This window comes from Cervus canadensis, chromosome 2 (assembly GCF_019320065.1).
Source record: "Cervus canadensis isolate Bull #8, Minnesota chromosome 2, ASM1932006v1, whole genome shotgun sequence".
Classification (NCBI taxonomy): domain Eukaryota; kingdom Metazoa; phylum Chordata; class Mammalia; order Artiodactyla; family Cervidae; genus Cervus; species Cervus canadensis.
In genome coordinates this window covers 43,433,554-44,522,395 of record NC_057387.1, presented here as the reverse complement: position 1 = coordinate 44,522,395, position 1,088,842 = coordinate 43,433,554, and the positions used below count along the sequence as shown (strand labels likewise).

General features: G+C 36.8%; 1 protein-coding gene, 1 long non-coding RNA gene, 2 other non-coding genes and 2 pseudogenes across 5 annotated transcripts; 4 read left to right on the top strand and 2 right to left on the bottom strand.

Annotated features, from left to right (window-relative positions):
* Positions 1–30,361: 30,361 nt before the first annotated feature.
* Positions 30,362–37,917, top strand: LOC122428131. Its single transcript, XR_006265651.1, has 3 exons — positions 30,362–30,479; positions 35,287–35,405; positions 37,639–37,917. It is a non-coding gene; the product is annotated as an uncharacterized LOC122428131 (long non-coding RNA).
* A 98,764-nt stretch (positions 37,918–136,681) lies between these two features.
* Positions 136,682–1,019,126, bottom strand: DPYD (dihydropyrimidine dehydrogenase). 2 transcript variants are annotated; one of them, XM_043460572.1, is made up of 23 exons: positions 1,018,760–1,018,918; positions 980,332–980,442; positions 899,227–899,309; positions 807,479–807,566; positions 780,555–780,716; positions 764,892–765,088; positions 758,347–758,428; positions 752,147–752,234; positions 655,565–655,672; positions 653,695–653,864; positions 637,027–637,237; positions 609,741–609,925; positions 576,805–577,020; positions 511,504–511,668; positions 446,951–447,019; positions 433,196–433,279; positions 361,671–361,791; positions 360,735–360,854; positions 296,147–296,289; positions 263,127–263,306; positions 159,314–159,457; positions 141,364–141,504; positions 136,682–138,121 (listed from the first exon to the last, which is right to left on the bottom strand). In XM_043460572.1, exons 1-23 carry the CDS (start codon positions 1,018,796–1,018,798, stop codon positions 137,951–137,953), a joined length of 3,078 nt encoding a protein of 1,025 aa, XP_043316507.1. In that variant the 5' UTR covers positions 1,018,799–1,018,918; the 3' UTR covers positions 136,682–137,950. The 2 variants fall into 2 exon arrangements, with proteins under 2 accessions (XP_043316507.1, XP_043316508.1); XM_043460573.1 differs by lacking the exons at positions 136,682–138,121; positions 141,364–141,504; positions 159,314–159,457; positions 263,127–263,306; positions 296,147–296,289 and adding an exon at positions 356,499–358,516 and having other exon boundaries at positions 1,018,760–1,019,126.
* TRNAY-GUA lies at positions 617,140–617,211 on the bottom strand. Its single transcript has one exon. It is a non-coding gene; the product is annotated as a tRNA-Tyr (tRNA).
* LOC122437456 lies at positions 822,980–823,086 on the top strand. The gene has a single exon (XR_006268281.1). It is a non-coding gene; the product is annotated as a U6 spliceosomal RNA (small nuclear RNA).
* Positions 924,018–931,073, top strand: LOC122437357 (annotated as a pseudogene).
* Positions 940,226–941,463, top strand: LOC122436656 (annotated as a pseudogene).
* Positions 1,019,127–1,088,842: the final 69,716 nt, after the last annotated feature.

Sequence of the window (1,088,842 nt, the reverse complement as noted above, 5' to 3'; positions counted from 1 at the left end):
TCCATGTACCTATGGACACCTATCTTTGACAAAGGAGACAAGGATATACAATGGAAAAAAGACAACCTCTTTAACAAGTGGTGCTGGGAAAACTGGTCAACCACTTGTAAAAGAATGAAACTAGAACACTTTCTAACACCATACACAAAAATAAACTCAAAATGGGTTAAAGATCTAAATGTAAGACCAGAAACTATAAAACTCCTAGAGGTGAACATAGGCAAAACACCCTCCAACATAAATCACAGCAAGATCCTCTATGACCAACCTCCCAGAATATTGGAAATAAAAGCAAAACTAAACAAATGGACCTAATGAAACTTAAAAGCTTTTGCACTACAAAGGAAACTATAAGTAAGGTGAAAAGACAGCCCTCAGATTGGGAGAAAATAATAGCAAATGAAGAAACAGACAAAGGATTAATCTCAAAAATATACAAGCAACTCCTGCAGCTCAATTCCAGAAAATAAATGACCCAATCAAAAAATGGGCCAAAGAACTAAACAGACATTTCTCCAAAGAAGACATACAGATGGCTAACAAACACATGAAAAGATGCTCAACATCACTCATTATTAGAGAAATGCAAATCAAAACCACAATGAGGTACCATTACACGCCAGTCAGGATGGCTGCTATCCAAAAGTCTTACAAGCAATAAATGCTGGAGAGGGTGTGGAGAAAAGGGAACCCTCTTACACTGTTGGTGGGAATGCAAGCTAGTACAGCCGCTATGGAAAACAGTATGGAGATTTCTTAAAAAACTGGAAATAGAACTGCCATATGACCCAGCAATCCCACTTCTGGGCATACACACTGAGGAAACCAGATCTGAAAGAGACACGTGCACCCGCAATGTTCATCGCAGCACGTGTTGTATTAATAGCCAGGATCATGTGAAGCAACCTAGATGCGCATCAGGCAGATGAATGGATAAGGAAGCTGTTGGTACATATAGCACCATGGAAATATTACTCAGCTGTTAAAAAGATTCATTTGAACGCAGTCCTAATGAGATGGATGAAACTGGAGCCCCTTATAACAGAGTAAAGTAGCGCAGAAAGATAGAACATTACAGGCATACTAACGGGCATATATATTGTGAAATTTAGAAAGATGGTAATGATAACCCTATATGAAAAACAAAAAAAGAGACACAGAAATACAGAACAGACTATTGAACTATGTGGGAGAATGTGAGGGTGGGATATTTCAAAAGAACAGCATGTATACTATCTATGGTGAAACAGATCCCCAGCCCAGGTGGGATACATGAGACAAGTGCTCGGGCCTGGTGCACTGGGAAGACCCAGAGGAATCGGGTGGAGAGGGAGGTGGGAGGGGGGATCGGGATGGGGAATACGTGTAAATCTATTGCTGATTCATATCAATGTATGACAAAACCCACCGAAATGTTGTGAAGTAATTAGCCTTCAACTAATAAAAAATTAAAAAAAAAATAAAAGAAAAAAAAAAAAGAATTAACTTTGTGATTTGTATTTAAAAAGCTTTGTTGGGAGTTCTTGAAATCATGCTGCATTCGTTTAACGTAATTGAATTGTGTTGATCAATGCATGAAGAATTGATATTTTAATAATATTTAGTCTTAGAATCCATAAACATGGTATATTTCTCCATTTATTTGTCTTATATTTCTTTCAGAAGTGATATATAGTCTTACACAGCTTGTGTTAAATTTATTCCTAAGTATTTTATCTTTTCTGAAGCTATTTAAAATGGTATCACTTTGAATTTTATTTTCAAATTATTTGTTACTGATATATGAAAGTTTAATTGAATTTTATACATTGACTTTGTAACCTTAAAATTTACTAAATTTACTTATTAACTTAATTATTAAATTGTTAATTATTAAATTGCTTATTAACTGTTTTATAAATTTCTTATGATTTTCTATATAAATAGGTGTTATATTGTCTGTAAATAAAAGCAATTTGTAACCAGATTTTCAAAGTCTTGTTAAAAAATAAAATGTTATTGAGGTTCAAAATTACTAATAATGTGAGGATAAAAATAAGGCACAAGCCTTCACCATTTTAAAGTTATATGTTGAATCTGAGACAGTTTTTCTGTATCCTTATTAACATACACCAGTGCTGTCCATTAGAAATACATCTGAAAAGTTTTCTAATAGCCAGATTTTAAAAAATAAATAGAAATAGATATAATTAATTTAATACTATATTTCATTTTACTCAATATATCCAAAAGTATTATTTCAACATATAATCAATATAAAAATTGTAAGCTATTTTATAGTCTCGTCTTTAGTTCTCAGTCTTTGAAATCCAGGCTGTATTTTGCCCTTACAGCACATCTCAATTTGGATCAGCCACATTTCAAGTGTTCCATAGCAACATGTATCTGATAGCTTTCATATTGAACAGTACAGATCTAGAGGATAAAAGGCATGCATATAGACATATAACTTGTAATTTAACAACTGAATATTTTCTCCTTCTACAGATGCATGGAAGCTAGTAAGATAACTTGAAAATTTACTTTCTCAAGGCACATATTGCATTATTTAACACACTTATCAGTCTAAGCGCTGTTTGAGGAAGGGATAGCAATGGTTAAGAAGCCAAGCTCTGAGCTAGATGGGCTGTTTTCCTGTCTTGCCTCCATAATCTAATGTGTGACCTTGGACAAGGCTCTTTTTCTCTTATTCTCTTTGTCTTAGGTGAGTTAAATTAGATTAAACAGAGCAAGGTGCATAGCAAGCTTTTAAGAATGTTAGCTCTGAGTATTTCACTCTGTGTGTGTGTGTGTGTGTATTTGGAAGAACCATGTATACATGACCTGGAGGAAAAATGGATCCAGTGGCAAGTCATGTTCACTTATATCCCTTTTGGTTGGTACTATGTTTAAACTGAGTCACATTTATCTGATTTGATAAAGTAAATTGGAATAATCAAAAGTATTACACTTAACGAAGAAAAAGCATGAGGAAAATGTGTGTGGAGCTCAGTAAAGAGGCAGCCATATACCCTGGCCAGCCAAGAGAGGTCCTATCTAGGGATCTCAAAACTGCTCTGTATTTAGAACTGAATGGACTTTTCAGACATTTTTTTATAGATATATTTGCTCTAATTTCTATTTCTGGTCCCAGGCTGCCAGTAACCTCTGCTGGCTCAGTTGACATCTGGCAGCTCTCTGGCTCAGTAACTTAAGTCAAATTACCTTCTTCTCTTTGTTTTAATAACTATCCTTTTCTATTCTCCATGGAAGCCGGAGAGAGAGGACAGGAGGAAAAAAAGAAGTCCCTCTGAGGCAAAGTCTTAGATTTTTGAAAGAATCTATTTTAGACTTGCTTTAAAATCCATTCATTTTGATGAATATAATCTAGTATGTGTCTGGAGCCAGCCCAGTAAATTTGTGAAGATTCTCGGCTTCATCTCAGTACTCTCAGAGAGACAATAAATTTGCACTTCTGCAGCATAATGAGATTTATTTGCACAACTTCCCTGAATGTATCTATAGAATGTGCTTGTGGGGAGAAGGGTTATTCAAGTGCTACCATCTGACTTTGTGCTTTCGGTAAATGTTTGCTATTTGAGATATTTTTCTATGTATGTGTCTCAGAGTTTCTTTGCTTTGTGATGTGTTCTTCTCATGGGAGGCTGGCAGTATAAGTGGTTGACAAAAAAAGCTAATAAATCCGGGGTTAATAGGGCTCTAGACAGCAAAGTACATAGTATAAGGAGTCTCACTAGCTGCAGAGTGTGGTTGAAGGTGGAACTGTCAACAGAAGTCTGATTGTTGCTGAGGGCAGGACAAAGCTCAGAAAAATTCCAGATGAGTTTTCAATTCACTGAAGTCATGTCTCAACATATACCTCTTCCCTGGGATTTGAAGTCATCAAGGAAAGATACAACTCTCTGTGGGTTTCAGCTTTGCATGAATTTGGAGTTGGTTCAGGGGAAATACTTTGAGTGGCAAAATACACAGGAATGGAGAGCGTCCATACTCAGGCATATCATGTACCTTAAATGTTTGTGTAAAGAGCTGCAGTGTGGAACCTCCTGCTTTTTGTGACAAGACGCCTTTCACACTGCTTTTGAAGCTCCATGATACAGATTTACTCCCCACTAAGGGGAAATCAGGTACATTTAAATATTAGCTGTGGTGGTTACTTACTGGAGGTGAGGCGGGATTGTGGGCAAGGATTCAGTTCAGGCAGATGCTTAGGCAGGATCTTGGCTGAGTGTGGGTGCAGTGACCACTGACATCTGACTGTTGTGGCAGCCACCACTCTGTATTTCCTCAGAGAATTTCTCAGATAGGCTGAGGAAGTGTGTCGCTGTGGTTGTGGAGGGGACTGGCTGATGGGGCAGGACTGATTTTCTGAGATTTGAGCACCAAATCTGGAAGCAAGGTGGATAAAAGATGACTCATAGTTTCTAACATATAAAAAGAGTAAGAGGCTGAAACATTGTACACTTGAGGAGTAGGAAAGGGAAAGGCAGCTTAAGTGAACCTCTGACAAAGGGACACAATTATCAGAAAAACCCAGGCCATCTCTGATCTATAACACTGGTATTGGTTTCTGTCAAAGGCAAGGCAACCACCTCTTGAAACATACACAGTTCTCAATGAAGACAGAAAAAAAAATCTCATTTAAAAATAATTGTGTCATTTATAGAGACATGGATGGACCTAGAGTCTGTCATACAAAGTGAAGCAAATCAGAAAGAGAAAAAAAAACTATCGTATTTTAATGCATATATGTGAAATCTGAAAGATGGTACAAATGAAACTGTTTGCAGGGCAGGAATAGAGACCGAGACATAGAGAATGGACAGGTGGACATGTGGATGGGTGGGATGAATTGGGAGATTGGGATTGACATAGGTGTAATTGCCATGTGTAAAATAGCTAGCTGATGGGAAGCGGTTATATAGCACAGGGAGCTCAGCTCAGTCCTCTGTGATGACCTGGAGGATGGGGCTGTGAAGGTCCAAGAGGAACAGGATATAGCCTGGCAGAACTTCTTGTCCTTGAATTCATTGGAATACAACTGTTTTATTACATACATATATAGCTGATTCATTTCAGTGTACAGCAGAAAGTAGCACAGCATTGTAAAGCAACTATAAGTAAAAAAATACACTGGGAATGAGGATAAACTGAAACTTCCATATAAATTGTAAGTTTCACAACACGTACAGAGCAAGCAATTTGTGCCAAGTCTATTTCTAAGTCCAGCAAGGAGGTCTAAACAAGTAGGGATCTCATCCAGCAACAACTGTTTAACTCTTCCCAGAGGTCAAGCTTTGTGTGAGGCACTGCAGTTGGAGAGAGCAGAGGGAAAAATGTTCTAGAGTCCTTGGGAGTCTGCCAAGCACATGTTCACCTGTTCTGAAAACTGCCATGAAGCCTTGGGAAAGAGAGTGGGGTGGGGGGTGAGGGAAGTATCACTGAGAGCATAAACCCTCCAGTTCTTGATAGCTCTCATCTTCTCACATAGCCTCGCAGGACTTCTTGCCCTTGAATTCATTGAAATACAACTGTTTTCTCCGAATCAGTTCCATTTTCTGGCTTTTGCTAGTTTGAAGGGATATCTATTATTTTTTGAGGGAGACCAGACATACTTACAGCTAAACAAAGGAATATGAACATGTATTATTGAAGTAGAAATAATCCTTCCTATTCTAATTTCTATCTCCCCGCCTTGTATGTTTTTCCTGATTCTCATATTTTTGGAGCTGCTCAATGGAACCATATCTTTTCTCTACCCTCTTTCCGTCTACAATTTTATCTGATTTGATGTTAACAATGAGGTCAACATGAATGAATCCCAATCTTGTCTCTCATTTCTGCCTTTTATACACATTATGTTGTGATAAAATTGGACTATCCACAATATGAAAGAAAACTATTCCCCAAATGGTTAGCATATTAGTTACAACTGAACTAATACAGTGCTTTCCCATGTAAACCATAGCCTTTTCTATTTTAATCTCTATATGTCCAAGGCTTACTAATTTGCCTCAGTTTAAATGCTACATGCTTCTGATATCTTTTGCTTACCTCATTCCTCTTATCCCCTTCCCTTTCAAACTTACTCACCATGGAAAATAATGCTCTCTCCTTGAACTTCCCACACTGTTCTCTGTACTTTGCATGTGCTAACTCATTTAATACTAAGCATAACCCCATGATGTATAATATATAACCTTAAAATCACCACTATTTTACAGATGAGGAAATTAAGGCATAGCAATCATGTTCTTGATTTCATGTTCTTGTCCACACAGTTCTATGTACTTTGCATGTGCTAACTCATTCAATACTAAGCATAACCCCATGATGTATAATATATAACCTTAAAATCACCGCTATTTTACAGATGAGGAAATTAAGGCATAGCAATCATGTTCTTGATTTCATGTTCTTGTCCACACAGTTCTATGTACTTTGCATGTGCTAACTCATTCAATACTAAGCATAACCCCATTGTATAATATATAACCTTAAAATCACCGCTATTTTACAGATGAGGAAATTAAGGCATAGCAATCATGTTCTTGATTTCATGTTCTTGTCCACACAGTTCTATGTACTTTGCATGTGCTAACTCATTCAATACTAAGCATAACCCCATGATGTATAATATGCCTTAAAATCACCGCTATTTTACAGCTGAGGAAATTAAGGCATAGCAATCATGTTCTTAATTTCACGTTCTTGTCCTGTGCTCAGTTGCTCAACCATGTCCAACTTTTTGTGATCCTGTGGACCGTAGCCCACCCGATTCCTTTGTCCATAGAATTTTTCCAAGCAAGAATACTGGAGCAGGTTGCCATTTCCTACTCCAGGGGATTTTCTCAACCCAGGGACTGAGCCCATGTCTCTTGTGTCTCTTTCGTCTCCTGCATTGGAAGGCAGATTGTCTACCATTAGCTGTCTACCATTAGCTATTAAATATCAGATCCAGTATACAAACCTAGACAGTCTGGTTCTAGGGTTCATGTTTTTAACCCTTATTCTATAATGTCTAAATATGGTCTGTGCTTTATATCTAGTGTTAAAGGTGTTGATGGCAACTTCTTTTCCTACACTGATCTTCTCGAGCATAGAGCTGCTGTTTGATTTTCTTTGGTTCTTCCACATTGCCCAGCAGGGTGCCTTACACATTTAGAAACTCAATACATATTGGATGAAGGATTGATTCTCTTATTTTGTTAGTGTCACTTTCTGTGGTTTGGTTGTCTCTAAATTTAACCAAACAACATATTAGTTGATGGTCAATATGTTGATTTATCATAAACCTTATTAAGACCAGAGTAAGGCATCTCCTTCACATCTTTCATGCCACCTCTCACCTCCTCCTGGCTGAAGAAGAAAGAGGAATTGGTTTGACATGACAAATTTTGTGGGCTGCTTTTAAACAACTTAATAACCTCCAGGATTTTACAAATTGATCTTTTTCTTAATGAATTGCCCAAGAAACTTTCAGGTTTGAGAGTCAGACCAACTGCTCCATAATTCATGAGTTTTAGTCCTTCTGTTCTTCTTGTAATGCAGGATGAACTGATTAATTTTTTGGACATTTGGCAAATCTGATCTGGGTGACTAAGTCCCTGGCCTGTTTTAAATCCTATTTCTTAAGTCCTCTGGTAGGAATTATATTACGTCTCTGACAACAGTGGCCTTTGTAATGAGAACTGAAACAAAACAGGCCTTAAACATACTCATGTTAGCCAACCATTATTCAATTGTCTTCTTACTACAAAGACTATCTACTCTTTGTTTTTAACTTTATTCGAAATATATTTCCTGGTTGCTAAATGTTACATCTTTCCTGCTAAGCCGATTTTATATATCAGAAGCATATGCATAGTTAGAGGCATTGGATGATAGAATTTGGATTCATCTATTTCTGAAGGTTAAAGTTTGGGGATTATTTATTATAGCAACCCAACATACAAGCATGACCTTTACCTTGCTCATAAAGAAGGGCTGGTCACACAGACAATAATCTACTTAATCTTACTTTATAATGCCATGCAAATGCCTGGGAAAAAATTGGAAGCTAATGATGTCATCAAAATAAACTAATCTGTAACAGTTGAAGACATTTCCCTCTTGCCTGAAGGCTGTAGCTCCAACAACTTTAAAGAGATGCATTTATTTCTTCATCCATCCATTTTTTTCAACAAATATTTATTGATGTTCTAGCATGTGCCTGCTCAGGTGCTAACTCAGGAGGAGCGTTTAAAGATAAATAAGAGTTGACCCTTACAGGACTTCCCTGGTAGTCCAGCGGCTAAGACTCTGAGCTCCCAATGCAGAGGGCCCAGGATTGGACCCTGTAAGATAACTAGATCCCACATGCTGCAACTAAGCGATCGTATGCTGCAACTAAGATAGAAGATCCTGCATGTTACAACTAAGTCCCAGTACAGCCAAATAAATAAATATTTTAAAAGAGTAATTGACCCTTCCCCTTGAGGAGTTAGTTCAGCCTGGTCGGAGGACACTGCCAAGTTGTGTATCAACAAAAATACTGAGTATTTACAAATGGAAGAATGATTAACTTACAAGGGCACTAAGAGAATGTGACTTTTAAACCAGGTCTTCATGACTAGAAAGGAGTGTGCAAGATAGAGAAGAGACAGATGAAAAAGAAGTTGGAGATGGAAGAGAACTAGAAGGATGGGGATGAAAAGGAGAGCTGGGCTCTCATGGGGAAGGACTTAGTGTGATTTTTCTCAAGGGGTCATATTATATTCTAAAGGTAATAGAGTCTGAAGGTTCTGAAAGATTAGAGTGACATGCATGTATTTTTTTTTTTTGGTAGGAAGATCATTTTGGTGTCGGGTGGGGTACAATTTAGAGAGAAGATAGTCGGGAATTGCCTATAAAATACTGAGTGACATTTCTCAGAATTTGATTTTCTAAAGATGAGCATATAAAAACTCAACCCTAGTAGAGAGAAGGATTTTATTGGTAACAATCATATATTGATAATTGTTAATGATTTATTTGCCCTATAGCAAAAGAATCAGCTATGGCATGACTTTACTCTCTCAGAGTACAAAATCACTGTTATTTTCCCAACCCAGTGCACATATCTGAAATTCAACCAAACCCTTGGCATTCAAGCAAGTTCATGTTCATTTGTAAGCTGTGGCACAGCAGGATTTGGACCAACCTCTTATGCACATTTGGTGGAAAATAACCTTAAAAGTAATTGTGGATCTCAAACTTCCTCTCTTGATTAAAGCAGAATTAAATTTTATGTAAGAGGTCATGATTATGGGATACTGTAGAGCTGATGGCAATGGTGTCTGCAGGTCCATTATAGAGCCCCATGCCCAGTCAATGGCCAAAATATTAATCAAGGGTGATGATGATAACTGTGATGCTGTTATTCAAGTCACTCTTAGGACAATTAATTGTTTTGTCCATGCCCCCAGAAAGGAATGTTTTTTCTAATCTTAGAGAACTATACTTTTTTACATAAGAAGACTCAGATCCCATATTCATAACAGAAGAATCTTGCTGTTCATGTTGTGTATTTGAATAGCCTGCTGGATTCATGAGAGAATTGAGGTGTATGTATGTATGTATGTATGTATGTATGCATGTGTATCACGGGGGGAAAAAAGTAATTAAGCACACACAATAGAGTCCATCTTTAAAGTCTTATATACTAATAAGTCTTTTAAAATGTTAAAAATATAATCAACATATGCAGTAGGAACCCACGTGTGTCTACAATGAATTAAAACTTGAGAAAAATATCATGATGTCATGATGTTTGGCTTAATCAGACTCAGCCCAAGAAGAAGTGGAAGGAATTTTGCAGGGAGAGACCACGATGATTTTGTGTCTGAGTTGATGGTGAATAGCGATGACAAATCAAGGCCAAAGTTACTACCCATGTGATAGAGTAGAAGTCCATTTTCTGAGTCTTGTCCAAAGATATACGTTCAAGACCAGACTCTGCCACATCTTGGCTCTGGAATGGTGGGAAAATCATTCAGGCAATGTATGCCTTAGTTTTCTTATCTGTAAGATGAGTAGATTCAGTTGTGTGCCCCCTGAGAAGCCTCCTAGCTTTAATGTTACATGAATTCATGTCATTGCCTGAAGGCCCATGATTTCAGGGGTTTGATGCGTCTGTTAAAGCGGTTGGTTTACCAGACTCTGCAGATGGGCTGTCAGGGCCATGGTGGTAAACAGCAATGTCAATGAGGCAGTGAGGGAATGACTTTCTCTATTTCCTTCAGGGTTGGAGCTGATCTCTATCTACCTTAGTTTCCATAGACCAATTATAAATGTGAAATTGCTAATTGAAGGTTATAGCTCTTGTAGGATTGGATCCATCAAAAACACAGAAGCCTGCCAGGTTAGGATGCCCTGGCCCTCTCAATGGTGTCCATGCAGTGCTGTGTGTGCTCCCCACACACAGCCCAGTTCCTCAGTGGTGTTCAACTCTTTTCAGCCCCATGGACTGCAGCTCCCCAGACTACTTTGTCTCTGGAATTTTCCAGGCAGGAATGCTGGTGTGGGTTGCCAATTTCTTCTCCAGGGGAGCTTCCTGACTCAGGGATCAAACCTACATCTCCTTCACTGGCAGGCAGATTCTTTACCACGAGCCACCGGGCAGCCCCGTGCAGGGCCATGGTTAGAGCGCTGATTGTCTTGGCGACTGAAGTAAGTGCTTAATCTCTCCAAGCCACATTTCCTCACAAGAAAACTGGGCTAGAGACAGCATCTATCTCATTAAGTAGGCTGGAAGATTCAGATAAGTAATTTTAAAAATAGTGTTTATTGAGTGGTATAAGTCCAGCACTTTGTGTGAGTTTTAAACTCTTAACTTCACTTATTTCTCAAAAGGACTAGAGGGGATGTTGAGTGGAAAGACTGAGATGGTAGAAGGAGGAAAGAGGGACACCAGAAACAACATTTTTTGATCTTTGTAGCTTTGCCCCCCATTTGCCTCAGTTTTCTTATAGTTCATAGGCTTACTGCTCTTGTAGGAATGACCTTTGACTTTCCAGAGGAAAATAATGCAGCAAGAGAAACTTAGTGAAAGTGGATTCGTGGCAAAACATAAATGTGGCTCCTGTATTTTATGTTCACACCAGTGTCTTCTACTTTAAATTTCTCTATTTTGTCCCCACTTTTCCACTTGGTAGAAATCATTTGCTGTCCTAATGTTCAGTTAGTGGATTTCTTTTGTAGGAAAAAGGGCTTTTTAAAAATCTACTGTAATGACTGCAGTACAAGTGAATCCTTTCTACAAATTCACTTGGATTTTTACCTTGACAATTGTGAATGAAATGTAAGAATAAATTTAACATCCCTGAGAGAAGCAATGGGTTCCTTTTCTATTAATTTTAGATTCACACCTAGTATTAATTTATTTTTGGTTTCCATTGGGGGCAGACTAAGATAAATTGCATTCAAAGGGAAACAGGAGTGATTTTGAAGACAGAGGTTAGAACTGGCTCAGATGAAAATTTCTAAAACACTGTGGTGTATTATCTGGAATGACTGTGAAAATATCTTCCCTTGAGAATTTTCTTAACAGACTGGCTTCCTCTCTGTTTATATTATATTCGATGCAGTGGTAGCTGAAGTGTGGGGGTGGGGTAGGGGTGGGAGCAGTGAATCCAAAGCCCCTTCCAGTCCAATCCTTCAGAGTCTAATACCGAAGGGAAGGAAACTTCACAAACAGCCTTTATCATTAGAGCCAACTTAACGACAGAGAGCAATTAAGCATTTCTATGGTGGGTAGTATTCTGTGTCTGTTAGCTATTATTAAACTTATTGAGTTTTTGAGGGGATTTATCTCTTGTTGCCTCTCTTTGCCTTTGGCTCAATAGGGCAATGAAATCAGAATTGCATGTCTGTGACAACATGGGGGCGTAGCCACAGGATGAAAGATGTTACCAATTTAGCCTGCCGACCACTTCAAACTCGAGAGGAGGAGCAGATGGGCTGGTGCTGGAAAATTCTCCTACTTGCTAGATGAAAACAACTCATAAAATGCTAAAGATGGTAAAGTGATTTTAAAAATTAAACAAATACAAATCAATTTTTTGTGTCTCTTGGTATGTTTCCTAAACAATAATGTCATGTTTGGCCTAGAATCAATCAAGGAGCATTTGCTGAGGGCCTGCTAAATATCTGTTATGAATTACGGAGCACAAAATTAGTGAGTTTTAAAGATATGGACTGCTTCTAAGGAGAGTATATATGACTACCAGGACAAGCTGCACACACATGTGTGTATGTCTGTCTGTATCTGTTTGTCTATCTCTGTATGTATCCATTTATGCATCTATCATCTATGTATCACCTATCTGTAGAATTCTATTAGCATCAGGTCTTGACTTAATATTATATACATATTACATATAGACAAGACTAAATGTTTAATTGCGAGGTACTGGCATATAAGACTGTCAGTTATGTAATATGCAATACAGATATTGCAAAGGAGAATATTTAAGAAAAAATAATATGAATAAAGATATAAAGATAATTTGATCTGGACATTTGAGTGCATAGATGGGAGGAGCAAAGCAACTGAGTGTGACAAACAACTTGAGCCAAGATAGAGGCTAGGGTCAAGGTGACCGTGAAAGGATGTGCTTACTGGAACTAGTTTTTGGTGGATTTGAAATTACAGAAGCTAAAGCAAAGTAGGCAAATAAGCCAGGAGAATTAGGCAGAGTTGGAATTAATATTGTACCCTTTATAGGGTTCTAAATTAGAGATGGCATACAGTTTAGTGGATGGATGAATTTAGATGTGGAGGTAAGCTCTATTTCCACCACTATCTTTTAAGGTTGGAGACTTGCTTAATGAAATTATTTGGGATGATGAGAACTGGACAGTTGTGCAAAAATGCCATAGTAGAGGCAAACATTCTATAGGTGGGGAGGAATATAATCTAGAAAACAAATTTCTGCAAACTTGGTGATATCATTCATTCAAAAAACATTTGTCAATACCAACACTGTACTAGATACACCCAGTGGACAAGCTCCCTATCCTTCCAGAGTTTATAGCTGTGTTAAAAAGCAAATTTTAACTTAGTAAATTTTAAAGATCCTATTGGCTTTTTTCCAGGTGTTACTAGTGTTAAAGAACCTGCCTGCCAGTGCAGGAGACATAAGAGACAGAGGTTCAGTCCCTGGGTTGGGAAGATCCCCGGGAGGAGGGCATGGAAACCCACTCTAGTATTCTTGCCTGGAGAATCCCATGGACAGAGGAGCCTGATGGGCTACTATCCATGGGGTCGCAAGGAGTCAGACATGACTGAAGCAACTTAGCTTGCACACAAGGATTCATGAACAGAGCAGCATCGAGCAGATAGAAAGGAGCTGTACAAAATGGAAGGCTTTTATAAGCAGAGAGGGACAAGGAGAGAGCAGCTTATTGAAGGCAAGAGAAAAAGCATGCAACTGACTCTCCTTCCTTTCATGTGGCATCACTGGGCTTTCTCAGACTTCCCTACATATCTCTATAACTCCCCACATCCTGAAGACTTTAACCCTGTTTCAGTCCAAATTATTGCCCTCAGCCAAATTCCTATGTTGAAGCCCCAGCCCCCAGTTCCTCAGAATGTAAATGTATTCAGAGATAAGTTAGGGTTTAAATGAGGTCATATAGGTGGCATGACTGCTCAGTCCCTCAGTCGTGTCAGACTTTTTGAGACCCCATGGACTATAGCCCACCAGGCTCCTCTGTCCATGGACTTCTCCAGACAAGGATACCGGAATGGGTTGCCATTTCTTCCTCCAGAGGATCTTCCCATCCCAGGGATCAAACCTGTGTATCCTGCACTGGCAGGTGGATTCTTTACCATTGAGCATCTGGGAAGCCCCCTATAGGTGGACCCTAACCCAAACTGACTGGTGTCTTTATAAGACAAGCAAAGGTGGACACACACAGAACACCAGGAATATGCACACAAAGGAAAGGTCATGTGAAGACACAGCCAGAAGCTGGCCATCTGTGAGCCAGGGAGAGAGGTCTCAGAAGAAACTAAAGCTACCAACATTTGATCTTGGACTACTAGCCTCCAGAATGGTGAGAAGATAGATTTCTGTTTAAAGCACTCAGACTACATTGTCTTGTTACAGCAGCCCAAGCCAGCTAACACAACTTCCAAAGCAGAAAGTTGAAGACTTTTCTGTATGATTTCTTAGCTCTTTCTTCTCTTTCCTTTCTATGATTTACTGGAGCAGGAAAGTTGGACTTCCCCTTTCCTGTGCATAAACTTGCCTATCTAAGTCTATTTTGCCCCCAGGTACCAAGGCTCATAATATTACCCATGATGAAAGAAGTGCTGTATTTTCCTACACTAATAAAAATAAATAAATAAATCCATGATCTGAGTCTTTCAGGCATGACTGTTCTTATGGTAGCTGTGGAATAATTTGTAACAATGAAACTAGCATGAAAATGCAGTAGTTTAATATCCTTTAAGTATTATTCCTGCTACATGGCCAAGTAGAAGAGATAAGGCTTTAACACACACTCAAACAAACAAAAAAAGTAATTATGAAGAGGAATAAGTATGATGAAAACAAATATAGGATCTATTGAGATGGGGATGGGCAGAGGTAGGGAATTCCTCTCTGGGCAAGTATCGGGTTGGCATTCCTACTTGGACTTGAAGAAAGAGTAGTATTTAACTTGGGACAGGGGGAGGATATGTCAGGAGTGCAATAGCAAGAAGGAGGAAGGAAGCTCCTCTGAGGAACCACATGGAAGCTGGTGGGGATCGGTGGGGCGGCCGAATAAGGATGAACACATGATGTGGTGCGGGATATGATAGTGCCCTGCACTATTACAGAGACCTGGCTGGGGAAGGCTGGTGGGCTGCGTTAGAGGTCTGAGATTTTAACCCCAGTGCAAGGGCAGCCACCAAAGGATTTCAGCCTGTGATTGCCAATTTGTGATAATGGAAACGCCAGGGAGCACAAATATGTAATGACGATAGCCACAAATAGCATTTATGAAATGCTTCCTTGATGTCAAGAGGTATCTATGTTGTTTAATCCTTGCAACACCTGGTGAGGTAATAATTGCTACTCTTTATTGGATACTGACAGTATTCCAAGCACCATATTAAATACTTTACAAATATATCTCTAGTCTCACAACAAACCTGTCAGAAGGTATTATTATCTCCTTATTTTAAATAATATAATGGAGGCTCTGAGTGATTAAGTGGTGATTAAGGTAAGTGGCAGAGCTGATGTGAAAACCAGAGCTATATAATCCTACCTTCCATAGTCCTAGGCATGTGGTGTATTTAAAAACAATTAAAAAGAGTGAACAGTAGACAAAGCAAGATAAACAAGAAAGATGTGATTTGAGGAAGGCCTTTCAATATCCCTGAATCTCTCATTCTGGCTAAATTTAGGACAAATCCACAAAATTTATTTGTTATTGTACCTGTATACTTCACCAGCAACCCATTAAGTCATCTTGTGTTTGTGTAATGGGTATTAGTTTCCTAGGGTTTTCATAACAAATAATCACAAACTCAGAACTTCCCTAGTTGTCCAATGCTTACGACTTAGCCCTCCAATTCGGGGGGTGGGAGTTTGATCCCTAGTTGGGGAGCTAAGATCCCACATGCATCAGGGCCAAAAAAACCAATACATAAAACAGAAGCAATATTGTAACAAATTCAATAAAAATTTAAAAAATGGTTCACATAAAAAAATCTTTTAAAAAAAGAACCACAAACTCCACAGTAGAAATTTATTCTAGATTCTGGAGGTCACAAGAGATCAGGATGTCAGCAGGTCCATGTTCCCTCTGGAGGCCCTTGAGGAGAATCCTTTGCCTCTTCCACAGGTGGCTCCAAGTATTCCTTGGCTTGTGGCTGCGTGACTCCATTCTCTGCCTCCATCTTCACATGGACTTCTTTTTTCTCACTGTGTCTTTTCTCAGTGTTTCTTTTTTAGGACACTTGTCCCTGGGTTTAGGGCCCAACTTGATGAACCAGGATGATTTCACATATAGAACTTCAATTTAACAGCAAAGATCATTTTTTCAGTAAGGTCAGATTCACAGGTTCAAGAGCATGGACACATTTTTTCCCCACTTTCCCACATGTTCCATTTCAGAAAGCTCCTCCTGTGTTCTGGATGAACATACAGAGAAAACCCAGGGTATTACCAATCTCTGATCTCTTTGTTCCCCAAGGCAGAAGACCTCCATGCTTAGGGATTAGCTCTCTTGCTGTGGTTTCAATCTTCTGAGCAAATATAAACAAATTAAAAGTCTACAGAAGTTTCTGATTTTTTTTCATTTTATAATTGGAAGTTTTGTGATATTTCATAATTGACCAGAATCGTATAATTTTCCCTTCCTTCCTTGATACACAAGTCTCTTTCATATGTGTCAGTTTGTACCTAGGGCATTAGAATGTGTGTTGTTATTGTATTGAAGAGTAGAAAAGTCTTTCTGGAGTATAAATAATAGTCGTGATTTTGATTATTGCTTTTTTTCATTATAAAGTCATTAGTGTTAGTCTGACGAACCAAAGTGAAAAGATCTTCACACAGTTCCAAGTTAACAAATTCTTTCCTACTCACTCATACATCCAGGCATAAATGATAAGGCGTCATCGTATGTGTTTGGAATGGAGCCCTGCAATCTGACCTGCAGATCAAAAAAGTGCTAATAAGTGGCAATCAATCCATCAGCCAAAAATGGTTTTATTTTCACTCAGTAAGGGTTTCACGCTTAAAGGGGAGATGGATAATTAAGACTTCATGTTTCAAAATATTAAATATTGATTTGTAGACATTTAGCAGCAGGCATAAAGCTCTCCTGAGGGATGACAACAACTGTCTCAAAGATTATAAAAGATTTTATTTCTCTGGGTAGAATTTAGCATTTATTTCTTATTTAAAAGATGTGAAATGAGAGTTAGTAAAATATTATATCAAGGAGATAGCTCAGAGCTCCTCAAATTGCTGTCATGTCTGTGGTGTGTGGCTGGCCAGAGTTAAAATAAAACCCTTTTGCTAGTTGCGTATCGGCTTTTGGTTTATTGAAGTGTCAGAAGGTTTATAAGCTCTTCAACTCAAGTTTTGATTGTTTTATCCAACTACTGTCACTTCTTATCAGTATTAAAGGCAGAAATCAGAGAACAGGCCCAGGGGAGGAGGACTTCCAAATGTTGCTTTTTGCTGTCACTGTTGTAATGCTGACACTCTCCTGACAGGCCCTTTTTCTTGACACCATGGAGTAATTAGGGGCATTTTTATAATAAGCTTTACCAATTAGTTAATACATTTTCTGATTAAACACTCATTTGTCTCAGCTGTACAGAAACTGCCTAAATGAGTAGGAGCTGGAGATGGGACCTACAGCTGGGGCTACATGGAGACACCACGGTGAGTCCAAATGTCACCTGAGCTTTGACTTTCTTAAGACCTTGAATCAGGAATCCTTGTCAGTGCAGGCAATTGGGACAATATTAGGGCCAGACATAATATTCAGACCTCAGAGAGTAAAATTCCAATCAATAGACTCCATGTAATGTGTGGATTTTTAGCACCTTGATGAAATTGAGTGTCTTTCCAAAGGCTTGCTCCATAATAATCTCTTTTGTTGAGGAACTGTGCAAGACAAAGTGGAACACTGACTGGACATGGTGTGTGTGTATTAATCGCTCAGTCATATACAACTTTTTGTGACCCCATGTACTGTGGCCCACCAGGTTCCTCTGTCCATGGAATTCTCCAGGCAGGAATACTGGAGTGGGTTGCCATTTCCTTCTCTAGGGGATCTTCTTGATTCAGGGATCGAACCTGTGTCTCCTGCGTTGGCAGGCGTGTTCTTTACCATCTGAGCTGAATGGATGTGAGGGGACCTACAAAGCAGTCTAAAGGTTCTGCAAATATGTTACAGAAGATGAATTGAAAACTGTAAATTCCCCAGTGTTGCCATAGCATTCTCACAGATACAATGCAAGTTTCATCTTTATTTACACTACTTGATATGCTTCAATACGAACAAGCATACTATCAGAAATTATATGCCATTTGGTTTGTTTTATCGAGCTCTTAGCTGTTAAAAGTAAAAACTGCAATTTCAAGGCAGAATTCTTTTGGCTGCAGAGGGCTCGGTGTTGTTGGGTGGAGTAAAAGTGCAGGGCCTTGGGTCTGCTCTTCTGCTGGGGTAAGAGTGGAGTTCACTTTGAGCCCTAGAGTTCCCCACGTGGAGGACACGGGCAGTCTCTGCTGCCTTTCTCTCATCTTGCTCTAAGAGTCTCTTCCCATCTCTCAGCAGCTTCTCAAAATTTCTTCTCCTATAGTATTCACTCAGGAATCTTTTATTTCTCATTTTAATATGATGGAAAAGTGACAGCAGTTGGATTTTAAAAATTGGAATTTGGATTGCAGTTCTTATAAACTTTCCTTCCACTGGAGATCATACAATGTTTGTTCATGTTGCTATTGGCAGCTCCAGCTCCTTTCTAAGACTGAGGTCTTAGAGGTAGGTAACATCATATAGGCATAAATTGTGAAGAGAAATGAGCCAGAGCCTCAAGTTCCCAAACTGCAGCCATGATTCCCCACTGGATGAACCTTGAGTCTCCATGCCCTGTGGTCAGGTTTCTATTGATTTCTGTTTTCTAGATCAATTGCACCATGGGGCTTTAGAATTGCTCATTAAGGAGTTTGAAAAAGAAGCAAATTTGGTTCAATTTTTGTGCTGAAAATTTGCATTCTCTAACTCTGAAAGGCCTGGCACTAGAGCTCTGCAACTCTTACCTCATGCTTTGAAGGTTCCATTGCATATATCCCATGGCAGAGTGGAAAAGATTTAATGAATAGCCTTGTGGTATATGAAATTGATTTCTTTAGTAAATATTAGTTTGGGAGCTTCATGTGTGAAACTGGCATGCAGTGTCACAGTTCATTTTATTTTCTTTTTTGCACTGATATATTCAATCTTATAATAAAGTATTTTTGTATTTCCCATTAAAGTTTATGTGATGCTGTTTAAAGCTGTTTTTTTGCTTATAATGAAACACCTAGAATTAAAAATGCATTCTTTTAAAGGCGCATCTTTTTTTATTAGACATTTGAATGCATCACACTGTTTTATCAGCAGTAGTAAGTAGAGGATAGAATAGGGAAGTGACAGAAAATCTATTTGGCAGAGAAAATAGGCTCTCTTCATATGTGTATGTGATTGCATGTGTGAGTAACATTACAGTAATCGTAATACGAGGATAGACATCTTTTGGCATCATAATGGCAAATCAGAAGACAAAATACAGTTTTTAAAATGTGGTCTGTTTTGGTCACTTGATTATTTCGTACCAGCAGCAAACAGAATATAGACTAAGACAAGAGAATCTGCTACATTAGATTCTAAATTAAGTCCTACATTATAGCTCTTTTATAAGTGAAAAGGAATTTAAAAGGCAAGTCATCTATTTGGAAAAGAGAAGGAGCTAGTATAGTTAGAAATAAACAGTCATATTTGTTTTAAACATATATTTTGTAAAACAAAGAAGCAGCTGTGGTTTCCATAAGAGAACCTTAGAGAGTGCATTAAATGGAATATTTAAAGCTGTAAAGTTGAAGTGGGAATTCATACCAATTATCATTGCCTCTAATAATTTAGATAGTATTTCCTAGCATGCAAGAAAATCTCTAAAGTATATGATCATGTTCAGATTTACACATAGGTTTCAAAAAAAAATCTTTCTCTTTCTGAGAGCTTCCAGGAAATTCTTACTCGACATGCAAATCCCTTCTGATTATCAGGTGATCAAGGAAGTATTTGTCATTTCTAAAACACTAAACATTAGATTCTAAAGATAATGTGCCCCAAAGAGGGGAAAACCTGGCTCGTTTAATAATGTATACTTCATTTACAGTTCCGAGGAGCTTCGTTCTTCTGGCTGTGACATTTCCCCCAGTCATGGTTCTGATGTATGCAGATCTCTAAGTACATTTTAAACAGAACAACAACTGAACGATACACTCAACAGGATTCATGAAGAGGAAATAGACATATTTCGGCGTGGGAGAATATTTATGCATTATTTAACAGCAATAATGTTTGAATTCATACATTATGCAAATGCAGTTATAATCAGGAAAATGAAAGAACTTGGACTGCTGCAATGTCCTTAAACCCACCATTAGGTACCTATTTGTGCATAACATTTAATACTGCACAATGCCTTACGATACTACAGTGTATCACTCGAAGAGAAAAGTTATCAGAGATTAACTGGGTATAAAATGAAAAGTTGATGAACCCCTGATTGCTACCTTGATACTGACTTCTATAAATTTATCTTTAAACAAGTGCAAGGATGTTAATGATAATTAACATGATATTGGAATAAAATGCACTTTACTCAAATGCTGCCCCCCATTAAAGCTTTCTGCTATCTAGTCGGATATGAACGACTTCATCTTCTTTATCCAGAGAGCCACTGCACTTAATGCAGGCACTATTCTAAGAATTTTACATGACTTACCTCATTTAATCTCATAACAATTAGCTCATAACAATGTTATGAGGTAGATACTATTATTATTCCTATTTTACAGATGAGAAAACTGAAACACAGAGAGGATGTGTATCCTGCCTAAAGTCACTGAAGTGTTAAGTGGTAGATCCTTGACTTTGAATACAGGAACTCTGAATCCAGAGCCTACACTCAGTCTCAATGCCATGTTGTTTATATTACTATGATAGTTACTCATGTTCTACTTCTTTCTTTTAGACTGTAAGTTCTCTGCATTAGAAATGGTAATAGTTGAGTATTTGTTATATCCCAGGCAACGTGCCAGCCCAGGTGAATGTCAAGATGAGGAAACATAGCCCCTACTTTCTAGGGGCTCACAGTCTAGCAGGGCAGATAAACATGAAACTAGACTGCATTGTGGGAAGCGAGAGACAGGCATGTAGAGAGAGAATTAGGGAAGTGATTGGAAGGGCATCTAACCCATCTGGAACTATAGGAGTAGGAACTATTCAGGAGTAGGAATCTAATGGAAGTTGAAGGAAGAGATACCCCTATTTGGGACTGCATCCTATCTACTGTGGCTTTTCCTTATCCTCTAGTTCCTGGCATGGAGTTCTTCACAGAGTTGATTAAGTAGATCAGACTAATGTTTAATTGGTTGAATTAAGTCATTATTTCCCAACACCAAGGACTTCCATATTGGCAGTCTTGGGTGCAGCAGGGTCTAGGGAGAGTTTGGAGACAATATGTGCCCTGATTTTAACTGGAAGTAGTGGTTTCTGTTGATTTGTAGAGAACTTTATAATATCCATGACCTCGCCCTGTGGGAAAAAAATGTACACCTCTGTGGAATTCTGTGAAATTTCAAGGTGTTTGTGAACTCTCTAAAATCTGCTCGGGACCCAGTTAGGGACCCCTGGTCTAAAGGAGTGCAACTTGATGAGTAATAAGCCTACCAATATACAATGGCTGTAAGTGAGTACAGATCAGTGGTTCTTAAACTTTCTAGTCCTGAGGGACTTCTTTATGTCTGTAAAAACTAAGGACCACCCCCACCCAAAATTTTTTGTTTATGTGGGTTATATAAATCTATACCTATGTTAGAAATGAGAACTGAGAAATTTAAACATATTATCTATTAATTCAAAAATTACAATAACAACTTCCATTATGTGCTTGCATAAGTGCTCAATGGCTTCAGTCGTGTCCAGCTCTTTGCGACCCTATGGACTGTAGCCCACCAGGCTCCTCTGTCCACAGGATTTCCCTGGTCAGAATACAGGTGTAGGTTGCCATTTCCTTCTCCAGGAGATCTTCCCGACCCAGGGATCGAACCCACGTCTCCTGCATTGCAAGAGGATTCTTTACCTGTTGAGTCACCTGGAAAGCCCTAATATTGTTATAGAATATAACTATGTTTTCCAAATTAAAGAAATTAGTAACATGAGTGGTATTAGTTTACATTTTTGTAAATCCCTTTAATGTCTGGCTCCCACTAAAAGATAGTGGGATTCTGAAGTCTGCTGCTGCTTTTAATCTGTTGGGATATGTTATTTTGGCTGAGCTTACAAAGGAAAATTATTCTCACATAGATATGTAGTAGGAAAGGAAAGTATACTTTAATAGTCTTACGAGATCATTGTGGACATTCTTCTTTGATAGTACACCAAAACTTGGCAAACAGTTGTTTCTTAAAAGTTATTTGAAATGTCAGACCTGAAACAGTATTAATGAACTTTTTTCTGCTCTGCTACTTGAACATCCACTAGTTTTCTTTGCATTTTGAGTGAATTTTTCACTCTTGTATGAGGCTTATAAAATTTTGCAATATTTGTTTGGAAATGCAAGTTCACTGAGATATGCAGATCTTCCAAATGTTGATGCATTCCATTACATAGCATTTAAAAATTGCATTCATTAATATCACCACCAATCTCACCCCAAAATCTTTAAATATTGGGAAGTCAAACTAATCAATATGGATACAGATTTCCAAAATTTCGATTTTTATTTGAATGAAATTTAATTTTATCAATGACAGCAAAGATGGTCAGTTGCTTTTCTTGAAGTGATAGGTTCATGTCATTTGTTTTTGAGAAAATGTCTTCCAAATACACATTGAAAAAATCATAGTGTGTCAATTGTTCTTTCAAGTAAAAATGCTTTCCACAAAGTGGCTTGTTCAGCTTACAACACAAATGAGACTCTAAATACTTCTTGAGACAAAGCTTGTACTTCTATATATAACCAAAGTGCTCCATATCTACTTCCCATTTCATCTTATTAAATATTGTATTCAAGAGTAGCTTTAATAAAATTAATTTTTACTGTTTCATAAAAGACATTCTTAAGTGAAAGTAGCATTTGTTTAAACTGTAATTGCATAGCAGTTGAAAAATACGACTACATTGTACAGTTGGATGTTGCTTCCTTGATTTCACAAAGGCACCAGAAGCCCTACCCACCATTACTTTAGCACCATTAATGCAAACCATCAACGCAATGAAAAAGGCAAATCATGTGTTAGTAATTTTATGAGAATAATTTTGACCTTGCAGATGCCCTGAAAGATCTCTGAAATTCTGCATTCTACACTTTGAGAACCATCTGTGTAGAAGGTACAAAGAGAAATTAGCTTCCTCTATGGAGGAAGTTTGAAATAAATATGGAGGCAAGTTTACAGGTTTGGAAAAAACAACTTTTCAGAGAGAGAAGCTAACTCATAAAAGTGTGTGTATCTAAGTATGTTTCAAGTGCAAGGAAATGCTGTTTTATACTGTAGACTTCTTGGATGCCCAAAACACCAATTTTAACATTGGATTGTTCAGGATAAGAATGTGAGACTCCTGAGGTAGTCATTTCCTGGCTGCAATTTTTGACCTTAGTGTTTCAAGCACAGCAATATCCATTTCTCTGGGTAGAATTTAAAGGAGTCAATGGGAAATGGTAGGAGAGAATTACAGTCACCCAAGTGAAAATAGAGATTTTTAAAAACCTTACAAAACAAAGACTTTCAGGAGTGAACTTATACTGCGAACACATTAACTTCGGAGTCCAGGTTTAGAGTGGAGTGTTGACAGACACAAACTGCAAAAGCCGGAGGAGGCTGCTCTGCAGTAATTAAAACTAAACCGAAGAAGTCGAAGGATGCTTGTTATTCTGTGTTTTTATAGCAGTGTGTTCAGCTGCCATGGAGGAGACTCTATTAGCATTTACTTTACAAATCTCATTTCTTCAGAGGTCAGAGCTCAAGCTGAAAATTCACTTCTGGTGGAAATTCCTTAACTTTCTGTTGGCCCATGTCATAAATGGAATGCTTCTGAGGTTTATTTTAGTTGTCTAAATATTGTAGGGTTGCTTGGTAATAAATCAACTTTATGCAATGTTTTTCTTCTCTTTATCTCTGGTCATCTTGAAACACTAAGGGTTTCTTGCATTAAAGTAGAATCCTGTATAATACATAGATCACTGATAAAAAGATAATTTGGTGTTGTGAAACAGGTTAATAAGAAAGAATATTACTAGCCATTCATCTTTCTGCCTCCAAGGCAAAGAATATCTTCCAGAAAGATAGCAGTTGAATGTCTTTTTAAAAACGAAGTGGTAATTTTCTCACCAAGATTACTGGCATGTGGATGGAAATTTGCAGTAGAAAGTTATCCTAAGCTTCAGATTTCATTATACTTTGTGATTTCCTTGATATCACCACTTCTTCAAGCACAGTTAAGGTATATTGTATAGGATCTTTCATGTACACAGATCCTGGGATCCTGGGAGAGATTCATATATGTCCGATATGCAGTTATTTCTGGGACTAGGTTAGCATTTGGTGGTATTTCCTGCCAAAAAATTTTGCAAAGGAAATTTCTATGTTTGGGTAATGCATGAAGAATGTTTTCTGCTGGAACTCTGAGTACCTACCACATGAATAAAAATATGTTCTCTCAGCAGAGAAAAAAAAAAGCTTAGGCTAGAAAAACTTACCCTGGTCTTCTGACCTCTGCAGGTCACTGTCACAACAAAGAGGACAAGTAAGTCCACAGCTTTGGAGATAAGGATAAAGGAGATTGGGTAGTAGCCTCATGTTTCTATCCATTTGGAAGAAACTATTTCTGTGATATGGAATGTTTTAGACATTCAGACTTGACTTTGTAACTAATATAGTAATTAAGCACATTTATGTAATTCTGGACTGGGTATCAGTGTTAGATTAATGGAAGACCTTTCTGGTAGTGCAATTTGTTCAACTACTCAGAAGGCTTTCTCAGAGGACTCTTTGGAGGTGTCTTTTGGGGAAATTTACAGAAGAATACTCAGAGAATTAAAAGTCATTGCAATAAAGGGAGACTTGGAGATGGTTTATTACAAACCATCCATTTCTTAAGTGAAATATTTTCAGCTCTTCATGATCATATTAGATGAGAGCAAACCTCAAGATGGGCGACAAGACAGAACTCCTTGAATTCCTTTCAAGACCTAAGTTTTCATGATTTAATAAGAACAAATGTAAAAATACCTGCATTGAAATAAAAGCCCTCCATACATCCTAACTACCATTTTTATTATCTTAACTGTTGGTTAGATGCTAAAGAGTGAAGAAGTAATAATAGAAAACCGGTCTGGGAAAAAGGCTGAGAAAAAGACTGTCTCTCTATAGAGATTTTCAAGGCAAGTGAAACAGCATTAGCCTGCTGACAGGTTGTGATGGGGAACAGTTGAAAAGAGCTTAGAATTTCTGAATCGACACAAAAGCAGTACAGGTGTCACTTCAATCTCATGTAACCTTAAAAGAAACCCCAAATCCATGTTCCCTTTGTGAGTCAGAATCAATATAGGCAAGAAGGAGGCCACAGGAAGGAAGCATGGTATTTGCTTATTCACAATGACTACTTTTCCTGCAATATGTTTGTAATACTGGTGCTTTTGTTTTAGAGGTATAATACACGCCCCGCCAACACACACACACATTCCAAGCTGATACATGGCACCAAGAGCATAACATCACCCCACACAGTTTCATTATTAATAGTGTTATCGTGAATGCAAATGTTGACACATTATCTGCACAACTATTTTCTAGTAAGGAAATCCACAAATAACACTTGACATCTTGTTTGCATAGCAGCTACCGTGTGTATTTTTCACTGTTCTTTGTATCTTCACTGCATATTGGAGCTCTGCATCATTTTGGCCTAGTTCAGCATCTTTTAATATGCAAACCTGATTCAACATCAAAGGACAAATCAGCTCCAAAATGATTTTCCACACTAACAGTCTTGTGCATCACCACCAAATATTATCACATTGATTACCACACAGTTTTAAGATTCAATGGTTTTGTGTTGATTTTTTTCTCCATTAATTTACGTGGTCTTTCACAATATGCTTTTGAGGGCATAATTTTTTAGTTCTCATTTTCTTAAATCTATTCTTCATTAACTGTGTAATTTTCAGTACAACTCAGGGTTTTCTAGCATCATGATGTTAATGATACTTCAATTATTTTACTCTATTGTTTGCAATGCAATTAAGCAAGACACTGAATCTTTAACATTAACAATTCTTCTGTATGACTACAACCATTAAATAACTACTGCAAACTTGCTATCAATTCTGTAGGGTTTACATCAGAAACAATCTTAGAAGAGCTATGTTTCACCATAGGATGCAAACAACTTGGTTCCTAAGAAAGGCATCGTGGAGACGGTTTGCTAATTGATTTTTCCTTAAGAAAAATCTGTTTCTCTTCCAGTTTATTATAAGAAACACTGGAATTTGTCATTTTTCCAATATTTGGAGGCTGCTGCCTTAATAAATGCACATATCAGATGATGCTCCTTCCCTGTCTGATGGGCAAATGGTGTTGGGCAGAAGAAGGTCACATTGCTGTTAAATTTGCTCCTGAGCAAAGGATCAAAGTGTAAATGGAATTCTGAAAGCTGGGAAATGTGAGTGTGCCAGTGTAAATAATCTATTAATTATTGACAGCTAAGAGACTAAAAACTCCTATTTAGTCATGACATCTTCATTTTCACACTGACTGAGCCATTTCTGGCAATTTTTAAATTAAAGTTTTCTTTTACTATAGATATGAAATATTTCCCTTATACTAAATCTCTGCTGGTGCTTTCTTCTTCTTTTGACGTTTTGTCTGATTTCTGCATATTAAAGCAATATCGGATATGACAAAAGGCAAGGAATGATTCGAGCATGAGAAAGAGAACAATGATATTAGAAGTGCTTACACACTACACATTTAGAAATTTTTCTTCCTATGTAGAGGGGAAATAAATCCCCGGGAATAATGTGAGTGATGTTTGAGAAGCTTCAGGTGTGTTCACTATTTACAGAAGGCAAACAACACTGAAGGTGATGACAATTACGAGACCATTTAGCAGATATCACAGAACTGTAGGTCATTTTTCAAATATTTTAAAGTGTATCCAGGAAAAGGACAAGGCGAATGTAAAACATTTTAGCGTCCTTGCTGTAAGTTTTCAAAGTTATTATTATAAATCGTTTAATGACACAATACTTTTCATATATTCAGTTTCTTTATCTCCACTACACATCACCGGGCTTTCTTTATTTCTGGCGTGAGCTATTTGTTTAACTGAAGTAACTGGCACTCTGCTTATCAGAGTTTAACTGGAGAGAGTATAAATGGAGCCTGACGAATAGGCTGGGCCATACGAGAACATTCGGGAACTTCTGAGGCACAGTGGGTTCGTGCCCCTGACATCTAGGGGAATGGCTTTTATTAACAGTGCACTTCCATTGGCGAGGTAATGTTCAGGACTTTGATCACTATAAAGACCCTCTCTTCTGGGTTTCTTAACAAACTAAAAGGTTGAATCAGGTTCCCTGAAGTTTGCGAACCCCTTTTTGTCCATTTGGGTCAAGTTTGAAGCCCAAATGGGCCAATTTATGTTTGCAGGTTAGTGTTGCTTTGAGTTGAGGAAATATGTTTGAACTTTCTATTCAGCAGTCCAACTCAGGGGGTGTGAATAACGGGGAACTGTTCACACGAGCCCCAGCACACCTCCATGCTGGGTTTCCTACTGCTGGACTGCTGGTCCAAACTGGCCTTAAAGGATTGGACACCAGAGGAGGTCTTTCATGTTTCTCTGACTTTGATTTCCCACTCTCTGCTACTGATCATTTATGATAAACTGGAGCCTTTTGAGGTGAGCAATGTCATGGCTACTGTCTACTTTTGAAATGACACTATATTAATGCATTTTACAACTAAAACGAATATGAAATACTTGATTTTTGAAAGAAATATTTTAGGTAATAAGGCTAAGGTAGAAAGGGGGAAAATGAGAGGGAGGGGTCACCATGGAATAAATGTGTGAAGAATTTAATTACATCATTTGTTTAAGAGAAGAAAGAAAGCAGGAAAGATCAGTAAAGAAGGAATTCATCAGAGAGTAAGCTAATAGCAAACCATTATAGCAATGATTCCGAACAGAATCACATAGTAGGTATGAGTCTTTGTATTTTCAGTTTGGAAAGATATTTTTCTTTTTGGGGTGATGCTGTGCATTTAGTGTTCCACAACAGCAGTATCTGAAATGGAGGAAATACATCAATAGATCCATCCCTAACTAGCTCAGCCATATTCCCTCGTGGTGCCTGAAATGCGCATTCTGTCCAGCAGAGGGCACTGGTAACTAGTGCACACCAGTAATACGTCGTGGTGTTTCCCATGATGAATAACCATATTTTCAATACATCGCAAGCCGCAGTAATGAGAAGAACTAGTTATTATTTTTGTTCTTGTTATCATGACATATCTTTTATTTATCCCATTAGACATTTCCAGCTTCTATAGCTTCAATTAAAATATCAATACCTGGTTCAGAATACTCTCTCAACGTCAAGAACTGGGCTGTTAAAAGAAATACACACAGATGTTTTCACACTTCTAAATAAAAGGGACTTTCTTGACTTTTTCTCAAACTAACAATTCTATTCATTTAAGCAGGATTCCAAAGGAAAGGGGCAACAATTCTAAACACTGCAAATCTTTGAGTGGAGAGCAATGGTACTTTAGAACTTTTAAGAATCATGGCTCTACTTTCCCAGTAGGAACTTTTCAGTGAGGAAACTGTCAAGGTTCAACAAACCTTGATTTCACAGACAGACTCTAGAAATTTTAATTAGCCATCTCCTTACATGTTTAGACATTAATATTGTTTATGTAACCATCTTATTACATATTTAAACATCGCATTAATTTGGCAGCCTGCTGAGTGTTACTGAGGAATTCCCTGAAGAGTGACAGATATTTCCAACATTTTACCAAAACATAATTTGTGAAGTTTAACTAAAGCAATTTGGCCCTTTTCATCATCCTGGACCAGATGTGTAAAAGGAAGAAGCAATAGAGCTTTATTTACCCATTAAAAAAAAAAGAAAACAATAGCAAATATCTTCAAAAACCTGGCAAGAAAGAGTTCCTTATCCTGTTTTCGTGCTTTAGCAACGTAAATGCATTATTATGGAATGATAATTACCTAAAGTCTATGTATTGTGGTTGTTTAGTCCCTAAATCATGTCTGACTGTTTTGCAACCCCATGGACTGTAGCCTGCCAGAGTTCTCCAGGCAAGAATACTGGAGTGGGTGGCCATTTCTGTCTCCAGGGGATCTTGTTGACCCAGGGATTGAACCCATGTCTCCGGCACCGGCAGGTGGCTTCTTTACCACTGAGCCAAAGTCTATGTTGCTCAGTCGTGTCCGACTCTTTGCTACCCCGTGACTCTAGCCCGCCAGGCTCCTCTGTCCATGGCGATTCTCCAGGCAAGAATACTGGAGTGGGTTGCCATTTCCTTCTCCAGGGGATCTTCCCGACCCAGGGTTTGAACCCAGGTATCCCTCATTGCAGGTAGATTCTATACCATATAAGCCACCAGGGAAGCCCAAGTCTATGTGTATTCTTCTTAAAAAGAAATTTTATAAGACATTTTAAATTAAATCAGTGTATTTTTATATCCCTTTATATATCTATATGTTTAACTTTGGATCATTGTGCTTCTCTCTCTTTTTTTTTTTTTTTTTGATGGGAAGACCTAGACCTTATGAATATGTGCAGTAATTTTTTAAAATGTGATATACACTGCACATAATTGAAATGACACATTTTGCTATAAAATTATACCTTTTATGGCTTTCACTTAAAATACAGAATGTACAACTGGTTGATCAATTAGAGTTTTGAATTTCGTTATTCCTATTTTCTTATCACCAGTTTATAGGTAGCGTCCATTTTGTCTTTCATCACAGTTGTGCCTGGTTGAATGTCAAAAAAGTTACATTCCACAGGACTTCCCTGGCAGTCTAGTGGTTAAGTCTTTGCATTCCAATGCAGAGAAATGGTTTTTATCCCTGGTCAGGGAACTAAGATCCCACATGCCTTGCAGACAAAAAAAGAAAATATAAAACAGGAACAATGCTGTAACCAACTCAATAAAGACTTTTAAAATGATCCACATCAAAAAAAATAAAGTTACATTCTAGAATATGGTAAAACTTTAGAGGGAGATTTATGCCATTTTGAATGAATTGTTTCAGGTTGCCTGCATTTTTAATACCTCTTTCTTTTCACAGAGAAGAGAAGTTTGTTATTTTTGGCTTTCATTAGCGTTCTCACTTCAGAGTTAGTAGAGGATTCTGCTTTCAAAGCCGGCATCTCTCTTCTTTTTAGCATCTGTTACATAAACAGGGTGAAGAGCGACAGGATTCCAAGTCGGTGAAGGAAGCAGCTAACTCGCTTATTCCTCACTAGCCAGTGTAACCGGCAGCCCTTCGCTGTCTCCACCCCTGCCGCCTCAGTTTTGAAGGGAAGCACTGTTTTGCTCCTTTCCCAACACTGAGGTTCTGACAACAGGCGGGTCTGAGGCAACGAGTGTTACTGGGAAGAGAGCAGAGGAGGGAAGCCTGGTAGTGGGAGAACGAAGGTAATAAGGGAAATTATTAATACTTCTATAGTATTTTTTTGCATATTTCTTTCACTGATTCTTATACCATCCCTTTGAGAATACATAATTGTTGTGTGTGTGTGTGTGTGTGTGTGTGTGTGTGTGTGTGTGTGCTCAGTCATGTCTGACTCTTTGCAACCCCGTGGACTATAGCCTGCCTGGCTCCTCTGTCCATGGAATTCTCCAGGCAAGAATGCTGGAGTGGGTTGCCATTTCCTTCTCCAGGGTATCTTCCCAACCCAGCAATTGAACTCTTGTCTCCTGTGTTGGCAGGCAAATTCTTTACCACTGCGCCACCTGGGAAGCCTTCCCATTAAAAATTCTATATACATATTTGTATATATGTATATTTTAAGTAACGAAGAGGGGAAATTCTCTAGACAGGAAAATTTTTTTCCCTCTGCTCTCTGAGCTAACATTCAGGCAGGAATTGGTCAAATCAAAACATCTTAAACACAAAGGGAAATACTGGGTTGGTCAAAAAGTTCATTTGTGTTTTTCCAACCAGAATGAACTTTTTGGCCAACCCAATATTAGCTCTTATGACAAGAGCTTCAGTGTAGAGTGACTCCAGGGCAGAATGATGTTCTCAAGGATTGAATGTTTGCCTTGGTCTTTTGCTCTGTTGTCCTCAGAGCACACTGGATTTGTGCTTAGCTTGTCTCTTCATAGTCATAAAATGGCTGCCACAGCTCCAGCAGTCGCAGTTCACATTGTCAAACAACACATAGTCTAACACAGTTTCTTAAAGATAGCCAAGTCTGCTGCATTGAATGGTACCGTTTTACCTCTGAGCTCAGTGGGAGCTTAATTCCCAAGTTCCATAGGGAAGTAGAATGGCTGCATTTGCTCCTGCCTCTCAGGTTCAAGGACATCATAAAACAAAAACAGAAATAAAAACCTTGCACTCAGAGAGTTAAATAATTTATTCCAGGATCTAGGAGCCTATAGGGAACATAGTGCGCATTGTTCTATCTCTAAGTCTACCCTGGAAGGTTTAAGAGAAGGCAGCCCTCAGATTTCTGTTTATTTGTGTAACTTCTTTGTACACAGTAGGGACTCAGCATCAGTTGATTTGATTTTAGGTTTAAAAATGAAATTAAAACCAAGTTCCCTTGGGCTATTTGGCTTTGCTCTCACTCTCTGGCCTTTCTCTGTGATAAGTTTAATTGAATTTGAACCAGACTCAACTGTGAGAAATGTCCAGGACCCAGATATCTTTTCTCATGTGTTTAATTTGTGCTAATATTAACATAGATGGAGATAATCAGACTCAGTGAACTCATTCTGCGGCTCTAGGATGCTAGGCTCAATCTCTGTAATTAATCAGCCAATCAATCTACAACGTCTTTTGAGTACCCCCACTAGAACTCCATCCTACCTGCTCTAAAATTTGTAAAAGTGCTTTTTGTCAAGGAGCTTACAATATATTTGCAGAAACGTGAAACACATGTAAAGTGTCGGCTAACGGTTTTAAGGTGTTATATATGAATCAAATAATTAAGCTCCTTGGGAGGCTCAGTACATAAACAGACATAAGATGTGAGCTGGCCTGTGACAGGTGAACTGGCCACAGGGGAGTAGAATAATATCTCTGATGGAGAAGCTCTACTCAAATTTTATGAACATGAGTTTTCTCAGATATCTGCAGCTGCACCACCTGGAGGGATTGGAATGGAATCGACTTAGAGGCAAACCTCAGGCCTGGAAAACTGGGCCAATTGCTTAGGGCTGTGAACTCTGTGCAGTGGGACAAGGATTCAGAGAGTCAGGCTGAGGCCCAAAGGAGGATGCTTTTATTTAGGAAGATTTAACTAAGAGGCAAAGGTTGCAGGTCCATTGAGTTGGTGATGCTAGCTAACTACCTCATCCTCTGTCACCCCTTACTCCCCTTAACCTCCATCTTTCCCAGCATCAGGGTCTTTTTCCTCTCTCTTGACTTTCTACAACCAAAACTTTATTGCTCCATATCATGTGATCCAGCAATTCCACTCTTGGGTGTATATGTGAGAAAAATGAAAGTACTAAATCAAAAAGATACGTGTACTCCAGTGTACATAACAACACTATTTACAATAGCCAAGGCATGGAAGTGACCCAAGTGCCTATAAACAGACAATTGAATTAAGAAGATGTAGTATTGATAGACAATGGAATATACTGCCATTGCAGCAATGTGGATGGACCCAGAGAATATTGTGCTAAGTGAAATAAGCCAGTCAGAGAAAGACAAATATTTTATCACTTATATGTGGAATCTAAAAAATTATGCAAAACAGAGACGGACCTACAGATGTAGGAAGTGAACTAGTTACCATGAGCCCAGGGAAGTGGGGAGGGACAAATTAGGGGTATGGGATTAACAGGTACAAGCTACTATACATAAAATAAACACCAGGAATATACTGTATAGCACAGGGAATTATAGCCATCGCATTAAAATAACCTATAATGGAGTTTAATCAACAAAAGTATTGAATCACTATGCTGGACACCCTAAACTGACACAATATTGCAGATCAACGGCACTTGAATTGAAAAAAACTAACCCGTTCCATTTTAAATCCCACTAATTCTGACATGGGTGTTTGTATTATAAACAGGCAATGTCTGAATGTCTAAAGAATGTCTCTATTGCTTAGTTATGAGACATCAACAGTGGTTTCTTGATTCAGGGCTCTCTTGGGTATCCTCCTCAAAATACACTTGTAAGCAGTCACCTACTCATGTGATACCTTGAAAGCAAGAGAGGAGAAAACAAAATAAATGGAGAAGAAGTAGGCATGGAGAAATGAGCACTAACATGATGCTTTCAGACTATTTTCACAGAAACCAAGAACTGATTAAAAGAGAGAAGCAAACAAATCTGTGGTCACTTAAAACCTAAAGACACATTTGATAACATTTCTTAATTTCTTTAAATTTCTATCTTTTCCCCCCCTGTGGAGGAAATCTACTCAGTATAACATAAACTGCTAATACTGTGGTCTAGGCAGAACATGGTTCTCTGAGCCAATGCAGGCGAGTTTCAGGGAACCTAACAACATTATTGATTTTAGGCAAGCTTATTAGAATCAGTGTTAACATGCCATCTTCCTCTACCAGATTGTATTTGGACTTCATTATGAAATCTCATTACATTAAAAGGAGGCAGCAATGAGTTCTGTAAATAAAAAATTTCCAAAGATGGATTTGTTAAAATTAGTATATCTAAGAAACCTGCTTTGGGTATCAGTTTGTCAAGAAACAGGATCATGTACTTTATTTTACTGTGCATTCCCACTGCCCTTTTTATCTGGATTGAGAATAGTCACCAAATCTAGTAGCATACGGAAAATCTTCACCTGTTTCCCTGTGGGTAACTTTGTGTGACATACAGCTGGGTCAGGCACCACACCACGTGATGGCAACAGGCAGCTTGAAGGGGTGAATGCTGGTTTATCCTCTTTCCGTACAGCTTAGTCACGCAATAAACTCGTGAATCCCGAGCAAGAGCTGTGACAATGGAATTAAGTCCATAGCCCTCAGGCCCCACCTTTTAGCGCAGGAATATGAAGGACTAGCAGAGATTTGAAATCACTCCCACTTCCGCTTCAGTAGCACATGGGAAATCATCTGGATGAGGTGGCTTAAATGAATTAATGAAATTGATGGAAATGAACTGATAGTGGAAATTATTTTTCCAAAGCAAAGAGTTATAATATGTACTTTCCTCTTAGGCTTTTAGTCCAGTGGCTATTTAATCAGTACCAACACACACAGTCTTGTAAAAACTGGAAAGAATGATGAAAACTGTCTAGCCAGAAAGCTGAGTACCCTTTCAAAATTACAGGCACACACTTAACACCAAACTCTGAGTGTGGCTTCACACTCATAGTGTAGCCCTAAGGAGCATTTCTGAAAGCCACATTTGTCCAAAGCATCCCTGGAGGCACACAGCCGCAGAGCCCCGGCCGGCTTCACAGAAGGCTCCCCAGTGTCAATTTGCACTGTCTTGTCCCAGAATGCTGCTTCCTCACCCATCCAGTTGACATTTAGGATCTCGACAGATCTGGGCATTGATCTGACCTGTTGGATTAATACTGTCACGGGGACAAAGACCTCAGCACCAAGATGCTGAGTAGCATACTACAGTTTAGGGAGAACTCCCAGGACTCTAGTCTCCAAGTAAAAGGTTTCAGCTGAAGCGACTGGCTGATTTCTCCCCCCTCTGACATGATTTTCCCATCCACCATACCTTACATAGATTAAGAGTGGGGTCACACGTTTACTCAAGCCATACACAACCATGCTGGGAAAATGCAGTGTCTTTATACTCTATAATTGATCTGAGTCTTCTTTATGAGTCCCCTCTCTCTTGGATGCTTTGAGTTGCCAATTAACAAGATATCAGTCTCCCCTGCTTTAAACAGTCTCATTTCAGCCTCTGGTTCATCTGTCTGGCCTCCTCCCAGGACTGTTTCTCCTGCACTATGGGGGCTTGGCTTGGTCCCAAAGTCTAGGAATGTCTTAGAGATCTGGAGCCTGTCAAAGTGGGCAGGCACTAGTAGCAGGGTTCCTAAGTTCCCCTATAACTAAGTTTTTAATTATCATCCCCCCTTGGGCTGTGACCCCAGGATGGGTGGGACAGGGGAGGAGGATTGTATGGATATGGAAGTATACACATCTCTTCTTGGGCATTGTTTCTTCCTACCAGTTTTCAGAGTTGGCAAGATTGGGCTTTTATTTTAGTTTCTTTCTCTCTGATCTGAACTTCTTATTAATACATCCTACATTTCTCTTGCAGAGCTCATTCCCGCTGGTCATTGAGGTTTAAAGAGAGAATTCAATTCACCAATAAAGGATTACAACTCAGAAGGCATTTTGAAAGCCTTGCACTCATTGCCTACTGCTATATTTATAGAGGTAAAATTTGAGTGGAGTTATAGAATACTGTCACTTTCTCTTTCCCATACAAGGTTTCCTCACAATGTCCGTTTTCAGAGACTGACTTGAGATGTCAATTGCCTTAGCTCCCATGTTGTTTAGCTAGATATCTTGACCTTAGAATCTCCTAAAATTCTTTAAGCCAGAGGGGTATTTATTTTTAGTAACCACAGTATACTTGGAAAAGTGTGCATGATACTTGTAACATAAATGATGAAGGGTTTCATATCAGTCTGGTTGTTATCAGTCTGTATGCTTATGTACAAAACTCTCTTGCAATGATTTTCTTAGAGCACTTCAGAGCAAAGAAGTCTCTCGCTTCTAGTTTGGAGTTGTATATACAGAGGCATTAGGTTATGAAATTAGTTTTTGAAGCTTCTGCAGTGGGAGAAGTGAGCTCATCGTGCTCAACACCAGTCAACCTCCCCTGCAGTACATTATACAATTCTGGATACAAATAGTACATCTCTCGGAGAGCAACTGGGACTCAATTATTCAACGTATTTATTCAACAAATATTTATTGCACTCTCTGGGCCATCTTTTTTTTTTTCTTGGTGCTGGGGACAAAATGGTGAAGTGTTAAATAGGGTAGATAAAGTCTCTGTCCTAAGGGAGCTTGTATTCGGGAAAGTAAAATAAGAAAAAGGAAATGGGTGTGGATGAAAAATGTCACCTGCCATTTATCAGTCAAAAAAGATGTTGGAGCCATCAAGTCATCAGCCACTGCAGTTGCCCCCAACTGTGCTCCCTGAGGGGATTCAGGATGAAGAAAAGCAGGATACTGGTCCTAGACAGCTAAGGTGAATATCAAAGGAATGATTTCAATGACTGCAGACTCTTGCATCTTCCCATACATAGGAAGCGAAAAAAGCTCTAAATTCATTAACCTGCAATGTCTGGTTTTCTTTAATTAACAGTGCTATTTTGATGCTCCAACTACCTCATTTTTTGTTGTAAAAACTCCTTACACATCCGGGCCCTCTTCAGAGCTGTCCCTCAGAGCTGTCTGAGAGGCTGCTTTCTGGGCTTAAGTTCTCAGCTAAGTACCCTGAAAAAAAAAAAAAAAATCAGACATAATTCTCAACTTTTAGGTTGTGCTTTTTTTTTTTTTTTAGTTGATGTGGGTACATATGAAGAGTATTTAGGGACCTTGAAGAATTTATCCATAAGAAGAAGAGAAAGCTCAGGGAACGGAGAGTGAGGTTTGATCACTATGCATAGCAGAGGGACTGAACTTTAGAAGAGAGAGGAACTCATATTCCTACTTGGTGGTGCTGGGCAGGGCAGGACTGGGACCAAAGGGGAGGATCAGGGGGGCAGATCTTACTCAGTATAAGGAAGAACTTCCTAGCAATTCATTTTACTTCACATGTCTTTGTAAAACCTTACTGTACTGCTGGAAGGAATGTGAATTGTTCAGTTGCTTTGGAAAACAGTCTGGCAGTTACTCAAATGACTAAACATACATTTACCATATGACCCAACAATTCCACTTAGGTATATACACAAGAGAAATGAAAACCTATATGCATACAAGAAGTTGTATATGACTATTTATAGTAACACTATTCATAATAGAGAAAAGAGGGAAAGAATTCAAACGTCCATCAACTGACGATCAGTCAATGGAATATTATTGGCCATAAAAAGGATGAAGTACAGATACGTGTTACAACATGGACAAACCTTGAAAAGATTATGCTGTGTGAAATAAGCCAATCACAATGAAAGCACAGGATAGGAAAATCTATAGAGGAAAAAATACATTAGTGGTTGTCTAGAGCTGGTGAAGAGTTTAGAGGTCTAGGGGAATGAAAGTTAAAGGGTATGCAGTTTCTTTCTAAGGTGATGAAAGGGTTCTAAAATTGATGGCAATGACATCTGCACATATCTGTGAATATGCTAAAATTGTATACTTTAAATGATTAAATTGTAGGATACATGAATTATAGTTCAATAAAGTTGTTAAAAAAAAGAAGTAATATTTGAATGTGTGCTTTCAACTTTTCTAACCAGATTATGGGACACACCAAATTACGGCTTTGGTTCAAGGGAAAAGAGAGGGTCCATTTCAGACTCCTTTTGAGCCTTTTAGCATGTATGGAAATCAGACATTCTTTGATGATTTGGGGAAACCGGGTTTTCTGAAAGATAGGTCCTGCCTTTTTTTTTTTTTTTTTTTAAAGTGCTTTCTGTGTCCTTTGTCCTAGGTTCTCACTCCTAAAGATGCAACAGTAAGATGCAGAAGAAGGAAAGAGCTGAGAGAAATTCACCAATCAGTGGCTACTCTTCATCTCTCAATGAACTTTTATCAAAAAGGACAAATTTTAAAAGAAACATATAATAAAAGAAGGGTATCACTCATCAAAATATTCTTGAAATTTATAATAAGGAAAAATATTTAAAATTTCAAAAAAATTTTAGCATGTTTTAAAAATTTTTTAATCTGCTTTTTTAATTGGAAGATAATTGCTTTATAATGTTGTATTGGTTTCTGTGGTACAACAATGTTAACCCTAAAAATTTCAAAATTTTATTATCATTTGTTATAATGATAGTTATAAGTGAAAATGTTAGTTAGAAAGAAAGTGAAAATGTTAGTCATGTCCAGCTCTCTGCAACCCCATGGCCTGTAGTACACTAGCCTCCTCTGTCCATGGTATTCTCCAGGCAAGAATACTGGAGTGGGTTGCCATACCCTCCTCCATGGGATCTTCCTGACCCAGGAACTGAACCCATGTCTCCTGCATTGCAGGTGAATTCTTTACCATCTGAGCCACCAGGTCATTTGTTATGTGACATAATAAAAGTTTTACTTATTGGTACTTACTGAGTACTTGTTGTGTCCTAGTCCCTTTTATATACCTTAGACATAATTCTCTTTTGAATTAAAGAAACAGTATAGCGAGACTGTAATTTGCTTCAAATTACTATTTTTGGTTCAGTGGCAGAGCCAGGTTTAAATCTATGTCTTTCACATACCAGTATGTTGTTACAAGTTGCCTCTGAAGAAAGTGGACCAAAGCTGCAGCTTGAATATCCTTACTGCTGAGATGTACAAAACAACCTAAGAGGTAAGAAAGAAGCCTGGCTATGTAGAAGGTCCCTCCATAAAGTTGTCAAAAGTGGAACCACATCCTAAAGTGAGTGCTGCCAATTATTTCTTAAAAGGTCAGTACCATTGCTTAGTCCTGAAAATTCAAAGTTTCTTATTTCACGATTACTGGATTCAAATAACAGCACTTTCTCTCTCTTGTCTTTTTCTCTTGTTTTCACCCTACACAAATTGCTAGTTGTTGAGCTGCCAACAAACCAGAGCTCCCCTGGTGCTTCTCACACATCTCCAGAAGCGATGTCAGACTCATGTTCATATTCTCCTTGGCTGATGAAATATTTAAGCCATGCTGATAGCCTCAGATGGCATTTTAGATGCTGAATACACCACCCTGTGGGTCTCTTTCCAGAGGAACAGTGGGCTGCAGTGCCCAGCCTCCATCTCTCTCCCATGTTTATGCTAAAAATGACACTTTCTCCTAATGCTTTTTAATCAAAAGCAGCTCATCACCAACACTAAAAAAAAAAAAAACAAAACAGTCATTGCTAGTAGGCTTGACTGGCCAAGTGCACACAATTAGTAAGACCTTTTGGAGGAAGAATGTACAGAAAATGCTCCATTCGTTGACTCTCAATTAAAATGATAACAGCAGCAGATCAAGTGATAGGAAACCTGTTGCCTTTCTGTCAACCCTGAGGCTGGTGCCTGGTGGGAGAGCGAGGCTGTCTTTGCAAGCACAGGTGAGCAGGTCAAGCCAGGTGCAGCTTTAACACCCAAGCTAATTGAGGAAGACATTTTCATTTTGACCTGATCCCATAGAAAACAAACAAACGCAAAACACTTGTCAAAGAGCTGTGCTGACACAGGTAAGGTTAATAGGTGTGAGGGACTAGACTTTCCTTAATATTAATCAAAAATAATTTGAGCCTTAACACAATGTCCTTGCTCCTTAATTTTGATGGTAAAAATCAGACCATTTCCCCTCAATGCCATTAATGGGGTCAGTCTCTGAGTCTGAGCCGGTTGCCATGCCGTCAGTCCTGCGGAATCCTAAAAACCATCATCATTTGTTTTTAAACAGATCAAGAGCTATTTACCATCTCAGTGTTTTGTGTACAGCTGGGTGTCTGGCAAATGTCCAATATCCATTAACATTTAAAAATTAGTCCCATAATGCATCTTTTCTAGGGCTTGAGAAGTATACACAGTGACACATGTTGAGAACCAATTACACTTGCACTACCACTAGTCTGGCTGCATTCAACTTCCCAGTAAATGCAGGCTAATTTAGTTTCCAGAATGGTGTGTCTAAATTCATACAATGACCTTAGAGAAGGCTGAGTATCTAAAGATTTAAAGTGGAACAAACTGCTTAGCAAGAATATTACTTTTCATGGTGAAACATGAGAACACATTACGTGATGATCCGCTGAAATTCTGCATGTTCCTTTTTAATCCCTCTTTTCTAAAACTTGCAGTCAGGATGAGTCGGGAGGGCATGGACAGATTTCAGCAACTATTTTTATTCCCTTGGTCTGTAAAGCTCCCATCACTTTGTATGTTTGCAAATAATTCACAACATGTCTATTCTTTCTCAATTTTGTAGTTATAACTGAGTTACCTGATTCCATTTGTTTAACAAATGAACAAATTCTGTCTTCGGAGGACAGCACTTCAAACTCTATTTGGGAATCATATTATCATGTTGCCCAAGATCAGCAAAGCAAACTATAATGGGTGGTTTGGTAAATGCTGAAAATGGAGGTGTTCAGAAAGAAATGGACTTCCAGGTGACACTAGTGGTGAAGACTCTGCCTGCCAGGGCAGGAGACGTGGGTTCCATCCCTGGGTGGGGAAGACCCCCTGGAGAAGGAAATGGCAACCCACTCCAGTATTCCTGCCTGGGAAATCCCATGGACAGAGGAGCCTGGCGGGCTACAGTCTGTACAGTCTCAAAGAGTTGGACAGGACTGAGCATCTGAGCACACACACACATAGAAGTACTTTCTGGAAAATGTTCTTCAAATTTGCACAGTCTAGAAAAATTCCTCTAATCATATCCAAGGTGAAAGAGGGATAGGATCTATCTGGGGAGCAGCCCTCCTTCTTCCCAGCTATCCTTTCAGTTTTCAGTAATCAGGACGGAAACGGACGGGCTTCCCTGGCTGATGATTCTGGAGCACGTAGTGTACCAAGCTTATCTTAGCTCACTTAGTCTATGCCATGCTGTTTAATAAAGCTAAATTGCTCACATAAACAGAATACTGTGCCATGGGCTTTTAGGATTCAGAGGTAGTTTAAAAATATAATTTTTCACTAACATTCAACAGAACAATTTAGCAATAGCTTACAGAAAATTGCAGGAAAGCAGTAATTTTCCAAATGTGCACAAACTGATTCAGTGATTTACCAATTAGAGACTTTGGGGGTGGTTGGAGATGCGCACTGAACTAAAAAAGTTGTCCTCTCCTAAGGAAGATTTCCCATGACTCAGGCCATGCTAGGGAACCTTATTACATTTTTCTTAAGCATCTTGAAATATTTCATGATAAAGCTCCTTTTGGAGGTTTTAATTGTTAGGTTAAAATTGCATTGATTTAAATCAGAGTTGACTCTAGGAGATATCGGGCTTCCCTGGTGACTCAGATTGTGAAGAATCTGCCCACAGTGCAGGGGACCCAGGTTCGATCCCTGGGTCAGGAAGATCCCCAGGAGAAAGGAATGGTAACCCATTCTAGTATTTTTGCCTGGAAAACCCCATGGACAGAGGAGCCTGGCAGGCTATAGTCTATGGGGTCGCAAAGAGTTGGACACAACTAAGCATAAAGCTAGGAAATGTCAGGGCTTCTGTAATTTAAGAGTAATTTTTAGTGCGTTTGGAGACATTTATTAGGATCTCCTCTTATTTTGAAAAGACTATATATTTATAATATTTTGGGTTTAAGTGCTTCCAACATGATAGGAAACACAGCTGCCTCACTCGGGCTGTTGATCTGTGTTCTGACTGAATTGGGAATTTAGGGTTTACACTCTTTTCTATCATTTGGGGAGTACAAATCATAGTTACTGCTGAAAATTTGTAGGAGAGGAAGATAGACACAGTAGATTAAAATAATAAAGGGAAAATGTGCCAATTGGGGAAAACATCCAAACCTACACTTTTTCAGAGCTGTCTGGATTGTATATTTCCAGGTCACTTTTTTTTTTTTTTTTTAGTGTAGGAATTAATCCAATTGGCATAGAAGAATTTGATTTATTGAGTGAGTAGAGGTTCTTTTAGGTTGAGAATATTTCATTTCAGTAACTTGAAAGGTAAAGATTTTTACCTATAGTAGTAAATGTGTGTCCTGCTTCAAATAACTAGTTCAAAACAGGCTTGAGAAAAAGGTGTGTTAATCTTTGTATAAAATGCACGCAGGGTTATGACCTCATCACACATACAAAAAACCTTTTACAATTGCAATAGTGAACAAGAAATGTTTTTCCTCCAACTTAATTATTTAATTTCCTATGAAGAAGTTGATCTACAGAGGTCAATTATCCTTCAGGGATATCCTGGAAGAAATGAACAATTAGCTTGATTTTCTGTTGAGTTTGGAGCTTGAGACTCAGTAAGTGATCTATTAAAAAAAAGGAGATAATTCCTCTTAAACCATGTCTTAATCTACATGGGAGTCTTACACTGCAGGTAAGAAATCAGCAAAATAATCCAATCCACCACCATGCTGCCAAGATAGAACATCTCGATACACAACAATCATGGCTTCAAAACATTAAAAGAAAAGTCTCTCATGGGGAGCAATGAAGGATAACAGAATTCACTCCTCTATGAATTGTAAAACCTTATGAAAGCGAAATGCCTTTTGATTTTTTTTAACGAAAGAGAATTGCTCAAATCTGATTAAAGGGAGTAGCAGCAAACATTGTAATTTGGGGTAATCAGGAGAGTGTACGGTTTTATGGAGAGATGAAAGCCAAGAGTAAGACTTTCATAAGCTTTAGACTATCTGGGAGGCTGACTGTTACCTGTCTCTGCTCTAAAAAAAAAAAAAAAAAAAAAAAAAAAAGCTGTTTTTGCCCCAAGAAACAGAATTTAAAATGGGGACTAAACTGAGTTAAAAGCATCCTACACAGAGCTTTTCAGAAAAGCACTGAATTTTCCTACATGATGAATCTAGAAAAAAGTTATTTCCTCTCTGGAAATGTCTTTCTCTCTTTTTTGAGTTAACATGGGAGTTATAGATACAACACTGTCCCTCTCTTTCTCTTAATTTTAGGATCCTAGTTTCACCTGGGTCTATTGCCTTGGAAGCCAGGGCTATGCTTTAAGCCAAATAATATTGGATGTCTTACAAGACCAGAACCTTCATGTCACTAACTTAGCATTTCCCCCAAGGATGCATTCATTTGCTATGTCTTGGTCCTAGGAGTCTGGCTTTTAAATACACACACACACACGCACACACACACACACACACATGGGAGAGAGATGAGACTATGCAGAGGGTTTAAAGATGAAGAACTCAGAAATATATTATGGATTGGGAACTTGCTGGAGTTGTGTCATTTCAAATTTAATCCCAAGGAAATAATTTTATAGCCAGTTGCTGGTTTTCTTTACAAGAGGAAGAACAGTTTTGTCAAAAAAACCACTGTGTAGGTGGTAAAAATAAGTTTCTGCATGGAGAGGGGAGAGAGCTCTCTTGAATGGCTGCTACTTACGATACCAAAGATAATTTGTAATAATACATAAAGAAAGCACCCAGAATCCATTTAACCAATTTCAATGAGATTTAAACCCTTTTCATGCATTTTCATTGACTTCTATAGCATTCAGGTAAGGCAGAGTGGGCAGATATTATTTCTGCCTCCACAGTTGAGAGATGGCTGTGATGAAGACTAGAGCTGAGGATGTGTGGAACCGTGTCTGCTGATACAAGATTAGGTGCTTCTTGTTGAATCTCTTTTCAAGTTATTTTTCTTTTCTGATAGATTTCCTTTTCAATATTTTTCTCTGCTCAGTTGCACACTACTTCAAGTCTTACCAGGAGGAAGGGGAGAGGAAAGGGTCCCAGGACTTTGAATTAATCTGAAGGACATGTTCTTTAACCCTCATTTTCCTTTCTCAACTTGTCTAAACTTCTGCTGACAGCCTCAAGATGACCTAGTAAGCTTGAGCCTGGCATCAGACGTAGCCAGAAGAGATTTTATGAGGAGAGGTGTGGTCCTGCCACTCAGTCTGGACTTGCATGTCCAAAAGCAAAGCCCGGCCTACTGGCTGCTTAACAGGTCCTGAAGGATGGAGTAGAAGTGGCAATTATAGTTTTTGGTGTCAAGACCTACCTGGATTTAAGCCCTGGCCCTGACACTTATGGTCTGAGTCTTCCTCATCTGTAAAATGGCAGTAATATTGATAACCACTTCATAGGATTATTTATCTAGTATTGGTAAGGATTAATGAGACACTGTGAGAAACATGTCTATTATGCTGTCACTGCAGACCAATGCTGAACCAAACAACTCATGTCTCTGTGATGCATAGTAGCTGTGGACTCAGACTTGAGCTTAGTCTTTTTTGCAGTATGCTTTCTTGGTCAAAGCCCCCAAATGTTAACTTTCTCTGTTACACTGTGTCTCCACAAAGGAACTTTCCTGAGTGTAATTTTATATCAAAAATATGTTACAGAGATCATCACATCAGAAGGTTTTCTTGGCATTGATTATTTCACAGTATATACCTACATCAAATTATTATGTTGTGCATCTGAAATGTATAATGCTATTTGTCAATTATCTCAATTTAAAAAGTAAATGGAAAATAAAGATGTCTGCGAATCCTTTAACTAATCTTTGTTCTATTGAATAGTAAATTTTCTCCTGAGAAGGCCTTACATCTCATAAAACTCTCTCTGAGGGTGCAAAACGTATGTGGTGGCAGTTTTCAAAAGCATTTCTGTGCTTTGCAACCAGAATCAAACATCGGAGAATGCTAGGTCCAGCAGCACCTTGGAGAGCACCAAACTAGCTGCTCTGGCCATTTCACAGAGGAGGAAACCGAAACGCACAAAGGTCGTGCTGCTCTTCATCTGCTAAATAGGTTAAGAGCCTTGGACTCCTAACTCTTAGTGGTGTGTCTTTTCTTTCTCATAGGATAAAATATGATTTTACCAAATACTTCTGGATACAAGTCTAAAGGCAAAGACTACTTGTTCATAAAACAATTGATCCATGTAGGCAATCTACTTATTCAGTCAATTCATTCCTTGGCAGGGGAGGGAAGGGCATGTCACTGATGGAGAAGGGTCTCTTAAAATGGCTGTTTGGCTAACTTTTTGGTGAAATAATTCTCACTTCGAGCCAGTGGTCATTTCAATATCTTTGAGCTCAGAAAAAAAGTGCTTCAGTGATGTCCCTTCCACGTTGTTCTGAATGAATAGGAGGCAGTAGTTATGGCCATGGGGCATTCAATGGAATGGGAAGAGATGTTTTTCATGCCTTGGGATTTACAGGATGCACAACTGTGGCTAGTGGTCAACTCTTTCTTATTCCATGGGATGATCCGAGGTGAAACATCACACTTTTTTTTCCTTTCCACAATGATTTATTTCCTCTATTTTTTTTTCCTTCAGTGGTGCATTTATACAAGGCCTGACAAAATGTGGACACCAAACTCAAGTGCACAGTTCAATAGTTCAAAAGCATCTCTTGGAATTAAGGGGATGTTTGAGCAACCACCAGAATGACAGGTGAAGTCAATACAAGACAACTTCAATGTTTTTCTTTTCTATTTGCTCTCAGAATGATGCATTTTTGCCTGCTGAAGAACTGGTGAAGCTTCTTCTCTAATAGTAAGTCTTAAAACACCCAGAAGCATTCATACTCCATCTCCACATTCTTTTTCTCTGGTAGAAACATTTTGTTCTCATAGGTCTCTAAAAGTTAGAGAGTGTTTCAACATCTGTTCCATACATATTAGTTGTTCCCAAAAGAGCTTTGTGGAATCACCTTCACTAATGTAGAGCCAGCACTGAGCTCTCTTACATCGACTTCTGTACCCCATATCTGGATGCCTAACTACTTGTGTAACCTGACGACCCTGATCTTATAAGTGATGGCTCATAAACATTACTACCTGAACTTTACCAGCTCAGAGCCCCTAGTTGCTCGTTTGAGAATCCCAGCCGATCTCCCACTTGATTCACTAATCATGTGTGTAGGCTCACCCTGGGATACATTCACTTAGGATTCAGTCTCTCAAGTTCTTTGCAAGATGTTTCACCAGTGTTGCAGTGTCGTTAGACAGAAGACTCTTCTTGGCACATTCTAGGAATGGCCCCAAGAGCCTTTTGGGAGACTGAGCTGTACCATTGTGGGGGTATCGTGGGGCTGGAGTATGCTGGTGACTATTATCAGCAGTTCTTCATTGAAGAGCTGACATGCTTGCTCTCAAACTGTATAGTAAAGGGTTGAGGGCGGGGAGGTTGCCTGGCTTCTCACCTTCTTAGCCCATGAGAAGGGCTAAGAAAAACCTTCTCCCCATCTCTATGCTGTCCTTTGTCACCTGGATTCAGAGTAGAATAAATTGGGTCCAGAACCTTATAACATCTGTGAATTTAGCTCCATACATCCTAACTTCTTCCTTTTGGTCTAAGAAGGACCTGTCAATCAACCTGTCAAAGGACCTTTGCTGCCTGTCAATCTGGTGGTGGGGAAGAAACACGTTGGGGGAACAGAGGGATACCATGCTCTCTCCATCCTTCCTCCCACCTCAGGATCCCTCATCTGTACCCCCACAGCAACACTCCTAACCCACACAGTGCTTCCTTCAGCTGAGATGCCAGCCTCTGAAAATTCACTCATGGAAATGGACGTTCACATGTGTGATGGGGTAGGATGGAGAGGCAGTTGAATAGGAATGTTCTCATCCTGAAATCCTTGACCAGTGTAGGAATTCAGGTGGGAAGTGCTGGAGCCACTCAGGTGGTGAGCCCCTTCCTCTCCCACTGTGAGGGCGTCTGGCCCCTTCTGGCCAACCGTTGTTTCCTCCTCCGTGTGGTTGTCAGAAGCAGATCCTCTTCTCTGTGTGGCAGATGTAGTGTCTGCCTCAGAATGTTTCCAGGAGAACCGAGTATGCTGGTGACTATTATCAGCAGTTCTTCATTGAAGAGCTGACATGCTTGCTCTCAAACCGTATAGTAAAGGGTTGAGGGCGGGGAGATTGCCTGGCTTCTCACCACGTGAAGGAGCAAGACCTCCCAACCTTGGCCTTGAGTTCCAAGTGGATTCGTTCTTGCTCACTAATTCTCTCTGTTCTCTGCTCTCACCCCTTTAAAGCCTCTTCTCATGATGGTGCTTTTAATCACACCATCCCTGTTCCCTTCCTACTTCCACAAATACTCCCAGAAATTCAACACCTCAGCAGAATGATGAAGCCGCTGTATGCCTCCTTTCTCAGGAAAATTCCACAGTGTCGACCTCGGGTCTCCATTAGGTATCATGGCTTTCTTCATTTTTCCTGCTTTCAACTGGTCCTCCAGGATGTGCTCTCACCTAGAGCCTGCTGGAGCTATGGAAGTCCTGCTCCCCTTCTACCTCTTCCCAGGACACTGTCCTCTGGAAGACTGTGTGTTTAACCTTTGGCACAGGTTCCCATTTCTTGTTGTTCACAGACCATTGACTTTGCTTCTTGAGAATGATCCTGGCCTTATACGTTCCCCGTCACTACTTTCCTTACATTCATTGGCATTGTGTTGCATGCATGCTCAAGCCTCTTTGAAAATTAAGTCATGGAAATGGGTGTACAAGTTGACCCTTGAACAACATGGCAGTTAGGGGCACTGACCCTCCTGCTCAGTTAAAAATGCCTGCATTGCTTATAGTCTGCCCTCCACACCTGTGGTTCCACATCTGGGGATTCAATCAACCTCAGATGGTATAGTATTGTAGTACTTACTCTTGGGGAAAAAAAAATGGCTAAGTGGAACTGTGCAGTTCAACCTGAGTTGTTAAGGATCAACTGTCCATGTGTGTATTGGGATAAGACAACTCCCCAAATAGCTCCTTGACCACAGAGTTGGGGTGCAGAGGTGGGAAGACTTGCAGGTACCAGCACAGACTGTGCTGCTGGGGGTGGGGGGCCATGCCCTGTACACACTCAGTATGTTTTCACACACAAGTCCTTTAGTCTTTGTCTTAGGTTGGGTCCCCCAGAAACAGACCCTGAGACAAAGCTTTAAGTGTAGGAAGACTTTTACATGTGAACTTTCAAGTTGCAAACTTTCAAAGATGCGTATGTGGGTGCCAGCCCTCGTATGCAGCTGTTACACTGTGTGACTGTACTTTTCAAGGTACTGTGAGATTAAAAATGTCTTTATTTTTTGTGGCTTTTTAATATGTATTATTTGTATGAAAAACCTATTATGGTATACTACTATATAACCAGTTGTGTTAGTTGGGTACCTAGGCTGACTTTGTTTGACTTAGGAACAAATTGGACTTATGAACTTGCTCTTGGAACAGAACTCATTTGAATGTAGGGGACTCACTGTATATCAGTTTGTGGGGGAGATGATCTCAGGAAATGCCAGTAGTGGAATGCAGGTATGAGCCAGGAAAGAGAAGGGAGGAAGCTAGTGTGTGTGCAGTGGACTCCTGGGTTGCCAAACGCTGGGAGACTGTAAGGAACTTACCTCAGCAATGTCCCACCTAAGGGCAGGATTCCCTTCTATTACTAAAGAATGGGCCTTCCCAGGTGGCTCAGTGGGTAAAGAATTTGCCTGCAATGCAGGAGACGCAGGAGACACAGGTTCGATTCCTGGGTCGGGAAGATCCCTTGGATTAGGAAATGCCAGCCCACTCCAATATTCTTGCCTGGAGAATCCCATGGCCAGAGAAGCCTGGCAGGCTACAGTTCATTGGGTCACAAAGAGTCAGACACCACCGAAGTGACTGAGCATACATGCACGCCTTACTAAAGAATGCTAGTCTGAAAGGGAGTATCAGGCCCTGCTCTCTGTTAGAAACCAGAGAAAGCCCTCGTGCAGTCATAGGTGCTTGCAGTCAGCAGCCCATAATAGCTTGCACTGGGACCGTCAGAGCCAAAGGGAATGGGCAGGTCACTCACTGCCCCATCCACTACTGCTCTATTCAAGGATATCAGGAGAAACATTTTTATACTTCACTGGGCTGTGACCCAGAAATGCAGAGACCCCTCCTTCCCTTTGGTCAGAACCTGTTCCATGCTGGTGTGGTTTTTTTTAAATGAAAGTCCTCCCTACCCCCACTCCACAGAGAAGGATTTAACAAAGAAGGAGGGCTGGCTGGGATACTGGGCCATTTACAATCATCAGCCTTTGTTTCGATAGCTCCTGAGAAAGCAGCTGGTACCTGTTTAATAAAAAGAAGTATTTGTTAAATGGAATAATAAATTAAAATATTGGAATTTGAATCAAGGATGCCTGATCTCAGGAATTATGCTCTTTTCCTTTAATTCCATCAGTAAAGAAACTGCCTGCAATGCAGGAGACCTGGGTTCGATCCCTGGGTTGGGAATACGCCCTGGAGAAGGCAATGGCAACCCACTCCAGCATTCTTGCCTGGAGAATTCCATGGACAGAGAAGCCTGGCGGGCTACAGTCCATGGGGTTACAAAGAGTTGGACATGACCGAGCAACTAACAATTTCACTTTCTTTTCCGCATTAGGTAGTCTCAGAACTAAGGAGACGAAACAGTAGCTGCCACCAGAATGGTTTCCCTCACTGGGAATTCTCCACCTTGACTGATACTTGCTTTTGAGTATCTAGAACTTGGATCTGTAAATTGGCCTGCCAACCTAGCCCGAATGCTAAACCTCACTTTGTTAAGGGCCATTCAAATCAACTGAAACGTCAATATTCTTAAAAACAGATCTATTAATAATTCAAATGCTTTAGTAACAGTATAAGCATTTTCTTACACTATAGAAAATTTGACAATGTCTGCCATATTTATAATTGTACTGGCTTTATTTTTCAGAAATAGTATGATTGCTAAGCACTGACATGTCTGGTTTGATGACAGTTTTCCAAATCCCATAGCTCTTATTTCAGTAAAGGAAATTTGTCTAGGAAAACTGTGAATTCATCACAAGACAAAAGAAGTTAATTTTAGAGTAGGGTTAGTGGTGGTTAGGTGTTTTTGTTTCTTCTATTTCTTTACAATTTGTTATGGGCAATAACTTTCTAATCAGGACTCATTCTATTCCACTGATACAAAACAAGTACTAAAGTTTCAATGACATGAATTTGCACACACATTATGTACATGCACGTGAATTCACACACAATGTATTTATTCATTCATTCATCCATTGAACAAATACTTGCTTGCTGATCCGTAAATGAGTCACTAAATGTATAAACTCATTTGAAGGCCTACAATGAGGTAACTGCTTTGTTAAAAAGGAGAGCACAGAACTCTTGTTAGGAAAGACCTTAATTCAAATTCTATTAACTGCCTAATACTGAATAAGTGAGTTCTACTCTCCAATTTCAGTTTCTGAATCTGTCAGATCATGACAAATAATACTTATTTTGTGATTGATGAGGGTTAAATTAGATAAGACATGTGAGTAAATTAATACTTAATTCTACGGATGATTCTATGAGTCATTGCCATTACTTTGCACATTTTTGAAGAGGAGGCAATCAAGCTGCTCCCAGATAGGATTCTCCCAAGCTGCACAGAATGACATCTCAATAGCTAACACAGGAGGCTACGTTCTGATTTATATACCTGACATCTTGCTCTAAAGTTTACAGGCTTATGTAGAAGTAGTAGGAACCTTCCCCTTATCTCAAGTGACACTACAATTGTTCTTATCAGGTAAGAGGCATAGAATCTCTCTCTTTCTCTTTTTTTTAATCAATTAGGTACTCATTAAGGTCAGCAAACTTCTATTGATTGGTAAAGGAGTATGTGGCTAGTCAAAGCAGCAGTAACAACTTAACTGCCAAGCAGAGGACACCTAGCAACTCTCCAGAAAGTTATTTTCATTTATTTCCATTGAGTTTTATTAAATTCCCAGCATCACAGCCTAGGAATGATGTTTAAATATTTGAGTGGGGATTGATTGTGTGTTTTGACATAGTTGTGTTTTTGCAGGAGTATCAGTGATCATATAGATTGTTTGTTCATTTGATGAACTTCTTGCATGAGTGGTGTTGACACTCAGACTATTCCTTCAAGAATGTGTTTAGTTTCACCAGCATCCTTCTGTAATATAGTAGGGTAAATATTTTTCTTTGTATGTGTGGGAACAACTTTCTAAAATCACAGAGGAAGGCAGTGGGAATGTATGATTTTCATATACAAATATTTATTTTATAGACAACTTTTCAGGAGCATTTAGTTCATAAAGCTAAGTAGATCTATATATTGATTAGACTGGCTGGTTCCCACGGCAGGAGAACTTGATTCATATCCTGTAAATTCACTATTCTCTTTAGAGTTTCATGTTCTTCACTAGCAGCATTTCTTCCAGGGTTATAAGGCCTCTGCCACCTACATGGGTATGGGTTAAAAAAGAAAAAAAAAACAATAAAGGAAGACATAAGCATGTACAGAGTGTTTTGAAGATAGAATTACAAAGCATAAAAATGTTTACCTTTGATATCTTTTATATAAAAAAAATCTAGGAAAAATAATCTTTGTATTTTTCTTCATATTTTTACCTACTTTTGACAAAGGGAGAAGGATAAGGCAATAATGAGATTGGGTTTGAGCCTGGTCCACCTGAACGCTCCTTTACCCCTCAGTTTGGCTTGAAGGATGTTCCCTACACATCCTAAGTCTTAGGCTCAGCCCCTAAAGAATGAATACAATTATAAATACCATGTAGAGTTGTGAATATTTAAAGAAAATATATACAAGGTACTCAGAAAACAGTAAGTAATGAATAATTGTCAACTATTTTTATTTCTTGTCAAGGTTATTATAGCCCCTGAGAAGATAAAACATCCAGTAGTCAGAATATAGTATTAGAAGTGGGCAAGGCACAAAATTCTGTTCGTTGCTCTACTATTGACTTGTTGCATGTTTGACATGAGTAAAGTACTTTTTCATTTGTGCCATTTAATTTTAAGTTATCTGGAAAATACAATGCTGGAATTTGGTGATTTCAGTGCCATGAAACTTTTTTAGGAAGGAATCTGGAAATAATGGGGGCAGGAACAGGTCACACAGAACCCTAGGGATCATTGTGAAGATGGTGGCTTTGACTTTGCCTCATCAGGATTTTTAAGTAGAGGAGTATAGTTACTTGAATTAGGTTTGAGAGTGTTTTGTTTTGTTTTGTTTTACTGGCGTATGCTGCTGCTGCTGCTAAGTCGCTTCAGTCATGTCCGACTCTGTGCGACCCCATAGACAGCAGCCCACCAGGCTCCTCTGTCCCTGGGACCCTACAGGCAAGAATACTAGAGCGGGTTACCATTTCCTTCTCCAAGGCATGCATGCATGCTAAGTCACTTCAGTTGTGTCTGACTCTGGGCGACTCCATGGACAGCAGCCCACCAAGGCTCCTCTGTCCATGGGATTCTCCAGGCAAGAACACTGGGGTGGGTTGCCATTTCCTTCTCTGTATTGGAGAATAGTTGCTTTATAATGTTGTGTTAGTTTCTGCTCTACAGCAAAGTGAATCAGCTGTGTGTATACATATACCCCCTCTTCTTTGGATTTCCTTCCCATTTAGATCACCACAGAGCACTGAGTGGGGTTCCCAGTGCTATATAGTCAGTTCTCATCTGTTTTATAAATAATGTGCTGTGTGCTCAGTTGTGTCCGTCTCTTTGCAGTCCCATGGACTGTAGTCCATAAGGCCCCTCCATCAATTCCAGGCAAAAATATTAGAGTGGGTTGCCATTTCCTTCTCCAGGGGATCTTCCCAACCCAGGGATTGAATCTATGTCTCTTATGTCTCCTGCACTGGTGGGCAGATTCTTTACCACTAGCACCACCTGGGAACATAGGAGTGTATATATGTCAATCCCAATCTCCCAACTGAATTAAGTTTTGAATTGACTCTTGGGATTGCTCTGTTGACAGTAGCCTATAGGGGTGGGGTTTGGGGAGAAAGGAAAGGCAGGAGGTAGAAATCCTCCTCAAGTGGACATTACAGTAATCCAGATGAGAATCAATGGTGCCTTAGATCAGGATGGTTGCAGAGGAACTTTTGAGAAGTAATTGCATTCTTTATGTATATTCAAGGTAGAGACAACATCATGATAGATGAGTTGGATGTAGGGTGCAAGAGAAAGAGTTAAGAATCACTTGAAAGTTTTGACCCACGTAAGTGGAAGCATAAAGTGCTATCAGCTGCGAGGGAGAGAACTGAAATGGAACAACTTTTGGGTGGTAGACCAGGAGTCCAGTTTGTGACATGCTGAATTTTAAAATGTGTATTGACTTAGAGATACTGACTAGGCAGTCAGAGGTATGTATCTAGAGTCAGAGATATGAATCTATAGGTCAGACTGGAGATACAAATCTGGAAATCATTTGCATGGAGGTGGAATTTAAAGACATAGACTGGATAAAATCATGAAGCCAATTAATGTGATAGAGTAAAGGGGACCAGGTGTCAGGTCTCTGGACAGTTTGCTTCATTAAAAGATTTCTTCCAAAAATTAAAGGAAGAGCAATCTTATTCAAAAGAGCTCAGATCTACAACTGATCACTTTTGTGCCTTCAAACTGTGAAAAGTGTAAGTCTTCTTGCTGTTGCTGAGTTTCTGCTGAAAGAAAAGTTATAGTACACAGCAGGTAAAATTTGAATTTTTGGAATGTCTCTTAAATGCCATGGGCTTGTATCTGGAATGTATAAAGAATGGTCAAAATCCAATAATAAGAATAGCAAGCTTTGATTAAAACATAGGTGAAATATTTGAACTAACACTTTACCAGAGAAGATATAAAAATGGCGAATAAGCACACAAAAAGGTACAGTGTATAATTAGCCTTTATAAAAATGCAAATTAGAATCACAATATGAGATATCATAGCACACTAACTAAAATCACTAAAGAGCAAAAACAAAAGAAGCAAATAAAAAACATAGTACCAAATGTTAAGGAGGATACAGAGCAACTAAGACTGATGGTTAGAAATATAAAATGATAAAAAGCCACCTTGGAAAATAGAAAGTTGTATGCACTCAACATAGATCTAGCAAACATATTTACCCAAAAGAAAAAAAAAAAAGCTTGTAAACAAAAACCTGTACACGAGTGGCTTTATTCATAACTGTCCCAAACTAGAAACAATCCAAATGTCATTTAACTGGTGAATGGATAAACTGTGGTATGTTCTTACTATGGAGTTAGTTCAGTTCAGTTGCTTAGTCGTGTCCAACTCTTTGCAACCCATGGACTGTAGCACACCAGGCTTCCCTGTCCATCACCAACTCCTGGAGGCTGCTCAAACTCATGTCCATCGAGTCAGTAATGCCATCCAACCATCTCATCCTCTGTCGTCCTCTTTTCCTCCTGCCCTCAATCTTTCCCAGCATCAGGGTCTTTTCCAGTGAGTCAGTTCTTTGCATGAGGTGGCCAAAGTATTGGAGCTTCAGCTTCAGCATCAGACCTTCCAATGAATACTCAGGACTGATTTCTTTTAGGATAGACTGGTTTGATCTCTTTGCAGTCCAAGGGACTCTCAAGAGTCTTCAACACCACAGTTCAAAAGCATCAATTCTTAGGTGCTCAGCTTTTGTTATAGTTCAACTCTCATATCCATACATGACTACTGGAAAACCATACCTTTGACTAGACAGATCTTTGCTGGTAAAGTAATGTCTCTGCTTTTTAATACGCTATCTAGGTTGGTCATAACTTTTCTTCCAAGGAACAAGTGTCTTTTAATTTCATGGCTTCAGTCAACATCTGCAGTGGTTTTGTACAATGGAGTACTACTTAGCAATAAAAAAGAACAAGCTATGGATATGCATAGCAACATGGATGAATTTCAAATGCATCATGGTAAGTTTAAAGAGCCAGATTCAAAGTCCAAATATGGTCTGATTTTACCAAGACAGAACAGATCAGCTCTGTGACTGACTGGAGCTGTGGAAAGGAGTTAACCACAAAGGACACAAATATGTAATTTGGAGCTCTTTTGTATCTGGGTTTTGGTGGTGGTTACATGACTATACACATTTGTCAAAACTCATAAAACTTCTCACCCAAAGAGGTGGATTTCATTGTATAAATGAGTATATCGCAATCATCCCTGGTTAAAAATTTAGGATTTCTTTATACTCTTGAGAAGCAACTAGAAAGAAATCGGAACAAACAAATAGCCATATGGCTTCACAGTGCTGAACTCCTGGGAAACCACCTCCGAAAGTCAAGGAAAAACCAAATCCCACGCTGGAGGCTTCCTGCAGGGCTGGGCAGGGGGCAGTGGGCTGATGAGGCCCTCTTTCACTCGCTGCCTCCACAGGACTTTGAACAAAGCCAGGGATGGCCTTGCTGTGGACTGTTGGACAGTACATCGTCTCAGTGATAGATGATCCAGCCTCATGTATTACAAAGTACCAGCATACAACAAGCGTGTTGTATTTTTAGATCCCAGACTCGGAGACACCATGTATGGTATTTTCACCTGGGGTGAGGCTGACCTGAAACACCACAGGGAGACTCTCTGGAGTAAAAGATTTTTAACTGTGTGTCAGCAATGATTAGTTACAAAGGGAAAGAGAACTTGCCCCATTTGACACTAAATGACAGAACAATGTGACAAAAGCTAAAAACAGCAAAAAACAGTCTTTAAGACAAGAGGCTGATCCCCAGTAGTGTTAGGAACAAGCCTTTTGATTACATCCTTTGTCCCAAGAACAATAAATCCCTACCCTCCAAAGGCTTTCTAGGCTAGTCTCCTAGATTTTGGCCTGGTGACCTCCAAAGCACAATATGCAGAGCTGAAAGAATCCGACCTGCATTTAATATTTCATTTCTGTCTATCTCTGCAAAGTGTATTCTGGAGAGGAAGTCACAAAATCACCTTATACCCCTATAAATCAGGCATAGCACAAACCACACGTTCTCTAGCTTTTTAGAGACCTGAGTAATGGGTTAAAAACCTGATTAGTAAAAATATTCTTTTAAACCTCTTGACTTAGTTTTCTTGCCAGGCTGTTAATTATAATATTGGCTTTCTGTGAAACCTCAGCCTCAGTAATAAAGTATCCTGTAAGGCTTTGCTAGAACTAAGCATGCAGAAACACCAGACAGGTCCCTGCCGTAAGGGCCCCTGCCATAAGGGCTGGCATTAGGGGAGGAAGAAGCAAGAGTTAATAATACAATAACAGTGATGATGATGATGATGATGATGGCTATGGTAATTCAAAATAGCATATGCTAAATCACAAATGTGTACACAAAATAGTAACCGCAATAGAGAACTAGAACACTGTAAATAGAGATTTGAGACCCAAACAGTTCTGCCCTCAAGTTCAAGTTCCATTCCTTTGTGACTGTGAAACACTGAATGACTCATGGACCCTCTGTCTCAGTTTCTTTATCCAGAAAAAAAGATAACTGTAGATTCTACTGCTTAGACCTGTGAGAATTAAAGGAGATCATGGTCATACACGTTTGAGGATAGGATGTGGCATTGATGTGCTCTATTGGTACCAGAAATGAAGATGATAGAAGTCCTGGTGGGACTGAAAAGAGGCGGCTACCTCTGCAATGATATGTTAAGTGTGCTCTCAGAGGGAGGTCCTGGCTGGAAATAAACATTTGGGAGTGTGAATAATACTTAAAATCATGGGAGTGGAGTGAGATTAAGGAAAGAACATAGATTAAAAAGAAGATAAAGGGACTTCCCTGGCCATCCAACAGTTAAGACTCTGTGCTTCCGCTGCAAGGGGTGTGGGTTCAGTCCCTGGTCAAGGAACGAAGATCTCACGTATCATGCCCCATGGCCAAAAAAGAAAATTAATTAATTGAAAGATAAAGAACATTACAGCATACTAACACATATATATGGAATTTAGAAAGATGGTAATGATAACCCTATATGCAAAGCAGAAAAAGAGACACAGAAATACAGAACAGACTTTTGAACTCTGTGGGAGAAGGTGAGGGTGGGATGTTTCAAAAGAACAGCATGTATACTATCTATGGTGAAACAGATCACCAGCCCAGGTGGGATGCATGAGACAAGTGCTCGGGCCTGGTGCACTGGGAAGGCCCAGAGGAATCGGGTGGAGAGGGAGGTGGGAGGGGGGATCGGGATGGGGAATACGTGTAAATCTATGGCTGATTCATATCAATGTATGACAAAACCCACTGAAATATTGTGAAGTAATTAGCCTCCAACTAATAAAAAAAAAAAAGATAAGAAAAAAAAATAAAAATAAAAGAGGGTAAGGCCTAGTGTGGAGCCTTTTAGCATGCTGAAGTCTAGAGATTGTGCTGAAAAGGGGCTACTAAAGTTAGTTTTTTGGATTTTCTTCTTTCTATTTTTATGGGCTTCCCTGGTGGCTCAGTAGATAAAGAATCTGCCTGCTGTGTGGGAGACTGGGGTTCAATACCTGGGTCAGGAAGATCCCCTCAAGAACAAAATGGCAACCCACTCCAGTATTCTTGCCTGGAGAATCCCATGGACCAAGGAGCCTGGTAGGTTATAGTCCATGGGGTCACAAAGAGTCAGACACAACTAAGTGACTAACACTTTCACCACATTTTCTATTTATTTCAGAATTTACCTCTATAATACTTCACAAATTCCCCAAAAACATCTCAGTCATGGAATCCAGCTTCAACCTAAATCGTGATAGGTAGCTCCACTCACTTACATTTCTCTCATTATTAAGGGAATGTGAAAAAATAAGTTAAATAAACCTTTGTTGGCCTGTGTAATTGTAGTCCAAGTCTCCATTGTCAACGTAAAGGGTTGAAGTAATTATCTAGATAATTCAGGCAGAACCTACCAGGCCCCTGGGACCCCTCTCTCCTTCTGCCTCTTTTGCCTGAGTAACCAGGGAATCACTTCAATCCTTTCTCTGCTCACGTACTTCTGGTCTTACTATATCTTTGACCGTTGGACCCTGTCACTGAAATAAATATATCATACAGGACACAAATACCAGGGAGGGAAGACACTCTCATTTCACATGTGGATGTATTTTATTTCCATATGGACTATTCTGGGAGCCAGTGAGGAAGGCAGATCTAAAGTGCAAAGGATAAATGAAGGCAGACAGTCAAGAACTGAGTCCTTGTCAGTTTGAAAGGAAATCAAGCCCACTAAAGGTGCAGGAGTTGAATTTTCTCAACAAGATCCTGTATGTAGCTTTTTGGGAGAACAGCAAGAATACTTAAAAAAAAAAAAAAAAAAGGAGAACATGTTGACCCATGTCACAAAACACTGTATGAATTTATAACCTCTTCATTAGAGACATTTTTCTAATCAAGAAGTAGCTCTTTAGTCTCATGAAAAGGAATGTGAAGGGGATGAGATGTTGTTGATAACAGACTAGAAAATTGTACTTGCTTACATGCCCAGGATGGGATAAATAACAGCAGGGTAAATGAAAATCTCCCCAGCAAATGACACCCTCCCTTTTGTGTGACTGAATATAAGTCCATGGAACTTGCAGTTATGGCCAAATAAAGAGAAGCCACCAGCTCTAACTAGGCATTGACAGAGGCTGTCAGATCTTATCTTAATGAGGCACAGATCCTAGGACAGGAGAAGAACAAAACGAAGCTGTGTGATAAGGTACACAGTGCAGTAATTGGATCAAGCTGAGGCAGTGGTGGTCCTTAACAGTGGCTCTGGGTACAAATGAAAGGGCTGTCACTGGCAAATAATTTGCTGTGTTTCGGTGTTCACTTTTGTCCATAGAGTTGTGTGTCAGGAGAAGAGTCTTAGACTTGCCTTCTCCATCTGCCTTCCAGAATATTTGTCTCTCACTGCACTTCAGCCAATTTAACAAGGAAATCTTGAGATGTTAGAAATCCTTTATTTACATGAATATACTTTCTCAGCTCTTATTCTGCATCCAGTAAATTCCCCATGTTGCTAGTAAAGTGTTGCAATTTACATTGCATTGTCCACGACTTGCCAAGTGAAAGTGAATGTTGTTCAGTAGTGTCCGACTCTTTGTGACCCCATGGACTATACAGTCCATAGAATTCTCCAGACCAGAATACTGGAGTGGGTAGCTGGTTCCCTTCTCCAGGGGATCTTCCCCAACCCAGGAGTCAAACCCAGGTCTCCCACACAGAAGGCAGATTCTTGACCAGCTGAGCCACCAGGGAAACCCAAGAATATTGGAGCGAGTAACCTATTCCTTCTCCAGCAGATCTTCCCATCCCAGGAATCAAACTGGGGTCTCCTGCATTGCAGATGGATTCTTTACCAGCTGAGCTACCAGGGAAGCCCTTATGACTTTCCAAGGTTTCCCTAAAATGCTAGGTAAATACTGACATCCTGTGCAGTGAAATGAACTCTCCAGAATAAACTGAGGTCTTATCACTATTAAAGAAGCATTTAGCCCCTGAGAATCATAGCACTCTTATAGCAGTTCCACAGACATTGTTTCTGTAATACATTGCTTTGCAACAAACTACTCTAAAACTTTTTGGCTTTAAACAATAACCAACCATTTCTCATTATTCTCCAATGTGGATTGGGCTCACTGATGGGGTTCTTCTGTTCCATCTGGTGTCTGTTGTGGACCGAACATAAGAAGATGGTTTCTTTACTCACATGTCTGGGCCTCACCTGGGTTTTCTTGAACAGCTGGGGTCTGGTTGGGGATCTCTGTCCATGTGGCCTCTTCATCTGGCGAGGCTGGGCCTCCTGGTGGCACCATGGTCTCAGAGAACTCTCTCCATCTTTGTGGAGACCAGAATGGGAATGTAAACTAAACAAAATTAACAGCTCACATTAGATCACTGCTTGCTCTTCAGCTGTTACAACAGTGAGTGGTAGAGTTTTAGCTCCGGAGTCAGGACACTGGCATTCGAGTTCTGCCTCTGCCCAACAAGTCCTTCAGCCCAGTCAGTCCTCAGCAACCTCATCTGTAAAATGAGTAGATAGGATTAGATTGGTGTTTTTCAAATCACATAGGTGCAAACGAGGAATATTTTAAAAGCATTTTCTCTCTCATTACCCTACTACTGAACCATGCTTAGTATATTTATTCAAGCACAAGCGTTAATTCAAGCACTTTCAAGCAAGTCCGGAAAGCACAACCTATTCTCTGCTCTCAGGATAGTTTTTAGGTAGCTTACCTTCTTTGCAACTCTAGGATATGTCAAAGAAATAAACGTTCATAAAGTTGTAACTACTTACTAGTGCAAAGGGGGAACACTTCTGATGTCAGTGATGTGAAGAACCAGAGCAGTTTCCTGAGAGAGGTGGTGGAAATGTTTACAGGAGGTTTTGAGGAATAGGGCTGTCTTCTAGGAAGAGTTTTATTATGTTTCTGCCTGGAATCATAGATTGACTCGAAGACCTCTGGATCCACTCACCTCAGTGTAGTGGTGTGACGGGGCTGCATTAACTGATGGCCCAATTAGCTTTTCAACAATACAACCACTTATTAAGTAAACCAAACCATCTCTAAACATAGGCCTGCAGTTGACAGTGCAGAGCTGTGTAGATGTTACTTTCCTTCTTCCTGTAGCTTAATGTTCTACTACTGTACCATTCAATAGAAATATGATGTGAGTAACATAGGCAGCACTTGGAAATTCTAGAAGTCATGTTGAAAGAAACAGGTAGAACTAATTTTAAAACTTTATATTTTGAAGTAAATTTAGACATAAAACAGTTACAAAAATAGTGCAACTTCATGTTCCCAAACTTTCTTAATGTTAGCATCCTACATAACCATGGTAAGGTTATCAAAACTAAGAAATTAATATTGGTGCAATATAATTAACTAAAGTACAGACCTTATTTGGATTGATGAAGTTAACTAACCCAGTACATCCAAGATGAAATCAATAGAAAAATTATTGATATGATATTGTATGGTCTTTGTTTGGTACTAAACCTTCAAAATCTGGTGTGTATCTTACACTTGCGGCACGTCTCAGTTTGGACCAGCCACGTTTCAAGCACGCAGTTGCTCAGTGTGGCTGGGGCTCCTTCATGGAGCAGTGCGTGCTGTGCCCAGTCACTCAGCCATGTCTGTCTCTTTGTAACTCCATGGACTGTAGCTAGCAAGGCTACTCTGCCCATGGAATTTTCCAAGCAAGAATGCTGGAGCAGGTTGCCATTTCCTACTCCAGGGGATCTTCTCGACCCAGGGATTGAACCCGTGTCTCTTGAGTCTCTTACACTGGCATGCAGATTGTTTACCAGTGCACCACCGGGAAAGCCACAAAGTCCTCCTATAACAAGTTAGAGAAGAGCTGCCATCAACAGTCAACTTATTCTGGTGTGAATCCTACTGGAGGTACTTGCATCCATGCAGTACTAGTGGTAGAGAAAAATAGCTTCTTATTGAGAGCTCTGACTTAGGGGACAAGCAGAAGGGAATTCCAACTTTGTAACTTCAGTCAGTTCAGTCACTCAGTCATGTCCAACTCTTTGCAACCTCATGAATCGCAGCACGCCAGGCCTCCCTGTCCATCACCAACACCTGCAGTTTACTCAAACTCATGTCCATGGGGTGAGTGATGAAATCCAGCCATCTTATCCTCTGTCATCCCCTTTTCCTCCTGCCCCCAGTCCATCCCAGCATCAAGGTCTTTTCCAGTGAGTCAACTCTTTGCATGAGGTGGCCAAAGTACTGGAGTTTCAGCTTCAGCATCAGTTCTTCCAATGAACACCCAGGACTGATCCCTTTTATGATGGACTGGTTGGATCTCCTTGCAGTCCAAGGGACTCTCAAGAGTTTTCTCCAACACCACAGTTCAAAAGCATCAATTCTTCGGCGCTCAGCTTTCTTCACAGTCCAACTCTCACCTCCATACATGACCACTGGAAAAACCAAAGCCTTGACTAGATGGACTTTTGTTGGCAAAGTAATGTTTCTGCTTTTTAATATGCTATCTAGGTTGGTCACAGGTTCCCTTCCAAGGAGTAAGCATCTTTTAATTTCATGGCTGCAATCACCATCTGCAGTGATTTTGGGTGTTAGCTATATGACTTTGATATATAACTCAAGTTTTCTGGGCCTCCTTTTCTTCATCTATTAAAAAATGAAGAAAATAGCAACAACTCATGAGGTTACCAGATTGATGGAATGAGATCACACAGTAAAATGCTAGGACAGTGCCTTACCTGGAGTGGCTACATGGCAAATGTTAGCTTCAGTGGTCATCTGTATCACAGCCAAAAGGCCAAATAAATGTCCATCTTCCTATGAGTGATTGGAAAAGTTGTTTAAGGCTCTGGTTAATATTTCAGAAAAGCTCAACAAGTGGTTATTAAGTACCTACTATTTTCCATAAGCTTTGGAAGTTTCCTTATCCATCAAAGGGCAAACAGAATGAAAATCACAATCACAGAAAACTAACCAAACTGATCACAAGGCTGATGGATCACAGCCTTGTCTAGCTGAGTGAAACTATGAGCCATGTCATGGAGGGTCACCCAAGACAGACAGGTCATAATGGAGAGTTCTGGCAAAACGTGGTCCACTGGAGAAGGGAATGGAAAACCATTTCAGTAGTCTTGCCTTGAGACTCCCATGAACAACAGTATGAAAAGGCAAAAAAGTAAGACACTGAAAGATGAACTCCCCATGTCAGTGCGTGCCCAATATGCTCCTGGAGAAGAATGGAAAAATAAATCCAGAAAGAACTAAGAGATGGAGCTAAAGAAAAAACAACACCCAATTGTGGATGTGACTGGTGGTGAGAGTAAAGTCTGATTCTTTAAAGAACAATATTGCATAGGAACCTGGAATATTAGGTCCATGAATCAAGGCAAATTGGAAGTGATCAAACAGGAGATGGCAAGAGTCAACATAGACATTTTAGGAATCAGTGAGCTAAAATGGACTGGAATGGATGAATTTAACTCAGATGACCATTATATCTACTACTGTGGGCAAGAATCCCTTAGAAGAAATGGAGTAGCCATCATAGTCAACAACAGTCTGAAATGCAGTACTTGGATGCAATCTCAAAAATGACAGAGCGATGTCTGTTCGTTTCCAAGGCAAACCTATCAATATCACAGTAATCCAAGTCTATGCCCTGACCAGTAATGCTGAAGAAGCTGAAGTTGAATGGGTCTGTGAAGACCTACAAGACCTTCTAGAACTAACACCCCCAAAAGTTGTCTTCTTCATTATAGAGGACTAGAATGCAAAAATAGGCATTCAAGAGCTACCTGGAGTAAAAGGCAAATTTGGCTTTGGAGTACAGAATGAAAAAGGGCAAAGGCTAATAGAGTTTTGCCAAGAGAACACAATGGTCATAGCAAACAACCTCTTCTAACAACACAAGAGAAGACTACGCACAGGCATCACCAGAAATACCAAAACCATATTGATTATATTCTTTGCAGCCAAAAATGGAGAAGCTCTAAACAGTCATCAAAAACAAGACCGGGAGCTGACTGTGGCTCAGATCATGAACTCCTTATGGCCAAATTCAGACTGAAATTGAAGGAAGTAGGGAAAACCACTAGACCATTCAGGTATGACCTAAATCAAACCCCTTACGATTATACAGTGGAAGTGAGAAATAGATTTAAGGGACTAGATCTGATGGACAGAGTGCCTGAAGAACTGTGGATGGAGGTTCATGACATTGTACAGGAGGCAGGGATCAAGACCATTCCCAAGAAAAAGAAATGCAAAAAGGCAAAATGGTTGCCTGAGGAGGACTTACAAATAGCTGAGAAAAGAAGAGAAGCTAAAGGCAAAAGAGAAAAGGAAAGATATACCCATCTGAATGCAGAGTTCCAAAGAATAGCAAGGAGAGATAAGAAAGCCTTCCTCAGTGATCAATGCAAAGAAATAGAGAAAAACAATAGAATGGGAAAGACTAGAGATCTCTTCAAGAAAATTAGAGATACCAAGGGAACATTTCATGCAAAGATGAGCTCAATAAAGGAAAGAAATGGTATGAACCTAACAGAAGCAGAAGATATTAAGAAGTGGTGGCAAAAATACACAGGAGAACTATACAAAAAGATCTTCATGACCAAGGTAACCATGATGGTGTGATCACTCACCTAGAGCCAGACATCCTGGAATGCAAAGTCAAGTGGGCCTTAGGAAGCATTGCTACAACCAAAGCTAGTGGAGGTGATGGAATTCCAGTTGATCTATTTCAAATCTTAAAAGATGATACTGTGAAAGTACTGTACTCAATATGTCAGCAAATTTGGAAAACTCAGCATAGACCGCAGGACTGGAAAAGGTCAGTTTTCATTCTAATCCCAAAGAAAGGCAGTGCCAAGTAATGTTCAAACTACCGCACAATTGCACTTATCTCACACACTAGGAAAGGAATGCTCAAAATTCTCTAAGTCAGGCTTCAACAGTGCATGAACCCTGAACTTCCAGATGTTTAAGGTGGATTTAGAAAAGGCAGAGGAACCAGAGATCAAATTGCCAATATCCACTGGATCATCAAAAAAGCAAGATAGTTTGAGAAAAACATCTACTTTTGCTTTATTGACTACACCAAAGCCTTTGTCTGTGTGGATCACAACAAACTGAAAAATTCTTCAAGAGATGGGAATACCAGATCACCTTACCTGCCTCCTGAGAAATCTATATGTGGGTCAAGGAGCAACAGTTAGAACTGGATATGGAACAACAGACTGGTTCCAAATTGGGAAAGGAGTACATCAAGGCTGTGTATTGTCACTCTGCTTATTTAACTTATATGCAGAGTACATCATATGAAATACTGGGCTGGATGAAGCACAAGCTGGAATCAAGATTGCCGGGAGAAATATCAATAATGTCAGATATGCAGATAATACCACTCTTATGGCAGAAAGTGTAGAAGAACTAAAGAGCCTCTTGATGAAAGCAAAAGAAGAGAATGAGAAAGTTGGCTCAAAACTCATCATTCAAAAAAAGAAGATCATGGTATCCGGTTCCATCATTTCATGGCAAATAGATGTTTGAGAAACAATGGAAACAGTGACAGATTTTACTTTTTGGGGCTCCAAAATCACTGCAGATGGTGACTGCAGCCATGAAATTAAAAGACACTTGCTTCTTGAAAGAAAAGCCATGACCAACCTAGACAGCATATTAAAAAGCAGGACTTGACTTTACCAACAAAGGTCCGTCTAGTCAAAGCTATGGTTTTTCCAGTAGTCATATATGGATGTGAGAGTTGGACTATAAAGAAAGCTGAGTGCCAGAGGATTGATGCTTTTGAACTGTGGTGTTGGAGAAGACTCTTGAGAGTCCCTTGGACTGCAAGGATATCAAACCAGTCTATCCTAAAGGAAATCAGTCTGGAATATTCATTGGAAGGACTGATGCTGAAGCTGAAACTCCAATACTTTGTCTACCTGATGCAAAGAACTGACTCATTGGAAAAAACCTTCTTGCTGGGAAAGACTGAGGGCAGGAGGAGAAGGGGACGGCAGAGGATGAGATGGTGGGATAGCATCATCGATGTGATGGACATGAATTTGAGTAGGCTGTGGGAGTTGGTAATGGACAGGAAGGCCTGGCGTGCTACAGTCCATGGGGTTGCAAAGAGTTGGACACGACTGAATGACTAAACTGAACTGAACTGAACTATTTTCCAGGCACTGTGATGAATACTAGAGGCAAAAGGTGAATAAAAGCCCTTATGGAGTTATTGCTGCAGAGTCTGAAGGACTATTATACAAAAGGAATAGTTACCTAAGATATTTTTCAAATCAATAGGTCAGGCTGCATTAATTAGTTGGATTATATTACTCATATCCTTGTTACAGAATGAGGTGGCAAGTTCATGGAGATGGTTAGAGGTATCAAGAAAAACTATCATTGGTAATAACAGTAACAAGAGCCAACATTTCTTCTGCACCAAATCACCCAGCAATGTGACTCTAGACTATGTCTTAACTAATACCTTATATTTCTCTACTAAAGCTTTTGTTATTTATATCTCTGAGTGTAGTGCATGTCATTTTTTACATTCCTGACACATACAATCAGGAAACCACAGGAGTGCATCTTTCAAACTTGTAATTGTCTTTGGGAAGATGTCCTATGGATTAACCATCCCTTCCTCCCTCCCTCCCTCTCTCCTTCCTTCCTTCCTCTTCTCTTACTTTCCTGTATTTCTTGCATTTACTTTGTATCATGAGATCATTTGTCCAGACTGTCTAATTTTTTATGTTATCAATGCAATTTGAGGAATGAGCTAACTTGATCTTTCATAATAAGAACTAAGAGCTCTGGTACACTATAAAAGACTCTCTTGTGCAGCAATCACAAGACAGACTGAATTCTGTCTCTTGTACATAGATATATTCCTTTCTCACAACTTAAAAAATTTGAGTCTCAGTTTCCTTATTTGTAAAATGAGAGTAAGAAAAATGCTTTTCTTTAAGAATTGTTTTGAGGATTAAAAAAGATGATGTATGCAAAAATTGTATTACAACATATGCTTTGTACCCATCAACCACAAAAAGTGTGTTCAGTAACTGTTGTTTAACAGTCAGTCCAAGACATCAACCTCATTGTGCCAGGGAAGCACTGGGGAATAAACAATAGTGTAGCAGGAATGTGAAAAGAGTTGTTTAGCTTTTAATTAGCTAAATGGCATTTTTGTGCTGTGCTGATCACTTTGAAATCTAGATTTCTTAAGATAGAAAAAAAAAAAAAAAAAAAAACCTTTCCCCCCCATCCTGTTATCTACAATTATCTTTTAAAGAACCCAATATAGAGGATTTTAAGCACAATTTTTTTTTTAATTTTAATTAATTAAAGAGGAATGCCCTTCTACCTCTGGTAGCAAGGCCATGAGACTCATTGCCCTGGCACGAAAGGAGGTCGGGGGAAAAGGAAACGGGAAGCCAGAAATTGATTTCTTGTGTTCCAGGAAGAGGTGAGTGAATAGTTCTTCCAGCCCCCTGATTGGGTCCACTTCTCATTGGCACAAGGAAACTTAAGAATAATCCAAATAATTTTATGATCCCGAGTCATGAGTGCTGATGGCATTGTGTGGGGAAAGGTGACAGACTCTCTTAACAATGCCGGCTGTACAACGGATCTCTGTCCTACTTGGTTTAGAAACGATGACTCCGTCACTCTTAGGGATGAGCCTGAGGGAGCATCACTGGCAGCCCTTGGCCTTTGTAAGGCTTAGCAAAATTGGCCTGGGGTGGGGGATGGAGAGGCCTCCAGTGGCCCGAGGACTTCTGGAAGTTGTGATGAGGAGGGCATGGAGTATAAGATGCTGAGCTGGGAAGGAGGGGACTGGGTTTAAATGGTGGAGACTGCAGTCTCTGGCAAGGAACATGAGACTCTCATCCTCCAAAAAGAGAAAAAAAAAAAAAAATGATAGAAGCACTCTACCTCTGCAGCCCAAGTTTATGGAGCAGAACAGACCAGACCAGACCATTTTTAATGGAGGACTACAGACTCTGACAACATTTTTACAAAGAGCAGGGGAAGGATAGATAGTTTGAAATACTGAAAAGAGACTGTTATACCAGAAGAGACTGAACTATTTTAATGGAATAATTATACTGTTGAATCTAAAAGTTTACCATGTTATATTAGCATTTATTTTTTCCTCTATTAACAGGTAGCACAGGTGTGTATGTTTGTATGTGTAGAAAAAAATCAAAGGATGAGAACACAGGGAATATAGCCAATATTTTATAATAACTATGGAGTATAACTTTTATTTTTTTATTTTTAAAAGTATATTTTAAAATTTATTTATTTGACTGTGGCATGTGGGATCTTCCTTTGTGGTAGGCAGGTCAGTAGTTGTGGCCCATATGGGATGGCTCCACAGCATATGGAATCTTCCTGGATCATGGATCAAACCTGTGTCCCCTACATTGGCAGGCAGATTCTTAACCACTGAACCACCAGAGAAGCCTTTGGAGTATAACTTTTAAAAGTTGTGAATCACTGTATTGTATATCTGTAGCTTATATAATATTGTACATCAACTACACTTCATATAATATTTTTAATTAAAATAAAAACTGGGAGCTTATTTTTGAGGAAATGGGTAAGATTGCGAGAAGAGCATATTTTTGGAGGGAAAAATCAAATTTCCATTTGTAAGTGTTAAATTTGATATATCTATTAGATATCTAAATGGAAAGGACGGGTAGGCATTTAGGCATTCAGAAAAGAGGATTGTGCTAAAGATAAAATGTAGTCATTATCAACAAACACATGGTGTTTCTGTGCCAGGACATGGCTTGTTGTTGTTGTTCAGTATCTAAGTCATGTTGACTTTTTATTATTATTATTAATTTATTTATTTTAATTGGATGCTAATTACTTTACAATATTGTGGTAGTTTTTGCCATACATTGACATGAATCAGCCACAGGTATACATGTGTTCCCCATCCTGAACCACCGCCCCCCCCCCATCTCCCTCCCCATCCCATCCCTCTGGGTTGTACCAGTGCACCAGCTTTGAGTTCCCTATTTCATGCATCAAACTTGGGCTGGTCATCTACTTCATATATGGTAATATACATGTTTCAATGCTATTATCTCAAATCATCCCCCCTTGCCTTCTCTCACAGAGTCCAAAAGTCTGTTCTTTATATCTGTGTCTCTTTTGCTGTCTTGCATATAAGGTCATCATTACAATCTTTCTAAATTCCATACACACGTGTTAATATACTGCTTGGTGTTTTTCTCCGGACTTACTTCACTCAGTATAATAGGCTCCAGTTTCATACACCTTATTAGAACCAACTCAAATGCGTTCTTTTTAATAGGTGAGTAATATTCCCTTGTTTTAATGTACACAACCTTCTTAATCCATTTGTCTGCTGATGGACATCTCAGTAGCTTCCATATCCTAGCTATTGTAAACAGTGCTGTGATGAACATTGGGGTACACATGTCTCTTTCAACTCTAGTTTCCTTGGTGTGTATGCCAAGTAGTGGGATTGCTGGGTCATATGGCAGTTCTATTTCCAGTTTTTTCAGGAATCTCCACACTGTTCTCCATAGTGGCTGTACTAGTTTGCATTCCCACCCACAGTGTAAGAGGGTTCCCTTTTCTCCACACACTCTTCAGCATTTATTGTTTGTAGACTTTTTGATACCATTCTGACCGGCATGAGATGGTACCTCACTGTGGTTTCGACTTGCATTTCTCTGATAATGAGTGATGTTGAGCATCTTTTCATGTGTTTGTTAGCCATCTATATGTCTTCTTTGGAGAAATGTCTGTTTAGTTCTTTGGCCCATTTTTTGATTTGGTCATTTATTTTTCAGTATTGAGCTGCATGAGCTGCTTGTATATTTTTGAGATTAATTCTTTGTCAGTTGCTTTGTAAGCGATTATTTTCTTCTATTCTGAAGGCTGTCTTTTCACCTTGCTTATAGTTCTCTTCATTGCGCAAAAGCTTCTATGTTTCATTAGGTCCAATTTGTTTATTTTTGCTCTTATTTCCATTACACTGGGAGGTGAGTCATAGAGGATCTTGCCGTGATTTATGTCAGAGAGTGTTTTGCCTATGTTTTCCTCTAGGGGTTTTATAGTTTCTTGTCTTACATTTAGATCTTTAATCCATTTTGAGTTCATTTTTGTGTGTGGTGTTAGAAAGTGTTCTAGTTTCATTCTTTCACATGTGGTTAACCAGTTTTCCCAGCACCACTTGTTAAAGAGATTGTCTTTTTTCCATTGTATATTTTTGCCTCCTTTGTCAAAGATAAGGTGTCCATAGGTGTGTGGATTTATCTCTTGGCTTTCTATTTTGCTCCACTGATCTATATTTCTGTCTTTGTACCAGTACCATGGTGTCTTGGTAACTGTAGCTTTGTAGTATAGTCTAAATTCAGGTAGGTTGATTCCTACAGTTCTATTCTTCTTTCTCAAGATTGCTTTGGCTATTCAAGGTTTTTTTTGTATTTCCATACAAATTGTGAAATTATTTGTTCTAGTTCTGTGAAAAATACCATTGGTAGCCTGATAGGTATTGCATTGAATCTCTAGATTGCTTTGGGTAGTATACTCATTTTCATTATATTGATTCTTCCAATCCATGAACATGGTATATATCTCCATCTATTTATGTCCTCTGATTTCTTTCACCAGTGCTTTATAGTTTTCTATATATAGGTCTTTTGTTTCTTTAGGTAGATTTATTCTTAAGTAATTTGTTCTTTTTGTCACAATGGTGAATGGGAGTGTTTCCTTAATTTCTCCTTTTGTTTTCTAATTGTTAGTGTACAGGAATGCCAGGGATTTTTGTGCGTTAATTTTATATCCTGCAACTTTACTATATTCATTGATTAGCTCTAGTAATTTCCGGTGGAGTTTTTAGGGTTTTCTATGTAGAGGATCATGTCATCTGCAAACAATGAGAGTTTTACTTCTTCTTTGCCAATCTGGGTTCCTTTCATTTCTTTTTCTTTTCTGATTGCTATGGCTAAAATTTCCAAAACTATGTTGAATAGTAGTGGTGAGAGTGGGCACCCTTGTCTTGTTCCTGACTTTAGGGAAAATGCTTTCAATTTTTCTCCATTGAGGAGAATGTTTCCTATGGGTTAATCATATATGGTCTTTATTATGTTGGGGTATGTTCCTTGTATGCCTGCTTTCTGGAGAGTTTTTATCATAAATGGGTATTGAATTTTGTCAAATGCTTTCTCTGCATCTATTGAGAAAATCATATGGTTTTTATCTTTCAATTTGTTCAAGTGGTTCATCACATTGATTTGTGAATATTGAAGAACCCTTGCATCCCTGGGATAAAGCCTACTTGTCATGATGTATGATCTTTATAGTATATTGCTGGATTCTGTTTGCTAGAATTTTGTTAAGGATTTTTGCATCTAGGTCCATCAGTGATATTGGCCTGTAGTTTTCTTTTTTGTGGCATCTTTGTCTGATTTTGGTATTAGGGTGATGGTGACTTCATAGAATGAGTTTGGGAGTTTACCTTCCTCTGCAATTTTCTGGAAGAGTTTGAGTAGGATAGGTGTTAGCTCTTCTCTAAATTTTTGATAGAATTCACCTGTAAAGACATCTGGTCCTGGGATTTTGTTTGTTAGATTTTTTATTACAGTTTCAATTTCCATGCTTGAGATGGGTCTGTTAAGATTTTCTATTTCTTCCTGGTTCATTTTTGGAAGGTTATGCTTTTCTAAGGATTCATCCATTTCTTCCAAGTTGTCCATTTTATTGGCATATAGTTGCTGATAGTAGTCTCTTATGATCCTTTGTATTTGTGTTGTCTGTCGTGATTTCTCCATTTTCATTTCTAATTTTGTTGATTTGATTCCTCTCATTTTTCTTGACGAGTCTGGCTAAAAGTTTGTCTATTTTATTTATCTTCTCAAAGAACCAGCTTTTGGTGTTGTTGATTTTTTGCTACAGTCTCCTTTTTTTCCTTTTCATTTATTTCTGCTCTAATTTTTGTGATTTCTTTCCTTCTACTAACCCTGGGGTTCTTCAATTCTTTTTCTAGTTGCTTCAGGTGGAAAGTTAGGTTATTTGATTTTTCTCTTGTTTCTTGAGGTAAGCTTGTATTGCTATGAACCTTCCCCTTAGCACTGCTTTTACTAAATCCCATAGGTTTTGGGTTGTTGTGTTTTCATTTTCATCTGTTTCTATGCACATTTTTATTTCTTTTTTGATTTCTTCTGTGATTTGTTGGTTATTCAGAAGCATGCTGTTTAGCCTTCATATGTTGGAATTTTTAATAGCTTTTTCCTGTAGTTGACATCTAATCTTACTGCATTGTGATCAGAAAAGATGCTTAAAATGATTTCAATTTTTTTTTTTAATTTACCAAGGCTAGATTTATGACCCAGGATGTGATCTATCCTGGGGAATGTTCCATGTGCACTTGAGAAAAAGGTGAAACTCATTGTTTTGGGGTGAAATGTCCTATAGATATCAATTAGGTCTAACTGGTCCATTGGATCATTTAAAGTTTGTGTTTCCTTGCCAATTTTCTGTTTGGTTGATCTATCCATAGGTGTGAGTGGGGTGTTAAAGTCTCCCACTATTATTGTATTACAGTTAATTTCCCCTTTCATACTTGTTAGCATTTGCCTTATGTATTGAGGTGCTCCTATGTTGAGTGCTTATATATTTTTAATTGTTATATCTTCTTCTTAGATTGATCCTTTGATCATTATGTACTGTCCTTCTTTGTCTCTTTTCATGGTCTTTATTTCAAAGTCTATTTTATCTGATAAGAGTATTACTACTCATGCTTTCTTTTGGTCTCCATTTGCATGAAATATCTTTTTCCAGCCCTTCACTTTGAGCCTGTATGTGTCCCTTGGTTTGAGGTGCGTCTCTTGTAGACAACATATATGGGGATCTTGTTTTTGTATCCATTCATTGAGTCTTTGTCCTTTTGGTTGGGACATTCAACCCATTTACATTTAAGGTAGTTATTGATAAGTATGATCCCATTTCCATTTACTTTGTTGTTTTGGGTTCAAGTTTATAAACCTTTTCTATGTTTCCTGTCTAGAGAAGATCCTTTAGCATTTGTTGAAGAGCTGGTTTGGTGGTGCTGAATTCTCTCAGCTTTTGCTTATCAGTCTTTTGATTTCTCCTTCATATTTGAACGAGATCCTTGCTGGGTATAGTAATCTGGGTTGTAGGTTTTTCTCTTTCTTCACTTTGAGTGTGTTCTGCTATTCCCTTCTGGCCTGAAGAGTTCCTACTGAAAGATCAGCTGTTATCTTTATGGGGATCCCCTTGTGTGTTATTTGTTGCTTTTCCCTTGCAGCTTTTAATATTTGCGCTTTGTATTTGATCTTCATTAGTTTGATTAATATGTGTCTTGGGGTGTTTCATCTTGGGTTTATCATGTTTGGGACTCTCTGGGTTTCTCAGACTTGGGTGACTATTTCCTTCCCCATTTTAGGGAAGTTTTCAACTGTCATCTCCTCAAGTATTTTCTCATGCCCTTTCTTTTTGTCTTCTTCTGTGACTCCTATGTGATTTGAATGTTGGGGTATTTAACATTGTCCCAGAGGTCTCTGAGGTTGTCCTCATTTCTTTTAATTCTTTTTTCTTTTTTCCTCTCTGCTTCATTTATTTCCACCATTCTATCTTCTGCCTCACTTATCCTATCTTCTGCCTCACTTATCCTATCTTCTGCCTGTTATTCTACTGTTCTCTCCAGAGTGCTTTTGATCTCATTTATTGCATTATTCATTATTGATTGACTCTTCTTTATTTCTTCTAGGTTCTTGTTAAACATTTTTTGCATCTTCTCAGTCCTTGTCTCTAGTCTATTTATCTGTAACTCCATTTTGCTTTCAAGATTTTGGATCATCTGTACTGTCTATCATTCTGATTTCTTTTTCAGGTAGACTCCCTATCTCCTCCTCTTTTGTTTGGTTTGGTGGGCATTTATCATGTTCTTTTACCTGCTGAATATTTCTCTGCCTTTTCATTTTGTTTAGGTTGCTGTGTTTGGGGTACCCTTTCTGTAGGCTGGAATTTCATGGTTCCTCTTTATTGTGGAGCCTGCTCCCTGTGGGTGGGGTTGGATTAGTGGCTTGTCAAGGTTTCCTGGTTAGGGGAGCTCATGTTGTTGTTCTGGTGGGTGGAGCTGGATCTCCTCTCTCTGGAGTGCAGTGAAATGTCCAGTAGTGAGTTTTGGGGTGTCTATGGGTTTGGCATGGCTTTGGGAAGCCTATCTTTTAATGCTCACATCTGTGTTCCTGCTTTGCTGGAGAATTAGCTTGGATGTCTTGCTCTGGAACTCGTTGGCTCTTGGGATGGAGCTTGGTTTCAGTGTAGGTATGGAGGCTTTTGGGTGAGCTCTTATCTATAATGTTCCCTGGAATCAGGAGTTCTCTGATGTTCTCAAGTTTTGGAGTTAAGCCTCCTGCCTCTGGCTTTCAGTCTTATTCTTACAGTAGCCTCAAGACTTCTCCATCCATACAGCACAGTTGATAAAACATTTAGGTTCATGGTGAAACAGTTATCCACAGTGAGGGACACCCAGAGAGGTTCACAGAGTTACATGGAGAGGAGAACCGGGAGGAAAGAGATAGAGGTGACCAGAAGGAGAATAGGGGGAGTCAAAAGCGGGGAGACCAATCTAGCCAGTAACCAGTTCCCTAAGTGTTCTCCACAGCCCAGAACACCCAGATAGATTCACAGAGTTAAGTAGAGAAGCAAAGGGGGAAGGAGGAGATAGAGGGTGACCTGTGGGAGAAAAGGGAGAGTCAAAAGGGGAGAGAGCAATCAAGCCAGTAATCACATCCCTAAGTGAAAATGGATATTGAAGATTAGGCTTTTAAAGGTACAAATTGATAACAAATACCAAAAAGCAGAGATTAAAAATCTAGAGTAGAGTTTAGACTCTCAAAAAACAATATTAAAAATACAAAACAAAATCAATCACAAAAATTATAAAAAATATGTATATGAAATTTGCTTTAAAAAATAGGGTCTTTTTTTCTAGGTAATAGTACGTTATAAAAATGAAAATTAAAGGAGTAATAAAGGACTTAAATTTAAAAAGATTAAAAAGTGATAATAGTAAAAATATACCTAGAAATTTCTTTGGAGCTGTTGTGGGCAGTGTGGGGTCAGTTCAGTTTCAGATAGTTTCTTGTTCCAGCTTGTATTTGTTCTCAAGGTCTAGAGGCCCCCTCCAATACTTAGTCATTGTTAACTCCAGGGTTTTAATCTGTTGTACCTGTCACTTCCAGAGTGGTTCCCTCTTTGTTTATTTTGGCTTCCTCTGTTTCCAAGTCTCTTCAGTGTCTAATTTCCACTTGGACACAAGGGGGCGAAGGTGGTCACTTATTTAGGCACACTTGTTCAGTTGTGTTGTGGGGAGGGAGGGACACTGCAAACAAACATCACTGGCATATGTGGGGGATGCTTGCAGTGTATGGACCACACTGGGTTTGCCCCAGCTCAAGGCGGCGTGTGCTTTCAGGGTCTACACTGCTCAGGCTCCAGTGTGCTCTGCAAGGGAACTGTCCAAAGCGGACCCTGCGTTTGGTGCACTTCCCAGGTCTAAGCTGCTCAGGTTCTCGGGTACTCCGTAAGGGCACAGACAGCTGGGCGTGCGTTTTGTGCCCTTCCCAGGTCCGAACAGCTCAGGCGACCAGGGGTTTGACCAGTGCACTGTCCCCAGTGGACCGTGCGTCTTAATCACCTCCCCGCCCCGGCTGCTCGGGTCCCGAGTGCACCGGGAGAGCACTGTCTCAGCTGGGCCGTGTGTCTCCTCTGGGGAGCCGATCTCAGGCTGCGACCCTCCTGGCAGATGTCAACCATCCCAGGAAGACGTGGTTAGTAACTGGGAGCCTGCACAAACAGTTTGATGGAGGATGCCGGTCTCTGGGGCCCAGATTGGAGCAGACCCTTGCCTTCTGACTCTGGATGTCGCACGCCTGCCTGTATGTCTCCGGTGGCGTGGAGGGGCCTGAACGCAGCCAGCTAGCTCCCCTTTGGTATTCACTCAATCCTTTGCTCTGTGAGCAGGCCAGGCTGCCAGTTAGAGCCTTTCGTGGGAAAGTTCTCTCTCTCTTTTTTTCTCTCTGGTGATCCCACAGTTTGAATTGCTATCTCACCTTAGCTACCTCAGATTGTCTTCAGGGCATTCAGGCCCGGTCCTTAGCCTAAGCACCAATTATCCAGACCACACCTCCCTGTCCAGACCCCGCTTGCTGATGGCGGACTTCAGCATCTGGGCTACTCCTCTGCTGGCAGTTGCGATTAGGCACATATTCTGTGTGTTTTTTGTTTTTGTTTTTCTCCCGGTTATGTTGCCCTCTGAGGTTCCAAAACTCCCCACAGATCCCCCTGTGACAGGGTTTTCTACGGTTTGTAAACTTCTCCTCCTTCACGGCTTCCTTCCCAGAACGGAGGGTCTGTCCCTAACTCTTTTGTCTCCCTTTTTGTCTTTTATATTTTGTCCTACCTCCTTTTGAAGAGAATGGGCTTCCTTTCTGGGTGCCTGGTGTCCTCCACCAGTGTTCAGAAGTTGTTTTGTGGAAGTTGCTCAGCATTCAAATGATCTTTTGATGAATTTGTGGGGAGTAAGTGGTCTCCCTGTCCTATTCCTCCACCATCTTCCATGTCGACTCTTTGTGACCCCATGGACTGTAGCACACCAGGCTCCTCTGTCCTCCACTAACTCCTGGAGTTTGCTCAGACTCATATCCATTAAGTCAGTGATGCTATTTAACCATCTTATCCTCTGCTGCCCCCTTCTCCTGCCTTCAATCTTTCTCAGCATCAGGGTCTTTTCTAAAGAGCTGGCTCGTCACATCAGGTGGCCAAAGTATTGAAATTTCAGCCTTAGCATCAGTCCTTCCAATGAATAGTCAGAGTTGATTTCCTTTAGGATTGACTGGTTGGATCTTCTTGCAGTCCAAGGGACTTTCAAGAATCTTCTCCAGCACCACAGTTCAAAAGTATCAATTCTTCAGTGCTCCAGCCTTCTTCATGGCCCAACTTTCACATCCGTACATGACTACTGAAAAAAAAAACATGGCTTAGACTATACAAAAAAAACTATGCTTTGTTGGCAGTGATGTCTCTTCTTTTAAATACACTGTCTAGGTTTGTCATAGCTTTTCTTCCAAGGAGCAAGCATCTTTAATTTCAAGGCTACAGTTGCCATTCACAGTGATTTTTGGTCCTTGGCAATTCAAGTGTTTGAAGAATGTTTGCCTTTCACTGATTATCTTTTGGCAGCACTGTATGCACACCTGGGATGGGGAAATGGAAGACTGACCATTGCCCTTTCCTTTGCCCTTGACCATAAGCCTAAGAAAAAAGAAAAAGTAGGAGTAGATCTATATGACCTAGAGAGTATGTACTGATGCTGAGAACAAAATTCTTAGACATCTGCTTGGCTGTGATGAGGAAGGAAGGCAAACCTGTCTACACTCCCTTCAAGTTTCATGGGAGGAGTAGTGAGGACACAATTTGCATGTCACCCAGGGCAGTATTTTGAGAAGGAAAGTCCTATCCTTTCGTAGCTTCCTGGTTTAACAAAGGCATGAGCAGAGAAGACATGAAAGAGACGTCTCCAGTTGAATACTAACAAAAGCCACTTGCCTCCTACTGTTTCCATCTCTTTACCTTCTAAAAATAACATCTTTGAGAGCTGGGCCTGTGTGTACACCTGTCTGTCGGGGTTTGTACTCTCCCTGTATCATATTCACGCCTCACAATGAGGAGATATTTAAGGCGTGTAGCTCTCACTCTCCTCCTTTCATTTATACTCTCCACATTTACCTCTTCCTTCACACGTCCACCTTCCCTAAGTGTGCTCAGACATGACGGTGGAAGCAAATGCTCTATTTCATGTCGTTGGGGGTGGATGATATTGTTCCTGGTAGATGCACATAGACCGATCTCCTCTGCATCATGGACATAATATAAAACATCCCCCTCAGGTGAGGTATCCACAGGTCCAGTGTCATACCCGATGGGTTTTCAGTAGCTGATTCTTCGGAGTCTATCTTGTTCTTGAAATACGCAGACTCTCCTTTCCTGAGAGGCTTGAGCGAAGTATAGGAGAAAGGTTAATACTAATAATGGCAATGATGATATTAGGTTTGCTAACATTGACAGTTACCATTCATTAAATATCTTCTTATATTCAAGTTCACTATGTTTGGTTCTTTGCCTGTTTTACCTCAGATACATGTGAAATGGGCCTTGGGAGGCCACAAATAAGGTGATTAGGGCCAAATTTCTGGAGTGAAACAGTCTGGATTAGAATTTTGGTAGCATCACTCATTGCAGTGTGATCTGGGTCCCCTTTTGCCTTGGATTTCTTCTTCTGAGTAATATGGACAGTAGTGTGGATAATAAAAGTACCAACTGCAGAAATTGGCTTCCTGTACTAAATGTAATATAAATAAACAATTTGACATATTAAGAAATTAGAAAAATACTAGGCTCATAGTAAGTGATCCATAAATATCAGCTTTATAAATATCAGTATTATATTTGTCCTCCTGTCAAAAAGGAGAAAAACAAATCAAACATAAGTGATTCCAAACTGCACCATGGTAGGTGGTATGTCTGGACTTATAGTCAGGTTTGTTTAAGGCTATGCATTTTCCAGTGGTGCAGAGGCCAAAATGGCCCCATAACAGATTTCTGACATTTGTATATAGCTAATGAATGTTTCATTCTAACATAAGAACTACTGGTAAACACATTTTGTGCTGTATCACACGGGTACATGTTATATCACTGTAAGAGAAGACCACAGTGTTCCTGTTTCACTGGACTCTTGTATTAGTTCAGGTGGCCTTGATCTACATGCAAACTGAACAACAACAATAATAACGAACCCCCTGCAGCAGTGTGAGGTCAGTGCCCCTGACCACTACCACCTCTGATCACAGGCTGCAGAGTCCTGACTTTATCGTAGAGCCTATGCATGTATTGATACTTCGTAAACTTTAAACCTTTTACAATTATCATCCTTGAATGCCTATTGTGTGGGTACCAATACCTAGGAATATTTATGCCATCTGGGTAGAAATAAAAACCCCTGAAAGTTGATGTTATAACTCTCAATGCACTTTTCCTCTCTATTTTTCTTGTTTCTAATGTTGACAACCACCCACATGGTATTCGCTGGTTCTCAGTATAGCCCACAGAAACGCCAGCTGGCTGCATGCCGGTGTCAAGAGGATGAGATTGTTGAGAGCTTCTTCATAGCAATACCTTGTCAACCACCAGCATTGTTTCTAAATCTGAAATATTTTTCTTCTTCTGTGCCTTTGGTTTCTCTTTCCACTTGGGAATGGGACCCAGAATAGGTTACTAATTATATTGTGGTAGCTGTGATTCCTAAGAACTCCAGCTCTCATCTCTATGCAGCATCACTCACTTAGCTATTCCAGCTAATGTGTGGAGATCGGATAGGGCTGTCAGCGTGCACATGCAACATCACAGGAAGTCTGCTGTGCCTCCAAGTAGTTCCATGCTGGCTTTAAAAATACGATTTGTTTTCTCCAAACCTGTCCAGTGCACAACATCCAGAGAGAAACATGATAAAACCACAAAATCTGCCTCCTGCCTAGTTTTGACCATTAAAATCATTTTTGTCTTCAATTAATAGAAATGCTAAATCTATCTTTTTGAGAATCAATAGCTACTGAAATTCAAACAGAAGCATTTCAAAAAGCACGATGTTTCTCCTACACTAATAACAACTCCTCAGGTAGCAGCACAGATTCTAAGGAATATTCTTGAGCTTCGAATCTGGCCTTGTGTACACTAGATTGTTGATTAGAGCATTAATAAATGAAGAAAGCTTGCAGAGTGCACAGCACTTCCTAGGCTGTATAAAAATATATTATCTTCTACTCAACAGATAAAATGCTTTAAACATGGAAACTCACGGGCTCCAGGGCCTATTTTGGCTTTCAAAATCTCCCAGCCAAAAAACCTAAGGGCTTCTGACTATATGTATTTTGCACATAATGAAAATACATGGTGAGCCTTCAACCTGTGTGTGATGTGTGTGTATCAATATAGTAACTCTATGTGTTATGGTGTTTGAATTTAATCTGCCAGGAATGAGATCAGTTTACTGACTTAAATGTCTTTAGACAATGACAGTCAGGAATCATAGGCTTGTCATTAGAGGTATGTTTGGTTTATACTCAGTGCTGTTTTATTGTATTCAGGACTCTGTATTACTGCATGGGGAGTGGTGGTCACCATATTGAATTCCAAGTGGCTCAGGATTTGGGAGCAACAAAAGAAGAGAGGGATGATTGGTGCCCCTCTTCTATCACAGACTTGAGATTTCTTTCTATCTACCACAGACTTGAGGTTTCTATCTACAGTTCTTGACCCAGGGTATTCCAGTAACTTATTTAAAATGCAGCTACAGTTTGAAATATTCAAGTTGTTCTTATTCTGGGTATATTGTGCATTTCTTTGGTAGAACAACAGATGAGCTAGTATATACTGAGTAATGTAAGTACTATGTAAGCAGTTTCTAGGGACTTGACATGTGTTAGTCCACTTAACCACCACAGCAATCCCATCAAGTAGCATTATTATTTTCCCAATTTCTAGATGAGGACACTAAAACATAGTAAGGTTAAGTGATTTTTTTTCCTAGACCCACACAGTAAGTGGTGGAAGGGAAACCGGTCCAGTGTTTTTAACCACCATGGCCAAGGATTTTGAAAGACAGATTATGTAGAAGTGGTAGCAAAGAACTTTTCTAATGGCAGGTCAATACAGAGGAGAAGCCAGAAATCTTTGATTTATGATACTGAAACTTCTTGGCTTTTCAGGCTATGTTAGCAACAGCATCTAAGATTCCTTAATTTGGGGGGAAATCCTAAGTCTATGATAACTATACTTTTTCTCCTTTTGCAACAAAAATATTCTGAATAAGTAAAATACATGAAAAATTGCAACCAGTAAGAGGTATGAAGAAAAGATAGGACAAACCTAGACAGTGTATTAAAAAGCAGAGAGATCACATGTTCTAAAAAGCAGAGACATCACCTTGCTGACAAATGTCAAAGCTATGGTTTTTCCAGTAGTCATGTATGGATGTGAGAGTTGGACCATAAAGAAGGCTGAGTTTGGAAGAATTGATGCTTTCAAACGGTGGTGCTGGAGAAGGCTCTTGAAAGTCCTTGGACAGCAAGGAGATCAAACCAGTCAATTCTAAAGGAAGTCAACTCTGAATATTCATTGGAAGGACTGATGCAGAAGCTCCAATACTTTGGCCACCTGATGTGAAGAGTCAACTCACTGAAAAAGACCCTGATGCTGGAAAGATTGAAGGCAGTAGGGGAAGGGGATAACAGAGGATGAGATGGTTAGATGGCATCATCAACTCAATTGACATGAGTCTGAGCAAATTCTAGGAGATAGTGAAGGACAGGGAAGCCTGGGGCTGCAAAGAGTTAGACATTACTGAGCGACTGAACACCAACAATAGGTATGAATATAAAGTTGCTCTTACCCCATGTGGTGGTAATAGAATAGGTGTTTCCAGAACTGGTGTCATCCATAGTTTTAAGTCTTACCTAAGAAGGAGGTAGGGTTCCACTTCAAAGGAATGCAGTGTTCACTATAGTTGAATCATTTGGTTGACAACGTACGTAGAGTAAGGAACCCTTCTGTACCCTCCAATCATTTGTTAGCTTCACACAAATTTATAGGACATTTTCTGTAAATGCATTTTCTGTAGATGGTGCATGTTAGCAAGGACTAGACATTTCAAGGGATGTCCTTGAGTAGAATGTTTTGATTTGCTCTTATTAGGTCTGGCCTTACAATAAGTCTTGGGTTCCCCTGATTTCTGAGCTTTTGTAAGCATTTGAGGTAGTCTTGAGTAGGGATTCCCAAGGAACCTAGTGAAATAAGGAAAACTTGAAACCCCACCCTTGAAGACTCACATGCAGACCTTACCTTGGTCTGTGGCCAGGACACAAGAAAGGATGAGCCTTTGGTTCATTTGTTTCAATTCATTCCATATCATTCCACACCACCAATCCATTTCATTCTGGAGTAACACCAACAGTATCCTCTTTTTGGCCTTAACCAGTGAGTCATTTTTTTAATTTATTTACTTTGACTTCTCCACGTGGCTTGTAAAATCTTGGTTCCCCAAGCAGGGATTGATCCTGGATGCTTGGCAGTGAAAGCTTGGAGTCCTGACCACTGGATAGCCAGGAAATTCCCAGCCACTGAGTTCTTTACATGTCCTCTGCTCTCTCAGTATTTTCACTCTTGCCCCCTGTCCTCTTCCCACAAAAAAATCATTAGCAGCACTGTGTTTGATTTGGTTGATTCACCTGCCAATTTTGCTGCACTTGGAATTCAAGAACAGTTTTACAAATGAAAGGGTGTCTAAGTAAAGACTCTACATGTTAGGATAATTCACTAACTAATGGTTATATTGCTAATTTGATTTTGCTGCTGATCAGAGATAGGAAGAGAATTGTAATTGAAATGCATTGCACCCAATTTGTAAATGTTGGTACACATTATCCATCATTGTTATGCTATTATGCTATTAACATAAATTATCACATAAAGGTAATTTAAAACTGTTAACTGACACAGGTATATCTTCTTCCTGGTGATAATTACACATAAAGGAAAGAGGTCAGGCTAAATGTTGCATGGTATTATTGCATGGACTATTGATGGACAGTAGTGATTAAGTGATGTTAGCATTGAAAATTTATTTTGCTCCTAGTATCTCTATGAATTTTCTGTTAGACATGAATTTAAACTCTCATAATCAAATAAGCAGTAGATTTTTCTTAAAAAACACACTTTTGGGGCTAAATTTTCTAAAGTCACTATTCTGCTTCACACTAATATTGATTTTAATGAGTTTTTGTTTTATATTCTTTTAGTTGCATACTTAGTTATAGGACTTTTTCTTTAAAAAATTTTCTTTAAATTTTCTTTAAAATTTCTTTAAATTTTTCTTTAAAAAATTAGAAGACGTTAACTCACTACTAGTGAATCCTTGGTTGAGTACATAACTCACAGTTCATTTGTATATCAATTTGTATATCAATGTATATTCTTAAGCAAATTAGAATTTGCCTCAGAAGGTGAGTATTCACATTGAATGTGGATATGTGGGCATATTCTGTGTTGATGATATGATAGTGTGAAGAGAGATTTTCTGTGGAGTCTATCCGATTATGTACCATATGTAGCTTTGGGGATATAACTAATGAAAGGGAAACTAAGATCGATTATAGGATGAGAGACAAAGCCAGATGATGAGCATTGAATTTTTCAGGCTTAAGCTTTGAAAATCTTAAGTACTTGAAGCTTCTCAGCCAGAGGATAGGTTGTCAATGAAATACTAGACAAGTCATTCCTGGAAGTGTTCTATGAGATCTTACTACACTTGGATTTCAAATGTAAAATGACAAGCAGACCTCTAACAGAATAATGTGCTATAATTTCATCTCATCCCAGAGGGTTCCATCAATTCTAGGACTGCTGAGTCTATGAGAGGTATGTGTTGCAAGTATTTATGAGATGGAAATGAAACAATGTAGGTGACATTCTGAAGCTGTGAAAAGGGGGACCTAGACTGATTTCTCAGTGCTCAGGTCAGAAAATAATCACATAAACTTATAGGGAATATGCTACAATAATTCTCTGTTATTCTCAAATGTGGAGTGCTAAATGCCAAGTCAGGACATAGTGGGATGTTTCTAAGTTCTAACATAATCATGAAGGATGAAAGACATATACCGTCAGAATTACTCTTGAAAACCTTAGGAAGTTACCCTATCAAAGAGTGAGACACTCTCTCAGTTAATCCAGAGCCACCAGTTTTCTTCCAGGTTGGGTACATCAGTATTTCTGTGTGCACCAGAGGCAGTAAGTGCCATTTATTTAGGGTCATAATGCACAATAATATATATATAACAACTAGAATCTGAGTTGACAGAGTGAGGACAGTCACATGATGAGAGGCATGTAAGAACCAGGCAGGTTGAAGGAACAGATGTTCATCTTCTCACATGCCATCTACAATCTCTCTGGGATTTCCAGGCACTAAGTGAAATTGCTGGCCTAATCGCATGATAACAGCTATCTTTCCCTTCTTCTCTTTGCTCCCTCTCTTTTCTCCCCTCCTTCCCCTCCCCTCCACTACTCTCAACAGAGCTTTATTTAGCATCACCATGACAATCTCTTCAAGATAGAATAAAAACACTAAGACTTTTTAAAAACATGTGTGGTCTATTCTCAGTTCTAAGATCTCTAATTTTTCAAACCCCTATGACTTATTTTATGTTGATAGAGATTCTTAATGTTTTTGTAGGTCAGACTTTTTGAGTAGGTTCTGAAAGCTAAGGACTCTTTCCCAGAAAAAATGTACTATAGACATTCAAACTCAATATAAACAAAAACAAAGATCCATGCATGACCCTATAATTTTTAACTAAGATTCTCTAGACCACTACAGATTTCTCCTTCAACCAGCAGGTGATCCACATTTTGTAATCTAATATTCTCTCTATATTATCACTTTTGAGGGGACCTATAAGGATGACAAGGATAAAAACACTAAGATTGAATAGCTAACATTCATTAAGTTCTTAAATATGTACAGGCACTAGTCTACCTCATTTACCATTTATCACAACCTGATGACAAATGTGCTGTTATCCTTACTTTACTGTCACAGAAACTGAGATGTGGGGAAGTTAAGGAATTTGCCCAAGATCACACAACTATTAAGTAATTGAATCCTGACTGGAGGCCAGAAAGTCTGGATTGAGAGTCCAGGCTCTTAACCACTGTGCAGTACTAACTTGTGGTATAAAATTAACTGGATGTCCTTTTCACTCAGTTTGGTCTAAAGAGAAGAGAAGATGATCATGGCTACACTATACCATTAAATTGTGACTCTGTGACAGTGGTGGTTTCTACTAGTGCTTCCGTTCTTAGAAGAGGATGTGTCTCCTCTTAGTATTTGAAGATGGCTGTTGACCTACAACTACATCCAGCTAGTCTTGCAATCAATCCTCTTGGAAGCACTTGAATTGATTTCTAGCAGCCTTTAGTCTGATTCTGGGTTCCTAAAAAGGCTATACCTACTTTCCAGAACAGTTTAATTACACATCACTATTTGTTTTACAATCAGAATATAATTTCAAAGACTAAAAGATAAATTATATAATTTAGGACATATAGTTGCAAGTATCAGAAATTTAACTTGAAAAGAAAAACATATTGAATTGTCAAAGATCTACAGAACAGTGACATCATGGAAAAACACAGAGAAAACTAACAGTAATGGATAGATTTGGTTCTCATCTGCTTTTTCTTTCATTTATTTCCCTTTATTGCTAACTGGCTTTTTCCAAGTGGCAGGAAACACGAGCCACCATAGATTACACATTTTATATTTTAGATCTTATAAAAAGGGAGACAGTTTTGTCATTTTCTTCACACCCAATTCAAGAATCTAAGACAATATATTTTATGGACACAACTTGGGTTAATTTCCCAAGGGTCTGTTCACTGGAACAAATCCATTGGGACTTGAGATAGAGGGGTTGGATCATTTGAAAACATATCAGTCCCATAGAAATATGTGGATAGAATAGTAAAGGAGACGTTCCCAGGAAAAGTGACAGAGTGATAAACAGACAGCACTTACTGGATGGCTCCAAAAGAAAACTCAGCTAAATTCATTTGTTTGCAGTTAGTAATAAATTATGGAGGACTATTAGACAGAAGGCTTGAAAATGTATTTCTTGCTTTGCACAGTCAGAGGAATATATTGGGGAAAATGGTGTAACCAATCTAATATGTGTTAATTTAGCAAATAAGTGACTATTGGAAATTTTTTATTATTTCATCCTTAATTTGGACTTTTATATCAGTTTAGGGTGAGATAAAATTGTAAGGAAAAGCTGGTGGGAATAAGAAATACCTTTTTTTTTTTTAGAAGAATAGCTGTGACTGCCTGCTGAATGACTTCTGGAAGAGTCTGTGATTGTGACAAAGATAACCTAAGCTGAGAAGGAAAGTGAACATGCAAAGCTTAGAACCTGATTTGTCAGAGGTTTTTTGATAGAGTAATTGCCACCTGGTGTTTTCTAATGAAATAAGCAAAATAGCATTAATACACATAACACTTTAAGTAACATGATTCTGGGATACGGGATGGATCAACTCTTAGAGGAATCTGCAGTTTTTGAGAAGGGTCTGTCACTGGTCTGGCTACAACTGCCTTACATTGCTGTCATTCTGCCGAGTAAACGATGGTTTTACACAAGAGTGTTCTTACAAATTATGTTAGTGATAAAGACTTGTACTTTATGGAGGTCACACTTTTTCAGCACTGAACAAGAATCAGGATGTGAAAAGACAAGTTTCTTTCTCATTCTTTCTCATTCCCATTACGTGAGAAAAAGAAATTTACATGTGGGACTTCATGTATTTAAAAACACCAGGGCATCAGATTGAAGCTTTTCTTCTTGACCAGCTTGAGTGAATGCGAGAAATAGCGTGTGGTAGACGGGCACATGCAGCTCCAACTCCATCATTTAGGAAGATGAATAATAGAAAGTTTTAGATTGAATGCTTTTAAAAATGTGCTTTGTGTTTAGATCGATATTTAAAAATCTTTTCCATCTACCATTAACTCTGGGAACATGATGATGGAATACTAATATCAATTTACAGCAATATTTTTTGAGAAATGAAGGTGCATTTGCATAGGAAGTTCAAAGGACAGTTTAAGATTAAACAAATGTAACCTCTAATTTCTGGTGATAGTAGGGTGTCTCCATAGCTTGAAAGGACAAGGCGGTAGATATGGTGAGAGAAGGAACATAAGGATGAGATATGGTGGGGGAAATGCAAGAAGAGTACAAAGTTGGTAAGAAACAAAGTGTATTTAAAGAGACTGTAGCTGTACCTAAATCACAGTCACTGATTCCATATAGAAAGAGAAAGAAAACAGGATGTTAGAATATAGTTTGTGAGAAAGGAAATCCAGCATGCTTCTTGGCTATTTAATAGAATTATGACTCATTATCCATTATGTCATTGGAAAGCATTAGTATAGAGTTGGTCAAGAGTATGGGCTATAGAATCTAAGTTCAAAAAATATTCCCTGCTGGTTGTATGAACTTGGACAAGTTAATCTTCTAAATCTCAGATCTACCATCTTCAGACTGTGGATAATAATACAACCTGCTTGAAAAGGTTATTCTGATTAAAAGAGCAAATCCATGTAATGTTATTACCTCAGTGCCCGCTATACAGCAACTGCTTAGTAAAATTTCCTACTATTTATGACTCAATCATTAATTCCTCCTCCTCACTTATGGATAGAAAAATCTGTCCCATCATGTACACACCACATCCTGGTTGTATTCCTGGCTTTAGAACTCTCTAGAATGGCCTTAATGTTGTCTAATCATAGATAACTCTTTGACTAGGGAATGGTAATAGATTGCTCAAGACAGAAAGTGGCAAAGTCTTGACTACCACTCCTACTGATGAATAAACTGATTCCTAGAATGCCTACATATCTTTCATAAGGCTACCCAACTAACTGGTGTTAGACTAACAATTTTTCCATTACAACATTTCTTCTTAAGAGTCTATGGGTACCAGGAATATCTACGAGTGTCTGACAAGAGCCATAGACTTTATCCTCAACCAATGTATGTCTGCATATATAAAACATTTTGCATACAATCTCAAGGATGCCAACAACCACACACTTCCATAGGCACTTGCTTATAGACTCTAGCTGACCAACACCCTCCCAACTTTGCCACCTTGAAAATTAACTTTTGGTTAGATTCATCCTGTTTTTCTCTGCATCTATGTCCTTCATGTAAAGACTTTCAGTCTTTCTTCCCACTGTTCCCAAGATGATAGAGAACTCTCTAGAATGGTCTTAATGTTGTTTAAGGCCATGTCTAAGGCTTGAAGCATGAGATCTAGAAGCAATGACTTAATGTTATATTTTAAAGTTGATTAGAATCTGGAGGCCTTATTCCCTGCATCCTTTGGAAATGTTTCAAGAAAAACACATTTCTACCAAATACCTCAGGAACAGGGCAAAGAATGGCAAGGAAAACATAAATGTGGGGTTATGTCCTTATATGTGGCTGTTCTAATTTTTATTATACCAAGAACATGTGAGATGGGATGGTGCCTCCAGATTTGTGCTCATAATGGAGAGAAAAATTGCCCCAAATCATTGCTCTCTTTACCTCCTGCGAATGATGACTTGTGATGCAGCTGGTAACATATCCAAACTAAAGGTTTCTCATCAGTGGTGGAATGATTTATTTTTTCTTTTGGAAAATATGCAAGCAATCTCTCTGTATGCAAAAGAGTGAATGGGTGGTAGACATAAAAGAATGGAAGGAGAAGGAGTGATTAGCTTTTAAAACAACAAATGGTTATTAGAGTATTAGAGGGATAAGAGGGGGAGGTAAAGGGTCAGAGGAGAGGGAGCGGGGAGAGGAGAGGAGAGAAAAGCATAGGGAGACCAGATTGCCAGTTGTTCATCCACCCCCTACAATTCTGTTGGTGGCAGACAGAGGACCCCCACTGTCCCCTCCAACCCAGCCTAAAGCCCCCAGATAAAACAGCATATGCATTACTGTGTGAGGGGTATCATAACCAAACTCTACAGACTGGGTGGTTTACACAACAGACATTTCTTTTCTCACAGTTCTGGAGTCTGGAAGTCCAAGATCAACGTGTCAATCAGGTTGGCTTCTACTGAGCCTTCTTTCTTTGGCTTACAGATGACCACCTTCTCTTTGTGTCCTCACATGATATTTCCTCTGTATTTGCATTTCCCTGGTGTCTCTTTTCAAGGCCAAATTTCCTCTGACACCGGTCAGATTGGATTAGGGCCACCTTACTGGCCTTGTTTGAACTTGATCCCCTCCTTAAAAGCCTTAGCTTCAAGTGTAGTCACATTCTGGGGTACTGGGGGTTATAATGTCAACCTATGAACAGAAGGAGACTCAATTCAGCCCATAACAGCTGAGTAGCGTGTCAGCCTGGCAGTCTCATAAGTTGGTCATCCAGGCAGAGGTGAGCAGATGTTGCTGTGTTTTTCACCGGAGTAATATTTCTGTAAGGTAGAGTGATGTAAGGTAGGCTCACAACTGACATTTTCAGCCAGCAGGATTTGGCAGGTATAAAGTAGACAGTGATTATTTTGGCTCTTTGACCAATGTAAGTCTTGACTCCTGCACTAGCTCTCTCTGCAAAAATATGAAGTGTTTGGGACAAAGGATTTTCTGTAACCCTGAGAATGGATTTCCAAGAAGGCTGCCAACCCTGATATAAAGGCTTTGGTCCCGTCCAGCTCTCAATGCTGTGTATACTCACCATGGTGGAACATTTCCAATCCCGTCAACTTGTCTTTGATTTCACATTTTTTATAGTAACTTTCTAGCCAAATATCAATGCTGCTCACTGTCTTTTAGATGTTCAACATCAAAAATTGCACAGTGGCTATGTTTTTATTTTATTTAAGGATTATCTCTATTTTTGGCAATCTTTGACAAGTCTTTTCAGCACCAACGCTGCAATAAACCCATTGAAACCCTGGCTTTTATGGAGAACAAACAAGCCAGAGAATTATTTTACCCAACTAAGATGAGACATAGATTTTTGTTATCCTCCACCTACAAAAAATCCTATATATCTCCATTACAAGTTTACCTTAAGAATCGAATTTTGTGTCTTGCTTGCATTTTCTAAACTTTGGAGGATTTCACATAAAACAGAAAAGTACTTTTCATATCTTTTATTTAAAACCAGGACATCTTCTGGGCCAAAGAGGTGACTTTTAGAAATGGAGCTAGGACATGATCATCTCCCCCAAATGGGAGACAAATCTAAAGTGTGCTGAGCTAAGAAGCCAGGCAGGTTTCAAAAACCTCTTACCATATTTATTTTTATCTGTATACTTCCTCTTGTGTCCATTCCCATATGATCTGCCATCAATTACCCAATGTAACGGAAACCTCGAGTTTCTTACAAGGTGGAGAAACGATAACAGTAACTGGAGGCCAGTGAGGTTGCCACTTCAGCTTTTGCCCTGTTCCCTGCCCCTTGCACACCCCTGTCTCCTTCCTCTAGCTTTGCTGTTAAAAGCTTCCATTTGTATATCTCTTCTTTTTCATTTTTTTAAAGTTCACAGGAAAAATGATACTGTTGTGTTTCAAAGCACTTTGGAATCAGATTGGGAATTGAAATCCTGGCCCTATGCTTGCTGTGCTGACTTGAGCAAGTTTCTTTTTTCTGGCTTTATTTCCTCATCTCTTAATTGGTGCTATGAAAAATAAATGGGATTATAATTATAAAGCACTTGGTCTAGTGTCTGACTATAGAGTATCAGACTCCACAAAAAGAAAGCTATTTCTCTACTTTGTATTCTCTCTCTTTATTGGCCTTTTTAATTTTGGGCCCTCTCTTCTCTTATCCTTTCTCCCCTTTCCTGTCCAGTTTTCTCTCTTTCCTAGCAATAACATAGGGTACACATGTCTTTGCTTGCCATCCAATCCAATGTGTCTCAAACAAGGGCTGTATTGGAAATGCTTAAGGGTTTCTAACTATTTCAAAAGCCTGAGGGAAACCTTAAATTTATCAGTAATAGCACCTCATTATTTCTTTTCCTTTGACTCCAATTAGGTCAACTCAGTATAGAGAGACTGTCTAGTTCATGTTTATCAGCAACTCTAATGAGATATAAATGTCTTACATTTGAAAAGAGAGAGAGTGAGAAAGAAAGAATGGGGGAAAAAAGAATCAGCTTGTAAATACACTTTTTCTGGGAAATCCATCTTTCAACATATGGAGTCTATGAGGATTGGGAAAGAGAATAAACAAATCCTTTTCTTTTTCTCTTTTCTTATCTCTAAATTTAAAAGGGCATAGACTAGATGATTTTATCTGTCTTCGACACTCAACGTTATAGACTATGTCAACATGACTCTTTAACTGAAGGATATTTTGTTATCTGAGACCTGTAGCCTTTTCCTTGAGGGATACTGTAAGAAACAGGTTTATGAGTCTCACCTTTGTATTAGCTCTTCAGGATTATTATTGAGGGCATTGCCTACTACATTATTCAGTGTGGCTCCTATATGAAACCCATCTCACTATTTCATGTTGACATCTAGGAAACTTACAGAACTTCAAGTCTCAATTCTAGTCACTGAAAGGATCTTTACAGCTTACAATCTATATTCTTTTATCCCAGATCTCAGTGTTCAGAAACACTATGTATTCAGATTTTTCTATTTTATAATATTTACCTTAAGTCTTTACAAAAATTCAGAGTATACATTTATAAATAATTCTGCTCCCTCCTCTGGCTTCTCTAACTTCTTAGCCTTCATAGATGCCATTTCCTCCAGATGCCATTTTATTCATACACCTTCTTATGCTCTGTTCATCTCCAATGTAAAGTCAATGACTAATAGTTCATTCACACACACAAAAGGAGGGTAGCCTGTTTTTTCTCCTCTCATGACCTCTAATTTTTGCATGTGGATTTCTGTTTGGCTTGTAGATGTTACTCTATGCTATTTGGTAAGAAGAAATCTACAGTGATAACTGATACCCTGTATATACTCAACTTTCCCTTGTGGTCTTAATTTTGCTAGTGAAGACTGTGGTATTTTTCTCTTTGCTCTATTTCTCTTTTCTTTTGTTTGAGAATATGCCATATTTTATTTTGGAATAGTCATATTTTACCTTAAGGATATGGACTTGGGATAAAATTGTTCCTGAATTACTTAGTTTGTTCCTGACTTAAAGCATTAATTATTGCAAGCCAAATTGCCCACAGAATGTAGCTGGCTCATGCAAATCCTCAATTTAATAATTTACTATAGGTTATTGAAGGGGTTTCACATTTTAATTATGCAAATTGCTTCAAGAGCCTTTTGGTCATTTTCAGCAAAAACTTTAGTGAGCAGAATACACATGTAACATTATTTTTCACAAAAGTAGAGCTGAGACACTGAAAACTAAGAGGGCATGTAGGTTAGCACATGGTGAAAGCCAGGAATCTGGAAAAGGACTTCTTGGATTTGAATTCTAGATTCTTCATTTATTTGCCATGTTGTTTTGAAAAGATTACTTAGTCTTTCTGTGTTTCTTTTTGTTTTTTAATCTGTAAAATGGGCCCAAAATGATGCGTTTAGCTTAGCTCAGAGCCTGGTGCATGAGCAGTATTCTTGTTTCAATGATTTTAAGTTTTCAGGATAAAATTGTCAAAACTGGCCTGCAATGAACTGGCACATAAATACACCTTATTGCCTTAACTCCACATCTCTTGGCTACTTGTCATCAGGTTTCTGTTGTCCAGAGAAAGCTGTTCTATACTTCAGCATTAGATCTGGACACTGGGGAACAAAAAGGAGCTCATGTAAAATGAAGCTGAAAAAGAAGTTGATGATTTAAATAAATGAGAATTGTTTCTTATAAAACCCAGGAAGGATAAAGAGCCCCACTCAGTTCATTAACCAGTTACTAAATGGTGTTTGTGTTATCCCCATGAATACTAAATGAATTCATTATGATATGTGCTATTACAGTGAATAGCAAATGAATTCATAACGATGGGCTTCATAAAAATATTCCTAATGGAGAAGTTATGCATTATCAAGCTGGTTTCTAGAGTAACTGGGGCTTACATTTAAATGGGGGAAATAAATAATACTAGGCACGACATTGGCTAGTTGGAGTTATTTGAGTAGGTTCTACAGAACTGAGAACACAGTTTGTGTCTTGGTAATAAGTCAGGAGCCTCCAATGACTCTCAGGTTTTGGTTTCTGTCCTTGATTACTGATGCTTGATATCCATTTTTGTCTTTGACTCAAAGAAAAGGATCCAGTAATATGTAGCTGGTCAACAGTAAACCTTTGCTTTGTGATTAGAGAGATTAAGTGAGAAAGTCTTAAAATGTTTTCAACCTTTCCTGCCTAGAGGCCGTCCAATGCCTATCACACTTGACCAATCTTCAGGTCAGTTGCTGTACGTAAAATGCAGTGAACCCCCTCATCTGTCCACTTTCACACAGCATAAGAATAAAATAAATTTTAGAATGAATGGCACGAATGGTGTATCCTTGAAGTAATATTTGAATTTTATTGACCGTCATAAATAGATTATGAAATCATGGCAGCAACAAAAGCACAGATGGTGTCTTATTATAAACCTGCAAACTACAAGCAATGAGCCTGCAGACCACTCAGAGGGCACTTGTGGGCCATCAGTGGTCCAGAAACCACAGTATACTAACCTCTCATCTAAAGGTAGAAGTAATTTCTTAGGAAAAAATTGACACAGCTTCTTGGGTTCATAATAAACTTAAAATGCTTCTAAGGCTTAGTTTTTAAGAACCAGCAGTTTTATGTGTCACCCTAATTTATGAATTACATTTGAGCCTCTGAGAGTAAAATTTAGCAAGTATAACAAGCAAAAGAAATAAAAAGTAAAACTATACTAGTGCAAGCAGTTTAACAATTTAATTAAATAACATTACTTGTAGCCTACCATGTGCAAGGCATTGAGGGAGATATATAAATAAGACACCATGTTGGTCTTCAAGAAATTTTCAATAGAATTTGTCATGTACACATTTCACCGTGATGTAAATTAGACTGGAATCAGATTTAGAACCAATATACACGTAGTGGAATTGAATAATTATAGCAAAATAAGACTATTCAGTTATATAGGATTTTTTTGTGTGCCAGAATCTTTCCTAAGCACTTTACATCAGTTATTCATTTAGTCCTCTCAACAAGCCTGTGGTATGGGCACTTTCATTATTCCCAATTTCTGTTGAAGAAGTGGAGCCACAGAGGGTAGAGTAACTCAGAGATAGCTAATTAACTCTAATTTTGGCTTGCTTTCCTTCTCAAAGAGCATACTGCCTATGTTTTCTTCAAGGAGTTTTATGATTTCAGGTCTTACATTTAAGTCTTTAGTCCATTTTGAGTTAATTTGTGTATATGATGTAAGAAAGTAGTCCAGTTTGAGTCTTTTGCATGTAGCCGCCCAGTTTTTCCAGCATCTTTTATTGAAGAGACTGTCTTTTCCCCATTGTGCTGTTTTTAGTCACTTTCACCAATGCTATATAGTTTTCTAAGTATATGTCTTTTGTTTTCTTAGTTAGATTTATTCCTAAGTATTTAATTCTTTTTAATGCAACTGTAAATAGGCTTGCTTTGTTAATTTTTTCATTGTTAGGGCACAGAAACACAACAAATGTCTGTATCTTAATTTTGTATCTCTCAATTTTACCAAATTCATTGATGAGCTCTTACAGCTTTTTGGTGGCATCTTTAGTATTTTCTATATAAAGTATCACACGCCACCTGGGAAACCCCATACAGTATCACATCATCTGCAAAAAGTGATAATTTACTTGTTTTACAACTAGGATTCCTTTTGTTTCTCTTTCTTGTCTTACTTTTTGTCTTATTTCTGTGGCTAGGACTTCCAATACTATGTTGAATAAAAGTGGCAAGAGTGGTCATCCTTGTCTTCTTTATTATCTTAGAGGAAATGATTTTAGCTTTTGCGTGTGAAGTATGATGTTGGCTGTAGGCTTGTAATATATGGCTTTCATTATGTTGACATATGTTTCCTTTACACCCACTTTGCTGAGAATTTTTACCATAAATGAATTAATTCTGCCCAAAGCTTTTTCTATATTTGTTGAGGTTATTATACAATTCTGCTTCTTCAATCAGTTAATGTGATGTATCACATTGGTTAATGTGCAGATATTGTATCCCTGGGATAAATTCCACTTGATTATGGTGTCAAGAAAAAAAAAAAACATATTTAATAGATATAGAGACTAAACACCATGCTGTAAGGAAACATGGCTTGGTGGTGATTTTCCCAGTTCAAGCTCTTCATTAACCAATGGACCTGTTTTTTGTGGTTGTAGTCCAAGGAGGGGAGAAAAAGAAAGGAGACTGTGACCAAGATAGAGAACAGTGAATCCAAGGAGTAATTTCAGGAAAGTCAGGGGAAATTTTTTCTGAGTTTTCAATGTTTGGCCCATGTCAATATCACTTGCATGTTTCTTGAAGAAATTTTTGTCAAATTTTCAGACTCCGGACCTTCATTAAAGCAAGTCAAAACACACACAAACACACACACACACCATCTCCAGTTAATCTAACTACTATACACAAAAGCCTTAGTTTTGAGTAATTTCCTATATTACTTAAACTTTTATATAATGATTCAGGTAACTTCATTAAGACAATGGCATTAGTGCCTGTCTTATTAATAGCATATTACACATTTCAGAAATGAGAGAACTTTTCTCATCATGCCCAGCAAAATGTCCAATGAATTAGATATGATTAAGTATGAGCTTCAGTACATTATCTCATTTAATACTCACAAAAATCCTGTGAAGTAGGTATCATTGTCGTGTTTTACAGCTGAGGAAACACGTTAAGTGATTTGACTAAGGTTACAAGGGGTGGAGAGCGAAAGTATAGTCTTGAATGGGTTTCAAATATCCTAGTAGTAATTTCACCTGTATTACATTTGTCTCATTTATACTTAAGATTGAAAGTATAAACAAGTTTATACTATAAACTTCACCATGCTATTAAAAGTTATAACTTTTTAGTGTAATGACTTCTGAAAACTGTTCACAGTCTTGTATTGTGGTTTACACTTCAGCACAAAAAGCTCTCAGCACTTAGAAAGTGTGAGCATTTTATGTAACCTAAAAATGCTCTCAAGTAAGGCCATTTAGTAGCAACTCCATAGACAACCTCCTGAATATAAAGTATGAACAGAATCTAAATGAGAAGATATGTTTAGTGGGGGAGGAACACGTTATCAGTATCCTTAGAGTCACCCTGCTCTTAGTGTGGTACCTGAAGAAAAACAATGATGTAGATTTATTGATACTACTCTCTACTACCGTCCTGGAGGTAATTGATAATCAATTACTTAACTGTCCTTAATATCCCTTCTATTTCTACCATAACAACCACAATAAAGCACAAATGGATTAATGCAATCATTTATTCTTTCCCAAAACTCCTTCTAAGTAATTATTTGGTACAAAGCACTAGGATTAGCATTTTGGGTACAAATACGAACAGAGTTCCTAATCTATTCCCTTGAGGCTCTTGTTCTCTATTATGTGTGTTTTAGGTACTTACCTAAATATGTACACATGTATATAGTATTACATGTAGGGACTTTAAAATACATTATAGAAGATATATTAATGATAATTTGGTATTACATGTCACGCTAACAGTTGTCCCAGATGACTCAAATTCTAAATTTTTCCAGGAAAGAAGCTGCCTTATATAGTATTTCTCTCCCTCATATCTCCCTTCCTCACCAGCTGGTACAGTGGTTTAGACTTAGTGAGCAGCCAAAAATACTAATTAATTGATTTCTTAATTGACTTGTGGTGATCTTTATTCTTTAAGATATATACTTGGCATTTTCTCCATGCAATAATAATTTTTAATGATTGGTTAGATTTATTCTTTCATCAAACACTAACAAATGCCTTCCCAGGTGGCTCAGACGGTAAAGAATTTGCCTGCAATGTGGGAGACCTGGGTTTGATCCCTGGGTTGGGAAGTTACCCTGGAGGAGGACATGGCAATCCACTCCAGTATTCTTGCCTGGAGAACCCCCATGGACAGAAGAGCCTGGTGGGCTACAGTCCATGGGGTTGCAAAAACTCAGACACAACTGAGCAACTAAGCACAACAAATGCCTGCTAGAGGTCCTAGAGAATTTCTGGATAGTTGTCTCTGAGTTCAATTCACATCTAAACAAAGTCTTGATGTTCCAGGATTACTAAGGATGATTTGGCATATGTCAGCTTATTTTCTAAGGTCAGTAAATCAGTCAGTGTCTCCAAAATACCACCACTATTAAGTAATCCAACTTTCACATTCACCTGGTGGGTAGCTTTATATTTGCCCATTCATGGGAGGAGAAAAAGTGAGAAAACCAAAATTTGCTTGGTCATAGAAGGCAAATCACTCAGTCAATTGTCTTGCCTCTGTAGGAAGCTATGGCTCAAAAACAAACTGAGCATATCTAAAGCTGATAAAGTGGCTAAAGCTTCAAAAGCAAAACAAACCCAGAACCTGATAAATCCCTTTGCTTAAAAGCAAAACCAAAGAAAGTTAAGTGATGAAGAGAAAAGCTTTTGTTTAGCAGCCAGGGATATGACACATAGTCTTGTGGGAGATGGGATGAGAATTCAGCTCTCATAAATAATCCCACTGTTCTAATGGATGATTATGAAATGACCAGAAAAAGCATATTGCTGTCTCATTTTGATCAGGATTTAAGGTAATACAGTGGAACAAGTTTGATCATTAAAGAGCTCTGGGAAAGCTGGTGTTTACTTGAAAAAAATTAAAACTAAGCCATTCTTCTCACCATGTAATTTAGGTGACAACATATTTTGTTTGTTTTTTTCACAAAAACCACTTCATTCTTTATCAGCTAGGCTCACTCATTTCTGAGAAGTTAAAATTATGTGTCCCCAAAGTCAATGATGTACATTACTGCACAACCAAATTGACTTGAAGCATTTAAGGTCATTTCATGATTAGATTTGAACTAGCTCTTCTTTTGGAAGATCTGTTGTTGCTTTTTAGTTGCTAAGTCATGTCCAACTCTTTGAGACCCCATAGGCTGTATATAGCCAACCAGGTTCCTCTGTCCATAAAATTTCCCTGGCAAGAATACTGGAGTGGGTAACCATTTCCTTCTCTAGGGGGATCTTCCCCACCCAGGGATCAAACATGTATTTCCTGTATTGGCAGGCAGATGCTTCACTGCTGAACCACCAGGGAAGCCCTTTTGCAGGATACTTTGTGGTAAATCCCACAATGGTATATGAGTGTGTGTGATTTGGGAACACACAAATGACCCTTCCTTAGCTGTTGAAATGATCTCTCCCTTTGGGCTGCATGGTAACCAATTCTCTTGATTTTTCCCCCCTAATCATTTTATTTCTTAGTCACCTTCACAAGGGTTTTCTTCTTCACCCCGTCTCTTCAACATGACTTTTTAGTTTTCTGCCCCAGTTGTAATATATAGTAAAGGGTATAAGCTTTGAATCAGATTGATTGTGGCTTCTGAGTAACTATGGGGTTTTGAGAAAATATCTTAGCTTTTTATGTCTCTTTTTCCCTCAATAACTTGACTTGACTGCCTGTTTCTTAGGGCTGCCACAACAAAGTACCACAGCCTGGGTGTCTGTCTCACAGCTTCAGAAACTAGAAGGAAGACACTTAGTTGCGAGCAGAACCATGCTCCTTCCGAGACCTGCAGTTTTGCCTCTGTCCAGATTCTGGTGGGTTGCTGGCAGTCTTTGCGGTTCATTGACTTGCCGTTGGGTAACTTGGATCTCCGTCCTTGTAATCACACGTGTTCTCCCTGTTTCGATGTTTTCACCTGACCATCTTCTTTTAAGGACCAGTTACATTTTATTAGAGGCACACCCTAGCCAGTATGATCTCATTTTAACTTAACCTCAGCAGTGACATTTGCAATGACATTACTTCCGAATAAATTCATATGCTGAGATACTGGAGGTTAAGACTTTAATGTAAGTCTCTTAGGAGGGACCAATTCAACCCATAACACTAACCTATGGCATTCTTGCTTGAACTAGAATGATGGATCAAATGCTTGCCATTTAATTATATAGATGCCACAAAATTATATCTCCTTCCTTTCTCCGTCCTGCTGGGTTTTAATTACAGTGCCTGTTTGTGACTGACTTCTGTCTGTCCCAGTGTCCTTACATCTTGTCCAAAATGTGCACTGAAAGTGGTGAAAGTTGGGTCACCATGTTGACCTCTTTTGACCTCATGTTGGTTTCTCAAGACGTGGCTAATAAATATTATTTGGTATTTTTGTTTAGAGAAGCATTTATTTGCACTTCACTCAGTGTTTACCCATTTTTGGCTTCTTTCTTTGTCATTTTGTTCAGTTTTACTACAATCCCTTCCATACCACAATGTGCTTTGGTGCAAGGAATCAGATGCTCCAGGAAGAGGGTTAATGTCCACAGATAGTGGACCCCACCAGCACCAGCTCTGATACAGGAGTCAAGATGTCTCTGGAAAGCACACTGTCCTAAGTTATAGATACTCAAAGAAGGGTAATTAGTTTTAATTGTAATGCTTTAGTTTTGGCTATGCTTACCTCCTGCCAGATTTCTAATTCCCTTAACATTTAAGATTGCCAAATCAGGCCATCTGTAAACATGAAAAGTTGTAAAACTGGGGTCTTTCACCAAAAGGATAGTTCTAATATTTTGAACAGAAGAAAGATGGATTTTCTAGTCCTAAAAGTCCTAAATAATTTAGTTTGGAGTGGGTATATCTTCCTGCTTCTTTTCTCTCTCTGCACTTCCTAGGGCTTTCTGGATGTGGGTGGATTTTGGTTCAGTGACTATCTTTTTTTAATTTTCTCTTTTCTTTTCTTTCTGTCCAGAATGTGCCTTGGCAAGACTTGTGGAGAAGCCCAGAACAGCCTTTCATGAGCCAGAAAGGTTAAAACTGTGCTGAAAGGACAGCCCCAGCTCTCTGCTGTTGGTGAGTTATTCTGTTTATTCTACATATGTTTCCTTTTAATTAAAATGTCATTTTTAATTAAAAATGAAATGTCAAGAAGGAAAAAAATTGGCAAAGTCTGGACTATTGCAATGAATACAAGCAGAAAAAGTCAGTAGAGAGGAAAAAAACTTTGAAAGGATGAAAACAGTATCTCATTCTCCATTTTGGTAGAAAGAAAAAACATCGAGAGGCTTGGAGACGTTTGAGTAGTCTTTGTTGTTCACAACACACACACACACACACATCTGCTTTATAACATGTTCCCATAATTAAAAAATATATATTTGATATGTGGGCACATGCTTTAAGTTAATGAGTGATGCTGATGGGTGCCACATTTTTCATGAGTGACAGAGCCACTAATGAGATGTAGCATTGGCTACAGAGGGCACCAATAAATTGTGTAAAACACCCCTGCTGGCCATTTATTTAATTTATTTTACAGAAGTGTAATGCCTTACAGATTAATATGGAGCTTTTATTTTGTTATAAAGACCCAAGCCTACAATAGGCCTTTCAAGAATTATGCATCATTTATGCCTCCCATTTCAGCATTGCTCTGATAGAGAATGTTGCATGTTACGATTAAATCCTCAAGGGGTGCTTCCATAGACAAATAAATTCCATAAAAACAACTGCACTAGAGTACCAGTCACCTTTCTTAGAGTGCAGGAGCTGACACATGGTTAGGTAGATACTAAAGGAATAATGAAACGTTCAGTTTGGTTCAGTTACTCAGTTGTGTCCAACTTGGTGATGCCATGGACTGTACTATGCCAGGCCTCCCTGTCCATCACCAACTCCTGGAACTTGCCCAAACTCACATCCATAGAGTTGGTGATGCCATCCAATCATCTCATCCTCTGTCATCCCCTTCTCCTCCTGCCTTCAATCTTTCCCAGCATCAGGGTCTTTTCCAATGAGTCGATTCTTTGCATCAGGTAGACAAAGTATTGAAGTTTCACCTTCAACGTCAGTCCTTCCAATGAATATTCAGGACTGATTTACCTTAGGATTAACTGGTTGGATCTTCTTGCAGTCCAAGGGACTCTCAAGAGTCTTCTCCAACACCACCATTCAAAAACATCAATTCTTTGGCACTCAGCCTTCTTTGTGGTCCAACTCTCACATCCATACAGGGGAAAAACCATAGCTTTGACTATATAGATCTTTGTCGGCAAAGTAATGTCTCTGCTTTTTAATATGCTGTCTAGTTTGGTCATAGCTTTTCTTCCAAGGAGTAAGTGTCTTTTAGTTTCATGGCTGCAGTCACCATCTGCAGTGATTTTGGAGACCAAAAAAATAAAGTCTCTCACTGTTTGCATTGTTTCTTCATCTATTTGACATGAAGTGATGGTACCAGATGCCATGATCTTCATTTTTTGAATGTTGAGCCTTAAGCCAACTTTTTCACTCTCCTCTTTCACTTTCATCAAGAAGCTCTTAAGTTCCTCTTTACTTTCTGCCATAAGGGTGATGTCATCTGCAAATCTGAGGTTATTGATATTTCTCCTGGCAATCTTGATTCCAGCTTATGCTTCATCCAGCCCGGCATTTCACATGATGTACTCTGCATATAAGTTAAATAAGCAGGGTGACAATATATAGCCTTGATGTACTCATTTCCCAATTTGGAACCAGTCCATTGTTCCATGTCCAATTCTAACTGTTGCTTCTTCTTTCTCTTTTTTTTTTTTTTTTTAAATAAAAAAGGCCTTTGCTGCTTGACCTGACTACTGGTATGTTTCAGATTTATAGGAGATATTATTTTATTTTTTTAATTTTTTTGGTTCTATCTTTTCATTTTTTTTTTCATTTATTTTTATTAGTTGGAGGCTAATTACTTTACAATATTGTAGTGGTTTTTGCCATACATTGACATGAATCAGCCATGGATTTACATGTGTTCCCCATTCCGATCCCCCCTCCGGCCTCCCTCTCCATCCCATCCCTCTGGGTCTTCCCAGTGCACCAGCCCTGAGCAGCCTGTCTTATGCATCAAACCTGGACTGGCGATCTGTTTCACCCTTGATAGTATACTTGTTTCAATGCTATTCTCCCAGAACATCCCACCCTCTCCTTCTCCCACAGAGTCCAAAAGTCTGTTCTGTACATCTGTGTCTCTTTTTCTGTTTTGCATATAGGGTTATTGTTACCATCTTTCTAAATTCCATATATATGCATTAGTATACTGTATTGGTTTTTATCTTTCTGGCTTACTTCACTCTGTATAATGGGCTCCAGTTTCATCCATCTCATTAGAACTGATTCAAATGAATTCTTTTCAATGGCTGAGTAATATTCCATTGTGTATATGAACCATAGCTTCCTTATCCATTCATCTGCTGATGGGCATCTAGGTTGCTTCCATGTCCTGGCTATTATAAACAGTGCTGCGATGAACATTGGGGTGCATGTGTCTCTTTCAGATTTGGTTTTAACTATTGCCTCTTGACCTGTGTACAGATTTCTCAGGAGGCAGGTCAGGTAGTCTGGTATTCCCATCTTTTTCAGAATTTTCCACAGTTTGTTGTGATCCACGCAGTCAAAGGCTTTAGCATAGTCAATAAAGCAGAAGCAGATGTTTTTCTGGAATTCTCTTTTCTTTCTATGATCTAATGGATGTTTGATCTCTGGCAAAATGTAGTTTTGATATTGAATGTGGGAGAGAACAACGGGAAGTGAACCTCTCCCCAGCAGGTAATACCTTGATTTTGCCTTTCATCTCTTTCATTTTTGTCTTGTTTGCTCTTTTTGATGAGAACTCCCCATCCCTCTCCATGTCTGCTCATGTTGGCTTTACTTTCTTCCCTCTATGGTACTGTGCTTTTCCTTGACTTGGGTCTGTGTATATCCTCTTCCTTACCCTTGAAATATAATTTCATCCCCATACTCTTCCCTAATTCCCTACCTAGTTACTCTTTTCATCCTTTAGATCTCAGCATATAAAATCAGTTCTCAATAGCAACAAAATCTACTGCTTTTTCTCTACCGTCAACAGGTTCTGTGATTACCTGTCCACCACAATCTTCTTTCACAATACCCTGGACCTCTCCCTTGCAGCACTTACTGCAACTGTTATTAAGTTATTAAATGCTTAACTTCCAGCTTAACTTAGCTACATTTTCTAGAGTGTAAACTTCAGGAAAGGAAATTGTGCTTACCTTGATGGCTATGTCACTAGCACTTGGCTTACTGTCTAGCACATAGTAAATGTTAGATATGTATTTGCTGTTGAATGAAGTTTATTCTCAGGTGGATTCTTCAAGTGTGTAGTTAGTATGGTTTGTTACAAAGCAGGTTAAAAGTAGTGTAAATTCATACAGATTATGAAAGGGTCTACAAACAATCAAGCACTGTAGCTTTAGCTCTGTATTTAGTATGGCTGTGATCCATGAAAATGATAATAGGGCTTAGAGTTTTATCCTGGTGTGATCAGAAAAAATGCACTTTATGGAGACATAATTCAGTAAACTGGTGTTAAGAGTCTACTGTGACAAGCAGTGTCCTTGGTACCTACTGTACAATTTAGGAGCTCTCAATTTAGTAAAATTATCAGAGCAAGTGAGACTGAAAGAACATTTTTATGTTGGTTATCTTTTTGTTCTCCACCAGTAAATGTTATCTAAAGGAAAATTAAAATTAGGTTTCTTCCCAGTTCTTCACTGGGTCTACAAGAATACATACTTACCTCTATTTACAAAGCTGAATCTGGAGGAGATTGAAATACTGTTCCTTGTTTACCTTAATAACTGATGAGCTAATATTACATGACTACTTTTGTTGAAAAATAAAGCAAATGGTAGAAATTTTATTAGGTCTATATTAATTTCCTTGTCTAGTCCTGAGTGTTATAAATATAAGTAATAAAAGTGAAGACATCTCCTATCCATTTCACTGGATATTTTTTGACAGTTATCTTTGAAAAATTATTGAAAAGTTTCCCCTATTTTTCTTTTATCACCATGATAGTCCCGAAGTCCTGCCTGGTGTCCAATTGAAATCCCTCCTGCTTTATTAAACCAATTTCTGCTTGTTTGCTTCTCTGTGTCCATAGAGAACAACTGACCGACATCCTTCATATAAAACCCTTTATATTCTTGGAGGCAGTAATTTCCTGTGCGATATTTAGTTGAAAGTTTCATAAACTTTAAGAGAAAAAAAGGACTGTGTTTAGTTTCTACTTCATAAAAATATTATCCAAAGTTTTAGACATAAAGATAGTTACATTTACCTTCCCATGTGACAAATTAACTTTAACCCCCTTTTAAGTAGCATTTTGAGTCCCATCATAACACATTTAAATCATGTATTTCCTGTCAAGCGTGGTTAATCATTTTGAAAGTGTGTGCATTGTTGCAACTCTTTTTGGCTTCTCTTAATTTCTTGGTAATTCTCTTCGACTGTGTTCTATCATTTAAATTTATAATTGCTTCAATATGAATTATCACTGATTTTGGCAATTTGATTTTAAAACCTCGAAATCTAATTATGGGGAACCAATAAAAAAAATTCATGTCAGAGACAGACAAAAAATATTACCTTTTAAGGTTGAGTGATCCGATTTCAGGAGCAGTTTAAAAAAATACCTCATCTCTAGCATTAATTTCACATTAGTTGTCCACGGTAGTTTAAGAAATCCAAACATTTATATAGCAATAATGGCAAAATGTCACTTAAACTGCAAACATTTTTATGGTAATCGAGATGTGACGGTACCTTCTGGGATTGACTACACATGATATTAACTGTCTCAAAGTTTCTTCATTCTTTACAGCAAGGGAGGTCTTCTTGGAAGTTCTATGATTGGAGGGGTCTCTATACAAATTAACAAAAAGTTCTGCCCAACTGTTTGCTTGGTTTTGGTGAAAGGCTGCCCTCTTGTGCAGAGATGAGAAGCAACTGTTTAAAAACCTCATTTGCCTTATTAGTGATGCAATTTCTGTTGGATTCTGAAATGGACATTAATACTTTGCACAACACCCACAAATCATCTTTTAGAAATACCAAGAATGATTTTCATAATTCTTTAATACAACTCAGACCAAAGATAAAGTTCACTTCCATATAAGAAAATAGCCCACTGATAGGAAGAATCTACATGGTTCCCCTTTTAAAAAATAAATGATGTGCTTATTTCTAGTTACAAAATCTTCTGATCTGACAATAAGCATGTAACTAAAGAAAAATAGGTCAGAATTACTCCTTTTAGTCTAATGAAGCCTGAGTCTTGACTTTGTCACCAGAGGGAAAGAAGAAATGTGAAAACTCCTTTCAAAATTAGCACTTACAAGTGAACAACAGAGCACACATGCTCTCCCATCTTTTTTGTCTTATTTTTCCAAGTTTTTAGTTTCAATGCAAAAGCAGTGATTCCAAAATGCATGTTTGATAAGTAGATCAAATAGATGGATTATTTCTAACTGATAGTTTAATAGTATTTTATTCTATGCAAATGCTTTCTTGTACTTTTTAAGTTAGGGTTTTAAAGAACTTAACAAATAATTATTGTTACTTAGAAAAGAATTAGTTGACTGTGAAGTTATGAGCGATGAAGAATCGTGAGCAATGCTATCTGAATTAATCATTCTGTCTCTATCTAACACATAACTCACAGAATGGAGAAGTAAAGCTTTGATGTGGCTTACATGTTAGAATTCCATGAGGTCTTTAGTCATCGGATGATGTTTGAACTCCATCTTTTTAGAAGATAAAAATGACTTAAAGCAAACAGAGCCCCAAGAAATATAAAAACATATGTCTACAAAAAAAGTTGCAAACAAATGTTCATAGCAGTATTATTCATAATTACCAGAATAGCCAAAAAATGGAAATAATCTTAATGTCCATCAGTGGAAAACTGTGGTTTATCTATACAATGGAATATTATTCATCCATAAAAAGAAGTGAAGCACTTGTATCTATTACAACATGGATGAATCTTGAAAACATTATGTGAAGTGAAATAAGCCGGATACAGAAGGCTACATAATGTTTGATTCCATTTTTGTGAAATGTTGAGAATAGGCAAATCTATAAAGATAAAATGTAAATTAATAGTTTCCTAGGACTTGGGGTGACAGGGAAGTTTGGAGATGGTGAAAGGAAAAGGAAAGCTGCTGTTAACGAGCACAAGATTTTCTCAGGCAGTGATAAAATTCTTTTAAAATTGCTTGTGGTGACAGTTGCCCAATTTTGGGGATATATTAGAAACCACTGAACTGTACACTTTAGATGAGTTGTACGGTATTGGAATTACATTTCAATAAAGCTGTTATTTAAAAAAACAAGAAGGGTAAAAACAAAAAGAAAAAAAACACCCACTGTTCTGTAAAAAGTCTTTTCCTTTATTGTCAATGTTTGATATTTGGCATTCAAAGCTCCTCATGTGTGTGCCGTTAGCCTCAGAACCTTCCTTGGTTTTTAAAGATTTTATGTCATTGGTTCAAATCTGCCTTCTTGTTTTATGAGTTTAATTATTATGAATAATATCCCTTCAGACTTCCCCCCCCTTCCATGACAAAATGCCTTGGAGGGAATGTAAATATTTTAAGTGTTGTTACAATATTTATACGACTGCAAACAAAGAGCCAGGGGCCGCGCTTTGCCCTAAGAGAGCAGAGCACGGGCTTTGCCGTCTGACGAATGAAGATTCAAACCCTGCTTGTTAGTTGTGAAATCCCGCACAAGTGCTCTTTTTGAATCTCAGTTTCCTTAGCTGTAAAATGGGGACAGCTTCACACAGCTGTTCTCCTGGGTAACAGATGAAATCATGTATTTTAAGCTCTTTGCAAAGTTGCTTAGCACATGATAGACATTCAAATGAGAGATTAATAACATTAATTCTGAAGGAAAGTTCTGTTTATTTAACTAAATACATGATGAGAAATATTTAACTAAATACATGATGTTTATTTAACTAAGTACATGATGAGAAAACAGAGTTAGCCTCCTCAAGCCATTTTCATGTTCATGAGGGAGTTTTTGCCTTCGTCTTTAAAAATAGGAATATTTATAGAAAGTTCAATACGAAGATGCATTTTTTTTCCCCTTTAAAAGAAAAGCTAGAAGGAAACATGTAAGGAGTCATCCTAGCTTTGGAGAATGGTTAAAATCATTCTCTTCAGGTATTATTTAGAAAATAATAGATTTTACTTATCTTAGGGATTTTTTTTCCTGCCTTTTCATCACAATTGCAATCAGCGCACTACCTTCACTCAGTAACAACAGAAACAGCTGGATCACCCATTTTGATGAGGGATTACTCTTCATTATTTATAGGAACACCCATTTCACCAAGTGGAGCCCAAAAGAAGCAAAAAACAAACAAGTGACTTTCCTTATAACAGGTAACTGTTTTCTTTTGTATTAAATTTCCTTCCCTATTGCTTTCCCCAGCTTCAGATTCTGAAGCCTGTTTTGCCACACAGGGGACACTTTGAAAGCAGCCAAACCAATGTAGCCAATAGAAATTTAATTCTCAAAATACAAAGCTCTGCCTTAAACATCCTGTAGAAGCATTAAGCAAAATATTAGGGGATAAAAACAAGCACATAACCATGCCAAAGACCTTGAAATCTGAACAGAGACTATGTTCGAAGTCAGACATGCATAAATAAGTGTCTTTTCTCAGTGATATTAATGAAATAGTTAATTCTGTTGTCATGGCAACAAAGAACAGCTGTGATTAAAAAAAAAGCTAAAGGTCTATACATAATGCCCAATGCAAGGTCTCTCTAGTTCTAAAGCTGATTTTCTTAGCTACAATAGAAGTGATGTGTTTTCAATATCATCCTAAGCTTTCATGTCAAATCCTTCCAGTTAATCCAATAAATAGACCAGTAGCATAAAAAAGAATATATGTTTGCACATTATAAACCTTATAAAAGAAGTTTACCTATGCTCAATCTCAAGAGGTGATCTGGAAAGTAAACATATGCTCCTGCAAAAATAAAAACCTTTACTGAGTGGAAATTGTAAGAAATAAAATATGTTCCAATGGGATATCAGAGTAATTATCAAACACATTATTATCTAACCAGTCAGTAGGAATGTATTATATTTGAGATAATGACATCACTGTCTACAACAAAAGCAATGCAACAGCAAAAATAATTCAATTTAAAACCCACCAGAACATAATAAGTGAACAAGTTTGTTTTCCAGGCTCATCAATGCTTTTCTGTGAAAGTGAATTCATTTCAATTTGCTAAATAATCACACCAGTAAATCTACCTCAGATTTCAGATCAATTTTGGATTCTGACAAAGATCCATATAATATTTTACCTTCTTTATAAACTTCTTTCCACCCTCTGGTTCCTGGAAGATGTCCTAGCTTTCTTTGTCTTCCTCGTCTCTGCTCCTCATGGATCTCTATCAGAACTGTTCTCTCCACTCTTGATCATGATTGTAGCTTGGGTGCTCAGGGTTTTTTCCCTGCATTACCATAATAATCAAATGTGCCCCCAACTTAATTTCTTCCTAGATATCAGAGTGATCTTTTTAAAACACAAATCAAATTATGTTACTTGTCTTAAAATTTTTCAGATAGTTTCCCTTTGGTGCATGCTCAGTCGTTCAGTCCTGTCTGACATTTTGTGGCCCCATGCACCATAACCAGCAAGGCTCCTCTGTTCATGGGATTTTCCAAGCAAGAATACTGGAGTCGGTTGCCATTTTCTCCTCCAGGGGATCTTCCCTGACCCAGGGATCGAACCTGCTTCTCTTGCATTGGCAGGCAGATTCAGTGGTAAGCCTGAGCCACAGGGGAAGCCCGGTCTCCCTTTATGTTCAGGAAAAAATCCAAACTTCTTTCTTTTTTTTGTTCTTCTGTCTTTCTTTTTAAAAATAAGAACCATGTATGTTTAAGGCGTACATGATGATTTGATGTACCTATACATAGTGAAATGGTTACTACAGTCAAACTAATTAACATATCCATCTCCTCACAGTTCCCTTTTTTTTTTTTTTAATGAAAGCACCTGAAATCTATTCTCTTAGCAGATATTGAGAGTATAATACAGTGTTATTAATTACAGTCAGGGTATTCACTAGTCCTCTAGACCTAACACATCCTGCAGAACTGCAGTTTTGTGTCCTATGACCAACATTTCCTCATTTCCCCATCTCCCTGCCCTTTGTAGCCACCATTCTGTTCTCTGCTTCTATATACATTACTTTTAAAAATTACGTGTATAAATAAGAGTCTGAAGTATTTTTCTTTCTGTGCCTGGCTTATTTCACTTAGTCTGATGCCCTCCAGTTTCATCCCTTCTGTTGCAAATGGCAGGGTCTCCTTAGAAGGCACTTCATGATCTGAACCTTAGTGACATCACTGTCATCTCCTGTGATGCCCACACCTTCCTTTCTGGCCGAAAATATCTTTCGAAGCTTTCCAAATGGACAGTATGTTCTCAATGTCTGTGTTATTTTACAACTCTTTCTTCCTTCAATTTGAAGGTCTCTCTTTTTGCTTCTCTATTTAATGCTCTCCAATTTGTAATTTTAGATCTAACTCGTATTTTCAAAAGTAGACAATGTAGTATTATATGTAATGATAAAAAATGGTCCAAATTCAAATATCCCATCATTAAATTGGGATATAGACACAATATGGAATATTTTGAAGCCATTATAAACTATGCTAGAGGTATACATGTATTGATACAGAAAAATTTTTTTTTGCTATCTTTTTGGGTTACTATCAGGTGAAAAAAACAGTATGTTCAATGTAATTCAGGTATTAAAATTAACTTTATTGATGCATAATTTACACATTATAAAAGGCAAACATTTTAATTGTATAGTTTGATGGATTTTTTAATACATTCTAGCATGTAAACATCATCACAATCAAGATAAAGAATATCCCATCACCCAAAATTTTCCTGGCTCCCTTAACCAGTCAATCCCACTGCTACCCCTGGCCCCAAGCAACCTCTGATTTGCCTTCTATTATTATAGATTAGATTTTTTTCCCCTAGAATTTCAATGAAACCATATAGTATGTGCTTTTGTGTGTCTGGCTTTTTTCTTCCAGCACAGTGATTTTGAGGTTCCCCCATGTTGTTTTATCGATAGTCCTTTTATTTTATTGCTGAGTGATACTCTCCTTCATTATTCAGTAATTCATCTGTTCACACCTTGGTGGACACTGGGTTTTTTTCCAGTTTTCGCCTAAGGTATAAATGAAGTTGCTATGAACCTTCAAGTACACATCTTTGCTTGGACATGTGTTTTGTTTCTCTTGGGTAAATATCTAGAAATAGAATGCTCAGTTGATTGGTAAGGGTATGTTTAACTTTACAAGAAACTGCCACATTGTTTTCCAAAGTGGTTGAACAATTTTATATTCCTCCAGTGCATGAGATTCCAGTTTCTCCAATGTCTTACAGTGTGATTCTTATCAATATTGGCCATTCTAGTTGGTGTGTAGTGATATCTCACTGTGGTTTTGATTTGTATTTACCTGATGCTTAATGACTTTGAGCATCTTTTCAAGTGCTTGGTCATCTGTTTATCTTTTTGATGAGAATCTATTAAAATCTTTTTCTTATTTTTAAATTTGTCATTTTTTCTTGAGTAGTAAGAATTTAAAATATTTTTTCCTAGGACAAGTTTTCTGTTTTATGTATATATTTCTAATATTTTCTCCTTGTCTATGGCTTGACTTTTCATCTTCTTAATGGCTTCTTTTAAAGAGGAGAAGTTTTTATGTGATTATGTTCTGGTAAAAATAAAGTGTAAGCACATCTATTAAACCTGGAAGACAACCTGATTGTGCCTTTGCATTCCTGGAACCTGGCTCAGTATCTGACATAATCAGTGCACGATAAAATTTCACTGAATTCTTTCAGCAAATATTATTGAGGACCTGCAATGTACCAGGAACTGTGCCTGGAACTGGAACACAAGTTATTTATAAAATCCAGATCTTGCAAATAAGTAGATTATAGTTCAATAAATAAAAGGTAGAGTACTGTATATGGACAAATCTCTAGATTGTCTGCGCCTAGCAGAATTCCTAGCACTTACTAGGTACTTGGGAAAAACGTGCCAATGAATGAAATGGAGTGATAATAATCCATGCATGCTAAGTCACTTCAGTCATGTCTTCCTCCTTCCAACCCTATGGATTGTAACCTATCAGGATCCTCTGTCCATGGGGATTCTCCAGGCAAGAATCTAGTGGGTTGCCATGCCCTTCTCCAGGGGATCTTCCTGATCCAGGGATAGAACCCATGTTTCTTGTGTCTCCTGCATTGGCAGGCAAGTTCTTTACCACTAGTGCCACTTGGGAAGCCCAGCACCACTTCAGTGATAGTATTAATATTTTTAGTGGTTCAGATACACTGTCTATTTATTTTAGAGAGTTTTTTTGTTTGTTTTTAATTTAATAGATATGAAGGCAGACAACCCAGATAAATGCGAAATTGATAGAAGACTGAGAAAAGTTTATAGGAGAGTGACTAAACCAAATGAGCTATTATTACTCTGGGACTTCTGCAAAGTTGATGACTCCTAAAAGGAGAGGGATCAGGCAAATAAATTTTTTTTCATTATTTTTTTTCAGGAGAGTCATCTTTAAATAAAAAAGGAGCTCCAAATGTCTGTGTGGAACTGTTTCCTTTTCTTCATTAGAAGTGGTTAGATCAGATCTCAAGTCAGTTTAAATGTCTTAATTATTAACAAGCCTATGATCATTCTTTACATAGATGTTGTCTATGTCCTCAGTCGTTAGAATCAGGACACCAATGTCATTTTCTGTATAATCAAATTGGACGATTTCATCCTCAGGCTCTCTAATATGTGTGATACTGGTAACTCATTTCCTGAGAAACATTAACTCCTAGATATTAGATATATTATTATTGGTTACTATGTTTGAACCTTTTTCTAATAAGGGCAAATAGAAATGATGATTGCAAGAAGTCTCAAAACATATGAATAAAGAAAATGTTCTTTCAGCAGATGATAAATCCTAGTTATGTAGTAATTCATGTGTAAATAGAAAAGGCCTTTGGGAGTGTGGGGAGGGATTTTTTTTTTTTTATGGAGAAATTGACCATTGGCTATTGTTTTAGTTGTGGGATATATATTTCTTTTCATGATAATATTTAATGGGCAGGTTTTTAAGTTATCAAAAGTATATGATAGGAAAAAAGTGTATGATAGAAAAAAAGGCTCTTTTGTTTTAATTTTATGGTAGCATTCTACAGGGTAGGGCCTTTTACAAACACTAGTTTACTCTGAGCTTAGCTTTTGTCTTTATTTGGTAATAAATCACTACCTGTGGGTGGAAATATGCACCTTGATACATTTGGTAATAGCGCTTTGAAGACAGAAAAACACACCTTTTTTGTAGTGCAAATAGAGAACATGCACTATTATAATCTTTATCTTTTTCAAACAGGAATGCAGTCTGGGGAACATAAGGCTGTTGTCTAATTATTGGTGAATTCTGAACTGCTTGTTAACTTGTATTAAATTGAATTTAGATCATCCCTTAATCTGACCAAAGCATTTTGCTATTACATTTGCTAAAGTTTACCAGCTGGTTCATGATCATCTGTTCATCCTTCTACAGGATGACTGGTTATAGAGTTTCTTAAAAAGCAACAAGACTTATTTCAAGCTTTCTCATTTCTTCCAGCAGCTGATAGGCATTACTGTAGAAAGTCTTGGAGACAACAGAGAACTTTGTCTGGCTTATATTTTGCATGAGAAAACTCTGAAAGGGGCACTAATGTTTTTCACACAGTCAGAAAGTACTGGAAGAAATCAGTTACTTTCTTGAGGGACAAGGTGGTTTCTATTGTTCTGCCATAGGAATTCCCAGGTAGCTCAGTGGTAAAGAATCCAACTGCCAAGCAGGAGACGTAGATTCGATCCCTGGGTTGGGAAGATCCCCTGGAGAAAGAAATGGCAACCCACTCAAGTATTCTTGCCTGGGAAATGCCATGGACAGAGGCACCCAGTGGGCTACAGTCCGTGGGGTCCCAAAAGAGCCAGACACAGCTTAGTAACTGAACAGTCAGCAGCAGCTTTATTCTGGCATAATTGAAAAATCTAATGATTGAAGAAGGGGGTCTTAGAGAAAAGAAAGAACAATATACAACTTTACCCTCAATAGTTAAAAACCAACAAACTGAGACCCAAAGTCTAACTCAGTCGTAATGTTTCATCTCATCAATCATGATAGGAATTTTAAAAGTTTGTAATTTTGTCAATTAACCTATCATTGCTGTAATATCCTTATCTCGAAAATGAAGATAATTGTACTGTCTTTCTCACTGACTTATTTTGAAGTTAAATCAGATCATATAAACAGTTCACTAAAATAATAGATGTCACTTAGTAAGGGCTTGATAAATATTAACACTGCTATTAGTATGACTGCTGTTCATACTATTATTTCCCAGTTTTATTAATATTATGGATTACTCCTCTCTGGTTTCTGTAATGTTTACAGTCAAGACTATAAAATGAAAAGAGCTGAGCATTCATCTTTGGGGTGATCAGGAGCTGACATTACCCTTCTGGAAGAATCATCCTCAAACATTGAGATCACTGTGTCCTACTTAATGGATAGCATAAGCCTTTCTGCTTGTGTCTTGGAGGGAAAGAATGTCATGGGAGACTGCTTGAGCCTGAACCAAGGTCCTGAGCTGTGATAGCAATTCCCGCTGTGCTGAGAGAGCACCAAAGATAAGTCAAGAGTGGGTGGTAATCAATTCACAGATTTATTTGGCAATACAGATCCACAATCTTTTTTTCCACAATTCCAACATCTAAAAAAACTCCAAAATCCAAGAGGGTTTTGGGAGGAGGGTACTGTATGGTTGTTGTTTAGTCACATATCTTTTGTCACCAAAGTTAACCTGATTTGTACTCACGTGGCAATGAAATCTGAACGGATGTGATGTGCATCTATTATAGCATCATCATCACCCTTAGAGAGAATACACACAACCAGAAATATTATGACTTCATATATGAAGAGCTGCCCTGACCTTTCTTGGGATATGATATACAGCGTGGGTTTTTTTGGTGCTGAGTTGCTCAGTCGCTCGGTCGTGTCTGACTCTTTGACCGCATGGACTGTAGCCTGCCAAACTCCTCTGCCCATGGGATTTTCAAGACAAGAATACTGGAGTGGGTTACCATTTCCTTCTCCAGGGGATCTTCCCTACCCAGAGATTGAATCTGTGTCTCCTGAGTCTTCTGCATTGGCAGACATGTTCTTTACCCAAGCTACCTGGGAAGCCATGATATACAGGATATGCATAGGCACTTTTTCCCTAAAATGTGAGAGATTCTGAAATAGGAAATATGTGTGGATCATATCTTTGTGGATAAGAGATTAAGAACTACACCTAGTAGGAGATACATTTTGATCTGGTAAAGCAAGCTGACCCAGTGTGATCTGTTCACTCCTCCCTGGGTGATCACCTCCAAGCATCTACTCCTGGGGAAACATCTTTCATCTCCAGGCAGTCCTGGCAGGCTCCCAGAGAGAGGGGAGGCCATCAATACTGAAGCCACAGCCTGACTGTGGTGATTTCTTACCTTAGAGAAAGCAAACTGTCCCCACTTTTTTGAAGCCAGGAGTCTAGGTTTAAAGACTATTTGGACAATCAGAATTCAATCTGAAGGGTGACCTCCTCAGTGAGGTTAGAATATGGCCTTGTGAGCCTAACATTTCTAGTTCCAAGAAGGCCTTCCTTTGCATGTTGGAGACTTGGGTTCCTACTCATCTTTAGTTTTCAGTTTGGTGCTGAGAGCTCTTGCCCTATTGAATGGTCCACACCTTGCCCCCTTCAGTAATGCAGAGGACCTGTGGCCACTTTGGGCTGACAGCTTCCCTTTTCTTTCCTCTTGTCCTGAAAATAAGATGGTACTCTGAGATTTACCAGTTTCTAACAGATTATAGCAGACACAGAACATCATGTTAAAGAAAGACTAGACACAGATATTAGTGCTGTGCTATGCTCAGTTGCTTCAGCTGTGTCTGACTCTTTGCAACCCGATGGACCGTAGCCCACCAGGCTCCTCGGTCCACAGGATTCTCCAGACAAGAGTGGGTTGAGGTGGTTGCCATATCCTTCTCCAGGGATCTTCCTGAGCCAGGGATTGAACCTGCATCTCTTACATCTCCTGCATTGGCAGGCAGGTTCTTTACCTCTGGTGCCAGCTAGGAAGCTCATGGATGCTAGTTCTGGTACTTAAATGTTCTAGAGAAGGAAAGAGAATTAGAAGGGTGTTTCATAATGAAATCCTAGAAATGGTATCACAGATGGAAATCATTAAAGCTCTGTGGCGGGAAAGGACTCTGGCTAGGGGAGGTGATTTACCAGTCCAGGTGCTCTGGACTACTAGAAACTGATGTCAGTGAACATTCCAACAGTCTAACCAACTCCCTTTACTTTATTCCTGCTTCCTCTGCCTAGATGGAAAAAATATGTTGACATAAAGGCTTGCATTCCAGTCCCCTATTATGAAAAGGACATCTTTTTTTGGGTGTTAGTTCTAGAAGGTCTTGTAGGTCTTCACAGAACCAATCGACTTCAGTTTTTTCAGCATTACTGCTTAGGGCATAGACTTGGATTACTGTGATATTGAATGGTTTGCCTTGGGAATGAATAGAGATCATTCTGTCGTATTTCAGACTGTATTCAAGTACAGCATTTTGGGCTCTTTTGTTGACAATGAGGGCTATTCCATTTCTTCTAAGGGATTCTTGCCCACAGTAGTAGATATAAACTGGTAATCTGGGTTAAATTCACCCATTCCAGTCTACTTTAGTTTGCTGATTCCTAAAATGTCTATGTTCACTCTTGCCATCTCCTGTTTGACCACTTCCAATTTGTCTTGATTCATGGACCTACCATTCCAGGTTCCTATGCAATATTGCTCTTTACAGCATCGGACTTTACTTCCATCACCAGTCACATCCACAACTGGGTGTTGTTTTTCTTGGGCTCCGTCTTTTCATTCCTTCTGGGGTTATTTCTCTACTGATCTCCAGTAGCATATTGGGCACCTACTGACCTGGGGAGTTCATCTTTCAGTGTCCTATCTTTTTGCCTTTTCATACTGTTCATGGGGTTCACAAGGCAAGAATACTGAAGAATAAGAAGACTTTCCCTTCTCCAGTGGACCACGTTTTGTCAGAACTCTCCACCATGACCCTTCTGTCTTGGTTGACCTTATATGGCATGGCTCATAGTTTCATTGAGTTAAGACAGTCGAGACATACTGGAATGCAAAGTCAAATAGGCCTTAGGAAGCATCACTATGAGCAAAGCTAGTGGAGTGATGGAATTCCAGTTGCTCTTTTAAATCCTAAAAGATGATGCTGTGAAAGTGCTGCACTCAATATGCCAGCAAATTTGGAAAACTCAGCAGTGGCCACAGGACTGGAAAGCTCAGTTTTCATTCCAATCCCAAAGAAAGGCAATGCCAAAGAATGTTCAAACTACCACACAATTGCACTCATCTCACATGCTAGCAAAGGAATGCTCAAAATTCTCCAAGCCAGGCTCCAGCAGTACATGAACCATGAATTTCCAGATATCTGTTCAAGGTGGATTTAGAAAATGCAGAGGAACTAGAGATCAAATTGCCAACCTCTGTTGAATCATAGAAAAGCAAAAGAGTTCCAGAAAAACATCTACTCTTGCTTTATTGACTACGCCAAAGCCTTTCACTGTGTGGATCACAACAAACTGTGGAAAATTCTAAGAGATGGGAATACCAGGCCACCTGACTTGCATCTTGAGAAATCTGTATGCAGGTCAAGAAGCAACAGTTAAAACTGGACATGGAACAACAGACAGGTTCCAAATCGGGAAAGGAGTACATCAAAGTTCTATATTGTCACCCTGCCTATTTAACTTATATGCAGAGTACATTATGCAAAATGCCAGGCTGGATGAAGCCCCAGCTGAAATCAAGTTTGCCGGGAGAAATATGTATAACCTCAGATATGCAGATGACACCACCCTTATGGCAGAAAGTGAAGAAGAACTAAAGAGCCTCTTGATGAAAGTGAAAGAGCAGAGTGAAAAACCTGGCTTAATACTCAACATTCAGAAAATTAAGATCATGGCATTCGGTCCCATCATTTCATGGCAAATAGATGGGGAAACAATTGAAACAGTGAGAGACTTTATTTTTTTTTGGGGGGGGGCTCCAAAATCACTGCAGATGGTGACAGCAGCCATGAAATTACAAGACACTTGCTCCTTGGAAGAAAAGCTATGACCAAACTAGACGGCATATTAAAAAGCAGAGACATTACTTTACCAACCAAGGTCCGTCTAGTCAAAGCTGTAGTTTTTCCCCTGTGTGGATGTGAGAGTTGGACCACAAAGAAAACTGAGTGCCAAAAAATTGATGTCTTCTAATTGTGGTGTTGGAGAAGACTCTTGAGAGTCCCTTGGACTGCAAGAAAATCAAACCAGTCCATCCTAAAGGAAATCAGTCCTGAATATTCATTGGAAGGACTGATGCTGAAGCTGAAAGTCCAATACTTTGGCCACCTAATGTGAAGAACTGACTCACTGGAAAAGATCCTGTTTCTGGGAAAAATTGAATGTGGGAGGAGAAGGGGGCGACAGAGGATGAGATAGTTGGATAGCACCACTGACTTGATGGACATGAGTTTGAGTAAGCTCCGGGAGTTGGTGATGGATAAGGAAGCCTTGCGTGCTGCAGTCCACCAGGTCGCAAAGAGTTGGACACGACTGAGCAACTGAAGTGAACTGAACTGAAGGGCCTGAGAGTGCAGGCTCCTTGACTGTTCTGGTTCTTACTGTACAGTCTCTGTGAGTGGAGGTGGTAGGAGTTTGCCCCAAATGTGGAGCTAGTCTGCTGTGCGTGCTAATAAGCTCCCGGGACTGAGCTTCCAGCCTTGAGGACTTCTAGCAGGTGGGCACAGCCTCTCCTGAGACTGTCTGCCTTTGCCACAGAGAGCAGATGGGTGATAAGGTTAAGCTGACACAGACAGCTTCTTGAGTTGTCAAGTAGGAAATGTGCATCTTCCCCTCCAAGTTTTCTTCCTGAAGGAAAACAGCTATTTTTGGTATTCTTCATTCTTTTCTAAGGTTAAGGTACATCAGGTTGACAATAATTAGTCAAAAATATTTACTAAGTGTCTATCGTTTTCTCCTCACAGTGCCAGGCGTTATGGGCATGCAAAAGAAGGAGATATGTTTCTTCCCTGGGAAGATGAAACAAACAAACAAAAAAACCATTTCTGCAGCTAAACCAGGGCAGGTAAGTGTGGCTGGTTTGATTGACAGTGGGAAGACTTGGGGACTGACTTAGTTAAAAGAGGAGGAGAGAGGTGTGAGCAGATTTGGTGAAAGGTTCTAGAAACCTGTAAGCAGCGAAGACACTTGTAGGTATGCAGAAGGCAGGGAGGCGATGGGAGGGGTGATGGGGCTGGTCTGTCCATATGGAGAACCCTGCTAGAAGGGGCAGCTGTTTATAGATTTAGCTCAGGGGTCAGCAAATCTTTCTTGGAAAGTGCCAGATCATAAATATTTCAGCCATACTGTCTCTGTCATAACTGGTGACTATGAAGCTCTGTTGCCACTCTGCTATGCAACTTGTTACCCATAAAAGCAACTGTAGACTATTCAGTTAGTGAATGAATGTGGCTTTGCTCCAATAAAACTTCACTAATAAAAGCAATCTTCCTTGGTGTGGCTGCTGAGGTATGACAACCTCTGCTCTAGAACTGATAGTTGTTGGATCTGGCTTTTTAAAAAAATACAGAAATCAGGTTCATGATACGAAATATGTTGATTTTAAGAGGTTGACTCAGTAAAACTTTTAATGCCATCTGATATAAGCAAATTTGTTTCTATGGCTCCATTGTGGCCAATTTGCATGCTCAGTACGATTTGACATAGGCTTGGGGATAAACAGGATTTGATAGCTGAACAGGAGAAAGAAAAACTTTCTAATAAAAAAGAATAGCATGAGAAGAATTATCCAGAAACTGAAGGTGCCCATGATGAGTGGTTTAGGAGTATAAATGCTAAAGCCATCTACTTGCCATAGACCTTGGATGAATGACTTCACCTCCCAGGCTTGGATTTCCCAATTCTGCATAATAAGAATTAAATTAGTTATTATTTGTAAAAGTGCTTAAGACAGTCCCTGGCACAGAGGAATCACCAAATAGCTATTGAGTTAATAATAATAAACAGAGATGTTAAGAGAACTTATAAATTGCAAATTAGATGTTTAGGCCAGCTAACTAGTATGAATGAGTACACAAATTTTCACTCATTGCCCATTTCTCATTGATATATGTGTTTTATTATTTGTAGTGGTAGGGATTAGTGAATTCCACACAGGCAGATAACTTCCATTTGGTCAAAAGTCAAACTCCACTCCTGACTGGTCACTCAGTCTGCAAACATGTATCTTGGTCCCAAGAGACCAAGATAGACTATATGTACCAAATAGGGAAGAAGAGAGAAGGAACATCAAAGGAAATCTAGTATATGCTAATTGTTCCAACAGGTATCAGAGATCATACCAAAATCCTGTAAAGTATGACAGTCTTCTCATTCTCTGAGCCCAGTAGCCTGCTGCTGCTAAGAGGCAGTGGCATAAGCTCAAATCCAATATAATGTCAATGCCTGTGTCCTTCTTTTGTAGCTGTGGTTTCAAAAGGTATCTTGTGGAACTCTAGAATTTAGGAGAGTGACCATAAGCTCCTTGTGAGCAGAGGTCTTGTCTGTCTTTACACTGAAACCACCAAGGCCTGGAACATGCACTGTGTGTGTGTGTGTGTGTGTGTGTGTGTGTGTGTGTGTGTGTGCGCGCGCTCAATTGTGTCTCATTGCAACCCCGAGGACTGTAGCCCACTGGCTCCTCTGTCCATGGGATTTCCCAGGCAAGAATACTGGAGTGGGTTGCCATTTCCTACTCCAGGGGATCTTCTTGATCTAGGGATCAAACTCGCATCTCTTGAGTCTCCTGCATTGGCAGGTGAATTCTTTACCACTAGTGCCACGTGGGAAGCATAGAACATGCACTGTGTGTGTGTGTGCTAAATTGCTTCAGTCATGTCTGACTCTTTGCAACCCTATGGACGGTAGCCCACTAGGCTCCTCTGTCCATGGGATTCTCCAGGCAAGAATACTGGAGGGGACTGCCATGCCTCTTACAGGGAATCTTCCCAACCCAGGGATCGAACCTGTGTCTCCTGCAGCTCCTGCATTGGCAGGCGGATTCTTTACCACTGAGCCACCGGGAAAGCCCCAGCACATGCTCTAGGTATTTATTTTAAAAAAATGAATAAATACATAAAGGAAGGGAGGAAGGCATGAGGGCTTTTATTCTTGGCCTGTTTCAACCAGAGAAGTTCAACTTGCATCTGTTTTATCCATTTGGAAGCCCCTGCAGTGCATGTCACTGCCTCCCCTCAAAAGCGCATTATCTTGCCTGTAACACTGGCAACAAAACTCAGAGAATGTTTAAGCATCATTGCTACATTATTGGATAGGGTGTCTCTTCTAAGCCTGAGCTGAGATTAGAATCACCTTGCAATAGAAGCCCGTGAGCCTATGGTTCAGGAGCCCAAAATTACCAATCAGTGTTTCTAGGACTGGCCCAGCCCAATTCCCTGGGCCCTCTTTCTAAAGGTGTATCCAACCATGCCATGTGTTCCATGCAATGTGGGACTGGCTGTTGGGAGGAAGAGAATGTTTTTCCAACGACCTGAACATTTGCACTAAAGGATTTGCAGTCATGTGTCTGAGGTCACTGACAGATACAAACAGGGAGAGAAAGAGAGTACAGAGAGAAAGGCTTAGGCTGGGAAGGCAGTTTCCATTTGAACTTTTGCCCAGGCACCATAAATATCAGGGCAACTCACTGGACCCCTTTAACAGAAGGTAATATAAGGAGTGAGGGCAACTTTTATTCTTTTTCCTAAAAGTAGAGCTGATGTCCCCTAGAGAAGGGCATGGAAACCCACTCCAGTATTCTTTCCCAGAGAATTCCATGGACAGAGGAGCCTGGCAGGCTAAGTCCATGGAGTCGCAGAGTTGGACATGACTGAAGCGACTTAGCATGCACAAACACAGAGTTAATATCATAGTAAGAGGATTGAGAGCTTTGCTAACAAGAGGATGTTATGCAGTGGAAACTCAGATGAGCAGAATCCAGGTTTAGACTGAGGGGACCCTGGTGTCTCCAGGCACACGGATGGCATGCAGGAGGATGCGGGAGCACATGGCCCCTTGGAGACAGATGCTAATCCTTTTGCTACTGTAGGAAGCTGAAAATGGGGTGTACTCTTAGAAAAGGGGTGTCATAGGTAGGCTATGGGCTTCCCCAGTGGCTTAGCAGTAAAGAATCTGCCTGCAGTGTAGGAAACGCGGAGGTGCGGGTTCAGTCCCTGGGTTGGGAAGATCCCCTGGAGAAGGAAATGGCAACCCACTCCAGTAATTTTACCTGGGGAATCCCATGGACAGAGGAGGCTGGCAGGTTACAATCCATGGGGTCATGTAAGAGTCAGATATGACTGAGCGACTGAGCAACAACAAGAGGTAGGTTTGCAAGTGAGGGTTGGCTGTTAACATTTATTTCATAATGTTAATGTGACCTCACTGGTCCACACAGTGACCTAGTGAGGCCTGAAGATATTCAAATCAGGTGAACATTCACACAAGTGCTGTTTGATTAGCCCAGGGCTGACAGTTCAGCACGTGTCCCCACCGGAGACACTAAAATCCAGCCCTTCTTGCAATAGTTCTCTTTAAGTACCCTTTGTAATTCTTTGGATGAGGGTTTTCTAAAAACCTATTCTATTAGGGAGCCCCAAATCTGTAATTTCCTTCTAATGAGTCCTGTTAATTTTGTGACAGCCTGCTCAGATATCAACACCACACTCCTTAGGTCTGGAGGGGGGCTTCATAATGAGATGGATCCAGGGGGACAGAGAGCTGCCAGATACATTAAAGAAGCCAGTGTCCCTGACTAAGGAAGGACTTATTAATGATTTTAGTCCCAAAGGGAGAAATACACAGAAATTCCTCAGAAAGAAAGAAATGGTGATGGTGGAATCAAAGCAACCCAGATGGCCTATAAACAGGCTAATTATGTGGAAGACCCAGAAGCAACTCTGAAGTTTCTTCCCCAGCTGCTTTTGGAGTCTGCCAGGTAGCCAGATGCTGGCAAGGCAAACACATCTTCCACAGGTCATCAGCAAAGTGGTGCCAAACATTAAAGCAAACGACAACCCCCTAGGATACTTCTTATGTAACGGGGAATATTTTAGATCTTTATGGGTAAAATTCTAGAAGATTTAGAAACTTCCATATTATTCAGTGAATAAAAATTATTATATAGATGTTTTTTGTTACTGGAAAAGCATAGTTATGAAATGCTGCATATATGTATCTGCTCATACCCATAACCACAATGTCAGATTAAGGAAAAATGGTACTAGCATATTGTCAGTTTATTATAATTGAAGATAAATGGCAACAGTTTGATAAATAGTGTCATTTAATGTCAGAGTTTTCTTTACCATCTTCAAAGTATCAAGTCCAAAGCTTGGGGCAGACTCTGAAATAAGAGACTGGGATTGAAAAGCTCTGCTCAATCTCTTGGCCTTGACCAGACCAATGCCCTGACAGATATCCAAAAGCAAGGAGTACAGACCTTTCTCCCTAATTGAGTTTGGTGATTTCAGCAATGTCTGCAGAGAAGCCAGGCGCCTGACTCAGGATGAAGAAGGAGACAGAGGGTGGGAAAAGGAAGTACGCGGGGTTAATATTTTAAATGAATGGATCGATTTAACCATAGGCATAATGACGTCATTAAAGGCATCTTGCTGATTACAAACTGATATTCCCATGAGGTGGAAAGATTAGTGCCCCCCTTCCCCAAATCCAGATATTATTCAGATGTCATTTTAAATTATACCTCATAGGAAGAGAGAACCAGGGCTTAGTCTAGAAACTTAGAAGAGATTTCTAGCTGACCTTTGCACTTTTCTGGGCTCACATATTGTTATGTGATTTTCTGATATACCTACCAGTTTCCATCACCGTACTGTGAGTTCCCTGAAGGAAGGAACCATGTCATTTAATTCAAAATCTTATTCTGGGAGGCGAAAGAATGATATCATAAACAAATAAAGCTGGGACAAATGAAGATCCATGTGCAACAGAATGAAGCTGGACTCCTACTAGTTTGTTAGACATTATACCAGAAGTATAAGCAGCAAAATAAAGTAGATAAATCAGATATTGTCAAAAATTTAAAAACTTTATGCATCAGAAAACACTATCAAGAAAGTGAAAACACAACATATGGAATGAAAAGAATTTTTCCAAATTTTATATGTGATCAGGGACTTGTATCTAGAATACACAAAGAACTCTATAACTTAATATATTAATAAAAAAGGCAGCCTAAGAGTCCCTTGGACAAAAAAGAGATCAAACCACTCAATACTAAAGGAAATCAACCCTGAATATTCATTGGAAGGAAAGATACTGGAGCTGAAGCTCCAATACTTTGGCCACCTGATGCAAAGAGCTGACTCATTAGAAAGACCATGACATTGGGAAAGATTGAAGACATGAGGCGGAGGGAGCAACAGAGGATAACATGGTTGGATGGCATCACAGACTCAATGGAGTTGGGTTTAAGTAAACTTTGGGAGATAGTGAAGGACAGGGAAGCCTGGTGTGCTGCAGTCCATGAGATTGAAAAGAGTCGGACATGACTTAGCAACTGAACAACCAAAGCAGAGATAATAATATACATATGAAAAGATGTTTAACATCATCAGCTATCAGGAAAATGCAAATCAATACACAAGGAGATACCATTTCACTTTTCTAGGTGACTATAATCAAAAGGACAGATAATAACAAGTGTTGGTGAGGATGTGGAGATATCAGACTTTCATACATTCTTGGTGTGAATGTGAAATGGTGCAGCCAGTTTGGAAAGAAACCCAGTAGGTCCCTAAAAGCTCAAACATAGTTACCACATGACCTGCCAGTTCCACTCCTAGGAATTGTTCCTAGGCATGCACCCAAGATAAATGAAAACATGTCTACACTAAAATTTGGACATGAATATTTATAGCAGCTTTATTAATAATAGCCTAAAATGAAAGCAAGGCAAATGTATATCAACTGATGAATGGGTAAACAAAACATTGGTGTATCATGGAATATTATGTAGTCACAAAAAGAAATAAACTACACTCTACAAGATGGGTGGGATTTGAGATTTTGCAAAGTGAAAGAAACCAGTCATAAAGAATCAAATATTATGTGATTACATTTATGAGATGTCTGAAATAGGGAAATCCATAGACAGAAAGTAGATTGATGTATGCTTGGGGTCAGGGCAGAGAGGAATGGCGAGTGACTGCTAGTGGGTAAGGGATTTCTTTTGGGAGTGATGGAATTCATAATGGTGATGATTGCACCACTCTGTGAATATACAAAAAGCTAGTGAACTGTATACTTAAAATGGCTCAATTTTTGGGTTATGTGAATTACATCTCAGTAAAGCTGTTAAATAATCTATTATGGCCCTGGCCAACAATATGCCAGACCCTCAACCTGGTCCTGGGAATGCAGATATGCATATGGCAATTGCTAGCCACCTAATGCACTCATGTGTGCATGCATGCTAAGTCACTTCAGTTGCATCCGACACTGTGTGACTCTCAAGAGAAGACTCTACACATGGACATCACCAGATGGTCAACACAGAAATCAGATTGATTATATTCTTTGCAGCCAAAGATGGAGAAGCTCTATACAGTCAGCAAAAACAAGACCAGGAGCTGACTGTGGCTCAGATCATGAACTGCTTATTGCCAAATTCAGACTGAAATTGAAGAAAGTGGATAAAACCACTAGACCATTCAGGTATGAACTAAATCAAATCCCTTATGACTATACAGTGGAAGTGAGAAATAGATTTAGGGGACTAGATCTGATAGAAAAAGTGCCTGATGAACTATGGGTGGAGTTCATATTGCCAAATTCAGACTGAAATTGAAGAAAGTGGAGAAAACCACTAGACCATTCAGGTGTGACCTAAATCAAGTCCCTTATGACTACAGTGGAAGTGAGAAATAGATTTAAGGGAGTAGATCTGATAGACAGAGTGCTGTTGAACTATGGACGGAGGTTCGTTACATTGTATAGGAGACCGGAATCAAGACCATCCCCAAGAAAAAGAAATGCAAAAAAGCAAAATGGCTGTCTGAGGAGGCCTTACACATAGCTGGGAAAAGAAGGGAAGTGAAAAGCAAAGGAGAAAAAGAAAGATATACCCATTTGAATGTAGAGTTCCAAAGAATAGCAAGGAGATAAGAAAGCCTTCCTCAGTGATCAATGCAAAGAAATAGAGGAAAACGATAGAATGGGAAAGACTAGAGATCTCTTCAAGAAAATCAGAGATACCAAGGGAACATTTCATGCAAAGAGGTCCTCAATAAAAGACAGAAATTGTATGGACCTAACAGAAGCAGAAGATATTAAGAAGAGGTGGCAAGAATACACAGAACTATACAAAAAAGATCTTCACAACCCAGATAATTACGATGGTGTGAGCACTCACCTAGAGCCAGACATCCTGGAATGTGATGTCAAGTGGGCCTTAGGAAGCATCACTACGTACAAAGCTAGTGGAGGTGATGGAATTCCAGTTGAGCTATTTCAAATCCTAAAAGATGATGCTGTGAAAGTGCTGCACTCAATATGCCAGAAAATTTGGAAAACTTAGCAGTGGCCACCGGACTAGAAAGGTCAGTTTTCATTCCAATCCCAAAGAAAGGCAATGCTAAAGAATGTTCAAACTATCGCACAATTGCACTCATCTCACACACCAGTAAAGTGATGCTTAAAATTCTCCAAGCCAGGTTTCAGCAATACATGAACTGTGAACTTCCAGATGTTGAAGCTGGTTTTAGAAAAGGCAGAGGAACCAGAGATCAAATTGCCAACATCCTCTGGATCATCAAAAAAGCAAGAGAATTCCAGAAAAACATCTATTTCTGCTTTATTGACTATGCCAAAGCCTTTGACTGTAGATCACAATAAACTGTGGAAAATTCTGAAAGAGATGGGAATACCAGACCACCTGACATGCCTCTTGAGAAACCTATATGCAGGTCAGGAAGCAACAGTTAGAACTGGACATGGAATAACAGACTGGTTCCAAATAGGAAAAGGAGTATGTCAAGGCTATATATTGTCACCCTGCTTATTTAACTTATATGCAGAGTATATCATGAGAAACGCTGGGCTGGAAGAAGCACAAGCTGGAATCAAGATTTCCAGGAGAAATACCAATAACCTCAGATATGCAGATGACACCACCCTTATGGCAGAAAGTGAAGAGGAACTAAAAAGCCTCTTGACAAAATTGAAAAAGGAGAGTGAAAAAGTTGACTTAAAGCTCAACATTTAGAAAACTAAGATCATGGCATCCAGTCCCATCACTTCATGGCAAATAGATGAGGAAATAGTGGCTGACTTTATTTTTTTGGGCTCCAAAATCACTGCAGATGGTGATGGCAGCCATGAAATTAAAAGCCTCCTTGGAAGGAAAGTTATGACCAACCTAGACAGCAGATTAAAAAGCCGAGACATTACTTTGTCAACAAAGGTCCATCTAGTCAAGGGTATGGTTTTTCCAATGGTCATGTATGGATGTGAGAGTTGGACTATAAAGAAAGCTGAGCACTGAAGAATTGATGCTTTTGAACTGTGGTGTTGGAGAAGATTCTTGAGAGTCTCTTGGACTGCAAGGAGATTCAACCAGTCCATCCTAACGGAGATCAGTCCTGGGTGTTCACTGGAAGGACTGATGTTGAAGCTGAAACTCCAATACTTTGGCCACGTGATACAGAGAGCTGACTCCCTGGAAAAGATCCTGATACTGGGAAAGATTGAGGGCAGGATGAGAAGGGGACAACAGAGGATGAGATGGTTGGATGGCATCACTGACTCAGTGGACATGGGTTTGGGTGGACTCCAGGAGTTGGTGATGGACAGGGAGGCCTGGCGTGCTGCGGTTCATAGGGTTGCAAAAAGTCAGACACGATTGAGGGACTGGACTGAACTGAACTGTGTGACACTATGGACTAGGAGCCTAGCCTGCCTGGGTCCTCTGTTCATGGGATTCTCCAGGCAAGAATACGGGGTGGGTTGTCATTTCTTTCTCCAGAGGATCTTCCAGACCAGGGATTGAACCTGCATGTCTTAAGTTTCCTGCATTGGCAGGCAGTTCTTTACCCCTAGAGCCATCTGGGAAGCTCAATGCACTCATAGGGACATGCATAATGAGCAAAGATATTATCAGGAGGGAATGATTAACTCTCATCTCTGGACATGCCCTTAAGAAGAGGGCTTAACTTCTTGAGTTAGGTTTTGAAGAAATAAAATTTACTCTTAGTGTGATGTGATGAAGACCAATATATAAAGAGGAAACAGCACTTGCTAAAGTATTGGGGTGTTTATATATATATCTTAGTATAAGGTTCATTTTAAAAAATTCTATGCTAAAAAAGGAAAAGATAAGTTTAGAAAGCATTTTATTGGGCAATTGCTCTAGCATTGTTGAGAGGAAGGAGGATGTTGTGTGTTCATTCTCTGTCACGTCTGACTCTTTGCGACTCCATGGATGGTAGCCCGCCAGGCTCCTCTGTCCACAGGATTCTCCAGGCAACAATACTGGAGTGGGTTGCTCTTTCCTCCCCCAGGGATCTTCTTGACCCAGAGATCGAACCCAGGTCTCACTGCTTTGCAGGCATATTCTTTACCGTCTGAGCCACCAGGGTACTTAATGATCTCAGCCTGTTTTCCCTTCTGTTTACAACTGAGAAAACAGGCTGAGATCATTAAGTGCCATCCACAAGAAGGCACACCTAGGAGGTGGAGCCAGAATTCAAGCACAAGGAATTTGATTCCAGAATCTGCATTCTAAATCAGTATACCACATCACCTGTCCACAAGATTCTCTTCACCTGACATATATTTGCTGTGAAGCAACCTTAGTCTTCCCCAGATTGACTTAGGGATGCCTTTATATTATTTCCATAGTAGCATGATCAACATTTTATTAGAAGAAAATTACTCTATATTTCTAGTTTTTTCCCTTTACACAGTGGCTGATATCTACTGGTTATTAATAAATACATGTTGTTCCCAACCCTATTGCTAAATATATCTTCAATTCATTCCTTTCTCCCTAACCACACTATTGCTGTCTTATCAGTTCAAGTTCTCAAAATTTCTTGTTTGAGTGGCTGCAACAGTACTGTAATTAAACTGTGCTGCCATACCCATTATCATACCTCGTGGTTTGAAATACTCCTAGTCAGCCTTTGTCCGTGCAACCAAAATACTCCTAGAGTATCCCTGTTGATAAAATTGATCTGAAAGTTAAATGTATATACCTTTGGGTCCAATTATTTCATAATTTGGGCAGCTCTGCCACCTGAAATTCTTTAATAACTGCTATTTGACAAATGTGGAGCTGTCTCCGCTATTTAACGCATGGTGATGAAGAGTGTTGATTTGTAAACATCTCTTGGCTGAGTGCTGGAAAAGGGCATGGAAAACCACTCCAGTATTCGTGCCTGAAGAATCCCATGGGCAGAGGAGCCTGGTGGGTTGCAGTCCATGGGGTCACACAGAGTTGGATACAACTGAAGCGACTCAGCATGCACACATGCTTGGCTGAGTGTAAAAATGGTTGACATGATACTAATATGCAAAGGATGGTTTTCTTTACTGTTGTTGTATCAAACAAGCCATCTAAAATTTTCAACCGCCTGACAAATTCCATATGGATCTGTTTATAGTAATGAACATCTTCTCTAAGGAAGGTATTTTCTAAATTCTCTGAAACTGACAGTCATTCATTCATTAAAATGTCACTTAAGATGCAGAAAGTAATAAACTTCCTTTCCTAAATAAACAAATCCTTTACAGTGCATAAAGATTAGGAAACTTTTGTTTCTCATTTTGCCTCAGGATGAAACTTGTGGGCTAGATTTTATTAACTCCTCAATTACACAACCTGATTAGGGCCCTGGCAGCTTCAGAATTTTCTATTTACTACAATTGTTAGATAGCATCACTGACCCAATGGACATGGATCTGAGCAAACTCCAGGAGATAGTGACATACAGGAAAGCCTAGTGTTCTGTGGTCCATGGGGTCTCAGAGTCGGACACTACTTAGTAGCTGAACAACAGTTCTTTCAGTTTTTTCCTATCTAGTGCAGTTGTACCGTATACTTTAGCTTTCAATATCTTGATGACCAGTGAAATTGAGCACATGTTCATACATTTTATTAATTGATAGAATACCCTTTTTTGTGTGGCCTCTATGATGACTTTTGCCTATTTGCTCTATTGGTAGTCTGTGTTTTCCTTAATGACTTGTAGGAGTTTTAAGTTTTGTACATGAGTCCTTTGTCAGTTATATGTATTGCAAATACATTTTCTCACTCTCTGACTTACCTGTTCATTCTCTTAGTGGTCTTCTAATGAAAAGAAATTCCTAATTTTTAAGAATTAAAAATAAACTTATTTTTGGTCATGCCTCATGGGTTGTGGGACCATGGTTTCCCCACCAGGAATTGAACCTAGGCCCTTGGCAGTGAAAGCATGGAGTCCTAACCTCTGAACCACTAGGGATTCCCAGAAACTCCTAATTTTAATGTTGTCATTATCAACTTTTTCTTTCATGATTAGGATTTTTGTTTCCTGTTTATTAAACATTTACCACTATATACCCATAAAATGGCTAACACCCATGCCCCAATATAAAATGTTAACAAGGGTGAAGAGGAATCTGAATCCTGCTGGTGAAGTGTGAATAGCTATAATCATTTTGGAAACTATTTTAGAAAACAAATCATAATAAACATACATAATTCCTATGATTAAGCAATCCCATTCATGGTTACTTCTCAAATGAAATGCATACATATATGTACCAAGATGAATCTTCATGGAAACATTGTTTGTAATAGTAAGAAAGACTGCCAACAAACTATACTTTCTTCAGTAACAACATAGATATGAAATTATGATATACTTATGACTGGAATACTACACAGCAATAAAAATCATCAAATTACCATTGCATCCAATGGCATATATGGCATATATGACTCTCCAAAGGCTAATATCATGTGAAAGACATCAGTCATTAAAATATATATATATTTTATATATATACTATATATATAGTGGAGGACTTCTGTGGTGGTCTAGTGGTTAAGGTTCCACTATGGGGGGGTACAGGCTTGATTCCTGGTTGGGGAGCTAAGATCCTGCTTGTAGCAACATGTGGCAAAAAACAAAAACATATTGTGTGGTTCCATCTATATATATAAAGTTCAAACAAAGGTAAACCAGCGTGATGTTAGAAGTCACAGCAATGGTTACTTCGGTGGAAAATAAGAAGGCCCAAGGAGGATTTCAGAGATGTAGGGAGATTTTTTACTTGGGTGGGGATTAAATGAATATTGTTCTCTTTGTGCAATAAGCTGAAACTTGCACTTGTGAAATTTTCTGTATGTGTTATATTTTAATAAAAGAAGTTTATAAAAAGTAAAATTATCACATAAGACAAAAATCATATTAAAATTATTTTTGGAAATATTTGTCTCTACATTTTATTCTCTCATCTCCTACACATATCAGCATAATTTGCTATTTCGTGGGCACAGATCAATGTTTAGTTTTTCATTCTAAGGTCATGTGAGTTTCCACTTTAGATGATTTTTTTTTTTTGTATCTTAGGTACTAGATTCTAGAAACACAGCACTAGTATGGACCTTAAAAATCACTTTTAAATCCCTTGATAAAGACCTGAAGTAGAGCAGTGAGAATAGACGTAAATACAGAAAGACTTCTTATTTCAGAAGCAGAATTGATAAAAATTGGCAAAGGACGGGAGGAATAAAGTGGGACAGATTGTAGTCGATTTTTATTTTTTGGTCCATCCATTCACCCAAATTTGGTAACAGCAGAGGCATAGAAGACAGAGCCCACAGAAGGCTCCTGATCCTTGCAGAATATATTTCTCTTATTGCTCCTATAACAAATGACCGCAAATTAAGTTACTTAAAGCAACACAAATATTTATCATCTCACAGTTCTGGAGGTCAGAGTCTAAAAAGTATCTCCATAGGTTAAAAACTAAGGATGGGTAGAGCTTCGTTCCTTTCTAGATTCACTAGAGGCAAGTCCATTTTCTTGCTTCTTCCAGCCTCTAGAGGTGCTTTCTTTTCCTGCCTTGTGACCCTGCTTCCATCTTCAAAGCCTTAAGTGACCAGTTGAGCATTTCTCAATTGCATCACTCTGACATTCTTTCTCTTCTGCCTCCTTCTTCCACTTGTTGAGGACTCTCGTGTTTACATTCAGCTCACCCAGACGGTCTAGGATCATCTTCCTATTTTAAGGTCAGTAGATTAGCGACATTAATTCTATCCAGTACTTATTTTCTCCTCTTGCTGTGTGTTAGTGTTAGCTCGTCAGTCATGTCATGTAGCATGATACTCGCTCACTCACTTGCCATGTAGCATGATAACTTCATGGGATCCAGACATTAAGACATAACCTGTTTGGGGAGGGGGCATTATTTTGCCTACCACACAACATGATATTATTTGTTGTGACACAACAAAGATGACGTGAACTTTGAGCTCCGAGGGTCATATGTGGAACCTGACAATAAAGCCACGTAAGCAGAATGAAGAGATGAAGGGAATCTGAGTTCTGTCAATGCCATTATTTGAAACTCTGCATCCATCAGACAGTACCTCTGTGTTTTTAGATGTATAAGCCAATAACACTCTTTTCCTAAAATAGTTTGAATTGGGTCTTCTGTCACTTGAAATTAAGCTTCCTGACTGATATGGGGCAGAAAGGAAAGGAAAAGTTTATTGTTATTTTAATGGGCAATCCTGAGTGACTAGAAGAGGAGAAAATCTTCAAAAACTGCCAGAATGTATATGAGTTTGAATTCATTAATGACAGTGGAATAGAGAAGGCAGGGGCCCAGAAGCCTCTTGATGTTTGCAGAACACAACATATGGAAAAGCACTACATAAATTCTGTAAATAAATAACTGTTCAGATACATTAATTAAGATAACTCACTACTGTAGAATTTATCAGTGACAAAATGGCTTGGCTTCTAAAATGGCATGGCAGTTTACATGCATATTAGAAGAATAGTAAATATGAGGACAATGATAAACAATATCAGAGTTCATAAATGCTGTAGATCAGTTAATGAAAGGCAAATATACTTAGAGGGACAACTAGCCATGCAAGTTTCCAAGCTAAATGGGACTACTCACTTTAAAAATGTCATTTGTAATTTAAAAAATTTAAGCAGAAAATTTGTATTAGTTAATAAAAGAGGGAAAGAGGTACCATATTAATTAATGTTACCATATTAATTAATAAAAGAGTTAGACTACATGAATCTCCCAGGATCATTAAAGATCTGGTCCAAATTTTTACTCTCCATGCAGTTTCTGAATTGTGTGCAACTGTGGATAAAAGGGAAAGTTACAGCTCTGGGTGGATAATAGTGTGTCTAATGGCTTTCCTGTTAATTGAATTAACTTCATAGGACAGAAGTAGACTAGATCCTGCCAGGTAATAAGCTGATTTCTAAGGACTGTATCTTAACCCTTTCAGACTATGGATATTACACAATTTCTTCAAGTCATTAAATGGCACCTTAGACCACAAAAAGGGAATAAAACATCTGCAAATATTCATTTTGTAAAAAAATAGATAATACCCACTTAACAAAATGATCTGGAAGAGAAAGCATCATCTGAAAGTTAAGTCAGCTGAGCTTCATTTCTAAATATGATAATTGGATAATTATATATACATATATATGCCAAAGAATGTTCACCTACCACACAATTGCACTCATCTCACACACTAGCAAAGTAATGCTCAAAATTCTCCAAGCCAGGCTTCAATAGTACGTGAACCATGAACTTTCAGATGTTCAAGCTGGATTTAGAAAAGGCAGAGGAACCAGAGATCAAATTGCCAACATCCGCTGGATCATCAAAAAAGCAAGAGAGTTCCAGAAAAACATCTATTTCTGCTTTATTGACTACACCAAAGCCTTTCACTGTGTGGATCACAACAAACTATGGAAAATTCTGAAAGAGATGGGAATACCAGACCACCTGACCTGCCTCCTGAGAAATCTGTATGCAGGTCAAGAAGCAACAGTTAGAACTGGACATGGAGCAACAGACTGGTTCCAAATTGGGAAAGGAGTACATCAAAGCTCTATATTGTCACCCTGCTTATTTAACTTATATGCAGAGTACATCATGCGAAATGCCAGGCTGGATGAAGTACCAGCTGGAATCAAGATTCCTGGGAGAAATATCTATAACCTCAGGCAGATGACACCACTCTTATGGCAGAAAGCAAAGAAGAACTAAAGAGCCTCTTGATGAAGGTGAAAGAGGAGAGTGAAAAAGTTGGCTTAAAACTCAGCATTCAGAAAACTAAGATCATGGCATCTGGTTCCATCATTTCATGGCAAATAGATGGAGAAACAATGGAAACAGTGAGACTTATTTACTTGGGCTCCAAAATCACTTCAGATGGTGACAGCAGCCATGAAATTAAAAGACGCTTGCTCCTTGGAAGAAATGATCAACCTAGACAGCATATTAAAAAGCAGAGACTTGACTTTACCAACTAAGGTCTGTCTAGTCAAAGCTATAGTTTTTCCAGTAGTCATGTATGGATGTGAGAGTTGGATTATAAAGAAAGCTGATTGCTGAAGGATTGATGGTTTTGAACTGTGGTGTTGAAGAAGACTCTTGAGAGTCCCTTGGACTGCAAGGAGATCCAACCAGTCCATGCTAAAGGAAATCAGTCCTGAATATTCATTGGAAGTATTGATGCTGAAACTGAAACTGCAATACTTTGGCCACCTGATGCAAAGAACTGACTCACTGGAAAGACCCTCATCCTGGCAAAGGTTGAAGGCGGGAGGAGAAGGGGACAACAGAGGATGAGATTGTTGGATGGCACCACTGACTCGATGGACATGAGTTTGAGTAGGCTCCGGAAGTTGGTGATGGACAGGGAAGACTGGCGTGCTGCAGTCCATGGGGTCACAAAGAGTCAGAAAATGACTGAGTGACTGAACTGACTGAACTGATATATGTTAAGTTTCATCACTGGGTTCTTTCATTTTTGTTAGTATTAGTTATCTTACTCTCTTTTTAAAAGAATCTTGATTTTCCAACTGCTTGGAATGTCTTTTTCCCGATTGCTAAGATGATGAATGAATGCTTAAAAGGTCATTTCACCAGTTAATACTAAGACAGTCTGACTTTGAGTCTAACAAATGTAGATTTTTGCTAGTAGCCTTTTATCTCTTTAAAGTGTATTTGAAATTTCTATATTCATAAAGAATAGCAACACAAGTGATATCTAACATATTAAATGCAAAGCTATCATCTTCATATTATAGATGAGGAAATTGAGGTTCAGTGGTACAGCTAAAGTATCCAAGTTCATGCACTTGGCAAACAGCAGATTTAGGTTCTAATAATGTGTGTAAGATGAAAAATGTTTTTCATATTCATAGGAAGATTTGAGAGGTGTGAATGAAGATGGGGAACACAGACTGTAGGCTGTGTAGTGAGGGGAGCTCAGTGTTGGGTTTAAATATGGACTTTGCCCTCTTCAATGTATGGTCTTAGGTAAATTGCATTAACTCTTTGAGCCTTGGTTTTTCATCTATGAAATGGGGCTAACAACCTCTAGTCTGATTAGATTACTGTATGCTTAAATAGATGTTTTATTTACATTTCAATTTTGGTTTGCTGATGTTGTTTGGTTGATGGAGTTTCAAAACAATGGTAAAAGAATTTCCTCTGCATTAAATGTGTGGCATATAAAGAACTGTTGCTTAGTCTATTTTATACTTTTGCATTCCAATTTCCTATGACGAAAAGAACATCTTTTTTTGGTGTTAGTTCTAGCAGGTTTTGTAGGACTTCATAGAACCAATTAACTTCAGCTTCTTTGGCATTAGTGGTTAGGGCATAGATATGGATTCCTGTGATGTTGAATGGTTTGCCTTGGAGACACATTTTGGTTTCTTTGGTTGGCTATGAGGGCTACTCCATTTCTTCTAAGGGATTCTTGCCCACAGTAGTAAATATAATGGTCATCTGAACTAAATTCGCCCATTCTCGTCCACGTTATTTCACTGATTCCTACCATGTCAATGGTCAATCTTGCCATCTCCTGCTTGACCACGTCCAATTTACCTTGATTCATTGACCTAACATTACAGGTTCCTATGCAGTATTTTTCTTTAAAGCATCAGAATTTACTTTAACCACCAGATACATCCACAACTGAGCATTGCTTCTGATTAGGTCTAGCCACTTCATTCTTTCTGGAGCTATTACTAATTGCTCTCTGCTCTTCCCTGTAGCATACTGGACACCTTCTGATCTAGGGGACTCACCTTCCAGTGTCATATCTTTTTGCTTTTTCATACTGTTCTTTGAATTCTCTTGGCAAGAATATTAGCATGAGTTGCCATTTCCTCCTCCATTTCCTCCTCACGTTTTGTCAGAATTCTTCACTATGACCCATCCGTCTGGGTGGCTCTGCATGGCATGGCTCATAGCTTCACTGTATTTTGCAAGCCCCTTCACCACGATAAAGCTGTGATCCATGAAGCAGATGTAAACGATATTTACAGGTGACTTTTTTGTTAATATACAAGTTAACAAGAATTTTTAAGTTATTTTATTGCAGTGATAGTCTCTCACATGAGTAATATGACAGACCTCTGATGGATCCTCAGACAATATTAAGAAGATTCTCATAACTGCGTGTCATTTTATTATTGAAATTATGTATAGATTTTAAAGTATAACTTGATTATATGAGCTCCAGTATAAATACATTTTTAGTTGAACAGATGTTAAAAATTTGATGAACTCATTATTGACAAGGGTACCAGTAAGATTTACAACTTGTTCTAGTATAAACATTTTAATTTTAAAATAACAACACATAAGAGAAGAGACAGAAGATGATTTGTATTCAAAACATACCTTTATTTTCTAAATTGTTTCATTATAGGATGCTTTTAGGTAAGTAAAAATAATTGCTTATTCAGTGAGTTGTTTAATTAACCTGTATTATTATTTTTTATCCTCACAATAACCTTGAGAATTAGAAACTGTTTTAATGCCAGTTTTAAAGATTAGACAGTTGAGGTTGGTTGCCTGAGGTAACAAGCAATTAAGTGACAGGCAGATATCAAACTCCAGAGACTGTAGTTATCTTCCAACTTTGGCTAAAGCTCAGTTATGTAAGGGACATATGTTTGGAATAGTGGGGCGGGGGGTGGCGCTAAGCAGGCGAGTATTGTATTCCTTTTTTTTTTTTTTCATTTATTTTTATTAGTTGGAGGCTAATTACTTTACAATATTGTAGTGGTTTTTGCCATACATTGACATGAATCAGCCATGGATTTACATGTGTTCCCCATCCTTAACCCCCCTCCCACCTCCCTCCCTATCCCATCCCTCTGAGTCATCCCAGTGAACCAGCCCTGAGCGCCCTGTCTCATGCATCCATTTTAATGGTGGTGGTTTAGTTGCCAAGTCGTGTCTGGCTCTTGTGACCCCATGGACTGTGGCCTGCCAGGCTCCTCTATCCATGGGATTCTCTAGGCAAGAACACGGGAGTGGGTTGCCATTTCCTTCTCCAGGAGCTCTTCCCAACCCAGGGATTGAACCCAGGTCTCCCGTGTTGCAGGCAGATTCTTCACCAGCTGAGTCACTAGGGAAGCCCAAGAATACTGGAGTGGGTAGCCTATTCCTCGTAGTAGGCAATGGCAACCCACTCCAGTACTCTTGCCTGGAAACTCCCATGGATGGAGGAGCCTGGTAGGCTGCATCCATGGGGTCGTGAAGAGTCGGACACAACTGAGCGACTTCACTTTCACTCTTATGCACTGGAGAAGGAAATGGCAACCCACTCCAGTGTTCTTGCCTGAAGAATCCCAGGGACGGGGGAGCCTGGTGGGCTGCCGTCTCTGGGGTCGCACAGAGTCGGACACGACTGAAGCGACTTAGTAGCAGCAGCAGCAGCAGCCTATCCCTTCTCCAGTGGATCTTCCCAACCCAGGAATCAAAACTGGATCTCCTGCATTGCAGATAGATTCTTTACCAACTAAGCTACAATGAAACTGCATTTAATTTGTTAATATATGAAAAGATCTGGAGGTTTTTATGATGGTGGAGAAATATGATGGCACAATCACATTGGCAAGTAGTGTAGCATAACACCCAAAAAAGTGAGCAGGGATGTCAGCAGGGATATCAAATGACCTGTTAGGAAGTTATTACAAGAGCTGGACAATACATGTTAGAGGAATGAACTACAGCAGTTTCTACAATTTAAAGCTGGGGAACGCCTTGGGGAATGTTTTAGGAGTAAAATTATTGGACATGGTAAAAGGACTGGATGAAAACAGGGAAGACAAAAAGTAGAAGTAACTATTTTGACTTTTGAAATTGAGTTTGAAATGCTTAAATACAGCAAGTGGTCAGATATATGGATAGAAGTTAAACTTGGAGGTATAGACGTTAGCATCATCTGTACAGAAGGGGTGATCAATCAGTGTGGAGGAGTGGGAAGAAGTCTCAAGGACACCTTCATTAGATCTGAACTAACTTTATTATATGTATTACTGAATGTGAATGAAATTTACAACAGAGTTAACCCCAAACTACTCTACCTCAAAATCTAAATGGTTGACATGAGATTGTATTTGCAAAAGAGATAGCAAATGACCATGTTATTTAAAATGCTTTATAAAATTTTATTTAATATTATTTGATCATATAGATTTTATGGTAAATGTGCATTTCTAAAAGTGCATAATCAAGCATTTATTTTTTTCTTGATCTTGCATTTGTCATAGAAAGGTGCTATGGATGATTACATGAAGATTTACTACTTATGGATTCATATTAAAATATGCCACAAAGAAGAGATAAACAAGTTTATAAGATGCTGTTTGCTGGTTTTGAAAATAGAGGAATATAAAAATATTATTTGGCAGTAACAGAAAATATCACTTCTTTTTTAATTACTTTCAAAATTCAACATGAACACTAAAATAAAGAGTTGGTAAAGTGGTATCACCCATTTAATATATATTGCCCATACTGTATTTCTGATTCTTGAATAATGAAGCACATGACTCCACTTCTGTATAATCTGTGCTGTGTTCAAACATTAATTGCTGGGATCATGAAGGTGACTATATTAGAAGCAGATAGAACAGATATGTGCACAGCAAAAGAGTGGCTTTAACCAGAGTTCCATCCTAATGTCTTACTTTGTTGGGAACATAGTTTACATGTTTAAAGAGGAATGTCATGTTGATTCATTGGTAGCATTTGGATACCCATCTCAGGCCTGAGTGGTGAATAGCATAGCTTGATACAAATGGTTGCTGAACACTCTCACCTTCAGTATCCAGATATTTCAGTGACGAGACCTTAACAAAAAGTTTCCCAAACCCTCATTGGCTTTCTTTTCCTACCAGAGTAAATAATTATTTGACTTCATCTGAGCTTTATGGAGCTAATTACTTTTGCTTAGAAACAGAGTTAAAATTAAATGTAATTTTTAATTATAAAATGTTTCCTTGGAAACATTTGCTTGTAAGTTAAATTGTACTTTGTTCTAAAATACTTAATTTCCCTTACAATTAGAAATCAAAGACAGAACTCAGCATAGGGCATTTTGGAAAGTGTAGCATTAATTGCTACAAAAAAGTTAATTTTTTCATAATGGACAACTGATGGTGAACATCCAATTAACTGCTACATAGTTATATTGAACGATCCTGCTCAGAAAAGAATTATTCTATTTTATGACCATTAATTGAATGATCACTGGAAGCAGACATTTTTAAAATTTAGAAATTTCTTTAGAAATTACCTTTTTTTGAAATTTAGAAATTATAGGTTTGTTTGAATTTAGAAAAAGCTGAGCATAATGATCACAATTGAAAAGATCAGCATAAGTAGGTGACCTCGAAGTTCACTGCAACTGTTTCACAAATCACCTTAACACACAGGATTCACAGCCAAGGGCAAGCCTCTCTTTGGTTCGTAAGGTGTTGTCCTGGAAACCATTTTGATGCAGTCGATAATAGGGCAGACGGAGAGACAGAGGGTACAGCCCGTACAAGCGTCAGTAATGGTGGGCAGGTGGGTTTCAGGATCAAACTGGATGGCCTGCAAACAGAAATAGAGAGTCTTGCTGTCACTGCCCACAAAGGGCAAGAACGCCCCTATTTTAGCATCAGCGTTTTTCTCCTCCGCAGGAGAGCTGCGCTCGGAGACAGCTACGCCCAGCACTGCGGTGCAGCTATAGCAACAGTTGAGCTGCTAGGGAAGGGGGGCGGGGGGGGAAGAGGAAAAAAAATCCTTTTAAACTAGAAACACGATGCTTAAAATTCCTTAGAGGTGTTTTTCTTGCTTTGTGTGAGGAAATATTTCATAACATAGGAACTCTCGGGTTTCCTGCGTTGTGAGCAGAGTGTGGGTCCTGCCAGTCTGACCACGACCTGGTGGGTCGGCTACCTGAGGCGGGCAGGGCGCTTCCACACCCTGGCCTTTTCACACGCCTGCTTCTCGACACTGAAGTGTCACATTATGGGTATAGGGCTTACAGAAAGGCAAGAGAAAAAAAAAATTAGCTTAAGAGCCAGCCTTCAGGTTTGAGGGTTTCCAAGCTGATTCGAGGCATTACTCCCCCACCAAAGGGAAAAGCACTGAAAGACGGGAGCCCGGACACCCGGCTTCTGGTCTGGCCCGACACTCTTCTGCTTGGAGAACCAGGATAAGGTTTCCAGTTCTCAAACTGCTCAGGATTTTGAGAAACTCAATAATTTATTCCTTTCTCCCTCCTCCTCTCTCATCTTTCCTTCCTTTCTTTCTTTTAACATGATTTAATTTGCAATATGGTGTAGCAATTGAACAACAACAATCTGTAGTATGCAATGAAAATGCCTAGTGTGAAATTTACAGTTGAGATTTTTATTTAGGTAGACGCTTTACCCCCTGAGCCACCGGAAAAGCCTTGAGATTTTTATTTAAAGTCATGATGACTATTTGCCTGTGAAAGAGATATTTCAACAATGGAAACAACAGACAAGAATTTCGATCCAGGAAAGACTTCAGGGCAGCTACATGGGGGCAGAGAGGACTTGAGGACTCGTCGAGAAGTCTCTCTTGCAGAACAAGTCAATGTTTTTACTCAGACTGCGTGCTAATTTGGAGGGATGAGCGAGGGGGCTGAGAAAGATTACGAGGGTCAGTAAGCCCCCACTTCACCCCAGATACTCCTGGAGGTCAGGTCTGTGAATCTTACATTTTCAAATAATTACTGAGTTCTGATTTTTTTTCCTGTGTCATATACAACATGTTAGAAAATCCAATTAAAGTATTTGTTATGTTTAAGAATTTCCCTCCGGCAAATAAGGTTCCTTGCAACTTAAATTTTTTTTTCCCTTTTATGAACATAACAAATTAAAATGGTCTCATTAGAGTGAATTATGTCAGAGTGCTTAATATTTTTAAAAAATTCTAAGCTTTAAGGAAACAACCATATATCTGAACAAGTATGTAGCTATGACAAACCATTAGGAAATTTGGTCTAACCAAATTGTTGCCATGTTTTGTAAAACAACATCTCAGATGACTGTTTAAATGAGTAAAAGCTATTCTCTTCCTTATGTACCCTTTTATAAACAGAAATCCAAGAAACAATTGATGAAAATAAAATAATACTTACATCTTAGAAATCTTACACTTTGAAATTTTGCAAACATGTAAAATTTTACATTTGAAGATTTTTATTTTTATTTTTTTTATTTTTATTTTCTATTTTTTATCTTTGAGAGACAGAAGAGCCAAAGGAAGGCTTTTAAAAATCTTTTTGAATGCATAATTTCAATCTCTCCCCTCACTAATAAGATTATTTTTGTTGAAGTTTTGCCAAGGCTACAATTCCAAGGTGGGAATCATAACCTCTAAGATTTAAGACGTTAGAACCCTGGTGCTGTGATTTTAGTGTTAGAACTTCCTGACTTATCTCTGTTTGGTTAATGAGAGGAAAGATGAAATGAAAATGAATATGATATGATTATTCAAAATAACTGCTAGAGATGCTTTTCAGGTGTTGAAGAAGAGTAAATACAATGGGTAAAAACTGGGTATGGAACAGCGTTAAATTAAGGAAGAAGAGGTTTTTTAAGAGGTAAACTTATGTCTGTCATACCTCTATTAGGTGGTCAGAAGAATACATAAAATCATATCACAAGCAAATAGGACCTTTCTCCAAGCTAAATAAGGTAAACGAAATATAGTTTTTTAAAAAATAGGCCATTTTATCTATCTTGAAAATTCATTAATCATCTTAAAGGGATCTTATTTTTACTTTATTAAACTTCTTTATAGTGTGAAATACTTAATGAAAACAATATTATTCTGTAGCTCTTAACCTGAAGACAGCTGAATGCTCACTTTTTTCTTTATTGTTCCATGGCAGACTCTCAGCTGAGGCTCGGGGACTGGGAAGAAGCTCTGGCTTACTTTATGTGGTAGGAACACAACTTGCTCAGCTTTTCCAGCTACAGAAGAATTTCAGGTCCCAACCAGCACAACCAGTTGGTGATAAAACACCTTTTCTTTCTAACTGTAGTAAAAGCCCAATCAACACTGAACGGAAGGCCACAGAAGGAAGCAAGTTCCTTCCGGATCATGGACATAAGTGGTAGTTCTTTTCCCTGCTTTCTCCTTTAAGGTATGATGCTTCCTTATGGCCATAATTGTGTGAATTTTTGTTTGAATTTTTCCTTCCAATTTTATGAGTGATGAAGTGACACTAAAACAATACTGTGCACTGAAAGGTGTTCTTGTTCTTATGAGTTATTAGCTTCCTTTGAAAAAATCCCTAGAAAAACTGTATGGATGAACGTGTTTGCATGGCGTGAATAGAGACACAGATGCAGAAAACAGAGGTGTGGACGTGGGGTGAGGGGGAAAGAGGAGGTGGGATGAATTGGGAGACTGGGATTGACATATATATACTAGCATGGGTCAGACAGATAGCGAGTGGGAGCCTCCTGGATAGCTCAGGGAGTTCAGCTCAGTGCTCGCTGGTGATCTAGATGGGTGGGATAGGGGAGGCGTGAGCGAGGTCCATGAGGGAGGGGATCTATGTACATATACGCTGATTCATTTTGTTGGAGAACAAAAACTAACCTGACATTGTAAAGCAACTGTTACTCCAATTATGAAGGAAAATCACCTCTGTGCTATGGATGTGAGAGGATGGAAAGCTATGTCACTGCTGAGAAGTGACGCTTGGCATGTCTGGTCTGAATCCCACACTTCACAACAAAAGATGCTTTCTGCTACAAAAGCCAGAAGAAACATGCCTCACAGCATCCTAATTACAGCATGATTCTTACCTGGTAGCCAGAGTCATTACAGGTCATGTAGCATTTGCCACAGTTGATACACATCTCTTCATCGATCACAGCCACAACCTGCTCTATGTTGCTCAGTTCACCATATGTTCCAAGGTACTGCAGAGCTTTTCCAATCACATCCTAAAAGATAGGCACCGAATTACTTACAGGGCTCATTTTAAAACATTACCGTGTTATGACTAGTATCAGTCCAAATCTCCCTGTTTTTATAGAATGTTGCATTATCTAACTTAGAAGATTTTAGATATTGTAGCTCTCATGGATATACTTTTTATAATTGTAGCTTACATATTTCTGTGTCCTGAAAGATGGACCCTCTCTCCATATCTAGCTTAGAAACACAAGACTTAACTCATTGCATTCAACAGGTTTTCCACAAATGATCTAAATCAATGTTTCTGTGGGCAGGAGAAATGACGCATTTTTCAATGGTTGTGGCTTCCTTTTCCTCAGTTTTGGACACTGAATGACCAAATAATGAGGAGCAACAGAGGGAAATGCACTGATACTAGAAAATGTTAGATTGCTAGGAATGAGAATAAAAATGTGAACACTATGCATTTATAGCACTGCATTTGAAGTCTAGATTTTCATTTAAAAAAGTGCTTTGATAGCGTACCCACCTGTCATGTTTTGAAGAGTTATTTCATTATTTAAAAATTCTAATTTATGTTAATTAATTAGGTTAATCTAGTAGCTAAATAAGATGCTCTTTTGCTATTAAAGAACTCGGATTTTCTTCATTCACCATTGAGGATTCTTCATGCCGTTACACATCTTTGTTCTTCATATTAATTGGAAGTGTGCTTAATATGTGAAGCACAGAAGATGTTTCATCAACAATAAGAAACACTTTGTTTCATAAAACAAAACAGAAGAATGTAACAATGTTTGTCAAATTAGTATGCTGTCAAGATTTTCTGTTTCTGTTTTTAACTTTTAACAAGACAATCTTTTGTTTGAATTCAAGGTCCATGTTCAAAGAGGTTTCACTCTTATTTAAAGCCATCTTCCGATATTCTCTTTGGTATTTTATTTCCTGCTCTTCTTTTTATGACCTTGGTTACCCTTTTAAACTTTTTTTTTCCTGTTTCCACTCTAAATGACAATATGCTCATGACTTTGAGCTTTCAAACTGAAACAAAGTTTACATTATTATTTACTGTTTATTGGTGTAGCTCTCAAGGAATAAGAAGATCAGAAACTTAATGTCTTTTACTATTTTCTTTTCAGGGTGTTGAAAATATAATTTCAACAATCTCACTGTCTGTTTGTAGAGGGCTGCCTGGGGTCCAAATCAATATCTTCATCCTGAGTTTCTCTCACAAACTCAAGATCTTTATCAGTGGCATGATGAACACCATTCCTAGAATTTGGTACAACAAATTCACCACTCACTGAACTTTTCATCAACATCACAAAATTGGATCTTCCTCTGATTTCCTTAGTCATGGAAACACTGTTAGGATTTCTTCGGTCACTGAGGCTTGACATTTCAGAGTTGCATTTTACTCCTACTTCTCCCTACTCCAATATCTCATCGGTTGCCAAGTCTTTTGAGTTCTGGATTTGCAAAATCTTTTGAATCTTCTTTCCATGTCCATGATAGTTTTTATCCACTATTAATTAATTTCCCATTACTTCTAAGGTAGTTACAAGAGCCTGCACAGTAAGTCTCATCATTATTTTCTTCCTTTCCCATCCTATCTTATGCAGTGTTGTCATCTTAATCTGTGCTGTATAACATAAACTGCATTTCCCACTACCTTACTTAAAAAAAATAAAGTCTACTGGATTAAATGCAGCTTCACATTTAAGTCTAGCGTTTAAGGCTTTCACTGGCGTGCCTTTTTTGGTCTGATTTCTCACTTTCAAACACCATGTGCTTCAGCTATACCAGACACATGCCCCGTACTGAACACACTTATCAATCAGCTCCTCTGGTACCTAATTTTATCTTGGGTCCTCTGTCCAGAATACTCTTCCTTCCCTTTTTGATTTTGCAAAATCTTGTCCATCCTTCAAAGACAGCTGACACACCACTACTCCAAGAAGATTTCCTCAAGCTTTCCTTTTTTTCTAACCAAGAAAGGTGTGATCTCTCTTTTCCTCTTTCTCTTTCATCTCCTACCTCTTTCCTTCCTACACACCCACAGTGGCTCATAGTATTTTATCTATTATGTGGAACTAATGATTACAGATTACTTTGAGTTCTTACTATGTATTGGGCCAGTGCCATAATTTTTAAGCATTTTCTCACTTAAATCTCACATATATTATAGAGGATGAGGTGCCTAACATTTAAGGTATAAGAGTAAGTAAATGAAAAAGCAGGCATTCAGACTAGTGCTGCCTAACTTCAAAATCTATGATTGTAAGCACTCTGTTATGCTGACTCATCTGTTGCTTCTCTAGCAAATTCTGCTTCATCTCATACATATTTCTATATTTGCTTCCTATATGCAGTCTTTTACTAGGCTTTATTCATCTTTGTGTCACATGTGTTATATCTTGCTCTTGAGATCACTGAAATCTAATGGGTACTTGAATATTTGTTAAAATAAGTGTATCTTTCATTTCTTTATATATTAAATATATGGCAAAATATTAGGCTAAAATATTAGTTTTATTACAACTGAAATATTAGTTGTATGGGCTAATAGCTATTTGTAATTTACTAAATATTTTTTTAAAACAGAGTCACAGAAAGATTTGAGTACTTTTTTAAAATCATTTTTTATTGGAGGATAATTGCTTTACAATATTGTGTTCAGTTCAGTTGCTCAGTCGTGTCTGACTCTTTGTAACCCCATGGACTGCAGCAAGCCAGGCTTCCCTGTTTATCACCAACTCCCAGAGCTAACTCAAACTCATGTCCATTGCATCAGTAATGCCATCCCACCATCTCATCCTCTGTCGTCCTCTTCTCCTCCTGCTTTCAACATTTCCCAGCATCAGGGTCTTTCCCAACAAGTTACTGCTTCGCATCAGGTAGCCAAAGTATTGGAGCTTCAGCTTCAGCATCAGTCCTTCCAATGAATATTCAGGACTGATCTCCTTTAGGATGGACTGGTCTGATCTTCTTGCTGTCCAACGGACTCTCAAGAGTCTTCTCCAACACCACATTTCAAAAGCATCAATTTTTTGGCGCTCAGCTTTCTGCATAGTCCAACTCTAACATCCATCATGACTACTTGAAAAACCATAGCTTTGACTAGACAGACCTTTGCTGGTAAAGTAATGTCTCTGCTTTTTAATATGCTGTCTAGTTTGGTCATAGCTTTTCTTCCAAGGAGCAAGCATTTTTTAAATTTCATGGCTGCTGTCACCATCTGCAGTGATTTTGGAGCCCCCCAAAATAAAGTCTCTCACTGTTTCCATTGTTTCCCTGTCTATGTGCCATGAAGTGATGGGACCAGATGCCATAATCTTAGTTTTCTGAATGCTGAGTTTTAAGCCAAGTTTTTCACTCTCCTCTTTCACTTTCATCAAGAGGCATACAGATTTCTCAGGAGGCAGGTAAGGTGGTCTGGTATTCCTGTCTCTTGAAGAATTTTCCACAGTTTGTTGTGATCCACACAGTCAAAGGCTTTGGCATAGTCAATAAATTAGAAGTAGATGTTTTTCTGGAATTCTCTTTTTTTTGGTGATCCAATGGATGCTGGCTATTTGATTGACAATATTATGTTGGTTTCCGCCAAACATCAATATGAATCAGCCACAGCTATACTTATGTCCCCTCCCTCCTGAAGTCCCCTTCCATTTCCTACCCTACCCCATCCCTCTAGGTTGTCCCAGAACACTGGGCTGAGTTCACTGTGTCAGACAGCAAATTCCCACTTGCTATCTATTTTCCATATGACAAGGTATATATTTCCACGCTATCCTTTCAATTCTTCCCACCATCTCCTTCCCCCACTGTGCCTACAAGCCTGTTCTCTGTTTCTGCGTTTCTACTGCTGCCCTGCAAACAGGCTCATCAATATCATCTTTCTAGATTCCATACACATGCATTAATATACAACATTTGTCTTTTGCTTTCTGACTTCTTCCCTCTGTATAATGGGTCTAGGTTCATCCACCTCATTAGAACTGACTCAAATGTGTTCTTTTTTATAGCTGAGTAATATTCTATTGTATTGATGTACCACAATTTCTGTAGCCATTCATCTGTCAATGGACATCTAGGTTGCTTCCATATCCTAGCTATTGTAAAAAGTGCTGCAACAAATATTGGGGTACATATGTCTCTTTCAGTCATGGTTTTCTCAGGTATTTGCCCAGTAGTGGGATTGTTGGGTCATATGGTAGTTTTATTCTTAGCTTCTTAAAGAATCTTAAATACTTCTTCAAATACAAAATAATCATAGTCAAAGAATCTAGATATGTTTAATATTTAATGGATGAGGTTCTTTTATAGCTGTAAAAGATAATATGTGATAGAAAATAATTTTTTCAATCTAGTAGACAACTCAGTCAAAATGGTTGTTTCATTGAATTAGAGCATGACTTGACTGAAATAATCAGTGAATATTCAAAAGATGATAAAACAGGAAACTCTCTAGACAGCAATCCAGCTTATAAGGTTTGTTCCAAAGAAACAATGCATATTTCTAAGAGATGTTATTTTAAGAAGCAAATTCACATTCTGCATATATCAATTACCCTTTTTGCACTTTATTGGGGAATTGTTCTTGTCATTTATTAAAACATCATTTTTTAATGTGAAACTAAATAAAACAAAGTCTTTGGAATCTCTAAAGTTTATTAACACATGGTGTTAAATTGAGTCATTTGCAGTGATGTGATGAACCTCGAGTATATCACACAGAGCGAAGCAAGTCAGAGAAAGAAAAAGAATGTATATGAATGCATACACATGGAACCTAGGAAAACAGTAACTGATGAAAGTATTTGCAGGGCAGAAAAAGAGATGCAGACCTAGAGAACGGACATGTGGACACAGTGGGGGAAGGAGAGGGTGGGATGAACTGAGAGGGCAGCTTTGACATTTCTACATTTGTGCTCATGCACAGTCACTCGGTCAAGTCCAGCTCTCTGTGACCCCATCAACCATAGCCTGCCAAGCTCTTTTGTCCACGGAATTTTCCAGGCATGAATCCTGGAGCAGATGGCTATTTCTACTCCAGGGCATCTTCTCAAGCTAGGGATTGAACCCACGTCTCCTGTGTCTCCTGCATTTGGCAGGTGGATTCTTTACCACCAAACACCTGGGAAGCCTATATATACACTACCATGTGTAAAATAGATAGCTAGTGGGAAGTTGCTATATAGCAGAGTGCGCTAAGCTCAGTGCTCTGTGATGACCCTAAGGGGTAGGGTGAGGGGGTGGAGAGAAGGCTCAAGAGGGAGGGCATATATGTATACTTATAGCTTATTCATGTGTTGTACAACAGAAACTAACATACATGGTGAAGCAATTATTCTCCAATCAAAAGAAATCGCCTCTCTTTCATCATAGTTCTTAAGAAAATTAATGTCTTTTAATCTGAAAAATGATCCAAGAATGACAACTATTTTAAATTATTTTGGAAAGAGTATCAAAGAAAATGAATTATCATTCTATGTGGTGGAAAATGTGGAGGTTTGTTTAAAATCAAAGCTTCCATGTAGCACTTAGTCAGCTTACGAAAGCCTTTGAGTCCACATTCTGGAATTTGGAGTTTGCTGAAAGGTTCGTATAATCAGCGAAGCACATATGGCTAGTCTAGTCCCTGTTGGACACACATCTGTGGCGATTAGGGAAACTACATTCATTATTACAAGCAAGGTATGGCTATACAAAGGTCAAGTGATGTGCTATAGTCATCCCTGATTAGTGGAAAAGTTTATGTATGAATGTGTATGTGGGAAAAAGTGATGCTAAATTCTTTAAAGTATAGATGATACATTTGATTTAAATATCTGTTCCCAAAATTAATGTTGGAAAAGAGTACAGAATTCTAGAATCACATCTTTGCCAATTAATTATTTGTTTGGGATAGTCAAAAGAATTTTGTAAAAACAGATCAGTCAATATTTCTGGTTAATACAAACTTTAGGATCAAAGAATGAGGAACTAGAGGACCCCCATCCCATCTATCCGAAACCGCCAATATTTAAATTATTTGACATAGGTGTTTAATTACTTTACCATTTCCTTTTCTGTACTGTTACCAATGTCACAGGTTCTTACTTTTTATATCAGGTTCACTGCTTGCTTAATTATCCTATCAAAATAGGAAATGAGATAATTTGGTTTGTTCCTACTGAATTTATGCTGACACTTAATATTTTCTCCTTTAACTAATGTTCTCAAATCAAAAGTTCAATGATCCTTAATGAAGCTTTTCTACTTATATCTTTTCCTCACTCTCCTTGCCACATCCACTTTTTTCTTTTCTAAAAAACCTGGTGTGTTCACGCTCAGTCGCTCGTCATGTCCAACTCTTTGCTATCCAATGGACTGTAGGCCGCCAGGCTCCTCTGTCCATAGGATTTCCCAGGTAAGGATACTGGAGTGCGTTGCCGTTTTTCTTCTCCAGGGGATCTTCCCAACCCAGAGGTGGAACCCACGTCTCCTGCATTGGCAGGTGGATTCTTGACCACTGAGCCACGTGGCAAGCCCAAAAGAACCCAGGGCACCATTTATTTTTCAGCAGTGTGATAGAACAATATCATACAAAAATACTTTCAAAAATATTGCATACAATTTATTTTTGGTATCTTATATAATGTCCTCTGAGTAAGGAGATACAGAGGGTGACTGTACAATTAGAAAAAGAAGTCCAAATTCTTTACATTTAGAGTTTAAATTCAGTTAAACTCTGATAACAGGACCCAGGATGAATAAGGTGAACTGGGAGGGCAAAGACAAAGCGTGATTCAGGAAATAAAGAAGTAGGTTAGTGGAGAAGGTGAGAGAAGCAAGCAAACCAAAAGATGGGATAGAAGCTAATGGAGAGTTAGTCGCTCAGTCGTGTCCAACTCTTTGTGATCTCATGGACTGTAGCCTGCCAAGCTCCTCTGTCCATGGGATTCTCCAGACAAGAATACTGGAGTGGGTTGCCATTCCCTTCTCCAGGCGACCTTCCTGACTCAGGAATTGATCCCAGGTCTCCTGCATTGCAGGCAGATTCATTACCATCTGAGCCACTAGGGAAGCCCAGAAGCTAATGAAGATCTGGGAAATGAAGTGCGTGAGGTGAGAGGGTGGAGTGGGAGATAGACAGATGGGTGTGATTTGGGTGTAGTGAAGGTTGGTTCAGTACAGATTTGTGGCCCTGATCACTGTATTCTTTTTATGTGGGTTGGTTCAGGCTTTCAAGTAGCAAGTTCTTGCCACTTTAGATTTAAATGCATTTAATGAGGCTAAATGTGATGTGTTTTTATTGTATCTTTACCTTATTCAACTCTTGAATATGTTTTCCCTATTCTTTTTGGTTCTGAGAGCGTTCTTTATGGGGATGCTAGACAGATAATGGGAATTGAACAGTTCTAATTGTAAATTAAATATATACCAGCTATTCAAAGTAATAGGTGTTTTCTCTTTCCCTTTTTAAAAAGTTTTTAACAAAGTACATTTCTACTTTTCCTAATATTTTCTCCAAATTCAGATAATTTGAGGCCTTGTTACTTCTGAAACATGTTAAAATCTTGATGCCACTCTTTTTTGATCATCGTTAGTCATATGATCTCTATTTTCTCATATGACCATTGAAAATGGAATTACCTAAAGGCTTAACTCTTTTCCTACTCCTTGTGAAACTCAGAGATTATATCATCAAATTTCAATTTGGCAGCTTCTCATTCTTCTTGATCATCATCCAAGTTACAGCTCTGGCTATGGGATTGTTTTCTGTTGTTGTTTCTGAATTCCCTGAAAGTAGATTCACTTAAGGTGGCATACATTTTACCTCAGACTTCCTTTCTATGGCTTAATGAACTCTAAGGTGATATAGAATGGTTACTTTCCTTCAAGATTCTTTTAGCTGCCATTTTCCACAAACAGATTTTTATAAGGAGCCAGAAAAAAGCCAATGCAGTAAGTCCCTCATTGCTTCTTTCTCTTTTGTGAGATTAAATTTCCAACAAGGCAATTCAATAATTTTTCCGATGTTTTGCCTTGAGTGGAGTGGGATTTTCATCTGAAGTCTATAAAGGCTTACATCGCTGCTCTGTCTTGCCCTTCCATATTAACCATCTGGTTACGAGGTCTCTGATGTAATCCCAGGATAACACTTCTGTTCTCCTTTCACACTCTCCTGCAGCTGCTTCCTCCATGCCTTACCTTCAGGTATGTGGATTTCCATGCATGTGCACATCTTTTTGACATATACTGCTTTTCCTCCAGCCCTTCAATTAGACTTATTTATTTTGAATAAGATACACCTTTCCATCATCATATTCTAGTCAGGAGTCACATTTCAAAATATCCTCGCAAGACTTAAGAGATGATTTTTACCAAAAATTCTTTTCATGTGTTTTAAAGTTCTGTTTGACAATTTTTCATCTCCTATTTGTCTGTATACAGACAACTGAGAATGTGAATACCTCCTGCCCATTTCTCTGGTATCTTCTGAAAATTGCTGGGAAAGTCCTCCAGTATTTTTCTTTCTGTGTCATCCCTTTTAGGCTTCATAGTATATAATATGGCCTTACAGTTTTATCGGAGTACTTCTCTCCTTCCCCTCACAACTCAATTGAAATAATAAACCACTCGATCAGGCTGACTGGTCTCCTGCCAACACTGTCTTGCCAGTCTTATGAGATGCAGTCCATCTCTTACTAGAAGCAGCAGGAAGAAGAGATGAAAACATCACTAGTGCCCCTAAACCATTCATTTTCCTACCCAGAAATTCAAAGACGTTAGAGATACATTCCTGACTTCATAAAGAGAAGGAGAATTCATTCTCATATATATCAACAGAAGTGGGAAGCATTCGGGGAACTTTATAAGTCTTGGCAGAATCTCAAAACTCTGTTATACGCTGCCTGGGAATAAAGCACGTTTCTCGTTTAGCAGGGCCAAATATGCACACTGTCACTTCCGTTTTCTTCAGCCAGGAGACAAAACTGCCTCCTATTTGGCTTCTTTTCTCTAGCACAGGTGAACCTGTGGAATGTCAGGAGCTTCTTCAGAAGGTCCTGGTTCCTCTTTGAGAAGACTTTTATCTATTGCTGGAGGCCAGCTCTCTTTTGCTTATTTTATCTCATTCTTCCCCTTCAGTTTTCCGATACTGATGTGGATTACTCTCCTCTTCCTCTGAATCCTTTTCTTTCAATTTCTTTCACAAAAGTGAAAGCCAGACAGTATGGCAATATGTACAATAAAGGCTGTGTCACTATGAAGTGGAAGCCAAGATGTAGGGTTGATAAAGAGGAAACTGACTGGATGCCAGGCTGACTCTAGTGAAAGGGAAGTTTCTCAGTCATGTCCGACTCTTTGAGACCCCGTGGACTGTAGTCTACCAGGCTCCTTTGTCCATGGGATTTCCCTGGTAAGAGTACTGGAGTGGGCTGCCATTTCCTTCTCCAGGGGATCATCCCAACCCAGGGATCGAACCTGGGTCTCCCACACTGCAGACTTTACCATCTGAGCCACCGGGGAAGCCCGGCTGACTCTCGGGCCCTAGACTACTCCTTGCTGCAGGACTGACAGTCTCTGAGACCAGTTTTTGGCTTCCAAGGATGCAAGGAGAACCTGGATACCATGTTGGCTAGCAAAGACTTCTAGTTCTTGAAGGTGAAAGTGAAAGTGAAGTTGCTCAGTTGTGTCCAACTCCTTGCGACCCCATGGACTGTAGCCTACCAGGTTCCACCATCCATGGGATTTTCCAGGCAAGAATACTGGAGTGGGGTGCCATTTCCTTCTCTAGTTCTTAGGGACCCTTTAGTCACGGTGTACCATTGTGTAACTCCTGGTGCTTCAGCTGGAATTCTTAAAAGTATAATCAGTACATCCCCTTGCCCTTTCACATTATATTAAGACCAATGGAGAAAATGGGATTATTTTCCTCATTATTACCTCTTAGTTTGGTCCTTTCCATAAATCTTACTGAACAAAAGAATGAGTTGTACTGGGTTTAAGATCCCATGGCTGCAAATTATTCCAAGTATGTATTAATACTATGCTTTGCCAACATACTCATATGCTTAAAATGCCACCTTCCTTTTATTTTTTTCTCCCTTTCATGAGAGACAGTAGAAGATAGTGATTAAGGGCTCAAGTTCTAGAGCCAGATTTTGGAATCAAATCTTGGTTTTGACATATTTCTAGCTGTGTGACCTTAGATAACTTATTTAACCTCTCTGTTTATTAATTACTTAATCAGTAAACTAGGGAAAATATGGGTACCTGATAGGGCTATGGTGAGGCTTAAATGAGTTAATTCACAGGCATGCAGAACAGTGCCTGAAACCTCATAAGTACTCAATAAATATTAGCTTTTATTATTAATTCTCTGCTTAATTAACACTAATTTATTAAAGTCCATGTTAAATATCACCATCTCTGTGAAGCTTTCCACAATTACCCGAGGCAGAACTAATCCTTTTCACTCCTCTCTGTTCCCAGAGCATTTTGTACATATTTGAATGAACTGTAAATAATTTTTAACATGTGTCTCTCTCCCTTGTTAGACTATGAGCTCCATAAAGATAGATATCTTTCTTTTTAAAATTCATGTTGTATTCCCAGTTTCTAGCACAATTCCTGGATTGCAACGAGTGCATAGTAAATATATGTTAGCACTACATCTCCTCCGAGATCAGGAAAATTGTGGTGCCTCAGATTGTGTACCTTGTATGTCTCTGGAAATAGACCCAGTCCTTAGCACACTGCCAGTCACATAGCAAATACTCAATAAATATTTACTGAGTGACTGATATTGAAACTGCCTACCTCTGTAGCAGCAGACCATTACTTCTTATCTGAGGTATTTGAAAGAAAAAGAAGAACAAAAGATGAGATCTACTGAGCATGGCTTGCTTAGAAATAATATTGTCACACTCATAACCAGGGAAGATGGGGGTAGATTAGAAACTTGAATGCATGACTGAAAAACTTGTTCAGACAAGAGGGGCTTAGTTAACTTTGTGGGGCACTGGGGCCCTCTCTGTAGCAGATGGGGAATAATATACTGTGCTAGCTGAGAGGATAAACAAAGCATTGTCATGGAGTTTAAACTATTGAACAGAGGAATCTATAAAGAGGCCAGCAGAGGAGAGAACAAACAAGCTAAAATAAACAGATGGGTGGACAGAAAAAATATTAAGCATGAAAACAGATAACCCAGACCCTCAGGAAAAAGGGAAGAAGGAAAAACGGTTATGTCAAGCATAAGAGAAACACTGTAGAGAAAGCATGAAAGTGATGATGAAGCCGCAGAGGGAAGAATGTAGTGTGCCTGGGTAAGTGTGGTACAGTGAAGCAATAAAAGCATGGGGAAGCAGTGTCTGATGCACATGCAGAGATGAAATGACTCTTAAAGGGAACGTGACTATTAATTTTAATGTCGTCCAGATGGAGTGGGAATTAATGGGGAAGGGGCGGGGGGCTTGTATGAAAGGAACAATAAGTGTGTCCCCTTACATTTGATTATGCTTTAGGTGAGGGGGCTTCCCAGGTGGCTCAGGGCTTAAGAATCAGCCTGCCAGTGCCGGAGAGACAAGAGCTGCAGGTGTGACCCTTTGGTCGGGAAGATGCCCGTGAGAAGGAAATGGCAACCTGTTCCAATATTCTTGCCTGGAGAATCCAGCGGACAGAGGACCCTCACGGACTACAGCCCATGGGGTCACAAACAGTTGGACACCACTGAGCCGCTGGGCAAACAGGCTTAGTACGATACGTTCACACACATCACTTCATTGAGAACAATGGAGCTGTGGCCTTCTGACATCTAGTGTTTATTCTCCCTCCTGCCAATGTCTCCCCTATCTTGTTGCAATAGCCTTCTAACCAGTCTCCCTGCTTTTGTCTTTGTCCATCTAGGATGTCGCTCAACACTGCAGCCAGATGACCCTTTGAAAAACTGAGTCTGATTACGTCGTTCTTCCTTTTAAAAAGCCTCCATAGTTTCCTGCCAAGGACTTTCCTACTTTGGAGTCTTTGCATTTTCTGTTCCTTCTGAATGGAAGGCTGTACCTTGGGTGCTTATGTGCATTTATCACTCTGTCTCTGTGATGTGTCTACTCATGCCATTTAACCAGGCAGGCAACCCCTGACCAACCAACCTCTCCGGCAATTCCTTTTCTCCAAAACCTGCTGAACCTTCTCCACAGCGCTGTGACCATCTGATAACAGTATGTATCCACTCGCTCATTTGTTTATTGTCTGTTCTCACTAAAATGTAGGCACCCTCAGAATTGGCTTTTGTTTTGTTCACTACTGACTTGCTGGTGACTAGAGCATTGCTGGAACATAGTGAGTGGATATTAATAGTCATTGGATGAATGACAAAATGGATGTATGGGTAAATAGGATAATTACTGCCAACTGGAAATTGAAATCTCAGTGGTTACACGTGAAAGACACCATAAAACATTATTGGATGCCCTTGCTAAGATGAGTAGCACTTTCTGATCTGTAGTCCACTTCCTCAGACTTCCTCTTTTATTTCCCCCCTCCACATCATCATTTCCTTCTGATTATTCTCTTATTTCTTTGATCACTTGATCCCATTTTCTTCCCTAGAACGTCCTATTCCCTCATAGGGCACTAGGTTAAGCAAGAAATAAGAAAATATACGAGAAGCTACTGTCTTGTGTCTGGCAACCAGTAGGCGGTCAGTATGTTAGTTTTCTCTTTATATCCTCCAGCACAGGTCCATAATTAGCCGGAGTTCACTAACTTCAGTATGTTCAAATCTAAATTTTTCAACCACATCAAAAAAACTCATCAAACCTAAAAACACCAAGGAAAAAACCCTGATTCATTCTCTTTTATTTTTCTTTATTTTAGTTAGTGTACTACCAATAATTTAAGCATCTTAACCTCCTTAATTGCAATTCCTTACCCTTCCTTATACCCCAGTATATAAAAGAATCACTAAGCTTGAGAAGAATTAACAGGACCTCATCAATTTCACCTCTGTCTCTGTTACCCTATCACTGGGAATAGCCCCCTTTCCTCTTAACCTTCTAGTCACTACCCAGTCTACAGTCCTTAAATGCTACTTTCTCAAAGAGGCCTTCCTCATCCCCTTCAATCTAAACTAGGTCATGCTATGAAAGATGCTAGGTATGCTATACAAGATGCATACATCTTGTATTTTTTCTTTACAGTTTGTACTATAAACATAATTTTATGTTTCTTTCTCAGTTCTATATGTTTCATGAGGATAGAGGCTGTGTCTGTTTTATTTGTTGTACTATAGATGTCCAATTCCTAGCACATTGCTTGTCTCATGGTAGGTATGCAATAAAGATTTCCTGAAAAATGTATGAACTTCTTCAAGACTTCCACCTTGGTTGACCTCCAGAGCTTTACACTTTTAAGTTTATTTTGTTTGGCATAAGGAAATGGAAAGTCACCCTAACTGGTTACCTCCTTCAAGTTGTCCATTCCTAACATCAGAACTAATAGCGGATAACATTTATTTAGGATATATTTAGGTGTAGACTAAAAAGCTGGAAAAGGAAATGGCAACCCACTCCAGTATTCTTGCCTGGAAAATTCCATGGACAGAGGAGCCTGGTGGACTACAGTTCATGGGGTCACAAAGAGTCAGCCATGACTGAGCACATGAGCACAGGCTAAAAAGCACTTCACACGCTACCTAATTTATAATTCCATGAGGCAGACTCTTTTATTATGTCCATCTTACAGATCAGTTAGCTGAGGCAAGTTCATATAGCTGCTAAGTGGCAGTGCCCTGATTTTTGAACCCAAGTAGTGTGACAGAGGGGTTCCCAGGTGGTGCAGTGGTGAAAGAACCCATCTGCCAATGCAGGAGATGCAAGAGACACAGGTTCAATCCCTGGGTTGGAAAGATTCCCTGAAGGAGGAAATGGCAACCCACTCCAGTATTCTTGGCAAGTAAGGGAGGAACAGAGTCCAGATAAGATATGAAGTCATCTTGGATAAAATAATGACATATCTTATGATCTTTTACTTACTGCAATGTCATAAACATTTAATGAAATTGAATTTGGGCTTACCAATTTTCTTTTAGGAAGTAGCGCATGTTTGAAGAAAATCAATGCAAGGAATTCTTAAGAAGCTGTTTCCTTCATTGAAATACATAGCAAAGTTTGTAAGATTTTAGCAAATTACATTAATGGGAAAATAGTTTTCTGAATTAAGCCGAGAACTACCTTGTCACATAGAGTTGTTGTGTGGTCAATTGCTCAGTTGTGTCCAACGCTTTGCAATCCCATGGACTGTAGCCCACAAGGCTCCTCTGTCCATGGGATTCTCCAGGCAAGAATACTGGAGTGGGTTGCCATTTCCTCCTCCAGAGGATCTCCCTGACCCAGGGCCTGAACCCATGTCTCCTGCATCTCCTGCACTGGCAGGTAGATTCTTTATCACTGACCCACCTGGGAAGCCCATATATATATCTTTATACATAATATATACCTATCCCAGGTATTGTGAAGATTAAATGAGATAAAACAGGTATAGAACTTGGAACAGTACAGGCACATTAGAGCTACTGATTGCTATACACTTCCATGGATGCTCACAAGATATGAATTTTCTCTCCTAGTCTGGAAAATCATATTGGAATATGAGTAAAACTGAATTTATTAGATACAAGGAAATGGAGAGTCTTGAATGAAATATACTTAAATTAAAAACACTATCACATGCACACACAGAGTTCACTTTTGGTAACAATATCATAGCTTTAGAGATGAACAGTCATCTAAAGCCACCATGGATACCTTTGGGATAAGAACAGACCTCTACTTCCTTCTTCCTCTAAAACATAAACTCTGTTCCATTTTATAGAAATATAAAACCCTATAGAAAGCAAGATGAAATGAGAAATCATTGTCATAACAAGTAATTCCCCATTTCCCAAAGAGAGAGTTGCACTATAACTGATGAAAATGTTCCTTCACCTTCCAGACCCCCACCACCCAATATCAGTTCCTATTATGCTTTCTAGGACACAATGTTTTCCTAAAAGTGATAACGGTAGAACGGGTATGGGCGTCCTGGGGAGAAGAGGTAGTAGCAAATCCACTTGACAGTGAGAAAAAATCTACCATAGCAACCCTTTAATTTGTCAGTCAACATTGTTAGGGTCTTAGATGATAGGAAGCTGGTCTCCACAGTGTCTTGAGGCTTAATGTACAGTAATACTTGGGATAATTCAGTTTGGATCATCTCTGAAGTATGACAATTTAGAATAGAAATGTCAGCTTGTATTACTTTTAATAAGACACCTCATCTCTCCTTCAGAATTAAAAAAAATGTTTACTTATTTTCTTGACTTCCCATTTCTTTGTTTTTTTTTAATTCTGCTCAGTTTGATATTTTATTTGGATTAGTGATTAGCTAGCTTTAATTCAACTACAGCAGGTCCTTTGTTTGTTCTCTTTTTCTGTTGCTTCTACATTTCCTGAAGGAATTTGTTGCTGTTCAGTTGCTAAGTTGTGATCAACTCTTTGCAACCCCATGAAGTGCAGCACCCTAGGCTTCCCTGTTCTTCACCATCTCCCGGAGTTTGCTCAAATTCATGCCCATTGAGTCAGGGATGCCATCCAACCATCTCATCCTCTGTCACCCCCTTCTCCTCCTGCCCTCAATCTTTCCCAGCATCAGGGTCTTTCCCAATGAGTGGGCTCTTCACATCAGGTGGCCAAAGTATCAGAGCTTCAGCTTCAGTCCTTCCAATGAATATTCAGGATTGATTTCCTTTAGGATTGACTTGTTTCATCTCCTCACTGTCCAAGAGACTCTCAAGAGTCTTCTCCAGCACTGCAATTTGAAAGCATCAGTTCTTCAGTGCTCAGCCTTCTTTATGGTCCAACTCTCACATCCATACATAACTACTGGAAAAACCATAGCTTTGAGTATACAGACCTTTGTCGGCAAAGTGATGTCTCTGCTTTATAATATGCTGTCTAGGTTTGTCATAGCTTTTCTTCCAAGAAGCAGGTGTCTTCAATTTCATGGCTGTAGTCACTATCCATGGTGATTTTGGAGCCAAAGAAAATAAAATCTGTCATTGTTTCCACTTTTCCCCATTTATTTGCCATGAAGTGATAGGACTGGATGCTATGAAGGAATAGAAGACTGGAAAAAGTTGCAATGTTTTACATTGCATTTCTTTTATTTCAAATATAAATAATATTTTACTTTGATTCTTTTATACATACAGCAAAGATGGAGATCTTATGTTTACTTCAGACTAATTAACTAGAGAAACAGACCCAGAATTCCCACTTGACCCCAAATCATACAGTAGTTATAGTCAAACATGGGAGGGAGTTGTGAAGAGCTGAAGGATCCAGCTTCTTCTTTATCATCTGTGTCCACGTCATCCTTTTAGTAGCACACAAATAATTTAAAGTAAACAGCTCAAGAGACTCTTTGGGGCTATTTTATTGTTGAAAGTCCCAAGTGTTCACTTTATTTGGAATTATGGCATTGAAGTGCTGGTAGAGTTTGTGTTCAGCCACTTCCATATTTCGTTTCAGAACTCTGAATCATTTAACCCTCCCAACATCAAGAAAAAATTCCACTGTTTTTTTATAGGGCACATTTTTTCTCTCTTATAGGTAGAAGACATTTTTAAGGGTTCCAATTTCTATTTGACTACTAAAGAGGAATTCCAGAAAACTCCTAAGAGCAAGCTTTTCAACTGATGCTTCAACCAAAAAATGGGGATGTAGGAGTAGATAGTCACCAAAACGAGAAAAATAAGTTTCAGTGAATGTAAAGCACATTCAGTGACAGTGATTTCAGAGAGAAAGTGGGCCTGTAATCCTCCCCCACTTCCTTTTTTTCCCATTATTATTGCTTTAAAATAATTCCATCTTGAGGGAGGTGGGCAGGAGTGAAGTAGATGTGGCTGTAAGGGGGCAAGCTGAGGGATCTTCACGCTGATGGGAATCTTGTATCTGCCTGTGGTGCACACAGGACCCTACACATGGGGTGAAATTGCATGAACTAAACACACATGTATGCAAACACATGCAAATGAGAAGCACAACTGGAGAAATCTGAATACGATCAGTAGATTGTATCTCTGTCATTTTCCTGGTTGTGATACTGTACTACAGTTTTACAACATGCTACATTGCAGACACTATGTAAAGGGTACACAAGACCTCTCTGTATTATTTCTTACACCTGTATGTGAATCTACATCTCTTTCAAATGAAAAAGCTGAAAAAAAAGAAGAAATATAATGCACACATAATTCCATCTTAATAATAATTTTTGATATTATCCAGAAAATAATTCTAAAACCCAAATTTGAACAGACTTTCCCAGGCTGAAGTGGAGAAAGTTTTTCTACAATGTAAGGTATCATGTTGATATTGATGGTGCATATTGATCATGCGGGGCTTCCCCAGTGGCTCAGCGGTGAAGAATTTGCTTGCAATGCAGGAGACACAGATTCGATCACTGGAGATGGGGAGATCCCCTGGAGGAGGAAATGGCAACCCAGTCCAGTATACTTGCCTGGGAAATTTCATGGACAGGGGAGCCTGGTGGGCTACAGTCCATGGGATTGCAAAAGAGTCAGACACAACTTAGCAACTGAGCATGCATGCATACAAAAGAGGCTGTCTTGTCATCACAGACAAAAATTTTTTAACTTTCAATATATTTTAAAAACAAAACCAGTGATGTATTTAAGCAGGAAATAAACACAAACTAAACAGTAAAATAGACATATATATATATGTGTGTGTGTATTTACATATATATATATAAATACACACATAAACACAGCTTAATCTTTACCTTAACAGAAGGAATAGTTTTTTTGGGGATAAAATGGTTTCTCTCAAGTGGTGGAAAGGTCGCACTTTCTTCTTTCAGTCTAAACTTTTCCTCTGCTATGATTTTCTTGCGCTTCTCAAGATAAGGTCCGAAACTTGGCAGTTTCTAATAGGAAAACACACAAACAAGAAAGCATGTTAGTTCACAGAATAGAAAAATGTGAGAATATAAACACATAAATATTATGAACAAACAAAATGTGTGTTTGGAGACTGGTTCAGGTAAACTGCAACAAGGTCTTCATTCTTGGACCTTTAGTCTTCTAGGTATTAGATTTCATTAATTATTAAAAAGAACACAATATCACAATACTGTTACTAAATATATATGTGTTATACATACAAATGTTAATTTAAAATACATCTCTAAAAACGGAATAAAATTCACAATGGTAAAATCAAACCATTCACTTAAAACAATAGCTATTAGTTAGACCATTTGTTTAGTTCATATAGACAGAAAGTGAAACCTATTGATGGTTTTTTTCCTCTTCATCAGGTTTTTAGCACAGTATAGACACAGCCCAGTCTCTGACAAATGCTTTTGTCAATAGCAAAGATACTTGGCCAAAGTTCTAATCTGTATCTCTATTTTATTGTGTTCAAATTCTTACTACATCTCTTTAAAGATTGAAACTAATGTTGACTGCAGTCTACTGGAATAGCTGAAAAATACAGAAAATAAACTTTATTTGCATGAAGGTGGCAAAAATAGAAACGAAAAGCAGAAGAAATATCACATTGCTTAAACAAACTCCATCAGTATTCAAAATCACATTATGTAGCTTTAAATCTCAAGGTTATTCAATTGTACTTTACAAAGTTCATTTAGAAAGATACCTGGATGTCATGGAAAAATGCTAAGTGGTTTCAAGTTAACATGAATATGCCCTCCTATTATTCATTATCTTACAATTATTTCCTCTTCACTTTGTCCTTCTCTTCTAGAACCTTTGATCTTCGCTTTTACTGACATATACTGCTGATGATAGACACCATTGAATTCCAAATGTTTTGTGTTTGCTTGTAACCTGGAACTGCTAGGTCTCTTTTCTAAGACTGCAAAAATAACCCCCTCCCACCTCTCCTGCAAAATAAAGCACACTTATCTAGCCGATGAAGGCTTGGAAAACTACAGCACTCCAAGGTCATACTGATCTCTGACCTAGCAAGTACTTTGGTACAAAATCATAGTTGTTTCAAAACACTGGCCTCTACCTGCCAGGCTGCATAATGCCCTAGGAAAGTGAGTTCTCTTGTCCTTTAGAGATGTCAGTAGCATAGGTAAACTAAACTTAAACTATGTTACAATTCAGCCAAACTGCACCTGGAAATTTATATTGGCAGAAAAGATTCATGTGTAACTATCTAAGATTGTTACTTCCATTATCAATTTACTGTAATTATGTCAAGTTGAGGAAATAGAAACAATGTTATGAATGCCAATTTAATTTACATACAATTAAACCAGAACTATACACTTCATCTCCGCACCTTAATGCTTTCCTAAATTACTATATTTAATGATTAGAGTAATATGAAATGAGATGATGGAAGGAGAGAATATATGAATATATTGTTATCTGTTTTATCATAAAGTAAGTGATGCTGTCCTATTAAAACACATAGAGTATAAAACAAATCCTTAATATTATCACATATTTAGGGCCCTTTAATATAGAAAAGATAAGCTTGCTTAGAGTATCCTCTACTGAAATGACTCTTTCCCCTGGCACATGAGGCGTTAGGGATTACACTTGGTGCCTATGCCCCTCAGGGTCCTGATAACCCCTCAGAAGGCGGTGAATGCATGTCCACTTGATACAAATCTTGTCAGAATATCACTCTCACCACACTTCTACATCAAGGACACTCTCACCCTAATTTACATCCTTGAAGATTATCAAGATTTGTTAGTGTGAAACACATGACCTCTGAGGCTAGCAGATCCCTCATAGGAAGGCAAGTTTTATGAAAATCTGAACCATTATCCTCTTCCTTGACAAGGTCTTACCTTATTCAACACTGTCTCATTCCACCTAAAAGTTCTATAACGTTATTCAAAAGAAATCATCCTTGGAACTTGTTAGTCTACTTTTAAACATAGACCAGAGGAGATATTTCTTTTCCATTTAAATTATTGTTTATCCAAAGAGAAATAAAGTAGTTAAATTTAAACTGTGATCGTTTAAATTGTTCCAATAATGGTAACAATAATAATAATAGAAAAATCGTTTGATGCAGAATAGAATACAGCTTGCAGAGACACCAACCACTTGTTATTTGGTGCAATTTTTTTTTTTTTTTTTTTGCAGTGGCTGACCAGATTTGCCATATTTAACTAATGCAGCCTTTTCATGACTAATGGTGCTATAATTATAATGTGTTAATCTTTTATAATTTATCCTAAGGAGAGGTTCTCAATTTAACATAACAATTCTTACAGGATTTTCTCTGTGTGTTGGTTGAAGAAAACAGTGGAAAATAAAACGCTTGTCAAAGTTTTCTTTAAATTGCCAGCACATCCACCCAGATCACTGGCCGCCCCTTCGACGTTCTGCCATTTGTCTCCAAACCAATGAGGGTCTATCTGCATGCAGCCTCTCACTGCCATGTGGAGACTGAAGTGTAGGAGCAGCTTCCAAAACTTCAAGGTTGCCATAGTCATTTTGCTTTCTGCATTAGTATAAGAAATTTCAGTGCTTTTAAACAATTATTATTATGTTGCTCATATTTAAATGCCTCCAAGATAGCTGAGAACTGAACATTTGAAAAGTTAAGTTTTCTGAAAATAAAAAAGATCAATTGCGCCTTGCATCTGAGGACCATATATTACACTTAGGCATATGTCTGTGTTTAGATCTTGCCAAAGGGACAAACCAGAGCAAAATAAAAATAAGATAGAGTGAAGGTGAAGGCATAGTGGGCCACTGTATACGTGTGCAATCAGCGATGATTAATAAAGCATTTAGCTCAAATCTCTGCCCGAACATACAGTTAATTGATTTCCTATTTCAGGAGGAGAAGCAGCAGGCCCTGACAGAGCCAGCAGCAGGAGCTTTTCCTCTTCATTCATTATTTTCTTGCAGAAAAAGTTGTAGCCTGCGGTAACTCCAAGCGAGAGGTTTGAGCGTCATGCTATATTTCTTAAACAAAAGAAAAAGTTCTTTAGGACTCTCAAAAGCTGCTTTGTAACTGATGAGCTGAACAAAGCTCAGAAATGGTGTGATTTTTGTTTCAATAGTTTCTCCAGGGATTCATCATTGATGAATTTGTCCTCACCAGAAAAGCTAAATCCTACTCATTTAAAGATAACAGTATCTCACACTAAAACTGTCTCTATCCAGATATTAAAAGCATTATATTGCCGATAGAAAAGTGACAACATAATGAATCAACAAGGATACCTTAAGCCAGCAAAGCTTTAAGGTAAAGAAGTCTATTTGGACTATAATTTATTCATGGATCAATCTAAAGGTAATTGAGCATATTATGAAGTAGAAGAGGGTTCTTGTTTCTAATAGAAGCAAGCACTAGCATCTCCCAGTTTAAACTGCATAATTTTTATGAGAATGGCTGCAAGTTGGCTAATAGCACCAGTCTACAGTGCTGTAAGAGATCAACTCTATTTTTTAATCGTACCCTCTTACCTGATTTGAAACAATGAGGGCAAGAAAGGTCTTTGATAACCAAATGGTAATAAGTTAAAAGATAAAATGATTTCAAGTTTATACTGAGTGCGATATAAATATGTATATTTCATATACTATTAAAACATACACACACATATATGAGTACAATATATGTGTGTGTTACAAATTGCATATATATTTTGCACTCAGTATAAACCTGAAATCCATATATATATATGTGTGTGTGTGTGTGTATATATTTTCTGTGTGTGTGTATACACACTGATAGATTGAAGAATAAATTAAGTGTAAATGATATAGTATGCTTCACAACTAAGAATTTATTTTTTTACAAAAGCATGTTCACATACAATTTAGTTACACTATCTTTTGTCATTTATTCAACATATACAATATCAAATGCCTACACTGCACAAGGAATTGTCCCTTGCTACATTAAAGGTTGAATAATTTCTATATGTAATGTAATTATCATTGCTAGTAATTTTATAAGTATCACTTGTCATTCATGAGGGCTAGTGTTATACTGAATTATATATCAAGCATATCTAGTTTTGCTGTTATCTAAGGGCATTGGACATGTGTTTGAGTAAACTCTGGGAGTCTGTGATGGACAGGGAGGCCTGGCGTGCTGCGATTCATGGGGTCACAAAGAGTCGGACATGACTGAGTGACTGAACTGAACTGAAGGGCACTGTATACAAAGATCCTTGGAAAATTATTTAATCTCAATCAAATGATCAACAAAGCAAAAAGTGAAGACAATAAACCTTCCAAGATTTAATCTTTAACAAAATTCAGAAATGCAATGGTGTACTTTTGGATATCTAAAATAAAAATGTAGGAGCACAATGGTCAGGAGCCTGGGTTCTCTTAGTGTGTTCCTAACACACCCTAATGAAATCGCTCTGTGTTCCGTGTGATGCAAGAAAGTACGGGAAACAGAGATGGGAGGTCTGTTCTGTTCTATCTGAATCTACTAATTTTTCTTCTTCCCTTCCTTCAATTATGGCAGCAATTAATTGTTTACATTTGATCCTGAATTTTATTCCACAATCTGCTTTAATGTGGCTTACATTTAGAAACTTGGATTTTCCCCATGAATAACTGGCTTGTAATACTTTATCACTGATATAATAGTAAGCAATTTTTCATGATATTATCAGATTTGGACAGTGGAAAACAATAAGAAGAAAGAGAGAGGACCATCTGTACATTATGTTAGATAGTACTATGTGGTGCCCAGTGGTACAAATTGGGACACTGGGGCTGGACATGCAAAATATATGATATCAATGAAATGTAACTATTAGTTTAACCTGGTAAATATAAGCAGACAACGTATGATCAAAAATTTGATGTCGATGGTAGTCAAAAGCAATGATAACTCATGCTTCATAGTGAAAGCAGAAAGGCAGCATTTGCATAGTGGTTAGGATACTGATTTAGAAGTCAAATTTGCATTAAAATCACATCACAGTTTTACACCCACTAGCTGTGTGACTATGTGCCAATTACTTAACCATTCTGCTACTAATTTTCCTTATCAATGAAATGAGAATGATAATATCTAACTCACGATGTTGGTATAAGCATTCAATGGAATAACATTTGTAAAGTTCATGCCTGCCAATTTATTCCCACAAGCCTTAGCAGCTTACATTGCATTGTGTACCATGCTCTGTATGACCCTGTTTGCTCATGTTAGGAAGGAACCCACCCTGTGTTTTTAACCTGGGACATGTCCATTTGGTATTTCGTCTCAGTTCAGTATTCACGGGATCTTAATAATGTCCTCTACTGACTCCCCAGTCTCCCCAGTATTAAGAGCCCCTCAGAGTGTTGCAAAGCATTCTGCACACTTCTATCCTTGCATTTATGCCACTGCGGTATCACTACTAGCCTCTGACTTCATTTTCCCCACTTGAGGGCGGGGTTAGTTTTTGATCTAACCACTCAATGTATTTTCTTCCCCCTTGTTTTTGGCTTGTTGCTTAGTTTTTTTTTTTTCTCAATAAGTTTTTCAAAACTTGAAAAATTACTGAATGAATGCACACATGAATATCTTGAATGTATGTTAAAAATTCTGCTGGTTGTTTGAAATGTCAGACAATCCCAAACAATCACTTTCAGAAAGAAATTAACTTACAGAAGTAGGTTCTTTTAAAATTAAAAATTATATCATACTTACACAACATGTGTGATTCACAAATTAAAAAAAAATAACAGTGCAAAACACTTACTTTATATATAAAAAACAATCTGTCATTTTAAAGAACCTGTAGTTAATAACAACAGCAGTACGCCAAGACAAAAGCTGTGGCAGAGGTGACCTCAGATGTCAGATAAGCAATGACAATGTGCACCTAACCCAGGCTGAGAGCGTGAAACTTTTCTAGAGGAAATGACATTAGCGCTAAGTTCTGAGGGAAAAAGTGAAAGTTGATTGGCGAGTAGTGAAGACAGAGAAGTGAGGGTTAGGAAAGGAAAAGAAAATCTTCCCAGTATACGAAATAACAGGGGGAGAAGGGTAACACTTTGGAAGAGGCGCTGGGGTCCAGGAGACTGCTGACGCTCTGCTCCGTGTTTAATAAGATATAAGAGAGTGCGGGGCTTCTTCAGTGAAGGGGAAGCAGAGCATGTTTTGTTGTGAAGTGATGACGCTGGCATGTATGTTAAGAAGAATGTCAATCAAGAGAAGAAAATCTAACATGAATGGAAGGCCAGAAAAGGGTGAAGGAGGAAAGACTCGCTTTTTGACAAAGATTGTGCAGGTGCTGGAGCCACAAAGACAGCGAGGAGGTGGTTCTTTCCAAAAGCAGCTTATGGCCTGTGAGGAAGACTGACTCGTATTTGACAGAACTGAGGTGAGATCATGACTGTTTTACATTGACATATTATTTAAATGATGTATAGCAGATTCCTCTAAAGACACAAACTTATTGCTTAAAGTGATAACTTTCAAAGCAATATCTTTAGCTTGGAGTTCAGGAGATTAAGTCCTGACGTAGTGATTGAAAAGAAATAAAACCAAAGAGATGTCCAAACCACTGTGCATGAGAAATGCAGAAGAATCTGAAGCAGAGGGGGAAGAAAGGAGAGAAGAGAGGGAAGAGAAAAGATCATTAAGAGAAGGAAAATAGAGACAGAGAGAGAGGGAGCAGAAACTGATGGTGTGATGGCTGGAGGACTTTCATAAAGAGGAAGAGCTAATATTCAACTTTAAGATGTTTGTATTGCTGCAGCCCAAATCCTCCTCTATGATCCCTAAAACTTTAATAACATCTCCTACCCAACTTCCTACCCTGGAGAGAAATCTGGAAGAAAGTCAGGAAAATAGGATTGAGTTTCATGGTTGGATTAGAGAATTCTTGAGGTTGGCCTCAGAATAGAGACTAATGAGAGGTGAGATTTGAGGGAGATTCAGAAATCAGTGGCAGTAAGAATTTATTGCCAAAAGTGATGTAGAGAACACAACCTCTAGGAATTTTGTAGCAATATCCAGAGGGTGGGATTGGGTGATCTCAGCTGACGTCTGGGTTATGTAGATAATTGTAAGGAGGAAAGAGATAAATAGAGGAAGATGTGCACCGTTTGACATAACCCTGGGCTAATGAGCAATTTATTTCAACTAAGAGCTTCCCGGGTGGTACAGTGGTAAAGAATCTGCCTGCTAATGCAGGAGACACAGGAGACCTGGGTTTGATCCGTGAGTCAGGAAGATCCCCTGGAGCTAGGAAATGGCAACCCACTCCAGCATTCTTGCCTGGAGAATCCCATGGACAGAGGAGCGCTAAGTCTATGGGGTCATAGAAGAGCCAGACATCACTGAGAAACTGAGCGTGCACATAGCAGGCATGCAAATTAAAGACTTTCTAGTGAAGGAGGATTTCAAACTGTGAAGAAAGATTATAAAAAGGAGAAATAGCATGTAGTGCTAGAAAAGGGGAAAAAAGAGAAAGGAATGGTTGAGAAAGGGATGGAAAGTTAAGAAGCTACAGGATGAACTCATCCTTACACAACCTAAACATAGTAAATACCTGAAGAATAGTAGCAAGTGAAGCCGGGAAATCTATGGGGGGCTCTGAATTTAGGGCAAAGTGGTCTGACTTTTTATTCTTCAGGGTGTAGGGAAACATGTACCTTGATATACTTTTATATAATCAGGTCTCCATGGTGGGAGACAGAAGGATGAATTGTTGGGAGAATGCTTGTGGCAGAAAGAGGAGAATGATCCAGAATGTTGGAGATGGTGAGTTCAAGAAGTATATTGGATTTCAGAGCACTGGAAAAAAATTTAAATAGAAAGAAAAAGAAAAAAAAATACGAAAGAAAGAAGAGTGGAATGGAGTGAGGGAGTAAAGGAAAGAGGCAAAGACAAAAAAAAGGAAATGAAGAGCAAACTCAATCAAATAAGAATGAATTTTTATACATAGGAAAATATCTTTTAAATATTGTATACTCTGAAAAATAGAGGGCCAACAGCGACTACACATACCAACCCCAAGAATACACATGGGTCTTCACTCCTTCACAACTCACCAACCCGTGCGCCCTGCTCTGACAATGACTGCTGCCTGAAACCACCTCACTTTCATTCTTTCTGACACAGAACTCCTCTCTGACAAACTTCTGCTTTTACCTCTTTACTGCTCATCTCCCTGCAAATGACCTCCCCTCTCTCACCACCCCCCGCTCAATCAGAGTCTCAAGCATTTTCTAAATCATGTGGGAACTGTGTTAACGGATGACTGCACAGGTTGTAAGCTACAGAAGAGTTACATCTTCATGAAAATGAGCATAGAACAAGGTGGGTAGGGAATCTGGGGGGGGGGACAAAATAGGATTCCATTTGCTTTCCTTGCACACTGGAGAACTGCTGGTGCTTTGTACTGGTGATCAGGTAGAGGGCGAAGACATGGAAAAATCACCTTCCTCAACAATAGCTCTAGTGAGAGATGACTGTAAGTTCTATACAGGAAACAACTGTACCATCATTGTTATCTTCCTCAAAATCAACATATTTATCTAGCATCCCTCACACCAAGCCCTTTGCAAAGTGCAGGAGTCCATCAACTCTTCTTCACTGCAAACCCATGAGGTGGGTATTGTTCTTGTCCCCACTCACAGTCGAGAAAACGGAGGTTTGGAAAAGCTGAATAACTTGCTCCAGTTCGTACTTATTAATCAACCACAGATCCAGGATTCAATTCCCAGTCTGCCCGATGCTAGACTCTGTGCTGTGTTGTCACTTACACCTCTTTGCAGTCCTTACAAAGCTTATTAAATGAGTATCTACTCCATTTTGATTGATGTAAAGACGAATACCACACACATATTCCGTTCCTTGAAATCTATGCTTCTCATTTTTCTCATTCCACAAACTGTGAAGAGAAAAATGCTTCAAAAGAATGCCGAACACATGCCATGCAAAATATCTGTATTAGTTTAGTCCTGTTTATTACTGGCCTCAAGTTTAATGAGCCCAAGTTAATACAGGTGAAAGGCCAGAGTGTTACACGCAGTGGTTAATGAAATACCATAGAGCTGCTGAGAAAATGATTAGCAACCAAATATGAATTTAATATACTTCATTCTCAAGAGCAGCACCCCATGGGAGGCATCTTTTGGGGGGAGACAACATGACATATTGCAAGTAGTACTTGCTTGAGAGTTAGGAGATGTGGCCCCAATTGTAACCTTGCTACTGGCTCTTTTTGTGACCTCTGACAGTGCAGTGACTTTCTTGGTTTTCTCATCTATAAAATGAGAAGGTTGGACCAGATGATATATAATATTCCTTCCAGTGTCACATTTTGTTTTGTTTTCAAATTCAGTTAGAAATCCTCAAGGTTTATGCCCAGGTAGCAACACATAGTCTGTGGAGGAAACGTTGGATTGAGTCATAACTTACATAACTCTTTCCCTCTTACTTAATGATAGAACATTCTGAATCTATTTAAGTAGTAAAAATATGGATAGTGTAGCTAATATTTACCAAACTCCTGAGGTTGGATGAGTTCTTACACTGCTTTAGGCTTCATCGGTACAACCACATATAGCGTTGCTATTTTATCTCATTAAGTAATAAAATCTGTATGGATAATTAACAGAAAGAAGACATTTTTTACAAAGAAAGCTATAATATAATCTGTATAAACTGGGAAGTTCCTACAGATCGCAACTAACACTACACTGTAATTATCTGTACAAAGTTTGATGTTTACTTACAAAGTCACTTGAGACACACTGTCTACAAAATCAAACATGCACATTTAGAAGTAGATACAAGTGATCCAGGGCATGAACTTGCCAAGTAAGTAAGAATAAAACAGAGATACACTTCTGATTGCATTTGTGTATATTGGAAGTTTTAGGCTGTTAAAAGAAAATAATAGTGTGTGTGTGTGTGTGTGCTCAGTCATGTCAGACTCTTTGTAACCCCATGGACTATAAGCCTGCCAGGCTCCTCTATCCGTGGAACTTTCCAGGGAAGAACACTGCAGGTTGCAATTTCCTACTCCAGGAGATCTTCCTGACCGAGGGATTGAACCTGTGTCTCTTTCTTCTCCTGCATTGGCAGGCAGATTCTTTACTGCTACACCACATGGGAAGCCCCAAAGAAAATAGAACCTTCTATAACACTAAAACAGTGCAATATACAGAATGGTCACTCATCTTGGATGCAGAGACTAAGACACTTAGTCTCTAAGACAAGTCACTTGCCCTCTGTGAGCCTCTATATATCTATATAAAAATGTTGTTGTTATCTATATAAAAATGAAATAATAATGATCACTCTTGTCTCCTCACTCTTCACAATTGTTTGAAATAGGAAGGCACTAACAGATTATTAAAATAGAGCTTTTACTGTTTTATAAACTATAAAGCATCCTAGAACTCAAGTGTTATTTTAATATATTGAGTATAAATATGATTTATGCTCAATATAGCAAACAATATAAAGATGAAGTGAGTATGCTGAATTATAAAAATGTCACAAAAAAACTATACACATGAAGAAAGACTTCCTGAGCTATAGTTCTTCCAGTGCTTTAGGAGGACTTGGATGCAATAATATGCTTTGAAATCCACCTTCAAAATGCCACTGCTTTCATGGCAAAATATTGCATAGCATGTCAAGGGCAAAAACCAATGAGGGAAAATGGGACAAAAATTATTTCATACAATGGGATAGAAGCAAAGGGAAACAGAAAAGTGGAGTGATGAAGAAAATGGGACTGCTATAAATATGAAAAAAGGCACTCAGGATACAGGCTATATTTGGAGCCACAGTAGAAGATTAATCAATCTTTTTCAGATTTATATACTACAATACCTAATATTTTCCTACATGGAAACACCTGGATGACGGCTTTAAAAACCTTCTTACCTCAAAGTGTGGCACAAGATATAAAGTATTACATGTTGATCCAATCAAAAACCCTATTTGTGGTTACATTTCAGGACATATGGAAAAAAATGATCATCATTTTGAAAGTCAATTTTTAGGGTTTCTATGCTAAGCAGGAGATTTATATTGGAGAGAAAATGAAAGTAAGTGCAAGTTTTTAGTTGAAAGGAAAAGAATTTTCTAACATAATTAATTACCATGCTGGTAGGAAGTATTTAACAGCGGGAAAGAATCTTTTACATGTGTGGCAAAAGGCTCTATAAACAATAGCTTCTCCATGCAGGTTAGAATACACTAGCTAACGTCCGTCTGTGACATCAGACTTGCACCCAGACCTGGGTCACTGCTGAAGGCAGTCATCCAATCCCACGGATTTGGATCTTCCCCTGTCTCTTCCACACACATCACTTTCTAAACTATAATACCATTATTTGTGCATTTTCTTTTTTTCTGTATAGATCATCAACATTTTGGGAACGTGCTGATTTTTCATCATTTCCCTTAGTTCTTTGCATCTAGCTGGCATTAATTAAATATCTGATGAATGAATGAAGAATTAAAATTGACAGAAAACTATACTGACAAGTAATTTCAGCTAACCTTAAGTGGTCACAGCTTAATGATGACAACACGTGATCTAGCCTGAACACTTTTGTACAAAACATTCAAAAAGATTCCCGCTACATACAATGTTTGGCAAGAGTGGGATTGATCTAACACTTAATGACCAGATACATGCATGATATTTGGCCTGGTCCATAGTATTGCATAAACCAATCCCTGGTAATAACATTTACTTTGAATCGTGAAAACATCCTATAGCTGAATAAGTAATAAGATATTGTAGGCTTAGAGCACAATACAAATAATTTCTGTGTATTTTCCAGGTTCTTTGCTTTAAGTTTTTAATAAGAAAAGAGTAATGACCAACTTTTTCATTCTCTTGTTCATAAAAATATCAAACCACAAAATATTTTATAAATCATAGTTATAAAAAAATCATTATTTTATTGAAAATTTACTTAAAACAATTGTGAACCTAGGCAATTATCACATTAGGTCAAATATCCCTGAAGGTACAATCCAATTGATTCTGTGGCCTTTATAAAGGCAAAATGGTTGTGGAGTCCATGCTGTGGTTCTTTTTATCCCCTACCCTAGCCCTTGGGCCTAAAGATGAGCCTAATGCTTGGCATTGACTAATAACCACAAAATGAAGACAGCAAAGAAATCAGCTATTAGTTAATAATTATCTGAGCTTCACCAGACATCAGTCAGTTGTTGAATATCACATGTCCCAAGAAGAATTAGTACCAAATTCTAAAACCAAATAACATGATTATAGATTTTAAAGTTATAGAAAAAAATACATGTTTTTGTGCATTATCTCAATTTCTATCATAACATAATTATTATAATACTGATGAAGCTTGAAACCCACTGATGAGGCAAACACTTAACACCCAAGGCCACATAACAGTAGGTAGCAGAGCAAACTCAGACCTTGGTCTCCCAACTCAAAGCTTAACCCCGTCGCCTTCTTCATTGACTGACCATGTTCTTCCCAAGCTTTTTGGCTGCCATTTCACCTAAAACTACTGCAAGGTTTTTGGCATTTTTAGTAGTTTGTAGTAGTTTTTCATGTAACAGGATTAAACATAAATAAATAATACTATAAATACATACAACATTTATCACAATTTTCATTGATATATATTTATCTAATCATTTGTCTAATCTTATCAGACAACAAATTCTAACCCTTTGTTGCACTCACCAAGCAAAATCTTTGCCTGTATTTAACTCAAATACCCAGTTATTTTATGTTTACACTTGAAAACTATATATGGGTAGAGAATGTAACTGCTCCTTGTCCCCAGCTGGGCACTCAGTCCTGTCCAAAAAGCCTTGGTATGTTACCACTGTCAACCTGGGGCTTTCTCATCACAAAATGACATTTTTATACCTCCTTCTTTCTTTCCAAATCTAAACTGCCACTCCTTCTCATTGTTAGTTGATAGTCTTAAAGATCATTACATTATTGGTTAAAATATTTGAAGCAATTTTTCTATCCTGAATCTTATAAATCTACCTCATTTGTACTATCATCCTTCATCTTTTCTTCTATTAAAATGGGAAGCGTCCTGGTTCTTTCTAACAATTCATTGAGGGCTCTATTGCTCATATACACCTGATGATCTGAAGGAATTTGCTTCTGTAATTTTCATCTATGCTCATCCTGTGATTCAATCTCATTTTTAAAAATATTATTTCTATTCACACACTATATGCTTTATTGATTGCACCAAAACTTTTGACTGTGTAGATTACAACAAACTGTGGAAAATTCTTCAAGAGCTGGGAATACCAGACCACCTGACCTGCCTCTTGAGAAACCTTTACACAGGTCAAGAAGCAACAATTAGAACCGGACATGGAACAACAGACTGGTTCCAAATCGGGAAAGGAGTACATCAAGACTGTATATTGTCACCCTGCTTATTTAGCTTATATGCAGAGTTCATCATGAGAAATGCTGGACTGGATGAAGCCCAAGCTGGGATCAAGATTGCTGGGAGAAATATTAATAACCTCAGATAAGCAGATGACATCACCATTATGGCAGAAAGTGAAGAGGAACTGAAAAGCCTCCTGATAAAAGTGAAAAAGGAGAGTGAAAAAGTTGGCTTAAAGCTCAACATTCAGAAAATTAAGATCATGGCATCCAGTCCCATCACTTCATGCAAATAGATGGGGAAACAATGGAAACAGTGAGAGACTTTATTTTTGGGGGCTCCAAAAACATTGCAGATGGTGACTGCAGCCATGAAATTAAAAGACCCTTGCTCTTTGGAAGAAAAGCTATGACCAACCTAGACAGCATATTAGAAAGCAGAAACATTACTTTACCAACAAAGGTCCGTCTAGTCAAAGCTATGGTTTTTCCAGCAGTCATGTATGGATGTGAGGGTAGGACTATAAAGAAAGCTGAGTGCTGAAGAACTGATGCTTTTGAACTGTGGTCTTGGAGAAGACTCTTGAGAAAATTCCTTGGACTGAAAGGAGATCCAACCAGTCCATCCTAAAGGAAATCAGTCCTGAATATTCATTGGAAGGACTGATGTTGAAGCTGAAACTCCAATACTTTGGCCTGATGCTGATTCATTTGAAAAGACCCTGTTGCTGGGAAAGATTGAAAGTGGGAGGAGAAGGGGAGGCAGAGGATGAGATGGTTGGATGGCATCACCGACTCAATGGAGATAAGTTTGAGTAAGCTCCGGAAGTTGGTGATGGACAGGGAGGCTTGATGTGCTGCAGTTCATGGGGTGGCAAAGAGTCGGACACAGACATGGTTGAGTGACTGAACTGAACTGATACTCCTTTCAGGAATCTGTCCTCTTTTCCAAACTAAGGAAATGCTTTGGTAATGAGGTCAAAAAGCACCCTTATATTGCAAATGACATGGTTGTGCTTTTGTGCTCATTTTACTTTGTGTGCTTAGTCACTCAGTAGTGTCTGACTCTTTGTGACTAAGACTACTGGAGTGGTTTGCCATTTCCTCTCCTGGGGGGTCTTCCCAACCCAGGGATTGAACCCATGTCTCCTTTGTCTACTGCACTGCAGGTGGGCCAATTCTTTACCTGCTGAGCCGTTGGGAAGCCCTTCATTTTACTTTATCTTTCAGTAATATGCAACCTAGGAAAAATCCCTTCTTCTTTCTTAAAAATACTACCCTTCTTTTCCTCCTACATCATTTCTGTATCCCTTTTGCTGGTTAAACTTTTCTTTATGAAACCTATAACTTAGCATATCCAAGACTCAGTCCTAGACACTCTTTTTTCCCCCTTCTATCAACATACTCTTTCTAAGTGATTTAATCTAGTCTCATGGCCTTAAATATCATTTCAGCTGTGGCTTTCAAATTTATAGCTCCAATACTGTTCTTCACACTGGGCTTCAGACTCTTAAGTCCAGCACCTCAATTAACATATTTAATTAAATGTTGGGAAGCAATCTCAAAATTAACGTATCTTAAGTAGATTCCTTATTATTTCACTCCAAATAGATTTCTTTCTAATCTTCTCCATCTCAGATAATGGAGTGGCTGCTCACCCATTTGCTCAAGTGGAAAACCTAGGGTTATTCTAGGCTCTTTCTTTCCCTTACCATCCTGCTTAGATTATTCCTTCAGCAAAACACCTAGGCTCCACCCCCAACAGACATCCCCAAACTCCCCACTCCTCACTGTCTTTCCTGTAAGGCACTAGTCGGGGTTTCACTGTCTCTCACAGGGAACAGAGCAGTAGCCTCCTAACTGATCTGCCTCCTTTGTTTTATGACTTGCTATAATGTATTCTCCACATAGCAACCAGAGCAATTGTCTCAAACAGAAATGAGAACAGGTCACCCCTCTGCTTAAAATTCTACAATGATTTCCCAGTGTCCTTAAAATAAAATATAGACGCTTCATAATAACTGCAGATTTATCTGGTCCCTGACTACTTCTTCAGTTCTGTTTTTTTTTTTTTTGTTTTCTTAATTTGCTATATTGCTGCCATACTGGTCTTCCTGCTTTTCTCAAGTCTTATAAATTCCTATAGCCTTATACTTAAAGTAGGTCCTCCAAATCATACTCTGCATATCTCACTTTTAATAATAATCCTATAATTAATTAACTAATGTTTTTTCTCCATCTTCTCTAGAAGGTATAAACTACCAGGTTAAATTGTTTATCAATTTTGTTCATTGATGTTTCCCAAGAACCTTGAACTCTGGCTGACTCACTGAATATTCTTAGTGAATGAAGGTATTGGGTAGAAGTATATAGTATATTTAGGATAAACAGTGCAGTCCTTGAAGTGAACTTGGCTTCTAATCCTGGTTCTATTATTTACCAGGTTTTTGACCTAGGCAAATTTTGTTTAACCTTCATGTCTCAGTTGCCTAATTCATAATATGGGAGTAATTTTTCATAGGGCTGTAGTAGTGAAAGTGAAGTCGCTCAGTCGTGTCCGACTCTTTGAGACCCCAAGGACTGTAGCCTACCAGGCTCCTCTATCCATGGGATTTTCCAGGCAAGAGTACTGGAGTGGGGTGCCATTTTCTTCTCCAGAGGATCTTCCCGACCCAGGGATCGAACCTGGGTCTCCTGCATTATAGGCAGACGCTTTACCATCTGAGACGCCAGGAAAGACTGGGCTGTAGTAAAGATTATATAATTTATACTTGGTATATAAAACAAAGTCAGAGCTTTGTACACATTAGGCACTTAATAAATACTAGATCTTGTCTTCAACATCATTATTTTGATAGAAATCCCAGCAGGGTGTTGCAGTTTTCACTATTTCTATCTTACACGTGCTTTAGCGTATTTTGCTCTGTGCTTAATATTACCCTATAATTAACGTTTCTCTCCCTCCAATAAACTTTTTCCCCCAGCGTTTACAAGGGAAGTCAATGGATTAAGCATGTTTTAGATCATGGAAAATTATTTCACATTTAGACTGCATGCATTCTATAGAGGAAGAATCGCTCCCATAGTTATACAACTTTAAGCTCTGCATGTTTAAGTAAGTAAAATTAAGGAAATGAAGATTTGATAGTTGAGAGGTAAATGTAAACACTAGTGCTTAAAGAATGAAGACAAGCCCATTCTGTAGCCTAAAGTAAATGCTGTCATCTGTGGGGGTGGGGAAGAGCCTCAGATCTGAGCCCATTACCGCGCTACTCCAGGAACATCTGGCAGTCTGTCACTTCACAGGCGACAACATCTTCTCCAAACAGAAGAGACTTGAATTCATCAGGGATTCTCAGAGTACAGTATATGCTTAACTTAAGTACCTGCTTTCCGTGATTTCCATAGATTATCATATTCATGACACTGTGGAGTGAAGGCATTCTCCTCACTCTCTAACCAGAACATGAAAAAGAAATTAAAACACTGGCAGGCACTTTGTCTCCAGTTTGTTGGACAAGTAAGAAAAGGACTTTCTACCCATTTATGTAAATGAAATTCTGTCAACTCAGAGCATTTTAACAAAGATAACAGCCGTCTGCCTATTAATAAATACCAGGCAAGATAACAATTACATTTGGAGTTGACTGTTTTTTCTTTCCATAAATGTAGGTCAGTGGATATTTTTAAAGACAATGTTATAAGTAAATTTGCAAGCCCCCAATAACTTTCCCCCTTATTTCCATTAAACCAGGAAGAAATTTCAGCATGTACAGTTTATGTTTGTTTTCTTAGTAGTGGTTTTAGAACGTACCAGTCAAAGTCATTTTAGAAAATCAACCCTGAATATTCATTGGAAGGACTGATGCTGAAGCTGAAGCTCTAATACTTTGGCCACCTGATGTGAAGAAAAGACCCTGGTTCTGGGAAAGACTGAAGGCAAAAGGAGCAGGGTCAGCAGAGGATGAGATGGTTAGATAGCATCATCGACACAATGGACATAAATTTGAGCAAACTTCTGCAGATAGTGGAGGACAGAGGAGCCTGGTGTGCAACAACCCATAGGGTCACAAAGAGTCAGACATGACTTAGAGACTGAACAATAAGAACAAAATATAATTAAATAGGTATGTGCTTACACACACACACACACATACACATATACATATTAGTAAGACATCTATGCTCTAATCCAATATTTTGAATTCAACAGAAAGACATAAAGCATAGTAGGCTCCCTGTTGTCCAGGGGTGGTTATCCAGTTAGAAATGATCTGGGTCCTTGTATTTCATTGACTATCAGAAGAGAAGGGTAAGGATATGTAACAGAATAATTAATCTGGTTACCCATCAAGTTTTAGGAATATACTTGGGAATAATAAATTAATGAACAAATTGAGTTTTGGGGGATTATCTATAGAATCAATTAATCTACCCTGGTCCAATGTTCTAATAGTTAGATTTCAGAAAGTGACTTTTTAAACAGGTGATGATGAGATTCTGAATTTCCTTTTGTGGAAGATCCTTCCAAGAAAACATATTTTTCTCTGTCTATTGAAGTCTGGGAGAGAGACTATGTTGCTGTATTAGAATGCCAGTTAAAAGTACTGGATAATTTTGTTTTTATTTATGACAAATTAAAAGCACAGCATTATATTTAATCACATTTAAGATGTTATCATATTATTACGAGGAAAAATAAGCAAAATAAATTGTTTAAAATGTTAATAAAACTTTTTTACCTTCAGAGTCTGCTATTTTAAAGATGCCATCAATTAATTGCAAGACATCCAGATTCAGAGGTATTAAAATGTGAAAAAACTGCATGCCTTATAATTGATGGGATGTACTATGTTCCCCAAATATTTACTGGCTCAGTTCTAAGTTTCTTTCTTATCATTGTTCGTGGCTATAACAATGGTATTTCATTATTCCTAGTGCAATGCTATGTGAAAATTACATCATCATTCCTAAAATTCCATTCATAAATAAAAGTCCAAATTTTAGAAGTATAAAACAACGACAAAAAAATTATCATCAGAAAAATTCAGGGAATAAACACTGTTTTATTTCCAGCTTTATCCCCCCAAACAGTGTATCTAAAAGGAAGAGAAGGCAGAGAGGAGAACTCACTGGATGCCTCTGTTTTGGGTAGAGTCCAGGTCTGCATGCCTCTGAGACAGGTATCTTTGTTTCCTGAATTCTATTTCCCCCCATATCTAATCTAGACATAGGTAATGCCATTTAACAAAAGATTAATGTGAGTTCAAGGAGAAATTGTCATAAGCAATAGTGCTTCTTCAAGGAAAATCATATGTGATCATTTTTTTAAGAGCAAAATTCACCTCCTGTATTTCTTATGAATGTCTCTGCATGAGCTAAATACCTGAACAGTTGATGGACTTAGTTATTTCTAGAAGAAATGTCTGTTGATCAGAGGGCAGGGAAAAATTCTACCACTGTCCCTCGGAGATACTTTTTCTAGGACAGAATGAGCCACAGGAGAAAGCTACACAAGACAATGTCAAAGGATACAGCATCATTATGTCATTTATAATGGCTGGTGTGGGTTACATCAGCCAATAGGACTGGGAAAGTAGGTTTACCCCGAATAAGAATGAATCAAAACGTAATGTCTTAATTTATAAGAATCAATAAAGTCATAAGCAAATACTATACACTCCTGTTAGTCATCCCATGATGGAACTGTGTATGTGATGGCACTAATGGATTCCTTAAATGCAAATTACTGCTAAATTCCTAAGTAAACCGTCCCTCACTTCAGAGCCATTGTAATCCATCTCTTATGTCAGATGAACTGTGAGACTTATCCCTCTGATCACACAGGATTTACGGCTTTTCTTCATTCATCTCTCATACTCAGTAACCCTTTTACTTCTCCTTTCCAAGTTTATATTTTAAAGCAATCTATTCACCACTGAAAAAAGGACCCTAGTGTAAATAGGATGTCTTCAACTTATGGCCAAAGAAGCCATCACTGGTTATACAATGGTCCAGGTTCTATTACACAAACGACAATCTGGGGAGCTTCACGGCTCGCTCGCCCTCAGCAATGTTTCCTGTCAGCACACAGAATCAAGGCTGGGTACTGACTTTGGGGGTCTCCTCCTGCTCCTAATTTTTCTTATGATCTCACATTTCATGTTTGAGAGAAAATTTCCAGAGGGCCAGGACTGGCTGCAGTAAGTTCTTTGGTTTGTCATCAAAATGGATTTTGATTTTTTAAAAGTTCCAATATAGTAGGTTGGCTAAACTTGCATTCATTCCTCAAAATTCTTGACAGCCATTAAAAAGAAAATCACGTACAGGAGGATTATAAGAAGTATAGGGAATGCTTACACAATATATTTTTAAGAGAAATAAAAAGAGGAATTAGATCAGTATATGCAGTATGACACCAATTTAGTTTGAGAAATTATTGTCTATATGTGTATACACATACCTGCATGCAGTTAGGATATCTGAGTAGTAAGGCTAGCAATGATATTTTTTATACTCAATGTATTTTGATAATTTTCTGCAGTGAGCACATATTACTTTCATTATCAGAAAAATGTTATTAAAACAAATACTATCTTAAAAGATATACTAGTGGAAAATATTATAAAAACCTTTGTGGGATTAAATTACAATTATCATTGTGGGAAAAAATTGCTATTCTGTTTTAAACCTATGAGCTTCAAATATTAATTTGGGATGGTAGCTACTAAGCAAATAAGTGGGAGAAACTGTATGCAATCAGTTCAGTTCAGTCGCTCAGTTGTGTCCAACTGTCTGCGACACCATGAACTGCAGCATGCCAGGCCTCCCTGTCCATCACTAACTGCCGGAGTCTACTCAAACCCATGTCCATTGAGTCGGTGATGCCATCCAACCATCTCATCCTCTGTCGTCCCCTTCTCCCCTACCCTCAATCTTTCCCAGCATCAGGGTCTTTTCACATGAGTTAGCTCTTCGCAACAGGTGGCCAAAGTATTGGAGTTTCAGCTTCAAAATCAGTCCTTCCAATGAACACCCAGGACTGATCTCCTTTAGGATGGACTGGTTGGATCTCCTTGCTGTCCAAGGCACTCTGAAGAGTCTTCTCCAACACCACAGTTCAAAAGCATAACTAGACATAAATATGATAAGCAGATCCCAGGCCAGGTTCTAAGAAAATGGGTTAAATACACATTAAATCAGAAATGTTCATCCATTCTAGCAAGGCATTGAATACAATTTGAGATTACGTATGTTTATTTTATAGCTGTGAAAAGAAGAGAAGTGAAAGGCAAAGGAGAAAAGGAAGGATATACCCATTTGAATGCAGAGTTCCAAAGAATAGCAAGGAGAGATAAGAAAGCTTTCCTCAGTGATCAGTGCAAAGAAATAGAGGAAAATGATAGAATGGGAAAGACCAGGATCTCTTCAAGAAAATTAGAGATACCAAGGGAAAATGAGCAGGGAAAATCTCTGCTCAATAAAGGACAGAAATGATATGGACCTAACAGAAGCAGAAGATATTAAGAAGAGGTGGCAAGAATACACAGAAGAACTGTACAAAAAAGATCTTCATTACCCAGATAATCATGATGGTGTGATCACTCATCTAGAATCAGACAGCCTGGAAAGTGAAGTGAAGTGGGCCTTAGGAAGCATTACTACAAACAAAGCTAGTGGAGGTGATGGAATTCCAGTTGAGCTATTTCAAATCCTAAAAGATGATGCTGTGAAAGTGCTGCACTCAATATGCCAGCAAATTTGGAAAACTCAGCAGCAGACACAGGACTGGAAAAGGTCCATTTTCATTTCAATCCCTAAGAAAGGCAATGCCAAAGAATGCTCAAACTACTGCACAATTGCACTCATCTCACACGCTAGCAAAGTAATGCTCAAAATTCTTCAAGCCAGGCTTCAACAGTACATGAACCGTGAACTTCCAATGTTGAAGCTGGATTTAGAAAAAGCAGAGGAACCAGATATCAAATTGCCAACATCTGCTGGGTCATCGAAAAAGCAAGAGAGTTTCAGAAAAACATCTATCTCTCCTTTATTGACTCTGCCAAAGCCTTTGACTGTGGATCACAATAAAATGTGGAAAATTCTTCAAGAGATGGGAATACCAGACTACCTGACCTGCCCCTTGAGAAACCTGTATGCAGGTCAGGAAGCGACAGTTAGAACTGAACATGGAACAACAAACTTGTTCCAAATAGGAAAAGGAGTACGTCAACGCTGCATATTGTCAAGCCTGCTTATTTGACTTATATGCAGAGTATATCATGAGAAACCCTGGGCTGGATGAAGCACAAGCTGGAATGAAGATTGCCAGGAGAAATATCAATAACCTCAGCTATGCAGATGATACCACCCTTATGGCAGAAAGTGAAGAAGAACTAAAAAGCCTCTTAATGAAAGTGAAAGAGGAGAGTGAAAAAGTTGGCTTAAAAGTCAGCATTCAGAAAACTAAGATCATGGTATCCGGTCCCATCACTTCGTGGCAAATATATGGGGAAACAGTGGCTGACTTTATTTTTCTGGGCTCCAAAATCACTTCAGATGGTGACAGCAGCCATGAAAATAAGAGACACTTACTCCTTGGAAGGAAAGTTATGAGCAGCCTAGACGGCATATTAAAAAGCAGAGACATTGCCAACAAAGGTCCGTCTTCTCAAAGCTATGGTTTTTCCAGTAGTCATGGACGGATGTGAGAGTTGGACTATAAAGAAAGCTGATTGCTGCAGAATTGACGCTTTTGAACTGTGGTGTTGGAGAAGACTTTTGAGAGTCCCTTGGACTGAAAGGAGACCCAACCAGTCCATCCTAAAGGAGATCAGTCCTGGGTGTTCATTGGAAGGACTGATTTTGAAGCTGAAGCTGAAACTCCAATACTTTGGCCACCTGATGCAAGAGCTGACTCATTTGAAAAGATCGTGATGGTGGGAAAGATTGAAGGCAGGAGAAGAAGGGGACGACAGAGGATGAGATGGTTGGATGGCATCACTGACTCAACGGACATGAGTTTGGGTAAACTCCGGGAGTTGGTGATGGACAGGGAGGCCTGGCGTGCTGCAGTCCATGGGCTCGCAAAGAGTCAGACATGACTGAGCGACTGAACTGAAACTGAATGTTTATTTCTGAATATATAACTAAATGTCTGTCCTGTACGGGGTGGTGGCAAATTAATATGCTTCCAAGAATTAAACTGTAATGTAAACTTTAAGAATTAAAAAGCTAACTCTAATACTTGCTTTTATTAGGGTGAGATATTTATTCATTTTATATTTCTGAAAGGAGACATACATTTAGACAGATGCACATATATAGCACTTATATGCATACTGGCTTCTCTGATAGCTCAGGTGGTAAAGAATCTGCCTGCAGTACAGGAGACCTAGGTTCAATCCCTGGGCTGGGAAAATCCCCTGGAGAAGGGAAAGGCTACCCACTCCAGTATTCTGGCCTGGAGAATTCCATGGACTGTATAGTCTGTGGGGTCCCAAAGAGTCGGACAGGACTGAGCGATTTTCACTTTCACATTCATACATAATCATATTCAGAATAAAACTTTGTCCCTCCAAAGTTGAGTTAAACAGCTAAACAACTGTAGTTTCCTGAATGTCCCTGAGCCTAAAAATACTGCATCTCTGGAAGGATCTTTGGTGGCAAGTATCATCTGCACTGAACAGAGTTGAGAGGAGCTATCAAGCTAAGTATTACCCTCACACTTATTTTCAATAGGACTGTTTGTGGATGAAAAAGAACACTTTTTACTGGCTAGTGATGTCTTTTGTAGGAAAGTCTTTTTATGTAGAAGTCAGTGAGTATGAGAGAAGTTTCACTAGAATAATGAAAAAGTGAAGTTGCTCAGTTGTGTCTGACTCTTTGCAACACTGTGGACTGTAGCCTGCCAGGCTCCTCCATCCATGGGATTTTTCAGGCAAGAACACTGGGGTGGGTTGCTGTTTCCTTCTCTAGGGGATCTTCCCGACCCAGGGATTGAACCCAGGTCTCCTGCACTGCAAGCAGACTCTTTACTGTCTGAGCCACCAGGGAACACCATGAATAATAAAACTAGTTTTTAAAAAAATGAAACAAAGACTATATACATAGATTAGAGGCCATAGCAGCAAATACACTGATGCTGGAAAAATAAGGTATCAGTAGAGAGAGGATTATAAGTTGGTGAGACACAGTGAAGACTGGTACTTTACAAACATCGAAGACCCATTAAGATAATATTTACTTCACAAACATTTAAAAATGGGTATTTGTATTTCACTCAGGCCTGCTATACACACATATACAGCATATATAAACAAAATATAGACTATACACACTATACACTACATATACATACACACATGGAGAGAAGCCAACTGTAATTTAAACTCCACCTTCCTCTGGAAGCAAAGGACAAATGCACAAAGGGGAAATTGGGCATGTGAACATGATCTAAAAAGGTAAATGAATGAAATTATTGAATCAATAAAACATTAATTTTCCCATTATATATGATATTGAAGTTCAGAAAAAGTAGCTATTGAACTCTGCACATGCTGAGTCATCTGATGTGACTTGAAAGCTGGATAATCTTCTGTCTGATAATTCAATTAAGTTACATCAATATGTATGCAGAGTACATCATGCGAAATGCCAGGCTGGATGAAGCACAAGCTGGAATCAAGATTGCTGGGAGAAATATCAGTCACCTGAGATATGCAGATGACACCACCCTTATGGCAGAAAGAGAAGAACTAAAGAGCCTCTTGATGAAGGTGAAAGAGGAGAGTGACAAAGCTCGCTTAAAACTCAACACTCAAAAAGTAAGATCTTGGCATACGATCCCACCACTTCATGGCAAACAGATGGGGAAACGGTGAGAGACTTTATTTTCTTGGGCTCCAAAATCACTGTGGATGGTGACTTCAGCCATGAAATTAAAAGACCCCAGGCTCCTTGGAAGAAAAACTATGAGAAACCTAGATAGCGTATTGAAAAGCAGAGACATTACTTTGCCTACAAAAGTCCATCTAGTCAAAGCTATGGTTTTTCCAGCAGTCATGTATGAATGTGAGAGCTGGACCATAAAGAAGGCTGAACACCTAAGAATTGATGCTTTTGAACTGTGGTGTTGGAGAAGACTCCTGAGAATTCCTTGGACTGCAAGGAGATCAAACCAGTCAATCCTAAAGGAAATCAGTCCTGAATATTCATTGGAAGGACTGATGCTAAAGTTGAAACTCCAGTACTTTGGCCACCTGATGCAAAGAGCTGACTCATTAGAAAAGACCACGATGCTGGGAAAGATTGAAGGCAGGAAGAAAAGGGGATGTCAGAGGACAAGATGGTTGGATGGCATCACTGACTCAATGGACATGAGTTTGAGCAAGTTATGGGAGTTGGGGGTGGACAGGGAAGCCTGGGCTGCTGCAGTCCATGGGGTCACAAAGAGTTGGACATGACTGAGCAACTGAACAACACCAACAAATGTTTTGGCTTCCCAGGTGGCAGAGTGGTAAAGAATCTGCCTGCCAATGCAGGAGACACAAGAAATGTAGGTTCGATCCCTTGGTCGGGAAGATCCCCTGGAGTGGGAAATGACAACCCACTTCAGTATTCTTGTCTGGAAAATTCCATGGCGGGCTATAGTCCACAGGGTCACAAAAAATCAGATACCACTTAGTAGGCACATGTGCACACCAATGTTTACTGAAAATCTACAATATTTTAGGCATTGCCTTTTCTCACTGATTCATGGTTCTGCAAGGAGACCCAGGCTAACTGCACCATTGTGTGCATATGCATACCTTCTCAGTTGCATCCGTCTCTTTGAGACCTTATGGATTGTAGCCCACCAGGCTCCTTTGTCCAAGGGATTTTCCAGACATGAATACTGGAGTGGGTTGCCATTTCCTACTACATCAGGGATGGACCCTGAGTTTCTTGCATCTCCTTCATTGGCAGATGAGTTCTTTACCATTGTGTCACCTGGGAAGCCATGGACACCTTCTAAAGGTGGCTAAGTTGTGTTGCACTGAGACACCAGCTTGGAAGGCCTAGAGACATACAACTGGTATGAAATGACAGTCCTGGATCTGCTATGGATCCAGGGGAGTTCTTCTCACAGAATTCATTTCTGTACACAATCTCTTTCTTGCAACATTTTGTAGTGATGATGAATTTCCAATTTTGGTTATTGTCCTCTAAAATATATTCCAGCAGATGCTTAAAGAAAAAACTCACATCTCCATGGGACAAAAAGCATAATGACAGGTTGAATGTGCTAATACTACAGGTTTCCCAAATAAAACCTTTATTGATCAAATGCCTTATCGTTATCAAGAGTCAATCATTTATCTGATCTTTCAAGTATATGTGAATTGAATAACACAGATTTTTTTTTCCTGAACAATCTTCACTAAAAGATCACTTCAGAATTGTAGCCTGAAGCTTTATTATTACCATATAATTGCAGAGGAAGTTAGGTCAAGCACCGTTACCATCTTTCTCATATACTGATTCAATCTATATACTGGGGTTTATTCACAGTCTAGAAAGTCATACAGAGATTAGAAGAGAGTTAATCCATTGGAGAGAGATGCTGCATAAAACATTCAGTATCATTAAAATGCCAAAGATGAAGTTTAAATATTATTTGATTTAGAATTTTGCATCTGTATTCATAAGTTTAAAATTGTCTATATTTTTTATTGTAGTACTATTAGGTCTTAGTAGTAAAGTTCATCAGGTTTTATAAGTTTTGGGGGGAGTCTATATCTTTTTATAAGCAGTAATTGTTTAAATAACACAGAAACCCATAAAACTATCAGCTATTCAACTGCAAAACTACTCATGCCTGATATCCTTCTCATGGTAAAATTTAAAGTTTGCATTCCAGTTCTATCGATGATAACTTGTTACATGTTTTCAAAACTTTGGTCATTTATATTTGATTAGAAATTGGCTATTCTCTCTAGATTTTATTGCCAAAGAGTTATACATAACACATTATTATTCCTACTAGTTCTCTGATATCTGAGGTTACTTCTGTCTTCAGTCTTACAGAATATAATTAATTTCCTACTTTTAAATTTTTAATAATTTTATGTATTTATTGGCTTTTCTTTTCAAATGTCATTTTTTGTTTTAGATTTTTTTTCTTTTCTGTTATTGTTGTCATTTCTCAAACATACCTTGCTGATACCCAGGAGAAGTGGATAGTCTTAGATCCAGTGTATCTCCCTGTAACAGATTCACCTTCCCTTCTTTGAGCATTGTGAGCTCTCTTGATCTTCAGTCTCTATCGTAAGTACACCTTCTTTCTTTTCCCTTCTACTTTATCCCTGTCCTTAACTTTCTATGTAGATGATCTTTCTTTTTAAGATTAGATTTCTCTTTCCCTCAACATTTCAAGCCAGAAACTGGGTTTCAAGGATGCAGAGTATTTGCATATACATGTGTAGAAAGCAATAGATGGTTGGAAAATAGATTCCATGTTCCTTGGCTTCTGCAAAGAAGTAGGAATGGGAAGGGAATACAAAATTAGGTCCAGGAGTAATGAGTGACATTAGCAAGTTTTCTGTTTGTTTAAGTACCAGGAAACTGCAGCATCTGAAACAGTACTGAAAAGAGTATTGAGTCTAGAATCAGTTGGGAAAATTAAGACTTTAGGTCTTTGCTTAAATTATTTTTTCTGCCAGATTCAAAAATTAAGGCTTCTCTAAGGGATCTTAGACTCTTTGCGACCCCAGGGGCTGTAGCCCGCCAGGCTCCTCTGTCCATGGAATTTTCCAGGTGAGAAAACTGGAGTGGGTTGAATCTGCTTCAAAACCTTATAAAAGCTTATTTACTTATTTTTAATGATTTATTTTACATTTCAGTGGTCTAGACCAGGTCATCTGAGGATTGAAGTTGAGTGAGAAAGTTCCTGTGCTAGCTGCAAATGGAAAAGTAATTTCTAAATTTAGGTGCATGGCTTTTGAGATCTCTGACTCTGGAAAGAACCAATTTGCACATTGTTCTGGGCAAGGAGCACAGCTCCCACAAGGATGCCTCTTCTGTGTGTAGGACAAATTCTCTACATCATTTAAAAAAATGTAACGAGATGAAAAATAATATACTATTATTTAGTAATAAAGGGAAAAAAGCTCATTGTTTTTCACAGGCTTTGTAGACAAAAGGTTCTTGCCTTCAGGTGCTGGCAATTTTGAACAAAAAGCCTTCAGTATAAAAGCACACTGGATGTGTTATTTATTATGATTTCTAGTGATGCATTAGAGACCAGAACAGTATTTGAAAAGAATGCCCAATACCATGCATTCTGTAACTGGTTCACAAACATTAGGAAGTCAATTTTATGCCCATTGACAACACATCTCATCCCTTCAGCGTGTCCCCAGAAGTCAGGTAAGAGTCCCGTGTAACAGCCTGCACGAGAAGGCTGCTGAAAGGCAGTGACGTGGAAATTAGCACACTGCGTGGCCCGCGTTGCAGCCCAGTCCCTTGATTTCCATGATTTGACAGGAAGATGGTATCAAAGGCTGCGCAAAGGTGTTAAGGATAGGTGAGCAGTTAGGATCATGTGTCACAGCTGACAGCAGAGGGAGTGTCAGGCTACCTGGGGAGTGAAGCCGAGAACACGGGCCCTATCATAGAAAATATGCTTCTTGTTCAAATTCTCAGAATGGAGAGGGAGGGGCAACCTTTCTGGCATGAATGCTCTACTGCTGTGAGGATCCAGTGAAAGGTCTTCTCAGGGTTTGTTTAAAAAGGTCAGCTCAGGAACTACTGACCCCCATGACTTCATCCTGACAGTTGCAGCCCTCTCACAAAATCACTCTTGTCACTTCTAGCCTCCTGTGCTTTTCTGAAAACAAAACCCTCTACCACCTGCCGTCCATTATTCCGTCAGCGAGCAACACACGCTCTCTTCAGCTGATATTTCAATTTATTTGTGGTTAGATGTGCAATAATCCTCTGACCGAAGCGGAGGGAACAGTTTAAAGATTTAAAACAAAACAAAGCCAGTGCTTCAAACATCTCTTCATGCAAAGCTTACCAGACACAAAAATGTGGCTAATTCTCCTCCACACAAAAGCAAAACTAAGACACGCAGATGGTCAGTGCCTGCCCTCTGCAGAGGGAGAGGCGGGGTTGGCTCCAAGTAACAAATAATTATCCAGGTCCTTTGTAACTCAAGTTGTACCACTTCTCCTGTGAGCATCCACAAAGACGGCTGCATATATTTGCTATTAGCTCCTCCTTTGTCTGGGGATTTGGTTAAAGCCCTTTCTTCATATAAGTTTGTGTCGCCTTGTTCTCACATTTGACACCAACTGAAATAGCCTCACAGAACCTTTGTTTCTATTTTCTTCAAAATGTGTATTCCTCAATGAGGAATTTCATCCTAATCTCTTCTTTTCAAAAGGATATGAATTGAACATGCAGAGAAGCAGCCTAACAGGGCCGATTATCAATTTCCATTTCCTTTCAGCATTTGTGCCACCCGTGGGCCCCTAGACAGCATTCCTTGAAGACAAAGGGTGTCTGAAATGGACAACTTTATTTTCTACACTGGTCTCTCTTAGTGGGCGACAGAGACTCATCGCCCATAATAAATCCTTCCTCTGACCCTTTTATATAATGCACAGCTGAGCTAAAAAGGAAATCAATGTGGCAATTTTAATTTAGCACTTTCATTCTGTTAATTTAGCTAAAAAATCCTATGCCATGACTTCCCCTTGTCAAAAGAGCCAATTCCCATCAATGTAAAAATGTGAAAAAGCTTTGAGCTTCTTCCCTTTTTAAAAATAGTATGGCTGTGTAAACCATGGGTCACATACTAAGCCCTCTGTGATTTTCTTGTGAATGCAAAGCTCCTATTGAAATCAATGTGAGCACAGCAACTTGGAGAAATGTAGAAGGGCTCTAGGGAGGAAAAAATCTTGGCCTACACTGTTCGTTAGCTTTGCTAAGGATGCTTGGGAAATGCTGTAAAAATGGGATGCCAAGTGTCTAAAATGTGCACGAGGTAGTGAAGCCCGGTCATTTTTAGTAAACTGGGGCTGTTTAATCATATTTAATCCTTGGGGAGAGTTCTAAGTGAACAACACCGTGTTTTCTGTCCACCATAAAATGACTCATCAGCTTCACTCCTTCTCTCTGTATTTCATCACAGGAGAATGACCGGCAGACAGAGACTCACACTTCTCTGGACATGGCACTCTCACAGGGGAAGGAGGCCACCTCAAAGTCATAGACCAGCCAGTGCCACGGTGGATGAGCAGGAGTGAGGGCAAACCCCACAAGGGAGCTGGCCAATGGGAATGAAAGTGAAAACGTTAGTCACTCAATCTCAGTCGTGTCCGGCTCTTTGCAACCCCAGGACTGTTGCCCTGTCCATGGAATTCTCCAGGCAAGCACACTGGAGTGGGTTGCCATTTCCTTCTCCAGGGGATCTTCCCGACCCGAGGACTGAACCCAGGTCTCCTACACTGCAGGTAGATTCTTTACCAGCTGAGCCACTAGGGAAGCCCTTTCGACAGGAATCTCATGTCAAATGAATCGCTTCTTCAAGTCTCTGTTCAGACCTGACCTTCCCTGAGCATCCTTTTCAACTGAAAAGTCTTCCTGCTTTGTGTCATTCCGCAGCTCCACCTATGTATATAACTTACGTGGCTTCTTTTTCTCCTCAGCACTTATGACTTTCAACCTCTTTTATAATTTATTTTTATTGTCTATCTCCATTTCAGGGAAAATGTTAAGTGCCTTGATTGCTTGTTCACTAAATTATCCTCAGAGCATGGCACACTGTAGGTACCTTGCAATCATTTCCCAAGGACATGTTACAAGGCCATATCTGCACTGTAGGTACCTCGCAATCATTTGGCACATTGTAGGTACCTCGCAATCATTTCCCAAAGACATGTTACAAGGCCGTACCTGCCAATTTGTTCTCTGTAGGCAGGAATGGCAGCACTGCACCTCTACAGTCATCCTAGACCAAGGCCTGCTCTAGAGGGCTACTGGAGGCTGACTCGCATTATGTCTGTGTCTGTGAAGAAAGTCACCTCTCACTCTGAGAATCCCTAGAACTTCCATCAGAACTGAGACTAGGAGAGGAGAGGAAGCCCAACTCCAAACCAGACCAATGAACTAGTCTAAGTGTGGGCTTGTGAACAATCAGATCTTGGGACTTGGGTATTGTAGACAAAACTAGCTGGTTTCAGTTTGACACAAGGCTTTAGCTATTGGGCCATTTAGTGAGGGTCTTTATGATGTAGGTACCCTGGGTTGGGAGGGTCCCCCTGGAGAAGGAAATGGCACCCCACTCCAGTATTCTTGCCTGGAGAATTCCAAGGGTGAAGGAGCCTAGTGGGCTGCAGTCCATGGGGCCACAAAGAGTCAGAATGACTGAGAGAATGAGCACATTATATTACATTACCATGTCTGGCACTGTGAAAGAGACACATCTGGCCTGTGTCTACAAGTAGATTATGATCTACATTAGTTAGCTTATATATTTCAAGACAGGAACAGGACATGGAGTTTTACTACCTTGAATCTTGAAGAATGGCAAAGCTCTCAGCAGCAGAGATGAGATGAATGGCATTAAAAGCAATGGGAATGGTGTTCCAAGAAGCAGAATGCATCTGAGGAATAGCAATTAGCCTCACATAGTCCACTTAACTTGTAGACATGTTTACTGGAGGGTTGTTGAAAAGGGAGATAAATCTAGAAAGATAGGTGGCTAATTATATCAGAGATTTGGTTTTATATGTTGTATTATTTTATTGGGGAACCAGCAGTATCTTTTAAGGAGAGGAAAGACTCCTTCAGAAATCTGTGCTTTAGGTAGGATATTTTATTTTATTCTGATTTTGTGGGGGGTATTGGGGTGGTGGTAAAAATAATCAGTTAATCAAATAAATATTTATGAATGCTGAATCATAAAACTTAAAAACTATGAAATTCATCCAACTTCTAATCTTTAAGTGATAAAAGAATATTCTAGAATAGAGTCACATTTGTTTTTCAGAGGCTTCCTAGGTAGAGACTTTGCAACTTTTCTCACTAATCTTTCTAGTAGTCTGAACCATTAAGAAATTCTTTCTTATTTTCAAACCAAACCTGTTAACATTCATTATAGCCAATTTTATCTGATTCCATCCTACATGTATACAGAGAATTACCATATGCCATATAAAAGTTAGCCTCATAAATGCCTGAAGAGAGTAAGGAAGAACATTTTGCTGAAATAATCTACTGTTCTTTAAAACCTTGTTGCTAGAATTTTTCCTAATGTCACTCATTTTATCCTTTTAGCCAAAAAAAAAAAAAAAAAGGCAAAAGTCTTAGGTCTCTTTGCTGTATTTATATTTCCTTCTGAAGATTAACAATAAAACTGTATCTTGAAGAGTATGCCTATTGAAGAGACTAGTAGATGATCATATGGTGGCTGTTTAATGTCACTGACTGACTTTTTAGTCCTCAATTGCATTGCTCTGATTAGTCTAATTAAATATAAGATTGCCTATAACCTCATACTTTTCTTTTTTCTATACTTAGACCTACTTAGGTGAGATCATCCTTCGTTACCCTCAGAGTAAAGGTTAACTATCACATGACCAAGTAAGAGGGAAATGTGGTTTTGACATATTAATTTAAGTTTGAAAGATAGAGCTCTCAGTTTTAAGGCGATTAAATGTAGACTACAATTTTTAATGCCAACTATAACATTTTAGGTTCTCATTTGACTTCTGAAAACTGGGAATCAGAAGCACATTTGCCTTGCATACCAGACAGGACAGATAGACACACCAAGAGTTTACCACAGTTCCTGTAGATAAAATTTATTTTTTTAATAAATTCTGCCTCTAATAATAAGGTTGGCGTTTGACCAGTTCATTGAGACTTGGTCCTTTATTACCCTCTGAAATTGGTACTATAAAATGAATTTAAGAAAACCTTGAAATATAGCACCTTCAATAGCCCAGAGGACTCTGCTACTTTCTAAATCTGATAAACAAAGTAAATATATGAAGAAAAATACATGTGCTCCTTGACATCGCATTTATATACTAGCTTATTTATGAAATTTTTCTTTATTGGTCCTTTGAATGTAAGAAAATAAGAAAGCTAGATGCTTTTAAAATGGATGACAGCATTTATTCACCAAGAAAATATACATGAATGTATATCAATATTCACTTTTGGTTTTTATTCTTTCATTGTTCCTCAATTTTTCTTTTATTTCCCATCAACTGTTTAACAACTTAAAAAAAAAAAGCTACATTACACCATCCTAAGCGTCCTGTTTCCTATTTAGCCACTGCTGGGCTTGGTGGATACCTTTATTGAGTTGTCAGGACGATGCAGGCTCCGAGCCCTCAGCACACAGAAGTCAATATGCAGTAATGAATCTGGGTCCCTGCCAAATATGGCCTGCCATGGCGAAGTTCCATCCCTGTATTTTAAATCATGCTGGAGTTTCTTGTGTTTCACTTTTCCTTGGATTTTGTTTCATTAAACAACTTTGAGAGAAGTAGTTTACACTTTAAACCTCTGCATGAAAGTCACTGATCAATCAGTGAGTTTACAGTTTAAAATGACACAATGACTGATCTGTAGGAACCAGAAAAATATTTCAGAATAAACTCCTTTCTTATTTTACTGAAGCAAATGGCTCCCCCTGCCCTGCTCCAAACAGCACATATTTCTGGCATTTTAACATGTCACTAGTTGAACCTGATAGATTTTAATCCTTATAATAATTCTCCTAAACCTGAGCTTATTTATTTCTCTTAATGCTTTGCCATGAGAAAAGGCAAATAGTCATGCTAACTGGGTCACAATGCTTTAATATTATAACTTTTAGTAACTTTTCTCAGTAATTTTAAAATCACAGAGAGGCACAGTTTCCCAGCAGACAGCCAAGAGAAAGCAAAGAACTAGATTTATTCCAAGCACAGATTCAATAGGTCAATGTCCATATGCAAATTTGTGTTTTGCATTTTATATTATTTTCTTCAACTTGTTTCAGTGTCTCCCAAGAATGGAAAATATATTTTCCATGGTCCAGCTGGAATTTATTCCTCCATATTTGGACAGATAGATACTAGAAGTAAAATATTTGGTTTCCAAGGATAGAGGCCCACTGGGAAAAATTAGATGTTACTAAAATTTGCCTGCATTTTTGGACATCCTGTATGATCCATCTCTTACTTGCCTCCTGTTCCAAATGTCTGTGCATCCACACAGAAAATAGAGTGGTTTTCATGATCTTTTCTTAGTGAAATGCTGGGCAATCTTTGTCTTGTGAATTTAGGAAAGGCATTCTCTTTCTGTCTGTGCACCCTGACTTTTTCTACTTGGTGTGAAAGAAAAACTCTAGTTTCATGGTAAATACCTGAAATAGGCCTGAGATTTAAAAGCCTTGGACAACCCTGGTGATCCAGTGGTTAAGACTCCACGCTTACGATGTAGGGGCCACGGGTTTGATCCCTGTTCAGGGAAATTCTGCATGCCTTGTGGCATGGCCCAAAAGAGACCAAAGAAAAAAAAAAAAAAAATTACTTCCCTCGTGGTCCGGTGTGCAGTGGTTAAGAATCCACCTGTCAATGCAGGGGATACAGTGGTTAAGAATCCACCTGTCAATGCAGGGGTTCAGTCCCTGGTTTGGTAAGATCCCACATGCTTCAGGGCAACTGAGCCCATGCATCACAACTACTGAAGCCCACTGGCCTCAGAGCCTGTGCTCTGCGACAAGAGAAGCCACTGCAGTGAGAAGCCCATGCACCACAACTAGAGGGTAGACCCCACCTGCTCTAACTAGAGGAAGTGCTCCTGTAGCACCAAAAACCCAGCGTAGGCAAAAAAAATAAATAAAATTTAAAAGAAAATGAAAGCTTGAATTTACTGAATATGCCAGAACAAACCATGATAAGCAGTAAATTATTTTATATAAATGCTTGGGAATAGTTCATTCTGTTTGTTGTCGTCAGTTAGTTAAGTTATGCTCAACTCTTCGTGACCCCATGGACTGTAGCCTGCCAGGCTCCTCTGTCCATGGGATTCTCCAGGCAAGAATGCTGGACTGGGTTGCCATTTCCTCCTCCTGGGGATCTTCCCAACCCACAGACTGAGTCCGTTTCCTACATTGCAGGTGGGTTCTTTACTGCTTAGTGGAAATGCAATTTATATCATTCCTTTCTTCTGATACTATTAATGGCTTATAAATCCATTTGAGATGAATAAAACAAGGATTAATTTTAACCTTGCTCTTGCCTGATTTGTCACAGATTCTCAATTTGGGGGATAAAAATGAATGAAATTTACTATATGTGTGAGACTTTTTCCAAAACTGTTCTTTGGCTCTCATTTTAACAGATGTGGTATTAAGTGATGAATAGCTGCAGGAACTGAGAGGCAGTAGCTATTATTTACCCACTTTTGGTACAAGGTTCCCAAATGATTTAAGTTGGGATATCTTTTCTTTAGATTCTAATATCTAAACATAAATCTGATAAATTTGCTTGAGTAGAACTTCTAAATGTGAATATCAGACAAACTTGATTCTATCCTCGTAATTTTTATTATCTGTAGATTATGAAGCAGTTGTATATAAATGTCTTGTTGAAAGCTCTGGATCTTAACAAAACAAGCACTTGCTTTGATGTACCTGCCTGGACCCTTCTTCCACTCATCCATACTTAAAGTGAAACCAAACTCAATTCCTTTCAATCCCAAAAGACTCCATTATATCTCACACCTCTCCATGTACACATATGCTGTTCTCTGGGCCCTATACATCTTTCTTCTTGTCTTAATCTAGTGAATCCTAGCTCTTTCTTTCTAAGCTGCTTCAGTTATGTCTGACTCTTTGTGACCCCATTGACTGTACCCTGGTGGGCTTCTCTGTCCAAGGGATTCTCCAGGCAAGAATACTGGAGTGGGTTGCCAGGGGATCTTCCCAGCTCAGGGATGGAACCTGCATCACCACTAGCACCACGTTCTGCTTCCTCTAGGAAGCACTCTTGTCAACACTTATTTATATAACACTTGAGGTTAACCCATTCATAACATTCACTCCACTCCCCTGAGTTCTTTACATTCTCCCTAGGCTAGTTTCTTGAAGAGCAAGACCTGACTGTAATAGTATTATTACAACCATGCCCGTCACACAGCTCTGCTCAAACATGTGTGTTGAGTAAATATAGGGAGGACGAGAAAGTAAAAATATCATCTTTTCTTTAATGTGCTTTCTGCACATGACTTCCCCATCTCAGTTCTTTTTAATGCCCTGAAAACAGAAGCTTGAAATTTACTGAAATCCTTTATTTTCTTTGGGACTTTTCTACCTTACTCTGCGTGAACAGTTATTTATTCATTCAACAAATATTTTTGAGTTTTATTTGTGTACAAGCCATTTGTCAAGGTTGTGGAAAAAAACTCCAAGGGAAATCATACTTGAGTGTTGCCCTTAAAAAGTTTACAGTCTAATAGAAAAGGAAAGACCGGCATAAAGAACACTATCATCAAAATAGAGTGTCATGCAAGAGAAATGATGTCTTTAGTTGGAGAGATAAGGCAGGTCTTCCTAAACATGAACAAGGTCCTAAGGCATGTTCAGGGTCTGGACATTATGGCATACAGAGAAAAGACATTGCAAACGATGAGATAATGTGTGCAAAGAAGAAAGAGGAAAATAGAGAGCATGTAAACACAGACAACAAAGCTTCCCTGGTGGTTCAGATGGTAAAATATCCACCTATAATGCAGGAGACCTGGGTTCAATCCCTGAGTCAGGAAGATCCCCTGGAGGAGGGCATAGCAATCCACTTGAGTATTCTTGCCTGGAGAATTCCATGGACAGAGGAGCCTGGCAGGCTATAGTACATGGGGTTGCATAGAGTTGGACATGACTGAGTGACTAACAAAACACAGACAAAAACCTATCTGGGGCCCAGGTTTATGAATGAGAACAATGTTGTAGTATGCGAGAGGGAACCTGGGTCTAGATAGTGGAGATCCTTCAATGCTAAGCTACAGAGTTAGATTTTTGGTTGACAAAGGGGACAACTGAAGCTTATGAGCAGAGCTATAAATCTCTCATCGTCTGGCTTCATCATTCTATATAATATTTCTGTATCTTACTTTTTTCCTACAAAGCCACAGAAATACTTCTCATTTTGTTCCTTTCCTTATTATTTTATGACATAGTCACTGATTCCTCTAAATGCCCCACTTGAAGGCTGCCGGAAAGGTCATTGTCATTTTCCCCCACCCCCATTAAGCTTTATGACTCACATCAGGTTAAAAAATCTCAATAATTAGCATCTTTTGCAGTTTCTTACTGGCATCCGTCCAATTCCAATTTACCTGCTACACATTTTCCTGGTCCTTATGAGAACTCTGACTCCAACTTTTCCATTTCTGGAGTCATTTCCTTGTCTTGTATACCTCTGTGTTGTCTGTCTTTTGAAACACTAACTTGTGGCCAAGCTCCCTTGAACACTGGATTATGGAAAAGGCATATTAGATGGAAGCTATTAGGCTCACCCACATGATGCTATATATTGTAATAATAACCTTGTCTGTATAGCTGATTTTGGATGAACAATGCATATAGTAGTAGGGATTTAGTAAGTGCTTAGTGAATGAATGAATGGAATGACTGTTGATTCATGTTGGAATACATGCTTCTTAGGAATAAGAATTAGTTTTTCTACTCTACACCCTCCTACACTCTCACTGGTACAGACAACTCAATAAAAGCTAATTAAATGAATGTAATTAATCCTTTCAGAAAAAGGAAGAATCCCAAGGAGGTGCAAAAGAGAATAAATTTTCTCACCTCCAAATACACAGAGCTTCATATATGGTATTTAAGATAATACAGAAACATACTCTTTAAAAAAAATATAGCCATTACTGATTTTTTTTAAAAGCCCAAGTCAAAGGCTTCATATCTTTGAACTAAACAAGAGTTTTGGGTTTTATGGATTGCACAAACAAACAGAAGCTGGATGTGGTTAGAGTTATCTGTGCCTAATATTTTAATTCCATTGTTCAATAATTCCCATTCCTTTGCATTACTTTTGCTTTATTATACTCCTATAATACTCTCAAATATATCTATAAAACTTTACAACCCTTTTCCAATGGCATATGGTGTGTGTTCTGAAGAGAAACATGTTTATGAGCTGAAAGATGGGAAGAAAATGTAAAGTGCTCTTACGGGACTTGGGGAGGGAATGCTGCCTGCTTGCGTGGCAGGAACATTGCAGTATATCAGACTCTCGCAACCTGAATCAGAGCTCTTCTGTTTCTGCAATGAACAGAAGTCTGGGAATGTACTATGCTAACTTCGATGCCTTTACAATTTCCTTGTTTTGGTTTTATTGTTGTTGTTGTTTTTCCTGCTGGAGATTGAAGTCAATAGTTCCTGGAATGATATTTTAATTTCATAAGCTACAGAATAATATCTATGAGGAAGAGGAGACATTTAGCGTGTGGATAGAGGTGCGAAACCAAATACAATTTCACTGTCCTCTTCCACTGGAGCCCATCCAGATTTTGGCAGGCCACAGGAAGTTCCTTGGAGAATCTGTCATTCTGTAAACATTCTTGTAAGCCTACAGGAGGTTCTGAAAGAGCCTTCTGTGTTCTTAAAACGCTTCACTTGTTGAGCTCTAGATTCAGATTTTTAGCTGCTTCCTATATGATAAATCGGTTCAGTCATGTCCGACCCTGTGCGACCCTATGGACTGTAGCCCGCCAGGCTCCTCTCTTCGTGGGATTCTCCAGGCAAGTATACTGGAGTGGGCTGCCATGCCCTTCTCTAGGGGATCTTCGCCACCCAGGGATCTAACCCACCTCTCTTACATCTCCCTCCTGCATTGACAGGAGGGTTCTTTACCACTAGTGCCACCTGGGAAGCCTATATAGAGTTCTTGTCTTCCTCTTCACGATCATGGATCTAATCATGGAGGCACAGAGTCTAGAAATCTTAGCACAGTCTCACTTCTCATTTTGCTTTCTAGTTGATCAACAAGTACAGCTCATTTCTCCTCTCAATTCTCTCCTACCCACTTCTCCCCTCTATCTTCTTTGCACTTCCCTAGTTTCAGGCCTTGACCTTATAGTGTGTGTGTTTGCGCGTGCGTGTGCACACGCGCACACTCAGTTGCTCAGTCGTGTCCAACTCTTTTCAATCCCATGGACTGTAGCCTGCCTGGCTCCTCTGTCCACTGGAATTCTCCAGGCAGGAATACTGGAGCGGGTTGCCATTTCCAGCTCCAGGGGATCTTCCCGTCCCAGGGATCGAACCTTCATCTCTTGTGTCTCCTGCATTGGCAAGCAGATTCTTTATCACTAACACAACCCGGGAAGCCTTATCTCCCATGGCCTACTTCAATCATATCTTAATCAATGGGACTCTAGCCTTTCCCACTCAAATAACCCTCCAACATGCCACCCACAGGATGACTATTCCTTTAAGAAATCCTTATAACAGCAGCACCGGATGCACTCAGGTTCTTCTGCACAGTCTGCTGCTGCTGCTGCTAAGTCACTGCAGTCGTGTCCGACTCTGTGCAACCCCACAGACGGCAGCCCACCAGGCTCCCCCGTCCCTGGGATTCTCCAGGCAAGAACACTGGAGTGGGTTGCCATTTCCTTCTCCAATGCATGAAAGTGAAAAGTGAAAGTGAGGTCGCTCAGTCGTGTCCGACTCCTAGCGACCCCATGGACTGCAGCCCACCAGGCTCCTCTGTCCATGGGATTTTCCAGGCAAGAGTACTGGAGTGGGTTGCCATTGCCTTCTCCATCTGCACATTCTACTCAACCTTAAATCCCCTTGAATTTCTTTACCCTCTGAAATATGGCTCCTCTGTCAAACTGTGGTTCAAAAGATTCTTGTAATATTATTGGATTTCTCCAATTAGAAACAGTCTTACAATTAGTTGCTAGGCAGCTTAGAGTCTTAGTCTCTATATTCTTTTATTAGCAAACATAAGGCCACTCATAGACCCTTGCCTAATAACTCCATTCTTTTTCCATTTTATTTTTCTTACTTTAATATCTATCCTCTGAGTTTTCCTTAACATCTACCAATTGTTTATCAACTACTTATCCAGTTATTACTTATTTATTGAAAATCACTGTAATAAGTTTTAAAATATAAATAGAGTTGAAGAAAATATGCTAGTGAGTTTAACTTCATACAAAGAACATAAGATGCTGCTTTATATATAGAAGATACTCAACAGTTTTGTGATTGAACCCAAAGAATTTTGAAGCATTAAAAAATTCCACAGAAAAAGATTACAAGTAAGACGTACTCGGTCACTAGGAGGAAGCCAAACACAATAATATGGTATTCATGTGATTATAGTGAGTCATACTTCATAATTTTTACATAAAAGGGTGAGGCAACATATGCAGTATTTTCACCCTACTATAATCCTCACAAAGAGGATCTGAAAGAGAATGTCACTCTTCACATACGAAATAATACTCAGGCACCACCATATTCACTAACTCTGTTAAACAGCAGTCATAAAAAACAGTCATCAATATCTCTCTTACCTCCACCTGAGAAAGGTTAGTGTTACGGGATGTGCACAAAAGAAGGGCAAGGAGCATAGATTGTTGGTCCCCGATCTGTGTCAGAGCAAGGTACCTGAAAGACACTGAAAAGGTCAAGAGCAGTGGAAGCTGAAGACACAACTATTTGTGTTTGTGTGTGTGTGAATGTTCACAGGATCTGAAGAAACGACTTCAAATGCCAGTCGTCATGACTTGACTGTGTATGACTCAACACAGAGGTGAAATCAAGATGCCCCTACTGAGAAGTTCAAAGTATAGTCTCCTAAAGAATGAGGCTGCAACAAGTCAAGAGATGCAGTCATAACGGGAAGGAAATCCACCTTTCATATTATGCTCAGTTGGACTAGCAATGAAGAAAGATCAATAAAAACTAAATTATTATAGTTTCTAGGGTTACCTTAATGTATTTTTTCTTATATTACAAAACTTTTCATTCATTTATTTACCTTGGCTTGGTTGCTACGGTGTCTATAATTTAAAATACATTTGAAAAGATTTCTGTGACCTTCACAATTACCACACTATTAAGAGTGAACACAACTAAAATTGGGAGGAATGTGGAGAGAGGAGCCCAGGGGGAAAAATAATAAACAAAAAAACTGTTTTTAAAGATATTTTTAAAGATACACACAAATAATGTAATTCCTTCATTATCTTCATCAGACTTTCTTACATCTCAGCATTCTTTAGGTCAATCAGTTAAATCTCTGCTAATGCTTTCATCAGAAGGAACATCATGAATGAGGTTAACACTTCAGTGCAAGAGCTGTTACTAATAATAAAAAATTATAATGCTAAGAACTTTTCCCTTTAGTGATATAGAAAACGGCCCTACAGATAAACTACTATATCATTTCACTAATATATTCAACATCCATTAACTTGACCATAGAATAGTTTACTAGGATAGAAACTGAATAAGATGCAGGAAATCTTTACAGCATAAGAAATATGCATAAAACATCTTGTTTCTATATTTTGCAATTATAAAGGTAAAATAATACTATAGGAAAAACTGACATGGAGAAAAGTAAAACACACACACACAAAATTAATGCTCTAAAAATTCTTATCATTCTTACGGGTCTTCCTTTCATCTTTTTCATGTGCAGGTCATCATGACGTAAAATGACTGGGAATATATTTACTTATTTTTCATTTTATCATGTGGAGTGTGCCAGAACACTGCCTAGCTTAGAAACTGAAACATTTTATTCAATGATGTACCATGGTTTAATCAATTTTCCATATTGCTTCCAAGTTTTTATAGTTATATTTGATTATTAAATAATGGTGACGTGAACTTGTGTGCACATTTTTAAAACAGTGTATTTGGGACTATTTCCTTAGAATTAATTAAAAGGGTTTCTCAGGTGGCACAGTAGTAAAGAATCTGCCTGCCAACGCAGGAGATGCAAGAGATGTAGGTTCAATCCCTGGATTGGGAAGATCTCCTGGAGTAGGAAATGGCAATCCATTCCAGTGTTCTTGCCTGGAAAATTCCAAAGACTTGAGGAGCCTGTCAGAGGCTACAGTTCATGGGGCCACAGAAAGTCACACACGACTGAGCATGCACACACACACACACAGATTATGGGATTTCTTTTCCAAAGAGTTGAAACAATTAATATTTCTAAAGTGATCAATATTTATGATATCACCAGTCACATACTGATATACTTGATAGTGTCTTAATATACATAAATGTAATTTTTCTGCTGCCTATTTATTATGTGACATAAAAATGATACCTATTTTCCTTCAATTTTTTTCAAAAACTAGTTGGTTTAAAAATTTTTTATATGTTCTTTATTAGTTGTACTTTGGTTCATGAATTTGATTATAGAGTTATCAAGGGATATTTCTTAAAATTTTAATTTAATCTTAAAAACCTTCGAAACATTAACTCTGCCTAAATCTACTACATACTCTCCCTAAATCTACTGCTGAAGTTTGATAAATATTCAGTTTTAATTTCTACCTATTCATCAGTTTGTTTTTATATCTAATTATTTAGTCCTTTTGGAATTTGCTTTGGTGTATGGGACAAGACATTTTAGATTTCTTTCCATGTAACTGCTATACATTATCGTATAATATATCTTAATTAAAAATACTTTCCAATTGTTGTATGAAGCTTTCTGTGATACACAGAATTCACAGAACTTATTATACATTCTAGGTTCCATTTTTAATTTAAAATTATATTCTACATAGGTGGAGACTGGTTTTTAAGGGTTAATTACATTGATAATATAATTATGGGAAGCAATATTATACTGGTAATAATTTACTTATCTTCTATTAATAGATAATGACTTTTGACCAAGCCAGAACTTTAGAGAATTGGTGCTGGACTGATCATAAGTTTTCAAGAAATGAGAAGATTATTTCCTCCAATTTTTAAACTAAGTTATGATTCAATCTCCAAAATGAAAATAACCATTTTCATTAAATTTGAGTATAAATGTTTGTTTTCCTTTGGTAAATGACCTGTTTAAAATAAGACTGCATTTTGTATCACAACATAGTATTGTTAGCATGGATTCTGAAGCCAGACTGGCTGAGTACAATTCTTTATGTTGCTACTGACAGGCTGGATAGTTTAGGGCAAATTATTTAACCTCTTTGTGTACTACTTTCCTCAAATATAAAATGACAACAATTAACAATTCTGGGGTTGTTATAGAATTAATATATATATATATATATAAAACTATATATATATATATATAAAACTTTACCTAGCTTTGGAGGAAAAGGGGAAATTGTGTTAAAAAAGGTTTCCTAGAAAAGGTTATCATTTGGCTAAATCTTAAAATATAAGTAGATGTTCACTACTTAAATTTTTCATTTTGACTTTAAGTTTTAGAAGTTGGTGGTTGCTGATTTAGCAGTGAATTTTTACTACATACTTTTAGAAAGTTCTGCTCAGTTCTGCTGGGACAAGCTGAATGTTTCTTTTTCAAAGAAGTCCTAGGCCTAATGATGAAGTATGTCAGTACTGCCTTTGACATGTATCTCCTCTCAGTAGAACTAGTATTGAAGAGTAACCCAATGTTGAGAGTATAAATGGTAAAAATCTATAGAATAATTTACACAAAGGTGAATAGTAGCTAGTGGGTTACTTCTTATAGGCAGGATCTCATGTACATTTTTTATTTAAAAAGTGTCTCAGAAATAGTTGATATTAAAAAAAAAATCTTCCTAAAGGGCAGCTTAATCCACCCTTTTTCTAGGTTTCTCTAAGCATTAAGTTTGGCCACCATGAAGCACTAATCCTAGAGTTTATCAGCTCAGCTCTGCATATAGATACTTTTACTGAGCTGACTTGGCTAGGCTCAGTGGTAAAGAATCTGCCTGCAATGCAGGAGATGCAGGAGATACAGGTTCAATCCCTGGGTCAGGAAGATCCCATAGAGAAAGGAATGGCAATCCATTTCAGCATTCTTGCCTGGAGAATCCCATGAACAGAGGAGCCTGGTGGATACATTCCATGGGGTCTCAAAGAGTCGGACATGACTGAGCGACTAATACTTTCACTTTAGCTTCTACTAAGAATTGAAGTGATATAGTTAATTGAAAGACATTTTTGTGTCTTTCACAAAACAGCAGCTGTAGGCATTGTACATTATACTAAAGAATGTTTCTTAAATATGGATCCATGTAACAAAATTTCCCAGTATTAAGCGCCTGCCAAGAACAAAATGTTGTCTCTTAAGACAAACCTAGTCATCCTCCTTTATTACACAACAAGCACTGCAAAGCCAACTGCTACTATTAACTTTAGAGCTAAACTTGGTGCTCTGTTTTAGCCCTATAGCTTATCTTTGATTTCTGATACAAATTCTTTTTACTTCCTAAATGATTCCTGATCATTCTTGAATTTAAAAAAATTGTATTGTCTCAAATAATGTAAATCTGTAAACTGCTTTAAAAACCACGTTGTTGCTGTTGTTGTTTAGTTGCTCAGTCGTGTCCGACTCTTTTGTGACCCCGTGGACTACAGCCCGCCAGGCTCCTCTGTCCATGGGATTTTCCAGGCAAGAATGCTGTAGGGGGTTGCCATTTCCTTCTCCAGGGGATCTTCCTGACCCAGGGACTGAACCCGAGTCTCCTTGGTAGGCAGATTCTTTACCACTGAGCCACCAGGTAAGCGCATTTCGGCTTTACTAAATGGAAAAAGAAATTTTTAAAAGACAGTGGTAATTTTTTTCTTTCCAAGTAAATTTCAGGGTCCTATAGCAGGATTTTTTGTTTTATACCTTCTATACCATTCACTTTTAGGTAGTCAATAAATAACTTGACTGATTGACAGCTGTCTTTTAAAAGAGGATGTCTAGAGAGGATTTTTAACAATGAATTTTTGTAAAAAAATGACAGGTTAATAGGAGAAATATTAAACTGAGAGAGGCTTTCTGTTATTTTCAAATTCCTCCAAAATGGACTGTGGTTATTTTCTATATGTAAGAGAGAGTATATCCAGGATCACCATTCTTTAAGCTGGAAAGGATTTCGATAGAGTCCAATTCCTTCATTTCAGAGATTAGGAAACCAAGGCTCAAAGAGTTTACATCATTTGCAAAGGTAGCATGCTAAGTCATTTAGAAAGTCAAAACTGGAATTGAGGCGTCTCATTTTCCAATCGAGTCAGCTGAGGCCAATCCATTTATTTACTTTCTGTGTCTACACAGTAAAAACGAATTGCATTAAGGTTTGAAATCAAGCATGACCCTAATTACAATCTCTATTCATAACCTCTAAGCTTTAAAAGTGCTAGGAATCATGACATAAATAACAAAATCCAGAGTGCTCATTGTGCCATACCCTGTGTTAAACATGTTTCATTATTTCTTATAATCTTCACAATAACCTCTGACATAAGCATTGCCATTATTCCCATTTTACAGATGAGAAAATGAGCAGCAGCCCCTATGCTTAGGACCAAGATTTAGCTGAACTCTCATTTACTCCGAGTACTGCCTCACAAATCCATTACAGTAAATCCACTGCTTTCTTTTTTAGATACACAGAGACTTTACCAGGTCAGATTGAGCTACCTTAATATTCCTCTAATAGAATTCTTACTTCCTACCCTCTTAGGCCTTTTCCCCGGAAACTTCCCACCATCAAAACAGAAATTTATACTCAACACTTGATGACTGAAGTCACAAACCATGCTGGAATCCAAGAAAACACCAAGTATTTGGACAAGTCAAGCAGGAATAGTCTGAATTCCACCCAAAAGATGTGAAAAGAATGTGCTGCGATTAAGGGGGAACTTGGAAGAATGTAGGAATCAATTTGTAAAGAGAAGGAAGGAATCTAAGCTGAAAAAAAACTGGATCCTTTGTTTACACCATCCTCAATACCAGAAAAGAGTAGTGTGCTAGGTTGTCTCAGACTAGAAAGAATAAAATGGACAATAAACACCATAATATTTAAAAGTGATGCAAATCAAAGAAAGTCTCAGTTAACGAATCTCTCCATTCCATAATTATGATATTTGCCCAAGGTGATTTGCCTGTTAATTTTTTCTCATGAAGCCTAAAGAATCATATGGCAAATGCCAATGAAACAGTTCACTTTGAAGCATGTTTATTGTTCAGTTGTTGGTACTACAGTACTGTGTGGTGTTTGGAGGTCTTTTGTAGCTGTGGAATAGTGGGACATTTAAAAACGCTGAGTATAGTGTCTTCCCAGAGCTGACCATGCTGGATGCCAGCCTCAGTGACACATGTCCCACCTAATACCATGCCACACAACCCCACAATGTTTTCAGCAGATTTAAATATCTGCCTTGGAGAGACAGAACATATTACTATTGATTTAGCTTGGTGTTTAATGTGGTTGTTAAATTTTAAATTGCTGTACAATGACCAATACTTTGGGTAGTAATGTAATTCTTCCAAGTTTATCATCTCTCTTAAAGCTTGATTATTCAGTACTTTGTGTAGCATTAAATTCCAGAGGAAGAGTTTTTTTTTTTTCCTTTTTAATACACAAATACCTAATATAACTTTTCAGTAAGCTTTCTCATAATGGTTTTAACAGGAAAAGACAATTGCCCTCATGTGCTCCTCTGAGGACATTCTGCCAGCTCTGGATCTCCATCAGTTTTTCCATAATGTGCTCTTGGCACACTTACTTTGGTATGGCTGGTTTGAGAGCACTGCTTTCTTTTTAATCCTTGTCACCAAATGTGATGTTTTCAGCACTCAAGATACACTGCAAGTGGGGATAAATATTGAGACTGATTAATATCGAGGCTACAATAGAGAACACGTAGGATCACCTACCTCTCTATAAAGTGAGCCTTTAGGAAATTACTTCATCTTGGGAATATGTCTGGCTATTCTACACCATTTTTTAAAGGGTTAATAGTTAATGTGCCAGGAGGCACTGCTTTCATTCCCACTGCCTACAAGCAGAGTGGTCTTGGTGGGCACACACCTTAACATAACGTAACACCTACTTTTGCCTTTCCCACAGAGAGACTGATGGCTTCCCTGACTACACATGCCTGATCCAAGATGTTAGTGAACACTCTCAGATCAGCGGTGGAGCTCCCAAAGGATTTTTTTCAGTATCCACCAACTACGTTCCAGTCTGGACGAAGGATGTTAGCTGGGTGTGGGGCGAAGCACAGGTGCAACCTGGCCATTCAAGCTGACCCTACTGGTGGACGTTGGCTGCACGCTGAACGTGGCCTGGCTGAAACCTGTTCCTATGTGAAGTGTGGCATGTGGAAAGCGGGACAGATGGTGGGGTCAGTAATAAGGAACTTGTTGTTGTTGCCGATTGGAGGCCATTTCTTCTGCCAGCATGACTCCACAGATTTATCCTGGCATTGGTGACCAAGGGGAGACAGACAACGTTGTTCAACAAGCATTCTGAAAGATAGCATATGGCCTGGAATAAATCCCTGGAGTAGACCAGGATGTGTTCTGCCGTGTTATACTGTGGTACTATTGCTCCTAAGCAGTAGGGGGCATGATGAGTTTATCCAGTCAGAAGCATTCACAGAAGTGATTGAAAACAGCAGCAAATATAACCTCATGTGCTTGTGAGCTATTGTGTGGTGTGTTGCTTCTAAGATTAATTGCTTAATAAACTGCATTACTTTCATTCTTTCTCATTTACTACCAGAAAATTTACATATGGATTGGGTTTTAGGGTTACAAAGTGTTGAGAATATTTGTTGATTTTATATATATATATAAGATAAGTATATATATAATATGGGTATATATATATCTATATATGAACTAATAAGAGGGAAGTATTAATAATGTTAGTCTAGAAGCTTAGTTAATTGGGAGTCTCTAGGGGAGTCACGCAAGTTGGTGTCTGCTAATTAAGGCGATGCATTTTTCAGGGATTTAGAAAACCGAAAGCCCTTCTGACTTTATGACCACTTGTGGGTTATTATGCAGGAGCAGTGACCAGCTTTAACTGATCCTACTCACATGGCTGACTTAGTTAGACACGTTTTACTTTCACCATAAAACTCATGGACAGTAATACAGTGACATTAGTCATAGAATAAAATACCAAGGTGATTTCACTTCAACTTTTTTTAAGAAATTTGGAAATTCTGTCATTTAGCTTGATCTTTTTGAAAAAAAAAAAAAAAAAAAGAAAGGAATCTGCCACAACTGCATACTTCTTCTGAAGCTCTGTGGATTCATGAATCTTGTCTGGCCTGAGATGGTTCCTAATTAGGAATCCTGAAATTCCATTGGTCCATTGTTTTGATCCATGCCAGCTTCGGTTCATTAGTGCTGCGCAAGTCCTGGTGCCTCAGATACTTCTTCCTCATTTCTGATGTTACAGCAATCAATTGATTAAGTAAATGGATTTTTTAGAAGGCTGCAAAGTACTTTTCATTCTACTGGGAACAAGTTATTAAAATAAAAATAATTATTATTAAAGTGGTTTCATAAGATGAATCAAAGAAAAGTCAAAACATAGTGAAAAACTCAATAATACAACTTCCATATGTGCAATAGAACAATAAAATAGCACCAAATCCAAAGACTGAGTTTTATTTGTGGATTTGAAAAATCTTGGACTTCCAGTATTTAAAACTTATCTCCCTAGAATTTGGGTTTAACCCTAACATCTGAGAATGAGTGACCAGAAGAACTCTGGGATCTGCCCAGGGTTTTATCCAAAAGCAAAAAGAGAATTCACTGAGTTTGAGAGAGAATAGAGATGCTCCTGGCTTGTTATGAAAGTGCAGCTCATTCAGTTAACTGTAGTATCAGTTTTTCTAACACTCAAGTAATTTAGTTTTGTGTTATACTACGAATCTGAACATGGGGCTTCCCAGGTGGCTAGGGGCAGAGAATCCGCCTGCCAGTGCAGGAGATGCAGGAGCCATGGATTCAGTCTCTGGGTCGTGAAGATCCCTTAGAAGAAATGGCAGCCTGCTCCAGTTGCTGCTGCGAAGTCGCTTCAGTCGTGTCTGACCCTGTGCGACCTTATAGACAGCAGCCCACCAGGGTCCTCTGTCCCTGGGATTCTCTAGGCAAGAACACTGGAGTGGGTTGCCATTTCCTTCTCCAATGCATGAGAGTGAAAAGTGAGAGTGAAGTCGCTCAGTTGTGTTGGACTCTTAGCGACCCCATGGACTGTAGCCCACCAGGCTCCTCCGTCCATGGGATGTTCCAGGCAAGAGTACTGGAGTGGGTTGCCATTGCCTTCTCCCCTGCTCCAGTATTGCCTGGGAAATTCCATGGACAGAGGAATGTAGGCGGGCTACAGTTGATGTGATCCTAAAAGTCAGACGTGACTGAGCAACTACGCATGTGCCACAAATCTAAACATCGGTGTGAGCTGAGAGTGGGCCTTAAGTCATGTAGGTTTGCAAACACATGGAAGGTAAGGAAAGCTCTCTTCTGAGCACACATGACATATGCAAACCTTATTATTATAATCTCAAAGAGGGAGGTGCTACTATGGTGACCTGGCTTCATGGAAGAGGTGCTTGCATTTTCTGGCACAGTTCCTGACAGATAATAGAAGCTGGATAAATGTATGTCAAACTGAACTTGGAAGCTTGAGAGACAGCAGGTCAGATGGACACAGAGAGTGACCAGTAGGTTCATGAGGGGAACTAAGTTAGGGCATAAAGATGCGCACCCTTGCTCTACTCTGCCTTACTTCCCTGACTTTATCTGTTACTTTTCCCATTCATTCTACTCCAGCACACTGCTCCTTTCTGTTTCTTCAGGCTTTCGCACTGCCTGCTCCTTTGACTTGGAAATCTCTTCACAGGTATCCACACGGCTTATTCTTCACATCCTTCACAACTGTGCTCAAACATCACCTTCTCAATGAACTGCAACCGGTCTCCTCATCCCCATACTTTTGACTACCTTGCCCTACTCTATTCTGTTTACATAACCCTGTCTTGTAACATACTTTCACTTGTTATCCTTAATGTTCATTTTTATGTCCCCTTTCTTGAATATAAGTTCTACAAGGGTAGGACTTATTTTTATTGATGTGTCCTAATTGTCTAAGGCGATACTGTGAAAGTGCTGCACTCAATATGTCAGCAAATTTGGAAAACTCAGAAGTGGCCACAGGACTGGAAAAGGTCAGTTTTCATTCCAATCACAAAGAAAGGCAATGCCAAATAATGCTCAAACGACCACACAATTGCACTCATCTCACACGCTAGCAAAGTAATGCTCAAAATTCTTCAAGCCAGGTTTCAATGGTACGTGAACCGTGAACTTCCAGATGTTCAGGTTGGATTTAGAAAAGACAGAGGAACCAGATATCAAATTGCCAACATCTGTTGGATCACTGAAAAAGCAAGAGAGTTCCAGAAACACATCTACTTCTGCTTTATTGACTATGCCAAAGCCTTTGACCGTGTGGACCACAACAAACTGTGGAAAACTCTTTGAGAGATGAGAATACCAGACCACCTGACATACCTCCTGAGAAACCTGTATGCAGTTCAAGAAGCAACAGCTAGAACCGGACATGGAACAACAGACTGGTTCCAAATTGGGAAAGGAGTATGTCAAGGCTGTATATTGTCACCCTGCTTATTTAAATTATAAGCAGAGTACATCATGAGAGACGCTGGGCTGGAGGAAGCAGAAGCTGGAATCAAGATTGCCAGGAGAAATATCAATAACTTCAGATATGCAGATGACACCACCCTTATGGCAGAAAGTGAAGAAAACTAAAAAGCCTCTTGATGAAAGTGAAAGAGGAGAGTGAAAAAGTTGGTTTAAAGCTCAACATTCCGAAAACTAAGATCATGGCATCTGGTCCCATCACTTCATGGCAAATAGACATAGAAACAATGGAAACAGTGAGAGAGTTTATTTTTCTGGGCTCCAAAATCACTGCACATGGTGACAGCAGACATGAAATTAAAAGACGCTTGCTCCTTGGAAGAAAAGCTATGACCAACCTAGACAGCATATTAAAAAGCAGAGACATTACTTTACCAACAAAGGTCCATCTAGTTAAAGCTATGGTTTTTCCAGTAGTCATGTATGGGTGTGAGAGTTGGACTATAAAGAAAGCTGAGCACCAAAGAATTGATGCTTTTGAACTGTGGTGTTAAAGAGTCTTGAGAGTCCCTTGGACTGCAAGGAGATCCAATCAGTCCATCCTAATCCTAAAGGAAATCAGTCCTGAATATTCATTGGAAGGACTGATGCTGAAGCTGAAACTTCAGTACTTTGGCCACCTGATGTGAAGAACTGGCTCACTGGAAAAGATCCTGATGCTGGAAAAGATTGAAGGCAGGAGGAGAAGTGGATGACAGAGAATGAGATGGTTGGATGGCATCACCAACTGAATGGACATGAGTTGGTGTTGGACAGGGAGGCCTGATGTGCTATAGTCCAAGGGGTTGCAAAGAGTCGGACATGACCCAGGGACTGAACTGAACTGAACATTGTTTAGGACAATGTCTGGCAAATAGTAGGGATTCAATAGCTATCTTTAGCTGATGAAGAATGATTATAGGTGGCCTGAGGTTTCAGTGCCATGTTAACTGAATTCCCTTTGAAATACAACAGAATATATCCTGTGGGCAACTAAGCAATTACTGACCTCTAGGACAAGTAACTGCAATGTGTATCCATGACCTCCTACCAAAAGCCAGTATCTTGAGTATTTGAAAATCCCGTTCAGATACTACTCAGGGGCTCTTGAAGAGATACCTGCATTCTAATGTTCCCCACAGAAGTTTTCAAACACACACAGACACACACACTGGAATATTATTCAGCCATGAGAAAGAAGGAAATTCTGCTACTTGCAACAAAATGGATGAACCTTGAGGACATTAGACTAGGTAAAATTAGCAAGACAGACAAAGGCAAATACTACACATATCAATTATATGCTAACTCTAGATAAAAAGGAAAAAGAAAAATCAAACTGAGAGAAACAGAGTAGAAAAGTGATTGCCAGGGGCTGGGAGGAGGTTGGTGGAAGAAATTGAGAGAAGGTGGTGAAAGGGTGCAAACCTAGTGATAAACTGATAAAGTCTGAGGAAGTAATGTGTAAGTGATGACTACAGTTGATGACAATGTATTATATAACTGAAATTTACTAAGAAAATAAGACTTAAATATCATTACAATAGTAAAAGAAAGGTAAATACGTGAGGTGATAAATGTATTAATTAACTCTGCAGTGAGGGAGAGATCCTTTAACAATGTATACAAATATCAAATAATCACATTGTACATTTTAAATATCTTGCAGTTTTATCTGTCAAATTACATTTCAATAAAGCTGGGGGTGGGGGGAGAATTACTCAGAAGCTCTCAAGTCAAATGGCAGGTGGAAGAACTGCTTTGGACCCTCCTTGGTTGTTTGGAAGTGATTTGGAGGTACTCAAGATTTGATATCTATCCCTATATCTTGCCAAGAGAACAGGATTTAGACTACAAAGTTCTTCAAATCAACTTGTATTCAGAGAACACCAAGTGCACTAAAAATAATAACACTTTACATTAAGGAAAAATAAATCTATTTTCAGTAGGATTTCACCAAATATTTCTGGTGTTACCATGAACAGCTAACTTGAGAATTCTGGTGAATGCATTTTAAAGAAAACTTCATGTAACATTAGGGAAGGAAAAGAAACTAGGATCTTTCATATATGTATACATAGTTCTACAAATTTAGAATTATAGATATGTGAGACTCTCTCTTTTTCTCAAAGATCAAAGAAAAAAAAAAGATAAAAAGAAAAAAGAAGTTTCTAGGGATTGTTTTTTCAGTCCTCTTCAAATAGCCTATTCACATAACTCCTATCAGATTTAGCTTCTTTGTATTGATTTAATTTCCCTTCCTCAGTGGTAGACAGAAAACTATAGTCTTTAAAAAAAAAAAACTTTACATAATAATATTTTTTTTTAAAGTAGCATTTTTTTCTTCAGTCTTTCTTTTGTGGCTAAACTAAGTTCAATTTATTCTACAAGCTAAATACTGCCAGTTCTTTACACCCTTCCTGATTGTGCTTTCTGCCACTTGAATAGTCTTGATTCTTTGAAATTTGGTTCTTCCAGGACTATTTTGATGAAATATTTGATCAATATTTTTTAGAGACTCCTACAAAACATTCTAAAGCTACTACTTTCATTTTTAGACTTTGTCACTATAAAATATATATGTTCACCATGGAAAATTGAGGGAATACAGAAAAGAAAAAGCAGGAAACCAAAATCTCCCAGAATGTCTGCTCTAAGAAATGCCAGTTAATATATGGGTATCATCATAGCTGTTTCCTTCTGTCCACACATACATGTTTTTTGAACAAAACTGGAATTACATTTAGATATAATTTAGTTTCCTGGTTTTTAACCTAATATGAACATTTCCTAGGTACAGTATACATTCTTTTTAAATATTGTATTTATTCTAAAAAGGAGTCACTTTCACTCTGCTAAACTTGTTTATAACAAGATATATTTTTGAAATCCTGCTTGGTAGAACAGTTATATAAGAAGAGGAGTATCTCAGCATTTGCTTTAAACATACCAAAATAACTAATGGCCAGAGTATTTGTAACTGAGAATACTTAACCAGTTAGAGTAAACTGAACTGCAAAGGAAATAAACTCAGAAGTGACATGTCCATCACTGATTGAGATATCTGAATCTCTTACCCAAAGAAATCTCAAGGATGCATGGACCTAGACTCTTGAGTAAGACATTTTAGCATCATCCAATGACTGTAGCAATTAGGTAGACCCTTGTATGTAGTGACTCAGTGTCAACAACTATAAAAGAGCAAATATATTTTCATTTATATTCTACAAGGACTTTCTTAGAATTATATCTGTCAAGCATTCACAGATTAAAAATTAGTTCTTTTTAATCATAAGAACTTTTTTTTTTCACCATAGCATATTACCAGGAAACAGTTATTCATTGCCTCATAGATTTATTTTCTGACATGAGCAAAATTATAAACCAAAAAGCATTCTGAAAATAAAATTTATCACCCAACTTTGTAGAGCCTTTTTGTATATGTTATCTAACAAATTTTTGTTCTACCAGAATTTGGGCAAAAAGACTGTTACTCTTTTTTCTTTTATTAAATTATTTGTGTGCTGGGTTTTCACGGCTACATGGGCTTTTCTCTAGTTCCTATGAGTGGGGGCCCCTCTCTAGCTGCCACGGGCAGGCTTCTCATTTCAGTGGCTTCTCTTCTTGCAGGGCACAGGCTCTAGGCTCATGTGCTTCAGTAGTTGTGGCGCATGAGATCAGGAGTTGCAGCTCCCAGGCTCCAGAGCATAACCTCAATAGTTGTGTTACAAGGGCTTAGGTGACCCACAACGTGTACGGTTTTCTTACACAGGATCAAGCCCGTGTCTTCTGCATTGGCAGGTAGATTCTTTACCACTGAGCCACCAGGGAAGTTCAAGTTATTCTTAGTAAGTGTGCATAGGCTGTCTTTCTGTGTCATCAAGAAGAGGTATCCCCCAGCCAACAGTGACTGACTCCTTTAGTGTACACAGTATTCCCAGTTGCAGACCTTTCCTACATGGTAATCTTTATTCCTGGTTTGCTTTTCTGGTCATCAAACCCTAATAAGTATAACCATGAATCAAATATCTGATAAATGGTCATTTCAGGATAACCCCAGAGCTGAACTTCTGACTCTCTGATTGTGGAACAATATTCTCTGACTTTAAGGCCTTTGATATTAATAATTCAAGTAATTTTTTAAGGCAGAAGGACAAGAAGTGCTTGTCTTCTGCCCGCCAATGCAGGAGACACAAGAGACTCGGGTTTGATCCCTGGGTGGGGAAGATCCCTGGAGGAGGAAATGGCAACCCACTCCAGTATTCTTGCGTGGGACATCCCAAGGATAGAGGAGCCTGGAGGGCTAGAGTCCATGGGGTCACAGAGAGTTGAACACAACTGAGCGCACATGCTATGTCTACATAAACTGAGCACACATGCTATGTCTACATCCTTAAAGTAGGTACATACACAAGTGCTTGACTTTCTGCTTTACACAAACATAGTAGAAGAATTTTTGATTCTGGGCAACCAACCAGAACTTAATGAACTAGTAGGTGAAGTAAACTATATGTTCCAGATGTAACAGGGAACAAGTGCCTTCAATTAATGGAAGGTAAAGTCACAGCCCCCCAGATGAAAAGAACTAAGAGTTATCAGGTCATTCTACATGAAAAGTCCATTTTGACATTTCTGTTGTATTAACAATCTGTTCCTACCTTGGTGGCCTTGGAAGAATAAACAGCAATATTCATAATCTCTACTATCTGTTTTGTCAAATTTTTTGAAGACCGCTGGATTGGTAGTAACCTAAAACTTCTCACTACTTAAAGTGTTCTCATTTCTGTAACAAATGGATTAAAATCAACAAAGTTCCAAAGGGTGACAAAATTATTGGGTTTTCTTGAGATTGTTAAGGCTTACCTCTTTATATGGAAGTTCTTTGAGTCATGGTGAAATATCACCTGTTTGGAGTCACGTGCTGTGGTGCATGCCTTTGGTAGATCAGAAAGAGAGAGCGCTCAGCTCCATCACTGCAATTTGATGCAGCAGAGAGGAGTGACAACTGAAGTAGCCTTAGACAAGTTATCACTTTTCTCTTACAAATTACATTCTTATTCATTTTACAGATATGCCAAAATAGCATTCGTTCTCTCAGCAAATTTAACAAATAAAATAATATACCTTTCAATGCAGTGGCTAAGATTCAGTCATGTTGAGGGAAGGGTGATGTACAGAGAGATGTGAGCACGGTACAGGGTGTTGGGGGGGGGCAAGTGTGCACCGCTAATAGGAGAAGATGTCAAAAAAAAATGAAGCATAATAATAGTGCAATTTATCCTTGCTAAACGTACTGCAGTGTGCTATAATTAAATATGAAAACCTAAATTTATCTCTATGTTCGGCTGTCATTAATTTAACAGGGAGTGCACATGTTCTAATCTAATGGCTGATTTTTTTTTCTCCATGTGAAGCATATTAAAATGTATATTAGCCTCAAGGTGCATAAACACAAAATAATAGACCAAAGGTTTTGGCCTGTGGAGAAAAAAATCCATGCTCAAAGGCCGTCAAGTAGCTGTGATGCAGGGGAGACACTCACTTAGCCTCATTAAGCCAAAGCTCTCTTTTGCTTGTCTTTTGTTCTGCATGACAGCAGCCTCTTTGTTGTATAATAATTCATTCCAAGTTCGTTCCAAGCTACCGAAACTGGTGAACTGTGGCCATTTTAATGAGAAGTATTGGTGGTATGCATAATCTGGAAGCCACGTGGGCCAGACAATCACAGAGCACTGCAGCCAGCAAAATGAGATATTGTCGAAATCACAAATTTGTCAAGTTGTTTTTGGACAGGGTATTATAATAAGCACTAAAATATGCATCCTATTACTCTGCATCTGCCAGTCAAAGATCACAGTAATGAATGCACGCTGCAGGGTAAAACCAGGCCGCTTTCCTAAGTAAAACAAACCACCGAGTACAGAAAAGAATTATGTGGTAGTGGTTTTTTTGTTGTTGTTTTTTCTTGGCATTGCTCAAATTTTTTTTTTTAATCCTTTTCCACCCGGAGTCAGGTTCTCCTGGCATGGTGTCCGCTGCTAGCGGTGAATACACAGAGCCTCCTGATGCCAGGGAGTATATGTGAATACATTGCTTTTTAATAGGTGTGCTTACCAACGGAGAATGCAAAACCTCAAATTCAAGGCTTAAATTGAGTCTAATGAAGAATTCCTTGGAGACAAAAGAAAAAAATGAAGGCTAAGAAAATCTCTCCCAATGATATGAAGCTTTATGTTTTATCCTTCCCTACTTCAAATGACTTAACCTTTGGGACTTTTTTTGTTTGCTGTTTTCCTAGTTTTGTTTTGTTTTTTTTTTGTCTGTTGGTGTCTTCCTTTTTACAGGGCTTCCCTGGTAGCTCTTTTCCCTGTGTCTTGCTTTCTTGCTTTTTTGTCTGTCTGTTGGTTGGTTTGGTTTTTAGACTAACCTGAAGCGTCCATATTAGCCAGTTTAAGAAAACAAACACAAGGTATAAGGTAAATATTTTCACTTGTCAATAAAAATGGTCCTCAAGGAGAGTGACCATATAATTTCTCATCTAAACCAGAACTCTTCTGAGAATGAAAGAGAGAGGGGTATTAACAATTGAAGGCATAAAAGCCAGGTTTGTCACGTGCAAACTGGCTTACATGATCATCCTAAGCATAAGTTCTTAGATTGGTAAATGTGAAAGAAACTCAACCATGATCAAAGGCAGTATAAAACATTCTCTTATTTTAGACAGTCTGTATTAAACATGTAGGGGTTTTATTTGTGCCTTCAACCAATGGATACTCCGTAAGATCTGGCTAGAAGTACAAAGATTGGAAGACAGTGGCAGACTAGAACAAAAAATCCATTGTTACACTACTTTCTAATCACTCATTGAAACAAATCTTTTTGAACCTTTGTTTAATGATCAGCACACACTATGAGAGACAACAATTTATAAAACGTATGGTCCATGTGATGTTTATAAACAGGCCTGAGGGTGGAAAGATGGTTAAAGGCAGGTAGCACGATGACTCAAACAAATAGGTACACACATAGTAAATGTTAATGTAGGTATAAACCAGATAGTCCCTTAGTTCAGAGGAGAGAACTATCCTAGCTGGTGAGGAAAAGTGAACAAAGCTTCCTAAAGTAGGTAATGACATCAAGCTGAGTAGAATTTCATTAGGCAAGGACAATCGAGTCTGGGGAATTAATTGCACGTCATAAGCCGAGATGTTGTGATTGTGATAAGAAGGGGCAGGAAATGTTTCGGGAACTCTTGACTCAAAGATGATGTACAGAGGACTAACAAAAGTAAGGCTGGTATAATAAGCTGCACCAAGATCACAAAAAGCCTTGAATGCCAAATGAAAGAATCCCTTACGTCTACTGATCATGTAGTATCATTGAGACTCTGAACAGGAAAATGAGTTTTGGAAAGAGTAAGTTGGCAGTGATATGTAAGAGGACTGGAGTGGGAGAAGCTGAGAGGAGAAAACCTCTCAGTTGCAGAACAGGAGAGTGGTCCTAAAAACCTACACTAGAATATTGATATTTGAGCTGGATAAATGGGGCTGATCCAAGTGCTTCTATTCTTTTTTGAAATATTCCTACTTGTGAGGCTTATAACATTTCCTAAGTTGCATTGTAACTTCTCAATGTCTTCTCTGTCCTCAGCCTACCAGCCTCTCTTGCTTCCATGTCCAATCTCTTACTGGAGAGTAGGTCTTGAGCTCTACTTTGAGAATGCTCAAGACCAAGAGGGTGAGTCTATTTACTTGATTTGGTAAAGCCGAAGCTAGTTGGCATTTTCTTTTGCCTTAATATTTAAAAGTGTGAGCACTCTGGGGACATACCTACTTTATTTTATAGGTGCAGCTTTGAAAAGGAAGATAAATGCAAGGCAAACCAGAGCTCTGAGTTTGTTTCAGGTGGAAGTCAGAAGCTCTGCCCACAGCTGAATCATGGAAGCCTGAAAGTGTAACAAATGTCCTGGGATGTAATGTCTAGAGTCTTAAAGCTGTGATGCATGACAAGTTAAGCTCTTCAGGGCCAGAGGTCTCTGTCTCTGGGGCACTAATACATCCCTCCATTGCCCAGATGTGTAGGGGTGTGTGTGTGTATGTGTGTGTGTGTGTGTGTATTTTCCTTCGGGACATTTGCTTTGAAGTCTGGTCATCAAACCGGCTGTTCCCTGGGGAGAGCACCATCCTATAGAAAAAACATCTACATCAGCCGGCAGTTTGTGTAACTTGCTAAACTGATGACAGATAACATTGCATGGCAACTGGAATGCTTTCATTTATCTGTTAATTTCATTAGATTTTTCATCTAATGGTCAATTTTCCAGTTTTCTTTTTTCAACTCTGATGGTGAATACTCAGAATTATTTTACTCACAGCCCTATTTCATTCTGTAGGGAATAAGAAGCATTCTGAATTTTTTTCTTTAAAGACCTCAATAATATTTATCTCTTAAATGGAATCTTCAAATACACCAGGGCTATCTTGCAGCTTGCTACACACTGGGACATGTCTACTAGAGATTCCTGGAAATAGCTGGTTTTAATTAAAATGAAATGTCACAATAATATCATTCCATATTCTGATGTCATAACAAAAATCACTTGATAAAACTTCTAATGATTGTTCTACATAAATGGAATCCCCTACAGTGCATTGCTTGTATTTCCTTTATATTCTTCTGGTATATTCTTCCTTGCATTATAGCTATTTAAGTCTTACCTTTCAACTAAATTATAAGTTCTCAATAGATAACATCTGTTTCATTCTAAGTTCACAGCACAGAGCTATTCATGTGCTTTGGGCTCAATAGTTATTAGTGGAATAGAAGGGTAAATCTAAATGTTTCATCCTCCTCAGGGTTCATTTCTATCATAGAAACATAATATGTTGATGTGCTAACACAGGATGACAATAAATAGCAGTCTTTTGAAACCTTTCCCTTCTCCAGGGTATCTTCCCGACCCAGATCTCTCACATTGCAGGTTTGGGAAGATCTCCTATAGAAGCGAAAGGCTACCCATTCCACTACTCTGGCCTGAAGCATTCCATGGACCGTATAATCCATGGGTCCCAAAGAGGTGGACACGACTGAGTGACTTTCACTTTAAAAACTAGCATTTATTAAATGGATAGGGTATGTGTTATCTTAAGATAACATTGAACAAATAAAATGCTCCACGTGGACCAAACTGAAAGCTCATATTGGTGGCAATGATATTGGATTCTAACTGTATTTCACCTGCAAAAGACAGATTACCTTGCTCCATCCCCAGTGCCGTCATCCTAGTCTATGGCAACAATTGTTTTGCAACTAAATTTCTGTAACAGCCAGTCCCACCTGCCTCTTGCAAAATAAAAAGGCAAGTTCAGTGTTACAAACTTCAAGTATTAAGTATATATTAAGTATTACAAACTTAAAGATGGAGTTAGCAGGGTAGTAGAGGAAGAGCAGAACTCCTTTGAAGAAGGGAGAGCTGTGAGACTGCATAGGTCACATATCCATGAAGCTGGGCCTGATGATAGTCTCCTAATGATTTCTCTGATTTAATTTTGCATATTTTCTGTTTTCCCATAACGGAACAATGATTTATTTAAAATGAAATTTAGATAATATCATCATTTCTGGGCTAAACCATTTGACAGTTTCCTTTTGCACATTTAATATAATCCAAAGTCTTTATCATCACCAAAAAGTTCTATACAATGTGGCCACTGCCAGCCTCTCTAATCCTATGCAGTGTGACCTTTACCCTTTTTCTCTGACTTTGGCCATACAAGTCTTCTTTCAGTCTATTAAACTAAATCACAAATGCTTTTCTCTCCCAGGGAATGCTGTTCTCTGAGTCTTTCTCATCCTTCAGATCTCCTTTCAAATATCACTCCCTCAGAGAACCATTTCCTGATCCCCAAGCCAAGGTAGCAACGCATTCCACACATTTTCCTAAACACATCTTTCTCTCCTTCATTATAGTATCACAAACTTTAACTTTAAAAAAAGTTAAAATTGTTTCTCTCCATTATCTGACTATAACCTCCAAGAGGGTCAGAACCTAGTTGATCTTGTTCACCACAGTATAACAACATTTGGCACAAAGCCTAGCTTACAACAGGAACTTAATAAGCATTTACTGAATGAATAAATGAGTAAATGAATGAATGCAAGTTTCATTCAAATACTCAATGACACTTTTCTCATTACTATCATTCTTTTCACAAAGTTAAGATGTAATTCGCTTGGGCACCCAGAAATATAGCAAGTTCACTTTGGCATTTGGAGGGAGGAGGGTACTTACTAGGCTCTTCTGTACCCAGGAAGAAGCTATTTTCTCAGGACAATGAGTCTTTATCAATATTTATTTCTGTTATACAAAATAAGACCCAAAACTAAGTATGTTCCCACGTCATCTGCTTTCATGACTCCTGGATGGTCTGAGATATAATGTCTCTTTCTAGGGCTTTCTCTTTCTCACTTTCTATTCTATTTCAGAACAATGGGCTGTTATTTTTCATAAGCCATCTTGTTTTTCTTTGGCTTCAAATAGAATTAGGACCATTTTTAAGAAACTACACACAAATAGAGTATACTGCCTCTTCCTGGAAATCTAGTACACTATTATGACAAATGTTTTTCATAGCAATATTCACGGCATTATGTTCAACTGTTTTTGTTGTTGGCCTGTAAATACTAGAAGTATAATTACTAGCTTTGACAAAGTAATAAAGTCAATAGAATAAAACTATGCTAGGATTAAGGCATCTTGTTATAAGATCAGCAGCAAAATCAGTACACACATGGAAAATTAATATTGATATCAAATCCAGCTATCTTATGCTCAAAATAAAAAATCATTGCATTCTTAAAATATTCTTCTATGAAATTTATTCCATTTATAATGTGAATGCTAAGGAAACATAAAATACTTTACATATATATATATGGCACCTATTAGGAACTTTTTATTATATATATTTATATATATTATGAGTATATATAAAATATACTAAATACATAAACATATATATGTGTGTGTAAAATTTCTTTTGATTCTCTATCATAGTTCTATGAAATCAGCAGGGGAAGATTTAACTATTTCCATTCTCTAGATGAGAAAATTGAGGCTCAGAAATACCGTCTATGACCATGCAGCCAGCCAATAGTAAAGTCAGAATTCAGATCTTCAGAGTCCTATTCTTTCTATTTTACCATTCTATGTTTAACAAACACAGCAAACATAAAATATATTTTAAATTTAAAATGTTCTGATGAACATATTCTATTATTCCATGGAAGAACTTAATAGCAAAAAGTTAATTCATGAAGTCTTACAATAATTCATGAAGATTTACAACAGTACATGATCTGAATTTATCTAGTATTATTTACTAAGCCCTCATCAACCTTTCCCCATCAAAAAAGAAGTGTATTAAATTAACATTACAGTTATTTAAGAAGTAACTTTTTCTAGCCTGATTTCATATTATGAATAAAGTATTCATTATCCTGATTTCTTGGTTTCCCATCAAAATGCACTTAAACTGGTATTTCCAGGAAATCTCTTGTGGTAACTTTGTAAAGCACTTACGTCATAGGAAACATTTTCAATACTTTCAATAGAAAAATACACTATGCAATTTTGGCCGAAGTTTCCAGGGATATGAAGGATTTATTTCTTGGACTAAACCATCTCTAAATGAGATTTAAGAATTTGAAAACTGGGAGTGAATATATGGCTGGATTACATTAAATTCGGATGAATGAGATTTGCAAGGTCAATGTCAGTATTACATTTCGGTGTAAAATGCAAAGGTAGGCAGTTTGATGTTTTCACTTTGTTATGTGATGTCTGTGCATGCTAAGTCGCATCAGTCGTGTCTGACTCTTTGTAACCCCACGGACTGTAGCCTGCCAGGCCTCCCTGTCCATGGGATTCTCCAGGCAAGAACACTGGAGTGGGTTGCCATTTCCTCCTCCAGGGGGATCTTGCTGACTCAGGGATCGAATCAGCGTCTCTCTAAGCCTTCTGCAGTGGCTGCCGGGAGTTTTACCACTAGGGCCACCTGGGAAGCCGTCAGGTGACAGCTAACTCACAGATATGTATACGTATATATGGGCACATACATATGCAGATGCCCATATTTGTATCTATTAAATGATGGTGGGATATCACATATACATATGTATATATACTCATTTAATATTTATGTTATATATAATACATGCTATTATATATGTAGATAGGCATACATATAATAGATATTGACATATACAATAGAAAATGGATATTAACATACAATATTTGTACATATTAATATATGTAATTATCTGTATGATATTAACATTATCAAGTTGTTTTATCAAGTTGTTCCTCTCTCAGATATAGCATGACTAAGAAATGGATACTTTTTTAAGCTTATGTTTGATAATTTTTGTTGTATTTTCCCACTGATAAAGTAGAATTTTAAATATAACTTGTTTTATTTTTATCTGTCCTCAATTTGAGTGCTTCCTAGTTCATTAAATTTAGAAATCCCTTCTCATTGCCCCTCTGCCATGTACTTAATGATCTGTAAAACACTTAAAAACACAAGAGGAGATCGATTTTTTTAAAGAAACCCTACAGAGAAGCCTTCTGAAATGTGAGAAAAATCTTTTGTAATCAGCAATTTATTTATTTGTGTTTTAACTACTGACGTTTATATAACAGAGGTACTATTTTGCAGGGTAAACCTGTAATATGCTCTGCAGCTTAATCTGATGATAGCTGATAAGAGCCTGTTTAAAAATTTTTTTTTGCATTACTTTGTAACATAACTAATTTAGAGCCTAATGAGCAGAATTACAATCCAGAGAAACAGGATTTAGGTTCAGCTGGGGGAAAACAGGACAACAGCTACCCTACCTCTACACTCCCTGCCTACCACTATCATGTTTGTGGGCTATTTGTTGACATGGTGTGGTAGGTGAATTGAAGCCTGGCTGCAGGCTGCAGAACATAGTGAAGACAGTGTTAAGAGCATGTGTCTAGGCAACTTGCACAGTAGGTACCATTGTCCTAGGTAAGTTAAATGCGTTTTTACCTGTGTCATCATGAGAGTGGAACAGGCTAGAGCTGTATTAGACCAAACTTTTCTCAAGTGGGAAGTTGGTCTCAACTACTTATCTTCTGTTTGGGAGAATGCTTACCTGCCTGAATAGCTGAGCACATAGACTTGGGCTGGGTACTACTAAGTACATGGGATATAACATTTGGGACATAGTTCTCTGTTTGATTTCATTACTATACTTCAAATTTCATGCTTCCTAGAATCAAAGACTTTTCACATTTCATATTTCCATACTCTGTCAGATGTCTGACCTTGGGATCATCATTTAAACTATTCATAGTTCTTTTCATCTATCAAACTTTATAACCTGTTGTTCTCTGGATCCTGTATGAAGCATGAACCTTTCTGCTTTTGTGGCTAAATATTCTCTTTGAATTTTCACCGGAGTCATTAAAAAACAACCATTATCTGCCTCTTCCATAATTTGTCTCTGGGTAGGAGGCCCCAAATTGCATTAGTTGTTTTTATTATCCTAATACATTGAAAGTTGATTTTACTATAATTTGTTCTTCACTTTCATCCCAGCTCTAGGTCTCCTGATACTACTGTTTTCTAAATTGTGTCTATTAAATGTCTTACTGTGTCTATTAAATGTCTTATTTGGCATTATTATTTCACAGATTCATATCTTACATTTAACCAGGTTTCATTTCATTTCTTCTTCCTTATTTGTAATGTCTTCAGATTCTTTTGTGCAAGTTAGATTTTTCTGAAAATTGAGAAGTTTTCAGAAAACTACAAGTTTTATAACCATCTACAAGTTTCCTTACTGTTTTTTGGTCTCATTTTCTAATGAGATCTCTAAATAAGACCTAGAAAGTGCTTCTTACTTTGAGATTTTACTTTATTGTATTATCTATACCAGCACTCCTTAAATTTTAATGTACAGTCAAACGCCTGGGATTCTTGTTAAACTACAGGTTGTGATTCAGTAGATCTGAGGTTGGACCTGAGATTCTGCATTTCAGACAACCTGCAGGTGATGTGATGCTGCTGGTTCAGATACCAGGCTTTGAGTAGCATTCATGTAGACCATTTTAATTCATGCAAATTACATAAATAACCTAACTAATTTCAAATAAAAGTTTAATGAAAATGCTCATGTTTTTTACACTTTGATTTTAATTTGAAATGGTGGTTATTTGAGATGAAATTCTTTGATTGGATTAGAGAAAAGTTCTCACTTCAAAATGACCTACAAGGGTGATGAGAATTTGGTTTTCCCTTCTTCAGAATCTAGGGTTCTATTTTGGGGTAAGAAAATGCCTACTTGGTTCTTTCAAGCTCTTCTTGATGGTAAGCTACATTACCTAATGTTTACTCATGTTCAAACACATGTCACCTTTCTGCCCATTCATTCAATTTTAGAGATCCCTTTTCAATGTATTACTACCCTCTTGTCTTCTGCTTATTGGGGAGAATTATCTGCTTATGTGAGATTTTATCCCTCAAATAAGATAGGTTTCATTACTGACCCCTGAAGAACACAAACGCCTAGCTATCCCTATTATTAAGTCAGTACTCTATAGAGGACATCAAAGTTCCTCTCATTTCCACGCTGACTGAATGAAAAAGCAATGATTACAATGAGCCAGCCAGAGCATATGAGACAGAAAAAGGAGCCTTGAACTTTCTCAAGACTCAGGAAATATGTATTCCATGGCACAGAATGGAGTATCACTTCTGAAATATTTTACTTTCTGTGAAAACTGCCCACACATCTTGATGGATATATTTTCAAGTTGTACTAGCATTCCCACACCTGTAATATGTGTATAAGCTCTCCTTTATTTTTGACATTTTTATTCACCCTTAATGGTACATGGAGCTAAAAGTGATATATTTTCTAGACATGGCTTGATTTCAGGTGATGTATATCTGTAGCCAGAGAATAAGATTCTTTACAATAAGCAGTGTTGAATAGGTGCTTCCATAATAATCAGGCATCATGTATTTGGACTTGACTGCTCCGGGTAACCATATATATTCTTATTGAAGTGCTGGGTGCTTACAAATGTTTTACTTCATTCTGCAGTTAACAAAAATGACCCTGAAAAGTACACTGATAGCAAGCAGTATTGCACCAATTATACCCTTCACTGCATTTGATTGTAGGGTTTTCTCATTATTAGCTTAAAAGTGAGCAATACCAAGTCCAATTCCCCAGTGCCTTTTGTGCTTCTACAAATCATGTCAAGTTGCTCACAACCACTGAATTCATTGCTCTGATTCAGAGATAGCCATGCATTGGATGAGAATTTAAAAACAACAATAGCAGAAAACATTTTCAAACTGTACAAATTCACAATCTCAGAGAGTTTTATATATAGGTAAATGTTCTTTTATGAGGATTCTTCATGTTCCTCAATTACTAGGGATGATTTTTGGAGAGTCTACTTCTACAAATGGCAAAGTACCTTGTGTTGGAGTTCTTCAGCAGGTAACCACAAGCGCGCACACACACACAAAGTCATCCAAAGGCAGTGAAGAATGATTAAAACAAAATGGCAAATGAAGGGAAGTAGGCATTTGGAAGAAGGGGATGACATCATTCTTTCAGCTTGAGGATGGATTCAGGTGGTATTAATCAGGGGGGTTAAAATTCAGAGAGAAACCCACAGTACTAATTGGGTGAGAAGCAGAATTGAGTGCCCTCAAAGCCCCTAGAAACTGGGTGAATTTCTAGGAAAGGGGAAAGCTACAGAGCAGAGGGTTCTGCATACATACTTGACCCAAATCTCTGACTGACTTCTGAGACATGCACACACTTTGCAGACTTCAAGCAGCTCAACTAAAGCTAAAATAACTGAGAAACATATTCTGATTTCCACTAAGTGGACAGAAGAACAGGGAAGCCTGGTGTGCTGCAGTCCATGGGGTCGCAAAGAGTCTGACATGACTTAGTGACCAAATGACAAAAAAGTGGAGATAAGACAGAGTCCAGATTTGCATATACATAAGTTAACTGTCTGCTAAAATGAATAAAACTCAGCACTCTTAGGTAGCAAACAACAGAGTCCAGAGTCTATACAATACATCATTCATACAATGCAGAAACAATAAAAAAAATTGCAGACACATGACAAGGCATGAAATTGTGTCAATTCTCAATAGAAAGGGCAGTCAATACAGATCAATCTTGAGACTATCCAGGTATTAGAATTACAGGTCAAGGTAAAGGCAACTATTATAACTGTATGTATAGAAACCAACACAGAAAACTAACCAATCTTAAACACACGGACCACAGTCTTCTCTAACCCAATGAAACCATGGGCCATGCCATGCAGAGCTACCCAAGACAGATGGGTCATGGTGGAGAGTTCTGATAAAACGTGGTCCACTGGAGAAGAGAATGGCAAACCACTTTAGTAGTCCTGCCTTGAGAACCCCATGAATAGTATGAAAAGGCAAAAAGATAGGACACTGAAAGATGAACACTCCAGGTCAGTAGGTGCCCAATATGCTACTGGAGATCAATGGATAAATAACTCCAGAAAGAATGAAGAGAGAGAGCCAAAGCAAAAACAACACCCAGTTGTGGATGTGACTGGTGATAAGTAAAGTTTGATGTAAATATAAGTAAAGTTTGATGCTATAAAGAGTACTATTGCATAGGAACTTAGAATGGTAGGTCCATGAATCAAGGCAAATTGGAAGTGGTCAAACAGGAGATGGCAAGAGTGAAGATCAACATTTTAGGAATCAGTGAACTACAATGGACTGGAATGGGAGAATTTAACTCAGATGACCATTATATCTACTACTGTGGCCAAGAATCCCTTAGAAGAAATGGTGTAACCATCATAGTCTACAAAAGAGTCTAAAATGCAGTACCTGGATGCAATCTCAAAAACGACAGAATGATCTCTGTTCGATCCCAAGGCAAACCATTCAATATCACAGTAATCCAAGTCTATGCCCTGACCAGTAATGCTGAAGAAGCTTAAGTTGAATGACTCTATGAGGAACTACAAGAACCTCTAGTACTAACATTCAAAAAAGATGTCCTTTTCAGTATAGAGGACTGGAATGCAAAAGTAGGAAGTCAAGAAATACCTGGAGTAACAGGCAAATTTGGCCTTGGAGTACAGAATGAAGCAGGGCAAAGGCTAACAGAGTTTTGCCAAGAGAATGCACTGGTCATAGCAAACACCCTCTTCCAACAACACAGGGGAAGACTCTACACATGGACATCACCAGATGGTCAACACCAAAATCAGATTGATTATATTCTTTGGTTCCAGATCAGGAAAGGAGTACATAAAGGATGCATATTGTTACCCTGCTTATTTAACTTATATGCAGAGTACATCATGAGAAATGCTGGACTGGATGAAGCACAAGCTGGAATCAAGACTGCCAGGAGAAATATCAATAACCTCAGATTTGCAGATGACACCACCCTTATGGCAGAAAGTGAAGAACTAAAGAGCCTCTTGATGAAAGTGAAAGAGGAGAGCAAAAAAGTTGGCTTAAAGTTCAACATTCAGAAAATTAAGATCATGGCATCTGGTCCCATCACTTCATGGCAAATAGATGCGGAAACAATGGAAACAGTGAGAGACTTTATTTACTTGGGGTCCAGAATCACTATAGATGATGACCGCAGCCATGATATTGAAAGACACTTGCTCTTTTGAAGAAAAGTTAGGACCAACCTAAACAGCATATTAAAAAGCAGAGACATTACTTTTCCAACAAAGATCCATCTAGTCAAGGCTATGGTTTTTCCAGAGGTCATGTGTGGATTTGAGAGTTGGACTATAAAGAAAGCTGAGGGCCAAAGAATCAACGCTTTTGAACTGTGGTGTTGTAGAAGACTCTAGAGAGTCCCTTGGACAGCAAGGAGATAAAACCAGTTCATCCTAAAGGAAATTAGTCCTGAATATTCATTGGAAGGACTGATGCTGAAGCTGAAACTCCAAAACTCTGGCCACCTGATATGAAGAACCGACTCATTGGAAAAGATCCCGATGCTGGGAAAGACTGAAGGCGGGAGGAGAAGGGGATGACAGAGGATGAGATGGTTGGATGGCATCACCAACTCAATGGACATCATTTTGAGTAAGCTCTGAGAGTTGGTGATGGACAGGAGGCCTGGCATGCTGCATTCCATGGGGTTTCAAAAAAGTCGTAAACAACTGAGCTGAGCTGACTGAACTGATCATAACAATGCTCATGATATTTAAAAAAATAATGATAATGAGTGATTAGAAACCTTATAGGAAAGAAAAGCTATAAAAATGAGCCAAGATGAAAGTTTAAAATTGGAAAGTACAGTGTCTAAGATAAAAAATTTTCACTATGTTGGCTCTACAGCATAATGGAGATGGTATAAGAAAACATATTCAGTAAACATGAAGGGAGATCATTAGAATTTATCCATCTGAAAACAAGAAAAAATAAACAACTGAAAAAATAAATAAAAGAACTATAAGGATCTGTGGAATAATATCAATGTCTAATAAACATTTAATTGGAGTCCTAGGAAAAAGGAAACACAAAATGGGACACAAAAATTACTTGAAGAAATAATAACTAATATCGTTCAAATTTAGTAAGATGCATACGTTTACAGGCTTTTCAGGTGGTACAGTGGTAAGAATCAGCCTGCCAAAGCAGGAAATGCAAGATACTCAGGTTCGATCCCTGGGTCAGGAAGACTCCCTGGAGTGGGAAACAGCAACCCACTCCTGTATTCTTGTTTGGCGAATCTCATGGACAGAGGAGCCTGGCAGGCTACAGTTGATAGGGTCACAAATGAGTCAGACGTGACTGAGCACACATGCACGTGCCTGTCAGTTCAGTCCAGGCACAGTCCTGTCCGATTCTTTGTGACTGCGTGCACTGCAGCACTCCAGGCTTCCCTGTCCGTCACGAACTCCCGGAGCTTGCTCAAACTCATGTCCATTGCATCAGTGATGCCATCCAACTGTCTCATCCTCCGTCATCCCCTTCTCCTCCTGCCTTCAATCTTTCCCAGCAATTGGGTCTTTTCATATGAGTCAGTTCTTTGCATCAGGTGGCCAAAATATTGGAGCTTCAGTTTCAGCATCAGTCCTTCCAATGAATGTTCAGGACTGATTGCCCTCAGGACTAACTGGCTTGATCTTGCAGTCCAAGGGACTCTCAAGAGTCTTCTCCAAAACACAGTTCAAAAGCATCAATTCTTCAGTGCTCAGTTTTCTTTATGTTCCAATTCTCACATCCATACATGACTACTGGAAAACTATAGATTTGGCTAGACAGACTTTTGTCAGCAAAGTAATGTCTCTGCTTTTCAATACACTGTCTAGGTTGGACACAGCTTTTATTCCAAGGAGCAAGCGTCTTTTAATTTTATGACTACAGTCATGATCTGCAGTGATTTTGGAGCCCAAGAAAATTAAGTCTCTCACTCTTTCCATTGTTTATCTATTTGCCATGGAGTGATGGGAAAGAATGCCACAATATTAGTTTTTTCAGTGTTGAGTTTTAAGCCAGCTTTTCACTCTCCTCTTTCACTTTCATCAAAAGGCTCTTTAGTTCTTCACTTTCTGCCAGAAGGGTGTTGTCATTTGCATATCTGAGGTTATTGCTGTTTCTCCCAGCAATCTTGATTCCAGCTTGTGCTTCATCCAGTCCAGCATTTCTCATGATGTACTCTGCATATAAGCTAAATAAGCAGGGTGACAATACACAGCCTTGATGCACTCCTTTCCCAATTTGGAACCAGTCCGTTGTTTCACGTCTGGTTCTAACTTCTGCTTCTTGACCTGCATACAGATTTCTCAGGAGGCAAGTCAGGTGGTCTAGTATTCCCATCCCTTTCAGAATTTTCCATAGTTTGTTGTTATCCACACAGTCAAAGGCTTTGGTGCAGTCAATAAAGCAAAAGTAGATGTGTTTCTGGAACTCTCTTGCTTTTTCGATGATCCAATGTATGTTGGCAATTTGATCTCTGGTTCCTCTGCTTTTTCTAAATCCAGCTTGGACATCTGGAAGTTCACAGTTCACGCACTGTTGATGTGTGGCTTGAAGAATTTTGAGCATTACTTTGCTAGCGTGTGAGATGAGTGCAATTGCGTGGTAGTTTGAGCATTCTTTGGCATTGCCTTTCTTTGGAACTGGAATGAAAACTGACCTTTTCCAGTCCTGTGGCCACTGCTGAGTTTTCTAAATTTGCTGGCATATTGAGTACAGCACTTTCACAGCATCATCTTTTAGGATTTGAAATGGCTCAACTAGAATTCCATCACTTCCACTAGATTTGATCGTACTGATGCTTCCTAAGGTCCACTCGACTTCAAACTCCAGGATGTCTGGCCCTAGGTGAGTGATCACACCATTGTGGTTATCTGGGTCATGAAGATCTTCTTTTTATAGTTCTGTGTATTCTTGCCACCTCTTCTTGATATCTTCTGCTTCTTTTAGGTCCATACCGTTTCTATCCTTTATTGCATCTATCTTTGCATGAAATGTTCCCTTGCATCTCTAATTTTCTTGAAGAGATCTCTAGTCTTTCCCATTCTATTGTTTTCCTCTATTTTTTTTTTTTTTTTGCATTGTTCACTTAGAAAGTCTTTCTTATCTCTCCTTGCTATTCTTCAGAACTCTGCATTCAAATGGGTGTGTCTTTCCTTTTCTTCTTTGCCTTTCACTTCTCTTCTTTTCATAGCTATCTGTGAGGCCTCCTCTGACAACTATTTTGCCTTTTTTCCATTTCTTTCTCTTGGGTATGGTCTTGATCAGTGCCTCTTGTACAATGTCATGAACCTCTGTTCATAGTTCTTCAGGCACTCTGTCTATCAGATCTAATCCTTTAAATCTATTTCTCACTTCTACTATATAATTGTAAGGGATTTAATATAGGTCATACCTGAATGATCTAGTGGTTTTCCATACTTTCTTCGATTTAAGTCTGAGCTTGACAACAAGGAGTTCATGATCTGAGCCACAGTAGCTCCCATTCTTGTTTTTGCTGACTGTATAGAGCTTCTCCATCTTTGGCTGTAAAGAATATAATCAATCTGATTTCAGTATTTCTGGTGATGTCCATGTGTAGAGTCTTCTCTTTTGTTGTTGGAAGAGGGTGTTTGCTATGACCAGTGTGTTCTTTTGGAAAAATTCTGTTAGGCTTTGCTCTGCTTAATTGTGTACCTCAAGGCCAAACTTTCCTGTTACTCCAGATATCTCTTTCCCTTATTGTCATAAAGTCTGAACATCTGAATTTCAGGGGGAACACAACAGCTTTACACATAGAATCGGTCAGAGTTTGAAGTGTACCATCCAAATTATTTACTTTGTCTATGATAAAACACTACCATTACTGGAATTTAAGAATGTGGTATCTGAATAAAAGCCTTGCTTTAATTACTTCTTTTTTTTTTTCAAAGCCCAGTTCTTAACAAATTCTGAAAACATAAATTTGGACCTGGTCATTGTTTGTTCTCCAGTTAATTCTTCAAATAGCTTCAGGATAGCTTTAGTTAACTTGGCAAAACGCCCTCAAAAGTGAATTAGCATGTTTAACAACCAGGCCAATCCCTCCCTCATCCCCACCCCAAGCAAAGTCTGTTTCATTTCAAGCAGGCATTTTAGCATATAGTGGTCTAAATTTCATCCTGTGTTCCCATCTTGAATTGGCTGATTTGGAGGCAGGCAGACTTCCTGTATCTCATGCAATTTAGAAACAACAGCAGATTAGTGATTAAATTGGCTGAACAACTTCTGGCTTGTATCAATTAATTTCTCCAAGGATTTTTCCTTAAATAAAGCATCTTTTCTACACAGCTGTAGGGAGTGTCTCAAACAGCCCAATATATAATACAGCACTATCTTTGAATACTTTCATTTTTAATGTTACAAGCTTTATCACAGAAAGAGCCCGGAAACTCTGTGGGGGCAATCCATCATTATTCAACATTAATACAAGTATAAGAAACAACAGTATCAATGTTCCAATAAATTGAGACTCTGTAAAGAACTCTCACTTTCTGAAGGCATCTGCAATCATGAGGGATCTGAGAGTATTTCTAAGCCAATCAAGAAAGAGTTATGTATTTGGTATCTATAGAGATATCCTCCTTCTTAATTTCAAATTCAGCATGAAACCTAAACCATGCATTGCTGTTGTTGTTTAGCCGATAAGTCTTGTTCTACCCGGGGACTATAGCCTGCCAAGCTCCTCTGTCCATGCAACTTCCCAGGCAAGAATACTGGAGTGGGTTACCATTTTCTTTTCGGGGGATCTTCCTGACCCAGGGATCAAACCTGCATCTCCTCCTTGGCAGGTGGATTCTTCACCACTGAGTCACCAGGGAAGCCCAAACCACGTGTAGTTGAAGTGATTTTCCAAGAGGAAAAAAAAACAACCAACCTCCCAAGACCACACGGTGTGAACAGTAGTAGAAGAATGGATGACCCTCCTTTGGAAACATGGTTGAGAGGGCAAGGCTGTGACCTTCACTGGCTTCTGGTCCCTAGAGTTTGATTCTTGGAAAAAAAAAAAAATGTAGAAGGTAAAAAAAGAGCTGTAGAGTAAAACAGTCTTTATTCAGATGGGGAAAAAAAATGACTTTCCTCTTGGGGTTTTCTTCAAATGCTTGGTGCTTTACCTGTACTTGGTGCTTTACCCTCAGCCTTTGGCAGCTGATCAGCTCAGCTATCTACTCCTTCCAAACTTCTCCATTCTCCCAATTCCCAGATACTAGGAATTACCTGCCAGGAGGTATACTTTGTGCTGAGAGTTCTCCAAACATAATCAAGAGTCCAGAAATTTGCCAAATGGGTCAGATCATGTGCTTTAAAGTTAAAAAACAATTTAACGCAGAAACAGGAAAATTACCTATGTACCCTACTATCTGAGCATTTTGGAAATTTTCCTTATATTTTATTTTCAGTACCTTTTATTACCACTAGTGTTTTCAACAACTTTAGAGAGCATACTAACAGTAAATTAGAAAATAGGAGTGCTTCTGATAGCAAAAGTTTATATTTATTAAAAAGTGGAAGAAGGGATTTATATATTAAATTTTTATAGTGATTTTTTTTCTTTTCAGAGGATATTCATGAAAATTTTACATTTATCAAAAGTTTTAGTGCTGATCAAAAGTTAAAATTATTCTTGCCATAGGAAAAACATGGTAAATACTTCTGTGGAATATCTACCTCGTATTTATATACTCCCTGGATTTATTTAGTCTTAGATTTAAAAATTAAAACCCATATCACTGCATTTCCTGTAAGTTGCCACTTCTTGACACCATACAATTCTTGGACATAATTACTTTGAGTCTCTAGAGTAAGATCAGTAAGCAACTAATGAAAGATTCCTGGTAGAAGGAGATAGAATGAGACAATGACTACATAACTGAGATCAAATTATATCCACAGGGAATATGGTGCTCTCTATATTCCATAAAAGTCTACAGGAAAAGCTCACTAATTTGGATGAATTGTGTAAAGAGTTCTTTTGAATTGGTGAAAAGTCTGAATTATAGATTATTGAGAAAGAAATACATGTCCACTGGAAAAAAATGCTAACAAATGCTCATTTAAAACAGCACATTCATTGTTGGTTTTCCTAAGAATTTTGATAGCATACTTGAAAGCTGTTAATTATCTTAAGTAGGTTAAACAGTTTCTGGAAATGTGTTTATACTGATAATTTATTTAGCATGGCAGTCTTTTTTATATCAAATAGCATAAAGATATATTACAGCTACTAATGACTAAACATCCTGCATTTTAGTTATATCTAAACTTTACAACTGTGGCGTTGGAGAAGACTCTTGAAATCCCTTGGACAGAAAGGATATCTAACCAGTCCATCCTAAAGGAAATCAGCCCTGAATATTCTTTGGAAGGACTGATGCTGAAGCTGAAACTCCAATACTTTGGCCATCTGGTGCAAAGAGCTGACTTATTTGAAAAGACCCTGATGCTGGGAAAGACTGAAGGCGAGATGAGAAGGGGACAACAGGATGAGATGGTTGGATGGCATCACTGACTGAATGGACATGAGTTTGAGTAAGCTCCGGGAGTTGGTGATGGACAGGGTAGCCTGGCATGCTGCAGTCCACGGGGTTGCAAACAGTTGGACACGACTGAGTGACTGAACTGAACTGAACTGAAACTTTACATGTTTGTAGTTTTCCATTACTAGTCTCTGAAAAAATATGAGGCTTTTCTTTCAGAGGTCCACTACTCTTATTTACTATTCATAAATACATAACTCTAATTAAATATGATCATATCCTAAGTTTTGTTTTCAAATTTGGATGACAGATTTCTATAATGCATGAGAAGCCTAAACTTTTTCTTTCAAAAGTCACAGATTCTAATCATAAATCTGAAGAACTCTAAGAATATGAAAACTTTTTATAAGTGTGGTATTCTCCAGATAGCAAGTAAGCTTTTCACAGGGAAATAAGAATATTATGAGGCTTAACTAATATCTATCTTGTTCTGTGATAGTCATCCCCTATAGGTTTCAACAGGCTATCACAGTCAAGTGGCAAATCCATTCTGGGAATCAAAGTACATTTTGCCAGCAGCCATTCTTTTTTGAGAGGGATGTGGAATGGTTTGGGGTTGTGTTCTGATTTCCTGTTGACTGGGTTCAAATCCCAGCTCAGCTATTTACTAGCCTTGAGTGTCTTCCCATCTGTGAGGCAGGGATACCAGCAAGACCTATTTATTTCATAGGCTGTTCTGAGGCTTAAATGAAGCACTCAGTCCAGCACATGGTACTTCGCAGGAGCCAGGAGAATGTTAACAATAGTTATCTGTCTACTAGAGATATATCAAAAAGAAGTTGGGTTCTTTTGGCATGAATTGTTCTTAACGAGTTTTCATTTCTCCCTACCTCTAGGGCTTCCCTGGTGGCTCAGAAAGGAAAAAACCTGCCTGCAATGGAAGAGACCTGAGTTTGATCCCTGGGTTGGGAAGATCCCCTAGAGAAGAAAATGGCAACCCACTCAGTAATTTTGCCTGGAGAAATCCATGGACAGAGGACCCTGGCAGGCTACAGTCCTTGGGGTCACAAAGATCCCAACACAACTGAGCAACTAATATAACAAAAACTACCTCTACCCATGAGCATTGTTTTAGACAAATTCTGCTTCCAAAAGAATAGTCTTTCTTTTCACTATATATATATATAACACCAACGAGTTCAAGTATTTTCCAGAAGGCCAAATTCAACTTTAATATTCAGAAATTTTAAAAATTCACATTTTCGCCCCTTTGGTAAAACTGATGTATCTTCAAAGTTTTTTGTGTGTGATTTCTTCCTCTGTGTGTGATGATTTCTCAGAGATGACCAGTACTGTGTTTGATCAGATTTTCAAGCTCACTCAGTTCCTTGGATGCAATTTGTCTGGGGCTGGAAACTTTCACTTAAAGTAGTTCAGTACTACCTGACTACACTTGTTCATATTGAAACAGGGCTTCAATTTGGATTTAGTGATTTTTGTTCTGCTCTTTCCAGATTGAGATGATCCTTCTTGGTGGAGAAGATGGAAACTAAATAGGAGTTGAGTAGTTCTGTCAATTTTGTGTCACCAGTGAACACCTAATCTTACATTTACTTTCCTAAGAAATGATCTTATCACTAGCTTTTTCATCTGGTAGCTCTTAAATACACACACACACACACACACACACATATATATATATAACTGATGAGATGGATACCATCCGCATTATTCTTTTCTTTCCAAATTAAAATAGCTCCATATCATCATCCTTCTTACAATTTGTATTAGATGAAACATCTGTTTCTTTCTAAGGAAAAATATTTGGAGGAAATACTCTTAGTATGAATATGTGTTTACAAATACTTGTGGTGATGACCAGATGTTCTTCTTTTTTTTTTGGATGAATTGGGTTAAGTTTTGAAACACTGTCATGCTTCGCTCTTTAGATGAACCCTATTCTCAGTTTGTGGGCTTCTGTGGTGGCTCAGAGGTTAAAGCGTCTGCCTGCAATGCAAGAGATATGGGTTCAACCCCTGGGTCGGGAAGATCCCCCGGAGAAGGAAATGGCAACCCACTCCAGTATTCTTGCCTGGAGAATCCCATGGAAGGAGGAGCCTGGTGGGCTACAGTCCACGAGGTCACAAAGAGTCTCAGCTTGTAGCAGTTTATCACTACTGAATCAAGCTACATTGTTCTAACCTGCATTCTGTACACATTTAGAATAATAAATAAATAAAAAAAGTTAAAAAATACTCTTTGATGCTGCCCAGCAGTATAACTCTTGTATGCACAGCTACACCCTGCCTGGGATTATTAATTGACTTTATATACTCACTACACTGATATCTTCTCAAAGACACTTAGCGCTTGCCACTCCACCCCTACCTAAATCCTGCTGCTGCTTCATCTCATCCCACCCAGCTCTGGCATGTTGTACCTTGTGACACCAAATAAAAGTAAAAAATGAATGCAAAATTTTAATTGTTTTCCTGGAATTTTTCTAAGGTTAAAAAGTATAAGGCCAGGTTTCTCTAGGACTTCCAGAAAGAACCTTATAAAAGTAAATACAGGAAGTATACAAGCATTGCAAAACTAGGGCATAGTACCTACATACAGATCTAGGGAATTTTCAAGTACCACTTGTAGGCTTAATTTTGGTTTGCTGCAGCCCACAATGCTTGAATAAGGACTACAAGAGTGGAAGCTTCGTCTGGAATATAACGAAAATGTTTCAATATTCTTGGCAAGTGTATGGAGGGGTTTGCATACTATTAAGTATAAACCAGTCACTGCCTGGGTCCCTGGGCAGTGGCAGGCATTAGAAGCCCATAGGAGACTGTGTACTGTAGGAGAGTCTAAAGTCCATTCAAATATACAGTTACTGCCTACATGGCTGATTTTATATGGAATTGAGATGACTTAAGAGGGAAAGACGGCAACGTTCACAGTTTGGCTGGGCATCCAGCCAGACGTGCACACAGATCGAGACGGGCACGGCAGCTGCCGGAGAAGAGGCCTGATGCAGGGAGAACAAAGCAGTCTGCCGGAGCCTGTGCAGACCCCGGGGCCCGGCTCCTCCCCGCTGTCTGAAGGCTCTCTCTTCTCCATTACAACTCTGGCTCCCTTTATCTTCAACATGACTGAAGACGAAAATGAGCAGACAAGATTCCTGAAGGCAGTTGGTGGAGAAAATATATGCCTATAAATGCATAAATTCATAACCCAAACTGGATTTGTGGTAGAGGAGCTAAAAGTCAAGAAATCCAAAATAAAGAGACAGAACTGAAGGGAGAGATGAGTTCACAACCTCTGCCAGTAAACAGAGTACACGGAAGATCAGCCCAGTAAGCAAGACGACAATGTGGCTAATGATCTTAGTGCTAGTGGTTAAGGGCCTAGGGAAGGATGTGATGTGGCTGCAAAAGTAATGATTTATCCTGAGTCCTCTGAATACAGGTGAGCAAGCAGGTGTCAAGTTATTCTCAGTACAATCCACTACCATAGGTCACTGGGAGGGAGGTGGAAAGTTCACCACTTTGCCCACAGATTAATAGAATCCTAGTCTGCTATCTGTCAAACCAGGATCAAATCTAAAGCGTTCGGGCCAATGATTGCCTTAGCACAGGATGAAAAATAGAGGCGGTGAAGCACAGAAGGTAAGTGTACAGGTTTTGTGAGCAAATACACCCAGGCCTAAATGTTGTCTTTGTTTTTATACTAGCATGAGAACTTGTATGACTTTCTTAACCCCCCTCACTCTTACTTTTCTCAGTAGGAAAAGAGAATAATAGTTGAAACTTTACATGAATTATTATAAGGATTAAAGTAGCTAACATACGGACCCTCAAAACAACACTACATGACACCCAATTGAAAGTGTTTTTATCATATCATCGTAATTACTGGGCAAACAACCAAATGTGAAGTCATGCACTAACAGCTTAGTCCGTGTTATAAGATGAACACATAATCAATGAATGGCAGAAACAGGACTTCGCCAGCTGTGTATTCAGTGGGTACAGCTGAGGGGAATCACTGGACCCCAGGAATAACAAGACAGATCCTACTGACAAGAGAGGGAATGGTGAGACTAAGGAAGGGGAAGTGCATTGGAACAAATGAACTCTTAAAATGGGAATGTTAATATCTGGAGAAGATTCAAGAAAATTTTCAAGCTAAGGAATCACTGGGTTTATGACCATGACACAGGAGTTAAGAAACGAGGTGAAAGTAGATTTTGTGTCCCACAGAATCCGAAGCACACCATTGTCACAATCATAGGTGAATGATGCTATTATTATCTTTCTTCATAGCCTTTAGAGACTCTAACAGTGGGTAGGAGAAGGGGATTCATATTTTATAAACTCCAGAGTTTGTATATTAGTGAGTCAAAACTGCCTTATTCTGGTTAACACTTTTTTTGGACAATCTTCAAGTAGTAAATAAAGTACTTAAAACTTATTGGATTAAGCTCTGATGAGTCTAGAAATGCTAAGAACGAGAGAGATAGGCATGATCTGATACAGAGTTATAGATCTGATTTCTGTCTGTGAAAATTCATATAAATTTGTTTTTGTCGCACTGATTTTGATAACCTGCCATAAAACTTTTGTTAATGCTAAGAGGAAAGACATAGCTAACGCTATAAATTCATGTAGATATCTCTGCCTTACATATTTTGGTAGCAAATTAAATTTATCACTTCATTATCCCTTTCTGGCAGTTGGAAGTTGTAGACTTTAATGGAAGGTGCCAGGGTTGCTAATAGAATCTTCTCGTCACAGATGAAGGAAATGTAAAAGCAAAACTCACAAAGATTTGATGGGATTTATGCTAAAAGACAATGGCACCCAAAAGCACAAGCTAAGAATGAAGCCTGTGCCCTATCAGGGTATGGAATTAATTATCTAACAGATCTGTAACTCTTTCTCTGCTATAAATAAAGACGCAGCAATTTTCACGTGATCACTTGGCCACAGCCATTGCCTAGTATAGACTGGAATTAATGAGGACATTTACATAAAGCTTGTACTACTGTTTTCATCCCTCAAGACAGTTCATCTGTCCCTTCTCAATTGCTCCTGATTTCCCAGGTTGAGATGGACACATTCCTTTCTGCTTCTACAACTCCAATATCATAAAAGCAGTCATGCTGAAAGTAGGTATAATTAAGTGGTTAAAGGCACAGTTTTGCAATAAACAAAACATGGGTTTGTATCATGCTTCCACTAGTAACAACTAAACATCTTTAAGCCTTCAATTTAGTGCAGTTCTGTTGCTCAGCCATGTCCAACTCTTTGAGACTTTAAGCTTTAGCTTTCACCTTTATAAAATAAGGATATAAATATGTGTGTGTGTGTATAAGTAAATGCATATATATGCATATGTGTATATAGTTATGTAAGGCATTTAATGAGTTTATTACTATTGTCATATTTTTTGCAATTGACCATCCCTTGATGATAAAGGGTTTGTCTTGTTCATCACTCAGTCTCAATTATCTACCACAATGCCTGGTATGTAACAGATATTCAATATTTGTTGAATGAACAGATATATATTTAAATGATTAAAAGCCAGACTCAAAGCTTCTGAGCTAGGCAGAGAGACATAAAATAAATTCTAGTTAATACTCAAAATGAAACCTGACAACAAAAGTTATGAGTTCATAAAAGATATGTGATATTTGTTTCCAGCCATATGTTTTTAGGAGATGAGACTTAGATGACAAGAAGCACAAAAGCAGAACTTGAAGGAAAAAAAAATACCTGAATCACAATATAGCTTTGAACCATTTATACTTCGCCATAGTAATGCCCACAAAATGCAGAAAATGTACCTGTATGAATGGAAATTCAAACTCAAGAGTTTTGTCTTTATCTCAGTAAATGTTATATATAATTTTATTGTCCATTATTAACAGTGCTATTACAAGACAAAATGTCAATGCATATATTAAAGCATTAGAAAGGCATTTGGCTTAAATTTTCAGGCAGATGCCCCACTGGGTTTGTTTGTATAAAGGTGGGTAGGACATTAGGGCAAAAGAGCCCAGCCCTGCATGTAACAGTCTATCTACAATCGATTTAAGGTTCTGTTCTGGGAGCTGTGGCCTCGGGCAAGGCCAGCTTTTACTAACAGAGGCTACAGGCACTGGCTGATCCTACAAAGCAAAGCAAGCTGAAGGTCTACCAAAGGACCTAATCAAATTTTCCATCTTTACGAAACAGCTTCTCATTTGCATTGTGATGCCACATCCCTTACCTGTGTCACCCCTCAAGGAGCCAGATGTTCCCCTTCTTGATTTCTAAGCCCTAGCCAGCCTCCCTGATACGCAAGGCCTGAAGTATTCCAATTCCACACCCAGCTGCTGCAGGGGAGTTGGCAAAGGGAAATACATTTGTTTATGCCCCCAGCCATCCATTTTCTTTAAGCTAGTTTCCAGCCAAGATTGTTATCTAGGTACCAGTTATTATTTTCCAATGGTTAAATTCATAAGGTTTTTAGTTCCCAAAGGCTATCTGATTAAAAGGAATTTGGACACAAAAAAATGTCTTTAGTATTTCTTGTATGATAGATATATCTTGCTTTGTCCCTAGAAATATTACTGAAGGTTTCTTCTCTAGTTTCTTTCAGGGCCAGTTGTTTACTTTTTTAAAAGTAATTTAATGTATGTACATATATTAACACACAGAAAAATACACAGGAACAGTATACAGTTGGAGGAATTTGAATAAATAAATATATCCATGAAACTATAACCCTAATCAAGGTATAGGAAATTTTTTATCACTCCAGAAAATTCCCTTAGGCTTTACTCCAGTAAATTTCTACTTATCACTATTGTGATTTTGAGACTGAGCGGGACCCCGTGGGGTTCCTGGGAATGGAAGCCTTTCTTTGTCCCCATTTCTTGTTTGTAGGGAATGGGCTCAGCCTCCAAGACCTTCTCTGAGTTCCAAAGAGCAGGTTCAAACTGTTGCTACAGGGCAGGGAGGGGATGCAGAGACAATGGAGGAGCAGTCAAGAAACAATAGTGCAGCCTTGGGACAGGATCTTGGTTCTGCTTCAAGGGATACACCTAACAGTATTTTTTAGCTCTTCTGCATAAATAAAACCCCCAACAAATTGAAGATGTTAACTACTTGGTGAAGCATTCTTCATTCTAAAGAGAAGGTTGGTCACAGTTTGGTAACCTCAAGAAGCACATCAGGAGATTGCCTGAGGCCAGATTAAAGGAGTGTAGGCCCTGAACATCCCTGATCCTTATCAGCAACCTCACTCCTGAACCACTGTTATCAAATTCCTCACCATATCCCCTCCAGTGGAGACACACAGTTTTGGAGCACCAGCCTACTGTGCCCCAACTTTGCCTCACAAAGCAATAAAGCTATTCTTTGCTGCTTCACCCAAACTCTGTCTCTGAGATTTGATTCAGCATTGGCGCACAGTGGCCGAGGTTTTGGCATCAATTTCTGATAACATAGACTTATTTTTCCCATACTTAAATTTCACATAAATGGAGTTATTTTCTAAGTATGCTTTTGTGTCTGGCTTCTTTCTCTTAACATAATGTTTTTGAAATTTATCTATCTCAAACTGTAAGGACATATGCTTTTATTTCTCTTGGGTAAATACCCAGGAGAATAGTTTGGTCTTATAAGAAAGTGTTCATCCTTGCATGAAATGTTCCCTTGATATCTCCAATTTTCTGAAGAGAGCTCTAGTCTTTCCCATTCTATCATTTTCCTCAATTTCTTTGCATTGTTCACTTAAGAAGACTTTCTTATCTCTCCTTGCTATTCTCTGGAACTCTGCATTCAGTTGGGTGGTGTATCTTTCCCTTTCTCCCTTACCTGATTTTATTCTCTTCCCAGATTTTTGTAAAGCCTGCACAGACAACCACTTCACCCTCTTGCATTCTTTTTCCTTTGGGATGGTTTTGGACACCTCCTTCTGTACAATGTTACAAACCTCCATCCATAGTTCTTCAGACAGTCTGTCTACCAGATCTAATCCCTCGAATCTATTTGTCACCTCCACTGTATTTAGGCTGTACCTGAAAGGCCTAGAGTTTTTCTATATTCTTCACTTTAAGCCTGAATTTTGCAATAAGGAACTCATGATCTGAGCCACAGTCAGCTTCAGGTCTTGTTTTTGCTGGCTGTATAGAGCTTCTCCATCTTCAGCTTCCAAGAATATATTCAATTTGATGTCAGTATCGGCCATTTGGTGACTTCCACATATAGAGTTGTCTCTTGTGTTGCTGGAAGAGGGTATTTGCTATGATCAGTGTGTTCTCTTGACAAAAACTCTGTTAGCCTTTGCCCTGCTTCATTTTGTACTCCAAGGCCAAACTTGCTGTTACTCTCAGTATCTCTTGACATCCTACTTTTGCATTCCAATCTCCTATGATGAAAAAGACATCTTTTTTTGGTGTTAGTTCTAGAAGGTCTTGTAAGTCTTCATAGAACCAGTAAACTTTAGCTTTTTCAGCATTAGTGGTTGGGGCATAGACTTGGATTACTGTGATGCTCAATGGTTTGCCTTGGAAACCGCCTGATGCGAAGAGCCAACTCATTGGAAAAGCCCCTGATACTGGGAAAGATTGAGGGCGGGAGGAGAAGGATGTGGCAGAGGATGAGATAACTGGATAGCATCACTGACATATTGACGTCCTTGATAGCTCATTTGCTAAAGAATCCATCTGCAATACAGCAGACCCTGGTTCGACTCCTGGGTCAGGAAGATCCCCTGGAGAAGGGACAGGCTATCCACTCCAGTATTCTGGCCTGGAGAATTCCATGGACTATATAGCCCATGGGGTCACAAGGAGTTGGACACAACCGAGCAACTTTCATTTTCACTGACTCAGTGCACATGAGTTTGAGCAAACTCCAGGAGATAGTGAAGGACAGGGAAGCCTGGTGTGCTGCAATCCATGAGGTCACAAAGAATCAGACATGGCTTACTGACTAAACAACAACAACATAAGAAAGTGCCAAAGAGCTTTACAAAATGGTTATAGAATTTTATATATCCACTGGTCTAGTTGTTCCATATTCTTGCCAACATTTGATGTTATCAGTCTTTTTAATTTTAGCCATTATAGTGGGTGTGAAGAGGGTGTGAAGTGGTATCTCATTATAGTATTTTGCTGCAAATTCCACAGTCACCTAAACATTTTTCTTATTCTTACCCAGGTTTATCTGTTTTTACCTACTGCCGTCCTTAACTTAGAAGAATATCCCTAATCACCAGTCAGTCTACTTACATTATAGTGATGTGAAAGACCACTTGTCTGATGAAACAGAAGTTGGTGATGACAAAAGATGCATCTACCCAAACATTTCCTTAACTCATTCCTGCTAAGCTTCTTTTGAGTTTCCCAGGAGGGGCAGAATGAACCACCATCAACATAGCATCACAGATAGGCTTATCAGAATTTTCGTGAACTAATTAAACAGGTGGTTTAGTCGCTAAGTCATGACCAACTTTTGCAACCCCGTGGACTGTAGCATGCCAGGCTCCTCTGTCCAAGGGATTCTCCAGACAAGAATACTGGTGTGCCATTTCCTTCTCCAGGGGATCTTCCCAACCCAGGAATCGAACCCAGGTCTCCTGCATTGCAGGCAAATTCTCTATCATCTGAGCTACAATGGACTCCCCTAATTAAATTAAAGAGAGGTCTGCTCAATTTTGAGGTCAAAAGACTAATGAAAAAATAAAGGCAAGGGTGTGGGGCTATAGAATATCTGTTATTGAGTTCTCTACCTTGTTTGTTTTATTCGATTGCTTCTTTCTTAGGCCTTGACTTCTACTTAACCAGCTAATGCATTCCTCTTTAGCCCAGGGAAATTATCCTTGAAGCTCATTAGAATCAAGTGTATCTCTTATTAATTGACTAAAAGTAGAAAAAAAACCTCACCACATTTCATACAATTTAGGCTAAATAAAATTTTTGAATACAGTGCAAATCATTTGAACTGTCCTTTCATGTTGCATCCTTCAACTGCTGAATATTCTATATGGCATTTCACAGAAATATGATTTGATTTGAGAACATCTGCAGCAGTCTGGAACATATTTTCCCCTGTACTTGACTTTTAGCTCATTATAGCTCTCAGATGTTCTCTCAGCAATCCTGTGACATATTGGAGTGTTACTGAACAAACACCAGTGAAGCCTATGTCTTGAGTAGTGTCAATCTCAGTTGAAAATGTTTCAGCTTTCTTAGCATCAACAGTGGAAGAATTTAATTAACCCACTGAAACTTTCAAAATGATAGTTAATGCATGTAAGAAATGAGAAATCTGAAATGTAGGGGGAGAGTGGATAAGTGCTTAACCTCCCACAAGCTGATGCCTGCCACCCTCAGTCTGCACTGATCCAACCCATGAGAAGCCTTGCTCTCTGTGCAGCCTCCTAGATTTTGCTCCGAAACCTCTGGCTTGCTCTATAGCCCCTCCGGAGATGGAGAAGGTGGAGGTGGCAACTACTGCTATCACGCTCCCCTGGTCCCCAAACAAGGTCAGCTTCCAGCCTCTAATCAGCTCCCATCCAGCTGCTCTCATGTTTTCAGTAGGTGGGGTTGGGAGACCAAGGTCAGAAAAGCGCTGTTGGCAGTGACACGGTTTTTTGCCCACTGCTGCTATTACATTAAGGAAGCAGCTGGTGAGATAATGTATGCCAAAGTGCTTTGTAAATCATAAAGTGCTTATATAATTGTCAAAAATAATCACTACTGTTATTTCATTCCTAGGTTGCAGGAAGAGCACTGAACTGGACCACTGGGTGGCAAAGTCCACCATTAAGCTGGTTAGATGGGTGTGTGGGGTCCAGAGAGGGGGTCTCTGGTGAGACTACAAATTTGGATGATGACAGCAAGGAGAGCCATGGATAGGCAAATGTTAGTATTTAAGAGCCAGAAAAAGGAGAGGTGTCCTGAAAGATTAAGTCCAGGAAGGTTCTCCACACATAGAAATGTTATTTGTCTCCAAGCCTCTGCCAGACTTTCTGCCTTAGCCTGGGGTATTCTTCCGATATTTACTAGACCTTCATTTCAGATTACTTTGGGAAACACCCTCAAACTCCTCGATACCTCTGCTATCCTGTGTGTATCTCTATATCACTGTCATCATCATACCATATTATATAAATAACTCTCTAATTGCCTAATTTCAGTACTAGTCTGTGAACCTTTTAAGGAAAATAACATTATAATGCTTGGCACATACTAGGTGCTAACAGTTGTTTGCTTGATAAAAGGGAAGGGAGAACCAAGTAGAAAAGTGTGTTTAAAAATCAAAGAAGACATTTCAAATAGGAAGAAGTGGTCGACTATGGCATGTGACAAGATGTGGTGAAGACAAGACTGGGAAATGACTGGTTGTGGTGATCACTATATCATGCAACCCTAACAAGAGCAGTTTTAGTGATTTTGGGGGGTGGGGATGAATAGAAATCTAATTTTAATGGATCAGAGACAGAAAAGCAAGTAAAGAATGAGAGAGTGAGTAGAGGCAACATTTTCTGGAACCTCAACTCTGAAAGGAAGAAAAAAAATCAGAAAATATTATTTATTTTTCTCAATAATCCAATGGAATGCCTACTGTTACCCCAAGTTTTGCGATGACGAAATGGTGGCTAAGACCAAGTATGTAAGTTGCCCAAGGCCTTACTACTGACAAGAAAGAAGCTCTGTGAAAGGCACACATTCTGCTCAATTTCCTCAGCTGGATTAAGCCAATGGTTGGGTCTCTTCATAATAATTTATTTATAACCAGGTACAGGGCAGGAATAATTATCATTGCTGTGTGGTTTGGAATAAAAGTCTATCTAGTATCTTCAGGCATTTTACTAAGAGATCAGACCCAGGGTGGGGTGATGTAATGGGGAACTGCAATATGGTACCAGTTGCCAGCATGTGGGAAGAGGTGCAGAAAGAAAAAGGAAGGTCACTAAAGAAAACCTCTTCCGTTTTATAATTTTTCAAAGGGCTACAGAGCTATCAATCCTCTGGCAACAGCTACAGGTTATTTGCAATTCTGTATCAATCCTCACTGGCTGGTAATAATAAACCCGAAATGTCAGCGACTTAATACAATAAAAGCCGATTTCTCACTCATTAAAAAAAAGTCTGTTGTGTCTCTGGATATCTTCAATGTAGCAACTCAGCAATCTAGGCCATCCATTTTATGCTACACTTTCTCAACTTGAGTCTTCGGAGTTTGCTATGGCAAAGGACAGGTAATTTAGAGACCTGAGCACCCTCTGTGAAACGCTTCCCCTCCAAATCACATGCCACATCTCACTCACATTGCAGTGATGAAAGCATGTCACCTGGTCATACAGAGCATCTAAGAGGCAAGGAGGTTTACTTCTACAGAACCCTGAAATGCTAGTGAGCACCACCAGTGCTGACTACAAAGTCTGTAGGCATGAACAGAGGAGAAATCAGCTTGCATGCTTGTTATACATCTCAGTGAAGACTGTATACAGTAATCTTAGAAGAATTTTTAGGAGGCCTGGATTACCACAAGTGCCACATGTTTACTTTCATTACCTTCACTTGAGACCTACATTAAATCTAAAGAGATATTTAGCAACACTGGGTAAGATTTAGGCTCCAAAAGGTCACCACCTTGATAGACCTGAGATGATGGGTGCCATTGTACAGCTCAGTTGGAATGGGCACATGCAGAGAATAACTGCAAGCAGAGGATCTAGAGAAGGTTCTCCAGTTTGAGATGAAATAGGATAAAACTGATAGCAGGAAAGACAAGAAAAGTGATTTAAAGAGAAAAGGTAACAGAAGTTCAAGAGGCACAGTCTTGACATGATTATCCAGGAATAATCCACAACAGATGGGCGAGTATGGTGTGAGGAGCTGGGAGTGAGGCTTCAGGGTGCTTCCAGGTCTATGAAACTACTTCACAGACAGAGCCTGAAGCTGTAAATCAAAGGCTCCAAGAATCAAAGGATTCTCTACGTAGCATGAGTCATGTTATCTGAGCAGGTTGCAGTCACATCTTCTCAAACACATTTCTAGGGGTCACTGTTGACCATGAAGCACAGACTAATACAGGATTTTAGACACTAATAAGATTGCTTTCCAATGTCTATACAGCATGAAATGGACGGGAGATTTAGAAATGAAGTGGTTAATTAGATCAACATGGGCAACCAAACAAACTTGTCAGGTTTCTGAAGAGAAGAGGAAAAGGGATAGATACTTCATCTGGATATCTAAATGGATTTAGTTAATTGAGAGATTGATTGCCAATTATTCAGTACTATTGAAGATATCTTTGCCTATCCTTCCTGAACTTCCAGGGTTTTAGTAACGCTATTCAATGGCAGTCACAATGCATAAAATTTCGCAGGTAAAAAATACAAAACCAAAATGAAAAATAAAATACAAAAACAAAAGCAAAGTACCATGGTGTGTCTTGTTTGATTTTCTGGGGAGGAGGTAAATCAGATCCCTCTTTTGAATTTCAAAGAGCAGATATTTGTTTTCTCAAATCTTAGATTAAGACAACTAGGTATAAAGCTGAATATAACTAGAATTTCTGTTTGCTCTTTGCATTATCAAACTGACTCCTTTGACTCCCTTAATATCAGAAAAATATATTTTTTATCTAATACTCCCTTTATTCAAGTGGACAGAAGAGCTCAAACAGACATATAACAAATACCTGTTTTTTTCTCAGGGAGACTCTCAGGGGCACAGCTCAGAGATACAGAGAGATATTTTGCTTTATTCCATAAAATCAGGATATTCCATAAAATTAGGAACAAAGCTAACTGGTTTGCAATAAATGTTCACTGATTTTGTAGAGTTCTTAGGAGTGGGGAGAGGGAATGAGTTCAAGGATAGTACTTGAATTCAAATTTTATCTTACATGCTTATACTAATGGTTTCGTTACAAATCCTCAGTCCCCACCCAGAACAAGAGAAATCCTAATATTTTTTCCTGGCTTAAAAGTACCATCAAAATTAATGTGGGTAACTTGTGTTGAAGATGAAAAGCACTTTTGCACAAGTTCTAAGTATATAATTAATATTAATGAGATGCATTCTGATTAAAGTAGTATATTTGATGAAGTATGAGGAATTATACTTAACCACTTACTTTCATGAAAGTGACAAAGAGAATAATTTCATTTGTACTTGGCAATTAGACATCAATTTAATGAGTGGGAAAAAATAGGGAATCATACTTTTTAAAAGCATGATGGAGTTCTGGCAGCAGTGAAAATGCTATATGGTTTATATTTTATTTCAGGCCTACAATGGTGGACCACAACAAGGTGGGTGTAATGGTTATGAACACAAGAGTTCACGGTTGCCCAAATGCATAAACCAAGCTCCACCTTCTGGGAAGTGAAAAGCCATGTCCTGAAACATCGTGTCCTCTGTCCGTGCCCACGTAGGCATGTCCATTCAATCACATACCTCAGCTGGGCTCAGCATTGAGTTGGGCTCAGCCCTCCTCTTCAAAGTGCTCCCAGTAATTTCTACGAAGTGATCAGAGTTTCCTTGTGAAATGAACCCACCCAGAGATGGGCGAAAACAAGCTGGGAAAGTTTATAAGGGAAGAGCTATTCTGGTTATAAGCTCTGCAACACTATCTTTTCCCATAAAATGAGAAACTTCTACCAGTCCCTCTCCTAATGGTTCACTTCACATTTTGACAGAGTTACTCTGTCAAAATGGAGAGCAAAAGGGGCCCCTCCTTTCTACCTATTTTAGGACCAATGATGAACCATTCATACCGATTTACTGCCCAAAGCCCCAATTAATAAATTTATCTCCAGTTTGGGCTTCCTTGGTGGCTTAGATGGTAAATAGTCTTCCTGCAAAGCAGGAGACCCGAGTTTAATCCCTGGGTTGGGAATATTCCCTGGAGAAAGAAATGAAAACCCACTCCAGTATTTTTGCCTGGAGAATCCCATTGATGGGGGAGCCTGGTAGGCTACAGTTCATGGGGTCGCGAAGAATCAGACATGACTGAGCAACTAATACTTTCATTCACTTCAACTTTCCTTTCCATTTTACCTGGAAAGCAAACACTGATTTGTTCAGGAACTTTTTTATATGGCTATGAAAGGGAGTGCTTCAAAGGACAAAGTTGCCAGCTTTTAACCAGTTCAAATGAAATGAACCTAATAAGAACATGTTATCAATAGAAGACCAAGAGAATGTATAAAAATAATCTATGAATATCAGCTGGACAATCTAAGCAAAATCTAGGAGAAATCAATTTATAAAGCATTGCTCAAATGTTCATATTTACCCTAAGGTTATATATATATTTTAGATACAAATATATCATATATCCAAATCACCCCTTAGCTAGCTAGCTAGCTAGCTAGCTATGTTAGAATTAATTATAACAATAATTGCCATTGCTGCACAATGAATGTCTGCTATATGCTATACACATCACACATACGATTTCGAGTGCTCACGAAACAAAGCACACACAAAATCAGTATCATTATCTAAATATGGCATTTCAGGAAAGAACTGCAGGATTCGTGCGGCTGGCCCCAGTTCGTTCGGTAGGAAGACACTGAACCAGGATTCAAACTCAGACCTGCTGGGCTCCAAACACCATGCTCTTTTTACTACAGTAGTGCGCTGACTTCACTGTGGGGTCCTTACACATTCATGAGATGATGAGACACTCAGGACTACAAGACTACCAAGGACTACCAAAACTCACCCAACATTTTTTGCTTCTAAGTAGGGATAATCACCATTTATAACAGGGGGTTGCCCTATTCTTAAAGGGTACTTGGCACTTCAGCATTCTACCTAAGATACTAGTCAAACCATCTGATGATATTTAGATGTAAACACGTTGCCACAATAACCATGAGGTACACTGATTGACTAATTTTGCGAAGTTTGAATTTCTAGGAACCAATTTTTTTTTTGCCATGTCCTGTGAAATGAACCAAAACAATAAAAAATATTTAGCCTCATACAATCAGTCATAGAAAGTGACCTCAATAATACTGCTTTCTAATTCCATCGTTACCCAAGTAACTGAAAGTAATGTAACATGCTATTTGGAACTTCTCCAACAATATAATGTAACTCCCCCACTTCCCCACACGCACACAAATAACTGCAGGGACAAAGCTGAGATGAGAGAAGAAAACATGGACAAGAAATACAAGGCCATAAGATGAACTTGAAAGAAAATGACCTTTATCTCCTTTGCACTCTCTTTTCTTGGTTAGCTCTGCAAGTGATCATTAAAAAAACTAGCAAAAAAATGTTATCAACGAGCACAGCCCCACCCATCAGAAAAGACCCAGTTTTCCCCCTCAGTCAGTCTCTCCCATCAGGACGCTTCCATAAGCCTCTTATTCTTCTCCATCAGAGGGCAGACAGAAAACCACAATCACAGAAAAGTAACCAATCTTAAACACAAGGACCATATCCTTGTCTAACTCAATGAAACTATGAGCCATGCCATGTAGGGCCATCAAAGACAGATGGGTCACGGTGGACAGTTCTGACAAAACATGGTCCACTAGAGAAGAGAATGGGAAACTACTTCAGTATCCTTGCCTTGAGAACCCCTTGAACAGTTCACACTGTTCATGGCAAAATGATAGGATACTGAAAAAGGAACTCCCTAGGTCGGTAGGTGCCCAATATGCCTTGAGAACCCCACGAACAGTTCATACTGTTCAAGGCAAAATGATAGGATACTGAAAGAGGAACTCCCCAGGTCAGTAGGTGCCCAATATGCTACTGGAGATTAGTGGAGAAATAACTCCAGAAAGAATGGAGGGATGGAGCCAAAGCAAAAAGAACACCCAGTTGTGGATGTGACTGGTGATGGAAGCAAGGTCTGATGATGTAATGAGCAATATTGCATAGGAACCTGGAATGTTAGGTCCATGAATCAAGGCAAATTGGAAGTGATCAAATGGGAGATGGCAAGAGTGAATGTCGACATTCTAGGAATCAGCGAACTAAAATGGACTGGAATGGGTAAATTTAACTCAGATGACCATTATATTTACTACTGTGGGCAAGAACCCCTTAGAAGAAATGGAGTAGCCATCATAGTCAACAAAAGAGTCTGAAATGCAGTACCTGGATGCAATCTCAAAAATGACAGAATGATTTCGGTTCATTTCCAAGGCAAACCATTCAATATCACAGTAATCCAAGTCTATGCCCTGACCAGTAATGCTGAAGAAGCTGAACTCAATGGTGCTATGAAGACCTACAAGACCTTCTAGAACTAACACTCAAAAAAGATATCCTTTTCAGTATAGAGGACTGGAATGCAAAAGTAGGAAGTCAAGAAATACCTGGAGTAACAGGCAAATTAGGCCTTGGAGTACAGAATGAAGCAGGGCAAAGGCTAACAGTTTTGCAAAGAGAACGCACTGGTCATAGCAAACACACTCTTCCAACAACACAAGAGAGACTATACATGGACATCACCGGATGGTCAGTACCGAAATCAGATTAATTATATTCTTTGCAGGCAAAGATGGAGAAGCTCTATACAGTCAGTAAAAACAAGACCGGGAGCTGACTGTGGCTCAGATCATGAACTCCCTATGGCCAAATTCAGAATTAAATTGAAGAAAGTAGGGAAAACCACTAGACTAACAGATATGACCTAAAGCAAATCCCTTACAATTATATAGTGGAAGTGAGAAACAGATATAAGGGATTAGCTCTGACAGACAGAGTGCCTGATGAACTATGGACAGAAGTTCGTGAAATTGTACATGAGAGAGGGATCAAGACCATCCCCAAGAAAAAGAAATGCAAAAAGGCAAAATGGCTGTCTGAGGAGGGCTTACAAATAGCTGTAAAAAGAAGAGAAGCAAAAAGCAAAGGAGAAAAGAAAAGATATACCTATTAGAATGCAGAGTTCCAAAGAATAGCAAGGAGAGATAAAAAAGCCTTCCTCAGTGATCAGTGCAAAGAAATAGAGGAAAACAATAGAATGGGAAAGACTAGAGATCTCTTCAAGAAAATTAGAGATACCAAGGGATATTTCATGCAAAGATGGGCTCAATAAAAGACAGAAATGGTATGGACCTAACAGAAGCAGAAGATATTAAGAAGAGGTGGCAAGAATACACAGAAGAACTGTACAAAAAAGATCTTCACTACCTAGATAATCACGATGGTGTGATCACTCACCTAGAGCCAGACATCCTGGAATGGGAAGTCAAGTGGGCCTTAAGAAACAACATTACAAACAAATCTAGTAGAGGTGATGGAATTCCAGTTGAGCTATTTTAAATCCTAAAAGATGATGCTGTGAAAGTGCTGCACTCAATATGCCAGCAAATATGGAAAACTCAGCAGTGGCCACAGGACTGGAAAAGGTCAGTTTTCATTCCAGTTCCAAAGAAATGCAATGCCAAAGAATGTTCAAACTACCACACAATTGCATTCCTCTCACATACTAGTAAAGTAATGCTCAAAATTCTCCAAGGTAGACTTCAACAATACGTGAACCGTGAACTTCCAGATGTTCAAGCTGGGTTTAGAAAAGGCAGAGGAACCAGAGATGAAATTGTCAACATCCGCTGGATCATTGAAAAAGCAATAGAGGTCCAGAAAACATCTATTTTTTCTTTATTGACTATGCCAAAGCCTTTGACTGTGTGGATCACAATAAATTGTGGAAAACTCTTCAAGAGATGGGAATACTAGACCACCTGACCTTCCTCTTGAAAAATCTGAATGCAGGTCAGGAGGCAACAGTTAGAACTGGACATGAAACAACAGACTGGTTCCAAATAGGAAAAGGAGTACACCAAAGCTGTATATTGTCACCCTGCTTATTTAACTTATATGCAGAGTACCTCATGAGAAATGCTGGACTGGATGAAGCCCAAGCTGGAATCAAGACTGCTGGGAGAAATAGCAATAACCTCAGATATGCAGATGACACCACCCTTATGGCAGAAAGTGAAAAAGAACTGAAGAGCCTCTTTATGAAAGTGAAAGAGGAGAGCAAAAATGTTGGCTTAAAGCTCAACATTCAGAAGACTAAGATCATGGCATCTGGTCCCATCACTTCATGGCAAATAGATGGGGAAACAGTGGCAGACTTTATTTTTTTGAACTCCAAAATCACTGCATATGGTAACCGCAGCCATGAAACTGAAAGACACTTACTCCTTGGAAGCAAAGTTATGACCAACCTAGATAGCATATTAAAAAGCAGAGACATTACTTTGCCAACAAAGGTCTATCTAGTCAAGGCTATGGTTTTTCCCGTAGTCATGTACGGATGTGAGCGTTGGACTATAAAGAAAGCTGAGCACCGAAGAATTGATGCTTTTGAATTGTGGTGTTGGAGAAGACTCTTGAGAGTCCCTTGAACTGCAAGAAGATCCAACCAGTCCACCCTAAAGGAAATCAGTCCTGAATATTCATTGGAAGGACTGATGTTGAAGCTGAAGCTCCACCTGATACGAAGAGCTGACTCATTTGAAAAGACCCTGATGCTGGGAAATATTAAAGGCAGAAGGAGAAGGGGACGACAGAGGATGAGATTGTTGGATGGAAACACTGATTTAATGGACGTGAGTTTGAGTAACCTGTGGGAGTTGGTGATGGACAGGGTGGCCTGCCGTGCTGCAGTCCATGGGATCACAAAGAGCTGGACACTACTGAGCAACTGAACTGAACTGAACTGACTGATACAAGAGCCCACAGTCAGGTCTTTCACCATGGATTTTCATTTTAAGTTTCCATATACTTGTTGATAAGATTAAGTTGTTTCAAATAATTCCAGCTTACTTTAGTAAAGTATTACATATATATTCTGGTCACAAGTTCTTTGTGTGATACAAGTATTATGGATAGTTTCTCCAATTCTGTGATTTTAATTTTCATTTCCTTATCTTGCCTTTTAATGAGCAGAAGTTAATTTTGATGAAGTGCAACTATCAATTTTTTTCTTGTATGTTTACTTTTTTTTCTATCTTAAATAAAAAAAAACCTTTCTTAACCCAAAGGATATTTACTTACATTTTCTTTAAAAATTATATAGTATTGTTTTTACTTTTATATCTGTGATATATTTACTTTTGTGTCCTGTGTGACAATAATATGGAGGTTCATTACATATCTATATCTATATATGTTTATCCATTAATTCTAGCTCCATTTATCGAGAAGTCTTTCCTTTCTCCATTGTATTGCTTTGGTGTCTTTGTCAAAAATCAATTGAGTGTATATGTGTGGGTTTACTTCTAGACTTTCTATCTGTTCCATTGATCTATTTGTCTGTCCTGAGACTAAAACACACTTGCTTGACTACTCCAGATTTATAGAAAATCTTGAAGGCAGATAGATTAAAATTTGTAAGTATGTTCTTTTTCAAGATTCTTTTGGCTATTGTTGGACCTTGGAAATCCAATGTAAATTTTAGAATCAGTTTGATAACTTCTACAAAAACACGTTCTGGGATTTTGATTGGGATTGTCATATATCTACAGATCAATTTGAAGAGAATTACATCTTAGCATATCTCTCTATTGATATTTCTTCATTAATTTTTCTCAGCAATTCTTTATAGTTTTGTAATTTGTAGTTTTCAGTGGGTGGTTACTGCACAAATTTTAATTTGTTCCTAAGTATTTTGTAGATTTTGAATGCTATTGTAAATGGCATTTTAAAATTTAATTTTTGGTTGTATATATAAAAATACAACTAACTTTTGTATATTGTGTTTATCTTGTGAAACTCTGCTAAGTTCATTTATTGATTTTTAGCTCCAGAGAATAGAAAGGAGAAATAAGAGGTCCTTCTTAAATGAACAAGGCAAAGAAATAGAAGAAAACAATAGAATGGGAAAGACTAGAGATCTCTTCAAAAAAACGAGATATCAGGGTATATTTCATGCAAGGATGGGCATGATAAATGACAAAAATAGTAAGGACTTAACTGAAGCAGAAGGGATTAAGAAGAGGTGGCACAAACACACAGAAGAACTATACAAAAAAAGGTCTCAATGACATGGAAAACAATGATGGTGTGATCACTTACCTAGATCCAGACATTCTGGAATGTGAAGTCAAGTGGGTGTTAGGAAGCATTACTATGAACAAAGCTAGTGGAGGTGATGGAAATCTAGCTGAAAGTTATTTAAAATCCTAAACGATGATGCTGTTAAAGTACTGCATTCAATATGTCAGCAAATTTGGAAAACTCAGCAGTGGCCATGGGACTGGAAAAGGTCAGTTTTTCATTCTAATCCCAAAGAAGGGCAGTGCCAAAAAATGTTCAAACTACCATACAACTGTGTGCATTTCACATGCTAGCAAGTTTATGCTTAAAATCCTTCAAGCTAGACTTCAGCAGTATGTGAACTGAAACTTCCAGATGTACAGGCTGGGTCTGGAAAAGGCAGAGGAACCAGAGACCAAACTGCCAACATTCCTTGGATCATAGAGAAAGCAAGAGAGTTCCAGAAAAACATCTACTTCTTCTTCATTGACTATGCTAAAGCCTTTGACTATGTGGATCAAAACAAACTGTAGAAAATTCTTAAAGATATGGGAATACTGCCTTACCTGCCTCCTGAGAAACCTGTGTATGTGGTTTCAAGAAGCAACAGTTGGAACTAGACATGGAACAAAAACTGGTTCAAAATTGGGAAAGGAGTATGTCAAGGCTATATACTGTCACCCTGCTTATTTAATTTCTATGCAGAGTACATCATGCAAAATGATAGCCTGGATGAATCACAAACTGAAATCAAGATTGCTGGGAGAAATATCAACAATCTCAGATATGCAGATGACATCATTCTAATGGCAGAAAGTGAAGAGGAACTAAAGAACCTCTTGATCAAGGTGAAAGAGGAGAGTGAAAAAGCTGGCTTAAAACTCAACATTCAAAAAACTAAGATCTTGGTATCTGGTCTCATCACTTTATGGCAAACAGAAGGGGAAAAAGTGGAACCAGTTACATCTTATTTTTTTGGGCTCCAAAATCATTGTGGACAGTGACTGCAGCCATGAAATTCAAAGACTCTTGCTCCTTGGAAAGAAAAGCAATGACAAACGTAGACAGCATATTAAACAGCAGAAAACATCATTTTGCCAACAAAGGTTCATATAGTCAAAGATATATTTTTTCCAGTAATCTTATATGAATGTGAGAGTTGAACCATAAAGAAGGCTAGGTGAGGAAAAATTCTTTTGAACTGTGGTTCATGAGAAAGAAGACTCTTGAGAGAGTCTCTTAGACAGCAAGGAGTTCCAATAAGTCAATCTAAAGGAAATCTACCCTGAATATTCATTGAAAGGACTGATGCTGAAGTTTCAATACTTTGGCCGCCTATTGCAAAGAGCTGACTCTTTGGAAGAGATTGTGATGCTGGGAAAAACTGATGTCCAAAGGAGAAGGGAGCGGTACAGGGTAAGATGGTTAGATAGCATCACTGATTCAAAACATGAATTTGAGCAAACTTTGGGAGGTAGTGCAGGACAGGAAAGCCTGGTGTGCTGCAGCCCATAGGATCTCAAAGAGTTGGACACAACTTATTGACTGAACAAGAACAACAGTGTTTTTACAGGTGCTTTACAAGTTTTATGTACACAGTGTTACTACCTGAAAATTAAGACAGTCTTCATAGTCTTTGTTTCCAATTTGGATACCACTTATTTCTTTTTGTGTCCTTATTGCAGTAGTTAGGACCTCCAGTATAATGTCGGATATAAGTACTGAGTGTAGACATTTATGCCTAGTTCTTGATCTTAGGGGAAGTTGATTTTTTTCACCATTACATACGATATGAGCTGTAGAACTTTTATACATGCTTTATCAGATTGAGGGTTTCCTTCCACTAGATTGCTTAGGTTTTCATGATGAGTAGTTGCTGGATTTTGTCAACTGCTTTTTCTGCCTCTAAGGACTTGCATCTAGAGCATATAAAGAATTCCTAAAATGTAATTAAAAATTCAACCGAATTTTTAAGTAGGGAAAAGAACTGAATAGACTCTTCCAAGAAGAAGATATATGGATGGGTAAAAAGAACACAAAGAAGTGGTTGAACATTATGAATTTTCAGAGCAATGAAAATTAATATTATAGTATGGTACTCATGTACATTTAGACTAAAATGTCTAAAATGGAAAAGAAAGAGAATACTAAATGTTGGCTGGAATGTGGAAAAACCAAAACACCCATCTGCAGTTGTAGGAGTGTAAAATGCTGTAATCACTTTGGAAATCTGTTTGTAGGTTTCTTATAAAGCATACACATTACCTTATGATGCAGATATTACACTCCTGGATTTTACTAAAGAGAAGTAAAAATTTGTATTCACAAAACCATTTATGCCTGAATGCCTATTTCAGATATATTTACAATATTGGGAAGGTGAACATAGCCCAAATGTTGATTTGAATGAATACTCAAATTGTGGCATATTTATACAATAAAGTATCATTTACCGATAAAAATGAATTGCTTTACAGCCCTCAAAACATGGATGAATCTGAAACATTGTATTGAGTGAGAATAATGACACAGAAAAAAGCATACTTTATGGAATGCTAGTTGTATCATGCTAAAGAATATGAGCAAACTAACCTATGTTGATGGAAATTAGTGTTTGCTTCTGGTGGTAGGAAAGACAGAGAGATAATGACCGGGCAAATGTAGAAGGGAATCCAAGAGGTGTTGGCAATGTTGTGTGTCTTGATAGATAAGGGTCTTGTGTATTGTTGGCCAAAATTCATCAAATGGTTTATTTAAGATCTGTCCATTTTTATGTAAATTAAACTTCAATTTGGAAAAATGAAAAGCACAAAAGAATAAATAGCATGAAGACATAAGACTTTTAAAGTTTTGAGTAAACAAGAGGTATCACTGTTATTATGAGGACTTTTGTGATAGTCATGCTTATGACATTATATATTCCTTGTGGATGCTTCTTTGTTCCCTGTGTTGAAAAACATACCAGAGACAAGTAAACAGATAGACATCTACATATAAAGCACCACAACTAGATAGCAGTAGTTTTATAAAATCATATTCCTTTTGATTTTAAAAACATGAGAATGATGCATCTGGTCATATAGATGCACCAATTTTGGTTTTTATCATCAAAATAAAACCTTGTATTATGAATCACTATACAAGCACCAGACAGTGTTTCTGATTTTATCCTAATGAAAGCTTTTTAATGAGTACACATTATGTTCACTTATTAATACCACTGATAGGTATTTCATCATATTTTAATACCTACTGAAAGTAATTTGGCACGTTTACTATTTTCTTCTAAAATGCTTGCTATTCTTGAAAGGGCCTGGCTGGAATTTTAATTATAAACTGGCTTTCTTTTTTTCTTCTAAAGAAGGACACCACAGATAGTCTGTGCAACTTAATTCTATAAACATGGAGCATTGTGTGAGGTGCTTGAAAATTCAAATATAAATGAGACATGATCTCTGTTTTCAGCAAGCTCATAATGAGCTCAGTGATGGACAAGAAGTAATATAACTAGAAGATCATCTAATAACTGCAATACTGGTTATATGAACAAAGGGCTGTAGGAGAAAAGTGAAAGTGAAAGTCGCTCAATTGTGTCTCTTTGTGACCCCATGGACTATACAGTCCATGGAGTTCTCCAGGCCAGAATAATGGAGTGGGTAGCCTTCCCCTTCTCCAACCCAGGGATCGAATCCAGGCATCCCGCATTGCAGGCGGATTCTTTACCAGCTGAGCCACAAGGGAAACCCAAGAAAACTTGAGTGGGTACCCTATCCCTTCTCCAGGGAATCTTCCCAACCCAGGAATCGAACTGGGGTCTCTTCCATTGCAGGCAGATTCTTTATCAACTGAACTATCAAAGAAGTGACTCAGTTTTCCTAGAGGATGAGGAAGACAGTCATAGATGACTTCACAAAGGAAATGTCATTTAAGATAGATAACACATTTAAGATTTTAAAAAAAAGAGTGATTAATATATCATTCAGCAATTTAGCTACCACGCTGCTACTCCTAAATGATGAGCATCAGGTCAACCACTGGTACACAGTGTGGTCTAGACCCTCAAGAAGCTTACACTCTAGGTACATGTTGCCAATTCTAGAAGGAATCAAGGTCGCTCACTTGCATACCTCATTCTTTTCACTCTGGCTTCTTTCCATCTCATTTTACTAGACTCATACACCAAAAAAGACTTTTAAGTTCAAAGTTACTATTTTTCTTTTTTCATTTTTGATGTAATGGGAAAAACGATGGCATGGTGAATATTGACTGTTAGTTCTACCACTTAACTGTTTTCTTACAACATTTATTTACTCATTCATTTACTTATTCAAGCATCATTTATTAAGCCCTTACGGAGTATCAGTGGGTACCCAGGAATTGCGATACAAAGGTGAAGACTGTCTGGCAGAAGAATCAGAGATGCAAAAATTCAAATGCTGTGTGATACTGGTTGCGACTCAGATGGAAGAAGAAAAGGAGAAATTGACCCTGCTCAGAGAGGTCAGAGAATAACTCAAAGAGAAGAGGATGCTTTAATTACTCTCTAGTGAACTGGAAAGACATTCCAGATGTAAAGATAGCAGGTGAAAATGTACACAGACCCCAAGCAATCAGCTGTGTTGTCCTGTGTTGTTCCCTCTCAAGGGCTCTTGCCTAGGAATTCTGCTTTCATCCTAAGCACAGAAAACTGCAGTCATTTCCTTCCATGCTTTCTGATTGTAAATTTTTTTTTTTCTTTTAGCATGCAATTTCTTCCATGTTTCTCAAGCAAATAATCTCAACATAATTCTTATTTTCACACCTTAAAATGTCAAATATTAGCATTTTATTTTCTAATGTCACTAAAACATATACTTCGCCTCCAACTCTAAAGAAGAATTTGTGGATAAAGATATAATCGCAGTTACATTTTCATTTAAGTATTCTTCACAACAGTTTATCTAAAATACTTGAGGCGAATCGCATTTCAAAATTCAGAAACTTTTTTGGACTTTAGGAAAGAAAAATGGTACATTTACTACATTATACCTAGTACCTCCAGCAAGATGCGGAGTGGCAACCTGGACTCAAACACATTAGTCTCTCTGCAGTAAACATGCAAATGTTCACTCTAAGAGGAATAAATAAAGATTATAAATAGCCTCACATCAGTTCAGGCCAGGTTTGCTGCCAAATGAGTTATGTGAAGCATTTGGTTTCAGAGTTTTTTGGGTTTCAGAATTGTTAATGAGAGAATGTGGACTTGTGGTTATCCTCATTTTATAGTTTAAGACACAGATTTAGAGAGATTAATTAACTTGCCGGAGTTGCTTAGCTAGTAAGTGACGAAGCCTCATAGAAACCCAACAGGCTTACTCTGAACTCTGCCAGTAACCACTGTCCCACATGCAGCAAGCAAACATTTCACTTTTATTGAGCTGCCAGGTTTTTGCCAGGTAAAGAGGGAATTAAGGTAACTGAGTATAAAAGGCTTTGGCTATAGATGCCTCTCCTTTTTTGATGATACTGTGGATAGTCTCAGCTTCCTAATCCTCACAGACATCCTCATTGCTGACTGTCTGCATGGACTCTAATGTCATTCCTTTGAGAACTGTCTCTGTCCTTACAGTTCTTCTTGCTTACGTGTCTTTGATCCAACAGCTGAACTAACTCCCTGGTTCCTCGATGGGCATGTTCAGCCACTGGCTATACAGAACCCAGGGTTCTGCTTCTCTGGATTTCCTCTCCTGATTCTCTATGTCATTTCTCTTCCAGCTCAAAATCATTTTTACCAGCTTTCTCCCACAAAAGAAGCTGTGTTGTGTCCATCACTATCTTCTCAGTCTCTGACTCTATTCAGTGCTATTCTCTTCGTTCCTCTTGGCAACATGGATCTTTGTGTTCTTCCATCAGAATCAAGGTGTTAAAATGCAGATTCCTGGACCCACCTTTGACCAGTTAAATCGGGATCTCTAGGAGTGGAGCGGGGGAATCTCCACTGTCAGACGCATGCCACACAGTATTCAAGCACCATGAGTTGGCGATCGATAGCTCTGTGGTGGAGCAGAGCTATGACTGCCCTTCCTATGGGATCTACTCTCATGCCTGCAGGCACAAATTTGTACAACTTGCACCATAAGACCAGAGCAAACTATAAATGCTTGACTTCTTGCTCTTCCAAAGTCACATGAAGAAACATTGCTTGGGAAGTTTAATCAATTAATACGTGAGGCATGCATTAGGGAGAATATATTAAATATATTAATTACTTGAAAGATAACATGACTAATTTGGCCAAATCCTTGTTTCCATGGCTCAAGTCTCATTTTCCTCCATCTTCAAACACTGTACTGTAATTGGTTTCTTCTAAATTTCTACTCTAATTTATTCTAGCCTGACCTCTGAGTGAAAGATTAAGTAGAGTAACAATTATACTTTCCAAACAAATTTTTTCCTGTCTAAAGAAGCCAGCTACTTCTAGTGGGGCTTTTTAAAAGCCTCTGCATCTTCTCTTGTTTCCCTATAGCATGAAAACATGGTAAGAAGCAGCATCCTACTCTTTAGCTAATGAGAATATAATACGAATTACTGTCAAGGATACACACACACACACACACACACGCACACATACCAGGAAAGAACAGCTAGGAAGCCACCTCTACTGTGGACCCAGAGTGCTTTGATTCACTATTTGGAATATTAACCTAAAGGAGATAGTCACCTATTGTTTGAGTCATGTCAGCCCTCACCGGAGACTCTGGAGCATAGATCTATTTACCAGACCATCTGCTTGTTCCTCAACTTAGTGCTGAGAAATCAATCAGTAATACAATCACACAGGCAAGATCTTCTTTTTTTTAACAAATGATAATACTGAAAATTATACTTACAATTTTGATGAAGGCTGAGCTTACCAAAATAAAGTCTAAACCTAGATTCAAACTATCTGAAAATCAGTTTCCACTTATGTTATTGACACAAGTGTCTCCATCACTACCCATCTTTTATTTGAATATGTAAGATTTGAAATGAGTGTGGAAGTCCTTAAGAGACAAAATGACACAGGTCAATGCAGCCTCTTCCATTTCAGCTGTCATGATGACTGCATACACTTGAGACAATGCTTTTATAGATGGTCATAAACTATCAAAACTATCATGTCAGAAACAATTAACTTGATATATTTACATTGCATGAGCATAAAGTTATTTGTAAATTTTTTTTTAGTTATGAACAAACTTGGGATATTGATGATCATTGATAAAGGCATGAACACTCACTGTCTAAATACTTTCAGACTCAGTTTATGATAATATGATTAGTTACACTAATAATACTGCTTAGGCACAGTCTTGCTAATTATAATATTATAAATATTAATGTTACCCAGCCTTTCTGTTTGATTGCTATTCAGGGAGTCATTCATCACGATATTTTCCTGGAAACCAGCAAGATTTTATTTTTCCCCCCTTTTATTTTTGAACACTGGACTTGGAGTCATTCATACACATTAATCTATAAGAAGCTCTTATTTTTGGCTATCTGTTCAGAGAAGAATAGTGATATTTCCAATTAAAACTAGTCAAATGTAAATCATTATATGATGTTTCTCTTATTCTTTCTGAGTCCCTAACCCTGACATCGAAAGCACAGAACCCAGGGTTTTTGTTTTCTATTCTTTTTCATGTGACCTCTTTCAAGTTAAGATTCATTTGAATTATTAAATGCTTCCTTAAAGAATCTTTTTATACTTGCCTCTCTTTTTTTTAAAGTTAATTATTGATGTAGTGACAAGCTGAAAAGACTAAGAATTACAATTTTTTCCTCCCCTCATTCAGGACTCAAGAAACGTCTTCTGACAATGGTTGTCTATTTAGAATAATACAAAGGAAATACAAAGGCAAAATACTGAATGTTGTTTCAGAAAAGATTTGCTAAAATCACTGTATTATACAAAATGTAAATGTAGTGTATATTTCTCTGAAAATAGCAGTTAGAGAGAAAGTTGGGACATAACCTTTTGAGCCCAGATTTAACCACACACATAGCCGAAGCAGTTACAAAAGATACTGATTAGATTTTAATTTTAAAAACTTCATCATATTATTCAGGGCTCCAGTGATTTGATTGTCTGAAAATAGAAAGGTAATGTTATAATTTCCAGAGCTGGTTAAAGAATAAAGAAATCTCCAGCCTCCCACTGGAAAGAATGCCAGTCATCACCACAGTAAGCAAGAATTTGGAGGCATTTTATACTATAAACTTCAATCTTTTTCCTTTATGTGACCTTGTGTTATACAGGTTTCATAAAAATGTAGCTCAGAGACCTGTCATACAGTTGTAATCAAGGCTCCTTCAGAACGATTCTACTGTGCAATCATATCCAATGGGGCATCTGTTAGTAGGATGGTGGGAGAGCAAACAAGACCTGAAATGGAAAATGAAAAAGGCAGAGTCCTCAAGGACAGCCCAAGAGAGGCGACCACATACCTTTCCCACAAGTTCAGCAATACAAGGAACTGGTTTCCCTTTCTGGTGACTCCTCGTGGCTGGACTCTGCCCATCCCAGTCCTGTAGTTCTTCAATGCTTTTCAGATAAAGCAAGGCTTTGAGGCCAGTGCAGTAGTCTTGAATGATAGTGAAGTCCTGATTTTGAACAGCACTGCATACCTAGAAAAGGTAGAGCAACCAACAGAATGTCAGTTCAGCTTAGTTCAGTTCAGTTGCTCAGTCGTGTCAGACTCTTTGCGACCCCATGGACTGCAGCAAGCCAGGCCTCCCTGTCCATCACCAACTCCCGGAGTTTACTCAAACTCATGTCCATTGAGCTGATGATGCCATCCAACCATCTCATCCTCTGTCGTCCCCTTCTCCTCCTGCCTTCAACCTTTCCCAGCATCAGGGTCTTTTCAAATGAGTCAGTTCTTCACATCAGGTGGCCAAAGTATTGGAGTACCAGCTTCAGTCAAACCAAGAACTAATTCTCTAAACAGACTCACTTTTCAGACAGTCAACACAATTTATTTTATATGCTAGGCACTGGTCTAAGCATGATGTGTCAGTCATTGCCTGCAGGTGATAGGAATGTTAGGGAAGGAAAAACTGTCAAGGGGCACAGGGAAACCTTTAGGGACTATGGCTACTTTCATCAACTTGATGTGGGGACAGTCTCACGGGTACATACATATTTCAAAACAACAGTCTGTATACTTTAAATATGTGTAAAGTGTTAGTTACTCAGTTGTGTCTGACTTTGCAACTCCATGGACTATAGCCCTCCAGGCTCCTCTTTCCACGGAATTCTCCAGGCAAGAATACTGGATTGGTTTCCATTCCCTTATCCAGGAGATCTTCCCAATCCAGAGATTGAACCCAGGTCTCCTGCATTGCAGGCAGATTCTTTACCATATAAGCCACCAGGGAAACCCTTAAATATGTGTAGTGTACTATATGTCATGTATAGTCAATATGGCTGTAAAAAATTAGGTCCAATAGGTAGAATTTCTAAGGAGTTAAATTCAGCACAACATAAGAATGGACATTTTAATCTCTCATTTTCTCTCTGTTGAGATGTACTGCCTGAAGGTACATGTCTGGGCTGGTCATGTACCTTGTTTGAAGGTGGTCATGCTGGGCTGGAGTGCTCGCATCAGTTAACTCAGTCCTCAGGTACCAATGCCTACCTCTGTAGCTTCATCTATTGTTGTTCTTCTTTGTATTCATTATGCTCCAATCACCCAGGTCTTTCCTCTTCTCAGATTTGCCACATTCTTTCTTTGCCTTGAGACCTCGTCAGACCTTGCTGTCTGGAAGGCCTTTGCTTCTTACACGTGGCTGACTAACCCCCCAGTTTCAATCTCATGGGAAATATTACTTCTTCAAGGAGGCCTCTAGGAGTTCCATATAGGTTAAAGTCTCCTTAACTCACAGTTTTGACTTCTAACTTTTGCAAGATTATTTGATTGACAGCTTCCTTCCCCAATAGACTGAAGCTCTAGGAGGGAAGAACCTATATTTATTTTGGACAACATATTATCCCCAGTGACTAGCATAGAGTTTGTCACTTATTCTGCTCTTAATAGAGATATGTTTAATGAATGCATATGCAGGAGAGATTTTTTTTATTTGCATGACCATTTGTTAGAAAACAGAGATTTAATTCTAGAGTTAAGGAAGGCTGAATCTGAGAAATTTAGGATCATTCTAAAAACAATATATTTGAGAGTCTGTTAGGCTTTGAGTTAGAGCTTGAATTTAGTGGATTTAGAGAAACACTTCCAGATTGATTACTTACAAAGATAATTCTCCAATTTTTATACTACACATAGACTCCAGAAACTCATTTACAACTGCTGGTAGGACCTCTTCATCCATATGGCCCACCATCACTTAAACAGTAAATTTATCACCTAGAATTCAGTGACTCTCTACATCCATATTTCAAATCAATCCAAAGAAACAACCATCCAAACAAAAGTAAGCAAAGCAAAACTCATTTCTAGCCTATCTTCCCAGATGTTAGATTCTTAGCATATATCATCATGCCTGGTGATAGCAGCCAATAAAGGAGCTCCAATACTTTGGCCACCTGATGCAAAGAGCTGATTCATTGGAACAGACCTCGATGATGAAAAATTTAGGCCAAGAGGATAGGGGGTGACAGAGGATGAGATGGGTGGATGGTATCACGGACTCAATGGGCATGAGTTTGAGCACATTCAAGGAGATAGTGATGAACAGAGAAGCCTGGTGTGCTGCAGTTCATGGGGTTGCAAAGAATCATACACTATTTAGCGACTGAATAACAACAACAATGAAAACTCATGTCATACATGAATGTAGATGAGGAAATACCTGAAAATAGAAGGATAAACCATATTCTATTTCAAGTTCTCTTAAAGCCTTCTGGGTGTTTAATTACTATATTTCATTACAATCCTCATGCCTAGCACACTACCAGATACTTAGCTATTGCTAGACTGGTTGAGAAAATTTACTGAAAACACATTCAGAGGCTCTAGAACAGGGAATGTGAAATAGATAGAAACAGAGAAAGGGCAAGAAGAACGAACACCTAGCAGTTCTCAGCAAAGAGTGGTAGTAATTTCACAATGTATATATAAAAAAGGCCAAATGTGGGATTCTGGGAATAGAAGCATTTAAAATGAAGGCTTAAGGAAGACAATGAAGGGCACTCAGAAGAGACACAAGATAGCATCACCCAAGATGTCAAATGCTGCATGAAGGTCAATAATATCAAAAGTGAAAAGGTGTCATTTAATGTATCAGTCAACAGAGAGTAGCATTTATGGTGGAGAATTTCTGCAATAGGGCAGAAGCCCTGTTACGATGAATTGAGGAGTGGATGAGGATTGAGGAACTGAAGATATGAAGATGGAATGATCTGATGAGAAGTTTGGCTCGTGTAAGAAAAAGAGCAGAGCTCGTGGTATAAGTAGGAGAATTTTCTGTACTATTTTTATAAGGATGAAAATGGCTGTGTTTTAAGGGAATGTGGCCATTTTATATTTCAGAATAAAACAGAATGGCTTCTGTATACTAAATTTCTGTCAAACTTGGTTGAATGATGATGTGGGAAGAATAAAACAATGCAATATATAACATGAGGTAGGCTCTTACTATGGGCCACACACTCTGTTCAACACTTTTTAATGTATTATATCATGCAGTCCTCAAAATAACACTGAGTTAGGTTTAATTTTTAGCTCTATTTTACAGATGAGGCAAATGAGATGCAGAGACATTAACTGACTTGTCCCAGGCAGGCCACATGGTTAGAAAGTGGATTATACTACATAATTCATGACCATGCAGGCTAAGGTGACTTAGGTATAGACATTCACAGCAGAAAAACTCTTTTCATATAACAAAAATTATTTTTTCCATGAACCAAAACCATGCATATATATTTTAAATGGGCAATTATCTTCAACCCAAATATAACTATTGTTTTGAAAAACTGATACTGGTAGACAAAAATTGTCAATGTCTTCATGTTTTATTTACTTCTTACTTATATAGTATGAGTAAAAACAAGCCAAAACCAAAGGCAGGAATAAAAACCTTTCATCCTTTCATTTCCTATTGTGAAGGGCTGTATGTTACCACAATGTAGGAAAGAACATTGAATAACTAAATACAGACAAGAATATTTTCTAGGAAGTCCATTTATATCACATAAAAAAACCTGTTTCTCAGGAAGAACAATTTAAGCATTAATTAGGCCTGTTATAACTTCCTTAGAGTTGATTTTCTTTTCAGAACAATGATAAAGAACATCATTATAATCTCCTCCACAGGATTTTTTTTTAACTGTAAAAGTCAACTGATGCTTTACTTAATCTTCTTTGTTCACTGTGAGATTCTATTTTTTTTTCTAGTATATGCTAATGGTTACACTTTTACTATAGTCTTAAAACATTTCCCCATATGAACATAAGAGATCAGATTTTGAAAATCACATCATGTCATGTAATTTATAGGATGTTCACGATTGCTGTGAAAACGTGCCGCTGAAAGGACTCTAAAAAGGACTCTGGCTACTTTGCAATGCATGGATAGTCAAGTTTAGTCTTAGTCCTCCCTAACTTTCCTGGTGAGAAGATACAGAAGCCACTACTTCCCTTAATCCACAAACAATTTGTAAAGAGCAGACTCAAGCAAGTGGTGCCAGAATGATCAGAGTGACTTGTGTATTTTAACTATGGAAGATCATATGTTAACTATGGAAGATCATAGTCTTTAGCTGAAGACTAAAAAGACTTCCTCTTTTCCCCACACTCTTGTATGCTCTTTAATCTGTAGTGCTCACATAATTGGGAGCTACACTGAGCCTGTGAAGAGGACACAGAACTTGAAGAGGGAGGAGAGACTCCCAGGTGGTGATGGAACATGGCTGGGATGGTGTGCTATGCTGGAAACCCTGGACGCCACCATCAGGCATGGGTGTCAGAGGGGACCACTTCAGACATGTTTCATCATAAAGCAACTGTCACACTATTCATATACTTTCCTAAAATAATTTAACTTTTTTTCCCATAAGATTAAACATTAATTTTCTGAAAGAATTTCTGATAATAGAAGCTTTTACATTGCTATCTCTTTGAAAAATGTGATACACACACACACACACACATATTATCAGAGGGTCTATTAAATTGTAGATTCTGTTTCTGTAGGTTTGGAGTGAGTTCCAAGTTCCAACTTTCTGCCTTTGTGACAAGCTTCCAGGTGGTGCTGAGGTTGCCGACTACACTTAGAATAACAAAGATTTAAGCACTGGTGGGGATGAATCTCTTCTTATCTTAGAAATGCCTTCTGCAAAGTAAATTTCTTCCAGACAAATAATTTCCTGCTTTTTGTTATTAGACTGCAATATTTTGGCCATTTAAAGCTCTACTTACAATAATGTTATATGTGGAAACACAAGAGTAGTTTTCTGATGAAGTAGTAATGAGACTGGAAATAAATCTTAGGATGCAAGCACAACTATAGGGAACAGGGCTTTGTCCACGGGATTTGATGCTCAGAAAATGGATTTGCTCAGAAAGGTGCCTTGTTCTTGCCTAACTTGCACTGAGGGCTTTATCTCTATCTCAAAGGTAAATGGTTCCTTTTAAAACTCCAAACATGTAGCTGCTATTCCTAAATGGGTGTATTTTATATGACATCTCTTAATTGTTTGTTTAACAGCTCTGATTAGGACTCTTAATAGCTGTTAACATGTTTGCTCAGTATAATTTGTAAGTTCTTTATGGTGAAGGCTGGTTTATCTTTCTTCGCAGCAGGGCATCAGGTGCCATTATAAGGATCATTGCCACCATTAATTATTTCCATAAGCGTGAATCTCCCTACAGTGAGCTGTTCTAAATAGGGGCCCTTGATTCTCAGCAGGGCCAGCTGTATGCAGAGGCTGAGTATGTGGTGACCCCCTGTGCAGCATGATTTGAGGTGCGCCATAAAGCTCCCATGGCCACCAAATGGTCCCCTCCAGAGGTCTGACACAGTGCCCTGAATTTTCACTTTAGGTGCAGGCACATTTAATTGGAGCCTGTCTATGCAAAGCAACTGTAAAAATACCTGGGAGGTGACAGAAGGTTGCTGGGTGCTACTTCTTTCTCATTATTTTTCATTAAATGAGATTAACTATATTAATAGTAAATTACCTATTTACGGTGGTCTATATTTTTAAAATCTTCACATACATTGAGAGAAATTCTCAATACTCAACGTAAAGCTACAAATTAGGCAGGTGAGAGGACAGTATCAATATTTATGCTTTAACAATGGAAAGAGCTTGAACTTGAAGAACTATTTCTTAAAATCTAATCAAGTGGTTTTTATGCCACATCAAGTAGTATAGCCTAGAGGTTAAGCACATGCGTGTAGAAGTTTCGCAGAATTGGGTTTAAACTACATCTTAGCTGCCTAAGTATGTGCAACTTTCTTCACTTAAAAATGGAGATTAAATACTATGCACATAGGAGAGGTAAAAGGTAACATATTTAAGTGCATAAACTAGTGAAAGGGAAAGTGGTCGCTCAGTCCTGTCTGACTCTTTGCAACCCCACGGACGGTACTCTACCAGGCTCCTCCGTCCATGGGATTCTCCAGGCAAGAATACTGGAGTGGGTTGCCATTTCCTTCTTCAGGAGATCTTCCCATCCCAGGGATCGAACCCGGGTCTCCCGCATTGCAGGCAGACGCTTTAACCTCTGAGTCAGTAGCCAGAACTTTGTAAGCTAGATTGGCACCAAAACTAAATTTCATAACATGTATAAATGATTACAGCATGAATTAGGCAGAATATAATTTTTTAAATCTGTACTTTTGTGGTCTAAAGCAATAAAAGGTCATGGATATTATTTTTATTTGCATTAAGCAATAATCTCAGAAAAAGCTTAGGTCTTGTTGTTGGAAGACATGTCTGAGACCCAGTTAAGCCCTTCAGTAGCTGTGTGACTGAAACTAGTCTTTGAGCTTTTTGAGTCCTTCTCTCCCACCTTCCAATTTGAAAACAGTAGATGATGATATCTTATTCATCACTGTGAGGATGAAATTCCCTCATGAAGATGGAACTACTGTGGAAATTGTAGTATTATTTAGACAGACTGGTATTAAACTCCACAGTTTTCATCAAGTAATCTAGAAGTTAAAGGGCTTGGTGGAGGTCAAAATGGAAACTTTGGCCTGTAAAGAAAAAGCCAAAGTCCTTGATTTGTAAAAGACAACATACTAGAAAACTAGCAAACAGAATTCAAACTGGATTAAAAATACTAATCTTAGGCAACTAATTTGGCAAAGAAGAGTTCTAGAGAAGTAGAACATGTGAGGTTGGCATGGGTTTTAGTGTAGCAGAGTAGCACAACTTTCAAATGATATTTTGAAATGTGACAAGATTTTTAAAATAGGGATCTTAAAGTATTAGACACAATTCAGATAAACCCATGATCATAATGCTTCCTTTTCATTCTTACCACATAGATGGACAGAAATGTGTGCCACCAGACTGCAAAATATATGGTTACAATTTAAGTCCAAAGTAGTCTCAAAGTTTCTGTAAATTCATTAGTAAGAGGAGTATCAGAGAGTAAACACATTTTAAGTAAAAATGGAAATTATGCTGCAATGCTTAACACATACCAAAATATACTAATAAGAGAGTCTTTTGTGGTTGGAGGAAGTTCAAGAATATTCCCATTAAACAAACCATAAGTGAAACAGTGAATAAGAAGGATTATCTACTCAATTCTTAAAAGATTTCCCAGAAAAAGAAGGAAAAAAGTGATCCTATGATCTCTGTTTACCAATCCATTTTGATAAAGGGTTAATCTGTTTAAGCAATGTAAAACACCTGCAGTATTTTCATAGTGCTTTATTGTTTTCAAAGACAAAAGGGATTTTTTGTGTCACAGGTTAGGAGTCCAGAAAGGTTAAACTGTCCACGGTACCACACAATTGGAGGCACTGCTGGCTTCCCACCCATTCTGAAGTTTTCTAGCTAAGGCACTGCCTTTTAATACCAGCGCTTAGTCCACATACCAATTCTAAGTACAAGACAGAGAAGGTGCTATTAAATGTTTAGTTGAGTGAAGAAATGGAAACTAAACATTGAATGCTATGTTCCAACTCAAAAGATTAGTAGGTGGTAGAGTCAATGGTCAGATTCAGATCTTCAGACCTCTGCTTTTATCTTATTTCTATAAATTCCAAAATCTTAATTGTAATGTCTTCCATAGTTAAATATGCTCATATTTGTGATTTTCATAAGAAGCACATTATTGAAAAATAATTTCAAATTTATTATTTAATGAATAATGTCAGAAATCCACAGATCTGTATAAGGATCTTAATAGTTAGATGACTACTGCAAGGTTTACTATTGAAACTGGAAAACAGATCTCTATTGTTGTTGGCTGAAAATGCAGTTTCCAACTCCATCTGTCCACATCCACTGATTAAAAACACCAGATTTTCCAAAGGCATGGAATCAAGTAATTCCTCACTGAATTGGGTTCTGACCAGTACTGACAAACATGTATAAAATTACAGTGTACTTTTGAAACTGGTGCACAATACATACTATTGAAGTAATAATTCAGAATAACAATATCCCCCTATGAGATTTTGGTAGTACATAAACATGGCACTGCTTACTGGAATTCATGAATAAAACACCAAAAATTATAATTTTATAAAGCTATAGGTGAAAAGACAACCCCTGGAGACACACAGTACATAGGGAGCTAGACAGGGATGTATTTGTATATCCACATAAAACCACAAATCTTAGTTGTTCTATCATATTAGTTTCCATTTGTTGGAGCTGTACAACATCAAAGTTCTGATGTCCCTATATATTGCATTTAGCAGTAATGTAACAGACTATGTGAAGAAATCAAAGTGAGAGTTTCTGAGTAGTTTCCTGGCAATTGAGACAGCAGGCTCTTTCATCTGCTCTGTAACTGTAGCAATGCATTGATTTAAACTCCTTCTGAGATTTCAAATGCTTTTATACTCTTAGGTCTCTCAAGCAGCTTTTTTTTTTTTTTTCAAAGTGATAAAATTCTAGCATTCAACAGAATACCATTTTGTTTCCCCCAAAAGGAGAGGGCTTATTTCAGCTTTGTTATTAACCTGCACAGGATCACTAAGTAAAATAGCTGTCCAAATGCCATCCTATTAAGAAATCTGGCTTTGAGTTCAGTTTTCTACGTTCTGACCATAGCAAATCAGAGAGGGGGCAAAAAGGACAACAAACAAATAGCCCCACAGAAGTTGTTTTTTTCAAAGTTTCAACTCAGGAAAAGCCTAATGGATAAGAGGCTAAGCTTATTAATTTTTTCAATTAACTGCTACTCATTGATAAATCCTAAAGGCATAGGAGTCACTTTGTTTTGCATATTTATCTATTTCATTGTAGGTTACATTATTTATCCTCATATCTAATCCTTAAAATTATATATTTTCTGAAAAATTCTAAGTGTCTGAATACCTCATTTTTCCCAATCAAGAATGAATTTTATGGAGCTTGAAAGGTTATTTTTCAATGTCCATCTGTGGTCATTCTCTTTCTGATGAATTTCCTAACCCACATTCAGCTGAATACAGACTAAGAGTATGAAGTGTTTCCAAGGACCCAAGGTTCTGGGATCCAGACCACATTTGCCAACCAGAATATATTCATCTATTCTCCAAGTATTTTCTCAAAGGCAGCACAGGTGATGGGTCACCCACTCGACTGTTATTCAGAATAGCACATGGAACTGATCTTACTCACACTTTGTTGATGACACAACTTGACTGAAGATGGCCTGGGCTGATTAATTCCTCATGTAAAGGCCACTTTTTTTTTTTAAATGGCATGTCACATGGCATGCGGGATCTTAGTTCCTTGACCAGGGATTGAACCTGTGCCCCTTGCAGTGAAAGTGCAGAGTCTTTACTGGAGCACCAGGGAAGTCACCAGCCTCAGCTGATTAGTCAAAGGGATATGCCCTGCAGGTGAGATTGCCTATGTCCCCCTCCTTGTCTCGTCCATTACAAAGTCAGTTCCAGGTGAACTCAGATCTCATTATGACCTGAACCGAGAAATAATAATAAAAAGAACCATACAGAGACACAGCACCTCTATCTGCCTTTTATGAGGGGCTAGAGAGAAGATGTGGAGAAGGTAATGGCACCCCACTCCAGTACTCTTGCCTGGAAGAACCCATGTTCGGAGGAACCTGGCATGCTGCAGTCCATGGGGTCGCTAAGAGTTGGACACGACTGAGCGACTTCACTTTCACTTTTCACTTTCATGCGTTGGAGAAGGAAATGGCAACCCACTCCAGTGTGCTTGCCTGGAGAATCCCAGGGACGGGGTAGCCTGGTGGGCTGCCATCTATGGGGTCGCACAGAGTCGGACACGACTGAAGTGACTTAGCAGCAGCAGAGAGAAAATGAGTGAACCAGGCCCAACACGCAGGGCCAAAGAATGGTGACTTCTGTCCTGCCTCTTCAAAGACACTACTGTTGACGACCCAGCTTCCTCACAGACATAAATACAAGACTAAAAAGACTGGGTAAGACCTGGAGTCTTCTGTACATCAGGGTCTTATGCAGCCCATTCTTTGGTTAGGGGCTATGGCTGCAGTTTGATGAGGCTTGGTCACTTTTGCTTCAGAAGCAGTAGATTTTTCTACTAAAAAAAAATTTCACCATCCTGGGCTATTGCTGTCGTGCAGCATCAGTTACCACAGTAATTTTCAATTACTCTGCGGCAGCACAGGTGGTGGTGCAAGGGTTTCATGTAGCATTGTGCAAGCTCAGCACCTCCCATGATCAAAGTGGGGCAAGAAAAGGAAACTAAATATCTAAACAATAGCTGTCAGATGACGAAAATCCTTAATTTTAGGCAATCTCTCTTTTTCAACAGAGTCAACACAGCTGTGAAAACTTGATTTACGATATCATTTACTAAAATACCACATGGGGTTTGGATGACAGAAAGAGAATAAGTCATAAAGCCAAGAAAGGAAACGTCTATTGGGCAAATTATGCCATGCAAATTTCTTCTGGACCTTGAAGAAGAACAAAGGTATGTGGATACTCAACAATATAAGCAGACATTTATCATTCTAAGAAAAAAGGACTATTTGCCTGCAATGAAAAAAAATGTTAATGTGAAAATTAGCATCTCAAATAATACTGTCCCCTTCTGAACTCAAAGCATTCATAATTCAGTAGTTGATTTTATGCTTAATCTATTATTGGTAAAAACACAAATTTGTGAGAGTGATCGGTAACTGTTATCAGTGAGTCAAGAATCTTGACTGAGTTGCCAATGTAGTCTGGGACACAAAAGTTAGACAAAGTTCAGCTGATTAAAAGTAAGTATTTATGAATGTTTCTCAGTCATGTCCAACTCTTGCGACCCCATGGAATGTAGTCCATGGAATTTTCCAGGCCAGAATACTACAGTGGGTAGCCTTTCCCTTCTCCAGGGTATCTTCCCAACCCAGGGATCAAAGACAGGTCTCCTGCATTGCAGGTGGATTCTTTACCAGCTGAGCCACAAACGAAGCCCAAGAATACCAGAGCCTATCCCTTCTCCAGTGGATCTTCCCGACCCACGTGGGGTCTTCTGCATTGCAGGCAGATTCTTTACTAACTGAGCTATCAGGGAAGACCTAAGTACTTACAAAGTGCTATAGAAAAAAATTCTAAAATTCTATTTTAATATAGTGAAAGCACGTGTATGTACTGATGGAAGGTTGGAAAAGCAAAGCAAAAAGGTTTATATTTTTTAAAAGATGTGTTCTTTTACACATTAAAGACCTAAAGACAAAGAGCATTAGACATTCTTAATTCCTTTACAATACAGCTGGAAAACACGAGGCATACGAAGTTTGTGATTTTGTGGAAAAATCAGGGAAATAAACTGTATGCTTGGGTTTTTTATTATTATTATTAATTTAATGAAGATCAAGAACCTAAAGACAAAATGCCTGGTTTTCAGCTTCCAAAAATGGATCACTGGAATATGGTTACAGATGAATGGCTGACATGATCAAACAAGCAGTTTTATTTCTGCATTTCTCACTAAAAGGGCATGTATTTTATGATGTGTGGAGTATGAGAATTAACCTGAGGGAAAATTACCAACACCATGAAAAATTCTAGGCTGAGGGTTTTAGGATACTCCAAGGTGATCAGATGATTTACCACCAAAATTGTGATACTTGAGAGTAAATGGGGAAATTGGTAATGAAAACTCCAGGACAATCAGCATAAATTAAAACTGTCCTGGAGAAATCCAGGTCTATGATTTTCTTACTTATTAGGCAGATTTCTTCTCTGTGTTTAGATTGGAGGGAGATTTTCACTTATCCTCTTAGAACACATTCTAAAATGTTTTGTTACTTTTGGCTTGGTTAAGTATTCTGGTCCTTCAGGTACTTATGCAGACCTCAGAACAAAACACTGGATTGAAGTCATGGGGCCTTTAATGCTTAGGTAGGATTTTGGAATCTTGGGTACCTGATCTGATCGAAGGAACCCAAGGTATAAAGGGGCACTCTTGGCTGCCAAGGGTCTTTTGGCATAAAAAGAACTCAAGAAGCATAGAAACAGTAAGGACTGTCCTAAATCTGAATCTTGTAGGCCAAACAAAACCATCCTTAAGGGTGGAAAAATCTGATGTACTTTACATATTTAATAGTCTGTTCTTTTTTACTATCATTTCCTTACACCTTACTCAAATTCTTTTAGGCTTACTGCACTTTGAAATTCATTTAATAGTTATTACATTTCAAGCACTGTACTTTAAATAAAGTTCATTTAAATATCATAATAACACCATGAAATAATTTTATTATTTACTTCAATAGACAGAGGGGAAACAGAGTCTGATTGGTTCAAAATTGGGAAAGGAGCATGACAAGGCTGTATATTGTCATCGTGCTTATTTAACAGATATGTAGAGTAAATCATGAGAAATGCCAGGCTGGATGGATCACAAACTGGAAGAGCTGACTCATTGGAAAAGACCCCGATGATGGATAAGACTGAGGGCAGGAGAGGAAGGGGATGACAGAGAATGAGATAGTTGTATAGCATCACTGACTCAGAAGACATGAATTTGAACAAACTCCTGGAGATAGTGGAGCACGGAGGAGCCTAGGGTGCTGCAGTCCATGGGGGTCACAAAGCATTGGACCATGACTTAGTGACTGAGCAACAACAGAGAGCCAGAGAACTAAGGACCTTGACTAAGATCATACAGCTAATAAACAGCAGGGCAAAAGTTCAAATCCTGAGTCTATCTGCTTCTAGATTCCTTTCTCATAAATCATGTGTACTCTTGCTTTTCTGTTGTAACCACTACAATAACTCATGCAGAAACAGGAATAAATAAATATGTGTGTGTGCTCAGACAGTAAGGAATCTGCCTGCAGCACGGGAGACCCGGGTTCAATCCCTGGGTCAGGAAGATCCCCTGGAGAAGGGAATGGCAACCTACTCCAGTATTCTTGCCTGGAGAATCCCGTGGACAGAGGACCCTGGCGGGGCTACAGCCCATGGGGTCTCAAAGAGTTGGGCATGACTGACTGACTAACACACACATATACATATATTATGAATCTATTTATCTATCTATCTTTCTAAAATAGAACTCTTGTGAGGACTATATTGAATAAAATGATATGTATCTAGTTCAGTACCTAAAGTACATGTATAGCCGGTATCATTGCCCGGATCTCACTCTTCAGCTTCCAAAGACACAGTAAAAAGATAGGTGCTATATCTGTTTTGTTCATCACTGCACATTCATGTAAAGATTTGTGGTTGGCATGTGATTTCTTCATTGAATAAATGAATGAAATAAAGTGAGGATATGAGAGTAATAGCAATCAATGACAAGCATAGTTCTCTTTCATTTTCTGTCAATAACACATTTTCTCTTCCTCTACTTACACAAATACATCATAATTCAGAATTCAGACCAACCCACCATAAGATATTATTTCAATTTCTATTATATTAGAGTCTGTGCTATTCACTGCCCCATTAAATATTAAATTCTTTGCATTATCACTTAACTCTTTTTTGGGGGTATCAATGCCTTTCTAGGATGCAAAGAAGCAGCTCTGCTTCTTTAACATTCTTCCTGATAATCAACATACTGTTAATCACAGCCAAACCTGGCCTGTATATGGATTATTGCTTATCTGGGAGTCCCACTCTAGATACCTGAAACTTGACAGCAGCTGTCATTTGATTTTTCTCTTCTAGTAGTCTCTTATAACAACAACTGGATAAACATGTAATTTATTTATCATGTCCAATTTATGCAATGTTCTAAAATACTAACTTTCACATGTATATGTATATATGTTGAAACATTCATATAGAGCAGTCTGGATTTTAGCCATTGGTGAAGAATAGATAAAATAGAGCCAAGAGAAGCTAAGGGAAAGGTTTCTGTGTTTCTATGTGCCTGGGTTTTCTTATTTAATTTTTTCATTCCTGCATCACACACATCCAGGTCCGGCCAGTGTCTCTTTGGATCAGGACCAATATTTCCATTTTAAAGAATTCTTTCTCTCTGATTATTTCAAATTTATACTTTAAATTTAAAGTTAGGAAACTTATCAACTCCCTCTAAATAGTTCAAGGTAAATAATCAAACTTACTATTGAACAGATTTGTGGAAATATTGGCATTTAATACATTTTGCCCTCCTTTAATATGTATCCTGCAAAATTGCTGCATCTTCCCAGTAAAGACCTTTTCTATTCACTTGGGATGTAGTCAGGCGTGTTTAATAGATCATTCTGAATTTTGATCATAATAGAGCAATTTTATGACATCCTTTCTTCAAAAAAAGTTTTTCCCTATTACTCAAAAATTACCCACTTACTCATTTATTGTTTCATTCAATGATACTAATTTATGAACCAGTCATCTGGTTTCTTTTCAAATTCTATTATCAAACAAAACTTCTGACTGCAGTCTCCTGAGAGTATGCTGTTTGTTTTATATCTATCACAGTGAACCTTCCTCAAAAAGATGCTGTCAGGACCAAACGAGATGAGAATTATGAAGTACTATTTACAGTAAGGCTTTCTTGTTATATGTATGACACAGTGGGTCTCATTAGAGGTAAGAATAACTATTCAAGTTCTTAATTGTGTATCTTGATGTGAAACTAATGCCTTTTGAGTTTTGTTCCCATGATGATTAATTTCTAAGACAAGTTACTACGTTGAGCCCCAGGACTAAAATGATCACGTCTATGTTGTAAGTGATTGACTTATCACACACAGATGAATATATAAGATAATATATGAGGACCAAGAAACAAATGAATTTCAACTGTTATGCTTTGGCAACATAAACTAAAATCTGACTGTTATTCCCTCTCCATATATCAATACATTGTAAGTTTTAAATCAATGATTGAATATGAACTAGACTATGTATATGAATTAAAGAAAAGATAAATAAGTTAAGTGCAGATAAGTGAATTTTATGTGTTTTACATTTCAGTCTTTCCTATGAAATGTTACACTATAAGTTCATCTATTGCTTACATCCTGAAGTTGTTATAAGGAACATTCCATAATTATATAATGCTCTAAAATGCTATAGAGCTGACTTATTTTTTTTAACTCTCTTTATCTTATTCACATTTACTTTGTGTGTTTCAGAGACATCAGGTCCTATAAATATGCAACATTATTCTTTATTTAGTAAAACCAGGCATGTGCAATGTGTGGTGTATTTGCCCATGCTGAATTCACCAGTGATTAAATTGATTTTTAGCTTGCATCATTGTTTTCAGGCCCAATGATGAGTCATGGAACTTTTCTCTCACCTCATATATATTACTGCATCTGGTATCATTAGGATGGAGTTAACATCCAGGATGTAGTGACTGATTTAGGAAGATGACAATGAGATTATGGCTCATGCCCTTAGAGCATGACAACTGAAATCCTATCATTTTCCACATGAGGAAATATGCTAAATATTATAATATCTGACATGTCTATCACTGTAGGATTAAGCCAGCTATCTGAAACAGGTTTGATATTTTGATCCTTAAACATATTATCGTCTTTGTCTTACAAACACAGCATAATTGATTCAGAAATAATGAGGGTTTACATTTGCAGACCCAAACTTCTAACTCCAAGAAGTTTTCAGGTCCTCTTGGTTCAAGTCTATCAGCTTAAACAAAAGATGCAAACAACATCATTATTTTTCTTTCCTCTGATTTCATGGGGTGGAATCAGGGTATGAGAGGTGTTTAACTAGGAATGTGTATATTTCAGACCAGGAGAATCTGGTCTGAAAGTTTTCAAAAGATCCATGAGTCGTAAAAACATTAAATGTGTGGGAAATTTGACCACTTAAACATAACAGAGAAGCAATATTTCTTGAATGTTTGAAGAAAATGAGTTAAGAAAATGAATGAGAATGTTTTTAAACACTGATAAATTTAGGCTTTTTTCCCCCTTTGGACACTTTCCCCTTTAGACATTTTATTTACTTTTTTTTTTTTTTAAATATACATTTGATGCAAATTTTATTCTTTAAATTGTTTCCTCTAACACAATCTTCTAGATCTCAGCTTTGGGATATATATATATGAATGATAAGGAGTAACTGAAACTTCCCTCTGAACTATTCAATACCAGATGCTTATTGTCTATTTCTAAACATATACTGATATAGACATCTACCCAGTCAGTTCGCAGCATCTATCCACAAGCACTTATCTGTGTATCTACTTTGTGCCTAATACTGCCAAGCATTCGTAAGAAATGGAAAAATATACATCCCAGTTGAGAGAGAAGACAAACATTTATGGGTTATACATGCATTTGAAGGCTTGGTACATTTCTGGAAAGCAGGATAGAGAAAGGGAGACACACAACTATCTGACATCTCCACTAAGGTGTCTAGGACTCTGAACTATGGCCAGAAAAGCATTTTTAATTTTCCAGCTCCTCACAACCTACTTCTCCAATAGTCCAAACTGAGGAATCATTTCTCATTCCTTTTGATTCCTGCCCATAAAATTCTAATCTCTCAGAAAGTCTTATTGCTCTCCTTTAAATATACACTGTGATTCACACTTCATTTCTCTCCATATCTATTGATTTTTGTTATTCAAATTCATCATAATCTCTCATCTGGATTATTAGAATATTCACTTTTCACTGTTGACCATTCTCAAATCAATTATCTAAACAACTAGAATAATTATCTTACAATATAAATTAGATCATATTTCAATACTGATTAAAACCAGAAATGTCTTATCTCACTTTGCAAAAATGGGAACATCGGATATAATACCTGACAAAACTCTGTATGACTTGGTTCCTGCTTACCTCTCTTTCTCGTACCTGCTATACATGCCTTTAATTTTGTCACTCATGCCTTTATTTTTGCCCTATCTGCCTATAATTCTCTTCTCTGTATTTTCACATAGCTGGGTGGTCTTCTCATTCAGTTCTCCTCCTAAATGTCACCTCTTTAGATCTCCAACCAGTCAAACCAGCCACCCAGTCACTATCACATTTTCTAGTTTAAGAGTACTGCGGAGCACTTATCACTATTTGTGGCATTTTTTTCTTATATGTTTGCTTCTTATTACTATCTCTGGTACAATCAGATACTAAATAACTATTCAGAGAATGAATGGGCATTCTTTATAACCACTACATGACACTGCTTGGTCACATGACTTTCATGACTAAAGTTCTCAATAGATGTTACTTTTTGATACCATCAAAGCTAATCTCTCCCTGATCTATTTAACTTTTCCTACATAACATATAGCTTTAAAAATTAAAATACTTGCATCAGACATAAGCATTTATACCAAGTATGATCATGTTTATTGGTAAGAAAATAGTCTAATTTTAATACTTTAATGCATAGAATTATTTGTGAAGTAATTCTTAGTGAATGTGCTTACTTTTAAATTAGGCAAGGTTCATAAACATTTATTTAACTTGATTACATTTGAGATAATAATAATACTATAAATATTAATGGATTCCTTTAAAAGGTACTATGTCTTATTTCCCAGTAAAATTAAAGAAACAGAACTTTGAAGTGTTCCCAATATCCCTATTGCTTACTTTCCAGGTTTTTCACTGTGAATCACTATTAATTCAAATTTCAAACCTTTATATTTAATAACTCTGTTACATACAGTATTTAACAATCTTAATCTATCTCTTTGTTGCTGTGTTGTTGTTTAGTCACTAAGTCATGTCCGATTCTTTGAGACCCCATAGACTGTTGCCCACTTGGCTCCTCTGTCCATGGGATTTCCCCAAGTAAGAATACTGGAATGGGATGCCATTTCCTACTCCAGGATATTTACCCAAACCAGGGATTGAACCTGCCTCTCCTGCATTGGTGGATGGAATCTTTACCACTGAGCTACCTGAAAAGCCCAATAATATACCTCTAGATATGTGCATTCAAAAAAAAATAGTATCATTTGGATAATGATGTGAGAGTTGGACTATAAAGAAAGCTGAGCACCAAAGAACTGATGCTTTTGAACTGTGGTGTTGGAAAAGACTCTTGAGAGTCCCTTGGACTGCAAGGAGATCCAACCAGTCCATCCTAAAGTAAATCAGTCCTGAATATTCATTGGAAGGACTGATGTTGAAGCTGAAACTCCAATGCTTTGGCCACCTGATGCAAAGACCTGACTCATTGGAAAAGACCCTGATGCTGGGAAAGATTGAGGGCAGAAAGAGAAGGGAATGACAGAGGATGAGATGGTTGGATGGCATCACCGACTCAATGGACATGAGTTTGGGTGGACTCCGGGAGTTGGTGATGGGCAGGGAGGCCTCCGTGCTGTGGTTCATGGGGTTGCAAAGAGTCGGACATGACTGAGCGACTGAACTGAACTGAATACAATAAAAATTATCTATACAAGTGTGCAAGTCAGTGAATTCTAATAAGCTTACAGAGCTGTACAGCCATCAGCCAGCCCAATTTAAAAGTATTTCTACCACTCAAATGTTCCCATGTGCCCTCTTACGGTCTTTCTCCCACTTCCTCCCCAAGCTGCCAGCAGCTACTGATGAGTCTTCTACCTTTGTAGGTTTACTCCTTTTGATCATTTTCATATAAGTAGAATTATATAATACAAATAGAACTGTATTTTCTGTCTGCTGGTCTTCACTTAGCATAAAGTTTTACACATGTTAAACAATCTATGTTGTTATGGTATCAGTCTATTTTATTACTGTATACTTTGCCATTGGACATGCCACATTTTGTTTATCCATTCATCAGTTGATAGGAATTTGAACTTTATCCAATTTGAGGGTATAAGGAACAATGCTGCCATGACCATATATGTATAAGTCTTCTTGTGGATGTATGTCTTTATTTATTTTGGATAGACATGTAGAAGTGAAATTTCTGGATTGTGTGGTAAATTTATGTTTAAATTTCTAAGAGCTTCCAAAATGTTTCTGAAAGTAGTTGCATCATTTGACATTCCCGCAATACATGAGAGCTCCAGTTTTTCCACATCTTCACTAGCATTTATTATTGTCTGCCTTTTGAAAATATGGTTATTCTAGTGGGCAAAATGTCAATAAAGTATAGTGGTTAAAATCAGATATGCTAAGTCAAATCATGTGAGTTTAGATGACAGTTTTGCCACTTATCATCTTATAATTTGATATTTCCATTTATATAATGGGAACAATACCAACAACTATCTCACAAGATTATTGGAGGAGTAAATGAATTAGTATAACTATTAGCCTACAAAGCATCTGACACATAGTAAATTCAATGTAAGCAGTAGCCATTATAATAGTTTTGTTATTAGATTTGCAGAGTTAAAATGTATATACAGCTTTATTGTGGATTATAGTAGGGCTTTAGTAAACTATTTACGTTCTCTTCATTATCAGTTCCTTGTATGATGTTGGTCTAAGATAGTTATCACAATATGTAGTCACTAGAATGTCAACTGTTACACAAATGGAACTAATGTAAATCCATGGCTGATTCAAAGAATAAAAAAAAAAAAAAAAAAAATAGCTTACATAGAATTAGAATGGGTAAGACCCCAAATGGCCAGAAAGACCTACCAGACAAGTTGGTCAAAATTGGGACTTAAGCATTTATTTAAGCATTTATTCACTAACTTATCATTTATTCATAAAATGTATCTATCCATGAAAAAAATGGAAAGCTACTACAGACAAGTTGTTTTCCTATATAAAGTTGGATTCAGTTCCTAATCAACTGACCATAAGGACCTTACTCCGCCCTTTTCTTTATCTGCATATTTGTTTCTTTGTCCCCCTTTTCCTTTGACTGGATGATTAACGAATCACTGCTGCTTCACCCAAGAAATGAATGGAGAAAGAAGCAGATGAGAGTCCCCCTTCTTGAACCACTACGACGCCTGTTTTAGACACTTTTCCAGAAAGACACAAGTCCCACGTGCTCTTCAGATATATTTCTTTTTTTCAAAAATTATTTTCCCCTTTGGCCGCACTGTGTGGCATGTGTGATCTTAGTTCTCTGACCAGGGATCCAACCTGCATTCTGTGCATCGGAAGCAGAGTCTAACCACTGGATCAATAGGGAAGTCCTTTAGAATATGTTTTTAATGCATGTTACTCAGTTTTATATTACTGAGAGCATATCAGAGCACTCCCTCTGGGTTTCCAGCTATTAATAGAAGTGAGATCACTTCTGCATGCTTAGGTCACTGCTGTACTAATTTCCCCAAGTTACAGGAGTCTTGGGGTACCCATTTAATTCTCTCACAGCAAGCCAGTTGTACTTGAGATCACCGAATTTCTTAGCTTTCTGTGTCTCATTCTGTGAAGCGATCTAGTGAAGTGATCACTTATAAGTGATCTTATGCTAAAAATTCACATACTGACAATACCACTTACATTTATAGCAAAGATATGAACAGTATGAATATGATATTTCACTATTACTGTACTCACAGGGTTTTTCTTTTTTTCTGAAATCCTATGCTTTTAGAAAAATAACATGAATATATTCTGTCTGAAAAGAAGTGAGGCCAGTGGCTGCAAGATACGTGGAAGCAGGTATAAGGCACGGAAATATGAGGTAGAACTTGCTTATAGTTTTAACTGGATAACTTGTAATGTAATAAATTATCTGTCACTGTGAATACAGAGGCTTGATAACCAGATGTGCAGAAGAGATTAGAATCCTGGATGAAGTGCCACAATGGGCCACACACTACAGCTCATAGGAATCTGCTTTTGTAGGGTGATAAAACCCAGAAGGATGGGAAAGTTAACTCTGGAAGGATGAACTTTAACCAGTGGGCAACAGAGGGCTGAAGGGAATGGTAGATAAATTTCTTCATTTTCACTGAAATAGATTGTCCCAAGTCCCAAGGCATGGGATTTTTTAATTTGTTTCTTTCATTTTTTTTTTTTTTTCCTTCTGTGCCACCAGCTTGCAGGATCTTAGTTCAATGCTGAGGGACTGAATCTGGGCCACATCAGTGAAACAGCTGAGTCCTAACCACTGGAACACCAGGGAATTCCTTCAAGGCACTGGTTTTTATCTAGAGTGTCTGAAGGCAATCCACGTTGCCAACTGCTCTCTGCTTGTCTTTGCATCTTGTGAAGCAGTGGCCAACTCAGTAATGCATCACCTTGTATTCAAATGGCATCTTCTTTCTCACTTCTATTTTCTTTGACTCTTGCTATCCTAGATTTTGCCTTCCAACAAAACATCAGCCCTTGATCTCTCCCTTAGACTTTGTTTCAATCAACCTGAACTAAGACTAGCTACATGCTAGAATTGTTGTTGCTATTGTTTAGTTGCTAAGTTGTGTCCAACTCTTTTGTGACCACATGGACTGTAGCCCACCAGGCTCCTCTGTCCATGGGATTTCCCAGGCAAGAATACTGGAGTGGGTTGCCATTTCCTTCTCCAGAAAATCTTCTCAACCCAGGGATTCAAACTTGCATCACCTGCACCGTAGGCAGAGTTTTTTGTTTTTGTTTTTAAATGCTGAGCCAGTGGGAAAGTCTACCTGCTAGAATACAGGGCTGTCAACTTTGTTTTAAAATTCTTTGTCAGTGCAAACACATGCTAGTGGGGGTGTGATGATGAGGATCATTCCAGCCTAAGATTTATGAGGTACTTTATTGCAGGTACTATTACAAATGCTTTACATGTGACAGTGTTTACTCTTCATATCCATCTTACCAAGTAGGTATTGCTATTATTACCACTTCAGAGGTAACAAAACTGAGGTATAAAAAGTTCATATACCTAATAAAGGCAAGGTCACACAGCTAGTGAACAGCAGAGCTAGGATTTCACTCTGCACAATGTATGCATTTTGATTAGTGTTGAAACATTTATCACTAAGGTGCAGTTTCTAAGGTCTCCCATGCCTAGCTGGCAATTCTGAGGCTGATATCATTGCCTGTGTAGCAGACTCTGGACAAGACCCTTGGGTCCCTGACACATGTTTATGGTTAGAATAAGGTCTCTAAACAGCTGAGATCCACTTTCTTGAAGAATGTGGTTGTTGGGGCATCAGACTCTACCTCCTGGGCTATTTAGCTCACATGTTCAAAACGAAGCATCACTGAACACATAGTTGCATCAAAGTTTCTCGTATCTTCCTATGCAGAGGTTTATTATAGGTTTATTTTATTTTATGCTTACTTTGTAGTTTCTCCTTGAATCATTTTTGCTCACCATAATACAGTGCATATTATATCCATTCTGCATACAAACAGATATGCCCAGGCTTATTCTTCTCCCTTATGTGACTACTGGGGCTGTACTACAAAGATTCCCACTTTGTGTTGTGTGAGATACTTACCACTGAAAGTGACCTAATTTCACCTACAAAATACTTGCGTTTTGCTCTATTTAAAATAACGACCATAGAATCTCTTTCAACAAAAGGTCATCTGTGTCAATGGACAGAACACAGAAGATCAGATCACCTGCCGTAATTGCAAATTAATGCTCTCCTGGTAATGCATTAACTACACACTATTGATCTATAGTTGAATCATAGAAGAACTACTGAGAAGTGATTTTACTTTCCTAATTTTTGTGCTTTTATTGCATTTTCCATAATGCATTCTTCTTTCAACTGGAATTTTCTCTAATTGTCTCCATTTTTAATTTCCCACAGTGAGATGACTTCTAACTTGTAATTAGAATCTGTAAAAATTCATATCTCTGTCTCAAAGGCTGTTTAGAAATCTATTGAACTATAACTTTTATGCCATAAAACACATACATGATGCAAAGATACATATTTTTAGAGAGGCAAGCTTTTGAATGATTTTTTTTTAATTTAGATAAAACCAAAGTCCATTTGGTCCTCTATCTGAAATTACAATTTGTTGAACAGTCTACAATAAAATATTCAAAAGTTTCCCCTAAAAGCATTTTACATGGGAGTATTGATGATGTGATTTCCATTCCTTGAGCAAACTTTTAACATATAAGTAAACAGTTTCTATCAGATACATTTTTTTAAGGAGTGTAAGTGCAAGAGGAAGATGCCAAAATCCAGTAAATATTTATAGATATCTGCACAGAATACTTCTCACAAAATCCAGATTTTCTCAAGTTTGTATCATTTGATAAAAATTCTTCTACTTAGTGGAACTGATTATAATCTTGTATCTCAATGCTGAATTTGATCATGCTCCTAGTTTAGACATAGGTCATCTGGCCTAAGCCTGGTTTCTGAATTGTGAATTAGGAGTTGTTTGAACTGGAGAGAGATTCCGAAATTTCCTTTACAACTTCTCCAAATACCTTAAACTTATCATTGATTTTTTAAAATTTCTAAGTGGGAGACATAATTGTGATTACTAACCAGCAGCAGCAATGCTTTCTAACTCTATTCAGTCTGAATTCTGAACCCTAACTTAGTACCAAAATGAGTTTCTAAAATATTAAGGTGGATTTTTAAACAAATACACAATTATGCACATCTAAATTAGGTTGGGTTCTTCAAAATAATCACTTTGGTGGATGTTGGCACTCAGAATAATTTTCTTACACCTTTTTGGAATTGTTTATTGAAGTCAGTTTATGGACTGAGAGAAAAAGAGACTCATGATTTTGTATATGTAACTCAGCTCAACAACCAACTTTGTTCTCTCAACTTGGCTCTCCTTAGCTTTGTTTATAGGAAATAAGACCCATTCTCAAAGTATGAAGAATAGTTACTGATGGAATTGAAAATACCTTAGCTCCCAAGTGACTAGTTTTAATAGTTATTTGAGTGGATAAGTTATGAAATGATTACTTAAAAATTAGTTACATTCAATCACAATTCATTTCAAATAATAAATTGATAAATTGGAAAGATTCAGAGAAAACCAACATAGAAAACATAATGTTTGAAAAATAATATGTGAAAAAGAATATCTAAACAACTGGGATTTTTTTTTTAAACTGAAGAATAAAAAGGTAAATAAGTCGTTTAAAATTTTTTGTCAGACATATGAAGATTCTTTAATGAAGAAGTGAAACTAGTAGTTAGCCATAGCTCTGCATACAAAGCTGAAAGGAACAAACAATATAAAGGATCTAGCCAGAGTCAGGAAAAAATTTAGTCAAAGAACTTCACACAAGATAAGAAATTTCATATGGCTATATCTGCAAACAGCTAATTCATGGTTATTTTCTCACATAAAATAGTCATTTGTGATATAGTTACTTTTTCTTATAGTAAAACTATCATTCAAAAAGATTAGATTTAATTTCAATTAATTTCTTTTGAGTGTAGATATTAATCTATCAAGTGGTGAGTGTATAATAATTCAAAAGCCTAACAGGCTTCCATTTAATTTCCTCTATTTGCTTATAAACAACATTGCTGCCCTAGAATCAAGATGCTTTTCAAAAACTAAAAACTCTTCCATTAAAGAAACCATCTATTAAAGTAATTTAAAAATAATGTAATAATTGACAGTAATTTGAATTTCACTGAATGGATACTAAGAGCATATTTTACTTATATATTATCCTAAGAATACAGGGTTTCTTTTATTTTTAAATAACTACTTGCATATTGTTCTTAACATTGTAAATGAAACACTCATTAAAGCTAGGAAACAAGAAATTGCATAGTGGAAAGAAAACTATTTTAACTAGCTATGTGAAATAGTTCTGATGCCATTTAAAATAACTTTGAATGGTATCAACTATTATACCTTTGGTATCATAGCCTGACTTCAACGTGAATGATGATGAAATTAAAAATATGAAATAATTGAAAAAACATATTTTCCACTTACCCAACAGGAATTTACAATACATTAGGCAAATTTTTTACCATCCAAAAACCCCAACTTAAATAGTTGAGGCACTGAAGTCTTCCTGTGCATTATGACCAAGAGAGAATGTCCGCTACGCATCTACATTCACGTGGAAATAGTGTCATCATGCTGCTTCAATTACTTCTTTTTCTCTAGTTTCAATAAAATATGCATCTCTTGATCACATTTAAAAATTCCATTCAGCTGGAACTGGCTCCATCAGAGTAGCTGATTATTATTAAAAATTGATTTGGTTATATAACTCTAGTGAGTGTCTGTCATGTGACCATGACTCACAGCAAGTGCCCACTACACTCCCTGTTTCTGTTGTATTTCAGGATTTTCTATTAATTTCAGTGACAAACCCACTGTACAATCTCAATGAAGGCACAGGTCATAATTGTACGTGAATGAACTGATGGCTTCCTATAATTTCTGATGTCCTGAATCAAAGTCCTTAGAAGATTGAATTACAATGGCAGTATCATTAAATTAAATTATAGAAAAACAAAGTAATTCAGTGGGGAAAAAAGGTAGTATAGTACTTATATCCTCTATATATATACAATAGAGGAGAGTGAACATTTTGTGATGAAACTTATCACTAAAAACAACTGACTCAGCCTGGGTTTTGGTTGTAATAGAAATCCCTAAGTAGCTTTTTATTAACAGAAATTTTAGACTAACACTTAAGTCAGATGAAAGGGATACAGAATTCTGAAGGCTAGGTCTGGGACAAATGATTTAAACTAAAAGCTAAAAAAAAAAAAGCCAGGGTTAATTTATTAACATAATCACTTCAAACTGTTTTAAAGGGAAATTATTCAAATTGTTTATTTACGATCGCTTTTCTAAATAACTCATGGACATCCAGAAGCAAACCTTTTTTTCAGAGTAGCCCTTCAAAAGATTTAAGACCGCAAGAGTCTATGAAGAGTTTGAGAATGTAATTTAGCAAAGGGATATTTATAAATTTCAGCACTCAGTATCTGAAATTTACTAATAATTTTCATTTAGAATTTTTATAGACCTAACTTGCATATTCTAACTAATGATAGCCTATCAAAAAACATGAAAAATAAGATTTCAAGACAGTGGGGTTCACAAATGAATTAAGTTAGTTGACTTGACTGACTAATCAGAGCAGCTACCCAAGAATACAGACCCTTAACCAGTTTTGAACCTTATTTCTTGGCCAATGTGTTGCATCTTGTTCTGTTGTGATAGTCATTTTTACTCCAAAATTGTTTCAGGGAAATGCTCTGGAATATTGAAATTACTCTCTAGCTAACTGCTTAGTTTTTCTATTCCATATTAACTGAAGCATTTTTAAAGTAGGGTTGTCCATAGGGTCACAAACAGTCAGACACGACTTAGCAACTGAACAACAATAAAGTGGATATTTTACCACTAAAATGTTAAAATATTTGTCAAAGCAAGTTGTAGAACAAGATAACAGAAATAAACAGCACCAATGAGAAATGGTGAAAGTGAAAGTCGCTCAGTCGTGTCCAGCTTTTTGCAACTCCATGGACTGTAGCACGCAAGGCTCCTCTGTCCATGGAATTCTCCAGGCAGGAATACTGGAGTAGGTTGCCATTCACTTCTCCAGGGCATCTTCCTGACCCAGGTCTTCTGCATTGCAGGCAGACATTTTACCAATGATACATTCCTAAAAATGGTAAAAAGACTTTGGAAAGCAAAAAATTGCCTGCTAAAATGAAATCAGAAACCCGAAAAGACAATTTCCATTTATAAACTGCAAGGTCCAGAGAAGAGAATGAAGTAGGCAGTAAGAGCCAGGGAAGAAATGGCAAGAAAATGGGAGGGTGATGATGGAGGGATGTAGGGCCTTAAGGTATACAAAAATTGCCAGAGGGACTTTAATGGGAATTTCTTTTTTAAAATGAGTAAAAACTGATGCTTACAGTCACCATGGCCCAGCTGACATTAAGCATTGTGAATTTGGAGAAAATTAAATTGGCAGAGTTACCTGAATTTCTCTAATAATATTCAGCAGCCCAGAAGTATAGCAAATGAAAGGTTAGATTAACCCAGGTCTAAGAAATAGAACAGGGTAAAATTTAGCTACAGTGGAAAAGATATAGAAATATTATACATTTTCCACCCCATTCAAATGGCAAGTCAAAATTGTAAATTCAAGGATTTTCCCACTCATAACTGTCCTAAATATATCTTAATAATGATTTTAGTTCTCACTTTAGGTAAAATTGGTTTAAAAATATTTTCTGGCTGAATAAAAACGTGACTAAAACTAATGACACATCAGTTCAGTCGCTCAGTTGTGTCTGATTCTTTGTAACCCCATGGACTGCAGCATGCCAAGTCTCCCTGTCCATCACCAACTCCTGGAGCTTACTCAAACTCGTATCCACTGAGTCGGTGATGCCATCCAGCCATCTCATCCTCTGTCGTCCCCTTCTCCTCTCGCCTTCAATCTTTCTCAATAACAGGGTCTTTTCAAATGAGTCAGGTCTTTGCATCAGGTGGCCAAAGTATTGGAGTTTCAGCTTCAGCATCAGTCCTTTCAATGAATATTCAGGACTGATTTCCTTTAGGATGGACTGCTTGGATCTCCTTGCAGTCCAAGAGACTCTCAAGAGTCTTCTCCAACACCACAGTTCAAAAGCATCAATTCTTCGGTGCTCAGCTTTCTTTATAGTCCAATTCTCACATCCATATATGACTACTGGAAACACTATAGCCTTGACTAGATGGACTTTGTTGGCAAAGTAATGTCTCTGCTTTTTAATATGCTGTCTAGCCTGATCATAACTTTTCTTCCAAGAAGTAAACGTCTTTTTATTTCATGGCTGCAGTCACCATCTGCAGTGATTTTGGAACCCTAAAAAATAAAGTCTGCCACTGTTTCCACTGTTTCTTTATCTATTTGCCATGAAGTGATGGGACCAGATGCCATGATCTTAGTCTTCTGAATGTTGAACTTTAAGCCAACTTTTTCACTCTCCTCTTTCACTTTCATCAAGAAGCTCTTTAGTTCTTCTTCACTTTCTGCCATAAGGGTGGTGTCATTGGCATACCTGAGGTTATTAATATTTCTCTCAGGAATCTTCATTCCAGATTGTGCTTCATTCAGCCCAGTGTTTCTCATGATGTACTCTGCATATAAGTTAAATAAGCAGGGTGACAATATACAGCCTTGACGTACTCCTTTTCCTATTTGGAACCAGTTTGTTGTTACACGTCCAGTTCTAACTGTTGCTTCCTGATCTGCATACAGACTTCTCAAGAGGAAGGTCAGGTGGTCTGGTATTCCATCTCTTGAAGGATTTTCCACAGTTTGTTGTGATCCACACAGTCAAAGGCTTTGGCATAGTTAATAAGGCAGAAATAAATGTTTTTCTGGAACTCTCTTGCTTTTTCGATGATCCAGCAGATATTGGCAATTTGATCTCTGACTCCTCTGCCTTTTCTAAAACCAGCTTGAAGATCTGGAAGTTCACGGTTCATGTATTGTTGAAGCCAGGCTTGGAGAATTTTGAGCATTACTTTGCTAGCGTGTGAGATGAGTGCAATTGTGCAGTAGTTTGAGCATTGTTTGGCATTGCCTTTCTTAGGGATTGGAATAAATACTGACCTTTTCCAGTCCTGTGGCCACTGCTGAGTTTTCCAAATTTGCTGGCATATTGAGTGCAGCACTTTCACAGCATCATCTTTTAGGATTTGAAAGAGCTCAACTGGAATTCCATCACCTCCACTAGCTTTGTTCATAATGAAGTTTCTTAAGGCCCACTTGACTTTGCATTCCAGGATGTCTGGCTCTACCACACCATTATGATTATCTGGATAATGAAGATCTTTTTTGTACAGTTCTTCTATGTATTCTTGCCACCTCTTCTTAATATCTTCTGCTTCTGTTAGGTCCATCCCATTTCTGTCCTTTATTTGCATGAAATGTTCCCTTGGTATTGCTAATTTTCTTGAAGAGATCTCTAGTCTTTCCCATTCTATTGTTTTCCTCTATTTCTTTGCCTTGATTGCTGAGGAAGGCTTTCTTATCTCTCCTTGCTATTCTTTGGAACTTTGCATTCAAATGGGTATAAGTTTCCTTTTCTCCTTTGCTTTTGGCTTCTTTTCTTTTCACAGCTATGTGTAAGGCCTCCTCAGACAGCCATTTTGCTTTTTTGCATTTCTTTTTCTTGGGGATGGTCTTGTTCCCTGTCTCCTGTATAATGTCACAAACCTCCATCCATAGTTCATCAGGCTCTCTGTCTATCAGATCTAGTCCCTTAAATCTATTTCTCACTTCCACTGTTAATCATAAGGGATTTGATTTAGGTCATACATGAATGGTCTAGTGGTTTCCCTACTTTCTTCAATTTAAATCTGAATTTGGCAATAAGGAGTTCATGATCTGAGCCACAGTCAGCTTCTGGTCTTGTTTTTGCTGACTATATGGAGCTTCTCCATCTTTGGCTGCAAAGAATATAATCAATCTGATTTCGGTGTTGACCAATGCTGATGTCCATGATGACACATAATGACACATAACTGATATGTAACCTGCAATTTTACACCAGTAAAAGACTATGTATGGAAATTTACATTTCTAAGAATATCAACTGGGAGTCAATATTTTATGTAGCTGGAAAGTCTCCAAGCCTAAGCTGAAGGAGCAGAGCTTTGGCGGCCACTTTTTAATACCATGTTGACCGTCTCACCCCCTCTTCACAATCTGTTAAAAAAAAAATCACAACTCAAGCATACTCACTTAAAAAATTCATTCAACAAATGTTTAATGTATTTCTGCTATACACTGGCCAATACATTAGGTGATTAGTGTTTTATGATGATGCTTGGCATGAAAAGATACATTAAGCCAAGCAGATTTCTTCTTTTGAAAATCTAAGCCAAGAGACAGATACTCAGCTGGTAAGGTATTTCATGTAAAAAGTGGAACTGACAGACCACCATGGAGAATGGCCCATGATAAGCATGAGCTAGGCAGTACAGAGGAGGCAGAAATGAGGAGTAAGTCTTAAAGAGGAACAGACAGAACTATAGATTCCTTTTGGGAAAAATCACACGGCTCACGAAAGAGAAGTGGAAAAGGTGTCTGCCCTTTCTGAGTAGAGAAGTGCCCCATTGGTTCTTGTAGTTCCTATCTGCATTCATATATACTATACAATAGGCTTCATTTTCTTCAGGAAGTTTGAATGATTCTTTGCTTTTCAATCCCAGATGAGACTAAGCATAAACTTCAATTTGAGTGATTCTTTCACCACATGTTTTTATGGGGACACATAGCACTTTCTACATTCATGTATCTGTATTGTATTTACACATCTGTATATCTGCTCTGTATTCTTCCTTCCTTTCTGATGCCCCAAAGTACCTTCTTTCATAATTTTTCTTTTTCTTAAGGAACTTCTTCTGTCATTCTTTCAGTTATGCTTCCTGGAAATAAATTCTTGGTATTTCTTGAGTTAAGAATGTTTTTTATCTTTCTTTCCTGAAGGAAATAGGATTCTGGGTTGGTCTTTTCTTTCAACAACTGAAAACTTGTGTCCCACTTTCTGGACTTCATGGTTTCTGATGAGAAATTGATTGTCATTAGAATTTTTTGTTCCTTATAAGTAAAAATGTCATGGTTTTCTTGTTTTCAAGGGGTTGTTTGTCTTTAGTTTTCAGAAGTATGATGATGATATGTTTTGGTGTAGATTTCTTTATGTCTCTCAAATTTGGGATTCATTCAACTTCTTGAATCTTGTAAGTTTATGTCTCTTGAAAAAAATTGAGAAATTTCAGACGTTATTTCCTTTCCATCCCCTCTTTCCTTGATCTCTCCTCTGGCATTCTGATAACATGAATATTAGATCTTTTTCTGTACTCCTACAGTTCCTTGAGACTCTGCTCATTTTTTCCCTTTCAGTCTTTTTTCTCTCTTTTTTTCAGATTGGTTAATTTCTACTTCTCTGTCTTCCATTTCACTGATTATTTCTCTGTCCTCCCTATTCTTCTGTTGAGTCTGTCAACTGACTCTTGTATTTGCTATTGTAATTTTCAGTACTGAAGTACTTTATATCCTCTATTTCTTTTTTGAGATCTTCCATATTTTCCATTTGTTTCAGGCATGTTTGTAATTGCCATGTTAGAGAAATTTTATGATGACTGATTTCAAAATCTTTATCAGATCACTCTAAATCTCTGTTAGCTTGATATTACCATCTATTAATTGTCTTTTACCATTCACTTTGAGATCTTCCTGGGTCTTGGTATGATGAGTGATTTTCAGTTGAAACACTGACATTTGGGGTACTATGTTAAGAGAGTCTTCATCTTATTTAAACCAGTTTTAGCTGGCTTTTCTGGATACCATTCTGGCAGGGGAGGGTGAGGTTGCTGCCTCCTTACTGCCCAGGTACCCTACTTGACCTCCATTGACTCTGAAGGACATTCTCCATGTTACTGCCAGGATAGGATAGGTGATCTGGCTCCCCACTAGGCCTCCTCTGACACCAGGGGACTGTGGTGGGAGGGACAGAGTGGCCTTGTTACCACTGGGTGGTGATAAAAGTCCTGACTCCCCATTAGACCTCCTCTGACAGTGTCCCAAAAGGGAGGAGAAGGGATACTTCATCGCTGTCAGGGGGTGGAAGTCCATGCCTCCAACATGTGGGGGATCATTATGGCCCAGGGGCAATGCTAGGTGCCTTGTTACGGCCTCCTGAGACTGGAAGTATAAGACTCATGCTTGTACTTTGTGTAGAGAGGTTTGGCGCTGCAGGTTTTAGCTGCAGTATTTGGCTGGAGTAGAGCAGTCATTGTCTAAAAGTTTTCTGTCTGCTGGGTTGCCCTTTCTTGGTTCTCTAGTTACAAAGGGTGTGTGTGTGTGTGTGTGTGTGTATATATATATATATATATATATTTTTTTTTTGTCTACCCCTGTTGTTTCCCTGTTGCTGGCTTCTTTGGATCCAAGTCTGGATATTTGAGGCAAAAAGAAAACCCAGGAAACTCTCCACTCTTTTGTGCCTTGGGTCCTGAGATTCCTAGCCAGACTGCCTTCTCCTCACATTTCAGAGTCTCTTTATGTTAGTTGTATATATAAAATTCAGAAGCGTAGGAAAAATTACATCTATTCCATCTTCTTGGAAGCAGAAGTCTGCCTCCATTAGCATTTCGATATATGTTGTTTTCACTTTATATTTCATAATGGGATGTTAACTCCAATTGTCAAATTGGCAACATGTTATTTTACACTTTACATTCTTGCCAGAGAATGTAAGTGATGCTAAACATTCTGCTCCCCAGTTACCATCAATGCTAGGTAGTAAGAAGCCATATTAAAGGAATATTACCTCAGAAGTCATAGCCTACTTGCCATGTGAAAAATTTTACCTCTGGTTCCCATCACATCACTGAAACCTGCATATCTGGCCCCTGAGAGTAATGCTTATACTATAAACTACGGAGGCACTGTGCTGCATCTACACTGAACAAGATTATAATGTAAAAAGCAAGGTTATAATGAATAAAAAATAAAGTGATTTCTAAGTTATTTGTAGAGGGTTAATAAGAGTATGATGTACTACATCTCAAAGTATCTTTTTATGAAAACAATGAAAGAATCTCCCTCAGCTTTATATCACAAAAAGGTAAACAACTGACTTATTTCTATATTTTAAGAAACTGTGATTTCCTCGCTTTGGCTATGAGGAAGTCCAGAGTTACTTTTGTTAATCTTTACAGTATCATCCAGCAGAGATTTTGTATTGGCCTTACCCTGGGCTTCTTTTATTTTCCAGTCAAGATTTTGCTTTTACCCAGGTCTCCTCATGTATTTGGTTTTTATCCAGTAGCATAGTATGCATTTTGGTACCTGATCGCATTTACTTTAGAAACATACAGGTGCACAAATACGTTTTTTTTAAAAATAGAGGGTTTATAAGCTCTTAAAAGAGCAGGAAATAACAGGAAATGAACCTCAGGGTTGTTCTCAACTCATAATAGAAACTTAATGAGCGCCACCCAATTTGATCCCACAAAGATTCTTTCTTAAGAGACCCTACAAGAACATATTTGTTGTCACATAATTTACAGTTTATTTGTTAGATGGAGCTTTATGAAGGGACGGACAGACACAAGTACTACCTGGAGCACCGAAGCACCACTGTGGAGAAACTGAAGGCCACTTTCAGCTGAGTCAATTCCACCAGTGGCCAAAATGGGAAATCCAGGCAAAGCACGAGCAATGGTGGTCACAGCTCTCAAAGCAATAGGTCTGATGGCTGTGCCTATGGAAAATAAGGGTGATCAATGGTTAGAATATTGACCACTTGAGCATATTGCCTTATAACACTACTGTGTGATGGCAGTGTTGTACTAGACAAAATTCAATTTCATCTCTACTTAAGATACATAAGTATGCAAAACAGAAACATTGTTATGTTTCAAAGTATGTTAATTTATAAATGGATGTATTCTTATTTTAAGGACTTTGATGCTATTATTGCATGCAGGAATGTTATGCAAGTGGGCATAGCAATGCAAACTCCTGCATACAATACATACATACTACAATTTGATATATAGTACCGTGTAAAAGATTGTATGGAACACTCAAGCATCTGTTTGAGAAAGAACAAGGAATGGCAGATTTTGTAAAAGAAAAACAATCACATACAGTGCATAAATAGACATACAGTTATGTTATGTTTCCATGAAGTATAAAGCAGCTGGTGTGAATCGAGATGTTGCAAAAACAAGTAAGGTGCTGAAGAACTTACAGATTCCATATTGCATTTTACATGTATTTTCCCAAATCTGATGAAACATGGTAAGCCTAATCTAATTTTTCATATGTTAGAAATTTTTAACCAAGTTATAGAGAATTTACTAGAATTCAGTAATTAGAGAGTGTACATTTGATTTTTTATACACTATTTAACCACACATTACCAATACATTATTTGCTAAGTGTAATAAAAGCTGCAGGGATGGACAGAAGACAGCATTTTTTAGGTCATATTTCACATGATAACACTGCTTAGACTCTCAAGGGTTAACACAATCTGGAGTAAATTAATGTTCTCACAATATAGTTATGTAATTTGATATTTCTGATGTATACTCATAAGTCAATGGTCCCTTAAAGGCATTTTCTGAAGTAAAAGTAGTTTCTTTTGTGCAAGAATGTGGCATTGCCTCAACCAGACCTCCACAAACAAGCAAACAAGTGAAAGGTAAAACAAGTCTTTTGTGGTGAGTACTTTGGCATCCCGTCCACCATCACCAGCATCTTTACCAGTATCCTCAGTATGTATTTATTGGTGTTCCCATTAAGGCAGCACAAAGAGCTTCCATTAAAATCAGTGGTTGGGCTTCCTTGGTCGCTCAGTGGTAAAGGACCTGCCTGCCAGTGCAGGAGACATGAGTTCTATCCTCGATCCAGGAAGATCCCACATGCCGAGGAGCAACTAAGCTCGTGTGCCATAACTATTGAGCCTGTGTTCTAGTGCCTAGAACCACTGAACCACAACCGCTGAACCCATGCGCTGCAATGAGAAACCACTGCAATGAGAAGTCTGCGCGCCGCAACTAACAGAGCAGCCCTACTCACTGCATCTAGACACAAGCCCTCACATCAGTGCAGACCCAGCATAGCCAAGAGTAAGTAAGTAAACAGAAAAAATATTTTTTAAAAAACATAAAAACAATTTAAAAAATAAAATCAGTGGTTTTCTTTTCATCCTGTTCATTTCAGATGAAACTGAATTTATGTGTAACTAATGGTTTTGCATATTCAACACCAAAATGTTTGTTGAAATGACTACTTGGTGCTTGCAAACCTAAAAATATCTTCCTCTGGATAGTAGCATTCTTAGGCAAGAATATTCAATGCTGAAACTTCGGAATTCCATAACTGATATTTAAATACAAGGCAGTAAGTTAGGGCCATTTAGAAACTGAACATCAAGACCCTATTTCTATTTTAAAATATTTAGCAGTGACTTCTTCTAAGTCTGAATGTTTTAATCATTGAAAAAGGCGAACACAGTGGACAGCAGGATGCATGGAAAAACTGCACACACACATACTTATAAAAACATATCTTTAGCTATACTAAAGAGGAATTCAAGAGTAAACGTTAGAGGAAAGCATTTTTAGGGAATTTGTAACTTGAATCTTTTAGACAAACATATAGCTATCCTGGCATAATATAACTGACATGTTCAATATATACTAAGTTGATGGCTCCCTTACACACATGTTACTTTGAAGCAATAAAGAAACATTGGGATTCTTTTTTTTTTTCTTATTCAGTTGACCCTAGAGAGTAAAGGAAATTTGTGCTAAGCAGATAAATAATTTATTTCTAACTGCACTGTTAGAAGACTATCATTAACACTAAGGGGTAAAGTTTCAAAGTGGTACACAGGGATTTGGCCACATATTCCAATTGATATTAATGGACATCAAATGGCAAAATCCCAGAACACAGCTTTGAAAATTTAACCAGTTCCATTTAAAGGGCAACATTATTACACAGGTGTTAAAGAACATCAGCAAACCCTCAGTGGCATTTTAAAATGTTCAGTTAGGTCAATAAGATGTTTTCTACTTGATGTTTCCCTTCTTTTTCTAAAGCTTTTCTAATTTACCTGATGAACATGAAAACCTTTCAAACTAATAAAGGTATCTTTTTAAAAATTAAGAGTAATTATGTTCTCTGAGGAAATGTGATCCAAAAATGAAGAAACGGATCCTTCTGTTGCTGGTAATAGTAAATTCAGTTTTAATTTCCATTATAAATTCTATTTGATTGGTTTTCTTTATAACTTGATTTAAATGAAATATAATCTACCTGTTCTTAGCATTTTTTATGGGGAATAGGTTTTAAAAATGACTTTTATCTGGCATGAAAGGTTTTTGGAAGGAAACTGAAGGTACATAAAAAGATCTTTCAAATTGTTATACAGAAATTTTTTTAGTTTTAAAATGACAGAAATGAGGAAATAATAGATTCAATATAAAAATAAAACTTCTGGTCACATATATCAATACCACACAAGATTATACATATGTTAATTAAAATGCATAAAGATTTTCAGAATCATGATTATTGAGATAATTTTTTTTTTTTGGCACTGCTATGGTAGATAGTGATTTTAGATAAAAAACCAGGGAGGAAGAGGCCAGTTCGAGAAGCTCAAGGAATTAAAAGTAGACTACATCCTAAAGGAAACAACAAGGTTTAAACTTAAAAAAATTAAAATCCTATTAGCTTAAATTAACTAATAGGCAATATGCAATTTAAATTAAGTCTTCATCTACATGGTATAACCAGATGGGCCTGATGGAGAATTCAGTTACATCAAGTGTTTCCATTTCAAATGTGTGGGATGCGCCAAGGAAAGTTAGCCATCCTGAATCCTCACATTTTGAGGAAACAAAGAAACAAACAAATGTGAACCAGACCTGTGAGTTCCAACACTGATGCCAAGACATGTACCATTAGGAAAACTTTGCATTCATTTAAACATCATATATTTTATAATTACTATTAAAATAAATCCTCGAAAGAAGGGAATTTGAAGATGAACTAGTTACAATATCAAAGAAACAACATGGTCAACTGCTTAGGTTAAAATTCTAGCTTCACTATTTACAAGCTGTGTAATCTTGTGAAAATTTCTTAATCTTTTAATCTATAAAATAATAAAATTTTAATAACTTCACAGAGCTGTTCTGAGGATTAATTTTATATATGTATGTGTGTGTGTGTGTGTGTGTGTATATATATATATATATATATATATGTATAGGGCTAGCTCATGATAAAGATTATATGCGTGTGCTAAGTCGCTTCAGTTGTGTCTGACTCTTTGCCACCTCATAGACTGTAGCCTGCCAGGTTCCTCTGTCCATAGGATTCTCCAGGCTAGAATACCGAAGTGGGTTGCCATTTCCTCCTCCAGGGGATCTTCCTGACCCAGGGATCAAACCTGGGTCTCTGGTATTGCAGACTGATTGAGTCACCAGGGAAGTGCCAAATATTATACAGATGTTTGCTACTATAACTTGTACTACCCTAAAACGACAATTGATTTCAGAGGGAGCATTTATTTAGTTTACTTCATGACTTCCATGTTGTTGCTGCGTGCTTAGTAATGCAATTTTTTTTATTGTAGACAAAAGCATGATGCTTAGGATGATGAAACTTTATAACCTCTGCTCCCTTAGGAAAACCATCTCCTGCTTCTTTTCCCCATCTCTAGCAGCTTTTATTGAGTGATATCATAATGCTGGTAGGATTAACTGACTCCAAAGCTAAAAATCTCAAACACAGACATCCATATATTACATTTTTTTTTTTGAGAATCAAAAGGTCCATACACTAAATCAATATGCAAAATTTTTAATGACATCAGAACTTGAGTTTATTTGTGAGAAGTAAGCAGAACTTTATTTAGCATGACTAAATCCTTGAAGAGAAGACTTTTTTAATGGGCAAGACAGTGTGGAACATATGCTAATTTTGGATAACTGAAATTTTGAATAATTGAGTTTAATTCTGTTTGTTTTTGCCTTAATCATTTGACTTCCAGGACAGCTACTGTTACAGAATTAATTGTTAGAGCTAAGTCCACAATAAACTCCCTGATAATAGCTCTAGCTGGCAATAAAAGAGAAATTGGGTTATAATACTCACTCGTGCTCACTGTGTATACAAAAAGAAAATGTAGTTTTAATTTGCTTACATTAATTAAAATATAATGAATTAAGTGGATAAAAAATTCATTAGAAATTGAACTTTGACTGCCTAATTGTTAACAGTTTTAACATCACCCAGAAGAAAGAAAGTAGTAGCAAATCAACACTTTCAAGGATGTAGGAGTTGAGAGATTGATTTTTATAAAACACATAAATCAAGCACCAAAAATTTATACTTTAAAACAACTTTAAAATGTTAATGAACCTAATATACTGATAAATATGTAAAGCACAACTAATTAAAAATACATCTCTACACACGGATTAAAGTCCCCTAAGAAAATTAGCATAATTCAACCAGAAACTGAAGTACCAGAAGGATCAGGGTTATATCAAGAGATGTGAAATCTAAACAGGAGAAATGGGAGAGAGAAAACCAGTTGTTTTATATTGTTATTTCAGGTTTATTGAAAAACCAAAATTTTTCTTATGAAATGTTTTAATTTTTGTTAAGTATTTCAAGAAAATTTCTCCCAGTCTTTATATCTTTATAACTATTTATCTGCTTCATAACATATTCAATATGTTCACAGTCGATTCATATTCAATAATTTGGTACCTACAATGTGCTAGACATTTTATTTTAAAGCAACAGAATTAATACTATTTTCCAAAGAAGGGGACATTTACCTCTCTGGGTGCTTGCTCATGAAGTAATTCCCAAATTCCCTGATACTTGACACCGAGGCTGGGGCTTCATATACAGCATGTGTTTTAACCCTTGCAGTGCTGTGCAGGTAGATGCTATCATGTATGTGAAGAAAGTACAGTTCAACCTGAATAAAACTTGTTTGATGTCACAGTTTAAAAGTTTAAAGATCAAGTCTCTGTGTGGAGTCCATACTTTTGGACTGTGAACGGACAGTGCAGCAATTATGAGGAGCATCACCGTCAGAAAGCCAGTGGCAGTACTGCCTATAGTCTAAAGCTCAGATGGTTTCTAAAGTCCACCCAAGCAGGTGTAAGTCTTGACTCTATTACTTTACACAATTGTGACTTTGAGCAAGCTCCTCAACTTCCTAGAACATCAGTTTTTGGTATCTGTGAAACAGGAACATTAATAACAATAATGTCATAGCAACCTGGGGACTATTACATGATACAGTTTGTGTAAAGCATTCAGTCCAGTGCCTGGTTGTAGTATATAGAGACTGATATTACTATTGAAGCCAGAAAATGGATCAGAGAAATAAGCATTCACTATAAACATGTGGGGTTAAACACTTAATACTTAAGGGGTGTTAGTTAATATTCTAGAGAGTAAGTTTGGAGATCCTAAGTCATTTCATTTCCAAAACATATAGTTTAAGTCTATGATTGCAAATGCATTTATTTGTGTGATGAACTTTTATTAGATTTATAATACAATTGCAATCTCTAAAGGTCTATGTCTTATCCTGAAACCTCATTTTGAGAAATATAATCCATTATGCATAGATACAAAGTTACACATATAAAGATGTTCCTTGAAATACTGTTTTATATAACAAAACAGTGAAAAACAACCTAAATAATCACTAGTGGTTATGATAGAAAATAAATTATAGTTCATTCATGTATGATGCTGCAGGAAACCTTTAAAATTGACATGGAAATATCTCTAGGATACATAGTTATGTGTTAAATCACAAGTAGCAGAACAATACATAGGGTGTGGTCCCATTTTAGGTAAAGAAAAAATATGATTACACTTAGTATGTGGACATGTAAATGCATAGAATACTGTGTTTTAAACTGCTAATAATTATCTCTGGGGAAACAGGCTGAAGAAGAATTTTCAAGTTTGATATCTATACTTCTATATTATTTGATTCTTTTAGGTAAGAGAGTGATTATGATTCACTTCTGCAATGAAAAAATGACTTTTTTTTTATAATGCATCTGAAACAATACAGGAATAGGCATTTTCAAGATTCTGTGCTGTGAAACTTTTACGTAAAAGATGGGCAGTCCTTCTACTCTCTGTACAATCAGAAGAGCACTTTTGGTTCTATATCTAATATTTTAAGTAAAATATTAACAGAATATATCCAAAACAGGGTGAACAGAATGACTGTGATCTCTGTCCCTGTCTCTCTCACTTTCACAGACACACACATAATGAGATGGAACCAGAGATAGAAAAAGCATATAAACAGTTTTGTTTGGAATCAAAGGGCAAGCAAAATCAGTAAAGTTAAATTTCAGTAAAGCTAACTGTCAGTTTTATGAAGTAGTTTAGGCTACAGTAATTTAGTAGAACACAAGAGAGCAAGAATATGTATCACACTTCTACCAATTAAGGATATTGAGTTATATTACTAAAGTATGCAACTTTAATTTTGTTTAACAATATCTGCCAAAATAAACTCAATCCCCATAACTTAAAATGTGTATGTATATACATATATTATATGTAAATAGTTTATTATGTAAAGTTAATTCCACTGTTTTGGCTACAATAAAATTGATTTTTAAATAAAAATTTTAAACAATAATATGTATATGTGTGGTGTATAAAATGGCTGAAAGTATTAATAATCTAATGGTTGTCTTCAAGTATTTAAGAGGTAATCATGAAGAAAGATTCCATCCATGTTTTTTCTCAAAAGATAACTAGAATCAATGGTTAAGCACACACTTTTGGTTTTATTTTTCTATTTTTTATCATTAATTAATATCATTAAAATTTTCCAATTGTAAATTCAGCGACAGAAGTAGCTACATTGGTATGCCCCTATCAGTTGAAACTAAGTGGGTATTTGGCAGGTAGTGGCCAGTAGAAAAGACCTCTGTACTATAGAAAATATTGGATTATAGGATCTCTGCCAATTAAAAATTCCAGGATACTTTGTCATGGTATTTTAAGGAGTTATTTTATATGCTCTGTGGTTTCCCAATAGATACCAGTGATGAAGCTAACATATAAAAGGATTAATTATAAGTGAAAGTCAAATTTTAACATTCAATGCATTCAATATGGGCTTCCCTGGTGGCTCAGGTGGTAAATTAGCGTCTGCCTGCAAAGTGGGAGACCTGGGTTCAATCCCTGGATTGGGAAGATCCTCTGGAAAAGGATAAGTCAAATATACTTCAATAAATTAAAAAAAAAAATAAGACTAAATTTTGCAACTAATTTTGTAACTAATAAAGAATTGTTGTCCATGTATGATAAAAGCAAGAATACGAGTATTATCTTAATTGTTGGCTAGGAATTAGATAGAAACAATAGTGATTTATGACCTAGCTTGCCTAGGAGATTCCCAGTTTATCACACCTATATTTATTTGTAATTACATGATGTAATTATAAATACCATCCTCTTTCACACTAAAAGCACCTAGTTTGGATTATAAATTATAATGAAATTGTATTTAGGGATTATAAAACAAAGATAATTATGGAAGCAAATGAAATTTGATTTAGAACAAAATAATAATCTATGAAAAACTTAGGAACTAACTACACTGTCCAAGACTCAAAGGATGGCATGAAGAGACACATTTCCTTGAATTTATTACTAGAAGGAAAAATATAGGGTATTTATATGTGATATCTGGGCATAATTATTCTATATGTTCTTTCTATTTTCAACCTGTAGGTGGCCACCACAAGCTACACTTATTAAACAACTCATTAGTAGCATTTTCAATACTGTCCTCTTCAGATAATTAGCAATTTATTTAAATAACCAATTTCTGTAGAAATAATTGCCATGAAATGCCCTGAACCTACTTTTTTATAAACTATAATAAAAGTGTTAAGATAATCCCTGACATTTGCAAATGCCATTAGTTCACCTTTCCTTTTGATAGTGCTATGGCATTATGCTTAAACAATTACCCGATAACACAGCGGTTTAATGAAACAGTACAGTAAGCACATTCTTCAATATGGTCAGCAAGGACATTCAGATTTAGAAAGAAATCCAGTATGCAGACATGTTAACACTGAGTAAAGACACACAGACAAAAGAAAAAAGATTACTGAAATAAGTACATTGCTGCTATTTCCAACTTGGTTTAGTGTTCATAGTAGATGCTACAACATATGTATTCTCTTTGGAAACAAGAATGGAAAGTTTTGCAAATTGATTCATGCAATTGGCTGGTGTTAATTAAAATCATGTGAATCTATGAATATGTAAAATATACTCATCATATTATTTGTTCAGTAACCTCCACACAAGAGAAATAAGTAGAGAATTTTTCTTACTCTCATTTTTAAAATATTTAAGTATGTTCTTACTTACAAAATGATGCAAATTTTCAAAGCAGAGTTATCAAGAAGAACTATAAATTGCTTTTACATCTCAGCTGGTATTTAGCATTTAAAATGGACCAGGGTTTGGATCTCAGCTTCTTCCTTGTTATTCAGCTCCCTATTCTAAGACCTACTGATAAGGGCTCATGGTGTGTTTCTGAGTCATCAGAGATAAAACTCTCTGAGACTGTCACAGTTTTTAAGCTGTAGGCCTTCATATGATAAAACAGGACTAAAATTCAAAACCAATGGCCGTATCATTTTATAGCTAAAAGAAAATACTGCTGAGAATCTACTGAATACCAGGTGCTCTACTAAGACTAGAGATCTCTTCAAGAAAACTAGAGATACCAAGGGAACATTTCATGCAAAGATGGGCTCAATAAAGGACAGAGTAGTATGGACCTAACAGAAGCAGAAGATATTAAGAAGAGATGACAAGACTACACAGAAGAACTATGCAAAAAAGATCTTCATGACCCAGATAACCATGATGGTGTGATCACTCACCTAGACCAGATATCCTGGAGTCCAAAGTCAAGTAGGCTTTAGGAAACCATTATGAACAAAGCTAGTAGAGGTGATGGCATTCCAGCTGAGCTATTTCAGATCCTAAAAGATGATGCTGTTAAAGTGCTGCACTCAATATGCCAGGAAATTTGGAAAATTCAGCAGTGACCACAGGACTGGAAAAGGCCAGTTTTCATTCCAGTCCCAAAGAAAGGCAATGCCAAAAAATGCTCAAACTACCACACAATTGCACTCATCCCACACTCTAGCAAAGTAATGCTCAAAATTCTCTTTTGTTGAAGTGAGGCTTCAATAGTATGTGAACTGAGAACTTCCAGATGTTCAAGCTGGATTTAGAAAAGCCAGAGGAACTAGAGATCAAACTCTCAACATCTGTTGGATCGTAGAAAAAGCAAGCGAGTTCCAGAAAAAACATCTACTTCTGCTTTATTGACTATGGCAAAGCCTTTGACTGTGTGGATCAAAACAAATTGTGGAAAATTCTGAAAGAGATGGGAATACCAACCACCTAATCTTCCTATTGAGAAGTCTGTATGCAGGTCAGGAAGCAACAGTTAGAACTGGACATGGAACAACAGACTGGTTCCAAATAGGAAAAGGAGTACATCAAGGCTGTATATTGTCACCCTGCTTATTTAACTTATATGCAGAGTACAACATATGAAATGCCAGGCTGGATGAAGCACAAGCTGGAATCAAGACTGCTGGGAGAAATATCAATAACCTCAGATATGCAGATGACACCACCCTTATGGCAGAAAGTGAAGAAGAACTGAAGAGCCTCTTGATGAAAGTGAAAGAGGAGAGTGAAAAAGTTGGCTTAAAACTCAACATTCAAAAAACTAAGATCATGGCATCCAGTCCCACCACTTCATGGTAAATAGAAGAAACAATGGAAATAGTGACACTTTATTTTCTTGGGCTCCAAAATCACTGCAGATGGTAACTACAACCATGAAATTAGAAGATGCTTGTTCCTTGGAAGAAAAGCTATGACCAACCTAGACAGCATATTAGAAAGCAGAGAAATCACTTTGCCAACAAAGGTCTGTCTAGTTAAGCTATGGTTTTTCCAGTAGGCATGTATGGATATGAGAGTTAGACCATAAAGAAGGCTGAGCGATGAAGAATCGATGCTTTTGAATTGCGGTGTTGGAGAAGACTCTTGAGAGTTACTTGGACTGTAAGGAGATCCAACCAGTCCATCCTAAACAAAATCAGTCCTGAATATTCATTGGACAGACTGATGCTGAAACTGAAGGTCCAATACATTGGTCACCTAATGCAAAGAACTGAATCACTGGAAAAGACCCTGATGATGGGAAAGACTGAAGGTAGGAGGAGAAGAGGACGACAGAGGATGAGACGGTTGGATGGCATCATGGACTCGATGGACACGAGTTTGAACAAGCTCCAGGAGTTGGTGATGGACAGGTAAGCCTGGTGTTATGTAGTCCATGGGGTCGCAAAGAGTTGGACATGACTGAGCGATTGAACTACACTGAACTACTAAGTTAGCTCAGATCGTAAAGAATCTGCCTGCAATGCAGGAGACCTGGGTTTGATCCCTGGATTGGGAAGATCTCTTCGAGAAGGGAATGGCAACCCACTCTAGTACTCGTGACTGGAGATTTCCATGGACAGAGGAGCCTGGCAGGCTATGGTCCATGGGGCCGCAAAGAGCTGTACCTAACTGAGCAACTAACATTTTCACTTTCACTACTAAGTTACTTACACATTATATCTATCTTCACAACAAGTCGTATATGCATTATTCCCCCTGTACAGATGAAGAAATTCAGGCTCAGAAAAGTTAAATAGCATATGTACATAAGAAAGACAGCATCATGTAGTGAAGTAACACATTATAGCAATAAAACAATTAGTTCACAATGTGACCATAAAATACATTGATGGGTTTGAATTTGAGGGTTTTTCTTTATTTCTAGATTACCATATCCTTCTGTCTCTTTTGTTGAAGTACTTCTGGCAATGCTATAAACCTATAAAAGCAACAAATTTACCTATAAATATAGATATATGACTATTTAATAATACACATATTTCCTAGGTGAAGAGATTCAGAACTATGAGTTAGCAAATTTGGTGTATAAATATTTTTCATATGATTTTGCTTAAGGATGTTCAGGACAAATGTTATGAAACCACATAAAAATCTCACAGTCTGTGTGTTCAAAAATGGTTATTTGAAGAAGAGAAAGAGGAAGTTTAAAATGGTAATGTTGATAACTAGAAGTAGGCTTTGCTCTTGGAGACCCAGGACAATTAATAATGAGCCTTTTTCTGAAGACATAAACAATGACAAAAAGAGTTCTCACATTCGTTAGGATCATATTCTCTCTTTCTTTGGAATGCCATATATTTCTTTCCTCTCTGAAACTCTGTACTCAGTTTATACTGTGGGTGTTTCCATGGGCAGGGTGTCCATGGTCGCAGCTGCTCTACCATCAGAATTTTCCTTTTATTCTCATTCTTTTTATTTGACAATGAATTACCAGTGTAAGTTTCCGTGCCCTATGGTAAGGCTGCACTTCTCACAGCCTGATGAAACCCAGGTTGTGCAGCAAGCACTGAGGTTTTGTTCTCTTCTCGGGGGTGGACACCTCTCAAAGATAATAATGGGCTTAACATTTTTTTTATTGAAGTATAGTTAATTTACAATAATATATTAATTTCAGGTGTATGCACAGTAATTCAGTATTTTCACAGACTCTACTCCATTAAATTTTATCACAAGAGCATAGCTTAGTTTCCTGTGCTATACAATACATCCTTGTTGCTTATCTATTTTATACACAGTAGTTTGTATCTCTTAATCTCATTCCCCTATTTTGCCCCTTGCCCTTCCCCTCTCTTCATCAGAAACCACTAGCTTGTTTTTATATTGTGAGTCTGTTTCTGTTTTGCATATATTCATTTGTAATATATTTTAGATTCCATATATAAGTGATATACAGTATTTGTTTTTCTCTGACTTATTTCAATAAATAAAATGTTCTCTATCTCTATCCACATTGCTGCAAATGGCAGGATTTCATTTTTTATGGCTGAATAGTAGTCCACTGTGTATATCCCACCTTCTCATCCATTAGTCTACTGATGGTCATTTGGGCTGCTTCCATATCTTGGCTATTATAAATAGTGCTGCTATAAACACCGGATGCATGCATGTTTTTGAATTAGTGTTTTCATTTGTTTCAGATAGGTACCCAGGAGTGCAAGCTGGATCATATGGTAGTCTTGTTTTTAGTTTTTTTGAAGAAACTCCATACTGTTTTCCATAGTAGCTGCACCAATTTACATTCCCACCAACAGGTACAAGGGTTCCCTTTTCTTACATCCTCTCTAACATTTGCTATCCATAGACTTTTTGATGAAAGGTGTTCTGACATGTGTTTAAAGATAATAATGTGGACAAGGTCATCTCCAGCTGGACCCTATTGGAACCCTCTGAGAACCAGTGCTCCTGTAAACTGACTAGGCACTTTGGAAAGTAGGAACTCTATTCACCAATATTTGCTCTACTGATCCGTAATTGCCCTCTCAACTAACTGACAGGAAAAATTTCTTCCTACATTTCAATAGGGTTAAAAATGAGAAATCATTGTTAGTCAAAATTATTTCTTGTACCTAATATGATGTCAGTTGCTAAAAGGCAGCAATAAAAGTCTTTCCTCTCATTGAACTTATGAGACAAAGTAGCTGTAATGAAGATATGGACAAAGCATGTTCACATCCTGATTATGTGAAGCAGACTGAAGAATTGCTGAAACTCAGAGAATAGGATGATCCAGGAAGACTGAAGTGGTTCAGAAAGGCTTTGTGAGAGATTCAGGATACCAGCTGGGCTCTTGAGAGACGAGTAGGTAGGTTTGGGGTTCAGAAGTAGGATATTTCAAATTCTGGCAAGGGTCAGGGACAAGGTGAGCAAAATTGCAGTTACAGTAAGGAACAATTCATGTTTCTGAGACTCTTGCATTAATAACAAAACTAAAGTAGCCTCTCAGGTTGGGGAACCATATACAATGAGTTTGGGTTGCATGGGGGTGTTGCCTGGTGAGCAGAAGGCAACACCCCCACTCCCCCAGCTATTGTTATGAATTTATATATGATAACTTTATTTTAAAAACTGATTTTTAAAATACTGAGTTGGCATGAGAATTTTTGAATTTCTATGAATTTCAACAGTGTCTGAAAAAAGATATAATAAAATGAAAGAAGCCCAGATTTATCTCAATGTTAATAAAAAATATTTCTCTAAGGAAACTAAACAGAATATATAGTCTATGTAGTAGCTCAGATGGTAAAAGCATCTGCCTGCAATGCAGGAGACCCAGGTTTGATCCCTGGTTTGTGAAGACCCCTGGAGAAGGAAATGGAAACCCACTCCAGTATTCTTGCCTGGAGAATTTCATGGACAGAGGAGCCCGTGGGCTACAATCCATGGGGTCACAAAGAGTCCGAAATGACTGAGTGACAAACACACACACATGTCCCTGGTTGTAGCCTTTATATAGATCACAAGGATCTTTGTAGTCCGATTTTAAAAGTAATAGGATTTTTACCCATCAGAAGGGACAAAAGTTGCAATTAAAATTAAAATAATGTTGCCTCTTTTAACAACTTAGGAAGCTCGTGTAATGAAAGAGTGTACAAGTTCCATTCCATTCAACAACTGTTACTAGTATCATACATTTTCATTTTCATAAATGCAGTTATAGTCTTAAAAAACATCATAAATATTGTAAGAATCTGTAGCAAACATTAAAACAGAGCACACGATCAAGCACTTAGGAAAGGGAAAATAATTTAACATTACATTTCTTTACAAGATCTTCTAAACTATTACCTAGAGGAGCTCTTACACTATGTTAGATCATGGGTATATTCTGGAAACTTCTTCTATACCAGAGGGCACCTGGGGGCTTAAACTGGTCATCTAGCCTTAACATGTGCTTATCCATGTGTTGCCTGATATTTTAGTGCTTTGAATTATAAGCAAGGATGCTCCTCGGGCAAGTGAACAGTTAGAAACCAGCAGCTATTTGGACAAACCATATACTGGGAAGGAACATCTAATGGACATAAATAGAACCATGTAAAAATCAAATAAGATAATCTAGGTAAAGCAGATAGCTCTGTGACAAGCACATATGAAGTGCTTAGTAAGCAGGACCATCAAAACAGATTTTAAAAACTATATAAATAAAGTAAGGACACTGTGAACAACTTTATGCAAAAAATGAAACAACTGCAATGAAATGGACAAATTCCAAGCAAACCACATCTAAGCAAAAATAACAACAAAAACCAGAAAATAAAAATAAAAAACAACCTCATAACTATCACAGAAATTGAATTAGTAATAATAACAATAATAATAATAATAATAATAATAAAACAATTGTACCAAGTAAACTGCAGGCCCAGATGGCTTCAATGGTAAATTCTATCAAACTTAAGGGCTTCCCTGGTGGCTCAGAGGTTAAAGCGTCTGCCTGCAATACAGGAGACCTGGGTTTGATCCCTGGGTCGGAAAGATCCCCTGGAGAAGTAAATGGCAACCCACTCCAGTATTCTTGCCTGGAATCCCATGGATGGAGGAGGCTGGTGGGCTACAGTCCACGGGGTCCCAAAGAGTTGGACACGACTGAGAGACTTCACTTTCTTAAGGAAAAAAAGAATATCAACCTTATGGAAACATTTGCAGAAGACAGAGCAAGAAGGAACAGTTCCCAACTCATTTTATGAGGCCAGCATAATTCTGATACCAAAATCCAACAAATATACTAAAAGAAAATAAAATTGTAGGCCAATATTGTTCATTAATATAGACTCAAATGTCTTTAATAAAATTCCAGCAAACTGTCTTTGAAGAAGCTGATAAGTTAATTCTAAAATTTATATAAAAATACAAACTATCTAGAATAACAAAAACAATTATGAAAAATAAAACACAATTCAAGGATGCTATTTCACTTCAGGACTTGCATAAATATCCAGTATCAAGATAACAGAATAAAAATATAGACCAGGATGGAATCTAGAAATAGTCACCACTATACAGTCAATTGATTCTTGACCAAGTCACTAAGTTAGTTCAGTGGGGGAAAGAAAAATCATTTTAACAAATAGTGCAGAACAACTGGATATTTGTAAGAAAAGGGGATTAAAAAAATCTTAGTTGCTCTCTTACTGCATACAAAAAATTTTTAAAGATTCAGAATGAATTAAAGGCCTAAATGTAAAACCTGAAGCTATAAAGTTTTTAGGAAAACAAACAAGCAGACAAAAAATATAGGAAAGTATCTCTATAACCTAGAGTTTAGCAAGATATTTTTGGAAAGAATATTAAAACAAGTTACTAAATTATAAAATATTGATAAACTAGATTTTATAAAAAATCAGTAAAGAAGCCAAAGTCTATAAAAATTATTATATTTACATACATAAATTTAAAAAAGAACATATCTAAAGTGTATAAAGAGTTCCTATAAAACAATAATTACAAGATGAGTAATAACTAAAATAAGCAAAACTTGATCAGATGTTTTTTAAAAAAGACATATAAATGGACAATGAGTACATGTAAAGTCACTCCATGTTCAGTTCAGTTCAGTTCAGTTCAGTCGCTCAGAGTTCGTGTCCGACTCTTTGCAACCCCATGAATCACAGCACACCAGGCCTCCCTGTCCATCACCAACTCCCAGAGTTTACTCAAACTCATGTCCATCGAGTCCATGTTAGAGAAATACAAATCAAAACCTACATGAGCCTCCACTCCACACTTATTAGAAAATAGGTAAAAATCAAGAAGACTGATAACACCAAACATTGACAAGAGTGTGGAACAAGTAGAACTCTCATATTTTGCTAACTAGAGTACAAAATGAGAAAATCACTTTGGATAATTGTTTGAAAATCTGTTTAAAAATTAAACATATATCTATCCTATGACTCAGCAATTTCACTCCTAAACTTTTGCCCAGCAGAAATGAAAATAAGACTACAAAAGTGTACGTACAAGAATGTTCATAATAGCCCCAAACTGGAAACCACCCAAATGTCCATCAACAAGAGAATGGATAAGCAAATTGTGGTCAATTAATTTAGTGAAAATTATCAGTAATAAAAAGGACTTGCCTACTGGTACCTATAACAACATAGATGGATATGAAAAATATGATAGTTGAGTAAATGAACCCAAAGATTACACACACACACACACACACACACACACACAGTGGTAGGGGTGTGAGGAAGAGGGAGACAGAAAGAATGAATAAATTATTTCATTTATATGAAGTTTAAGAATAGTTAAGTATATATTTAATATTCATATTTAATTTATTTTTATTATTCATTTATATTTATATTATTATTTATTTATATTTGATTTATATTTATTACTTATATTTAATATATATTTAACTATTCTTAAACTTCATATAATATATGGTGGAGGAACTGTCAAGCAGTACCAAGAGAATTTTCAGGTATGAAAGAAATATACTCTATTCTATTTCAAACTGTAGTTAATCCATGCATGCTCGGTTGCTCAGTAGGGTCTGATGCTTTGTGATCCCAAAGACTGTACCCCACCAGACTTCTCTATCCATGGGATTTTCTAAGGAAGAATACTGAAGTGGGTTGCAATTTCCTCCTCCAGGGGAACTTCCTGACCCAGGGACTGAATATGTTTCTCCTGCACTGGCGGGTGGATTCTTTACCACTGAACCACCTGAGCCCCTGTAGTTACTACAAATGTAGACAGTAGTCAATGGTAATTTAGCTGAACACTTAACATTTGTGCACGGTATCCTATATAAAATACACTTCATACAAAAAATAAAAAATATGTAAATATATATAAGAGGTAGCAAAAATGTCCATTTTAAAAGTAAGCATCTCCCAGCTGGATTCATGTCTAAGAAGTTTTAGATGGTTAGATCACTCAAAGTCTTCATTTTACAAAACATGAGAGCATGCCTCCCATTAGTGGGCAGGAACTACATCTGAGAGAAAATGAATCTTACATTTTAAAAGTAAACAGGACTAAAGATCATATCTGCAGTACATCATGAAAGAGAAATATGGAGAACAAGATGACCCATCAGAAGTACTTTTTATGAAGTTCTTGGCCTCTTCAATGCTTGTAATCTCCATAAAACATTCTTGAAAGCAATGCTTTTAAAGATGCCATATACAACCTATGTAAGCATGTACATGAACAAATACACACCATCAGTGATGTTACTGATTGTTAAGAATAAAGATTAATGGAGTACAAAAGGGATGTAAATATAAAGACGGGTATTATGGCCAGGCTGTAGATTTAAAGCACAGCCCCTAAATTAGCCAGACATGCTAAGCACTGCTTCATGTAGAAAGACACAACTCCAGTAAGCTGCAAAGGCTGTTCGGCCTTTTGCTGACTGTGGTACTGAGTAAGACTCCAGAGCCAAATTTCAAAAATGTCATCAACTGATCATAAATATTGTGAACATATAATGAGACTTTCTGTTTCTACACTTTATGTCCAAATTGCTATTTGAGTATATCTTTACCTCTTCAAAATAAGAGAACGAGTGGTCGAGGGTGTTATTCCTATTAAAACCTTGTAATCATAAACTGATCTTCCCAGCTGAATCTTTAAAGAATATTTGGCTTAGAGCTTATGTCAAGTCTATGAGGGGTTTGAAACGAAAAAACCCTCTCCCTATTTGCTGCTTTTCCAATCTTTTATGTTTTCTGATGAAATTTCAGGCTCTTGTCAAATTGAGGTCATTACTTTGTCAGTTGGCATGGCTATTTAGGCTGAATTGGCAAGTGTACCACCCTGGATGATTCAACTCGTTGCCAAATGGCATTTAGCTAACTTCTGTATGCATGAAAAGGAGACAGCCTATTACCAGGACCAACTTGGTAGAAAAAGGATATATAGTCAGTATCTAATACACATATCTAAGCAGAAATGTGATGCATATGTTTTTCCTCATTCATAGATGCTCATTCAGTTTATATTGTTGCCATGTTTCATCGTCCAAATGCTTAAATTGTGCATAATGATTTCAAATAGCATTGGACCACTCAGAATAGGGCATGGGCATCACAGATGTGCTAAATTCGGTTCCAGAGGCATGGCTAGAACACAGTTTCTATGCCTCAAGGGGAGAGACTTTTCTAAAGAGATTTTGCCAAAATTGCTATATGTTATTTTTCTCAACAGAGCTCAGAGACTCTTTGCAATTGTGTAGTAGCTGACAGAAGTCATCTAGGACTATATCAATCTTTCTAATATTTTCAAGGATATCTGCAATGGGTATAACTAGGGCCAGCAGTCACACTGTATTTCTCTTTTCTAGCACTAATATTTGTTTTACTCTAGGCAAAAAGAATTGTAATTGTCATTGCTGTTTAGTTGCTAAGTTATGTCTGACTCTTTTGTGACCCCATGGACTCTAGCCCAGCAGGCTCCCCTGTCCATTGGATTTCCTAGGCAAGGACACTGGAGTGGGTTTCCATTTCCTTCTCTAGGGGATATTCCTGACCCAGGGATTGAACCTGCATCTCCTGCATTGCAGGAAGATTCTTGACCACTGGGAAGCCACCAGGAAAGCCCATAGGCAATAAGAATAAAGTGTGAGAAATAGCATGCTCACAGGCAGTAAGTGGCTTGGAAAAGGCCTCCTGTTTACATTCTAGAAGATCATTTATTTATAAACTCCAAAATACAAATCATAAGATTCCCAGAGTTATTATTTCCTAAAAGCTAAATTGTTACAGAACAGCTCTTAAGATTTGAAATTTTAAAATGGCAAAATATTAAAAAGTTTCAAGAAAAAATGATATGTGTCCCCTATCTAGCACACACTGAACTAGAGAAACATATTTGTGATTGCCAAAAAGGGGCTAGCACTCTAAAGACTGTAGGCAAACAAAATGCTAACAAGTTTAATTATTCACAATGGCACATTTATGGAGAGTATAATGCCACAATCAATAATTACAAGCCCACACAAACAGCATTGTAATAATTCTACAAGGCATGTTCAGAAGTGAAATAATTTAGAATTTGAAATCAATAGCATTTATAGACATTGGAAAATGTCAAATGGAAAATGAATGTCAGTGTTTGTATTCTTTCTGGAGCATTCTCACTGCTTAGATTTTAATCATTTCTTAAAAGATTTCCTAGTATCTAAAAGCAAAAGCAAACATTTGCCCTTTCATGTCTCAGTTAACTCTTCCAACAGATTCAGATTTGTCAGGGAGCTGTTTTATACACAGCGAAGTGTCAAGTCTTCACGAGAACGCAAGTTAACCCCAATTTTTCTCCTTTAGTCTTTGTTCCTTTTGGCTTCTTTCCCTTATGACCTTCTCAGCCTCCAGTTCCACTTTGTTAGCATGTCAGAATAAAGGCTTTGGCATAAATACTTTCTACCACAAGCTATTATTTTGGTAAATTTGTAAATTAAAATACTTTTATAATTAAAAATAAATTGTGTGATGGGCATATGGAAACTATGTACTATCTTGTCAACTTTTCTGTTAATCCAAAATCATTTCAGAAAAAAAAAAAAAAAGAGTTTAAAAGAAATCCCTTATACAGCACTTGGATTCTTCCTGCTCTTACAAAAAAATATCAGTTTGTCTATACTATTTGGCAGAAATGAAGACACAAATTTGTGAATACTGGAAATAGTTTTTTAAAAACATAACATTTATAACACAAGGAACTCTGCTCAATGTCATGTGGCAGTCTGGATAGGAGGGGAGTTTGGGGGAGAATGGCTACTGTTTATGCGTGGCTGAGTCCCTTTGCTGTCCATCTGAAACTATCATAACATTGTTGATGGCTATACTCCAATATAAAATAAAAAGTTTTTAAAAATTAAAAAAACATAGCATTTATAGTTGTTTTTATTAACTGCCATTTCATATTAAGAAATAATAGTAATAATAATAACTTTTATTAAGCCGTCTAGTATATATAAATCACTCTATTAAGGTTTTTACTTAAGCAGTTTCATTTAATTCTCAACAAACCCTTAGGAGTTTTTACTTTAGATGTTCAAAGAGGTTAAATATCCCTCCCTTGTGATAATAAGTGAAAGATCTTAGATGCCAACCAAATCTGTTGACTCCCAAATTAGTGCCACTTTCCACATTGCCTCACTTCAGAAAGTTAGCATTTTTCTGTACTTATGTTCATACTAATATGATTCCAGGCACCATTCTAGGTTACACATTTGAAAGAGTGCTCAAAAATAACCCTAAAAACAAGCTGCTATTTGTCCTAAAAACAAAGGGAAACACCCTGACATTTTCTAGTAAAAGCTGTTCTAGTTACGAAAACATTTAACTATCTATTCTTTGCTGACACTTCTTCAGGTTACTTTAAAAAAGGATGTATTTAGCCTTTGTTCATTAATAGACTGATGTCCAATCACCTTATGTATCGCCAAATTACCTACCAAATGAAAAAGAAAAAGTAGAAAATTTAATTTCAGATTACTCCAGAAACTATGGTAACCAGGCTGTTTGGCAGTCAAAGGGTGGAAAATCCAGATTAGGTAGATGGATATATTTACATATTCATTTTTACATTAAACAGAGTGGATGACACATCCCTGTATAAAACCTATTATTTAAGTACTTCAAGTGAAAAGTGTTAAAATAAATGGCTCATGACTTATGAAGTGTTAAAATAAACGTTTATTTCAACACTATACGTGTCATAAGCCATTTATTTCAACACTTTCTACTTCAGAAGATTCACCCAGACAAAAAGGAAAGATTTCCTTTGCTAAGATATGTCAAGAGGCCAAAGCACAGAGGCTAATATCAGAGTTTCAGTGTAGAGTCCTTGGTTTGGAAAGGCTAGATCAGAAGATGTGATGGGGGTTTTGATGCCTCACACCTGGTAAAAGCTTTGAGAATGTGGTACACAGCATCACCTACAGCGGCTTCATTTAGACATCACATTTATCTAAACCAATTTTGAGACTTCAAGGCATGCCTGAGCATCACATTGCAAATGAAATGTACTGTTTGGTGGTATTTCTACAAAGAAAACATACGTTCTATTTCATGAATCCACTAATGTATCCCAAACGCTCCAGAAAACAGAGCTTCCAAGAATAAAGGCAGAGTTTCATAATAAAGCTTATATGGCCCTTCTTATCTGCTAATCTCCATTCTAAGTGCTGTACAGATATCAACCAATGCAATCCTCCCAAAAGTTTGGCAAAATGGGTTATCTTATTTTAGTCATTTTCTTCCCCACCTGAGAAAATTCTAAGTGGTTGAGTGACCTAAGAGAAACTACTAAGTGGTGGCCCCAGAATTTCACCCAAAGCAGGGAGCACCAGAGTCCTTGCACTTCATCCCTGGTCTGGGCTTCTGCCTTTTGGAAATAGAAGAACAGATTATTTTGTGTCATGGTCTAGAAGTTATGTAAGTTTAAGAAGTTGTCAAGTTTATGACTTCCTCTTTAGGCAGGGCCAGCCTAAATCGGCGAAAATTATCTCCTCTGTAAATAAGCTAACCACAGTAAAATCATTAATGATATTTCTATTAATATAAGATACTAATATTGACTTATGACTGATGACAGTTATGTATTCTTTCTGTTTTGCCTATACTAAAATTTCATTTTCCTACAAAAGGTTGAACATCTATGGTAAAATGAGAATGTCTGATAGTGACTGAATTATTTCCCTCTATGATATTTCTATGGCCTTTAGACAAAAACGATGGCAATTTCATTTTCAAGCAAAGCCAACAGTAGTAGATTTCATATTCTGAAGCTGTCTCTGGGGTCTCTTTTATAATGTGACTAACTCTATTCACCAGGGTTCCACCCTCATGACTTAATCAGCTCCCAAAGGCCCTACCTCCTAAACACACTGGGGGTTGAGATTTTAGCATATGGATTTGGGGAGTACACAAACGTTCCGTCCATAACACCAACCAATCCCTTTGACAATCTCAAGGCCAAAAATTGGTAAAAAGAAGTCAGGAGACAGAAGGCATTGTTACATATGAAGAAAAACTTTTAACATGTCACAATGGGGGGGAAAATTTCTTAGATCATGATAAGGGTCATTTCAAAAGAGAAAACTAAAAAGCAAAATTACAAAATGCATTTCACAAAAAAGAATTTTTTCTCAATAATAAGTTGGATAATATTAAAATATACACTAATATGTATATGAGCTCTATATTTGATATGCTATTATTAGAATATAAGCTATTTCAATAGTATAATTTTGATAACAATTTATCATAATATAGTACATATACTAGATGAATGAGATCCATCTTTTCATAAATGAAAACCTGATATTTAAGCATTATTATTGAGAACAGATTTTTGTTTTTTACTACTGAGACTAAAATAAAGATTATATATACATATATGCAAGGCTTCCCTGGTGGCCCAGCTGGTAAACAATACACCTGTAATGCGGGAGACCTGGGTTCAATACCTGGATTGGAAAGATCCCCTGGAGGACAGCACGGCAACCCATTCCAGTATTCGTGCCTGGAGAATCCCCATGGACAGAGGAGCCTGGCAGGCTACAGTCCATGGGGTCACAAAGAGTCAGACATGACTGAGCGACTAAGCACACATACATATGGTACCTGAGTGTGAATATCTTAGTAACTTTCCCTCAATTTAAGAGACACTTCAGACCTTCAACTGGAAAACAGTTTGAACTGAAAAAGACCTTTTACACACGCTTAAACTATATATAGGACTTCCCTGGTGGCTCAGTGGTAAAGAAAATGCCTGTCAACACAGGAGACATGGGTTTGATTCCTGGGTGGGGAAGATCCCCTGGAGAAGGAAATGGCAACTCACTCCTCCTCTCTTGTTACCTGGGAAATCCCATGGACAGAGGAGCCTGTCCACGGGTGGCAAAGAATTGGACATGACTTTAAACAACAAAAAAGTATACATAAAGTACTCAAGTGTTTTCAGCTACTAAATCACTAGACATTTCTTGAATGCTAACTATAAAGTAGCTACTGTGTTTGGAGGTGGTGAAATAACTTATTGTAATACATACTACTGGCTCCAGAAACACCTGAGCAAATGGCCACGACAGCTCAGAGGAAGGTACCATGTACTCTGTCTGGTTGGGTCATCTTTAAGATAATATGAGCTATTAATAAGGAAAAGTGTCATTTTAGAAGGCAGAGAAGGCAGGTAAAGAAATTACAGATAGAACTGCATAAGCAACAGGTCAAAGATCTGGATGTAATTGGAACAGGTGTGTCACAAGGCCTAGAGTAAGGGTGAATTAGGTCAGTTAGAAGGGACAGGAAAGGGAAAAGTCTGCAAGGAGAGTGTGGCAGGTATCTCTGGGACCCACATCTCATCTCCTCAACCACCTCTGATACTTTAGCTGAACAGTTCCAGGCCAGCTATTACTAACCCAAGAATGCAAAGGCCCACTTCACATTCTGCTAAGGCTTCTTTCAAGTTTGTGCACCAGGGTTGAGGCTGGCACAGTCAAAGCCCAACATCTGCCCAACTGCACCCACAGAAGTTCCAAGCATTTAAAACTCCCTGAGACAACTTCCAAGTAGGGGGTGATGGGTGCCACTAGATAAATGCTTCAGCTTTCATCCTTCAGGTGGAAGATTCAGCAAGACCCTCTGCCATCTCTATATTTCTTGGGAGTTTACAGTTACGGTCTCAGAATAATGCTCTTCATTGGCTTTTTCTTCTTCTTTGCCTCATGTTCCCTCTTCCCAAATAAACTAGCTGCATCTGAGTTTTTGTCACAGGTTTGGCTTTCAGAACTCAAGCTGAGGCACTGAGAGTTACAATGGGGCCTGTTTGTGAAGGGTCCTGCACTCCACTCAGCATTTTGGATTTTTTTTCCTCACAGGAGCATGGAAAGCCTCTGAGAATTTTGAGCAGAGTGGTCACCAGATCCAATGGTATTGCAGACTTTATAAATGGTAGTGGTGTTAAGTAAGGATTAGAAGAGATGAAAGTGAAAGTGAAGAGATTATTAAAAGGTCGTTAGATGACCTTTTAATAATAATCTGTTGGAGTAAAAGATGTAAGTCCCCAAGCATACACTATACAGTACCATGCCCTTTGTATAAACTGCAAATCCAAGCAAAATCAGATATCATATTGCTTAGGTGTATTACACACACACACACACACACACACACACACACACAAATATATACACAAAATAAAATTAAAGAAAAAACAAGAACTTGGTAAACATAATGATAAAGTTTAGAATGGTGGTTATCTCTGAGTGTGAGATAGGAGAATAGGATAGGGAGGAACAGATAGGCTTGGTTGTGGGCAACTTTTAGTTCTTAAATTGGGTTAGTGAGATCAGGGGCCTATAATATTAATGAAATAAATAATTAATAAGTTAATAAAAGAGTAGCATGCATGGACCAATCTTGATAGTGTTTTGTGGCTGAAGACCCATCTTTGTGAATCTGAGATCATCCAAACAAATGAACCCCAAACTAGTGAGATTAAGCAATAAGTATGTTTTTGTAGATTTCTACTTGGCTGTTTGCTGGTGAAAAAAAATGTAGAATTGATCATTCTCCACCTATTTTACTTAAGCTCTGAAAAAATACACAGGAAGCTCCTAAAAAACAGTAACAACTAAAATAGTAACTAGAGTGGAATTAAGTTACTTATGTACACTGATATCTGATTGGATAGTATCTAAAACAGACATGATTAAAGATAAGAAGTTCATCATGTGTAAGTTTATGGGCTTGGACTAAATCAAGTTTATAAAGACAGAAAATGAGATAAGTGAAATTCTGTCACATTCAGATATGGATCACATGGGAACCTGTCATTCTTTAGATACACAGAGTAAGAGGCCAAGAGGCATTCAGAAGACTCAAGAGGTTACCTTTACTAACTAGGATAATTTTTGGTTTGTAGAAGATAATTTGAATTTCAGTGAGCACCTGAGGTTATCTAGGTGGAAAACATCTGAACTACTTAGGAACATGGAATATAGTCCATTATTTATATTTTGGTTTGTCATGCATAGTGTGCACTGTATAATCAGGCTTCTGTAAATGTCTTCTATATAAATAGTAGCCTAGGCCTAAAAGAAGGTGTGACAGTATTGACTTCTGGGAAGCATTTCCCAGAATGTTGTCCAATTAAAAAATCATTTTTGGATTTTAGGGTCATAAACTCAGTATAAATTCTGCTTTCCTCTCTTGATAGCAACCGTGAACTGGATTTTAATCACTCTAAATATAAAGCTAACAACACCTACCTTATAAGGTTGTTGTGAGAATCAAATGAAATTCTGAAAATGCTTTGGAAACAGTAAAAGTGTTACACAAATATCAGTTACTGTATCATTTAGAAAGTAGCTTTGAAAATTGATGGATACTTGGCAACATGAATTCTATTTCTGGTGAGGACAATAAAAGCTAAAATTTATTACCCTTACTATATGCTAGCTAGATCTTCAAGTATCTCATAATGATTATCCCTTAATGATGATGGCAGATGTTGGAGTGATAAAAAGGCCAGTGAACCAAGGACCAAAGTGTTCAATCAAGGTGGGATAGTGACTTAAGGACAGTAGGTGAGAGCAAGTGACATAACTGAGGCAAGGCCAGTGAAAAAATTCAAGTGGTATAAAAAAGGCGAGAATTTCAAAGGATGACAATTGAAGACAATTGCAGCAGCAATTTGGAAGTAGTAAAATAATAAAATAATTATATGAACATCATTAATTTTTGTTCACATTAAAACTCAACAAGCTTTAATTCTTGCTTTCTAGTCTCATCCCTCCCCCATATCTGTTTAAGGCAACCTAGCCAGACTAAAATAGGAAAAAGATACAGACAGTGCATGTATGGATAGATAGGAATGTACACATACCTCTACATATATATAAAGTTGCCTTTCACCACTGTCATTCTTGGCAGATAAAACACTATAATCATTTTATAGTTGAATGGCATATAATGCAATGAAAGGTCTTCACAGGAAAAAAAATATTGTGTTTTCACCCTTTACTTTCTTTAGCAGTGATTAGTTCCAGAAATATAAGGTATCATCACTTCTCAAAAAGTGCTGTAGGTTATGACTGCTCCTCTGAAGTTGGCAACATGTAATAAATGTGCTTTATTCCTGAACATCAATCAGTTTCAAGAATGGCAGTTGCTTGTAGAATGGTAATAATAGAAATAGTCAGCTAATAAGTACTCTAGGCTTTAAAACACTGGATGACAGATGTGAAGCCTTCTTGTTATAAAAGAACACTCTCTTATATAATTATGGTTTTATAACTAGCTACATCAGTTTCTAAATATTTAGTTTTTAAGATTTCTGTATCTTTTTTGTAACGAAATTTATACGGCACTGTTCCATACTGACATAAGAAATAAGATATAGAAATATATTTTAGAACTGCTTGAAAGTATGCTGGAAAGATGCAATGGCATTAGACCATTTAATCTGAAGAATTTTCCATTTTAATAATTACTAAAACATGATTTGAGAGTATTTTAATTTACTGCAAAAGTATGGACAAGGTAAATTCTTACCTCGTTTATATCTTGCAATTATCTGAAGTTAAAATGTTTAGGTAATTTATGAAATAGATACATATACTTTATTGAATGTGCTCTTTGATTTAAAAAAATGATGATTTTTTCAAAAGCAAAATTTCTTTTTGTGTCAAATACAGAGAAAGAAGGTCCCTAACCTAATGTGAGTTATAATTTGCTGGATAGAGGGTTTGCAGAGTGAACATAATTATATAATGTACCATATCTAAATGCCAAAGAAATACTGTGGACAGCTCCAAAGGAGATCAGAGAGCAGGTGAATTCCAAGATGTGCTGGGAGAAAGCGATCAGCAAAGTACAAAAGTAGATAAATAGATCTCAGGCATTCCAAACTTCAGAAATTGTTCTGAAAGAAGGCACGAAAGTGAGAATGTACACGATGATTTCATAGAGCAAGATGATAAGTGTTCAACTTGAGTAGACATTCTGTAAAATGCTCAGAGATGCAAATTGGGAAGTAGATGCTTGCTAGACCGCAGAGATTTAGTCTAGGATGGCTAAGAAGTTTGACAAATGAAACACTGGAATAATAGCATAATACACAGAGTTACTTCTGAGTAGCACTGGTCAGATTTTGGAAGAGATTTTAAAATAAAGGTTCAGGGAGAGAAAGGAAAGGTGAACTGACTGAGTGCCTCTATGTGCTGGGCACTGTGACAGACAACTTTAAGTATGACATCTTCATAATTTACTTTATCATTAATACAGGTATTTGAAATCATATAAATTCAAAATTATTTTAGAAAACCAAGCATACAAATATGGGAAAGTTTAGTACTAAATGACACTTGCTTGTAGGGATGAAATTATGACAACCATCTTTGAGAAAGAGATAAAAGAAGAACCTGTAAGTCAAGAAATATCAATAACCTCAGATATGTAGATGACACCACCTTTATGGCAGAAAGTGAAGAGGAACCAAAAAGCCTTTTGAAAAAGGTGACAGAAGAGAGTGAAAAAGTTGGCTTAAAACTCAACATTCAAAAAACGAAGATCATGGTGTCCGGTCCCATCACTTCATGGTAAATAGATGGGGAGAAAATGGAAACAGTGAGAGACTTTATTTTCTTGGGCTACAAAATCACTGCAGATGGTGACTGCAGCCACAAAATTAAAAGACGCTTGCTCCTTGGAAGAATGGCTACGACAAAGCTAGACAGCATATTAAAAAGCAGAGACATTACTTTGCCAACAAAGGTCTGTCTAGTCAAAGCTGTAGTTTTTCCAGTGGTCATGTATGTATGTGAGAGTTGGAACATAAAGAAAGCTGAGCACTGAACAATTGATGCTTTTGAACTGTGATGTTAGAGAAGACTCTTGAGAGTCCCTAGGAATGCAAGGAGTTCAAACAAGTCAATCCTAAAGGAAATCAATCCTGAATATTCACTGGACAGACTGATGCTGAAGCTGAAGGTCTAATACTTTGGCCACCTGATGCAAAGAGCTGACTCATTAGAAAAGACCCTGATGCTGGGAAAGACTGAGGGCAGAAGGAGAAGGGGGCGACAGAGGATGAGATGGTTGGATGACATCACAAACTTGATGGGCATGAGTTTAAGCAAGACCCAGGAGCTGGTGAAGGACAGGGAAGCCTGGCATGCTGCAATCCACGAGGTCTAAAAAAGTCAGACACGACTGAATGACTGAACAACAAAAACAATATATCAAGAAAGATCCAATTTGCATCTCTTTCCTATAGAGGTAGCTTCCCCAGTAGCTCAGCTGGTAAAGAATCTGCCTGCAATGTAGGAGACCCCAGTTCAATTCCTGGATCAGAAAGATCCACTGGAGAAGGGATAGGCTACTGACTCCAGTATTTCTGGGCTTCCCTGGTGGCTTAGCTAGTAAAGAATCTGCCTGCAATGCAGGAGACCTGGGTTCAATCCCTGGGTTGGGAAAATCCCCTGGAGAAGGGATTTTCTCCCTGTATCCTGGCCTGGAGAATTCCATGGACTGTATAGTACATGGGGTTGCAAAGAGTCGGACACAGCTGAGCAACTTTCACTTTCACTTTCTTATAGGGGGGAGGAAAATTGTGCCAAATGGCTGTTTTATTTTAAAAAATTAATTTCAGAAGTTAGTTCAAGAATTATTTCTGAAGGTTGAGACGAGTGTGATTTTAACTTGAGAAAATGAAACAGTGATCTTAGAATTGAGAAGTAAAACTAAGCCAGGCATTCAGCATGCATTATCTCATTCATCCCTCATAATAGCTCTGGGAGGTCTGATTTGGGTTATTATCTTCAATTCACAGTGAAGATACAGAGGTCATCAGCTGGTAAGTATGCCTTTGATGTTTAAACTCATTAAATTCTTTGTATCCTTTATGTAGCCTCCACCCAGTAACTCCTGACACACTGAACTACCAGCAATTTCTTGAAGAGATTGTGTTTATTCCCACCTCTGTGTCAATTCCCTTGTTACTTCCACTATCTGAAATGTTCTTTACCTTCTTTGCTTATTCTTCCTTTAAGGTCCCTACAGAATGTGATGCCCTTTTGGGGGCCCTCTTGGATCATCCCCAGTCCTCATGTTCCTTCCTTTTGCTCCCTATAGCACTAGCAGTCATCACCTTGAATGACAGGTACAGGCACACATGCCTCTTCCTTTGTGGTATGCATTCTGTAAGTGAAGGAGAAAAATCTAGTTACTACCCTGACTGTGAGCATATTCATGGAAAAGAAAATAAGAGTGCCAGAATATTGTAATTAGCCTCCAATTAAAATAAATTAATTAATTTTTTAAAAACAGAGTAGGCTTTAGGAAACAGTGAGCATGACCAGATACGTTTCTGACGCTCTCTTCAGTCTGTTTCTTCAAGGGTTAAACAGGGCCAGTGAAAATAACCACTCCATAGAGTTAAATGAGAAAGTACATGTAAAGTGCTCCATATTGGATCTGTCACATGGTAAGCTGTTAATGAGTGTTAGTTCTTCCCACCACTACCACTACATCATTACTCCTAGCTATTAATAAAATTCATTCCTTAACTCCTGAAAGATTGTAAAGGGTTATGTTTTCTTCTAAAACTTGAAGACAGTTTTAAGTTTTACAAAAATAATCATATTGGGAGATTGCCATTTGAGTTTGAAGAGTCATGATGAAAAATCAACTTTTATTTCTTTTATAATTTATAGTTTAACTTTTGATCAAAGCCTTGAAAGAATCAGCAATTTGCCGTAGATTAACCTTTACCTGGAAGATACATAAAGGACAATATTATCCTTTTTTTCTCTTTCTCTTTTTGAGGAGGTGGAAATTATAAGACATTTTCTAGTAGAAAAGATACCAGACTTAGGCATATAGTTAGTTTTATTCTGGATCCATGCTGGGAGAGAAAACAATGAATGTTCCACTTCATTTATAATTTCCACTGTGAACATGATAAGGACCAGTATATTCTCAAATCAAATTAATCCACATTGTAGCATTTGAGATACAGTGAAAATCCCTAATTCAAGTGTACAGTATCACCTATAAAGCCAAAATAAATGGGGTGAGATAAGAGTTCTCAGTCTTGGGTTATAGTGTCAATGCAAGACTTGAGCTGTGTTAATTCAACAAGCTTGATCTTGATTGCCAAAGCATGCTTGTCAATATTTAGCTCCCAGGGGGCATGTCAGGGGCCTTTACAGAAACTAGCTTAAATACAAAATACTATACCAGGATTTGTGATCCTTTTCCTAAGACTCAGATTAAACTGCTGATTTTTTTCTTTTAGCTTTTTAAACCAGGAACGTGTTTTCCATATTTCTATAGTAACAAGAAGAGGAAAAATTGCAAAGAAGAATTGTAAATGCTATTATTAGGATTTCTTGAAACCCAGATAAAATTCTGTCACACAGAATCACCATAAGGCTTTTTTTCTGAGGTTTGAAATAGCATTACCCCACCATGATCACAATACAGAAAAAAGTTTGGAAAAAATGTTAATCCACACTGAGAAATAAATGTAAAACAGATGAGATTATAGGTAGTGATTCCTACAAACTTAAAAACAAATAGTTTGCAATTTTAATAACTCTATACTTACAACCTTCTTCTCCAATGAAACTATGAAATTTCTAAGCTTCTGTAGCCACTATTATTTACATTTAAGAAAATATAGTGAGGATCAATCTTATAATGAAGAAAACCTACACCCTCTATGGTGATTAAGAATAAATCATGATAAAAAAATTAGTATTTTGTCCTAGACTAATACACTTCTGTTTCCCATCTGACTTTTCTGGCTTAATAGATATAGGTTAGCAACCTACACTTCCTTTTATTGAGCCTGACAAAGCATTTATGAAATTGAGTATGATGAAGACTATAGCAAAAATAAAAACAAAATGATAAACATATTTCACATAATTGAAAAGTTACTCCTTTCATTTTGTGATAAACAGTTTCATATGACAAGTTCCTTATATAATAGAACTGAAAATGGCCTTGATATCACTTATCTTAGTGTTTTACCCAAAATAATGACTAAAGATGAAATCAGATCAATGCTGCACTGGTAAGAATCAGGCTGAAACCACCAGAGGTACCAGACCACGATCCAGCTATTTTTGGTTAGCTACAGACAGCTGTGATGCACAATTCTTATCTTTAATACATAAATGGCAAATTTTTCTTCTCAGAGTACAAATGTCTGAATCAAAAACTCTAATGATTCATTGAAACGATACAGTTTTGATTTATCATATTTGTTTTCCTAAGGTAAGACAAATATCTGAGACACATTCTTTTTATGTAATGATATATCTTCCCATCATTGTCCCTAACTAGCTTCCTAAATGTCAGTTGACCCTCATAACTATTGTCATATTTTATAGATGAAAAACCAGGCTCGGATGGCTCAAGCGAGCACAAGGTAGCACCAGAAAGTTACAAGTACTTAAACGGTGATTTGAACCTGGGTCTGTTTATTACAGCCTTGGGGCTCTGTCTTTATCAACTTATCAGAGGCTTCTCTATCCAAGGAAAGCTTGAACACAAACAATGATGAAGCTTCTGGATCTAAATATATATATAAATATAAGTAAATAAATAAATATGTAAATTTATAATTTATACAAATTATATAATTTATATAAATTATAAATTTATAGAAATATATAAATAAATATATGTGTGTGTATATATATATACATACATATATATATATATATATATATATATATATAAATAAAGAGAAACATGACTCTCCAGCATGTGTTGAAGATTTAGTTAGGCAAACATAAAACCTGTTTCAGTTATACTGTGTGTAGTCTTAGAAAACCACTTCAATTTCCCCCTGATAGATAACAGTGGCAAATCAGTTTTTCTTCACTATTCCTTTTATCCTTGGACACTGCCTTATTAGATGCTGGGAATCCTAGATACAAATTACACCATATTACTTTGCTCTGGCTCACCACATTTCTGCCTCACTAGTACTTACTTTTTCTTAAATTCCTAAACTCATGTAGTATGTCCTTTGCTTGTCCTCCTCCCTCTGCTCTAAGAATCCGTATGATTGCATGATTGGCACCTTTTACTCACACAAGTCTCAGCTCAAATCTTATTTCTCAGAGATACCTACTCTGAACCCCACTCTAAAGCTCCACTCTTTTCTTTCTCTAACAAAATTTTACCACCTAGTTTTTCTATATTCATAACAGTTAGAAGTATCTCAGATTATCCTCTTGTGCATATCGGTCGCTGAGTTGTCTCCAACTCTTTGCAATCCCATTGAGTGTAGCCCACCAGCCTCCTCTGTCCATGGGATTTCCAAGGCAAGAATATTGCAGTGGGTTGCCATTTCCTACTCCAGGGGATCTTCCCAACCCAGGGATCGAACCTGCACTCCTGCGTCTCCTGCATCCACAGGTCGATTCTTTACCACTGAGCCACCTTGAGATTATCCTTCCTAATTGTTTATTTCTCCTCTCCTCACCCTCTCCTCCTGGAGAGAAGTACTCACCGTTGTTTCCTCAGAGTCTAGAACAGTACCTAGCATGTGGTAAGCTCTCTTACAAATATGTTAAAGGATAAAGAATTGAATTAGTCTCTTTAATATCCAGATACAATATATCCCACAAAAATATTTTTAAGAAATAACATTTGTTGTTATCAGCCCCATCCCTGGGAAGTTGTGTCACTATGATGTATAAACAACCTCATTGTCTATTTTCTGTTATGTAATTTATTTTTTAAATATAAATACTGACTATAAGATGAATCTGATATTTTAATCTTTCCATGATGCTTTTAAACACAGTATTTCTTTAATAATTTCAGGTCTCCTACTAACTAGCTCAATTTCAAACATGTCACCTATCTATTCATAAATCAGAATATTTTAGTATTCTCCACTTAGATGACCAATTTTCTAAGAAAATCCCATTCCTTTATTGTACTATAAGTTTGATTCTTCCACTCAGAATTTTATAAATTATACATTCTTCATCAGATATATTCTACAACATTTTTATGGAGAAAAGTAACATTTTGTGCTTTGAGTAAAAGTAAAAATTACTTTTAAGTCGTATGAATTTAGACAAATAGGAGTATTGAATAAAGTTATTACCAATTACCAGATTTTTTTAGATAAAAAGATGGAGCTATCCGAAATAAAGAACTTAATCTAAGTTTCCCAAGAATTAGCTCATAACAATTTTAATAGAATACAAATTTCAGAGAAATACTGCACTATAAAATTTGTATGATTCGTCCCTCTGAGTTTGGAAGGGTATTCATAAATGTCCCTAGACAGCTTAAGATGTCAAGGGAGAATACCAGCCAGGGAATAAAAAATAGTGCAGTTGAGCCCAGAATACTCAACTGTCAGGAGAAAAGCTCTGCACCATGGACAGAATGAACAGGAAGCATCGAGACAGACTCTAGGAAGGTAAACCAATACCTGATTAAATAACATTGCTGTGGCCTACAATTCAGGGTCTGGGAGCTTTGGCCTTCCCATGCAATTCAGTTCAATACTTCATTATACCTTGTCAAGTAACCTCTGCTGGATTTGCAATTTTCTTCATCTTTTAGGTGAATATTTCAAATAAAAGCTATATCATCATGCTCTGCCCCTCCTTTAGAAGACTAGTTAGAAAGAAAACTTTTATTTAAGTCAGAGTAACTTATCTGACCCTCAGAAGAAAGTTCCTGAAGAGTTCAGCATCTTAACTCAAATGGTGATTTAAAAAGAGAGATGGAGCTGGGAACATATCTTTTTTTCCTCTCTTAGCTGGGATAAGCCTTCAAGGCAGCCTGAAGTTGTAGGCTGCAAAGGATTATATTCCAGATCATTCTTCAGCTTTGGTGAGGATAAGGATTAAGACCTGATTCCATGTCTGTTGGTTTTGAGGAAGTGTGGAGTTAGAACACAACTTCACAGGTGTTTGGTTCGTTTTTTTCAGTCGTGTGCTTCTCCACTGAGGAGAAGTTTTATTGTCAATGAAAGAATATAGTACATAATAACAAAATCCTTTAATTCTGATCTCATCATTTAGCATTCATGGACAACCAAATTCCCCTTTCAAAATTTTGGTACTCTTGAAGTGTTCACTAAGATTCTTCAGAGGCTAAAGTGAGAGAAAAGCATTGGATCTCTGAGTGTCACACAGAAGCACATTATTTGGCTCTTCTGTCAACTTTGTTAGCTGAGCAAGGTTCCCCACTAGCTGCTGGAGGAGCTCAAAGTTTGTGCTCTGCACAAGAATCACACCAAGCAGAAATCTGACTGAGCATCCAGCTTTACTTTGGGAATTGTCACCATTAGTCCCTCAAGAAGAATACACTTGTCTACAGCTTTGGCTGGAACACCACTTGCTCCAAAGACTAGATCTTTGAACTAATAACTTTTCAATGTGTTTGCTTTTTTTTTTTTTATATCCTAGGCAAGCTAAGAATATTATGCAACTATTAAAAATGATAATCATGATAATTTCTAATTGCATGACAAAACATGATGATATAATTTTAAGTGAAAAAGAATGAAAATAAAATTGAATATACAGTGGTTTTCAATGATGATAAAATATGAATTTCTTGTGTGTGTACAGACATACATGTATACAAAACAATGTATTCATGCACACACATGTATTAGTAGTGAAGACAGCATAGAATTACTGAATTTTATCTTTTTAATATATATTTCTTTTATCTAGATAAAACTTTTTAATAATAATGTCTTTGTTTTGATAGTCATTTGAAGGTGTCAAATTAATTGGATTTAAGATTGCTACAATTTGAAATCATTTGGTGTAAGAGTATTTGGTATATTACTGGTAGCTGTGTCACTCACTGTTCAAGTCTCTTCCCTTTGCAAGCGTCAACTCGGACCAATGCAGGGATGCAATTTTGGCCATCCAAGAATACTATACTTAGGCATAAAGAGGGAGAATGTTTTATGTCTTTTCTCCCAGAGCTGTTCCATGAAAGCTTGCCTTGTATTGTTAATGCTTGCCTGCTCTAACTGTGTACTTAACCAGCTTGATTGGGCTGCCATACCAAAACACCATGGACTGAGTAACTTAAACAGTAGAAATTTATGTCTCTCAGTTCTGGAGTCTGGGAAGTTCAAAATCAAGGTGCCAACTCACTGAGTTCCTTAGGAGGGGAGGGCTCTCTTCTTGGCTTTCAGTCAGCAGTCTTCTAGCTGTGTCCTTATGGAGGAGAAAGAGAGCTCTGGGGTCTTTCCCTCTTCTTATAAGGGCACCATCACCCTTGTGACTTTATTTAGCTTTATTACCTTTTCACATGTCCTATCTTCAAATCCATCAGGAACCAGGGCTTCCTAATGAATATGAATTTTGAGGGGACATAATTCAGTCCATTGCTAAATAATTCACTTAAACTGAGCAAAAGTACTCATATTTTCATAAACATTCAAATGGAAGATAAACTGTAATGCCTCAAATTAATCCCACTAAAAATAAAGTCATCTATGTTCAAGCCCTTAAAGTCTTTCAATCATGTTGTACTTTCCCAACAAACTCATTCTAAGAAACAACTTAATATGATATTTTGGAAATTTCAGTATTTATCTGCTAGGATTATTTTAAATAGTGAGAGTCCCTCAGTCATGTCTGACTCTTTGCAACCCCATGGACTGTCCAGTCAATGGGGTTCTCCAGGCCAGAATACTGGAGTGGGTAGCCTTTCCCTTCTCCAGCAGATCTTCCCAATCCAGGGATCGAACCCAGGTCTCCTGCATTGCAGGAAGATTCTTTACCAGTTGAGCCACAAGGGAAGCCCTATTTTAAATAAGCAGGCAAATATTTTTATCATTATTTAATTATCATTCTTGCATAATGGAGAATAACCTCATAACTGAAAAGGCTGGATATTAGAATAAAATTCAAAATAAAATGAAAAGTTGTCAAGATCATGAATGCATCCTTATATGATAAAGGGGGAAAAAGACCAAAATGTAGGTGAATTGGCATTTGCAGTCTGACATAAAATTTTCACTGACAAAATATATATGATTTTAAAAATATTTTACTGAAAATGTATTAGATATAAGTAAAAATGTCTTTGAGAAAACTGAACTGGTAACTAAAAAGCAGCTTCTTGATGATAAATCACTGTTATTGATGATGTGTTTAAGTCTGAATAAGATTGTTTATGAAATGACCATGAGAAAGAGTACTTCCAAATTAACATTATTTACATACAATGTACTTTTATGTACATATGAGTAATGAAAGTAAGATACTAAATAATATTATTAAGCATTTGAAAATTTTCTTCACATTCATACAATTTATTTATATAAATTGGCTGAAAGCTTTTTTCTCAATCATCTCACTGGAAAATGGAGGATTGCACCGTGTATTTGGACAGAAACTGCCTTTATCCAACACTTAATCCACAAAAATTATAGTGTGTTAACTATATACAAAATAGTTTTTAACACTAACTCTATGGATACTGGGTGGCTCAGATGGTAAAGAATTTGCCTTCAGTGTAGGAGACCTGGGTTCAATCCCTGGGTTGGTAAGACCCCCTGGAGGAGGAAATGTCAACCCACTCCAGCATTCTTGCCTGGAGAATTCCATGGACAGAGGAGCCTGGCAGGTTGTTACAGTCCAAATGAGTCAGCCACGACGCAGTGACTGAATACACACACACACTGTGGATATTACACTGAAACCCTGAAGATAGATGCTCATCTAGTTGGTAGTTTTCTTCACGCCAGTTAGCACAATGGCAATTATCTTCTAAATATTCAGGAGTTATTCCCTTACTAGAGTGACTATAAGCACCTTGAAGTCCTGAGGCCATACATGTTTCCCTCACTTCATTCCAGCAGACTGCCTGGAATATATATTTATTAAAGGAAGGAAAGAGGGTAGAGAAGGAGGCAGGAAGGCAATGGAATCACTAAACACCTAATAATATCCCATTAGGAGCCTGAATTATTAAACTGGGAAAATGAGTTTTGCTTTTCCAAGGATCTATGCTATTATGACGTTGAAAGCTAGTTTGGTACTGCTGAAGGATCTCTACAGACTCTAAATCTCCATCCTTCTCCTTCCCCAAACTGCCTCCTTGCCCTTCTGAACCAAGTACTATCACTCCCCATATATGAGCTACTCCTTTGGATTACATCACAGATATCCAGAAGAATCTAATTAAAACAGACATACATTATGTGGGAAAGTTAATTAGCTAAGCCACTTAAGTCATTTCTCATTCACATGGACAGCTACGACGTCTGTGAGGGGATAAAACACAGGAGAGGTAAATTCTGCTGTGAGTGTGTAGGGGGCCAGAAAATATTTGGAATATAAACAATCCCCAAGGTGGGGCTTGGGAAACAAAAACCTGGGCTCAGACAAGGAAAGGCAATATGGGTGCTGGGAAGTTGTCAGTCAAAAGGGGAAGTAAAAGTAAGAGAGACAAAAACTTTGTCTAGTTAGGTTCTCCAAGAGCCAGCCCTAGAACTAGTTATATACTTTCTCTCACAAATGCTTTTATGTATTTTGAGTAATTTTAGTAAGGATGACTTCTGTTATTAATATCCATCTCTATTGATGGATATCAATATCTCATCTATCCATATCTCATCTTCTATTGATTCCCCAAGCAGTTATTGAGTATCTACTACTACTACATATAAGCAACTTTACTAACAGAAGAGTTTCCTTTAAATGACCAACATAGCATTTCTGTGCTAAAAGATCTTTTAGACTACTAAGAGAGAGATAGAAACAAATAATAACCATACAAAATGATTGATTTCTTTGATAGAAGCACATCGAGAGTACATAGAAATTACTGAAGGGAACATTTAATTTAGCAAGAAAGTTTGCAGGAAAGATTTGTTTGCACACCGAAGAAAAATTGGGATTTCCACAGACAGGGGTTAAACAAGAGAAAAGCAAGAACCATGGGAACCAGGGAACATTATAAGACCAGAGGGTGACAGCTGAGTCTAGGGAGGTAGACAGGGAGGAAAACAACAACAAAAAAAAACTACGGCTAGAATGATGGCTAAGGATAAGTTTGTGCACATTAAGAAAGTAAGGTATGGTGTAAAAGAATAGACAGAAGATGGGAGAGGAATCATGGTAGTAAAATCACTTAGGAGTTTACTTTAATATTCCCAATCAGAGATAATCTTGGAGATTAGAAGAAAAAGACAAGCTCAGAAAAACATCAATTAAGTAGGCTTTTTAGGCTTTAGAGACCAATCAGATATGGTAATACTTATCATAGGCTCTTATCATTTTAGAAGGGGTAATTTTAGAGTGGGCTTCCCAGGTGGCACTAGCAGTAAAGATTTCACCTGCTGGAATTCCTCAAGATGGAACCAAGATTTCAGGGAGAAATATCAATAACCTCAGGTATTCACTTCATATTTCAAGCAGATGACAGCACCCTGATGGCAGAAAGTGAAGAGGAAGTAAAGAGCCTCTTGATGAAGGTGGAAGAGTAGAGTGAAAAAGTTGGCTTAAAACTCAACATTCAAAAAACTAAAAATATGGCATCCTGACCTGTTACTTCATGGCAAATAGATGGGGAAACAATGGAAACAGTGACAGACTTCATTTTCTCGGGCTCTGAAATCACTGCAGATGACTAAAGCCATGAAATCAAAAGATGCTTGCTCCTTGGGAAAAAAAAAACAAAACAATGACAAACCTAGACAGTGTATTAAAAAGCAGAGACATCACTGCTGAGAAAAGTCTATATAGTCAAAGCTATGGTTTTTCCAGTAGTTAGGTACAGTTGTGAGAGTTGGACCATAAAGAAGGCTGAGCACTGAAGAACTGATGCTTTTGAACTGTGGTGTTGGAGAAGACTCTTGAGAGTCCCTTGGTGGCAAGGAGATCAAAACAGTCAATCCTAAAGGAGATCAACCCTGAAGATTCACTGGAAAGACTGATACTGAAACAGAAGCTCCAATAGGTTGGCCACTTGATGTGAAGAGCCGACTCACTGGAAAATACCCTGATGCTGGGAAAGACTGAGGGCAGGAGGAGAAGGGGGCAACAGAGGATGAGATGGGTTGGATGGCATCATAGATTCAATAGGCATGAGTTTGAGCAATCCCCAGGAGACAGAGAAGGACAGGGAAGCCTGGTGTGCTACGGTCCATGGGGTCACAAGAGTCAGACACAAATGAGGAACTGAACAACAATAACACAGATTGGGCTTCCCTGGTAGCTCAGTTGGTAAAGAATCTGCCTGCAAAGCAAGAAACCTGGGTTCAATCCCTGGGTCAGAAAGATCCCCTGGAGAAGGGAATGGCTACCCACTCTAGTATTCTTGCCTTGGAAATCCCATGGACAGAGGAGCCTGGTGGGCTACAGTTCATGGGGTCACAAAGAGTCAGACACGACTTAGTGAATAATACACACACACAAATATACAGTTCCTTTCTTCAATTTATTGCCCACTCACCACTGTTTTCTACTTCACCACATCCCAAAATAATTGTCTGGATTCCTATTTCCCACTTAGTGAACCACTGAATCACAGCATTCAAATGGAATCACTTGCACACTTGGAATAATAATAATTGATCTCCAGCATGCTCCCTTGAAAGTGAAAGTGTTAGCTGCTCAGTCATGTCCCACTCTTTGAAACCCCTGGACTGCCAGGGTCCTCTGTCCATGGGATTTTCCAGGCAAGACTGCTGCAGTGGGTTGTCATTTCCTTCTCCAGGGGATCTTCCCGACCCAGGGACTGAACCAGTGGTTCCTGTGTCTCCTGCATTGCAGGCAAATTCTTTACCTGGACCATTAATTATATTCTTCTCTCTTATCAGTAATTGCAGTTTCCTTTGGCTTTATATCACAGTGTTCCATTTTAAGAGCAAGAGATAATTGTGAGCTTTTTGAAAGATGTCTTGTTTTCAGCAGTTTGAACTTGGGACAACAGATTTTGTCAAAGGCAAACAAGCACATTTTCACCTTTTAAAAACTCAAGTTTTGAACACACCTGTGAAAGGTCTCGATTCCATTTGATACTCTGCGAAGTCCTAGGAAAACCCAACTCACATTCATGTTTATTTCATCTCTACTTTTTCTCCAACTTCCACTACATTTTAAAATTACTTCCTAAATTAGTAAAAGCAAATAAAAAGACAGACGGCAGAGAGCACTGGTATATAAGCTTATTTTATTTGAGCATGCTACATTTAGCTAGAAGCACATTCTGATGCTTCTATTGGAATCTTTATTTACACAATAATTAATCAACTATATATGTCTTTTATCTGAGTAAATGATCAACAACCCTTTCTAAATATGTTAAGGAGTTCATTTCCATCTGAATTCTCCTGACAAATTCTAAAATAGATAACCTTAATAAGGCATTAATGAGATCATTATAACTAGTTTTGTCTGTATTTAAAGCACAGATTTAAGATCTTCATTAATGATTAACTACTGGAAAACTTTGTCCAATCCCTTGAGTTATTTTTAAATCTTCATATACTATAATTACATATACTCAATCATAAAACTTTCCATGGTGCTGAGCACAATTGAACTTTGAATAAGAACAAGTACGTTACAAATCTTGGCTGTTTAAAAGGTTAATCTTTAAATAGATTAATGACGTAGTGATTACTTATTTCAAGCTTTTTTTTTTTTTTGGACTGAGGAGAAGATACTTTATTACAAGCTATCTCTCTGACCAACCAGACTTATGGGAATAATTTCTCTAGAATATTTACCAACAAACATCTTGAACTTTTTGATTATAAGGTATCTCTGAGATCAGATAAATTGCATATAGTTGATCTTAGATCTTTATTTTCAATTGTATTAAAATTAAAAAAGTGCACATTTTCTCACTGGTTTTTTTAAAGGAGTGACAATTAGTTTTAAAATTATATTTGAGCCAAAATCAAACTGCAAAATTTTAACACTAAAGTTACTTGGCAGAAATGCAAACAAGGGTGTTTTACATATGGTACCACAAAATTAAAAACATAAGAATACTTGAGATTTCCTTTCATTAAATACAAAATAGTTATTTCAAAAATAACTCATAGGTGACTAAATTTTAAATTCATAATGTACAGTTTCAAACTTAAATTCAGTTTCAAGGCAAATTAACATGTGTGTGTGTGTGTGCATGTTTTCAATCTCTGATTCATGTCTGATTCTTTCAACCCCATGGGCTATAGCTCACCAGGCTCCTATGTCCATAGGATTTCCCAGGCAAGAATACCTGAGTGGGTTGTCATTTCCTTCTCCAGGGAATCTTCCTGGATCAGGGATCAAACCTGTGTCTTCTTCATTGGCAGGTGGATTCTTTGCCTTTGGGCCACCAGGGAAGCCCCAAATCAGCTAACAGTCTCCAGCAAAGAGGTGAACTTAAGAAATGTAATTTTCTAACATAATCAAGCCTTTCAAAACATGGTTCGCCATCAGCCCAATAGGGTTAAGGGTAAAAACTCAGTATTTTCTGACCCCCGAAATCTTTACAAAAAAATGAATGCAGAAAATCAACACAGAAGTTTATAAACTATGCTAATATGCTAATAGGATGACATAGATATTCATCTATAAACTATTTCCTCTTACAAGATATCATTTTTTAATATAGTCTAATTACCTCCACAGTAACTGCAAAAGGGCAGTCAAGGTTCTACAGTGTAAATCTGTGCTTCTATGTGCTTACTAGCCAGAGTTTTAAAGTGTTGGAGAGGACTAAGGAAGGTGATAAGCTATTTATAAATTGGAAGGTGTTTTGTATTTGCCTAGGAATATATATTGTCAATATGTGATTAAATTATTGCACCACTTTTCCTGGAGGATTTCTGTACTTATTGCTTTTTTCAGCAAAACATTTATCCCACTCTCTTAATCTTGTCCTCTTTCTTGCATGAATTCACACATATTAAAATGCAGGTGTCTTGCTTGTCTGATATATGTCATTTGCATTATTTGAAACCCTGAAGCCCCCAAATTTCTTGCAGTCTGTACAATTCAGGAACAAAATTATTTAGTAATATGATTCAAAGGATAAGATAATGTCTAAAGAAACATACATACAGAAACAAGCCTTTTTTTTAACTTTCCCATTAAACTTTAGGGGTAAAGTTGGAGAAAATCTCTCTTTTGAAGGAAGCATAGACTCTAAATTATCATCATAGTCTGTGAATTATTATTTGATGCCCATTTTGCTCAGAGGAGACTTTATACAACATAAAGTTATAGCAATCTTTACTTCAGAAGGATGCACTTCAAAGAATAAAGTGAAATAAAATAAACTTTACTTTAAAATAGGTAAAATAAACCTTAGTTCAGATAATACATCTAAGCACAAGATGTACTTATACAATGTGGATTTGGAACACAATGAACAAAGTACATATACTCATTAACAATGATCATCATAATAATAAAATGTCCAATGAGTATTTTTTAAGTATTGCTATACTTGAAGCTCCATGGGGATAAGAAGTGATCGGTGTGAGTGACCACTGTACCTTGGTACGTGGGACTAGCATCAGTTACATGCTTGACAAGTCCTTCTCTCCTGAAGTTTACAGTTTAAGGAAGACAGATAAGAAATTAGAAGAAGAATACCATAGAACCTTGATTGAGAGATGCGCAGTAGGCATGGACTTAGGAGGAGGGGCTTCTAAATTGTTCGGGGGAAGTGTAAGGAAAACACTGGACTTTGTCTTGAAGAATACATGAAAGAGTGACTCTTACAGTAGGAATGCCTCTATATATAAGGGAGCAGTGTGACTGTAGGTAGATCAGCAAGAGAGAGGTTGACATGATGTACAAGTGTGGGCGGCTCAGCATGGTCAGTCGTGGCCTCCTGCAGCTGTAAGTAATGAAAACAGATGAGGATGGCTTGGCGGGACGGAATCATGCATGAACTTGGAATGCCATGGTAAAGCAACTTTTATCCTGAATTCTGTCCATTTTATAAATTCTAGTCAAAAATGGTACCTCTCCCAGAAATCTCTGATCTTTCCAGAGAGAAGTAGGCTTTCCATGGAGCTCCTCCAGAACGCTTTTTGAGTTGATCTTCTGGCATTCCCTGCATTTTCTGTTGCAATAGGTGATGGAGTGAAAAGAACAGGGATGTAGGATTCAGAAGGCAAGGGATCTACCCTCAACTGTATCACAAAGCTCTAGCCTATCTACGTTTGGACAAGTCAGTTAACCTTATTACTTCTGGGTAACAATACATACATTTACCACACAGGATTATTGTGAGTACATGAAGGTACTCTAGAAATGTTACTTGAATTATTTGAGTACATATCCTGTTATTTCCTATATGAATGCACACTCTTTTAAAGGGGACTAGATTTAGACTGTAGGAGAGGTGGACAGAAGCTTGTCAATTATTTATAAGCCTAAAACCTTGAAGATCTATCTCAATCATTACTTCTTCCAGGAAACTTTTGCTTTGTCCCTCTCCCTGAAGGGTTACTTCCCCTCTCCTCGATTTATAGATAGGTGCACAGTTATTACATGGTGCTTGCTGTATTCTGCCTTCTAATCTTTCTCCTCTCATGTTCCTTTGCTGGATCCTCTTCCTCTTTTTGAACACAGAATGTTTAGACACTTTTTGGATCTCTTCTTCTCTTTATCAGTATGCATATCTAGTCTAACTCATCAGATCCCATGATTTGTAAATACTGCACATCCTTCGCAGTTGGAATGCTCTATGTATGTATCAAGCTCTTCTTTTCCCCTGAGCTTCATAATCAAATATCCAATCAGTGACTCTAATCTTCACTTGCATTTCTAATAGACATTGTAAATCCAACACATCTGAAATAAACTACTGATCTTCCTCCCCACTCCCATGCCATAAAATTGGTCTTCTTCGGGGTCCTCCATCACTTTAAGTGGTGCCACTGTTCATTCAGATCCTTGACCCAAACTACTTGGAGTCATCTGTAACGTCCCATCCTCTCACTTCCAAAACCTAATCCATCACCCTAATTTACTTATAAAGTCTACCCTGAATGCAATATTCCCACTCTCCATTGTTACCTCACTGGTCTAAATGACCATCATCTTTTGCCTGGATTCCTGCACTAGCCATCAAAATGATCTCCCCATCTCCATTATGTCTACCACAAAATAGCTATTGTGACACTGGACTTAAAAATGGAAATCAGATCATACACTCATCCTAAAAATTAGGATAAAATCCAAAATACACACAGAAGGCCTCCCTGATCTCTGCTTATACCTCTAATTGCATCTTCAACCACTTTCCTCCTCATTCACTTGACCTCACATCACACATCCTCACTGATGCTCCTGAGCATTCCACCGTTTCAGGGCCTGTGTGCTGTACTTCCCTCTGCAGGTGGAAATATGGCTTGTCCCCACATTTACTTCAAGTCTTTTTTGACCATTATCCTTTATAAAATTGTGATCACATATTTCTTTTGCCCCTTCTCCTGTCATTTCTTTACAGAACTTGTAACCACATTGCATTAGGAATCTATTTACCTATTTATTTATTCCATGTCTCCCCTATTAGGATGTTAACCTTTGTGATAGCAAAAGAGCTTATCTGTCTTAATCAGTTTTATATTCTTGAGCAATTGAAAATAGCAAGACAATATTTATTGAATAAATATTCAATTAATAAATGTTTAATAAAACAGATATCATAAATAGGTTTGAATAACTGATTTCAAGTAACAGACCAGTTTAGCATTTGGATGCATTCTGATCAAGATCATGTTCAATTGTCTCCTGACACAACCAATCTTTTCTTCACAGCTTAACTAAACATTCATGAGTGATAGCTTACCTTTTCTGTTTCCCCTATAAGGCACTTTCTTCAAAATGTTTTCTTTGGTGGTACTGATCTATGTATTTAGTTTGCAATTTTTCAGTTCACTTTATGTAACTAACTCTGACTAATATGCCATGTAACTGTTTACTGTCATTCATCTCATGACTCAGCCTGTTCCAGGAAATGCAAAGATCAAAAAATATTAATTTCTCTTTGATTGTGGCTTAATATTTTTTCATCTTCAGAGATGTATTCTCCTCTAACTTGAACAATTTCTAATGTCAGTGAAAGTCTGCCTACTCAGGGACTTCAAAGCCAAAAGTTAGTGCAACAGTCCATAACAGAGCAATATGCTTTGAGGTTCCAATTTTCAAAAGTTACATTTACTACTTGACTGCCCCTTTACCACATCATAATTCAGGGCAGGACAACCAAAACCTCCAAGAAGTGAGTGGATAGAGAAAGAGATATACAATTGTTGTTGATAATATATGAGCACATGACTAAGCTGAGTTAGTTAAATGTTCCTCAATGTTCTTAACTCAATGCCTGGATATAGAAAGTCACAGACCAGTGCTCCACTTATGCTGAATTACCTGGTGATATTACCAACCCCCAAGCAGACTTCCTACCATTGCTCTCCTCTAAAAGTTTCAAAAGTGTATTTTTGAACACGGTTCAAACAGAGGAAAATGAGGACAACCAAATCAGGCTAATTTGATGTACATAATTGGAAAGATGACATCATTTAAAAAAAAAAAAGTGTCCTGTCATTTGGCTATGCTACAAAAAGCTAGAGAAATCTAAAATCCTGAGTTCTGTGCTGAGAATATTTTCCTTGCACAAGGAAATTTACTAGTTCCCACATCAATTTTAATTATGTGTGCATGTGTACACACACATACAACACAATCACACACATACATATACATTACACTAAATAAGACAAAGGTATTTCACAGAAAATTTTTCCATAGCTCTTGGTAGACACTGAACTTGAGCTTAGGAATGGCAAGAATTTACTTTTAATATAATGTGATGTGTTGGATCTCTAAGTATCAAGGTTCTTACTTTGAGATTTTTCAAATAATTTTTTCTTTATTATTCTGAAATGTAACACACATTTAGATGAAACATTGCAGATTCACCACATCTACTCAGTCCTTCCTGAAAACACCACCTGGGTGACAGAAAGTGTTAAAAGAAAATAAGCACAGATGTATGAAGACAGGGAGAGTAAGGAAGGTGTCTTCTGCAGATGAAAAATTCTGGAACTTGGAAAGTGAACTGAAAAGTAGTAACTGACTTAGCAGAAACCTATGAACATTCATAGTGTGGAAATCCCAGAAAGGCTCAGGAGAGTGGGATATAGGGCTTACAGGGGATTGAAAATGGGACTATCGTGGGAAGACTGATACGTAAAATCAATCTCTAGGACCCTAGGTCCCCTCTCCCACTCTTTGCAGTCAGGTTGGTCCACTAGAGACCGGAGATTTATTTTTACGGAGAAAATGTACTAGAGATACACCAGGTATCAAACTAGTAGAAGGCTGTGATTGAGATGACTATGAAAAGTAGGGAAATGAAATGAAAATCTGCATGTTGAACACCGAGACAATCATTCACCCTTCTTTCCTTTTATATCAGGAAGACATGTGCTTTCACTGTAAGACACTTGAGGATTCTTCTCCTAAGAAACTACTTATTTATAGAGAAAAGACCTCAAGAGACTTACATTTGTGAGCCCCAGCAAAAAGGAGAGCTTATTTTTCCATCATTTAACATTTAAATTCTATAGCTGATCAAGTTCACACACAAACTCAGAGCTTCCAATCAGGTTTTAATGTCTCATGCTCAAAACTGAATCAAGAAAAAGAGCCCTGGATCCTCAGACATTTCAGAAAGTCTCTTACATGAACTAGAAAAATAAAAACAAATCATCAAAAAAAAAAAAAACAAAACAAATCATCAAAATAATGAATACACGAATAATGAGGAAATAGTAAGAATATAAGAACTGAAGGAAAATGGAAAGAAAAAAACAGAAACCATTAATCCTTAGAAAGAGCAAGATAAAAACACTGCATTCAAAAGAGCAGGATGCAATAAAAAAAGAAACTATCAGAAAACAAAGAATTTTAAGAAAATTAAGCTATAACTATCAATAAAATAATAGGTTAGGAGATTGAAAATTATATAAAAATATTTCCCAAAAGACAGAATAATTAATCTCCCAAAAGAGAGAAAAGTAAGATTCAAATGGAAGAAAAAATATTTTTAAAATTAGACAGGAGAATTACTAAAAGAAAGACAGGAAAAAATGAAGACAAATTATAACAAAATAACACCAGAAAATTTCTTACAACAAAAAGGTATAAATTTTCAGATACCAAAGCCCTGAAAGTTCAACAAAAAATTAAAAGGAAAATCTTCATTGAGAAAATCAGATCACAAGGGGTAAAGAGATCTGAAAGGAGGAATATATATATCTTAAAAGGGGACTTCCCAGGTGGCACAGTTATAAAAAATCCACCTGCCAATGCAGGAGATATTAGAGACATGAATTCAATCTCTGGGTCAGTAAGATTCCCTGGAGAAGGAAATGGCAACCCACTTCAGTATTCTTGCCTGGAAAATTCCATGGACAGAGGAGACTGGTAGGCTACAGTCCATGGGGTCACAAAGAGTCAGACTGTGCATGTGTGCATGCACACACACACACACACACACACACACACGAGTTTTAAAAGAGCAGGCATTAATTGCAATCAGATTTCTCAATAACTGGCAGGATAAACTGGAATAATGTCTTAAATGTTAAGTTAAAAATTACTTTAATGAGGGAATTTATGCTCAAATTATTAAATATGAAGATAGAATAAATATTTTCAAATATGCATGAACTTAAAATTTATGAGAATGCTTAGACTCTCAGGAAGTTCTCAAGCTAAGTTTCAGAAAAAAAATATAAATAAATATACTAACTAAGCATAAGCAACAGGAGGATCCAGAAATAGAGAATCCAACACAAGTACTAAGTTAAGGGACATTCCTAAATGATACCAGATGGACACATAGGGCATAGTTTTCTTTTGTTTTTTAATATACATCAAATTCTCTTTAATTCTTCCAATAGGGTGTCAAATTCTCTACTTCACTACCATCTTTTGAATTAAATATTCTCTTTAAAATATTTTATCAATTTGATTATTATAAATAGCTCACTGCTGCTTTACTTTGCATGTTTCTGTAAACTGAGACAAAAGAGCTTTTTTTTTATTATTTATTTCACACTTTTGCTCAAACAACTTTAAAACTGTACCTCTAGTTTAAGCTAGACCAGCAAAGAACTGCTTCTATTGAATTACACCTGGATATCATGCTAAAAACTGACAGATGTCACTAGAAAGCCAACTCATTGGAGACAGCATGTTGGCTCTTAAGCCTTTTGTCGATGATAGAGTTACTAAATCCTGTGGTATTCACTTAGTGAGAAGGTATGCACCTTAGTTCTGAAACAACTGCAGTATCATCTTACAAACACTGCTTACATTCACATTTTAATTTTGTGCATGTTTTTAAAAAATGAATATACAATTCCATGCAAGTAAATTCAGTATCTTCACTGTGATAATTTTTCATTTCTTTCATCTTTAGAAAGCTATTCTTTCCCATTTTCAAATAGGGTAAATATCCATCTTTGCTTTCTTTTTTCAGTAATTTAATCTAGTACAGTATTTCTTCAAGTATTTAATATAAAACTTATTTTGATATATATACTTAGATTTTTTTCCCCAAAGAGCTAATTTATCCATTCATTATATGTTTAATAAAACATCTTTTTCCAATTGACTTGAGAGTCTTCTTTTATAATATGTTATGTTGTTTGGAATACAGAGTTTCAGAATTTTCTGTTATGTTCCTTGGTTTGTCATTGATTGTTACGGTAGTAAACATTTAACAATCATCATAATTTTGCAATTGGCTTATATAATCAATTGTGTATGTCCTTCTTCACCTTTCTTTCTGGTTAAAAAGACTGCTTAGTAACTTCTTTTTTCCTATTTGGTCTTGGTTCTGAACTTTAAAATAATGCATGTTTTAGTAAAAAACGTATTGTATTTCTATAATTGCATTAAACATACATTATTTGAAATATCATATTTACAATAATGAGTTTTTTACTACAAGAATATACTATATTTTGCTGTTGTTTAAGTTGCTAAGTCATAACTGACTCTTGTGCAACCCTATGGACTGCAGCCCACCAGACTCCTCTGTCCATGGTATTTCCCAGGCAAGAATACTGAGTGGATTGTCATTTCCTTCTCCAGGGGGATCGTCCCAACCCAGGGATTGAATGCATGTCTCCTGAATTGGCAGCTGGGTTCTTTACCAAGGAACCGCCAGGGAGGCCCTTCAAATCTGTTTTTCCATGCTCTGCGGTTATATTGTTTCTTCCTTTCAATTCTATGTGCTATCTGTTAAGATTGAAAATTTTATGTTTTTTTCCCCTTACTAGTGTGAATGCTCGTGAATAGGAAAGCAATTCATGCTTGTATACCTGCTGTATGGTGTAGGCACTGCTACCCTAAAAGCATAGGCTTGTGAATCAGTCAGACATGGCCTCAAATAACAATGACCTGAGTCTATGGCACAATTTTCCTCATTTATGAAATGATTCTTTGCAAAGCCTGCTAAGCTCAGTTCCTGGTACTCACTCGCCCTTTAATAAGAGGTAGCTGCTATAATATCTTAGTGCCACCATTGTCATTACAATGTCCTAAATTAAGATTTAATATTTCATTTTGCATTTCCTAAGTATAGAAGCAAAGCACCTACACATAAGCAAAAATATTTTCTAAAAATTTATATCCCTTTTTTCATGTTATGCATAATTTCCAGAAAAATATTAAGTAACAATCTGATGATAATATGGAGCTAATATTCATGAAATCAAGCCACCCTTGCATTCCTGGAACACCATTCTTTGGTCAAGATGGATTATCCTAATATAATGTTGAATTCAACTTCTTAGTAATTAATGTACACTTAGATTCATAATTGAAAGTAATCTAAAATATTTATTTGGTGCTTTTTAAAAAATCAACTTTTTAGTATGCTGAGTTTCATAATGACTTTTCCATTACAGAAATATTCTAGGACTATTTTTGTAGTTTTGGCAAAGAGGAAGCATTATAAACGCAACCATTTATTTTATACATATAATTTCGCTTAGCCATCACAAAACTGCTTCTGAAATAAGCATTATTCTTATTCCTACTATGCAGATGAGAAAATTCAGGAGATAAATATTCCCCAAGGTCTCAAAATGTATTAAACTCAAAAAGCTGTGCTTTTGAGCACTACCCTGCTTAACATGACTTTCAAAAATATTATTTTCTAATTATATTACCACACCACCATTCTTTACATCAGGTCGTAATTTTGAAGATACACTCATTCAGCAGTGTTTACTGAGCACCTACTATGTGCCAGCACCATTCCAGCAACAGAAGATATATCATTAAGTAACACAGTAAAATATCTCTGCTCTTGGGACGTTAACATTTTACTGACTAGTGTGTGCATGCATGCTCAGTCATGTCTGACTCTTTGTGACCCAGTGGACTGCTAGGCACCTCCGTCTATGGAATTTTCCAGACAGGAATACTAGGGTGGGTTGCCATTTCCTAATTCAGGGGATCTTCCCAAGACAGGGATTGAAACTGTGTCTCCTGCATCTCTTTCATTGGTAGTTGTATTCTTTAATATCGGGCCACCCGAAAAGCACTCACTGAGTAGTAGCAGATCATAAACAGAATAAGCAAGTAAAACTTTTGTGGGATGTGTCTAAATGCCCTTGGTATTTTGATAGTGGCTGCACTTTTCACTTTCATGCATTGGAGAAGGAAATGGCAACCCACTCCGGTGTTCTTCCCTGGGGAATCTCAGGGACGGGGAGCCTGGTGGGCTGCCGTCTACGGGGTCGCACAGAGTCGGACACGACTGAAGTGACTTAGCAGCAGCAGCACTGACTCTGCAGATTACCTTGGGTAGTATGGCCATCTTAACAATATTAATTCTTTCAATCCATGAGCATGGTATATCCTTCCATTTTTGTGTTGTCTTCAGTTTCATTTGTGTCTTACAGTTTTCTGAGTACAGATCTTTTACCTCCTTAGATTTATTCCTAGGCATTTTATAGTACATGTCCTTTTTAAATTTAACTATTTCAAATAATAATTACCTTAAAGTTTTTCAAAGAGTTGTTTAACCTTTTAAAATTATCCAAGTGAAGCCAAAAAGAAAAAAAAAACCAAAAAACAAATCTCTAATTTAGGATAAGAAGTTTGAATACTGGAATTTTCACCAACAGCTTGTTATTTATCATAAATTATTCTTTGTTAAAATAATCTGGAATTTAGATCTAAGTTATTTCCCTTTAAAATTTTGCTAATATTTGTGGCTTCATTTTCAGGATTAAGTTTTGACATAGGCATTTAATTTTAAAACTCAATTTCCAATAACTATTTAGGCCTACATATATGGTTAATATTTTAAGAGCTTAACATTTATGCAACACCCTTCTAACTCTTAGATTCATAATTTAATTTAATGGCTCTCATACTTTAGTGTGCATCAGAATCACCTGGAGGGCTTGTTAAAACAGACTGCTGGGTGCTACGCTTCAGAATTTCTGATTTAGTAAGTCTTGGGGTTCACCCTGAAAAGTCTGTGCTTCTAATAAGTTCCCAGGTGATGCTTGCTGCTGGTCCAGAAACCATAATTTGAAAACCACTCTTGTAATTGATCACTCAGTTATTTAGTACATATATCTTCAATAATATTTTTAAAGAATGATATATTTTCTGAGCCCTTGAATATATGAGAATCTTTGCACATTAATATCAACTTGAATATTTAATTACCCTTTCTTCTAATATGTGCCACTCCATTTTCTTCTGCTATTTCATGTTGCTGAGACTATATCTGGGGTTAGCCTAATTCTATCCATCTACTTTTATAATTCAAAATATTTTGTAGAATGTGCTAGGTAAGTCTCTTTACAGATTTTTCTGGTAATCAGTGAATTCTTTATAGTTAAATTATTTTTCAATTTAGGAAAGGCTTTTAAAAGTTTAAAAATATATGGCTTTCATTATGAAATAACAAATGGAAAGTGCCTATTAAAGAGACTAAAATATAGAAAGTTAGCTTAGAATAGTGATTGGTGTCTTTTCTCTAATTGCCTACTGCTCCACACCCATCTTGCTACCTTCAGCAAGAATTCTGTTTTCAGTTGTCTGTATGTTCATCACCTTCTCTTTCATGATTTTGACTTCTTTGTCTAGTTTGTCTACATTTGGGAGAGATTTCTAAGGTTACCCTTCATAACACTGATTTGAATTTCCATGGTTTCTATTTTTCTCTGTCATAAAAGCAGTGTGTATTTTGTTTGTGCTATTATATTTTCGCTTTTTTACTATTTTTCCGTTTCTAAACTATTTTCCTATCCATTCTGCATCTTCTCATCTCAGTCCAATACAAATGCCCCTGCATTTTCTGTCTGCTTGGTTGGGCAAATCCCCTCTTCAGGACTAAAGGTACATGCATCATTGATGTTCATATTTCAAAGTAAATTGGTAGGCTCTAGCAGACCATGGGAGTCTGTGAGACTAAAGTAGGAAAGTTTTATCTTTTCTTCCTTGCCTTGATCTCTGACACTCTTTACAGATGGAATATATGTAAAACTACATAATTCCCAGTGAACAGATACTAGGAGTCTTGAAGTTTCTAATTCTACTTGAAGATCTTAGCTTATGAGGATTAGAGCTCTTAAGCATTAGGCATTGCCTCCAGCTACTCCTTGCCACCCCTCACAGAGAGAGAGAGATGAAGTTTTCATTCATTCTAGAATCCATCTTATGGCACAGACACAACAGCAATTCTGCTTGCCTTAAAGTAGGTATAAAAGTGCTAAGTACTTATTGGCTCTGTCTTTATCTACTCCTGGTTTAGAAAAACCTCAAAAAAATTATCAAAAATATTCTCATAAAAACAGCTCTTTTGATACATCCAATCATATGCATATTCTCAGAAATACCTGGTCAGGAGCCCTATGGAAGTGACAAAGAAGAGCCACTAAAGGTGTATCCCATTCCCCAGATTTAATACTTATATGTAAAGCTCAACAAAAAGAAAATTAGCAAAAATTGTTTGACATGTGTGACATCTGGCTAAAAGTTAACTCAATGTTATGTTGCTCCTTTGAACTTTTGTCAGTCTTTATTTTTTCATACCTGTTTCAGTGAGAATTGTGGAGAATCTATCTGTGGGTCTACTCATTTAAAATCTAAATTATTATTAGACATGTCAATGACTAAACTGAACCATCAAAGATATATTGGTTCACTTCATTTTTCTTAAAACAAACATCTCAAATTTTTATACGAATTATGATAACTTGTAATGGTGACAGTCCCCACATTAAAATCCCCTCCCAATCTTGCCAAATGAGGACTGAAGATCACAGGTGCTGAATCTCCTGAGATTCTTATTGAGAAAAGTAAGTATTCCTGACCTCACCTCAGATCTACTGAATGAGATGCTCTCTGCACTCAGGAAATGGCAGTTAACAAACCCCTTAGGTGACAACCATCACACTAAACCCTTTGGTGATCCCTGTTATAAACCTATATAAAAATGGTAAAACTAAACAAAAATCTTTTGGAAATGATTTAGAGTAATGGACAAGGAATAAGCATGCAAGTACACACACAAACACACACACTATTTCTACAAAAAAGTTATCATACCCTCATCAAGTATAAACTTGCTGTTAAAACAGATTTAGGAAGCTAGAAAAGCTAAGGCAAAAAGATAATTCAACTACACAAACTACTATTGTTAGCCCAATTCATTTCTATTATGTTTTATTTTATACTATTTAAGACAGAAATTTATAATTCCATTTTAACAGTGGACTAAACACTAAAGTAAAAGAACAAATGTTTGGAACTAGTGAATAAAAACTCAGCACAGAAAAAATTTGATCCATTAAACCTTTGGCATCTGCCTTGAAAAGTACATATGTTTCTTTGTGTTATTTCTCAGTATATTAATATAAGAAATGCATGAAGCACAGAGGTTAATAGGAATACTGAGAGGTTTACTAGACCACTTACAGTATAATTGTGACCTGTCATTACTGTGGATTTTTTTAAAACAGTGATTAATCTTAGTGGTATATTTATAGGTTAGTTTCAGCCTAATTTTTATTGTCAAAGAAATACAAAAGTGGTTCTCTGTGTATTTTCAGCCTACAATATGTTAAGAACATTACAAAAGCATAATAATGTAAATTAATACAAGATGAACTGGAATAGGAAATCTGCTATAACACAGCACAATTTATGGTTGAATTCATAATATCAAGAGTAGGACAACATAAATCCCAATTACCTAGGTATCAGCTGTGTGACATTACAGAATTTACTTGGCCTTTCTGCGCCGCAGTTTCCTTTTCAGTAAAACAGGTCACTACCTGTGACCACTTGAGCAGGCTATAGTGATTAAATGATATCACATATGAAAAGCTTTCAGTATCTGGTGCATAGTAAGATGGCCTATAGTCTATAGAATTTCTTAGGTGCCAAAAGCTCACCAGCAAGTCGAGATGGATGGCAGAGATTAACAGGCAGTCTGATTCCAAAACTTTCTGCATTATACACAGCTGAAAATTAGGAATCAAAAGGTGTTTCTCAAAAAAAAAAAAAAGTGTTTCTTGCAGGTCTAAAGCGAAATGTGTTAGTCACTCAGTCATGTCATACTCTTTGTGACCCCATGGACTGTAGCCTGCCAGGCTCCTCTGCCCACGGAATTTCCCAGGCGAAAATACTGGAGTGGATTGCCATTTCCTTCTCCAGGGGATCTTCCTGACCCAGAGATCAGATTCACATCTCCTACATTGCAGGCAGATTCTATTGCAAGTCTAAAAGCTGCCTCTAACATTCCTATGTTTGGATAGAGATGACAAAGAAACAGCAAATGCCCCTGCTTTTAAGAAGTTTATAATCCAATTAGGTTAATCATTAAAGAGCTGTGCTAATGTTCAAGACACATTCCTTGGGACTCTTGATTTATGTCTATATACTTCTTTAAAAATAATGAACACTGATTAAAATTTCTCATATGATATCATGCCCAATGTATAATAAGAATGTCTCACCTTTTTATATTAATTATATGTTTATCTTCTTTTGTTTTAAACCAGGGAAAGTGAGAAATAATGTAGTTTACTTTTTCCCTTTCAGAAAGGGCTTAGCATTGATTTTTTTGGCTCAATTTCTTCCCCACCTCATCATTTTCAAAATGTCCTTTTCTCTCTCCCCATTTAATGAAAAACAAACATCTCTGAATTACTTAATAGTGCTTCTTGCAAGCTCAGTTGAAATTATGGAGGAGATGGTACTGCTCCTGTAGAAAAAGATGGATCTGTCCAAAATGAAGGTGAGACAGTTGTAGGAATACATGGTCATTTGTAACTGACTGAAGATTACAAAGAGGGAATACAGGAAGGACACCCAAAGTTTGTTCTCAGCATCATAGCTGGATGAAGTCCTCATACAGTTTATCTAAGTCAGTAACAAATAAGGTTATTTGTAGCTATATTGATGACAGTTTCATTTCAAGCAAATGCTGCGTGATTACACTTTAAGAAAATGCCTGAATGCTTCCTGTCTCTTTTGGTGGTGTCGTTCAATTCAAGATTTTTTCCTAATTCACCTATTTGACTCAATTTTCCAGTATGGAGATGAAGTGATACAGATAATAAGGGACACGGGTTTGACAAAGTTCACAGGCTTTCAAATCCAGATAGAATAAATTTTAGATTACTAAGTGACATTTGTACCTTATTAGAATTTAATAAGTATACCATATTTCTACCATTCAGATTTATTGTGGCAGATTTTGGATGAAAACATTGATAAAAACGCCTAGCAGTTCATCTTTGGAGACAGATCTTAGTTTGAATCTGACACGTCCTGGCTATGTAAACTTTGGCAAGTCACTTAACTATCTGGAGTTTGAGCTTCTAAGACTGTAAAATGGGCCTAGTAATAACCACCTCGTAGGGTTATTTAAATAAGAATGCACTTAGAAGTGTTTAATACAGTGTTGGGAGCATAAAGATCATATTAATAAAAAGCCTTGATATTCCACACAGCTGTTACTAATTTTTTGAATTGCCAGGGCTGAGGAGTGTAGGATCAAAATGCTCGATCAAAGTGCTGGACTTTTGGTAAAAGCATAGCAAAGGAAATTAAGCCAGCCAGACCAGATTCCTCTGCCTCCTCTGTTTCAGCCTTAACTCTTCCTGTCCCATCACACCTGTATCATCTTGGCAGTCTGCACCTTTAATGCATTAGATACTGCCTAGGCCTCCTCAAAGGGTTCACCATGCCCTATATTTAAGGACCTCTTGGAACTTATCAGGTATTCACATGATACACAATTGTCTGGGTTGCACACCAGGACACTCCTTCACCCAAGAAGGCTGCAGGTAGCTTCCAAGGTTGATGAGCATTATGGCAAACAGGATATAAACATGACTGGGAGACTCTCAGCGCACAGTGTAATCCTGAGAACAGCAGAGATCCTGCGCACGGGAACAGATTATCTCCACTACTAAGAGGTACCATTGTATGGGGATGACAGGAAAGAACTGAGTGAAGAGAGACAGGAGGCTACCAATACTGTTGTCTTCTATATTTTAAGAGTCTGAGAAAATAACTAGGTTCATTGATATTTAAGAGCCTGTCCTGGGAGAAAACTGTTATTATTCAGTATGTTAGTATCTATACAAAGTCTAAAAGGAAAACATAGTATTTCACAATCGTGAGCTTAATTTTACCCTTGTCTGCCTCTGACACCTGTTTCCTCTTGAAAGGATTACTAATAATCCATAAATGGTCTTTAGTGACACTCAGAATGGATTCTCTTTGCATAAACAGTGGTTTGCATTCAACATTTAATCTGGAATGGGGTGATATTTTTTCTATAGTGAAACCTCAAATACTGTGTTCTACAAGTTTTCTAGGAATTATTTCTGACCCTATTAACTACAATTTGTTTCAGATACTTAACTGTGGGTAGAGATTCTGCATTTATTTATAGGATACCATGAGTCTCTAATTTTATCATAGATTAAAGACTTTTAGGTTATTTTAGAAATAAGTTATTCAAACCAAATGCTCAGTGACACTAACTGCATGTCATCTACTGTTCATATTCTCTAGCCTGGGATTCACGTGTCAGAAATTCAAGAGCAAGCCTCCAGTAACCTGTGTTCTAATATGTCCTCTAGGTGCTGCTACACATCGAAGTTTGAGAAGCACTGATCTCCTGGAGTCTGACCTCACCAACAGGACTCCATAAGTAAAAACAGGCTTCAGTTTAGAAGCTAAATAGAAATATTTCCTTTATCGCCATACATGAATCCTAGTACATAAAAGAATCATACATACAAATCTTAAGTCCAACAATTAAGTATGAATCTATGTATTTTTTATTATGTGACCAGGTATTTGCTTCTAGAGGCTTTCAAGATCTTTTACTGAGAACCATGTTGATAGTTCTCTAGATGAAAGGAATAAATGCATCAGCTGTATAGTCAGAGTTTACTGGAGGGTTCGGACCAGTGCTTACGGATTTCAGCCAACGCATGGATAAAGATGGCGAAGAATCTCATTCCAGTCATGCCCTCCTTTCCTAATTTCCCTTTTCACTGTTTGGTCTTCCACTTTTCCTTGGGGAGCTGGGTGATTGATAGCCTAATCCAATGACTGTATTACAGCTGCCTCAACTAGGACTCTTTTCCTTATCATTAGCAGTTAGCCTATGGTTAAATTCACAGCTCACTGCTTGGTACAGCCCCTGAGATTTAAGGGTCTGGCCTTTAGAAAATATTTAACATAAAACTGAAATCTTGACATACTGAGAACTCAGTTCTCTGCAAGGCTTCTTTAATTAATCCAATGTACTGTACCATTGTTCTGTATGAGACTGTGACATGGTGAACTGTTTCTGAAGCTTACAGAGATGTGTAGCTCTAAATTAAATAGTCACTGACGTGTACCTACACCGATTTTTTAGTACAGTAGATATGCATGAATCTGTGAATATTTAAATTCAAGCTCAAACAGTGACACAATACTCTCTAGTTTTACTTTCATAATAGAACATTTTTGATTAATTTCAAGCTTGAAATCATTATGAAAACACACACAGAGGAAAGAAATTTAATAATTCATTACCACCACTGCAAAGGTAAGTTTTCTTAATATGCTTGTCAGGGTCCTTTAGTTTACAAAGTCTATCAAATATTTTCTTAGGAGCTGGTAACAGACATTATTTTCCCAATTTTGAACAAAGAAAACACATATAATATCCAGATACCCAAGAATTTGTTGGCTCTTAATCAGCATTCGTTTTTATCATTTCTCTGCAGTTATTTTAAAATACCTAAGGAAATAACGTAGACCTTGATCTATGCTTTAAACCTCTGCCCTCGCTCCAGTCCGTCCATGAGCTGTAAGCATCTATGAATATGGCAGCTGAGTCCCAGATGAAAAATTATGCATCTCATAAACTGCTATTCTGCTGAAATGTCAAGCCAAGGCAAGGCTGTACCTCAAACTCAGCACTTGGCATTTTCCTTCTGTCTGCTTTGTTGCCATGAAGCAAACATGAACAGTGAGGATTTGTGTAGGGCAGGTAGCAGGCGAGCTCACTGTCAAAAATCTATTATTAGGGCTCTGATCTCCTGCATAGACCAATGACGGCCAAACAGTGAGAAACTCTGGCTTCAGAAAAAGCAATATAATGCAAAAGGGGATTCTTTGTCAACCTGTACATGAATATATTCAAATAAGTATGATTTAAATGAGAAGAGTTCTAATGGTGAGCTTCTCTTGGTTAAACTGATAATTTATAATGAAAATTATAATTCAGCATCTTTATTTGATATGCCTACTTTTGACTATACTGCAAATATAGTACATATATCTTTATAACAAATGCTTTAAGAATTTGATCAAACTTGTGATAGTCTAAGAATGTTTTTAAATATGTGAATAACAGACTAGACTATTTTGCATTATGCTGGTACATATTAAAAAAAGAAAAGAAAGAAATGAGTATAAAGTGAAAGGTTCTTCTTTAATTATTCTTTTTGGCATGATTTATCACTACTTTTTTATTCATTTAAATATTATTTTTATCAGGCTATTTTATACATTTCAGTATTAAAAGCTAAGTTCTTATTGATAAAGATGGTTACAATAAAGAGCTGAGATTTTATGACATAGTAGGCGTGTTTTTCTGAAAGGATTTTATGCATCAGTAATCATGAGATTGACACAAAAAAATCCAGCCCATTAAAAACTACTTATAAAAAAATACCAGTACTGTATTTTATGATATAATTGTAATGTATAGTGTAAGAACTTCAAGCAATCTTACCAAAATTTTCAGTTGCTTGCACATATAAAAATAGTTTTTCAAAGGAAAATGAAACTGAAACTTTGGAGTTTCCAATCTAGTGTAAGTTTTGTTGTCTTCCCCATTTTACACAATAGTCACTAATAAATGCAACAAAATAAGTGCATGATCAGAGCAGGTTACACTGGACTGTATTCATGTAATTCCCAGTAGCAGTGCATACTTCTAGGTCATTGCACAGTCCCAACAATTTTTCAGTAACTATTTTAAAGACAAACATAAAATATGCAGTGTGGAGCCAATGCTTAAGATTCTTTTTTAAGCTACTACACTGATGCCGGCAAGTTTTCTGAACTATACACTTTGTACTCATTTCTAGCACTACATTGGCACTGAGTTATGAGCTGATGCCACATCTCTAACTTGCACCTTCTTTTATTGGCAATTCCCATGCCATGTTGATTTTACAAAACACACACACACACACACACACACACACACTTTTAGGCTTGTAAATATAAGAGTTCAGTGTCCAACAGCCCACACTGCAAGATTTCAAATCACACATCATTTATTTGTAGAATGTGAGAGTATTCATGGAGTACACCATTATCATTTGCTAAGCAATACAAAATTATTTAACTTCTGTAATAATCCTTCATGTGACTAGTAAAATCTAGGTTCCTGGAAAGAAATCAAATCCTGAAAGCTACCTTTGATGAATTATTCAGAAATCAGTATAAAGATTACAAGTATTAGTAGTGAATAATAAGTGTTCTATTGTTTTAACTGAATAACTTGATACAGATTCAATAATTTCAAACGTCTAAAATTTGAAATTGAGAACAAGAATGTCCCTTTTTTGACAAATAAAACAAAGTTAGCAAACAAATAAAAGTACAGGTCAATTTTTCAGTCTGTCGAAAGTAAATTATATTGAGCCTTCTGCAGATGACTTTCACAACTTCCCCTATCTGTGGGTATGTATGTGTATGTGTTTACATGTGAAAGAAAGGAAACATGTAATTGGGCAATGGAATAACAATAAACCTAAGGAATACGCCCATTCCCCACTGATAAAAAGAACCTTTTGAAACACAATGAGGAACAATAATAAAACTCCTTCAAATGAGTTTACCCCATTCCTTGATTACTATTTCTCCTGATGCAGTTATAAATGGATAAAGGTTATCCTTGTGAAGTCAGTTGCAAGAAAGACATAACTTTAATTATGTCACACAGGACTTATTTTTAACCATCTCTAAAAGAAGCTTATCCACAGACATGATTTCATGTGAAAACGTCATACCACAGATGTGTAACACTATTTACTTAGGTGATAGTAATCACTGAGTTAGGAGTGGGCTTAAGGTATCATTATTTGGGGACAAGATCAAGAAAAAGGTCAAAGTTTGAAACTAAATCAAAAAAAAAAAATAACCAAACTAAAACTAGGAAAAATAATGAATAATTCACTTGAGGACAGAGCTAATAAATAATAATCATGAAGAGATTAGTGTTTCTTCTGACCAATAGAAGCAAAGATTCTTCTCCCCTCCCTTCGAAAAAAGGAAAATCCAGTAATTTACTCCTGTAGTGATACATAAAGTAATTGCTGTTTGATTTTTTTAAAGTGTTTCACATGGATTCTAGAATAGAGAAAATTGTGTGGTAACAGCTTATAGTATAAGGTCTCTACTGTTCAAAGAAAGGTAGAGAATATTGATCCTTTAGAGGCAATGATTTGGACAGAAGTACTTATATGGTGGAAAGCTTAATTAGTCATCCTACTCTCATGAAAATATTCCTTATGAATACTGAACAAGATTTCTTTTGATACTGTTCTCATTATGAAATCACCATTAAGAGACTCATACTGTTATCATGAATCTTGCCAGGTATTTCTCTTACAAGTAAAATTTAGGTTTATAAATCATTTTTACTATGAACTGGTTCATATGTTTGACCATCTTCCCTACTCCAATTACCTACAGATGACTTGGCAAATGCAGTTCTAAAATAACAAAGCTGGGGACGACAGCTTGGGATGAAGTCCTTACTCTCCCTCGATATAAATTTTAAACTTCAACAGGTAGAAGTTACCTCACGTAATGACTTCTATGGGCAAAATGACATTCCTATTTAACAAAGAAACCTCCCTCTAAAACAGCAGCTTTCCAAAATTTTTGAATTAACCACAGTAAAAAAAATTCAGTTTACATCATGACCTGGTACTGAAATATACCTATGTGTGCATTACATGGATAACTAAAAAAGATGTTTAACCACTGCTTAAATCACCCATGAGCAAAGCATTCGGACATTTTCCCTATCCAATTTCATTAAAAAAAAAAATGATTACAGTTCATTAAGCTTGATTCCACAATACACTCATAAGTTGGGAACCAAAGTTTGAGAAACATTGCTTTAGAATACTCTAGAATCCAGACTAATCATATTTAAAATAATGAAACTGACAATCCTTAGCTGAGGTTCTGTTTCTGAAGCTAGCCCCTTATTAGCTAACACGTTTTAAACGAAGGACATTACTGAAATGTGAACATTGTTCTAGAGCACGTGCACTCCTCCCAGTTCCTCAGCATTTCCCTGTGGAAACAAAACCAAAACCTCCATTTCAAATAACAGGAATCTTATTCCGAGGAAAGACAAAAACAAAAGCCAAAAACCGATAGAAAGCTCAAAAGTATTGAAAGAGAAAAATACCCTTTTCCGGCAATAAAAAGCATGTTTTGTATTTCAGGTGGCTTTCCAAAACTGAACACTTTTCAGCTTTCACTTAAAAAAATTAAAAAAAAAAACAAAAAAACCCCTATGATTCCAGCAGTTTTTCTAAAAGTAGATATCCCAATGTTCTGAGACAAGACTTGAGAGTAAGTATTAGCACTGGAAATGAGCTGTGGGAATTTTTTTTTTTAATTTTGTAAAAATACCTGGCATATTTTACGTGGTTTTCTATACTGAAACAGAGTAATTGATAAAACTAGGAATGGTATTTAGCTATTTTGATACTTTCATCATTCCTAAACTTTGAAGCCATTATTATTTACCACATTTTGCTAGGCTAGGTTTCACTATAACTCATTCTGAAGGTACTTTGTTATAGAACTGACTTCTATCCTAAAATATATTATCATTGCCGGTTTAAACTGTTTTTCAGATTATATTACCTTTAGATTAAAGCAAACATTGCCTTAAAGGAGAAAAAACTATTAACTCTGTCAATATGGAGAGAGTCTATTTTCAAAACAAATTGTTTAATGTGAAAGGACTGAATATAGACCCTATTAGAAATGAGGTACAAAACCTTAAAAATGTTAGGGACATTTTGTTGTTTAAAATTAAAGTTCCACACAGGCTTGGCTGAGTTTATAGCCCAAGTGAATATTTATACATGAATTTATAAATCTCAGAAAGAGAGTTTTATGGAAATGTTAACAGGCCCTGAGGTATAGCTGAACTTGTTTGCAGGTACCACTATAATTCCTAGTGTATGTATGCTTAAAAGACTGCAACACAAAAGACTTTTTCTAATGCTGTAATTCCATCATTTTATTAGACTGAGTTATACTATGGGAGAATATTCAGAAACTGCACCTCAAATGAGAAAACGTGAATGGTGTTACTTATATAAAATACTACTGCAATAGTTCTTTTATTAATTTTTAATGTTCAGTACCCTCTGTAACCTCCTTTATTCTCTCGCCGTCAACATGGCAGGCTGGAGAAACTGAAATGGGCTGACAGAAAACAGTGCACGTCACAGCCCAACTCTGGGATCTCACAACTCTCTTTCTGAGACACTGGCTAACTCGCTCCCCGTTATTCTGCATTACAATAATATTTAAGGCCCTGTTTGATAGCTCCTGATAAAAGGGAGTTCTGTCTGGACCCTGAACAGGTGCTCCTCGTCAGCCTTCCGCTTTCTGACATTGTGGGAATGGCATTCAATTAAAAGCAGAATATACTCTTAAAAAAAAAAATCATGGCTTATAGCCACACTTCACGCTCTCAAAACATAATACCTCAGCATGCAGAGAGCTTTATTTGTGTCTATGCAGCCTCTTCCAAAAGCACATTTTGGTCTGATTCAGCAGTGCTTTCCTTGAACAGTGGGACACTGCTATGTTATGTATATTTACCACTGTCTCCATCACCAAGGAGATTAATCCCCATACCGGTACAGTCAAGAACCTCACAGCATCGTCTTTGCATGACCAAGTTCATGTTGTCAGAGCAACAGACTGCACAGAGCAAAGACACTGAACGGGACTTTGGGATTAAAACTTCTCTTTCTGTTTCAAATGCAAGTGTTTTATGATGAGAAAATGTGCGTGAAGGTATAAGGTCTGCAAATATCTTGTCAGCTGAAGCTATAAATGGAATGTTTTAATGATTTATTTCACAGTTGTGAAAGTAAGATTTCTGAAGAATGAAGATTTCAAACTTCTAGGAAGAGTGGAAACTAACCCAGACTATGGAAAAAGGTATTAAAATGACCGTGCTTATGTTCTTATAAGGCCTTGGTATTAGCTTTTTACTAATTAGTAATGAGAAATCCTGAGTAATGCACAGACCACAAGAGAATAGAATGTGTGTGAAGCCCTATCTTGGTATTCTCTCTTCTTGTGCCACCAGTCACTTGATGGATCTGTTCCATTTGTCATAACTATTAGGAACTTTGACAAGTAGTGAGTCATAAAAATTGGGGATCAAAAAAGACACCGTATTCTTGCTGGTAACACGATCTCTTGAGTTTTCACCAATCCTCATGGAAGCAGAAATGGAGGGAGAGGGTAACACCTACCGGACACTCCTCCGTATGTAGTCCGCTTCCCAGTGCCCACTGCTGGCCAGGGTGTGCCATCAGCTTTTAATCCCATGAGACCCGAGACAGTGTTGGTGGCTGTAACACCATCTGCCCCACCTATGAAAAACATAGCATTCATCCGCAGCTCTTAAAGGGACAATGGTTAAAACCCATTCAAACCCACACAATCCAGGAAAATGCACACACTACTTTCTCCTGATAGCATTTCCTCTCCTCAAATGTATTCACTAATCTCATGCCCATAATTATGCTTAAAATCCTAGACATAAGAATTTTTAATTATCACCACTTTATTTTTCCAATTATTATACAGATTTGTGTTTTGTACTCAGTGTTATTTTCCAGGTAATTTACAATATCTTTACAAATCAGGATGCAATTTCCATTGGATAGCATGCAAGCACATATGATTTGTGAAACCGTGCACTGATTGTACGATTGATGTATTCAAGATATTTATCGAGCATATGTTTAAGGCAGTGTTCTAGCTTCGATCAAATACAAAGGGAACTTGTAAGAAATTTCACCTGTGGAAGCAGCTATCTTTTTAAAAAATTTCATTAAAAGTTCAAGTGCTGTTGCTGGACTGTTACATTATGAGGTCATTTATTTTGCAGTGGTCTGCTGTGACTGTGGCTTTGTCTCCTAATTCTTTGTGTGTAAAGCAGGTGCTTATTAGGAAAAATGATAGATATACTTGTATTCCTGGGCCAAAGTTTGAAGTCCATTCACTAGGTTGAGTATAGGTATGGATCTACTACATTTGTGAGATCAAGTGCTCAATTTAACAACTTCCTTAAAGTTTAAACAGAGATGTACATATAAAGTGGTAGATGAGATACATTTTATCACAGCTTCGAAATTTAGGCTCAGAATACATAACGAGGCAACTGACGTGAGTTGGATTCTTACCTTCCTTTGCAGCTCTAGCTATGCTTACAATATCAGTGACATTTGGGGTCAACTTGGCAAAAAAAGGAATCCGAACAGCTTGCCTAACCCAGCGACAGATGTTCCGCACCAGCTCTGGATCCTGTTCAAATAGGTCAGTTAAATATAGAAAATAATTAAAGAATTGTGATCAAAATGTGTGCTGGAACAACAGCAAAGCCGGAGACGTGCGAGACAAATCCAACCTGACAATGAGCTACATGATAAATTTCTCAAATTCTTCCTCAGTATTACACCTAGGCTCATTAGGGAACGAAGGTTAACACACTTCCAGTGAACTGCAAATTCATCACATAAAGGTTAAATTCCTCAAGGGAGCCTTTGGAAAATAAAATTACAAAGAACCAAATGGAAAGTGTTTCCCACTTGCAGCTAAATAATATCAGAAATAAAGCATAGACTTCTGGGGAGGTAAGTTTGAGAAACATCACAGAATTTCTAACGACCTCATTGGTTTAAGCCTATAAAAATATTTGAATAGCTGATACCCAGGTGAATGATATGAAATCTGAAGCTTATTGTTTTCATTATTAAAAGACTTAGTCTTGTTGAAGTATATTCAAAAGAAAATATGTGACTTCCTAGTCAATCTAATTATGATATATAGTATATGCTAATATGGGATAATTCAGCCTTAGGTTATACACGAGCTGATCAGTAACTTTAGCTTACTTTGGTAAATGTTAACTAAGATCTGTGCAGTACTTTTCAACATTCATCTACTTGAAAGAATTGATCAAAATGACAAAAATGAAACAAAATATCAAACACTCATTTTTAAAAGCAAGGCATAGACGTTTTCCTGAGCCTTTTTCTTGTGATTTTTCAGGCTTCTAGTTTCTCATGGGACAAGTATCATTTAGAGGGCAATCACCTTCTTTTCCATTGAAAATAACTTAGCAGTAGTAATGTTCCTTGATTTCAACACATACAATAGTCCTTCTTTTCATTACTTTTAGTGCAAAATTTATTCTGACAGGTAATGATAATGTGCTTTGATAAATTACATTAAAATATGCAACAGCAATTCATTATTGAACTTGGTAATATTATCCTAGGAAGTTAAAATGCTTTATTTTTTTTTAAATCAAAGATCCACCCAGAAAAATACAGACAAATATTTAAACCATGGAACATGAGGCTAGTATTTCATTTGTAATTAATATTTTTATATGTAAGAAAGTTGCTCTTTGCATTTTAACCTTTCAAATTCTTTTAAGACGAGATTTCTAATGTTTTAACCTTTAGAAAGAACCTTTTCACTTAGGTTTAATGTATCTTGATCAGTCATCTTGTATTACTCTAAAAGTTATGTATGTGCTAAGACACTGCAATGAGGTAATTTCTGTTGATTGTTATTGTCTCTATTCAGCAAACTAATAATTTTAACAAGAAATCTTTGACTTGGCTTGTTCTCTTTTCAGAACAGTAATTTCTTCATTAAACATAAATATTAAAAAAGCACTATATAGAATGCTCTACAGGGCATACTGTGCATTATGAATAGTAAAATCTAGAGACTTAACCATACAAATTCTAACTCATGAAAATGGAGATCTGCCCCTGCCCATGCAATGTTCATGAAATATTTATAACCACTGCATTGGCATTATGAAGGCAGTTGCATCTTTGTGACTTTCATTTTTAAGTTATGAATTTCCATGGGACTTAACCTAGAAATGACAGTAACTCTAGATGATACGAATTACATGTCCTTCATAAAAGCTCTCTTTAAGGCAGAATTTACCAATAATTTAAAGATCACTGAATCTTTAAATTGCATAATACATGGCAGGTAGCCTGACAAGAATTAGTGAAACAAATTTAAAATATTATCTGGTTCAAATACAGTAGACACTAATAATCTGATATATGTTTCTAAGTAGCTTTCAATACTATTGACCACCATGCCTGTATAGTTTACTTTGAACATCTGTCACACTTTCCTCGTTGTTAATTCTCACTAGTTGAATACTTTGAATGAGTGCCTTTTATTCATTTCAATTTGAAATTTGCTCAAGAATTTTCAACTTATTCTTTTTAAATTATGATCCATTGGCTACCTTTGTTTACTTGAATTATCTGCCACTATTTTGAGATAGCATAATTTAATCCTCCTAAGATGATGCTATGAAAGTGCTGCACTCAATATGCCAGCAAATTTGGAAAACTCAGCAGTGGCCACAGGACTGGAGAAGGTCAATTTTCATTCCAATCCCAAAGAATGCTCAAACTACCGCACAATTGCACTCATCTCACACGCTAGTAAAGTAATGCTCAAAATTCTCCAAGCCAGGCTTCAGCAATACGTGAACCATGAACTTCCAGATGTTCAAGCTGGTTTTAGAAAAGACAGAGGAACCAGAGATCAAATTGCCAACATCCACTGGATCATCGAAAAAGCAAGAGAGTTCCAGAAAAACATCTATTTCTGCTTTATTGACTATGTCAAAGCCTTTGACTGTATGGATCACAATAAATTGTGGAAAATTCTTCAAGAGATGGGAATACCAGACCACCTGACATGCCTCTTGAGAAACCTGTATGCAGGTCAGGAAGCAACAGTTAGAACTGGACGTGGAACAACAGACTGGTTCCAAATAGGAAAAGGAGTACGTCAAGGCTGTATATTGTCACCCTACTTATTTAACTTATATGCAGAGTATATCATGAGAAATGCTGGGCTAGAAGAAGCACAAGCTGGAATCAAGATTGCTGGGAGAAATATCAATAACCTCAGAGATGCAGATGACACCACCTTTATGGCAGAAAGCAAAGAGGAACTAAGAGCCTCTTGATGAAAGTGAAAGAGGAGAGTGAAAAAGTTGGCTTAAATCTCAACATTCATTTTTTGACTGGGTCATTTATTTTTCTGGAATTGAGCTGCAGGAGTTGCTTGTATATTTTTGAGATTAATCCTTTGTCCGTTTCTTCATTTGCTATTATTTTCTCCCAATCTGAGGGCTGTCTTTTCACCTTACTTATAGTTTCCTTTGTAGTGCAAAAGCTTTTAAGTTTCATTAGGTCCCATTTGTTTAGTTTTGCTTTTATTTCCAATATTCTGGGAGGTGGGTCATAGAGGATCTTGCTGTGATTTATGTCGGAGAGTGTTTTGCCTATGTTCTCCTCTAGGAGTTTTATAGTTTCTGGTCTTACATTTAGATCTTTAATCCATTTTGAGTTTATTTTTGTGTATGGTGTTAGAAAGTGTTCTAGTTTCATTCTTTTACAAGTGGTTGACCAGTTTTCCCAGCACCACTTGTTAAAGAGGTTGTCTTTTTTCCATTGTATATCCTTGCCTTCTTTGTCAAAGATAAGGTGTCCATAGGTTCATGGATTTATCTCTGGGCTTTCTATTCTGTTCCACAGACATTTCTCCAAAGAAGACATACAGATGGCTAACAAACACATGAAAAGATGCTCAACATCACTCATTATTAGAGAAATGCAAATCAAAACCACAATGAGGTACCATTACACGCCAGTCAGGATGGCTGCTATCCAAAAGTCTACAAGCAATAAATGCTGGAGAGGGTGTGGAGAAAAGGGAACCCTCTTACACTGTTGGTGGGAATGCAAACTAGTACAGCCGCTATGGAAAACAGTGTGGAGATTTCTTAAAAAACTGGAAATAGAACTGCCATATGACCCAGCAATCCCACTTCTGGGCATACACACTGAGGAAACCAGATCTGAAAGAGACACGTGCACCCCAATGTTCATCGCAGCACTGTTTATAATAGCCAGGACATGGAAGCAACCTAGATGCCCATCAGCAGATGAATGGATAAGGAAGCTGTGGTACATATACACCATGGAATATTACTCAGCCATTAAAAAGAATTCATTTGAATCAGTCCTAATGAGATGGATGAAACTGGAGCCCATTATACAGAGTGAAGTAAGCCAGAAAGATAAAGAACATTACAGCATACTAACGCATATATATGGAATTTAGAAAGATGGTAACGATAACCCTATATGCAAAACAGAAAAAGAGACACAGAAATACAGAACAGACTTTTGAACTCTGTGGGAGAATGTGAGGGTGGGATATTTCAAAAGAACAGCATGTATACTGTCTATGGTGAAACAGATCCCCAGCCCAGGTGGGATGCATGAGACAAGTGCTCGGGCCTGGTGCACTGGGAAGACCCAGAGGAATCGGGTGGAGAGGGAGGTGGGAGGGGGGATCGGGATTGGGAATACATGTAAATCCATGGCTGATTCATATCAATGTATGACAAAACCCACTGGAAAAAAAAAATAATAATATTAAAAAAAATAATAATAATAATAAAAAAAAAAAGGAAAAAAAAAATCTCAACATTCAGGAAACTATGATCAAGGCATCTGGTCCCATCACTTCATGGGAAATAGTGGAAACAGTTTCAGACTTTATATTTTGGGGGGGGCTCCAAAATCACTGCAGATGGTGACTGCAGGCATGAAATTAAAAGACACTTACTCCTTGGAAGGAAAGATATGACCAACCTAGATAGCATATTAAAAAGCAGAGACATTACTTTGTCAACAAAGGTCCATCTAGTCAAGTCTATTTTTTTTTCCAGTGGTCATGTATGGATGTGAGAATTGGACTGTGAAGAAAGCTGAGTGTCAAAGAATTGATGCTTCTGAACTGTGGTGTTGGAGAAGACTCTTGAGAGTCCCTTGGACTGCAAGGAGATCCAACCAGTCCATCCTAAAGGAGATCAGTCCTGGGTGTTCACTGGAAGGACTGATGCTGAAGCTGGAACTCCAATACTTTGGCCACCTCATGCGAAGAGTTGACTCATTGGAAAAGACCCTGATGCTGGGAGGTGTTGGGGGTAGGAGGAGAAGGGGACAACAGAAGATGAGATGGTTGGATGGCATCACCAACTCGATGGACATGAGTTTGAGTAGACTCTGGGAGTTGGTGATGGACAGGGAGGCCTGGCGTGCTGCGATTCATGGGGTCGCAAAGAGTCAGACATGACTGAGCAACTGAACTAAACTGATCTGAACTGATACTTCTAATAGGGCTTCCCTCATAGCTCAGTTGGTAAAGAATTTGCCTTCAGTGAAGGAGACCCAGGTTCAACTCCTGGGTCTGGAAGAATCCTGAATCCTGGATCTGGAAGAATCCTGGAAAAAATTCCTGGGTTGGGAAGATCCCCTGGAGAAGGAAATTGCATCCCACTCCAGTACTCTTGCCTGGAGAACTCCATGGACAGAGGAGCCTTGGCAGGCTACAGTCCATGGGGTAGCAAGGGTTGGACATGACTCGGCAAGTAAACCACCATATTTCTATTGGTAAGGTTTATGCTGTTAACCTTAAGTTAAGGTTTATGGTGAGTAAGATATATGTTACCTGTCTCCATACACAGTTGAACTAGCTGCTTACTAATCCTCATACCCAGCTGAAACATAATTTGCTTGTCAGAATTTTAAAAACAACTTCTAGCCAACATTATTGTAAAACTTAATGACTGCTCTGTAAATTGCAAGGTTTTGTTTGACAGGCATAATGGGGAATATTCTAATACTACTAGAAATGTCGTGAGGCTAATAAATACAAAATAATGAATCTGTAAACTTTGGGGAAACTATTCACATACTCCTAAAATTCTCACACTTCTGCTATGAATGATCAAGATCTAAAAGCAATGAATAGTACTTCTGCATCTTCTCATTTGCTAGAGATAGCATCAGGTGGTGATGCCCTTCCTCACCGGTCAATTTTCAGAATCTCATTGAGATGAATAAACTTTAGACAATTTCTAATTCTCCCCTATGAAAAGTCTTCAGGATAAGAAATATACAAAGGTACTGCAGTCTCTTGGACAAATCAAGAATTTAACATTATCTACACCAACAAAAAGTCAATAAAAGAAGACAGTTTTGGACTGCTTTTTCAATTCTAGGCATATAACACTGTAGGCACTCAAAAATTTCTGTTGTGTTGATGGAAGAAGAATAAATGATAATTTCATAGATTTTCAATTGATTTCTTTATATAAACATCAATTAATAGATTATGTCTGGGTTTAAGAAAAACTAATACATTTTATGATAGACACTGTCGAATAGGATGAAATTCATGAAGACTTTTTTACAAAGCAGGAAAGATTCTGAAGAAAAAATGGTAGATAATCATGTAAAAAGAACAGCCTAACAAATGAAAAAGCTGGCTTAAATCTCAACATTCAAAAAACGAAGATCATGGCATCCAGTCCCATCACTTCATGGCAAACAGATGGGCAAGCAATGGAAACAGTAGCAAACTTTATTTTCTTGGGCTCTGAAATCACTGCACATGGTGAATGCAGTCATGAAATTAAAAGACCCCTGCTCCTTGGAAGAAAAGCTATGACAAACCTAGAGAGCATATTAAAAAGCAGAGACATTACTTTGCCAACAAAGGTCTGTTTAGTCAAAGCTATGGTTTTTCCAGTAGTCATGTATAGATATGAGAGTTGGACTATAAAGAAAGCTGAGCACCGAAGAATTGATGCTTTTGAACTGTGGTGTTGGAGAAGACTCTTGTGTCCCTTGGACTGCAAGGAGATCCAAGCAGTCCATCCTAAAGGAAATCAGTCCTGAATATTCATTGAAAGGACTGATGCTGAAGCTGAAACTCCAATACTTTGGCCAGCTGATATGAAGAACTGACTCATTGGAAAAGACCCTGATGCTGGGCAAGATTGAACAGGAGGAGAAGGGGACGACAGAGGATGAGATGGTTGGATGGCATCACCAACTCAATGGACGTGAGTTTGAGCAAGCTCCTGAAGTTGGGGGTGGACAGGGAAGCCTGATACCTGCAGTCCATGGGGTCGCAAAGAGTCGGACATGACTGAGCGACTAAACTGAACAAATATTTTAAAGTGTCTAGTCCACAGAAAGTTTACCTGTATCACCAAGTTTTTACTGGCTTTTCCTACAGATATTCACAATGCCCATCCCTGATCGTGATTTGTAATCGTTCCCACAGCAACCACTTATATATATGTGCGTGTGCTACTTTAATATCTTATTAACCCCTTTGTCATTTATACGATCACTAAAGAAAATCGTGAGGCAGCAGAATGGGTTGTCCTGTGATGGGGGTGTGTGATATCACAAGCAGGAAAGCAGTGAAACCCTTAAAGATTGAATGACAGACCGGGAAAGCACCTGGTGGTCTTGAGGGTACTATGTGACATAGAAGCTCCAGATTAAGCTTGTGAGATGCTAAGAAGGGGATAAAAGCAAACTAGAGATAAATGTGACCTCTGTGACAATTTTAATGAGGAGCAGTCCTATGTCTGTCTGCAATTAATACACTCTGGAATAGCTTCCTATGAAATATGAAACAACAATGATAATAGCAAAAAGCAAAAAATATAGTTCTGAGAAATTTCTGCAGAAATTTCCATTGTCCCAAACTGGCTGCTTTTAAAAGCTTAATTTTCTATCTGAGCCACAAGATAATAATTTTTAATTCCAGTAACTAGTATGTCTCTAGTTACACATCAAGGGGGCTCTACAAATGATGCACCCTGTTGCTTTTGAGGACCCTTAGATGACTTCTCCATTGTAGGACAGGTATTTCCACCAATTACCTAGGACATCAAATCTCATTGATTTCGTGCCCTGGTACAAAGGAATAAGCACTAGAGAATGAGACTGTGAGAATTTCTTGATAAGCTAAATTACAAGTGAAATTTTTGACTTTAAGAAACATTTTTCTCCAATTTCCCTGGTAATTTTCACTCTGTACAATTCTTTTCAAAATGGCTTTCTTAGAAGGTGGCATTTCAATGAATCCACTGAAAAATTTTACCAGTTATGAAATGTTTTCCACTAAGGAACTCCCAAGTCTTAATTCACATGACATGCCAGGAAGTAGCTAGCATTTTTATTATGTCCACTTTTCTGACAGAGAGAACTGGGGCCCAGAAGATCAATCTCAGTACCTATTTCACCTTTTTAATTTTCTTTCCCATTATCATGTCCTAAACCATCATCTTCTTTAGCAAAATTGCCCCCTAACGTAAAATGCAGCCATCAATTGTAAACGAGAACTATAAAAGGCCTCTACTTTCATTTATATCTGTAAGACTAGACGTAGGTTCAGAATAACAGGCAGAAGTGATATATTTATCCTTCTATGTTAATAAAGCAAGACAGGTAGAGTTAACTACTCCAGCTAGGCATAGGAATGCAGATGTTTTAAATTAACTTGTATTTTAGCATATGTCCTTCTTGCACCATTTTTGCTGACATAAGAGTTCTAATGATGGCACAATCACCTTGGAAAATCACTTGGCACTTTCCTATAAAGGTAAATATACACTTACCAATCTATGAAGCAATTCTATTCTGAGTTATATATCCAAGAGACATGAAAACATATATCTACACAAACTCTTGCACACAAAAGTTCATAGCAACTTTTCCAACATAGCTCCAAATTGGAAACAACTCAAATATCCATTAGTAGAATGAATTGGCATGTCTACACAATAGAATACTAGACAGAAATTAAAAAAAAAAACACTAAGAAATCATGCAACAGCTTGGACAGAATTAAGAAAACATTATTCTCAGTAAAAAGTGAAAGTGATAGTCGCTTAGTTGTGTTCAATTCTTTGCAACCCCATGGAGCCTGCCAGGCTCCTCTGTCCAAGGAATTCTCCAGGCCAAAATACTGGAGTGGGTTGTCATTCTCTTCTCCAGGGGATCTTCCTGAGCCAGGGATCAAAACCCATCTCCTGCATTGCAGGCAGATTCCTTCCTGTCTGAGCTACCAGGAGTATTTGCTATATGATTAGATTTATATGAAATTCCACAAAGGAAAACCATGCAGATAGAAAGCACAGAATTGGTTGCTGTGACTGAGGTTTGGGGATGGGAGACAGATTAAATGGGAAAAGGTATAAGGAAATTTTGTAAATTAAAAAGTGCTCTGTATCTTGATTGTGATGGTACTCACATGAGTATACACATTTGTCAACATGTATCGATGTGTTGATTTGAATGTGTTTTTTTGTTATAAGTAAATTATACCATTACAAACTTCATTTAAAAATTTAATGGACTATACAATCCATGGAATTCTCTAGGCCAGAATATTGGAATGGGTAGCCATTTTCTTCTTCAGGGGATCTTCCCAATCCAGGGGTCGAACTCAGGTCTCCCACATTGCAGGCAGATTCTTTACCAACTGAGCCACCAGGGAAGCCCAAAATAATTTCAAGGGTATTTAAACATAAATAGGGTTTCCCTGGTGGCTCAGATGGTAAAGCATCTGTTTGCAGTGCGGAAAACCCAGGTTTGATCCCTGGGTTGGGAAGATCCCCTGGAAAAGAAAATGGCAACCTACTCCAGTACTCTTGCCTGGAAAATCCCATGGATGGAGGTGCCTAGTAGGCTACAGCCCATGGGGTTGCAAAGAGTTGGACACGACTTCACAACTTGACTTTCACTTTCTAATCATAAATAGAAAAATTGAAGCCAGGGTCATTCTAGGCAATATGGGTTCTATCATTTTAATAAATATTTACTGACCATAAGGCACTGCAATTGGCCTCTGCTGGAGACAAAGATGAGTCAGACGAAGAAAGCAGAGTCTCCTAAGAAGTACAGCCCAGGCATAACAAAAAAATGTATGGCTCAAGTGGTAAAGAATCCACTTGCAGCACAGGAGACACAGGAGACAGGAGTTCAATCCTTGGGTCGAGAAGACCCCCTGGAGGAGGAAATGGCAACCCACTCCAGTATTCTTGCCTGGAAAATTCCATGGACAGAGGAGTCTGGCAGGCTTGAGTCCATGGAGTTCCAAACAGTCAGACATGACTGAGCATACATGCGATGGATGTTAAGTATGAAAAAGGAGTTCAAAAGTCTGTTCTGTATTTCTGTGTCTCTTTTTCTGTTTTGCATATAGGGTTATCGTTACCATCTTTCTAAATTCCATATATATGTGTTAGTATGCTGTAATGTTCTTTATCTTTCTGGCTTACTTCACTCTGTATAAGGAAGGTGAGGGGATGTTTCAAAAGAACAGCATGTATACTATCTATGGTGAAACAATCACCAGCCCAGGTGGGATGCATGAGACAAGTGCCCGGCCTGGTGCACTGGGAAGACCCAGAGGAATCGGGTAGAGAGGGAGATGGAGGGGGGATCGGAGATGGGGAATAAGTGTAAATCTATGGCTGATTCATATCAATGTATGACAAAACCCACTGAAATGTTGTGAAGTAATTAGCCTCCAACTAAAAAAAAATTTAAAAAAAAAAAATCAGGGCAGAAATAAATGCAAAAGAAACTAAAGAGACCATAGCAAAAATCAACAAAGCTAAAAGCTGGTTTTTTGAAAAAATAAACAAAATTGACAAACCATTAGCAAGACTCATTAAGAAACAAAGAGAGAAGAACCAAATTAACGAGATTCACTTTTAAGTTACTGAAAATATGCAATATTCTCAATACTAGCAAGTATTAGTTGCGGTAATTTACATGGTTTGGTTATTCAGCTTAAATCTGAGCTGTGTCTTGTATTATACTGTCGTTGGTGTGCATTGTTTCTGAAATTCAAAAATCATTTGTTTAGTGAGTAAATAAATGCATAAATAAACATTTACATTTTATCCAAAAAAAAAAAGAAAAAGGAGATCCTGATATGCTCTCATTTCAGAACACTTCAGAGCACATAGCACAGCGCTTGGCACAAGGAAGACGGTAGGCTCTGAGAGACGGCATCAGAGGGCAGACAGACTGAACGACATCACAGACAACTAGTCACTCTGATCACATGGACCATAGCCTTGTCTAACTCAATGAAACTAAGCCATACCGTGTGGGGCCACCCAAGACAGTTGGGTCATGGTGGAGAGGTCTGACAGAATGGGGCCCACTGGAGAAGGGAATGGCAAACCACTTCATTATTCTTGTCTTGAGAACCCCATGAACAGCATGAAAAGGCAAAAAGATAGGACAATGAAAGGTGAACTCCTCAGGTCTGTAGGTGCCCAATATGCTACTGGTGGTCAGTGGAGAAATAACTCCAGAAAGACTGAAGGGATGCAGCCAAAGCAAAAACAATACCCAGTTGTGGATGGGACTGGTGACAGAAGCAGGGTTCAATGCTGTAAAGAGCAATATTGCACAGGAAGCTGGAATGTTAGGTTCATGAATCAAGGCAAATTGGAAGTGGTCAAACAGGAGATGGCAAGAGTGAACATTGACATTCTAGGAATCATCTAACTAAGATGGGCTGGAATGGGTGAATTTAACTCAGATGACCATTAAATCTACTACTGCGGGCAGGAATCCCTTAGAAGAAATGCAGTAGCCATCACGGTCAACAAAAGAGTTTGAAATGCAGTACTTGGAAGCAGTCTCAAAAATGACAGGATGATCTCTGTTCGTTTCCAAGGCAAACCATTCGATATAGTAATCCAAGTCTATGCCCCGACCAGTAATGCTGAAGAAGCTGAAGTTGAACAGTTCTATGAAGACCTACAAGACCTTCTAGAACAAACACCCAAAAAAGATGTCCTTTTCATTATAGGGGACTGGAATGCAAAAGTAGGAAGTCAAGAGCTACCTGGAGTAACAGGAAAATTTGGCCTTGGAGTACAGAATGAAGCAGGACAAAGGCTAATAGAGCTCTGCCAAGAGAACACACTGGTCATAGCAAACCCTCTTCCAAAAACACAAGAGAAGACTCTACACATGGTCATCACCAGATGGTCAACACTGAAATCAGATTGATTATATTCTTTGCAGCCAAAGATGGAGAAGCTCTATACAGTCAGCAAAAACAAGACCAGGAGCTGACTGTGGCTCAGATCACGAACTCCTTATTGCCAAATTCAGACTGAAAAATAAGAAAGTGGAGAAAACCACTAGATCATTCAGGTATGACCTAAATCAAATACCTTATGACTATACAGTGAAAGTGAGAAATAGATTAAGGGACTAGATCTGACAGACAGAGTGCCTGAGGAACTATGGATGGAGGTTCATGACATTGTACAGGAGACAGGAATCAAGACCATCCCCAAGCAAAAAGAAATGCATAAAAGCAAAATGGCTGTCTGAGGAGGCCTTACAAATAGCTGTGAAAAGAAGGGAATCAAAAAAGCAAAGGAGAAAAGGAAAGATATACCCATTTGAATGCAGAGTTCCAAAGAATAGCAAGGAGAGATAAGAAAGCCTTCCTCAGTGATCAATGCAAAGAAATAGAGGAAAACAATAGAATGGGAAAGACTAGAGATCTCTTCAAGATAATTAGAGATACCAAAGGAACATTTCATGCAAAGATGGGCACAATAAAGGACAGAAATGGTAGGGACCTAACAGAAGCAGAGGATATTAGGAAGAGGTGGCAAGAATACACAGAAGAACTGTACAAAAAAGATCTTCATGACACAGATAATCATGATGGTGTGATTACTCACCTAGAGCCAGACATCTGGAATGTGAAGTCAAGTGGGCCTTAGGAAGCATCACTACAAACAAAGCTAGTGGATGTGATGTAATTCCAGTTGAGCTATTTCAAATCCTGGAAGATGATGCTGTGAAAGTGCTGCACTCAATATGCCAGGGAGACCTGGGTTCAATCCCTGGGTCGGGAAGATTCCCTGGAGAAGGAAATGGCAACCCACTCCAGTACTCTTGCCTAAAAAATCCCATGGACAGAGAAGCCTGGTGCAGGCTACTGTCCATGGGGTGGCAAAGAGTCAGACACAACTGGGGGACTTCACTTTCTTTCTTCTCTTTCTTTCTTCCTCCATGTCCCCTGTGCCTTCAGTTGAAGAAGACACAGAAATAACTGCTTGTGTATTCTCCCCTCCCCAGGCACACATGTTCTGACTCTAGCTTTGGGCCTTTCTCTCCTTCTGCCTGGAACGTCCTTTATCTCTTGTCCCTTGGATAACACCCCTTTCCCTCCTACCTCAACACAGGATGGATTACTAAATAATGACTCCCTTTTAAATACTCTCAAAATGTGTCTTTATTACTTCATTTATCACAGTGTTTTATAATCTTTTTTTTTTTTCTTTCCATCTGTACTATACTTTCAGTCTGTTAGGGGCTATATTGTACTCCTTTATCCTGATCACCTTATATAAAGTCCGAGATACTAAAGATAATAAATACTGTATTGAACAAAAGAATGAAGAATTTCTAAATGTGGACCAGCTTTCCACAGTGAGAAAGAAAACAATTGCCCCTTCCCTTCAAAGGAGACAAAATAAGCTGGAGATATTCGTAGCTCTTGTTCCACAAGCCAGAGGAATTTGGAAGCAGTCTTTTGCTGTCCTTTACCAGATAGTGAACTGCTTTCAAGACAGCTGTGCTCTCCTGGGCCCAGCAATACATTAAAAACTCCCTGAGGTCCCAGGCTGCCCATGGCCCTTTCTGTCTGAATCTTTAGGATATTGAAGGTTTTCCAGAGTTTGTACCCCTAACCTTGCCTCAAGACCCAGTTATTGGTCCCTGGGGTTTGGTGGGGAAGTCTACCCACAGTTTTGCCAGTTAAAGGGAACCTGTACTACTTTAAATACCATTCCCTGTGACTAGGGCTTAATGCTATTTTTTCTTCCATTCATACAACATTTCTCTAGCATATGATTCCTCTGATGTTCCTAGTGTCATTTTCCCCCATTCCCACACACTTAGTTTCAGAAGCTTAAACTTTTAACAGATGGATGAAAATTGCCATGGACTATTTATACGTGATTCTTAAGAAGTAAGTGTTCTTTGAGTCATTATTTTTATCCCATCTGAGGACCCTCTGGTCTACCAGCTCACTTCATTGTTCCAAATGGCAATTGTTAATGGTGGAGGTCAGCTCTGAAAACTGTTCAAATTTTCTCCTCCATAATTTGCTCCTATGGAAGCAGATTCAGACTTCTTTGATTTATCTTGATACTATCTTAATCCCAAATATAAATCCTTCTACTGACCATGGCAATAACACTTGAGAAGGAGTATCTGATCAGTAATCAGGCCAGTGGACATCTGCTCACAGTTCCATGTGCTATTCTAGCCAATGAATGTCTTGTGGAAACTCTTCCTTATAGCACTATTGCTGTCTTACTATACAAATGCCTTGAGCCTCGCCTCTAGGAACCCCAAACTATACCAAAACAAACAGAAAAATACAAGCTGAACTCAGATTCTGTAAGTGGATCAACTTTTTGAACTGCTGAAAAATTGTGTAATCGTTCATAAGAACAGATGAGTAGATAAGATGAGCTGACTTAACTGGGATCTGAAATATTCCTGTGAAGACATGCAGAAGCTGGCAACTTTGATAGACTGAGTCAGGCACCACCCAGATCCTCCTCCAGGAAAAGACTTGTGTTCGGCTGCAACAGTGTGGTGAGCTGATGGCTTATAACTGCTCACCTTTTCAAGTTACTTTCAGCTTATAAGCTGAGGTCAGAGTCCTCTTGGGGAGGTCTCAGGCAATAGACAGCAAAACCGTGGTATAAGAACCCAGCCGTTCTATCCAATGCAAGATTCGTCTAGTCGGTCATCTCTGCCCTAGAGTTCTCTGATGGGCTGGTGAAGACTCTCCTCATACCTGTTTCAGAGTCTGACTGCTCCCCTTCTTCAATCCTGAGTCCTCCCTATTTCTTCCACAGGTGTTACTCCTCAAGAAATCTTTTGCACTTCTAACTCCATCTATCTGTCTGATTCCCAGAGTCTTCAATTCCTTACTTGGATTTGAATTCTCTCTGTGATAGGATTAGGGTAAATTCTAAGAAAGTTAAAGAAGAAAAAGAAACTCACCCAAATGACCCCAGTGTATCTAACTGAGAGAAACTCAAGAAAACTAAATGGAATCCCAACAAATCTCTTAACCTCAGCTTTCCTGGAAGCTCCTGGAAAAAAAATCAAGCCACTTTACTCAACAATGGACAATATATATACTCCTGAGTAAGAAAAGGCCCAATACCCAGAACCAGTACTAATTTTCTCCTGAAAAAGACTGTTTTAAGGGAATAGTAGCAGACAATGGTTGGGTGTCCTCCATGCAGAGACAGTTCAGAGTCGTCATTGGAGAGTGTAGATAGCTACTTCATCTTTGATTCAGAACCTGCTGGAAGAGTCATTGCTGTGATATGGGACACTGGAAATGACTGTGCAGAAGTCTATGGATAAAGTAGATGGTACTTTTGTGTCTGAAAGGCCAAGCTACCCATCAGGGGAGTGCAGCCAGGGGAATCAGAAAGTAATGGCAATTAATAATATCATGAAGAGACCTTTGTAAACTTCCTACAGCTGCACTGGGTCTCTAATATCCTATCCTAAAGTCTGCTTTTGCTTTCATACCCATTCTGCTTGCCTGATCTCTTGAATTTCTGGATTTTATCCTTTGCCCACTTCTTTCTGGATAAGATCTCCTTGAGTCTTGCCTGAATTGACCTGCAGTTGCCCTGTTTGCATCCATACTTGATCCATGACCTATTAGTCAGTTACAGCCAGTCATTCCCTTCTGCTTCACAGTGATTTTCCTTTGCCTATGCTGGGTATTTCCATCACTACCTCCTTTGTTTTAGCTTTTATCATCCCTCTCCCCATCCAAATCAAGAATGACACAGGCTCCATGTCTATCTTCGTAGGCAAACAAATGCACTTTGAGAACCATATTCTGGCCATAGTTCATAGCAATAAAGATGCTTCAAAATCCTCTACATTAAAACATTTTTGAAAATGGCTTACTCTTTTCAGCATTACTTATGCTGAGGCCCTGCAAAGACCTTGATCTTTTCTTATATGCGGGGTGTTATTTATTTGTGAATTCAAAGGTTAGTATTGTCCATCACGCAAAAAGAGTGTTGTCCATAGTTTGTTAATGAGGTTACTCAGAGTAAGCTGAAAAATCTTACTCTATGGAAAGATAGGCTATGCACATGTTTTGCTGATACCACCGGTAGAGGTTCAAAACTGTGAGCCAGCTGAGCCAAACTGAAACTCAGCAGGCTTCCCAATCACTGTTCAGAACACACTCAAAAGGCTTCAGTGGGTAATGAAATGCCAGCAGTCACTTGCACTACTGTGTATGGATTCATTTTAGATTAGGGCAACTGAGTATTTAAGTGTATAACAAGGATTTTTTATTCTTTGCAGACTTCGGGCAGCTTGACATTTGTTTTCTTAATGCAAAACATTAGTGTAAACAGTGTAACAATTGATATTTTATACGTCTGTTGGTCTATTCACTTAGTCCGTGTTTCTGAATGCTAGAGTTAAAAACAACCAGACGCACAAAACCTCAGTATCTTTATAATCCCATATTGGTGTGGATGATTAACCGACACAGGGAGGAGGCTAGTGTAAAACCCCCTTCTGCCCTGGAGCACCTATACTGCTGATACATTTAGGTTGAAGGGAGTCTAGGGAAGTCATGCTTCTGTCCTGGAAACTTTATGAAATCCAAGCAAGAAGGAATTATTCCTGAGGGAATTTTAAATAACATAGCAGAGAAAACTGCAATCCCTTGGCAATGAATGGTTTCAGCTAAGGGAATGCATCCATAAGAAGTTGGTACAGTTCCTTAAGGGATTTCTTCCTACTGCTGCTATGAGAGTTAGAAAGAGGTATCTAGCTAGGTCTTTGTCTTGCCAGTTCAGTAGACTGATTTCACTCAACGAACTGAAAAAGATTTTGAGATAACTAAAAGAAGGGTGACTTTATTGAAAAGTTTTTGTGTGAAAATATGGGATGGGGAAGATGTAAAACATGACCTTTAGGAAGTGTGATTTTTCACAAACTCTTAATAGGAAATTCATGGATTTTAGATTTTCTCCCATATTTTGAGCAATCTGAATGTAATTTAATTTTTATAAATTTATCTATTTATATTCATGGTTTATAAGAGTATACATCACAAAGGCTGTGTGTTTGTGTGTGTGTATGAACTTATGTGTGTAAAAAGAAGATTCTCTATTTTAGTCTTTCAAGTGTCAAGGAAAGGAACCATAGTGAGCCTACCCCCTCCCACCCCATTATGGAGGCTTCTTACAAGTATATATGGGGAAGTAAGAAGGTAAGTGAAATATTTTTGACAAAGGAAGAGCCAGTCCTCTGGGGTCTGGGATGACTTTCATGTCTGTAGGACACACAGCAGCTCTGGTGACCCTCCGGTGAAATCAGTGACAAAAAGTAGCTCTTACTCTCTTGTTTTCCTTTAAGAGTTGATGTCTATGGTTTTTAGGATTAGAAATTCTGTGATATTAATGAATTTTCTCTTAACTTTTCAGTATCTATTTTTCCATTTCTACTTCTACTCCCTTTCTATTTTTGTCTATATTGCCTTTTTGGTTCTCCAATTCAATTTTTCTATGATCTGCCACAGAATCTATATATTTCAAAACCAAACCCACACAGAAGATTCTCAGATACAAACAGAATAATAATAATTATTATTATTTTTTTGGCCATCTCTCCTACTTCGCACCCTTCCCATTTATTTTGTTAAGTCCTCATTGCATGAAGTTTTGGTGGGACACAGAAAGTATCACCAGTATGGAACCCACTGAACAGAGAATTTTTCTGTCCCTATTCTCTGTCAACCAAGAAACAATAATATGGTTTTAGGCATGGCCAACTGCTGTTCTGTTCCAACCAGAATTTCCAGTCTCATAATCAGAAAAGTGGCTGAAGTTTCCTTGTGTAGTGGGTGGTGCAGCATCTCCTGACAGTACCCAACAAAGGCCCTGGCGGCAGGTATCGGCGCTGGGAGAGGCTGCACTATGGGAAAAATTCCTGCTGCCCATTTTCTGCATCCATTTGGCTTCTACCCCTCTTCTAAGCCTATTGTTCCTGCCTTCTCTGGTTCTCTTAGACATCTTGTATCCTTCCAATAAATTTCCTTCTTACTTCTGAGACCAGAATCAGTTTCTGTTTCTTGCAATTAAGAGTGCTAAATGATAGTTAGCCAGCACCAAATATAGAGTACCTTATTGTCTGAGTTGTGACACCAGACTCCCGGATAGCCTGCTGATCTCTTTCTTTAGTCTATAGGTGGTCACTTTTTGCTCAGGATACAAAATCTATTCCAATGAATTGTGGTCTAGATATCTAGCACACATACTTTTCTGACAGCAAGATATTGTCTTTGATAATTTTCCTTTAGAAAGGAGCTTAGGGTGTGGCAGGTCCTTAGCTGCATGGATTATATAGTACAAATAAATAAATAATATTTTTATTTAATCCCCAATAATTAACCTGAAACTTTCTGTGAAATGTGAAATTATTTTTAAAACTAAGGTATTAATTTGTCCTCAAGTACAGTCAGAATCACTTAGGGCACTAAAAACTGGTCAAAGTCAAGAGAATATATAAATGTCCTTTAGGATTACTATATGTCATTATTTGTAATATGCCATAATAAGCAAGATATCATATTATTAAAGAGGCCCTTGCAGAAAGAAGTAATACATATCACCTAGTATAGGGAAGCTTGATTTGAAATGTATTAAGAGTAGCTATGATTTCTTAAAAGATGGATATGTAAACAGAAACTGGTAATACAGCCCATAAGAAAAAATATCTTGAAGCACTGAAATTAAATTAAAATAGGATCTCCCTTTCACTCTGAACACCTGCATGATTACCAATTCGACAAGGATCTTTCATTTATCCCAACTCAACTTTACTAAGGTGCTTGCAGCCTACACTGTTGATAAAATAGCTGATGAAGCTTGCATGAGGGAAAAATCTTCAAGCTGCTTGATGCACAAAATCATATTAGTATTAAAAACAGATGAGTATTACTTTTGTAATATTTAACAAATGTAAAGTACCCAAAGGACTGCTAAATTTAGATAGTTTATACTTTGCATTTTTTTCACTTAAAAATAAGTGTGGTAAACCTTACTGGATCATATAATTAACATTTACATGTTGCAGCAAATAATTAGCTTTCTAGAATATTGCGCAAAGACAGAATCCAGCATTACAAAAAGACTTTACTCATGCATTTCCAGCTGCTAATATTCCTCGATTTTAACATGGGACAGTTGGAATCACAAATGCAATAGTCTTATTCTTACATTGTCCTTTCCCTGCTCAATAAAGTGTCTGTGGGAATTCAAAAACTATAGAATCTAAACCTTTCTGAATATTTGCAATAACCCTGCAGCTAACCATGAAGACTTTATGAGTGGTCTCATTTTGGAATAAGAAACAGACATAAAAAGAACTCCAAACAATCTTCTTTCCTTTTGAAGTGTGCACAAAAAAGGTGGGACATTAATGGCAGAGTGATTACTTTTATTTACTTCTAAAGTGTGTGCCTTTGGGATTGAGGGGAAAGACTGGAGTCTTGAAGGATTCACAAAGTGGCAACAACTGGAGTAGGGCCTCTAGAGAAACACATGGATAACGAATACCTAGAAAGACTCTAAAGCATAGGAATGCATGGTGTGACGGGAAATAGAAAAAAATAATCCAAATTATTGCTTTTGAAGGGAACAGACAGGAGATATGACTAAACTGTTCAACGAGAGTTTAGAGTCAGCTTCCTAAAGAGTCTGTGCCTTACCCTTTAAGCAATCAGAAAATACGAAAAGCCATATGGTTAAATCCATGTTTTAGAAATATAATTCCATATATGTCTGCGGTTGGGTAGGATAAAACACAGTGCAAGCAGGGAGGTCAATCTGAAAGAGAAGAAAGGCCTATGGTATAAGAGTGCTAGTGAAAATCAAGAATATCAAAGTGGGCTGTAATATCATATTAGGGATGAATATTAAAAACTTTCAAGATGAGAACAAACTGTTGAATGAAAATCAACAATTCTGTTGTAGCTATTTCATCAACCAAGTGAGAAAAAACCAAAGAAACAGGTTTGGGTGTAAAATGATGAATGAGCTTTAGATAACATTGAGTCTAAGGTCCCTACAGGACAGCTAGCTGAAAGAATCCAGTTGAGAGTTAACAGGAATCTGGATCACAGGATCACTGGAGCATACATTTAGGAGCTGTTAGTATGTAGCTGGTGGTTGAAGTCTTGTGAACCCTTTGCTATTTCAGAGAGAGAAGAGAACAATGAGGAAAAATCCAGGGAAGAAGAGAAACTCCAATAAAGAAAATGTAGATGTAGATCTTGATGTAAAATACACCAGAGAAATCAGGTAGGATGAGGACTGAAATGTAGGCAATAGATTATATCCCGTAGAGTCATTGGAAATTTATGGCACATATAGCTAGACATTATAGAGATGGAGGCAGATTACAATGGGTTAAGTAGTTATATTTATAGATACACATAGTCCAAGAAAACCAACAATAAAATTGGATTTTTCAGTTGATGCAAAATAGATGAGAGGCCAACCATAATCAAGCAATCAGCCTTTAGCACCCCCACTCCCCTCCAAAATACAGGGCTTCCATGTCTCACTCACAGATGGATCTCCCCTCAGTTAGCAGATGTACAATTTGGTTCCTCTAGAATGCTTAGTTTAAGCCAGTGTTATTCATAATGGGATTTTCCTGAACCTAACATACCACAGAGAGTGCTATTAAGAGAAAAATGACATGGCAGCCACAGTCATTTCTAAATAATCAGAAAACAGACAATAACCTATACTACACATATAAACCATAATATGTAGTCAAAATCAGTCACTATATAATTTTAGGACAGTCATATTAGTCCACTTATGTTAAACTACCAGATCAGAATTTATTAATATGCTTCCTCCATCCACAATATACTTCCCCATTCATATCACACACATTAGTGTCAACCATTGAATTAATTTCCTCATTTATTTTTCCTTAAGATTTTCTATATACTTGTATTTGGATGGCTCAGTATAGATATATTACATAGATGAATGAATTAGTATTATGTAACTAGATAATACAATAAAAATAATTGAAAATATCAATAGGGTTGTACATTTCCAAAGAGATATTAGTTAGAAAAGAGAAAGCTACATACTGCTACGTTACAAAAAGGTCAGATCTCTGTGTCTGAGGGGAGAAGGGAGAGGGTGAGATGTATGGAGAGAGTAAGATGGAAATTAACAATACCATATGTAAAATAGAGAGCCAATGGGAATTTGCTGTATGCCCCCGGGAACTCAAACAGGGGCTCTGTGACAATCTACAAGGGTGGGATGGGGAGGAAGATGGGAGGGAGGCTCGGAAGGGTGGGTATATGGGTGTACCTGTGGCTGATTATTGTTGAGCAAGAAAATTCTGTAAAGCAATTAAACTTCAATTTAAAAAACAGTCACAAAAAAGTCAAACTACATTAAATACAGCATGCTTTCATAAAGCATCTTTATGTAATCTTTCACTAATTATCTGAGAGTCATATATTTACTCTCCGACAATTAAATTTCCTTAAAATTTGCCAAAATTTTGTTCTGATTATGTTGGAATCAATCTTTATAGAAAAGAGGTATAATTTATAAATGCTTATTTAATTTTATTATATCAGTTCTTCATACCCAAGATGCTTTTTAATTTATGTCTTTGTTTTATTTAACATTTAATTAAAGCTAACAATTTATTTAAGTGTGATAAATTAAAGAAAATGTTTCCCAAGTTGAGTAATAGACAACTTTTAAATGTTACTTCCGAGACTTTGGGGGCACTCTGGCAGGATGAAATTAATAGCCTAAAACAGCTATTAGAGAATAAGGGAAAAGAAGAATAGTTATAAATCTGAATTTTGCTAAAATTGCATAAATAGGAATGAGCATTAACAAAAATATGTTTTAGGATACGGAATTGCTACCAAATTGGATACTGCATACATTCAGTTTTATGGTTAAGCCACTAACTCTGATTATCCATATTGGAGTTATAAGAGCTATTTATATTATAAGCACATTTGAAATCCAGTAAATTTCTCTTTGCCTTGTAATCAAGGAAAACGTATATTTTTAACTTTATTTCCAGTTCAGTTCAGTTGCTCAGTCGTGTCTGACTCTTTGCAACCCCATGAACTGCAGCAGGCCAGGTCTCCCTGTCCATCACCAACTCCCGGGGTCCACCCAAACTCATGTGCACCGATTTGGTGATGCCATCCAACCATCTCATCCTCTGTCATCCCCTTCTCCTCCTGCCCTCAATCTTTCCCAGCATCAGGGTCTTTTCCAATGAGTCAGCTCTTCACATCAGGTGGCCGAAGTACTGGAGTTTCAGCTTCAGCATCAGTCCTTCCAATGAACACCCAGGACTGATCTCCTCTAGGATGGACTGGCTGGATCTCCTTGCAGTCCAAAGGACTCTCAAGAGTCTTCTCTAACACCACAGTTCAAAAGCATCAATTTTTCAGCGCTCAGCTTTCCTCACAGTCCAACTCTCACATCCATACATGACCAGTGGAAAAACCATAGCCTTGACGAGACGGACCTTTGTTGACAAAGTTAATGTCTCTGCTTTTTAATATGCTATCTAGGTTGGTCATAATTTTCCTTCCAAGGAGTAAGCGTCTTTTAATTTCATGGCTACAATCACCATCGCAGTGATTTTGGAGCCCCCAAAAATAAAGTCAGCCACTGTTTCCACTGTTTCTCCATCTATTTGCCATGAAATGATGGGACCGGATGCCATGATGTTAGTTTTCTGAATGTTGAGCTTTAAGCCAACTTTTTCACTCTCCTCTTTCACTTTCATCAAGAGGCTCTTTAGTTCTTCTTCTCTTTCTGCCATAAGGGTGGTGTCATCTGCATATCTGAGGTTATTGATATTTCTCTGGCAATCTTGATTCCAGCTTGTGCTTTGTCCAGCCCAGCATTTCTCATGATGATTTCTGCATATAAGTTAAATAAGCAGGGTGACAATATACAGCCTTCACGTACTCCTTATCCTATTTGCAACCAGTCTGTTGTTCCATGTCCAGTATTTATTATTTCCAGTATTTCATCCTGAATTAAAGTGACACTTTTGAAGCATTCTGCTGGTTACTAACAGGTAAGGGTAAGAGATACCTCTGAGTCAGTATACATGAATAGACACTAAATATCTTACTCTATTTTTGAAACATAAATACACTTTCAAATTATCTGATATCATATTTGTGAGTTTGATACTATAAGCTTTATTACCTAGTATTATGTATACCTAGTATTATGTATGACAAATAGATTCAAGGGATTAGATCTGATAGACAGAATGCCTGAAGGACTATGGACAAAGGTTCTCGATATTGCACAACAGGCAGTGATCAAACCATCCCCAAGAAAAAGAAATGCAAAAAGGCAAATTGGTTGTCTAAGGAGGCCTTACAAATAGCTGAGAAAAGAAGAGAAGCAAAAGTCAAAGGAGAAAAGGAAAGATATACCCATTTGAATGCAGAGTTCCAAAGTATAGCAAGGAGAGATAAGACAGTCTTCCTCAGTGATCAATGCAAAGAAGTAAGGGAAAACAATAGACTGGAAAAGACTAGAGATCTCTTCAATAAAATTAGAGATTCTAAGGGAACATTTCATGCAAAGATGGGCATAATAAAGGACAAAAATTGTATGGACCTAACAGAAGCAGAACATATTAAGAAGAGGTAGCAAGAATACACAGAAGAACTATACAAAAAACATCTTCATGACCCAGATAACCACAATGATGTGATCAGTCACCTAGAGCCAGACATTCTCGGGACTGAAGTCAAGTGGGCTTAGGCAGTACCACTACAAACAAAACTAGTGAAGGTGATGGAATTCCAGTTGAACTATTTCAAATCCTAAAGTATGATGCTATGAAAGTTCTGCATTCAGTATGCCAGCAAATCTGAAAAACTCAGCAGTGGCCACAGGACTGGAAAGGGTCAGCTTTCATTCAAGTCCCAAAGAAAGGCAATGCCAAAGAATGTTCAAATTACGGCACAATTGCACTCATCTCACATGCTAGCAAAGTAATGCTCAAAATTCTCCAAGCCAGGCTTCAATAGTATGTAAACTGAGAAGTGCCAGATGTTTCAGCTGGATTTAGAAAAGACAGAGGAACCAGTGATCAAATTGCCAACAGTCACTGGATCATCAAAAAAGCAAGAGGGTTCCAGAAAAACATCTACTTTTGCTTTATTGACTATGCCAAAGCCTGTGACTGTGTGGATCACGATAAACTGTGGAAAATTCTTAAAGAGATAGGAATAGCAGACCACCTAACATGCCTCCTGAGAAATCTCTATGCAGGTCAAGAAGCAACAGTTAGAACTGGACATGGAACAATGGACTGGTTCCAAATTGGGAAAGGAGTACATCAAGGCTGTGTACTGTCACCTGCTTATTTAACTTATATGCAGAGTACATCATGTGAAATGCTGGGCTGGATGAAACAGAAGCTAGAATCAAGATTGCCAGGAGAAATATCAATAACCTCAGATATGCAGATAACACCACCCTTATGGCAGGAAGCAAGGAGGAACTAAAGAGCCTCTTGACAAAAGTGAAAGAGGAGAGTGAAAAAGCTGGCTTAAAATTCAGCATTCAAAAAACTAAGATGGCATCCAGTCTCATCACTTCATTGCAATTAGATGGGAAAACAATGGAAACAGTGAGAGACTTTTGTTTTCTTGGGCTCTAACATCACTTCAGATAGTGACTGTGGCCATGAAATTAAGACACTTGCTCCTTGGAAGAAAAGCTATGACCAACCTAGACAGCATATTACAAAGCAGATACATTACTTTGCTGAATAAGGTATGTCTAGTCAAGCTATGGTTTTTCTAGTAGTCATGTACTGATATGAGAGTTGGACTATAAAGAAAGCTGAGCGCCAAAGAATTGATGCTTTTGAACTGTGGTGTTGGAGAAGATCCCCGAGAATCCCTTGAACTGCAAGGAGATCCAGCCAATCAATACAAAGAAAATCAGTCCTGAATATTCTTTGGAAAGACTGATGCTGAAGCTGAAGGTCCAATACTTTGACCACCTGATGCGAAGAGCTGACGCATTGTAAAAGTCCCTGATGCTGGGAAAGACTAAAGGCAGGAGGAAAAGCGGACAACAGAGGATGAGAAGGTTGGATGGCATCACCAACTTGATGGACATGAGTCTGAGAAAGCTCCAGGAGTTGGGAATGAACAGGGAAGCCTGGCATGCTGCAGTCCATGGGGTCTCAAAGAGTTGGACACAACTGAGCAACTGAACCAAACTGATGTATAACAGGATAACAGGAAACTGAGATGCAGATCTTAGCTAGTAAAAAGCTTCTAAAAGTTAGACTAATTCTTAGCCAAGTGATTCACTTACTCTAACCTTTCTGTATGACTCAATTTTCTTAGAAAACTATATACTGCTCTATTTTATATGAGATCAGTCATCAGTAGCTAAAACTGCAAATGTTCACATTCATGTTCAAATGGATTATGGCTAGGTATTCTTGCCTGGAGAATCCCCATGGACAGAGGAGCCTGGTGGACTATAGTCTGTGGGGTAGCAAAGAGTCGGACGTGACTGAGTGACTAAGCACACAGTGAGATTTAAGGAGGGAAGGAAGAAGGAAGCAAAGGAGGAAGGTAGGTAGGCAGGTAGGCTAAAGAAGACGAGACCCAAGAAACTGAATTAACTCCTCCACAGCATCATGACATTTTATTTTTGTTATAAATTAAGTGATAGTGCCATCTGTGTAAGAATAATGGGTAATTTTACTTTTTCAGACATAGATACAGAATGATATAGCATTAATTGAATATCTGCCTTTATTAAGAAAATGACTTTGGGGAGAACAAGATAGGGGAGGAGTTGGTGGATGTGGAGTACATCTCTCCCTATGGATACATCAGGAATACACCTTCAGACATAAGTGCATGCAGAACAACAGCTGAGAGCGGACAGGAGGACCTGACCAGTGGAAAAGTATATCTAGAACCACACAAAACTTGGTAAGTCAAAGGAACTAGGGGGAAAAATAGGAGTATTGGTAGGACTGGACCTACCCTTGGTGGGTGGGGGAACTGAAGCAGGGGTCAGATCTTCACAGCGGGGCAATTGTCTGAGTTCGAGGAGAAACATTTAAGGCTGAGAGTGAAACAGCTCATCTGTGGCAGCCTAAATGGAATGAGAATCAGACAGTCTTTGCTGTAGGCGTACATATGCCGGGCAGGAACATGGGGCTCCTGGAAGTGGCAGCAGCTGGGAGCTGGGGTTTAGGGACTGTGGAGCAAACCCAGGGCAAGGGCTGCAATTGACTGCAGAGAGACAGATCGAGGTGATGTGAGGGAGGAGATCGTGGTGAGAAATGCCTGTGGAGGAAAGCCAGGCAGCCATGGAAGCAAGGCAATACCGCTGAGTCACATGTGGGGGGTGAGGAGCCATCACCATAGCCTCTCTCCACAGGCCAGCATCGCAGCTGAACAATAGAGAGGCCGGCCCATCAAATGCCTGACCCACTGAACTACAGAGTAGGACCCCATCCAGGGTGCCCCTGTAAGTGCCTCATGCGCTGATCTACAGAGAAGGACCCCAGGCAAGGGAGCCCTCTACATGCCCGAATAGGCAGAGCTACTGAGAGAGACTGGCCAAAGAGGCCTTCTGATCGCCAGCGACAAGAGGCTCAATGAAAGACTCTGATAGGGCCATAACTCCTGCTGCAGAGGCAGTTTGTGTCCCTGCACACTTGGCACCTCCAGGGTCCCTGCAAGCCAAGCAACTGCACCACCTTCATACTCAACTCTCACTGGGGTAGAGCTGCCACAGGTTAAAAAAAAAAAAAAAGAAAAGTATTGTGTTTATGCGTACAGGGTCACTTAAGCCCTGAAAGACTCTTTGTGATCCTGTAGACTGTGGCCTGCCAGGCTTCTCTGTCAGGGAGGGAGTCCTCCAGGCAAGAACACTGGAGCGTATTGGCCAATACTTGTTGCCATCCCTTTCTAGAGCACTATATTTCCTGCTGCCCTAGCCGCCAACCCCCCCTGGGTACCTGGTGCTGCCAGAACCCCCGCAACCCAGGCAGCTGTACCACCTCCTCACCTGGCCCTCACAGGCGCAGACCCAAGCCCTCCAGGGCAGCCTCAGGAGCTAAACCCCAATGGATGACCCACATGTAGAGGTGGACATACAACCACAATTGAAACCTAGGGGCAGTGTAGCTAAGGAAGAAGACCCCCAACCCTCCCACCAGCTGTACACGCTGCAGATTGAATTCACATGATCAACTAAGCAGACTCTGTATCTATGGGATATATAAAAGGCCACTGAGAGCTCCCATAAAAGAAAGCACATCAGCTCTGATAGCTGTGGACATCGGCGCAAGAACACACAGGACTGGGACCAGATTAGCATCTGAGCAGCCCCCACAGCTGGAGAAGGCAATGGCAACCCACTCCAGTACTCTTGCCTGGGACATCCCATGGACGGGGGAGCCTGGTCGGCTGCCATATGGGGTCACGACTGAAGCGACTTAGCAGCAGCAGCAGCAGCCCCCACAGCAGGTCCAGAGAGCAGTACAGTGTTGGAGGGCATCCTAGCGAGATACGGTGGACTGTGATTCCCAGCGCGGCAAAGGGCTCTGACAGCAGTGACTCAAGAAAAACATTTATTATTCTTATTTTTTGACTGGTTCTGTAGATTCTTTTGGATTTTTAAAATCCTTTTTCCCCCTTTGTTGTAGTTGTCGATTTATTGGCACTAAGAAATCCAATTAAGCTTTTGAGCTTTTTTTTCCTTTTTCCTCAGTCACATTTTTTACTGTTGTCAGAAACCTCTGCCTCTATGTTGGGCTTTTGCAGTTCTGTGGAGTTTTTCTCCTTTTTTTTTTTTTCTTTTCTCTTTTTTTAGTTTTAATTTTTTAAACCTATTATTATTTTTTTTACATTTATTCCCTTGTTTGCTTTTCCTACTGTTCTTTCCCCGTTGCAGTTAATCTTTAACACATATAAACCTTCTTTATCTACCTCTATTTAACTCTGAATATCTATTCTATCTTTCTTTTCTTTCTCTCCTTTCCTCTCAACATATTTGTTAGTTTTGTTTTCATTGCTTTATTCCCCACTTGGCACCTTGCTATAGTTTTGTTTTCCAGTTTGTGCTTTAATTATTTTTGTTCTGGTATGTATAATTTTTGGTTTCTTTTGTTCACTGGGTCAATCTATTGTAATTATTTTTGTTGGACTGTTTTGATTTTGCTTATGGGTGTATATGTATATATGTATATTCAGTCACACTTTCTATTGTTGTTATAAACCTCTGCCTCTACATTGAGCTTTTGCAGTTCTGTGGAGTTTTCCTTTTTTTCCCCTTTTTGCTTTCTTCTTCAAATTTTTTCTCTTTTCTCTTTTTTATAATTTTAATTTTTTAAACCTATTATATTTTTTCTACATTTATTCCTTCGTTTGCCTTTCCTACTGTTCTTTCACCTTGTAACTAATCTTTAACATATATAAATCTTCTTCATCTATCTCTATTTAACTTTAAATATCTATTCTTTCTTTATTTTCTTTCTTTCCTTTCCTCTCAACATATATGTTTGTTTTGTTTTCACTGCTTTATTCCACAGTTGGCACCTTGCTTTAGTTTTGTTTTCCAGTTTGTGCTTAAGTTAGTTTTGTTCTTAATTGGTAAATATAATTTTTTATTTCCTTTGTTTGCTAGATCAATCTACTGTACTTTATTTATGTTGGACTGTTTTCACTTTGCTCATGGGTGTATATGTACATGTGTATATTCCATTATTTTAATTATTATTTGCCTGATTTTGTAACTGCCATTTGTCTGGGGTTCATCTTTGGTTTCTCATTTTGAATATTTGTTTTACTCTCCCTTAATGCCATAACAAACTACTTGTGGAATCTTCATTCCTGACCAGAGATCAAGCCCTGAGCCTTTGGAGTGGGAGCACTGACTCTAAGACCCTAGACTAGGAGAGAACTAACCCTAGGGGGTATCAAATGGTGAGAACTCATAAAAAGGAAACCACTTGAATATAAGACCCAGCATCACCCAACCACCAGTAGCACCCTGTGCAGGACGCCCATCTAAACAAGAAACAAAACAAAAATACAAACCCAATCATCAGCAGACAGGCGTCCCACCTCACTCACCCTTGCACATCAGAGGAAAAACAAACTAACAAACAAACAAAAACACAGCACAAATCTCACCCTATACAAAGCTCACACAAACCACTGGGCCAACCTTAGAAGGGCAGACACCAAAAGGAAGAAAGAATTCAACCTTCTTTAAGGAAAGAATTCAACTTTCTTTGAAGCCTGGGATAAAGATACCTCAAACACAATAACTTAAAATAAAAACTGAAAAGGCAGACAAATACTGAACAAATGAAGGAACAAACTAGAAACACAAACAACACAAAAAAAGAAAATTACAGACCAATAACACTGTGAACATAGATGCAAAAGTCCTCAACAAAATTTTAGCAAACAGAATTCAGCAACACATCAAAAAGCTCATACACCATGATCAAGTTGGGTTTATTCCAGGGACACAAGGATTCTTCAATATATGGAAGTCAATCAATATGATACACTGTATTAACAAACAAAAGATAAACACCATATGATCATCTCAATAGATGCAGAAAAAGCCTTTGACAAAATTCAGTACCTATTTATGGTTAAAACTCTTCAAAACATGGGCATAAAAGGAACCTACTTCAACAATGTAAAGGCCATATATGAAAGGCCTATAGCAAACATTATTCTCAATGGTGAAATGGTGAAAAACTGAAAGCATTCCCCCTAAGATCAGGAACAACACAAGGGTGTCCACTTTCACCACTGTTATTCAACATAGTTCTGGAAGTCCTAGCTACAGTGATCAGAGAAGAAAAAGAAATAAAAGGAACACAGATCAGAGAAGAAGAATTAAAGCTCTCACTGTTTGCAGATGACATGATACAGTACATAGAAAACCCTAAAGATAGTATCAGAAAATTACTAGAGCTAGTCAGTGAATTTAGCAAAGTTACAGGATACAAAAGCAATACACAGAAATCACTTGCATTTCTATATACCAACAGTGAAAAATCAGAAGGAGAAATTAAGGAATCAATCCCATTCACCATTGCAACAAAAAGAATTAAATATCTAGGAACAAACTTCCCTAAGGAGACAAAAGACCTGTACACAGGAAATTATATGACACTAATGAAAGAAATCAAAGATGACATAAACAGATGGAGAGATATTCCATGTTCCTGGGTAGGAAGAATCAAAATTGTGAAAATGACTATACTACCAAATGCAATTTACAGATTCAATGTGATCCCTATCAAATTACCAATGGCATTTTTCACAGAACTGGAACAACAAATTTCACAATTCACATGGAAACACAAAAGACCCTGAATAGCCAAAGCAGTCTTGAGAAAGAAGAATGGAGCTGGAGGAAACAACCCTCCTGACTTCAGCTTATACTACAAGGCTACAGTCATCAAGACAGTATGCTGCTGGCACAAAAACAGAAATATAGGCCAATGGAACAAGACAGAAAGCCCAGAAATAAACCCATGCACCTATGGATATCTTATTTTTGACAAAGGATACAAGAATATACAATGGGGCAAAGACAGCCTATTCAATAAATGGTGCTGGGAAAACTGGACAGCTACATGTAAAAGAATGAAATTAGAACACTTCCTAACACCATACACAAACAGAAACTCAAAACAGATTAAAGACCTAAACGTAAGACCAGAAACTATAAAACATTTAGAGGAAAACATAGGCGGAACACTCAATGATCAAAGCAAGATCCTCTATGACCCACCTCCTAGAGTAACAGAAATAAAAACAAAAGTAAACAAGTGGGACCTGATTAAACTTAAAAGCTTTTGCAGAGCAAAGGAAACTATAAGCAAGGTGAAAAAACAACCCTCAGAATGGGAGAATATAATAGCAAATGAAACAACTGACAAAGGATTAACTTCCAAAACATACAAACAGCTCATATAACTCAACACCAGAAAAATGAACAACCCAATCAAAAAGTGGGGAAAAGACCTAAACAGACATTTCTCCAAAGACATACAGATGGCTAACAAACAATGAAAAGATGCTCAACATCGCTCATTATTAGAGAAACGCAAATCAAAACCACAAAGATATATCACCTCACACAGGTCAGAATGGCCCTCATCAAAACATCTACAAACAATAAATACTGGAAAGGGTGTGGAGAAAAGGAACACTCCTGCACTGTTGGTGGGAATGTAAATTGATACAGCCACTATGGAAGACAGTTTGGAGATTCCTTGAAACACTAGGAATAAAACCACCATATGACCGAGCAATCCCACTCCTAGGCATATACTGTGAGGAAACCAAAATTGAAAGAGACACATGTGTCCCATTGTTCATTGCTGCACTGTTTACACTAGCTAGAACATGGAAGCAACCTAGATGTCCATCAACAGATGAATGGATAAAGAAGTTGTGGCACATTTACACAATGGAATATTACTCAGCCATTAAAAGGAACACATTTTAGTAAGTTCTAATGAAGTGGATGGACTTAGAACCTATTATACAGAGTGTAGTGAGTCAGAAAGAGAAAGATAAATACTGTATTCTAACACATATATATGGAATCTAGAGAAATGGTACTGAAGAATGTATTTACAGGGCAACAATGGAGAAACAGACATAGAGACTTATGGACATGAAGAGAGGGGAGGGGAGGGTGAGATATATGGCAAGAGTAACATGGAAACTCACATTACCATAGGTAAAATAGATAGCCAATGGGAAATTGCTGTATGGCTTAGGAAACTCAAACAGGGTCTCTGTATCAACTTAGAGGGGTGGGGTGGGGACGGAGATTGGAGGCAGGTTCAAAAGGGAGGGGATATATTTACACCTATGGCTGATTCATGTTGAGGTTTGACAGAAAGCAGCAAAATTGTGTAAAGCAATTATCCTTCAATAAAAAATAAATTAATTTAAAAAAGAAAATAACTTTGATTAAATTCTACTTGAAGTGAAGTGAAGTCGCTCAGTCGTGTCCGACTCTTTGTGACCCCATGGACTGTAGCCCAGGCTCCTCTGTCCATGGAATTTTCCAGGCAAGAGTACTGGAGTGGGTTGCCATTTACTTCTCCAGGGGATATTCCCAACCCAGGGATCGAACCTGGGTCTCCCGCACTGCAGGCAGACGCTTTACCATCTGAGCCACCAGGAAAGCCCAAATTCCACTTAAAGCTATATAATACTTATGCTGAAGCAGGCGTTCGGAGAAATAGAACTTCACAGTACTAAGAGAATTTTCTTCATACTATTTATTTATTACCTAGGAATCTTACATTAGAAGAAAGAATGCCTTATTTCTCTCTCAGGTTTTATATTTCCAGGTCCTTTTTATTCCATCTGAAATGTTACTGAGATAATCACTGTTAATTATTTTCTGATTGTGAACACTGAGAACACTCTTAGTGTTTCTGGGCCTTGATACACCTACCTTGCTGGGCTATTTTTCTCTCTGCGCTGTTCTGTGCTTAGTCGCTGACTCTTTGCGACCCCACAGACCGTAGTCCACCAGGATCCTCTGCCCATGGAGATTCTCCCTGCAAGAATACTGGAGTGGGCTGCCATGTTCTCCTCCGGGTATCTTCCCAACCCAGGGATCAAATCTAGGTCTCCCACATTGCAGGCAAATTCTTTACCACCTGAGTCACCAGGGAAGCCCATTTGGCACTCTGAGGTCTGAGTTGTTTGTTTAAAATGATGACACATCCTATCTGCATATGGAGTCTTTCAGCCAGTTTTCCTGTTTCTGTTTTTTATAACACACACACACACACACACACACACACACACACACACACACACAGGGCTTCCCAGGGGTTGCTAGTGGTAAAGAATCCACCTGCTAATACAGGAGGCAAGAGAGAGATGCAGGTTTCATCCCTGGGTTGGGAAGATCTCCTGGAGGAGGACATAGTAACCCATTCCAGTAGTCTTTCCTGGAGAATCCCATCGACAGAGGAGCCTGGTGGGCTATAGTCCATGGCATCACAAATAGTTGATCACAACTGAAGAGACTTAGCACAAATGTATGTATATATTTAGTAAATATATTAATGGTGGCAGTAATATGAAAGTAGGATTAGGACTAGCACAACTATAGGCAAATTTTTGGCAGTTTCTTTGAAGTAAGAAATCTCTCTCTGAAGACCTGATCATTTTGTTTGGTACTCTGTCTTAAAGGCATCTTCATCTGCTCCAAGCTGAGTACTCTGTCTTCAGGCTTTAGCGTGACTACAATCCAGGACAGTCATCAACAAATAATAGTGCTGCTGCATCATATGACAGAGACTAAATATTTACCATTTATTGGATCCTGGCATACCATAAGCAATAATATAAATCACAAACTCTGTGGAAATAAATTATAAGTGAGTAGTCAATAAATGAATAAATTCCATATTATTACTGGTAGACAGTGAAAAACACAAAAGAAGCAAGAATTAAAACTACTTCATATGGTAAGTCTCTGATATTCTTCAACTAAATACTTGAAGTCTCAAGTGTTTGTGAATGATCCCATAGAACATATATTCATATATAATTTTTAAAGAAACTTGGATCATGTCATGAGGTTGGTGTGAATGAGGCACTTGGCTAGGAATAAGCCTAATTTTTAAGAGCTTTTATCGTTAGCACCTACATTGCAGTGCAGCTTAACATTTTTTTTACTTAGAAGTACAGATAAATTTTTGAATAGATCAAAAAACTCTTGTGTAGAGTGACCCCAAAAGAGGCCCACTAGCTAATTATTATGATGGAAATAAGAAAAAAGTGCAACAGTTTTATAAAGCTGATGCATCTCAGGAAATAGAAATTCTGGGTAAATTTGGTGTTGATTCAGGCAAAAATGAGTACACCATACGCTCTATATGAGAAACAAGAAAAAGTGATGCTTGGAATTGTTTCAGCTGGTGCTCAATTCAGAATTTATGTTAATAGCATTATAAATGACTTCAGTTCTGTTTCTATAGAATCATTAGGGTCTACAGGGATCACTGAAATATTTCAGTTACACTTAACTGCTTACTGCTTTTTATGAGGAAAATTATATGTCACAGTGATACTTAGGGATTTGAGACCATCTTGGGATCTGTCCCTCATTAATATTGACGTCTCAGCACTTGTAGATTTACTTTTCTTCTATAATTTCTTTTTAATTCCTCAGTAATTGCTAAAATATGGCTTAGTCAGCTTACTATGAAACTCTTTTTGAAGGTGCAGAGTTTTCTTGAAAGTTATTTTTAAATTTGACACTACAATGTATAGACATTTAGGACTTAAGATACCTTAAGAAAATTCAATTTCTCCAAATGTCCAGGTGCTAGCATAAGCCATGGGTAAAGTTATACGCCCAACTGCTGTTGACTGCTCCTGCTTGGTCATTTTTTGACTCACTTTTGAAAACTATGGCAGGCTTTATGGGATTTCTAACAAATATATACATGGTCTGTGGCCACAAATAATTTATATTCTAAGAGGGAAGCAAAGCATATCATCAGAGTATAGGTTGGTGTGGGGTGCTGGAAGCAGTATGATGACAGAATGAATAAAAAACAAATTGTGGGATTGGAATGAATTAAGCCTTTGTTTTCCTGGCTCTGTCACTTAGCAGCTACATGACATGTTCCAAGCACACACTAGAAGCTCAACAGACATGATAAGCAACAGAAATTCTGTTGAGTTTAGAGAAGGGAAAAGTCATTTTGGGACAGTGATTGGTAGATATTTCGACTCTATCCTTGCAGAACAAACAAGCTTGACTGGGCAGATGTTGGAAGGAAATCTGTGCTGTGACCTAAACACAAATGAAGGTGTTGTAGGGAACAGGAAAGCCAGGTTCATAGCGGGAAAAGCAGAGTAAATGCTCTACCATGGAGGTTCTGCAGATGGGTGAGGGGAAATCAGATCAAAACTGTAGATTCCAACAGAAAGACAGGTTGCTTGTCTCTCTGATAAGCTTTCAGAGAGGGAACTTCCTTTGTTTTTCATCATGCTTTCCTTTGCAACATGCACAGGAAGCTCTGCTGTCAGCTTTTTGTAGAGGCTGCTTCCTAAATTTAATTAGAAGATGCTTCCTAATGCGGAAGCAGAGCCTCCCCTCTTCTTTCCTTTATTGCAGTTTATCTAATCAAACTCAGCTCATCAAATTTCCAGCTTAGTTGTTTTCAACACTGTGCATCAGAATCACTTGCGCACTTAAACACAGACAGACAGACAGACAGACACACATACACACACACACACACAGAGGCCTTGGACTCAGCCTTTTGGGAGAATCTAGGGAAGAGAGGCCCATGCACCTTTTTTTTTTTCCATTTATTTTTATTAGTTGGAGGCTAATTGCAATATTGTAGTGGTTTTTGCCATACATTGACATGAATCAGCCATGGATTTACATGTGTTCCCTATCCCGATCCCCCCTCCCACCTCCCTCTCCATTCCATCCCTCTGGGTCTTCCCAGTGCACCAGCCCTGAGTACTTGCACCTTTTGGAAAGAGTTTCACTGGTGGTTCTAATCTTCAGAAATGATTAGGAAGGAACTTTTAGGTCATATCTTTTTTCTTAGCAATTCTTTAAAATGCAGGTCAAAGATAGTCACCTGTTCAGATACAACAGCATCCTTGTTTCTCCTTGGGATAACTGTATATTTTCTCCTTAAAATAATGGAACATTTCACTTTGTGAAATTAGCTGCAGAGATATCAATACCTGAAAGCTAACTTCATTTACCAGAGCTCTCTCTCTGACCCACTGGGTCCCCACAGTCTCCTGTATTACCTCCCATTTGGCCAATTCAACAGATAGAAACAAAGTTAACTCTAAATTTCTTACATTTTAAACCAGCATGTTGGAAAGTACAACAGTGCAGTTGCTCCTCTCCTAAAAGCAATCCACATACTTTTTTGAGGCAAAGACACAATGCAGTGCAGTCTTTCTAATTTCCTTTAGTGTTCTACTCCTCTACCTTCTTCCTTGTGATATGAGGCCACTCAGACCTCCTTCTCACTTTACTCCCAAGGGCTACTTTCTGGATTCATTTCCTTATGTCCTAACATCTCATTCTCTTTCTTCAAGGTAACTGGTTCCATAAATTTAAGTCATGAAGTTACCAATAGCTTAATGATTTCACCTTATAAAGAATGGTCACATTTTAAAAGGTAACTCCAGAAAACAACAATAAAATAATGTCTCCACCTCATAGAATGACTCAGTAATAGTGGACAGTTTAAACACCATGGCACGATAGTAGAAAAGATTCATTTGACTGAGAAGACTTTACAAAGAGCCTCCTCAATTACACTCTGTAAACTATTCAATGCGTGACTAGTAGGTGCTCAATAACAGTTTAGAATGAAGGACTGTGCCAATATATTTAAATGCCAAGGAAAGAGAACGGAACCAGAAGCCAGGAAACCTGAGTTCTAGCTTAGGAACAAGATGAACATGGACTTGAAAAAGAGGAAAACAAGTGCTTAAAGCCATGGAAATGAGCCATAAAAATGCAGTTTTTAAAAGAAAGGAAATCTCAAGAAGGAATTCTAAATAAGGTCAAATTCTGTGCAGGAGATAAGGAAATAGATGATTGTGAAAATGCCATTGGTGTTATTTCTAATAGTATTTTGACTAGAGTGAGAGGAAAATCAGGCAAAAGAAGTTTGGGAGAGTGTAAGCAGTGAAGAAGTGAAGGCAGTTTTCTAGATGACTGGAAATGAAGAGATGAAAAAAAAAAAGGACAGGTGTATTGAGAGGGTGGTAGGATTGGACCAGGTTTATCTCAGGATTTTGATCACGCATGTTGGAGATGGGGAAGGACCAGGGCAAGGGAGAAATGAAAACTATAAGTATAGGGAAGAAAGTGAGACATTAAAGAAGTACACAAAGTTAGGATTAAGCACTTGAGAAGAAAGATTTGTCTTGTAAAGGAGGAGGGACTCATCTGATATTCAGGTTACAGGAGAATGCCAACTAGAAAGAAATATTTCCAGGAGAGTCAGAGCAATGAGGAGGCAGAATTCCTCAGGACTCTATGAAATACCTTCCACTGTGGTCTCTGTCTCAGGAAAAGTACTCATTGCACCTTGTTCAGACCACCACACAATGGCTCAACTCTCTGGCATAATGTACTTAGTTAGGTCTCCCAGAACAGATACCTACCATCTCCCACTGCTCTGAGGCAAAAGACCTTCAAAAGGCGTATTAGCTGATGGGCTCAACTATTTGTTTTTTGCTCAGAAACTACTAAGGGAGGTCTAAATTGCAGAATTTTGACTCAAAACTTTTTTTGGAAATTGGTGTCCAGCTAAGAAAGTGCCTCAAATGAAATCAGTATGGGGCTGAGTAGGATTTTGAAGGATTATATCACCAGGAATCTCTAAGTCTGGCAGAATGGCAAGAGATAGCTTAATGGCTGAACACCATTTAACTATATTAACAGGCGTGGCTGAGTTAATACTGGGCAAGAGCTATCTCCCAGCAACAGAACCTGAATCCATGGCAGCCAGACTGGCTAAGTGAAGAACTTGGTTTACTTCATAGGAAGTGAGTTACCACTAAACCAGCAAGCAGAAGGTGATCCCTGCTTAGCTCCATTAACAACTATTTCTTGACTCCCTTCTTTTCCTTTTCTAAATGAATGGCTCCTCTATGTCAGTTTATTAAATGTGGCAATTACTCTGTTACAGAAGTTTGTAGATGAAGTAGCAAGATATCATGATCCTGTTATTTTACCCTGCCATTTAATCTCAAAAGTATTTTGACTGAAATTAGGCTTAGTAGGAAAAAAACAAACAAACAAACAAAATAAAGGTGAAAGTGAAAAATCGTATACATTAAACCTTCACACTTGATGGCAATATTTAAAACTGTGAAAACAGATTCTGGGATATAGAAAGTTGCCAGAATAACTCAACACCTAAAGAAGCTCTGAGTTCCCCAGAGAAGACAGCAAATGTGAGGCTTCATTAACCTTGGGAAGGGGAAAGAAGCAGAAGTCCCAGTAGATCTGAAATTAATACAGCAGATTTTTGTTGCCACTAGAGAGGGCTCAGCCAACATATGCCACTGATGCTCCTATCTTGCACATATGTCCTCCGGGACGGTACCTGATCTGCTAGGGCAGACAGACCTGGAAGGGCTGGAGGCTGGGGAGTAGATGAAATAAATTTCTCCAAGCATTCATCTTTTAGGAAGAACTGACTTTCTTCCACTTTTACCTGTAAAGTTTTAGGACCTGATCTTATACCCTTCTCAGAGAAGGGGTTCACGGTTTTGTGTGATCACTAGCTCCTGAAACACAACCTGTGCATCATCCACAACCTTCCACTTGCTCCAGAGAACCTCAAGTCCTGGCCTGTTCTTGAGTGACAAAACCTATGACATAGGGAAGTCAAAGAAGAATTACTACCTATTCCATAGACTCTGTAAGTTGTGGGAAGGAGGTCAAGCTGAACAGGTAGCTATTATTAAGGAAGAGCTAATGAATTAAATAGAGAAGAATGTTAATTTACATGTAATGAGTACTCTCAAGGAGCTGCAATTAGAAAATAAAAATCACTTGAACTAACAACAATGATTTTCAGAATTCTAAAAACTAACAGAGTAATTGAAAGAGACAGTAGCCACTGCTGAGAACTGAATTAGTTGCCTGGATGATCAAATGAAAGGGAGGGGGAGCAGAAAATTAGCAATAAAATAAGAGATTTAGAGGAAGATCTAGGTGATAGAATATGCAAAGAAGTAGAGTTCCAGATGGGGAAAAATTGAGCATAGAATAGAAGTGATAATCAAAGAAATAATAGAATAAAAATTCCTTGGGTTGAAGAAAGACTTGTGCCTTTTGAATGAATGGGCTCAGTAAGACTCAGACAGGATTAATTTTACAAAAAGCCACACACCTAGATATAATCAGGGGAAATGTCTGACCTCTGATGCTAATGAAAAAAAAAAAAATGCTTTCTTCTACCCAGAACAAAAAATAGTTATCTTACAAAGGAAAGATTATCTGACTATGTTATTAAAAGAAAAGGACTGTGATCCAAGAATCTTTCAACCAGCCAATATAATACTCAAATGTTAAGGAAAAAGCACAATGGGTTTTCAACATTCGAGGATTCAGAAAACATGCCACCCATGTATTGATATCTTATCTGTAGAAAATACTTGAGGAAGTACTCCCAACCTCATAAAAAATTCAACCAGAAGCAAATCATTTCATTCTGAGGAAAGAAGAATACAACAATGAAACAGTGTTAAGCAACTTGTTTTAATTATATGATGATAACTACATAACTAATATTTAGAATAGAAGTTATAATACAGGATTCTTAAATATATATATATATATATCTTCCCCCCCCGCCACCAGCCATTTAGGAAACCCAGGAATTGTGGAGGGAAGAAAGTGCAGGAAGGCAGGCAGAAGTCTGACAGTTTCTAAAAAACACAGGATGAGAGCTTCAGAGGTAAAATAAGCAAGTAGGTTGTTCTAGTAGAGTCATCATAATTACTGAAGTTGATACACTAATTGAGAAATAGTGCTTTACATATCATTGTGAATAGAAGTTCATATTGGAGTAAAAATTAATAAAAAGGAAAACAAGGGGGGAGAACTTCAACAAAGAAAGTAAACAGTAAACACAAAATAATATGAAATATTATATCAAGTTGATCAGTTACCACTATATATGTGAGTAGGTTGAATTCATTATCAAAATTTTTAAAAGATCCAGTTGGGCTTAAAAAATCAAATCAAACAGCTAAAATAGAAAAAAAAAAAAGAGAGAGAGAAAGTAGAAATAGTAATTTAATTTTAAGAGTGAAAATCTAGACCAAAAACTTTAGTGAGGATAAGGAGTGATATTATAGAGGGATAACTAACATATTCCCCAAACTATATTCATAAACTATATACCAAGCAAGATAATACATTTAAATAACTTTAAGGCATAAGGTTTATTTAGCATACAGCTCAGTTGGTAAAGAACCAGCCTGCAATGCAAGAGACCCAGGTTCAATCCCCAGGTCTGGGTCGGGAAGATTCCTTGAGAAGGAAATGCAGCCCATTTTCAATACTCTTGCCTGGAGAATGCCATGGACAGAAGAGCCGGGCAAGCTACAGTCCACGGGATCCCAAAGAGTCGGACACGACTGTGTGACTAACCCTCACTTAGATGCGCCCTAGTGGTCTAGAGGTTATGATTCTGCACTTTCACCACCGCAGCCCGGGTTCAATTCCCAGTCAGGTCAGGGAAGCCTTTTTTCTTGGGCATCCTTGGTGGCTCAGATGGTAAAGAATCTGCTGCAATGCAGGAGACCTGGGTTTGATCCCTGGGTTGGGAAGATACCCTGGAGAAGGGAACAGCTACCCATTCAAGTATTCTGGCCTGGAGAATTCTATGGACAGAGAAGCCTGGCAGGTTACAGTCCATGGGGTCGCAAAAAGTCGGACACGACTGGGTGACTTTCACTACAATTCTAGGAAACAAATAGGAAAATACTGAAAAAACAATGATGATCGGAGATTTTAATAAATCTTTTAGATGTTGACTGAAAACTAAGTAAGGATGTAGATAATTTGAATGATACAATTAACAAGCTTGATATAATTGATAATTGTGGAATTATTTAACGCATGAAGCACAGGTATTTTTCTCAGTTAGCAATGTGAATACCCTGGACATACAATTGGCCACAAGCGGAATACCTCAGCAGTTTCCCCCCAAATAGTGATCTGATTTATTGAGTTCTTTGACTAGAAACCAAAGAATTTTAGGCATTAACCACCAGTCGATGACCTACCGCAGTCCTGAATCCACTTATGTTATTGTAGGAGAGTGACAGCAGAGCTGAGTTACAGAGAAACTGATTCAACAGATAGAGAGGGCACTGAGGCATCAATTCTTGATTCCACTTTTCCCAAGTCAGCTGTATTGTCACTCCTGTGGCTTGGCTGTAGCCAACATTCCCCTCATTTGGCTTAAGCTTTTATATTTTCATCCAAAAAAGGGCCAACTAACTCAAGGTTCTCTCTCTTTTTCTCTCCACACATAAAATGCAAACATGTATACCAAATTTATATAAACACTTTCATTTACATCAGTAGAATTGCAAAAACCCTAAATTAATGCAGATAGCCTCAGATTTAGGGGCTTCTCTTGTAACTCAGTTGGTAAAGAATCTGCCCGCAATGCAGGAGACCCAGGTTCGATTTCTGTGTTGGGAAGATCCCCGGAGAAGGAAACAGCAACCCACTCATAGAATACTCCAGTATTCTTGCCTGGAGAACCCCATGAACAAAGGACACTGGCAGGCTACAGTCCATGGGGTCACAAAAGTCAGACACGACTTTGCAACTAAACCACCATGATACTTAGATTTATATCCGTATGCATAAGGCTAACAACTTAGATTTCTCTTATGAACCTTTCTTTTCTTCCCCAGAATAGCATAATTTAAGAAAGATAAAAATTTTTGTTGAGTACAGAATATATTTGGGAACCCATGGAATTTTCAAGTTTCTAAATTATTTCAATGAGCATTTTGAGTTATCTGGCTTAGCATTTTAAAAGGTGAAATTTACCTTAAAGACTTTTTCATTTTACCTACAAAGTTAAGGGTCCTCATTTCCTTTACCTCAAAGCAGATAAGCTTGATGATCTGATAAGAACAGCTGGTTTCTTGGTCAGCCGTTTTATCACTCCATGTTTCTCACCTTGATAACCATTGGCACATCTTTTCCTGTTGTCGGTGCTCCAGTAGTGCTAATAGCAGCTGCAGAACCAAGTCTTTCATAGATGAAGCCCAACTACTCCATGGGCTGGAGCCAACTCTATATTCAGTGACATCAGCTGTTGCTTGAAATTGGCCATAGTGAGAGCACTTATACGACAGAAACCACAAATACTCCAGATCAGGGATTTATTTTCCATAGAGCTAGTCAAGAGCAACTACTGATTTTTTTCCAGGTAGTTGGTTAGACAAAGTTTGGAATCTCATGCTCTAGTAGGAAGAAATAGAGTGGGAAAGGCCTATTAAAGACTGATTAGCTTCCACTTCAGTAAATGAATTTATTTTTGAGAAGTATAACTTTTTTTAAAAAGTCATGGAGTCCTTAAACTAATAATTTTAGGAAATGTTAAGTCTGAAAAATCATCTTATAAAATTACAAGCTAGAAAAGAATTGTACTTTTGCCTAAGGCAAGTTAAAACATGATCTTTTCTACTTCTCTTTTTAATCTCTTATATTCTTATAGTAGTGAATCTTTTTAGTTTCTACTTCCAAGAACAACTAATTTAATTTTTCAAAGGACAGTTAGAATGGCATTTCAGCGAAAAAGAATTTTTCATATTATGCCTTAATAAAACTTGGAGACCTGTTATTACTCAATGGAGAGAAAAAATTACCAAAGCTTTTTCTTTCTGATAAAGCACTGAAACATTCTTATTACTTCATACAAGTTAACAATGCTAAGCAGAAGTGGACTTATGTTCTTAATAGAATTAATCAAGGTCCAGCAGATTATAGCCAGTATTAGGCTCAGACTTGGCAAAAATGCTAATCACAGTCATGTATGGGAACATGAACTGAAATCCCTTAATTTTCATCTACAAAATGTCCAGAAAAGTAGGAAAAGTAAATACAAGGTCAAAATTGAGCACTAAAAAGTTTAACACTGATGAATGTGCAGAAGTCTAAAAGATGGATTTGTGTTGGGAGTTGAAGTCATGATAAGGGAGTTGTCAGGAGGAGGCAGAGCCCTGGCTCTAAGGGGTTTGAGTTTTTATTTAGCAGCCTTTGCAATTTCTGTCCTTGCCAGCTCATGAAGGGGCTTATCATCAGCGCCCCTACCACTCACCATCATCACCACTTGAAGAAGGACAATTCAATTTATTTTTATGACAGAGACCAGTTTGAGGTCTGGATTAAGTCAGCCACTTCCTGTATCTGACTTACAGTTTCAGGTATTTTTAAAACACTGTTAAAACAAAGAAATGGAACTCCACCCCGCCCCCCCAACACACACACACTAAAAAAAACCAAAGATAACACAAAATAACATTAAAAAAAAAACACTTATAAAAATACTGAAAATCAGTGCGTTTCTTTAACGTTATAAAGGTCTTCTGCGATGTGTGTGTGTGTGTGTTTAATTGTCTCAGCTATCTTCTATGAACCGAGAAAGACCTTCTTTTGTTTGAACGTGACAGATCAGTTAGAACTGTGGCAACTACCATTTACAGCTATTGATTTCAATGTGACATTAAAGGCTCCAAATTCAACCATTATTCTCTTCAATTGTCACAAACAAAGGTTAATAATAGTTGAGTTTGGACTGAAGGAATCAAGTAAAGATTGCCAACTGAAATTAGCACGTTGTTCCTCTCTGAGTCACAGGTTAGTATTAGGGTCTGTGTTCCACAGATTACATATATATTAACACGATGTTAAAATGCATCTTTCTCCCCAAAGTAATATTTGAAATCCAGAGAAAGAAAATGTAGTTTCATAAGAAATCAAGCCATTTAAAATAATAAATAATTTACAAATATATTTCTCTTCGCACAGAGTAAAAACATCTTGTTTTGGAGTTTCTATTGCAGCAAAATAATGTTTCTCATAACTGTAAAAAGTGGTATGTAGCATGATTAAACAATATTTCAACCCTTTAGTTCATGCAGAGGTTACCAGCTAGAGGGGAGAAAGGTTTGATTGGTTTATTTCTTCCATGAGAAATTTTAAAGGAAAGCATACAACTTCTTTAATATATGAGTGCTAAAGCTACAAATGGCTTTCTCTTATGGGCAGGTATGAAAGCATAAAGTCCCTTTTCTATAATAAATAGGCAAAAAAAAAATAGCTGATAAGATATTATAAATCTTCACAAAAGCAATGGCAAATTTAAAATGTCTATAAGTCTTTACAATTTCAACTTGTTTATATTTGTATCATAACTTACTACCTGTTTTGCCTATTTGTAAATGATAAATAAAGCTTTATGTGCTGTTTCCACTGTGAAATTTTTTTTAAACAGTATCTTGGTTTTTAAAATTACCCCAATAATTTTAATTATTGTTGACTGATACGTTATCATTAAATAGTTATAGAGCACTACCAAATTATAATTCTCATTAGATGGAAACTAGTCATTTTTGGACTATTTCATGGGCAAGAATTCTAGATCAAGTAAATGAGTTTAGCATAATTTATTGTAGATCATTATTTCCAATAAGAAAATAATGAAACTCTTCCCAAAAGTTAACCTGTGATTATCAGTCCCAAAGTCTAAGGAATTTTGAAAGTGAAGCAATATATTTCCAAATAAACCTGGTGCATTCTTTGAACAGGCGGACCAAAATTGGACTCGATTTAATGCCATGCAAAATATTTCATAGCTTAATAACAATAGTGGTAGTGGAATTACTTTAACTACAGGGTCACATCTTGTGCACTCAAACATAATAACATCCTTTTAAAATCTGACATATCTTGAAACACACAAGAATTAACAATTGTTCCTATATAATTGTATTAAAAAAGTGTCCTTCTTCTTAATCCCACAGTTTCTAACCACTATGAGCATTAGTGTGTTTTTTTTTCACTTTTTATCCTACATTTATATAGGCAGATATGTGCTTCCCCGGTGGCTCAGAAGGTAAAGAATCTGCCTGCAATGCAGGAGACCCAGGTTCTATCCCTGGGTCGGGAAGATCCCCTGGAGAAGGGAATGGCTACCTGCTTCAGTATTCTTGCCTGGAGAATCCCAAGGACAGAGGAGCCTGGTGGGCTACAGTCCATGGGGTTGCAGAGTCAGACACGGCTGCAGCGACTTAGCATGTACTGCATGCACAGGTGGTGCAAGTGGTAAAGAACCTGCCTGCCAATGCAGGAGACGTAAGAGATCCAGGTTCCGTGCCAGGGTGGAGAAGATCCCCTGGAGAAGGGAATAGAATTCACTCCAGTATTCTTGCCTAGAAAATCCCCATGGACAGAGGAGCCTGGCGGCTACAGTCCCGAGGGTCGCAAAGAGTCAGGACAGGAAGCGATTTAGCACGCACGCATCTATGTATATACCATGTAGGATGTGTGTGCTGGACTTCCCTGGTGGCTCAGAGGGTAAAGCGTCTGTCCACCATGTGGGAGACCTGGGTTTGATCCCTGGGTTGGGAAGATACCCTGGAGAAGGAAATGGCAACCCACTCCAGTACTCTTGCCTAGAAAATCCCATGGACGGTGGAGCTTGATGCAGGCTACTGTCCATGGGGTCGCAAAGAGTCGGGCATGACTGAGCAACTTCACTTTCTTCTTTCTTTCTTTCTTTCATGTGTGTGCTCAGTTGTGTCCAACTCTTTGTGACCCTATGGACTGCAGCCCGCCAGGCTCCTCCGTCCATGCAATTCTCCAGACAAGAATATTGGAGTGGGTTGCCATGCCCTCCTCCAGGGAATCTTCCTGACCCAGGGATAGGAGAACCTGCATCTCTTATGTCTCTTGCATTGGCAGGCAGGTTCTTTACCACTAGCACTACCTGGGAAACCATATATATACATATACATATGTATACATATATGTACATATATATAGATGCATATCACATACATACATATATACAAACACACACCATGTACATTGATATACATGAAATATTCACTTCTTCCCTCTGATTAAGACACAGACCTACCTCATTGTTTTTGATAAGGGCAGAGTATCCTGTTGTATGGATATGCAATTCCCTTAAAGATGAATTTTTAAATTGCTTCTAGTTTTTGTCTTTTTACAAATAGTGCTGCGCTGAACTATATTAAATGTGATTACGTACGTTCTAAGATTTTCATAGGATAGCTTCCTAGAATTGGATTACTGGGCCTAAAAGTTCATGCCCTGAAATTTAGTTAGATTCAGCAAGGTACTTTCTCAAAGAGTGGTACGATTTACTTCCTCACTAACGAAATAGGAAAGTGCCTGCTTCCCCCACACTCTCAATAGCACAGAAGGCTAGGCTCGTTGCCAATTTAACTGATGAAAAATTTGATATCTGTGTTGGCTTAATTTGCATTTCCATGCTGACCAATGAATTGAATATCTTTTCATGTTTACTGGCCATTTGCAATTCTGCTTCTTTGAATTCACTACCCATTCTTTATAGGGTCGTTGTCTTTTTCTTATTAATTTGCTAGAAATCTTTTCTTCTATGTCTTTTTTTTTCTCCAGCTTATATGGATAATGCATGTTCACTTTCATATAGGCAAAACAAGATTAAAACTGTCCATATTTCTACCCACACAGAGATAAAAATTTTTTTGGCATACGTCTTGTTAGTAGCATCAATGATGAGATAAAATAATTGCATTCATTCTGTTTTATCACCTCTCCAATTCACTCAGCAACATAGCCTTGGCATTTTTCTATACTTTTACTATTCATCCACAACTCAAAATAAATGTTGAATCAAAGCAAAGCTGCTCAATCAGCTTCTTCTCATAGATTTCATATCTTATACTGGATCATGATGACTGTGGGGATGCAAGAACGTGCCTTTTTGTCGTTAAGTGGAAAACTGCAGGGAGAAAATTGACAAGAACCTCAACTGCAATTACATATGCAAACAGGCTCTATTCTTCTAAATATTTACATGTATTATAATCTTCACTGAAATTCCATAGAATGGGTACTATTATTAATCCATTTCATAGAAGAGGAAATGAATGCAGCAATCTAGTCCTAGGATCTTAGTATCTGTTCAGTCTGCCTAATGGAAGTACAAAAGCACCAATGAAATTATTTGCACTTGGGTTGGTGTTTTTTGAATTATTTTTCCCAAGACCATTTCCCCCTAACACATTGCAGGGATTTTAAACAGAGACTTTTTTCATTATTTAAATAGATTAAATACAAAAGAATATTTAGGATGAGATGGTTGAATGGCATCACTGACTCAATGGACATGAGTTTAAGCAAGCTCCAAGAGATGGTGAGGAACAGGGAAGCCTGGCCTGCTGCAGTTGACGGAGGTGAAAAGAGTTGGACACGACTGAGCAACTGAACAACAACAAAAACAACTAACAATTGTCTCTGTACCATTTAGTTATTCATTCAATATTTTCACATTGGTTTACAATTATAGATTACTTAAATCAAGTTTCCACATGATTTGGGGTTTTTTTTCCATGAATTTTCTATTCTGTAACTTTGTTCAACTATCTAAGCCACTACCAAAATCACTATCTTAAGAGCTACAGCTTTATAACAATTGTTGATAGTGGTTAAGGCCCACACAATATATACTAATTGCTTAGAACAATGTTTAAAAGTGAATAAATGTTATATGAATCTTTACTATTATTATTGAAAGTCTTGGCCATTTTTGTGGGTTTATTTATTTTTTTTACTTATTTATTATTTATATTTATAATTTATTTTTTTGTTATCCATATAAATTTTAGACTCAGTTGGTCAATATCAATAAAATAATTTTGCTGGGATTTTGACTGGATGCTCAATAAACATTGAAACCAATCTGGAAAAAAAGTGAAAATATTTATGTGAAAGTCATAGTGTTAGTTGCTCAGTCATGTTCAGCTCTTTGCAACACCATGGACTGGAGCCACCCGGCTCCTTTGTCCATGGAATTCTCCAGGTGAGAATAGTGGAGTGGGCAGCCATTTCCAAACTTGGGTCTTCTGAACTGCAAGCGGTTTTTTAACATCTAAGCCACAGGGAAGAAGATGATAATTTTCATTTTTTTACATCTTTTTAAAATGTCTTCAATCAGAAGTTTTAAATTTTCTACAAAATGATTGTATACATATTTTGTTAGATTAAATCTATTTATTTATAATTTTAACACTCTAATAGTGTATAGTTTAAAAATATACATTCCTAACATTGTGTAGCTTGTGTATAAAGATAAATTGATATTTGCATGCAGAATTTTTTTCCCTTGAAACTTTCTAAAATCCTTTTATTTCTAATAATTTATAGTGGATTAGAGTTTCATTGATCAGAATATATATGTTTTTTTTAATCCTTATATTTAAACATTTTTACATTTTAGTTTCTTAAAATTCTTAAAGAGATGGGAATACCAGACTACCTTACCTGCCTCCTAAGAAATCTAATGTGAATACCAGACCACCTGACCTGCCTCCTGAGAAATCTAACAGTTGGAATCAGACATGGAACAATGGACTGGTTCCAAAATGGGAAAGGAGTACGTCAAGGCTGTATATTGTCACCCTGCTTATTTAACTTATATGCAGAGTACATCATGCCAAATTCCAGGCTGGATGAAGAACAAGCTGGAATGAAGTTGCCGGCAAAATGTCAATAACCTCAGATATGCAGATGACACCACCCTTATGGGAGAAAATGAAGAGGAGCTAAAGAGCCTCTTGATGAAAGTGAAAGAGGAGAGTGAAAAGGTTGGCTTAAAACTCAACATTCAAAAACCAAAGATCATGATATCTGGTCCCAACACTTCATGGCAAACAGATTGGAAGAAAATGGAAACAGTGACAGACTTTATTTTCTTGGGCTCCAAAATCACTGCAGATGGTGGTAGCAGCCATGAAATAAAAGACGCTTGCTCCTTGTAAGAAAAGCTATAACAAACATAGACAAAATATTAAAAAGCAGGGACATTACTTTAAAGGTCCATCTAGTCAAAAAGCTGTGGTTTTTTCCAGTAGTCATGTAAGGGTGTAAAAGTCGGACTGTAAAGAAAGCTGATCCCTGAACAAGAATTGATGCTTTTAAACTGTGGTGCTGGAGAAGACTCTTGAGAGTCCCTTGGACTGCAAGGAGATCTAACCAGTCCATCCTAAAGGAAATCAGTCCTGAATATTTATTGGGCAGACTGATGCTGAAGCTAAAGCTAAACAACTTTGGCCACCTGACGCGACAAGCTGACTCATTGGAAAAGACCCTGATTCTGGGAAAGACTATGGCAGGAGGAGAGGGGATAAAAGAGGATGAGATGGTTTGATGGCATCATTGACTCGATGGAAGTGAGTTTGAGCAAGCTCCGGGATTTGGTGATGGACAGGGAAGCCTGGCATGCTGCAGTCCATAGATCACAAAGTTTCCATGGGTCAGGAAGCTTCCATAAGACTCTTATCCTTCTCCATCAGAGGGCAGACAGACTGAAAACCACAATCACAGGAAACTAACCAATCCAGCTGCACTGCAATGGAGTGGGCGAGCAGCGACTGCGCGGTGCTGGAAGGCCGAGAGGCGATACCCCATGTCCAAGGTCAGCAGCGGCAGCCTAGAGGAGATACCCTACGTCCAAGGTCAGGAGCAGCGGCTGTGCGTTTCTGGAGCAGTGGTGAAGAGATATTCCACATCCAAGGTAAGGGAAACCCCACTAAGAGAGTAGGTGCTGAGAAAGGGAATAAGAGGGCAGACAGACTAAACCACAATCACAGAAATCTAGCCAATCTGATCACATGGACCACAGCCTTGTCTAACTCAGTGAAACTAAGCCATGCACCGTAGGGCCACCCAATATGGACAGGTCGTGGTGGAGAGTTCTGACAAAATGTGATCCATTGGAGAAGGGAATGACAAACCACTTCAGTATTCTTGCCTTGAGAACCCCATGAACATATGAAAAGGCAAAAAGATAGGACACTGAAAGATGAACTCCCCAGGTGGGTAGGTGCCCAATATGCTACTCAAGATCAGTGGAGAAATAACTCCAGAAAGAATGAAGGGATGGAGCCAATGCAAAAACTACACCCAGTTGTGGATGTGACTGTTGATAGATGCAAGGTCCGATGCTGTAAAGAGCAACATTGCATAGGAACCTGGAATGTAAGGTCCATGAATCAAGGCAAATTGGAAGTGGTCAAACAGAATATGGCAAGAGTGAACATCAACATTCTAGGAATCAGCGAACTAAAAAAGACTGGAATGGGTGAGTTTAACTCAGATGACCATTATATGTGTTATTGTGGGCAGGAATCTCTTAGAAGAAATGGAGTAGCCATCATGGTCAACAAAAGAGTCCGAAATGTAGTAGTTGGGTGAAATCTCAAAAATGACAGAATGATCTCTGTTCGTTTCCAAGTCAAACCATTCAATATCATGGTAAGCCAAGTTTATGCCCCGACCAGTAGCACTGAAGAAGCTGAAGTTGGACAGTTCTATGAAGACCTACAAGACTTTCTAGAACTAACACCCAAAAAAGATGTCCTTTTCATTATAGGGGACTGCAATGCAAAAGAAGTCAAGAGCTACTTGGAGTAACAGGCAAATTTGACCCTGGAGTATAGAATGAAGAAGGGCAAAGGTTAATAGATTTTTGCCAAGAGAACACACTGATCATAGCAAACACCCTCTTTCAACAACACAACAGAAGACTCTACACATGGACATCACCAGATAGTCAACACTGAAATCAGATTGATTATATTCTTTGCAGCCAAAGATGGAGAAGCTCTATACAGTCAGCAAAAACAAGACCGGGAGGTGACTGTGGCTCAGATCATGAACTCCTCATTGCCAAATTCAGGCTTAAATTGAAGAAAGTCAGGAAAACCACTAGACCATTCAGTATGACCTAAATCAAATCCCTTATGATTATACAGTGGAAGTGACAGATTTAAGGGACTAGATCTGACAGACAGAGCGCCTGATGAGCTATGGACAGAAGTTCGTGACATTGTGTAGGAGACAGGGAACAAGACCATCCCCAAGAAAAAGAAATGCAAAAAAGCAAAATGGCTGTCTGGGAGGCCTTACAAATAGCTGTGAAAAAAAGATAAGTGAAAAGCAAAGGAGAAAATGAAATATATACCTATGTGAATGCAGGGTTCCAAAGAATAAGAAGGAGAGAAAGAAAGTTTTATTCAGTGATCAGTGCAAAGAAATAGAGGAAAATAATAGAATGGGAAAGACTAGAGATCTCTTCAAGAAAATTAGAGATACTAAGGGAACATTTCATGCAAAGATGGGCTCAGTAAAGGACAGAAATGGTATGGACCTGACGGAAGCAGAAGATATTAAGAAGAGGTGGCAAGAATACACAGAAGAACTGTACAAAAAAGATCTTCATGACACAGATAATCATGATGGTGTGATCACTCATCTAGAGACAGACATCTCGGGGTCTGAAATCAAGTGGGACTTAGGCAGTATCACTACAAACAAAGTGGAGGTGATGGAATTCCAGTTGAGCTATTTCAAATCCTAAAAAATGATGTTGTGAAAGTGCTGCACTCAATATGCCAGCAAATTTGGAAAACTCAGCAGTGGCCACAGGACTGGAAAAGGTCAGTTTTCATTCCAATCCTTAAGAAAGGCAATGCCAAAGAATGCTCAAACTACCGCACAATTGCACTCATCTCACATGCTAGTAACGTAATGCTTAAAATTCTCCAAGCCAGGCTTCAGAAATACATGAACCATGAACTTCCAGATGTTCAAGCTGGATTTAGAAAAGGCAGAGGAACCAGAGATCAAATTGCCAACATCCGCTGGATCGTGGAAAAAGCAAGAGAGTTCCAGAAAAACATCTATTTCTGCTTTATTGACTAAGCCAGTCTTTGACTGTGTGGATCACAATAAACTGTGGAGAATTCTGAAATAGATGGGAATACCAGACCGCCTCACCTGCCTCTTGAGAAACCTGTATGCAGGTCAGGAAGCAACAGTTAGAACTGGACATGGAACAACAGACTGGTTCCAAATCAGGAAAGGAGTACATCAAGGCTGTATATTTCACCCTGTTTATTTAACTGATATGCAGAGTACATCATGAGAAATGCCGGGCTGGATGAAGCACAAGCTGGAATCAATATTGCCAGGAGAAATATCAATAACTTCAGATATGCAGATGGCACCACCCTTATGGCAGAAAGTTAAGAAGAACTAAAGAGCCTCTTGATGAAAGTGAAAGAGGAGAGTGAAAAAGATGGCTTCAAACTCAACATTCAGAAAATGATGATCATGGCATCTGGTCCCATTACTTCATGCAAATAGATGTGGAAACAGTGGAAATAGTGGCAGACTTTATTTTTGAGGGCTCCAAAATCACTGCAGATTGTTACTGCAGCCATGAAACTGAAAGAGGCTTACTCCTCGGAAGGAAAGTTATGACCAACCTAGATAGCATGTTAAAAAGCAGAGACATTACTTTGCCAACAAAGTCCATCTGGTCAAGGCTATGGTTTTTCCAGTAGTTATGTATGGATGTAAGAGTTGGACTATAAAAAAGGCTGAGGGCCAAAGAATTGATGCTTTTGAGCTCTGGTGTTGGAGAAGACTCTTGAGAGTCCCTTGGACTGCAAGGAGATCCAACCAGTCCATCCTAAAGGAGATCAGTCCTGGATGTTCATTGGAAGGACTGATGTTGAAGCTGAAACTCCAATACTTCGGCCACCTGATGCAAAGAACTGACTTATTTAAAGAGACCCTGATGCTGGGAAAGATTGAGGTCAGGAGGAGAAGTGGATGAGGATGAAATGGTTGGATGGCATCACCAACTCAGTGGTCATGAGTTTGGGTAAAACCCGGGAGTTAGTAATGGACAGGGAGTCCTTGTGTGCTGTGGTCCATGGGGTCCCAAAGAGTCAGCCATGACTGACCGACTGAATTGAACTGATATTTTAGTTTACTTAAAATTAACTTTCTCACTGCATTGACATTTTATATCTAGTACAATGTAGAACTGATTTGCTAACCAGCAGCCATCTTTGTTTCACAATGACCTGAAAGAAATGCTTACCATTAAGTTTGATATACATTGCAGTTATTTTGCAAATATGTTTGATTATTTTTAAGGAATTGATTCCTATTCATAGTTTTCTAGGATGGTTTTAAAATTATAAATAGATTTGAATTTTATCAAATGTTTTTTCTGTAGTTATTGAGATGATCATGTGAATTTATTCCCTTTCAACTGTTTATATGATAATTTACATTAATTTATATATTTCTGGTTAAATCAAACTTGCTTCATTGAGATAAGCCCCAAGTGTCATTGCATGTTCACCTTTCTTAGGCCTAGTGGGATTCAACACGTTAATATTTTGTTTGGCGCTTTGTATCAGTGCTCATGAATAAGATTAGCCTGTAATTTCTCACACTGGCCTTTGAATATTGAGGTTATGCCTGTCCCATAAAATGAGTTGAGAGGGTGTTCCTTTTTTGCTATGGTCTATTATATTTTAAAATCTTTTCTCCAAACACTTCCCATTTTTTAAAAGCCACTTTTGGAAGGTCTGCTTTTTTCCTATACACTGAAGACCAATCTGAATGTAATACTGGTTAGCAATTCTATAGTTAAAATGGAAATTAGGAGTCTTTTTGACTAATTAGGTTTCAAGCAGCTTTTGGTTGCACAGTATATTCATGGATGTTAGGATGGCATTGTCACAATTAAGGTTTCTGAAAAAATCCTTTCCAAGAGGTTGTTTCCCATCAACAAACAGAAGTAAAATTAAATGCCCGATTAACAAACATAATGTCCTCTTTAATAATTCTCAGCACTCTGGTAATTCTGCTAATATTACTGTGCTATCTGCAATTCTTTCCTTTTGTTTCATGTTTTGAATAATTCAATTAAAAGTCTGACAAAGCAATAACAAGGGATTAAATGTTGTCAAATTGTAACTCGAAATAAAAACATAAGCTCTTTGGGAGTATTTATTAAAAATTCTACAATGCCTTTTCAAGTGTACGAGGTTCTTGGATTCTATAAAGTTAACTGCTTAGCCGAGTTATCCCGTTTCCTCTTTTGTGCCCAATTCCAGTAAATGAAGAAAATAAAAATGTGTAAAACTGAATGATGTTCTAGCAAATAGACCACTTGGGAAAGACTCTGAAATGTTTCTATGTGGCCTACACTGAAGGAAGGATGATGCCTTTGCCTTCTTTTCCCCTGTATTGTGAAAAGATGGATCAGTTATACGATGAGCACTGGACAGTAGGGTCTATAATTTTGACCCTTTATCTGGAAACTATTAAGGTACAAGACAAGGTGGAGGATATAAAAAGGAATGTGATATAGATCTACTCTTTACTAAAGTAAAGTAATATTTCCTTTAGTAATGGAGGTACGACAAGAGTCACTTTCATGCACAAACTAACCTCATCTGGTTCATGGGCAGAAGGCAGCCAGAAGAATATGCCAAGGAGCGTATGGATCAAGATGTCAGCGGCACAGGAGTCATACCTCCCATATAGATACAATTCTGCTCTCATCAGGGTCTTCCCCCATGGCTAAGCAGTAAAGAATCCACCTTCAGTGCAGGAGCTATAGGAGATGTAGGTTTGATCCCTGGGTTGGGAAGATCCCCTGGAGGAGGGCATGGCAACCCACTCCAGTATTCTTTTCTGGAGAATCCCATGGATAGAGGAGCCTGGTGGGCAACAGTCCATAGAGTCGGACACTACTGAAGTGACTTAGCACACACACACGCTGCTCTCATCAGATTTAATGATGAAGAAGGATACAGTGAGGAAATTACTTATATTTACATCAGGATTAAAAATAAATTAACATAACTGGGCATCATCACTTAGAGTAGTGGTAAAATGGGCAGGCCTGCAGACAGACACTCTGAGGCCTAGCTTGGCTAGTTCTTAGCTGCTGGATTTTGGACAAATTGTTTAACCTTTCTATGCTTCTGTTTCTTTATCTGCAAAAATCAGGAACATGGCAATGCTAGCTCAGAGGGTTGTTTGAAAATTAAATAACATAATCTATGTAAAATGTTAATACATGTCTTGGTATATAATGAAGTCTCATAAAAAACAAGATCTATTTGTTATTGCCAATGCATCGCAAACTATAAATTCTTATCAAAAAATTAGTGATGATTTGGATTTCCCTCACAGTGAGGTGGTTAAGACTGCACTTCCAATACAGGGGGCAGAGGTTCAGTCCCTGGTCGGGGAACTAAGATTTTACATGCCACGTGGTGCAGCCAAAAAAAAAGAAAAATGATGATTCTATGAGAATAAGAAACCATGAGACACATTCAAACAAGAAAAATGTTAAGTAATCAAAAAAAGAAGAAAAATATAATTAAAGAAATAAAAAGAAAGTAAATGAACTTGGGCAAACTCTGGAGATGGTAAGGAACAAGGAGGCCTAGCATTCTGCAGTTTACGTGGTCAGGAAGAGTCAAACGCAATTTAGCAACTCAACAACAACAACAAATGGTGAGACTTTTTTTTTTTTTAATTCTTGTGACATAAAAGTAGTCTCAGACCTGGGACTGCCCCTCTTGAGAGCTGGAGAGGGAGGTCAGAATGACAGGAAAGGGTGACTGAAAAAGTAAGGAAGTCATAAGGAAATTGAAACTTCCTTTTTAACGAAGGAAATTAAACTTTGTTATAATGCTGACTGGGGCATTGGTGGTGAGAAGGAAGAAATTAAATATTCAAATATAAGATTTAGCCCAAAATATGTTACTTAAGCAGCTTACTAATATGAAATGTACCACTGTATAATATTTCTAAAATTATTTAAAAAACAACACTATAGCCTTCTATATTTACCAACTTTCTCTATTTTTATGTTCACAACTTATACCAGAATGTGGGTTGCCCATGTCAATTTTATATTTACTCATCTACATATAAGTAGATAATTTTTGTAGGCAACTATTCCACCTGACAAATTCAAAGGTGATCTGAAAGCTTGGGTTCAGGAGTCAGCAAAATAAACTAACTGATAAAATACTAGCTTATTTTTGATGACTTTTTTTGACTACAAGCTTTGTACTAAGACTGGCACCAGTCAAGAAAGGCACAGGAAGAACTAAGCTTCAATTATTAGTGATCTTATAAGTCACAAAATAAGGAGAAAATATATGACAATTTTTTTTGTTTTATATACTGATTTAAAAAATGTTAGCATTTAGTCAACTGTTTATATCATGATTGGGATCTGGTTGATAAAAATGTAATAGGAGATTCAAAACAGATTGATACTGTCAATTTTTAAAAATTAGGGCATCGTGCTACAGGCACACAAAACAGAAGCAATGCCCAGCCAAGGCAGAACCATTTAGCAATGAGATGACTAAAACTCTAGAGGGTAAAATGGGTTCACCTAATAAAAAAAGTCAATTTTGTTTGATGAATCAGCTATAAAAGCCCCGCTTTTTAGGAACAAGTCTGTGGGAGGTTTCCTGAACTTCTCTTCTATTTTGTCACCAAAAATATTTTCCTGTGGCATCTGTTAAGGATGCAAGTGTCCTAGTTACCACATTTCCTTATTTACTTTCAGTCTATTATCTCATTTTCACTTTTATAACATCTTCATAGCTTTTTATATATGTTCCTCCCTCCTCTTCTCCCAACTTAGAAGGACAATATTAAAAATGTAAGGGTGAAATACGTGAGAAAATAACACGAACATTTTAATGCATCTGGAAGCTGACAAGACAACTGACTTATTCTTCTGGGTACATTGTTGTTCAGTCGCTAAGTTGTGTCCTACTTTTTCAGACCCTGTGGACTATGTGCTACACTATATTACAAGTTTGAGAGTTTACACTGAAAGCCCGATTAGTAAAAATAAGAGAAGTTGTTCCAATGGCATTTGTAAAATGATATTAATAGGACTAGTGTTTCTTGAAACAAATTATACAGGAAAAAAGTTAAGGGACAGAATTCAGAGTGGCATGAAAAGAAAAATAAAATAGAATAAAGGAAATATAAATTTGGAGACATGAGGAAGAGTAGAGAGATTAAAAATATAAGGGAAATGAATATAGAGATAGAAAAAAATCATTTAAGTGGCAAAAAGCAATATACTTACTTTTGAGCTACTGTTACAATTCTTATTTTAAATAACAAGTATAATTCAAAATAACAATGACTCTGGAATACAGTGAAATAAATAGATAATGGAAATATAAAAACATAATAGGGATAGAAACATAAAATCAAAGGTGATTCAGGAGAAACAGAATTAGAAGATCATTTACAAAAAAATAAATAAATAAAAACAGAGGGAAAACATTTAAAAGAAACAAGAAGTAAATACTGCAAAAGGAAAAGTTTAACTGTAGATTTTGATTTAATTCATTAATATTTAATAAATATACATATTAATACATTAATTCAGCTACAGCAAATGTTAAGAAAATCATGATCACAGCAGAGGTGAGGGTATTGTTTATATTTGTCTTTAAATGCAACTCAAAAATGAGATTGGAGAATCTGGTATATTCTTGAGTGCTCACTACCAAGGAAATTTGAGCTTCCTAATCCAATTTAGGAAGAAAATCATAAGTTCTTTGTAAATAAGTCTAAATAAAAAGCAGGAGTGCTAGATCCAAAAGGATCAAGGAAGAGAAAATGGAGAAGGTGGAATGACAAACAGCAATATGTGACCACAGAAAGAGGAAAGAAATTGCGACTAAGGGACATGACTAAATTAAAGAATGCAAAAATGCAGAAGTGTCCAGTATCTTCAACACCTTCAGAATTGCTGCCATGTAATAGTTGCTCAGTTAATAACTAATGAATTCATTAAACCAGTGGGTGTTTCAACTACCAAACAGTCATTCCAGGCTGTGTTCATCAATGGAAAAAGGATGAAGGAAAAGCAAATCGGTAGATTTGCCAGGAATAGTGTCAAAATGACTGCCACTTTGGAATAATAGACCTATTCTTGGAAAAAGATGAAAACACTGAATAATCTGAAATTAGGAACAAAAACATACAGATTCTTTGTGAATTGATCTACAGGGAAGAAATAGGTCTGCACTGTTCTCAAAGAACTATTCTACTGGTTGCTTTGATTGTTTTTATTGTCACCAACCTTGGCACTCCTCTGGCCATATGTGTGGGATTCTTGGAACCAAAATGAATATTACATACAGTAAAGTACACCTATCCTGAAGGGAAAATGACAAGCACATAACATCATGCAAAAGAATGCCAACAAAAAAGAGAATTTGTTTTTGCGTTTTATGAGACAATAAGGCAGAAAGAGAAAGAAAAGTAAAGCGAACGACTGCGTGACAGAAAAGAGCGAGGCTCACAACACACAAGACCAAGAGAAGGGGGTGGGGGAGCCCGCTAAGGCAGAAACAAGGTAACAAAAAGGACAAAACCAGCAGTAGAAAAGAACTGTCAGACACAAAACCCTCAAAACAATAGATGCGAAAAAAAGGAACAAGATGACAGGAATAGAGCAGCATGGAATCTAGTAAGAAAAAGAAACAAAAATTTCAAATAATGGATTTTCTAACACCCCCGCTGTTCTGCCAGCACATTGTGTCACAGCCTCACAGAACAGTGCATAATTTATTATGGTCACTCGCTGCCAGGCTGTTATAAAGGGCAACAGCTATATGAAAATACTCCCCACCGTTGGATGGCTTAATGATCTACCCTTTGTAGAGGGTAGGGCTGTGGAATGGCAGGCGAGGACAGAACCACTTACAGGCAGGATGGTGCTATGCATATTTAGTGCTCTCCACCACGTGAAAGAAGGGTGAATTAACTCTGAGGGCACCTCTGTGGTGGGGGGTGTTTCACCCCTCTCCAGCGTCTCCTGGATAATCGCCATCTATCAGGGACAGTTTCTGAATGCCTGGTATCACACACTGTTTCCTTTAGGGGAGGGATGATGTAAAAATTGGAGCAATGAAAAAATAGATTTTTAGAATAAGAACAGTCCTTGAAAATTAGCATTCATGACTGTAAAACTGTATTTTTTTAATCACATCTGGAGACTTAACAAAGAACTGTTAGGGTTCCTCTTTATAATGAATTTGGATACAGGAAAAATAAACAGGACATAAAAATAAACATCATTAAAATCATTTTTACCATTCATTTTCAGGAAGGAACATGGCCTTTTCAGTAGTTATTTATATAGAAGAGCTTTCATTACTTTCACAAATAGCACTGTCTTCAAAGACATATACATCAGTAAGATAGGTATTCATTTCTATGGTCAGTAAAGCCAGGGATTACTTCTTTCAAATTCTTTTTTGAAAGGCATTAGTGCCGGAGGTTGCGAGCACAGGTTCATGAATCAGATGCCCAGGATTTCGATCCTGATGCTGCCCTTTATGTGCTATGTGGCCCTGCCACATTACTTACACTGGGTTCTCCCCTTTGTAAAACAGGAATTAATAATAGTCCATACACCATAGAGTTGCAGGGAGGATTGCATGAGTTAGACCTTGAATCAGAACCTGGCAAAGAGCAAGGCAGGTTTCATTGATTGTGTGAAAGTGAAAATACAGTTGCTCAGTTGTGTCTGACTCTTTTTTATCCCACAGACTATAGCCCACCAGACTGCTCAGTCCATGGGATTCCCCAGGCAAGAATACTGAAGTGGGTTGCCATTCCCTTCTCCAGGGGATCTTCCTGACCCAGGGATCGAACCCAGATCCCCTGCACTGCAGGCAGATTCTTTACTGTCTGAGCCTCCAGGGAAGCCCATTCAGTGATTTGTACCTATTCTCAAATAATATGGGGGGCATTCAGGAAGCGTTTGTAACCCAGAACTTTCTATCATTAGGTGGTGGGCATGGAGACAGGAGATAATAACGTCCTTAATCCCACTGGAGGCCAAGCTGAGGTAGTCTACTCTTTTTCCCCTTCCCTCATTCCTGGGTACATGGTTTGCTTACACAGGATAGCAAATGTGCAAAAGGAAGTCACAGTCAGACATTTTGACATTTTTCATCTTCCAAATACCTACAGTAACATGTGGAAAATGCTGATTCTTAAAAAATGATTAGTGAGTTCCAAAAATGGAATATTTGAAAAGGAGGTAGATCCCTGCCCAGGGAATTAGGAATAATATGTATATGTGAGTAGTATGTACTTCTAGACAAACATGTTTAGAATGGATTTGAGACATATTGAAGAAATCATGGCATCCGGGCCCATCACTTTATGGCAAATAGATGGGGAAATAGTGGAAACAGTGGCTGACTTTATTTTTGGGGGCTCCAAAATCACTGCAGGTGGTGACTGCAGCCATGAAATTAAAAGACGCTTACTCCTCAGAAGGAAAGTTATGACCACCCTAGAGCATATTAAAAAGCAGAGACATTACTCTGTCAACAAGGGTCCGTCTAATCAGGGCTATGGTTTTTCCAGTAGTCATGTATGGATGTGAGAGTTGGACTATAAAGAAAGCTGAGCACTGAAGAATTAATGCTTTTGAGCTCTGGTATTGGAGAAGACTTTTGAGAGTCCCTTGGACTGCAAGGAGATCCAACTAGTTCATCCTAAAGGAGATCAGTCCTGGGTGTTCATTGGAAAGACTGATGCTGAAGCTGAAACTCCAATACTTCGGCCACCTGATGTGAAGACCTGACTCCTTTGAAAAGACCCTGATGCTGGGAAAGATTGAGGGCAGGAGGAGAAGAGGACGACAGAGGATGAGATGGCTGGATGGCATCACCAACTCAATGGACATGAGTTTGGATAAACTCTGGCAGTTGGTGATGGACAAGGAGGCCTGGTGTGCCGCGGTTCACGGGGTTGCAAAGAGTCGGACATGACTGAGCGACTGAACTATACTGAACTGAACTGAAGAAATCAGGCACATGAGACCTAAAACATTTGTGGTGCAAAGAGAACAAAAAATCACAACAAGGAATTGTTATTGGTTTTACAGGGAAGTAAAATGACCTAAAATGTAAGTTCTAAAGTTACAAAAAATCAAGAACTGCTTTACTGAGTCATATTCATAAATCACTCTGCTCCAGACCTTCTTAATCTGAATAGCATAAAAATCCATTTTGCATGAAGGCTTAATTCATCCAATTACTCATTCATTCACTCATTCATTCATATCTTTATTAACCTGTCCAAAATATTTACTGAACCTATAATGTGTCAAAATGACATTAATTCTGGGAGTTCAATGTAGAGTAAGTCACTCTAGCCATAGTTCCTTTGTCTGTAATGTAGATGTTTATTTTCCCCCTCAAAGTTGATTGAGAAGTGGATGTGATTCCATGCATAGAAAGACTTAGCACATTGCCTAGAATAATATGGGCACTATGTAAAATAAACTCAATTTCTACTGTTCATTAAAAAACTCTTTATGAATTTATTATCTTGGTATACACACACACATACATACATACATATTAGTGGTAAAGAATCTGCCTATCAATGCAGGAGAGGTGGGCTTGATCCCTGGGTCAGGAAGATCCCCTGGAATAGGAAATAGTAACCTACTCCAGTATTCTTGCCTGGAAAATTCTATGGACAGAGTAACCTGGCAGGCTATATTCCATAGAGTTGCAAAGAGTCAGATATGACTGAGCATGCACACACACACACATATCTATATATCTAGATATATCATGGTAACTTTATAGCCACCTCAAAAATATAATTCCTTATTTACTATTAGGAAAACTGTACACTTCACTTTACCATAAGTCTACCATTTCTACTGAGAGAGTAAATATCTAATACATTTTATACATGTTTAAGTTTTTAATTGTTTAAAATAAGGATGGCTCCCTTTAGAGGAAAGCTTTTAATAAGAGTTTAATAATAAGAAATGGAGAAAATACCAGAATCATATATATCAGTGGATGGACCAGGATTGGAAAGGTAAAGATCCCCTAAGAGCTGGAATTGCGTGTGCTTGTGTGCACTGTTAAGCTGCTCAGTCATGTCAAACTCTTGGTGACCCCATGGACTGCAGCCCACCAGGCTCCTCTGTCCTTGGGACTCTCCAGGCAAGAATACTGCTGCTAAGTCACTTCAGTCGTGTCTGACTCTGTGCGACCCCATAGACAGCAGCCCACCAGGCTCTCCCGTCCCTGGGATTCTCCAGGCAAGACAACTGGAGTGGGATTATAAACCGTTTATTTGTCTGAGGCGAGGTCATCAGATGAATAAAGAATGCTTATCTGTTCTGTGTAAGAATGCATCATTCACTACATCATGGAGCAAAGGAGAGAGAGGCAGAGAGAGTGAGAATGCTGAAAATATCATCTGTTTTCCTGGATCCAGACAATCACGAAGTCAACTTTAACCTTGTATCATCAATTACATAGGGAATATATCTGTCTTAATTTACAAAACCAGAATTTTGGCAAAAGCTAGAAATCTAAGAACTATCTTTCCACTTGTTTCTTCGTTGGAACCTCCATACAATTTATCTTCAGATGCTGTTCAATGTGATCCTTATCTTTGGCATATGCATTTCTCTATCTCTACCATCATTTTCTTAATCTAAGATACAAACCACTGATATTCCTTACTTGAACTATTTATTGTAGATTTTAGCCTATCTTCTCAAGTCTATTCTCATGCTCCTCTATTCTGTTCTCTCAAAATGAAAATATATTCTTATCATATCCACCACTATCACCATTCAACTCACCACTTATTATTTGTGGGGTTATTTATCCAATATATCTCTACTTTACTAAACGGAAAGCTACATGAGGACAGAGAACATGTCTATTTTTTTCACTGTATTCTTAGCATTTCACACAGTTCTTGGTACATTGTGCTACGTGTATACTCAGTCATTGTCTGCCTTTCCCCAACCTCATGGACTGTACCCTGCCAGGACCCTCTGTCCATGGAATTTTCTGGCAAGAATACTGGAGCAGGTTGCCATTCCCTACTTCAGGAGATATTCCCAACCCAGGGATGGAACCCACATCTTTTGTGCCTCCTGAATTGGCAGACAAATTCTTTATCACTGCACCACCTAGGAAGCCCTTGGACGTGGTAGATACTCTAAAAATTTACTGAATGAATGAAAGTAGAGAAATATTTGGTGATTTGGGGAGTGTAAAATAGGCTCTCTAGAATCTATTTCTCCTAAATAAAAAGGCTATTCTCTAAAAGTCTGAGACAGGTGTAGGATATAGAAGAAGAACCAACAGTGAACAAGGAAAGAGGAATAGAGAACAAATACTAGAAGTGAAAAGAACAAACTGCTCCTTCATACACTAAAGCACAACTATAGGAAAAACAGGAATGGAATGCATACTATGGTGTTGCCACACAATTTCTGGTGTATTCAAGAAGAGAAACATCTTGGCAATTGAAAACAGGTAACAGAAATCACATTTGATAGAGGACCAGAAGTTTTACAAAAAAGACAAAAACATCTGTATGTTCTTTTTTGATGAGTGATTAACATACAGGAAATGTAACCAAATTTGCAACTTGACCTATCAAGACTTTTAAAGCTGAATACACCCAGGAACAACAGATAGAGAAGAGTAAACACTCAAACCATTAACTCTAGAGTAAGTAAAATAGCAAATATTATGAGAAAAGAACTAAAGATATTCAAGACATCTAAAAGTGGTTAAAATTGACAGCCATCTTAAAGTTGATATCCTTTTAAACAAAACTTATTTTTCAGAGTATATATTAATTAATCACATTGATTTTTTCGATGAAAGAACAAAAGCATCATTAGCTCCAAACATGATTGTCATTAAGATTTCTGCAATGTAACTGACAACAAGACAGACTTCATGTTTGTGTAACATCCGTGATTCCCAGTAAGGACCACCTCATGTGTTTAGGGGTGGGGTGGGGGCATAACAGTTCTTTGGGAATGCAGCTGCCAAATTATGGTAACAAAAGCCATAGAAGTTTCAATTCTGAATCAGTACTATAGGCTATAAAATGCTATGAGTTTGTTAAATCTATTTTCTTTGACTTATGTTTTGGGGGAGAGGGTAATATTTTCACCTCTAGTCAGACAAATCCATGTACTGCCTTCCTAACGTTGCTCCCCTATTCCCAGCTGGAAGACTTAAACTGATTGTACTTTAAAGATTACTTCTACCCCAATGAGAAATGTGTAAAAACTGTCTCTGAAGTAGAAGTTGCCTTAATTTTACAGTCTTCTTAGAAGTGGTGCCTCTTATGCCTTGCCTTGATTCCCCTTATTTATTATTCTCTCTCTTGCCTTATCTTGAACTCTGCTGCCTCTGAGTCTCTTAGCTCCTGAGTTCTTATCAGTTTTCTGTCCAATCTTGCTTTTTAACCCTAAATTCAGTGTCCTTTATTCCTGGGTCTTTTGTCCATTTTAACATCAGATTCAAGCCCTGTTTGCTAGTTCTTCCAAATATTCTAGGCTAGTTGGATCCTATAACTGGACTCTCCATTTCTTTGCCAATATTTCTATCTTAATAATTATGGTTTCCTTTTTTTTTTTTGTTTCCATTTCGCACTGCTGATACCTATTTACTCTTCAGCAACATTATGCTTTACAAATTGTATGATATAACAGACTAAGTTCATAGCCTCTTCCTCACCTTACTCTCACATCCCTCTCTATAGGTCAAAGATATTTTTAGTTTATCTTTGTGCTCTAGTCAACAGACATATAGAAAACTCTCAAATTTACTGTGGTATGATCATCTGAAAGTGATTCATAAAAAAATTTAAAAATTCTATTGTTGCTTTATTTCAGGAATATAACATGATGATTATAATAAAAACCATATTAAGTTTAAAAACACATATTTCAATGTTTTTCCTGCAACTACTCATCAGGTGGTCCACCTATTTGTACAACATAATTTTTTTAAAAAATGACAGATACATGATTGTTATTATAGATAGCAACAATTTCCTGATTTTTTCCTAGATATTTCCTGATCTAGAACTAACATCTCAGTTAGTTAGATTAGATTTAAAGGATGTTGCTTTCTCCTAAACATTTATAATTTTTAAAAGAAAGCAATCATTTTTATATCATTAGCCAGCATAATAACTAAAACTGAAAAACTCATAGAGAACCAGCTTAAGGCAAAATATTGGCAGCTGTAGAAATGCCTCTTACAGATCTCCTATAGTTATCTACTTATCCAAGTACCCATGTCTATGCAAATGGCTGAGAATTAAAATCAAATAAAAAGTTAGGCAACATAACATAGTGTAAAGCAAATACTTCTTTTTAATCAGAGATACTTTTCCTCATAAACAAGTTGATAATCTATTTTAAAGCACTTCCAAACTTGTATCACCAAAAAGAAAATAAAAGAAGGCAGGCTAAGTAAAACGTGTTTGGGTAATATCGGATTTTAGTCACTTTTGGCAGGAGCTTATATCATGCGGCCATTTCTTGTCTCTCTTCCAGGAATGAGGTTATTTTACAGTGCAGTAATTTCCAAACCTATGATGTCTCAGGGATCAATCCACAGAGGCACACCTAGCCTGGCCCATGTTTAGCCAATCAGCTCGCAGACCTCAAGTACAACTTTCCAGCCTGAACTTACATTCATCCATGCTGATTAGAGCAAAATTACACATCATGTTCAGGAACAAAGCAGCACTTTTCCACCCATATTTCTTAGAGGAGGCTACGGTCAGAAAGGGTGAGAGGAATCAAGACCCTGAAATAGAAGCGGTCTCAGGGGCACACATCTAACCAGTATCAAAAAGGAAATTTAACTCAGCAGTGATCCTCACCTTAGACCCCCCAAGACATACCAGAGAGAGCACTGTGGCGTCAGTGTATTGTATTTTTACCACTGCTGGGGCTGCTACGTTTGTTTCTGTTGAGATTTCTCATACTCCCAAGTGCCTTCCTTCACCCTCTGGGGTATATAGGGAATACCATGACTAGTCAGCTGTTTTGGCTTTAAAAGTGGTATCTTTATACTGTCCTCTCCACAGACATGCCATGGGAACCAGATGGAGGCAGAGCTATGGTCATTGTTCCCTAGACCTTGTACTGCATATGAGATAGAAGGTCTGTTAGCCCAGCTGCTAGAAAAAGGTTTTATTTCCCAAGGGAAGGGATAGCACATCTGGGGCAATGTGGTCCTCAAACTTAGTTTTGGATTCTCTTCCTGGTGACAGACATCTGCTCTCTGGCAAGGGAAAGAGCAATAATCTGTGTTTTATGAAAAATGTTGGCATGTTGTAACAGAAACAAATCTTTTTTTTTTCTTTTTTAAAAAGAAAAATACAGAGTTTATGAAAATTAAATTTGCACACAGAACAGATCATGAGGGAAATATCAAAATCTTGCTTTAGGTGATCTTAATATAAATCAATACTTATTTAAGATCACGGAACATATAAGATTTACCACTTTTAAATCTGTTTGATTGTTTTGTCTAGCTAAATCATCATAAAAGCAGGACTGTATATGTATTTCCTGATGGCAACTGTTAAGATTGAGTTGAATATTCCAGTGTTCAGAAATTCTATGTAGAGAATGTATGTAAACAAATGGATGAGGTTGTGAGAAAGCAAGACATAGCAGGTGATGAGAGTGGTGCACCATCTTTATTCAGGATTCTGCTCTGTCTGTAAAGTTAGAGCAGTCTTCCCTCCAATTATATACTATCATTTTGGAATTTTCCATTCAAAGGAATTGTTACTGAACTAGTTGTGCACTATTTAGCAATCACACCTACGATGAAGGCCAAATCATGGCTTGCAAACACTGAACAATGAGAATCCTCCAAGGGCCAGATAAACAACATCTCCGTAACTTCTTAGAATTTTCAGGTAAAGAAATCCAAATTCATTGACAGTGATTCAGTCTCTAGGTCACCACAGATTGAAATGAGAGTGTGTATCTAGTTCTATCTTTAACCTGTTCATATATAACATGTTATTTTTTCTTTATCATGGACAATTTAATTGATAATATATGCCCAATTAATGAATTAGAGGTCATCCAACATAGAATTAGGTGAATTTTATTTCAATAATTTCAGTTGAAAAGATATGAATTCCAGGTGGAGAGAATAATAGTATTCAAAAGGGTACAAAGTAGGAAGTTTCCCCGGCAACTGACTGACTTATTCAGTTGACTGGAGATTTGATTACACCCAGATGACATATTAGAAAATACTGGCCAGAACACTAGACGGGGGTCAATGACAAGGGCATTACACGCTCTAGGCTCTGCTAGTTGGTTAGCTCAGACTAAGGCTATTTAGATAACTTCCCAGTCCCAAATTCCTGTCCTCTAAATAAGGAGGTTGAACTGGTAAATCTTCAAGGTTCCTTTCAATTCTGAGAGTCTGTGCCACATCATTGACTCAAGGCAAAGAAGAAAACAGCTGCTATGAAAAATAAGAAAAAGCTTTAAAAATGTATACTTTCTAATGGCAAGGACAAAAAATCATCTTAAGGAGATTACGTAACTAGTATTATAAAGTCCTGTGGAACATGTTGCCTCCTGCTCTTCTTTTTTGCTATGTGGAAGATAAAATAGGAAGGCAACTTATCCCATACCCCATACCCTACTCCCTACTATTTTTCTTTTGGTAGCTGATGGAGGGTCTAAGAATTAAAAGTATTGCTGGTTGAAGAAGGCAATCTAGAGACTCTTCAATGTCAAGAACCCAGAAAATCAGCAAAAATCCTGGGAAGGCTTGGTTTCAATATTTTAAGGTTGAATCAGAGAGGTACATACTGATAAAATCCATATTGAGTGAGCACCTATCCTTGGTCAAATGTTTGCTGCTGTTTACGTGTACCACATAGAGAGTGAAAGGAGCCTAATGAAGCTCTAGTTCCTCATTGCCACATGTCAGTATAGGTCAAGTGTGGCCATACCTTCTTTATTTCAAGAGATGAAAGAAGTAGGTTTATTTCTTTTTGTCCAGCCACCTGTTTTTAAAATGTTGGTAATAATTTAAAAAACAAAATAAACACAATAACAATAGAAAACTATTCAAGGCCTTTTCAGGTACTGTGTGAATCTAGGTTAGGAGGGTCTATGAAGTGGAAGTAAAAATATTCAGCATAATTCTGAAAGGACAGAGAGGAATATTCACTTAATGCCCTATGGACACTTAGCATTTTAGAAAAGAAGACCTCAAAGAGATGCCATTTCATCTGCACTTTATAGAATTTATCATAGTTCAAGTACCTTTATAAAGTAATATGCTGTCACAGAAATTAGTTTACATAGATTGCACGTAGACAACTTTAAATTTGATTGTGAAGACATCAGAGCTCCCTTATTCCTGAGAGACAGAACACTTACATAGGATGTTCGGGTTTGTTTGGGAGTTTAGAGCTTAATCCTGCTCTTAATTTTAAGTTAATAATGATAATATTTATACTAATATTCAAATACTGATATATTAGGGACTGTTCTCTGTGCCTTCCCTATATTCAGGCTTACATGCTAACTAAAGCTCAGGCCTGGTAGCCACTGACAGATTTGTGACCTGGGGAACATGGAAGGTCAGGTTTTTTGTTTCTTCTTTTTTAATTTGTTAAATGGAATGGAAACTCATCCTACTTCAGAGGATTGTTATGAACTGAAGAAAAGACAGAAAAAAAATTTCATATTGTAATATAACTCTGACTCTTTGGACTATATATGCCACCCAAACTAGAACATGTTTTTATGTTTGCTTGAGCATCAAGTTTATTAGGTGAAACCACTAACTAAAATGGAAAAAAATGTGATAGAAGAGCAGGCTGACATACTAAAAGTTCAAGGGTTTTATTTTAACAATGTAAAGTACAAAACATCTATTAAACCAAAGCTTTTTAAACAACTTCTAGTTAGATATTCATCAAATAAATAAAATATACCAAAAAGTGAGAATTGATTTGTGTAAAGAATAGATTTTAAATAAATAAAACATTGACTTTCATGCAAGCCAGGAAAATGTTACTGTTTTTAAAAAGAATAACAATATGCAATTTTTATTTCTTTATTTGTTCTTATTTTACCAATGGTCTTTATGAGTAGTTTAAAAATGACATATTAGCTTGCTGCCTATAATGTTAGCATTTAAAGAATATTACAGCTGGAAGGGGATTTAGAGACCATCTAATTCAAATTCCATATTATAAAGATGGAAACTGATGCTTCAGGAGAGTAAGTGGCTTGATCAAGGTGACAAAGATGGTTGATGGAAAGAATAAAGAATGAGATTGCCTTTAAACACTTAGCGAGTGTCCTGCTAAGTGTTTAAGATTTTATATGAAGTTTCACCATGCAGGGAATACACAATTCAAACTCACACGTCAGCTTGAGATTTTACTTATTTCTATAAGTTCCATAAATATATATGATGTCTCTATGTCATAAAGGTTATAGCTTTTTCTGTTCCTATATTTCACAACTTTTAGTCACTATGGGAACATATATAAAGAGTTTAAATTTACATGTATAATTAAACTAATTAAACTAATTAAACTCAGGTATAAAAGCAGTGTATTTCACTCAGTTGATATTTGCAAGAAAATATTTGAAATAAAGAAGAAAAAAAAATGTTTAGAGAAAGAAAATGTACTGTATTACTATACTCTGCTTATAGTCATCTTCAGGAGCTAAAATCATGATTTCTAGAAACACCGGAAATGGTGACAGTACAAGAGTGTTTCTAATGGAAAAGTACTCTAGCCATGGGACTAATGTCAGTCTGATTCATTGATGAAGCAAACGTTTCTCAGGCTCTGGCGATACACATAGCTCTTTACTTGGCACAAAGGGAGCTTGTAGCAGACGGGATGCAGATCATACTATGATGACGAAGACAAATTGGAATGGCTCCTCAGTCTCCCAATACTGGGTATAGATTCCCCATCCCACCAACTTGTGAGTGTTTAAGACTATAAACCTTAGGGAGGGAGGAAGAAGCAATGGCAACAGGAGGCAGAGAAAAGGAAATAGGAAGTAGAGGAGAAAATGAATAAGCCCCAGATGTCTTCGTGCCCACTCTAAAAATTCAGAGGTACAGTAAAGTTTTTTCCAATGTGCTAATAGTCTTCCTTCCTGATATCTAAAATATTGAACAAGCATGTGTCCAGAGGCAGAGTAACCATTTAAATTATGTTGGAGCAAAATAACTAAATTAGCTTTATGTTTCAATTATACAAGGTACAAAAGAATATAATCTGAAAGAAAAATTCCAAAGTTGGCTAGTAGAATTGGTTATAGTTTTAGATATTATAACAAGAGAAACAGAAATGCTTCTAAGTTTCCTTCAGTCTAAGACATAATGGTTTTTGGAACATATGTTTTCCATGAGTTTTAGAAATCTCAATGATAACTGACTGAAAAATTTTAGCACTTGCATCCTCATTCAGCCAAAGGCTGTTTTATGCAGCTAAATAACTCTCTGGAGAGGATCCACCTAAGACATTTAACAGCTGGGTAAGTTTTGAGGTGTTCACAGAGCAAAAGTCCGCTCTAAAAAATAAACTTAAAGCTGGGTAACATTTTCAAAGTAATTTTCATATTTATGGCAAGAAATACTTATGAAACTACATCTTTCTTTTAAAACTTAGTCAATAGATTCAATTTTCCATAGCTGTTTTAATCCATGTAACTAAAAGATATTTGGGAAAGGTGTAAAGAGAGAAACTCGATTCCCTTGGGCCCTGCTCCAGATGTCCTTTTAAGAATGTTTCTTGTTTTAACCAAGTTACTTATCTTGACACACGGACTGCTGCCTAATCACATGACTTATAAAAATTATGATGTAACGTAATGATGTTTTCCCTCTACAGGTAATTCTGAGGCTTGTTCTGTTACCACACTGAATGATCTTCTGGATAATCTTCTGTGAGTGGAGTAGAGAGTATACTTGAACAACATCTGACTAGGCCACCTTCTCCTGCTGCTACAAAAGAATGGTTTCTTCCCAAGTCACAAATCTACCCTGAATGTTAATTAAATATTTACAAGGTACTTTAAAATCCTTCCTGAATGCTAATCTGAAAATAGTAACCTATGTTCATTTGAATAAGCAGAAATTTCTGCCTGTCGAAATTAAGCATCTCTGGCCTCTGAGTTTAATTCAGATAATTCTATGACTTGGGGGGGGGGGGCGGAGAACTGACTACCTACTATGTATAAGGCTCCATGTCAGATGTGGAAATTAAACTTTTTAGGACTAGGAAATTTGTCATAAATTACAACAATTTGTAATATTTAATTCACATCATTTCCCTCTGGGCTTAAAAGTTAAATTAGATGCAAAATACTCACCTTTTTAGAATTAAGCTTTTACACTGTTCCTTAACATATAACACTGTATCTAGTTACATAAAGATGCAGTATTTTCTACATATTAACACAGATTTCCACATTTTATTCATTAAGTTTCTGAAAGAGTTTTAGCATGAAGTTTCCATTTATTGTATCAAAAAATAAAAATATCATCAAAGTCTTTTTGCAACTCCCAAAACACAGTTAGAGAATAATGATCATATGCTAAAAAATGTAAAATGCAATTTGTGCTGTGCCCCATTTACTACAAAATCACTACGAACAATGCATTTTGTACAGTATATTGCTCCAGGGAAAGTGGATCAGCATCAGGAATGAATAAAGAACACTGCATTTGAAATCAGCTAATTCTGCCTCAGCGCTTTTAAAAACGATTTGTTATGATATTACCTCCTGTCAAGCACATAATGTGATATTTTCCTCAATAAAAACTAAACAGTTGCTGTAATTTCAGCTTCTCTAATTTTCTACTTTTTAAGCACTAAATATTTAAACAATGCAGACCTGGAAGTCTCAAGCCAGTCATCTGATCCTCCCATCTTCCTGCCTAAGGTAGAGTAACTATCCATACAGGGGCCTGTTCTGTAACAGACATACATAACGGCAGCTGTTGAGGTCCTTACCTGCCCACAAGCCAGGCCCATTCCTCTTTCTCCCATGCCATGCGGACACGATAAATTTAATTCCAGGGCATCTGCTCCAGAAGCCTTTAAGATGAGGAAGGAAAATGAAAGAAAACGCAAAGCTTTAATTGTGTACTAATAGGCTTTCACCACCGATAATACAACATAGGTCACATTTGCCTAATTTTAACTACTCTTTGTCCTGCACCACGGCTATTTTATGAGGTATATTCTGACTCTGTCAAATGAGGGTATCTATACAAGGATAATTCAGCTCAGTCGCTCAGTTGTGTCCGACTCTCTGCGACCCCATGGACTGAAGCTTGCCAGGCTTCCCTGTCCATCACCAACTCCCAGAGCCTACTCAAACTCATGTCCATCATATCGGTGATGCCATCCAACCATCTCATCCTCTGTCGCCCCCTTCTCCTCTGGCCTTCAATCTTTCCCAGCATCAGGGTCTTATCCAGTGAGTTGGTTTTGCGCATCAAGTGGCCAAAGTATTGGCGTTTCAGCTTTAGCATCAGTCTTTCCAGTGAATATTCAGGACTGATTTCCTTTAGGATTGACAGGTTGGATCTCCCTGCAGTCCAAGCGACTCTCAAGAGTCTTCTCCAACACCACAGTTCAAAAGCATCAATTCTTCAGCACTCAGCTTTTTTTATAGTCCAACTCTCATACCCATACATAACTACTGAAAAAAACATACCTTTGACTAGACAGACCTTTGTTGGTAAAGTAATGTCTCTGCTTTTTAATGTGCTGTCTAGGTTGGTCATAGCTTTTCTTCCAAGGAGCAAGTGTCTTAATTTCATGGCTGCAGTCACCACCTGCAGTGATTTTGGGGTCCCCAAAAATAAAGGCTGCTACTGTTTCCATTGTTTCCCCATCTCTTTGCCATGAAGTGATGGCACCGGATGCCATGATGTTAGTTTTCTGAATGTTGAGTTTTAAGCCAGCTTTTTCACTCTCCTCTTTCACTTTCATCAAGAGGCTCTTTAGTTCTTCACTTTCTGCCGTAACAGTGGTGTCATCTGCATATCTGAGGTTATGGATATTTCTCCTGGCAATCTTGATTCCAGCTTGTGCTTCATCCAGCCCGGCATTTCTCATGATGTACTCTGCATATAAGCTAAATAAGCAGGGTGACAATATACAGACTTAATGTACTCCTTTACTGATTTGGAACCAGTCTGTTGTTCCATGTCCAGTTCTAATTGTTGCTTCTTGACCAGCATACAGATTTCTCAGGAGGCAGGTCAGGTGGTCTGGTATTCCCATCTCTTTCAGAATTTTCCACAGTTTGTTGTGATCCACACAGTCAAAGGCTTTGGCATAGTCAATAAAGCAGAAGTAGATATTTTTCTGGAACTCTCTTGCTTTGTCCATGATCCAGTGGGATGTTGGCAACTTGATCTCTGGTTCTTCTGCCTTTTCTAAATCCAGCTTGAACATCTGGAAGTTCATGGTTCACGTATTGCTGAAGCCTGGCTTGGAGAATTTTGAGCATTACTTTACTAGTGTGTGAGATGAGTGCAATTGTGCTGTAGTTTGAACATTCTTTGGCATTGCATTTCTTTGGAACTGGAAGGAAAACTGACCTTTTCCAGTCCTGTGGCCATAGCTGAGTTTTCCAAATTTGCTGGCATATTGAGTGCAGCACTTTCACAGCATCATCTTTTAGGATTTGAAATAGCTTAACTGGAATTCCATCACCTCCACTAGCTTTGTTCGTAGCGATGCTTCCTAAGGCCCATTTGACTTAGCATTCTAGGATATCTGGCTCTAGGTGAGTGACCAGACCATAGTGTTTATCTGGGTCATAAAGATCTTTTTTGTATAGTTCTTCTGTGTATTCTTGCCACCTCTTCTTAATATCTTCTGCTTCTGTCAGGTTCATATCGTTTCTGTACTTTATTGATCTCATCTTTGCATGAAATGTTCCCTTGGTATCTCTAATTCTCTTGAAGAGATCTCTAGTCTTTCCCATTCTATTGTTTTCCTCTATTTCTTTGCACTGATCACTGAGGAAGGCTTTCTTATCTCTCCTTTCTATTCTTGGGAACTCTGCATTCATATAGGTATATCTTTTTTCTCCTTTGCCTTTAGTTTCTCTTCTTTTCTCAGCTATTTGTAAGGCCTCCTCAGACAGCCATTTTGCTTTTTTCTATTTCTTTTTTGGGGGGATGGTCTTGATCACCACCTCCTGTACAATGTCACGAACCTCCATCCATAGTTCTCCAGGCACTCTGTCTATCAGATCTAATCCCTTGAATCTATTTGTCACTTCCACTGTATAATCATAAGGGATTTGATTTAGGTCATACCTGAATGTTCTAGTGGTTTTCCCAACTTTCTTCAATTTAAGTCTGAATTTGGCAATAAGGAGTTCATGATCTGAGCCACAATCAGCTCCCGGTCTTGTTTTTGCTGACTGTATAGAGCTTCTCCACCTTTGACTGCAAAGAAAATAATCAATCTGATTTCAGTATTGACCATCTAGTGATGTCCACATGTAGAGTCTTCTCTTGTGCTGTTGGAAGAGGGTGTTTGCTATGACCAGTGTGTTCTCTTGGCAAAACTGTTAGCCTTTGCCCTGCTTCATTCTGTACTCCAAGGCCAAATTTGCCTGTTACTCCAGGTAGCTCTTGACTTCCCACTTTTGCATTCCAGTCCCCTATAAGGAAGAGGACATCTTTTTTGGGTGTTAGTTTTAGAAGGTCTTGTAGGTCTTCATAGGACTGTTCAACTTCAGCTACTTCAGCATTACTGGTTGGGGCACAGACTTGGATCACCGTGATATTGAATGGTTTGCCTTAACAAACAGAGATCATTCTGTCATTTTGAGATGGCATCCAAGTACTGCATTTTGGACTCTTTTATTGACTATGATGGCTACTCCATTTCTTCTAAAGGATTCTTGCCCACAGTAATAGATATAATGGTCATCTGAGTTAAATTCACCCATTCCAGTCCACTTTAGTTCACTGATCCCTGAAATGTTGATGTTCACTCTTGCCATCTCCTGTTTGACTACTTCCAATTTGCCTTGATTCACGGACCTAACATTCTAGGTTCCTATGCAATATTGCTCTTTACAGTATCAGACTTTACTTCCATCATCTGTCATATCCCAACTGGGTACTGTTTTTGCTTTGGATTTGTCTCTTCATTCTTTCTGGAGTTGTTTCACCATTCTTTTCCAGTAGCATATTGGGCACCTTCCGACCTGGGGAGTTCATCTCTCATTGTCATACCTTTTTGCCTTTTCACAGTGTTCACAGGGTTCTTAAGGTGAGAATACTTAAGTAGTTTGCCATCCCATTCTCCAGTGGGCCACGTTTTGTCCGAACTCTCCACAATTACCCGTCCATCTTGGGAGGCCGTACATGGCATGACTCATAGTTTCATTGAGCTAGACAAGGCTGTGCTCCATGTGATCAGTTCGGTTAGTTTTCTGTGATTGTGGTTTTCATTCTTTCTGCCTTCTGATGGATAGGGAAAAGATCCTTATGGAAGTTTACTGATGGAAGAGACTGAGGGCAAAACTGGGTCCTGTTTGGATGGGCTGGGCCATGTTCAGTAAATCTTTAATCCAATTTTCCATTGATGGGCAGGGCTATGTTCCCTCCCTGTTGCTTGACCTGAGGGCAAACTATGGTGGAGGTGATGAAGATAATGGCAACCTCCTTCAAAAGGTCCCATGCAAGCACCGCTGCACTCAATGCCCCCAGCCCTGAAGCAGGCAACTGCCAACCCATGTCTCCACCAGAGACTCCTGGACACTCATGGGCATGTCTAGTCAGTTTCTTGTGGGGTCACTGCTCCTTTCTCCTGGGTCCTTGTGAGCACAAGATTTTGTTTGTGCCCTCCAAAAGGGCTTATGCCATACCCAGGTCTGCTGCCCCCAGAGCCCCTGTGGAAGGCCACTGACGACCTATACCTCTATAGGAGACATTCAGACACAGTTCTAATAACAAAAGCAAATACGTGTTGAGTGTTTATGACACTCACTGCTCTCTGTGAGTTGTATTTCTTATCTCTAACTCTCATCCTCCTTGGAATAATCAGGTACCAATTTTACAGATGAGGAAACTGATGCACAAGGGAATTAAATGACCAGTCTGGTTATCAAGTGACACAACAGAGATTTTTAACTCAGGTCTGTTTGATATCATGTTGATTCTGCCCTATACAGCTTCTGTTTTTATAGAAACAAACCTCATTAGTTCTGGATAATTGGTACTGAAGGTAGCAGGGCAAAGAAAAATGTAGCAGGCTAGATGGAATAAATATGAATAAAATTTTAAATGTTCTTTTATCAGTTAACTTTTATTATTTATTAATACTGCTTTCAAATGCTTCAGAGCACTCAAGCATGTTAATTGCCCAAACTGGGAACACCATTCATTGTATTCTATGTTGCTTTAAAAAAATTCAAGTGGAAAATAAGATTGTGGTAATAGGTCAAATTAAATCAAAATATATAAAAATATAAATAGTTTTTCTCCTCTCTCTTTCAATTTTGTACCTCTAAAGTAATCTATGTTAACAATTTAATGTGTAATTTTCTACTTTTTCTATATGTTAAAAAAAGTAAAGCACACATATAACACATGTATCAGGCTTATTTTTTCTTCTTGGTTTTGCTCTTTATATTTTCATTTTTTCTTCTAGTTTTATTGAGATACAACTGACATACAGCACTATATAAGTTTTTGGTGTATAGCATAATGATTTAATTTTAATGCACCATGAATGATTACCACAATAAGTTTAGAGCACATCCATCATCACATATAGACACAAGATAAAAGAAAAAAGTCCTATGATGAGAACTCTCAGGATTTTCTCTGTTACATATTGCAGTATTAATTATATTAATCAAGTTGTACATTACATCCCTAATACTTCTTTTGTTATAACCAGAAGTTTAGGCCTTTTGACCGCCTTCACCCAATAACTCTGGTAACCACAAATCTGATCTATTTTTCTATAAGTTTGTTTATTTTTGAATTATAATTTATCTATAATACTGTTAATTCCTGGTGCACAACACAGTGATTCAATATTTTTATACATTCTTATACATTACACATAATCATCATGATAAGCCTAGTCACCATCTGTCGTCACACAAAGATATTACATTACTATTGACTATATCATGCATTTCATACCCATGAGTCATTTCTTTTGTAATTGAAAGTTTGTACCTCTTAATTTTCTTCACCCATTTCTCTCATATTTTTAAACTGAATCAATTTTATTGTATTTTTTAAAAGTCCATCTTAAGAAACATGAAGTACAGATAATTTTGTCTTACTTAATAATTAAGTAGGACTCTTTCTTATTTAAATTATTAATTCATACAAATGGGACCTATAGAAATGAACAAACTATTTCACACTAAGCATTCTTAAAATAACTGGAGAACCATAGAATTCTTTAGAAGTCTTCTGTAAAAACTCTAAGAACAATTAAAACACTTTTTTAAATTTGAGAAATGGAAGATAAACGAAATGATTCTTTTACCTAACATCTAGAATCTTCAATGCCACCATTTCTTTTTGAGTAAGGTAAACGTGGCTCAGTTTCCATAATATTATAACATGTTTATCACATCATAGAAAGACTTTTTTAAAAGTTCATTATTTTCTAAGAATATCAGACCTTTCTTTAGACCAACAGCTTTTTTTCAAATGTCTCTTTTCTTCCTAATCATTCACGATTTTTTCCTATTTATTAATTTTAAATAAGACCTCAACAAACAAGTATTCTATCGATAGCTACATCTTTCTTGGTTGACTTTCTTACTCGCCTTTACTCATGAGTGAGCCTGCTTTTCCTTCTTCACATTTGTGAAAGTTCAATAAGTCATTCAGCCTGTTTTCTAACATGGTTTTATTATGGTTTTTGTAAATGCTTCATGTTATTTGAAAATTATTTGAATCAGAGTTCGGTGGTAAGCTTTGACAAAGCACAACCTGCTAACTCTGAGTTCTAATCCTAGATCTGCTAAGGAACTTGGGCAAGTCAGTTAACCTTCTTTGTTCCCATCTACTCAAGTGTAAGGGCTTCCCAGATGGCTCAGCAGTAAAGAACCCATCTGCCTGAAATGCAGGAGACTCAGGAGACATGGGTTCCACCCCTGGATCAAGAAGAGCCTCTGGAGGAGGAAATGGCAGTCCACTCCAGTATTCTTGCCTGGAAAATCCCATGGACAGAGGAGCCTGATGGGCTACAGTCCATGGGGCCTCAGAGAGTTGGACACATTTAAGCAACTAAGCATAGACACATTCAAGTGTAAACTGGAGACAATAGGACCTATCTCAAAACCAGGTCATGTGGGAATCTGCAGCTTAATTAAAAGGCTGTACACTGCAAGTATATATATTTTTCTTATTATGTCTTAGTTATTTCAAATATTTCTTTTAGACTTATTTGCTTTAGACTGCTAGTTGAAATGCAGCAATTAAGAGCAAATCAATTCAACAACATTTTGGAATAAGCCTTAGGTGTCATTTGTATAGATATTTACATTATACATATTTTCTAAAATTTAAGTGCAAGCTTACAATTAGATTCATAGTCGGCAATAATAACTAACATTTATCGAACACTTACAATATGCCAGACACTTTACTAGGCTTTTTATAATGGATATATCATTATTCCCATTTTGTAACTGATAAAATCAAGGTACAAAGAATTCAAGTGACTAATTTATTATTCTAAAGCTTGTAAATGAGAATAGGATCTTTAAATCAAGTATTTTAAGCATAGAACCTGTATTCTTGGTCACTATCATTACTTATTAGAAATCAGGTATTCCATGGCTAGAATTGGTTTAACGTGATAACAAAACATTACAACTCAACATCTTTCAAGTTTCTAAATATTAAATAGTTATTAAAATCTTGTAAGACCACTTATTAAATTTAGTCTTTTCAGTGACTGTCAAAAATTTTCCCAGCATTATATATATATACAAATGCTAACCCACTAAACATACCCATAAAGACCTTTGAAATGAGGATCTAGGCCTCAAAAACAGATAATCCTGCTCAAAATAACACCAAAAGCTGGGGAATATTCATTTGGCCTCTGCTTCAATATTCTTGTCATACGATGTACACCACCTTAAAAGGCAGTTAATTCTATTTCCAAGCAACCACATGCATTCAGAAAGCCTTAATTGCTGAATTACCATGAAATGTTAAATTAACTGAAACTGGGCATGCATTCTGACTCCTGTTAGCCACAAGCTTTTTAGTTTAGTCACTTAGCCCAGAGTTTATTCTGCCTCACCTAAATGATTATACAATAAAATAATCTAGTGAAGGCAGTGACATAGAAAATTTGCTGCTTCTAATTTCATACATTATCTATTTATCATCTGTTTATCGGCATGAAGTAGAATGATATGTTAATAGCATGGACTATGGAGCCAGATTTCATGGGTTTGAATCCCACTTTTACCACATACTAGCTGTGTGAACTTGGGCATATTATTTAACAACTTTTGGCCTCAGTCTCCTCATTTCCGAAACATGGAAAACAGAAAAGTACCTCATAAGGTTGCTTTTCTAAGGTACAAATAAATTTAATAAAAGCAAATGACAGAACAGTGCCTGGACTGCAGTAAATATTATGTAAGTATAAGCAGTTAATCTAGTCTAACTACCTGTCTCACTGTCTGTCCATCTATCCATCCATCCATCTATCAATTCAGTTACAATCTCCAACTTGCCTTTCCTCAGCTTTGATCTGAGAAAGAATATAAAGTAGCTATATACACACTTTGGGGGCTTCGCAGGTGGCTCAGTGGTAAAGAATTTGCCTGCCAGTGCAGGAGATGCAGGAGACGAGGGTTCAATCACTAGGTTGGGAAGATCCTCTTGAGTAGAAAATGACAAACCACTCTAGTATTCTTGCTAGTATCCTCTGTCCATGGAGAATTCCATGACTGAGTGACTGAACAACAAAACAACAAAAATCCATACTTGGGGCTGGGGGAAATGGTGGCAGAAAACTATTCTAAGAAATTCTCAGAGTCATGGTAGTAACGTGATTTCTAAAATTCTCTGAATCACTTTGTAAAACCTCTCAGAGAAATTAGGGAAGCAAAACCACAAACCCTTGTACAATATGTCCAACAAAATGGGCTACACGGTTCTTTTCCTTCTCCTTTCCTCACCTCTCCCTTCCTTATCGGTCTATGTAGTTCTAAAGTCACTGGCTGGGGATGAGCAAGGGAGGAAGTTTGGAGGAAGATCCATGAGGGCCCAGTGGGGGCATCAGAGCCTGAGCACAGTGAGAACGACAGAGGGTGGCTTGGGGCTGTACATCAGAGCCCTAGTGCGAAGAGAAGCCTTCCATGGGTCAAGGGGAACAAATAAAGGACATAAGAGACCAAGCAGGGTAGAAAGACATGAAGCTACATTTCTTGGGGTCTGCTCAGTCAGTCACTCAATCATGTCCAACTCTTTGTGACCCCATGGGCCGTAGCTTGCCAGGCTCCTCTGTCCATGGAATTTTTCAGGCAAGAATACTGGAGTGGGTTGCCACTGCCTACTCCAGGGACACTTCTTGGATTCTCTCTAATTTTCTTCTGTTAAAAGAATACATGAGGCCCACTGCCAACTTTCTACATAGCAACACTGTCAGTCAGTCTCAACTATCCAAAACTGGGGACCCAAGTTCTCTGGGATCTTAGACCACTTTGAAATGGACCTGGGACAAGTAAACACTGGATTGGCCTGGGCCCCACTGGGCACTAAGTCTGTGACTATCTCTCATCTCCAAGTAGACATCTATCTTTCCTGATTCTGTTCCGTCCTGCTGACTGTTAGTGTTCAGGGACTTATATCCAACTGGTCCTACGTAGTCCTATCATGTACCTCTGTCTGCTTTGTGTCTCAGCCTATTTGAGATTTCCTAACTTCAACATCTATTTAATTTTATGAAATACTGCTAGTCCAGATCCTAATTTAAAAAAAAATGAAAGGAACCTGGCTTCAAAGTGGTTTATTTGGACTCTCTGCTAGGAATAGTATGGTCACCTGGTTTTGACACCTATGCCTCTCAGCTGGACCTTCCTTGTCTTGGCATACCAGTTATAGTCAGACCCTTGGCAATCACCCATCAAATCCCTGACCTTCAGCTTTGGATTTTAATCACCTCAAGTTCATGGTGACAAATCAAATCCATTCTTCCCATTGACTCTGTAATTGCTTCCTTTTGTTTGTCACATGCCTGTATATCAGCTCTTTGCCTTTATTTTGCTTCATTCAACAAATATCTGAGGACTGTCCACTGACCAGCAAAGCCCTGTGTTTGGAATTGGGGGTTAAATAGTGAACCAGATGAGATGTCCACCCAGACAGTTTGCTTTGTCATAAGAAGACAGGTGAAAGAGCTGATGACATCACTGTTAATCACCAGTTTTATTAAATTCTGTGGAGAAAAGGCATGAGCAGAGGTAGACCCAGATTTGGGGGAGGAGCCTGAAGTTCATACAATTTGCAGATACTTCTTTGAAAATAAAAATGATTTAAAAATTAAAAAGAGAAAATCAGGTACAGGGCCTTGGAAGTAGCTTGTACAAGTAAGGGCTCTGAAGCTTAACCTTCATTAACTTTATGATAATGATATGACATCCTAGCTCCTGAGGATAGGATTTCAGAAGGAGTAGGACAGGGGGTTAAACTACTAGTCAGGGAGCTCCGAGAGGAGGAAGAGAGAACATTTCAGCCCAGGGTAATGGCAAAGGCTCTGAGGTACAAGTGTGTTGGAGGAGTAAAAGAAGGCCATTGGGGTCTGGAATGTAAAGAACAAACCCAAGGAGACATCAGGGGAATGGCCAGGTACCAGACCATACAGGTCAAGTTAAGAGTTTTACATGGTAAGAAAGCTAGTGGGAAGACTGTGAGTTGATTGAAAGCAAAGAGATTAATGGGGCTTTCAGATTAGGATGGCAGCAACTCATATTGAGGGCTTCCCAGGTGGTGCTAGTGGTAAAGAATGTGCCTGCCCATGCAGGTTAGATAGAAGAGCAGGTTTGATCCCTGGGTTGGGAAGATCCCCTGGAGGAGGACAAGGCCACCCACTCCAGTATTCTTGTCTGGAGAATCCCATGGACAGAGGAGCCTGGCAGGCTGCAGTTCATAGGGTCACACAGAGTTGGACATGGCTGAAATGACTTAGCACACACAAGCGCAATGCATATTGAGCCACACCTAATTAATATGTCTCCTCAAATTTGGTGGCCTTACTTGCCACCCAAGCTTTTGCCACTAGCTTAAAAAAGAACCTTGGTTCCTATTGCTATCCTCTGCCTTCCTGTCACTGCCAGCTCTCATAGCTCCCTCAGAATGAGAGCAGGACTCTCTACTGAACGTGTTAGAGTGGGAGCTCCAAGAGGGCCAGTGCTCTCAACATGCTGTGGGATTTGGCTTCTGAAGCAGCTGCTTAAGGAGGGAAGAACCCGCAGCCCAAATGTGCAGAAGAAAGTAAACCTTTGGGGTATAAAATGTGATGAATGAGAGAGAGGAAACAGAAGGAACCAGTAGATATGTCCTTCACTCATCTTCTTCTCTAAACTGTTGTGAAGCAGGATGATCCCACACAGCCCTCCCATCCCACATGGCTGAGCAATTGGCTCCATCTCCTTGTGAAGTGGCAGCCAGCTCTGGAACGCACCACGCTCCATCTGCTTTCCTTTCTTCCCATTGCCTTCACTCCCCTCCCCGCCCCCCATTCTTATTGCTTTGGAATTGAATCCTTCAGTGAAGCATCTTCACATTAATTTTGACTCAGGCTCTGTTTTCTAAGCTAACACACATTAAGAAAGAAATGGATTCCAAATCTATTCAAATGAGTTCAAGATCTATTTAAGATCTACTATGGGGTATGGTTCAATTTGGTATACACATTTAAACTGTGAACATGTCTACATAGCTGAGGCTATACCTTATTCACCTTTGTTTTGGATGGCCAGGGACTCTGAAAATAGTAAGTGCTTCAGAGATCTTCCTTCCATGGAATTGGAATAGTTTATCTATGTCCCAGAAAATTAGGATAGCATGTGATCAGATACCTGAACCAAAGAAATTGAACCAAGTCTAACAATGCTACTGATTTGACACCAAGCTGTAAAACCTTTTCCGGAGGCTGCTTCTGTTTTATGGTGCTCAAAAAACAAGACAAATTAAAACCAGGTTGAGGAATAAGACATTAAAAGCATGTATATTCTGGAGAGTTAGAGTGAAAAGGAAAGTTGGTTCAACATGGTTCTATTTCCAAGAATATGCATGTGAAAAAAAGGGTATACTGCATGCACACTGACTTTTAAAAACAGCATCTGGTAGATTTTACCATATTTTAAGAATGTACTAGGTTTCTGTTTTGTTTTTTTTTTTTCTTTTAACCCCCACACATGGTCTTAAATGTTTATTCAAAATAATACAATAAAGTGGTAGTCTCCAATGAAATAAATAATAAGGGTCCCTTCTTGTCCAAATTTTCATTCTGATATAGAGTTTCTCTCTCAATCTCTATTTTTTCATGTTCTTGTACAACTGGATCTGCTCTGCTATTACACACATGCATTTCTGTTTTCAGATATAACAGTGAAGAGCTGATAGCAAGATTTTCTGAATTCCCTGTTGTGCAATTCAAGAATTAATCTACTCTATAGAGAGGAACTTCATGAATTTAAAGCATATCCGTCATCATATTAAGTGACTTGCTGAACTTAAAAGCAATGGCTTGTAGAACGGCTGGTGTGTTCTCTCGATTCTTACCCTTCATTATCACCACCCCCAAACAAATGTACACTGTAAGTAGTAGAGTAACTTTGGCTTGAACACTTTTGTTTTTGTTGATTTGTTTTAATGTGGGCTCTTCCATTGTAAGAAAATCTGTTTTAATCTGTTGTGAAGCATGTGTTCACGGAAACAAAACCAAATACTGACTCTACAAAGCTTTACTGGGTGCTTACCATATGAGCTATGATGGAATCATGCTGCCTATTGCTTCCCTCCAGGGGAATATGAAGACCTGGGGATAGTTCCTTCATGTGTTATGCCCTGAGCTGGTCCATATTTCAAAGATGAGAGGGAACTTTTTTTTTTTTTAATTGACACTATAGGTCGAACTCCTTGATATGTAAATTGCTCTTCTGTTGAGAAATCTAACAGACTATTTTGACTGAATGGAAGGCATATCTTTTTCCTTTTCTTTCTTTCAAACACATTTTCCTTTTCTTCCTCCTTCCCCTTTTACTCTGATTGATTGCTAATGAGAAACTAGAAAATAATATTGAATAAAACTACAATTAAAGAATTAGATATATGTGAATACTATATATCTCACATATGAGATATACGAGATATCTGAGATATATGTGAGATAGATATATATTAGATATATGTGAGAAATATGGAAATTATCTTTAAGCTGTATCTTTATGCATATATAAAAGTTTTTGACTTTTTAAAAGTAAAATTGGCTTATTTAAAAATTATCGTTACCATCTTTTTAAATTCCATATATATGCGTTAGTATACTGTACTGGGGAACACATGTAAATCCATGGCTGATTCATGTCAATGTATGGCAAAAACCACTACAATATTGTAAAGTAATTAGCCTCCAACTAATAAAAATAAATGGAAAAAAAATCATAAAGAAAAAAAAATTAACACATTATTGACAAAAATACTTTCAGTATCTTATTCTACAGAAGGCAGAGGAGCAAGTAGTGTGATAAAGCCATTCATCATAGTCAGATTTAAATTGGCAAAACTCATGCCAAACCTGGGCTCTGTGGAAAATTTCATGGTCAATTAGGTAAATACATGTGTAAAACGGACCCAGCAACAAAGATCATGAAGCCAATTACTGATCATATTTAATTTCATCCCTCTAAGTCCCAGAAACAATTTTTGCCCTCACAGATCTAAGATATCTAAATAAACTGTACAATCACAATATTTAAATGCTATAAAAAGCTTTATAACATTTTATAAGGCAGAGCTGTTAGTTCACAATTATTGTTAGGTTTAGTCTTCACATCTTACAGGTTTTCAAGAAACCCCAGCTACAGTGTTTTTCACGATAGGACAATGGACATAAGTACATAATTTTAAGTATGTATTTTTCTATTTGAAATAGAAATTTGAGGCACATGGTTAGTTGTTTGCATTTGTGCAAGATTCAATTTATATTATAGAAAACTCGCTGACTAGTGTTCCATTCAGGAGCATTCTGTCCTACCATTTTATGCATGTCTGTATTCAAACTAGAATAGTATTAAATGAACCTTTTATATTTTAAATATTCAAGAGCTTTATATTCAAAATTTCTTTTCTTGCTGTCAAACTAGCTTGCCTAAAGGCAAGGTAAGATCAAGTTAGACTCTCAAAGGTAGAATTAAATTTTATCATGGCATCCATCATAATATACAGTTTGCTTAATTTGCAAATAAAGAGTATATGGAGTCAAAGAATAAAGGATTTTTAGGCAGTGTGCGAAATCTAAGGGACTACTTTTATAGAATAGATTCCTTTTAAATTTACATTTCCATCATTTTAATGAAAACACAGGGTAAACAAATTGTAATAGAAATGTTTTAAGTTACCATTTTTCACTCAATTTTTCTTCTACTGGGTTATTTTTCATGACAGCTCTTTATTTAAAACTAATAAAAATAGAAGAGAAGAAATAAAATAAATATAAAGAAATCATTACCTCAGCCTTACTGGAGAGTTCCATCCAGTCATTTCTGTTGTAACTGCACATGATGCTAGCAATCACAATCTTTAAAAAGAGAAAGGAAAGAAAAATTAGTTCAAATAGTTTTGTCTTTGTACACAGGGGTCTATTATATTTATATATATATGTTTATAATGGTAAATTATATCATAAAAATTAGTTTTCCATCTGCTGAAAGAAATCAGTAAATTACAGCATGGAATTATAGTGAAGCAAAGGATAAGATCTGCGGCTTCAGACTTAGGTTAGAGACTTTCTCATTTACTGTCTTTGAATGCTTGAGCAAGTGACTTAACTTTCTGATCCTCAGCATTGTCATTTTTAAAATGGAGATAATAATACTGACTTTGCCAACCTCAAAAAGTGATAGTGAGAATTACATGAACTTGCGTATGCAAAAAGAGTTGTTTAAGTTATATAATGATGGAGTGTGTGTGTACTCAGTCATGTCCAACTCTTTGTAGCCCCATGGACTGCAGCCCAGCAGGCTCCTTTGTCCATGGGTTCTTTCAGGCAGGAATACTGGAGCAGGTTGCCATTTCCTACTCCAGGAGATCTTCTTGACCCAGGGAATGAACCCTGGTCTTCGGCATCTCCTGAAGTGGTAGACAGATTCTTTACCACTGAGCCACCTAGGAAGCCCATAATGATGTAGAAATATTTATTAATGTAATTACTGGTATAGCTAAAAGGTTTCAAGGTATGGAAAGGAAATAAATTAATTTCTTCTTCAATCATACCTTACTATAATATGGATAATTACACCTTACATATTCAGAGTGAATTATAGTTCTAAAGTTTGTTAAATATTGATTATTTAACTACAGTATTACAGTATGTTATAATGGAGGCTTCATGGAGTAGTAGTTACTAGTATCTGCTCTGAAGCCAGAATGTCTAGATTAGAGTTCAGACTCTATCACTAACTGTGTGGTCCTGGACAAGACATTTAATTTCCTCATTGGTTAAATATGGATAACACTACTATCTACTTGCTGCTGTTGTGTCTGACTCTTTTGCAACCCCATGAACTATAGCCCACCAGGCTCCTCTGTTCTTGGCATTTTCCAGGCAAGAATACTCTAGTGGTTGCCATTTCTTTCTCCAGCAGATCTTCCTGACCTAGGGATAGAACCCATGTCTCCTGCATTGGCAGGGCCTTTACGACTGAGCCACCAGGGAAACCCACTATCTACTTAGAAAAGTAATAATCAAATTGCTAAGAGTTTATGGCTTTAATAATGTACCAGGTAATGTTTTAATGTATTTTATCCTATTAACTTACTTAATCATTCTCAAATTATTCTTCCCATTTTACAGATGAAGATGCTGAGGTACTGAGACACAAAGGTTTCAGAGCTAATAAACAGCAGAGCCAGGACTCAGACCCAGAAATTTAACTGAGAATCTGTGCTTTTAGCCATTAGTTTTTGCTGGCCTAATGCAAATATTCAGTATATGTCAGTAATTACTTTCTATAATTACCATTTAAAGACTATGAGATCATGACACAAAGTCTGTGCCAAATCTAAAGCCACAGAGTCTAGTGGAAGAGTCCACTAAAAGGCCCTGGACTCTCACCACAAGCAGCTTTTTTTTTTTTTTTTTTGCCTTAAAAAAAAACAAAGATGTGATGAACAAGTCAGATGAATGCTTTTATCAGTAAGAGAAAGAAAATAAGCTATAATCATACAGGAGAGAGTTCTGAATACTAGAGCTCTAAATACTGAATAAGCCTGTCCTTAACGCTGGGTCAATTTTTTCCTGATAGACTATGATCCTCCATGGGTGCCTGGATTGCTCTGCACCATTCATCATTTTATCTACAATAACCAGCATGATGTTTGGCACATAGTAGAATTGATTGAATAAATGTACGAGGTCACTAAAGGTTTAGGAACAGAGAGTTGCATTTTCAGTTTATCCTTTTAAGATTAAGCAGATATGAACACCATGAGTTAGAGAAGGGAAAAAATAAACAATTGGTGAAAACTTTGGCAAATGATTATTGTATGATTCAGAGAGAAGAGTGAGCAGAACTGTTGTGAATGCTGGTCTTGGTGACAGAGAAAGGGTCAGATGTCAAAATACACAGAAACTGTGTGTATTAAGATGGAAAAAGAAGAATCAGGAGATCTGAGAGGCTGACTGTGAGTGACTGAGAAAATCTTACAACTTTAGTCAGACAAAAGTAAGATGATGCTGAGCAAAAAGGAAGCCAGGAGAAACAGTGTATTCAAACAGATTCCTATGTAGAGAGAGGAACAGAGAAAAGTAAAAGTAGATGATGAATAGAGGAAGAAAATTAAGAATGCATGATTGTTTTCTTATTGAGTTTAGGATTCAACTTTTGTGTAGCTTTTAAGAACTGGGGAGGGAAAAAAAATGTAAGAATGACCCTTGGCCTTTTCTACAGGTGCTGAAAGAAAGTGAAAAGTCAACTTCCAAACTTGCCCATCTGCAAGCAAGAAAGGGTCTCCAGCATAATTATGCATCTTCAATACACTCTTTCTGCCATTTTTACATGCTATAAAATCTGACGTTATTCTCCCCACCCTCCAGTTAGAAAACAGACCAGGGAGAAATTCTCCAGAGAGGTACCAGACCTTCAGGGACTACACTATTACCTCCTCTTGAATATTCCTTGCATGTAAAAGAGGGGGACTTCATTTGAAATGAAAACCAATTGGGATGAGGGCTGGGGGCAGGTGGACAGATCCTACTGTCCTCAGTGGCCTCGAGGTCAAGTCAACAAATACATCTTTTTTATTTTTTAAATTTATTTATTTTAATTGGAGGCTAATTACTTTACAATATTGTAGTGGTTTTTGCCATACATTGACATGAATCAGCCATGGGTTTACATGTGTTTCCCATTCTGAACCCCCCTCCCACTTCCCTCCCCATCGCATCCCTTTGGGTCATCCCAGTGCACCAGCCCTGAGCACCCTGTCTCATGCATCAAACCTGGACTGGCGATCTGTTTCACATATGATAATATACATGTTTCAATGCTATTTTCTCAGATCAGCCCATCCTCGCCTTCTCCCACAGAGTCCAAAGACTGTTCTATAAAGAAAGGTTAATCTAAGGATTTAGGGAAGGAGCAGACTCCCCGAGCTTGCTGGTAAAATGTCAAGAGCAAGGTTAGATTCAAAGATTCAGACTGAAAAAAATGACTTTAGCATTAGATACTGATTCTGTGGTGAAAGAGACAAACAGTAGAACTAGGTTTTTAGGGAGTTCTATTCAAAACCAAGAAACACAGACAAAAAACAAAAACCAAACTTGCCTCCAGTTATGACAAAGTAACGCTCAAGTTTATACTCCCATATAAATATGAAGTGACTGCTAAATGAGGATGGCATCCTCCTCCCCAGTGTTCCATTCAGGCGCCACAGAGGACAACAGGGAAGATCCTTCTAGTGGGCAGGGTCCAGGTGGGCAGATGGGCTGACCAAGGAAGCCACTTCCGGGAAAGCAAGGTTCACTGGCCCTGACAACTGGATATGATAGATGTTCTCAAGTAGGGACTAACATAGTTCCTCTTTACTAAATGGTGATTTTTATTTTGACAAAGCTGTTTTTTCTTCAAATATATATTGATTGTGCCTGGATTGGTTAGAATCATCATTCACCTTTTAAGTCCCCAAGATTATGAGGAGTACATTTGGGCTTGATAGAGAGAAGTAAATAACACTCAGAGAACTGTCCTGGACATTGAGAACATTGGTGCCATCAAATGCCTAGGAACGCAGTGACTGGGTATGATTTGGGGCATGCTGTCCTTGGGGAGGGGTGGCCACAGGTGGGAGAGATAGATTATGCTGAGCAGACAGAAGTTTTGTGTGCTCTGAATAGCTAAGCACCACCCTGTTCCTCATCTTCAAAAAACAGACTCTACCTTCTTACCCAAAAAGCTGGGAAAATATCTCCAACAGGGTTAATCACAGTAATCAGCTACTCTACTCTCATTGAAGTCCTTCAGTTGAGCTGGGGAGATAAAGACTTTTTTCCTCTTTGGTCCCTAAACTGGAATAAAGTGTGTTCATAGCAGCTAGTAATCACTGACGGATTCCTTACTTACCCAAGCCAACCCTCCCACTCCCACTCAAAGCTAGCTGCACTAGGATGATAAAAAGCAGAGGCAAAGCAAAGTAGAGATGCAAGATGGAGACACGGTTCTGTCACTTTTAAGTCTGGTGTACCACTAACATGCCTGTTCAAGTGAACCAATAAATATCACATTTGACTTAAGAAAACTCAAGTTATATTCTGGTTTCTATCACTGACAGTCTTGACAATTACTACATGCAAAACTAAAACTGTCACTTTTAAAATAACTTCCTAAGCATTTTTTTTCTGTCAAGTAAATTTAAAGGAAAAATAACTTTATACCTTATTTTTAAAGGCTAAATTATCTAAGAAGTCTAAATATCTTTATCTAAAATCAAAGGATGGTTCGTGAAAATATATGTTGACATTCTATTTCAGAGGAATAAAGATGACCCCAAATCATTTTATTCCAAGGATTTTTCAAAAAGCCAGGCTAAAACACATCAACAGTAAAAGAACACTGAACAGAATTTAATCTTTCTTTGAGGATTAGAAAGCCCTTCCGTGTTTTGCAGTGCTTGGTTTTTAATCAAGCAAAGGAAGACAGGTTACTTTTTTCTTATGGAAAAAAAGAGTTAATGTATATTTTATATTGTGAAACATTATGAAAAGTTACTAGAAATGAATACCCAATGAAACATTTTTAAAACACAGCAACATTGCCCTATATTTCATTTAATTTATGCCATTTCTAATGCCCCTTTTTATGGCTTATATTTTAAAACACATAAAAACCAAATGCTATAGTTTTAACTAATCCTACATTTTATGAACATTTTAAGAGTCAAGTGAGAGACTCAAACAATATTAGTTAATCACTTAGTATGAAAACTGAGTACCTACTGTAGTAGGCACTAAATGACATATAGAGGAGTTTAAGACACTGATTCAGAGTCTTTGATTATTCAACAATCAGTATTTCTTTGAGACCTATGTGCCAGTATCTGTAACTCTAAAGTGACGAAGGAAACAGGGAAAGTCCCTACATTTTTAGGAGGGGAAAAAAGTCATTAAAGAATACATTATTTGGACTATTTTCGGTTCAAGATTTAAAAACATTACAGGTGAGCAAGATGGAGAATCATAGGGATGCATAAAGCCACATTAGATGAGTTGCATTCCAGGTACAGGAACTCTGGAGTAGGAGTGATCATGATACACTTAAAAATAGAAGGCCTTTGTCACTGGTGCTTCATGACAGGGCAAGAAGAGTGCAAAAAGAAATGGAAGAAGGAAGCAGTCATTTCTCTGGGAGCTGAAACCTGTGGGAGTGAGGGTATTTTTTACAGGGGTAATGGGGCTTCCCTGGCAGCTTAGTGGTAAAGAATTCACCCGCCATGCAGGAGACACAGGAGATGCCAGTTCCATCCCTGGGTGGGGAAAATCCCTTGGAGAAGGGCATGGCTACCTACTCCAGTATTCTTGCCTGGAAAATCCCATGTAGCCTGGTGGGTTACAGTCCATGGGGTCGCAAAGAGTAGGACACAACTGAAATGACTCAGCACACACGTATGCATGCATATGGGAGGTACCAGAAGACCACTGAAAGGTTTAAAAAAGAGTAATAAAATGATCTGATTTACATTTTTAAAAGATGCTGGCTACTTCATAAGGGAACGGAATGAGGGGGCTGTAGGGTAAAAGCGGACAGTCCAGTGAAGTTGAAATAACATGACTTGTGTAATATTCATGGAAATGGCCAGACATGGAAATCTGAGCTAGAAGGGTCAATGGTTATACTCAGGAGGTGAGAAAAAAGAAGAAATTAAGGATGATCCCTAGATTATTGGCTTGAGCCACTGAATGTAACATAGATGCTTCACTGAGATGGGACAAAGCCTAGTGCAATTATAAGTCAGGAACTGTTAAGATGTTTGACTTTAATATATTACATATAAAATATTTAGCAAACTATTAGTGATGACATCACTTGTGACACTGGATATATGAGTATAGAATTCACTAAAGAAGTTAGGGTTGAAAGTGAATATTTTAAGACTTCATCATTAATGGTATTTAAAGGCCACCTGGCTTAGTGACTTTACAAACAGAATAGAAAAAAACAAGACAAAATGAAAGAGATGAGGATTGACCTAGAGTCACATTAGAATGTGGTGTCACAAACGCCAAGAGGGGGAAATGTTCCATAAAGAAAGGAGAAATTTATGAGGATGGATGCTTCTGAGAGCTGATGTAAGAAAACAGAGAAGTGTCCAGAGGATTTGGCAATACAGATGCCACTGGTAACCTTTACAAGAGAAGTGTCAGTGAAGCAGGGAGGATAGATAGTCAGACTATAGTAGACTGAATAAAGAGAACATGAAGGAATTAGGGAAGCGATACACAAAGCCTTCTAATAGTATTGGTGGGCTTGCTGAAAGAGAAATGAGGCAGTAAATGAAGGGCTGTGGGAGGGCAAGTGAGAGTTTGTTCTTTTTTTTAATGGGCTATATATTACATATGTTTTTATACTGGTAGAAGTGACATGGAAAAGAGGAGGAAACTGTTGAAAAGCCAAGAGGTGATGATGAATCTACCACATAAGTAGAGAATGTAAACTGTGCAAGGAGCAGAGGCATTGTTTCCAGCCTAACAATGTTAAAAGTCAGAATAGACAGAAAACAGGAATGGATGTAGTTGAGTTTACAGATTTGGTGTGGAAAAGATGAAATTATCTTCCATGATGTTTAGATTTTCTTTACCATGTAACAGATGAGGTCTCCTACTGATAGTTAAGAGAAGTAGAGACAGAGGTTTAGAAGGATGAGAGGGAGATGAAAGTATTCACCTAGACATCTAAGAAAATGGGAACAAAAATTTACCAAGGGGTTATGGTAAGATTACTAGGCTAGAAAGGCAAAAATATTTAATCAGTATATGTTTTTGTAAGATGAAATTAGTAAAAGGACAGTATAGTTTAGAAAATTAGAACAAAGAAGAGAGCTCCCTTTACATGGCTGACCATAAAACAGGTTTTATAAATTACTTTAAAGTTGAAACTCATCTTATCAAGATGTTTTTTGTTGCTTCGGTCACTAAAATTTGATTCATTCCATAAGAGGGCATTCTTATATCTAATTCTGTTGTTGAGAGAATACTTTTAAATTGCAGTTTTACATAGTTTTGACATTCATTTTGACTAATGCATGTAGCCTAAAATTACAATGTGTAAACATTCAATTTCTATTAAACATTAATGTTCTAAAGCATATAAAATGCCAACTATAATAGTTTATGAATCAGATTTTGTGTTGTTTCTCCCTGAAAAAGACTTCATAGGTTAAAAAAAACAGGACACTTACTCCACAGCAAGAAAAAATAGTGCTAAATGGCTTCAACTGTCATCCTTCAAAGCTTTAAATTAAAGAATCACATTTCCCAGTCAAATTATTTTTTATATAATTCATTTCCTTATGGAATAAATAAAATGATTTTATTAAGCATTTTTTTCAAGCTGAATGACAATGAAGTCTGCATGTCAAAAATTAAGGTGAAGAACAATATAAAACTTCCAAGTTTTATCTTTGGCTGTCTTGTCAAATTTCCAAGCATGTGCAGTCTATGATTACAACACAGGTTCGGAAATACTATTTTGGTATTCTGTAATCATTCTGTGACCTACAATGGAAATTTAGTCAACAGTTCAGCTTCAAGACAACCTAAACTTTTTAGTAGGGAAAAACTGGCAAAGTGCACAGTGACAAAGGGGAACAGTGTAACAAGTAGTCAAGTTAGGTTTTCTCAAACAATTTAACAAAATCTTTCCTAACACTACAGGGATTATACTACATTGAGGAGGAAAAATAACATGGGACATGTGATTTTCAAAGACATTTAAACTAAAAAAAAATGTTCATTAAATATTAATTAATTGTAAGACATTCAAATTGTAAATGTTCTTTATGCCATTATATGAATATAGTGAAAATGAGATTGGTACAATTTTCCTGAAATGTACACATTGAGAGAAGAACATTAAGAGTAAAACTCACAAGCTCTTCAAATTTTATATGGTTATTGTTAACTTAATGGTTGCAAATGAGAATAGTACTCTTAAAGTTCTTCTTTATATTATTTTAAAATTTAGTGTTTTCTTTCTTTGCTTATTTTGGGACATACACATATCTTGCTTATACAACTATTTCTAATATGTAAAAGTCATGTCCAAAGTTACAAAATGTGCACAAAGTTTTCATAGAGACACGTGTACCCCAATGTTCATCACAGCACTGTTTACAATAGCCAGGACATGGAAGCAACCTAGATGTCCATCAGCAGATGAATGGATAAGAAAGCTGTGGTACATGTACACAATGGAATATTATTCAGGCATTAAAAAGAATACATTTGAATCAATTCTAATGAGTGAAGTAAGCCAGAAAGAAAAACACCAATACAGTATACTAACGCATATATATGGAATTTAGAAAGATTGTAACGGTAACCCTATATGCGAGACAGCAAAAGAGACACAGATGTATAGAACAGTCTTTTGGACTCTGTGGGAGAAGGTGAGGGTGGGATGATCAGAGAATAGCATTGAAACATGTGTATTATCATATGTGAAACAGATAGCCAGTCCAGGTTCAATGCATGAGACAGGCTGCTCAGGGCTGATGCACTAGGATGACTCAGAGGGACGGGATGGGGAGGGAAGCGGGAGGGGTGTTCAGGATGGGAACACATGTAAATCCATGGCTGATTCATGTCAATGTATGGCAAAAACCACTACAATATTGTAAAGTAATTAGCCTCCAATTAAAATAAAATAAAGTAATATGAGCAAAAAAGAAAAAAAGAAAAAAGAAAATCAGAGATGTTTTCCACTGGAACAAGAAATGAACAACTGGAGACTACTCAGAAACTACAGTAACTGCTGTTTTTCCCTCTTCTTTTCATCACTTCTTACTAGTTTTTGGGCTTCCCTTGCAGCTCAACTGGTAAAGAATCCACCTGCAATGCAGGAGACCTGAGTTCAATCCCTGGGTTGGGAAAATCCCCTGGAGAAGGGAAAGGCTACCCACTCCAGTATTCTGGCCTGGAGAATTCCATGGACTGTACAGTACAAGGGGTCGCAAAGAGTCAGACACGTTTGACTGACTTTCACTTTTACTTTACTAGTTTTTTATTTAATTTTCATCCCCTTTGTATCTAGAAACTGATCTACTATTGGTCACCAGTTACAAAAATTAGATACTTTTCAGCCCAAACCTTTACCAGAACTCTTTCCAGCACTGAGGTGGTTAACCACCTCCAGCTTCATGATTGAAACCCTCCCCATGTGGGCTCTTGAGATACATCCTTTTATCCTTATTGTTCCTATTTTTGCTATTCCTTCTCAGCCTCTTCTGCCCCTGGCCATCTTTTACATATTAACGTCCCCAGGTTGTACTCATGGTCCTCTTTTAGCATTGTTTCATGCACATCCCTTAGACATCATATTCATAATGATTTCAGGGAATACCTGTATGTAGAAACTTCAGAAACGCCTCCAACCTGTGTCTTTCTCCTGAGTATAAGAACAGCATATTCAACTACCTTCAAGAACCTACATTCAACTTGCCCAAAATCAAACTTAAACTTCTCCACCCGGAATTTGCATTCTCTCTCCATTAAATATGCTTGTACTCTATGCTTTTGTTCCAAGTTAGAAAACTAGATTTTCTTTCTACATTTCTCTCAGTGCCTACACCCAACTATTTCCAAATACTCTCTAGTCCACAGGTTTTCAAAGTTGCCTGAGCACTGAAATCATCTGGAGAGTTAAAAACATAACTCCTACATTTGTATGTATTTAGGCCCAGACATCAGTGTTTTCTCAAGGACCTCCAGGTAATTCTAACCTGCAGGAAAGCTTGAGAAGTATTGCTCTAATTTACTCCTCAAATATCTCTTCTAGGTGTCTCTGACTCTTTCATCATAACTGCTTTAGTTAAGATGTTCACGCTTGCTCCCCTGGATTACTGAAATAGATTCCTATTAGTCTCCCCATCTCTGATATCAACCTAAGCCATCTGCCAGATCTATCTAAAGAGACAAACCTGATCATATCACACTTCTGCTTCAAATCTGACTTCAAGATAAAAATCCAACTCTTTAATATGCTATACAAGACCACAATGCAACATTTGTTTCAACCACAAAGAATTAAATACTTTGTTTCCTGAACGTAATATGTATTCTGTATTCTCTTGACCATATGTCTATTCTTTTTGTTTGAATGAATAAGGAATGGTCCCTGTGCTCTAGGAGCATATGGTATAATAAAGCAGACATATGTAAATTGATACAAAAATAATTATAGTGTATGAAACAGCATACAGTGAGAGCAGAAAGGAAAGAGTGATTATTTGTACCTGTGTGAATCAGGGAAGGTCTCATAGAACAGTAACTCTTAACTGATTCTGAAATCATACATGAGTATTTATTGGAAACCAATTAGAATAAAACAGCCAAGACTACTCCACTTGTACTAAGCAGCAGAAACAAAGGCAAGGTGTGTTGCCTTTAAGGAATATGCTCTGTTTAAGGACTCTCAAGAAGTTCAGTTAGCTTTGGAGGAAATGAATGGCTTCACTTCATGGGCAATGGAGTTGCAAACATAGGTAGAAGCCAGGTTTATTCAAGCAAGGGGCTAAAACAATGGTTTCTAACCAGGTGATCATTTGGCTTTGAATTTTAGATTATTTGGCCTAGCAAATCCCTGCTCTTCTTTTGGACATTACCTCTCCTAGGAAGGCTTACTTGTTCACCCTTCCCTCTCTTTGTCAGGCACCCCTCTTCTGACATCCCACAGCATCCTTTGCATTTCTTTATCATAACATTTGTTATACTGTATTAAATTGGTGTTTCTACGTTTTTCAAAAGATGACCAAAGTTTAGTTGGTTAGAGCCCATATTTTTCATCACTGTATTGCTAGCATCTAGCTGTTGCTGTTTTTCAGTCACTAAGCGATGTCCAACTCTTTGCGAACCCATGGACTGCAATACACCAGATTCCTCCATCCTTCACTATCTCCCAGAGCTTGCTCAAATTTATCTCCATCGAGTTGGTGATGCTGTCTAATAATCTCATCCTCTGCCACCCCCTTCTCCTTTTGCCTTCAACCTTTCCCAGCATCGGGGTCTTTTCCAATGAAAAAACTAGCATCTAGTATTTTACCTTATATTTAATTAGGATTCAAAAAATATTTGCCTCAAAGGAATACTGAAATAGGTAACTGAGAAAAGAGATTGAAAGTAACACACTTTGCAAGTAATCCAAGTAGTTAAATAATGCATTGCATTACATTTACAATATCTAAATGTAAGTAAATTTTTATAGTCTACAGAGACAATAAGAACAGACAGATGGTTCAAGGTAAGAGTATTCAAGAATCTCTCATACTTAATAAAATGTACTTTATATCAAAGAATAAAAATCATTTATTTATATATTTACACTTAATACACACTTTCACATCTATTATTTAATTTATTTAGCATAATAATTTTGAATGTAAAAAACCTTATATTGAGAATAATGAGCACAGATAATTTATTTTACCAGGGGCAAATAAATCAATAGCAGAGGCAGGGATTAAGCTCTGGTCTTTTGACTCGAAGTTACTCTTGACTACATCAAGACAATACTATATTGATTTCCCATCCTTTCAATTTACATTAGAGATTCTAGTTGATTTTGTGTTCTCAGTCCTCTTGTGGTAAATCATTTGAACAAAGGTGTGCCTTCTCTGCACTCATACCCCTCTGCAATGTAGTGTGTTAGTTGCTCAGTCATGTCTGACTCTTTGGGACCCCATGGACTGTAGCCAGCCAGGCTCCTCTATCCATGGAATTCTCCAGGCAAGCATACTAGAGTGGGTTGCCATTCCCTTCTCCAGGGGATCTTCCCAACCCAGGGATGGAACCCAGTTCTCCCACATTGCAGGCAGATTCTTTACCAGCTGAGCCTCCAGGGAAGCCACTGCAATGTAAATGTGCAGCGACTCTTTAAGTGGGGGATTTACTTACCTGCCTCTTGAATCTGGGCTTTGTAACTTGTTTCAATCAACAGAATATGGCAGAAGTGATGCTGTGCCAGTATCAAGCCACAGCTTGAAAGAGGCCTGTCCTCCTTTTCTGTTTACTCTCTTAAAATCCTGCCTAGTCGTGTGATCAAGTAAGCATGGCCTGCTGAAGGACCAGAGATCACACGGAACAGGGAAGAGCCAGCCAGCTGAGGCTACTTGGGACCAGTCAGCCCATCGCCCACCCGGAAGCTGACTATAGATGGAGCAAGACAAACTGAGACCAGAAGAACCACGGTTTAGCTCAACCCAAATCACTCACATGCATGCAGAATTGTGAATTAAATTAAGAGTTGTTTCAAGCAACTAAGTCTGGGGTGTTTTCTTATATAGCCAAAGTTAACTGATACCACTTTTATTAAGTTTAACAATAACAACAGTAAGAAATAGCACTTGCTGTGTACTTGCACGTGCCAAGCACATAGTGTGAGTGAAGTCGCTCAGTCGAGTCCGACTCTTTGCGACCCCGTGGACTGTAGCCTACCAGGCTCCTCCGTCCACGGGATTCTCCAGGCAAGAATACTGGAGTGGGTTACCATTTCCTTCTCCAGGGGATCTTCCCCATCCAGGGATCGAACCCGGATCTCCCGCATTGGAGGCAGACACTTTAACCTCTGAGCCACCAGGGAAGCCCCAAGTACATGCATTACCTCTAATCATGATGAAGAGAAACTTATCAGTCTGGATTTGCATATATGAAAGAAAAAATGTATTTAAAGAAGTTAAGTAATACTCATGATTGTATAGCTAACAAGAGTAACTATACATCTTGAACTCTCTACCTATAGTATTTTTTCCTCTGAATCATTTTTTGCATTCCTTAAATACACATTTATAGAAAACCTTGTGGGTTTATTTTTATACTCAGTAGATTTTATTCAATGTGTGTCAATTTTTATTACTTTTATTCTCAGAGACTAACATTATTGCTGTGTTCTTGCTCAATGTATTATTTCACTGTGACTCTATAAATACCATCTAAGCTAGGATAGGCAGGCGGAACTCCCTAGGAAATCATGAAGTCAAAGGAAGATCAAGTGAGAAAGACCCAATGAGATGATCCGCTGTTTCCTAACCACCTAAAAACATTAAGGAATGAAAATAGGGTAGTACTGGCCCCTTATAATGTGGCTCCAAATCACCTTGCTGTCCCTTATCTTGACCCACCAAACTGAATTCCCTATATATACTGGCCACCAGATTGTTTTTAGGTTTCCATTCTCTTCTGTGTGCAGATTCTTCTTTTTATAGTCCTCTCCATTCCTCTGACCATATATCTTCTATTCACTCTTTAAGTTTAACACAGAGCTAACTTCTATTCTACTGCACTCAATGATCTCAAAGACAGAACTACTGTCTTTACTGATATCTGAGGGTGATGAATTTGCTTCTCTACTCCAGTTCCTGTCACACTATATCACAAATGTGTGCTTATTTATATCACTGTCTTCCCTTACTCCACTCAATGGAAAAACATGTTACTTTTTATTCACCTTTATTTTCTTATCTTTTGGTTCAGCATTGCATAGCATCTAATGCATTTAACAAATGTCTATGGAAGGAAGGATGTCCTCTTGTTACTTATTATTTGTTAAAAAAAAATTCTAGTTCATCTCTATAAAGATTATAGTACTTGCTGCAATAATGGAGAAAAAGTGCATATATAAAACTACCAAGACTATTATATATTTTTATACCTATAAGCCATTTACTGCCTTCATAGCATGATTTTGACACTGGCTTTAATCTACAATGTCTAACTGGATTTAGGTTGTTAAAGGAAAGTTATGACCAACCTAGACAGCATATTAAAAAGCAGAGACATTACTTTGCCAACAAAAGTTCGTCTAGTCAAGGCTATGGTTTTTCTGGTGGTCATGTATGGATGTGAGAGTCGGACTGTAGAAAGCTGAGAGCCAAAAAATTGATGCTTTTGAACTGTGGTGTTGGAAAAGACTTTTCAGAGTCCCTTGGACTGCAAGGAGATCCAACCAGTCCATCCTAAAGGTGATCAGTCCTGGGTGTTCATTGGAAGGACTGATGCTGAAGCTGAAACTCCAATACTTTGGCCACCTCATGCCAAGAGCTGACTCATTGGGAAAGACCCTGATGCTGGGAGGGATTGGGGGCAGGAGAAGGGGATGACAGAGGATGAGATGGCTGGATGGCATCACCGACTCGATGGACATGAGTTTGAGTAAACTCCGGGAGTTGGTGATGGACAGGGAGGCCTGGTGTGCTGCGATTCATGGGGTCGCAAAGAGTTGGACATGACTGAGCAACTGAACTGAACTGACTGATCACTGTTGACCCTTCATTGAGGTTGCAGTAAGTCAACTGAAGTCATAAAATCTGAATTCCACGTACACAAAAATGTTACCTACATAAAACCTATGTATGAGATTTGATTTTTCTTCTATTTAAAAGGTCATGATATGTTGCTGTATTGATGTAGTTCACTCAAGGACTTAGCCTTTCAAAGGCACATAAAGGAGTTGATTTGAAATATAAAGTTTCTATATTTCAGTTTAAAACTTTTTCTATTTAGAGGACATAAATATTCACTTAATTAAATTCCTTCATAAATTAATAAGGTTAACTAATACCGTGTTAAAATGTGACATAGGAATTTGAAGGAAAAAAGAAGTTAAAAATAAAATAATAATAAAGAAACTCTCAAGAAAATTATGTGGAATGGTGAACTACATGAGATAGTCTGGGCACTTCTTCCAATACCAAACATGTAGCACTTGGGTATTACAAAGATTATTTTCTGTAAAGACTTTAAATCCGAAATGAAACTTTTATGTAAATACTAAACATTATTGTAATTGTTTTATGAGATGTAGCTCTTTTGCTCTCATTAACTATGACTGCATGTTTAATGCATGTTCAATTAGATAATCCTGTTGTGTACGATAGTGGTATTGTGTCTTAAGCACTGGATGGTAAGCTTCTGGAGGATGTAGGCTGTGTCTTCCATCTCAGCATATGTCCCTTGTGGGCTGGGACTGCTTGTTCTGTTTACTAATGTACTTGACACATATTAGGAACACAAAGTATTCGTTGAATACAGAAATAAATAAAACAGTTGAAATGCAGTAAGTGTTTGTTAAAAGGAAAGCTTTTAGGAAGTCAGGGACTTTTAAAAACACACAAGTTACTCGTTCCCAACTATGTGCTATTACCTCAGAGAAATACTATCAGTTCAGTTCAGTTCAGTCGCTCAGCCGTGTCTGACTCTTTGCCACCCCATGGACTGCAGTACGACAGGCTTTCCTGTCCATCACCAACTCCCGGAGCTTACTCAAACTCATGTCCATCGAGTTGGTGATGCCACCCAACCATCTCATTCTCTGTCCCTTCTCTTACTGCCCTCAATCTTTCCCAGCATCAGGGTCTTTTCAAATGAGTCAGTTCTTCACATCAGGTGGCCAAAGTATTGTAGTTTCAGCGTCAGCATCAGTCCTTGCAAAGAATATTCAGGACTGATTTCCTTTAGGATTGATGGTTGGATCTCCTTGCAGTCCAAGGGATTCTCAAGAATCTTCTTCAACACCACAGTTCAAAAGCATCAATTCTTCGGTGCTCAGCTATAGGAATGCTTAAATCCACCTTACTGTGGGATAAGCTGCCCACCCTTGGGGGACTCTGACTCTGCCTCAACCTTCCATATTCTTCTCCAGACACCCACAGGCACTCTCCCATACTTCCCTCCTGTCTCTGTTCAAATGTCATTGCCTCAGTGACACTTTAAGATTGCAAACCATCCCCTCCCAGCTCTATTTTCTTTCCCATGGCACTATTATGTCATTTTATTTAAAATAGTTAATGTCTTTCTCACCTCAGTGGGAATGTATTCTCCACTGGAGGAAGAGTTTGGATACAGAACAGTGAGGTGATTCTACCTACTTGTTAAAGGAATAATCAAATACTAACATATCATTTAGATATGTTTTTGCATCAGCTACCCAATCTATAAAATGGGAATAATTTGATTTACCACACTTATTTCATAGGGATTATTCCAAGAATAACATAGTGTTATATATTTGACATGAAATACTTTTCAATGAAATTCAATTATTTTTTATGACTAAGAGAATAATATCATATTCAGATTTGCCATTTTCTACAATTTAGAGTGCAAACAATGACATTTTGAAATAGCGCTACACTTTGGTTTTAAACATCCACAGATAAGACTTAAAAACATGCCATTGGAAAGGGTAGAAAGCATCATCTTCATGTGCTCCTCTGATCTTTCGGTAGTATCATATTGTGGGCATATTTGTAAATTAATGTAGTTTAAAAAAAGGAGGCAGATCCATAGAATCAAATTGTATAGATCAATTCACATCTTGTAGATATTTAAAAATTGTTTAGATTTCACTAAAATACTAGGAAATTGACTAATAGCTAGGATACCATTTATTAAATTTTATATTTTTTGGCTTAAATTGCTTTACCAGAATTGAGATTACAATCTTTTTCCTACTCACTCAGAAACAATTCTAAGGACTTTGAGCCTCCGACATGTATGTTTTCTTACTTGGAATATCTAAAGAGGACCAATACTGTAAACAAATTCCATGTTAAAGATAGAGTAGCATGCTGCAATGGGTTGTGATGTTGGCTGAAGAAAGTCTGGAGAGGACTTAGGAACCATGCCCTTTCCCTGAGAGGTCTAAGGAACATGCACTCTAGACCACAAAGCTGGAAGCATTTCTTCTCACCCATGCTCTGCGGGAAAAACATGCATCTCCATTGCTCCTGTCTTTCCCCTATGCACTTCTGTAAGCACTCCTTCATTACCTTTCTCCCCATGAGACCACCTGCTTCAGCTCCTGCTTTGAAACAGGCACGGAAAAGGAGCTGGGTGAAAACCACATGACTGAATAAACGGAGCCTGTGCACCCTCCTTTCACACAAATGATTCCATTTTTGCTTTCGTTCTGCTTTCCTTCCTCCTCTTCATCAGACCCCAACTCCACCACACTTTCCCTCACCTCATCTGACCTTTCTTTACAAGAAGCTTTTTCCATGTTTGGACCCTTACGCTTCCCCGTCCTCCACTTGGAGCTGCCGCATGTGCCAACAATGGGCACTTTGGTTAACAACAGTAGAACCAAACCCTCTAACGCGCTTCACTTTTCAGGACAATGATGAATGATATTTAACTAATAAACATTCATTGTATCATTGAATAAATGATTCCCATGCCTTCATATGCTATTGATACTTGGGAATCAAATCAAAGATATTTCCACATTTTGTAAACATCTTAGGGTTTCATCTACATTCCAAATTTCAGTTTGAAATGATCCTTCTCAGAAGCTTGGCATAGGGATTTACGACAGAAATAATGACAGGATCTTTTTCAAAGTGATTGGAACCTTTCTGGTATAAACTTTATACAGCATAATGAATGTGTTGGCATTTTGAACTTATTTGCATACTATAAAAATACAACAGAGAGCACAGCAAAGTCCCTGTTAAATTCACATTACCTGTTAAATGAAGACACCAAAAGGCAGTGTAGCCTAATTAGAATCATGAAATGGTATTCAAGCCATACTTCTAAGAAAACACATATGCACTAATAGTTACAATGAATGAAATGGGTTTACCTCTCATTAAGCAAATTAGAAAATCCTCAAATTTCTTTGCTTTACTCATTTCATAAGATATTTCTAATAGCAATAGTACCTATTTCAACTGCTGAGCTAAAGTCACATTTGTCAATAATCAGTGTACTAGGACTTCCAATGCAAGGCGAAATCTGAAGGACCTTTTCAGAGTTTAAAATTTGATGTTTTTAACAATAAAATTTAAAAATTAGACATTTTCTTTCAAATATTCTTTTTCCTGATTGTTCACCCTTTCCAGCTTCCTCATGATTGCACAGATGTGATAACAATGCTGTTTTGAAGTAACAACAAGGTGTTTGTTTTATAATCTTTACTCTCCTATATTCCACATATAATTATGTGATCTCTGAAACTTTCCAAACAAATAAGAGAACAGTAGCCTTTCAAAATAAACTGATTGTAAGGCTGGAGTTTGCAGTCCTCTAAATTAAGGGCAGATTATACATCTTCCCTACTATGTAAGATTTGCCAACTTGAAAGTTTGTTTTAAAAATGAATTTATAAGCATAACATGTCATGGGAATTATTGTATAAAAGTATACACAATTAAGAGTTGGGAAAAGGCATAAGACTAAAATTTTGGTCATTGAGCATTTTCTGTTTTGATAATTACCACTATATTTCAAAAACATTATAAAACTATAGCACTGATTATTTTAATTACTTGAATATGGCAAAGAACAGCCTCTAGAATGATTTGATTTAAAAAGCAAATTTCTGTTAAGGTTTTTTAAATTATGTACAACAACTCCAATTGTTCTATCCTTTGAGGAAGGAATGGAGGGGTGTCCTTACCTCCCCCATAGAACAAGTCATCATAGTAGATAACAGAAAAGCCTGTGATCAGGATTTTAGTCTCAGATGCAGCCCATGTCCCCATATGTCTCATAAATTCTTCTAATGCTTTTTCACATGCATGATCATGAATACCTATTCAGTGAAAAGGTTTACCATATGCTACATTTTTCAGCTACCAAGAACAAAAGGTGAATGGTTCCTGGACTCCTATATGGAACAAAAAAGCATAAAAGCAAAACAAAAACCTCTTACAGTTTTACTAAATAAAGGAAGGAATGAAGAATTGTAAAGACTGAGTAGAAGCCTCTTTGGGCACCATGCTGTTCTTTTCTTGAGACAAAAGTGTTCAATGAGGGACAGATAGGGAGGAAAGGAGAAATAAATGTAGACCTCTCGTGTGTCATCCAATCCATCTTCTCCTTAGTAAAGAACTATTTGCTACAGTATAGTATTAAATGCTTCCTTCAGCATACTTTCAGTAACATGAATTTTCATTATTTCTTTAGGAACAAATCACAATAGGAAGTTACTGTCAAGAGTTTGTGGGTTTGTTTGTTTGTTTTTTTTCCTTTCCCTTTTCAAGATACTCTTGGGTACACCACCTCTTGAATCAGGTTAAGCAATCCCTTTCCTCTTTTAATATATTTTAATGACTTGGCATATTATTTCTCAGTAGATATTAGTCAGCCAAGCTAGAGATATTTACTGCATTGGCTAAATGTAAAATATAGTCCCCTGAATTATTTATGTAAGTAATACATATTGTGATGCATAGAGGGCTTCCCAGGTGGTGCTAGAGGCAAAGAAGACTGGGGTTCAATCCCTAGGTCGGGAAGATCCCCTGGAGGAGGGCATGGCAACTCACTCCAGTATTTATGCCTGAAGAATCCCATGGACAGAGGAGCCTGGCAGGCTATGGTCCATGGGGTTGTGTAGAGTTGGACACAAAACTTAGCGCACACACATGATGTACAGAAATCATATAGAGATTATATGCATACATATAGACATATACTTTCCCTGTCAACTACCCTAATTACCACTACAGTGAATCAGCCACTTATGAGCCTTTATTACTCAAACACACACACGCACACACACACCATTCTCAGAATTAAAAGGAAAAATCCTTGTATACAAATTTAACCTTAAGATTTTGTCCTATCTAGGCAAAGTCCTTCTTTTTGAATTGTAATTTATTATAAGTCATCTTTTTATCAATTTAAGGTTACCACTCTTGGTTGAATGCACAAGCAATTTCTGGTAAAGGACTCATTGTATCAAAATACCATAACCAATGAGCTAGGTGCTGTGAGGCTCATTATATGGGGTATCATCTCTATCTTACACACATGGTCTTAGAACTGCCAGAATAAATTCACTCAAAGCAAATTAGTGGCTACATTTCATGTATTAAAGGACATGTGTAGTTTTGCTCTGGTGTCAGTTTCCTGGTGTCATTTTTCAATGTGCATCAGAAGGGACCCAAAGTGGAAAATTAACTTGGGCTTTTTAACTGTCACAGCAAGATGCTCATCTTCTCAAAATACATATGCCTTAATGGTGGTTTTCTTCTCATGTAGAATTACTCTGCTCCACTCCATTTCTTACTGCCTTCTTATTTATTTGCAGTAGAGCTATCACTCTCCATTGAATATGCTGTAGCTATAAAATTGCAAAGAGTCAAGTCTCTGTAGGTGCAAAGTATTTTAGTTCACAACCTATATCTCTTTGTGTATGCTAACAGCAAGCTATATTGAAGCATTTCTCTTGCCTGACTTGGCCTCTGGTCTGGTTTAAAGTGTCAGCTTCTTCCTCTGTTCATTTTATCTTAAATAACTTTGTTGATGAAACTTTTTTAGGCCACTCTAAAGAATCTTTATTAACTTAGGTATGTCATTCTTGTTAAATAAACTCATCAACATTCCTTACTTTTCATTCAATTTTCTTTTATCAGACTAAAACTTCATTGCCAGTAGCATGGCTGTTTTTACTTCATATGAAGCTACCCTCCCTGAAGCTATGAGGAAGAAGAAAGAAAAACATTTAAGGAAAAGAAAATAAAAAACTCTAGGAGACTTTTAGAATGAAAATATGGGGAAATTACTATCAATCTACATATTTTTCAAGGACTTCCTTTTTAAGCTACTGTTATAGCAGTCATCAATCCTAATAAACTAATCAAATAATTTTTTCCATAATCTCCATCTTTGATGAAACAAAACTTCATTTACAATAATAAAAACCATTATGCTTCCTGAGTTGTCCATATTTCAATGAGATAATAATCAGCAATATGGCATCTTCCATGCCTTATTACTGATAAAGTTTTTCCTGACACCCCTATGGCATCAACCCTTTTCTGTGATAGAGTTACACTAGCAGCATATGTGTGTGTGTGTGTGTGTGTGTGTGTGTGTACTCTTGTAGTGCTTATAGCTTGTAAAGATATGAATTTTACAAAATAGTCTCTTTAAAATAAATTATTTTGGATGTGTTTGACCTGTCTTCCCAAGTATATACCTTTTTGATGGCAGGGATTCTTATATATGTATTTTCCCATGTATAGTGTCTTATATAAACTATTCCCCTGATTAGTAGATATAAAAACTATTCAGTGTCACCTGGCTTACTACAAAAAGATGAAGGAAATGATTAGTATAGCAAGAGAAATCCAGTTAAGGACTGTTAATGTTTTCAGTTCTCACTTTGTCAGAATTTGCTATTAAATTACTGTTGAGAACTTGAAAACCATGGCAGGATATAGGCTTCTTTATTGCTACTCTCCAGGTTTAGATATACATACACTGTAATTAGAATTGTTGGCAGGATGAAATTTCATTTGTGTCAAAAATATTAAAAATGACCTTTTTGGAAGGACTAAAGAAAGCGCCTTATTTGCACTTAAACCACATTATAGATGTAAAAGTATATGACACGTATTTTGTATTTAAAACTAGAAGGGGACAATCAAATTTCTTATAGTTTTGGAAAGATTTCATAGTGTGTCATCCCACCCACCTGCAAGGACTAAATTCACATGAATTAGCCTCTCATGCAATGTGGTGCAGGAACTGACTGTCTTGTCAGTGGCTCATGTAGAGCTATAGTTTGGAACAGGCGAAGGAAATGCATCCAGTCACTGTGTATGGTGCTAGGTTCTTCCAGAATCATTGAGTAAACGCTTTACTCTCTGATTTGCCTTATCCATAAGCATCCAAATTGGGACCTACTTCATTTTTAACTTTGAAGATGCTATTTTGTTTTAGATTTTAGGTATATAGCCACATTTTTTTCCCATAAGAAATGGATTCTAGAATACTTTGAAGCAACTGGCATAACATTTCTCTCACAGTACTTTTTGTGGTAATTAGCAGTTGCCAAAATATAGCATTATTCTTGGCGAGATAGAAAAACGCTCTATCTGGAAATCATTAGAGGTCCATGCCCTATAAAACTTTGCAAACTCAACACAATTTTAAACAAATGTGAACAAATGTGAAAGTGCTGCTCCATTCATCACTGGGATGACAGAATTAATCCAAACCCTCTGGGATATCTTCAACTGAGAGGTGCTCCCCGAATTCCCTTTTAATTAGGTCCTGGTTTCATCTCCATCTCAAAGGATTTCTTATTGACTCATATCTTCCTACTATTCGTTCTCAACATTTACCCTCTACTATTGTCACAAAAGGTTAATTAATTTAGTATTTCCTAAGGTGTGAGAGCTCTTTGACTACTGGCTCCCTTGCTTGCTGTTTGAACACTGCCAAGAAACATACTTCCCTAAAGTCAACAAAGGACGTCACATGAGTGAAAAGAGCTTGGGCTTCCACCTTTATTAGTTGTGTTTAGGTAAATTTCATAGTTCCTTGGATACGAATCTTTGTGAGCCTCAGTTTCCTTGTCTGTAACATGGGATTAATAATAACTGCCTTGGTGAATTCTTGAGTTGTTTTTTAAAAAGCATTTATATTTATTTGGTTATTTCTATATCCACTTGTTATCTCTAATCCTATCACCATTTCTGCTTCTATACTTGTATTTCTAAATGATAAACATAAAACACCCCAAAAGTATTAGCTAGCTCTTTTGCCTCTGTAATTATGTAAAATTAGCATATATTTCTTATATATAAATATTAAATCAAATATGTAAATTTCAATGTCAACAAATAACCCATTATAACACATGCCTTTAAGCAGAAGAATGGCATTAGCAGAATGATTGATAGCGATATAAAAATTGAATTTCTTTCAAACAAAGCTATATATAGTAAGAAGAATATTCTTTAAACAGACATATTCTATCGCCTGATATATTTGATTTTTATTTTATTTTACTGTGTTGTTTTGACTTCAATTTTTTCAATATTGAAATACAAATATGCTTCTTATTAAAAACTACCTAGAATATCAAATCCCATGCAATAAGAGTGTTAACCATTGTAAACCCTGTCATGTCTCTGAGAAGCAAAGGAATTATCTTGTTATCAATTTAATAATAGAACATTGAAATAAATGACGCCATCCACTGACACCAGTAACACTGCCTCTCTGGGGAAATTCATGTCTGTGAGAACTGTCAATCTAGATGGATACGGACATATTAAACATACTCCCTTCAATCCATAATTCTACTCTTTCTGGGATGCCTTAATAAAAAGATTCCTTATTTTGATAAAGACAAGCTATGCAGAATATCTTGACATTACTGATCTATAATCCTTTTATTTGAAAAAATATTTCTTGGAAGGGTTAGTAAATAATTTACCAAATTTTCTCCTCCTTCCTTTGTTTCCTTTAGCATAATCTGTATGTAAAATATGTTTCTGAAGCTTTAGATGATTGAAGTACTACAATTACATAAGAGATGTAAAAAGCAGATGTAGGGTTATTGATTCAGCTATTTGCTTTAGCAAACTTTCTGCAAAATACAGTTTACCTTTGTTATTTTGCCTTAAAATTGCCTCTAGTTCTAATTCAGAGGAATATAAGATGAAATAATGTGTCATACATTTTTCCATGAGAATATATGACAAGAAAAGTAAAAATCATAAGCATAAATATATCAATCAAATATACAGTACTAGAAAAGACTGAAAATCTTCTTGGTGTAAAAATACATTGCCAGAAGAAGTAGAAAGCAAGAAATCAGTGCAGTTGTACTGTAAATTTATGAAGATGTTTTCGTATCTTAGAATGCTGATGCAGGTTAAATTGCATTAACAGACACAGACAGGTTTTGGCTGAAACCTACAAGTAATGATGTTATCAATGCCTAAGGACTGCAAAAAGAAGAGCACACACTTTAAGGGGTAAAAAAGTTCAAGGTGGAAGTAGGGATTCTAGAAAAGTTTCTTGAAATTTCCAATTGGTTTTGAACCCTCACTCCCACTGTCACCACCCCAGATGATGATATACCAGGATGAAGAGAGGGTCAACTTGCCATGCTATCATTTCACCTGCTCTTGTTCAAATGCCTTTGTAGATAACCCAACTACATATCCTACAGGCACCAGAAACACTGTACCCAAAGCCAAACTCGCCATCTCTCTCCCCAAATCTGTATTTCATATTATTATATTCTATCTTCAGTGAATAGAACCATCAAATAGAGTTAAGAGAACTAAGAATCATTCTATTATACTGTATTTCCTTTATGCAATAAACTACACTAGTTAGTAGTACTTGAATAGTCACTATCTCTAGCAATTCTAATTCTTACACTTTCTAAAACGTATCACCTCTTCTATGTCCATTACTGTTGTCCGGTATTCCCATTTATTACCTACATGAGGTCCTTCTATAAATCTGGTGCCTAACAGCTACTTAAGATATACTATGGCGTTAATCTCACAACAGTGTTATGACATAGGTACAAATATCCCCATTTTAAAGGTTTTTTTGTTAAATTAAAATCCATGTGTATTAAGGTTTAGATAATTAAAAGTTTAGGAAAATGCAATATGAAGAATAAAAACTTACCTCTAACTCTATTCTCTGCCTCTAGAACCTTCTCCCACAAATATGAATACTATTAGTATTAAAAACATATATTGTTACACCAAAGAGATCACATCATGAAGATGGTTCTGCAACTTGAACTTCAATCCCAAAATTTATCTTTGATATTTATTAAATCAGCCTGTCTATATATTTTTTCTTAGTTTTTTACAAAAACATTAAATAATACCACAAAAATATTTTGTACACATATGTTGGAGACTATATTCATTGAGTAAAACCTTAATGAAGAGATTTCTGGGTCAAAGGGCACATGCATTCAAAATTTACAGCTATGGTCAAACTGCTCTGTAGAAATAGTGTATAAAAAATACATATGCTATTCATACACTATCAGTGTATGAAAATGTCCATTTTCCTATAATGTTATATTAATCAGAGTCCTGGAAGAAACAGATGGTATACTCAATTTGGGTAATTTGAGTAAAGATTCATAAAAGGGCTGTTGACAAAGGTATACACGGGTGTAGAAAAACCACAGGGGACCGCGGAGGATACTAGAGGAGTAGGGAGCCATTGGCATGCCAAGACCTGAAAGCTGGTGAAGAGGGCCATCAGAGGAGCTGAGATTTAGTGGCATTCACAGTGACCCTGTCGGGAAGGATCTCCCCAACCTTTCCACAATCTCTCTGGTCCCACTGACTGAGCCCAGCTGGAGGCCAGAGGACAAGGGGCCCACTGACACAGGTCAGCCTTCCAAATATAGGTACTGTGTGAAAGGGGAGAGCAGGTCTGAGCAGCACACTGAAGATGTCGACCATATCTTGTCATTTCCCAGAGCTGAAAATTAAAAGGAGTTTGTGCACAATGCTGAGGCATCAGAGTATTTCGGTTCTGCCATGTTGCATTCTGAACTACTAAATACTCCTTTGCTAACTGGTTTTGGTGTCTCTGCTCTTGCTCTTTTTCCATTAAGTTTCTGCAGAGCTACTTAGGGATCGTTCCAAAATGCAAGTGGGGTTGTGCAACTTCTCTGCATAAAATCTCTCAGTAGTTCTCCTTTTCCCGGATAAAGTTGAAATTCCTAGGCAAGAATAAACGGCCTTCATAACTGGACCCCTGTGGTCTGGAGCCATCTCTCTAGCCATTATGCCTGCCGCCAAAAAACACCCATCTGTACTCAGTTCTCAAGCAGCAAATGGGCTTGCCAGGTGGCACAGTGGTAAAGAATCTGCCTGCCAATGCAGTTTTTGCAAGAGATGTGGGTTTGATCCCTGGGTCAGGAAAATCCCTTGGAGTAGGAAATGGCAACCCACTCCATTATTCTTGCCTGAGAAATCCCATGGGGAGAGGAAACTGGCAGGCTACAGTCCATGGGGTTGCAAAACACTGGACACAACTGAGCGACTGAGCATATACACACTCAAGCAGGGTTGAGCCATTTGCAGCTCTCAGTTGTGAACCATTTTCTCACACTTGTATGTGACTGCATTATTTGGTCAGCAAAACCAGTTTCTCCTTTGCACAGATGGCCAACTCCTATTCATTTTTCAAGATGCCACTCCAGAGGCTCTGCCCCTGGAAGGCTTATCCCAACCAACTCTCTTTTGGCAAAGATAGACACTCAGTACTCTCAACCTCTTTGTGACACTGTACATTTCTGCTCATAGCTTTCTGAACCTGTTTACTTGTTTATCTTCCCCTTTATGCTGTGAACAACTTGAGAGAAGGGCTTCTTGCTTGCTCACTTTACTCATCTCCCTCTTTGGTATGCAGCAGAGATTCTGATGTCTCATGAGCATGAATCCTGAAGCCTTCGCTAATTTGCTGTGTGCACATGCTAAAGTTCCTTCTTTTCTCCAAGTTCCTTAGCTGCAAAATGGGTGTAATATAGTGCCTTGCTCTTACCATTCTTGTGAGAGTTAAGAGTTCTAACTGTGCCAAACCTTTACCACTATATCTGGTATAGAAGCACTCAATAAATTGTTGGTCATTAATCTTGTCTATGGACTTACCAGGTGGCACTAGGGGTAAAGAACCCACCTGCCAATGCAGGAGACATAAGAGACAGTATGACAAGATACATAAGACATAAGATTCAATTCCCAGGAATGGAATCCCTCCTCCCTCCCTGGAGGAGGAAACAGCAACTCCTCCAATATTTTTGGCTGGAAAAACCCATGGACAGAGGAGCCTGGTGGGCTACAGTCCATAGAGTTGGACACGACTGAAGTGACTTAGCACACACACAATCTTGCTTGCTCCGGAGTTTATGTATCATATCAAACGACCAAGGATTCCATTTCCAAGAGTTTTAGAGTGCTATTTACATGAAAAACCACTAGATTTCCCTGGAGTAATGTGAAAAGGTTTGGGGCCTGACATTAAAACTCCTGAAGGCATCAAGTTATGGACAGACAAAAGAAACAGGTGGCTGCCTAAATCCCTGGGTACCTGGAGAAATATTAGGGTAGACTGTTTTGGTCAGTTACTGCTCATTGTGTAATCCATAGCATACATGTCTGTCTAGCATATAACAGGGGATAATAATATTTGGTGGAAGAATGTATATGCTTTAATTGGGACACAAATTGCGTATCACATAAAGTGACATTCATGCCCTTTGTCTGAGTGACTGGGAAATTACTGCAACTCCTCAGGAGGGTGGAAACACTATTCAAAAAGCATGGCAACAATGTAGGGTCTTAAAAACTGTTACCTCTGGTGGGAAGTCCTCCTTAGCTTTGAAGACCTGATAGCAGAACCAATAGGATGAGTGCTTCCAAGAGCAGAAGCAGGAAGAAGTTCTGTAAAAGAAGAGGTTCTGAAAGGTAATGTACTTGCCTCTGAGGACAGAGGCAAGGAATACATAACATAGGAACAATAGCGATTGAAGTTCTCTATTCACACTGAGAGCTGCTACTGAGTTAAATGTTCCTGAATCCTGATTCATTCCTACTCCTTGTTTTATCTTTGTGAAAAGGCAGATATATAGAAGAATTATCCTCACCAGTAAGTCTAAGTGGTATTCTGAAAAAACTAAAAAAAAAAAACCCCAAATCTGAGTTTCAAATTATAATATTAACAATATTAAGAAAAATACCACTGTTTGGATAAAGAATTGTTTACAGTTTAGAAAATGCACATCTTTTAAAAAATAATACATTCATTAGGGAGGGTTTTACAATTAAAGAAGACTATCACAAGTTGTTTAGTCCTTATCAATGTACCATGAAAATGAGAAGATAGAACTTCAGAGGGCAAATGGCAGTAAGTGAATAGGCTGAGGTCACATTTGCAGACTTCCTCTGATAACATGTCCACTGCTGAGCAGGGACTGTGGTAGGCGGGCTGACCTGGGAGAAGACCATGAAGTCAGCAAACCAAGGAGGGGTAAAACACAATAAACTACTTTTCTCATTAGGGTCTACAACATCTCACTTCCTACTTCCTTGGTGTTGTCAGGTCAGTGGCGTTGTCTCAAATCTTACAGGTCAGACTAGACTCTGAGCACAAGACAGGGTGATGGGCTCTGGAGCGTCATTCACTGAATACCTACTATCTGCCAGGAGTTGTGCTAGGTTCTAGGTATAGAATAGTCATGAAAATATGTGATACCAGCATACACACTCAAGATTACTGTCCAGTAAGGAAAAGAAACACTCACATTCCTACAAACTGTGATGAATGCAAGTAGGTTGTTACAGTATCCAAACAAACATATACAACAAGAAATAATGTGAACTTAATACAGATTATCCTTTCGGGTAATGTCTACCCATAGAAGTGACTTGCAAGTGAAAGATCTGTCAGATGAGCAGAATTTGGGGGGTGAAAAATGGCCGAATTCAACTAAGCGGACTATCATATATCAAGACCCAGATGCAGTAAGAAGACTAGTGTTGCTGGATGGTACCCACAGGATGAAATGGTATTAGATGCTATCATGCAAGCAAATAGGAACCATAGTAAAATGCTGGTTTCAGCAAATGAAACCACATCGTGATGATTTTACTAGGAATGAGCTAGAAAACTCTTGAGCTCTCCCATGCTGCCCATATGCCTATTTTCTTCAACTTGACGGTGAAGTTGAACATCACTGAATTCTTGATTTCATTCAACTCTGTAGGTAACCACACACTCATACTGTAAGCTCTTTTTCTTGTCTAGTTCATCATCTGGCCTAGTGGGAGGAGGGGTATGATTATGGCTAAGTGGGGTGGGTGAAAGGAAAGAAGCAACTTCTTTTGTTCCTTTCCTTTCAGACCTGATATTATCCTGAAGAAGAGAGTACAAAATGACATTGCAGCCCTCCTGCTGGGGAGAGTGCAGAATTGGTCATGGGCAATTGTGAGCACTGAGCTGACATAGTACCCTGGTGACCCGAGTGAGTTAATGTATTGTCCAGAAGCTCTAATTTACAACCGGGAAGAATTTGGGGTATTGAGAGGCAGATTGAATAGGTCCATTTTGGCCCATTGTGATTTCAGTGACAGGTCCAGTTTGCTCTAGTCTAAACCGACTCACCAAATCAAGCATTCAGACAATTAAATCACCAGCCCTTTGACACACTGGAGGATTTCTGCAAAGTGACACAGCCCTGTCACTTCAGGTTCCAGCTTAATGTGCCCTTTACTTTCCAGTCCTTTTCTCTTTTCAGGCATTTTGCACTAAAAATCTTCTTTGACACTGATTTTAAAACAAGATATGCATAGTGTTGCTTATCCTACTATTAGCCTATGAATACAAAATCTTGCCTATAAGTCTGTAATAAAACCAGATACACAACCAGAAATACAGCTAGTCATCTTGATTCTAAGATTCGTGCCTTTTTAATTAATGAACATTATATCATCTCTGTTTAGTGTTTTCATGTGAAACTTTCTTAGTATACAATAACTATTACATTTAATTTTATCTACTGATGATAAAAGATTATTCCAAAAAATATATATAGTCAAAGAGAATTAAAAAAATACTTTCAGAGTGGTTCATAAAACTAATGAGAATCACATCTGGGAAACATTTAATATTTTTTCAATCAAAATACCTGTGGAAAAGTAGCCCCTATAATAAAGGGTATTCAGTGGTTACATGGGAACACTTCAGAACTTTTGTTAGGGTGGTTATTCAGAAGCAGCCATTGCATTGCTGGATGGAGGCAGGATGGAAATATGTCTTTCATCACATGGGTAGAAAAAACAACTGAGAGTGTTAGTCAGAATACTATTGGCAAAGAAAACACAGACATGTGGCTCAGAGAAGAAAGAAAACTGTCATGTGGAAATAAGACCAGCTAGATTGTGAAAGAAAGATCCTTTGGCCCTACTGGTTAAACTGTATCACCAGAACTACAGTAAGGGGGAAATGAACATTGATTATGAAACTAACTATGCATCAATTATCATTTGTTATGCAAATACTTATAGTGAAATTCTTCATAACAAGCATTATAGAGTTCAGGCTCAGTAATTCTTCCAAGATCCTTCTGTCACTTTCATAAGATCAATTTGAAAATAATCTTCCTCTTCTCCAGACAATGATATTAGTATATGACCTAGTGTGCCCTTGAGTATTATGTTATCTCATGCCACAGTGAATAAAACCCTTTTCCACATGCTGTTTTAATGAAGGTTAAACTTTTCTTAGAGTTTTCTAAAATATACAAACCAAGCAAGTAAGAGTCCTTAGTTGGCCATTCCTAGTTTGCCATATTATCTTTATTCTAATATGTTCCAAATGCATAGATTAACTGACTCAATTTTTCAGATTTAAAATTTTTCTTGTATTAAAAATGTATAAAGTTATAAAAATAGAATCACATTTATTGAATATAGATTGCAGAATGAGTCTGCCTTAAAAATTTTAGGGTATATCATGACCATGCTTAGAGTAATGCATTATAAAAAAATGGTAAAATTAATTTGAAATCCCTATATGATTAATACATGTACATTTGGCATACATAATTAATTCTTTTATTAAGTGTATATTAAAATCAGCAGGATAACTAGATGTTACCAAAATATTTCAGTACAAGAAAAACAAATATAAACTATCTCTTTCCTCTTTATAACAATACAATAGATCATTAAGCTGATATTTTAATAAACTGATGATTTGCCTATTTAGTACATTTTGATAGAACACAATTAAGCAGATCAAGATATTTCAGTATGGCAACAAGTTATCAAAGTAAATGGTGGAATTATCATATTGTCTTATCAGTTAAATACTAGTCGGGAATATTCTGTTACTAAAATTAAAACTATAAAGATATCAGAAGAAAACAGAAAATCAGAAAAATCTATTCTTCTTTTATAACTACAACTTTCTGAAAACCCTAATCTCCTATAATGATTCAATTCTTCATTATTCCTGAGGAAAGTTTAAACGGGACATTTTATAGAAACAGATGTCTATGATAAGTAAGGTTTCATACATGATTATGCTCCTAGATTACACACAAACTTCAATGGAAATAAAAGTATATTTGACATTTTATAAAAGCAGGCTTCATCCAAACATGCTATGGCTTCACCCCTATCCCCCAACTCTGGTCAAATCCTCCTACATTTGATCCTAAAAACATTCTTATTGAAACTTTGACAGTGTTCTTTTAATGATTCCTCTTTTCACAACTTCCATTCCATGCATGCATTTTAACTGTATACTTTCATGCATATTATATCTATTGGCTTCAGCTTACTGAAAAATAAACCTGTCTTCTTTACAGCTTTAAAAAAATCTCTAGTAAAACAAGTATGAAAAAATCTTAACATTGTTAGTCATGAGTAGTGCATACAAAGATGTTTGTTACATTATTTTATATAATTTTCATTATTTTTCATTTTTAAAAAATACTAAGATATAAGCATGAATTGAAATGTGCTTATTGAATACACTATAGAAAAGGACAGCTATAGAACCCAGAGTGGGCTGAGAGTTGAAGAGAATAGAGTGGAATTAAGAGGCAAGAAGTCATGGAGATATCCTTTCACATGTGGAGGGGGTTATAGAAGGAAAGGGCTTTTGTTCAGAAATAGGATCTCAGCCTTCAAGATGGTAGAGGCTGCATAGTTCTTTGGGAAACAAAACCAAGTGCTGTCCATGGAAAAAAAGCTAGTAAGACATGATGGCAAAATTATCCAGAGGATAAAAAGTTAAGACAAAGTAACAATGCTGATAAAGTTGCCTAGGATGATAGCAGATGAAACTTAAAAGTGATACACTAAAGGTCTCATGAATATTTGAAGATGAGGGAGCAGAAAAGGGAATACAGAGCAAGGGTCCACAAGGCTATAGGATAGGAAAAGTATGGCTTGATTTCATGGAATATGGTTCATTGATAAGGCACAGTTGACTAGAAAACTAGAAAGGGTATTGGGAAGCTAGAAGAGTGCTGAATGCAACTACAGGCCTGAGTAGAGACATGAATGTGTAGGGGGTAGGGCAAACAGGAGGCAGGAAGAATGGGGAAAAGTGACCTCTATTTGAGAGAGACTTAAAGAATGCTCCACTTTCTGAGGGGAAAGAGATATTTTTGTTTAGGCAAAGTGGTAGATGCAAGACTTTAGGAAAATATTAACATTATCAGAAGATAGTAGAACATGGGTTTCACAGGGCAGAGTAAATTAGAAGGAAGGTACTCAAAGAAAGAATAAAGTTAAGTCCTATAGAGTAATAACTAATCAGAGAGATTTCACCTTCAGCAATAATACAGTACTCAGGATAAAATAGGAGGAGGAGTTCAATCACTACTAGTGACACTAATAGATGTCACTATTCAAGCCATTTTTACTACTTAGGATTTTGTTTAATACAATGTTCATGTTCCTGCAATTTCTATGGCATGAGAGAGTTAGGATTCAGAGTTGGCAGAAGAACTTCATCATTTACGCAGCATTTAATATATGAATTAAGTTGTTTTAATTCTGCACTATTTCACATTTAATCCTCAGATACATTCTTTGACAAAATTTCTATCAATACCCACTGACTTGGAATACTCTGAGGCAAAAGGAAAGGCATAGAGCCAAGGCTTTGTCCTTTATTTTTTGAAGTAATTATCTATTTGTTCATAAATCCATTCAAAATATAAGCTTTCTAATATTGGAAATCTTGATAATTAGACAAAAATGACCTCCTTTATTTTTATTTATTTATTTTTTTACTGGTTATTATCTCAAGAGCCAACATAAACCTATTTTTATTTGGGCTTGGTCAAATGACTGACATTTTTGAGTTCCCAAAGACCTATACCTTCATCACATACAAGCTGTAATACAAAACTCCTGTTTGTCTATTCTAGGAAATTATTAAGAAAACATAACCCCAATCCTTCACTCTACACTAGGTACCAAAATAATTTCACAGCTGATTTAAAACTCTTACCCTCATCTTCATGCCCCAAGTGCAATGTGACCTGTCTAGCCAGGAAACTAACAGAGCATTTTCTCCTTTCGTCTTTCTGCAGTGTGTTCCCCAGCTCCCAGCAGTGGTCTGTTCCCATAGTTAACCTCACAGACAAGATAAAGCTTTCTTGTCCAATGAAGCAAGAAGAAAAAAAATCTCTCTTTGAAAATGTACCTCCATCTCAAATTTTTTCCAGAAATAGATATTAATCCTGCCCCTTTGCCCACTCAGCCAATAGTCAAAAAACCTCTGAATACAAAAATTCTCAGTAATTTTCTATGTTGCTCCCATAAAACTATTTCATTACACATGACTAAAATGGAGTAGGGAATAGAAAATAGTATGTATTCACCTCTGGAATGATCTCATATATTTTCTGAGCATGAGATCCCATTGGCTTCTCTTATGTGCAATTCAAAGATGCCTACAAAATGACTAAGTGTTTACGGTTCAGTTAAAATGTAAAAGTGGTTTCTTCTACTATTCAATACCCACTACAACAAATACTACTGCAATCTAAGCTACATGATACAATAAGACTTCTCAGCCTCAATGAGAGATCTTTTTAATCAAATCAACGTCAGAAGTGCAGTATTATTAGGGTAGTGATAACATGGCTCAAGCTCTTTGTTTATGGATGAGACTGTGACTTGCCCAAGTTCATATGGTTGCCAACAGAGCTGCAAAAGACTGTAGTTCCCAGCGTTTATTCATTTATGTCCTAAACTCCATTACTGTCCCCCAAACTCACCCTCCTCCCCTCCTCATCCCCCTCACAAAGTTGCAGACTCCCTGATCTCAGTTTCAGTCAGTTGCTTGAAATTATTTTAGAAAGACAAGTACTTCTTCAAATGTGAAACCTGAAAAGGACACAAATTCAAAAAGTTAACAGCTAATAAATATTTGAGTGTTACCATGTGCCAGATACTGTAGAACAAAATTAATGAGGTGGAATCGTAGAGGGAGAAAGGCAGTAGGCTTTGTTCACACGAGGAAGTTTTACAGTTTGAGCTTATTAGTTAAAATAACAAGTGGATCATGTGCTAGGAGGCAGCTAAGACAGATATCCTATCAACCAACCAAGGAACTAGAACTAAAAGCAAATCAAATACCCATGGTCCTGAAAAAAATACTTGACAACATCACTTATACTAATAAGTGATTCATATAATTTGGTGGAGAGGGAGGTGGGAGGGGGGATCGGGATGGGGAATACGTGTAAATCTATGGCTGATTCATGTCAATGTATGACAAAACCCACTGAAATGTTGTGAAGTAATTAGCCTCCAACTAATTAAAAAAAAATAAAATAAAATAAAAAATTAAAAAAAAAAAAAAGAAAATTAACATGTTCAGAATCCAACAAGCCCTTAAGTTTTTTTGAGTATATTTAGGTGCTTTTAAATTTGTTCATGTGAGTACCAGTAAGAAAGGTTTCTTTTCAAAATGTGCACATGGTTATGTGCAGTAACCATGCAGTATTGATTTGCAGTACAAACTGCATGATTAATTTTAATTGATAAAATGGCTTATTTTGTTAAAGAGAATATTGGGTAACTAGAGTATCAACATTGTAAAGCATTTAGAAAATTTTACAAGGATGCAAATGACATCACAACATCAGTTCAGGGAAATTTAAGAGCTTAAGTAGTAATACAGCATGCGTCTTTAAAAGTGGACATTAGACATAATTTGGATTTTGGTAGAATTAATACAAACTATTATGCATCCTTTGTAACTATATAGAGAAATGTGTTAAATGGTTAGCTCAAACTATTAATAGTATAAAATGATATACATCTTTGTAAATTTGAGTTAATGAGGACTGTACATTTTGTACTATGTGTATGATTGTAAAGGTTGGTATGCTTTATGGCTTACTTTATTTCACATAATTTGATTTTATATGATACTTAATTAACTTGTATGCTTCTTATATTTCAGTAAATCAATAATAACACTGGTGAAAATATTTTATATAAGAAATAAATTCAGCATATTTTGTCTAAGTGTGAAAGTGTTAGTCACTCATTTGTGTCCAACTCTTTGCGACCCCATAATTTGTTTGCCTTAAACCTAAATATGCAGAAATATCTATCATTCTGGTCTGCAATTTCTTCCTTTATATTTTTTTCCTTTCCTTTTTCTTCTTTTTGTATTGTTTTGTCTTGTTTTTGGGTGAAGAATGACTAAGTAGATATTGTTACAGGTAACTGCTGTATATTGGAGAGACTGAAAATTTTGAAGTTCAATTCCTGGCTTTGCAACATTCTATCACTTTTTTCTTAGGTATTAATAATTTGCTTCTCATTTCTTAGGATTAGTTTCCACATTTGCAAAGAGAGGAAAATAATACTTTATCTTTAAAACTATGATGGGCACTAGTGATCAAGTAGGTCTATTTCTCAGCATAGCAACTGGCACAATAATAGGTAGTTAATATTAATACTAATAAATTTATTTATCACTAATTATGATACTCTTACTAATAGATACTGGCAAAAAGTAAGTCTAAAGGACATGCCCCTGAGCTTTAATAGTATTCTCTTGGGTGTGTCTTATTCTTGCGGGAGAAGTAAGGGGTGGGAAGGGAACATTAATAATAACCAAAAACATGTATTTAGGAAAAGAGGCATGAGGTGCTTAATAAATGTGGACAAACTGAACACTAGTTTGTATCACATTGGGATCAGTATCTTCAACCTGCATTTTTCTCCTTAGTAAACAGACTGAGCCAGATGATGCTTGACAATTAATGATTCAAAGATTCTCTGGCATTCAAGGACTCTATGGCTTAACAATTCAATTACATTTATTGAGAATGCTAAAGAATGGCAACCCCAACTTTTTCTATCATCATCAGCTTTCCCTCTAAGATTAGAAGGCTGCTTCAGTGATGATTGGAAGCAAATATTAACATAAATCAGAAAATCACAGGAGATGGACAGAAGTTCCTTAGTTATATCTAAGAAAAAGGAATATTACTCTTGGAAAAGTCAAGTATATGGTTCAATATATGCTATGTATCAATCGGGCTTCCCAGGTGACAGTTGTGGTAAAGAACCCACCTGCCAATGCAGGAGATGTAAGAGATGCAGGTTCGATCCCTGGGTCAGGAAGATCCCCTGGAGGAGGGCATGGCAACCCACTCCAGTATGCTCGCCTGGAGAATCCCATGGATAGAGGATCCTGGTGAGCTACAGTCCATGGGGTCTCAAAGACTCAGACATGACTGAAGCAACTTAGTACACACTCATGTAATCAATTACTGATAGACTTTGACAGATTTAATCATCTGTTTTGTTAGACTCAGTCAACATGGCTTAGGGACATGGATTCTTAAATAAGTAATAATTTAAACTAAGTATTTGATAATTGTTTTTTCTTTAAAACAACACAAACAAAACAAAACAAAAAAACTTTCATGGCATGTGTCATTTAATTATGTGGCTGATTTTTATAAATTATTGAAAATATTAAGAAATATTCACTTCTGCATGAAAATAACATATTATGATGTATATGACAGAAAAACAATTAAACTGGGCTCAATATGTGGTGTGGCCCTAGAAGTATCGAGGGACCATTATCTAGAGGGAACAGAGACATATATGCAAATAATTACAAGGAAGAGTGATATATGCACAGACAGAAGTATGATTATCCTTCTCGCATAACTAGTTTCTTTTGTAAAAATTCTAGTTTACATTGATATACTTTTCATATCTGTAAAAAGTGGCGATGTGTGAATCAATCCTTTTGAGAATGTAGAAGTAGAGCCTGGGGGTTAGAAAGAACAAAGAAGAGAAACAAAACATAGCAGAACAAGCTTAAGCATTTTTGTCAATCTCTGGCCAGACAGTGTAAAACAGGGCCTTAGAAATGACCCTTAGAAAAATTCATTTATTCATTTTTCTTGAGACATGTTAAATGAGCTCCTCCTATACACAAGCTACTGTTCTAGAAGACTGAGATTCAGGAGCAAATGAGAAAAAATAAAAAAGGTCCTTAACCTTATGAAATTTACACTCTAGAGAAGAAATACGTTTTGTGAGAAAAGGAACTAGTTGAATACTATGTTCTAAAATAGTTTCTGTCACGCAGTATATATTCAATAGCATTGGTAAAATTTTGCTTCTGTGGGTCTTTTTCTTCTCTTGTGTTTCTCATCTAGAGAAGTCTCTTTAGCATTTGTTGTAAAGCTGGTTTGGTGGTGCTGAATTCCCTTAGCTTTTGCTTTTCTGTAAAGATTCTGTTGTGCAGTACGGGGAGCCCAGTTCAGTGCTCTGTGATGACTTAGAGAGGTGGGATGGGTTAGGGGTGGAAGGGAGGCTCAAGAAGAAGGGGACATATGTATACACATGCTGACTTACTTCATTGTACAGCAGAAGCACGACATTGTAAAGCAATTATACTCCAATTAAAAAAAATACCAGTAGAATTTAAAAAAAAAGAAACAATTTTGACAGCAATGAGTGCTGCTGGAGTTTGTGACAGGGAATGCTCTCTACAGGATGGGTAAGGAAAACTATTGTAAAATGGTATGATTCAAATTAATAACTTGTGCTTAAATTTCTCATTTATTGATAAGATGCAATTATATGAATGTTAAGGGATGTGATATTGTCCTACAGATCTCAGACACTGTGACATATTTTTGTTTTTTAGTTTGAGTGATTTCTATTACCCTGTCTTCAACTTCACTGATTCTTTTCTCTGCTATACCCAGTCTCCCTCAAGTCTATATCATGAATTATTGATTTCTGAAATAGTATTCTTCATATATTTCCATTTGGATCTTCTTCATATTTTATAACCATATGATAAAATTCTAGTTATCTTTCCATGACTGTATTTCCCCTAGCCTGTTCCCCCCGCCGCCTTTCACATTTATCATGGTAATTCTAGAGTCTCTATCTGATCTTTACAATCTTCTTTCTGGATTAGCTTCTGCAACTTATAAGAAAACTCTCTTGACCTGGGTCACATTTTTTAAACTTATACTTTTAAATTGTGTGCCAGAGAGTTTGTATAAAAGAACAGTAGAGACAAATAAAAATGATCTCAGAAAAGGGTGCATCCCTTTCTATTACCAGGCTGCTAATGTAGAAGCATGAGTCTGAGGAAATTCCAGGAGATGGTGAAGGACAGGGAAGTCTGGCATGCTGAAGTCCATGGGTTCTCAAAGAGTCAGACACGACTGAGTAACTGAACAATGACAACATAGGAGACTGACTTGATCAAATCTGTAGTTGAGCTATGAACTCCAATATATTTGCCTGGAGAATTCAATGGACAGAGGAAGTGGTGGGCTAGAGTCCACCAGGTTACAAAGAGTCGGACATGACAGTGACAACATTTTCACTTTCATTTTTTGTGTTGGTTTTACCAGATCTAGTTCACTAGCTTCAAATGTTGTGAGGGTTGGATCAAAGCTTTCTGTTCAGTACAACCTGGGAACTGGGCCACAGAAAGACTCCAGTGTCTCCTTATTATGATTAGTCTAGCCTCCAACATTCCAAACCATGGGATAGCTCTTGCTGCTTGCAGGCCAGCTGGGGAGCTTTTTGTGTTGCTGGGGAGTTCTCTTTGCTCTCTAGTTCTACAATGGCTTTCTGTGCTTCAGAGTATCTTTCTGCTGAACTTGCCTTCCTCAAACCTTCAAAGAGCTACTGTAGTATAGTCAGTGAAGGCCTAGAATGCCTTGGGGAATTCCTCACAGGACTCTCCCTACCCCAGAATTCAGCAGGCCTCTGCTTTGTAACTGGGAAAGGTCCTGCTTCCCTTTGGGATGATGTCTCTGGGATCTCCTACCTTGGCTCTACATCTGGTAAGCAGCTCAGTGAAGTTGATAGAGATAGAATCAGATAGTTATACAAGTAGAAGTCCCAGTAGAGGACTATGAATAGAGAAAGAAACCTAGGAAATTCTGGGAGACCACTTTAAGTTAATGATCATTCAAGAAAGTTACTGGAATGTTGTGGAATGAAGCAGGCTTGCTTCATTCTATAAAACCATAAATAAAAGCACGAGATATGCCCCAGGCCATTAGGTGAAAGAAAAATATCACCACCCTTCTACTGTTTTGAATAAGTGCTATGATAATCCTAGTTCAGCATCATAGGGTCAAACACCCTCCTGCCCAATAAGAAAGGAAGAGCTAATGATGTAAGCCTGTTGTTCAGTCACTAAGTCATGTCCAACTCTTTGTGACTGCATGGACTGAAGCACGCTAGGCTCCCCTGTCCTTCTCTATCTCCTAGAGTTTGCTCAGATTCACATTCATTGAGTCGGTGATGCTATCTAACTGTCTCATCCTCTGCCACCCCCTTCTCCTTTGCCTTCAGTCCTTCAGAGCATCAGGATCTTTTCCAAAGAGTCGGCTCTTCCCATCAAGTGGCCAAAGTACTGGAGCTTCAGCTTCAGCATCAGTCCTTCCAATTCAGGGTTGATTTCCTTTAGGATTGACTGGTTTGATCTCCTTGCAGTCCAAGGGACTCTCAAGAGTCTTCTCCAGCACCACAATTTGAAAGCATCAGTTCTTCAGTGCTCAGTTTTCTTTATAGTCCTCTTCTCACATCAGTACATGACTACTAGGAAAGCCATAGCTCTGACAATATGGACCTTTGTCAGCAAAGTGATGTCTCTGCTTTTTAATACACTGTCTAGGTTTGTCATAGCTTACCTTCCAAGCCACAGGATCTTTTAATTTCAGGTTGCAGTCACCACCCATGGTTATTTTAGAATCCAAGAATATCAAGTAGGTCATTGCTTCCACTTTTCTCCCTTCAATTTGCCATGAAGTGACAGGACTGGATGCCATGATCTTAGTTTTTGAATGTTGAGTTTTAAGCCAGCTTTTTTACTCTCCTCTTTCACTTTCATCAAGAGACTCTTTAGTTCCTCTTCACTTTCTGCCATTAGAGTGGTATCACCTGCATATCTGAGGTTATTGATATTTCTCTTAACAATCTTGAATCCAGATTGTGATTCATCTAGCCCAGCATTTCGCATGATGTACTCTTCATACATGTTAAATAATCAAGGTGACAATATACAGCCTTGTCACTTTGCCTGTCACTTAATTCCTTCTGTGTTGAGACACAAAGAACCTGAGCTTCATTAAGTCCTAAAACCAGGTGTGTTATCTTAGACCATGAGTTTGGGGCAGGTTTGAGTTTGGCACGTGGGTTCAAGTTCCAATCTGAGGTGAATAGTATCAAAACGACATGGTGAAGATTTGGTTGCTAACAGCTGACAGTTTTCTGCCTGGGCTCTTTGAGGTTCTCAAACATCATACCACTCCAGACACATCCACTAAATATTCTTTAAATCTTTATTGGTTCCTCTATTGTGATTTCCTTCCCCTCCCACCATTCCTCTAAGAAGAAAAGCAGTCAAGAGTCTCTTCTCTCCCCAAAAGAGCTTATTACTTTCTGGAATTTAGTTCATTAGGGTTAATCTGAATGGGTTTAAAAAAAAAAAAAAATCCTATTTTGCTGATTATATGATTTGTTCTGGTTTTAGGGTAGGAGTGTAATCTCTTCTGGCTTTCCCTCTCCTAACTAGAAGCAGAAGCCCTGCCTGAAATTCAAAGTCACAGTCTAACCATATTGTATTTATCCTGGCTGAGTTTGAATTGGGAAGGTCTTGGAAGGTGTTAAGCAGAGATAAGGCTACAACTCTGAGTCATAAAACATGATACAAAACCCTGCAGTTGAACAGTAAGTACAAAAGTATATTAAATTTAAAGTATTTGAGGTATGATTATAGTAACAATGACAATATTGTTCTATACCATTTTTATGTTGATTTCTAAGCTGTTTAATAATTCATCTAAACACTTATTGCACACATAGTTTTTCCAATATATAAATGTGTTCATTTCTTATATTAAGACACTTCCCCCCAATCTTACAATCCAAGAGCCATAACTAAATATACAATTTTAACTAAATCAACCACAAAACAGTTACTGATCATTTTAATGTTGGAGATTTTAAAGGACATACTATGAAAAAATTAAAATGTGAAAATCAGCACAAAGTTAAATTAAATTATTTATTATGGAAAGATTAGTCAATCTAGTTACTTCTCTAAATTTTTCATGAATAAAATATTATACAAAATTTCCTTTTGAGTGATCAGTACATAGATCAGAAACTCCCAGAAGAAGCTGTATTAATAGTTAACTCATTCCTTATTAATACTCTAGGCATTATAACAACATGAGAAGTGAAGTATCTCTCAAAAATGACTTTAATGATAAGTTATTTCTTTACTTCAAGTATATAATGGATAATTAGTTTAGGAAAAATCTCAGAGGGAGAAAAATACCCAACTGTGAAATCTGCAAATACTTTCCCTGGATTGGGTGAAAATGCTATTCAGGCCAATACCAGGGATGCATAAATTCTTTCTATCCTATTTACAATCCCGTCTTGATTAGTTAGGAGCTCATTTTCCAGTTTGCAAATTATCTAGGTCTTTGATTCTTCTCTTCCCTCTGGCTGATTACCTTTCCCATTTCTCTGCTCATTAGCACCTCCACAAGAAGGGGAAGAAAATCCAGGTGAAAACAAAAAAAGTAACTCAGACCCGGGACAATTTTAGGTATTGTGAAGCTTGATTTTAAAAAATATATGCAGACATATTTTTCCTATTGTGAGTGTATGTATATCAGACTTCTGTTATCAATTTGAAATTATACCTCTCACAGTCTGAGAAGTATCCTTGGGAAATTATCTTCATCTGGGTATCAGACTCTAACATGGATTGGGGATGATATTTTCATGCATTCCCTACAAGGTTATTGTGATATCAACTCGGAGAAATACAAATTTGTTTATTGTAAATGGCTATACAAAATTAATAAGTTGTTAGGTTTTGAATTCATAAAACCTCTTTGTCAATACTTGCTTCCTTTTCTTCTATTAAGATTCAAGGTTTGCCTTGGGAAAAGGCTCCTTGACAAAAAATGTGTTTTTTTTCTTCCTGCCTTGTTTTTTTAAGATTTCTTTTCTCTTAACATGGTTATGAATTGTACTCTTGGTAGAAAAGCAGAAGTGACTGGTAAACATACCATATCTTTACTAATGTATTTCATTCACCAATTCTTCTCCTATCCTCTATTAGAACGGATAGGCTCAAGTTGCCGGTATTAATATACAGTCTTACCAAAATAGACCTCATTTTAAAGTATATTTTCATGACTTTGATTGTTAAAATGAAGACACAAATTTTACGTAAATTAGAGGGTTCAATATCCGTATGTTTATTCTATTAAGTTTGCCTCATTTGTGATAAAGAATTCCCCTGCCAATGAAGGAGACACAAGGTGGAAGAGATGCAGGTTCACTCCCTGGGTCAGGAAGATCCCCTGGAGAAGGAAATGGCAACCCACTTCAGTATTCTTGCCTGGAAAATTCCATGGACAGAGGAGCCTGGTGGGGTCACAAAGAGTCAGACATGACTACTTACGCACACACACAAGGATGAAGTACCAAATTTTACTGTGTGATTAAATTAGTCCAGTACCTCTGTGACCATTTCCCTTAGATTGTTTACGATTAATTAGATCATATTTGCTCATCACAGATATAGTTTTAAATTCTAATAAAATTGAATCAATTACTCAACCATAAATAATGGTTGAAATAAAAGACAGTTATTAAAGTACAGTATATTAATCTTTAAAATAGTACTAAGTATTTATTTTTTAGAAAACTGTCTTAAAGAATAAAAAGAATACTTTTAAGTAAATACCTCAGAAGACCTAAGGGGAAAAATAATGAAATTTGTTCCTTGTGAAAAATAAATCTCTGGAATATTCCCTGTAGGAATGTTCTCTGTAAGGTACAGTATAAAAGAATAAAATAACTAGTGGCAAAAAAAGGAAAGTAAAATAGAATAAGTAGTTTGTAACAAAGTTAATGCAACACATATAACTACAGTGTAAGCGCGCTAAGTCTCTTCAGTCATGTCCAACTCTTCATGAGCCCATGGACTGTAGCCCACCAGGCTCCTCTGTCCATGGAATTCTCCAGGCAATAATACTGGAGTGGGTTGCCATTTCCTTCTCCAGGGGATCTTCCCAACCCAGGAATCGAACCTGGTCTCCTGCATTACAGACAAATTCTTTACCGTCTGAACCACGAGGGAAGTCTCCGTCCATACCTTATGGTAAATAACAACCTTTATTTGACAACTTCTTACTTCTAGCCTCTCATAAAATCTTGGTTCTTTTTAAAGAATTAACGGATTAAATGGGCCATTCGAGATTGGAAAAAAAAAAGAAAGAAAATGCATTTTGGGGACTTATAGGTTCAGGGGCAGTAAGAGGTTTTACTTTATTCTTTCTCCTAGTTTCCCTAATATTTTTAAGAGAAGAATGCATTAGAGTTGACTTCTCCACAAAAAGAGAACACTGACTGATGTGAAATATTACCAAAATGATATTAATTAAATTGAGTCCACTGAACAAACCTCTGCAGTTATTTGAGTATGGACTTTGTTTGTATTTTATGACATGGTCTCATTATGTAGTAAACATATATAATTTAGAAACAGTCTCCATTGCCCCTCTCATGAGCTAAAGCTTATACCAATAGAGTCTAAATTCAATGCAACATTGCCATCCCCAGGGTCTCTTTCACAGAGCTAACTGTGTTGGACGCTATACTTCCAAACCAAGGAGACAATGTGAGTGTGGGTGCATGCTCAGTAGTGTCCAACTCTTTGCCACCCCATGGACAGATATTGTTACCCAAAAGGCAGCCTGACAAATTACAAAGTAGAGGAGAATATGAGAAAAAGTATGTTGTAGGCAGTTAATGCTTGTATACACAAAGTGATTGAAAAGCTTTGATGGATTTTCTTGAGATTTTCCCTTAACTGAATGAGACAAAGCACTAGCATTTTAATCTCCTACAAAGCAGCCACTTAAAAATCCACACATTTCTTTCCTTTCTTAACACTGCATAAGGTCATCTTTAACATTATGTTAATTCCCATGTCCGCATATCAAAGTGAATACAATCAAAACACTAGAAAATTTCATGAAAGTAATAATTGACTGCTGGCTTGGGCAGTGGGTAGGTATTGAACAGTTGGGTGACAGAGGTTTAGCCATTTAATCCAACATGGGATTAATTGCCAGTACACATCCCATGAAAAGCACTTTGGTAATTTTAAATTTAACCTACTGAGTCTGTTAAAATAGATTTACTGAAATATAATTGTATATGTTACATGAAGTATAACATATAATAATTGCACATATTTAGAACTTATACTTCTATGAGTTTTGACATGTGTATATACTTTGAAACTATTATCAGAATCAAGGTAATGAATATGTCGATCATGCCCCTGAATTTCCTTCTGACTCTTTATAATTCCTCCCTCCAACTCCTCACCTGTCTATCAGATAACCATTAACTTATTTTGTGTCCTTATAGATTAGCTAACTGTTCCTACAATTTTATTATAAAATGTATACTTTTTTGAAGGAAGGGAGGCTGGCTTTTTTCCCTCAGCATAATTTTTGAGATTAATTCAAGTGGTATGTATCAATAGCTCATTTTTCTTACTGCTGAGTAGTATTTTATTGTATACATACACCAAATTTGTTGATCTACCCAGCTGGACATTTGAATCATTCAGAGTGTTTTGCTATTGCATTTATAGCAGCTGTGAACAGTCCTGTACAAGTCTTTGTATGGACATATATTTTGATACAAAAATTTGTAGTACATATGCAGAATGGAATATTACTTAGCCATAAAAAAGAACAGATTTGAGTCAGCTAGCCTGAGATGGATGAACCTAGAGCCTGTTACATGGAGTGAAGTAAGCCAGAAAGAGAGAAACAAAAATTGTATATTGACGCATATATATGGAATCTAGAAAAATGGTACTGATAAACCTATTTGCAGGGCAAGAATAGAGACATTGGGGAAGGAAACGACAACACACTCCAGTATTCTTGCCTGGAGAATTCCATGGACAGAGGAGCCTGTTGGGCTACAGTCCATGGGGTCACAAAGAGTCGACCACGACTTCGTGACTGAGAGAATGGAGACACACATGTAAAGAATGGACTTGTGGACACAGTGGGGGGAAGTAAAAGATGGGATGAATTGAGGGAGTAAATTGAATTACATACTCTACCATGTATAAAATACCTAGATGGGAGTTGCCATACAACAGAGGGTGCTTTACATCACAGCTTGGTGCTCTGTGATGACCTAGAGGGGTGAGATGGAGGGGTGGTGGGAGGAAGACTCAAGAGGGAGGGGACATATGTGTACTTACAGCTGATTCACATCATTTTATGGCAGAAACCAACACAATATTGTAAAGCAATTATCCCTCAATTAAAATATTTTTTTAAAAATTGGATTATCTGGGTCATTTGGTAGCTGTGTGTTTAACTTTTTAAGAAACTATTAAGCTTTTGTCAAAAGTGGTTTTACCACTAGCAATGTATGAGAGTTCTTATAATTCCATATCCTTGCTAACATTTTAAAGTTTAGACACTCTAGTAGATGCATATCTCACCATGGCTTTAATCTGGACTTCTATAATGACTAATGATAGTGAGCATCTTTTCATGTGCCTATTTGTCTTTTATGGTCTTCTTTGGTTGCAGTGTCTCTTTACCTATTTTGCTCAAAGTGGGAAGAGTTGTTTGCTTTCTTATTACTGGGTTTTGAAGGTCCTTTAAACATTTTTGGATACAAGTCCTTTACCAGATATGACTTGCAAATATTTTTTCCAGTGTGTAGTTTGTATTTTCATTTTCTTAGCAACAGGTTTGAAGAGCAAAAGTTTTAACTTGGAAGAAATCACATTTATCATCTTTTTCTTTCAAGGACTGTACTTTTGGTATGCATCCAAGAAATATTTGCCTAACCTAAAGGTCACAGAGACATTCTCCCTTCTTTATTTTTTTAAAGAAGTTTTATAATTTTAGGTTTGTCACATAGGTCAATTGACTATTTTGAGTTAATTTTTACGTATAGTGTCAGATATGAGTCATTTAGTTTTTTTTGCATGCGTGTATGCTCAGTTGCTTCAGCCTTGTCTGACTCTTTGTGACCCCATGGACTATAGCCAACCATGCTCCTCTGTCCCCAGGATTCTCCAGGCAAGAATTTTACCAGCATTGTATGTTGAAAAGACTATATGTTGTCCACTGGATTTCCTTTAAGTATCTGTCAAAAATTATTTGTTCATAAAACTAATTTGTATGTTGCTTTCTAGACTTGTTATTCTGCTCCAATAATCTAACTTTACACCAATACTATACTACTCTAATTACTGCTAGTCCTGAAGTCAGAAAGTTTTAAATTTCCAACTTGGTTCTTTTTGAATTATTCTGACTATGGTAAGCCCTTTGTACTTTAAATGAATTTCAGACTCAATTTGTCAAATTATGCAAAATATCATGCTAATATTTTGATTGCAATTTCATTTTACCTTTAAATCAATATGAAGCTACTTGACACCTTAACAGTAGTGACTCTTCTGATCAGTGAACACGATATGTGCTCAGTTTTTAAGTCATCTGACTCTTTTGCAACCCCACGCACACCAGGATCCTCTGTCCATGGGATTTGCCAAGCAAGAATACTGAAGTGCATTGCCATTTCCTTCTCCAGGAGATCTTCCCAACCCAGACATCAAACCCGCATCTCCTGAAATGCAGGAAGATTTTTTTACCACTGCGCCATAAGGAAAGTCCTCCCATGTATTTAGTTCTTCTTTAATTTCTACCAGTAACATATTGTAGTTTTCAGTGTTTATATTTCATATTTTATGTCAAATTTATCCCTGCTAAATTTTTTTGCTATATAGATGTGATATACCTATTTCAGCTTCCAATTGTTAATCCCTAGTATATAAAAAGTAAGAATGATGTTTAAAAGTTGATCTTGTATCTTGCAGTCTTGCTAAACTCATTTATTATTTAAAGTTGCATTTTGGCAGGCCAAGGCCAGATTGAGGCAAGTTAGGCATTTGCCTGGAGTGCAGAATTTAAGAGAGTGCAAGAAAAGTCAGTAATGAAAATAAACAGTATTTCAATGTCATTTTTTAAAAAGTCAAATCTGAAAACAAGAGCTTGTAAGCTAGCTACCTACTTTTGTAAATAAAATGGCTTTATTGGTATATTTAGTCAGATTTTCTATATAAGCAATTATGTCATCTGTGAATAAAGGCAGTTTTACTTCTTCCTTTGCAATCTGGATATCTTATTTCTTTATCTTCCCTTATTAAACAGTGTAGGAGCTCTAGGACAGTGTGTCCTAGAAATGGCAAAAGCAAATATTGTTGTTTTATTTTTCTTAGGAAGAAAATATTCAGTTTTCTACCATTAACTTAGATGTTAGGTATAGCAATTTTTTAAAAATACAATTTATAATTTTTATAATGCATTAATTAAATGTATTTAATTTGGGAAATTATTTTTCTATTCTTTATGTGCTGAAGCTTCTTAAAAATTAGGAACAGATTTTTGGATTTCTTGAAATGTTTTTGTTCTGTTTGTGTTTTGGGTGTTATTATTTAGTTTGCAATTTTTGTGAACAGCATTATTTTCAAATGTTAAACTTACTAGAATTCCTGGAATAAACCTCATTTGCTCACAATCTATTATATTCTTCATATATTATTGGCTAATATTTGTAAATTTGTTTAGAATTTTTGCATCTGTGCTGATGAGGGACACTGGTCCATAGTTTTCTTGTTCTGCCTTTGTCTAGTTATGATATCAAAGTGTTGGCATTAGAAACTTAGTTAGGAAGTACTTCTTCTGCCTTTCTTTTCTGAAAAAGTATGTGTAGAATTAGCATTATTCTTTCTTAAATGGTTGGTAGAATTCAATCATGAAGCCATCTGGGCCAGTAGTTTTAATCATGCAAATATTTTGACAGAAATTCAACTTCCTTAATGTTATCTATCCATTGCTTCCTGACTTCATTTTGAAAGCTTGCGTCTTTAAAGGATTTTGTCCAGTTCACCTATGTTGACAGGTCTATTTCTATAAAATTGTTCATAATATCCTGGAATTTTCCTTTTAATATCTGTAAAGCCTGCAGTGTGGTACCTCTCTCATTCCTTATATTGTTTTATGTTTATTCTCTCTTTTTTCCCCAGGTCAGTCTGGTTAAAGTTTATCAATTTTATGTCTTCTTAACAAATCAGCTTTATCTTTCTTGATATTTTCTATTATATTTTTGTTTTTTATTTCATCAGTTTCTTTCTCTGATTGTGATTATGTCCATTATGTTATTTATTTTGGGCTTAATGTTCTCTTGCCACAGTTTTTGAAAGTGGAAGTTGTGGTCATTTATTTGAGGCCTTTCTTAATTTCCGATACATGAATTTGATGCTATAGACTTTACCTCAAGTAATGTTTTTATGATATACCACAAATTTTGATATTTTATGTTTTAAATTTCATTCAGTTAAAAATACTTTTTAATTTTCCTTATGATTTCCTCTTTCATCTAAGTGTTTTTGAGGTATATTATTTACTTTCTAAATATTTGACGATTTTTCAAATACTTTCCCACTTTTGGATACAAATTTAATTCTACTTTGAGCAGAGTATATATCTTGGTTGACTTAAGTTTTTTTAAATTACTGAGACATCTTTTATGACCCAGAATATGGCCTATTTTAGTAAATGTTATGCATGTATTTGAAATGACTGTGTATTCTGCCTTCTTTGGATGGCTAGTCCTACAAATGTCAACTAGATAAGTCATTTTTCAAATCCTCAATAGCCTCATTCTATTGTTTAATTAATTACTGACAAGCAGGTATGAAAATCTCCATTTATAATTTCTTTCCACTGTTCTTTGCAGTTGTCTCATTTTTTTGTATTCAGGTATCCTGAAGCTCTGCTATTAAGTGAGTGAAACCATTAGGATTGCTATCAACTCTAGATGAGTTGATTTTTTAATCATTATAAAATGATTGTTTTTGTCCCTGGTAATATTCTTTGCTTTTGTAACTACTTTATCTTCTATTAATATTACAAGATTTTATTTGAATAGAATTAGTATGATAAATCTCCTTCCATTACTTAAGTATTCTCTTTGTATCCTCATATTTAAAATCATTTTTTTTCCTTGTTGGCAGCATACAGTTGAATCCCACTTTTTATCAAATATGGACATCTCTCCCTTTTAATTCAGATGTTTAGACCATTTACATTTAATGTAATTATTGATGTCAGTTCAGTTCAGTTCAGCTCAGTTGCTCAGTCGTGTCTGACTCTTGGCGACTCGATGGACTGCAGCGCGCCAGGCTTCTCTCTCCATCACCAACTCCTGGAAGGTGCTCAAACTCATGTCCATTGAGTCAGTGATGCCATCCAACCATCTCATTCTCTGTCGTCCCCTTCTCCTCCTACCTTCAATCTTTCCCAGCATCATGGTCTTTTCTAATGAGTCAGCTCTTTGCATCAGGTGGCCAAAGTATTGGAGCTTCAGCTTCAGTTTCAGTCCTACCAATGAATATTCAGGACTGATTTCCTTTAGGATGGACTGGTTTGATCTCCCTGCAGTCCAAGGGAATCTCAAGAGTCTTCTCCATCACCATGGTTCAAAAGTATCAGTTCTTTGGCTCAGCTTTCTTTATGGTCCAACTCTCACTTCCATACATGACTAATGGAAAAACCATAGTTCGGACTAGATGGATACGGTTAGGTTTAACTCTACTTTCTTTTGGTTTGAGTAATTTGACTCTATTTCATGCTTTATTGTTTATGATTTACCTGTAACTCAGTCACACAGTTTCAATTATTTTTAGAGCTTAGTGTATATATCTTTAAGTTATCATTGTCTGTCTTCAAGGGATATAAAACTTTACATATGATAGTAGTATACCTCCATTTCTTCCTCACAACTTTTGCATTATTGTTGTCATGCATTTTACTTTCATTTACGTTATATACTATATATATGTTATATACTATATACTACTATATATACTATATGCTATATTATGTTTTTGTTTAAACAACAAAATTCTCTTCTAAAGTAAGTTAAATGATTAAAAAAATATTATCCATGTAGTTACAAATCCTAGTGCTCTTTACTCTTTTGTGTAGATCAAGACTTCAACCTGGCATCATTTTCCTTAACAAAAAACATTTTTTAACATTTCCTGGAGTGCAGATTTCCTGGTGATGAATTCTTTCACTCTTTTTATGTTTGAAAAGAACTTACTTCACCTGCACTTTGAAAGACATGTTACTGAATTTTGAAATCTATGTTAACAGCTTTTGTTTGCTTGTTTTTTTAAACTTTCAGCACTTTAAAGATGATGTTAGTTTGCATTGCTTCTGGTGATAAATTACAGCAGAATATTATGTTTTTCTTATGTTATGGTTCTCTGTATGGAACATGCTTTCTGTCCCTAGCTGCTTTGAAGTTTTTTTTTTTCTTTATCACTGGTTTAATTAATCTGATTATGATGTACTACCTTGCTGTAATTTTCTTCATGTTTCTTACACTTGGAGTTCATCAAGCTTCTTGTTTATTATTTCTGTTTGTTTTTGTATTGGCTGTGGTGTGGGGAAGTCTTTTTGTTTTAAGAAAAATTGAGAAAATTTGGTCCATTATTTCTTCAAATTTCAGGAATTCCTGAAATTTGTATATATAAGTTGTCCCCAGCTCACAAGGTGTATGTTTAATTTCTTCTCTCTCTCTGTGTGCTTCATTTAAGATAGTTTTCATTGCTGCATCTTCAAGTTACTAACTGTTTCTTCTGCAGTACCTAACATGCTGCTAATAAAGTTTATTGTGTTCTTTACCCTTTGAAATGTAGTTTGCAGACCTGTAATTTTGATATAGGTCTTTTATCTATCTTCCATAGTTTAACTTGGATTTTTGAAAGTAGGGAATATAGTTGTAAAAACAGCTTTAATGTATTTGTCTGCTAATATTAACATAACACAGTTTTAACTGATTTTTTTAAATTTTGTGTTTATGTTCTGGTTTCTTTACAGGTTAGGTAATTTTTTAATTAGATGTCAAAAATTGAATTTTATATTGTTTGATATTAGATAGTTTGTATTCCTATAAATATTCTTGAGCTATCTTTCTCAGTTGCAGTTATACTCAGTTCAGTACAGTTGCTCATTCATGTCCAACTCTTTGCAACCCCTGGACTGCAGCACCCCAGGCTTCCATGTCCATCACCAACTCCCGGAACTTGATCAAACTCTGTCCATCAAGTCGATTATGCCATCCAACCATATCATCCTCTGTCGTCCCCTTCTCCTCCTACCTTCAAACTTTCCAAGCCTCAGGGTCTTTGCTAATGAGTCAGCTCTTTGCATTAGGTGGCCAAAGTACTGAAGCTTCAGCTTCAGCATCAGTCCTACCAAGAAATATTGAGGACTGATTTCCTTTAGGATGGACTGGTTGGATCTCCTTGCAGTCCAAGGGACTCTCAAGAGTCTTCTCCAACACCACATTTCAAAAGCACCAATCTTTAGCGTTCACCTTTCTTTGTGGACTGACTCTCACATCCATACATGACTACTGGAAAAACCACAGCTTTGACTAGATGGATCTTCATTGGCAAAGAAATGTCTCTGATGTTTAATATGCTGTCTAGGTTTGTCAGAACTTTTCTTCCAAGGAGCAAGAATCTTTTCATTCCATGGCTGCAGTTACCATCTGCAGTGATTTTGGAGCCCAAGATAATAAAGTCTGCCGCTATCTCCATTGTTTCCCCACCTATTTGCCATGAAGCAATGGGACCAGATGTCATAATCATACTGGTATTCCCATCTCTCGAAGAATTTTCCACAGTTTGTTGTGATCCACACAGTCAAAGGCAATAGTCAGTAGGCACATTCAAAAGGTGTAGTCAATAAAGCAGAAGTAGATATTTTTCTGGAATTCTCTTGGTTTTTCTATGATTCAATGGATGTTGGCAATTTGATCTCTGGTTCTTCTGCCTTTTCTAAATCCAGCTTGTACATCTGGAAGTTCTCAGTTCACATACTGTTGAAGCCTAGCTTGATGAATTTTGAGCATTACCTGCTAGTGTGTGAGATGAGTACAATTGTGCCATAGTTTTAACAATCTTTTACATGGCCTTTGTTTGGGATTGGAATGAAAACTGACCTTTTCCAGTCTATGGCCACTACTGAGTTTTCCAAATTTGCTGGCATATTGAGTGCAGCATTTTCACAGCATCATCTTTTAGGGCTTGAAATAGCTCAGCTGGAATACCATCACCTCCACTAGCTTTGTTCGTAGTGATGCTTACTAAGGCCTACTTGACTTCGCATTCCAGAATGTCTGGCTCTAGGTGAGTGATCACACCATTGTGGACATCTGGGTAATTAAGATCTTTTTTTGTATAGTTCTTCCGTGCATTCTTGTCACCTCTTCTTAATATCTTCTGCTTCTGTTAGGTCCATACCATTTCCGTCCTTTGTTATGCCCATCCTTGCATGAAATATTCCCTTGGGATCTCTCATTTTGTTGAAGATGTCTCTAGTCATTTTCATTCTATTGTTTTCCTCTATTTCTTTGTACTAATCACTTAGGAAGGCATTCTCATCTTTCCTTGCTATTCTTTGGAACTCTGTATTCAGATGGGTATATCTTTCCTTTTTGTTTCGCTTCTCTTCTTTTCACAGCTATTTGTAAGGCCTCCTCAGACAACCATTTTGCCTTTTTTTCATTTCTTTTTCTTGGGGATTGTTTTGATCACCACCTCCTGTATAATGTCATGAACCTCTCTCCATAGTTCTTTAGGCACTCTATCAGACCTAATCTTTTGAATCTATTTGTTACTTCCACTGTATAATCATAAGGGATTTGATTTAGGTCATACCTGAGGGTCTAGTGGTTTCACTACTTTCTTCAGTTTAATCTTATTTTGCATTAAGGAGTTCATGATCCGAGCCACAGTCAGTTCCTGGTCTTGTTTTTGCCTGCTGTAAAGAGCTTCTCCATCTTTGGCTGCAAAGAATATAATCAGTCTGATTTTGGTATTGACCATCTGATAATGTCAACATCTGGTAATGTCCAAGAGAATTCTCTCTTGTGTTTCTTGAACAAGGTGTTTGCTATGACCAGTGCGTTCTCTTGGCAAAACTCTGTTACTCTTTGCCCTGCTTCATTTTGTACTCCAAGGCTAAACTTGCCTGTTACTCCAGGTATCTCTTGACTTCCTACATTTGCATTCCTGTCCCCTATGATGAAAAGGATATCTTTTTTGTGTGTTGGTTCCTGAAGGTCTTGTAGGGGTTCATAGAACCACTCAAATTCAGCCTCTTCAGCACTGGTGTTTAGGGCATAGACTTGGATCACTGTGATATTGAACGGTTTGCCTTGGAAACGATCTGAGTTCATTCTGTCATTTTTGAGACTGTACACAAGTACTGCATTTAGGACTCTTGTTGACTATGAAGGCTACTCCATTTCTTCTAAGGGATGCTTAGAAGTAGTAGTAGTAGATATAATAGTCATCTGAATTAAATTCTCCCATTCCGGTCCATTTTGGTTCACAGATTCCTAAAATGTTAATGTTCACTCTTTCCATCTCCTGTTTAAACACTTCAAAATTAGTTTGATTCATGGGCCTAACATTCCAGGTTCCTATGTAATATTGTTCTTACAGCACTGGACTTCCATGACCCAGTCACATCCACAACTGGGCGTTGTTTTTGCTTCATCTCCATCTCTTCATTCTTTATGGAATTATTTCTCCACTGTTCTCCAGTAGCATATTGGGCACCTATTGACCTGGGGAGTTCATCTTTAGTGTCATATCTTTTTGCCTTTTCATACTGTTCATGGGGTTCTCAAGGCAAGAATACTGAAGTGGTATGCCAGTCCCTTCTCCAGCAGACCAAGTTTTGTCAGAACTCTCCACCATGACCCATTCGTCCTGGGTGGCCCTACATGGCATAGCTCATGGTTTCATTGAGTTAGACAAGGTTATGATCCATGTAATCAGTTTGGTTGGTTTTATGTGATTATGGTTTTCAAATTGTCTGTCCTCTGATGGATAAGGATAAGAGGTTTGTGGAAACTTCCTGATGGGAAGGACTGGCTGTGGAGGAATCTAGGTCTTGTTCTGATGGGTGGCTCCACGTTCAGCAAATATTTAATCCAATTTTTTTGATGGGCTGTGTTCCCTCCCTTTGTTCTCTCTCTTCAAAAGGACTTATGTCAGCACTGTTGCATTCAGTACCGCTGACCCCATGGCAGGCCACTGTTGACTCACACTTCTTCCAGAGACTCCTGGACACTCACTGGCAAGCCTGGCTCAGTCTTCTTGTGGGGTCACTGCTCCTTTGTTCTGGGTCTTGGTGTGCACAAGGCTTTGTTTGTGCTCTCCAACAGTCTGTTTCCCAGTCCTGTGAAAGTTCTGTAATCAAATCCCACTGGCCTCCAGATCAAATTCCCTGGGGGTTCGCAGTCTCTTTGTCAGATCCCCAGGTTTGGGAAATCTGTTGTGAGTCCTAGAACTTGCGTAACAGTGTGAGAACTTCTTTGGTATAATTATTCTCCAGTTTGTGGGTTGTCTGGTGGCCCCATGGTAGGTCTTAAGGCGACCTCCTCCAAGAAGGCTTATGCCACACACCTTGTCTCCCAGATCTGCTGCAGCTAGAGCCCCTGTCCCCACGGCAGGCCACTGCATCCACAGGAGATGCTCAAACACTCAAAGGCAGGTCTGGCTCAGTCTCTGTGGGGTCTCTGGGTCCTGGTGCACACAAGGCTTTGTTTGAGCCCTCTGAGTGTATCTGGCGGGTACGGAGTTTGATTCTAAATGAGATTTTTTCGCCCCTCCTACTGTCATGTTGGGGCTTCTCCTTTGCCCTTGGACACAGGGTATCTTCTTTTGGTGGGATCCAACATTCTCCCATTGATAGTTGTTCAGCAGCGAATCGCAATTTTGGAGTTCTCACAGGAGAAAATGAGCACATGTCCTTCTACTTCACGTTCTTAGCAGTTACATTACTTAGACATATTTTTATCCTTTCAGGTCTGGCTTTTAAGGTTTGTTGGGCATACCCAAACAAGTGTTTGGCCTATGGCTAATTGTGATTCATAAGGTTTTTCACTGTGGCTGTCAGGAAGAGTCATAAAATTTCCAGATATATGTGAAAATTGAATAATAGTCCCTCAAATCCATTCTGAAAGTTCTTTCTGTAGTCTAATTTACTAACAGGCATAAGCTGATCTGTTAAATACTCAAGGGATCTTTTGCAAATCTCCAAAGGCCTTTCTGTATGCAACTCTCTACTTTCTGATGCTTTATCTCGTGAATGCTAGTCATCCTTGTTCTCTCTGGATTCTCAGTTCTACTTTTCTGATTTCTGACTGGTTTTTGCTGCCTTCCCTGTAGCCTGGAAGTTTTCTTGGGCAATGGCAGAGTTCATTTCCGTTGCTTTCCATCTCTCAATGACCACTGTCCTTACTGACTGATGTTCTACCTCTTAAAAATTTTTGTTTCATATATAAGTTTTTGGATGCTGCTATTTCAATTGAGAAAGTAAATCCAGTCCCATTACTCCATGTAGGATGCTGCTAATGTTTTCTTTTAAGGAACTAGGAATGTCTTAAGAAAATGCTTGGCTACATGGAGCCAGAAACAAATCATGTAACTATGAGCTATATTATGTTTTCTTATTAATTTTGGCTGCTCTTGTTTTGTGGAATTATAGTTTAATTTTTCTTCACTTCTATGCTGAAACCAAGAAAATAACTGTCATTATTCTAGTTTTATTTTAATCAGAAGCTAAGTCAAATGAATGAATGATATTAAGGCAAAGAAATACAATGAATGAAACATTGAGGAAAGAATCAGAAGACCTTACATTCTACATAACATATAATTAACTCAACTTCAGAATAATCACTAAAAGTATATTTATTAATTTAGTATTTAATTTTTAATTGATAATTATTTCTGAAATAGCATCTTTTATATGAACTGTTTATAAATGTTTTGAAAATCAATTGGGCAATACGATTCAAAAGCTATAAAAATGATGTTTCCTTCTATTTGCTAAATCTACCCCTCAGAATATTTCATGAAAACAAATTATTATTTTTAGTAGAAATAAAAGCTAAATGCATAAAGTTATTCTATGAAGTGTTTCCCAGGTGGCTCAGTGGTAAAGAATCTGTATGCCAATGCAGGAGATGTGAGAGATATGGGTTTGATCCCTGGGTTGGGAAGATCCCTTGGAGAAGGAAATGGCAACCCACTCCAATATACTTGCTGGGAGAATCCCAGGGACAAAAGAGCCTGGCCAGCTATAGTCCATGGTGTCTCAAAAAGACACAACTGAGTGACTAAGGACACCTTCTCTGCAGTATAAAGTCACAAATACTTGCAATATGTCAAGCCCATTACCTATTTTTTTTTTCATTTATTTTTATTAGTTGGAGGCTAATTACTTCACAACATTGCAGTGGGTTTTGTCATACATTGACATGAATAATATCTCATTTAATTTTTACAACAAACTCTGAGAGATGGTATTATCATCATACTGATGAGAATGAGGCTAAGTATCAATAAAACAACAAGTCAGAGGAGCTGCTGGGATTTAAATCCATTCTGATTCTAAACTCTATGCCTTTCATCCCTGGACTCCATATACTCTAGAAAAGTGAAAACACATACTTGTTAAAATAACTGGACATGGACTGTTTTGCCCCATCCACTTTAATATTTTAAATTTCCATTTTATGATTCATTTTTTAGACTATGATATATTTAAATATGATTTATTCTTATTTATATAAACTAAATAGATCTTTTAAAAAATAATAATGTCACTAGATAATTGTTTGAGATTTTAGCAAAAAAAGGAGGTTAGAAAATATATGTCTTCTGGAATTCACAATGTTACAAAATCACTACTTAAGTGATGGTGTGAAAAAGGAAGGGCTTCCTAGAGGATTTACTAGGCTTCCCTTCAATGCCTGATCCAGCACTTTTCTTAAAAAAAAAAAACAAAAAAAACCAGTTTTATCTAAAATAAACCAGCATGGGAACATGTAGAAGTTTACAGAAATGTGAACTTAATAAGCTCAAATAATTCTGGTTAGAGCAAATGAATGATATTAAGGGAAAGAAGTACAATGAATAAAACATTGAGGAAGAAATCAGAAGATCTTACATTGTACATAAAGTATAAGTAATTCAAATTCAGAAGAATCACTAAAAATATGAGATTCTTACATCTCTGTTCGTGAAACCCTTTTCTTGGGATACGAGGAGAGAAGAGCTAGGGTGCTGTTTGTACTTTATAAGCTCTGAGGTAGGAAAGCAAAAGTAATGATCGTGTACTGATCACTGCTGGCTGATAATACATTTACTGTAGTTTTATTTGTTACTAAATTTTATTTCTCTGACCAGATTGCATGAGTAACACACCCCCCTATTTCTAATTAGTTAGACTTAGTTACACATATGCCAAAGAAAAGAAAGCCCACTTCTGCTGAGTCAGCCTCCGGGACACCCGTAAGAAGACTGTACAGGAATGATGGGGTGATGAAATGTCTGCTGAATAAACAGAGAGCGTCCTCCTGTTTGGAAGATAAATAGATCTGACTCTCAACTTCCTATTTCCAAATACAGGATTTAAAAGGAGGCTGGGTAACAAACCAGTCCACACCAAGTTGCTGGTATTGTTTTCTATAGATACACCTCCATCTCTGCAAAGCCAAAAGAGCTAAGCCATAAAATGTTCTTCACTGGAACTAATGACAGAACTTTCTTTGTCAAGTGAAAAGATCTGGGGTTTTAAATTTTTTTGAGAGTCTGCAGTTGAGAAAGCGCAATCTATTTGGACCATATCAGCAAGGGAGGATTGTAACACGTATGTTTCTTAATTCCTCAGGTTCCTTATAGTCAAATGGAACCTGCTTCATGGTATAATGGGATGATTTCCAGTTTCAATGCATTAACTTACTAACTCTGTGATCTGGACAGTTAAAGCAATATCTCTAATGTCAGTTTCCTCATCTGTAAAATGGGGAAAATCTTTGTTTCACAGATACATAAAACCCTTAGTACAGTTCCTGGAACAAATAAACAGCTCCCAGTAAATAGTTCTGATTTAGGAGTTTATAAATATTTAATGATATATACAAAGTTCATGAGTGATATTGATTATATATGTAGTAAAATCAATTGATGAACTTTATAAAGATATAAACACACATAAATACATATCTATACACATGCTTACATATACATACACATAGATATATATTCACCTTATCCATGCCAGAATTACTGAAATGATTCAACTAGTATAGGGCCTAACTCTCTCAGAGATTCTTTTTTAAAAAAAACAAATGCTGAATCATTTTTATATCACCTCCTTCATACAGACTTAGGTACTTTTCAACATGAATCATCTGCAAAGCACAGAAATATTTTTAAAATTAACAAGTTAATGTTATACAAAATCCATCCGAAAAAGACACAAACTTTGACATGGTGTTGAAACCTTGAGTCTTTGGTCCTAGAGAGGGTCATAAAGAGTAAAGTAAGTCTGAGAGAGAGAAACAATATTGTATATTAATGCTAAGGCTAGTCTTAAAGACTGAACTTATGACTTAAGATGATAAAATGATGTGACCATTTTATTAATATATAGATATAATTTCCTAGAAGTCCAACAGATCAGGTATGTGCTAGGAGCCAGAAAAACACCTGAGTTAGTAGTCCTCCTTTGTTGGGAGGCAGACATTGATAAACAGCACAAATGTCGACAGACCACCGTGAACAGTGTCATGAGGATTGAAAAACTTTTGACCACACCAGAGGACCTGGCCAAATCCCAGAGGAAATAGGGAGGGTTCGCTTGACCTGGGGTCTGAGAAGGGGAGGCAGAGAGCTTGAAAGTGAGGGAGGCAAGGGGAACTGCACACCCAATAAACACCTGACATGATCTATCAACAGAGGGGGTAGAGCTTAAACCCTTCATTCTTCCCAGACACTTGGAAGGGGCTCTGGATGTAGGGACAGGCTGATTTCTATGGCTCAGTGGTGGGAGACTCTCCAAAACTCTCTCTGCAAACACCAGGCCAGAGGGTCTTCTGTTTGAAACCTATAGAATCTTTCTGAGTTGAGGCTGAACATTGTCTAGGGGGGCAGCAAGCGTCCCTTCTAACAACTTGCTAACAAGTGGTCTGAAACAAGGCAGTGTGGTGGGGCTTTACTGTTAAGTCTGTAATGCTAAATATTTATTCAGTGACTTTCTTTTTCCTATGAGGCTCGACTTAATTTCTGGGTGAAGTCAAGTTCACCAACAGTGAAAGTGGTAACTGAGTAGGATGCCTGATCTCGGTCACATCATTTCAGTCAAGCTAAGACTTGGTGCTGAACTTTTATTTCTTTTTTTTAATTTAATATCTGGAGTATTTTTAATATTGAGGATTTTTATCACTGTCTTTCCCCTTTGATAGTATCTTATTGCCTGGATGCCTAAAGAATTCTTCTATCTTTCCTTACAAGTATATCAGCTTAACTAAGACATATCTCAGATTCACGTTCTGGTTATAAATTTCCTAGAACATACTGTGCCTTTTAACTTTTTTTTTAATTGGAGGATAATTGCTTTACAATATTGTGTTGATTTCTGCTTTACAATATTGTGTTGATTTCTGCTGTACACCACCACAAATCAGCCATAATTATATGTGTATGTGTGTGTGTGTGTGTGTGTGTGTGTGTGTGTATACACTCCTACTCCCGCCTATGCCCCCAACCCAATATGACAGAGCAGCTTTCCACCAGCTATCTATTTTACACTTGATAGTACATATATATGGGCTTCCTTAGTGGCTCAGATGGTAAAGAATCTGCCTGGAATGTGGGAGACCTGGGTTTGATTCCTGGGTTGGGAAGATCTCCTGGAGAAAGGCATGGCAACTCACTCCAGAATTCTTGCCTGGAGAATCCCCGTGGACAGAGGAGCCTAGCTGGCTAGAGTCCAAGGGGCCACAAAGAGTTGGCTGGACGTGACTGAGCGACTAAGCACAGCACAGCACAGTGTATATATTTGAGTGCTACTTTCTAAGTTTATCCTTCCCTCTCCTTTCCCCACTATGTCCACAAGTCCATTCTCTGCATTTCCATTTCCATTTCTTCCCTGCAATTAAGTTCATCACTGCTAATTTTCTAGTTTCCATAAGTATGCATTAATATGCAATATTTGTTTTTCTCTTTCTGACTGACTTCACCCTGCATAACAGGCTCTAGATTCATCCACCTCACTACAACTGACTCAAATTCATTCTTCTTTAGGGCTGAGTAATATTCCACTGTATATATGCACTATATTGTCTTTATCCATTCATCTGTAGATGGACACTAAGGTTGCTTCCATGTCCTAGTTGTTGTAAACAGTGCTGCAATGAACACTGTCTCCTGGAGATCCTAATAGGCAACTAGAATTAGGAAATGCAAGACATAAATTCTTAATCTGAAGTCCTTAGAACTCTTGATAGAAAATAGTAAATTCATGAACTTCTATGGAAAAAAATTTAGATCTTTATTTTCCCTAGACATGCATTCAAATGTATCATTTCCTCTATCATGAAGCAATAAACCAGTGTAACACTATCAATACCTGTGACTTTGCACCAAAGGAAACCATATAAAATCATGTCAAGTTGTAGAGTTGCTACAGAGAGCACAAAGTGTCACTTGAAGTCACCTTACATCAAGACTGCAGTAAGTATTAGATTCGCCATTAGATTGTATTTTTAGTTTCTTACTAAAGAGTAATATATATTACTAATATTTTTAAAAATAATTCAAGAATTTCATTTTAATTTAATGGTAATATTCTATTACCTTGCGAATTTTGTTTTATGCACTCAAAAACTATTCTGAAACAGGCTTTCAGGTTTCACCAGGGTGCCTACAGAGGTCATGGCACCCACACAAAGTTAAGAACTCTGTATTTAAAGGCTCCTAATCAGGAATGCATCTTCAGAATGCTGATGAAGAGCAACTTCTTTAGAGTCATTGTGAACATGTGTGCACGGCTGCTCTTTCAGTAATAAACTGAGAAAGGGCTTCAGTAGAAATGACATATCTTATAATAGAAGTATATTGCATACCACTGTTCTTCCTTTATTAATTTCTCTAACAAAGCCATCATTCCCTTTTCTACCTTCACCAGCTGATTCACTGATAAATCCTTACCTTTTGCCTAACTCTCTCTCTAACTGCCACAAATGATAGAAAATATCAGTCTTTGCTTCCTAATTCAGTGCCTTCAGACAAAATGCACCAGGTATTTGTTGGTAAAATTTTTTGCAGCCCTAAAATATATGATTTCTAAGGTTGTTGTAGTGAGAATGAAAGGATTCACTTAAAATTGATTTCTGTAAGCCTTAATTATACATTTCATAATAAGCATTTCAAGAATCTCAGCTTAGGGGAAAAAAAAAAACCTCTTAGTAATAGATTGATTGATACAATTATCAGTGTGCCAAATTTAACTCACAGATAAATAAAAGGAAACCTTGAAAGCCAAGAAGAAATCTAGTATAAGTGTGTGTGTATGCGCTGGGTGGGGGGGGGGCAGTGTATGTGGGTGTGGGTGTTCATTTGCTCAGTCGTGTCTGACTCTTTGTGATCTCATGGACTATAGCCCATCAGGCTCCCCTGTCCATAGAATTTTCCAGGAGAGAATACTGGAGTGGGTTGCCATTTCCTACTACAGGGGATCTTTCTGACCCAGGGATCAAACCCATGTCTCTTGTGTTTCCTGCATTGACAGGTGGATTCTTTACCACTATGCCATCAAGGAAGCCCATATAAGTGTAGGCTTTGGTGTAATTCTGTGACAGTTAAGAAACAAGCCCCCTTACAAGATATTTCATCTTTATATTCAGGATGTTCTTCCAGCTGTCTCTAGTCCATGGTCAACTGGTGCCTACTGTCTCTGGAAATAGAGATACTGGTTATGGGTGTTAGCTGACCTGTAAGCCACCCAACACAATTTCTTTTTCAAAAAAGTTAGCCCTTGATTAGAAGCTGCCACAATGGGTTGAATTATCCAATCCCTGTCATTAAAGGTGGCAGCCACACACTTGAGAATGATGTGGGAAAACTCCAGTGAGAGTGATAATTAAACTTGGAAAATGAAGGGTCACCTTCTTTCATTCAGCTCATTGGGTTTGGCATCAGAGTAATTCTAAAACAGTGGGGGATATTCTACTCTCAGCATGGCAATATCTAGGTGCACACACATTATTTCTATGGGTTCAAATGGGAATGCCATTTTAATTGTATTTAAAATGTTAACTTTGATATGGGGAGTAAAAATGTTAGAAATTAGTTCTAAGAATACAGAAAAATAATAATGAGTGAAATCTAAATGGTGAAAGAATTAGAAACAAGAAAAGCATGTATTGTTTTCTCAGAAGAAGAAGCATTATAGGAGAAGAAAATTGTTTCCAGGGAAATTGAAACGAACATTTAAATGTGTTCAAGTCTTTCTATTTTACTGTAGAATCACAAAGCAAGGGTTTTGTCTTAACTTTTCTTGTCTACTTACTGTCATTTCTTAGAGGTCATTATTATAACATCTTATTCTTGCTCAAGAGAGGGTAGAAAGTATCAGGGGAGCTTTAAGACAAGTTATTAATAGGAGTTATTTTCCAGAAAAAGGGTTTTTTTTTTTTTTTTTTTTCAAATACATTGGCTCATCTAAATACTATTGAAGGAATATTTCCTACTATTCTTATTTTGCATTAAATAAGTAATACTGAGCTTTTAAGAGGACCTGGAATGATATTGAAATATAAGCAGGCATACTACTGAACACTATTACTAGAAAGGGCATGGATGCTAAAATCAAATTTTAAGTTCAAATTTTGGCATCACCATATAACAGCTGTGAGCCTTAAGTATGCTACCTACTGCCACGTGCCTCATCTGTTTCCTCATCTGTGAAATGGGGGAAATACTACTACCTATCTTATAAAGCTATTAAGAAAATTAAATGAGTATTAAAATATATAAAGCATTTATAACCATATCTAGTACAGAGTGAATATTATATAAGTGCTCATTCTTACATAGGGTCACAGGGTTACAAAGAGTCAAACACGACTGAACCAACTAAGCATGCACACACACTTACTTATTACCATTATTATTTTATTTCATAAAACTGTAGACTATGTTTAAAAATATATTAATAATTATTTTTATGGTTGACCACTTTTGTCCTTGGCATTATGAGAAAAGTTTCCCAAAACATGTGGATTCTTTAAAATACAAATAGTCCAACAAAATTGTTACTAGAGTTGATGTATAATGCTCAAACTGATAATTGCAACATCAAGCTCCAAAAGTGAAAAATTCTTAATAAGCAGAAGCTATTGATTTCAGATGGCCTTTATATAGTTTCTTTCACATCTGAAGGGTTGAACTGAGGAAGATAAATTGTATCCTATGTGATTATATTTTAAGACAAGAGAGAATTTGGAAACAATTAGAGCTTTCTAAAACAGAAAAATAAACCTGATGAGCTAGGCAATTGTGTGATAGCTGAAGTCCCTTTGTAAAATTTTCTGATTTATCAGTTTGTGGGCAAACATCCACATATTTCATTGGATTTTACATTACTTATTATTATTATTAGAATATTTGAAGTGTTCTCATTTATCTCTAAAAGATCATCACAGAAAAATCTTTTCTACAATGTAAACATTGCCCCAAACCTCAACATCAATTCACCACCAGCTCATTGAGAGAGAAGAGAAAGAGAAAGAAATGTGTGTGTGTGGGTGCATGTGTGTTCACAGTGAAAGGGGCTAGGGGACAAGGAGGAGAATGAATGAATTACATTAAGGACAATCCTAACCAATATTGAAGAGAAAAATACTGTGGACTAAAAAAAAAAACACAGGCAATCTATAAAAATCCACAAAGAAACGAAATACTATCTGTAAGCCTGATTTTACTGTAATATTTGTACATAATACTTTAGAAGGAAAAAAGGTTTTATAAAAGCTAGTTTGCTCATTCAGAATAAAGGTGTTAAAACATTTGGTAAGTTATTTCCCACTGAAAAATATAAACTACATAAGAAATTCTGCATCTGCTTCAGCTTTATATTTAAAATGATTTACAGTCTGCAATTTCTTCCTAAGGTCATCACCTTCATAAATACTAGCCACATACAGTGAAAACCAACTCAATAAAATGAGTATTTCATTTCTCTTCCTCCTGCTTATATAGATACTTCTTCCATCTACATGGCACCCATTTATAACAAAGACTTACATTGTGTGGATTTTTATGAGTTCTTTAGCATTTCTTTCTTTTTTATCTTTCTATGCATCAGCAAAGCAACTGGCAGATTCTTTAATAAAATATATTATACACATTAATATTTATAAGCCTATGAATTGGATGTTTAAATAAACATTCGCCAACTTATGCCAATTCTTTTGTTTTAGGCGTTAAATCACACTTACATTGTCTGGAAAGTCGGCTTTTAGTTCAGTGACACTTTGACACCAATATGCAGCCGTTTTTTCACTGATGAGCTCAATATTCAGGAAAGAGCTTTGTCCAGGGCCATACATGGGGCCAGAGGTGGTCCCCCGGATGATTCTGGGTGAAACATTTGTCACTATATCCTGTTGAAAGAGTAAAGATATTGAGTTTCCTTTCTACAAAGAAAAACTGTTATCTTCATTCTATGCTCATTTCCATATGACAGCATTCTACCAAGTTCTGTCTCACATTTTTAATATATTTTAAATTACAGCTGAACATAAACTACTTAATGAAAAAGTAAAAATATAATATTTGTTAGCTTTATTTAAATTACTTCCTATAATTGTAAGGTTAGGCCAGTGGAAAAAAGACATAAATTCATTTCCACTGGTTTGTGGCTTATACATTTTAATTTATTTGCAATTAAATAATAAATAAAAACACATCAAGTAAAATGTCAAAATATTATTTCAGTCTATTTAATCTAAGTATCATCAGTGAGATTTTAACTCAAATAAGAGTTAATGTTTGCAAAGAAAAATTTTTTTTCTAAGAAGTAATTTCAATATAAATCAGCTAGAGTATATATTAGCACCACTGACTCATCAAACTTTAAAACACATTCTAACAAACTAGGTTGACTTACCTATATTATTCTAACTATAAATTTACATTCTCAATAAGTACTAATTTTTCCCGAAACTGGAATGAGGCTATCAATAACTTCCTGATAACTATAAACAGTAAACAGTCAAATTAACTTGTTTGTTAAGTGTAATTAACAATCCATAACTGCTTCTAAAGCTGTATTAACAAAGAAGAGGAACATCCTTACATTACTAAAAACTAAAATGAAACAAAGAAGAAAAATGTTTCTTTAGCCAACTTCCAATTAAAATTAATTTTGAGTAAAGGTCATTTAGTTAAGGATTTATCAGAATTAGTCATTTAAGTACCCCTCCTCACCATCTTGTCACTTTTAGTGAGATAACATGAACCCCCATTAGTATATAGCAATTAAGGTCAATTTACATATTTTAATTAAGAACCACCCCATATAAAACAATTAGCGTAATAGGCATACTAACTGGATTTCATAACATTTGGACGTTTTTCCAACTAGATAGACAGGAAACCTTAATTAGCATTAATTAGTGCTGATCTGCATATGTTTGATAAGGCATACCCTTGCCACAAAAGATTATTTATTCCTGAATCTGCCAAATGCTACAGTTGCAGAGGATAAAAGGACTTTTCTACACATTGCATGTTAATTTCTGGCAATTTACATTCACTTTTACATTCGAATTAGTATATTATAAAATAAACGGTATAAATGTTACAATAAGCCGCCTTAAATATGTACTTTTTTACTTATAGGAATCCTGCCAGTTAATGTTTTACTAATTAAGCTATTTCACTTCTATTGTAATTGTAGGAACGTCACCAGCCTTACTTTGATTTGCTATTGTGAAACCATGTTACACAATCTTAACGGGTAAAATGACATGTAGAGTCACTCCAGGAAGCTCATGCCTAGTGAGCCCAATTTCTTTCTTGGCAAATGCTTAAATGTGTGGAATGTATCTCTGCAGGTAGCTTCTGTGCAGCTCATCCAGGTAGGGACTCTCAGGCTGTCATGGTCTGAGAGGACAATTCTAGAAATGTTTCATTCAAATCAGGTTGATTTTCTCTCATATTTCAATTTTCAAGAGCCATAATTTTAAGCTTTGAGCTCCTCCTTTCCTCTGCATTTTTCGTCACTTTATAAGGCCAATCTAGGTCACAGGCTGTGCTCAGCACAAGAGAATTTGACCAAGGAGCAAATATATTCAGGACAAGAGTTCAGTTCATCAAGTCACATGCCCTAGCACTGGGTAGTTCCACAAACGAAAGGCCGCAAGTTTTAAATGACTGTCTTATCATTTATTGGTCCGTGTTAAGGAGGAAAAAACTTTCCTCCATGCTTCCAGATTTTTCAGACTAGTCTAAGAATTAAACTGACATGAGATAGACTAACAGGAGAAAATGAAATTCACTTCATATGTACAGGAATTTCACATATGTGAGAGCGTCAGAGCTGCCACATGCATGAGACGTTCAGAGACAGAAAAGTTAAATGAAATATACATGCCATTCAGAGTTAAGGAAAGGAGTGGGGATACGGGGCTTCCAAGAACCTGAATGGTCATCATAGGTCAATAAGAAGAGCAAACATTTGGTAAGTAGATCCTTGCCTTGTTGTATAGATGGGGTCACTTTAGGTAAGTAACTCTGGGAAAGATTCCCAATTTAAATTATTCTTTATAGTTAAGAGAGAGCAATGGTTTCTCTTGAAGCTGCAGGATCTTGACTTCTTTTAGCTCAAAAAAACCTTCATGCAAAAGTAACACACTTTGGGGAGGTTAATTCTGAACCCCTGCATCTGGAAGTGGCACCTTCTGCTTATTCAACAAAACTGACTCATGTGTTAGACTCACTGCTCCTGCCCGTTCTTTAGGACTTAGCTTAGACTTCAGTCTATTTAGGAATCCTTTCTGACCTCTCCAGCACCATCAGGTCTTAATCTGATCTTATTCACACCATCGTCACAGTACATAACTTTCCCAATTGGTACTCTTAATATTCTATCTATATTTTTATTGTCTATATTCTTGTCAGTACATTCCAGTAAAGTGTAAATTTTGAAAGGAAGGAACTATATCCTGTTTACTATTGCATAATCAGCTTCTAGCCTAGCTTTTAATGTGTTCAAATATTTTTTTCACTAAAAGTACAGCTGATTTATAACGTTGTGTTAGCTTCATGTGTAGAGCAAAATGATTCTTTCGTGTGTGTGTGTGTGCATGCATGCCCTTCCCAGGTGGTGCAATGGTAAAGAATCCTCCTTCCAATCCAGAAGTCATAGGAAACATTAGTTTTATCCCTGGGCCGTCAAGATCCCCTCAAGTAGGAAAAGGCAATCTACTCCAGTATTATTGCTTGGAAAATTCGGTGGACAACAGAGCCTGGCATGGTCCATGGGGTTGCAAAGAGTTGGACACACAACTGAACATGCATGCACAGTGTGTGTATTTTTTTCAGATGTTTTTCATTATAGGTTATTATAAGATAGTTGCTAATGCAGTAGATCCTTGTTGTTTCAAATAATGTTTTAAGAAGGAACCTAGACAAAAACCCTAGGCACTAGAATAGGTCTTGTCCTGAGGCATGGTAACTATAAGGTATTCACTGTTGGCCTTATTCTGTTGGTGAACAAATGGGCTTGGACTTAACATTCAGGAAGTCATTCATTTGTGGCTTAAATAGGAAGATTCCCTGAAGGAGAGAACGGCAATCCACTCTAGTATTCTTGCTTGGAGAATCCCATAGACAGAAGAGCCTGGCGGGCTACAGTCCAGAGTGTCGCAGAGTCAGACACTACTGAAGCGACTTAGCATGCACAGACACGCACTAGTCCATTTACTTGCTTACCCTGATCCCTCAGAGACACTTCCTCTGAAAACAGTCCCCTCCCCGACACTATGGCTACATCCTGATACCTGCAGGCAGTCATGTAGTTTGCCCAGTACTCCACTTCTTTCTCCCCATCCTAGCCTACCGCAGAGCTTCGATGACACAGAGCATAACTGAACTTGATCACTCTGTAACTTCTAAGACCTTCTTGACCATTGACCCTAAATTGCTAGATTTATCAGCTCTCTAAGATCCAAATAGAATAACTTCATTCATATATATAAACTAACTCTTACACTTTTTCAGTTCAAGTGATAAGAATTTCTAAGATATTTCTTTGGGTAAAGATCCTGATAAGAAGATGATTTCTTCCTATCAAGACCTAAACCAACTACAGTTGCCTCTTGTATTTATTTGTGCCTAGGCTGTGCTCACATCTTAACAGACTGCACAGAGATTTTCTATATAATAAAATAAAAAGACGTGAATATAATAATAACAGCTGTACTGAGAAAGGAAAAACTCAACAGTCCAGAAATTTTAACCCATATGCTATTTTACAGGATTCCTCCTAATGACAGTTTGGCCAGGAACTCAAAACAGCCAAAAGGGTCAATAAGCTGTGATATTTAATCAAAGTACAGTTAAGCAAATGCTTCTTTCTTAAAATGTCCTGCCTCAGTGACACCTTAAAACCTCAAATTCTTCCATTAGAGATTTTGTGTACTATGGGTTGAATTTATTGTTAATGTTGGAATGGTTTCATTTTCCTCTCCTATAAACCAATGTTAAACTGTAATATACCATTTGAGGATTATCAATGATTTCCTTAACCAAGAATCAACAGGAAGTACAAGGCAAATCAAAGGGAAATTTTGTCTACTTTATGACATGCACTGTTTATTCCTTTATGTTGATTTATGACTTAGCAGCTTTCCCAGGCGGTGCTAGTAGCAAAGAACTCATCTGCCAATGCAGGAGATGTAAAAGACATGGATTCAATGCCTGGGTTGGGAAAATTTCCCTGGAGGAGGGCATGGCAACCCACTCCAATATTCTTGCCTGGAGAATGCTATGGACAGAGGAGCCCGGCTGGCTACAGTCCATAGGGTTGAAAAGAGTCAGACATGACTAGAGTGAGTCAGCACACGCACAAGTATGACTTAGTGACTGAACAATAATAGAGCTCCTCGAAACAGATCTGTTTTCTCTTTCCTTAACTCAAGCACTACTGCTGCTGCTGCTGCTGCTAAGTCGCTTCAGTCGTGTCCGACTCTGTGCGACCCCACAGACGGCAGCCCACCAGGCTCTGCCATCCCTGGGATTCTCCAGGCAAGAACACTGGAGTGGGTTGCCATTTCCTTCTCCAATGCATGAAAGTGAAAAGTGAAAGTGAAGTCGCTCAGTCGTGTCCGACTCTTAGTGACCCCATGGACTGCAGCCTACCAGGCTCCTCCGTCCAGGGGATTTTCCAGGTTAGAGTACTGGAGTGGGACTCAAGCACAAAAGATACTAAATAACTTCCCCAATTACAGGCACCTATTGTGTAGAACTCAACTATCCATGAGGCAATTGTTACCATCACAGCAATTTAAAAATTCAGCATATGAATATTTCAAATTCAACTAAAGTGCCAAAATTCCAATATGGTCACCCAGTGATTAATCAGTAACATAAACTTTAGATTTTGTTTCCCAAATTCAGTCATATTTGCCACTGCTATGTCAAAAACATTCTCCCCTGACTGGAGATTCAGACTTTTTGAATTAAAGGAAAGATGAATGAAAACTGGATACAATCAATTATGCTTAGTTATCTGATTAGAGTTAGAGCTTCAATACTTGGGTAATAACTTACTAAAGCATTTGACCTGGGAATACTAGAATGTATTATTTAATAAGATAACATTTTGCTTTAATATTTAATAACTAAATCATATTAGCAATGCAAGGGAGTTAACAAAACAAAATAAACATATTCAAAAATAGGTTCAGTTAAATTCAGTCACTCAGTCGTATCTGACTCTTTGCAACTCCACGGCCTGCAGCACGCCAGGCCTCCATGCCCATCACCAACTCCCAGAGATTACTCAAACTCATGTCCATTGAGTTGGTCATTCCAGCCAACCATCTCATCCTCTGTTATCCCCTTCTCCTCTCGCCTTCAATCTTTCCCAGCATCAGGATTTGTTCAAATGAGTCACGTCCTCGCATCAGGTGGCCAAAGTATTGGAGTTTCAGCTGCAGTATCAGTCCTTCCAATGAACATTCAGGACTGATTTCCTTTAGGATGGACTGGTTATATCTCCTTGAAGTCCAAGGAACTCTCAAGAAATTTCTCCAACACCACAGTTCAAAAGCATCAATTCTTCGGCGCTCAACATTCTTTATAGTCCAACTCTCACATCCATATATGACCACTGGAAAAATCATAGCCTTGACCAGACGGACTTCTGTTGGCAAAGTAATGTCTCTGCTTTTTAATATGCTATCTAGGTTGGTCGTAACTTTCCTTCTAAGGAGCAAGTGTCTTTTAACTTCATGGCTGCAATCACCATCTGCAGTGATTTTGGAGCCCAAAAAATAAGGTCTGCCACTGTTTCCACTGTTTCTCCATCTATTTGCCATGCAGTGATGGGTCTGGATGCCATGGTCTTAGTTTTCAGAATGTTGAGTTTTAAGCCAACTTTTTCACTTTCTTCTTTCACTTTCATCAAGAGGCACTTTAGTTCTTCTTCAATTTCTGCCATAAAGGTGGAACCATCTGCATATCTGAGGTGATATTTCTCCCGGAATCTTGATTCCAGCTTGTGCTTCATCCAGCCCAGTGTTTCTCATGATGTACTCTCTATATAAATTAAATAAGCAGGGTGACATATACAGCCTTGATGTACTCCTTTACCTATTTGTAACCAGTCTGTTGTTCCATGTCCAGTTCTAACTGTTGCTTCCTGACCTGTATACAGGTTTCTCAAGAGGCAGGTCAGGTGGTCTGGTATGCCCATCTCTTTCAGAATTTTCCACATTTTATTGTGATCCATACAGTCAAAGGCTTTGACATAGTCAATAAAGCAGAAATAGATGTTTTTCTGGAACTCTCTTGCTTTTTCGATGATCCAGTGGATGTTGGCAATTTGATCTCTGGTTCCCCTGCCTTTTCTAAATTCAGCTTGAACATCTGGAAGTTCACGTTTTCCATACTATTGAAGTCTGGCTTGGAAAATTTTGAGCATTAATTTGCTAGCGTGTGAGATGAGTGCAATTGTGCGGTCGTTTGAGCATTCTTTGGCATTGCCATTCTTAGGGACTGGAATGAAAACTGACCTTTTCCAGTCCTGTGGCCACTGCTGAGTTTTCCAAATTTGCTGGCATATTGAGTGCAGCACTTTCACAGCATCATCTTGTAGGATTTGAAATAGGTCAACTGGAATTCCATCACTCCCACTAGCTTTTGTTCGTAGTGATGCTTCCTAAGGTCCATTTGACTTCACATTCCAGGATGTCTGGCTCTCGGTGAGTGATCACACCATCGTGATTATCTGGATCATGAAGATCTTTTTTGTACAGTTCTTCTGTGTATTATTGCCATCTCTTCTTACTATCTTCTGCTTCTATTAGGTCTATACCATTTCTGTCCTTTATTGAGCCCATCTTTGCATGAAATGTTCCCTTGGTATCTTTATTTTCTTGAAAAGATCTCTAGTCTTTCCCGTTCTATTGTTTTCCTCTATTTCTTTGCACTGATCACTGAGGAAGGCTTTCTTACTCTCCTTCCTATTCTTTGGAACTCTGCATTCAAATGGGCTTATCTATCCTTTTCTCCTTTGCTTTTTTCACTTTTCTTTTCACAGCTATTTGTAAGGCCTCCTCAGACAGCCATTTTGCTTTTTTGCATTTCCTGTTCTTGGGGATGGTGTTGCTCCCTGTCTCCTGTACAATGTCATGAACCTCCGTCCATAGTTCCTCAGGCATTCTGTCTATCAGATCTAGTCCCTTAAATGTGTTTTTTACTTCCACTGTATAATCGTTAGGGATTTGTTTTAGGTCATACCTGAATGGTCTATTGGTTTTCCTGACTTTCGTTAATGTAAGTCTGAATTTGGCAATAAGGAGTTCATGATCTGAGCCACAGTCACTTCCCGGTCTTGTTTTGCTGACTGTATAGAGCTTCTCCATCTTTGGCTAATATAATCAATCTGATTTCAGTTTTGACCATCTGATGATGTCCATGTGTAGTCTTCTCTTGTGTTGCCAACAAGAGGGTGTTTGCTATGACCAGTGTGTTCTCTTGGCAGAACTCTATTAGCTTTTTCCCTGCTTCATTCTGTACTCCAAGGCCAAATTTGCCTGTTAGTCCAGGTAGCTCTTGACTTCCTACTTTTGCATTCCAGTCCCCTACAATAAAAAGGACATCTTTTGTGGGTGTTAGTTCTAGAACGTCTTGTAGGTCTTCATAGAACTGTTCAACTTCAGCTTCTTCAGCATTACTGGTTGGGGCATAGACTTGGATTACCATGATATTGAATGGTTTGCCTTGGAAATGAACAGAGATCATTCTGTCGTTTTTGAGATTGCATCCAAGTACTGCATTTCAGACTCTTCTGTTGACTATGATGGCTACTCCATTTCTTCCAAGGGATTCCTGCCCACAGTAGTAGATATAATGGTCATCTGAGTTAAATTCACCCATTCCAGTCCATTTTAGTTCGCTGATTCCTAAAATGTCTATGTTTACTCTTTTCATCTCTTTTTTGACCACTTCCAATTTGCCTTGATTCATGGACCTAACATTCCTGGCTCCTATGCAAGATTGCTCTTTACAGCATCGGACTTTACTTCCATCACCAGTCATATCCACAGCAGGGTGTTGCTTTTGCTTTGGCTCTGTCTCTTCATTCTTTCTGGAGTTATTTCTTCACTGTTCTCCAGTAGCATATTGGGCACCTAATGACCTGGGAAGTTCATCTTTCAGTATCCTATGTTTTTGCCTTTTCATACTGTTCATGGGGTCCTCAAGGCAAGAATACTGAAGTGGTTTGCCATTCCCTTCTCTAGTGGACCACATTTTGTCAGAACTCTCCACCATGACCCATCTTTCTTCATAGCCCTACATTCATGGCTCACAGTTTCAGTAAGCTAGACTGAGAGGTTGTGGTCCATGTGATTAGATTGGTTAGTTTTCTGTGATTGTGACTTTCAGTGTCTGCCCTCTGATAGAGAAGGATAAGAGGCTTATGAAAACTTCCTGATGGGATAGACTGATTGAGGGGTATACTGGGTCTTGTTCTGGAGCTTCTCCTTTGCCCTTGGACATGGGGTATCTCCTCACAGCTGCTCCAGCACCTACCATCTTACTGGGGTTTCTCTGACCTTGGACGTGGGGTATCTCCACACGGCCAGTCCAGCAAAGCACTTATGACTTGCCTGTTGGCTCAGTCGGTAAAATGTCTGCCTACAATGTGGGAGACCCAGGTTCAACTGCAGGGTTAGGAAGATCCCCTGGAGAAGCAAATGGCAATCCAATCCAGTACTCTTGCCTGGAGAATCTCATGGATGGAGGAGCCTGGTAGGCTACAGTCCATGGGGTCGCAAAGAGTCAGACACGATTTTAAAAAATTGATATTTATTGATAAGAAAGCATTAGGTGATATCTCTGCTTCATGTGGTACTGTAATTACCATTATAAAATGGAGTGCTTATTCAGAGTGATAATAATGATTTTTCAGTACTAGTAAAGAGATTTAAATGGTAAACAGGGTGATTATATTTGTTTGTTTAAGATGATTTTCTTGACCTCTCTTATGCTTGAAAAAAAAAAAACTATGCTGTTTCCATGGTTACTGCTGGAGTAAGATAGTCACAATGGACTCAATGAAAAGGAAACTTTTCAGAGATGATTTGGTAAAAACTAGAAAAAGAATTGGTGTCCAAAAATGGTAGATGAAAATGAAAAATTAAATTTGCAGGGTGAAGCACAGCTACCATGCTACAAGAAATGAATTTTAAAAATATGTTAAATGAAAAGAGTAAGATATTTAAAAAAAATAAAGACTATGATACCTAAAACATGCTTCTGTGATGAAATATAAAAAATAAGTCAGAGAATAACTTAAAACTATTATCACTGTTACTTTTTGGAGTAAGCTCGGAAAGAAATTAGGGGGTGGAGAAGCAACAGAGGTTTTCTACAAGTATTCATAATATGTCAATTAAAGATTTATTCCTGAACTGCAGAAACACATGGTAGAATAAGAAATCTGGTTAATATATTTTGTGCTAGCATAGTGAATATTGTTATAAGCTATTGATAAAATTTTATTGGTTTACCTAGAAACCTGTAACATAAATCTTAGGTATATTTATTCCTTTTTAATTTCCAAGATTCTGCTGTGAATTGGTTTTTATCCAAAAAAATCTTTTATTTGGTTGTAATAGTTAGAATATCAAAAATGTCATGCACGACAGGAAAAAAATGTCCTTTAAAGTATATCACCTTCTATATAAGTGGGATTTAACTATACATTATTCCATAAAGCATATATATACTCACTTTATAGATAAATTGAATGACAAATATCCTATTACATAATATGATTCTATCATTATAAATCTAGCATACTGCTACCCTGGGAATAGCAAAAAGTAAAATAAAATTCAACAGTGGCCCAGTTTCCAGTGCAACTCCACTATTATGAAAGAACTCTCTAACATTTTATTTTCTACATGAACTTAGTTTATTAATATTTGATTAGTCCCTGAAATAAACTTCATAATGGTCAGAATAATTTCCATTTTGTTTTTTTGGGTGAGTGACATGGATAGGATGAGAATGTGTTCTTAATACATCAATTTTCCATCCTAGTATCTTATACAAAGATAGCACTCAAAAATCTGAAATAGTGACATTTACCCATTTGTCATCAGGAACTTTAAATCTGTCTATCCACATGGTTAAACACAGTAAACAAGATCAACAACGTTATCCTAAATACACAAAACAATTTATCAGAGAAATAGTGGTGCTGAAAATGCAGAAACAATAATAATTTAGATTTTTATAGCACAGATATTTCACATAGATCATTCATTTGATCTTTGCAACTCTATCACCATGCAGTTAATGCTACAGTCAGGGCTTAGAGAAATTAAAGTGACTTGCCCACTGTTGCACAGTTCTAGTGAGCATTAGAAATGAGACTAGAATCTAGCTGTATTTATGTTATATGAGTAATAAAATTATTAGTGATTTTATGTTTATGTATATGATAATAATTAGGACTGACTTTAGTTGCAAGAAATATAAATTGACTTAAACAACGTACATTTTAAAAGTGGGATGTGGCATGTGTGCTTTAAAGAAAAGGAATAAATCACATAATGCCAGAAAGGATATTCAGTTAGAGATTGACTCTCTGTCTCTTATCTGCTTCAATTTGTGTATCTATTTATTCTTTTTTTTTCCTGCAGAGGTCTTCCTCTGTCTCAGTTCTAATGACAGAACACAAGTCTGTGACAGGTCTCAAGTTATAAGTTGTACGTGTAGCCTCTCCCACAAACTGGTATCTCTCAGGTCCACCAACCCTGGTGGCAGAGACTCTGATGTGTTTAACTTGGGTCTGAGAGCCCCTGTTTGTATAGTTAACTTTATCCAGTAAGGTGGAGGGCTCCCCAGGTGGTCAGAGTAAAGAACCCACCTACCAATGCAGGAGACATAAGAGACTCAGGTTTGATCCCTGGGTCGGGAAGATTCCCTGGATGAGGGCATGGCAACCCACTCCAGTATTCTTGCCTGGAGGATCCCACGGACAGAGGAGCCTGGGAGGCCACAGTAAACACAGGCACGAAGAGTCAGACGTAACTGTAGTGACTTACACACATAGCACAGTGGAATTAATTAAGATTCACATAGATACTCAGGGCTTCCCTTGTAGCTCAGTAGGTAAAGAATCTGCCTGCAGTGCGGGAGACCCGGATTCAATTCCTGGGTTGGGAGGATCCCCTGGAGAAGGAAATGGTGACCCACTCCAGTAACCCTGCCTGGAAAATCTAATGGACAGAGGAGCCTGGTGGGCTAGAGTCCATGGGGTCAGAAAGAGTCAGGCATGACTAAGCGACTAACACTTACTTATTCAGTTCAATTCAGTTCACTTGCTCAGTCGTATCTGACTTTTTGCGACCCCATGGACTGCAGCACGCCAGGCCTCCCTGTCCATCACCAAACTCCCGGAGTTTACTCAAACTCATGTCCATTGAGTCAGTGATGTCATCCAACCATCTCATCCTCTGTCATCCCCTTCTCCTCCCACCTTCAATCTTTCCCAGCATCAGGGTCCTTTCACATGACTCAGCTCTTCGCATCAGGTGGCCAAAGTATTGGAGTTTCAGCTGCAGCATCAGTCCTTCCAATGAACGATCAGGACTGATTTCCTTTAGGATGGACTGGCTGGATCTCCTTGCAGTCCAAGGGACTCTCAAGAGTCTTCTCCAACACCACAGTTCAAAAGCATCAATTCTTCTCTGCTCAGCTTTCTTTAGAGTCCATTCTCACATCCATACATGACTACTGGAAAAACCATAGCCTTGACTAGATGAACCTTTGTTGGTAAAGTAATGTCTCTGCTTTTTAATATGCTATCTAGGTTGGTCATTACTTTTCTTCCAAGGAGTAAGCATCTTTTAATTTCATGGCTGCAATCACCATCTGCAGTGATTTTGGAGCCCCCCAAAATAAAGTCTGCCACTGTTTCTCCATCTATTTGCCATGAAGTGATGGGTCTGGAAGCTATGATCTTTGTTTTCTGAATGTTGAGTTTTAAGCCAACTTTTTCACTCTCTTCTTTCTCGTTCATCAAGAGGCTCTTTAGTTCTTCACTTTCTGCCATAAGGGTGGTATCATCTGCATATCTGAGGTTGTTGATATTTCACCTGGCAATATTGATTCCAGCTTGTGCTTCATCCAGCCCAGTGTTTCTCATGATGTACTCTCCAAATAAATTAAATAAGCAGGGTGACAATATACAGTCTTGACGTAATCCTTTTCCTATTTTGAACCAGTCTGTTGTTCCATGTCCAGTTCTAACTGTTGCTTCCTGACCTGCATACAGATTTCTCAAGAGGCAGGTCAGGTGGTCTGGTATGCCCATCTCTTTCAGAATTTTCCACATTTTATTGTGATCCATACAGTCAAAGGCTTTGACATAGTCAATAAAGCAGAAATAGATGTTTTTCTGGAACTCTCTTGCTTTTTTGATGATCCAGTGGATGTTGGCAATATGATCTCTGGTTCCTCTGCCTTTTCTAAATTCAGCTTGAACATCTGGAAGTTCACGGTTCACATATTGTTGAAGCCTGGCTTGGAGAATTTTGAGCATTAATTTGCTAGCGTGTGAGATGAGTGCAATTGTGCGGTTGTCTGAGCATTCTTTGGCATTGCCGTTCTTAGGGACTGGAATGAAAACTGACCTTTTCCAGTCCTGTGGCCACTGCTGAGTTTTCCAAATTTGCTGGCATATTGAGTGCAGCACTTTCACAGCATCATCTTGTAGGATTTGAAATAGCTCAACTGGAATTCCATCACTCCCACTAGCTTTTGTTCGTAGTGATGCTTCCTAAGGCCCATTTGACGTCACATTCCAGGATGTCTGGCTCTAGGTGAGTGATCACACCATCATGATTATCTGGATCATGAAGATCTTTTTTGTACAGTTCTTCTGTGTATTCTTGACACCTCTTCTTACTATCTTCTGCTTCTATTAGGTCTATGCCATTTCTGTCCTTTATTGAGCCCATCTTTGCATGAAATGTTCCCTTGGTATCTCTGATTTTCTTGAAGAGGTCTCTAGTATTTCCCGTTCTATTGTTTTCCTCTATTTCTTTGCACTGATCACTGAGGAAGGCTATCTTACTCTCTTTCCTATTCTTTGGAACTCTGCATTCAAATGGGCTTATCTATCCTTTTCTCCTTTGCTTTTTTCACTTCTCTTCTTTTCACAGCTCTTTGTAAGGCCTCCTCAGACAGCCATTTTGCTTTTTTGCATTTCCTGTTCTTGGGGATGGTGTTGCTCCCTGTCTCCTGTACAATGTCATGAACCTCCGTCCATAGTTCATCAGGCCCTCTACTCTGTCTATCTTACTTACTTACTTACACATAGATGCTCATGTAACCAAACATGGAGTAACTGAGAGCTGAACAAGTAATCTTAAAAACGTCTTTTATACTAGGACTGGTTTACCTTAGAAAGAAGTTACGATATAGGCATTGATAAAGCCTCATTAAATAGGAGAAAGACAAATTTATTATCATTTAGTGAAGTTAAACTTTCCAATGTCTTTAATCAATCATGATTATCTGTTTCTTATTCCTGTGGTCCCAAATGTTGTAAGATCAAAGTTCTAAGAAACCCTCTCATGTTTTAGATCACACTGGTAATTCTGTATTTCCAATATACCTATGTGCTGAAGACTGCCAACACAAAATGGCCTAGGGTGCATTTAATCTCAATGTTGGGTTGGACAGAACTGACTGAATGGCTACTCTATGTGAGGAGTGTAAGAGAGTGAAAGGAGAAAGAAGAAAAACAAACAGCAATAGTGCACTGTGCAATAGAATAATTAGGGAGACAATTTAGAACCTTATCAGGCTTTAAAAAGGATGGCACAGTGGTAAAAGAATCCACCTGGTATAAGAATCCACCTGCCAATGTAGGAGACACAGGAGATGAGGTTTCGATTCCTGGATAAGGAAGATCCCCCAGAGTAGGAAATGGCAACCTGCTCAAGTGTTCTTGCTTGGAAAATTCCATAGACAGTGGAGCCTGGCAGGCTATAGTCCATGGGGTCACAAAGAGTCAGACAAAACTGAGCGACTGAGAAGGTGAGCAAGCTTAAAAAGGGAAATGATGAATGGAAACTAAATATTCTGAATGTATATGTCTAGGAAGGAATTTTATTCATATCCTGTATGGGGCACACCTGGGCCAAATGTCTTTCACCTCCTGAATACCGTCAGACATCTAGAGGATTTGGTTTCTCCCACTACACAAGCATGACGATTCATTTTTTGAATTTAGCCATGTTTGATAGGTAAAGTTCTAGGTCCCAGACTTGTGTAGCCTTTTGTCTTTGTTCTTGCCCCTTTCCAAGGAGTTTATAACTTTGCAAACAGGCCATTGAAAAATAATTTAGTTTGCTCTTTGAATTTTTCATCTATCAAAATAGCTTCACTATATCACAAATATGTAGTAAGATATTATATGGAATGATAGAGCACATGCCTGAAATGCGGTATCTGATAAATATTTATTCACTCATCAATTTACCAACTTTGGAGACTAACTAGAAATTGTGAAAGTTCAGGCAATTCACCTTAACTAGTGCACAGGCTGAAGCTGGGGATGAAACAGGAAATGAGGATATAGGAAGACTGCATAGAGTTGGGTGGTCAGCTTAAAGAGTCGTGGATGACTGTTTTAAAGAGTCTAAACTTCTTCATGCAGGCTTTGAGAATCTTTTGTGTTTTGTCTCCTATTCAAGTTAGTAATACCAATAGCTCACAGCAGCTGTGCATTCACAGAGGTAAGTTTTACAAGAAACAGATGAAGAGCTTTTTCAATGCTGATATCAGATGGATTAGAACCTGATTAATCAACACACAGACTGATTAAATTATTGGGTTCACTGTTCAGATAAGAGGTTTTGGATACACTCTGCCAAACTGTAATTAACTTAGAAATTTCTGCTGGCCTGCTCATAAGATGATCATGTGATATGCTTTGAAGAAATATTTTAGAGCCCAAAACAGCAGCTCTGAAGGTGTAAGCATGAGTCAGTTCTAATAATTGTTAAACATCTTCAAGTATTAGAGCAGAATTCTCACTGAAAATGATAAACATTAAAAAGGCTTTACTTTTTATAGAACTTGTATAAATATCGTGGTCTTACTCTAGAAGCCACTGTAAATGAAATGGCTATTACTTAAGGAAGGGGGCATCCAAAAGAATCAGACAGGAGTTCTCCATTTTTGCATTATAATTGACAAGATATTGAGAGAAAACCCTCACAACATGGGGCATTTAAAAAGACTGGACATGCTATGAAAAAACAAAAGCAAAAGATGCACAACCATCCCTGTGTCAAAGCAAGGAAGTTTCTCAAAGATCAGAAGTGACTACCAAGCAGAGATCCATAAGGCAAACCAGTTGTAGGGTGATGTTTGCCCTCAAGGTGTCTGCCAGTCCCAGGTTGGCCTAGAGCCCAAATTCTAATACTTTAGAAACATTTGAGACAGCTGGCAAAGTCAGGGCCCAAGTATGGTAGTTGGGTGACAAGAAACCTCCACATATAGGCAGGACCAACAAAAAGTGATGCTCTCATCTCATTCTGTGAGTTAAAGAATAACTATAGGACAATGATGGGATGTGTCCATTTGAGTCCTAATTTTGTGTAAGAAAGAAAATATCTCTCCTAAGAATCAAATTTGGGTGGGCCCCAAACCACAGGTGGAAAATGTGGTTTAAAAGTGGTTCTTGCTCATAGTGCCTTCAGGTAATTAGTGTCAACATCACTCTGGAGAAATTTTTACCTCAGGAATGTGAGTTCACAATAGAATTCTACTAATCAAATGAGGGAGGGCAAAAAGCCTCATAAGTGAAAGTCAGTAGGAATAAAATGCTAAAATGTTAGATCTACCAAAAACAAAAAAAAAAAGAGCAAATACACAGATATTGAGATTTTCGGATATGGAATCTAAAATTTTACATGTTTGAAAAATAAAAGAGAAGCTTGAATGTATAATCAAAGAATAAGAAATTCAAAGCTCACTATAAAATTTTAAATATCAGAAATACAATTTTTAGAAATAAAAAGCAATAATTGGGAAAAAAAAAAGAATCTTAATAGTTTAGGGTAAATAAGAGACTAGACATGGTTGAAGAGAAGTAGTCAACTTGACGATATATCTGGGAAAATTACCTGAAAGGTAGCACAGACATAGGAGATGAAAGGAAAGAGAAATGAAACATGGGGAATTAAATGAGAAATGTGACTGAAGTTCACAAGAAGATAATTGGAAGAATCAGGAGAGGAAGTATTTCAATAAATATTGTCATAGACTTAATACAATCAGAGAAAGATGTCAATCTTCAGATCTAGGGACACCAACAAACTCAAGGAAAGTCCATTGGATCAATGGAAAAGAATAGAGAGCCCAGAAATAAACCTATACTTATCTGGTCAATTTATCTACAACAAAGAAGGCAAGCATATACAATGGGGAAAAGGTAGTCCCTTCAATAAATGATGTTGCAAAAACTGGACAACTACATGCAAAAGACTGAAACTAGACTTACTATTTTACACCATATACAAAAATAAACTCAAACTGGATTAAAGGCTTAAATATAAGACCTGAAACCATTAAACTTCTAGAAGAAAATATAGGCAGTAAGCTCTTTTACACTGGTATTAGCAATATTTTTGTGCCTGTGTCTCCTCAGTGAAGGGCAACTAAAGCAAAAAATAAATAGGACTACCATGAACTTCCAGATGTTCAAGTTGGTTTTAGAAAAGGCAGAGGAACCAGAGATCAAATTGCCAACATCCGCTGGATCATAGAAAAAGCAAGAGAGTTCCAGAAAAACATCTATTTCTGCCTAGTTGACTAGTTCAAAGCCTTTGACTGTGTGGATCACAATAAACTGTGGAAAATTCTGAAAGAGATGGGCATACAGGACCACCTGACCTGCCTCTTGAGAAACCTGTATGCAGGTCAGGAAGCAACAGTTAGAACTGGACATGGAACAACAGACTGGTTCCAAATTGGAAAAGGAGTACATTAAGGCTGTATATTGTCACCCTGCATATTTAATTTATATGCAGAGTACATCATGAAAAATGCTGGGCTAGAGGAAGCACAAACTGGAATCAAGATTGCCAGGAAAAATATCCATAACCTCAGATATGCAGATGACACCACCCTTATGGCAGAAAGTTAAGAAGAACTAAAGAGCCTCTTGATGAACGTGAAAGAGGAGAGTGAAAAAGCTGACTTAAAGCTCAAATTCCATGTACCACAACTATTGAGCCTGTGCTCCAGAGCCTAGGAGCCACAACTACCGAGCGCAGGTGCTGTAACCTCTGAAGCCCATGTCCTAGAGCCCATGCTCCGCAACAAGAGAAGTCACCACAATAAGTAGTCCGGACACTGCAACTAGAGAGTAGCTCCCAATCGCCACAACTAGAGAAAAGCCACCACAGCAACTAAGACTCAGCACGGCCAAAAATAAATAAATAAATAAAATTATATTTTAAAAAACTTTATTAAGAAATAGGCTGAGGACATGAATAGACATGTTTCCATACAAGATGTACGGATGGCCAACAGACACACATGTAAAGATGTTCAAGATCACTAAACATCAGGGAAATGAAAATCAAAATCACTATGAGATATCATCCCATACCTGTCAGATTGGCTGTTATCAAAAAGACAATAATGACAAATGTTAGTGAAGACGTGGAGAAAAAGGAACCCTCATGCACTATTCGTGGGAATGTAGAATGGCACAACCAAAATGGGAACTTACAAAAAATATGTAAGTTCCTCATAAAATTAAAAACAGAACTATCATGTGACCCAGAAATTTAACTTTTGCGTGTTAACTAAAGAAAAAGAAAACATCAATTCAGAAAGCTATATGCACCCACCCAATGTCCACTGCAGCTTTATTTACATTAGCAAAGATATGGAAGCAGCCTATGTAGTCACTGATGAAGGAATGGATAAAGAAAATATAGCATGTATATACAATGGAATATGTTGTTGTTCAGTAAAGTCATGTCTGACTCTCTGCAACCGCATGAACTGCAGCATGCCAGGCTCCTCTCTTCTTCACTATCTCCCAGAGTTTGCTCAAATTCATGTCCATCGAGTCAGTGATGCGATCTAACCATCTTATCCTCTGCCATTCCCTACTCCTGTTGCCTTCAGTCTTCCCCAGAACCAGTATCTTTTCCAATGAGTTGACTCTTCACATCAGGTGGACAAAGGATTGGAGCTTCAGCTTCAGCATCAGTCCTTCCAATGAATATTCAGGGTTGCTTTCCTTTAGGATTGACTGGTTTGATCTCCCTGCTGTACAAGGACTCTCAAGAGTTTTCTCCAGGACCACAATTCGAAAGCATCAATTCTTCGGCACTCGGCCATGTTTATGGTCCAACTCTCACATCCATACATGACTAATGGAAAAACATATACCTTTGACTTTATGGACTTTTGTCAGCAAAGTGATGTCTCTGCTTTTTAATACACTGTAAAGTCTTGTCATACCTTTTATTTCAAAGAGCAGCTGTCTGTTAATTTTGTGGCTGCAGTCATTGTCTGTAGTGATTTTGAAACCCAATATAATAAAATCTGTCACTGTTTCCAATTTTTCCCCATCTATTGGTGATGCAGTGATAGGACTGGATGCCATGATCTTAGTGTTTTGAACGCTGAATTTCAAGCCAGCTTTTTCACTCTCTTCTTTCACCCTCATCAAGAGGCTTACTGTGATGTTGAACAGTTTGGCTTGGAAACAAACCAAGATCATTCTGTCATTTTTAAGATTGCACCCAAGTACTGCATTTTAGACTCTTTTGTTGACTATGAGGGTGACTCGATTTCTTCTAAGGGATTCTTGCCCACAGTAGTAGGTATAATGGTCATCTGAATTAAATTCCTCCATCCAGTCCATTTTAATTCACTAATTCCTAAGATGTTGATGTTCAATCTTGCCACCTCCTGCTTGACTGTGTCCAATTTACGTTGATTCATGGACCTAACATTCCAGGTTCCTATGCAATATTATTATTTATAATGTTGGACCTTATTTTCAGCACGATACACATCCACAACTGACTGTAATTTCTGCTTTGGCCCAGTCACTTCCTTCTCTCCAGAGCTACTAGTAATTGCCCTTGCTCTTTTTAGTAGCATAGTGGACACCTTCTGACCTAGGGGCTCATCTTCTGGTGTCATATCTTTCTGTCTTTTCACACTGTCCATGGGGTTCTCTCAGCAGGAACACTGGAGTGGTTTGCCATTCCCTCCTCCAGTGGACCACGATTGGTCAGAACTCTTCACTGTGACCCGTCTGTCTTGGGGGGCACTGCAAGGCATTGCTCATAACTTCATTGAGTTACATAAGCCCCTTTGCCACATGATCCATGAAGGGGAATGGAATATTACCCAGACATCAAAAAGAATGAATTCTGCTGTTTCTGTCAAGATGGTTGCACCTAGAAGGTACTATGCTAAATGAAATAAATCACACAGAGAAAGAGAAGCACAATATGGTTTCACTTATTCATTAAATATAAAAAGCAATAAATCTAACAAAAAAGAAACAGCCTCATAGATACAGAGAATAAACTTGTGGCGCCAGAGATGTGGGGTATGGGGAGATGGGTGAAATAATGGAGGGGGATCAGGTGGTAAAAAATTTAGTTATAATATAAATAAGACACAGATATGTAACATACAGCATAAGGGATATAGTCAATAATACTATAGCAACTCTGTATGGTGACAGACGGTAACAAGATTTATCAAGATGAACATTCCATAATGTATAAAAGTATTGAAGCACTATGTGGTACACCTGAAACTAATATAATATTGTATGTCAATTTTATTCAAAAATAAATAAGTAAATGTAGGTCCTTGTAGCAAAAATAAAGAGATTTAAAAAGAAACCAAAGATTAAAAAGACTACCTACAAGAAAAAGCAGATTGATAGTGAACTTCTTAGCAGTGCCAGTGGAAGTCAGAAGAGAGTAAACTATTTTCTTTAAAGAAGAAATGTTGACTGAGAATAACTGCATACCTTCAAAATTGTAACTCAAGAATGAGAGTAAAATAAAGATGTTTTCAAATTAAAAAAATGATTAGCAAATGAATGAACTAATGTGACTTCAACTGCAATAAATGTGAAAAACTAAAGATTGAACACTAAGAAGTGAAAACCAAGTTGCCTAAAATATAAACTGTCTGATTATCTTTACATAAAATATGAATACAGGCAAAACTAAACAACACACTATTTAGGGAGGCATACGTGGCAAAACATAAACAAAAGCAAGAAAATGATTATCACAGAATTCAATTCATTACCTCTAGAGGGAAGGATGGGACTTCCCTGGTGGCTTAGATGGTAAAGAATCTGCCTGCAATGCAGGAGACCCAGTCCCAAAATTGGGAAGATCCTCTGGAGAAGGGAATGGCAACCCACTCCAGTATTCTTGCTTGTAGAACTCCATGGACTGAGGAGCTACAGTCTGCGGGGTCACAGAGACTGGACACGCCTGAGTGACTAATACTTTCACTTTCACTTTTCAGAGGGAAGGACACAACTGAGGAGGGGTACACAGACTCAAAGGTGCAGCCATGTCCTGCTCTGCATCTTAACTTGTGAAATGAAAGATTTTCATTTTATTATTTCTTAAACTATATATCTAAATTAGGCATACCTTTTGGTATATTTTATGGTTTTAAAAAGAGTAAACAAAAGAAAGCATCATGTATCAAGCAGGAAACAAAGGATAGCATGCAGACCTGATGGTGGAAGTTGTGTTGGCTTCTTTTATTATAGAGCACAGATTTACATTCTAGTGTAAGCCATCTAAGACTCTGAGATTAGTGTCCTCTCCCTCAACCTTAACCACCTCTGTTGATATGGCCCTGAATGATGTTTTAGAGAACACTGATTCTACTGTTCTCTAACAAAATGGTGACATTGTATGACATGATTCTTCCCATCATTTTCAGTCATCACTGATTAGGACAACAAAAAGTCATTTATCTATAAAACTAAAACACATTCAACATGCAAATATTTCTATCTGAACATTTTCAACTCATGATGCAAATTTATGATTTGGGGGTGATGTCAAACTCATATTAAAATCACTTTAGGACTTCCCTGGTAGCTCAGTGGTAAAGAATCCACCTGCCGGTGTGGGAGACACTGCTTCAATACCTGGTCCAAGAAGATCCAACACAGTGTGGAGCAAGTAAGCCCATGTGTCACAACTATTAAGCCTGTGCTCTAGAGCCCAGGAATCGCAATGACTGAGACCAACTGCTGCAACTAGGGAAACCTGCATACCCTAGAGTCCGTGCTCCACAATGAAAGAAGCCACCGCAAAGAAAAGCCTGAGCAGTGCAGCGAGAAAGCAGACTCCGCTCTCTGCAACCAGAGAAAAGACTGCACAGCGGTGAAGACCCAGCACAGCCGTAAATAAATAAAGTGAATTATTAGGAAAAAACACTCTAGGTTACATACACACATGCTTTGGCTATCTTAGGGAATCCTCCCCACCAATATTCTACTGACTAAAATAAGAAGACACAGTATGGGAGAGAAAAAAGAAGTTTATTACTGCCAAGAATTTGTGAAACCAATCAGCTAATCAAAAATCATTTCACCTGAGCAAATACACAAAATCAGACTTCCCTAAATGTAAGTTAAGCAGCCATGAGATTTAATAATTGAAATAATAAAGTTTAAAGTCTATTTTCTCATAATTGTAACACCCCTCCTCAATAACATTTTTTCATATATTAGGCCATAAAGATGGTTGTATTATAATTACAAAATGCCATTTAAAAAATGTATTATGTCCTACAGCACTTAGCCTTGACAAACAATTACTGGATATCACATTCAACTGAATACAAAAAGCAATCTTTATCACAGGTTAAAATTAGCCATGGAACAATAAAAGCTTTCAAAGCTATTCTAAACTCTGAACTGCTTTGCAGCAGTCTCATTTGAGGAAATGCAAACAAGAAAACTGAAGGACATTTGAAAAACTTCCTGTCTGTGTCTTCTAGTTTTTCAAGTTTTTTTTTTTTTTTTCAGTTTCATAAGAGAGAATCTTGTTGCATTTATACTCTTAGAAGATGATCAATACAGCTTTATAGGGGAAGACTTTACAAATCAGAATCAAAATAAAAGAAGAAAAACCAAGCAAAGAAACAGAATTCTGAACTTCAGAATGTGATCACTTTTTAGGCATTATTGTAAAAAGAAAAATTGAATGGCAAAATCTTTGCTTTTATCGGGTTCAGGACATGCTAACCCAAAATATGGCACCTTGGCATGTTAAATGACTTAAGCTGAAGAAACCATTTAAAATGGCAGAAGCAGAAAGGTCATATGGCCCTCTTTCCCCTCACCCTCCTCCCCTGAAACATGTTATACAACTCTCCTGTAAAAAGTACTTTCCTCTGCCTGGAGTACATTCTTATCACCGGAGATGGGGAATGGGAGGGCCAAGAAAGCTGTACATGCAAACCTTGTTCAACTCATCCTTATCTTCCTAGATACTCCTTCACCTCTTTGCCTTGTCCATTCTTCAAAAATACAGTGTTTATTTGTCTGAAAGGTATTAATGCTTCCTGCTCTGGTCACTTCTTTGAGTCTTCATTCTCTTTTGAAGGATTCCATGTATACGTAAAAACGCAACCAAATGTGGATGCTTTTCTCCTCTTTAATCTGTCTCGTCAGTTTAATTTTCAGAACCCAGCCTGGAGCCCTATGAGGTTCCAGGAAAACTTTTTCTTCCCCTACTAATGGATTTGTCAGTTAGTTCAATTATTCTGTGATAATATACTTTCTTGTTTACTTATCCTTCAGAAGAAAGCATGAAATGGAGAATTTCACCACTTAAATTATTTAATGAATTACTTTAGTTATAATAGTTACTAATTCTGAAAATGGTATAATCAAAATCATAATAAAACAGTGGTGGGCAGATGAGAATGCTAGATGTAACCATAAAATAAACATTCTTACATGCTGACCTAAAAATCAACTAATTTCTGGTAGAGATGTTATAATCAAAATCTTCTAATCACTTTGATTAAAATACTAATTTGAGAGTCTACCACTAGCTTGCTGAGGTAGTGTTAGAGTTCACTGGATGGTTAGAAGGAACAATCCAATGATCAGTTTTTCTTTGGACAGTAATCACAATCTGACTTTAAGTATATTCAAAATTAATTAAATGACAATCATAATGATAATGAATATATTTTAAGTAGCAATGAATTTAGTCACTTAAGTGCTTGTCCAGAAGCCAAGATTGGTAAAAGCCCCTCCAAATGATAGCTCATATTTAAATGGTGGTCTACAATATCATCTGTACTTTCACATATACAATAAAATTTAATGTACTTAAACATCCTCTGAAACATTTTTCCAAAGCTGCTTGCTAGAATATTTGGGTATGATGGGAAGTTCTGTGGCTAGACTATCTTGGGATAACATCAAGTGACACCTCTTCTCGGTGATTCACAATACACTCTGACCATAGAAAGGTCTTAAGATACCCAGTACTAAACCTATCTGTCAACCTTTCTAGAATTCATTATCTCACAAACCCATCAGACTCTGAAACTTTTTCTCATATATTGCCAAATAATATCCTGTATGCCTTTAATATTTTATAGAAAATAGGATATGGCATACAAATAGGGCAGTGGTCTTTAAAATTTTTTATCTCATACCCATCATTATGAGCACACATTTGACCATTCATCTCCAAATAAATCATTTACAAAAACAAAATATTCTCATTCTTTCTTACTATATCTCAAGGCTCTAGAGACCTTTGAACTCACAATGGACAGGAGGGCACTGAAAAAAGATCTCTCTGGAGTACAAAAAGAAGAGAAATCCGTCCAGAGAGAAAGCTTAAAATCTTACAAAGGACAGGAAGATTGTTTAGAGCAGAGGTCAATAAACTTCTATTGTAAAAAGTCAGGTAATACATAGTTTAGGCTTTGCAGGCAATACTATCCCTGTCACAACTACTCAGTTCTGCCATTGTCACATGAAAGCAGTCATAGACAAAATATAATGACAGAGCAATCTGTGTTCCAATGAAAATGTATTTACGGACACTAAAATTTGAATTTCGTGCTAAGTACAGGCCAACTATTTATTTCTTACTGCTACTTACATAAATTTCATGTAATTTTCACAAGTTACACATGTTATTTTTCCTTTGTTTTCCCCTCAAACATTTAAAAATGTAAAAATCATTCTCAGTTTACAGGCTGTATAAAAACAGACTGATCAGATTTAGCCAGTCAGCCACTGTACCCAGACCCTTTGTTGAAAGTGTAAAGGGGCAGATTAAAGAACAAACAAAGGATGACTACAGAGGATGCGGGAAAGCACCATTCTGATTTTCCTGCAAAACTTTAAAGAGCAAAATGCAAATAATTAGTTAAAGATGATCCTGTTTCTTAAGGTTCAGAAAGGCTTAAGACATATAAGCTGTTTGACAGTAAGCAACAATACAAAGTACAGCTGGTCAATATAAAACAATCGATTCCAAAACATAAATGTATAGAGAAATACTGTCCAAAATAGTTTTTTAAATGATGACAGTTTTGACAAGTTTTCAGGAAAGTCCAAGATCAGTCAGAGCTGGATCCACGGTCCGTACGGCTCTCTGTGGACAGTCAGCACTGATGTTTATTAGCTGGAATTGTCCTTGCAAAAATGATGTAAAGGAATTGCCTTTTAATATACCAACCTCATTAGGAACAAAATGCTGTGCTAACATCTGTAATGTTTCATAGCACTACATATAATTATTTTCACGTTTAGGTGAGGGTTACATAAACATCATAGATCTCCAGAAGCCTTTTATCTGATAAATGTAAATGTAATAAAAACCCATGGTTCTGATTACCAAAGGCTAAAGAATGAGTAATTTATACACTGCAGGCCTACAGATGTACAATTTGTGTGATAAAATAGCCCTAAGGGGAAGCTCCGATTGCAAAGACAAAGGACACAAATAAAATGCCATTATTTCCTCACAAACTTTTTTGGTTGTGGTTGGTTTTTTAAAAATAGTATTTTTATTGCTAATTTTCTGGTAGCAAAAATAAAACAGTACTTACAGGCAGCACTGCTTAATACTTTACAAATAAGAGCATGTTGAAATTCATTCATTAGCATATTGATAAGTTTCTGTTTCTATAACAAAGCTAAGCTATACTAACGGTTCACAACTTAGATTGTAGATACTAACCACAGCACCATATAATGATCCTATAATTGGATTGCAATGTCTTGGATCAATTTTGTAATAGGGTAATTTCAAAATAATCTTATTTCTTTTTGAAATGGTTACAAATCTAATATAGAGAGAAATGTGGAAGATCCCAAGTACCTAAATCACAGCAAGTAAGGTATCTGAATGTTCCCTTAGATAAAATGGAGGAAATGAACTAGGGAAAAAAAAACTTAAATAATTGCTTATTCACATGAAAAAAGGATTTCTAATATTAAACAAAAGGGCTCCAAGTCATGTTTGTCATTTTTATAAATAACTGATAGACATATAAAGACCTGATAGAAATACAGAGATTGTGTTTATTAAATGTGCTGATTGGATTGAGGGGATTAGAAGAAAGTGCTTCAAAGGTGAGGTGTAAGAGATCAGATTAAGAGACACAGGTCCATACTGATTATATTAATCCTACTGTACCCATTTGTCCTGCATTTTCAAAGACTTTTTTTTTTAATATCAGGAAGCAGTATGCTGTATTGGTTAAAAAAATAAAGTCAAATTACCTGAGTTCACACCCCAATTCTCTCATCATACTAACTGTGGCACCTAGACAAGCTACAACCTCCTTCCACTTCACTTTCCTCACTGGTAACATGAAGACAGAAATAAAAATTTAAAAAGGTATCTTGGTAAAAAAAAAACCTTATTTTGGATAAGGTAAAACAAGGTACATGTAGAGCTTAGAATAGTATGTGATAGAGCATAAATATTTATTATAGTTCAATGGTCTTTTGTGCATTAACATGCTTTACCCTTTCTATAGTTTCAATATATCTGATTTAATATTGATGTCTATCTTCTTTTGGTGAATTGATACTGTGTATTAGGGATGTTGTGCATGAAGAACTCTGATCTTTAGGAGGGCTTCTGCTAATTTACTGAAGCTGCATGTGTTAGGTGACACAACTGGACCTACAAAAGGATTTTAAGATTTCTGAACAAGTTTCCTGATAACATGCCACACTGCTTATTCTAGTAAAGGGAAAGAATTTAAGCTAGAGACAGTGAGTGCTACAATGGAGAAAAGATCTAGGCCGTACATATCCTTTTAGGAAAACTTTGTACAAAGCTTGAGGTACCCACTTCATTGATGCAAATCTGTATAGTGAGATCAATAAAGTTTCCCCAATAGTTACAAATAACACTGTCTCTACTTTCAATATGTTTTAAGGGAGATCACAAAGACTAACGTGGATGGTCCCAAGACAGAACAAAAAGAAAAGAAAAAACACTAGAGTCGGAAAGGGAGACCAGTATGTTGGACACAGAGTCAAATCCCAAAGAGATGCTGATGGGCCAGAATGATAGATTTAATTTATTAAAATGGCATGTGATGAGTAATTGTATTTTGGATCTAACACTCCAAATGTACAAGTGCAAGATAGAATGGGAACAGTTGATCAACTGAAAATAATAAAATATCATGGTGCTTTTATTTCAGTACGGCTGTAAAAAAAAGGAGGATATACACAGAAAACAGTGAATATATTAATAGTAAATTTGTATTAGAAAAGGGATGTGATTGTCCCCCTCTTTTTATAGCTGTTAAGAGTACTGCTACTAATTTGGGATAACAGAACACATTCATTAAAAATCAATAAACATGGTTAAGAGACTTAAAATGATATCATATGAGGAATAGTTAAAAGAAGTATCTTATATGAGGTAAATGATATATAAAAGCTGTGATCATTTATATGAGAGACAGTCATACACAGGAAGTTTAAACTATTTTTCAAATCATCTTAAGAAGGAATAACTTGCTCAATAACTAGGAACTATTAAAAATGATTTCAACTATACTTTTAATATCCAAAGCTATTTAAAGAAGCAATACTTTCTCTGTAGAGCGTTCCTCTTAGAAGTGTTCCTATTTTTCCACATCTTCACCAACAGTTGTTTCATGGTTTTTGTCTTTTTGCTTGTTTTTTTAAGGCAACCTAACAAGATTGAGGTAATATCTACTTGTGAGTTTAGGTCCAAATCTCCCTGATTATTAGTTATGGGTATAAAATTTATCTTATGCAAATGAGTTTTAGAGATCTGCCTTACAAAAATGTACCTATAGTTATAACAATATGGTATTATGCACTTTAGAATATGTTGAGGATAAACCTCATATTAAGTGTTCCTATCAAAAAATAAAAATCCACGAAAAACACAAGGATATTTCTACAGATGATGAATATGCTAAGTTTCTTGGCAGGTAAGGTGGTCTGGTATTCCCATCTCTTGTAGAATTTTCCATAGTTTATTGTGATACACACAAAGGCTTTAGTGTAGTCAATGAAGCAGAAGTAGATGTTTGTTGGAATTCTCTTGCTTTTTCAATGATCCAGCGGATGTTGGCAATTTGATCTCTGGTTCCCCTGCCATTTCTAAATCCAGCTTGAACATCTTAAGTTCAGGGTTCACATACTGTTGAAGCCTAGCTTGGAGAATTTTGATCATTACTTTGCTAGCATGTGAGATGAGTGTAATTGTGCAGTAGTTTGGACATTCTTTGGCAATGCCTTTCGTTGGGACTGGAATGAAAACTGATCTTTTCCATTCAGGTGGACAATGCTGAGTTTTCCAAATTTGCTGGCATATTGACTACAGCACTTTCACAGCATCATCTTTTAGTATTTTAAACAGCTGAGCTGGAATTTCATCACCTCCACTAGCTTTGTTTGTAGTGATGCTTCCTAAGGCCCACTTCACTTTGTACTCCAGGATGTCTGGCTCTAGGTGAGTGATCACATCATCGTGGTTATCTGGGTCATTAAGAACTTTTTTTGTGTAGGTCTTCTGTGTATTCTAATCACCTTTTCAGGAATACAGAATATAATGTTTCATGGTGGTATATAATGTAGAAAATGCATCAGTTTGGTTCAGTTCAGTCACTTAGTCGTGTCTGACTCTTTGCAACCCCATGAATCATAGCACGCCAGGCCTCCCTGTCCAACACCAACTCCCAGAGTTTACTCAAACTCATGTCCATCAAGTCGGTGATACCATCCAGCCATCTCATCCTCTGTCGTCCCCTTCTCCTCCTGCCCTCAATCCCTCCTACCATCAGGGTCTTTTCTAATGAGTCTAATCTTCACGTGAGATGGCCAAAGTATGGTAGTTTCAGCTGCAGCATCAGTCCTTCCAATGAACACCCAGGACTGATCTCCTTTAGGATGGACTGGTTGGATCTCCTTGCAGTCCAAGGGACTCTCAAGAGTTTTCTCCAACACCACAGTTCAAAAGCATCAACTCTTCGGCACTCAGCTTTCTTCACAGTTCAATCTCACATCCATACATGATCACTGGAAAAACCATAGCCTTGACTAGACGAACCTTTGTTGGCAAAGTAATGTCTCTGCTTTTTAATATGCTATTTAGGTTGGTCATAACTTTCCTTCCAAGGGGTCAGCGTCTTTTAATTTCATGGCTGCAATCACCATCTGCAGTGATTTTGGAGCCCAAAAAAATAAAGTCTGCCCTGCCACTGCTTCCACTGTTTCCCCATCCATTTCCCATGAAGTGATGGGACCAGGTGCCATGATCTTAGTTTTCTGAATGAAAATGCATACAGATATGTAATTTTGTCATTTTGAACATCTTTCCTAAATTTTTATTTAGCCTGTATGAAACATATGATTATAACAAATATTGGACATCACTTTTTTTCCTACAGAACTCAGTAAGTTGTGAATAAAATGAATTTAAATATAAATTCCTTTGACTTCTGAAATTATAAAAAAAAATTCCAAATTCTACCTATAAAAATAAAGCAGTGATAATAGCTAAAGAAGTGTAAAAAATAAGAAAAGTGCAATAATATATATTCATAAAATTAACATAAGAATAAAAATCAGTAATTTTATCAGCATGGTTTTGTCACAAGAGGAAATCGAACAATGGAGCAAAATAGAAAGCCAGTGTATGTCGGCATGTTTGTGAATATGGTGGATAGTTAGACTATAATGTTCAATTTAAGGGAAATATTTATGAAATAGTCATCAATTGTACTAGAACAATTGATACATCATTTAGAGAAAAAAATAAAATAAAAATGGGCTTGCTAGGTGACTCGGTGGTAAAGAGATCACCTGTCAATGCAGGAGACAAAGGAGATGCAAGTTCTATCCCTGGGTTGGGAAGATCCCATAGAAGAGGAAATGGCAACCGACTCCAGTATTCTTGCCAGGAAAATTCCCTAGACAGAGCATGCTGGTGGACTACGGTCTACACAGTCGCAAAGAGTCAGACACAACAGAGCATGCGTGCACCTATGCATAAGCTAAAAATAACGATGACTGCCTATACACCAGAAAAGATATTAAATTTTATAAAGTAAAATAAGTAAATGAACTAGAGGAAATAGAAGAAATATATGTTAATATGAGTCTCAATCTTACACGTTGGTAAATTTTCTAAGTACAACAACAATGAAAGCAAACAAATAGGACAATCTAGATAATAAAAATTTAAAATATACTTCCATACCATATAATTATAAAAATATAAATGAAAACCTGGGATAATATTTGCAGCATGGCTAACTTGGATTAAAACTCTTGCTCAACTGGAAGGGAAGGATTAATAGCTGAGTTGTGTCTTCTCTTCTAGCTCCAGTATCAGCAAAATTTTTCTGTAAAGAGCTATTTAGTTAATATTTCAGTCTTTGTGATTCAATCAGTCTTGTCCTAACTATTCTGCAATTGTACCATGAAAGCTACCACAGATAAAATAAACTAATGGGTGTGGCTGTGTTCCAATAAGACTTTACTTACAAAACTAAGCAGGGGGCCAGATTTGGCCCAGGGGCCTGACTTTGCTGACCTTTGCTCTAGCTTCTGCTGCTGCTAAATTGCTTCAGTTGTATCCAATTCTGTGCAACCCCATAGACGGCAGCCCACCAGGCTCCGCTGTCCCTGGGATTCACCAGGCAAGAATAACTGGAGTGGGTTGCCATCTCCTTCTCCAATGCATGAAAGTGAAAAGTGAAAGTGAAGTTGCTCAGTCGTGTCCGACTCTTAGCGACCCCATGGACTGCAGTCTACCAGGCTCCTCCGTCCATGGGATTTTCCAGGCAAGAGTACTGGAGTGGGTTGCCATTTCCTTCTCCAGGGGATCTTCCCGACCCAGGGATGGATCCTGGATCTCCCACATTGTAGGCAGATGCTTTACCTAGCAAGGTAGAAAAGACTGCTGCTGCTGCTAAGTCGCTTCAGTCGTGTCCGACTCTGTGTGACCCCATAGACGGCAGCCCACCAGGCTCCTCCATCCCTGGGATTCCCCAGGCAAGAATACTGGAGTGGGTTGCCATTTCCTTCTCCAGGGGATCTTCCTGATTCAGGGATGGAACCGGGATCTCCCACATTGTAGGCAGACGCTTTACCTAGCAAGGTAAAAAAGACTAAATGGATCCCAAAGAGGTGACAGTTGCTCTGAACTGGGAGTCTTCACTCAGGTAGCCTCTCCTCTAGTAACCATGCGAATCCACAGCACAGAATGATATGTGGACGTTGGAAACTGTGCCAGAGATTCGTGTCACTTCCACTCTGCCGCCACTCTGGATGCTGAACAGACCTGCCCCAGGTCTTCTTCAAAGCTCAGTAAACCTGATTCTGAGTTTCTGAGCTAGACTACTAATCCAAATCCAAAGACAACGGCTGCTGATAAGAATAACCATAAGTGCAATTATAAAAAGTTTTAAATCAGTAAGAAAAAGATGAGACTTCTAAGAGAAAAATGGCCAATAAATATGAACAAGCAGCTGGTAAAATAAAAATTCATATGAAAAATGAAAAGAGCAACACTAAAGAAGTTTACCTCATTAGTAATCAAAGAAGTTTAAAAGATACCCCATTATATGCCCATCAAAACAGAATTTATTTTATGATAAAACTTGGTGAATATTGGTGAAACTTGAGGGAATAGGAAACTTCATGGGCTATTACTAGAGTTTACACTGGAAAACTTGAAGGAATTTAGCAACAGAAGTGCAATAAAATGTACTTTTTGAACAACAGGCTCACTGCTGAGATTTTATTTCAAATGTAACTCATACAAAATATAAATTTATATGTATACATATAGTATGTATAGCATTATTTGTAACAGCAAACAAACTAAACACAGCTTTAAATGTCAAATAGTAAATTATTAACCTTAAAATTTAGTGAAACCAAATTCATCAGGCATTGTTCACTACCTATCTAATGTTCACTTCTACTTTTGTTCTTACTCACAGATTCCAGATATCATTTAGGGAACAATGTGCCCAGTTTAAGACTTGCCTCCCGATATTCTCTTACACCTAGGGGAAGCCATTTGATATAGATCTGGCCAGTGAAAAGTAATCTGAGAATTTCTGAAAAAGCTTTGCTTCCTGATATAGACATTGCACTTCCCTGCTTTTCCTTTATTTCTGCCTAAAAAACATATTTCTCAAGAGCATCATTTAAATTCTAGAAAGCAAGAAGAAATGCCTCAAATTTTTGAAGAGGCGTAACTTTTAAGCTAGAAATCTTAAATCAGGGAGAATTCTAAAAATGTTCCTGCTATACATCCTTTCTGAGGAGCTTTCTGGAGGACTGGTTTTAGGAAAATAAGAGATCTAACTAAGAAAGGAAGAAATGGGATTCAGGAAACATGCAGAGTAGCATAAAGTAATTTGAAGATTCAGAAATAAGAGTCTAGATTAGAACAGAAGTGGGTGGTCTCCGTAAGTCAGAACAAGCTGACTGAATCTTTGGAAATTTTTGTGGAAAAATTGCTTATGCATATCTAAGAAATCAGGTAAAATACACACGAAAAAGAAGGAAAGTTATATATATATAAAAAACTTGTTTAAAAGGTGCAATTATTAAATCTATGTAAAACAAACATTTGTAAGTCAAAGGGAACAATCATTGCACACAACTTGAGTCAACAATGAACAATATTTACACAGACAAAGTAAGGTAAACATTAATAATTGAGAATAAAATTCTTAGAAACTGTAATAGCAAGCCAATAGGAAATGTCTAACTGAAAAATGCAATGTAAGTACATTATTTAGAATCACAGTGTTTTAAAAATCTCCAAAAAAAAGGTAAGAATTGAAAGAATTGCTTTGTGATAGCAGGAAAAGAAAGTGCTAAAAAGTGGGGCAGGGTACAGTAGAATTTCGTAGAAATATTTTTAGTATTATTTGAGGTTTAACTCTGGGTACATACAAACTTTTGTTTTAAAATAGTTATAGAAAGTAGGCTTAAATGTGGTATACAACATACTACATTAAAGATTACTATTCTCTATGTATAAAAATACCCCTCAATTGTTAGAGACAAATGACTCAACAGAAAAGAAGTCAATATTTGTCCTTATTCTTTATTAAAGTTTTGCAGGAGGAAGGAAAAAACAAAAAAGCATAGTTAAAGGATGTGCACAGTCATTTCACAGAGGAAGGAGAGCAAATAAAGATAACAGTATAAAAAGATGTTCAACTCTGCCAGTCCTCAGGAAAAAGCACGGGAACCAGGAGACGTCATTTTTCAACCATAGGATTTTTACAACACAGTGTGTGAAAATGAATAAAGAAAACCTCTTTTTAAATGAAGTGGACAAGCCCTGAAGTGGGATCTCTCTTGCACCACCACTCTCAAGATTTTTTCCTTGCCCACCAATAGCCCAACCGAAAAAATAGTGAAGCTCAATCAATAAGAATCTGCCATTATGCTGAACTCTTGTTTTCCTCCAAGGAATTTTCAAACAGCCCTTCCCAACCCCATACTTTCCAAAAGAATGTTCCTCTACTTTGTTCTTCAGATATACCTGTGGTTCAGTCATACTTGGCATGTCCTAAATTGCAATTCCTCTGCTATTCTCAAATAAACATGCTTTTTGGGCTAAGCTGCTTTCCTTTATGTTTTAAAGACTGAAAGTAAAAAAAAAAAATGGAAACATTGATATAACATTCAGTGGTAGACTTTATGGTGAATATAGATACTCTTACATTACTGGCTGTGTGAACTGCTAGGACATTTTTGAAAATTTAACCTTCAGTGTTTCTCAAAATTAAATAATACAGATGCTTTCGAATCAACATTCCCCTTTAGGAATCCAGTTTAGAGAAATAATAGTCCAGGACACGAAATGTGAACATTACATAATGACAAAAATTTATAAAATCCAAATGTCCACCAAGAAAAATATAGTTGAATAAATCATGCTATGTCCAATCCATACAATGAGAATTAGGATGCCATTTTTAAAAAATGAGTGAATAATACCAATGAGGTACTTAGTACCTCATTGTACTAAGGCAGACAGCAAAAAGATAAATAAAACCACATGCATTAATATAACTATCTTGTTAGAACCTTAAAATCTTGATAAAGTTAAAGCTATTTTTTAAGTAAAAAAGCCATGGTTCCTTTGACTATTTCATTTAACTAATTGATACCTACATTGGCACATATTTTTATTCAACAAATATTTTAAATTACTAGTTCCTCTTAGAAAATTCTGTGAACTCCACTTTCTCCCTCTCTCTTTGTATATGCATGATCATTTACACACATAGATTCATCTAAAAACACACACACATACACATTCCTAGAGAAAGAAAGTACTGATAGTGGATTATAAATCACTACTGCATAAAAGTATTTTTTTCCATATTGCTTCTATTAAAGCCAGTGCATTACCTTCTCCTCTTGGGGGGTGGTGACAGGGGTGAGGGGAGAAGGAAAAGTGTATCACATTGAAAGTTATGACAGTGATACTAGATGTCAACTTGACAACAATTGAAGAAGATAGCACTGTTGCTGAGATAATGGTCTAGGGATACATGTATATAATCTAAATATAAAGACTTACTGTCATTCAGTGAACTATATAGTTACTTAATATGTGGATGTATCCAGTTCTTCCCATTGCACTGAACTGTCTTATTCCTCCTTTAAAGTGGTATTATCCACCTGAAAACATATTCAATTACACTTTCCACTAAGGATGAACTGTTAAAAATCAATGCACACATCATAGACACCTATATTTTTCCTTCCCCATTAGAGTTTAAGATTGCTACAATTCTATAAGTATTGACTGACATCATTAGGTTATTTATGGTGAAGAACTTGAGGCAAAGATAGTTTCCACGTGAGTACTCTAATAGAAAATATATACTTAAATTCCACTGTTTTTTTTTTTTTTTCCCACTCAGGTGAAGGCTGAACCAAATTCAGGCACACATGAGTAAAACTGGTTTGGATAAATGAAGGATATGGGCAGGCCAGTTTCATTAGTGATAATAAGAAAGAATATTTAATATTTTATTGGGAATCAAAGATAGCAAATTTAGTTCTCTTACTAGGAGTAGTTACTAAGTCTGTATTTATAGGTACTGAGAATAGGGCAGTCATCTTTGTGCAAAAGAAGTCCTCCACCTGCCTCTGCTTTCATCTGTAATTTCCCATTATGGAAGCTAAGATTTTAGTTCTTTTTATATTACCTCTCATGTAAATCCATCCTCCTCCAACCTCCCAACATAACACATTTTCAGTTAAATCTCCAATCTATATTTTTATGTTTGTAGTCAGGTAAAGATTGGGCAAAAGAGAGGATGGGGGAAAGAACACAGATAGAAGCTTGACTTCTTTGACTATATCTTGCATACATTTGTCTCTGGACCATATTTTGTATAATTGAATACCAGCTAGAGGAATAACCACACAGAGAGGTGCTATACAATACAGCTACTTTAAAACACTGTGATTTGTGTATCTCCAGTGGGATAAACATAATGTAAAGCAAAACAAAATAAAATATATGTCAACATTTTTTCAGTATTAAATTTGTTGGGATAATGGTTTTGCTGTGTATAGTACAGGAGAAAGAAAGTGTAAATGTAACATTGACAATGTTGACTAAAAATCATGCAGTTTGAAAGTGCATTGGAAATAATTTGTATTATTATTTATTTTATTCTAAAACAGTTAATATTCAGATGGCTGCCTTTTTAAAGCCTAGAAGCAATGACCAACCTAGCATCAGTGGGTGGCCCTAAGATCCAGATTATGGTCTCTAAATACTACTTTTTAATTAAAATTGCTTAGAGAAATGACTAATTCTATTTCAAGGCAGAAAGCAAGCAAAGTGAGCCTAAAATGTTTTATTCTATCAAAAAGCAAGGAAGCTGTCAAAAAATACAAAAGCATTACCAGAGTCATGTGAAAACATAAATAAGTGGAAAAACGAAAGCATTTATCTTGCTTATCCTATATGAACTCTAGCTCCAGGGTCATCAAATAATTCACAGTAGGAAATTACTCTTTATAAAATTCTAGTTAATATCTGAAGAAGGTAAGATAGAAATACAGTATCATGTTTATGCAATGCCAAATTAATAGACCCATAACCAATAGAGTAATATGAATAACAAAATTTGTTTTCTAGGTCAGGGTACTACTAAGACACTAGAGAAAACATGTAACCTGGGGCTCCTTGGGGTTTATAACCTCTTGAGATGACCAATAGCTACTTACAAGCATCATCGATACAGAAAAGTGGCTATTTTTATACCCTGAGAGATAGGTATAGATAGCTATTAAGACATTCTTGCCAAAACAACACCACAAACTATCAATTCTCTAGATCTAACCATATATTGTGGCTCAGAGGGTAAAGGCATCTGCCTACATTGTGGGAGACCTGGGTTCGATCCCTGGGTCGGGAAGATCCCCTGGAGTGTAGGAAATGGCAACGGACTCCACTACTCTTGCCTTGAAAATTCCATGGGCAGAGGAGCCTGGTAGGCTAAAGTCCATGGGGTCGCAAAGAGTCAGACACGATTGAACAACTGCACTTTCACTTTCTTGGGGCTTCCCTGGTGGCTCAGACGGTAAAGCGTCTGCCTGCAGTGCGGGACACCCAGGTTCAATCCCTGGGTTGGGAAGATCCCCTGGAGAAGGAAATGGCACCCCACTCCAGTACTCTTTCCTGGAAAATTCCATGGACTGAGGAGCCTGGTGGGCTATACAGTCCATGGGGTTGCTCAAACACGACTGAGCAACTTCACTTTCAACCATATATTATATACATTACATTATATCTAAGAATCTAGAGATAATTTAAAAGAAAGATCAAGGAGACAATAAACAAATTTTTTTAAAAACTCTAAAGGACAGATTAGTTGGCTTTTCTAACAAAAACTTCAATAAAAAATTTTAAAGAGGTGGAAAATTTATAATAGATTTAAGAGAAACATCGAACAACTGCTATTTAGGGATCTTATTTGGATATACTAATTCAAATAAACAAACAAAATTAAAAACAAACAAGAAACTAGATATTTTATAATACTAAGGAATTTTAAAATTATTTTTAGTTGTTATTCTAGTATCATTTTCATTTTAAAAGTGTTTTTGGACATATATTGAAATATTTACCAATTAAATCATAAAACAACTGATATTTACTTCAACCCAAAATAGGAAAAGTGGTGAGGTAAAAATGGATGAGAGTTGGCTATAAAGTTGTAAGTATTGCAGCTTGGGGGTGGGCATGTTCTCTACATTTTGAAATTTTCTGTAAGTAAAAGTTTTTAATATGACATGAATACTAAGTTCCATTATCCCTTTCAGACATTCAAAACAGGTTACATAAAAATCTGTATCTAATATTTCAATTTATGTCCCATTTTTATAATTTACATATATATATCAAAAAAATATTTATGTCTATTGTAAATTTAATCTCTATATCATAAGCTAACCACAAACTGACATGACTTACAGGTGAAATGTCCAAAAAATGGTGACAATGACAGGATAATACACTATGTGAGCACATAAAACTTGGCTGAAAAGACAAACCACAACTTCATGAAACTATTTATACCTGCTGATATCAGGAACCTTATTTTTAGGAGAAATTATGATGATGAAAAATGTATTTTTAAGGAACTAATGAGTTTGGGGCATGTGTCACCCTAAAGGGTTAATATCAAAAATATATTAACAGCTCATATAATTCAGTATCAAAACCCAAACAACCCAGTGAAAAAATGGGGAGAACACCTGAATAGACATTTTTCAAAAAAAAAAAAGTTAACAGGCATAGGAAAAAATGCTGAATATTGCTAATTATTAGACAAAAGCAAATCCAAACCATATGAGATAGCATCTCACACTTATCAGAATGGCTGTCATCCAAAAATACCACAAAACAAATGTTTATAAGGATATGGGGAAAAGGGAGCCCTTGTACACTGTTGGTGGTAATTTAAATTAGTGTTGCCACTGTGGAAAATAGTATGGAGGTCCCTATAAAACTAAGTATACAACTACCATATGATCCAGCAATTCCACTTCTGGTTTTATCTGAAGTAAAAGAAAGCACTAATTTGAAAAGATACATGCACCCCAATGTTCATAGCAGCATTATTTACAGTAGCCAAGATATGTAAGCAACCTAAATGTCCATTAAGAGATGAAGGGATAAAGAAGATGTGGTATATATATATGTATATATGTATGTGTGTGAGTGTATACTAACAGCGAAATACTATCCATCTATGAATAAATAGTGAAATTTTGCCACTAGCAACAACATGAATGGACCTGGGAGGTATTATGTTTAGTGAAATAAATCAGACAGAGCAAGACAATATCAAAATGTCTGATATTACTAATAAGTCAAATCCAAAAAGCAACAAATGAATATAATGAAACAGGGAAAAAAAAAAGGTTTGAACCCATGTTCTGACCTTCTCATCAAGGCAAAAGCCCAGTTCTAAAAACTGGGTGAATTTAGTACAGTAAAAGGCAACAAATCAAGACTCAGGAATTCTCAGATTGTCCCTGATGAGTCTATTCCCACCACAATTACATGTGCTAGAACTACTCAATGATATTATCACAGACTTGACCTGAGGTTACTTTCCTGGTTAATACTTTCCTGCTATCACAAAGATGACAAAATGTATCAATAATGATAGTTACCATTTGTTGAGCACTTGCAATGTCATAAACACTTTATAAGGTTTTACTTCTATTTGCCAGTATACTTGACACATGGGTGAACTCAGTAACTTGTAGTTATTACTACTTCATTACAACATGTTTAGAAATACGAAACTGAAACTTAGAGCTGAAATAACTTGGACAAAGTCCCCTAGCAAATCAGGACATGAAAGGGAAACTTGCTACTGAATACCTGAGACATAACCATAATAAGTCCAGTTGATGTTTAAATCAACTTAAAAATTCATTCCCAATGGCAGTGATAGATGAAAAGTTGCTTGGTGAATCAGAAAAGAGAGGAACAGTGCTTTATTCATTAATTCAAAATGGAACAAAATTTTGATTCGTGCTCTATGTACCTAGTAATGTTACCCTTAATATTTTGGGGGCAATTACTAGATGCCAAGAAATGTATCAAGTACTTTCATCACTATGCCAAATCAACCACTGCATGATACTGGTTGGGCAGGTCACTAACCTTTCTATGAGTCCTTTCTATAAAGTATTGATTCCCTTTCTATAAAGTATTCACAATTGCAGTATCTTTACTAGTACATTATCATCATTATCACTATCATTGACTCACTGCCTATTCACAACAATTCCTTATGGTTTATACTCTCATCTGCTCTACCACTTACTAATAGCTTCTCTGAAAGCAAGCATTCTGGGTCTCATCCTCGTCTGCTGTGTGGGACTAATGTTGATACATACTTCATAGGCTTGCTGTGGAGACTTAGTGAGGCAGTTAACCCACAGTTTCTGGAATATAAACCAATAAGAATTGCTTTCAATTGGGTAAACATTTAATGAATTGGAGAATGGAGCAAATATGCATGACTTTACCCCTGAAACTAAAAAGAATTAAACATTACACATACTGCACAATTGTGAGGGCTCTCTGCTCTTTTGTGTCATTGTTATTTTTTAAAGTTTCTTTTGATGCCATTTTTAGAGTAACATGATTAAAGAATAAGGGAAGATATTTTATAGTCAAAAAACAATTGATTTTGGAGTTAGATAAATCTGAGTAAGAATTCTGGCTTCATCATTTAATAGCTATGTGACCCTGAATAGTTTACTTACTTCTCTAGGATTCTGATTCCTTCATCATAGGATTATGAAATAATGTGGGAAGATATTACATTCTCGTTTCTAAGATTTATCATGATGATTAAATCAGATGATCAATGTCATAAATTACTTCAGTCATATTTTCCTCTGTATAAAGTTTTTAGAGGAAGGTAGGAGATTTGATCCTAGAATTTTGCACCCTCAGATTAAATATTTTTCTTTCAAAGCTGCAACATCAGCAGATTATCCACCCAACTATCATAGTAGCACTGCCATTGAGAATGCATTTTCAAACTGGTTGAAACAACAGGACTTATTATGGATATACATGATTATGGATACAGCTCCTGCATTCAGTATTCAGTAGCAGCTTTCCCTTTTATGTCCCAATGCCTCAAAAGGAGCTCTTCTGATACGGTGTTTTTAATTCATTTCCACTCATCAAGGAGGGAATATCAGGTTTTATTTCAAATTTGTGTCATCCCATTGCTGTGTGATACTTGACATCACAAAATATGATGCAACTCTTCACATATTAAGCTCAATACAGTCATAAATTTGCACTCCAAGCCCTCATTGACTTCAATAGAGCTTCGACTTGAAGAATGATTACAGATCAAGGCGTTTTGATATAATGTAATTTTTAAGTAGCTTTTTTCCATAAGTAGAAACATGCTGAGAATAGCAAACTACCTGGACAGCATACACACAGCAGTCAGTAATCTCACTCCTTGTCGAAACATTTTCTGTTCATATGGGAGTGTTGACTGTGGTGAGAGACTTAAAAAGATTTTAAGGAAAATCTCTGTAGCCACACTCTCCTCCCTATGAGCATAACACAAATTTGAGGAGCTTCAGGAAAATCCATCCTTATAGAACCATACATTGGATGCTTTATTACAATAAACTGGCTATCACTGGACTGTTGACCTTCTATGCATGCCAGTTACAATGTGTTTTCCTTTATTTTAAATCAGGTTTTGTTTCCAAATGAAGATTTATTTTCCCAGTTGATCATAGTCTGAACATACAGCATAAATCAAAAAGAACACAGTCTGCAAAGATATGTTTCCAGTTCAAGCAGCAATGATCTGCTACTTATAATCCTGAAGACAATAAACAGTTTTATCCAATCAACCAGAGTCTAAAGAAATTCAAAGAATGAAAAGTCTTTGAAATATACAGGCTTTTGGATATCAAATTACCTTTGAAACCCCCCACCCAGAAGTATCTCTAACAAAATCCATTTGAAATACTGCTTCAATATTCTAAAAAATCAATAATTTAAACCACAGGTTGAACATTTTTACTGCTTCTACTGCAGACTGTCATTTTTCGAAATGAAAATGCTAATGATACCGAAGGGGAAAGCACTAAGCAGAAGAGATGCATGAATGAAACCTTGGATTGGCTAGACTTGCTGGTTTGATCTCTTTCTCTCTCACTCATCTGTGACAAAATGTCTTTTAAAATCAACAACTTTCATTTTGGTGTTTCTAAAAAAATGCACTTTTCTGTTGTACATTATATTCTTGTCTATAGGAAGTTAAGGAATGTGCTATAGCAATACATTTTACAGTAAATATGAATACAGAATGTAGTACCAAGTAGGTTCTATTATTTCAGCATAATCTATAATGTCAGGACACCCTTAAAATATTGCACGGAGCACCACGGAGAAGTTAATCCCCTAGTACTAACGGTTTTCATATTCATACACTGTACTAAAACATCAGCAGTGAAGAAAGCCATGGAAATCCAGGGCTCGGGGGAGTTCAATTCGAAAGAAACTTTTTCATTGCCTCTGAAATTATTTGCAGTATTTAAAAACGTTAAGAAATAAAGCAGTGATTCCAGGGTCATCGCCTTCCCTGTGGGGGCACTGGATTTAAATGAGCTCCACTTAACACAAAACTTCACTGGTAAAATGGGTGAATGTTGGAGCTGAGTCATGTTTGTCCAAGAACTGGGAATTCACAGTATATAAAACAACTTACTGGAACAAGAGCCAGAGAGATAAAACCAACAAAACGAGGATGACCCGTGAATAGTCAAACGTGATCCTGAGAACAATGGAATTTAAGAGGGAGTAATCGTGTCCCATAAATAAGATAGCTTAAAAGAAGCCAATAGTAAATCCTTTAATAAATTTCTCACTTCTTTTCTAAAAACTTGTAGCAATTTAAATTCAACCATATAGCTAAATCAGGACAAATATATTATTGACCAGTTTGTGTCAAATGATAAATTACATCATGTTGCCACCTGAAAGGATAAAAAAAAGTCCTAACTTGAAGAAGAAGAGAACAGAGGAGAGGACTCTGGCCTTTGCCGAGTGGTAACTGTGTCTGTGGCATTGAAATATGACTGCAGGAGACACAACAAGGGAACTCGGAAACTGTTAAGCTAATATATACACACCACTATATATAAATGAGATAAACAACAAGAACCTACTGAATAGCACAGGGATCTATATTCAGTATCATGTAATAACATATAATGGAAAATAATCTTAAAGAGAATATATATACATATATAACTGAATTACTTTGCTATACACTTGAAACTAATAATACACAATATTAATTTCTCAGAGAGACATAAATCTGGTACTCAGGTAACTCTAAAAATATTTTAAATGTTCTAATCAAACATTTAGCATGGTAGAGGAGAAAAGAGCTGGATAATAGCTCACTCACTTCATTTTACAAGGCTACACAGTGTGTTGAAATTTCATTGCAATTTTTGTCTTTTTCCTATTAAAGCAGGTAGTTCTAGAGTTCCAGTGGTTTATGGGAACACAATTTTAAGGGAGTTAAGTTTTAAGGGAATTTTAAGGCTAAATTAAGTTTCTAGTAAGGGATATAATGGGGAGGGCTCTTCAAATGGGAACTGGCTGCATGAACAAGTGCTGGGGGAACACGAGGGTGCCCTCAGGCAGGTGTGGCTATAGCAGTGAACAGTCTATAAATCTTGTGTACAAGCACAGTCTGGAGACTGGATAATAAAAAGAACACACAGGGTTTCAGAAATTGTACAATGCTACAAAGGGAACACTGCTATTTTAAAAAATCTTAGGCTTTCTGTTACTAAACCTCCTTTTGTGAAACGGTGGAGTGGACATCTTAAGGCAAACAAAAAGCCGGGTTAAGATGATAGAGGACTTTGCACAACATGCTAAGGAGTATGAACTTTCTCCTACAGGTAGACAGAGTAGTGACATGCCAAAATCTACTTTAGGTGGGTAAATTTGGTTGAAAATAAGTACATTAATTTCTGTTGGGAAACACCATGGAAATTAGACCTTTTAAGGGGTTCATGAAATGATCAAAGTGAAGACAAATGAGCCTTGAACAAGGAAAGCTAGTGCAGAGATATAAGATACATGTGTATAGAGTGTTCTGGATTTGGAAAATGATTCTATGGGAATAGTCAATACTTCATTTGAGAAAGAAGGAGAGAAAGAAGGAAAGAGAGGGAGAGAAAGAGAGACAGAGAGAGACTGATCAGTTTCCACATCTCAATAACCTGTGAAAATGTTTTCCTTGCCTTTCTCTGTGTTCTCTCTCTCCCTCAAAGAAAGTTAAGAGTCAAAATGTAAATATGGACTTAAATGGATGAAGAGTTCTGTTGCTGGTACTTTATTCACTTGTGTACCCAAAGTTTTAATAAGTTTCCCTTCCTAAGCTGCATACGAGTTATTTGTTCCATTGTTGATTTTATTATCATTGATTATACTATTATTACCTTAGTATTTGAATATGTGAAGTGCTGTAAGACAGTTTGTTAACAATTTGTCACAACACCTCTGCTGGGTGGCAGGATGACACATATCATTATCATTATTATTAAGATTTATTTTTACAGCTGGTACCATGATAAATGATTTACAGATAAACACAGCAATACTCAAGTTATTTATATCAAGTTAATTAATCATATCGATTTAAAATCCTGTTCTGTTACTTAACTTTTCCCCTGTACTTGTTAGCTTTAGATCTAATTTTGGAGTAATTATATTGAGTTCAAACTTTCAAACTCTACATTAATACCTATATCTCATCTGAAAAATCATTAACATTTTCAGTTCAATTTTAATAACTGCAGTTCTTCTAGTAGGGTGACCTTTTCTTTCCAAATATTTGAAGTAATTAAGCTGGAGAATGAAAGTACCCATTGACAATTTTCTTTTGCTGTTGAAAAATCCTACTTCAGTGACTGGCACAGAACAGAGAAACCAGGTTTTTCTCTTCGCTTCCTTTGTGAATGGCACAACCATAAACAGCTGCAAAGTCAGAGATCCAGGAGTTGTTCTTACCTTGTCCCTCCCCATCGCTGGCTTCATGCTATCAATCACCAAGGCTGCTACTGTAGTTTCCTTTATATATACTAAATAAGTTGGCATTACTAGTCTACATCCATGGACCAATACCATTTCTTCCCTAATAGAATGCTCCTATAAATTACATGAAATCTGGAAGCTCCTTGTCATGTTCCTCCCTATTCTACCTTCAGTGCCCAAGTACAGTGCTTGGAAATAGAGTACTTGTTATAAGTATTTGTGGACTGAATATATTGATCCTCCCACACTTGCATGGCTATTTTCTAAAAACTGTCTGCCTAGTACTAGAGAAATCTTTCCAAAAAAATAAAACCACATCTGATCTTGTCATTTTCACATGAAGTCCATCCGTTATCCTTTAAGAAAAAAAAATTATAAACTCTTCCCCAATGAACAAACAAGGCCCTTTATTACCTGATTCTAATTTAACCTGCCTATTCTCACTATATCATCCCTGTGAGGAAGCTCAACCCTTCCTTCTACTTCTACTGGGCTTTCTCTCTCTACTTGACTTTGTACACGCTACTCATGCACAACATGTTCCCTTTTCTTCTGACAGTTACTATTCAGAACTCCTCTTAAATATCATCTTTTTTTCTAATGACATCCCTTTCTTCCAATCTTGATCTGGCATTTTTCTAGTTCCCTGTTTCTACCTCTCTAATCATGCTTTACAAAGTGTGTGCACTGGATCCCAGTGTATCTCACCACCAGATGTTAAATTCTCTGAGAGCAAGGGTAGTGTAATAGTTCAACAATTTGCAATCCTTAAAAAATGAACAAAGAACTACAGAGATAATTTAATTCTATTAAAAATACAGTGCTAAATAGGGAAATCTACTCAATGCGTTGTGGTGACCTCAATGGGAAGGAAATATAAAAAAGAGGGGATACATTTATACATATAACTGATTCACTTTGCTGTACAACAGAAATCAAAACAACATTGTAAAGCAACTAATGTCAATTAAAAAATTTAAAGATACAGTGCTAAGAGTGCCAAATACACGGTTTGAGACTGCCCTATACTATCTACATGAACTAGAACAAAGCTGGTAACTAATTAATTTGAGACTAATTCTCCTCATCTGTAAACCGGAGCTCTTAGACTGGAGTTATAGCTAAGGTAAGTTTTTTGTTGTTGTTGTTTTAACTCTCATGATCTGTGCTGCTGTAACTAGACTGAGAAAATTACCAAGTAGGGCAGCAAAAGCAGGGAAAAACATTTGATCCAGACTCCTAGAGTAATATTCTTTAATCTTGCTATCAAGAGTACATTAAATGTTTCTCCTTAGGTGTCTAATTTTGTAAGTTAGGCTCATAATTTAGCTTGGAATATTGATTCATTTCCTTGAACTACATAAATGACCAAATAATGAGACTACTCTTTGAGTATATGGCTTCCTGTAACAGTATCTCCCACAGGCCAGGGGTCCATATGAACTGGCTACTCTTTACAGGTTGCCTTCCAGCCTCCACCCTAAACTCTTATTTTCAGACCTGCTCTCACTTTATGCCTCCAGTGAAAGTGCATCAACCTTTCCTAATGACCACACTTTGAAGATCAAGAGAGAAGAATGAAAAATGGCAGCTATGTTAACAGCTAGTTATAATAATTAGCTGTCATGGTGACATGTTATTAAGAATATTAATGCAATTATAAGGCCTTCATACTTTTACTATTTTAGTTACCAATTATATTAGAAGTCAATATCACAATGAGAAAAAACTTCAAACTCATTCTGATGGCTGTAATAAAAAAAGACAATCAACAATGTTGATTAGTGTGTGAAGATATTAGAGCCTTCACACACTGCTGGTGGGACTGCAAATTGGTGAAGCTATTTTGGAGAAAATTTTGGTGATTCAATGAAACTTAAACATAGAGTCACCATATTACTCAGCAATTCTACTCCTAGGTATATTCACAAGAAAATTGAATACATACATCCACTTAAAACCTTATACATGAGTGTTCAAGAAAACAGTACTTATAGTAGGCAAAAAAGCAGAAAAAAAGATTCTAAATATTCATGAACCAATGAATGGATAAACAAGATATTAATATATTCACAGAAAAGAATGTAGTTTGGATATATGCTACAACATGAATGATATCTTGAAAATATTATGCTAGATAAAAGCAACTAGACACAAAAGGTAACATATTGTTTGATTCCATTTATACAAAATGTTAAAAATAGACAAATCAATGGAGAGAGAATGCATATTACTGGTCTCCAGGGACTGAGGGGTGGGAGGGATAAGAAGCAATTGCTAACAGGTATAAAGTTTCTTTTCTGGAGTGATGGAAATGCTCTGAAATTAATTAGACAGTGGTGATGGTTATGAAATTATGTGAGTACATCAAAAATAAGAAAATACATATTTTTAAAGAGTAAACTTTATGATGTATAAATTGCAAAAGAGAAAATCTATAATGAAGTTGATAGCTAAGATTCCTAAATACAGTATTTCTTTACACTGATATTTTAATTGCAGAGATAAAACTTTCCAAATAATTAAAAAAGAAATGGTGATTATATAACACACACAAATATCTAGGCATATAAAATATACACACATATTTTATATACTATATACATGCCAAAGCAAAGTATTATAAGTTCTCAGCAGATAACTACATGATATCAGGATATGTATAATTTATTCCTGTGTTAGCTATATATAAATGGAGACTACCTAGCTTTTGAAATAACAGAAAAAACATTGAAATTTATATATAAACATAAAGGAGGAACTTATTTTGAAGCTTGCTCTTTGTAAAGAGTGCTCTTTAAAACTTTATCTAGAATGACAGACAGATATACTTGATTTCTTTTTATGCAAACTTATCTCACTAACAATAAATAAATTTTTATATTACTGTCTAAAGAATAAAATGAAAAACTGAGTAAATCAAAAAGTAGAATGGTTGGTGTTTGAAACACTGACCTCTATACGATTTTTCTCCCTAAGGAGATTTAGTTTTAAATAAGCAATTTCAATGTTTAGCCTTGTATTCCTTTGGTAAATTCACTTTTCTTCTATCTTGTATAATTTCTTTATAAAGACTTCATAACCTAAGACTCCATATGAAATGAATATGATTTTTCTTTACCCTTGAAATAAAGAATATTATTATATCTTTTTTATATTTGTGACTTAATATTTTAAGGTATCAGTTTAAAACAGCTTGAAAAACATCTTTTTGTTAAAGTAGCAAAATTTTTCAGTTGTCATGCAGTTCAGTTCAGTCGCTCAGTTATGTCTGACTCTTTGCAAAACCATGGACTGCATCACCCCAGGCTTCCCTGTCCATCACCAACACCCGGAGCTTACTCAAACTCATGTCCATCAAGTCGTTGATGGCATCCAACCACTTCATCCTCTGTTGTCCCCTTCTCCTCCTGCTTTCAATATTTCCCAGCATCAGGGTCTTTTCCAATGAGTCCATTCTTTGCATCAGGTGGCCAAAGTATTGGCGTTTCAGCTGCAGCATCAGACATTCCAGTGAATACTGAGGACTGATTTCCTTTACAATGGACTGGTTGGATCTCCTTGCAGTCCAAAGGACTCTCAAGAGTCTTCTCCAACACCACAGTTCAAAAGCATCAATTCTTCAGTGCTCAGCTTTCTTTATAGTCCAACTCTCACATTCACACATGACTACTGGAAAAGCCATTGTTTTGACTAGATGGATGTTTGTCCACAAAGTAATGTCTCTGCTTTTTAATATGCTGTCTAGGTTGGTCACAGCTTTTCTTCCAAAGAGCAAGTGTCTTTTAATTTTATGGCTGCAGTCACCATCTGCAGTGATTTTGGAACCCCCAAAAATAAAGTCTCTCGCTGTTTCCATTGTTTCCCATCTACTTGCCATGAAGTGACTGGACTGGATGCCATGCTCTTAGTTTTCTGAATGCTGAGTTTTGAGCCAACTTTTTAACTCTTTTTTTCACTTTCATAAAGAGGCTCTTTAGTTCTTCTTCTCTTTCTGCCATAATGGGGTGCCATCTGCATATTTGAGGTTATTGATATTTCTCCCGGCAATCTTGATTCCAGCTTGTGCTTCATCCAGCCCGGCATTTCACATGATGTACTCTGCGTATAAGTTAAATAAGCAGGGTGACAATATACAAACTCCTTTCCTGATTTGGAACCAATCTGTTGTTCCATGTCCAATTCTAACTGTTGCTTCTTGACCTGCATACAGATTTCTCAGGAGGCAGGTAAGGTGGTCTGGTATGCCCATCTGTTTCAGAATTTTCCACAGTTTGTTGTGATCCACACAGTCAAAGACTTTGGCTTAGTCAATAAAGCAGAAATAGATGTTTTTCTGGAACTCTCTTGCTTTTTTGATGATCCAGCAGATGTTGGCAATTTGATCTCTGGTTCCTCTGCCTTTCTAAATCCAGTTTGAACATCTGGAAGTTCATGGTTCACGTAATGTTGAAGCCTGGCTTGGAGAATTTTGAGCATTACTTTACTAGCGTGTGAGATGAGTGCAATTGTGCGGTCATTTGAGCATTCTTTGGGATTGGAATGAAAACTGACCTTTTCCAGTCATGTGGCCACTGCCAAGTTTTCCAAATTTGCTGGCATACTGAGTGCAGCACTTTCACAGCATCATGTTTTAGGATTTGAAATAGCTCAGCTTGAATACCATCACCTCCACTAGCTTTGTTTATAGTGATACTTCCTAATGCATCTGTGATGCATGTAACTCCAAAGTTAATTTTAATTCAAAGATATTTTTCAGAGTATATAAGGTATATTTTTTCTTTTTATTTAAAAACATATAGCATAAACACAACTTCAAATCCTCCATGGAAAACAGTGAGAATAAAAACATCCACATTCATTTAATCAGATGCATGAAAGTGAAAGTGAAGTCACTCAGTCACGTCTGACTCTTTGCGACCCCATGGACCGTAGCCTACCATGCTCCTCCATCCATTGGATTTTCCAGGCAAGAGTACTGGAGTGGGTCGCCATTTCCTTCTCTAGAGGATCTTCCTGACCCAGGGACCAAACCCGGGTCTCCTGCATTATAGGCAAATGCTTTACAGTCTGAACCACAAGAATCAGATGCATATGTGTGGTTTATTTGCTAAGAAATCAGGAAAATAAACGTTGACACTATAATTTAATCAAGGGCTTCTTATCTTTCAAAAATCTGGTTTTGAAACACTTAAAATTTTATCTTTCTTTATTAACATTAAAGTATAAATACAAGATTTATTGTGCATCTGTAACCTTTTGCTTCAAATGCAACCTAATGTTTTATTCAAAATCTTATTTCAAAATCCTCAAAGATGTTGGAATCTAGAGGCAAATGGCAGAAGCAATCATTTGCATTCAGGTCTCTTTTAAAGGGGAGATGTATGTGTATACCTCACTTCATTTATAAAGGGCCTATATTTTTCAAAGCATTAGTTTAATTTACTTACAAGGAGAATTTTCATGTTTATATTTCAACCACAGATAACTTTCTGAAATGAAAAGTTATATTTCCTCAGCTATAAAGGACAATAGCAACAAAACACATTTCTAGATCTTTTACTTTTACTTTTAAAGTAATAAAATTTTTCGTAACTCCTCCAGCACTGCTCACATGCATTTAGAAATGAAATACATATAATTTGATATCAGATTACTCTGTTCTTACATTTTACTAAATTTAAGCAAAATCCATTTGCATGGTAAAATTGCATAAATAATAAAACTGAAATTCTACCACTACAAATAATATTTTTATTTATTTAAAGCATTATTCAAACTTGTTTCTGTAGTATGTCTACTATTTTATGGTTCTTGGTGATGCATAAACAAAATATTAAATAATTCACCCAAGATTCGATTCCAAATCTTCCATCAGTCATATTTCCTATTTTTTATGTTATCATAAAGAGGCATTTTTTTCCTTATATATGTGGGATTTTTTTGGCACATGATATCAAATAACATATGTTAAAAGGAGGAACTGTAAAAACACAATGTGTACATTAATATAATGTGATACAGTGTATCAGAGCTGATAACTTCCAAGCAAGCAGCATATTTACATGTTGAAGCACATTTTAAGCTTTCCTTGACTCACATAATTTAGGTTTCAAATATATTTCTCAATTGCTCACTGCAGAATAGCTGCAGAACTGAAAGAAAACTTTCGTATAAAAATGAAAGCCCTTTTGTTTCCACAGAAACCCTTTTTCTGTCATCCACTGGCAGTGAGTTTTCCAGTCATGTTCTCTGCCAGTCCTTACCAGTTTGCCAATTACACAAGCTGCTTCCCAGACATCAGACACAAATTCCATAAGACTGCTGTGCAAGCGTACCCTAATTAACCATCAGCTTAATTAGACAATTTACTGTGTAATTAGCAGGCAATTAGTCAACACCTCTCAGATCTTATTGACTGCTGTGACAGCCTTTCCGTCTCTCCACATTCCAACACACAGCAGCGACCATGTTCCAGCACTCTTCAACCCACGAAGACACGGTTCTGGATGGAGAGGTGGGTGATATTATATAACAAAGGAAAAAATCAATACGGAGTCTGTCCAATTATTGAACTGTTCATAAACGTGTCTTCTTTTAATACTGGAAGTTCAATGTTAAAGATATTTAAGTAGCCACTCCAAAAATGGTTTTAGAGCCAACTTCTTACATCTTATTTCATGTTTTAATGTAAAACACTGTAAATTACATGTACTATGAATTATGCTCCATGATTGACTATGCCTGTAATAATTTGAGTGAATTTTCTGCTCTGTGTGTAAGAGAAAACTACTCGATTAAATTCCATTTATGTTAATAGCAGTTACAGACACGAACCCCACACATACTAACAGAATGCATTCTAGAGTTGGGAAGCATTTTCTAGTTCTCAGTGAATTATGAACAGGTTCAGGAATCAGGAGGGAATCACATCTTGGTGTTTTAACATTTATATGAACACATTAATTTTTACATGAAAAAGCATTTTAAAAAATGTTTTTCTCTGAGCCCATGTGTATGTCACATAACATCCACTGCTCTTTGCAGGGCAATTTCTGACCCTTCTAAAAAACTTTGCCTTTTCTGGGGATTTTATGATTAGAAACTAGTGAGATTCCAACAGCCATAAGAAACAACAATTCTTTACCTTTTTTTCTTTTCAGAAATATTAAAGATGAAGTTTTGGGGATGATTTAAAAGTCACAAAATCTTTTGCCATTGGAAAGGAGCAGAAAGGAATAATATGTGACCATTCCTTCATAATTTAGTTGGTTAGTTGTCATCTACATTTTCTGTTATCTGATAAACTATAATAAACCTAATGTACTTATTATGACAAATTTTTTTCTATATTATTTACATTTTCCCATTAGCAAAGCTTTTCTCTTTCTTTCTTTTTTTTTTTTTTAATGGAAGGGCCCAAAAGTTCTAGGCAAGAAGAACAATTAGTGAAAAGCCATAGGTAAGAATGAAGTTGTCTCACTGGAGAAATCTAGAAAAGGATGTTGTGGCTATAGCTTAACTGGTAAAAGTAGAATGAGATGAGGTCTGAGAGACAGGCAGAACCTATATGATGACGTGATCTGTACAAGAATTTTGGATCTTAGTTAAGAGCTATGAAAGCCATTAGAATGTTTTAAGCAAAGGAGTGGCATGGTGTGACTTAGGTTGTAAGAAACCAGTTAGCCTACAGTATGGAGGAGACCGTTTAGCCTATGGTATGCAGGCTGGCATGCAGGAAAGGCAGGAGGAGAAGCAGACAGGCTCTTGTAGGAAACGAGCAGTATTTCTGTGAGAAATGATGGCGGCTCAGATGTGGGTACCACTAGTGGAGATAACCCCTTCAAGGAGATGGGCAAAATTATAGTGATTTTCTATGCTTTAATAAATGATTACATAACTATTAATTTTTTAGTTTGGCTTGCAGATGGTAATAATAATTGCAACTCTTACTGACATGGTGTTTCACATGTTACAAATCATTTTTTATATCTACTATTTTTTTTTAATTCAAACTGAGCTTCACTAGAAAACCATAAAAAAGGGAAAACAAAGGCTTTGCTGAAAACTGACTAACTGCAAGGTTCTCTAGAATGCTTCCACTCACCTTTCCTTCCTCTCCTTCGCTTGAGCCCACACTTACATTGCTGTCTTACAGCTCTCCCAGCCTTCTCTACCTTCATTCATATTTTCTCTCACAGGTATTTCACCTAATAACTTTCTAACACGTTTAATCCCATTTCAGCAACTCTTTTGTGGAAGATCTGGACTAAAACAATTCTGATGCCATGTGAAACAGAAATAATCAATTAAGTGACAACCACAGCATCTAGAAAAATTTCTCAATATGAAAGAAATTTTGTAAAATTTAAGAGATTTTTGTAATTTATTTTCACATAATTAATATCCTAAAATGTCACAAAGCTTTCACACAATTTAAATTTGGCACAGACTTTAGTAATGCGACTGTGTTGAAGTACAAATTTTGGTTGAGATCTTAAGGGGAATTGAAATAAATTACAAAAATAAATTCCCGTTGAGTAAATTTCCAAGTAGGTGACAAAAATCTGCTTAAGGAATCCTTATACCCTTCACCTTCAACAGAATACAAAAGCATGCTGGAAATTATAATTATTCTTTGGAGGACGTTAATGGTGTATTTTGAGTCTCATTGCCATACCAAACTCCAAGAGAGTAGTTAAAAAGAGACCTTCATAACACTTGATATGTGTTCCCTCAACTTTATTTCTCTTTCGAAGGGTGAAAGCATAATGCATGGTGTCCGACTCCGTTTGGTATGTCTGAAGGGTAAAGCCTGAGTTGCCTGCATTAGAAAGATGAGCTATGGGAGATGCAACTCTACCTTGACCAGTCTGTAATCCTAGGATTTGTCAGGGCAAAGGCAATATGCAGCAGTTTAGGAACCCTATAAAATAAGGCAGTGTGAGGCCACTTAAGCTCTATTCAATGAGGACACCTAGAAAGGCAAAGAGTTCTCAGCAGAGAAAAGTTAATGAATGGGCTCCCAGGAGTTGTGCAGGGAGTAAGCAATAACCAAAGACTCAAAGAACCGTTGCTGTGCTGTGCTTAGTCACTCAGTCATGTCTGGCTCTCTGTGATCCCATGGACTGGGAGCCGCCAGGCTCCTCTGTCCATGGGATTCTCCAGGCAAGAATACTGGGGTGGGTTGCCACGCCCTCCTCCAGGGGATCTTCCTAACCCAGGGATCGAACCCAGGTCTCACATGCTGCAGCAAATTCTTTACCATCTGAGCCACCAGGGAAGCCCCAAAAGAACCACGGGGGAGAGTATTCCCTAATGACTGGAGGAATTTTTGTAGAACCCAAGTGAGCCTAAAAAGGTATGAGTCCTAAAGAAGAATAATATAGATGTAAAAATTCTATTTATCCAAGAAAATAAAATTATTCATTATGAAGTGAAAGTGAAAAGTGAAAGTCGCCCAGCCGTGTCCAACTCTTTATGACTCCATGGACTATACAGTCCATGGAATTCTCCAAGCCAGAAAACTGGAGTGGGTAGCCTTTCCCTTCTCCAGGGTACCTTCCCAACTCTGGGATCAAACCCAGGTCTCCCACATTGCAGGCGGATTCTTTACCAGCTGAGCCACAAGGGAAGCCCATCGTGAAGTAGTGACATTTAAAAATTTATTCTTCACAATGATGCTTAATGCTATGCTAAATTCTAAAACATATTAGACTAGGGAAATAGTCAATAAGTAGGTATTTTCCAACTCCTTCATTTGGAGCTGCCTTCCAGAGGCTTACGTTTAAGAAAGGAAAAAAGGAACAAAAAAGAATTCCATCTTATTTAATAAATCAATTTTATCAATTAAGTAAAATTTTATAAATGTTTAAAGAATGTAGATAAGATAACCACTGGTCAACACAGTGACAGATGACCTGCATCATCACTGGCCTTTAAATATTAGAATAGGAGAAGAAGTCTTTGTAAGGAGGAACAGTAAAATTAAAGGGTAGATAATGGAAACATAAACCCCATGACTAGAATGGATTAATCAGAAAAGAGAGACTTTGTCTGTTTGGGAGGGGAAGTGGAAGTGATTACTGAAATGGTGAATGGAAGTTACATCATGATTAATAGTGACTTCCAAACTGAATTACACAATTCCTCTGCTTAAACCCCTTCAGGTCCCTGTTGTCTATACAGTCACATTTAAATTTACAGCACAACAGGCTTTTCTCATAGTCACCACAGCTACTTATACCACCTTGCAAAACATGCTGAATCTCACTTAAGATTCAGCCGCTGAAACTTAAATATGCTTGGCACACTCAAGACCATGGATGTCCATGTGCTATTCCTTCTGCCTAGAATAAAGATACAGCTCAAATGTGAAGTCATTTTTCTTTTTAAAAAAGCAAAATACTTATTTTGAAGTCACATTTTTAGTCTAAGAATCTCTGCTGTCTTGTGTCAACATTTAGTCCTGCATCTTTGGTGCATATTCTGAACAAGTTTAAATTTTCTAGAGCAAAACCATTTACACACACACATATACTCAGACAGGCACACTATATGAATGGCCAGTGCCTAAGAAATGTATGCTGAGTGAATAAGATTAAAAAAAGTGTAAATAAAGACAATTAACAGCAGCTCTCAGAATACATCTAGTCTAGTCCATATACCCAAAAGTGACACTTATGACACTTTTAGATAAATTTTAACTTTAATAGAGGGTGAATTTGGCAGAAACTAATGATAAATTGTTCCAAACATATGGGATATTGTGTGAAAATGTGCAAATGAATAAGCAGAGCAGGATAAAAAGGCCAGTGGACTTAGCTGAAATGAAAGAAGCAGATGGGGAAGTCGGGTAAGTAAAGGTAACTGATATATAAAGTGTTGCTGAATGTTTCTCTAAAAAAGCAGCTACCTCCTTAAGCATGTAGTGACACCTTATTTCAGAAATAGTGGTGAATATGAAGCAGTGGATACTGAATATAAAGACCATTACAAGTCATCTAAGAAAAAGATGCATAAATACAACTATAATTTAAAACTGAACAAATTCTTATAAAATAACAAAATAGCCAATGCAGACATGTTTTTAATAAAAATTTGAAAGTGAGGTAATCACTTGGCTTTTATATTTAAAGTTTTGTTTTAAATGAAGGATTCTTGACTGGAAAATTACATGGATGGAGGAGCCTCGCTGGCTACTGTCCATGGGTTTGCAAAGAGCTGGACATGACTGAACAACTAACATACTTAAATGAAGGATAAAGAGTATCCTTATGTGGTATGACAAGCCTCTTGTTAAAAATCAAGAAAGAAAATACAAATCCAAGGAGGGTATTATGGAATTCAAGTCATCTTAACTTTAACCAAGACTGTATCATTCAAATACACCTAGAATATGGATATTTTTCAGCTAGTTAAATTTAAAATCTGCAATTGAGATTGAGACAGGATGAACATGAAATCAGTTTCCCAATAGCAGGATTATACTTTGAGAAAATTTCCGTTAGCCATAATTATGAGAATTTTCCATTAACCTTGATGCCATTTGCTTTAAAAAAAAAAAAAGGAACTGAACAAGAGGTATTTTCCACTACGTTAGGTTCTGCTACCAGCTAACTAAGATCAAAATTGTACACGTCAATTTATATTATTAAAAAACCTATTTGAGTCTCACTTTACCCATTCTCCCAAAATGATTAACTAATTAACAAGTGTAAAATCACAGTCTGAAATGGAAAAAAGGTGGAAAAAAGACATAATTATATTGGAAAATTGATTGGTCTCCTTCATAGTCAGCTAGCTCAAATGGTGAAATAGAAAGTAAAAACAAAAAGCTGAGAACACCTGAAATAACTTTAATAATGCACCAGGTTAAAAATACTACTTAGGTTATGATTGAAAGATTTATGTTTAATATTAGAAGTATGTGTGTTAATCTGTTTAGAAACATCACAATCTATATATTCTCTTGAATAAACTAAGCCTGGCATACCTGACATGCCTGAAAATTATTCATTTAGAACTTTGGTCTAACTTGCAAGATTTAGCTTCATCACTGCAAGTATAAACAATAATGGGCATGCAATATTCTTTTGTTGTTGGAGAAATCAAGGTTATATCAGAGGAGAGCTTGCTAAATGGTCGTGAAGTGAACACCTGGATGAAAATCTCTCATAGGACTAATACATGTGGACTGCAGCCTTTAAGAAAACGCATTCTTTATAATCTGAGGATGCATCAATTTTACAAATTGTAAATTCTGTCAAATTTATGAATATAATTCATCTAAGTAACAAAGAGCTTCCCTCATAGCTCCGTCCATGGGATTTTCCAGGCAAGAATACTGGAGTGGGTTGCCATTTCATTCTCCAATGGGGTCTCAAAGAGTCAGACAAGACTGAGTGACTTCACTTCAATTCCCTTATAGCTCAGCTGGTAAAGAAACCGCCTGCAGTGCAGGAGACCCTGGTTCAATTCCTGGGTCAGGAAGATCCCCTGGAGAAGGGATAGGCTACCCACTTCAGTGTTCTTGGGCTTCCCTTGTGGTTCAGCTGGTAAAAAATCTGCCTGCAATGAGGGAGACCTGGGTTCGATCCCTGGGTTGACTAACCATGTGAAAATCAAACTGTTACTACACAGAAATCATTGATGGTTTTAGCATACTATAAGTTTCCCAGATGAAAAGTTTATATTGAATGCATTTAAATAATTTTAAGTCCTTACTTAATGTATAGATATATATTAGGAAAGCAATACCATATAGTAAAAACAAATTACTTATGTACTAAATTTAAAGCCAGAACTACAGCAGTGAAAATAATGCAGTGAACTGCTGTTCATTTATTGTTTCACAGATTTTCATGATAAAGTAATTTAGAAATGCAATAATAAAATTGGTTTTGATATAATCTTTTACAAACACAGGTATTCATTGCTCATTAAACTTTCCGAAAGGAGTTATAAGAGTAAATTGTGATTTTCTGTATTGTAATCCAAAGAGAATTAGCTAGGCACTAAAATATTATTGTGTAACTTATTTGTGAAATTCCCCATAACAATGTTAAAGATTATTTTCAGTATTTATAGTCCTGACAGTGTTAGTCTTAATTTTTGTCTGGTTGATAGGTGGTAACAATTTGTGCAAATGCAGGCAACTTCCTCTCAATTAAGATAACGTGGATTGAAACAAGTTTCTGGAAATCCACATGGGAGAACAGACAACTGACATGGTAAAAAGTGTGCAAACCTTATTATGGGAAGGAAAACAGGACTATTTAGAAAGAAAAAAGAAAAGACTTGTGGATAGGACATGAGAGCTGTCTCCAAGTAACTGAAGAGCTGTCATGTGGAATTGTGGTTTAAATTAGAATCCTATAATTATTCACTCATATAACAAGTATGTAGTGCGTCCTTCTTATCTGCCAGACATGGTTCTTGGCACCGGGCATACAGTAGCGAGCAAGAAAGATAACATCTCTCTTCCTATGAAGCTTACTTCAAATGGCTAAAACAGAAAGTAGACACGCGAATAAATGATTAAGAACACGGTAACTTCATATGGTGACAAGCATAGTGAAGGAAGAACAAGCAAGGAAACGTGGGACAGACAGAGATCTGAGTGGTCAGCAAAGAATTCCCTGAGGAAATTTTTCATGTGAAAATGGAAAGAGAAGCAAAAGCAGTTGTATAAAGATGTGAAGGCAGAGCAAACACGAGTAAAACAGCTCTCAGAAATGGAGGAGCTGACCATGTTAGAGGGCAGGAAGGAAGGACAGAATGGTTGGAGAAGGATGGCATAGGAAGACTGGCTTTTCATGAAAACGGATTCCCAGAGGTTATTAATCAATCCATCTCTCCCCCGCCAGCCCCGCCTCTCAAGAACCAAAATGGACATAAACTCCTAAGTGCTACTTTGCTTGAAGCAAGGGGTGGGAGACCCTCGGTGCACATGTTCAAATTAACTGCAAATGCTGATGGAGACAAACTGCCTTCATTTTTGGACAGAATTTATCTAGAGAGCATATATAGAGAAAAGAGTCTGGATCTGTATCAAATAGACGGTGGTTCAAAACAAGGCATGGCAGATTTAAACCGCTGAATGAGAGAAGCCACACCTATGCTCTTGGGTCCTGTTTGAGGACCCAAGAACATGAATGAAGCCATCAGGGACCAGTCAGCCACCAAGAAGGCTGTCAAACAACAGATGCACTGGTGAGAACAAGTGACATATCACATGGGGCAAAAAGAAGCTTACCCAGCTGAGCCTTGACCAGATTACCAAACTATAGGATCAAGAGCAGATTATTTGTTGTTATAAGCCACTAAAATATGGGGCAGTTTAATATATAGCAATAAATAAGTGAGACAGAAATGCTTGCTAGTCTAAAACATGTGGCAATGGATTTCAGATTGAGAGGCAGGCAGAAGCCGCTCTTGAAAACTCAGGAATAGTCTGCTAGTAAAGTCTGGAAGAATGCTAGTGGAAGCTGGAAATGCAGTGTGAAAACTGTTATTGGCGACTGGGAAAAGAGTGGACTGTATTATGCAGTGACAGAACAATTGGCAAGAATGTCACTGGTGATAATTCAAAAGACAGAAAATGTACATAATGCATTTGTGGATCTGACTAAAGATATATCTAGACAGAACGCTTTAAGTGTTGGTTATTTCTTCCCAAGTATAATAAGGTACTGTATAGAGAAAAAGAGCCAAAAAGGATATATTTGATTGCTGGCAAACTTAGAGTAAAGCAAATGAGACTAGCACTTGCTGGGTAGGAAAATAAAGCTATTATTTACACTTTATCTCTCCTGGAAGAAGATTTTCAAACTAAGAAATGACTGCAGGGTAAAGATCGCATCAAGAGCTTTGCTATATGATACTTTGTTAGAACCTTACAAAGATTTTGCAGGAGTCCTAGTGGATTCTTTCAAGTAGACAATATCGATTCTAAGAATCTCTAGGATGCTGTCATAGCAGCAAGACATATTCAAAATGGAGAGAAGTCTGTCTCAAAGAATTATGGATGTGGCTCCGGGGCATGATTTGAAAGGGTTTTAAGAGAGTTTTTGGTGACATCACTATGATCTAGGATTAAAATGAATAATTCAAAATAAAGGAAAGAATAAGAATTCCTAATTTCTATGGGCAGAAACATTCAGAAAAGGCTACTCAACTGCCAACATGGGCCATGACTGGTCCTTTCTAAACAAAAGAAAACAAAACAAAACTCAGAAGACAGAATCAACAGCCCAGAAGGTAGGGCCAATAATGGATAGGAACAATGGATTAGGGAATCACTACTTGGGAGTAGAATGGGCTTCCCAGGTGGTGCTAGTGGTAAAGAATCTGCCTGCAATGCAGGAGACCTAGATTCGATCCCTGGGTCAGGAAGATCCCCTGGAGAAGGGAATGGCAACCCATTCCAGAATTCTTTCCTGGAGAATCCCATGGACATAAGATCCTGGCTGGCTACAGTCCATAGTGTTGCAAAGAGTCAGACATGACTGAAGCAACTTAGCATGCATGCATTCAAGAAACAGGTAAATACCATCTGCTCAATGGTGAGAAGAACAGCAAAGTCATATCACAAAGGGGCATACATGCAGCATGGAAGGATTATTGCAACTGTCTTTATAAACACACTACCTACAGCATGTATGTTGCATCTTGTAACTTGTTTTGTCCCAGAGTGTACAGTGGAAGTGACAGTGTGTGACTTTTAGGTCTCTGTCTCAATGGACCCTGAAGCTTCCACTCTTGCCTTCTTAGAACACCAAGAGGAAAGAGATATTATGAAGAGATGGAGCGGGGGCCAGCCATCTCAGCAATTATAGCAACTTCAACTAGACACATGAGTGGAGGCATCATGCCAGTCCCCAGGCATCCCTCCAATTGACTGCAAAGGCTTGAATGAGCCCAGCAGACATCATGTGATGCACAAGAACTTCCCATATGAGTTCAGCCAAACTGTGTGTGTATGTGTATGTGTTCAGTCATGTCTGACGCTTTGCAACCCCATGGACTCTAGCTCACCAGGCTCCTCTGTCCATGGAATTTCCCAAGGCAAGAATACAGGAATGGGTTGCCATTTCCTACTCCAGGGAACATTCCCAACCCACTGATCAAATCTATGTCTCCTGCATCCCCTGCACTGGTGGGCAGATTCTTTACCACTGGGCCACCTGGGAAGCTCCTTCAACCAAACTACCAGTATGCATAACTGAGTGAAAAAGCAATTGTTCCAAGGCCTGGGCACCTTATTTAACTTTCTCAGACTAATATAGTTGTTCCTTGAACAATGCAAATTTGAACTACACAGTCTACTTCTTTGCAGAATTTTTTTTTCAGTAATTAAGTACTATAGTACTATATGGGCCCATGGTTGGTCCAATCTGCAGATGTGAAACCACAAATAACAGAGGGTTGAACTATAAAGTTATAAGCAGATTTTCAACTTTGTAGGGGGTCCGTGCTCCTATCACCCATGGTGTTCAAGGGTCCAACTGTATTTCATCTAAAAAAATTTACTATCTATCTTATAGGGATATTATGAAGATTCAATGAATAACTTATGAACAGTATTTGGCAATGTCCATGTCCATACATTCTAAGTACTCAATAGATGGTAGTTAGCAATGTGTATAAAAATAATAATCATAACAACGACCTCCAATTTCAAACCGTAAGTTCAAGATAGTGACACAGAAGCAACCTTGAATAGAGACTGGAGTTGCCCAGGTCAAATTTCTTTTCCCTAGATGGCACTACATTTCCATACTTGTTAGCCTTTCTCTAGGGTATTTATTTACTTGGAAGAGGAAAAAAAAACATTTTAAAATCAACAATTCATTTATGTTAATAAGTTAGATTAATTTATGTCATGATGTCTCCAAGGGCAGAACTATAAAACATGGATGCAACTTGTGAGAAGGCTGGTTTGGGGACAATAAATGGAATATATTTCTAAACTAGCTCTTTCTATAGCTATAGCTGGTGCATTGCTTTAATGATCTAGCATGTTCTGTCACTAAAAGTATTCAAGAACAGTCTACATTTTTTTCTGTCAGAGGTCTTGACACATGAGCTTAGATAATTCAGCCAGGTAATTTTTATTTCCCTTGCTGATACTGTGCGATACTTACACTGTTTTCTCAAAAATTTTCTGCATTTTAAAAGGCTTAGTCAACAACCTGAAACTTAATATGCAATCAATGCATTTAGAAATTCCACTGACATTTTCATTTTTAGACATATAAACATATACTATAAAAACAACCTAGGATATGAAAATTTTAAATTGGCCTTTTCTCCTTTGATTGAGATCAATACTCAGAACAATCAATTTTTTTGTGTTAACTATCTGTTCATATGGCTAGAAAAAAAAAATAAGCTCAATATGCTGTTGCCAAGAAATCTATGTATTCATTTACTAATTCATTTATCCAAAGAATATTTATGAAACATTTATCAAACTCTTGCTATACACTAAGCATTGTGCCCTGTCATATAAGACTATTTTATGGCAACAGTTACAATCAATACTTTGATGCCAAAGAAATAATGAAGAACCTTAAATATTTCTCAGATTTTAGTTTTCAGTATTTTATGTTGAGAGAAACTCATTATTTGTATATCTATTTACCTGATTATTTGATACTTAAAAAAATAAAATATATGCATTCAAGATATTAAAAAATCAATCACAAGTGTACTGTAATATATATATGTGTGTATATATATATATATAAGTATGTGTGTGTGTGTATATATATACATAGTTTTTAAATGAACAGAACTTCTGCTTAGGTTTGAATTTGATTTAGGATAGTGGTAAACCCTTCTGAGTTTATCTGTGTAGTTATGAAGATATATACACCCTGCAGTTAGATATTATATATTTGAGTATCTAATATGTTGCTCTAAAAGAAATGAATAAAATAAAATTAACAAAACCAAAGCATGTATCTATTTTCTATCAGTATAATGCAAACACAGGTAAGGAGGTTATTTTATATGAATATTAACAATATCTAATATTCCCAGTTAAACAGAGCATTACATCAGTTTGTTGTGAGAGTTTAGCTTTAATTAAGCTTGACTGATTGATTTCTTTCCTATCTTTTTAAACTTGAACTCAGTATATATTTATATTAAAATTTTATAATTATATTTTAAATATCATTTTATAGTGCTATTTCAAATATTGTCTTTATAAACAGGACTTCAAGAAAAGCAATCTAGGTATTTTGGGACACTCTAAGCAAGTCTGATTTGGGAAGGAAGAATATAGTTAATAAAAGCCAACTTTTATGTTATTTAATACAAAAGGAAACACAGGTCTTTGTTATATATATTTAACTTTAAAAGATTGATCATTTGCCTCGCTAAAGAAAGCACATACAGCTTCTATACACCTGCACAGTAAAGAATAATAATCTTTCTGTTTACTGAGATATCAACTGGCATTTCACTGTAAGTCAATGGTCTATCGTTGCTATAGCATATTAGACCTCAATCTGGCACCTACAAATGTCAAGAGTACATATATATATATTTATAGGATGAAAATCAAAGCATGCTCCAAACGCTCCAAAAATTAAAAAAAAAAAAATGGGAAACAAAGTTCACCTAAACATGCTTGCTAGAGAAATCAGTGTAATATTCAGCTGTCAATCTAGAAAAACAAAGAGGGACCCACACTGTCAGTAGGACAGGATAATAAAATTTCCAGCAGATGTTCAGACAGGGCTCTAATTTTTACTGAACTCCCTTGGTAAGCATTTAATTTCTTTATCATATGCAAGCTTGGCAAATTGTACTTCATCAAAACTGCATTGTGAAATATTAATATTTCATATGATAACAAAACTCCATAGAATAACCTTTGTCATATTAAGAGCATCCAAATTTCAAATGTCAGGACTCTGAATTTTAATACATTTTAAGTAGACTCTTGAAATTGCATACTAAATTATAATGAGGATAATCTAAATTGGTACGCTATAATGTCACACAAATGTGTAGTACATACAATACATGAATAGATGTCTTTAGTAAGAGGCTATGAAAAACACGAGTTGTATACTACAACATTTCACCAATAAGAAAGCACAAAAATCATAGGACAGTACTATATTCAAAACATATTTAATCATTAAACAGAGACAATATAAGAAAACAAAACAAAAAGTAGATCTTCATGATACAAACTATGTTGCAAAATCATGTATGGGAAGTAGTCATTTTTAAAAACAGGCTTACATAAGCCCAAGGTGGCATCCTTATTTATGTCACTACAATCTGCATGAGTGAATTTAAAATAGTTTTTGCACAAATATTTTGTTGTACCCATCATCAAAGTAAGTAAAATAAAGCTTCCTAAAACTCCCTATCATTATGTTTTATGTGCAAATTTAATTTGCATTTGTCCATAACTCTCCTTTTGAAACATCATCACAGACTTCTGAATTGATAAATTAAATTCAAATTGGAAGTCTAGAAGGAAGTTAGCTCCCACATTCATTTCTGCTGGTGATCCTAATGAAGGCAACTGCTCTTAGATTATTGAAAGAGATAGCTTCACAAATCAAATACATAACACCAACGGAGTAAAGACAAATGTCTCTGATTAATCAGAATTCAATTTTTGTAAGCAAATTCGAAGCAAATATTCTTTTTCCTACAATTCGTCACTTATTCCTGATTAGCCACCCATTTTTGTTTACATATAAAATTTTTTCAATAGCATAACTACTCATTAAATGGTATCAGAGATTAAGTTCTTCTCAATGGATTAAACATCAGATTAGAGCTTCTGAGTAATTCTTAAAGGAAGAATTGAAATACAAACAAATATAATGTCAATAGTCTACAAAGCTGTAAACAACTGATTAAGGATATTCTGAAGCTAAATTCAGTATGTCGTTTATTTTTACACTTTATTTAACCAAAGAATTTCTGAGAATTCAGCCAATTTATTAAAAAAAATTCCTTTAGCTATTTAAATATAAAAATATTTAGGTAAATTTTTTTCATGCACTAGGTTTCTAACTTTTGAGGATTTCTAGATAATTGTGATCACATTTATACATAGCATCTTGTGAAGCTGTCAGAATGAGACAGCCAAGATGTTTTAGCCATAATAATGCCAGCTATTGATCCTAGTAAGAGGAGAAAGAAGAGAATGTGCTTAATGGGGCATTTTTGTTCTCTATTTGTTTCTTTGCCTAAGGATAAGGCTGATTTAAATAATAATAGTCTTTTCTCAGTCACTAGATTCACACATTCTTATACATTAATTATTACTAACTACCAATGAGTATTAAATATACCAATAGGTGTATCATCTAAAATTTTATCAATAAAAGATCTAAAAATGTTAAATTTTGCTGATCTTTTCTAATTCAAAGCCATATGAGGATGCAACCCTCTATTGCATAAATTATCCTACTTTTAAAATGTTCACTTATATACTTTCTGTATTTTAAAGACTCAATCTTAACTTTAATATGTAGTTAATTTTCTACTAAGTATGCCCACTTGCTACGTGAGTACACAGTCATAATGTCAAATTAAACTCAGGTCAATGCATTTGGGGAAACATTTCTGTATTTAAAAATTCAAGAAAAATCTTATTCCAGGCACCAGTTAAGTTACATTGAGTGTTCATTTTCACATGAACTGGTGTCCAGGATTATGCGCAAATCAAATTCATTGTCTAACTTTGAGTCGAGGCACATGTTCTCATTCACACACATCCAGAAATCACAAAACAATTAATAATGCCAAAATAAGAGTTAGTGAGCTTGCAATTATTAAATGAAATAGACATTTTGTAGTATTTACATTTTTGATACTTAGACAAAACACAGTGATTCCCTGGTGATTCAGGATAAAGAGTCTGCCTGCAATGCAGGAGACTGGGGTTTGATCCCTGGGTCAGGAAGATCCCTTAGAGAAGGGAATGGCTACCCACTCCAGCATCTTGCCTGGAGAATTCCATAGGACAGAGGAGCCTGGCAGGCTACAGTCCATGCGTCCCAAAGAATCAGGCATGACTGAGTGACTAACACACACACAGACAAATGAGAAATAGAAATCGATCCCATTCCCCATCTTGGGATAGAAGAAATGTAATGAAATTAGTTCATTTGTAATAATCAGTCTTATCCAATAGTTTAATAACTGTTACAGCTTGGTGAACCTTTGCATTATAATATTTATGCCCTAATTAAAATAAATGATAGATATTTAAACACAACTTCAAAAATAATTTCTTACCTTATCAAGAGAGAAAGTTTTGGTCAGAGCAAAGGCCCATCCAGCTTCAAAAGCTCTTCGAATCATTGATGAACTGGTAGTTGGAGTTGCACTGGCAAGACCAAAAGGATTTGTAAACTTCAATCCAGCCATTTCCACACTAATGTCCACCAGATCAATGGGAGTATAAAAGAGGGGGAGTTCGGGCTTAGCAGAAACTGAAGCTCCATATTGTGACTGTAAAAAAAGACAAATAGCCAATAATTATTCTTGAATCACATCTGATTTCTCCATATATAGTCTTTTACAAAAATCACTTCACCACAGCATTAATATTAATATAGATTACATTGGTCTGTTTGGAATGATTAAGACTGGCCAATAAAGTCAGTTAGCAGAGTAAAATTCATATATCATATTTTTCGTATTTCAAAAGCAGTACAGAGAATACTAACAGAAATAATATCAATTAAATAAACAAAAAACTATACTTAAAACATACTGAGATTCAAACACAAAAAAGAATAATTTCAAAATTTATCTCCCTGAACCTATTAACCTAGCCTTTTTGTACTTAATTTGTAGAAGTATCTTTAGTGCTCAGCGATACATTTAAAAAAAAAAGAAAAACAGCAAGTTAGGAGACCTAAGTTCAATTTTCAGTAACTTCATTCTATTTATGAGAATTTAGGAAAGCCACCTAACACATCCTTGCTTTTTCTCCCTTACCATTTTCAGTACAGCAGCACAAATTCTGGCTGCCTAATTTCCTACCTCCTAGGGATATTGGAAAATGCAGGAAATCATAAGCCATAGGGAGACATCTAATTTGGAAAGTAGATAATGTACTCATGTGTACGGGGAGACTTTCTTCAGCAAAAACAGGTACCAAACAGTTAATGTCAAAATCATCTATTGGCTCTCAAACTGTAACATTCTATTTCTTAAATGGATACAGTATAAGGCTACCTTGAATTATTGGAAAAAATCAATCAAAAAATCCTTTACAAAGTGCATGGCCCACTGCAACATAGTAGGTGCTTGCCAAATGCTGTCTCTCTGATTGCAGAGATTATTAAAGCTTTCATCGAGTTCTTTATAAAATGTGTCTGTTTCTCTCCTTCTCTCCCTCCCTTCCTCTCTTTCTCTCTGTTTATCTTTGAAAGACAAATAATACTGGCAAATATAAAGAAGATGAATTTTCTTAGCCAAAGCAGTTACTGAATGGACCAGTCTAGTTAATTCTAAAGTAAGAACTCTTTTCTCTTGTGAATAATCACTCAAAAGTTGTTTGAGCAGAACTTTAATTTTACAGGAGTGTGTCTTGTGTAGATAAAGATTGCCATGACTTGCATAAAAATTATTTCTGGACCTCCACCATTTATAATGCAAAGTAAAGTTCACTTAATATGTAAAAAGGCATCAAACTTGTCAACTGAAAGACTAATGTGTCTCTGGTGCTTGCAAAGTGGTGCCTGATGGCATCTACGCTTCGGCTGTGGCACGCATCTTCTGCCAAGAATGTTCGGGGTTTCAAGGCACATTTCTGAATATTGTGCACTTCTATATTGTGCGGATAATTCTTCCAGTTCTCACAGGGGTTGCAATATTATTAAAAGGATTATTAACAAAAGCAAAAGTTATAATGTATAAAATTAAAAAATACAGGATAGTCTGAGACGTGTTAATTTGAGGCATGTGTGTCTGTGTGAGTGTGTGCAGGAGTAGGTGAGGAAATAAACACCTTCCATGAGATTTTCTCAGCTCTGTGCCTGCGTGTTCAGTCGCTTCAGTTGTATCCAACTCTTTGCGACTCTGTGGACTGTAGCCCACCAAGCTCCTCTGTCCATGGGATTCTCCAGGCAAGAACACTGGAGTGCTTTGCCATTTCCTTCTCCAGGGACTCTTTCCAACCCGGGAACTGAACTCACATCTCCTGCGTCTCGTGCATTGCAGGCAGATTCTTTACCCACTGAGCCACCTGGGAAACCCTTTCTTAGCTCTAAATAATAATTCAAACTGAATCAAGGAAGTTCGGATCAGATGAAGGAAGAATTTCCTGACACCACAGTTTGGTTAACACCAGAGAAATTTACAAAAAAAAAATTTCCTTCCATGTCTGAGGAACCTAGAAACTTTGGGAAACCTTTCATCTGATGACAATGATAGAAATACTTACAGTTCCATGTTCGCTGAAGTGATACAGTCTCTCATCTTTTTGTGGCTTTATACTGAAGTGACTAACCTCTTAAATCTCACAGGTGAATTTTAGTTTGTCAACAATTAGAGTTATACAGTTTTGGGCAATAGACCAAGGAAGTAGACATATATGTGTAGTTCAACTTGCATTTCTTAATTGATGTACTTTTAAATACACAAAGCATTGCATTTAAATTCTTAAAAATGTCACTACCTCAATATTTAGAAAGGACATAATGTGGGCAAACTTTGCAAGATTTTTCTTAAGTTTCAAAACAAAAATGAAAAGCAAACAAAACACGTAACAAAAAAAAATCAATATACACAAAACTTTTTCAAATGAGAGGTATAACATTTCATAAAATGTATATTTTACTTTATCGACAAAAACACTACTGATGTATATGCAGATAAGATACAACCTTTAGTTTTAAGTTGTTATTGTTAGTTTGGTCACTAAGTTGTGTCCAACTCTTCGCAACTCCATGAACTGCAGCACACCAGGCGTCTCTGTCCATCACAATCTCCCTGAGTTAGCTCAAACTCATGTCCATTGAGTCAGTGATGCCATCCAACCATCTCATCCTCTGTCATTCCCTTCTCCTCCTGCCTTCAATTTTTTGCAGCATCAGGGTCTTTTCCAAGTGTCAGCTTTTCACATCAGGTGGCCAAAATATTGGAGCTTCAGCTTCAGTATCAGTCCATCCAATGAATATTCACGTTTGATTTCTTTAGGACTGACTGGTTTGATATCCTTACTGTCCAAGGGACTCTCAAGACTCCTCTCCAACACCACAGTTCAAAAGCATCAATTCTTCAATTCTCAGCCTTCCTTATGATCCATCTCTCACATCCATACATGACTACTGGAAAAACCAGAGCTTTGACCACACAGATCTTTGTCGGCAAAGTGATGTCTCTGCTTTTTATTACACTTTCCAGGTTTGTCATTAGCTATTCTTCCAAGGAGCAAGTATCTTTTCATTTTGTGGCTGAAGTCACTGTCCACACTGATTTTGGAGGCCAGAAAAATCTGGCACTGTTTCCTCATTATCCCCACCTATTTGCCATGAAATGATAGGACCGGATGCCATGTAATAGGCAGTCCTTTTTCATGGTGTACATACAGGACAATGTTTTTGTTTTGTTTTGTGACTTTTTACCACAGCGGGGTGTAACAGCACCACATTAATATATTTGTTTGACCTCATAATATATTCAAGCTTTCATTTTCCGAAATTTGGTAGCTTGTTCCCCTTTGCACTATTGCTCAGGGAATTCAAGCATCTTAAATTTCAGCCCTCAGCACAAGGTTCAGTTCATTTCAGTTCAGTTCAGTTCAGTCGCTCAGTCGTGTCCGACACTTTGTGACCCCATGAATCGCAGCACGCCAGGCCTCCCTGTCCATCACCAACTCCCGGAGTATACTCAAACCCATGTCCATTGAGTCAGTGATGCCATCCAACCATCTCATCCTCTGTTGTCCCCTTCTCCTCCTGTCTCCAATCCCTCCCAGCATCAGGGTCTTTTCCAATGAATCAACTCTTCACATGAGGTGGTCAAAGTACTAGAGTTTTAGCTTCAACATCAGTCCTTCCAATGAACACCCAGGACTGATCTCCTTTAGGATGGACTGGTTGGAACTCCTTGCAGTCCAAGGGACTCTCAAGAGTCTTCTCCAACACCATAGTTCAAAAGCATCAATTCTTCAGCACTCAGCTTTCCTCACAGTCCAACTCTCACATCCATACGTGACCGCTGGAAAAAGCACAGCCTTGACCAGACGGACCTTTGTTGGCAAAGTAATGTCTCTGCTTTTTAATACGCTATCTAGGTTGGTCATAACTTTCCTTCCAAGGAGTAAGTGTCTTTTAATTTCACAGCTGCAATCACCATCTGTAGTGATTTTGGAGCCAAAAAAATAAAGTCTGACACTATTTCCACTGTCTCCCCATCTATTTGCCATGAAGTGATGGGACCAGATGCCATGATCTTAGTTTTCTGAATGTTGAGCTTTAAGCCAACGTTTTCACTCTCCTCTTTCATTTTCATCAAGAGGCTTTTTAGTTCTTCTTCACTTTCTGCCAAAAGGGTGGTCATCTGCATATCTGAGGTTATTGATATTTCTCCTTGTAATCTTGATTCCAGCTTGTGCTTCTTCCAGCCCAGCGTTTCTCATGATGTACTCTGCATATAAGTTAAATAAGCAGAGTGACAATATACAGCCTTGACGTACTCCTTTTCCTATTTGGAACCACAAGGTTAATTCCTCCCAAATCCAAATTGCAACTTCCAAATTCAGATTTCCAAGAGACTTCAAGACATTTGGAAGTGGATGCTTTGTCGTTAATTCAAACTCAACTCCTTCAACCTGTACCTCATCATATTCCCTTCTAAAGAATATGATTCCAATATTCAATATAATATAATTTCATATAGTACTATTTTTCCAGTCATCCAGTAGTATGACTAAATAACAAATGTAAGAAACAACCTAGATGTTGAATGATGAGGCCAGTTCCCCAGTGACACTACTGTACAAAGGATGTTATACTGGCACCAGGAACAACACACAAAAAAATAAAATATTGACATAGAACAGAGTCTATCCTATAATAAGTGAAAAACTGTGGTGAATAAAACAGACAAAGTCTCTGAAGATTACATATAGAAAAACATTAAGAAAGCTACCAACAAATCAAGTGAACACAAAATTAAAATCACAGATCATTCACCACACTATCCTTTGCCTCATACATTATCTGATGTATTCCCATTAGCCTGAAATATAATCTAACACATTCTTCACCCATCAAGCTCTTAAGTGATTCTTCAAGACTCAACTCATGCAGTCATATGCTTCCTGGGGCATTCCCTTAATAGATTCCATACACTTGTCTAATGTAGCTGACTCTTTTCTTAGATATTTTATCATTTAAAATATGGCTTCACTTCAGTAGTCATTGTACTGGGCTGTGCCTGTTGATTTTTCTCTTCAAACAGAACATATGTTCCTTGAAGGCAGTGACTGTAGCATATTCAAATTAATATCTCCATTAGAATCAAAAATATTTGCAAAATATATGTTTCTATTACATCATATTTTATATAAAATACTTATTCTTAAAGGCAACTCTGCCCTTTGTAGAGAAAAAGATAAATAAAATCACTTTTCCTCAAGGTAACCTCATTATTTACTTTCTCATTATTATTTTTAATATATAATGTTTTTCAACATTCTCACTGTCCTTTGTTAGATAGCTCATTTACCTTTTGTGCTCTGAAACAGAGGAACCAGCTAACATACTTAAAAGGGTTAAATACAGAAACTTGAATTTTAAATTTCCCTCCTCCTTTCCCTTTTCTAAGGAAGGAATCATCTAATAATCTGGACATCACTACAATCTCTCTAGTTGTTCAAAATGCACTTAAAAAAGATTAAGGACCACTGTCATAATGGATGAACTCATTCATTCATGAGTTCAGTTAAGCATTTGTGCAATGCTTATTATATGCCAGGTACTAGTATAGGCACTGGGAATTTAGCACAGAGTAAGTCCAATGAGGTGCCCACTGTCATAGAGTCTGTTTTCTATAGAGAAGTTTGGAGGGTTGATGGGAGTCAGACACCTAGAAACTAAAGGAAAACTACAGAGTCAAAAAACGGTGAAGTAATAAAGAACTGAGATCAGGATGGAGGGCAAGAGTAAACCCATAGACAAAGGAGAGACTAAATGTTTGGCAGATTTTTTGACAGTAAAGATAAAAGTAACATTTCTTTTATAAAACCCATTGTCAGACATGAGACACTGAGAATGAGAGAGCTGTCTAAAGATGACTTTTTTAAGTTTGCTTTTTCCACTTCAGAATTTTTTAGGAGAAAAGATTTTAGTTACTTACAATTCAATCTAAAAAAAAATAACTCTCCAGAAAGCAGGAATAGAAGGAACATACCTCAACATAATAAAAGCCATCTAGAATAAACCCACAGCAAACATTATCCTCAATGGCGAAAAATTGAAAGCATTTCCTCTAAAGTCAGGAACAAGACAAGTGTGCCCCGTCTCACCACTACTATTCAACACAGTTTTGGAAGCATTAGCCATAGCAATCAGAGAAGAAAAAGAAATAAAAGGAATCCAGATAGGAAAAGAAGTAAAACTCTCACTGTTTCCAAATGACATGATCCTCTACATAGAAAACCCTAAAGACACCACCAGAAAATTACTAGTCGATGAATATAGCAAAGTTGCAGGATATAAAATTAATACACAGAAATCCTTTGCATTCCTATACAGTAACAATGAGAAAACAGAAAGAGAAATTAAGGAAACAATCCCATTCACCATTGTGATGAACAGAATAAAATACTTAGGAATAAATCTACTTAAAGAAACAAAAGACCTATATATAGAAAACTATAAAACACTGATGAAAGAAATCAAAGATGACACAAATAGATGGAGAAATATGCCATACTCATGGATTGGAAGAATCAATATATTGAAAATGAGTATAATACCCAAAGCAATCTATAGATTCAATGCAATCCCTATCAAGCTACCAACAGTATTTTTCACAGAACTAGAAAAAATAATTTCACAATTTGTATGGAAATACAAAAAACCTTGAATAGCCAACACAATCTTGAGAAAGAAGAATGGAACTGGATGAATCAACCTGCCTGACTTCAGGCTATATACACTACAGAGCTACAGTCATCAAGTACGGCACTGGCACAAAGACAGAAATACAGATCAGTGGAACAAAATAGAAAGCCCAGAAATGAATCCACACACCTATGGACACTTTATCTTTGACAAAGGAGGAAAAAATATACAATGGAGGAAAGACAATCTCTTTAACAAGTGGTCCTGGGAAAACAGGTCAATCACCTGTAAAAAAATGAAACTAGAACACTTGCTAACACCATACACAAAAATGACATCAAAATGGGTTAAAGATCCAACTATATGACCAGAAACTATAAAACTCCCAGAGAAAATAGGAAGAACACTCACTGACATAAATCATAGCAAGATCCTCTATAACCCACCTCACAGAGTAATAGAAATAAAAGCAAAAATAAACAAATGGGACATAATTAAACTTAAAAGCTTTTGCACAACAAAGGAAATTATAAGCAAGGTGAAAAGACAGCCTTCTGAATGGGATAAAATAATAGCAAATGAAACAACTGACAAAGAATTAAATCTCCAAAACATACAGTCAGCTCATGCAGCTCAATACCAGAAAAATAAACGACCCAATCAAAAAATGGGCCAAAGGACTAAACAGATATTTCTCCAAAGAAGACATATAGATGGGTAACAAACACATGAAAAGATGCTCAACATGACTCATTATCAGAGAAATGCAAATCAAACCACAATGAGGTACCATCTCGCACTGGTCAGAATGGCTGCCATCAAAAAGTCTACAAACAACAAATGCTGGAGAGGGTGTGGAGAAAAGGGAACCCTCTTACACTGTTGGTGGGAATGCAAACTAGTAACAGCCACTAGGGAGAACAGTGTGAAGATTCCTTATTAAACTGGGAATAGAACTGCCATACAACCCAGCAATCCCACTGCTGGGCATACACACCAAGGAAACCAGAATTGAGACACATTTACCCCAATGTTCATCACAGCACTATTTACAATAGCTAGGATGTGGAAGCAACATAGATGTCCAATAGCAGTCAAATGGATAAGAAAGCTGTGGTATATATACACAGTGGAATATTACTCAGCTATTAAAAAGAACACATTTGAATCAGTTCTAATGAGGTGGATGAAACTGAAGCCTATTATACAGAGTGAAGTAAATCAGAAAGAAAAACACCAATACAGTATATTAACACATATGTATGAAATTTAGAAAAATGTTAACACCAACCCTATGTGCGGGACAGCAAAAGAGACACAGATATAAAGAACAGACTTTTGGACTCTGTGGGAGAAGGCTAGGGTAGGATGATTTGGTAGAATAGCACTGAAACATGCGTATTACCATATGTGAAATAGATGGCCAGTCCAAGTTCGATGCATGAAACAAGGCACTCAAAGCTGGAGCACTGGGATAAACCAGATCGATGGGATGTGGAGGAAGGTGGGAGGGGGGTTGGGGATGGAGGGACACATGTACATCCATGGCTGATTCATGTCAATGTATGGCAAAAACCACCACAATATTGTAATGTAATTAGCCTCCAACTAAAATAAACTAATAAAGAAAAAAAATAACTCCATGACAAGCATAGATCATGAGATATCCCAAATTTATAAAGGTTATACTTAAATTTTCTCATTTCATTTCCATCTACAAAATGCTCCAAGGAGCTTCAGTGCTTGCAGAATACAGAATACAGCATAATCTCTTTATTATTATATAATCTCAGTTGTGATCTGGGTTTTCCCCCTTCTCTACTTGTTCTAATCACATGTTTCAGGGTTTCTAATCTCACCTACTACCATTCCCTCACATCTGATACTTCAGTTTATTGAACCACATATAATCTCATAAAAACCAATATCACTAATGCATCTATGCATTATGATTTTTTATTTTTCCTACAATGTTCTTTCCTGCCTAGTTTTCATGCTCTGAAAATTCCAACTAATCTAAGAGTCAGTCTTATCTCCACCAGGACATTTCTGCAGCTATCCACAAGCACAGTTGTTCCCGAATCATACTCTGTTTCTTGGTTGCTTACATGTATTGTGTCCCATCTAACTTACTTTCAGCACCTAGCATAAGACTTAGCAAAAAATGCTTAAAATATTTGTTGAATGCATCATACTAGTGACCTTCATACTAGTACTTACCTTCCTTTTTACATCAGTTTCCATAAGATGATAATGATCAGTTTACATGAAATAATCATTAGCTATATTTCAGATATTTAAAAAATGTCCAATATTCTATTATTCTAATGTAGAGTATATGTATGGATGTGAGAGTTGGACCATAGAATTGATGCACCCAAGAACTGATGTTTCAAATTGCGGTGATGGAGAAGGCTCTTGACAGTCCCTTGGACTGCAAGGAGATTAAATCAGTCAATACTAAAGGAAATCAACCCTGAATATTCACTGGAAGGACTGATGCTGAAGCTGAAGCCTCAATACTTTGGCCACCTCATGGAAAGAACTGACTCATTAGAAAAGACCCTGATGCTGGGAAAGATTGAAGGCAGGAGGAGAAGGGGATAACAGAAGACAAGACGGTTGGATGGCATCACCGACTCAAACTCATGAGTTTGTTCAAACTCATGTCCATCACTTGGTGATGTCATCCATCGATCGAAGGGGGAGACAGATGGATGGCATCACTGAGAGTGATGGACGTGAGTTTGAACAAACTCCAGCAGACACTGAAACTCAGGGAAGCCTGGTGTGCTGCAGTTCATGAGGTCACAAAGAGTTGGATATGGCTTAGCAACTGAATTACAAGAGAAACATTCAACTCTTACTTCTGGAAGACTATAGAATTTAACAAAGGCATTCAAAAGAGCTATCTAGTAGAAATGATAAATAACTTTCTGGGCAATGTAAATACAGGTATTCTTTAATTCAGTCACAATAACTGACATAAAAATTGACCTCACAATTTTGCCAGGATCCAGTTTAAAATAAGGCTTTGCTGGTAGCCCAACTGGTTAAAAATCCACCTGCAATGCAGGAGATGCTGGTTTGATTCCTGCATTGGGAAATTCCCCTGGAGAGGGCCAGGCCTCTGACTCCAGTATCCTTGGGATTCCCTGGTGGCTCACACAGTAAAGAGTCTACGTGCAGTGCGGGAGACCTGGGTTTGATCCCTGGGTTGGGAAGATCCCCTGGAGAGGGGAACAGCTTCCCACCCCAGGATTTTGCTCTGGAGAATTCCATGGACAGAGGAGCCTGGCAGGCTACAGTCCATAGGGGGTTACATTTCTGCCCGCCATGGTTTTGAACTTTCAGATTCAAATGGACTCCTTTGGTTCCAAGTAATAACTAGGTTCAGAAGGTTATTATGATGGAATAGAAGTATCTCATGTAACTCAGAGGGAATGAAGCATGGTGTCCATGAAAGGCTGGGACTCCACTTGGAAAGCCATATGATTTATCTCTTCCTTTCTCCTCTTCTCTGTTTATCTAGAATAATTCTGTCTGCAAATTGACTTCCTTTGCTTCCTCATCCAGAATGGTTGATATTTTATAGGTCTAGCCCAGACATTTTAAAATCTACATGTTAAAATTTTGGAGAGGTTTTTGCTTTTTTAAAAAAATTCCTACGTCTTGGCAAGAGAGACTCCATCCCAATTACATCAGAATCACTCTGAGTAGGACTCAAATACTGTAATTTTTAAAAATCTCTCCAAGAGATTGCACTGTGAACCCAAACCGGAAAATCATTTCTTTAGCCATATTAATGCGTCTCCTAATTCTTATTCTCAAGTGAAACACTCAAATTTAGCCACCATCATCTAAAATACCTGCATTATTCAAATAAACTGGGCACATACTCTTAAAAAGTGTTCATATGGGGAGATTTATCTGCTTAAAAGGCATCAGTTCTGACAACCATCAATACATTTTCAAAATATTAAGGCCCACTGTAAAAATAGGTCACTTACTTTATAATCAAAATGAACAAGATACTTGAATGAATAAGCAAATAATACTTATTAGGAAACTGACCTAAAAATTATTCATGATGGCTTGATTAAACACACACATATAGCATATGTACTACACATGCATTAAAAACTATTATCAAATGTGAAAAGTACATATCATTCAGATATTAATGAGATAATCAATCACAATGCTTTTCATTTGAGAATAGAAATAAAAACAAGTACAATCCTGTAATACAATGACCAATGATTTTATTATTATATTATTACTCTTTATCACTAGTATTCTATTAACATGGCTGGGTCATGCATTCATAGACAGAAAATATGCATACAAATATGCAAAGAAATATGCAAAGTTATGTCTTTGGGAGGAAATTAAATTACATAATAATTATGTACCCCAATTGCATTTTCCCCTAATTTTCCTTAATAGAATGATTTTTCAAAAAATACTGTTAAAAGCAAGACTATTGCTAGTGTTAGGTTGGACTAAAGAAGAGATAATAACTATTACTATGTTTCTTGCAATTTAAAATCATCAAACAGCTTTCACTCACTCATTTCACTTGTATTTCATTATGATATATCTACATTGCTCCCTATCTTGTGGTACAACTGCTCTTGAAGTATCCATTCTGAGATTATTTTAAGGCAAATAAAAATAACACTGTGTAGCTACTTATAGCTAGATTAGTTCATAGGTTGGATTAATGCATTAATTAACTCTAGCTCAGTTACTTTGCTCTTTGAAGAAATATCTGAGGGGAGAAAAAAAACTTGCAAAGCAGAAATTATCTGGATTAGCTGCTTCCATGATGGAAAGGCCTAGGTACAGGATTATAATTATAACATAAAATCAGAGTTCATTTCTCCATTTTGAGAAATTTTTATTTGTAATGAAAATTTTAGACAGATATGAGACTATGAAAAAGTTTTGAGGGGAGGACAAGATGGCAGAGGAGTAGGTGGACATGGAGTATATCTCTCTCCATGGATACATCAGGAATACACCTTCACACAGAAGTGCATGCAAGAACACCAACACCAAGAGCGGACAGGGTACCTGACCAGAGGAAAAGAATACATAGAATGATGCTAAACCCCATATGATGAAGGAACTAGTGAGAAAAACAGGAGTGTTAGTAGGGCTGGACATGGCCTCAGCAGGTGTGGGAGCTGAAGCACGGGTCTGATCCTCACATCAGGGTGATTGTCTGAGTCAGAGGAGAAACATTTAAGGGGGAGAGTGAAACAGCTGATCTGCGGCAGCCTAAATGGAATGAGAATCAGACCGTCCTTGCCGCAGCCATACATACCCTGGAGAGGGAAGCAGGTCTCCTGGAAGATGCAGCGGCTGACAGCTGGAGTTTAGGGACTGTGGAGCAATCCCATGGTGAAGGCTGATGCTGACTAAGGACAGACATTTCAAGGGGATGTGAGGGAGGAGATTCTGGTGGGAAATGCCTGTGGAGGAAAGCCGGGCAGCCATGGAAGCAAGGGGATACTGCTGAGTCATACGTAGGGAGGATAGCCTCTCTCAGCCCCCACACACCAGCATTGGCAGCTGAACAATAGACAGGCTGGCCATCAAACTCCTGATGCACTGAACCACAGAGTAGGACCCCAGCCAGGTAGCCGCTTTAAGTGCCTGATACACAGATCTACAGAGTAGCACCCCACCCAGGGTGCTACTTTAAGTGCCCAACACATGGATCTACAGAGTAGGACCCCAGCCAGGGGGGCCCCTTTATGTGCCGGATGCACCGAACAACAGAGAAGGACCCCAGGCAAGGGAGCCCTCTAGGTGCCTAAACAGGAGGAGCTATGGAGAAAGACTGGCCAAAGAGGCCTTCTGATCGCCAGCTACAAGAGGCTCAATAAAAGACTCTGATAGGGCCATAACTCCTGCCACAGAGGCAGTTTGTGTCCCTGAACACTTGTCCCTGCAAGCCAAGCAACTGCACCACCTTCATATTCAACTCTCACTGGGGTAGAGCTGCCACAGGTTAAAAAATATATATATTGTGTTTATGCATACAGGGACACTTTGGTCCTGATAAACTCTTTGTGACCCTGTAGACTGTGGCCTGCCAGGCTTCTCTGTCAGGGAGGGAGTCCTCCAGGCAAGAATACTGGAGTGTATTGGCCAATACTGGTTGCCATACCTTTCAAGAGCACTATATTTCCTGCTGTCCTAGCCTCCAACCCCCCTTGAGTACCTGGTGCTGCCAGAACCCCTGTAACCCAAGCAGTTGCACCACCTGGTCCTCTTAGGGGCAAACCCAAGTCCTCCAGGGCAGCCCCAGGAGCAAACCCCAGTGGACAACCTACATGCAGAGGTGGAAATAAAACCACAAGTGAAACCCAGGGGCAGTGTGGCTAAGGAAGAAGACCCAAACCTTTCCACCAGCTATACAAGCTTCAGATTAAATCCACATGATCAACTAGCCAGACTCTGTGTCTATGGAATATATAAAACATCATGGAGAGCTCCTACAAAAGAAGATGCAGTAGTTCTGATAGCTGTGGACACTGGAGGCAAGAACACACAGGAGTAGGACCACATTAGAATCTGAGCAGCCCCCACAGGAGGTCCAGAGATCAGCACAGTGTTGGAGGGCATCCTAGGGAGGTGAGGTGGACTGTGACTCCCAGCGAGGGAAAGGACTCTGACAGCAGTGACTCAAAAAAAACATTTATTATTCTTATGTTTTGATTTGCTCTGTAGATTCTCTTGGATTTTTTTCTTTTCTTTTCTTTTCTTTATGCTGTTTTAGTTGTTGATTTTATTGGCACTATGAAATCTAATTAAGCTTGTGAACTTTTTTTCTTTTGCTCAGTCACATTTTTTTATTGTTGTTATAAACCTCTGCCTCTACATTGGGCTTTTGCAGTTCCATGAAATTTCCCTGTTTTTTTTCTTTCTCTTTTTTTTTATTTTAATTTTTAATTTTTTAAACCTATTATTATTTTTTCTACATTTATTCTTTTTTTTTTTTTGCTTTTCCTACTGTTCTTTGCCCCTTGCAGATAATCTTTATGCATATAAATCTTCTTTATCTACCTTTATCCATCTCTGTTTAACTTTGCATATCAACAAACAGTAAAGCTCTCGCTGTTTGCAGATGACATGATACTGTACATAGAAAACCCTAAAGATAGTATCAAAAAATTACTAATCAGTGAATTTAGAAAAGTTGCAGGATACAAAATCAATACACAGAAATCACTTGCATTTATATATACTAACAATCAAAAATCAGAAAGAGAAATTAAGGGTCAATCTTATTCACCATTGCAACAAAAAGAATTAAATATCTAGGAATAAACTTACTTAAAGAGATTAAAGAACTATACACAGAAAATTATAAGACACTGATGAAATAAACCAAAGACAACATAAACAGATGGAGAGATATTCCATGTTCCTAGGTAGGAAGAATCAATATTGTGAAAATGACTATACTACCAAACACAATCTACAGATTCAATGCAATCCCTATCAAATTACCAACGGCATTTTTCATAGAACTAGCACAAAAAATTTCACAATTCATATGGAAACACAAGAGACCCCGAATAGCCAAAGCAGTCTTGAGAAGGAAGAATGGAGCCAGAGGAATCAACCTTCCTGACTTCAGATTATACTACAAAGCCACAGTCATCAAGACAGTATAGTACTGACATAAAAACAGAAATATAGACCAATGGAACAAGATAGAAAGCCCAGAAATAAACCCATGCACCTATGGGTACCTTATTTTTGACAAAGGAGGCAAGAATATACAGTGGGGCAAAGACAGCCTTTTCAATAAATGGTTCTGGGAAAACTAGACAGCTACTTGTAAAAGAATGAAATTAGAACAGTTCCTAAGACCATACATAAAGAGAAACTCAAAATGGATTAAAGACCTAAATGTAAGACCAGAAACTATAAAACTCTTAGAGGAAAACATAGGCAGAACACTCAATGACATAAATCAAAGCAAGATCCTCTATGACCCTCCTCCTAGAGTAAAGGAAATAAAAACAAGTAAACAGGCGGGACCTGATTAAACTTAAAAGCTTTTGCACAGCAAAGAAAACTATAAGCAAGGTGAAAAGACAACCCTCAGAATGGGAGAAAATAGTAGTAAATGAAACAACTGACAAAGGATTAATTTCCAAAATATACAAGCAGCTCATACAACTCAATGCCAGAAAAAGAAACAACTCAATCAAAAGTGGGGAAAAGACCTAAACAGACATTTCTCCAAAGAAGACATACAGATAGCTAACAAATACATGAAAAGATGCTCAAAATCACTCATTATTACAGAAATGCAAATCAAAACTATAATGAGGTATCACATCATAACTGTGAATGGCCATCATCAAAAAGTCTACAAACAATAAATGCTGGAGAAGGTGTGGAGAAAGGAAACCCTCTTGCACCGTTGGTGGGAATGTAAATTGATACAGCTACTATGGAAGATAGTATGGAGATTCCTTTCAAAACTAGGAATAAAACCCCCATATGCCCCATCAATCTACTTCTAGGCATATACCCTGAATATATAAAAATTGAAAAGACACATGTATCCCATTGTTCATTGCAGCACTATTTACAATAGCTAGAACATGGAAGCAACCTAGAGATCCACTGAAACATGAATGGATGAAGAAGTTGTGGTATATATACACAATGGAATATTACTCAGCCACAAAAAGGAATGGATTTGAGTCAGTTCTGATGAGATGAATGAACCTAGAATCTATTATACAGAGTATAGTGAGTCAGAAAGAGAGAGATAAATATTGCATTCTAAAACATATATACAGAATCTAGAATAATGGTACTGAAGAATCTATTTACAGGGCAGCAATGGAGAAACACGGAGAAGGCAATGGCACCCCACTCCAGTACTCTTGCCTGGAAAATCCCATGGAGGGAGGGGCTTGGTAGGCTGCAGTCCATGGGGACGCTAAGAGTCAGACATGACTGAGCAACTTCACTTTCACTTTTCACCTTGCTAGTTTATGGTTCTCTCAGTGGAAGGTATGTGGCTCCCACTACAAAACTGATAAACAACAATGCCATATGTATACCACTACACATATTCAGTATGTATTTGAACTATATTCAGTATCTTGTAAAAAATTACCGTGGAAAAGAATTTTTGAAAAGAATATATATATATATATATATATATATATATATGTATATATATACACACACACACACACACACATATAAAAACTAAATCACTTTGTTATACAACAGAAACTAATACTATAAATCAACTATACCTCAATAAAATTAATTAATTTTAAAATTAATTAGTTTTTAAAAAAGGATGCGGTATGTAGAACCTCTACTTCATACAACCATAGAGTTGGTTAAAGTAATAAAATAGTACTTTAAGAAAGGGCTTCTAAGGTACTGAAGGATCCCCTGCCCCCCCGCCCTCCACAAATAATAACTAACATGTTGACAAATTTTCAAAAATGTCAGTCAAGAAGGTAACAATCGCCATATTCACAGGCCCGGGGCAAAGGTGTCAACACTGCTGACAAGATGTCAATGACTAGTATAAGAAAAGCCTGGTGACCAGCGCAGGGTGGTGCCTGACAGCAAATCCATGTAGCACAAAGGAGTCAGTATGATCAAGGCGAGAGGGATGAAGGCAAATAAAAGAAGTTGACATTTAAGAAAGGTAGCAGCAGCAATGTTAAATATTAAGACTTGGAATAAAAAGCTCAATATTGTAAGTCAACAACCTACCAGGCTTTTGTGTTAACCTATTAACTCTTCTATTTCTGAGAGAAGACTATGATATAAGTTAAGGTGGGGGTAGGATGCAGGGAGAAAACCAGTATGGTTTCTCAGAGGTCACTTTGCCATCTTCAGCAGGTCAGTTAGGCCGCTGTGAAACTCATCTGTCTCGTCTTTAAACCAGTAATTGTGAAGCATGGTTGTGGGAATCAAAAGAGAAAAATTATAGTACCCTTCGGTTTCCACATTAACTGTACCCCACCACCTGTTTTAACAGCTGAAAGTAATATTTATCACCAGTGATCTGAGTGAATTTGTAAAAATCTATTTCCTAAACTTTATGTACCCTGTAATCCTCAGCATATTCAATTTTTCAACCACAGTTATCAAGTGCCTACCACATGGTCGGCAGTTGTTTGCCAACCACCTACTATGAGATAAGAGGTTTTCTAGGCATTAAGGAATCATAGAGAACAAACTGACAAAAACACACTGAAGACTACATTCCCATGGGCTATTTGTTCGTTTGTTTTTGCAGATCTTATTGCTATTTTTATCTCTTTGATTTTTAAAGTATTTATTGTAAAACGCTTTCAGAAGATAGCTCTATGACTCAATTGTCCTATTACTTGAATTTACTCTTTCAAAGTCTGTTCCTCACTTCCTGTCCTGCGTGTTAAGGGGCTGAATCAAATGACACCTATATCCCTCTCAACCAACTTCAGCATTCAGTTCAGTTCATTCGCTCAGTCGTGTCCAACTCCTTGTGACCCCGTGGACTGCAGCATGCCAGGCTTCCCTGTCCATCATCAACTCCCGGAGTCCACTCAAACTCATGTCCATTGAGTCGGTGATACCATCCAACCATCTCATCTTCTGTCATCCCCTTCTCCTCCTGCCTTCAATCTTTCCCAGCATCAGGGTAATTTTAAATGAGTTAGTTCTTCACATTAGGTAGCGAAAATATTGGAGTTTCAGTTTCATCATCAGTGTTTCCAGTGAATGTTCAGGACTGATTTCCTTTAGGAATGATTGTTTGGATCTCCTTGCAGTCCAGAGGACTCTCAAGGGTCTTCTCCAACACCACAGTTCAAAAGCATCAATTCTTCAGTGCTCAGTTTTCTTTATAGTTCAACTCTCACATCCATACATGACTACTGGAAACACCATTGTTTTGATTAGATGGACCTTTGTTGGTAAAGTAATGTCTCTGCTTTTTAATATGCTGTCTAGTTTGGTCATAACTTTTCTTCCAAGAAGCAAGCATCTTTTAATTTCATGGCTGCAGTTTAGAGCCCCCAAAAATAAAGTCAGCACTGTTTCCAGTGTTTCCCCATCTATTTGTCATGAAGTGATGGCACCTGATGCCATGATCTTAGTTTTCTGAATGTTGAGCTTTAAGCCAACTTTTTCACTCTCCTCTTTCACTTTCATCAGGTGGTTCTTTACTTCTTCTTTGCTTTCTGCCATAAGGATAGTGTCATCTGCATATCTGAGGTGATTGATATTTCTCCTGGCAATCTTGATTCAAGCTTGTTCTTCCTCCAGCCCAGCGTTTCTCATGATGTACTCTGCATGTAAGTTAAATAAGCAGGGTGACAATATACAGCCTTGAAGGACTCCTTTTCCTATTTGGAACCAGTCTGTTGTTCCATGTCCAGTTCTAACTGTTGCTTCCTGACCTACATACAGATTTCTCAGGAGGCAGGTCAGGTGGTCTGGTATTCCATTTCTTGAAGAATTTTCCACAGTTTGTTGTGATCCACACAGTCAAAGGCTTTGGCATAGTCAATAAAGCAGAAGTAGTTGTTTTTCTGGAACTCTCTTGCTTTTTCCATGATCCAACAGATGTTGGCAATTTGATCTCTGGTTCCTCTGCCTTTTCTAAATCCAGCTTGAACATCTGGAATTTCACAGTTCATGTACTGTTGAAGCCTGGCTTGGAGAATTTTGAGCGTTACTTTACTAGTATGTGAGATGAGAGCACAGGTTTTCTAATTTGTAAAATGGGGGAAACTGTTTACTCCAGAGGTAATTTTTGACTATAACATTAATGCTAAGCCCTTAAAAAGGTATTCAATAAGTTAGATTATTTGGAACATGTATTATTTGGGTTTCCAAACCATAAAGAATCTAATTTTGTCCTTTTTATGGATGAAAATAATAAGGCCAAGATAACACATTGGAGACTTTATTAAATCAGGAATTTCACGTCCATAAATATTAACACACTGGGCTGCCTCAAAGCCATTAATGAGATAATCAAAAGGCAACATGACATTCCCAAAGGTCTGAAGGCAGAATTCATGAGTAATTAAGTCAGAGCTTGAACCCAGGTATCCTGACTTTTAGCCTTCTATTACATCAACTGAACTACATCGCTTTATCCAGATTTTTTCTTAATTTTCATTTTATATAGGAGTACAGTTGATTAACAATATTGTGTTAGTTTCAGGTGTGTAGCAAGCTGATTCAGTTTTACATATCCATGTATCTATTCTTTTTCAAATTCTTTTCCCTTTAGGTTGTTACAGAATATTGAAAAGAGTTCCCTGTGCTATACCGTAGGTCTCTGTTGGTTTTCTATTTTGTTTTAAATATAGTAGTGTGCACATGTCAATCCCAAACTCTGATCCTTTACAACTTGTATAAGATTCGACTTTAATAAATCATTGAGTGCAGAGAACAAAATTCTAGGTTAAAAATTTCAATTGAGTTTTTTGCAGGTGAATTTTTCCCAGGAAGCTAAAGATTTTTTAGGGCTCTGTTCTACTGTGATTCTGTCCTTAGCACCATACAGCACCAGGCATCCAGGTGTTAGAGATTTGGTCCAGAATTCTTAACACCTATATAGTGCATTTGACCAAGTGACACTGAAGAGGCTAAGTTCTTTTATACAACAGAAGCATACACTGAGATCAGGTTCTATGTGGCATGGATCAGATTTTTCAGAGTTATTTTTCTACCCCTTCTAGAGTTAAGCTGCCTGAAGTAGCAATCTACTGCTAGATTGGTAAGGAAATATTGTGCCTTTATGGAGACAATTTCATTTTAAATTACTTTTCAGGTCAAGTGCTGCCATTTAATAAGGCTTGGAACCTTATACAAAGTCAATAAAAGGCATTAAAATTACTTATTAGTCATGGCATTTTCTTCTATCACCAACTGCATAGTTTTGTTTTGATAGCTCCATTAGATATAGATTCATTCCTCATTTTTTTCTTTGATATACTTTTACAACATATAGATGATATAAAAAATAAATCCCTCTTCATACACAAAATCTATACATTATTACAATTGAATTTGTAATAAAAAAGTATTATCTCTGATAATTAATAATTACTTTAAATATTAGCTAGGGAATACACCAAAAATTAACATGAATATACCACCAAAAGGTGTCATTTTTCAATGACAGCAAGCCAATTTAACATTTCTACTTCCCACTGAAAGGGATAAAAATGAGATCACAAGCACTTCTGATTCTTGTTCAGTCTAAAGGCCCAGTCTCCCAATGAAAAACTGAGCTGAAGTCATCACAATACTGTGATCCTGACCAAGTGGAAAAACTTGGCATGGAAACAGCATTTAGCCATGACACACTTCAATATTATTTTTCGGAGGCTATCACTATCTCAAACTAAATCCATTATGATTTAAAACTGTCTTTTTATTGATATTCATTGTTTTCCAACCTGACAGTGGCCAATGATTTATATCAATTTTCTCTTAACACAGAAATTAAAGAGTTTGAAAAATATCTTAAACTAAAGAATGCTTTTCCAATAGGGCTCAAGATTTTAATACACTGTCACTTGTAAAGCCTTACTTCCTCTCAATTGGAGAGGGTTTCGAGAAGAAGCCAGCTCCCTTGATAAGATCGTTTTTATCTGAAGCAGTGGAAGATTAAAAAAATTAGTATGACATATTGATGATGCTTTTTTATAAGACATTTTAATTCTCTAAGTAGAAAGAACACTGCAGTTGGCTGTCAATCATTAAACCACAAACGAAGTCCTTTGCCTGGCTAGGAGATTTGCAACTATACCAATGCTGGTAAACTAACCACCAAATTATAGCCCTTTTTCCTGCCTCACCCAGATTTCACAGGGGCTGCACACCCAAATAAATGCCTCTTGGCTACCCATTCATCTAACAGCTGGAAAGATGACACTTGACATTTGGAAACTTTCCTGTGAAGATTGCTGCAAGGCTTTCCCATTAGCTTCCTGGTGAGACTGTAAGGTCGAATAAGCTGCCTCAAAACCTGCAAAGGGTAACGGAAATACTCTAATATTAAGCCTGTGCAATTTAAATTTCTAATTCTCAAATCATAGTTCTCAGATATTGTAGAAACGACTGGTATATTTCAGGGAAAAATAATTTCTTTGAAGATGTGGAATTAAAGTGATATTTTAAGCAATGATGATGGTAAGTCCCTTTTATTTAAAGTTGGCACTGAAGGTCTTCTAAGCAACAGAGACTTGAACATAGATAAGTTCTTCCAAGTTTGTTTTCTAAAATCCCAGACTGTCATATTTTTGGCAACCTTTCATTTTGGTCCAGAGTAGAAATCTTAAACATAAGGCCCCTGTTGTTACCATTCTTTAGGTTTTATTTTCACATCATAGAATAGCTATTAGCAATAGCTTTAAAATTCTAACATCTAACAATACAGGTTTGTTTCAAAAACCACTGATCTAAATATAAAATGAAACTGTAAATACTGCAGTATTAAGAAAATGCTGTGATCTTATGAATCTTTCAAGTGTAAAGACAGGATTTTTTTTTCTCTTTAGAAAGGGAACATTTAAAGAGATCCCCAAATCAAAAGTTTTAATAACCTGACTGTTCACTAAAGATATTAGAAAGACAAAATCCCTCACATAATCTCAAATCCTAAAAATGGTGAAGGTGAAAGATTTCATTTATTGATATGAATGTATATAATTCAATTAGCTTTATGACAATGATCCTTCCACATTGTGCTCAATTTTGAATTCCCCGTCTACAAAATGCCCTTACAATTTTCTACTCTTGCTTGTTAACTCAGTATTTCCCATGTGAAAGATTGACAAGACTGAATAGGCCTCTCTAAATGTTCAGTCATATGTTCAAATGCAGATAAAATTAATAATATGATGAAAGAAGAAAATGAAACATTTAAAAATATATGCAGAAAGACACTGAAGAAACAGGAGACATGAAAGATATTTGAATCTTGAACTAATCATCATCTGAGGCTGATTTAAGTTAATTTAATGATGCTGAATTTTACCCAATTAGCAACAATCCCCACTGACAGATGGGGATTCCTCAGGATGGACATCTCATGGCCCCAAATCACAAACCAACACAAACACAAACCTAGCTTTCTCAAAACATTCCATCAACAAATCCACCAAGAAGGGTCTCAGCTCACAGAGAAAATCAAATACTTAGCTATGACTGGGAAGATGTCTTTCTCTTCAAACTAAAATCACAACTACCATGTTGTATTCACTCACTCTACGGTGGAACTATGACATGACTCTCTCTCCTCTAGGTACTGAAATCACGAATTTGCTTCACATAGACTACTGAACTGCCATGAGATGGTAACGACTTTCTGTCACTCTTGACCTGAACTAGTGCCCAAGAGGTTAAAGACTCCAGCTCATTACCAAGCCCATAAGATACCTAGTTCCTTCAACAACGAGTGATTCCTTTGTGCCTCAATCAAACCAAAACAAAATACACAAAAACCTCAAGTAATAGAGAAGCAGGTCATCAATGAAAGGGGTTTATGATAGTTTTGAAGGATGTTATCAACCCATATACTATATACAACTGAGTAGAATCACATTAACTGTGGGAGAACTTCATTAAACCTTCATTCAAATATCATGTAAGTGTCATTGAAGGTGCACAACACTGTAGAAAGTTGAGCTGAAAAACACTGTGGAAAGCTAAAACTTAAAAGATATCTGTGTTGTGTGACCTTACAGGATTAGAAAAGGCATTTTACATCTAATATGATGCCAGAATATTCATGTGTGTTTTGTACATATGTTCTAAGAAAATTTTGCCAAAAGAATTCGTTTTGGAAGGGATTGACAAGTTAGAAAGAATGATATAAGAAATAATCATAAATAAAATAACATAACAGTATCAGGCATTTTAACACTAATACTTATTATAGGAATACAGCAGATCTAATTAAGGGTAAAATTTGAGAAAGAGAGAGAATAAAACATATTATTTGCAAACATGCATGTAGACAAACTCATGTATATAGAAGGAACATCAAAACTAAACTAATAATAACATTAATTTTTTGTTGTTGAGAATTGACCTCAAATGCTTATTGCCAATAAACAATATCCTGTAACTATTCAACTTCAACTATTCTATAATTTAGTATTTAGTGACCCCTAAATCACTTGTAAACTCAGTAACAAAAACTTTTTTTTTTTTTTTAATTTAATCTTTAATGACCCAGTGCCTCCTTCCTTATTCTTTGTAGTTTCTCAGGAATTCTACCTGGAAGAAACCAGGCATTATCTTTTCCATTCCTTGCCTATATAGTTGAAGAAGCTCTACACAAATTCTCTCCCTTATTTGAATTTCTATACATTCTATATTTATCTTTCTACTAATAACTCTTGTCTTCTGTTGTTCAATATTTATCTTTGTACCACTACAACTGCTTTCATAGCAGCAACATATAAATTTAGTGAAATCCTTCCAGTGCAAGGAATAAATATTGTGGTTTTTTTAATATTACATATAAGAGAGTAAGGAGAAGGAAATGGCAACCCACTCCAGTATTCTTGCATGGGAAATCCAATGAACAGAGGAGCCTGGAGGGCTATAGTCCATGGGGTCGCAAAAATTTGGACACGACTAAGCAATTAAGCACACACAGACAGACACACATACGAGACAGTGAATTTAAAATAGAATTCTGAATCACAGAATGACATGACTAGGGGATCACTCTAATGATGTAATAAAACTGTGAGTTTTGAGATTATAGCTTCCATATGTTTAGACTGTTTTATTTAGTATAATGTCTCGTGTCTATAGGGCTTCTCTTATGGCTCAGAGGTAAAGAATCCACCTGCAGACCAGGAGGCATGGCTTCAGTCCTTGTGACTGGAAGATCACCTGGAGGAGGAAATGACTACCAACTCCAGTATTCTTGCTGAAAAATCTCGTGGACAGAGGAGTCTGGCAGGCTACAGACCAAGGGGTCACAGAGTCAGACACGACTAAGCACGCACACACGCAGCTCATGTTTACAAGATTGTTTTCTGAGAACTACCATGAATACTTTAGGGAAATTATCTTCTGATCCAGGATTAGATTTAGAAGAATTTAGCTTGTGTTCTATGTCCAATTTCTCAGAGAAGAACATAGCTCATAATGAGATATCATATAGCCTTTTCCCTCCTCTACTTTTTGTGACTATATTTTTGTTTGTATGTTAATACTAGAAGAAAGCAAGTGCTGAATCTTCTAAATGACTGCCTTTTTGTAAATAATGTTTGGTATTAACTCTTCTCTTTGGTAAAGTAGGATCTTAAGCACATTTTACACTCTCTTTATGAAGCTGGTTTTGCCAAACAGATTCATTGAACTAGTTTCTTCTCTCCTTTTCCTCTCTGAGACATACAAAGGAAGGCCACGGAGTCCTAATTTTGTAATGGGAGGGGTACCCCTATACGCCTATGAACCTTCTACTCTATCTATTGAGTTGTGTGCTTATTGAGTTGTATGTTTCTTATCCTATTTGTGTTGGCTCTCAGTATAAATAAAAATTACATAAATTGATGAGCTGTATGAATGTGAAAAGAAAGTGGGTTGATTCTGTTTCAAAGGTATGATAAAAAGGTGAGATACTAAAAAACAGTAGCTGTCAAATTAGGTGTGAGAGAAAGAACTGAAATGACTTCAAGGCAATTATAGAGATTCAGAAAATTGCTCTGTATGTTCCTTGAAAATGTTGCTCCATTTAAAAAAAAAAAAAAGGAAGTTGTAGACAATATATTATAGATAGGTTTAGAGAAGAAATATGTTAGAACTCCAGAGACTAGATTGAAAAAATCCTGGCCCTGCTTATTTTTTAATAGAAATGAAAATGAGAAAATATCTAAATGCTTTAAAACAAAATGATATGCCTAAAGTATGTGTATATTTTTCTTATATATTCCCATTTTAACTTTTTTGGATTAACTGACAAATTGGTGATTATTGTGTCATAGGACAAGACAACATTTTTGTACTGTTGTGTTTTTAAGTAAATTTTCTGGATTTAACCAATGTACCATTAATAAATTTTCTAAATTTACCTATATAATTGTCTAATTTTTACCCCAATTAATAATTAAATGGTCTTTAATCATACTAATTAATTGTCCCTTATTTTCTTTCTCTGGAAAGTTCAAATTACTAGAATTTTCCATCGACTTAATCATTCTGGTTAAAGTATGTTTTTAATAAGAATTAAGTTATACAAAGACTACGGCCTCCAATCACAGTCTTCTAATTTCAGTTTCAAACTACAGAGGAACTCTCAGGAGAAGTTCTATTGCATTATTTTATTTTTAATTTTAACACATACAGTGGGGGAAGATATTAATATCAAGGACTGCTGTTAATTGGCAAGAAAACTAACATTTCAGAGTTGAAAAGTACCAGTGAAGTAGTTTGGTATAAGGGAACAGACACTTGTGTGTTCAAATTCTGGCTTCATTTCTAACAGGATACTGACCTTGAAGATTTATCATTTAAGACTTTATTTTTACCAACTATGAACCACAGATAATGACTCCTGTTTAACAGGGTCATTTAATCCAAAAATGCACAATTTATGATAGATGCTAGGTTGCATCAAACAACTGTGTGCTAGCTTGCTTCAGTTGTGTTCAACTCTTTGCAACCCTATAGACTCTATAGCCTGCCAGACTCCTCTGTCCATAAGACTCTCCAGGAAAGAATTCTGGAAGGGGTTGCCATGTCATCCTACAGGGGATCTTCCTGGCCCAGGGATCAAATCCCCATATCTTATGTCTCCTGCACTGACAGTCAGGTTCTTTACCACTAGCACCACCTGGGAAGCCCAGATACTAAAGAATTAACTGTTGTTATTTCAACATTTGACAAATGAATAAAAAGGTATGTTTCAAAGAGGATAAAAATCAGGGACTACTTCTATGGGGAGTCTTCTCACCAAAGTCTAGCCAACATTGACTTGACTACATTAGCATTTACTAGCTGCAGTAAATTTAGCTTTCTATTATGTCATACATATTTTTCTCTAATTATTTTGCATGGATAAAATAACTGAATTCAAATAACATCATAAGCTCCTTTAGAGAAGAAAGGCTGATGGGTTAATGTGGTTAATTTTCTTTTTCTCTAGCACAGAACTTTTTATCTATCCATCTGTGAACATACATGCACACATGCATACAGACACAAACATACACATATACACATTAGTTAAATAAATAAAGCCATTAGAAAGATATACATAGAAGTATAAATTTTAAATTTCATAGACTTTGTTTACCTGCAGTCATTCTTTCAGTTACATACTCTTTCTTTGACTACACTGTCAAAATTATCTTAGTCAGTATTCTTACTTAAGTGTAAGAAGAAATCTTAAATATGCCTGGACTCCACTAACATAGTATTTCAAACAAGTAAGGTGAAGTCATATTGGATCACATTAGTCAACGAAGAGTAAGTTTAATATTCTAAAATAATGACTTACAAGGGGGGGGGGGGATGTTGACAAAATGAAAAATATTCCTCTCCTTGTTAATTCTATATCTGACACTAGCACTTTTTTATTTAAACAATTTCTACCACATTTCTGCCCCACTGCATACATCAAATTAAATTCCCAAGCTGGGCATTCTCATCATTTTCTAACCCCAGTATTATAACAGATCCTTTCTCCTATTTTTCTTATATATTCTCCATGTTCAGGGTCTCCACTAGCCCAGACAGCCTTTTGGTGAAATAAAATAAAGCTGCTGCACAGGGGCAAGGCTTATGGAGCAGGCAGAAAACACCTTTGTGAGAATTCGAGGAAGACACTCTTGCTCTTGAATAGAAGCAGCACAATAAAAGGTACCATTGTTCAGTGAGTGCAGCTCGGTCTGGATTTCAGCCAACTGGTACCCTTGTTTGGGTACCCCTTGCACAGTGAGGAAGCTATGCAATCTTATCCAGCAGTGTTCTTTAAGTTCCAGCAATTCAAATCACTCAATATTCTTCCAGTTTTTCTTATCTTCCCTGTTTACTTATATCTTGATTTTTATGAAGTCTGCTGACTCCATATCCTGATACCTACAGCCAGACAGAATCAATCATCATCTCTTCCATACATCCTTGCGCCTTTACACTTAATATTATTGCATTTGCTATTTTGTATTATATGTATGTTTACATAACTATTCTTAAAGCACCATTAAAAAATATTCTATATTGGATGAATGAATGAATCCATGCAAGAATGACTACATTGAGAGACAGATGGATGCAAATGGATAAATAAGTCAATTACTAGATAAAAATCTCTTATCATTATCTGAAATAGTCTCTTTCAATCTTCATCTATTAAAATACTATACTTTCACATTCTATTCAAATCTCCAATTTTATAACTTTTCTTGATACCATTTTAATTGTTCACAGGGAACAATCTCTAATAACTTACAAATAAGTATGTATTATTTTACTAAGAGTTTTCCATAAATTCTCTCCTGTATTCTTCCCTGAAATCCAGTAGGGTAGCACTTTACCATTTCTCCTTTATTAATTACTATTAATAATTTATTGATATTGATATTAATAATTATCAATATTAATTCATTAATAATTCATTTGTTTTCTCCTAAGAACCCCACGTCTTGGAACAATGACATGATTTTACCAAAGTCATACAGTTTGAAACTGCTAGAATGGGATTTGAAATCTGGTCTGTTCAATCCAGAACCCAAAAATCTAACGACTCTTTATACTTCCCCTCATTTATTCACTTTGATACCTTCCCAAAGTCAAGTGTTAGACCAAGGGCTGATACTCAATAGGTGGTAATTGATTAAATTAACTAATAAAATATAAGTAAAGATCATTTCAGATAACTATGAGAATACTAAAATCTCAACATGGGTGTCTTTAATAACCATATTTATCTAAAAAAGTATATTACAAAGAAATTCTATCCAATTGCAATGACTGCATGCATAAAATAAGACTATAATATACATACAAATTTTTTTTTAAAAATCCATTATCCAGTGTTACAGTTTTCCCTAAACAAAGCATAATATAAGAAAAGGTGTTATAAGCTTTCATTCATAAATATACTTCAGGCATTATAGAAAGCTTTCTAAATGAATACTACAATTCTTACATTCATAAGAAAACACTATTTACAGTGCTAATTAATTATATAACAAATTTTTAGTTCTCTTAACTCTTGTTTAAGTTCCTTTAAAATCAATTATCACTACATATTTTTTCTATTTAATGAATGAATATATTTTTTATTTTGAGGATATATTAGTAAACAGCACATCACTGGCTAGCGCAGCATCAGACCAGTAAGAAGACTCTAATCAGGGAAATACAAGATGCTAAAGAACACACCAGGAGGAATCTGTTCCTGGAAGAAGAGGAGGAAGCAAAATCTGAAGGGCAAGAGGGATGCAGACTCGTGAAACGTCTGGAGTTGGGAAAGGACTGGATGTAGGAGAAATCTTGATGTTTCATGAAGAAACAACCAATTCATGAAATTCAAATTGGTTTCATGAGCTAAGGAGTATAAAGAGGAATATGGGCTTCCCAGGTGGCTTAGCGGTAAAGAACCCACTGGCCAATTCAAGAGACTCAGAAGACATGAGTTTGACCCCTGGATTGGGAAGATCCCCTGGAGGAGGGGATGGCAACAAACTCCAGTATTCTTGCCTGGAGAATCCCATGGACAGAGGAACCTGGGGGGCTACAGTCCATGGGGTCCACAAAGAATCTGACACTACTGAGTGATTGAACACACAAAGAGGAGTATACTCCACTTGAGTATAAAAAGGAGCCTCTGAAGAGTTTTAACTGAAGAACCTGTATTCTAGAAAGGAAACTCTGGCTTCAGTATAGGGGGCCTTGAATTTGACAGGAGGAAATTGGAGACAATTTTAAGAGGTGACAGAGGCCAGAACTAAGATACCGACAGTATAGAAAGAAAAATTCTACTTCGTCTGTATATTCCTTTTTAGTCTCATAATTGCTTAGTACTTTGTATCCCGCACCCTCGCAGAAAGGTGGAAGTGTTAACCTGACAGAGATTTTACCTACCTTGCATTTAACTCTGAATTAAAGTGCCATTCAATACTTTGTTTGACTGATCTGAATCCTGCAGCCAAATCCAAAACGCTTACTGGTCACTAATTTTTAACTTTTATATATTAAAAACTATCAATCATAGAAATTATATATATATGTATATATATTTAAATCACACGCACTTTTTTTCATCGTACTTAAGAGTCTATATCTTTCATGAGTAAGTGGAAACTAAGTAAAATGACTGTTCATTTCTATCAGTTCACATTTATCAGATTTAGGAAAGTAGAAAGATAACAATGAATTAAAAAATACTCTTAAGAATCCCTCTGAATGATAATTGTGAAGCACCACAAAACCACCAGCTCCATAAAGTATAGTAAATATTTTCTATGTCTTTATCTTAAAAGCTATAAATGGATTTAAATATATAGAAAACAATAACACAAACCATTCTCCACTTGCCTGTGTTCAATTTTACCTTTTCAAATCTCTTTAGCATTGCTGCCTTCCCATCATTTTCACTTCTGCAAACTGAATTCACATCTTCACTAGGTTTTTTACTGGCCTAGCACAAAAGCTTTTTCTCCTGAGTCCACTTTCATTTATTCAAGGAGCTAACAGACTGGTCAGTGACACGTCTGGTCAACCAAAAATTGTATTTCACACAAAAAATAAGGAAATTAAAATAAGTGCATGAAAGTCTTTATAGGGATCGAATTGACCAGGTATATATAAGAGAGGGAAGAAAAGAAAATTTAAATAAATAGCTCATAAATAATTGTGCTGTTTTATGAGAAAAATATATGTATAAGCACACTAGTGTAACTCTTTCAACTGTGTTTTCTTAAGAAATAAATCTATTCTGAGATTATGCTGGTTCCTACTTTTCTCATGAAGCAGCCTGTTATAAATGAAAGTAAATATTATAATTTCATGTGTTTAAATGTCTATTTTAATGCTGTTACTCAGCAAAATAAGAAGTCATTGACTGTATATTGGTTTCCAAATTGACTTTGAAAGTTTTATTAGCTTCAGGAATCCAGAGTTTCTTTGCTTTCTGCCAAAAAGCAAAAGAAAATGGCAGAAAGCACAGAGGAACTAAAGAGCCTCTAGATGAAAGTGAAAGAGGAGAGTGAAAAAGCTGGTTTAAAACTCAACATTCAAAAAACTAAGATCATGGCATCCAGTCCCATCACTTCATCTGCCATTTCATGGCAAATGTTTTCCCCATGTTTTATGGGGAAACAGTGACAGACTTTATTTTCTTGGGCTCCAAAATCACTATAGATGGTGACTGCAGCCATGAAATTAAAAGATGCATGCTCCTTGGAAGAAAAGCTATGGCAAACCTAGATAGCATATTAAAAAGCAGAGACACTATTTTACTGACAAAGGTCTGTATAGTCAAAGCTATGTTTTTTCCAGTAATCATATATTGATGTGAGAGTTGAACCATTAAGAAAGCTGAGCATCTAAGAATTGATGCTTTTGAACTGTGGTGTTGGAGAAGACTCTTGAGTGTCCCATGGGCAGCTAGGAGATCCAACCAGTCAAGCCTAAAGGAAATCAGTCCTGATTATGGACTGATGTTGAAGCTGGAACTCCAATACTTTGTCCACCTGATGAGAAGAACTGATTCACTGGAAAAGACCCTGATGCTGGGAAAGATTGAAGGCAGGAGAGAAGGGGATGACAGAGGATGAGATGGTTGGATGGCATCACTGACTCAATGGACGTTGAGCACGTTCTGGGACTTGGTGATGGACAGGGAAAGTAGGCATGCTGTAGTCCATTGGGTTGCAAAGAGATATTACTGAGTGACTGAACTGAACTGAATCCAGAGTCTGAGGACCACTGATGTAGAGGATTTGACTCTAGGAATCAGAAATTTTAAATAAGGAAAGTAAAACAAGTTTAGGAGATTGTGTTTGGTTTAAAAGCAGCGAGTTTGAAGTGTAGGTAAATATATATACACAAGTGGAGTAGTGAATTTGAAATGTGTTTTAGACAAGTGAAGATATTCAGCAGCCAGTGAGACCAGGGACAGAATTTCCTACTGTAGATACACAGTAGGAAGTTAAGCACGTGGGTGCCCTGGGAGAATACTATGAATATAAGAAGAGAAGAATGAGGAAATACAAAAAGGGTGATAAGTTTTGGGGACAGAAAAAGCAAAAAAAGAGCCAAAGCAGGAGTCCATCCTCAGTGGTTGTCATGAACTGTTCCTTCTATGTGTTTCCAAGGTCATGGAGACACTCCAAAATACAGATGCTGCAGAGCCTGCAGTTGAAACCACCACTGATGCATCACCTTTGTGTTCCCATATTTCCGTATGTTAAAACTCCATTCCTTTTCCCCTTTCTTCCTAGCCTAAACTCATGATTTATGACAGATTTGGAAGAATTCTTAATTTAGATTTATCATCTCCCCAAAACACTGCACAGCTTCCCCAGTGGCTCAGTGGTAGAGAATCTGCCAGCAATGCAGGAGACATAAGAGACGCAGGTTCTATCCCTGGGTTGGGAAGATCGCCTGGAGGAGGGCATGACAATTCACTCCAGCATTCTTGCCTAGAGAATCTCATGGACAGAGGAGCTTCGCAGGCTACAGTCCATAAGATCTCAAAGAGTCAGACACGACTGAAGTGACTTAGCATGCATGTATGCAAAAACACTGCTTCCTAAATCACTCTTTTGTTTGAGTGCACAGCCAGTAGGGTTTACAACAATAACTAGACCTTTATATTTCTGGGACAACACACTGTAGGCCACATCCTGGGATCTCAAGCTCCATTACTCAGAGATGCCAAAGTGAGGTGAGAGTGAAAATGAAAGTGAGTCACTCAGTCGTATCCAACTCTTTGCGACCCCATGGACTATACAGTCCATGGAGTTCTCCAGGCCAGAATACTGGAGTGGGTAGCCATTCCCTTCTCCAGGGGATCTTCCCAACCCAGGAATCGAACCTAGGTCTCCTGCATGGCAGGCAGATTCTTTTACCAGCTGGGCCACAAGGGAGATGAGAGTAAGTAGGTTAACTGAACATAAAAATATGGTGTAATCAGTACCAAGTCCAAGCCCTACCTAGAAAGTAAGTAGTCATGGATGAATTACAGAAAGAGTAGGAGAACAATCAGAACAGACTAAATAGTCAGGACAAAGAGGAAGAAAAATATTCAAGGAAACATTAAAGACAAAGTAAATCCTGTTAGCATGTAAGAAACCAAAGACACCAAGAGGAGGCAGGCAGGAATTATATTTTGAATTTAGAGTCATTCCTGAATAGGAAAGAAAAATAAGAATTTTACTTACAAAAACAAACTTTTCCAGAAACATTTTCTGTAAATTAGGTCACTGTGTCTGCACTTAGTTAAAACATAGAGCAAGAGAAGAGAGCATTTCATCAAAAAGTAAGACAACTGAAACCTAATAGCTATGGCTTTTTATCCCCTAGACCACAAAGTTACTGTAGCAGAGTAGTTTATTTTACATTTTATCATTTTTACATTCTGCTTATGTATCACAAAACTTAATAGTGAAAGACACTAGAATGCATATTGATAAAATACTTGTTTTCTTTTCAATTAGGTGCATATAATTCAGGAAGTGAATAGGAGTTCACCTGTTCAAATGGACAGACAACATAATTTTCTGGATTGATAAATCTTTAGGAATATAGATTCTATATCATACTGTATATCATCCAGATTTGATAAATATATTATCTATGTCTTAAAACATTGATAAATCTTTTAAACACAGAGGATAAATAACTTCATAGTATTTCATTGGTAGAAATGCACAATGAATTTTCAATCACCTAAACAGGCCTGCTATCCAGTCCACATTTAAAAACTTTTATCCAAGAAAATATATATGTGACATATTTCATATATATATATACACACACACACACATATATATATATATAGTTACTATACACCTTACAGAAATTTTCATATGAATAAGTAGCAAAGATAAATGAAGTACTAATCCACTGGAAAAAAATTAACTGAATTTGATGGTAAACGCCTACCTGTATATATCTGTGAATGTACCAAGAGGCTTGCTTTCCATCATTCACGGATTCCACTGTAGTGTTGGCTATACCAACAACATCACCACCTGCAAACACCCATGGTTCACTGGTTTGCATAGTTTCTGGATCTACTTCTGGGAGATCCCATCTGTTAAATTTTATAGGGCTCAAGGCTTCTTTTACTGCAAAAAGTGAAAGAAAGCAAGCAATGACTAATTTGTAACCACATAACAATAATTTGAAAATTAAGAAAAATTATGATTTAATTATTATTCTAGGGATTCAAAAAACTGTTTTTAATGAACCATAAAAATGGAAGGCTAATGAAATATCTAAGTTAACAATATATTCAAAGTATACTGACTTAATCAATTCAAAATAAAACTCACATGTACAGCTACAAGCAATATTTCAGATCTGGTATTTTTGTCTAAGAAGTATGGGAGACTAAAGTCCTTTAAATATTCTAAATGTTATAAAAAGTATTTTCTAAAACTTTGTCCATAACCATTATTTTCACAAATTTATTACTCATATGACCCCAAATGTATTCCTGTGTAATACAGGTGTAAGTTATATTATGAATTTGAGTCAATTGCCAATATCTTCCTTTCACAGAAAGTTTTATAAACAAGAAAAAAGCTTGTACATTTTCATCAAGCTATTTACACTTAATGTTAAGTGATTTAAAGAATCCAGAATACTGTTAAAATTAGCCAGAAAAAAATCAACAAATGCAAACATTAACATTAGTTCTTTGGGGAAATTTCTCTGTAAAAGAGATTTAAATTTTCTGCTAAATATGCTGTGTCCCAATGAATTTAAACATGTCAGAAAAAGGGAGAAACTGAATCCCTTTAAGAAAAATTTTCTAAAGAAGTTGACTAGACACATGATCTGGATATTTGGAAGAGATGAAAGAAAATGTTAGATAAGAAGTTCATCTAGAGAAGAAATGAAGAAAGGTAGATAGTACCATATATGATGAAGCAAATTGAGCCAATGTTTAAGATAAAATGTTCTTTTCAGATATTCATGCGATGCATTTTAAGCAGAGTTTCTCATGTATCTGTGTGTGTGCTAAGTCACCTTAGTCATGTCCAACTCTTTGCCACCCTATGGAGTATAGCCCACCAGGCTCTTCTGTCCATGGGATTCTTCAAGCAAGAATACTGGAGTGGGTTTCCATGCCCTTCTCTAGGTGATCTGCCTAACCCAGGGATTGAACTCACATCTCTTATGTTTCTTGCATTGACAGGTGGGTTCCTTACCACTAGTGCCACTTGGGAAGCCCTACAGCTTCTCATGATATACTAAAGGGAACTATTCTTTACTGTAATTGAAAAGAAAATATAACTATGTAAACTAAGGGAGAAGATATTAGAAGTTCTTGGAGCACAAAAGTTAGTTGTTGAATAGACTGACAATTTAAGTTGAAAATTAAATAGCCAAATGTGGAAGAAAAAAAAAAACATGCTATTCTAACTTTTTTTTTCTGAACAATAATAGAAAAATATAAAAATAAACTCTGGTACATGTTTGTAGCTTTCTGCTTGAAACAGATTAGAATTCTAGAAAACCATTAAGGGACTATTGTTGATTGTGTTTTCTCCACAAGACTGTAGGTTCCATGAGAACAAGAATATGTCCATGCTGTGGTGCTTACCACTGTGTCACCAAGCTTAGTATATCCTAAAAACATGGAAGACACTCAACTGAATGGATGGATGGATGGATAAATTAGTAGATGGGTCAATGCCATCATGCTCAGGTTTTTATTTTTAAATCTTCTATTGTTTGTATCTCTGATGCAATTTCACCTTTCATTGAGAGCAAAATTTAATGTTCATATAATTATTTTCAATGCAGAATGACATTATGAGAAGATTTTTCTAATGTTTTTAAAGGTCACATGGAAAGAAACCTTAATATTTGTTCCCTATTGTATAACAGATCATCACTACCATCTGTTGACAGTTACTCGGGTTGCAAAACTTTGATAGTGGGCATGACTCATCTGTTCAACTTATTATAATAATAGTAACTGTTAACACACCATCATTGAATGGTATAGCCGCAAGGGAAGCCCAAGAATACTGGAGTGGGTAGCCGATCTCTTCTCTAGTGGATCCTTCCAACCTAGGAATCGAACCAGGGTCTCCTGCATTGCAGGCAGATTCTTTACCAACTGAACTATCAGGGAAGCCCTATAGACAAGCATAAACATATGCAAGAGATAAAAAATAATTCTCCTGTATAAGAAATAACCTTATTTGTCCAAAGACTTTGATACCACCTTGTCCTTTATAGAGATCTGAAATAAAGATGATTTTTAAATGAGAAGGAATTCAAAACTATTTCACTAGGAGATCAAAGCCTTTTTATACATTTTTCTCATTTTTTATAGGAATACTCTTGAAGGTTAGCACAGATTTCACTTTAAGCTTGAGCAAGGCAGGGATTATGCCTTAGTTATCTTTGATTTCCCATAGCAGGTATTAGTCAAAGACATATATACTGTGAAGTTATTGAAGATTAAGCTCCAGGGTCCCTCACTTGCATGGGCCTCTTTCAAGACCTAAATTTTAATTTGCAATTTTTTTTCTTTTTTTACAGAAAAGCCCTCAAATTATATAGGCTTCAGGTCTCAAAAAATTTGAATCTACTCAAGCTCAGTGAATCGTAAATAGTAGGTGCTGAATAAATGTTTGAATTAAAGTGAAATTCATGAGTAATGTGTTTTATAATTTTTTATGATTTAATGCACATGGTATGATTCACTTTAATATCAGAGTGCCATCACTAATTCAATCAATAAATAGTCAGGAGATATTACTAGAACTTTAATAAGTAATTATTGCATTTCTTAAAATATTTAGCACCAACACTATAAACCAACCTAGGAATATGCATTTGTGAATTCAAAAGCACTAATTCTATTCACAGGTCTTTCCATTAGATACACATTGCATTATTTTATGTCTCTAGACATTCATATATACTTATGTTTACTTTTTAAATTATGTTCTCTTTCCTCAATATTTGACTCAATTATAACTTGAAGTCTTAGATCTGACTATAAACTGTTTTAATTATATTTGATCATTTGTAACATCCAACTAACCTTATAAATAATCAAATAACTTCCTGATACTCTATTCCAAAAGAGAATTTGTCTCATATTAAAAATTATCTCCGCTCTCTTTTATAAAATCATCTATTTAATTCCCTCCTACTCTTTTTTAGAGGCCTTCTAGTTTAAAATGTTCATAGCTTCATTTAACAAATAAATAGAAAGCAATGAGAGATCAAGCAATTGGTTATGCTGTTATGAAATAGTATAGCAAAGCTTACATCAATCAAAATAAAGATCATTTCTTTACATTTTAATATCTAATAGTTCAATGCGTCCTTTATTATTTGGACAAACTTTATCATTGAAAAAGTAGAACATGGACAGCTTGTAAGAATATAAGTGACCCTTTAGTGAGTCAGAAATGTTTTCTGTCGGTGGCACTGAGCAGTTAACACAAGAATGACTGTTCATTACACCTAGAACAGCAGATGATGAGGATCATTTCCGTGTAAGCACAGTAGACTCAATATTGAAGCATGAGAGGTAGAGAGAGAGAAAGACAGAGACAGAGAGAAAGAGGGGGGATCATTAATTTTCTGAAATTTTGTTGATTCTGACTGTGGATCCAAGTAACACTTTTCACAATTTCAATGACTCTTGAAAGACAGCAGTTATTTCCATCATTTAATCATACTTTTAAAGCTCCAAAGTATTTAAGTAAGAATGCAAATTAAAGATTCAGTGAAAAAAAATACATGTGCTTTTATTCATAATTTGTCAGAAAGGAGTTCATTTATTTAGCTGCTTCTTACGAAGGAGACTTTCATCCTCGTCATTGTAACCATCCTTCTATGAACTCCTCACAGCTCTCTTACATCTCTGCTGATACGTCTAACTTGGGATACAATAAAAATAAGTCTCAGAAGGATATCTTCTGTTCTGCCTTTATCTGGCTTGGAAAGAGTGAAAGCATAAGTGGATGAAAAATGTATATTTACATTTGCAAACCAAATAACTGCTTGTCATTTCCTGTGAAGTGTTAAATGAATATTAATAGAAGGATTGTATTATTTTCTTTCTTGTTTATAAAATAATGGGGGTGGGGAGAGTGGGATTTTCTGTTATGATCATACACAGTTTCCCCACAGATTTTCATGAGATTGCATCTTGCTGGAGACTGCAGCATATGCCCTGGTAGCTCCGTAGATGAACAGAAAAAGAACTTGAAAAAGAATCCCAAAATGTGCTTATTCACAGCCTATATTATTCTGCAAATGGGAGAGAAATGTGTTAAATGATATGGTGCCTGGAATTTTATGCAGTCTTTAAAAGGAACAAAAACATCCTTTATTCATACCAAACATTCAAGATTTATGTTAATTTTCAGCTTTAATTACTACTATGTTCCAATGAGCTGATTTAAAAAACAAAGACACTCGGAGGTAGCTTTAAAACAAGAAATGGTTTTGAAATAGGAACTTTTAGTCAACTTAATGTTATGCATGAAATGATTTTTTTATATAGACTTAATTGTATTGTGACACACAAGTTCTTCAATAAGCCACAGCTTAAAATTGCAGAAACCCTCCCTGAGGGACACATCGCTAGCAGATGCAGATTGCCAAGGTCAATTAAACTGATGTAGCTGTGCTGTCATATATGTAGAAGAGAAACCCACGAGCATATGACAAGTATATTTCTCAGTATGTATAAAAAGATGTCAAGGATGTTATATTTTAGTACATAAATATAAATTAATTCTCCATAAACAATAAAACAATACAACAGAAATTATAATGAAGGATTATTAGTATTCTTCAGAGAATTTGACTATAAAACAATGGGGGGAAATAAAAAAAATTCCAACATTTATAAGAAAATGATATCTTGAAAACAGATGAATTCATCTATGTGCTTGTTGCTCAATTTTACATAACCTATTAGCCAATAGGACCAAAGCACAATGAAACAAAAAGACAAGCTGAGGCAATAATCTCAGTAAATTAGAGCTGAAAACAAAATATCAGCAAGAACAAATAAATTCTAATTACACGGCCAGGATATCAGAGCTGTTTAAATAGAATAACCTGGGGTGAGGAGGGGACAGAACCACAGAATGCCTAAGAATATCAAGTCCTGAAGGCATGAGCTCTGTCCTCACATCTCCCTCTTCCTCTAAGTATTCGAATCAATATGCAGTCCATTTCCAAATACAACGGAGAGAACAATGAAGATTCATCAACTTCTTTCTGTAAACCCTTCAAAAGTCAACCTTGATACTGTACTTTCCTGCCCCTCCTGGACCTCAAGTAACTCTGGTTCTTTCTATAATATCATCTTTCTCTTATTCTCCTCTTTCACCTCCTGCGTTGAATCAAAGTGAAAGCTGCTCAGCAGTGTCCGACTCTTTGCGACCCCATGAACCACACAGTCCACGAATTTCTCCAGGCCAGGATACTGGCATGAGTAGCTTTTCCCTTCTCCAGGGGATCTTTCCAACCCAGGGATCGAACCCAGGTTTCCGCATTGCAAGCGGATTCTTTACCAGCTGAGCCACAAGGGAAGCCCAAGAATACTGGAATGGGTAGCCTATCCCTTCTCCAGTGGATCTTTCCGACCTAGGAATAGAACCAGGGTCTCCTGCATTGCAGGTGGATTCTTTACCAACTGAGCTATCAGGGAAGCTGTAGGTTGAATAACTGGTTTTAACCTCGTTCTCTTCTCACTGTAATTCTCACATCTTCTTCTATCTAATTTCTTAATTTACACTGACTTCCTACCTTTTTCACCACCCAATTATTCCTTTCAGTTTATCCCTCTTATGAAAATATGGTGTCTATTGTCACCAAGTTCCACCACCTCAGTCCTCCTTGCTTTTGCCTTTCTATAGCACCCATTAGTTGAATCAAGTTAATTTTGATCTCCTCTGATTTGCAGAATGCCACTCTATCTGGGCTCTCATTCTTTTAAAACTGTCCATGGGCTCCATCTAGCTCTGCCTCATCTCATCCTCCTCCTCTTTCCAGCTCTCAAACATCGTCTGCTGCATCGTCAGTGGGTCAGAAATTATAGTCATCTTGTGCCTTTAAACTTCATCTCTCTGGAAGTGACCTCAAATGCTACCTTCCACTTTTTTATTCTGACACTCCCATCTGCCTGTTAGAGATTCCAACATGGATGTTCTACTGTCCCTCCTAAATCATCACATCTAAAACCCAGTTCAACAGCTTCCTCTGGACCTTTCACATGTTACAAGTAATTATTAGTAAGCTTGGTTTTTCATGTCTCCTACTCATTGTGACGACCAAAGCTTCACTGAAACTCTCTTCCCTATGAAGATTGAGAGGGCCACATCCAGCGACTCTTCCAATGATCGCCCCGGTTCAGGACCAGGACTAGGGTGAGGTGGGGCGAGGCACCCAAATAGTAAGATTTAAGAAGGGCCTTAGGCACAAGATCATGGAAAGGCAGTTCAGTGCCTCAACTTTCTCAACCTAAGCATGGCACTGCCTTCCTAGACTTCTCAGGAGCTCTCAACAGATAACCACTTCCTCCTCATAAAAGTCCCTTATCTAGGCTTCAATGACACCACACTTTCTGCTTTTCCCTGTGCCTCCAAGATCACACTTTAACCCTTACCGTTGCTGTTTTCTATTCTCCTTTCCTAAAAAACAAAAACCTGGAAATGGATCTTAATTTTGGTGTATTTTTTCAACCTTTTCTGTACAATCATCTCATCATGTGGCCAATTACCATATTCTAACAACTCAACCGAAGGAAACTCTCTCTTAGTTCCTATATCTCATTCACATCATCTTCACCTAATGAAGAACGTTAAGAAAAGCAATTAGCATTTATTGATCCCTTGTGTACGGTAGACATGATTCTGGATATTTCCATACAGTAATCTCATTTAGACCACAACACAATTCTTTAAGTTAGGTATTATTGATAGCATCCTAAATACAGCTACGAGATGGCAAAGTCAGTAGATCAGTTTAGTCGCTCAATCGTGTCCGACTCTTTGTGACCCCATGGACTGCAGCATGCCAGGCTTCCCTGTCCAACACAAGCTCCTATGAAACCAGTTATTTCTCACTTCCAAGCTCTCCTTGCCACTGACCCTTAGTGTGAGGGCAAGAAAAAGCCAGGGATAGGCCAAAAACAGTCTCTCTACTGGGAACAATAGTAAAGTCAAGTCGCTCAGTTGTGTCCGACTCTTTGCGACCCCACGGACTGTAGCCTACCAGGCTCCTCTGTCCATGGGATTTTCCAGGCAAGAGTACTGGAGTGGGCTTCCATTTCCTCCTCCAGGGGATCTTCCCAACCCAGGGATCGAACCTGGGTCTCCAGCATTACAGACAGACGCTTTACCGTCTGAGCCACCAGGGAAGCCCACGCTGGGAACAACGGGAATAACAAAAATGAAGCAGATTGGAGTTGAGGAGACAGTGGTTATTTTTCTTGTAGGTCTCATTTCCACAATTTGAGAGTCAGTTCATTGTAGAGAAGAAGCCCAAATATTTCCCTTTAAAAATAAAGCTTCTAAAGAAAGTCTCTGGGCTTCTCAAGTGGCCCAGTGGTAAAGAATCTGCCTGCTAAGCAGGAGATATGTGTTCGATCTCTGGGTCGGAAGATCCTCTGCAGAAGGAAATGGCAACCCACTACAGTATTCTTGCCTGGAAAATCCCACGTACAGAGGAGCCTGGCAGGTTACAGTTTGGGGGGGTCTCAAAGAGTTGGACATGACTTAGCAAATAAACAGCAACAAAGAAAGTCTCTATGTGACATTACGCTGACGAGTAGAATAGGCACTTGGCTAATACCTTTTGATTGATTTAACTATTTGAATTATCCGCTGCTGTTAAAAAAAAAAAAGTTCATTTCGATATGCTTGTAGAACTCAGACAATGTAAAAGTACAGATTTAATTTTCTTTCCCTCCTTGCCCAGGACAAGCTTAGGCTCCCCAAGTTAAATACAAAAGATAGATGTCAATAATAGCCTGTAGCAACTCCTTTTGTTTTACTTGTATTCTCCAGGGAGTCTCCTTCTCATTTCCTAAACTGACCAACTAATCAATTCAGAATTAAAATTGCCTAAGCACTTCACCTTGATTTGCTTATTTCTCTGCAATAATTCCGTCTATTTAAAACACTAAACTCCTTGAAGATTTGATTTCATTTTCTCTGGAAGAGATCTCTCAAGGAGCTCAGTGTCCTTGAAGAAAATATATGGGGATTGTTTTCAAATTCTCTGTTGGATTCCCAAACGCTGCCCTTTGATTTGCTTATTTATATTCAATGATACCATCTACTTAAGACTACAAACTCCTTGAAGGAATAGACCATCCTTTAATCTGATTTGGACTATAATCATCATAATTCTATGCACATTTGGGTGCTTAATACCTCTTGATAATTAGGAGACAGTGAAAAAAAGTGGAAAGGCTACTGAAATATTTTATATAACTTCTCAGTGAAAGAACTTTTTAAAATGTTGAATGATACCATCAAGTGTTAAAAATAATTACAGAAAGGGGTTAAAAAATGTTTAATATAAAATCCTCATTTGCTGCATTTAAAGCATAAATAAAAACAAACAGAAAGCCAGAAGTAAATTATACTACTTGTGAAAACAATATTATTAAAATATAAGTGAATACTGAAAAATATTTTAATTAACAAAATAAATCAAATGGAAAAGATTCCCTAAATAGAGCTTTAAAAGTAAGTCTATGTGTGTTTGACTGCCATGACTAATTATGTATCCATGTAATGTGTGTTCAATTTGGGCTTATTTAAATAGCAGAAATGCTCATTAGCTGCAGTATATCTGTGAAGCTTCAGTAAACAGTTTAATGGTTTTTATGTTTAACCAATTTCATAAGTTCCTGTAATTTTAGCTTTAGCAGCTCATTAATGTTATTTTTTGATATCCATCTTATGACTTTTTTTCCTTGTCAATCGGCTGCAGGCAGATTTCAGTGCAAATTTAAAACATACAATAGAATTTATTTTAAACAATTTTAGCACGTAGGTAAATGCAAAAGTCAAAAATATAGGTTTTATACAGAGTACTGATTATATTACTATGTAGTCAATAAATATCTTTGGTAAAGACAAAGGCTATATATTAAATAGAATTTATGATGATAATAATGACAAACAATTATTGAGTGCCCCCATGAACATGTAGCTGGTTCTGGACAAGTCAACTCATGTTATCTCTTTGTATTTTCACAGAAGAGGTATTACTTTAATTTTATAGTTGAGGAAACCGAGACTTAGCTAAGTTACACAGATTACTATCTCACAATTTGAACCTAACTACAAGCCACTATCGCTGTTCTAAGTGGGAATACCTGGAGTTCTTTATGGGCATTTGGAGATAAACACCTAAACCTTAGGAGAGGGCCGTACAACTTAAGATTAGATATAGTCATAGGATGGAAGAAGTTCTTAGAGAAAGAGCACAAGTCTGGGTAAAAATAGAATGAATCATTTATTTTTAAAGTGGCAGCAATCACTAACTGGGCTAAAGCCAGAAGAGGAATCATCAGAGTTTCATGAAGATCAAGGTATTTCTTTGCCACACGAGATAAGAAGTGGTAATTTTAAGAAATGTCAAATACAAGAGAAATGTAAGGTAGATAACTCGATTTGGGGATCTGGAGGTCAATGAGCAGTAAAAAGGGACATTTATAGATAAATGATGAAGGCAAAAGGCAGAATAAAAGGGGTTAAGGAGAAAAGATCTGGCAAAGACAGCAAGGCAGTGCATACAGGATATTCTTTTGGGAGTTTAATAATGATTGCATAGGGAAAAAAATTAAGGCAGTAGCTTGCATTCATTCATTCATTCTATTAGCAAATATTTATTTACTGTCTACTGTGTAGTAAATCCAACTGTAGGCCCTGTAGTAAAGCACAGATAAGGGACCTGTCCTTGTATGACGCACATTTCAGTTGGCAGAAGATAAAATCAAAGTAAATAAGTAAGTGAACCAAATGATAGTGAAAATGGCTATAAAGAGAATGACGTGAACGAGAGTGTTATGTGGTGAGGGGGCTGAGAAGTATAAGAGGTGCTGCAGATCACAGTGGGGATGGAGGGGCACAGACTATTCTTTGATGAGATGACATCTGAGCTAATACATAAAGGATGAGACAGGGATAGCATGTGAGGTCCTTGAGGCAGATCATTCCAGGCAGAGGGAACCATGACAGAGGAGTTAGAATGAGCTGAAGTTCATGCATTTGGAGAGCTGAAGGGAGACTTCATGTGGGTAGAAGGAAGCAAGCAAGAAGAAAGGAGGCCGAGAGGCAGATCAAGGAGGGCTTCAGAAGCTGGGAAGGATTTTATTCTAAATAAAGTAGAACAAAATAGAATTGATTTGTTTTATGTATTTCATTCTAAATAAAGTAGGAAACCACTGGAGGGTTTGGAACAAGGGGATGAAATGATGTAATTTCTGTTTATAAAGCTGATTCTGATAGGATTATAAGGAAGAAAGAGTAAATGCAGGTTGACCAATGAGAAGGTTACTAGTTTCTATGCAAGTGACAGTGTCCAGCATCTAACCACTGCCTCAACAGAAGAAGGACTGCTTGTCTTCATGTGACACTTTACATAAACATTACTTTCAAACGTTCTTGTCTTTACTTTGAATTTTCTGTAGGGGCAGTTAGAATAAAGCAATCATTTCATTCTATTCACCCCAATGTTTATCCATCTCTTCATTCATCCATTTATCCATTCATTCAATGACCCCTTGAGACTGCTGGGTGCTTTGGATTAAAATATGAATAAATTATCCTGCAGTCCTACTGTCAACATAATTAGAATATATAAAGCGTATATAGATTAAAACAGGAGAAGACCAGGAGCAGATTAATTATATGTTTTACTCTGTGGTGAGGGGAACATATTTCATCGACACGGCCCTTTAGATTTCAGGTACCCACTAACTTTAGAATAAAATTCAAGTACTTTAGTCTTACACTAAAACATTTTGTGAATTAGCAATAATATACTTCTCCACCTTTACTATTTCTTGTTGGGTGCCTTATGATCTCATCAAAGGAATTACCCCTTCTATTACGCACCCTGTTCACTCTGACAAAATGTGCTTTCCCCTGGCGCTAGTCTCTTGATCCCAACCCAGTTCCCATCTCTATTACAAATACCCCTGCCTCTGTAAAACTTTCTTTGATGATTACAGCTGGAAGTCTTCTCTCCATCCTGTGTGTTATGCTAACAGTGTATCTATTTCTCCTTGAGTCTACCTAATGGTATTTTTATGTTCTTTTAGACTGCAAGCTCCTGTAGACAGGGTCAATGTATTCATTTTTTGTAAATTCGGGAGAACTTAACACAGAATCTAATAAACCTAGAATGAAAGTATAGGAAATAGAGTCCCAGAAGTATGTAGGAGGGCAGATTAGAAGGGTGTCAGCATTAAATAGAAGCATTTGGTTTCAATCCCACCATCAGGGGAGAATAACTTTAGATTCTAAAGCATGAGAGTAATGCAATGATACTGATGATCTAGTAGCTCATTTGGTAACAGTGTTCAAATACAGGGAAAACACTGGACCAAATTAAACCAAGTGACTAGTCACTATGCTTTACAGAGGTCGTGGAAAATCACTGGATGTTCGCTGAATATAATATGCTTGGTACTCTTTCATGCACTTGTATGGAAAAAGTGGTTGTGTAATTGAAAGTCCCTTGAAAACATTTTAAAGAGCTTCATAATTGCAAAATATTATAAGAATGGTTAGAATGGAAACTTGGATGCAATCTCAGAAATGACAGAATGATCTCTGTTCATTTCCAAGGCAAACCATTCAATACTACGGTAATCTAAGCATATGCCCCAACCAGTGATGCTGAAGAAGCTGAAGTTGAACATTTCTATGAAGACCTACAAGACCTTCTAGAGCTAGCACCCAAAAAAGATGTCCTTTTCATTATAGGGGACTGGAATGCAAAAGTAGGAAGTCAAGAAACACCTGGAATAACAGGCAAATTTGGCCTTGGAGTACAAAATGAAGCAGGGCAAAGGCTAATAGAGTTTTGCCAAGAGAACACACTGGTCATAGCAAACAACCTCTTCCAACAACACAAGAGAAGACTCTACACATGGACATCACCAAATGGTCAACACCGAAATCAGATTGATTATATTCTTTGCAGCCAAAGATGGAGAAGCTCTATACAGTCAGCAAAAACAAGACTGTGAGCTGACTGTGGCTCAGATCATGAACTCCTTATTGCCAAATTCAGACTTAAATTGAAGAAAGTAGGGAAAACCATTAGACCACTCAGGTATGACCTAAATCAAATCCCTTATGACTATACAGTGGAAGTGAGATAGATTTAAGGGACTAGATCTGATAGACAGAGTGTCTGATGAACTCTGGATGGATGTTCTTGACATTGTACAGGAGACAGGGATCAAGACCATCCCCATGGAAAAGAAATGCAAAAAGGCAAAATAGTTGTCTGAGGAAGCCTTACAAATAGCTGTGAAAAGAAGAGAAACCAAAAGCAAAGGAGAAAAGGAAAGAGATTCCCATTTGAATGCAGAGTACCAAAGAATAGCAAGGAGAGATAAGAAAGCCTTCCTCAGCAATCAATGCAAAGAAATAGAGGAAAACAAAAGAATGGCAAAGACTAGAGATCTCTTCAAGAAAATTAGAGATACCAAGGGAACATTTTATGCAAAGATGGGTTCAATAAAAGACAGAAATGGTATGGACCTAACAGAAGGAGAAGATATTAAGAAGAGATGGCAAGAATACACAGAAGAAATGTACAAAAAAGATCTTCATGACCCAGATAATCACGATGGTGTGATCACTCACCTAGAGCCAGACATCCTGGAATGTGAAGTCAAGCGGGCCTTAGGAAGCATCACCACAAACAAAGCTAGTGGAGGTGATGGAATTCCAGTTGAGCTATTTCAAATCCTAAAAGGTGATGCTGTGAAAGTGCTGCACTCAATATGCCAGCAAATTTGGAGAACTCAGCAGTGGCAACAGGACCGGAAAAGGTCAGTTTTCATTCCAATCCCAAAGAAAGACAATCCCAAAGAATGCTCAAACTACAGCACAATTGCACTCATCTCACACGCTAGTAAAGTAATGCTCAAAATTCTCCAAGTCAGGCTTCAGCAATATGTGAACCATGAACTTCCAGATGTTCAAGCTGGTTTTAGAAAAGGCAGAGGAAACAGAGATCAAATTGCCAACATCCGCTGGATCATCAAAAAAGCAAGACAGCTCCAGAAAAACATCTATTTCTGCTTTATTGACTATGCCAAAGCCTTTGACTGTGTGGATCACAATAAACTGTGGAAAATTCTGAAAGAGATGGGAATACCAGACCACCTGACCTGCCTCTTGAGAAACCTGTATGCAGGTCAGGAAGCAACAGTTAGAACTGGACATGGAACAACAGACTGGTTCCAAATAGGAAAAGGAGTACGTCAAGGCTATATATTGTCACCCTGCTTATTTAAATTATATGCAGAGTACATCATGAGAAATGCTGGGCTGGATGAAGCACAAGCTGGAATCAAGATTGCTGGGAGAAATACCAATAACCTCAGATATGCAGATGACACCACCCTTATGGCAGAAAGTGAAGAGGAACTAAAAAGCCTCTTGATGAAAATGAAAGAGGAGAGTGAAAAAGTTGGCTTAAAGCTCAACATTCAGAAAACTAAGATCATGGCATCTGGTCCCATCACCTCATGGGAAATAGATGAGGAAACAGTGGAAACAGTGTTAGACTTTATTTTTTTTGGCTCCAAAATCACTGCAGATGGTGACTGCAGCCATGAAATTAAAAGACGCTTACTCCTTGGAAGGAAAGTTATGACCAACCTAGATAGCATATTAAAAAGCAGAGACATTACTTTGACAACAAAGGTCTGTCTAGTCAAGGTTATGGTTTTTCCAGTGGTCATGTATGGATGTGAGAGTTGGACTGTCAAGAAAGCTGAGCACCGAAAAATTGATGCTTCTGAACTGTGGTGTTGGAGAAGACTCTTGAGAGTCCCTTGGACTGCAAGGAGATCCAACCAGTCCATCCTAAAGGAGATCAGTCCTGGGTGTTCATTGGAAGGACTGATGCTGAAACCGAAACTCCAGTACTTTGGCCACCTCATGTGAAGAGTTGACTCATTGGAAAAGACCATGATGCTGGGAGGGATTGCAGGCAGGAGGAGAAGGGGACAACAGAGGATGAGATGGCTGGATGGCATCACCGACCAATGGACATGTATTTGAGTAAACTCCAGGAACTTGTGATTGACAGGGAGGCCTGGCATGCTCGATTCATGGGGTTGCAAAGAGTCAGACACGACTGAGTGACTGAACTGAACTGAATAAATCATATGGGCATATTACATTTGCATTAGGTAGCTTCCCTATTTGGGGGCTGTATATTAAATATGCTTCCCCTGAAGCTCTTTGGTAAAGAATCTGCCTGCATTTCAGGAGACACAGGAGACACGAGTTCAATCCCTGGGTCAGGAAGATCACCTGGAACCCACTCCAGTATTCCTGCCCACTCCAACTCCTGTATTCTTCCCTGGAGAAACCCATGGACAGAGGAGCCAGGCTGGCTGCAGTCCACTGGGCTGCAAAGAGTCGGACATGATTGAAGCAACTTAGCACATATTAAATATGATTCAATGTAATTTTCTAACTCATAAAATTACAACTTACAAGCATGTAGGTCATTATCTAATGTATCTGTCTAAAAGAGGTATATCGTTATTTTTACTTTGTGCTTTCAGCCAATAATACAAATGCAAAGTAATTAACACTAATCTGTAATATTAAATATATATTACTAAGAGCATTAGTATAAAATCTACATCATTACTAAATTTGTAATTTGACTAAATTTTGTATCTTGATTTTACATTATAACAGCTTACTATAATTTAATACTTCAGAAGAATATCAGGCTTCAGAATAAACTTTTAGTGTACCATAAGCTAACTAGTATTTAAAAGACAAATATAATAGGCTATGTCAATAAAGCTCTTGACATGTATTACAGTCACTATATGCTGAATACCATTTTCCTACATTTGAAGATTTCTGTTCTCTGAAACAATTATGTTATTTTTCCATTTTCTACCTCCTTTTCCCAGCAAAACTTGTTACATGCCACTGCTCGACTTCTTGTATGTAATCTTTGATTTGATGGAAAAGCACTGATTTATCCACTGTCTCCCTGTAAGAATGCATATGATATCAACCACTAGTGAAACCTGGAAAATAAAGATAAGGGAAGGCTTTGAACAGAGCTATTCACTGGGGAAACAAACCTATTCCTATGCAGTTGTTAGAGAGAAGTAAAATAATTACAGAAATATCATGTTATGCTTCAAATGGATGTCTAAGGCAGTTGTAAGTGATGTGATGTTGATTCCAAATCACTTTCAACACTGTTATCAGTTTGACCTCCTTCCTCATCACCTCCACCCTTTTAAAATAATTCCAAAGAAAAACTGTGCAAAGATTCCATTATTTTGGATGGTAATTCTGCAGAAATGCCAGTACTCGCTTTAAATTCTACCACTTTATCCTCACTCTGCACAGTATAGTCTATAATAAAAAGACAATAATTTTTTCAGTCAGAAAAAAAAATCTGATTATTACGGCAATTTTTAAGAAAACATGTACAGTTTTACTATTGGTTTTCTGAGAATGCTACCTATCTAAAATAGGGTTAAAAGCAAGACAACGGACAGGAAGACTAAAAAAGGATTCATTCTCATCACTTGGCCAACAATACAAAGGATATGTCAATGTTTTATTTCTCAGGCATTATATAATGGAAAGGTAGCATCAGGAACTACATGCATTAGTAAAACTGGGGGTGGTGCAGCATCACAGACTAAAACTGTCTTGATGCCCATGTCCTCCTAAAATATTTACCACCTAAAGATCAGCATAAGAAAGGCTGATTTTTTCCCTGTTCATAATATGATAGATTCTTCTTGATTTCCAGAAGAAATGCCACATGTCCTCTTTATTCATACTTTTAAGAAACTGTCATCTAAACTATAAGTTATAATAGTCTTTATTCATTAATTCAACCAAAGAATAACCACTATTCTAGACACTAGTTTATGACAGTGAAAAGACAAATGATATATAATAATTATGTCTCTTTTCAACCTGAAACTTCTTAGTTCTAGTCCTATTTCCAGCTTTTGAATGGATTAGCAAATCCAAATGAAACACATCACCATTTCCCTTAGATCTATTTGTTCTACCTGCTGCATTCATGAGCTCTTCAGGCATTATATGGACATATCTGATTACATCTAATCAGATCCCATGCTAGAGTCTCCATATTCCACTTCTTTATCATACAGATGACCAAATCATTAATGTCTGTGTAAAAAGTACATCTGGATTCTGAATGTTCTTCAATAGTGCTATGTCCTTTAACTTAACTTAAGCCTTAAGCAGTAACCATGCAAACTGACAGTCTTTTAAATGGTTTCATCAATACTATTCTGTCTTAATCCCAGGCCATCTTTATCACTATCACTGCCACCTTGGAGAAGCATGTTTATTTCATACTCCTGATGCTTCCTTTCATGCGGGGAAACAAATATTGGTATAATACTCGTGGTATCACTCTGTATCTTACTTCTCTTTAAAAAGCTGCAATTCGTAATTATAATTAGCAGATATGAAAGAAGAAATTAGGCATGTGTGGCATCACCAATGCAACGAACATGAACTTGGGCAAACTCCAGGAGATGGCGAGGAACAGGGAGGTCTGGGGCACTCCAATCCATGGGGCCGCAAAGAGCGACTGGGCGACTGAACAACAGCACACCCTTGCCAAGAGTACAGCTTGACAGTTGCCCAGTTGAGGGTGCCTTAATACTAAGAACCTTCCTGCTTCAGCTTCCCAACAGGGAACCTGCATTGTTGGATCACACCTGTGACTGCTGAGTAATTTACCTACTTCCGGCATCTAATAGCAGGAAGCACGTTTGCCTTCTGATATGAAGCACCTTAAGGGTGATTTCATGGTTTCCCAACTGTTTGAAGAATATTACAAATGGTTCAAACCCAAGCAGAGAGAAGGAAGATCCAGCACCTACCAGAACTGTCACATTAGCACAAAGATCTCTCCAATATTTAAACCTCCTCATTTATCAGTTGGGTGTGTATAGGGCAAAATTCACAATCCCTGGCTTAGCATGTAAGTCTGCTAATTTCACCTAAATTTGTAGACAAACTTCCTCCAATCTTACCCCTATCCACTTGCCACCATATCTTAACATGCAGCATGTGCTCCAGCTAGACAGAATTTCTCACTACTGTCTGGTCACCTGAGGCTGTTTACCAGCTTGCACCTTGTATACGATATTCCCTCTAACAGAGAAAATCCTTGTTGTTGTTCAGTCACTAAGTCGAGTCCAACTCTTCACACCCCCATGGACTGAGGCACACCAGGCTATCCTGTCCTTCACCATTTCCTGGAGTTTGCTCAAACTCATGTCCACTGAGTTGGTGATGCCATCCTCTGTTGTCCCCTTCTCCTCCTGCCTTCAATCTTTCCCAGCATCAGGTGAGCTCTTTGCATCAGGTGGCCAAAGTATTAGAGCATCAGCTTCAGCATCAATCCTTCCAATGAATATTCAGGGTTTATTTCCTTTAAGATTGACTGGTTTGATCTCCTTGCTGTCCAAGGGACTCTCAAGAGTCTTCTCTAGCACCACAGTTCAAAAAGCATCAATTCTTGGACGATCAGCCTTCTTTATGGTCCAAAGCTCACATTCATACATGACTACTGGAAATATCATAGCTTTGATTATATGGACCTTTGTTGGCAAAGTAATGTCTCTACTTTTTAATACACTGTCTAGGTTTGTCATGGCTTTTCTTCCAAGGAGCAAGCATCTTTTAATTTCATGGCTGCAGTTATGTGCAGTGATTTTGGAGCCCAAGAAAATAAAGTCTGTCACTGTTTTCATTGTCTCCCATCTATTTGCCATGAAGTGATGGGACCAAATGCCATGATCTTAGTTTTTTTAATGTTGAGCTTTAAGCCAACTTTTTCACTCTCCTCTCTCTCTTTCATCAAGAGGCTCTTTAGTTCCTCTTCACTTTCTGCCATAGTGGTGGTGTCATCTGCATATCTGAGGTTATTGATATTTCTCCCAGCAATCTTGACTCCAGTTTGTGCTTCATCCAGCCGAGCATTTCTCATCATGTACTCTACATATAAGTTAAATAAGCAGAATGACAATATACAGCCTTGACACACTCCTTGTTCTATTTGGAACCAGTCTGTTGTTCCATGTCCGATTCTAATTTGTGCTTCTTGACCACATACAGGTTTCTCAGGAGGCAGACAATGTGGTCTGTATTCCCACCTCTTGAAGAATTTTTCACCATTTGTTTTGATTCACAGAGTCAAAGGCTTTAGTATAGTCAATGAAGCATTCAATGAAGTAGAAGTCAATAGTCAATGAAGCAGAAGTAGAAATTTTTCGGGAATTCTTTTGATTTTTCTATAATCTAACAGATGTTGGCAATTTGATCTCTGGTTCTTCTGTCTTTTCTAAATCCAGCTGCAAGTTCTTGGTTCATGCTGAAGCCTATCTTGGAGAATTTTGAGCACTACTTTGCTATCATGTGAGATGGGTGGAATTGTGCGGTAGTTTGAACAGTCTTTGGTGTTGTCTTTCTTTGCGATTGGAATGAAAACTGACCTTTTCCAGTCCTGAGGCCACTGCTGAGTTTTCCAAGTTTGCTGACATATTGAGTGCAGCACATTCACAGCATCATCTTGGCATCATCTTTTCAGGCTTGAGCAGGAGAAACTCCTCCTCAAGCCCTAAAACCCAGACCAAACATCACTGCATATTAGCATTATGCTACATTATGCTACAGCGCATGTATTATTTAACATGCCTGTTTCTCTCATTAGCCTATATGAGTCCCTGAAAGGCAAAGACTCCCTTTTACTCATATTTGTATTCTTAGTGCCTGGATAGGCCCTATAACATATTTGGGTATTAAAAAGTTATTCATTGAATGAAAAATAATGAGAGAATAAATAATAGAAATCATAAAATAAAAAGTTAAATTTTGGACATAAAAATGAAAAATTCAGACCTTCATTTATAATGATGAGAAAGAACATGCATGAAATAAGTAGGATGATAACTTTCTAAAGACATGCTATTTTTTTAATATAGCTTTTAAAAATGACTGTAAAATGACTACTTAATCTAACAATGTGGTGTTGAGCAAGTTGCATAATCTCCCCCTGGCTCTCTCCCTTCCACCCCCATTCCACCTGGAAACTCCTACACATCACTCAGCCTTCAATTTACAACCCACTTCCTCTAGGAAGCTTCTCTGAACCTTCAGATTGTTCTCTCTCTGCTTCCCCGGGGACTCTAAACTTCTCCCAGCACAATTTATTATGAATGTGAGTCTTGCCTGGTTAAACTGCATTCCTGGATGCCAAGTTTGCATCTACCTGTTCTCCACTTTATCCTGAGAACACACTCAGGGTCTGGAACAGCAGGCCATCAGAAACTATTAGCTAAACAAATAAACTTGTGAAATTAGGAGTCTGCAGTATATTATCTCTTAAGTCCCTTCCAGCAGTCTTCCTGGTGGTTCAGTGGTAAAGAATCTGCCTGCAATGCAGATATATGTTCCATCTCTGGGTTGAGAAGACCCCCCTAAAAAAGGAAAGGGCAACTCACTCCAATATTCTTGCCTGGAAAATCCAATGGACAGAGGAGCTCCGTGGGGTTGCAAAAGAGTCAGACAAGACTTAGACACTAAACAAAATCAGTTAAGTCCCTCCTACAATATTTGGAAATGTGAGTAAGGAAAACATCAGTGCTACTATGCCTGCTACTCTACTTTTCAATTTTATCTATCCATTCCTAGTCATATTAATCATCAGTGAGGCCCTTCCTCTAACATTTCTGCCATCAATCAAAAAGTTCTCCTAGCTAGCATTAAAGTACAGTATTCCTTAATCTGTACTTTGAAACTATATTGTAAACATTTCTGTTTATAAAAATGTATACAATAGGGAAAATCTGATCAATTATGGCACATTCTCAACTTGATATTCCATTCCATCCCTCTCCTTTTTATTTTTGGTAAGGCAGAAAAGGAATTCTGAAAGTTAAAAGCCACAAAAAGTAGACAATTATTCAAAGAAAAGTTTGCTGAATTTCTAAATGCCATCCATGGCTTCTGAAGGAGCTGTTTTATTGTTTGAAAGATGAAACATGCTTGTTAAAAAGGGCAGGTTATTAAAATGCCCTAGTGTTCCCACTTCCATTAGCGAAGTAGCATATAAATAACATTTTAATAAGAAAAAAAGCAAATTAAACATACTGATGCCATGTCTTCTCAAGCACAGATAACTATGACTATTGGGCACTTGACCCATGTACTGCTCAATTTAAAATATTTTTCTAGTTTTTCCCAATACCTAAAATAACAGAGGAAAAACGGGCCCTTTTGAAAAATTCCTGAATATCTGCATCGTCATGGATTCATGCACACTAATTCCTTACATACCTAGCCTTTTCAAGCTCTGGCTTAGGCCAGAATAAGGCAAATTAACCTATGGGCTGCTCCTTTTTTCAGGGTGACAGCAACTGAATCAAACTACACTTGAAGCTAGTACTGGCAGAATCTTTTATTTACTCCACGAGGTTTTGGAAAACACTGAGGGCCTTCTAATAAGAGGAGCTGGTAAGTCATTTTATAGCCTCCCCACCATCCTGCCAGCCCCTCCCCCCACCCTACCCCCCCAAAAATAACACTTCCTTATGGAACTAATTGCTATTAATGCTATGAAGGCAGCTGTTTTCTGAGGCGGGTAGTAAAGGTTCAGAAAGCGCTGGGCGTTGTGTTTCCTCGTTGTCTCTAGTGAGATGAGCCGGAAGAAAACGTAGCCTCTGGGTGAAGTGCACAAACTCCTTCCCTAGAAGCACCACACACTCATGCTACGCCCGGAGATACGCCCGCAGAGCTCAGTCACCTCGGCACTTGCTAGCCTGAGCAGGCTGGGCGGCGTTTTCCTGAGTGGGTATCACTGCCGCCATTCATCCTTCTTCCGAAAACAAAGGTTTTTCACCTTAGTTATCTAATCCCATAATTTTTGAGTACTTAAAGGCTCCAATTTAGCAACATCAACAGTGCTTCTCTCTTTCCTTTTTCACATAAAAATGAGCAATCATACAAAACAAAAATTTGGCCCAGACTTTACCTTGTTCAAGAGGAGAAAACAAAGATATTAAACATATCCTCTGCTCTTTAAACATTTATTTGCTTTATGGAAAACCCAAAATACAGATTTCTAAGTACTAAAAGTAGTTGAAAAAAATTCCTCTCAATGGTATAAAAATCATCAGAATTGATCATAAAACATTTTGAAAACATATGATACAGTTACAAAACTGTGTACTTTTTTTCTGTAAAGTAAAAATAATGAAATAAAGAAAACATTTTCTCATTTAAAAATTCATAATTTGTAAGAGCTTCTGTTTTACTCATTTACAGAGACATGTGGACAGAGCCTGCAAGGCCCCAGATGAAGTCCTAATTCTCAAGGCTTTTATTCCTAGATAAGATTCATACCGTCATAACTCAACTATAAATCAATTTAATTATTAAAGTGCGATTTTGTTACACAAGGATAGTAACATCTACAACGTAAGAGATGTTCACTACGTGCTAGACATATATCTAAGTGCCTTACATATATTATTAATTTATTTATTCTTAAAATAACGCTAGAAGGTAGATACTATAATTTTCCTTCTTAAAAGATCAAGATCATGAAGTACAAAGAGGCTAAGGGAGCCAGATTTCCAGCTGGGCAGCCTGGCTCCAGAGCCCCTGCTCTAAGCTGCTACACCAGACGGACTCTAATTAGTGTCATATTTATTGGATTATAAAGAGTTCAACAATTTATGCCAAGACAAGGGAAAAATCAATAGCAAAGAAAAAACAGAATTACTTTTCTAACATTTATGTTTTCTAAGAAAAATAAATCAAATAAGCCCCATAGCAGGAAAAATATAACAACTAGGTATAATAAAACTGGAAAAGACTCTGAGCCTGGGAAACATTGAAGGCAAAAGAAGAGCCTGGCAGAGAATGAAGTGGTTAGATAGCATCACCGACTCAATGGACATGAAATGGAGCAAACTCTCAGAGACAGTGAAGGACAGAGGAGCTTGGCGTGTGGCAGCCCATGGGATCGCAAAGAGTTGGACATAACAAAGAGTCACAAGAGACTGAGCAACAACAACAAATAAAGAAATTAAAATCTTAATAAGAATCAAGTCAAATCAAATGCACAAATATAAACTAAGTATCTATCATGGCTATTATTGGGACTACAACGTACTGTAAAGATACATCCTCTGTCCCTTGGGGGTTTACAATCTAACTAGAAGATAAATTATTACAGGTTCTGAAACATCAAAGCACATGGGTCTTTTCAAAGTAGACATTGCAAAGGAATGAGAGGACGACTTGGCGCAGCATGTGAAAGAGACACCGAGGCCATGGCGGAGCTGAAAGCGCCCTCCTTCAGCTGTGGGAAAGCAGACGAAACTGTATCATCTACACCTCCCAGGAATGTGCAAACAAGGACGTATGTTACCACCTCCCCTGAAAAAATGAAACTGTGCGGTCAGAAAAAATGGTAACAGATTCTCCTTATCAATTCCAAACTAACAATAGAGATTTTTCATAACATTTTTTTTCGTAACTGGTAGTTTGGTTCCAAGCAGAAAGAAAAGGGAATAAAATAAGGATAAAAGTATCTTAAACTTGACATTGTCCTAACAAAAAGAGGGAAAATTCAACTCCATAAACACTGATGTTGGTGTTTAACAGAAGAAAAGACTTCTTATATCATGAAACATATGCTCTTACAATAAATAAATACATGTTTTAAAATTTCCAGTGAAGGGCAATATTTGTGGAGTAGAAATGCCAGTTAGAGGCAGCCCGTGCTTAATTTACTGAGAGCTTTTAAAATCAGACTTGAATACTAAAATCCAAACTAAATGTGATTTGGGATCTTACATTCTTAGAGGGAATGGATGAGAATTTTGAAAAGGTGGAACCACCTTGAGTTTTTCATAGGAAAGATATTAAATAAGGCTAAGAATTTATCATCCCAATCAAATTAGAAATTGGACAATATACTACCTTTAGAATTTGTAACAGTAGTTAATGAAGGATTCAATTAAATTGTGCTTATAATAAGCACACATAAATTCCACGCATAAGGATGTGGAATATGTAGTCTTTTGTTCTTAGTTTCTACTCACTGCTACAATCCAAAAAAAAAAAAAAAAAAGAGAGAGAGAGAAATAAAACAGAATTAAGTAAAATAATGATGATTACTTATAATTGTGATAAGCCTTGGGAAGAATGAAATAATTAGCAACTGTAATCTAAGGATATTATACAAATTTGTTTTATAAATTTGACACATTTTTCTTTTCTATAGGCTATTGAGGCAGTTACTATTTTTATGACATGAAATAAGTATTAGAGATACACTTGGTGCTTAATACTAAAGCTATTTTATATTCTCCATTGTGTAACACATAAATTAAGGGACTTACAAAATAATGTAGTACATAAGAAAAAATTAGATAAATAATTTTCTTCGAATTTCCCAATTTAGTTTACCTTTACAAACAACTATTATTGATATAATTGAGACACTACAATTTCATTTCACTATTTTCACTTAAAATATTATTGTAATCAGATAATGTGGAGAGTATAAATTATCACTGTACTGTCATTTATTTCATTCCTTTAATTCTTCAGCATATAGTTACATAATACATTCACCAAGTATTTTCCAAATTAACCACTATGGAATCCACCCTGTACTAGAAACTAGGAGGACCAGTTCAATGGGGAATACTGGAAAGTAAAGCTAGGCACGTAGTACAGAAAATCATTTGCTGAAGTTCTCAGCCAGTCAGTAGGAGTTTCATCCTCTTGTACAGGGTAACACTGGTGACTTTAATAAAAAGCAAAATTGGAATTAGATATCTGAATCTGGGATATCCTTTTTGAACTTTAGTGAGAAGAGAACTATTGTACCATTTCCAATAATAGCAAACTTGAGAGGAAATCAGTCTTAGGGCAACCTGATGATGAGATCCTTATTTTGTGCTTATATCTCTAAATGTATTCTAAACTTGATAAAACAAACTTTTTGTTTGAAGGTCTGCCTCCAGCCCCAGTCTGTGAAGTTTTTAAGTTCAAGAAATATCTCATTCATCTTTGTACTCTCCAGAATACATTTTGGTACCTGGCATTCACTAGAAACTCACTAAATGCTTGTTACATGCATGAGCATAAACAGAGGATGAAATATCTGCTGAGAAATGAAGAGTAGAGAAAGAGATTTCAGAGTCATTTTATACAGAAGTGCAATAGTGCTTATTGTAAGTCTGGCTACCACTTGCCACATAGAAGTTGTCTGTTAAATATTCTTAACAGGAATTAATGTATGGATGGATAAATGAATAAATGAGTTCAGTGAAGAAATAAATATATTAAGAAAAAAGAAAATGGGCAAAGTCTGAACTTTTTAGAGGAAGGAAACAGTCAGTGACAATGGAAAAGGAACAGTTAAAAGAAAAAGCAAGATAATGGAGTGTCATAAACAATAATAAAGTGTTACAGTTTCAATTCCAAAGCACTTTCACATTACTTCATTTTAATTCTGACAACTGTCCTGAGAGGTAGAAAGAGTATGTATTATTATCCATGTTTTGTTACAGAGGAAGAAGCTGAGGCTCAGAAAGGTTAAGTGACGCAGAAGAGAGTTTTTCAAACAGAAAGAAATATTTAACACTGTTAAATGCAGAAAATAGAATAAGGAGTGAAAAGATTACGTCGAGTTTTGTGTGCAGTTCACTGGAGTCTGTACAAAGTGAGCCTGGGAAGGAGTGAAGAAGAAGGGTAGGAAAGCAAATTGATGATTTAAGAAAGAGGTTATAAGTAAATATATTGAAATATATAATACCACATATGCAATAATCACAAAAGTATCACACATAAATCATATCACAGGAGTATTGAGATGGGAAAAGATTCAGGGCAGAAGAGACATGAACAGCTTCTCTTCTTACCCAAACTGACAACTTGCTTCCTACAATCTGATTTTCACGATATCTGATAACACGTGCACATGAAAGTTTTCTTTGAAATTGTTGTTTCAAGATTTTAAATACCACTTGGGTAGGATCTTCCTGATCAACTTTTCACAAATTATATTTCTCCCTACCATTTTTTTAATGTATTCCATTCAAAAAACAGTATTGAATTTATTTAGAAAGCAGTAGAGATGTGAATGCTATTTAACATTGCAGCTCTTCCAGCTCCCCTCTAACTAGAAAGTAGCTTTCATTAATGTCAACGTTGAAGGTCCTCGTAAAGCAAGTAGTTTTATTTGAGGAAAATTTTCTCAAGCAGTTTGTTTTTCAAGTCAGGAGGAGGGGGGAAAAAAGGGAAAGGGAAGGTTTAATCATTTTTCCTTGATTTCTCTAATGTATATGGGGTGAAACATATAGAGTACTGGATGAAACATACATAAGTAAATTTTGGAACAAAATTCACAAATTTTTAAATGATTTAGTCCAATAAACACAAGTAAATCTGATTTTCTTTTCTTCTACTCAATATTTTAAATATTAAGTTAAATCTTTCACTCTTCACACACATACCAACATAAGCTTTGGAAAGCTGTATTCTATGATTTTCTGAGTCACATCTACTTAAGTTTGCTAGGGAAAAGATATATTTTTCTTAATATTAGAGTTGTCAGTTGTGGAACATAAATTTAAATGGTAAGATAAATTGTTTTTTGATAGACAAAAAATCAACAGAATTGCAAGTTAAGTGATTCAAATTTTTACTCAGTCTTCAGTCATATACAGAGCAGTAAGAATATTATGATCTTTTTTTAGATAACAGAATACAGTTTATACGTTGCTCTCTTTTTCCTTCCTGAACTCATCAATGAATAACAAAGCGCACTGTGACTATGTCTGCATATCACATAAATGTCTAGATGAAAAGTGACAAATTCAGGCCATCATCCAACTATTTGAAAACATTTATCTTGATGACATTAAACATCTGGATGTTTCCAAATACCAAGATGTTTGATGTCCTGCAGATAAAATATCCTGATGAGTGGTTAAACATTTTACTTATCTATTGGATAAAAATGCACATTTGCAAGCATTATCTTTTTCTGTTTCAGACCCAAAATGTAATTTTAGCACGGATATAGTAGGAAGCTATAGGAATCATCAGGTTCAGAAATTTTACTTACTGTTTTTCCTAATAAATCTTGAAATTAGAGAAACATCTTTCTTTATTTTCCTTTTAGTTAATGAAATAGATGTCATTTTGACGGTGTGCAGTAAAAGGTAAAAGATTTGCAAAGTGGAGGGTACAGAGGAACCTAAGCCTTTATGTAAAGTGGCCCACAAAAACACTGTGTGCAAGGCAAACAACACAAAATAGTCTTACTTGATTGACTTATTATTCAGTTGGAATGTTATATATTTCTTTTTCTCATATCTTGTTCAAAGCATTTTGTTCTTAGCATGTCCATTTAGGCCATTTAGATGAAATGACAGAAGTTCAAATTTCCTAATTTGACAATTTTGATATTTCTAGTGATAATTTGGTATGCAAATAATAGTAAACATGAATTCTATTTTTGACTATTCATTAGATCTTAATTTGCTTGAATCACTGAAGATTGGCTATTACAAGTTCTCTGTCACATTTTCTTACCCTAGGTCTAGTTGAAGAAAAAGCTGATTTTTACAGAGGAAACAAGGCAAACATTGTTACAAAGTAGGATATGTATTTTGACTATAAGCTTAAAGAAAGATTAATGTTGTCTTCGATTCCCAGTACTTTAAAAATAATTCTGTATAAGTATTAAATACCATTTCTAAGTCTTGCAAATCAAGATTTCTGGCATTCCATACTAGAAGAAGGAAATGAATCTTCAAGTGAAAAACAATTCCCTGAAAGCTGGAAACCATTACGGCAGTAAAATAACAGACAATTGCATAACACATTTCAGCTCCCAAGCACTCTACCTTTAGGATCACTCAGAACTGAGCCAAAGGCACTGATGACCACATCGGCTTTCAGACAGACTATCTGATCTTCATCTTCATTCCATTTTCCAGTTTCATCTTGCTCTGTCCGAATAAATTGCACAGCAACAATTCTCCCACCTTTTACTATAACCTTCCGTGGAGACAAGAAAGGCAAAAATTCACATTTTTCTTCTCTAGCAAGCTCCATCTAAAATGAAACAGAACAGAGAAAAACCTGAAAATGTTTCTTCTTGATTTAATCTTTGATTTTTAAGTCAATCATTCATGCTAAAGCTTATAATGTTTAAATCAACATGAAGTTTTTTTCTTTCACCAAAGCTGAGATTCAGTTATCAGCTGTTAACATTCTGTAAATCACTGACACAGGAAGTCTTGGATTGAAGTTGTCATGTGAAATATTATAGATCATGGAGAGTGTGCATGCATGCTAAGTCGCTTCAGTCATGTTCGACTCTGTGCTACCCTACGGACTTTTGCTCTCCAGGTTCCTCTGTCCACGGGATTCTCTAGGCAAGAATACTGGAGTGGGTTGCCATGCCCTCCACCAGGAGATCTTCCAGACCAGGAGATTGAACCTGTGTCTCTTGTCTCCTGAACTGGCAGGTGGGTTCTTTACCACTAGCACCATCCGGGAAGTCCAGATCATGACATCACAAGCTGTTTCTGAGGTTTTAGGTAGTGCATGCCCTATGGCTGGCGGTGTGTGAGGTTTCTCACTAGAATAGCACGGTCTCCTTATGCTTTTATTTCTGTAGGTTAAGTTCTCTTTTTAATCATCCCTTTTATGAAAATAAATTCTGATTATTACCAGGCTGCATATATCTAAACTAGCAAAAAGTCCATAAAGTGGGTAAGCAAGTCTCTGGAAGTAACTGATTAGAATGATAGGAAAGAGAAAAGATTAGAGAAAATCCGTAGAACCATGAAACAAGTAATATTTATTTTTACTTTTGAAAAAAAAAAAGAAAATTTCAAGAAAGAGAAACAAACATGTTCCTCTTGACAAATTCCCAGTTATTCCACGTATCTCACATTAATTTATTCTGCCATAAAATTGGACACCCCAGTTTTTGTTTTCATGCCCCTAATGGGATGTCTATTAAGATAGAATGTTAAGATTTATTTATTCACTTCTTTTTCCACTTACTGTTTTGGGGGCCAGGCCTTTGTTAATGTGACCCTAACCAGTATGTTGACTAGTCTTTTGCAGGAGATGTAAAAACAACCCATAGGAGAGGTTGTGAGTGTCTCTAGTCTCACTCTTTCCCTACCCAATGGAAGAAAGGTAGATTCTCAGTTGACAAGTGAGGTTGAGAAAGTTGAATGTGTAAGGCTTCTAACCAGGAATTATTTGGGCTACAACAAAATGAAAAAACTGAGATAAAATGTAACTTGCTCAATGTTACGATGAAGCCATGGACCCATCTCTCAGCACTCCAACCATGAGCGGTGGTTCCAATCTTTGCAGTACATCAGAATCACCTTAGAAGACCTGATACAACACTGCACGGGCTTACCCCCAGTTCTATAGGACTGAATGAGGCCTGAGAATTTGCATTTCTAACAAATTGCTAGGTGATGCTTTGCTGCTGTCCCAGAAGTGACCCTTTGTGAACCACGTCATTTTAGACTATAGCTGCCTATCTCTGAACTTCAGTTGATCTATACCATGAATTTTCAGTGAGATTAGATCACCCATTGATCTATACCATGAACTGTCAGTGAGATTAGTATCACCCATAAGGGAGTGAAATTTTTTTTCCTCAGAGAAGAAAAATTCTTACATAACATAATAGCATAGAGTCACAGCATATAAACAAATATACAGAATATTTATGGTATGAAAATTACAATGTCATAAAAATCTAAAAACTCTAAAGCAACTCCTTCAAGGGATGATTTTTTAATTTGAAAAACACATTACTATATATTGAAATGAAGCTATTTCAGTCTGTCTTAATTAAGATATTTTTTGAAAACTGGTTTTGAAGACTTGAAAACTGAGCTCCACAAACTACTATCACACAATCTTTTCCTTTTAATTATAAAATTAAGAGATTAGCAATAGCAAAACCAATAAATAAATGGATATTGCGGGTGGTAAATACACAAGACAGTGGCTTTCAAAATGCTCGTGGTTTAGAAGGGAAAGAGAAGTAAGTGAAATTGAATAGTTTGAAACCTACTTCCACTGCTTATTTGGGATAGTTGCTGAATCGCTTTGACCTTATATATAAAAAGGGGATAACAATACCTAGCTACATTAATTGGTTTGTGGTGTTGCTTAAGGCAATTCAAAAATGTAAAACACCTGAAGCAAACTTAACTTGTAGAAGGTGAAATAAATGCAATTTATTTGAAGTTGTCCTTTTCTGAATTCACTTTTCCCCCAAATCATTTTTCAACCTACTCAGTAACACTTAGCTCTAAGATCATGACTCCAACATAAAGGTAACTCAACAGCAAAGGTAAGGGGAAAAAAAAAAAAAAAGGAAAAGCCAAAAAATCTTATACTCCACTTTCAGTTCAGTTCAGTCGCTCAGTCTTGTCTGACTCTTTGCAACCCCATGAATCGCAGTACACCACGCCTCCCTATCCGTTACCAACGCCCGAGGGTTACTCAAACTCATGTCCAATCGAGTCGGTGATGCCATCCAGCCATCTCATCCTCTGTCATCCCCTTCTCTTCCTGGCCTCAATCTTTCCCACCATCAGGGCTTTTTCCAATGAGTCAACTCTTCGCATGAGGTGGCCAAAGTATTGGAGTTTCAGCTTCAGCATCAGTCCTTCCAATGAACACCCAGGACTGATCTCCTTTAGGATGGACTGGTTGGATCTCCTTGCAGTCCAAGGGACTCTCAAGAGTCTTCTCCAACACCACAGTTCAGAAGCATCAATTTTTCTGCGCTCAGCTTTCTTGATAGTCCAACTCTCACATCCATACATGACCACTGGAAAAACCATAGCCTTGACTTGACGGATCTTTGTTGTCAAAGTAATGTCTCTGCTTTTTAATATTCTGTCTAGGTTGGTCATAACTTTCCTTCCAAGGAGTGTTTTTTAATTTCATGGCTGCAATCACCATCTGCAGTGATTTTGGAGCCCAAAAAAATAAAGTCTGACACTGTTTCCACTGTTTCCTCATCTATTTCCCATGAAGTGATGGGGCAAGATGCCATGATCTTAGTTTTCTGAATGTTGAGCTTTGAGCCAACTTCTCATTCTCCTCCTTCACTTTCATCAAGAGACTCTTTAGTTCCTCTTCACTCTCTGCCATAAGGGTGGTGTCATCTGCATATCTGAGGTGATTGATATTTCTCCTGGCAATCTTGATTCCAGCTTGTGCTTCATCCAGCCCAGCGTTTCTCATGATGTACTCTGCATATAATTTAAATAAGCAGGGTGACAATATACAGCCTTGACGGACTCCTTTTCCTATTTGGAACCAGTCTGTTGTTCCATGTTCAATTCTAACTGTTGCTTCCTGACCTGCATATAGGTTTTTCAAGAGGCAGGTGAGGTGGTCTGGTATTCCCATCCCTTGAATAATTTTCCACAGTTTATTGTGATCCACACAGTCGAAGGTTTTGGCGAAGTCAATAAAGCAGAAATAGATGTTTTTGTGGAACTCTCCTGCTTTTTCAATGATCCAGCAGATGTTGGCAATTTGATCTCTGTTTCCTCTGCCTTTTCTAAAACCAGCTTGAACATCTGGAAGTTCACGGTTCACGTATTTGCTGAAGCCTGACTTGGAGAATTTTGAGCATTACTTTACCAGCGTGTGAGATGAGTGCAATTGTGTGATAGTTTGAGCATTCTTTGGCCTTGCTTTTCTTTAGGATTGGAATGAAAACTGCTCCTCTTTAACTTTTTACAAAATAAAAATGTGTGATGTCTGGAAAGCAAAATATTCCTGAAATACTTCAAATTACAAAATAAATACAGTCCCAAACTATGACACGCTTTCTGTGTCACTTCTGTCACCTTTGCAGAAGGGAGCGTCTCATAGCTCATCAATATAAACCAGCTTACTGTGTTTCAGAAATGTCAAGTGATGCTAAATTCTAATGATAATGGCAAACTTGACTGGAGAACAATGCCGAATCTTTAGGTTTGAGGAAATCAACACATGGTGTGTATTTATAATAGTACTCTTTTCTGTGGAAGGCAAAAATAAAATCCCGAACTAAGGCTGCACATATTGGGAGCACATTTCAGACGCGTTTAGGGTGTGTTTCAGTCCTTTCTACTCTTCTCTATGAATACTTAGGTAGTATATATTATTATATGTAGATAATCTTATATACTTTTTACCAAGTTTGGCATTTAACTTAGAATGAGTTATTGAACACTGCAAATAAATCAGAACTTTTAAGAATTTACAGTAAGATTAAGGCTGAATAAGATTTAGTGGTACTCTTGCATGGCTTTTGAGTAAAATTTATTGCCTAAAAACTATGTAGAATTATGAGCAGGAGGAAACTGTATTTTAATATGCCCTCAACCAACATAATAACTTTTCATATGCAGCAGGGTTTATAACTTGTATTCGAATATTCAGTATTTGTGCCAGCTATCTGACTGTGCAGAGACGTCAGAAGGTATACACACTGGCCCCCAAACAGACCATTCCATAATTCTGCTTTTGAAAATTACAATGTTATTCACTCTCTCAAATATTTAAGATTTGAGCAGCAGACATGAATCACACTCTGTCCTGCTATTTTGCTATTTAGTACCTAGATTTTCCATTTTACATAACATGACTTGAACATATACAATTATTTGGAAAGTATTGATATTACACTGAAAAAAAAACTGAGATAATAAGATTTACTGTAGTCAATAGGGAAATATTAGGAAAATGAGAAATTCAAAGTAAGTGAAGCCATATGTTAAGTGAAATATCCTTTGAGTTATTTGCGGACAACAAAGGAATTTACTTCCATTACTATGAAATCTGTTGAAAATACAGACAATAATAATACTTATATTATTAATATAATAATAATAAATAATAATATTAAATAATAATTATTAATTATACTTATTATAATAAGTAATGATAAAAAGTACTTATATTTAAGTTCTCAACACATAATCATTTTTTAAGTGCTTAACACATAATTCATTTTAATTTTCACAAAGGAGATATGACATCTGTATATTAGTTGTTTATTTTAATTATCTAGCTTCAAAATTTTCTCTCTGTTGCAGCTCGAAAAGCGAAAAACACAGTGGGTACCATCATGATTTACAGATTGATCTCACAACCTCAGTGATTCTCCTGCTTGCTGGCCTCACAAACAAACCACTGTGGGAAGATGTATTCCTTCCTACAGAAGAGAAACTGATGCTCAGAGAAACCAAAGGAATATTAAGAAATGACGAAGCTTATCTAAAAATTATGATATGGCTAAATCAAAACCCTGTGGTATTTAATTTTATTCAAAGACAGAAATTTTAGTATATTTGAAAGAATGAGACTCTGTATAGCTACAGTTTTTGAATTTCAAAACAAGGCTAATTGGAACAGGAAAGGATCTAGCCAAAGACAAATTAAAGGTAAGGGTTTGGCTGGATGAAGGCTGTCCTCAGTGGAAAGAGGAAATCCAACCTTCCTGGTCTAAGTAAGTTTAGAGGTATAATCACAAAATACAGGAACCAGGTGATGGACTTATGAACTCAATATTGTAGATTAGTTAATGGAGACTCCTTGAACACAAAGGAAGGGCAAGTTTAGAACAAAGAAGTACTACTTCATAAAGCAAATAGTAGAGATATAGAACACATTATCTAAAGATAGAAAGATAGCAAATTAAAACAGAATTTAAATGTATTTATTTGTTAGACAGTAAACTGACACAAAGAGAATATCTTACTTAACTTTCTATCCCCAATATCCAGCCGTGACATTCAAATATTTAAGAAATGATGAGTACAAGAAAATGAACATTTGGACAGATGCCTGGCAAATCAGGATATAGTCTAGCCAATATGCCACATGAAAGGTTATCAGGTGGATTTCAGCCCTATCAGTATCTAATAAAATGACTGGCAGACAGTTGACATTGAGTAACATTTTGTTTACCATGATGAATGACTAATATGAAAACCCCAAAGATATTCAAGCTAACAAAATGACAACTGACTAGTAGTAAATGGAGTCAACAATTACTAAACATTCATCCTAAAGAAAGGGACACTTAGCATTTAGAAGACATGCTACCTGACCAGGGCATCCTATACCGTGAGTTTGAAACAAAAAAGCAAATGGTACTCCTTCTCATTTGTCAGTTTCAGTGCCATATGTTTCATGATGGACCAGAGTGACCAGTGGTCTAACTTCATGAAGTAGGTTTTAACATTTTGTTGTTCAAATTAATCAGGCTCCTGTGCTAATCACTGGTTCACAGATGTCAGTGTCAGCGCCTTTTAATACCTAATGTTTGAGTATGATCATTGTGTGTGCGCTCCATCGCTCAGTCATGTCCGACTCTTCACAACCCCGTGGACTGTAGCCCACCAGGCTCCTCGTCCATGGAATTTTTCAGGCAAGCCTACTGGAGTGGGTTGCCCTTTCCTTCTCTGGGGGCTTCCTGACCCAGGGGTTGAATCTGTATCTCCTGCGTCTCCTGCATTGCAGGTGGATTCTTTATCACTGAGCCATCATGGAAGCCCCAATGATCATTAATAATCAACAATTCAGTGAGTTGAGTAATATGGACACTTCTGTTCATGACACACATATTTATTTATTTACTTGTTTGATAAGCCTATTCTCATGAGGAACAACTGGTACACCAAGCAAACATACACATGTCTCTTGTCCTTTTCCCCACCAATAAATATTCAAGGGAACTGAATTCATAGAGACAAATGCATCCATAAGTTTCCATTTTTGAAGTCCAATAAATCGTTACTTTCTTTTCATACTGTCTGAGGGGAAAAAAAAAACACTTCTTAGCTTTGATTTTTACCTCCATATTCGGGGAAAATATGTGGTTGATGCAGAGTGAAATAAAAATAGAGTGCTATAGCATGCAATAAAGATCATCATTTTAATGATTAACTTTATGTAATGTGATGATTTGGTCTGATTAATATTACAGGCATCATACTGTGGAAATTATGAAACAACATAATTTACTATAATTAAAAGCATGATGTCAACTCATTTTTAGATTGCATATAGACAAAGTAAGCATAGGTTATAAACGATAATGAGCAGAACTCAAAACCAGCATACATTAAATTCTAATTGCCAAAGTTTGAGAAATTATGTGAAGAAACAATATTCTTTGTAAAGATTATCCTCTAACAGCTAGACATTCAACAAGTGATCAATTCTATCAATATAGGAACATGAGGACCTCAGAGATAGCATTTCAAATCAAAATTGTTTGATACTCTGTATTGGCTAGTGATAATCTGGGAAAATATTATCTTTTATTTCATCACTATTAAATTTTTCATACTACATAATAAGAACACTATCAATGTATTAACTTGCCAACATTTATTAAGTCCTTTTATGTACAAAAGTGGTGCTAGGCGTTGTAGTTAATAAAATAATTCCTACTTTCAAAAATCTCTGAGAAAGAAACAAATATGCAATTATATTTTGTGATAACGTATAAACACATTCTGTTTTAATGGCACATAAAAGGGCTATTTTAAACAGCAGTTGTGCAGGTCACAAAAGGGCTGCCTGAAAAATGTAAAATATAAACTAATCTTGAAAGAAGAGTAGGAATTAGTTAGAAATTCTGGTATGAAACAGATTATCTTCCTTCAGTGAGAGAAGATGTAGGATGGCAAAAGAGTTTATCTCAAGAAAGAAAGTGACCTGGTCAAATCCCCTTGTAAATATGCTAATGGAAGCAAGTTATCAATCAGCATTTCCAAGTGGGAGAGCAGTTATCCTTGTAATGCTTTTGCCAAGGTATACCTGCTAGTCTAGGACTGCTAAGGTAAACAAAACCTGGGATTTAGGCAGCATAGCTCTCTCTAAACAGTCATGTAAACTATGTGACTATCTGCATATAAATGGAGATGTTTTATAGTTAAAACAACTTAGTTTTGTGTAAGTGATAGAGCTACTAATGTTACTTAGAGACTACGTTATTCTTGATAAAAGCATACCCTGATGCAACAAGATGGCAGTCTTGTACCTTTGATTGTTTACCGCACACTTCATGTTTACTTGTATCCTTGAAATTATTAATAAAGCTGGATACAAGTTATAACTCTAATTCATGTGAGTTTGAATTCACAATCCAATCTTCTGGTTGTTTTGGTTACCAAGGAGACAAAGGAGGATAGAGAAAGAGACAGTAAACTGAAAATCTACTCCTGATCACATCTATTTAATTTATTAAAAACATCTTAATATATTTTGTACTTTTTGACTTATACAGACTCACAGTCTGTGGTGGAATGCAGAGCTTTGGATGTGTTTACCAGTCTCTGGAATATATAAGCTAATTCTGCAATTATTCTTTTCTAGGCAAAAGTTTGCTGAAACCACAAGTTGAGGTTACCTTTTTAGTACTTCCTATTGTGTTTGGCTTCTTTTAACTGTAAGATTTTAAAATTGAAGAATCTTGAACAGAAAGAAACATTTCTCCACATGAGCATTGTACTACACATTGGATATAGTTGCCCCTTAACTATGCTGTGTCATGATTAAGCTACAAAAACCAGAGATCCAATGCATGGCATAATCTAGAGGCTTAAAATGCCTTTGCACGGGTATTATAAAATACATCATTTTTAAAAGAAGAGAGTATTTTTAAACATTATTCATTTATGACTGACAAAATGTTCTGAAATCTGACGAGCTTTTATTAATCCTCATCTTAGATTTTGCTACAATCAAGCTATTGTTGGAATATCTCACAAGATATTTGTTAGAATATTTGTTGGAATACAGTCAAACTATTGTTGGAATGTCTCACTAGATTACCTTCTGCATTATGTTGGTGCCTTTGTAATACCTTCTTCAATCTTGAAATGCCTCTTCATATAAATTCTATACAAATTAGGATCCTATGTCTTGTACAACTTACTAATCCTCTCTGATTCAACATTTTTTTACTGATTTTTAATCTTAATTTCATATATTGCTTGGTTGAATTTTTTTTTCTTTCTTTTTTTCTAAATTCGGTTATCTTTTAAGAGTTTGAAGGCCAGGGAAAATTGACATTTTCAATCTACTTGCTAGGTTGATATTGTAATAAAAGAAACTTTAAAAATTTAGATTAATATATATTGATAAACAATTGAATAAACTATTTATTCAAAAGCTATTAGAAGTAATTTTGAAGTATGTATAAGATATAAATTACATATTTTAAATATTTTATATTCATTTAAAGTCTTCCTATGAGGTTTTCAATGCCCCTAAAGTACTTTATTCAACATACTTTACTGATCTGTTTACTTGGATCAAGCACTATTCTATACTTTCACTCAAACTCATGTTGAATGAGCCAAACCATTTGAAGGAGATTGCACTTTAATTTGTGTGATGAGTATAAAGTAATAACTACTCTATAAGTGTTATAATATAGGAAGCATAAAGAACTGTAAGGTCTCACAGGAGGGAGAGGCTAATTAGGATGGAGCTAAGGAAACCTTCAAAGAGAAAATGACATTTAGAACAGACATTGAAGGATGAGTTTATCTTTTTTAAGAGAAAAAAAAATCACTTTTAAAAAGAATGACAATTTTTTTTGTTTTTGTATTAACTCATACGTGCTTTTCATTTATTTTTATCTTTTAAACTGCATGCATGACCAATGTTTTTTAAAATTATACAAATTAGTTTTTAATATTTTCAATTTATAAAAAAGGAAAGATATTGGGAAGCTGAGATGAACATTATTAATGGAAGAGGAGCTTCTAAATTTCACATAAAAGTAAATAGAGTAATAACAACATAAAGTTTAATAGAGTAATAACAAAATGCCATTGTTTAATACAGTTTGATAGTGAACTAACACCAGATTAAAATGTGCACTGTTGATGAATCTGTGTGTATGTATGTGTATATAATATATATTATATATAAAACTCTAGGAGACAGTGATGAACAGGGAAGCTTGGCATGCTGCAGTCCATGGGGTCACAAACAGTTGGACATGACTTACCGACTGAACAACCATGGGATCAATACCTTCACGGGAAAGTTGGTAAACCTTTTTAAAAGGTGCATTGTTTTTAGCTCTACACCTATTCCTAAATAAACATGATGTAGCCATCCCTTGGGATTTTTGAAAATAAGTAAGTATTTAGAATATATAATCTTGAATGGGCACAAGCATTTTTTGGCTCCTGGCCTATTTACAGTCCTTTTCACTTACCACCTGAATTATCAAATGTAGTGTAGAATTCTGACAATCTCACCTGTCAGCTTCTTTGATATCCATGTCTTGACTGCAGCAGATTTTACCTCACCAACTGACTGGGGACACATTAATTGCAACTTGTTTCAAGTGTAGTATTTATAGATATTGCCAAAATTTTCAACACAGACTTCCTGTCATTTCATGAAGAGATAAAGCCTTCCTGTCCTACATATGCAAATATGTATCATTCGCATATCTTTCTTAAATGTTCAAAATACACAACTTGGGGAATAGAAGAACTTTTAGAAGCATATAGTTATAACACTGATTTTATAGATGGGCATATCAGACTAAAATATATAACCTAGACCCAAGTACTTCAACTTTGGGTTAATTCCTTTTGTGACTATTCCATTCTCTGAAATTTCAGTCTTTTCACAAAGGTAAACACATACAGATCCTTGGAATGTCAATCCCACATCATCATAAATTATTAAAGACATATTTAATATCTTAGTACCAGGAAAGTCCCTAACTACCATTAATTAACTTTGTGTTCCCAGGGACAATTGTGCCTGTTTGTCTGCAGGTATCTTCATATCACTACCTAGCTAATGGGTCTCTGATTACTTTCCATGGAGACCACCAGCTCATATGATATGCAGGTGCCAACTATTGAAGAGCTGCTATAAGCATCACTCTTAACTAAGTAAAATTAATTTTGCCAGCTTATAAAGGTTATTTTCTAAAAATAGTCCCAGAGTCATATTTCTTAAAACTCAATAAAAACTAGAAAGCATTAGCTACTGGTGAGAAAATGCATATTTAGCTAGCAATATTTAGATGATGAAAGAAACTATGGATATCGCTTTAACATGATCATTTGACCTTAAAAATACTTCAGAGGAGACCTGCAGATCATGCCACATTAATGATCTAAAATGGGGAATGCTGTGTGGTACCAGGAGGATTCAATTAAAAGATACATATTTTTCACATAAAATGCATTTTTTCAGAGTTGTAATAACAGATGAAGACATTTTTGACTAACAGACCAGTCTATCTGCTTCTGTTATTTTATTATTAAAAATAATAAAGCAGCATTATCAAAATAGCTGACCTTCTGTATAGCTAAAATACATGAAAACAGGCATTGTCAAAGTAAATCAGTTATTATTCTGGCAAATGAACAGGTGGAATAAAATAGTGAGCCTAAATAAAACATAACAGAGGTAATGTATATTGGGAATTTGCTGCATGATGCAGGGAGCCCAAAGCTGGTGCTCTGTGACAACCTAAAGGGGTGGCAGGGGGAGGCAGGTGGGAGGGAGGTTTAAGAGCAAGTGGGCATGGGTATGCCTATGGATGATTCGATTCATATTGATATGCAGCAGAAACCATCACAATACTGCAATTATACTGCAATTAAAAATAATATGAAATATAAAAAATAATCACAGAGGACTTCACTGGCGGACCACTGGTAAAGTATCTGCATGCCAATGCAAGGGACACAAGCTCAATCCCTGGTCCAGAAAGATCCCACATGCCAAGGATACTAAACCCATGCACGACAGCTACTGAACCCACACTCCCGAGAGTCCATGCTTCACAAGAGAAGCCACCACAATGGGAAGCCCCTGCACTGCAACAAGAGAGGTTGCCCAGCTTGCCAGGACTAGAGAAAGCCCACATACAGCAACAAAACCTCAGTGCCGCCAAAAATTAAAACAACGGAATCAAAGATCTATTGTGTTTTGCTGCTATTGGGAAACTGAGTATGTTTCTTGGTATGTTCTCTGTGTGTGGGACTATGCTATTAAAATAATTTTGTACTGCATTCTTCTCAGTAATAATTAATATGAACTACAAAGTCCTTCCCCAACCTTATCCATTAAATTTATCAACTCAAGTGGGTCTGTTGAGTCCTGACCTTCATGCCTCCTTTTAGGGATTCCCAACTGCCTAAAGCATTTCTGCAGTTCTATCTGATCTGTCAACAGCTTTTAATACCAGCATTTTGGGGGATTCTGTTATCCTGTGAAATTTAATCTCACCTATTTAAGCTTGCAGAAAGTTCTGGAGGGAATTATTAGCAGATTTTCCCTCATCTTCTTAGAGGATAGTGCTGAATGATTGGCTGGTTTCCCTAAGGACCCTTGGCTGCGAAGTGCCAGTTTGTCAGTAGCATCCTATTTAGCATGTGTGTGAGGCCACGGGGGAGACTGAAAGACATTTGGAATCAGAATTACATCAATATGCTGATGATGCCTCCACATCTTCGTTTCATCACACCTTATATTCTGTAGCATTAATGCTTCCTTAACTAAGATGGAAAATGCCCCAAAACAGCACACTGCTTATGGCTCTAATTAGACAGCGGGAAACTAGATTGATGATCCATTAGAGCAGTGGATCAGCAGCCTCAGAGTCACCAGGGAACTTGTTAAAAATGCAAATTCTCAGGCCCACCCCACACCTACCAAATCAGAAACTGGGACGGGGCCCTAGTAAGCGGTGTTGAATAAGCCCCTCCAGGTTATTTTGATGCACACTAAAGTATGAAAACCTCTGATTGGTTAAGTGGGATGTGCTTGTCCTGCAGCGTCTATTGGGTAGTGCTTCTTAGTAGATTAAAACATTTCTGGATCTAATTATATGGTTCTTTGTTATTAACCATGTAAAAATTCCTTGTTAAATCTTACTGGCCTATGTAGTAATTTATATTTGCCACTAAATGGTCAGAAAACTTTATATTGTTCTCTAGTTCCCTCCTCTTTCAAAAATCACTTGAGGATTAGACCACAGCTTTGGATATATACATGCTGACATGCCTGACAGTAAGGCCTTTTACCAACAGACAAATTATGTTATTCTCAAATTCCAGCCAAGAGTCAAAGCCCAATAAACAATATACATATTTGAGAAAAGCTCTAAATGTCAATCTTCATTGACTTCATAGAAACCAAGTGTGACTGCAGTTTATGTATTTTGGTGGTAGAAAGCATATGAGAAATAGAAGAAATACAAAGAAATTAGATTTGGTATTAAATTCTTCATATAGGTTAAAATTTTTTCTCAGGATATTCTCTCAAAATCTGTTATCTTAAAGTAGATACACGATATTGACTTAGCAGTTTCATAAGCATTAGCACTACCATGTCCTGGGCCTCTTTGACGTATGCAAAATCAAATATCTTGCCATCTCTACAAATACTGAAAGTCCTCAGTCTGAAAAATGTATAATCATGGGCCAGTGATCCAACCCTAAAATCCATGTACCTCCTGTTGCTGTATTATTCCTTCTCTAATGCTGAAAACGTTTGCCTAGAATTTGCAAAAGAAACTTCAAATGCCTTCTGCTGTTACAACTAAGCTAACTTGGTGTTAGCCTTTTTAATGCTAGAGTCCCTGGATGCTTATTTTCTCCAGAAAACATTCATTCTACAATTATTTATTGAACATTTTTCATGTGACATTCATTGGGCTAGGCAGGGGAAGAAAAAAAATGAAGACATAGCATCATGCTCATAGAGCTCACAGCCCAGGGGTTTTAAGACAATGTAAATGTTTTCATTTCTTATAAACTAATAATAAACATCCAAACATTTGTTCTTCTAGTTTTAATTAAGCCCCAGACCTGGTTGAGTCTACTAAGTTCTGCTGCAGGCAATAAAACAAGTTATCCCACCAACCCATTGCTTCCTCCCAATACTTTGATGACCATAGTTCATCCCACCAAAGCTTGACCTTCTGACTGAGCAATGCCTGGAGTTTGATCCTTTCCTTCCTATAAACCAGTCACATCAACTAATAGCCTTGTTGTTGTTTAGTCGCTAAATCGTGCCTGACTCTTTTGTGACTTCATGGACTGTTCCCACCAGCCTCCTCTGTCCATGGCATTTCCTAGGCAAGAATATGGAGTGGGTTGCCATTTCCTTCTTCAGGGAATCTTCCTGACCCTGGGATCATACCTGCATATCCTGCATTGCAGGCAGATTCTTTTCCACTGAGCCACCTGGGAAGCATCTAATAGCCTACTCTTACAATTAGCCCCTGAATAGCCTCCCTGCATCTAACCCAATCCCCCCTTTAGTCAATTATCAATAGAGCCATCCTTTTAAAATTTAACACAGATCCTGGTGTTTGTCTGCTCAAAACAGTTCAAGGATTTCCTCTTCCTCAGTAAATACTGGCCTTTGGAACACTTATAAGACCTCATCACATATAGGCACATATTATCCTCTTATACTCGGTTCCAGTCACACTGACTTTTTTTTTCTTCTATTTCTAGAAGTCCAAGAAATTTCCTCAACAAAGGGTGAATGCATTTGCCTTGATCTGGAACATTTTTCTCCCAGATGTCTACATTTCCTCAATGTCTTCATCTCTATGCCCCAAAGTCATAGTAATAGAAAGGCCTTCCTTGGTCACCCTGTTTAAAATGGAAATCTCACCTTCTCTTTCACCATAACCTCTCCCCAAATTCACACTTCTTATAGTCCTATTTAAATTGTTGTTCTGCATTGCATTAACCACTGTTCAACATACACTTATATGACAATCTACTTGCTTGCTTGAGTATCTTTCCTTACTAGGTATGAGCTCCATGAGGACAAGATTTTCTATCTGATATGTTCACTGCTATATTCCAATTGCCTAAAACAGTGCTTGATACACAAAGGATGCTCAATAAACTTTGTTTATTGTACTATTATAAAACAAGCAAACAAAACTTCTACCCTAACAAGTAATTAATTATCTGGTCTCATTGTGTTTGTGTATGTGTGTGTGTTTTCTATTTATGAAGAAGAAATAGCCACCACTCATTTCTAGTGACCCTTGCCAATGGAAGATGACTACAATATAGAGTATGAAGTAAACTGACACTGCCATTCAGCGGTGTCTTCCCTTCCAAATTTCAAGGTGCTTTAGATTTAGAAAAATAAGATGTAAAATACTTAGTTCAAAATTGTTCAAGTCCTTATTATTGGCTGAGGTCCTATGCTATACATGATGATATAAAGATGAATAACATTAGCTCCTGTCTTCTCTTAAGCAAGTCACTTTACTCCAGTATGACTATTTTCCCTGTATTTGTACCAATGTAAGATTGCACTTTTTTTTTTTTTCTTTTTTGCTCAGTCGTGTCCAACTCTTTTTGACCTCTTTGGAATTCTCCAGGCCAGAATACTAGAGTGGGTAGGCTTTCCCTTCTTCGGGTCTTCCCAATAGGGTTCTTTGAACCCAGGTCTCTCTCATTGCACTAATTCATGCCTAAAATAGTGCTCCAGAAAAAACTCCTAGGATTACAAGACTATCTCCACCTTGGATTTGGAAGGGAAAGTCTGAAAAAGAGTGGATGGAGAAGAGCCCTGGAGAATAAAGTTGACATTTTAAACTCAGTCATGAACCAATGGTGACTCTGATATTTCAGTGAGATTAATCTGTAATGTAGTTAGCCTACATGTGACAAATTACCTATTGACTACAGTCATAATTCTTGCCTAGTATAAAGACTCCAAATATGTTCAAGAATTCTAAAGCAAATCAAATTCATAATACTGATTTGTATAAAATGAGTAATTTATCTCTCTATAAATACATTTGGTTCCTGTTCTCAGAACTAATATCCTTTATAAGGTATTATCTTTCTTAACATTAAAATTTGAGAACTCTATGGTACATGTACCCAGCTGCTATCTCAATCAAGATTAGTCACCAGTCACCTGTAAGAATGATATGATTTTAAATCTGTCATTTTTAGTAGTTAACTAATTATTAATTCTAAATAATCCTTACATTAGAGCTCTTTTAAAAAATAAATGGCAATCCCCTTGCCATTTTATATATATATATATATCTCTCTTTGAATGTAGCTTGTAAATTTGATTTACAGAAAATTTCGAATGTCCCTAATTACCACATTCTCCTAATATCCATGCATTTTGGGAAGAGTATCTATTGTTAGGATATGGAAGACTTAGCACATTCCACTGCTACTAAAATACAACATCTTTCAATGATACTAACACAGAATAAGAAACACTTGTGAAATGACAAAGATAAATTCATTTTCTCCAAATCAGTGTTATAAAATAATTTTTTTTTTCCTTTGAATGTCTGTACTAAAAAATAGCAACTATGGGTAACCCAGAAATTTTAAACTTTGCATTTCACAATCTGAAGAACAATCTAGTGATTTAAACTAAGAGCCTGCACATTAACAGTTATATCTTCTAAAATCTGTTGCATTACAACTCCATATTTTCTGACGTTTATTTTTTTTTACCTCCTCAGGGACAGCTCTTATATTAACAAAGCCTTTTCTGAAGACGATGAACACTCGGCGGGCTCCACAACGTAAAGCGGATGTCGCGCAGTCGAAAGCTGTGTCTCCAGCTCCGAGCACAATCACGGCTCCCCGTATCGACAGCAGTGGAGAGTGACAGGCGCACATTCCTGAATGATGAAAGGAAAACCCCATTTTCAAGTAGAGAAACCATTTCTGCATGACAGCTCAAAAGATACTTGTACTCAAAGCAGTGTAAAATTGCATCTTGCAGTTCTCCAGGACGGAGTGTCACTATCAAATTATTCTGCTTCATTGAAAGACAGTTTTATTCCCACTTTAAAAATATGCTCATATATGTAATTTCATAGTCAATACCTTTAACTTGTTTTTTTTCTCTTCTTTCTAGAAGGATATCTGTAACACATTTTGAAGAGTTTGGGTCTTAAGAAGCTGGAATCAACCTATTAAAACTCTCTTTGTCAAAGTTGTGATGTGTATTTTTAACTTACTGTCATTAAGTTGTTTGTTAGAAGGAAAAGAGTGATCCTTGTGATCTGGGTTAATAATCTGCAGTATTTCATTACAACATTTAATTTCTTATGTGTACCCTGCTGTATATTTGGTAAATTTTGAAAATTAACATGCTTAGTATGTTCCCTTTATGTAACTGAAGAATTTCTAAGAATTATTTCCTTCAAATAGTTAAAACAAAACTTTATCCCTTTTGTTTTTTTAATTTTTTTGCTTTTCCCTGGTTTTGTTTGTAAAATTGAACAATTAAAAAATATTAATTTCCAAGTGAGCATTTTTCAACAGCATTTATATAAAGATTTGATGTCCACATGAAGATTCTTTAAAAAAGTAAAAGCAGGTGTTTGCTATATAATAGGTAGCATTGTATTATTGGATTAAATAAAATTGCTGACAAGATAAATTACTACAATTTTTGAAATGGTACCACATATAACTTAGTGTTATCATTTTGCTTGAAAGTTTTTGTTTGGGGTTACATAATTAGCCCTCTGCAACTCTCAAATACGTACTATGTGTACTAAGATATTCTTGCTTCCCAAGCAAGCATCATGTTCTCTTGGGGAAAAAAGATGAAGATAGTACACAAATTTAGCTGTAAAATTCTGCAGATTGATCTAAGAGAGGCAGTTTCTTATATTTTTCAATTTTAGGAGAATAAATATAAGTTCTTATTTTTTCAGTAGGTAATTATATGTTAGAACAGCTTAAGTTCAAAATTCTTTAAAAGTATATATTTAAGGAGTTTGGCTATTGGCTTTTAGGGAATACCCTGTAGTTTCTTTCTCACTAAGATGATGACTCTAGCCCAGTCACAGCAGAAGACAAGCATAGCTTCTGGTTGGTCTTCTTGTGGTATGTGAAGTGATATCACACAGAGACTAGGTATTAGGGTATTCATCAAAATGTTTTACTTTAATTTTATAAAACTGGTTCAAGAAGGGACTGAATCTTTCTGCTTGTATGGATACAAAGAAGACACGATCACCTGCCCCATTTTAAAACAAACAAACAAAAAAACAGTTCCCAAAGTGAAGTTAAGTTTCTTTTAAGAACACCTTCTGATGTTTGTTAAGACACTCTTATTTTGAAGCAACTTTTCACAATGCAATTTAGACCTGTATATAATCCTTATGATGATGTTCAATTAGGAGGATGGACAAATATGTGATTATGGCTAAGAACTATATCAGATTTTTTTTTTAATTTTACCTTGCTATTATGAAAAGATGAACAGGAGATTTGGAAACTTTCCTACTGAGCCTGGATTTAAGATAATTGTATAATACATACAACAACATAGGCAACATTAGGAACAGAAGACAATTGGGGATACCTGCTTTACTGCTTTTGGCTACAAGAGGCAGAAAGTCTTTGGAAGTGTAAAACCCCTGCTCCTGTGTCAGGCCTTGGAAGACGTGATCCTTTTTGGGTTCTGGCAAACCTAAGTAATACAAATTTATAAAATATCATTAGCAGGAGGAGTGATTTTTCTTACCAACTATTAGAAAGAAAGTGGAAAGCTACAGTCATTAGAATGATGTGGTTCTAAAAGAAAAAATTTATAAGCAAATTAATATAAAAGTGTACAGAACACATTGTAACAGACCTCAGAGTGTACTTTTGATATATAATTTTTATACTTGATAAATAACTTGTACTTTTGATGTATATGTAAAGCATACATCATAAATCACACATTTATGTACACATATACAAAAACGGATACACACATATAGTGTTAAGAGGGAAATCAGGTTATATTTTTTCCTCATATCATAAATAAAAATATTATTTCTGGGTATTAAAGTGCTAAATATAAAAAATTCATCACAAAAACTAAATGAAAATATGGATTTGTATTTATCTAGTTCCTGAACATGGAAGCTAATTATAAGGGGAAAAAAAAGACTAAAAGACTTCAGAGGAAAAAAGAGTTTTACCACAAATATTCAGCTACTTCTACATTTCAAAATATACACAAATTAAATAGTGAATGATTAACTAGAAGGCTATTTTGACAAATAAAAGGTCTTTTCTATATAAAGACATTTCTCAATTCTAGTAAGAAACATAAATTCTCAATAGAAGAATAAACAAAGGATAATAAAAATGGGATAACAAAAATACAGCTTATAAGCACCAAAAATCTTAAACCCTTTAGGTAATATAAGAACTGCCTGTTAAAGCAATAAGATATGATTTCTCTTCTATTAAAAAGTAAAGGACTTAAGAAAACTACACCATATGGCAAGGTTAAAAATGGGATTCGTTATGCTCCTTTGGTAGAAATTTAGTAGAAACTGGTGCTCAATTTCTAAAAAATGTTTTGAATCTATCATAAGAAAACACTAAGACATGCAAATAAAGGTTTAATGTACAAAAACGGTCATTGCAAAAAAAAAAAAAAGAAAAAAATGAAAGAGAGAGACAAATAAAGGATAGAGGAATACAAAAATGCCACAGAATGAATAATACAGTTTTAGTTTAAGAAAAGAAAAAGATAATAGAACAAAATGCAGTCATTAAAACAAACATTTGAAAAATGTGGTAACAGATTGCAGTAAAAATACAATTTTAAATAAACCAGCAGGACACAAAGCATTGTATATTCAAGTTTTGTAAAAAAATATATACATATATATATATATATAAACAATACAATCTGAATAGTGATCATTTCTGGTAGTGAGATTAAGGATATTCCATTGGTTTTTGTTGTTTTTTTTTCCATACTTGCCAAATGGTCTGTAATATTCATGTATCAACTAACTAGGAAATAATTGCCAACAGTTTGAAAAGAATGTGAATAGGCAGCTAAAATGTTTTCAAACTACAACTGAAACAAATCTGAGAGCTTTCACTCCACTACAGGAAAGCTTTTCATCTCAATTCCGTAAGGAGGAAATTTAAGTTTAATGTTATTTACTATCTAAAATTCCGTCGACCGGTAGGCCGGTCCAGAGAAGCAGGAGTTTACTTCATAGTTAAATGAAGGGCAATGGTAGCTGCTGGTGGACACAAAGAGCAAAAAGCATGGCGCAAGGGATGAGTTTTGTTGTGTGAGATAAGGTAGATACTGTGTTTGACCTGAAAACTGAAAGGGCCTTGTGGATTGAGTTTGTAGCCAGCAATAAACCACTCCTGTCCCTTCAAATTAAATCAAACATTTTTCTTCCCTGTCCATCACCTCCTCCATTTACTCCCCAAAAACATTTGCCTTTTGTATTTAGATTATTCTAAAAGCATTATTTTAAGTTATTTTAATTATTTAAGGAAGTTAGGCAAATCATTTGACTTGCCTTTGTCTTACTTCTCTATAAATGAAAGGGGGGTTCAGGATGGGGAACACATGTAAATCCATGGCTGATTCATGTCAATGTATGGCAAAAACTACTACAATATTGTAAAGTAATTAGCCTCCAACTAATAAAAATAAATGAAAAAAAAATGAAAGGAGGATAAGTTTATTTCTTCATTTGCTGACATTGATGAATATACTTTAGTCTATTTGTAACATGGCAACTATTACATAAATGTGTGGTTACTAATGTAATTATTTTAGAAAGACTGAAATGGGGGTGGATACAGTTACATAAATAAGTGGTGACTAAGTACTTGAAGATCCTAATGACAAAATAATTTTTCTCTAAAGTTATTATGATGATTGTAGTTTGAGCTACATTTGATTAGTCAAAGGAATATAGATCATTTTATATACATATATACAAATATACATATATATATATTTAAATAATGACCTGTCATCACTCTTATATTACTATACCATAGAGATTGTGTATGTTCTATGATACCCATTTTCTCATTTTCCTGTTAAAAAACAATAAACAACAAGGAAAATAATGTGAAGTGTTTTGCAATTTCAAGGTGATATGATAAGGAAAAATGTTTAAGGCAGATCAAAAACAAAGCACAGAGAATGTAAGTGGTGGATAAGAATTCCACAGTTTCTGGTAACGAAGTCTAAGATCATTCCTTTACTAATTCCTAATCTGATCTTTTTCACTATTTGCTAGGACTAAGGCAAAATGGAGATTTACATCTGTGCTTAATTTCTATAGACCCACTGCTAAAATAACTGTTATATAAAGAAGTGCAAGGCATTCTTATTAAGTGCACTAGCTGACCCACAGAGATGATGACTTTTTCCTCTCCTCGAGAATTATTTCATGAGAAAAAAGCTTTGGTAAAATTTATATTTCCCTTTTTCCCTGGAATCAGACACGGACAAACATGACTGTGTTTCCTGTGTTTTCATCCCACTCTGCATTTATCACTGTAATGAATTTAACATTTACTAGCTCAGAATCTCCCTGTAAATGTTCAGGAGGGCACCAGTTACATATCCTGACCTATAGATATTGGCTTGAGGAGAGGAAAAATGAGCCAGTAACTAGACAGCTCTGCAGCCTGTTTAGCCACATCCCAGTTCATGCACACTTTCAGATTTCCAAGGTCCATGGAGCCCTTCTCTCCCACCTGGGTGGCAGGTCATCCAATAGGGCCCTGTATCTGAACCTCTTCGCACAGACTCTTAGGGAGTCCAGCCCACCTGGCAGAAGTACCCTAATCCTCTGCTAACCATGACGGCTGTTGGGTGATTAGGAACAGGATTTTGTCATCAGACTTTGACGTGAGTTCGTCCTCTCCCATATTTCTGATTGTGATTTTCTGTAAGTTTCTATGCTAGTTTTATGTGTACCTAGCAAATATGCCTGTCAAATTATCAACCAAACACTAATCTAGGTATAACTGTGAAGGCATTTAATAGATGCAGTTAATATCTATAATCACTTGATTTTAAGAAAAGGATATTACTTCAATAACCTGGGTAGGCCTCATCCAATAAGTTCAAAGGTCCTAAGAACAAAATTTTTGTTTCCTTAAGGAAGAAGAAGTTCTGTCTGTCTGCAGGCCTGACCTATACCTTTCAGATTTGTCAGCTCCCACAATTGCATAAGCTGATTTTTTTAAATAAATTATCCCACTCTATCTTATATTTCCTAAAGTTTTTATCATTTGAGAGAGCCCTGAAATAATTCATTACTCTCTCTGATCTTCTACCTCTGCATTTCTAAAACAGGAATAATAATTATATTCTCTCATAGATGTGAGATTTAAATGAATATCTATCTATCTATAAAGCATTGGGACCTAGTGCATAGTGAATGCTCAATAAATGTTAGCTATTAAGATAGGATTATTATTTGGTACTTTCTATTTTTTTTTTCAAATTCCACATCTTGTGGCAAGGAAAAAATAAAGCTTAAATCAAAGTAAAGTATTAAACTTCAGCAAATTTAAACAAAGTGCTACAAAAGAAGAAAAATGAAGCAACCTTAAGTGAAATATGAAAGATAATGAAACTTGCAAATACCCATCTATCAAAGGAAGATTTCCCTGAGAGTAGGTGGCATATTAATAAATAAGGTACGTGTCTATACTAGGATGATTTCAAAATGGCACTGAAATGACTTTTTAATTCATCTTTCAGTGGGAAGAAGGAGCTTTGTGAATAAAGAGAAATTGACAAAGATTTGACAAACAAAACAGCTCAGTATAATATATGTATAGTGTTCTTTGTCTTTCAATAAGGCCAGATAGTTTCTTTGTTCCCCTAGAATAGTTACTGAAGTTTTTGGTTTTTCAGCATGTATTTATACAAAGGAATACCTTCTTAAGAAGCACTGAAAGATTATCAATTTCAATTCTCCAAAAAAAGAAAAGACAGAAAAGTTGGCTTACATTACAGAAAATCTGACTTAACATGTATTGATTATTTACAGGCACTGTTTTAAGTGTCTGACTTATAGGCAGATGATTTTTATATACCAACTCATTTAATTCTCCAAACAACTCTGTAAGACAACTCTATTATCTGCATTGCAGATATGAGGATTTTGATGAACATAAAGATTAAGCAACTCCGTGGAAGGTCATAGAAAAAGGAAGTAGCAATGCCAATTTCTAAACTGGATGATCTGACTACAGAGTGTGTATACTTTAACTTGAAAATGCTGCCTTTGCCACATACAAAGTTATAATTAGGCCCTGTTATAATGTGTTGCTACATAACAAGTGATACCTAAATTAATCATCCAACTTATGTGTTAAGATTCACTGTAAAGCTATGGATACATACACAACACAGAATGTTCCTCTCTAGTGGGAGAGAAAAGACTGGCTGCTTCTCTAGACTGTGTCTTTGTTTTGTGATTACTTTCTCTAGCATAGTTCCTTTCCAAAATGTTTTCCTCCTTTAGTGTATACCTCTTGACTGTCTACTGGTTATTTTTCAATGATTTGCTATTCTTTGAAATCTATATCTCTGCTTTGTTTCCGAAGCACCTCCCTCTGGAACAACTACAGGATAAACAACAGCAGGGTGTACAGTAAATTATTTTTGCTCATATTAAGTTCTATACAACTTCAATGAACATTAACATGATATTAAATATTCTGTTTCATGTCACCGTCTAGTAAGTAATAGAGGAGGAATAAGTTTCAAAGGATGATTCCTCATAGCTATTGTAGGATGGGCATGTTTATGAATTTCTCAGATTTTATATGTGCTGCATGTGTTACTTCACTGGGTCCCTTATTCAGTGTTAATTGATTTGAGCAAGCATTAGTGTGATGCCTCTCATTCGAATGACAGCTAAGCTATATGGGAAAGATGGTGGCCAGATAGACCTGTCACTGGAGACAGCCTCACACATCCCACAGAAGTGGAGAAGACAGCCCAGAACACTATGAGACGGCCTCAGGTACCTGGCAAAAGAGTGGTTTATGAGAAAAGGCAGTACTCTAGTATACTGAACTGTCTCGGCAGGTTCATCAAGCCTTGTTATTTCACACAAGTGCTTTTTTAACAAGAAGATTTTAATAGACACACAAAATCCCACTGACTATGTCCTACTCTCAAGTTCACTGGCTGCACACAGCAAAATGTAGCTGATGGTAAATGTCCTAAGCGTTTCACTTTACCAAGTACTTCTGTATCTGAGACCTTGTTTTCTTCTCATAGAAGAAAGCATGTTGTGTGATCTCAGTCCTCACTGCTAAGCCTGGTTCGGGGAATGGTGCTGCATTAGGAAGAACAATAACATGTGAAGATTAAACATGGATTCATTAAACAAACTCTGAGGGACACTAAGTTATCTACCACAGCTATGCACCTGTGCCTCTGTAAGAAATGTCCCTGTGTAACCATTGGTTTTTGTTTATTAAATCTTTTTAAAGTATTTTAACGTCAACTTACTTATTTTTATCATTTGTAAACACAGCATACTGAATAAGAGTGAAACCTCTAAGTCATTTCTGCATTAAAATTCTAGTTTTAGCACTTACTGGCAATTATGACCTTGGGCAAGCAAATTATTCTTTCTGGGCAGCTGCAGCCTCATCTTAGGTTTGTTAGGAGAATAAAATGAAAACAATATATGTAAAGCTCTTTGCATAGATGTGAAATTCATGTTTCCTCTATTCATATTCTTTCCCTGAAAGCCTTTGTTTAATATAATCAAATGATACATTTGGCTAGATATGAATTAAATGCTCATCTCATCCATGATATACACAATTAACACTCCTGCACATGTAAACTGTCAGTACCAGAGAGACTGGTTAGAATTTTAGGTAAGAAAATAGGCATGAGCAAGGAGTGGTGGCCTAGCCCAAAAAGGTGCAAATTGATCTCTTAATCCCAACCCAGACAGGCCTAGGACAGCTCAGATATATGCTACAAAATAACCACAAAGAGTTTTCCAATTACTGAACATGCTCTAAGCACACAGTGGTTACGAACTAACCACAGGGGCTTCCTCAAGTAACCTCAGGCAGCTAGAAGATCACTCAGTTTAGTTTTCAGTTCAGTCACTCAGTCCTGTCTGACTCTTTGAGACCCCATAGACTGCAACACGCCAGGCTTCCCTGTCCAACACCAACTCGTGGAGCTTGCTCAAACTCACATCCGTTGAGTGGGTGATGCCATTCAACCATCTCATCCTATGTCATCCCCTTCTCCTGCCTTCAATGCTTCCTAACATCAGGTCTTTTCCAATGAGTCAGTTCTTCACATCAGGTGACCAAAGCATTGGCACTTCAACTTCAGCATCAGTCCTTCCAATGAATATTCAGGACTGATTTCCTTTAGGATCAACTGATTTGACCTCCCTGCAGTCCAAGGGACTCTGAAGAGTCTTCTCCAACACCACAGTTCAAAATCATCAATTCTTTGGCACTCAGCTTTTTTTATGGTCCAACACTCACATACATACATGACTACTGGAAAAACCATAGCTTTGACTATGTAGACCTTTGTTGGAAAAGTAAAGTCTCTGCTTTTTAATATGCTGTCTAGGTTGGTCATAGCTTTTCTTCCAAGGAGCAAGAATCTTTTAATTTCATGGCTGCAGTCACCATCTGAAGTGATTTTGGAGCCCAAGAAAATAAAGTCTGTCAATGTTTCCATTATTTCCCCATCTACTTGCCATGAAGTGATGGGACCAGATGCCATGATCTTAAGTTTTTTGTATGTTGAATTTTAAGCCAGGTTTTCACTCTGCTCTTTCACTTTCATCACAGGGCTCTTTAGTTCTCTTCGCTTCCTATCATAACATTGGTGTCATCTGCATATCTGAGGTTATTGATATTTTTCCTGGCAATCTTGATTCCAGCTTGTGTTTCATCCAGCCTGGCATTTCACATAATACAGTCTGCATATAAGTTAAATGAGCACAGTGAAAATATACAGCCTTGATGGCTCTCAAATTAATTTCTTTACTGTATCTATGTTTTATTAAGCCATAATTGAAATATATTAGTTTTAGGTGTACAACATGATTCAATATTTGTATATATTACCAAATGATTACCACAATAAGTCATTTAACTGCCTTGCTTTTAGAATGAAGATATTCCTGACTTACATATGGGATTGTTCTGAAAATGAGGTAGAAAATTATGCATAAAAACACTCTGGAAGTTTAAAAAAAAAGGACTCTGACTAAATCTAAAATAACATTCAAATATAAATTATTATTACTGTCTGGTAAAAGTCAAAAGGGCTTCCCTGATAGCTCAGTTGGCAAAAAATCTGTCTGCAATGTAGGAGATCCCAGTTCATTTCCTGGGTCAATCCTCTGGAGAAGGGATAGGCTATCCACTCCAGTATTCTTGGGCTTCCCTGGTGGCTCAGCTGGTAAACAATCTGCCTACAATGCACGAGACATGGGTCCGATCCCTGGGTTGGGAAGATCCCCTGGAGAAGGGTAAGGCTACCCACTCCAGTATTCTGGCCTGGAGAATTCCACAGGCTGTATATAGTCCATGGGGTAGCAAAGAGTGGGACATGACTGAGCGACTTTCACTTTCACTTTCAAAATACAAAAACCATGGATAATAAAGACTCACATTATAAAAGATTAATAGTACACACTTTCACAAACAAAAAATACTGTAGTTAATTATAAGAAGATATTTAAATGGCTGTATGTAGATATGTAAATGTAGGAATGAGTCATAAATTCATATATTTGTGGATATATATGTTTATATATTTAGAAAAAGTAAACTATTTCCATATCAAGCCTGAACAGTTGAGATTACAATATGGAAGTAAAATACTCTTTTCAAGGGCCTAAGCATTTCAAAATTCCACTATGGATTATAAAGTTCTTCAACTGTCACTTAAAAATCATTTAAATGGCTTAAAGGATTTATATCTTATTTCCAAGGGAAAACAGTGCCATAAGGGTTATCATTCCAGGATCTATATATTGACTGGAAAGAGAACAGATCAATGATGCCCTATTGTGATTCTTTTCTCAATAAAACTCCCCTTCTTTTTTCTGACACCCCACTGTAAATATGTTTAGCTCTGAGTGTTCAGACTGAATTCAGAAAGAATGGAGTGATTCTAAATAATACATATGAAATCAGATCACCATGCATCACAATAGTATTCATTTCACTGATTTTTAAATCCCCATTAAACATCTCTTCTGTATAACCACAGTCTAGTCCTTCTCTATGTGACCAACCACAAGCATTAATTGTATGGATCATATAATTCGTTAGAGCATAGCAAGATGAAGACTTTCAAAAAATGTTATGAATGAAATCATCTCATATTTTTTCCCATTTCACAAGTTCTTTTTCTGTACAAAGACATATAACAATAATGACATCCAGAACTAAGAGAGGCTCTTCATATAATTTTGGATAGAGGCTGAACTAAGACCATTTTTACTTTTTTTGTATTTCATTATAAAAATAGTAAAATTTAAAAAGCATTGGGAAAAAAAAAAGCATTGGAGAAGAGAATAAAGTAAACAAACATAATAATTCCTACAACATTACAAATGTATTTCACTTTGATTTTATGATTTCATGTAGAAAATATCTACAAGTTCTATTATATCAATGATAACAGTACATAAAACTTCATATTAAAACTTAATATCAGGCTCCAATGTAGAGTTTGTATGGGTGACAATACATAAAATAAAGCATTGTATTCACAAGATCAACACATATGAAGTAAACTACTTGAATCCAAGGAGTTAAAATTCTTCTAGAAGATTTTTTTAACCTGTTATAAAATATCTAGCAATTTCATACAACAAATTGAGAATACTGCTCACTATGCATTTCATTTATACTCTCATAATTTTTACTTCTTTCATACATTTGGAAAAAACAGAGAGAGGGAGACTTTATTTCCATTAACGCAATAATGTCTAAGAATTCAAAGATGGATAAAATATCCTTGAGTATATTTTACTTTCCTGATAAATAATGCTTATACTTAGGATTGTTGCTGCTGCTACTGCTGCTAAGTCACATCTTTCGTGTCCGACTCTGTGTGACCCCATAGATGGCAGCCCACCAGGCTCCACCATCCCTGGGATTCTCCAGGCAAGAACACTGGAGTGGGTTGCCATTTCCTTCTCGAGTGCATGAAAGTGAAAAGTGAAAGTGAAGTTGCTCAGTCGTGTCCAACTCTTAGTGACCCCATGGACTGCAGCCCATCAGGCTCCTCCGTTCATGTGATTTTCCAGGCAAGAGTACTGGAGTGGGGTGTCATTGCCTTCTCTAACTTAGGGTTGTTAGGTAGTTAGAATAGGAAAAAGGAGTCCAGAATGGCAGTGGCTAAAAGACAAAGAAGGGAAAAGCCCACAAAAATAGAACAAAGGAAGGTCCCAGGACCAGAGTGAGGACCTCCTGGTTAGCCCAATTTACATAGGGCAGGCTCAGGGGGAGGAGAAAAACACATAAGAAGAGGAGCCAAAATTGAGCCTCTGACTCTCTTCTCTTTGCATTTTTTGGGTCTGCCCGCCCTCACGGCTTGAGGATGTGTTTTCCTTTGCTTCCCAAGTAAAACTGAACTGTAACACTGGGTCCATCCATCGTTTCAAATTTTTGCTGTGGCGAGACAGACCGAGGAAATTACACACTCTCCTGACAGGATCTACCTTATCTATTGCTCTCTATACAAAAGGACACATGAAGGAACCAAAAAGATAAAATATTGGACCAAAAAAAAATGATGAAATATTTTTCTTTATATTTTTGTAATCTAACTTTCTTAAATTTAGCAAAATTTATTTTACTAATTAAAATTTAATTTTAATATAAACATAAGATCTCATTAAAAGCTCTCTTCCAGAAAAGATTTATTAATGTAATTTTCTATTTCTGTCACAAAATTATACCTATCCCTTTGATTCTTGGTATTATTTATTAAAGTGTGTTTTATCTCTTGGGCCTTTTCTATTTATTTTCCTCTCTTCTCTCTTCTCTGCTTCTCATTTTCATTTGGCTTTTGCCCTAAAACAATTTCCTTAAATTTTAATCCTCACATCATGAAGTAAGGGTAAGCAAAAAAATTCAAAGAACATGCCTCAGGCAAAGGTTTTTTCCTTAATGACTAGAATTCTTAGATGGTGTTAGAAAATTACTATTTAGGACTATGTAGTATACTATGCTCCAAAGTAAAGAAATCATTAATAATAAAATACTAAAAGGAACAGTTATATTACAAAATAAATCTACCAGGCTTACAAAGAAAACAAATTTGCAACAGCCACCTGCTGTGGAGATGAGGCAGTAATCTCAACAGCAGGAAATAAAAGAGAAGAGAGGAGAAAAATACAAAAGCACAGACATTAAAAAAGTAATTAAAACACTTATCTCCATCGACATACATAACGAAAAAAACCCTCAACCAGCCACCTAAAAACATACTCTATTGAACTGCACAGCAGGAAATAGCATTAAAGCTGCCACCATAAACACATATTCTGTAGAACGGAGAAGACCCCTTTAAAAATATAATCTCAAAAGTATTACTAATGTGTTAATCACCAGTAAATGTATCTCACATTCATTGTATTGTATTAGTTACCTTCTCAAAGGTATTTTTAATTTCATTTCTACACTTTTTATTCAAATAAATCCTTAAGTATAGGTACTGGTAACCTCTTTATTTGTAATCTTTCTAGTGAATTTTACAACTATATTGTGAGACCAAAGTATTCTGTATTATCAAAACTTTACACAAAACATTTTAACATAACATGCATTTAGATAACGCAGTTAAACTGTGTCCTTTAAAGCAAAAATCATCTTTGCTATAGTACTGAAATAAAAAGTGAAACACAATGCAAGAGTTGAGGTCATGGATTATGGATTAAAACTGAAATGAAAGCCAAAAATCATTCTGAATTACTCAAGTATGCCCTGGCCTTCAAAGCTCTGCAAAGTGAAGCAATGCAGGTTTAAGCAAGCAAGTGGCGGACTCTAAAACAAAGACCATGCACCAGATGTGCGGTGACGCTCTCAGCTGCTCCAAGTTGTTTCTTCATCTATACAGTTCTCCACAGGTATGTCTGTGAAACAATAGAGAGCTGCCTGATTCAGACTCAAAAGACTTCTAATGGACTTCTGGCCTTTACTTTTTAGCTATTAGCTATAAGCCTGTGCCCAACTCATTAAATTTTAAACCTCAGTTTTCTCATCTTTGAAATTAGAAGAATCACAAAAGTGCATTTCCTTACAGAACTGTTACATGGACAAGTAAGCATAATGCAGCTCTGTACTGCTGAATCAACTTAATTTTACATGTAGAAAAGCAATTCATAATCATAAATATTGGTTTTTATATCATATAATTAATCTTTTAAGTATGCATTTTGTTCTTCACTCAAATGATACATTTCTGTGCAAATTTATTTATCTTCCTCTAAATCACTACTGTGGTTTTATAAATCTTACAAGGAAACACTTACCTCAGATGACTTTTTTTTCAAGAAATGTGTATGATATGAGAAAACATTAAATTATTTCCAAGATTAAATACACTTGGAATGTTTTTTAGTACTACTGATATATTGCTGAGCTACGAGCCTTGAAATTAGAATACCTTTCTAGGAATTCAGAAATTTCCACAAAGCAGTAACTTTCCAAGGACATTCTTTATGGATAGACATGGTTAACCATTTCAGAAACACATGGTTGACTCTGAACCTCAATTTGTTCATCCACAAAATAGGCAGATTATCTAGAAACCAAGTTTTGAAACTTGCTTGTGTTTCTCAAAGAATCCAAGACTATGAAAAGTATCTTTGTACATATGTGCATTTTATCGTGTATGTGTGCACAGGGTTCATATCTTTCATTACATACTCAAAGGAGCCTGCAACTCAAAAATGCTTAAAGAATCATATTTACCAAGATTAATTCAACTATATCATACCATTTGGTGCTTCCCTGGTGGCTCAGATGGTAAAGAATCTGCCTGCAATGCAGGAGACCCGGGTTTAATCTCTGGGTTGGGAAGATCCCCTGGAGAAGGGAATGGTAACCCCCTCAATATTCTTGCCTGGAAAATCCCATGGACAGAGGAGCCTGGCAGGCTACAGTCCATGGGGTCACAAAAAGTCAGACACAACTGAATGACTAAAACATGTACCATATCATTTATCCAACTGCCATTCCAAGTACATGGAGTGTGGTCTCAAATGCCAAAATGTAATGTAATTATCCACACCTAACAACTGCTACACACCAGGAATGAATACCAATTTATCTAAGAATTTGTAAATATATTAAGGCCTGATAAAATTAAGTAATAGTTTTGACATCAGACATAACTTTGTTCATATTACTACTCCACTATATATTGACTATGTAACTCACATAATGACAGCAACTTAAATTTCAATTATGTTTCCTTATCTATGAAATCAGGTAGATTAACTGAGATCATATATCTTGATAATATGATAAATGCTTACAATAGTGACTGACATGTGGTAAATGCTAATCAAAGAATTGGCTTTTATATATTTTACCTTTCAAAATCCTATTACTTGCAATGGCTGAATAATATTCCATTGTATCATATAAATCAGCCACTAAAAGGAACAAAATAGGGTCATTTGTAGAGACATGGATGGACCTAGAGACCGTCATACAGAGTGTGAAGTAAGTCAGAAAGAGAAAAGGAAATATGATACATCAATGCATAAATACGGAATCTAGAGCATGGCACAGGTGAACCTATTTCTAAGGCAGGAATAGAGGCACAGACATGAAGGACAGACATGTGGACACGGGGGGAAGGGGAGGGTGGGCCACACTGGGAGATTAAGATTGATACATGTATACTACCATGCATAAAACAGAGAGCTAATGGGGACCTGTTATAAAACACAGGAACTTTAGTTAGCTTAGTGCTCTGTGATGACCTAGAGGGGTGGGATGGAGTAGGACGGTGGGAGGGAGATCCAAGAGGAAGCGGATATATATATATATACATATAGCTCACTCACTTAACTGTATGGCAGAAACTAACACAACATTATAAAGCAATTATATTCCAAATTTAAAAACCCTATTACTTTCAACTTGGACCTTCCTTGATATTTTTTTTAATATTTAACATAATTTTAACCTAAAACACCATAACTACCAAAACTATAGACAATTTTTAACTTAAGTGTCAATCAACATTTCCTTAGGCACAGTAATTAACCATATAAAACTCAGCAGATTAAATATATATTCACTATATACCTAGTTCTAAAATTTTTCTTACATAAGAAAGTCAAGCAAAACTACAGTCTATCATGATCAACATTCAAATTTGGATACTAGACGTGATTTTTAATTGTGTTTTAAGATCAGATGGAAATAGAAACCTTAGGTATTTCATTTATCTAAACACTTATTCATTAATATATATTGAGTGCCTACCATGTGCCAGCTGACACATAAGGTACTAGAGATACAAAGATAAATAGCTTCCAATCTAGTGGGAAAAGGACATATAATCAAAAACGTCATAAAACAAGTAAGTGCTATGACAAACAGACACAGAGGAGCCCTTACAAAACACACTTCACCTGATCTGGTGACACTGGTAATTATGTTAGTTATTCAAAGTATTCTGGTAGTCACGTATGGATGTGAGAGTTGGATCATAAAGAAGGCTGAGTGCCAAATAATTAATGCTTTCAAACTGTGGTTTTGGAGAAGACTCTTGAAGGTCCCCTGGAATGCAAGGAGATCAAACAATTCAATCCTAAAGGAAATAAACCCTGACTATTCATTGCAAAGACTGATGCTGAAGCTGACGCTCCAATACTTTGGCCATCAGATGCAATGAGTCGACTCATTAGAAAACCGACCTGATGCTGAGAAAGATTGAAGGCAAGAGAAGGGGACGACAGAGGATGAGATGTTTAGATGGATCACTGACTCAATGGACATGAGTTTGAACAAGTTCTGAGAGATGGTGAAAGATAGGAAAGCCTGGTGTGCTGCAGTCCAAGGGGTTGCCAAGAGTTGGACACAACTGATCAACTGAACAACAATTCAAAGATGAATGTTTCCCGTGGTAGAAAAAGAAAGAGGAAGAACAAGCAGCATATACAAAGATGTGAATGGGGCAAGCATTAAATCTGACTGAAATGAGGGTGTTGTAGGGGACCAGATAAGGGGGGAGCTGCTGATGTTGTTCAGTCACCAAGTCTTGTCCAACACTTTGCAACCCCCCAGGACTGCAGCATTCCAAGCTCCTCTGTCCTTCACTATTTCGAGGAGTTTGCTCAGATTCATTTCTACTGAGTCAGTAATGTCTCTAACCCTCTGCATCCTCTTCTGCTTTTGCTTTCAAACTTTCCAGCATCAGAGTCTTTTCCAGTGAGTCGGCTCTTTGTATCAGGTGGTCAAAGTATTGGAGCTTCAGCTTTAGCAACAGGGGAGAGTCATAACAAAATCTGAAATGTGACAGATAGGGTCCAGACTATAAAAGGCTATGCAAGCCACACTAAGGAGCTTGTATTTCACCTGGAGGAAACACTGCAGGAAAATAATATAGTCAGCTTTGTATATTACCAAGGACAAATTGCTAGCAGGGTGTAGAACTGATTCGCAGGTGGTGACAATGAAGAAACTAGATAATGTAAGGGGATGCTGCATAAATCCAGATAAGAAAGGAACACTAACCTTGTACTTCTCAACCTGGATTATTAGTAATCTCCACTAACAAGGCATGGCAGGGAGTGTCCACAGCCTCAGTACAAATACAGTCTACCTTCCTGGGGCAACAATTTCAATCAAAGATAGGTAATGTAAATTATGGTGTTTATATTAAGACAAAAATGGAGATGCAGATGAGTGAAATGCAAATTATGAAGAAAATTTTAGTACTTCAAAGAAATTCTGTATGTGGGATTTGAAACTGTGCCTCAGGATTCCCTAGAGGTATGCTTTCCCTTTCTTCTCCTATTACAGTATCTTTAATAGAAAAAAAAAAAAAAAGGATTCACATTAAGACACTGACAGTGGGGATACAGGAGAATAAAAACATATCCTAAAAGTCTTTGGGGGTTAATTTCAATGGATTTGGCACCTAGTGGATGAGAGGTGTAGAAAGACTAGTGGGGCCAAAGCTGAGCCTCAACTTCCTCTTCCGGTGGCTTTCTCAACAATAGAGTGCCTGACTATAGGCCAGGACAGCAAAGGAGGAGCAGATCCTAGGCAACAATATTATCCCATTTGGAACATATTTAATAGCGTGTAGGGCAACCAGAAAAGTTATCCTACAGATAACAGACAAGTAAAAATTTAAGTCTGAAGCTCATGAAAGAAATCTGGTCTGGACCAAGAGATCTGAAAAGTATCAGCCAACAGACTGAACTGGAAGCCATGAATGCTAATGAACTAATCCTGAGCTAAAGAAATCCCACGGTAGAGCCCTACATAACAAATCAATAGCACATTTAAAGGAAGAAAGAGGAAGAGGAGCCCAAACGGAAATTGAAGAGGGATCAGTCAGGAGGGGCAAGAGAAAGCAGCATGCTGAAAGCCAAGAGAAGAGAGATGTGAGTCCATACCTTCTTGTCTGCAGAAGAAAATATACAACAATAACAAAAATTCATATATGTGTATGTGTGTGTCTCCAGTGTATAAAAATGTACCAGGAGACAGGTGTTTAAAGAGTACTTTTGATTTTAGAACTCATCCTACCTGAATTTTAAGTACAGTACCAGGTCATTATACTATAAAATGGGAACAAACAGCATTAATTAATTATTTTTAGAAATAATGTAATGAAAGTGTATTTTCAAAAAAGAGATAAAACAGGACAGAAACAACAAAACTGAAATAGATTTACTGTAACTATGAAAATCAAGAAAAATGAGGCGTATCAGAAGAGGAAGAAGAAACAAAATAAACCTTACACTGACACCCACATTACAAGGTATTCTACTGGTAATGCCCACCAAAGTATGATGGGAATATATCATATGCCTTCCTAGGAATCAGTATCAATTGAGAATATATTCACACTAAAGTGCTTTCTTAAGAAGAAAGAATTAGTTAACAATGGCAAATCTACATTAATGAAATTCTGAACGAATTTCTCAGGCAATGGATATAACAGCTTGTAAAATATTTGTCGATTAAAAACAGTCTTTAGGACGGTTCATAACGAATTTCTCTTAAATAACTTTGTCAAAACTGAAGCTTTGAATTAGGGAGCTGTGTTCCACCTCCAGTAGGTTTGGAAATCCAACAAAAGTAGCTATTGATGTGTGGTTCATCCTGCAACAAACTTTCTGACCTCTGAAAGCAAAACCAAATGACAACTCCCAGACAGGTGAAATACACGGCCAACCAAGGTAGTGACAGTTTGCTCCCAGCTCCTCCACCTACTTGCATGTGATATGCAGCACACTAGCCTATTTCTCTGTACCATAGCTTTTTCTTCTGTAACTGAAGCTTTTAGCACCCCTTCCCTGAGATTTTCCAAGAACTTGAATCATGAAGCATTATACAAATAAATGTAATTAATAATCACTGAAAATACTTTCATTATAATGGACTCTATTACACAGACAAAGAGTCTCATCTTCTTTCACTACTATGAGATGAACAAACTACCGTAACTAGATGCTGGATTAATCAGGGAGATCAAGTTGAAATTCTGGGTTGCTCTTTAGAAATTATTTAAATTACCTATGAACTATTAACACACATACAATTAAAAATTAAATTACATGCAAAAAGCACCTGAACCACTCTAATCATAGTACATAGAGCATATACCTTGACATTGTCAATAAAAAATTACACTTTTTAAAGTCATATAAACTAATAAATTCTATCCCAAATGCCTGTGGTTTTGTGAACTGAGCAATCAATGTTTTCATCTTTTCTTTTTTTATCCAGTTTCTGAACAGGTCATTTCTACTCTGAAATATGATTTTAGGGCCATTTCTTATAATTGTAAATATTTTCAGATAGTTTTAAAAAGTCACATTCTAATGCTAAGCTGTTTGAGTTGTGCTGCTTAGAGCGTGGTTCATGTAAAACCAATATTAGCGATTTAATCTAATTCAATAGTTTTACATTTCAGCCACAATTAACTCTAACTTGCTGCCTGTATTCTGTATATTACAAAGAAGAGGAGATAGGATGTAGTTCAGAAGCTCTCTTCCCCACAACTGTCTTAAATACAGACTCAACTTCATATAAGCTTCGCAGTAATAAATATTTTAAGAGTTTACATTTGTAGAGTGTTTTACTACCAAAAAAATATTTCTTGTATATTTGAGCTCCACAACAACTTTATCAGCTAGACATCTTTATGACTATTTAAAAAATGAGCAAACTGAGGTTCAAGGCAGTGAAATAAGCTTTCTAAAATCTCATAGCTAATAAGTGCCAAAGCCAGATTTAATCCAGCAAAAGCTCTTAAATACAGTGTCTCTTCCACCATTATATAAAATATATATTTAGGGTAGCATATAGTCTTTATCATTAGGGGAAAAAAAGGAAGCATAATTTAGTCTTTAAAAATTTAGCATTCAGTAATCTGTGGCACCTTAAATTTTCTGACTGTTAATACAGTAGTTTTATTCATAAGAAAGATAAAAACAGGCTTTAAAGATTAGTAGGTAATTATTCACGTATCATCCCACCTACACTACAATTTTAAAGATTTTAGTAAAACTATGCCTACTTAATTTTAAATGATGTCTTGTAAAAGGATTTTCTAAGCATTATTCATTTGTTTAAAGCTCAGATCTACAATGACAAACCCATCATCAATTCACTTTGATGAAAGGGTAATAATGAAAGCATTATTTTCTTTTTTTCACTGCAAGTCATTTGACCTGTTAAGTCAACTCTCAAATTTTCATTCATTATTTCTACATGAAGGATTTTGCCAGCTCAAAAAAGTATAAATCTTCATTTGTCAAATTTAAACTCTCCCTGTCCCAGTTGCTATCAGGGCTCATAGCTCTTATCCTTTAAAAACAGCAAAATATTGTCAAGTCATACAACCTCCCAACAGCCGCAGATGACCCCTGGAATCAATAATATTTGTAACTTGTAAGTGCACCGTTAAGGAGAACAGAAGGCAAGCACTGTCCTCGTTAACCACATTGAGCTCTGATACTACAGCCAACTCCCTTGTGTGGTCCGTGATCAATTTTAATCTTCGGACCAAGAATAAAAGAATGCAGACTCCTGATTCTGGATTCATCTTGAAAGGAGGTTATAGATTTGTACTTCTGCAGTGGGAATGAAAGATTTAATTCAACTGGCATTCCAGGAAAGAATACATCTAAACTATCATTCCTCCTCATTACCCTCACTGCTTCCAGGGTCCTCTATTGACAAGCTAAATACTGAAAAATGTATATGCAATGGGTTAAAAAAGCAAAGCTCTTTGTGGACATGTGATCAACTGACTACAAAAACAGACTTTATAGTGATTTGTTTCACTACTACATTTAAAGTGCAATCACTTTTTATATCTTGAATTTCATCATACTTTTGCACCATACTTCTTTGAGTGAAAATCTTTATGTTTAAGCAATTAAAGACTGCATCATTTACTAAAATCAGCATTTGAAAAAGTAATTATTAATTGTTTCCAGATGCATACGTTCAGGTACACTGTTACATTTTTGGTAACTTTAAATTGCAAACTGATATGAATAAGTAAGGTACTACCAGTTTATCAGTTTTATATCTTTATATCCATGTCTCTCTATATATAGTAATATAAATATGTATGGTAATGCATTTACACAAAATGCAGAAACATTCTTATTTCTCTATAAAGATAATAAATAACACATTTTATTGTTAAACATAGAGCAAATATAAAGTATTCCAGAAGTTTTCAGGAACAGTCAAGATAACTATATTTGAAAAATCCCTAGTTACTATAGAATAGAATTTTCACTACATCAGATAAAAATTCCTAGTCCAAAAAAAAAAAAATAAAAAAAAAAAAATAAAAAAAAATAAAAAAAAAAATTCCTAGTCCATGTCATCACCACCATCGTTGCAGCAGTTTGTGAGCATTCATGATGCATCATGTATTGTGCTAGACAAAAAAAACAAAAAAAAACCCAGAAAGGTGTTAAAGAGGCAGAGCCAAAATTTTAATTTCCAACTCTGCTACCTTCCAGTTGTTTGATATTGAGCATATAAATTTACCATCTTTGCCACAGATCCCTCATCTGTAAAACAAGTATGTGGTCATTAATAGCAATGAATTTAGTAAGGTTTTTATAACGAGAAAATGAGAGAATGTAGGAAAATACGGAAGCATGTGTGGTATGTTATGGGCATAAAATAGTTGCTAGATATAATAAAAATACATTCTAGTTCACTCATTCTTTCATTAATAAACTTCCAGACCTACACTTGATGGCTGATTCATGTCAATATATGACAAAAACCACTAGAATATTGTAAAGTAATTAGCCTCCAACTAATAAAAATAAATGGAAAAAAATAAAATAAAACTGATTAGAATATTGGATTTGCATAAAAAAAAAAAACTTCCAGTACGAGCTTGTTATGTAACAAGGACTGTGTTAGGAAACAAGATGAGCAGAAGACTCGACAATCTGATGTTTGCAAGTTGCTTAATTTTTGGACATCAGCCTCCTTATTTACAAAATTAAGATATTAACATTTGTCTTGCAAGACTGCTGTATGGATCAAATGAAATTAATTATGCAAAGTGTCAATCATAACTCCAGCTACATAGAGGGGACGGTCAATAAATACTTATTGAATGAAGAAATAAAGAACTGGGCAAAGGGATGGATGGACAGACATATGTTATGCTTTAGGCAGAGAAGAAATAAGAGTGAATCAGTCAGGCATCAGCTCAGAGCACATATTTATAAGTGAACTTAAAATATTTCTAACAAGGTTTTTACATGAAGTCCTGGCAATAAGCACATTTGTTCTGCTTCCTCCCATAGACAAATCAGCATTCAGTAAAAATGTAAATGATAGATACAGATTCCTTTCACAGGAGCTACCTTTTCTCTATTTATTATGTTTCAGTTCACAGTTCAAAAGGCCCAAATTTGGCAGTGTTGCTGCTGGTAAAGGACACACCTGCCAACCCAGGAGACTAAAAGACATGTGTTTGGAAGCTCTTCTGGAAGAAGGCGTGGCAACCGCCTCCAGTATTCCTGCCTGGAGAATCCCATGGAAAGAGGAGCCTGGAGTCCTGGTCCACAGTGTCACGAAGAGTCGGACACAACTGAAGCAGCTTAGCACACACGCACAGAGTCAACTGATACTCTAAAACCAATAAAGCAGGGCATGGTGCTGGTTAACAGGAAGGAGTACTTTATTTTATTATTTGATTTTAAAATATTTAATGAAATCCATGACATTTTGAACAGCTAGAAAACTCTGAAAAGGAAACAAGAAAACAGAAATAGGAATCATTTGGACATTTCTATTTTAAGAACAATGACTCCACCTCGGCCAACAGAAGTGAATTTTCTATGTGAAATTTGGTAACAGAAAATTATATTTATACTTCCACTTAAAATGAATATTAATCTTAGTTAAAACATATATTGATCTGAAAAGGATAGTAACATTTTAACCTGTAAGTGAGATTATCACTGTCTATCAGTCCAGATCTGTTCCATGAATGCTCCAATCTGATCAGTTTTAATGAGCTATTCTCTGAAAGTAATATTCTCCATGCTATATTAAAAGTATAAAGAGAAAGAATCCAGGGATGTACCAGCACCTTACATGGTAATGAAATATGAGGTTAACAGACCCAGTCAAGTGGTAAATAGAATGACAAGCGTAACTGCAGTTAGTTCAAATAAAAGACACCCAGATTCGGGTGGAGGGGCATGAGACCCAGAGTCCAGATCTGGGACTGATTGGCAAAGGGCAGAAAAGAGGGTGAGAACTGGTATTCAGTGAAAAATAAAGTACCACTTCTTGAAAACTGGTTTAGGAAAGCTTTGTGGAACTGAAAAAATTTATTTTAGGTATCTTAAGAGTAATGGAATGGGTGAATTTAACTCAGATGACCATTATATCTACTCCTGTGGGCAGGAATCCCTTAGAAGAAATGGAGTAGCCCTCAGAGTCAACAAGAGTCCGAAATGCAGTACTTGGATGCAATCTCAAAAACGACAGAAGGATCTCTGTTCATTTCCAAGGCAAACCATTCATAATCACACTGACCCAAGTCTATGCCCCGACCAGTAACACTGAAGAAGCTGAACTTGAATGGTTTATGAAGACCTACAAGACTTTCTAGAATGAATACCCAAAAAAGATGTGCCTTTCATTATAGGGGACTGGAATGCAAAAGTAGGAAGTCAAGAAACACCTGGAGTAACAGGAAAATTTGGCCTTGGAGTACAGAATGAAGCAGTGCAAAGGCTAATAGAGTTTTGCCAAGAGAACACACTGGTCATAGCAAACACCCTCTTCCAACAACACAAGAGAAGACTCTACACATGGATATCACCAGATGGTCAATACCGAAATCAGACTGATTATATTCTTTGCAGCCAAAGATGGAGAAGCTCTATATAGTCAGCAAAAACAAGACCATGAGCTGACTGTGGCTCAGATCATGAACTCCTTACTGCCAAATTCAGACTTCAATTGAAGAAAGTAGGGAAAACCACTAGACCATTCAGGTATGACCTAAATCAAATCCCTTACGACTATACAGTGGAAGTGAGAAATAGATTTAAGGGACTAGATCTGATAGACAGAGTGCCTGATGAACTATGGACAGAGGTTCATGACATTGTACAGGAGACAGGGATCAAGACCATCCCCAAGAAAAAGAAATGCAAAAAAGCAAAATGGCTGTCTGAGGAGGCCTTACAAATACTTGTGAAAAGAAGAGAAGCCAAAAGCAAAGGAGGAAAGGAAAGATCTACCTATTTGAATGCAGACATCCAAGGAATAGCAAGGAGAGATAAGAAAGCCTTCCTCAGTGATCAGTGCAAAGAAATAGAGGAAAACAATAGAATGGGAAAGACTAGAGATCTCTTCAAGAAAATTAGAGATACCAAGGGAACATTTCACACAAAGATGGGTTCGATAAAGGACAGAAATGGTATGGACCTAAAAGAAGCAGAAGATATTAAGATGAGATGGCAAGAATACACAAGAAGAATTATAAAAAAAAGATCTTCAAAACCCAGATAATCATGATGGTGTGATCACTCACCTAGAGCCAGACATCCTGGAATGCAAAGTCAAGTGGACCTTAGGAAGCATCACTACAAACAAAGCTAGTGAAGGTAATGAAATTCCAGTTGAGCTATTTCAAATCCTAAGAGATAATGCTGTGAAAGTGCTGCACTCAATATGTCAGCAAATTTAGAAAACTCAGTAGTGGTCAAAGAACTGGAAAAAGTCAGTTTTCCTTCCAATCCCTAAGAAAGGCAATGCCAAAGAATGCTCAAACTACTGCACAATTGCACTCATCTCACACGCTAGTAAAGTAATGCTCAAAATTCTCCAAGCCAGGCTTCAGCAATACATGAACCATGAATTTCCAGATGTTCAAGCCGGTTTTAGAAAAGGCAGAGGAAACAGAGATCAAATTGCCAACATCCTCTGGATCATCAAAAAAGCAAGACAGCTCTAGAAAAACATCTACTTATGCTTTTTTGACTATGCCAAAGCCTTTGACTGTGTGGATCACAACAAACTGTGGAAAATTCTTCAAGAGATGGGAATACTAGACCACCTGACATGCCTCTTGAGAAACCTGTATGCAGGTCAGGAAGCTACAGTTAGAACTGGACATGGAACAACAGACTGGTTCCATACAGGAAAAGGAGTATGTCAAGGCTGTATATTGTTACCCTGCTTATTTAACTTATATGCAGAGTACATCATGAGAAAAACTGATCTGGATGAATCACAAGCTGGAATCAAGATTGCCAGGAGAAATATCAATAACCGTAGATACGCAGATGACTTATGGTAGAAAGTGAGGAAGAACTAAAGAGCCTCTTGATGAAAGTGAAAGAGGAGAGTGAAAAAGTTGGCTTAAAGCTCAACATTCTGAAAACTAAGATCATGGCTTCCGGTCCCATCACTTCATAGCAAATAGATGGGAAACAGTGGAAACAGTGGCTGACTTTATTTTTAGGGGCTCCAACATCACTGCAGATGGTGATTGCAGCCATGAAATTAAAAGACGCTTACTCCTTGGAAGGAAAGTTATAACCAACATAGACAGCATATTAAAAAGCAGAGACATTACTTTGACAATAAAGGTCTGTCTAGTCAAGGCTATGGTTTTTCCACTGGTCATGTATAGATGTGAGATTTGAACTATGAAGAAAGCTGAGCATGGAAGAACTGATGCTTTTGAACTGTGGTGTTGGAGAAGACTCTTGAGAGTCCCTTGGAGAGCAAGGAGATCCAACCAGTCCATCCTAAAGGAAATCAGTCCTAGGTGTTCATTGGAGGGACTGATGTTGAAGCTGAAACTCCAATACTTTGGCTACCTTATGCAAAGAGTTGACTCATTTGAAAAGATCCTGATGTTGGGAAAGATTGAAGGCAGAAGGAGAAGGGGACGACAGAGGATGAGATGGTTGAATGGCATCACTGATTCTTGGACATGGGTTTGGGTGGACTCTGGGATTTGGTGATGAATGGGGAGACCTAGCGTGCTGTGGTTCATGGGGTCGCAATGAGTCGGACACGACTGAGTGATTGAACTAAACTGAAATGAACTTAACTAAGAGTAATATACTATTTGACAAAATTTGCTATAAATTGATTGCTGTAAATGCCAACTTATGTACAGAACTTTGAGGCCAATTCGCATTAACTGAAGATAGACTTTGCATATGTGTCTATATGTGTATATAATACATATTAGTAACATATATGCATGCAAACTTTCACAACTACAAGTACACAGGTAATTCCATCTCTATTTATCTAGCTGTATATGTATGTTTTAGAAGTATTAGTTAATAACAAACATAGCATAGCTCTATCAAAAAGTAACACAATTAATTAACTTACCTGGTCCCCTCTAATGGTTTTGAAAATCATTCACAAGATTAAGCAGTTATAGATGCTTTCGGTAGAATAGCCTCTCTCCTTCCCTACTTTTATCTCTTAACCTTTCTATAGGGTAGACATCACCAAGAATCCATTGATTCACACTATCCAAGGTGGTTTAAGACACTCAGACCACTCAGGGATAAGATGTCCACCAGACCAGGTTACGTTTTAGCCAAACAACCAAGCCATCCATCACGAAGTCTTTCATAGCATATGCACCTCCTGATTGGTTGTGCCCAAGCTCTGCTAGTTAATTAATATAAATAAATGTCACTCCTGGAATCTAGCCAAATTAAAGTGATCATGAGGATGAGAGGCCAGGAAATATTTTCTATGCTAACACGACAACAAAGTGGAATGAGATGGGGTAGGGTCTGACAACAAAGAAATGAGGAGGCACAGAAATATTGCCCTTTTCCTCTTTTCAAAATATAAACAAAATCTTAGAGTATATCTATTTTTCACTGACTTCTTAATCCCTCCTTCTCTCAAACAAAAGTAAATATTCCCAGAGATGTATTGTTAACATGACTTTCAGGCATTAATTTACAACTAGAAAAAGCATAATGTCAAATATTTAGAGTATATCCTATTTCCACAGATTTCTCCTTAAAACCTGCAACAATAATATAGTAAATGACATTAAAAGTAGAAAGGGTTAAGAGACTAACTTAATCGTGTGTTGCATTTTTAAATTCAGCATATTAATGCAATATGATATTGTCTCTGCAGAGTTCCATTTCACATGATAAAAGAAACAAGAAGCATCTGATCAATAAACAGAAAATCAAGTTACATATTCCCGCTAGGTTGCTCTAACAAGGATTAATCTCAGAAATGTTGGTGCATGCCTAATGTTGTGGCTTTTAATCCTCTCACACCAGTGGGTCTAAAATACTTGCTATTAGCACTAATGTAAAAAGAATTAATACTTTACATATGGCTATCCACTCCACTCAAATGAAGGGGTTAATGGTAAAAATAAGCCTTTAAAGATGTAAATGATTCCTCCCATGTGGCTGGAAAATAGCTCAAGTGTTTTTCATTTAAAATTATTAACATATAGAAACATTATTATCTCTGCAGTTAATATGCACCTCACTTAAAATCTCATGGTCTGCAAAAATTGAGGAAGGTAGCATCCTTAATGAAGTTATAAAACATATATCATTTATTAAGCAACAAATTATATCTTTAATTTTCGCTTTAATATATCTTTAATTTAAGTTTTAATGATTATATGGAAAATGCCTTCCACAGCCCCAGGACAAATTATGTCATGGCAACAGAGTTTGTTTCTTCTACCCCCCACCTTCTGCCCACCCCCAGGGCTAAACAAGGTTGTAATTTACCTCAAGCTTCCTTTTTATGAGCAGGCACTTCTCTGAAATACTGAGAAAATCAAGGTCAAGACAACAATATATGAATGTTTTTCCATTAAGAGTCTAATTGTATCTAATTTTGACATTTTCTTACTGATTAACATAGACTATTAAATAACCCAGTGAATGTTATGAATCAAATTATCATTGCTGCCTTAAAATGTGATAAAGGTTAAAGTCAAATTAGGCAGGTATTTTTCTTCCTTGTCTCCTTCTCCCCCTACTTTCTTCCTCCACTTCCCTATATTCCCTCGTCCCTTCAGTAAATATTTATTAAGTGGCCTTGATACGAGAGGCAATGTTCTCTGCTGAGAAGTTATATAAATTTGCTTTAAATTTAATATAAAGTCTACTTGCACAGTCAAAGCATAATTGCAGCTGTCAATAGTTGATAAAGTTTAAGTTTGCAAACTCTTTTTCAAAGGAAACTATTTTATGTCTTGATAATCCAAGGGGACAAACTCGCTGTTCATTGTGCTCACAGAAATCAATCATACTTCTCTGAAAATAATTGAGAAAGAATAAGCATGTCATTAAAATCTTTAATAAATTCTTTATCATTGTTCATCCTCTAACACAATGCTCATCACCTGTTTCACATAAACGGTTAGGTAGTTTCAATCACAAAATGTTAGCATTTTGATACTGTATCTAGAAGTTTTGGTTTCTCATTGAATAACTTAAAGCAAGTATGTTTTTCACTGTGAAGCACATCAAGGTGAAGAATGAGTCAACTGAAGGAGGAGAGATGACGTGATCCTCAAGGAAGCAGGGCAAAAGGAGAGGGCAGAGGAAAGAGCACGCTGATAGGTATTGGTGAAACTTCCAAAACTCCTGCTACCAACACTGATTTGCCAATATGCATCAAAATCTCTTCATTTATTTAATATGCATTCACAAATTAAAATTACAATTTAAAGACGTAGGCTATCAATATAAACATATGCAACAAATAAACTCTAATTTATAAATGTTTAGGCCAAATGACAAAACGTGTGTGTGTGTGTGTGTGCATGCGTGCACGTGCGTGCTTGGTCCTGTCCAACTCTTTGTGGCCCAATGCACTGTACACGTTAAGGTTCCTCTGTGCATGGGATTTTCCAGGCAAGAATACCGGAGTGGGTAGCCATTTCCTACACCAGAGGACCTTCCTGACTCAGGAAGGCAGGTTCTTTATCACTAGTGCCAGCAGATATAGCATATGTTATTTACAACACAGTGAGGTGATATCCTCTGGAAGTTTGACAGAGTACAATCAAACATAGAAACTTTTTATAAGATCAGATAAAACTGAGAGAAAGGTACTTCAAGGATGATTTTCTCTCAGAAGGGGCTTGAATTGCTCAAAATTGCACAGTCAAGTAAGTAACTAAGCTGGGGCCTGAAACCAATTACTTAATTCTCAAGTCACTTAATGTTCATTAACAATGAAAGCATCATGGTTACACACAAAACGAAATCACACGTACATCTTCCCCACTCACCAAAACACACACTTTTCAATGTAGTTTCTAAAATCATGTTGAAGTGTGAAAATACATGATTACTTAATGTTACAGGCTGAAGAGACCCCATATCCTCAGGTCTCACTGTCTCATTTTATTAAACAGTTCAGTTCAGTTCAGTCGCTCAGTCGTGTCCGACACTTTGTGACCCCATGAACTGCATGCCAGGCCTCCCTGTCCATCACCAATTCTCAGAGTCCACCCAAACCCATGTCCATTGAGTCGGTGATGCCATCCAACCATCTCATCCTCCGTCATCTCCTTCTCCTCCTGCCCTCATTCTTTCCCAGCATCAAGGTCTTTTCAAATGAGTCAGCTCTTCGCATCAGGTGGCCAAAGTATTGGAGTTTCAGCTTCAACATCAGTCCTTCCAATGAATACCCAGGACTGATCTCCTTTAGGATGGACTGGTTGGATCTCCTTGCAGCCCAAGGGACTCTCAAGAGTCTTCTCCAACACCACAGTTCAAAAGCATCAATTCTTCAGTGCTCAGCTTTCTTTACCGCACCTGTGTGCATCACGGCTGCATTTTATTAGTAGTAGTAAAGAAATGAAGCCTACAAACTTTTAAATTATTTGGTACCAAAAGCTAGTTAAGGACAAAATTAAGACTTTGAGATCTTCTAATTCAAACATCCATGCTCTTTCCACAATCAGAATTGCCCCTTATTTCTGCCTTATTTATTGTATAATGGTAGACTTTCATTTAGAACAGGATATGATCTATTTTCCCCCCAACTTTCCTGAGGTATAGTTGACAAATAAAAATTGCATACATTTAAGGTGGTGCAAAGTTGGGAAAGGAGTACATCAAGACTATATATCGTTACCCTGCTTATTTAACTTATATGCAGAGTACATCATGTGCAATGTCAGGAAAAATGAAGCACAAGCTAGAATCAAGATTATCAGGAGAAATATCAATAACCTCAGATATGCAGATGACACCACCCTATGGGAGAAAGCAAAGAGGAACTAAAAAGCCTCTTGATAAAGGTGAAAGAGGAGAGTGAAAAGCTGGCTTAAAACTCAACAACTAAAAAATGAAGATCATGGCAGCTGGTTCCATCATTTCATGGCAAACAGACGGGGAAACCACTGAAAAAGTGACAATTTTCTTGAGCTCCAAAATCACTGCAGATGGTGACTGCAGTCATGAATTAAAAGAGGCTTGCTCCTGGGAAGAAAAGCTATGACAAACTTAGTGAATTAAAAAGCAGAGACATTACTTTGCCAACAAGGTCCATAAAGTCAAAGCTATGGTTTTCCAGTAGTCATATATGGAGTAGGTTGGACCATAAAGAAGGCTGAGCACCGAAGAATTGACGCTTTCGATCTTTGGTGTTGGTGAACAGTCTTGAGAGCCTCTTGGACTGCAAGGAGATCAAAGCAGTCAATCCTAAAGGAAATCAATCCTGAATATTCATTGGAAGGACTGATGCTGAAGTTCTAATATTTTGACCATGTGATGCAAATGGCCGACTCATTAGAAAAGACCCTGATGTTGGGTAAGATTGAAGGAAGGAAGAGAAGGGGAAGACAGAGGACGAGATGTTTGGAATGGCATCACAGACTCAATGGACCTGAATTTGAGCAAGCTCAGGGAGATGGTGAAGGAGAGGGAAGCCTGACATGCTGCTGTCCATGGGGTCGCTAAGAGTCTGACATGACTGAGCAGCTGACTAACAACAACCAAGGTATTATTATTGTTGTTCAGACACTAAGTCACGTCCTCCTCTTTGCAGCCCCATGGACTGTAGCACACCTGCCCATGCAGGGGACATGGACTCAATCCCTGGGTCAGGAAGATCCCCTGAAGAAGGAAATGGCAACCCGATCCAGTATTCTTGCCTGGGAAAATCCCAAGGACAGAGGAGCTGGTGGGCTACAATCCATGGGGTCACAAAGAATCAGACATGACTTAACACCTATACAACAAGCTGTGTTCAAATATTTAAGCTGTATAAGTGGCTCCGAGGGTAAAGTATTTGCCTGCAATGCAAGAGACCCGAGTTTAATCCCTGGGTTGGGAAGATCCCTTGGAGAAGGGAATAGCTACCCTCTCCAGTATTCTTGCCTGGAAAATTCCATGGAGAGAGGAGATTGGCAAGCTACAGATCATGGAGTTGCAAAGAGTCGGACACAACTGAGCAACTAACACTTTCACTACTTTCAATGTGATAATTTAATGCACATATGGAATGAAATGATTATCATTACCAAATTAACTCATCTCTCATCTCACATAGTTTGTGTGTGGTGGGGGAGTACTTGAGATGCACTCTCTCAGCAAATTTCAAGTATACAATACAGAATTGATGACTACAGTCACTGTGCTCTACATTAGAAATCCCAGAACTTATTTAATCTATACTGAAAGCATGTACCCTTTGACCAATATTTCCCCATATTCCCTACCCCTCAGTCTGTGGCATTCACCATTCGACTCTCAGGTGCTCCAAGTCTGACTTATTTAGGGTTTCATACACAAGAATCATTCAGTGTTTGTCTTTCTTGACTGACTTAACTTCACTTAGTATGATGTCCTTCAGATTATCATTGTTCTCACACATGGAAGAATTTCTTTCTTTCCTTTTTTTTTTTCTTTTTTACTGGTGAATGCTATTTCATCGTACGTATATTTGTAATAGTTTATGTATATATATATACCTACACACACACATATACACATATATCGAAGTGAATAAAGACCCCCACAAAGACTGAGCTAGAACTGTGTTTGAGTGTCTCCTGTGGATGTATGGGTCAGCAGTGGCTCTCGGTACAGACCTAACTATGGCATACACCCTCTCAGAGAAGGTCACCATTAACCCCACCTTAGAGCTGCCAGAACTTACATGGGACTAGGGAAACAGACATTTCGAGGATACAAACAAAACCTTGTGTGCACCAGGACCCAGGAGAAAGGAGCAGGGACCCCACAAGACACTGACCCAGACTTGACCGTGAGTGTCCATGAGTCTCTGGCAAAGGCGTAGGTCAGCACTGGCCTGCTGCAGGGTTGAAAGGCACTGGACTTTTTGAAGGAGGTTGCCATTATCTTCATTACCCCCACTATAGTTTGGCCTCAGGTCAAACAGCAGGGAGGGAACACAGCCCCAGGCATCAAAAGAAAGCTGGATTAAAGATTTATCAAAAAAGGTCCTCTAGTCAAGGCTTATGGTTTTTCCAGTGGTCATGTATGGATGTGAGAGTTGGACTGGGAAGAAAGCTGAACATTGAAGAATTGATGCTTTTGAACTGTGGTGTTGGAGAAGACTCTTGAGAGTCCCTTGGGCTGCTAGGAGATCCAACCAGTCCATCCTAAAGGAGATCAGTCCTGGGTGTTCATTGGAAGGACTGATGTTGAAGCTGAAACTCCAATACTTTGGCCACCTCATGAGAAGAGTTGACTCACTGGAAAGACCGTGATCCTGGGAGGGTTTGGGGGCAGGAGGAGAAGGGGACGACAGAGGATGAGATGGCTGAATGGCATCACCGACTCGATGGACATGGGTTTGGGTAGACTCCGGGAGTTGGTGATGGACAGGGAGGCCTGGTGTGTTGTGATTCATGGGGTCACAAAGAGTCGGACATGACGGAGCGACTGAACTGAACTGAACTGAGCATGGCCCCGCCCATCAGAACAAGACCCAGTTTCCCCTCAGTCTCTCCCATAAACCTCTTATCCTTATCCATCAGAGGGCAGACAGACTGAAAACCAAAATCATAGAAAACTGACCAATCTGATCACATAATCACAGCCTTGTCTAACTCAATGAAACTATGAACCATAATATACAGGGCCAATCCAAGACGAATGGGTCACAGTTAAGAGTTCTGACAAAATGTGGTCCACTGGAGAGGGAAAGGCAAACCACTTCAGTATTTTGCCTTGAGAACCCCATGAACAGTATGAAAAGGCAAAAATGATAGGATACTGAAAGATGAACTCCCTGGGTTGGTAGATGCCCAACATGATACTGTAGATCAGTGGAAAATAACTCCAGAAAGAATGAAGAAATGCAGCCAAAGCGAAAACAACACCCAGTTGTGGATGTGACTGGTGATGGAAGTTAAATTCCAATGCAGTAAAGAGCACTATTGCATAGGATCCTGGAACGTTAAGTCCATGAATCAAGGCAAATTGGAAGTGGTCAAACAGGAGATGGCAAGAGTGAACATCGAAATTTTAGGAACCAGTGAACTAAAATGGACTGAAATGGGTGAATTTAACTCAGATGACCATTATATCTACTACTGTTGGCAAGAATCTCTTGGAAGAAATGGAGTTTCCATCATAGTCAAAAAGAGTCCAAAATGCAGTACTTGGATGCAATCTCAAAAACGACAGAAAGATTGCTGTTCATTTCCAAGGCAAACCATTCAATATCACAGTAATCCAAGTCTATGCCCCGACCAGTAATGCTGAAGAACCTAAAGTTGAACAAGTTTACATAGAACCTTCATAGAACTGTAGAAACCATCTAGAACCCCCCAAAAAGATGTCCTTTTCATTATAGGGGACTGAAATGCAAAAGTAGGAAGTCAAGAGATACCTGGAGTAACAGGCAAATTTGGCCTTGAAGTTCAAAACAAATCATGTCAAAGGCTAACAGAGTTTTGCTAAGATAACGCACTGGTCATAGCAAACACACTCTTCCAACAGTACAAGAGAAGACTCTACACATGAACATCATCAGATGGTCAATACCAAAATCATACTGATTATATTCTTTGCAGCCAGAGATGGAGAAGCTCTATACAGTCATCAAAAAAAAAAAAGACCAGGAGCTGACTATGGCTCAGATCATAAACTTCTTATTGCCAAATTCAGACTTAAAGAAAGTAGGGAAACCATTAGACCATTCAGATGTGACCTAAATCAAATCCTTTACAGTTATATATTGGAAATGACAAATAGATTCAAGGGATTAGATCTGACAGACTGCCTGAAGAACTATGGATGGAGGTTCGTGACATTGTACAGGACACATTTATCAAGACCATCCCCATGAAAAAATTGCAAAATGGCAAACTGGTTGTCTGAGGAGGCCTTACAAATAGCTATGAAAAGAATAGAAGCTAAAGACAAAGGAGAAAAGGAAAGATATAGCTATTTGAATGCAGAGTTCCAAAGAATAGCAAGGAGAGATAAGAAAGCCTTCCTCAGTGATCAATGCAAAGAAATAGAGGAAAATAATAGAATCAGAAAGACTAAAGATCTCTTCAAGAAAATTAGACATACCAAGGGATTATTTCACACAAAGATGGGCACAAAGAGGACAGAAATGGTATGGACCTAACAGAAGCAGAAGATATCAGAAGAGGTGGCAAGAATACATGGAAGAACTACACAAAAAATATCTTCATGACCCAGATATCCACGATGGTGTGATCACTCACCTACAGCCAGACATCCTGGAATGCGAAGTGAAATGGGCCTTAGGAAGCATCACTATAAACAAAGCTAATGGAGGTGATGGAATTCCAGGTGGGGTCTTTGAAATCCTAAAAGATGATGCTGTTAAGTGCTGCATTCAATTATCTAGCAAATTTGGAAAACTCAGCAGTAGCCACAGGACTGGAAAAGGTCAGTTTTCATTCCAATCCCAGAGAAGGGCAGAGCCAAAGAATAGTCAAACTACCACACAATTACACTTATCTCACACGTTAGCAAAGTAATGCTCAAAATTCTCCATGCCAGGCTTTAACAGTACGTGAACCGGGAACTTCCAGATGTTGAAGCGGATTTAGAAAAGGCAGAGGAACCAGAGATCAAATTGCCAACATCCGTTGGATCATCAAAAAAGCAAGAGAGTTTCAGAAAAACATCTACTTCTGCTTTACTGACTATGCCAAAACCTTTGACTGTGTGGATCACAACAAACTGTGGAAAATTCTTCAAGAGATGGGAATACCAGACCACCTGACCTGCTCCTGAGAAACCTGTATGCAGGTCAAGAAGCAACAGTTAAAACTGAACATGGAACAACAGACTGGTTCCAAATCATGAAAGGAGTATGTCAAGGCTGTCTATTGTCACCCTGCTTATTTAACTTATATTCAGAGTACATCGTGCGAAATGCTGGGCTGGGTGAAACACAAGCTGGAACCAGATTACTGAAAGAAATATCAATAACCTCAGATATGCAGATGACACCCTGTTATGGCAGAAAGTGAAGAAGAAATAAAGAGCCTCTTGATGAAAGTGAAAGAGGAGAGTGAAAAAGTTGGCTTAAACTGAACATTCAGAAAACTAAGATCATGGTATCTGGTCCCATCACTTCATGGCAAAGAGATGGGGAAACAATGGAAACACTGAGAGACTTAATTTTCTTGGGGTCCAAAATCACTGAAGATGGTGACTGTAGCCATGAAATTAAAAGATGCTTGCCCTTTGGAAGAAAAGCTGTGATAAATATAGACAGTATATTAAAAAGCAGAGACATTACTTTTCTGACAAAGGTCTGGCTAGTCAAAGCTATGGTTTTTCCAGTAGTCATGTATGGACGTGAGAGTTGGACTATAAAGAAAGCTGAGAGCAGAAGAATTGAAGCTTTTGAACTGTGGTGTTGGAGAAGATTCTTGAGAGTCCCTTGGGTCGCAAGGAGATCCAACCAGTCCATCCTAAAAGAAACCAGTCTTGAATGTTCATTTGAAGGACTAATGCTGAAGCTGAGACTCCAAATCTTTCACCACCTGATGCCATGAACTGACTCATTGGAAAAGACCTTGATGCTGGGAAAGATTGAAGGCCAGAGGAGAAGGGGATGACAAAGTATGAGATGGATGGATGGCATCACCAACTCGATGGACATGAGTTTGTGTAAACCCTGGGAGCTGGTGATGGACAGGGAAGCCTGGTATGCTGCCGTCATGGGGTTGCAGAGTCAGAAAAGATTGAGCAACTGAACTGAAAGACTTCAGGCTTCTAAATATCTAGAACCATTTCAAATATTCCATATATACTTAAAAGAACCATTTGGAGGAGGAAATGGCAACCCCCTCCAGAATTCTTGCTGGGAAAATCCCATGGACAGATGAGACTGGCAGGCTACAGCCCATGATGTCACAAATGGTTGAACATGACTGAGTGACTGAGCTCAAAAAGAACCATTAATAGCTTAGGCTGCTAAACCCCGAAATACTGCTTGAATATTGTTGACAAGTATGATTCAAGTTAACACACATTTAAAGAGCTATATAAACGGTGCTCTGGGGAATGAAAAAACGTGATTAAGACATGATTCTTGTTTAAAAAATTCATATATCCATATACACAACTACTTACTGAACATTTTCCACTGCTTGGCCTAATACCACATCAAATTCATCATGTGCACAATTTGACCCATCATTTTCCTCCTCAAATATAATATTAATCCTACCTTTCCTTTTATGAACAGTAAGGTTATCATTCACTCAAAATATATTTATACAGCACCTACTATGAGCCAGTGTGCTGAGAACTCATGCTGACTAATATTGATCTGATACATGCCTTCATGTAAAAAATAAAAGACACACACACAAAATAACTGCAAAGTACACACCAACCACCCAGCCCATCAGCTATGCAAAAAGTAGGAATCATTCACCTAAACATCTCCTTCTTCATTAAACCTCATTTTATATATTAAATCACAAAATCCTACTTGTTTTGACTTAATTTCTCAAGTTAACCTTCTCAATCTCACTACTATAGTACAGGCCCTATTTCCTGGCTGACAAAAATAATCTCCCAAACTGATCTTCCTGCTTCTAGTCCATCTTAGTGGAATCATTCCTCACCATACTGGCAGAGAGAAATTGAAAGTTAGCAATATCACTGAACAGGGACTCCCAGCATTTAACTCCTTAGCATGGAATAGAAAGCCCTTATTCCAGTTGTTCGAAGTTTAGTCTCACATCTCCCAATCTTTTCGCAACTAGACTTCACTTCCTATAGACTAATTTGACTTTCATTGTGTAGTATCCTGAACACAATATTCCTTCTCATTTCTCCACATATTATTTTGATTCTCTCTGATTGAAGGCCCTGCCCTCCCTCTTTGTCTAGTTATTTCTTATCTTTTCTTTAAGAAGCAAATGATAAACCAATATTTTTGAGATGATTTATAGATGGGTGTCACCACCTACCTCAAAGTGAGATAGGAAATTCCCCTTCCGTATCCCCCCTCTTCATTATTATTATTATAGCTAGTGTTTCAGTCTATTTTACCAATTTTTACACTCTAATTATTTTTTTATTTTTGTCTTTGAATATGGAGAAGTCCCTGCTTTGTTATTCTCTGTATACTTTCTGCTTAGTACACAGTAGGTACTCAATAAATTTTAGTCTCATGAAGGAATGGTAAATTCAGTTATTTCTTCATTTTTCATTTACTTTCACACTTTTTCTCAGCATCATAAAAGAAAAGCTCCCTACATATGTGAATGATTTATCCTTTTTTATTTTAATATTCAAGTATCTGAAAGTAATTTTAGGATAATGAGATTCAAATTATTATAAGAAAAGAATACTTCTTCAAAATATTATCTTTCTGAGACAAAATGGTATTACTATTCAGAAACCAGAGGGACAATACAGAGACTCTGGAGAGTTACCTATTTTTCACTTAATTATTTATAAAAATAATTTGGATGTTGTGCTAGAACCAAAATTTCCAGGCATGACAATATTATAAATCTAAGAATAAGAAATACTAATAACTGTCACTACTCACATATCAGTGCAAATTACTTTGTGATGACACAATAAGCAGAAAACTGATTCATACAAACTATATATTTGTATTTTATATACACATATATATATATATATATATATATATATATATATATATATCTCCTAGGGGAATGATTGGTACAATTTTAAACATTTAAATTTTTCATTTAAATTTTAATGCTATTGACAAAAGGGAAGCTCAAAGAATGAATGTCCTGCTGTTGCATTAAAATTTCTAAGTTAACGAGACCAGAGATTTGTTCTAAAATAAAGTTATGAAAAATTTTTTTCTATCTTTTTTCCCCTTTCTCTCTCTCCCTTCCCCCTTCCACCTTTTCTCCTTTCCTTCCTCCCTCCCACCATTCCTTCCTGCCTTTTATAATTCATAAATGATCCAAAGACCCAATTCCCACATATGAAGACGAGGCTAAACTATGAACAAACACACACATACACAGTGTACATGTTTACAGCTCTCACTTTTATTCACTAAAACCACAAGACCATGACTCCAAAGAAGTCAGTTTTGAAAACACCTATACAAGAACACTCAACCAGTCCACAATAAATGAAGTTCACTGACAATGGGCTATTGATTTCAGGCACAATTATAAACCTTTTACCAGGCTTCTAGATCAGTAAGATATGGTGACTAAAACAGACCTGTCCTATCCATATCTGTAAGTTAGCATTAAAAAAAAATAAATTAAACTTTAATAAAGTCACATTTACACTAGAATTTCTAGACCCTTAGCTTTGCTGGCTCTTTGACTTTTGGTAGTTTACATGTCCAGTGAAAAACAGCATTACTGAGGACAACCAGGCTGACTGAGGATGAAACTTGTCTTATGACCTAGGGATGGTTACAGAAAATCTGCAGGAGGTTCTTTCTCTGAGTAGGGTGTGTCTTCTACCAAACACTTAGGAGGAAAGGTGTACCAGAGAAACAACCTTTGTTAAACCCTTGCTCCTCTAAGCAAGGTCTGCAAATCTGAAGTATCTGCATCACATAAGAACTTGAGAAAAATTCCAACCTCCACCCTAGACCCACTCAGTCAGCTGGAAGCAGATATGAAGTAACTCGTATTTACATTAATCTTCCCTGGTGGCTCAGTTGGTAAAGAATCTGCCTGCAACATGGGAGACCTGGGTTCAATCCCTGGGTTGGGAAGATTCCCTGGAGGAGGGCATGGCAACCCACTCCAGTATTCTTTGGAGAATCCCGAATGGGGTCACAAAGACTTGGACACAACTGAGCGACTAAGCACAGCATTAAACCATTAGTTTTCACCCTGAAGTAAGAATAAATTTTTATGAAAAAAAGAAGTCTCAACCTACCTTCTCTTGAAAGACTCTTGGTTTGCCCCTTGTTCCCACCAAAACATAGGTCATACCATGGCCAGACCTGTTGTAGTTCTAATAACTGCATAAGAAACCAAATAGAGAAGTATATAGAGAAAGAATTTGGGGGTGCTACAGTAGACCCTTTAGAATGCTGTCACCTAAATTGTATGAAAATCATTCCCCTGGTTTGCTTTTGTCTCATTTCACTGATGAGAAAATTAAAGCATCACTAGTGCCATTCTAGATCAGTGTTTCTCAAACTCTCTGTGGTGAGGGGGCAGTCTTCTTTAATTCAAACCCACTTCAAAAAATAACTTTGGTAAAACAATAGAAAAATAAGTTATTAGAAATATGAATTGAAAAAACAGCAAGCATACAAATATATGCCCTGATATTTTATTATTTGGTTCATCAGACATGAAAATAAACACCAGTTTATTATTGGTCGGTACCAACTACTTCAGAGTCTGGCAGCAGTCAACGGTTACACTGTCAGTGGCACTGCTACAGACCACACAGAACTTGAACCCACGTGGTCATACACTGCAGAAATAAATAGACTTCAATTCAGATCATCAGGCTTCAGAAGCACCATTTCAACCATGGTACTATAATCACTGACCTCTGAAAGGCACAGCTTAGCCTGGAGCACAGGGTTCCTTGCTTATAGTTTTTGTCAGGGAACCAAATCAAGTCATAGGCTGTGCAACACAGAAGATATCATAATGGACCAGAAACATCAGGTGGTTTCAGTTGCTAAGTCGTGTCCGACTCTTGCAAGCCCATGGACTGCAGCCTGCCAGGCTCCTATGTCCCTGGGATTCTGGAGTGGGTTGCCATTGGAGTGGGTTGCCATATTGGAGTGGGTTGCCATTTCCTTCTCCAGGGGATCTTTCTGATCCAGGAATTGAACCCGGGTCTCCTGCATTGCAGGCAGATGATTTCCTGACTGAGCTATGAGGGAAGCCCAGAAACATCAGAGGATGTAGTTTTATGTCTCAGCTTTACAACTAGTATGTAATTCAATGAAGATGTTTTTATTCATCTTCATATATACTCCAGTCTATAACAGACTAATATATCACATCACTGGGTTGTTATATGGATTCTTTGACAAAGTGTTAGTATTTTGTTTTATACATATTGTTAATTTACAAAATCTAATCTTATATAGAAACATAACCAATTAATTGTTTGGTTCCCAATCAAAATTAGGTAGTCAAAACATATTTTCATTTCTCTTAGAATTGCTAGAGATACTTAATAAAATTATTCCTAGACAATTTATAACAAATTATATTCAAGAATCTTATCAAGTTGACAACTATCAGTTTATAATCAAAATGGATATGCTGGTTGTCATGATAAAATACAGTATTCTGTATTGATTCGCTTGCCTATACATTTAGAAATATGTAAAGATAACAAATTAACTACTTTCCATTATATTGAAATTAAGTGTACTTTTGTACTTAATTTTTCAGAATGTCACATGAGAACTCTGAAAAAATAATTTACTTCTCTTTCAAACATACTACATATATTTAATCCATATCCATGTTTTAATCAATGCAAGAGAAACTAATGATAGTGTTAGAACCATTGTTCCTATTTTTACAATACTGATCAGCATCAGCAATTCAGCAGCTGCGTTTCTTATTCCTTTAAAAAGTTTTTGTTTCCCTCCTTAATCTTGGTATTTTTTTCAATTTTTTAAACATATACGTGTGTGCATGTATGCATGTGTGCTCAGTTGTGTCCGACTCTTTGTGACTCCATGCGCTGTAGTCCACCAGGATCCTCTGCCCATGGAATTTTTCAGACAAGAATACTAGAGTGGGTTTCCATTTCCTTCTCCAGGGGATCTTCCAGACCAAGGGATCGAATCTGAGTCTCTTGCGTCTCCTGTACTGGCAGACAGATTCTTAACCGCTAGCACCACCTGACAAGCACTTACATATGTTCAAAGTCTAATTTCACTTAGTTTCCAGGAAATTTGGAAGCAATTTTTATTCATTAAAAATGGATATTTTAAATATGTCAACATTAATTTCTAAACTTAAAGCATTTTTAAGTTTATACTGTATGACAGCTTTTTCTCATGTTGAAAAATAGATCTGGGTAAGTTAAATCAAAATCAAATACCTGTGATTGCCATGATTGATTCTAAATACAAAATAGCTGAACACTATGAGAACTGATTTAGTCATTGTTTTTTAATGAATTTTATAGTTAGGCAAAATTTCCCAGCATAAGTAAAAAAATATATAGGAACTCTGGAATTATTACTATGAATCAAACTCAGGTTCTAGGGCTATTTGACAACATTGCTATCTCAGGGTATCTATAGGACATTAATCTTAAAGTTGTTATGTACTGGTGTTTTCAGATCTATTTGAATACATTTAGATTTCTCACTAGTAACATCTCATGGTTTATAAGAACATTTCTATATCATCTTCTTAAAAAGAGGCGAATAAAATTGGCCAAAACATTTCACTTAAACTTCAAATAGCTTACAATATCACACATCAGACCAGAAATCCACATTTCTTTTTATATTATTCACTATTGTATGACTTTTATTAGCATACACTTTCATTCTTTAGTCTCCAAACACATGGAGATTTAAGCTTTAGGCTTCCTACATACTTCTGCCTTTATCTAATCATTTTAATTACACCTTTATGGTTCAATTTTTACTATAATTTTTTAATAAAAAATCAGTCTCCCACTTGCAAAAGTATTATAGTTTCCTGTGAAATTGGATAATTAGAAGTTTTCATCCCATTAAGAGACCTACCATATTTACTTCAAACTCAATTATCTAATAATTGGCAAATTTGTTCATCTACAGTGTAAGAGTATTTAAATTCATAATGATGGTCATGCCAGCATTGCAAGAAGCTGAATGTCTTTGGATATCAAAGAATTTAAGTATTAAAAATATTAACTATTTTCAGCATAAACATTGAGAACTTACTATAAATTTATCACTTTTCTATGTATTTTGAGTAATACAGAAATACGGTAGGTACCTGGTGCATGCATGTGCATGTGTGTGCTCAGTCATGTCTGACTCTTTGCAACCCTACAGATTGTAACCCACCAGGTTCCTCTGTCCATGGGATTTGCCAGCTAAGAATACTGGGGTGGGTTGCCATTTCCTACTCCAGGCGATTTTCACAACTCAGGGATATAACCTGTGTCTTCTGTGGCTCCTACGTTAGCAGGTAGATTCTTTACCACTGAGCCACCTGTGAAGTCACATGTACATGGTACTCCTGCCAGTGAAGGAGATATAAGAAACAGGGGTTTGATCCTTGGGTCTGGAATGATCCCCTGGAGGTCGGCATGTCAATCCACTCTAGTATTCTTGCCTGGAGAATCCCATGGACAGAGGAGCCTGGTGAGCTACTATCCATAGTCACAAAGAGTAGGACATGACTGAAGCGAGTTAGCATAAATACATGTACACTGGAACTGAACAATTAGGTAAATCAATGACATATGATGGGAGTCAGCTTTCTCACATAGGAGGTGTAGGAAGATACAGGCAAATAAAGGGAAGATGCTAAAATGACTGAGTGGCAATGAATTAGAGAGGGAGACAAGAATATATATTCATGTTCAACTTAGTATAAATGTGAAAGTATTAGTCACTCAGTCATGTTCGACTCTTTGTGACCCCGTGGGGGTAGCCAACCAGGTTCCTCTGCAAATGGAATTCTCCTGGCAAGAATAATGGAGTGGGCAGCCATTTCCTTCTCCAGGGCATCTTCCCGACCCAGGGATCGAACCCAGCTCTCCCACATTGCAGGCAGATTCTTTACCATCTGGGCCACGAGGGAAGTCCTTACAGGTATAGATAATTATATATTTATAGATATACGCATGCACACAGGTGAGTATACACGTGTATCTTATTTTGTTCTGTCAGTTAAGAGGTCCCAGAAGCAATAGTACTGCAACAGCAATTTGCATGCTTAGCTCTGAGATCTTGGTTTTTAATAAAAGGACCTTGGCAAAATGGCTAATTCTAGGACTAGGGTAAGAATCACGCAAGATATGCCTATAGTATCTTGTAGTGCCAGAAGTTAAATGTTAAAAACACAAATATACACACTCCCCAGATAATAGGGATATATCAAAGAAACACTGGAACCAACTTAAAGAACTTCTAATGGCCACAGATGGAAAAATTACAAAATAAATATATTATATACAATATACTTAATATTAGATTATATCCCAGAGCACAAAATAAGTATTCATGCTGCTGCTGCTGCTACTAAGTCACTACAGTTGTGTCCGACTCTGTGCGACCCCACAGACGGCAGCCCACCAGGCTCCCCCATCTCAGGGATTCTCCAGGCAAGAATATTGGAGTGGGTTGCCATTTCCTTCTCCAATGCATGAAAGTGAAAAGTGAAAGTGAAGTAGCTCAGTTGTGTCTGACTCCTAGTGACCCCATGGACTGCAGCCTACAAGGCTCCTCCCTCCATGGGATTTTCTGGGCAAGAGTACTGGAGTGGGATGCCATTGCCTTCTCTGAAGTATCCATGAGGCCACCCTTATACAAATAAGTGATTATGTAAATAAATAAACAGGCAGAATAGACAAATCTTCACACAGAATAATTCCAAATAATTTATGCAGATATTCTATTCTCAAAAAGGGAAGGGTAACTCCTCAGCTTTTAAGAATGGCCTGATTATAGTGACTTCCTTCCAAAGAGTATGAAAAGAGAAAAAAGGTAACTTAATAGTGAGGAAACCTATCATACACTACTTTAGCCAAACAGACCAGAACAAGTTTGAAGGTGAAATATCATAGAAAGTGAAAAGAATGACCAATCTAGAGTAGAGACGATTCAGTACAGAATAATTAGAAATAAAATTGTTACCATAGAGTGTTCAATTGTTACCAAGACCCCAGAAAGTCAGCCCTGGGCAACAGAAGCATTTTAATTAGGGGGTTTTGATAAGGGACACAGTATAATTAAAAGAACTATTAAGGAAGATAATTTTAGTTGAATGGACAAAATAAAAGAAGAAATTCTGATACAGAGAGGCTGTCGTTAACAGAAAATATTAACATGTACAAACAGCTGGATTAGAGTAATAGCAGATATAACAGAAGAAAAAAAGGATATAGAATTATGATAGTTTAATTGTAGATGATACCCAGGACAGTAATTATAATGACCTGAATTTTGTGCTGCAAAAGTCATGTGTTGAAGTCCCAAACTTCAATAGCCAAAATGCCACTGTATTTGGAGACAGGATCTTCAAAGAGGTAGCTACACTAAAATAAAGTTAAGGTCATGAGATAGGTCTTAATCCATTATGTCTGGTATCCTTATTAGAAAAGGAAATAAAGACAATAAAAATGCACAGAGGAAAGAGCATGAAAAGACTGAAACAGAGAGAGGATGCCCATCCACAAGCTATGGAGCCAGGTCTCAGAGGAAACCAACCATACTGACATCTAGATCTTAGACATCTAGCTCTCAAAATTGTGGGAAAACACACTTTGCTGTTTAGGCCACTCAGTTTGTGGTACTCTGTTGTGCTAACTTTGGAAAGTTAATATAATGATAAACCAATAATTTAAACAATAATTTTCAATTCTGGAGTTTTGCAAACTTGTACAATAACCCTGACATATCAAAAGTAACTGGGAAAATGGAGGAGAGAGTTCATGCGGGCTGTGGCAGATGATAAATCCCTCAACAGATAAATCATTGCCCTTTTGAGGTCGTTTAAGCAATAGTTAGAACTGGACATGGAAGAACAGACTGGTTCCAAATAGGAAAAGGAGTAAAAAATAGGAAAAATGAGAAACACTGGGCTGGAAGAAGCACAAGCTGGAATCAAGATTGCCAGGAGAAATATCAATAACCTCAGATATGCAGATGACACCACCCTTATGGCAGAGAGTGAAGAGGAACTAAAGAGCCTCTTGATGAAAGTGAAAGAGGAGAGTGAAAAAGTTAGTTCAAAGCTCAACATTCAGAAAACTAAGATCATGGCATCTGGTCCCATCACTTCATGGGAAATAGATGGGGAAACAGTGGAAACAGTGTCAGTCTTTTTTAGGGGGGGCTCCAAAATCACTGCAGATGGTAATTGTAGCCATGAAATTAAAAGACGCCTACTCCTTGGAAGGAAAGTTATGACCAACCTAGATAGCACATTAAAAAGCAGAGACATTACTTTGCCAACAAAGGTCCGTCTAGTCAAGGCTATGGTTTTTCCAGTGGTCATATATGGATGTGAGACTTGGACTGTGAAGAAAGCTGAGCGCCAAAAAATTGATGCTTTTGAACTGTGGTGTTGAGAAGACTCTTGAGAGTCCCTTGGACTGCAAGGAGATCCAACCAGTCCATCCTAAAGGAGATCAGTCCTGGGTGTTCATTGGAAGGACTGACGCTGAAGCTGAAACTCCAATACTTTGGCCACCTCATGAGAAGAGTTGATTCATTGGAAAAGACCCTGATGCTGGGAGGGATTGGGGGCAGGAGGAGAAGGGGACGACAGAGGATGAGATGGCTTGATGGCATCACCGACTCGATGGACATGAGTTTGAGTAAACTCTGGGAGTTGGTGATGGACAGTGAGGCCTGGTGTGCTGCGATTCATGGAGTCGCAGAGTGTCGGACACGACTGAGCGACTGAACTGAAGAAATCAGTGATAAAAAAACCAAAAACTTATCCAGACTGTGCACCTACTAGCCTGAGGGCAAAGTGAAATCTGAGACCACATCCTTCTTTTTTTTCACTCTCTGTGATCCTGAAATATATCAAGAACTATATTAATATTTGTTGAGTGAATAAGTTTATATTTCCCACAGTGCCAAGCCCAGAGTCTCCTGCATTTGTCAGTGTTTCATTAATGTTTGTTGAAACAAATCAATAGGAAAAAATGTTTTAAGCTCTAGTCAAAGTTGTAATTATTTTTAAATGTCAATGACACCAACATATCTTAAATGAGAAAACAATTATTAAAGTAATGGGAAAAATATCATGCAAATATTCAGCTACTTCAGGCACTTTAGTTTAAGATGATTTTAATCTCAATTTAATTTGGGAGTGAATACTTTCAATGCCTACCACTGGTTACTACAAATGACAAGAAAGAAAAAAACAAAACAAAACAAGGAATGGCTTCTAAGCCCCTCCTAAAATCCCTGCCTAACTGCAAAGAGTTGGACATGACTGAGCGACTGAAATGAACTGAACTGAACTGAAAATAGTCTACAGTTTCTAAATATGATGTCTATATTTCCAACATAATCAAAAGTCTCCTAAAACAATGTTAAATTGGTATCAATTGTTAATATTTGCCTGGCTTGCAGAGGTGAGCGGGATCAAATTTTATCATGCTTCCTTTCTGTATTAGCTTGACAACTGTCAAAATGAAAAGACACAGGCAGGGGAAAGATTGGAGGAGAACTAAATATAATTCTTGAGATACATATTACGTGCCAGGTATTTTCTGTTGCTCAGTTGCTCAGCTGTGTCCCAACTCTGCAACCTTACAGACTGTAGCCTGCAAGGCTCTTCTGTCCATGGGATTTCCTAGGCAGGGATTTTAGGAGTGATAGCCTATCCCTTCTCCAGGATATTTCCTGACCTAGGAATTGAACCAGGATCTCCTGCATTGCAGGCAGATTCTCTTGCAGCTGAGCTACCAGGGAAGCCACTTTAGAAGCCATAGCATTTAATGAAATATTAATGTATTATTGTTTCTAGTTTATTTAAGGAAAAATCGGAGCTTAAGTGACTGAAGTAACTTCCCAAATTAAAATATTCACTAAGCAGCAGATCCAGGATTTGGATCCAAAGCCTACGTCCTTTAATTTACAACACACTGCCTTTCAGGATTAATGAAACTCTTTATCTACATATTAACAACAATAATTTATTAACTATAATCATTTCAATTGTCTCTTCCATGTTAATAAGCTGCTGTTACCCACCTAATCACTCCTTGTTGTCTTATAAACTGACAGCATGAGGAGCCAGCCGGTGGCAACTCACACTGTTTCAGATATCCTTCCAGATCACCCTCCTGCTTTTTGATTTCTCAGGTTTCTTGGTACCAGTGTTGTTCAGGTGCTCAGACGTGTCCGACTCTTTGTGACTTCATGGACTGCAGCACACCAGTGTCCCTGTCCCTCACCATCTCCCAGAGCTCGTTCACTCATGTTCAAACTACCGCACAATCACACTCATTTCACATGCTAGCAAAGCAATGCTCGAAATCCTTCAAGCTAGGCTTCACCAGAACACGAACTGAGGACTTTCAGATGTATAAGCTGGATTTAGAAAAGCCAGAGATCAAATTGTCAACATCTGTTGCATCACAGAAAAAGCAAGAGAATTCCAGAAAAGCATCTACTTCTGATTCATTGACTATGCTAAAGCCTTTGACTGTGTGGATCTCAACAAACTGTGGAAAATTCTTAAAGAGATGGGAATACCAGACTACCTTACCTGCCTCCTGAGAAACCTGTATGCAGGTTAGGAAGCAACAGTTAGAACTGGACATGGAACAATGGACTGGATCCAAATTGGGAAAGCTGGAATCAAGTTTGCCGGGAGAAATGTCAATAACCTCAGATAGGCAGGTGACACCACCTTTATGGCAGAAAGCAAAGAGGAACTAAAGTGTGTGTTAGTCACTAAGTCGTGTTCAACTCTTTTGTGACCCCATGGACTGTAGTCATCTAGGCCTCTCTGTCCATGAGATTTCCCAGACAAGAATACTGGAATGGGTTGTCATTTCCTTCTCCAGGGGGGTCTTCCCAACCCAGCGATCGAACTCCGGTCTCCTACATTAAAGGCAGATTCTTTATCATCTGAGTCCAGGAATCTACTCCCACAGCCTGCTAAAGGTCACTCCCAATGTATACTCATTACTCTTCTATGAATCTTGATGCATATTCCATCCCTAGCTATCACCCAGTATGCACAGTGATTCTTTTATTGTGTAGGCCAAAGAGTAAAAAACACAAAACCAAACCAAAACTCAGACATTAGTGGTTAAATTGTCATTTGAAAATCAGCTAGTAATAGGAATAAACGTGTTTGGCATCCTATGTTTTGCCTGCTGCTCTAGGTCTTGCAATCAAGCACATAGCAATATTCTCAAACAATTGTATCAAATAACAGCTAATTATAGGAAATCTAGTACCACTTAGGAAGCTTGCCAATAATAACAATAATGATAATAAATAATACCTCTTTACAATTTTTAGGAGATGAGAACAGCCATGATTTGTGAGGTGGTAACCAAACACTACTTAGACTTTCAAAGTGATTTATATATGCAAAAATATGGTTAGAAGAAGAAAAACTCTGGACCCTCATTGTATGCAAACAGAACTAGTAAATACTAATGTGTGGCTGTGCTGTTTAATGGCCCATATATTACATGCAAAAGAGCATAGTGGTTATGTAGTTAGGCTTTAAAACTAGACACCTGTGTTCAAATCCTAGCCTCTACATACTAAGGAAATAACCTGGGATGGATTTTCAACTAGGAATCGCAATCATGAGGAGATAAGCATAATTCATTTGAATTAACACATACAACAGAATTAGAAGAGTGCCTAGCAATTAGTAAACTCTCATATATACTAGATATTATTATTGCTTTTTTAAAGTTAATAGCTATCTTTTTTGTAAAAAAAAAAAATGCAAATCACTGACTTATTTGATTTTCCATTTTCCTACCACTCCATAACTTTTTTAGTAGTAGAAGCTATCAGTCCATCTCTAAGTCACATGCTAGATCTGACATCTTTTTACCACTTAGGTTGCTACCACTTGCTTTAGGTTTTCCCAGAAACAAAGCCTGAGACAAGAAATCAATTGCAAGTACTTTACTTGGGAGATGATTATATCCTTGGGGGATGAGGACAGGAGTTGGGAAAGGGAAGAAAAAAAACAGGAGTTGTTTTCCAAAAAGTTAGCCCGTGAGTAATGCGCTCAGACCTGCCAGTGATTCTGATAGCCAATGTTGGATACTTGTCTCAGAGCTATTCTATCCCAGGGGTCTGGTAACTGGAGCATTTGGGGTGCATCCGTCATAGTTTGAAGGCTGCTTGTAGAGGCATTAGTTCTTTCAGTGCATCCTGAGCCTCTCCACTGTCATCTCATCCTAGCTCCTTATTTTAGATTGATACAGCTATATTTTATCAAATGCAGTAAGATCAGCATGATTGACATCCTCACATAATTCAATTACTCAGATGACTCTCCTTAGGGATGCCATTTCTGATAATTCTATTTTAAAATAGCATCCCACTCCCCTTAAAAGTCAAAAATTTATTTCAAACATTAGCAATCTTTTGTCCAAGATCAATATATACAGCAGATTCTATGAATGGGTTTTAAAAACTAGGATCTAGATGATATTATGATTTATATAAATCTTAAATCTTATTGTAAGTTTTAAATCTTAATATGTCACCAAGAAAACGGGAATAATGAAATCTATTCCTAGGGTGTGAGAATTGAATGAAATAATATAAATATTCTATAAAGCACTATATAAATGTACTACAAAAACATTATTCTTATACTTAACATTTCTTAATATTTTATTCTAATTTTCTGTACAGTTCATTTTATTTCATTTCCATTTGCCTTACTTAACCACTTACTTTTGTCTATTTTGTTTTGTTTGTTTCTTAAATCCCTTAGAATACTCTGTATGCCGCAGCATCTCTTCCTGTGTCTCATCTGACGCTGCTCTATTTCTCCATGCCTTCTCAGTCACTCTATTTCTAGCTCCCTTCACATCCTCCTCCTGGGGGGCTCGTTCCTTCCTCTGAGCATTCTGCCAGTATCGTCTCTCCTGCCGCTTGAAGCTAACAAGACCCTGAACTGCTGCCTCTCTAGGACCTTAGAGCTTAGTGTTTTGTCAGCTTCAAGCTGTTTTGGAGAAAGTGTTGGCTTATTTCTCAGCTGTAGCATTGACTTAGCAAGTCTTTCTTCTAAACCCGTAAATAATTCATTTCAGGTCAAGTTTTTGCTACTAGAAACTTTTCCCAGTAAATAACAAGTTTCTTTATCTCTAGTAAGACAGTATGGTTTGGTGGTAATAGTAGTAGGCAACTTATTAATGAAAGATAAGTTCCATAATAGGAAGGGATAAGCCTTCCACTTTGGTACAGCCCTACTTGCTATGATTTTTTTGATGGGGAGCAAAGCAAAGAATCACAGTGGTAATACAGCTTCCCGCTCCTTAGAAAGCCTGCTCAATAAGCAGTATCATCAAAAGCTTCAAGAGCTAAGCCAAACCTCAATGGAACTATAATGCTCCTATTGTCTCAATATGTTTCATTCTAGGTTCCATAATAACTTAAATAATTGAAGAAATGAAAGTAGTTGAAACAACAACAAAAAGGTAAGTACAGAACAGGCTTCTGAGAGCAGCTCACCAATTCTCATTTTGCTGATATCACACCTAGTGTGACTTACAGGTATCCCAGGGATTAGCTTAGAGGGATCCCAGAAGGACTTCCCACTCCTTCAAACTGTCATTGTCTGAGCTACCCCAGTGATGGGACTGGGATCAAGAGTACTGGGCATTCTGCTAGTCACTCCATGCTCAAAGGACCACAGGTCAAAAAAAGATACAAGCTTCTTCTGATCGGCAAAATTGAAAGCCCAGCCAGCCACTCTCAAGCCAGCTCAGAGCTTAGTTTATTTTCTCTTGTCAATCTAGCAAACCCTGTTTGTTGCTGGCATTTCAACAAGCAAGATTTATTAAGGGTGAAATGTCAATCTTGGGCCTTGCTCCACCTTGTCCCAGGTCAGTAGGCAATGAAAGTGGTCACTCTACCAAGTGGCATTTTGCCATCATAAGCACTTATGTGAAACCAATCTGAGAAATGATTTATGTTGACAAAGAGTAAGAGATCAAATGCATAACACAATAAAGAGATGGACAAAAAATGTGCTTCTAAGAAACACATTATTCAGAACTAAATTGAAGGAATTTCATATATAAAAGTAGATATGAATTAATAACTCTTCTATGTTTTATTCAGAAAAAGGACACATATGCAAACTAGTAAAGCATAAAAATAAATGAAAATGGAATATTATTGAACATAATTTGAAATTTTGGATAAATGTTTGCTCTTTAAAGTTAAGGGAGTAGGAAAAAATTCGTGGAGATCTTTATAATACTGTACAGGAACAAAAGAGTCAGAGAAACCATAACCATTAAAAGATACAAAATAAGAATATTAGATCATCTTATGGATAACACAGCCATAGTTTTTAAAAATGACTTATAAAGACCCCTTTGAAATTGAGATTTGAATTATACATAAATATAGCCATGGGATTGGACATCTAAAATTCCATACCACCACTCAATTGTAACCTAAAACTAATGCCAAGGGTACATAAGCACAAGACCATGTAACTTCCTCCACAGTAAAAATAAATAATATAACAGGGAGTGAAGTGAAAAGAGCTGGCAGTGCATTTCCCCCCCAGCATATCAAGCAGGTTTTCATAAGGAAGCTGTGGTCATCAATCACTACCTCATTACCAGCCCGTCATCTGGGCTTAGGCTAAATGTATTCTGGCTGGCTGCCATACTAAATGTTCAATGAAACATCCTTAAGGCTCTCTACAAGTTCAGCTGAAGTCGCACATGCTATACATCAAAGAGGAACATTAGCGTTATCATAGCTTAATAAATAGCGCCATCCTGGCAATGTAATCTTGTGTTCTAGAGCTATCTACCATCTCCAGTATTATACTGCTTAAGTAAACAATCTTGCTATCTCCTGTGAGGTTTATTTAATGATAAATGCATATAGAGATAATGAGTCAGATGACTACAGATACATAGATATATTGCCAAACTCACTCAAAAGCTGGACATAAATGAGATTAACAAAATATTTTAATACACATATATTTTTAAAAAACTCTCTTGGAATATGTCATATTTGTCCATTGCTCTTCATCACGTTTGACTCTTACCAGAAAGCTTTTAAGCCAAATAATGGCCCCAATCTTGCTGGTGACTTTAACAATTTCAACTCATGCAGATTGGGTGATATGTGTTTTATTCAAATGGTTGCTCGTTATCATTAGTCTTATAATGATAGTCCCAGAATTTTTTAATATGAATACAGTTATCATTACTTTCACTTGTGTAAACTATATTACTAGGTTTGAGGATGCGCTTTTTTTTTTTTTTTTTTTAGGTGAAATGTTCAAAATGGTTTCACAGAAGTCAACATTTTTGCAGTTTCTGCTTATTCTTAGTTTGGTCTTTAAAGCCTAAGGATATAGGCAACATGCACATGACTAAGAAAAAATGCTCCTGGCTTCTTTCCAAGGTTCAAAAATGTAAGTAATTCTAACACAAAACTATAAGGCATGCTTTTTTAACACTAACAAATTTGCTGAAGCCACACTACCTTCTTTGGTTCTATTGCTAATCATGTGCTTTTGATTAAGAGTTTAAAAAAAAAAATGATTTAAGAGGTCTGAAAGCTAAATCTAAAATGTGAGATCAAATATATTAATGAAAATTTTGAATCAAGATGCCGACAAGTAAATTTTAAAAAAGAAAACACTTAGTGTCAAATATAAGATGAAGGTCATCTAAGACCAGAAAATGAATAGAAATATGAAACAGCAAGCAAAATTAAGGCTTTACCTTTCAGTAAAGGGTACTGAAATGAGATGAAGATCTGGATCCAGCTTTCCTCTGAAAGGCTAGGCCTGAGGTTGGGTTAACCTGCCAGGAAAAGTGGCCAAAACCATTGCCAACCCGCTAACCAGAAGCATGCCATTTTAAAATGTGGGCCTAGAGGGGACAGTTGGGCATAGACAGAGCCTCTTCACATTGATCAGACCAAGATGCCAACCACTTCAGACATTAGATCACTGGGGCAAGAACTTATTAAGATGTTAAGAAGGAAAATATTTTGTTCTATCCTCTTAGATTCAGCATCTGGATCTTATGAATTCAGTCAATAAAAGATTAACAGAGAAAAGGTGTATGATTTTTACTAATATGTACATGCATTAATAGTTACATTAATATTAACATTCATAGAAAATAAGCAAAACTCAAAGAGGCAATTAGACTTGGGGGCTTATATACTCTTTTAACAATGGAAAAGAGGTTTGAACTACAAAGGAAGATAAATTATGTGGAAACAATTGAGAAATACATGGGGGAAATAAAGATAAGGGTTATTGTAGTAAAGTTTGTTTATGCAAACTCATGGTAAGTGTTGAATCCAATCTTTGGCATGGAGTTCCTCTTCTCTTCCTTTCCTGCCGGGGTTGGGGGGATGACTAGAGTGCACTTCATGAAGAGAAATTTATGCCCTGTCTTTAGGGAGATAAGGGAAGAGAAGAGTACTTTTCTTGTATCTGTGATTCTTAATTGCTTTCAACTGAAAATAATCCTTATGCCTAAATGGCATATTTGGCAGTGGCATATTCTGATTCTCTTAAAAGATCTGATTCAAGACTAAAATTCTGGAGGAACAGGTAAGGAAACTGCAAAACCACTGGATAGGGAAGAAAGGGTACAGATGAAGAGACAGAAAAAACTAAACCAACACAAAAACTTTCAATTCTATTAAAAATAAATCTGCAAAAACAACCTTAAATGTTATAAAGAATTCTAATACTAAAACAGAAAATGATCTAAGTCAACATGCGAAACAGGAATTACAAAAAATAAACTAATTTTATGGAACAATCTGACAAAAACATTACAGTAATTATGTCCAGGATGCTCAGAATAGAATATTACATATTGCTTTTCCTTAACCAAGTATTAACTTTCCAATACAAAAAGAGGAACATTCAATATGAAACAACAGATTTGAAAAAAAAATTCATATGAAATACTGGAAATAAAATACAATTAATAACATAACAATAAATGAAAAAAATAACTCTTGCTCTGAAGATGTCAAAAAGATAACTAGTAGTGATATTGAAAAATTCATCCACAAGGCAGAAGAGAAAATAACGAATAAGCAGGTAGAAGGTATGAAAGATACCAACAGATATCTTTGAAGTTCCAAGAATAAAATAGAAAAACAGAGAAGTATGATTCAAAAAAATAGTGAGTATTTCACAGTATTTAACACTGGTGGGCAAAGCAGGCACATATGTTTCCACAGGGCTTATAGAACAGTGTCAGAACAAAACCAATCACGTCTAGTGCAGTGCACTGACAAGAGTAGGATTTTTAGGGACAAAGAAAAGCCCCTCAGGACCAAATCTAATCTCCTCCATCTAGTTGCAATTGCCTGAAATTCCTTTAACTGGAGACAAAGCCTTTCAATCTATAGCTAGAGATAAAAGGCTTAAAATGCAAATAACCAGAAAGAATGAATGTGTTCAGTCTACGCTCTGTTTACTTAGACGGAGTGTTAAAGTGAAGAGGCGCAAACCACCGTGAGAGATCTGTTGAGAGCGATGTGTTTCTGAAGAGATTCTGGAATAGCACTGCCTTCAGGCCCAGGCCCTCTGGGCCCCTGACTCTGGATTTCAGAAGGCGCTGCTCTAGTCATTTGTGGCTGTATTCCAAGAGATGAGGTGCTCTGTGGAGCTGAAGCTGAGTGCCCACCCATCAGGCTGGAATTTTGTTCACCAAAAACCTGGGATTGCTTGCAGGGTCTGCAGCCTCTTTTCCGGTTATTATACCACCCTTAGAGTGACATGTCTGCAAACCAAGGGCTGCGGTGACCAGGCAGCCTCCCTATTTATAAGATGAGAATGAGACTGTCTATTCTAGAATTGCCACAATGATTTAAAAAGTCATTATGTATGATTGATATATGTAAGCATTCAATAAATGTTCATTCCTTACCCTTTATTGATAATACTATTATCATAATATAAATGTATGTGTACTGAATTTAAGAATAATGTTCTATTATCTTCTGTCATCTGCTGTCTCATGGCTCAGACACCAAACAAAACTACTGTAGTTAACATTAGCTGTTATTTTGTGTATATATATTTGGCTGTTTCTTTCCATCCTATCTTTTCCTTTCCTATTATATACATTGTGGAAATAAGAACTTGCAAGCACCATGCATTTTAAAAAGTGTTAACTAAGAAACAGCTGACTTCTCTGAAGGTTTAAAAAATTTCCTTTCTTAATGATCATTAAAGTGATATGCAATATCAAATAATCAATGGTCTCATTAAAAACAAGACAGCGGTCTTACAAATAGTCTATGAAGCTGAGTCCTTGAGTTTCAGTGGTGTATGTCTGTGTATTTAATTTCATATAATTGGTAGGTAAACAAAGAAAGAAGATTTTCAGCTATGACATTGATTCCAATTATCTCATTGTTAATTTAAGGAGCCCCCTGGAGGCTTAAGTTCCATTAACAAAATATAACCAAATTAGATCCTCAAACACATGTACGCATCACGAGACGATGCTTCACATTCCTATGCAAGCTGCTGTGATTTCTGAGTGACACTGATAAGGTCAAGAGTCATGTAAAAGCTGGTTCTGATTCTACTCAACTTAATTGAACTATGGGGACAGAACTATATTTTTATCGTATCATAAATAAGGAGTTACCTATCAAAACAGAAGAATCCAAGGGCAATCAGTCATCAGAGAATCTCTTTATCTAGACTGCATGTATAACTGACAACTCATCAAAATATTTAAATATATATGAATGAAGTCAGGTTACACAGTGACTTGCAGAATTTAAAGAGTACAAATTCACTGATTTGTTTTTAAAAAGAAATTCCTAAGGAGGAAAAAAAGGCATTTTCAATTCCGTTGGCACATTTAAGGTTGTTTTTAGTATTGTGTTCAGCCTCTGGCAGAGGTATGTTTATTTAAATGTTTATTTTGTTAAAAGATTCTGTGTGTCTGTAATGGTTCTGGTTGCATAACAACATCAAGGCCTAACCAGGGCAAGTGGTTCCCTGGTATTTGCAGAGAAGTTAGGACAGACTCTACATCTGCAACAATGGTCACTGCTTTGAGGCTCCTGACCTTTCACGGCAGCCATGTATCGTGGAAATTTTCCCTTGGTGAATAAAACGGTCATTTTTACAGAAAAGGCACAGAGGCCAATAGAGTAACAACCGAAAAGGGTGACTCATACTTCACTCTGGTGCTCTAGCTCTGAGGTCTGAAAGTGAGTTTAAATATCTTGTTTATTCTTGCCTGCTATGACTTTAGGAGGTCAAACCCCTTAAAGAGATCGATCCCAGCAGCTGGTCTTCTAGCATAAAATGCTTATTTATGAAGTCAGTGCTTCACTTTTCCTCTTCAGTTTGAAAAGTGAGTTTTAGCCTCCCTGTCTTTCTTAGATGAAGATTAAGACTGTCTAGCTGACACATGCATCAAATATAAAAGACCTATGGCACTGCTTAGCCTGTCCCAAGTCTTGCACTGGGAATAAACCAAATGACCCTCCTTTGGACACAACTGGTTAGATGGGGGATGCATGCTTAATCCAGGTGCTAACCTCTGACCAGTCCACCCAAATACTGTATGTAGTCTGTAGTGGGGAATTTGATTGGTGTTTGTAATGTACTAATAGAAGGTTAAGGTCTTCTTTTGGAGACAAGTACAGTAAGCACAGGTAAGAGTTGTATAGAAAAGTAAAGGATGACGATATCAGAAACAAAAAGAGAGATCAGACACAAGAGTATTTGGCCACCAAGAAATGAAGAGCTTTATTTCTATCCCTGATGCTTTCCACTTCCCATAAAGCCTGGCAATATTTCACGTCCTATATTTACTATGAATCACTCTTTACTTGAGCTAGCTGCAGCGGTCTTTCTTTCAATCTTTCTTTCTGCAAAGAAGACTACCAGTGAGAATAACAAAAACAAACAAACAAACATTTGTTATTATAGATTGCAATGTCTGTAAAATTTGAACTACAACTCTCAAGCTCCTCCATCTCTAAGATATAAGAAACAAAACTGTAACTTTGTATAACTACCAAAGAGTAATGTTAAAATATCATCCCACTGCTTTCTATCCTGGTTATCAGGGCTATCTGCATACGAGTTTAGTTGCTCAGTCATATTTGACTCTGCTACCCCACGGACTGTAGTCCGTCTTGCTCCTCTTCTGTCCATGGGATTCCCCAAGCAAGAATACTGGAGAGGATAGCTATTCCCCTCTCTAGGGGATCTTCCCGACCCAGGGATTGAATTCGGGTCTCCTGCACTGCAGGCAGATTCTTTATTGTCTGAGCCACCAGGGAAGTTCTATCAAGGCTCTACATGTTGCAAATATCTGTGTACATATATCAGATGATAATGCACTAGAGACTGAAACTTATCACACGTTTTTAAAAGAAGATATTTTAAAGTTACATTTTGATATATGTAAGACATTCACTTAGTTAAAAGATAAGATACAAAATGGTACATTTTGAAAAGTTACCCTTCCATGTTGTCTTTTTAAAGTTTATTTTTGGATAGCATTTAATATATGGAATTTTCATCAATACACAAGTAAATATTCTTATTGCTCTACTTTTTTTTTGCACAAATGACAGAATATGCTGTTTTACATGAACTTTTTTTCACATTACTGATCCATCTCAGAGATATTTCCCAATTGCTATATAAAGATTTTCTTCATATTTTTAATGCTTCCTAATATTGTATAAATACACCATAATTTTTTGTAGATTATTAGCTAGCTTCTCCCGATGGACACTTAGGTTGATTCCATTTCTTCACTACTCTAAAAAATATTGCAATTAATAAACTAGTAGACACAACATTTCTTATGCATAAAATAATTTCTCAGAAGTGGAATTGATGGTTTTACATAAGCATTGTATAAGAGTGTCTGTTTTCTCACAGCCTCATCAACAATCTGCCACTCTAAGAGATAAAATGGTAACTCAGTGGAGTGTTAATTTGCATTTCTTTTATTATGAGTGATGTTCAGTATTTTTTCAAACTGTGTAAGGGTCATTTTTTATTTCTTTTTCTGTGAACTATGCTATTCTTAGTGTAGGATGTGAAACACAGATCCAACTTTATTGTAGAGGATACCCCAGTTATACCAAAACCATATAATGAATAATTTGTTTTTCCACACTAATTTGAAATACTACCTTCTACATACCCTAAATTCCTGTGTGCATCTGTGTCTGTCTCTGGATTTTCCTAATCTATTCTATTGATCTGTCTTTTCATGCACTTATACCATATTATTTTAAATGATACAACAGTGGTGTTTTAATTTTATCACAATATATTTAACTTCTCTTATAATAACATTCTTTCTAGTATAATAATTTTGAACTCCAGTTTTACTGAAATTTGTTTGTAGAAGTTTATCAGTTGATTTTTCATTGATACTCACCTAGAATTAAAGTTTTTCTCAACCAATACAATTCTTGTATCTCTATCTCCTTTCTTTTCCCTCAGTGTTCTGACAGTTATTCCATTAAATGTGGAATAATAATGATAATGGACACCATCACTTAGGTCCTGACTTTACTGAGAATGAGGATACTCTTTCTGCATCAGAGAAATGCTCTGTTAGATTTGCATTAGGATAGATATATGTTTCTATATATGTTTGTATTAAGAATATATCCAAAAAAAAAAAAAAAGAATATATCCATAGCATCCATTTTCTTTGAAAATCAATAATGACTATAGAACTCCGTTAAATGACCTCCTGATTTTGATAGAAATTATCATATTTTCCTTAGACATGTTAACATGTTATATCGCTACTTTTCCTAATGTCAGACAAACTCATATTCTCTAATGCACTTCCCTTTTCCCTGGTGCGCTATTTTTTAAATTTGTTGGTGGAGTCTGCTTGCAAAATTTTATTTAGTATTTTACAATAAAATTTATAAGTGAGACTGGTAAGACTGGTATATAGGTTTTTTGGTTTTTCTTTTTTCTTTTTGGGCGAATTGGAGAATTTGTCAGGTTTGTTACTGCTTTATTTCAGTAATTATGTTTTTTATTTTTTTTTAGTCATCTTTCTTATATTCTGTCAACTCATCTTCTAGCTCCTCCTATTCTTCTGCATTGGTTCTGGCACTTAGGTTTTATAGCTTTTACTCATAGAACTAATGCTACACTAAGTTTTCTTCTTTTAAATAAACAGAAAAATATGAGTCATTATTTGGGGGGCTTCCCAGATGGCTCAGTGGTTTAGAATCCACCTGCCAATACAGGAGACACAGGTTCGATTTCTGGGTGGGAAGATCTCCTGGAGAAGAAACTGGCAGCTCACTCCAGTGTTCTCGTGTAGGAAATGCCATGGACAGACGGGTCTGGCAGGCTACAGTCCACGGGGTCACAAAACGTCAGACACGATTTACCAGTTAAAGAGCAAAAACAAAGTCATTATTTTTATTATAGGGCTTCCCCAGTGGCTCAGCAGTAAAGAATCTGCCTGCAATGCATGAGCCACAGGAGATGTGGGTTCAATCCCTGAGTTGGGAAGATCCCCTGGAGAAGGAAATGGCAACCCACTATAGTATTCTTGCCTGGAGAATTCCCATGGACAGAGGAGCCTGGAAGGCTACTTACTCTCCACAAGTTCTCAAAGAGTTGGACAGGACTGAAGCTACTTAGTATGCACATTTTTCTTATATGTTTCTGCAGAGTGTGATTCATATATTGGTAAATATATTTGCTTTTTTCCCACAATTTCTTACAGTATTTTGTTTTAATGCCACGATAATACCTTATTAATCACCTAATGTTTTATATTCATTTAGACCGATTATTTAGAGGATGATCCTGCAGAGACAGTGAGGCAGTGAAAGAAGCGAACCTTCCAAGATTATTAGCTGTAAAATACTTTCGAGTATACATTATATTTGCATTTTGATTTTACCGAAAAAAATGTGTTTGGATGTTTTTGATATTATTGATGTTGGCTTTCCGAAGAAATGTGAATTCACTAGAAAGTATAAGTTTAAATATTTTAGTCTCCTTTTCACAAATAAAGAAAAATTAAAGTAATACATATTATTAACTTTTAACATGTTTATATATTTTATTCTAAGGAAATCTTACATTGATAGCCCATGCAATGAGAAGTCCAGAGCCCAATTATTTACATGATTAGATATGAAAGAGAAATCCCTAGAGGTAAGATATACTATGTACAGAACTATGGAAAAAAAAGATAACAAAAGAATATAATATATAGGTTTTCTGCTAATATAATATATACCTATATAGTATGTGTTTCTTACTAAAAGCAGAAAAATTAAATCCAAGACCAGACATGTTTAAAAGGGAGAAGTTTGCTCATTATAATGTGTAATAAACCATTGAGCATAACTTATTCAACAGTGCTACATCTTTATACTTTCTCTGAATAAGCCAAAGAAAGGTTATCTTAAAGTACCTTTGTATAATTATATAACTTCTGAAAATAAAGATATGTAAATTTACTATATATTTCTTTTCCTAATAAAATATTAAAATTATTACACTGCTAAGTACTATATCATAATCAAAACCATGTCCAGTAGGCCTACTGAAACAAAAGTCTCCTCAGAATCTCCTCTAATTGTTTTCCAATTCATATATTTAATATTTTGCCAATTATTGATGAGTCAACTGTGCCCTTTCTGTTTCATTCCTCTTATTATCTTCATTTCTGCTGCTACTACCAAATCAAATTATCATTATCTTTCACTTTGATGATAGCCTCATAGAAACATGAAAAGTTATTGTTAAAAGGAACTTTGCAATCATAACTAAGCTACCGAATGTCAGGTCTGGATTTAATCACAGGTGTTACTAGGTGATGGTTTGAGAATATCAATACAGTTTTTGTCTAACAGAAATAGTTGTAAGGAATCATCTAGGTGATGAGATGCATCCTGGATTCAATCAAGTAGCAGCTGTGATCCAGAACCCCACCTTTCATAGAACTGTGGAGATCAATCTGGTGTTTAGAGAGAATGTCTAAGGCATTATAGGCAAACTAATCTAAAATCAAGGTAAAAGTGGGTCAGGTGCTGTGGACTGTGCTAACATAATAGGAAATGGGATTAGGGAGCAGAGCTTTAAAAGCAGTTTAATGTCTGTGTATCATCTCACTAGGTATTATGTCTCATGCTTGTTAGGAAAGCAGATACATAGGGAATAAACTTTATTTCTGTTATATGATTATGGTTAAAATTAGTATTTTGAGAATAAAGTTTAGAACATAATTACTGAAAGTAGCTATACAAATAAAAAGTAAGAGAAAACAGAAACATAATTAAAACTAGAGATTACATTTGTTTATATCATAAGCACATATAGTTTTATTCCCTGTAGACAGCTGACATTAAGATATATCAATAGTTAACACATAATAGCATTTATTTTATTCGACACTATTCTAAACATTTTATCTTTACCAAATCATTTAATCCTATTATCCTATGTGTCAATTATATTATTTTTCAGATTTAAAAATACTAAAACAAGGAGTAACTTGTTAAAAACATTGAGTAACTTGTTAAAAAAAAAAAAAAGAATTTTAGGTCCAAGCACTACAGTTCTGAAACCTTTTATCATAATCATTTGGAATACATGATTCTTTGAAACTATGCATAAATGTATGACTCCTGCTATCTTATTTCAGTCACATGAGATCCTCCATAGAACATTTTAATGTAGGAAGACTATGCTAAAAGAGAAACCACCTAGAAAAAATTCTACTATTTTTCTTGACATAACACGCTATCTGGATGGTAGACTGTTTGCACTGAAGGCCATAATAACTTCTCCCACCCTGGCACACATGCCCTATTGCAGGTTACTTTGCCTTTACTCCCCTTAAAATCTTAGGGGAGTCTATGAACCTGCTCTTACATTTGGATTATCTTGTGACAAAGACAGTCTTTGGTCTGCTTTGACCAAAATAATAGAGTAAGAGCAACACTGTGTGTTACTTCAGCTTCATCTCGCTTCAAACCCCAAAATCATTTAGTTCAAATTATTGTGATGTGATAACTTTATATGTGTGTATATGTAGGAAGGAATGAGCTATTTAAATAGCTATTTAATACAGTTATTTAATATCCACTGCCACAATCACTTTCTGAACTATCTCCCCAAAGCACATAGGTATCCTTTTGAATATATATATATTTCTTTCACACTTTTATTGCCAAATAACATAGATTATGTTATTACCTTGGATTCTTTCCTAGAAGAGAAATCCTACTGAAAGTATAAACTCTCAAATTTTCATCCATCGTGAAAAAAATCTCTCAATATTGACAATTAGCTTTTAGTTGTTTAAAGCACCAAGTGCTACCTTCTGCCCTCAGAGTCAGCCTTAAAAAAATGTCCCACAGTCTTAAGTTGAAGGTACAAAATCTTGCAAAAAATAATCTTAATGTAGGATTGGTTGGTGTTCAAATTTTCTTATGAAAGACCCATGTAAGGACATAGAGTCTGCTTATGCTATTCATATGAGCCTGTACCTGTGCTAGTTTTATAGGAGATGAAAAGTGGGAATCAATGTCAGCACCAACAATTAAAATTTATAAGGATTATAGACCGATGCATAATTATCAAGTTTTCACATGTGTCATTTCTTTTCATCATCATATCAACCCTGCATTTGGGACTAGGGAAGGGTGTGACTTGTCCAAGGTTGCAGCTTAAAGATACAAAGAACCAGAAACCTGTATTTATTCTGAATTCTTATTAGATTCATACTAAGTATGCCCTGGATCTTAATTTTGTTTTACATATGTTATATCTACATAATTAGGAAGAAGAACATATCTCTATATGTTCTTTGATGTTAAGGATGTTAGGCAATATTAATATTTGACATCTTAGCAAGGAGTTCTAAGAAAACTCTTAAATCTAGAAGGTTTATATTTTCACATGTTTGCCTACATATTTCAGTTTAATTGAGGAAGCAATTTTTAGTCTTTAATTAATTGGAACTGTAATTATTCAGCCTGGAGAAGTCAATTTAATGAAGATTTTTAGCTACATAAGGAGTTCTCAAGATGATCGTGCCTATTTTCACTTAAAAACTGATTCATAAGAAAAAAAGATGACAATATTCCTGACAGTGAAGGTTAGCAAATTTTAGAAAACATAAAGGTTATAGAAATCCTTTCTATGAATGTTATTAAATCTTCATATTTATTATTCTAGCTATAATTTTGTCTGCACATGAATAAGTTACTTAAAATATGTTTCTTTTGCAGTTTTAAATGATTCTGTAGCTGTGTATAGCAATGTATTTAAATGATCACAATGCACTTAATCATGTATTATTATTTTGTAATTAATAGATGATATTAAATTTTTTTGACATTTCAGTGGAGTCAATATTTTGAAAATTAAGCAAAAAACACAAGAAAATTCTTCTGGGACTGTCTTGTTGCCAGACAAGTGCCCCTGTGTTTAATTTAAATGGTAATTAAGATTTCATTATAAGTCTAAGTTATAAGAAGTGGGAGTTGGGAGGTACCAAAAAGTAATGGTGAAAAATCCCTTATTTTCAGGCCATGAGCACTCCCAGAGAACAGAGAAAATGAGAGAAGAGAGAGGTTGAGAGACCTTAATAGGTAAAGATCTCTATTCCTGAAAAGAGTAGAATCAATGTCATCATCTTGTGTTCCTATAACTAAAGCCTCTTAAATGATTCTCCCACTTACACTCCTCCCTCTCCATAGCTGCCAAAGTAATTCCTTTAAAATGGAAATCGGATCCTTTCACTTGCCAACTCAGCTACCTCACCTCTCAGGCCACTAGTCTCCTTTGCTCCCTCCACGCTCAGCTAGCATGATCTTTTCTTATCTCCCACTCAGTATAGGTGCCCTTGGAATGCAGTCACACAGTCTGTGTGTGTATGTGTGTTCACTTGTGTCCAACTCTTTGAAACCCCATGGACTGTAGCCCACCAGGAGCCTCTGTCCATGGAGTTTCCCAGGTAAGAATACTGGAGTGGGTTGCCATTTCCTACTCTAGAGGATCTTCCTGACTCAGGGATCGAACCCATGTCTCGTGTCTCCTGCACTGGCAGGTGGAATCTTTACCACTTGAGCCACCTTGGAAGCTCACGAAGTTCTTTACTTCATTATATCACCTTTCAACTTATTTCACAGTGTGATATGTGTTCCCTTTAATATCTGTCTCCCACCAGTCTAAGAGCTCTTTAAGAGCAGGGATTATGTGTGTTCTCTTTATCTTGTTGTTTCCAGAACCAGCTTAATGCCTGGCATGAAGCAGTTTCTCCAGTACACTACTAAATTAATACATAAATTTGCAATGAATAATATTTTCTTTACTAAAGACCCTGATGCTGAGAAAGACTGAGGGCAGGAGGAGAAGGGGACATCAGAGGATGAGATGGTTGGATGGCATCACCGACACAATGGACATGAGTTTGGGTGGACTCCTGGAGTTGGTGATGGACAGGGAGGCCTGGTGTGCTGTGGTCCAGAGGGTCGCAGAGTCGGACACGACTGAGTGACTGAACTGAACTGAACTGAATCCCTTCATGTATTCAATCATTCAATAAAATATTTAATGAGGATTTAGTTTATGCTCAGTCCAAAAGCTACCGTGGGCAAAACGGATGCATAAACCTTGCTCCATTTCAGTTTCTAATTCATTAAGAATAATGCATGTAGTAAGTTCTATAAATCTAAACATCTTTATTTCACAGAATTTAGTTTGCTTATGATGGTGATTATATATTTTAAAACCTTGTTGATCTGAAAAGTATGCTTCTTACAGTGATAACACCCAACTTTGCAAAAGTATCTTTTAGTGGTGAGTTAAACAAGCAGACACATTTCACATATTACACAATAAAAAGGATTAATAGTCCTGAAGGTGCAATTCTCCGATTGTTCCAAGTTTATTTTCACATTATTTCTCAGTGGATTTAACCCACTATAACTATGATCAGGTTACTAGTAACTGAAAGAATTCTAAATTTTATTTTCTGAAATAACGATCTAGTACATATGAAATATAAGGTAATGACATTTATAGAAAAGGTATAATTTTTACCTAAGTAACAGGGAATAATTCAAGGTGTGTACACAAACACACGCACACTCACATACACAATACACACACATACACACACATTAGAGTTCCAATAGCAGTGCTTAAAATAGTACCATTCCATTCATTGCACTCTATTATTTATCATATAACATGTCACCCAACTAAAAACTGTTCAGTCATAAAATGATAGATTATTCAAATGTCGAGCTATAATAGTTGCAGTGAAATCCTTAACTCTGAGTATCTGATGAGTGTTCAATTAAGACCTCAAGACTTCACATCTTGTTTCTGTTTGGGGACTGTTGTTTTAAGTATCTACAATTTATTCATCTTTATACATAAAACATATGTGCAATTTTAACAGTGGTATATGATGCAAAATTTGAACATTTAAGGGATGTTACACCACATTAAGTTTAACCCTCATTTATGTCTTGGATGATAGATGCAAGAATTCCAACTGAGGCGATTTTATGAACCAGTTAAATGATTTGTATTCAGAACAGCATTAAAAGTCCCCATGACAAAGTGTACTTGAACAAAAATACCCTGCTTGTGACACATCCTTTACAAGTAATGTGTTTTCATTTTTCACATGTTGCATCTCATTTATTTTACTCAGGCACACATACTTAAATCTGCAAGATACTGCAAGCTTCCAATACCTCTGAAATAATAAATCACTTCTCACAGATGTTTTCACCCGCTGTAAGGCTGCCGTTCATTAATCAAACATTATCAGTTTCTATCACTGCCCAGTGTTAAACACAAAAGGCACTTCATTTTGAGTTCTGACTTTCATTCACTGGTTAGTCCCTGACCCCACAGAACTCACTGCTTGCATTTTAGAAATGTGAAACCTCCTACGGTGTAATAGATTTTCCAGCTAAAATCCTATGTGGTATTATATATTTGGATTCTATATTGCTTTATCCTGAGTGAAATCATACTACATACCTAAAATGGCAAATAAATGCAGTCATACTGTCCATCCAGAATTAGGTACACAAAAATAATAAATTTATAACGTAAGCTCTGGTTCTATGAATATATCTAACACATCACATTTCTAGAACACAGATGTAGGAATGTACTTTCTTAAAAAATTTTGCTTAGCTATTTAAATCATTTCAAAAAACAATGATAAGGCAATTTGTCTACCCACAGTGATTTTTAAGCCTACAAAAGAAACTGGAGCAAAGTTAGAGACAACTGTAAAATTTTTCTCAATTTATTCCTCTCTAAGGAAACACATTATGGAAAATGGATCGACTTGTAATACAAGATATTACAGATGATCTTATGGATCATGAGTCACTAGAGACACTCCATAACATCCTTATGACATAAAGAACAGACAACTGATGCAAACTGCATTTCTTTACTGCCTTAAAAATAGCTCAGCAATACAGATAGTGCAAAGAAGAATTTCAGCAATCACTTTCATTTTCTTTTCAAAAACATGGTCTCAAGTTATTTATTCTCTTTGATTAGTAAGTCTTGAACAATAGGAACTCAAAAACCAACTCAAAGATCAAAATTGACTTACAATGAATTAATGAACTGGAGACTGCCATGCAATTAGACATAAAGGAAATCTTTTATAAATATTTCATTTCATCATTATGAATCGATATCATTACTAATTATTCATAAACTCTCTCTCATTAAGGTATGGTGCAAAAAGTCATACATTCTTATATGGTCCTTTTTCCAGTAAATTTATAATAAAAATAATGTGAAATTTTGCAAGATCCTTTTTTAGATCAGATTTGAGGGATTCAAAATCAGTAAGAAAAGTGACATGAAAAGTATGTTACCACGATTTCAGTGAAGTCTCAGATGACCTTATAGAATGTTAACTTGAGGGAAGAGGAGAGAGTAACGCTACTATGGCGTTTGTACATGTGTGTGTGTGCAGGGCAATGCTCCTAAGCGTCGGTTCAGTTCAGTCCAGTCGCTCAGTCTTGCCCAACTCTTTGCCCACGGACTGCTGCACACCAGGCTTCCCTTTCCATCACCAATTCCCAGAGCTTGCTCAAACTCATGTCCATCGAGTTAGTGATGCCATCCAACCATCCCATTCTCTGTCATCCCCTTCTAATCCCACCTTCAATCTTTCCCAGCATCAGAGTCTTTTCAAATGAGTCAGTTCTTCACATCAGGTCGCCAAAGTATTGGAGTTTCATCTTAGCTTCAGCATCAGTCCTTTCAATGAATATTCAGGACTGATTTCCTTTAGGATGGACTGGTTCAATCTCCTTGCAGTCCAAGGGACTCTCAAGAGTCTTCTCCAACACCACAGTTCAAAAGCATCAATTCTTCGGTGCTCAGCTTTCTTTATAGTCCAACTCTCAAATCTATACATGACTACTGGAAAAAACATATCTTTGACTAGATGGACATTTGTTGGCAAAGTAATGTCTCTACTTTTTAATATGCTGTCTAGGTTCATCATAACTTTTCTTCCAAGGAGCAAGTGTCTTTTAATTTCATGGCTACAGTCACCATCTGCAGTGATTTTGGAGCCCCAAAATATAAAGTCTCTGTTTCCATTGTTTCCCCATGGAGGCTCCAATAATATCATTCCGGAAATCCAGATGCTTCCCACTGCCCCAGGGATAAATCAAAACTCCACAGACTTCTTAACTTCATACATGACCCATAACAATTTATTCATGCCCTACTCTCATGCCCTATCCACTCTACCCTTCAGCATGAATCCTGGAATACATCACCCAATACGTGTCATGATTTTCACTCGGTTCCTTCAAGTCTTGTCTTGTGGGAGATACTATCTTCTCTGCCAGTAGTGGAGTTACCTCACCTTCTCCGTCTAAAAAACTCCCACCCTACCAAGTTAAAGTCTCATTCTAGACAGTCATTAAATATCTTCTCTGTTCTCCCTTGTATGGATACTTTAGTACAGTATTTTTCCCCCTTAAAGATTTATGAGGTTAGCTATGAAAAGAGTATGTCTAAATAATCACGGAATTGCGAATGGCAAGTAGAGTATCTGGAATAATAACACTTGTTAAAAATGACAAATAATTGAATAAAATAATGAGTAAAAGTAGTCTTTAGCAGTCAGAAGTTGAATTTCTTACTTATGCCTTGATAATTTTTTTGTCTTTACATTTTTATAAGACTAATCTCTCCCCTCCTTTTCTTTCTCTATCCATTCTATATTCTTTTTTTAATTTCCCACATGAAAAGGATCTGAAATATTTTAGGTTTAAAATAAATGACAATGCTAAAATTTTATTCTTCCAAGACAGATATGTATTTAACAAGGATAGCACACAATGTTGTCCTTATGCTAAATCATAAGCCTTTAGTTGTGAAGTTGTATGTTTCGGTTTAGAAGGGTTTGAGGAAAGAAATCAGAATCAGATCTCTTTTAAAGCTGAACTTAATGTCTAGCAGTGATCATCATTGTGCATGTGCTCTCCATATGTATGTACAATAACTTATCAAGGAGTCATCTATAGTTTATAACCCCTATCTTATCTCAACTAACCCAATAATATAAAAAATTAGTGGTGATAAATAGAGATGTCATTCAGAAATTTGCATACGGCCAAATGGGTTACAAACATGTAGCTATATTTTCTCCTGGTTTCATAATGTATTTGACATAATATAATATTTGAGATAATTACACTGATTGAAGACTCCATTAACTGTGAGCTTTGCAGCAATGGAGTAAAAATGAAATGAGTATAAACTACATAGATATCAATATCTAAAGCAAGAAAATTTACCAGTGCATCAAGAGAGACTATTTTTATCAAGAAATTTTGTTATACCAGTCAATAGATAAAATTTACTGACCGATATACCTGTATTCAATAGTAACTTTACAAAAGGAATAGAATGTATTTGGCTTTTTAATTTCAGAGAAGTCGAGGGAATTGTATAATAAAATGCCTACATATACAGCTCCATATAATTTTCTAGATTTGTGAGATATCTTATTGTAACCTTTATAAGAATATAATATCATATCCTTGTAACATTTCTATATAGAATCACTAATATATATTATCTGATTTGAGCAGCAAATACATATCTTAAAAAAAGGAATTTATTGACTATATTATCCTATTTATCAGAAATATCTTTTATAAAAATTAGCAAAATATTAAATAGCAAACAATAATAAAAACCTTGAAAACTAATGAATCAAAAAATGGGCTACCATAAAAGGGATCTGTTGTGTCCTACTTGAATATATAAAATATGATTAAACACTTGCATTTCCTAAGAAACATATCTTTACAATTAATTTTGCAATGAGACATTTCAAAAATAAAATCCTACATGATCCCACAATCAAGTGTCATGGATTTGATTTTTCAAATTACTACATTACTTTCTTACAAATGAGTATGTATCTATTTTTCTATAGAGGGTAAACCATGCTCAGAGCAAGACACATTTGTAACTGCTGTTTCAGCTCTCAGAAGATGCTTTTTGTGAGTTTCTTCCCCTGTTGCCTGCTGAAACACATCTAGCCATCCCAGCTCCAAAGTGAAAGCAGTAATCTCTCATGGAGTGTCATGGTTTATTTTCATTTAAACAAGTTGATTCTTAAAACTCAGCTAGGGCAAGGAAAATAAAACCTTCAGAACTCAATAATGAAAGTTACAATATTTTAAAATAGTCTTTTTATAGAAGAAGCAATCAAATGACTATAACACACACACAAGTACATAAAGCACGGGCATCTACTGCCACTCAAGGAAACAAAAACTTAAAAACTGCACACATTTGGGATAAATGCAAATGTACTTGTGTTGTAAAGCAATTAATAAAGATATTGACTTTTAAGTGTTTTTTTGAGTCATCTAGCTTTCATTGTTTTAGACGAAATAAGGCTGAAAGTGGGATGACACGCCTAGGAAACTCAAAATAAAGACTATTTTCCTCTTTAACTTAATGAAAAATAATTGATTAAGAATATCATTATTTTTTTACAAGAATGAGGGCTTAGAAGATTGAAAGGACTTTTCAAAATAGCAACATCTCTTGAAGCTCTGACTTTATCCTATTCCATTTCTCTTATAAATTTAATGTACCATTTTCCATTAGCTATCAATCTCTTTACAAATCATAACAACACAACTTGCCTAACAAACAACCATGCTGGGCTGTCATATTCTACCTACAAAGCAGTTGCTCTGAAAGCCCAGTGAGAGAAGGGATAATAAGAATCATAACTTATAGAAAAACTAACTCACTCAAAATGTAGAAATTCACTTAGTTCTCCTTTTTTCTCACTAGCATATACTTCTTTTCTTAAGTTAATTTTTATTGCAGTATAGTTACTTTACAATGTTGTATCAGTTCTGCTGTACACCAAAGTGAATCAGTTACAGGTATATATATTTTTCCTCATTTTTGGATTTCCTTTCCGTTTCGGTCACCACAGAGCTTTGAGTAGAGTTCCCTGCGCTATACAGTATGTCCTCGTGAGTTATCTACTTTATCCACAATCTCAATAGTGTATATATGCTTTTTTCACTAGAGTACATTTGTATCTTGTGTCCTCCAGTCTAGGCATGGAGTTTAATGAACGAAACAGATGGAGTTCTTGAGCTAGTCAAGGTGGATGAGGGAATCAAGAGATTTAGCTACTTTTTAACAGACTTTGGCAAAGTTCCTTCATTCCTACACCTACTGCGGTATGGTATTAATATTGAAACTTAAAGTGGATTCAGTGATGCACACCGTGATATACTCCTTGTTTGTCCATTTCAGGACTCAGTTTTCTAGGGCCTGCTTATTCTGATCTCATAGAGCCATCTGATTTTCAGCTTCTAAAATTTTATCATTGCTTCCTCTCCAACTGTTTTTTTTTTTTTGGTGGGGTAGGCAGAACTTATGGCATTTGAAAAATCCTGTAGCTTTTATTTTAGTGGCAATTCAGTGTAGGATAGAAGGATATGCTTGTATTCAGCCTGACGTTTTCGAATGGAAGTCTCACCGAACTAATTATAAAAATAAGAACTTCTCTACCATATCTTACTTTGTGTTAATACTTGGAAACTTTTCTATTTTCTTTTAAATAACTTGAATAGAACTAGAAAATTTATTCGTAGGTGTGGCTTTTCTCTCTTTGGTCTATATTCTCAGACTTAACTTGAACTTTCAAGTTCAACTGTAACTTCTAAAATCATTGCATTAACTGTATTCTTTAGCACCTTCACTGTACAATTATCACATAAGTATGAAAGACATAAGGCAAAAAAAAACAAAATCAGCTATCGCTTTCTATAGGTATTTATTTACTAAAAATTCCAGAAAGTATTAATACTTATATATTTAAATTTCTAAATTCAAAATATAATCTTGCCCATGAGTTGCCTCATGCTTCTGACTTTTAAAGAAAACTGTCAATATTTTATATGAGTTAATAAAATATAAAATCAATTTTTTTTTGACAGTGCTGGGGCTTTTTTCAATCAATGATATCACATCCTATTGCCATTACAGATTAAGCAGCTGGTTTTATTTTTAATACAGTGTATATAAATGAAAAACTATCCATTTTCTTATAGTTATAGGTACATCTGATAAAAGATCATTCCCTAACAAAAGAATATGAGTTGTGCAGAAAATTAAGTTTACACTGCATTTTTCTTCTAACAATGGCATCAGAAAATTAATAAACACTGATAATATATTCCAAAAAAAAATATATTTAGTATATAACTAATGGGGGATATTGAAGATGATTGTTTATTCAGTTCTTCTCAGAGATCATTCTTGAGATGATATAACTATAAAAGTTTCTAATTAGAATTATTCCTGAAGAATTTTAAAACCAGATACAGCTTATGCTCTTGAATTTCATATGAGAATTTAAAATTTTAATGTCAATTAATGGTTCAAATATACCTACAGGACCACACTTAGAGAAATTAACAGATATTCAGTTGCTTATTTCCGTTCAAAATCTCTATTAGCTCTTATTCTACAGATTGTACCTGCAGTTTTCATCAAATAAACCATAAGAACATCAAGAAAATACTTTGTTCAGTTATACTAGAATTTAATTTTTGTTGATGCTCTATTAAGCATTTCAATCAGTTGCTATGTTTACATTTAGTTTTATAAATTAATTTTCTTAAATATCTAAATATACATTTCCTAGTGAGCTTTAATATTCTGAGAGATAAATATGAAAAAGTGTTTTGAAACCAATTATAAGAATAATGCTACATAATCTGAAAATGCTGATCAAAAGACATCATTTCAATAATGTCAATGCCGGGGTAATATAGCTCCATTTGGTGAAAATAATGATTTTCACTTTTATGATAATGTTAGATTTTATGCTATGTAAATAGAGATTAATACACATTGAAAAACCGAAGCTACGGGAACTTAAGAGCAAGACTGCAGATATAAGTCTAATAGCTGCTAACTAAGTGGCCATTTGTTTTCCAAACTTCTCGTTAAGATTCCTAATTTTAAATAAAAAAAAGACCTAAACCTTTAGAGCTAAATATTAATTACTTAAACTCATCTTTGGCCCAAGTTCAATTTCTAATCATTTCTTATCTATATTGTATAACAACTGACCACTTGTCTCCATATGCCGAGTCTTGTAACTCTCAGATGCATATCCTATTTGTACAGACTACGCTGCTTAAAACCTTTCAATCATCTTTTGTATTCAATAGAATAACAGTGCAACTTCCTTAGCTTCCTAAGCAGGTCTTCCAATATCTGCTTCTTGCCTAACTCTTCAAGCCAAACATTCAACAATGAGAGATTCACACACTTCAACAACACTAAAAGTACTCAGGATTTTCTATGCTAGTTCACTGAAAACTTGCTCTCTTAAGCCTTCTGGCAGAAATAACCTCTCCTTCCATCTTCTCTTTTCCTGCTACCTCTTAATAATTCTTTCAACTCAGTAAAGCTGCCATTCTCTCTAGGAAGTATCCATGACATCCTTCCCCTACCCTAAAAAAACACTCTTACACTTATATTCATCAGGGTCATGGATAATGTCAGGCATCCCCATTGTGCCCCCACAAAACTGGGCACCTTTCAGTCATTACATACAATATCAAGATGTTTTGAAACTGTTACTTTACACACAATGATTCTTCAGTCTTCCTGAAGTCAAGTACAATGTTTCCTCTGTTACTGAATGCTTAAGAAGTAGTACCTACAATTTCTTTTGTTCAATACAACATCAAGATTCAGCCATGCTATTTCATGTATCACTAATTCATTCTTTTTTCTTGCTGAGGATTATTTCATTGGTGAATATGTCAAAACTTGTTTAATCCATTCATCTGCTAATAGATATTTGCGAAGAATTTATCCCCATTTTTGGCTAATATGAGTATTCATTTAGCAGTCTTTGTTGTGTTCATATCCTTATTTCTCTTGGTGAAATATCTGGCACTGGCATCACAGGGTGGGTATAAGTCTAACCATATAAAAATTTACTAAACTGCTTTCCAAAGTACATTTTACACTCCAACCAGTAATGTGTGAAAGTTCCAGTTGCTTTATACTCTTGGCAATTTTTGGTATTATTAGTCTTTTTACCTTAGTCATGCCAGTGAGTGTGAGGTGGTTTCCCTGTGTAGTTTTAATTTCCATTTATCTAATGACTAATGATGTTTAGCATCTTTTTCATATACACATTGGCTAGCCCTATGTATTTATTTGTCTCTTCAAAGCTTTTGCTTCTTTTTAAACTGGATTGTTTTTCTTATATATCATAAAGAATTCCTAGCATATTCTGGAAATATACAAACACGATGTTGCTGTTTCAATCACTAAGTCATGTCCAACTCTTTGTGACCCCATGAACTGCAGCACACCAAGCTTCCCTGTCCTTCCCTATTTCCTGGAGTTTGTTCAAACTCCTGTCAATTGTGTCGCTGATGTCATCCAACCATCTCATCCTCTGTCTCCCCCTTCTCCTCCTGCCCTCAATCTTTCCCAGCGTCAAGGTCTTCTCCAGTGAGTTGGGTCTTCACAGCAGGTAGACAAAATATTGGAGCTTCAGCTTCAGCATGAGTCCTTCCAATGAATATTCAGGATTGATTTCCTTTAGGATTGACTGTTTTCATCTCCTTGTTCTCCAAGGGTCTTATCCAGGACCCACAATTTGAACGCATCAATTCTTCGGCGCTCAGCCTTCTTTATGGTCCAACTCTCATATACATACATGCCTACTGTATAAACACCATAGCTTTGACTATATGGACCTTTGTCAGCAAAGTGATGTGTTTGCTTTTTAATATACTGTCTAGATTTAAATATATATATATATATTGGACACTTTTTCGTGTCCAAGTCTTTGCAACACTGTAGCCTGCTAGGTTCCTCTGTCCATGAGATTCTCCAGGCAAGAATACTGGAGTGGGTTGCATGCTCTCCTCCAGGGGAATCTTCCCAACCCAGGGATCAAATGCACACCTCTTGTATCACCTGCATTGGCAGGTGGGTTGTTTACCACTAGCAGGAGATGCAAGAGACTCAGGTTCAATCCCTGGGTCAGTCAGCTCCCTAGGAGTAGGAAATGGCAACCGGTTCCAGTATTCTGTCTGGAAAACCCCATGGACAGAGAAGACTGGCAGGCTACATTCCATGGGGTTGCAAGGAGTTGGATGCAATTGAGCACACATACATATATATTTCATGAAATATATATATATATGTATGTACATATGAAATATTTTCTCTCAATCTGTGATTTGCTGTTTCATTTAAAGGGCAGTTTTTAATTCTGATGAAGTACAATTTATTTGTCAAATTTTAATGTTTTATTTTTTAAATTTCTTTTTCACAAGTGTTTTTGTTTACCTATCTTATTATCACAAAGATTTTAAGGGAAATCCATAACTTCAATGAAAATTATACTAAAACCATTGAGTCCTTGGTACTAAGAACAGTGTTAAATCAATGTAATCATCAGAGTAAAATGCATGAGGCAAATTACTGTCTCCACTTAAAAGATGAGGAAACCTAAACAATGAGAAGTTAGAGAATTTACTCAAGGGGGGACTTCTCTGGTAGTCCAATGGTTAAGACTCTGAGGTTCCCAATGCAGGGGGCCCAGGTTCAATCCCTAGTCAGGGAACTAGATCCCATGTGTGGCAACTAAGACTCAGCACAACCAAATAAATTTTGGGCTTCCTTGGTGGCTCAACTGGTAAAGAATCTGCCTGGAACGTGAGAGACCTGTGTTGGGAATATCCCCTGGAGAATGGAACTCCAATATTCTGGCCTGGAGAATTCTATACAGTCCACGGGGTCACAAAGAGTCTAACATGGTTGAGCAACTTTCACTTCACATAGCTAATATTTAACAGTGAAGTGAAAGTCACTCAGTCATGTATGACTGTGACCCCATGGACTTTATAATCCATGGAATTCTCCAGGCCAGAATACTGGAGTGGGTAGTCTTTCCCTTATCCAAAGGATCTTCCCAACCCAGGTATTGAACACAGGTCTTCTGCACTGCAGGAGGATTCTTTACCGATTAAGCCACAATGGAAGCCCAAGAATACTGGGATAGGTAGCTTATGTCTTCTCCAGCAGATCTTCCTGACCCAGGAATCAAACCAGGAATATTTAACAGAATTGGGATTATATACATGTTTGTTTAACCTTGAATTCCCTGCTCCTATCCTTTACTGCCTCTATAATTTTAAGCCCAGGTGATAATTTGACTATGCATTTTAAAAGTCTGGAAGGTTTTTTATTGCTATAGGAGATCATGGGAAATAGCTATAGGATGAATATATAATTTTGATATAATTAGATAAATCCAAATAGGCCACTTATAAATTTGCACTGTGGAGATTCAGGAGAAATATTTCAATGATCATTTTTATATCACAGAATACAGCTTGTGCACAAGCACAAGGGTAGTATCTTATCCACATATTCAATAATGGAAATTCTTTGGTTATCTGTAGTGTTCCGAATAGGTATAGTCTAAAAAGATCAATCCATAATGAGACATATTTTCCATACTACATATGTTGAACTATTGTCCTTTAACATATGGCTAATTAAGCCTTTGGTATAACCCACTCTTTTCTTTTGACTACAGGTTTGGCCTAAAGGCTTAGCTCAAAATGAATTACCTCATTTTTCAAGTCAGCAAATAAGGCTTTTTTAACTTGTTATTTTTTTCACTCACAGTCTATAGTTGACCTAGATTATTTAAAAGTGAAATACATACACAGAGCGTAAGAACTCAAGTTTTTAAATTAATCCTCAATTAGATCATTCTTCATTGAATTTTACAGACGTTTATTTTGCTCTCTTGTCTCTCCTCATATTTAATTTCTTCCTTTTCCACCTTATACATGAATATTGTACATTCATATAGTCATCTGATTTTCACATAAGCCCAGTCTACAAAGCTCCAGTAACACAGCATGATATGCTTAAGGATGAACTTCTCTTTAATTTTTAACTTACAAAATGTCCTACATTTTCCTAATAGAAATATTCTCTAATGGCATGGTATATTTCATCACCATAGCCAAGCTAAACACAAATTGTTGCTAAACACTAATAATGCTGTATTTTTGAGGGTAATATATTTGTCATAATAATTTACTGTTGGGGTTATTCAGTGACCTGATAGAATTAACTCCTTTTCAAAGCAATAAATTACTTATAGCTGAGTATAACTTCTAGACAGACAAACTGGCTCAAATCAGCTTTTCGTGCTTTTGGTTTTATATATATATCTGCTTGAAGGGACAATAATTGTGTAGGTCTCCTATAATCCCATTGAAAAAATAATAACTTATTTCACTGTAATAAATTCAAGAATATTACTTTTGTTCTAAATACAAATAAAAAATAAAACTAATATTCAATAAAGGTATCTACACCATGTGTTTCCTTTTTACAATAAAGGGCTTTATTTTCTTTTCTTCCTTTCATCCCATAAAAATAAACTGGTTAAGACCCCCATAAATGTAGAAGTACTTAAGTAACACTTTAATGTTCTATGTCTATGTATCTCTATTCTGCTGTGCAGTTTCTTTTACCCTCTTCAAATTTTCTGTTCTGTGTGTTTCTGGAGATAAGGTTCTCTCCCCTTTCCCCACTACCTCCACCCCCTCAGTTGGCTATCATGTTCTACTGTAGAATTTTTCCCATCTTCACCAAACTGTCACTGAGGAAAAACATTCTTATGACTTTCAAAAACTAACACATCTGCCTATGCTGTTCTTTACTAGTCTCTTCTTACTCTTCCCCACCTTCTCCTCCTTAAATATCACCATTTCAGACTTTTGTTTTCCATTTTCTTCTTTGCCTTGCCATAAAATGTATTCAGATTTCTCTCTTAAAACAGTAACTATAACTTTTTCACCTCTCCTTTTGCAGTAAGCCATTATATACCACTTTTTACTTACTTCCCCATGATTACTCTATGGGATATTGTGGAATGGTAAGAAAACCATAAAGCTTGGATATATGCTTCAGTTCTTGAGAATCGTGGTGATCTTAGGCAAGTAACTTTTCTACCCTAGATGTGTTTTTTCAGCATTAAAACTGATGTAACAAACACCTACTCCCTGGAATTATAGTGCAGTTTACATGAGATCCAATGCGATCATGTGTACAAAGCCTCTAATGCATAGTAAGCATTCAAGAAGATGTTAGCAAAGCTCTTAGGCATTGATGATTCATGCCAAATTTGACATTTATGATACTACAGATGAGATTTATTTGCATTAGATAAGAAAAACTCTCAAAAACACCAAATGGCCTTTCTAGAATGGTTTTTCTCAAGTTTATCAAGTTACTGATAGAACTTTTAAAGTTTTTTTTCAAAATACTCAACAGAGACAATTCCCACAACTCAGATTCAGGACCCACCAGAGAAAGCTGCATTTCAAAACAGTCCTCACAAAGTAATCACGAAACATTCTTTAGACTGATTAATAGACATTTAAAACCTTCTAAATGACTTGGCTAAGGATTTTAGTTCATTTTCATTGTAACTATTTGAGGAGAGCTGACATCTGTGATCAACAAGCTTGTGTTTAACTGTTCAGCATCCTGTCACTCATCTATATTGGTTGGGATGATCAGGAACATGTTAAGAATTCCCATAGGATCCCAGAATCCTTTCAGCATCTTATTATAAATAAAAGAGAACTGTCCATTGCAACCAATTTGATAAGAAAAATATACAACACTTTTCAACTGAATGGTAAGTGATTTTAATACCAAATGTAAGCATTTTTGGAAAATTAGTTCTTTTTGAATAGAAATAAAACCAGAATAGTTTTAAAAAATGAATAAAAATAATGAATAATTTTACATATTATTATCAGTATTCTAAAAAGTTATAATGTTGAGGAGAAAAGAATTTAACACAATTACCAATGTTTAAAAGATCTGTTTAGTAAATTTAACAAAAATTATCTATAGTAATAAGTATTGGGTAGAGTTTAGTACAACTCATTACTACAAATTCATTTTGTTAAGAGGGTAAACATAAGATCTGAGATAAAAGACTTGCCTAAGATATTCCTCCTTCCTTTTATTTTCTATACTAATCAACCTGCAGTGGTTTGTGAAGAGCATATGTTCAGTTATTCTGCATTGTGAAAACATATAGAATCTGTGAAGACTGATTTTACATTTCCATAATACATAATGCATATTTTCCAGACATTAGGAGAATACAATACTGAACCCTAATGATGGCAAAAGATAATTTTAGAGATGTATCTATTTAATAGCTGTGTAATTAAGAGAATTTCTAAATGTATTAAGCATATACTAGTGCTATATTTTGATAAACTACAAAATATAGAAAACCAGTAACAAAGCTTTAGGGAAGAAGCAAAGTTAAAAATAAATTATGGAAAACTGAGTATTTTTTTGCAAAATAATTTTATTGGTTATTGAAAATGTGTGGAAAACTCACATCTTACATTATGTGACAAACATGTCTCTATGAAAAAAATCAATAACTTTTGTAAGTATATCTCATGTTAACCCTTGTTAACCATTGCCTTTGTAAGGACTCCAAGATTATTTTTTAAGCAAAAAATTGCTTTCCCAATTTCTTTTCTAAATACACATGTATTATACACAATTTTGTTTTAAAAGGTATATGTTCAATATTATTTAGTATCCCAAGCTTACTATTGACAAATATCTAGCATTTCTAACTCCTTAGCAAATAATATCCGGTTTGGGGATACTGGTTCTGTACATCAGCAGCTAATACCAACATCCTACTGAAGAAATTCAGCTTCTTTATGTGAGCTAACATTACTTTTTCTTAAAAACCACAACAGTTTCCTCTAAGCATAGATTTACCTAATCTAAGCTAAGGACAAAATAATGCGACAACAACAAAAGTAAAAACAAGTATGAATAAGTTATGTTGAAATAATATTCATAGAAAGAGAATTAGAATAAAGTCATTGCAGTGTGTCTGAATATCACACTCTTGAGTGTGGGCCGTTATACAGTTTCACTGGGCCTTAGTTTCTCAGCCACATAGGGCAGCTATAAAAAACAAATACGTAATCCCACTGATGCCAAGGCCTCATATAATACATATAAGCTGATGAGAGTAATGACTGCCATTTTTTAATTCCTTACCATATGCCAGTTTCACTGAAAAAACAACTTGCATTAGTTCTATTACTCCCAATAATTATGAATCATGGGATCCTGACTGAATATAACCAGCTTTAAGGCTTATCTATTTATTCATTTATTTTTGCTAAGGCACAGAGCAAGTAATACCAAATCCACCTCTCCTGCCCATACTTCACACTTGATTTACAGATATAATCAGCTACAGATGAGGGTTTATAGCATCTCTCCACCAGGAATCCCAAATGGAAGAGGTCAGATCAGAACTCATAATCTTCCCCTTTCTTATTCCACTGGTAAACCGATACCACCATTCAACTGGTCAAGAGAATTGTTGAAGCCGTCCTTGACTACAGCTATTCCTTCAGTCCCACACCCGCCTGGATGATCCTTGCTCCTGTTCTTCACTGATCATATCTAATCAGGTGCTAAGACCTACTCATTGCACTTCTTCATGCTTGTTCCCTGCTTTCAGCTCTCACAGCCCTACTTCAGACCCTCGATTTTATTTTACCTGAATTATTTAATAGGAACAATGTAAAAATCTCCCAGTGTCCGATCTTGACCTTCCCCCATCCATCTCCACAGTGCCAAAAATTATCTTTCATATCTCTTACCTCTCACATTACATTCTTTCATCTTTCACAGTACAAAAGAAATACACTAACCAACTAAAATAAACTCCTGTGCAAACCATGTAACATCTGCAGAATCTGACTCCATCTGTTGGAACCTGTCTTCTAGCACATACTCCTAGCAGTAAAAGCTACAGCAACAATATGGAGCTGTTACATATGATATTCCCTGTATCTGGGTGTCCTTCTCATCTTTTGCCCCTTACATAATCCCTGACTTGTCTTTTTCCTATAGAGGCTAATAGCCTAGGATGTATTAAATAGAAGCACATGAAAGTGAGAAGATACAATTTTCAAATGCTGTGCTACCATGTTACATATTATAGGAAAAAAAGAAACAGATACCTGGGGAATAATCAGGAAATGTTTGTATGTCTGTATTCCCTCAAAACTGCAAGCTTCTTGATAGCAAGGCCATATTAATCACCTATTAAGAACTCAGTATTTACTGAATAAAACAATTAAATGAGGTGATATAAGCAATAGCAGGAGTTAAAGATTTAGCATTATAAAAATTATAGAATGATTGTTGTTTAGTTGCTAAGTCATGTCCAACTCTTTGCAATTCCATGCACTATAGCATACCAGGCTTCCTGGCGCTTTGCTGTCACCCTGAGTTTGCTCAAACTCATGTCCATTGAGTTGGCTATCCAATCATCTCATCCTCCGCCACCCCCTTCTCCTTCTGCGCTCATTCTTTCCCAACATCAGGGTCTTTTCCAGTTAATCAGCTCTTCCCATCAGAGCTGACCAAAGTACTGGAGCTTCAGCTTCAGCATCAGTCCTTCCAATGAATATTCAGGGTTCATATTTTTAGGATTGACTGGTTTGATCTGCTTGCTGTCCAAGGGACTCTCAAGAGTCTTCTCCAGAACCACAATTCGAAATCATCAATTCTTCAATGCTTAGCCTTCTTTATGGTCCAACTCTCATATCCATACATAACTACTGGAAAAACCACAGCTCTGATTATGTGAACCTTTGTCAGCAAAGTCATGTCTCTGCTTTTTATTACAATGTCTAGATTTAAGACTGAAAGTCATTTATTATTGGTACTACTTTAAGTATGTCTGTTGATATTTTTCAGTGATGCTAGAGTTGGACTCGAAAAATAACACAGAAATACTAGATTTTTCAAATAACATTTTCAGACTATATGGACATAGTTAGGTAAAAAATATAGCTACATATATTAAACTATTCAAAACTAATTTTTAATATGATACTGTGTCAAAGCATTTTTTAAACTTTACCTTATTTTGTTCTTAGAGGTCCTGATACATAGAAAACTTCTAAACTCTACAAGTGAGGTTTGCTTCTCCTAGTTTACCTAGGCTGCTTTCTGAATTTCATTCTTAGAAAAAAGGGGATGACAGAATAGAAATAACTTTGATTACATTGCCTTTACAAAATTACTCTTTCCTTACTTTATCCTCGTCAAGCTTCTATTTCTCAGAAAGTTGACTTTAAATTGTAAAAATACGGTAGTTGAGAATTAAAATGAAACAAACTTAACTCCACTCCAAAACACATGCCCAAACCGAGGTGTTTTCATAATGAGTGTGTGTGTGTGTGTGTCTATAACGTGTATATACCTGTACACACAAACACATATATGTAGAAGGAAAAAGAACACATTTAAATATAATGAAAAATAGTCACAAGGAAATCTGACAGCTTTGGGATCAAATCTATATCTTTCTAACAGGAAACTTCACTGTAGAACCAATCATTACAGACTTAGTCTTCTTTAGTCCTCAAATGATCCATGCTATACTAGCCCAGAATTTTCCCACTAGAAATTCTAGTCAATCACTACCAAAAATTTATTATAAGGATGAACTAAAGATATACATAACAACGATTCAACTGTCTCTATAGAGTCCCCCATTAATAAAGCATTTCTGCAGTCAATAGCAGAGGAAAACATATATATGGTCACACAACTTTAATAATTCATTTATTGACTGTGTCAGAGTGCTCGTCTTTAGAAAGTAAATTTATATAAAAAATTAATTTTATAATAACAGCTGATTTATACCTTTCAAAAATGACAATAGGATTTTTAATTATTAATTATGATTAACATTTGGGTTTTAGTTTTTACTTTTCTTGGGGGAGGGTATTTTTCTAAGTAGCATAAAGGCAAACCTAAATCCAGTTTAAGTCGTTTAAGAAAAAAACAAAAACTGAATAAATTAGTCTTGAATTCAATATATCTTTACAGTTGGTCAAACAGATACTGAACTAAAATAAAATGTGTTTTATTCCACTGAGTAGCACAGGAGAATGCATTTCTATTTGATCTTATTACCTTTAAAGCTAAGACAAATCACAAATTCAATAGCCACATTTTTCATATTCAGTATTTAGTTTAATTTTATCCTTTTCATTTACCAGTTATACTTTTCCTACAATCTTTAATAAGCTTTGCTATATAACAAACACCTTATCTGTCTTTTGTATTAAGATGATGGATGCAGTTGCATAAAAATGTAAGGATATGTTCCAAATAATGCCCAGCTTACTTCCCTGAGTACCAAAAATAAAAGGAATTATGGTATGAATGGCTCTTTGCTTCTTCCAGGTTGAATCAGTAGGGGCTAACTGTTAGAAATTATCACGGAGAGTTGAGAGAGAAAACAAAATAAAATAGAAAGAAGTTACATAGATTTTATAAATCATATCCTAACCTAAAGCAAAGATTTTTATTGCATATGCTCCTTTTTACCTATCAATGTAAAACATTGAGAATGTTCAATGTAAATCAATGAGAAAACATAAAACTAACCATGAATCACAATTTATAAGATTACACCTTAAGAACCATCAGTTACATCATAAAAATTTGAGTAATTTCAATTCTCAATCCTGCCATGATTTTACTATTTTTATTTTTTTCATTTATTTTTATTAGTTGGAGGCTAATTACTCTACAATATTGTAGTGGTTTTTGCCATACATTGACATGAATCAGCCATGGATTTACATGTGTTCCCCATCCTGAACCCCCCTCCCACCTCCCTCCCCATCCCATTCCTCTGGGTCATCCCAGTGCACCAGCCCTGAGCACTTGTCTCCTGTATCCAACCTGGACTGGCGATCTGTTTCACCCTTGATAATATACATGTTTCAATGCTATTCTCTCAGATCATCCCTCCTCCCTGCTGTGATTTTAAATCTTGGCTGTGGTTTTTTTCTTTGATTTGAAACCAAGCATATATTTATTTACCAAAGATTACTTTTAAAGGATGAAAATATAAACCTGAGAAAAACAGCAAGTTTGCCTATGTTAATAATGCTTTTAAAAAACTAATACAAGCATGGCAACAGGAAGAAAATATTTCTGGATACACTTTTCAGATAATCTATTTGCTAAAATAGTAACTAAGAAGGGAGGAAGTCAGGTGCTTTAATGAACATGAAAGTGTGGGGACCCACCTACAGTAGCCTATTTCAAAGAGCATTCAAAAAATAAACAGGCTTTCCTGGTGGCTCAGTGGTAAAGAATCCACCTGCCAGTGTAGGAGATGCAGGTTCAGTCCCTGATCCTGATCCAGGAAGATCCTCTGGAGAAGGAAACAGCAACCCACTTCAGTATTCTTGCCTAGAGAACCCCATGAAAGAGGAATCTGGCAGGCTACAGGCTATGGGGTTGCAAAGAGTCAGACACAACTGAGCGGCTGACCAACAACCACAGCAAACAAAATAAACAGTGATAGACAGATACATCTTCTGCTTCAAAGACAGGTTCTATATTGCTGTTCTTAGAAGTATTCTACAAACAGGCACACATTCTCAAAACAAGTTAGATGGTATTACACTAAAAAGTTAACTTGATTTTTATTATATGTAGACTTCCATGTAAAAGTTTCTCTTGTCTGAAAACTATGAGAAAATATAAGCAATTAATATTCTTAAGTAATTCCTTATTCTACAGTTTACTGGCCAAATCTGGTCTTCTATCTACAATACAGTTTTACTGACACACAGCCAGCTGCGTTCCTGTGTTTACATATAATCTATTCTATGCCTGCTTTTTCACTATAAACGCAGAGAGTTTGGTAGCTGGGACAGACACTATATGGCCTACAAAACCTAAAAGTAAATACTGATTTCTGTTTTTTAGAGAAAAATTTCACTGACTTCTCATTTAACTATATTTTTTTTACGAGTTAGAATCTCAAATAGATATTAATATTTAAGTTCTGTCTTTTAATATTCCCTGCCCCTTTTAAACTGAACTTCTCGCTGAATTTGGCACTCTCTTCCCATCCTGTCAGCTTATAATCCAATTGAGGTCCTCATGAATTCAAAAAAAATATTTTTTTTAATTAATTATTTTGAATTTGAAATATAATTATTTTACTCAGAGACGTTCTTCTAATTCATTCTCTTGATTAATTCTGCATTAACCTATATATCTTCAACATTTATTACATCTAATATTATCACTGAAAGTTTCTGTTGGTGACAGTTAGGATGCAAATAAAAGTATTAAAAGTCCTTATATACCACCTCACACCCATTACTTTGGCTGCTAACAAAAAATCAGAAAATAGTAAGTGTTGGCAAGAAAGTGGAGAAATTGTAATCTTTGTGCATTGCTGGTGGAAATATAAAATGATGCAGTCATTATAGAAAACATTAAGGAATTTCCTGGAAAAATTAAACATAGGATCACTGCATGATCCAGCAATTCCACATCTGGGTATACACAAAAAATAGGTGAAGGCAGAGACGTGAAGAGATTATTTGTTTACCTATGCTCATAGCAGTATTATTCACAACAGCCAAAAGATGGAAATAATACAAAGGTCCACTGACAGATGAAAAGATAAACAAATGTGGTAATACATAAGACAGAAAGTTCTTCAGCCTTAAAAATAAAAGGAATTTCTGACACATGCTAAAGCACAGATGAACCTTAAAGTGTGTGTATGTGTGTGTGGCCAGTCATTCAGTTGTGACTGACTCTTTATGACTCCATGGACTACAGCCAGGTTCCCCTGTCCATGGGATTTTCCAGGCAAGATTACTGGGGTTGGTTGAGATTTCCTCCTCCAGCGGATATTCCCCACCCAGAATCAAACCTGTGTCTCTTGTGTCTCCTACATTGGCAGGCAGTTTCTCTACTACAGTGATACCTGGGAAGCCCAAACCTTGAAGATATTATACTAAGTGAAATAAGTCAGCACAAAAGAACAAATACTGTATGATTCCACCTATATGAAGTATCTAGAATAGTTGAATTTATAGATATGGAAAGAAGAAGAGTAGTTACTAGAGAACAGGGGGAGGGGAGAATAAGGAGTTGTTAAATGGGTATACAGCCTCAGTTTTGCATGTTGAAAAGAGTTCTGTAGATGAATGGTAGTGAGTGATCGTAGTGCAACAAGGTTAATGCACATAATGCCACTGAACAGTACACGTAAAAAATAGTCAAAATAATAAATTCCATGTTACGAGTACTTCACCACAATTTGTAAATGAATTTTAAAATTTAAATCATTATATATGAGCAATACCATCTCCCTGTATTGGTTAACAGTAAAACTTTGGTTTCAGTTGGACCTGCATTCAAATCTAGTAAAGAAAAAATTACTTAATTTCTTTCAGACAAAATTTATGTATGCATGAAATGAAAGAATCAAAAATATCTAAAATTACTTCAAGATAATTAAAATAATTCATATAAAAAAAGTCAGTACTCCAAGAAATTTAGCTGCTATATGTGTTATATTTATATGTGTTGCTCAGTCACCCAGTCGTATCCAACTCTTTGTGACCCCATGGACGACTGCAGCACGCCAGGCCTCCCTGTCCCTCACCAATGCCCAAAGTTTGCCCAAGTTCATGTCCATTGCATCAGTGCTGCCATCTAGCCATCTCATCCTCTGACACCCTCTTCTTCTTATACCCTCAATCTTTCCCAGCATCAGGGACTTTTCCAAGGAGCTGGCTGTTTGCATCAAGTGACCAAAATACTGGAGCTTCAGCTTCAGCATCAGTCCTTCCAATGATATTGGAAGTCCTTCAATATATCCACATGTACACAATTCTTATTTATGAATAGCATTAAAGTAGACATTATTTTCTAAATCAATCAAAACCCTTAAATTTATTTTTCAATCTATAATCCTTAGCAGCTATGGTAGAAGTTTAATAACATACTTGGAAATATGATTAGCTGATGATAAGATTAAAAGAATAAGAACAGTGGCAATGCACCTGAATATGATATGGTCTTTATAAAACACAAAAGAAAGACTGTTTTCTTTCAGTAAAAGGAAAACAGTCATAGAGATATTAACTGCAGTAAATTTTAAAGTAAATTATTCCAGCACTGATAAATTTATCAATAAAATATAAATATTAAGGTTTAATAAGCAAAACCATCATGTACATAAGAAAGAAGTACAAAATAGGAACTTAAACAGCCAAGGTAGCAATTTTCCATTTAACATTACTTGTTTCCACTAAACTGGATGTACTGACATAATCTTTGACTAATTAACTCAATATCAACATCTTCTCCAAATTTAACTTACGAATTAAGAGTTGGATGCACAATTTATCTCTGTAACACAAGCAAAGTGAACATCTGTTAATTTCCTGTCATGGAAGTTTGTGTTTGGGGAGGGGGGGGTGTGAACAGAGCCTCTGATGTGTAATGTTCTTCCCATCTGCACACCAGGTGGCACTGCATGGCTAATCAGAAGATAACACACATCAAGTTTCTCACAAATTTTCAGACAAAAAAAGTAAATAAATCAAAATTTTGTTTTAAAACTTGTTTCTTAAATGTCTATGGCAAATATGCTTTAAAGTGTACCCTAAAGATTTATGTTGTTTTGAGTTAATAAAATAAATTAATCATGATTGTAGTACTGTTTTCTGCATATATTAACTCCTTATATAACTTAAATAATATTATGAATATGAGTTTAAAAAATTAAGAAAGAGTAACGTAACCAATCTAAGTTCTCCCCCACTGACTTCTGTTTATTCATTTAAATAAATTTATGTCATACAAAAGAGCCTTGAAGAATTCAGAGCATGATTTTGCCGGAGGCCCCCTAAACCATTCAAAGATAGGATCTGGAGAAAAAACAATTTGATACCACTTTCAACTGAATTGTTTCTAAAATAGATGTATTACTTAAAATACAGTGTCTTAATGAAGTCTCTTCACAGCACACGTCCTTCTTTAGAACACACTGCGCTGTCAAAGAAGGTGTTCAAAAGCCCATGGAAAAGAATATTTGTTCATCTGATCTAGTGCTCCTAGCCAAAGATTGTGTAATCTAACCCGTATAAATAGTAAATAAGTGATAAATAAGACACAAATTAGGTTGCAAATTTTCCTATTTCTATTCTTTGGGAAAACTTACTTCTACTGATAGAAAGAATGCTAAAGCATATGTAGAAATATACCTAGTTTCCTCTAATTTACATCAACTCTGCCATTTCCATATCATTTCTCGTGCCTCTCTTAAATCTTTCATTGTGTTTAATGGGTGACTTTATCAAATTTTAAATACAGTGATTTACAAAAAGGTAAGATATACAGAGTTGTGTAATTTGTAATGTGAATAAAGCTATCTTTACCCCAATAGTATGCCTCAACTCTAAATGGAAATCACTGATGTTTTATACATGTGTGTTTGATACAGTCATGAATTTTAGATATAAATTCATTGAACTGGGGGTTTGGAGATGGAGGTTGTGTACTGTGGCATTTCTTAAAACTACTATGATAATATCCACTATCTAAGTGATTTCTAATTTTGCTAATTATTTCAAAGTTTATCCTTCAACATCAAAATTCTACCTGTAGAGGATAATCCATACCTACAGGATGATTACTATATTTAAGAAAATCCATCTTAACTTCCATAGTGAAAGTTCAATAATATCCCATTCCAAGTTCAGACGATGATTTTCACCCACCAAAAAAATGTAACCATCAGTCATAAGCCATTGTATGCATGTGTGCTCAGTGGCTTTGTCAGGTCTGACTCTTTGGGACCCTTTGAACTGCATCCCATCATGCTGCCCTGTCCTTGGGGTTTTCCCAGCAAGAATACTGGAAGGGACTTCCGTGCCCTTCTCCAGGGCATCTTCCCGAGCCAGGGATGGAACCCATGACACCTGCATTTCATGCATCGCAGGTGTATTCTTTACCACTGAGCCACCAGGGAAGCCCATAACTCATTGAGAAGTGCTAAAAGAAAAAATAAATAAACAAAATAAAATACAGTGCTTTAACAATGGGCTCCTGTTACTTCACCAACTACTGTAAGCGAAATATATTTTCACTCTATAAAAATATATAGAGAGAAATATAATAGAAATGCCTCCATGTCTTTGCCTGAAGAAATCTAAAGATGCATTCAATATTTTAAACTATAACTACATTACTTTTTAAAATTTTAAATAAAAAGAACATGAGCTACAGAATATTTTTAAATAATCCTCTTGCTAAATAAATTACTTCCTTTTTGACTACTATATGGAAGTAGTAAATATGCTTAAAATCAATGGTTAGTTCAATAGATATTTATTGAGCACCTATAATATTCCAGGAATTCTACCAGCAGAAAAATCTATTTTTTAGAAAAGATTTTCTTGTATCAACACCTTCACCATAAAATACTTATTAAACGCCCTCAAGCAAATAGCTTTGCCTTTACTAAAAATGTTCAAAAACATCTAATATTCAATATGACATTATAATATTTGGTGTAATGATTTAGCATAAATGTAAAAATGTTATTAACTAAACCATTTAGAATTAGAAACTTATTGCCCTGAGTAGGTCTTCACAGGTGGCACTAGTGGTAAAGAATCTATCTGCCAGTGCAAGACATAAGAATTGGGGTTCAATCCCTGGGTTGGGAAGATAACCTGGAGGAGGGCATAGGAGCCCACTCCAGTGTTCTGGCCTGGAGAACCCCATAAACAGAGAAGGGCTACAGTTCACAAGATCACAAAGAGCTGGACACAACTGAAGCAACTTAGCATGCATGCATGCCTTTGAGCAGGTAATCAAAATCATGAACATATCTTTGCATTTTGTCAAAAATAAGATACTGAAAACTATATAAATTTTAAAAAGGTTAATTGATCAAGTATAGTTTCAAACTTCTTAAGAAGTCATTATCCCATTTTCCAACTTTTTCCTTTGTTTCCCTTTTCACTTTTTCTATTTATTGTTGTTCAGTCATTCAGTTATGTCCAACTCTCTGTGACCACACATACTGCAGCACACCGGACTTCCCTGTCCTTCACTATTTCCCATAGTTTGCTCATACTCAAGTCCACTGAGTCAATGATTCCATCCAACCATCTCATCCTCTGTCACCTGCTTCTCCTCTTGCCCTCAATCTTTTCCAGCATCAGAGTCTTTTCCAGTGACTTGGCTCTTAGCATCAGGTGGACAAAGTATTGGAGCTTCAACTTCAGCATCAGTCCTTCCAAAAAACATTTAGGGTTCATTTCCTTTAGGATTGACTGGATTGATCTCCTTGCTGTCCAAGGGACTCTCAAGAGTCTTCTCTAGCACCACGGTTCTAAAGCATCAATTCTTTGGCACTCAGCCTTCTTTATGGTCCAACTCTCACAGCCATACATGACTACTGAAAAACCATAGCTTTGACAATATGGACCTTTATTGGCAAAGTGATGTCTCTCCTCTTTAATATGCTGTCTATGTTTGTCATAGCTCTTCTTTCAAGGAGTAAGCATTTTTTAGTTACATGGTTACAGTCATCGTCCACAGTGATTTTGATCATTAAATTTCAAAAAAGTCATATTGACATACTGAATGTCTCAAGAAACATGCTAAAACAGGAGAATACATTTAAAAAACTAATCTCAGCTCTCACAGGTTTTTAATATTGTGTATTTGTGCATGGGGTGTAGGAGTGAATATGTGCACACAACCAAAAATAAGAAGAAAAATAAATTCAGCCCTATAAGTAACAAATAAAACATTTTGCTATGTGTGAACATAGAGCAAACATTTATCTCAGCAGGATGAGTATGAGCGTCTCATGCAGGAAATATCATTTGAAATTAATATTATAAGTATTCATTTTACCACATGGAGACAGACAAAGTTTTTCTCAGAGTATAAGCCAAGGTACAATGGTGGGAGACTATAGGCTAGAAATGTGGTGGTGGGAGGGCTAAAAAGGGGTATATTCTGGAAAGCTATGGTAGTCAGTTGAAGTCATACTAAGAAAATACGACTTATTCTGAATGTACTGACAGTCAAAAAAAGTATCGAGACATATATAGCTTATTTTTATGTAGTGTTACCATAGATGGAAAGTTCTTCATATCAGAGTATCATATAACAGCAAAGGATGAGATGGTTGGATAGCATCACCAACTCAAGGGACATGAATCTGAACAAACTCTGGAGTGGACAGAAGGACAAGGGAAGCCTGACATGCTGCAGTCCATAGGGTTGTAAAGAGTTGGACATGACTTAGTGACTGAACAACAACAAAGATTACTCAGAGAAGCAGTGATATGCATCCTAGGGACCAGATTTACTCTTGCTGACATGATTAGCATGGTCTCCTAACATAACCGAACTGTTTAGGAATCGGTGTCAGCTTGGTAAACTTAGAACAAGGAAATTTAGAGCAGAATGGACTTAATATATATCTTCATGATAGGGTATCAAATAAGTCCAGGTTCATTGACTTAGGTGCCTTTAAAAAGACACCGCCAATTTCCTCAGACGCTTCCCCCCGACCCTCGCCGCCTTTTCTATGATTGGAAAGTTGACCAGCCCCTATTAACTGCTTCTGCAGATTAAGATGCACTTTCTATAGATATGTTAATATGATCAAAGACTAATTGCCCTACATCTATTTTATCTCCTTCTGGGGGCTTTGCTTGAACCCATTAAGTGATGATTTAATGAACTCTCAGCTGGAATTCTATTTCCCTCATTTCTGAATTCTTGGGAACCATCTCACAATTATATCGGAGTACTTACAAATGACACTAGAGTAGACATTACTGTAAATTAAAAAAGGTGGATTGGCAAAATATCCATGCCCTTTCTTTCACTTTCAATTAAGCCAGGTTTATTATTTTAAAATAATCTATTCAGAATTGTGCATAATTCTTAAACAACTTCAGTTTTTCAGAAATGGGTGGTCTAAAACCCCATTTCATTTTCTTCTAAATAAATGGAAGTATATGTGATTGTGTACAATTTAGAAACTCCTGATTAAGAAGCTAATTAAGAATAACTTTTACAGAGAAGAATTCTGGCTCTAAGAAGGCACAAGAGATTTAACTAAAGGCCACACTGTAGCAAATTTAATACCGAGGTCTCTCAATGGATTTCCTTAATTGTAATTATCTCTTCTTCAGCTGTTACAATATTTGGGCATTATCACATTTAAAAAATATTCTTTTCTGATAGCAACGGAAGAAAGTTGATGGTGCTAACAATAAGAAAAGTAAGGCTAAGTATAAAGCCTAATTCTTACAGATTATGAAGTTCCATGTTCAAGATCATTAAGTAGAACTCCTCAATATAAACAGCTGTCATCAACTAACATGTTGATTTTCAGTTATTGTGTCTGCAACTGTTTTTTTTTTCTTTTTTTAATTTTTATTTTTCTTCTTTTCTTGTTTTTTTGGCTATGCTGGGCCTTTGTTGCTGTGAAGGCTTTTCTCTAGTTGCAGCGAGCAGGGGGTACTCTCAAGTTGTGGCGCTTCTCGTTGTGATGGCTTCTGTTGTTGCAAAGCATGGGATCTAGGGAGCTCAGGCTTCAGCAGTAGCAGTTCTCAGACTCTAGAGAGTCTGGCTTGGGCCAGTTTTTCAGTGGCACGTGGGATCTCCTGGACCAGGGATCAAACTGGCATCTCCTGCATTAACATACCACTGAGCCACTAGGAAAGCCCTGCAACAGCTTTTTATGCCAAAGTATAGACGTTTGCCAGCTTCCCCAGGTGGCCCTGGTGGCAAAGAACCTGCTTGCCAATGCTGGAGATGTAAGACACCTGGGTTTGATTCCAGGGTTGGGAAATAAATGCAAACATCTATGCTAAGTCGCCAATGGGGTCTCAAAGAGTTGAACATGACTGAAGCAACTTCACACACATAGATGTTTTCACTTATTACATTTTTTCCACATTCTATATAAAATTCTCTTTCCATGTTTTGATTGCCATTTACTAGTTTTCTTTAACATTGCTTAACCTTAATTTTTTATCCATAAAATAGAGTTTATAATATCTACTTCAAAGGTCATCATAAAATTTAATGGCATAAAATAAAGATTGAGAATAGAATATCTTAGCTAATACTGCTAGTACTATCATTATCACTACCACTAATATCACTGTCCCTACTTTTTACTTCATTTATATTATAACACTACCTTAAAAATAATGTAGTAGCTATTTCCACTTGTGTTTGATTAATATTGTAATACCCTAAAACTCCAACATATTTTAACATCCTACCAACTTATTTTGGCAAATATTCAAAAGAGCTGCATTAAAAATCAATAATTTAAAAATACTTACAGAATTCCTACTACATGCCAGGAACTATGCTAGACATTGAAGATTTATCAATGAGTAAGGCACACAGACTCTTCAGACTACAAGAGTTTTAACATCTGGTGGTGGAAACAAATACATACCAATCTACTATGATACACGGAAATAAGTGCTAAAATCTGATCTGGACATCCAGAGAGGGAACAGAAACATAACGGTATGATGACTGGTGATGGTGAAGTGCCTTTATTTGCCCACAGTAAAGAGTGAAGGTAGCGGATGGATCCTTACAAGCAAAGAGAATTACGTGAAGTAGAAAAAAGGACATGTTAGAACACAAATATGAAAACAGTGACAGTTCTGGGTTCAGGCAACACTAGGTCCAAAAATTGATTTTAAAAGATTGACATGAGGTAAAACTGAAAACATTTCAAATGTCTGCAACACCTAATGTAATAAGTCACTAAAGACATAAGTTGTTCATAAATTATGAAAAACCTCAGCAGTCTATTTTAAGGGATTCTTCCTGTATCTTGAAGAAAATAGGGAGTTATTGAATGGGGGGGGGGGAATCTAAATGAGAGAATAGTGTGATGAGACCTAATTTTAGAAAGATCACTATTTCTGTTGTTTGGCTAATAGTGGCCAAGGAGACTGGTTAGGAGGCTAAGGAGTAGCCTAGTAACATGAAAGGAGGAGAGCAGAGACTTTGGAGTCGACACAACTAAAGCACAGGGTGGTGATATTCAGCTTTTTAATTTCCTTCGGCTGTCTCTGCTCCCTTTGTATCCATTGTGACTATAATTATGCATTTTACCTCTATTTACCTCATAATTCTTTCTCTCCCCCAAGTATTAAAAACAAAAATTCAGGAAAAAAAACTACTTCATCAAAAGAATATATAAAGCATTATACCTTTTCTGAGAGTGTCTTAGTGGATGTTCCTTCCCTTACATATTTGCTTAGTTTTTCATCAACTGTCATGCTTTATGAGAATATAAGAAGTAAATTACCATAAAATGGACGATCAGAAATGGGAAGAGAGGGACTTCCCTGGCAGTCCAGTGGTTAAGAATCCACCTTCCAATGCAGAGGATGCAAGTGCGATCCCTGGTCGGGGAACTAAGATCCTACAAGCCACGGGGCAAGTAAGCTTGTGCAACACAATAGAGAGTGCTCATGCCCCCAAAAGACCTAGTGTAGCCAAAAAAGGAAAAAAAGGGAAGGGAAATAGGCTATTTGAATCAAACATTAAGGGTTTGATTCTTCAGTCACCTAGAACAGTGATACTCAGATTGGCTCTAGAATATAATCACCCAAAGAACTAAAACAAAAAGGAACAAATGCTTAGAATACTGAAACCATGCAAAACCTGTTAAATTCACTCAGCAGCTGCTTATTGAGAGGGTTGTCGTGCTATGGGGAAAAGGCAATTAGTACTTTAGGGCCTTTACAATGTACAACAGTGGGTTTTGAGCATCGACTATCAAACCACATTTTAAAAACACATTTTCCATATAATGCAATATGCATGTGCAAGCACATACACCAAAAGCAAATGCACATATGATGGAAAAACATTTTTCTCAAAATAATACTCACCCTAACAATGTGCAACACACTGATATTTTCTATTATTTTGTGCTCATTTTTAATAACAAAAAATGATGGTTGTCATCCATTATATTGATTTTAATACCAACCAAAGAAAGCCATCCAATACTTTGAAAAAAACCTTGTACAGAAGATGTTCTAACGTTATTTCTACACAGTGACAGTAACACACTGTGCCAGTGCTTTTATTTCAATAAAAATACCAAAAATTTAGAGTCTTTGAAAAAATACCAATTATCTCAAAGATAACTCAATCCAGTTTGAATAAGGCACAGAGCTTTATCTCACTTATTTTTATTTCACTTAGAAAAAAGTAAACCTCTCATGGGTAAAGAGACATATTCTTTCAGTCTCACAATGATGTATGTACAATGAGATAATTTCCTTAATGGATTCTGTTAGAATTTGGAAAAAAGCGAAAAGTGAGCGTTTCACCAGCAATAGCACAAACAATATTAAAAATCAGGAAACTTCAGAATCTGAGATGGACTTACATGCTATGGACTTATGCACAGACTTATAAAGCTATCCTTCATAAGTCATACTTAATTAAAACATAAGTTTTTATTTTTCTTTTAGACTAACAGAGAATGAGACATAGTTACAAACATAGGTCTAAAATATGGTATTCCCAACTACAGAAAGAGAAAATACTCCATTATCATTATAACCAACAGGTTAAGTGCTAAGTTCTAAGAGTGTCTTTCTTGGCTATTACCTGCTTACCGATTTCTCTCAATAAAGATTCTATGTGTCAAATACAAATAATGATGCACATCAGTAGCAAGACTTCTATTTTTTCCCTCTCTATATATCTATCATCCTCCTTCTCTATAGGAATAGAAGTTTAATGGAGCACTATGTCCACTCAGCTAAAGGCTGTATTTCCCTGCAACCTGTGCTGCCAGGCATGTTTATATTACTAGGATGTACACAATAAGATAAAAATAGAAGTAACACGTGCAGTTTCTGGGTCATAAATTTAAGAGGAAAGGAACTCCCTTCCTTATTTCCAATTTTTGTTAGCAGGAATATGGAAAGACTGGCCACCTAAGAACCAAATACGGAAGAAACGTGTTGAGGATGGTTCACACTGAGAGAGGACTGAACATATATCTTGTTTAAGTCTTTATTATTTTCCTTTCTTAAAGTGGCCAAACGTATATCCTACGTAATATAGAATCCCTATTCCAAAATTTACTTCTCTATCCTGAGTAGGAAAAGCTAGGTAAACAAAGTGAGTGAAGTCTAATTACAATATAGAAGCATGGTGATTGAACAAAAGCATGTAAAGATGTGAGGCCATCTAAGTAATAGGCTGTCAGATGGTAATAGAAAGGTCATAAATTCCCAACTTGGCAATCAAGAGTGTCAAGTAAGTACTTCCCGGAGAGCAAGGCTACTTGTTTTCTATACACAGAACACCACCCTCCTTTTTTCTTTTTTTGACAAGATGAAACTTTCCTGTATATATTTCATACAGAATACTGAAAGAGAACATAACTGCATTCTACACATCACTACACCAAAATGTCAAAAGATTCACTTCTCAGCATGAAAATGCACAGAAACATAAATATGAAAGGACTTCACATTTTAAGTGCTTTATTCACACCTCAATGCAGAGTCAAATGGAGTTTTGTGAATGGGATATAGCACTATCAAATAACATATGTAAGGGGACTTAATGGAATAAAATAAAACTGAAACCTTCCTGATTCTTGCAGATGGAAGATATCACTTTATAACTGAAACCACTCAGACTGATAAAACATTCAATTCTTCCCAATTTTGTTATAATTTGCTTCTTGAGCAGTTAATTTGGAGATGTTTCAACATATTGGCTGTTTATTTGGCCCCTATCTCTTCAGTACAGAGATTCTTTGTGGACAAAGTTCATAGAGATACATGAAATTGCATTAGCATATACAATTCCACATGTTTTACATACAACTGCTATAGGAAACTACAATGGTGAATTTCAAATAGCTATTTGAAAACATTGCCAATGTTTCAAACCTATTGCCTGACTAAATTTTTCATTTATTATTAACTAAACACATTTTCCCTGGAAAAGGAAATGCCAACCCACTCCAGCATCCTTGCCTGGGAAATCCCACAGAGGAGCCTAGTGGGGCTACAGCCCACCATGTCACAAAGAGTTGCACACGACTTAGCAACTAAACAACAACAAAACATATTTTAATATGCATTTGGTGAGAATAAAAGCAACTTAATGATTCAGTTTTGCTGGTATTGGTAGAATATATGTAAAAAAACACTTTCCCTATTTCTTTATGCAAAATTCTCAGTACAAATGTAGTGGTGAAAAATAAAGCCAAAGTCAAGGGTAATGCTGCAAAAATGGAACCTAGGCAATATATTCCTATGTATTTTCTCTTTCCTGTTTTTATCTCACAGGATTATTGTACTTAAATAACCCAGAGAAATACTGATGACAATGGCAATCAAGTTTATGAAAGAAAGGAGGTTGAATAAAGACATTTAGGAGCTAGAAGGCAGTGAAAATTTGTTTGCCTCTTCCTAATTTTTTACCTAAGTAAAGGGAGTGACAAGATGGTTTTAAGACTTGCTATCAACTAACCATTAAGAGAATACATACCATCCTGATAACAATTTAGTAGGCAAAAAAGCATTCCTGATGATTTTATTCTAGAAACATATGAAAAATGACAGCCTCAAAACAAATGTTATCTAGCATGTGATTACTTAAAGAGATGGAACAGTTTTTACCTCTGTGTAGGTTTACTAGACATTCATATTTAAAGAAAGTGAACTAGAGAGGAGATAGACAAACTAAAAGACCTGAGGATGCACTTACTCAGTTGATATCCCATTCATTGTTCATATTATGATCATATAAGAGAATAAATACAAAGTTCACAAGACAAAGAATAAATTACATCAGCAGTGTGTTCTCTTTGGTCTTGGTATAGAGTAAGGCAAAGGGGAACATGTTAGAAAACTCAATCTCCCTGGGATAGTTAGGCAAAATATGGAACCATAGGGCACATTGATTGCCTTAGCAGTTATACACCATGTGACGTTCAGAACTGTGATCAAACATCTTTATAGTTCAGCCAAATATGAAAAGTCTTTAAAAATACCAAAAAAGAAGAAAAAGAAAAAGAAAATGAGCCAATTCTATCTCTTAATATCAATTAAACTAATTTGTTTTATCATAAAGAGAAACCTATAGCATCTAGATATTTCTAAGCCTGAATTCCGAGCTTCTGTAGCATGACCTGAAAACACTTTGCATCTTAGATGTTTACTGGTGATGAGAATATGGTAAGAGAATGGGAAGATAAAGATACCTCGTCCAGGTCAACCTATAATGAGGTGAGGCAGTGCAACTCATTATAAAACAGAAATTTTCTTTGGCCATTCATTTCTATCTGCTCTTTTCTGAACAGATACAAATTCTACCATAAAAATGTCTGAAGGTAGTTACTCTTCTGAATACTGTTAGGAAGTAAAAAAAAAAATTATAAAGAAAAATATTTGAAAATAAGCTACTCACCTATCCCAATGAAAGCAGCTTTGTACCCGCCTTCTTTCAAAGTACTAAGAGTAATGTCATTCACTGAAAGGCTTTTACCACAAATTATCTGTAAAGAAAGATTTGGGTAATTAGATTTTGGCATTTGAATAATTAAAATCTTAATCTTTAAAATAAAAAATAACCCAGCTCAGTATACACATGTATAATTCCATGTATATATATGAAAATATTTTATATTTCAGTATATAGGCTTACATATACAAAATAGTATATAAATAGAACACTATCATATTCTACTTAATGGCTAAATGCATTTTTGCCTTTTAATTAAGTGGCAGAAGAAAAGTTTGCAATTTACAATCAAGTCAGTAAATTTTCACTGCTTTCTTAGTACGTTCAAGGCACTATGTGGGGTATTTTAAAGAATAAAATGATAAATGAGAGTTTCAGCCTAATGTACAGTCAAGATCTGTGCAGAAGATGTACAGAAATAAGTATAACAAACAACAGAGTGTGACCAGCATTATGTCTACAAGAATTCAGGGGATAGAGAGATTCATTTTGGCTGAGGTCATATATACAAAAAAAAGAGAGGTAGTGGGATTTCAATAAAGCCTTTTTATTTTAACTGAAGTATATTTGATTTACAATATTTTGTTTGTTTCAGGTGTTCGGCAAAGTGCTTTGGTTAAACATGTATGTGTGTATATCTACATTCTTTTAAAAATTATTTTGCATTATATTTTATTATAAGATACAGAATATAGTTCCCAGGCAATAAATCCCTTTTAAAAATTGATAGGATTTTGATAGCGGACACTGTCCAGGGAAGATGAATAAAGTCAGGAGTCAGAGGGTGGACACTCCTATTAAAAGTCACAATACTTCACTCAATTCCCAGACATGAGCCAATTTTCAGATCTTGAACTTGCTGACTGAAGAGGTGGTCATGTCGCGTAGAAAGAAACACCTTGCAACATCCTGACAAGTAAATACTATAATGACTCCTCTACTTCTTCAAAGGGAATCTCGGCCATTAACCCAGTTATGTACACTGGGGAAGGGGGGATGATCACACATTTTCAAGGACACTGGAAAAGGCTCTTCATTGACTTGATACCTGAGGAGTGGGGACCTACAGAGACAGGGTGAAAAAATAAGCCTAGATGAAGTTCACAGTGGACCTAAGTGGAGCACGGCTCCAGGTGTTACAGCAGGTAAGTAGCCAGGTATGAGCAGAGAAATGGGGTCAAGGGCCTAAACCACCCATCCTATAAGCAGCAGGAGTCCATACATAGACAAAGGAAAGTAGGAGCCTTCAGACTGATAGGAAACCATACATTTGGGGTGATAAAGAGTCCGAGTAGATGGCAAAGAAAGGTAAGGAAAAGGGTGAATCTCCTGAATCCAAATGCAACCTTTTGCTCCTCGTGCCCTCATTACCATAAGATTATCTAACAGATAAGAAGTAATCATTGTATAAGGATGCCATGAGGCCATGACACTTCTAACTCAAGCTAAATGGCAACAAAAATCCCTCCTTCTGCAGTGAATATTCCACCCCTTCATTTGTAGGCCACTCATAAGTGGCTTGCCAAAGAAACCCGGGTGGCAGCTCCTGGGGTGCCTGCTCACTCTCCCTCTGATAGCGTATCCTTGCTTAAAAACTTTCGCTTCAATTTCTCAACCCCTCTGCTTCATCTCTGAATTCTTTCGCGATGAAGAAAAAACCTCAAATTCACTTGCAACCCAGGTAGTGGTTATCCCCAAGCCTCGAGGTGTATAACCAATATGTTAAATGCGTCAGTAGAAGTAAGGCCACAGTGGGTCTCTGGTCTGCAAACTAAGAGCTATTGTAGCTACAATAGCTGGGAAGGCCAGAAAACTTCTGAAACCCTGGTCAAGAGATTCAATCAAACACAATATCGTAGTCTGGAGTTGGTGGAATAGAGAGAGATGGTGGTGGTCTATGTTCTACTTCTGTTTCATTCCCCAGTCTGCCCTGATGAGACTAGATGATTTCTGGAGAATAACTGTAAACTGCTGCAGGTTTGACCAATAGTCCTGACTGCAGTGTCTATGGCAAATGTGGTATTCCTGAAGATTAGTTAAGCCAGGTACACTGCACATGGCCATTGATTTGGTGAATGTGTACTTTTCATCCTGTTGCTGTAGAGAAGGGATCAGAAACAGTTCACATTCATGGGAGAAACATAAGATGCTCAGTTACCAGTTTGCCTCAGTTCAGTCGCTCAGTCCTGTCCAACTCTTTGCGACCCCATGAATCACAGCATGCCAGGCCTCCCTGTCCACCACAAACTGCCGGAGTTTACTCAAACTCATGCCCATCGATCTAGTGGGTGATGCTATCCAGCCATCTCATCCTCTGTTGTCCCCTTCTCCTCCTGCCCCCAACCCTTCCCAGCATCACGATCTTTTCCAACAAGTCAACTCTTCGCATGAGGTGGCCAAAGTATTGGAGTTTCAGCTTCAGCATCAGTCCTTCCAATGAACACCCAGGACTGATCTCCTTTAGGATGGACTGGTTGGATCTCCTTGCAGTCCAAGGGACTCTCAAGAGTCTTCTCCAACACTACAGTTCAAAAGCATCAATGTTTTCACACTCAGCTTTCCTCACAGTCCAACTCTCACATCCATACATGACTACTGGAAAAACCATAGCCTTGACCAGACTGACCTTTGTTGGCAAAGTAATGTCTCTGCTTTTTCATATGCTATCTAGATTGGTCATAACTTTCCTTCCAAGGAGTAAGCGTCTTTTAATTTCATGGCTGCAGTCACCATTTGCAGTGATTTTGGAGCCAAAAAAATAAAGTCAGCCACTGTTTCCACTGTCTCCCCATCTATTTCCCATGAGGTGATGGGACCGGATGCCATGATCTTAGTTTTCTGAATGTTGAGCTTTAAGCCAACTTTTTCACTCTCCTCTTTCACTTTCATCAAGAGGCCTTTTTAGTTCCTCTTCACTTTCTGCCATAAGGGTGGTGTCATCTGCATATCTGAGGTTATTGATATTTCTCCCGGCAATCTTGATTCCAGCTTGTGCTTCTTCCAGCCCAGCGTTTCTCATGATGTACTCTGCATATAAGTTAAATAAGCAGGGTGACAATATACAGCCTTGACATACTCCTTTTCCTATTTGGAACCAGTCTGTTGTTCCATGTCCAGCTCTAACTGATGCTTCCTGACCTGCATACAGGTTTCTCAAGAGGCAGGTCAGGTGCTCTGGTATTCCCATCTCTTCAGAATTTCCCACAGTTTATTGTGATCCACACAGTCGAAGGCTTTGGCATAGTTCAATAAAGCAGAAATAGATGTTTCTCTGGAACTCTCTTGCTTTTTCAATGATCCAGTGGATGTTGGCAATTTGATCTCTGGTTCCTCTGCCTTTTCTAAAACCAGCTTGAACATCTGGAAGTTCTCGGTTCACGTATTGCTGAAGCCTGGCTTGGAGAATTTTGAGCATTACTTTACTAGCGTGTGAGATGAGTGCAATTGTGCGGTCATTTGAGCATTCTTTGGGATTGGAATGAAAACTGACCTTTTCCAGTCCTGTGGCCACTGCTAAGTTTTCCAAATTTGCTGGCATATTGACTGCAGCACTTTCACAGCATCATCTTATAGGATTTGAAATAGCTCAACTGGAATTCCATCACATCCACCTGCTTTGTTCGTAGTGATGCTTTCTAAGGCCCACTTGACTTCACATTCCAGGATGTCTGGCTCTAGGTGAGTGATCACACCATTGTAATTATCTGGGTCGTGAAGATCTTTTCTGTTCAGTTCTTCTGTGTATTCTTGCCACCTCTTCTTAATATCTTCTGCTTCTGTTATGTCCATACCGTTTCTGTCCTTTATTGAGCCCATATTTCCATGAAATGTTCCCTTGGTATCTCTAATTTTCTTGAAGAGATCTCTAGTCTTTCCCATTCTGTTATTTTCCTCTATTTCTTTGCATTGATCTCTGAGCATATATATATATAATATACATACATACATATATACAATATACAAATAGAGTTTTATTTTGACACAATCTTTGATTGGAAAAATTCAGTTTAAAATAAATAAGAACTAATCTATCAGCTATTAGTATGAAATAAGTTGAGCCAAAGAGACTAAATCCAGACAGGAATCCACTTCATAGCCAGTAAATTATTGTTGACTTTAAAATATGCAGTGTTAGCTGAGCGGTAAAAACATAAGACAGGTTATAAGAAGAATGTGGTGATGAGGAAAAAGTGGTAACAGAGTAGATCAATTTTTGAAAGATATATCCTTTTATGGTTAAGTTTGATAAGTCATATAAGATGAAAGTACTTCATTAGTGGACGCCAGTCCTCAAAGCTTAAAAAGAATCTTGTTACTGTCTCTCTTCAGAATTGTACATAGAATTTATTGTTTACGAAGCAAGTTTGAATACTTTATTTCCTTCACATTTTATTTATTTATTTATTTTATCTCCTTCTCCATGGCTGATTCATGTCCTTCCCATTTTAAAACAACCTGAGTCATGGACAAGACAGTATTAACCTCCTCAATTCAGGTTCTAATTATTTCTTGATAATATAATAAATTCATAGGGTTTAAAATTCAAATGTACAAAATGATGATAAACGACTTCCTACACCTTCCCAAAGGTAATCTATTCTACTGGACTATTACACATGTCCAGAGCACATATATTTTCAGGCATATGTAAGCAGATATGTTTATAAAAGTGGTAATAGCATACTTTTCCCTTTGAACAAATATTGACCAAGGTGAAGGACATTAACTGACTTCATCAAGGCTATCTGACTATAAAATTAGGAAGGGCAGAACTGTAGCTGAAACGTACATTTCCTGGCACTCAGCGCACTGACCACTATTGTGTCACTATGCCTTGATGAGGTTCCTGGTAAGAGTAGTGGGTGTGCCCTACTTTCTGCAACATATCCAGTATGGTAGAAATTGAATGCAATTTTATAATTATTTATAAGATGAATTTAGAGGTGTCTTAAATTAGTTTTTGATTTATCTTCAATTTCAAGTATCCCCTAATATATTACTTAGAGGTCTCAATAATCATTTCCCTACTTAACGAGATTTAGGTAAGAACTTGCATTCAAAATGAAAGACATTTAAAGAACTTTTCAGGATATATTTATATGAAGCAAGCAATCACCCTTAAATCTGTTTTGAACATTATTTTGAACAGTTTTCATAAAGGTGTGCACATATGTATTTCATATTTGCTAGAATATTTTTTATTTGGTGATTATATACACGTTTCATCATCTGATCACTGCCAAATAAAATTAATTACAAGTATAAAAACACAAAATACTGTTATGATGAGTGTTTTTCTTTTTATTGGTTATTTTAATTTGTATTTCTAAATGCAAGAATCATGAATAGTTTGCTAACCACTTTTCAAAACAGTTTTTATATGTACTTACAAGAATGTATTGTGTAATTTATAATACTCTGTTAATCCATTATTTTATATCTGTCATGGAAAATTAAAAGTTTTGAAACAAAAATAGCAATAAATTTAGGTGAAGTGCCAGAATATATTCTTAAATATAATACAAAAGAACAGAAATATCAAAAAAAAAAAGAATGGAAATATCTAAAGCTATATCTAAAAGTAAAATGTATTGGTTTTTGATCATCTTTAAAAGAACAACACAATATTTATTTCACAAAACAATTAAAAATACAGAACTGTTGCTTTCTACCTTGCCTAATTGCTGTTTATATTGAAAAAGGATTATCACATTAACACTATTGACATTATGCACATAGTAAATAAAATAAACCTCTGTAAGAAGTTTTGTCCCAAATTGTGTAATACAAATGCTTCAGAGTTCACATAACTTCCACACACACACAAAAAAAATGTGATTAAAGAAAGCAAATCCTTCTATTAGCTGCACTGAACCCCTAAAGCAATTTAAGAATTTGTTTCTTACAGACAATTAATCACATGCAGGCGTGCCAGATGAGAACTATTGATTGCCCTTTTCCAGGCTAGTGGCATTCAGACAGTAGACAGACAAATGCCCTAAGCAAGGAGAAGCATCTTTCTGCTTCTGCCTGGTGTAGCTTTTAATTGTTCTTTCCTAAAGTGTGTGACATTTTGCTGTTAATCTTCAGTATAGAGCTTACTCCTTTCTTTTAAAGCATACACAAATGTTATATTTTTCACTTACCTTTACACCAAGGTCCTTCATAAGCTCAATCTCAAAATTTACTACATCATATGGTAACCGGAACTGAGGGATTTCAGAAGTACTAAAAAAAGAGAGAGAAACATTTGTGGAAAAATCAGCAGTTTAAAAAATGCAACATGTGTTACTGATCAGTATTAAAGGAATAAGTATTTCTTCTAAGGGTTTTCATAATGTGTAAGATGCGTGTGAGGAAATACATATTTTTATATGCATGACAAAATATGAATAGGTTATTACAGAAACAGTAGAAATTGATGTAAAAATAAAAACAATGAAAAACAAATACTAAGTAGAGAATTCATCAAAAGCAATTCCTATACATTTAAGTTTTACACAATATTTAGTTGATCTATTTACTAGCAAATCCATAAATGTCTTGAGAAGAAAACCTTAAAAAATAAAAAATTATTTGAAAGTATACAGTTTTTGATATGTACATCATAGATACATATGTATCCAATAACTATATAGAAAAGTATATATATTTTCTATTTAATTATAGAACATGCATGTGTGATATGCATACTAAAAAATGTATACTTTTATAAAGGAAAAACTATATTGCAAAGCAAAAGAGTTCCAGAAAATCATATACTTCTGCTTCATCGATTAAGCTAAAGTCTTTGACTGTGTGGGTCTCACAACAAACTGTGGAAAATTCTTAAAGAGATGGGAATACCAGACCACCTGACCTTCCTCCTGAGAGACCTGCATGTAGGTCAAGAAGTAACACTTAGAAACAGATATGGAACAATGAACTGGTTCAAAATTGAGAAAGGGGTGTGTCAAAGCTATATATATATTGCCACCCTGCTTATTTAACATATATGCAGAGTACATCATGTAAAATTCTAGGCTGGATGGAGCTCAAGCTGGGATCAAGATTGCCAGAAGAAATATCAATAACCTCAGATATGCAGATGACACCACCCTTATGGCAGAAAGCAAAGAAGAACTTGATGAAGATTTCTCTTCATTAAAGAGCCTCTTGATGAAGGTGAAAAAGGAAAGTGGAAAAGCTGGCTTAAAATAACTTTCAAAAAACTAAGATCATGGCATCTGGTCCCATCATTCATGGCAAATAGATGGGGAAACAATGGAAACAGTGACAGACTTTATTTTCTTGGGCTCCAAAATCATTGCAGACAGTGACTGCATCCATGAAATTAAAAGACACTGGCTCCTTGGAAGACAAGCTATGACAAACCTAGACAGCGTATTAAAAAGCAGAGACATCACTTTAATGACAAAGGCCTGTATAGTCAATGCTGGCTTTTCCAGTAGTCATATATGGAGCTGAGAGTTGGACTATAAAGAAGGCTGAGCACCAAAAAATTGATGCTTTTGAACTGTGGTGTTAGAGAAGACTCTTGAGAGTCCTTTGGACTGCAAGGAGATCCAACCAGTCGATCCTAAAGGAAATCAAACCTAAATATTCATCAGAAGGACTGATGCTGAAGCTGAAGCACCAACACTGTGGCTGCCTGATGAGAAGATTTGACTCACTGGAAAAGATACTGATTCTGGGAAAGATGGAGAACAGGAGGAGACGGGGCGACAGAGGATGAGATGGTTGGATGGAATTATTGGCTCTGTGGACATGAGTTTGAGCAAACTCCAGGAGATAGTGAAGGACATGGAAGCCTAGCATGCTGAAGTCCATGGGGTCACAAAGATCCGGACATGACTGAGTGACTTAAACAACCCACTACCAGAACATATGCCACCATGAGAACAAGCACTTTATTTTATTCATCTTTGTAACTCTATGGCCTAAGGTAATGACCAGCACATAGTAGGAGATAAATAAAAAATTAAGGAAGGAATGAAAGAAGAAAGGAAGAAAAATTGGGAGAAAGGGAGCTTACCCTCAAGACTGCACATTGAGAAAGGTGATATGAAGATAAAAGATGGAATTTTATTAGAATAGTTACATCTCAAGTTTGTTGTGTTTATAAAGACAAGCTTTCATTCTATATGTTCTGTTTTAACAAGAAAGTTTCAAAAGAAACGTTCCTTGTGGCCACAAATCTTTTAGTACAGTCAGTCAGTGGAGTGCTCAGATTTCCTGAAAAAAAATCATTCTTGTATATTCATGTTTCTTTCATCTAAATGGAATTAATCAAAAACAACCTCCTTCCCTTATTTTTAAAGTACAATTCTCATACTTTGAGAAAACTTTGCTTTAGTTTATTATGATACAGGTACCACACTTTAAATTTGTGTTACATCACACATGTTCTCAAAATACTTTCTACAAATAAAACTATTTCACCTAAACCCTATTTCTTTGTCAGTCAACATGAAATGCAATAGACATAGTGAAAACATAACATCTAAAATAGCTAAGGCAAAGGACATTATTATTCCAATTATACTATCTAACAAAAAGTCATTCATATATATGAATATATATTAATTTTATAATAGAAAAAAATCAGAAAGTATGCATATATATACATATACACATCACATTACATTTGTATGTAATACCATATTCATATAACTTTGTTATTATAATATCAAGTCCTTTAAACTTTTTTTTTTAACTTTTAAAACTCACATATTCGTGGGGAAGAAGCCACAATTCAAGAAAAGCAAAACTACTGATTATTTCACAAATTTGTTGACACCATCATGACACCATACAATAGGGATTAAGTCCTGGATAATTTTTACCCAGCTTAGTGATGTTTTAAAAACTGGCTGTGATAGTTGTTCACCAGGTTTAAAAGATTCTGTTTGGATGCAAAGGAAAAGGAAAGATAAAACTTGACATCACCTCTTTAAGCAATTGATTTCAAATACAAAGCTAATGTAATCTTTTTTAGCCACTTTGAAGATACAAGAGAATGAGAGGCATCTGTGAGTGAGAAAATAAATTAGTAGAAAAGTACTGCAGTGTGATTGTGGTTAAATTCCAGTGTCAGTTTTTATAATCCTGCAGCAGTTACACATGCTGCTACCATGGGACGATCCAAAGGAGACTGATTAAACACTTCATATTGTCCCTGGACTGCAAGGAGATCAAACCCATCAACCATAAAGGAAATCAGTTCGGAATATTCATTGGAAGGACTGATGCTGAAGCTGAAACTCCAATATTTTGGCCACCTGATACGCAGAACTGACTCACTGGAAAAGACTGTGATGCTCAGAAAGATGGAAGGCAGGAGGAGAAGGGGACAACAGAGGATGAGATGGTCATGGCATCCCCGACTTGATGGACATGAGTTTGAGCAAGCTCCAGGAGATGGTGATGGACAGGGAAGACTGGTGTGCCGCAGTCCATGGGGTTGCACAGAGTCAGATACAGTCCATGGGGTTGCAAAGAGTTGAACACGACTGAACTGAACTGACCTGATTGTCACTGGAGACTGGGAAGATTCAAAGGCAAAGGAAACAAAGTAAATCATAAAAGATTTTCTTTTAAACATGCTAGGTCACTAACCCAGGGGAATCTGTCCCATGAATATGTTTCAGAAATACATAGAAACACAAATTTCATGTCAATTTATATGATTTAGAAGTGCATATCCTGCATTTGAGTTAAAAAATAGAGATGCTAACAACCACAAAAACCTTCTACCAAAATTATCAACACAATAATTTCCAAACAGGGGTTGTTCCTTTTCAAGCTTCTTGTGCAAATGCAATTAAAGTGTAAAAAGATTATTTCTAGTCTATACAGCTACCCAACAATTAAGTTCATATTTTTTAAACTAGTTCATATATTCGTTGATGTGTGTATCCGAAAAAAAGTACAGTGTTTATACATATGTTGCTAATAGATTATGTTTTTCCTAATTAATGAAGCTGTGATAAAATGCCATTAAAAATGAAAGCTTAAATAACTCCAGCAAAATAATATGTTAGGTATTTTACTTTCCAGAGAAAAATTTACTAAGTATGTGTGATACCTTAAAACTCAAATTAGTGAAACATCAATACAGAAAAATAATTACTTCTGGGCTATCAGGATATTTATTCTTCAGTTTAAGCTTCATATCATCTCTAAAGGGTCTTCATACTATGTGATACTTTTACTTGATGATTTAGTCTAATAGTTTTATATTAATAATAGCTTACTTGGAGTTTAGCATATTGTCATTTTACCAATATCGATATTTATATATCTATTAATATATATTTACAGGTGCCATAAAATGTAAAAACAACATAAATTTTAATCACAACTTGATTTAATTTATTCTGATTATTAAATATGACAAATCTGTTGCTTAAAAAAATAGTTCTGTAGCCATCAAAATTTAAATGCTAAGTAAAGCAACAGATATGCCAACTGGATATATTTTTATAATCAATGAGTTTCTGATGCAAAATGACACACTCATGAAAAAAAACAATAAACTGAGTAATATTATCAAATTATCATGCAAATTCTTGCTCATCTTTACATCAAATGTTTTAAGGAATATCCAGTCCCTGCTTAAAATAAAGTTTATTTTTTATGATCCTAAATAAAATATATGTCCACTATAAAGTTCCATTTATTTTATAAATTTTAGGATTAGTTTCCATTATAGGATATTACATGATATTGAATTAAGTTCCCTGGGCTACACAGTAAATCATTGTTGCTTATCTATTTTAGGTAGAGTAGTTTGTATCTGTTAACCCCAAGCTCCTAATTTATCTCTGTTACCCTCCTTTTCCGCCTCTGGTAACCATAAATTTGTTTTCTATGTGAGTCTTGGTTTGTAAATAAGTTTATTTAAATTATTTTTAGGTTTCACATATAAGTGATATCATGTAATATTTGTCTTTTCTGTCTGACTTACTTCACTTAGTGGGATAATCTTTAGGTCCAACCAAGTTACTGTAAATGCCAATATTTCATTCTTTTTATGGCTGAATAATATTCCATTGTATGTATATTTACCACACCTCCTTTATCCATTCATCTGTCAATGAACACTTAGGTTGCTCCCATATCTTGGCTACTGTAAAGAGTGCTGCTATGAACACTGACATGCATGCATTTTTGTCATATTAGAGTTTTCATATTTTTTAGATATCCGCCCAGAGATGGAACTGAAAGATCGCATGGTAGCTCTATTTTTAGTTTTCTAAGAAACCTCTGTACTATTTTCCATAGTGGCTCCACCAAATTACATTCCAACCAAGAGTGCAGACCAGATCTCTTTTCTTCACTACTTCTCCAGCATTTGTTATTTGTAGACTTTTGAAGGATGACTATTCTGACCTGTGTGAGGTGATACCTCATTGTTGTTTTGATTTGCATTTCTCTAATGATTATCAATGTTGAGCATCTTTACATGCACCTGTTGGCTTTCTGTATGTCTTTCTTAGAGAAATGTTTACTTAGGTCTTCTGCCCATTTTTTTGATTGGGTTATTTATTTTATTTTATTTTGACATTGAGTTGTACAAGCTGTTTTGGAAATTAAACTCTGTTGGTCATATTGTTTGCAAATATTTTCTCCCATTCCACAGATTGTATTTTTGTTTTGTGGATGATTTCCTTTGCTATGCAAAAGCTTTCAAGCTTGATTAGGTTCTATTTACTTATTTTTGTTGTTATTTATTTTACCTTGGGAGATCATCTAAGAAAATATTCCTAAGATTTATATCAGATACAGAATGCTTTGCTTATGTTTTCTTGTAGGAGTTTTACGGTGTCATGTCTTTTATATAGGTCTTTAAAGCCATTTTGAGTTTATTTTTATATATATGGCATGAGGAAGTGTTCTAAGTTTAATGACTTACATATATTTGTCCAACTGGCCCAACATCACTCATTGAAAAAACTGCCTTTTTTCCACTATATATTCTACAGAGTCCATTTATCTTAAATAAAGTAAACTCCATCCATTGTCCAAGCCTGACATGAATATCTGAAAATCACTTATACACAGTGAATATTTTCCATATTAGTGTGTGGATCTTCAAGGGAATAAATGTTTATGTGATGAATCCTGGTTTACAACAATGATATTGCTTAATAGCAAATAGTAATATGGTACTTATGAGATAAAACACTGCATAAATGTACAGTAAAATGGAACATTTTTAGTAGTTTCTAACTTAATTGCAATCAAATGCAAAACTTAAGAGATTGGAAAATGAAAATACACGACCAAGACGATGCATCTACATACACACTGAAATGAATCATCCAATATTCTGTAGAGGTAGGTTTCCCCATCTCTAATTTGCATAACTCACATATATCTCCATTAAAGGAAAGATTCACAGGGATGAAATAAGCTTTCATATCATTGGTTCCTCTATTCATAAAATATTTTGCTGTGATTTTTCTTAAATTCACAGAACTAGACAGAGAAATTTTAAAGTAAATATTACTTAAAGCCAAGTGCAAATTTAAAGTGAATAATGAAAGCAAAATTTGAGCATTTGGAAAAAGAACACTTAAAATACCATCTGTGAACTTGAAGTTCCTATATGATTACAAACCAATATTCATAATTGTTTTACCCATTATTTTGAACACTATGAACATGAAATAAATGTAGGAATTACCTTAAACCACCAACATATTCTTGTTTTTCAAATATAGTGATGTCACTGTAGCCTAATCGAGCCAAGAAGGAAGCACAACTTATACTTGCAGGCCCAGCACCCAAAAGAGCAATCTTTGCAGAATAGGCTTCAGGCATTTTTTCTGGGGGAGGCAGAGAAGGATTCCTGATTTGTGGGATATTCATTGCTTTGAACACCTATGGAGAAATCAATTGGCATGGTTAAAATTTTTAAGATAGCATTTATATCCTCAAATGTATTTTTAATGTTTCAAATTCACTTATCCCTTTAATAGAAATAAATATATTTTAAGTACTAACATAGGCTATTTAGAAGTCATATTGGATCCAGTTGATAACAATTTATGCCTGATTAACTCTTTCTCAATCTTTGAAATTCCTGCCTAAGGTTACACTTCTTCTGGGAAGCATTCCTGACTCACTTTTCCTACTCCACTATCTAGGCCAACTTAAGCATTCCTCCTCTGAGCTCCTGAATCACATTTTGTACGCTACTAAGAAAATCATTTACCATATGTGTCACGTTTCCGTGTTAGTCAGCAGAACATTAGTTCTTGAGTTAGAGAATAGGTCAGATATAAAAATGCACACATATAACTTATTAACTGTTTTAAATATTTTAGACACATGTTACCATGTATAACTAGCAGTGAGCACTATCCTGGCATGTAGACATTCAGTAAGCAATTTATGGCATCTGTTTCTGGTTATGACAGACTAGTTTTTGAAGGATAACTTTTCAAAAATATGTTGGAAGCACTGGATAGACTCTGAAGTAACCCTGACTAGAGGAGCCATGATCTCAGGAAAAGAGATAACATCAGAGAAGTGAGATGATAGTATAGGAGTTACTTTTATCCTGAGGGAATCAGTGACTTCTTAGCAAAATGAGGAATCTTGTAGATAGAAGACCAAGGCTCAGAAGAAGAGCAAGAGAGATCTTAGGTAATCTTCTAGGACTAGAGTGACACAGGGTTTGGGGAATCTAAGAGGCTAGACACCAGAAGCAGAAGAAAGTAGAGAAAAGTTTAATTCTTACACTTCCTAAGACAAAGACTAAGAATATAAACAACAATTTTTTTTTTAAAGTCTCTATAAAGCAGAAGGGGGACTTCCCAGGTGGCTCAGTGATAAAGAATCTGCCTGCCAAGGCAGAAGGCCCTGGAGACATGGGTTCGAGCCCTGGGTCGGGAAGATCCCAAGGAGGGCAAGGCAATCCACTCCAGTATCTTTGCATGGAGAATCCCATGGACAGAGGAACCTGCAGGGCTACAGTCCACAGGGTAACAGAGTCAGACACGACTAAAGCAACTTGGCATGCATGCAAAGCAGAAGGAAGCCTTCTGCAATCTGATGGACCAAATGAAACAACCAGAGTACAGGTGTAGCTAGAGAAAGTCCTAATCAACCTCTTAGCAGACTGCTGAAACATTTGGAGGGTTATACTCTGCAAGTGGAGCAGACCAGAGGTAGATATCAACCCAGCTCCTGATTTAGATAAAGGTGATATGGTCTCACTCCTGTCTACCTACCAAAAGAAATGGTGAACCTTCTGTGGTAAATAAGTTAACCACAATGTCTACAAATTTTCATATACAAGGCCTGGATTCTGATCAAAAATCCCAGGTCTGTCATTAACTAAGAACTGCCAATAACTCAGAAAATTGATAGATATGAATTCAGTACATGTTGTTATCACAAATGGACTTTATACTGAAAAACTACAATGAACATGTTCAAAAAATTTATAAAAATGTAACTTCACCAGGAAACTTAAATTTGTTAAAAAAAAGAAATTTTTAAAAAGAAGAAATTCAAAATTAAAATCAAAACCAAAATAAATGTCCTTAACAGTAATTTGAACAGGTGAGCAAAACTGGACTCATAAATGGAAGATGGGTCAGTATTTTGTTATTTTTCCACTTATTATTGCATCTGACTCCTCCCCTTCCCTTTGTTTGATAGCAGTAGTTTTTTCTGATGAAGTGAGTATTTAAATAGAGCTTTGTAAACTTCATCTCAGAGGGCAATATATTTAGAGGTCTGGCTTTCAAATTACACTCTTGGGATTGAGTCTTGACCTCTATCATTCTCACGGTAAAGTCCTTGAATAAAGACTTTAATATCTCCATGCATGAATCTCCTCAAACTGTAAACTGGTATCAGAAATATCCATCTCTTAAGGCTGCTATGAGGATTGAATGAGTTAATACGTACAAAGCTAATCTGAGTGTTTCTCCTCCCATCTGTAGTGCATGTCAGGGCATGGTGGAGTTATAACACATAGTAGGCATCCAACTAGATTCTGATTAATTTCAAAATTCCTGTGCTCTGAACTCCAGTGATAGGCTTCAATAAATGAGCACCACACATAGTTCTTTCTCAGTGACACAAAGGGATGGTTACCTCTCTGTTATTTGTAAGGGAATAATCTTCTTGAGCAACTTCCCTAGTGGCTCAAGACGGTAAAGCGTCTGCCTACATAATGCGGGAGACCCGGGTTCAAACCCTGGGTCAGGAAGATCTGGAGAAGGAAATGGCAACCCACTCCAGTATTCTTGCCTGAAAATTCCCATGGATGGAGGAGCCTGGTAGGCTATAGTCAGTCCATGGGGTTGCAAAGATCGGACACGACTGAGCGACTTCACTTTCACTTTCTAATCTTGAGGAGTATTTAAAATAGATCTTGCATAATCGTCCTGTGATTTCTAAATTTTCACCCATCTGGAAAGGGCATTCCTTTCATCACTCCATATTGACTCTATTATTATTTCCCCTATAATTTTCACATTTTGAGGCAAAGGAGAAATTATCCTGATTTTAAAGACTGAGACAGAGAGATGCCAGTATTTCACTTGGGGGTGATTTTTCCCCCACGCCTCTTCACATTAAGGAGACAGAAAGACTATAAATTTCTAATAGTTATATAGTCCTCTCTCAGTGGAAAAGGACATAACACGGTACATGCAAAGATACATACCAACTCTAATTTGAGGGTAAGTTTTTCTCATTTTAATCTTTCTTACTTTCTAAAATGATACACAATGAAAACAGACAGAAATATTTGGTAGCTATAATTCTTCCCCAATTGCTCTACTTGTTCTTATTAACTAAGAAATAGCAAATGTAAACCTTAGGGAAATCATGACAAATAAAATATTTTTGGAAATTTCAGAATATCTCCACCAGTTGGAAGGATATATGGTAAAAGGTTAGCTGTATCCTACACATCCCATAAGAGTGTTGTATTTTTGCAAGTATTTTAACTTGATTTTATTATAGAATAAAACATAATTTCTGGTCATTTCAAAAGGTATATTATTTCATCAGTGTAGGTCTAAGAGAAATCTTAACACAAATAATACACTGGTTTTCACTTCACTGGTTTCAATTTCTTTGAGTTATTTAATTAGCAATATGCCAGTCTGGTTACCTTTTGAACGCCTGAATGGAGAGAGATTGTTATTTGTGCATCCAAAAGTACGTTACCTCAAATTACATGGCTTCTAGGAGACGCTTCTATGTAATTTTCCTGATAACGTGCTTCCTTTTGTGAAACAAGTCAAAAGAAACACTGAGTACATACTATCCTCTGCACTCATCCCTTGGAAAGAAATATTCTCGGGCTACCTGACAGTTTCTCCACAACAATTAAACAAGGGACACTAAAAGCGGAAAGTGTATTTCAAACATATCAAAAATAAGGAAAACTTCATACAATGGCACATTTTTAATTATCAATGCATTTAGTGATTTTTTTAAAATGTTGCTTCATTATTATCTTATTATTAAAAGAGTCATTGTTGTAATGCATATCTGGCATGGTAAAAATACTATATGATGTGAAATCAGAATGTTCTATTCTATTCAATTTCCACCTTAATTGAGTAAATATCTTTATGTGCCCTCTATGTACTAGACACAAGTATGAGTAAGGCAAACATAGACCTTCCAGTGAGTAGCTCCCTGGGTAACAGAAGAATCATATGTCTTAAACACAGAAAAATTATTACAATGCAATCTGCCAATGTGTAGAGTTCATTTTTATACATGGTACTCTTGGAACCAGTGAGAAAGAAAACTTATCCCAGACGGGAGGAAAAATAATACCTTAACTAAATCTTTAAAAAAATGACACATATTATTGTGGAGAAGATTTCACTTCTCTAAATGTCAGCTCTAAAATTCAGAGAGTAATAATTATTTCAACAATTTATTGTGAAGATTGAGTAAATCAATGATAACCTCCAGGGGTTAACCCTTTCTCTCTATAAGGCACTCTCCTGAGTGCTTAACCCTTTATATCTTCAGCCTCCCAAACACTTCAAAGTGAGGTACAATTGTTCATTTTATGCACAGCAGAACTGATTCTTAAATTACTGCTATTACATTATGGTTCATATTTTTATTGTGATTAGGCTATGTGTTCTATTTGTGCTTTAAGGCTACAACTGAAATAAACAGTTGACAAAAAACAATTTGAAAGCATAGGTATGTATACTTTGGTTGTGAGCAACTTCACTGATCTAAAATCATATGCAGGTTCAAACTAATCAGTACAAACACTTATGTGCCTTCAGGAATTTGCTCATGCTGTTCTCTGTGCCTTGAATTCTCGCCTATTCCTCACTTTACTGGACCTGATGTACAGGACTCAGTTTCAATTTCACTTCCTCAACTCAGCTTACCCTCCCCGATAGGTTAGGAAATCTGTTAGCTTTCCTAGCTACTGGCTCCCACAGTACTGTCTGACTGCTCCCCTCGGCACTTCATTATAGTTTGCTGAATAGTCTGTCTTTCTCAGGAAGCAATAAGCTACCTGAGGGTTAGTGTCATTCCTATCTTGTTCATCACCGTGTCCTTAGCACCCAGACACTGCAAGCATCTAGTTAGTCACTCAAATATATTTTCAATGCTGGGGTTGGAAAATAAAGCTGTCGGGGGCCAGGCAATCCGTCTCACAGCTTGCTGGGGATGAAAGGAGAGCAAGAAGGCAATAGAGAGTGATGGAGACATGGTAGACTAGAGAGATCTTCCCCCATTCTATCAGCTCCAATTGCTTGCTAACATGATTTTTCTAGAAAAATGATTAACTACTTAAGTATGATTAACTACTTATAAGAAGTTCAATAAAATTATAAAAGAACAGTAATTAGAAGGCAGCTGTAACTGAAATGTACAGGTTACTATATGATATGCCAGGTAATCATTTACTAATCTATTTTCAAAGTCAGGTTTTCTTTGTAGGCCATCATCATTTTTGTTTTCATTTGTATTATTTACATTATCTTTCTTACATTTTTTTCATAATTTACCAATCCACTGCAACTAAAACATCCCTCCCCCACCTGTTTCCTCTCTAACATCTTGAAATGAAACCTGCTTATTTATATATAATCTTTATCTTTTTTGTTATAGACATGTAAAATCACAAATTTTCATTTAAAAATAACTTTGGTTACATTTTATAGGTTGTCCATGGAAATTGTGTTATTCAGTCTAAATATTTTATAATTTCTTTTGTGACAACCTCTTCAAACCATGCATTATTTACAAATGCGCTTTAAATCTGTTGTTACTGCCTTCATTTTGATAATATTTTGATATCTTCAGTTCAGTTCAGTTCAGTTCAGTCACTCAGTCATGTCAGACTCTTTGAGACCCATGAACTGCAGCATGCCAGGCTTCCCTGTCCATCACCAATCCCTGGAGCTTGTTCAAACTCATGTCCAGAGTTGGTGATGCCATCCAACCATCTCCTCTTCTTGTCATCCCCTTCTCCTTCTGTCTTTGATATTTAATATCTAATTTAGTTGTGTTGTAGAAAAAAATATAGTCTGTACATATTTAACTGAAAACTATATATACACACACACACACACACACACATATATATATATTTCTGAAAGTACATGATCAATTTGGATAAATGTTTTTTCCACAGGTGCCTGAAAAGGTTACACTCACTCTGTATTAGTTGGATACAGAAACTTTTATACATTCATTAAATCAATCTAATAAATTTAATTCAAATTATTCTTAAAAATTTTAAGGCCATGTTGTAATGTATATGTAATTTTAAGAATGTTTATTCTTTTCATTACTTATTTTTCTCTTTATTTTTATTAATATATGTCCCTAAAACTCCACTTTTGTTACATATAAATACCACTACATTAACTTTTCATGGTTAGTATTTGCATAGTATTTCTTTTTTCAACCACATTATTTTCAAGTTTGCTACAATAATGTCTTTTTCTTCTAAACATCTTATAGTTGTTTAAAGTATTTATTTTTAATCCATAATAGAGCCTCTTATGTTTTAATAGGCAAACTTGATAAAAGTAAGTTTTGTGGTTAATAATATATTTGCATTAATTTCTTCTATCTGCCTTGTGTTTCCTGTTTCCTATGCTTTGTATTTGCTCCTCACGCTATTGATTTTTTATTTTATTTTCCCTTTTCTGTCTCTCACTGGATTAAGTTTTCTACCATCTCAGCCATCTTTGTTTCTATGACTGTTTACAAATGACAAATTGTATTTCTATATTTTATGTGATTACCTTTTAATTTTTTTTTATTCTTTCACTTTTTTATTTTTTCTAACACATTCTTTTGGAAAATTCCTATTCTTTGCAATTATTTTATAAATTTAACTTCTTGTTTGTTTTGGTTTTTTTTTTCTTTTTCTTTTTCCATTTATTTTTATTAGTTGGAGGCTAATTACTTTACAATATTGTAATGGTTTTTGTCATACATTGACATGAATCAGCCATGGATTTACATGTATTCCCCATCCCGCTCCCCACTCCCACCTCCCTCTCCACCGGATCCCTCTGGGTCTTCCCAGTGCACCAGGCCCTAGCACTTGTCTTATGCATCCAACCTGGGCTGGTGATCTGTTTCACCCTAGATAATATACATGTTTCGATGCTGTTCTCTCGAAACATCCCACCCTCGCCTTCTTCCACAGACTGCAAAATTCTGTTCTGTACATCTGTGTCTCTTTTTCTGTTTTGCATATAGGGTTATCGTTACCATCTTTCTAAATTCCATGTATATGTGTTAGTATACTGTAATGGTCTTTATCTTTCTGGCTTACCTTTTAATTTTTAACACAGATATTTCAATGTTTTAAAAAACATATTTCCAAGTTATCAAGTATTTCTCTTCTCTCAACACAAAAGGCCCTTAGCACCCCTGACTACCTGACCCCTGACCCCCCACCTCAAACACCTCCCTTGTCAATTTTATGTAAAATTTTTATCTCTGTCTTTATTTTTCACACCCCAAAATGAATTGTCATTCTTATCTATGGTCAATAGTTAATTTTATTTATAAGCATATTTTTCTGGTTTCCTTGCCATCATCATTTCTTACATCCCTCTTTCATTCCAAGTTTGTATCAATCATGCTGAAGAATAACTTTTTTAAGAATTCTTATAATAAGGTGAGTGACAAACCACCTTAGATTTTAAATGTTTACAATATCTTTATTCATGTTTATAGTTAAGGGAGAAATACAGCTCTTTATCCTAGTCCTTTAAAACACTGTATTCTTGGCTTCTAACATCTATGGATACTAATGAGAAGTCTGAGGGCAGATTGTTTATTTTAGAATAATCTTTTTTTTCCTTCCCTAGAAGTTGATTCTTTCAAGAACCTTGGCATTTCACAATATTACAATCATGTTCTAAATGAGGAACTTATATCTTCCCTTTCTTTTGGAAAATCCTCTACCACGACTGCCTTAAGACTGCTTTAAGACTGCTCTACACCAATTTCTAATCCAGTTCTAAATTTAAAGTTTTACTAGTATTTTTATTTCAGTGAATATTTCTAATCAACTATTTCATATAAAATTCATTGTTTTATTAATAATTTTACCTTATTTATGTGGATATTATTTTCTATTTATTTTAAAAGGCCTGAATATGGTATTATTTGGTTTCATTAGGTTAAAATCATCTGTAGTTTGAGTCTTTTGACTATCCCTAGTTAACTAGTTTTTTTAACTGGTTGAACTAGTTTTTCTAACGTTGTTTTGAACTTTAGGTTTTAGACTTAGCACTGAGAGAAAATTTTCTGTTTTTGCACTAACCCTCCTGCTTCTTACATCAAGTACACAATAGCTTCCACCCAGTATCACTCCTCTCCCTCTCCACCACTGCAGAACCAAGTCTCTTACTGGAGGCCCAGAGCCCCAGTCTCCAGGTAATACTTACAGACAATATAGAAGCAAGTTACTGGGCCACTAGGCACATGCCCAAAACACTGGGACATAGCTCTCTGCAGCTTCATGCCAGCGCAAGTCCTATTCTTTTTTTTTTTTTTTTTCAAACTTTCTACCAGGGGTAGGTGAATCCAGTTCTCTACCATGCATAAAGCTTTTGGTACCTACTACCCCATAGCAGTCAAACTCCCCAGCAGCCCCTGATGGTTTGCTTATGTAGAGACTAGAGGACAGTGGCCCAAGTCCTCTATCTACTGTTGAATGTTTCTATACCGGGGCTTTCCTAGTGGCTAAGTGGTAGAGAAACTACCTGCTAAAGTAGGAGATGCAAGGTCTATCCCTGAGTCAGGAAGATCTCCTGGAAAAGGAAATGGCAACCCACTCCACAATTTTTGCCTGAGATAATCCCATGGATGAAGGAGCCCGGAGGCCTACAGTCCACGGGGTCGCAAAAGAGTTGGACACGACTTAGTGACTAACCAACAATAACAACATTTCTATACCATTTCTGGCCCAAAAAGGTATTTATCTTCATTTTTATACTTCAGCTATTCATTTTCCTTGTGTGCTTATTCTGTGTCATTTATCATTACCATTTGGAGCAAACGGGTATTTAAATCTAACTCACAGCATCATGGTTCTTACAAGTATTCATGCTGATACATTACTACTGCTGTAAACTCCTTTATAATACTATCCATCAAATATATTTATGAAAAACTACATATTTTAAGTTCTAGATTCAAATCAGTGACAGTCCAGCCATCTACACAGTAAGGTGCCCCCAGGAGTATATATATTTTTGAACTTATAAAGAACAAATTCAAAAACTTTCACAGCAAATAACCTTAAGAACCATGCAGTTTTGGTAAATTTCAATATTATTGCCCCAAATCACTGAAACTTATTTTTTTATGTGTTAAAATTCTAGATACTAATGTATAGTTTTAAGTCAAACTAAAATTTTGTGATAAAAATCATCTAGCAATCTGTCCAGTCATGCAGTTTTATTATCCATCACTGTGCCAGCACTGAGGATATTTAATAGATTTCCAAAGATTTTTGGAAAACAATATCAAATATTTAAAGCTATCAAGACATTTTTCCTCCCTATTAATCACTTCATTAAGACTGAAAGGGGAGACACAAATGAGGCCCGAACAAATTTTACTTGCGTTTGCATCCCCAAGAGCCAAGCTCTTGATTTTATTGATATGAACTATTGATTTTATTAATGTTTAATGCATATTCATGTACATCTTATTTCTTTCAGAAATTTTTTTTTCTTTTACGTGAACAGTACTCATAAGCTATTGATAACACTTTTAAGATAAGAGTAGTATTAAGAAATTTTATCAAAGATGATATGTTTGGGACAATAAAGTTTGAGCTATCAATCTAATGACTATTACTAATCCATATTCCATTTATAGATGAACTGCAAAAATATTAGCCATAAGTATCATTATCCACAAAAATTGTTATTTTCCATTATCATGATAATGTATCTTAACAGGCACAGGAACCGGCAGATCTTACTGACCACTTTGCCAAACTGGGACATAAAGGTGATAGACACATTCTTAAATTTACTTATAGACCAGTTATCACAAAATCAAGCTTAGGTTTTCCTAACGAACATAAAACTTAAGTCCTAATGAACTTAAAAGCTTAAACTTCAGGACTCTCAATTGCATAGGCCTCTTCCAAGGTCCTGCATTGATGTATATAGTACTATTTTGTGTAATTCTTCAAAGAAGGGACTCAAAGTTTATCATCTCAGGCCCCACAAAACCAGAATACTGGCTGTATAATAATCCTTCAATGACAAGGGAAAAAGAAAAACCAAAAGCTTTCTGGTAACATACACAAATAAAGAAAATGACTAAGCCATATGTATTTGTCTTACACAACCTAGTTTAATATAGTTGATTCTTGTATAACAGAAAATGATGTAGCGACCTCATTTTGGCTTCTGTGGTGGCTCAGCAGTAAAGAATCCTCTGCACATAGAAGAGCCTGGGTTCAACTGCTGGGTTGGGAAGATCCCTTGGAGAAGAAATGTCAACCCACTAGTATTCTTGCTTGGGAAATCCCATGGACAGAGGATCCTGGAGGGCTACAGTCAGTGGTGTCACAGAAGAGTCAGACATGACTTAGCGACTAACAACAGCAACGAGGTACAGTAACTGAGGTATTTGTGGTTGAGACAACAAGGTGTAACACTGGGAGCTTGCAGCCAGAAAATTCAAGTTTACATTGACTTTGTAATAATGACCTAATATTAGGTGGGGCAAGTGAGGGTTTGTGAAATTCAAGGAATTTGAGGCTTTGTACTCTATATCTGCCCTTTATTACATGCGAACTTGTGTGAGCCTCTTGCTGCTGCTGCTGCTGCTGCTAAGTCGCTTCAGTCGTGTCCGACTCTGTGCGGCCCCATAGACGGCAGCCCACCAGGCTCTGCTCTCCCTGGGATTCTCCAGGCAAGAGTACTGGAGTGGGTTGCCATTGCCTTCTCCGGAGCCTCTTGTTACTCATACATAAAATGAGGATGATAACATTCATCTAGAGGGTTATTCTGAGTTATCAGTCAAGTTCTAAGTACAGTACCTAACATTGTCCAGGGCAAATGGAGTTTGTCTAATTAACTATAAGTTTAGAAGCATTTGATCCTTCATTTCCTTAAGCTCCAAATGGGGAAAACATTAGCAAGTTTACATGTCTTAATGGTTATCAATATTTTTAAATGAGATATTACAAAAAAGCATTGAGGCACTATGCAAGTAGACAGTATTATGACTACATTTTCCCCCATCTGATCCCGTTTTTTTGTACTAAGGTCTACTCACCTCCGGAACCAAAGAATATTAATGGAGATTGGATTATTAGTCTAAAGATGCTGATGTCAATGCATAAGTCTTATCAAGTCACTACGGAATTTCAGGACATGTAGTATGTAGAAGCAGCCTACAACAATGCTTAATTCTAATCAATGCTCAATCAGTGTTTGTTAGATTAATTAAATCCTTACCAACTGGGAGTGTAATAATACACTTGGTGTTCATAGAAGCCAGTTTTCTTCGGATGGTGCCAGTTTGCTTCTGCTGCACTGCATTAATTGTTAACAGTGTTATTCATTCTTCCAGTCTTTTGCATGATTAGCTTATAAAGCAACTGACATAAGACATAGAGTATACCTAATCTTACATTTCAGTTTATGCACTTTTTTGCAATAGTTGGTGTTAATATGAGGACTACCCCTAATTTCTTCTATACTTATCTATTTGATAGATGGGAAGATGCATCACAAAAATACATTATTTGAAAACAGACATAATATTCTATTATTTATTAGAATACATGTGTCTCTATATCCTCTGCCAATATAACTGTAGAAATCAAAAGTTTAAAGCTTTTAGTGACTCCGTGTTCAAGTTGAAGATACCGTAGGGATATTTGTCCTACTAAAATAATCACTAACTCATGTAATCATGTTCCTTCTTCACTCACAATTCTTTAAACTATTGACTGCAGCATTTAACAAAACATGCTGATGTCAATCAAATAATTTTACTAATTTACTTAATGTAGCCTCTTAATGTAGCCTCATAATACCTGATGATTTGAACTATATCAGTGTATTTTTTTTATTATGTTATAAGCATTGGTCAATTTGATTTGAACTATGCCTATTCAATAAAATATAGAAATAAATTCAAATAGCAAATGATAGTGTATAAATAGCATATGATGATGGGACAAAAATAGGGTATTTCAAATGAGAGCTGATACAAAAGACCTGAAAAATATAGTTAAAGAAAAATCTAAAGAATAACTCAGCTCTGTTCTTAACCAAAAGTATAAAAAGTAAATTCAAAGTACAGTGCAAGGAGTATATGCCATGTAAAACAGTATGTTTAATGGGTATTAATATAATCCCACAGAATATTTACTGTGAAAAACAAGTACTGTTTTCTGATACCAATTTCATAATCTAATGTATTCCTAAAAATTCATAATTGAGGCAGCAATCTTAAGTACTAATCCTCTGAGCCTCATTCATTTTAAGATTTAAAGTCAAACTTTAGAACCTTGGAATTTTAATTTTTCTAAATTGTTTCCAAAACTCTTTAACATCAGTGGAAAGGAAGTGATTCGACATGCAGTTAATTCTCTATTTATAGTTATTTTTCAAACTTTGGGAAATGAGTAGAAAGATGCATTCTTCTTTATCCTTTTGCAGCAATTCATTAGTTAAATTTGAGAGACAATGAGAGTCTAGTTGGTTAATTAAATGTGATAAATACATGATTTCTTAAGAAGTCAACTAAATGATCAAAGACATTTTATAATAAAAATTTCAAGTATTATACCTATGTAGAGAAGTTTTAAGACCCTGATGAAATTGATAAGACAATCCACAGCAAGCTATTATTTCCAAATTATTTATTGTTGTTTATTGAAGCACTATTGTTACACTTAATTGAACTAAGAAAAAACTGCCCCCTAGAGAGAATTGGAATTACTCTGTAGCCTGTCTGTGTCACATGTATGCAAAAGTGTATGAAGCAAAGTCACTGCAGATGTGGGGACAGCATAGGATTGACAATATAGGACAAAACAAAAGTAGTTAAAGTAGCTGGTCTCCTGATCCTCCCCATGCTATCCTTTATGTGATTTATTCCTTTTCTACTAAATACTACCTACATTTCTATTACATGTTCTAAATCATACACCCATGTTTAAATGGAAAGGTATAATCTAAGGTATGGATTTAAATTTTAAAGGTAGACTATGGAGTTGATATTTCAAATATCACATAGATATTATAGGAATATATACACATATAAATTATAGGAAAAACATTTTTGAAAAATACCATACTACTTTAGTCTGCTCTCCTAACCTTTGCTTAATATGGTTGAAAAATAGATTTATAATTCTTTAAAAGTCAAAAATCAATCATTATTTTATCAAACAAACATCAAATTATTTGCATCATGTTCAGTTTTTACTTAAGTACTCCTATCAATAGTTTAGTAGTTTGAAAGAGTAATGGTATTTGCATACTATTATTTATAACATTATTTAATATTTTTATTTTAGAATTATTTTTTAAAGTTATACTATTTACAGTGGCAGTCAATTAATTCATTGCATTATGCTTATTATTTTCATTGAGTTGATTTAGTGTTAGTTTCAGGTTATGTGTGTGTGTACATGCTCAGTCATGTCCAACTCTTTTAGAACTCACTGACTGTAGCCCTCCAGGCTCCTCTGTCCATGGGATTTCCCAGACAAGAATTCTGGAATGGGTTGCCATTTCCTACTCCAGGGGATCTTCCTAACCCAGGGATCAAACTAGCATCTCTTCCGTCTCCTGCATTGGCAGGCAGATTCTTTACCACTGAGTCATCTAGGAAGCCCTAGTTTCAGGATACAGCACAGTGATTCAGTATTTTTGCAGATTATACTTCACTTTAGGTTATTATAAAATAATAATTTCCTGTGCTATATAATATATCCTTGTTGCTGCTCTATTTTATATATAGCAGTTTGTGTCTGCTAATCCCATATCCCCAATTTGTTACCCCCATTCCCTCTCCCTTTTGGTAACCACAAGTTTGTTTCCTATATCTGTGAATCCATTACTGCTTACCTTCACAACAACTTTGACAGTTGGGTAAATTTAAGTAAACAACCCTTTGACAGAACTCTCTAAAAAATAAATTGCCCTAAGTGGTCAACTTAAAAAACAAAAACAATGAAAAGCCTTCCCCTGTAGTTCCACTGGGAGATTTTTATTTATAATTTGATAGATATATTTGAAGCCACAGTAATAAGAAGCATAAATGGAATGGAATAAGAAGATACATTCCTATCTAAATTCCATGAGACTCTTAAAATGCATCTAATGCCATCCTAATCCATGCTATGTCTGAAATAAATAGACTTTGCTTTGGAAAGCAGAGGTACAACCCCATTAAAACAAACAGAGTTCTCCGAGGAATGGTGTTTCCCTTTCTCTCCGCTCTCCCCACCCCCCTTCACTGTTTCCTCTCTCTCTTTTCCCCTTCTCCCCTCTCCTTCCTCCCTCCCTCTCTAGTCCAAACCACAGACAAATAACATTATTTTACTGATTTTGCTTTGAAATGCAGTGTTAGTTTATATAGATACTGTGTGACCTTTTACTTACTACATCCTTGCAAGCCTGCCCCATTTTAATGAAGAGACAATGAGTCCCCAAAGAAAAATGTGGAAGAATTCAAGTGAATCTTCTCCATCAACTAGGGATTGTCTCAGGTTGTAAAGATCATACCTTGCGCTAGTCAGGTAAACTAATGCAATTTTGAATTTGGTAGGAAAAGAAATTAAATCCAAGAATTTATTGCAACAACTCACAACCTCAAATTGTTTCTATTTTCTCACTCCCAGGAGCCCTTCCTTAGAATTAACCTGTCAGAAAGCAGGAAGGGAATAAAAACCTGATTTATTACTAAAAGCAAAGTAAGACTTAAGCTTGAGGGATATTATGAGAAGGGTCCTAAAAAGAAAGAATATGTTGTGTTTGAGTTGACAACATCAGACAGAGAAGTCATTAATTAAAATTCTAGTGTTGACAGGTTGTTTAATTTGGTCTTCGAGCCAAACAGACCCCAAGGATTACAAAATTCTACTGTAACCTCCATATAAGCTGATCATTTAAATGATACATAGGAATTGATCTGGTAGTTGACTCTGAAAAGGAGGCCCCAGAAGGAATAAGATGTCCCAGAGCTTCAAAGTCATTTAAAAAGGATTCATTAAAAAAGAAAGACATGGCCCAAACTTACAAGAAAAATAGGGACAAAATGTTTTCATATTATTTCATTATAAATTTGCATCCAAAAAACACAACTGCTTTCAATCCATAAGTTCACAAAATCTAATGTTAAAAAATATTATTCAGTTTGAGGGTTTTTGATAATTCTATAACCTCTATTACTCAAAATATATTGTAGAAGAATGCTGATGTATTCTTTCAAGCTGTGAAGATTAAAGATGGTTTCAGGAAAAAGAACCAGTTAAGTAAGATAGTTTTTATTTTTTTCCCATAATGGGACCCCCTAGCCACACTCCAACGTAAAGTTAATGAATAAATTCTATTTTCAGATACTCCAATTTATATAACTTTCAGTGAAAGTATTTTAATAACCTTCTGGGATTACAATTAATTTGACATATGGTTTTAGAAATTTCATTTTTGAAGCCAAGTCATTGAATAAAAACATCATTTATGGCACAAAATACTTAAACTGTAGCTGTATATCACACTAAAAATGTTGGATATCAACAAAGCTTCAAGGATTAAAGTTATTTTAAGATTTTCGTGCTTCAGGGATAGAAAAAACAATTGTACATCTTACATACCTCAGTAGCATATTGCTGCAATCCACCAATATTAATTGGTCCCTCTTCAGTGGCATACAAATTACATCCACCTACACAAAGATCAGAGGTGGGGCATACCATTCCACAGGTCAGACCAAGTGGGTTGTCAGAAAAAATCATCCTAGCAGCTCCATAATAGTTCTGCAAAAATAAAATGTTTTTATGTAACAATGTACCTCTTAACATTCAAATTATGATGGCTTTTTTCTATTAAATCAGTGTATAAGATGCAGAGGTTATACTAGTCTTTAACATCAGAAGCTATCAAGTTAGCATAGTAAAATATACACGTATCCCATATATATATATTAATAATGAATAATGAAATTTGGTAAATTGGAATTTAAAGTAGACCATCTAATTCTATCCTGCTACAAATATTTCTTTTCAGTTTTAACAAAAGTTAGTTAAGTAGATTGCTTGAACAGGCTTAAAACCTAAACCTTAAAACTAAAGAAAAAAAAATTATGCTCTGGTAATTCAGGATGTACTCCATGTAACTACATGAAGGGTGGCCAGGGCTCTCTTTCCATTCAATTTATCTGGTTTGGCCATGGATACTATGTATTGTGACACTTTTGTGTTGAGTATCATCCTCAACAATCTATTAACCAAACATGTAGATGAAACTCATTATACAAGACTAGACTGTTAAGTTCATCACTCATCACTCATCACTCCCTTCCACACATTTGACTATTATAGACTAGAATATTTTGCGTTTCATTAAGAATTTTTGGAATCCTACTTGTTCATAAATTATACAAATACATCATTTTTACTGAATGATGAACAATACGTTGAACATTTCAGAGATATGTGTTCCTTTCATGAAAATTTAAAATTGAATTTGACTAGTATGCCTCAAAGCTGTTAAGTATTTTGTCAAAAATAAGGATAATTTTGAGGATCTGTAACAGTCAAAAGATCCCCAAGGAGATGTGACATCTAAATGTAATCTGTTATTTTAGAGAGGATCCTGGATCAGAAAAAGGACATGAAGTAAAAATGAAGGAAATCTGAAGAAAATATAAACTTTAGTTAATAATAACAACATATTGGGCTTCCCTCATAGCTCAGTCGGTCAAGAATCTGCCTGCAATGCAGGAGACCCAGGTTCGATTCCTGGGTTGGGAAGATCCCCTGGAGAAGGAAATGTCAAACCACTCCAATATTCTTGCCTGGAAAATCCCATGGACAGAGGAGCTTGGCAGGCTACGGACCATGGGATCGCAAGAGTCGGACATGACTTAGTGACTAAACCACCACCAATAACACATTAATAATGTTTCATTAGTTGTAACAAATATGCTATACAATGTTATATGTTAATAATAGGTGAAATGTAATAAAATTCTTTGTCCATTTCACAAAAAAATACTCTAAAATACATTTTAAAAGAAGATAAGGAAGAATGTACTTAACAATATGAAATAGATGCATTTATTTTTTTCAGCTTTTACTTAAAGTACATTTGAAAGTCTTTGAAAACATACATTACTTCCACGACTAACTTCAATCAGAAATACAAATTCCTAGATAAAATATTGAGGATAATAAAGAACAGCAATAATCTTTACTATTTATTAACTCTGTGCTACATTTCTGACACTTTACCAGATCTTTATTTAAGTTTTTAACATCAATCATCTTATTTAATATATCTAGCACTTAAGAAAAAAATTTTAGGCATGAGAAAAAAATAGAATTAAATCTTTGATAACCAGATAAAAAATAAATTAATGAAGCAGACCCAAAGGTGATACAGAATGTAATGTTAGCATATAAAACCTTTAATTAAATTTTAAATAAAAATTCAGGCAAAAAGACATGAAACAATAAAAATACAATCATAATATTGTAATTAGTTAAAAAATAATCAAACTGACATTCCATAACTGAATGAAACATTTAAAAATAGATCTAAATGCATGGTTTTAACAGCATCCAAGGTGGATTAACAATATTTCTCTTATTCAGTGTCTACTTAGCAACCAACAGTCACATCTAACATGTAAATGCCTCTTCAATACACATTTTCTGAATACCTAATAGAAATGTGTTATGAGATTCAAGTTATAAATAAGGAAAGTGAAGTATAAAGGGTAAATAATTTTCCAAGGGATCATACAGTATATAAGTGGCAGAGTCAGAATCCAAAGCCATATTGTGGCTATATACTCTTAACTACTAAGGTATACTTTCATATGAAATCCAACTGCTCATTACTCAATAGATTATAAAATTTTGTTATGATATTATTTTTCAATTATAGCACATACCACAATGTAAAAGAAACACAAAGCTCTTTTCATTATAATTAGGAAAGTAGACAGCAAGCCCATTAGATTTTTCTTTATACTCCATCTGATGATTTTTGTTTATATAGTTTCTTTAGTTTTGATTTTCCATCAGTCCATTTTAAAATTACGAGGTATGTCTTGTACTCTTAATTCAAAAGATTAAGATCTGCTTCTTTCTCTAAATTTGGTCACATTTACCAATATCTTTGTGACAGTATGTTAGTATCACTAATAAGGACCAATAATAAAGCATTTAACTGACAATATTTAATTTTCAAAAATTAACATTGGACTCTCTTAAACATATAGAAAGAGCATGTACAGAAAATAAACCAAAGATATTACATCATCCATTAATAAATAAAAACTCATTAAATAGCAAAATTGACTAAAAGAGCATTTGAAGATGATTTGGTTTAAATGATAAATTCTATAAAATATTTAAATATGTATATCAATTCTTAACAAATACTTCCAAAGTATACATATCTAATTTAACCCAGAAATGCAAGATTAATTTATTATGCCAAATGCACTGTATCAATAGAATAAAGAATAAAATTCACACAATCATCTCAAAAGATACAGAAAAGCATTTGACAAACTCCAACACAACTCATGGTAGAAACTCACAACAAACCACAAACACAAATCAACTTATTCTCTGATAAAGGACCTCTACGTAAATTCAACAGCTAACATCTTATTTTATGCTGAAAACTGAATGCTTCCTCCCAAAGATCAGGAACAAAGGATGAGTTTCTAATTAGCACAGTGCAGAAAATCTTATCAGGTAATTTGACAAGCAAGAGAAGTAAGTGCTATTCAGATTGCAAAGGAAGAAGTAAAATTATTTCCACTTACGATGAATGCAAAATCCAAAACGCCAGGCTGGATGAAGCATAAGCGGGGATCAAGATTGCTGGAAGAGATATCAATAACCTCAGATATACAGATGACATCACCCTTACAGCAGAAGGTGAAGAGGAATTAGAGCCTCTTGATGAAAGTGAAAGAGGAGAGAGAAAAAGCTGGCTTAAAACTCAACATTCAAAAACAAAGATTATGGCACCTGTTCCCATCACTTCATGGCAATTAGATGGGGAAACAATGGAAACAGTGAAAGACTTTATTTTGGGGGGATCCAAAATCACTGCAGATGGTGACTGCAGCCATGAAATTAAAACACGCTTGCTCCTTGGAAGAAAAGTTATGACCAACCTAGGCAGTATATTAAAAAGCAGAGACATTACTTTGCCAACAAAGATCCGTCTAGCCAAAGCTATAGTTTTTCCAGTAGTCATGTATGGATGTGAGAGTTGGACTATAAAGAAGACTGAGTGCCAAAGAATTGATGTTTTTGAACTGTGGTGCTGGAGAAGACTCTTGAGAGTCCCTTGGACTGCAAGGAGGTCAAACCAGTCAATCCTAACAGAAATCAATCCTAAATATTCATTAGAAGGATTGATGCTGAAGCTGAAGCTCCAATATTTTCACCACCTAATGCAAAGTGAAGAACCGGCTCATTAGAAAAAACCCTGATGCTGGGAAAGATTGAAGGCAGGAGGACAAGAGGACGGGAGAGGACAAGATGGTTGGGTGGCATCACTGACTCAATGGACATGAGTTTGAGCAAGCTCTGGGAGATGGTGAAGGACAGCAAAGCCTGGCATGCTATAGTCCATAAGGTCACAAAGAGTCAGACATGACTGAGCAAATCAACAACAAATGATAAAATAATCTTTCACATAGAAAATCCTAATAAATTCTATTAAAAATTATTAGCACTGTTATCTTTAATTTTATGAATCAATTTGACTGTGCCTTGGGATGCTTAGGTTGAGCATTACTTTGAGGCATGGGTATGAAGGTGTTTCTATATGAAATTAGTTTGAATTGGTGGATTCAGTAAAGTAGATTGCTCTCCCCAATGTGGGTAAGTAACATACAATCCATTGAGGACCTGAAGAGCATAAAAATGGTGGAGAAAGGATAAACTTGTCTCTTGTGGTTGAGCTGGGACATTGATGATATATACAATGATTTCATATGTATATCTATATATCTATCTATCTATATATGATATATTCGGCTTCTCTGGAGAATACTAACAAGCTGCCTTGGTGCCCCAGATGGTAAAAGGCTGCCTAGAATGCGGGAGACCTGGGCTTGATCCCTGGGTCAGGAAGATCCTCTGGAGAAAGGAATGGCAACCCACTCCAGTATTCTTGCCTGGAGAATTCCATGAACAGAGGAGTTCGACGGGTTACAGTCCATGGGGTTGAAGAGAGTTGGACACAACTCAATGACTAACACTTTCAACACACACACAAGAAACACAGCAACCATAAAGATATAACATAAATGCATAAAAATTAATTGGTATTTCTATCTATTAGCAATGAACAAACCAAAAATAAAATCAAGAAAATGTTTATATTCACAAGAGCATCAAAAATACTTAAAATTATATTAACTAAAAAAGTGTAAAACATATATTCTGTAGAAAACAGAATTTTTTTCTGATGAAAAAAATTAAGACAGACTTAAAAATGGAAACTAAATCCATGATAATAAGTTGGAAAGTTTCTTGTCAGGATAGCAATACACTCAATGCAATCCCTCTAAATATCCTAGCTGACTTGTACTTTGCTAAAATGGTCATGCTGACCCTAAAATTCATATGAATATCCAAGGGAATCAGAATAGCCAAAACAATCTTGCAAAATAACAGATTTAGAAGAATTACATTTTTTTGATTTCACAACTTACCACACAGCTATGGTAATCAAGATAAAGTGGTAATGGCAAAATGATAAAAATATACCTCAATGGAATGAATTGAGAATCCAGTAAGACTTTTGTATTTATGTTCAATTGATTTTTAAAAGGGTTCCAAGAATTCAGGAGGTAAAGAACATTCTCTTCAACAAGTGATGCAGTAATAGCCAAATTTCACGGGCAAAGGAATGCAGCTGAATCTCCACCTCATACCATACAGAGAAGTTAATTAAAAATAGATCAAATATATCAAACCAGTCAATCCTAAAGGAAATTAGTCCTGAATACTCTTTGTAAGGCTAATGCTAAAGCTGAAACTCCAATACTTTGGCCACCTGATGCGAACTGACTCATTGGAAAACACCCTGATGCTGAGAAAGATTGAATGCAGGTGGAGAAGGGGATGACAGAGGTTGAGATGGTTGGATGGCATCACTGACTCAATGGACATGAGTTTGAGCAGGCTCCAGGTATTGGTGACGGATAGGGAAGCCTGGTGTGCTGCAGTCAATGGGGTCACAAAGAGTCAGACATGACTGAGCAACTGAACTGAACTGAAAAATAGATCATAGATCTAAATTTTAGAGCTAAACCTATAAAACTCTTAGAAGACAAAGAGGAGTAAATCTTCATGACTAGGTTATGCAATGGTTTTTATATAATACAACAAAGCACAAGCAACAGCAAAAAAAGATAAGCTGGATTTCATCAAAATTAAAAGAATACCATCAGAAAAGTTAAAAGACAACCTAGGAGGAAACCAACCCAGGAGGAAACCAGTTAAGTAATCTCCAACTTGAATACATAAAGAATATCTACAACTCACTAATAAAAAACAAATTAAAAAACTAATAAAAAATAAATACCCAATTAAAGTGAGCAAAGAATTAGTATAAATAGTCTTTCAAAAATATACAAATGATCAACAAGCATAAGAAATGATGCTCAATATTATCAGAGAAATGTGAGTCAAAATGACAAAGACATATCACTTCTAACATACTTGGATGGCTATAATCAAGAAGACATACAGTAAAAGCTGTGGGAAAGGATATGAAGAAATTGGAACCCTCATATACTACTGATGGTATTGGAAAATGATGTAGCTGATTTGAAAATTAGTTTGGCAGCTCTTCAAAAGTTTTAAGAGTGAAGTTACCATGAGATTCAGGGATTTTACTCTTTGGTGTGCACTCAAGAACATTTACAAAATTTATCTATGCAAAACTTTGTACACTAATGCTCATAGCAGTATTATTTCTAAGGCTAAAACAACAACAAAAAAAAAACAACTCAATTATCCATCAACTGATGTAAGGCTAAAAAACATATAATCTATGTTATTATGTTATCTGGCAATAAAAAGCAACGAAGTAATGACAAATCCTACAACATGGCTGAACCTTAAAAATACTATGCTAAGTGAAAGAAGTTACTCACAAAAGACTACATATTCTGTGTTTCTGTTTATAGAAAATATCTAGAATAGGCAAAAATAAAGAGACAGAAGACATATTGATAATTGTCTATGACTGGGGCTCTGAGAAGAAATGGAAAACAGCTGCTAATAGGTATACGATTTCATTTGGGGATGATAAAAATATGCTCAATTTGATTGCGATAATAAGTGTAACTCTGCAAATATATTTGCCATCACTGAACTATGCACTGTATATTGGCAAATTGTATGGAAAATGAGTTATATCTCAAAAAAAGCTGTTACATTTTTTAAAAGTACACATACAGGACTGGAAATTATATAGGCACTGTGGAAGGCAATAAAAATAACTCTTGTAGGAAATAAAAAACTTTTAGCAAAGGGATATTTGAATAAGATTGCTAAATTAGATGCAAAACTGGACAATATCCTGTGGTTTAGTCTCTAAGTCATTTCCTACTCTAGCAGTTCCATGGACTGTAGCCTGCCAGGCTCCTCTCCACGAGATTTCCAAGGCAAGAATACTGGAGTGAGTTGTCTTTTCCTTCTCCAGGGGATTTCCCTGACCCAGGGATCGAATCCAGGCCTCCTACATTGCAGGACGTCTCCTGCATTGCAAGCAGATTATTTATTAATTGAGCTATCAGTATCCTGGAAGGGAATAAAATAAAATTTTTGGAATTTTTTTCTACTAAAAATAAATAAATTGCATCTCTACTGTACACAAACCTAAAAGAAAAGATGTAAATTTACAGTTTAAAATTTTAATTAGTAAATTCATATTTATTTTTCCTAAAAATTAAATAATACTTATGGATCACCTTGTATTTACTTACAAAATGCTTTAGTATAGCAGCAAACAGATAGACTTATTTCATTGTACTTAGTTACAGTTTTGGATAATTTTACCTAATAATGGTAAACATAAAACTGTTCATACCAAACAGTTATTAACTTAAAATTAATCTATTCCTAAGCAAACTTCCTTAGTTCCAACTTAAACCCACTGATCTTCTAACTCAGCACCTACAATTAAACTAACAGCTAAATCACTGCTAGAGAAAAATCTCAAAGTCATTTTAAGTATTCTTTCCTCATCTTACTTGTCACCTCTGGAACATTTGACATGATTGATTAACAAATATATATTGACTGACTCACTGAGTAAAATATCCTATTGCATAATTAGAAGCTTTATAATATAAAAATAGTGTCATGGTGAAAAATGTCAATTGTTGATAACTTGTCAGGATATTTGAGGACAAAAATGTAGAAAGAACTTAATCTAATTAAACACTGAAGGATTTTTCCACAAGGATGTTGATTGTTTTATGACCCCCAAATTCATTTTAAGCACAAAAGATAATGACAGGAGAGAAATATATATATGTGTATATTTCATATGTATATGTATATACATATATCATATATCACAACAAATAAAATATAATGAAACAAAACATTTTAAATTACACTTATGGCTCACCATTTGCCACAAATGTCAAACTACTAGAACCTGATCTATCACAGCCTATCATTGACAATAAAACTGTCTAGTAACTCGTCAACAATCTCACAGCTTCAAGTGTAACCCTTATATCAAAATAAAATTATAGGATGCTATAATTAATTTTATTGGAATATAGTTGCCTTACAATATTGTGTTAGTTTCTGCTGTATAGCAAAGTAAATCAGTTATACATATACACACATCCTCTCTTGTGGGATTTCCTTCCCGTTTAGGTCACCATAGAGCACTGAGTAAAGTTCTTTGTGTCATATAATATGTTCTCATTAGTTATCTATTTTATACATAATATATATATAGATCAACTCAATCTGCCAATTTATCCCACCTCTCTTTCCTTTCATGGTATCCATATGTCAGTTCTCTATTTTTATGTTTCTATGTCTGCTTTGCTAATAAGTTCATCTGTATCATTTTTCTAGATTCCACATGTGTGATATTATATGACCTTTGTTTTTTCATTATGATTTACTTCAATCTGTACCAGTCTCTATGTCCATCCACATCTCTGCAAATTGCACAACTGTGTTCCTTTTTATGGCTGAGTAATATTCCACTGTATACAGGTACCACATCTTCTTAATCCATTCATCTGTCAGTGGACATCTAGGTTGCTTCCATGTCCTCGCTATTGCAAATGGTGCTGTGATAAACATTGGGGTACACGTATCTTTTGTAATTATGGTTTTTTCTAGGAATTGCCCAGGAGGGGGATTGCTGGGGCATACGGTAATTATATTTTTAGCTTTTTAAAGAAACCTCCATACTGTTCTCCATAGTGGCCCTATCAATTTACATTCCCACCAATAGTGCAAGACAGTTCCCTTTTATCCACATGCTCTCCAGCATTTGTTATTGGTATATTTTTTGATGATGGTCATTCTGACCTGTGTTAGGTGATACATCATTGTAGTTCTGGTTTGCATTTCTCTAATAATTAGCAATGTTGAAATTTTTTCATGTGTTTGTTGTCCATCTGTCTGTCTTTTTGGAGAATGTCTATTTAGGTATTCCATCCATTTTGGGGGTTATTTGTTTTTGTTTTTATATTGAGCTGCATAAGCTGTTTGTATATTTTGGGGATTAATCCCATGTCAGTTGCTTCATTTGCAAATATCTGCTCCCTTTCTGAGGGCTGTCTTTTCATTTAATTTATGGTTTCCTTTGCTTCACAAAAGCTTTTAAGTTATATTAGGTCTCATTTGTTTATTTTTGTTTTTATTTTCATTATTCTAGCAGGTAGGTTATAAAAGATCTTGCCATGATTCATGTCAAAGAACATTCTGCCTATGGTTTCCTCTAAGAGTGTTACAGTGCCCAATGTTACATTTAAGTTTTTAATCCATTTTAAGTTTATTTTTGTGTATGGTATTACAGAGGGTTTTAGTTTCAGTCTTTCACATGCAGCTGTTCAGTTTTCTCAGGACCACTTATTAAAGAAAATGTCTTTTCTCCATTATATATTCTTGTCTCCTCCTAGGTGACCATAGGCACATGGATTTCTCTTTGGGCTTTTTGTCTTGACCCATCGATCTATATTTCTATGTTTGTGCCAGTACTATACTGTCTTGATTACTGTAGTTTTGTAGTTCAGTCTATGAACTTCCCAGGTGGTACAGCAGTAAAGAATCTGACTGACATCGCAAGAAACATACGAGGCACAGTTTCGATCCCTGAGTCGACAAGATCTTCTGGAGGAAATGGCAACCCATTCCAGTATTCTTGCCTGGAAAATCCCAAGCGCAGAGGAGCCTGGCAGGCTACAGTCCATGGAGTTGCAGAGAGTCAGACACAACTGAGCAACTGATACAGTAGTTTATACTCTGAAGTCAGGAAGCTTGATTCTTCCAGCTTTGTTTTTCTTTCTTAAGACTATTTTGGCTACTTGAGGTCTTTTTTTTTTTTTTTTTTTTTGCTGTAATTCTGTGAGGAATACCCTTTGTAATTTGATAGGGACTGCACTGAATCTGTAGATTGCTTTGGGTAGTAGAGTCATTTTCACAATATTGATTCTTCCAATCCAAGAACATGGTATATCTCTCCACCTGTTTGTGTTGTCCTTGATTTCTTTCATCAATATCTTACAGTTTCTGAGTTTGTGTCTTTTGACTCCTTAAGTAGGCTTATTACTAGATATTCTTTTTGTTGCAGTGGCAAATTTTATTATTTCCTTAATTTCTTTCTGATCTTTTGTGGTTAGTGTATAGAAAAGCAAGAGATTTCTGTGTATTAATTTTGTGTACTGCAACATTACTAAATTCATTGATGAGCTCTAGTAGTTTTCTGGCAGCATCTTTAGGGTTTAGAGTTTTCTACATATAGTATCATTCTGTTATTTACAAACAGTGACAGTTTTACCTATTTTTACTTTGGATTCTTTTAATTCTTTCTATTCTATGAGTGCCATGGCTAGGACTTCCAAAACTATGTTGAATAAAAGAGGTGAGAGTGGAAATCCTTCCCTTGTTCCTGATCTTACAGGAAATGCTTTCAGTTGTTCACCATTGAGAATGCTGTTTGCTATGGTGTTACCATAGATGGCTTCAATTTTGTTGCAGTAAGTTCCCTCTATGTGCAATTTCTGGAGAGTTTAAATTATAAATGGATGTTGACTTTTGTCAAAAGCTTTTTCTGCATTGATTTAGGCAATCATATGGTTTTTATTCTTCAGTTTGTTAATACGATGTATCACATTGATTTGCGTAGAATGAAAATTTCTTGCATCTCTGGGATAAATCCTACTTGATTATGGTGTATGATCCTTTAAATGTGCTGCTGAATTCTTTTTGTTAGCATTCTGTTGATATTTTGTATCTATGTTCATCAGTGATATTGATCTATAATTATCTTTTTTTGTGTGATATCTTTGGTTTTGGTATCAGGGTGATAGTAGCCTCACAGAATGAGCTTGGTAGTATTCCTGTAGGAGGCTATAAAATTCTTAAAAAGTAATAAGTATTACTGAACATTTCTTAAATAAAAAATCACCAAGACAATTTTTTTAAAAGGCAAATATTCACTCTCTGAAATCAAAATGCTTTGCTATCAGTATAAGAGGTCATTTCAGGCTAAGGTTTAGACTTAAGTTTTAAAACTGGTGGCATTCAAATGACTCTAGTTTATAGAACTGAGATGAGAGGGAATGACATACAAGTTGTTGTGGACTCATATGAGTAAATAATCAAAATTTGGGATAATGACTTGACGGTTTGGCTAAGAGTTCATTCACTCACTTAGGAAATGATGATTAGGAGATATATTTGGAAAATATGCTTGAACTATATTATGGAAAACCTTCACTGCCAGAATAAGAATTTGGTATTTAATTGAAGTTTTTTAATATTCATAGAAGGGTGCCAGTACTAAGGGACTAGCTGGGAAGACTTATGTATAGATTATGTGGAAATTCTCAAAAACGGAGCGGAAATACTGGGAATGTGAAGAAGACACAGTTAAACCTAAAAAAAGAAAGTATTGGCATATATCACAGAACATAGAAACATGATTTTAAAAATGGGCTGAAACAACATTAAGCAATGATTCAGAAGTCATCTTTGCAATTCACCTCTTACAAATAACTTTGAAGAAATGGCAGATAACTCTGTGTGTAGAGATCTGGCTATTTAGAGTCAAAGACATTCAGGAATGTATTAGAAAGAGAACACTTCCTCAACTCTTCCCATCAAGAACTTCACAATCAATATCGATTATTTCTCTCATAGTAAGTGGGAAGATTTCTTGAGCCCTCCTTCTAAATAAGAGTTCTGACTCCTATTCTGTGAGCTCTTAAACCTTTCTAATAGTAAAGGCTATAAAATTTAAATTTAGAAGGGTACTTTAAAGACACCCCAGCAGTCTCCTTCTTGAAAATACACAACCACTTTACTAGTTTCTTCATGTTATTCAATCAATCACAAGTATATTAGTCTTCTATTGTGTGAAAGAAAAAAAAATGTACAAGGAAGGCTATATTAGGGGGGATAAAAAATAAATATCTGATCTTTTGTGCACAGATTTATTTTATACATATTGGACGACAGGTTTAACTCTTCTGTAACAAAAATCTAGAGACAAAATGATGCTTTATATATTTGCTGCTTTTATATCAACACAAAAGAATAGCAATTGAATGCTGTCCAGTCCATAAGCTTACCCAGGATCTTGCTGGTGCTGAATTTTCTATTACTCATTGGGATTTTTAAAGCCATTTATGTGAGTTAATTTTAAGAAAACCTTAAGTTTTATTCTTTTTTATTTTAAAATTAGAGCTTGAAACCTCATTAGTGTCATCCCTGTACAATTTAATGATTTTTAAAGTCAGTATCAAGAAACACAAGAAACCCACAAGCTAGCTATTCTCTCATATGGTATAACTATTTTAACAAATAGTTCTATCATATTCAGGCCTTCATGTCACTACAGCATTATCAATACAGCTGGTGGATTTATTTTAAAGTGTTCTTCCTTCTTCCAATGAGTGTTTTCACAGATGGAAGCACCCTTCCAAGATAAACTCCAATCTGTTGCATTTAAAAAATACTTGGGCTAAACTTCAGTAAGTTTGCATGTGTGAGAAGGGTGAATTAACATTGCTTGTATTTCTGGATGGAGCTATATAATGGTGAATGTAATGATGCACATTAGTTGAATAGAAAATGTATCTAGTAGTACATACAAAAAGAATAGGTAAAATGACATCTCTGCCAGTCACCATCCCTCAATAAACAATCTATGAATCTTCATGTATTTGGTAAAGGAGAGGTGGGAATAAATTATGAACGGAATACATGAAACCTCCTGCCCTCATATTACTCACATTCTTGTGAAGACAAATGAGGATGGAAGAATAGATTTGGCTGCTTTTTTCTGAAAACCCTTTGTTGTAACACATACACTAAATTTTATAAGATTTTTACAAGAGTAGGCCAGAGCTATGAATTTATTTTGGCCTCACTTAAGGAATTTAAAAAAAAAAAAATTCTTGTAGAAAATAACGTTTTTATCTGACCTTGAGATGGTAAACTAGAAAACACATACTCAAGTACACACACACACACATACAAACACACACACACACACACACACGCTTCAGAGCAACACGCTCCTGAATTTGAATCATGTTTAAACCATACAACTGAAGGAAAATGTATTATCTCTTAGCACAGGTTTCATCACTTAAGAAATACACATCAAAATTCCTTCTTAATTAGTCATATTTATGTTAAATATTTTTAAAATGCTTGACACAGATAAGATGCCTAGTACATTATGAAGCACAGGCTAGATTTAATAAATTTAAGTTTCCACCCCTTCCCCTAGGCTTTTTCTCCCTAAAAAGTTTCTCAAAATGTTAATTCTAACAGTTTAAGATTTTAATGTTTATTAAAGAAAACTCATGTTAGGAAGTAGATTAATAAAGACTGCAAATAAGAGCAAAAGTATAGAAAGAAAAACTACCATAATCTACTAAGTCATGAAAAAGAAATGGCAGAGAAACATGCAAGTAAAGGCATAATAATTTATGTATGTTGTAGAAATGCAAAAATCTCATTTCTAGTTCTCCAATTTTCTGCACCGTACCCACCTATCTCTGTTTAATTGACTTGAGAATGTATAATTTTCCCTGAGTTAATTAATATAACTTAGTGTGCATGTGTGCATGTACTCAATTCACCAATCATCAAGTATTTATGAGCAGCTACTCTGTGAGAGGCCCTTTGGTAAGCACTAGATATGCATGAAGAAGCAGTGCTTTTGCCTCTAGATTGTTCTGGTTAAACAGAATACAATTTTCATCCATACCAATATCCATCCTGTTCATACCGTGTATCATTGCTCAAATAACATTTCCTTTAAAAACTTTACGTTTTTCACCATTTTCCAACTAGAAACATAATGCCACAATATCCTCCCTTTGTACTACACTTTTTTGGTCATTGCATTTGTTAATATAAATTTATAATAACTGCATATTTTTCTGATGTGTCTTCTGCTGCTGCTAAGTTGCTTCAGTTGTGTCCGACTCTGTGCGACCCCACAGACGGTAGCCCACCAGGCTCCCCCCGTCCCTGGGATTCTCCAGGCAAGAATACTGGAGTGGGTTGCCATTTCCTTCTCCAATGCATGAAAGTGAAAAGTGAAAGTGAAGTCACTCAGTCATGTTCAACTCCTAGCGACCCCAAGGACTGCAGCCTACCAGGCTCCTCCGTCCATGGGATTTTCCAGGCAAGAGTACTGGAGTGGGTTGCCATTGACTTCTCCGGATGTGTCTTCAATTAGCTTTTAAAAATTTCTGAAGTTCAGAGACCATATCTAATCTATATTCTTTAAACAAGCAGTAGAATATACTACTGGAAACTTGTTAGCATTTATCTTTTAATATCAAAAATAAAGATTTATATAAAATTCAAATTGTTAGCATCACTGACTCAAAGGGCATGAATCTGAGTGAACTTCAGGAGACAGTGGAAGGCAGAGGAGCCTGGAGTGCTGCAGTCCACGGGGTCGCAAAGAGTCCAACACGACTTAGTGAATGAACAATAACAACAACTTCATAGTTTTGTATGACCAATTTAAAGTAAGTAATGTGAATATCTGTTGTGAATACTAAAATGCCCATTTTATCCACAGAAAATAAAATTTGCCATAGATTTTCTAAGAAATTTACAGAAGTATAATTTTTTATTCTTATGATGAAACACAGAAATAAACAACAGAATACAAGGTTATTTCATTTAGAGTGCTAGAATTCACATATAATGAAAACGAAATGAAAAGTGATGCTCAGAGAAGATAGGTGATTTTCCTAAGATCACACAGCTGACAAGTGAATTGAAAGTCGCTCAGTCGTGTCCAACTCTTTGCAATCCCATGGACTGTAGCCCACCAGGCTGCACAATCCATGAAAAATTTTCTAGGCCAGAATATTGGAGTGGTTGCCACTTCCTACTCCAGGGTATCTTCACGATCCAGGGTTCGAACCCACTTCTCTTGAATCTCCTACACTGGTAGGCAGATTCTTTACCAGTAGTGCCACCTAGGCATCCCCCCCATATAAGTTACCATAGTTCATGATACAATGTCTTCAAGGAGATAGAATGCCTTTCTACATAGAAACTTCTATGCCAATATAGAAACATATATGGTAGAGTCAAGATCATAATGTTAGAATGATCATTAAAGCTAAGAAAAATACACAAAAGTAGAAATCTAGAATTAACATTTATAAATACTGCATAACTTGCAAGCAAAAAAAAAAGTCTTAATTTGAGAAATTATTGAAGGTGAAGTAAAATTAATATTGATAGAATCACCTATTCATATACTATATAAAATGTTAAAAGATTTTTCTCTAATTTGCTATTACACATTTCATCTTTCACCGAGATTGTTTTTCCTTACAAGCCAACTAAACTGTACATCCTTTTAAAGGTAACCAGAAATATAGATTAAATTTGATTCTTTTTCCTGGAACAAAAATATAACACAAATTCTATACTAAAAGGGCATTTGTTGCCCAACGTCAGAAATAGAAAATTAGTATCTGGATGTATTAATGCACTTCATATATCTCCCTCTTCTGAAAGATGTTATACTAAAAACAAAGCTATATCACATGTACTACTGCCTACTCAGTAAACTACTGAGAATTATTTCATCTTTGATATAATTTAAATATACTGGTAATTAATATTTGGCTACAAAGAGAAAACTGGAAATTCTGTTGTTTCTTTGTTCTTTAAAAATCTTTTGTTACTAAGAAGGGCAAAAAAATACAAGTCAATCAAATGATTGGCCAACTTTTAAAAATAAGTTTATATTTTCAATAACAAGTATAAGTAAGACCAAATTAAGAAAAAAACTGAAAGGTAAGAAAGAGATCAAATTATCTCACTCCAAATAATCTTCCCTTAAACAAGATTTAAAAACACAAACTCAGAAATAATTGCGGAACATCATCATATATATAATATATATATAAAATAACTTAAGAAAGAATTATTACTTATGATAGTAGAGCTAGACTACAATTTAGCACTCCTATTTTCTTCTATTCAAACAAAATAAAGTAAGACTATTTTATGAAGGTTTGCTTTTCACAGACAGAAATGAGATTTCTTAATCAACTGGGTGTTTTGCTGTCTAACATAGTGTGTTATTATATATTACTCATAAAACCACCAGTCAGCTACAATCTGCACAGAAGATACAAACACAGTTTTCAGAAAGTCTCCATTCAAAGTGCATTAATTTAAGCCCATACGAATTTCAAAATTATAATTAGTTTTGTTTACAATCAGGGCTTCACTGATAGCTCAGTTGGTAAAGAATCCGCCTGCGATGCAGGAGACACTGGTTCAATTCCTGGGTCAGGAAGATCCGCTGAAGAAGGGATAGGCTAACCATTCCAGTATTCCTGGCCTTCCCTTGTGACTCAGCTGGTAAAGAATCCTGCAATGCAGGAGACCTGGGTTCAATTTCTGGGTTGGAAAGATCCCCTGGAGAAGGGCAAGGCTACCCACTCCATTATTCTGGTCTGGAGAATTCCACAGACCAGCCCATGGGGTCGCAAAGAGTTGGACATGACTGAGCAACTTTCACTTCTTTCCAATTATTTACTTAAAATTCTTCAATTTATCAAATAGCTGTCTACAGACAAAACTCAAACTTCCTTAAGACGCAGTTTATTGTATTATATATTCTGCCACTATTTAAGATTTAATAGTACTTAGAATGTGAAACGATAGAATGGGAAAGACTAGAGATCTCTTCAAGAAAATTAGATATACCAAGGGAATATTTCATACAAAGATGGGTTCAATAAAGGACAGAAATTGTATGGACCTAACAGAAGCAGAAGATATTAAGAAGAGCTGGCAAGAATACACAGAAAAACTGTACAAAGAAGATCTTCATGACCCAGATAAAAACAATGGTTGATCACTCACCTAGAGCCAGACATCCTGGAATGTGAAGTCAAGTGGGCCTTAGGAAGCATCACCACGAACAAAGCTCGTGGAGGTGATGGAATTCGAGTTGAGCTCTTTCAAATCCTAAAAGATGATGCTATGAAAGTGCTGCACTCAATATGTCAGCAAATTTGGAAATCTCAGCAGTGGCCACAGAACTGGAAAAGGTCCGTTTTCATTCCAATCCCAAAGAAAGGCAATGACAAAGAATGCTCAAACTATCACACAATTGCACTCATCTCACACGCTAGTAAAGTAATGCTCAAAATTCTCCAAGCCAGGTTTCAGCAATACATGAACCATGAACTTCCAGATGATCAAGCTGGTTTTAGAAAAATCAGAGGAACCAGAGATCAAATTGCCAACATCCACTGGATCATTTAAAAAGCAAAAGAGTTCCAGAAAAACATCTATTTCTGCTATATTGATTATGCCAAAGCCTTCGACTGTGTGGATCACAATAAACTGTGGAAAATTCTGAAAGAGATTAGAATACCAGACTTCCTGACCTGCCTCTTGAGAAATCTGTATGCAGGTCAGGAAGCAACACTTAGAACTGGACCTGGAACAACAGACTGGTTCCAAACAGGAAAAGGAGTATGTCAAGGCTGTATATTGTCACCCTGCTTATATAACTTATATGCAGAGTACATCATGAGAAACGCTGGGCTGCAAGAAGCACAAGCTAGAATTAAGATTGCCAGGAGAAATATCAATAATCTCAGATATGCAGATGACACCACCCTTATGGCAGAAAGTGAAGAAGAACTAATGAGCTTCTTGATGAAAGTGAAAGGGGAGAGTGAAAAAGTTGGCTTAAAGCTCAACATTCAGAAAACTAAGATCATGGCATCCGGTCCCATCACTTCATGGCAAATAGATAGGGAAACAGTGGAAACAATGGCTGACTTTATTTTGGGGGCTCCAAAATCACTGCAGATGGTGATTGCAGCCGAGAAATTAAAAGACGCTTACTCCTTGGAAGGAAAGTTGTGACCAATGTAGATAGCATATTAAAAAGCAAAGGCATTACTTTGTCAACAATGGTCCATTTAGTCAAGGCTATGGTTTTCCATGGTCATGTATGGATGTGAGAGTTGGACTATAAAGAAAGCTGAGTGCCAAAGAATTGATGCTTTTGAACTGTGATGCTGGAGATGACTCTTGAGAGTTCCTTGGACTGCAGGGAGATCCAACCAGTCCATCCTAACGGAGATCAGTCCTGGGTATTCGTTGGAAGGGCTGATGTTGAAGCTGAAACTCTAATACTTTTTACACCTGATGTGAAGAGCTGACGCATTTGAAAAGACACTGATGCTGGGATTGGGGGCAGGAGGAGAAGGGGACAACAGAGGTTGAGATGGTTGGATGGCATCACCGACTCAGTGGACATGAGTTTGGGTGAACTCCGGGAGTTGGTGATGGACAAGGAGGCCTGGTATGCTGCGGTTCATGGGGTTGCAAAGAGTCAGACACAACTGAGCAACTGAACTGAACTGAACGGAGTACTTAGAAAACTGTCATGATAGAAAATATGTTACTTATTTAGCACTTCATATTTTAATAATGACTTATACATATGTTTTTTCATATAAATGTTGCAGTGTGATGCAAAGGAAAACGCACTGGACAAAATTCAGGAAAACACTGTTACACTTTCAAGTGGTTATGTGATCTGGGATAAACCATTCTACCTCTTTGGATTTCATATTTATTTTCCACATAATGAGATGGTTAGTCAGATTAAAATTCCATTTGTATAGGTAAAGAATGTACCTGCAATGCTGGAGACCTTGGTTCAATCCCTGGGTGGGGAAGATCCCCTGGAGAAGGGAATGGGCAACCCAGTCCAGTATTCTTGCCTGGAGAATCCCCATGGACAGAGGAACCTGGTGGCCTACAGTCCATGTGGTCGCAGAGTCGGACACAACTGAGCGACTAAGCACAGCAGTAACAATGTAATATCCAACTCTCTTTTCCACCAGCACATTAGAAAAGAGGGGACATTTTGAAAATATTATAGCCCTTGGTAATTTAGCACTTAGCAAATTTACCGTTTGCTAGTCTCAAAACTGAGAAGTTACATATTAAAATTCAAGGCTGAATTCTAGAAAATTGAGTTAATGTTTCCAGCTGATAAGTGAATGAGTTAAGATAAGCATACATTTGCATTACTAAATTTAAATTAATACATTACCACAGTCTAGTTCAGGGTTTCCTAGGTGGAGCTAGTCATAAAGAACCCGCCTGCTGATGCAGGAAATCGCCTGCTGATGCAAGAAACGTGGATTCGATCCCTGTGTGGGGAAGATCCCCTGGAGGGGGGCATAGCAACCCACTCCAGTATTCCTACCTGGAGAATTCCATGGACAGAGGAGGCTAGCAGGGTACAGTCCATGGGGTCACAAAGAGTTGGACACAACAGAAGCCACTTAGCATGCATGCATAGTCCAGACACAGCATTCAATAATTACTCTGTAGAGCTTCTTTTCATTTCATGAAACTAGTTTTACATGTTGAGAAAAGTTAGGATATTCTGAAAATAAATATATTATCAAGGGAATAGCCTTTATCAATTGTAAGAAATATTACACAGCATAGTATAAAATATCTTGGTCCTGTCAAAGATATATAGATTAACAGGACAAATAAAGGGTTTTGAAATAGACCTAAATAAATATAGAATTAAGTATATGATAGATGCAGCATTTCAGAATAGAGGGAAATATATTTTTCAATAAATAGATTTGGAATTATTAGTCATTTAGGAAAAAATAAAGCTGAATATTTTTCTCATTTTTTTGTACCAAAATAAAAACTAAGAATAAGGTCTATAATGTTACTCTGTAACCCATTAGCTTTACTTTATTTTAGTATAGAATTTTAATCTATTATTTTTATTACAAATATACATGCTTATTGAGGAAGTAAAATAATATGGCCATTTTTAGGAAAAATGTTAATAACCTCTTTACCCCTCCTCAACCTCAATCAACTGAGGAATCTAAAGTTCAAGTCCTTCTATGCCATGTTTCACTTATATATAAATCAGAATTTTTAAAGATAGTGTTATGCTATTCATAGTAGTATGCAACTCACTTTCTTCATTTAATAGGAATATCCTTTTAGATCAACAAATATAATGAGAGCCACATAACATTTCTTCATATAAAAACAGGTTAACAGGTTAAACACTTTTCTTAATGTTGGGCACTATTGTTGTCTCAAGTTTTTGCGACTTCAAACAATGCTATGATTGCTGTAATAAATACTACTGTACATATACCATTACATGGTCGTACTTTTATTTCTCTAGGAAGAACAGATAGCAAAGCATTGCCAGCACAACTGTATAAATACTTGAAATTTTCAAATATATTATTACTGTATGAGATTTCTTGCTTCCTTTCTGATAAATAGCAAAGGAGGCTATTTAACTTCTTAACTTTAAAAATATGATGAGAGAAAACTGGTATCCCACCCTTTTATTTACTTATTTCTGGCTAATATGGAAGTAGGACATCTCTAGTATAGCCATTAATCAATTGTATGACCTCTTTTTTTAATGCTTATGAGAACACTGCCCATGCAAGGTGGGTTATTTTTCTCATTTAAATTTTTATGAACTCTGATTTAATAGAAGTTACCACTTAGTCTAAACATACAGAACAAAAAACAAATGTTCACTTGGTTTCAAGTTTGGTTTGATTTTATTTTAAAATACATTTTTAAATGTGTGTAGTAAAATTTTTTCTCACATAGTTTACAGATTGAAAATTATCCTTAAACATTTTCCTTTTCATATTTAAAAATTTAGTACATCTAAAATTTATCTTAGATGGCCTGAACAAGTGTTCTAAAGGTAAAGACGAAATTATACCAAGACCACTTTTCAAAGAAGTCATCATTTTCCACTGAATTAAAATATCCTCTTCATTATATATTGTGTTTTCTTAGTTACTTGGTTCCACTTACAGATTTTCATCTGTTTCAGAAATGTGTATTCCTGTACCAATTCTATACTGACTACAGTAGCTGTACAGTGAGTTTCAATATCTGATATGGCAAATCTTTTTGTCTCATTTTTCAACAGTCTATTTCTTCGATATGCCTTCTTGATTACCATACCAGAATTTACCAATAAAAATGTAGGTTTCAATCATTCTAGACTACCCATTAGGTCTTAAATATTTATAGGCACTTTTTCACATGTATTAAGAAGCAGTTACCTACTATGACTCTTCTAATTTATAAAGGTTAAATTATAGGTAAAATATTTTTTTTAAGTTATTGTGAATGCATCCATGAACTTTCATGTTCAGGGACAGAAAATGACAAGATGTAAGCAAAGAAATAAGTGGAACAACCTTTAAGCCATTTGCTAAACCAGGTTTTAAAAAAGCCTTTACTTTTCAGGGCCTTTGAGAACATAGCAAATATAGATTCCTTTTCTAAATAAACATCTTTATTACAGTATTTATTTTTTTAACTAAGCTTGCTCATTTTCTTTGAGGCTTTATCTGTGAAAATTTTATAAGGACTGCAATAAAGACAAGCATTGAAATATGTATATTACCATATGTAAAACAGATGACCAGTGCAAGTTACATGCATGAAGCAGGGCATTCAAAGCTGGTACTCTGGGACAACCCAGAGGGATGGGGTGGGGAGGGAGGACAGAGGGGGATTCAGAATGGGGGGACACATGTATACCCATGGCTGATTCATGTCGATCTATGGCAAAAACCATCACAATACTGTAAAGTAATTAGCCTCCAAAATGAAAAAAAATACTAATAATAATTTTTAAAATTAAACATGAAAGTAAACAAAACACTATGTCTGGACCCACTAGACATCATAGGCAATATAATCATACTCACAAATATTTCAGATAGTGGGATTCTCAAGACTACAAAAATAAGAAATTTCATCTGTTTTAATACATGTACACCCATGGTGGATTCAAGTCAATGTATGGCAAAACCAATACAATGTTGTAAAGTAAAATAAATAAATAATTAAAATTAAAAAAAAATAAAGAATAAATAAAATGTCATCATTCAAAAAATAAAAGAAAGTATAGGTAGACTTGAAAAAAAATTAAAAGCTAACAGACTTTTTAAATGTAAAATATAACTCCTAGAAATGAAAGATAAAATTGTAACTCAAAACTCAGCAGACAATTTTAACAACAATTTGAAACTGGTGAAGAAGGTTTTAGTAAACTTGAAAGTAGAATTTAAGGAAATGATTTAAAATATAACCCTCAAAAAACAAAGAAATGAAAGTTTGAAAAATAAGTTGAGTCATAGACAATAAAATAAGAATATTTAACATATATCTAATGAGAACTCCATAAAATGAAGTAAAGACAATGAAATAGTCCCCAAATGATGAAAGATATCAACCCACAGATTTAAGAGTCATAATGAAAACAAAGCAAAATAAATAAAAGAAATCCAGATTGATATAAATAACTGTAACACGGTTGAACACTAAAGGTTAAAAGGTCTTTAAATCAGCCACCCTCCAAAGACATTATTCTCAAGTGAGTAATAACTAGGCTGCTGGTGACATTCAAATAGCATGCATGACATAAGACACAAAAGTGATACTGCCTGAGAGGCGTAAAACATAACTGCAAATCCTTTACCCTGTGCACAAAGTATTTTATGAGAGTTAAGAAATGTATGGACAGTTTCAGAAACAAAAAGAATTGGTCAACAGCATAGCCTTACCAAAAAAGATTTAAAGAACTGATATTTATTCTAAGCAAAAGTAAACTGCTTTCTCATGGAAAACTCAACAAGGGGGAAAAAAAAAACCTGAAGAAAACTGCCAACAATTTGAGTAAAACTAATCCAAAACTGATTAATAAGTATACAATAATTAGCATACAATAATAAAGCATACAATTTTATTCATCAAGTTTTAAAAAGATAGTATTACTGTTAATTAGACAATGAAGAGCTAATTAGAATTGTAGTACCTTAGTCTATGCCACAAGACCTACTCAGATTGGGTCCTGGAATGACACAGACCCATAATATTTAGCTGTTGTAAAATTTAGAAAAAAAATACATATTTTATGTTATTTAAAAATTCACATCATGACTGTAAGGGGAACTGACACACAAGTTCAGAACTATTTATGTAAACCAAATGGCAGATTGAACTCTGAAGGATAATGAGTTGTTAGTTCTCTAGGAGCATCACAAAAAGTTTTGAAAAGCTGTGTTCCCTTGAACACCATCTTATGGCAGGTAGGTAAGTTTCTGTCAGTCTTCTTGGAATGGACAGAGGCGCTCCATCTGGCAATAAGTGTGGGAACTAGCCTTGTGTATAAAAGGAAACCTGAAATCTCAATTATCACATTTTGTTTTATATGTCTAAAATATTCATTTTTAAAATTACTGATTAGTAAATTATGGACTTCCTAATACTTTTTTCATTTACTTACTTCTCTGTCATAAAAATCGGGGTACCTAATTGGCTTTACTTTATTGGCAATGGGGAGCCATGGAAGTTTTTTGAACAAGGGTACAATGTGATTAAAGCTACGATTTTAGAAAATTATTCTGAAAATTATCAATATTTTATTTGATAATGGTATAAACCACTTGGCCATTGAAACTGAAAAGCAAACCCTAAAGTAGAATGGACTAAATCTACTGATTGCACTTCTGCTTTGTAATATTTGTGCATGCATGTGCATATATACATACACACATATATCAAGAAAACATTTCTAAATAAAACTATTGCCATCAATAATATTAATCAATAAATAATGCTGGTTAAATTGTGCTGCTCCTCTGATTTCTAGTTACTTTCAATAGGAATCTATGATAAGAGCCTTTTATGTGACACTGAATCAGTTTTTTTCTAATGTATATTATTAAATGTATTTATTGAGCTATAAAAGCCACTAAATCTGTATAGATTCTGTAAAATCTATACAGATTGTATACAAAATGTATACAGATTCTGTAAAATATACAAGTCTGTGGCGAAGCCATTGCTTTACAACTTAATGTAAAATTTTGAAAGAGAAAATAAATATTTTTTATTAGAAAATAAAGCATTGTGTAACTAAGGAACATTTTTTTAAAGTCAGTTTTTCATTACATTTATAGATTGACCTTATGAATTCTTACATAAATTAGTGGGTTTTTTTTCTTTTTCAGAAGAAAACTATCAAAAAATATAACCCTTATTTTCAGTTTGATGATCTGAAACGTGTACTTTCGATTGAGAGATACAATTGCAAAGAACAACCTGAATGAAACAGAGAAAAACTGACCAATGAGGTACAATAGAATTGAGTGTACCTTTAGAAACTAGAGCTGTAATCCAGTTTGTAAAAAAATAAAGAATGGAAGTATTGGTCTAAACTCCACTGAATCACAGAAACCTAACACAATACAATACAAGTGACATGCTTTTCTCAAAAAGGCTCAAGGCTCATTGAGTCTGGCGATTCAATTACCCTCTCAACCTGGAAAGAACCCCCCTCCTGAGTTGAGGTCCACTGGTAGAGCAATGTGGGACAGCCTAAATCGTACACAGCTGGTAAATATCTTAAAAACTGCAGGCTTTAAAGTACAAGAATCTCTTACCTTTTATGATTGCTACAATGATTCTTCAACAAAATATTACTTACAATAGAGTTCCTTAAATGTCTGGCATAAGATTACATTTTCAATTAAATATCTCCAAATATCTTCTCTTCATATAGAAATTTATTTAAATAAATACCAAAGTGCAATGCTTCCTCAGGTAGTAAGAAATATGAACAAACTAATGAAACAACGTTATCCTAAAATAGAGATGATTCTGATCTTACTTAGACATTTTATAAGTTTTTCAAAGAATATCATTATTCCCATTTTGTCTTTTTTTCATATAAAATTTTGTAGAGCTTGAATGATTGTGCTATACACTAATTAGAATCACAAAATCACTACTAAATTACAGATTCTCTAGGGAAAATTTAGCTAGCATGGATCACAATTCTATTGCCTCATGCTTAAAGCCAGGAGTGCAACCTTAGGTATAATTTTAGCCAAAACTCTTTCTACTTCAAATTTTGGACATTTTATTTTATTCTTTTTCTCATGAGATTTCATATACATGCTTCACATAAATTATTTATTTTCATATATAAGTCAGAGATTCTGTGATGATAAATGTTGAAGATATTTCAGTTAATAAATGAGATCTCTTTTCAGATTGTATCTTCTTAATTACAAAACAAATACAGAGCATTAGTGATTTTCTACTATGTATAGAATTAAGTCTCAAATATGGAGCATATAATTCAAACATTTTCACAACTTAATATCAATCTAACTGCCTTGTCTCTTTCCCATCACTCTTCTTTATATAGTCAAGGCTCCATTCTAGCCACACTGAATTTACTATATTTCCCTTCACATGCCATGTATAACCCACATTCTTGCTTTTTCATATGCTGAATAATCTTCATAAACTGAATGGTTTCAGCACTAATCACAGTAAATTATCGGTGGGTTTTTGTGTTGTATTATTTTTTTAATGTATCTGGTTTTGCTCAGAGTTATAATTTCCAGAAGGCAAGGTCATAGCAGGGATCCTTTTTCACCCAGTATCTGTCACTGAGTTTGGTAGATAATAGATGCTCAATAAGTAATACCAGAAACAAAAATAGAAATCACTTGTATAGTATTTACCATATTGAATTAATAGAAAAAATAATAACTCCATATCAACAAAATATTTGTTGAATAATTGCCATATCAGAGACTGTCACATGAAAATATTATTCAGTTCACACCACCATCCTGTAAGACAGATGCTATCCTTCTTTCATAAAGGAAAGTGAAGAGATAAGTCATTTTTCTTAGGTTCACAGGGGTTCAATGCAAAAATTCAAACTGGACTTCAAATCTGACCATGTAGATTAATACCACGTCCTATATCTAAGTAATAACCTCTAATTCTTTTTAAATCTTAAAGCTATATAAATTTATAACTTTTCTCCTACAACATTTTAAAATCACTGACATACTGAGAAACAATCTTCATATGTAAAAAGGTACCAGGTAGTTGAAGGAGCACTTACTGGATTTTAGCAGCATTTTAGCATATAAGCACTAAATCCTGTGAAAAGAAGCAATCGCTGCATCCTTACGGGAAGATGCCTTCAGTTGTTGCTCAGTAGTTAAAGGATAGGATCCTTGACTAAGAGCTCATAATGCTTCTTTTGCAAACAAAAGATACTATTGATCATTTAATCAATCAACCATTCTCTTGTTTACTAAAATCTGGGCTTAGCCTTACATTGATTTTAAAAAACATAAAGATCAAAATTCCTTTTTTTCTACTAATGTCCATAAAAGTCTGTTTTCTATTTTTTAGTTGTTGTGGGGGTTTTGTTAAAACACTATCAGTCTCTATGAATTATTCTAAGTCTTAGACAACTTCCTTTGATTTGTTTCAGTGCCCTAGAGTTAATATTAAAGTACATTTTAAAACAAAGATATCAAACTTGAAATGTGTTTTGATAATCAATGACAGTCCCTATCTGTAAGCATTTAGCATGCTTAAGCTAGACTCAATCTATCCAGTGAATGCTTTGTATTAAAAAATGATTCAATTCACCACAAACTAATTTTTAAGATAACAAACAATGAAAATGGATTTCACAATAATCATTATCACAACTAGGAAGAGACTAATTAATAAAGTGTGTCACATTCTCACATGCCTACAGAAATCATACTTTTAATACTTTAACCTAATTTACTAAGACAAGCTTTATGCTTTAATCATGGTAATAATAGAGAACAAGATCAAAGGCTGCTATTAATTTTCATTTGCAGAGCTAAATCCAAATTTACCTTGTTTGAGATACTTGTGATGAAAGATTTGATATCTAGATTTGTTGGACAGCTCTTCTGACAGGGGGCATCTGCACATTTCAGGCACCTAGGGAATAAAATAACTGAATTAAAGAAAATGTCGAGTAACATTCTATATATTCTCTACCCTAAACACATTCAGAGTTAGTGTCCAGTAAGAGCAAATAAAACTATCTTATTTTTAGGAACAAAAATTATTTAAGCAATAAACAAAGAGTACTTGTGTTTCACTTTTTGCATACTTCCTAAGGTGTATAATATAGCACCATTCAGGTAAATAGCTACCCTTTCTCATGGTGTTCCTCCTAGAGTTTAAGAATATCATACTTAAGATACATGATTCATCCATTTCCTAAATCAGTATTTTTTGGCTCTCTCATTGCACTGATAATGCTTAGAGAATAGAGTCTTTTTTTTGTTGCTGTTTGTTTGTTTAATTTATTTACATACTGCAGGATCTTAGTTCCCTGATCTGGGGTCTAACCTGTGTTCCCTACTGTGGGAGTGCATTGTCTTGACTACTGGACCACCAGGGAAGTCCTGAGAATAGAATCTTTTATGATAATAGTTTTGTATGTCTTTTAGACAGTAGTTATTACACAAATGCAAAGAAAAAGATCTCCTTTCACCACTTGTAAATTCTTTTCTTCCTCCATTTATCCCTTCCACTTATCCTCCCACCTCTCTTCCCTGACTCTTCTTCCTCTCTGATCATCCCTCCCTTTCTCCAATTTTTTTTCTTTAACATACACACTATATACACAGCAATTGGGCTTTGTAGTAGATACTGCAATGCACAGATGGGATCCCCTGCCTTCCAGACTGAAACATTTATTCCCCCAGCTGCTGTGCCCTCGGGTGAAGAAAATAGGCTGAACCAAGGTCATGCCCCCTTCCCAGGGGCAGCGAGTTTCCAATCACAGGCCGCTGACAGGAAGTAAAGACCCATTCTCCTTGCCCTACTTGGGTAACTAGTCTTCAGGGATGCACTGCAGCCTTTACCGGGGCTATGTCTGTCCAATCTTGATTCCATCACTCTTCAATAGATGCATATCTTCTAATAAACTTTCCATATACTAATTTCATATCAGAGTTTGCTTCCTGGAGAAATGACCAGACACAGGTTCAGACTTTAATGTGCCTAAGAACCACTTGGGAAGCCTGATAAAGGTCATAACTTCCACAAAGAAGCCCCTCTTGAGTTTGAGTTATTGGCCCTTGTTGTTTAGTCGCTCAGTTGTTTCTAAGTCTTTGCAACCCCATAGACTGTAGCCTGCCAAGGCTCCTGAGTCCACAGGGTTCTCTAGAAAAGAATACTGGAGTGGGTTGCCATTTCTTTCTCCAGGGGATCTTCCTAGTTCAGAGACTGAACCCACGTCTCCTACATTGGCAGGCGAATTCTAGTTAATGTCCTGGGAATCTGCGTTTTGCTGCCACTCCCCCACTCCCAGTGACTGCCCTTTATGGTGATTCTGGTAAACATGATTGGAGCCACACAGAGAGAATCACAGTTCTATAATTACTACTTTAGGACTGAAACCATTGGCTAGAATGGTCTTTAATTTCTACATTCTTATACTTATTGTGTATTCATTTGATAAATATTTAATGAACCCTTGTTACATGTTAGAGTCTGGGATATGAGGTTGTAAAAATGATGAAAAGGACAACCATGGCCCTGCTCTCACGGACCTTGCAGTTTGGAGGAAGTTCACACATATAAAAGACACTTGTAGTGTCATTGTGGTCAGTGTGAATCTGGGTAGAAACAGCAAGCTAGTAGAGCATATAAGAGGAACAGCAGTCCAGGAGGGAGAGTCAGGCAAAGCTTATTGAGAGAAATAATGTATAAAAGGGATGCTTGAAGAATGAGAGGGCATTAGGCAAGTGAAGGAGGGTGGGATTTAGAGCAGAAGATCACTCGAGAAAATGACCAAAACATTAAAAACAGTATGTGCCAAGGACTAGAGAGAAAAGAACATGACGCGGTAGGTAGAATAATGGAATCTGGTCTGGCATAAAGTGAGAGTGAGACTAGAGAGGAATTAGGCTGGCGACCTAAAATTTAAGATATATCATTGTCACATTTGTCAGAAGACGAGGATTCTCTGAGAATTTCACTCAGAATGAGTCCCACATTGCTCAGTGACAAAGGTGACGAGCAAGCTCATTTTCTATCCACTTCCATGTGTAAAGACATTGGTTCATTTCCTTTGAGAAAACAATACCAGTCTCCTTGTCTTTCTTTGTCAATCAGAGAGTCCTCTTCATTGTCTGGACCAATTTCTCAGTACCTAATTAATATCTTGTTTTTAAATCTGATCTCTTTTCTCTGGTTTGTGCCCTTAGCCTTCTCTCTAAATTAAATTTTACACAATGAAGACCGAAGGCTTTTCATAATCAATTGTCCTCTCTGAAATGCAGTCATTAAACCTCTCCCCTATCATTTCTCTAAATGCCATTGTTAGATTGACAGCTATCATTGAGTTGAATTCCTATCGTCTAATACTTAAGATTTTTTTCCCCTAAGACATTGTCACTGAGTTTAAAAAGAATTTGATCAGTAGCACAACAATCCAAAAATATAATATGAAATATATAGGTAATGTTGGTAGCACAACAATCCAAAAATATAATATGAAATATATGAAATATAACATATAGGTGATACCTATATGTGTTAACTTCACATGGATAAACATGTTGTACATTAATAGTGTTTGAAAGGATTTCCTATTATGAGGTAAAATAAAGTAGCTAAAATAAAAAGCTATAAAATAATATGCAATAAAAAATATCTTCTGACTTGTAAAAGTCATTTTGACAGTTTTTTAAACATCTGCAGTTCCACAAGAACAAAGCAACAGAAATACTTATGATAGATAAAGATACAGACAGACAGATAGAGGGTTCTGGCTATCCCTATTAAGGCACAAGTTTTGGGCTTTTCTTTTTTATGACACCCAACTTGAATATAAGGCAATTAAGAAATAAAGTTATAATGTCAGCAGGTATGAATGAGCCAAATTAATGCAAGGTGTATTTTTCAGCTCTTCCAGAGAAATCTTAAATTCAACATAAACAGATTCACTTAACAGCACTGACAACGTAAGGATTTTTAGTTGTGGTTATTAAGCCTCTTTACCAAATAACTCTCCTTTTATTATTGAGCTAGTTCACAAATAACAGCTGTTGGAAATGTCAGATGTTAATGAGGCAGGGCAACGCAAACCTGAATTGTAGCATTCTTTTTTTCTTTGGTGCCATGAATATGCCAGAATGGGCAGACTCTGATAATAATACCATCTTGCAATTCTCTAAGCGCTCTGCAGACGAAAGTGCACCAGGCTGCCATTAATCCCACTTATCACTCTGACAGCTCAGTAATTACACCACTGCTATAGCCAGGTAGTCCTAATAAAACATCAGCCACTGCAGGGGAATGCATACTGGTGAGATGCTTTATTACACTTGGGGGGGGTTGATCATCAAGTGACATTAGTGTTGACCTATTTTTCTATTTGACAATAAATTATCCTTTGACCAAACCATAATAGATATTACAGAGTGCATTTACTGTACCAAATCAGAAAGGTACTGCATCGCACTGATGTAGGCAAATGGTGTAAATAAAATAGTAGAAATGCATGTCAGAATGGTATTACCTAAATTGCTTTAAATGATTGATACCATGAAAAACCACAGACACAGTACTTAGGGGAATATGTCAACAATTATTGTAAACCACAGTTCTACATAAATTTTTCGTTAGAAGTTAACATTTAAATTACGCTTGTTTTTATCTTCAGTCATTTAATTCCCCTTTTATGTTTCAAAGTTATCCATTTATAGTGCAGTTTATTTTGAAATGCATTGTAAGAGGCAAAATTTAATTCAGATAAACATTCATGTAATATTTTTAATCCCCAAATAATTACATTTACAAGGAGTATATTAAGTTATTTTAAAACAATAAAACATCTTAGATTTTTTCCTAGTGATGAACTTCTTTCATTTTCATATTTAATAGAGAACATGACAATAGATTTCATTAAAAAGCAAAATATAGAATCTCTAATAATGTTAATCCTTCATGATTCAACATCACCATAAAAAATGTATGAAAAATTTAGTACCACTATTTAAGGGACAAAAACTATTAAAGATATATTTATTCAGTATCTTTCTCTAGGGAAAGAGAGCTGTGATTTCTTTCCCCAAATATCAATGAGGCTGGAGAGTTTTATTCTATATTATGATACCAAAAACCAAAAAATTATAGTGAGTAACAGAAGCAGCAGCATTTCATCCTTCACACATTTAAGAACAGACACCTGCTTCTTTTATTGTTAAGCATCCATAACAGTTGGAATAGTAACCTAGGCTTATTAAAGAATTTTCTAATCTTTGAGTCTAAATAATTTCTTTGCCAGTAAAAAAAAAAAATCACACAAATATATTTGACAGATTTTAAAGCTCACATTGCACTCTTTGGGTTTTATTTGCTATACATTGGCTCAATCAAGCCAGCATTGCTTCATCAGATTACGTATAATTCATATTAATGGATATATAATCTAACAAGGAAGTTAGTATTCACATTAAAAATTATTTTAATATTGATGTTGGTTTTCCTAAGATCTTTGATGTTCAGCAGCTTTATCTGGAAGGTCTAACTAATTCAAATGCAGCAATGGGTACACAATGTAATTTCTCTACCCTGTAATACCAGTGTAGGCAAATCTACAGTCTAATATCCTTCCCTAGCTTCACAATAATTTCTACTGAAACCAGGCAAAATGGAGTATCAGACTGAATGGAAGGAGTATGAATCAAGAAATGAAGGTTAAAAGTGTCATACCTATGTCTGAGTTTCACAGCTTGTATCACTGGTACCCAGTGATACATCTGGTACCCAGATATGGTCATAATAAAAGGACCCCAAAAAGGACAGTTGGCATCCTTAAAACATGACATCAATCCAATGTTATGATACATCGAACACTCAAGGGCCATCTCAGCTCAAAGTAATTCTTTCTGCTTTCTCAATATTTCATTAACAGCCATTCTTATACTTCTCTGTTTCTCTGATTACACAACAAGTTCTTATTAACACATGCATATTTGAAACTAACTTTTAATACCCCTAATATGCTTCCCAGGTGGCGCTAGTGGTAAAGAAGCCACCTGCCAATGCAGGAGATGTAAGAGATAGGCTCAATTCCTGAGTCAGGAAGATGGAGAAGGATATGGCAACCCACCCCAGGATTCTTGCCTGGGAAATCCCATGGACAGATGAAGCTGGAGGGCTATAGTCCATTGGGTCACAAAGAGTTAGACAAAAGTGAAGCAACTTAGCAATTAGCAATATGCATCTTGGCCCAGTTTCTACACTCCACTGGTTTGGAAAGCTATGGCAAAAATATTTACAGTAACTGAAATTTTCATCCTGTGCACCATTCTGCCTTTTTAACCACATCATTGGTGTTCATGATTTAAGGCTTTTAATATTGTATAGGTTAACAACAAAAATATCTTTAAGTAAAGCTATTTATCCACTAGAAATTTCCATTCACATGTGGATGTTTCAAGACAGTTCAAAAGAAGCAAAATTTAGAATAGTACACAATTCACACAATTGATGCTCAAAACATTTTGTTGGATGATCATGAATATAGAAATATAATATAGACACAAAGTTTTCTATAATCTTTCTATAGTCTGACACAGAAGACTATTGGTTTTCTAATACTAATGGCTTAAAAACAGTATGTTTTACATTTTCTGCATAATTTGAATTACATGAAGGAACTTAAAATTAAAAAAATAATATTCATTTTTAATCTTCATATGTAACTGATTCTTAAATATTAATAAGACTACTTTTATTTCTGCTTCATAGATGAAAATACTGAGGTTCCAGAAATCTCCCAGAGGCATAATGATACAAGTGGCTAAGGCAGTTGAAGGAAATACTAGAACATATTTACCATCTTTTACTCAGGATTAGTCCATTCATGTATGAAGGCAGGTTAAAATTTTAAAAGGTGATGTTTTATTGACCTTATCCTTTGGCATTATCAGTGCCTTTTTGCCACAGTAATTTGAAGACAGAAAAAAAGCAGTTAAGAAGTCTCAGCTAGAGAAAGCTATAGTATCCTTTTTCCTGGAGTCCAATTTTAGTTTAAGGAAAAAAAAAAAAAGCAGAAGGTAGTCTTAACCATCTCCTCAAGAGAGTTCTCAAGTCAAGATGAAAACATTAGAGTTTTATGATATTATACAATTTTGAAGGCTAATTCTATTACAACATTAAACAGCTTTGATACAGACATATCTACTGGAAAGGTAGTTTTCTAAAAATCTTCGTATGCTACAAAAACCTCAACAGCATAAGAAGCCATTAATTTGCACGCATCTTATCCTGCAAGCAAATAAGACACTTCCGTAAGAACTTAGTACATAGTACCACCTGGAAAATTTTAAACATATTGTTGTATTTTACTACACAAAGAGACCATCATCATGAGTATCTTCGAATATTGTTCTTAAACTTAGATTTTTCTCTTTCTTACATGAGCAAAACAGACTTTAAGTTTCTGTTTTTGCTGTACAGAAGTGGAATAAGAAGAATGTGGTGGAATCGATGTACATTATAAGCTACAGGAAAAGTCACTATAAGAAAATAAACACACATCATGCATATACACATAAGACAGCACTAATTAGGTAGGAAAAGAGAACTAAGCATCATTAAAGGAAGTGGAGTCAGTCCTTAAAGTTTTCAGAATCTACTGGGGTTTAAAGGCACTAGAGATTGAAGTACTAAATAACAAGCCAAGATTTAAATACCAATACCAAAATCTAAAGGTATGGCAGGAGTGGTAAAGAACCTGCCTGCCAATGAAGGAGGTAAAAGAGATGCAGGTTTGCTCCCTGGTTGGGAAGATGCCCTGCAGGAGGGCATGGCAACCCACTCCAATACTCTCACCTGGAGAATCACATGGACAGATGAGCCTGGAGGGTTACAGTCCATAGGGTCACAAACAGTTGGACATAACCGAACTGACTTACCATACACACCCCAAAATCTAAAGAAATTATGTTTATTTGCCAAATGCAGGTTACAGTAGTGAAGGAACAATGACCCTCTTTCTAATCTCCCTCTGCTACAAAGTTATTCAGAGTACAATGTCATAACTCACAAACTGAATTGCTGAAATGGAATAAAGGAGGCTATTATATGACAACTATCAGAAGTGATATTACACATTCACAAGTTTTTAAAAATAGGTCAGTAACACAAAAGCACTTAAGTCAACGAATAGAGAACAAAACAGAGTATTTATTAAATGTTTCTCTGCCCAGGGGATATCTAGGCCCTAAAATCTATGATATAATTTGATCCTTGCCACTTGCAGCTATAATAGATGTATACTTTGATCGAAAAACCAGAGAATACTACAGATAAAAGTGCTTCTTGACGTCCTGGAGGGCTGGTGTCCTTGGCAAAACCCTCTTGGAAACCATTCTTTATTCAACTTAAAGATGGTAGGGATTGAGAGTATTCAAAGTGATTGAAGAAGATGGCGAGATTCAAGAAGAAGATAGAGAGCTTCCTCCACCTTGCAGTAATGAGATAATGATAAGTCATGTACCTGGATACGGTTCAGTTCAGTTCAGTTGCTCAGTCGTGTCCAACTCTTTGCAAACCCATGGACTGCAGCATGCCAGGCCTCCCTGTCCAGCATCAACTCTCAGAGTTTACCCAAACTCATGTCCATTGAGTCGGTGATGCCATCCAACCATCTCATCCTCTGTCGTCCCCTTCTCCTCCTGCCCTCAATCTTTCCCAGCATCAGGGTCTTTTCAAATGAGTCAGTTCTTCGCATCAGGTGGCCAAAGTATCGGAGTTTCAGCTTCAACATCAGTCCTTCCAATGAATACCCAGGACTAATCTCCTTGAGAATGGACTGGTTGGATCTCTTTGCAATTCAAGGGATTCTCAAGAGTCTTCTCCAACACCACAGTTTCAAAAGCATCAATTCTTCAGTGCTCAGTTTTCCTTATAGTTCAACTCTTACATCCATACATGACTACTGGAAAAACCATAGCCTTGACTAGATGGACCTTTGTTGACAAGGTAATGTCTCTGGTTTTCAATATGCTTTTCAATATGCTTTAATATTTATAACTTTCCTTCCAAGGAGTAAGCGTCTTTTAATTTCTTGGATGCAATCACTATCTGCAGTGATTTTGGAGCCCAGAAAAATAAAGTCAGCCACTGTTTCCACTGTTTCCCCATCTATTTGCCATGAAGTGATGGGACCAGATGACATGATCTTAGTTTTCTGAATGTTGAGCTTTAAGCCAACTTCTTCACTCTCCTCTTTCACTTTCATTAAGAGGCTCTTTAGTTCTACTTCACTTTCTGCCATAAGGGTGGTGTCATCTGCATATTTGAGGTTATTATTTCTCCCGGCAATCTTGATTCCAGCTTGTGCTTCCTCCAGCCCAGCGTTTCTCATGATGTACTCTGCATATAAGTTAAATAAGCAGGGTGACAATATACAGCCTTGATGTACTCCTTTTCCTATTTGGAACCAGTCTGTTGTTCCATGTCCAGTTCTAACTGTTGCTTCCTTACCTGCATACAGGTTTCTCAAGTGGCAGGTCAGGTGGTCTGGGTTACTTTATTTATATGAGATATAGCCAGCACAAACAAGTCAGATAATACAAAGCATACATGTATGACACATAGTGTGTGTGCATACACCTAGACTTACATGTACACAAATATTAATTACTAAGTGATCAGATCTGCTTGTTTGTACAAAGCCTTTAAGTTATTAACCCAGAAAGCACAGCATAGAGATTAAAGAACAAGTTTTGGGTTTTGATGTCCACATTTAATTCTTGACTTAGCTTTACTGGTGTTAAGACGTTAGGTAAATGACCTAACCTCTCTGAGGATCCGTTTTCTCATATGCAAATGGAGATAATAATTTATACCTCAGAGGTTTGTTGTGAGAATGTTAAAATATTACACACTTACACCAAATAGTATGTACTCCTTTAGCTATTTAACAGTCATTCTCAATAATTCTCAAAATTCTCTGAAAAGTTATGTATTGCTTTCTCTCCTTTAATGTGAAAGGGGTCAGTGAAGAATCATAGTATGTTTTATAGTTATTTACATATATTAAACATATATATTTAAACATATATTTAAATATATTAAAGTGGATTTCTGACCAACATGAACATATGCTTTAAATCTTCATATTCTCCTTATGAGATTTCAGAAGAAGCAAACAGTATTTACATTTCAGGAAAATCAGAGAGCCTTCTCAAACAGATACTTATGATGGAGACTGCAGAATAAGTAGGATTTTACCATGGACCAATGAGTCTACCAGAGCTTAATACTGAGATCAAGTTTCAGATGCATATGTGGTTCTCCATATTCCACATAGCAGCTACTATACAAGGTGCATTTAACCTGCCCAGTAATATGGCAGGAATAAATGAGAGGAATGAGGGGATGGAATGAGGGGAAAAGAACATCTACTGCCTAATATCATTCATTAAAAAAAAAAAAAACAGACTATGGGTTCAACCAGGGCAGAGAGAATAACCCATCATTGGTTCTCCGTATCTATGCTTGAAGCTGGCACATGTACAGTTGCTCACAGATGCTTATGGAAAATTCCTGTTACTGCATTTCTTCAGGGATCAAACTGCTAAAATGCATGTCAATCTCATCAGCGATCCAGTGTTATTTATACAGAATCCTTTCCTCTTGAGGCTTCTTGTTGTTTCTTTATGCTAATAGTATGAGGCAAACATACTCTCCTCCCCAAAATAAGTTAAATTAAAGATGATAGGTTGGGCAATTCAATATACTGTGAGGTTTGAGCTTTTGAAAAATGGATATATCCTAACTAAAAGTCTATCTTTGTATGAATGTATACTTGAGCAAGTAATGAAAGCAATGAGTAAATATGAGAATCTTTGTGAAAGAGGCTTTCCTTTCTTGCTGAACCACATATTACCTGTCAGTACTTCTGTATTTATCAATGCCTGTGTAAGGCATATTTCTCCCTTTCCCTTTTCCATTGCTATCACCTGAAGAGATGGTGACAGAGTATTTCTTACCCTCCAGGGTAGAGTAGCAATTTGCCCTAACAAAATATGCTACCTACGAACAAATAAAATATTTCCTTAGATATCTGTTAACAATTAAGAAAATATATATGATTTATATACCATTTAAATTTGAATAAGGTGATGGACAGGGAAGCCTGGTGTGCTGCAGTCCATGGGGTCGCAAAGAGACATGACTGAGCAACTGAACTGAACTGAACTGATTGAATATACATGCGATCACATACACTCATAATAAAGATCAATCACATGCTTAGTCTGGAGAAGGAAATGGCAACCCGCTCCAGTATTCTTGCCTGGAAAATACCATGGATGGAGGAGTCTGACAGGCTGTGGTCCATGGGTCACAAGGAGTCGAACATGATTGAGCAACTAACAACAACAACAACACCTTTAGTTAAGCATGTAGTCATTTTGAAAAATCCAAGATTTGCAACACATCTACAGTTTAACCTGCTATTATTAATTTAACTACAACAAGCCATATGTAATTATTTTTCAAACCAGCATATTTATTGCTAAGCACAGCTGTGGTTCCCCTCACATTCTAGACAGCTGTTACATGATGCTCAATACACTTTTGATCCTTTACAGACCTTAAAGAGAACAGGGTGACAGTACTGACAGTTTTTATTATAGCTTTCCTACTACTCAATAATCTTACTTCACCTGGACTATTTCCCCAGTAGTGTTATAAACTCTTTGATTTATATTGAGAATCCTTCCAGGCTTCTTAGAAAGAAGACATTCTTTTTCGTAACATATCCATATGATGTGCACATTATATTTTCAAACTTTGAAACACCTGTTATATGTTTATCTTAATGTCCATGAAGCCCCCTTAGGAAGGCCAACCAAAAAAAGTAATTTATATTAGTCATAGATGTTTTTAAAGCAAAATTTTCAGCAAATTTCAAAACTAAAAAAGCTTTATAATTTATGAATTTGCAGGTAATTTCAGGAAAAATATAAGAATAACAGTAATGTTGTCAGATTTTTATCTGATTTCTAATAAACATGTAAAAGAGAAACAAAGTCAAACAGAATAATCTATAAATAAAATACAATTCCCAGATATGTGGGATATATTGATCACAAAAAAGGAACATTTGTGTAAATATGTATGGAAGATATTGATTTAAAAATATACCGGACTTACTTCATGTAAAAGATAATTTTGTCCAGCATTTTTGTCTTTGTAAGTGAAACAGTTATTGCAATACTTGAGGTGATAAAAAGACAAATATGGAAAGCAAGCACCATCCTTGAATTTTCCTCCTATTGGTGCTAGCATTCAGTTTCATTGTAGAGCCCATAAAAATTTGTCTAAAAGCTTCACTTTATAAAAATAATGTCACTTCTCCTTATTTAAAAGTAAAAGCTTTAAAACATACTTAAAATTTAAATACTCATTCCTTTTACATAGTTAAATCTATGTTGATTACCCTAAGTAAAAGAAAACCGCATTCAGCACAAAAAAATTTTAAGTAAAAGAAAACTGCATTCAGCACAAAAAAAATTTAAGTATTACACACAATCCTGCTGATCTTTTTAAAACCCATAACTGATTATGACATGCTCTTGCTTAAAAGGAGAACTGGCATCGAGTACAGTGGCCTTTGAACTTGGCCCCGGCCGACTGCATTCCTCCAGCTCCAGCTGCAACAACTGACTGACTCTAGATCTCTGTATTTCTGTGACCAGGTCATCACTTTTCAACCTCTGTGTATTCCAACACTATCTTCCCTTGCCTAAAGAGCGGCAGAATTCATCTCCAATGTCTCTCATGGAGCCCCCTGGTTCTTACCATTTTCATCTGCCAGAGCACCCTGTGGATTCCTTTATGAAAGTAATGATCACACTGGACACTAACAGTTGATTTTCTGGCCTCTCTGAATCCTTCTCTACTGAGAAAATGGTAGCGTTCCTTGTCTTTGTTGTAGGTCTGCTTGGAAATAAATTAATTTTAAATTGGCTGAAAAAGCCAACCAGAATTTTGGAAATGTACCAGTCATTTTTTTTAATGATGGGAAAATAATTTTAATAACTTCCTTTCAAACTTATGTAAATAATATATGTTTACAGTAAAAGATATTTATATTTGTTTCAGTTTATCTAGTAAATACGTAGGAGTTGCCATATGTCAGTTGTAGCCTATGTGTTTTATAAATACTAACCCATTTAATTTTCATAACCACTCAGTGAGGTAGACATAAATATTAATTCACTATGGCTTTATGAGAATCTGATGCGGTAGAAACTTTTTATTCTCATTTTAAAGATAGCAAGGCACAAAATTTTCTTCTCTGATTTAGGTGTGAAATATTTTATTGTCTATTTCTGTGATCCTGGTGATCATTAAGCTAACAGACATAAAAGGAATGAAACTGGGTCATTTGTAGAGATGTGGATGAACCAAAAGTCTCTCTACAGAGTGAAGTAACTCATAAAGAGAAAAACAAATATCACATATTCATGCATACATATGGAATCTAGAAAAATGGCACAGAGGAACCGATGTGCAGAGTAGGAATAGACACACAGACTTAGAGAATGGACATATGGACATGGGGTGGGGAAGGGGAACTGTGATGAATTGGGAGATTGGGACTGACATATATACCCTTCCATGTGTAAGACAGACAGCCAGTGGGAACCTGATATACAGCACGGGGAGCTCAGCTCCATGCTTCGTGGTGACCTAGAAGGGTGAGATGGGGGAGGGGGAGGCCCAAGAGAGAGAGGATGTATGTATACATGTAGCTGATTCACTTCATTGTACAGCAGAAACTAACATAATATTGTAAGGCAACTATACCCCAATTTTAAACAAAGTTAAGAGACATTTCTCAAAGGCCTGTGATTCCCAATTTTCTCTTCTAAAATCATAATAGTGTATGGTAAAGTCAGGGCTTGCCTCCAGGTTGTGGACTGGAAAGCCAGATTGAGGACTCTTATCCAGGTCTGATGTTCTCCAAAGTCAAGACTGTGGGTATCATAATTTCATTTCTGCAGTAGTTTCCATAGTGATAGTCACAGTGAGAATTTGAGAAAGTTTCTGATACAATAAAAAAACCATATATGTTGTAGACCTTCTTATACAATATATGCCACACATGGCTGGTTTCAAATGCAATTTAACAAAACTCCTTATCTGCTTTATAACATACCCAGCAATAATACTTACAGATCATGTAATCCTTTACAAAGCATTTTTTATACTAAACTACCTACAGAGATCACTAAGATTAATCTTATCAATAAAAATACCAGATAGATAAAGGAAAACAATTAGAAATAACCTAAAGATATCACTAACATGAGTCAAAATAGATAACATGTATTCAACATCTACAATCATTACCAGTCTAAAATCTTTCTGTCACTAAATAGCATTTGCAACATTATATATTAGATAAAGAGACTCCAGGTAAGATCAAAATTGCTCCATTAAAGATGTTGTCCAAACAAACAAACAAACAAACAAAAAGATGTTGTCCAGTCCACTATTACTTCCCACTAGGTTTTGTATAGAGTGACTTAGACACTATTTCAGTCCTTGGGAGTTTAATGTCTAAGAGTCAATGATGACATCTCACATGAAGAATATGGAGAAATTTCAGGAAATTAATGAATATGAGAGAAAAACAGATAAGAATATAAATGTTTAATCTTCTTAATTTAATTCATATCTTAAGGTGGACCAGGGTTTCAGGCAATAGCACTGCCTGGAAATGAACTAATGTGATGATAGTCTGATCATTATTAGAATATTTTGAAAAAAATTAGCCTAGAAGCCAAAGGATACAATGTTCAGATATAATATCTTGAACACAGTCACCAAAATTAGCTGCCTACAGCATATTATTTAAACTCTAAAAGCAGGAAAATAAAAAACTAAAGACAAATCATATAAATTTTTGTAAACACAGAAAATTCCATTGACTACACTTCTAATCAAATTCCTTACGATACAGTGAAAGTAACAAATAGATTCAAGGGATTAGCTCTGATAGAGTGCCTGAAGAACTACGGACAGAGGTTTGTGACAGTGTACAAGAGGACCATCACCAAGAAAAAAGAAATGCAAAAAGTCAAAATGGTTGTCTGAGGAGGAATTACAAATAGGTGAGAAAAGAAGAGACGTTAAAGGCAAAGGAGAAAAGGAAAGATATACCCATCTGAATTCAGAGTCCAAAGACTAGCAAGGAGAAATAAGGAAGCCTTCTTTAGTGATCAGTGCAAAGAAACAGAGGAAAACAATAGAATGAGAAAGACTAGAGATCTCTTCAAGAAAATTAGAGATACCAGGGAACATTTCATGCAAAGATGGGCACAATAAAGGACAGAAATGGTAGGGACCTAACAGAAGCTGAAGATACTAAGAAGAGGTGGCAAAATTACACAGAACTATACCAAAAAAAAAAAATCTTCATGACTCAGATAACCATGATGGTGTGATCACTCACCTAGAGCCAGACATCCTCTAGTCTGAAGTCAAGTGGGTCTTAGGAAGCATCCCTATGAACAAAGCTACTGGAGGCGATGAAATTCCAGTTGAGCTATTTCAAATCCTGAAAGATGATGCTGTGAAAGTGCTGCACTCAATATGCCAGCAAATTTGGAAAACTCAGCAGTGGCCACAGGACTGGAAAAGGTCAGTTTTCATTCCAATCCCAAAGAAAGGCAATCCCAAAGAATGCTCAAACTACCACACAATTGCACTCATCTCACACGCTAGCAAAGTAATGCTCAAAATTCTCCAAGCCAGGCTTTAACAATACATGAACCTAGAATTTCCAGCTGTCCAAGTTAGGTTTAGAAAAGGCAGAGGAACCAGAGATCAAATTGCCAACATCTGTTGGATCATCAAAAAAGCAAGAGAGTTGTAGAAGAACATCCACTATTGCTTTATTGACTATGCTAAACCCTTTGACTGTGTGGATCGCAATAAACTGTGGAAAATTCTGAAAGAGATGGGAATACCAGACCACTTGACCTGCCTCCTGAGAAATCTGCAGGAAGGTCAAGAAGCAACAGTTAGAAACAGACATGGAACAGACTGGTTCCAAATTAGGAAAGGAGTACATCGAGGCTATATATTGTCACCCTGCTTATTTAACTTCCACGCAGAGTACATCAAGTGAAATGCCAGGATGGATGAAGCACAAGCTGGAATCAAGTTTGCCAGGAGAAATATCAATAACCTCAGATATGCAGATGACACCACCCTATGGAAGAAAGTAAAAAGGAACTAAAGAGCCCCTTGAAACTGAAAGAGGACAGTCAAAAAGCTGGCTTAAAACTGAACATTCAGTGCTTGCTTTGGCAGCACATACACTAAAATTGGGACGATACAGAGAAGATTGGCAAGGCCCCTGAACAAGGATGACATGCAAATTCGTGAAGCGTTCCACATTTTTTGGACACCTTATCTTTGACAAAGGAGGCAAGGATATACAATGGAGAAAAGACAATCTCTTTAACAAGTGGTGCTGGGAAAACTGGTCAACTACTTGTAATTTTGGACACCTTATCTTTGACAAAGGAGGCAAGGATATACAATGGAGAAAAGACAATCTCTTTAACAAGTGGTGCTGGGAAAACTGGTCAACTACTTGTAAAAGAATGAAACTAGAACACTTTCTAACACCATACACAAAAATAAACTCAAAATAGAATAAAGATCTAAATGTAAGACTGGAAACTATAAAACTCCTAGAGGAAAACATAGGCAAAACACTCTCTGACATAAATCACAGCAAGATCCTCTATGACCCACCTCCCAGAGTATTGGAAATAAAAGCAGAAATAAACAAATGGGACCTGATTAAACTTAAAAGCTTTTGCACAATGAAGCAAGGTGAAAAGACAGCCTTCAGAAGGGGAGAAAATAATAGCAAACGAAGCAACTGACAAAGAATTAGTCTCAAAAATATACAGGCAGCTCATGCAGCTCAATTCCAGAAAAATAAATGACCCAATCAAAAATGGGGCAAAGAACTAAACAGACAGTTATCCAAAGAAGACATATAGATGGCTAACAAACACATGAAAAGATGCTCAACACCACTCATTATCAGAGAAATGCAAATCAAAACCACAATGAGGTACCATCTCACACAGGTCAGAATGGCTGCTATCCAAAGTCTGCAAACAATAAATGCTAGAAGGGGTGTGGAGAAAAGGGAACCCTCTTACACTGTTGGTGGGAATGCAAACTATTATAGCCACTATGGAGAACAGTGTGGGAATTCCCTAAAAAACTGGAAATAGAACTGCCATATAACCCATCAATCCCACTGCTGGGCATACACATGGAGGAAATCAGAATTGAAAGAGACACATGTACCCCAATGTTCATCGCCACACTGTTTAAAATAGCCAGAACATGGAAGCAACCTAGATGTCCATCGTCAGATGAATGGATAAGAAAGCTGTGGTACATATACACAATGGAATATTACTCACCTATTAAAAAGAATGCATTTGAATCAGTTCTAATGAGGTGGATGAACCTGGAGCCTATCATACAGAATGAAGTAAGTCAGAAAGAAAACCCCAATACAGTATATTAACACATACATATGGAATTTAGAAAGATGGTAACAATAACCCTATATGTGAGACAGCAAAAGAGACACAGATGTAAAGAACAGACTTTTGAACTCAGTGGGAGAAGGCAAGGTGGGATGATTTGAGAGAATAGCATTGAAACATATATATTATCATATGTGAAATAGATCACCAGTCCAGGTTTGATGCATGAGACAGGGTGCTCAGGGCTGGTGCACTGGGATGACTCAGAGGGATGGGATGGGGAGGGAGGGGGGTTTGGGATGGGGAACACATGTATACCCATGGCTGCTTCATGTCAATGTATGGCACAAACCACTACAATATTGTAAAGTAATTAGCCTCAAATTAAAATAAATTAATTAATTTAAAAAAAAACCTAAGCATTCAAAAACTAAATCATGGCATCCAATCCCATCACTTCATAGCAAATAGAAGGGGAAACAATGGAAACAGGGAGAGACTTTATTTTCTTGGGCTCCAAAATGACTGCAGATGGTGACTGCAGCCATGAAATTAAAAGATGGTTGCTTCTTGGAAGAAAAGCTGTGACAAACCTAGACAGCAGATTAAAAACCAGAGACATTACTTTGCCAACAAAGGTCCAGCTAGTCATGTATGGATGTGAGAGTTGGACCTTAAAGAAAGCTGAGCGCCAAAGAATTGATGCTTTTGAAGCATGGTGTTGGAGAAGACTCTTGAGAGTTCCTTGGACTGCAAGGAGATCCAGCCAGTCCATCCTAAAGGAAATCAGTCCTGAATATTCATTGAAGGACTGATGCTGAAGCTGATACTCCAATACTTTGACCACCTGATATGAAGAACTGACTCACTGGAAAAGACCATGATGCTGGGAAAGATTGAAGGCATGAGGAGAAGGGGACAACAGAGAATGAGATGGTTGGACGGCATCACCCACTCCAACCAAGGGGATGGACATGAGTTTGAGGAAGTTCTGTGAGTTGGTGATGGACGGGGAGGCCTGCTGTGCTGCAGTCCATGGGGTTGCAAAGAGTCGGAAATGACTGAGCGACTGAGCTAACAATTCTAATGAAGACTGCTATAACACTGACAATGCTGTCACACTTTGTCACAAGCACCATTAAAATTAAGAAATTTAAATAAAGAATTTGAATGAAAGTAATAGAACTTAATGTTTGTGGTCTATGGAATCTTAACACATTATTGCCTTTGTTTTTTCATTCATTTCCTTCCTTCCCTTTTTTCTCAGTCAACAAATATCAATAGAGTACTTGTTCTTTGGCAAGGATTTGCAGTTTGCTGGGTTCTGGAGTAAGCATAATGAGTAAGACTTGGGTTCTGCCCTCAAAAAGGTTATAGTGGAGAATTCAGGCAAATAAGCACACATTCTCATATGATGAGGTCTTATAATGGAGAGGTGAAGGATGTATATAGTTGTCTCACTGTTCCCTCCTCTAGCTTCAGTTCCCAGTAGAATGCTAAGGACACAATAAACAGATTTGTTCCTCTAGGATATGTGTGTGTGTGTGTGTGTCTGTGTGTGTGTGTGTGTGTGTGTCTGTGTGTGTCTGTGTGTACTGAATAGTCAAAGCTATGATTTTTCCAATAGTCACGTATGGATGTGCAAGTTGGACCATAGAGAAGGCTGAGTGCCAAAGAGTTGATGCTGTCAATCTGTGGTGCTGGAGAAGACTCTTGAGAGTCCCTTGGACAGCAAGGAGATCAAACCAGTCAATCCTAAAGGAAATCAATACTGAATATTCATTTGAAGGACCGATGCTGAAGCTGAAACTCCTATACTTTGGCCACCTAATGAGAAGAGCATTGGAAAAGATCCTGGTGCTGAGAAACATTGACGGCAGGAGGAGAAGGGGGTGACAGAGGATAAGATGGTTGGATGGCATTGTCAACTCAATGGACATGAGTTCAAGCAAACTCCAGGAGAAACTGAAGGACAGGAAAGCCTGGTGTGCTGTGATCCATGGTGTCACAAATATTTGGATACAACTTAGCGACTAAATAACAAATATGCCAAGTAATACAGGGCTTATATAAAATAAAGGAACTGAAAGTATTTGCTACCTAGTATCTGGGCTTCCCCAGTGCTCACAGGTAAAGAACCTGTTCAGGAGCTGGAGGCAGGCAATGAGGGTTTGATCCCTGTGTCAGGAAGATCGCCTGGAGAAGGGAAATAGCAACCCACTCCTGTATCTCGCCTGGAAGTTCTCAAATCCCTGGGGTAACAAAAGAGTCAGACACAACTGGGCAACTAAATAAAAACGACAAATGAAAGTAGCATAGAGCTCTCTGCCCAATTACTTTTAGGTTCATCTCAATCACAAACAGATTGTCTCTTTCATCTGATCTCTCTTCTTTTACCCACACACCAGCCAGTAGGTAGTCATCACAAGACAATCCAATACCATAAAAGACAATATACTTTGATGGATTCTGGACTTAAATCTGGACTCTATCGCTCACTAGCTTTGTGATCTTAGAAGAATTATTTAAATAGTCTGTGCCCTCAGCTTCCTCATCTAACTTGCTAATTATAGGCTAGACACTATACCATTATAGGGAGGATTGCTTAAATTAATATATGTAAAACATTTAGGGCCTGCCACACAATAAAGGCTCAATGATACAAATCACTGTTATAAATCATTATTGTCTAGGAACAATAGAGAATGCAATGGAATAAATGAGTACTTCTTTTCCACAGCTACTGAAAAGCACAGTGTTATGATGTAACTGTACGATATAACTGTAAAATAATGTCTAATACACAGGTTACTGTGAAAATAAAATAAGACAATTAAGAAGAGAACCAGCAACAATGTCATGCTCATAAAAGTTGCCCAATAAATGATAATTTGAGAACATTTTAAAAAATATGAATATCTTCCAAACCAATTCAAGAAGAGTCTGTGGAATACAGAAGTGAACTGATATCATTCTGAATAGAGACAGAACATGTAACCATGAGATTATATGAAATAAAATATGTAAGATGTAATTGTTATGTACATCCATAAGTTTGATAATGAAAACAGCAGTCACATAACAAAGCCAAACATAAACTGATCTCTACAGATATGCTATTAGCATGATGGGACAAACTCAGCGATGATTTGGCAGTCTGTACCTCATTTGTCCCAATGATCTCTTCTTTAGTTCATTATAAATAGCTTCAGTGAGGCAGTTAGTAACCAATTCTCTATTTGTGTAGTCAGTGTAGACAAATTCATATGTACACAAAGAATAAAAAAAGGCTTTGGAACCTAGGGTGGTGAGAGTGGGAAGGAAGGTAAATGAATCTTGCTTTGTCAAAGGAAGAACCTCTGATAGAGGTATAACTTTTTGCTTCTATTATTTCCTACATCTAAAATGGATACCTTTTCAATACAATGAATGCATTTCATATGATGGGATATCTGAATTTTCTACTTTAAGTAAACAGAGAAACTCATTTTTAAATATTTTTAGAGAATAATTTTTCTTATGTACTACCTTTTTATTCAAGCTGTGAAATGCCCCACCTGCTCCTTCCTTGATATTTTTTAAGGTGAATTTTTCAGAACAATCTCATGGAGAGGAAATTGCTTCACAAGCTAGGAAGATATGAATCTGTTCTTTCAGAATACTGAGTGTATAAATCCTTTTTTATTGAAGAGGTGCTGTTAAAGTTCTATATGTAAGACAACAGTACAGTATTGATTTTGGTAACACTGATACAAAAGCAGTATCTTTAGATAAACATGCCATATTCTTCCTATTTTTCAGTCTTTGCTCTTACATTTCCCTCAATATAAAACGCAGGACTCCTCATTCATGTTCCTCTTCTGGCAAATTCTTGGGCATTCTTCAGGATGGAGCTTAGGTATCTCTCCTCTTGAGAAGCCTCCCTCAACTACCTCATTTTCCCCTCATAAAGGTAATTCATTTACTTCATATATCCACATTTTCATCTTTTACTAGATTTTTTTAAACTGTAAACCCAAATAGCCGATAGGTCTCAGAAGACAAATTTTATTCATTCAAAAGACACTGAGCATCTGTAAGTCATGAGAAACTGATGGCTAAAAAAACACACATAGATACTTCCTTAGGGTTAAATATAGATACCTGCATCTTAGGGTTAAACAAACATTTCACTCTAAAGATGAAGATGAATTATAATAGCATAGAGCAATGGGATCGGGGGATCAGGGAATTCTTTCTGCCATCACAGGGATGAGTAGGAGTTACCCCCAAGCAAGGAGAAGAAGGGAGTAGGCAAAGGAAACAGATGTACAAATGCTAGGAGATGGCAGGAGGCTTAGGGGTTGAAGGCTTTGAAGGATGCTGGTGCCCAGAGCAGGAATTGATGGGGAGGGTGGCTGACAAGGGCTGAGAGACTACAGATTTAGCCTGGGACTTCCAGCAGCTAGCCATTCCAGGTGCTCAAAAAGGTTTGCTGAATAAATAAATGAATAATAATAATAAAGACTATGCACTTGCTTGGTTTTTCAGGGTTTATGTTATTTGTATCTTGGGAAAATTTAAAAAATTTACAAGGTAATTTACTTCACATTACTATGAACAGGAATATTTTTGCCTTAAGACCTTCCCCTTTTCGTATATTTAAAAGTAATTTAGAGAACTATAATTTGGATTTAAATACAGTATATAAAGTATTTATGATGCAGCTAACTTGAAAAACACACATCTTAACATACATCTGCTTCCAGAGGAAATATTTATAGTATTTACCAAGTTTCTCTGTGGATTCCAAGACGATGTAAATTGTACAATCTCTTTAGGAGAAAAATGATCCTCATTTTCCACATAGCCTTACCAAATGAATGCCCCAAAAGACAGCTTGGCACTAACCATTTCTTTTGTCTGCACTACTGGATTCCCATAATATATACTGCCCAAGAAAAAGGAACACCTCCATCTGATTGATGAATTCATTATAGACATTTCCCATCACAAAATGATTCAGTCATGAGGCAAAGATACCTAAAAATAAACGCTCAGGGAAGACAAATTCAAGAATCAAGAAGGAATTTCAATGTTCCTCTGCACTGAAAGAGCACTGGACAAAGAGGCCTTTCCAGTTCCTATCACATTAGGAACAAATTATACAATCTCGATCCCGTCATTTAACTGGATTAGGTCTCTGTTTTCTTATGTTAAAGGCAAGGTTATATGATCAAGTGGTCTCTAGAGTGCTTTCTAACATAAAAGGGCCATGGTCCCGTGTCCTTCTCACATGTTTCTCAAATATGAGATTATCAAAGGAAAATTCTTAGAAAAATTATAAATACCACCTTCAGTTTTAGGAGTTGATAAAGAATCACCAAAATTTTAAACTATAAAGACTTTCTTTTTAATGAGAAAAGTGAATCTTTCAATAAATGAAACAGAGTCTGAACCCAATAGTGAGACCTCCTCTAAAATTTCATTAGTAGCATGGAAATCCTTATTTTAATGTGAAGAACTTGTAAGAAATCCAACTCACAGTAATAAAAATGGTAAAATATTTGACAACCTTCATCTGGTCCAAGATGTCCAGCTACATTAAGTGATGAGGATACAGAATGTCTCCAATTCCTTCACGCTCTATTTCTTGGCAATCTGACTTAATTTTTAACTAAAAAGTCATTAAGAAAGCTATTTAATTCCACCCAGCATAGAACCTTACTATTACTTACTGTCCAGAGTATAATTTATTTTCAATATGACTGGATATCTCAAATCATACTATTATATTACAGCCATACTATTTTCCAACAAGGGTCAAATGAAGTGCAGACTCTTGAAAACAATAATAGAAATGATACTATCTTAAAAGTCAAAAGGATTTGGGTTCGAATTCTGTCTCTTCCATTTACTAATGTGACAAGCCACAATTATTGTGAGCCTCACCTCCTGAATCTATACAAGTGGATTTATAACATTATTAGGAGGATCAGAAGAGATTAAATATCTACAGAGTCTACCTAAGTATTTGTAAAGTAGTAACTGCTTAATCGGAGAAGGCAATGGCAACCCACTCCAGTACTCTTGCCTGGAAAATCCCACGGATGGAGGAGCCTGGCAGGCTGCAGTCCACGGGGTCGCCAGGAGTCGGACACAACTGAGCGACTTCACTTTCATGCATTGGAGAAGGAAATGGCACCCCGCTCCAGTGTTCTTGCCTGGAGAATCCCAGGGACGGGGGAGCCTGGTGGGCTGCCGTCTATGGGGTCGCACAGAGTCGGACACGACTGAAGCGACTTACCACCAGCAGCAGCAGCAGCAACTGCTTAATAAATGTTACTTCTCCATCTCCTTTAATACCTAACAACAACAGCATTCTCTAACATTCTCTATTAATCAATAAAGAAAAGACCAGTGCCCTCATGGTGACTATCTGTCTCTGTTTTTGTATTTGGTTAAACTTATTGACACAGCTGTCTCCCCCTGTGAGTCTGTAAAACTTTCCGATCAGTGCCCACCTTTATTCCTCTCTGCATCCCTCTAATACCTAGCACAGTGCCCAGCAAGTAGCAGAGGCTTAATATTAAACATTAGATAAGTAAATTAATGTAGTTACCATCTCATTTATCTCCCATTCATGCCCTAATGTGCACTCACATGCAACCAAACCTTTTTAAAACTTCACAGTATGAACTTCTTAAAGATAATATCCAATAACATATCCTGTTCCCTAGGCTACTTCTCACACATGGTAGGAGCTCAAACTTGTTAATCTGACTTAAGTAATCTTGCCAATAAATTAAACGTATTTTCACAGCAGTGCCCTGCCATGGTAAGTTGCTTCAATCATGTCCAACTCTTTGCAACCCGATGGACTGCAGACCACCAGGCTCCTCTGTCCATGGAATTCTCCAGGCAAGAATACTGGAGTGGGTTGCCATGCCCTCCTCCAGGGGATCTTCCCAACCAAGAAATCGTACCTGCATCTCTTATGTCTCCTGCATTGACAGCCATGTTCTTTACCACTAGCACCACCTAGGAAGCCATTTCCCAGCAGTAGAATGCATCATAAAATGCATCATAATGCATTTTTTAAATTATTATGATTTATTAACTTGATTATTTTGATTTATGCCAGAGAACTTGAAATGAGGATTTTAAAATGCATATAGGATATTAAGATTCTCAATATTCATTCAAACATTTATTATGAATCTTTTCTCTGAAAGTCAAGCTTCATACAACCTAAGTAGCATGCACTTACTGTGTGTGAAAACATCCTCAAGTATTTTTTTTCCAATCAGTTCATAATTGCTTGTACTAATAGCTACTACATATTTTATTAATTTAGAATTGACATAATCTATCATTATATTTAAAAAATAAGAGAACATTGCTGACAAACTGTTGAGGCAAGAAGGAAAGCATGAGAAAGAAGGGAGAAAAGGAGAATAGGAAACTGAAAGAAAAAGGTGACAGTATTGAGAAAAAAGGGGAAAAAAGAACAGAATAAAAAGGGAAAAATTGAGGGGGGTGAAAAAGGTAACAATGAAATAAGGAGGAGCAGTACAGAAATGAAAACGCAAAAAACAAGAAAACAGAACAAACAGCATAGAAAGGGAAAAATTCTTAGATGCATATGATATTTATTCTATTCATATGTATAAAATTCTAGCATTATGAAATTAGACTAGAGTATAAGATAAAATGACTCAGCTGTCTCAAAATATCTTTTAACTATTTAGCACATTTCCAGCCCAGAAATTGTTGTGAAATTCCAAAACACTTAAATATGAGATCTGGATTTAGATCACAGTCATCTGTTTTGGTTTAGCATAAAGGTGACATTATACACACATTACATGTTCACATTAATAACAGTGCATACTTTCCACCACTTGTCATGTAGCTTCAAGCCAAATAATAAACTTAATTTTATGTCTTTACACAAAATTATCTATCAATTTGTATTTTCATGTATTAGGATAAAAGAAATAAACCACTTTCTATTCATAATTAACCTACACATTATAATAATTCTAAAACTCTAGGAATAAGACTGGTTTCCCTAAGAATAAATATTTATAGTACTTTATTGTCACCTACAATGCTGACTTCTGAATACCTTCTCATATTTTGTGTATAAGATTTATTCTATAATTCTCTCCTTCTTGAAAGTGATATTAATTCTAATTCATCTTGTAGCTCTCATGCTTTGCACAATGCCCAACAATTTATATATATTCAACAAGTGTTTGTTGAATTAATTAATTAATTACCAATGAAATGTATGGCTTATGTATACTTTAATTCCTGTGTGAACTAATCTTTTCATGTTTGACACAATATATCTATCCACTTCCTTCATTCTAAACTACCTATTATACCAAGCTAATCTTTTTTTATATTTTAATATTATTGATTTTTTTATGCCATGTAGCATGCAGGATATTATTTCCCTGACCAGCAATCAAACCTGTGCCCCCTGCAATGGAAGCATGGAGTCCTAACCACTGGACCATCAGGGAATCCCTTAATCTTTAAATATTTATTTAATGATGATATTCTCCTGCCTCAAAACATTAAAAAGTCTCATCCTTTCTGAGGCTTAAAAGTTTAAATGCCTTGAGCTTTCTACCATTCAATGATAGATTTAAATGTTAACTTTCACTCTCATGAAATTCTTAGCTTTTTGTTTCAAGTATGTGACACTATCATAAACTTTTTGAGGGAGATCTTTATAGAGTATGAGGGAAGGAGATGGTTTTGCAGTTTATGTTTCAAATTGTTTGAATATTTAACATGTGTCAACAAAATGTCTGCAGAATTTTTTGTTTAATACATTTTATGGGCTATGGCTACAGACAGGCTGTTAGACCATCTCAAGATCACTATACGCAATAGTCATTACACGATTAGGAAGGACATCTGAGAAATTCAGGTGCAAGCTCAGAGGACACAGAATTAGCTGTGGAAGACAAGCACCTGTGACAGGTAATACCATACATCCACTCAAGAAATTCCAAGTTCCATCTCCAGTCAACAGCTCACACCTCTCAGGCAGGCTTAGAACACAAACAGGGGAGTAGCTGGTAGCCTTACTCTTAAGGAGATAGTAACAACTGGTGAAAAAGATGGCAGATCAATCAAACCTACTACAAATCTATAGGACCCTCCACCCGACCCATAGTCTAGTAAGCAATAACATATGCACATGTTCTAAACCAATGAGCTGGGGGTGGCTTTTTATGTGACAATAACTAATTGATAGGAAAACTGTGCCTAGAAGTTCAGTATTAGTAATACATATATATTAATATATAATTATAAATATATATATATATATATATATAACAGAAACCTAAAATATATGGTACTTGATCTACAATGAGGTGGTAGTCAGAGGCTGAAAGTTCTTACAAAAGACAGAAAAATGCAAGAGAATTATTACTAAAAATTGAAAAAGTGCTGAAATTATCATGGATGCTGGAAAAAAATGGTGATGTGTTTTGTAACAATAAATATAAAACTTTGGCCTATGGTAAATTTAAAGTGAGATAATAAATACCTAATGAATTTATGGACCTTGGCAAGATGACTTTTCAGATGATATATTCACAATGTCCACTGATCTTTATGATAAGGCACGTTAATAATGAGACTCAAGAAAGTACTTGTCCATTTGCAAGTCAATATTAGAGCGAATATAGAGAAGCCTAGGATAACTACATTGGAAAATAAAATTGTTTCTCATCTCTAGTCTTTCCAACGGGCAAAAGATTTTCAAAGTGAAATGATGCCCAAGGACTACAAACAAGTCAAGGCTATGATTTCAAGGTCCTTTGTTAAGAACTCTAAAAGAATTATGTGGAGTCTAGTGGGGAGAGAAGCAATGAGGACATGGGGTTCTAGAAATCTTTAAGTTGTGGTCTCACAGATGCCAAATCAGAAAAAAAAAAAAAACACGGAAAATAAAGTGTATAAAGAGAAGCATTTCTGGAAAACAACTATGGTTTGGGTTTTGCAGTGGACAGAAAACTATACCAGACCCAGAGAAAGCCCACAAAAGTTTATAGTAACTTTCATAGGTCAAAGAGCCACCAGCAAGTAATAAAGGAGATTTAAATTGTTCAAACTGCAAAATACCTCTGGGGCTCCAACTTTCTATGAGCAGGAATAAGTCTAAGAAAACTTCTTTGGTGCCAAAATGAACATGAAAAGTGTCGCTTCTATGTTTAAAAGTTCTAAATTCTGTAATGTCATGAGACATATGAAGTACAGATGTTGTTGTTTTTTTTTTAAGTGCTTTGTGTCTATTTGTGTGTTAAACATCATTAATTTAAAAATTCACTATAATGTAGCTACAGGATTGGGAAGCATAAAACATACTTTTACCCTGACTGTGCTCTTATAAGCATTTATTTAAATGTTAGCTGATTCTAAATGCTTTTCCTATGTACTTTGGTGGTTCAATCAGGAAAGAATCTGCGTGCAAGGCAGGAGTCCTGGTTCAGTCCCGAGGTGGGAAAGATCCCCTACAGAAGGGAATGGCAAACCCTTGCCAGGAAAACTCCATGGGCAGAGGAGCTTGGTGGGCTACAGTCCATGTGGTTGCAAAGAGTCAGATACACCTGAGCAACTAACACTTCATGCAAGCATTGCCAAACATAATTCTATAGGCAAGAACTTCTCCACAAATCATAGACTGAAAGTAAAAGAAACTCACTCATCTTTTTATTGACATTTTTATTGTCATTTTAGAAGACACATTAAGATCTGTGATGATAATATAAAAATTTCAACTATCTTGTCACATTCTAAATTTAGTCATTTCTTTGCAGTTTAGATAGTTGACTAGTTATTTCACAGTCATGTGAAAATGAGAATATTTCAATTACAGAAACTAAACTCCTACTATAAGATGGATAAATGTTCAACATTTTTGGCTATAAGTATAACTAACTTTTATGCCTGTAGGACTCCCCAAATCACAAATATTTGTTTTAAAATTCATCTTTTTCTAAAAAGGAAAAGTCCATATCAGTCTACAACTTATCAAAAATTAAATAAGGGCTCTTTCCAAATTTCTTCAAAGAAATTTCACAAAATACAATCTATTTTAGCAAGATATATTTATCAATCATATAGAGTAATTAAAAGATAAATAAAATGCTTATATTAACCATGATATATCACATAATTTCACTAAATAAAAAATAAAGAGCATTAGATCTGAAACATGAAAACTCTATTCAGTTTTTCATATAAAATTACAAAAAAGCAGCATTTACTAGGTTGTAACTAACAAGAATTTCTGTAGCCATTCATCTTTCTATAGACAGAATGTCTCAGATTCTTACAAATTAAGTAGAAATTACTGGTCTTGCCTTGATTTCCATTTATTAGCACTATTCTGCAGGAAGGAAAAGGATTTTTCAGAAAAAGGAAGCACTCTCCATATAATTTTCAAGCTCAAAGAATACAAGAGCTGGATACAATTATAAAAATTTTAATAAAGCAATAGAACATCAAGTTTCAAACACATCATTATAGAGTTTTTTTTCAACCTTAAAAAAAAAAACAACTCAACTTTCATCAACATTCTTCAAGAATAAGGATAATCTCTATCATGTTCTTCTTCTTTTTTTTGAGTTAAAAAAGAACATTTAACATATCATGTTGAAAAACATTTGTCACTGAGGAATAATGTGTTCATTTTAAACAATTATGAGACTGACTGTTAAATTGTTACATTTTTATATTAAAAAAGATACCACTGTCAAAGTGTAGGACAAGACCACAAGACTACTCTCAATATATCCTGTGAAAATATATGAAAGTCAAATGTGAATTTAGAAATATTTCTTAGCTGTTAAAATATAAATGCACATATTTTCAAACTTCTAATACATATTAGCTGCTTTTTCCACATGGGACAACAACCTGAAATATTCAAACATTCTTTTTTCTTCATATTAAAAAGAATAGTATGTCTGACTAAATGAAACAGAAAATAATAGACATTAGGAAGAAGTTTTCATCCCTTAACTTTAAACCCTCAATTTTGAGTGGGACTGGAGATTGGGGAAAATAAAGGAATAAATCAGTAAACAAATTAATCATCAATATGATTTCAGTTCCTGATAAATGTGTGAAACAAAACACACACCAAAAAAATAGAAATTGATTAACAGGAGTGGAGGTCATTTAGATTAGATACTTGAGGCTTCCCTTAAGACATAATACTTGAACAAAGCCCAAATTATATTAAAAAGCCAGCTATAACCTAAATGTCCATCAACTGATGAATGGAAAAGGAAGATGTGGTACATATCTACAATGGAATATCATTCAGCCATTAAAAAGGACGAATTTGAGTCAGTCTTAGTGAGGTAGATGAAGTTAGAGCCTGTTATACATAGAGAAGTAAGTCAGAAAGAGAAAAACAAAAATAACAAATGCATATATATGGAATCTAGTAAAATGATACTGATGAACCTATTGCAGGGAAAGTAAGAAAACATGAGGAGAATGGATTTGTAGACACAGCAGGGGAGGGAGAGAGTGAAACAAATGGAAAGGAGCATCAACATGCATGCACTATCAAGTGTAAGATGGACAGCCGCTGAGAAGGGTGGTGGGGCACAGGGAGCCCAGTCTGCGCGGTGATGATAGGAGGGGTGGGGTGGGGCAGGGCAGGGAGGCTAAGGAGGGAGGGGATGTGTGGATAATTGTGGCTGATTTGCATTGTTGTAGAGCAGAAACCAACACAACACTGTGAAAAAATTTTAATTAAAAAAAAAAATGCCAGCTATCAGAAGACCCAGGAGGAACAGTATTTTCACAGAAGGCTCTATAAAAAGAAAGGATCACTGCTCATTAACATATTCATACTGTACTTCAGTACATAACTAAACTAACTAAACATAAACTGCAGTTGCCCAAATTCAGAGATTACATTACCCAAGTTGCTTTACATGAACGTTATTATCCCCATAACTCTATATTCCCAACAGCTGATTATTAAAAATCTATTAGTTAATGAAAATACAATTTTTGTAGGGGCATATCTGAGTATGTATATTTATTTTAGCTATAAGGAAAAGATAAAATGTTTTATAACATATAACATAAATGATTTATGTTATATAAATAAGGAACTACTCTATACATTTAATAAACTAGCTCAAGAATAAAAATTTTTCAAAACTTTTGTTAAAACTTTTGCATGTATTTTTCCCATGAGTACCCAAAATTTCCAAATTAGGATACATATATATACATACACATATATATATATATGTATATATATATGTATGTATAATTAATATTGTCCATGTGAATGAGAAAATACCCACTTGAACAAAAAGCATCTCTATGTTCATTATAGCATTATTTACAACTGACAAAATGTGGATTCAACAAAAATGTCCATTGATAGATGAAAGGAAATCAGTCCTGAATACTCATTGGAAGGACTGATGCTGAAGCTGAAACTCCAATTCTTTGGCCACCGGATGTGAAGAACTGACTCATTTGAAAAGACCCTGATGCTGGGAAAGATTGAATGTAAGAGGAGAAGGGGATGACAGAAGACAAGAGGGTTGGATGGCATCACTGACTCAATGGACATGAGTTTGAGTAAGCTCCGGGAGTTGGTGATGGACAGGGAAGCCTGGCGTGCTGCAGTCCATGGAGTCGCAAAGAATCTGACTGACTGAACTGATTGAACTGAACTGAGAAGAAAGGATAAAGATGTGGTATATAGTTGTTATGTTGTTGTCTAGTTACTAAGTGGTGTCTGACTCTGTGTGACCCTATGGACTGTAGGCCACTAGGCTCCTCTGTCCATGGGATTTCCCAGGCAAGAATATTGGAGTGGGTTGACGTTTCCTCCAATAGGGGATTCTCCTGACCCAGGGATCAAACCCGCATCTTCTACACCGGCAGGCAGATTCCTTACTGCTGAAAAATTACCCAGACACAAGAAAGAATGGAATCTTGCCATTTGCGACAACACAGAAGCATCTAGACTGTATTATATTAAGTGAAAGAAGTCAGACAGGGAAAGACAAACATTGTGTGATCTCACTTGTGAGATCTGAAACACAAATTAACAAACAAAACAAAACAGAAACAGCCTCAGAGACACAGAATAACCTGGGGGTCACCAGAGGGGAGATAGGTGAGTGGGGAGGGTTGCTGAAATAGATAAGGGGATTACAAGGTACAAACTTCCAGTTATAAAATAAATAATACACGAGGATATAAAATACATCATAAGGAATACAGGCAATACTTTTGTATGGTGATAGATGGTTACTAGACTTACAGAAATGACCATTTCATAATATATTTAATGTAAAATCACTATATTTCACACTGAAACTAACATGATAGTATATGGCAAATACAATTCGATTTGAAAAAAGATAACTGTAAGTGACTAACACCTTGCATGGTAACATACTATTTTGAGTACCTAGAAAACACACTAAATTTGCATTAGAGCTCTTTGATACAGGCTCTTTTTAGTTTGACTAGGTAATAACCATTTCTATTTTATTAAACTGGGAAACATCATAATAATCTTCCAAACATATCTTGATAAACGTTAGATCATGTTAGACAATGACATGAAATACATTAGTTATGACATCCAAAATCTCAAAGTAACTATTTACTGCACAATTCTCATTCAGATATTTTATTTTTCATTTATTATATATTTAAAATTATAATCTAAAATACAAACATGTATGTGCACACACATATACATCTATACAAATAGGATGTATTTGTGTAGTAGATAAAATAGACAATAGCACTGTAAATACTATAAATTGGTAATTGTGAAAAATACAAATGGTCATCCATTAGGCATATTTTAAAATCCTTAAACTTATTTTTAACCAAAAATTTATAGTTCAATAAAATCTAATTGGCAAATATTAAAATGTATCCAATGTTGGAAAGTAAATGGGACATCGATGTATTAATAATATATTAGTGGCTATCAAGTTTAAAGAAATATTTGACATTTAAATAAAAAAAACCCTCCTGACATTTTTACTTAGAGGTTCAACTCTAGGAATATAGCCTGTAGAGACACTCATATATGTACAGAGCCATGTGCATATAAATTTATTTCAAATGAGTTAAGGAGAAAGAATTAATATAAGAAACACTGTTTGTCTAAAAGCACTAATTTTGCTACAAGTAAAACTACAAGTTCTAAAGTAAAATCTAAAATTATTGTTATGATTTTGAAAATAAATATTTTCCCCTTATATGTGATTAAAGTAGTTAGATACATGCAATAGCCTCCTTTAAAACTAGCTATGTGTGCCATCTCTGGAGGAGGAAATAGCAACCCTCTCCAGTATTCTTGCCTGAAAAATTCTTTCTGCAGAGGATGGGCCAGAGTCCACGGTGTCACAAAGAGTCGGATAAGGCTGAGTAACTGAGCACACACGCACCATGCATGTGTGCTGTATTTGGACACGAAGAATACTTCCAATTTCCCTTATCAAAATAAGTAGGCAGTACATCACCTATAAAAGATTTTCTAAATAGTAACAATAATGTCCATACTTAGTGGATAAGGAAAGATAAGTGACTGCTATTTTAAACTGGATAAGTTATGTGCTTGATGACATAGTCTAAAGATTTTTAGCACCATTCTTTAGGCTTCCCTTTGGCTCAGATGGTAAAAAAAAAAGTCCTCCTGCAATTTGGGAGATGTGGGTTAGATCCTGGGTTGGGAAGATCCCCTGGAAAAGGGAAAGGCTACCCACTCCACTATTCTGGGCCTGGAGGATTCCATGGACTATATAGTCCAAGGGGGCGCAAAGAGTCAGACACGACTGAGCGACTTTCACTTAGTTTTACTTAAAAAGATACTTTGTAATATGATAAAATAGTATCAGCTACATGGTCCTTCCTTACCCTCAATTAATTTCTAATTTTTTAATAACGAGAAAGTCAATAAAATCAAATAAATAGTAAATTAATAATGTTAATTATTTTTGGTATCTTACTTGTATTATTCATACTACTATATCAAAAATAAATGATAAATATTTATTTATTAATGTTTTCTCAGTCTCTCTATCCAATGAAGTTTTTTATATTTTTTTTCGATGATCCTTCAGAGGTTGGTAATTTGATTTCTGGTTCCTCTGCCTTTTCTAAAGCCAGCTTGAACATCTGGCTGTTCACAGTTCACGTATTGTTGAAGCCTGGATTGGAGAATTTTGAGCATTACTTTACTAGCGTGTGAGATGAGTGGAACTGTGCGGTAGTTTGAGCATTCTTTGGCATTGCCTTTCTTTGTGATAAAGGCTAACACCATTATTAATTCATGTAACAGATGGGGCAACAAGCCAGCAAGTGGTGGAACTCAAATCCAGAATTCATGACCTTAATCATTAATAGGTATTTCCTCTGAGCTTATTTTTATAAGACACATTAGGAAATAAACATCCAGGTTGCTCACAGTTAATGCCAATAGTACTTTACCTCTTATCCCATCTTGTATAGAGAACTATAGAGATGCCTCTTAAACACATAGAACTCTATGGTCATCTTCAAAAGTATAATTTTAATAGAGCATTCTGAAAGAATTTCAGTGCTAAGAAGTATTTCATGAGAAAGTAGATGCAGCATTTTATAAGCACTTTTGTTCAAAATTGTTGGCTTATGAAGGAAAGAAGATAAATAGGACAGTAACTAGGGAAGACTTTAAGGTCAAGCTAAAGAATTTTCAGTATAGAGTGTATCACATGTGCTTGGGAATGGAGGCGAACTAGTAAGCAGAGGACAAAGGAGAATTGACGAGAGTAACAACAAAAGCAAATGTTTGAGGGATCAAGTTTCTGGCAGATGTAAGAATGTGACAAAATAGTTTAAAAGTAAACTTAGAAATAGTAGAAGTATTTCTTCCACTACAGATACAGGAAAGTGAGAGGACAGATTTTTGAAGATGGTAGGTGGTCCCTGCATAAACTCTTGAGAAGTGATTTTTCATGAAGGCTCCAAATAGGAAAAGAGTATGTCAAGGCTGTATATTGTCACCCTGCTTATTTAACTTATATGCAGAGTACATTGTAAGAAATGCTGAGCTGGAGGAAGCACAAGCTGGAATCAAGATTGCCGGGAGAAATATCAATAACCTCAGATAAGCAGATGACACCACCCTTATGGTAGAAAGTGAAAAGGAACTTAAGAATCGCTTGATGAAAGTGAAAGAGGAGAGTGAAAAAGTTGGCTTAAAGCTCAACATTCAGAAAACTAAGATCATGGCTTCCGGTCCCATCACTTCATGGCAAACAGATATGGAAACAGCAGCTGACTTTATTTTTCTGGGCTCCAAAATCACTGCAGATGGTGACTGCAGACATGAAATTAAAAGATGCTTACTCCTTGGCAGGAAAGTTATGACCAACCTAGACAGCATATTAAAAAGCAGAGACATTACTTTGCCAACAAAGGTCTGTCTAGTCAAGGCTATGGTTTTTCCAGTGGTCATGTATGGATGTGAGAGTTGGACTATAAAGAAAGCTGAGCACCAAAGAACTGATGCTTTTGAACTGTGGTATTGGAGAAGACTCTTGAGAATCCCTTGGACTGCAGGGAGATCCAACCAGTCCATCGTAAGGAGATCAGTCTGGGTGTTCATTGGAAGGACTGATGTTGAAGCTCAAACTCCAATACTAAAAAAAAAAAAAAAAACTCCAATACTTTGGCCACTTGATATGAACAGCTGACTCACTGGAAAAGACCCTGATGCTGGGAAATATTGAGGGCAGGAGGAGAAGGGGACGACAGAGGATGAGATGGTTGGATGGCATCACCAACTCAATGGACATGGCTTTGGGTGGACTCCAGGAGTCGGTGATGGACAAGGAGGCCTGGCATGCTGTGGTTTGCATTTGGACACAGCTGAGCGACTGAACTGAACTGAACTGAAAGGAGACTCACTTGGGCAATGAACGTTCTTCTCCTGAGAAAACAGAAAATCAATCACCTAATTAACTAGCTAAGAAGTTAAAAATGGTTTAAATTAACTCTTTAAATTCCTAAAGAAGATACTAAAAGGTTTTCTATCTCTAACAGTAGCTCTAGAAAATGCACTGAGTTTTTATCATGTGCCATATACCCTGCTATGCTCTTTACTATAGCAGCTTTTGTGTCTTAAACCAATCCTGGAAGGCTAACATCATTATTAACTCAAGTAACATATGGGGAAACAAGCCAGCAAATGGTGGAACTTGAATCCAGAATTCATGACCTTAATCATTAATAGGTATTTCCTCTGAGCTTATTTTTATAAGGCACATTAGGAAATAAACAATATACACAGAGTACAAAAAGGGTTAGGTCAAAAAATAGTGCAAATAGGCTATAGATTAACAAAAATAGATGCCATAATTTTTAATCGTTTGTTATTACATTGTATGGCTTTATTAAAATTTATTTAAACAATTCCCTATTGTTGGACAAATGAAATATTTCTTTTTTATTTCATTATTAGGACAAATAGCTAAGAAACCACTTCATATGCATAACTTCTTATGTTCATATTATGCCATTCCAGGTTTCTTTTTTTTGACTTTATAATACATAATATGGTTTCCCTGGTGGCTCAGTGATAAAGAATCCCCCTGCCAATACAGGAGACACAGATTTGATTCCTGTGTCTGAAGATCCCCTGGAGAAGGAAATTGCAGCTCCCTCCAGTACTCTTGTCTGGGAAGTCCCATGGACAGTGAAGCCTGACAGGCTACAGTCCATGGGGATGCAAAAGAAACCAAACAGGACTTAGAAACTAAAAAAAATATTTAATAAACCCCATATCTTTGAGTCTGTTTCATTGAACTCTCCTTTTAGAGCTCTACTGTTAATTTTTCTTTTTAATTTCTAAAACATTTTACTATTTTTAAGGCTAATCTAACCCACACTTGGTAGCTTTATTTTTCAAATATTTGACTAAAATTAAATTGTATAATTATGAATTTCTACAAGTTGTTTAATCTCTGTGTATCTGATTTATGGACTAGCAAAATGGGAGATAATAATGGTATCTACCTCATAGGATTGTTGAGAATATTAAATGAGTTAATATATGCTGAAGACTTACAATAGGATCTGGCAAATAGTCAGCAATAAATTATATATATATATATAGTATATATAGTTACCTGTGTATGTTTATGTATATATCCTATGTTTATCTAGATATATGTTTATAACTATATAACTAGTCATCTATATATGTATATAATCATTATTATTATTTAGGATTGTTAAAGCTCACCTGTATTTGTGTAGCAACTCTGCTTGCTTTTAGATCTTTTCCCTTTCTTTTTGTAAATTTCTCTTTTTCCCCTCTTCATTACTCTTCCATTGTTACATGTCTAGTAACACCTTCTAACTTACTAACATCATGTAATACATGTACATTTTTTAATTCATTAATACGTTCCTGAAAGCCTGTTTAAGTGAGGTTTTAAATTTTGAGTAGAGTTTATAAAGCAATAACTAGTAATTTTTCTGACCTCCTTCCTCATTCCTAATATTCTTAATTTATGTTTCATATTATTGATTTTTACCCATTTGGTTTGTTTTATCTAAATAACTGATTTGTATTTTTGAAAAACCAGCTCAGATTGCATTATAGGTTTTTTCATTTTTTATCTGATACCTTCATTAATTTTTACTGACTTCCCTACTGCTATCCTGTATTGCCACTACTACTGGGCTTCTATTGAGCATCCTAATTCTAATAGTTTTCTCATTATAAATAATGCAATATTTTTCTTTATCTTTTTTGTCTCCCCAATGTTTTACAAGGCACATAATGTGCTTTGATTTTCTTTAGTTTTTGTATTTTATTTAATAGCATAAATGAACCTATTTCTCTCCTGGTCAGTTAAAAGTAATCTGTATATTTTCATTTCTTTCATTTCCCTACTCCATAATTAAACAGTCTTCATTATTACCATCTGGGATTTTACATGCAGATTATCACAACTATATTGACACGTTTACATTATAATCTATTCTTTCAAGAATATTTGTCTTTTACATTCACTTGTACACAAGATTTTTTAAATTCTATTCTTGATTTCTCAATTTTTTTCATTCAGTAGGATAAATTTTCCAGTAGTTTTTCCTAATAGGTTGTTCTTTACTGTGCTTGGTCACTCAGTCGTGTCCCACTCTTTGCGACCCCATGGACTGTAGCCCGCCAGGTTCCTCTGTCCATGGGGATTCTCCAGGCAAGAATACTGGAGTTGGTTGCCATGCCTTCCTCAAGGGGATCTTCCCAAGCCAAGGCCTGAACCCAGGTCTCCCACATTGCATGCAGTTCCTTTACCATCTGAATCACCAGGGAAGACTAAGAATATTGAATTGGGTATCCTATGTCTTCGCCCAGTGGACTTCCCAACCCAGGAATCAAACCAGGGTCTCCTGCATTGCAGGCAGATTACAGTTGAGCTATCCGGGAAGCCCCTAATAGGTTAAATGATGCATATTCTGAATATTTTTCTAATACTACCTTAGAATAACATCCTGACTGTTTATAAAACTATCACACCACCGATCTATTTTTTCCTTAAAATTCTGTAGATAGAATTTCTCCATTGTCTTCTGACATGTGGAATCGAAAATAAGACGGGTGAAGCCAACTGACATTTCCCCTTCTATGTAATTTATTTGTTTCTTTGGCCTAGATATTGATAGAATTTTTCTTAATTACTGAAGTCTAATAATTTGAAAATAACAAAAAGATAAAGAAATTACTGCAAGCTACATATTTAGGTAAATAAAATATTCTCCTATTGTGCCTATGATTACTGTCTCATTTCCACATTTTGTACTTTTTCTTTGGAACACATTTATTTCTGCCCCCCTCTATTGCATCTGTACTCTGTTCTTTTTATTTAAAGTGCTTATCATTCCTAATGTATTATATATCTCCATATTCCCATGTCTATAATCTGTCATCCCTCCGTAGGATGTCAGCTCTGAGACAGCAGGTACAGTATTTACTTTGTTCATTGCTTCACCCCTAGAGAACTGAACGAGATCTAGTATAGCTAGAACAGCCAGAATATAAAATATGTTTTGAGTCAATCTCTGAAATCACATATATTGGGTCATCATTTTAGCTTAAATATAATTGATTTTGTCTCACATTATTTTAAACATTATCACTTTCATCTGCATTATTAAAAGCTGCTCAAATGTCTTCTTTTAATCACAGATTTATTTTATTTTTATTTCATCCTAGTTCTACTCATTACAGTCTCCAAAGTGGGATTTACTTGATTTAGATTCTTAGCAGTTCTGCCTTACCTCTTTCCCTTATTTCTTCCTGTATTCCATTCTTTTTTCACAGAAGTCATGCCTTCTTGACTGTGTTGAGGTCCTACAATTCTGCCAAGATATGTGCATTCCTATGTACTTGTCTTTAGACAAAAGATAATGGGTAACAGTTACAGGCATTGCTACTGGGTTCATCGGCTTCATTCGATGAAGTCCTGTGACTATCTTGGGACTACCTCTCATGGAAGACCCTATACTTGATTAGATTTTACAGACTTCCTATCCAGTTTCTCTAGTCCTTTCATGATCCTCCTATGTGTAGGAAGAGGAAGGAGGCATGTTTGGGACAGGAGTGAGAGTTTCTTTTGTTCCACAGAAGTTCCAAAATGATACAAAGGAACAGACATCTGTCTTCCTCATTATCACATGTGTCAATTCTCCAGGTCAGAAGTTACAGCAATGATGCCTCCTCCTCCCTCAGTCTCAGGCATCTTTATGATACACATTTTAAACACAATAAAAATATAAAAACTGGCCAAGTTCTCTTAGGGGAATTCCTTTGATGTATATGTAGTATGTAATTCTTTAAGATTATTAGATTGTCCATAAGAATTAGTTATCAGTGTTTTGTGAAGTTTTAGTATATCTCTTTAAGAGTTCATAAAAGCTGGAAAAGGCTACATTATGTAAATTTTAATTAAAGCAGCACTCCAGTTTGTTGACAGACATTATATCCTTCTACCAAAATTATCTAAAATATGACATGAAGTGTGGATACTATTTGCCATGATTAAACTACTAACTACAATTAACAATTATTTATTTATATGTCTTTCTTCCCTGGGTACTCATTATTTGCCACCTAAAAGCTGATAGTGAAAATCCATAATGATTAATTTTTAAATCAAATTATTTAAAATATTAACATCTTAAAATTTATATATGCCAGGCTTTCTCATATTATGTATCTCTGATTCTTCACTTGCAATATAGAAAATGATTTAGTAATGAAAATGACTTTCCCTTTGCTTATGAGTAACTATAAATCTGCTCCTAGGAAATAGTGTCAGAGATACTCCAAACACCCAAGCTCACATTAATTTCTCCTCTCTTTGAATATCTATTGCACATTCACTCACTAACATGCAATTTAGTGCTTAATTATTTGCAGATTCATAGTATGAAATGTTCTTGAGATAGAAGTGCCAGAAGGGACCTTACAGATTATCAAGTTCAATTTACAAATGAGAGAACAGAACCACAGAGACATATTCAAGATTGCAAAGCTAGCTAATGGCAGAACTGAGGCTAGAACACAGGTCTTACAATTTCTTTTCCAGTTTTAATTTTCTAGCCAGATGGGAAGGTATTTAAGGACAGAGATCATGTCCTCTATGTCCCAGTAACCTCCTTCATACTCATACTACGGGTATGAGTGAAAAATGCTGAAGTGCTCATAAATGGTGGATGATAAGCAAGACATGCCTTTGTTCTGTTGTTTCAGCTGGACCGCGTGGTTAAGTAGCAATTATGTACCATATCATAATATGACAACTAAATTGTGACAAACCTCAAACTTTTTCCCAAGTAAGGTCACATCAGAAAGTACTTATAAATAAAAAATATTTTCTTTGACTATAGTAATTTTTAAAAAATCTCAAAGTCTAGTAAGTATATCAATAATATCATCTCATTTAATCTTTCAATGGCTTTATTTAGTAGGCATTACTATTATCTCCAAAGTACTAAGAAGAAGAAAAATCTCAGAGGCAAAGTAACTGGCTCAATGTCTCAAAGCTAAGGAGTGGAAAGGCAGGAAATTAAACTTAGTCCATTTCATTAAAAAGCTTAAATTCATTCTATCACTTCTCCACAGACAAATGCTGTTTATTAAACCATGTCCAAAAACTCCTATATTCAATACCACCAAAATGAAAATTATAATTACTGCACTCAACATTCAAAATTACTAAAATATATTTCTTAAAACATGTAAACTTAGTTACCACTTCTAACTAAAATGTAACAATGATATAATAGAATACATTCCTTTTCACTGCTACATCATTGTATATAGGCAAAGACAGGGCGAAGAGAAAGGCTTCACTTTATGTAGCAGTGAATACTTAAATCTAACAATCTTTGGAATTAGCAACAGTAAAACTCAAAAGAGTAGCTATCTTTGATAATTTTCCACATATTCCCTAAGAAATAGATGCTCAATTTTCCTCAAAGGGGAAAAAAAAATAGTTACAGTGAATTTTAATGTACAGCACAACACTGGCTAAGGAACCACTTGGTACAAGAAGCTCTCTTTCTATACTGATGGTTATCATTGAAACATACTGCCACCTTATGACAACTCTTTTTATATCTTAATTTTCAGAACACTTTGTTTTAAAAATAAATTCTTGCCAGGAGTATGACCATGAAGTACAGAAATTATCTAAAATTTAAAATAAATAAATAAAATAAAATCCCTAGCTCAACTGAAAATAGGCCAAGAGAAAAATGTTATACTTAAAAGACTATTTTTAGATTTTGAATAACAGTGATTTTGATGACATGATGTAAAAATTTTTAAATTCAAGAGACCAAGATATAACTGATTACATGCTGGCAATGGACTTAAATTTTGAGTCTACCTTCCAATTATAGCTTCAGAAGTTATATACAAAGCATTAGTCCCTTACTGTATCTATCCTATTGCAAACACACACTCAAAAGATATAAAAATTGCAATGGTTCTGATTGGAATATAGGGGAAAGAAACACTAAAATTAAACAAGATTGTAAAGCTGAATAAAGTCCTTATTGTGTGAAATTGACAATAAGGCAAAATAAGTATTATTACTACTACAAATTAAAGCACCTATTTACATAGAATCCTGTTATCCTATTGTACTGGAAAATGTGGAGCTTTTTCCTAGCAGCTAGCTTATTTTTCTCTATGGATCCATGACTCATGTTTGTATTGGGTTTTGTTTCCTTTTTAGCATTAACTCTTAAGGTACTTATAGACAAATATATGATTCATAGTTATCAAATATATAAGAAGTCATTGTATGCATTTTGTTCTCTACTATTACTCCTGATTAACCTCATTTTTCTGCCTTATTTTTACTTTTGCCTGATGGTATCATCTGCTTTCATTTTTATGTATATACTTGGTACTGTGAAAGGAATATGGATTTTCGAAGCTGAAAACCTAGAACCATTTCTAACTTTTACTAGCTATAGGATCCTGATGAATTACTCCATCTCTAGGACAAACTATAGATTTGTCATTTATAACTTAAGGTTAAAATACCTTCTTTGCACAATTATCATAATCATTAGAGACAATAATAAGAGATACCTAAAATTTGTTGGGTGCTTAATATGGAATGCTTACTCATATAACAATGTCTACATTTTTATTTCAATAAAGCTTCTGAAACCATTATATTTTATAATTGTAATTAATACAGTAGTGTTCTCTCAAAAAAGACATTTTTAAACCAGCAATGTCCTAGAATTTAGGAAAAGCAGTTATTGCTCTTTATTTTTATAATCACCCTCATATTCTTTTTGAACTAAGCAGAATTATTAACAAAAACATTTCAATCAACTGCTCAGCTGAAGTTAAATCTTGAATGAAGAATTAATAAATGGATGTACTAAAGACTCTGGCATTATAGTTTTAAGGGGAAAAAGTTGACAATTCACTAAACTTTTCCATTTCTGCTTAAAATTGTAAGCAAAGGATCAAAACTTTAAAAAAGAAATTGTGCACAGGAACACATTGCTTAGTTTAATTACTGATTTGCTGTTTGCCCCAAAGTTTTAATCAAGAGAGTTCTTACATGCGGATAACAGTGGAGACATCTGTAAAAGTTAGTGCCGCGTTTAACTCCTCTAGGCACGGCCGCACCTGGTGACGCCACAGGGAAGAAATCACGGGTACTTCTTGAACACATGGCAACAGCTGTCAACTCAGAAGGAGGTATATTCTAAGTTCTACCAGGCACGTGGTATTCCATGAAACCTCATTCTGTCCCTTCTTTTAACTGAAAAGAAGCCAGATGGAAATATGCAACTTGTCAAATTGCAAATAAAGAATTTGTATAAATTGTAATGCGTGTCACTCTCTATGTTCAGCTTTAAATACTTTGTCACTCAACTTCAGAATAATTTCACTGACATTTTAAAATAAAAACAAAGATGTTGGATGTTTTTCCAGATAAAGACCACACCACATCTCTAAGAAAATATGATAAATATAAAGACAATGGAAATATGATTGTATCTTTAACATAATAACAGAATGAAGAAATAAAAGACATCATTCTAGATGTTTAATAATGTCCAGAATGAGTATGACTGCTGCATGACTAGCCATCTTTCACAACAGTTAATGGTGCAGTCTTCTTGGAGCACACAGCCACAGAAAACCAGAAAACAAGCTATATTATTTATAGTATAGCAATCCTAGTTGTGTTAGAATGGCTAAACCTCCACTTGCATCTCCAGTACAGACTTTCATTTCCATCCATTATACAAAATTATCATGATAATTTTAAATATAATGTGGTCAAATTTAATTGTTAATGTATGCAAAGATCAGAAACTGATAATTTTGTGACATATTAGCCACCAAAAATTACTTATAATTTTAAGATCATGAGATGCTTTTCATAAAACTGGACAATAGAGTTCAAGCTTCCCTATTTCTGAAGTGCTACTGTGAATGAGTTAATTTGTCCATCATTCTCATATGCCTGTATAAAAACATTACTTGAGTACTTACTATATAACATACACCATGCACTTTTATTTACATGGAGCCATTCTTTCAATATCACTAAACATTTCTTTCATAGCTGGAATCTAGTTTAGGGTGGGAAAAATATTCTACATAATCTGGAAAAGAATGTATCAAGAATATGAATCACATCATAGTCTCCATTGGGTATGATGTCTTAATGATAGTATGATAGCAATCACTGAATCCCTATAAATACTTATAACATTTCTCACTAAACTCTATAGTATAAGCAATTTGCTAACAGCCTCCTAATGAAACAAATTATTTGCTTCTTTTCCACATAAAGCCTAAGAATTACATAAATGATTTTAGCAAGTCAACTCTCATTTTTTTATACCAGTAATAACACGCCTTAATGTGGGTAATCAACACTAAATTATATTTTATTAACAATATTATCCACTTTTCAAATGCTTATAATTTTACATTATTTGCATACAACCACCACGTCATCCATGAGAGCCAGGCATCTTTACACCCAACACTACAGATGAGAAAGCTGAGATGCACAAAGGTTCAGAGAGCTGCCTAAGATCATGCAGAAAGTGAGAGAACTGGGGTTCTGAGTAATTGATTCATGTTTGTGTCCAGCCCATGTTTGTGACACAGCCCGTGTGTCCTTCCAGTCCCTTACTCCCTGACAAAGTTTTCAGGTATAAACATTAGACTGTGTTTTTTAGTATATTTTGTAAAGTATCTTTAAAGGACAGAAAGATGGCACCCAAATTGTTGAGGCAGGAAACCCAGCCACTACTTTCTGCTTCCTCTTTTCTTTATCCTCTTGCACTAATAGATGCAAAATTAAACCAATGCAAACACAGAATCTCTATGTAGGAGGTGTAGTTCATAATTCCTGGTTTCTGGGAGTTACATAACTCACTGGACGAGATATACTCATAACCCTACTACTTCTGCAGTCCTCACTTCTTTACAAGTCATTTCACTTCACGTTTCCTTTCAGATGATCATCCCGTTTCCTTTTGTGGCACCAGATAGCGGTTGTGGCTACAACACAGTGGATGGCAGTCACTGCAGCCTAGCTTGGCACGTGCTCTATGGAAGATCCTCTCCTGGCAACTACCTCTTCCCTGAAGAGGAGAAGCCTACCACAGAGACCTCTTGATTATCCTCAGGTAGAACATCTGCACTGCTCCAGACACTGCCATGCACACTCACTCTATTTCCCACCCTGTGATGGTTTAGTCTCTAAGTCCTGTCCAACTCTTTTGTGACCCCAGGGACTGTGGCCCACCAGGCTCCTCTATTTGGGATTTCCCAGGCAAGAATACTGGAGTAGGTTACTATTTCCTGCTCCCGGAACAGGGATTGAACCCACATCTCCTGTATTGCAGCAGATTCTTTACGGCTGAGCCACCAGCGTGGCCCTCTTACATCCTACTGAGCTGCAGTCCGATTTCATTCAGTTGCCTATTTACATTTAAAACCAGCAACAAAAACATGGAACACCCAAGTGTTACAAAGGCAAAGGGCAGGTAGGGAAGGCCCTCTCAGAAAAAGATCACAAAAATCATACTACTATTGTATATACCCACTCTAGCACTCCCTTCCCTTTCAAGCTTCCCTTGTGGCTCAGCTGGTAAAAAAAAAAATCCGCCTGCAATGTGGGAGACCTGGGTTGGGAAGATCCCCTGGAGAAGGGAAAGGCTGCCCACTCCAGTATTCTGGCTTGGAGAATTCCATGGACTGTATAGTCCATGAGGTCACAAAGAGTCGGACAAGACTAACTGACTTTCACTTCACTCTAGCATTAACAGGTTTCGTCAACTGCCTCAAGTCATTCATAAAAAGTAAACTATTTTCCTTGACTACATCTGGAAAACAGAATAGAAAACTAAATTTCTTTTCTGCATTTGTCCATATGAATCAAGCCTTAGAATATATTCTCTGAATGTCAGCTGGTAGTATCATCAGGGTGTTGCTATAGTTCTTTGTGACTCAAAAATACAAAATGTGAATCAACATAATGAAGACACTGCTGCTGCTGCTGCTGCGTCGCTTCAGTCGTGTCCGACTCTGTGCGACCCCATAGACGGCAGCCCACCAGGGTCCGCCGTCCCTGGGATTCTCCAGGCAAGAACACTGGAGTGGGTTGCCATTTCCTTCTCCAATGCATGAGAGTGAAAAGTGAAAAGTGAAGTCGCTCAGTCGTGCCTGACTCTTAGAGACCCCATGGACTGCAGCCTACCAGGCTCCTCCATCCATGTGATCTTCCAGGCAAGAGTACTGGAGTGGGGTGCCATTGCCTTCTCCAATGAAGACACAACCATAGAGAAATGTGCAATGCTGCGACAGGCACTCATGAATTCTTGAAGAGTAGAAGAGGGTTGGGTTGGGAGAAGCACATAATGTTACCATTTAAAGTTCCTGTGTTACCCACCTCTCAAACATTCCATTCCTAGTTCTTACAGAATCAAGACAATTGAACAACAACAACAAAAAAAAAAGAACAAAAAACTTCCATCTTGACAAAATAATTTTTGAATAATTATGACTAGAAAAGGTTCGCCTCTTCTACAATACAAAGAACTCCATGGCCCAATTTTACAGAGACATATATTGATCATCCTGTTAAAAAAAAAAAATGCAAAAAAATGTTTTTATATAAGTGGATGCAGACCATAGGAATTGAGATGTGCTTTCATACTTAGGTTTAGGTTGAAGGGGTTGTTACCTCAGGCATGATGTTGATGAACAAGGGAAGAATCTACACTATTTTACTTTCAGACAAGAATAAGATGGCATTGTTTCTTGGAAATCATAAAGCTAGTGAAAGAGAGAACCAGATAACAACTTCTTCAATGAAAGGCCATACTTCACTTAAGATCAGTACTTTGTCCTAAATCCCAAACTTGTCCTCATGTCAGTAATAGAAAGCATCAGCTTTCCTACACAATCCCTCATACTTCTAATAAAATCATGCTTCTCATAGCAGCAGATGGCATCTTAGGAGAGGCAAAGATAGAGTAAAAATACGAAAAATAATTGTGGTTTAAGAAACAGGACTGATACTATAACTGACATTATCTTCTTATGTTTTGTTAGTAATATTAGAAATCATTTACACAAATGTGAGTCACATTATAATATATCCAATCTGATGTGCAATATTTGATCTCATTTGAATTTCTATTCCAAAGATATTAAAAATGTTCAAAATAAAAGGAATCATAAACAAAAACAAAATGAAGGACATCTCAATTCCTAGTGATCATTATCTCTCCAAGCAATAATGGCTCCTTAAGTATGAGCTATGCTTTTTCTTTTAAAAACAAAAAAATTACTTTTACAGTGAAAATAAAAACATTTTTTCAGCTATTCATATCAACATTTGAAAGTACAGATATCTATTTAGTAAGCAAGTCTCCCTGGTAAAAAGCTCCTGGGAATACATGAAGGAGCTCGTTAGAGGAAACGCACGTACAGAACGAGAGAATACACTTTAGTCTCTACGTGTGTTACAGAAAACGTGAAAGTGTTCGTGGATCAGTCGTGTCTGATTCTGTGACTCCATGGACTGTAGCCCGCCAGGATCCTCTATCCAATGTAAATATACACAATCTTACAAGACTAAACCACTGTCCTCAAGAAATGGAGCACTAAGTCTTCTGGGGGGGGGGGGCAGTTCTCATTTACTGCAATAGGCTATGAATCAACCAGATTAAATTTCCTCTTACCCATAAGAGCACTAGGGAAGCACTGCCTCTCACAGATGGTCTATGTTCGAATATATGGTCCCTCTCCAGTCCCAGATCAGAATGTCTTTTCTAACTACTTCTATGAAAAACATGAGAGAGTTCATATTACCTGAGTAACTAGGCTAACACATGTTATCCAAAGAGCCAGTGTTAAGAGTCTGTGATTTTGATGGTTATATATATCAACTTCTTAATGTCTCCATTTTTTACAGTGCTAAGTACATGAGGACAAAGTCATCTAATGCATAAAAATGTATGTCCAGAGGAATTTTAACATCAATAAAAGACGGAAAAGTAATTCCTGTGTTTGTAACTTCGGTGTTAGGAAGTAATGTATGACTATAATTTACATGGTCTTCTGACTTATTAAACACAACAACATTTTTGTTGTATAATGGGAATTAGATTTACATTTTGCTATTTACTAAAACCATTAAATGAGAATATAGCTAACTCGGACTTTGTAGACGGGACAAAACAGAGCAGCATATAAAAATATACTGGCCTTTCCAACAAGCTTCAAACACCATGAAGTCAATTAAACATTCAATCTCATTAACATGCTTATATGTAATTGTGATAACATTTACCACATTTTAATACACTTTGGGGGCTTCCCAGGTGGTTCAGTGGTAAAGAATCCTCCTGCCAATGCAGGAGATGCACGTATGATCCCTGGGTGGGGAAGATCCCCTGGAGAAGAAATGGCAACCCACTCCAGTATTCTTGCCTGGAAAATCCCATGGACAGAGGAGTCTGGCGGGCTACAGTCGATTGGGTGGCAAAGAGTTGGATACTATTTAGCAACTTAATAGCAGCGGCAGAAATATGCTTTAACTGAATATAAGACACATCAAAAATGTATCTTTCGGAGTATGTACCAGAAATAGGACCCCCCCCCCATTTTCTCTGCTAGTATCACATAAACCAGTTTGGGCCATCATTTTACACTATGTATATTATTCAATTTGAATATATATTTAGAGTAGCATTTTACAAATGGAAGATACCTACACACACACACCTGTGATTCAAAACTTTCATTTAGACAATGACACCCACCCATCAATAGTCTTTCATGCCATATGTTTTCATAGCAGTTCTCTAAACACAAAGGGAACCTAAATATTCAGTGGGTATCAAACACATCAGACACCTCCTTGTTTATTAATAGATCTTTATATGAGTTGAAAGAGAAAGATGACCTTTCCTTATAGATCATTATCTCCTGACTGAAATAACGTGTGACCAATTTGGCCTTTAAATCTTAGGTCAATGATATGTATGCCTCATCCGAATTAAAAAACAAACAAAATAAAGGCTCAGCATTTCTCCAAAAATTCTCAAGACAATCTTACAGATGAATGGCATTTAAAACTTATTATATTGAAAAGAACAAAGACAATTTTTCTAAAACGCATTCCCTTCTCTGTTCATAACATGTTTTTTAGTAACCATTACTTTACCAAGCCTATCAAATATGATGGTTGCTGCCTCAAAAACTTTAATCTTATTTCTAGGAAATCCATGCCCTCTCTTAACATAAAAATGAAAAAATAGGGTGATACTTAAAAATATTTACATGTGTGACTTGTAATTAGCCTTCATTTCTACACAAAAGACATTGACACTGCAAATATTTTTTTTATAAAGCAGAAAGATCAAATGTGCCCAATCCACTCTAAATTATTATAATGTTCTCATTTAAAACCATCATCTGTCAGAGATTATCTTATTTTATACCAAGGGAACATCCCTTAAATATTCCTCCTCCTCATCGTGGAAAAATGCTCATACAAGTTTAGGGCCCTACCTGAGGAGGTGTGAGTATTAGTCGTTTTATTCTCTCCTCTCTGAATGAAACTTAGAATAGACAACTGAGAAGTTTACACCTAAAGAATAGCATTCTTTTTAGGCTAAGGAGTGTGATTCATGAGGGCTGCTATTAATTTACACATTCTGAGGCCAATGAGTTAATTTACGCTATCTTGGCAACAAGCAGTTATCACTTATTTTGTTTGGTTTAAAAATAGCAAAAATTTACAAAGGTAAAGTTTGTTAAAATACAGCGTTTACCTGCAAGAATCTGGGTGGAAGAAAAAGCTAATGTTGGCATAACTGCTGAGGGGGAAAATTGGCTAAATCATTCTCTTTTTGCATGGAAGTCCCTAACTTCTAGACTACTTAATCACAGCTTCATATTTTATGCTTTATTTCCCTGGCTTTGGGGAAAAAATACACAGGTCACTGTGAACTAAGAGCAGTTCTTAAAATATTCATGCCACCTTCTATTCTTTGTACAATAGTAATGAGAAAATTGAACATTTTGTTCAATTACAGAAAAGAGTACTAAAAATTTCAAGTTATATATGCATACAAGTCATATGTAAATTCATGAAAATAAAACTCCTTTTCTCATTTCACAGATTTCCCAGTAGGATACTTCATATAGGCAGTAAAAATATTTGAAAGCATAACTTAATAAGCCATAATTGCATCTATATCTAAAGTAAAATAGAAAAAAGTGAGTCATTCTAAACAGTGAAATAGATCATAACGACACTTTGGAAAGAAAGAAGTTTCTAGAAGCTATATCATAACTGCTTGCTTAAATTGTCAACCTGCATTTCTAGTATCCATTTAGAACAGTGGCAGTCTTCCATGGCAAGGTTCTCCTGCTACTTTGCAATACATGAAGAAAAAGAAAGAGGTCTATTTACATGATTCAACTTACCCTTAGGCAGAGAAGCAGCAAACACTTTAAAGAATGGTTCTTGGCAAAGGTTAGAAGTCTAATAACAAAATTCAAAATAATGATTCTCCTGCAATTTTTATGATGTCCTTTACTTTAAAAATTAAAAAAAAAAAAAAGCTAAAGTCTTTTGGGAAATTCCGAACAAACAGCAGTTCAACTGAGTAAAATTATAGTAATAATAGTACTTTTTAAATTAGAGCTACTGACTCTCAGAATGTTCTTTTCTGAAAAGAGAAGATATTTATATGTTAAGTGCTAAGATGTTAGTGCGCATTAGCATTGATATCATTATCAATCCATCTGCACAGAGTTTACTTTGCCATTGACTGTTACCGCTCACCTAGTGTACACATTTGAGAGACAAAGTTTAATAATACATCTTCACCTAAAAAATTATACCACGGTGGGGAAATAGGTATGGCTAGGTTGAAATAATCAATGTGATACAGTGTAACAACTACTTTATTGGTCTCATGTGATAGATTTTCTTGAGAGGGTACCAACAATCCCTTCCACCTATGTATGAGCATGCCCCTTCTCCCTTTAAGAGATGGAAACTATTCCTCCTTGAAACTAGACCACATTCTATGAGGACTTCCAGGGATCAATAAAATGGTGGCAAAAGGGCCATTGTACCAGTTCTGAACCAAGGCTTCAAGAGGCCTAGAGTTTTCACTTTTGCTCTCTTAGAATGCAACTTTAATGCTAAATGATGCTAATTTAGCCCACTTGAAGATGAGTGACCATGCGGTTCCTCCTGCAAGTGAAAGCATCCTGGCATTCCAGCACCTGCTGAGTGCCTACAGGACTGCAACCACACAAGTGAGTCCAGGCAAGACCAGTACAACTACCCAGCTGAGCCCAGCCAAAGGAACTGTAAGAAACAGCAAACTGCTGTTGTTTTAGGCCACTAAGTTTTGGGATGGTATTATGCAACAATAGATAAATGTCGTTAAATAAGGAATTTTCCTTATAATCTATAAAATCTAATCCAATTTTCCCTAAGAATAATCAGCTAGTAAAGGGAAAAAAGCCAATTCCCCTGAATTCCCACCCAGAATGAAAGTATAGTGCAAAGGCAAAAATACAAGCTCTAGTCTCAAGTGGAACACAAAATCTTGTGACCAAATGTGAATCACATTAACCAGGCCAAGAGATGACCTACATCAGTGAGACACATTAATACACTCATTCAATAATAAACTCATTGTGATTCAGAATCTGATAAAGGTTCATGTACCAGCTCCAATTAAAAATATTACCATTAATTTGCTATTCAGTATTAAAATTTTGAAAGTGATAAAGCCACATTTCAGAAACCAATATAATAGGACCATATAAGCTGAACCTCCCTCAAACATTCTTTATCTGAGGTATGGTTTAATGATGGTTTCTGACTGTACTGGGAGCATAAATCATTGAACAGCAGCATCATTTCTTTTGTAAAACTGAATAACCTATTACTCACATACTTACTATTGATCACTAGGATACAGAAATCTGTGTGGTAAATTCAAGTAGTTTAATTTCTGAGAAAATAGTTTGTGGGATGAATTTTAGGCTTTTCTTCCCAGAAAATAAATCGCATTTTTTATTATAGATATTAAGCAAAAACTTAAAGAGCCCCATTTCTTTTTTTCTTCTGCTTTTCTCTCACCTCCCATACTTTTTTCTCAGCCCATGGGATCTCATGCTGGCCTGACTTCCTTTTGCTATTCCACAATTTTCTCCATTGCTCAAAAAAGCAATGTTTAAACAATAAAATTAAGTATAACATAAATATGCCTTTCTAGATACATTTCCCAAAGGACTCCATGTCCTCAAATCACTCAACTCTTCCCCAAGTCAACACATTCAGCCTCTGAGTACAGCTGGTATCAGCTAGTTATTAGCAAAAAGCTTTAACACATTCCTAACAAAAATACCACTTTAACTTTCTGACAGACTTAGAGATGGATGCTTTTGAAAAATCAAGAAGGGAGGTCTTCTATAGGACAAGGGAGAAAACCAAGTCAAAGCGCAGAGGAGCACATTGGCAGCACGTGAGGATGCCTGAGAGAGGGAAGGTGCCCCTCTGGGGAAGCCACAGGACACTGAGGATCCACACTAACAGGAATTCAGGACAGATGTGTGCTGTAAACCACCTCCTTCAGAAAATCTGCAGCAACTTCTCCGCTGCTTACTATAACAATTTCTAAGAACTCTATTTGATGATGGAAAAAAGTGATCAATTCTGTCTCAAAGTGAGTCTGGGCTCAAAAGAGACACTACTCATAGACCCAACTGACTTCAAGACTCTGCTCTTTTTAAGCAGAGAAGGTGATTCTGGAAGAGGCCACTCTTCTTGCATAAGAGGGAAGCAAAGATATTAGCATTTTAGTCGCTGAAAGTTCTTTCTTACACATATTAAAAAGGATAGTACACGCCTGGAGGGATTCCGCATCAGGTCCCAGGAGAGAACAGAATTTCTACAGCATCTATGCATTTCAAACAAAAGTACCATGTTTCCACAGAGGGCACAGAATATTCTGCAACAATGGAATGTATATAATTCACTTACTTTTTTGACATTTGTTTCAGAGTAGTTGCCTGAATATATTTTTTTTGCAAAATGTGGATAATAACATACACTGGAAAAGTAAAAAGTGATTTTCTCTGTTCTTCTATTATTTGAATACTATTTGTTACTCTCTTTTTATCTCTTCTTTACCTTTCTTTAGAATTTTTGAAAATTTAGGTTTATGTATAATCATTTATATTGGGAAAATATAACCCTAACCCTAACCCTAACCCTAAGGGTTACTACAGAGGACATTCTGCTGAATTGAAACTATTTAATAAAAAAAAAAGTTGATATGTCATTTAATTATATTTATAGGCATGATTAAAGATTATCTCCAATTATCACATGGTAAATAGCCTTCTTTGCCTTAGTATAAACTGAAGTCAGAAGGTTTCCAATTATCTACTACCATAAAATATTTTATAAATAGATAAGTTACTCTACACTGAGCTTGTAACGTCCTTATTAATATACATTCAGTCAGGAAATAGGCAGTTGGTTCATCCAAAGTGCCTAACTAAGAATTAGACATATATTATAAATAAATACCCAATATGATAGATCAGTTATACCCACAGTCTCTCAAGAGGCATCATTCACATTTTGTAAGGAACAACTCTTTTTTATTTTTTTTTTTATACAGGGGATGTCTGAGATCTGTGATGTCCTCCTATTACATGCCAAAGCACCCACTCATCATTGTGACAACAACCAAAAATGCCTCCCCACATTTTCAAATGCCTCCTGAGGGGTGTCCACTCTTCCAGTTAAGAATAATAAATAGATTCACTTTAGAATTCAGAAGGGAATAAAAGTTTTTTTACAAAATTGAAACCAATGAAACCTCTACTTAACTTGGAAACCATAATAATCTGTTTTTGCAACTGTAGCATTAGCAGTACTATAACAAGTTTTATGGTCTAGTGTGTATTTATAGTATAGCTGTGCTAAACATTTCTGAAAGAGTGAGAAATTTGCACTTGCAATAATGCAGAAAGCTTATAGGGAAACCATGTTTAAGCCTAGTAACTATATCACGGTCTGATCATGAATCAGCTGGCCCCAGGTACAGTCTTTTTACTTCTTTAAAATTCCCTTTCTTGGAGAAAAAGAACACTTACACAATAAACTAAACTAATTCATTCCAAAAAGTTTTGCACATTTGTGGACAAGAAGAAAACAAATATTTTATTGACATCTAAAACTACTGTGATCACTGAAATTTGTTCAGTTAAATACTGAACATCAATGTTTTATTAGATGCTTAAATTAAATATTTATTAATGTTTTGTTAAATTGTGAAGAAATATAATAGAAATATAGAGAAGGAGTTTGTAATGAGAAAGAAAAAAATCTTTTCGATTCTTAATTGCTCTAGGAAGCACAGTGTTCACAATATTTTGAATTAAGAAACTGATTTCAAACAATTATAAGTATTTTTAAAATGAGAAAATAGATTGAAGTTTCTTAATAGCATTCGAAGAGAAGCTTCCTCTGTTAACCCTTTTATGCAGTCATAATGCAATACAGGGTAATGATACTTCAATTAATAATTGTTCATATAATATGATACAAAGAAGGACCCTTAGATACAAAGAAGGATTATACTGTCAGAAGACCTTAATCAGGAATACTTCCCTGATACCAATTTAGGACTTTGCCCATCTCCCAGAGAAAAAAAAAGCTACTGCTACTGACTATTTAGTCTACAACAGACCTTCCTTGTGCTAAATACTATATATATTTTTAACTAAATCCCACACCATTTTATCAGTATTTCCATTTAATCAGTGATGACACTAAGCCTAAATTATGTCACCCCACCCTTAAGTGTCATTAAAATAATATAAGAAAACTAATAATATAACCAGAAACTTCAGTAAGTCATGCTCCTTTATGCAAGTTAATCAGCCTTGAACAACTTCAGAAGGGCTAGCAGAAGAATACAGGAGAGAAAAAAGTTTCTATTTGTAATTTTTTACCCTCTCTTAAAAAAGATTGAGCAAGTGGAGGCAGCTTACCATATACTCACCACCATTCATTCATTCATTCAATAAACGTATCTACCTATAACAAATATGATCAAATTATTTTATTCCATCATGTATCAATTTTCTAAATTCTAGGGATATGCAAATTTAAATTTTGGAATAATAAATAACTATGCAATCAACTATTGAATATTTACCAAAAAATATTAATTATAAGTCATGCTGGCTCTACTAATAGAATATACAAAATACATTTAAAAAGTAAACTAAAGTAGAATGAAGAATAGTGTACATTATAACAAATAATAAGAACAAGGATTTCTACATAAATTTGACTATGATTTACATACTTTTACTTTTAACAATTCCACATTTTGATATATTTGTTTGATATAATAAAATTTCACATTCATCATTGTTGCTTTTTAACAATAAACATAGCATACACACTCCTTATGCATAGATGTATTTAACTTTAATATATGTACATGTTCAATAAAAATAGTAGAAAATAAAAATTTCATTCTCTGAGGAATTTACAGTTACAGTGATGATTACATGTCTCATTTTGCTGTATCCAGATATACTGAAATACTACTTCTTATTCTTATAAAATGTAATAAAAATTATCTTTCCCTGTGTTACTATTATTATTTTAAAGTCACCCTATAAATCTTCTAACAAAAACAGTATTTTGTCAAGAGATGCCCTCATTAACAACATAGTAATGAAGGTGATACCTTAAAACTTTCAGTGTACTATACAGTTTAAAATTCACTTTCTCTTTTAATCTACATATCAATTCTGTTAGGGAGATATTATTGCTAATCCCTCCTTTTATAGACAGAAGTATTGAGGCTTAAGGAAGTTATTTTCTTGTGTCAAATTACACACCTAATTAAGGAAGTTAGGTAACATTCATGTTTCTTCAGTGATTTTAATCACATTAAGTGGATTCCTCTATTCAACATAGGGATTTAATTTTTTTACGAAAACAAGATTGCACTTTCTCATTCCATACAAATACCAGTTTAAAATATCCTTTCAGCGTAACAGAGCCCAGTGAATACATCATTACTCCACACCCTGTTTACCAGACAACAGGTCCTGCTCAGACATTGGGCAGTGCCTCAGTGGGCCCCACCCAAAAGCAACGGACTGTCATTGAGCTACCATTAGTGGTCCTGCTCAGCCATTGGCTGGTGCCTCAGTTAGCCCCGCCCACGGTCAAGAAAGGCCAGTGAGTGCAGGGATTGTGGACAGCGGTGGAGTGGTGGCTGTGAGGTGGAGGGTGAGGTGAGAGGTGGATCCCAGCCTTCTCCCTGAGGCCCTCCAGCTCACCTAGCTTGGGCCAGCAGGTGAGTAGGGCCCCAGAGAACAGGCCTGGGGCTGTGTCCTGCAGAGCTCTGAGCCCTCACCAAGGTCACCCTAAGCCCTGGCCCAGGCCTTGAGGCAACAGTGAACCTCTTCCCCCGTCCTTGCCTCTGTGACCTAACAGCAGTGGCAGCTGCCTGGGTTACTTTCTGTGGGACCTGGTCTCCCCTCTGAGGGGCCTGAGGAGCCTGAGGGCCAGCTGGGTTGGGCACCTGGCTCCTCCAGTGATGACAGCTGGGCAGGGTGTGGGGACCTAGTGCTGAGGGAGCTGCCAACGGAGACCTGCCTCCTCTTAGCTGGGATGGGGACCTTCGAGGTGAAAGCTGTGCCTTGGGACCTTGCTTTTCTTGTCAGGACAGAGAATAAACATTCATTTGGTATGGATTTACAGGAACATTGTTACCGGACCATGACCTGACCTCAAGAACCAAGGATTTGACACCAAGTAGTTCGCAACAACTAACCATGTCCCTCCTCATCTTCTTGCTTTAAAAGGGCTTTGCTGAAAGCTTTTAGTAACTTGGAGTTCTTAAGGCATGAGCCATCCAGCTCCTTGCATGTCCCTGTAATATACCTTTCTCTGTTTCAAGCTCCAATGTTTTAATATTGTTTAGCCTCACTGTGCATCAGATACTTGAACATGCATTTTTAGCAACATTAATTTACCAGTAAAATCTATATTTTAGTCCTTATATATTTTTGATGTAAGTAAACATTGTAATTAGGCACAAGACATACATAAATAAACTTTCACTCCAATTTACTGTAGCTCTTTCTTAATGCCAGTATAAAAATTACTCTATATTGTTATTTGTGCAAAAGGTGTCAGGGAAATTCTGAATCAACACCAAGGAGGAAAGTATAGGATGGGAAGAGGAAAGAGAGATAACGCAGGAGAGACAGAGAAACAGAAGAAAGAACAAATATCCAGCAGTAGCGATATGAATTATTTGCCTAGTTACCACAAAAGTAATAATTACACTGTAACTCCATGGGAACAATGGTAATTTCACAGTAGCTCATGTTACTGTTATCATCCTACATCCTGATAACTGTGAAATTAATTTGTGGCACTACTGTAAGGGTTGTCTATAAGCTGTTCCCTTGGTAACAGTATTATGCTATGATAGAGAAGGAATGGGCAGAAGTAAAATGGGCAGCAGCAAGCTGATTATACAGGGGAATGTGTCTATCTAAATACACATAGCATAGCAATCACCCTTGGAAAAATTACCTGGTTTTCCAAAAGGGTTCCCTCCCATTCACTGTTCAGTATTTGTTGACTGTATTTAGTTCAAATGAATAGCAGGTAATAATCAAATTACCAGTTTATACTAAGTAACAGAGTCTTGTCTTTAAAAAACCGCAAGAAGAAAGTTAAAGATGTAACACATTTATCTTGCTCTATTTTTCTCTTTCCTCCCCTGAAATTATTACATGCTATTAGAAGCTATACCAAACGGATACATACACACATATACACACTTAAGAAAAGCATGCATACTGCAGATAGGTAGGCAACCCTTAGCTACAAACAGAATACCAGGCATTTTTTAAAAACAATTTAGCTTAAAGATATTCATTGAAAAAGGAAGATCCATTACATCTGCCATCTACTATCTTCAAAGTCATAGAAGGAAATTTTGAACATTCGGCCAAAAGAATAGTAGCTTACATTTCTCTTTCTTTTTATTTTTCAACATGAAATATTGAACAGAGTATACACTCAAGTGGAAAAGCATAACTGTATGATACCATAAGAAATTCTGAATTAGAGCTGTGCATTTTAAAATCTATACATCCCAAGCTTTGGATGGCTTAGCAGCCCAGAGGTAGAGGCCACATTCTCTAGCTCACCCTTCTTTCATAATACTAAACAGGCTGAACACCATTCTGGAATGGTAACAAATTGGCTGAGTGCACTGCTGAGATTAGCTAACATCTATGTGCCTGTGCTAAACTAAGTATCATGAGATTGGCACTATTTTGTCATTTTTCAGATAGAAAATTCAGATACGAATTCTTCAGAGTTCAGCAAGTCTATTTTAAAATCTATTTTTGCTTTTGAAATGATCAAACTGTACCTAGAGATATAATTACATCTTAAGATTTATGATAAGCTTTTGCTGAGTAATATTTTCCCTGTATATGCAACGCAAGGTCAATAGTTACTAGAAAGTCTTTTGTTTGGCATATCATAGATTCCTGTCAGCCTAACTTCAGAGACTACTACATTCTGACAATGTAGAATGTAGTTCTGAAGAAAAGCTAAATCACAGACATAAATGTTCTAATCTTAGTTGACTCCTACCCACCAAACTTCTTTTTCCCAAAGTACCTGGCATATAATAGGTTTACAATTTTTGCTGAATAATTGAATAAACATTCTCAAAACCTTTATTTGGCCATATTCCCAATAATGACTTTGTCCTAACCAACATTTAGAGTCATCTCCTCTGACACCTACTTCTCTAGAGTTAGTCTTCTAATTTTTAGGTCTCTGAATATTCTCTCCACAATATCTTAGAAAAGATCAGTGAGAGTGGGAATTATGGCATGTTATTTTACTTTATCTTTATAAGAACTAACAACAAAGGCTGGCTAAAAACTAAAGTAATAAACCACCCCAATAAATAGAGAAATGGTTTTTACTATTATAAATTTACCACCATTCTGTGTATGACCATAGGCAAGTTTCTTGACCTACTTGAATCTCAGTATCTTCATACTTAAAATGGGCATAATAATAGTACCTACCTCATGGAATTATTTTTAGAAAGGAACAAGATAATCCACGTAAAGTATTTAGCATAGTATTGAAAAACAGAAAGATTATAATAAACATCTATGTTATAGCTGCAATTTATTAAACACATCTAAAATACTTAAGATATATTCACTTCAGTGATTAAATTTTTATCTACCATGTCACATAGCTGAAACATTCCCAAAACTTTGCTGAGTAATCTTCTGTGTACCAGGAACGAAAGGTGGCACTGAAAACAAACTTTGGTATCAAGCAGACAAGACTATAAGTTGTAGTTTTGTCACCTAAGAGAGTTCCCATCTGCAAATTTTTTGAATCTGAATTATCTATTAAAAAGGGTAGAGATTGTAAGTGTCCACTTGCTTATTTTTTTTTCTATTATTAAAATAAAACTCATATTCCTTCCCACAGCCAATGTGTCATATACTGCCCTAGAACTCATGTTTCGCTTCCAAATTCCAAGCACACTTTTATCTTCAGAGTCCTCAAGCATACCAAGCTTGACATCAAAGTGGGCTGGAACCCCCTGTACCACACCTCCACTCACCCGCAGAAAGCAACATGGAAGCATGGAGGATTTATACAATGATTAGTCAGGCACACTATGTCAACTGAAATAAAGTTTCTAGGAAGTTTATACATTTGAGTAACTTCAGTATTTCTTAGGAATCACCAATTATCATCCTAGCTTTACAAGAAAATGTGACCCTGACGTGTGTGATTAATTAAGTAGATTTTCATGGAAATCACTGACTATATGACAGTGCCTTCTAGAGGCAAATTTATATGTGCATTAATATGCTCTCATCCTGGAAAAAGAAAAAATACCTTCTGAAAGTCCATACTAGTTATCTGAAATAACAAAGGTGAAGTACAAACTATGTGATTCATCATAACGTGAAATAAACATATATTGCTACTCTGTGATTTTAGTCTTTATCTCTGTCTGACCCATTTCTTCAGATTATTACCTCAAGATGCTCTCCCATGGAGTTTTCACTGAGAATACTTTAATCCAGTTTCTTAAAAATCCATAAAAAATTACTAGGGTCTCAATGACTTGCCAACACTCCCATGTTTCAAAAATGATACATAAAAAACATAATCTTCAACAGTGTGACTAAAGTATTTTACCCCTGTAGTGTTGAATTGTTCCATTGGAGGAAAGCAGGAAAAAATATAAGTATGCACACCAAAACTAGAACCTTGTTGTCACTTAATGTATTCCTGCTGAACTGACTAATTCAAACATCCCACAATTCCAACATGGATCTCTTAGCCTCCCATTTTTACTGAATTTCTCAATTAGTACAGGTCTTTATGTTCTTCAAGGTTTCTGCTATACTCTGTGTTGCAAAATGGTTAAAACGAAGACACCCAGAACTAGACTATCCAATGGTTCAAGTCCCTGATTTCCTCTTTATTATCTGTGCAGCCTTAGGCATGGTTTTCTTAACTGTAAAATTAATGTAAGAATACTTTGAATTTAAGTATTGATAATATCCAACTCATAGGATTGTAGCAAGAATTAAGTGAGTAATCACAAATAAGTATACAGAGTTCTTGGCATATATGTAAGCAAAATATTACATCCATTATCATTGAGTCCTTCAACTTTCTCTATTTTTTTTATCCTGTTTTTAAATTTGAACTCAATTTTAATGATTTTTAAAACCCTTCTATAAAGAAGGCTATCCCCTTGTTATTCAGTTCTTCCATTATGCCATTCTTAGAAAATTCATATTCTGAATGAAAACTTTCATGTCCACAGAGAAAATCATACATACATGCAGAAAATCAGCATCATAATACAGCTAATGTCACCAATAAACTGAGCTCTAATGACTCCACAGAAAATGGAAGAAAGTGGAAGTCAACCTCTCATTCTTCCATTCTCCAACTACTTAAAACTTTTGTCTTTCCTCCTGATTTCCAAGCCATTTTTGTTTGATTCCTTTATCTTCAGCATGATAATCTCCCTTTGTATTTTTATGACAAAAGTCTTAATTTGGTGCTCTGCAACAGAGATGCCAACAATTCTCTAAACCTGCTTTATTTTTTTTTCTGCCCCTTATCACAATGGTGTTTCTGGCCCTCTTCCAATCAAACACGAATTCTTACAAATGTAATTGGATTTCATCTCCTTCTACTGTCTCTAAAGTCACATGCCTTCAAGTTTCACCTCTTCTTCTTTCATCTCCTGGAACTTTCATGTTCACATCTAATTATTTTTAGTCACTCTAATGTGATAACATTCTTCCCTGAATTCTACATCTCATTCCTCCCTATGTGTAGCCAAAAAGTCATAGAAATTTGTTGTCTATATTGACCATCCCCACTTTCTTCCTGCCCACTTATTAATGTTTATTCATTCGTTCCATAGTCTATTCCAGTCTAGCTTCTGCTCTTACTTCTCCATGGATATATTCATGTTACTCAGTATGTCTATGCCACTCATTCCACAGAATACTTTTTCAGATCTCCTTTTATTTGATCTTTTGGAAGGATTAAATAAAGTTGGCTGCTCTCTCCATCTTAAAGCACTCTCTTTCAATTTTAAAAACTCTATGCTTCCCCCCCTTTTTTTTAAATCATTCTACAGTCTCCTTTGTTTTCAGTTGTGTTTTTCCATCTTTTCCTAAAAAATTGTTAATATTGAAGTTCTTCAAGATTCTACTGTGGTCTTTTGTCTCATTCCACATTCATTTCCATGGCCTCAATTATATCTCCACACTTATCATTTATATGTCTTTCATTCTCAGATGGCCACCCTACAGCCCACCTCTGTCCTTACCTTTGGGCATGTATGTCAAATATAATTACTGAATCTAGCCATTCATTGAAATTCAACAAATATGTGCTAAGCATTTGATTTGCCCCAGGAACAGTTCTAAATAGTAGGGATATACAGTGAACAAACACAGAAAACTTCTTGCTTTCACAGAACTTCATTCTACCAAGGGAGATACATTAAATATAAACAAGTAATATAGACAGTAAGTTAGATAGCTGGGAGTTCTCAGGAGAAAAATAAATTAGGGAAGATAGATAAGAGCTGTTGATGATATAACTTGGGTAATGTTTATATAGCAGTCAAGGAAGACGTCTCTAAGAAGATAACATTTCACAATGCAGTAAGATTAGATGTCAACTACAGGAGAAAAACTATTAAAAGTTCCAACATATGGAGGCTGAACAACACACTGCTGAATAACCAACAAATCACAGAAGAAATCAAAAAAGAAATCAAACTATGCATAACAATGAATGAAAATGAAAATACAACAACCCAAGACCTATGGGACACTGTAAAAGCAGTGCTAAGGGGAAGGTTCATAGCATTACAGGCTTACATCAAGAAACAAGAAAAAAGTCAAATAAATAACCTAACTCTACACCTAAAGCAGCTAGAAAAGGAAGAAATGAAGAACCCCAGGGTTAGTAGAAGGAAAGAAATCTTAAAAATTAGGGCAGAAATAAATGCAAAAGAAACAAAAGAGACCATAGCAAAAATCAACAAAGCCAAAAGCTGGTTCTTTGAGAAGATAAATAAAATTGGCAAACCATTAGCCAGACTCATCAAGAAACAAAGGGAGAAGAATCAAATCAACAAAATTAGAAATAAAAATGGAGAGATCACAACAGACAACTCAGTTCTTCAGAGAAGAGAACTAAAGACTGAGAGGAAGCAGGGGGAAGAGAGAATGGAATATGCAAAGGATGATTCTTCTCTCTTATCTTCCTTTTTCCCTGTGTTCTATGAAACTTTTTATGCTTTGCCTCATCTCTTTCTAATCGAATTTTCAGCCAGGTATAATCACTATCCAAGGATTTTTTAAAAGTTCTTATGCCTTTCCTGTTTACTTTCCTTTCCAGTAAGTGATAAATAGTATTTATATTTTGACTAGTTGTGTCTTCATGCAAACATATTTTCTTCTAATTTATTTCAGAAGTAAGCAGGATATAAAAATTAAATAGAATAAATCAAATTAAAATAATCAATACGTCAACTGAGCTTTTACTTTGTAAAGAAAGAACATTATGCCTAATAGAAAAGGGATGCAATGAAGCCAGATTGTGGTGGATAGAGGTATGACTGAGAGGTAAAGACATGGAGTCACACTGTTCAGATTACATATTCCAAACGGTTGGCAGTGAAACAGCTTCAGATAAATTTGTCGTTGGACACAGCACAGTTCTGACAGGTGGCGCTTAGTGAATTCTTTCAGGTTTTTAAAAATATTTAATTATGAACATATGAACATAAGCCTTAATTAAGATAACTCTTTCTTCTGCCTGAATAAGAAACTGCTAAAATGTCAGAGGGCAAGACTAAAAGTTTCTGTCTAAACTCATTTTATAGTCTCCAGATTTAAATACATGTCGTGCTACCAGGAACCGCCAAGCAAGTTCTCACACAGGTTCAAGGCTATCCAAGCTCCAGTAAGAATTTTGGACTTGAGGAAATATAGAAGAAACCACTAGTCATAAGCAATTTCCCCTATCAAAGGATCATTTGTTGCCCTTTAGGTGTCCCAGATATATTCCTCAGATATATCTGTTACAAAGACTCCCACCCAGCTTTATCTTTGAAAGACTTACTAGCTGAGATCCTGTCTTTGGGGATATTATTCTCTTTAGTGCAGGATGTCAGAGCTCACTTACTTATCCTCTAATGCTTTGGCCGATCGTTCTGAAATCTAGAACTTTTACCATTTAAAAATTGTTTTAAATGTCTACAGTTCTTCAAAATGTACATATTTTTTCCCTTTCAGGTTATAATATAAAGTCTGGCCCTGAAATGGTATCAGGCTTTGTCTTCATTAGTTCTAATGGATCCTATACCAGTTTGTTTGTTTGTTTTTTCTTTCATATGGTTGTTTAATTTATACCACCAGTAACATTTTTTTCCTCAGACTAAACTGAACTGACTTATCAAGATACAGTCAGGTAGAAAGACACCTGCAAAAAACTCAATACATGCAAAAGCAACATTTAAATGATTTAAAGTTTTGTTCTTACATGTCTTCAACATACTAGTTTATTATTCTTTTCAAATAAACACATTATTTTCTCAAACTGAAGGTATGAAATTATTACAATAAAGCAAATTAAATAAATTAAATGCTGTGTAATTATCTCATTTATATGACTCAGGTTATTAGCTTATATATGTCTTTCAAATAATTCCCATTTGCAGTTACATTTCAAACTGCAGATTTGACGCACCAGCCAGGAGGAATGCCACAATTCCTGCTGTGCTAAACTTACTGAAACAAATAGAAAAAAAACACTTCATTGTGTTGTGTTCCTGTTTTCCTATTTTGTAATTGGACTACCCCACAGGAAATACTCTTCTTTATAATATATCACTGAGTTAGTATAATAATCTTGTGTCATGCTCTTCCTTTATATACAACATAAGGATTTCTGAATTATTATTTTATATTTAGGGATAAAAAAATATGACACAAAAATTTAAAGATATTAATCAAAAGTTGTGTTAGCACTACTTGTAATGGCAAATTCTCCTAATGACATGACTGGATGTATTTTTTGACAGTGAAAATACAGGCACACATATGTTTCCATCCAAATATCTCTAAAATGAGACTACACAGAGGATTGAGAGATAAGCATTCTGGGAAAAAAAATATGTCTTCTTCAAATGTTTTAAATTATAAACAGCATATATCTTACTATTCAAAGATTACAAATTTGTTTTTTCCTTTTAATTTTCAAATAAAACATGGCTAAAAAGCAAAGTCTCCTTGTATAAAAAGTAGTCTTAAAATTTACATCTGGAGATTATGGTTTAGGGTTATATTCAATGAATCTTATTACATATTATACAGTTTTTTCATGCTTATGAAATAAAGCATGAAATAAAATAACTTTTATGAAAGTGTTAATATCTTTATAGAAAAATTAAAAACAATGCTTAGAAAATGCTTGATAACTCCACTTTATCTCTCCATGGATTCCTCATATTAAGACCACCTTTAAGGTGAATTTTGTCACTAAAATAAAAAATTCTTTGGAAAGGTGTTTAAGCTGGAGTAGCTTTATGAATTGTGCTAACAGCAGTAAAATGTTATTTCTAATGAATAATAAAAAGTCTTATCACATTCCATTTAGAAGAAAAAACTTGGCAGTATATTAAATGTTTTTTTAACCCTAATTCTCATTTAATGCAGAAATCATTGAGAAGAAATAAAGGAGTTCATATAACGGGATATAACATCTAATTTGGAGCTTTATATAAATACCACCTGTTCCTTAAGTCAGCATTTACTGAGGATCAGAATAAAAGGATACCAAAAAACTTTGTTTCACATAAAAGCACACACAGAATTCCTTCAGGAACAGATACTTGTGAATATAATTTAAATAATAAAAAAGGAATTAAACATAATTTTGAAAATGACTTTTTTTTTTTCAGTTATTAAACGTTTAAAATATATTTCTAAACAGAATGGGCCGAGTCGGTCACAGTAACTGCTGATCTCCATAGAAGAGCAACCCACAAGGATACAGCACTGATTTTGACATCATATGGTATGATGTTCTAAAACCCTGTCCTAAAACCATTTCTGAGGATTTTAACATGTTATACAAATTCATTAAGAAAAATAAACAAATGCATTTATTTCATAAAACTTTAATTAGACACATCCTCCTACAATGTGTCTTTGACATCTATCCCTACAGAATCTCACTGATATTTATCTTCCTATACCAAAGTCTAAAACATTTGATTGTGTTCACCCACGTGCAGCATACCCAATGATACAGAACTCCCTCCAGAGTAAAGAGGGAATTAAAGAAATTAGATGGTAACAGGTTGCATATTATAGTTGTAAAAACAGTCACTTTAGGAAAAGTAAGTGCTTAAGTGATCATATAAAAAGCCCAATTAAAACTAATTAACCTTTTTCTCTTAGGATTTGTAAATGTACACTATTTAGCACTGAACTGATGACAGGATCAGTTAATAATTTATTCTTATCAAAGCAGTGAGTAACTTCATTTACATGTGGGGTATCCAGAACATACATTACTTTGATTTTGAAAAAACAAACACTAACTTGACACTTACTAAAATATTTTGTTAAAGAAGCAATGATCTGGCTTCATGTAAATGAAATATAAATGAAAATGTTTTGAAAAATAAGGCTTATAGAGGTTAAAGAGCTTACCAAAAATTACAGTCAGTCCTAGGGACAGAGTCAAAACTAGAAGTTAGGAGACCTTGACAGGTAAAGCAAATTAAACTGGGTTTTAAGCAGTTGAGTTTGCATGACAAACATGCAAATGTCAAATATTTAGAGCTTTGGGTCTGGGGTTCAAGAGGGTGATGCGCCAGATAATACACATTTCGTTATTGTTCAGTTTGTAGCACACCAGGCCTCTCTGTCCCTCACCATCTCCTGAAGTTTGCCCAAGTTCACATCCATCGCATTGGTGATGCCATCCAGCCATTTCATCCTCTGATGCCCTTGTCTCCTTCTGACCTCAATCTTTCCCAGCATCAGAGACTTTTCCAATGAGTCAGGTGTTCGCATCAGATGACCGAAATACTGGAGTTTCAACTTCAGCATTAGTCCCTCCAACCAGTATTCAGGGTTGATTTCCCTTAAGATTGACTGGTTTGATCTCCTTGCTGTCCAAGGGACTCTCAGGAGTCTTCTCCAGCACCACAGTTCAAAGGCATCAATTTTTCGGTGCTCTGCCTTCTTTACAGTTCAGCTCTCAGGACCATATGTGATCACTGGGAAGGCCATAGGCTTGACTATATGGACCTTTGCCAGCACAGTAATGTCTCTGCTTTTCAGCACACTGTCTAGGTTTGTCATCCCCTTCATTGATCACGGCCGTGTGGTCGCAAAGGGGCTTGCATAACTCAATGAAGCTATGAGCCACACTGTGTAAGGACACCCAAGACAGATGGGACAAAGCGGAGAGTTCTGACAAAACGTGATCCACTGGAGGAGGGAATGGCAAACCACCCCAGTATACTTTCCATGAGAATCTCATGAACTGCATAAAAAGACAAAAAGATACGACACCAAAAGATGATTCCCCGAGGCCTGAAGGTGTCCAATATGCTACTGGAGAAGAGTGGAAGAGAACTACTAATAGCCCCAAAGAGAATAAAACGGCTGGGCTAAAGTGGAAACAACACTCAGTTGTGGATGAGTCTGGTGATGAAAGTAAAATCTGGTGGGGCAAAGAACAGTATTATTTAGAAACCTGGAATGTTAGGTCCAGGAATCAAGGTAAATTGGGCATGGTCAAGCAGGAGATGGTAAGAATACACACTGACATCGTAGGAATCAGTGAACATTTAAAATGGATGGGAATGGGCAAATTTAATTCAGATGACCATTATATATACTACTGCGGGCAAGAAACCCATAGAAACGGTGTAGCCCTCATAATCAACAACAAAGTCTGAAGTGAAGTACTTGAGTGCAACCTCAAAAATGACAAAATGATCTTGGTTCATTTCCAAGGCAAGCCATTCAACATCACAGTAACCCCCTACTAACGAGGCCATAGAAGTTGATCAGTTCTATGAAGACCTAAAAGACCTCCTAGAAGCAACACCAAAAAAAAAAAAAAGAAAAGAAAAGATGTTCTATTCATCACTGGGGACTGGAATGCAAAAGTAGGAAGTCAAGAGGTACCTGGAGTAACAGGCAAGTTTGGCCTTAGAGAACAAAATGAAGCAGGGCAAAGGCTAACTAAATTCTGCCAAGAGAATGCATTGGTCATAGCAAATACCTCTTTTCAACAACACAAGAGATGACTTTACACATGGACATCATCAAATGGCAATACTGAAATCAAATTGATTACATTCTTTGTAGCCAAAGACAGAGAAGCTGTATACAGTCAGCAAAAATAATACCTGGAGCTGACTGTGGCTCAAATCATTAGCTTCTCATAGCAAAAATCAGGTTTAAACTAAAGAAAGTGGGGGAAACCACCAGGCCAGCCAAGTACAACTTAAATCATATCCCCTATGAATATGCAGTGGAGGTAACAAATAGATTCAAGGGATTAGAACTTGTAAACAGTATGCCTGAAGAGCTATAGACAAAGGTCTGTAATGCTGTAGAGGAAACAGTGAACAAAACCATCCCAAAGAAAAAGAAAAGCAAGAAGGCAAAGTGGTTACCTAAGGAGGCCTTACAAATAGATAAAAGAAGTGAAAAACAAGGGAGAAAGGGAAAGGTATATCCAATTCAATGCAGATTTTCAAAAAAACAGCACAGAGAGGCAAAAAAGCTTTCTTCAATGAACAATGTATAAAACTAGAAGAAAAAACAGAAGGGGAAAGACAAGAGATCTCTTCAGGAAAACTGGAGCTATCAAGGAGACATTTTGCCCAAAGATGGGCATGATAAAGAACAAACGACAGAGACCTGGTAGACAGTGAAGAGATCCAGAAAAGATAGAAATATACACAAAAGAACTGTATAAAAAAATGTATAAGAAAAGATCCAGATGAACTGGATGACTATGATCGTGTGGTCAGGCACCCAGAGCCAGACATTCTGGACAGTGAGGTCAAGTGGGCCCTAGGATGCACTGTGTTAATAAAAGTTAGTGGATGTGACGGAATTCCAGTAGAACTATTCAAAACCCTAAAAGATGATGCCATCGACGTGTTGCACTCAATATGCCAGCAAATCTGAAAGACCCAGCAGTGGCCAGAGGACCAGAAAAAGTCAATCCTCATCCCACTTTCCAAGAAGGGTAAAGAATGTGCTAATCATCGGACAACTACACTCATCTCCCATGCTAGTAAGGTCATGCTTAAAATCTTGCATGCTAGGCTTCAGAATTATGTTAACCAAGAACTTTCAAATGTCCGAGTTGGGTTTAGAAAAGGAAGAGGAACCAGAGATCAAATTGTCAACATTCGCTGGGTCATAGAGAAAGCTCAGGAATTATAAAAATAAAACATCTATCTTAGGTTTCACTGACTGCACTAAAGCCTTTGACTGTGTAGGTCATAATAAACTGTTGGAAAAGTTTTGAAGAGATGGGAATACCAGGCCACCTTACCTGTCTCCTGAGAAATCTGTATGCAGGTCAAGAAGCAACAGTTAGAACCCTGTATGGAACAATTGTTGGTTTAAGATTGAGAAAGGAGTACAACAGGTCTGTCTGCTGTCACCATGTTTATTTAATCTATATGCTGAGCACCTCACAAGAAATAATGGGCTGAATGAGTGACAAACTGGAATCAACATAGGTGGGAGAAACACAAACAACCTCACATATGCAAATGGTACCACTCTAATGGCAGAAAGCAAAGAGGGACTAAACAGCCTCTTGATGAGGGTGAAGGAGGAGAATGAAAGAGTCAGCTTAAAAATAAACATTAAAAAAAAAATAAGATCATGGCATCCAGTCACATCGCTTCATGGCAAATAGATGAGGAAACGAAACAGTGACAGACTATTTACTTGAGCTCCAAAATCACTGCAGATGGTGACTGCAGCCATAAAATTAAAGATGTTTGCTCCTTGGAAGAAAAGCTATGACCAACCTAGACAGTATACTAAAAAGCAGAGACATTACTTTGCCAACAAAGGTCCAGCTAGTCAAAGCTATAGTTTTTCCAGTAGTCATGTATGGATGTGAGAGTTGGACCATAAAGAAAGCTGAGTGCCGAAAAACTGATGCTTTTGAATTGTGGTGTTGGAGAAAACTCTTGACAGTCCCTTGACTGCAAGGAGATCCAACCAGTTCATCCTAAAGATCAGTCCTGAATATTCACTGGAAGGACTGATGTTGAAACTGAAGCTCCAATACTTTGTCCACTTGATTCGAAGAACTGACTCATTTGAAAAGACCCTGATCCTGGGAAAGATTGAGGGCAGGAGGAGAAGAGGGCAACAGAGGATGAGATGGTTAGATGGCATCACTGATTCAATGGACATGAGCTCGAGTGAGCTCCAGGAGCTGGCAATAGACAGGGAAGCCTGGCATGCTGCAGTCCACTCTCTTGCATGCAAAGAGTCAGACATGACTGAGCAACTGAACTGAACTGAACTGAAGATCATGGTATGTGGCACCATTACTTCATGACAAAAAGAGGAGAAACACGTGGAAGCACTGACAGATTTCCTCTTCTTGGGCTCTAAAATCACTGAGAATGGTGACTGCAGCAATGAAATCAGCAAACATTTGCTTTTTGGCAAGAATGCTATGAAAAACTAGACAATGCAGATTTAGGAAACAGTAACAAATATACATACTATGAATACAGGCAAAATAAGTAGGTGAGATCACTAAAGGCATGAATGTATAGTAAGAAGATGACCAAAGAGGAAAGCTTCTTATAGTCCTATTTTTAGAAGGGGTGGGGGAGTGGATTAAATATCCTGCTTGAATGAATAAAACAAGAAAAAAATTTGCTTTTCTCTAAAGTTATAATTACATGTAATTGCTTATATCCCACCAGTACATAAACTTAATAACCAATACAGTGCATTAAGGTAAGCAGAGGGGGACTTCATCTTTTAAACAGATGTAGTAAACAGATCTTCTAAAAAAAAGATCTTCTAAACAGAATGTAGTAGGTCACAGTTGGTGCCTATTTAATGCCTGAATTGTCAAAAACTAGAAAAAGCCAAACAAACCACAAATATATTTTCAGAAAGATAAATTAAGGAAACAATCCCATTTACCATCATATCAAAAAGAATAAAATACCTAGAAATAAAACTCCCTGAGGAGGCAAAATACTTGCACTCCTAAAAACTGATGAAAGAAATCAAAGAAGACAAAAATAGAAAGATATACAATGGAAGAATCGTTATTGTCAAAATGGTAACACTATCCAAGGAAATCTACAAATTCAATGCAATCCCTATTAAATTGCAAGTGGCATTTTTCACAGAACTAGAACAATTTTTTTTGTTTTTGCATTTGTATGGAAACACAAAAGAACCTCAAATACACAAAGCAATCTTGAGAAGAAAAAACAATGGAGCTAGAGGAACCAGGCTCCAAAACTTCAGACTATACTACAAAATTACAGTCATCAAAACAGCATGATACTGGCACAATAAATATGATCAATGAAACAGGATAGAAAGCCCAGAAATAAACCACTAATCTATGGTCAATCTTTTTTTCAACATAGCAAAAATGATAAGGGTAGTTTAGTTTTATAATAAACTGTGAAGCTTTCCTTCAGAGTGGCTGTAAGCTTTCCTCTAAATTATGCTTTAATTGCATCTGACATATTTTGATGTTTTATTTCCATTATTATTCAGTTCAATTTTTTTTTAATTTCACCTGATTACTCCTCTGAAACATGGTTATTTTTAAATTTGCTGTTTAATTTCTAAATAGTCCACCCTGGCTGGAAATAAGTAAGAGTGAAACTGAGTCACAAAATATCAGGATAGTCAAGAAGGTAGTCCATCTTATGGGAAAAACCCAAACAACTTTTTTGGAGGACCCAATATCAGGTTAGAGAGGCAATTAAGAGAATGTTAAATACAAGGGTTATTGTAGGAATTTTCCCTTTTAATTTAAGTGAGGTAAGAATCCAATGGGGGTTTTGAGAAGAGAAGAAATATGATCTGACAAATTAATAAGGTCATTCTAACTGCTGCATAGAAAACATACTTCATAGAGACCAAATGGAAGTATATTCTTTAACCTTGGCTGCATTCAGGAATTACCTGAGGTGCTTTAAAAATACTGAAGCTTACTAAAAGCTCCCCTGCCACACACACACACACACACTTTTCTCATTTAATTGGCCTGGAGTTTGGCTTAAGAACTGGAAAATTTTAAACTTTCCATGTCCCCATAGTGATTCCAATCTGCATCCAAGGTTCAGAACTATTGTGTTTGAATATTCTGGATAAATTTTTAAAGTCAATATTTTCTGATGAATTTTAATGGAATGTAGGTTATGCAAAAAAAAGAATAAAAAGTTCAAGAATGACTCAACTGTTGTACTAGGTTGACTTCTGTTAAACTACAAAGTGAATTAGTGGTAATGGAGAGGTATAGGTTGGCTGCAGTTCATTTATGCACCATATTCCCAAAGAACTATGTCCCACAAAAGTCTTCCATTTATGTCTTCACCTCTTCTCTTAGCTCAGATGGTAAAGACTCTGCCTGCAATGCAGGAGACATGGGTTCAAGCCCTGGATTGGGAATATTCCCCTGGAGCAAGGAATGGCTATGCACTCTAGCATTCTTGCCTGGAGAATTCCATGGATAGATGATTGTGGTGAGCTACAAACTGTGGTATCACAAAGAGTTGGACACTACTGAGCAACTAACACACACTTTTCTTAGCCTATAGCCTCCCAGCCCTCCTTCAGATCTCAAGTAAACTAACTCCCTTGGGGGATCTTCCCTGTCAAAGTATCCTATAATTTATACTCTTATCAATAAAACTCTCCTTTGCAGAATTATCTTAGTTATAAATTAATATATGGGCTCAGAGGATAAAGCATCTGCTTGCAACGCAGGAGACCCAGGTTCAATTCCTGGTTGGAAAGATCCCCTGGAGAAGGAAATGACAACCCACTCCAGTATTCTTGCCTGGAGAATCCCATGGACAGAGGAGCCTGGCGGGCTACAGTCCACGGGGTCGCAAAGAGTCGGACACAACTGAGCGACTTCAGTCACTCACTCACTCACGTTTATGTGGTTATTTGATAAATGCCTACCTCCTCTCTCACTAAACTATAGTTGTAAAGCTCATGAAAATTTGCTTAAGATTGTAACTCTTGTTCCTCCTTGCCCTTTGCACGTGTAATAATTTAATAAATATTTAAATCATACCTAAGAGAAGCTATCTCCCCAAACTTTCATTGTGTTTTCAGTGGCCTCTGTTACACTTAGAGACACCCTTTTAGATAAGTGCTATTAGAGTCCACAAATACAGACATTGCTCAAAACAATAAAAAAAATTAGTGTAATAACAAAGCCCTCTTCCTTATTCAAATCTTCTAAAACATCATAGATGAGATTTGAGTATTTTGTATGTAAAATATAACTTCATATTTTTAAATAAGTTTTGAATTATGATTTTTAAAATGCCAAAAGAAATCTATTGAGTGAAGTTTATAAAAAAAAAAAACCCTTCTTTTTTTTTTAATTAACTTTTACTGGACTATAGCTGTTTTACAAAGTTCTGTTACTTTCTACTGTACAGCAAACTGAATCAGTTACATGTATGTGTGTGTGTGTGTGTGTGTGTGTGTGTGTGTGTGTGTGTGTATACACACATATATCGACCCTTCTTTAGATTCTGTTCCCATATAGCTGATTACGGAGAATTAAGGACAGTACCATGTTGTCTGTAGTAGGTGGAGGACAGAGGACCCTGGCATACTGCAGTCCATGGGGTCACAAAGAGTCACACACGACTTAGCACCTGAATGACAACAAGTATATGTATGTCAATGCCCATCTCCCAAGGGATCCCTCTCCACTTGCCTTCTTGAAAATCATAATTTTGTTTTCCACAACTGTGACTCTATTTCTTTTTTACAAACAGGTTCATTTGTATCATTTTTAAGATTTCACATATGAACCATAGCATAATATCTTCCTCTGTCTGACTTTCTTCACTCACTATGACAATAACAAGGTCAATCTAAGTCACTGCAAATGACATTATTGTGTTGTTGTTTTTGGCTGAGCAATATTCCATTATGTATATGTGCCACATCATTTTTATCCTAAATTCATGCTTAAAATTCAACAAATTATACTATCAATCACTATATTTAATGACACCCCAATTTACACACAGGGGCTTCCCAGATGGTGCTTGTGGTAAAGAACCTGTCTGCCAATGCAGGACACATGTGAGATGCAAGCTAAATCCCTGGATCTGAGAGATCCCTTGGATGAAGGCATGGCAATTCAGTATTCTACTAAGAAGAACCCCATGGACATAAACATATCCTAAATTATAATCTCAAATTATAAATAGAAATTCAAGGTTTTAGTTCACTTCACTTCAGTCACTCAGAAGTATCTGACTCTTTGAGAATCCATGGACTGGAGCATGCCAAGCTTCCCTTTCCATCACCAACTCCTGGAGGTTACTTAAACTCATGTCCACTGAATTGGTGATGCCATTCAACCATCTCATCTTCTGTTGTCCTCTTCTCCTGCCTTCAATCTTTCCCAGCATTAGGGTCTTTTCAAATGAGTCAGTTCCTCACATCAGGTGGCCAAAGTACTGGAGTTTCAGCTTCAGCATCAGTCCTTCCAATGAATATTCAGGATTGATTCCCTATAGGATGGACTGGTTGGATCTCCTTTCTGTTCTGGGGACCCTGAGGAGTCTTCTCCAATATCACAGTTCAAAAGCATCAGTTCTTCAGTACTCAGCTTTCTTCATAGTCCAACTCTCACATCCAAACATGACTACTGGAAAAGCCAAAGCTTTAACTAGATGGAACTTTGTTGGCAAAGTAATGTCTCTGGCTTTTTAGTATGCTGTCTAGGTTGGTCATAACTTTCCTTCCAAGGAGCAAGTGTCTTTTAATTTCATGGCTGCAGTAACCATCTGCACTGATTTGGAGTCCAAAAATATAAAGTCTCTCACTATGTCCACTGTTTCCCATCTATTTGTCATGAAGTAATGGGACTGGATGCCATGATCTCAGTATTCTGAATGTTGAGTTTTAAGCCAATTTTTTCACTCTCCTTTTTCACTGTCACCAAGAGACTCGGTAGTTCTTGGCTTTCTGCTATAAGGGTTCTGTAATCTGCACATCTGAGGTTATTGACATTTCTCCTGGACAATCTTGATTCCAGCTTGTGTTTCTTCCAGCTCAGCATTTCTGATGATGTACTATGCATATAAGTTAAATAAGCACGGTAACAAAATACAACCTTGACGTACTCCTTTTCCTATTTGGAACCAGTCTCTTGTTCCACGTCCAGTTCTAATGTTGCTTCTTGACCTGCATACAGGAGGCAGGTCAGGTGGTCTGGTATTCCCATCTCTAGAAGAATTTTCCACAGTTTGTTGTGATCCACACAGTCAAAGGCTTTGGCATAGTCAATAAAGCAGAAATAGATATTTTCTGGAACTCTCTTGTTTTTTCAATGATCCAATGGATGTTGGCAATTTGAGCTCTGGTTCCTCTGCCTTTTCTAAAACCAGCTTGAACATCTGGAAGTTCAAGGTTTATGTACTGTTGAAGCCTGGCTTGGAGACTTTTGAGTGTTACTTCGCTAACATGTGAATGAGTGCAATTTTGAGGTAGTTTGAACATTCTTTCATATTGCCTTTCTTTGGGATTGGAATGAAAACTGACCTTTCCAGTCCTGTGGCCACTGCTGGAGTTTCCAAATTTGCTGGCATACTGAGTGCACCACTTTCCCAGCATGATCTTTTTTCAGATTTGAAATAGCTCAACTGGAATTCCATCACCTACACTAGCTCTGTTTGTAGTGATGCTCCTTAAGACCCACTTGACTTGATATTCCAGGATGTCTGGCTCTAGGTGAGTGATCACATCATCATGATTATCTAGGTCATAAGGATATTTTTTTTATAGTTCTTTTGTGCATTCTTGCCAACTCTTCTTAATATCTTCTGCCTCTGTTAGGTCTATACCATTTCTGTCCTTTATTGAGCCCATCATCGCATGAAATGTTCCCTTGGTATCTCTAATTTTCTTGAAGAGATGTCTAGTCTTTATTTTCTTCTCTTTCTTTGCACTGATCACTGAGGAAGGCTTTCTTATCTCTCCTTGCTATTCTTTGGAAGTCAGTATTCAAATGGGTATATCTTTCCTGTTCTCCTTTGCCTTTCGCTTCTCTTCTATTCACAGCTATTTTTAAGGTCTCCTCAGACAACCATTTTGCATTTTTGCATTTCTTTTTCTTGGGGATGGTCTTGATCCCTGTCTCTGTACAAGGTCAAGAACCTCTGTCCATAGTTCTTCAGGCACTCCTTCTATCAGATCTCATCCCTTGAATCTATTTGTCACTTCTACTATATAATCGTAAGGGATTTGATTTAGGTCACACCTGAATGGTCCAGTAGATTTCCCTACTTTCTTCAATTTAAGTCTGAATTTGGCAATAAGGAGTTCATGATCTGAGCCACAGTCAGCTCCCAGTCTTGTTTTTGCTGACTGTATAGAGCTTTTCCATTTTTGGCTGCAAAGAATATAATCAATCTGATTTCAGTATTGACCATCTGGCGATGTCCATGTGTAGAGTCTTCTCTTGTGTTGTTGGAAGAGGGTGTTTGCTATGACCAGTGCGTTCTCTTGGCAAAACTCTATTAGCCTTTGCCCTGCTTCATTCTGTACTCCAAGGCCAAATTTGCCTGTTACTCCAGGTGTTTCTTGACTTCCTACTTTTGCACTCCAGTCCCCTATAATGAAAAGGACATCTTTTTTGGGTGTTTGTTCTAGAAGGTCTTGTAGGTCTTCATAGAACCATTCAACTTCAGCTTCTTCAGCATTACTGGTTGGCACATAAACTTGGATTACTGTGATATTGAATGGTTTGCTTTGGAAACGAACAGAGATCATTCTGTCATTTTTGAGATGGCATCCAAGTACTGCATTTCAGAATCTTTTGTTGACTATGATGGCTACTCCATTTCTCCTAAGGGATTCTTGCCCACAGTAGTAGATATAATGGTCTTCTGAGTTAAATTGATCCATTCCAGTCCATTTTACTTCGCTGATTCCTAAAATGTTGATGTTCACTCTTGCCATCTCCTGTTTGACCACTTCCAATTTGCCTTGATTCATGGACCTAACATTCCAGGTTCCTATGCAATAGTGCTCTTTATAACATCACACTTGACTTCCATCACTGGTGATATCCACAACTAGGTGTTGTTTTTGCTTTGGTTCCATCTCTTCATTCTCTCTGCAGTTATTTCTTCACTGATCTCCAGTAGCATATTGGGCTTCTACCGACCTGGGGAATTTATCTTTCAGTCCTATCTTTTTGTCTTTTCATACTGTTCATGGAGGGTTCTCAAGGTAAAAATACTGAAGTGGTTTGCCCTTCCCTTCTCCAGTGGACCAAGTTTTGTTAAGTTTATGTTAAGGCTCACTATAATTCTAAGTATAGATAGTACTCATAAATCCTAATACCATTTAATTTCTAATCAAATATAAAGAGCTTGTGGTTACTAACTTAAATACATTAATTTAAATAACAAATAAAAACACAATACACTATATTTCAATAATAGCCATCAAAATCAGAAAATCATTGAGTATATAAACTGAAAGTTCATAAACCAAGGAAATCATCCCTTGCTGATGGTAACTTGTTTTCTTATCAGTAACCTCGTACTGTGACTATTTCTAGGTTTTTAGCTCCACCTCTTGCTCCTCATCGGCAGAAGGAAATGGCAACCCACTCCAGTATTCTTGCCTAGAGAATCCTGTGGACAGAGGAGCCTGGTGGGCTGTCTGTGGGGTCGCACAGAGTCGGACATGACTGAAGCAACTTAGCAGCAGCAGCAGCTTGCTCCTCATCATTTAATCTTCTCTCATGATTTTAAAATTAATAAGTACATGCTAATCGTTTACCAAATTTTTATGTATATCACTGGAGTCTATGTAAACACTTTAGAAAAGCCAGCTCTTTTACCAGGAGAGCTACCTCCAGATACTATCCTCTGAAAGCAGAGATTGAGTGTTGTTCTCCCCTCAACTCTGGCACCCAGCCCACACTGGGTATTTGACAGGCCCCATAATTAAATTAATTTGAATAGCAAAGAACAGAAAAAGGTTGTCTACTTTTGTTTTAAAACATACATAATAACTACTAGCACTTCTGAGCACAACATAAACCTATAATGTGATAAGACTTTCAAAGATATTCAGTTTGAATTATGCTACAAGGAACAGGTGAGTGTGGCTCTGCGTGTGTGTGTGTGTTGTGTACATATACATATATAGTGTGTGTGTTTAACGTCTATATGTTTTCAAAATTTGAGGGTTTCTTTCCAAAGTCCATTTTAAAACATGAGTACTCTAACATTAACAGATCATCGTGGATTGAGTCAAATCCAAATAATCTACCATGTTACATACTTACAAAAATATAAAATATAAAACTTAGCTTAAGGAATTTATTCATGGCCTAAATAGACTGTTTAGAAATTTGTGTAAATATACTATTTCTATGCATAATTAAAATGTATTTGTTGTTATATATCAGCAGACAAAAAACTAATCAGAGGCATTTAATAATTTAGCATGTTTAGATAATCTTAGTTTGCTCATTTAGCTATAAATTAGAAATAGTATGTATTTGTATTTATATAGTCAAAATATCTTTTGGAATAACTGTATCATCTATAGAAATATATGTGACAAAAATATTTATCATAACCCTTAAAAGCAAACAAATATTTTGGTGGAGTACTAAAAGAACAATCAATACTCTAAAATTTCAAATAAGCAGAATAACTCTAAAGAAATATAAATTGCAGAACAAGTTTTGAATTACTACCAAATAAAAATAGACTTTCATTTTAGTAGAATGACCCACTCTAAGGAATGATTTCAGGTTTCAATTAATGGTTCTAACTGGTTCAAACTTGCTAACCAATGCTTTTTAAATTATTTAATATACTCTGTTCATATGAAATCATTTCATTATAATCATATGTCAAAACTAGTAATTTATTTCTTTACAATGAAAAATTTTCTTATCCTTGTTTCAATCTCAAAAAGAAGAAATCCAATTCCTCAAAAAGCTTTTTCATCCAAACTGTTTAAATTTCAACACAATTCTTAGCCCTGGGTGAGAAATGTCTGAAGCAATATTTCCTCACAGAATATGAAATTATAAACAACATCTAAGGGAATGAAGGAAGAAATGAAATATAGAGGAAAAATGTGACAATGACAAATATAATACCAGTAAGTAATTTAACCTTATTGTAAATCATTTTTCTTACCCATCTAAAAAAAAAAAAAAGATTATTCTAAACTCTCCTCAAAGATAGAGGGAGATACTGGCAAAATAATTGGTTTGTAAACACAGCACTGATATTGACTTTTATCACCTCTGTGGTCCAATGACTAATACCCATTTCCACTAAAACTTGATGGAAGTTGATGTTAGAGAAGGCTTCTAAATAAAATGATTACTACTATTTTTTCTATTTGCTAGTCAAAGTAATGGCCCTTAAAATGGGAGAGAACTATAGGGCTAAAAGTTAGGACATGTACTAAATTAACTAAATTTCCTAGGAGGTTTCTTAAAAGATATTAGAAAGATTGAACTTTAAGCATCAGGAGCATTTTTTAAAAAAACAATTCAGAAATCCCATATGACATCTCACTGAATCTTTGTGCATGAGAAGAAAAATATGTATTCATTATTTATTCATTATTCACTGATTTATTAAATAAATGTTGATATTAAATTTTGAAATAGAGGCAGTTCCTCAGATAGTTCCATGGGTAGAAAACTTTATAAAGGAGTTAAATAGACCAAAAACACATCAAAATGAATATTTTCCAATAAATATCAAATATCACGTATGTACTTTAGTAGATGCCACGATTCTTCACCCATTTATAAGAATAGCTGCTAACTAAACTATCACCATGTTGTATTTTCATTGGTACCATGCTGTGGTTAACTAGTATCAAACTGGACAGTAACATCATACCGTTTTATAATGTACATGGTTCTTCAACAACAAACATAACAAATTGATGCTAACTGATTCAGTGGCATTGATACCAACACCTCCTGTTGACTGCATATTGGTGATTTTATAATTGCGATTGGCAATTTAATTCTTAATCATGCTTGTTTACTTGCAAGAGTAATCAGGAAATGTAATTTATTCAATTTCAAGGAACAGTTCAGAAATTGGGAAATATGACACCTCAGTAAATGTTCTAAGTAGTGCTTATTAATAAAACTGGAAGAGCTTCATAGTGTTTTTAGTAATAGTCTACCAGAGAAAATCACAAATTCATCACATATATACCAAACAATTCTTTGATATTAATTTAATTGATCTATGTCAAGTTTGCTCTTAACCAGGGTTTGGTAAACTATGAACCATGGGACAGGTCCAGCTGGCTGCCAATTTCTGTAAATAAAATTTCATTAGAACACAGCCACACCAATGTAGCCACACCCGTCAGCTGACATATTGTCTATGTGGCTGCAAATGCAGTGTATCAGCATAACTGAGTGGTTCTGACAGAGACCATTTGACCTAGAAATGCTGAAGGTATTTACTATCTGGACTTCTACATGAACTGTTTGCTTACTTCTGCTTTAGGCTATCAAATATCATGTTCTGTTAACCGAAGCAACAAACTCAGAAAAGTAAATCTAACTTACTAGCTATCTTCACTGTCAAAATGGGATACTTCCTAGCCCCCTTAAAAAATAAAATCAACATAAACACCCCTAATGGATGGAATTTAGTATATATGATAATAATCTAGGGCTTCCCTGGTGGCTCAGATGGTAAAAGAATATGCCTGCAATGCAGGAGACCCAGGTTCAATCCCTGGGTTTGGAAGTTCCCCTGGAGAAGGGAATGGCAACCCACTCCAGACAACTGTCTGGAGAATTTGGACATAGGAGCCTGGCAGGCTACAGTCCATGGGATCACAGAGTCAGACACAATAGCAACTAACACACACACATAATAATCTGGAGAAATAATAGATAAGAAAGGCAGAAATTTTCTTTTAAATGTAATGTGCTGATAAATTGAGAAATAGTAAGCAGAAAAACTAAATGCAACGTATGTCCTCTAGAAGAGGAGACTGATACAGAAAAAATATAGAATCAGCTACTGTGTGATGAGCCCAAATTAATTAGAAATAGCAATAACAAAATAAACCAATGTATTTATAAACAATAATGAATTATCTATAAACCCATTCTATTATTCTTCTTAAGTTGTAGAAAATGCCAACTATAATTACAAAATATGTATTCAAAGCATGTAAACCACTAATTTTCCCCTTGTAAAAGCCTGATTCAAAAAGCAATTTACTTTATGGTTTACTTAAGCTTTGCAACTACATTAAAATATGATAGTATATACACAACAGCTTGTTAACAAGATTATCATAACATTAAAATCATAATGTAGCACTTCAATTATGGATACTTAAAATTAAAGCTAATCCTCACAGTACCAATTTTTATCTCCTAAATAATTTTAGCTATTAACTGCTAATTCAAAGTCTGGATCTAAAATGGTACACATTCTAGAGTAAGACTTGGCTCTGTACTTTTCTTTGGCAGCAAAACAAAAGCTATATCCTTTCTTTCCAATTTTTAGCACATAATCTTTTACTACTAAGGGAAAAATGCAATTTTTTTACCTTAGTTAAGTACTATTTATTTATGTTGTTGCTAAAGTTGTTATAAATAGTAATACTGAATATACTAATAATATATATTTGTTTGGGTCTTATTATTCTAAATGTACCAAGTTGTCATAAAATAGCAGTTAAAATACTAATTTGATTTTTTTCTATAAATATTCTTTTTACGTAACTATTGCCTAGTACATAGTAGGCACTAGGTTGAAAGAACCACTGCTCAGACTAACATTATAATGCATTTTATTATTTTTTTTTATAATGCATTTTATAAATATATAATTGTATTAATCCATGCCTGATTTATTTGTGCTGCTGTTTCACAAAATTCATAATTGATAAGTACATAATCAGTATTTCTCACATTCAAGTTCTAAGTTCAAGGTAGAGAAAAATATTGCAAATCAACATAGTTCCTAATTCATATATCCCAATTGCTACCAAATCCATAAATAATCCGCAGTATTAATATTTAGCATATATTTGATTTATTAAACATTAGTGAAAATTAATACAGAACATTCCTTCTAGTTCCCATGAATGGTGAAAAAATTAAATTATATTTGCCTCATCTAAAAGTAAATGACAAATCTTGCTTTTACTCATTCCTGGAGAGAATGAAAGTAACATTCTTAAGTTGTACAGTAAACAGATAATATCAAATGTATGTGTGAGTGTGCATGCACATGTGCACATTTGCACACATATGTGTAAAGTGTGTGTATACATTACATTCATATTACACAAATTACATTAACTTAATTACATTGTATAATAAAATTCAATTAATTACATATATTTTTATGCAATTAATCATATTTCTAATGCCTAACTTACATTATTTAAGCCTCATTTCAATAATGCTTATCAAAGTAGTTGCATCACCATTATCTAGAAAAAATGATGGTATGCTTTTGTCTTCATATTTTACAAAATCTACTATGTGCATATTAGAGTGCGTGCCTCTCTCTAACAGAAATGATAATTAGACAAGATTTACCACTTAGTGGAAAAAAACTTAGACAACTATAATTACGACAGGATCGAGAAATAGGATTAAAATAGAAAGTTTACACACTGCCTCTGCATCCAGTTTCACAGGTCAAACTTTGCATGTAGTTAAAACATACATACATACAAGGGCCTTTATGATTATGTCTATTTTTGAAAACTTTGAAAACAAAAATACGTTACTGATACTAAATCATATGTAGCCACTGATACCATGATATAATGTATTCAGGATTTTAAACAATTTGTGTTTACTTTTCATACCATTAAACAATCTGTTGATTGTATGAGAAGTATTTTAATAATTTAATTATTTCTCATTTTATTTTATATTTTTCTTCAACGCCACTTCAAATTTTCTCATGCCTTACTTTTGTTTTCTAAACTGCTCATTCAATTCACTATTAATAAACATTTAGGCTGCCTGCTCTTCCCCCGCTCCTGTTTTCTTTTTACCATCATAGAAGAATTTCATTGAAGGCTTGCTGTGCATACAACTGTAATTCTAATAGATGTATCTTAAAAGCAAAGGGATCTCCAAATTTCAAATGCAATCACACTGCAAGGTTTTCTTGACTGAGATAGGAAGATTTGGAAAGAGAAATTAAAACTGAAAGTAACGGAGATAGAGTACATATACATGAACATATATATATATATATATATACACACATTTACACATATACAATATATGTACACATATGCAATATATGTACACATACACGCATGCCTACTTATCTGCAAGTGTAAGGTTAAGTTATTGCTGTTATTCAGTCACTAAATTGTGTCCAACTTTTTGTGATCCCATGCACTGCATCACTCCAGGCTTCCCTGTCCTTTACTACCTCCCAGCGCTGCTTAGTCATTCAGTCGTGTCTGACTCTTTGTGACCCCGTGGACTGTAACCCGCCAGGCTCCTCTTGTCCATGGGAATTTTCCAGTCAAAAAGACAGGAGGGGGGTGCCATGCCCTCCTCCAGAGGATCTTCCCAACACACGGATTGAACCCAGGTCTTCCGCACTGCAGGCACAGTCCTTACTGTTCTATTTCCCAGAGTTTGCTCAAAATAATGTCCTTAGTTTGTGATGCCATCTAACCATCTCATCCTCCACCGCCCCCTTCTCCTCTTTCCCTCAATCTTTCCCAGTATCAGGGGCTTTTCCAATGAGTCAGCTCTTCGCATCAGGTAGCCAAAATATTGGAGATTCAGCTTCAACATCAGTCCTTCCAATGAATATTCATGGTTTATTTCCTCTAGGATTGACTGCTTGGTCTCCTTTTAACATTATCTTCAAATCTTATTCAGATGGACAAAATTACTCCAGTAATCAGATGGTCTTTTACTCCAATTCATTTAGAAATACCAGTTAAAGAAATAGTGTAGCTTGATCATTATGCTTAGCAAGGAGTGTAAAATTAATGTAAATAAAACAATAAGAAACTAAAACAATATCGAGGTACCAGGAGTAACACAACCCTTAGATCAGATGGCAAACAGCCTCAGTACCACTAAATATTAGCCAGGGAATTAAATTAAAGTTGTTATTTATAAACTAATACATATAGAAGGGAAAAACTGAAAAATACATCTTTTTAATGTCTTTGAATCTCTCTTCAGACCTCACTCTGTCAATGAAAAGTTTAGATTGCTATCTATATTCTTTCTACCTCTCAAAGTCTATGAGTCTCAAGTAAAGCAATAGCTCTAAAGGATTTTTACCTTTTGACTTAAATGATGTTTAGAATGTATCTCTTAAAATTATTCTCCTAATTTATATAGTTATACTTTCAGTTTTAACTCTGGATACATAAGTATACCTACAATTACTATTACAGACACCAGAAAAAAAGGCAAGAACATAAACCGTGCAACTCAACGTCACCATCTAGTGACAGAATTCCTAACACGTGACAAAGCTAAGCAAAAAGGAATAGATTTCAGAGATACAATGCCCTGGTAGTTCATCTCTATCATAATGATCAAAATGTAATAGCTCTCACTGAATATGTTTGTCTCAGCAAATAAAATACTAACCCCTAATTGGCAATGTCTGTACTCTAAAATTTAATTTATATTCTCCATAGAGGTATAGCCATAGATCTCACCAATCTATATTTTTGTGTATTAAGTCATTGTCAGAAAGCTTCATACACTTTTTAACATTTTTTCTAATGAGCTATATTCTATATGTACCTTTTCTTTCAGATTTTGACACTCCATTTTCTCAAGTTCCTCAACTTCAAATGCTTTCCAATTTCTTATTTCTACTAATCATGCCCACTGCTGCCTCAGGAAATAAAAAGAGGACAAAGAGACATATTGTTTTTTAAAAATTCCCACTTTTCCCCTTCATATTTAGAATTTATTACAGGAGCTAAGACTGGTGTAAAATATTATAATATAGAAATCAAATCATTTTGGCATGATAAGAGAATTGATTGAACAAGATAAGGGAAAAAATGATGAAAAAATTGAGAATTTCACCTCTAAATCAACTATTATCATACTATAGAGATTTCACTTAGAGATCATACATTTTTTCTATATTTAAAAAATTTTTATGTCATCATTTTTAAAAATCCTGTACAATATTTCCACACAGCCATGAAACTACAATGGACTCGCTAAGTTAGACAAAAAATATTCCCTCTGGTGGTGGTCTCCATTCTATGGGTTTCCCAGGTGGTGCTGTCTCCTGCACTGACTCGCCTCTTAATGCAGGAGACGGAAGAGACCAGGGTTCAGTCCCTGAGTTGAGAAGACCCCCTGCAGGAGAGCATGGCAACTCGCTCCAGTATTCTTTCTTGGAGAACCCCATGGACAGACGAGCCTGGCAGGCTATGGTTCATAGGGACCATACGCTGCACAGGGAAGCAACTTACTTAGCACAGTATTCTACATTATAAAACCACACTGAAGTTTTCCAGTCAATTCCATTATGTACAACATATACTTTCTTTGAAATAAGCACTATCCACCATTAAATGGAAATGATGTATACAAACATTACAGTACTTTGTATCTTCATTTTCTAAATGATTCATAAATTACAAAGCATTCTCTTCTGCATTATTATTTTCTTCATATCAGTTCTATTTTAATCTTACCTTACAAAAAAGTAAGACTTAAAACATGCCTTTATCTAAAATCAAGTTTTGGAGTCTAAAATCTGATTTTTGCCACTTATTCCAGTATTTGCATCTTATTTTATTCTTTTAATTTTTCATTTCTTCATTATTTTTCTAAAACATTCATAATATGCTCTGATTATACAAAACTCAGAACAGAAAGCTATATACCCGAAAAAAATGTAAGCCCACCACCCAGACACAGTAGCTATTTTACTATGTTGACTCCAATTTTTTCTCTTCATTTTTTTAATATTCAATGAAGGTCATGTGCTACATCCAATTTTGTTTCCTGGCATTTTTCATTAAACATTAACATGAGGATTCTTGGGTCACTAAAAATCACTCTGCTAAAGATCATTTTAATTTCCAGATATAACTAAATATGCCACAATTTACCACTATGTATATAATTTATGATATATCATATATATGAATATATTCTAGGAACTTCATTTTCTGCATTTTCTTATTTATTTCCTCAATAGAAGACAATTAGGTTCAGCTCAATTTGTTTACAGTTATAGTTTGAGGAATAGTTTCGGATTGCCCATAATTTCTATGTCTTGTGCATAGCATATTTCACAAAGTTAAATTTATATGAAAAGGGGGATGCTTGTTTCAAGGTTCTTATTACTTATCGGTGCACTCCTTTCCTTAAATGCACAGGTAATTTCAACTCTTTCTGAGCTCTGAGAATGGGACAATGACTCTTATCCATCTCAAGCACTCAAAATCTCATCTGCACTGAACTGCAGTAATGTCAATAACCAAGAAATTAGTACTTTTAAATGCAATTTATATTTTGCTTGTCATTAGAGTTGATTATTTTAAGGGTTTATTAATCATACTCTGCCAATTAAGCACTGATCTCCTAAATCTTTTTGAATCTCTTACACACTTGGCAATACAGAACACTGATGTCTTTAAATTTTTGTATTTTTCCAGCTATAGAAGTTCTTTTAATGTAATCAAAGCTCAGTTATTTCCCAACTTTTTAGATTATTATTTCTTTTCCCATCCAAACCTCTGAGATAGTCTCTCACATAGTTCATTGGATTTTGGCTATCTCATTTATTTCCTTTAGCTCTTTAATATACATGAAAATTCCTTTAGCAGTTAGCCATGAGGTGAAAATATAAGGTGATTTATTTTTCTAAACAGCCAAATAACTGCCTCTTCTACCATCTGCTGAGTGATTCAACTTGTCCTGGATGATTGGGGTGGTCTAATATAACTACCTCATACGATCTTCATAGAATAGGTAATACACAGAAAAATGTCACAAATTTCCATCTTTATCTTAAAACTGACCACCTTACTAAATCTTTTATGAATTTCTAGAGTGTTTTGTTGTTAATTCTATAGAGATGTCTACATAACATACAAATCATGCCTTCAGAGAATGAGTCACCTTGTCTCCTCATCTTATTTGTTAATTTGGGTTTTATATCCATTACTGTTTTCTGGATCTACTTTTACTCTTCATTTTTTGAGAGAGAGTGTGTGTGATGTATATGTGTGATATGTGTGAACATGGTCTAGCCTTTCCCTAGACTCTCCTTTGGTGAGAATTTCATCAGTGAGAGGAAGAGGAATGTCATGTTAGCAACACAAAAAACATTCTTCCAGGGCAATGCTGTCCAAACCAGAGCCACTAACCACATGCAACAATTTACATTTAAATTAACAGAAATTAAATTAAACTGCATTTTCAGTTCTTCAGTTACACTAGCCATGGTTCAAGTGCTCAGTAACCACACAGGGTCAGTGGCGGTCAAAATGAACAGTCGGTATTTTTTAACTGAGGCAGTCTTTTACTCCAATTAGCAGAAAGTTCTACTGAGTGGCACTGCTCTAGATGTATCCATGAGCCACAGAACATGGGGCAAGAATGCCACCATCCTTTGTGTCTCAGGCACATCACATTATAGGAGAAGGTTATTTAAAATTTTTAAATCTGAAAATACATTTCTCTCTGAAACATTTTCCTAAACCAAGTATTTCATTAGGCATCTGGTTAGATTTGCCTCATTTCTGATTCCATGCACTACTGTTGGAAATCAGACGCTTTCCGATGGCTGCAAATATAAAAATATTAACAAATCCCAGTCCTCAACCTCTAGCCTTTTTCCTGAGTTGCAGAGCTGTCTCTTCTCTTGCCTACTGCACATGTACACGTGGGTTTTTCACAGCTATCTCAAATTCATCTGAAAAACAAAATCATCTTACTTTATCCTTCTTTTCTCTCTCCCTGTCTCAATTAATGTATATCCAAATACTCAAAAACATTTGAGTTTAAACATATACAGTTCTACATGTAAAGTATAACTCAATAAAACTGGAAGGGGAAAAAAAAAACAAGTGAATACAAAATCAAAAAACTTTTTTGAACTTGCCCTTGATAAATATCCTTATTCTTACTTTTAATCTTTATAAAAAATTCAACAAACAATTTTTAAGTACCTACTATATACTAATACTATGGTAAGGCTAAGAATAAAAAGGAGGGCAAAACAGCAATTCTCCTACCCTCATGGGCTCTACTATCTAGTAGGATACTCAAGTAAACGAGACTTTATTCTAAAAGCATAAGAAAACTTTAAAAGGTTGTAAACAGAACAACACTGATTAAACCAAGTTTCTGGGTTTTGTGGCTGTTAAATCACAAAGTTTCATCAGATCTACCTTCTAAATATTTCTAAGTTTCTCGGACACTCCCTGTCTGTGAACTGCTACCCCCTTCTACCTTTATATTAGTCATGTCATTGATTGCTCTCTCTCACCCTCTTCACTGTCCCTCTACTTTGCTGCCAAAACAAGCTTTTAAATTATTTTTTCCCATTCTGAGTATGAGTTAAAACCTAATCTAAAACCTAGACTGTAGCCCCTTATGCTTTTTAAATAGTCGGCCATAGGTCCTCGCACCCAGGATTCGATCCTCACATCTGGAACCAGAAAGAAGTCCAGGAGTGGTCCTCAAAAATTGCTTAGCTGGGACACTGATGAAAGAACTGGTCCAAGACTGCATGGCAAAGACTGGCCACTGAGAGGATTGGATAAGGTGACAGAGTATTGACTGAGGGCAGAGACCTCTCTTTTTTGTTCTGAGCTCGTAAGTAGCAGAACCTTAAACAAGGGGCTATTCAATAATACCTGAGCACAGCAGCTACAAGATGTCAAGCTTCACATACAGTCCAGTTTTGCTCCAACATCTCCAGGATAGACACACTCGGAAGGAGGGTACCATTGTAGGTGCTCAGAGCCTGCCAAGGGCTGCTGCAGACGTAAAGTTAGTGAAAAAAAAAAAGAATGCTCCACAGCCAAGCTATGCCATACCACTGGGCCAAGAGGAAAACTGCCACGGAATTTTGGCTACAGGGAAACAACTCAAGTACTGGGGTTCTGGGTCTTCACATCAAGCATTTGACTTTTGTATCTGTCTTCCCAGCTAGGCCGTTAGTTCCTTGGGGGCAGAGACTCTCTAATTTATATCTGTAACCCCATTATCTGATATATTACTGAGGCCCAATAAATGTTAATTAAATAATGAATGATTGACTCTATCCCCACATTGTATTTTCTTATCCTATTCAAATTCTGAAAGGCTGTAAAATAATCTTCATACTTTTTAATCTTGTCACCTCCTTTGTTAAAAGCCACAATCTGCTGCTGCTGTGTGTGACTCTTGGCGACCACATGAACTGTAGCCCATCGGGCTCCTCTGTCCACAGGATGTCCCATGCAAGAACACTGAGGTGGGTTACCATTTCCTCCTCTAAGGGATATTCCCAACCCAGGGATCGGACCCATGTCTCCTGAGTCTCCTGCACTGGCAGGCAGATACTTTACCACTGAGCTACCTGCTGCTGCTGCTGCTGCTGCTAAGTCACTTCCGTCGTGTCTGACTCTGTGCGACCCCATAGGTGGCAGCCCTCCAGGCAAGAACACTGGAGTGGGTTGCCATTTCCTTCTCCAATGCATGAAAGTGAAAAGGGAAAGTGAAGTCGCTCAGTCATGCCCGACTCTTTGCGACCCCATGGACCACAGCCTACCAGGCTCCTCCGTCCATGGGATTTTCCAGGCAAGAGTACTGGAGTGGGTTGCCATTGCCTTCTCCTAGGAAGCCCAAAACCACAATTTTGCCCTGAAGTAATTTAAAGCATCTATCCTGGCAAGCTAGACTCTATGTAACTGATCTCTAAAGTGAAAGTGAAAGTGAAGTCACAGCCATGTCTGACTCTTTGCTGCCCCATGGACTGTGGCCTACCAGGCTCCTCTGTCCATGGGATTTTCCAGCCAAGAGTACTGCAGTGGGTTGCCATTTCCTTCTCCAGGGGATCTTCCCAACCCAGGGATTGAACCTGGGTCTCTAGCACTGCAGACAGACGCTTTACCGCCTGAGCCATCAGGGAAGCCTGACTTCCAGGATATGGCAACAAACACATTTCCAACCAGCCTCCTGAGGCCAGCCCCTGAGGTAACTGAAATTTTTGCCAAATTATTCATACTTGTTTCCCAGTGGCTCCCCCGACTCACACTCTGAAATTCTAAATCGTTCCCATCAATCCTGCCAAACTTGTACCTGCTTTATTTATACCCAAGGATTCCTGACACGTAAGGAGAGACATTACTGACCAAATACTGCTGCCTATGTGAGTGTTGCAGGAAAACATATTCAAAAAAGCTCAAAAAAAATTTGCTTTACATCAGACCACTTTACTGTTCTTAAAATACATCTTGCACCTGCAGCTCAGTGCCTCTGCTCAACACTTTTCCCTCTAGCTACAAACTTGGTCATCTTCAAGGCCTAGATCAAGTTTCTTACCTTTTCCATGATTTTGTTTGGTTTGACACCCTTCATGTCAGACAAAAGTGATCACAGATGAGAGAACAATTAATTTTTGCCCCTCGATGCATTCTCCTCATATTCTATTTGTCGCATAACATTATAACTTTTTGTTTATATGCTTCCATAACCTTCCCATATAAAGAATGAGCTCCTGCTGGATTTTTTAAAGGCAAAACCCAAAAATTTTTTGTAAAGTGCTAAGTCCACAGTATGCTATATTATTGAATGTTTTTGGTAACTAGATTATTTAATTTTGCTTAGCGAATCTAAACATTATAAGCGTGAGTGTATGTGTGTGTGTGTGTGTGTAAAATATGCTGCCTATGTAAATAAAATACGTTACACAGCCATATAATTAAATACTGACTCATCTAGACTACTGCTTTATCTCATAGCCTGGGTGGTTGAGAGGTTACTCCAATCAGGTAATACTTGCTTTTCTCATTAGTTCATCTCTACTTTTCAAAAAGCAGAATATCCTGGTATTTCCTAAAATGACAAGTATTACAAAATTTGGCAGAATTTAATCATCTCTTCAAATGCAGTTCTCCCATAATTCCTTCTGTTTTTCTTTCCTTGATGACAAATTTTCTGCACTAATTACATGTCCTTTCCTTGTTCATTGTATTTCCCTCACTCACATCCATTTTTCATTCACATTGCCCCTTTTCAATTTTTTCTGTTTTTGGCCTTTTATTCAAAGCTTCAGAATTGGCATTCTCTTTGTCTTCCTGTGGGTCTGTGTGCTTACTTCAAACTGAACAGAAATAAAAACACAGAATAACTGTAATGTTCTAAATAAATACTGATGCTATGTTTATTATATTCAAAGTTATTATAATAAATATTTATAAAAATGATATTTTCAATGTATACCTGAGGTACTTTTAGATAGAGGATAAAGAATATATTGAAAACCAGCAGTTCGGTCACAACTCCTGCCTTGGCCTTTTCCACATGTATTTACTCTTCATTTTTAAATTACTATTATTTTCAATAACTTTAACTTTCTTAGAATATCCAACTACATTCTATATACATACAAATTCTCTATTGTGAACTCAGTTTTATTTTTCCCCCTTTTTTATTAGTAAAGACATTAACAATAAAATAGGCTCACTTGCTCCAGCTGGTAATTTCTCAGTACTAGTAATATATTATTCCTCTTTTTGTGACATCATAATCATCTATATAGAAGTACCATGTATCTTTGTGTAGAAGCTACTGTTTCCATTAAATTTAATTACCTCCCCCTGTGGTTTTAAATAGAAGTGGCTTCAAAATGAGGGCAGCTTCTATTAAATTTAATTACTTTCCCCTGCTGCTTGCGTGGTAAAAGGGAGGTCAGTAAATGAGAGCAGCTTCTAGACTAAAGTATATGGTAGCTGTGTGCCAGCAATAACAAAACTGTACCCGAACTACCATTCTAGGGAGTTTCACAGGTTTTATCCTTTCTGCTATTTAAAATATTTTCTTTTGCCTTGAGTTAAGCCCCTAATATAATGAGCATTGATAGGAGGAGATATATTTTAAAAATCAATTTTAGTTTCATAGGCTAAATCAAAGTAAATATATTATTTCTATACAAATATATAGAAATCTTGCAGTGGAAATTATTCCACTCCAAGATTCAAGCTCAGAACTTTTAAGATTAACATCATTTGCTGTCGTTTCTCCAGTTGTAAGGATGCTAAGTTTTATTCTTCACACATTTTCAATGTCTAGTAAAAGCCTTCATTGATTCTGATCAGATGGATTTAAAGACTGCTTCCTAAAAGTTATTAAAAAGGTATTAAGTTTGGGGAGATTTCAGGAAAACATTCAGAAATAGGAATGTTAAAAAGAAAAAAATATCAGGTTCATTACAGACTGTTGTATTTGAAAAAAGTTAATCTGTATGCTTTATAACAGTATAAAATTATACATCGGTTTAAAAATACTATGGTATAATCCTATAAAATCTAATAGAATATGAAATTTTAAGTACCTCTTTTTTAATTAAATATTAATTAGGAGAAAATTCTACTCAGTTAAAACACCATTGTACTATTTATTTTTTTATACAAGCAGAATGCAGATGAACAATATTTCAATTCAATCACACAGTTTAGTATAAATATAAAACAAGACACCCCTTAAGCATTTTAAGTAACAAATTAAACATTTACATTTTTTACTGTGCACTGAGGCTTAACATTTATGCAGCTTCAAAACCAAAGTAGAGCCTCAAGGGAAGTCTCTCCACTGACAAATTAATACCTTAGAGAACAGAGCTGAATGGTGGCAATGAACTCATTTGTTCCCCCAATAATGAAGAATGACTTTTTCTTTACCACATCTGTGACTGTTGCCATGGTGACTCAGACTTACCTCATTGCTTCTCGGAGAGCTCCTCGCTCACCAAGAGTCGTGTGCTTGATGTCATCAAAATTATTCTCCAGCTTCTCGCAATTCTGTAACATATTAGAAAAACGCATTAATCCTCCAACATCCTGAGATAAAATTATATCTATGCAATTATGTAAAAACATAATTGATTATATTGATTACAGACTCAAAAAATACGTACACCACTTTAATTGGATAGGATTCATTAAAATTGACAGTGTGAATTCAACAGTAACAAAATAAAAACGTCTTATGATACAGCTGTCACAGAATTCATCTTATCAATTTTCGAAAATTGGATAAATAGGAGAAATGAATATTACATAAAAGTAGTACAACTTCTAGAGTTTTGAAGTTAAAAAATTAGTTCTCTAAAATAATCTAAGTATATCAAAGCCAACTGGAATTCAAAAGAAAGCCAATAAAGTTTGAAATGATATTAAACTGGATATGATAAATACTCAGTTCTAAAAAAATTAGTATTTACTGAAAACAGAAAGATAAAGCCCAAGCATAATATAATAATAAAGTTCAAACATCTTGAAATCAAAAATTTTTTAATTGGATCTTTAAATAACACATATATAAACTGTTTACAAATATACATATGTATAAATATTTAAAAATAAATAAGTCCAGTCATTAAAATCAAGTGACACTGTATCAGGCTCTTAGTAATACTGGACTGAATTTTTTAACAGACTTTTAAAAATTTTAATAATATTTTTATATGTAAAACTAACTTAATCTCACACGATCCTAATAAGTTATGAGAACATAATGTACAAGATTAAATTTTAGCCTAAAATGTGCATCCATATGAATCTTTTGGCACATTATATTTCATATATTATAATTTAGTAGTACTTAGGTAATAAAATAAGTGGACTTAACATTTTAGTTAATTTAAGAAAGAAAAACTAATATAATTTTAAACATCAGTGTGCTCTGTTTAAATTGTAAATAAATATGCTGGATTTTACAAAAACACAGAATTTAGATTAACAATATTCAGTGTGTAAGTATTCGTTGATTTAAAACCCATTTATTTATTCATATATATATATCAATATGACCATGCTTTGATTTTTTTAGATTGGCCAAATTATGGCGAACATTCTTTTTAACACAGAGGCATGTTTTTAATGAAAATCTTGAAAATTCACAAAATTGTACCTAAAATCACTTGAATTGTGAATAGAAGTCCTTCTATGGATATGTAAGTTGCAAATATCTCCTGCCCTGTGTCTTCTTTTCACTTTTTAATAGTATCTTTTCATAAAGAGAATTTCTTATTTTTAAAGAGGCCCAATTTCTTCTTAGATACATATGTCACTTAAAAGTAGACATTTAATTTTCAAATACATGGGTTTTTAAAGTATCTTTGATATTAATTTCTCATTTAAATGCTTTCTTTTCTGCAATCATGCTCTGTGTTTCTTCAGTCTTCAAACTTTATTGAGGGTTTCAACAGCTAAGCCAAAGCTCTCTCTTGGTAAATGTCACATTGTACTTGAAAGTATGTGGGTTATTTCCAAATATCTTTTGTATTGATTTCTAACATAATTCCCTGGTGATAAAAGAACAGACTATGTGTGATTTCAATACCTTTACACCATGAAATTTTTGCACCTTGTCCTTCTTTTATGTCCCTGAATATGTTCCAGCATCTATATTTAATCTATGGGAACTTGAATAGAATTTGTATCCTACTGTTGTGTTAAAATTATATAAATCTTAATGATCTCAAATTGGTTCATGGTGCTTTTTAAGTCTACTGTATCCTTTTATGGAGAAGGAAATGGCAACCCACTCCAGTATTCTTGCCTGGAGAATCCCATGGACAGAGAAGCCTGGCAGGCTATAGGCCATGGGGTCGCAAGAGTCGGACACGACTAAGCAACTAAACCAGCACATATCCTTTTACTTTTCTGTATATTGATTCTATTAATTTTTGAGAGTTTGATATTGAAACTCCAATTAAAAATCTTACTTTAGCTACCTAAAAATTAGTTGTAATATATAGTGGAACTATATGTAATTTTGTTCTGTATTTTCTAAGCCTCCTGTAAATGTGTTATCATACATTCATAATTCTTAAAAAGCCTAATTTATTATCACTTAGGTTTATGATTAGTGTTATTTTTGTCCTATTTAAGAAATCTTTTATTTTCCTCAAGGTTATAAAGATATTTTCTTATATTTTTTCCACAAAGTTCTATTATTTTCATTTCACATTTAGATGAATAGTTCATCTGGAATTGATACTTGTATACAGTATGTAACAAAATCACACCATATAGGTCAGCAATTAGATCAGTACTATTGACTGAAAAGACCATCATTTCCCCCACTTTAATTCATCTTTCCCATAAAGTAAGATACAGTATACATGGGATCTGTTTCTGGAGTCCATAATGGTCAACTGTCTAATTTCCAATTCTTGTGCCAATATCACACTGCTTTAATTACTTATGTCTATAATAAATAAAGAATGCCTTCCTTTACATATGAAAAAAACAGATAATTCAATGTAAAATGGGCAAAAGACTTACATAGACACTATATAACAGAGACTATACAAATAATTAATCTTTTTTTAAAATGCTCAACAGCATTAATTATGAGAAAGATGCAAATTTTAAAAATGATATATTACACACATTTTGGAAGTGTCTAAAATGAAAAAGATAGATGATACAAAAGTGCTTTTGTAGTTTAAAAACTAAACTGCAAATTGTTACAACCACTTTGTAAAGCTCTTTGGTTGCACTTTCAAAAGCTGAACATTCATGTCTGGGAATACACCCAGAACAAATATATATTATAATATGTTCACCTAAAGTCATATACAAGAATATTAATTGTAGCACTACCAAATTTCCCAAAACTGCGAAAAAAAAAAAAAAAGTCAAACGCACATAAATAGGGGACATACAAATCAATTGTGCTATATTAACACAATGGAAAATACACAGCAATGAGAATGAACAAACTGACTATGTGGAGTAACATGCATGTATTTCACAAGCATTAAATTAAATGACATACAAAAGAGCACACAGGAAAATTATTCCACTTACATAAAGTTCAAAAATAAACAAACCTATAGTGAATATTCCAAAAATAAGAAAATAATTCCATTTATAAGAACATAAAAAGAATAAAATATTTCTGAATGTTTAACAACAAAAAAAAAAAGCCTAAGACTTGGGTACTGAGGAGTGCAAACATCATGAAAAAATTAAAGGCCACAATCAATGGAAAGGCATCCTATGTTCATGGATTAGAAGACTTACTATTGTTAAGGTGTACTACTCCCTAAATTACTCTAAAGATTTAATGCAATTCCTATCAAAATCCCTGCTGACTTTTTTTTTTTTGGCAGACTTTGATAAGCTGATCCTAAAATTCCTATCAGAATATTAAGAACAAAGAATAGACAAAATCTTCCTAAAATCAGAAGAGCAAAGTTGAAGGACTAATACTTTCTAATTTCAAAAATCACTATAAATCTACAATAATCAAGACATACATCCATACACACACACACACACACACATGTTCATGCCAGCATTACTCACAACAGAAGACAAAAAGTAAAAAAAATTCAAGTCAATAGAAGGATAAATGGATAAAAAATATGGTATGCCAATATAATGATATTCTATTCAGACGTAAAGTTCTGGTACATGATGACCTTTAATAACATTATGCTAAGTGAAAAGGCCAGACATAAAAGGCCACATTGCATCAATTCATTTATATAAAATGTCAGCATAGGAATATCCATAGAGACAGTAAGGAGATTAGTGGTTGCCAGTGGCTGCTGAGAGGGAAGGAATTGCTGCTAATTGTAATGAGGTTTCTTTCCGGGGACGTGAAAGTTTTGATATTAGTGACAATCAGTGTGCAACACTTTGAATATACTAAAAACCACCGATTTATATACACTTTAAGAGTGAAACTTATGGTGTGTGCATATATCAATAAAGCTGTTATTTTAAAAACGGGCAAAACTAATCAGTTGGAAAGCAGTGTATAGTGACTACAAGAGGCAGAAGAGTCTTCTAGGGCACTGTTCAATTCATTTTGTGAAAATTCATGGACCTGAATACTTAGGATCTGTTTACTTTTCCATATGTGATACTGCAATAAGACACTTTTAGAAGATAGTTTGAATTCTGGTGAAGGAATCATAATGCAACAGTATATCACTACTGTTTTAAAAAAAGGTAGATAAGAAGTTCAAAGTATCTGACATAGTAAATGTCAGCTATCAGCTAATAATAATGAAATAACATTTTATTATTTACTAAAATTCTATAATAAAGATCAAATTCCTATAACTTACCCTGATAAACTTTTGATACCTTCTTAACTAAATTACAGACTTTTTCTCTATACAGTGATAGTCTTAAAGAATAACACATATATGACTATAATTGCAAAGATAAATAACCTAACTATTGAATTAGCTTGGCTTTGAAGAACACTCCCAGAACTTATGAGCTAAAATTTATAGTCTGGGCCTTTAAATTAGAAATCAAACTTTTCCTATCTTTTGCCTAATACTGAAAGTCAAGGGAGAAAAGCGGAGGGGATGTAAATTTTAAACTGTACAGATTATAGTGCCATTTCATATATTCTATGGGAACAATAATATTTTTAAGAAGTTCTACATTTATAGGTGTTCAACGCAGCATTTTTGTGACAGTGAAATACTGAGGAGGATTCTAAAATTTAATAATGAAAGAATAGTTAAATAAAGGACTTCAAATTTAAAGGATATTATGCATTAATTACAAATGCTGTTTAGGTGGATATAGTCAATGTATGATATTGAGTACCTTTTTTAAAAAGACACTATTGAACTGAATATGTTGTATGATACAGTCACAATTATGGAAAACAAACAAGCAAAGCCAAAAAAGACTAGCAATGAAACAGTAACTCAGATTATCTCAAAATGTTAAATAAACAAGGACATCTTTTTTACTTATAGTTTTCAATATTTCCCAAGGTTTTTGTTATATGTTTACATTTTTTTTACTTCAAGATAAAAAAATCAAGAGATTTTTTTTAAAGTTTTGGAAGTATTTGTATATTCTATATTGAATATGCTTCGTAAAATAGAATACAACAAAATAATAGATAGCAACAAAAGAAATTTAAGACAGAACTTTACTTTTCTAGTATTTTTTATATTAAATATGACCTTGACAAAATAAAATTTCTGCCTCTATTTGCCAATGAGTTCATGAAAGTTCTACTATTTCAAATTGTCCAAAGTTTCCAATCAGTTTTATTTTTAAAATCTTGCACTCCCAAAAGAGGTATAAGGATGTACACAAAGCAGTAAAAGAAAATAAAGTCATGTAATGAAATCAGTTACATATATTTCCTATATTTAACCCACTGTGTTCAACTTCTACTCAAATAATGCCACTTGAATGCTACTTAAGTGAATACATAAAAAGACCCAAACATAATTACTAGGGATATAATATTTACAGTGTACTTTTTTAACTTTCATATATTCAAACTTAATAACAGATGACTAGTATCTACTCATGATTCTAAACAGACTTCAAGATACAGTTTTTAGAGTTGCATAATATTCCATTGCATCCATGTGCTATTACTTATTTAGCTAATTCCTTTTTGGTTTGATTTGTTTCTTTGCTAATGCTATTACAAACATAAAACAGGAATAGATGGATGAAAATGAAATACAAGCTTAAAAGTATTAAGAAAAATATTAATATTCATTAACTTGGATTATTCATTCCAAATAATTTCCCATCTAACTCAAACTGTTTTCATGTTAAATATATTCAAAATGCATGACTATGGTAAAGTTAATACTCAAATTCAGGATAACTGATTCTAAATCTCATTCTTGTTGTTTCCCAGTTCAACCACTGATGGAAAACAATGCACGTTTTCTTGGTGGTCATATGATTATACTTATTTTTTTCCAGGTTTTCCAGAAACCAAACACCATCAATTTAAATGAATCACTGCTAAGAGTCTCACATTTAAATCTTAAATTGAAAAAGGTTTTGCAACATCTATCAATAAAACTTTACCAACTCAATATGGAAAACTGCATCTGTTACTTCCCCACAGGTGGCTTATAAATCAGATGTGGAAATAGACACTTCTATTTCATTGTTATGGTCGTATTTTTAATAAACCACCTACTTTGGATATTTATATACATAAACACACACACATATATACAAATATGTTTGCTAAACGGAGTCATTTAACAGAAATAAATCTTGTACTTTGACAAGGTATTTTTGTTTTGCATGGTTGATTTTCAAGACTATCTTAGAAACTTTGATTTCACCAACAGGGATTAATGAAATCAAATAAAATTATATCTGAATCCCTTTATTTAAAAATAATTTTCTTCAGTTAGGTTACTGTCTTTAAGACATGCTATCTATAGGACATCTGAGATTTACTCATTAAATCTAATGGAAAAGCTAGAAAGTCGCACTACTGTAATTAAGAGAGAATTTTAAGATCTCAATATAGCCATTGAAAGTAACTCCCTAGACCAGAGCAATAACATCCATGGCAAACAAGTCATAGATAACAAATGTTTTAAGGCAGCCTGCTACAAGCATGTGACACGGCAGCTTAGAATCAAAAGCAAACACAGACATAGTTCACAAAAATCTCTTGTCACCTCAATATCCATTTCTCAGTCCCTTGGGAAAAACTGTATAATAAAATGTAAAAAATTAAAAAAAATAGGATTTTATCATTTCTCAGAATTTATAAATCATTCCAAAAAAGTAAACGTTAATCTGATCAATTTTTGGAAAAGGTCAATTCACAGTAAGATCTATGTATAGACAACCATTCAAAAATAGAATTCTTGTGGAAATTTTACTTTTTCAGACTTATATTTTTAAAAATTATGTAGATGGCTTCAGAATCTCCAATGAGTCTAGATGTTAGTACAAAAAAAGTCTTTGCTGCCTTTCTATGTGGTATGTTAAGAGCATTAAGAAAAAATACTGTTTTGTCTGTTTTTCTTTTAGACCTGACATCCCTCATCACCTTCCTCCTCTTTGCAACCTTCACTGTAATTTTAAACTTTATTTTGGCCACCACTGCTGCAGAGAAACAAGTTTATGAAGGACATTTTAAAAGAAACTAATAAAATTACTAGATTTTGAGATCTTAAAGGCCTATTCCTACCATAAACAATACAGTGGAAAGCCTACTTGACTGTTTAGTTTTTCCAGCCACAAAGATAGGAGAAAACACTCTGTTGAAGACAGAGAGAGAGAATTGGACACAAAAGCCTAAAGTATCACCACTGAGCTCATTGTGGCTCCAGGAATTGAGGACAGCCAAAGAACTCAGAGTTGACTGACAGAGAAAGTGTTCCATAGCATCTGAAGGTATTTCTTCATTTTAATGAAGAGAAGCCTCAAATTTAATGATTTTATCTGGAAGTGGTTAAAATGCCATATTTTGCCATGAAGTACAATGAGAACCCAAAGTGAGTGACAAATACCAGAAATGCAAAGAAGGAACTGTTTCACAATCCCTGAGTCTGTACAAAGATTATTGTGCACCCCCCCCCCAAAAAAAGAGGAAATAAGTGAATGCTATAAACATTTAAACAGTCTAATTGTTACCTTCACCAAAAGTACCTCTGAGTCCTGAGGAAATCAAATCCAAGATTTTTTTTTTTTTTTCGAACAATATATGAAAGTACAAAAGAAGAGATACAAGGGTTAAATCTAATTTAGACATATGTCAGTCTTTTTCCAGAATCAAGTTAACATCTCAAGAAACTAACATCTTTATATATTCATTCTCTTCATAAGTAAATTAAGTATCAGTGCCATTAAATGAGGGGCAAAGAGATTCACTGTCATGTCCACTATCAGTTACATTTTCATAAAAGTAGGGACAACTGTAAGTAAAATGGAGCCAACATCCTCCTATCAAAATCTATTCTCAGCCCAGTGCACACAAGTATGTACCTGAGAAAAATCACAAACCTATTTTTAAGTAACAAATAACTTAATATGTTGTTTACTCAAGGATAAAATCTTGTAACTCAGATCAGGACTTGAACCCCATAGTCTTTTAAATGAGATCACACACTTGGTCTTAAGCTTTAATAAAACTCAGGTTCTTAATATCTCATTGCAGAAAGAATTCAGTGAAAGACAATGTGATAGGTAAGAAGCAGATTTATTTAGAGAGAAATACACTCCACAGACAGTGTGGGCCATCTCAGAAGGCAAGAGGGCCCCCAAATATAGCATGGTTAGTTCTTATAGGCTTAATAATTTCATTAGCTAATGAGTGGGAGGATTATTCCAACTACTTTGAAGAAAGGGCAGGGATTTGCCGGAACTGGGCCACTGCCCACTCTCTGACCTTTTTCGGCTGGTCTCAGAACTGCCATGGCATTGACGGATGTGCCATTTAGCGTGCTAATGTATTACAATGAGCATATAATGAGGCTCAAGCTACACTGGAAGCCAAATAACCACCACGGTGGATATAGTTGGCTTTAACCAGTTTCTGTCATGTCCTATGACTACTCATTGGAAAAGACCCTGATGCTGGGAGGGATTGGGGGCAGGAGGAGAAGGGGATGACAGAGGATGAGATGGCTGGATGGCATCACCAACTCGATGGACATGAGTTGGAGTAAACTCCAGGAGTTGGTGATGGACAGGGAGGCCTGGCATGCTGCGATTCATGGGGTCGCAAAGAGTCAGACACGACTGAGTGACTGAACTGAACTGAACTGATGGCTATGTCATTCTTTCAAACATTGTACCCTGCCCCCTTCCCTCCCGTTTCAATGGAATTTTATATATAAGTGTAGGCTTACCCCAGAACACAATTTCAGGCATAAGTAAGGCATAAGGGACTTTCCAGGATGTAAAACCTTTCAAACAGTTCTGAAAATTACCTTGCCCATGGTTGATGACTGATATTTCCGATTTTTCAAGGGCCTTTTTTATAATTTCCTTTGACCAAGACAAATGCATGAGAAAGCTGCAACCATCACAGCAGAGGCAGGATGGGCCATCAGTTTTGTAGGAAATAAGGAAGGGAAAGGCAAAAGCATATTAAAAGGAAAAGGGGACACACAGAGAAAACAAACAAACTATTCTTCAGATCAGAAAGCACAAGAACGAGAAAAATCAGTGATTAGTAATAAAACACTGGGACAAAAACCAGGCCTATTAGCCTAAACACCATTGAGCAAGTAAGTGGGAACACACAGGAAAAATGGAAGGACATGCAAGTATTGAATTTAGTGCTGACCAGACATCCCATTTGCTACAGTAGGCAAAGGTTATCTCTACTTAATTAGTAGGAAACTGGAAATCCATAGCATCAACCAGGGTAAATGTCACAGTTTTTTTGGCATATGAAAGTGAAAGTGAAAGTGAAGTCGCTCAGTCTTGTCTGACTCTTAGCGACCACATGGACTATAGCCTACCAGGCTCCTCCATCCATGCGACTTTCCAGGCAAGAGTACTGGAGTGGGTTGCCATAAAGTAGCTAACATGAAGGGCTTACTCTGTATTATACACTTTTCTAGGAACTTTACCCTTTTAATCTGCACAAAAATCATTGAGCTGTATACTTTACAAATGAGGAAACAGGTATAGGGAGATTAAGATAACTTGCCTAAGGTCATATAGCTAGTAAGTGATAAAATAGGGATTTGAACCCAGGGAGTCTGTCCTCAAAGCTAGACTCAAATCGCTCAGACTGCTTCAAAAGAGTAAACTGAATAAAGTGAATATAATAAAGTTCTGAATAGGTCTTCCTCTAGTTGTCCATTGTTAAATTTAGATGCTGCACTGGATAGATAATAGTTTACTAGTAAAGTGGGGCATAAGTCCATACACAGTACTGACTGACTTCTTTCTAGATGTGCTATACTTTACAATGTAGAAAAAAAAGGAATCCAATATACTCGTTTAGGCCAAATTAATATCCATAAATATTGTGCATGCAACAGTCTGTATTTGGGTCTGTGACACCACTGTGACAAATATAATGAGCAATTAAATTCCCAAGTGCTCAGATTTTGGCAGCAATTAAAGTGGAAACTAGAAACTAAGGATCAAAAAGAACTGGTTCTGATGGCCTCCTGCCAAATGAATCCCCATGGGTTGAGAGAAGGTCTAAAGTTTCAACTGTGATAAATTTTACAGTGTTTTATATCTCATCTGTTTTAAGGATTGTATAAAACATAACAAAACAAATGAGCAGAATATCAACAGCAACCTTGGGGCAAAGTAATACACAAGAATACCTCTCCATGCTGACAAATTTAAACAAAATCACTGAATTATCTTTACTTAAACTAAACCAAGCAATAATAAATTCAACCAAATATCTACTAATTCACATGCTGGACAGGACAGAAAAGAAGCAAAAAAGTTAGCAAATTACATTATTAAATAAAATAATTGATGGTATTACCATATAATTTAGTTTCTATTAGGACTACATTTCCTTTATGAAATAATCACAATAACCAGAACTAAATAAATTGGATCTAAAATGTATATATTAACATAAATTTTTTTTAATTAGTAAATTAATTTTAATAAATGAGGAAACAGTACTATATTGTTAAGGTCACAGAGAGTTAATGGCACAGCTACTAGAACTTTAGTGTCATACTTACTAAATAACCAAAGCTGAAATTAATCAATTAAATTTCAATTAACAAAAAAGAAATTTGAAAATCTGTTTTTTTAGGCATCATACTAAGCATCAAGGATATAAAGTTGAGTAAGAAAAGACCCTCATATTGATCACAATCCACTGATAATATACTGAGGGGAGAGGAATTAATTCTCCTAGAGCAGAGATGTCTAGGTTCACGACTTCTAAACATGTCTTCCAAGCGATTCAAAATTTTCCAGATTAAGAGGGCTAAGGAGGGGCGAGAGGGAAAGGTAGAAGGGTTGGCTCTAGCCCCAGGCCTTGGCATTACTGTCTACTGGTTATAATCCTTAGGCAGGGCACTTAGTTTATCCTGAGCAAAATATACTTAACCTTCTAGAGCTGTCAGTCTAATTAGATGAGGTAATGTATGCAAAGCACTTAGTACACTGAACAAATAGAAGGTTTTCAATAATTAGAGGAAGCGAAGGAAAAAAATAAAGAGGAGGAAGAGTATCTATGAACCCCACTATAATACTAACAGATCAGATGTTATGAAATGAGGTAGAAAAGAGTGTACTTTTCAAGTTGTTCAAGTGATGCTAACGAGTAATAAAGCAAAATAAATACAGTCTTTATGGGAAAAAAAAAACAAGACTTTTAACTTTTTGATCATAAGATCGCTATGAGAATATAATGAAAAATCAAGATCCATTTCTCTTAAAAAATTGTTGCTGTTTAGTCACTAAGTCGTGTCTGACTGTTTTGTGATCCCATGTGACTATAGCCTGCCAGGTTCCTCTGTCCATGTGATTTCCCAGGCAAGAATACTGGAGTGGGTTGCCATTTCCTTCTCCAGGGGCTCTTTCCTGACCCAGGGATTGAAGCCAAGTGTCCTGCATTGGCAGGCGGGTTCTTTACCACTGAGCCACCAGGAAAGTCCCTTAAAAACTTAAATATTAAAAAAGCAGTCAATGCAGAAGATGTAAGAAAAATGGGTTCAATCCCCGGGTCATGAAGTTCCCCTGTAGGGAGATATGGCAACTCACTCCAGTATTCTTGCCTGGAGAACATGGACAGAGGAGCCTGGCAGGCTACTGGCCATAGGATTGCAAAGAGTCCAGTACGACAATATGCTATATATACAATTTCAATGACCAATGGATCTCCTGAAGCCCATCTTTGGTCCCATGTCTACATGCACCGAATTTTAACATCAGGAAAGATGATTTTGCAACGGACTTCAGTTCAGTTCAGTTCAGTCCCTCAGTCGTGTCCAACTCTTTGCGACCCTATGAACCACAGCACGCCAGGCCTCCCTGTCCATCACCAACTCCTGGTGTCCACCCAAACCCATGTCCAGTGAGTCGGTGATGCCATCCAATCATCTCATTCTCTGTCGTCCCCTTCGCCTCCTGCCCTCAATCTTTCCCAGCATCAGCATCTTTTCAAATGAGTCAGCTCTTCATATCAGGTGGCCAAAGTATTGGCGTTTCAGCTTCAACATCAGTCCTCAATGAACATCCAGGTCTGATCTCCTTAGAATGGACTGGTTGGATCTCCTTGCAGTCCAAGGGACTCTCAAGCATCTAAGCAATGGACTTAGATGACATAAAAATGAAAGCTACTATGTTGTCCAAGTAAACTGAGAAGCAAGGGGTCCAATAGCTGACAAGTTTCTATTGTTTGATAATAATGCTTCAGTTCAAGCATTCAAAATATTAATAAAAAATATAATGCAAAAGTCAATCTTGTTCCCAAGCTAACAATGAAAGCAAGTCATTCACTCATTCAAAGTTTATTTAGATTCTAATACACGCCAGATATGTAATAGTCACTGGTCACTGAGGATACAAAGGCTTTTTTTTTTTTTAATTACTTTTTTTTCATTTATTTTTATTAGTTGGAGGCTAATTACTTTACAATATTGTAGTGAGTTTTGTCATACATTGACATGAATCAGCCATGGATTTACATGTATTCCCCATCCCGATCCTCCCTCCCACCTCCCTCTCCACCCAATTCCTCTGGGTCTTCCCAGTGCACCAGGCCCAAGCACTTGTCTCATGCACCCAACCTGGGCTGGTGATCTGTTTCACCTTAGATAATATACATGTTTCGATGCTGTTCTCTCAAAACATCCCACCCTCACCTTCTCCCATAGAGTCCAAAAGTCTGTTCTATACATCTGTGTCTCTTTTTCTGTTTTGCATATAGGGTTATCATTACCATCTTCCTAAATTCCATATGTATGTGTTAGTATGCTGTAATGGTCTTTATCTTTCTGGCTTACTTCACTCTGTATAATGGGCTCCAGTTTCATCCATCTCACTAGAACTGATTCAAATGCATTCTTTTTAATAGCTGAGTAATATTCCATGGTGTATATGTACCACTGCTTCCTTATCCATTCATCTGCTGATGGGCATCTAGGTTGCTTCCATGTCCTGGCTATTATAAACAGTGCTGCGATGAACATTGGGGTGCGCGTGTCTCTTTCAGATCTGGTTTCCTCGGTATGTATGCCCAGAAGTGGGATTGCTGGGTCATATGGCAGTTCTATTTCCAGTTTTTTAAGAAATCTCCACACTGTTCTCCATAGCGGCTGTACTAGTTTGCATTCCCACCAACAGTGTAAGAGGGTTCCCTTTTCTCCACACCCTCTCCAGCATTTATTGCTTGTAGACTTTTGGATAGCAGCCATCCTGACTGGCGTGTAATGGTACCTCGTTGTGGTTTTAATTTGCATTTCTCTGATGATGAGTGAATTTGTATGGAATTACAAAAAACCTCGAATAGCCAAAGTAATCTTGAGAAAGAAGAATGGAACTGGAGGAATCAACCTGCCTGACTTCAGACTCTACTACAAAGCCACAGTCATCAAGACAGTATGCTACTGGCACAAAGACAGAAATATAGATCAATGGAACAGAATAGAAAGCCCAGAGATAAATCCACGTACCTATGAACACCTTATCTTTGACAAAGGAGGCAAGGATATACAATGGAAAAAAGACAACCTCTTTAACAAGTGGTGCTGGGAAAACTGGTCAACCACTTGTAAAAGAATGAAACTAGAACACTTTCTAATACCATACACAAAAATAAACTCAAAATGGATTAAAGATCTAAATATAAGACCAGAAACTATAAAACTCCTAGAGGAGAACATAGGCAAAACACTCTCCGACATGAATCACAGCAGGATCCTCTATGACCCACCTCCCAGAATGTTGGAAATAAAAGCAAAAATAAACAAATGGGACCTAATGAAACTTAAAAGCTTTTGCACAACAAAGGAAACTATAAGCCAGGTGAAAAGACAGCCCTCAGATTGGGAGAAAATAATAGCAAATGAAGCAACAGACAAAGAATTAATCTCAAAAATATACAAGCAACTCCTACAGCTCAATTCCAGAAAAGTAAATGACCCAATCAAAAAATGGGCCAAAGAACTAAACAGACATTTCTCCAAAGAAGACATACAGATGGCTAACAAACACATGAAAAGATACAAAGGCTTTTTAAAAAAACAAAAACCTCTTCATCTAAAAAAACACAGTATCAGTCCAATAAGGAAACTGTTATCAGGCAAGTATGTCCCACATCCAGTGGAAGAATCCTTGCCATACATTAATCACATATTACTGCAATCATTACAAATCTCAGATGACTGGAAGCCAGCAGGACACCATATTTTGAAGGACTCACAGGGGATTATTATCAATAAGGCCACATGTTTTATGCAGTTAATTATAAATTTATACTTCAAAATCTGAACAAGTTAAGTAAAACAGCATACTCTAAGTTATACCACTACAACTCTAAGGCAATTTAACATTGATTAATTTAATTATTTTATTTAGGCAGTAAGGTAAATAGGGAAAAGATAACACCAGTGCCTATGTTTCTCATGTAGTTAGAAATTCCTACGGTCTAAGTTTCTACAAAAAAATGAGTCAATTAGATGAGCTTACTCTTCCAGTAAAATGTTGTTTTAAATCTTGGCACTCATCAAAAAGCCTCAAAACTAACCTCACTGAAGCTCTTTACAGGAGAAGTAGAAAAGTAATAACTATATTCAGATGTTTTAAATTCCAGATGAATATTCTAATACCAATATATGATTTCCAGTTCTAATCAAGAGATTCATATTTCAATAGATAATTGCTTTTCCCTTTGGTATGTCTTAACTAGTCTAATCCTTCCAGTGAACATTAAGACATAATCATATTTAGCTAATGTCATTTCACTAACGGTGGCCAGCTTACAATCGAGGCCTGTCGAGGAGAATTTCATATGAGTAACAGTGAAATGGAATATAATATAGTAGGAGACCAAGGAACTGTGGAAACAGGAAATCTGTTTTTAACTTTCAGGTTTGCAACTACACTGTTTATATGTTCTTAGGAAAATGTTTAACATCTCAATCTGCAAATATTCCCTCATGAAACAAAGATATTAATGAAAGTGATAAAAGTAATGATAAATAATAAAGTGTTGTGAGGATAAATTAAATGAGATCATGTATGTGAAAAGATAAACAAGAAAGTACTGTTCAAATAATGCTATACATTTTTAAATGGACAGAATAAATCTCATTTCCAGGCTCATACACTAAATCACAATGTATTTTCGCTACATTTACCTTAAAGTATTTAAGATTTTAATTCTTATCCATGGTAAGAATTAAGTAATATTTTAGTACTTTCCCAAAGGAAGCAAAAGTTGAAATAAAAACAGTTCTGCAAATCCTACCTGCTAAGCATTAATTCCTATATCTAAAGGAAGTCAACAAAATTCAAGACTGAGTCTTTACTTTTTAATCTTAATTTCTTATTCAAATTACCACGCAGTTCTTTACATAACGTATGGTTACATTTTGAAAGAATCTCACATGGTTTACAGGATAACCAAATGAAAAAGAGTATCGTTATTTCAATAAATATTGTGGAGTACTATGTGCCAGGCATTGCCAAACTCAAATTGCTATACAGACCTTAATATTTGCTTTCTGGAAGCCACTGTTATTTACTTATTCACTTAATCTTGATCAGAGGAAGGCTTTCAAATAGCAGTTGAAATTCTGCCATCTATCATTTCAACAAGGCATGTTTGCTCACCTTCACGTTCTGTATGAGGACCCATCTCATTTGCTACCAGGCTATATCATTTGCCACTGAGTTTGCTGCAGTCACAGTGCCTCCCTGCTGCTCCTTCTAGACAAAAGCACACTTCTTCCTCAGGGCCTTTGCACATGCCGTTCCCTTTGTCTGAAATGTCCTGCCAAATGTTCACAGAGTTTACACTCTCATCTCATTCAGGTCTCTGTTTAAATGGCACTTCTTTAGAAACATCTTTCCTAACCATTGTCCCTAAAACTGAATCTCTCTCCACTTTCTCTGCCCTTTTCCCTATTTTCTATTCTTCTTCATAGCATTTATTATACCTAATACTATATTACATGTTACTGTATTTTTTAAAAGACTGACTGTATTCATAAAGGCAAACGGCTATTTTTTATTTATAAATATTTTCTGTAGTTATGAAAGCAAGAGGCATTTTTTATTAATTTATTTACTACTGTATTTCCACATAGTAGTTAACCATTAAAGGCTTGTTGAGTGGATGGTCTAGGAACTTTCATATACATGAATCAGACACTAGCTTCAATTAAAAGTGCTAAATGATGTCAGTGAAGGCAGCTAGCTATCTTTCCTCCAAGAGACTTTCCACTGTAGCCTTATCTTGACAAGTCCAAATTTGGTTATTCAGTCTTGGCAAACTAACTGTTAATTTTGTCAGTCATGACAATGAGTTTGCCTTTCTTTTTTTTTTTTTTTGAGTTTGCCTTTCTTATTCTATCTCACATTAGCCAAGTTAATAGAAACAGAGATACAAAATTAGAGTGCAAATGCACTCATTTATTACATGAAACTGTTACATGAATGAGACTATTATGATAACATGAGGAGTGAAATTTAACTCTCAGGAAATTCAATATGGAATGGCATATAAAAATCAATGTTCGCTAGTGAGCACAGATTCTAATGAAAAGAAATCAGACTTTCAAAAGTATTATTCATTTCAAAACAGATGGCATAGAGCATTCTTGTATTCCACAAAGAGATCATACCAGTGATGTTACTAGACATGAATAGACACTGCCCTTGTTGAGTTTGCAACTTATCTTATCCTATGATTGTACTAATGGACATTTAAGTAGAGTTAACCTAAACAAGTCTTCATCTGCCAGATGGATTTTGGAATTCTGTAAGATAACTTTTAATATATAGGCTCCTAAGTCACAATAAAATGTTCTGTGTGGTGCCAAAACATAAATAAAAAAGAAAACTATTTGAAAGTCACTATAGTAAGAAAACAAGGACTTCTAATTAGGTGCATAATAACTTGCTAAAATAGGGGTGGGGGGTGAAATAAGAAAGCAAAAAAAAAAAAGGCGAGAAAAAAACTTAATGTACCAGAAACTGATGGTGGTTATAGAATCTGTCTGCTAAGAAGAAGATAAATGCGGGGAAAATTTGAATTATAAATTATAATCTACATTTGTATCATTTTCTCAAAACACTGCCTCAATCCTAGTTCATTTCCAGCACTCTCAACCAGTTCAGACTTATGATACTTACTAAATAGCATGGCTATATAATTTTTTTTTTTTTGATGAGTGGCAAAACTCCTTGGCCAAACTGACCTTCCTGTCTTCAGTGATACAGTGGAAGACAGAATGCTACAGAGGAATGGAAGCTATGATCACCATATTTGTCTCCTAAGCTTGAGTGTGTGCATTCATATTTAAACACCTCTTTAGCACTGGAGTGCCTGCAGACCACGGCTCACCATGAATTAGTTCCTTTTTGGCAGTTTCTTGCTGTGATCTTCAAATGAATGACAGAACTTTGTATACCTTCAAATACCCTTCTGGAGGATATTTTGATCCCTGATATGCTACATGAAGCCAACAGGAAAAACCTAATTCCAAGAAGATCAGAACTGTCCCAAAGTTCTATAAGTGTTACATATTTATGAGTTAATTTTCATAAAAAGTATTTCTACCAAATGACAAAATTAAATTCATTTTCTTAATACTAATAAATTCATAGTACCCAGCATTTCATATACTAGTAAGTTCAGAGTACCAAGCGCTACATATACTGACTGATTTGTTATCAAAGAGGATAGCTTAAGGTCTCTGCATTAAAATGATCAACCACATGATCGAACAACTATTTACCTTTGTCATGTTGAAGCTTGAAAATAAACTATTTAATAGTTTTACTAACATTGGTATGCCTCCACTAAAGTAAGTACCACCACTAGAAAGGCACAGACACACAGCTGTTCTATACAGGATACTGTGTGTGCATACATGCTCAGCTGTGTCTAACTCTTCATGATCCCATGGACTGTAGCCTACCAGGTTCCTCTGTCCATGGAATTTTCAAGGCAAGAATTCTAGAGTGGGTTGCCATTTCCTACTCCAGGGGATCTTCCCAACCCAGGAATCAAACTCTCTTCTCTTGTGTCTCCTGCATTAGCAGGCAGATTCTTTACCACTGAGCCAAAGGGAAGCCCATGTACAATAATGGTTTATGGTTTAGTCACTAAGCTGTGTCCGACAGCTGCAACCCCATGGCCTGTAGCCTGCCAGGCTCCTCTGTCCATGGGATTCTCCAGGCAAGAATACTGGAGTGGGCTGTCATTTCCTTTAGGGGTATATAATAATAAGCTTATTCAAAATTAAACATGTTATGTAATCTGGAGGCTTTAGAATTAAATAATCCCTTGTCCTTGTGAAGTTTATCTCTGAAGCAGTGAGTGATCTTCTGTCTATGAACACAATAAAACAGGTGTATCTGGGTAGATGAGGAAAACTCTGAGGTCAGGGTTGATGGTATTGGGGGGGTGGATTAACTCCATTGTTACTATTCTGGAATCAATGGTGATTTTCTACATCTCAAAGACAATTTTAGATAGTTAAGCTTTTCACATGGAGGATTATTTTTAGAAATAACATCTACTTTAAAGAATTGTAAATAATGCTCTCATTTACTGAATCTAATATGCTTATTCATGCACTAATTAATTACATAGAAAACACATGATTCTCAGTGTTTAGCATTTAATCTCTAATATGTTTAATTTGGTCAAAATCTATAGACGTTTACAAAAATCTACAGACCATATGGCTGTGTAAAGTAAAGCATGATGTATTATAACAGTACCATATGGAGAACACAAAATGTAAAGTTGGACATCAGGTAAACTCAAGAGATGTAAACACTCTTTTCTCCAGTGCTGACAAGGACCAGTTACTTTAAAATTCTATTAGCAAATAATTAAAAGCTGCCTATGTATCATTTTAAACTATCTCAATTCTCTTGTTTGGAATAAAACCTCTTGAGATCAGAGCAAAGTAAGTCATTAAACAGGAAGGAGAAATTCAGTAGATGGAAGTGCTGGAAATGAACAATCTTCAGTGCATCAAAAATTTTAAATGAACATTACAAAGAAAAATATTCAATCCAATTCTACATAAGTCTCCATAAACAGCACCTAAATTGATAAACTGAGTTTTGCTTATATATAGCTAAGATTCCTCTATGGATACGAAATGCCTGGTGCTAGATAGATATCAAACAAACAAACAAAAGACCCTAAGACAGTATTTCTAATCATTTATCCTTAAAAGCACATGTGCATTTTAAATATGTAAGAAAAGATTAATAGAATCATTTAAGTTCTTGCATTAAGTTAAAATTCAGAAAAGCAATCATTTTTAAGTCACAAAGATAAAACCTTCTAACATCCTTTTGGTTTTGAAGAAATAAAGGCTTTTACTTGACAGTTACTTACATAAATTTGTATCAAAAAGAGAAGTTGGCAGAGACTTCTAAATTCATAACAATTGTCTATTAGTCTGTTTTTAATAATTTTTCGTTGGCATGTAATCCTCTTTAATTAGATTCCACTCTCTGTTGTTTCAAGACTCCATAAACTGGTGTCTTATATACCAGCTGCTAAAGCAGGAGTTACTGTCTAAATGATATTCACAATGAGTATTTAGAAGGTTTACAATTATACCCTTGCTAATAAATTGTGCTATTTTCCCCAACAATTTTAAGTGCTAATCTTCAGAAGGCATTTTAAAATTAGCTAAAATTCTGTCAAGAGATTTACAAAAATTGTTAGCATGAAGATAATTATGTCACAGTCCTTGGACTCCATCTCTGATTGTGTGCATAAATCAGAAAATGTCAGCTGTGTTTTCCCTTAATAATTATCCTTGCAGCAATATATTATAGTCTAAATTCCTATTATAATCTTTGTTTCTGGTTTCTAAAACATCAGACAATTATTTCAAAAGTTTGGAACTGATTAAATAATTTATATTCCCCAGAAAATAAGTGATTACCAGTCCTAAAATTTTAAGTATCAGTAGTAAGTAGATCAATATGGAAAGTATAAATTCAGCATAAATTCCATCCTCAGGAACTAAGCACTTGAATGTGATAACAGTTTTTTTTTTTTTAAATACCAATTAGGTAAAATTCTAACACAGCAGATAACAGGCACATAGAGGTATAGAGTTGAATTGAAATTCTAAGTCATATATCCTTTTTTATTTCAACACCAGAGACATATGAAAGACAGTAATTTTGTATCTGAAATATGTATCAAGTTTCTATCATCTGTCTGTGTATGATTTTTCTATTTTTTTGTAAAAAATATAACCTTCATTTCACAAGGTATAAAATGAAAAATAAATCCCTCATTTTCTTCCAATAACTACAAATTACACGTGTGTTTTAATTTTTTTAATTAAACAAATGAGACTAAAAGATGAAGTTTTAAGAACTAAACCAAAGTCTTAGATAGTAATCATTATATTTAATTAATGGCTAATACCAGAGAGTTGTTTTAGTACATCTCTCACCATATCAAGCATTTCAGAATTAGAAACATAAAAGTTAAAATTCTCTGAATACATCAATGCTATAACTTCCCAAAATGACTTGATGTAATAGTAGTTAAAGTCATGCAGCTGAAAGTTGTGAGTATTGAAAGACTAATGAAAAGGGGATATCTTTTCCTGGAACATAAACTATATGAATGATATCTTGGAAAAATGTTTGGAAATTCTGCCAGTCAAACTAGAACCAATAGTGCCACATTTTCCATGTTATTCAATATTATGTCCTTTCCATGAAATCTCAAAGTGGAAAAAATGTTAATTGGTAAACATTGGGAATTGAGTATTATTACTGAATTTAAATTTATAAACCCTGCAGCCACATCAGATTAACAGGACCATTGCTAGCCCAAAGAATGTAGGAGCTAGAACCAGTGATTTCATGATTCAATTTCCTAAAAAATAAATTTATAACTTTAGATACCAGGCTTTTTTCTTCATCAATTAAGCCAACCAACAGACAAAACTCTTTCCCACAAAATACATCAACATCTTCCTTAAAAATGTTTAGTAATACACATTATTAAGATAGAGGAAAGGAGGAGGGCGACAGACGATGATTGGATGGCATCATCAACTCAATGGACATGAGTTTGAGCAAACTCCAGGGAATAATGAGGGACAGGGAAGCCTAGTGTGGGGTAGTCCAGGGACTCAGAAAGAGTTGGACATGACTGAGCGAATTAACAATTATCATGCCTCAGTTCTTTCTCAGTATTCTCCTCAATAAAAAAACATGCTGTACATAAATGAATTTGTATCTTTAAGTTTAATATTACTTTACTTTCAAATGTTATTAATAATTAGATGTTCAATTGAAAAAGTAATATATGCTTCTTGTAAAATTTTTTAAAATAGTTATATAAAAATTAATAATTTCCAACCCTATACTAACATCTATTGTAATTCTCTGTACTAGCCGTTTTAAGCACAATTACTATCTTTCTATAGAGTTTTTCATGCTCACAGAAACCTATACTTGATGTTGTAGTTTTTTTTCTGTGTGTGGAGAGTACTCTTCAATGGAGTCCACCTTTTTAAAAAGTCAGTAATTTTTTTTTTCACATAACATGAATATGTAGATCTCCTACCAGATCAATAAACATGTTTCTAAAATTCCAAAAACTACATCATATTTCATAATTTTAATAATTTTATTAATAAGAGAAATGTAACTTTTATCCTGGTATCTTATTGCTACAAATATATACCACTGTAAAAGAGTGATGATGGCAATTTTTCTTATTGTGGGATAAATGTCTTCATAATGGAAATGTTAGGACTTATTTTCATTTTAATATACATAACTAGATTTTTCACCAAAATTTGTACCAATTCACAACTCACTGGCAGTATATGAAAGTGTGTCGTTACCTGAAACTTTGTTAATCCTGGATATTATTAATTTCCTATATGTTTCCCAACTTGAGACTGGAAATCATTTCACATTTACCTGACACATGAGCATCTTTTCATGTGTTTACTTGTTGTTTATATTTTCTTTTGTAGATATTACCTATCCGTATCCTTTGACGTTTTTCTTCACCACTTATGTTATAAACATATTCCCAGATAATTGCTTATATTTGATTGTTAGGATACATTTTTCCACACAATCATTCTCTGTTATTTGTTGCTTGTTTTTCAAGTAATATTAAAAATAATGACCAAAAAAATGAAGTTATCTATAAGATGAAGCTAAAATGGATTTTTAGAAAAAATTTTATAGCATTAAAGAAATAACATGGGAAACAATCATAATCATTGATAATTATAAAGTATTTAAAATAATTCATAACAGAGAAGAGAAAAGAGAATCCCTCCCCACTGTCTGATGAAATGGGAATAAATTTTTGAAGCCCAACACTGCAATATTTTGGCTGGATCTGCTTTGGGTCAGAAGGAAGCATTGAAGAAGAAAATAGGCTTGTTATTTATGTTTAAACCATAACAATTATATATTCAAAAAACATCTAAGTAACTAGTTGGGAGTAGAGATTAGCCAAATACTGTATTTTTCTTGAATGAAAGCATGAACATCACTAATTTCCTTATTTTTCCATGTTTACCACTTCACCCTTTTATTTATGATGATGTGTTCATTTTCCAAACATTAAAGATAAAATAATCAGTTAAGAAAATTTCAGAAGACTATTTGAATTTTCTCCTTTTATTTTTCTATTATTATTTTAAAATATTGTATTAATTAGAAAAAATAAATGGGGTTGTGTGTACAGTGATGCCAAATCCATGAAAGGTAAGAAGATTCATATGCATCTGGGCTATGCCACTCTGAATGTTCGAGGAGTTATAGCCTCATTCTCAGTTTATACTTTGCCTCCAAAACTTTGCTTCTTTTTCTTGACTGGCTTAAGCAGTAAAATAGCTATTAATAGTTTTAGTCATTTAAAAGCTTGAAGGAGCAATAGCATATTTTGATAAGAATGTGTATAGCCAGCTTTCTCTGGTGCTCTTCACTGGAGACAAGTGTTGCTTCAAGAATTTTTCTTCATGAAGGAAAAATGCTGCTCTATCAGAGGTTAAAAACTGAAATAAGGTAAATCGACTTGAATACACTATTCACTCTGATGTGAACATTTGCAAATTTGGCTTATTTAAACACTCTTACAAGTGTGGACATGATTCATTTAAAAAAATTATAAGGAAAACAATATATATTTATGGTACATAACCAAAGTACTGCAACGAAAATGAAATTTGAAAACTGAATGAAGAGTGTTGATTATGTAGATTGCAAGGCTCAGATAATTTGCATGTGATGAAAATTACAGTATCAGTTTTCAAATTAATGGCATTATCAATCATCACATTTCTCTGAATCAGTCCTTTTATGAGATTATCACAGAGACAAGAGAAGATGGACCAAAAGATTAGTGACCCTTTTATCCTTTTCATCTCATCACAAGCCACAAGTGGCTTAACTTGTCATCAGAAAATACACTTATCAAAATTTCCATCAGCACAGTCTGGAAATATTGCACTGCAAGGCCTCTTTGACTTGATTCTGGATCTCTCTTATTAGTGATTATCTGGATGTACCTAGCAAGCAATGAAGAAAAGAAAGTGATGGCATCTCTCCCCACAGAACTGTCTGAAATTGCCAATGCTGAGAATGTTGAAAAAGAATAATAATCATCACAATGATGAAATGAATGTGTGATATAAGTACCTCTTAATTACACTAACTTCCCAACACTGATAAGATCACTGAAACAGCATTCTACTGGTTAGCCAAAAGGAATAGCTGGGGGAAAAAAAAATTTGTTCCTTGGAATAAGCAATTCAAATATTTTAATGTCAAAATGAACAAATCTTAAAGCAACGTGACACACTACATATTTTACTTTTTATTTGCTTGCTGTTACTTTTATTAAAACTAGAATGTAATTTCCACAAGAGAAGGAATTTTCCTATATTTTGTTCTCTGCTGTGTTCTTAGGGCATTAAACAGTACCTGACCATAACAGGCACTCAATGAATGAATAAAAATCACATTATATGTAGAGTTTTAGATTTGCATAAGTATTCAAATTAAACAAAAGAAAGACTTCATAGATTTTTTTCCTGGGCTAAAGGGCCAGACCTTCTCTAGTATGCAGTAGCTCCTTTGATGAGTACTACTTTATTGATACAGTTCTTAAAAACTGGGGAAGATGATAAGCATATCTCAATTTCATTTGAAATGACTATTAGTAATACATACTTTAGTGTATTATTTAAATATTATAAAGTAATATTTCTCTTAGTGCAGGCTTCCCTGGTGGCTCAGATAGTAAAGAATCTGCCTGCAATGAGGGAGACCTGGGTTTGATCCCTGGGTTGGGAAGATACCCTGGAGAAGGGCGTGGAAATCCACTCCAGTATTCTTGCCTGGAAAATCACCAAGGACAGAGGAGCCTGGTGGGCTACAGTTCATGGGGTCGCAAAGAGTCAGAAACAACTCAGTAACTAAGTATTAGTCTGAGGGACTAATATTTCTATTAAGCATATTTAATATTTAAAATTGATAAACTGAGTAGTAGCTATCATGCCATCCTTGTTAGAATAATTAAGTATTGGCTGCTATTAGGCAGCCATGAGGCGCAGGAGCGGCAGAGAGGAGAGAGGAGATGCCCCACTTCTAAGGTCAGGAGCAGCAGCTGTGCTTTGCTGGAGCGGCCGTGAAGAAATACCCCACGTCCAAGGTAAGAGAAACCCCAGCAAGACAGCAGGCACTGAGAGAGGGCATCAGAGGGCAGACAGACTGAAATCACAATCACAGAAAACCAGCCAATCTGATCACATGGACCACAGCCTTATCTAACTCAATGAAATTAAGCCATGTCATGTGGGGCCACCCAACATGGAAGGGTCATGGTGGAGAGGTCTGACAGAATGTGGTCCCCTGGAGAAGGGAACGGCAAACCACTTCAATATTCTTGCCTTGAGAACCCCATGAACAGTATGAAAAGGCAAAAAGATAGGACACTGAAAGATGAATTCCCCAAGTGGGTAGGTGGCCAATATGCTACTGGAGATCAGTGGAGAAATAACTCCAGAAAGAATGAAGGGATGGAGCCAAAGCAAAAACAACACCCAGTTGTGGATGTGACTGGTGATAGAAGTAAGGTCCAATGCTACAAAGAGCAATATTGCATAGGAACCTGGAATGTTAGGTGCATGAATCAAGGCAAATTGGAAGTGGTCAAACAGGAGATGGCAAGAGTGAATGTCAACATTCTAAAAATCAGCAAACTAAACTGGATTGGAATAGGTGAATTTAACTCAGATGGCCATTATATCTACCACATTGGGCAGGAATCCCTTAGAAGAAAGGGAGTAGCTATCATAGTCAACAAGAGAGTCTGAAATGCAGTACTCGGATGCAATCTTAAAAATGACAGAATGATCTATGTTGGTTTCCAGGCAAACCATTGATATCACGGTAATCCAAGTCTATGCCACAACCAGTTAACGCTGAAGAAGCTGAAGTTGAACGGTTCTGTGAAGACCTACAAGACCTTCTAGAACTAGCACCCAAAAAAGACGTCCTTTTTATTTTAGGGTACTGGAATGCAAAAGTAGGAAGGCAAGAAACACCTAGAGTAACAGGCAAATTTGGCCTTGGAGTACAGAATGAAGCAGGGCAAAGGCTAATAGAGTTTTGCCAGGAGAATGCACTGGTCATAGAAAACACCCTCTTCCAACAACACAAGAAAAGACTCTACACATGGATATCACTAGATGGCCAACACTGAAATCAGATTGATTATATACTTTGCAGCCAAAGATGGAGAAGTTCTATACAGTCAGCAAAAACAAAAACAGGAGCTGACTGTGGTTCAGACCATGAACTCCTTATTGCCAAATTCAGACTTAAATTGAAGTAGGAAAACCACTAGACCATATAGGTATGAACTAAATCAAATCCCTTATGACTATACATTGGAGTGAGAAACAGATTTAAGGGACTAGATCTGATAGACAGAATGCCTGATGAACTATGGACAGAGGTTCACGACATTGCACAGGAGACAGTGATCAAGACCATCCCCAAGAAAAAGAAATGCAAAAAAGTCAAAATGAGGCCTTACAAATAGCTTGGAAAAGAAGAGAAGCGAAAAGCAAAGGAGAAAAGGAAAGATATTTCCATTTGAATGTAGAGTTCCAAAGAATAGCAAGGAGAGATAAGAAAGATTTCCTCAGCGGTCAATGCAAAGAAATAGAGGAAAACAATAGAATGAGAAAGACTAGAGATCCCTTCAAGAAAATTAGAGATACCAAGGGAACATTTCATGCAAAGATGGGCTCAATAAAGGACAGAAATGGTAGGGACCTAACAGAAGCAGAAGATATTAAGAAGAGGTGGCAAGAATACACAGAAGAACTATGCAAAAAAGATCTTCATTACCCAGATAATCATGATGGTGTGATCACTCACCTAGAGCCAGACATCCTAGAATATGAAGTCAAGTGGGCCTTAGGAAGCGTCACTATGAACAAAGCTACTAGAGGTGATGGAATTACAGTTAAGCTCTTTCAAATCCTAAAAGATGATGCTGTGAAAGTGCTGCACTCCATATGCCAGCAAATTTGGGAAAGCTAGCAGTGGCCACAGGACTGGAAAAGATCAGTTTTCATTCCAATCCCAAAGAAAGGCAATGACAAAGAATGCTCAAACTACCGCACAATTACACTCATCTCACATGCTAGTAAAGCAATGCTCAAAATTCTCCAAGCCAGGCTTCAGCAATATGTGAACCGTGAACTTCCAGATGTTCAAGCTGGCTTTAGAAAAGGCAGAGGAAACAGAGATCAAATTGCCAACATTCGCTGGATCATCGAAAAAGCAAGAGAGTTCCAGAAAAACATCTATTTCTGCTTTATTGACTATACCAAAGCCTTTGACTGTGTGGATCACTATAAACTGTGTAAAATTCTGAAAGAGATGACAATATCAGACCACATGACATGCCTCTTGAGAAACATGTATGCAGGTCAGGAAGCAACAGTTAGAACTGGACATGGAACAACAGACTGGTTCCAAATACGAAAAGGAGTACATCAAGGCTGTATATTGTCACCCTGCTTATTTAACTTATATGCAGAGTACATCATGAGAAATGCTGGGCTGGATGAAGCACAAGCTGGAATCAAGATTGCCGGGAGAAATAATAACCTCAGATATGCAAATGACACCACCCTTGTGGCAGAAAGCGAAGAAGAACAAAAGAGTCTCCTGATGAAAGTAAAAGAGGAGAGTGAGAAAGTTGGCTTAAAGCTCAACATTCAGAAAACTAAGATCATGGCATCCGGTCCCATCACTTCATGGCAAACAGATGGGGAAACAGTGGAAACAGTGGCTGACTATATTTTTCTGGGCTCCAAAATCACTGCAGATGGTGACTGCAGCCATGAAATTAAAAGACGCTTACTCCTTGGAAGGAAAGTTATGGCCAACCTAGATAGCATATTAAAAAGCAGAGACATTACTTTGTCAACAAAGGTCTGTCTAGTCGAGGTTATGGTTTTTCCGGTGCTCATGTATGGATGTAAGAGTTGGACTATAAAGAAAGCTGAGCACCGAAGAATTGATGCTTTTGAACTGTGGTGTTGGAGAAGACTCTTGAGAGTCCCTTGGACTGCAACGAGATTCAACTAGTCCATTTGAAAAGACCCTGATGCTGGGAAAGATTGAGGACAGGAGGAGAAGGGGATGACAGAGGATGAGATGGTTGAATGGCATCACCGACTCATTGGACATGGGTTTGGGTGAACTCCAGGAGTTGGTGATGGACAGGGAGGCTTGGCGTGCTGCAGTTCATGGGGTCGCAGAGTCAGATACAACTGAGGGACTGAACTGAACTGAACTGAATCAATAGAATAACAAGTATAATAAAATTCTCAGTGACTATATTAAAATTGCAAAATATGAAAAAATTACTTTAGAACTTAACTTTCAAATGGACATTTTTAAGGAAAATCTAATGCTGCAATTCAAATGATTTTCTCTCTCACTATTATTTATTTCTATTAGAAGACATCTATATATTTAAATTGTCAAATTATCTTAATACTTCAGTTAAACATTATACACATATTACATACATATATATTACATACATACACTTATACATGTCCTACAATTCATATAAGAAATTACTTGGTGTAATTCTCCACTAAATGATGTCATTAATACCTTTTGCTGATTTCATGGAATTATAATTATCATAATTATCATGCTGGTCATTAGTACTGTCTTAAGTAGCTTATATGTTACTAGTTCTACAAAGATCTGCCCAATATTCTATTAACATTCATTGACAGACTGGTGCTGAAACCACTGAACTGGAGAGATCCTTGAAAATGCAATAAATGTCTGCTGAATTGAAACTACTGACTATTGGTAGTTACAAAGTAAAAATCTATATTGTTTAAACAATTTCCAAAAAAACAAAACTCACAACCTCTCAAGGAATTAAAATCTTCACTCTTAGGATATTCTTTAGTTCTAATCTGAAGCCCTTATAGTTCCCATCCTCTTGTTCTGTACTCAGTGGAAATGTTCAATAAATATTTGTTAAACGCTATCCTCTTGTTCTGCACTCACTAAAGATGGAAAACAGTTAGTCATCTTTCTTTTGTAAGAACCCTTCACTCAAAGACTGTTATTAACTCCATACTCTTATAGTCTCAAGTTTGAACAATCCAATTCTTTAGCCTTGCTTCATCATTCTGATTTGTTTTCAACTCTCAATTTACACATGTGCTTATCTCAGGAATCCACTTTAGTTCTCAACTTTCCTTCTTAGCAGTGGGGCTCAAAACTGGACAACCTGTTCTATGCATTTAACCAATTTTGAACATAATCAACAAAATATTGCTTTAGAGCTTCTTACTATAGCAATAACTCCCTCTCAAACAGCCTGATTAAGATGCTTTTAGGAACTAAAGTGATACTTTGACGCACTAGAACTTACAGACTTAGTGGCAGAAGCTCTTTTCCCTCATAGTAAGTAATATGTTTTCCTTTAGTATATTCTGTAGAGTTGGATAATAATTTTCCTCAGCACAAGCTGATTACATGTAAACTGAATACAATTTTAAGACAACAAAACAAAGTAAAAAGTGACACCCATGTGCCATTACATGGTGGATTTGAATAATTCCATCCTCTTTCCCAAATTCATTATTCATGGAAGTTTCTGACAATCCCCAGTGAACAATACATCTGCTGCATGAGAACTTTTATTTCCTCAGCTAAGTTGGAACTGGAAACTTGATTTTTTTAAACACTTATCATAGCATATAATCAGGCTTACCTTGGTTAGTTATTAATTAGATTAAATTATATCCACACTTCTCTCCTTAAAAAGTCAAATGTTCACTACTGAGTGAGCAATACTCTGAAACAGACACTTCATAACATTTCCATATATAAATCATTTATATGTATTTTACATATATTTGGTATATTTGGTATATTTACATTGGTATATTAAAATATACCAATATTTTATTGGTATAGATTTATTAGAAATAAATTGATAATTCTTTTAGAGTATACCCTGTATGTTCTAGCTCTCTGGCTTTGTAAAAATTACATTTTAATAGAGAGAGAAATGACATAAATATATACTCAAAATATCTATTTAAAATATGATAAATTACACACTTCAAATGTCACCATTTAATACTGTTAGCCTCATATACTGTTAAAACACTTTAGGGAAAGACAGGATGGTAATGTGATAGTGAGGGAAATGGACCTAGGAAAAACAGAATAGCCAGGGACAGCCTAGTTTCTAAGGTCATGATACAGGAAAAAGGAATTGCAAAAATTCTGAGATGGCTATGAACTTGACTAATTCCAAATAAAAGAAAGTGTTCTTTTACATTTGATATCATGCTTAACGGTAGAGGTTAGAACAGGAGAGGCGGACAGGGCTCAGATCATAAAGAAACTTGCTAAACTACGGTAAGAAGTTTGTAATTTACTGGAATTACAACATGAACACAGGAAAACACTTAATTCAGCATCACTGTTTAAAAAGCGTAAGAAAATCATCATATAATACTTTGTCCTCTTTAATTATTTTTGTTTAGTAATTTTTTAACTTCTTAAAATACTAATTCATCATGTGCTTCTGGAATACACATATTCATCAGGAAATACAGATTTCTAAAATACTGCACAAGAGATAAATCACCTTTTAGCTTGTAGAATTAAATAAGATGACTAAATAGGGAGGGATGAATGAATATCCTAGTCATCACTTTTAGTTAGCCACTCTCAGATCTAACTTGCACCACTGATATATCACTAAGAATCAGTGTTATATTTCCAACTTATTAATTGAAATTCAGAACTGGGCTAAGTCATACAATCAAAAGGGTGGAGTACAAGGAAGTGCATTCATATTCTCCTGTGAGAACACCAAAATCACAACTATTTGCTGAAGAAACACCAACAGGAGGACCTTGGAACCCACAAAAAAAAAGATACTTCACATACAAAAACAAAGAAGAAGCCACAATAAGATGACACAAGGAGCACAATCAAGTTAAAATAAAATCCCATACCCACCAGGGGGCGACCCACAAACTGGAGAACAATAATACCAAAGAATTTCTCTCAATATTGTAAGATTCTTGGCCCCAAAACAGTAGAATGGGAAAGACTAGAGATCTCTTCAAGAAAACTAGAGATACCAAGGAAACATTTCATGCAAAGATGGGCACAATATAGGACAGAAATGGTATGGACCTAACAGAGGCAGAAGATATTAAGAAGAGGTCACAAGGATACACAGAAGAACTTAAAGACCTTAATGACCCAGGTAACTATGATGCTGTGATCATTCACCTAGAGCCAGATGTCCTGGAGTCTGAAGTCAAGTGGACCTTAGGCAGTATCATTACGAGCAAAGCTAAAGGAGGTGATGGAATTCCAGTTGAGCTATTTCAAATCCAAAAAGATGAGGCTGTGAAAGTCCTGCTACTCAATATACCTAATTACATAAACTCAACAGATTTGCTATGAGTGTAATTGCATATATCTAATTACATATACTTTAGAATTTTTAAGACAGTCTTTTGTATCCTGTAAATGTGAATTTTGATGGAATAACTGCTAATAAAAGTATACTGAAACAGTGAAAAAAAAAAAATTGCTCTTTGAGGAAGACATGGTCGCCACTGCACCGAAGCTCCCTGAGGCCCGCTCCTGCTCCTAACTCACCGCTGTTTGCTCTCGTGCACAAACACGTTGGTCAGGAAGCTGCGTTGCAGCCACGGCCTTTAAAGACACCAGTAAGACTCCTGTGGAGCCAGAGGTGGCCATTCACTGGATTAGGATCACCCTCACCAGCCACAGCGCAAAGACTCTGGAGAAGGTGTGTGCTGACCTGATCAGAGGCACGAAGGAAAAAATCTCAAAGTGAAAGGACAAGTTCGGATGCCTACCAAGACTCTGAGAATAACTACAAGGAAAACTCCTTGTGGTGAAGGTTCTAAGACTTGGGCTCAGTTCCAAATGAGGATCCACAAGTGACTCATTGACCTGCACAGCCCTTCTGAAACTGTCAAGAAGATCACTCCCATCAGTACTGAGCCAGGAGTCAAGGTCGGAGTCACCACTGCCGATGCCTAAATCAACCTTTTTAATAAATTGATAATCATTTGTTTAAAAAAATTACATAAGTGCATAATTACATATGCACTCAATAGCAAATCTGGAAAATTCAGCAGTGGCCACAGGACTGGAAAAGGTCAGTTTTCATTCCAATCCCAAAAAAGGCAATGCCAAAGAATGCTCAAGCTACCGCACAACTGCACTCATCTCACACCCTAGCAAAGTAATGCTCAAAATTCTCCAAGCCAGGCTTCAACAGCACGTGAACCAAGAACTTCCAGATGTTCAAGCTGGATTTAGAAAAGGCAGAAGAACGAGAGATCAAATTGCTAACATCCGTTGGTCCATTGAAAAAGCAAGAGAATTCCAGAAAAACATCTACTTCTACTTTATTGACTACACCAAATCTTTTGACTGTGTGGATCAAAACAAACTGTGGAAAATTCTGAAAGAGATGGGAATACCAGACCACTTGACCCATCTCCTGAGAAATCTGTATGCAGGTCAAGAAGCAACAGTTAGAACTGGACATGGAACAACAGACTGGTTCCAAATTGGGAAAGGAGTACGTCAAAGTTGTATACTGTCACCCTGCTTATTTAACTTATATGCAGAGTACATCATATGAAATGCCAGGCTGGATGAAGCACAAGCTGGAATCAAGATTGCTGGGAGAAATATCAATAACCTCAGATATGAATATGACAGCACCCTTATGGCAGAAAGTGAAGAGGAACCAAAGAGCCTCTTGATGAAAGTGAAAGAGAAGAATGAAAAAGTCGGCTTCAAACTCAACATTCAAAAAACGAAAATCATGGCATCCAGTCCCATCACTTCATGGCAAATAGATGGAGAAACAATGGAAACAGTGAGAGACTTTATTTTCTTGGGTTCCATAATCACTGCAGATGGTGACTGCAGGCATGAAGTTAAAAGATACTTGCTCCTTGGAATAAAACCTATGAACAACCTAGACAACATATTAAAAAGCAGAGAAATTACCTTGATGACAAAGGTCCGCCTAGTCAAAGCTGTAGTTTTTCCAGTGGTCATGTATGGATGTGAGAGTTGGACTATAAAGAAAGCTGAGCGCCAAAGAATTGATGCTTTTGAACTGCAGTGTTGGAGAAAACTCTTGAGAGTCCCTTGGACTGCAAGGAGATCAAACCAGTCAGTCCTAAAGGAAATCAGTCCTGAGTATTCATTGGAATGACTGATGCTGAAGCTGAAACTCCAGTACTTTGGCCACCTGATGCAAAGAGCTGACTCATTAGAGAAGACCCTGATGCTGGAAAAGACTGAAGGCAGGAGAAGGAGATGACAGAGGACGAGATGGTTGCATAGCATCACTGACTAAATATGTATGATTTTGAGCAAGCTCCAGGGGACGGTAAAGGAATTAAAGCCTGGTGTGCTGCAGTTCATGAGGTCCACGGGGTTGCAAAGGGTTGGACATGACTGAGCAAATGAACAACAAATACTCCCATATTTCGTAAAAATCTACAAGTATAACTGAGACTGAAACAACACACCAAAATATTTGTGAACTTATTTCTGAGGGTTAAGATTTCAAGTGATCCCATTTTTCTGTGTTCTATGTATTTCCTAAAATTCTCTACATTATCAAAAATTCTTTAATAGCTAACTCTTACTGAGTTTTTGTTCTGTACCAGACATTGTTTTAAGTTCTTTTATGTCTTAATTTTTTAAAACCCTATCATCTCCCTCTAAAAGAGCCATTACTAAATTTGTTTTCTCAGATTGGGGAAGTGTTGTAAAGGGGTTAAATAACTTGCCTAAAGTTTCTTAGGTAGTAACTGATAGCACTCATTTCTGAACTTTACAAGTATGGTATCAGGACCTGAACTACACACTCAACATTCCACAAATAGGAATAGAATTATCTTCTATAATTCTCAAAGCATTATAATAGTTATATTAAAGCTTAAAAGGAAAAAACTTGATGAATATAAAGACTGCCATGTTTGCATTTATCATCAAGCTCAGTTCTATCTCCATGCATATTTACAGGAAAAAAAATATGGACAAATATTCTGTAGAAATGTTTGAAAAAGCTTTTCTTAAAGACAGGAGTCTCCTCCAAACTTTTAATTTTGTGACTTTCCTTTAACAACAACAAATCACGTGTTCTTGTTGTCCTCAGGAGCACTAAGAAATTTCCTGCCTGAGAAGTAAATGACTGAGGGGAAAAATTACAGACCATTATGGCATGCTAATAATCCAAATTAGATAAACAAACACAAGCAATGGAAAGGAAGAAAGAGCAAATGCATTCAGCAGAGAATGGTGATAAAGTGTAATGGACAGCTCATTCTCCACAGCTAAAATTGCACAAGCTGAGCTGTCTAAGGGAAATGAGTCATCTAATTTTCAAGTTATAAGGGAATCTTACAGAATATTCTGAGTTTGAAAAGCTAACACTGCAGACAAATGAAATAGGACTCCAAATATCGGATTAAAATCACACACGATTACAACTGATATAGAATATTTTCCTCTCTTACAAATGGTTAAATGCATGGTAAATTTCCAGTTTTCTGTGTTATTTAAATTCCAAAGTAGGTATTAATTAATGAAGTAAATTAAGGTTAACTAAAATTTTAGTTATGAAAATGAAGTTTAAAACTCTCTGTTATGACATTATTCACTTCTACAGTGCTTCTTCTTCTTCAAGCTGGGCTTCAGCAATACGTGAACCATGAACTTCCAGATGTTTAAGCTGGTTTTAGAAAGAGCAGAGGAACGAGCGATCAAAATGCCAACATCTGCTGGATCATCGAAAAAGCAAGAGAGTTCCAGAAAAACGTCTATTTCTGCTTTATTGACTATGCCAAAGCCTTTGACTGTGTGGATCACATTAAACTGTGGAAAATTCTGAAAGAGATGGGAATACCAGACCACCTGACCTGCCTCTTAAGAAACCTATATGCAGGTCAGGAAGCAACAGTTAGAACTGGACATGAACAACAGACTTGTTCCAAATAGGAAAGGAAGTACATCAAGGGTGTATATTGTCATCCTGCTTATTTAACTTATATGTAGACTACATCATGAGAAACTCTGGGCTGGAGGAAGCAGAGCTGGAATCAAGATTGCCGGGCAAATATGAATAACCTCAGATATGCAGATGACACCACTCTTATGGCAAAAAGTGAAGAAGAACTAATGAGCTTCTTGATGAAAGTGAAAGAGGAGAGTGAAAAAGTTGGCTTGAAGCTCAGCATTCAGAAAACTAAGATCATGGCATCCGGTCCCATCACTTCATGGCAAATAGATGGAGAAACAGTAGAAACAGTGGCCAACTATTTTTCTGGGCTCCAAAATCACTGCAGATGGTGACTGCAGCCATGAAATTACAAGATGATTACTCCCTGAAAGGCAAGTAAGTTATGGCCAACCTAGACAGCATATTGAAAAGCAGAGACAATTCTTTGTCAACAAAGTTCCGTCTAATCAAGGCTATGGTTTTTCCAGTGGTCATGTATGGATGTGAGAGTTGGGCTATAAAGAAAGCTAAGCGCTGAAGAATTGGTACTTTTGAACTGTGGTGTTGGAGAAGACTCTTGAGAGTCCCTTGGACTGCAATGAGATCCAACCAGTCCATCCTAAAGGAAATCAGTCCTGAATATTCATGGGAACGACTGATGTTGAAGCTGAAACTCCAATACTTTGGCCACCTGATATGAAGAACTGACTCATTGGAAAAGACCCTGATGCTGGGAAAGATTGAGGGCAGGTGGAGAAGCGGACGACAGAGGATGAGATGGTTGGATGGCATCACCGATTCAATGGACATGGGTTTGGTTGAACTCTGGCAGTTGGCGATGGATAGGGAGGCCTGGCGTGCTGCGGTTCATGGGGCCGCAAAGAGTCGGACACGACTAAGCAACTGAACTGAACTGAAGGATCAAAATTAAGAACTAAACTATCTCCTAGCTTCTTAAAATTAATAATTCTCACATTAAAAATTAATGCTCTATTTTCATTTTCTTTCTGTTTTCTTTCTGTTTTCACTAAGTAGTATTATGACTTAAATGGTGCTTGCTATGTGCAATAGGGTGTCACATTTGCTAACAATATTATTATTACATGTGATTAGTATTATCAATATTAGTATAAATTAACATCATCCTCATTTTATAGATGAAGAAACTGAGCACCAAACAGTAGCAATAACCTTCCTAATATCAGGGAGCTGGCAATTTTCTTTTTTTTTTTTTACAGAGCTAGTAATTTTCTAAACTCAGTTTCCCCATCTTTAAAGTAGAACACAATATACTAAATGCAATGCATTATAATAATTATTATTCTTTATTAATATTATCCAAATTGTAAAAGTACAGTTATAGCCAATGAGCACTGAGCATCTGCATTTTCTAAAAGGTAATCTTCATTTTGAAATTGCTATGTAGAACGGCAACTTTCTATTCATCTTACTGAAATTCAATGGATCTGATGCTCACACAGCAACCTTCTGATTATTGTTTGACTCAGTGGAGTTCCTTTCTCAGTAGTGATGACATCTCAGATTAAATCAAGAGCATAATTTTGATGATGATTTAATACCCCATGTAGTCAAACACAAGCAGAAAATAATAATAATCAGTGTTCTAATACATGGAAGAGTTACTTTCCTTATTATAAATTAATAAACTGGTACACAGAAAGTTAGCAAGAACCAGTCCCATATATTTCCCTCAGAAATAGCTTAGGCTTATTAGTGAGAACCAACTGTCCATCAATACCCACATCCCACAGTACATTCTTTCTATCTTGACATCACCTACAGGCATATGTCTCCCTAAACCCATTAATCCCATTCTGGATTAATGATTCCATAGAAGCACATTCTAGCACTTAAGCATCTGTCTATCATGTTATTTCTCTTATATTACAGTTCTTTATTAATGGGTTTCTCTCTCTCACTTGACTAAGTATTCCTCTGTGTTTAAAAGTTCATGTATAACCCAGTGTTTGGTCAATAGTAGGTGCTCAATATCCACTTACTGGATTAATTAATGATTGATTTTTATTTAATTCAACTCTTCAGGAACTTCTATGCTATTAGTTGAGTCCTGTGAAGTCTTTACAACTTTAGACTCAATAAAATCCTTGGGTATTGTCATACTTAAGTTTCTGAACTAGGTGAATCACTGTGAAAAGAATAATTAAGATTCTCCTGCCAAATGCCGGCACATCTGATGAGCAGTAACCTTTATAAAATTTCTGAGTACAATTTCAAGGCTCATTTTTTTCCTATCTAAGTATAAGACATACTACACCACACCTAGCCTAGAATCTAAACTAGAATACTGAGTAAAAATGTTTAATAAATGTACTAAACTGGATAAATAAATTAACAGCCATCACTTATTTAACATTTAATTTTTCTTTCAAAATATAATATACACAGTCTTCAATTATCTTCAGAATACACTTATATTAGAAGGTGGACATAAAGGATGTCATCAGATACTAAGAAAGCATCAGAAAACACGTGAGTCACATGACTCATCTAAAATTGAGTAATTAGCATGAATAGTCTATCTCCATTTTCCAACAAAGATTTGCTTTATGAAACTGTCTTCAAAATACAAGTTATAAGAACAAACCAGGCCACATGGAAGCAAATGTCTTATCCTCACACACAAAAAAAATGTATAAGCATAAAAGAATAGCAGGAAATAATAAAGTTGGGAAAACATTCTTAATCACAATGTTTGGTTCTGGGAAAACATTCTAGAGGAAAGAATAAATTGATGAGAAAATTAATCTGATTCAAGAAGAAATTTGGAGGACTAGAATCAACTTTAAGAGAAATCAGATACAAGAACAAATCATTAAAAATATGTACACTTAAAAATCTTTAATAAACAGCTGTAAAGTTCCTTTTAGAAAATACAGAAGAAAAATCTAAATGTGTAAAATATGTTAAGCTGGGAGCTGAAGTTCCAAGATAGTTTCAGTCTTTAGAAGACACATCAAAACATAGTCAGTTTCATATAGCTGCAATGAAACAGCCTTCAAAATACATCAGAAGAATTAAGAACTTCAGATAACAGTAAACAGTGCATTAGATAAAAATTTCAATCTTCAGGGAAGCAGAAAACTGCTTTCACAAGAAGCCAGAGAATGGAAAAGGAAAGGGAACAAACTTATTAAACAAAATAAAACATTAGAAAACTCTAGAGTGTGTATGGAATGATTTTTAAAAGATAAAGAAAGATCAAGTCTTGGGTTGATCTAGCTAAAAATAAGGGCCTGGGCTTCTGTTCTTGGAGAAGATAACATAGATAGGAACTGAATATAAAGAATGCATTAGATCCCAAGGGTCCATGAACAGGTGAATGAATAAATAAGATGTGATACACACACAAACACACAGACACACACACACACAGAGGACAATTACTCAACCATAAAAAGAAGGAAATTTTGCCAATTTTGACAACATGAATGGCCCTGAAGAATATTATGCCTAGTGAAGTAAGTCAGACAGCAGAGGACAAATTATGTTTTCATTTATATGTGGAGTCTAAAAAATAAAACAAATGAACAAATAAAACAGAAACAGATTCATGGACACAGAGAAAACACTAGTGGTTTCTGAGGGGATAGGGATTAAGGTGTACAGCAGAGGGGATATAGTCAATATTTTCAATAACTTTGAATTGAGTATAACCTATAAAAATATCAAATTACTATGTTGTACATTTGAAAATAACACAAAAATTTAACTCGTCTATACTTCAATTAAAATTAATGCATTAGAAAATTGAGCCCTCTTAGAAGATGAATTAAAAGTCATTTTGAAGAAATTAATTGATGCAGCTATGTTACTTCTCTAACAACTCAATAAAAATAAATAAATGCTAACCAAGCTAACTGATGGAGAAGGAAATGGCATCCTACTCCAGTGTTCTTGCCTGGAGAATCCCGTGGCCAGAGGAGCCTGCTGAGCTGCTGTCCATGAGGTCACACAGAGTCAGACACGACTGAAGCGACTTAGCACGCATGCATGCATTGGAGAAGGAAATGGCAACCCACTCCAGTGTTCTTGCTGGAGAATCCCAGGGACGGAGGAGCCTGGTGGGCTGCCGTCTATGGGATCGCACAGAGTTGGACACGACTGAAGCGACTTAGCAGCAGCAGCAACAGCAAGCTAACTGAAGGAGATAAGAAAACTTATGTACTTAAATGTTATATCAAAACTTTCCAAATCGGCAAAGTTTCATTTCAGTCAGAAACACACACATACACACACTGAAAGGGAGATGGAAGCTTCAAGTTTTCCTGAACTGAATTTTTAAAAGTGCATTTTCACAAAGTATCCAGTTTAGAGTGAATTTATTCCATAAAGATAGAGGACAATCTTCCCAACAGAGATGAAAAGATCAGCTACACATTTAAAGAGACAGACATATATAAAATTATTGCCAAAGTCTTTTAGAAAAAATTTCAAAAAAATCATTGGCTACTATAAAAGGCAGCTTATTCTCCATCACAAAAACTCAGACAAAAGATCTACTAGCTGAGGAAAAACCCTGATATCATAAGAAAACAAAACCCCTACACATTGGACAAATTATTAAGAAATCAAATATTCTGAAAAGTATACTGTTGTTCAGTTGCTCAGTCGTGTCCAACTCTTTGCAACCACAAGAACTGTACCATGCCAGGCTTTCTGGTCTTTCACTATCTCCCAGAGTTTGCGCAAACTCATGTCCATTGGGTTGGCTATGCCATCCAACCATTGCATCCACTGCCACTCTATTCTCCTGCTGTCCTCAATCTTTCCCAGCATCAGGGTCTCTTCCAATGAATAAACTCTTCGTGGGAGGTGGTCAAAGTAATGGAGCTTCGGCTTCAGCATCAGTCCTTCCAATGAATATGCAGAGTTGATTTCCTTGAGGATTGCCTGGTTTGATCTCCTTATAGACCAAGGGATACTCAAGAGTCTTCTCCAGAACCACAATTTCAAAGCACCAATTCTTTGGCACTCAGCCTTCTTTATGGTCCAACTCTCATATCCATACACGCTTACTGGAAAAACCATAGCTTTGACTATACTAACATCCTCAATACTCCAAGCTAGGCTCTTAACAGAGACCAAAGAGGACTACCTGGAAATGCTCTAGATAAACAGATCTCTGAGGAAGGAGGAGATCAAGTTGTGATGCTGTGCAGATGCAGTTTAAACTCCAGAACAGACCAGATGCCACCTACCCCAGCCCAGTATTACAGCCACATGAGCAGTCCTTCCATCAAGCCAACTCCCTTCTGACAGAGCAGGTCCTGCCTAAGTGAAACTGACCTTGCACTGGTAGGTGTTCTGGACCCTCTTTGGGCTCAACTCTCCCATTTGACTTGGAGTTGCTAGTCTAGACTCAGGTGGCCTATTTGTCAAAGGTCAGGGGTGCTCAGGGACAGGATTGAGAAGAGGAACTCTTGACCTCCTCCAGTTCTGTAAGGTGAAAATGAACTTCCTGAAGCAGCCAGTCCCCTGAAGAAATTCCCTCACTCAGTACATCTTCCCCTGACAACAAAAAGGGTCTCTATGCCAAGCACTGAATTTTGTCTTCTAATCACATAGCTTGAAAAATAGATGTGAATCAATTTCCTAATTCATCTGATGTTCCCATGAGCTCTTTCTGAGGATCCAGAAGATAGCAAGATGCTTTTCTTCTCCCTTTACTGAAGGAATTCTGATTTTTTCTTTCAATTTTTTACAATTAAAAGATTATATGACTCAAATGAAAGTTTCATAGGATTATGCTGCTGCTGCTGCTAAGTCACTGCAGTCGTGTCTGACTCTGTGGGACCTCATAGACGGCAGCCCAAGAGGCTCCCCTGTCCCCGGGATTCTCCAGGCAAGAACACTGGAGTGGGTTGCCATTTCCTTCTTCAGTGCACAAAAGCGAAAAGTGAAAGTGAAGTTGCTCAGTCATGTCTGACTCTAAGTGACCCCATGGACTGCAGCCTACCAGGCTCCTCCGTCCATGGGATTTTCCAGGCAAGAGTACTGGAGTTGGGTGCCATTGCCTTCTCCATCACAGGATTATAATCCACAGGAAAATGTTCTATAACTATGTATAATTTAAATGTAAATAAGTAGCTTTTCAGTCCGGCACTCAGTAGTTCTTCAGATCATGTCTGGTGGCTCCGCGGATTATAACAGAGAACATGGCAACCCAGAGGGAATGGACCCCGATGGTGTCATCGAGAGCAACTGGAATGAGATTGTTGATAACTTTGATGATATGAACTTAAAGGAGTCTCTTCTTCGGGGCATCTATGCTTATGGTTTTGAGAAGCCATCAGCTATTCAGCAGAGAGCTATTATTCCATGTATTAAAGGGTATGATGTGATTGCTCAAGCTCAGTCAGGTACTGGCAAGACAGCCACATTTGCTATTTCCATCCCGCAACAGTTGGAGATTGAGTTCAAAGAGACCCAAGCACTAGTGTTGGCCCCCACCAGAGAACTGGCTCAACAGATCCAAAAGGTAATTCTGGCACTTGGAAATTATATGGGAGCAACTTGTCATGCCTGCATTGGTGGAACAAACGTTCGAAATGAAATGCAAAAACTGCAGGCTGAAGCACCACATACTGTTGTTGGAACACCAGGGAGAGTGTTTGATATGTTAAACAGAAGATATACTCTCCAAAATGGATCAAAATGTTCGTTTTGGATGAAGCAGATGAAATGCTGAGCCAAGGGTTTAAGGATCAAATCTATGCGATTTTCCAAAAATTAAATACTAGTATTCAGGCGGTGTTGCTTTCTGCCACAATGCCAACAGATGTGTTGGAAGTGACCAAAAAATTCATGAGAGATCCAATTCAAATTTTGGTGAAAAGGGAAGAATTGACCCTTGAAGGAATCAAACAGTTTTACATTAATGTTGAAAGAGAGGAATGGAAGTTGGATACACTTTGTGACTTGTACGGGACACTGACAATCACATAGGCTGTTATTTTTCTCAATACAAGGTGCAAGGTGGACTGGCTCACAGAGAAAATGCATGCCAGGGACTTCACGGTTTCTGCCCTGCATGGTGACATGGACCAGAAAGAAAGAGATGTTATCATGAGGGAATTTCGATCAGGGTCAAGCCGTGTTCTGATCACTACTGACTTGTTGGCTCGTGGAATTGATGTGCAACAACTGTCACTGGTTATAAACTATGATCTACCTACCAATCGTGAAAACTATATTCATAGAATTGGCAGAGGGGGTCGATTTGGGAGGAAAGGTGTGGCTATAAACTTTGTTACTGAAGAAGACAAGAGGATTCTTCCTGACATTGAGGCTTTCTACAATACTACAGTGGAGGAAATGCCAGTGAATGTGGCCGACCTTATTTAATTCCTGGGATGAGACAGTTCTGAATGCAGTGCTCGCTGTTGCTGAAGAGGCGATCACAACGTGCATTGTGCTTCTTTCTTTGGGAATATTTGAATCTTGTCTCAATGCTCATAATGGATCAGAAATACAGATTTTGATAGCAAAGCAACATTAGTCATGAGCTCTTGTGAGGAAAGTCATTGGCTTTATCCTCTTTAGACTATTGAGGTGGGTATAAAAGATGGGGTCTGTAAAATCTTTCTTTCTTAGAAATTTATTTCCTAGTTCTGTAGAAATGGTTGTATTAGATGTTATCTATCATTTAATAATATACTTGTGGACTAAAAGATATAAGTGTTGTATAAAATCGGCCAATTATGTTAAACTAGCATATCTGCCTTTATTGTGTTTGTCATTAGCCTGAATAGAAAGGCCTTTAAAATTGATTTTTTTTTTTAGCATTTGAATGCATTTTGTTTGGTATTATATTTATTCAATAAAGTATTTAATTAGTGCTAAGTGTGAACTGGACCCTGTTGCTAAGCCCCAGCAAACAATCATCCTAGGTAGGGTAAAACCCCCAGTAAAATGGCCATATTGCATGTGACTTAATGAAGTTTGAATGGTAAATAAATTGTATATTCACTTTAAAAAAATAATAATAAATGTGAATAAGTAAACTGACTTCCTTTTATTCAATTTGTAGGTACTGTAATTACAGTATTTTTGTTTTTATTTTTATTTTTTTTATTTATTTATTTATTTTTTCAGTGGGTTTTGTCATACATTGATATGAATCAGCCATAGATTTACACGTATTCTTCATCCCGATCCCCCCTCCCACCTCCCTCTCCACCCAATTCCTCTGGGTCTTCCCAGTGCACCAGGCCCGAGCACTTGTCTCATGCATCCCACCTGGGCAATAATCCAGAAACACAGCAAGTAGTTTTGTCTTTGTTCAATAATAAATGTGATTTGTCCCTTTTTTGTGGCTATTACTTAAGTGATTATGGAAACCTGACAGAATTATAATTCTGAGGATAAGGTTTTATATACAAAGTTTATTGAAAAGTGACTTTCATGGATACATTGCTTGTTTTCTTCTGTTTCTAGATGGTATAAAGGCAGTACTTCTGCTTTGCTGTTTTACAAGTCTTCCCTAACTTAACTGTAGTAAGAGGTTTACCAGGAATATCCTGCGATAGAAACATTTGAAACTCAAACTTAAATCTGTAACCAGTTATCAAATTTAATGTACTGGTGAAACTAGCAAGGTTATTAAAATAAACCTGGTTTAAAAAACCCAAACTACCTAAAAATCTAGGCTTTAGCAAAGAAAAACAGGCATTACTATCTAGCACTTCAACTAAGAATTATCAAATCTACAGTACTGTCGAAACAACTTTAATACTAGTCATAATATATGCTTAATGAATATATACATGAAATCTTTAATGCCAAATGCAGAATGTACGTGACAAATATTATGTGACAGTAGTTCTTAATTTTGAATCAAAATACATGCTGTATGTTCTGCAAATGTATAATGATCTATAGTTAGTTTGAAATTATTTCTGTTTTTTTAATTTTTACTGGACTTTTTTCACTTATGTTTATATTACCATGGTGTAATTTTTAATCATAATCCCCCTTTTGGATGATTTACTTCTTTGATTTTGAAAATATCAAACAATTTATTTTTTGTTATCTGTATTTTATTCTTCAGCTTGAAATCTGCTTGCCTATTACCCAGATGACCCTAAGCATTACTCTTTCTAAACGAAAAAATTAAAGGTTAAAAGAAAATGCTCTCTATTGGAATTCTGTATGGTCTAGCAACATTATCCACTGCCCTTTTAAACACAGAGCAGTAACAAGGATTTCTTCCCTTTCTATCTCCTTACTAATCTATGCAAAACCTTTCTTTCACTGTATATTGACTCACTGGTAAACAGAAAGATAGAAATGACAAAGATTTCTTCCACTATTAAAACAAAAATTCATAACAATCTTTTTTTTTTCAATCTTTCTCTGGTAGATTAAATAAGATACCTTAGATTCTCATAGTTATGAAAAACAATAGAAATTCTAAATTTTAAAATATTTATAGCTAGAAAACAATTACAGGTTCTAGCATCCTTGTGTGCTAAGTCGCTTCAGTCATGTCTGACTCTTGGCAACCCAGTAGACTGTAGCCTGCCAGGTTCCTCTGTCCGTGGGCTTCTCCAGGCAAGAATACTAGAGTGGGCTGCCATGCCCTCCTCCAGGAAATCTTCCCCACCCAGGAACTGAATCCGCATCTCCTGCACTGCAGGCAGATTCTTTACCACTGGGCCACCGGGGAACCACTCTAGCATTTTTACTACTAGTCAATTATTGACTTTTAAAATTAGAACAGTGTCAGTATAAATATAGTTATTAAAGTACCTTTTTTCCAATAAATGGTTTTTTCCTACCAAATTATTGCAGAAGACAGAGGTAAATATAGCTTAGCAAATGTACTAAAATGCAGAAAACAGATAAAAGATTCTCAAAGCAAATCATAGAAGCATTTAACAAATTTATCATCTATAATCATTTGTATTCACCAATAATAGACAGTTTTTTGACACTGAATTATAATTAAATCCAAACATACTATTTAGGAGAAACCAAAACCAAACAAGCCAGAAAAAAATTAAAAAAAAAAAAAAAAAGAAAGAAAACTTTTTAAAGGTACAACTATGGACAAAAATATATTAAGTAAGCAAACAAAAATAAAACAGCTACAATAATATACTAACAATTATAGTAACAGAGTAAAACACAAAGCAAAACTTTTAAACTGAGTTTCAACACATGATAAAATATATGGCTGCCTAATTTAAATGCTACCCCTTCAGAGGTCACCCAACCTAAATTCCCTGTCATTTTAGTCATTTCCTCTCATTTCCAATGTCATTTTAGTCATTTTGATAGTTTACAGTGAAGTGTCGGATTCCTGATCTCTGAAGATGATTCAGCTTCAGGACCAGGGACCAGGCCTGATCACTTAAGAGCTTTTGTGTAGCAGAGTTTTATTAAAATATGAAAGGGACAGAGAATGCTTCTGACATAGACATCAGAGGGGACAGAGAGTGCCCCCTTGGTGGTCTAACCAAAGGAGTTACATACTTTTTAAATTAGTTATTACAATAAGTCAAAAGAATGTCTCAAAGTTATAAAAATCTTACCAGACCCACACCCACAATTTACATTTTAGGGTAACAGGATTAGAATTTAACAACAGAAAGATCTTGCCAGACCCATTCCCATAATATACATTCTAAAATATCAGGATTAGTCAGGAGGTTTTCAGGAAGAAGCAACTGTTCTCAAGCGGGATACATTGTTGTTATATAATCCCTGGTACAGAGTTTAACTGAGTTGTTTGTTGTGTCATCATCAGTTCCAGGCTTAAAGTGAAAAACAATTTTATGTGACTAAGACTAAGGAATGTAGAGGAAAAAAAATATGTTGTCCTTTCCTCCACCTTGAGAATTCCAAATCCCTATCTCCTCCTTAGAAAAGGTTAGTTTTCATTCCAATCCCAAAGAAAGGCAATGACAAAGAATGCTCAAACTACCACAAAATTGCACTCATCTCACACGCTAGTAAAGTAATGCTCAAAATTCTCCAAGCCAGATTTCAGCAATACATGAACAGTGAACCTCGAGATGTTCAAGCTGGTTTTAGAAAAGGCAGAGGAACCAGAGATCAAATTGCCAACATCCGCTGGATCATCAAAAAAGCAAGAGAGTTCCAGAAAAACATCTATTTCTGCTTTATTGACTATGCCAAAGCCTTTGACTGTGTGGATCACAATTAACTGTGGAAAACTCTGAAAGAGATGGGAATACCAGATCACTTGACCTGCCTCCTGAGAAATCCGTATGCAGGTCAGGAAGCCAACAGTTAGAACTGGACATGGAAAAACAGACTGGTTCTAAATAGGAAAAGGAGTAAGTCAAGGCTGTATATTGTCACCATGCTTATTTAACTTGTATGCAGAGTACATCATGAGAAACGCTGGGCTGAAAGAAGTACAAGCTGGAATCAAGATTGCTGGGAGAAACATCAATAACCTCATATATACAGATGCTACTGCTGCTGCTAAGTCCCGTCAGTCGTGTCCAACTCTGTGCGATCCCATAGATGGCAGCCCACCTTGCTCCCCCGTCCCTGGGATTCTCCAGGCAAGAACACTGGAGTGGGTTGCCATTTCCTTCTCCAATGCATGAAAGTGAAAAGTGAAACTGAAGTCACTCAGTCATGACCTCCTCCTTGAGAGCCCCAGACCCATTTCTCCTCCTCTGGCACTCCAAACTTTTTATCAACCTGCCTAGGAATTGACTCTCTCAATTTCCTCTCATTTTTCTATTTATATTCACCACAATATATTTATAATAGCCAAAATTTTAATCTGTTTAATTACTGTTGGTCTTTCCTAACTAGATTGTACACACCATATGACCAGTCCCATTTAAACAGTAACCTGATAGTGTTGTTTAAACAACATAACAAGTTTAAATTAATAAACATATATCAAATTTCACATGATAGCCCATAATAAGGGGACATAATTTATTTTCAATTATTCTTAGGACATTAAAAGTATCCTAATATTATACAAATTTAAAAATGTATTTTACAGTCAATTCTAAAAACCAATTATTATATAGGCTTTTTCACTACAATGAAGCATAAAGAGAAAATGATAACATAACAAGAAAACTATGATCATTTGGAAAAAGCATGAACCATTCATTCTCTCAACATATATTAGGTAAAAAGAAAAAATAAAAAAAAACTTATTCTAAATATGTAAAACTAAAAAACTCCATACTAAAGATCTACCCAAGCTATAATTATTATTTTTTAACCTTAATGATATATTTAACTTAAGAAGTTAAGAAACAAGAATAACAGTTAAAATGTAAAATATAATAGTAATGGTATTATAATTAGGATAAAATGTGATGTAGCATGCTATAAGGGCATCCGGCAGAGACACAAGATCTACACCACAGATGCAAGGGCAAACCCCCCTTCCCTTCACAAGGAAATGCTATATGATCACCAGAAGATGCAGAAATTTAACACACATATACACACCACATACACATACACAGAGATGAAAGATCTGTAAAGAAGAAAGGGAAAAAAGAAGAAGAAAGGGAAAAAAGAAGAAGAAAGGGAAACAGCATCTACACTTTAGGGAGAGTCAGTTCAGTCGCTCAGTCGTGTCCCACTCTTTGCGACCCCATGAACCACAGCACGCCAGGCCTCCCTGTCCATCACCAACTCCCGGAGTCCATCCAAACCCATGTCCATTGAGTCGGTGATGCCATCCAACCATCTCATCCTCTGTCATCCCCTTTTCGTCCTGCCCTCAATCCTTCCCAGCATCAGAGTCTTCTCAAATGAGTCAACCCTTTGCATGAGGTGGCCAAAGTATTGGAGTTTCAGCTTCAGCATCAGTCCTTCCAATGAACACCCAGGACTGATCTCCTTTAGGATTGACTGGTTGAATCTCCTTGCAGTCCAAGGGACTCTCTTAGGGGGAGAATAAACTGGTAAACCCTTTATAAAGGAAAATTTTTCATCATTCATTGTTTGAACCAGCAATTTCACTTCTAGGACTCTACACTATAGAGACATGTACATATACATAAAAGAAGGTAGACAGAGGAGTTTCACTACAGCATGGCTTATAATCGTATACAACTGGGAAGTAATAAAAGTCTTTAAAAAAAAGATGATTAAATATGCAATTACATATGTATGTAATAGAATATTATGTAGCCAATACATTGGCCACCTGATGCAAAGAATTGACTCATTTGAAAATACCCTGATTCTGGGAAAGACTGAAGGCAGGAGGAGAAGGCGATGACAGAGGATGAGATGGTTGGATGGCATCCCCAACTCAATAGACATGAGTTTGAGTAAACTCCGGAAGTTGGTGATGGACAGGGAGGCCTGGCATGCTGCAGTCCATGGGGTCGCAAAGAGTCGGACACAACTAAGCAACTGAACTGAACTGCTTATGTAGCCATTAAAATTAATGAAATAGATCAATATGTACTACCCAGGAATCAGGAAACTCTGTTTTTATATGTAGCAACTAACTCTTCTAAAAGTCTATAACCTGATGATCAATCCAATATGACAGTTTAAGTTACAATGTTACATTAAAAAACATATAATATTAAGTTTCTAGAAAGCAATCAATAAACACCTAAACCCCCAAACTGGAATAAAAGAAAAATAATACCGCATGTAACAGAGTAGTATAGATCTGTTCAAAGAGAACGTCATCTCTTTAGGGTCCTAGCAAAGCATGAAAGTAACACTAATCTAAAGTTAATTTATATTGATATTTAAGACCCTGGAATACAGTAAAGAAGGCTAGGCTAATTGAGTTGGGAAACAAACTCACCAATTAGTGGGAAAGGCAGATTTAGAGTCAATAAAAAATGGCAAGTATCTAATAAGATGCTGGACACTTAGTAGGTTTAAGAACTTATAGTATCATTGGAAAGAGTGACAAATAAACAAGCAATGCAAATACAATGTAAATAATTTCTAAACAGTATAATATAATTTACTTATTTGTAAGCTTTTATTGTCTATCTCCCATGACTAGAATGAGAGTGCCATGAAGAAAAGATTTTTGTCTAGTTGTATTCCAAATGTTTATAGCAGTGACAGGGAATTAATAAATTCTCAACAGATTAGTTGATTGAATAAAGAAAGGGAGAGAAAGTAAGGCAAAATACAAAGGAGGGAGGTTGGGCTACACTGGACGTAGATTCAGGGTACTGGGCCAGGAAGTAATCAGAGAAAGTTTCTGAGAAGATATAAAAACCTCAGAGAGACCTGAAAACAAGACTGAATTTAATGAATATATCTGAATGGCGTGATATTGTCTTTGGTCAAGGACCAAAGACATAGAAGACTTCTTAGAAATAAATGGAACTGATTTCTGTGAAAATATTGTTTTATTTTGCAACTAATGTTCCTGTGGAGTATCCCAGGTTAAGATGTCAGATAGATAGAATTTTATACATATATCAAATTACACAGAGAGCTCTAACAAGAAAAAATGACTGTAAATATGTTCATTGGACTTAGCAACACAAAGGCCACTTGTGACCATTATGAGAGCGATTTCATTACGGGGAAGAAGTGGAAACCAGACTGTGGAGGGTTTAGGAGTAAAAGAGAAATGAATGTTTGGCTTTTCCAGAGAATGGGTAGTGATTTTGAGGTCTGGATGAGAAAAGGAGCTTTATCTGATTACATCTGTGAATATCTCTAGTTATAACATATACTTCAACAAACCTTTTTAAAGTGACAAGCTTAGGCTTTGTGTTTGTATGTGGAAGAGGAAATATTAGAGGTAGAGGAAGAAAAACATGCACTGTACTAAAAATTAGCTTCTTCCATAGGCTTTTGGACATGCTGACCAGGAACTCTGAGAATTCGACAGTGTAAGATTATTTATTGACAATGGTTGGTTGGGAGAAAGATTTGCATATTATTTGAATGTGAAAAGAAAAATAAACAACTTTAATGAGCAGAGTAAGTGTGTTGACTGAACTACATGAAATGCATTTAGTTTTTCTCCCCAGAAGCATACTCAAGCTTATATATCTCTGTGCTTTTGGTGTTCTAGGATAGTATTTGTGAAAATATCAAAATACTTCTGCAGATATCTAAAAATGATTTATTTGTAAAGAATATAAAATAACTGAGACCTAAAATTCATTACTTATTGATTACTGGAAAGTCATTCATTTATATTATGAAAAATTACCATAGAATTTTCATCATCACCGTTCTCTCATTCTATTTTTTTCTGTTTCTTTCTTGCCATTCTCCCTCGCTCTTTAATTATTTACCTTGTTCCATTCTCTCCACAGTTAATTGTCAGGAAATATTTGCTGAAAGTTAATAATAAATTTTTTGTAGCATATTATAGCATTAAGAGATAGAGTTCAAAAAAGCGTGAGTCAATAACATTGCATTTATTTTGTCTTACTTAATTTATGGCAAAAGTAGCCCAGAAATTCACCTATATCACACCAATATAAGTACGTTGCTTTTACTTTTAAAATCAGTTACAAAATTATAAAATACTTGACCATATTATAACGTAACAATTGGTAATTGGCTTTTTTTATATAAGTGACAATATTTGGGAATGTGATTACTGCATTTTAAAATTCTTCATTATCACACTATAAGCGGTTATACACACACAGAAGCAGCAAAGACGGCTAAGACACAAGACCTGTCACCCAGAGGCTCTCGTCATCTCCAGTGTTATAATAGAAGTCATGGGAATCCACACAGTACCATGGCCACAGAGAGAAAACTTCCTTCCTTAAAACTAGGATGAAACTTCAAGAAGTATTTCCAAAAGGATACATAAAATAACCTTTATTTTCCATTTACTTTCCAAGTCACCTTGCCACCTCTGATTGATTCAATCAAAAGATGCCACAGGAAGGCAAATGCAGAGTAATCACACAGGCAACAGGCACTCAGTATGACTTCCATAGGGAGATTCCTAACCGGCCTCCTGAGAGTGGCTTAGAAGTGTGGCAAGACATATTGATGGATGTAAAGTGATAGCATTTTTACATGATAAAAACTAAGTCATCTGTACGCACTCAGAATTTACCACGTCTCAAAACATATTTGAACACTATGTAAGTCCATCTGTTACCTTTCTGATTTTAATAATTTCAAAAATACCCTATTTGAAAGGTTTTTAATAAATTATAAATACTTAATATCTTCTTTCTGTACTTGATTTTTACTACATTCTCTTATTTACATACATATTCATGTTTTATATATAATGACATACTTATGTCATATGTTGTATTTACCTATATATAAAATGTTTATTTACATAAATTAACATATATACAGAAATGCAATTAACTCATTTAGCAAGCTCCATTTATACATCTCCAAATACTGCCTGATACTTCAGTGTGGCATGTATATATTTCTATGTGTGCCATGGTGTTCTAAAACAGAAGAAAAATAAAGAAAAAGGCTGGAAAGTGCTGTATGAAATGATTACTCAATTTGTGATGATGGAAAAAAGTGCCCTATCTTTACAGTAGTGGTGCTCTCTTCAGCTAGATTATTCTGTTTGTGAAATTTTAACCTATAAACAATATTACAAAGTATGCCTCAAAGGATCTCACAATTTCATAAGGTGTCCAGATCTTAAGTGCATCAGAGTAAGAAACATTATTACTGATTTCATTTGGGCACCACAGAAAAAGCATAAAATGCTCCTCCTCTAGTCCTTTATAGAGAATAATTCCAGACAAAAATAAAAACTTCTCATCATAACAATCCAAAGATATAAGCTATCTGATATTTCTCCTCTTATGACCTAAAATAGTTTTTTCAGTTAAAAGCCAGGATGATAGCAGTATTATATTTACTTATAGAACTTGAGAATCATTTTGCTCACTAAAAATACTGTTAGAGATGGTTAGAGATAATTGGGCATTCCACTACAGACCTTTTTATTGAGTACACTGGGGGCTAAATACTTCTAATTCCGATCCCTCAAAATGTATACAACATGAAAATATTGGTGTCCAATGGCAAATGAGTTTGGAAAACCAAATTTTAAATTTGAACTTCAATTTTGATACATGTGAGACTATTTCTTTAAGTTTTAATTAGATCTGATATAGTAACATGGTCTAGTTTCTAGAATTTTTGTTTCATTAATTTGTGCATGTACTTTTGCCAAGTATTTGTGTCATCCCTGAGGATATAGTTGTGAACAAAACTGACTAAGCCACTGCCTTCAAGAAACTTGAATTTTAGAGAAGGAGAAAGTCAATAAACAAATATCAGCAAATATATAGGTGATAATAAATGCTATAGAGAAATATTAAGTATAAATAGGGATAATAAGAAATGATAGAAAGATAGATAGAACAACAAAGGAAAAAAGAAATGCTGGAATGGGAGACATTGCTATTATGACTTTCAGTCTCAAGAAAGATTTCGCCAGTTAGATCACATCTGAGCAGATATATTAAGGAAGTTATAGAGTATGCTATGCAGATATATGGGAAGGAGTATGTCAGATTAAAAAAAAAAAGAGAGACAGTATAAATGCCATGAAGCCGGAAGCTATATGATGTTTCACAAAAATTTCAGGTGACAGACTTCCAGTGTCTGGTTCTGCAAGTAAAGAGATTGGAAGTCACCACTGCAACTTAACAAAAAGTAAAAAGCTGAACAAGCTGAAAAATCAACATCTTTTCTTGGACTTGGAAAAGAGGGGAGGACCCAGAGCAATGCATTTTCCCAAGATGGGAGAGGCAGGTGTACACAGCGAGTCAGAGTATACCAGCATGAAGACTAAGGAGAGGAAATTGCCACGGGAAGCAGTACCAGAGTAAGAAACGATAAACTGTCATTGATAAACGGTTGGGGGCTCAATGTGAACAAGTCTGACAGTGAAAAACTCCAGGGAACCCTATAATAGGGAAGCCTCCAAAATACTGTCAGATTCACCACCCAGAGTAGATAATATTAACTTGAGAGACAGCAGACTTCAAAGCAACGAAATTTATCACAGGAAAACAAGCCACATGCAAAAGAATGAAACTTGACCCCTATGTTACACCATACATAAAAATCAACTTCAAAAAAAAAACATCAACTTCAAATTGATTAAAAACTTAAACAAAAGGCCTTAAAATACAAAACTCCTAGAAGAAAACAAAGGAGGAAAGCTCCTTGACATTGGTCTTAGAAAAAATTTTTGGACTTGACACCAAAAGCAAAAGCAAAAATAAAGAAGCGGGATGACATCAAACTGAAAATCTTCTGCAAAGCAAAGAAAACCATCAACAAAATAAACAGGCAGCCTATGAAATAGGAGAAAAGATTCACAAATCACATATCTGACAAGGTGTTAATATCTGAAATATACAAGGAAGACATACAACTTAATAGTAAAAATAACCCAATTGAAAAACAGTCAAAGAACTTACACATTTTTCCAAAGGCATACAAATGGCCAACATGTACATGAAAAGGTGAACAACATCACTAATTATCAGGGAAATGCAAACCAAAACCACAATGAAACATCACCTCACACGTTAGGATATTTATTATCAAAAAGAAAATGTAACAAATGCTGGAGAAGATATGGAGAGAAGGGAACTCTTCATACATGGTAGGTAGAAATGTAAACTGATAGTGCCATATCAAGAAAATATGGAGGCTCCTCAAGATATTAAAACTAGAACTATCAGGTGGTTGTTGTTTAGTCGCTAAGTTCTGTCCAACTCTTTTGCAAGCCCATGGACTGTAGTCTGCCAGGCTCCTCTGTCCACGGGATTTCCTAGCTAAAAATACTGGAGTGGGTAGATATTTCCTTCTCCAGGGGATCTTCCCAACCCAGGGATCGAACCCACTTTTCCTGGACTAGCAGGCAGATAATTCACCACTGAGCCACCAGGTAAGCCCCAGAACTACCATATGATCCAGCAATCCCACAGAGTTAAGTCATGGGGAGAACAATGAAAGTTGGAATAAGAAGGACAGTGTTGCAAGTTTTACAGTGCTGTCTTTTATCTTGAGTGTGATGGGAAGACAATGAGAAGACATGCTGCATTTTATGTTTCAAATTAAAAATAATATGGGGTTTGGGTATTTTTTAATGGCTGAGGACAAGGGGAAACAAGAAGATCATCAGGGAGAATACATTAAGTTCAATCTTGCTTTAGATCAGGGCAAGAGATGGTCACTTTGGTGAACCTCTATATTTCAAGCATAAACACCCATAATAAATTTACAAAAGAAAAAATGGCTGCTTCTGTCATTCTGAAACTGGTATTAGGAGCAGAAGCAGGTCTAAGCTCTCTCATAATTCTACACATCCACTGTTACAATCAACCATTCAGACTCCAGAGAACATTTCTCTACATCTTACATCTATCTCCTTTAAAAAGAGAGGACAATATGAACAAGTTTGAGTTATGCCGTTACTGACATATGAGACAAAACTGCTTTGGAATGAAAGGAAGGAGTCACAGAAGCCTTTAATTAATAAACATAAACTTAAAGTCCTTCCCTGTAGATAGCATTACTTTACTAGCATGTGAGATGAGTGCAATTGTGCGATAGTTTGAGCATTCTTTGGTATTGCCTTTCTTTGGGATTGGAATGAAAACTGGCCTTTTCCAGTCCTGTGGCCACTGCTGAGTTTTCCAAATTTGCTGGCATATAGAATGCAGCACTTACACAGCATCTTTCAGGATATGAAATAGCGCACCTAGAATTCCATCACCTCCACTAGCTTTGTTCATAGTGATGCTTTCTAAGGCCCACTTGACTTCACATTCCAGGATGTCTGGCTCTAGATGAGTGATCACACCATCGTGATTATCCGGGTCATGAAGATCTTTTATGTACAGTTCTTCTGTGTATTCTTGCCACCTCTTCTTAATATCTTCTGCTTCTGTTCAGTTCAGTTCAGTTCAGTCTCTCAGTCATGTCCGGCAATTTGCGACCCAATAAATTGCAGCACACCAGGCCTCCCTGTCCATCACCAACTCCCAGAGTTTACTCAAACTCATGTCCATCAAGTCGGTGATGCCATCCAACCATCTCATCCTCTGCCGTCCCCTTCTCCTCCTGCCTCCAATCCCTCCCAGCATCAGGGTCTTTTCCAATGAGTCAACTCTTCACATGAGGTGGCCAAGGTATTGGAGTTTCAGCTTCAGCATCAGTCCTTCCAATGAACACCCAAAACTGATCTGCTTTAGGATAGACTGGTTGGATCTCCTTGCAGTCCAAGGGACTCTCAAGAGTCTTCTCCAACACCACAGGTCAAAAGCATCAATTTTTTGGCACTCAGCCGAAATCTCACATATCAGTAATCTCACATATGCAGATGACACCACCCTTATGGCAGAAAGTGAAGAGGAACTAAAAAGCCTCTTGATGAAAGTGAAAGAGGAGAGTGAAAAAATTGGCTTAAAGCTCAACATTCAGAAAATTAAGATCATGGCATCTGGCCCCATCACTTCATGGGAAATAGACGGGGAAACAGTGGAAACAGTGTCAGACTTTATCTTTTCGGGCTCCAAAACCACTGCAGATGGTGATTGCAGCCCTGAAATTAAAAGACGCTTACTCCTTGGAAGGAAAGTGATGACCAACCTAGATAGCATATTAAAAAGCAGAGACATTACTTTGCCAACAAAAGTCCGTCTAGTTAAGGCTATGGTTTTTCCAGTGGTCATGTATGGATGTGAGAGTTGGACTGTGAAGAAAGCTGAGTGCTGAAGAATTGATGCTTTTGACCTGTGGTGTTGGAGAAGACTCTTGCGAGTCCCTTGGACTGCAAGGAGATCCAACCAGTCCATCCTAAAGGAGATCAGTCCTGTGTGTTCATTCGAAAGACTGATGCTGAAGCTGAAACTCCAATACCTTGGCCACCTCATGTGAAGAGTTGACTCATTGGAAAAGACCCTGATGCTGGGAGGGATTGGGGGCAGGAGGAGAAGGGGACGACAGAGGATGAGATGGCTGGATGGCATCACTGACTTGATGGACATGAGTTTGAATAAACTCCGGGAGTTGGTGATGGACAGGGAGGCCTGGCGTGCTGCAATTCATGGGGTCTTAAAGAGTCGGACACGACTGAACAACTGAACTCAACTGGATAGATAGCATAAATGCAATACTTCATGTATCATTTGCTAGTAGTACCAAGAGTGCTGTGTGGTAGAGGGAACTTAGCACGGTCTGGAGAGGAATGTTTTTCTCCACACCCCGCTGACCCCCGACTATATAATCCTTACAAAAATCTGCTTGTGGCAGCCAGAGAATAACTTGCAATATTAAACAATCCATATTACTCTTAAATTTGTATGCCTATATAGATCTAGACAGAATATGTGAAACATAATTCTTTATAGTACCATTTACATGAAAACTAAAGTCTATATTCAAATTAATTAATTTTTATCAAAGTACTAATATTTGATAATATTTACAAAAAAGTTAAATATAAATTCCAACTTCATTTAAAAATCTGCATTTAAATTTGAGATATTAAAAATTATAAAGTATATTACTTCATTGCACGATTTTGTTTATATTATGTCATTCTCATAATTTGAATATTTTTGAAAAATAAGTTTTAAACATATGCAAATAGTCTCCAAATGTTTAAATAGTTGAAAAACTTCCATTTACCTTTTATTGAATTATATTTAAATTTGTGCATTTTGACTAAATTCCATTTATCGTTTAATTCTTTAAAACATTGTCACTAGAATACAAATTATATGACATCCTCAATTATCACAAGTTTGTTTCTACTGAAACAAAGGCAAGAAAAAATAAATTTTGTAATATAAATACAATAATTTATAAACTATACATATGTTTATTACTCATCTAAGCCTCACCAGCCCACCAACAGAACAGACATGTATAAAAGGCATATTTTTCAACACTGTCACTATGAATATGTATTTGTTAAAGTTGGATGCTAGAACATAATTTTTTAACACTTTTTGGTCTTGCATTATAGCCTATAAATATTCAGACAGAAGAGATGTGGGCCTCTATTTGTATTCTTGCCTGAACCAAACAAATGTCCAGGCTAGTGTGATAACTAGAAGACCAGATATGATTGTGCAGCTGTACACAAAATTCTAGGAGAAACCATTCACACGGATCACAATATAAATGAAGCTCTCATGAGGTCAAGAAGGTGAGAAGTTGCCTTTTATGTATGTATTTTGAAGGTAGAGCTAATTTCTTAACAGACAAGAAACAATGTTTGGAGAAAATGAGAAACAAAGATTTCAACATTTTTGGCCAGAGGAATTAAGTGGATAAAGTTATCATTCACTGAGACTTACTTGGCATTTAAACAGATAAAAGTTTAGGTAACTGTTAAAAAACTCCTGACACTTTCTATGTATTTTCTCTAGAGAGGAATGACAGAACAATAATACCTACCACAGAAATACTTCACCATGGTAATAAGATAAATGTCAAGTGTTTTGACTTCCTTGGAGGAAAACATTCTAAAAATGCAAACTGGAATTGCTATCTTGATATTACATTCATGATGGATTTTAAATGATTTCTTAAAAGTATATGTTCTGTCTAGATTCTTTCCTGATGCCAACATTGTGTTAACAGTGCCAATGTAAGACTCAAATACAACGCAAACCTCAAAACACTTTTTTCCTTTCATCAACATCACTATTTTCAGCACTTCAGCACTGTTTTCAACATTACTGAATTTTACTGATCTTTCACATGTAGCTTTCTAGATGTTTATTCCCATTATTTAAATATCTGTTTCTATTTTCTAATTCATAATAAAGTATTTTTATTTCTCTTTCTGTTACTGCCCTTATGACAGTACAATAACATTATTGCTTTGAGACAATTTTCTGTCAGGTATATCAAACTGCTGAGTAGACTTGGATCACTCTTTTGAAATGAGATTTTTAGTTAAATTTGATTTGAATTTTGGGCAAACCCAGTAAAACTTGCATACTGAAAAACTGGTAACAAAAACAACTTTAAAAGGTGGATAAATGTAACAACTATTCATGTCTTTTTTCAGTTTAGTACAAAAATATTCCAAACATTTAATTTTTTCCTGTAAAAATATATATTTTTATATATTCTGAAGTGTGCTAGGGTTTAAAGGTGTCAATTTCATCCCTAGGTGCTAAATATTTTACTTACTAGCTACGTGACTTGGACAAGGAATTTAACATCTCTAATTCTCTGTTCCTTGTCTTTAAATAGGGATAACTCTAGTACTTAACATCACTGAATTATAGTGAAAACTAAGTGAGTGCTATTTAATTTCTTCTTCTAAAAAGGGTGGACAGTAACATACAATTAAAGCCTTCATAAGCTGTCCTTATTATCCAGTCTATTCTAGTAATACTATAGTTATCTGCAGTTTATTGAAAATATGTCACTATTCCATAAATCTGTGAGGCTACACATGATATTTGTTTGGTTGTATTGCTTCCTTTCCCTCTTCTCTTTCCTGCTTGCTTAAAGGCCTGCTACATCTTCAAGATTCAAATGATCCATCATGTTCTCCAATTATTCATTGTACTCCCTCCTAGCAAAGGTAAATGTTCTGTAATTATCCAGTTATTTATTTCACAAATATTTATAGAATGCCCAACATTATCCAATGTTCTAGAATCTTTTTATGTTTTAGAATGTATCTAGTCAAGATTTATCTTAAAAATATAATTGTTTCTATCTTGACTTTCTCTGTTCATTTCTTTTTTACCATCAGTCCAAACCCAGTTTGTTTAATCAATGAAAAGAAGACTGAAATGCCACCATTTCCATTTATCTCTGTCTTTGAGGGATTAAATATTTATTCAATTGAGAAACTACCTGCCATGTAGGAGATGTAGATTCAGTCCCTGGGTCTGGAAGATCCACTGAAGAAGGAAATGGCAACCCACTCCAGTATTCCTCCTGGGGAAGTCCCATGGACAGAGGAGCCTGGCAGGCTACATACAGTTCATGGGGTTGCAAAGAGTCAGACACAACTCAGTGACTAAATCATATTTATCTTTTTACCATCAGTCCAAACTCAGTCTGTTGAATGAATGAAAAGAAGACTGAAATGCCACCATTTCCATTTATTTCTGTCTTTGAGGGATTAAACATTTATTCAATCAATTCATAAAATTTCCCACTCAAAAGATTAAAACCAGATTACTATGATGACATTCATCACAAAGAAAGTAATGTTTCAATGCTAGACAAAATGTACTATGAACATTTCCAAGAAGGTATAAGATGAAGTAAAAAGGAATAATGCTTTTTATAGGGAAGATAAGTAAGACTCTTCAAAAGAACACTTTCAGTGAAAAAATTACAAGTATATGATGTTCAATGTAATAAAGCTTAGAACATCTGATAAAGCTCAAACTTTGCCTTGCAGATAACCTGTCCAATATATACCCAAAAGTTTGAGGCTTGATAAGTTCTATCAGCCTTTCTTTGGATTGGAGGGAAGTTATCTTCTCTTCCACTTGTTCTTTTTTTTCATCTCTGCCTAGAGGCAATTGTGGGACAGCCAGAACCACAGATGGTATAATATCACCAGTAATTAGAAAGAAGTGATTTTACCACTGAATGTCTGTAATAACAACAAGAAGAAGAAAATATCAGCATCAATGATATCAAAATCTATCAAGAACAAAGATAACAGCTAGCAGTCATTGAGTGTGCTCTCTATACGCCAGGCACTTGCCAGTCAATGAGCCAAGGCAGCTGGTAATTCTCACCATACATCAGTGCTACATTCCACTCCTGTCTGTTCCTCCCTAATAAAAATATGGGTGCCTTCTTATAACCCTACTATGAAGAATCTGCCTGAAATGCAGGAGTCCCAGGTTCAATTCCTGGGTCGGGAAGACACCCTGGAAAAGGAAATGGCAACCCATTCCAGTATACTTGCCTGGAGAATCCCATGGACAGAGGAGCCTGACAGGGTACAGTCTATTGGGTTGCAAGAGTCGGACATGACTTAGCAACTAAACCACCACCATGGTACTCAGTATATATTTATTGAATGATAAATGACATCTTATTTAACTTCTTCATCCCTTTCCAATGTAGAGAGCTGCTCATTCTTTCTAAATAATCTTCACAATATCTGAAGAATCTTTAATCCCATTCTCTCTATTCACATAACTCCCACCTTTATTGATGCTCTTAACTAAAATGTTCCAAATTAATATTCTAAAGATTACTCATTAATTTTAAAACATTACTTTTATGATGGTCATATTGTAGTCAAATTCGTGAGCTTATTACCCTAAGGGAAACATCCAAATCCCTAAAGTATACTTAATTGTTTTCACAAGCTCAATACAGTTTTCCTTTCTAGACATTTCCATCTTCACTTTGCCTTCTTCTATTACTCTCAGACATGAATCCCTTCTCAAATTTGAATTATCTACTGGATTTTTGTCTCCCAAATATAGTATGCATATTCCACTTTCAAACCTCTGTTCTCCTTGCTGGACCTCCTGGCCCTCTTCCTTTTATTCACTCTTTTAAATCTTGTCCTACTAAACCAAAAGATAGCAAGAGCCCAGGGATAATAGAAAAACTATTCCAAATATGTGCAAGAAAAACAACCACACTGTCAAACCACTTTAGGCAGTGCTGTGGGGAAATGATTTGGGTAGATTATTGTTGATTTGTAGTTTACAAAGCTACTAGCTTTAAAGCCAGAAAGTATAACTTTAAAAAGAAGGCATACAGATAGAGATAAAGAGAGATACATTAATATAGAGGTATAGATACAGATTCCAATTCTCAAAACACATGAGTGGCAATTTAAAAGCATATGGATAGGATGAACCAATAGATAATAAGAGCAAAGTCATACCATAAATACTACCTGTATTCTTATTGGGAGAAAAAAATGCAAGTAGTACAAAATAACCAACTACAATTACTTCATGTAACATGGAAACAAATTAAAAATACTACATCTGGGTATGTTTTGTCTTTTATAGAATAAAGAACACTGAGTTTATGACAAAAGCTCTATTTAATCATAAAAAAACATATGGTTATATTAACCTGGATTTGTTAACCAAATACCCAAATGTATGAAGGGGGTCAATTGTATAGTGATGAACAGTAACTAGACCTTTGGTGGTAATCACATTGTGTATAGATGTTGAATTATAATGTTTTATACCTGAAACTTATATAATGTTACATACCAATTTTACCTCATTTTTTTAAAAAAGCATGTGACATTTGAAAAAAAAAAGTCACACAAGATAAATAAATGTACTATCACTTTTCTCAATATTTAATATCTATAATTATGACTGAAGAACTGATGTTTTGAACTGTGGTGTTGAAGAAGACTCTTCAGAGTCCCCTGGATTGTAAGGAGATCAATCCTGAAGGAAACCAACTCTGAATATTCACTGGAAGGACTGATGCTGAAGCTGAAGCTCCAATACTTTGGCCACCTGATTCAAAGTGCCGACTCACTGGAGAAGCCCCCAGTGCTGAGAAGGATTGAGAGCATGAGTAGAAGGTGACAACGCAGGATGAGATGGTTGGATGGTATCACTGACTCAAGGGACATGAGTCTGAGCAAAGTCCAGGAGATAGCGAAGGACAGAGAAGACTGGCATGCTGTCGTAGATGGGGACACAAAGACTCAGACACAACTTAGAGACTGAACAACAACCAAGACTGAAGACATAAAACTCTTCAAAGAAATCCTAGATAAGTGTCTTATTATCTGAGCCTGAGACACTCCCCATATGTACATAAAAATAAAATAATAAAATAACTTTGTTTAGTGAACATTTACCATGTGCTAAGCTTTATATTGGGCTTCCCCGGTGGCTCAGTGGTAAAGAATCTGACTGAAATGCAGTAGACACGAAAGACGTGGGTTTGATCCCTGGATTAGGAAGATCCACCTGAGGAGGACATGGCAACCCACTCTAATATTCTTGCCTAGAGAATCCAATGGACAGAAGAGCCTGACGGGCTATAGTCCATGGGGTCACAAAGAGTCCGACATGACTGAAGAGACTTGGTGTGCATGCATGCAAATTTTGTATTATACCATTTTAAATTTATTAGTTCACTTAATTCTCAAAATAATTTAATTAGATTGCCCTAATTATTAGTATTTTCCTTTTTTATTGAAGGAAATTGGAGTTAGCTAATAGAAGTGAAGAACTGTATCCAAGATCAAGTCAGTAAATGCAGAGAAACGATTTTCACCTAAGCAACCTACTCCAGTATTCTCGTCTGGAGAATCCCATGCACAGAGGAGCCTGATGGGCTATGGTCCATATCATTTCAAAGAGTTGGACATGACTGAAGCAACTTAGCACACACGCAGTCTGTCTCTAAGCAGGAGATGATTACATTACACTCTACTGTTTCACTCAACATGTAAGGTTTCACTACTACTTACTCTGTTTTTCTTCTCCTACTTTAATTGTAAGTTTAATATATTCCCTAAAAATTAAACATATTTTTCTAAGTCATTAGAATTTGACATATGAGAAATTGTCATATTGTGCACCTTAGGATTTTTTGGTTGTCTATACCTAAAACCTACTTTAGCTTAAGCCAAAAGAAGATGACTATATTTGGGTACAAGAATATATCACAAAACACAAAACTGCAAAACTCTCCAAATGAAAAGCCATGAGTAACCCAGGAAAGTTTTTATCTACAGCTGCCTCAATCTTCTCTCTCTTCAGACTGGATTTTTCTTCTTTTAATATAATTGTCAGGTGGAAAATGGCCACCCCATAACACCCAGATTTCACATTTTTTCTGCCCAAACAGCCTAGAATGAAATACCATCTCTTGTCCCAGATTTCTAAGAGAGAATCTGCTTTTCCTGGGTTGGATCAATTTTCTCAATCAGATTCAGAATTTGACCTAGAATGAGCTCAGAGTCAAATGGTACATGAACAAATTCAAGGGCCCACACTATGTGTCAGTAAACTGGGGGGCATATATCCTCAAAAGTATACACCACAGTTATATTTATTCCAGAACTTATGATACAAATTTGTCTCTTGCAGAAAAAGAATCCTATAACTAAGGAACATAAAAAATACAGCCAGTTCAATGCTAAGAGGCTGCACATGAAGGCAATCAAAGTATGCTACCCCAAAATATGCTACTGCAGCATAAAGATTATTTTGAGCTGAAGCCAATTAAGACAAAGCAAAGGCACAAAGAGCTCTCTGCCCTCTGCTATCTGTCTAAAAGCAGGACGTAAATTTCCCTCTGTGAAAGTGTTTCTCCCCCCTTCTCTGGTACCAGGAGAACAATCCTTATCACTGAAGACAGAAAGTTGACACCAAGATGAACAAATGAACCTTGCTAAAATAAATCTTATCATCCATTAGTTTCCCCCATATACTTACCTTTCCACAATTAACCACACCTAGAAGTCAAATCCCTTTTCTTTTGTCTGGTCACTTTTCCACAATACACCACCCTTTGTTAAAACGCTATATAAGCCCATGAGTCTACCTGCTTCTTTGAGTCTTCACTTCTTTTCTATGAAGGCTTCTATGGACATAAAAATAAAGTATTAACATCAAATAAAATGTGCATGCTTTTTATTTTATTCATGTGTCTTGTCAGTTTCAATCATAGACCTCATACACTGAACATAAGATGATAGAAAAGTTTTTTCTTTTTAACATAAATTATAAATACGGATAGATATAGAAATATTTAAAGCTATATCTTCAAATAATATTGGTGTTAAAATGTTAATCACTGATCCAATCTGCAAATTTTGAATAGATATTAATGTTTTCAGGATCAATCATTTGTAATGTTCTAGAGAATAGGTTAGTAAAATCTAAATAGATATTAGAAATTCTGAAAGAGTAAAAATAGAAACAGTCCATTCTGTCTTATTAAAGACATAACCATGCATAGAATATAACACAATACTTATTTTTGTTGTTATTAAAGCAACTCAAGAGAGGTAACATTAAAATACCCTGGTCTACAGAAAAGAAAAAAAAATGCAATGCAGGATGTTCTGATCTTGACTGAGTTACATAAAAATTCAAAGAAACTTCCATAATGGAGAACTATGATAGCAGAGTTCCACATTTCTGTTCAGATTCAATTTTAAGTGTGTGACTACAGGAGGACCTTTTTCAAGCTATGTCTCCATGGTCCTTGACACCCAGAGTAGATGCAATATTAATGTTCTAGTTTTGTGAGTATACAGCATACAGCAAACCCTCACTGAAAGAAAAGCTCCTCAATTCCTAATCATTTCAATAGGCTCTAATGTAATATTTCCTACACTGGAAATCACTGCACTTTATTTAAGGAAATCAGTCTGGCCAAGGGAGCTCTACGGAGTGCAGCCTGCACAGACGCCAGTTCAAAGGATCAGATGTCAGAGTGCTCCCTCTAATGTCCCTTAATCATCACTCCGATTAGTGCTTGAATAGGACTGTGATTAAAAACGCTGCTGCCATTGTCTACCTATTCAGGCGGCTAGCATTCTACGTGGGTTCCACCGATTAGTGTTTGAATAGGGGAGCGATTAGAAAGACAGCTGCCATTGTATGCCCATTCGGGAAAACAGCAAAACTCGCATATTTATTTGTTATGAGCACCAAATAAATGTTTTGCAAAGGTAAAATATACCATTAGGCTCTAAAGACAATTCAGCTGATTTCTTTTGTTCAGAGCATTCTATTTTCCCATATGCAAAGATATTTCTTATTTGCAAATACAGTAATAGGCTTCATTAATATCTTTTAAAATATACATATTCTGTTTTTATAGACATAGTCTTAACACATCTGCTTTATTATATAGTACTTATTGACCTACAATGCATCATATAATTCCAGTTTAGTATTTATGATTATGCAAAGAATTTCTGTATAAACAAATCAGATCAGTTTGGTTTCAGATTTTTAGGATTCCCTTTACAATATTCTTGGATTAATATGTAATCTATATGAACAAATTCTCCAAAGAGAAACTTCCTTGTCAAATGTTTAGAGGAAATGTTTCACTCTCTCTCGAGCCCTTTTAAGGGAGGGAAACATTTCAGGTTAACACTTAGTACCCGGCAGGCGCTCACACAACGGAGTGTCCACCAGGGTGAAGTCCCCATGACAACGAAGAGCTATAGACCAATGAAACTGGGCAGGACCAAGATGTCATACTGAAGCTTTTTGGAGAGGCCAAAGCATGGCAAAAAAAAATTCTCAGGAAGATAATGCATTCCAACTCCATGCATATATTAGGCAGTGCTCAAAAATCTGGTATCTCTGTTTCCCCGTTTCTCTCTGTTTCTCTTTCTCTCTCATACACACACATACACACACAAACACAGACCACACACATACAATTTTCTGCTAAGAAATTGCTGGGCAATGCAGGAAATGTCTGTTCTGTTTTCCATTACCGTCCTTAATATCTTCCTGTCTCTTTCCACATTCTTTCCATATTTAGTTACTCTGTTCTGTACCCACTGTCATTATGAACCTACATATGTAGTAACAGAAACAGACCTGGGAGCATCAATCCATCAAAGCAAACCAATGACAGTTACAGAGGATTATATACATTTGTGCCAGGAACTGTTTTAAGAATAGTATGCAAATTAATTCATTTAATCCTAACAACAACTATATCAAGTAGATGCTATTATTATCCTTAATTTACAAAAGAGGAAATGGAGGTAGGAAGAGATAAAAGAATTTACTCAAGGTCACACAGTCAGTAAATTGCAGAACCAATAACTGAACCCAATTAATTTATCTCTGTAACTCCTTATACCAGCCTTTCTGTTGATATGTCATCCCCTCAGGTTTCACAGTCTTCTTTCATAAAAACCCAACCTCAAAGAAAAGAAAGTTAGCTTCAAATAGAAAGATTTCTTTCTTTTGCTAATAAAGCTAGCTGAAACCCACCTGACTTAGAGGAAAGTTTTTTTCCAGTTCAATTTAAACCCTGACTAGACAAGTACACTGCATTCTAATCAACAGTAAAGTTGGTTTAAAAAAAGAAAAAAGAAGCAGAACCACCACTTAACCATTATAAAATTTCAGGCTAAAGAAGAACAAAATACAAGCAACAGGGCTGATGGCTGACAATTACAAATGAGTTTAATTTGTATGTCACATGGACGTGGAGAAAGTTGTGATCAGTCTGAAATAAATAATTAAAGCAAAGCTTTCTTGTAACAGCCTCAGGAAATCAAGAGTTAACACTTTTCTTCTTTTTAGTCAATTAACATTTTATTACATATTTTGCCTGGAGAATAAATTTCTGACAATACTATTCTATGAGTGGAATAAAGCACCAAGAAAATACATACTTTCAAAGACAGAACCTAATATATGGCAAAATTCTAAATTATGGCAGGTAGCTCAGTGTGCTTTCTTAAGGAGATGGCATGCATGTCTCTTAATGAAAGCATCAAAAAATAGAACTTTTCAATAAATGTAATTTTTACTATTGTCACTGTTATTGTTACTTGTACTACTCCTCTCTGACCTCTTCTGTTTCATCACTTGGCACTCCCACCCATATTCTACACTTCAGGCATGTAGCACTAAAGTTGCTAAAGTACCTTTAGTTCAATATCCTTCCTCATCTTAAGTGTTTGCAATATATAGCCTGTACTCTGATGGGATCCTTCTTCATCTTCTCTCCTTCCTTCATCTATATTTTCAACTTAAATTCTGTTTCCTCAGGGAAGTTCAACCCTAAATCCTGAAACTAGGTTACCTACTTCAGCTATAATGCCCCTGCTTGGCTATATGCATAACACTTGGTCATGAATGAGTTCAATGCTTGTTCCAATGACTGTAAGCTGTCAGGGCAAGAAAAGCGCCTGTCCCTTTCCCCACTTTTCATATTGGTGGACACATACTAGGCCTTCCATTAATATATGATAATTAATTAATCTGTACAACTCAGATTTCAAGCACATATACTATAAATATTTAGTAAAATAATTTATCTGTAATAGTGTTATATAAGGAGAAGCCAATGGCAACCCACTCCAGCACTCTCGCCTGGAAAATTCCATGGACGGAGGAGCCTGGTAGGCTGCAGTCCATGGGGTCGCTCAGAGTCAGACACGCCTGAACGACTTCACTTTCACTTTCATGCATTGCAGAAGGAAATGGCAACCCACTCCAGTATTCTTGCCTGGAGAACCCCAGGATCGGGGGAGCCTGGTGGGCTGCCATCTATGGGGTCACACAGAGTCGGACACAACTGACGCGTCTTAGCAGCAGCAGCAGCAGTGTTATATAAATATGGGAAAGCATGATGCAATATGTTATCTAAGAGAGTTCACTGCCACAGAAAGTATTTCCAGTCATTGGATTAATGCCCAAAAATGTTCAGGAGATGTTCTTTGGAATTCATACTTCATATGTAGACAACGGAAACCAATCAATGCTTTCCTATTTTAATTACAAATTCAGGGTATATTTTGTATTCTTAAAGAAATTGAGATTTCCCAAAATTCTCCTTTTGAAATTCTTAACTAGACTTCTACCAAAATGCCTTTCCCATAAGCAGCATGCTTCTATATTAAAGTAAATATTGGTTATGTGTCAGAATTCATATAGCAGAAGACTTCATCCCAATTTCAAAATAACAAGGTCTAAATATGTCTAAATGACCACGCAGCAGAGTTTGGGCCCAGAATCCCTGTTGTTCTTAAAGTTGTATATCCTGGCAACAGAATTTTTTGGTAGTCACATTTCACAGTATATTTTAACTGCAAATTTTTGCCTCTGCTGAACTTTTAAACTTGCATTTTCTTTAAAGGATCACATAGTTTTTTCTAGTTAATATCTATCCTAACACAAACATAAAATCAATTACTAAATTTAAACAGTAATAATTTCTAACCTTTGTTAGAAGTATGCAAGAGACTGTCCAATAAAGATCACTTAAAATATACCATTTAAAAACAAATCTATTTTTCTAATTCATTACAATGCTCTCAACACTGGAATTCATCAGGAGAAATGTTCTTAAAATATAAATGGTAAAACCATACCAGATTAATAATTCCAAAAAAAAAAACCCCAAAAATGCATACTGCATACAGTAGCATTACTGGGAAATTAATGTAATGGCCAGGGAAGCCCCTCATGGAGCCAGCCAGGAGTTCTGGGTCCACTTGTGCCATCCAAGTCCATCTGAGTCCCTGCTGCAGGTTGGCAGCTGCTACCCAAGTTTAAACACTCATGAGGACATTCCTGTGTCCCGGGCTGGCTGGTACCTCTAAGACTGTGGAAGCCTTTTGGTTGGCAGCTCTTTTCAGGGCCAGTACTATGGTGATGTAAGTGAGGTGTCCATGTCACAAAATTTAAGGAGACACTCACTCTCAGAGTCTTGCAAGTACCGTCTCAGCTTCCCAACACAGGGTTCTGAAAGGCTTTCCCTGGCCTCTTTCTTAGTCTCTTAGTCTTAGTTAGTCTGACCCAAAATAAGGGTCAGGCTAAGACCCTTTCTTTCTTAGTCTTTCTGACCCAGAGTAGGAACTTACCCTACCCTATCTTCCCACACCAACATATCTCATTTGAGACTCTGCTGGATGAAGGATGGGAAATAATCATCGATTCTGTTAAATCTAAATTCAAAATCAGACTCTGTAGGATAGGGGATGTTTTCTTGTAACTTTATTTCTTTCCTTCTAAAGTTTATAATGTTAGGCAACTAGGCCACTGATTTTCATTTCTTAAAGGGAAGAATGCAAGGGCAGAAAGCACTGGCACGAAGAGATTTACTATGAGGTTTCAAATTTCAGAAGTCAAGTTCTCAAGGAAACTGAAAGAATGTGGGTGATTGACAGTGTGGGTTTAGGAGGATATGTGTGATAAAGCAAACGTTATCCTCCACTCCTACCTCTGCATCTAAGTTATGTAAGTATTTTAAGAATGGAGAAACAAAATGAGGATCAAAAGGAAAGAGATGAGTCTAGAAATATTGTTAGATCCAGAGAAAGAAGATCAGTTCCTCAGGCTGGACAGGGGCAATGACAAACTCTATCAAGGCACATAGAAATCACGAGCTTGAGAACCTGTTTCTCACTAGATGACGCCCTGGGAAGAGGCAACTGAACCGTGAAGTTCTCCAAGCCCCAGTGTTGAGAAGAACTTAAGAATGACTGTCATGTGTTCAAGAGTGACTTCAAAGTAGACATGAGTTAAGGGACAGCAAAGGACTTGATAAATGGGAATAAATGGGAATAAAGGATGATTTCACATTCCCCAGGATCGTTATTAGCAGAAAGATGTTATGAAGCATCAGCTGGGCTCAGATCACCTACCACACTTGCCACCAAATACTCAGAAACTCAGATATTAGCTCAGAGAAATGGGGGAAGTGGCAGGGGTGGGGGGCGGTGCTATGAACACAGAGAAAAAGAATTCTAAGAGTGACAGTGACTAAACTTTCACTCTGAGAGAAGCTCAAAACAAAAATTAAGTTTAGTTACAGAAAAATAAAGGAGGTTTTATTTCTTGCATGCCTGAGTTTCTAGTCTGATATTTGTACTCTCCACACAATGTATTTTTCACCTACTGAAGAAGGCATTAAGTTGCAAAGAATCTTGGTTTCAGTTACTTCTTTATTCCAGAAACTCCTTCAGGCACTGAGTCTATTTGGGGAAGAAAGCTATTGTCAGCAACCAGAAAAGCAAGCTCAAGCTTGAGAAGTTGTTTCAAACTATGGTTTAAGAAGAGGCCAGGGCAGAATCAGATTGCTTCCTCACTATGAATCATGAACTCATTAAATTTTGGAGCTTAAAAATAAAAATTCGTATTGTGAATTTGATATGTACCAGTACAGGGATCTAGGGCTTCTCAGGTGACTCAGTGGTCAAGAATCCACCTGCCTGTACAAGAGACGCAAATTCGATCCCTGCGTCAGGAAGATCCCCTGCAGGAGGAAATGGCAACCCGTTCCAGTATCCTTGCCTGGAGAATCCCATGGACAGAGGAGCCTGGCAGGCTATACAGTCCATGGGGTCACAAAAGAGTAGGGCATGACTTAGTGAGTAAATAAAACAATAATAATATTGGGGCCTGCACCCCATGTCATTTAACAGAGCTGGGGATTCAAGCTTCCACCTTCCCTTTCTGAAAGAGATTAGCTAACAAATAACTTGATTCACTACTTGGATTTCATCTCTTAATAGTCACATAAAATTGAGATGGAAAAATGGACTCAGCAGATAAGGTAAACTAGAAGGATAATTTCCAAAGGACAAAAAAATAACCACATTGACTAATCAGGTGTTACAGGAAAAGCACATTGACCCCTTCTTCCTGTAAGAACTCTCTCACCATGCTCCGTGTTCCTCACCTCACCCATTATACGGCTTATTGGCTAAATTCTCATCTGCCTGCCCTTGTCTGCTTATCAGTGCCAAGCTGAGCCACTCTGGAGACTGAGGGAAAAGGAAAGAAATGTGCTCCCATATGGGATTCTCAGGTGGCACTAGCAGTAAAGAAGCTGCCTGCCAACGCAGGAGATGTAAGAAACGTGGGTTTGATCCCTGGGTCTGGAAGATCCTCTGGAGGAAGGCATGGCAAACCACTCCAGTATTCTTACCTGGAGAGTCCCATGGGGAGAGAAGACTGACAGGCTATAATCCATAGGGTCACAAAGAGTTGCACATGACTGAAGCAAGTTAGCATGCATGCATGTGCCTCCACATATGTGTTTTATATATCCTTGCATCATTTATATATTTTGTATGATTTATATGTTTTACCTTGATACTGAGTCTTTTGGTGCCTCTTTTACATTTTTCACCAGAGGCCAATGCCTAACTCTCCTCTCCCTAATTCCTGCGCAAATGTCCCCAAAGTCTAACCTCCACACTCCTCCCATTCTACATACTCTTCCTGGGTAACTCTACTCACAGGCTTTTAATTACCCACTTGTATTCTGTATTGAATTCTTGTATTGAAAACTCTTCATCTGCATTCCTGACCCCTTTACTTAGCTATAAGCTTTATACTAAACAGGATGTCCCACATGTACAAGAAACTCAAAAGATCTCAAATTGAATTCAAGATTTTTCTCAATTTATCCTATACCAACAAAATGCACACATAAAGTCAACTCCCAAATCATATTTATGTCCTGTTATGGACTAAATATTTGTGTTCCCTAAAAATTTGCATACTGAAAACCTAAACCTCAGTGTGATGGTGTTAGAAGGTGGGGCCCTTGGAAGGTGTTTAGGTCATGAGGGTGGAACCCTCATAGAGGGGATTAGTGCCTTTATGAAAGAGGCTTCAGAGAGCTCTCTCATCCCTTCTGCCATGAGAGGACACAGCAAAAATCCATCTATGAATGAGGAAGCAGGCCCTCACCAGATACTAAATCTTCCAGTGCCTTGACCTTAAACTTCCCAGCCTCCAGAAGTATGAGAAATAAATGTTTACTGTTTAAGCCACCTAGTCTGTGATATTTCTGTAATAGTAGCCCAAACAGACTAGGACACCTCCTAACTATATTCAAGCTTGTCCTCTCTCCTACATACCCACTGTCCCTGGTCTTCATGATTTGTCTTCCAGCCTTCCATATTAGTCTCAGAGACCCTGCTTCACCCCTTCTGCACTGAACCCAACTTCCACACTGAAAGTTATAGACTGATACATCTCAAGGCCAATCTGACCACCTCACACTGATAATTAAAGTTCCTTCATGGTTCATCCTTTGAAAGAGTACTACATATTAATATTGCTGTCTTCTTCCAAAGAAACATGAAACCTTCTTGGAAGGGCCCGTATTGTGTTGATCTTTATTCCTGAGTTCTAAGTGGTACCATGCCTGGCCCATTGTAAACAGGCAATAAGTGAGAACGCAAAGCAGTGACTAAGACTGTGAAGGGGGAAAAAAGTGGTCATCAAAACTTATATATTACTTAAGTTACTCTTGCTTTGTGCTGTGTACACAAGATTTCTGGAAAAGAAAAACCCTTTTTATGGCTCACACAGCTTAAAAGTAGCTGTCACTCAAACGTGCGCTCACAGTTGAGCTGCTTTTGTTTTATTCTAAATAAATTGTTTCTTTTGAGGGAAAAAAAAAAAAGGGCAATGATTTATTTTTATCTAAGTATCTTTAAAAGTCTGCTTAAAGAGCTCTGGTACCATACTGCATAATTTCAGCCTCTTAGTTGTGGACTCTTAGACAGGTTTCTTAAGCTTCCTTTATCTATGAATGAAGATAAAATACAGTATGGGTGGTTCTGAGGCTTAAAATGGGTTACTTCACAAAAAGCACTTTGAAATATAACTACTCAGTAATTTCTTAATATATACTACAGTTTATTCTTATTTTTATTATTTCATTTTGAGCACCTACTACATGCCATGAATTTTAAATAGATTAGCTAAAATTTCCAAAATCATGTCAAATAATTGATTGTTTCTAATTGCTTTCCTTTTTATTTTCATACAGGATAAATTTTCTGATTTGTAACATTTTCTGGGCTTCAAAAATTGCTAACGGAAAAGGAGTACAAAATATTTATGTAATTAGGACAGTTCAACACTTTAAAAAATGGCAAAAATAAACAGCAGTTATGGAACACCTGCTTAACAGATACTGGAAATAACTGCTTTGTGCTTCATTAACCAGTAAAAACACATTTGCCAGTTTAAATTCCCTACTGAATTCAGAATTTCTAATTATCACTAGAATCGTATTAACTTGGCAAGGAAAGAAATTCCTGGGTAAACAATTTCAGAATTTCTATAAAGCCTACAAACAAATATTTGTTTATTAAAACTAAATGTGATTCAATTTAATAGACAATTTTAGACTAATTATTTTGCATATTTTATTTACCTTTGAGTGGCATTACTATAGTGCCTCACATATGGTTGTTTCAAGGGCCAAAGTGGAAAGAAAGAGAAAGAGAGAACTCTACTCAAATAAACCCAAACCATGACCCTGATGTAGATTTGCTAAGAATGATAAGGCAGTGATTATCTGAGTCAAATCAAAATAGAAAATTGTAAAGTTAATGCAAAATAATTAGAAAATAAAATAAACACAAACATATCAAGCTTTTACATTCGATAGTCAGGGAGTTGGCTCAAAATGACCTGTTTAGCTGCCTTCATAAAGGCTATAAGATTCCTTCAATGTAATGGCAACAACCATTACAATCTGCATTTTCCTTAACTTTGAAGTATCTATTTTCTAATAATCTTATTTGTGTTTTCTAAGGAGGGAATACACTGGAAAAGGCATACAAGATTCAGATGACCAGAATTCTAGACATGGCTACAAAACTAAGTAATTTTAATGAGTTTAAGTAAATAACTTAATATTTTCAGCATAGTCAGTAAAATGAAGAAACAAATTTGGGTTATTCATTTAGATCATGATTAAAATCAAACCCAATATGCAACAGTAGTCTGGGAGCTGTATACCAAAAAAATATGTGATCCTTACATCATCTAGCATGTGAAGACTATGTAAAAGAAAGGTTAAATTCTTTCAACACATCTTTAGTGAGCACCAAGGGTTCATGATGCTGGGGACACAGCTTCTGAAACAAAATATATAATGAACAAAACATAGCAATCCATGCCCACCTGGATTTCATATGCTAGTGGGAAAAAACTGACAATAAACAAATCAGTAAATACGAAAACAGTATATCAGTGATGGGTGCCATGAAAAAAAATTAAGCAAAGTCTCAGGAGAGCCTAGTATGGTGGCAGGCTAGAGTTTTAAACAGAGTGGCCGGAGAAAGCCTTGCTGAGGTGTACAAAGGAAATTGTGCAAACTCTCAAGTAAGCTGGAAAAATCACTGAAAGTTTCCACGCATAGGAATATTAAAAGGATTTCTCAGATGTCATAGATGTATCTTTATCTATTAGAAAGATACTCTACCAGGAAAGGGCATAAGCATGCAACCATTACAAAGCAACTAAAATAACCCAGATGAAAAATAACGATGATGGTTTAGAAAGGCAGAAGTGGTGGAAGTGAAGAGAAATAATCAGATTCTAGCTACTAATATATCTGAAGGATATATCCAAACAGATCTTCTAATTTAGTATGGGAGGTGAGACAAATAACAAAACCGAGGACTCAATATTTTGCTCTCAGAAAGTGGTGGATAGAGATGACTCCAGGAACAACAGATCTTGGATGTAAGACCGTAATTTGGATTTTTGACACTGAAATGCCTGTTAGGGATTTAAGTGGAGGTAATCACTAGACTCAGGGGTTGGGAAGATCCCCTGGAGAAAGAAATGACAACCCATTCCTGTATTCTTGCCTGGGAAATCCCATGGACAGAGGAGTCTATAGACTGCAGTCCATGGGGTTGCAAAGAGTCAGACTTGACTGAGAGACTAAGCACACACATGCATTCATTAGGCACTTGGTTACAGAAGTCTAGAATCAAAGACAGTAGTCCAGGCAAGAGATATAAATGCAGGAACCATCTGTCTATTTAAACTGATGGTATTTAAACTGAGGAGAGAGAATGTGATCAACAACTTACTGAGTCTTTAAAAAGAAACAGAACGACCTGAACCCTGGGCGCTCTAATATTTAGGGGTGAGGAGATAAGGAAGAACCAACAAAGAAGCCAAGAAGAAGATGCCAATGAGGAAAGAAGAAAAAAGGAGTGTGATGTCTTGGAAGGGAAGTGAAAAAAAAAATTGCAGGAAGGAGAAGGTGACTGCCTATGTTAAGTGCTGCTGCTACTTAACAGCAAGGTTTGGTTCCTCAGTTAGCAAAGGCTTCCCTTGTAGCTCAGTTGGTAAAGATTCTGCCTGCAATGCAGGAGACCCCAGTTTGATTCCTGGGTCGGGAAGATTCCTTGGAGAAGAGATAGGCTACCTACTCCAGTATTCTTGGGCTTCCCTTGTGGCTCAGCTGGTAAAGAGTCCGCCTGCAATGTGGGAGACCTGGGTTCGAACCCTGGGTTGGGAAAATCCCCTGGAGAAGGGAAAGGCTACCCCACACCAGTATTCTGGCCTGGAGAATTCCACGGACTGTATAGTCCATGGGGTCTCAAAGAGTCTGACACGGCTGAGCAACTTTCACTTTCACTTTCCCTAAAAGCAGAATTTGAAACATGTGATTTATGGAGTGAGTGCTCTTCAGGAAATAACAATACAGGAGGGATGAAGCAGGGTAGAAAAGGAAACACTGGTCAAGGATGGGCCAGTGATAGTGTCGGGTCTAAGAGCCACAGGGCAAGGATCTGGAGCACAACTGCCCATAGGAGCTGTCCTCGCCTTAAGGCAAGCAGGCTGGCTTCTTTCAAGATACTGTCTTTGTATTTAGTTCTCAGAAATTTAATTATGATACATCTTGATATGGATTCCCTCGTGTTTCACAGACGTTTTTGATTCTGTAGGTTTGTGTCTCTTGCTAAATTTAGTCAGTTTTTAGCTGTTATATCCCTTTGGGGTATTTTTCAGCCTCACCCTGTTTCTTCTCTTCTTGTTAAGGGTAGAAATTCAGTGGTCTGGGATGTGGGCTGCCTTGGTTACCAGGTAGCTAGTGAGCATGAAAGTCCTGACTCCCTTATCTTTCACCAAGCAGAGGGGCTGGAGCGTCTCATCACCTCATCACAGGATTGAATTCCAGGCTCCCTGCTCAGCGTTTATGAATACACTGGGATGAGGTCACATTTTTGTTGTTGTTGATGTATTCGGCTAGAGGATAGCAGTTACTATCTAAAAGTCTTCCATCTTGCTGTGATCAGAAAAGAAGCTGTTCGTTTCTTAGTATTTTGGCTAGAAAGAGCAGACTTTTGTTGAGGTGTGTATGTGTGTGTGTGTGTGTGTGTGTGTATCAGTTAGCATTTCTGGTTTTCCAACTTCTTCGGCTCCAAGGCTCCAAGATATATGCAGAAAAACAGAAAACCCAGGGAAATCATCACTGTGTCATGTTTCAGGTTCCATATTCCTAGTTAATTGTCTTCTCTACACCTTAGAAAATCTTCTCATATGTGTTTTATGTATATTTTTTAATTTGGATGAGTAATTATAAAACTCAAGTATGAAAATTAATAAATTAAAAAATAAATTATATCATGTGGTAATACTTTTATTCAATTCTTCATGGAAGCACAAAGAGAATAATAATGAAAAGGAGAAGAATAGCATTCTTTAACGACACTGAGGATAACTTTCAACTCTAGTTCCATATTCCCTCTTGGAAACATATTTCACTGTTCTTTATTAATACAGTATATACATTTAATACATAGAGTTTTCAAGTATATATCCAGAGCAATAAATCTGATCTTATAATTGAGATAATACTAACATATCTTTAAAACTTTCATTTTTCCTCTAACACTTGCTCATTATAGCAAATCTGAAATATACAAAAGTGCTAAGAAAACAAATACAATTACTATTAACATTTCATTTTTTTCTGTATGAGTATGTGTATAGGTGTGGTTCTGTAAAACTATATACAACCATTCTGAAATATAGAGTTGTTCTGTACCTTGTCCATAAATTAATAATATAAATTATAAGTATTTTTCAGATTATTAATTACTTCAAAAGTAATTTTATTTAAAAATAGTAATTTAATGGTTGCACAATTTACTACAGAATAGATCTGCCCTAAGTTACTTAGCTATAACCTGCATTTTCCCACCCACATTTTTCTCTACAAATAAACAGTATTGGGATAATCTTCTTTCTATTTAATTATTTACCTACATTTCTTATTTGCCCCTTATGATAAGTTTACTAGAAGACGAATTACTAGGTTTAAGTGTTTGATAATTTAAAGGTATTCTTATGAACTGAATCCCATCAAATTCATTTATCGAAGGCCTAAACCCCAGTATTTCAGAATATAACTGTATTCGGATACAGTCTTAAAAGAGGTAATTAAATTAAAATGAGGTCATCAGAATGGCTCTTATCTGATATATTGGTGTCATTATAAGAGGATATTTGGACATGTACAGGGGGAAAACCATGAGAAGAGAGTGAAAAGGCAGCCACCTCTCATCAAGAGAAATGCCTCAAGAAATCAACAATGCTGACACCTTGATCTCAGATTCCTAGCTTCTAGAACACTGAGAAAATAAACTGTTCTTCAGGCCACCCAGCCTGTGACAGCCCTAGAAAACTAACATAAGTATTAACAAATATTGTCAAAGATACTGACAAAGATACTGTCAAACTGTGTTCCTAGAAATCTATGTCAATATATATTTAATGCAGAAAACCTATTTCACTGTATCTTTGACATGTATCTTGACAATCTTTCATTGTCAATTACCAAAAAAAAAAAGAAAATATGAGACACTCAATTTATAAGCTAACATTATGGAATGAAAATATTAATTTTTCATAAAATAATAACAACAATAGTAATAATGGTGAATGTCTCCCCTTCTAAATAAACAGTTTAATAATCTATAAAGGGGAAACCCTAGAGAGTTTAATTTATCTGGATCATAGTTCTCACACATTTAAAATGAAAGAGACTTGATAATCATTAAAGGATTTCTAAGTTTGAAAATTACATGATTCTTTTTTAAGTGTTCTTCAATTATTTACACCATTATACAGGATCACAACTGATAGTTGATTCATTCCTTGATCTAATTTGGACCACACTAGTGTCCTTCCAGAGACCTCTACAAGAAATGTCATGGTAGAATGCAAAGTTCACAGAAGTGGAGCAAGGAAAACTGAATTACAAATCCAAATCTGCTAGTAAGTGGCTGTGTTATCATCGCAAATCGTGTTGTTTCCCTGTAAAAAACTTTGCTGGTTGGCCAGTGACAGAAAAATTAAAAATCAGATAAATACAAATGCATATGTACAGATACCCTCAATTCCTATCCTAAGAGAGTTTACATGTAGTTAAGAAGTACATAAAAAAAAACTAAAATCATTAGGTAGATATACTCCTAAGTATTTTATTCTTTTTGTTGCAATGGTGAATGGTATTGTTTCCTTAATTTCTCTTTCTGTTTTTTCATTGTTAGTATATAGGAATGCAAGGGATTTCTGTGTGTTAATTTTATATCCTGCAACTTTACTATATTCATTGATTAGCTCTAGTAATTTTCTGGTAGAGTCTTTAGGGTTTTCTATATAGAGGATCATGTCATCTGCAAACAGTGAGAGTTTTACTTCTTCTTTTCCTATCTGGATTCCTTTTACTTCTTTTTCTGCTCTGATTGCTGTGGCCAGAACTTCCAACACTATGTTGAATAGTAGTGGTGAGAGTGGGCACCCTTGTCTTGTTCCTGATTTCAGGGGAAATGCCTTCAATTTTTCATCGTTGAGGGTGATGCTTGCTGTGGGTTTGTCATATATAGCTTTTATTATGTTGAGGTATTTTCCTTCTATTCCTGCTTTTTGGAGAGTTTTAATCATAAATGAGTGTTGAATTTTGTCAAAGGCTTTCTCTGCATCTATTGAGATAATCATATGGTTTTTATCTTTCAATTTGTTAATGTGGTGTATTACATTGATTGAATACTTAGGAGTATATCTACCTAAAGAAACAAAAGACCTATACATAGAAAACTATAAAACACTGATGAAAGAAATCAAAGAGGACACAAACAGATGGAGAAACATACTGTGTTCATGGATTGGAAGACTCAATATTGTCAAAATGGCTATTCTACCCAAAGCAGTCTATAGATTCAATGCAATCCCTATCAAGCTACCAACGGTATTTTTCACAGAACTAGACCAAAGAATTTCACAATTTGTATGGAAATACAAAAAACCTCGAATAGCCAAAGTAATCTTGAGAAAGAAGAATGGAACTGGAGGATTCAACCTGCCTGACTTCAGACTCTACTACAAAGCCACAGTCATCAAGACAGTATGGTACTGGCACAAAGACAGAAATATAGATCAATGGAACAGAAGAGAAAGCCCAGAGATAAATCCACGAACCTATGGACACCTTATCTTTGACAAAGGAGGCAAGGATATACAATGGAAAAAAGACAACCTCTTTAACAAGTGGTGCTGGGAAAACTGGTCAACCACTTGTAAAAGAATGAAACTAGAACACTTTCTAACACCATACACAAAAATAAACTCAAAATGGATCAAAGATCTAAATGTAAGAACAGAAAATATAAAACTCCTAGAGGAGAACATAGGCAAAACACTCTCCGACATAAATCACAGCAAGATCCTCTATGACCCACCTCCCAGAATATTGGAAATAAAAGCAAAACTAAACAAATGGGACCTAATGAAACTTAAAAGCTTTTGCACTACAAAGGAAACTATAAGTAAGGTGAAAAGACAGCCCTCAGATTGGGAGAAAATAATAGCAAATGAAGAAACAGACAAAGGATTAATCTCAAAAATATACAAGCAACTCCTGCAGCTCAATTCCAGAAAAATAAATGACCCAATCAAAAAATAGGCCAAAGAACTAAACAGACATTTCTCCAAAGAAGACATACAGATGGCTAACAAACACATGAAAAGATGCTCAACATCACTCATTATGAGAGAAATGCAAATCAAAACCACAATGAGGTACCATTACACGCCAGTCAGGATGGCTGCTATCCAAAAGTCTACAAGCAATAAATGCTGGAGAGGGTGTGGAGAAAAGGGAACCCTCTTACACTGTTGGTGGGAATGCAAGCTAGTACAGCCGCTATGGAGAACAGTGTGGAGATTCCTTAAAAAACTGGAAATATAACTGCCATATGACCCAGCAATCCCACTTCTGGGCATACACACTGAGGAAACCAGATCTGAAAGAGACACGTGCACCCCAATGTTCAGTGCAGCACTGTTTATAATAGCCAGGACATGGAAGCAACCTAGATGCCCATCAGCAGATGAATGGATAAGGAAGCTGTGGTACATATACACCATGGAATATTACTCAGCCATTAAAAAGAATTCATTTGAACCAGTCCTAATGAGATGGATGAAGCTGGAGCCCATTATACAGAGTAAAGTAAGCCAGAAAGATAAAGAACATTACAGCATACTAACACATATATATGGAATTTAGAAAGGTGATAACGATAACCCTATATGCAAAGCAGAAAAAGAGACACAGAAATACAGAACAGACTTTTGAACTTTGTGGGAGAATGTGAGGGTGGGATATTTCAAAAGAACAGCATGTATACTATCTATGGTGAAACAGATCACCAGCCCAGGTGGGATGCATGAGACAAGTGCTCGGGCCTGGTGCACTGGGAAGACCCAGAGGAATCGGGTGGAGAGGGAGGTGGGAGCGGGGAACGGGATTGGGAATACATGTAAATCCATGGCTGATTCATATCAATGTATGACAAAACCCACTGGGGAAAAAAAAAAAAAAAAAAACTAAAATCATTATACTAAAAAGAACATATACACAAAGTATCAAAACAGTTAATGTTAAATAAGTTTATACTTATTACTCAACTCACTAATAACTTGGAGAAAATTAATTTTGGAGAAATTAATTTTTCTCCAACTCTGCAACTCCATGAACTGTAGCCCACCAGGCTCATTTGTCCACAGAATTCTCCAGGCAAAAATACTGGAGTGGGTTGCCATTTCCTTCTCCAGAGGATCTTCCCAACCCAGGGATTGAACCCAGGTCTCCTGCATTGCAGGTGGACTCTTTCACCATCTGAGCCACCAGAGAAGCCCTTGGAGAAATTAACTTTGGGAAATCAGGTGAAAAGGAAGTGGTTTTCCTAACAAATATTTATACCTCATAAAATGACATTTCAAATATTGCCTTCAAAGTTGTACTTACTTAATCCCCATTTATAGCCTAATAATCCCAGCCCTATAATGATTTCATGGATCCAATTAAATAACATTCTAGGAGTCAGTAATCACAGATTTTTGCACCTGCACCTCATCTGGAAATATAAGATGATCATATTAAACACTTAATTTTTATATGTTCCCCAAAAGAATATTTAACAATGGTTTGTGTGTACTAGTATACCCTTCTTCAGTTGAATTACATCTGAAATTTGGAAACTCTTCTATATCATTGTGTTATTATAAAATTACTTTAATACATTTTTATACATTTTCAAAAAATAAAATTTGGCACAAACTAAATTTATATGATTTTAAACAATTTCAAAAGATTTTTTAAGGAGCAAAATGAATCACATTTTTGAGATGATTCAAACTGCTGTATTTTACACATATTGAATTATATTTTTAAGTATATATAAAATCATGTCTTACAGTGTAGAATGAGATAATTTTCAGCATGAAACCATGTATCAGTGGTACTTACAAAGCAGTTCTTATCAGGATTTCTTTTCCAATGTTTCTTGTCTAATTTCTTGGCCGAAGTGGAACGCAGAGTTGCATGAGACTGTGTTCGAGGATTTAAAGCCAGGATACTCTGAAGACAGCATAGACAAAATATAAACATAAATATTCTGGGATTTTAAAAAATAAAATTTTATTCTAAGATTCCACACACATACTCCAAAGATGTACATTAAAAATGTTGTTTTCCCCTTCTACTACTGTAATTCCACGACAAACTTATCTAAAGAAACCATTTACTAGGTGATATTCCAGTTCACTTTATACAAATATTTATTTATGATAACATAAAGGAGTTCAAAAACATGTAAAACATAACAATTGACTTTAAGATAAATTTTATAAATAGTATTCTTAAATGAGAGTGAAAAGAGGCAGGCACTTCATTACAGATATGATTTAAACTAGTAATAATAATCTCCACTAAGTTTTTAGAGTTTTACCAATTGCTTTCACATGTATTATTTAATATACAAATAGCTACTGTTATCTCAAAATTTTGGATGAGGAAATAAATTCAGGGTGATTAAGTAACCTGCTCAAGATCTCACAATTAATATGTGGAAGGGATTGAATCAGAATTCAGTTCTTCTGAGTGTTGGGCTTACATGTGAATTTATCCAAAGATGGAGTCTACATTTTATTGTGACTTTTTGAGGTATAAAATAGAATACAAAACATTTTTAAACACATGTGTAAAGCAGCACCTGAATAACTGAAGAAATAATTAATTTAAAAGGCCTGTCTTAAGCAAGGCTTTAAAACATGACCACTAGGACTCTTGCAGAATGAATGTATGAGGACCTCTGCAGATCAACTCCCTAGTAGAACAATATAACTGATAAAAATTAGTAAAAATAAGAAGCCTTTGAAGTCTCCAGAAATTCTTAAAGTCAAAGAGCAAATGAAGAAATTGTTATTGAAAAAAACCTACTAAAACTTGGTAAGAATGGCGAGGGTCTGTGGCATTTGAAGTGCAGTCTGTCTCCCTCCTCCAGACTCCCAGTTCTGCATGCAGAAATTCTACCTCAGGTGAGTACAGCCAAGAACAGAGGGCTATCCCCCCCCCCCCCACCAGGTGACACTGAGGTATCTCCCAAAGGTAGGCAGGATATTAGCATATCTAATCCCCTCTCCCCAGTCTACCAGCTATGCAGCAACTAAAGGCCGGAAAAGTGCAGCTGAGAAGTCAGGAGCTCCTTGCTCACTCACAGAAGAAAGGCTCTATCTCAGGAGCAACACGCCTGTAACAACAGGATCCTGATCACCATCTCTCAGCTCACTCATGGCTTAGAGTTAGCAAACCAGGAGAAGCAAACTGAGGTCAGAGGTTACTGCCTATACCAGGGCCCGGCTCATAAAGCAGGAGTGTGGCTCCGAGAAATGCGGGCCACTGTAACTACCCCTAGATCTGGAGCTGTGGCAGAGGTTTTTCCCAGAGAAAGAGGCCACACAAAGAGAAGAACTGACTTCATTTAAATTAATACATGGGAAGTTCAAGTCTAAGGGTAATCTCAAAAACAGTAAAGATTTCAGTGCCAGACAATTAAGAGGAAGTAGGTAGCTTCATGAGAGCAATAAACTAAATCACAAGGCAGTTTACCAGAAAGAATAGCTAATGGCTCCTGTATGGCCACAAAAAATCTCAAAGACTCACCTAAAAACTACTCTTGCAAAGGGGCTCAAATTTAACTGAATCACACTGGGGAGCCATTTATTAATATAACCCAAGGCACTGCCTAAAACAACAGGGCAATCAACTAGCAATCAAAGAGACTAAGAACTGGGTCTGATACAAACAGAGGTGGACCATTTAACAAAGAAACCCAAAGAGAAGGCAAAAAGAGTCCCACTAAAAGCACTGTCATACCAGAGTTAATGTGCACAAGCCCAGGGCTTCACCCTGTGTGAGTGCTATCAGAGATCAGGGAAACAAAGGTACCTAAAGCAGTCCACCAAGTCACTAAACAAACAGGCTAACAACAACCAGCCCCCCACTCTGGGACGGGGTAGAGGGAACTTAGTATCCAGAATTGCTATATCATCTGAAATATTCCATTTTCCATTAAAGGAAAATTACAAGACATTCAAAGAAACAGGATTATATGGTCCCGGCAAGAACAAAAGCAGGTAACAGATATTGCCTTTCAGAGGTTTCAGGTGTAACATTGAATAAAAACTTCAAAGGAGCCATTATAAGGAAAGTATGGTAACAATATCTCACCAAACAGAGAATACTCATAAAGAGATATAAATTATTTTTAAAATTCTGGAGATAATAAGCTATAATAACTGAAATAAAAAATTTACTAGAAGGGCTCAATCAACCAGTTCAGTCGCTCAGTCGTGTCCGACTCTTTGCAACCCCATGAATCACAGCACTCCAGACCTCCCTGTCCATCACCAACTCCTGGCATCTACCCAAACCCATGTCCATCGAGTCGGTGATGCCATCCAGCCATCTCCATCCTCTGTCGTCCCCTTCTGCTCTTGCCCCCAATCCTTCCCAGCATCAGGGTCTTTTCCAATGAGTCAACTCTTTGCACGAGGTGGCCAAAGTATTGGAGTTTCAGCTTCAACATCAGTCCTTCCAATGAATAACCCAGGACTGATCTCCTTTAGGAGGAACTGGTTGGATCTTCTTGCAGTCCAAGGGACTCTCAAGAGTCTTCTCCAACACCACAGTTCAAAATCATCAATTCTTCGGCACTCAGCTTTCTTCACCGTCCAACTCTCACATCCATACATGACTACTGTAAAAACCATAGCCTTGACTAGACAGACCTTTGTTGGCAAAGTAATGTCTCTGCTTTTTAATATGCTATCCAGGTTGGTCATAACTTTCCTCCCAAGAAGTAAGTGTCCTTTAATTTCAGGGCTGCAATCACTATCTGCAGTGATTTTGGAGCCCAAAAAAATAAAGTCTGCCACTGTTTCCACTGTTTCTCCATCTATTTCCCATGACGTGATGGGACCAGATGCCATGATCTTAGTTTTCTGAATGTTGAGCTTTAAGCCAACTTTTTTACTCTCCTTCACTTTCATCAAGAGGCTTTTTAGTTCCTCTTCACTTTCTGCCATAGGGTGGTGTCATCTGCATATCTGAAGTTATTGATATTTCTCCCAGCAATTTTAACTCCAGCTTGTGCTTCTTCCAGCCCAGCATTTCTCATGATGTACTCTGCATATAAGTTAAGAAGGGCTCAACAGTATATTTTAATTTGCAGAAGAAAGAATCAGCAAAATTTAAGAGAACTCAAGAGATACTAAGCAGTCCAAAAGACAAAAAATATTTTTCAAAAAATTAACACAGCCTTAAAGATATATGGTACACAATTTGTTGCTGTTGAGTCGCTCAGTCATGTCTGACTCTTTGCAACTCTAGACTGCAGCACCCCAGGCTTCCCCGTCCTCCTTCACCATCTCCCGGAGCTTGTTCAAACTCATGTCCATCCAGTCAGTGATGCCATGTAACCATCTCATCCTCTGTCGTCCCCTTTTCCTCCTGCCTTCAATCTTTCCCAGCATCAGGGTCTTTTGTATTGAGTTGGCTCTTTGCATCAGGTGGCCAAAGTATTGGAGCTTCAGCTTCAGCATCTGTCCTTCCAATGAATATTCAGGACTGATTTCCTTTAGGATTGACTGGTTTGATCTCCCTGCAGTACAAGGGACTCTCAAGAGTCTTCTCCAACACAGATAAGTACCCCAAAATATTGTAGCAGGATTTCAGAAAGGAAGGCAAGAAAGGAGGAGAAAAATATATGAAAAATAATGGGGCTGAAATTTTAATTTTTTAAAAAAAGAAACAACATTAAATATATATTCAGTAAGACAGACAAATTTGAAGTAGGATAAATGCAAAAAGATCCACACATAGACACATTGGCAAAAGAGCTAAAAGTCAACACCAAAGAGAAAATCTTGAAAGTAGCAAGAGAAAAATACTCAAATGTACAACTCCAATAGTTTAACGGTTGACTTCTCATCAGGAACAACAGATGTTTAAGAGTAGTAGGATAAGATTTCAAAGTACTAAAAGAAAAAAATTGTCAAGCAAGAATACTATATTCAAGAGAGAACAAAAAGAAATAGATTTGAATATTGTAAACCAACTAAACCTAATAGATAATAACTACATTTCATCAAATTGCAGAATGCACACTCTTCTCAGTTCATTTGCTCAGTCATGTCCAACTTTTTGCAACCACATGGACTGCAGCACGCCAGGCTTCCCTGTCCATCATCAACTCCCAGAGCTTGCTCAAACTCATGTCCATCAAGTCGGTGATGCCACCCAACAATCTCATCCTCTGTCATCCCCTTCTCCTCCCGCCTTCAATCTTTCCCAGCATCAGGGTCTTTTCCAATGAGTCAGTTCTTTGCATCAGGAGCCAAAGTATTGGAGTTTCAGCTTCAGCATCAGTCCTTCCAATGAATATTCAGGATTGATTTCCTTTAGGATGGACTGGTTGGAGTCCAAGGGACTCTCAAGAGTCTTCTCCAACACCACAGCATCAATTCTTGAGCACTCAGCTTTCTTTATAGTCCAACTCTCACATCCATACATGACTACTGGAAAAACCATAGCTTTGACTAGATGGACCTTTGTTGGCAAAGTAACGTCTCTGCTTTTTAATATGCTGTCTAGGTTGGTTATAGCTTTTCTTGCAAGGAGCAAGCATCTTTTTATTTCACGTCTCAAGTGTCCACAAAACATCCTCTATGACAAACCAGATGCTAGGCCATAAAACAAACCTTAATAAATTTAAAAAGGTTTAATCATACAAATCATACAAAGCAGCTATCCAACCATAATGGATTGAATACAGATATTGGTAACAGAAGGAAATTTGGGGAATTTACAAACAACATATATGAACCTGTAAACATTGTGCTGAGAGGAGTCAGTTACAAAATACCACATCCTGTATTATTCCACTTATATAAAATGTCCAAAATAGAGAAGTCTATAGAGACAGAAAGTAGATATGGTTGCCAGGGGCTGGGGGATTAGGGGCAAATGCAGCATGAATGCTGAAGGGTATATGGTTTCTTTGGGTAGATGAAAATTGACTGCAGTCATAGTAGCAAACTATGAATACAATAAAAGTCTTTGAATTCTACACTCTATATCTGTGAACTGTACAGTATGTGAATTATATCTTAATAAAGCTGTTACTAAATAATAGTATTAATAACACACAGTAAATTCTACATTCAGTGAATGTCACTGTATACTGCATTCATTCTAGTAAACATTATTGGGGCTTATTTTATTAGCCTAACATTAATGAAGATTACTTTTAGTAATTGCTATATATGTTAGACATGATATTTCTTCAGTCAATCAATTTAGACATCTGTGTTCTGAACAACAAATGTACAATAAATCTATGAGTTTTAAACAATATATTCCTCATGATTAAACAATGCCAAAGCAACCTAGTAATAAGAGCCAACATTAGAAAATATAAGTAATCCTATTTATATACAAAGAGCCAACATTAGAAAACATAAGTAATCCTATTTATATACAAAAAAACAGAAAATATTTTTTTATCATGAAACAGAAGTAATTTTGTTTAGTTATCCTATTTGAACCATTAGTCATCTCATACATTAATTCAAGCTGATAAATAAGAAGATGATGTTTTTAAAGTAGTTATTGCGACCAACATTTAAAGGGAAAAAAAAACAAGTAGATAATATGCAAGAAAGATGGCTGTATTTCATTTAGTTTTTACTTCCACAATTCATATTGTGAAAAATGATTATGTTTATCTATGTTGGCACAGTAATGTAACTTTTAAGAATAAACATTCTGAATGCAATTTATTGGCTGTTTATCACAATAACTTTTCTTTTGCACAGCATAAGTAGAAAGTATAACACAACATGAAATATTGGGTTAACCTTTTGCAAAAAGGCAATGAGTTGAATTCAATGGATCTTGGGTAAAAATAAATTGGATTGTGAAGAATGGTTACCAAGGATTTGACTTAATAATATCCCAAATGAAAAGTGATATAAAATAAAAATACAAGACATGAGTGGTTGAGAGCTGTTAAAAACAATTTTCCAAAGCAAGACTTTTTGGAACTAAAAGTCAATATCATCAATAACTAAGCAGCTGGCAGAATAATACAGGAGAGTTCTAAATTGCATTCTTCCTAAGAAATGACCAAAGCCAGGTCCTAACAGGGTCACAGGGTCCCCTCTCTGGATAAATTGAGCACTTTAAGAGACCCATTAACTCTTTCAGAAATAAGGCATATTACTTATAAAGGAAGATTTTCTCCCATGCAAAGAACTTGGCCTTTGGCTTCCCCAGTCATTTTCAGTAACCCAATAAAAATGTACTGGTGATTCTAGAGGGAAAAAACAAAATTTGAGAGAATTTCATTGCACTAATTTTATTTAGGTTAAGAAATGATAGAATATGATCAGGAGACAGGTTCACACAAGAGATCAAATCAGAGGCATGTGTTTTCCCTATGCTGTCTGTCAATTCTTCTCTGGGAAGCAGATAGAAGGCCACAACACACAAACTAGAATTCTGCATCTGAGAAGTGGCCTTCTGTACTACCACCATAGAGAACACAAAAAGGAGCTCCTATTGACTACAATCACAGGCCCTCAGTTCACAAATAAAAGCACTAAGTCTTAGCCCCCAAATACTGGAACTGAGCGCTGAGAGCTTGAATTCCAACTGCAGAAAGCCACCTGGGCAATATATTCTCTTTCTAAAAGCATAGCTTTGCTTTACATCTCAGTATCAATTATTCAAACCTAATGCACCATTAAGCTCTCTCCAGGCTTCCCTGGTAGCTAAGCTGGTAAAGAATCCACCTGCAATGAAGGATATCTCGGTTCGACTCCTAGATCAGGAAGATCCCCTGGAGAAGAGATAGACTGCCCACTCCAGTATTCTTAGGCTTCCCTGATGGCTCAGATTGTCAAGAATAGGCCTGCAATGTGGGAGACCTGGGTTTGAGCCCTGGGTTGGGAATATCCCCTGGAGGAGGGCTTGCAACTCACTTCAGTATTCTTGCCTGGAGATCTTCCATGGAGAGAGGAACCTGGTGGGCCACAGTCCATGGGGTCACAAAGAGTCAGACATGGCTGAGAGACTAAACATAGCACAGCATAGCAAGCTCCTTCCATCCTTTGCATTTTAAATTATAAGCAAATGTTTCCTCTTCAGTACTGGTCATTACTTACTTTAATTCTGAGCCATTATACACATATACAACATAATACACATATACCAACATTTCAATTTACAGGCTGAACTTAATTCATTAAATTTTGTCTTATTTAAATTACGCTTAAATTTTGTCTCTGATGATGTATCCTAAGTTCTTTATAAATGTCTCCTACTTTTCCAGGTTAAAAATAAATAATAAGTAAATAAAATTTAAAACTTGTTTCTCTCATTTTTTTCATAATTTGGTATGACTATGTTAATTTCAATAAAATGTAGTGTGGCAGCATTTTTTTCTTCAATAAATACTCCTGGTTAACAGAAAAATAAATAACTGTTGCTTAATCCTTCTGTTAAGTATTGTTTGCTTCATCCAGGTAACAATCTAACAAATGTTCAGCAGTTGAGAACTGAACTTTTTATTTGCTTAACAGTCTCTTGCATATAAACCCCAATCTCAGCCAATTACCTCACCCTCTCCCATGTCTATCACTGATCATAGTGTAAGGAGAGTTTAAGTAAGTAACTTAAGAATTTACAAAGGTGCCTTTGGTTCTTGGATAAGCTCAGAACTCCAGGTGGTTTGGGAGTAGAAGAGAGAACACAGCCTCAATTTTGCACCTTACACTCACATTCAAGAGATCAGTATAAATAACCTTGAAGTCTGAAAACCTTGAAAAGTCATGGTAATCAGTCCTAGTCAAGAACTCTCAGATTTTCCTATATTTACTGCACTTTCATTCTTTGTACAGGCTCAATTTCTTTTCCTTTAGACTGTATTACCTTTCCAAATAACTTATCTTCCACATTTTTCATTTGATTAACTCTATTCAAAGAACATTTTCTCCTCTATGCACAATGACTAACTCATTATGATTAATACATAATTGATGAAGGATGGAGTCTCTAACAGTCTTAAGTTTTACAACTTTAATTGTGCTAAGTATTTACTAAACAATATGCACAGTGTTAGAGGTTAAATGGGCTTAGATTTTAGCTCTATTGCTTTTTGCTAGTTATTTAAACTCTCTATCCCTCTACTTCTTCAACTATAAAATGTTGACTAGTCATAGTACCCACTCCATAATATCATTTTGAGGATTACCTGAAATGACATAAAAAACTTAGAACCGTGCATGCAGAAAGTGCTTAACACATGTTATCAATTAGTAAGTGATGGATCTAGATTTTAGACTCCATTGACCCAATCTGTATTCATATTCTTGTATTGTTCATTTTGAACATACAGATATAGGAACCATTTTTTAAAGTACAGGAATATAGAAAAAGATGAAGAAAACAAGCAAAAGTTAAAGTCCCTCAGTCGTGTGACTTTTTGCAAACCCATGGGCCTGCCAGGCTCCTCTGTCCACGGAATTCTCCAGGCAAGATACTGGAGTGGGTAGCCTTTCCCTTCTCCAGGAGATCTTCCCAAGCCAGGAATCCAACCCAGGTCTCCCACATTGCATGCAAATTCTTTACCATCTGAGCCACCAGGGAAGCCCAAATTACAGGAATATAGAATAAAGCCCAAAAGTACAGGAATATAGAAAAAGATGAAGAAAACAGGTGAAAAGGTAAATGTAAAGAGACAGTAAGTAGAGATGTTTCCCAGATGAAACCAAATCATTGGTTCCTTAAGTTATTTTTGCCCTAAGCCTGCAATTTCAAAGGCACTTTGTCTGAAAATGCAATATGCTCTACACAAATTAAAATGGCAGTGTGGAAGAGTCATGAAATTCAAATATAGATTTTTAAAATCCAGTACATGTATATAGCAATGTAGATATCATTTTATAACACATATAACTGTATATAACTTATGGACCTTTGGTCCCAACATGTTTAGGTTAACTCACAATTCCTTCCTAAGAAAGACAAGTAAAAAGTTACAAATTTATAAAAAATGGAAAAAAAAATCATCAACTAGAAATGAATAAACCCCTTCACACGCTAGTTGCATTGCATAGGAAATTTGATTTATTTCTACTGAACCCATAGGTAACACAAATAAAACAGTTTTCATCATGGCACTCTCCTACTCAGCAAGCAAAGATCTACATGAAGCTGCTGTCTGTATTTGCAAGGTCCAGTGTGTACCCTCCTTCACTTACAGAACACACATCACATACTAGGTACTTAAGTGCTCCCTAATTGAAAAATGACTTTTAATGTCTTTCAGAAAAGATTAAGAATTCAAACACAGGAACCCTAACTTATACATCTGATATTACTCTCGTAATTCTTAACACAGAACAGAGCATGCCAAAGGTGGTGATTGACTCTGACTTAGACTCTGTATTAGTCAACTTAGGCTGCTATTAAAGAATCTCAGAGACATTTCTTTCTCACAGTTCTGAGAAGGCCTCATCTCCAATTACTATCACATTGAGAGTCAGCACTTCAACACACAAAATTTAAGAGGGACAAACATTCAGCCCATAACAGCTATGGAAAGGATTCTATTGTCTGTGGGACTATGCAAATGCTGTAAATCCAGGGCATTAATTTAAAAGATATTTTTCTCTTTAGATTGCAAATGGTACTATATTGAGTCTATATTTCTATTTTATCAAGACAAGAAGAAACTTTAAAATAAATAAAAGGAATATTACATGGTATGCTTAAATTTTAAAAAATAAAAACAATATTAACAAAGAAATTAATATTAACCATTAATTTATACTTTTTTAGAGTCAAGTAAAATTAGTAACCTTATTTCAAAACTTGCTTTACAGTAATTTTTTGGCCTCAAAGTAAAATCAGCTTTTCAGACTCTTTCAAAGAAATAGGAAAACTATTACAATTTACCTTTAATCTATTCACTGTTGAATAAAAGACACACTGTCCCCTAAAAGAGCTGTGTTTACAAGACCAAGGGTCATTTTAGCTCAAGAATGTGTCCACCAGCATGCTAAAAATAAAGCCATACTGATGAGCAAATGAAAAAGCTCAAAAACAAGATTTAAAGGAAAAGAAAGGAGAACTTTTGTTAATTGAGCTTAGATTTTTTTTTTAATTAACTAAATTGAGCAAGTAGCATGATTTTCAGGTTCACAATAGCATAATAAATCAAGGATTGACTAGTTGCCCTTCATTTATATGGTTAACAGCTGAAAGAAAACATGTGGGATAGCAAGTGATTTATATCAGAAATGACCTATTAATTTCCTGATTTTATTAATACCTGTGCAGAGACTAACTAAATATAAACTAAGGTTAAACCGTAGAACCAGCCTGAACCAGAAAGGGCTAAAACGGCAACAGTCCACTGCCCTGAACTGGTTCCAGCCAGACCACGGCTGCAGCACCTGCATAGATGAGACCCAAAGTGTGAGAAAGTTGCCTTTGCCTCATTATCACGCTAAGATCTCCACCCACAGAGTGGACCCGCACTTAGCAAGACACAATATGTGCAAAAGGGCCCAAAGGACTACACATGCTCTAGTTATTTCTGGAAATTTCCACCCCTTTCTCAAATTGATGACGTACTCACCTGTAACCCCTTGAAATTTTTTCGCCTGCCTCCCCCAGGAAGAAGGGATGGTTAGAGCATGGAGCTTTCCCTTCCTCACTCTTTAATCAATAAAAAAAATTTCCTGCTCTGCTTGGCAGGAACTTGCTTTTCTTCAAATGGTGGAAGCAACAGCAGGCATGAAAAGGACTCAACTGGAATTCAATCGATCCAAGCAGGGTCTGGTAACAATTGAGAAGGATAGGAGTGGGGCAAGGATATGGCAAATTGGGAAGTTGAACTATTGAAAATCAAGAAAATGAAACTTTTGAAAACATTTTTTATTATTATGCTATGTTTCAGTTTGCTTCTCAACTCTCTATGGGTTTTCTGCAGTGTTGACTGGCTCTTCTATCCAGAAACACATGCTCTTTGGTTTCCCTGACATCAGAGCTTTGAGACTTCCCTTTGTATTGGCTACTTCTACTTTTGTGACTTCCATTTCCCTCTTGATCACACATAAAGGTCCTTGGACCTTTGCTGCATGCCCTTCTACTAATGATTACTTTTCTGCCGCTGAGTCTTACCTACATTCTAAACCCTGAGATCTCTGTCTTGATTTATAGTCATCTACTTCAGTAGATGACAAATAACCCACTTGCATGTTTCATCATTATCTCAGTTTCTTCACCTCAAAAAACAATGCATTCTCTTTCCACCCCCAACTTTTTATCCATTTGACTTCTGTTAATAATATCACCACTTTTCTAGTAAATTGAACTTCACATGTGGTCAATCTACAACTACTATTTCTTTTGTTCCTTAAAGTCACACAATGCCAGTCAATGTTACTCACATCTGGCCTGTCCTTTTGTATTTCTTGCATCTACAAACTATTGCAGATCTTATTACAGTACACTTGGATCATGACATCATAGTGTGTGCATGTAGGCTTAGACACTTCAGTCCTGTCCGACTCTTTGCTACCCCAGGGACCACAGCCCACCAGGCTCCTCTCTCTATGAGACTTTCCTGGCAAGAATACTGGAGTGGGTAGCCATGCCTGCCTCCCGGGGAATCTTCTCCACCCAGGGATCCAACTTGTGTCTCCTGAATTGCAGGATTCTTTACCACTGAGCCACCAGGGAAGCCTGATATAATAGTACTCTCCTAATTAAACTATTTACCTCAATTCTGTACTTTCTCTCTTTCCTATATAACAAACATCCTCTATACACAGATAAATGCATGTACACATACCCATATACAGACCACAAAGTTTACATGTCTCCCTGTTTTATACTTAATGCCAATAAAAACTACCACTTTATTGTTCAATGTGTTATAACCTACCATTCTCACCTTATTTGTTGTTTTATAGAGTCCATGTACAATCCTACATCTACACCTCTACTCACATATCTTTTCTAAGATGGAACCACTTTATGTTAATTTAATGCTAGTTTTCCTTTACAATCTGAGATCTATTTCTCCAAAAATTAAGAAAAATTGTCCCTGCCTCTATTTAGCTCATACCCATGAACTTTGAGATATCCCATTGACACTATCATTGGACATATCAGATAAGAAATCAAGTAACTGTTAATATATATACATTCTATTATCAAATTGCTCTGTAAAACCCTCAAAAGCAATGATATAGTTTATATATTTTCCTATCCTCAAAACCAAGCATAATTTTTCATAAGTAAAATTATGCAAAACAAAAAATTGCTAATTAGAAAAGTTCTTTTTATGGCTGAGTAATTTTCCATTGTATATATGTACCATACTATCTTTATCCATTCATCTGTCAGTGGACACTTAGGCTGTTACCATGTCCTGGCTATTGTAAATAGTGCTACAATGAACACTGGGGTGCACATGTCTTTTTGAAATACGGTTTTATCAGGGTATACGTCCAGTAGTGTGATTGCTGGGTCATATGGCAGTTTACTTTCAGGTTTTTAAGGAACCTCTATACTGTTCTCCACAGTGGCTCTATCGGTTTACATTTCCATCTACAATGCAAGAGGGTTCCTTTTTTTCCACACCCTCTCCAGCATTTATTTTTTGTAGATTTTTTTGATGATGACCATTCTGACTGTTGTGAGGTGATACCTCATTGTAGCTTTGATTTGCATTTCTCTAATAATTAGTGATGTTGAGCCATAAAAAAGGGTGAAATTAGGTCGTTTATAGAAATGTAGGTGGACCAAGAGTCTGTCATACAAAGTGAAGTAACTCAGAAAGAGAAAGCAAGTATTGTATATTGATGCATATATGTGTAGTAGTAGAGAGAAACCTAGTTTCAGGGTAAGAACAGAGACAGCGACACAGACAACAGATGTGTGGACACGGAGGAGGACAGGAGGGAGAAGGGAAGGGTGGGATAAATTGGGAGGTTAGGTTTGACATAAATACACTACCACGTGTAAAATAGTTAGTTGGAACCTGCTATAAAGTACAGGAAACCGAGGTCAGTGTTCTGTGATGATCTAGATGGGTGGGATGGAGAGACCCAAGAGGGAGGGGATACACACGGCTGATTTATGTTGTCATACAGCAAAAACTAACACAACTCCGTAAAGCAATTATCCTCCAATGAGAAAAAAAAAATAGTTCTTTAGCAGAACAGTCAGAAAAAGCAGCAAGAAACTTCCACTGGAGAATGGACTTTAATGCTGGCAAAACAAACAGAATTTTGTTTTCTTCTTAGTGTTCATTCTATTGCAAAGGACAAAGAACACCATTCAGTACTTGTCAGCACTCACAAAGATTTTTAAGCCATATAATCATTAACTACTCAGAAATGGGAGGTCAGTGTTTTCAGACTTTCATTGGAAGGATTAATCATGCAACTCACTAGCAGAAGCAGCAGTGAAACACTTTGAACTGAACCTTGCAATCTGTGGTAATATAACACCAGCAACAATTTCTGACAAGAAAACAAATGAATTACTTGTTATCCACTCAAAATGTTCTAGGGTCAAAACTTCAGATTTTATTACACAATACAGACATCTCAAACATACGAAAAACGTGATATCTACTTGACCTAAACTGGTTTCCTTTTGGGAATAAATAAAATGAACTCTGCATCTTCTCAAGGTCTCTAGAATTTAGTACATTAGAGTTGGAATGAACTTTAGATATTAATATTTCCCATCCTAATTCAGAAATCCTATTCCAAACACTTATTGAACTATATCAAATTTATCAAAGAAATATGACAAAGGGTTACATATATAAAGCTCACATGAATTAAAAAAAAAAAAAAAAGAAAATGCTGAAAGATAAAATGCAAAACAGGCAAAAACACTTCACAGAGGAATGCATATATATATTCAGTTGAACAGATATATTCAGCCACCCCCTGGGTTTTCATTGCAAATAAGTTTCTGTTCCTATCACTATTAGAAACACTCTTTCAAGTCTCTGATAATGAAGAATTTACCCATTACTTCTCTTTGCGCTACTGTTGTCACACATTTTCGTTTTTCATACTTTGTCCCTTTTTAAAATTTTTCAAGTAATCTTTATAATAGTTTTGTTGATATATAATTCACTTACCACACAATTTACCCATTTAAAGTATACAATTTAAAAAAAAAATTTAAAAAAAAAATAAAATAAAATAAATAATAATAATAATAATAATAAAGTATACAATTTGATGCCTTTTAGTATATTCACAGAGTTGTACAATCATCATCATAATCAATTTTAGAATACTGCATCAATTTCCTCCTCCCCAAAAAATCCATACCCATTAGCAGTCACTTCACATTTCCCCCAAATTCCCAGCGTCAAGCAATGATTAATCTACTTTCTGAGTACAGATTGTCTGTTCTTTTTTTCCAGTTTTTCTTTTTTCCAGCAGCATAACTGACAAATATTATATATATATATAGGACTTTATTTAAAGTGTACAATGTGATTCTGATCCACATATACATCATGAAATGTTACCACAATTAAAATACCTATCACCTTACAGTAACCTCGTTTGTGTGTGCATGGTGGGGGTGGGGGTGGGGGGAGGAATATTTTCAGTCTCCTCTCAGAAAATGTCAAGAAATACAAAATTATAATATTAACTATGGTCCCCATGCTGTACATATCAGATCTCCAGAACAGTTCCATTCTATATAACAGATACTTTGTACCCTTTGACTATCATCTCTCCATTTCTCTCACCTTCCAGCCTCTAGCTTGTCTTTTTATGCCCAGTTTATTTCACTCTGCATAATGTCCTCTAAGTTCATCCATGACATTGAAAATGAGACAATTTCCTTCTTTTTTAATGGCTGAATATTCCGTTGTGTCTGTGTGTGTGCGCTGCATTCTTGGTATTCATTCATATTCATTCTTGATGGACATTTGGGCTGTTTCTGTATCTCACCCATTGTGCATACATGCAGGTGCAGACGGCTTCTCTTCAGATACTGACCTGTCCGTTTCACCTGAGTTTTTGAATGCCGATCTCCCTGGGTATAGAATACTAGCTTGAGAGTTGTGTGCTGTCCCCCCAGTGCTTTACATATGTTGTCCTTGTCTTTTCATCTGCATCATTTCCAAGAAGAAATCTGTTTACCTTATCTTGGTTCTTCTGTACATAATTTGCTTTTTTTTTTTCTGGCTGCTTTGAAGATTTTCTCCTTATAATTGGTTTTGATCAGTTTTATTATGTGTCTTACTGTGGTTTTCTTTGTATTTCTTCTGCTTGGCTTCACTGGGCTTTTTGGACCTATGAATTTATTTTCGCATTTTTTTTTCTTCTGATTTCTCATCCCACCTCCACTCCTCTCTTTAGGGGATTCCATGTACATGCATATTAGGTCACTTGAAGCTGTCCCACAACTTGTAGCTCTTTTTTTTTTCTCTCTCTGTGCTTCATTTTGGGATATTTACCATTACTATGTCCTCAATTGCACTATCTTTTCTTCTGCACTATCTAATCAGTGTTTTATCCTATCCAGTGTATCTTCCATCTTAGATATAGTAGGCACAATTTCTATAGTTCAATTTACATTTCTATCTTACCTTCTGTGCTTCTACTTAACTTGTTGAACACATACAATATGTTATCATCATTTTAATGTCCTCTGCTAATTCTAACATCTGTGTCAGTTCTGAGTTTGTTTCAATTCATTCATTTTTACCTTCATGATGAGTTGCATTTTCCTACTTACTTTTAAGAATGCCTGGTCATGTTCAATTGGATGCCAAGCATTGTAGACACACATTGTTGGGATATTCCTGTATTCCTATATATATATTCATGCTGCTTCTGCTGCTAAGTCGCATCAGTCGTGTCCGGCTCTGTGTGACCCCACAGACGGCAGCCCACCAGGCTCCCCCGTCCCTGGGATTCTCCAGGCAAGAACACTGCAGTGGGTTGCCATTTGCTTCTCCAGTGCATGAAAGTGGAAAGTGAAAGGGAAGTCGTTCAGTCATGTCCGACTCTTAGCGACCCCATGGACTGCAGCCCACCAGGCTCCTCTGTCCATGGGATTTTCCAGGCAAGAGTACTGGAGTGGGTTGCCAGTGCCTTCTCCGATACATATTCTTGAGTTTTGTTCTAAGACATGGTTGAGTTATGTGGAAACAGTTTGATCCTCGAGTCTTGCTTCTAAGATTTGTGAGGTGGTATAAGAGCAGTATTTAGTCCAGGGTTAATTATTTCTCACTACTGAGGCAAGTACCTAATGCTCTATGACATGAAGGGTCCCAGTCCTGCTGGTTGGGAACAGGCACTCTTCCCAGACCAGAGTAAATGTCAGATACTGCTCCTTCTAGTTCTGATTGTTCTTCACCCAGCTTTGGGTAATTTTTCTCACATTCATGTGCCGATCAGTCCTCTGTGGAAGATTCAGGGGGAGGCCCCTACAGGGCTCTGGTTTTCCTTCTGAGAAGCTCTCTCCTCTGTTACTCTGTTCTAGAAAGTCCAGTGCCTTGGGATCCCCAGAGTCCACCAGGCTTTGGGTGGGCTCCAGTTTCCTAAACTAAAGCTTATAAACTCTTCCAAGAGAGTAAGCTGGGGAAATTTGGGGGGCTCTCCTCCTTTGTTTTCTGTTTCTTAGGGATCGCATCTTTTGTTGCCTGATAGCTAGTTTCTTTAAAAACATTGTTTCATATGCTTCATTTATTTTTACTGTCTGGTGGGAATATGTGCAGGAATATGTTCATTCAGTAGGCCTAAGTTGCTCAAATCCCGCACAGTCCCAGAAAAGGACTATTTTCAGAAGTGGCCCTTGACCCACTCCTGGGAACCAAGCTGAGAATGCTCTGACCAGAGCATTTCTGTATGCCTGAGGCCTTGGGCCATGCTACACTAACTGACTAGGTAATTTAAGCTCACCATGTGATTAATAATGAACATCTGCTTTTTCTCTGGTGGTCTGGAGTGTGAATAAGGGAAGTCAGCCATGCAGCACCACATGCCCCCATGACTAATGCCCAATAAAAACTCTGGACACTAAGGCTTGGGTCAGCCTCCCTGGCGAGCAACACTACACACAGGTTACTACACTCTGTGATGGGGGGATTAAGCATGTCTCACATGGCTCCACCAAGAGGACGCCTCAAAGCTTCTGCCTGGCTTCCTCTGAATTTGACTTGTGTTCCTTTTCTCTTTGTTGATCTTAATATATCTTTCAAATAATAAACTGTAATCGTGAATATAATAACCTTGGAGTTCTATGAATACTAGTGAATTAATGAACCAGAGAGTGGTCGTGGGGACCCCCGACACAAACGGGAAACTCACACCCTTTTATTAATACTCCACCTTGAGCAGAAGTGGAAATACAGACAAGACACTATATTTTAGTGACCACTCTCTCCCTGATAGCTGAGTTGGTAAAGAATCCGCTTGCAATGCAGGAGACCCTGGTTCAATTCCTGAGTCAGGAAGATCTGCTGGAAAAGGGATAGGCTACCCACTCCAGTATTCCTGGGCTTCCCTTGTGGCTCAGCTGGTAAAGAGGAGACCTGGGTTGGATACCTGGGTTCAATCCCTGGGTTGAGAAGATTCCCTGGAGAAGGGAAAGGCTACCCACTCCAGTATTTTGGTCTGGAGAATTCCATGGACTATCATGGGGTCACAAAGTGTCAGACACAACTGAGTGACTTTCACTTTCACTTCACTTTCTCTTCCACACAACTTAACTTCCTAAATTATCTTGACCAAAAAAAAGAAAAAAAACAAAGAAAAATTCTCAAAATGGCAATAAAGTGATTTCTCCACTTACATATTCAACTAATTGTCAGTCAGTAAGATGTATTTAGAAATGTGACTCTTTTAAGAAGTCTCAATAAAAGGATGGGTGCACCTTTATTTTTCCCTTTCTCCCTCCTTTTGAAACTTGAACTTCCAAACTGAACAATGAGGTGGACTTGAAGATATCAGAGTATAAAGACAGAAACCTGTTTACAAGAAAAAGGCACTGTATGCCCTGTACAATGTATCTCTGGGCTTCTTCACACAAGGAAGAAATAAAACACTGTCTTGTTTAAGCCACTTTATTCATTTTTTTTCTATAATATGCCTCATAAACTGGTTCTTACAGTGCCCACAGTGATTCTGTTGGCCAACCAGGTATGGGAAGCACTGATAGTCCCATCAACAAGCAAAATATCCAGAGTCAGAATATTTATAAACATGAAAATGAAAGCATTTGGCTTATGTACTTAAAAGAAAAATGGGAAATCACATCAGCATAAGTCATTATTTTTCTTGACATCCATCACAGTGTCAAAAATCCTAAACCAAAAATTACTCACTTCAAAAAGTGATCAATGGAAATTTTGTTGCACCAGCACAGAAAAAAAAAAAAAAAAAAGATTCATTTTAATCTCCCTTGACTGATTGTTAATAGGTTTCTCCATTTTAACTGACATAAATTTTTTACAGCATGGCACGATGTTGTGAATAAAAATTTACCCAATGTTCCTTTAGAAACTATTTTCTGGAAACCTTCCATAATCATCCTTTGTACACTCTCTGCCTTCAATATACACTCCCAACCAAGATGTGTTAAACCCAACTTACCAGGCTGTAGTAGATTACACACTTCAGTGCTCCCAAGATACACTACTATCTCTATCAACATTTTCTGATTTAACTTCAAGATTTATTCTCAGCCTAATATATATTTCAAACAAGAAGACAGTTTAACTCATTTTTTTCAAAATTTAATAATGTTTCTTATTTGAAGAAATACTTAAATTCATTTTCCCAATGTTCTTGCACTGGGTGACTGTAACAGCTGATTCTAAATGGGAGCTTCCAGTTTGTGAGGCACTTTTCTAAGGGTTTTTAAAGTTGATCATCACAACAATCCTATGATGCCCTTACTAATATTATTGTCAGTTCAAAGGTGAGGAAACAAACCTGTGAACAGGTTGAATAACTTGCCCAGAAAGTGACGGATTCTACATGTGTTTTGTCTTCAGACTCTATACTGTTAATCACTAGTCTGTACTTCCTCCATGGACACCAATAAAATTAGTTTCATATTTCTTTTTAATGTATACAACTCAAAGATTGCTGCATATTCATCATAAATAATAAAATGAATTTTGCAGTAGGACATATAACAATGTAAACAAGACATGAAATAAGTCAGACTTATAGAAAACCTATCATCTATCTGTTAGCCACAGCATCTACCAAACTACCTGGTTACCTGTTTGGGGGTTAAATGATGACAAAAAGGCAAATCTAAGAAATGTTGTTAAGGAAGCTCTGGAAGGAGCTGAAGACAATGAATAAACACTGTGACGAGAATGGAAAAATATGTCTATCTCCCTTGTCAACAATTTGTGATTATAAGGGCAAGGATAACCACAGAAAGTAAAAGTTATGATACAGAACTGGCTTAGGAAAAAGTGTTCAATTCATTTTGGCACATCACTTGAGTTTTGGTGTCATCTTACAAATGACATAGAGGCTAAAAAAAAAAATTGACAGTGAAATACAGCATGTTACCAGTGCCTTTCAATTGTTAAATTTGAATTAAGTCCAGACATCTTATCTGAAAAGCTGCTTCCTTAATTGTGAAGAAATCACAGATGCTCTGGTACCAAAAATATAGTTTACAACTTAGAAATGCCAAATAACACTACTCCCATTATAATAGAAATTATATGCTTAACACTTTCAGTTTATAAAAAAAATTTTTACATGTATTATTAGATGATGCGTTCCAATTGAAATCCACACTGTAAAAAATGTCTACTTATGTGCCTGTCTGCCCATAATGAATATAATGACTGGCTGTGAGTCATCTCAGTGTCTTCAAGACCTTGTGTAGATACAATATAAAGGAGGTTTACAATGAATTGAACTGCACCTCCTTAGAATGTTAGAGCTGAAAGGCTCCTCCATTTACAGATGAACCTAGGAAGGTGAAAGGACACCCCAAATTAAAGGTGGTCAAGATTAGGACCAAGTCTCCTGATTCCATTACATTACCATATTCATATAAGAATATTATTACAAAGAAGCTACCAAATATTTTGAGTTATGCACTATTTTATGTTGCCTCTGACTGAGTCACTTCTGTCTGACTGGAAGCCATATAAAAAGGTAGAAATGGAGCAATAATCAACCAAGTGTATAAATAATAAGACCAGACAGAGGCATACTAGGTCAGAAGTTCAGGGTTTCATAATTTTTGAATAAAACTAGATTCCTTTTGTTCCCACAGGAAAGATTACACAATCCCTATATTAAAACAATTCTTTAAGCATTAAAAGTTTTCCACTGCCACTGAAATAATAACTCTTCATCTCAAGATGAGTAAATTATCACCGTCACTTTCAATACAAAGCTTCTTACACTTCAGCTGTCATGTTACAGATTCATACTGAAAATAAATTTTAAGCAGAGTTAAGATTGCTGTGTAATGAGTAATAATTTTATCGAATTAGTAGCATTCAGTTTCTAGTGAGATTTATTATTTTATTCGTAGAATATTTTGTAAAAAGAGCATACTAAACAGAACCATTTAACTTTTAAGACTTTCCTAAAATGGGGCATACCACTAGGAAACAATCAGTTATTGTTCTCTATTTCAATCTAAATACTTGTAATAACTTCCAGGTATTTGACAAAAGGCACTTCCCATCACTGCATAGGTCCACATACATTCTACAAGCCTTCCTGGAATTTAAACTCATACAAAGGTATAAACATTTTCCTCAAAAATGATGGATATTAACTTGTAATTAAGGTTATTACAGTGGCATAGAGAAGAATTTGACTTAATGGAAGACTGTGATGGAAATTAACAAGGTTGTTACATAATTAAATGACAGAATTGAATGTGAGCAAGTCAAGGTATTTACACACTTGTTAAGATTTAAGGAACCAAGGCTAGATGATTAATACATCTCTTGTAGTATTTACTATGAAGTGAAATAAAAACTTGAAAGACTAGAAACAAGTTATTTAACATTATCACAGATGATGAGATCTTAGATTCCTTGACTTTTCTTTTTTACACTGAACATAACAATTTTTATCAGGAAAGTAAGAAAAGTTTTCATTAAAATGAAATTGAACCCTCCTAGTAAATTATTCAGAGAAGGAAATGGCAGCCCACTCCACTATTCTTGCCTGGAGAAGCCCGGGGACAGAGGAGCCTGGTGGGCTGCCGTCTATGGGGTCACACAGAGTCAGACACGACTGAAGTGACTTAGCAGCAGCAGCAGCAGTAAGTTATTTGATAACTTTTAAATATATATGTATGGTGTTTCTCACAATTCATGAATCAGCCCTATAGTAGAGCTTCTGCCATAACCAGAATCTTGAAATAGACAAAACAATACTTAACATGAGCAAGGCTGTAGAAATTTCCTGTGGTTATTAAATTAATTCTATTATTAACCTGGTAATATGTTTAGGACCAATAATAGCTCTTAAAAATTATTCCTTAGAAAACTTCCCTTGAAACTATCTTACAATTCATTGTTTTCTACCTTCTAGCCCATTATTTGGTAGTTTCAACTCTACCAGAGGAACCCAGAGACTCAAATATTTAATGTTTTAAAATCTTAATTTAACATTAGGGGGCCTTTTAAAAAAATGTACTTTTCTAAAACTGCTAGGCAAATAGCCAAAGAAAAAGTGAAAAGTGTCCCAAAATGCGACAGATGAATAGAAACTGGACTCATATTAGTGGGTAAATTAAAAACAGAAACAGCTCAAAGTGCTGCCTCTAGAAAAAGAATGGAGAGAAGATGGAGAGGACAGCAGAGAAGTCAGTGCTGTGCTGGACTCAGCTCCAGTGGGTACTGGAGAGCCTACAGTAAACATTTTTTTCCCAACTTCATGTTTTTAGGGTTTAAAGTCTGCCACAGAGAATGTGCCTATGACCTCATAATCAGCAAACACTGCAAATCATGGCTTCCCTGCTCCCACCCCCCTCTCCCAGCTCCCAGTCAATCGTTTGCCAACACATCACTGGGAGGAATAGTGAAGAGAACCACTGACTTCATTAAAAGCTTTTCTTTATTTTTTATCTTTATATTGTGCATTTGTTACACTAATAAAAAAATTATATTTAAAGATGCCCTTATTAAAACAATGGAATAATTCAGAGCTTATTCCATAGGATTCACTGGGCAGCAAGGTAATCATAACATTTCAGCAACAATACCTTAATAATAATGGAGAGAACTCAAAGGTCCATTCTAATCAAAAGTAGTTCCCATGGGTATTAAAAGGCACTGGTGAGCTTGAGTAATAGCATGAGAATTTGCATAACTAGTCAATGTAATTTAATATCCCCAGAAAAGTTGACTCAAAGAATAAAGGTTATCAAACCCAAAGGTTATATTTTTAAACCAAAGGGTCTTATGGAGGCATATTATTTTAAAATTGAGAAATGAAATAATTACATAGATTCCTGACTTATTTCATTTTCAGATTAACTGAGAACTAGACAAATTGCCTTGTTTTGAACATTGTAGAGCAAATTATAATTACACAATATGGACCTCTAAGCATTTGCCATTGTAGCATAATTAAATCAAAATTGTATTAGTACTAAAGACACAAAAGAGGCAATGGGTAGGCTAATATAAATTAATCATAGATCACACCCTTATAATGCATTTTTTTTCTAATTCTCAAATATGAAGTGATTGTCTTCACAGTGGCATCATTACCATTATAAAGTAGAACTGCAAAAGAATAATGTCCTTCAGTCAAGGGGTCCAGTGAATCAGTTTTATAACATGTCTAAATATATAGAAACCAAAGAGAGAAAAAACATATATATCATATATATTTAGAATCCCAAAACCAATTCCAGTTTTCTTGTCTATTTTGCTGATTTTTCTTAATTTCCCCAACAGATAAAGACTGTGTCCTGTCAGAGGTCAAAGAAGCCTGGCAAAGGGCAAAACTGGTCAGTTGACACCATGTTGAGAAGTGATTGATGAAGCCTCATCAGCTCCCTCCACTGCAACCATCTGGTCTGTGGATTAGAAGCCATTCATACTTTGCTTCATTTACACATGTGAAGGACTCCTTGAAGAAGTGAATATAAAACATCTTATTGAGAAATTTTGTGAATGCATACAGTGGGAAAAAATGAGGTAACATCTGAAGGACTTCTCCCTCCTATACTACTTTGATTCCTCATTTTCATGTCATGTTTTTTAATGTCTAAATAAAGAGCAATGTAAAACTGGTTCATATTTATAGATTTTAGTTTCCAGTTCAACCACTACCTATAATCATACCATTTAACCTCTCTATGCCCTTGGCTTCATCACTTCTGAAACTAATGTATCTTTGAAAGGTTGGAAACATGTTTTTAAGTAAGGTGGGGGGAAAATAGTGCTGTGAGTACACAGACCCACACTTAACCTTCTTAGCACTAACTCTACCAGCTCCTTCACTAACACCTGTCTTACACTTGACCTAACTCAGCCAGGAGAGTCCTCCTCTACCTATCCCTAGAAACAGACACCTAACTCATTTTTTGGCCCTTGAATTATAAGAGATTGTAGCGAATGTGGGAAAAGATTATATCAAAGCCTACATGAATCTATTATCATTCATTCAATAAAATGAAAATAGCAGTGTGAAACTAAATCATCAAGCTGCATGAAAGTGGATTTATAATATGCATACTTTAATTCTAACATCATAATTCTGAACCATCATACCCAAGCACTTTTCACCTTCTATCTTGATTTATACTTATTTGTGAACTTGCTTCAAATTGCATTCTGATGTCATAAGCTCATTTAGGAAAGTCACATTAATCTTTTTAGCCAGCCCCCACATCTTATTAATACTTAATGCAGTGCTTAGGATACAGCAGATACTTAACAATTACTTATAAAACTGAATGAGATGTATATTTTGTTGATAACTTTAGCTTTGAAAAAAATATGTTTAATTTTCCGTGTAGATTTTAGAATTTATCTACTTGGTTCTTTATCATATTTGATAATAACATACTTTTCCCTCATACAAGTACTGTACATGTCTGTAAGTCAAATGACTTCATGATAATCCAGCTTACAGATGCATTTGTTCTTAATTCATTTGTTCCAATCAATTATAGTGTGAGGTAGACAGGAAAAGGATCATGATCTCCATTTTACGAACAGAAATTAGCTTAATTTGACAAAGTCATACAGTGGCAGAACCAGGACTTTAATAGCATATTTAGGGCTCTTTAAAATATATTATGATATTTGACCTTAATTACTTCCTTAAGCTATGAATGTGAATTTATAAAGATCTCCCCTCTTACATACTTTAGCTTATCCCTAGCCTTGCTATCTCTTTTTCCAAACTTTCCCCCCTCCTTCTCTTCCTTCCTTCCACAAATATCTCTGCATTTCTGCAATTCATATTAAGATCTGTATTCATTTGCTGCTGCTACTGCTGCCGCTAAGTCGCTTCAGTCGTGTCCGACTCTGTGCGACCCCATAGACGCACCCCAGGCTCCCCCGTCCCTGGGACTCTCCAGGCAAGAACACTGGAGTGGGTTGCCATTTCCTTCTCCAATATTCATTTGCTAGGGTTGTCATTAAAAAAAATATACCACAAACTGGGTGGCGTAAAACAACGGGCTCACAGTTCTGAGGCCTATGAGTCTGACATTAAAGTGTCAACTGCCGTATTTCCTCTGAAACCTGTGCCTTGTGGAGGCTCTGGTGTTCGCAGGCAACCCTCTGCATGACTTGGCATGTAGATGCTTCACTCCATCTCAGCCTCCGCAGTCATAAGGCAATCTTTTCTCACGTATCTTCATCTTTCCTGTGTATTCTATTCCTTATAACTCTACGTTCCTGTCAGCGTACCAACCCCTTGATTATCACACCGCCCTCTGCCCAAACTCAGTGAAACTTTAACATCGAGTTTTCTTTCCCTCCCCTCCATTCCATATTTTCAAAGGGATATAAAATCCCTTAGAATAAAAACAAAAATTGGGAGCCATTAATATTTTGATAGCTGACAACGGCACAGCTACTATGTGTTTTAAACTATTAAATACGTAGTGTTTCCTTCAACCATACAACAGTCTTACGGTATGTTACTATTACTGCCCCCATTTTTCAGAGAGGTGTGCTCAGTCACTTTAGTCACGTCTGACTCTGCAACCCCATGGACTATGGCCCACCAGGCTCCTCTGTCCATGGGATTCTCCAGGCAAGAATACTGGAGTGGGTTGCCATGCCTTCCTGCAGGGCATCTTCCCGACCCAGGAATCGAACCATTTGATGTTTTCATCATTTTTTTTAATTTAAAAATTTAATAAAAATTAAAAATCATTATTAACCTTAAAAGGATATTATTTCAAACACATTTAAACACCGATAGTAGCCATATAAACCTGTACTACAGTTTTCAAGTATTTCGAATCCTTAAAATAATTTTACCTGCACTTAGCATCCTTTCATGATAATATGATCTTAACGTGATCTTAAACTTGCTTACTATTATCTAGCTTGGGGATGAAGGGGTGATGGGCAGTAATTTTCATGAACAATCTAAGAATTTTCTTCTATGAATGTTTTATCTCTTTCAAAAAACATAGAGGTTTAAGAATACCAATCTTCAGAGTTCAGGTTGCAAGTAAATTTTTGCTTTAAAACGAAGCATGAATCAAAAGTTATTTTGGAACTTCCCTGGTGGTACAGTGGTTAAGACTCCAGCCTTCCAATGCAGGGGGTGTGGGTTCGATTTCTGGTTGGGAAAATAAGATTCCACATGCTGGGAGGCATAGTCAAAAGATTAAAAATTTAAAAATTTTTAAAAAAATGTTTTTTAAAAAGTTATTTTGGTTAACACACCTAGGACAAAAGAAAAATGTTTTGCTTTATTAAATTTGTTATTGTGACACAACTGTGTTCAGGCAAAAGTAGTTACCACTAATTGCCCCTTTCATCTTCTTAAGTACTATGAGAAAAAGGAAAAAATTGCAAACATGCATGTGTTTGTGTATATACACACATGCACACACAAACATATTACTCATTCTTTTGATGTAAAGACTTAAGGGGAAAGAATCCTTTGAGAATCTGGACTGCTGGAGTGATTTTGGTGGTAGGACTTCCATATAAAAGTTTCTATCCTTAGTCACATGCTGGGACATCTGCAGTTGGTATTATATTTAATCATTTGAGATGACAATCTGAGATTTATCCATTCAAAATAACAGTTTGAGACACACACACCCCCCCCCCCTTACTTATCTTGTTATCCCAGGGCAGAAAAAACAAGGAACCATCAATGGGCAATAAAGCCACAAACTAAAAATAAGCATCAGTCAGGACCAAGTCCAAATCAAACCATATTCACATCAAATGAAATGAACTCCAGATGTCTGATGTCATTGCATAGCCTTGTATTGGTGGTGTGAGGATGAGGCAAATGAGTAATTGGTTCCAATTCCATTTTGTCCTTTCTGTCTTTGCACTCAATAGTGAGCCCCTTTCCCATTTTAAATATACCTTTTAAAGTTGCTTAATTCAGTTGAATCATTGTAAGTTAGAAAGGTGGAACTGAAATGCACTACAAACCATTAAAACCACCCTCTCAAGAATATTTACAATATTTTAGGAAAAAAATTTGTTGAAGCATTGTTTTTAATAACTATGCTAAAAACAAAATAAGTGTCTGATAATAAAGTTTCAGTTCAGTCACTCAGTCCTGTCCTACTCTTTGCAGCCCCATGGATTGCAGCATGCCAGGCTTCCCTGTCTATCACCAACTCCCTAAGTTTACTCAAATAATGTCCATTGAGTCGGTGATGCCATCCAACCATCCCACCCTCTGTCGTCCCCTTCTCCGCCTGCCTCCAATCTTTGCCAGCATCAGGGTCTTTTCAAATGAATCAGTTCTTCGCATCAGGTGGCCAAATATTGCAGCTTCCGCTTCAGCATCAGTCCTTCCAATGAATATTCAGGACTGATTTCCTTTAGGATTGACTGGTTGGATCTCCTTGCAGTACAAGGGACTCTCAAGAATCTTCTCCAACACCACAGTTCAAAAGCATGAATGAAAAGATAATGAAGTTTATCTTCAATAAATTTTGTTATCTCCACTCCCAGAGAATCATGCTGCTATTTAAAACTATTTAAAAAGTTAGTAAGAATGTAGAGAAATGCTTCTGACAGAATAAAAAGGCCAATATAAGATTGCATTCCTTCTCTTTTTTGTGTGATATATATTATAGATTTTGGGTTTGAAGTTAATATTGAGAATGAGGTCTATACATACATGTATGTGATTCTTAAGTTGCTCGCTTAGTTTCAAACACATTTTAACAATCCTGCAATTTTATTCCCCATTCCCTCACTACTACTGTTTTTGACGTATTTTACATCTTTTTGTGTAGCCCTTAACTTCCTATTGCAGATATAGATGATTTTACTACGTCCATCTCTTAACCTTCTTACTAACTTTGTATGAGGTGGATTTACTACCTTTAGTGTGTATCTGCTTTTACCAATGAGCTTTTCCTTTTGTAACTTATATATGTTTCTAGTTCTGGCCTTTTCTTACTTGCTTAGAAAAGCCTCTTTAATGTTTCTTGTAAAGCTAGTTTGGTGGTGCTGAACTCTTTTTCCTTTTGCTTGTCTATAAAAATTTTTGATTTCTCCATCAAATCTGAATGAAAGCCTTGGATTGAGTATTCTTGGTTGTAGGTTTTCCCTTTCATCACTTTAAGTACACCATGCCTACAGAGTTTCTACAGAAAAGTTAGTTGACAGCCTTATGGGAGCTCCATTCTACATAACTCATCACTCTTCCCTTGCTGCTTTTAATATTCTCTCTCTCTTTAATTTTTGCCAATTCAATTACAATACATCTTAGCATTATCTTTTTTGGGTTGATCCTGTTTGGGCCTCTCTGTGACTCCTGGACCTGGATGTCTGTGTACTTTCCCAGACTAGCAAAGTTTTCACCTATGATACCCTCAAACTTGTTCTCTTACTTTTCTCTCTTCTTCTGGGGCAATTATAATGCAAATGTTACTATGTTTTTATGAGATAGTTTTTAGTATGTTTTCCTAGAGATCTCTTAAATTGTCCTCATTTTTTTCATTCTTTTTTCTGTTCAGCATTAGTGATTTCCACTACTCTGTCTTCTAGCTCACTGATCCATTCCTCTGTATCATTTCATTTACTGTTGATTCCTTCTAGTGTATTTTTCATTTCAACTACTGTATTCTGCATCTCTAAATGGTTTCTCTTTATATTTTGTTTGTTATAAATCTTTATCTTCTCACTTTGTTCATCCATTCTTCACCCACGTTCTTTGATCATCTTCACAATCATTACTTTAAACACTTCATCTGGTAGATCGCCTATCTCTACTTAGTTTTCCTTCTGGGGGTTTACCTTAACCCGTTGGAACATGTTCCTCTGTCGTCTCATTGTGTCTAAATTGCTGTTTTTATTTCTCTGTATCTGGTTGCTTGGTTGCATTTCCTGACCTGAGAAATGTGGCCTTCTGTGGGACATGCCCTATGCATCCTAGCAGTATAGTCCCCTCTGATCACTAGAGCTATAAGCTTCAGTGACGCACCTATGAAGCCTGCATGGGTACATCTGTTGCGGCAGGCTGACTACAGTGGGTGGTCTGGTAGATGTGGCTGCTCCTTCGTCCCATTGGTTTCTAGGTCTTGCCTTGTGCAGAGGCTGCCAGCTACTGGTTAGCAGCACCAGGTCACAGGGCAGCTGACTGGAAAACCCCAGGAGGTCCCAGGACTTGTACTGGCTAATTGGTAGGCAGAGCTGGTTCTGGAGTAGGTGGATGCAGGGTTAAGATTCCTGGATCTAGTGTCTGTCTGCTGGTGGATAACGCCTGTTCTTGCCATGGCAGGCTGTGAGTTTCTGGGTGTCCCAAACTTGGTGCTGGTGAATGAAGCTGGAAGTCAGGGCAACTGGCTGAGGAGTCCATGATATCTCAGAACTGATACTGGCCTGCTGGTGGGTTGGGCCAGGGTTGGTGGAGTCTGAGGCTGGTGCTGGACATGGGCAGGCTCCATGGGACACTGGGGCCAGGGTCCATGGGATCCCAGGGTTAGTGCCAGCTCACTGTTGGGCAGAGCCAGTTCCCAGGGTCTCCGGCTGCATGGCCCCAGGGTGTCTAAAGGCTTGTGTTAACTCACTGGTGAGTCAGAACCTGGGGCGGCTGGCCAAGGTTTCTCAGAGCGGTGTCGGCCTGTGACAAGTAAGGTAGACCCTGCCATGGCAGGCCACCAAGCTGTAACTGAACTGGAGCTGGTGTCCACTCACTAGCAGGTGGGACTGGAACTCACCGGGTTCTGGGATTACTGCCTGCCCACCGGGATAGAAGACCTGGGTTCTGGAGTCTCTGGTTGAAGGGCCCTAGGGATACGAGTTCTAATGCCTGCTCCCTGGTGCATGGGATCTAGTCCCAGGTCCACTGGTGGACAGGGCCATATGCAGCAGAGGCTGTGTGTTCAAAGGATCTTAAGGCAGCCTGCTTGCTGGTGGATGGGGTGTGTGTGGGTGTGTGTGTGTGTGTGTGTGTGTGTATGGGGTGTGTGTGTGTGTGTGTGTGTATGGGGGGTGTGTGTGTGTGTGTGTGTGTGTGTGTGTGTGTGTACACACTGGAATACTACTCAGCCAAAACAGAGAATGAAATTTTGTCATTTGCAACAAAATGGATGGACCAAACAGAGAATGAAATTTTGTCATTTGCAACAAAATGGATGGACCAAACAGAGAATGAAATTTTGTCATTTGCAACAAAATGGATGGACCTGGAAGGTATTATGCTTAGTGAAATAAGTCAGACGGAGAAAGACAAACACTACATGTTAACACTTATATGTGGAATCAAAAAATAAATTAAACAGATGAATGAAAATAACTAAAAGAAACATAATCACAGATACAGAGAACAAACTAGTCGTTACCAGAGGGGAGAAGAAAGGAAAAAAGGGCAAGATATGGGTAGCAGATTAAGATATACAAAGTACTATGTATAAATGAATAAGCTACAAGGTTATATTGTATAGCACAGGGAATATAGTTAATATTTTATAACTTGAAATGGAGTATAATATATAAAAATTTTGAATCATAATATTGTACACCTGAAACTAACATTGTAAATCAACTACACCTCAATAAATAAATAAATATTGTATATGATTAAACTATTTAGGGGGAAAAAAAAACCTCATGTATAGGATAGTACTAAATTACTATTAGCATGACTGTTTTATATGGTGTGACTGTATGTTTGGGGTCTTCTTTTTTGTTTCTTTGAAATCTTCTGTAATGATCACTAAAAATAATTTGAAAATTAAATTAGAGAAATGAAAAAATGTTTTAATGAAAATTAACCCCTCAAAAAGAGTATTTTGCTGTGAAAGTTGTCATGTTTTAATCTCAGGCATCTGCGAAGTGGAACTGAATAACTTTCTGTTTGAATTACTAAGGATATCAAACTTTTACACCAGCATTCCCCAAAATCTGTCGTGAGAGAATATTTAGCAGAAGATCCCCCAAATTTTGAGGACACTGTGGTGCAGAGTCAGAGAAAAGTAACTTGTATTTCTGTGGGCCTGGGGACCCAACTATTTGTACTCTAGTTTCCACTGACAGTTATCAATCAAAAAGCACACTGGAAAAACTGATTCCTTTTTGGAATCTCTGTTCTTAATTCCTAGTTAAAGACAGCAGCATCCTACAGACATACAAAAGTATGAATTTACGAATTCCAGATCACCTTCACAGAACTCCAGCCATATATAGAAAAATCAGACTTCTTCGGCATGCTCAGGGGAGATTTAGACTTATTTATTTGATTTAAAAAGAAAAGGAAGCAGGCAAGCATGAGAAAAGTAAAAATCAGATGAATACGTACATCAAATCCACACAGCTGGTAAAAATGGTACACTTAATCCTGTATAGCATGTAAAATACACTAGCTCTGACACCACCATCTTGCATTTCCTTAATATGATCACCCAACAGGTCATGTTTCCAAACAATTTCACCATTCCCATATTTTATTACAAACCATCATTGAAAGACTGATCAATAACAAACTTGTTGAGGAATCAGCAGACTCTTCCCAGAGGTTGAGTGACTTCCACAAGGTCAGAGGCAAAGGATCTGACTTGTGGAGCAAAAATATGCCCAAGCTTGGCCCCTATCCCAGGATGCTTATTTTCATTAACATATAGTAAATACACATTATCTTCTATTGTTTTGCTGAAGATCTTCACCTGGCTTTAATTAAATATACTAAGATTTTTAAAGCTTTAATATGCTACTATGGTCAATTTTTAACATCATTCAAAGGATTTCACAAGGACTAAAGAAGTGGATCTACCTAGAGGAGTCAATCTTGAGTAGGTAAAAACAAAGTGAAAACTGGAGGCTGAAGTTTGGGGAGAGAAGTGAAAGTGGGAAGGGGCATGGGGAGGATCAGCAGAGAGTGGTAAGTAATAAAATATTGGGGGAGGGAGAAGTGCAGTCAGGCTCCATCCTTGAGCACCATCTGTATAAATCAGGCCTGGAGTTGACATGTAATTTTGTGTTGGTCCCCTGAGAAGTGGCCCTCAGGGCTTCATTATTGATGAAGAGATTTTTCTTCAAAGTGGCCTAGTCAGGATTGCCTCAAGGGGACATTCATAAGCACTCATAATATCAATTTCCAAGCACCTGGGAGGTAGGAACACAGATTGTCTCTTTAATTATTATGATAGAGGTAGAGGATAGTGAGAATGCTATTACACAACCAAGCTGAAATCCTCAAAGAAATTAAATTATTATAATGTAATGCAAAAAGTTTATTATCTGAGTCATCCTTTAGAAAGGGCACACTTTACCTTTTCCTGGTGCAAAATAGGCTGATCTCCAATTCCCTCCTCCCTTGGACTTAAAACAGTTACAAAATATATAATATTATATATATATATAGCATAGTATATAATACTGTAATATACAGTATATTATATGTATTAAACATATAATATATATTAAATATATAATATATAAATATATAATATAGTATAAAGTACTATACAAATATAGTGTGTGTAAGGATGCTTAGAAGCCCAGAAAAAACTTTCTTTGAAGCTAATATGATGGCTTAAAGAAACTGTAAGTTTAGTCCAGTTAAACACAAGACATATGGAGCTGGGCACTTTTTCTTAAAATAATGACACATAAGGGTTTCTTTTCACAGAAGGATAACAATAATCCCTTCTGAATACCATTGAGAATGCCAAGAAGTAAATTTCACCAATGGTTTGACCTGATCTAGTCATAAAAACATTCAGAAAAACACCAACAATTCAATCCACATGTACAAATGCAGTGAAATAGCAAGGGTTAGGAGTAGGAGGACTCCTACATTTGACTCTCTGCCACAGTGTATTAGATGTGGACAATCCTATATAGAAAAAACCTTCACCACATACTTCCTCTAAATCTTTTACAGCTTACACTATAGGGCTTGCTATTCAGCGGGTACTAAAAATATTTTTAAATAGAAATAAAAAGCAAAATGAAGACAGTCCTTTTAATTTGACCTGAATTTCAAAAACTCCCCCATCTCATTGTTAATACTGACAAAAATAATGTTTGCAACATTTTTTAATCAATAATAAGCCTCTCTCATAATTCTTTTAACTTCATTAACTCTCTCTTTCCTCACATATTTTAACAGCCTTTGATACCACTAGTTCATTCTTGGAGTTGAACAATACTCTAGCCAAATGACATTTATATAATACATATGCATAACATACATTAAATCGTAATATTTAAAATAACTACTACCATTCAAGAGGTATATATTTCAAGTGACAGGTGCTGAGGCATTACATGTACATGACTCCAATTAATCCTTCTATCTAGTACATGAAATAAATTAAGATTAAATCCAACTGACAAAGAAAGAAATGACAGTTTAGGAAACAACTTGAGCACAATCATATAAATAAAAAATATATATAATAATGGTGCCAGGATGTGAACACAGGCCTGTTTTAACACAGTGTGTCTATTTTGTTTTTTAAACTAACCATGAAATGAAGCTTAATTTTGTGAAGTACAAAATCAAAAATTTTATATAAATATAATGAGTTCCTAACATCAATATATAGATAACTATGGTGAAGAGTCTGAAAGAAAAGTTATATGCTGAATTAAATACAGATGTTTCATATCTACTAGTATAACATTTTAATTAAAAGCAATGGAAGCAGTAGTAATTATAAACCACAGGAAAGACATAATCCTATTAAGAGTTATCAGTAGTATAACTGGCTCCAGGATATCTATGGACACCCACATTATTGATGTTTGAGGCCAAAAAACACCTTCTGTCTTAATATGGAGGATTAAGAGGAAATGAAGTCCAGAAGGCAAGCATGTCACATTTGAAAATCAAAATCCTGATTATAGATAAATTTACAATCTTAGAATGCCTTATTAAGTATTTTTTAATTAAGGCAGGATATAAATGACACAGAATTTTCTTTACAGTTTTAAGGACTATTTATCATTGTGTCCATTTAGCTAAGAAGCAGAAAGGCAAATTGACCAGTTATAATTTTCAACCTTTTTAGCCACACTGAGGCCTAGACTATATCAAATGTCTTATGGCTTCGTTGTCACGTTATTTCATGACGTGAAATATTTTTCAGTCTGTCTTTAATTTTAGTGTTTCTAATATTGTGACTTAACATTATGCTATTTGATTCTCCCACAGGTGACCATGCCTGTTTATCCTATTTTTAAGCTCTTGTTTTGCCAGTTCATATACAGAGTATGGTAAAATACTGTATTAAAATAGTTAAGGAAAGATATGATTGCTTAATGATCATCCAATTATCTCAGCATTTTGATTAGAGGTCTGCATAGGATTCTTATTAATTCCTCACTGCAAATGTGGAGCTTTCCAAAACTGGATATTCCTTCTACAGTGTAAGAAAGGAGGCTATTGAGTTTTAGCACACTTTTACAATTAAGCAATCAGTCAACACTATCTGCTATAATTAAGATTAAGCAGATCCAATCTAAAAATCTCCCTAGTGATAGATTCATCATTAGTCATTAATCTCACAGTTTTTAATTAAACCACTGAAAGTGAGTCATCTGAATTCATGTGTAGGAGGCAGAATTTAGAAGAAAAACTATAATGAAATATATATATATGTATATATATATATGACCATTCTTAACTATAGGAATGTGTATAGTACCTTAAAGCTACAAGAAGCTTCCACTGAAATAACTCCAAATTTGGAGTAACTTTCCAAATCACATCAATAGGCACGTTTCTACTGCCCAGCTCAATTCCTTAGAAAGGAGAAATACTTTAAAATTAAGTATTGTCCACAGGACAGCTTAGAGTAGGGAGAACAAGTATATTTTTAACAATGCAAACTCACAAAACAAATTAAAAATGAAATTTTAGTTTTAATGCTTTAAAAGCCTTAGCAAGTCAAGAGCATTCCCAGAGACTTGTGGCACCCAATCAATAAAAGCAAGGAAACAAAACTGGACTTAAAAAAACATTTAGGTTTATATAAATAAATAATGCATACCTTCTGCAAAGCTGAGTCCTTATTTTCTTCTTGGGATCTACCTCCTCCCTCCCCAGTGGCAAAAGCAGTTATAATAAAGGGTATTCTTGCAATATCTTTTACCACCTCTACCAACTAATTAGCCTTTTTTTCAAAATTCTCCTAAAAATGTAATTTCTCCAAGTTGTTACACCATTATACTCCCATTTCCCAAAGCCATCACTTTATTATACTATTTTCTTAATTAATAAACACAAAATTTTTGACTGTCTTCTCAAATGAATAGAAGTTATAGGATCAGTTGTTCAAAAAACATTTCTATTTAACTTTAAAAGTATTATGATTTTGTGGATATTGGACTGAAATCTTTTTTTTTTTATTCACAGTAAATTTGAAATGAGTTTATAACTACCAAAGAGTCATTAACTGATAATTCTAAGAATAAATCTTGACTTGGGGTTGTGGATATAGTAGAATGTGAGATTGCAATTCAGTTCAGTTATAAATACTTACCAGAATTATTAATATCCAAAGAGTTAATTAAAAGTTCACTGTACCTGCACACATTTTTCTTCAGCTATACTTCTATAGTAAATTCTCAATTATCCATGTCAGTGGAGAGGAACAAGACACTGAACAAAAGTGAACTCTTCCAAAATCATTCTTACTTGCTTTTAAAAGTACAGATACTGACATTAGACCAGCCGTCGATTCAAACTAAGTGAATTATTGTGAAGGTATTGCTGAGGTCAGGGAAAGTGATCAATGTCTGACAGTCACCTTTTTTGAAACCTTCCCCAAAGAATTTGTATTCAAAAGTCATTCTTGATAAAATTCAGTTGTATCCTAAAAGTAAGCCCACAAAGTAAAATATCTTTTTAAAGTCTATAGCTACCATTAATGAACTTTAAAATAAGTTATTTCATAGGCAGTGATTTTCCTTAGTTGTTCAAAAATTTTATCATATTTTGTTATTTTCTTGAGAAGATGTCAAGGTGTGACACATTTATTATCTTGTCTGATTATTTTCCTTACTTAACAAATCATGCAAATTTGACACAGAGAAGTTAGGTATTTAAACAAAGTCACCTGTCTAAAAAGGTGTAGAACTAGACCTCAACCACAGGCAATTTGCTCCAGATCCCAGAACAATGTGGTCCTGAACCGTATTAACATATCTGGGAAAATATCTGATTTCTCATACATTGACAGTAATTTTTGAGTATGTGAGCTAGGTTCTATTGCCGAGTACCTGTCATCTACTACGGCATCCTTGCTATGCCTATCTTTCTCCCCAGGGATATTTTAGTTTTGGAATCTGGTGACCTTCTGACTGTCTTTTATGCTCTCAGCCCTTCAAACCCTGATGCGATATTGGATTGAGGTTAGAAATATGGAGTGAGCACACAAAATAACTCTCTAAACCTCAATAACTTTTTGCCCCAGAAATAAAATATTTCTTGGCTGCTTCACTGCAACTTGAGGTTCTATAGGTAGCTTAAGGGGAAAATTAAACCACTGTTATAGTGGGTTGTCACTATCACCTTCTGTTCTTTTCACATTTGTCAATTGAACATGTACTCTGTTTTATACTGATAATTTTTTTAAAGATGGCATGCTTCACATATTTGAGACTAAGGCAATGGTCACAAGCAGATAAATTTCTAGACAATGGTTTTAATGAATTCATTCAAAAAAACCAAATCCAATGTATGCATTCAAATCTGATAGAAAACTGAGCCTTTATAATTCATTCAAAAAAATGAACTTTGGTGAGTCAATAGGATCACCTGAGACATCTACGCTTGAATGTGTTCCTCTAGACTTAATGTATTTTTCTGCACTGCATTATATTTTAATGATGAATTTCATGCTCTTTCATGGTACTCTAGCTCGGGAATCGTGGATATTACTTTGAGGGAAAAGAAAATAACTATGTGTGATGAAAGATGTTACTGATTAAAGTGTGTTGCATGTGTGAATTACAGAAAAGCTGAAGAAGCTTAAATACCACTATTCTATATATAGTACAAGTAATATCAGGCTGACTAAGGTTAGATTGAGGTGAGTAAATGTAAGGGTCTGAACTTCTTAAATAGTCTTAGTTGAAACAAGTCATGAAATTAAACTGGTCATTAATGTTTCAGTGGCATCTTTTCCTTAGTGTAATGTGGTTAAGAACTGATTTCATGGACAAATGCAAAAGAGCCACCGATAAAGAAATTCAAAATCCAAAAGCCACCAGCCCTCTGACATTCTTAACTCTGAAATCAGTACATCAGTACCACATGAATGTTGTCAGAAGGTTACTATTTGAGTTAGCTTAAAAGGAGGGGGGGAGGGGGGTGGTTAAGTCAAAGTAACAAGGACCAGAAAGGACAACATAAATCAATCATCTTTTACCTTGTGCATGAATAAATTTTGGGGTTAAATATATCACACAGATCAATATGAAAAAGTAAACTATCCACAAGAGAAACCACAAGTAAAATTAAGTAGACATGAACACATAGCATGTGCGTGTGTGCTCAGTCATACTTTGGCTCTAATTACTAGGATGGATTTTTCAAACCAAGTACGGAGTCTGGAGAAAACACTACTACCATCCCCCAAACAGAACACAAAGTTCCTACAATCAATGTTAGAGGCAACACAGTGGCAAAAGCAGCTCTTTTGCAAACAGGTGGTTTTAAAGTTTTACTTAAGCCACTGACTGAAAGGACGGAGGAAAGGAAAATGTCATTTCTTAAGAAAACACATGTACATGACTCCAACTAATCCTTCTATCTAGTACATGAAATAAATCAAGATTAAATAAGACTTAAATTTTAAAAAAGCCCCAAACAAAACACAACAAAAAACTAAAAAGCAGTTTATTTTAGCTCAGAACTGTGAACACCAGATTAGTATGTCTAAAATCACTGCTTGAAATTATATCTCTCTCGTCGCATACATAAAGATCCTCCTAGGGAGAAATTGAAGGAAACGATCATGTTACTTCAGGGTGGGCTTTATTCACAGGAAGAAAGATGACATTTTTACAGAAACAGAGTGCAAGAGAAAATAAAAAACTGTTGAGAAGAGGAATATACAGTTTATTTTGTATTTCTGAAGGCACTGTATTTTTCATGTTCTCAATACCCTATCCCGTTCTTCCCTATGTTACTTTCATAAGCAATACTAAGGCTAGCAGGGCTGCATTAGCTTACATGCAGATCTCCATTATTTCTATCCTCCACCTTTGCAAATATGCAGAATTCAGCGACTGGAGGTGGGGGTAGCAGACAGGTATCCCAAAACGCTTACAGGGAAAAAACAGGAGGTGCGGGATAGACTGGGAGATGAGCGCCCTTATGAAAAGTCCATCTCCCTCGAGCTCTTCTAGTTCTTCAACGGCCACCCAGAAACTTCGGACCCCGACTCCGAAGTAAACAGCCAGGTCCCAACGCGAAGGACAGCCCTGCAGCCGCGGACTCCCACTCTTCTCCCCGCCAGCCCACACGGGCGCCGGCTCCTCCGCTGCTCCTCCTCCTCCGCAGACTTCCCGCGGAAGCAAAGTTTCCCGAGGCGCCCACTCTTTTCCCCGCCCGGCGGTGGCCGCAGCGCCCTTTCGGGCACCCACCAGCTGCGCTCCCCGCCCGCCCCTCGCCAGCCCGCGCGCAGTCGGTACCTCGATATCCGCCACGTCCTTGCTTAGCACAGGGGCCATGGCGATGCCCAGGGCCTGGAGTTTCCTTGCCACGAACCCTTCCGCGCCCTCAGGCTTCAACCAGAGACGAAAGTGACAGCTTGCCCGAGCGCCCCTAGAAATAGGAAGCGGAGGGCCGGAGGCGCGGAGGCGGGGCGGGCGCCGGGCGGTGCCGCCCCCGGGGCGGGGCTGCGCGCGGGGCCCTGCGGCTCCTCTAGCCCCGCGCAGCGGGCAGAGCCGGCCGGCTGGAGCCCGGCCCCGGCTCCCGCCCCTCCACCTAGCAGCTTGTTTTCCTGCTACTCGCGGCAGGAGGGGAGGGAGAGAGCGCACCGGCGTTCGGGACTGGCCTTTGCTCTATAAACTGTTCGAGGCAGAGCTAGGTAGGTGGGGGCTAGATGTGAGAGAACCACAGGATTAAAGGTAGAAACAATCGGCGCCCTAAGTAACAAATTATTCCTTTTATTTCCTTCCGCAGGAACCCTGCGAGGTGCAGCAACATTGTTTTTTGGCAACTGCAGCTTCAGAATTCCTCAGGGATAAGGTAGTAAATGTTCCTCTGTGCATTCAACAAATAGGCGGGAACAGGCAAGGGCAAGGGTTTTCTGAAAATGGACGATCCCTGGGAGCGGGGACGAGGCGGGGGCGACGAGAAGAGGGGCCAGGAATAGAGGTGAGCAAAAATTTCTACAGTCAGAAGCTGCAAGCAGTAAGTCCTGTCTGTAGGTGGTACAAAATCAAGGTTGTATATTTGCAGGACAATCCATTCTAATGGCCTTAAAAAAAAAAATCTAAAATGTGAAGCTCTTATCAAGAGTTGTTCCTTAACGTTTTGATTTAGAGCTCGCTGGGGAGAGGGGAGCTATTTCATTTGGAGGTGGTCTCAATCCAGAAAATATTCTCCTCTGGGTATATCTGTACTCCAGATGTCTCTCTTCATTCTCCCTCCATCGTCCTCCCTTCTCCTGAAACGCTTCTTGCTTAATTCTGTTAAGGTTTTTATCACACTTCTTAGTTCTCTTGGCTAGACAGTGAGCACCTTGGGTTCTAGTATTTCCTCTTTATCATTATTATTTCATTAGTTTATCATTTCATTCAATAAATATTTATGGAACATTTTCATTACCAAACACTGTGTTAGGTGCTCTGGCTATAGTCTTCAAGAAGAAACATCACTCTGATTTAAAGTTACTCAGAAATGAGCAAACTAATAGGAGACAGAGATGTCTGCCTGGAAGGTAAAAGAAGGATTAGGACAGAATTAATGGGGTGTACCTTGGACTGCAAGGAGATCCAACCAGTCCATCCTAAAGGAGATCAGTCCTGGGTGTTCATTGGAAGGACTGATGCTAAAGCTGAAACTCCAATACTTTGGCCACCTAATGTGAAGAGTTGACTCATTGGAAAAAAACCCTGATGCTGGGAGGGATTGGGGGCAGGAGGAGAAGGGGATGACAGAGAATGAGATGGCTGGATGGCATCACCGACTCGATGGACATGAGTTTGCGTAAACTGGGAGTTGGTGAGGGACAGAGAGGCCTGGTGTGCTGCGATTCATGGGGTCGCAAAGAGTCGGACACGACTGAGCAACTGAACTGAACTGAATGGGGTGTGAGTGCTCACTATCATAAGTGGGTGGGAAGATTTCTTTAAACAAACCACCAGATTACCTTCCAGAACCTGAAATTTACTAGGAGATGGATACATTTTTCTTAAGCAGTGTATTAAGAGAATGTAGAAAGCTACACAGAAACCTCGAAATCTTTCTTGACTCCCTTTTCTCCCATATTTAATGAGCATCCCCAAGCTCTCAGGATTCAACTTCTTAAATACATCTTGGAACATTTCTTTATTTCTCCACTTTCACTGAACCCACCAAGAGCTAAGCTGATTGTATTGCAACTTCTGTTCTTACTCTTTTTCACTACAGATTAAGCTTTAAAAAGTATTAATTGGCTCATAAAACACACACAGAATAAATCTTTGATGATTCCCACTGCATTCAGAAGAAAATAAAACTTCATAGTGACCTGTGAATAACCAGCCCTTCCCCTCTTCTGCAGCTTCACTCTAGGGCTTCTCTTTCCAAGAGTCACTGTGTTCCGGTTACAAGGTAATCTTCCGTTCTTCTATCACTGTTCTCCCTTTGTACATATGCTCCATTCCATTGGTACCTTAGATCTCAAAGAAACCTTCCCTGACCCATCCCCACCACCAACAAAATTAGACCCACCCTGTCCTCTGTTATCCTTTCACGGCACCCTATTTTTTTCTCCATAAATAAGTAAGCGAGTGTTAGTCGCCCAGTCGTGCCTGACTCTTTACGACCCCATGGATTGCAGCCCACCAGGCTCTTCTGTCCATGAGATTTCCCAGGCAAGGATACTGGAGTGGGTTGCCATTTCCTTCTCCAGGGGATCTTCCTGACCCAGGGATGGAATCCAGGTCTCCTGCATTGCAGGCAGATTCTTTACCAACTGAGCTACAAAGGAAGCCCCATAGCCCTGTCAGATTTTATTTGCCTGTTTATTTGAGTGTGATTTGTTTAATATATGTCATCTATTTAGAATGTAAGCACCAGAAAGCAAGGGTACATATCTGGCTTGGTAGCTTACTGAATATTCAGTTTCTAAGCCAGGACTGAAACATACAAGAGAAATACTGAGTGACTGAATGAACTCAGTAGGTCCTGAAGTAGATTTACACACTAACCAGTTTGTTTTAGAAACTGTAGTTTCACTTTACCATTTATTCTTCTCAATGTTCTACTTATTTCCTGACCACAGAGATATAGATTTAAGTGTTCTTTTAGGTTGCACACTAATACAGATCTTATCAATTAGCAATCCGTACTTCTTTTTTGGTTGTTTTATGGGTATAAGTGTCCTGTTATCCTTAAGAGTTAGAACTGTATTTCCATTTTTATTTTATGTGAGTATTATTCTCCTAAACCACTATACAGGATAAGCCCCAAATATGCTGCTGCCTTTCCAAAGATGAGAGATTCTTCAGTGGTACTCAATAATCAAATATAAAATTTAAATGTTATATTACCATTCCCTCAACCTCACCAAACAGATGTATTCTATTCTGAGATATTTAATTAAGGCATATAACTACATTGCTCATATGCCACACCTATACTCCATGATCAGTGATTGAATCTAATAATATTTTAAATCCATTGAAATTCCACATTAAACACAGTTGTACCTGTAAATAATCCAAGCTGTTTGAAGCTTACTGCAAATGCATTCACAGTACACTTTTTAAAGTTGTAAATTATGATGGCATTTGTCAAGCTGTCCCTCCATCTGGAAGCACAGTCAAATATCAGGTGTTCCACATTAATTTTTTTGTAGGCTTTGGCAAGACAGCTCATCTAATAAGGTGCAAACTTACCAAAATGCATCTCAGCCTAATAATTTACATTACATAATTGAATATTACTATTATTACTATAGTCAGAAGGAAGGTTTATGAGTCATCTTTCATTTCTGGAAAGTTATTCAGTACCACAAACTTAGAAACACAATAAACATGTAGATTTCCACGTGCTTTTATGTCCCTGCTTTACTCAAAAATTAAGCAATTTTTGAAACATTCTTCAAGGGGGCAGTCCTAAGATGGCGGAGGAATAGGATGGGGAAACCACTTTCTCCCCCACAGATTCATCAAAAGATCATTTGAACACTGAGCAAATACCACAGAACAACTTCTGAAGGCTGGCAGAGGACACCGGGCACCCGGAAAGACAGCCCATTGTCTTCAAAAGGAGGTAGGACAGAATATAGGAGATAAAAAGAGAGACAAGAGAGTTAGGGACAGAGACACATCCCAGGGAGGGAGTCTTAAAAGAGAAGTTTCCAAACACCAGGAAACCCTCTCACCAGCAGGTCTGTGTGGAATTTCGGAATCTCAGAGGGCAACATAACTGGGAGGAAAAAATAAGTAAATAAAACCCACAGATTTCATGCCTAACTGCAACTCCCAGCAGAGAAGTAGCCCAGATGCTTGCATCTGCCACCAGCAAGCGGGGGCTGAACAGGGAGGTGTGGGCTGCATTGCTTAGGGTAAGGACCGGGCCTAAATGCCTTGAGGGCAATCTGAGGGAGCTAGCATGAGATAGCTACCCAAACTGGGATTGCCAGAAAGGGAAAAAAAAAAAAAGAGGAGAGAGAGAGAACTTTCCCATGAAAAGCTCTAACCTAAGGCACTGCCGGGCCTGCTCACAGAACAAAGGACTGAGCCAATACCAGAGGAGAGTCAGCTGGCTGTGGACCGGCCCATCCCCTGCCAGAGGCGGGGAGGCAGGCGGGCGACAGCCAGAGCCAGAAGGAAAGGGACAAACTTGGCTGCAGAGATGGTATCCCCTACCGAACTGTGAGGCTCCCAGTTGCTAACCAAGTCTTCCTGAGATCCTGGACGGCTGACATCCATCAGGAGGGTTGCAGCCAGAAATCAGCGCCCCAGAAGAGACACACGGCACACCTGAGACAGCGCTCCCACTGTGCACCCAGGAAACCGGGCAACTGGGACCAGAGAGGTGATAAGACATACCACCCGGCTGGGAAGAGTACGCTTGCCAACCACCTGGTCGCCTGAGCTACTCGGAGCTGGGAAGGGCACGAAACGCAGGCCCAACCGAGTCTGTGCCTTTGTGGAGTACCCGAGAACCTGAACAGGAGCGGCGTAGATCTGGGAAGTGCACGCAACCCAGGGCTGGCCTTAGACAGCAACAACCTGCAGAGCAACCTGGAGCCTGGACAGTGTAGACATGGAAAGCACACATGCTGTGAGTGGGTGCAAACCCAGTGTGGCCCAGACACTGCAAGCACTCCCCACACACGCCAGTGATACTCTTTGCACTGTTCCTCCCTCCCCGCAGCACAACTGAACAAGTGAGCCTAAATAAGTGACCACCTTCACCATCTTGTGTCAGGGCAGAAGTTAGATACTGAAGCCACTTGCAAACAGAGGAAGCCAAAATAAACAAAGAGGGAAAGGCTTTGGAAGTGACAGGTGCAACAGATTAAAACCCTGCAGTTAGCACTGGCTACATTGAAAGGGACCTATAGACCTTAAGAAGAAGTATAAGGTGGAACAATGAACAATCTGAAACTGAACTGACCACACACTGCCCTCAACAGCACCAGAGAAATTCCTAGATATACTTGACTATTATCATTTTTTAATTTTTTAAATTTCTTTTTAAGTTCTTTATTACTCCTTTAATTTTCATTTTTAAAACCTACTATTACCTTGGAAAAAAGACCTTATTTTTAAAGCAAATTTCATTTTTTTAATGTAACTTTTGCAATTTTGTTTCATTTTTTTAATATTGTATTTTTGAGAGTCTAACCTCTACTCTAGATTTTTAATCTTTGCTTTTTGGTATTTGTTATCAATTCTGTACCTTTAAGAATCCAATATTCAAATTGATGCTTTGAACTGTGGTGTTGGAGAAGACTCTTGAGAGTCCCTTGGACTGCAAGGAGATCCAACCGGTCCATCCTCAAGGAAATCAGTCCTGGGTGTTCATTGGAAAGACGCTGAAGCTGAAACTCCAATACTTTGGCCACCTCATGCAAAGAGTTGACTCACTGGAAAAGACCCTGATGCTGGGAGGGATTGGGGGCAGGAGGAGAAGGGGACGACAGAGGGTGAGATGGCTGGATGGCATCACCGACTCAATGGGCATGAGTTTGAGTAAACTCCGGGAGTTTGTGATGGACAGGGAGGCCTGGTGTGCTGCGATTCATGGGGTCGCAAATAGTCGGACACGACTGAGCGACTGAACTGAACTCAGCTGAACTTATGCAACACTTTGCGACCCCATGGACTGTAGCTCGCCAGGCTCCCCTATGCTTGAAAATCTCCAGGCAAGAATACTGGAGTGGGTAACCATTCCTTTCTCCAGGGGATTTTCTCAAACCAGAGATCTAATCCTGGTCTCCCACATTCCAGGCAGGTTATTTCCAGTTTGAGGCTATTACAAATAAAGCTTATATGAGCATTCATGTACAAAAAAAAAAGAATCCAATCTTCAGTACCCATTTTTACTTAGGAGTGTGATTACTGACTTGATTGCTCTCTCTCTTTTTGACTCTCCTTTTTTTCCCCCAGGTCACCTCTATCTCCTCCCTCCACCTTTTCTACTTAACTCTGTGAATTTCCTTGGGTGTTCTGGGTTGTGGAGAAAACTTAGGGAACTGATCACATGCTAGATTGGTCTCTCTCCTTTTGACTCCCCCTCCTCTCCTCCTGTTCACCTCTATCTCCTTCCTCCCTCTTCTCTTCTCTATGGAACTCCGTGAACCTATATGAGTGTTCCAGACTGTGGAGAGCAAATAGGGAATTGATTACTGGCTAGACGTCTCTTTCCTCTTTTGATTCCCCCTCTTTTCCTCCTGGTCACCTCTATCTCCTTCCTCCCTCTCCTCTTCTTCATGTAACTCTGTGAACCTCTTTGGGTGTCCCTCACTGTGGAGAATCTTTTCATCATTAACCTAGAAGTTTTATCATCTGTGCTGTATGAATGGAGAAGTTTTGAGGCTACTATAAGAATAAGACTGAAAGTCAGAGGCAGGAGACCTAAATCCAAAACTTGAGAACACCAGAAAACTCCTGACTCCAGGGACCATTAATTGACAAAAGCTCCTCCAAAAACCTCCATACCTACACTGAAACCAAGCTCCACCCAAGAGCCAACAAGTTTCAGAGCAAGACATAGAAGGCTAATTCTCCAACAATGCAGGAACATAACCCTGAGCACAAAAATACAGGCAGCCAAAAGTCACATCAAACCCACTGACACCTCAAAACTCACTACTGGATACTTCACTGCACACCAGAGAGAAGAGATCGAGTTCCAGGTTCACCCACCAGAAGACCGACACAAGCTTTCCTAACCAGGAAACCTTGACAAGCCACTTGTCCAACCCCATCCACAGGGAGGAACAGCCACAATAAAGAGGAACCACAAACTTCCAGCATACAGACAGGCCACCCCAAACACAGCAACCTAAACAAGATGAAAAGGCAAAGAAATATTCAGCAGGTAAAGGAACTTGATAAAAGCCCACCAAACCAAACAAATGAGGAGGAGATAGGGAGTCTAAATGAAAAAGAATTCAGAATAATGATAGTAAAAATGATCCAAAATTTTGTAAACAAAATGGAGTTACAGATAAATAGTCTGGAGACAAGGATTGAGAAGATGCAAGTAAAGTTTAACTAGGACCTAGAAGAAATAAAAAAGAGTCAATAATAAATCATGTACAATCAAGAGTTGATAATGAATAATGCAATAAGTGAGATCAAAGGCTCTCTGGAGGGAAGCAACAGTAGAATAACTGAGGCAGAAGATAGGATTAGTGAGGTGGAAGATAGAATGGTGGAAATAAATGAAGCAGAGAGGAGAAAAGAAAAAAGAATTAAAAGAAATGAGGACAACCTCAGAGACCTCTGGGACAATGTTAAATGCCCCAACATTCGAATCATAGGAGTCCCAGAAGAAGAAGACGAAAAGAAAGGCCATGAGAAAATACTTAACCAGATAATAGTTGAAAACTTCCCTAAAATGGGGAAGGAAATAGCCAGCCAAGTCCAAGACACCCAGAGAGTACCAAACAGAATAAACCCAAGGCAAAACACCCCAAGACACGTATTAATCAAATTAATGAAGATCAAACACAAAGAACAAATACTAAAAGCAGCAAGAGAAAAGCAACAAATAACACACAAGGGGATCCCCATAAGGATAACATCAGATCTTTCAATAGGAACTCTTCAGGCCAGAAGGGAATAGCAGAACACTAAGATAAAAACCTACAACCCTGATTATTATATCCAGCAAGGATCTCATTCAAATATGAAGGAGAAATCAAAAGCTTTACAGACAAGCAAAAGCTGAGAGAATTCAGCACCACCTCACCAGCTCTTCAACAAATGCTAAAGGATCTTCTCTAGACAGGAAACACAGAAAGGTTCATAAACTCAAGCCCCAAACAACAAAGTCAATGGCAACGGGATCATACTTGTCAATAATTACCTTAAATGTAAATGGGTTGAATGCCCCAACCAAAAGACAAAGACTGGCTGAATGGATACAAAAACAAGACCCCTGTATATGCTGTATACAAGAGACCCACCTCAAACCTAGGGACATATACAGACTGAAAATGGAGGACTGGAAAAAGATATTTCATGCAAATGAGACCAAAAGAAAGCAGAAGTGGCAGTACTCATATCAGATAAAATAGACTTTGAAATAAAGACCATGAAAAGAGACAAAGAAGGACACTACATAATGATGAAAGGATCAATCCAAGAAGATATAAAAATTATAAATATATATGCATCCAACATAGGAGCACTGCAATATGTAAGGCAAATGCTAACAAATATGAAAGGGGAAATTAACAGTAACAAAATAATAGTGGGAGACTTCAATACCCCACTCACATCTTTGGATAGATAAACCAAACTGAAAATTAGCAAGAAGACACAAACTTAAATGATACAATGGACCAATTAGACCTAATTGATATCTATAGGACATTTCACCCCAAAATAATGAATTTCACCTTTTACTCAAGTGCACATGGAACCTTCTCCAGGATATATCACATCGTGGGCCATAAATCTAGACTTGGTAAGTTCAAAAAAATTGAAATTATCTCAAGCATCTTTTCTGATCACAATGCGATAAGATTAGATGTCAACTACAGGGGGAAAAAAAACTATTAAAAATACAAACATATGGAGGCTAAATAACACACTTCTGAATAACCACCAAACTACAGAAATCAAAAAAGAAATCAAAATATGTAAAACAATGAGTGAAAATGAAAATACAACAACCCAAAACCTACGTGATTCAGTAAAAGCAGTGCTAAGGGGAAGGTTCATAGCAATACAAGCCTACCTCAAGAAACAGGAGAGAAATCAAATAAATAACCTAACTCTACACCTAAAGCAACTAGAAAAGGAAGCAATGAAGAATCCTAGGGCTAGTAGAAGGAAGGAAATCACAAAAATTAGGACAGCAATAAATGCAAAAGAAACAAAAGAGACCATAGCAAAAATCAACAAAAGCTAAAAACTGGTTCTTCAAGATGATAAATAAAATAGACAAATCATTAGCCAGACTTATCAAGAAACAAAGGAGAAGAATCAAATCAACAAAATTAGAAATGAAAATGGAGAAATCACAACAGACAAAACAGAAATAAGGATCATAAGAGACTACTATCAGAAACTATATGCCAGTAAAATGGACAGGTTGGAAGAAATGGACAAATTCTTAGAAAAGTAAAACTTTCCAAAACTGAATCAGGAAGAAATAGAAAATCTTAACAGACCCATCACAAGCACAGAAATTGAAACTGTAATCAGAAATCTTCCAACAAGCAAAAGCCCAGGACCAGATGTCTTCACAGCTGAATTCTACCAAAAATTTAGAGAAGAGCTAACACCTATCCTACTCAAAATCTTCCAGAAAATTGCAGAGGAAGGTAAACTGCCACTTTCATTCTATGAGGCTACCATCGCCATAATACCAAAACCAGACAAAAATGCCACAAAAAAACTACAGTCCAATATCACTGATGAACATAGATGCAAAAATCCTTAACAAAATTCTAGCAAACAGAATCCAACAACATATTAAAAAGATCATACATCATGACCAAGTGACCTTTATCCCAGGGATGCTAGGATTCTTCAGTATTCTCAATCAATGTGATACACCACATTAACAAATTAAAAGATAAAAACCATATGATTATCTCAATAGATACAGAGAAAGCTGTTGACAAAATTCAACATCCATTCATGATTAAAAACCCTCCAGAAAGCAGGCATAAAAGGAACATACCTCAACATAATAAAAACCATATATGATAAACCCACAGCAAACATTATCCTCAATGGTGAAAAACTGAAAGCATTTCCCCTAAAGTCAGGAACAAGACAAGGATGCCCACTCTCACCATTACTATTCAACATAGTTTTGGAAGTTTTCGCCACAGCAATTAGAGCATAAAAAGAAATAAAACGAACCCAGATGGGAAAAGAAGAAGTAAAGCTTTCACTGTTTGCAGATGACATGATCCTCTTCATAGTGAAGTGAAGTCACTCAGTTGTGTCCAACTCTTTGTGACCCCATGGACTGTAGCCTACCAGGCTCCTCTGTCCATGGGATTTTCCAGGCAATAGTACTGGAGTGGATTGCCATAGAAAACCCTAAAGACTCCACTGGAAAATTACTAGAGCTAATCAATGAATACAGTAAAGTTGCAGCATATAAAATTAACACACAGAAATCCATTGCATTCCTATACACTAACAATGAGAAAACAGAAAGAGAAATTAAGGAAACAATGCCATTCACCATTGCAATGAAAAGAATAAAATACTCAGGAATAAATCTACCTAATAAACCAAAGACCTATATATAGAAAACTATAAAACACTGATGAAAGAAATCAAAGATGACACAAATAGATGGAGAAATATACCATGTTCATGGATCTGAAGAATCAATATAGTGAAAATGAGTGAAGTATCCAAAGCAATCTATAGATTGAAAGCAATCCCTATAAAGCTACCAACGGTATTTTTCAGAGAATTAGAACAAATAATTTCACAATTTGTATGGAATGACAAAAAACCTCAAATAGCCAAAACAATCTTGAGAAAGAAAAAGGGAACTGGAAGAATCAACCTGCCTGACTTCAGGCTATACTACAAAGCAACAGTCATCAAGACAGTATGGTACTGGCACAAAGACAGAAACTTAAATCAATGGAACAAAATAGAAAGCCCAGAGATAAATCTACGCACCTGTCTACACCTTATCTTTGATGAAGAAGATAAGAATATACAATGGAGAAAAGACAATCTCTTTAACAAGTGGTGCTGGGGAAACTGGTCAACCACTTGTAAAAGAATGAAACTAGAACACTTTCTAACACCATACACAAAAATAAACTCAAACTGGATTAAAGATTGAAATGTAAGATCAGAAACTAAAAAACTCCTAGAGGAAAACATAGGCAAAACACTCTCTGACATAAATCATAGCAGGATCTTGTATGATCCACCTCCCAGAGTAATGGAAATAAAAGCAAAAATAAACAAATGGGACCTAATTAAACTTAAAAGCTTTGCACAACGAAGGAAACTATAAGCAAGGTGAAAAGACCGCTTTCAGAATAGGAGAAAATAATAGCAAATGAAGCCACTGACAAAGAATTAATCTCAAAAATATACAAGCAACTCCTGCAGCTCAATTCCAGAAAAATAAATGACCCAATCAAAAAATGGGCCAAAGAGCTAAACAGACATTTCTACAAAGAAGACATACAAATGGCTAACAAACACTTGAAAAGCTGTTCAACATCACTCATTATCAGAGAAATACAAATCAAAACCACAATGAAGTACCATCTCACGCCGGTCAGAATGGCTGCTATCAAAAAGTCTACAAACAATAAATGCTGGAGAGGTTGTGGAGAAAAAGGAACCTTCTTACACTGTTGGTGGGAATGCAAACTAGTACAGCCACTATGGAAAACAGTGTGGAGATTCCTTAAAAAACTGGAAATATAACTGCCATATGACCCAGCAATCCCACTGCTGGGCATACACACGGAGGAAACCAGAGACACTTGTACCCCAATGTTCATTGCAGCACTGTTTACTATAGCCAGAACATGGAAGCAACCTAGATTTCCATCGTCAGATAAATGGATAAGAAATCTGTGGTACATATACACAATGGAATATTACTCAGCCATTAAAAAGAATTCATTTGAATCAGTTCTAATGAGGTGGATGAAACTGGAGCCTATTATACAGAGCGAAGTAAGTCAGACAGTAAAACACCAATACAGAATAGTAATGCATATATATGGAATTTAGAAAAATGATAATGATGACCCTATATGCAAGACAGCAAAAGAAACCCTGATGTATAGAACAGACTTTTGGACTCTGGGAGAAGGCAAGAGTAGGATGATTTAAGAGAATAGCATTGAAACACGTATATTATCATATGTGAAATAGATCGGCAGTCCAGGTTCGAAGCATGAGGCAGGGTGCTCAGGGTTGGTGCACTGGGATGACCCTGAGAGATGGGATGGGGAGGGACGGGGATTCGGGATGGGGAACACATGTACACCCATGGCTGATTCATGTGAATGTATTGCAAAAACTACCACAATATTGTAAAGTAATTAGCCTCCAATGGGAAAAAAAAAAAATTCTTTGGATGGTGATTTTCTCCCAAATGTTAGAGACTTTGATTTATCATAAAACTTTTCTTCCACTTCTGATTTTCTAAGGCCAGATTAACTCCTATCCAAATTGACCAAGAGAATAATGACTAAAAATCAAATGGATTCAAATTTTTCTAATATTCCTGCTCAAAAAATGGAATTTTATATATATAAATATGTATGTATGTGTGTGTGTGCTTATTAGTTGCTCAGTCATGTCTGACTCTTGTGACCCCATAGACTGTAGCCTGCCAGCTTCTTCTGTCCATGGGATTCTCCAGGCAAGGATACTGGAGTAAATATCAGTCCTATTTTATGGAATAAACATGGTATAATTTATTCAACTACATGTATCATGTATTCTGTACAAACCTGCTTGTGCATACACATACACACACGCGGGTGCTACATATATGCATATATATCAGGTAATGGCATAAACATCACAGATAGTAAAGAAAACATAAGTCCGTGTCAGAAATTTATTCAGTGATTACTTATTGAATGCTACTGTTTCAGACACTGAGGTCGGCATTAGTGACACCTCAGTGTATAATAAAGACAATTTTCTTGTCATCACAAAAATTAAGCCACTAGTTCAGAAACTGATACTGTCACATGATTTTGAGTAAGTGTTTTAAATGAATGGGGTTATTATGAGAGTTAAATGACAATGTATATGATAGTATTTTGTAAATTGAAAAATGCCATGCAATGTTACACATTAAGTATTTAAAGATATGTTCTCCAATGTTCATGTTCTGGAAATACACCATTGGAGTATGATTGACTATGAATGATTTAGGGTAAAATGCAGTGTGAGTAGGAGGTTTATAGACTTAGCTGACTTAAAGTAGGGAAAAAATATCCTCTAGAATGAATAGTCCCTGAATCTCTCTCATTACTGCAAAGCCTTTTCTTCTTGCTTGTTGCTTCTCTCTCACAATCAAAATTTACCATAATTCCAGCAGCTGCAGTTAAAAAGCTGTCTCTTGGTTTTCTTGCTGAGAGTTTACTCTTTTGTAGTTTTAAGTATGTTTATATTTGGGATTGAGACAGAACCTTGCTGAAATTATTCGCTGTTTATTTTGGTTGTCTGCAATGGATGTCTCATGTGCCTCACAGGTTCCCACCCTTCCCTGCAAGTTAAGACTAAGGTATTCATTCTGGGCTTACTGGTGGTTGACAGCTCTTTGCTGAGTCACTCTTTGGAAATTGCCCCTGGCTAAAGAGACTAATTCACCTGAGAATCCTGCCTCTTTCTCTGGTTCAGTTCAGTTCAGTCACTCAGTCATGTCCAACTCTTTGTGACCCCATGGACTGCAGCATGCCAGGCATCCCTGACCATCACCAACTCCCAGAGTTTACCCAAACTCGTCTCCATTGAGTCGATGATGCCATCCAACCATCTCATCCTCTGTCATCCCCCTCTCCTCCTGATTTCAATCTTTCGCAGCATCAGGGTCTTTTCCAATGGTAATGCACATCCAATAACTGATGTAGGGCCATAAAGGTTTGGCACTTGCCTCAGTTCAAGATATCTTTGGCCATCCCAACTGCAGAGGTCCCTGATGGGATCATCTGAGACATGTGTTGGAGTTGCCAAGAATATAGCTTCCTCTGTCCATCCTGCTTCATTCTCCACTCCAACAGGTCCTTATCCAGATAGCACTTCCCAATAAATAAACTGCCTGTGTATATATTTCTTTGTTAGGTTCACTTCCCAGGTGACCTAAGCAGCATTATCACCTCTGTACATTATTTCACTGATAAAATAAATTGTATTTAAATATACTTAGTTATCCACACGTCTGGACATAAAAAATTGACTCACATAATAAAGTCTCATGATTTTTCCACATACTGAGATATTCCTATATTTGTTCATATATTTATTCATATTACAAATAACTATATGCCTAATATACACTAGGCATAGTGAAAAAAAATAGAGATATGATGAGCAAAAAAGAAATGAATTCTCTGGTCATGCAGCTTACAGATAAGAAAGAGAGATGAATATTTGTCAAGTAATCAAACAAAAATATAATATTTACTATGAATAACAATATCAGGGAAAATGTAGAGAACTGTTATATCTGAAGTACTGGGAAATCAGTGAAGGACAGCTTGAGTAAATGACCTTGCTTCTAATTTCTGAAGGACAACAGGAGTTAAGAAGGCAAAAAGTATTGAAAGTGAAAGTGCTGGTTGCTCAGTCATGCCCAACTCTTTATGACCCATGAACTGTAGCCCACCAGGCTCCTCTGTCCATGAAATTCTCCAGGCAAGAATGCTGCAGTGGGTTGCCATGCCCTTCTCTAGGGGATTGTCCTGACCCAGGGATCAGATTTGGGGGTCCTGCATTGCAGGCAGATTCTGTACCATCTGAGCCACCAGGGGAGCCCCTAAGAAGGCAAAAAAGAGGAGATCAAAAGCATTCCAGGTGAGAAAGTAATCTCTGCAAATACCAAGAGCAGTGTTATCCTATTGGAAGGGAAAGAAGACTCTGATATCTGGAGATCAAGAAGCTGGGGGGAAAGTATCCCAGAGGGAGGCAGTAGAAATAAGAATGGCCTGAACTGTTTTAGTTTTAGTTTTAGTTTAGGATTTTGAATTTTATCCTATAAGAAATGAGAAATCATGGAAGTTTTTTAAAGCAATGGAATGACATGATCAAATGTATGTATTTTGAAGTATCACTTTGATTGCAGTATATGTGTAATTGCATATTCATATACTCACTTGGATGAATGTGTGAAAATCAACAAAGGCAAGTGATTTCTGGGGACGGGCTCAGTCATTTCCTCCACATGCTAGCCTGACTGATAGTCACCATTGTCATGGAAACCAAAACAGTGAGTTTTCTACCATGTATCAATATCATTGTCATTTATTATTTTCTAACAGTTAGAAAGCAGGTCTCTATTTTTTTCTCCATGGACATGTAGTGACGTTATTATATTAGTTACAGATGTACACCATAGTGATTCATAGTACATAGTTTGTACTTCTTAATCTTCTACCTCTATCTGCCCCTCCCCCTTTCCTCTCCCCACTGGCAACTACTAGTTTGTTCTCTATATCTGTGAGTCTTTTTCTGTTTGTTATATTGATTCTGTCCCAGGATCCATCCCTATTCGTCAGCAGGCAGGCACCAGATTTGGAATACTATAGAACCCATAGCTAGCCTTGTCAGGAACTTGCCCCACGCACCAGCGGGCCAACACCACCTTTGGGAATCCTGATCGTCCGACCACTCCCCCTAGAACCTGGCTCTGCCAGCCAGGGAGCCAGCACTAGCCCTGGGACCCCCTGTCCCAGGATTCCACAATCAGCTTCTCCATGACTTGGCCCCACCAAAGCATGGCCAGGACCTTCCACACACAACAGGGCCTAGCATTCAACCAGACAGCAGCCACCCACAGCCCACCACAACAGAAGTACTCGTGCAGGAAGCAGAAGCAATACCTCTAGAAATACAGTTCTAGTGACCAGAGAGAGGGGAGTGCCCTGCTGGGAATCAGAGAACATCTTCAATAAAAGGCCACTTTCCCCAGGTCAGGAAGCATAAACAATTTACCAGATACACAGAGATTAAAACAACAACTTAGGCAAAATGAAGCAACAGAGGAGCAAGATTAAACTCCATAAGAACTAAGTGAAGTGAAGATAGGCAGTCTGCCTGATAAAGAGTTCAAAGTAATGATCATGAAAATGAACAAAGAACTCAGGAGAAGAATGGATGAAGTGAAAAGTCAGAGGTTTTTAGCAAAGTTAGAAAATGTAAAGAACCAACCAGAGATGAACAATACAATAATTGAAATGAAAAATACACTAGAAAGAATCAAAAGTAAATAAAATGATAGAGGAACAAATTAGTGAGCTGGAAGACAGAGGAGTGGAAATCACTGAAGCTAAAAAGAAAAAAGAATGAAAAGAAATAACTGTTTAAGAGTTTAAGAGATCTCTAGAACAACATAAAACATAGTAACATTCTCATTATACTGGCCCCATAAGAAGAGAGAGAGAAAGAAAAGGGCAAAGAATATATGTAAAGGTATAATAGCTGAAAACTTCCTAGCCTGGGAAAGTAAACAGGTATCCAGGTCCAGGAAGCACAGAGAGTCCCAGACAGGATCAACTCAAAGAGGACCCACCAAGACACATTGTAATTAGAATGGAAAAGCAAAACTTAAAAAGAGGCTAGATTTTTAAAAACAGCAAGGGAAAAACAACAAGGTATGTTCTGGGAAACTCCCAGAAGGCTATCAACCAACTTCTCAGAAGAAAGTCTGCAGGCCAGAAGGAAGTGGCCTAATATATTTACAGTGGTGAAGAGGGGGAGTCTACAACCAAGAATAGTCTACCTGGCAAGGCTTTCTTTCAGATTTGATGAAGAAATAAAAAGTTTTACAGACAAGAAAAAAGGAAAAAGAGTTCGGTACCACCAAACCAGTTTTATAAGAAATGTTAAAAGGGACTTCTCCAAGGGAAAAAGAAAAGACCAAAACAAGAAACATGAAAATCATGAAGGCGAATATACAGTCAAAGTAGTAAATCCACCATGTATAAAGCTAGTAAGAAGATTGAAAGGTAAAAGTAGTAAAATCATCTATGTCTGCAATAAGAACTTAAGCAATACACAAAACAAAAAGTTGTAAAATATGATGTTAAATACAGTAGTAGTGAGGAGGTGGGGAGTAAAAAGGCAGGGTTGTTAAAATACTTGAAATCTTTTAGATGGGCAACTGAAAAAAACTGTATATGTATATATTATATATCTAGATAGATAGATAAATAACTCATGTTAACCACAGACCCAAATCTATCATACACACTCAAGAAAGAGAAATGAATCCACAAACAACATTAAAGATAGTCATCAAGACACAAGATAAAAGAACAAAATAAGAAGAAAGGAACAATAAAGAGCTATAAACAACCCCCAAAGAATTAGCGAAATGGTAATAAATATATACTTATCAGTAATTATTTTAAATGTAAATAAACTGGAATGCTCCAAAGGCATAGAAGGGCTAAATGAACACATATAGATTGCCAACAGGCATATAAAAAGATGCTCAACACCACTAATCATCAAAGAAATTCAAATCAAAATCCCAATGAGATATCACTTCACACCTCTCAGAATGGTCATCTTCAAAAAGACCACAAATAACGAGAAAAGGAAAGCTTGTACAGTGTTGGTGGGATTGTAACTTATTGCAGCCAATGTGGAGTACAGTGTGGAGGTTCCTCAAAAACTTAGAACTAGACTACCATGTCATCCAGAAATTCTACTCCTGAGTATATATCTGAAGAAAATGAAAAGACAAATTCAAAAAGTTTAAGTATCCTAATGTTCATACAAGCCTGATTTACAATAGCCAAATATGGTATGTAGCCTGGCAGACTACAGTCCATGGAGTTGCAGAGTCAAACATGACTGCGTGACTGTCACTTTCAGCCATAAAAAAGTGTGAAAGTTTGCCATTTGCAACAACATAAATGGACTTGAAGGACATTGTGCTACATGAAATGTCAGACATAGAAAAAACAAATATTGTATGTTATCGCTTATATGTGGAGGGAAAAAAAATCAAACATCTCTATGCTTTTAATCAAAGTCTGGAAAGAAAAGCCTAAACCCCTCTCCATCAGTGGCTCTCTTTCTGCTTTCCAATATGAAACTGTAAAGATCCATTTTTAATCTTCTGAGTAATGAATGACAGGCTATTCTTGTTCTTTGGTTTGTTTTCATGATCACCATTTCCTCTACAGTGTGAAGTCCTTGTTAGTTTTGAGTGTGTCTTATCCTATCATCCTCCATGCCTAAAAGAGTACCTAGTAATAGTACATACAAATATGTTCAAATTAGTATTAATTATTACTTTCTAGATATGACAGAGGAAACAGAAAGCCTGAGAGGAAAAGATTTCTAGTAATAAGTGTATAAATAAAGGGTAATAATGGGCAATTCACACACACACACACACACACAAAAGAATACAAGTGGATGATAAAAAAAGTGGAACTGTATCAACCAAACTAGTAGTCAAAGAAATGCCAGTTAAATGATAATGAGATATGACTTTTCACCCATTAGACTGGCAAAGAAAATTTAAGGAGTGGTCAAGAAGTTGGAAAATTAATGGATTCATAAGACTCTATAATTACTAAAATTTTGTATGGTATATAGTTAGAGCCATTTAGCAAAACACACCCAGATCTTAGGGCTTCCCAGGTGGCTCAGAGGGTAAGGAATATGGCTGTGATGCAGGAGACACAGGTTTGATCCCTGGGTCAGGAAGATCCCCTGGAAGAGGGCATGGTGACCCACTTCAATATTCTTGCCTGAAGAACTCCATGGACAGAGGAACCTGGCGGGCTACAGTCCACAGGTTTGCAAAGAGCCAATCATGACTGAAGTGAATGAACACGTCCTCACCAAAATTTTAAACATGTACATTACCTTTGTCCCAACTTCATTTTGTATATATTTGTGTCTTAAAAAAGTTATACTTCTATGCACAATTTACATGAAGTATGGCTCATTCCAAAGTTGTTTATGCAAAAGCAAAAACATAACATCATAAATGTCCTACAAAAGGTGACTGATCAATAACTGTATTGAATGGATACAGTTAAGTTTTATTCAGTCTTTAGAACTGAAGTTGCATGATATTACCAACAGTGAAGGGCACTGACAGTATATTAAAGAACATATGAGATTATATGGCCTAAATATACTTGGATAAGTAACAAGCACAACTAGTCAATTATAGGAAAAAGTAAAATAGATTTTAAAAACTCTATTGCATTATAAACACATATACCTTTTATAAATTTGTGCGTGTGCATGAAAGAAAGATCTTCCTTACTCTTACCATGGTACTTGGCACATGTTAGGCTCACTGTAATTTTCATATTTTACATTTAAAATGGTAACGAACCTGCCTGCCAATGAAGGAGACAGAAGAGATGTGAGTTTGATCCCTGGGTTGGGAAGATACCCTGGAGGAGGGCATGGCAACCCACTCCAGGATTCTTTCCTGGAGATTCCCATAGACAGAGGAGCCTGGTGGACTACAGTCCGTAAGGTCACAGAGTCAGTCATGACTGAAGCAACTTAGCACACATGCAAAAGTGTCTATAATGTTCTACAGTCCATTCTATGAAAATAATTATTCATATCATAGTCCTGAATTAAAATTTTGTACTAGTTATAGAAACTGGCAAATAGATTTATAATATCATGGTCCTAGCTACAACTTTCAAGTTGTGTCACTGTATCAGTTCAGTTGCTCAGTCATGTCCGACTTTGCAGCCCCATAGACTGCAGCACACAAAGCTTCCCCATCTTTCACCATCTCCCAGAGCTTGCTCAAACTCGTCCATTAAATCAGTGATGCCATCCAAGCATCTCGTCCTCTGTCAGCCTGCTTTCCATCTTTCCCAGCTTCAGGGTCTTTTGCAATGAGTCAGCTCTTCTCATCAGGTGGCCAAAGTATTGGAGCTTCAGCTTCAGCAGCGGTCCTTCCAATGAATATTCAGTGTTGATTTCCTTTAGAATTGACTGGCTTCATCTCTTTGCAGTCCGAATTGTAGAAACTGACAAATAGTGAACACTACTTAAGTCTCATCTAACAAGACAAAATAATTTGAATATTTGAATAATATCCCATTACAACATAATTAATTGAATGCATTGATTTATTTGAATTTTAAAGTGATACTTAGTCAGACTTTAGCTCCAAAACCTTTATGGCTTCCCAGTTTACTTAGTAAAGTTCATAGTGCCCTATAAGGCATCAATGATCTAGCTCATTTATTCCTCCCCCCCTACTTCCCGCTGTTCTTATTCACTCCAACTCTTCTACTTGCTATTCCTTGTGCCTGTAGTGATCTTCTACCAGCTATTTTAACAGCTAGCCTCTTATCAGCTTCAAGCTTTTATGTAAAATTCACCTTTTTGGCAAGGTCTATTCTGACTACCACACTTAAATTGTAGCTCTCATTTCTCCCATTCTCTATACCTCTTTTCTTACTTTATCGCAAACTGGCATTCTATTTATTTTAATTACGTGTCGATTCATCATCTACATTAAGTTCTATAAGGTTGTTTTGTTCACTGATGTTTCCCTATTGTCTGGACTAACTGCCTAGCACAGTGTATATGCTCCACAAATATTTAGTGTGAATGGATGATATAACTATTGTATTATGGTCTCTTTTCATTCTTTTCCTATTTTGTATTAGCATTTAATATGGAGTATTGTACATCTATTTTTCTATCTTACCCATCAGGATTATTCAAGGGCAAATACTATGTCTTGTTAACCATTGAATCCTTAGCTTATATAGTGTCTAGAAATAAGTAGATGTACCCAGATATGTGTTGATCGAATGAATAAATGGGTTGAAAATCAGCATGTTTGTGTATTTTTCCAGTAGCACTTGCCCCATTACATCGTTAAACATTTAAAAGTTGAAATTTATCATGTATGGCAGCCACAGAAACTCCAAGCTAGTAGCTTACTCTGAAACATGTTTCCTGTTCTCATTCTTGCCTTAGCAACTTACTGGGCAACATTTGATAAATATAGTCAGTGTGTAAAGTACCTAGAGTAGTCTTTTCAGTACATTTGAAAATATTGTTCATTTTCTTATTTCATGTCTTAAGCATTCAAAGAGTTTCATTAGTTTTTTTTTTTTTTTTCCGGGTATCCTGAGTAGTTTCTTCTCCATCTGTTGAAAATGTTATCAGACTATACTTAAAAAAAAAATTGCATCCAATTTTCAGAATGCAAGAGAACAATTATTTGGTAGTATTGGAGAGCAGAATTTGCCACCCCAAAATATGTCTCTTTGGCATGTTATTTTAAATTGGTTATTTTCTGAGAAACAGCAGACATGAAAAGGGCTCAAAAACCAGGTAAGAGTTGCCCTTTTGTAAGAAACATATTTATAAGAGGAATGTCCATTTTAAAGGTGTCTTTATTTCTGTGCCTGGAAGAGGATAACCAAGTATTTTATCAGTGGAGAAAGCAGTGACTTAAATCTGCATCACAATCACTTTGTTTACTAAGCTTTTCCTGATAACCTCCTAAAACTGACTCTCTCACCCTCCACATCTTCCCTTGTCTTTAGTTGAAGATGCTGCTTAAGTTGAGGGCTTAGCCATTTGGGCAAGTTATTCAGTTTCTCTGGGTCTCTCCCATGTATACATGTTACAAAATTTTTGTTTGATTTTCTCTTGTTAATCTGTCTTATGTCAGTTTAATTCTTAAGGCACCCAGAAGAACCTAGTAGGGGAGGGGGAAATTTCTTCCTACCTAACAGCAGTTTGTGTCATAGGCAGAATTATTACTCCTTACGTGTTTTAACTCCCTTTTAGAAGCACTAGTTATTACATGTTTGGCCATTGTATGTGACATGTGTCTGTGCATATATAGATGTATTTTATCAGTCAGTATATGTTTTAGATTTGTGTATAAGGTTAGTCATTGCTGAACTCATAAACTCGGCTATCTTGTTTTAGACTTCAATTGAAAGATTTTCTTTTAAATATTGTCCTATTATTTTCTTTCTTTTTTTTTTTGTTGGATATGAGAGATGTGAAGTTGAGGGAGACTGATTAGCATGACTCTTCCAAGTAGCACAAATACATTTCACAATGTGATCTTTGATAAATGTCCAAATGGATTTTAAAACTAAGTAAATTAAACTGCTTTTTATTGAGTCCCATAATTTATTCCAACCATCTGTGTCACACACACACACAAAAGTTTGTTTCCTAAGGGCTTTAGAATATTTTTTTATCGCCCTCAGCCCCATCATTAGGATATAACACTAACATATTTCAGGATTGACTTTGGTTCCCTAATGAATATGATATATCTTTCAGTCAAGAAACATTTTTCAACACCACTGTTTGTAATTTGGAGATTAAAAAATATGGAACCAAAAGCATTCTTTTGGCATCATACTTTCTATTCAAAGGCCACCAAATGTTTCTTTTTGAGAGATTGTATTGAGCGGTTAGGATCTTGGCATCCACTGTTGTTCAAGGGAAAGATTTTCCTGGCCCACACTTGTTGTTGCTGGACAATGAACGACTAGAATGTGTGGACAGAGCCACCTTCCCATCTGTACTAGTCTTAACTATCATCGATTCCTGTGTGGTGTCCTCTGTTGAACCATGCATGCTTAGTCATTGATTTTACTTAGAGCTAATAAAAATACCTGCCTTTATTGATCATCTACTGTATGCCTTGGACATTGCATATAATTTCTGATGTAATCATCACAACAATCAGAATTTATACAGAAACTGATACTTATGTATTGGTATTTCTGTTAACTAGTCTTTTTGCTAGAAGATATTAAAGCAATGTTAGAAATTTCTGGATTTTGTTTGTTATAAATGCATTACTATTTACAAAGTGCATTTTTAGTTTTGTTCAAGGAGAATGATACCTACTTTTAAAGTGCTTCTTTATGTAATTATCTTTATATTAATTATCACAGTGAAAAGAGGCTTTGTAAGGGAAAACTGTGTATCTTCTCAAGACTGAATCTAGGCATATCCTGGGTTCTTGCCCAAGACTCCTTCATTCAATACATCTTTCATCTTGTAATAGAGTTATAGTAACCTACATCCCCCTGCTTAGCTGCTGCTAAGTCGCTTCAGTCTTGTCCGACTCTGTGCGACCCCATAGACGGCAGCCCATCAGACTCTGCCATCCCTGGGATTCTCCAGGCCAAGAACACTGGAGTGGGTTGTGATTTCCTTCTCCAGCGCATGAAAGTGAAGAGTGAAAGTGTTTAGTCGTGTCCGACTCTTCACAGCCCCATGGACTGCAGCCTACCAGGCTCTTCCGTCCGTGGGATTTTCCAGGCAAGAGTATTGGAGTGACATCCCCCTGCAGATTCTACCTATTTTCCTAACTATATATCTATTCTATTTTATTCTATTCAGTTCTATTTGGTTCTATTCTAGTCTATCTGTAATGTATAATATGTATAATAATGCTGATGTTTGGGGAATTATATTATCTAAATGGTGGTTTTTCTGTGCTACAACAAGAAATAAATATATAAGATGGATAAATGTGTTAACCACATCCCATGTAAATACATGCATTTGCAATTGATATATATAATAAATCCATGCTTATGTGATGAGCTCTGTCACAAATTTTCACAGAAATATAATATGTTAAATACTATGTCATCTTTCTCACATCATTTGCACAAAGTTAGATTGCTACACATATAACACAAATTTTGAAACAACTCATGATGCAATGATACAAAAAGTAATTCATACTTTAAAGTAGATTGTTTTGAGTCTAGCAAAAAAACTGGCAAAAGCAACAAAAAACTGAGAAAGATGAATGAATTTGGGATCATTTAGCCTAGAGAAGATAAAGCTTGCTACATTTGAATAAACAATTGTATTAAATTTTTTTTTTTATAAGAATAGTGAGCAGTTTTCTATTGTGACATCAGATCAAGAAATGAATTTAACAAACTACTGAAGAGTTTAATTGGCTTCAAGGAAAATAAATTTTATGCCTAAGTAATGAAATGTTAGAATGAACAACTGAGGAAGATATGAAGTCTTTATACTTGGAAATCTGCACAAAGAACATAAACAACTATCCTGACTCTCAGAGCAAGCTTGCTATTGTTGTTTAGTTGTTCAGTTGTGTCTAACTCTTTTTGCGACCCCATGGACTATAGCCTGTCAGGTTCCTCTGTCCATGGGATTTCCCAGGCAGAATACTGGAGTGGGTTGCCATTTCATTCTCTAGGAGATCTTCCTGACCCAGGGATCAAACCCATGTTCCCTGCATTGGCAGGCAGATTCTTTACCACCATGCCACCAGGGAAGCCCAGAAGCAAGCTACTGGACAACAAGATCTCAAGCGGCCTTTTCAAAACTTTTGTTTTATAAACATCATAACTCATTCCCTTACTTTTCTTCTATCTCTCCCTGCCATTCATAACAATATCCTAAGCAGTAGCAATTTCTGGCTTTTCTTTTTAAACACATCTGATTATAAGACTATTAACTGCCATTTCTCTTTTACATTCCATTGTCAAGAAGTGAAAGCAGTTTTATAAAGTGAACAAGTTTTTCAGGAAAAATACAGATTTCAAGGGATTCTATATATGCACTTAAAATGTATTCTTTACATATGCGTAGAAACCAAATTGATGATTGAAAAATATTGTTAAATCATAACGCTCCCCAGATCAAAACCAATCAATGGCTTCTCATTAAAACTAAAGTAAAATCCACATTTTGTAGAATGGACTACCAGGCGTTTCAGGATCTGAAGTTTTATTTCTCTGATCTTACCTCTTCCCATTCTTCTCCAGCTCAGACCACTTCAACCACTCTGCCTTACTACTTATCCAGCACACCAACTTCTTAGCTCTTCTTAGCCTTTGTCTTTGGGTTAATACCAAAATGATACTGAGCAGGTGACCACTGAACAATGCTGGATCAGGGCATTTCACACTCAGGGAACAATCAGTACAAAGCCCTAACTGCTCCGTTTCTGTCACTTTCTCCGGAACATGCACAGACATACACAGCAATGTCTGTCTTTCTCCTGAACTTTTTCTTTGCTGTATACACACTGATATTATATCTCTTTGTATACCTGTTTGGTGTCAGTTTCTCCTATATTATGAGTACTATCATCCAAGACAGCTTTCTTTAGAGACGTGGTCTAAAGGTGAACTGGGAAGTACAATTTGCAGAAATCATATCATTTATTCCTCCTAAAATGAATCAAGGCATATTGTCTTTGGGTAAAAATGTATTGTTAAAAAAAACTTACAGTGAACTTCTTTTCTCCATGTTAGAAAACATTTGCTATTTAAAAAATGTGATTTTCTCTCTAGATGTGAGAAGAATTTATTCCATTCCCTATCTGAGAATTTCATTGCCATTTGCATGTTGCCTGGAATACAAATTGTACTTAGTAATCAATCAGTGTTTAATTGCCGCTCAAGTAAACCCTTGTAATCAGACTTGCTATAAAAATGTTAAGGTGTGCAAAAAGCATAAGGTGGCATTTTCCCCTCCTTCTTATTATGCCTGTGTAACTTCCATTAATACTAATAGGAGGCACAGCTGGTCGTCAACAGGAGATTACAGGTTGCTGCTTAAATCATATTTTATTTTTATACCTTGGCAAGATTTATGTATTGAAATCAGTTGGCCAGATTTTTGCTGTTGTTAAGAAAGCTTTTACCCTGAAAGAATGAGATTGGGGGAGGGAAATGGAGTCTCATATTTTTTATTTTAGGAATATAAAGACTTGAAATCCAAGCAGCAGCTTGTCCTTATACAGCAAGTCTGTCTTACGCGTTAGCACCAGCTGGAGTCCCATTTCTAATTTGCTGTGAAGAATTAAGTGATTTGAGACCCATACCCTGGAGTATTTGACCTCCAATGTCAACCAGCTAGCCTGCAATTCCCTTGGCTGGAAAGTTTCTCCAGAATTGATTTGAACTAACATCAGTTAAAATACTCTGCAATATAGTGGTAAATATCATTGCAAATCTGAGGATGGCTTTATAGCCATAAAAATAAACACACTGTAGAATATTAAGGAAAGGATTTTAAGAAACATGGAAAGCTTGGTGATCAGAAATGTTGTGATAACAGAACCTTTCACCCCAAGGCCATCTGTTTGAGTCCAGTACAGTTGGGTAGCATCACTGGCTGAAGGTGGTTGTTGGTGGAGTATGTAAACTGTGTCAGTACTCTCAAGTTCATTTCTTTGTGGTCAAGTCTGTTTGTTATAAAACAGCTAGTTCTGTTATTCTCCATTGCCACAGTGTTGACAATTCTAGAGGAGATTAGAAGGACTAATAAGGACTAATAAGTGTCCTCATTATCCTAGGGCAAACCAGTCTCCTTTAATCTCAGTCTTCCTTTTCTCATGTTGTTGCCCTCTTCTGAATTGTCCATTTTTTCACTATACCTGATCTAGTCCTTCAAGCCATTCAGCTCATTCCTTCTCCCTCTCCATAATACTTCTCCCAATCATCCTAGGGTTATTATTTCATTTTCTCATTCTTAACCTTCCTTGGTATCCTTTACCTGATGATAAATATACCAGTATAAGTAATACTGTTATAGGTGGAAGAATAAACGCCATCATTCCCATAATTCTTCTTCAACTTCTCTATCCCTCTATTTTCTCCTCCTCCAGCTTCCACTATGGTTAATCAGCCATACCCCATGGAGCCACATCCTGTTTCTCACTCTAAAATCTTACCTGGCTCCTCACTCAAGTTCTGGGGCCCCTAGTTTGCCTTGCCTATCCTAACTTGGTGTACTATCTGCTCTAAGCCATGAAAGGTACAATAAAAGTTTATAACCAGGCCTGTCCCCATCCCTTTGACTTGATAAAGTAGATGAAGGAGAAAGTAGATGGAAAGTGTCGATCATGAGGTGAGATCAAAAGGTGTAGGTACCGTCTGAAAATCCCTGGTTGGAAAATTACATACTGATTACCTTTCATAGTCTATTACTAGAGTCATATGTTTGTTGGAGTATTTAGTACATTTAATATTACATTTCAAGTATAGTATGTGTTCATATAGCCTTATGAAGTTATCCTCCAATTCTTTAAATTCTATATTTATTACCAGAGTAAAACCACATAGTGGGACAGAGTAATAAAAGTAGCCACCTTTTGTTGAGAAATTACTCTGTGTTAGGCAGTGCCTTGAGTCCATTATGTCTATTACCTCATTCAGTACTTAAGTCTATTTCAGGAAATATTATTATGCTTATTTTATAGTAAAGGAAATTGGGCCTTCAGGAATTTAAGTATCTGACCAAAGTCAAATTGCCAGAAATATCAAAGTTTTAGAGTGAACACAGGTATTTCCAAATTCACAGACCATTTCTTTCATTAGTATTGCCCATAATGTTGTCAAATTCTAATATTTTGTGATTTGATCCATCTATTTAAGCACCTAAGGTTCAGCGTTATATTTACTACAACATATCAAGTTTGCTTCAAGGAAATACTAAGCATATGCATTTAACTTAGTGCTTTATTTAATATATGTGGTGAAATCAAAGGGAGTTATGTTTATATGCCATTGTGAACCAGTTCTTGGTTGTTTAAGTCTTTACTCAATAGATTTTGAGTGTAATAATCCAGTAAGTGACATATATTCCCTTTTTGTCTTAGAAAACACATAACACAATATTGGGCACTGAGTAAATATTCAATTGCTTATAGCTGATATTTGAGTAAAATGAATAAGTGTACAAAATTTAGAAGTTTGTAACCTGTGAAGTTTGATTTTTATTTGAAAGAAAAATGTATCCTACTTCCTACTTAGGTGCCTAAGACTGTATCCAGTCCACTAGTGATGCTTTAAGGGATATGTGATCATTTTTTATTCCTAATTTTTTTTCTGAATATGTAATAATAAAAATGTAAACGAAAATAAGGGAGAAAATATGTAACACATAATTCCACCATCAATGCTTTAATCTATGTCAATTTATACAATTGTTTTACACAATTGGAATTATTTTAATGACTTTGGTTTGTGACCTGATTTTTTTTCCCTTAACACAAAACATGATATTTAGTAGATTCATGTCATTCTGTGTTTTGAGTGTTCTATAATACACTAGTAAGTATAGGTTAGGTTATGCTGTGATAACAAATTATGCCTGAAATTTCAGAGGCTTAATACCACAGAGGTTTATGTCTTACTCACGCTACATTTCCCATGTGGATTGTCAGGGAACCTCTGCTCCATACAGTCATGCTGAGACCTAGTTCAGAGATTTTACTTTCTTCTGGTTGCATCTTCTGGAATATGTGACCTCCTTAGTCACACAGCACTTTAAAAAGATGCAGGAAGTTTTCATCTAAGCAATTGAATACCTAAACCAGAAATAAGACGTCAATTTCTACTCATAGTCTGATAGCCAAAAGAGTATTTTACTCTTCTAATTGCAAGGGGGCTGAAAAGTGTAAGGAAATATATATTTATGTTCATATATTTTATGTAACTAATCCTCCTCATTTTTTTCCTTTAATATAATTCCTTCAGTTTTGTATTTAACAAAGATTTCTCAAAGTTATGCTTATCAAGAAAGGCATTCTTCTCTTTTTTCAAACATTGATAAAATTGTAGTAGGTACTAACCTTTGACTTCAGACTTAGTTGGGTTCACCAAAAATATAACTTAATTTATTCTTTAATAGAACTCAGTTTTTATTCTGAATTCTTCATCAGTCAAATGGCAAAACCGAAATCTCACTCATCGTAAAACTTCTTTTCCCGTTCAAACAGAGTTGCTTCTAAATTCTAGGCAGTTGACAAAGGGCCAGCAGCTTAGTAAGGAGCATGGATACCTGCTCCACAGTCATTTTCATGTTTCTCTGTGACAAGTAATGAGATGACCATCATCTGTTCTGTTCACTGTCCATACATGTAAGTGCAGTTTCCTTCTCTTTCCTGAAGACAAGGCCTCCAAAGCATCTGTTATCTCTCAGGTACTGCTCTGCTCCTATCAAACCGAAGGACCACATTATTCTGCTTCTGTAGCCACATTGGGAATGTGTCAAGAATGAGATGAGAGGAGGGTGGGTGCAGAAGAGGTAGAGCTTAGGTTCTTTTCTTAGATACCCACAAGTGACTTTTCTTTTCATTCTTGATAGGAAAGATAAGGAATATAGAAATTGATCACATATTCTTCCCAGATAATATGATGTAGCATAACCTTGTTCCTGGATCTCAGGTTTTAAAAGAAAAAGATAAAATCTGACTCGTTTTACTCATCTTTTACAACCCTCATTTGAGGCTATAATCGAACCAAATAAATGGAGGAAAGGCAAAAAAAATGAGGAAAGTAAAAAGAAAAATACCTACCAAATTAACAAAATATATTGTCATCTGCTGACCAAGTACACATAGCTGGTTTCTACCAAGTGAGGTGGCCATGCTCTGTACCTGCAGCTATGTTATCTAATAAATTCTGACTGTCCAGTGTTTATTTGGGATCCTGGAGCCAAAATTCTCCTGTAATAACTTGTGGTTCAATCATATTCTCAACGTTAGAATTTTACTTAGAGTCTCAAGTGTTCCCAGGAATAAATTTTATTATATATCTTTAGAAGTGGTGGTAGTGAAATGAGGGATTGTTGCTGTTTGTTCATTTGTTGGTTGATTGTTGCTTTAGAAGGAGTATTTTGTCTATCACTGTGGGTGGGAGAGTCATTAGTTGTGAATGTGAATTCATTAATTGTAAATTAGTTGTGAATTCCCCCTCTCGCTTCATCGGGCTCCTGGGAAGGAAGCTCTGTCTTGTTTCTAAGGAATTATTCTCCAGTCCTCCTGCCCATCAAGCAAAGTCAGATAAATAGATGATGTTGTCATTCTGGTAGAGAGATTTTTGGCTGAACAGGCCCTTTTTGAGATATGAATTCGTATAAGAAAGAAGGGGCTAGGGATAGTAAATGCCTTATGTTTTGGGAGTGGCGTGAGAATGAGAATTGCCCCTCAGTCCTGAGTAGAAATAGGAAAGAGTGTAAAAAAAGGAAAAGAGGATGCAGCTTCCATAGAGTACAGGCCCTCTGAATAGGCAGGGTCTTAAGTTGAAGTTCCCAGGAGTTTCTGGAAAGACTGAGCACTAAATTTCATGGTTTTTAGGATCCTGGCAAATGTCCTCCACAGCTAAGCCAGATGAAGTCGAGGCTGACCTTTTGTGGAGCTACAATCATCAAAGGCACTATGCTGTCTAGGCAGGAATTCTGATAAGAATAACACAGCATATAGTGAAAGGTCGAAGTGCATTATTAGGTGACATTACATGGACTCTAAACAGCCTCTTTATTTTTTTAATAAGTCTTTTGTTTTAGAAAAATTCTAGATTCACAGAAAAGTTGCAGAGGTAGTACAGAGAATTCTCATGTATCTCACATCTAGTTTTCAGTATTATTTACATCCTAAATTTGTCTGGTACATGTATCAAGTTAATGAACCAATATTGATCCACTATTACTAACTAAAGTTCAAACTTTATTCAAATTCCCTTAGTTTTTACCTAATTTTTTAACTTTTGTCAGACCCCATCCACTATATCATGTTCATATTTAGTTGACATGTCTCCTGGGATTCTTCTTGGCTCTGATAGTTTCTCAGGAATCCTTGTTTTTTATTATTTTAACAGTTTTGAAGAATGCTGATTAGGTATTTTGTATAATGGACCTTAATGAACATTTGTCTAATGTTTTCATCATGATTACACTGGGTTAAGAGTTTGGGGGAGGAAGATCACAATGGTAAAGTGCCATTCTCATTACATAGTATCAAGAGTAATCTGATATCACTTTTGATAGTAAACTTGATCATTTGATTGAAATAGTATTTGTCAAGTTTCTCCATTGTGAAGTTACATTTTTTTCTCTCTTTTCCTATACTGTATTTGGTGCAGTGGGGCGGGGGGGGGGGGTGCACGGCGAGCATGGTGTGATGAAGTCACTATAAAAGTCCATACTTGATATTTAGAAAATAGATCAGCGGTTGGTGGGTAAGAATGAATAAGTGGCGATGCATGTAGAAGAGACTGAATGTGATCTATGCCTTGAAAAAGAGGTCGGTTTGGATAGGCAGGAGGAACAGAAGATGGGGAGTTATGCTCCATCCTCCTTGAGGGCTAAGGATCTGTATAAATACCTGGAATTCTTCTGCATCATGTTCAGTCGCTCAGTTGTGTCCGACTCTTGTGACTCCATGGACTGCAGCACACCAGGCTTCCCTATCCTTCACCATTTCCCAGAGCCTGCTTAAATTCGTGTCCATTGAGTTGGTGATGCCATCCAAGCATCTCATCCTCTGTCATCCTTTTCTCCTCCTGTCCTCAATCTTTCCCAGCATCAGGGTCTTTTTCAATAAGTCAGCTCTTTGCATAAGGTGGCCAAAGTATTGGCACTTCAGCTTCAGCATTAACCCTTCCAGTGAATATTCAGGATTTATTTCCTTTAGGATTGACTGGATTGATCTCCTTGCAGTCCAAGGAATTCTCAAGAGTCTTCTCTAGCACCATAGTTCAAAGGCATCAATTCTTCAGTGCTCAGCCTGCTTATTGTCCAGCTCTCACATCCATACATGACTACTGGAAAATCCATAGCTTTGCAAGGGAGCTTTTAAAATTTTTTACCAAGTATTTACTTATTCAGTAATTTATTTATACTCATATGGACTCATGGTCATTTATTTAATACTTTAGGCTATAATCCAATAAAACTTTATTTTGTTGCTCAAATTATTCCAACTTTAAACATTGGGAGCTCTTTCAATTGGCTTATGTGTTGCTTTGAAATTCCATTTGTGTGTGTGTGTGTGTGTGTGTGTGTGTGTGTGTGCGCGCGCGCGGGCGCGTGCGTGTATTAGTCAACTCAGGCTGCTATAAAAGAATATCATAGACTCAGTGGTTTAAACAACAGGAATTTATTTCTCAAGTTCTGAAGGCTTGGAGGTCCAAGAACAAGATGCTGACTCATTCAGTTCCTCTGTAAGAGCCCTCTTTCTGGTTTGCAAATGACTGGCTTCTTATTGTATCCTCACATGGTAGGGAGTGGGAGAGAGAGAAATAGAAAATGAGAGGGAAAGAAAGAGCAAGCTTTGATTAATCCTGTTATGTGGGCTCCACCTTCATCTAAACCTAATTATCTCAAAGCCTCCAGCTCCAAATTGGGGTTTAGGGCTTCAACATATCAATTGGAGGAGATACATTCTGCTCTTAACTGTGTGTGTGTGTCTTAGCACTTTCTTTCTGGCACTACACATGCTGCAAGCTAATTGTGTTTATTTCCTGCACAGTCTGGAAGCAGTCATTTCTCCAAGGAGCCCTGGTTCACTTTATTGGAGAACGATATTAGAAACCAAGATCTGGGCAGTAGATGTGCTTACTGCTGCTGGAGTGCCATTGCTTCTAGGCCTTCTCAGCAGAAAAAGCAAGAAAACATGTGTATGTATACCAACTCTCATGTAGATAAATATCCATAAGTATTTCCTGTGCATCCATCTGTGACTGTATGAAACAAAATATCAGTTCATATTGAAGTCTTCAAATATAATCCATTACCAAATTGATCATCTAAACTTCTCCCCTTACTTCTCTGTAACCTCTTATTCCAATAGTAAGAGACATAGATTCCACCATCCACCATCAATTTACTTAATCGTTCAATTTCAGTGTACATGTATAGCAGTACCAGAACTGCTAACCCACAATCCAGAGAAGCAACTCTAATACAGACTTTTGTGGTCACTTTTGCCTAGTTTTACAGACTGCTGATTTCCAAAGTTCCTTTGGTAAGCACCTATTCCCCCACTTCCTTCAGTGAGGTTATTTTGTGCTTTGGAATACAGTTAGATTTCCTTGTCACAATCCACATTCTATTTTGGGACCTCTTGATTTCCTAAATAATTTCTTTTTAATTTGCATACATTAAGGTTTACTATTTGTGTTGGAAAGTTCAAATGCTATTAGTACCATGCAGAATAGTTTAATTGTCCTAAAATATCTGTTTTATTTCATCTATTCCAACGTTTCCTCTTCTGCATCCCTTGGCAACTACTGGTGTGTTTACCCATTCTACAGTTTTATGTTTTCAAGAATTTCATATAGTTGGACTTACACAGTATGTAGCCTTTTCAGACTGATATTTTTCCTTTAGTAATGTACATGTAAAATTCATACATATTTTTCTATGTCTTGCTAGCTCATTCCTTTTATCATTGAATAGTATTCCACTATTTGGATATATTACAGTTTCTTGAACCTTTCACCTACCGAAAGACGTCTTCATTGCTTCCAATTTTTAGTGATTATGAGTAAAGTTTATAGAAACAGTCACATGTAATATTGACTTTTAGCTTTATCTTACTTTTTAAAATTTTGACATAATCCACACACCACAAAATGCATGTATATTTAAGTATTTTTAGTACATTTACAATGTTGTATAACCATCACTACTACCTAATTGCAGGATAATTTCCCCACCCCAAAATGAAAACTTGTACCAGAAGTTACTCCACAGTCTCCCTTGCCCCCAGTCTCTGGCAACCACTAATCTACTTTCTGTCTCTATGGCTTTGTCTATTTTATCTGGCATTTTGAATAAATAGAATCATACAATATGTTGCCTTTTTGTTCCTGACTTCGTTAACTTATGGTAATGTTTAAAAGTTCATCCCTGTTGTACCAGGTATCAATACTAATTGCTCTCTTATGTCTGAACAATGGTTCATTACATGGATATATACATACCCATATGTTCATTATATCGATATATGTATATCCATATATATCCATATATGTCATATATATCTATATATATCCAATATATATATATATCTATATATATATCCATATGTTCACTACATGGATATAGCATATTTGTTTATCATTTCTTTAGGTGATGGATCTTTGGGTTGTTTTTACTTTTTGGCTATTAAGAATGGTTTTGCTGGATTAAAGATCTAAATATAAGACCAGAAACTATAAAACTCCTAGAGGAGAACATAGGCAAAACACTCTCCGACATGAATCACAGCAGGATCCTCTATGACCCACCTCCCAGAATATTGGAAATAAAAGCAAAAATAAACAAATGGGACCTAATGAAACTTAAAAGCTTTTGCACAAAAAAGGAAACTATAAGTAAGGTGAAAAGACAGCCCTCAGATTGGGAGAAAATAATAGCAAATGAAGCAACAGACAAAGGATTAATCTCAAAAATATACAAGCAACTCCTGCAGCTCAATTCCAGAAAAATAAATGACCCCATCAAAAAATGGGCCAAAGAACTAAACAGACATTTCTCCAAAGAAGACATACAGATGGCTAAAAAACACATGAAAAGATGCTCAACATCACTCATCACCAGAGAAATGCAAATCAAAACCACAATGAGGTACCATTACACACCAGTCAGGATGGCTGCTATCCAAAAGTCTACAAGCAATAAATGCTGGAGAGGCTGTGGAGAAAAGGGAACCCTCTTACACTGTTGGTGGGAATGCAAACTAGTACAGCCGCTATGGAAAACAGTGTGGAGATTTCTTAAAAAACTGGAAATAGAACTGCCATATGACCCAGCAATCCCACTTCTGGGCATACACACTGAGGAAACCAGATCTGAAAGAGACACGTGCACCCCAATGTTCATCACAGCACTGTTTATAATAGCCAGGACATGGAAGCAACCTAGATGCCCATCAGCAGATGAATGGATAAGGAAGCTGTGATACATATACACCATGGAATATTACTCAGCCATTAAAAAGAATTCATTTGAATCAGTTCTAATGAGATGGATGAAACTGGAGCCCATTATACAGAGTGAAGTAAGCCAGAAAGATAAAGAACATTACAGCATACTAACACATATATATGGAATTTAGAAAGATGGTAATGATAACCCTATATGCAAAACAGAAAAAGAGACACAGATGTACAGAACAGACTTTTGGACTCTGTGGGAGAAGGCGAGGGTGGGATGTTTCGAGAGAACAGCATGTATATTATCTATGGTGAAACAGATCACCGGCCCAGGTGGGATGCATGAGACAGGTGCTCGGGCCAGGTGCACTGGGAGGACCCAGGGGAATCAGGTGGTGGGGGGAGGTAGGAGGGGGGATCTGGATGGGGAATACATGTAGCTCCATGGCTGATTCATATCAATGTAGACAAAACCCACTGCAATGTTGTGAAGTAATTAGCCTCCAACTAATAAAAATAATTGAAAAAAAAAAAGAATGGTTTTGCTAGAAATATTTATGTACAATTTTTATAGAAATGTATGTCTTCATTTCTTTCAGGTCTATTCCTAGGAGTGGAATTGCTGAGTCATATGCTAAGTCTATGTTTTACTCTTTGTGGAACTGCCAAACTATTTTCCAAAGCAGTCATACCATTTTAAATTCCCCCCACCAATGTATGACAGTTTCAATTTCTTTCTATCTTCACCAGTACTTGTTGCTGTCCATTATTTTTATTATAACCATCTAAGGGGTATGGAGTAGCATCTTACTGGAGTTTTGATTTCCATTTCTCTGATGACTAATGATGTTGAGCATATTTGACTGTGCTTCATTGTGCATATTTTTGTATAAGCATAGTTTTCAAATTAATTTGGCAGATACCTAGAGGCATTATTGCTGGGTTTTGTGTTAAGACTATGGTATATTTATTTTTATTCAACCAAATAGATATGAATTGCAATGGATATTTCTGGAAAAACTCTCACCTGACTATGACAGGTAGCCATTTGTTAGCTAGAGAGGAGAGAGAAAGTACCTATTACCCTGTGTGGTTCTTCCCTGAGTGTGGGGAGCAGATATTTCAACTGCTGGGGAGCTTGGCAGACTGTTGGGGTACTTTGGTTTAACAATGACCAGTATGTGTTGCTGGCATTTATTGTCTGAGATTCAGTCAATGTGGTGCAGTGTGCGAAAGAGTATTGCACAGTTAAGAAATACCTCATCTCAGATGTCACTGAGCATCTCAGATGAAAACACAGTCAGCCATATGAGTCAGCAGAAACCAGATGGCTGAGGAAAGCGAGGAGTAGAGCTCAAAATTTGCAACTGATGGAAAGAAAATAGTGGTTAAAGACAACTTTCTGGGCCTGAGAGGTGATATGAACTTCTTCGTAGAGATGCCTTGAGTCATGTCATCTCTGAGGACAAATAGTCTGCATTTGATGATCCCAGGGCCAACTTGAGATTCTTATTTTCATTATTTATGTTTTATGTCTTCATCTTGACCACCTAAAATTATGTAGATTACCTAAGTGTGTGTCTGGTTTTGCAATCAGGAGTTGCTAACTAACATACCACTTTTTCTTCCCCATAAAGATGTGAAAAGGGTTGGAATTTGAAGAATGAGGTCCACTTTACTCTGAAGTTATCCATTATAAGCTGTTAGGACTAATATTTGCATGTGGTTAAAACATTACAAGTAATTGTGGTATCTTTAAATATTAACATGGCAAACTCATTATTTGGGTTACTTTGATTAGTTATATTTTTTTCTATGTGATTCTACTAAATTGGTTTCTGAGAATACTCAAAATTATGAAATGGAAGCCAGTCTCATCAAATATTTGGGAAGGAGAAAAAAAGCCAGTACTCTGCAAGCTTACTCACACTATGTGGCATGTTATTTTAGAAAGCTTAATATTTCAGTAATGTGTTCAACATTATAAATCATGAATTAACATAGAAAAAGGTGAAAACCCTATTTAATTGCCATTGGTAGGAATTACAGAGAAGGAATTGGCAACCCACTCTAGTACTCTTGCCTGGAGAATCCCATGGACAGAGGAGCCTGGTAGGTTACAGTCCATGGGGTCGCAAAGAGTCGGACACGACTGAGTGACTTGACTTTTCTTTTTTTTTTTAGGAATTATAGCTTAAGTTATGGTTAAATCAGAACTTTGTCAAAAGAATAATTCTGTACATACTAAAGAATTTAATTTCCACATATTTGAATTTTGCATATTACCAAATGGGGATGTCATTTTCCTCGTAGTGATTAGAGCTTGGAATACCTTGTTCTATATTACTAGCAGCCAATGCAATAAGTAGTGATTAAGCCATGTGGAAGTCTATTCCATTGGTGGCCCCCGATGAATCAGTCTGCTGGTATTGTCCCCTTATACAATTCTCTCCCTGTGAATATGGGCTGGACTAATAATGTGCTTGACTTCCCAGGTGGCTCAGTGGTAAAGAATTCACTTGCCAATGCAGAAGATGTGTGTTTGTTCCCTGGGTCAGGAAGATCCTCTGGAGAAGGAAATAGCAATTCACTTCCAATATTCTTGTCTGGAAAATCTCATGGACAGAGGAGCCTGGTGGGCTACAGGCCATGGGATCACAAAGAGTAGGTCATGACTTAGAGACTGCACAACAAAAAAATAATATGCTTAACTAAAAGAATAGGTCTGAGGTGACTGTGCCAGTTCCAACTTATGCCTTAAAAAGTCAGGCAGCTTCCACTTGGGCAGTCAAGAGAACCTTGAGCCTCTGGACAAGAAATTCAGCTATGCTTTTAGAAAGGCCATGAGAAGAAGCATCAGGGAAAGTGAGAGGCCCTGAGGCTAAATGGGAGAGAGAGATGCCTAGCCTTCTCAACCTTTCTACTGCCCACAGCTGACTTGCCTGCTGAATTTTACCACTAAAGTGACCAGCAATAGAACTATCAGAAGAATCAGAAGTTGGGCCAAGGGCAGACCACACACTTTTAAGCAAATGAAGTAGTTGTTTCAAGCCAGTAAGTTTTGAGATGCTTAGTTTTGAAGCAATGAATAACCAGAAAAAGCACCTACTGAATATCTGACACTGCATAGGTTGCCAAGGATGTACATGAATAGATCATGGAGTGATGCAAGTTTGGCTTCCATGCTTATTTTATTTTATTTAAATTTTATTTTATTGAAGTAAGAACTCAACCTGAGATGTACTCTCTTAACAGTTGTTAAGTGTAGAATATGGTATTGTTGACTGTAGGTACAGTGTTCTATAGCAGATCTCTGGAACTTGTTCATATTGCCTAACTATGCCTACTGATTAGTAACTCCTGAGTGTGTGTGTGTGCATGCTAAGTTTCTCAGTCGTGTCTGACTCTTTGCAACCCTATGGACTGTAGCCCGCCAGGCTCCTCTGCCCATGAGTTTCTCCAGGCAAGAATACTGGAATGGGCTGCCATGCCCTCCTCCAGGGACCTTCCCAACCCAGGGATCAAACCCATGTCTCTTATGTCTGCTGCGCTGGCAGGCAGGTTCTTTACCACTAGTGCCACTTGGGAAGCCCTAGTCTTGAGTATAGTATACATCTTTTCACTGAAATTTTTAGAAATTACACTTTTTGTCAGTAATGTATTTTAGCTACATTTTAGGTTATCCAACGTAGAGCACAGAATATCAATTATATTTAGCATTTTTGTGGGTGAATAAGTCTTCATCTTCTAATAAGTAGCTTATAAATGAAGTTTTGGAATGCATTAATTTACTAGGTATTATCCGTATTATCACATACAGTACTTCTAGGCATAATTTTCAGTTATTGCAGTAGTTCAGGAAAGAGAGAAATTTGGATCTGCCTGAGCAGTTCAAGAAAGATGCAAGCCACTTAGGTACCCAGAACTAATAGGAAGGAAAAAGTTGGAGTGAGCCAGGTGTAGAAGAACAAGACAGACATTCTAAATGAGGTCTGACATGCTCAGAGAAACAGCAGTATGGGCGAAGATGTGTCTCAGAAGGTACATAAGGACTTGGTTTAGAATCACACCGGATGGGTTAAGAGAATTTCTAAGAAGTTACTCAAAGGTAGCATAGCAAGGAAGTTTCATGATGATGCCATGTTTTAGACTTAGGAATTTGGCAGCAATTCTGAAGAGTACTAGAGGGAGATGTCTGACAAAATCATGAAAATTCTCCCTGACATCTAGTATTTTCAGAAACTTTCTCTAGCATTCAAGTTGGTTTTTTTTTTAACAGAAATATAAAATAATTGCAATAAATAGTAATAAGTGCTTTTTCACTTTACTCAAATACTTTCATATAATGTCAGAGTAACAACAAATTAGAAAGAGCCATATATTCTTGATAAAAAGAGCTAATTTTTTGGTCATACAAATTAATGATCATCCTGGGCTGTCCCATGATACTATAAAGAGATGTATAGTTTTTGCAGGGCTTTCCAGGTGGCTCAGTGGTAAAGAATCCACTTGAAATGATTGAAATGCAAGGGTTCAATCCCTAGTCCAAGAAGATCCCCTGAAGAAGGAAATGGCAACCCACTCTAATACTCTTGCCCGGAGCACCCCACAGACAGAGGAGCCTTATGGGCTACAGTCCACGGGGTCACAAAAGAGTCAGACATGACTTAGTGACTAAACAACGATGGCAACAATAGTTTTTGCAACCATGACCTTTGTCGTCCTGGTGCAACTTTGTTTATATTGACTTTCCTTAGAAACTTCATAGATATTTCTCTTTTGGTCTCTTTTTCTGGACATGATTTCTCGTATTTTGACAGAACATTAAATAACAGAACATTTTCTTACACATTTAAATGTCACTGAATAAATGTGAATGTGTCTTCTTGTAATGAGGAAAAATGTTTAAGACAAAGAAATTCAGCTGGTTCTAAAGGAGTAATTGAGGCAAGATAAAAAATAAAATGAAAAATTGTTCTCCTCAGCTCTCAATTTAGTCCAAAATATCTCTTAGAATATCTTAGAATATCCTATACCAATATATAACTATATTTCACATTATTATTTCTGATTGTATAGGGAGTATCAGAAGAACTGAGACAGACACCTTCTTGGAATTTATTACCCTTATAAAATTTTTAACCAAATAATTTATTTATGCAAAAATAATCTTCAAAGGGGGCTTTCCAGGTGGCTCAGTGGTAAAAGAATCTGCCTGCCAGGAGACGCAGGAGACATGAGTTCAATCCCTGGGTGCAGGAGATTCCCCTGGAGGAGGAAATGGCACCCCACTCCAGTATTCCTGCCTGGAAAAATTCCTTGGGCAGAGCAGCCTGGCAGGCTACACTCCATGGGGTCTCAAGAGTCAGGTGTGACTGAGCATGCATGTAAACACTCTTCAAAGGACAGGTTTCATGCTTAATATCCAGTTAGGGCTAGAACTAATGCTAGAAAGGCAGGTCTGTAAGGTCTGTCCAATTTATATTCCTAGAAGGATAAGCTATGTTAGGGTTTTTTCCCAACACACAACCTAAACTTTCTATTCTGTACAACTTTGTAGAATTTGATGGAAGCCTTTCCAAAGTATGTTAAGCTTTTTAGAGGGCTTAGTATTAAATATTTAGCTAAATTTCCTGGATTGGTCTCAGAGCTAATTTAGGCTTTAGTGACATGTAATAACAACTTGAGACATTTCCTTGGCCATAAATGATGTGATATGTGCTTCTTTGATTTAGATGGTTATTTTGTATCCCTGGATTACAGATAATACATTTCCCATTGAAATATGTAGCCACAAACTATAACCGATTAAAGAATGAGTTGAATAAGAAGCATTGCAAATGTCGCTAAAATGCATATATTTTTAGCAACATATATTTTGTTGTTGAGCCTGCATATATTTTTAGAGTTGTCTATATTAGAACCTATACTGTAAAATATGGAAATTCTTTTAAAATCTAGAAATACTGCATGCTTTTGGAAAGTATTACTCTAAGTGGATCTAATTTAGGTTTTAATATTGTTTGTGATAAAATATTAAAGGTAGCTTTTGATTTGAGATATTTAAATTAGAGATGCCTGTATATTAACTTCAAAGATTAAAACTCATAATCAGTTGTTAATTCTAATTCTTTTTACTGTCATATAAGTGTAAAATTGTATTTTTATCTCTAAGGTAACATAATGAACCATGAATCTAAGATTTGAAAAGCTGTATACTAATGAACTTATAATTCCCTTGTGCATACGTTGGGAGGCTTTTTTTCAAAGCATATCTGAAAGTATAAAGAATCTCTTTTTAGTGTTTGATTAGCAGCAAAATTAGTGAGTTAGAAACATTATTCATAGTACAATAGAGGCGTAGGAAAGTTGGAAACCCTCCAATTGGGTATTTGGAAACAGGGACAACTTAATTGTTCTGAGGTTGAGACAAACTATTGATTACATTTTCCCACTAAAGTATTCTCTTTAAAATTACCCTGAAATTGTTGGTATCTTTTGCTAAGAAAACACTCATCCTCTACTTCAAAATGCTTGGCAAATGGTAGGTACTCAATAAGTATTTTTAAAATTAATGCTAAATGCAAATATGTCCACTAATTATGAATCTTCTGAGCATGATGTTATTAGAATTTAATTAAAACTGTGGTTTATTTTTCTGTTTCATAGATTAGACACAGTAAACAGATATGAATATAGATGCCATTTTTGGTGATTTTATGAAGCAAATTTGTGTCTTGGAAGCATTTTGAGTCAATATTTATATTTCTAGTATACAAATATCTGATTCCTAAAAAGTATTAAAGGCATTTTTGTGTGCATATCAAATGCTTTGATCTCTTCAGTAGGGCCTCTTGAACATGTATTTTTAAAATACACAACTGAAAAAATAAAATAAAATGCACAACTGAGCAATAAAAGGAAGAGTACAAGTATCTAAATATTAAATAAAATGTTTAGAGGAGTATCTCTTAAGCTATATCTACTCAAGCTAAAGTTAAGAATTTTCTAGGCAGCATAAAGATTATGCTAAAATGAGTTGCTCCTGTGTATATGAGTAGGTATGTATATGTGTTAGTTTTCTGTATATTTTGCAATAAACTTAAAAATAAATTATACTTCTTGTGGCGAAAGAGAATTTTTAGTCCCAAGTTATGTATGATTTAGATGGGAAAAATGTCCTTAAATACTCAAAATCACTATTATGATTATTTACATTAAAAAAGTTCTTTCACTGAGTAGGAGAAGCAATGCTTCCAGCAAGCTTGGAGTTGAGTGAGGAGTAAAAGGATCAAAGATGTATAAGGATAGAAGTAAGAATAGCTAGGAGCTAACCAAAAGTGTGAAAAAATACTTTTATTATTCATTGGACAAGAAAATTACAGAATCAAGAATGCAGAAAATCCACACATTTTGACATGTGTGATTTAGTTTCAGTTTAAAAGATGCTGCTAAACAGAAAAGAAACAAATTCAAATATTTCCAAACAAGGCTTGCATCTGGAAGAAGGGGCAGGCATTTCAGGCTTTACTCTATAATATACCACTAAATATGTCTGATACCATCATTAAGTATATACTAAAATCTAACAGTTATGTATGTACAATACTATGTTAGATGATGAGAACACAGAGAATCATTAGACATAAGTTAAGAACCTTAAGTTTTCCAATCTTATTAGAAATCCAAGAAATACCTATAGGATGAAAATAAGATCTAATATCATCTGCTGTGCTGGAGAAGACTCGTGAGAGTCCCTTGAGCTGCAAGGAGATCAAACCAGTCCACCCTAAAGGAAATCAATCCTGGGTATTCATTGGAAGGGCTGATGCTGAAGCTGAAACTCCAATACTTTGGCCACCTGATGGGAAGAACTGACTCATTGGAGAAGACCCTGATGCTGAGAAAGATTGAGGGCAGGAGGAGGAGTGGATGATGGAGGATGAGATGGTTGGATGGCATCACCGACTCTATGGACTTGAGTTTGAGTAAGCTCTGGGAGTTGGTGATGGACAGGGAAGTCTGGCGTGCTGCAGTCCATGCGGTCGCAAAGAGTCAGACATGACTGAGCGGCTGAACTGAACTGATTATCTGCTGTGTTCCAGATATGTGTAACAAATAATAAGTGCTATATTCGGGTATGATAGAAGGTGGAATTTGCTGAGTGTTAAAACCAAGTATCATGGGAGCATGAAAGGCGAAGAGATTAAAACTGCATAAAAGGAAATAGGATTTTAATAGACTAAGCTTCCATGTAGAGAGAACAGTATAGCAAAGGTACTAACATAAGAAATATGAGGAAGATTGTGGAGTTGCCCTAACTGATCATACTGCCTGTATAATGGTGGTGGTGGTGGTGGTTTAGTTGCTAAATTATGTTTGACTCTTGCAAACCCATGGACTGTAGCCCACCAGACTCCTCTGTCCATGGGATTTCCCAGGCAAGAATACTGCAGTGGGTAGCCATTCCTTTCTTCAGGGGATCTTCCTCACCCATGGATTCAACCCAGGTCTCCTGCACTGCAGGCAGATTTTTTTACATTGAACCACCAGGGAAGCTGTGTAGATAGTGGTATAAAAGTCTTAAAAAATTAGTTGACTGTAGTAATGGAGAATTTCAAATGTTGAGATAAGAAATGTATTAAATAAATCTGTAAAACTATTTTAACTCTTTCAATCCTCAAATCCTAATATAACATGATAAGATATTGTGTTTAGGAAGGAAATTCTGATAGAGAGTAATGAAAAGAATAAAGTGAAAGTGTGGAGACAGGTAAGAAAGTTACTATTATAAACCAGGTGATACATCTTAAGGATCTGAACTAGGCCAATAATAGAATGAATTGTAGGTGGTGTTGCAGGGCTTGAAATAAAAATACTGTGCAATCAAATAGATATTAGGACGTAAAAAAGAAATAAAGATGTTAGTAATTACTGTTTGTTACACATTTTTAGATTCATATTTATAAGGTCTCTGTCTACATTTTCTTTCTTACCATGTTATTGTCTGGTATGTGTGGCAGAGCAATGCCAACCTAATAAATTGAGTTACTTCCATTATACTTTATGTAAAGATATTTGCATTATTTTGAAGTATCAGAGTATTAACTGTGGGTATAGAAAAGTTCTCTCAAATGAAGGAGGAATAATAGACAAAATCTAATAGAAATTATGAAATGTATGAGATGTATGGGCTTCCCTGGTGGCTCAGATGGTGAAGAATCTGCCTGCAGTGCAGGAGACCTGAGTTTGATCCCTGGATCAGGAAGATCCCTTGGAGAAGGGAATGGCTACCCACACCAGTATTCTTGTCTGAAGAATTCTGTGGAAATAGGAGCCTGGCGGGCTACAGTCCATGGGGTCACAGAGTCAGACATGACTGAGCAGCTAATGCACACACACACAGGATGTATCTATCTATATATCTGTATATATATGCTGTGTTCAGTCATGAGATTCCCAGATGGGTCAGTGGGTAAAGAATATATATTCTTTATATATATATTCTCTATATATATAGTTTTATATTCATTACATATATAACTTCCCATTAGCTTTACATCTTAAAAGATTATTCAAAATCACTGTTGGAAAATGTGCTGCAATAAGAAAGTTTACTCACCATCTAAACTGATGCATTTGAAGTGAGATTAGATATTATCTGTTTAATAATAAGAAAAATAAAAGCCAAAGGTGAACATATGAAATAACAATATAGGACAATGGAGAAGCATCATCATCTGGATGACATAGTGAAAGGGCCTTGTTTCTGAATAAAAGTTGTTCAGGAACCAGAAGGAAATATTAGAAGACAATCAGCATTCGAAAAAGTGTGCAGGAAATCATTGTCTCTTGCAAAACAACAGAAGTCATTTAGAGCGGCAATGTTCAGGTGAAATGGTAAAGGAATGACTTCAGAAAGAATTGCAAAGAAAATTGAAATTTTAAATTATATTAAAAGAATAAAAATCCATTGATATCTCAAAAAGCTTAATGATGATACACTTGAGTTACACAAGAAATAGAAGAACAATAAAACAGTAGAAAATGACTTGCTACTTTAGTGTCTAATGTTTTAATTGAATAATATGCATGTGGAGAAATTTGAGAATAAGATAAATTCCATGGATTTTTCCACCCAGAAATATGTACACATTCATATACCCCTAAAACTCTTACCAATTTAAAGACTTCCCAAATTGCATTCACATCCCTTACATTAGGGTGAAGATTTCCCCTTAGGCAGTGCATATGAATAATCTAGCTCATGAAAGTGTTAGTTGCTCAGTCCTGTCTGACTCTTTGTGGCCCCAGGGACTGTAGTGCACCAGGCTCCTCTGTCCATGGATTTCTCCAGGCAAGAAAACTGGAATAGGTTGCCGTTCTCTTCTCCAGGGCATCTTCCCTACCCAAGGATACAACCTGAGTCTCTTACATTGCAAGGATCTTCTTTACCACTGAACTCCCAGGGAAGTCCAACGTATCAATATCTTAACTATTTTTAAAAATGCTTACTCTGCCAGACACTGTCCTAAATATTCAATATATTCATCTTACAGTCCTCATAGCAATCCAATAAGTACTGTGCTGTTATTTTTCCTGTTTTACTAACATGGAAAGGGAAGAAAGGTGAGATTAAATAACTTGAGTAAATTCACACAGACTAGGGGACCTAGGATTTAAACAATCTAGTTCAGAGTCTGTATTATTAACCACTACAATAAAGACAGGAAACATGGCATATAGGGGCCATTAAACATTTTATTTTGAGATGAACCCATTAATATTCCACAGAAGTGGTATTCTATAGAGCATAATGTGGAAAGCAGTAATATGATTAAGTAGTTGATTAATACATCAATATAATGCAAAACTTAGGCACACACAGTTACATAGCTTTGAAGACTAAAAAAAATACAGAAAATGTTTACAAAGCTTGATCATTTATTTATTAGGCAACTGAAAATATTTCAACATATTCTGGGCAGAAATTATACTTTCTACAGTCCTGTTAACAATGCAAAGAAACTAAAAATTATTGACTGTATTGGTTATGATATAACTATAGCTGCTGATGCAGAGCCTCAAAACAGCAGCTCTTAAATGAATTATAAGTTTATTTTTGTCCCATAAACAATTCTGTTTACCAGAGTCACCCAGCAGGGTAGATAGGCAGTTCCTGCTTTCAGGGACCCAGGCATCTTCTACTTGCTTATTCTACACACCTTGACCTTTCACTTCCACATCATGGTCCAAGTTAACTGCTCCAGCTCTTCTCTGCTTCATTTGTAGATTTCAGGCATTGAGAAAATGAAGGTACACACCTTCATTTTCAGAGGAAGAGTTTAAATCACTTCATCATTCCATCACATTCATTCACATCTCGTTGTGGAACTGTTACATGGTGACGCTTAACTTCAAGAACAACTAGGAAATAGTAGTCTTCACTGGTGGCTCAGATGGTAAAGAATCTGCCTGCAGTGCAGGAGACCCAGGTTCAATTCCTGGGTTGGGAAGATCCCCTAGGGAAGGAAATGGCAACGAACTCCAGTATTCTTACCTGGAGAATCCCATGGACAGAGGAGCCTGGCGGTCTACATCCCATGGGGTTGCAAAGAGTCTGATATAACTGAGCGACTAACTTTTTCACTTTTCAGGAAGTGCTGTTAGGATTTCACTTGTTTGTTTATTTGCTGTTTAGTCGCTGGGTTGTGTCCAACTCTTTTGCAACCCCATGGACTGCAGTCCTCTGAACTTCTCTGTCCGTGATATTTCAGGTAAGAATACTTGAGTGAGTTGCCATTATCCTCCTCCAGGGGATCTTCCTGACACAGGGATTGAACCCATGTCTCGTGCACAGGTCACCTACATTGCAGACGGATTCTTTACTGCTGAGCCATCAGGGAAGCCCATTAGAATGTTCGGGCAATCAATAGCTTTGGTCAATCTAAAAGAAAATATTTTCTTTACTCAGATAAAAGATGAAATCAAAAGTATAATTATAGTATGTTTAAAACTGGTGGGATGCTGCTAAACCTATGCTCAGAAGAAAATTTAATGCTTAAATGATCTTATATTAAACAAGGAAAATGAAAATAATGAATTAATCATTCAAGTGAAGAAGCTAGAAATAATTCTTTAAAATGAGTATAAGTAAAGCAGGGAAAAATAATAAAGATAAAAATTGTAGGTTAATAATTTATAAATGAGAAAAAACAGTAGAATGATAAATAAATGTAAATGCTGGCTCTGCAAAAGACCATTAAAAGTGACAAACTGCAGAAAATGCAAGTCAATAAAAAGGAAGATGCAAGCCCTTTACATTATGTATGAAAGAGAGAGTATAATCACAGATACAAGGAAGATTTATAATTATAAGCGTGTATCATCACCTAGTACAGTGTCTAGCAAAGCACTGACACAAGTGTCAGGACCTTAGTTTTAATTAGTTAGTAGGCCCTAGTTGACACAACTGAGCGATTTCACTTTCCCTTTTCACTTTCATGCATTGGAGAAGGAAATGGCAACCCACTCCAGTGTTCTTGCCTGGAGAATGCCCGGGATGGGGGAGCCTGGTGGGCTGCCGTCTATGGAGTCGCACAGAGTCTACTGAAGCGACTTAGCAGCAGCAGCAAAAAGCAGCCTACAAAAAGCTCTCTCTGTAAAGTAATTAACATATCAATCTATTATAATAATAAAATTAAGATGTTAGAAATACGAAGTACAGAAGAAGGAAATCAGTATTTTCATAGCACATTCCATAATCCAGATACTTTACATTGTTTTTCTCATTTAGTTAAGCTTTACTACTTTATAAGGAAGGCTACCTACTACAGTATTCTTTAAATCACTTCATCATTCCATCACATTCATTCACATCTCCTTGTGGAACTGTTACATGGTGACGCTTAACTTCAAGAACAACTAGGAAATAGGTAGTCTTCACTGGTGGCTCAGATGGTAAAGAATCTGCCTGCACTGCGGGAGACCTGGGTTCGATCTTTGGGTTGGGAAGATCTCCTGGAGAAGGAAATGGCTACCCACTCCAGTATTCTGGCCTTAAGAATTCCATGGACAGAGGAGCCTGGCAGGCTACAGTCCATGGGGTCCCAAAGAGTTGGATGTGACTAAGCAACTTTCACTTTCACCCCACAAGGAGGGATTACTATTATAGCAACCCACTTATGAATGATATGCTACAGCTGTTGGGCCAGAACTATATAGGCAAGAAACAGACTGCTTGATGGTGACTCTGGAGGGCTGTGCTGAGTAGGACATGTTGGGAGCCAGTAGGAAGGAGCCATGATGGTTAGTGATGTCTGTGGTTGGTTTTACAGGGGTAAAGTTGAGAGTATGCACGCCATGAAATTATATTCAAGCCTGAATTATTTGGGCTTCCCAGGTGACTCAATAGTAAAGAATTCACCTGCAATGCAGGAGATGTGGGTTTGAACCCTGAGTTGGGAAGATATCCTGGGGAAAGAAATGGCAACACATTCTGGTATGCTTGCCAGGGAAATCCCATGAACAGAGGACCTTGGTGAGCTGCCGTCCCTAGGGTCGAAAAGAGTCGGACATGACTGAACAAATAAATACCAACAATAGTATTTTGTTGCGTCACACAACTTAAATGACTGAAATGGTATCTGTACAGGTTAGTCTACTTAACCTGAAAAATGATATTCTTTCCACTGCTTTGCACCTTTGTTGATTCTTTGTTGTTTACTCACTAGGTTGTGTCCAACTCTTTTGCAACCCCATGGACTGTAGGCCTCTGAGCTCTTTGCCAAGAAAATCTTGGCAAGTTCCTTATATCTAGTCAGTCCCATTTAATCTAGTTTATTATTTCAAATAGCAGGGATTTGTATAAAACTTCTTTTGAAAAAGCAGTTTACTGATATAAAAGATTTTTTTAAATTATTGCATCTAGGTAGAAGGGAATGTACCTAAGGCAGAAGCTTCTCTCAGATCTCAGAACAAATCATATTGTTTCCAAAAAACTGGTTTGCTTTTTATCTTTCAGACACTGGTCTCGGAATTGACTGCTCGTCACTTTTTGGCCTGTTGTTCAGTTGCTAAGTCATAACTCTTGCGACCCCATGACTGTGACATACCAGGCTGCTCTCTTCACTGTCTCCCAGAGTTTGCTCAAATTTGTGTCTGTGATCCTTCCCACCCATCTCACCCTCTGCTGCCCTCTTCTCTTTTTGCCTTAAATCTTCCCCAGTATCAGGTTTTTTCCCAATGAGTTCGCTCATCGCATCAGGCAGCCAAGGTTTTGGCTTTATAGGAAACTCAAAAAGCAGAGTCCAATTTTTTTCTAAAACCCTGTAAAATTCAGGCTTTTTTTTTTTTTTTTTGGTACTAACCTTATCTCTGATTTTATTTTTTCTAAATGTTTTTGTTTGATTTTTCTGTTTATTTTATAATGGAGAATAGTTGGCTAACAATATTGTGTTAGTTTCAGCAAAGTGATTCAGTTATGCATATATGTATCTATTCTTTTTCAAATTCTTTTCCCATTTAGCTTGTTATATATTATTGAGGGGAGTTCCCTGTGCTTTGCAATAGGTCCTTGTAGGTTATCCATCTTAAATCTAGTAGTGTGCACATGTGGATCCCTAACTATCCCTTCCCCGCAACTCTTTCCCCTGGTAACCATAAGTTCCTTCCATAGGTAGTTTTTGTTTGATTTTAATGTTTATGAAACCCCTGATGTTTGAAATTTTTGTAAGCCATTTAGAATAGTATATGTACTAAAGTGTTGATTGTATAAAAATATATAAGCTGATAATTTCTCTAACTATTCTCTTATTTTTGAACATTTGGTAGCTTTCATTATAAGGGCTTCCCTGGTGGCTCAGACTGTAAAGAACCCACCTGCACTGCGGGAGACCTGGGTTTGATCCCTGGGTTGGGAAGATCCCCTGCAGAAGGGAATGTCTACCCACACCAGTATTCTGGCCTGGAGAATCCCATGGACTGTATAGTCCATGGAGTTGCAAAGGGTCAGACATGACTGAGAACCTTTCACTTTCACTTTCAATATAGCCTAATAGCTTGCTTGACACTAATGATGTTTGAAATTACCATTTTTACCACTTCCTCATAAATGGTGGATATTGTTTTAACCTACATGTACTTTAATCATAGGAATAATAGGACTTTGTATAGAAAAGGAAGAAAGTCAGGAATGGGGAACAAGAGCATAAGGGAATTCATTTGATTACTGGGTGGGCCCTAAGGAGAGCAGTGAGGAAACCAAATCCTAGTTGAAGAGGATATGTCATGTCAGGCTCACTTGCTTTGTTCTGACAATAATATCTAAGTATAAGCTGGTGGATTGGAGCAGAGCAGCAGAGATTTCAGGATGGTGGTATTCTTGTAGTGAGGTCCATAGAAGCACCAGGATTTGAAGACAGCATTTTCCAGTTTAAAGCAAAATCTACCTAACATCTAGCATCAACGGTCAGGATCCAATTCCTGCAAAGTCATGTGAACCAGTTATTAAGGTAGATTTTTTTTTTTAAATGTTTTCTGATGTAACTGGGAAGATGAGTAGTTTCTAAAAAACTGACTGGTAGTTTTGGCACACTTGTCAAAATGAGTAGATGAACATATTTCAGGATCTACCAGGGAAAGCAATCCAAATGAATAAACTAACCTCTAGTTTGGAAATGGTAGACAGATACACAGAAGATAAACAAACCAGAAGTAGGAAAAAAATAATATCAAAGTTACAACTGATATTGACTTAGTCCAATCCCTAATTAAATTAAATCCTCTTTTTTTTTTTTTTTTCTGTCTGGCAAAAGAAAATATGAACACTCTCTGCAGGAAGATAATACCATACGGTGACTCTACAGTATCAAAAATGTAGGAATGAAAAAAAAAAAAAAAAAAAAAAAATGTAGGAATGACATTCAGTTATAAATTACTAGGCATATAAGAAGACAAAGAAACAGGAATAAAAACTAAAAAAAGAAAAACAATAATAGATTTTAAAATATATTAGAAATTACCAGGCCAGAACATTTAAGTATAAATATGATTCCTATATTAAACTAAATGGAAGAAAAGGTGGAGAAAATAGTAAGAATTTTAATGAATTATAACATGTAAAAATAAATAGAAATTTTAGAACTAAAGATAAAATAATGAATTGAGAACTTTAAAGAGGGCTCAATGATAGATTAGACACAGTACCAGAGAGGATAAAGAACTGCAAAGTGAGTTCATGAAATCATGCAGACTGAAGCTCAGAAAAAATGAAAACCCAGAAAAATGTAAGGGAAAGGATGACATAATAGAAATGCCTAATATAGATATAAATTCTCATAAGGAGAGGAGAGAGAGAAGAGTGAAGCAGAAATAATTGAATCCAAAATGGTCACATATTTTCTAAAAATAATGGGCGATATCCTATCTACCATACAGTTCAGAAGTTTTTGCAAATCTGGGGAAGCTATATGCCAAAAACACACATAAGGACACCACAGTAAAACTGCTTAAATCTAAAGACAGAAATAAGATTATGGAAACAATCAAGATAATAAACACATAGCCTTAAAAGAATAACAAGATTGACAATACATTCTTTAAAGAACAAAACCAGAAGACAACAAAATGGTTTCCCAAGTATTGGAAGAGAATCTTATTTCCAGAGAAAATACTTCCAAAACTAAGAGGAAATAAAAATTTTCAGATAAATCAATACTGATAGAATTTGTTCCTAGCAGAGTTAAACTCATAAAAAGAAAAAGAAAAGAAAAAAAATGAAATAGAAGTCAACAGACAGAAGGAAAATAATCTCAGAAGGGAAGAATAATTAAGAAAAGGTAAGTATATGAGTAAATATAAACGAATATTAAGTAATCATAGTACTGTCTTGAGGGCTTTACAATGTATATATAAGTGCCTCATAACAGTAACAGAAAAATTAGCTCAATGGGGATAATCTCTTCATAATACATACATAAATCACAACACTACACACTTTAAATATCTTATAATTTTATTTATACCACAATTTTGCCTAAAAAGGTAAAGTGGAATAAATTGAGGAAAATCATTTCAAGATCCTTGAATCATCTCTGCAGTGAAAAAGCAGTCATTTATCCTCAAGGATCATATTTTAGTTAACTATGGCAATCACAGAAGAAAAAAATTATGAACTAACAAATAGTGGGGACTAGAATTGTAAAGTATAATTAATCCTAAAGAAGTTAAGAAATAATATAAAATATAAAACATGTGGGTTATATAGGGAAGAAATAATATAATACCCTTCAACCCTCTATCAGTAACAATATTAAATATAAAAGGATTAAATATTGACTAAAAGATTGAAAAAATAAAGCAACTATATTACTTATTAGAAGTTCATCTTAAATATAAAGACACAAAAAGAGTGACTATAAAAGGATATGAGAAGATGTATCATAAGGATATATTCAAAAGGAAGCTGAGTATTAATATGACATACTAAAATTTAAGGCTAGAAGAAGTCATACAGAAAAAGAAAATATTTCATATTTAGAGGTCAAATTAACAACAGCATGTACAATTGTAAATTTGTATACACCCAATAACATAGCATATATAGGTTATGATAAAAGATATTTTTTGTGTTTAGTCGCTCAGTCATGTCTGACTCTTTTGTGACCCCATGCAACCCACCAGCCTCTCTGCCCATTTCCCAGGCAAGAGTACTGGAGTGAGTTGCCATTTCCCTCTCCGGGGGCTGGTTTGTGGGGGGTCTTCCCAACCTAGGGATCAAATCCAAGTCTCCCGTGCTGCAGGCGAACTCATTACTATTGAACTACACAGATGATCAGTCGCCCAGTCGTGTTAGACTCCTTGCGATCCTGCCAGGCTCCTCTGTCCTTGGGATTTCCCAGGCAAGAATACTGGAGTGGGTTGCCATTTCCTCCTCCAGGCGATTCCCAACCCAAGGGTTGAACCCCCGGTGATCTGTGTCTTCTGTATTGCAGGCAGATTCTTTACCACTGAGCCAACGGGGAAGCCCAGATAGACAGAAGTGAAAGTTGACACAGTAAGAGATAATTAAACAAATACAAAGTATATGAGTTTAACTCACCACTATTCATAGCTGATAGAAAAAACATACAAAAAATTTTAAGAATATAGATTTGGACAACACAACAAATGACTTATTGGCATAAATTGAACAGTGCATACTATAATGATAGAATGTACATTATCTTTAAATGCATATTGAATATATTCCAAAACCTAAAATTAGCAAATTCCACAAAAATAATTTTAAAACTGTTCCAAAAAGAATAATACAAAATATAGGCTTCTGATCACTGCTAAATTAAGCAGTAAAATAATAACCAACAACTAGAAAATCTCCAACAGTTGGAAGTTAAGGAATATCGTTTGCATGATTGAAAGATGAAAACCACAATAGCCATCAGAAAGCCTTAGGAAGTAAATAAAGACATGAAAACTTAGTTACAGTGATATTCTCTAGAGACAATTCATAGCTCTAACCTCTTATATTGGATAAGAAAGGGCTAATAATCAGTATCAAAGTTTCCATCTCAAGAAGGTAGAAAAAGGAACAACATATTAAAAACAGAAAAATAGTTTGAATGAAATAATAAAAATAAAAGTCGAAATATGTGAAGTAGAAAGCAAATGCGGAATGGAAAAAAACAAAGTGCAAAGTTGTCTTCTTTTAAGTAATAAAATTGATAACCAAAAATGGGCCTGATCAAGTTGAAAAGAGAGAAAGAGAGGGACATCTCTGTCACAGAGATGGAGACAGAGATAATCAACTTGTCAAAATTAGGAGCAAACACCACTGTTACAGGTCGTATCAATATCAGAAAGATAATGACCTGACACAAATATGTTTGACAGCTTAGATGAAAGGAATAGACGCCTTTAAAAACAAAGTTTGCTAAAGATGTTAGGAAGAGAAATAGAAAATTAATTCTGTGTCTATTTTAATAATTGAAGCCATTCAAAATTTTTCCAAAAAAAAATTTTTGTCAAGTTAATTTCACCAGTGAATGCCTCAAAATTTTTATGAAGAAGCAACAAGAATTCTATACAAACACTTCCAGAGACTTAAAAAAGCACAAGAAACACTTCCCATTCTTTTTATGAGGCCTGCCTAATTCCAGAAAATCTGGAAATATTATAAAAAATTTAAATGAGATAAATTTTTTTACATGAACACAGATGTCAAAAATCCTACACCAAACAGTACAGTATGTTAAGATGAGTCAGTTTTATTCAATGAATTGTAATGGTGTTTTAGCAATCAAAAATAAATCAATGTAATTGGCATTAATGGAAGAAAAGGAGAAAGCACATACAATCTTATCAGTAGGTAAAGAAAAATAAAATATAATTCATGAAAAGAAAATTTTTTTAAGTTGGGAACAGATGGGATCTTCTGTTTTATTGAAAACATATTTCAGAGTTTGGGAAGTGGAAAAGATTGTTTGGAAGTTTCAGTCTGAGAAAATATCTGAAAAAAGAAATGAAAGTCATGAAGATATTACAGGAAGAAATAAAACTGTCCTTATTTATAAACAATATAATTACATATATTATAAATACAAAAAATATGTGGACAAGTTACTAAAATTTATAAGTGAATTCAGTAAGATCACCAAATACAAGGTCAATATACCAACAACCAACTACAGAAAATATAAAATAAAAAATGTTCAAGATAACTTTTACGGTGGGGTTTCTCACGTGGCACTAGCAGTAAAGAGTGAGTGAGTGAAAGTTGCTCGGTCGTCGGTCGTGTCCAACTTTGTGACTCCATGCACTGTGTGTGGGAAAATGGAATTCTCCGGGCCAGAATACCGGAGTGGGTAGCCTTTCCCTTCTCCAGGGGATCTTCCCAACCCAAGGATCAAACCTAGGTCTCCTGCATTGCAGGCGGATTCTTTACCAGCTGAGCCACAAGGGAAGCCCAAGTGAGTGGTAAGAACCTGCCTGGTAATGCAGGAGACATAAGAGATGAGGATTCGATCCCTGAGTCAGGAAGATCCCCTGGAGAAGGGAATGGCAATCCATTCCAGTATTCTTGCCTGGAGAATTCCATGGACAGAGGAGCCTGGTGAGCTACAGTCCATGAGATCACAAAGAGTCAGACACGACTGAGTGACTAACACTTCACTTCAAAACATAAAGTATCTAGAAATAAATCTATTTCTAGAATAGACTGCAATATGTGCAAATTCTGTATCCTGGAAATGACAAAACATTGTTGACTGAAATTAAAGACTTAAATGAAAGGATACAGTATACTCATGAATTGGAAGATACAATCATGTATAAGATAAGTGATCTATAAATTCAATGTATTCCAACTAAAAATCCCAGAAGAGTTTTTTTTCCCTTGTTGAAAATTGATTAGCTTATTCTAAAATTTGTATCAAAATATAAAGGCCCAAGAATAGCCAAGATTCTTTTAGAAGAATAAAGTGGAAGAACTTACTTCCAGTGCCAGTTATCACGTCTTATTATCAAGCTGCAGTAATGAAGACAACATGGTACTGGCAAAATAACAGGTAAAAGAAATGGATTGAGAAACAAACCCACACTCACTTGATTCTTTTATGCATAACAAAGATGACACTGCAGGGTAGTGAGAATAAGGGGTACTGTTTCCATTGAATATCCATATGAAAAAATGATACGTTTCCCCCCAGCTTCATTAAGATACACTTGACACATAACGCTGTGTGAATTTAAGGTGTACAGTATGGTGATTTGCTGTTTTTGTTCAGTCACACAGTTGTGTCTGACTCTGTGACTCCATGGACTGTGGCCCCCAGGCTCCTCCATTCATGGCATTCTCCAGGCAAGAGTACTGGAGTAGGTTGCCATTTCCTTCTCCAAATTTAAGGTGTACAGTGTGGTGATTCGATATATATTGCAAAGTGATACCACAATAGTGTACGCCAACACTTCCATCATATACCATAATTATCCTTTCTTTTTTATGACGAGAACATTTACAATCTACTCTCCCAGCAACTTTCAAGTGTATAATACGGTATTGTTAACTATCATCACAGTGCTGACATTAGGCCCCCCAGAACTTATTCATCTTATTTTAAAAGTCAGCTTTTTAAGAGTCCACATATAACTGATGTCATACAGTGTCTTCCTTGTGTGACTCATTTCACTTATCATAAGGCCCTCAATGTCCATCCGTGTTGTCACAAATGGCAACATAATCTTTTTTTCTCATGGCTGAATGATGTTCCATTATATATATGACATATCTTATATATCACATATCTTCATTTATCATTAACATTTAGGTCATTTCCATATCTTGGCTATTATGAATAATACTGTGATGAACATGGGAGTGCAGATATCAATAATCTGTTTTTATATCTTCATATCCTTTAGATATATACTCAGAAGTGGGATTGCTGGATCACATGCTGTTTCTGTTTTTAATTTTTTAAGGAACATCCATACGCTTTTCCTTAGTAGCTATACCAATTGACATTCCCATCAGTAGTGTACAAGAGTTCCAATTTCTCCATATCCTTGACAGTACTTGTTAACTCTAGTCTTCTTGATGAAAGCCATTCTAATATGTGTGTAGTGATGTCTCTTGTGTTTTGACTTGTATTTCTCTGATGATTAATGATTTTGGGTACTTTTTCACATGCCCGTTGGCCATTTGTATGTCTTCTTTGGAAAAATGAATATTTAGTTCCTCTACCCGTTTTTTTAATTGGTACTGTTGCTATTGTGTGAATTTTTATATAGTTTGAGTATAACTCATTGGGTATATAATTTGCAAACGTTTTCTCCCATTCCGTGGGTTGTCTCCTCACTTTGTTGATCATTTCTTTTGCTATGCAGAAGCTTTTTAGCTTTGCACTAGTCCGCCTGATTAATTTTTTGCTTTTATTGATGTGCTTTTGATGTCATATATATGAAATCATTACTAAGACTAATGTCATGGAGTTTTTCCCTATGCCTTCTTCTAGTAACTTTACACTTTCAGGTCTTATGTTTAAATCTTAACCATTTTAAATTAGTTTTGTGAGTGGTGTAAGATAGGGGTCCAGTGTCATTTTTTTGCATAATGTTATCCAGTTTTCCCAGAGCCATTTATTGAAGAAACTATCCTTTCCCACTGAGTATTCCTTGTTCCCTTATGAAATATAGTTGAACACATATGAAAGTGCTTATTTCTGGGCTCTTGATTTTGTTCCATTGGTCTATGTGTTTATTTTTGATGCCAGTACCAAACTGTATTGATTACTATAGCTTTGTAGTATAGTTTGGTATCAGGTAGTGTGATGCCTCTAGCTTTGTTTTTTCTTAGGACTGCTTTGGATATTCGGGATCTTTTGTGGTTCCATACAAATTTTAGAATTTCTAGCTATAACTGTAAAAATGCCACTGGAAATTTGATAAGAAGCACATTGAATCTATAGATGGTTTGGGGAAGTACAAATAGTTTAAAGATATTAATTCCTAATCCATGAATATAGGTATCTTCCTGTTTTTTCTTCTTTTCCAATTTCTTTCGCCCATGTTTTGTAGTTTTAGTGTATGGATCTTTCACCTCCATGGTTAAGTTTATTCATAAGTATTTTATTGTTTTTGATGCTACTGTGAATGGAATACTTTTATTTATTTCATTTTTAGATGTTTCATTGTTACTATATAGAAATGCAGTAACTACCTCATGACATAGAAAAGTAGATTTCAGAAGAACTGTAGATCCAATTATTAAAGTTAAACCAACAAAGATTAAGAGAAAGTATAATGGAGTCTTCTGGTTGTTTTTAGAAGAAGCAAAGATTTCTTCATCAAGACACAGAATTAAGATTACACAAAGGGAAGAATGATTAATTGGATAATATTTAAGTATGTAATTTTCTGCATAGAATTAAGAATGTCCACATATCAAAAACACTACTAATAGAATCAAAACCAAAACACAATGATAAAAGTTATAGATAGATGATGGATAGATAGATATCTGGCAAAAGACTTTTACCTAGAATATACTAAGAATATCTTCAAATCAATAAGAAAAAAGCATATAGTCCAAGAGAAACACAGACAAATGTTTTGAATAGACAGTTCTCATAGGAGGACATCCAAATGGCCAATGAATGCAATAAAACATGCTTAATTTCATAGATCGTCAAGTTTGTGCAAACTAAGACCAGACTGACACCATTACTCATCCATCAGAATAAGTAAAATGAAAACTACAGATATTGCTAGTGTTGGTAAGATTATGGTGCAATTGAAACTCCATACAGTGCTAGTGTGAATGCAAACTAGTACAACTATTTTCAATAATGGTTGGAAAATATCTACTAAAGCTACATATTTGTACTACCAGCAGTTCTACTTTTAGACATACAAACAAGAGAATAGAGTGTATATATTCACCAAATCACTGGAATGACTTATTTTGCAATAAGAGAAGAGAAAAAGAATAAAATCCAAAAATGAATCTAATTTGAGTTGACTGATGTTTGAAGCAGCTACTACCTGTAGAGCTAAGTGAACTTCTCCCAGCTCAGGGACTCTAGAAGTGCTCTCAAAAGTCTCTTTAGCTGGGACACAGTTTCCTGGTCTGTTGCCTTGGTCTCAGTCTCAACGTCTCAGTTCATCTTCCTCAGATGAAGAATACAGTATTTTGCTTGATCCCAGGCTTGCCCTTGGATCTCGACTTTTCCAATGTTTCTCTACTCCATATTCTACAACCTACAAAGAAATGTCACCTTAGTCCTGTGGATCAGGCCTATCTCACACAACTCCAACACAGGCATTGCCCTCAGAGCTTGTTTTTAGCTGGGAAAGGAAAACTTTGAGCAGTCAGTGATACATGCAGAAACTAGCAAATAGAGAAGAATCATATTTATTACATGGCCATGATTTTTCTAATTGTCCTATCACTTTGGTATCACCAGTTGGTTTTTCTATGTTTAGGAAAATTAATAATAGAAATTCTAGCTCATTGCTTTCCTGTCATCCTTCTAGGTATACATTTATTATCACTATAATTATGTTTTCAGATACTTTGCTTTGGGAGAGAGTTCAGGTAGTTAGCTCAGTCAGTAAAGAATCCACCTGTAAAGAAGGAGACCCCAATTCAATTCCTGGGTAGGGAAGATCTCTTGGGGAAGGGAACAGCTACCCACTCTAGTATTCTGGCCTGGAGAATTCCATGGACTATACTGTCAGACATGATGGAGTGACTTTCACTTTCACTTTTTAGGTAGTTAGCTGAAGTTCTTTAACAAACCCTGTGCCTTGCTTTCATGTAATGTTTATCAAGACAGTGTCATTGGAAATCTTTTTTTATTCAATTATTTTTTAATTGAAGTATAGTTGTACAACATTTGATAAGTTACAGATGTACAATGTAGTGATTCATAATTTTAAAATTTATACTCCATTTATAGTTATAGTTATCTACTTCTGCTTCATTGACTACACTAAAGCCTTTGACTGCATGGATCACAACAAACTGTGGGAAATTCTTAAAGAAATGGGAATACCAGACCACCTTACCTGCCTCCTGAGAAATCTGTATGCAGGTCAAGAAGCAGCAGTTAGAACCAGGCGTGGAAAAACAGACTGGTTCAAAACTGGGAAAGGAGTAAGTCAAGGTTGTATATTGTCACCCTGCTTATTTAACTTATATGCAGAGTACATCATATGAAATGCCAGGCTGGATGAAGCACAAGCTGGAATCAAGATTGTCAGGAGAAATATCAATAATCTCAGATATGCAGATGACACCACCCTCATGACAGAAAGCGAAGAGGGTCTTGAAGCTGAAAGAGTGGAGTAAAAAAGCTGGTTTAAAACTCAACATTCAGAAAACTAAAATTTTGGCATCTGGTCCCATCATTTCATGGCAAATAGATGTGTAAACAAAGGAAACAGTGACAGACTACTTTTTGGGCTACAAAATCACTGCAGACAGTGACTGCAGCCATGAAATTAAAAGACTTTTGCTTCTTGGAAGAAAAGTAATGACAAACCTAGACAGCATATTAAAAAGTAGAGACATTACTTTGCTGACAAATGTCAGTATAGCCAAAGCTATGGTTTTTCTGGTAGTCATGCATGGATGTGAGAGTTGGACCATAAAGAAAGCTGAGCGACAAAGAATTGATGCTTTTGAACAGTGGTGTTGGAGAAGACTTGAGAGTCCCTTGGAACTGCAAGGAGATCAAACCAGTCAATCTTAATAGAAATCAGTCCTGAATATTCATTGGAAGGTCTGATGGTGAAGCTGAGGCTCCAATACTTTTGCAAAGAGCTGACTTACTGGAAAAGACCCTGATGCTGGGAAAGACTGAAGGCAAGAGGAGAAGGGGATGACAAAGGATGAGATGGTTGAATGGTGTTATGGACTCAATGGATATGAGTTTGCACAAACTCTGGGAGGTGCTGAAGGACAAGGAAAGACTGGCGTGCTGCATTCCATGGGGTGGCAAATAGTCAGACTCGACTGCGTGACAACAAGAACAGTAGCTATTATAAGATATGAGTTATATTCTCCCCGTGTTGTACAATATATTCTTGTAGCTTATTTTATACCTAATAGTTCATACCACTTACTTCTTTACCCCTGAATTGCCCCTTCTCCCTTTCCTCTCCCCACTGGTAACCACTGGGTTTTTTTTTTTTTTTTCTACATCTGTGATTTGGCTTCTTTTTTGTTATATTCACTGGTTTGTTGTATTTTTTAAATTCCACATACAAGTAACATCATGCAGTATTTGTCTTTTTCTGTCTGACTTATATTACTTTGCATAATGCCCTCTAAGTCTTTCCATGTTGCTACCAATGGCAAAATTTCATTCACTTTTATGGTTAAGTAGTATTTGTGTGTGTGTGTGTGTGTATCACATCTTCTTTATCCATTTATCTGCTGATGGACACAAAAGTTGCTTCCATATCTGGTCAATTGTAAATAATTCTGCTATGAACATCGGGGTGCATGTATTTTGCCGAATTAGTGTTTTGTTTGTTTTTTATGTATACGCAGGAGAATTCTTTACAAAATTCTCCAAAGGTTTTACTTCTTTTGTCTCTTTCCCTTGTTTCCTGATTCCTCTGTTCCTTCCAAAATTTGGAGATTTCCACATAAGTATGGAGTATCTTCTTGTCATAAAATGCTATGCCCTGCCCCTTCTAATAGGCTTTTAAAAATACATTTATCCTTCTCTCTATCCCAGTATTGAGTTGCATCACATCAAGTCATACCCAGGAAACTTTTTAGTTAACTTTCAAAGTAATTTTTGCATTAAATATATACTCTAGGTTATAGAACAATATGTTCTGTTTCTACCTTTTGTATGGTGGCTTAACTTCATAATCCCATTCAGAGAATCAGTTTTAGAAATTACACAACAAATCCATTCTCATTTCATTTAGAAGTTTATAATGCATTTTTCATTCTAGAAGTATTAATTAAAAGGTACATGTTACGATCAATTCCATAATAAGTGAAAAATATTTGACATCTAGCAAGTGGGAAGGGGCATGAAAAATAAAAAAAACTAGAGATGATATAAACTCTGAATCCTTACAAGTTTTGAATATTCTAAACCTAGCATAATGCCATCTTCTGTCTCTTTACATATCTATTACTCGCTGCACTTTTTATTCCTGAAATCCTCTAATTATAGCCCTGGACCAGATGCAGCAGTGAGGACCATAACTATGACTTGCTAAAACTCTGTAAGTTTTTCATTTTCCTACAATCCACTACCTCCTAAACAGATTGGATGTGCACTTTGTCGGCTTTCAGAGAAAAAGTGTGGGCACTTACACTCCAATGAGACTGACAGCAAGCTGATCCAAGCAGTGCCGTGGATGAATGGTACTGAGCTCAGGTTTTGCAGTACCTGAGATCTTTTTGAAACCATCCACATCTCCAGACCTCAGCCACTTTCTTCTCTGGTTTTGGGGTAGAGAGAGGCTCTAGCGACTCTCACACCTTCTTTTGTTATGAAGCCCTGGATGCTGCCACTGCCACCTTCATCGCCACAAATTGAGAAATAATTATGTGTTGCACCAACTGACGAAGACATTACATCATGGGCTGTATTGGATGTCTGGAGGCTTTGGCTTCCCCAGCATATACCTGGGCCAACAACCCAGAAACTGGGGCATTATTACTGCATGGGGCATACAGAAAACAGAAGGATCCTGCAAATATATGGTTTGCTTTGCCTTCTTCACACTGGACTGTTTCAAGTTACAGTAGTTACATATACCTCTTCTGGGATAAAATGCAACAACTAACAACCAACTGTGACGCTAAAGCTGTGATCAACTCAGAAACACACTCCTTATTAGACTCAATTTTTTCTTCACTCCTCCTCCTCTGGGATTGCATCCCAAGGAAAGTCATACCACATAAGCTTTTGCCTTAATGTGCATTTTCTAGGGAAGTTTATTTAAGACATGAACTAAACATCAACTAACAAGGCACTTTTAGAGTCTCTCTCCTAAGTGGTCAACCAGTAAAACATAAGGACATGAAAAAGTTGAAAAAGTATAGAAAAATATATAGCAGGCAAATATTAATTTTAAAAATGTACTGTAGCTTTATCAAAGACTGAAAAAATATACTTTAATGGATAAAATATCATAATTAGGAACAAAAGGCCCAAATACATGACAAAAAAATTACCAGAAATATTAAATAATTAAATTGTGTACACATAGTGAAGCATCTTTAAAACGTCTCAAGCAAAAATGGTTGAAACAAGAGCAAAGTGATAAATCCCCAGTCACAGAGAGAGACTTGCAGTCATCCTTTCAATTGCTGATACAGTAAGAGGGAAGAAATTTAAAACTAGAAAAAGTTTGAACACACAACATGTTTTTAATAGCAATTTTAAAAACTGGGAAAAAATCAAAATATGCCTTCTTAAGTGACTGAATTAAAAAAAAAACTGCTATATAGGCACTCAGTGAAAAATCATGTAGCCTTGAAGATGAACAAATTACAGCTACATGCAGCACAATGAATCTAAAAAACATAACCTTGAATGAGAAAAGCAAGTTGCAAACCAGGAAGATAATAAAATCATGTTGTACACTTCAAAGAACTTCCCTGGTAGCTCAGCTGGTAAAGAATCCACCTGCAATGCAGGAGACCCCAGTTCGATTTCTGGGTTGGGAAGCTCCCCTGGAGAAGGGATAGGCTACCCACTCCAGTATTCTTTGGCTTCCCATGTGGCCCAGCTGGTAAAGAATCTGCCTGCCAACGCAGGAGATGCAGAAGACAGGGGTTCGTTCCCTGGGTCAGGAACATCCCCTGGAGGAGGGCATGGGAACCCACTCCAGCATTCTTGCCTGGAGAACCCCCATGGACAGAGGAGCCTGGTGGGCTACAGTCCACGGGGTCACAAAGAGTCAGACACGACTCAGCAATTAGCACACCACAGCACAGGACATACACTTCAAAATCTAGAAACAGATATATTTATGACAGAAACCATTTGAAAAGTTAAAGGAACATAAACCCAACATTCAAGATACTGGTTACCTTTGGGGGTTGGGAGGGGGATAGAATTTGAAGGAAAGTGCTTACATAGCCTGTATAACATGGAATATAATACCTCCTGAGCTGGCTGGAAGGTTCATGACTATTTTATTTTCATATGTCATAATTTTTATATCTCAAATATTCTATTGATATATATCAATTTTATATACCACATATTACATAATAAAATAATATATAACATTTAAAAGTTAAAGATCACATCTATTGAGTAGAGCAAAATGTATCATTATTTAGTGATAAAATTATTTAAGAAACTGAATTTTAACAATTTACTTACTAAATGTTAGTCACTGGAAACCTTGAATTGTTACCTATTCAGAAAAAAATCATGCTTTATATTCTGAGTCTCCTAGATTCTCAAAGTCAATAAAAGAATAATTGTCAAAATGATAAACTTTGATTCAACTTAATGGTTTGCCTTCCAATTCACTTTGATATTTTTTCAGTATAGAAGAGGTATAAGAGTATGTCCAAGGAAATTCAGCATGCATTTCTAATTTTGTTCAGTGGTGTGTCTGTAACTTTGAAACTATCACTGAACATATAAAATTTTCTTAATATAGAGAAATATCAGTGTTACTGTATGCGTGTGTGCATGCGTGCATGCTCAGTTATTCAGTTGTGTCCTGCTCTTTGCAACCCCATGGCCTGTAGCCCGCCAGTCTCCTCTGTCCATGGGATTATCCCAGCAAAAGTATAGGAGTGAGTTGCCGTATCCTTCTCTGGGGGACCTTCCCAACCCAGAGACCAAACCCACGTCTTCTGCATCTCCTGCATTGGCAGGCAGATTCTTTACCACTGAGCCACCTGGGAAGCCCATCAGTGATACTAAATGTCATTTAAATATTCTTCCTTGAATTACATATGCTATACATATAGCGCTAAATACCCTGTCCCATACCTGCAAATGATTAGTTCAGTCTGTACACAGTGCTATAATACAAGTGATAAGCTTAGAGAACACCAAGATGATGGACTAGTCTGTTCATTTTATTCCCACATGCTACCAAAAGCCCGTATGTATCCTTTATATTAAATATACACATGTAGTAAGGGACACTGTAATGATAACTAGCTAATTCCAAACAGACCTTCAGTTTATTCACTTATTAGCTCTGGGTTACTTATTATCTCTCTCCACATTTGCTGCATTTTAAAAATAGAAATAATATTATCCCCCAATTTAAAGGTTTATTGTGAATATAAAATATGTGAAGTTAGTGGCACAATGTCCTTTTTATTCATTGAAAGTACTCAATAATTATAAATGACTGTCATTATTATATAGCTGAGATAGTGGCTACACCTGTGACCAGTTTCTTTCTCAAAGGAGCTAGTACCGGTGTGCCATTTGACTCTTAGCTAAGGTTTCAGACTAGGTATGCTCTGTAAGAACATGTTTATACATATGGAGATTGAAAATAAAGGAATGAGTGTATCAGTTTCAGCTGCAAGATACAGAAGACCCAACTAAAAGTATCTTAAACAACAAGGAAAATTTATTATGTCGCCTATCAAGAATTCTTTTGTAGATGTAGGGTGGTCCTGTATGGTTGTTTTCGAATCTCTCTCTTGTGCCATCCTTAAGTATGTCGGTTTACTCTCTCCAGTCTTACAAGAAGGCAACTGCAGCTTCCAATAGCTTCTCAAAATACTATTCAAAGATTGGATGAAAAGGCATCTCTTTCATTTGTGTGAGGAGTATGAAAAACTGTGTTCCAAGATGATGTTGTCTTGTGTCTCATTGGCCGTAACAGCCTCCCATATCCTTAGAAGAAGTGGGGATGGAAGGTTGTGAAGGTAGGTAATAACAGTATTTGTAACATTGAGGATGGAAAGGGGGTGTTGGAAGGAGCATTGAGAAGGTTAATCAATCAGCAAATATTTACTGTACAATATCTAGTATAGAGAATTGTTTTATAAATATTTGGGGAAAATTAAAAAACATACATCATAAGAAGAAAAACAAGTAATAGTTCTTTATTTAAAAAAGCAAAAGTACTAGTAAGGACATAGATTCAATTAAAATAAGAAAAGTGTACAGAATTATAAAACAGAATTATCACATTATTTGTGTATAAGCAAATGTCCTTATCTATCTGTCTATCTCCTTTTTATCCTTAGTAACATTTCCCTCAAGAGAAACAGGGCTTACTGGATGGTGCTAGTGGTAAAGAACCCGCCTGCAATGCAGGAGACGTAAAGAGTCATGGGTTCGATCCCCGGATTGGGAAGATCCTCTGAAGGAGGGCATGGCAACCCACTCAGGTATTTTTGCCTGGAGAATCCCATGGACAGAGGAACCTGGCAGGCTGCTGTCCATGGGGTCACAAAGCATGACTGAAGAGACTTAGCACACAAGCAAGAGAGTAAACACTCATTTTATTTTCAGTATTAGCATACCACATGGTTTGGAGAAGTTCCTTTTCTTTTTTTAGTACCTGGACACTAACATTTTAAAAACTAAATGAAGAAACTCTAGAAAAGTTATGTAATTTGCAATTCAAGAGGAAAATTATAATGATAAACTAAGCACTTAGCATGTATATATAATATTGTGCTTAGATTCTAGGGCTTACTGGCAAATGATAAGCATAAAAACACTCACACAAACAAGAAAGTTTGTCATACTTTAGTTTAAAGTCATCACAGAAACTAGAAAGTCCTTTTGTGCACATTTTTGAATTTTGAAAATATTGATGATTTATACATATGTATTGAATCAAAATGGTGATCAAGAGTGTAACCAGTAAATATTTAATGATTTGTGAACATTAGGCCTATTATTTCTAACTTGTTTCCATTATAGATAAAAAGAATATTGAAAAAAAATTCTCAGTGCTATTTTTTTGCTGAGGGCGCCAAGTTTTTAAAGGCTCTGAACTCATAAAAATTTTAAAGCTAATAGCAACCTTATAAATTATTTCATTCTTTCTCCTAATTTTATTAATGAGATTCAGGTAGAGAAGAGGTTAAGTGACTATTCCCAGTTCATACAGCTGGCTGCTTGCTGAGATTGACTTGCACCCTTTTCAGCCTGCAATTGTATCTTTTTGGCAAGCTCTTTCCTTTTCTTCTCTAAAGTACTGTGTCTTCTTTTTTTCACTGTCATGCTTGGAATACACAGAAAGTTAAAATTTGAATTTTAAAGCAGGAAAATAATATATTTTACTTAAATTTAAATAATTCTGTCAAAGCATAATCTGGAGAGATGGATTATGTTTTAAGTCAGTTGTGGTTCCTTCCCCTATCCCCTCTCCCCAGATTTAGTGAGATAGAAATAACAAAACAAAATTGCATACATTTAAGGTGTAAGGTGGGGAAACAATGGAAACAGTGAAAGACTTTATTTTCTCGGGCTCCAAAATCACTGCAGATGGTGACTGCAGCCATGAAATGAAAAGACGCTTACTCCTTGGCAGGAAAGCTATGACCAACCTAGACAGCATATTAAAAAGCAGAGGTATTACTTTGCCAACAAAGGTCCATCTAGTCAAAGCTATGGTTTTTCCAGTGGTCATGTATGGATGTGAGAGTTGGACAGTAGAGAAAGCTGAGTGCAGAAGAATTGGTGCTTTTGAACTGTGGTGTTGGAGAAGACTCTTGAGAGTCCCTTGGACTACAAGGAGATCCAACCAGTCAATCTTAAAGGAAATCAGTCCTGAATATTCATTGGAAGGACTGATGTTGAAGTGAAGCTCCAATACTTTGGCCACTTGATGTGATGAACCGACTCATTTGAAAAGACCCTGATGCTGGGAAAGATTGAAGGCAGGAGAAAGGGACGACAGAGGATGAGATGGTTGGATGGCATCATCGATGCAATGGACATGAGTTTGAATAGGCTCCGGGAGTTGGTGATGGATAGGGAAGCCTGGTGTGCTGCAGTCTTTGGGGTTGCAAAGAGTCGGACACGACTGAGTGACTGAGCTGATTGACTGACTGAAGGTATAAGATGTACTGATTTGCTATATATTGTGAAATGATGACCACAATCAAGCTAATTAACACATCTATTGTCTCAAATAGCTTTTGTTTTTGTAGTAAGAACACTTAAGATCTACTCTATTAGCAGATTTCAGGTGTACAAGAGCACTATTATTAACTATAATCACCATGCTGTACAACAGATACCTCAAGATTTATTCAACTTACAGTTTGCACCCTTTGGCCAACATTCCTCCTTTTCCCCACCACCCAGTCTCTGGCAACCACCATTCCACTCTGTTTCTATGAGTCTGCATTTTTTAGAATTCACATTTCAGTTGTGCATTTCTTTGCTAAAGTTTGGATTCTAATATCTGTTCTGAGATGATTACTTCTCTGATTAGCTGTGGTGTCTAACCCCCAGTTCCATTCCTTACGAGCACAACATCCTCAGCATGACCCAAAAGGTTATTTAATCACATAGAAAAATAGCCACAGTAATTATTGAATAACAGGATAGAAAATCAAAGTGATTCAGTCTATACCCCAAAGCTATGTGTCATTTTTACAGGGAGATTACTCTTATGAAAAAGGATTTTTATCTCCAGTGCTTGAACCTGCACTAAAATCTACTCCCTTCTCCAAGCTAGAATGTCCTCAATGTGACATGGCTCAACATTATCTTCTGAATATACCTCTGCTGTGTCTATACTGCTTAAGTAGTTATCTATTTAAAATAAGCACATTCTTTAGGCAATTTCCACCTGGTCTCATTACAGTTCATGGCCATTTCCTATGTTGGTAAAATCAACCAGCTATTTTCTATACAGGGATTCATTCCTTCAATAAATATTGGTTAGGTGCTTGGAATATTCCTGGCATCCTGATAAGTCTGGGGATAGTTTGGTGACCAAGGAAGAGACAGTTTCTTCCCTTAAAGAGCATTTAGTCCACCGGGGAAGACATAAACTAGACAACTAAACCCAGTGCAATTCTTGCTCTGATCCAGAAATGATGGAGTGTGATGAAGGTATGTGACAGAGACAACTAATATGATTTCCAAGTGTTAGTCACTTGGTTGTGTCCAACTATTTTTGACCCCCATGGACTGTAGCCCATCAGTCTCCTCTGTCCAAGGGATTCTCCAGGCAAGAATACTGGAGTCGGTTACCATTCCCTTCTCCAGGGGATCTTCTGGCCCCCGGGATCAAACTTGGGTCTCCTGCAATGCAGGGAGATTCTTTATGATCTGAGCCATCAGGGAAGCCCAGTGTAACTTCCAAAGGTGGTTACTTTTAAACCGTACATTCAACATGAGTAGGAAACTCACAGGCAATGTGAGGCAATTTCATTTTTATACTTGTGTTTGGTAATTCTTCTTCATTAGTTTTTTTAATAAAATCATTCCTAAAAGAATATTTGACAACTAGAAGATAATTTTTTGAAAACCATAACTCATTTTCTCTAGAACTTACTTGCCACATCTAGATTTCTACAATTCCTGGAACTGAGTCTTCGTACATGAATACATGAATTTAATTTCTGCTATGGCTGTAGTTTCCTAAAACTTATGGTAGTAAGTTATGATAGTATTTAATACTATCACTTACGGTAGTATTTAAATATGGAGATTATAGGCAAGCTTCCTAGCGCTACTGAAATATAATCTCTGGGAGAGTGAGGAGAGGAGGAGAGAGAATTAAAATGTGTTTGCTTAACAATCCCCCTCACACACAGTGAAGTTGGAGACTTTGGGGCTACCATCATTGAATGTATATTCAGAAGGTAACTAAAATCCTCTTTCCCAGTTTTCTTCTAATTTCAATACCTCAAAATGGAGTATATTTGTGTTTTCAAGAACTATCCCTAGCTGTCCAAGTGCCAAAAGCTCACCTTGATTATTTCCCATATTACCTAAGGCACTTTGTTGGTATATAAGCATTTCCTGGGACTAAAATGACACATGCCTAGGGCAATCGCCAGTTACTGTGGCCCTCTTACTTGGTAGAAATAGGAATTAGTAAGGTCAGTTTTCAAAATTCCTGCTTGGCCTATCTGGAGTTGTATATTTTTATCTAGGGAAACAAAATTACAGTTCCTGTAAGTGACTGACTAGCCTCTGGCCAATTCCAAAAATTGGGGCAAAGTTTATCAAAGCACCCTAGATATTTTGACCCAAGATCCAATGTTCTACCAACTAAATCATTTTTGGTACCAAAATATATTGCACAAAACTATTCTATTAGTTAAGATAAGATTAGTCTTCTGCATTAGTCTGCATGGTAAATCAGATTTCTGTGGGATCCAGTTGGGAGAATGGAAGAGGAAGGGAAAATAGGAGTGTGGAGAAAGCTCAGTAAATGCATACAGCATTCCCATTCATAGTTCAGAGGTGAAAACGGCATCCCCTGATCACACATAACTGAGAATCTGGCTCGTGGATGTAACCTCTGACTGAGTGTCTTTAAGCCTGCCACCAAATGTATTACTATGGAAAAAGGGAAAAAGAAATATTGATGCACAGCTAGCGGTGCCCATAATTGTACTTTAGAAATGCAAACTGAAATGGTATTGTTTTTGCCATAAAAGAGATTATTGACCCTGAAAAAAATGCATGCATTTTTTGACTGACCCCTGGCTTCGTACAACACCTATTTTGCTTCTGATTCTGTGCGATGATAAGTTGATTATCCAGTGAGCACAGAGGTCATCTAAGGCTACATAATATAGAATGGCCTTGCACATTTTTCTGCTCTTTAGAGGTTGGTGGGTCTAGAGAACCTTGGCTGGCATGGCTCATTTCTATCCTCCTGTGGTCTCTCATCCTCCAGGATGCTAGCTCAAGCTTCTTCACATGTCAGTCTTAGGGCAGCAAAACAGTAAGCCTAGATGTACAAGTGCTTGTCAAATTTCTACATTCATCCTGTTTTCTAACATCTTATTGGCCAAGGCAAGCCACTTGACAAAGCC

Coding starts and splice junctions, on each gene's coding strand:
- DPYD (XM_043460572.1), bottom strand. CDS start 1,018,798: ATGGCCCCTGTGCTAAGCAAGGACGTGGCGGATATCGAG. Junction 980,443..1,018,759: donor AGGACGTGGCGGATATCGAG/GTACCGACTGCG, acceptor TGCTGTCTTCAG/AGTATCCTGGCTTTAAATCC. Junction 511,669..576,804: donor AAACTTTCTCTCTTGATAAG/GTAAGAAATTAT, acceptor CTCTTTCAACAG/GATATAGTGACAAATGTTTC.